Genomic DNA, 1,153,433 nt, shown 5'->3' with positions numbered 1-1,153,433 from the left:
CCCAGGAAACCTGCCCTTTATGCTTTACCCGAAATTCACAAAGATGCAACAAATCCCATGGAAGACCAATTCTCCCGGGTTGTGGTTCCAGTACCATTCGGATATATCAATTTTTAAGGACTCTGTACCAAAAAAAAAAAAAAAGCTATGTAGGAGACAACACCGATTTAATAACAAGGAATATTGATTTCAACCCTGAGCAAAATATCCCTGTGAGCTTTATATTGATTTGCTATATACAAACATTACCCACAGAAAGAGTGTGCAGGTGTTTTGGAAGGTATTAGACACTACTAGGCCTTTTCCAGTACCCGTCTAAAAAGAAATCAGAATACAACGTTTAGAAATTGCCCTCAACAAGAATCATTTCCTATTTGGTAGTGATCAGTACCAATAATGAAAAGGAACTTGAATGGGAGCCATATTTGCTCCGAACATGGGCAACATCGATTTAGATGATTTAGAACAAAAGATTTGTTTTTTGCCAGATTAATCCTTTCAGATCACGTATAAGATGTTGGAAAAGGTACATTGGTGATATTTTCCTCATCTGGAAATTTCAACTTCCCTGCTGAAAGACTAAATTCAGCACCTCAATATCAGACAAGAAACTGTAAGATTCACCAGCAATTACAACAATGAGAAGGTATAGTTTTTCGATGTGATTATCAAACATGATGAAAGTAAATTGATCACGGCGCTCTACAGAAATCCCAGAGAGGAACCGATTACTGAAATATCAAAGTTTGCACCCTAAGGCAGTTAAAGATTGACTCCTCTACTCCTAGTCCCTTAGATTAAGACGTAATTGCAGCCACAAGAGAGACTACTTTTATGAAGCTGGAATCTTACTGTTAAAATTGTTAGAGAGAGGTTATTCAAGAAAACTTATTTAGACAGCCACGAAAAGAGCCTGGTTCTCCCCTTGTGAAGAACTTCTAAAACAGACACCTAAAATAACATTTAAAAAAACACTGGATAAGATCATATGTGTTGGTACTTTCTCCCTCCATACTAATCAGGAAATCAAGACAATAAAGAAACATTAGCCACTTGTTCAAACTAATAATGCATCTCTAGATCTTCCCATATTTTCACATAAAAGGGAAAAAAACATTAAATATCATTCAAGCAGCAGAGATACATAGCAAATAGCACAAAACACTGGAAGATAGTTAGAGTCTATCCCCAGTAGTAGGTCATTATAAACGTTCAGACTGCATCGCATGCCAATTTACTTCTAACACAAAGATTCACCCATGGGCCAACCGATCGTAAATTTAAATCTTTTTCCAATTCTAATTCTATTAATGTTGTGTATTGCATTCGCGGTCCTTGTAATCTGATCTATATTGGGCAAACTAAGCAACAAGTCTAATCGCATAGGACAATCTCAAAGTAGAAGTAAGATAAAAATGGGTAATGCGTCTCCGATTGTATACTTCATTGCACATAACCATGGACTAGATGACAAGTGACTGAAGTGGCCTACCTAGCAAAGAAAGGAGGATACTGCGGCAACTAAAATGCAAATGGATCGATAGATGCAACTAGATCACATGAGGTTTGAACTCAGAGGAAGAGTGAAGAGGTTACATCTCATGTGGCCACTTATGGACACGGATTTGTATAATAACCAAGTGTGCACTACATCTTGTACATGTGTGAATCACAAATGAACTACAGTATATAGGAAATACACAACTGATAAGCATAGACTACTGTGAATCGTAAAGGAACTGCACTAGACAGTGAATACACAAATAATGTAATCATGAATCATTAGTTCTTAAACTATTGCTGTAATGTTGTAACACAAAGTAGTATTTCTTTAATTTCTATTATTGTTTCTCTAAGTTTTAAAAGGATCAATATGTGGGATTCATTTTCATTATGTATGAACTATTTTATGTGCACGTAATTGTCCCCCTACGGCGCGCATGATCACGTCAGTCTCCCGACACTGCAGGATTCATGTCTGGTAATTTCGCTCCTTCGGCAGAACGGCCGCATTGCTGATGCAATTATTAAAGGCATTGTTCTACCAGTTCGGTGCGGATCTCTTTATCCCCATTTTAAGGTTACAGAGGGCTGTTTCTTCACAGCCCCACTCGGCAGCACAGAGCACGCACAGAGTCCAATTGGGCTACATTAGTGTGGTTTTCTCTATCGGCGCCGAAGTGCTCACACGGGCTCGGCGGCTTCGTGATCACACGTGCAGAGAGTTTGGCGCCTCCCCAAGCTGAAAGAACTGGGGCATTTTGCAATAAGACTAAGCAGGGGAGTTTAAGGACTCCTTCTTGCTTTTGACTATTATTCCCTCATCTAAGCTCCCTATGATGCCTTGACAGGCTGAGTCTTGCAGGGCTGAGTCTTGCAGGGCTGAAATAATTTCTGGAACGTGCTCCTCAAGTGGTCGGTGTTGCTTTTCAGCTCCCTTGCTGAATTTGACATATTGCTTCCCTCTGGAGACTCCCCTTGATTGAGACGTATCTCAAGGCTCTTCCTTTCACCCCGTGCGACCCTGACTGTTAGCATGTATGAATGAGAGCCTACTGACCCCGACTACAAGGTCCATAGGCCTAGGGAAGATGAATTATTATATTAACGATGGCCTGGTGGAGGTCATTGACCATTCAGTCATAAACTCTCTAGGAAAGGCGCTCCAAGCAGCCCTGCAACCTATCACCAGGCACTAGACAAATTCACGGGACACCCCAGTAACCCTTAATCGTCTTAACCTTCTGGACCCTCACTGTCCACTTCAGACTCAGTGCCCTCCTCCCAATGGCCCCCCCCCTCAGCTCCCACTGCCAAGCTTTCACACGGCATCCGGGGGGGGGCACTTATCGTGCCAAGACGGTCCCACAAACAAGACCCTTCCCCCCAACACAGATGCATATCTTATCTTTTCCCAGCCTTCCGATGACAGCAAACCCTCTCACAAGAGAAAGAGCCTCCAGCCCACGACCAGGCACCTGAACGCTATTCCTACCCCCTTTACTTTCAAGCTGGACGACATAGTCCGTCCCTGATCTTTCAACTGGACCCCAGCCATTGCAGAGTACATGCAGATTCATCTGCGTAAGAAATTTGAGAAGGAGGTACGCACTTGCCTCAGGGCTGAATGCCAAAGACTAGATCTCCCTCATAAGACAGATGGCACCCAGATATTGACCAGGGCATGATTAAAAAAATCCGGGCCCCGAGAGCAAGCTCCGAAAAATTACAGAATGTTTCTGGCCCCCTAGTTAAGATCCTGGGATTGGCCTTGGGTACTCCAGAATCCAGAACGACCGTGAACCCTGATGTCCTCAGAGGATGGGGCCAATAAACAGTCTGCCTACAGGGCAATGCCAACTGCGACATTGCAACCTAGCAGCGCAAGTCAGAGCTCATGGGTACTGATCCCAAATTAGTGGAACTGGCTTCTTCAGAAGCAGCTCCTCTGGCAGAGGGCAAACTTTTTAGGGTCCACTTTGTCAAAGACACTGGCAAATTTGTCAATACTTTCACCTCCCTGGTTAAGGCCAAATCGTCTCTCAAAAGGGTCTTCCAACCCCTTTTTGGCCAGGTGGCTGTGGAAGAGGACGCATGACTGGCCAGGCCTTCTCCCAATGTCCTCAACAAGGGATGCGATTCAGTCACCAGGGGTCCTGGTAGGACAGCTCACAGAACGGCTTCTTCCCCTTCAGGTCACGAGAATATCATAGATGATACAACAGAGGCATCGCTAGAGGCGACCAGTCATCTTATAGCTCCCATTTCACAGGTTATTTAATATCCTGGGTTTCATTTGGGGGTAGACTTTGACATTTTGTTCAAAATTGGGAAAAGATCACCTCAGACACTTTAGTCTGAACACGATCAAAGGTTATCGCATAGGGCTTTCCCAATTTCCTAACCAGTCCTTTGCTCCCTATCCCCTACATTTTTCCCCCACTAGAAATACATTTTATAGGCTCAAATTCAGGAGCTCCTCACAAAACTAGTGATTGCTCCTTCCTCCCCTCATCCACATGGGTCCTGCAGCACTATACTTCTGGTCGAGAAGAAGCGCGGGGATCAGAGACCAGTGATGAATTTGAGACAATTTAATCAGTGGGAAATTCACGTCTTCCGAGATTTGCTCCAGGAAGGGAACTGAATGGTTCGTCTGGATCTCAAAGACGCCCATCTCAAGGTTTCCATATCTCACATGCAGTTTCTCCAATTCCAGTGACAGAACCAATGGCTCCAGTACGGGGCTCTTCCTTTTTGTCTGTTATCAGCCCCTGAACTTTCACAAAACTCTAGAGCCCTGTGGCAGAGAAGCTATGGGAGATGGGCATTTGTCTGTTTGTTTATTTAGACAACATGATTCTTCTAGCCCAATCTTGGCTCGCACTTATCCTGGACGACGTCCCTTCTAGAACAGTTAGGTTTTGTCATCAACAGCAAGAAATCGGTGATGGTTATGTAATATTTTCATGCTCAATGATGCACCATCTAACTGATATGTACTTTGATCTGCTTATTGACTCAGGGATTTGTTTTAATAAAATGTTAATACAAAAAATAATATATATATATATATATATATATATATATATATATATATATATATATATATATATATATATATATATATATATATATATATATATATATATATATATATATATATATTACCTACTGGCGGTCGCCAGTAGGTAGTTATAGTTAGGACCACGTTTCCATAGGAAATCCGCAACATTCTATTTTGAATAACTTTGGCGCCGGTCGACGAATCCTCGCGAATTTTTCAAAATAGGTGGGGCGCTACGCTCCGCTCCTACCTTGAAAGTCTCGGGGGGATTCGTCAAGCGGGGGCTGAGATAAAAGGGGGGTCCCAAAACGAGTTTTTCCAATGCATTTTTCCATAGGACCTTTAGACACAGCTACAGCCCGAACGGCTGAACAGAATTACTTGAAATTTGGCAGAGGTAGTCCTCAGGTCAAGGAAGTGCCTTTTGTAGGTTTGGTGTAAATCTGTTCAGTAGATTCAGAGAAAATAGCCTTTAAATCAATATATATATATATATCTGAGCCAGCTTACGGTGCGCTTACGGTGCGCTTACCGTACGCGTACGGTGGCGTGCGCGAGCGCGATTTTGATTCGCTGTTAGATCTTAGTAAACATTCGAATCGGTCGAAACCAGGAAGCGGCGGCTGCCATTTTCTCTCTCGCTCTCTGAGTTGGGCAGCAAAAACGATGCCAAAAAATGTCTAAAGAGGCAGTTTCTTGAGATCCTAACCACCCAGCATTGATATAGGGGTCCCCAAACAACCCCCAAGCCCAAATAAATTTTTTTTTTTTTTTTTCGGAAAATCGCCGATTACGCTTACCGTACGTGTACGGTAAAAAAAAATTTAAAAATAAAATTATCCACACCTTCCCCACCCCGTGTGCAAATGGTGCCTGAAGGGCACCATTTGTGCATGGCTTATTAAAGGTAAGAAATAAACAAAGAATAAATTTCACAAAGATGCGCATAATATGTCCCCCATGTACGCACGGTGCGCGAAGCGCATCATGCGTACATGGCCCATCCCGCATAACGTGGGCACGCGGTGCGCGCAGCGCACCGCGTGACCACCGTGCGTGCACGGCACTAACTGCGTAAAGTGGGCGCGCGGTGCGCGAAGCGCACCGCGTGCTCACTGTGCGCGCACGGTGCGCGAAGCGCACCGTGCGCGCACGGAACGAACTGCGTTAACTGGGCGCGCACGCCACAAATGGCGTAAAGTAACTTAGCATTTAAAAAACCGTACAAATTCACTGAAAAAACCATAGGTTTCACACACGTTATAGTTAGGAATTAGCATTTAAAAAACCTTGCAAATTCACTGAAAAAACCATAGGTTTCACGCACGTTATAGTTAGGAATTAGCATTTAAAAAACCTTGCAAATTCACTGAAAAAACCATAGGTTTCACACATGTTATAGTTAGCTGTACATTTCACTCGTAAAAAACCAATGAAATTCCCCCGTTATAGTTAGTGCAGGCAACTATAACTCACGCGACCGCAATCTTCTGCTGATGACATATGTGTCTTTATGAAAAAAAAATATTTGTAATATATGTATAGCTAAAATGTAATGGAAGAAGACATGGGCAAATAAGTGTCTAAATACAGTATTAGCATCAGCAGAGGATTGCGGTCGCGTGAGTTATAGTTGCCTGCACTAACTATAACGGGGGAATTTCATTGGTTTTTTACGAGTGAAATGTACAGCTAACTATAACATGTGTGAAACCTATGGTTTTTTCAGTGAATATATATATATATATATATATATATAAAAAATACTATTAGATGGAGTAGATATCACAAGCAGGGTGGCTGAGAATGAAATAATCTGCTTCCAGGTAACCTGGTTATCTGGTGTTAAACAACATTTTTATGGGTGTATGCAATTTAGCTAGGATGCAAAACAGATAGTAGTTCTGCAGAGGCACAGCCTAAGCCGAACATTGATTCCGATCAAGATTGCCAAAGGCACTATGCTAATTAAAACAGATTGTGATTTGGTACAGGGTTGCATAGTAAATCTATACAAATGCATGGCAGCCATAGAAGCATTAATTGTGTTGAATGTTTAGGTTAACCTCAATAAAAAAAAATATAACATGGCACAATAAATACACCTGCTCGGTAATAAGAAAAAACAAAAAACAAAATCGGTGATGGAACTGGCCCAACAGATGGAATTCTTGGGCTTTCAAATAGATTCATCTAGGCTCAGCTTCTTCCAAAACCCAAAATGAAATCCATCAAGAGAGAACTGAAGACTGTTCTGTCCAATTAGATGGTGTCTTTGAGATCGATAGCTTAACTGGTGGTTCTCTAGGCCTCTTCCATTCAGGCGATGATTTTCCTTGGTCCTCTGCATTACCAGGCTCCTTAGAGGCTGAACATACACTATCTCAGGCATGGTTGGATTTACGACAGTCAGGTCCTGCTATCTCTGGAAGCCAAGGCAGAGATCCTCTGGTGGTTGCAACAGATGAAGGCTTGGAATGGTCGAGCCATTTTTGTACCAGTCCCAGATATCGTCACAGAGTTAGATGCAAGTCGCTGGGGCGCCAGGTGCAGGGAGTTCTCCACAGGAGGTTGATGGTCTTCGTATTAGCCCAGTCTCCATTTAAATTGCCTGAATCTCCTGGCAGGGTCCTTTGCGATAAGGTCTCCCTCTCCCCAAGAGGACCAATTGCTGTATTCTCCTCCAAATGGACAACATCTCCTCAGTCCGTTACATCAACAGGCTGGGAGGAACCAGGTCTCGCCTCCTAGTGGACATCGCCAAGGACTTCTGGCACTTCTGTCTCCGTCAGAAGGTTACAGTTATGTTATGTTACTGATATTTCTAGAGCGCACTGCTACCCGAGAGTGTCCTGGAGCTGTACTTGATGTCCTGCAGTGGCCTAAGCGCAGAAGAAGGAATAGTTATTATGCATTGAAAAGCCAAGTTTGAGGCCTTCCTAAAGTCCAGCAAATTTGTCATACATCTGAGAGGCAACTGGAGGTCATTGCAAGCTTTGGCTGCACCTACCACAAAGCTTCTGCCACCCCAGTTGGCTTTTTTTTTACAAAGGGCACTGAGACTAACCTGGCTTCTGAGGACCGCAGTGATCTTCTGGGTGCGTACAAGTGGAAACATTGTTTTAGGTGATGGGGTCCATTTCCTTGGAGGGATTTATGGACCATGCACAAAGATTTAAACAGAACACGCTTTTTTACGGGCAACCAGTGGAGCTTTTTAATTTCCGCAGAGATTGAGGCATATTTTGGGAAGCTAGTGAGTAACCTGGAAGCTGCATCCTGCAGGAGTTGAAGTTTTCTTAAGAGCCCCTCCTGGATATTTAGGTATAGGCTGTTGCAGTAATCTAATCTGGACATGGCTAAGGCTGTGATCACAGTTTGTTGGCTGCCTTTCGGCAGGAATGGTAGAATTTTTTTGCAGGATCTCAGAGTGTAGGATGTAGCGGAGACCACTGTTTTTACTTGATCCTTGAAATTGAGTTTGTTGTCTATGTAAACTCCTAAGTTTTTTACCTTTCTAGGGGGAGATGGAAGGGGACCTAGTGAATCTGGCCACCACGCCGGGGTCCAGAAACTTGGATCATTACCGAACAGTACCACCTTCGTTTTGCTGGAGTTAAGCTTCAGGCAATTTTGTTCCATCCAGTTACCTACAGCTGTAATACTGTCATGGCAGCGGGACGGCGTTTCCTGTACTCCAGCTGGTAATACAGTGGTGGCGGAATAACTCCCCGACAAAGAAAATGCGTGGCGGATTGGAATTCCAGATTTACAGTAGTTCACAGCGACTGGAAGCTCCATCCTTACGTGTTTCAGTTGATTTTCCAATCCCTAGATCCCCGTCAGGTGGATCTCTTTGAATCAAGACTGCACTGCAAGTTGAGAGAATTTTACAGTTGGAGGCGGGACCCAGAGGTGTTAGCCATGGACATTTTTCTCCAGGATTGATCTACTCAAGTGAATTATACCTTTCACCCCTTCACAATGATTTTTCAGGTTTGCAACTCAGGTCCGGCATCAACGGGGAACGCGGATCTTGGTTACCTGCTCTGGAAGATCCAATCTTGGTTCCCAGTTCTGCTGGTGAGGTCGATCTGTCTTCTTCCTCCCCAGTATTTCCGGAACTCCTGTCGGACCTAGCGGGTTTGTTTCACCCTCTCCTTGTCTAGATCCAACTGTCTCTCATGGCTTTAAAAATCTCAGGAGCTATGGTTAGATCGAGGGTATTTCAGCAGACACCTCCAAGTTTATATGTCAAGCTTGGGCTCCATCCAGCTACAAACAATATGCTTTGGCATGGAAGAAGTGGGTGGGTGGGTGCATTCAACGACAATTGAATCCCGTGGGCTCCCATCTTGAAGATGTCCTGAATTTCCTTTCGGAGCAGATATCTTCAGGTTAGTAAGCAATTTCAGGTCAGGCCTTTAAGCTGGTCAAACTCACATAGATGGTAAACCGGTAGGTATGCACCCTTGGTTTGCAAATTGCTCAAAGGTATATGGTTGCAAATCCCCCGAAACCCAGTTGCATACAATTGTGGGATGTCAATTGTGTTTTGTCTCTCTTTGAGACGTGGCCTGTTAGTGCGGATTTGTAGGTAAAACAACTCTCTGCTAAGAAGACCATGCAGCTTTGCCACGTATCCAGTAGGCATGTCTCGGATGTGAGAGCCATAGATTTAGTAGGTAGGTTATTCGCTCATGAAGGTGTGTCATTCACCATTTCTCGTAGAATGTAAACCATGTCCAGATGTATTGAGTATCCTGCATTCTCTCATAATGAGAAATGTGTTGTGAAATGTATAAAATCATATGAAGATAGAACATTGGCTTAGCTTGTTGATCCTTTTGGTCAGTTGCTGTTAGCTATTCAGGAACCGTTTAAACCAGTCTCTACTGAGAACTTGGCCCGTTGGGTCAGGTGGGTCATGGTGGAAGCTGGAACTGATGTTTCACAGTATGGGACGCATTCACCAGAGGGACTATGGCTTCCAAGGCCTTCGTCTTGGGATCCAGATTGGAAGATATTTTGAAGGCAGCCGATTGGTCATCTGATTCTGTATTTAAAGCATTTAATTATAAGCCTATTATTCATGCATCATCTGTATTTAGTGGTAAAACAGCTTTGCACCTGCATAATTTGAGCCTCCGGTCCGGACATAAAATAAATTAATTTCTAGCTGTGCGACAAGAATTTTCAATTCAATTAAGGACATGGAGGGGAGGATTATCATACCTATTTGGGGAAGATACGTTTTCTGAACTATTATGGTTGATTATCATGTTATGGTATAGTGGGTGAATGTAATTTAAGATTGCCCACCCATTATTGATGCCTACTGGGCGTGTGGCTTCATACAACATTTGTATTTTAAGGCGCAGAGCAGAAACAGGAATAATTCTCTTGTGAACGCCAGTCTGCGATGGTTTGAGGATTTCCTATGTTCAGGGAATCCGTTGATGTGATGGAGTCATGGTTCCGTGTGAGTGCAGCTTCCTTGGAGAGAATAAGTTCTGGATTGTTTGTTAGGGTCTTGGTTAATGCAAAGAAAGAGGCAGTCAAGATAGATCAATCAAACAACATTTGTAGAGCGCACTACACACCCGTGAGGGTGTCTCAGAGTTTTGATGGTTGATAAAGGACATAATTGGTGGACTATGATGGGGGTGTGGTTCAAAGGATCATATGATATATAGTTCTGTTATATATTTTTCTAATGTTTTCGTTGGCTGCTGTTTTGAGTAGCAAAGAAGGAGAAACCATAATCTGAGCCTCCATGACCTTAAAAGAATTGAACATTCTTGTTGTAAAGCCAGAATTCATTTTATTCCTGCTCATAAAATGAAAAGCAAACACACACTGATTAGGTCAGGGTCAGGTCACCATCAACTGGCTCCTTTCCAAGAGTTAAAATAAATCCTTTGACTGTCACATTAATGTACGTACCAAATGGGGTCAAAGCAATCAGTCTCAATTGTTCGTTTTTAAAAAAAAAAAAAAAAATCTTAATTTGCATTTCTTTTTGTCATCGTCTTACATAATGCTGTTAATATGTGCAATCATGCTATTGGAACTTTTTCAGTGCATTTCTTTTGAGCAATTAACTGTATTAGTTCAATTCTTAAAACATGTTTATTGTTCTCATTTGTCAATGACCATCTAAATAGAAACCGTAACTACGAACTAACTACATAACCATCACTAGATCTTGTTTTTGATTCAACATGCTCTTGAGAGTTACCCGGTTTCCTTCACTCAGTGTATCTCTATCCTACATGTAGTGGTTGGCTCCCCTCGCATGTACAGTTCATAGTCTGGAGCGCCCTAGACCGCTTCACTAGTAGGGTGCTGCTATATAGGAAGTCTCTCGCCCTGCCACAATTCCAGATGAATTCCCTTGGGAGCATGTTCAGGGCTTTAAACCGGGTATCTGGGATCCAGATCGGAAAGAGGTCAGCAAAGTAATACAATACCTGCAGCAAGCCTATCAATTTGGATACAGTAATTTTGGCCATTAAACACAATTTAAGTGTGCAACAAAATTCCAAATTTTCACTCCGTTACTTCAGGGCACCAACTAGGTTCCTCTCTCTAAATTCTTTCGTATTGTCATAGATCTACACACCCAGGTATCGTAGGACAGAAGGTTCCCTTTTTAGGTCTCGCCTGACCCAGCGCATGCGCTGGTCTGGTTAGCTCTCGCCTGACCCAGCGCATGCGCTGGTCTGGCGAGACTTATTGAGAGGGCTCCAAAAAGTGCTACCAGGCCAGCCTAGAGCTACAGCGTATGTGTGCGGGCGCGCGCGCCGCGCTTTACCGCGATTACTTTCGCAGCCGCATGGCCGCTTTGATGTTTGATAGCGATCACTTTCGCGGCCGCACGGCCGCTTTGCATAGCCAATAGGTCAAGCTTTTGGGACCTTATAAGTATTTAGTTATGCAACTGTTGCATAGCTAAACACTTATAAGGTCCCAAAGGTGAGACCTATTGGCTATGCCAATGCTTGTTTAGGTCTCTGCTCTAGACACTGTCTCGAAAGACATGCTATATATAATTTGTGGTCTTACAGCCCCCCCATAGGCTTCCCATTAGTGGATACCTTCAAGCTCCATTTTTCGTTCTCCTCATTTGTCAAGGGCTTGCATACGTCATGCCTCTTCCGGTGTTTAGCCGTCCCCATGAGAACCGGCTAACTACTTTTAAACACACACAGCTAAATGGGTGACAGGTTCCGTCACACGTTAGGAGCGCTAGTGTTTTTATTAGAGATTAGAGTCTTTTTTTTTTTTTAGTCCCATACCACTATCTGCCTTCGGTTTGCCCCATGGCTGCGCCCACAGGGGCTGCAGCCACAGCTTCCTCCTCCTGTGCCGGGGACCTACAGCCTCAGGGGCTGCCCCTCCCATCGTCCCAGCACCAAGTCTCTTGAATGCTGCTGCCAGCAAGGCCGTTGCGGTTTCTTGGCTTGCTGCAGATCATCCCGGGCTGCTGAATGGTGGCAATCTGCTTCGGGACGCTGGGCCTCAGCAGCGCCCTTCGGGTTAAACTTTCAGCTTATTTCTTGAATCGGCACGACTTCTCAAAGCTCAAGCACATCGTGGTTCACACACACTGCTAATAAATTGCAATTTAAGCCAGGGGTCAGTCACTGCTAAGCATTCGGCTGCAGAATCGAGACAGTACCTTTAGGGCGTCAGGATGTGGGAGTTGCAGAAGCCAACATCTGCAGTCAATTACAGTATGCACACCGTCGCTGTAGCAGTGAGCATGCATGGGCGACCACCTTCGTTCACACAGCCAGGAACGGCAAATGATCACTTAGCAAATAAGAGGGAAAAATATAAAGGTAGAAATAACAATGTAGGATAAGTGTTTGTTGTGGGTCACACGGCTGTCTACGTAAGCTGTGCCACTGGTACACAAGGTTGTTCCTCCAGCTGGCGTATGTTATCAGCGTATTTTAAGAGATCAGAATTTAAAAGAAAACATTCTGATATTGATCACAGTGCACTATATAAATCACATTTTCGCCTCATGTTTGGGGTAAAATGGGTAGAACGCTCAGTGCTTGGTGGGTTTACATCCGGTGCATATTTTATTACAGCAGTGAGCCCTCATTTCTGCAGCATTGCACCCTCTGAGTCACTGCCTGTAAATAGTTTCTGAAAATACAGAGACCTGCAGCGTGAAGTCACCACTTGGTACCCTCGAACATTTGATGTTGACCATTAGTGGAGGGACTTTCACAGCTCAAAGTAAAATGGTTAAATATGACTTTTTAAGCATATTCTAGAGATATGTGCAAGTTCAAGGTTTAAATGCTAAAGTCTCTTAAGCTCAAAGTACTACAAATTTAAATACAACTTTTAAATGAATGGTATTCTCGCATTCTACCTGGAAGTACTGAAGTATTCCTGTTTTCCAGTCCTCATTTACTGGGACTTAGAGGCATCTACATGTGTAGAGAATAAAAGTAACTTTGCCACCTTTAGTTTTTTAATTGACGCTCAAAACAAGAGAATGTGTCCAGTTCCCCACTCAGATTTTTCAATGCCTCACACTCATTGATATATATATATATATATATATATATATATATATACATATACACACACACATATACACACACACATATACACACACACACACACATATATATTATCTACTGGCGGTCGCCAGTAGATAGTTATAGTTAGGACCCTCTTACCATAGGAAATCCGCAACATTCTATTTTGAATAACTTTGGCGCCGGTCGACGAATCCTCGCAAAATTTTCAAAATAGGTGGGGCGTTGAGCTCCGCTCCTACCCTAAAAGTCTCGGGGGGATTCGTCAAGCGGGGGCTGAGATAAAAGGGGGGTCCCAAAACGCGTTTTTCCCATGCATTTTTCCATAGGACCTTTAGACAGAGCTACAGCCCGAACGGCTGAACAGAATTTAATGAAATTTGGAAGAGAGGTAGTCCTCAGGTCAAGGAAGTGCCTTTTGTAGGTTTGGTGTAAATCTGTTCAGTAGATTCTGAGAAAATAGCCTTTAAATCAATATATATATCTGAGCCAGCTTACGGTGCGCTTACGGTGCGCTTACCGTACGCGTACGGTGACGTGCGCGATTCTGATTGGCTGATAGATCTTAGTAAACATTCGAATCGGTCGAAACCAGGAAGCGGCGGCCGCCATTTTCTCTCTCGCACTCTGACAGGGGGTTGAAAAACAAAGTGCAAAAACATGTAAAGGGGCTGTTTAGACAGCTCCCAAGCACCTAGCCATGTTGAGGGAGTCCCCAACGATCCCCCAAGTGAAAAAAGGCAATTTTAATTTTTTCGAAAATTTCGCCGATTACGCTTTCCGGACGCGTACGGTAATAATTAATAAAAAAATATCCACATTCTCCCCACCCCGTGTGCAAATGGTGCCCGACGGGCACCAATTGTGCATGGCTTATTACAGCAAAACAAAACATATATTTTACCTGTCACAACGATGCTCATCATATGTCCTCCATGTGCGCACGGTGCGCGAAGCGCATCGTGCGTTCATGGCCCATCTAGCGTAACGTGGGCACGCGGTGCGCGAAGCGCACCGCGTGCTCACTGTGCGCGCACGGTGCGCACAGCGCGCGCACGGAACGAACTGCGTTAAGTGGGCGCGCACGCCACAAATGGCGTAAAGTAACTTAGCATTTAAAAAAACGTACAAATTCACTGAAAAAACCATAGGTTTCACACGTTATAGTTAGGAATTAGCATTTAAAAAACCTTGCAAATTCACTGAAAAAACCATAGGTTTCACACATGTTATAGTTAGCTGGACATTTTACTGATAAAAAACCAATGAAATTCTCCCGTTATAGTTACTGTAGGCAACTATAACTCACGCGACCGTAATCCTCTGCTGATGACATATGTGTCTTTATGAAAAAAAAATATTTGTAATATATGTATAGCTAAAATTTAATGGAAGAAGACATGGGCAAATAAGTGTCTAAATACAGTATTAGCATCAGCAGAGGATTGCGGTCGCGTGAGTTATAGTTGCCTACAGTAACTATAACGGGGGAATTTCATTGGTTTTTTATCAGTAAAATGTCCAGCTAACTATAACATGTGTGAAACCTATGGTTTTTTCAGTGAATATATATATATATATATATATATATATATATATATATATACACACACACAATGACAATCTGCAATACATTTTTTTTTCAGATTTGCTGCATTTGCCCACACCTTTGGCTGCAATCCTAAAAGAAAGTATAAACCAAACCGCTCATAAGGAGGCCCTTTAGTTCTTTATTCAAAAGAATACAAATATGGCAACAATGGCCACCTGTGCGTTTCAGTAATGTCCAAAGTACAGAAGCACACCATCAGCATCCCACAAATGCAAAAACACACTTTCTCTGGAGCGTACACACACACACACACACACACACATAAAATACACACATTTAAATAGACATGGACGCATACAAAACAGGCATAAACACATCCACCAACCATGCGCACAGCACACACGGTACACTAAAAGAACTTACACACACACACACACACAACCAAACATACAGTCATGCACATAATTTAAACTGAAACACAAAAGGTACACACCACTACATAAGCAGGCATCAAGAAACAGACACAAAAACACGAAACCATGGTACACACAGATAAATGCACACACAAAATGCAATCACAGACTGGTACGCGCATATACTCAAACACACACATACATGAAGACAAACTCATAGAGTTAGTTTTGTAAATATGTTGAGTCCGGCTATTGGTCAGCTGTAAACCTCCCATTCAAAGTGACTTGTTTTTAATCGCACTCCATATCAATTTCTGCTATTCCTAATCGCGGTAAGTAACCTGTGTTATATTACCAGGGCTGTCATCTCATGGACCTCAGACTGCCAGGGAGCCACTACTGGCCATAGAGCTGGAGTGTGACGGGATCATATTGCTCAACATGGCTAAAACACTTAATCTTCTGTGTTCTGCACTAACTGAAGATTCTCCACTGGACAAGGACTGTACATAAATAAAGGGTCGTGAATAGACCTGCATCTAAACAAGGACGATTTCAAGTCAGGCAGACAGAAGTAAATGCAGTCAGTGGCACCTTTAGGTAGCAATTTCGCATTTAATAAAGAAATTGAGCATTTCTACCTCTAACTCTGTACTTCGCATCATAGCAGGACTGAATTGAATTGGAAATATAGCATGTGATGTAAATTGTATTTAAATAGTGCTTACTACCCCTGATGAGGCAGTGAAGTGGCGTAGAATAATTAACAAATCCACAAAACAATGACTGTTCATTGCCCAGAGATGAAGGGCCTACATTATGATATCGACAACTGGCCATGCTCTGCAGAAACCACAGCCATTGGCTCAAATGTCCTCCAACAACACAGAGCTGTACTTTATACATCAGAACAACCTTGTTTCAGAGATAATTAGATGATCTTGCTAAAATGCTCTTCCAAGCTGTGCCAGCCTGTCTTGAGCTCGAGTCATATCTTGAGGAGCACTTGCCTGCACTGGCGTAGTGCAGCCTAGATGTAGTGGAGCTGTGCCGCGCAGCTATTAAACACAAGCATTGTACTCTGCGTTATAGGTTAATGGCTATCCTTAGCTGGGCGTGCAGCTTTCTGGTCACACTCATGCTGGAAACTATGAGGAAGTGTAGTATGTACTGATTAAACCAGCACTGCTCCAGCAGCCTGGAAGCGAATGGGTTAATTCCCCGCTGCAACGCCCCTTTAGCAGTCTCTGTAACTGAGCACTCCCATTGCCGAGACCAATTGGCTATGTCAATGCTTGCTCCTCAAGTGGGACATCTCCACAGGCAGTTGTGCCATTGTCGGGAATACACAGGGTTTTGTCCAATTCGTTTTTAAACAGAATATTATACCTGGCTATAACATTCGTTGTATATTTGGATCTTCCATAGAGTTGGCATTGCGAAGATATAGGAGCATATCATCAGCATATAGCGACATATCATACATTTCCCCTCTGAGTGGAATACCGCTCTCGCACCCCTCTTTCTCTTTCCTGAAAACGTTTGCATAGGATTCCAATGCTATTGCAAATACCTGCCTAGTGCACTTGTGTATTTTGCATGCACTAGAGACATATAGGCTCGTCTGCACTCAGGCTGTAGGAATCTATAGGAGAGCTATCCTACTGCTCTCTCATGCTCACTACAGTGCATTATTGTCCTCAGATAGCCCAATGTAACGAGTCAAAAGCCTTTACTACATCGATTGAAAGTGATGTGGCCCAATTTCATCAAGTACCCTGAACAGCCTCCTGAAATTAATGAACATCCTGTGATTGGAGATGAACCTGTGGACTAATTGCTGCATGTGTGGGTAGAAGCATTCCTTGAACATCTTACTAAGAATTTTAGACTCCAAATTTAACATAGATAACAGTCAGTCTGTGTTTGCACAGAGCTGCATGGAAAGCAGTTCAGCTCCAGTTCACGTTTTCGCAGTGACCGGCAACAGCCAAAGACGAGGAAGACGCACAAGACGCCGCTCCCGGCTCCTGCTAGCAGCATCGTTCCTGCCCGCTTCAGTCTCGGCTTCGGTCTCAGCCCCCACTTTCATTAGCAGTCAGCGGACCGTGTACCGGATTGCAGAGTTTGCGGTGGTAGCGGTGTGCCGCGGCCCTCCCTTGGGACTCCTGTGATTCCCCTGTGGCTTGTGGCCTGGGGAGTACAGTGGCAGTCAGTCCATCCTCTCTCTCTGGCCCCCACCCACCACCCTTAGTCCTTCGCCATTACCCTCAGTTGCAGCTCTTGCAAAGCTGTGAGCAGGGCGGTGGTGGGGGTGAGGTGAGGGGAGCCGCCGTGATGCAGTTGTGACCCGGCCGACGATTTGGGAGGCGAGAGACTGCGAGACACTGAGACGCCGGACACGCGGGTATACAGAGGAGCGGCGGATTCAAGATATCCAGGGGGCAATGGCGAAACAGTAAGTGGGAGCCAGCAAACTTGGGTGGAGGAAGTCCGGCTGATCTGGGGCAAGTCCGGTTAACGGTCCTCCAGTGTGTGTCCTCTGGGTCCTCGGTTACAGAGGCAGTTTGTCTAGAACAAGCGCAGCCGTAATTCAGCCCAGAGTGCCCCGCTAGCCCACCTCAGCCCCTCCATCACCCTTCACTAATCATCCGCAAGGTCCGCCTGTAAAGATCACCTGCAAAAACAACAACGGTCATCAGTCATCAGTACCAGTTCTAGTACTGCGACAAATACACAGGAAGGACAAGGAAAAGGATGAGGAAAAATTAGATACGGCGCAGCACGAGTCGCTCACGCCAGATCGTCTTTCAAGGAGTTTACAGCTATCCCGACTGTTTAGGGTTCCAGATAACTGGCCACACAAGAGTCATCAGGCAGGCAGGCCCATTAAAACAAAAAGAAAACTAACAAATCAGCAACTAATAAATCAACCGGAGGAAAAAAAAAATCTGTAAAATAAGCAAAACAAGCAAACAATTCATAACAACAAAATTACAACAAAACTACAGCAAAAACTAAAAAACCAAGGGCTCAAATCAATCCAATCAATTAACCTCCTAACCAATCCTTACTTATTTTATTATTCCATTATTCAACCAACCAACCAACCAACCTACCAACTAACCTGGCCACTCATCTAACCAATCATTAGGAACCACTAGGAAGTCGCACAGCCCCTTATCAAAAAATAAATAAAAAATCCCCGGGATGAGATCAGGACGAGTAAGGAAAGCTCCATCAAGGTCCACCAAAAAAGGTGCAAAGAAAATAGACCTCTGCGAACATCTGGTAAAATGCCCGACGGTGTCTACGCCACTCCAAACACTTGCAAATTCAAGAACAGACTCTGATCCAGGGACTGTATATACTCAACCAACTGCTGAAGAGCTAAAATTCGGTTATGAAGAATTATCAAAACCTACAAAAATCAAGGAATCATTAAGGGACTACTTTAGGACTTCAGTGCCGGTGATAGCATGGAAGAAAGTAACCAGCCCTTCGGGCAAACCACAGGTCCCCCCTCCTGTAGCCACTGAGTTACTGCCATATCAAATTATAGTTCGGCCACTGATTCATGGGGCCGCCAGAGGGCTCGATAACTCAACACAAGCTAGCTCTTCACCAACAACAGAATTTCTCTGCAAAGGCGCCTTAGAAACCCTTGACGACAGCCAACCACAATAGCCTTCTTTACAACCACTAGTTCAGCATACAGCTCAACCAGAACAACCTTCTCCCAATGTAATCACCCCCAAAGACGTTCACCTGTCAACTTCCAACCATTTTCAAACCCACGCCTGTTTTCTCCATCTGTATTTAATTCTTTAATCGAAATTAAACCTGACCAGCAAATAAAGAGTCCTAAAGTCTTACTACCACAGGTCATGGCCTATCCGCAAGCTCTTTTTAGTATCCCAGACCAGCCAGTCTCGGAAAGTTTCCCAGTTAAGGTGGATCAAGGGGACCAAGTTGATCCAACAGTTATCCTAGAAGGGTCGAACAACAACATAATCAACAACTCTGTAGACTTATCGTTCTTTACCACTGAACACCATAAGTCTGTAGTGCAGGATAGATCCCCCATCGCCCAACATTAACAACCTATGGTCCCAATTATTGCAAACTCTCCAAACGACATTAGCAGCACTAACATATCACTCGGACAAAATGGACCTGCAGGTACACCTACTAAACACACTCGCGGTGTATACCGCTGGGATCGACCAAAAACTGGAGGCACTTAACGCTCTTCTCACAAAAGCTCAAGCCCAAACTCAACTGGTCCAATCAGTATGCTGCTGCTCTCCCATAATCTATTCTTTTATCATCTTTGCCTCAATTTCTCTCAGCAGTTCTAACGGAAATAAAGAAGCCCCTAGCGTCCGAGTCATCAGACCCCTCACCTCAGGCACCGAGCCCAGTACAGGGTTCATCTCACCCGAAAGTCCAATCCAGACTCCCTTCCCTGCACTCCACGGAGTCAGCGGACGGCAAATCAATCCCTATTGAACCGTCCAACAATTATAACACGCATCGGCTGTCGAAACGGGAAAGGAAAAGACAACGAAAAAGCCGGAACAAACAAATAGTAGAATTTAACACCTTAAACATGAGTAACCCTCCAATGAGTAATACAGAACTTCCGGGAAATGCACCCTCGACACCGTCGAAAGGAGAACAGTCGAGCCTGCAATTAACATCGAATCAGTTGGCCCCACAGACAAAATCTCCACATCAGACCAGTCAACAGCAAGGGCTACCTTAAGCTCTGGGGCACCCCCTGCAGCTATCAACTCAAGCAAAACCAGGCCTCAAACAATCACCAACAAAGCGATCAACACTTAAGCAGGGCAACATAGACCTGCAACTTTCCAGATGCCAGCTCCAGAAGCTAGTTCCTCCCGTCTCCCTATTGTTGAGGGCAACAAATTGTGTACACAACGTATAGCCACAGAATCTGGTCGTAAGAACTCCACGAATTTAGCAAACTGTCACAAGTTGATGGCCACAAGCAAAAGTCCTCTTACCCCATCCCTATTCACCCATCATAGGGAATCACCCCTTCCATCGCTCACCAGATCTACATCGAAAAAGTTAACTGAAGAAAAATCAAAGCAAACAAAGCCGGTGATGACCAATGAATTCTGTGAGCATCCAAGCAACACCCAAAGCACCAAATTGCTGCTCATTCCAGAATATACCTCCAGAGGCTCCCACAACATCCTCAATCGAGGGAATATACTAAAACTCTTTAAATCATTACCAGACCTGAGTCACCTACACTCGAGAGATATAATTGCTATTGAATTCATCCCAACTACTGGACTTAAAACGGGCGAAGCTATGGAAGTAACACTGGCAACCCGGGACCTGGTTCTGACGAAAACTGACCAATTTAAAACCTGGGATATAACAACTATAATACCAAGCGCTCCCCGCTATCCTTCAATACTGGAAATCAATCGGGCCTGCACTTCCAGCTCTCCCTTGGCCCCCTTTTCAGTACTGAGGTCCGCGAGAAGCAGCTCACCAATAGTAATCCCAGAGCCTACAACCGATCAGCGAAACTTCGACGGAGTAGATTGGTTATGCTTGTCGGGGGCCCTATCCAGAAACCAGACCGATTGAACCACCACTAACCACAGTCCAACAATATGCTCCTGGAACATCAACGGATTTGGGCAGGGAAAACAATCTGCCGCCACTCTGGACTTTTTAAAAGAACACAACATCCTGCTTTTGCAGGAAACATGGGCAGGAGAAAGCATTCCAATAGCAGGCTACCTGGAGTTTATGACACCCGCTACCAGGCAGTCCAAGTAAGGCAGTCTCTCGATCTACGTATCAACAAAACTATCCCTATGTATTGAACAGATTAAAGTTGAGGAGGATTGGCTCCCTGGAATTATTCTGGGAAGTTCTTACGGAGCCTCAGCTGCTCATCCTCAACGTCTACATCTCTCCCTGCACCAAGAAAAAACTCAAAATGGATTGCTTGATCAATACCATCTGTAATTTATTTGCCAAGTACGGCAGCACGCCGGCATCATTTCAGGAGATTATAACACCAACCTCCACTGCAATCTTGCCGAAGACACAGGACTGGACTCCCCAAAGAGTTCCCCCACACTTTGTATCTCAGTCAACTCCTGCTGGAAACAAACCCTCAACATTGGGCGAATATGTGGTAATGCAGCTCAGCATCTTAGGATTTACCTTACTGAATAGGCGCCTCTCCACTGACATCCCGCCTGCATGGACCCGGTCAGATGGTAGAACTTTCTTGTTTCTGGACTTCACTCTAGGGAGTAGAGAAACTCTGCCCCTGATCAAGAGCTATCAAATTGCACCACAAGGAGAGAGTGATCATCGGGCACAAATAATAACATTATCCAACACCACCCCATGCCATCAAGAACTTGCCCGTACTCACTCAGGCAGCTACACAGAGGACCTAAAGCGGATAAAGTGGTCAGACACCATGGCCCCTTCTCTGATGGAAAAAAGCAGAGCCTTATTACATCAATCCCTAGAGTCAAATATCCATGTTGTCAGTGGCTGGACTTCCCTTATAAACCATCTCCTCAACGAACTACCACTTAGGAGGGGCTCGAGAAAACAAATCCCTCAATTCTGCATCTCAAAAGCCACAAGGAAATTAATAACTGACAGAAACTGAGCACTTGGATTATCAAGAAAGACCCCGAGCAACAAAATCAAATTCAACTATAAGCAAGCTCAAGCAGATTTTAGAAACTCAACACAAAGGGAAAAACAAGCGGCCTCGGACCAATTCTGGCTGAAGCTTATCTATGAAAGTAAAAACCCTAACTCGAAGCAATTTTGGTCCCTCGTAAATAGGAGCACACAAAGTACAAGTGGGTATGGCAGTGCAAATATCAGTGAAGCCGTATTGAGTACGTTTTTATCTCTCCACTTTGGGGACATGAACATAAAAGATGCTGGTACCAAATCCCCCAGTCCGGTTAACTTTATGATCTTACCCCCGGGACTGGAGAGCCCGAGACGAGCTCGCCCTGTAAAAAAAAAAAAAAACACCTGAAAAACCAACGCATAAGAAATCAGCAAAAATGAACGATATAACGCTAGAGCCCACGGTGAAACCTGACAACTTACAAAACAAGACCTCGTGCTTTATAACGAAAGCCAGAGCTGAAGGAGCCCCAGGCCCGAATGGTCTCCCCCAGGCCATGTTTAAATCTGATGTCAAACTATGGTCAGAATACCTGACCCCCTTTTTTCTCTACTGCAGACTAAACAACACGGTGCCAGAGTCCTGGCGAGGAGCAATCATCCACCCAATTCATAAAAGTGGGAAGAGAAACAAGCCTAAAAATTACCAAATTATTGCACTTCTTGACGTGGAATCTTAAGTATTATGCTAACATTCTATTGGAAGAGCTACAGGCCTGGGCCAAAATGACTGCGCCCCTCCCTTTTACCCAGACGGGCTTCGTGGCTAACTCTGATACCACAACCAATCTGTTAACGTTAACAGTCCTGATGGAGAAAGCGACAGACCAACAAATCCAGCTGCATGGTTGCTTTGTAGACTTTAAAGCGGCCTTCGACCGTGTGCCCAGGGGTCTGTTATGGCAGAAATTAAAATCGTGGGGCATACCTCTGCCTCTTCTTTACGCAATAGTTCAACTCCATACGGAAACATGGATAAGAATTAAGCTGGGTGAAGGCTCTCACGTGTCCAGGAAGATTCGAACTGAGACTGGCGTCAAACAAGGTTGCGTGTTGGCCCCACTTCTTTTTAATTTGTTTATATCTGACCTATCTCCAGTACTCAACAGTGTAAATTGCCATACTCCTCAATTAGACGGAACCCGCATTAGCAATTTGCTGTATGCCGATGACTTAGTTTTGTTAAGCCACACAAAAGTGGGTCTCCAGAGGTTACTGGACGAATTGCTACCCTATACGACAAGAAATCGCTTAGAACTGAACCTGTCAAACCAAAACAATATCTTTTGGGAAGCAAAAGAGGTCAACAGAAAGGTGGTATTTCAATGACACAAAGCTAGAGCCAACTTTCAGTTATAAATATTTGGGTATCTTTCTCGATACCAGATGTACATTTATCAAGCACAAAGAAGCACTAAAAACCAAAGCCTTGTTGTTAGAAGCTGCTGCCGCAAAACTATCAAAAAAGTTACTTGGCCCGAGCCTAACTCACATGCTGAAAGTGATGAAGGCTAAGGTAATAAATTCCCTGACACATGGGCATGAGATCACTAAGGGCACAACCAGTACATTAATAAATAAACTAACAACTAAAATATTAAAACTGAGCCTTCCGGTTGTTAAGATCTGCCTCGCCAGCCCAAGTGAGATTAGAACTGGGACTACAAGATCACCATGGAGTAGAGGCAGGTGCATTTATAAAACTGTGTCATAAGACTGCGCCGTGTTCGGGAGGGTTCCCTGGAGGCTCGATTATGGCAAGAAATACAGAAAAATCATACCAGCCAAAAGTATCGCCAACTCCTGGATCGCAGTTTACAGTTCTTAGGAGTAAAAGACCTCTGGGAAACAAACCCCACCCACCCGGTGTTAAAGATCGCCATTCAAAAAACTGTTTAGACTGTGGTCTTTACACTCGGACAGGGCAATACTGTCTAAAAGGAAACACGCTTGGGCTGTAATCTCCAATTTTAAACTGGGTGTTCAGCCACACTATCTATCAAGCACATACGCACTTTATTGGAAACAAAAGTTTTTAGCCTTGAGGATGGGTGACTGGCCCTTTCTGAAGAACCTTCCCGAATGGCGCAGGTCAGGTAGCAGTATTGAATGCAGGTTGTGTGGTTATCACTCTGAAACAATGAAACACATGGATTGTGTATGCTCTGCATTGCTCATGGCCAGACGGTCATTGCTGCGAGGCCAATGGATCAGGTTGGGAGTTCGATCTTGTCGCCAAGCAATAATGGCCGCTCTAAATCCTGACAACACCAAGTTAAACATTGGGATTACAAAATTTGTCCGCAAAACGTCAAAACTACTGGAAGCCACATCCAGAACCAAACCCTCCTCATCTTAGCATGGCGGCTGAGTTAAAAGGCTCAACAATCGAATTAGAGACTATACTATTAGAAAATCAGAGCGAGGTCCTCCAGCAGAACATTATTAGCCCATAAAGATCCGCCTAATTTTTTGTAATTTAAAAACACACCTTTTTTTAAATGTATTATTGTCATTTTTTATTGTTCGAAGCAGTCGTGTTTTAAATTGTAAATGTTTTTTTTAACCAATCAATAAAGAGTGCTATTAATCGGGCTATAAGAGGCCCCATCCAGATAGTCTGTGTGTGGTTTTGGAATGGACACAGACAAGGCTTCTCTAGTGGATGCAGGTAGGGTGCCTCTCCCTAGGGCCCCTGCATGCATCTTTGCAAATGTGGGGGCCAGGTATCTGACCATATGTTTGATAAATTCGGCCAGTAGGCATTCATGTCTTCACATGGGGAGCCCAAGGGCAGTTAATGTTATTTGTGCTTATAAGGCACCCAAATACCCAACAAAGCATTGGTATAGCCAATAATGTTTGCCTTCAGGACCTTTAAGTGGGATGAAAAAACTGGGGGGCCTCTCATAGGGCAGTGGCCGATGTAATTAAGGGCGTGGCTTAAGACACTTAAGCTAAAAATCTGTACCTAGCAGTGTGCCACCCCACTGATATTTTGCTGCTTCGGTCCATTCTTCTGGATATATAAACACAACAAGTAACATTACACCTACAACAAGCCACCACTATTAGCTTTCTGAATGGTTTTAAATTGTACATAAGCAACAACTATGAATTCGCTGTAGATTATATTGAGAATGCTTCAGTTCTTGTTGTCCTTTGACAGTCATGCTATGCTCAGAGCTTCATGAGGGGGTTTTGCTTCCTCCCTGCCCCCTTTCTCTGGAGCGTCAGCATTTTATTTTCTGTCAAGCAGGTTCACGCCCGACGTCGGCTCAACATCTTGTGATTCAAAACATGAATATGTCCTTCTGTAATGTAACTGGTGCTCATGTACAGCACTCCAAGTGTGCGCTATATAAAACTAAAACTAAGAAATGAGTCTCTGAAGTTACATAAAAAGCAGTAACAGATGATATTATTGCAGAGTTACGTTTTTGTGGGTTTTTTTTCTTCATCCAGAGGGTACAAATGGAGAGCCCGATAGGGACCCGTCTCGGCACCTGCTTTACAGCACTTTAAACAGTCATCAGTGCCTCTGCTTTGCTCACTGAAGATCCACAGGGGTACGCACTGTCTGTGCTCCGCTCTAAGATGGTGCCGACTGACTGATAGAAATTTGAATTTTTCTCGATTATAGAACAAACTCGACCTGAAGATATCCGAGCGCTGTACATTTACACAAAGGGACTTTTAAAAATCCAAGTACAGGAGGTTTGAAGTGATTAGCTCAAATGTACATGCAACCACAACAAACTTTGGCAGAGTGATAAAGCACGTTTAGTGCTACCACAGAATGAAGACCACAAGCAAGACAAAGCATTCACCCAGTCAAAATACAAATGAGACATGAAAAGCAGAGCTAAAATCTGAAAAAAGACATGCATTTACTTTCTGCAAGAGGGTGAACTTCAAAGATGGCACGGACAGTCAATTGCAATACTAGGGGATCTATAGCGCCTGTGACTGTATTGCAACTGATGCTTTTGCAAAGCGCTCCGATACCTTCGGGTCGAGTTTGCGTTATATAACGTTAAAAATAAAAAGGTGTACAGGATCGCAAAGTGGCTTTCTCTCGTTAATCCCACGGAGCTCACTGGCGGGGGTGTCGACAAAAGCATTAAAGGCAGCAAAGCGCAGCTAGTGGTGTAGGGACAGCGGGCGAGGATAAGCTAAACAAAAAGTAGTGCGCCAAACATGCATAATTGGTGATAAGTGGCCTGATCCATGTAACTGGGTCACTCGCCAGGGTGGAAACAAACAGGCAAAGGGTGGGACAAAGACAACAGTGACCATAGAAGAGGAAGATTTTACAAGGCCCACTACAAGGAGCCAATTACAAGTGGTGAGCATGGCCTAAGCACACAAAGAGACAACACTATATCTCGCAGAGCAACGCATGCGCGCTGCTAGGCTCGACCTAAAAAAAAAAAAAGGGTCTTGACACTGAGCAACTAGTCACTGAGAACCTGGCCAGACTTAAATAGAAGAAAACAACCATGTCTTCAAGAGCTTTCTAAAACGGCAAAAGATTAGTTATGATCCAAGATAAAGATAAATTCCAGGCCTTTGAGGCTCCAAATAAGATTCCTCTTCCTCCCCAATTCACACACTTAAATCTGGAGATAACCAACAGATGGGCAGACGCCGAGCGTAGGGACCGACTTGGCGTGTACCAGGAAAAGCTACTCCTTAGAAAGAGAGGGTCCTGCTGGTGAAGTGCCTTATGCACTAGACAGAGTGCTTTGAAAATAATTATCTTCCTAACTGGAAGACAGTGTAATTTCTTAAGATCTTGGGAACTGGCATGTACTTAGGAATCTGAAAAAGCCCACGAGCTGCCGCATTCTGCAGGGTCTGCAATTTAATCAGAACGTGCTGATGTGCGTGCATATGCAGACCGTTGCAGTTATCACTGTGTGATCGTACCAGTGATGTAATCCGTCTTCCGCAAGTAGACTGGGATGAAAGGCAAAACTTTCATAACCATTATTAGAGTGACAAAAACAGCAGAAGTAACCGTGTTAAACTTTCTTATTTGAATCAGGTTTTCACTGAGAACACCACCTAAGTTCTTAACCGGAGAAGGAGGTGGCCTGAGTTCAGAAGGGCCACCACGAAGGAGACCAAATGGATGGCTGAGCCCCAAACACCAGCACCTCGGTCTTACTGGCGTTGGGTTTGAGACGATTTGCATCCATCCTGCGACTAACTTCTCGCATACAATTGCCGAAATTGCCGGCCACTGCTAAGTCATCCGAAGTAAATGGCAATACAATTTGTGTATCATCAGTGTAAGATATTAATGGAAAGCCAATGGAACGGATTAACTTGTACCTACCATTCTACATCTGACCATTTTCTCTGGTCTCCGGGTTCTTTAGGCCTCAATCCGTTTGAACATGACATGACTAAGGCTTTATTGGAAGGGCACATTATATTGAGTTCATTCAGAGATTCTGGGCTCATCTCCAAGCTGGATCGTAGTACTGACTATTCCAGATGGAGCAGTCCTGTCCTCCAGGCCCAAATGCCAACTTGGTCCTGCGGTCATCTGTGTGGGGTTCTCAGAGCTCCCAGGGAGCAACCACTGTGCACTTCCACCTTCTCTGCTCCTTGGACTACGCAGATCACCGGGGCGCCATCCATGCAGGCTCTGGGCCCTCCATCCCCCAGTCTAGGTTTGACAGGTGGTGCCCAACACCAAGCCATCTGCTCTTAGCACATCCTCGGACACAGCCTGTCAGACAAATCTATGGTCTCCAATCTTCTAGCTCACATCACACTGTGCAGTGCCTGGCTCACCAGCCATGCCAAACCTTCCTCAGGCATGATTGATAGTCGCCATGTTTCGGGGGAGAGGGTGTTCCAGTCTCTCCCCACCAAGTTCCTTTAAAACAGACATGGGAACCACCCGGTCTTCTCCTGGGCGACAGCTACTAACTGGCTTTGCTGTAGGTCAGTCGTCGTCATCTTGTGTTCAAAGCCCTGTCTCTCCATGGACCCCAACTATGCTGTTCTGAGCCTCCTCCTAGGCCCCATCTGGTAGGCGACACCCTCCTCTGACCACCTGCTCTATCACCTCTTCTGGGAGGTCAGTCGGGCACCACACAGTTTGTTCATTGTACCCTTGGAGCAACGTCAGCCCCCCATTAGAGTTAGGCACACCGCTCCAGCTGTTGATCATTTGTAAGCCATAGGACAGGGTCACCTACGCCCAAGATCCCCGGGGCTGGGGCTTCACTCTTGGGCACAATCAAATGGCTGATATGAGGCCCATCTACACCTCACCACCTTCAGTGTACTCCAAATTCTTAATGCTTCTCCACTGTGCACTTCCACCTGCTCTGCTTCTGTGGGCTCTGACCCCAGTCTTGGTTTGTAAGGTGGTGCACCCCCTCAGACCGCCTGTTCTCAGCACATCTTCTAGGGAGCGTGTCTGGTCTCTATCTTCTAGCCCACTCCATTCTGTGCAGTGCTTGTCTCACCAGACAGGCCACACCTTCTTTTGGCATGTTTCATAGTCGCCATGTTTCGGGGGAAAAGTGTTCCAGTCCCCTTGCACCATGTTTCTTCAAGACAGACATGGGGACCATCCAGTCTTCGTATGAGGTAAGTCACCACCATCTTGTGTCCGGCGCCCTGCCTCTCGGTAGACCCAAACTATGCTGCCCTGAGCCTGCTCCTAGGCACCACCTGGCAGGCAAAGCCCTCCTATGACCACCCACTCTATCACCCCCTTCAGGGGAGGTTGGTTGGGCACCACACAGTTTATTCACCCACCTGAACTTCTGCACCATCAGCAGCCTCATAGTTCCTAATGCTTCTCTGCCAGTGCAGCAGCTGCCATCTTGGCCCAAAGCATGGCCCACACTGTCTTCTGCCCTCCTACGCTGCGGGCAGTGCTACCTCGCTGGGAGTCGCCACCCAAAAGCCATCTTACCACTGGTGGGGTGCTTCAGGCATCCCAGGACTTCAGGATGCCAGACAAGGGAAATGAGTGACTCTTTACAATGAGGCAAAAAGGGTGGGGCAACTCCCAGTCACTACCCACGAGGCTATAATTATCCCATTGCTGAAACCAGGGAAGTCACTGTCTGATAGGACTGCTTCTTGCTCACTATCCATGCTGACCACTGACTATAAGATCTTAAGTCGGATCTTGGCAACCCGCCTACTTCCTCATATGGTCCATTTGGTGTACGAAGACCAGGCGGGATTTATCCCGAAGCGGAATCCTGCCATTAATGTGCGGCGGTTGCTTAACATATTCAAAGCTGATACATACTCGAAGATACCCGCTGCCATTTTTTCGGTGGACATCGAAAAAGTTTTTGACAGCTTAGAATGGCTTTGTTTCAGGTTATGCGCACTTTTGGATTGGACGATGATTTTGTGGCTTGGACGGCATTGTTGTACCGGGGTTCCACGGCTCGGGTCAGGACAGGTGGCCTGATTTTGGAGGCGTGTGAGGTGCATCGAGGGACACGGCGGGGATGTCCACTTTCCCCCCTGTTATTCGCCCTAGCCATAGATCCCATAGCGGCACAGGCAAGATCGGGGGAGGAGGAGGTATTCGGGACTTGCGGTGTGCGGGATCACTCACTACATCGCACTGTATGCGGATGATCTACTTATGTCCTTAGCGGATACGAACGGGGCCCTAGACGGAGCGCGAGGTTTACACCAAGATCTTGAGGTTGTGCGAGGCCTCAGAGTGAACTGGGCGAAGTCGTGCCTGTTCCCCACAACCCCAATAGATGGGTGCCCCTTAAACGCTGCTGGAGTGCAATGGGAGTATAGGTGCTTGACATATCTGCGGACTCGTATTTATCACACACAGGCTGATTTGCTAGAGGGCAACGTGGGCAGAGCCATTCGGAGCCTTCAGGGCAGCATGGAGTTCTGGGGAACCTTACCGCTTTCGGTAGCGGGCCGAGTTGCTCTTCTTAAAATGGTAGCACTTCCTAGGTTCTTATATTATTTCCGAACTCTACCTATTTGGATTCCGGCATCGATTTTTAAACGTCTACGGGTGATGGTCACAAGTTTTCTCTGGGTTGCCGGAAGGCGACGGGTGGCCTTGCAGACTCTTATGCGTCCGAAGGCAGAAGGGGGTTTGGCGGTACCCGATTTTGAGACCTATTTAGCAGCTCCGCCACAACGGCTCACCCAAGCTGTGGCATTGGAATATCGAGGAGTGGGGGATCGGAGGGGTGACCGGTACCTGGGCAGATACTGGCTCGTATTATTTTACAGCAGCCACTTCGGCTCAAGACACTATCTACTGAACTGAGAACGTTCTGCCATTGTTGGAATAGGAGTCATCGACGAGCACTGATTGCACATCCCTACGCACCTGAGATCCCACTGACCATGTGTATGGCTTTGCCACATGGGGGGCAATTGGCTGGCCTTGACTGATTGAGGAGAGAGGGGCCTGATGACAATTGGGAACCTGTACGAAGATAATACCCTGTTGCCATTCGATGCATTGCAGGATCGGTACAGACTGCCTCGTGGGGACTATCTACTTCATTTGGCTCTTGTCTCGGCCATACAAAAGCACTGGAGAGAGTGTTTGTGCATTGCGTAAAGATGTAGTCTAGGCGGGACCCACTACCATGCGCCACTGAAAAATGTGTGTATTACCAGGCTATGGGATTATGTGTGTGCCAAAGGTCCGTAAGCCCCATGGCCTCCATTGTACTTGATTTTTAAACTTCTGTTTCTCATTCCGATAGTTTTGGGCGATTGAAAAATGTCTTATTATGATGAATGCTTATAGTTTTCCTTTTTTTACTGATTTTTCTACAGATACAGGCAATAAACCATCTGTTTCAATGTATTTATTGTTAATTATGGGAAAAAACGGAAAATATGATGCATGACATAGAGCTTCTTAGAGCACTAAAATCCATCAGGCCGCCTAGTGCAGTGTGCATTTATCTTTTAACTACACCTGAAAATACACAAGTTGCAGCATCATATTTTTCGTTAACGTGGATGAACGCTGATATGTAAAATATATATATATATATATAAATACAGATGGAAATGTCTAAAATATAAATACCATAAAACTGGCAGGCCAAATTATACCCGCTCCATTTTGGACTCTAGCGCTGCAGCATCCCTTTCCCGGGGCTCACACTGGGAGCGTCGCTCCTTCTGAGCCCCCTTATCACTGCCTTGGCAAAGCCCCTAACCACTACATTGTAAGCCTCCCACAGAATGCAGGGTGAGTCAACTGACCCCGAGTTCTCCAGAGAGTATGGATCTGTCCTATCTATTAAATGTTTTCTGAACCCTTGGTCTCAGATGCCAGAGATCAATGCGAGACGGGAGGGTATAGTCACTGGTCGGCCCAAGAAGTTGTACTTCTACCGGGGAGTGGTCAGAGATGCCACTTGCTCGCTGACGTGCCCCACGAAATTGTCCCGAGCAACATCAGGACCCAATCTCAGCAACCCGATGACAGCTATCGAAACAGCCCAGGCCCCAGCCCAAGCTCCAGCTCAGGTGACTCAATTAAACCAATTTCACGATTCAGCGGGACACGGGAGTGAATTAGCAAAAACGTCAAAAAGAGAATACACAGAAGAAACAGACAAGACAGAAGATAGATCTTGAGCAAGACCAAACGGAAACTTGAAAATACCCCCCAGCTTACAATAGAGGAGTGGGAGGGACTAGTAGCATCATACCTCCCAGTTATCCCTCAAGAGGAAGACACCAAACAAGAACCTGAAACTCCCCCAATTATAGAAGAGCTTTCAAAAGGCCCGGAGATACTATGGTCATCCTTGTTAAACACCCTACAGTTATCAATAAAGGCAATGCAGTACCATTCGGACAAAATGGATATGCAATTATTCCGCCTAAACTTCCTAGCCATTCATGTAGCCAATATCGACAACAAGCTGGCAGACATGAATGGCATGATCAAGAAGGTTCAAGCAGAAACACAAATAATGCAGCCGAGTTGCGCATGCTATACAATTATAGACAAACTAACAACAATCACACAATTACTGGGGGGCATCCTGTCGGACTTAAAAAAAGTCAACTGATAACGCAAAAAAAGAAGCCAACCCAGGTACTGCGAACGCACCAACAAACCCACTCTTTAGCCAGCAAAGTGAACAGCCAGGGAGCTTAAATCTGGCAGATAGGGTATACGATCCCAGCAGTGTTAAGAATGGGGGAGACCCAATTAGTCTAAATAGTATGGAAAAATTTAAAAACGAATCCTATGCTGCTGTTGCAGGGAAAGTCTCAAAGAAGCCCGCAGAAATACAAAGAAGGGATAGCCTTGAGCAACCGACCACTCAGCCCAGCCATAAGTTGGGGCAACAGGGAAAGGCTCCAGAAATCACTATTCAACAAAGTCCTCACGGACAAAGCATGGGGAAAGGAAGCCCGGAAAAACTCAGGGAACAAAACAAAAGAGGACGAAAACAAAAAAGGAAAGGGAGAAACAAGACCAGTAACATAAAAGCATTCTTCAAAGCAGTAACCTCGACTACAGAAGCAAAAAAATAAAAAAAAGAAGCAGAAATAGACTGTCCAATAGCAACAATAACAACACCACCGGCCAAGGAAACCGTACAAATAGTACAAAGTCCGAACTCCAACTGCATAGGCGATGGTACGAACAGCTATTACCAAACAGAAACTACTCACCGAAAAATTAAACATAACAAAGGAACAAAATCGGCAGATAGTACGGATCCCTTAAAAACAAAAAGTCTGGGATCGTTGCTAGTCGGAATCAAGGGAGCCCCTCTGACACAGGGATCGTTGCCAATAGAAGACATGGAGGATCGAGACGTGTGGGTAGAAGAGCCTTCATGCGGACAGAGTTCCGACGGGTCACAGGTCAATCCAGCCACAGAAGAACCTAAACAACGGGACGATAGGCAGGAGGGAGCCGAAAGTGGTATAATTTTATTCATCCCGGAATATAAGTCAAGAGGCAGAGGGGACATCCTCAACCGAGGCAATTTCCTACGCTTATTAGCCACTATCAGCAACCTGAGGGACATTAGCACAAACGACCTAGAATCTGTGCAGTTTGCCCATTATAACCACCGGTCAGACCATGAGGTCACTATAACAACATGGGCCACGCAGGAAATAGCGGAACGAATTATGGAGATGGAACCGCGCTTCCAAGCATGGGGGATACGCCTAAAAACGACAGGGAAAAATAGGGTATCCAGACCCATTAAGTCAGGCACACAAAGAGAGAGATCATTGTAGCTTCCAAAACAAACAAAAAACAGCTAAAACGGAAAGCGTCCTGAAGGGGGCTCGAAGTTCTTCAATTTCACAGATAGACACCAACTCATTGAGCCCAAGGCAAGCCCAAGGATCTTTTGGTCAAAAGGACTGGAATTGGATAGCAAGGACCATTAATTCAAGGGCCTCGAAGACATGACAAAACACGCAACGAAAAACCACAACAAAACATCAATTAAGAATATGTGTTTGGAATATAAACGGCATAGGGAACAAAGCTGACGACACTCAGCTTTTACTTTACTTTCAAAAATTTGACATAATTGCTCTTCAAGAAACCTGGTCACATAAACCGCATCAATTACAGGGCTTTAAAGCATACCATCTACCAGCCATAAGAAAGGCCAAATACGGCCACTTAAAAGGAGGCCAAACAATATACACTTCAATCAAGAGTATCAATGAAATAAAGAACAAAGACGCTAAACAGTCAGGCAATAACAGTATAAAAACAATAGAGCTGGACCTGGGGGAAAAGATCAAAACCAAAAGCTAATCTTGCTAAATGTATATTTACATCCTCGAGAGAAAAAAGCTGGGATGAAACTACTGAAAGGAGAAGTAACAAAAATACTGTCAGAGGGAACGGCATCTAACCTCATAGTAACTGGAGACTTCAACATGTACCTCGGAGGCCCCAGACAAGGGATTCACTGTTAGAAGAGCAGTTTCTGGCATGGGGCATACCACAACAGGAGGCAAGCAAATGGGGCCAACATAACAGGCTGTCAATGGACAGCCTAAAGGATTTAGAACATCTTAATCTGGTAGCTTTAAATGGCCGCTTCACAAACGATAGCCCCCAGGCAGCAACCTTTCACAATCAGAATGTAAGCTCAACCATAGACTTTACATTTTCATCTCTACAATTTTTCGGCAAAGTTTCGGATTTCCGAATAGGATTAATGACAGTTAGCGACCACTTACCGCAAGAGATTACCCTCAACACTCACGGGGCAGCGGTAACTCTGCCAGCAGTAAACCTGTGAGCTTCACTTTCTGTCATACATAAAAGAATAAAATGTAATACGCATAATCTGGAAGGCTTTGAGAAGGAAGCGAGAAAATTGTGGGAAATAAGCACTGCGACTCAGACAGACAACTTAAGCCGATGGGAGCTATTTACCAGCAGCCTTGGGACCGCACACACAAAGAAATCAAAGCTCCACACAATAACGGAAGCCCAAAACCAACAAAGCCACAAAAAGTGCTCGCATATGATGGAAGGTCAAGACAAGCTAATAATACAAAACATCAATCTAAAGTTCCTTAAGAGAAATATTAACAAACTACTGAGGCAATTACACCGAGAAGGACCGGACAACGCTGTCCAAAAGGAACTGCAAAAACTTCAAAAAGAAACTGATTTGGAACTTAAAAAGGGAAGCAGAGGATGAGCTATGGGCTAAGTTACTCCACGACGCTAAGGGAAATAACACCAGTGGAAGATTCTGGAAAATGGTTAACAATCTGCAGACCCCAAGAAGACCCAGTATCAACTCTCATCTTACTGAAGAAGTTTGGTATGATTACCTTTTGTTCCACTTCAATATGGTTCCAAAGAACACCACGACGAGGCCACCAGATTCGGACAGAAATACCCTAAATTGCACCTCAACAGCGGAGACAACTACATTGGTCTTCACAGGAAAACAAATCATAAGTAGGATAGCGAAAGGTAAGACAGAGAGAGCGCCGGGCCCCAATGGAATCCCGCCCATTCTGTACAAACAAAACCCGGAATACTGGGCAGCGGCGCTAGCTCCACTGTACAAACAGATTATAGAAACCAAAATAATACCCGACTCATAATAATAGTTTCAATTCACAAGAAAGGCAACATAAACGATCCGAAAAACTACAGATTGGTTGCCTTAATTGATAATGAGGCCAAATATTATGCTGGCCTGCTATTAGAGGAGCTTACAGACTGGGTGAATGAAAATGCAGTGATTCCCATTACCCAGACAGGATTTCGGAAACACATGGGAACAACGACAAACATTTTGGCTTTATCCTTTTTAACATCTTCATGTCAGATCTTTCACAGAAGCTAGACGAAAGTAATGCACATGCTCCAAACTTAGGAGGACTCAATCTCTCAAACTTGATGTATGCAGACGACATCGTGCTCAGTAGCTGCACGCCGATAGGGCTACAACATCTAATTATTCGGCAACGAATGGTCTCAGTATTAATCTCTCAAAAACAAAAGCCATGAGAATAAACGCAAAGACGTCTTCACCTAAGTTTTGCTGGCAAATAGGAGGCCTAACTCTTGAAACTGTGGAGGAATATAAATATCTGGGCGTAATTATTGACAGAAAAGGGTCATTCCAACCACAGAAAGAAACAATACAAAGGAGAGGAACCACAATAGCGGTCGCACTGAGGAATCTCAAAAAGAAAGCTGCTGGCCGAAGCTTTACGCCACTATTACAAGTGATTAAAGCAAAATTAACACCGGCCATTACTTACGGGAGCGAATGCCTCCGAGGGAGGGACGCGCAGATACTGGACAATATAACAGCAAGGGCATTGCGAATTATATTTAACCTACCTAATTATACCTCGCAGGCAGAAATAAGGCTTGAATTTGGCCTAAGGAATCAAAGAGTAGAAAGAATGGGCGCTTACGCCAAAAGCTGGCATAAAATACAGGGAGCCGATGTCTCAACCTTGAATTACCATCTCTTAAAAGGAGTTAGAAAGTAAAAATAAATGTGTAGCTGCAAATTATCTAAAGCACTCAATAGACTCCTTGAAATTACTAGAAGCCTGGAAGAGCATTGGTTCTCATAACACCTTCAAACGATTAGTAAATAAATCTGTAAAGATAATTTTGCTAGTGGAAGACAAAGCAACACTAGCCAACAGGGCTCATGGCTGGATTGTCATCCAAAATTACACGAGCAGCACCTGCCAAAGCTACCTAGGAGTTTGTTATACACGGATTACAAAGGAGAAGTTCATACGACTAAGGATGGGGATCCTTCCGTCTCAATACCACCTCCCCCCGTGGAAACGACAACAAATTGTCAGCTATGCGGGGACCCCAAAGAGGATATCCTTCACCTAATTTGCATTTGTAAAGGACTGGCAAAGGAGCGTAGACTCCACTTAAAACCATCTCTAAAGAAATTGGGAATAAGAAGATGTCGGCAGGCGGTCAAAGCATGCTTTGACGGGAAAAACATCCAACTAGTAAGTCATCTCGTCAAATTTATGGAAAAAGCGGAAAAAAAGCAGGAAGCTAGAAGGGAGAGACTGGACGAAGTAAACCCATAAAACATTTGAGCCCAACCGCCCCACTTGGCAGTGTCAAGGAACAACTCCCTCTATGTAAAGCCTTGTAAGAAAAGGTGGTGTTGCTCAAAATTGCCCCAAGAACCTGCAGGTGTGAACATTTTAATACAGACAATTTGGGCATATAACGTTTCATTTTTATCTGCTTCTTGGACAGTGCCAAAAATGCTTAATTTTTTATAATGCACTTTCTTAACCTTATGAAATTTCGCTAGAAGTTATCTTTTTCTTTTTTAATGAAATTTTAACAAACTTATTATAAAAACTGTATTTTAAGGTTGTATACGTACAATATGTAGCTGATTGCAATGGTTTTAATTTACTGAGCAATAAAAGAATTACTTACTTAATCACTAGATATGGCTCCCGATCTCCTTGATGGGTCGGACGATCCTGTTCAACATGATGGCCCTCCCACGTTTATTACAGAACACCCCATACAAAATTCCGACCAATGTCTTCCAGACAATCAATTACGAACTTCACAACCTGTTGTGCGTGAGGGGAGCCCATCGAATAGTTTTGAGCAAGCTTCAGCTAAGAGCATACAAGGATGGTTTAGCAGTTCCAGACATCAGGTGCTACTACCTGGCGTCCCGATTGTTAAATATCAACGGCTGGGTATTTTCAGACACCACGGAGCTGACATATCGGCTAGACTGGTATGCCATGGGTTCGACAGGCTATCCAGCAGTGTTCTATCAGAAAATCTGTGATAAAGAGCTTCCGACCCATACACAGGCAGTACTGCATGCGTGGCAATATGCGTCAAAATGATTGCGATGGGACAACAAACTTACTACCCAGAGCCCCCCGTGGACCTGTGATGGGTTGCAAGAAGTGGAACACCTACAGGGCTTCAGCCGCTGGAGCCTAATAGGTACTGATCACCTGAGGGATATCTAGTGAGTTGGGGCACTGATCTCGTTTGACGATTTACAGACCGAATAACAGACAGCTGATACTGAGCGCTTCCGGTATTTACCGTTGTGACTCGCTTTGCGCTGACATCTGCCAGAAGGGGGAATTGATACCAGAGTACTCTCCCCTTCAAGATGGACTTCTTCTAGACCCGATGGTGAAAAAGCCATTGCCTGTACCTGGCGAAAACTTATTAACAATCTGCCAGACCCTCACGCCCCCCTAAAAAAAGCATGGGAAACAGACGTAGGGTTTCTGAAGGACCATGATTAGGCGGAGGCACTGCAATGAACTAGACAGATTGCCATTTATGTGCGCTTCCGCTTGGTTCAGATACACATATTGCATAGGTCATATGCCTCTAGCACACTCCAATACAGGTGGGGCCATTGCGACTCCAATCGATGGGTCAGAGTGTGCGGGGGAGGGATCTTTCTATCATAACATATGGGCCTGCCCTAGTATCAAGTGCTATTGAGAGGGAGTGACCAGGATTACGGCTGCAGCCACGGGCCTCCAGGTCCTACTAGAAGCAAGGTGCCAAGCGTCTGCTTAATAAAAAGTTTTTTTTTTTAATAAACAAAAAAAAATAAAAAAAATAAAAAAAAAAAAGAGTACAAATATTAATGATAAGCAAACATCTAAAGAGAACTACCAGCAGGTCACCCAACGAAACAAGGCAAATAATACATTTTTTGGGCTGCATTAATATTACACAAAGTTAGTTCAACCGTTTCCTCGATTTCAAAGAAGTACCAAGGAATTTCAACACTACAAAAAAATGAAAGCCATAAGGCGAGTTCAATGTCATCAAGCAAGCTAATGCAGCACTACAAGTTCTAATTACAAGTGATCTTAACACTAAGAACAGGATTTTCTTTTCTACACTTGATAGAATTTTTTTACACAAAGTGATTTCAAAGATTGTTGGGCAATAACTCTTATACTCCTCTTTGGCAGTCCTTTTGGATATACTAAGCTTCCAGAATTAAGTTGACATGTTACCCATATAAGAATGAAACAGCCAGTTCAAGCACAGCTCTAACCCTGGAACAGAAATCAAAAGGCAAGAATGCCCAATTGAAAGCTTTAACAATTTGATTAGATCTTAATTTCCACAAAGAACGTAAAGGAGGGAAGTACATGCGATTTATTGCTTGCAAAAATACTAGAATAGGCCACATTAATATTCAACCTGAATGTAGGTAGGCCTTGCAGTCTGGACAATGTTAACATTACCTGGAGATAAGTACAGTATTTTCCAAGCACAATATATCATGGAGTATAGTCCTAGTCAAGGTGATGTGGGGTTTAGGCAAAGCATTTATCCAGAGTCCAACAGATCAAGTCTACCAAGTAGAGCAGCCTTACTCTTCTGATGGGATACATCTTAGGAAACAGACCCTTTTGAAAAACTCATTTTACAATATCTTAATTAAACCACCTTTTGTGTAGCCCCATATGCCAGCATCCTATGTCACAGTGTGGGTGTTCCCTACGTTGTAATCTTTTAACATGGACAGGGTATGAATTCCTCCATGGGTTTTAGTGATGGGAAACTTTTTACCTCTAACATTTGCAGACTTTAGACTGGCCAGATATAAATGGTGAGATAATTTCATTTTCACATCAAATTAATCCCTCAAATATATCAATAAATCCACACAGTCTAGGATACAGATAATTACTATTGCCTTAACTCTAATGTTCTGCAGGCCTGCAATCATCATTTTAGCTTTACCAATGCTGGTTTAAACGGAGCTCTAGACCATAAAGACAGGTGAGAATAATGGACCATCTACTTTGAGTATTTGCGGAATAGAATTTCGCTCTATTTAGGCAAGTCTGGCTGAACTGTTAGTAGCCCTTCTTTAAGGCGATGGATGTAGAGGTAAAAAGAGGGTGCATTTGTGTTACATGCAAGCACACACCTCTATGTTACCCTCTTAAGGAGAGAGGGTTCCATCGAGAAATCCACACTTAGGGAGAGAAATATATATATATATATATATATATATATATATATATATATATATATATATATATATATACACATACACACACACACTCATATACACACACACACACACACACACACACACTGGATGTGGAGCCAGTGGAGGTTTCTGAGGTGTGGAATGATGGGTATCTGTCTGGGGAGGCCCAGGCTGAGCCTGGCCACAGCGTTCTGTATGATCTGGAGTCCGCTGAGGAACTGGTTGGGGATACTGGCGTAGAGAGCATTGCAGTAGGTCGAAGCAGCTAGTGATGAGGGCCTTCCTGATGATCTTTTTGGTGTTGATCGGGATTCATGTGAAAATTCTGCAGAGCATGCGAGGGTGTAGGAGCAGGAGGAGGCAACTGAGTAGACTTGTTGTTTCATTGTCAGTTAGTTGTCAAGGATGATGCAGAGGTTGCGAGCATGGTCGGTCAGTGTGGGTGGAGGTCCTAGTTCTTCAGGCCACCAGCTGTGGTCCCATACGGAGTTGTTCCTCCCAAAGATCAATACCTCGGTTTTGTTGGAGTGGAGTTTGAGGCACTTGTCTCTCATCCAAATGTCTACATTGGTCCTGGCATTGCAGAAGATGATTTTGGCGTTGGTGGGTCTTCAGTGAGCGAAGGGATTAGTGGAGTGTCATCTGCATAGGAGATTATGTTGAGTATGTAGGATCTGACGACGTCTCCAAGGGGGGTCATGTAGATGTTGAACAGGGTGAGGCTGAGGCATAGTCCTTGTGGTACGAGGCATATGTTGTCCTTGGGTGCAGAGGTGAAGTCAGATGCTCTGTGTGCATCCTGTAAGGAAGGAGACGGTACACTTGAAGGCGTTTTGCTGTATGCTGATGTTGGACAGTCTGTCGTGGGAGATGGTGTCGAACAAAGCAGAGAGGTCGAGAAGGATTAGGGCCACAGTTTCTCAGCAGTTGAGGAGAGTTCTAATGTAATCTGTGGCAATGATCAGCGCAGTCTCAGTCCAGTGGTTGTCACGGAATCCCAACTGTGAGGTGTCTAGGAGGTGGTTGTGTTACAGGTATTCGATGAACTGTTGGTTGATGGCTTTCTCGAGTACGTCGGCTGGGTGGGGAGCAGGGAGATCGGACGATCGTTTCTTGAGGGCTCTGGGGGAGGAGGTTGTCTGAGGGTTTCTTAAGAAGGGGTCTGACTTCTGCCTGTTTTCACCTGTACAGGAAGGTTGCTGTGGTGATGTATGTGTTGAGGATGCTAGTCAGTTCCGTGCTGATTGGGTTGGTTTCGAGGTTGAAGAGATGGTGGGAGCAAGGCTCGGTAGGCATTTCGGAGCGGATGGATGACATGATGGCTGCAGTGGTCTGAGTGGTGAATGGAAACTAGGTGGTGAGCGTTCTGCCGGTGTTTACTGGTGGGTTGAGGTTGTTGAGGCTGAGAGAGGTGGATTGAGGCCGGGGGGGAGGGGGTCAAAGTTGCTGTAGATGGGGGTGATTCTGCTGTGGAATTAGTCCTTATGGGTGTCGCAGAATTCTTCGCATGGGTGGATGGTGTTCTCTGTGGCTGTCGAGCTGGAGAATTCCTTGGATATTTTGAAGAGTTCTTTGTGTGGTTGGCAGCAGTATCAATGTGGGTAGTGGTGGCTGCTCTCTTGGCTTCACTGAAGTGCAGGTGGTAGTAGCGAAGGGCTGCTTTGTGAGCAGCTCTGTCAGAGAGGGTTTTGTTGCTGAGTCATCCCTTCTCGATGTCGGTAGCAGCTGCCCTTAGTGGTTCTGAGCTCTGGGGTATACAAGCTGGCTTGTTTATAGAGGTTTTGTTGGTTTTTGAAGGTTTCAACAGGGCAACTCTGTTGCCGCATTTGGTGCAATGAGAAGGAACGGTCCATTAATACCAAGTGAAATCTCCTTTATGATCGTAAATTTGGAATTAACTAAATACAGGTTCATGCACTGTTCTTTCATTCCCAGACCCCAGTTGGAGCTCTGAAACAATATCTTCCTATATAGTCCAATCTTGGAGTCTGGAATGCAGACGATTACCAAGAAGTTCAATTATGGAGTCAACAAGGAAAATGTGGTGGATGCTGTGGTTGCTGCCCAACTCACTTGCTGAATAGCGCAAAGATAAATGACACACTGTACACCGGCAGAAAATGAAGGGTGCTACAAAAGACCTTAAATACACTGGTTAGGATCAGTGGGCAAACTGTATGTTGGCTTTATAATAATTCAACTGGAATCCCTTTTGTCCAGGGCTCTTTTTAGTGATACTACTCCTCTGCTCTTTATGGCTTCCTTTAGGGGGGGGAACAGATGCCTGGGTTACAACACTGCAGAGGAAATGTTGTTCCTTATGGGGGTGCTTCTAAACCATACAATAAAGAGAAAAGGGTGAGCCAGAAATTAGTAGCTACAACAGCCTCAAAGGATGTATCCAATGTGCATGCTCTAAGCCAGCCAGCCACCAATTTCCCAAAAAGAAGAAGCGATACATGGAATTAGACATCAATCCAAATGTATCCTAAGCATTTGTAGCAAAAGCCTTCTTTCTTTTGGTTACTGCCTTTCTTTAGTCTGTTGGTTTCATGTCTATCTTTTGCAAGGGTTTTTATGACCTTCAAAAAATTGCACATGGCCATCATGTAGGAACAGTTAAACCGCGTATTCTGTGCAACATTGTCCTTAAGTGAGGGAGTCCATTTAGGAAACAGCTCTGCAACATGGTTATCAAGTACCCTCAAATTTCCTACTATAAAATTTGTCCAAACAATGGAGTCATCAACCTGAGACCATCTGGCATGTCTTTTATTGTTCGTTTTTGATTCAGACCATCTATTACGTAGACCAACTGTAGCCATTTGCATCGCTCAATTAATAGACTTCATTAATAGGTTATGAATGCTGAAATCTGGTTTGCATCAATCCACGCCTCGTAGTGGCGTTGGATCTTGCGGCTCACCGCATTCACAATTAGCGGATACTCCTCTGAGTACCGGACTCATTGCCTGTGGGATATTACATTCATGATGTATGTTATGTCTATACCAACAAATGCTAATAAACAGATTTCATAATAATGAATGCTGAAATCTGTTGGTTAGTATATTCCTTCTGAGGATGAACTGACAGGAGACAAAGCCTTGTGCATAACTTGTAGGTTTTGGAAGACGCATTGTCCCAAATCGTCAAATACATGAACAGGATCTTAACATAAGAATAAGCTGCTACAGCCAAATCAGTTAACTGAAATGAATAATACTAGATTGAATGTCGGGTGTGTTCACAGCTATACTAGTACCTGAACTGACTTCATGTGGGCCATCCTATTAATGACATCCTTGAATCTGCACACGAAGACTACTCTATGCAATGTTGTATTGCAAAATGAATCGATACTCTGTAAAATATGCTGAGGTCCCTCTCAGTTTCTAGCGACTTATGGTGTAAATGCTCACTCACGAACACTGTATCCTCTCTCAGTCCTCTATTCTCACCTAAATAAACATCAGTTTAATAACTGTGAAATCCTGGTTTGCATCAAGACTGGGATTTTAGCTTTAAAGACAGAGGAATGGGGTGTGGTCCGCTGCCCCTTACTCTTGCCCCGGAAGGGGACAGGCAGATACAGCTCCACGAGGTGTACCCTTCCTGCACCATAAGGACTGCCATATTTTTCTTTGTATTATAGTATATTCTTTGGTTGCAAACTAATTGTGTAAAAATACCCTTTGAGAAAAAAAAAAATAGTGTCCTAATTACCAAATTAAGAAAAGAATTGATATAAAAACCTTGTTAAACCATCACATTTCACATAATCTGTAAAATGACTCAAAGAGTTTATATTACAGTAGGCATGCAAGGCCCAGCGATGAAAAATGACCCGACCGTGTGGAAAGATGGCAAAATCTATCAAAAAGACTAATTCTTACGTTACTATGATTTCTATACCATACCACGATCCAATAAATCCGAGAAAAGCAATTGATCATAGCTCATCTTAATGAACCCTCTCCTGTATTTTGGGGTCCAAAACTGTATTGAAATATTTCTGCTTATTTATTTCTTCAAAATGCAAACAATAATGCTAAGAAGCTGATGTAGTTACCAGTGACACAAAATAAGCAGTAGCATGCCTTATATGTCTGTCTCTTAACATGAATAGGTGGGAAAGCACAGTAGCAGTAGTCATCTAACCCCAAGAAACCCCAAGTACAATACACTGTCTCAAAGAAACAAGAGTGAATATTTATTATTTCTTTTTGGTTTTTGTAAAGCACTACACTCCCCCCGAAGGGTATATCACGGCGCTATGGAAAGCCACGTAACATAGGGAGAAGTACTGTGCAAGGCAGAAATAGAATAATCATTATTTTGGAAAAAGGCAAGGTTTGAGCTTCTTTCTGAATACAAGATAGTCATTAGTACAGCGGAGCTCTAGAGGCAGTAACTTCCAGTGTGCTGCAGTTAAATGGCTGAAAGAACAGCCCCGAGTTCTTGCTTTTTTCATTCGTTAGTTTTACAAAGGGCAAGATTGGTGAATCTCAGACTTCTTGTGAGGGCGTAAAACTCCAACTTAGATCGGAGAATCACAGGACCTGTGGCACAGAAGTTTAAATGTAGCCCTCAGATAAATAGGTAGCCAGTGCAGGGTTTTAAGGCAAGTAGAATTTGAGATGAACCGACCTTTGTTTCATATAAATTTAGCAACCATATTTTTAATCACCTGCAGATGGGGGAAAAACATGGTCTGACATACCAAAGTAGAAGGCATTACAACAGTCCAAAGTACTTAACACAAGGGCCACGACTAAGGGGGCTAAGCTAACCGACTGGAATCCAGTGGAACAATTTCTTAAGAAGTTTCAACAGACCATAACATTTGCCACAGGTAGCAATAACTTGCTCATACATTGTTATGTACTTATCAATCAGGAACCCCAGATTTCTTACCACTTTTTTGGTTTAGGGGCGGGTAAAACTTCAAAGGAAATGTGCTGTTTTAATGAGGTTGTGCAATATATTTTCTTGTAGTGCTTAATGTTAACAGTTTGAGTCGCAGCAAGGGTACAAGCGATTTTACTGTGGCATTGATAAGGTGCAGTGGGATATATGGACTAGGGAATGAGGGTCGACCTCACATTTTAGGTGTTAGCCCCAGACAGGCCTGTAACGACCCAAAGTGCCAACTTCACCATGGTCATGCACAACGCTCATTGAGGCTACAATCTCTGCCGTCCTGACACATCCATCTCTCAAAGCATACAGCCAACCCAACCTTGACAAGTGCATTTTATGTAACTGTACTGCAGAAATGAAGATCAGTCACAAAATCAGGTGAGCTCTTGAGACAGGCTGTTAAAGAATAACATAGTCTCCTCCGCCATACCGCTAGCTTACACCAGTACAGTATGTGTACCACTGAAGAATCCGCCCCTACTCAACGCAGACAAAACAAAGGATGCCTACTTTTTCCGCATGTTAAGACTGCACAGTAAAAAAAAAATGGAATGAGGTCTACTTTAGGCCACCGAACTACCGTAAGGACTCATCTGTCAATGAACGTAGGGTAACAACGCGATGCTCTGCTAAGTACAAAATAGGGTTTGAGAATTTCCGAGGTTTGACGTTTCTCGGGTTGGCCGTCACTGAGTCACCAGCATCTTTTTTTACTTTGTAGAATGATACGTGTTTCTTTCCAGCTACAAATCTACGTAGGAGCAGGAGGTATCAGTATGCAAAATAATCACCATGACAGGGTGCAGATTGCAATTTGACAGTGTAGGTTGGAGGCGGTCAGGCAAGCCTGTTTCTCTGACCATGGGACAGAGGGTCGCTGCCCTTGTGCACGTTACTATAAACAGGAAAATGTCAAATAACGCACACCGAAAAGTTGGCAGCTCTGACAGGCAATAAACACTAGGATAGGGAGGGAGCCTGAAGTCCTGTCACATACATAGACGAGGTGCGCTAAGCAAAAATAAAGCTCTACAACTGCCTGCAGCACACGCCGAGCACCCACTAAGCACGACATTTAAGATCTACCCACCAAGGCTTCAAGGATACGTCACCAGGATACCTCCCATCCCAGGACAAAATCTGTGCATTTCAATGATTATATGGCCCCAACCAATTGCACTGAAATTATTATTTGCCTTGACACGGCCCATCAAAGAAGCACTGCTCTCGACAATACCGCGATCCATAAAAATGTAAAGATCGTTGGGCCCGAGTCCAAGGGCTCACTGGCCCGCGGCGGCGTAACACCTAATCTCTAATATGTTCTGTCGCGCCGTCGCCGCACCCACCTGAGTCACGGAGATTTGCCAATCTGGGATCCTCGGAGCGAGGGCGACCCGCAGCACCTCCACCGCCTGTCAAAACAAACACAGAACAGGCAGCTGCGTCACTTCCGCCTTCAAAGGTGTGCCCTGACACCAGGCCCGTGTCTAACGTATAAAAAGCGAAGAAGGACAGTAGCTAGATAAATCGATGGAAATAAACAAAACACTACATTGCTTTCTTTAAAAAAAAAATAAAAAAAATAAAAGGTTGTCCCAAAACACACAACAGATGAATTTTAGATTATACGGGTTTTTTTTAAGTTTTACTTACGCAGCTTTCTATAGCCCGAGCTCGGCCGAGGGGTAAATAGTGCGCTTATCGAAAGAAGAACAAGTTAAACACAACCAGTTGTTATTTACATAGGATTGAAACAACCGTCGAGTGAATGGAAACAAAGCAGGTAACTAACGAGAGAAAAAAAGTCAAATATGGAAGAGAAAAACGACAATATGAGGAACCCGTAAGAGTCACAAAGTGAAGCCAAGAAATGTTCACAAAGCAACTAAAGCATGCGCGAGTTGCTACCTGGCTGGTTTTATTTCGACTTGACCGGCATTTTAATGCTGAGGCCGTCAGGAAAAAATAGAAAAGGCACCTACCTCTAAAGCCGGATTTTTTCCAGTTCGCAGTGAATACTTTACAAAGTAAACAAGACAAATCTGAAAGGGCAGTCTTCAAGACCTCCCTCAACCACCACCGCCAGCTGATGACAATTAACATAGAAGACAGCCCTTGCCGCAAGCATCAAAACCAGCACCAACAACACCAAGGAATTTTTCAACATTGTTAAAGGTATTGCTAACCATCACAGGTGCTGTGCGACAACCTAGCCCAATCTTCCACAACAAGATCGCAACCATATACAGAAACTTCGAACCCCAACCCACACCTACTGCAGTTCTTAATTTGAGCCGGGGCTTTCTGGTGCTCAGCACCGGCACTTAATGTGTGTCTGGTGCTCGTCACTGGCACCTAATTGTAAACACCATACTTAGAACAGTCCACCACATGGTGGCGCTGCTCATCTAATTTAGAGATGAGCAGAACAATGTTAGTTTAGGACTACAATATACATTAAAATTGCTCATACCGGCCTCCCCAGCCATTCCTTTAGCTTTGGAGACCTGTAATTATCTGAACTTCTGAAAGTTCCCCCCCCCCCCCCCCGTTCAGGGAATCTCTCTGGCTGTCCTACTATCCTATGCCATCTTAATCTGGATTACCAGTAAAACATCTGAGTGTTTGGTTGGACGAGCAGTTGTCCTTCTCGACCCAGATTAAAAAATTGTCTGGCAGCTACTTTGGGACATTAAAGTCCCTTAAGAAATTCCTTCCACTGTTGCCAAGGACAGCGAAGGAAACAGTGACCAGGGTACTGATCCTTTCTCGAGTAGACTATGCCAATGGGTTGTATCTGGGCCTTCCTGATTACACTCTTAAAAAACTTCAGGTGGTCCAGAATGCAGCAGCTAGGCTGGTGCTCAACATTCTCATTAATAAGAGCGTCAAGCAACAGCTGCGTATGCTGCACTGGCTACCTGTTATGAAACGCGTTAAGTTCAAGGCCCTGGTCATAGCGCATCGTGCTTTGTATGCTGTAAGACCTGTATACCTCAGGAAGCGTTTTGCTTTCTACACGCCTGCCAGACACCTGAGGCCGGCATCTCAGCTGCTTGCTCAGATACCCCGTGTGCGTCTTTAAAGAATGGGGGGCAGATCTCTTGCCGTTAGGGCAGCCACGCCCTGGAATTCCTTGCCTTTTTCTTTACGCAGCATCCAGGATCTGGGGCAATTTAAGAAACAGCTCAAATCTTTTCTGTTTTAATCACTTTTCAACAAGCACCTCATAGACTCGCGCCAGGACACTCCCAGGAGTAGCTGCGTGCGTTATAAAAATCCAATAACATAACATAACTCGCATTTACATGCAAGAGAGATGATACACATTCGTTAGAAATTAATCACACACACTATATGTACCAAGTTGTAGAGAGAGGAACCAATTCACATGAGGAATATCAGGAAACAAACAAATATATGCTGTGAGTTTAGTTTAATAATTCTTAAACACAGAGCACTTCATCTAGCATATTGCATCAAATATCGGACACAACATCAACAGAGAAGAATATCTCCCTTGTTTATATGTATGTCCCAAATCTTGCAGTTCTTGTGAATGCTAAGTTTTGACATGTAGAGTGTTCTCTCTGAAACAGCCAACGCGCGTTTCGTCACCACCGTGACTTCCTCAAGGCTGTAAGGTAATAGTAAAGCAAACATTGAAGTGTCCTGAAATTAATGCCCAAACTGCTGTAACAGTCCTTTGTAAAAAAAAAATTTCTTAAATGAATTTTTTTAAAATAATTTTTTTAAGAATTCAAATACTGTAAAGAGCACTGAACGTCATTGACAAGAAGACTAGTTAAAACAAGTCCTATATACAATGTCACCCTCAATGTGTGAACCAAAAAGTGAATGAAGAAAACATACAAAGAAAAGGAGTAATGTGTGAAGCATAGAAAAAACTCCAGATTTAGAAGAAACAGTCAAACCAAATAGTGACACAGTGACTGGAAGTGTGTTCATACCTACGCAAGAAAAAGTTTGTAAACCAGTCAAAAAGAGAGAATCTGTGAATCCGTGTTCACTTCCTGAATAAGTTACAGAAAGACGGTTCCATTATTAAGAGGCCAAGAAAGAAAAAGAGAATTTATAGATCAAATTATTTGTATGTTGTTGTATCACCTTCAGATATGATGGTTGCATAAATGCTGGCAATGGCTATGGTAGGCCCGATCCCCTATATATCTCCGAGGTCCCCAGAGAGTAATTCGATGAATCCAGATATCCACTAGCTCCTAGGGTTGCAAGAGTCGTGGCTGGAAAAGGAAAAAGAGCGCGGCAGTCCTTGCAATATTAGATAATTCAGTCGAGAGCGCATTAACAATTATAGAGCTTAGGTATTCTACTGCCTATGCCAATAGCCGAAAAGCCAAAAATTCACCTTTATTTATCTCCAAGTATGTAGTAAAGCATATTATGCTGTAATGGGGCCGTTTACAACCTCCAAAATCCTGTTGAGTATAGAGATCCCGTAAACCAGACGTGGTGTTATACGGTTTGGCAAAGACTGCATATGAGACAGATAAAGAAAACAAATGTAAAGTAGTTCCTAGAGAGTCATTTGAAGAATTGTCAGGCCTTATAAAACGTAAGCGCATCGTATAAGTATAACTTACGTGCACATTAGAATTTAGGAACACCGGTTCTTAGATCCAGAAGTAATAGATGTCTCTTGTCATTTGAGCCAAGTTAAAATACGTCTATGGACAACGGAGAGTACGCACATTAAATGCATACAACAAAAAAACAAATTTTAATTAAAAGATGAGTGACCTCATATTCAATATCCATTACAAAATAGAAAAAAGAGTAATTAAATCTAAAAAAGAGCACTTACGCAGTCACCAGCAAGCTACATAAGCTCTGCTATTCTTCAGATATCCCGTGTATTCTGCTTAAGGAACCATGATAAGGTCCTAAAGTATATAAGGAAAGTATGTAGAAAATTATACCTCACAGTCATTTAGCTTGCTTGTCCAAAGTTAGGCTGATGTTGGCAAAATTATAGCCGTTTGTCAAATGGAGAAAATAGTTATTACATCCTTGGCCAACCTTGGTGCTGCACTATCTATTAACAATATTTAGAGCAGAGGGTCCACGCTTGTGGGTATAGCTACTATTAACCATCAACGTGGACCTCCCGTCACGCACCACACTATCCACAACACTTGGCCTGAATCTTAAAATATTAACATTAGATGTTTGAGCCATTTTTCAAACAAGGACAGAAGAGTGATGCATCTTAGTCACTCTTATTAGTACGCAAACCATTCAAATCGTTTCATGCAGAGTATTTTCCGCTAGCGGTTGTAACAGCTGATAGTACGTAAAAGCAGACCTCCCGCTATGCGCCACACTACCCACTGCAAATACCTTCGGTTTTGGAAAGTTGTCGTCCTGGGAATCCTATCGTCCTGCAACAGGCCGTACCGCCCGAGGTCTGGTTTATGAACCAATTCCGTCCCGGAAGTGTTCCCAGTACTGTACCAATTGCGTGAGCACGCACATACGTTCAAAGACGGACTAAGGTTCGTCGGTGCGGGCGCCATGTTGGAGTAGGGAAAGTTTGGAAAAAAAGAGATTCGTTTAATAAGGTCACCACCGACCCGATATTTTAAAACATGGAGTGTCCCAAAAAATGGTGAGAAAAAGTGGTGAAGTGTTCCTTATATTATGTCAAGCGAAAAAACACTTACATTAAAAGATGGGTAATAGTTTTTTAGTGCGTGCTCCATATTGGAATAGGGGAATTTATGAAAATTCATTCAATTGTTAGTGATTCGTATATTAAGGTCGCCATTAACCCGGTGTATAGAGAGTTAAGACCCCAAAGATGTGGTGCATGAAATTGATAGTACAAACAACATATACGCTTCCAATGTCAGTACATAAATAAATTTAGAAAAGAGAAAGGAGAGGGAAGTGCACAAAGTTTTGAAGGGGAGTACAGAAAGACCCCCATCCGCCTTGATTAGACAAGTTTGTCGTTTACGTATCTGTACATTCTACGAGATAACCATTGGAAGAGTGCTGTACACAAAAAGCAAGGCAGTCATTGCAGTTCATTTGGTAGCGGTATTCAGTAATTATGGTAGTGATCCAATACAACATGGCATAAGACATAAGTATGCAAAGTCAGATCCCAATATATCTTCATTTCAGAATTCAATAGGCCATTCTGTCGATAAGCATCTAAACATTTTAAGTAGGGCCATTTGCGGAATACTGTAGATGAAAAGCACAGCAATTATCACAGTTCATATAGTAACAGTGTTGACTAATTCAGGGCAGCTTCTCCAATGCCTATGCAATTTTCCGATGGGGCCGTTTGGGGAAAGCTGTCAATGGAGAACAAAACAGTGGTCATCGTTCATGTAGTCACAATATTGACTATTCAAGGGTAATCATACAATGCATCACAGTACATGAGTGTGGGTGGGAAACTCAATAAGTTGGGCAAGCCCACCTACACCAGGCGTGTTCTACTTAGGAGACGCTAATGTCATAATTGCATGTGGGATTATCTATATTATGTCTCCATTAGTTTAACAACACGGGCAAAAGACATCTTAAGCGCATTTTAACTGAAGCACAATTATACATCATGAGATCACATTGCACATTACAGTAACCTTCTTGATTGTGAGCCCACATTACAGAGACATATTCTAGTGTACTTTCTTGGGCAGAGAATCCATCTGTGACATTAGCTAGCACTACAGGTAGTCACTCAGACAGGAAGACATGTAGTTCCTTATCAAAGTTTAGGCCCTGTTCTACCGCTCTTAATTTAATGATCCATTGTGTCTCCATTCTCCGAAGCCTTAGGACTCGGTCACCCCTTCTTTGTTGTATTTTGGTATGGGTGATACCATGAAACCGGATATCTTTCATATTCTCTAGCGAGTGTGAATCATTAAAATGGACCGCAAATGGATACTCTCTGTTGTTGTTCCTTACTGCTCTGATATGTTCCTGTATCCGCTCTTTGAGTGGACGCAGGGTACTGCCCACATAGATAAGGCCACAGATACAAACTAGGCAGTAAACCACAAAGCAGGTATTGCAATTAATAAATTCACGTACCGTGTATTTGACTTGGGTGTTGTATTTGAAGTCCATTAGTTTGTTCAGTGCGAAGGGACAGACATTGCATTGTGAGCATTTTAAAAAACCCTTCGGTTTATTTGGAAGCCAAGTCGTAATTTGACCTTTGGGGGGCAAATAGCTGGGACATAAGATGTTGCGTAGAGTAGTACCCCTCCTATGGGCAACCATTGGTTTCTTAGTGATGTGTTTAGTTAGGGATTTATCTAGATGTAATAGATGCCAATGCTTTAATAAGATTTTATACACAACATTGCTATGTGTGTGAAAGTTTGTCACAAGTGCAAGCTTTTCATTTCTTTTCCCTTTCTTACTATGCGTGTTGTGTAACAGGGATTCTCTCGAGGTCTTAAGTATTTTCGTTTTGGCCTTCTTCAGAATAGTTTGTGAGTACCCTCTCTGTATAAAGCGTTCCTCTAAGATGTTCAATTCCGAGGCAAACACTAGAGGGTCTGAACAGTTTCTTCTGATCCTAGTCATTTCTCCCAGAGGGATTGCATTGATCTGTGAGCTAGGGTGTGCACTGCTCGCATGTAGAACTGAATTGCAAGATGTTTCCTTCCTATAGAGTTTAGATAGAATCCTGTTATCCTCTACATATAGAACTACATCCAAGAAATCTATTCTGGTTCGATGGGCCTTATGTGTAAATTTTAGATAGTACGTATTGGCATTAAGATGATCCACCAATTTCAGAAGATCTCTTTCGTTACCCGACCATATCATAAAGATGTCGTCTATATACCTAGACCAATAAATGATGTGTTCAGTCACATCTGTGGGGCCTTCGCGCCAAAGGTGTCTCTGCTCGAAGTTCCCCATATATAGATTGGCATATGACGGCGAAAATTTAGAGCCCATTGCGACTCTCACAGCTTGTCTATACCAACTACCCAAGTGGAGGAACACATTGTTTTCTAGTACTAGACGAGTTAAATCTAGGAGCATCTCTGTATGTTCATATAGTGTTGCGTCCCTTTGTCCTAGGCATTCATTCAGGACCCTGAGTCCCTTTTCCAGTGGTATACTGGTATAAAGAGAGCGGACGTCTAGTGTCACGAAAGTATACTCACTAGACCATTCAAAATCCTCCAACTTATTTAGTAGATCTCCTGTGCCCCTGAGGTATGACGGTAAGTTATGTACTAGGGGTTGTAAGTAGACATCAATGAATTCTGATATTCGCTCAGTAGGTGAACCTAGCCCAGAGATAATAGGTCTGCCCTGTGGGAACCCCCCCGGTTTATGAATTTTCGGTAAGACATAGATACATGGTGCCCGAGGCGAACTATTAAAGAGGTATTTGTGTTTGATGTCTGAGATGAGACCCTGTTCCTGTAGATAGGTGAGTTTTTTCTTGATTAGTGTAGTAATCTCACCTAGTGGGTTGTGTGTTAAACCTATGTATGCTAGTCCTTCCGCAAGTTGTCTTTCAATCTCCCCAATGTATTCTGTTTCTCGCATGATTACTATATTCCCGCCCTTGTCAGCTTCTTTTATGACAATATCGGTCTTATTTGCCAGAGATTTGAGTGCTTCACTTTCTCCTCTACTTAGATTAGATTTATGAAATACAGCATTTGGAACAAAAGAATCCTCAAGTTCAAGCAGGTCACAGGTGACAGCTTTGTAAAAAGTGTCAACCAGGTTGTCTGATGGTAGGGGTGGTATGAACTTAGATTTAGGTTTAAGGCCACTATCTAGGTTCAAGTTAGGAGCAATGTCTAAGTCTGCAAGGATGTCTAACATGGTTGGCGGTGTCCCAGAGCAGTCGTCAAGTGATAACAGAAGATGCAAGTCTTGTATTTCCTTGATTGTTTTATTGCTAGGAGTAACAGTTGTTTTAATACATTGTACATCTGTGCATTTGTTTTCAAAAAAAATTTTCAGTTTGAGACGACGCACAAACTTGAAGAGATCAATGTGGATGCGTCTGAAGTCTGGCAATGAGGTAGGGCAGAAATTAAGACCTCTACTTAGTACACTTATGTCACATTCAGAGAGTACACAGTCAGAGAGATTGACAATTGTTACATTTTGCTGTACAGCATTACCCCTTTCGGCGCTATCTGGCAGTGAATGTGTTGTGTTGTTCAATTCTCAAAAAATCAACAGGAGAGGAAGGGATCTACACGGCTAGTCCCCTCAATAGATTATTCAAAATCAACAAAGCCAGTGTACAGTAAATCAGAACAAAGGGCACTGTTAGTCAGAAGAGCACAAGTCCACAGTTTCCATACAAACCGGTATGTTCAGGAAAGGAGAGTAGACCTCTATGAAACAATACCCAGTTGGTATTAAAAGCCCTCACTCGCCAACCTGGTTGGTGACATGCTTCATCATCGGGCTTCCACTGGGACGACCGAATGTCATCCCAGTGTGCTGCAACGCCAGGTTACTGCGGAGCGGGGTTCTTGTGTGGGGGTAGTGAATTTAAAATCTCCAATTGAGTCAAAAAATAAAACTTTAATAATTTTGCTAATTGGAGAGGAATAAAAGGGAGTGAGGGTCAAAAAAATAAAAGACCTGGTTCACTCCGCGGCGGTCAACATGTTTCTGCCACTATGAGTGTTAATCGGGCATTCTTCAGGACCAGAGTGGAGGTGCGGAACCCCGGTGGTGTGAACACTCTAAGGTTCACCCTCCCGTGGGCTACTTGTGTGAAAATCAAAAACTTAATAGTGAAAACTCCGCCAGAAAATGTTACTTAATAAGGGGAGAGGAACGAGTTTATTAGAGAGGCTAATCCGTTAAATGCCTCATGGATCCCGGGAGGGGGGTGGGAGCAAATTGGCACACCGCCCTTGCTGCTCTGCACCCGTCCGGACCCAGCAGCAAGAGGCTGTGTAGGTTGACCACGGGTGCAGAGCAGCAAGGGCGGTGTGCCAATTTGCTCCCACCCCCCTCCCGGGATCCATGAGGCATTTAACGGATTAGCCTCTCTAATAAACTCGTTCCTCTCCCCTTATTAAGTAACATTTTCTGGCGGAGTTTTCACTATTAAGTTTTTGATTTTCACACAAGTAGCCCACGGGAGGGTGAACCTTAGAGTGTTCACACCACCGGGGTTCCGCACCTCCACTCTGGTCCTGAAGAATGCCCGATTAACACTCATAGTGGCAGAAACATGTTGACCGCCGCGGAGTGAACCAGGTCTTTTATTTTTTTGACCCTCACTCCCTTTTATTCCTCTCCAATTAGCAAAATTATTAAAGTTTTATTTTTTGACTCAATTGGAGATTTTAAATTCACTACCCCCACACAAGAACCCCGCTCCGCAGTAACCTGGCGTTGCAGCACACTGGGATGACATTCGGTCGTCCCAGTGGAAGCCCGATGATGAAGCATGTCACCAACCAGGTTGGCGAGTGAGGGCTTTTAATACCAACTGGGTATTGTTTCATAGAGGTCTACTCTCCTTTCCTGAACATACCGGTTTGTATGGAAACTGTGGACTTGTGCTCTTCTGACTAACAGTGCCCTTTGTTCTGATTTACTGTACACTGGCTTTGTTGATTTTGAATAAAGTGTTGTTCAATTCTTCAGATTGCGTGAGACTGATCTGGTCGTTGCCCCTTCTCTCATGTTTAGTCCGTTTTCTTCCCCTCCTTGTTTTTTTGGGATTAGTCTGTTGTACCCTTGTCTGGTGCCCTTCCTGTACCTGGTCATTTCCTCTAAAAAAGAGGAGGATGTGTTGTCCTGTGCAAGGCTCTTTAGTCTAGTCTCCACATCCCCACCCAGCCTGACCTCACTGGTAACGCTTGAGATATCGGAGCCACTAGTGGAAACCACCACACTTGGTGTATTCCATGCGGTGTTTCTCTCAATGGGCGGTTGCTTTACTTCGTCAAATTTCTTTGCGAACGTGAACACCCTGTTGTTTCTGTAATCATTCTCATCTTGCTTAAGCTTCCTCATTTTCTTATCCTTTATGTACAACTGATGTGCACTTAGCACCTCCTTCAAAATTTTGAAATTCTTTTCTGTTGCTTCTTGCAGATTGAGATTTTTAATCTCTATCTCTAGTTTTTCTATCTCTTCCAGCAACTTACTCCTTTTTCGTTCCGCATGCCTGATCAAAATGTCCATCATGTTATATGTGATGAGCATATAAGTTCTTCCCATTCCTTTAATAAGTCTGGGTCAAGATCTTCGAAGGTGGGGAAAATTATAATTCTAAGCCCACGTGGTACCTGCTTGATTTCAATATATCTTTTCAATATCGTTAAGTCCCACCACCTGGAAAGTTCTTGCTTCCTCAGTGTACTGCTCGATTTTCCCGGCCCTATTGTGTTGATGGGTGATTAGGGTGACTTCAGTCTCTCTACCATTCAAGCCTAAGGGTTAGAGTAGTGAATGAAGTCTATTTTCTAGGCACTTCGACATGATCCTGTGTTCTTCCCCATAGATTAGGGCTTGCACACATATACTAGGGGATAGATTCGTTAGTCTTAGGGATAACCTGCCCTGTAGTGAGGGTATTTCATGGAGCCGTGCTGAATTCAGGCCTGGTAGGCCTCAAACGGGGGAGACTCCATCTTTCTTTCTGCTCCAGCAGCTTGAGATGCTTCTAGGTTAAAGGGGATGTTTTAGTTATGAGGTGTTATTCGCTTGGAGAGAACCGGTTCAGACCGGCCCTTATCGAAGGATTGTATTTTTCTTCATGCCGAAGACGCTACATCAGGCCGGCCGGCTGGGAAAGTGTCCTTGGCACGGGGAGGTACAAGAATTTGGTGGGCGGCAGGTTACGGGCTGGAATTTTCCATGAGAAAATGCACCTCTATATTAGTGAAAGTCTGAGGCAGATACTGGCACTTATTCTTTCAATCCATAGGCGGCACCTAGCCGTTAGCAGAAAAGCTACTACTTATTCCAGGGAAGACAGATGATAAACTTAAGGATGGAGAAAAACCGAGGAGCAGATACCCTCCTAGCAGAATAGCCAGAGAGGAGAGAGTAGCCGATGAGGAAGAGATCCCAGTGACTCGGAGAAGGGAGAAGGGAACAGACCCGTGATTGCGGAGGTGTTACTTCCAAGCGAGCCGAGGCACAGACGAGGAGGGAACCTAGATGACCATTGAGTGCAGGCTACACACGACTAAGGTGATGTCGACCCCTTTCTTATTAGAGTATACAATCTAATCTTTCACTTTTCTTTGCAGGATATGTGTTACACAGTAATGTTATGTGCTTGCGTTTATAATAAATAATAAAGTCAGTTTGTAGTGAATCAACATGTGCTGCGTGTTCTTGTATAAGAGGGTAGCCTATTCTTCTAGTCATCTGTGACTTGACATGAACAGATGTTAACCCTGATCAGGTAAGTGGTAACTGAATAAAGGAGGGAGAAGCCCCCCCAAACCAGAGAACAGGTTGTGCTCAAACTAGCAGTTCTTGTGTGATCCGATGAATAGTAAAACTGATTCCCTTGTTGTATGTTATGGTAATTATAGGATGAACTTGTACTGAGTCTGCCGTCTGGGTAGGAAGCCCTGGGTCCGTTTGGGACCGCGAGGCTAAGGCTGCCGTCTGGGTAGGAAGTCCTGGGTCCGTTTGGGACCGCGAGGCTAAGGCTGCCGTCTGGGTAGGAAGTCCTGGGTCCGTTTGGGACCACGAGGCTAAGGCTGCCGTCTGGGTAGGAAGCCCTGGGTCCGTTTGGGACCGCGAGGCTAAGGCTGCCGTCTGGGTAGGAAGTCCTGGGTCCGTTTGGGACCGCAAGGCTAAGGCTGCCGTCTGGGTAGGAAGCCCTGGGTCCGTTTGGGACCGCGAGGCTAAGGCTGCCGTCTGGGTAGGAAGTCCTGGGTCCGTTTGGGACCGCGAGGCTAAGGCTGCCGTCTGGGTAGGAAGCCCTGGATCCGTTTGGGACCGCGAGGCTAAGGCTGCCGTCTGGGTAGGAAGTCCTGGGTCCGTTTGGGACCGCGAGGCTAAGGCTGCCGTCTGGGCAGGAAGTCCTGGGTCCGTTTGGGACCGCGAGGCTAAGGCTGCCGTCTGGGTAGGAAGTCCTGGGTCCGTTTGGGACCGCGAGGCTAAGGCTGCCGTCTGGGTAGGAAGTCCTGGGTCCATTTGGGACCGCGAGGCTAAGGCTGCCGTCTGGGTAGGAAGCCCTGGGTCCGTCTGGGACCGCGAGGCTAAGGCTGCCGTCTGGGTAGGAAGTCCTGGGTCCGTCTGGGATCGCGAGGCCGCCACTTGTATTATAAGAGGTCTTGGTATATATAGTAGGAATTCCCTGTCCTTAGGTGGTATATATATGTGGTTACTTATTGTGAATAGGCCCTAGGGAGGGGGTAACGTTCTGGCTGGGTTAGAGAGGCTCTGTTGAGCGGGTTCTATCTGATCCGAAAACCCAAGCAGAACATTTGGCGTCACGAACCGTTTTCGAAACCTGTGTGCGTCGTGTTGTCTCGTGTTTGCTTTCGGCGTGTGCGTGGTTTTGTTTGTATATTATTTGTGGTATAATTGTGTGTATAATTTTTCTTCTTCTTTCTTTTCTTTTTCTTTCTTTTCTTCTTTCTTTTTCACAATGTTTTCTAGAAAGTCAAAATCTACTTTTAAGTTGCCCGTTGATATTCCCGGATGGGATTCAACGCCTTATGAAGCCTTAGCCCGTGAGTGGGCTGATTCTACTGGTTTGAGTGAGAATTGGAATTCTTCTTTGGAGCTGGCGGAGCCGGCTAATGTGATTACTTGTTTACAGAAGGCACCCATCTCGAAGGGTGAGGAGATTCCCATTTTGGGGCGCAGAGGTTGGATTGTTCTGTCTGCGTACAGGATTCTGCATAAGAGGTTGTTGAAGCTACAGATATCTCTTAAGGATGTGGAAGCGCACTTTGTTGAGATTCAGAATTCTCATACTTTGTTGCGGTGTCAAAATAAGTTGCTTGCTGACAAACTTGAGACTTACCAGACTATTGCCGAGAGGGCGGCTGTGCGAATTGCCCGTTATAAATACAAAAATCGGCGCGGCCGGGTTTCGACGCGAAAGGTGCGTCTGGTCGTGGCGAAAGCCGGACTGGATTGGAATCCTGATGAATGGGATGGTAATATCTGGAATTCGAGTGATTCTTGTTCCTCGGGTGAGGAATCTGTTAAGCGCGAGTCCTCCCACTCCCGCCATGATTGTAAGCCTGCTTCTCGCACCCCTGATGGTGCACCCCGTGATTGCGCTCGTCCTTCGAGTGGGGTTGATGCTTCTTCCACTGATTGTTCCTCTACGTGTACTGGTCGAGCTCCTTGTGATGCTCACCCCGCGGTCTCGGTGCATCCAGTTTTTCGTCGGAAATTGCAGCAGTCTCCCGCTGCTCCGCAGGGTGTTTCTTTAGACTCTTTAGAGGACTTTACTCAACAGGAAATTAGTGATATTTTGCAGCGATTTCGGCAGCGAGCTGGTGAGACCTTACTCACATGGATGGTGCGCCTTTATGAACTGGGCGCTGCTGGCATTATGTTAGATAATGGTGATTGTTTGAAGTTATGTTCCTTGAGCTCGGATTCTACTGTACAGGATCATTTTCGTAACTATAATGGTGGTGGTCAAATTTCTTTACTTCAATTGGCGACTGAGGGTTGTAATATAAAGTACCCTACTGAGTCTGATTGGCCTGTGAATGACAAACAGTGGTATACTTTGCGCGACGCTGCACAACGTCTCAAAGAAGAGGTGATGAAAACGGCGATTTTTCTAGGTACTGCTGACAGGTTGCTTGATGGTTCGTTGACATCTTCTGTGCAGAATCGTATTATTCGTTCTTCCCCTGTTGCTTATAAGCAGGTCATGATGACTTTATTGATTAATCAAACTGGTAACTTGTTATCTACAGTACTGGAATCGGTACGCCAACTCGGTGAGTTAGGCGAGTGGTTTAAACCTGAACGTCAGTCCCGGCCTGACACTCGTGCTCCTGGTGACAATAAACTTACTAGACGTGATATCTTTTCTGGTCTTCTGGCCGATGGTGTGCGGAGGGAGGACATTGACGGTGAGACAACTGCTCGTTTGTGGGAGTTGTTTCGCAAACGTGGCTTGGATCGGAAGGAGGGTGCCCGGCGTGTTCGGATGTCTGAGTGTGATCGTGGTGGTTCTGACGGTAGCGGTGATGACGACCGCCGTGGGCGCTCTGTTCGTCGTGATGACCGACGTTATGTACGTGATATGTCCCCCCGTCGAGAGAGAGACAGAGAGAGAGAAGAGGAAAGAGAGAGGGGAAAAAATGATTATATTTACAGCAGACGTAGAGATGATAGGGATCAATCCCCTGAGTTGAGGAGGAGAGAGGATCGTCATAATTTGGCCGATCGAAACCAGCACTGTACTGCAGAAGACACGAACCCATTTCGTACTGGGGATGGATATGAACAGGAGGTACCGATACCTAAGAAACGTGAGAGTCTTTATCCTGATTTATCCTGGTACACAGAATGCAGTAAACATGACTAGGAAATAGGTCAAGCTCCAGTACACAGATGGGCTCACAGAGATAATAGACCCTATGTAGATATTGAAATTTATTGGAGACATCGTAATATCCAAAGGGCCCGAGCATTGGTAGATACAGGAGCGGAGGCCACTCTTATTCATGGAAAATCAAAGAAGTTTAAAGGTCAGCCTTTTACAATTACCGGATTAGGTGGAAAGGAAACTCCCGCAATTCAAACATTACTTGAAATGAGAATAGGTAGAATCCCTAGAAAAGAATACTCTGTACTAGTGGTGCCTCTCTTGGAATTCATAATTGGAATCGATATTTTGAAAGGAATGACTTTGCATTTAGATGATGGATGTTACCAATTTAGAACTACGCATTATATATCGTCCAGGCCTATACGGGTTGGTCGTTTACGAATGCCCCCCATAACAGTTCCTCAGGCGACAAAAGTGGTTTGTCAGAAGCAGTATCGTATTCCGGGTGGTCATGAGGAGATTAGCACCACTATTCAGGAGTTGGTGGATGCAGGTGTTATAGCCCCAGTTACTTCTGCTTGGAATAATCCTGTTTGGCCTGTACGGAAAAGTGATAATTCTTGGCGTATGACTGTTGATTATCGAGAATTGAACAAACACACACCCTCTTTGACCGTTGCAGTACCGGATGTTATTACCCTAATTGAAAGAATCCAAAAACATCCAGGTACATGGTATGCATCAATTGATATTGCTAATGCTTTCTTTTCGATTCCGATTGCCCCTGAGTGTCAGGAACAGTTCAGTTTTACGTGGAATGGGCGTCAGATGACGTTTAGGAGTCTTCCTCAGGGCTATGTGCATAGCCCTACGATATGTCACCGGCTGGTGGCAGAGCATTTGGCTGAGGTACCGGTTCATCCGCAAGTTCAGATGTGTCATTATATTGATGATGTTTTGATCCAAGGCGAAACACAAGAGGAAGTTCAGACCCAATTGGACAGAGTCATTGGGTGCCTGCGTGAGAAAGGTTGGGAAATCAATCCGGATAAACTACAAGGCCCGTCCCAGGCTGTAAAATTTTTGGGTATTAATTGGCATGAAGGGCACCGTGAAGTGATCCCTCAGGTTAAACAGAAAATTCTTGATTTTGCAGTTCCAAGGAATAGGAAAGAAGCCCAAAGCTTCATTGGTTTATTTGGTTTTTGGCGTCAGCATATTCCTCATTTGAGTCAAATATTGGCCCCCTTGTACCGTGTCACCCGTAAAAAGAATGCATTTGATTGGGATACACCACAGCAAGATGCGTTCAACCTAGCAAAAGAGGCAATTCAACATGCTTTGGATTTATGGCCCGTACGTGATGGGGAGGTAGATTTGAATGTGTCTGTACAGGGCCTTTATGCGAATTGGAGTTTGTGGCAGAAGCAAGGCAGGAGTAGAGTGCCGTTGGGTTTCTGGACCAAAAAGTTACCTGATGCTAGTGAGCGTTATACACCTTTTGAGAAACAGTTACTTGCATGTTATTGGGCTCTAGTGGATACCGAGCAATTGACTTTGGGACATGATATAGTTTTGCGACCTGAGATTCCTATTATGCAGTGGGTTATGAGTTCGCCGAAAACTCACCGAATTGGACACGCTCAAGAGGCGAGTGTGATTAAATGGAAATGGTATATACAAGACAGGGCACGTGTGGGACAAAAAGGAGTTGCATCTTTACATGAGCAGGTGGCGCGAGCGCCATCGACTGAGACTGAGAGTGTATGTTCCGTACCTTTAGTACAGGAGTCTCCTGTCAAGTGGGGTAGACCCTTTGATGATTTGTCCGCGGAGGACAGGAACCATGTCTGGTTTACGGATGGTTCAGCAAGGTTCATAGGGCCGAAACGGCACTGGAAAGCGGTGTCCTATAATCCGATCACACAAAAACTGCTGAGCACAACTGGTGAAGGTAAGAGCAGCCAATTTGCTGAACTGTATGCTGTTTATCAAGTCCTGAAACAAGAATTACCCGGCACATGTCATATTTTCACCGACTCTTGGTCTACTGCCAATGGACTGGCAGTTTGGTTACCGACTTGGCATTCCCATAATTGGGAATTGCATTCAAAACAGTTGTGGGGAAAAGAGTTATGGCAAGAGATTTGGGAGATGCTCCCACAGAGTACTGTTACAATCTTCCATGTGGATGCTCACACCCCTATAGATTCTCTTGACAAATTTTTTCATAACATTGCAGATAAGAAATCTAAAATTGCTGAGGCAGTGGTGGACAGGCAAGATTCTGATATGGCGGGATTGGCGAAATGGGCCCACCAGAAGGCAGGACATTTTGGAGAGAAAGCCACTAGCAGGTGGGCTGCTGATCGAGGAATTTATATTCCCTTAGATTTGATCAAGAATGTTATTTTACATTGTCCCATTTGTCAGCATATCAGACAGCGCAAAGTGCCCCAAATTGTTAAAGGTCATTTACATCGCGGGAAACTGCCCGCTCAAATTTGGCAAATTGATTACATTGGTCCACTTTCCATGAGTAGGAATTGTCAATATGTTTGCACTATTGTTGATACATACAGTGGCTTGTTGGTAGCCCTTCCCTGCAAGCAAGCTACCCAATTGAATACCATTAAAACATTGGAATTGATTATCATGTATTATGGTGTGCCATTCCAAATTCAATCTGATAATGCATCCCATTTTCGTGGAAGATTGGTACAGGAATTCTGTGTGGAAAACAATATTGACTGGGTGTTTCATGTCCCGTACTATCCACAGGCCTCAGGTCTTGTGGAGAGATTGAATGGTCTGCTGAAGGGGCAGCTGCGTAAATTAACTGATGACAAATATAAGAATTGGCGAGACTTTTTGTCCCAAGCACTATTAATTTTGAATAATCGTCCTTTTCTAAATGCTGAATCTCCACTTATGCGTTTGTTCCCTCCGAATGTTAATGCTCAGCCAAATGAAATCAGAGAGACTGTGATGTACTGGGAGATTACTCCCGGAGCTTTGGCTCCATGTAGAGCGACCCCAGGGTCGGCAGGTTTAGACTTGCATGCCATGGATGACACCGTCCTAAAAGGTAAAGATCGGGTCATCATCGCGACCGGTGTTGGTGTTCATATACCACCCGGGAATTTTGGATTAATCGCCCCTAGATCGGGGCTGGCTGTAAAAGGCATTCAGGTACTTGGAGGGGTCATTGACAGCGATTATCAGGGAGAGATTAAGGTGCTCCTGCTAAATAGCAGTGAGGCTGATTTGCTGATCCATCGAACTGACCGAGTGGCTCAATTACTGATAATGCCTGTCTTCAGTGGTGGGATGGTAAAAGGCACTGCCCCAACTTTGCTAACTGTACGAGGCCAGAAAGGTTTTGGCTCCACAGATAACCCTGGGGCCAGGGTTTGGGTGCAGTCGCCTAAGACTCCCCCTGAACAGGCAGAGGTCATCGCCACCGGTCATGATAATACCATTTTAGTTATGAGACCAGGGAAAGATAGCTGGGAAGCGGTCCCGGCTGACAAATGTTACTTACGAGAATGATTAATGCCTGTATTTGATTCTCTTTCAGATCATTCTTTGGACTGTTGCTGCAGGATGTGTCGTCGCAGGACTATTTTCGGGTTGGTTCGACGAGAGAGGAGGACTCCCGTCAACCCCGGATGAGCTACGCGCCCGAGTGTCGCGTTCCTTCGCTGCGTGGGACTCGTCATCGAACTTTTGGACACTACTGGCGAAAAGGGTGACCGATGCCCCTCACTTTTGTTTGACGCCGATGAGATCTGTACACGACATCTTAGCGACCTGTCTGGTTGCTGTCCCTGCTTCACTGGAAACTCTAACTAATATTTTCAACATTTCAAAGGCTCGCCCCAATGTTCTTCTGGGCGATTTTGCCACCCATACGTATTGCCCCTTATGTACTGAACTACCGGACCGGATACCCCCCGTCCAGTCCCAAATAGTTACCTATAATATCACACAAGGTGATGTGTGTTTTTTCCTTACATGTAATCCTAGTGCAATTTCTGAATGTCTACATCTGAAATTGAAAGGTGCTACTTCCTTCACCTTTCATGAGCGAACTTTGTGCTTTCAAAGGACACCGAAAACATGTGCTTCGGTCATGAACAATATGACTTGCAAAAGTTTGGTAGTTACCCCTAGTCATTATCGCACGATGTTGCTACCTGCCGGATGGCTTTTCTCATGTGGTAATACTTCTTGGCCATATGTCCCCGCAAATATTTCTGGTGGCCCCTGTGCCATTACGAGACTCAGCTTACTGATGTTCTCGTCACATCCGAATGCCAATTCTCGTGTGATTCGAGATGCAGTGATGTTACAGGAGGATTGTGACTCATCTTTGCATTTATATTCCAAGTCTGAATACCTTAGCCTGGCTATTTCAATTATTGGTGTTCCTGCTTTGGCGGTTTATAATGCTAAATCTATTGAGAAAATGGCCTGCTGGATGGTAAAATCCATTAATCATACTTCTACAGTCCTATCTGACATGCTGTTAGACGCCCAGGGTGAACGAAGAGCCATCTTGCAAAATCGAGCGGCCATTGATTATCTTTTGCTTAAACATGGACATGACTGCTCTGATTTTGAGGGTCTTTGTTGTTTTAACTTATCTGATCATACACAATCTATTCGCACCCATATTGACAGGCTACATGATTTGACGGAGGAAGTTAAAAAACACATTGACCAGGGCTGGTTTGACTGGCTCTTTAATTGGTTACCTGACCTGTATCTGTTACGTCGAATATTAGGAGGTATTCTAATTACCATCGCTGTTTTGATTTCTATCTGTTGCTTTATTCAGTGTATTCCTTCACTACTTCAATTTTGCACATTTGGTACTAGACATAGATCAGTTAGCTTTGTTTCATATTATTCCTCCACAGATGTTAGTTCTGTTTAATGAATGTATAATAGACTGAAGTCAAGGGTGAAATGTACTGCTCGATTTTCCCGGCCCTATTGTGTTGATGGGTGATTAGGGTGACTTCAGTCTCTCTACCATTCAAGCCTAAGGGTTAGAGTAGTGAATGAAGTCTATTTTCTAAGCACTTCAACATGATCCTGTGTTCTTCCCCATAGATTAGGGCTTGCACACATATACTAGGGGATAGATTCGTTAGTCTTAGGGATAACCTGCCCTGTAGTGAGGGTATTTCATGGAGCCGTGCTGAATTCAGGCCTGGTAGGCCTCAAACGGGGGAGACTCCATCTTTCTTTCTGCTCCAGCAGCTTGAGATGCTTCTAGGTTAAAGGGGATGTTTTAGTTATGAGGTGTTATTCGCTTGGAGAGAACCGGTTCAGACCGGCCCTTATCGAAGGATTGTATTTTTCTTCATGCCGAAGACGCTACATCAGGCCGGCCGGCTGGGAAAGTGTCCTTGGCACGGGGAGGTACAAGAATTTGGTGGGCGGCAGGTTACGGGCTGGAATTTTCCATGAGAAAATGCACCTCTATATTAGTGAAAGTCTGAGGCAGATACTGGCACTTATTCTTTCAATCCATAGGCGGCACCTAGCCGTTAGCAGAAAAGCTACTACTTATTCCAGGGAAGACAGATGATAAACTTAAGGATGGAGAAAAACCGAGGAGCAGATACCCTCCTAGCAGAATAGCCAGAGAGGAGAGAGTAGCCGATGAGGAAGAGATCCCAGTGACTCGGAGAAGGGAGAAGGGAACAGACCCGTGATTGCGGAGGTGTTACTTCCAAGCGAGCCGATGCACAGACGAGGAGGGAACCTAGATGACCATTGAGTGCAGGCTACACACGACTAAGGTGATGTCGACCCCTTTCTTATTAGAGTATACAATCTAATCTTTCACTTTTCTTTGCAGGATATGTGTTACACAGTAATGTTATGTGCTTGCGTATATAATAAATAATAAAGTCAGTTTGTAGTGAATCAACATGTGCTGCGTGTTCTTGTATAAGAGGGTAGCCTATTCTTCTAGTCAGCTGTGACTTGACATGAACAGATGTTAACCCTGATCAGGTAAGTGGTAACTGAATAAAGGAGGGAGAAGCCCCCCCAAACCAGAGAACAGGTTGTGCTCAAACTAGCAGTTCTTGTGTGATCCGATGAATAGTAAAACTGATTCCCTTGTTGTATGTTATGGTAATTATAGGATGAACTTGTACTGAGTCTGCCGTCTGGGTAGGAAGCCCTGGGTCCGTTTGGGACCGCGAGGCTAAGGCTGCCGTCTGGGTCGGAAGTCCTGGGTCCGTTTGGGACCGCGAGGCTAAGGCTGCCGTCTGGGTAGGAAGTCCTGGGTCCGTTTGGGACCGCGAGGCTAAGGCTGCCATCTGGGTAGGAAGCCCTGGGTCCGTTTGGGACCGCGAGGCTAAGGCTGCCGTCTGGGTAGGAAGTCCTGGGTCCGTTTGGGACCGCGAGGCTAAGGCTGCCGTCTGGGTAGGAAGCCCTGGGTCTGTTTGGGACCGCGAGGCTAAGGCTGCCGTCTGGGTAGGAAGTCCTGGGTCCGTTTGGGACCGCGAGGCTAAGGCTGCCGTCTGGGTAGGAAGCCCTGGGTCCGTTTGGGACCGCGAGGCTAAGGCTGCCGTCTGGGTAGGAAGTCCTGGGTCCGTTTGGGACCGCGAGGCTAAGGCTGCCGTCTGGGTAGGAAGTCCTGGGTCCGTTTGGGACCGCGAGGCTAAGGCTGCCGTCTGGGTAGGAAGTCCTGGGTCCATTTGGGACCGCGAGGCTAAGGCTGCCGTCTGGGTAGGAAGCCCTGGGTCCGTCTGGGACCGCGAGGCTAAGGCTGCCGTCTGGGTAGGAAGTCCTGGGTCCGTCTGGGATCACGAGGCCGCCACTTGTATTATAAGAGGTCTTGGTATATATAGTAGGAATTCCCTGTCCTTAGGTGGTATATATATGTGGTTACTTATTGTGAATAGGCCCTAGGGAGGGGGTAACGTTCTGGCTGGGTTAGAGAGGCTCTGTTGAGCGGGTTCTATCTGATCCGAAAACCCAAGCAGAACACTCAGTCTTTCTAGTCTAATGAATTTGAGTTTCAACCCCTCTTGTTCTGGGAGTTTTGTGTTGTTTGGTGTGTGTTCCACAGTCCCTGTGAACAATTCCCTAATCAATTGGTCTCTCTCATCATTGAAATTTGCCATTCCCAGAAACTATTTCTATCCAAGTGGAGCCAATAGAAGTGATAGTATTCTATTGGTCGTATCCCCCTGCAATCTGAAAAATTGAGTGCAGACTCCCACACTTTAAGTCTAGTCCATATACGAGGTAGTGGTGGATAATGAGTCGCACAATCACTTGAGCAATTTGAATCAGATAGTGGGGCAGTTCAATACAATTGGTATATCCACCTGAAACACAATATAAGGAAGGTGCCAATCGAGGTCAGATATCCCACTACCAAGGATAACAATTAAACAGGCCATACATGGCCCGTAATAGAAGCAAAAGGGGAAGACCCCGGCACTCTTCAACTAATTTATAAACAATACACATTCGTTAGAAATTAATCACACACACTATATGTACCAAGTTGTAGAAAGAGGAACCAATTCACATGAGGAATATCAGGAAACAAACAAATATATGCTGTGAGTTTAGTTTAATAATTCTTAAACACAGAGCACTTCATCTAGCATATTGCATCAAATATCGGACACAACATCAGACAGAGAAGAATATCTCCCTTGTTTATATGTATGTCCCAAATCTTGCAGTTCTTGTGAATGCTAAGTTTTGACACGTAGAGTGTTCTCTCTGAAACAGCCAACGCGCATTTCGTCACCACCGTGACTTCCTCAAGGCTGTAAGGTAATAGTAAAGCTAACATTGAAGTGTCCTGAAATTAATGCCCAAACTGCTGTAACAGTCCTTTGTAAAAAAAAAATTCTTAAATGAATTTTTTTTAAAGAATTTTTTTAAGAATTCAAATACTGTAAAGAGCACTGAACGTCATTGACAAGAAGACTAGTTAAAAACAAGTCCTATATACAATGTCACCCTCAATGTGTGAACCAAAAAGTGAATGAAGAAAACATGCAAAGAAAAGGAGTAATGTGTGAAGCATAGAAAAAACTCCAGATTTAGAAGAAACAGTCAAACCAAATAGTGACACAGTCAGACTGACTGGAAGTGTGTTCATACCTACGCAAGAAAAAGTTTGTAAACCAGTCAAAAAGAGAGAATCTGTGAATCCGTGTTCACTTCCTGAATAAGTTACAGAAAGACGGTTCCATTATTAAGAGGCCAAGAAAGAAAAAGAGAATTTATAGATCAAATTATTTGTATGTTGTTGTATCACCTTCAGATATGATGGTTGCATAAATGCTGGCAATGGCTATGGTAGGCCCGATCCCCTATATATCTCCGAGGTCCCCAGAGAGTAATTTGATGAATCCAGATATCCACTAGCTCCTAGGGTTGCAAGAGTCGTGGCTGGAAAAGGAAAAAGAGCGCGGCAGTCCTTGCAATATTAGATAATTCAGTCGAGAGCGCATTAACAATTATAGAGCTTAGGTATTCTACTGCCTATGCCAATAGCCGAAAAGCCAAAAATTCACCTTTATTTATCTCCAAGTATGTAGTAAAGCATATTATGCTGTAATGGGGCCGTTTACAACCTCCAAAATCCTGTTGAGTATAGAGATCCCGTAAACCAGACGTGGTGTTATATGGTTTGGCAAAGACTGCATATGCATAACTAAACTCACAGCATATATTTGTTGTTTCCTGATATTCCTCATGTGAATTGGTTCCTCTCTCTACAACTTGGTACATATAGTGTGTCTGATTAATTTCTAACGAATGTGTATTGTTTATAAATTAGTTGAAGAGTGCCGGGGTCTTCCCCTTTTGCTTCTATTACGGGCCATGTATGGCCTGTTTAATTGATATCCTTGGTAGTGGGATATCTGACCTCGATTGGCACCTTCCTTATATTGTGTTTCAGTTGGATATACCAATTGTATTGAACTGCCCCACTATCTGATTCAAATTGCTCAAGTGATTGTGCGACTCATTATCCACCACTACCTCGTGTATGGACTAGATGCAAGAGAGATGGTTAGTAGTTGTTTTGGCAGTGGTGACAAGGGCGATGGGTAGTGCAAGCTGCAGTGGCCTCCTGGTCAGAGCCCTGGCACTTAATATTTTACAAACTAAGCACTGACCTACGGACTTCCTCGACAGATAAGTAACCACCGTAAACTGCCCAAACCACACACTGACCACCTGGAATATCCTTTACATCCAGGACACCACCTCCACCATGAAAACCTTCACCTCGGGAGCTCCCACAGACTCTTGCCCGCACCACATCTAACTTCGAAAACCAATATTTCCCGACGTCTGGAAACACGCCAAAGTCAGACCACTATTCAAAACACCCTCAGCCGACCCCAGCAAACTCAGAAACTACTGGCCAGTCACCCTGATCCCATTTCCAGCAAAGGTACTGGAAAAGATCATCAACAGTTCCGCAAAAAGAAAACGTGCAACAGTGCCTTCTCGGGTATTGCCCCCAAAATTTGGAAGTCTTTGTCTATAGAAACCTGTCTAATTCTGTCTACTGCCTCCTTCAAAAAAGAAGTGAAAACACTCCTGATGAACAAATGGTTGCCCTAAGATCACACCTTTTGGTGCTTGATCTTACTCGTGTCTATTTGATTTGCTGTTAATGACTACCATTCTGCTGATTTCCTATGGAGGTCATGTTCCTCAAATTGTTATTCTTCTCTGATTGTACCGCTTTCGTATTTGCGATTGTTCTCTTGTCTCTTACTTCGCCCACCTGTAAAGCGCTCTGATACCCTCACGGGTCATGTTCGCTGTATATAAAACTTTATAAATAAAAAATAAACAATCAACTCATGACACACTTGGAGCTGAACCACCTACTCAATGCCTCTCAGTCCAACTTCCGCAGCAATCACAGCACCAAAACTACCCTTCTTGAAGCCACAATGACATCCGAACCCTCCTTGACCAAAGAGAAACTGCAGCTCTGATCCTCCTCAACCTCTCTGCAGCCGTCCACACCGTATCTCACCACACATTGATCGAAAGATTTCACCACATCGGCATCCATGGGGATGCGCTCAGATCGATCATCTCCTTCCTCACTGGGAGAACCCAGAGGATTCACCTCCCACCTTTCACCTCTGAACCCAAGGAGATCACCTGCGGTGTCCCCTAGGGCTCATCTCCCAGCCCCATGCTCTTAAAGCATACATGACCCCGCTGGCCAACATTGTCAGATCCCACGGTCTCAACATAATTTCCTAAGCAGACACCCAACTCATCTTCTCACTCACCGATGACCCCACCACCACTAGAACCAACTTCCACAGATGCATAACAAAAGTCGCCAACTGGATGAAGAACAACTGCCTGCAGCTGAGCACAAACAAGACAGACATACTGATCTGTGGTAGCAGCAGCAACACATGGAATGACTCCTGGTGGCCATCAGACATAGGACCAATATTCACTCCCTTCAAACACGCCACAAACCTCAGAATCATCATTAACCACAAGCTCACCATAAAATCACAGATCAGTGCTGTCTTCTCTGCCTGCTTCCTCACTCTGCGTATGCTACGTAAGATCTTCAGGTGGCTACCCCTACACACGAGATGCACAATGACACAAGCCCTCCTCTCCAGACGACTGGACTACGGCAATGCCCTCTACATAGGAATTGCCGCACACCTCCTACAGAGACTTCAGATCATACAGAATGCCACAGCCAGACTCAGTGTCGGCCTTCCCTGACACACCCACATCACACCTCACCTCAGGAAACTCCACTGGTCCCCCGTACAGAAGAGATACCAATTCAAGCTGTTGACTTACACACACAAGGCTGTACATAATCAAGGACCTGCCTACATTAATCGCCGCCTGAACTTCCACCAAGCGTTAAGAAGATTACTCTCTGCCTCCATTTCACTTGCCCATACTCCCTGCATCTACTGAGGCAAAACCGGAGGACACTCCTTCTCCCACATTGCAGCAAAGACCTGGAACAGCCTCCCCAGGCACCTCCAGACCATCACCTCACTTCTGGAACTTTAAATGGTCCTCAAGACCTGGCTGTTCGAATAAGCCTCTGGGACATGCAAGTGCCTGAATACCCTATCCGGTGATTAGCCATGCTTTATAAATCCTGATTGATTGATTGATATGAAGAAAACACTTTAAAATGTGTTCTGAAGCTGCCCTAATCATCCCTGTTAAAATGAATACAGACAATTTCATATGAAGTTCTATTTATATATCATGTCTGGGTCTTTGCAGAATCTTAAAATGTGACCAAATGGTTGGTATTTTATTCTGGAAAAGGTGGCAACCCTATTTCCAATGCAACCTAGCCAAGAGCTGGCCAAAATGTCCCGGTCCATGCGTGACCAACTACTCCAGTCTAAGTTTTTTTTAAAATAATCTCTGGGAATCGTAGTCTTGTGTTTTCCATTATGAACCTGGGACTACAAGTTCCAGAAATCATATAATCAGGGCTTGAGCCTCTCATGATACATGGACCTAGGTAACCTGGTAGTTATGATAATGAGGTAGCCACCAACTCTGGACACAAACAAAGCAGGAGGATCCTAAAAATGAAAACCCTATCAATGCATAGTGAGTGCCATAAAGCATCTGGCACTCACAGGCACCTCTTGTACATATCAAAGCTCTGTCTAATGACTGAATGCAGGGTAGAATGGGTGGGACATAATGACTGTGACAAGGATGAGATGGATTAATAGTAAGAAAGATTACTGGTAAGTAATCAAGGCATTAAATATAAGTCCCTCGACCTCTTCTAGTCCCAAAGCTGTAGTCCTTTCACTATCTAGCAATACATCAAGAGAAAATCTTTAAAATGCAGAAACCACAAATTTAAAGCATATAAAAAACAATGGGCAGTGACTAAAAAGCAAAATTCATAACACTGCAGGTTTGAGAGCCCCAGCACCTAAAGTGGATTGTATGTTTGGCATGGTATTCAAATGATAATATATAAAACAAGGAGGAACAGGGGGCTATTTAAGACAGGTCCAGCATACTTAGCCCAGGCATGAATCTAAAAATACAAAGGTATGCTGTTCCTAAAGAGGCTGTCAAGGATTGTGGAAAAGTATAAGTCAGGAGGAGGTTCCTCCTTCAGGAAAGAGACCCTCACACATCCGGCAAACTAGCTGTCATATGTCGTCAGCAGGTGGCCCAGATGTCAAGTATCATCATCAGGTCTGCTCCGAATCGGGGTGGCGCTGCAATCCCCGATCGGCGACCTTAGAGGCGCCTTTTAGTGGAGATCTTTATTCCATTCATTGCCGGTTGGTGAGTGCAAGTGGGGGCCCTATTATAATGTGCGTGTGAGACAAAGTGTATTAAAAATAAGTAGTGGAGATCCTAAATAACAAATTTTAATGAGAGAGGTCCCACTCTTAATTAAAAACAATAACATGCGTAATCTTCCAGTGAGGGTGTCTGAATTACGCTCTAGTGAATAGTGGTCAACATTTTTCTTGCATCGGTCAAGTTGGCCGCAATTCTTCAGGACCAGAAAGTTCACACACTTATTGGTAGTGGTAGCAACTAATACTTACCACTGATACAGCACCCTAATAAGTGGTTACTTTGAAATATAAAATAGTTACGCCTGTAAAAAAGAGAATAAGGGGACAAAAGTACAAGTCAAACAAACATATTTGCTATAAACAATCTTGAGTGAAATCGCCTCATGAACTGCACCCACAAGGTGTCATGCAGTATTGGTGATGTGCAGGTACATAACATGCTATATAGTGGCAAATAAAATTCTCAATGACTTAAGTAATACAATAGTCATGTGTGATAATTGCTACTGCAGAAATGGTGTGTTGAAGATATTGATATTTGATAGAATGAAAAAACATGAAGTGAACCTAAGTCAAACCTGAACGGTAAATACCACTCACCCTAGCATACCTTTGTATTTTTAGATTCAAATGATAATACCTCGCAAAAGGATGACCAAGTTGCAGCTCTGCAAATGTTCTGAAACAATACTCCCTGCAACTCAGCCCTGGATGCAGCCATCAACTCTCGTTGACCTTCCTTGAAAATAAACTTGTACAGTTCCTTGTTGACCTGCTAGTAGTATCATTGACTTCAAATATCTGCTCATTGTCAATTTTGTAGCCTTTTTTACCTCTCCCAAATTGACGGAATGTCGCAGATATCAGTCTTTGGATAGTTCTATGACTTGTCAGTATAAGTCAGGAAAACTCTTTTTAACATCCAATATAGTACATCGTTTTTCCTCTGCAATAGACGCAGAAGTATAGAATCATGGAAGAATCATCTCTTACTGGCCTGCGAAAAGAAGAATTACTCTTTAGATTAAAAGAATGATCAGGTTTACGAATTACAGCACCATCTATAAATTTGATTAAGGACGGTTGACACATCAAGCCTATTATTCCCCAACCCTACAATCAGAAGTAATAGCCACTAGTAGAATAAGTATGTAAGAGAGACATTTTAAATCCACCATCTACAGAGCTTCAAAAAAATAAACCTGTAAAGCCTTCAAGACTGAAGAAGGATCCCATGTAGTCTAGAAAGAAAGTGAAATATGTCTAGAAGTGGAGCAGCTTTTCAACATTCCAGAAATTAAAACTTCCACCTCTCCTACCGCACAACAAATAGCTGGGGCAGATCTATGTGTTCTGTTTGTGTATTCCTCCATAGTCCCTTAGTTAAACAGCCACCTCCCCCCTCTCTGCCTTGGGAGTAGAGGAATCTGGGAGGAGTCTTATGATATGCAGATATGTCGGGCACGTTAGCTCCATGAATTCTGAGGAGAGGATTGAGATAAGTGGAGCCCAAATCTTGGCATAGGAGGAGTTATCAGGTGTTACAGCCACGGACAGTCTTTCCATGCCGAGCAAGAGCCAAAGTTGGTGTAGTCACTGTCTATGGTCAGGGGTTCTGTCCATGCCCCAGGAAGACAAGATGAGCCGAAGCGCTGCATTCAGTGTGAGGGCCATCTGTCTGCCGCGGATGGAGTGGAGAGGAAATGTCTGTGTATTCAGGAGTCCTAGGATTCTGTAGGCTAGAAAGCGGGGGATAGTGGTATTAAATGTCCTTTAGAACGCCATGGCGCATAATCCGACTGATCCCACTCCTCCCTTACACCCGGTTTCCCTCCCACAGTTCACAGTTTTGTTTGTCCTCCTTTGGCATTTCCGAAACCAACTTCAATCACCTGGGAATACAGTCACGAACCCTATAAGAGGTGACATACAAGGGTAGCGGTGAGGGCGAAACACCAACCCACACCCCCGGGATACATGCCAAACAAGACATCACATAACATATTAAAGTATGTTGAGTGAAACTAGAAGATAACTCCCGGACTATTGTAAGCTATCTTATCCAAGTTGTGTTGATGTATGATGAGATTGCTGACTACACTGGTAAAAATAATAATAACCAAATGCCCGCAAATGTATTATATAACATGTCAATGATGCAATGGCAACTTGTAACAGGAAATGTAAAAATCTCAATAAACAAATTTAAACAAAAAAAATGTCCTCTAGAATCTGGCCCCAATATCTGTTTAGCTTTGGGCAGTGCCAAAGGAAAAGGAGCAAGGTTCCTGTGTTGCCACACCCTTGCCAGCAGTCCGTGGAGTATTGTCTGTTCCATTTCTGAGTAGTACCAGTAGGTGATAACCTTATATGCTGTTTCGGTTTGCCCAATAGTGTGTGCTTTGTGGCGCACTCTGAAGAAGATGTCTCTCCATTTCTTGTCTGAAAGGGTTCTACCCAGCTCCGCCTCCCAGCAGGTCTGTCCAGGGGTCTTGTAGTGCGCTTTAGATTTAGACAGATGGAGGTATATCTCAGAGATTAGCCTCTTGTCATCGGCCTTGAGAAGCAGCCATTTTTCAAAGTGGGTCATCGGGCGTGATGCTCCTGTGTGAAGCTTGGGCTGGAGTAACCATTGATGCATTTGTGTGTAGGGGAACTGGTCTGACTCTGATAGAGAGTAGTCAACCTTAAGTTGATCAAATGTGATAAGACCATCCTGGTCGAAAAGACACCCCATGTGCTTGCTACCGCCCTCGTCACTGGCAAGGAATACAGCCCCCAAGCCCTATGTCATCGTGGGAGCCATGCGGTCCTCCATATGTGGGAGCATGCTATTGTTTGTTCCATGAAGACCCAATGCTACTAAGTGAGTGGACGGTTCCACTCAATCAGAAACCGCAGTTGGGCTGCTTGATAATACCGCAACAGCATGGGTGCTGCAAGGCCCCCGTCTGGCTTTTGTCGATGAAGGAGTTGCCGCTGTAGCCTTGGCTTTTTACCTCCCCAGATAGAGGTATCAATGTCTTTTTGAAGAGTTCGGATTATGTTAGGCGGGGGAGCTAAGGGAAGTGTCTGGAAGAGGTAGAGAGCGCGAGGCAAGCTGATCATTTTCACAGCTGCAATGCGGCCCAGCCACAAGAGTGGCGCTCGTTGCCAATGTGCCAGGTCCTAGCGGGGTGGGGTAAGTAGTGATGTGTAGTTCGCTGCATAGACTTTGAAAAGGTTGCACCCCAGCGTGCGGCACAGATAGGGAAGTCCTTCATGGACCCATTGGAAGTTGAATTGCAACTGCAGTGCATGCTAAGTGTCCAGGGCTACGTTGAGCTTTAGAATCTGGGATTTCTGCATGTTTATCCGGAAGCCCGAGATAGCTCTGAAGTCTTGTAACTCTGTGATGATTGCAGGGAGGGAGGACAGAGGTCGTGGGATCGCGAGGATGATATCGTCCGCATGTAAGCTAATCAGGTGCTGTTCCACACCAAAAGAAAAGCCTATTGCTCTAGGGTTGTCTCTTAGTCTCTGTACTAGGGGCTCCATGTAGAGCACAAAGAGAAGCGGAGAGAGTGGGCAACCCTGTTGTGTGCCGCGCTGAATTGGGAACCTGTTAGAATGGACGCTGTTCACCCTCACCATTTCGTGGGAAGTTCAATAGATACTCTGAATTCATCGACTGAAACTTTCACCTATACCAAACCGTCTGAGGGTTTTGAAGAGGTAGGGCCAGTGCATGCGGTTAAAAGCTTTTTCTGCATCGATGGCTAACAGAAGAGCTTCTTCACGCAATCGATATACTTTATCTATTAAGTGGCAGATGCGTTTAGTATTATCACTGCACTGCTGGCAGAGAATAAACTCAGCTTGATCAGGGCCAATGAGGCCCGGCATAAGGGGATTAAGGCGCTGAGCTAGTACACTTGCAAAATAGCTTCGCGTCAACGTTTAGTAACGAGATGGGACTGTATGAGCCACATTGCTTAGGTATGACCTATATGGAGGCCTCTAGGATGGAAACTGTTTGGGAGCCTGTGTCAGTGAAGGAATTAAAGGGGCGTGTGAGTAGCGGAGGAAGCTCAGGGCAAAAGGTCTTGTAAAAGGCAGCGCCAAACCCATCAGGGCAATCGCAGAAATTACCTCTTCCACATGGATGGGTCTATCTAGGGCATCAGCCCGGCCACAGGAGGAGGTGTGATCGCCACATCTTGGAGGTATGCCTGATATGCAAGAGCCGGGCCACTCTCTCTGGCGTAGAGTTTTGCATAATATGCTTGAAAGGCGGCAGCGATGCTTTCAGCATCATATACTGTCGCCCCTGAGGGCGAAGTGATGGCCTTCACCAGCTGTGCATATTGTTTGCTGTGTAGGCAGTGCAAGAGCAGACGGCCCCCGTTGTTGTCTCCCAGTTAAAACGCATGTGTGAGGCACAGCATGGCATATTAGGCCCTGTCAAGATGAAGCCTTTTAAACTGGAATTGCTCTTTCTCAAGTTCCCTCTAAAACTGGGGTGCACCAGTGCGTTTATGGATGGTTTCTAGCTCAAGGACCCGTTTCTCAAGGGCCCTTTCGTTTGTCCCGACATGCTTTATTTTCATTTTCTGATAGCGCAATGAGCTCTCCCCGCACTACCAACTTCAGGGCTTCCCAGACCAACGCAATCGTGGCGGACCCCGTATCGCTGATTCTCAATTATTCCCTGATGGTTTTCTTGAGCGCTAGGACTGTAGCAGAGGATTACAGCATAGCTTCGCGAAGATGCCAGGTCGGAGACTGTGATAAGGAGGGGGAGTGTGAAGGGTGAGAGTGATGAGTTTGTGGTCAGATAGGGTGCAGGGTTCGATTATGGAGGCTTTAACCAGCTCCCAAGTGGCTAGGGAGCATAGGAAGTGATCGAGTCTCTCATAAGTCTTGTGAGCTGCTGAGTAGAAAGTGTAGTCCCGGTCGCTCAGGTGGTGTGAGGGCCAGACATTGCATAGGCCACAGTCGGCGAGCCACTTCAGGCCATCAGAGGAGACAGCCCTGCTTTGGCCGGATTTATGCCCGGAACGGTCAAGCTCAGCATCCATACCTATGTTAATGTCGCCACCAACAATTAGAGCTGCATCAGGGGACGAAGCACTTTGGCAAGGGAGTCGAGTAAGAAAGATTCTTAGCGTTCGTTCGGACCATAGTTCGAAGCCAGTGTGAGATGAAGGGAACCAATCCATAATCTGAGTGCCAGGAGACGCCCTTTGATCCCGCAATCTGACCCAGGACAGCTCCTGAAAAGCAATTAGAGAAGAGGATGGCTACTGCCCCTTTTTTCTCCACTTCTGATGACCAATATTGCTGTGGGAAGCGTTTGGAGTGCATCCTATGTACATCTCTGGGTAGGAGGTGTGTTTCTTGGATCAGGCAGATGTCGCCTTGGGAGTTGTCAAGCAAGGAGAAGATAGCCAACCTTTTTGTGGGGTTGTTGAGGCCTCTAACGTTAAGGCTTACTACCTTATTGGCCATGAAGATTGGAAGAAGTGGGCCAGCTAGAGGTCGTGATATGTAACTGACTGGAGTGCAGCGGGACCCACAAGTGCCATTCCGTTGTGTCGAGGAGGGCATGTTCCCTTGACTGTATCACATGTGTGTATAAGAGCGTGTCGGTAGGAGAGTCCCTTAAACTAACCTCAAACCCCAACAATTAAAAGAAAGCAACATACATTTGGACATTGTGAAGTAAGGTTAAGTCCATTGAAATGGAGTAAGAAAGTAGTGGTGGCAGCCTTGATCATAATTACCAGTTATTGGGTAAGGGTAGTCCACTTCCGTCCTCGCCCTCTAGGCCATCCACCATGCCATACAGCCTCCATGGTGCCGCACACAGATGGGCCGGTATTGTTCATACTTTCTCCAGAGAGGGAGCAGAGGACCATCGATCTCTCCGTGGCGATAATGTCTGGGTTTGGGTGACGGGTTTCAGGTGAAGATTTGTGGCGTGCTCTGCGTTTGTTTCTGCTGCGTTGCAGTTCACAGGTAGAGGTTGAGTATGCATCCTGCTCTGTGGTGTCCAGATCCAGGAATTTGCATGCCTCGGTGAGGGATCGCATCTGGTGCATTTTACCCTACCAACGAAAGATGAGGCGGAAGGGGAGGCCCCAGGAATACTAATAGCCATTTCGTCAGAGGTGCCTCGCGACTGGGTTGAATTCCCTCCCTTTCTGTGACGTCATTGCTGCAAGGTCCTGGAAGAATGGGGGAGAGTGGCCCAAAACTGAAGTTTCTGGGAGTCCTGTGTCTTCTGAAGAATTCCTTCCTTGGTTTTAAAGTCATGTATGCAGACTAGGATGTCAGCAGGGGGCGTTGCTGGATCGCGGGGCATCTATCGAGCTTAACTTCGCTTTCCGCCGTGGCGCCCAGGACCGAGCAAAACAGGGCCTGCACGTATTCCTCCAGATCTGAGCCCTCCGCTGTCTTTGGCATGCCCCTGATGCAAATATTATTCCTGCTATATCTGTTTTCAAGATCTCAGAGTGGGCTTGTAGCTCGATCTGTTGGTCCTGGAGACGTATTATCTCTTGTTGTAAGTTCGCTAACTCTTTGTTTCGAGCAGAGTTACCTTCCTCCAGGGCTGTCACCATCTCCCCGACTCCATCAATGTCTCGGCGGACCTCCCGACCACCTTTAGTTTGAGGGTGAGATCTTTCTTTACAGTCTTGAGGTCCTCGCGGAGAGAGGCAAAGAGGGCCTCCAGGAACCCGTGGGTCACTGGACTCTCAGGGTTGTCGGTGCTATCTGTTGATTTTGGTTCCCCTGTTCCTGCTTTCTCGCCAGGCACCTTACCGGAGGTCTTAAGAAACATGTCCCAGATGTTGCACTCTTTTTTAGCCTTGGCTGAGGCCATGTACACTCGGCTGGGCCCACCCAAGCCCAGTGTCTGTGGCTTATAGGTTTAGGCACAGCGCGCGGGCCCCGGATCACCGGCAGGGCCCACCAGTGGCCGCCCCTGAGGCCCAGGAGCAGTGGCGCGAGGGGAGGCAAGGCGATTTCTCCAAAATGCAGGTCAGTCCAGGGGGTGCAGGTTGGGAGGGGTGTTGTGGTTCTCTGGAGATCAAGACCTGTGGGTCCGGGGCCTCCCAAGAATGCTTGGTCCCAGTCTCAGCGGGATCCCGATTAGGGTCTGAAGAGGAGGGGGAGGGGACAGACCCCCCAAGGCCAGCTGAAATACGAGGCACAGGCCACTGGACCGGGGCCCTCCACTTCGCAAGGCCACCTCAGCTTTCCCCTCAGATTCAGCCATCAAAAGAAACAAATAAAAATGGGGGGGGATCAGCCCCTCCTGTACCTGTGTGGGGTGTCCAGATGCCCAACAGTTCCTTCGGCCTGCTATTAATCACCTCGCAGCCCGGTCCTCATGGGGTCCTGCAGGAGCTCTAATCGGCAGGTGAGCAAGGCCCGGGGGACGAGGCACAGAGACTAACCCACACCTCCCAGTGCTTGGGGTCTTCCGCCTCCGGCCCTCTCTTCGCCATTTCAAGTCACTGATCATGGCAGCGTGAGCCTGCACGTCCCGCTTGTGCACCTCACCGCTGCATATGTAGGCTTAAGACAGAGGAAGGCCAGATGCAGCCGTCTCCTCTATCAGCGTGGGCAGCCCTGCCGCTCCAGGACACCAGAGAAAGGTTCTGATGCCGCAGCCCGGCCCGCTGGGGCTGCGGACGTGCTTGCTGTTATGTGGAGGACAGGTAGGCAGGCACCATAGGGACCACCGCGTCCCCATAGCAGAGTGGGCAGCACGCGCTGCAGCCTCGGCACAGGGAGAGGCACCTCACTCGGAACACCCTGTGTCACTCCTGAAGCGTAGCTGTGGTTTCAGGCTCTACTTCCTTGGTGGCTATCCCCGGTGGTCATCCCGGACTAGCTTTAGAGGTGTAGAGACCGGAGGATGGGGCCTCCGGCAGTGCTATTGATTGGGCGAGGAAGGAGCAGTAGAGAAGCGCGACCGCTCACCCTGCCATCTTGGCCACGCACCCTAGAGTAAGATTTTAAAGTGGACGGTTTCTTTGATCCTTAATAACATCCACCAGTTGAGAAGAAAGACCCTTCATTAACAGATTCAACCTCCAAACAGAAAGACTGATTTTAGGAGAAAGAGACAGAACCACAGGTTTCAGAGTAGAAACAGGAAGTACCCATGGAGGGGGTACAGTCAGTGGCTTCAGCAAAGGGAACCATGAGCTCTGTAGCCATTAAAGAACCATCAAGATCAACTCCACTTTCTCCTCCTGAACCTTGGACAAATCGTTCTGCATCAGAGGTAATGGAGGAAAAGCGTATAGGAGTTTCTTGGGCCATTTGATTAAAAGAGCGCCCACTCCCCAAGCTCCTTCCCCCAGGAACCTGGAGCAGAACCATGAAGAAGAGCATTGTTCTTTGAGGTGAAAAGATCCAGAAATGTCTTGACAGATTTCTTGCAGATCCTTCTGAAAGTCGTTCTGGACGAGCAAAGGCCCTGAGATTACAGAAATGTCTGACTCAAAGTGTCCACAATGCTGTTTTCTGACCCATTGATATGAACTGCTACTGCTGCAAGAAAAAAACTGATGCAAGACTCAACAGCTTCTTTTCTTCCCAAGAACTGATCTGTGTTGCTATGTAACAGACTCCTGGACCGAGCACTCCATTGATGATTGATGTAGGATACTGAAACTGTGTTGTCTGTCGGGGGCATGGCCAAGATGGCGGCGAGAGTGGATGCTCTGTAACTCGCTCCACTCCATACACGCTAAATATCCTGATTTGGGAGCATAACTGGCCTGCAAACTTTGCTGCAGGCTGCACGCTGTTTCTCTGGACTTCACCGATACAGGTGTTGTGCTGGGGCTGCTCCCGCTGTGGCTCTGTGACCAAGTACACGACCCGGCAGTGCAGGGGCGGGCCTGCCCGGCCGACGTAGCCCAATCCTATCTAGCTCCATGGCCCTGTAAGGAGCTGTGGCAGGGCCATGCGAGACGTGCTGACCGCCGTCTTAACAGATACAGAGGCGGGTGCCCGGACCTGAGTAAAGGGGCTTCGCAGGGCGGGGCATGGAGGGAGACGAGGCGGACCGGACTGGGACCTTACTCATGTGTGTGGCGGGCTGAGTGCCCTAACGTGATTACCCAGCTCCTGGGCGGACTGGCCCGACAACGCGGCTGCCGCTGTCCACGGTGACACCCGGTGAGGAGCGGGCCATGGTGGCGTGGCGGGCTGCGTGCGGATGCTGTGTTTGTGTGCCCTGCGATGATAGGCTCTGCATAGGCTCTAAAGAACTGTAATCAGCAGTACTGGAGAGGTGCAGTGCCCCCCCCCCCCCCACCCTTTCTGGGTCCAAAACAACCGACAGAGGAAGGATCCGGTGATTTGGACGGGCGGAGCAATCTGGGCCTGGACTGTGGCTCGGGCCTTGGTTCTGAACATCGGCCAGATAGTCGGGCCCTCCTCCCTTCCCCCTTTTATCACAGTTGCTCAAAGCAAGAAACCCATGCTGGAATACGTGCAAAATTGATCGCAGGTCACGTGTGGGCCCAGAAACAATACAGTTCAGGCCGCCCCGGAGTTACGGAGCCCCCACACCCGGCTGACCGGAACACCATGATGGGTAAAACCAGGGTGGACAAGCCTCAGGCTCAGGCTGGGAGTGTGCTGGAATCAGGGGTTTGTACTGCCGATGCCGCCCAAACCTCAAAGCCGGTATCAACGGACCAAACATACCACTATGTGCGGACATGGGATTTCTGCGCGAAGATCATAAAAACTGAAGGACAGGGTCGAGGAATCTAAATCGACATTTGCGACCATGAGACCTACGCTGGCGGCCTCATCAGAGCAAATAAAGTCACTGCAGAAGGAGGTGAAGTACTTAAGAAACTGAGCGGAGGGTCAGGAAGGGAGGTCCCGGAGGAACAATGTGCAAATAGTGGGCCTTCCGGAACGCATCGAAGGCCAAAGTATGGAACTATATCTCGAGGCCTGGTTCTCTGAAGAAATACTGAATGGCAAACATTCTAAGTTCTTTTCTGTGGGACGGGCCCACAGGGTGCTGGGCGGGCCTCCTCGCCCGGGTAACCCCCCAGACCGATAGCAGCACTTCTGTTCAATTATCGAGACAGAGAGCATATTTTGCAGGTAACAAAGGAACTCGTGCCATGGCAGATTGAGAACACCGAAGTGCACATATACCCGGACTACACGCTAGCGGTGCAACGCCGCAGGTCCTCCTTTTTTAAAGTCAAAAAATGCCTGAGGAATCATGAAGTAAAGTATGCTCTGCAGTTCCCAGCCAAGTTGCAGATTTAAAATAACGAGAAGTCCACATTCTGCTATTCCTCGAAAGAGGCATGTAGCTGGATGGAACTAAATGGATTGCCGCACAATCCACGGGCGGAGAAGGAACCCCTCCAGAAATGACAGTCCCGCAGGCAACGAGGGACGCGCGGTGGTGGCCAACTGCAGTGCCCCAATAAAGCCCAGGCAGCAAGGCAAAGAGCATTGGCTGTTAAAAATGCGAAGAATCACACAAATTTCGGATCCCTCCTGCAATCAGGGTGAGAAATAGACATCATATTGGAACATGCCTACCAATTAACAGAATTGCAACAGACAGCAGTGCTGGGCGATGGCCCCGATGTGACTCCACAGACCACAGATGACTTGATGTGACCCAATGCTGCATGTCTCAAAAACACCAGATGCTTTCCATGTCTATTCTCTCATCACTTTTTTCTCTACACTTTCTTCTTTCACAGCTATCTCTTTCCTACTTGCTATTAAGTTCGCTTTCAGTTAAGTGTGGATGTCCATTTGCCCATTTGCAAATTGCCCTGGGTTTGGGAGTTGGGCATCAAAACTATCAAAAATGTTCTGCCCAAATTAATGAGTCACACGTTCTGTATACGAAACGCCTACAAGACGACGCGTCGCAAGGGGCTCCTGAATCTACTGGCAGGTTGCACACACACAACTGGTCCCTACAGACTAGAACAACGTTCACACCAAATGAGTTAAGCAAAAAAAACAAAATAAGGGATGCAGGGTAACCAATTGCTTTTAATGACTTGGAATGTCTGTGGACTGGTGGGACATGCCAAAATGGGTATACCAATTCCTGTGCAGACGTAGGATCTCCAAAGATCTCCATAGCTCTCCTCCAAGAGACGTGCCTGACCTCGCAAACTCCCACTTCATAGGGACCACATACTCTGGATATGCAAGGGGTACCATGATATGGGTAGCACCTGGGACCCCGCTGCGTATGCTCTACACACACAGACCAGAACGGCCGATAAGATATATTGGAGGGACTCCTAAACAGCTCCCCAATAGCACTAATATCATTATACACACCGAATCGGGACAGCCCACATATTTGCACACACTGACCCTGTTGGAACTCCGAGATCCATCGGTCCCCACCTACTAGGGTGGAGACTACAAGTGCACTCCCGATCTCGACCGGTCACGCCCACCACTACCCAGGGCACAAACCATTATCCTATCACAGCAAATGCAGTCATGGGCCACTAATATGCATCAGCTAGATGCTTGGCAAGGCAAATATCCCACAGGGTGGGTGTACTCTTACTACTCAGGCCTACACGGCCTACACACAAGAAAAGATGCAATTATTTGTTTGGCTGAGGCCCTACCCATGGTTACCCAAGCGTAATATCTTAACCGCAAATTATCGGACTACAGCCCCCTACAGTTGCAGTTAGCATGGGGCACATCCATAGCTAGCATCCCAACATAGCGTCTCCCTATAGAGGCACTTAAAGATGCTACTTTGCACGCTTCCCTAACACAATCCATCACAACATACTTTCAAACCAACGAAGACACGGCACTCAAAGTGATTTTGAGTGGGCATGCAATAAAAACAGTATACAGATCACGCATGTCCCTTACTAAAGAGCTGTAAGATATAAAAACTGAAATCCAATGGCACGAGCATCTCTCCCCCCACAGATCCACACAATATACCCTCATTAACTAAAGCCAAGCTATCCCACAAAATTGCATTGGACTGACTAAGTGCCCTGGACTATAAACGATACCTTGCCAGAAAACATGCCGAGGGGTACATAGCGGGTAAGATATTGCGTGGCTGCTGAAAAATAAAACATCCCAAACTACTATCGCAGCCATATGCGACCTCGATGGTCAGCTGGTTAACACGCAAGAAGGGATCAAATAGATCCTCCCATAAATATTATGCAACGTTATATAAGGCTCCTGCTCACTACGATCAGCAGAAACTACAACAATTCCTAGGGCGTATTGCCCTCCCTAAAATCCCATAGGCAGTAGGCACACCATGATGCCCTTGAGACCCCGCTTTCAGAAGACGAAATCACTGAGGCTATTCAGCAGTTGGCGAGAGGTAAAACCCCAGGTGCGGAAAGATGGCCCTTAGAGCTCTACGCAACGTTTAGTGTGCAATTGACACCACGTCTATACTGCCTCCACCAAGAGGCATTTGATCGCTGTATGTTGCCACCATCCTTCCACGAAGCAGTGCTGGTGGTACTGCTCAAACTCGGCAAAGACCCACTGCAGATGAGCTCATATCGTCTGCTATCTCTCCTGAATTCGGATTATAAAATATTGGGCAGAGTGCTGGCTAACAGACTTCTCAAAGTGATGCAGCTTCTAGTGCACTCTGACCAGAACGGCTTCATCCCAATTCGTAACACAAGCCTAAATCTCTGTCGTCTCTTCAAAATGCTGGAATGGACACGCATGGAGATGGACCAGATGTGGATAGCCTCCCTGGAAATCGAAAAAGCGTTCAATACCCTGGGGTGGGAGTATTTGCATGCGTTGTTAGTGTGATATGGCATGGGCTCCCAGTTTCTGAGCTGGGTAAAGCTGCCATACACCACGCCTCGTGCGTGGGTGAAGACAGTCCGGGTCATCTCTGAACCCTTTGAAATAGAGCGGGGAACCAGACTGGGCTGCCCCCTATCACCAATTATTTTCGTTATGGCCCATGGCGTGTGAGCTCTGCAGCTGAGTTATTGACTGGGGATCAGGGCTTACAATTAAGGCTCCCTCTTTTCCGTTTTTACTGATTTTTATAGATAAATACAGACAGAAAACCATTTTTTTTATTTTCTATATTTATTTTTAAAAGTGGATAAAAACGATAATTGGGTGCTTTTTGAGTGATTCTAAATACACTTTGCCATGACTGCCAGGCCAATAACTGTTATAGATTGATAGGTAAGGGGGTTAAAAAATAAAGTAATTTTAGTTAAGAGGCTTAAACAGCAGTAGCTATGCACAAGGCTGATACTAAAATGTGCATATTTTCATATAAGTGCAAGTGCCGGTGTTTATATCACTAAAACCTGGCAGGCATTCAAGAATGACTGCATATTTATTGGTTAAATAAATGTGGAAATATACCAGTTTCAGCTTTACTTTTTTCACAAAACCTATAATAAATATGGATGAATACATATAAAGTTGATAAAAAAATAAATATGGATGAACACAGACAGAAATGACAAAAAAAAAAATATCATAAAACAGGGAACCCTTCATAATGGCACATTGTCTCGCTACATGCAGACGATGTGCTGGTCTATCTCCAAGGCCAACAGGCAACTTTACAAGCGTTGGTGAGCATGCTTGATAAACATGGGCGCATATCAGGCTTGGAGGTGGATTGGAATAAATCACTACTCTTTCCAGTGAAACCCCTGACCGCAGAACAAAGGATGGGCTTACACAACGCTCCACTCTCCTGGTCCTGCAACACTTTCAAGTACCTGGGAGTGCAGGTATACCACTCGCAGCAGGACCTGATAGTAGGGAATCTGGGCAGGGTGTTCGCCAATACCCATGCTACACTTCCATTCTGTACTGCGCTACCCTTATCCCCCATGGGCCGCATCGCCATATCTAAAATTATACTACTTCCGAGAATCCTGTATTACTTTACAGCCCTCCCCTTTCAGCTCCCTAGCAAACCATTGAGGGATTTGAGGACACTCCTCACGTTCTTAATCAGGGGCAACTCCAGGGTCAGAGTTGCCCTCTCGAAGCTCCACCTTCCTATCTCGAGGGGAGGCCTGGGGTGCCCAACTATGGACACTATTATGCGGTGGCACAGCTCCAGTGGCCCATGCGCTGGCTGGCTGGTCGTAACCTTGCTGAATTTGACCCATGGGCCCTGGGCCTTCGGCAACCCGAAATGTTGGAATGGTTGTTTGGCTCCAAAACGTCGACACTGAGGACGCAAGGGAATATCCTGATGTCAGCGGCCCACGGAAGCTGGTTAAATTATGTATTAGGCAGACATAAATCCCCACCATATGCCCGAGATCTCCCTCTCGAGTTATTACCCAGCTCGTATACCTGTTTTAAGAGACCGGAAATGGCAGAATGGGCTGCTGCCAGCCTCAATACTTGGGGCGATCTATACACAGACTCAAGTCTGGGCGGCTTTGAAACACTGATGGACGAGTACAGAATGTCCCCTGGGACCTTCTTGCTGTATGCGACACTCGCGTGACAGCTGACGTGGGGGAACTTGCAAACCGAACCCCATAATATCCAACACGTTACAGGTATTACTGACACACGGCGCGAGCAGGATGCCGATAACCATGCTATTCAGTTCCTCAAGACTGGACGTGTTGCTCCTGCTGGTGCCGCTGTGTGATCGCTTTTGTAACATGAACACATGTCACTTTCTCCTTTTGTAACGTATCGTATGCTACCTCTTGTATTTTGTTTGCTTTTGATACATGCACTACGGCCACCACTGCCTCATGTAACGTAACTTCTGTTTTAGTGTTCTGAGTGTCGGCCATTTATTGCAATTTTTTTCCTTTTACCTCTACGTGTACTTTTTATGCTCTTGTAACCTGCACACATCACTTTTTCCGTTTGTAACGTATCGTTTGCTACCTCTTGTATTTTGTTTGCCCGTGATACTTGCACAATTGTCACTATTGCCTCATGTAACGTACCGTTTGATTTTGTAACATGCTCACTTGTATTTTTGCTCCTTATGTATCATTACTGCTGCTATTGTGAAGCGCTCTGACACCTTCGGGTAAAGTCCGCGCTATATAAAAACGCATTAAATAAATAAATAAAAATAAACTGACAATCACAGGTAAACAATGGCTGCAACGCATAGGGGTACCCAAAGTGATATCCACGAACGCCACAATCAAATATACACAAATTAATTATCTCCATCACACATATCTGACTCCACTCAGGCTGGCGGGAATGTACGCTACGTCCACCGACATATGCCCCTGGTGCTCGAGCCCAGAGACAACATTTTCTCATATGGTCTGGTCATGCCCCCAAATAGCGACATACTGGGATGACGTGTCTACGATACTATCAGAGGCAACGGTCCAGGGAACACACATTATACTAGGCATAACAAAACGAAATGCTTGTTGCAAGACTCTCAACAAATTCTTGGCCCTGGCACTCGTCCTGGCCAAGCGCAGACTAGCTATGGTCTAGAAATTGGCAGCGGTGCCCTGTGTTACTACGTGGATCGCTGACCTTTGTAGGGCACTAGTGGCGGAACATGAAGTCCTCCAATCCAGTGCTGCACACGCGCCCACCTCTACAACCCCCATGGACTGGCATAAATATTTAGTTTATGTAGAAACAAAATTAAATGTGCAAACAGCACCCCACAACAGGGCCAGAATAGCCTGCAAGCAAGTGCATAGTAACAAATTAGTAATACAACTGGCCCCCTCCGGCCCGAGACGTCAATCCAGTAACACCAGGAATAACCTGCACTGACACACGCCACACTGTATTAACAAGAGACCTGCCCCACACCCATGACACTAGACAATCAAACGTATCCGGGAGCGAATAGAGACGCGCCTATTGACAGGAGACACCGAGCACATATGATATATTAAAGGGCAGCTTCTAATAAAAGTTTATTGAAAATGTTACTGTATTATGTATGCAACTGCAAGGCCCAGTAGTGTCACCAACGTTATGACACTGTAATATTTATCTATACAATGTTACCAGTAAAAAAAAAAATATACGCACTTTTTGTAACTGCATGGATGAAAATATGCATGCCACATAATGCCATGTTTAAATGTTCAAATTTATGAAAATCAATAAACCGCATTAAAAAAACTGTGTTGTCTGTCATGACCTAAACTCTCTTTTGTGAAGAATGAATTGCTGAAAATACTTTTAAGTCTTGAATATCGCAACAAGCTCTCTCTTCAATTTAATGATCTCTGGCTTTCTAACATTGACCATCTGAACTGACATCTCTTGTCGAGCAAGGTTCCTCTCTACGCCATGCGACTGGGTCCTGTCATTAGTACTGATGAGAGGTCATGGTGCATTAGTATTCCCTTGGAAAGATTCTATGCACTCAGGGACCATAATGAATCTTCATTGATTGCTGGTGAAAGAGGAACCAGCTTGTTCAGAGAATTAAACACTTTAGACCAGAACTTGTTGAGATGCTATAAAAGTCAAGTAGGTTTTGCCCACTGGGCTGTGTGAACACAAGCAGCCCTATGACCTAACTTCCAACCAGTGTCTGGGCAGCGTTTCCTCAGAGCCTAACAATTTGAGAAGTAGAGACTGAAGATGCATCATCCGTTTCTCTGAAAGGAATACTCGCCCCAGGTCATTTCTAAATCTTGCACTGATAAAGATCAGGTTTCTGGAAAGGTGAAACTGGCATGTGAGAATGTTCAGAAAAAAATCGCAAATCCGTGATAACTGACTCCATGTGATCCCAAATGTGAAAGGTTTCCTCCTGTGAAGGAGCATGCAACAATCAGTCATCCAGGTAGGGGGAACACTGGAATTACTTGAAGATAAATATAATTCACAACGAGAGCCATCATCTTGGTGAACACCCTTGGGGAAGATTTCAGGCCAAAGAGTAGCACTTTGTAACAAGATAATTTGATTGTTTTCCAGAGTATTAGGGATACAAAGACAATAAGGGGTAGATATCAAATCTGAATACTATGCCCCCGTATCAGTAGCCCCAAACATTGTGTTAATGAATTGCTATAAATCTCAAGTAAAAAAAGAAGAGAAAAAATTCATCATTCTCTCTCCAATTTGACCCGTCCCACCACCCCTTGGTAAGATGCAACCATAAAAGTGCCAATGAGCAATTGTATGAACTGCACCCATGGGGCATTAAGTGTGTCCAAAATTTCTAGAAGTGCAAGACAACAAATTATGTTGAGCTGCTACAACCAAACATAGTAACTTAGCAGTTGAACAATGTCGTATATCTAAAGAACTTGAGGTGATTCAGTCTATGTGGTTCATGTGACTTCAGTGACTGGATCACTGTTGCTCTAGGGTGTGCTGCTTCGTAGGCCTGTCCGCAAGACTGGAGATTAACTTCAGTATGGATTGTGGTAGACAGGCCTTCAAGGTTAACTAACAATTGACACCACTAGGGTACACCTGCTTGTGCTAAGACATCAAGCCTTCTAAGGTCTAGCATGGGAATATGCTCCCTCAGTAGAGTGGTCTGGTGGACTGGTCATGAAGGCTGAACCCAGTTCCCCAGTTCCAAATTCCACAGCTCTGGCCATAGTGCCACATCCTCTCCCCCACTGAACACCATACTTCCCCACTGAGAGAAACTCGCACTGCCTTCAGCTATAACCTAATTGTGCCCACTATAAACACTTGGATGTGGCTCAATTCAAATTATGCACTTGATAAGAGTAATATGCTGCCAAAAAAAAAAAGTAAAAGCAACCACTCATAGGGAATGCAAGATTAAGTAAAGCATGTGAAATGTAAGCAGAAACAACATGATTACCTTAACGATCTCTCACTCACTATTCAGAAATCAGGGAGTGGTTTTACCTGAAAAGTTAAGGACATGACTAGAGGGCCCTGAAGGGAACCGTTTCAATGTCCATTGCTTATATCCTTAATAAACGTAAGCAGTATGGTTTAAAAAGACCACATCCATAAACACAGAGCCACGGTACACATTTTGTTTTCCAATCCACCCATCAACCAGGTATTGCAGTACCTCCAGGAATGGTACACTTTCCCACCTGGGAACAACAATGCTGTTCAAAGAAAGATGAGAAGCGCTTCACTGGCAAACTCTGTAAAGTGATGCTGATGTATTTGGATGTAAATAAAACCAATCTGGCCACTTTGCAACCACTCAATCTTGCTTTATTTAGTTATGTATTTATTTTTCATATTTAAAACCTTCTATTTCTCTCCATCCCGCTGCACTTTGGAATAGAAAAATGTCAGAAAAAGGGCATTTCCCGCAAGAGTGGTTTTCTTTTTTGGATCCATTTCACAGGGAAGAAACTAAATGAAAGAAGGAAAGAGAGGTTGTGAACCATTTTTTCAAGTCACGGTTTTCAGTAAGTGAGGAGCAAGACAGAAAGAGAGGGAATAATAGGAAGAGAAGGGGGACAGCTGCCAGCACAAAAAAGAAGAGGACATTGCCCGAGTCCTATTCCTTCTCTGCCCGTCCCCGAACATCCACGAAAGCAAGCCGAGCTTTATCTGAATGCCTTTGTCCTCCCCCAAAATAGTGCCGCCTGGGGCGGACCACCCCCACCGCCCCACCCTAGCTACGCCACTGTTTACCGATATGCGCTCAGAAATTGATGTAGGCACACTTCCAAATTTTTCCCTTGAACTACACCAATTCTCAGTGCTTTGTTTAAGGTTCTCATAAATTGTTCTACCTCCCCATTTGCTTGGGGCCACTGAGGAGTGATTTTTTTATGGCGATCATTGAGATGGTGGAAATACTCTTTGAACTCTACCACCTGGAATGGTGTCCCGTTGTCCGTTTTGACTTTGTCCGGGAGTCTGTACTGCTCGATTTTCCCGGCTCTCTTGTGATTAAGGGGAACTAATGTGACTTCAGTCTCTTTCCATCCAAGTCTAAGGGTTAGAGTAGTGTATAGAGCCTATTTATTAGGCACTTCGACATGATCCTGTATTCTTCCCCATAGATTAGGGTTTGCACATATATCCTAGAGGATAGATCCGTTAGTATTAGGGGTAATCTGTTCTATAGTGAGGGTATTTCATGGAGTCGTGCTGAATCCAGGCCTGGTAGGCCTTAAACGGGAGAGACTCCATCTTTCTTTTCGCTCTGGCAGCTTGGAAAGTTTCTAGGTCGAGGGTGATGTTTTAGTTATGAGGTGTTATTCGCTTGGAGAGAACCGGTTCAGGCCGGCCCTTATCGAAGGATTGTATTTTTCTTCATGCCGAAGACACTACATCAGGCCGGCCGGCTGGGAACGTGTCCTTGGTACGGGGAGGTACAAGAATTTGGTGGGCGGCAGGTTACGGGCTGGAATTTTCCATGAGAAAATGCACCTCTATATTAGTGAAAGTTTGAGGCAGATACTGGCACTTGCTTTTTAGTCCGTAGGCGGCATCTGGCCGTTAAGCAGTAAAGCTACTACTTATTCCAGGGAAGACAGATGACAAACCTGAAGGTGGAGAAAAACCGAGAGATAGATATTCTTCTAACAGAATAGCCAAAGAAAAGAGAGTAGCCGATGAGGAAGAGGTCCCAGTGACTCGGAGAAGGAAAAGGGAGTAGATCCGTGACTGCGAAGGTGTGACTTCCAGGCGAAGCCGAGGCACAGACGAGAAGGGAACCTAGATGACCATTGAGTGCAGGCTACATACGACCAAGGTGATGTCAACCCCTTTATTATTAGAGTGTACAACTTAATCTATCACTTTTCTTTGCAGGTCATATGTGATATGTATTATGTGTCGTGAGCGTGTATGTAGTGACTAAATAAAGTATCCAGTTTGTAGTGAATCAACATGTGCTGCGTGTTCTTGTATAAGAGGGTAGCCTATTCTTCTAGTCAGCTGTGACTTGATATGAACAGATGTTAATCCTGATCAGGTAAGTGGTAGCTGAATAAGGGAGAAAGGAGCCCCTCGAACTGGGGAACAGGTTGTGCTCAACTAGCAGTCTTTGTGTGATCCGATACATAGTAACACTGGTTCCCTTGTTGTATGTCGTGGTAATTATAGGATGAACTTGTGCTAAGGCTGCCGTCTGGGCAGAAAGTCCTGGGTCCGTTTGGGACCGCGAGGCTAAGGCTGCCGTCTGGGCAGGAAGTCCTGGGTCCGTTTGGGACCGCGAGGCTGAGGCTGCCGTCTGGGTAGGAAGTCCTGGGTCCGTTTGGGACCGCGAGGCTGAGGCTGCCGTCTGGGTAGGAAGTCCTGGGTCCGTTTGGGACCGCGAGGCTAAGGCTGCCGTCTGGGCAGGAAGTCCTGGGTCCGTTTGGGACCGCGAGGCTGAGGCTGCCGTCTGGGTAGGAAGTCCTGGGTCCGTTTGGGACCGTGAGGCTGAGGCTACCGTCTGGGTAGGAAGTCCTGGGTCCGTTTGGGACCGCGAGGCTGAGGCTGCCGTCTGGGCAGGAAGTCCTGGGTCCGTTTGGGACCGCGAGGCTGAGGCTGCCGTCTGGGTAGGAAGTCCTGGGTCCATTTGGGACCGCGAGGCCGCCACTGGTATTATAAGAGGTCTTGATATATATATATATATATATATATATATATATATATATATATATATATATATATATATATATATATATATATATGTGTGTATATATATATATATGAGTAGGAATTCCCTGTCCTTAGGTGGTATGTATATATGTGGTTTCTTCGGTGTGAATAGGCCCTAGGGAGGGGGTAACGTTCTGGCTGGGTTAGAGAGGCTCTGTTGAGCGGGTTCTATCTGACCCAAAAACCCAAGCAGAACATTTGGCGTCACGAACCGTTTACGAAACCTGTGTGCGTTGTGATTGTCTTGTGTTTGCTTTCGGCGCGTGCGTGGTTTTGTTTGCATTTTATTTTTGTATACTTGTGTGTATAGTTTTTATTTTTCTTCTTTCTTCTTTTTCTTCTTTTTCTTTTCCACAATGTTTTCTAGAAGATCTAAGTCTACTTTTAAGTTGCCCGTTGATATTCCCGGATGGGATTCAACGCCTTATGAAGCCTTGGCCCGTGAGTGGGCTGATTCTACTGGTTTGAGTGAGAATTGGAATTCTTCTTTGGAGCTGGCGGAGCCAGCTAATGTGATTACTTGTTTGCAGAAGGCACCCGTATCGAAGGGTGAGGAGATTCCCATTTTGGGGCGCAGAGGTTGGATTGTTCTGTCTGCGTATCGGATTCTACATGAGAGATTATTGAAATTACAGATCTCTCTTAAAGATGTGGAAGCGCACTTTGTTGAGATTCAGAATTCTCATACTTTGTTGCGGTGTCAAAATAAGTTGCTTGCTGATAAGCTGGAGACTTACCAAACTATTGCCGAAAGGGCGGCTGTGCGAATTGCTCGTTACAAATACAAGAACAGGCGCGGTCGGGTTTCGACGCGAAAGGTGCGTCTGGTCGTGGCGAAAGCCGGACTGGATTGGAATCCTGATGAATGGGATGGTAATATCTGGAACTCGAGTGATTCTTGTTCCTCGGGTGAGGAGTCTGCCAAGCGCGAGTCTTCTCGTTTCCGTCATGATTGTAAGTCTGCTTCTCGCACCTCTGCTGGTGCACCCCGTGATTACGCTCGTTCTTCGGGTGGGATCGATACCTCTTACACTGATTATCCCTCTACGAGTACTGATCGGGCTCCTTGTGATGCTCGTCCCGCGGTCTCTGCGCATCCAGTTTTTCGTCGGAAGTTGCAGCAGTCTCCTGCTGCTCCGCAGGGTATTTCTTTGGACTCTTTAGAGGACTTTACTCAACAGGAAATTAGTGATATTTTGCAGCGATTTCGGCAGCGAGCTGGTGAGACCTTGCTCACATGGATGGTGCGCCTTTATGAACTGGGCGCTGCGGGCATTATGTTAGATAATGGCGATTGTTTGAAGTTTTGTTCCTTGAGTTCGGATTCTACTGTACAGGATCATTTTCGTAACTATAATGGTGGTGGTCAAATTTCTTTACTTCAATTGGCGACTGAGGGTTGTAATCAAAAGTATCCTACTGAGTCTGATTGGCCTCTGAATGACAAACCGTGGTATACTTTGCGCGACGCTGCACAACGTCTCAAAGAGGAGGTGATGAAAACGGCAATTTTTCTGGGTACTGCTGACAGGTTGCTTGATGGTTTGTTGACATCTTCTGTGCGGAATCGCATTATTCGGTCTTCCCCTGTTGCCTATAAGCAGGTCATGATGACTTTATTGATTAATCAGACTGGTAATGTGTTATCTACGGTACTGGAGTCGGTACGCCAGCTCGGTGAGTTGGGTGAGTGGTTTAAACCTGAACGTCAGTCCCGGCCTGACACTCGTACTCCTGGTGAAAATAAACTTACTAGACGTGATATCTTTTCTGGTCTTCTGGCTGATGGTGTGCGTAGGGAGGACATTGACGGTGAGACTACCGCTCGTTTGTGGGAGTTGTTTCGCAAACGTGGCTTGGATCGGAAGGAGGGTGCCCGGCGTGTTCGGACCACTGAGTGTGATCGTGGTGGTTCTGACGGTAGCGATGATGACGACCGCCGTGGGCGCTCTGTTCGTCGTGATGATCGACGTTATGTACGTGATGTGTCCCCCGTCGAGAGAGAGACAGGGAGAGAGAGGGGGAAAGAGAAAGGGGGAGAAATGATTATGTTTACAGCAGACGTAGAGATGATAGGGATCAATCCCCTGAGTTGAGGAGGAGAGAGGATCGTCATAGTTTGGTCGATCGTAACCCGCAGTACAATGCTGAAGACTCGAATCTGTTCCGTACGGGGAATGGATATGAACAGGAGGTACCGATACCTAAGAAACGTGAGAGTCTTTATCCTGATTTGTCTTGGTACACAGAATGCAGTAAGAATGACTAGGAAATAGGTCAAGCTCCGGTACACAGATGGGCTCACAGAGATAATAGACCCTATGTAGATATTGATATTTATTGGAGACATCGTAATATCCAAAGGGCCCGAGCATTGGTAGATACAGGAGCGGAGGCCACTCTTATTCATGGAACATCAAAGAAGTTTACAGGTCAGCCTTTTACTATTACCGGATTAGGTGGAAAAGAAACCCCTGCAGTTCAAACTTTGCTTGAAATGAGAATAGGTAGAATCCCTAGAAAAGAATATTCTGTACTAGTGGTGCCACTCTTAGAATTCATAATTGGAATTGATATTTTGAAAGGAATGACGTTGCATCTAGATGATGGGTGTTACCAATTTGGAACCACGCATTATATATCGTCCAGGCCTATACGGGTTGGTCGTTTAAGAATGCCCCCCATACAAGTTCCCCAGGCGACAAAAGTGGTTTGTCAGAAGCAGTATCGTATTCCAGGTGGCCATGAGGAGATTAGTACCACTATTCAGGAGTTGGTGGATGCAGGTGTTATAACCCCGGTTACTTCTGCATGGAATAATCCTGTTTGGCCTGTACGTAAGAGTGATAATTCTTGGCGCATGACTGTTGATTATCGAGAATTAAACAAACATACGCCCTCTTTGACTGTTGCAGTACCGGATGTTATTACCCTAATTGAAAGAATCCAAAAGCATCCAGGTACATGGTATGCGTCCATTGATATTGCTAATGCTTTCTTCTCTATTCCAATTGCCCCTGAGTGTCAGGAACAGTTCAGTTTTACGTGGAACGGGCGTCAGATGACGTTTAGGAGTCTTCCTCAGGGCTATGTGCATAGTCCTACAATATGTCACCGGCTGGTGGCAGAGCATTTGGCTGAGGTACCGGTTCATTCCCAAATTCAGATATGTCATTATATTGATGATGTTTTGATCCAAGGCGACACACAGGAGGAAGTTCAGACCCAATTGGATAGGATCATTGAGTGCCTGCGTGGGAAAGGTTGGGAAATCAACCCAGATAAATTGCAAGGTCCGTCCCAGGCTGTAAAATTTTTGGGTATTAATTGGCATGAAGGGCATCGTGAAGTGATCCCTCAGGTTAAACAGAAGATTCTTGATTTTGCAGTTCCGAGGAATAGGAAAGAAGCCCAGAGCTTCATTGGCCTGTTTGGTTTTTGGCGCCAGCATATTCCTCATTTGAGTCAAATATTGGCCCCCTTGTACCGGGTCACGCGTAAAAAGTATGCATTTGAATGGGATAAACCACAGCAAGATGCATTTAGTTTGGCAAAAGAAGCAATTCAACATGCTCTGGATTTATGGCCTGTACGTGATGGTGACGTGGATTTGAATGTGTCTGTACAGGGCCCTTATGCAAATTGGAGTTTGTGGCAGAAACAAGGCAGGAGTAGAGTACCGTTAGGTTTTTGGACCAAAAAGTTACCTGATGCTGGTGAGCGTTATACACCCTTTGAGAAACAGTTACTTGCTTGTTATTGGGCTCTGGTGGATACCGAGCAATTGACTTTGGGACATGATATAGTTTTGCGTCCTGAAATTCCTATCATGCAGTGGGTTCTGAGTTCGCCGAAAACTCACCGAATTGGACATGCTCAAGAGGCGAGTGTGATTAAATGGAAATGGTATATACAAGACAGGGCACGTGTGGGCCCGAAAGGAGTTGCTTCTTTACATGAGCAGGTGGCGCGAGCGCCGTCAACTGAGACTGAGAGTGAATGTTCCGTACCTTTAGCACAGGAGTCTCCTGTCAAGTGGGGTAAGCCTTTTGATGATTTGTCCGCAGCGGACAGAAACCATGTTTGGTTCACGGATGGTTCAGCGAGGTTTATAGGGACGACACGGCACTGGAAGGCGGTGTCCTATAATCCGGTCACACAGAAATTGCTGAGCACAACTGGTGAAGGTAAAAGCAGCCAATTTGCCGAGCTTTACGCTGTTTATCAAGTTTTGAAACAAGAGTTACCTGGTACATGTCATATTTTCACTGATTCTTGGTCTACTGCCAATGGACTGGCTGTTTGGTTACCGACTTGGCATTCCCATAATTGGAAGTTACATTCCAAAGAATTGTGGGGAAAAGAGTTATGGCAAGAGATTTGGGAGATGCTCCCACAGAGTACTGTCACAATCTTCCATGTGGATGCTCACACCCCGATAGATTCTCTTGACAAATTTTTTCATAACATTGCAGATGAGAAATCTAAAATTGCTGAGGCAGTGGTGGACAGGCAAGATTCTGACATTGCGGGATTGGCGAAATGGGCACACCAGAAGGCAGGACATTTTGGAGAGAAGGCCACTAGCAGGTGGGCTGCTGATCGAGGAATTTATATTCCCCTAGATTTAATTAAAAATGTTATCTTACACTGTCCCGTTTGTCAGCATATCAGACAGCGTAAACTGCCCCAAATTGTTAAAGGTCATTTACATCGCGGAAAACTGCCCGCTCAAATTTGGCAGATTGATTACATTGGTCCACTTCCTATGAGTAGGAATTGCCAATATGTTTGCACTATTGTTGATACATACAGTGGCCTGCTGGTAGCCCTTCCCTGTAAGCAAGCTACCCAATTGAATACCATTAAAACATTAGAATTGATTATGATGTATTATGGTGTGCCATTCCAAATTCAATCTGATAATGCATCCCATTTTCGTGGAAGATTGGTACAGGAATTCTGTGCGGAAAACAATATTGAATGGATATTCCATATACCCTACTATCCACAGGCCTCGGGCCTGGTGGAGAGATTGAATGGCCTGCTAAAGGACCAGCTGCGTAAGTTAACAAATGACAAGTATAAGAATTGGCGAGACTTTTTGCCTCAAGCGTTATTGATTTTGAATAACCGTCCTTTTCTAAATGCTGAATCCCCACTTATGCGTTTGTTTCCTCCGAATGTTGATGCTAAGCCCAATGAAATCAGAGAGACTGTGATGTACTGGGAGATTACTCCCGGAGCTTTGGCTCCATGTAGAGCGACCCCAGGGTCGGCAGGTTTAGACTTGCATGCCATGGATGACACCGTTTTAAAAGGTAAGGATCGGGTCATCATTGCTACCGGTGTTGGTATTCATATACCACCTGGGAATTTCGGATTAATCGCCCCTAGATCGGGGCTGGCTGTAAAAGGCATTCAGGTGCTTGGAGGAGTAATTGACAGCGATTATCAGGGAGAGATTAAGGTGCTCCTGCTGAATAGCAGTGAGGTTGACTTACTGATACACCGCACTGACCGAGTGGCTCAATTACTCATTATGCCTGTTTTCAGTGGTTCATTAATGAAAGGCACTGCCCCAACTTTGCTAACTGTACGAGGCCAGAAAGGTTTTGGCTCTACGGATAACCCTGGTGCTAGGGTTTGGGTGCAGTCGCCTAAGAATCCCCCTGAACAAGCAGAGGTTATTGCCACCGGTCAGGACAATACCATTTTGGTTATGAGACCAGGGAAAGATAGCTGGGAGGCGGTCCCGGCTGACAAATGTTATTTACGAGAATGATTAATGCCTGTATTTGATTCTCTTTTAGATCATTCTTTGGACTGTTGCTGCAGGATGTGTCGGTACTGGATTCCTTTTGGGCTGGTACGACGAGAGAGGAGGGATCCCGTCAACCCGGGATGAACTGAGAACCCGAGTGTTGCGTTCCTTCGCTGCGTGGGATTCATCATCGAACTTTTGGACATCGTTAGCCAAGAGGGTGACTGATGCCCCTCACTTCTGTTTGACACCGATGAGATCTGTACATGATATTCTGGCGACCTGTCTGGTTGCTGTCCCTGCCTCATTGGAAACCCTAATTCACATTTTTAATGTTTCAAAGGCTCGTCCCAATGTTCTCCTGGGTGATTTTGCTACCCATGTATATTGCCCCTTATGCACCGAACTGCCGAACGAGCCACCCCCCATCCAGTCCCAAATAGTTACCTATAATATCACACAAGGTGATTTATGCTTCTTTCTTACGTGTAATCCTAGTGCGATCTCTGAATGTCTACGCCTAAAACTAAAAGGCGCCACTTCATTTACAGCTCATGAACGGACTTTGTGCTTTCAAAGGACACCGACCACCTGTGTTTCAGTTCAGAACAATATGACTTGCAATAGTTTGGTAGTTACCCCCAGTCATTATCGCACGATGTTACTACCTGCCGGTTGGCTTTTCTCATGTGGTAATACTTCCTGGCCATATGTCCCTGCAAACATTTCCGGAGGCCCTTGTGCCATTACGAGACTCAGTTTGTTGATGTTTTCATCACATCCGAATGCCAACTCTCGTGTGATTCGAGATACTGTGATGTTACAGGAGGATTGTGACTCATCTTTGCAATTATATTCCAAGTCTGAATACCTTAGCCTAGCTATTTCAATTATTGGTGTTCCTGCTTTGGCAGTTTATAATGCCAAATCCATTGGGAAAATGGCCTGCTGGATGGTGAAATCCATTAATCATACTTCTACAGTCCTGTCCGACATGCTACTAGATGCCCAGGGTGAACGTAGGGCCATTTTGCAAAATAGAGCGGCCATTGATTATCTTTTGCTTAAACATGGACATGATTGCTCCGATTTTGAAGGTCTCTGTTGTTTTAACTTGTCCGATCATACACAATCCATTCGTGCACATATTGACAAGTTGCGTGACTTAACGGAAGAAGTTAGAAAACACGTTGACCAGGGCTGGTTTGACTGGCTCTTTAATTGGTTGCCTGACGTACACATGCTACGTCAAACATTAGGTGGTATTCTGATTGCTGTTGCTGTTTTGATTTCTATCTGTTGCTTTATTCAGTGTATTCCTTCACTACTTCAATTCTGCACACTCGGTACTAGACATAGATCAGTTAGCTTTGTTTCATATTATTCTTCTACAGATGTTAGCTCCATTTAATGAATGTATAATAGACTGAAGTCAAGGGTGAAATGTACTGCTCGATTTTCCCGGCTCTCTTGTGATTAAGGGGAACTAATGTGACTTCAGTCTCTTTCCATCCAAGTCTAAGGGTTAGAGTAGTGTATAGAGCCTATTTATTAGGCACTTCGACATGATCCTGTATTCTTCCCCATAGATTAGGGTTTGCACATATATCCTAGAGGATAAATCCGTTAGTATTAGGGGTAATCTGTTCTATAGTGAGGATATTTCATGGAGTCGTGCTGAATCCAGGCCTGGTAGGCCTTAAACGGGAGAGACTCCATCTTTCTTTTCGCTCTGGCAGCTTGGAAAGTTTCTAGGTCGAGGGTGATGTTTTAGTTATGAGGTGTTATTCGCTTGGAGAGAACCGGTTCAGGCCGGCTCTTATCGAAGGATTGTATTTTTCTTCATGCCGAAGACACTACATCAGGCCGGCCGGCTGGGAACGTGTCCTTGGTACGGGGAGGTACAAGAATTTGGTGGGCGGCAGGTTACGGGCTGGAATTTTCCATGAGAAAATGCACCTCTATATTAGTGAAAGTTTGAGGCAGATACTGGCACTTGCTTTTTAGTCCGTAGGCGGCATCTGGCCGTTAAGCAGTAAAGCTACTACTTATTCCAGGGAAGACAGATGACAAACCTGAAGGTGGAGAAAAACCGAGAGATAGATATTCTTCTAACAGAATAGCCAAAGAAAAGAGAGTAGCCGATGAGGAAGAGGTCCCAGTGACTCGGAGAAGGAAAAGGGAGTAGATCCGTGACTGCGAAGGTGTGACTTCCAGGCGAAGCCGAGGCACAGACGAGAAGGGAACCTAGATGACCATTGAGTGCAGGCTACATACGACCAAGGTGGGGAACAACCTTTACAACGCAACTTTTACAACGCACTACCGTTACAACGCATTTTTTACAACGCATAATCCATTACAACGCATGACATTACAACGCATGACACTACAACGCATTTTTAAAAACTACCTTTACAACGCATTCCATTACAACGCATACTACCATTACAACGCATACCATTACAACGCATAATATTACACTATAGTATCCAACACTTACCCTACTGATGCACCCCCTGGAGTTAGAATAGTAATTTTTACCCCTATACTATTTAACACTTACCCTACTGATGCACCCCCTGGAGTTAGAATAGTAATTTTTACCCCTATACTATCCAACACTTACCCTACTGATGCACCCCCTGGAGTTAGAATAGTAATTTTTACCCCTATACTATCCAACACTTACCCTACTGATGCACCCCCTGGAGTTAGAATAGTAATTTTTACCCCTATACTATCCAACACTTACCCTACTGATGCACCCCCTGGAGTTAGAATAGTAATTTTTACCCCTATACTATCCAACACTTACCCTACTGATGCACCCCCTGGAGTTAGAATAGTAATTTTTACCCCTATACTATCCAACACTTACCCTACTGATGCACCCCCTGGAGTTAGAATAGTAATTTTTACCCCTATACTATCCAACACTTACCCTACTGATGCACCCCCTGGAGTTAGAATAGTAATTTTTACCCCTATACTATCCAACACTTACCCTACTGATGCACCCCCTGGAGTTAGAATAGTAATTTTTACCCCTATACTATCCAACACTTACCCTACTGTTGCACCCCCTGGAGTTAGAATAGTAATTTTTACCCCTATACTATCCAACACTTACCCTACTGTTGCACCCCCTGGAGTTAGAATAGTAATTTTTACCCCTATACTATCTAATACTTACCTTAAATGTAATTTAATATTATGCGTTGTAATGGTATGCGTTGTAAAGGTAGTATGCGTTGTAATGGTAATGCGTTGTAAAGGTATTTTTTAAAAATGCGTTGTAGTGTCATGCGTTGTAATGTCATGCATTGTAATGGATTATGCGTTGTAAAAAATGCGTTGTAAGTGCATGCGTTGTAAAAGTGTGCGTTGTAACGTCATACATCCGACCAAGGTGATGTCAACCCCTTTATTATTAGAGTGTACAACTTAATCTATCACTTTTCTTTGCAGGTCATATGTGATATGTATTATGTGTCGTGAGCGTGTATGTAGTGACTAAATAAAGTATCCAGTTTGTAGTGAATCAACATGTGCTGCGTGTTCTTGTATAAGAGGGTAGCCTATTCTTCTAGTCAGCTGTGACTTGATATGAACAGATGTTAATCCTGATCAGGTAAGTGGTAGCTGAATAAGGGAGAAAGGAGCCCCTCGAACTGGGGAACAGGTTGTGCTCAACTAGCAGTCTTTGTGTGATCCGATACATAGTAACACTGGTTCCCTTGTTGTATGTCGTGGTAATTATAGGATGAACTTGTGCTAAGGCTGCCGTCTGGGCAGAAAGTCCTGGGTCCGTTTGGGACCGCGAGGCTAAGGCTGCCGTCTGGGCAGGAAGTCCTGGGTCCGTTTGGGACCGCGAGGCTGAGGCTGCCGTCTGGGTAGGAAGTCCTGGGTCCGTTTGGGACCGCGAGGCTGAGGCTGCCGTCTGGGTAGGAAGTCCTGGGTCCGTTTGGGACCGCGAGGCTAAGGCTGCCGTCTGGGCAGGAAGTCCTGGGTCCGTTTGGGACCGCGAGGCTGAGGCTGCCGTCTGGGTAGGAAGTCCTGGGTCCGTTTGGGACCGTGAGGCTGAGGCTACCGTCTGGGTAGGAAGTCCTGGGTCCGTTTGGGACCGCGAGGCTGAGGCTGCCGTCTGGGCAGGAAGTCCTGGGTCCGTTTGGGACCGCGAGGCTGAGGCTGCCGTCTGGGTAGGAAGTCCTGGGTCCATTTGGGACCGCGAGGCCGCCACTGGTATTATAAGAGGTCTTGATATATATATATATATATATATATATATATATATATATATATATATATATATATGTGTATATATATATATATGAGTAGGAATTCCCTGTCCTTAGGTGGTATGTATATATGTGGTTTCTTAGGTGTGAATAGGCCCTAGGGAGGGGGTAACGTTCTGGCTGGGTTAGAGAGGCTCTGTTGAGCGGGTTCTATCTGACCCAAAAACCCAAGCAGAACAGAGTCCCAGCATCTCAAATATCTTCTCCAAAACAGGCTTCACATATTCAAAGGCTGTGAATCGGATTGGCGCAGACCATTCCTCCAACGCTCACCTAGTCAACCCTCATATCCAACCTAATAACGAAATAATTCACAACACGGCTCCCTCTCAGCTTGGGTTACACAGCTCCCCCAGTCAGCGAACCACTATCACTACACATGCAGGGACTCCCACAAACCACATGTCTCCTACTTCCTCAGCCTTAACAGCTCCTTCTCTGTCATCAATACTTCTGAACAGCAGCCTCTCAACATTCTCTCCACCTCTTGTCTCCACGACCTCTCCTCTTCGCACCCCCTCACTCCTCATCACATTACGGTGTTTGACCATAATCCCATTACCTTAGGTAGGGCTACTTCTAAGACTACTAACTATTGCTCCAATCCAAAGAACCCCTCTGTCACATACAATATTTTAGATAACTCCCCTCCCCCATCACTTCTCTGCCATAACACTACCCACACTAATACCCCAATACTCTGTTCTACGCTGGATACTATACAATCTGATATACAGTTGTTGCGGGCTGATATCCTTAGTCTTCTACGCATCACCTCTAATCTAGAACTCAATATGTCAAACCTTTCAACATCCCACCAGCACTGTAATCTTCCCTCTCCCACTCGCCCTCCCACAGTTAGTGGTGCATACTCCAGATCTCAACCTAGATGGAGATGCAAACCTAATCTAGACCATTCCACCCGACCCAACAGGCTTGTCAAATACCTTTCGACCACAGATATCCACTCACTTCTCTTGCTTTATGATCCCGCCCACCACGTCCCACCTCCAGTTAGGATTCAAACCATTATCACCCAACCGCAAAGGATACCATATACCAAATCCAGACTCATCAATAAATCTAACCTCAAACTTGTCCTCATCTCACACTCTTCCACTACCATTATCAAAACTAACCTAAAATGCTATATCTGCTAAACACGATGATATACTCCTGCTCCCCATTGATACACTACATTGGAGTGCGATTTATGGGCCCTGCAGTGTTGGAGGATGGCATCTACGTAGAGGGGATATCCATATGGATTTAACTGTATAATAATATTGGTCCTTGCGAACATTGCATATTAACGAAAGTATTGTATGCTTCATGTATACGTTTTGATGCATTATTGTTATTGACTGCATGCCTGATTTCATATCCTTCAGCTGAGCTGTATTATGTATCATTAAACTTATAAATAAAGATTTAAACAAAAAAAAAGAAAAAAACTAACCTAAAATGCTCACTACTCAACTGCAGATCAGCAGTGAAACATGCGGCTGACATACAGGACTTATTACTCAACTTGGACCTGGATCTACTAATTCTCACTGAATCTTGGCTAAATGATTCCTCTTCTACTATACTAGACATCCTGGTTCCATCCAGTTACTCTATCATCTGTCAAGATCATGCTATCCGTCTTGGGGGCGGTATTGCTTGTATGTACTTTCCTCTCCAACATCTGGCTGTGAATATATGATGATCAATATCTCTACCAAAGATAACTCCACCTGCACTCTGCACACTTTCTACCATCCCCCAGGTGATAATCTTACCTGCATTGAACAAATCATGGAGCTCATCTCCACCAACCTGACCCCATACAACAACCAGATTTTCCTAGGTCACTTCAACATTCACTGGAATGACACTAAGGGTCCACTAGTGAATTGCTTTAAGGCTTTCCTCCAGGATCTCAACCTGACCCAAGTCTGTAATCGTCCTACTCATATAAAAGGGGCCATCTTAGACTTAATCATAGCCAAGGAAAATACCATACTATTGGATTCTCTTTCACCCTGCGACTGGACCGATCGTCACTGCATCACCTTCTCCATTGATGTAAAGGCAACCATCCACAAAGGCCAGCCTGTGAAAGCTAAACATTGGATCAGAAACACCCTCAATCTCAATCCAGACATGATATCTGCCACCAGCCTTAACCTCCTGTCTCCTTCCACTGATATGGTTGATGCTCAAGACCTCACTAAGCACTACCGTAGCTCTATGTCTAACATCATGGACTCCATTGTCCCCAAACAACTAAAGAGAGTCCCGATAAGGATAAGTAAAACCAATACCTGGTTCAACTGTAGCCTTAACAAGGAACACCGTGCCCTTAGACTTGCAGAAAGAGTGTGGAGACAGACCCCATCTCTTTCAAACCTTAAACTGTTGCGTAAAAAATGAAGGAACTACAATAGGTGCATCACAAGTGCCAAATCAACATTTTTCCGTCAGCAACTGGACACAGCCTTCAACCGTCCCAAAAAACTCTTTGAACTAGTGAAACAATAAACTAATGGAAAGCGTAAATCCTCCACATCTGACACTACAATCCCCCTACCTAATTGTCAAACATTTTCCTCCTTTTTTTCTGATAAAACTAAGTCAATTGACAATGAGCTCTGCATTGCTGTGAATTGTTTACCGCCTGAAACCCAGTCACAATGCACCTCCACCTCGCAGGAAATTTGTCCTAGCCACCTTCTCTTTGAACCTAAAAACAATGCCTCGTGGTCCATCTTTCAGACATTTGAGGACACTGACATCTCAAAACTACTGTCTTCCACTAAACTTTCCAACCACTTCAATGACCCTCTCCCCTCCAAATTCCTCAAGGAAACTTCAAGCCTCCTGATACCCCTATGGACCAGAATTATCAACGCCTCTCTTACGCAAGGCACCATGCCGGAATGTCTAAAAAGTGGACAATAAATCGGAAAAAGTCTGAAGCACACCCTCTAGTTTGCCTTAATTAAATATTATTCGATTTTGATCCAGTTCAGCGTGCATGCACTCTTTATTGCGCCCCGTTCCTTTGCGCAAAAATTTAATATAACTTCACTAAGTGTGGCACGCGTGTCCCGTGCCACAGTCGAGTTGCACAGCTTTATGCACATTTGAAGTATATAATCACTCGTACTCCTTGTTATTACCAAAGTTCATCCAAGTTTTATTCTCTTATTACAACTGTATTTAATCCATCACGTCGAAGATGAAGTTCACCATTTTTCCACATTTTAATCGCTCAAGAATTGCCCATTCGGGCCTATTCACTGGCATGTAAGTAAACTCCATTCCATTCAGTACACTTTGATGTCACCCAATGCATTTCGGTTTTTGTAAAAACCTTCCTCAGGGGTATCTAAAAACAATTTAAAAACTATAATCAGACCCATATATATTGCTATCAAAAAATATAACAAACAGTAAATAATAAACAGAGAAAATTACCGCTACCTATTACATCTCCCCCGCTGCCTATTTATACCGTCATAATCAACACCGAAAACGTGCCCATCTTAAAAGCTACATCCCATATTCCTAACTAAATCACTCTTAAACGTCCTATTTATGTAAAACTAATTTCTAGCCATTCGTTAACGTACTTCCCAAGTCCACCTACCCTCAAATGAATCTCCTTAGTGCGTCACACATGTGCGACCTCCTCATGTGCAAACTAATCTTCATTTCACCCCACCATCGTTTCAACCCCTTTGTTATGCAGCCCGTCTCACTCAGTCCCCTACAACCCCATTTGTACCTGAAATCTTCGTGTAGTTACTAACGACCTGTGTAACCATCGAGCTCCAGCGCCCTCGCTCAAATCCCACCATTACGATCGTCCCTCTTTTTTAAACCGAACACTACCTTCCCTAGCTGTATACCATCAGTGACGTAAATTTCTAATCCCACCCCCATGCCACACTTAAAAAGTGGACAAGTCACACCGATACTAAAAAAGCCATATGCAAACCTTTCTGATCCCAACAATTTTCGCCCCATTTCGAGCATCCCAACCTTAGCCAAGCTCCTGGAAAAATGTGTTCACCAACAACTCTGCAATCACATTGACCAGCACCAACTCCTCGACCTCTGCCAATCTGGTTTTAGACCAGGTCACAGTACTGAAACTGCCATGGTCCACATCGTCGATGATGCTTTACGCTTTCTCAATCATAATGAATCCTGTCTTTTAATCCTTCTTGACCTATCATCAGCGTTTGACACAGCCAAACATGAAACCCTACTGAACCTCTTAGAACTTAGGATGTGTCTCTCTGGTACTGTCTTAAAATGGTTCTGCTCATTCCTACAAAACAGATCTCAACGAGTCCTAATCAATCATGACTTATCCGATCAGACACCGGTCACTATGGGAGTTCCACAAGGTTCTTCACTTTCGCCCCCCCTGTTTAATCTTTACATGGAACCCCTGACTGAAATCCTCAAACACTCCAGCATCTCCTACCACATGTACGCTGATGATACGCAATTGTACATGAAGATTACCTCTCCTAACGACATCAGCACTCTCAATAACATCTTGTACAAAACTCAAAACTGGTTAACACTTAACCACCTCAAACTTAACGCCCTCAAAACTGAATTCCTATTAATCTCGCCTCCCAACACCACCTCTAACATCAAAGACTGGCTCCCACTACTCACCGCCTTGAACTGTACCCCACATATTGTGGATTCAGCAAAATCCATAGGAATAACACTAGACAACAACCTCCCCATGATGAATCACATCAGCTCCACAACCAGAGCGGCCAATTTCCATCTCCAACGTCTTAAGAAAACTAAAGCCTTTCCTGCCCAATGCAGATCTCAAGATGGTTGTTCAGGCTCTTGTGATCTCCAAACTTGACTATGGGAATGCTACCCTTGTTGGCCTACCGAAAATAAAACTAGCACCATTGAAGGCTACCCTCCATGCTGCTGCACGGCACATCACAGGCGTAAAGAAAAATGATCACCCCAGCCCTCCACTCTCTGAACTGGCTGCCTTATGAATCTAGGATGCACCTAAAAATAGCATGTATGACATACAAAGCCATCCACCACAACACTCCTTGCTACCTGGCTCAGAAACTGGTGCTATCCGGAAGGAATAGAGCTTCTCGTAGTACATGCTCCCTACTGCTGAACCCCCCAAAATTTCACAAAAAGAAAACCTATAAGAGATCTTTCTCTGGAATTGCCCCAAGAATTTGGAACTCTCTTCCCCCGGAGATCAGGACCATCCCTTCATTCGTTCTTTTAAAAAACTAAGTTAAAATTAGAATACTGAATAATGTCCTTCCTATCTGAGGCGACTTTCCATGCCAATTTGATTTCTTTGCTGATGTTTTCACTATGTCTCTTTGTATTATCTTTTCATACTGTATTTTCTATATTTTCTCCTTGTACATTTAATGCTATTTATTAAGTTGTACAGCACTCTGACACCAACAATTTGGTCACGTTCGCGCTTTATAAAACTTTATAAATAAAAAGAAAAGAAAAATCGGACGAGCTCCACAGCGGAAAACTTGGAGTTGCTGTCTATGACCACCAATGTTAGTCGTCCATCTGGAAAACTACCAAAGTCCATGTTGACCTTCCACCACGGCTTTCCACAGGGTTCTTCCATGATGATGGGAGGTGTAGCTCCCTCGGCTCCCGTAATTGTGCATGAATGGAATCCCCTCACCGTCTTTCCCACCATTTTGTCTGCCACAGGGAACCATACTTTCAACCGCAGTCGTGCTTTAGTCTTCGCTAGTCCTTGATGTCCTTGAAGAGCCAGTTCCACAGTGCATCTCTATAGACTTCTTGGGATCACTATGTGCTATCCCCTCAGTACGTGTCCTTCTGCACTTTCGCTCAGTTCATTGCAGCATTTCCACAGGCTTGTTAGAATTTTTCTCTCTTCATTGATGAGCCCACTTGTCCCTCTCAGGAATTCCTTCAACTAATGTGCCATCATGGCCTCTTTTACCTTCCTTAAGCAACCGCCAGCTGTCATTGCTTCCACAAGTTCCTCTATGGACATGGCTCGAGGGCCTGCATTTTCAGTGTCAAACCTTACGAAGTCCTCCACTCCTCCATCTGTTTCTGGTTGTGTCTTTGAGTCGTCGGCCATCGGATGCCTTGACAGATAGTCTGCAGGGTTACTCGCCTCAGGGTGATATGCGACAGCAAAGTTGTATTGCTGTAGCTGTACCGCCCACCTTTCTATTCTGGACGGTCCATTCCTCGCAGATCCGCTGAACAGTGGGACGAGGGGCTTGTGATCAGTAATGACAACCATTCGCCACCTTCCTTCTGCTGTAGGAGGACAGCCCCTAGCACCACCAGACTGGCATCCACAATGATTTCTGCCTTCCCTCCAGGTTTAAAGTAGGCAACTGTAGCCCCTTGAAGCAAAGCCCCCTTCTCATCTTTGAATGCACATATTGTTTCACTTGTCCATTTCCACGGCTTTTCTTTTTTTGCCAAATTGAGCAGAGGTTCCGTCAGTGTTGCCAACTGAGGGATGAAACGCTCGCAGTAGTTGACCATCCCCAGGAAGCTGCGCATCTCAGTGGAGTTTTGTTGAATGGCCGCCGCTCAGATCGCCTCGGCCTTAGCCGGGTCCACTTGGAGGCCCTCCTTCGAAAATCGATATCCCAAAAACTCCACCTCGTTGGTGTAGAAAGAGTCCTTGTTCCTCGAGTTGTTGTAACCTGGCTCTCAGGCTGGCATGATGCTCTTCGAGGGTCTCAGAGAATATCAGTACTTCATCGCTGACATTGATGACTCCCACCTATCCGTACAGTGTTTCTCTTATGGGATTCTGGAATACCTCCGCTGCGGGGGATACTCCAAAACTCAGTCTTTTGAATCTCCTCAGCCCCACATGCGTGGAAAAAGTTGTGATGTACTGGCTGCCCTCATCTAGCAGCAGCTGATGATAACCAGAATTTAGGTCCACTTTAGAAAACCACTTGGCTCCATTGATATCTGTAACAATCTTGTCGATTGTCAGGGTGATATGCCATTCCCTCTTTATTGCCTTATTTGGCAGGCGCATGTTCACACACAACCTTACGGCCCAGGCTGCTTAGGTTTGGCAGCTTTGGCGAGAGGAGATACCCAGGGTGTTGGCCCAGACACCTTCTCAATGACATCGTCCTTTTATAGTCGGTCCAACTCTGCTTCGACGAGAGGCCGTAGGTGAAATGGCACTCGTCGGTGTCTCAGTGCCACCCGTCTCACAGTTTTGTCGATGTGCAACTTGACTTTGACCCCCTTCAGACATCCCAGGCCCTCAAACAAGTGTGGAAACTCCCCCATGATTTCTTCAGCGTGCGACCAATGTATTTGTCTCGCGAACAGTACTAGCCCCAGATCGTCAGCTGTGTGACTGCTTAGCAGCGTGCCCGCGCTCCCTTTCGTGACATAGAATTTGGCCCATAGCTCCGTGAACCCAATTCACACTCCCACCTCTATGACTCCTTGTAGGGGTATGGGACTGGCTACTCCATAGTTATTTATTTTGGCCTTAGTCTCATCCAGGGACGGGCGAGGTTTCAGTTGCTGATACTGCTCCACGTCTAGGATGTTCACTGATGTGCCTGTGTCAATAAGTGCCGTTATTGCTACCCCATTCCCTCCCACCATGCATATGGGTGGAGGTCTCTTCCTCTGATCTGTGTCCGGCAAACTTCACCGTCATTCTCCTCCTCTAGGTGTTTTATTTGTTGACTCACTATGGCTGGTTTATCTTACTCTTCTTCCCTATCCGAAACCACCCTCACTTTTCCAGCCTTCTTTGCCTTTCCTCTATAACTATTAGGCCTCCCTTCTTCCCGGTGCACCCTTGCAAAGTGATTGGTGTTTCCACATTGTAAACAAGTTTTCTCTTTTGCCGGGCAGTTCCTCATAGGATGGCTTCCAAATCCGCAATTCCCACACACTTTCGGCGTCGCCCCAGCTGGGAAGTTACCTCTTTCTTGTCCAGCTCCTTTTCGAATGGCGTCCTCCCGCTCTTCCTTGATGTTCGCCGGTATAGATTGTGTGGTCATAGTTATCCTATTGACCAGGGCTGATTCCATCTTGCCGGCTCTCACATCGGCTAGTTCATGAGATCTGCCAAGGATCAAGATTTCATCCAGCGATATTCCTGGCTGGCGGAGGATCAACTTCCTTAGCTTTGTCGACTGGCACTGGATCAGTTGTGCTCATATCTCCACTTGTTTGTCAGTGCCCGTGCATGTGATGGCTAATTTTCGTAGGCGTGCAAAGAACATGTCACTTGACTCCCCTTCCTACTGGCAAACCTGTCTCAGCTTAAAGTGTTCATAATCTGGGTTTAGTTGCGGATCGAAGTATCTGTTGAGGGCTGCCACAGTTGCATTGTAATCATCATAGTTCCCTGTGTTTGGCAAATCCTGGAAAAGTTCATACAGTTCATCCCCACCCCATGTGGAACATGGTTGACCTCTTCACAGCTCCATCCGTTTCAGGCGCCGCAAGAAAACAGTTCTCCAATCTTCCTCTCCACGTCCTCCACCTTGGCCCTGCTGTGGCCGGGTCAGCTAGTTGACTTAACAGGGGTAATGCCGCTAGCGTCGACAGTGAGCATCTTTCATGATGTTGCTCTTGATCCTCATTCTCTTGCATCAACATTTTTCACTTTGAAAAAAAAATTGTTGTTCTGTGCGTACAACTCACTGGACACTATTTGCTGACTTGTGCTTACTAAGCTCTCTTCCCTCCTTTTCCTCTCTGTCCACTGTATTGTCTTCTTTTATTTATTTATTATTTTTAGGGTAATTGCTTATTGACCATGTGTCTCTGTGGGAAAACAGCGGTTTCAACGCGGGTGTTAGCACGCAGGTAGGTAACAACACGGTCATTACAACAACCGCGCTGTTACCACGCGTTGCTTTACATCGCAAGTCGTTTCTATGACTTGCGCTAGGTGGCGTGCGACACCAGGGAATGGGTTGGATTTTAAATCCAACACATTCCCTGGTGTTGCGCTAACTGGAGTAGGAATAGTAATTTATACTATTCCTAAGTCCAGCGCACCATCTAGTGCAAGTCGTAGAAACGACTTGCAATGTAAAGCCATGCGTGGTAACAACGCAGTTGTTGTAACGACCGCGTTGTTACGATTGCGTTGTTACCTACCGCGTGGTAACACCACGCGTTGTAACGAGACATATTCGTCTCTGTGCCTTATTATGATTTCTTGTGTTCCACTTATCCTTGTCTTTCCATCATTACTTTTCCTTGTTTTTATTTCTCGTTGCTACAGGACTTCTCTGTTCCCGGTGCTACTGCAGCACACTCCACAGTCTCTCCACCGCTGTGCCTCCTTCACCTTCTGGCTAGGCCGTCCCCTTCCCGCGGCCACCTTGCTCCCTCTGCACGTCGCTTCAATGTAGGCCACACCCTCTCCTCTCAGCGTGCACTGGGGCCGCCTCGCTCCTCTCGGTGAACGTACTGAGGTCGTCAACCCCTTCTGATGCCTCTGTCTTCTGCTGCTCCCTAGGTGCTGGCACCTGTAGCCACTCCCCACGCCGCCGCACTGCTTACCACGGACAGAGCTGTGCACCACCAGGCTCCTACAGCCACCTGGGCTGCTTCCGGTCCCCGGTGCTCCTACGGTGTAGCACAACATCACTTTTCTGCTGCAAGGAGTCATGGACACACATTCTTGCCGCCGGGCACTGCTTGTCTACCGCTGCACATTCACAGCCTGTGCGTCAGCCCACGGGGTAAGTACCCCCTCATCGCCAATGTGGTGTGGGGGTTTGAGGTGGACCCAGCGAGCTCAGGACGCAACCACACCATGCATAGTCAGGGTCCGTGCTGGCATCACGAGCGACCCTGCACCCTTTATTTATAGCCGAGCAGTCACGCCCGGCCCCTTGGATGATTGCGGATACATTGTTGAGTAGTGACCGGTTGGCTCACTACAGGCCCCACTGCCTTTTCTATCAATCAGTAGATTCTACACAGCGGTGAAGTATCCTAGAAGTATAACGTCCTCATTTGCAAAGCCGGACACGCCATCTAACATCTCATTAATAAAACATCCTGTCTAGAATTTAAGGCATAAAGGACTGCTATAATAAGACGTTTCTTCTCCAAGGTACCCTGAACAGAGGGGTATCTGCTTTCCCTATAATTTTTACTATCTGAATTTATAGAGGGGAGCCTTTTGTGCAAGAAGAGGGCAACTCCATTATTTTTAGAGTGACTAGATCAGTAAAACCCCAAGGTGTAGCATTTGTGTTTAAATTTAGTTTCATTCATATGTTTTAAGTGACTTTCCTGGAGGGCAACAAAATCCCCATCCCACAAATGTGCCAGATCTTGGTTCACCCTTCACATTCAGGGATACAATCTTAACCATAAGTGCAAAAGTTTGTTACCTTGTTCATACAAATACTCCCTACAATATCCGCCACAGATGTGCCTTGTAGTTACGTGAAGCAAAGCATCTCCACCAAAGCTTCCCTAGCCCCCCCAACTATAATAAAACACATAAACTACTAATGCTAGAAAAAGAAAACTAGAACAGTGTCACAGTGCTCAGGAGGCCACTCTCTGATCTACAGGGTTTCTTCCCTTCGGCAGGGGGTGGGTTGTGCACCAATTCCATTTCCACAGTTCGAGAATCCCACATAAGCACAATTCCTGCCAATAGCTCGAATGATATTGTCACAATAAGGTGAGGGGCCTGCCATTTAAAGAAATATCTGGTTTAGAAATATCCTTATTCCAGGATGTCTGCTTGTCCCTCTGCCGCAGTCTGCGTTGTATGTCTGCTATGCTGTGAATCTTTCCTTATCTGGGATCGATTAAATTGCCAAGAGGATGTGTGTAGTGATGAAGCCTGAGACAACTCTCCCTGAGTCGGCGATTGATCACCAATGCTCACTCCAACCACATGGGCAGTAGACTGCAGCTCCATGTATTAGTGGGAGCAATGTTCCTGTTTAAAGGTAATGCCAAAGGGGAAAAGCCATCTGTAGCATATTTTATTATGTCCAGATTATCCCTTATCGGGCGAAACTGTTGGCGATGAAGGAACATAGCTGGGTAGATGCCCTGAAAGATTGTGTAGCTCTACCCATCATACTCAATTGAGTCTTTAGCTCTGGCCTCTCCCAGGACCATTTTTTTGCATTGATATTCATAAAACATAGCCAAAATGTCGTGCGATCTGCTCTTTTCCTCGGAGCTTCGTGCGCTTACTCGGTGCACTCGGCCCAGCTGGATTTTCTCAGGACCAATTACCGTAACAAATGCAAAAATAAATTTGATGTAGGTTTCTGCGCCTGGTTCTTCAATTCCCTCTGTAAAGCCCCGAATGTGCAGGTTGTCTTGTCTGTATTTATTTTCTAGATCCTCAATCTTCCACGCCATTGCATCATTTTGCGCATGGAGGGAGGTGCACTTGTCCATTAAGGTTGAGATTTGGGCCTCAATGGCAGTTAATTGACTTTCTGCTTTCACTACTCTAGAGCCTGCTCAATCCACATTAGATCTATGCGCTGTGATCTTCTCTCCCAGGTCAACCACAATAGCGAGAGTTCCCTAGAGATCTCTGCCTTGAGGTTTTCACATAATTACACTTTATATGATTGCAGACTTGCTAGAAGATATGCCTTTGTGAAAGCCATTTCTAACATCTCTTCTGCTACTTGAACGCCCACTTAGGCCATAGGGGTCTTCCCCTGTGAAGCTTGGCCAGTAGCGAAGAAGCCTGTTACTTTCCTCTGGGTCTGCCTCTTGGGGTGCATGGGCAGCTCGCATCTCAGACATGGATAGAGGAACTCCAGCTAAACACACCTTAGCTCCTCAAAACAACTGGACCAGGGATCAGCTCCCCCAGGTGTTAAAGCCAGGATAAAACATGGGCTAGGTCAACCAACAGACAAATCCTGTAAACGCGAGAGCCTAGAACAGGTCCCCATCTTTGCAGTCACTCACATCCATGAAATGCAACTTGCTCAGATAAACCAGTTGCCCACCACTTATAGACTTACATAAAGACTGACATTTTGTCTGCCCGAGTGGTAGGCTGCTCGCGCTCTGCCTTAGCCCGCCGCAGTAGTTCCACACATCAGCATCTGTCAGGTGCTTAAAGTAATTCCAAACAGAATCGCCATGCAATCTCCCAGCCCCAGCAGTGCCAAAATGGAGGCACATTTTGGCTCGCAGATAGAGGGGGAGGAGTAGGCACTGCCACAACAGTTCCGCGCCTCCTTCAACTTTCATCTTCCACCTCACTGGAAAAGCAATAGTGATGTAGGAGGCAGCTCCTCTCACTGGTCAATCCTCTAGCCAGAGTTGCAGTAAGGCGCCACCCATTTTTGTTTCCTCTCTTGGGGAGTGCCCTGATAGAACTCAAGTGGCCGCTGCCAACTGCCCGTCCTCCAGTGTGTCACCGGGCCTTCCACGATGCATCACTGTGTCAGGATATGAAATTAAATTTTGTATTTGTATAGCGCACTGCTGCCCCAGCGACGGGGCGTCCTGGAGAAGTGTGGCTCAATGGTTAGAGCGGCAGACCCTGATGCAGAGATCTGGCCCGGGACCAGGGTTCAATTCCCGCCTCGGCGGGTCTTGGGCTCAATTTCCTCGGACCTGACAATTCTCGCCTCGGTGCCTACTCTAATCATGGGTCCCACTATGCAACTCTGGGTAATAGCTTGCTTAATCTCCACAACGGCCCCAACAGCGCTGGGGATGCCTGGCTTCACCTTGGGGGTGCCCAGGAGTGGACATTTCACATGGAAAGCCAGGAAGGGTTCCACAGCGGTATGAGCACAAGCGCCAGGACGCCCCGTATTGCCCAGTAACTCCTCGGCCAAGTCAGGAGCACTGATCTTCATTCCCTGAATCTTGTTTCCGATTCTTGTATGATCAGAAGGATGAAGAGTTCCCCTGAAATCTAGAAGACTGGTGTTGGCCCTGCTGTCCTCTTGAAGGCTGCTCGAAAGACATTTTGATTTATAAGAACTTGAGGCACTTGAAAGCTGACTCTGAAAATAAGCTGAACGTTTCCTTTTCTTAATGATCAAGTGAAGCTTATCCTGAAGTTCAGGACCAAAACATCTGGTACTTTCAAAAGGCATTTTCAGTGCAGTTGATCACTGTGCTGTATCAGTTGTCCAATCATGCAGATACCAATTACGTCTGCCTGCAATAGAAACCCCACTCACCAGAGCCGCTGATCAAACCACATCATAAGAGGTGTCAGAAAGGTACTCTATTTGACATTTGTATAAAGTGAATGGTAGTCCACCACAAGTATTAAAGACACTAAGCTGTTAGGTCCAGACAAAGGTTTCAACAATTTCAACCTGAGCTCAATCCCTGGTAGCTAGGGCACAGAGCATAAAGGCTTTACTTAGAGAAGTTTGTAAAGCATTTAGAAGTCAAAAACACAACACAACAAAATCCCACTCTAACTTATAAAAATAGAGACAAATGTAATAAACAAAATAACACCAAAATAGCAAAACTCCAAGGTTTTTTGAAAAAGATTTAAGGCTAAAGTGCCAAGAAAAAGTAAAGTGCCAATCAGTAGTCACTGTTCATGGTTGACTGGGAAAAAGGTGGGATTTCAGGCCAACCGTGATGGAGCGTGAGTCGGATACACCCAGCTAGTGTATCCCGGTCATACATTTGACCTTCTGAGTTAGTGTCTGTAATCTAAACCAAAATCCTCCAGCGGGGCAAGATTACAGCTGCTTTCCACAGAAATCCTCTTGAAGCCAGCTAGCCACTTTATGAGATCACACTAAAGTTGTTGGCTTTAGCTTGGTAAGCTCAGACCACAAGAATTCAAGTTTTGCAGTGAACGAAGTCCTCAAACTGGGCGGCTGCTTTTCATGCCTTTGCCTGTTCTGCCATCGGATTTAGGGCCTGATTTGGAGTTTGGCAGACGTAGTTTTCTTCTTCAGGATGTTAGAGGCAATACCTCTGCCATCCAGAGGGCCTTACTCCCGCCATACTTATAGTTGTCCACCAGCCCTGAGGACAGCTCTCTACATTGACAGAAACCACGGTCATGGCAGTTCCTGTGAATATAGGAAGCATATGATGGACGGTACCATCAGCTATGATGGACGAATGTCAAACTTTTCAAACGTTTTTTGTTTTTCAATAATAAACATCCAAAGCAGAAGTTTGTTTTTGAAAAACAAAAAACGAATGGCCTCACACCTAGGGAGTTTTTTTTCCCTTACTGCAAAGTTTTTCCTGGTTGTGATGGACCGGAAAAAAATACTTTACACCATCCACCCTTAAGAGGGTGTGTAGTGTAAATTCCTTCCTCCGATGGCCCTTACTCCGTCATTGAAAACTTTCCATCAATGAGGCCAGCGGAGTTCTGTTGACAGAATACTTATTGTCCACCCTAATAAAAGAAGTGGGCAAACCAAAAGGTGGTGGACAGGGTACTCTGTCCATCAAACTCTAAATCAAGCTCCTAGTCTTTTTATGGAGGTTAAAATCCTCCAGCGGGTAAGCCTGAAGCTGTATTGAACTGAGTCACATCAAAGTTGGACACCTTTGCCATGAGGTTCTGCTCACTCTACGGAGGTCTTGGATTCTGGAGCATTTCTCCTTGGCCACTCATAAGGCTCCCAGGACCTCAGATAGAATACTTAGGGGGCCAGGACTCATTCCAGCAGAGGCCATCAGCAGGGCCCAGTCCAGTTCCAATTGCTATTGGTCAGCTGAATGCTTCGGAAAAGCAGTCCATTGCAGCTTGATGTTTCCCTGTATACACACAGAAGGTCAGCCAACTGACCCATGGAATCCACTTCTTAATGCAAGTAGGAGCAGGTCCAGCCCTTCAGGCCTCTATACATTTCTAAAACAGTAGGTTCAGTCCTCTTCTGTTGTGCAGGTCCATAGAGTGTTCTGATGAGCTGCGATTTAGGTGGCAGGTGTGTAGCTTTCACTAGCCAGTGGGTGTGCGTGACTTCTGGATACTTCCTAACCAAAGAAGAAAAAGTTCCTGGGGGAAACCCTTCTCACCTTCAGAGTACATCATGTTAGCCTTACTACAAATTATCCCCCATTGCTCTAATCTCAAGGAAATCCAAGCTGGTACAGGCCTTCTGCCCCAGAAGAGAGACTGTGGGCCAGCCGCGGGTGCGTTTAGGGAAATGAACAGTCCCCTCCTCCTAAGCTACACTAAAGAGGGCCTAAATACCAAAGGCTTTCCCTACCTCAGGTCTCCCATTACACTTAACTTTGAATAGACAGGCCTCGCCATTGCCTCTTTGAAACTACTGAAGTTCATGGAACCTCTCCACCTGCCCTTCCTGATCTAATAGGTATCACATGCTCCACTCCCAGCCCATCCTGCCGCAAGGCCTAAGCAGTTTTAACACCTCACTAAAGTCAAGCACTGATGAGACAGCTGTTGACATGCTAATTCAAATTATCATCCACGAACTTCGAGCAGGGAAAAGTTTATTTTCTACAAATGACTTTGCATAAATATTTATAAAATGAAATCCAACTTCATCATTTAATTAGATTTATAATAAATATGAAATATAGTGGTTGAACCATTTATCTCCCCAAACAAGAGATAGTAAAATTTATATCTTCCCTGCTAACCAATACTAAAGTACTAGTGTTCTCTCCCTAAAACATAGTAAAATTAGCCTACATCTGATTGGCACATTTAATTTACTTGTAATTCCCTAATATATGATACATATACCCAGGACCCATAAATTAGATGCTACTAGTGGGACTGCACTCATTGTACCTCCCTGTAAAGTAGCTTATTAAAACATGTCATTTAAAATCTTCTTTAATGGTAAAGTCGGATTTTTATTCACAATCCTGAAAATGCCACTTTTAGAAAGTTTACATTTTCTTGTCCTAACCATTTGTGCCTTCTGATAGTGTCCTTGGTCACGTGATTGTGAATGTTGCTGCTGATCAGGTTCGTGTATTCCTTCCAGATAGTTACACAAAGAGGATTAGTTGTGGGCAGGATGGGTCATCCTATCTCGATGGCTGGGGGCAGAGCTACACCCAGCCACACTTATATTTCAAAGGGCTTTGCCTCCAGCACACAAAGGAACTTGATACTACTCTTTTGTCACCACAGGCTTCTTAGAGCCTTGACATGGGGAAGGAAAGAACTTTCCAGAACCAGATGTGATTGTGGTATGGGGAATACCCCCCCCCCCCACACTTCAAAGGCTGGCACCAAATGTAAATATTGGACCCTCAGAACACCACTTCAGTACACTCCTGGACCTGTGACTGCCCTGCTGCATAAGGCCTGCCTTGTTCCCCAGATGACTGCCCTACTACTTGAGGCCTGCCCTGCTCTCTGAGAAGGAGACTGTAACTACGTCCTTCATCCCTGGCTCCATGGGTTAGTTGGCTGGCCTCTTGTTGAGAGCTACAGTGAGCTCCAGAGCCTTTTTGAAACTGCACAGCTGACCTACTGCAACTGGACCTGTCTGAGCCCTGCTGGCCTCTGCTAGAGTGAGTCCCTGATCCCCAAAAGGTCCCTCCCTAAGTCTCTGGACCCGTAACTGCCACCAGAGAGCACTACTATACAAGAAAAAGAGAAATCCTGTAGTTTTGGGCTCTTTGTGACCGCAAATGTGCTTGTTCATGCTTAGACTCTGGCACCCATGATTACTGCCAACGCGAAGCTTCAGAGAACCCAACACTTTGCGCTGCAGCAACCGCAAGAGACAAATGGCAAAATGAGATCTGCACTTCAGGCTACAGGAACGACAGCACGTAGTGACCGCCAGTGTGTGGCTGTTTGTGCTACAGTAATGACAGCCGGCGCTGCCCGGCCGATCTTTGCGCTACAGAGACGACCATCCTCAGCACTCTTCCTGCTCCTCGCAGCCTCCTCCACCGCAAACAGGACACTTTGTGTTGAATTTTGAGAAGGCAACTTTTTCAGCAGAACTAACCTGGTCCCTGTATCCAGCCCGCGGCCCATTGCAGTCGGCCTAAATTTGTAACTTTCCCTTGGTCTAGCATGACCAGATGAACGCGAGTGGTCCTTTCTGCTTTAAGGCACTATATCTACTTAAAACTTTAAAATTGCATATCTCTGGTTCTACTGATTGTATTTTTGTTGTTCTGGTATCATTTTATTTATTAAAATGTGCTCTAGTTTTCTAAATTGGTGTGGGATATTTCTTGTGTTGTGTTTTCACTTCTTACTGTTTGTGTGCTGCTTAGATACTTTACACTTTGCCTCTAAGTTAGACCTGACTGCTTTTTGCCAAGCTACCAGAGGGTTACGGACAGGTTAATTTAGTGACTTTTGTGGTTCACCCTGACAAGTATTGTGGTTGTTTCCTCAACCAACCCGATTTCTTACACAATGGGTGTAGTTTCTAAACCATATGCTATGACATTACTGGAGAGTTAAATATGTTAATCAGGGATCAGCCACTTTTACCACATTTTATGGGTCAGAGCACAAACAATGGGGACTGGGCAGCAGTGCCCCAGTGCGCAGAGCTCAAAACCCAACAATATCAATCCAAACAAATTGTAGAGACCACACAAAAAGAGGCACTTTATCACAACATTTCATATCGTTCATTAGAGGTGAGCATTCAGAACTATCCTGACTTGCCCTGAACAATTTCTTAAAGACCAAGACCAAAGACTGAGTAGTATAGTACCCATAGATTCTGACCCTCATCATCACATAAGAGCCTGGGAAAGCTTTCCAGAATGTGGGTCTATTATAAGTAATCGCATAAAAGGTGAGGAGATGAATTCTTGCAATTTGTCGAACCACTGGCAATTGCTCGGGGTAGCATTGCAACCCATCATTCTTTTGCTCAACATAACTTATTTTTCTCTTCATATCACCTCAGTTTTGACCAAACCATATTTGAATCAGACTTGACCCTGCTCCTTACAGGAACAGTCCAGACCAAACTGCCAGGCCATGTGCTCACTGAACCGGACCACAAGCAACCTATGACCAGTTTTGCCCTGACTGGGTATAGATAGTGAGCAAAAGAACAATTGGTTGGGATGCTACCACAAGTGATTGCCAGTGGTTAAACAAATTACAAGCATTCCTCCCATCACCTTTTGTGTTTTTGATATACCGTTCTAAGTGGCAGGGTATGACCAGACATGGGTCCTGTGCTCACTGGAGACACGCTGTACCTGGCTGGTGAGTCTTTATGAGGGCAAAATCTGCCCTAGGTTACTGGTGTTCCAGTTCAGTGAGGACCTAGCCTTACAGTTCAGGCCAAACTGTTCCCATGAGGAGCAGGGTCAATGCTGATTTGCATATGGCTAGGTTCAAACTGAGATGGCATCATAAGCGAAAGACCGATAGGTAGGATGCTACCCAGCGCGATTGCCAGTGGTTAGACAAATTACAAGCTTTCCTCCCATCACCTTTTGTGTTTCTGCTATACCGTTCTAAGTGGCAGGGTATGCCCGGACATGGATCCCATGCTCACTGTGCCACTGGAGCCAAGCTATACTTGGCTGATAAGCCCTTATCACAGAGAAACCAGTCGATTGCGTTCTCGTTCGGTGAGGGCCTGGTCTGGCAGTAGTTTGGGCCAGACTGTTCCCATGAGGAGCAGGGTCAAAGCTGATTCGTATATGGCTGAGTCTTAACTGATGTTGCATGAAGAACAAAAGAACGATGAGTTGGGCTTCTATACAGAGCGATTGTCAGTAGTTAGACAAATAGCAAGCATTCCTCCCCTCACCTTTTGTGTTTTTATTGTAATTAAGGGCATGGCTTTAAAACTTGTAAACTAAAATCCAGTGCTTCACAAAGCAAGCCACCTGGCTGCAACTGGGTGCACTTATGAATTTTCTGTTATTTCATTCACACATATCAGCAAACGTACTCCTAAAACAAATTGGACCTATGGCTATGCTTTTGGCAGTTAGCAGTAAAAATACAAGTAATAACGAGTTGTAATTTTTAATAAGGACTGAAAACATGAGACAGTTAAAGAAACATTACTAAGTTCTGTGGAAGAGGTAATGTTCTTCAATCATTCCCCTTCTCAACACTTTCCTCAGCAGCCTCTCCCTCTCTCGCTTATGCCCTTTTTCACTCCACATCTTTTTGAAATCCTCCACCTGCATGTATAACACATCATTTCTTTCTTCTTCAGCACCATTTTTTCTCTCTTCATGCACAAACTTCCTTTTATCTCCTCCACTTCCACCACACACCACACATTCACCTGTAAACAGTGCTTTTCTTTTCCTTTGGAGTGGTCCACATTGCACCAGCTGTGTGACTCCTTCATACACCTTCACATAAAATGGTAATTACTAGTGATACAGATGTGAGCATCTGTACGCTCTAAAGACAGGCCAATTATGGGCTGCACATGTAGTCTGAACACCTTTATGACTCACTGACAACATTGTGAGAAACTCACCCTCTGCCTCAGCTCCAGCACTCTCAATTGTGACCCTCATTAGCACCCACCCACAACCTGAACCCACCAAGACACCTTTAAGTGACAGGACTCTATAACAGTGCAACTATGTTGCATAGAAATACAACTACGAAAACGCATCTGACAGAAAGCAGAACTAAAATTTGAAATGCAAACAAGGACTGCCTTGCTAACATAGACTTCATTAAGGGTTTTTACAGTGACTCAGTGTTTTTCTCTGTGAAGGTAATGACAGGAATGGAGGGCTGGATACAGTCCAGTTTCAAAGTTAATTTTTTATTACTGATGGGTCTAAGACCCGGCAGGACCTGCCCAGCTTTAAGCCTGGGGATTGGTCTGTAGTGCTGGTGAGAGACAGTTCCAAAAGCTAGTGGCACTGCCAGAAAGTTTCATGGCCCGTTCTTTCTTGAGCAGAGGAGGCTCAAAGAGGAGTGATTCTGCATTTGTCAATCCATACCTGTCAACTCATCTGCATTGGAGGGTGTAACCCACTTTTTACTTCTGGTCACTCGCCTGACAAGCAAAATGCTTCCATAGATTTTAATGGTGTCACCTGCTTTTCAAACCTGTATCCCCCTCTGAAAAAGTGGTCATTTCCTATTGACCTTGATGGAATGACCCTTTTTTAAAAAAAAACAGGTTTAATTGTGTCAAAGGTCAAGTACAGTGCAGAGCTCCTTAACCCAGGAAACATCTGCCATATTAGACATTGCAAATTATTGTCATTGACAATTAGGTTATACATTATCATTATCATAGTTATGTAAAACAATATAACATAAATGCATTGAACCCCCTCCGTTGCACTAATCCACTACTGCGTTTCGTTTGCCACCACATCACCCATCCCAAAGAATAGATTCCATTACTATATAGCTGGTCCCTTACCCAAGGGTCCCTCATAACAGTATAGATACAGATGTATCCACTGGGGGCACCGGGTCCAAGTCGAAGCGTTCGTAATCTGCCCATCTTTTTCAGATGTTGGGGTGCTTTTCACAACCACTGGCCTTGAATATTAGGATCTCTAACCCCATGCAAAAGTCCATCCCATTTTTCCTTGCCGAGAGAGAAGGTGGGGCTGTTACCTTCCACAGCCTTGCTATATCTCTTTTAGCCAATGTCAGCCCCAACAGTAACAGGGGCCTATTGTATATGTTACCTCCTATACCCTCCATGATATGTAAAATTGCCACTCTTGGTGAGGAAGGGAGCTCCCACCCCAACACTTCCGCAAGAGAAGCCAGTACCCTTCTCCAAAAGTTTGTGTGTGCTGTACAATGCCTGATTGTATGTTTTAGGGACCCCTCCTCCCGACCACACCGCAGGCATATCGGGGATGACACAACGCCCGCCCTCCACAGCCTGAGCCTGTCTAGTAAACCCGGTGAAGGTATTTAAATTGAATAAGACGCAGCCGCATTGCTATCGCTGCTCCCCTAGGGAAGGCCAGTGAGTCCATCCAATAGTCTCCGTCTATTTGGCCAAGATCACCAGCCCATGCTTCTCTACGTTTATCCATAGTAGTGGAGCTATTGGTCACTAGTGATTGATAGATCTTCGAGATGTTATGGTCCTGCAGATCACCCATGAAGACCTTGGCCTCAATCGGACTGAATACAGGGAGAGCCTCTAACCCCGAGATACTAGGATAAATGGCATGCCGAAATTGAAGGTATTTATAAAATTGAGTTTTTGGCATCTGTTACTCCTGTTGAAGATCTTGGAATGATTTGAGAACCGAGCCTCGCATTACGTCTCTGTCAAGAATTCCTGTCATACGAGGGGAGGAAAACGGTAACCAGCGAAAACGGACTACATCTCCCAGGATGCTTAGCGGTTGAGAGGTTATGTAAACAGGAGAGCTGTTACATAACTCAAGGGAAACACGCCCTTATGTAAACAGGAGAGCTGTTACATAACTCAAGGGAAACACGCCCTTATGTAAACAGGAGAGCTGTTACATAACTCAAGGGAAACACGCCCTTATGTAAACAGGAGAGCTGTTACATAACTCAAGGAAAACACGCCCTATAAAGGGAGGAACCGGGAGGTAGAAGGCGGTCGGATATTGTGTTTACACCGACGTACCTGCTTCGTGAAGAGCAGTGTTCCGGAGTGGTGCTCCAGTAAGGCAAGAACGGAGGTAGGTCGAGTCGTTACTCCCTGGGCCGTGTCTTGCCCCATCGTCACCTGTGAAGGACCCGGAAGCTCTACCGGTCAACCATTGAGCTTCGCTTTTTGACTCGGCTGAGTCCAAGCGCAGTGGCGCTTTTGCTGGTTGGAGTCGTAACTCCCAGCCCGACCAGAGACACAGGGACTGCCAGCTGTAACGCACACCAGGAGGTGTTTGCCGCGTTACAGACTCGGAAGTCCACAGGATCGATCGAGCGGCTGCTCTCGGTTCAGTCTTCTTGCTTGTGATTGGGGTATCGGTGACGCATCACCAGAAGGTGACTCCGCGTCCCGGTGCAGTCTGAGGAAGAGGTTGAGCGGCTGCTCCCTTCAGGTAGAGACCCCGGCTGGGTGTTTCCCTGACTCCTCGATTCTCCCCAACACTCTTCGTGCCCCTCACAGCCTACCGATTGGCATTGTCGGCCATTTCATTTCTGCCCTCTGTTGGCATACGCCGGGATCGGCGTATATGCAGAGGACGGTTAGGACCATCCGTGCTGTGGGCTGGTAACGTACTTAGCCTGGAGGATTCCAGTGACTATAACTTTTGTTTGTTCTTTGTATTTTATTTGCCTTCATTAAAAGAACTAACCCTTCACAAGTGGTTGCGTCCTCATTGTCGTGTCGGTTAAACGATCCTGAGACGTTCAGGGCGTTACAAAATATCCGAACCTTAATAACACTAACTGTCTCCCGGTCGATAACAGACATGGCAACACTTGATGATGTGCTGGCTGCTTTAGCGGCCATGCAAGTTGAAGTGGCTGCCTCTAGGCAAGAAACAGCCGATGTAAAAGCCAGACTGGATGCTATCCAATTGGACCCGCTCACGCCCAGCACCTCCCTCACGAACCAGACACCTGCGGTAGTAGTGGAAATGCCGGTAGCCATCCCCTTGGCAACACCAGAGAGGTACAGTGGGGATCCTAACACAGTGCAGGTATTCCTCACACAAGTGGCGCTACATTTATCGTGCAAACCAAAGGCGTTCCCCACGAGTCAGGCTCGTGTGGCTTTCCTTATATCCTATTTGGCTGGAAACGCGGCACAATGGGCCGTACCTCTGGTGAGCAGGGACGACCCCCTCTTATGTGATTGGGGTGCTTTTCGCGAGGAATTCCTGAAGGTATTCGACAGAAGGGCTGACTCGTACACGGCGGACCGTGAAATGCTTGAGTTGAGACAGGGATCCAACGACCTGGTGCAGTATCTCAACGCGTTCCGAAGGCTGGTTGCGGAAACCAAGTGGCCTGTTGCTAAACAGACGGCGCTCTTCCATCAAGGGCTGTGCGATGAGCTCAAGGACGCCGTGGCTCATATTGACCCTCAACCCAAGACATGTGAGGGCCTTATCAACCTGGTATTACGGCTGGAACATAGGCTAAGTGAAAGAAAGGGGGATCATGGGAGAAAAGGAAAATCCCTTCCATCCTATGTGACGGTGGGAAGTCCTGAAACTTCCACCGCATCCAAGGGAGAACCCATGGACATCAGCGCAATACGAGCGAGCCTCACAGCCACGGAGAAAGAGTCACGCCGTAAACAAGGATTGTGCCTATATTGTGGCAAAAAAGGCCACTACGTACGTGAATGCCCTGCCAAACCGAAGACGTCACGTTATCGGGCCAACCGGTCGGTAACAGCCGTGGTGGACATACCGGCGGAAAACTAGAGGACTCCAAGACCAGAGAAGGGGCATCTCGGAGTCACTCATCCATCCCTTCACTTTCCAACTCGGTCACTAAGGGACAACGACACCTGTTTATCACGGTGCACGTGGGAGTGCATGACCAGTGGATACCCGTTGTGGCCATGGTGGATTCAGGGGCCACTGGCATGTTTATGGACCACAACGAGGCATGCAGGCTAGGGCTAGTGCTTCTTCCCAAAGCAGTACCCGAAGACGTCTATGCGGTAGACGGAAGGCGATTGGTGACGGGGCCCATCGGACAGCACACGGGGGTCCTTCCGATGAGATATGGGAGGAACCATTTGGAACAAATCGATTTTAACATCATCCGAGCTCCCCAATATGGCGTCATATTGGGATTGCCGTGGCTACAGAAACACAACCCCTTTGTGGATTGGCCAACACATCGCATCGAAATGACGTCACCGTATTGCATCCTGCATTGTGGAATAAGAACGGAATCCCTTGACGCAGATGAGAGCAGGAGTCAGACGGTGGCTACAGCGGCAGAAAAAGATGTGGCTCTCCCCCAGGCTTATCACAGTTTTGAGGATGTATTTGATGAGGTGAAGGCGGAAGTGCTACCACCACATAGACAGTTTGACTGCCAGATCGACCTGGTGCCAGGGGCCAGCGTTCCCAGCGGCAGGCTGTATGCCCTGACGGAGCCTGAAAACGTGCATCTCCGGGGGTACCTGGATAAACTCCTCAAGCTAGGATTCATCCGCCCGTCCAAGTCTCCGGCCGCCTCGCCACTCTTCTTCATCCCGAAGGCTAATGGGGAGCTGAGAGCCTGTGTGGACTTTAGGGCATTGAATGCGATAACCATAAAAAATCGGTACCCCTTGCCTCTCATCAGTGTACTTCTGGAACAGGTCAAGAAAGCTCGTATCTACACCAAGTTGGATTTGAAAGGGGCATACCATCTGGTGCGCATGAGGGACGGAGACGAGTGGAAGACCGCCTTTAAGACCAGGTTCGGCCTTTTTGAGTACCTCGTCATGCCGTTCGGTCTGTGCAACGCCCCGGCAGCCTTTCAGTACTTTTTGAATGAGGTATTCAGAGAGGAGTTGGATATCTACGTGGTCGTATATATCGACGACATCCTCATCTATTCGTCCAGTGTGGAGGAGCACGTACACCATGTCAAAGCTGTGCTCCAAAAGCTGAGGGAAAACATGCTGTTTTGTAAACTCAGCAAGTGTGACTTCCACGTCACATCCGTGGAATTCCTCGGAGTGATGCTGAGTCCAGAGGGACAGGAGATGGCAGAACGAAAGATCAAGGCGGTGAAAGAATGGCCGGTGCCCCAAAGCGTGAAGGACGTCCAAAGTTTCATTGGCTTCGCCAACTTTTACAGGCGGTTTATAGATGGATTTTCAGGAGTGGTGGCCCCAATCACACAGCTACTGAGGAAGTCCAAGGAGTTTGTCTGGTCCCCTGAAGCGAACAAAGCCTTTGAGGCCCTGAAAAGCGCCTTTGGTAAGGCGCCGGTGTTGGCTCACCCCGATCCGGATCTCCCCTACGTGGTGGAAGCGGACGCGTCGGATGTGGCGCTGGGGGCTATCTTGTCCCAACGCAACCACGACACAGGGGTGCTTCATCCCGTTGCGTACATGTCCCGCAAACTCAACGACGCCGAACGCAACTACCATATTGCGGAGAAGGAGCTTCTCGCAATCAAGGACGCCTTCACCGAATGGAGGCATTGGTTGATGGGGGCAAGACATGTGGTATCGGTGTACACGGACCATCGGAACCTACAGTTCATGACGGCCACTAGACACCTTTCTCCCAGGCAGCTGCGGTGGATGATCTTCTTTGCGGGGTTCAACTTCCGCATCACATATCGGCCGGGGACGGAAAACCGGAAGGCAGACGCCCTGTCCCGTCAATCTGCAGTTAAGGAACCATTGCCTGCAACCGAGCGTTCCATCATTTCCCCGAGGATGGTATTGGGGGTTATCCAACCGGATACTTTCCTGAGGGGAATAAAGAGAGGGATCAGGTCATTCGCATGGCGGAGGTGGCTCCTCAGTCACAGAGAATGGCAGCTGAAGGACGGGATACCCCTGAAGGGCAGGTGCCTATTGATACCCACGCCTAGGCTAAGGAAACAAGCATTCATCTGGTGCCATGACTCTCCATGCGCAGGTCATTTGGGCTTTGAAAAAACGGTGGCTAGCATGGGACGGCATTTCTGGTGGCCAACCATGAGAGTGGATGTCAGGAGGTGGGGACAGGAGTGTCCTACGTGTGCTACCATGAAGGCCGACCATGGCCGAACCCAAGGGCTCTTACATCCACTTCCGACCCCGGATAGACCATGGGATAGCATATCACTGGACTTCGTGGTGGGCCTACCGGTAGACCAGGGGATGACGGCAATACTGGTGGTGGTGGATTACTTGACGAAAATGGGGCACTTCATCCCCTGCAAGAGAGTCCCTACGGCCGGGGAATTGGCGTCACTACTCCTAAAGAATGTGGTACGACTGCATGGATTACCTGGGGTGATCGTGTCGGACCGGGGGTCGCAGTTTACTGCGCAATTCTGGAAGACTTGGTGCACTGCGCTGCATGTTAAGACCGCCCTGTCCACCAGCTACCACCCTCAAACGGACGGCCAAACCGAGCGCCTGAACCAAACGCTCAAACAGTATCTGCGATGTTTTGTGGACCAGGGCAGGGAAGAATGGGTCGACTTGCTATGGGTTGCAGAGATAGCCTATAACAACGCCACTCACAGCTCCACACAGTCATCTCCATTCTATAGCAACTATGGCCAACATCCCAGGTTCTTGCCATTTCTACATCCGTTCAGAGAGGACAGGATTCCCGCCACAGCGGACAGGGTGGCACACATAAAAGACACGTTGATGCGCTCAAGGGCTGTCCTAATAGAGGCCAAGAGAAGATACAAGGCTGCGGCAGACAGGAAGAGAAGGCCCGGGCCACTGTACCGCACTGGAGACTACGTCTGGATATCCACAAGAAACATGAGGTTTCGAAAGAACAGTGTGTTCCATCCCAAGTACATGGGCCCCTATCGAATTACCAAGTGTATGGGTCCCGTGAACGTGAAGGTGTGCTTGCCCCAGTCATTGCGGATACACCCTGTCTTTCATGTATCATTGCTCAAACCAGCACCCTCCAAGCCGTCTGGGACACCTAGGCCGGTATGCGTGGAGTCGGAGGTGGAGTATGAAGTGTCGGGCATACGGGCGTCCAAATGGCGCAGGGGGAAGCTGTGGTACCTGGTTGCGTGGAAAGGCTATGGCCCGGAGGAGCATTCATGGGAACCGGCTGAAGGGGTTCATGCTCCGCGCTTGGTCTCCTTGTTCCATCGGCGTTTTCCTGCCAGCGCTGGACCCGTGGGGAGCCGCTGAGAGGGAGGATGTACTGTCAAGAATTCCTGTCATACGAGGGGAGGAAAACGGTAACCAGCGAAAACGGACTACATCTCCCAGGATGCTTAGCGGTTGAGAGGTTATGTAAACAGGAGAGCTGTTACATAACTCAAGGGAAACACGCCCTTATGTAAACAGGAGAGCTGTTACATAACTCAAGGGAAACACGCCCTTATGTAAACAGGAGAGCTGTTACATAACTCAAGGGAAACACGCCCTTATGTAAACAGGAGAGCTGTTACATAACTCAAGGAAAACACGCCCTATAAAGGGAGGAACCGGGAGGTAGAAGGCGGTCGGATATTGTGTTTACACCGACGTACCTGCTTCGTGAAGAGCAGTGTTCCGGAGTGGTGCTCCAGTAAGGCAAGAACGGAGGTAGGTCGAGTCGTTACTCCCTGGGCCGTGTCTTGCCCCATCGTCACCTGTGAAGGACCCGGAAGCTCTACCGGTCAACCATTGAGCTTCGCTTTTTGACTCGGCTGAGTCCAAGCGCAGTGGCGCTTTTGCTGGTTGGAGTCGTAACTCCCAGCCCGACCAGAGACACAGGGACTGCCAGCTGTAACGCACACCAGGAGGTGTTTGCCGCGTTACAGACTCGGAAGTCCACAGGATCGATCGAGCGGCTGCTCTCGGTTCAGTCTTCTTGCTTGTGATTGGGGTATCGGTGACGCATCACCAGAAGGTGACTCCGCGTCCCGGTGCAGTCTGAGGAAGAGGTTGAGCGGCTGCTCCCTTCAGGTAGAGACCCCGGCTGGGTGTTTCCCTGACTCCTCGATTCTCCCCAACACTCTTCGTGCCCCTCACAGCCTACCGATTGGCATTGTCGGCCATTTCATTTCTGCCCTCTGTTGGCATACGCCGGGATCGGCGTATATGCAGAGGACGGTTAGGACCATCCGTGCTGTGGGCTGGTAACGTACTTAGCCTGGAGGATTCCAGTGACTATAACTTTTGTTTGTTCTTTGTATTTTATTTGCCTTCATTAAAAGAACTAACCCTTCACAAGTGGTTGCGTCCTCATTGTCGTGTCGGTTAAACGATCCTGAGACGTTCAGGGCGTTACAGTCTCCTAATGTTGAGACTCCTATTTTATCCCACTTTCGAAATCCAGATAACGCAGCTAGCTGCGGCAAACGACCATTGTGCCACAGTGGGGTTTCCCTAGTCAACTTGTTCCACCACCCCATCCTGTGGAGGGACTGTTTCCACACCTGGAATACCACCCGAGTGGCCGGTGGTAAAGAGTTGCGTAGAGGCACCGAATACAATATGGTATGTAGGGTGGACACTCCCATACACCTTTGCTCTACTGCATAAGCGGGGTCCTTCCTATCCCCATACCACCATTCATTCACCACCAAGAGATGCAATGCCATATAATACGATTGGACATCCGACATGGCCAACCCCTAGCAATACGTTGACTGAAAACAAGTCCGCTGTGCCACTCTGGACGCCCCCCTGCCCACAGAAATTGGCCCAACGCCGTGTTGACCTGGCGAAACCACATAGGGAGTATCGGATATGGATGATTCTGCAAATTGGTAGAGCAGGCGCGGCAACGACACCATTTTGAAAATAGCCAATCTCCCATAGATAGAAAGGAGCATGTGTGACCACGTTTTCATCTCCTCACGAACCCGAGTCCATACCGGGACAATATTTCTGTCCCATGCCACACTCTGCAGATCTGACAGGAAAACTCCCAGGTATTTCACTCCCTCCGTCGTCACCTGTACTGCCGAGGCCCAAGGCCTCCCCCCAGCGGTTCCCCCAGCACCCACAAAGTGAATTTACGCGGATTCATGAAAAGGCCCGATGATTCACCAAAAATTTGCCTAATGCGAAGCAGCCTTGGTCCCGTCTTGTTTATGTCCGTTAAAAAGAATAGGACATCATCCGCATATAATGCGATGCGGTCCGAGAGCCCATGGTTCCACTCAAAGCCCGCCACCTGCGCATCCACCCGCATCCACGCCGCCAAGGGCTGCATGGCTAGAGCAAAGATATATGGCGACAGGGGACACCCCTGGCGTGTGCCCCTGCCAAATGAAAAGGTGAAGGAGGTAGATCCCACCACATGCACCGACGCCAGGAATGACCCTTTTAAACGCCTCGATTCGTCTGCATTTTTAAGACAGGAGGTTGACATGTACGTCAGTCCCCTTCGATTGCAAGTGATTTTCAGTTTCTCAGCTGGACAGCAAGGAGGAGACGCGTGAAAGGTTTTATGAGTGATGCAGGTTGTCTTAAATTGTGCTCTTGTTTCTGGGAGACCATTGTAGTGTTAGTAGCACAGGAATAATGTAGTAAAATGTATTGCATCCCTAAACAAAGCAAGCAGTTACATGGAGCACAGCTGTGAGGGGAAATGGATGAACAGATAGTAGGCCAGTGAGACACAAATTTCCATAAACAAATCTAGAAAGAACAAGAGTTGAAACTAAGTTCTTTAGGCCTTTTTCAGTAATGCACTGCCTGGTACTCTATGACATCCTAAGGTAGTTAAGTGTTCTCTTGGCCATAGCAGGGATTTGACCTTGTAAATTCAGTCATTTTCATGGATAAAACCAAAGGGATTTTGAATTATCCGCGATAGCTATTTGAGAATATTTGAGGATAGCCCTCAGTGGTTCTTGAGGATACCCCCTAGGGTTCCAAATGCAAATTAAATAGTGCTGGAGACACAGTGGAACCTTAAGGAAAACATTACTAGCTACAGTTATCTATTTTAACTACTTGCAATAATTGTTTAAAAATAAGAGGTGAACTAGTTTAGGACTGCATCATCAGTGTCTAAATGTTCTTTCAAGATGCTGATCGTAGAGAAATGAATGGCCGTATCAGAGGGTGCTCATTGGTCTAGAAACCCAAGTAAGTAAGGGGGAATCAGAGTGCATCATCAACAACTTAAAGAAAAGCCACCTCCGTGCTCCTGCCCTCTCTGAAACTAGATTGGAAGTTGTCTAAAACATTTCTTGACTGCATTCAAAGAGTTCAAACACCTTCCATGTCAAGGGTAGTTCTGAAACCAGGCTAAAGTTGTTGTTCTTGACTGTTTCTTACAATGGGGTGAGATTTGTCCAATTTTCAGACATCAGGGAACATTCATTGCAAAAACAAGACATTCACCAGCATTGTCCTGTAGTGGAGCAAATGTTTACCCAGTTCCTTAGAAATAGTTCCAATGAAGGTGTTGGTAAAGTGATTTGAGGGCTTTTTGTAATAATTTTAAGTAACTTGGGACCAGGCAAACTAGGATTTAAGGTTTAACTTGAAATGGGAAGAAGAATAAGCTTTTGGGGAAAGAGTGAAATCAATTAACCTTACCTTGCCATTGAAGAATCCAACAATGTCTTCATAATTAGATTCTGGGACGTCTAGAGTACCTGCAAAATGTGAGCCGTTGGGCTGTTTAACTACTTCAAGTGGGAGTTTTGGGTGATTCGTAGAGGTATCCCAAAGTGAGTTGATGTAAGAGCACTTAGCCATATAAGTGTGCTTTTTGGAGCTTCTTGTGGTATCTCCCATCTGAGTCAGTTTATTGGGAGAGGGGGTTGTCTAAAGGTGTTCTCAAGTCTTCTCACTGATTTTCTTTCCTCATATAGTTCTTTGGAGTACCAGGGAGCACAATTTCCCTGAAAGTTCTTTCATGCAATCATTGTACTTTGTTGTGGTGCCACTGATGTTTTGTAGAATTCCAATAGGGGGAAGTTTCAGAAAAGCCCCTTTTGGAAGGGCTTGAATGTCTATATTGTTGGTTTCCTGAAGCAATTAATCAGCTTTTTCGACCAAATGTTGTGCAATGAGCAAACAGTAACTTGAAAGGGATCCAAAGAAGGTCATACCAGTCAACTAGGATGGGATCATCAGTGATCAATAGGGAATCCTTGGTGGTGATTAGGTCATATACAGAGCCTTTAGAGTATGTGGAGTTTGGCAGTGTTTAAGAATATCGTTGTCACAAATGCGGAGAGGAAACTGACAGCAGTGTAATTAGCATTACCCTAGCAAAGAATGAACTCACCTAGGAAGATTTTGTCCCCAGAGATTATCCTTTGGTTTGTGATGTAATCTGTGCGTTCCCCAACAAATGTGCAATTCCCACCTGGAGGGTGGTAGATGACGTTTAATCTGACTGAAGTGCCAATCGATGTAGACATTTCCAAAGACAGCCATTGAAATGAATCATATAGATCAGTGGTGAGACTTCTAAAGCAGATTGTATTCTTGTGATTGATACTCCACTATCTAGCCTGTCTTCATGTTCACAATGAACATTGGAATAACAAGGAGGGAGAGAGATCCAGAGCATTAGTTGAGGTATCTATGAGCCAGGTTATGGTAAGAACTGTCCAGTTCAAGGTTAACAATAATGTCAACGGATCAGAATACGCTTTATTCGATTTAGAAAAATATTAAACCATAAAAGCACAGTACATGTTAAAAAGACGTACATTGCATCAAGATAATTTGAATAAAATCGATTTTTTTAAAAAAGGACTCAGACAATTTAGGAAAGAGGGGGGCCATCCATTGTCATCCGGTGTCTAACCACCCCTTTCAAGTATTTAGAGATATAATCAGTCACAGGTCCATCGTTCAAATATTGCAGCTTTAGGAAGGCGGGTCGACATTGTCTCAGGCCATACCTTTTTAAAATAGGTAAAATCCATTTTTTCCTGGGCATAGTGTCAAATTTACAAAAAAACATAATGTGAATTGTCGACTGTGCAGAGATGTTGTCACACGGGCATAAACATAAGGAGCGAGACCAGTCATTAGGCTCTGGGAAAGTGACCCTGATGTGAAAAATACCAAAGCGTAAGCGGGTCAATAACAGCCTGTCATAAGCTCCTATGGTATATAATAAGTATAGTTGTATTCCTGGGTGAGTCAAAAGTAGGTGGTGTGCTCTCACTGACGGTTTTGCAATGTTACTAGCTAAATTGATAGACTCCAGATGGTCTAGGCATAATGATTTTAAATTATTTCTAGTGACATTATTCATACTGTCAGGGTTGGAAAAATACTCAGGGTGTCCTAGATCCTCTAAGAAGTTTTTAACGTAGATCAACCAGGGAATACGGTCTGTCTCATCAAGGGACAGGCAATCGTTAATCAAGTCCCTGTTCAGGCCAGTAGAAATACCGGTCCAGGCCTTATGCCACAGCAGGATAGGCTGCAATTTGATCAAATCCGAGAGATAGGGCAAACCCAGCTCAGCGTGACATATGGATACGGCTGTACTGTTAGGGACCGCTAGAAGGTATCTTAAAAACCTATTTTCAACTAGCTGCAAGCACTCGACATTAGCATAGCCCCAAATGCCTGCTCTATACATGGCAACAGGTGTACATTTGGCTTTGTAGATTGCTAATAGATCAGCGATTGGGCGCCTACCTAACTTCCTGGCAAAGTTAATCAATGTACCAGTTGTTTTACAAAATAGTAATTTTCTAGATTCTATAGCTTTAGCCCATAGACCCCTTCTTTCGAATACAATGCCCAGGTATGAAAAGTGAGCTGTAAATTCGAGTTTCCTGTTATCAATAAAAAATTCTCTGCACTTAGTGCTGGGCTTGCAGCATTTCATTGTAAATGTTTTGTTTCTATTTACAATAATTTCATAAATCTCCAAACAATGCTTAACTGTTGAAAGGCAGTTATATAGTAGGTAATGCAGAGAGAAGTAGGTAACTAGTGGTTTAACAGGTACTTGAATAAGGTTATTCATTTAGAATAACCAAAGAGACGTAGGTGGTTTGAGTGATAATGGAGATTGGCAAAACCAAGTGGACCTGGTTCTCGAATAGAGTTGGGCTGAAAATGTGGGTCTTCATCACTTTCAACACGTTTACAAAACAATTATAACCATTGAGGGCCAGGGTTATCATTATTGCTTGGCAACATAATGAATAAATCCCATGGCCATCAAGAAGCAAACAAAAGATCCACATAATGATGCCACACACACTTTGAAATCATCTACAACATTTGACGCGTCATCAGGTAATTTTTGAAAAAAATACATGTAAAATGAAGAAAACAACACTAAAACTTCACTAAATTTGAAAAAGAGCTAACAAAAGCATGCTCCACTAGGTTGAGCTTTCACTCACTCAATGTCACTCCTTGCCTATGACCTGAATTCTAAATGCAGCTCTGTTTAGTTTTCTGCTGTGGGTATATCAAAGTTCGTAGGACCTCTGGGAGCTTGAAAAAGCAATCTCATCTTAAGGAAAGATGGCCCGTGGGACCTATCCTAGCCATGCTCTGCTACATTGTGTAACCCATGTGTCTGCTTAAGTGTTGTCCCATTAATTTTAAATACATTTTATTTTTTTAACTTTTTACTGATGTCACTTTATGTGTTGTATTTGATGTCTGTGGTTGGTTGACATCACCATGATGGCAACAAATGTACTATTTGATCTCACTTCTAAGAATTGTTCAAACTTGAGAGCTTTGACAAAAGTGAACAATATTCTGATGAGGTCAAAAGGGTTCCTTCTAACTAAAGGTGTCTGTAGTAGGGCACACCCTGTGGCGGGGTGGCTTCCTGCAGACTCTACAACTCCCTGGAGCTGATGTACATGCATCTAATCCCTGCACTGAGACACCATTAAAGTTCAGGTTCTAGCCCTTCTCACCAGGTGTGACCTGTATCCTTTTGTGAGAGGCTCAAACCAAACTCCAAATGTTCGAGCCGCACTGACAATGAGTGAGACTTGAGTATGTGTGGGAACATATTTGCCTGTCTCCTTGGAGACCCTAAGGAACAATTTACTTACTTTCAGTAGCGCTCTTTCTGGTGCATGCTCCATCTAACACAGATTCCTCACGCTTTGAATATCTCCAGGCACTTTACTGGTTCAGGAGTTTTTCTACAGTAATTATACCAACGCTCCTGCCGGTTCCTCAATCAAACTCTGTGGCACAACCTCCATAACTTAAAGCTCGCAACTGCATATTGTTGTCTCTTCTGTGCAGTGATGGACTGATCCATGTGGAAGAGCGACACAACTTTCAGCAGAAATGAGGCAGAAGTTCACAGCACTAACTTGCCAAGGAAGAAGTTGGTGTGCCAGAAAGGTACTTACAGTCAGGGCCGGATTGGGAACCACAACCGGCCCTGGCAAAGTGCTCGGCCGGCTATGCTGCAAAAACGGCCCTGGAACAAAAACGGCCCCCAGGGGGCCAAAACCGGCACCCACCCGTGCGGCCCACCGGGGGATTGCCCATGCCCGCTACGGCCAGTCCGGCCCTGCTTACAGTGCCTGCAGCTCACTATCATAGCATGCAGAAGTAATTGCATTGAGAAAACGGTATTGATAGTCATCAATCTTGCAGGTTTAGTGTCACGTGGCTGGAAGGGTGTGCACATTATAAAAATAATAACCAAATTAAGGTTTCTGTGAAGCATAATGAAAATTGTAGGTGACAACATGAAGGTGAGTCCTTTTAAAAAAATGCATCACAAAAGGTGACTTGAACAACAAAGGTTGGATAGGCAAATATAGAAAGACTAAAAGTACCAATAAGTAACTTTTAATAGTGTCCAACGCAAAGCTTTGCTGAACCACATATAAAACAAAGAAAGACTCATTTTATAAAATAACCTGTAGAGGGTCAATTCGAAGTTCTCCTCACCAGTGCACAAACCTATCCTGACAACCAGAATAAATAGATTTGTTAGAGAGGCACTGGCTGCAAGAAAACATCCATAACTTCAGCAGACACGTGAGAACCGCTTAGTTGGTCCTCTTTGTATGTAGGTGTAGAATGTGGAGAGTTCTGTGCATGATATGCTCTATTGTTGAAACAGAAGGCCCTCCCAAAGAGGAAGGTGGATCAGAGACCAAATGCTTAGGCTCAACAGATTGGGGTACCACACTCTCCTGGCCTGATACCGAGATATCAGGAGGATTTGAGCCTGGTCCCTTCTGACGTTACTTAGACCTCGGGACAGAGAGACAGAGGTGGAAGACCTGTGTCTACTCGCAGATGGAATTCATCCACTAGGGAACCTCTTGGTTGAAACTCCAGTGTGCAGTAATCTTAACTCAGCACGTTCTCAGTGGTGGCAAAGAGATCCCGACAGCACATTGCCCACTGGGCAAAAGTAAAACAGATAAGGAGGTGGTATTGGGCAAAGGGAAGGCGCAAAGAAAAAATTCACTAGCCATAGGAAGAGTCACACTATTTGGGGACGGTGCAATAAGGAGGAGAGAACCACCAACTACTCCTAATCTGCAGCCAAGGCTGCAACAAGAAACAAAGCAAACAATCCTTAGCACACGTCAATCATATATAAAGTCCAGTTCAGTCAGTAGAGTTACAAGATAGAGTACAGGTCAATAATCCACAAAGGACAGCAGGTTTTTCTTGGTATTCTTCACTCTTTCTCGTTTTCTCGCACTCGAGATCACCGGCCGTGTTGTGGCAGACTGGGGAGTAAAAATAATAACTTTTCATATTGTGCTGAATGCTTATTGTTGATCCGTACACGGACCCTGCTGTTACTTTTTAATTGCTGTTCTGCCACATTGCACTTCTTGCTACTTTTTTGGAACCTATTTCACTTGCCAACTTCATGCCGTTTACCTTTTCAGCCTTGAAAAAGTCGCATGTACATAAAAGTAAAAGCAACGAAACACGTGTTGGCTTCGGGCTTTGTACATTGGAATTTTGGACCAGCTACGTCTAGTAGCTACCAAAGAATAATGAATCACCACATGGATTAAAGAGTGAAGAATACCAAGAAAAACCTGCTGTCCTTTGTGGATTGTTGACCTGTACTCTATCTTGTAACTCTACTGACTGAACTGGACTTTATATATGATTGACGTGTGCTAAGGATTGTTTGCAATGTTCACTGGGCAAAAGTACCTTGAGGCACCACTGGATGAAGACACCTTTCATGGTCCATCATTGGATGTCTGCTGAGCTTACCCGCCTTGGTGTTCGATGCGCCTGCCTAATGGTTGTCCTCTAGGGAGAACCACTGACGATCTAGCCATTTCCAAAGGAACAGAGCCTCCTGACACAGGATCCACGACCCCACACTGCCCTGATGGTTATACTATAACATGGTGTTCATGTTGTCTGTTTAAACTGGAGCTGGCTTCACTTTGATAAATGGGAGGAAGACCTTCCAAGCTAACCAGATGGGTCAAAGCTCCAGAAGGGTGATGTGAATCTTCCATTCTACTGAGGACCAAATTCCCCAGATATTCACGTTTCCATATGACTATACAACATGGAGATGCTTTCTTCCCTACTGTGAAATCTAGGTGTGGAATAGAGAACTGATTGCCACAACACAAGCTAGTGTCCACCTACTACCACTGAGGGTCAAGGCTGTCTCTTTCAAGATGCAGATGCTACCTGAAAGGTGACCCCAGTGCTGTGCCCGTTGTAAGCCGATTGTAGGTGGAGTTTCTACTGAAAAGCACGTGGGACCAGTATGATGCAGGGAGCCAAAAGTTCAATCAGTCTCAGAAACATCTGAGCCGAAACCCAGGAATAAGCCTAAAACGTCAGTATCATAGCATGAATGTCTCAGACAAGCTGTGGGAGTAGCAAACCTTGGAAATCCACTGTGTCCAGAATGGCCACTATGAAGTAAAACCTCTGTAAAGGTGAGAGGTGGCACCTCAGCCAACTGCTGAAGAATGAGGTGTTCCGTGGCTAACTTTTGCAAGCTCATCTTCAGCAGCCAGTCCTCACAGTAGGGAATAACATGTAGTGTCAACATATGAGGATGGGCCACGACCACCACCATCACCTTTGTAAACACCCAAGGAACAGAGGTGTGGCCAAAGGGGAGGGCAGCAAATTAAAAATGTTCTGACCCCACCACAAACTGAAAGAACTGCAAGGCAGCCACATGAAAGTATGTTTCCTGCAGGTCCAAATACATCATTCAATCTTCTAAATCGAGGGTTAAAAGGGCCTGGCTGAATCAAAGTCAGTATCTTGAATTCATCGTATCGCCAGAAGGAATTCAAACGGTGATGATTGATCCAAAGTCTGTGGGAGCCCCTATCATTTTTGGGAACCAAAGAAATAATAGCAGTAACATCCCTTGACTTTCTTCACTCATGAGGCCATCTCAGTGACCCTTTTACCCCAAAGTGATTGCACTTCCTGCAGAAGGATGACAGTTTGATCCTTTGAAGTATGAGGTGGGATGTGAAGGGGTGGAGATAAACAATCTACGTCACCAACTGAGCTGATTTTACAGCCCGTCAACTGAGTAGGAGAAAATTAATTCTGCCCCATACTGGACATGCGTGCCAATTAGAGGGTACATCAAAGTAGCTTGCTGCTGGTGCGTTGGGCAAAGAGGAAGACTGCTATGCTTGGTGGTGCCTTCAAATCACCATGTCCTCTTGACCGTGAAAGAGCTGAGCTGGCTGGTGTATAAGTAGGGAGGGCTGCCTCTGGCGGTAGGCGAGACGTCATGGCTATGCTCTGAACTTCCGGTATGGCTTGTGGAACTGGCGAGCAGAATAGAGCAGATCCAAGGAATGGGCTGTAGCACAGCTGTCCTTGAAGCATTCCAATGCAGGTTCAGTCTTTTCACTGAAGAATCTGGAGCCACTGAATGACACGTCCATAAGGGATGTCTGCACTTCCCCTAAAGAATCCTGTGGCACACATTCATGCATCTTGGCTGTCTTAGATCACCTGAGTGAAGGCGTTTCAAAATGTATTATGCATGGTCGGAAAGATCTTGTCCATGACCCTTTCCTATTTGTGCATAATGCCAGCAGGCAAACTGCATTCAGGGACCTCAAGGCCAAGCTAGCAGAAGAAAAAGCTATTTTCCCAAAAGCATCAATGCACTTTGAGTCCCTGACTGAAGCACAGCAGAAAATGTGTTTGGATCCACCTTACTAATGAAGACTTGAGCAACCAAACTCTCTGGTGAGGAGTCAAAAGGGCTGGATCACCAGAGCCAGCCTTTTAATGCCTCGCTATTGGGCAGCTTACTGGTGGGGCAGAGAATTGCTTAGACTAGGTCACCATCAAAGTTTCCATCAGGGTCTTAATAAAAGGCAGCAGGCCTAGGTTGCAAAATACATGTCATAGGTTTGGTTGACCAGGGGAGGGTCGTGCTGGGGGGGGGGCGGGGGGGGAGGGTTAATTTAACAACAACAACAAAAAATAGACTTACCTCTCTGCCGGCCCGGTCCAGCGTCTTCTCGGCTCCTGCTCCTGCTCTCCTGCAGGAACAGGAAGCAGGCAGCCAGGCTCCCTCCGGACACTCCCCTAAACCAATCACAATGCTGCAAGCAGCGTTGTGATTGGTGGGGACGCCGCCCAGCCAGGTCCTTATGGGGAGGCCATGTTCTCCATGTAGGCTGCATTACAGTCTGCATGGAGATGGGCAGGGTGTGCATGACTGTGAGAAGTTGTCCTGGCATATGCTGGTCACTAGTTATAGTGACCACCTTGCACCAGTCCAATTCGACTCTTATGGTAGATAGGTTTAAGACAACCTTTTAAAGAAAGCTATCCTAGTGGTAGCTGTGGAGAGCAGCCTTCAGGCTAAGTCTCTGAGGAATGTAAAGCAGGTTGTTTTACCTTATAATCTCTTGAATTACCAAATGAAAAGGACACCACACAGGTATATATATCAAATATATATGTATTTATTTCTAGATACACTCTACTAATCTATTTATGAGATTAGAACCCAGATACACATTCAAATGTCAACAGTTCTCAATAAATTAAGCACAAATATGGCTGTAGCCCTAGGGGTGTACCAGACCATATACTAAGAAAATGGTTTAACAAAGTCGACTTGCAAAATGACAAAGCCTAGGGCCTTGGGAATCGCTGGGGCTTCACTACTGCAGTGTTAGCAGGTAAGTAACAAGCCCACGGGAGACGCGTGCAGTGTCTAAACACAGCCGCTGGTTTCCTATAGGTTACAATGGAGCAAGTCGCGGTTTGTATTTTAAAGTTTTAGGGCACTTCGAAGAAGTCAACTAGCAAGCCACTTACAGGGTAAGTATTTTGAGGGCCAACACACACTTGGGCACTGGAGTGCACGAGTTACCTCACCCAGGGAAGCCGGGTGCATAGATGTCTTTTGGTGTCGGGTCGCGATGCTGTTTTCAATGGAGACCAATGAAGTCTTGCTGCTTGAGACGACTGAAGAGGTGTCCGCTGGAATCCGAAGGTGGATTGAAGATGAAGAGGACCTGAAAATTGAGGGGACAGTGTTCAAAGTCACTTGCCAGTGACCGGTGGCCAGCAGGATGGATGACCACAGATGTTGCGTCGTTTCAGGTCGTCGATGGTGATTTGTCTCTTCGCTCACGAGGTCCAGGAGGGATCGACGATGACCAGCAGCTTGATTCGGAGTGTCCAACAACGTCTGCAGCTGATGACGGTGTCAGCAACCGATTGGAGCCAACAAGCCTTGGCAACTGCAAGTCTCGTGCGAACTGAAGATAGTTGGTGATGCAGACCAGAGAGGTCTGATGGACTTACCCAGCGAGGGTAAGTGAGGGCAGGCCAAAGCAACCAGGAGAGCCCTTGAAGTCGGTTGGAAAGTCTTTGGGTGAGTCACTAGCCAACGGGCAAGTAACCGCGAAGACGCCTTTGCAGGAAAAGTTTCACAGGAGCCCACGGTCACTCGGGACGGAGTAGGCCGCTGATTTTCAGAACCAGACCTGCTAGGGACTTGGACTACAGATGGTCCAAAGCACAAGTTCGTAGAACGTTGTTTAGGGTTTGCACTCGAAATCAGTGCACGGTTCCCTGGTATTGCTGTTCCTCGGCACTCGTGGGGTCCAAATGCCACAGCTTCGCTGGGGACTCAAAATGGCCGTTGAGAGGTCAGGAAATCTACTTCAGGGGATGCAGGGACTTCGGACTCCGGCGGGAGCGGTGAAATTTGCAACCGTCAATTGAAGTTACAGGTGCCTGCCAAGCAGGGGAGTCACTCCTTGACTCCAAGGGAGATTCTTCAGTCTTCCAGAGATAGTGGAACATTGAAGGGCCAGGATTCTTCTTTGTAGAGCGTCGTCCAGGGTAATCTGAATTGCATTGGCAATGCTTGCTATCTTATAGTGAAGATAGGGGAGGGACTAGCTCTATGACCACTCCTCTAGGAGGGTCAGGGTAGTGGGTAGTTACACCCACTTCCCTTTGTCCAGCTTCGCGCCAGAGCAGGGGCAGGTAGCCCCTGAACCGGTTTGAGCTGGCATATGCACAGAGGAGCCTACTGCTCCCACAGTGCAGGATTTCAAAGCACTCTAAGAGTGCACCCACCCAGCTCCAATACACTAAATCCTGTCTGGGAGGTGGTGACACCTCCCTGTGACAGGATACCTTTTGTTGGGCTTCCTCCACTGCGAGTTTCGGTCAGCAGCAGGAGGGCAGCCCAGTGTCTGTGCTGGTGGCATCCATTTTGTGATGCCAGGGCTCTAGAAGATTTCTACCGTTTAGTACAGTGGGTACATGTCATCCCCTCTAGAAGGGTGGGATCATACTCCCACACCAGTTACTGGTGTGGAGGTATGATTCCAAGTTGTTTGACACCAAACACGACATGTTTTGATGCAGTCATTCCAAAGTTAGCATTTACCGCGAGGTTATAATGCGCTTAAGAGTATATGGTTTAACCGCATCCACAAACAGCAGCAGAGAATAGACTCTGCCAGCTGTAGAGGGGTCCTGCTCATGCAGACGCACCCCCTCACATAGTAAACCAAGCACCCTGCCCTCAGGATTGTTAGGGCCTGCAATAAGGGTGACTGATAGGTTTATATGTGTGTGTATGGTGTGATATAGGAACATATACCTCAGTGAGGAGTGCTAACACTACCTCACACAGGCTGCAGTAGAAGGCCTGTGGTGTCAGATTGAGAATGCTTCCCAGGGGTGGCATAATACATGCTGCAGCCCCTGGTAGGCCTGTGAAGTACCAATGCCCTAGGTACCTAAGGTACCATATACTAGGGGCTCATAAGGTACCACAGTATCCAATCACTAGTGCATCTAATACGCACACCAAGTTGTTTAGAGAGATCAGTGAGACTGGGTCCCTGATTAGCAGGGACCCAGCCAGACTATAGCCAGAAACCAGTGTATACATCAGAAAAAAAGTGGGGGCAACATAAGTGCAGATCCTACTCTCCTACAATGACTGGTTTTGGTGGCCCCAGAGGGCCGTCCGATCAGTTATTGCACCTTCAAGAGTGGGCACACCACTTCTACCCTGCCCTGCCTGCTCGCAGAGCAGCCCCGCCCACCCACTCGCGCGCAACCAAACATAAAATGGTAATAACTGAAAGTTATTACTATTTTATGTTTCTGCTTCTCGCACTGCGAGAAAGCAGTGGGGCAACGCTCCTCTGCCCTAGTGGAGTAGCCACCCCTGCTGCATGGTAAGTAGTTGTAGGTCTTACATTTATGCTGCTCTGCGTACTGCTACTGCAAATGAGGCTCTCTCCTCTGTGGGGGACACTGTGGGCAGTCCAACTTTTTTTTAGGGAAGTGTGTCAAGGTCTCTGGCATTCTGTAGATTTAACTAAAGGCCAACATTGGTATACTGGGGATGAGGAATTTATCCACAATTTGTCATCTTCATCATGTTCAACATTTTGGAGCCTTTGAGTCCATCAGAATCTAATCTGAACAAGGTTTCCAGCCTCCAATAATACTGGGGTCAAGAGAGAGGGTGGGGATACTCCAAAGTTCAGGGCTGCACCTTGGGGATTTCATAAAGAGACAGGCCCTCTAGAATTGAGGCCAGGGCAGTTGGAAGTGACAGAGTCTCCGGCACAGGAGTGGGTACATGGACCAGCGCCATTAAAAAAACAGAAAGAGGGACGGCACTGTAGGGTGAGTCAACACCTGTAGCCCTTTGCTTTGGAGAAACAAATGTTGGGTGTTGGTGAAAAATCCGAAAAGTTAGGGAGCAAAGCTCTACCTAAAACATAGATCCACATAGAACTGCAGGAAAAGAAAGGAACTGACATCATGGTGCAGGGGTGGCACCTATATGTAGCTTTGTGTCTTCACTTCCAGATGTGGGGGTTACGATTCCGTGTAGCCCAATGGCTTCACCTACTGGTGAGTGGGAGCAATTGCTATGAAAAATTCCAGATCTAGTCTGGCACCTAGGCATATTCAAACGGTAAGGAATCTGTAGTTGGAAGCACCCATCCTAAATGAACAGTTCATATCATGGATAAATTAACACTTCACCCACATTCTCAAAATCATTCATGTCCTGTCTCCTATGAGTCTGAAATCTGTCCTACAGTCTTGTTGTGAATGCTATTTAGAGTTTGTGATGCAAGTCGGAATGTGAGGATTCTGCCACAGTCAGTTGAGAGCCTTGGAGGAGAAATAGCTGAGCAAGGAACAACAACTGCTGGTAGGGTGCTACAGACTTACTTTTGTATTTGTAACTTACTGCAATAAGCCTGCTTAATCTACCTCCACGCTTGGACTTATTTAACCATTTCAATGGCAACAAGCTAGTTTAAAAAACATACCCTGGCATGCATAGAAGAGGCAAATGCTAATCACAGTGTGGTTCCATGTGAAGAAATATGTGAATTGTTTAAGGTACATATTAAAGTACACTCAATCAACTTTCCACAATCTAACTTTAAATCCTATCAAATAGATTGGATATAAAGTAGAGGGGCTTAAAGTTGTAAGGTAGTCTGTCTTGCAGCTTTGTATATTTGCCAAATTGTTCAAGAAATGCAAAACTTATAAAGTTATTTTTAAAAATATATAAGCTGGCATCATCTCTCAGCCCTCCCTCAGACAAATATTACCTCAAGTGATGCATTTCCAGCCTTCACCCTCAACTATTTTTGCTGGAGGATCACCTATCTGGGACATTCTACATCAGGAAATTGTCATATCTGGAAGGCTCAAAAAGGATAAACCTTAGCACAGGTAAAGTTAGAAAACTTAATTTGCTTTGTATAGTGTAGAGTTTCCTAATCCTGCCTGACTTCGTAAATGTTATTTTAATTTAACTCATCACTGATTTAAAATAACTTTACAGAGAGCTTGAAGCATATCCATCTAGAACATTTGGGTAATCAGTTATGACTAGTGTGTTTTAAACATTTCACGCCTGCAAAAATTGTGAAAAATATATAAACTTTAGATGTCATTTTATAGAGAAAGTTAGGAAGGTCCCACAATGAAATTCACTATAAGGTTGTGACAAATGATGGATAGTTTAATTACATTTGATCAAAAGCATCAATCGAACCTGCATGGGCTTAAAGCAGGCTCCGACATTGCCATGCACCCCTCATACTTACAGGCAGGTTGTGCGAAAGGTGTTGTACAAAAGGAGACCTTCGTTAGACATCGACCAGCAAGACAGGTAGGCATGGTAAAGGATAGGTGATTTACCAGGATGGGTCCATTTGTGGTCTGTGGCCTAGCTGAGGACACTGGTGCCATCTCCAGTTAGAGGAGCCATAGATGGGCAAGCAGTAGCACTGCCTCTAATGGTTTTTAGTGGTGGTTTCATGGTTTGCATCTAGGATCCGGCTCCATGATAACATCTCTCTTTGATGATGAAGCTGTTTGCATGGTACCCCTCATTTGAATGCTACAGAGTGCTCCACTTTGAGAATTATGGCCATTGTAAACTCTTCCACATGCAGTAGACTTCTTTCATAGGATCCTCATGGTGCCACCCTCTATACAGGTAACATTGCTTGGACAAGCATTCACTTTTCTGAGCAGTGAATAAAAATAGCATGGAAGCCAGTCATGTATACTAGAAATTAAAAATATTTACTTGCATAGGGATTGTTCAGCATTGCTACAGGTGCAGATAAAAGTCAGACTTTGTGTAATAAAACAGTTAAGAGACTGCTGTATTTAAATCAATCAATCAATCAATCAATACATTTGTAGAGCGCGCTACTCACCCGTGAGGGTCTCAAGGCACTGAAGGGAGGGGGGTGCCGCTATTGCTCGAATAACCAGGTTTTGAAGTGTTTCATGAAGATAATATGGTCCTGGGTCAGTCGTAGGTGTGCGGGGAGGCAGTTCCATGTTTTGGCTGCCAGGTAGGAGAACGATCATTCTCCGGTGGTGGTTCTGTGAGTCCGTGGGACGGTGGCGAGGGCGAGGCTGGCGGAGCGGAGCGGAGCTGGCGGGTGGGAGTGTAGAACGAGAGGCGGCTGTTGAGATATTCGGGGCCCATGTCGTGGAGTGCTTTGTGTGCGTGGGTGAGGAGTCTGAACGTGATCCTCTTGCTGACGGGGAGCCAGTGCAGGTTTCTCAGGTGGGTGGATATGTGGCTGTGGCGAGGGATGTCGAGGATGAGTCGTGCGGAGGCGTTCTGTATGTGCTGAAGTCGTTTCTGAAGTTTGGCTGTGGTTCCTGCGTATAGGGCATTTCCGTAGTCCAGTCGGCTGGTAACGAGGGCCTGGGTGACGGTCTTTCTGGTTTCGGTGGGGATCCACCGGTAGATTTTTCGGAGCATGCGCAGGGTGTTGAAGCAAGAGGACGAGACGGCGTTGACTTGCTTGGTCATTGTGAGGGAGGAGTCCAGGATGAATCCCAGGTTGTGAGCGTGGTCCGAGGGTGTCGGTGCGGAGCCCAGCGCTGTGGGCCACCAGGAGTCGTTCCAGGCGGATGGGGATTGTCCGAGGATGAGGACCTCCGTCTTGTCTGAGTTCAGCTTCAGGCGACTGAGCTTCATCCATTCTGCGATGTCTTTCATTCCTTCCTGGAGGTTGGTTTTGGCGGTGGCTGGGTCTTTGGTGAGGGAGAGTATCAGCTGGGTGTCGTCGGCGTAGGAGATGATGTTGATGTTGTGTTTGCGTGCGATGGCGGCGAGGGGGCTCATGTACATATTGAAGAGGGTTGGGCTGAGTGAGGAGCCTTGGGGTACGCTGCAGATGATCTCGGTGGCCGGTGAGCGGAAGGGAGGGAGGCGGACTCTCTGGGTTCTGTCAGAGAGGAACGAAGCCAAATCACCTTCTTCATAGAACTTGGACTTCTCATAAAATAGGTATTCATTCAAGAAAACTTTATTTCGGAATAAATCCATAAAAGCACATAAAATCAGTATAAAACATTTGGCAACAATAAATAAAATCTTTAAAAATAATGCATCCAAACAGCTAATACATACTAATTACATGCATAAATCAGATCGACATTTTTAGGTATTTTTTCCGTTTGTGCCAGAAAGCCCCCAAGAATTTTGCCACTGCGAAGACAATGTGCTCGGCCGTTTCGCTCTTAAGAATTCTAAAGGCTTGATGGCACCTTACGAAGCCCAGGTTCCTACAGATGGGAATGATCCACTTTCTTCGGAGCTCAGTATAGCCTGTGCAAAAAAATATAAAATGCAGCTCAGTTTCCTCACTTGCGCTGCATGCCGGGCAAATACTGGGTGTCGACTGGGACCAGGAGCTAGTGAAAGCACGAATTGGCAAGGACCCGTGCCTCCATTGCAGGTAGAGCTTCCTAATTATTACGGGGTAAACATTATCCAAGGCCGATTCGAAGATGTATGTACTCTTCATGAAAAGGAATTGGTTTGTTAGGGACCCTAGGGATTTGGAGGGTCGGAGTAAAGGAGCCTTAGAATCATGATACACCTTGGTTAGAGCCTTTTTAGAAAGTTTGGGACAAACATTACCAGGATCATTCCATAGTGCATCTAGTCCTAGGCTCATCAAACGGATGTATGACGTTACAACGCACACTTTTACAACGCATGCACTTACAACGCATTTTTTACAACGCATAATCCATTACAACGCATGACATTACAACGCATGACACTACAACGCATTTTTAAAAAATACCTTTACAACGCACTACCATTACAACGCATACTACCTTTACAACGCATACCATTACAACGCATAATATTAAATTACATTTAAGGTAAGTATTAGATAGTATAGGGGTAAAAATTACTATTCTAACTCCAGGGGGTGCAACAGTAGGGTAAGTGTTGGATAGTGTAGGGGTAAAAATTACTATTCTAACTCCAGGGGGTGCAACAGTAGGGTAAGTGTTGGATAGTGTAGGGGTAAAAATTACTATTCTAACTCCAGGGGGTGCATCAGTAGGGTAAGTGTTGGATAGTATAGGGGTAAAAATTACTATTCTAACTCCAGGGGGTGCATCAGTAGGGTAAGTGTTGGATAGTATAGGGGTAAAAATTACTATTCTAACTCCAGGGGGTGCATCAGTAGGGTAAGTGTTGGATAGTATAGGGGTAAAAATTACTATTCTAACTCCAGGGGGTGCATCAGTAGGGTAAGTGTTGGATAGTATAGGGGTAAAAATTACTATTCTAACTCCAGGGGGTGCATCAGTAGGGTAAGTGTTGGATAGTATAGGGGTAAAAATTACTATTCTAACTCCAGGGGGTGCATCAGTAGGGTAAATGTTGGATAGTATAGGGGTAAAAATTACTATTCTAACTCCAGGGGGTGCATCAGTAGGGTAAGTGTTGGATAGTATAGGGGTAAAAATTACTATTCTAACTCCAGGGGGTGCATCAGTAGGGTAAGTGTTGGATAGTATAGTGTAATATTATGCGTTGTAATGGTATGCGTTGTAATGGTAGTATGCGTTGTAATGGAATGCGTTGTAAAGGTAGTTTTTAAAAATGCGTTGTAGTGTCATGCGTTGTAATATCATGCGTTGTAATGGATTATGCATTGTAAAAAATGCGTTGTAATGGTAGTGCGTTGTAAAAGTTGCGTTGTAAAGGTTGTTCCCCTCATCAAACTATTCCTTATGAATTTAAGCCAAGGAATGTTCCCCGAATTTGGGAAGCTAAGAACTTCCTGGAGACCCTGTCTGTAGTGAATCAATTCAGGCACTGTCCATAATCTGCGCCAGTAGATCACAGGACGAAGTGCCAACTCTTCCTCCAGTGGTCTAATGCCTAGGTCAAGTCGTAGAGGCACTAGCGGTGTGCTCGGAGGAAGAGCTGCTAGACACCTAAGGAATCTGTTCTCCTCCTTTGTCAGGCTGTCCAGGATTTTATGACCCCATAGTTCACTCCCATAGGTAACTGCTCCTCTTGCTTGGACTCTATAAATATGAAGAGGAGGGCCTATGGGTTTAAGGGTTGACCTATTCTTCTCCACCATTGCTAGTATTCCACCAATATGTTGCGCCAGCTTCAGCCTTGTTTTCTCCTGATGTTGACCCCACCCCAATTCCTCGTTGAGTGTGACACCAAGGTATTCAAATGTGCTCACTCGGTCTAATACATTTTCCCCAATGCGAGGAATACGGTGAAACCTGGGTGGCGGATTGAAGGCCATAAATTTGGTCTTTGTGGTGTTAATTTCCAATCCATGCTCTCTACAGAAGTCCCCAAAACCATCCAGAACACGCTGGATTCCCATAGGTGACTTGGAGAGAAGGAGGGTATCATCAGCAAACATAATTGCTGGGACCCTCCTTCCCGCCAACTTCGGGACATCCGAATTGGGGACCCCATTAAGGTGGTCAATGACCCCGTTGACAAAGAGGCAGAACAGGGTCGGTGCAAGTACGCACCCCTGTCTTACCCCTCTCTCAACGGGAAACTTGTTTGAGAGTACGCCCTGCGCACCGCACCTCACACGGGCATAGGTGTTTGTATGGAGGCGGATGATCATATTCAGGAGATCAGCTGGCATCCCAACTTTCGCCAAGACTTCCCAGAGCTTACCACGCGGAACAAGGTCGAACGCAGCCCTTAGATCTACAAATACAGTATAGAGGCTGCCACCCTCCAGCTGTATTGTTTTCCAGTGTATAAGGGACAGCCTAAAGACCTGGTCCACGGTAGAGATCTTCTGGCGAAACCCAGCCTGAAGAGGGCTCAGGACATCCCTCTCCTCGATCCAGTCCAAAAGTCGATCCAACAGAAGCCTCGCAAAGAGTTTCTGTGGAACGTCTATCAGACTGATCGGTCTATAATTGGCGGGGAGCAAAGGTGAGCCCCTTTTGAAAATGGGCACAATCTCCGACCCCAGCCAAGTTGGGGGAAGTGCCATCCCATGAATAATTGCATTGAACAGTATCAGGAAGTACAATGCCCAAATTCTAACTTCGTGCCTTAGGAGGTCACCTGGAATCTTATCTAAGCCTGGCGCTTTTCCTAAAGAAAGGCAAGTGATTGCCCTTTCCACTTCCTCCAGCTTAAAGTCTTCCAACACCATGCAACCATCAGTGGGGTTCACTAAGCTCTCAGGCGGAGTTCCCATTTGGTCTATCCCAACACTGCTATAGAGGGACGAGAAGTGTTTTTCCCAGACTTCAGCTGTAACATTACCATCTATTGCCTTAACAGGCTCAGCAGAACCATGTCTGACTATGTGCCAAAATTTTTTGGATTCTCTGACTTTAAGAGCAGATGTTATTTCTGACCAGTTCTCCCAATCCCAGTCTATTTTCGCAGCTTCAAGACTGGACTTATAGGCCACCCTCTTTTCCCTGATCACAGAGGATGTTTCCTTATTCTTAAGTGCTTGGAGGAGATCTTTCTTTGCTACCCTACAGCTGGCATTGAACCAAGAGGCTCTTTCACTCCTCGTTTTCCTGCCCCGGACCACAGGATTCAATACCTCAGCTAGGTTGGCACAAAAAGTCTGATGGATATCCTCAAGGGAGGAACAGCCTTCCGACGAGGGCAATTGAGGGAGAAGGCTCTCCATTCTTTCCAAAGTTACAGCCACTTGCTCATATATAGCCCTTATACGGTTCGGTTTCTCTAATAGTCTATCCCACCTTAGTCTTCGTCTGTTGCTAGACAGAGTGAGGCTAGGGGCAGGTAAACCATTTCCCCGAGTTACTGGCCTAAGGAAACCATCCGCAGCTAAAGAGAGGATTAGGGGGTTGTGATCACTATCAGCCCTTTGGGCGATTTTAAAGTCTAATGCCAATTTCCAGTCTTGGAGTCTGATCAGTATGTAATCGATCCGGGACTCCTGCCTTGGTCTATTAAAAGTTGGCTGGGGCGGATTATCCCCCTTAAACCTACCATTGCATGCTCTAAGTGAATTTGCCAATATTAATGTTAGAACTTGCAATAGGAGGGGTGATGCTACCCTGCCTGGCGGACCTGTAATTCTTTGGATTCCCCAGAAATCATCCTCCTCACTGCTGATCCCATCTAGATACGCCGGGAGTGGTTCGAACTGAATATTGAAATCCCCTCCGACCAAGAGTATATCTGGGCCAGTGAGGGAGTCAAGAAAAAGCCCTAAATCCTCCAGTGTCCTTGAGGTGGCTGCAACTCCAACCGGTCTAGAGTATATATTTACCAGTCTCAGACCCGCCCCATTGGGCCAACGCAGGACGACACATAGGATATCCAGAGAGTTAGTTTCTACCACCTCGGCAGTACAACCTAAATGACATGCAATCCATGTTGATAGGCCACCAGACGGGCGTCCCTTCCCGCCCCATCTAGCTGGAATATCAAAAATAGCAAAACCAGGGTGGCTAATATTTTCTCTGGACCACGTCTCTTGGAACATGCATATATCATGTTCTTTAATAAAGGTTTCCCAATCAGTATTGCCTAACTTATTGGGGAGCCCAGCCACGTTCCATGACAGAATCTCTAAAGCCCTCATAGTTCTAGTTACAGGCATAAAAGCCTCGTGCGGGGTAATTTCTTCTATTCTTAAGAGAGCACAGACCTCCCGCGCACTTTGTGCGTTGCATGAGGGCCCCTGTGGAACTTTGGCCTTTCGTGGGAAGCAGCCACCCACCGCCTCCACCCCGTTCTCCATGTTTACGGAACGGTAAGATTCGGTAGCTATTTCATCTATGGCCACCAGAGCATGTTCCAGGGGCCCTGAGCGACCCACCAGTGAGGACATAAGTTGCCTGTCAGAGATAGAATGGTGTGGACAGCAAGTCGACCGTTTGAAAATCAAATCCATACCCTCGTCCTGATCCCCCTGTATGCTATGCCCATAGCCAGAGGAAATACTGAGTCAATCACAGTCATCAACTCCTGATAAAGCCCCAAATCTATTATCAACTTCGAGGGGAGTAAACGGTAGCGTGTAATTCACCCTCCGAGGTCCCATTCTGTGATTTCTAGGTGGAACCGTATTCCATTCTGCTACTTTTTCATATGCCACGTGACTAGGTACATGCATATTACAATGTGGAACAAGGGAAGCAGATGGTGCTACGGATGGATGAAAAAGGGCCACTGTTTTTCTTGGAGCCCTGGGATGTGCATTATAAGAGACTATTGATCTTGGGTAGAAATAAGATAATACACGGGGGTTTATAGATCCCCGTGTGGAGCCCAGGGGGTAGTCTAAGATGTATTTGACTGCTTTGGGGTCTCTAAAATTAATAATGATTACATCCCCTTCTAGATCTTTAATTCTACGGCCCAACCAAGGAAGTCTCCGAACATGCAGTATCTCTCCATTGATGTTAGGGGGAAGGGGTCTATTTGTCCTAAGCCAGTGCACGATTTTGTTTTTTAGGTTATAATAACCCTCATTTCTGCCCTTATCCAGAGGTGGAACTTCAGTCAACACCACCACATATGGTACCGCCTCTGGGGGCAAATTAACTTGATGGCTACGTGAATCACTTACTATAGCTGAGAGGTGATTCTCCCCCTTCTCGTTTGGGGATGTTACTCTGTTAGGGTTTACTATTTCCTTCCTTAGTTCACCATCTACGTGTTGGCCATGACTTGGATTAATTGCGGTAAGGGTGGGCTTATCCCTACGCTGAGAATTGGAGCTACCTATCTCGTTAATCCTAATGTGCGTGAGAGGTGGATCTGAATCCGTAGGGGGAGACGGGTAGTGTGTGGAATCTTTCGGTGTCCCTGGATGTTTTGTGAATAAAGATTCTAAATTCCCCAATCGTGACTCTATATTTTTTAATCTTTCTATGATGGGTAGAGTGAACGATCTAATCAGCTTCTCGATGCTCTCAAGGTGTGATGTCACTGTACATAGTTCAGGTAGGAGCAATGGAGAGCGAGACAAATCAGGAGGGGGAAGAACCAGGGAGGTGGAGGGTGTTACAGCCAAGTCGCGTGTAATTAAGAGTGGTAATGGAGCCTTTGTCAGTGATGCAATGCTCTCAGTTTGTGTGGGGCCCTTGCCAAAATCAGTGTGATTAATATTGCGAATTGGCAAGTTACCTAACCTCTTTCTTCTCTTGAGCGGAGGGGGCCTTATAACTTTGGACACCTGTACCCTCCCTGCCTTTTTAATAGTGGTCTTAGGCCTCGGTTCAGTTGGAGTAATAACAATATCGATTTCCTTTCCAGAAATAGTAGAAGTATTAGCGAAAGACACATTAGTTAAAACTGGTAAGGAGTTAAAATTACTGGGTGTAGGATCAATTGTTCTTAACAGCTCTGGGACGTTATCCATGGCTAGCGCCTCCTGTGTCAAGGTAGAAGGGCTTAGCACAATAAGGGACGAAGTCAGAGGAGATGTACTGTCCAGTAATGTCCTATTTTTCATACACTCTATGGAGCGGCGTCGCTCGGCCCTTCGTTCAGCGAGTGTAGTCTCCTTGTCCGTGGGTACTGCCATCTTTTTAAAATAGTCTACCAATGTACCTTTAGTTGGAACGCCATGTTTAGCAGGAGAGTTAATAGCTACAATGTCAGCCATGTTAATACTAACAGTGTCAAACTGTAGACTCACGGTTCGTAGATGTTGCAAATAGGGAATTACCCCAGTGGTCTCCTCGTGACTCTGAGGGCCTCAGAGGGCCCGCTCTTTGCCCGGTCTTCGCCCCGGCTCACGTCCCGCACGCGTCCCGCTAGCGCGCGAGAACTGTATTGTGATAATATAGAGGAGGGGGGCGGAGATAGGGGAGGAGTCGGGAAGAGGGCCAGGTGCAGCCGGTGTGGAGCGCGCACGGCTCCCTGGTCCTCGCAGTCCCGAATACGTGGATCTCTATTAGCAGGCTCTCCCCTGCAGCAGGTGAGTTCAGGCAGCGTTATGGCTCCAGGATGCGGCGTCCGTTGTGCTTGGCAAGCCCCAGTATCCAGCAACAGGGAAACGGTCCTCGAGCGGCTCCCGCGAAGCAGGGGCCGCGAGTCGTAATGTACTTTGCGGGGGAGGAGTCGGGAAGAGGGCCAGGTGCAGCCGGTGTGGAGCGCGCACGGCTCCCTGGTCCTCGCAGTCCCGAATACGTGGATCTCTATTAGCAGGCTCTCCCCTGCAGCAGGTGAGTTCAGGCAGCGTTATGGCTCCAGGATGCGGCGTCCGTTGTGCTTGGCAAGCCCCAGTATCCAGCAACAGGGAAACGGTCCTCGAGCGGCTCCCGCGAAGCGGGGGCCGCGAGTCGTAATGTACTTTGCGGGGGAGGAGTCGGGAAGAGGGCCAGGTGCAGCCGGTGTGGAGCGCGCACGGCTCCCTGGTCCTCGCAGTCCCGAATACGTGGATCTCTATTAGCAGGCTCTCCCCTGCAGCAGGTGAGTTCAGGCAGCGTTATGGCTCCAGGATGCGGCGTCCGTTGTGCTTGGCAAGCCCCAGTATCCAGCAACAGGGAAACGGTCCACGAGCGGCTCCCGCGAAGCGGGGGCCGCGAGTCGTAATGTACTTTGCGGGGGAGGAGTCGGGAAGAGGGCCAGGTGCAGCCGGTGTGGAGCGCGCACGGCTCCCTGGTCCTCGCAGTCCCGAATACGTGGATCTCTATTAGCAGGCTCTCCCCTGCAGCAGGTGAGTTCAGGCAGCGTTATGGCTCCAGGATGCGGCGTCCGTTGTGCTTGGCAAGCCCCAGTATCCAGCAACAGGGAAACGGTCCTCGAGCGGCTCCCGCGAAGCGGGGGCCGCGAGTCGTAATGTACTTTGCGGGGGAGGAGTCGGGAAGAGGGCCAGGTGCAGCCGGTGTGGAGCGCGCATGGCTCCCTGGTCCTCGCAGTCCCGAATACGTGGATCTCTATTAGCAGGCTCTCCCCTGCAGCAGGTGAGTTCAGTCAGCGTTATGGCTCCAGGATGCGGCGTCCGTTGTGCTTGGCAAGCCCCAGTATCCAGCAACAGGGAAACGGTCCTCGAGCGGCTCCCGCGAAGCGGGGGCCGCGAGTCGTAATGTACTTTGCGGGGGAGGAGTCGGGAAGAGGGCCAGGTGCAGCCGGTGTGGAGCGCGCACGGCTCCCTGGTCCTCGCAGTCCCGAATACGTGGATCTCTATTAGCAGGCTCTCCCCTGCAGCAGGTGAGTTCAGGCAGCGTTATGGCTCCAGGATGCGGCGTCCGTTGTGCTTGGCAAGCCCCAGTATCCAGCAACAGGGAAACGGAAAATAGGTATTACTTTTCAATGACTATCTCAGCAAATTTAGACATGTCTCATATGCAGTAAAAATCAAGGCATCAGCACTTCTCACCAGGGGCATACAGTAGCAAATAACAAGGGGGAGCATTGTTAAGCAATGTGCAAAATGCAATGTGGATCAAGCAACAATGGTTAGACCTTTTTAGGACTTTAAATACCACTATGCAAGGTGACTCAAGATCTTACACTAGGATCCCTTTTAGAAATGAAATGCAAAATTGAGCATTGAAATCACATTGGTCCAGGTATATTGGCCAAAACATGATAAGGTCTAAATTCCACTATAAATCTTCAATCACCTTTTCTCCACATGTATCTACCTCTCATTTTAATCCTTTGGGCTCTCTCTAACTTTCTCTATACTCTCCACATCTCCTAATCTCTGTCATCACTCCCTCTCTCAACCTTTTGCCCACTATCCTGTCCTATCGCTTCTGCTCTCTCTTGCTTTTTCTATTAACTCTTCTTTCTTTCCCTCAACACTCTCTCTTTTTGTAGAACAACATATCTCTATCTTCTCTATTTTCTTTCTACTTTTCAACATTTTTTATTTTCTGTCTAGCCCTCTTCTCCATAGACCATGTATGGCAACTGAAACGTTCTCCTGGCTGTGCATAGCCCTTAGGAAGACCTGCCACCTTTCTTTGAACACTGTGCGTGTTGCTGTTAACCAGTCCCAGAAGCCTACCAACCTCGGGGGCTCCCAGCACTGAAGAATTACCCTGCGGTCATGGAACAAAGATGTTAGCACAACATGGCCATCATATTCCTGCAGCTTGTTGTCAATTCTTGTTGGACAGGACATCCGGCTGCATAGATTTGGTATATTTTAATTATTTTAGGGCAGATGATGACTTGTTGATGCCAACTGCACTCTCCTTCATGGTGTGGTGAACTTCAACAAAAGGTCCACAGTATTGGAAAAGAAAATATTTCTCATAAAAAAAATAACTGAAACATTTTCTTTTCCAGAATCAAAGTTGGTACGCACGGGAAATGCTTCCCACGAGGCCCGAGTTCTATTTTTCATTTTGCTAAATTGCGCATCACACTGTGAACACAGCGATACAAAAGTGAAAGCAGACCTCGCTAATGGAATCTGAACGGATCCACAAATGTCCACCACATATGTTCCTACACTTCTCCCTATAACAATACTACTCCACTTGTGTGACTGGACTATCAACCGAGAAAAGAAAGGCTTCCTAAGCCCCCTAAGACACAAGCAAACATTAAGATTCTACCTTATGAATTGACCAATTCTGGATAAATAGGTAGCTGTGGCATTTAGGCCAGGACTCTGTCAGCACCGAGAAAATCCGGCCAGGCCCACACATTTCTGAAAACAAGGCACATCGGGTAGTCTGGGGTGGTGCGGCTTACATGGATCCCAATATCTTTTCATATCCAAAATGCCCTGCAAACACCAAACTTGGGCTAAATCACAGATTTTCCTCATATTCCTGGGAAAGAAAATGCCAGATTCATAAAATTCCTACTACCCAGTATTCCCACCCTTCTCCCAATAAAAACGCTATCCCAAGTGTTTGCCAAGTATTATGCATTTAGTATATTATTACATAGGGCCTCATAAGAGCAATTTATTTGCTATGACCATAAATTAGCTAAAGATAAAGCAGAATTTCAAAGGTGTCAATAAATTTCAAAAAGGAGATTCATATTAAACAGATCTTAAATTACAATATATAAAAATCTGAAAATATTATTATTTTTTTTTTTTTTTTTTTAAAAACCTTTATTTGTGCATATGAAAAAACAAATACGGGCCTACAACCGTCAGGCCGGCCACGGTACGGTTAAGCACTGGTACAAACATTACATCCCCTGCGCATCCACGGTCAAGATTAGCAACGAGTCATGAGGTATACACTGGAGAGATCCTTGACACCAGGGGAAGGAGAAGTGAAGGTTAATTTTAAGGTTTTCAAAATAATTTTATCAGGGAAAAAATCAGTAAAGAATAAGAACCAAGGAGATTCGAGTCCGCAAGATAGCTTCACCACACGGGAGAGCAGCAGCATCATTAAAACGGTCATGGAAGGAAAATCTCAGGCAGTGAGGCGATGCAGTTATATAACAGGATAGTCACATGAGTAAATATGCACCCCTCCAGAGCCGCCCCCACTCAATCCACCCCACACCCGGACCCCGAATCGAAACAAGTATAGCGCAGAAACATAAAAGAAAAAGGCCCATAGAACTAAGTAGAAACAGTGAATTACCCCCCCACCCTACACCAATGCGGAGGCTACGGCCTGCCCCCCCCCCCCCAGCATAGTGCCTGTCGCCCAATGAACCCGAAATATAGACAAGAGAGAAAGTAGGAATAGAGTAAAGAAAAATAAGAGAACAGAGAAGTAAGTGGGGAGGAGCCTACGTTACCCCAGAGCGCCCGAAACCATCGGCCAGCTATGGCCTCCACACACTGAGAACCCACTATGCCAAAAGCGGTCGTGTGAAGATAACGTGTCACAACAATTTAAATGAAGGCGGACAAACCGCGACGAGTGCGCACAACATATGCAAACAGTTCCAGTCCCAGTCCAGCCCATCCGTGAAACCATGGCGATATAAATCAGTTCAGCCCTGGCCCAATCGCGGGCTTAAGATTACACCAGCCCCTACATGAAGGCCCCGCACCCCGTGCAGACAAAGACAATATGGCCGCTTGGGAGAAGATGGTGAAGTAGAGTCACAAAATGGCCGCCGACCATCTATTGAAGTCCCCTTGTGCACCACATAAAGTCCAGACCTGGCATGTAAAGTACAGGAGTTCCACAGAAAAGAAGCAGTAGGCCACCATGAACGGTTCCTCGAGGACGTCAGGTGTCGCTCTGCTGGATACTCCTGCGGGCACGGTGAGGCAGGCAACAACGAAGCAGGCAGCAATGAACGGGGAGACAAAGTATCCGCAATTGAGCTGGAGAGCGATTGATCCTGGGTGCCGGTAAAGCCAGATGCAGGCACCAGTGTAGCACGATCATAAACAGCCATTGCGTCCCCGCAAGAGGACAAAAGCACTGGCAGACCCACGCCTTGTTGATGACAAACGGGGTGCTCACGACCCGCAGCCGACAGTATGGAGTCAAACCGCTCACTCAGCGCTTGCAAGCCAAGACACATTTGTAGACGAAAGTCCCGCAGGGCAGCCAGAACGGAGCCGCAGGTCAGCGGAGGCTGCGCCCCCACATCGGTAGCAATCCGGGACGGCACTGTGGAGCTGGTGTCTGGTAGAGGGAGGGCGAAGCGGGCAGCGGGCGAGACCGGAGTAGCATCCCCCAGCCGCGAGCAGGCAATCAACGCCATGTTTTACCGCAGAACGGTACAGTGGCCAGGGGGGGGGGTCGTAGCAAGGAGGCAATTCCCCTCAGGTCTGCGCCGCAACAGGGAAAAGCCAACAGTCGCCGCCCTTCCCTCGGGTTCTCTTTGCAGCCGACTAGGCAATAGAAGAAGGGGGTCTGCAGCCTCCCACAGCGCGGTCCACAGAACGGGGCAGGAGACCCGCCGCACCGGGGCTTACCCTATAGCTCCAGCCCATCAGGTGCGGGGTGCAGGAGGTGTCCGGGCGTCCCTCCCCCGGCTCATCAGGCGACAGTCCGTGGTGTGAGGTGGGACCGGGACCTCGGGGCTCAGGTTTACGCTAGCGGGTCCGGTACCTGCGGAGCTTCCAGGGGGCCGGCCAAGGCCACAATAGAGCAGGGGTCCAGTGCGGAGAACAAAAGCACCAAGAACTCCGGCGTCCGGGCGGGCTAAGACACCGGGAAAGCGGCGGCGCGGTCAGCGCGTCGTCGCACACGTTGCACCTCGAAAATCGGCGAGGATAGGAGTCAGGATGATAGTCCGAGGCCAAGGGCCGACGGAGCCGGGCGCTCAAGCGTCTGCTCCGGTCGCCATCTTGGCTCCTCCCCCCAAAAATCTGAAAATATTAGTTGCTGTTCTTCGGAGATGTCTAGACATGTCAATTGTAATACAATGCATTCTGCCACAGATGTCATGATTATGGTTTCCACAATATTTGGTTCAAGAGATGAATCCTCAGTGTGTTGATTCACTTATCTAGATATTAAACCACTTTTGAAAGATAGTCTGTTATAGCAGCCCTTTGGGAAATTGCAGGCTATATTGGGTACTTGCAGATTCACACTGACTAGTTAGGGTTTTTGCAGCCTTCTGCAATAAGTGAATAACCCTACAAAAGCTATCTGGCTCCTGCGCACAAAATAATGATTTCTAGAACAGAAACATTATCTCACCAGCCTATATTTTGCAACAGGCCAGTGTCAAGTCATATCAAGAAATTTCATGGACTACCATCGGATGTAAATACCACACCTTGTGTGTCTTCACCCATTGACTCAAAACTTCCTTTGGTTGAAATGAGTAATCACGAACAATATAAACTAAAACTCAGGTCTAACCAGTCAGGCAATTTGATTGTTTAAGTCCTCTCCAAGGTGAAGCGGTTGAATTTGTCTCTGACATGTATCCCTTAGACCTGAATAGAGAAAAAACCCGAAAAATGTTGAAACGACATGCGTACTGTAAATCACTGCGTAGTCATTGCACAGTGACGTTATTAATTTTGTTTTTCTTAAGTCTTTTAATAATTACTGCAAGTATATTGTTGCACATATATTATCCTATTTCTAGACATGTTTATAATGTTACTGCTGAACATTCTTTTAGTGAATTACCTCCGCATGAGTTGTCTTATAGATTTGCGCTGCGCAATAACACGTTTATTAGTATGTTACATCATTCCCATCAGGTTAGCAATGCTACAAATTGTTGGATATGTGGCCGACTCCCTCCCTATCAGAATTATAAAGGAATTCTACCTCTCTTTCCATACCCGTTCACACACAACGGCTCCTGTGGAGCATGGTTTAGTTTAATTAATTCCCTAGATTCGAATTCTGCAGTTTATCAAGATAACTGGGTATGGGGAAATTTGAACTTAGTTTTACTTAAAGTCTGCTACCCTAACAAGGAGGGACTTCCCAAAAGAACAGGAACTGATCTAGAAAATGAAGTGTATGGATTAGGTAATTTTACGCTTAATCTTATGATCCTAAATGTCGAATCCGAAGCTACTCCAATTTTGCCCGCTATGTTTAATATTTCCAGTAAAAGGTGAATTATGTGTACGAAAGAATGGTTCCATACATATGGGCCATAGTAGATGCACCACTGTAGTAGAATTTAGTGATCAAGGCAAGTCTACATTTAGAGCTTCTCGCCATTCCTATTTCATATGTGGTCAGACGGCATATGTACGTTTGCCTCTAGATTGGGATGGTACCTGCTACATTGGATTCCTTTTGCCACCTGTTTTCCTAGCTCCTCCTGACTATCACAGAAATACTCATTTAGTACACAATAGAGAAAGGAGAGATCTCCCAATAGTCGATTACACTGAAACAGCATGGGAAAAATACACAGATTTCAATAAAGGTCTCTTTCCCTATATAGGTACCGTTACTAATAGTAAGCTGATACGTAGATTAACTAGAACCCTTGAAGCAGTAGTGAACGAAACTATTTCCGCCTTAGGCAATTTAACAGAAGAGCAGTCTGCTATGCGGATTGTTGTGCTTCAAAATCGTCTTGTCCTTGACGTCATCCTGGCCGATAGGGGCGGAGCTTGTAGGGTCATCGGATCAAGCTGTTGCATTTTCATACCAGAAAATTCGCCATCTGTATATAAAGCCATAACTCGCCTTCATAAGATTGTAAGTCAGATACACCAGAATCCAGGCACCTGGACTTGGTCCGGTTGGTTTTGGAGTGTATTATCTACCTTTGGATGGAAGGTCCTATCCTTCCTAGGTATTGGTTTTCTCATACTATTCAGTTGCTGTTTATGCCTACAATGTGGACCAGCGATCTGTGGTCTGTGTGCCACATCGTGTATTCCACCACCAAGATTTCATTCATCCCAGAAGAAAAAAGAAGAACAAATGATGCTATATGAACAGATCAACGGATTGATGAAGATTGATATCTCTTAACGGGCAAGTAGGGGACAAGGAGGGAATGTGGAAATGTGGATTTTTCCGATCAGTTATGTCCCCTATCTTGGACCCCAACGGTTTCATGTATGAATCACAAGTACATGTATGTTCCCTCCAGTTCCAGTTATGAAGACGCAAACACATGTGTGTCCACCGTCAACATGTCCTCTTTCAGATCCGCCATGAATAGGCCGGATATTCCATTCCTAAGTATGAAAGGCCACCGGCTTTATATGGTTCACTTATGCCATTTTACAGTCCAGGCAAGTAGGCCCTGATTCTGTCATCAAGCTTTTCTTGCCTTCTGCCTCTGAAAGCTCCAGTCTGAGCCTGCATCTGTGACCATGAACTTTGTCTCATTCCCTGCGCGGCTCACGAAGCCTGACATCAGCCTGTTGCCTGCCAAAAACTGTATTTCACCTTCGAAATTATCTGCTCCGCTCCCTGCCCAATACATTCCTGTCTAGTAGTTTAAGTAAACATTCTTCCAGCTACCGAGCAAAGGCCCGGCTTCTCTGTCTTTATGCAAGTAATTCATAGCCCTATTATTATGGAAGACTTCTGCCCTCGCATCTAGTGTAGACACTTAGACGCTTGTACACGCACTAACAGTCAGTATAGTCAGTATAGAATAAGATTCTACTCTAAGAAGACCTCTCTTTTGGATAACATAGTTCTTTAAACATAGGATGTTAGATATGATTTGGGATTAGGTTGACTTGACCCTCCAGACTTCTGTCGCCACATGTAGAGCTAAATGTCAAGTCCCCTTCACCCCCTAGTTGCACGTCAATCACACGTCATGCTGCTGCGCGCGCATTTCTGCCAAGTATTTCTGCTGACATTGCGAAATTCTTTCATGGAACCACCCTATTATGACATCACACCTGATGACGTTCTTTAGTCACACCCAGTTACGCCTATTTTTGCTACGTATGTATCTTTTATCTACACTATCAATTGTTACGCCTCTTGCATTTGCTTCACTGTAATGCCTATTGTATAAAAGTGATTAATTATCAATAAAGTATGTACTTCACTTCCTGAACCTCCGTGGTGATGGAACTTGGAGTCACCGATTCGAATCATCCATTGGAATAAAGCCCATTCCGAACCTCTAATACCACGGATTCTGCCTCTTATTTACTGAGCTATTTTTATTATGTTTCTGTATCAAATTAAGTCCCGGTAATTAAATTATTTACCACAGGTGGAGCAATGAAAATCCAATGTAACCGCACCTGACTTTTGATGACTCCGTCCCAACACAGTAGGCTATTCAAAACAATATAGCATATTGGACTTTGTAGTTTCCTAATTTTACATTGCATCTAAATAGCTAGTAGGTTTAGATAGTGACATCCTTAAGTGTCTGGAATAGAAAACAACATGAAAGTTGTTGCCTTAAGAACAACATAATAACACCAATGTCCCATACAGTTGTGAAATCGTTTCACTCTGCAAATTATTGTTAGACATACCATTTGTGAAAGGTAAGAAAGGAGTTCAGCTAATGCCCATTGAATTATTGTTCTCTCAGCTGTGACTGTGAACTAGTGTTGATACCAACTTTCACATCAGCTCCTCAACCCCATCGCTGTGACATGTCTCAGGGGTCCATCTTCTCCCCTCTATTATTCAACATCTACCTAACCCCATTACCAAACCTGATTAAATCATTTAACCTCATCCGTTACAAATATACAGATGAGTTCTAAATCATTTAAAAATTGATTTTCTGGAAGACTTCTACAATTTAAAATGTGGTGACTGCCTCCAGGCCATGCACACATGGATGATGAATAACCATCCAAAGCTAAATACAACAGACAGAGAATATGAGCTGCAGACAATGTTAAATATTCCAGCCTACCGTCATATGACCTGAGGAAAATTAGGCACCTCCAACAATGTCAAGAGAAGTCATACACCCAGCGGTACCCATGGATTTAGACCAATATTTGATACCACATGTTAATAATATCAAAGAGTTCCTTCTAGTATGTTGCATCCTCCCATAACTTGGATACCTACAGAAACTGCAAGCTACACTCACACTCATACTCTCCAAGCTTGACTATGCGAACAGTCTATACCTTGGTGCACCTGCATTCATTATATGCAAAATGCTACTCATCCAAAATGCTGTTGCAAGACTTCTTCTCTGCCTTCACCCAAGAGAGCGCAAGACTCCAGTCTTCCAATCACTCCATTGGCTACCTATAGCAAGAAGGGCAATGTTTGAGGCACATTTCATTGTCCAAAGAGTCTTCAAGGAAAAGGACAGCTACACCTATAAACAAATTTCAAGGACTTCAGGCGTGCACCACTTATCACATACCACCTTACCGTAAGAAATCTGTAGGAGCCACTGCTTTTTCAGTAAAAGCTTCCAAGCTCTGGAACTCACTACCATCTATCATTCAAAGTATCCAGGAGCATATATAGTTCTGAATACACTTGAAAACATGTTTATTTTCAAGACAACTATATCCACACATTCCAGCAATTAAATCCGGTAAGACAGTCTCAACCTCAAACTCAATCTTCAGCTTACTATCCACAGATTAGAAGCACCCCAACTAGCAATCTACTTTCGATAGTCAGGTAAGTTAAGGAGTGCAACTTATTGTTCACTGGGGTAATATATACTTATTGTTGGACCCGGCCTCGTAGCATGGCTCTACTGGTCCCCGCACCACCTCACCTGGTACCTGCAGCCCCGAGCTCACGGCCTAACCGATCCTTTCCACCAGAACACACGCACCCGACCCGGACATCCTCATCCATGGCCTCTCCCCCTTCGGCCACCCCGGGCCCGCGTGCCCACTTCATGCACCAAGATGGCCGCCCGGCCCCAGCGCGACCCGGGCCTAGAGGCGCCACTCCGGCTGGAGGACATCACGCTTCCAGGGGATGAGAGAGGGAGGAGCAGTTTCTGTCGCACCTCTGAACTCCCCTGGGACGATGGGTTTCGATCGGCCCTCCGGCCTCCCTGAGAGCTGGCTCCACGCCTGCTGGGTGTCTGGGACTCCTCCCGACCCGGCCCTGAAAAGATCACAAGACAATGGCAGGAAACCCCGACAAGCGACCCCCAGGTGACAAGACCCCTGCCTGCACAGACTCCGGACATCAAAGAGGGGTCGACCTATAACAAGGGGTGCTCTGGGACTGTCCGGCAGATTCGACGCTGGAACAACGAGAGCCTGCTGACGCGGTCGCGGCTCCTGGAACGTAGAACCACCTGAGCCCTGCTGAGTGACTCGCGGCTCCCTGAAGATCGTAATACCTCCGAACCAGTACCTGAGCCCTGCTGAGTGACTCGCGGCTCCCTGAAGATCGTAAGACCTCCGAACTTGTACCTGAGCCCTGCTGAGTGACTCGCGGCTCCCTGAAGATCGTAAGACCTCCGAACTTGTACCTGAGCCCTGCTGAGTGACTCGCGGCTCCCCGAAGATCGTAAGACCTCCGAACTTGTGCTTGAGCCCTGCTGAGTGACTCGCGGCTCCCTGAAGATCGTAAGACCTCCGAACTAGTACCTGAGCCCGCTGAGTGACTCGCCGCTTCCACAGACTCCAACGGTCCCGCCGGACCCCACGACAACCAGCCTACCCCCCAGCTCGAGGATTGTGAGCTGTGCGCCGGGTACGTCCTTGCCTTGAACCTTTTACCAGAGACTGTCCCGCTACCCCCTATCCCTTCCGAGACTCATTGAGCCCGTGCTCTCCTTGTACATATTTGCAGTGCTAACCTGTTTGATAAAGATTGATTCCTAAGGACACACGGTGTGGTGTTTCTGTGTCGTGTGGTGCCAGAAGTACGATCCTCGATACGAGATTTCTCCTCCTGAGGAGTCTCCCGCCAGTGCCCGGCTACGATACTTTGAGGGTGGGTCTCAGGGTAGTCAGGACCCCCTTTCCGGGCTCCTCTGAGGTCGCCGTCTAACATTGGTGGCAAGCGTCGGGATTCGGGCCCATCACCGAGAGATCGTACCGTGAACGACGGACGCACTACCGACAAAGATGGCAGAAGGAAACGCCATGATCCCCGCAGAAACCAACGCCAACAGGGTGTTCCAGGTGGAACAACTAGAAGAATACACACACAAAGAACTAAAGCAATTCTGCAAAGAACTTAGAATCGCTACCACCGGTCTCAACACCAAGGAAGATTTGCAGAAAGCACTGAAAGCCTGGGTGGATGCCGGGGCCTCCCGCCCGGAAGACACGGGGGAGCGCCCCGACGAGGCCGAACCCCCCCAAGGCGAAAGCAGCAGCAATCAGGTGCGAGGCATCGTACCAGACGGGGGCCTATCCCCGGAAGAACTCGCGGACAGAGAGAGAAGCCGCAATCACGAACTCGAGTTAGCTAAACTCAAAATTGAAGGCGAATTAAAGTTAGCGGAGAAAAAGCTAGCAGTAGAGCAAATGCGCGTGCAAGGCGAGCTAGAAGAGAAGAAGCTCCAACGGGAACACGAAGGAAGGAAGCTCCAACTAGAGCACGAACGCAGCTTGAAAGAAATCGAGCTCAAGGCCAGAAGCGAGGAAGGGAGGCCCCCGGGAAACCGAGAGACGACCTCCCCAGCGGAGCAGAAGGTCCACATCCCCAAGGACTTGGTCAAGGAATATTATAAAAACGATGACATTCAAAAATGGTTCAGGGCCTACGAGGTCGCCATGACCTCCCATCGGGTCCCGCAGAAGGACTGGGGGGCAGGGTTGTGGGGACAGTTTCTGAGCGAAGGAAGAGACACCCTGCTCGACCTACCCCTCTCTCTGCAGACCTCCTACAGCCACATGAAAGAGGCTCTACTCACAAGGTACGGTCTCACCCCCGAGATGTACCGTCAGCGATTCCGGGACTGCAGGAAAATCCCGGGCACCACCTGGGTGGAATATGTAAACTTTTTTAGTCGGGCCTTCGATGGGTGGGTCAAGGGCAGCAAAGTCACCACCCTTGAGGAACTCACCGACCTCCTGTTGTGGGAACACCTGGCTGCGAACTGCTTTGTGGAACTACGCCAGCATCTGCTTGACAGCAAACTCACCGATCCCAGGAAGCTGGCGGTGGAAGCAGATCGCTGGACCAACACCCGGGTCACCCGGGGCATGGTAGGAGAATACCCCCGAGCCAGTCAGGGACCACCCCGCCAGAGAGGAGGGGGGAACCAGGGAGGCCAGAGAGAGTCCCAGCCTAGCCCCCCAAAGACCCAACCTCCACCTTTCCCAGCGCCCCCCCCACCAGTAACCGGACCCCCCGGGAGACGGGGACACAGGGTAACCGTCACTTGTTTCCGTTGCCAGAAGCCCGGGCACTACGCCAATGACCCAGAATGCCCCATGGCCACCCAAAACACCCCTGCAAGACAGATATCCAACATAGCTCTGGGGGAGGAGGTTGAGGAAACCGGGGAGTGGGAACCCGCAGCCATGGCCCTAGTATCCCTGGGAGATAGGGAGATGGTCCCTGGTAGCCTCCTGCCCTCCAACACGAAGAAGTACGGGCAGCTCGTCAAGATCAATGGCCACCAAATAGAGGCCCTGCGGGACACCGGGGCCAGCATCACCGGTGTCCTCAGGCACTTAGTCCCCGAGGATCAGATCCTCCCCAACGTCTTTTGCCCGGTAATTTCCGCAGATAATAGAGAGAGTATGTGTCAGGTAGCTCTGGTGCCGTTTGAGTGGGGTGGAGTGATAGGTAAACTGAGGGTGGCCGTAAGAACCTCCCAGCCGGTCGACTGCCTCTTAGGGAACGACCTGGAGAGTTCTCCCTGGAAGCACATCGAGCGCAAGGCCCACCTAGAGATGATGGGGCTCCCCGAGTGGGTGTGCGCCACCACCCGATCTATGTCAGCTCGACTTCCCCCCCTGGGAGAAGTCGAAGACGCCTCGACCGAAGAAGTCAGAGCAGTAACCACCGAGGGTCCTCCCGTCCCCCCCATCGGAAGGGCCCGTCGCCAGCGACGAACCCTCACTGTCCGACACCGCCCCGGTCCCCGAGTTGGGCGATCTACCCGAGTTAGCCCAATGGCGCCACGAGGGCGGGCCCACCCGGGAGGAGTTTTGCCGGGAGCAAGCCACTTGTCCTTCCCTGGTCGGACTACGGCGCCAGGCCGAGGGCCAAGCCGCAGGCGACCAAACTGGAACGCACCGAATTTATTGGGAGAATAACATTTTATACAGTGAGCAGAAGTCGGTGGAGCTGGGATCCGGACGGGTGCTGGTGGTACCCCTCCGCTTCCGAGACTTCCTCCTGGGCTTAGCCCACGACGTCCCCCTCGCCGGCCACCTGGGTCAAGACAAGACCTACAGCCGCCTTGTGACCCATTTTTACTGGCCTAGAATGAGAGCAGCTGTAGAGGCCCACTGCAAGTCCTGTCCCACGTGCCAAGCTAGTGGGAAGAGTGGGGGGAAGCGCAAGGCTCCCCTCCAACCCTTCCCGGTCGTCAGGACCCCCTTCGAACGAGTCGGGATCGACATCGTGGGGCCACTGGACCCCCCCACCTCCCAAGGTCACCGTTTCATCCTGGTCCTGGTGGATCACGCCACCCGATACCCTGAGGCGATCCCCCTACGCACCGTCACGGCCCCCGTAGTGGGCCGGGCCCTGATGGGGATCTTTTCCCGGGTAGGTTTTCCCCGCGAGGTCGTGAGCGATCGCGGCACTAATTTTATCTCGAAGTACATGACGTCCCTGTGGCAACAATGTGGAGTGTCCTACAAGTTCACCACCCCGTACCATCCCCAAGGGAACGGCCTAGTAGAGAGGTTTAACAGGACTCTGAAAGGGATGATCACCGGCCTAGAAGAGCCCCTCCGGCGTAAGTGGGACGTCCTGCTCCCCTGCCTCTTGTTCGCTTACCGAGAGGTCCCCCAGAAGTCCCTAGGGTTCAGCCCGTTTGAGTTGCTCTATGGACACCCCGTCCGAGGTCCCCTCAGCTTGGTTAAGGAAGGGTGGGAGGCGGCACCCCAGACCACCCCACGAGATGTGTTCCACTATGTTCTGACCCTCCGTACCCAGACCAGGAAGTTCCGAGCACTGGCCAAGGCCAACCTAGAGACAAGCCAAGAAGAGATGAAGCGCTGGCACGACCAGAATGCCACTCTGGTCGAGTTCCAGCCGGGCCAACAAGTATGGGTCATGGCCCCGGTGAAGCCAGGCGCCTTCCAGGACAGGTGGACCGGGCCCTACAAAGTGCTTGAGCGGAAGAGTCAAGTCACATACTCGGTGGACGTCCAGTCGCCTCGGGATCCCCTTCGGGTCCTTCACGTGAACCGCCTCAAGCCTCACTTCGTGCGGACAGAACTAAGCCTCCTGCTGGCCACCGATGACGGGGCCGAAGATGAGTCCGATCCCCTCCCGGACCTCCTGTGTGTCAAGGAGCAGGATGGCTCCGTGGAGGGAGTGAACCTCTCCCCAGCTCTCACTGCCCAGCAACAAGAGGACTGCTGCCAGCTACTAGGACAGTTTGCCGACCTCTTCTCCCTGATCCCCTGAGTCACCGACTGGTGTGTCCATGACGTGGACACCGGGGACAGCCCGCCGGTGAGACACCGAGCATACCGGGTCCCAGACCGGGTCCGGTCCTGCATTCAAGCTGAAGTCTCAAAGATGTTGACCATGGGGGTGATCGAGCCATCTGACAGTCCCTGGGCCAGCCCCGTGGTCCTGGTCCCGAAGGCAGCGGCCCCCGGTGTCGCCCCCGAGCTCCGGTTCTGTGTGGACTACCGGGGGCTCAATGACGTCACCCGAGCCGATGCCCACCCCATTCCACGAGCCGACGAGCTCATTGACCGACTCGGGGCAGCCCGGTTCCTCAGCACCTTCGACCTCACCTGCGGATACTGGCAGATTGCGCTCACCGAGGGAGCCAAGGAGCGGTCCGCCTTCTCCACCCCAGATGGGCATTACCGCTTCCGCGTAATGCCCTTCGGAATGAAAAATGCCCCGGCCACCTTCCAGCGACTGGTGAATAGAGTCCTGGCCGGGCTGGAACAGTTCAGCGCGGCCTATCTAGACAACATCGCCGTTTTAAGTTCCGAATGGAGTGAGCACCTCCAGCACCTCCGGAGGGTGCTAACCGCCCTGCGCCAGGCAGGCCTCACCGTAAAAGCCAGCAAGTGCCAAATTGGGCAAGGATCAGTAGTCTACCTGGGGCACCAGGTCGGGAGTGGCCAGGTCGCCCCTCTACAGCCGAAGATCGACGCCATCGTGGCCTGGGAACCCCCCAAACGGAGGTCCGAGCCTTTCTGGGCCTCACTGGCTACTACCGAAGATTCATCAAGGGGTATGGCAGCCTTGTCGGCCCCCTCACAGAACTCACATCCAAAAAACAGCCAAAGAAGGTGCAGTGGACGACCGCCTGCCAGGAGGCGTTCGATGCCCTAAAGAAGGCCATGTGCACGGCCCCCGTCCCCCAGGCTCCCGACTACTCCAGGGAGTTTGTAGTCCAAACCGATGCCTCCGAGCATGGCATTGGGGCCGTCCTGTCCCAGGTGAATGACCAAGGCCTAGACCAGCCCGTCGCCTTCCTCAGCCGGCGGCTGTTGCCCAGAGAATAGCGATGGAGCACCATTGAGCGCGAAGCCTTTGCCGTGGTCTGGGCACTCAAGAAACTACGCCCCTACCTGTTCGGCACCCATTTCAAAGTCCAAACCGACCATCGGCCCTTGCGATGGCTCATGCAGATGCGGGGAGAAAACCCCAAGCTACTGCGGTGGTCAATCTCCCTCCAGGGGATGGATTTCACCGTAGAACATCGCCCTGGTACGGACCACGCCAACGCTGACGGCCTCTCCCGGTTCTTCCACCTCAGCGAAGAGAACCCCCCAAGATGATGGGCAGTTCTCTTCGGCTTTCAGCTGGGGGGGACGCGTGTTGGACCCGGCCTCGTAGCATGGCTCTACTGGTCCCCGCACCACCTCACCTGGTACCTGCAGCCCCGAGCTCACGGCCTAACCGATCCTTTCCACCAGAACACACGCACCCGACCCGGACATCCTCATCCATGGCCTCTCCCCCTTCGGCCACCCCGGGCCCGCGTGCCCACTTCATGCACCAAGATGGCCGCCCGGCCCCAGCGCGACCCGGGCCTAGAGGCGCCACTCCGGCTGGAGGACATCACGCTTCCAGGGGATGAGAGAGGGAGGAGCAGTTTCTGTCGCACCTCTGAACTCCCCTGGGACGATGGGTTTCGATCGGCCCTCCGGCCTCCCTGAGAGCTGGCTCCACACCTGCTGGGTGTCTGGGACTCCTCCCGACCCGGCCCTGAAAAGATCACAAGACAATGGCAGGAAACCCCGACAAGCGACCCCCAGGTGACAAGACCCCTGCCTGCACAGACTCCGGACATCAAAGAGGGGTCGACCTATAACAAGGGGTGCTCTGGGACTGTCCAGCAGATTCGACGCTGGAACAACGAGAGCCTGCTGACGCGGTCGCGGCTCCTGGAACGTAGAACCACCTGAGCCCTGCTGAGTGACTCGCGGCTCCCTGAAGATCGTAAGACCTCCGAACTCGTACCTGAGCCCTGCTGAGTGACTCGCGGCTCCCTGAAGATCGTAAGACCTCCGAACTTGTACCTGAGCCCTGCTGAGTGACTCGCGGCTCCCTGAAGATCGTAAGACCTCCGAACTTGTACCTGAGCCCTGCTGAGTGACTCGCGGCTCCCCGAAGATCGTAAGACCTCCGAACTTGTGCTTGAGCCCTGCTGAGTGACTCGCGGCTCCCTGAAGATCGTAAGACCTCCGAACTAGTACCTGAGCCCGCTGAGTGACTCGCGGCTTCCACAGACTCCACCGGTCCCGCCGGACCCCACGACAACCAGCCTACCCCCCAGCTCGAGGATTGTGAGCTGTGCGCCGGGTACGTCCTTGCCTTGAACCTTTTACCAGAGACTGTCCCGCTACCCCCTATCCCTTCCGAGACTCATTGAGCCCGTGCTCTCCTTGTACATATTTGCAGTGCTAACCTGTTTGATAAAGATTGATTCCTAAGGACACACGGTGTGGTGTTTCTGTGTCGTGTGGTGCCAGAAGTACGATCCTCGATACGAGATTTCTCCTCCTGAGGAGTCTCCCGCCAGTGCCCGGCTACGATACTTTGAGGGTGGGTCTCAGGGTAGTCAGGACCCCCTTTCCGGGCTCCTCTGAGGTCGCCGTCTAACACTTATGTAACTTCATATATATAAAAATTTTAGGCCACACTAATGCTTATACCATCACACTCAGCAGTAGGTCAGTCGCCAACTGTAACTCACACATCTTACATTCACATAAGACATATCTGCTATGAGGATTGACCATCACTAGTACTGTGCAGCCAATAAACCAGCCATCACTAAATGAACAGGAATGGAGTAACTGAGAAGATCTGTCACACACTGTGGATCAATCGGAGGGATTTAATGTAGCCCAGCACTGCAGGTCCTAAATATAAATACACCATGGCTGCTTATTTACATCTCACAATGACACTCAGATATGGGATGACAGTAACAATGCACATCCCAACAGATCTCTCCACTTCTTTCTCCCTTCAGCCATGCCAGTCAGACCCACATCTACACACAAAATGTCTGATTGGACAACCCAATTCTGTAACTATCTAAGCAGACTTTAATCATAGGAAATACCAGAAAGGGACCTGCACAGCTGTTCAAACTCGCCAACATACTCAAAAACCATAAACTGTGCATTTGTCTCTCACACCTCATCATCCACCACACTGCTACATGCTGCGCCCCATAACATGATATGCGCACTTCGTTGTTATCATGAATGACATGGAAGCACTTCCCACATAGAATCATAAAACAAAGACAACACCCTTCCAGCCAAACACCACTCTGTATGGCGTAGGTTGCTGCCCATGTAAGTATGCACTTCATTGCCGAGCGCTATATAAATGCTGCAATAAAATATAATACAATATTTATCACGTATGCATCATCAAGATTTGTTTTGATCCTGTTGAAATCTTTGTTTCCAACACATTTCAGAATTGGAAACAGAGTGTCCTTCATTTCTGATTTCATAATAACTGATATATGTTGAAATATTTGTACAGTTCATTTACAGGTATTTACATTTTTCTGTATTAGAAACAAATTGACATCCTGCAGTCTTTCTTTTCGCACTTCTTTCATGCAGGGCCACTGAAATGTTGGCATTCTGCAGCCATGCAGTTTTCCACATCATTATGAATTTGCTGCATTTGCCACATCCACCATCTGCGGCATAATTTGCAGATTTTTAAAAAAAATGTTTCTAGCTCATCCAGATCCACAGTTACTAAAACACTACATCATATGCTGCTGCGCAGTGGAAGGTCCTTTGCAAAGGTTGTCTGGTCCGCTTTCAGTTGCTGATAACTGTATTTGGGTGTGGAACTGGTCCTGATGAAGTGAAACCTTTGCCCAGACAGCGCTAATGTGTAAAAATGGCAAAATAATGAATTACTACCATCACAAAATGTGCTGCATTAGGCTGAATAATTTGCGGTTTTGCTTGCCACATAATGTACTCCTCCTTGCCATATAATTATAATTCGGGCCTCTACTGCCACATAGTTCCAGTTTGCCTGCCTGTACTCTAGTGAGATTGTCACACAGTTCACATTGCAAAATACTCTCACTTTGCAGTCAGCAAAGAAAATAAAATATTTCCACATTAAGAGTAAGCTTCAATTTGTCAGAGGACTGTGATGGGGGAACCTCAAAGGACAGCCATGGATGCCCCGGGGTACCGAAGAGGTCCATCTTCAGCCAACTCTGCCGACGTCAGGGAGGCAGAGCCCAGTTGTGGTTTTGAACCCGGAAGAGATTTCCCGAGAGAGACCTCCAGGCGAGACAGAGTGGAGTAGAGAGGACGACGAAGGAAACAGAAGCGGACACTTGCGGGAACCTGAGGACACAACAACGGTCGGTGTGACCGGACGGGAGATGAGGAGGTTGAGATGGAGAACACAAGAGATCCAGAGGACGAGGGTACGAACGGCCATCCACAGGAGAAGGCGTCCCCAGAGGAAGGAACCAAGGACGAGGCGGACGTGACCTTGTCAACGGGTCATGGCTACAGGCAAGTGTTGTGTGGAACAGGGCGTGTGATGGGAGGGTGGCTGTTTACTCACGCCTTCTTCACGGGCATGTAAGGAGAGAACACAGGACAACAAGCATTTACAATGCAATGGTCTCGGCATTGTTAAAGTTAGAGCTATTGGCATTGCTCATGACATTATTTTTGTTTATGTTTTTGTTTTTAAAACATTTAAAGAAACGGCATTGTTATTTACAATGTCAATAGCTTAATCTCTCTCAAATGCGAGACCTATTGCATTTGCACCCACACACAAAGCCACACACACAAAGCCACCCACACACACAGAGCCACCTACACAGAGCTATTCACATAGAGCAACCCACACACAAATAGAGCCATCCACACAGAGCCACCTACACACACAGTTACACACACACAGACCGAGCCACCCACGCATAGAGCCACCTACAAAAAAAGCCACCCACACAGAGCCACACACACACACATAGAGCCTCCCACACACAATTTATGAGGACACAGTTCCAAATTCAGCAGCTGTGGCCATAGGGCCACATCCTCTCCCCCACTGAACACCATACTGTCCCACTGAGAAAAACTCACACTGCCTTCAACTACAACCCAATTGCTGCCGGCTATAAACACCTGGATGAGGCTCAATTTAAATGACGCAATAGACAAGAGCAATATGCGGCCTACAAAAAAAAGTAACATCATCCTGGAAAAAGCAAACACTCATAGGGGAATGCAAAATTTAGCAAACCATTTGAAATGTAAGCAGGAACAACATTGTTACCTTAACGCTTTTACACTCACTATTCAGAAATCAGTGAGTGCTTTTGCCTGAAAGGGGCCTTGAATGGTCCCATTTCAATGTCCATTGCTGATATCCTCACAAAACGTTAGCAGTATGGTAAAAAGACCACATCCCTGGACGCAGAGCCGCAGTACACATTTTGGTTTTCCAATCCACACTTTGCAGTACCTCCAGGAATGGTGCACTAGATGCAAGCCCAGGGAAAACAAAGACAAGAAAACAAAAATAGCGCTTCACTGGCAAACTCTGTAAAAGTGGCGCTAATGTGTTTGGGTGTGAATAAAATCAATCTGGCAAGTTTGCTACCACTCTGTCTTACTTTCTTTAGTTATTTTTCATATTTTTAACCTTTTATTCCAGATGCTGCACCTTAGAATTAAAACACGACATTTCCATCAAAAATGATTCTCTTTTTTGGATCCATTTCACAGGGGAGCAAATAAAAGAAAGTAGAGGAAAGAGAGGGAGAACCCTATCTTGAAGTCAAGGCTATGCCTCTGTTCCCAGCTCACTGTGTCTTGGTGTGTTGGGGGTGGCCAGCCACTGAGCTCTGGTGCCACTGCACCTGCTGCACCATCAATAGGTATGCCCGTCCCCAGCTCACCGTGTCTTGGGGGTGGCCAGCAACTGAGGCCTGGTGCCACTGCACCTGCTGCACCTTTGGTGTGTATGCGCCTGTCCCCGGATCACCATGTCTTGGGGGTGGCCAGCCACTGAGCCCAGGTGCCACTGCACCTGCTGCACCATCGGTAGGTATGCCCCGGCTCACCGTGTCTTAGTGTGCTGGGGGTGGGCAATCCCTGCTCGCTTCCATCTTCCCCACCCCTCCCCCCTTCGTCTGGCACCACCAGTCCACCATCTCTATTCAGACTTCCACACCCTGCCTGTGGCCTTCCCTCCTCCAGCTGCTTTCCCTGCCCTCCCTTCTCTTAGCTAATGAGCTCTCCGCCCCGTCGCTCGCGCCCCATTCAGACCCGGCCTTTTATAGAGCGCTTTATTCCTGTATCTCCATTCACCCGTTTATGGGCTCCAGTGAGTAAACAGCCTTTCACCGCGGAGCTCTTAAAGCGGCCGAGGGTCCCGTCCCCATGTAAATGTCTTGTTGTTTGCACAGCACTTAGGGCGGTGTCCAGCCTGTTTCCAAGCACTTACCATTAGGGTAAATAAAGGGCCTTGGACGCGGGCAGACAGCGCGGTTTAACGAGGATCACACGAGGGTTCATCTCTGGGGAGCAGGATAGGCGGTGGGAGCTTTACCGCGGTCGAGGGGTGTGGCACTTCTTGGGACGGGAGGGCCTAGGGAAAAAGAAACATGGGCAGACTTGGGGCCCGGCAAGCATGGCTCCTGGGTGTGCCCTGCCCATAGTGTATGGAGGAGAAGAGACCAAACGGCCAGAGCTGCCAGTGCCAGCTCTCGAACTGGGAGCCAAATCCGAGTCCCGGCGTTGCCTAAACAGCTTGTCATCTTGGGCAAATTACTTAATCTCCCTGTCTCTAAAAATGAGGGGAAAAGTGGATGTGATCGTGTGTATTGTAATCTGGTGCTCGTGTAAAGCGCCCTTGGGCCAAGTTCGCGCAACAGAAATCTGCAAACAAGCACACCACCGCCTTTCTCCGAGGCGGAGCAGAAATGCCTCAGAGAAACGCAGTGTCGTTTTCGGATTCGGGGGCGTGTTTTGCTTTTATCTCCTCTTGCCATTGGCTGGAGGAGATAATTAGACTTTCTGAAAAAAACACGCCCCCCGATCCGAAAAGGACGGGACCTGATCGGAGTGACGGGACCTCTTCTCCAATGGCTGGCCAGCATTCAAGAGGCCAGCCAATGGAGAACAGGGGAGAAGAGGGGCGGGTTCGAGCCCCTCTTCTCCAAGTCATTAAATCTCGGATCGAGACTGCGCAAGTGCAGCCTTCGAGCCGAGACCTAAAAAGGAAGGGAGATGGATCTCCCTTTTGGGTTACTTACGTTCTGCTTTTGTTTAAGTTCCGTATCACCAGGATACATAGGGCCGCAGCGTGGTCTGACGCCTTGAGGAAGTATAAGGGACACAATGAAACAGGGTCACCTGAAGTTAAGGTCCCCCTTCATAATCACTTCCAACAGTGTGAAGAAACACCGGGAAACCTCCCTTGGCTAGAAAGCAGGACCACAGAGGAGAGGGGAGAGAGTAGCATAAAGTTTGTAGATTGCCATGGCGGAGATTAAAATTACTGATAGCCTCTCCTTCTTTTTCTTTCCTCACGAGGGGACAACCGATGCCAACAAGGCCAGGAGTAGAAGCCAGCGACGGATAAAGGAGAAAAGTGGATCCCAGAGATGGAGAAGAGCGCGGAGCGACACAGAACAGAGACCATCCCTCTTCTGGGTTATGATAAAAGCCTTTACCACAAGCATTCCAGTCGTCCGTGGTACTTTGGACGGTGACAAGGACATAGCCTGACATTTAACCTCTGTCTTTGAAAGTGCAGTCAATGTATCAAGATAAAAGAATGCATTTTATTGCTAATTCACCTTCTGAACTCCAGCTTTTTAAAAAAATTATAGTTAGGCTATATGCATTGATGTGACTGCAGTTCGTTAAGATAAACTGATTTTAAACTGACTTTTTCATAAATTCTGTGTAAGCTGGCTCCTACATTTGGGGGGGGGTGAATAAAGATTAATATGGGCTGGTCCGACCCTCAAATGCCCCCTGTGGCTATGGCTCTGAGTATACTTGTGGGAGTATACCTGTGTGCCAAATTGACAGCTAGCGCCAGTCTAGTCCAGCTGCACTGCCTGAGAGTAGTGCTCACAAAATGCAAATGTACTGGGAATGTCAGCACAGAGTTCAATCCGGCTCTGCCCCTCTGTCAATCAGTGTATGTACGACAGAGGGTCTATTGCCTGACAACTTATGTGCACAGTGGAAAACCAGGCTGTGTTAAAGAAGCCAGCGAGTGGGAATCAGGATAGGAGCAGTAAGCATTATAAAAAGAATGTCTGCAATGCTCTATGTGCGTTTCTGTTTACGTGAATGTGTGTGTTTTCCACACCAGTGCCCGCTCTAGCTAAAATTCTGGCCTTTTAAAAGTATACCAAATATTTTTGTTGGATTTCAATTTTGTAAAAATAGTTAAATATTATGTTGATATTCATATGTATATCTTGCTACTGTAGTAAAGAAAGAGTTGTATTGTTTCAGTTTGCTGCCTTCAGAAGTGATGAGGAAGTATTTGATTTCTTTAAGGCACTGATGTGTCTCATCATGTTTTACTATAGCCTTAGAGCCCTCGTATAGGGGCTCTACTTTGGCTCGGACCTTTAACAAGGGAGCGGGCCTTTAATGGCTGGTACATCCCGCTATGGAGGGCTCTAAGTCTATTAGAACATTCCGCCCCTTTAGGGCATCATCTAATGACTAAATATTGTTACTGTATTACATTTTAGGGGATTGAGTAATGGAGTTAAGATGATTGTAATTGGTATTTTAAATGAATCACCATCATCCATTGCTGCATAATAGATCAATTATACAGTTGTTGAACAGATGAAGCCCGTATCAATCAATCAATAAATTTGTAAAGCGCACTTCTCACCCTTGAAGGTCTCAAAGCGCTGCGGGGAGGGGTGATGCTACTGCTCGAAAAGCCAGGTCTTGAGCAGCCACCTGAAGGTTAGTAGGGCCTGGGTCTGCCGTAAGAGAATGGGGAGGGTGTTCCAGGTTTTGGGGGCGAGGTGGGAGAACGATCTGCCGCCGGTGGTCGCTCTTCGGATGCGAGGGACGGTGGCGAGGGCGGTGGAGCGGAGCTGGCGGTTCGGGGTGTAGAAGGTGAGTCATCTGTTGAGGTATGCTGGTCCGGTGTTGTGGAGTGCCTTGTGTGCGTGGATGAGGAGCTTGAAGGTGATCCTCTTGTTGACAGGAAGCCAGTGCAGGTCTCACATGTGGGGTGTGATGTGGCTGTGGTGGGGGATGTCGAGGATCAGGCATGCCGAGGCGTTCTGTATGCGTTGTAGACGTTTCAGGAGTTTGGCCGCGGCTACTGCGTAGAGGGCGTTTCCGTAGTCCAGCCTGCTGCTGACGAGGGCCTGGGTGACTGTTCTTCTTGTTTCGATGGGGATCCACCTGTAGATCTTGCGGAGCATGCGGAGGGTGTTGAAGCAGGATGAGATGGCGTTGACTTGCTTGGTCATAGAGAGTGTTGAGTCGAGGATAAATCCCAGATTGCGAGCGTGGTCGCTGTGTGTTGGTGCTGCTCCCAGTGCGGTCGGCCACTAGGAGTCGTCCCAGGCTGAGGGGGTGGGGCCGAGGATGAGGACCTCCGTTTTGTCTGAGTTCAGCTTCAAACAGCTGTTCTTCATCCACTCGGCGATGGCTTTCATTCCTTCGCGGAGGTTGGCTTTGGCGGTGAGGGGGTTCTTAGTGAGGGAGAGGATCAGCTGGGTGTCGTTGGCGGAAGAGATGATGTTGAGGTCGTGCAGTAGAGGTTTGTCACTCTGTGCTAGTACAGAATCATGGAATTGCATTTTTCAGTTTTCTGTTTTAAAATACCCCTATTATCCTTTATTGGGCATATTGTAAAAATTCAAATATCGTTCATGTGCCATAGCAACCAGCACATATGTGAAATTTGCAACAGAATATTAAATGCTTCCTTTTGTACTTGCCTTGGTAAAAAAGAAATGTGGCCCCCAATCCCTGGGCAGCCCGGAAGGGGGGTCAATTTCATGAATATCTGTATGTTAGAAATGGGGGTCTCTAGTTGGCAATGGCTGGCCACTGTCCAAGTAGGGACCCTTCTTCCTAAGTCAGAGTAAGCGGGCTACACCCTTTGATAACCCCTGCTCAACCCTGCAGTAACGTAGCACGAGCAGTTAGGCTTATCTCAGAGGCAGTGTGTGAAGCATTTATGACCATACACAGCAACACAGTGAGGAACACTACAAAGGGAAACCACACAGGTAGTTATAAAAAATAAGTATCTTTATATATAGACTTAACACAAGACCAATAACAGTAAAAATCCACAATACTAGGAAAATAGGGTTACTCTTAAAATGCTGCAAAAATAGTTCAAAGTGTGCAAAGAGGAGTTCAGTTCAAGGCAGTGGTCTCTTCGACCCTTTTACTCACAAAATACCTGGACTCTGTAGCAAAGCAACCAAAATGTCGCAAAGGAGTTGTAGCGATGATTTTCCTTACGCTAACCAGCGATGCGTTGAATCTTTGCCGCAAGGGAGGATGATGCGCTGATTTGTGAGCAGGACAAAGCGACAAACTTCTACACGCTAAGCCGGCGATGCGATGAAATCCTTGCCGCGAAGGGAGGATGATGCTCCGAGCCTGTTGCGTGTGCGATCTTGTTGCGATGAAAAGAAATGGCGCTCCGCGAGGGAGCAACGATCCTGATTCGATGCGATGAAAACGCCGAACGCTCGGCATCCGCGCTGCGAGTACGTTCATTTTCTGGCTACTCCTTCTAAATTCAGGCTCTAACACAGTGATAAATTAAGCAAAGGTTGGTCGCACACTGCTCGTCACACCAGCAAGTTGCCCCAAAGGACTGTGGTAGATGTAGTGGCGACGGCGGGTACGCCTATGCCACGATGTATAAAGAACAGTATGTGTTGCGTTAGCCATCCCTGGACACGTGTTTCGAGGTAGTTGCCTCTCGTCAGCAGGGAGCAGGGAGCTGACGAGAGGCAACTACCTCGAAACACGTGTCCAGGGATGGCTAAATGCAACACATACTGTTTTCTTTTTACACATCGTGGCATAGGCGTACCCGCCGTCGCCACTACATTCACCACAGTCCTTTGGGGCAACTTGCTGGTGTGACGAGCAGTGTGCGACCAACTTGTGTTCAAATTATTACGGCTCCCGTGAGCTATCGGGCTGACGAGCCCTGGTTCTGCACCTGCGCGCCATGAGAGGTATTTTACCTGTTTTAATTACATTTTGGCAGTCCACTTGGCACCCCTTTACATTGTCCTGCTCCCTGCTGACGAGAGGCAACTACCTCGAAACACGTGTCCAGGGATGGCTAAATGCAACACATACTGTTTTCTTTTTACACATCGTGGCATAGGCGTACCCGCCGTCGGCACTACATTCACCACAGTCCTTTGGGGCAACTTGCTGGTGTGACGAGCATTGTGCGACCAACTTGTGTTCAAATTATTACGGCTCCCGTGAGCTATCGGGCTGACGAGCCCTGGTTCTGCACCTGCGCGCCATGAGAGGTATTTGACCTGTTTTAATTACATTTTGGCAGTCCACTTGGCACCCCTTTACATTGTCCTGCTCCCTGCTGACGAGAGGCAACTACCTCGAAACACGTGTCCAGGGATGGCTAAATGCAACACATACTGTTTTCTTTTTACACATCGTGGCATAGGCGTACCCGCCGTCGCCACTACATTCACCACAGTCCTTTGGGGCAACTTGCTGGTGTGACGAGCAGTGTGCGACCAACTTGTGTTCAAATTATTACGGCTCCCGTGAGCTATCGGGCTGACGAGCCCTGGTTCTGCACCTGCGCGCCATGAGAGGTATTTGACCTGTTTTAATTACATTTTGGCAGTCCACTTGGCACCCCTTTACATTGTCCTGCTCCCTGCTGACGAGAGGCAACTACCTCGAAACACGTGTCCAGGGATGGCTAAATGCAACACATACTGTTTTCTTTTTACACATCGTGGCATAGGCGTACCCGCCGTCGCCACTACATTCACCACAGTCCTTTGGGGCAACTTGCTGGTGTGACGAGCAGTGTGCGACCAACTTGTGTTCAAATTATTACGGCTCCCGTGAGCTATCGGGCTGACGAGCCCTGGTTCTGCACCTGCGCGCCATGAGAGGTATTTGACCTGTTTTAATTACATTTTGGCAGTCCACTTGGCACCCCTTTACATTGTCCTGCTCCCTGCTGACGAGAGGCAACTACCTCGAAACACGTGTCCAGGGATGGCTAAATGCAACACATACTGTTTTCTTTTTACACATCGTGGCATAGGCTTACCCGCCGTCGCCACTACATTCACCACAGTCCTTTGGGGCAACTTGCTGGTTTGACGAGCAGTGTGCGACCAACTTGTGTTCAAATCTAACACAGTGATACTCAAAGTACAGCCCTCCTGACCTTTAAATGTGCCCCCCTGAGCCCCAGCAGCACTGGACTGCTGTTTACTGGACTCAGCACTAACATAACAAGCATTGAAAATGCAATAGGTCTCGCCTTTGATTAAGTTAAAGTCATTTGCTTTACTAATGGTATGGTATAGCAAAGCAAATGGCTTTAACTTGATAAAAGGCGCGACCTATTGCATTTTCAGGAGGAGGGAGGGAACTACTTGTGCAGGACAGAATGCCCTTACATCCTACAATGGAACTGGTGCTCAGAAGCAGCCTCTCCCCTGAAACGCCTGGCGCACTACGCACACACACACACACACACCAACACAACAGGTGCCAGGCGGCAACTTTAAGTATGAGGTGTGGCTACAACACGGTATCATAACTGGGGGAAAACCACTTTATTTCTTGTGCCCCAGACATTTTATATCGCGACTGCATGAACATGATTTTTTACAAAGGGTTACTCACTTTTCCCGACTCTTGGTGGAGCATTTCTTGTCTATTGTTCGTTGCAATTTCACGGGTAGAAATGTAGAGACCGAGTTGTAAATGGGCAACAGTTGAAGAGGTGAAACCGTGTGACGTTAACCCCCTGGCGTAGAAGTGAAAGCGCCGGCCTCCTGCTTTTTTTTTTTTTTTTTTTAAAAGGGTAAACTGACTACACAAGTGGGGCTCATCTGAAGCGCAAGCGCACAACAGAACCCTGTTTCATATGACATTCCCCTGATATTCTTTTCAGACATATTTTCACTTCTATGCGCTTATACAAACACATCATGAGCTTCTGCAGTTACATACAAGGTACTGTTACACACACACATTGTGTCTCACTGCAAATGCACATGCTTGCACACAAGTCATCTTTAACATACACATTATGGCGAATCATCCCGCACGCGCACAGCCATTCTGAGTAACCCACTAACGCTTTCAGTGCCGCTGACGGACTTCTAGACACTCTGACTTCCCTCACACACATACGCAGGCGTTCCCTAGCAAACAACGAGAGAGGGGGGAGGGGCGGCACACAAACATGGATGCTGGCTAGCTTCCTAGGGCAGAGATGTGTGGCTGGGAAGAGGGAGGGAAGGCCCTCTGGCATGATGCAAACCATTTGGAGCCGAGAGAGACAATACAAGCTGTACTATTTAAAGGAGTAAGGAAACGATGGTCCGTCCAGCGGGCAAGCGCGCGCACACACAAACCCCCACCTCCAAAGGAAGTAACGTTTTTTTTTCTTCATGACACAAAGCTGGATGTCAGCAGTTAAAAGGTCGATATTTTCCCTTAAGACCCTTCTCAATGACTTAATCGTGTTCCGTTTGCGCAGAAAACTTCCCAAGAATATATTTTAAAACAAGCACCAGCACAGAATGACCCTGCTTTGGAGGTATTTCTATAGCGCTTACTACCCCTGAAGCTAGCTGGAAAGGGAGGGACGCTTCATTCAGTGAAAAGGAAGAGGGGCACAGCAGTGATTCACAACTAGTCCTGTTACTTCAAAACTGTCCCCTTCTTTGGAGGTATTTATAAAGCGCTTACTACCCCTGACGCTAGCTGGAAGGGAGGGGGCGCTTCTTCGGTGAAAAGGAAGAGGGACAGCAGTGATCCGCTGCCAGTTGTGCTACACTGACACTAGTGCACTCAGTGTAACACGCGCATGCACGCGAGAGGTTGGAGGTATTTCTATAGCGCTTACTACCCCTGACGCTAGCTGGAAAGGGAGGGGCGCTTCATTCTGTGAAATTGAAGAGGGACTCAGCAGTGATCCACAACCAGTTGTGTTACACAGGCACTGGTGCATTTAGTGTAACACGCGCATAGACAGGAGAGCTTCGGAACTGTCGCCCTTCTTTGGAGGTGCGGGCGCAAATCCGTGCACATCAGTGTATTTAACTCCTTCGAAACCCCCAGCTCTTCACAAAGCGCAGGCCCCTGTGGAGAGTTCTTCTAAGCGCTTCTCAAAGCTTATTCATAAAGTAACAAATCTGATTGTTGCATCATTCTTAAAGTGTGGTGCAGCTGTATATACCAACCCCCTGTCGTGGTTCAATAGTGTGACCTGCAGCGCACGCGCAGATCAACTCACGTCGGCATGTTATTTGCGTCAATGCAGAGCCGATGTAGGCGCGCGCTACTATATGCGGATTACATTTGGTAAAAGAACACTGGGAAGGACCAGGCAGTAGATGCAGAATTAGACACTAGGTGCCTATCCAGCCAACATCACGTCTATCCACTATGTGTAAAGCACAGATAGGCACTACACTCTGAGCATAATTAGGCAATACATTCAGAGCGGATCTGGACGCCATGTGCACAATGGCTATACACTACAAGTAGGGCAGAGCTAAGCACTCCGGGCAGAGCAGATGCAAGTGCCTATCTATGCACTGTATGCAGTACAGGTCTGGGGGCCCTGCATGCAGTGTAGATATTGGAAATTCACACAGAGCGTAGGTAGACACTGCCTGTAGTGTATGTAGATCTGGGTCATTCATGTAGAGCGTATCTGGGCACTACATGCACTGTAGAGCTGAGTAATTCATACCGAGCTTATCTAGGCACTACATGCACATTATGGCTGAGTAATTCCTACAGAGCGTATCTAGGCACAACGTGCACAGTATAGCTGAGTAATTCACTCAGAGCGCATCCAGGCACTACATGAACAGTATAGCTGAGTAATTCACTCAGAGCGCATCCAGGCTCTACATGCACAGTATAGCTGAGTAATACAGAGTAGGTCTAGGAGGCTATGACGTGCCGTGTCATTGGCACCCTACATTTATTTACAAAGCACCCTTTCCTGGAGGCTGTAAGTCACCCATCAGAGCACGTGTTACCTCGACTGTCCGAGATGGGACCTCTGTTAGAGTGACCGAGGTTCCCAGTCACACAACTCCTGGAAATTCAGTGTGTAAAGAGTAAAAGATGCGCACCTTTTATTACCCTCAAATGCTATCAGCGTTGAATCGAACCCCTGGGGTTCCAGGCGGATGAGGGAGCGGAAGAAACTGCAGATTCCCCGGAATGTTTGACTTTTCACTTTACCTGCCTAAAATCACAGGAGGGCACTGGGCGGAGCCGGTATTCAAACCCAAACAATGGATTTACTAAACGCCCTCCTTGGGAACAGGTTGGGCCCTTTGGTCAGAAGTCTGCACCCGGTCTACCTTTGTTCCTAAGGAGGAGGGTGGGGGTCCTTGGCCTGGAGCCCCCCACTCCCAGGTGCCTTTGTAGTGGGGAGGTAGTTTTATTTATTTTAAAAGTTTTATATAGCGCTAGCTTGACCCGTAGGTATCAGAGCGCTTTACATACATACTGCACAATGACGCCTCCTGTTTGTTCTAACCAATAAAGGCCAGTGTCCAAAGGGGAAGTGGCTGGGAGGGGGTCATCTCAAGTCGGAATGGCCCCTCCCCCCGGAGATCTGCCCAGACAGGCTTGGAGTTGGACAGGGTTGGGGGAAGTTCTGCGGAAACAGCTGCCGGAGTGGGAGAGGGGCTGCCAGGAGCTGGTTGTCTCGGGACAGGACAGCTGAACACGCTGCCCTCATACTCGGGGTGCGGCCGGAGGAGGACAAAGGTGGCTCCCCGGGGCAGGAGGTGCTAGACAGAGGGCCTAGGGCAGGAGTAGGCAGACGGGGGAGCTAGGGTCAGGAGTGAAGACACCGACAGGCGTGCTCTAAACTCTCCGAGACAGGAAGGGAGGAGAGGGAAGGAGTAAAGGAAAAGTGGAGGGAGAAACCAGGAGAAGAAGAGAGAGACAGTCATCTCTGTTTTGATAATGTGCCTCGGTGCCCTGTTCTGAATCTGATTAATGCCGCCTGGGAGAGCTGGAAGGATGGATGCGGGAGGTGTAGGAAACACACTGCTGATGACGGGCTGAAGGGCCGCCGCTGATGTACTGGCGGGCCTGCGAGTGATAAACACTCAACAGGTGAATTGCGGTGTAAACGGTAATTAAGTCATGATGGTGTTTTGTGGCAGGTATGACGTTGCAACCATCGGTGCAGTTCTGTAAGGATAATGGTGCCCTTTCAAAAACACTCTCTCTCTCCCGTTCTCTCGCTCTCTCTGTGTCTCTCCCTACCCCGAACCCCCCAAATATACACCTTCTCGGTTCTCGGGCTCCTCAGTCAGATATAGCCTAATCTGTAGAACAACTAAAACAACAAGTTACCCAAGAGGACTGCCTTTTCACCGCTGCTTACAGAAGTCAGCGAGCAGCTTCTTTTGCGGTTCGCAGAAACACACTAAGGGCAGCCACCCCGAGGAAAGGGAGAGTCAGGGAACAGGCAGTTGACAGGCAGAGCAAAAGGCATGCGCAGTCCCGAAAACCTCGCTTTCCGTTTGTTGCAAACGATCTCTTGTCTTTATGGGGCCATGTGTTTGAAACACATGGCCCCATAAAGATAAGAAAGATTTCACGGCAGAAGCAAGGCAAACAAGCCTGTCCAAATAGGACGGCTCAAAAAGCCGAGCAAATACGTCATCACCAACTCTGTTCCAATGGCTGCCCACTGTTTACCATAAACGGTGATGCCAGCCAATGGAAAAGAGGGGCGGGACTTAATGCACCTTACCGAAAATACCCATATCATTAAATCTCGCCAGCGAGACTGCGCATGCGCGCAGCGTACGCCAGGCGAGACCTAAAAATGATATATAATGCAAGCACTTATTTAAAGGTTAATTGTAGTTAAACAAATGGAAGTAACCAGGGCCTTAACTTTAGGAACACTATCATTTTTAAAGACAGCAAATTGTATAATTAGGATTGGTTTTTTTTCATTGACCTGTAGAAGCATTTCACTTTTGTAAATCAAATTACAGCAGTGCATTCAAAAGTATTTTTTTAAGGGCTAGTTTTCAAACATGAATTTAGAAACGTTCATGCCCCTCCCCTCCAACAATGCCATCCAAGCACATGAGATGTTTTCTACAGCAGGCATTCTGAAGTAATTTATTTTGACGTCCTTCTATATGTGATAATGAACAAAATGAGGGAAATTGAAATAAAACAATTGCTCAGGGTCATACAATTGGGTCAAGTGGAGAAGCCGGGATTTATCCCAGATTTTCTAGTTTCAAATTGCGCAATTTAGATCAGCCAGTAGATATATATGCTTCGCTTTCCTACGCCTACTTTACAACACCCCTCGCCCGTGGCATTAGTGGTGGGCACTCGGACACCAAAGACCAAACTTTGCGGCCCCTGGGAAAATGTTTCTGAGTACGTTAACACGAAGTTCATCAGCTACGCTGTCCTTCTTTTATTTCTAACCAATGTGCTGCTTCGCTCCCTGGTTGAGTGTACCGCCCACTAGGCGTCACCATGGAAGCGTTTAGTTTGTGCACGTGACCTCCGTGCCTTTACGTCCTCTCAAGCACTGAGGGGAGAGGTGGTCGCTGTAGGCTATGACGTCGATCCCGGGTTACTATGACGTAGAGGCTGCTTGGTCGCGGATCCAACACATACTCTTGGGATTGGAGGAGTAAGGGGCTGCGGCAGATACGTCAGAGCCGGGCGATGAGTGTCCGTAGACGGCTACCGCTTCCACGTAGTGCTGCCTGAGACCCTTTCATGGCAGCGGCCGGCAGCGCCGTGGTGTTGACGCCGGTGCCCGAGTCCTTTCACCGCAGGCAGCTCAGTGGCTATGAGGAGCGAGGCGCCGACCGCGGCCAGATGTTGATGTGTGATGAACGCACCAGCCCGAGCCCTCGGATCCCTCGGCAGCTGAGCCTTCCCAGCCCCCTGATTCCGGGCCACCCCCGGATCCCTCATCAGCGTAGTCTCACCAGCCCCCCGTCCCACCCACCTCTCCCTAAACCACGTAGCCTCCACGCTTCCCAAGTCCCCGAGAGAAACAACCTACAGCCCTCTTCCTCCAGCTGCTCCCGTACAGCGCAGCTCATGGAGGAGGATGAGGTGATCTTGCGCCGCCTGTGCAGCCCCCGCGAGTGTGGGTCGCCTTTGCGAGCTCTGCTCTCCCGCACGGCACAGCGCGGGGGCCGGTTGGACTTTTCGCAGCGCGCGGGCCTGTTTTCTACACTGCCGCGAGTTCTCAGAGACTGCGGACCAGAGCACAGGCTGCTGTGTGTGCAGTTGCTGGGTGCCCTGTGTGAGGGGGGTGAGTCTGACCTAGAGCCCCTGCGTCTTGCTGTTCTACCCGAGCTTTTGCGTGCTCTGCCAGAGGAGAACGAGGCTCTACCGCGGGAGTCGGTGCATGCGCTGCAAGTGTGCCTTAAACACAGCCTGCGACCACAGGATTTATTACGAGCACTGGTGGAACACGGTCTGGAAAGCCCCGAGCCCAGTGTTCGCACCTCAGTCGCCCTGCACCTTCCGAGCCTTCTCACACCGGACCTGGTTGGCCTAGACCTCGGAGAGGTGACCCTCTGCTTGGCCAAGAGGATGAGCTGTGTCCCCGCCGGGGAGCCCACGGGCTTGGCCCTAGACACCCTGAGGCACATAAAGCGGCACGTGGGCCCAGATGTCTTCCAGAGCTATATCCAGCGCCTCCCACCCAATGCCAGAAGGAAATGCAGTAGCCTAGCCGAACCGGAGACGGACACGAGAGGCGCCCAGAGATTGGGGTCAGCGGCGAAAGAGGGCTTCACCTCCAAGGACAAGAGCAGTCTGCGAGAGACGGCTCTTGAAACTACCAACAGGCCTTCCGTCCAGGGAAGGCGGGGGCCCCCAAGCAGCAGCCCACAGGACCAGAGCAGCACGAGAGAAAAGAACAGACATTCTATTCAGGGGGGCGAGTGGCCCCAAAGCAGAGCTTGCCTTCCTTCTGAGGAACATAGCTGCCTTAAATTTGGACTCATCCCACCGGACCTATACCACGCTCTCCTGGACCTTGAGGATTACAAAGGACGCACCCGTGCAATGGAGGAGCTGAAAGCAATGGCGCAGGACTTCTCCCCTGACCTGGCTCCATCTTCCAGTGTCCTCGGTCTCCTCAGCTTCTTGTGTAACCTGATGGATGACTCTAACTTCACAGTGCTGCACTGTGCACTGGAAGTGCTCAACCTGTTGGTGCTGAACCTTGGTCAGAGCACAGGACAGTTCCTGCGGCCTGTAATCTCTGCCACGGTCAAAGTCTTGGGGGACAACAAGACAGTCATCAGGCAGGAGTACATGAGGACCTACATGAAGCTAATGAAAGTCGTAGGACCACAGGAGGTGCTCTGCCTATTGCTGGAGCATGTGAAGCACAAGCAATCCCGAGTCAGAGAGGAGGTTGTGAACATCACAATTGCAGCTCTGCTCACCTACCCAAGTGAAGATTTCAACCTGCCTCAGCTCTCCCGGGACATAGCCCCCTGTCTTGTGGATATTAAACGAAAGGTACGCCATGCAGCGCTGGAGGCATTTGCTGTGCTGGCTTCGTCCATGGGTTCAGATAAAGCCAGCCTCTTCAAGGCCGTGGATATTGTGGAACTTAATGAGGAGGGGGATGGAGTGATGCATGCAGTCCAGGCAAGGCTAGCCAGAAAAACACTTCCTAAACTTGATGCACAAGGTCTAGTAGACTATGCCACCCCTCTACCCACCTCTGCTCATGGGAGAGGTGCTCACATTCTTCCAGGAGCGGACTCAGACTGGCTTCTGGCGGGATGTAGGACTCAGAGTGCGCACACTCCCTGCGGTGACAGTGCCCTCAGGCGCCACGGATCCTACAATGACCTACTGCTGCTGCCTGATCCCACCGTTGGTGCCAGGAGGGTGTTAAGCGCAGGTAAAGGGAAAAACAAACTGCCTTGGGAGAATGATTTCGCTCCAGTAGTGGGAGTTCAAGCGAAGGATTCCCTATATGCCAAGGAGCTCCAACAGGTAACTGATTTCTTTCATTATTGAGTTTTAATGTATTGTATATTCGATGTTTCAAATATTGAGCCTGCTTTCAGAACTAGAAGTTGCTTGTTAACATTAGAAATGCCAAAACAATTTGCAGTGCCTTCTTGTCGTAAACGCAGGGCAGTGCTAATACTCATCATGCTGTTAAAGATCCTGCATGTCTGGGCTGGCTACATTCTACCTCTGATGCTCTGAACGTTTTACGTGTGACTGGTGGCAAAGCAGCTAAATTGTGCATACAAAATCTACAGCTGTGACCCACACTGCTCCTTATCACAGACCAAAAATAAAATAACCAAATTGACTTGCACCCATTTACATTTTGTAGCACATGTTTTAAAGCGAAAATAGCATACTGGAAAGTGGAAACCTTCGCTGTACACCTGGGCACACAATACACATCCGTGTTTGCCTGCTTAGAAACCATACTACTGTGTTGGGTTAATTAGCACGGTGCGCCGGGAAACAAGATAACCCGGTGTCACACTTCAGCTGCTGCCTCTTTTGAATAGACTGTTTGCATGATTTATGTCAACATTTATCGCAGTTAGCTTTTGCATAGAAGCGAAGTGACGTTTGGAGATTTGTGTTAGATATGAGGCGTATTTACATTAGTTGAAGGTTTTCTGACCTTTTCTATCATACAGTGTTTGGCACGTTTTGCCCTATATTTCAATTTGGTGCCATGTGAATGGGACTCTGCACAGGAGCGGTCATAGGCCGGCTGACAACACGAATTTTGCAGTTAATTACAATGTTGTTTAGCTTTGGCCGTGACCGAACACACCCATCCGACTGTCTGTTGATGCTTGTAAACGCCAGACTAGCAGAAGTTGACATATGGCATTATTGTCTTTTCACGTAAGTGTAATTTGTCTGAAAGGGAGAGGATTTTTGTAATGACATTACATTGATCCGTAGTACCATATTCAAGTATACACACGACCTTTAGTGAGGATATTTTACTGTAAACTCTGCTACAGCCACGCCCATACATCTCGGTTCTGCTTGGCAAAGATATTTTGCTAAATCCTACTATGACATTATGGCTTTTGGGCTAGCAAACTTTGCCGAAGGGTTAGCACATTGTATAAACATTCCAGGTGTTAAGGTTGTCTTGGCACTGAGCAGGTGTATGTGTGTGTGTGCGCCTAGCCCTGCCTAGGGTAGGTTGATTCATTGAAAAGTCAGGTCTTCAGCTTCTTCAGAATTCAAGAAATAAGGAGGAGGCGTCTCTGATGTGGCGTGGAAGGCGATTCCATGCTTTAGGAGCAACATAAGAGAACCTCTGCCCTCCTGATCTGGTTCTCTGCATGTGTGGGTTGTGCTCACCTAGGTGTCCTGAGGGGTGAATGTGTGTGGGTGGTTGGTCAAACTAGATGCAGGTGTTAAGATAGGCGGGGCCCAAGTTGAGTAGTGCCTTGAATGCATGTGTGAAGTGTGTGAAATGGGCACATTTGTGTATGGAAAGCTGGCCGAGGTCCATGAGGTGTGATGGGATGTGAGTTTTGTGTTGGAGGTTGACGATGAATGTGGCTGCAGAGTTCTGGATGGTCTGTAGTCTTCTAGTGAGTTGCTGGGTGATCCTGATGAAGAGGGTGTTCCTATAGTCAACTTGCTGGTGACTAGTGCGCAAGTGTCTGTTTTTGTGGTATTGCTTGGGTGCCATTTGAAGCTCTTTCTCAACATCTTCAGGGTGTGGAACCAAGATGCATGACGGCGTTGACTTGTGTAGTCATGTCCAGTTTGCAGTCGATGATGATGATTTAGAGGTTCCTTTTGTAGGTGAGGTTTGGAGTTTGGCTAGCCAACAGTTGGAAACCGGTAATGAGATTTTCTTGCAGAAGATCACTACTTCTGTCTTGTCGGTTTTGAGCTTGACAGTTGGCTTACATCCAGTTAGCGACTACAGTCATTCAGGCGGTGAACTTGTTTCTTGTGTTGGGCGCCTTATCCGACAGGGAGAGTATGAGTTGCGTGTTGTCAGCGAGGGCATGATGTTGGTCTGTGCATAGTGGACGTTTGCCCGATGGATATTGTATGCCTTGAAGAGGGTGTGGCTGAGCGTTAAACATTGAGGCACTCTGTAATGTATTTGTGGGCTTTAAATAAGTAAGGTGTCAGTCTGACATCTTGTGTTCCATCCATTAAGAAGCAGCAGATCCAGTGGAGCGCGAGTCCTTGGATGCCAATCTTGTGCAGGCTCCTCAGGCCTCAAATACAATAAAATGTTACCAGACTTGCAGGTCTAGTGATCTGTGAATAATCTTATTTGCCCTAATGTAATGTGCTGGACCCATACACTGGTCTCAGTTGTGTGACCCTAGGCAAATATTTTATTTCACTGAGCTGCCTTTTTTTTTATCTTTATCTGTCAGTCAGTCAGAAAATCTTTATTTCGGCCGTACAGGCCATGGAAGCACATAAAACAATACGATACATTTTTAGCAAAATGCAGCATGTTATCTTAAAAACAATATACTTTGTTTCTCTCTTTTTTTTGTTGTTGTTTGAAACACTTTAAATATGCAAATTTTGACTGTATTCTTGAGTTGGCTCCCCCTGACCTGCTCAGTGTTCTTTAGCAGGAAATTGTGCAATGTGCATGAAATATATGATTTCTACATTAGGTGCAAAGTGGGGAGCAGTAACACGTGCTGTAGCAAATGACTATTTCATTAAGGCTTAACACCTATTTGGTACTAAAAAACTTTGTTCTTATCTAATATATACTAGAAAAAGAAAAATAGGGATGCCAAATTAAAACAGCTAAAATTATAAAAATTATAAAACACCATGGCAGTAGGTAAATTGCGGTAGGGATAAACATGTAATACAATGTATACATACTACATTGTTCTAAGAGGTGCACAACATAGCATGACTAATAATTGCTGTAAATCTAAGAATTTCCTGTAGGGACTTTATTTAGAATAGCTCTACGAATGCGCCACATAGATTTGTCGGTATCATGCTTAAAAAGCCTAACACCTCCGTACAATGTCTAGTCCCCATGTTGCTACACAATTGTAGCAACCACTGAGACCTTGACTTCCCATAGGCGGGGCAGAAGAAAATTAAGTGCATTTCAGTTTCCTCAGCTTGATCACACCCTGGGCAATCTAGAGTATGGGCGCCCTGCCACTTGTTAGTGAATGATCGAAGCAGGAGCACCCCATGTCTAAATTGGAGAAAAAGCTTCTTTGCTAGAAGCGGTTGAATATAATATAGTGCCGGTTCTAGCCTATATTGCTGTTTTACTTCCAAGAACATAGACGTTAGGCAACCTAGCTTGGTCCCCCGCCATAATTGGGCCAGTTTAAATTCTCTATGGGTCTCGAGGAGGGCCTTTCTTGGGATCTTAGGACAGATTTCTCCAGCGGATGTCCACATGTTTACCCTCCCCAGAGCCTGGCAAGTGTTCCTAATATAGGCTAGCTAGGAGAGTTTCCCCGCTCCTTGTAGTCTCATAACATCCTTCAACTCCTCTTTGTATTCGGCTAGTTCGGGGGTACTCCAAAGGCGTCGCCAATATAGGAGAGGTCTAGAAGAGGCTACATCTGCTATAGGGCTAATCCCTAGGTCCATCCTGAGGGGTGTTAATGGAGAGCTGGTGGGAAGACCCAGCAATTGCTTGAAAAATGAATTCTCTGTCAATGATAAAGAGGTGGGTGAACAGTGGCCCCATAATTCTACCCCATACAAGGTCGCATCCCTTGCCTGTGTCTTATACATTTCTGCTACAGGACCTATCACTTTATGTGTGAAGTTCTTGTAAACTTTTATGATACCTCCCGTAGACTGGGTCCTTTTTAAACTAGCTTTCTTTCTGTCCCCCCATTCCATTTTTTCGGTTAGTGTAATACCTGGATAATCAAAAATGGACACCTCTATGGCCCTTCCATCTAGTCGGGAAATTGGGCAGTTCGTGGTGTTTGTGTTGAAAACCATATACTTGGTTTTTTGTAAATTAATCTCCAGTCCCCGATTTTTGCAGAAAGTGCTGAATACATCAAGAACCCTTTGCATGCCCATAGGAGATTTGGAAAGTAAAAGCGTATCATCCGCAAACATGAGAGCTGGAATTTTGCGGTTCGCTTACCCTGGGTGCATCGATGTCTTTCCCAGCCAGCAAGTTTCTATTAGGCCGTTTATAAAAAGGGAAAAGAGTGTCGGGCCAGAACGCATCCTTGGCGCACCCCTTTTTCTACGGGGAAAGGGGCAGAAAGTTCATCCTTTTTGCCATATCTTATTCCTGCATAATTATCTTGGTAAAGGCGTTTCAACTGATAGCAGAGATACTCTGGAACTCCCAGATCCAGAAGTATGCCCCACAATTGATCCCTCTAGACTAGGTCAAAAACGGATTTAAGATCCACAAATGTGAGGTAGAGGCTGCCGCCCTCTAGGACCACGGTTTTCCAGTGAATACGTTGTAATCTAACGATCTGATCAATAGTAGAGATCTTGGCCCCGAACCCTGCTTGTAGAGGTGTTAGTACGTTACTCTCTTCTATCCAAGATTGCAAACGCCCCAAGAGAACGTGTGCAACATTTTTTTGACTAGCGTATACAAGGCTTATGGGGTGATAGTTGGCTGGATTAATCGGTGAGCCCTTTTTATAAATTGGGATAATTTCTGCCCCTGCCCAAGTAGAGGGCAGCGCCATGCCTTGCAAAACGGCGTTAAAAAGTAACCACAAGTAAGGTGCCCAAACTGAGGACTCAGAGTGAAAAAGGTCACCAGGAATTTTGTCCAGCCCTGGCACCTGAGCTGGTAATAACTTGCCCAGTGCCTCTGTGATCTCCTTCATTGAGCAGAGTGGCACATCTTGATTTGGCAACTCCGAATGGGTAGGGTTTGTTTCCACCCAACCGACTTCCTCAGTTGTACTAGTATATAAAGATTTAAAATGGGCTCACCAGACTTCTTCCCCTAAATTTGGCACCACGGCCAATTTACCTTCAGATTTACCTGTGTTAATTAAATTCCAAAAGGGCCTCATGTCATGACTATCTAGCACTGTTTTAATTGCTTCCCATTTTTAATTTTCCCAGTTGCTTTTGGCTACAATATTTTTATAATATTCCCTAGCTTCCTTAATTTGTAGACTATCATTGGTTCTAATGGAGATTAAAAGGGCTTGCTTGGCTACCTTGTAATGTTTTTTAAACCATGGGTGTCTTGGTTTGGAATTCAACCTCGGCCTTTCGCTGTTAATGAAAAAGGTACCATGGCAGAAAGCAAATCCTGATGGTTGTTTTCAATTCTGGTTTGGGAAGTTAGAGTACCGCTGGTCACAGAGAGTTGAGACGCAGCTTCGAGAAAGGGAACGATTTGTTGGTACAGGGAGGCCACTTTGTCCTGTGATTGTACAAATTCTCCCCAGCGTACTCTTCTCCCTCCGTTGGCCAACACTAAGCCAGAATCCGATTTTAAAGATGTGCTATGATGACCTTCAGCTTGCGGCAAATATGCTTCTAAAACCAGAGCATTATGGTCACTCTCATAATGAGAGGTGACCTTAAAGTCGAAGACTCTTTTCCATGATCTAACGTCTACCAAAATATAATCTATGATCGATGCCTGCCCGAGTCTGTTAAAGGTAAAGTACCCGGGACTATCATATACCGATCGACCATTACAGGCCCTCAGTGAGTGGCTTAGTGCGAGTGCACTCATTTGTAAGACCAGGGGAGTACATGCCCGTGTTAGTGGAATATTAGAATCTGGAATTGCCCTAACTGAATCTTCCTCACTTATAATGCTTATGAACAAGCAGTTCAGGGGCTTGAATTGACAGTTAAAATTAAAATCCCCCCTATAATGACCCAATAGTTCTCCAGTATAGTTGGGAGAAAAGAGGTCAAGTGGTCGGGGAGTGGGGGAAACTTGCCCATGGCAAACCGGCCGTGAGTAAACATTAATTAGAACAATCCTAATTGAGGCGGAGAAGGACAGAAAGACACACAAAATATCAGGAGACGAAGTCTCTATCTGTTTGGCCTCGCAACCAAGGTGCACGCCAACCCAAGTGCACAAGCCCCCAGAAGGTCTCTTCCCCCCCCCCCCCGCCCCCTGGACTGCTGGGGTACTGTACGACGCATAGCCCACTCTGTGCTTCTACCCATGCCCATGTTTCCTGGAACATACATAATTCGTGCTGATCTATGAATGACTCCCAATCTGGAAGATCCAGCTTCGAGGTGAGTCCTGCTATGTTCCAGGATAATATCTGCATACTTGATGGTCCTGCTTTGTTGACCATAGGAGTCTGAGGGGGAAGGCTTGCCCTTAATTGGGAACAGGAAAAAGTTTCCTCTCTTGGTCTGTTCCCTCTTTCTCTTCACTGGACTCTAACTCTTGCTTTCCGTGAGTGGGCAACTGATGATGAGAAAACGTGGGCATACTAGCGAGAACCAGCTGTTAGCCTCCCTGGTGTTGCGTACGTGAGGGGCCCACTCACTTTTCACCTTCATTCTTCTTTAAGTACTTTTGACTTTTCTCTGTGAAGGTGTTGGTTAACGGTGGGCTGTTGTTGTTTTTGATATTTGAGGGTAATAGGACTACAACTATCTGGATACAATACCAGTAGCGGAAGAGATATAATTATTCCCTTGAAGCTGTGTAGGTCCTAAAGCAATTATAAAAGTTACACCCCTCCTTAGTGCCTAGCCTTGTTTGGTTTATTGATCATTGAGTGGAGGGCGGCTTGGCACATACCCTCTGTAGCTCCTGATTGTAATGTTGCCCTTAATTGGGCCTGGTGTAGATCTTTGGGCCCTACCCCTCCCCTGGAACTGCATTCATTAGCCAAGTTTGGATTGCTAAGTAGGATAGGAGTGGAATCTGTCAGGCTGCCCTCAGGGACCAACTCCTTATCTCTTTTCTGCTTTCCATAACCACCCTTTTGCGCTGGCCCATCCGGATTCAATAGTCTTATTCTAGACTCATAGTTATCACTGGGACTTTTGTGGGAAGGCCTAATGGACCATAGTCAATCTACCGAATCTAGAGGGCTAAATCTGTTGGCGACAGGGAGGTTGTAAATGAGTGATATGGGATGGTTCTGTCCTATTTGAGGCATGGGCCCTCCCTGATCACTCGTTTGCCAATCATTGGCCAAACCTCGCACATTGCATGGCATAAGCCTTGGAGGGAAGAAATATCCCAGGGGGAGAGAAGTAATACCCCCAGCCTTCCTCTGGTAGCCCCAATCTAGAATGTATTGGACAGCCCGAGTGTCCCTAAAGTTGATCAGTATACAGTCCCCGGCTATATCCTTTGGCCTCCACCCCAGCCAGCTTAACCTGCGTGTAAATATGATTTTATGTACGTCTTTGTAGGGAAATGCCTATATTTGGTTAACCAATGAATGCATTTATTTTTGAGTTCAGAATGGGATTCCCCAGACCCCCTTTCCAGCTCGGGTACTCCTGATAGCACAATAACATATGGAGTAGAGGCTGGGGGTAGATTAATACATGGTAGTGCAGACTGTTTCCCTGGATTTTATGTATGATGGAATCTTCTCACTGGCCTCTTGAGTTTTACCAACTTGATGTGAATTAAGTGGTCCTGTTGTAGGCAGAGGTACCCTAATAACAGGTTCGGGGGGTGGACATCGTGGGAGCCTCTGGGGGGGAATAACTGGATCCAGGCTCTGTGGTGGGGGCGATCTCAGAGAGGGAGCTGCGTCCCCATGGTTGGCTATATTGGGCCTGACTGGGATGGATGGTGTATCTAATGCTGCTATAGCTACCTTGTTTGGGTGCGAGGCCAGGTCTTTAACAAGGGATTTAGTTGTCTCGGCTACTTTAAGAGTTGAGTCTGCCTTTCCGACCCAGTGGTCCACCAATGACGATAGTTTGTCAATTCGATCCATTAAAACATCAAGTTCATCTTTTCCAACCGATCTAAAATGCACTTTTAGGTCCATCACCAACTTTGACACCTACAATGGTTGCTCTGGGATCATCTGTAGCGGGTCCCCGGTTCCTAATTCCCCCGTTTGGTAACATGTCCGATGCTTGTTTATTCCGCTTGGCTCCCTTGTTTGTAGTAGATTTGTGTTTCCCCTCCTTTCTTCTTTCCACCGCTCCCCAAAAGGGTCTTGGGAGCATGACCCGCTCCTGTCTGAGCGCGTGTCCTTCGGGGCTATGAATCTGAGACAGTGGTTTTTGTTGGGGATGGGGGCAGGATGCCAGATTCAGAATGAGTGGGACTTGGAGCTATGATCGGTGTTAATAAGAGACGCCTCTCTGTACGCTCGATTTGCGTGGAAACAGCTCTAATTGCCCTCTGGAGCATTTTATCAATTGCAGTGGGTTGTGCAATGGATCGTGACGAAATAGCACTTTGCCGGCTAGTGGAGTCTTTCACTAAAGGGGTGCGTTTGCCCATGATTGCTTGTAAGGTGCACCTTAACAATACGATAGTCCCTTTATAGTTTTTGGCAGGAAAGCAAGCACATATCAATGATGAGGGCACTGACCTTGTGTTAAGTTACTGATTATTTGCTGTTCCAACAGGCCGTCATCCGTGTTCAAAACCAAGGTGGGGGGCGGTGGCCCAGCCTTGTCTCTTCCGGTCTCAGACGGGCCTGCCCTTGGCCCGGGCACGCCCGCGCGCGGCCCGCGCTGCGGGAGTGCAGCAGCCCTTTTGTGCGCCTTCAGACGTGAAAACAGATCGTGGGCGGCCCTCCTGCCGCGGGTGATGCTGTGCACTGTAGGGGCTTGGTCCCCATTGAAGCTGGTGCAAGGTTGGCGTTATCTTTATCACATATGAGAGCACCATCAAATATGCAAATTCAACATGTCTGTGGTGCAAAAACAGTCTTGTTTGATTTAATAGACAAAACTTTTGCTCCACTTTATAATAAGAACCTAGACCGCATATAGAGTACGTATAACCCTTGATTTGCCTCTTAGTCCACTAATAGCATTGTCATTGGGGTGGGGGCTGGAATGTATTTCCGTTCATGTTTAAGAACTCTCACTTTTAATAAACATAATATGGGAACGCACTGTCCATTATAGTCAGCACAAATGACCACAAAGTTTCACACTGACATGCAGTTTTACTGAGAACTCTATATAGCGTACAAACGATAATGAGTGGAAATCCGGTTTCAGCAACCATTTATCATTGTACATCACCAAGTAAAGTGTTCCGATTTATTTTGATCCTATTAACATCTTAGTTCCCATTTCACTTAAGAATTACAATAATTGTTTTTTTAACTGCTGACATATATTGAAATATTTGTTACGTTAATGTACAAGCTATTTAAATGTGTTTTGGGACCAAAAAACGGACACCCTACAGCCATTCATTTCACACTCCCTGTATTTTGGCGCCATTCTCAGACCGCTCATTTGACAAACTTTGTAGTAAGATAAAAACAAGTAAACACCAATCTCCAGAAGAAAATAAGCAGCAATTTATAAGAAGACATAAGCTGACATTTGACATGTCTTTGAGGGCATAGAGAATATGACCGGATAAAAACAAGATTTAAATCCATCTTAATTGCTCATTCACTTTCTGAATTAACAGAACGCCTGCTCTTCTAATGACTCGCCATAGCAAGTGGCCAAGTCGGTTTTTCGAGGCCTGCTACCTGATTAAGATGGGGTGTGAGACTGTGTCAGATTCTGCAGACATGTCCAGAAGAATGGGGGCTGCCGTGTCACCTCTGTTTAGAATCTCAGGCACCTACGAGCATGACTATTTTAAGTCGCCGTCCCGCTGCCTCTATTTCAGCTCTGGCCTAGCGGTTGGACGCGGCGGGCGGGAGTGAGTACTTTACAAATAATGGGGAGCAGGTTACGGGACTTTTCTGCATTTTATGTAATGACTGCTTCCAGCTTTTAACTGTGTTCACCTTGGTAATGTCTGTGTTGTTTTCTCTATTAGCCCGATAAGGTGCGGGCGTTTAACGCCAATTACCATTGGAGCCACCCTCACTTTAACGGGAGGCAAGAACATCACGCTGGAAATCTACTTTTACGTTTAATACGTTGGACCCTGATCCTTCTGATTTATAGTGAGTACAGGGGTTCCTCACACGTGGTTGTGTAGCATTTTTACTAATAGGGTTGTATTACACCCTTCCTACAATACAATCTTTATGAAGAGTAGATCCGCCACTATACACCATTCCCTGTGCTTAGTTTAATGAGGGAGTTCCCTATCCTTACTGTGTCTCGTTCTTTTTCTTTCTCTCGAACATTGGTATGTTGTGCACACGATTGTGGCACACTACGTTGCATTAAGCTAGTCTAATGCTCGTCCTATGTACTCTTTTTATCATTTATTTTATTTTCTTGTCCTAGGTATTGATCAGGAGCAGCATAATGGCCCGCCCTGAAATGCATTCTGGGTATTTATCTTTGACTCTTTATTTCACGTGCACTTCACTATTTTTTCCTATATCCTGGTCCTGAAGAAGCGCCAATGACCTTAGCGGTGACAGAGGTGCGAAACATGTTGGCCGTTTTTATGATACTTAGGCATATTGTGCCATTTGGGATGATACTCTTATTGAGCGTTTTAATACTGCCAAGAGGGTCATCAGACCACTACAACCTCTAGGAGGTTACCCCATCTCAGTTTTAACTCACTATGCTCGCAATTTTTGTTACCCCTATATAGGACCCACCCCACACACCCTCATGCACCATCCGGCTTGCCTCAAAAGATCTCCGTCAAAGTGACCCTTCGGGGGACCCGTTGAGAATTGCAGCGCCGGCCCAACGAGGAGCACATGCCCGATGATGAAGCATGACACTTTTCGGGGTGTGTGAGGGCAACAAGAGGCAAGACATGTTCTTTCCCTCCCTTTATGGGCCCACCTAACTTAGGGCTTCTTTTTATGATGCTTTTTAGCTCTCGCCTGACCCAGCGCAGCGCATGCGCTGGTCTGGCGAGACTTTTTGAGAGGGCTCCAATAAGTGCTACCAGGCCAGCCTAGAGCTACAGTGCATGGGCGCGCGCGCCGCGCTTGACTGCTATTACTTTCGCTTTGATGTTTGATCGCGATCACTTTCGCGGCCGCTTGGCATAGCCAATAGGTCTCGCTTTTGGGACCTTATAAGTATTTAGTTATGCAACTGTTGCATGGCTAAACACTTATACGGTCCCAAAGGCGAGACCTATTGGCTATGCCAATGCTTGTTTCTTTTTATTACTAGGCATATGGGTAACTTTTTTGACCCTGCCGTGGAACAGTGTCCTCTTTTTGTTGGTATGTAACTTTGGGAGCATGGACACTGGACCATTAATTGGCTCCCTGGTCCCCTTTCTTCTGTTTTTGATACCATAGACAAAAATGCCATATTTTCAGGGGGAATTAAAGTGATTGCATCTGAAACCTAGAATGTTTGTTCAGCTAATATTATTATACACTTTATGTAAACTGTCTGATTGCATGAACAGTTCAGAAGGGATTATAGAAGCCAGAATGTAGTGGGGGGGAGGGGTATTGGGCGTTTCAGTGGCACAGTATCAGACAGTACCATTTGTATTTACCGTACACACTTTTCTTTTACTTTATGTAATGACACATTTGAATTGTCGAATATAAATTTGAGACACCTTGGAAATGTACACATTTTTATTTTTTTGTTCTGTGCTAAAACTGGGATTACAAATCTGACGTCTGGGTGCCAGAGCACATAATTTAACCACATCTCCATTCACTAAGGCAAGTAACATTTCTTAAATTAATGTGCAACATATATAACTTTTATTGTGTGCAATCTAGTACCTATCTATAGCCAAGTGATGTGAGCCAAAGTACTTTAGCTCCCCAGCTAGATTTCCTCTGACCCGTGGACACATGTAGGTAGCCTGTGCGTCCGTAGAGTTTAGGGAACAGAGAGGTTACTGGCCTACCCATGGGCTTTGTCAAGAGAATGGGTCAGTAAAAGACTTCTCCGTCCAAACCTACCAAAGCCATTAGCAAGGTGATTTGTTTAGGTGATGTCCCCCACTTGGTACAGAGAAGTCAGAGCAAGAGTGGTATATTTGACAATCTTTATTAGACCCTAACCTTGTAAAAAAAAAAAAATGCAATAGCAATGCTAATTAGGATTTTTGAAATAGGTGCTTATTGTAATTGTATATATATATAGCGCTCACTGCCCCTGATGAGGTGTTGAATCGCTTTTCGCGAGTAGCGCCTTACTCCGTAAGCCAAAGACGGATTAGTGGTCGATTTTAGTAGAGGGAAATATAAATTGTTAATGGGAGTGGTGGGAGTAGTAGATATGAGAGTGTTAGTTGGATGAATAGGATAAAGGATGGATAGAGTAGGGAAAATTAACACAAACCCAATCATAACTAGCATTTTATGAAAGGGATATCAGAAGCCTATGTTGAATTTGCTATCATCCTCTAGAAATGTACCCAATTAATTGCATACCTTTTCTCTAGTAGATCTGAAATGAGATTTGCCCTCGTGTTGTCAGGTACCCAAGCTCACTGGCAAATCTTTCTGTTGTCCTTTAAAGTGCCCCAGGAATAGAATAGTTGTCATTAGCTTCCATATAAGATACAAGGTTTTTATTATGTATAGTCTTGGACTGAATAAAAATTATGTGGACTCTGTGTCCTTCCCAAGATGTGCATGGAATGAGGCATGAGAATTGTATCTGTGAGAACATAGCGTATGAATCTTAAACATCTACGGGAGAATAAAGACTGCTTATTTCTGATTCAGCAGTTGTAACAATAACTACCTATATGTCATTTACATACAACAGCATAAAACAAACATCATGAACGGATACACTTTCTTAATATAAAGAAACAATGAAAATTAGTGCAGTGCTACCCAACCACAAATAGGGGGTCACAGATCATAAATCGGAGGTGAATTGAGCAGCCAGTAAAACGAGGAGCAGGCACCACCTTGCAGAGAACTTTATTAGAGTAAATTATACTTCTCGGAGTTGAGATGCCACACATATGGCCTCCGGATTGGTGAGGTTCTGATAAGATAGCGGCATGTGGTTGGACGGCACACTGTAGAGCTGGAATGTGTTTTACACACAAACATATTGTTTTACATTACACAGCTACACATATTTGCAGTTTGAAGTACAGCTATATACTGGGGGGGGGGTGGTTCAAGAATCACAACAGTTTTTTTTGTTTTGGGTGCTGATGTATATTTGTATATTTAGATTGTTCTTGAAGACTGTCTTTCAGTCAGTGAACTGTTTTCATGATTTCTGAAGCTGTTGGCGATATTATCTCCTCAGATTTATTACACATTGTGCCCAGTATCTATTCCCTTTTATTGCGTTCTTGTGTAATATATGAATCCTGTAAGGCTCCCACCTTATCCAAGCCTATACTATTGAAAAACTCAAGTAACAAACGCGTGGCCTTGTGGTAACTGCAAAGTCTCTAAAGCACAAGGTTTATTTAAATCTTAGTCAGATTAATTTCATATACTGGTCATGGGCAACTGTACCATTTATATTCTCTCCTGGTTGGCTGTACTTTTTTTTAGGTGGGTGGGGGGTGTTCCACTTGCTTTTCTGTCTACAGCTGTTGCTAGCCGTTTATTCCAATTTATCTGTTGTTAAATGCAGTTGTGAATTGTCTGTTTAGAATTAGATCCCTCTCACCTGGGAGTTACAGTTTTTGCAAATGGATTTTTTTTATGGTGCAGGTGTTGGTATTATTCATGCAGTAGAATGCAATAGATATTGACCTCCATGTGCCAGTCTGCAACCCCTACTATCTGCACAGAATGGTGCAGCGGATCTAATAACAGGCATAGGAAGATTTGAGAAAATAACCTCTCCAGGAGAAGCTTAATTTCTTCCCTTTTGAAGCAAAGACTATATTTAAAATTTCTAAGTCGGTATCTTATTTAGAGGCAATTCACCTGTGTTTCCAGACATATCTGAACATCAGCATCCGCTTTGCTGAAGGCCTTTATGCATCAAGACACAACTGTATTTCTCTCCGTGCTACTGCATGGAGGGTATAAGCAGACAAGACTAGTTTAAGCCACCTGGTCATTCCTTAGTTACCCTATTCATCCGATTTCCAACTGTGCACTGTCCTAAGCACCATTGATCCTCTCACCGTATCACGTGGGCAAATTCCACCTAATATACAAATCTCCCTCTCCTTTACAAACTCTCCAGCAGATTTGGTCATTATCACCACCTTCTCTATGAACCACTCCAAGAATCTTACCAGGGCCTATGAAAGTTATAATGCTAAAAACACACATTTTTGTGCTAGTAAAAGCCGAGTGAGCCGTAAAAAGATATAGTCAGTAGTAATGAGCATAAGGCATGGCTCCATGGCTGAATGCCACAACTTGTGTAGAGTGCAAGCTTTCATAGGCATACCTGGTAGATTCTAGTCTTTGGGCTGCTGGACCAACGGTGTGTCCAAAGGTCACAGGAGATGGTCAGCATGCGCTTAGAGCAGGAGTGTCAAGCAGAGGCTACAAACTAGAACATGGTTGTAGGCACACATATTCTCACTGAAACAATATCCCCAAATTATTATTTATTTAGTTTCTTTTATTTCTTTAAATAAAAGGAACTAACGTAAAGTAAATTATATTTGACAGCCCCTGCCTGTAAAGCACGAACATTTGCAAGAGCAAAACAATCAGCAAAGTGTGAACATTCAGATGGTATTTCCATTTGTTCTCATTTACCTGTACATGGGTATTTGCCAGTTTTTATATTTTTTACTGTAGACACGTGGAGCCAAAACCTTCAGTACATGGGAAAACGAGACAGGCAAAGGAAGGCTAGGACAGCGCTGATTGAACATGTCGAGGTTTGCATTTTTAACACACACAGTAGCCGTAGAAACCAATAAATGACAGAGAGTTTTAGGGTGTTGAAATTTGATTTGGATGATGCTCTACATATTCCTATATCTCATTATATATGCCGTCTGTAAACGAACACTATTTCTTTGAATTGCATTCCCTAAAACAAATAATTGGAATGACTGCTTATGCACCTTGGGGTTGGTACCTTGGTGAGGCTTGGATGAGTATCTGTGTTGTGGCAGAGGCTTTAGGGAAGAGGTGCACACATGTTTGCTTTTGTTGCGCCAACAAAAAAGTGACTTTAAACCCTTTATGAATTATGTCATAATATTACACCATATCCATGAATTATGCATCTCATCCAGTAAGAGGCCTGTTTTCAGAGTTACTTTCATCTGACCATCGAATTATCTTTTATAGAATGCCCGTGCATTTAAGTGATGCACGTATCACAGCCTACACACTAGTTTAAATCCTGATTTTTGTTTAATCGACATCCTCTTAATGAAAAGTAGGGAACATTCGATTGTTTTGTTGTTGCCAGTGTCCTTTGATAACTGAATCTTGCTCTGTCTGAGCTGCTTGAAATGCCTCTCGCTTCTACAGAGAAATGTGCTCCTTTAACCTCGAACATTGTCTTCTAGATATATTTCCATAAAATGTTTTCCTTCGACCTCGTTGTGTTATTTCACCAAATCGGCTCAATTGCATTATTGCTTTATAAAACATGGACTCCTGTTATGTGTTAACTTCAAAGCATTATACAGAGACCGCAGCTGTGCCTTCTTTATTGCTAGTCCTCTTGCACTTTATATACCTTTTTTCTGTTTTACTTAGGCACTTATAATGAATCTGCGCAAATCTTTAATTGAAATGCAATTCGATTTTTTTATGTGTCTTGCATTTCTCAGTTCTTTAAAGAGACTTGCAGATTAGTAGGGGAGTGCAAAATGTGATTTTAAATTATTGTAATTCTCATCGTGAATTTGGAGCTGCAGAAAAAAAGTTGCTGGATGAGTTGGACTGATATTGCTTGTTGTCAATCCATTCAGTGTTTACCGAAATATTTGCCTAAAGAATTGGTTAAAAATGTGTAGCTATGTTTGGAAAGGGATGCTATGCTCATAGCAAATTTTGTTTGTGCACTATGAATTGAACTGTATAAAAGCAGAACATTTTACCCTGTCCCGTCTGCCATTTTGTGATATCCGTGTACCCTGGCAGGTTTAAATATGTTTCTGAGTAAAGTTGTATGTACGCTCATGCAAAGTTTGTCGTAAATCCATATAGTTGTTTCGGCTCCACCGTTCGGCAGAATTTACTTTGGGAGCTACAATGAGAGAGGCTACTCTTTTCCAGCTCCCTCAAATTTTTTTTATGTTGACAGATATTCACGAACCGTAGCATGCTTAAACTTGGGTTAATGAGTAAGCATATTGTAGAGCTTCATGCACATTTCATCAAAGGTCAAAAGTTAATAAGCTAATTAAAAAAACTCCTTTGCAATGGAAATTCCTTCACAAACATGACCAATGCAAACCACGCTGTTCAGTTATAACACCTGAATGTTTATTTAAAAAAAGCTGAATAAATCACCCTAGACACCATAGTTAAAGTGAAGTTATCATTACGAATTAAAACTGAAAAACCACAAATTAGCAAGTTTTGCGTTTCCGAGCAGAACCCATAACTTTCATAACAGCCTTGCAAACCCTTACTCTTACACCACATTTGGCTCTCTGCAGCAGGGTTGACCACAGGGCCTTACCTTTAGCCATCCCCTGCACACAACTCTCCGTGGGCAGCCAACTCTGCTGCAGGGCCTGGCCTTTGAGCAGGTCCTTCACCCAACTCTTCCAGGGCTGCTACCCCCTGCTGCGCACAGCCTTTGGCTATGTACAGTGATGTAGGTTGCAGGGTCTGGCCTCAGAATAGACTTTGTGCCCTACCCACCGTGGATGACCAACTCCCACTGTGTACATCCTTCAGCTATAATCTGTGGCTGGTTAGCCGAAGGAAATAGACTGCTACCACCCTTCCACTTAAAGCCAACCCTCGAATGTGTCTGTTTTTCAGGCGCACCATTAGTCCTCTAATTGCATTTATTTATTTGCATGTTTTACGGAAACTGCAATAAAATACATTAATGTAGCAGTCCCTTTGGGGGCTGCCTCCACACATAGGCCTGTCGGTTTAGGGTCAGTTCAACCTGCCCCCTAATGCCCGTTTTGTTATTATTTTTCCTAACCCAGTGCACCACGTTGGGTAATTGCAGCCACAACAGAATTGTGACAGACAACCACTCAGAACATGATGAACTAGATTTGCAAAATCTCAATGCTCAAATGGAGAAAGCGCCCCGTAGTCCAGTTGGGTGCTTGTATTTGGTTTTTAATGGGTTGCAAATATTACATGGATTTGTCAACACGCGGAAGATCTGCAAATTATCCTGATATCTCTGAAATGTAATGTCTTCATCCAAACCATAGCAACTTTCGAACTACCATGTTTTTCAAAACCAGCAACAGCGCAATCTTTGAATAAAGTACAACCATTGTGCCAAATTTTGGTGCAATTCTGTTTGCCCATTTTGTTTGTATCAAAGAGCTAAGAATCCCCATGGAATTAAAATGGGGAATAGCTCTTTTGGAGACCTCCTATTTTTCTTGGCCCAAGTTTGACGAATCTGCACGTAATGTGCCAGAAAGAACCCCAGTGGATGTACTTGTTTGGAAAGTTTCTTGCAGTTTCACTGAACAGCACCACATTTTTAAGAAAGTAAATGTGCCTTTCTCACAGAAAGTCTGATCTTCTCATAACACTGGTGCTATTGGGTCCACTGTAATGTATCATTTGAACCTATTGATCTCACAGAAAATTAATTCAAATGATAACGAATAACAGACATACTGTCCAAAAAAAGTAAATTTTTGCTTCCTTCATCTCAAGATGCAAGTAAAGATACTCCCACTTTATATTGAAATGCGTCCTCTTCTGTATGCTCACCCATCTCCAAACAAATTTACCCAGTCTAAAATGTGCATCTGGTATTCCTAAGTCCTGCGTTGATATAAAAATGTACCTTCTCCCCAGTGCTCCCCTATGGGCTCCTTTTCGCCATAAGAGGCAATCACGCTACATAAAGATGGTATTATTTTCTTACTACTTTGTCTTATCTGCAACTTGACTTATGTTCTTATATTTTGCTCCTTTATTTTAGGCCTGACATACAGACAACTTTAAACTCACAAAAGAGGGTCTAATAGGAGCATTGTTCCACTCAAATAACTGTACTGCTCCAATATGTCACACAAACTATGTACGTGGGTAGATGTGAATAAAAAGAAAAGACAAAATCCAAATCGAATGGGAGCACTACACTGTTAGGAAAAGAACCCTCACTCACCCGAAGGTAACATGCTTCATCATAGGGTTCCCTCCTCACACTGGGACCACAAGGAACCCAGTTTGGGCCACAACTCACTGATGAGGGAGGAGCAGAGGTGTTTTAGGAAAGGAAGAGCACTATTGATGTATAAGAGTGAGGGGCAGACTGCAATGTGAGTAAAAAAGTTTGAGTATTTTATTCTGGTGCCTCCATTAGATAGGATTAAAAAGCTAGGTGAATAGGGATTATTGGATATTACCCTATGGTATAAGGTCAACATGTTTCTGCCAATTGAGACTTAAAAAAGTTCAATGCATTTGTCAGGACCAAAGTATATATGTTATTCTGCTAATGTGAAAATATTTTTTTTAATACTAGCCATGCAGTTAACTTGGTGGCTATTCTTGTGGCCCTGTTGCCACAGTAGGGTCCAGAAAACACTGGCAAACAAACAAAAAGCAGTTTCTTTGCAATCTTGCTTCTACAAGATCTACAAATCTGGGCTAATGGGGACGGAATATTACAAGTTTATCAATCTGGCTTTAGGTCAGGAGCATTAACACTGGATAACCTTCTCGCCCTAGCCTATCTGGTAGATCAGTCCACTCAGGGAAAACCAGCGCCTCCTCTTTGCCTGCTTCGTTGCTTACTCATTGCTGAATGCCATTAGAGCACTGTACACCAGAACTTGGGTACGCGTCAAACTTACCAGGAACAATGTCACAAAGAAGATTTACAGGGTTGAAGCAAGGCTGCGTATTGGCTCCACTACTATTTAATTTATACACTGCAGACCTTGGCAAAACAATATCAAAATCCAACCTGTTCGTACCCAAAATCGGGCCGACCAGACTATTCCTAATGCAATACGCAGACGACATAGTCCTAATGGACCACACAAAAACGGGCCTGCATAGAGCATTGGACGCACTCAGCATTTACAACGAAGAAAACAAATTGACAGCAAATGCCAGTAAAACAAAGACAGTCATCTTTGGAAAACATCCCAACAAACTTATGGAATCTATGGAAAATGGGCAACATCAAAATATTAACAACAACCAAATATAACTACCTGGGGGCGTGGATCATGAGCAATTGCAAGCCGACAGCACACATCGCATCTATAGAAGCTAAAGTCAAGGCGGTAACGTACGCCCTCTGTAAACTAAACTCAAAACTACGCAGTGCGTCAACCGAACCTATCCGAAAGGTCGTAAGAACCAAGCTAATCCCTTCAATCTCCTATGGGCAACTAGTATTTCCCGGGGCCCTACTTAACATCATGGAGACTGCCAACTGCCGTGCATTCAAACAGATTTTCCAGATACCGGCCTAGACCAGAAATGGGCTAGTAAGGCTGGAATTTGGATTAAGCAAACAATCTTATGAATACTTGGCCGCGGTCATCCGTTATTATCAAGAGACATGCAAACAGGCTTTATGTCAGCACAATTAATCCATTGGTCTGCTCAAGTGTCATTCATATTCATATTTAACTTTCACCCACCACAGCATCCATCATGAGGAGTGGTGGGCCTGACCCCTTCAGCCTATTTCTGTCCTGCTCAGTGTGAGATGGCATGTTGCCTGATCACATACAGTGCCAGGGCTGAGGTGTCTACACTGCAGGGGCACCCCTTTATTTTTATATATTAAAAAATATATTTTTACAATTATTTGCATATTCCATTTGTTTGCAAATATACATACTTAAAATACTCTTAGCACAGCCAGTCCCATGGGCCTTCTCTGTGCGTTTTGCTTAAAAAAAAAAAATCATAATTAGTAGTGCTAGAATGTGGTGTAGAATTCTAGTGTAGAATTAGTTTTGATTTTTAATTATGGTCTCTGCTGAGTATTGAAGCTTCAAACAGAACTGTCTGCGTTGACTCCACCATGGGTTCGTTCATTTTTGTTTTGACCCTCTCGGGGTTACATATCCTGAAGTCACTGCTGCTAGTCCCAATTCCTTTTGCTGCCTTTTGTTTTAGTCTGATTTTTACGTATGTTTTCTTTGATTTCTACTACCATTACGAGAGCACATCTAGATGTAGTCTTGGAGATGGTGGGTTTGGTCAGTTTAGCAGTTATTTAATTTATTATATATAACATTTGAGGCATTTAATTCAAAAGGAAACCCCATTGTAAGGCTGCAGCCTAACTTCCCAGTATATACATTATCTTCTTTTTGGAAAATGTGACCAGTTAGTTGTGGAAATAAACAAACTGTTATAATTTGTCAATGCTACTCCTTTGTTGGTAGGGTTAGCAGCCTTTATTCCCGGGGAGGCTTTTATTTGACAGCACTAATCTCCTCTCCTTATGTGTTCATTTTCAAGACCCTTCTACTCATTTATTCATGTACGGGTCCTGCAGCCCACTCAATGTGCGCACAGCCGGAGATTGTATGCGGCAGGGATTGACTGCACATGGCAGGTTGGATACACGGCCTAATTTAGCTAGTGAGGTCGGCAGTCTGCAGAGGGATGGGGGTAGGACCTTTGTGTTTTTTTTACTACTTTTCTTTAGTCTACCTTCCTCTTGTGTGCGCTTTGTGTTTGTAATACCTCGGGCCCTAATGTGCCCCTACACTCACAAGTCTTTTTGTTTATAGGGGACTCAATGAGAGCAAAGAGCGTATTTGGGCATATTTGATTAGGCTGGTGCCAGAATTTAGAGTTAAGTTCATGCGCTGGGAAAATTACCTTTGATGTATTTATATATTCTTCTCTTGGGGAACCAAAGGCGCAAGTGGAATTTAAAGGAGTGAATAATTTGTGGTTTTGTCTGGTTAACTATTAGCTATTCCTGACAAAGCTTGCACACAGGAAAAAAAGTGCTTGCATGGCTAGATCATAGTCTAAAAATATCTTTAACAAATAGCCTGCTAATCTAATTAATACTGAATGTTCTTTGCTGACTTCGGTAACAGTGGAATCTTACTCATTGGGGTCTCTTGTTGGTCTACTTTATCAAAATCGCGATACTTCGGTATTCTTTGCATAAATTCACTTTTCTTTGTATATTTTCACAGTGAAGGTAATGGGCCTCCCACTTATTCATGCACTTAGTCGGAATGCTTTTCTGATGTCTTATGGAAAACTTTGGGGTTTTAAATCTTTATCTTTACTCTGTTCCGTCTCTTCTCCTTTTCTTTCCTTGCCTTATCCACGGGAGTGCTATATAGTGGCTACGCAATGCATTTAACACTGCACATAATCATTCTTTCTACATACATTGGTTTCTCAGGAGCTGTTAGCTGGACAACCTCCGGTGAGTGCTTGATCGAGAAAGCCCACACAAGACTACACAGTAGTAGCCGAGTATTATGGCTGAGTCATCAATGCCTTGCAATGTGCTCCTGGTTGGACCCTGTTGCTTCTGTTTTCCTGTGCTTTCTCGGCGTTTTGGGAAATGAATGTAACTCTCCGTACTCCAATGCCTCCTTCAGCTGTTATTTCACGTTCAAAGGTATCTATCAGAGAAGTCTTTTGTTTTCAATTATTCCGCAATAATATGCAATACACAGTCCCAAATATTAGAGAAATAAATAGTGATACAAAACCAAACCTTAGTTCCGTTCTTAGCGGACTCTAGAAGGCATAGAGCATAAACCTATAACAAGCAAGCATTATCGGTCATAGATCAGAGTCAAACACAGTCAGAAAAAGACAACAAAAATAATTAAAAGTGAAGCTTCTTTAGGAATACTTAAGGCAAGATGCAGTCAGACCCACCAAGAAAAATATGGCATACGTTATAGTTTTGTCAAGTAAAGGCTGGAAGGTGACTTACATCTCCATTCATTTTTTTCACATTCTATGCCTCTTCATTAAGCCTCATTCCCAAGATAATTTTTAATTTCAGGAAACATGATTCCATTGTAGGTGTGTTTTTTAAACATTTTTTTTATTTTAAAACACATTTTTTCAGGAGTTAGCTTTTGTCTCTGGCACCTCTTGAATATTTAAGCTTTAATCATTTGTATGAATTTTTTTTAATCAATTTTTATTAATTTTCCATTGATCCAGGACGGAAACCAGGATAAAAGACAAAAGGGGGGTTCAGTTACAGGCCCCAGTTGTGTGTCACAGATACAGTGCAAAACGGATTATTGAAGACACACCTATGGTTCCGTAAGCTGTCCATGCCTACTGCCCAGGCAAAACCCATGAGTGAGTTTTTTGCAAAAGACTTTGTCCAACCTTTGAGAATTCAAACCCCAAATAACCCTCCACCCCTCCTCCCTCACCACCCTCCCAGGTGTGTCACTTACCTGCTGGCTACGAAAGAACAGAAGAGCTAATGTCGCAATAGGGCGACTCATTGGAATGAGAGGAAGTTGAGTGAAAGCAGGTGTGCATGCCAAGCGCCACTATTAATCGTGAGGAGACAGAGCAAGGTGGGTGCAAGGCTGAGTATGCATTAAGCTATGGCTACCACAGGGTCATCCACATTTGCACCCTCCGCATCATCTTCAGGGGATTTGAGACCTACAACCAGCATTTCCCAGGCTCTCGCCCTCTCCATTGCTTTTTCACTCCCTGTGCGATTTGCAATTTGTAACCTAATCACTCCCTCACCCTCAGCCCATTTCAGAAAGTCTGCTCTCCACTTACCGACACTAGGGCCCTGCTGCGCTCTCCAGTGAGTGGTAATGGTTCTCTTGGCTAGTAGGAATCCCAAATCTATAAATTTATTAGTGATTTTGTTCTTTGAGGTATGGGGAAACCAATGTAGGATACTTTGAGCCATGGATGGGTCTAGGTCCCTGTCAGTGAGGTCTGTCAGTATAGCTGTTATCTCCTCCCAATAGCTATCAAGGAACGAGCAGTCCCACGGCTTATGTTTAAAATCTGCGCTGTCTGTATTACATCTCGGGCAGGACGCTGACTGGCCAGGAAATATGTGTGCATCTTTGCTGGGGTAAGGTATGCTCTGTGTAGAATATGAAAGTGCATTAACTGAAACCTCGAATTCCTCGTGCTCTTCCAGGCTCTCTTCACAAGTTCACTCCACGTCTTGTCTGGAATGGCCACCTCTATATCCGTTTCCCACTTAAGCTTCAGGGCAGACAGGGGGGATAGGGATTCCATTGTCAGGCGTGTATTGAGACGCGTCACTGCTTTAAAGGTGCCCAATGCCATCACCACATATTGGCACCCCATAGAAGTGGGTGGTTCTGTTAATCCTCCACCCCAGTGTTTCCTGAGGGCCGTTTATTGTAAGAAGTCACCCCCAGGTAAGTTGTAGCGAGCCCGTAGATCGTCAAACGGGATCATGGCTCCCTCCTCATAAAGGTCTCCCATGGTGGTCAGTTCCCGCCGCGCTCAAGTCTCCAACCTCTGCCAGTTGCCCCCATGTGGCAGGGCCCTGCACATCTGTAATGGTATTTCCGGTGCATAGGAGCTCTTAATAGAAGCCCTCCGCAAATACCTGTTCCAGCAGTTCCGCGCTGTGGCAAATTCTAGGGTGAGGGATGTACGACCGATTGGGAGCCGCAGCACCACTATGCGGGACAGCACCAACAGGGGCCCCAAGACTTCTCTGGGCTCCTCCATCCCTCTTGTGGCCCTCGCTACCCATTGTGTGAGCCAATGAAATTGGGCTGCTATATAATAAGTCTCGTAGTCTGGGACCTCTAGACCTTCCTCTGCTCGAGGGCGCATGAGTGTGCTAAGGGCTACCCTGCGCCTGCCCTTGCCCCGCAAGAAAGCAGTGATCATTGCACAGAGCTGATTGAAGTAGGATGCTGGGATCCAGATCGGCAAGGACCCAAAGAAATATAGGAGCCGCGGGAGAGTCGCCATTTTGAGCAGCGCCACCCGGCCTGCCAGTGAGAGCGGTAGGGAACCCCGGAATTCAAAGTTAGCTTTTGCCCCCTGATGGCCTTCCCAATGTTACCTTCAAGAATATCCTCCTGTGTGTGATAGAGAAGAGTGCACAGGTAGGGCAAGCGTCTGTCCTCCCAGTTCACCGCCTCCGTGCATTGTGGGCCTATTCTATCTCTGCGCGTCAGGAATAGGCATGATTTTGGCCAATTCACTTTTAACTCTGCTGAGAGCGTTGAGCAGGTTTTTTGCCCCTAGTAAGGCCTCCCCCGAGTCAGCAAGGAAAAGTAGAGGCTCGTCCACATAAAGTGCAATATGATGCACCTGTCCGTGTACGTCAAGCCCTGGATATGCCCGCCCGACCTACCATGCGCCGCTAAAGGTTCCACCGCCATAGCAAATAACAGAGGGGAGAGGGGACACCCCTGTCATGTACCCCGTCCCACCCTGCTTGCTTCCGAGATTACTCCCCCAGTTCTGACCCTGGTGGTGGAGTCAGCGTACAAGAGAGCTGTCTACTTCACAAACTGGGACCAAGCCCCATTCTCCGCATCACATGAAACAGGAACGCCCATTCCAAACTGTCAAAGGCTTTTTCTATGTCTACTGCAAAGATCGCAGCAGTGTTAACGTTGTAAGAATCTGCTTCTAATATATGCAAGAGTCTTCTGATATTTAGGGCTGTGTTTCTGGTGGGGATGAACCCGGATTGGTCAGCATGTATGAGGGTGGCCATGTGGGGGAGCAACCAGGATCTTACTTAGTATTTGATAATCGAGATGGAGCATGGATTAAGGGTGATATGCCGTTCTATCCCATGCCTGCTTGCCCGGATTTAGTAGAGGGATGATGATCGCCTCTCTAGTGGAGACGGGTAATTTGCCAATTCTCTTGGCATCATTATATAATCGAGTAAGTTGGGGAACAAGGAGGTCAATGTAAGTGAGGTAGAATTCGATCGGGAGCCCAGCAGTGCCTGGGGTTTTGTTATGGGCCATACTTTTGATGGCACCACGCACCTCCCGTACTTCGATCTCCCGTCCCAACAAAGTTGCCGCATCCTCATCAAGCGCAGGCAGTTCAATGTTTTGTGTGCACTCCTGCAGTTCATCCTCTGATGGGGCAAGTCGCCTCCGATAAAGCTCAGTGTAATAGTCGAAGAATATATCGTTGATCCCCTGTTGGTCGCACCTAGCTACCCCTCTCTTGTCTCTGAGATCCAATAAAACTGATCCTCGCCTAGCCAGATTCGCCAACCAAGTCAGGAGGACTCCCGACTTATCCCTTTCCGAATGTACCCGCGTGATGTAGGTCTTATAATCGAAGCAGCGCAGACGCTCCACGTGAGCAGCCACTGCCTCCCTCGCCTCTAGTAACTCCCGGTGCTTGCCCGGGTTTTCAGGTCTGTCCTTTTCCAGGTCGCGCAGATGCTTATCTCGCTGAATATCCTGAAGGAGAACCTTCCTAACCCCAGCCAGTTCAGATATGCACCGCCCTCTGATCACTGCTTTGCAGGCGTCCCATTCTACATTCGTGGACGTAGCTGTCCCCTCGTTAGCCTGGAAATATTCAGTGATAACTGTTCCAATAATGGTAGGGAAAACCTGGTCATCCAGGGCCTCTAGACGCAAGCGTCAGGTGGGGATTGTGGGGCTGGCACGCGACCATTGCAACCGCGCCAGGACAGGATTGTGGTCTGAGAGCATCCTAGGGAGGTATTCGCTGCAGCTAATCCCCTCATGGACATCAGGTGAACACAGTATGGCATCTAGGCGGACATGTAATTCATGAAGGGCTGAGAAGGAGTAATCCCAGGCTAAGGGTGCCCCGCTCGCCAGGTATCGATCAATCCCCATTTCTGTTGCCAGTTACGGCGTGATTCTGCCAGCTTGTGTGCAGGTGCATTAGGGAGTGGTGGGTGGGAGCGGTCTAGCGTAACATCAGTGGTGCAATTAAAGCCGCCCCCCAGTAACAGCGACCCCGTGAGGGTGGTCGCTAACCTTCATGATAGTAATGAGAAGAAGGCCAGTTGGTCCTCCTTACGCGCATATATGCTGCCCAGGGTAAGGTCTCTACCGTCCAGTTTACCCGTCACTACCACAAATCTGCCCTCCGGGTCAATTACCTGTGTTGTGCATTGGAATGGGACCCCCACCCGTATCCATATCAATACCCCTCTCGCAAAGGAGGTCCCCTCCAGCGGCGCTGCAACGCCTTCCCTTCTTGTGCCAGGAGGTGGGTTTCCTGAAGGCATGCGATCTGAATGCCTCTGCGAATCAGGTAGGAGTTTATCTTGTGGCTCCGGATTATGGAGTGCATACCCCTCACATTCCGCGAGAGACATGCCAAGCCTAATGGGGGTCCCATTGCTGAAACCTACTCCCATATTCCTTACGTATTTTCCCCCCTTGACATGCCTGGATCCCCTTAAAATACCCCAACTAGAAAAACAATCCCAACTCCTCCTCTCCAGGACAGGTATCCAACAAGGCGTCCCCATCCAAACTGTGATAGCACCAACCAGTGTCTAGTGACAAAGGAAGGGGCAGCCTCCCGCTAAGAACCCCGCATGGTACTCTCTAGAGCCGCCTCCCCGTTAACTGTTCCAATCGGTAAGACCCAATTCGGCTGGATGTTACCCTAGAGGTCCAAAGTGGGGGAGCCACCAGTCCTTTAAAGTTGCACCTACGGCGCAGGGATGTCAGGCCTCAGGAAGATCTGCATGTTGAATGGCAGGCCACGCTCCTTACATTAGATCATCGGCCGTTTGGGGCGTAACCACTGGCATGTTCGCTCCCAAGCTGTCGTTGTCGCTGCGGTCTGATGAGGACTCCGATCTGCTAGCGCGACGTTCGCTCGCGCCTGGAGAGGAGCCAGGGCTGGTCTGACTGTGCGATACCACTGCCTGCAACACTTTACGTCGTTCAAGGCTGAGTTTCCTGGGCGAAGGAGCCTTGGAGCCTGCCCCATGGCCACGAGGACTCTGCTGCGGGGTCCTTGAAGTTGAAGCAGGTCGATCCATTGAGCTGTGGGCTTCTAGCCAGTCCCAAACTTCTTGTGGCAAATTGAAGAAGCACGCTCCCGCTGGGTCCGCCATTCTAAGTCGAGCAGGAAAAGGCATTGCATAGGACAGGTTCAGTTTCCGCAGTTTAGCCTTGGCAGCAGCGAATGAGTTCCTGCTTCGTTGAACTTCTCGTAAAGTCTGGGAAGATCATGACAGAATTATTGTCGATGCAGAGGGTTCATTTTTGGCGGGCACATTGTAAGATGTGGTCCCTATCCCGGAAGTGTAATATTCTAGCCACCACCAGTGGGGGGGGAGAGAAGGGGGGGGGGGGGGTTTGAGCTCCTGGTTTTGGCGGCCTAGCTGGTGCTCTTTGAGCCCACTCCAGGGCATAAAAGGGGGATAGGTCCTGTTGGAGCCACCTCAGCTTGGAGCCAGTCCTCTAAGTAGCTGATCATGTCAGACCCCGCTGTGACCTCCCTTCACTGTCCTCAGCACGTAGTTCTAGTGTTTTCACCTTAGTTTCCAGGGCAGAAAGAGATCGACGCATCTCCTGTACTTCATCCGGCATGCCGCATAATTATTTTTCATTGCTTGCCACTCTGTCTTTGAACTTGCGGTGATCATCTTTGAGTAAGCTGAGGTCTGTGCAGATAGCATCTATCTTTCCCTCTAACGCCTCTCTGGAGGCTGTTATACCTTGCATTATGTCAGTTAATGTAGGTTTCCGGGAGGGCATCTCTCCACTTGTTTCGTGCACTTCCTCCTCATCTTCAGAGTAAGGTCCGGGGACATCTACACTAAGAGCAGTGAAGCCCCGCTTCTTTTGTGATTTCCCCATCTCGAAGCTACTGTGTGCAGGTTTTGCGTCTGAGGGAGCTCAGTGTCTCCTGGAAGTAGCGTGTCTGAACACCTCCAATACCGCTGGGCTGCTTCCCAGCCGTCGCGCTCCCTCAGCCCGAGGAGCCCTCGACTGCCTCGCCACAGGTGAACTCTCCCACTTCCGGTAGTGCGAGCCGAGAGGTCTCGCCGAGTCAAAACACCACCTAGAAGTCTGCCTCTCTCACAAGTATTCTCCAATACTTGGGCGCTGCAACATTTCACAGCCACTCCCCCAGCTTCGTCTCTGAAGGGCGTGTCAGGTCTAGCAGTCAGCACTAGAGTTCTCCTCTGTTGCGGCGCAAATCATTCACCACTCTCCACAGTTATACCCCACAGGGAGCCAGCAAGACATCCCCCGGGGGTTGGCGCTACATTCGTTACGTGGCGCTATATCGAGGTGCGCCGCTGCGGAGTCGCCAGTACTGGTCACTCTCTCCTCTCGACGGGGTCCGGAATAGGAAGCGCCCGTTCACCTCTTGCTTCCCTCAACACTGTTGTAGTTAATGTGGCCTCACTGCATAGATTTGCACACACACCCTTTCGCAGCAACTGTCCCTGGGCTCCATGTTGTGTTGGGGCCGGTCAAAGTGAAGCATCGAGCTCTGTCAGCGTGTGGTGTGGGCCGGGGTCCTGTCACTGGGGGCCACAACGAGCTCCGTCCAACAGAAGGCAAACCTGCACACTCCTGGGAAGCCTGGCGCCATTTTGACTGTGGTTCTGTGAGGCTCTTCCTGCAGGCAACCCCAGGGTCACCAGACTACACACCACGGCTCCATGTCGCACAGCGAATATAAATATAAAACAATTTATAAAGGAATCCCTCTTCTGCTCTGCACCAAAGTGGCCTTTATTCACCTTCCCAGTTAGACCAATGGTCAACAGACCCACTGGTCTGATAGTGCGGTTGTCAGGCATTGGCCTACACCTGCACTAAAGTGGTTAATAACATAAACACAAAGTCTTTTCATTACTTGTTATAATGCAAAGGGTTGGACTGCACCAAATTGCTGATATTGTCCAACTTCCACTCAGTGTAGTCATTAACCAGCTCTCCCAGATTTTCAGAATCATTTTGAGGCCATACAAAAATCGACGACTGGCAACTGTTTAGCTTTAAATAGGGGTTTAGACTATGCTTAGCTTGGAGCAGACCAGTCTTAAACTTTTTTTCGTTCTACCACAAACCTTTAACCAGATACTTTTAGTTTGAGCCTAATTAATATGAAAAGCCAAGTAAAAAAGTTAACCACAAATTGTGGATACTGCTTAAAAAGTCCTGCCAATATCAAGCCTTTTTGGTTAGAGCAAAATGTGGTTATTATTGCTAGAGATCCTGTTGGTTCAGACTGGATGACTGTAAATATCAGTCTTTGTAAGGTGCCCAAAAGGAGAATTACATGTTAGAAGTGAATATAGAAACCTGCAGCCTGGGTGGTGGCGGTAATAACCGGTCAATGTAATATACCCTCCTTCACTACACTTACTGTCTATTGTGGCTAGAATTCAATGCAATTGCGCTGTTCCTTCCGCAGGCATGAAGCTGGGCCTGGATTGGGAACAGGGCATTTGCGTAAGATAGGACGGCTCTTTCAAGGCGCCATCATGCCTTTCACTGTGGAGGTGGCAACTGGCCTTCATTCCAATAGGTGGCAGAGTTCCCACTGCAGATGTATGTAGAGCTACTTACTGTACCCAACTGCAGAGGGATATCTGCTGATGTGGATCTCAGGAACCCAATGTTCCGTCCTCCAGGGGCTCCAGTCAGATGATGTGCTGTCTGCGTGCCGCCGCCATGTAGTGCACAGGTCATTGCTCCTCTTAATGGTGTCTTTCCCTCTGCTCCCACGTTCGTAATATTGTATGGGCATAATGACAAATAATTCTCTAACTTCCATGAGGAGCATGCCAACATGCAAATGGAGGGAATGCCCTCTCAAGATCACATTTCCACACATTTAGTGTTAGTGCGATCTGTATATGCCACTAAACGATCTGTGGGGGTTTCTGTAAAAGTAAAGTGCCCAGGAGTGCAAAAAGCAGTCACTCCGCCTTAAGTCATTGAATGTTCACGTTCGATTGAGGTGCTCCGAGTAGATCTCTGGCATCCATGTTATTACTCTATTCCTGTATCTCCAGTCCAGCCCTTGTTCCTCGGCCCTGCGAGCATTCATAACTTGTTTGTCTATTGACATTGAAGACACTACAGGTTAAGACAAATGATCTTGACAATGTGAGTGTGTGCATTATAGTCTCCTGCCTAGAAATAGGCATATTTGTTTCCTGGTGAGAGCCAGCAGCAAGATAGATCCAAAGGGAAACTTTATTGGCTTGTGCAATTTAATCTTTCAGGAAACATTTACACTTTACCTTACTGTATCAAACCTCTGCTGAGCCCAGCTATTCCTCACTGTACTGAGAAGTGAAATGCCGTCAGGCTCTTCTTTTTCGATAAAATACAGAAGATCCAACAGCACATCGACAATACCAACCCTGCTGCATCTATTATACCCACACCTTCCTCTAGAATTCTGCATTAGTCAGCCTTCAAAGTCCCATCTCTTCCCAAATGTGGCGAACATACTCGACTTCCTAAAAGCCACTTCTTATTAAGATGATATCTTGTCATTGTCTTTCATCAAATCACTCTCTGGGGATGCACTCCTACTTGCCAATTCCTCCCTCACTTAAGGCATCTTTCCAGTAGCTGTCAAGACAGGCCAGATATTCCCTTTTCTAGAGAAACCTACATTAGACCATATGATGTTGCCAAATACCGGCCCATTACTTGCTTACGTTCATCCGTAAGATGATTGAACAAGCATTAGCAAAGCAAATAGGCCACACCTATGCAAGACCTATTGGGTTTGTCAATGTGTTTTAGCCATGTTGTTGTAATCCAGTGTGGCTGCTGTTCAGTATGACTCAACGTTAGTGTTGTGGAGTGGCCTAGAGTGTCGTTGAGGGATTAGAGTGGAAGGGTGTAGAGTGAAGTTGCATAGATTGGAGTAGATTGTCGTGGAGTGGAGTAGTGGTCACAGAATGTGGTTGCGTAGAGCGTGGTGGAGGGAGTTGCGTAGAGCGTGGTGGAGGAAGTTGCGTAGAGCGTGGTGGAGGGAGTTGCGTAGAGCATCGTAGAGCGAGATGCGTATAGCTTCGTGGAGGGAGTTGCCTGAAGTGTTGTGGAGTGTAGTATGCGTGGTGTGGTATCCCACTGCCATTACTAAAATTGAAATGACCATTTGCACTGCCTGACAGTTCTACTGATAAAAGTATGCAGCGCGCAAACGATAATGTGGAAATGTCATCACCTAATGTATTGATTTGTTATGAACGTATTAAAATGTTTGTTTCCACCACACTTCAGCATTGCAAAAAATTTGCTTCATTTTGGTTTTGTAATTCTGATATATTCTGAAATATCTGCACAGTTCATTTACAGACATTAGATTTTGTTGTGTGCTAGAAAAAAATCCTATCCTTTCACAGCAAGATTGTCACATAAAGCCTCTCACTTTGAAGCCAGAGAAAGAAAAGTAAATGCCAAACTCCCACGGAAGACAGAGATTGACATTTGACCTCTGTCTTTGAATGCACAGCAAATGTGACAAAGATGAGAAGATGATTTAAAGGCCTGTTAACAGAAAGTGAGCTGCAAAACAAATGAAGCCAGTAAATCGAATGCAAGCAAGTATTTGTTTTTTACCTGTAATCCTAGTTCTCTCCCAGGGGGATCTCCATTGAAATCATAAGCACTGAAAAGTCCCGCCCACGTGCAGGGATCCTGGTGCAGTTCTTTTAAAGTGACATCTACTTTGCTTTACTTCGTAAAGGCCAGGAAACATATGTGATAGACATTTTGACATGTTCAATTTATGCAGCCTTAAAAACAGGCTATATTGCCAGTGTTTATAGACAAATTTAAAAAAGGTTCATACCCTTAAGAATCACTTAAAGATAAATGAAAAGTTATCTTTTTAAAACCTCCTTCAAAAACGCTTTTTTAACTTCTTTTTAAAGTAAGCAAATGAGTAAATAATATAGCAATATATCTTGTATCTGCTGCAGCATTGAAACAATGTGAAAGAGACCCTGCGCCATTTAGGGACTTCTGACCTCCAGAGTCCCATCATGCCCTGTAGGTGGCAGTTCACTCAATTCCTTTTTCCAACTCCTGCTGACAGGATCCTGGAGCAGAGCTCCAAGGCCTCCCATACTCCACACTAGCACCCTTTTTGGACATCTCACATGTCACAGCAAGTCTTATCCAGGGCCTGAAGAAATATGATCACATGACTCCCGCTCTTGATGGAAATCTGTTGGCCTACCTTGCCGCCCCACACCATCTTCAAAATCAGCTCCTTCATTTAAAAAGCCATCACAGCCATTCAAGCTCCCCATCTATGGTGGTTCTCGACTCGGCTGCAGTCCGGACACCATCAGACTGCAGAATAAGAACTGTAAAAACTTTTTTTTTAAAAGACAACTGTCCCTGTTCGAACTATGCACCCTGGTTCTGGAAGATGTATCCATCAGGACAGCCCCAGTGCTACTCCAATTTAAGTAAGAGTTGAAGGCTCACCTCTAGCACAACAGCAGTTAAAATATACTAGGCTGAAATAGATTGTACTGCCGTGAGTTGTTACAGTTGCACATGGATCTTGCCTCACACGGTTTGAGTGGATTATAAAAAATATGTGATGCAAAAATAGTCATGGCAACGTAAAGCCTTCATAATGAATTATAGGTCATGGTTTTGCTTTGCGTTGCAATTTAAAACTCTGCATTCTCTAGGGAATTTCTTTCCAGGAAAATATGGCAGGTGTTCCTTAATACTCCATTGCTTTGTCTGCTACTGTCTTCCCTGGTTGTGTGCTTCTGCAGGGTCCATTAACGTTAAATGACGTATGTTGCATTTTGGAGCTACTTCAAAGAGGGTGACAATGCAATTTAAGGCATATGTTGCCACACGAAACCTTCGACCGCCTAATTTAAGAGGCAATTTATTTTCTTTGCTACTGGAAGCAGTGCACTCAGCTTTATATTAGCAAAGCATTTACCTGCATCATCATCGTCATTCATTCCACCGAATGCACAGCTCCGCAAACTTGTGACTTCATGCTAATAGCAGGATGTCTGCGGTACAAATGCCAAATAACTGTTTGTTATTATCAATCAATCAATCAATCAGTCAAAACATCTATAGAGCGCGCTACTCACCCGTGAGGGTCTCAAGGCACTTGAGGGATGGGGGGGGTGAAGCAGCTACTGATCGAACAGCCAGGTCTTGAGGAGACTCCTGAAGGTCAGCAGGTCCTGGGTCTGTCGCAGGTGGATGGGGAGGGTGTTCCAGGTCTTGGCGGCAAAGTGGGAAAATGCTATGCCGCCGGAGGATGCGTGGGATGGTGGCGAGGGCGAGGTTTGCAGCGCGAAGCTGGCGGTTCTGAGTGTAGAAGGTGAGTCGTTCGTTGAGGTATGCCGGTCCGGCGTTGTGGAGGGCTTTGTGGGTGAGGAGCTTGAAGGTGATTCTCTTGTTGATCGGGAGCCAGTGTAGGTCTCTCAGGTGGACCGTGATGTGGCTGTGGCGGGGGATTCAGAGGATGATGCGTGCGGAGGCGTTTTGTATGCTTTGGAGTCTTTTCTGGAGTTTGGCCGTGGTTCCCGAGTAGAGGGCGTTTTCATAGTCCAGCCTGCTGCTGACGGGTGCTTGGGTGACCGTCCTCCTGGTGTCGGTGGGGATCCATCTGTAAATCTGCCGAAGCATGCGGAGGGTGTTGAAGCAGGAGGAGGAGACAGCGTTGACTTGCTGGGCCATAGAGAGCTTTGAGTCCAGAATGAAACCCAGGTTGCGCGCGTGTTGGTGGGTGTCGGGGCAGCTCCCAATTTGTCCGGCACCAGGAGTCGTCCCATGCGGAGGGGTTGGAGCCAAGGACGAGGACTTCAGTCTTGTCAGAGTTCAGTTTCAGACAGCTGGTCTTCATCCACTCTGCGACGGCCTTCATTCCCTCGTGGTGGTTGGATTTGGCGGTGGCCAGCTCCTTGGTGAGGGAGAGGATTAGCTGGGTGTCGTCGGCGTACAAGATGACGTTGAGGTGGTGTGCTCGGACGATGTTGGCGAGCGGTGCCATGTAGATGTTGAAAAGGGTTGGCTGAGGGATGATCCTTGGGGTACACCGTAGGTGATCGTGGTGACTTCGGATCTGAAAGGGGGAGACGGACTCTCTGGGTTCTGCCGGTGAGGAAGGAGGTGATCCAGTTCAGGGTTTTGTCACAGATTCCTGCGTCGGGGAGGCGTGTGCGTAGGGTGTGGTGGCAGACGGTGTCGAAGGCGGCCGAGAGGTCTAGGAGGATGAGGGCCGCGGTTTCGCCATTGTCCAGTAGGGTCCTGATGTCGGTGGCGGTGATGAGGGCGGTTTCGGTGCTGTGGTTGCTGCGGAAGCCGGATTGGGTGGAGTCAAGGATGTTGCTCTCCTCCAGGAAGTGGGTTAGTTACCTGTTGACGATCTTCTCAGTGACTTTCGCCAGGAACAGGAGCAAGGAGATGGGTCGAAAGTTCTTGAGGTCCTTGGGGTCCGCCTTAGGTTTCTTGAGCAGGGCGTTGATCTCGGCGTGTTTCCAGCTCTCCGGAAAGGTGGCGGTCTCAAAGGAGCTGTTGATGATCTTTCGGAGTTGGGGTGCGATGATGGAGCTTGCTTTGTTGAAGATGTGGGGGGGCAGGGGTCGGAAGGAGAACCGGTGGTGGATGGTGTTCATCATTTTGATGGTGTCTTTGTCGTTGACGTTGTTCCAGGAGAACAGGAGGTTGGTGTGTTCGGTGGTTGTTGGGTCGGAGATGTCCGCATCTGACGTCGGTGTCTGGGTGTCATAGCTGTTATGGATGTCTTCGATCTTGCGGTGGAAGAAGGTGGCCAGTGAGTCGCAGAGTTCTTGCGACGGCAGGATGTCATTCATGCTGGAGCTGGAGGAGGAGACTTCTTTCACGATCTTGAAGAGCTCTTTGTTGTTGTGTGCGTTGTTGATGCGTTCTTTGAAGGAGGTCCTTTTGGCGGATCGGATGAGTTGGTGGTGCTTGCGTCTGGCGTTCTTGAGGGATGCGTGGTTGTCTGGTGTCTGGTCTTGGCGCCACTACTTCTCGATTCTACGTCAGGTTTGTTTGGAAGACTGGAGGTCGGCGTTGAACCAGATGGCTATTGTGCCGGTGCGCCTGTTGGGGGGGGGTTTCTTGATTGGGGCGAGGGTGTTGGCACAGTCGTCGATCCATTGTCTGAAGTTGTGGACCGCTGCATTTGTGTCGGAGGGCTCGTTGGAGGGTCTTGGGTGAGGGTGGTGAGGAGCTGGGCTTTGGTGACTTTGTTCCAGTTGCGATGTGGGATTTGTTGCAGTTGGATGTGCGTGGTGGGTTTCTCGAAGGAGAAGTGGATGCAGTGGTGGTCGGTCCAGTGAAGTTCGGTGGTGTGGCTAAAGGTGACCTGGTTGCTGGCGGAGAAGATGGGGTCGAGCGTGTGTCCGGCGGAGTGGGTAGGCGTCGTGACGAGCTGTTTGAGTCCGAGGTTGGCTAGTTTTTCGATCAGGGTTGTGGAGTTGCTGTCGTTGGTGTTCTCGAGGTGGAAGTTCAGGTCTCCGAGAAGGATGTAGTCTGTGGAGACGAGGGTATGTGAGCTGAAGAGGTCTGCGATGGAGTCGCTGAACTGTGGTCGGGGTCCCTGGGGTCTGTAGACAAGGGTCCCTCTGATGGTGGTGTTGTGATCGACGTGGATCTGGAAGTGTAGGTGTTCAGCCATGCTGAGGGAGTCTTCGGTGTAGGTTGAAATTCTGATGGTGTTTCTGTGGACGATGGCGATTCCTCCTCCCGGATTGTTTCGATCCCTGCGGGTGATCTTGTAGCCGTCCGGGATGGATATGGCTATGTCAGGCGCCGAGGAGGCGTTCATCTAGGTCTCCGCCAGGAAGGCAACGTCCGGGGATGTTGAATCGAGAAGGTCCCAGAGTTCGACGGCGTGCTTGTGGACTGAGCGGGTGTTGAGTAGTATGCATCTGAGACTGTTGTGGCCTGTTTTGGTTGGATGGGCAGGACTTGCCGGTGTGCACTGGCTGGTGTAGCTGCACTTAAGGCAGGTGAAGGATCCATGAGTGAACTTCGGGGGGGGCCTGGAAGCAGGTGGAGGATCGGCCGCCGTTGAGTGCGTGGAGGGTGTTGGCATCGTAGCAGCGTCGGGTGTTGTGGCGTGCCATATAAAGGGGATGGGGCGGGAGCAGAGGGCGGGAGCGGGGCTGAATAGGGGGCGGGCCGCTGGGGCAGCAGCGGCGGGAAAGCGGGCAGAGCGGGGGAGTCATAAAAACACCAGGGAACAGTGGCGAGGGGCCAAGTAATGAGTCTAAGACACAAGTAGAATTAAAATAGCCCAAAAGAAGAATGAAACCGTGCGGGTAATGTAGGGGCAGCAGGGAAGCAGAGAAGGAAAAAACGGACACAGAGCAGGCACAAAGCGGGACCTGACGAGCAGCAGGCTCGAACCCTGTACGGCGGGAGGACTCTTGTGCTGGCCCGGTGCACGGAGCGGCTGAGCTGCTGGGGAGGGTGCTGGCCTTGTCCAGGAGGGCAAGGTTTCATGCTTGCTCCCCCGCAGTGGTCGCCATTGCGGGGGCCTTGTCCAGAAGGACAAGGTTTCAACTATTGTTACGTCTGTTAATTGTATCTCGGGGCCCAGTAGAGAATTGCTAGTGTTCTATCTGAGCCTGAATCGCACTAAATAAAGCAGTTGGTGGAAACAGGTCAGCATGTTCCTAATACAGTTTGCTAGATTATACCAGTTACATTGTTCCATATTCTGAATGTCTTCTGTTGTCTGGCGTGATTTTATGATGATCGCATAGTTGTTTACCGACGAAATGGGACAATTCGCTTGTGCAGTGTGAACTGGTGCCGGAACAAATATAACCAGTGCTTTATTTGCGACAGTGGCGCCCAAATGCACATTTTTTGGGGCCTGGCACTTATTTTCTGCATCAGATATTTTACGAGTGCAAGAGAGGGAAAACACACAGATCAGAAAGACGGAGGAACAAAAATGCTGCAAATCTGTCTTAAAGAGACAGGGAGTGTGTGGTAGTGGATTAAAGACTAACAGCCTGGATATTTGGCGCCTTGATGTTTAACTACACCAGGAGCTGACTTCTGAGCAGAGTTTTGTGCACCGTCACTCTTTTCACAAATTAAGGACTGAATATAACAAATCTGGGTAGTCAAAAGGCCATTACATGTTAAGCGTGTAGCTGATGTGAACTTTAATGAGCCCCCCAAACCAGGCTCCCTCACATACAGCAAGCAACATGTAAGCTATCCCTTCTTACCCACCCCTCTGCCCTTGCACAGACACAGTCCAAACAGGAGATTGCAGGTTAGACTGGTAGTGGTTCTTAGAGAGAATGGAGAACACAGTTGTTAGCTAAGATGGGGAGTGAAACATAGCGTACTGAATTTCTAAAATATCAAAATATTAAGATTGGGCGGAGGAGGGTATTATCAAGGTTGATTGGAGAAATTTGAATAATTCCGGGGTTGTAGTTAGTTGCCGGGTACACTGTCCATGTCTGCACCGTGCCTCACCCTAATTTGTGTGCATCAGATGCTGACAAGGGCTACTATGCAGGCCTGGCCCATGAGTTGGACTATGGCACTGGGTTGGGCGCAGGTCCATACGGAAGGCATGGCCCCATCGGCACACCCACAGCACTTGGCCAAAAGGCCATGCACATCCTTCATCCTGTGGGATGTTGGGCAGAGGGCTTGCCCACAGTCCATCCCGTGTGGGCCATGGCCGTAGTACACGGCTGAAGGCCGTGTGAAGCAGTGGTTGTCTACTTGTGGAAGATTTGGGAGTAAAATGAATTTTAAAATAAAACCTAGAAATTCACTAAAAAAAACACAGTTAAACTGAGTTCTCAATCCGACTCAAACATGCAAAGCCTATGTTATTTTCCAGTTATAATATATTTTGTACTCCGTGAAAGCCATAACTTTCTTTGCATGCCATTCTAAAAACAACCTTATGGAAAATATTTCACTGTTCCCTGTGACATACAGATTTCATCATCCTATTAATGACAACTCGAAACGATTATGCAAAGTTTTACCATTTGTCTGGGCCACTAACGTTATGCTTCACGGAGGACCTACTCATGTGGCAAGATTATCAGATTTATGCGCAAAGATACAGAGTATCTGACACATTCTCTAGCAGTGTTATTTTCATCTATTTGAGTTAAAAACATTTTTGTGAAATCTGTAATATATGGGGCAGAATTAAATGTACTTGCCCCTCATCATTTTCCATTATTTTATTAACATTTGTTTTTTCCTGCATGTCTGTATGTCCCCCTTGAGGACCTAGAGCAGCTCTGTTTGTCACTCATATCATGGAGAGAACCCTTCATTTAGTGTTCATGATTATGTTGGGTAAAAAACTGTTTGCATCCACCTTCTTCAGGACTTCTCCTTATGGAAGTAATTTATATCGGAGGGCAATGGTCAATCCAAAAACAGTCAATGCGTCCTCTTGTTCACCATTAGGAACTGGTACATTTGTAGTGCACTGTTCCAGTGCTGACTCTCAGGCTGAATGTAGCTGCAACTTTTTAGCTGTTAATGTGGGGCCTGATGTGATCAGTCATGAAAGATGAGTAATTCCAAGAGTTTGTCTGCTAATGGGTTTTGTTACAACCCTTGAGTTTCTGCTGCTTCGTGTAGACACGAGTCCGTTTGAATGTTGGACGTAGACGATTTGGAACGCCGGCGGGAGGCAAACCAACTTACAACAAGATATTGTTCCTACACTAAGCAGCAGAAACTGAAGGGTTGTAATAAAACCCATTAGCAGACACCGTAGGCAGTAAAGACTCCGTCAGAATCAAAGTGGGACTTAGCTTACACACTCTTAGAATTAGTTATCTTTCACACTCTTAGAATTAGTTATCTTTCATGACTTATCACATCAGGCCCCCCATTAACAGCTAAAAAGTTGCAGCTACAGACAGCCTGAGAGCCACCACTGGGACAGCGCTTTTTTCACACTGGTGGAAAGGGTTCTCACTACAAATGTACCAGTTCCTAATTGTGAACATGAGGACGCATTGACTGTTTTTGGAGTCCCCATTACCCTCCGTTTTAAATTACTTCCATAAGGAGAGGTCCTGAAGAAGATGGATGCAAATAGTTTTTTACCCACCGAAACGAACGTCGACCTAATGGATCCCCAGCTGGCAACAAAATCATGGACACTAAATGAAGGGTTCTCTCCATGATTTGAGTCAGTGTATGCCTTTTAAAGCTGGGATTGGGATGTATGTGAGGAGTGAATGTGTGACTACGGCATGAAAGGCTGTGATGGGATGTGAGGTGTGATGTGAGGTTGATTACAGTATGGGGAGAAGTATAAATCATGTGTACTATGCATACAAATTATTAAATGTTGAATCACATTCAAAGTGTATTGTATATACAGCACAAAAGAAAAAAATGTTATACCTAATAAAAAATAAATTTATCTTTTCAAAAAAATGAATTTAATAAACAAGAATGTAAATGAATAAAACATTGTTGTATCTATTGTATTCTCATAGCAAAGGTTAGCCCAGTGAGCTTTTAGTAGCCATTGTCAAAAAGATACAGATCGAGTGGGAGTGTTTCGTAGTTTATATTGATGTCTCCAGTATTGAGACAGCGACCAAGATAGTTTCATACTGGTACTACACCCTACATCCCCCTTTGAAACACAGATACAACCCCAATCGGTCCCCGCATTGATGGAGAAACTGCAGAATGGAGTACACCTTAGTGCACATACTATGGGACTGTCCTGCTATTTCCCCTTATTGGTAACCAGTATTAGCAGATCTAGATCGCTAGATCGCCACTTCAACTTGCAGATACCGTACTTCACTGCCTGCCCAATAAGCTCACGTTTCCCCTTAAGTCTCGTAGAGGACAGCAAATGGGAATATCCTTGGGTGCTTCATTGCAGAACAATTTGACACATTGGGGTACGGATAAGATACCCACGTATCCGGGGTGGTTAGGTAAACTCTGGTTCCTTTTGGGTATGGAACGCATAACCCATACATTGTGGGGTAACAGGGCTTCATTCTCAGAGGTGTGGCGCCCTTTCCTTACATTACTCCGTACAGAGAGAGGGAGCTTACTTGCCCCAAGTAATTGCGCCTGTTGCGACTCCTGGAGGCCTCACAGGAGCCCACTCCATCTACATTGGATGACACGGGCTGGTAGGCAGTAATATGGCTGGGACAATGCAGCACCAGGGTGTTCCCTGAGGATGTCGGGGGACAGCGGACCAGAGGGATATTGGACGGGCCTTGGGAGGGAGAATGGGGGGGGGAGGGGGGGGAGGATGGAGGAAGGGAAGTTGGGTTTGTTTTGCTGCCTGTTTTCTCTTCCTTTTTTTATTCCTGAATCTGTCTTCTTGACTCTTTCCATGACATTTGCAATATTAATAAAAAAGATTTAAACCTAAAATAATACTAGAAATGAACCCGAATTTCTTGAGAAACAAATGTTGTGATAACCTGTGTTGCTTTATTTAGTGTTGAAAGGCTGCTTCTCGATTATGTATTGTGACCTCTTTTCAAAGAAGAGCCTTCTATTGCTACCTGTAGCAACATTTTTAATTCTGAAAGCGTCTATGGTTGTTGTTTTGATTGTGAGTGATGATTAAAGTGAACAATTATACATAGATTCTTCAAGGGACACGCACTGTCAACATGCCTGCACTTGCTCAGTCTATATACCAGCTAGACCTGTTTGGCAGTACCACATTGCCAATCTTGCTAAAGCTCCTTATATGAGAGACTTACTCATTCTTCCACAAAACACACCAGTCAGACGTTTTTTACCTCATCCTACTTATCTCTAGTATTTACCCAACGAGGAGAAACTGTTCTCTGACATCCAGCTTATACACTTCCTGCGCTCTACAATGTAGACAATGTTGGGACTTTCACTTAGATGTTACAGTTGCATTGCTTCAAAGGATCAGCCTGCAGGTCTTCCAATATTTGGTCATGCCTACTTTTTATGATAAGAAAACAGCTGTTTCAGCACCATCCATAGAGAGTCCTGTTTTTCGAAAATGGTACTGTCCGAAAAGGCCAGGGAAGATGGTCATTAACATATTCTGTTGCATAGCTTTCGCCTGCATTGAACTGAAAATACAGCTTTGGCAGTTGCATGACTTGGCATAGAAGTAAAAATAAAATTATATAGAGATGAACTTTAAACCTGTGGCCTTTCTGTCAAAACTAGCAACTCATGTTATATTATTGCCCTTTATATGAATCGGTTTTTTTTTAAGTTTGAAGTTGAGAACAGAAGATTTCATATGACTGGAAGAAAGTAAGGCACTGGCTGGAGAATATTTGAAACTCTGGTTGTTAAAAATTGATGCATTTTGTTATAGTGCAATTAGTGCTTGATGCAAGAAGATTTAAACCCATTATCGAATTCCCTTAAATTGAAGAGCACTTGGACCATGGAATTTTGAATTTTTTTGCAGTCACCACATATGAATTGACGAAGTCGTTAGCTATGGTGATTCTGCGAGGAATTGACAGCAATGGAAATGTATGACACAACATATGAAGAAAATAATAGTAAATTTGGGTGATCATATAAGGTTCCCTATGCTATTCAGAAGATTACGGTGGAAAGGAAGCTAGGAAAGAAATTGGGTTAAAAAAAGTTAGTCAGTCTGGTTTGGTCAAGGTAGGATGTGGATGTTTTCTGATGGCCATCCTTTCTCATTCTTCATTAATTGTAGTAAATTCTTACTAGTTGCAGCACCCTGAGATGCAGTCTACAGTAGGACTAGTTCCGATGCACGACCACCAGCATTAAGTGCATCATTCAAGTTAGCCTAGGACGCAACACCACATCTGAATGTGGACATGTTGGGCCAGAATGGAGTGGTGGTGGTGGGGTGGGGGGGGTAGTTGTTACTAATTGGTAAACCCAATTTAAATGTTGACGTTTGTGCAATTAAAGTGATGTACTGCATGTATGCATGACAATAGGACAGCGGTGTTAATTCAAATACTGTAAATGTTGCACAATGGATGCACCGGTTATAACAAAAACCATTAAAGTATGTTTTAAGCAAAAGTGAAGTAAATTCTTAGAGGGGAATACGGTAAATGTGCTGAGAAATGTTGGTTCTTGCGCGAGGTGGACATATTCACTCCAGGGCGGATGAGAGAGGCGTAGGACACACCACCGGGGATCACACAATGACAAGTTGCCACGATACCCTGCCTCAGCTGTGCCTTTGAGGCTGAACATGAAACCTTAGTAAGATTCAGTCTCAATGAAAATTCACTTAACTTTCTGACTAAGTAGATCGGAATGAAGACCCGTAAGTAAGAGACTTAAGGGTCTATATACAAGAAGCCATCGGAGAAGAACTTGTTGAACCTCTATTTTTGGTCCTGATGAAAGCTTGGACCCATAAGGGCGACACAGGCAGAAACATGTTGACCTCCGATTTGTGATGTGAAGGACAATTTACACGTCCATTGAAGGTCACCATTTCACCTTTTTAATCTTACCCCATGTATAATTCAACCTGATTGAAAAATTCGAAGATACAGGAGGTAATTTTAGATATGATACCACACGGATCCCCCCCAGTACTTTTAATCAATCAATCAGGGATTTTAGAGCGCACTACTCACCTGTGAGGGGCTTAAGGCGCTGGGGAGTGGGGGGAGGGGGGGTGGCGAGGAGCACTGTTTGTCATTTGAAGAGCCAGGTCTTGAGGTCCTTTCTGAACTGGTGCAGTGTCTGGCTTCTTCGGATGTGAGGGGCGAGTTTATTCCATTTCTTGGCTGCGAGGCAGGAGAAGGATCTGCCACCTGCTTTGGCCCTGTGGATGCGAGGGACCGTGGCTGGGGAAGGTCGGCAGAGCGGAGGTTTCTCTTAAGGACGTGGAAGGAGATTTGTTCATTGAGGTATTTGGGTCTGGTGTTATGGAGAGCTTTGTAGGAGTATGTGAGCAGTTTGAAGGTTATTCTTCTTTCGACGGGGAGCAAGTGGAGGTCGCTAGGTGTTGGGTGATGTGGTCATGTCATGGGATTTCGAGGCTAAGTCTGACTGCGGCGTTCTGGATGGTCTGGAGTTTGTGGAGGAGTGTTTAGTTGATTCCAGCGTAAAGAGTGTTTCCGTAGTTCAGTCTACTGGTGATTAGTGCTTGGATGACGGTCTTCCTGGATTCGGGGGATCCATTTGAAGGTCTCTTGAAGGTCTCTTGAAGTATGCAGAAGGTGTTGAAGCATGTGGAGGACATGACGTTGATCTGTCGGTTCATGGTGAGTGAAGAGTCGAGTATGATATCAAGGTTGCATGCGTGGTCCGAGGGCGGGGTGCCACCAGGTGTTGTCCCATGTGAAGGGGTTGGAGATGAGGATGAGGACTTCTGTTTTCTCTGAGTTGAGCTTCAAGCAGCTGTTGCTCATCCAGGTTGTGACATCTTTTCCCCCTTCTTGGAAATTGCGCCTGGTGATATTGGGTTCCTTGGTGAGGGAGAGGATGAGTTGGGTGTCATCAGCATATGAGACTATTTTGAGTTCGTAGTTTCTGATGGTGGTTGCGAAGGGGGCCATGTATACGTTGAAGAGTGTGGGGCTGAGGGAGAATCCTTGGGGTACTCCACATCTGATCTCTTTTGGTTCGGAGAGGAAGGGCAGGAGTCTTATTCTTTGTGCTCTACATGAGAGGAAAGATCAGATCCAGTCTAAGGCTGCTCCTTGGATGCCGGCGTCGTGGAGCCTGGAGGCTATTGTGCAGTGGGAGACTGGGTCAAAGGCTGCTGAAAGGTCCAGGATGGAGGCGGTACTCACCTAGGGAAGCGAGGACCTAGGTGCGAAACCCAATTATTACGCCGCCCAACAGCACACCATAGTGGTGATTACTTTACACCACCAGTGGAAAAGATTGGTTGAGGGTTTCGGGTTCAGTCTGAACTTTCCAGACTCTATGGAACCCACAGGGATCACTCTCCTTTGATTATGAACATATTCTGATAGTCATTCTTTATTTTCTGCAGAGATACTCATTATTGAAGGGTAACCCCTGGCTTTATTGGAGTCTCGAATCTAGTGAATTGTTATGACTTTGGGTGCTAAATTTCATTGCTGACTTGATAAAATTAGAAGAAATCCACCTACTCTGGACCTACTTAGCTGCAAATTCGGACATAGCTTCCATCCTTGAAATATGAGAACTAATAGCTATTTGTATGAACCTGTACTCCCTTCTTTACTAGATACGTCAACTATGTTGCATTTTGCCCACTATAAAGCTCTCCGACACCTTGGGACCTGCTTTGTGCTAATGATATCTACTAAAGAAAAAATAAATTTCAACAGAACAATTTTGCGAACTTTTTAATAGCAGAATGTGTCAATTGCTATGGATTTTTTGTGTCTGCACTGAGACCTTGATTATGATCACCAAATAATTTTTCTATAGTCCAGCAAACGTGTCTCTTGTTGGTAATTCATTTCTCTCACAAACTATCGACAGTATCATTCCTGGTTCAGCTTGCAGAAATAACACAGGCTAATATTCTGGTCTGGGTGCTTATATCATATTTACCATATTTAGCACCCACGTGTCATACACACTTTCTTGCTGACTTATTTGCGGATATTGCACCTCAAACCCCTTGCTCAAAGCAGCTTCCTCCTCTGCTGTCCCAAAACCATCAGGATGCCTGCACCTTTATTCGCGGACTTGTTTGAGGCATCCCATGTACAGCATTGTGCAGGAGGGATGGGCATGTAGAACTTTACTCCATGTCAAGAAGTGAATGTAGATTGGTGGAGGCAAAACCGCGTTAGGTTTTGTATTTGTTTTGGAGGACACATAGCATTTCCACGAATGCTGTAGATAGTAACCCAATGGTACATAAAGACCAGATCAGCTTGGGTGTTTGCATGGAGCTGTGAAGTTCAGCGAATAGATGATGATGATGATGATGATGATCAAAGACACCAGTAAGACAACAGATACATTAAAATGATGTATATTTACATATTAATCCCAAGGCGATCAGGCTTGTAGGGGGCAGGGACGAGTCACCTCTTTGTATCTTCAAAGTGGTGGTTTGCTTAGTAATTAAGGAGGTTCAGGTTTGCCTCTCTCTCTGCACCCGCTGAATTCCTGTCTCATGGCACTTACGGAAACCTTCTTTGCATGGCTCGAGAAAACTGTATCAGGAAGTAGTTAAATATCAGCCATTTGAGAAGAGACATTCTCAACATTCCTCGGCTCCTACCTCTGCTGATAACATGCCACATGACCTGTACTGGGTGATGCAGTGCTATGGCCAACCGGGTTTATCCAGAAACCAATGAGAGCACATTGTTCTAGTACCCTTTAAAGGTGTTTTTCGTATTTTGTTTTTTTGTTTTTAAGTTAAACGAATTTGCTAGTAGCAGCGTTAGAGCTTTGTCCGTATTTTCCCGATTCTGCATTTCTTTTCTGCATGGCATGAGAAGCATCATCTCTTGATTTCGAAGAAGTTTTCACCTATACCCCACTGGCCCATTAGTTATTTGGTGTGCCTTTGTCATAGTTGCTTAGAATTTCCCTTTATCGGCCCCTTTAAGTGTCACTTCTCTATCGCTTTAGTTGTGAAACCCGTAATTTGACTTTTCAACCTTTGTCAAGTGAAGCAATAATAAATCCAGCTGAGGCAGACTGTAATACAGCATACCTTCCTATGTGATACTGTGCAAAGGGAGGAGGGCGAGGGTCGCAAACTTAGAACAATCTTTACATTTCTGCATACAGATCATTTGTTTTTTAGCGGATGTTTTCCACACAAAATGTCCCCAGTTAACCCTTGCGTCATTGTGTTTCGCATCTTTCTTCTTTCTATACTCAAAATGTTGGAACAAGAAATGTGTATTCACTCTAAAAGTCAGTACTGGATACGTTTTGTTTTCACGTATCTTTCAAATTTAGGGTGCAGGTGTTAAACTTGGAATAAAATTGATCTAGGATGGGAAAGCATTTCGATTGTGGGACTAGGAAATGTTCGTTCTCCTTGTGCCCAAGGCAGAAAAAAATCATAACGTAGTGGCAGAAATTGTAGAAGATAAATGAAACATTTTCACTCCTCAGCCATTGATGATCTAAACTTGTTGGAGGAATGGGTAAACAGTCCTCGATGTGCGTGCGCTACATTGACTCTCTTGGTTATGAGACCACGATTGTGTTGGAAACTGTAACTCAGGGCCTACAGCCTTTCAAAATCTCCATAGTATTTGCGACTGCTTTCCTAAAGCGCGTGCAACATTTTTAAATAGTGCCACCTTGGAAAGCACAAAAAGGTTATCATTTAGTTAGTTCTGGGCTCCAGTCCTTTCTGCAAAAAGAGATGCTGTTCGAGAGGGGAACAGTCCGTCAGCTGCGCTGCCGACTTTGGTGCTGGAAACCAGAGTTCGAGTCTCGAGGTCGCGTCCACATCCTGTGATTCTGGGCAAATCACGTAATCTCTCCGTGCCTAAATATGTAATGTAAATACGGTGCTATGTAAATCGCTCCAATATCTTCGGGTCGAGTTCGCGCTTTATAAATATGCAACAAAAAAAAATGGTAAGACAGCTCGATTCCGTCTACAAGGCCATTAGTGCCGTGAATGTTAAGAGCTGGCCGTGACAGCAATGATTTTCCAAAGTCTACAGGCATTACCATCCTCGTTTATAAAGCAAGCAGGGATAGTCTGAATAGCAGGCATTTCCCCAATGCTTCACTGGCTCACAGTCTCATAAAGTGCTTCTATTAACTGTTTGCTTTTGTAGCTAGTTTTAGGCTTTACAAATACTACATACATCCATGTCTTAAAAACTTCAGCAAGAGGATACAGTTTTGTTTTTTTGTCTGCGATAGAGAGCACAAGTTATACTTTTAATCAGGTGTAGCTCTGGAGAACGTGCTGGGTATTATGTAACCTGAACTGTGAGTAGGTTGCAAAAAGTAAATACTCTATTGAAAGTACCCGTAGCAGCCAGTTTTCCTAGCCTTTTAAAAGCAGAATCAGAAGACATCTAAAATGTAAAAAGCTCATTTATGTGCAGTTCTTGTTTCTTTTTCCGAAAGTTACTACTCCTTTTGGATTTTATTTCGAATGTTCATGTAATGGAAACACCGCACCATTACAGACTGAGGAATTTACACAGAAGGGCTTTGATAAAGTAAACATACCTCTATTGGGTGTTAGTGGACTTCGACTTTAGGATTTCCTGGTGGTAGGTTAGTTTATAGTCAAAGTGCAAGAATTCCATGAACTAATGGGCTGCTACATGGAATGGTGTTCGCGTTGAGCTGCTTAAGGCATTCTGATCCTTAAGCAGAGGGCACACGTGTCCTCTGCTTTGTTTATTGGTTACTCTTGACCCTTACTAGCCTTTTAAGGTGGCTGTAGCTGATGCCATTTTTCCTGTATTAAATTGATTACCTTAACAGCTGCCTGTTTGTAGAAAATCCCTTCTTCATGACCAGGACTTGTTTGTGCGAGTGATGGAAGAAGCTTGCAAATTACCAAGTGTCTGTGTTTCTACTTTGCGTCCATGACCGATCTGGAGTGGGATTTGGTTGCTGCAGGTATGTGGTGGCTACTTTGAGTGGAGTTACTAGTTGGCTCTTTAACTGAGTGCAACTTTGCCAGAACTGGACTTTCTTTTTCTAATCATTATTTTCTGTTGTTCAAGTTCCATTGACCTGGACTACCTCTACAATCTGTTTAAAGCAGATGGCTGGAAAAGTTGTGTCCAGTAACATGGATTCGGCCTGCGTCTCTAATTTATGCAGAAACAGCTTGCCATGTTTCCTCTTTTTGGCTCCAGATGGGACATTCTGTGCAGTCTATGCAACTTAGGTGGTCCCGACCGAAGCCCGTCATAGCTGTCCTGTTCCAGACTGGAAGAAGCAGTCTGTCCTCTTCTTGCTACCCAGATTCCTTTGTTTATGGTGAGGGTGGGGAGGTTTGTTTTCAGTTTGATCATAAGTACCCATTTCCTGTCTGTTGACTATTCTGCTGTAGAGGTAGACATAAAGGTGGAGATGGGAGAAACCCGACTGGGTTTTCCCCCTCACTGCATAGCACAAGAGTTTCAAACCGTACTATACTGCCTCAGGCTTCCTGGTGCCAGAGTAAAGGAGAATTTGTGAATGGCTGTCTTTCTTACTGATACTTTTATGAGCTTAAGCATTCCACCGATACAATTGCTCCTTAAAGCTACTCAGTTATTTAAGTCTCATTGTTAGTTCTTTGTAAGATTTTTCTGTCAAGAAATCCTTCATCTGCACAAGAGCTGAACAGACCCACTTATAGTTACAGACGTCCACCAGTCATCTGCCAGAGCAATCCAGGAAGGGAAAAACGTGGCGCGATTAATTAGCTGCTTCTAGACACTCTAGGTATCCATGCCATGGCCACTTAGGAAGCAATGCAGGCATGATCTGGGTAGTCCCCATCTCCACAACCGCTGTCAATCCACTTTTCAAAGAGGGCTAGCCATAAGGTACAGAGCCTTTCCTGCACTCATGAGGCACTGTGGTAGCCGACTTCACTTACAGCTTTCCTTCAGAAAGTCAACTTGGTGCATTTAATTGTTCACTCTTTCATCTCTGGAGTGTTCTGTATTTATTGATTATTTTATTAAGCCTCAAAAGGTTCCAGTTTTCTATTGCCAGGACAGCGGTTTTTCTCTGCATAGTGAGGTTATTTTCAGGCTAAAGAAACCACTAATTCAGCATGGTCCGCATTTTGCTTCTGTGAATGCATAAAATCTGGTATTGCAAATGAGAGACAGAAAAACAGTCACGGTTGTGGAAACGGTTTATTGGAAGTTCGAACTGAGAGATGTGAAGCTTGGAACAAGCTCTTCTGGATGCAACCAGCACACATTAATCATAGTCTTTTGCAAAATATTTCGAGCATTGGAATGTCCCATTATTTATACATAGCATGTCAGAAAGCGCAGTCAGCACCCATATGGTGGGCGGCAGCTCATATTCACCTAAACCTGTGGTTAACAATGAGATATATATATATATATATATATATTATCTACTGGCGGTCGCCAGTAGATAGTTATAGTTAGGACCGTGTTTCCATAGGAAATCCGCAACATTCTATTTGGAATAACTTTGGCGCCGGTCAATCAATCAATCAATCAATCAGTGACACTTATAAAGCGCGCTACATACCCGTAGGGTCTCAAGGCGCTGGGGAGGGGGGGTGCCGCTACTGCTCGAACAGCCAGGTCTTCAGCTTCTTCCTGAAGGAGAGGTGGTCTTGGGTCAGGCGCAGGTCGGACGGGAGGGAGTTCCAGGTCTTGGCGGCCAGGTAGGAGAAGGACCTTCCTCCTGTAGTCGCTCTTCGGATGCGGGGGACGGCGGCGAGGGCGTGGTTGGCTGATCGGAGGTGGCGTTTGGGAGCGTAGAAGTTGACTCGGCTGTTGAGGTAGCTCGGGCCTTGGTCGTGTAGGGCTTTGTGTGCGTGGGTGAGGAGGCGGAAGGTGATTCTCTTGTTGATGGGGAGCCAGTGAAGGTCTCTCAGATGACCGGAGATGTGGCTGGATCGTGGGATGTCGAGGATGAGTCTGGCTGAGGCGTTTTGGATCCGCTGGAGTCTCTTCTGGAGCTTGGCGGTGGTCCCGGCGTAGAGGGCGTTGCCGTAGTCCAGTCGGCTGGTGACGAGGGCCTGGGTGACGGTCTTCCTGGTCTCTGAGGGGATCCACCAAAAGATCTTTCGTAGCATGCGTAGGATGTTGAAGCACGCCGAGGAGACGCTGTTGACTTGCCTGGTCATGGAGAGGGAGGAGTCCAGGATGAAGCCCAGGTTTCGTGCATGGTCTGTCGGTTTGGGCGCGGTGCCCAGGGCGGGAGGCCACCAGGAGTCGTCCCAGGCGGAGGGTGAAGAGCCCAGGATGAGGACCTCCGTCTTGTCCGAGTTCAGTTTCAGGCGGCTGGTCGTCATCCACTCGGCTACCTCTTTCATCCCTTCGTGCAGGTTGGCTCTGGCGGCGGCGGGGTTGTTGGTCAGGGAGAGGATCAGCTGGGTGTCGTCGGCGTAGGAGATGATGCTGAGGTGGTGTTTGCGTACGATGGCCGCGAGGGGGCTCATGTAGACGTTGAAGAGGGTGGGGCTCAGTGATGATCCTTGGGGGACGCCGCAGATGACTTCGGAGGCCTCTGACTTGTACGGTGGTAGGCGGACTCGCTGTGTTCTTCCGTCGAGGAAGGAGATGATCCATTCCAGCGCCTTGTCCTGGATACCGATGTTGCTGAGGCGCCGTGTTAGGGTGCGGTGGCAGACCGTGTCGAATGCCGCGGAGAGGTCTAGGAGGATGAGGGCCGCTGTTTCTCCCTTGTCCATCAGGGCTCGGATGTCATCGGTGGCGGCGATGAGGGCGGTCTCGGTGCTGTGTTTGGCTCGGAAGCCGGACTGTGAGGGGTCGAGGGATCCGTTCGTCTCGAGGAAGGCGGCCATCTGCTTGTTGACGGTCTTCTCGATGACTTTGGCTGGAAACGGTAGAAGCGAGATGGGGCGGTAATTCTTGAGGTCGGTGGGGTCCGCTGTTGGTTTCTTGAGTAGGGCGCTGAGTTCGGCGTGTTTCCAGCTTTCGGGGAAGATGGCGGTGTCGAAGGATGTGTTGATGATGTCTCGCAGGTGGGGTGCGATGACAGCGTCGGCCTTGTTGAAGACGTGGTGAGGGCAGGGGTCGGTTGGTGAACCGGAGTGGATGGAGTTCATCGTGCGGATGGTGTCTTCTGTGCTGATCGGGGTCCAGGCGTGGAGGGTGGTGGTGGGGGGGGGTGGCAGGTCGGTCGTGGTGTGCGTTGGTTGGTTGTTGAAACTGCTGTGTATGTCCGTGATCTTGTTGTGGAAATATGAGGCGAGGGAGTTGCAGAGGTCTTGCGATGGGGTGATGTCGTTGTTTCCTGCGCTGGGGTTGGAAAGCTCTTTCACGATGTTGAAGAGTTCCTTGCTGTTGTGTGCGTTGTTGTCCAACCGGTCCTTGAATGCTGTTCTCTTGGCGGCGCGGATCAGCTGGTGGTGTTTCCGGGTGGCCAGTTTGTAGGAGGTCCTGTTGTCCGGTGTCGGGTCCTTTTTCCAGACTTTCTCGAGGGCTCGGCAGTTCTTCTTGGAGCTCTTGAGTTCGTCGGTGAACCATGGGGCCTTCTTGCTGGCGGGTCTGCTGGGCGGGGTCCTCAGCGGGGTGAGCTCGTCCGCGCAGGTGGTGATCCACTTCGTGAGGTTGTCGGCGGCCTGGCTGGGGTTCGCTGAGCTGGCAGGAGGGTGTTGGCTCAGGGAGGTGGCGAGCTGGTCTGCTGTGATCTTGTTCCAGCTTCTGCGGGCGGTGTGTTGCTGGTGTTGGTGGGTCGTCGTTCTCTTGAAGGTGAAGTGGACGCAGCTGTGGTCCGTCCATTGAAGCTCTGTGGCGTGGCTGAAGTTGATGTCTGTGCTGGATGAGAAGACGGCGTCGAGTGTGTGTCCGGCGAGGTGGGTGGGGGTGGACACCAGTTGCTTGAGTCCCAGGTTGGCGAGGTTGTCGAGCAGGGTGCTGGTGTTGTGGTCGTTGTTGTTCTCCAGGTGGAAGTTCAGGTCCCCCAGGAGGATGTAGTCGGCGGAGGGGAGGGCATGCGGGCTGACGAAGTCGGCGATGTCCTCGCTGAATTGCGTGCGTGGTCCAGGGGGTCGGTAGATCAGGGTGCCTCTGAGGGTGGTGTTCGGGTTGGTGTGGATCTGGAAGTGCAGGTGTTCGGCGCTGGTCAGGGTGTTGTCGGTGCTGGTCGTGAGACGGATGGTGTTCCTGTGGATGATGGCGATGCCTCCTCCCATCTGGTTGGCGTTGCGGTCCCTCCGGATGATCTTGTAGCCCTCTGGGATGGCGATGGCGATGTCGGGAGCTGAAGAGGCGTTCATCCAGGTCTCCGTGAGGAAGGCAACGTCAGGGGCTGTGGCGTCTAGGAGGTTCCAGAGTTCGATGGCGTGTCTGTGGACGGAGCGGGTGTTGAGCAGGATGCACTTGAGGTGGGTGCTGCTGGAGTTCGACTTGTCGGGTGCTGGTGCGGGGCTGGTCCGGATGCAGGAGAACTTGCAGGCGTGGCAGCTGAAAGGTCCGTGGGTGTGTCGTGGTGTGGCTTGATGGCATTCTGGGAGTCGGCCGGTGTTGAGTGCGATGAGGGTGGCGGCGGAGTACGTCAGGCGGGTCGGTCGGGCTCTTCGGGGGCCAGGGGTCCTGGCGCTGGTCGCGATCCGGTCGCGGACGGGCGCAGACGGGCTTACCTTTGGCGCGCCTTCGGCGCACAATCGGCGCGCCCGCTGCGCGTGACCGCTGCGCGTTCGCACGGTCGCCATTTAAGGCGAAGTGCGCGGGTGGGCGGGGCAGCTGGGAGGCGGGAGCGGGGAGGGTTACAGAAGAAAAAGGGGCGGGGACAAGCGGCGGTGGCGGGAAGGGAGGGCGGGGGGTGGCGTGGTAGGCGGGCAACAAGGAAGGAGAGCGCACACTTTAAAATACAAACAGGCAAAAATACACGACAAAAAACGGGCAAAACAGAGGAAAACACAGATCGGCAAGACAAGCACAAATGCTTGACAAAACCTGGAAAAAAGCGGCAAAAGCACTCGCAGCGGCGGCAGCCGGCAAACGAGGCTCAACGAGGCAGCAGGGCAGGCAAGGGGCACACGCAGCAGCTGGTGGCCGTGCGGCGCGGGGGTGTCCCACAAGTGGGTCACACTCACCTGCGTCGCACGGTCGCCATTTAAGGCCAAGTGCGCGGGTGGGCGGGGCAGCTGGGAGGCGGGAGCGGGGAGGGTTACAGAAGAAAAAGGGGCGGGGACAAGCGGCGGTGGCGGGAAGGGAGGGCGGGGGGTGGCGTGGTAGGCGGGCAACAAGGAAGGAGAGCGCACACTTTAAAATACAAACAGGCAAAAATACACGACAAAAAACGGGCAAAACAGAGGAAAACACAGATCGGCAAGACAAGCACAAATGCTTGACAAAACCTGGAAAAAAGCGGCAAAAGCACTCGCAGCGGCGGCAGCCGGCAAACGAGGCTCAACGAGGCAGCAGGGCAGGCAAGGGGCACACGCAGCAGCTGGTGGCCGTGCGGCGCGGGGGTGTCCCACAAGTGGGTCACACTCACCTGCGTCGCACGGTCGCCATTTAAGGCCAAGTGCGCGGGTGGGCGGGGCAGCTGGGAGGCGGGAGCGGGGAGGGTTACAGAAGAAAAAGGGGCGGGGACAAGCGGCGGTGGCGGGAAGGGAGGGCGGGGGGTGGCGTGGTAGGCGGGCAACAAGGAAGGAGAGCGCACACTTTAAAATACAAACAGGCAAAAATACACGACAAAAAACGGGCAAAACAGAGGAAAACACAGATCGGCAAGACAAGCACAAATGCTTGACAAAACCTGGAAAAAAGCGGCAAAAGCACTCGCAGCGGCGGCAGCCGGCAAACGAGGCTCAACGAGGCAGCAGGGCAGGCAAGGGGCACACGCAGCAGCTGGTGGCCGTGCGGCGCGGGGGTGTCCCACAAGTGGGTCACCCACCGACCGTGGGTCGACGAATCCTCGCGAAATTTTCAAAACTAATGGGGCGCTACGCTCCGCTCCTACCCTGAAAGTCTCGGGGGGATTCGTCAAGCGGGGGCTGAGAAAAAAGGGGGGTCCCAAAACGCGTTTTCCCCATGCATTTTCCCATAGGACCTTTAGTCCGAGCTACAGCCCGAACGGCTGAACAGATTTACTTGAAATTTGGCAGAGAGGTAGTCCTCAGGTCAAGGATGTGCCTTTTGTAGGTCTGGTGTAAATCTGTTCAGTAGGTCCTGAGAAAATAGCATTTAAATCAATATATATATCTGTAAGCGCGCTCCGTGAGCTTACCGTAAGCTTACCGTACGCGTACGGTGCTGTGCGCGAGCTCAATTCTGATTGGTGGTTACATGACTGTAAACATTCGAATCGGTCGAAATCAGGAAGTGTCGGCCGCCATTTTCTGTCTCTCGCACTGACAAACAAAGGTGGGGAACGTGAAAAGGGGGCAACGAAGAGAGTTTCAGACCCCCTAGTGTTTGTCAGGGGGTCCAAGAAGGACCCAAAAGTACGAAAAATACATTTAATAATTTTAAAAAAAAATCGCGGAGTGCGCGTACGGTAAGTTTACCGTACGCGCACGGGAAAAATAAAAAAATAAAAAATAAAGAAGTAACAATCACATTTATTAAATAAATTAAAGGACCCACAAGGGAGAAAAAAACAAATGTTACTGTGTAAAAAAAGGGGAGGCGCGCAAGGCATGGACTGCGCAACGTGGGCGCTCGGTGCGCGAAGCGCACCGTGCGTGCAGGGTGTGCGCACAGTGAAAAACCAGAAAAAAAAATAAAAAATAAATACATAACTTAGCATTTAAAAAACCGTACAAATTCACTGAAAAAACCATAGGTTTCACACACGTTATAGTTAGGAATTATCATTTACAAAACCTTGCAAATTCACTTCAAAAACCATAGGTTTCACACATGTTATAGTTAGCTGTACATTTCACTCGTAAAAAACCAATGAAATTCCACGTTATAGTTAGATCAGGTAACTAAAACTTGCGCGACCGCAATCCACAATGTGTAATTTCAGATGTCATCATTGATGTCATGAATGATGTCACTGACCATGTCATGAGTGATGTAATATGTGACGTCATCAGCAGTTTATTGTGGGCGCACAAGTTATAGTTACCTGATCTAACTATAACGTGGAATTTCATTGGTTTTTTATGAGTGAAATGTACAGCTAACTATAACATGTGTGAAACCTATGGTTTTTTAAGTGAATATACAGAAATATATATTCATAGTAATAAGTTTTAAACGTAAAAAATAGGATGATGTTAGAAAATTCTTAATCATGTTACTATATATATATATATTTATATTCACTGAAAAAACCATAGGTTTCACACACGTTATAGTTAGGAATTAGCATTTAAAAAACCTTGCAAATTCACTGAAAAAACCATAGGTTTCACACATGTTATAGTTAGCTGGACATTTCGCTCGTAAAAAAACAATGAAATTCCCCCGTTATAGTTAGTTCAGCTAACTATAACTCGCGCGCCCGCAATCCACTGCTGATGACGTCACATATTACATCACTCATGACATGGTCAGTGACATCACTCATGACATCACTGATGACATCTCAAATGACATCACTGATGACATCACTGATGACATCATCCATTGAGTATGTGTCTCTTAACATTTTTAATATGTTTAATATATATAGGGAAAGGCCTGTTGAAGAATGAGTGGGTGTACAATTGTGTATATGGATGATTTTCTGTGGTGCATAGCTGACTCTATAAGTGAGTCATTAAATGTATCTTACTACAGACTAGTGACTTAACTATGTAAATGTCTGTATGTGTCTGTGTGTTGGTGTCTAAGTTGCTCCATGGTTTTGTGATTAGCTATATGAGTGTCTATATGGGTTATTGATTGGTTGTCTGAGTATCTGTATGGGTGCCTGAGTGTTTGTGTGGATAGGGTGTGTGTGACTCTGTGCATAGATGTGTGACTGGGTGACTCTATGGGTGCATGGTTTTAAGAGTGCATCTGTGATGAACTGTATGGTTGAGTGAGTGTATGTATGGGTATGTTAGGGATTGAATGTATATCTCAGTTGTACATGTGTCAGTAACTACATATGTGAAAGGAAGTATATATGCGTGTAAGAGTATATAAGTGGGTATATGTGAGAGTGTGTGATTGTGAGAGTGGCTGTATGAATGCGTGTGTGCTTGTATCAATGATTGCATAAGAGCGTAAGAATGTGGTACTATTTTTAAGAGTAAGTGAACTTGAGTGTGTTTAACTGTATAGGTGAGTAAATTGGACTGTGTTTAATTACTTGCACGACTGAGTAGGTGTGTTAGTACCTCAATGGATGATTGGCAGTGTGTGAGTGTCTAAATGCATATGATAGTCTTGTATGGAGTGACTGTAAGTATGAGTGACTGTACAGGTGAATGAGTGGAGTTGTATGTAGACCTAAGAGTTAATAAGTGAGTATCTAGTTATTGGTATTTGAGTACGTATGGTTTTGAGAATGTAACTCTGTAATTTTCAGTCGGTGTTTGAAAGGTTATGTTAGGGTGTGAGAAAATGTGGTAATTTATCACATGGATGAACTCATCAGTGATGTCATCAGTGATGTCATTTGAGATGTCATCAGTGATGTCATGAGTGATGTCACTGACCATGTCATGAGTGATGTAATATGTGACGTCATCAGCAGTGGATTGCGGGCGCGCGAGTTATATTTAGCTGAACTAACTATAACGGGGGAATTTCATTGGTTTTTTAAGAGCGAAATGTGCAGCTAACTATAACATGTGTGAAACCTATGGTTTTTTCAGTGAATATATATATATATATATATATATATATATATATATATATATATATCCAAACGAATCGTTACGCCGTTTTTTTCAAGAAACGATGCAATGGCCACAAAATTTTCTCAGCGTGTATTTATTTAGATGGTTTTTGTCACTCTACGCGTTTCGGAGAACACCTCCTTGATCACGAGTAAGAGTGTCAGTGAAACAACTTCATTTAAATTAATCATATATATATATATATTATCTACTGGCGGTCGCCAGTAGATAGTTATAGTTAGAACCGTGTTTCCATAGGAAATCTGAAAATTCAATTTTGAATAACTTTGGCGCCGGTTGACGAACCCCTCGCGAATTTTTCAAAATAGGTGGGGCGCTCCCCCGTTATAGTTAGTGCAGGCAACTATAACTCACGCGACCGCAATCCTCTGCTGATGACGTCAGATATTACATCACTGATTAAATATGTGTCTTTCTGAAAAATAAATATTTTTAATATATGTATAGCTAAAGATTAATGGAAGAAGTCATGGGTAAATAGGTGTCTAAATACAGTGATGTAATATCTGACGTCATCAGCAGAGGATTTCGGTCGCGTGAGTTATAGTTGCCTGCACTAACTATAACGGGGGAATTTCATTGATTTTTTACGAGGGAAATGTCCAGCTAACTATAACATGTGTGAAACCTATGGTTTTTTAAGTGAATATATATATATATATATATATATATATATATATATATATATATATATATATATATATATATATATATATATATATATACACACATATACATATACATATACATATACATACACTCACACTTACACTTTTCAAAGGGAGCTGAAGGCAAGATTTATTGCACAAAAGGCAAGACAAGAATGATGATTGCAAGTGACGCATGGTTGAACAACTCTTCACAGTGGTATCTCTTTTTATCTGCTTTGTCAGTCTGCCCTTTGAACACTTTCTTCAACCATTCACCTCTCCTATCCCCATTAATTGGTGTCAATAGTCCTCATTTGTATTATCGCTTCATCCTTCATGATAAGAGCATTAGTCTGGTAAACATTTGTTGCAGGCTTAGGTTGATACATTGACAGACATATCTGACCGCATGCTGGAATTATATTAATGCACAAACCACATCCTAGAATAATTATCGCAATAAATATTATGCCTTTCAATATAGTCCAAACCAATCATCGCACATTAGTTCAGCAAAATTATGCACTTTTTTCCTATGTCATTTAAAGTCTCTATTGCTTTGTAAACATTGGGGGAGTTATAGGGGGTAAATGTACAACTTTTCCATACATGTCATTTTGTATACATCCCCCTTTTCCAGCCAGAAGCATATTGAGCACCATGCGATTTTGAAGCCTGGCCTGCCTCATGGGTACCATTTCTATTGTTATATATCCTAGGGCACTTGTTTAATATATTTTTGCTTCCAACAGAGGACTAATTGTATTATTCTTCTATAATTCATTGCTACGCCTAGCATAGGTAATATTCTAAGTGCCAAATCGCCATAATCCTGAGCAGAGGTATCAGTCTGATCTATTTCCCTGCCCTTTTCCCTCTAATTACAGTTTTTTTACCAGATATTTGCTGACTTCTTTGGGATGGTGTCAGATACAGGCGAGCACTAGGCCCAAATAACATGTGTATGCGTTCTGTCTACAGCCTAAATAAATGCGCTCTCTCCTGCTGCTACTGGTAGCGAGAGCAGGCGGCATTGGCCAAACAAATACACGGATACAGTTTCTTTGTCCCGTCTCTTGCAATCCATTTGATGCGATACACAACTGTCTGTGCCCTCTCATTACCCATGTGGCCGGTAGCTAAAACGAACGGAGCAGATGTGTCAAATTCGAGGCATTCATCTCCTGGTTGAACTGCCTATATTGTTTAGTCATAACCCTATCATTGAAAGCGTCCCTATAGGGTAAATTCTTTCCACTGATCGTGCGCTTTAGCGATCGCTCTGTTTCATCTCTATATTTGTGTCTGACATCTGTACCCATCTGACCAGAAAACCAGGTGATCACTGCTTTAAATAGAATAGAACAAGAATCAGTAAGCGCCAAACCGAAGGCTATAGATGCATTCAGTCTTGTATTACAGAAGGAAGCTTTTAAGCAAATTCAACCATCTGAGACATTTAATTGTTTGTGATCGGCGTTCATCATCTGAATGGCGGCGTTCTTATGGTACTCTTTAAAATGGTGATCGTGCAGGTTGTCAGTTGATGTGGTGTTGTTTGAACTCAGTAGTTTCAGGGAATATATATCCTATAGGTATATGGAAACAGCTATTAAGGTAGTAATAATGACTAATGCAATTGGTATGCATAACTTCTTTTTAAATATAGTTTCTTTCCATCTTAATTTTCTTTCCAGAGCAGTTACGTCCTTCTGTACCCCATTTTTCACCATCGTTAGGACGTGAGAGACCACCTGTTCTTTGTGGCTCTGGGTCTGATAGTAAACTATTGTTGGTTGGACTTAGAATATGAACTTACCGGGGCCTAGGGCAGAAGTTGTATCGTTGTTCCTGTCCCTATAACGGTTGGGGGATAGGAAGTATTGCAGGTCCTTCAGCGTCCTCTCATAGCATTGCAGGTGAAGGAAGAACGGGGGGGGGGGGGGGCTCTTTTCACGTGCATGGCTTGGATCCATTTCTTGTAACCAGCACACTTAACACCAGTCTGTGTTGTCAGCAGGACTTGCACTGGTCCCTTCCACCGAGGTTGCAGGCAGTTGTTACTTAGGACATTTTTTATCATTACCCACTCGCCTGGTTGGATACTGTCGCAGGCCCCTGCAGAGGGAGGGGTAGAGCATCCTTCATCTGTTTGTTAACCTCAGAAATATGCTTCATTAGTGCAATACAATAGTCGCAAATCAAAGTATCAGTTACTTGAGTGGTGAGCACAGATCTAGGCACCCCCATCAAGTCAATGGCTTTCCAGTCACTATATCATGTGGACTCAGGCCAGTGGTGGTGTCCGGTGTAGTACGCATACTCATTAGGGCAATGGGCAAAGCATGGACCCAAGAGGATTCAGCATGTATTTTCACTATTTTTGATTTCAATATGCCGTTTCAACGTTACCAGTACCTGCTGCCTGTGGGTAATAAACGCTGTGATTTTTCTGTTGAATGACCAGTGCCTTGCTCACCCAATGCATCACTTTATTGACTACATGAACACCATTGTCACTGAAAATTTTCCAATGTTAACCAAAACGAGGAAATAGTTCTTTTAATAAACATGTAGCTCTAGTCTGTGCGTCATTCTTTTTCGTCAAATAGCCCTCTAACCATTTACTAAAAAGGCCCACCACAGTCAAAATATAATTGTACTTATTAGTTGGGGGTAGTTCAACAAACTCCTTCTGGAGGCGCTGGTGTAAAATGCCCTGTTGGTATTGGTATTCCCTTTCCTGCATTATGTCGATCACATACCATGCAGCTTTAATAAGTTCTGTCTGCCATTTTCCTTATATTGTTGTTTTTCCAAAACCGTGGCATGCTATTCACTGTGCCATCTCGCCCTGTATGTGAGGGTCCATGCATTATCAAAGTCATAGGGTAGAAAAACTTATTTGTCGTGCTTTTCAGCATGCATTTACCCAGATACCTTTCTCCTTCCATCTCTACATTTCCTCTGGTGGAGCTTGTTTTTGTAAATTGGCTATACCTCTTTCACTAGAATCATATTCTATAATGTATTTTAATTGCACAATTGACATAACCACATACGTCAATGATAAAATATTCTGTGCTATTTCTCACCATGTCTGCAAATGCATTTCCCTTTCTTACATCATACACTATCTTCTTGTGGGGATTGCATTTCCCAGGAACAACTTTAGCTGGTAGAGACCATGCATTTAAAAAGTCATAGACCAGTGTTGATTTCTTTGTACCTTGGGAAGTGAAAAATCCTCTTTCGGCACACACTTTCCCGAAGTTGTGGGCCACACCAAAAGCATACTGGCTGTCAGCATAATTAACAGCCAAACCTATGCTCCGTTCGCACGCTCTTGTGAGAGTTATCAGTTCTGCAGCTGGGCAGATAATTCTGTCAACCTACATGTTTATACTATTATCTGAAGTGTTATGGCATATACTGCTGTTGTGCCGCCATCATTAAACATAAAACATGAATCGTCTACCCATTGATCTCCATCTCTTTCTTCCATGGTAGTATCCTACAAATGTATACAGCCCTTGTTAGTAATAGACAATCCTGTTCAGTAATGTCCTTTCCTGCAGAGACTGGCAGTAGGGTTTCTGGGTTGAGTGGGTTACATCTGTGTATTGTGACGTGTGGGCTAAATAAATATAGTTCTTAATGAGTTAGCCGTGTGTTTGTCAGATGTTGGGTCTGCGTCCTATTTAATAGGAGGTCTACAGACTGTTGCACATGTGGATGTCCCAATGTCAAAATCTCGGCTTGATTTAAAAGTGGCGGCTGTGGCAACCAGAGCAGTATTTTTAAATCACTCACTCTCTCCCCCCCACATCCGCACTCACCACTGCGACGTTTCTCCAAAAAAGATCTCAGATAAAGAGCCCTCTTGAGGGGCTCGTGGGGGACTGCAGCGCCACCCCCACGAGGAGCAACGCCTGATGAGGAAACATGACACCCGCATGGGTGTGTGAGGGCACTCTTTCTAAAAGTAGGAATTCCTCCACCTTATAAATATTTTGCATCCAACCGTGTCCGTGAGAGAGTCGCTTTCACTAGTCCTTCTATTGACCAAATAGGCCGGCATTCTCTACCCTTTAAGAACAGTCACCAGACTTGAAGTGGTGACATTAATTATCGTCTATCGGGGGCGCTGAATGTCCTTGTCCTCCACTCCTGTAACCATGATATGGGGTGTGTCCATCTCTTCCTCTTTGCAGTTGTTGTAAAAGCACCTTACTCTTCTATTCTTTCTGTTTTTTTCTCTTAAGATGCCTCCTCTTGGGGCAGATAACTCATACTGGGTGAGATAGAAATAGTTCTCTGCACACATACAGTTTTTAACATTTCAAGGGGGAGCCAAAGATCAGATTTATTTCAGAAAGGGCAAGACCAGAATAAATGGTTGCAAGTGATGCAAAATGGTTGAACAACTATTCACTGCGTTATCCCTTTTTATCCGCTTTTGCACTTAAAAATTCTATGTCAGGACGGGAGGCTCGGATTATGCTGTACTTCACTTTATTTCTTCACATAAGCCATTTTAAAGATACAACAGACAACATTTCCAAGAAATCACCGGGAAACTGGCAAAAAAAGAACAGACAATCCAAGTCTAGTCCATCCACCAATCAGGAGGCAGTATTTCCCATATAGTCCCTTGTTGTCTTGGTTCTCCACTTTCTTCGCTGCTCACAGGAAAGCTAAGTGCCATTTTTCTTTCTATTATTATTTTTATGTCCGGTTTGAGGGTGTACTCGACTGTGAGTGATTGTTAATTGTGTCGCGGGATCGCAGTGTGCTCCTATGAGACGTTATCAGTGTTCGCTTGTGGCAGAGTGCGGTGTGGCTGTTGGTCACTAGATGGCACTGTGGTGGCGCAAATACTCCATGCTCCGGATGTGCCATTTTGAAATTCCTCTCAGGTTTCCAGAACCGCGCGCCAGTTTGCCCCGAGTCTCTGCCTGACCCTGGAGAGTTACGCCCTCGAATACGAGGGTCTGTGCTGGCTGTGAAGCTTGATTTTGTGCTGAGACGCCCTGCGTGGTGCCAGGGTAGGTTTGTGTGTATTTTACGCCTATTGGATCTCTACTGTGGTAGTGGGTCTCTTCGCTGTTTAGTGCACGCTTCCAGGTGGCTTTGCCCTACATTAAGATTTCCCAGGGAGGGCTGTGTTCCCCAGGTCTTCACACCCTCCTGTCTGGTGGCACAGCTCCCTATTGATTGGCTGGTCCTCAGCACTCTAAGCACCACAGAGCGTTTTCCCCTTATTGTCTAGCTGGGTTCCAGCTTAAATGTCCCCATTTTCTGACTTGAAGGGCTGGTTCCTTGCGCTGCACATGAATTTCAGGTGCATTGTGAAGGCGCTTCTCATTGCCCCTTAGCGCTCTTAAGATTCCTGACAATGTGGACGCGCAATGGGAGGAGGACCCTTTAGCCCAGTTGCTCTGGGATGATGAGTTTTACGATGTGGTTGACGCATCCATATATAGGGCGGTGGAAAAGGTGATTGCTCCAATGGAGCAGCGCCTGGAGTGGCGAATTGTGCAGGAGAGTGCTAAGTGGGTTCCAGCCCACCGGTCCCAGAGCCTGAAACACCCCCTGCAGCGCAGCTATGAGATGACCACTCTGGACCTGCCAAGCATGCACAAGAAGATGGGGTGGACAACGACACGTGCGCATCTGCGCGAAGTGTTTTTAGCTCCGAACCCGTCGCTTAGCTTACCCCCTAGCACCGACCCGTGGCCTAAGACCCCCCTTACCTTCCATTCCATCTGATCAGGCTGAAGATGATGCCCAAGGGGACACGGATCACGGATGAAGAGTCCAGTCCCACTAAACCTTGGCGGCCTGCCCCTCTGCCTGTTACTCCTGAGCCCCTGGTGGTGGTCGATGGTTCGGATATGTTGGACCCGGAGCCGATTCTCCACCCTAGGTCATTGAAGTAGACTCCGTCCACTAAGGTGGCGAATTACGTGGCAAGCAGAATAAGAACCCCTATGGAGAAAGAAGCCCATAGTCCGCTCAGGACGGAATGCCCCATTCCTCACTGGACGGTAAGGTGGTGCAAACCCCAGAATTGGATCCCATGATTGCCAGTTTTTTGGCCAAATTTATTAAAGAACCGAAGAAAGGGACAGGTAGATCCTAGTTGGCGTGCCAGCACAAGCTCCTGGACGCCCTTATTCCCATCACCATGATCCTGGACATGGCAGAGGATGCCAAGGCTTTTGGCACCCTCATTTCCCCATAAGCTAGCTCTAGCTGGCCTCAGCGATCAGTGGTTTTTCTGGAGAATGCCAAGTGCGCGCTCTCCGCAGAGCGTAGACACTCGTTTTTTATCAAGGTGGACCCCAAGTTAGGCGACTTAGCAGACTGAGGCCCGGGCAGTTGCCCAACGAGGGATTGTTTGGCGAGCCTTTTTTTGAAGGAACTCAAAGTTTGTAAATACATTCGCTTCCTTAGACAAAGCCCAGTCCTCTATAAAAAGGCTGTTTTCACCCCGGATTTTCCGTAGGGCCGGTCAACCGGCCTGTCCTAACAAACTCCAGATGGCAAGGCTCCAGGCATGCTCAGTTCCAAGATAAGACCCGCTATGTAAACTTTTATCCAACCCGTGGCAGAAAATCACGAGGCAGAGCTTCAGAGTAGTGGACGCTGCCTCCAATTCTGGTAAGTGTCTCGTCTTCTTCCCTCTTAAGAGTGGGTGGCAGATTGGCACAGTTTGTACATGTGTGGAGGACACTCACAAGCGACGCTTGTGTTTTGCAGATGGTACAAGGGTTCCATATAGAGTTCTGCCAGCAGCCTTATCAAGAAACACGTCCCAGGCCCATTCAGTTTTCCAAAGATAAGGCCGATTTAGTTGACGCAGAGGTTTCCTCACTCCTGGAGAAAGGAGCTATCTCCGTTACCTCTCCGCATCTGCAGGGTTTTGTAAGCAATATGTTCTTGGTCGAAAAAGAAGACTGTGGGTGGCGGCCGGTCCCGAATCTATGCGAATTCAACAAATGGCTAGTGTACTACCATTTCATAATGGAGGGGATGCACCTCCTTCAGGATGTCTTGCGCCCAGTGGACTGAATGATTTGACTGGATTTGAAAGATGCGTGTCGTACCATTCCAATCTTTCCTCCTCACAGGAGATTCATACAGTTTCTCTGGCATCAGCAAATGTTTCATATCCCCACACTCCCTTTCTGTCTATCCTTCCTCTCCGTGGTGCTTCATGAAGGTGCTTCGACCCGTCGTAGAGATCTTGTGGGTGGAGGGAGTTCGCCTTATCGTATATTTAGACGATATGCTTCTTTTGCATCAGAATCCCCAGCAATTAGCGGCACAATTGCTGCAGGCGATAGAAAGCCTGGGTTTCATAATCAATGTGAAGAAATCCCTTCTGGTTCCTTTTCAAAGGGCTGCCTATTTAGGGTTCCTCATCGATTCCTCCGAGGCCTCACTCAACCTTCCCTCTCGCAAGATATCCAAGATCATGCACAAATTGGGCAGGAATTTAACCAAACTGAGGGTGCCCTTGAGACAGATCGCACAGGTGGTAGGTATGTTATCAGCCTCCATCCAGGCCTTCTTTAAGGTCTCATTCCACTACCGGGAGCTGAAGGTGGTGCACTTGAGGAGAGGTTATTTCATTTCACACTCGATGGTTCTGTCCACCGAAGCACAAGAGGAAATCCATTGGTGGCTCTCCCACATGGAGGCGTGGAATGGCAGAGCAATTTTTCGGCTTGGTTCCCGACCTGGATATAGAATCCGGCGCTAGCAGAACAGGCTGGGGTGCTCGGTGTGGAGAGTCAACTGCTTAGGGCTTCTGGCAGGGTCCTTTGCGGTCTGGTGTTTGACCAAGGACAGAATTCAATCATGCGTCTTGTTGAAAATGGACAATATCTCGGCCGTCAGGTATATAAATCACCTGGATGGGACTCAGTCCAAAGTTCTCTCTGATTTGGTGAGGAGCTTGGGCAGTTCTGCCCGGACCATCACATATCTCTGACAGCCGAATATCTGCTGGGGCAGGAGAAGCAAGTGGTGGATTGGCACTCACTGCACTTTTGGGATTCCAGTCCGAAAAAACTGCATCTGAAGGTTTATGCCACGCTTCAAGCCCGCTGGCACCCTTTCTCATTAGATCTTTTGCCTCCAGACTGGACTACCAGTTGCCCCGCTTCTTCAGTTGGTGGCCAGACCCTCTGGCGGTGGTGAGGGACGCATGTCTGGAGGATTGAGGGAAGGAGCAGGCATTTGCGTTCCCACCCTTTGTGATGATCACGAGAGCTTCGGCTCAGATAAGGCAACAGGTGGTGGTGGTAATCATCGCTCGGATTTGGAAGTCGCAAGTGTGTCTTCCAGTTCTTCTGAATCTTTATTGGGATTTTTCAATCCCCCCACTTTTTCCTGCAAATCAGATGGTACTAGACAGCTGGTTACGGCTGATGGTTTTTAGGAATACATGATGTAGATGGTCGATCGGAGACTTTTGTCCAAAGCTTGGGCTGACAGCTCGGTCAAACGATCCAGGTCCTCTTGGACGAGATGGTGGTGTTGGTGTCTGCGAAGGGGTTGTGATCCCGTCGGTGCCGAGGTAGTTCATATCCTACATTTTTTGGCCGGTTTTGCCCAACAAGGTTTGGCATTTTGCTCCATTAACACCTTTTGTTTGGTGATCTCGGCGGGACTTTCTCCAGTGGATGGCTCCTCGGTGCGGGAGCATCTATTTGTATGCTGATTGCTTCGGGATATCAGGTTATCTCTTCCTCCTGAACCGAAGTACTTGGAGCTTTGTGATGTGAACAAGATGCTCAGTCTTTTCTTGTCCTAGCAGCCGAATAGGTTTCTGTCATGGAAGGAGGTTTCAGCCAAGTTGGCTATGCTCCTTTGTTTGATCTCGTGCAGAGTTTCGGATGTTCAAGCCCTGGTTATCGCAGGCCTAGTAATTTCCCCTACGGGGGTGACCTTTGCGATTACCAGGCGTACCAAGTCTCATATTAGGGTTGTTGAGTACCCTTCATTTCCTGAGGCACCTAAACTTTCTGGTGCAGTGTTTGAAGGTCTACGAGGAGATGTTAGCAGACTTTAGACCTTCAGAGGAGGAAGAACTCCTGATTGCTCTTAGAGAACCTCACAAGGCAGTGTCATCTCCCACTATTGCTCGATGGGTGTGTTGAGTCCTGCTAAAGGCTGGCATTGACATAAAACGATTTGGGGCCCGCTCGGCTATAGGGGTGATGGCCTCCAAGTCTTTTAGTCTAGGTGCGCGGCTAGAGGATATTATGAATGCCACGGATTGGTCTGCAGAATCTACCTTTAAGAGATTCTATTTTAAGCCTATCATGGATATGGCTCATTTGGTGGTAAGTAAGCTTTAAAGTAGCATAACTCAAGCCTCCGAACCTGACATAGAATGAAACATTCCTAGCTAATGTAACGGAAAGTTTAAATTCTATTTAGAACTCTGAGGCAAGGATTATCCCAGCCGAGAATTCAAGATCCAAGACACCCGCCCGTACCTAATAAGTAATATGTATGTGATTTACTATGTGACTAGTGGCTAAATGTTTAACAAGTTTTCTGCAGATATGCACGCTTATGCATTTTAATGGGGATTATTGCCTTGATTCCATCTCCTGTTCTGATGGCATTCTTTTGCTTCCAGGCGGAGACTCTGGAAAGCAGGACGTGTAGGAAAAGGATGTTGGCATGACTCGCACGAAGAAAGAGGAGTCCCAAGACCAGAACAGTGGGCTATATGGAAGATACTGCCTCCTGATTGGTGGGTGGACTGGACTGGACTTGGATTGTCTGTTCTTTGTTTTGCCGATTTCCCTGTGGTTCCTAGGAACTGTGGTTTCTGGGAACTGTAGTCTGTTATATCTTTAAAATGGCTGCTGTTAAGAACTAAAGTGAAGGAAGTACAGCATAATCCTCGCCTTCGAGTCGTTAATAGAATTGAAACTTTCTGTTACATTAGCTAGGAAATTTTCATTCCATGCAGAAAAGTTTCACATACTTTTGACCACTGTATAAGACAAGATATCCCATGTTCCCCCAGGAACCACTTGTAAAACACTATCCGTAATCACTACCCTTTCATCAAGCAAGCATATTGTTACAAGACTGTAAAACACCATCCAAGCAGAACACAATCTGGTTATGTTACCTACGGCTAGAACACAGTGGGAAAATTATATTTAATGTTCTATTTCAGACATGAAGTGTTCACACTGCTGTGCTAAGACTTTGATAGTAGCTCCTAATTGTAGACCGAGATTTATACATTTCAGATTCTTACGCCAAGTCTACTGGACTCGCTTAAAATTAATGAACCGTGGCATAGTGGAAAACCCCCACTGTAAGATGAGCTGTGCTCCCGCAGCAGACTTCTTCCACCCAACACTCTCCAATGACTGATGTATTTATTCACCCATGTTGGTTCTGTTGCGATGCACAATAAAAAAAAATAATCTGTGTTGTATGATGCAATTCATATCAATTGCCTCATTGCTGGCTACGAAGAACATAGCATGTGTGTGGGACAGAAAGCACTACCCAGCGATTAAAACATGGCTGTCAGACCGAGTATATTGTAACGATCAGTTGGAAATCTATTACTCCACAATCCCCCAGGTCGACGGGCCCTAAAGATTTCTGGGCTCTGTTATACACGTACCTAACAAGCACCACTATGCCAACAAGATATCACTGAAACCACGTAAGAGATTTTGTGAAATAATATGGTACCAAAGCATTGATGAAATATATATACCAAGTATAGTGGCGGGCTGTTTGACTTCTGAATAAAAGACATGTTATGGCCTCTCTTGTTCCCTCTTCTCGTGATTGCAGCTCATGCCCTATGCCAGCCTATTTGCTTATGATATGATCTCATTATTATGTAACCTGCGACGTAATATTTCTCAAAACATTATTTTCTGCACAATTTCAACTGTTTGTTTTGATAAACAAACTGTACCTTGTTTGTGAAAAACTTGCAGAAAACAATCTGTGTAACTTTTTTTTTTTAAGTTTAAATTTTGCAGAACTTTTCTGTGCACAGTTGTATTGTGGAGGATTACATCTTTTTACAAAAATATTTTCTGCATTACTATTTTATTAGCATTAAGAATACATAAATGTAAATTGTTGCGGATGTCATAATTTCAGGAAAATATTCTGAAGCAAAAATGTCGCAGATTTACACAGAGATGTGAACTTTTCCAGAGGCTTTCTCAAATGTGCGAAGAATCTTCTGCAACTTCTCACACTCATTGTTTTTTTTCTCGTGCCTACGTATTCCCCAGGTTGAAAATGATTTGGGTTATTTGGGATAGTATAACTGATAGAGGGCAGACGTCATCGAATCTTGGTGGTCATAACCCACATGAGTTCAGAATGCTTGCAACCACATATATGTTTATGTTGCAAGACTATTTGAGGTTCTTTGGATGCAAATTATCGTTTACATAACAGGGATTTGAACAGTAAACTTAAAGACCGATTCTACATATGGTTCAGTATATGGTACCATTTTTTCATTGAACAGTTTCCAAATCTATTGCTAGAATGTAGAATGGCTCATCATTTTTAATGCAGCACTCTGGACTGAACAACACTTACTTTTGGCTATTGTGCCATTGCCACCCTCTGCGCCGTCCCCGCCATAGCTTAACAGTGGTTTCAACTTGCCTAGCCCTGCCAAACTGCAAAATCGTTTTTCATTTATTTTGTTGTAGTCTCTCTTCCAGCAATGGAAGCACTTCCTTGTAAAAACAAGCGTTAATAAAGGCTGTACCCGGTATTGCATTTTATTGTAGCATTTGTATTGCGCTTATGACCTGTGTGTGTTTCTACACACGTGGAGGATGTTACACCATGTGGGTGTGTGGTTCGAAGTGTGGTGTGTTTACTTTGAGCTTCTGGAGAAAGTGTTTCAGCATTGTGTGTGATGGCCACCCTGGTGCATTGCTTTGGCTTGTGATGGATAAGGAAGTGTTAGAGAACCTGCTTTGAGTTATTGTTTCTAATGAAAAGATTGTGAATGTGAACACGAATACATATATTTTAAAACATTGTGAGGAATTCCTCTTCTCAACGAAAATTGTATTCCTAAATATTGTGGTTAATTCGGTGTAGGATGACTTAGTTAATGAGAAAATAAAATGCCACCTGCTCCCAGGACTCATCTGTTAGCAAGCATTGGTAAAGTTAATAGGTCTGGCATTGGCTGCAAGCCTTTAGGTTTTGTCAATGCTTGTTTTGTCCTGGGTTGTTCAAAACATTTATTGTTGAGCTCTGCCATGCCCTCATCAATCAATTGTTTTTTTTTTTCAATTGGCTAAAAGTATAAATAGTTTTGGTCTGTAAAAGCACGCGTTTCCCTAGTACTTTATGGCATCTAAGGGAACTGTTTTGTGTGGACGAGTTCCTTGAATGCCATCACTTTCAGTAAAGTGAGCTGACCCTTTTTGCCAAGTTGTATGTCACAATAGCAGACCAGTGGATGAAGAGGGCTGGCGTAAATCTCTTTTAAAGTGTACATACATGTAATTTTAGTAAAATCAAAAGGCCTTTCTTGGCTGCAGAGTCCCAAAGTTACAAACTTGATACTTTAGTAACTTTGAGCCATGCCTCTTTACCTAAGTACTTGAGGGGCGTCATCTCCTCAGGCATGGACATAGCTCTGCTCAACATGCGTCTCTGCTCAACTTGCGTCTCTCTATGCCTTCTTGTCCTGTCAAAATGAATTTAAATGCAAGGACAGTACAGAAATGCAATTTAGTACGTTTAATGATCTCTCCCAGTTTTATTTCCTTCTTTACATATCATAATTGCTAAGGGAAATTGTCTGTGCCTACTAAATAAATGTTAAGCGCACAGCACGCATTCTTTTAATATGTCCGTGTTTCTCCAGGCCAGACGAAAACCTGTAAGAGCATTATTTGTAAGATCTCTGGTACTGTTGTTAGAACAACTGCCTTGCAGGTATTTTTTTTAAAGCTGCCTAGATTAAGATTTGCACTAGGTTATCATTTTAATTTTTTGATACTGAAGTTGTGCTTGTTGTTATATTGAATTTCAGATCGATTGTTTTTGAGCTGGTAGAGCTTATGGTTACCCTGATTCGTCTTGGTGCCAAAATGGAGGTTCAAACAGATCAGTGTTTGGCAAAAGGGGAATTTTGAGTACTTCAGGAAAGAGAGGTGGTTAGACATCAGGTTAAGCTTTGAAGGAAGCTTGTTCCAATGAACCGCAGTTAGTAGGAGAAAGTGCATTCTCCTAGGCGACTAACGTTGCAGTAGTGATTATAGGAAATTACCCCCTGTACAGACACAAAGGTTTCAAAGCATAAATGGCCCTGTGAACCATGCAGCGTGCTGTGAACTTGATTCTTTTAGTGGTTAGAAGTCCGTGACGTTTGCATAGTTGTGGGGGTAAAGGAATGGTGGTGTGATAAATAGGGAAATCGGCACTCAAAAGAATGAATACACCTAGTATCTTGAATTGATCTTATCTGACACGGTGCTGAAGGGTGGAGAGAACCAGCTGCCTCCCCAAATCTTGTGGCCTAGGCTACAAACAAACGTATTAACAATCCCCAGCACACGTTTTAAAATGTAAACAGGAAATGACAGCATGTATGCCTGTCATATCCCCTTCTCCTGAAACGAGTATTCATACTACTGGCACATTCCTCAAATTCCCGATCATAGCTGCAATTTCGTCTCGCCCTGATCAGTTCTCCATAAGGGATTGCCTTGATCTGATGTGAAAGGTGCAAGCTAGATGCTCGCAAAACAGAATTGCATGCTGTTGCCTTATGAAATCTACTGTGGATTTGATTTTCCCTGATGTAGAGTTCCGTGTTCATGAATGTAATGTTCTTCTTACTATATTCCCAAATGTGAACTTGATATTGTAGTCGTTATTATTGAGGTGCCCGAAAAAAACACCAGTTTCTCAGTGCTCCCTGTCCATACCATCAGGCAGTCATCAATGTATCTTCCCCAGAAAATAATCAAAGCACTCCATTTGATGCCCCTAGAACTCCAGAACCGTGTCTCCTCGAACCAACCCATAAACAGGTTGGCTTACGAGAGAGAGAACCTGGAGCCCATTGCAACTCCCTGTTTCTGCCGGTGACAGGTCAGGGATTATTTTTGCATGAGCAGGCACTCACACACTTTTTGTCATGAGGGTGTGCCATGGTACAGCATGCCACGCTACAGACTTGCTCGGTGCCTGCACTAGGGATACTGAGCAATGGTGACATAGGCTCATATAGAAGATACAGACATACACATAACACATTTATGTTTGCTATATCTGTTATTGTTTGAGCACTAAGACCTTCTGGTGTTCACACCGGTCAATTTTGCCTACTGGTCAGATGTTTGTCACAAGGTGCATGATAATAAGTTTTGGTCACTATTTGCTCTGCACCACCGTAATAAGACATGCTGATGGTTTGTGGAATTATGTATGTGACATTTAGTGATCAGACGCAATTACATTGGCAATTTATTCTGTATTTTCACATAGCCTTGAAAATGTTGCAGGTTGTATTCCCACTGTGGCGACGAAACACGTGTAGGCTAAGATCTTGTCGAAATAAAAAGAAACCTGAAGAAAGAAGTAAAGAAAAAGGAACTCATTGTGATTTCTATTGTAAATTTAAAGTGGACTTGCGTATGCTACTGCTGTCATTTCCTGTTTAAATTTTAAAACGTGTGCTGGTGATTTTTAATAGTGGGGATAAAGGATATGTTTTGCTCCAGTCAAGAAGTAAACGGGCTGCAACTTTCAGAATAATTTATTGAAATGTTTTCGAAACCCAAGTTGAGTGCATTTACATAATCCAAGTGTGATTCAATTAGAGTTTTGATGACAGAGAACTGGGGCTCTAAAATCTGAGAATTTCCTTGAGATTTTCAATAAAAAGGATGAGGGTGCTGAAGAAACCTTGTTGATCTGGAGGATGAAGAAGAACGCAGAATCAAATAGTAAACTTGTATTGTTGGCGCTTGCAAAATTCACAGGAAGGGTCCCTAGTTGTCTGGGCCACAAAAGTCCAGGCTGATGGAGGACTGCCAAACACACTAAAGCTTAACTCCGATTAGACTGAAGTTTTTGTGTTTGCCAACATCCTCTCTGCAACTGAGACAAGTGCAATATTAAAATGTGTGAACAATGTTTGCATTGGTGCTGTCTCGTCTTATTAGGAGTTGAGTGTCATTGGTGTTGAAAGAGAAACAAAAGGACACGACAAAGGCAGCTTAAGGAACCACACAAACATTATGGAGAGTTTGACTCCAGGATTTGTTCTGATCACATCACAGGAAAGAGATTTTAATTGACTTGGCTACTAGCTCCTAATGGTAGACTGAGCTTGATACACATACAGTTCTAGTAAAGTAGTATAATAAAGGAGGAAGGAGGAGCCCAGAAAAAAGGCCTAATCTACTTCTATGCCTTGTAGACCACTCCTAAACTGCATAGCCTGTGGACTACGCTAGATGGACGTTTCTAAAGCTGCAAAAATCCCCCAAGATATTTGGATGGTGGCATTGCCACCATCCAGTGCTATTCTGATGTCATCAGGGGCCACCGAGAGGTCTATCTCCATCTCCAAGGCCTGATATTGCTTGAAAACTTAACAAGAGATAGGATAGTCGTTTTTCAACTACAAGGGATCAGCCTTTGACTTCTTGAGCAAGGGAATAACAATGGTCGGCTTAAACGAAGAGGGGCCTGCACATGTCGTAGACAGAGAATTGTATAGACATTGGCACTTGGTGGGATCAACCATCCCAGCCCCTTAAGATACAGACGAAGGGCATTTGTCTGAAATGAGAGCAATCATGAGCAGGCTAGAGGTAACCTTCTCCATTGTTAAGGACTGAAGTTTTGTGGGGCAGTTTGTCTCATCCAGAAGCTTGGGGTATACATGATCTCCCAAAGTGAATGAGTCAGAATTCCTAATATCTTTATTTGTAATGAGGAAAATGTTGTAGAGCTTGTCACAAAGTACAGGTGACGAGGGAATGGACAATCAAAGATAGGCATTAGTGTTGAGATACTTAATCGCTTTGAATATGGCTTTAAAAGCATTCAATGCTGCTAAGATTCAATCTAGTGGAACAAAAAACCTATCCAACGTCCTAAACTCGGTTGTGTGTTTAGTTTTGCCTGAAAGATCATAATTAACGCACCAAAAGTGCAGTCTTTTGTCAAGCTGATTTGAGAGTTGCGAATTCAGACAATGGTGAGATTGGTGAAATCTTGTAAAGATTGCATTTTTCTAAAGAAAGATCGAGTTGATGACTGAACAAATCCATGGGTTTGAAAGGTTATTGCCTAGAACGGGGTCATTTGATGGTAACGTCATCAAGGGAGAGCCTTGATTATTGGTGATAGGTGATAGGATTTTTATGGCGTACCACCAAAGCTGTGAGGAGATCTTAAAATAAAATGTCGAAATGATCCGTCTGTTGAAGAGATAATTACTCAATTGTAAATGGTATGTTATCGAGGAGGAAATGAGATCCAGTGAAAGATCTTCATTATGAACCGGTCCTGTTGGGAAATGAAAGTGCTGCATTGTGGAGAAGTAACCTAATAGGGATGAAACATCCGGCCTTTCCATACCTTATGCACACCCGGTTGGACTCTCCTATCATGAAGCAGACTTTGTACCTTTTGGTGCGCAGTGCTACCGATGCCTTTATGCAATCTGCATTAGTCGCAGATGGGTGATGTAAAGGTGCAAAAGAGGAGTAAAAATGAATAACGCACTGGTGCCTTGATGCACCCTTTGTTGCAGAAGTGGTCCTGCAGTAGCAATAGTGGGAAAGAAAAACTAACAAAAATAAGTGGTGGCCGTGGAGGTAGAAATCAAAGCAAAATGAATATTGTTAAAATGAACTAATCACAGTTGAATTAAAATAACAAACTAAAATAAACGTGCGGGTGAGTTTCGACAAGTCCCAAATCCCAAGCAAAATAATTTTGGTGAATAGAGCATATCAAAGGGGTCATGTTATGTTCGCTGGGTGCATTGGAGTCTTTACTCTTTTTTTGTTAAACAAAAATTAGACCAGGCAGATGTTGCTGTTTAAATTTCATCCAGCTCTATTTCTCATTGCCTTTCCCAGCCATCATGTTTAATGACTAATCTCCAGTCCGGCGTCTCAGTGTTGCTTTCGCTGCTAAAAGTGCTAAACGATGAGCTCACGTTATAAAACACGTCAATATGACGGCCCTACAATTTTCTCAAGGACATTGTTTCTGGTCCTTTTTAATCAGGTTCCCTGTGTTCCCATACTTAATAAACATGTCTGCTGATGTATGTCAGGCTTTTGTTTTCGGAGTGTGCGTAAACCTCGAATCTCGTCTGAGATTTTGTATCCCAGACATATGGGATTTTGTTTGGTACAGTGGCAGCTGCCACCTATCTAAAGTGGTAGGGCGGCGGGGTGGGGGGCAGCTGGGGGGAATTGGGGAATAAAACATAAAAACTGACTAACCTGGCACACCTGCTGCCGGCCGCCTTGTTGCTTCTCTTGTCCCAGAAATAGATGCGCCTCAAAGCACAGGCTCCGCACCCAATCCAGACACTGCTCTCATGCTATATCAAACATTAGAGCAGTGCGGGGATTGGCCTGATCGGGCTGGTCTGATACTCTTTCAGGCACAGGCAGCCTTTAGCTTTTCTCTAACCTGGCTGAGCAACACAGCTGGGTTGGAGAAACAGAAGTATGCATGTCTGTTGGCCGGCTTAAGACGGCTGGCCAAATTGACATGCACATATATAAGTGTCCACTATTCCTTCCCCCTGCCATGGCGTGTCCTGGCCCAGCCCTCTACTCATTGCTTCATCTGCTGACTCTTAGCAATTGGGGGAGACGATCCTCGGCCATTACGGAGTGGCCGTCCCTGGTTTGGTTTCCATATTTCTGTGCCCACAAATGTTGCTTTTAAGCGCCCTGTAGGGTAAGACACATTTTTAAAATAAATTTTTTGCATTTTCAAATCAACGCACAAATTATAAAAATACCAAGATACGTGTGCTAGCATGGCAAACAAGAGTACCATCAAAACTAAAATGTATACATTGAATCACAATGTAATACTTACATAGCAGGCCTGTTGCAGCGGCCTCCACTGTATGCACTGCGTAGACTTACTCATTCAGGGTCTCCATGAACAAGACCAGTCGCCCGCCACACACTGAGATCACAGCACTCTACAGTCAGTAACCGCAGGGGAACTTCCTGCTCATATCGACCCCAAATCAAACACCGCGGTATCGCTAGGCTGACCGAAGGGCGTAGTCTGTGCCGTCTGGGATCCCTCCCAGTAGGTTTCTCCTCCATCAGCACCCTATCATGAGAATCCAGTCTAGGGCAAGCTGTCAACACTGTATCCCATGCTAGTAGGATTGGGATCCTGCACCCCCCTATCCTCCTTCCATATCGTCTCTCTCTGTCCCTCACCCACCTCTCTCCCTCTCCCTCTCCCTCTCCCTCTCCCTCTCCCTCTCCCTCTCCCTCTCCCTCTCCCTCTCCCTCTCCCTCTCCCTCTCCCTCTCCCTCTCCCTCTCCCTCTCCCTCTCCCTCTCCCTCTCCCTCTCCCTCTCCCTCTCCCTCTCCCTCTCCCTCTCCATCTCCCGCTCCCTCTCCCTCTCCCTCTCCCTTTCCCTTTCCCTCTCCCTCTCCCTCTCCCTCTCCTTCCCTCTCCCTCTCTCTCCTTCCCTCTCCCTCTCTCTCCTTCCCTCTCCCTTGCCCCCAACCTCCTTCCTTCTCCCCTGCCCCCTCCCTCCTTCCTTCTCCCCTGCCCCCTCCCTCCTTCCTTCTCCCCTGCCCCCTCCCCCTCTCCTTCTCCCCTGCCTCCTCCCTCTCCCTATCCCTCTTGCTCCCTCTAATCGTCTCCCTTCACCACCTCCACGTAGAGTCAGGCACTTTATGCTCAAAGAAAATGCTCTACAGTATAAAGAACCAAAGAACCCCTGTAATGTTAGCTCATGATTGACTGTATAACACTAGGCTAAGAACTGTGTTTGGAAACAGAATTGCAATAGTTACTACAGATACAATTAATGTCCATACTTAGGCAATCCTGTTTTGTTTATAATGTAGTATCACAAATGTTGATAGTTGTGGATATTGTGGCCATTCTGGTTGAGTCCAAAGATGGTTTACTCTGAGCCATACCAAGATGTTCTCTCTGGCAGCTCTGCTTTCATGATGTTCTCTCTGGATCACTAGTATCTATGCTTTTCTCTTCAAGGACCCTGAAATGCTTCATCTGACACAATATGGTAGAGGTGATTTATTTTCCTGATTGATCTCCAGAAATGTGATCAATTTCTGTGGTTGCCACTTTTGCTCTTCTGTGATGAATGATCTGCGGTGGCAAAACGAGTGAGATGAACCAACAGTGAGTTTGGAGAACCCAGTGGTGATTCCTTAATGAAGCCCAGTGACAGCGAATACACATAAATTGTGTCTTGTCTGCTACATGTCTCAGGGAAAACAAACCACATGAAGGGTGCAACTGCCACCTCATGCAAGGCAGTGACTTGTTGATTTTGTGTGGTGGTCAGGAACCAGATGCCTTGTGCCAACAAGATACCCAGCAGAGATGATTGAGACTGGAAGAGAAAAGGGTATGAGGGACCCTCTAGGCAATGGGGGAATGAGAGCTATGATTCAATAATGTCAATGACGATGGTACCAAAGGAGAACGCAGTTGCATGCTCTGCAAGGCATCTAGTCTGAGTCTGTGAATCTGGATGTGGAATTGAAGATTGTAACTGCTTTTTCTTGAGGGGCAAAAAAGTTAGTAAATCTGGCACAGTGTTAACATTCCAAAATAGTTGGATTGGTCTCATCCACTGCTTTTTCATCATTGTAAAAGGAGTGCCATATCTCATCATTGAGTAAGAAGATCTCCATGATTCCATATTTTTCAGCAGTAATTAAATCAACATCTCTGTACCTTCCTTCTAATGTCCCATTTCCACTATGTAGTGAGAAATTTCTGAGCAGAGAGTTATGATCCACCCAATTCCATTCTGGCAGTGTTAAAGTGAAGGTATAGAAAGCTACTTCAGAGTATTCATCTTGAAAATGCATCTTTCTGTTTCTGTCATCAAGGCTGGAAAGAGGGCTAGAAAGAAATGTATGTTTATTGGTATAGATCAGGGTTCTCCAAAGTCTTTCATGGAGGGCCTGGTCCATGCCAGATTTTTAGTGTATCCTCATTTAGATAAATGTAGTTATCTTAAAAACCTGGCATGGATCCAGCTCTCCAGTACTGACTTTGAGATTATAAGGCATGTTATCACTATTTACCTTATGCTTTTCGGGAGTGGTACAAATGATACAGTATACAAGTACCCCCTCTGAATCATCGCTAGTGAGTGCTATGGTAGTGAAAGCTTGCTGAAGTATAGATGTTGAATAGAGGCTATGTGTATTCCATGTCACTCAAAATTCAAGATGGTTTCAGTGCAGTGATGTCTGGTAACATAAATGCCAATGTCTTAGGAGGCAAGTTTGTCAATAAATGCAAAAGGAAGTATTTCTTATTGCAATAGGCAGGTTAGAAGATTCCAAGTTTTTCCAGCTATCGCAGTAACTAGTTTAAGATTCTAAACAATCTAAGCCCACTCTACACCTCAACATTGAGGTCTTAATTAATGTCTATCTTTTTGCTGAATCATGCGGCGACTGGAACTACTGAACATTGTATGTCTAGATTTGCTGCCAAAGTCATACACCAAATTTGTTGTTAATTTTGCATGTGTAATTAGTAGATTATGAACTGTTGTATCAAAAGTCTTGTCACCGTTGTCCTTTCAGGTGACTTACATTCTATTCCACTACAGCCATAGGTGGAAGAAGAAAATCTTTGTCCCTTGCAAAAGGAGACCTAGGTCAGGAGGAACTTGGTGTTCGGCTTTCACATGGAGGAGTATCAGAGTCCTCAACAGCATATTTAAATGAAGGATTTGCGAGCCTTAAAAAGTGAATTTAATGGAACTAACTATTAAGAAGCTTTTTACTGAAATTTAGAGCGATGTAGCTGCAGGCCACCATTGTTGAGGATATGCATAGTATTTTGAGAAACAATCTTCCTTTTACAGGAAGGCGATGCAGTAGTCTTGGCACCAGGAGATACCAGAATTCTATCATTAGGTCTACTACAGGTCAGTACTTCTTCCCTTCTGGAGTTTGTTCAGCTACAAGTCTTTGAGGTAGGACCACAGGATTTTGCTTAATCGGTTTTTAGTACTGATCATTTCCAACTACTATATTCTTCTATGGCAGTTCTCGTTAGCGGGCAATTAAGGTATGCACTATTGGGAAACCATGTGTGTTACTGGAAGGCTAATCGGCACCCGTTCAGTAGTTAACATTTGTGTAATGCCTAATGAGCTCATAACCTCCAGAAAACATGGGCCTTTATTTTTCAATGAGAGCTTCTCTGTAAATTGTGGACTCTATTTTGCCAGAATTTAGCCATTTCAAACAAGTCAGAAAAGAGAAGGTGATGGGTGTATGGCAGTAATGTGTAGAAATAAATTCAAAGTTAAACTGATAAGCACAGTCCATTTCAAGGAACCAATTCTATCACCCTGAAATGCTTATTACCAGGCAAAGAGTATATAAAATGTGTTTTGGTCCACCAACCTCCTCCTGTTCCTAATGAGTTCTTTCAAAGGCTAGACAAGCTCATTGTGTGGAAGTGTGTCTTTTAGCAGACACACTGGTGCAGGGTCACCCTTGGTCCATGGGTTCAAACAGGTAAGGAGAATCGACACTTGAAGTAAAAATCAGATCATTTATTATCACTCATTAGCGGGGGCCTCGTCCAACAAGCACCAAGAGATACTCAAGGAGGAAGCACACCGAGCAATGATTACATGGGCTTTTATAGAAAAGAATCACAAACAGGGAATGCCCCATGGTTAATAGAGCTTTGATAAAAACCCACAAATGAGGTAATGGTGAGAATTGACTGCCTTGCTGCTTTGAGCAATCTTCGCGTCTTGAGGCTGCACAACAATATATGTTATCTGTGTAAACTTTATTAACAATTGTCTGGAAACTCCGAGCAGACGCCAGCTGTTCTTTTGCGCTGACTCTGCATGTATACACAGCCTGCAATACCCCAATCTAGATTCTTTACAAATGTTTGTGCAGGTGAGGTGTAAAGGATAGAGCCGGGGCTAGAAAGGAGGGCAGAGGTAAAATGGATGACACATAGCTCAACTCAAAAACAAGAAGAATCGGATTTTCATATTTCAACAGTCCTTCCTTTTTAGCCTATGCTAATCCATTTTAAAGTACATATATTAATCTTGTATATCAATCCTCATGAGTTCATCAATTTCAAGTTGCATCATCATTTGTCTATTTGATTCATGAACATTAATTAGGGGAGGCTTGATACTGTTACAAGTAGCTATACAAGCTGTACATATCAAAGGGGCACACTGAATGCAACAACAGCAAGTAAGAAAGATGGCTCCTACAATCACTATCACCATCAATATTTTCCAGCCCCAAGTAGAAAACATACCCCAAAACCATTCTGACTAAGTCCATGTTCCTTTTTCCTGATGCATTTCTGCAGCTATTTTATGTAGTTTGGAAATAGCGTCATACACTAAAGGGGTGTTGTCAGGAATGAACACACACAGCTACTTCCGATGATGCGACATGCTCCACCACGATCAGCCAGTATCACATCGAGAACCATCCGGTTTTGTAAAGCCACAATCCTGGTAATTTGGAGCTCTTCTGTGATATTTCCAAGAGCTATTGCTGTTTGATTAGTCAATGCCTCTACCACTCGGGTCAAGCGTCTTACTTTTCTGCTATTCAAGGCTGGACCAACGAAGAAAAAGAGTCCCAAATTAAAATCAACATACTGCTGTAATGAGGTGTCAGTTTGATCCACTTCATCACCATTTATAGTTCTTCTGAGACGTTTCAAGGAAGTATCATTAAACAGTTTTCGATCTTTGTGATTAAAAACACAGCAGAAAGCAAGAAGGACACATAGCATATTCCAGACCATCCGATTGGCAAATTATTTTAGCCTTTGTTTCCACAAATGAAGTATGTGTTTATATGATGATAAAAAACTGTTTATTGTTTGTTCCAGTGATATTCAATATTGTAGCACAGTCACTTTTTCCCACAGGGATATTGCCGATACTGCTTACACAGAGACTTGGTCGAGCTCTTGTGACAGCGATAATAGGAGGCCCATTCCCCTTGGCTGTTCGAGTGTTGGGGAAGACGTACCTTGTGGAGGAATTTCCCTTGCTGTATTCCTCCATTTCCCATATAGTTCTCTTGGCTTGTGGGAGGCCGTCGTCATCGGGGTAACACACCTTATTCAATTGCGCAGTAAGTCCCCCTACATCAGCTGTAGTAATATTATTGATTTCAGAGGCCCATAAAAGTCCAAACCAGGCTCTACATGAGCCATTATGTTAAAATGGCAAAGGAATGAGGGGTGTTCCTCCCTTCTTCTGATGGGCTGGCAACATTCCACATACCCAGCCGTTGGTAGTATTTGTAGCATTATGAGTATGATGCAACATTTGTATGAAAGTATTATTGTGATATGACAATCGATGCTTCCTTTCATAATAGGGAAGAGTGAAGTAATAATGTTCCTTTGAGACCGGAGTAGTTTTAGCAGATAGTAAGCTCCGGGCTGGAATTACTTCCTTCACTGTCCATAAGGCTGCTGCCAATATTATCAACAATCTGATCAGAGTCACCATGCACAGAGTCTTGTCCTTGGTTTGCAACTTGGATCCCAATTTCTGCATTCTCCTTAATGGTACTGAGTACAACCACAGGTCGGAGAGAGACCCAGGTATCACTGAGCACGTATCACAACCCGCACTGAACCTAGTTCAGCCGATTCTGCGATCCCACCGTGCCACAGACGAACCTCCCCACTAATTGGGAGCAGGTCCTCCAGTGTGTCTATCTGCTTCTTCCCTTCCTTGGTTGTGGATTGTACCTTGTTAACGCAGGCGTAGTTTTGTCGGAAAACAGAGTTTCTTCGTTCACAGGAGCAACATTCTTCTGAGTTTGCAATATGTCTTTCAAATCGTTTCTGCCTTCTGGTTGGAGAACAGTTACTGGTATCCTCTTGCAGTGAGAAGCATGGATCCAGTTCTTCCTATTGGTGACGCGGACATCGGTCCGAGTTGCAAGCAGGACTTGCTCGGGGTTCTTCCAGCGAGGTTCCAGATTCTTGGAACGTTGAAAGTTCTTCACCAGAACAAATTCTCCAGGCCGAAGACCATGAGCTGGACCCTCTGATTTGTCTGGAATGGCTTCATGCTGGTGGATCAGAGACAATTTTTCAGTCAAGTTTTTCAAGTAATCACTCAAAAGCGGGTACTGTATTTCCCTTATCACATTTGGCCCGTTGTTGCTTGTATCTTAGCTAGTTTCAACTTCAGTACAGCATTGTACCTTTCTACCAATCCCGCCGCCTGGGGATAATTGCAGCATGAAACTTCTGTTTTATCCCTAAACCTTTCATTAGGTATTCTATTATCTGGCAAGTGAAGTGGGGGGGCCATTGTCACTCCAAAGGACCCTACAAATTCCGAATCGGGGTAAGAACTCTTTTAGCAAAATTTTAGCTGTTGTCAAGGCTGTGTTATCCTTGGTTGAATAGGCCTCCACCCACTTGCTGATAGAACAAACCACTACCAATGCATACTTCAAATTATTGCAGCGCTCCATCTGGATATAATCCATTTGAAGCGCTTTGAAGGGTACCTGAGGTGGAGAAAATCCACCTGTGGGGGTTGATACTCCCTTCCCGGGATTGTGTTGCAAACATATCATACAATGCCTTACTAAATGTTCAGCTGTTTTACGAATGTCTGGATTGTCCCAAACCTGTTCTAATTGGGAGATGGTGTTCTTAGCACTAACGTGGGCAGGCCCATGAGCCATAGTCAAAAAGGGCAGTAAATAGGCATGAGGCAATTTTCATTTCGACATCTCTTTGGATTTCCAACATCCCTCATCATCTAACTCCCCTTCCTTTTCCCATTCTGCCTTTTCTTGTTCAGTAGCTGACTGTTGTTTCTCCTGAACCTCCGTGTACATATTTTCCCATCTTTCAGCTTGGGACTGTAGTACATACATTCTACTTGTGTGGGCATTTGCAGTATCTCGTGCTATCATCTGCGAAAGCATTTCCTTGTCCCACCTTATCTGTAACTTTCTTGTGGGCACTACATTTGATAATGGCCACGCTCTTTGGCAATATCAGGGCGGTGAGGAGGCTATTTACCAGTTCACCATGTTGAATTTTGGCACCATGCGAATTTAGGAACCCTCGTTCCTTCCTAAGCCTGCCAAAGTTGTGTGCCACCCCAAAATGCATACTGGCTGTCGATGTAAATGTTGACTGGTAATCCCTGACTGAGTTCACAAGCCCTCAAGAGTGCGATGAGTTCAGCAGCTTGGGCTGATCTCTGTGGAATGCGAGCTGTTTCTACAACTGTCTGAAACGTTGTAATGGCATATGATAGAGCTTTGTATTTCAAGTTCAGGGTAGGTATCCTCCCCTTGCGAGAATTCACCGCGCAGTGGAAGCCACCTCACCAAACTCTCCCCTCCTGCCCAAGCTGTGAGGCTGCCATAGAGTCAATCCCACACTTTATGTTCGCTTGCCCAGCCTATAAAGTACCAAGGGGGCGTTGGCTGAAACCACTTTGCAGGGAGTTAGGTACCCACAGTCACCAAGTAGCATTACGCATTTTAAGATCTGACTCAAGGGACCTCCATGCCTGTGTAATAGCCAAACTTCTTAGATGGGCATGGAGCATTAGAGCGAGAAACTTGAGCATGAATTCCTAAACAACTTAAGCGCCCAAGTGGCGCTTGCTTTTTAGCACAAGCACTTTCCCCCCTACAGGTACAATGTATATAGAAATTTTAAATCCTTTTAAAGATCTTGTTTTTAAATGTCTCTTTTAACCAATTGTTTTATTGTACATTGTACATAAAAAATGTATTTAGGAGTACTGTAATTGTCTATTTGGGATTGTACAGCTTTTAAGATATTTTTTATCGAAATAAAGCTTATATTGACTCCCTCGCATCGGCGCGGCCGCAGAGCGGGAGGGACTACCACCCCCACGATCCCTTGCGGCAGGAAGCCGTCATCGACACCACCTATTTGGCGCCAGGAGGTGTTTAAATTTAGAGGACACTCCCCGCGTCGCGGGAACGCGCGCGGGCGGCGCCGGGCTAAGCCCGGGCAAAGGGCGGGCCCTCTGTGGCCCTCAGGGGACCGAAGGAGACGGGACGGGCCAGCCCCTTAACAGCTATCGCTAGCTTGGGACAAAGCATAGAGGTGACATTAATATCATACTTGGTGGTCAAATGGTAGTTTGTGTGGTCTGCTCATTCTAGTTAGGTATAATTTGGTATTTGTTTTTATTTGTATCGCTACTGTGTTGGGTAACTAGTATAGAATGACTAAAGTCAGAAAGACCACCGTGGCGACGAGATCAACTACTAGAAATAAGCCAGAACCAACTACACCACTACCATCCCTCACGGCTATAGACCTAATGTTACAAAAAACTATTGGTGTAGTTGCTGATGCAATCCAAAACACGGAGAGACGTCTCTCACTGACCCCAAATATGTGTTTTCCAAACCTTTCAATGCATACTACTGTGCAGAGTAATACTGTGGAGTCTATTATTAATGCAGAGGGTTCACTTTTGCTGCAATCTTTCGCAGGGTTGCCTAGTGGTAAAAGTTGTAGAAATAATACATCTTTAGCCTCAATTATCCCACCAAATAGCACTGAAGGAAGTCCTCTATTTGTCTCGAACGGTGGGGTTAATTCATGTTTATTACATTCAGGAAACATGTCATTGAACTCCCCAGGAGAAGTACTAGCATAAAGTTCTCCCTTACGTAATACAATAGAAGTAGATAAATCTCCTTCCCCAAAAATGAATAAACGGCGTTATGGAAGGAAAAAACAAACAAATCTATCGTGAGGAAGACATATAAACCCCTAGGCAACCATAAGCCTTCTGCAAAAGATATTTGGCTAAATTTCAGATTGGCTAAACCGACAATTAGTACATCTAATATGACCACAACATCCATAGAACAAGCTGTACCATTGTCCAATGAAAATCAGTCAAAGAATAATAATATTTTTATAAATGAGACAACACAAACTGAAAAGGTGTCCTTAATAGATGAATTATATCTGACAGAAATGGAACAGTTGATCAGATCCCTTTTTCAGCCTATAAGTGAGAAAATTATCAGCATAGAGCAAACCCTTATAAAACTTGAGAAACTTCAAAATAAGGACCTTATTAGTATGCTCAAACCCTCTAATGCTTTTACCCAGACAGATAATATAGAAACTGTCGGTCATAATTCGACATCCTCTATTCCCTTGGGAGATAAAGATCAAATTGACCCAAAACAACATACAAGCGTATATAAAAAACCACTAGTTTCTTCGACTATGCCTACAACCCTGGCGGGCCCCTCAGTTGGTAGTGACGAGAGCGAATGGGCCACGGAAGATATATCTCCTGTCCCATTTGACGCCCAGGCTGAGTCTGATAGGCCTACATCAATAGTACCATCAGCCACCAATACACGACCAGTGCAAAAATACATGCAGCCCCAACAAAGTAAAAAACCCATCCACATTAATCTCCCTCCTGAATCCCAACTATACACCATAGTGATGATGGGTGTACCGCAACTAGAAATGGGTAAGGTGGAGAGATATGGGGATCTGAAAAATAAAGTAAGTCATTGGCTAACCGCCCATAGACCGATCCCCCGCCACATAAATGGTAAAATTACAAACGTTAGGAGGGTCGATTGGGTGGGCCATAGATTTAAATCAACTGAGGGCGACTGCATTGTTGTTACTTTTAATGATAACCGTGCAGTAAGGCACATCACTAGTTGGAAGGATGATACGATCCACAGTTTAATTCGTACTAAGGATCTAAGCTATTTCTACCCCTCAAGAAATTATAGCTCTAATAAAATGTCGCATATCTTAATATTGAGGATGAGGCAAACCATGCCATCCGTAATCTGAACTATAACGGAGTAACACCAAGGAATTTTGATCTTTATACCACAAGAGATCAAAGATTCCACAGAAGTGATACATTAGGTGAGTTTAGAAAAACTAACCACCCAGCAACATATCATGAGAGATGGGAGGGGTCAAACGGATTATACAGTTATCGCAACCCACCTCAATCAATACATCACAACACTTACTATAATGTACCTACCTCAAATAGGTTTGATATTTTTTATGAGCAAAATGGCCTGGAGGGGGTTGATTGACTGTGTGATATATCAGCCATACCTATGTTCAATGATTTTAAGTTAAGCAATCCTGACCATGCTGACAACATTCCCTTCCCATTTATTGACCCAGATAGTAATAATCTCATAGAGCCAGTTACAGACCTTTTCACAGCTAGTCCCGAATCAGTTGATTACGAGCATAATAGTATATTGCACCACCAGCCTGAAGTTTTTAACTCTCAACCAACTCATGTAGACTCAAAACCTTCTACAGGAGAAACTGGGGGAGTTATAAATGTTGAACAACTAAACCAGGTTTTAGAACCTACTATTACTGAGGCTGTAATTGATACAGAGAATGGTGATGTCTGTAACGTGAGTCTAGTCTCTTGGAACATAGCAGGCCTGGCTGATAAAATAAGTGACTCTGCCTGGCTTGCATTTGTCAAAAAATATGCAATTATATGCCTCCAAGAGACATGGATGGAAGAAAATAATGCCTTCATTGAAGGATATCAAAGCTTTCTTAGGCCAGCAGCCCCCTCAGCTAGTGGCAGAGCAAAGGGGGGTCTTGCTATTTTTATTAATCTGGCTCTTTCTTGTAATATAATTCACCAACAATGTGCAAATTGTCATATTCAAATACTTGTACTGAAGAGAGGCAAACATGCTCTGACTCTAGTTAATTTTTACAATGCTGTATCCAGCCAAGGGGAGTGTAATATACTGTTACTGAAAGAATTGCTGAAAGAAGGATCAGGCACTTTGCCATGTAATGTATTGATTGTAGGAGATTTTAATGTACATCCTTGCGGTAACCCACGAGATACCCCAATGGGATCCCTGGGGTGCAACAGCATGGATGGTTTCCACTTTGATCATACTAGGCGTGGTTCTCACCTAAATGATTTGCTAAATGAAAATAACTTGTCTGTAGCTATGTCATTAGTTCATGGGACCAAAGTTTATGATATTCCCACATTCAAAGGCTCAGGATATGGATCCTTTATAGACCACATATTATTATCCGCCGACCTTGTCAATCAGGCTTCCAGTTTTACCATCCAAACAAACATCTACAGTGATCATAACCCCCTTATTATTAAATTGAACGGGGGTGTTTTTGAACAGCGAAAACACTGTGAAGATGGGGGTATCATAAAATGTATAAGCGGTAAACGTCGTCTGAAATGGCACTTGGTATGTGGAAATATGGATTTTTCTGATCAGTTATGTCCCCTATCTTGGACCCCAACGGTTCCATGTATGAATCACAAGTACATGTATGTTCCCTCCAGTTCTAGTTCTGAAGACGCAAACACATGTGCGTCCACCGTCAACATGTCCTCTGTCAGATCCGCCATGAATGGGCTGGATATTCGATTCCTAAGTACGAAAGGCCACCGACTTTATATGGCTCAGTTACTCCATTTTGCAGTTCAGGCGAGTAGGCCTGATTCTGCCATCAAGCTTTTCTCTGCTCTCTGCCTCTGACAGCTTCAGCTTGAGCTCGCATCTGTATCCATGAACTTTGTCCTACTCCCTGTGCGGCTAACGGTGCCTGCCTCGGCCGGTTTGCCTGCCTGCCAAAAAACTGTATTTCACCTTCGAGTTATCTGCTTCGCCCCTCAGCCGATGCATTCCTGTCTAGTAGTTTAGGTAAACATTTCCTTCAGCTACCGAGCAAAGGGCCCGGCCTCTCTGTCCTCATGCAAGTAATTCATAGCCCTGTTACCATGGAAGGTTTCTGCCCCTTGCATCTCACATAGACACTTAGACGCTTGTGCATGCACACACAGTCAGTATAGAATAGATTTTGTTCAAGAGTCCTTCCTTTGTGGATAACATAGTTCTTTAAACATAGGATGTTAGATATGATTTGGGATTAGGTTGACTTGACCCCCCAGACTTCTTGTCTCCACATGTAGAGCTAAATGTCAAGTCCCCTTCACCCCCTAGTTGCACGTCAATCACACGTCATGCTGCTGCGCGCGCATCTATGCCAAGTATAATCTTATAGATCCACCTATATATGACATCCTGACCAATTATGTTCCTTTTTACTCCTCATTACGCCCATTTTCGGTTACGCATGTGAATCGTCATCTTCCTTATCAATTGTTACGCCTACCACATTTGTTTCATTGTAATGTATGTTCTATAAAAGTCATTTCTTGTCAATAATGTATGTACTTCACTTCCTGAACCTCCGTGGTGATGGAACTTGGAGCAACCGATTATAATCGATCATTGGAATAAAGCCCATTCCGAACCTCTAATACCACGGATTCTGCCTCTTATTTACTGAGCTATTTTATTATGTTCCTGTATCAAATTAAGTCCCGGTAATTAAATTATTTACCACATGAATGGCGCCCGAACAGGGACACTTTCTCATCTCACGCGCCGGCGGTGAGTTGCAGGCCCGGTCTCCTGCCACAGCTGGACGGACAATTACGCGTACCAGCAGGATTTCCTGTATCTCCCTCCGGTCAAGCGGGGGCGACTGAGGCTGCGATCAACACCCAGACGAGGCGGTGAGAAGTGCGAAGTATCCCGACCAGAGCCTAGCTGAGAGAGCAAGATCCGAGGTATACAGAGGCCCACCAGTTCCCGAAGTCCTGAGTCGAGTCCAGTTTCCGAAGTGTTCGAGTCGAGTCGAGTCCAGTCCGGTTCAAGTTCAGTTCAGTTTCCGAGGCCTTCCGTTTCCGAGCTACCCGGTGAGTACCATTACTGGGGAGGCATTCTGACGTGCACATAGGTTGTGCCGGTCAAGACGGGTTTGGGTACACAAATCCGGTCTGCACTGTTTCAGCAGTGTATCTGTACTGTTTAGCAGTATATCTAGTATATCAAGTATATAAATTCAGAATAATTCAGTTAAAGTCGAGTATTATGTTTTAGTGATTAAGTTTTCCTTAGACCGTCATCATTATTGATTGTTCAGGTAAATGTTAAATGTTAAATGTTTTAAGTACGTTCTGCATATTGTGGTATGAATGACTGTTCATTATCGTGTTTACTGTATTAAGTTTGTTCAAAATCAAGTATCAGATCAGTTCTCAATATGCCGCTCTTTTCGAAACTAAGACAGATCACAACAAGAAAAGGGGTACTCGAAGAAGCCGTTCCTATTCCTCCTAGGGACACTCCAGGGTACTTCATGTATCATAAACATGGCTTAGATGCTATATTATTTCTTGATTTATGGGTAGACTACACCAAGGAATTACCAGAAAGTCAGAGGTGGCCCACAGCGGGAACCTGGGATGCAGAGTGCATCATGAAAGTAGAGGAAGAGTTATGGAAAAGGAAAGTCAGACAGTCACAGAAAGACGCCGTTGAGTTATGGCGTAAAGAATCTCATAGACGTACCGAAAAAGCCCTCCGACAGGAAGAGAGAAATAGAGAGAATTCAAATAAAGTACGAGAAAACCTATTAATTGAAGAAGGTACAAGAGTGAAATCAGAACAAGTAGACAGCCAAAGAAATGCCCTTATGAATGGTATGTATCCCCTTCTGGCCGAAGGATTACCTAAGGCTACTCCAGAGATACCGAAAGACTTGCCACCCCCATTATTTCCAATAAAGGTACATCCTAAGGGGCATCCTAGAACCGCAGAAGATGTTTTTCTTTCCTCATATTTAGATGACGCAGCTCCCGAGTATGCTAATTCCGCCCCACATGGACCGCCTGCCAGGGAGGTTCAACGCCAAGATCCAGTACCCGTATCTCTACAGCAACAAGTCCTGTCACAAGTTCCGGCAAGCACATCTAGTTCTGCATCTGCTCCTACAGCTACTTCTATAGCTGTGTCCACACCTATAGTTGCTGTATCGCGTTCAACGAATCCTTTCACGCCCGATACCCCAGACGGGGCTACGGGAGGTGCTACCAACATTTTCTCTACGCCACCCAGAATAAATAAACTTACCTTTCAAGAGTCAGCACATTCACGTACCCCCAAACTCATAAACGCCCGTACGCTTAAGGAACTTCTTGTAGATTGTAGATATGACCCTGTGCCCGGCAAAGAGGACGAAATGATCATGGCATCATTACGCATCAGACGAGCCGCGGTGTATTTAGGGAAGTTACCAGGAATGACTGCGCATCTAGATAATATATACCATTTTGTTCAAACAGGGCGAGATTCTGAATGTATTAACAGAGCTATGGAATATCAGAAAGTGGAGATACAGGGGGAACTGTTACGTTTCCTCATAAATTGTGTGATCAGAAATCAAGACCGACCGGGGGTAGACCCGGAAGCAATGCAAATTCTTACCAGATGGAGCCAGAATATATCAGAAGGAAGACATGATAAGCAAAATTGTATAATAGCCATGTGCCGAAAGATCCGTAAAGAAATAGAACGCCTACACGAAGAAAGATTAGCGGTAGACCAGTTCGAACAAAACGAGGAAGAAGGATCAGGACTGCCCACAGGACAGTCAGACACCATAGCCTATGTAGGTAGAGGAAGATCTTGTAATAGTAATAGATGTCTTATTGACCCTATACGTCCGATATGTCCAGATAATAGGAATTTCCCAACGCCCATAGTCCATATAAGGTCTAACGAGCATTCGTTCCAAGCCGCTGACAAATTACTCCGAGAACGAAGGGGTTATCATTTTCTCGATTCTATGGATGAACAAGAATTAGCCAGGTCAGCTGTCCATTGGGTTGACAGTCCCGGAAAGTACAGTGATGATACAGTAGCACGCACGTTTTTGAATCTCACCCCAGATGAACAGCGTTTAGCTGGGATTTATATGATTCAACAACTCCTTATACTATATCAGAGTCAACATTCGGACCCTGGTCCCTTACCTGATATATTGACTGAGTTACTCATGAATAGATGGAGAGGTTCAGGTACTAAATTAATTAAAGAAATACTAGAATCAAGAAAGCAGTACATTCTTTTTGTATGTTCAGAACATGTCTCACTACCCATTAAGGAAAGAACCACGTATTACATGGACAGACAGAATCCTTTACGAGAAGTACACCCAATAAAGGGCGAGGACAATGAGTTTAAACGCGTATTTGTATACACGCCCATATCGAAAATAGAATTGTTAGAAATGAAGAAAGTGGTACCCAGTCATGACAAAGACCCAGCGGGTTTTCACCGAGAAATTAAAGACATGTTACTCATGGGAGAGTATACCTATCCCGACATTATGACAATATTAAAGGTATTGATGCCTGCTGGCATTTACGAAAAACTCAGGGAAAAAGAGTGGGAGGTAGGAGACCAAAAGATAGAATGGTCAGCATTAGAAGCAGAAGAAAGGGCCCGAACTGCAGGAGCAGGGCTTGGGGATAAAACTAAAGCATTACCAGGTTTACTAGTACAGGTACTGCCACGTTTATTAACTACGAAAAAGGAAGATTGGGGTACAATTTCAGCCTGTAAACAGAAGCAAGATGAAGACACTAGTGATTACTATGCCCGATTTGAAAAATGTTTTGGTATAAATAGTGGCATAAAAGCAAGTAGCGAATCATACCCACATCTGTTTGTGACAAAATTAGTAGAAAATGCCTTGCCTCAAGTGAAGAACAGAGTATTAAAATTCGAGAGTACATGGCAAGGTAACACTCCATCACAAATGTTACAAATGTTACAGTACCATCACAACAGAATTAGAGAGGAACAAGAACATGAACACAGACGCATGAAAGACACGAAAATGAAAATGCTAGTTTCTCAGACAGTTCCGGCTGAAGGACATAAAAAGGGTATGACACATTCCGGTGATTCAACAGGACCTGTAAAAGGGACATGCAATTATTGTAAAAAGCCAGGTCATTACGTACACGATTGTCTGGTTTTAAAACATAATATCGCCATAGGTAATACAAAAGAAAGACCAAGGCCACCTAGACAGGATCAGAATGAACAAGGAGCCCCGCAGCATGCACAGTCCATGCCAGCTCCACCACAGTCTATACAGTTTGTGCCAGCTGCACCAGCGCTGCCTGTTGCTGCCACCCAAACCACGACACGACAGCTGTACCAGACCGCACAGTACGACTATCCTGATTATCAACGATACGCATGAACCAGCCTAGAGAGGGAAGTTGACTTACCCCTTATCGAGATCCCAGTAGACCAAGAAGGACCTTATGTACATAGTGAATTATTAGGCCAAGACAGAAAATTTTTACTCGATACCGGGGCAAGTCGAACAACCATAAAACGTAGTGAAGTTCCAGGGGCACCCCTCTCAGGCTCACAGAATATTTCCCTTGGTTTTTCAGGAAAACCTATTGTTAATGAAGTGTCACAACCTCTTCCACTTACGATAGGACCTTTGACCCGAACTACAGATTTATTGCTTACTAAATCATGTCCAGAAAATCTGTTAGGAATAAAAACACTGAAAGCTCTAGGAGCTATAATATGTTGTTCTCCGGAAGGAGTAAGATTGTTTTTACGTGATTTTAAAGGTCACTATGTATCTAGAGACATGGATCCCCGACTGCAGACTTTACCTACACATCTATGGGCACAAGGCCCTACTGACGTTGGTTGCATGAATATTACACCATATCGAGTCACATTAAAGGCAGGAGTGGTACTACCACAAATGCGACAATACAAGTTACCACCAGATGCTGTAGTGGCTTTGCTGCAAATCATTGACGAGCTCATTGCCCAAGGAGTAGTTGTGGAAACAGACTCCAATGTATGCAATTCACCGATAATTCCGATTCTTAAACGAACAGATCCGAAGGCCCCGCCAGTATATCGATTGGTTATTGATCTGCGCGAATTAAACAAGTGTATTGTGCCACAATTCCCTGTGGTCCCAGATATCTCGTCATTACTGACAGCTATTGATTCCGAAGCAACATTCTTTACTGTAATTGATCTCAAGAATGCCTTTTTCAGCGTCCCAATAGATCCGGAAAGCCAATATTTGTTCGGATTTAGTTTAAATGGACGTAGCTTTAAATTCTCACGCGCACCTCAAGGATTTACAGAAAGCCCCAGCATCTATAGCCAAGCACTGAAACGAGAACTTGACAGTATCCACATGCCAGTTAACACTGCCTTGCTTCAATATGTCGATGATCTGTTGATCACCGCTAGAAGCGAACCCGAATGTGAGAAAGCATCACTGACAGTTTTACAATTTCTAGCCGAAAAGGGGCACAAGGTGTCCCCTTCTAAGCTGCAATTCTGTGTCCAGCGAGTTGTTTATCTTGGACACTCGCTGTCCAAGGAGGGAAGGCAGCTTACACCGGACCGCATTCAGTTAATAGCTAACATGCCAACACCCAAGACACAAAAGGAAGTACGAGCTTTCATAGGCCTCACTTCATACTGTAGGCAGTGGATCCCTCAGTATGCATTTCTAGCAAAATCACTCATTCAGTTGACAACACAGGAGGCAGCCACATCGACTGTTCTCCCTTGGACTCAGGAACATACACAAGCTTTTGAAAGCCTAAAGAAAGCTTTATGTCAAGCACCTGTTTTAGCAACGCCATGTTACAGAAAACAGTTTACACTCTTTGTTACAGAACGCGAAGGCACTGCCTTGTCAGTACTCACACAGGAACAAGCAGGAGCACACAAACCATGTGCTTATTTTTCTAGTACATTAGATCCCGTAGCTCAGGCTTTGCCTGCATGCCTAAAATCAGTGGCAGCGACAGCTTTAGCAATCAGACAAAGCGATGCCATAGTGTTAGGACATCCATTGACAGTTCAAGTACCACACGCAGTAGAGGTTCTTGTAAATAGAACGCAAACACAACACTTGACTATAGCACGACTTACAGGGTACGAACTTACATTGTTCCAGCCACATATAGAAATCAGACGCTGTAACACATTGAATCCTGCTACACTTTTGCCAGTAATCGGAACAGACCCATTAGCCCATGACTGTATTGAAGTTATTACAATAACGACGAAACCCAGACAAGACTTAACCGATGTCCCATTGTCAGATCCAGACCTGACATTGTATGTAGATGGTTCATGTATGAGAACAAATACAGGAGAGTTAGTGGCTGCTTACGCAGTCACAACAGATACTGAAGTCATTGAAACAAATCGTATAAATACTTTGTCAGCTCAAGCCGCAGAGCTCATCGCTCTGACACAAGCCTGTATTCAAGCCACAAATAAAAAAGTCAACATATACACTGATTCACGTTATGCATTCGGAGTTGTACATGACTTCGGCGTGCTGTGGCGAGAGAGAGGTTATTTAACTTCCCACGGTGCCCACATTCAGCACGGACCTCTCATTCATGCCTTATTAGATGCCATACATCTACCCACTGCAATATCAATTATGAAATGTAAAGCTCATACGAAAGTCACTGATATCATTTCTCAAGGCAATGATCTAGCCGACAGAACAGCTAAACAGACTGCTCAAACACAAACATCCGACATGACAAAGACAATAGTCCCGACGCCGACACATTGTATGACAGTTAAAGATCCTACTTTTGACGTAATTGACATACAGACACATGCTACACCAGATGAAATAAAGAAATGGACTGAATTAGGAGGGATCCAAACGGATCAAGGATGGATGATGAAGGAAAAGTCTGTGTGGTTCCTTCCTGATTCAATGGTCCAAGTTATAATTAACACTATACATAGTCCAGCACATCTAGGAGAAAAAGCTATGCTAGATAGCATTCAACACATTTGGTTCAATAAACATTTACGAGCAGCAGCCAAACAAAAGGTTCGTACCTGTATGATCTGTTGCCAATTCCACCCAGGAAAAAGCGTTCCCGTAGAACAGGGTGGATTTCATCCTCCTGATCACCCTTTTGAAGTCCTCCAGATGGATTATATTCAGATGGAACGATGTCGAGGATTCAAATATGTTCTCGTAGTTGTCTGTGCTCTTTCCCGTTGGACGGAGGCATACCCGGTTTCAGATTACACTGCCCCGACTACTGCCAAACAGTTGGTTCGAGAATTCTTCCCACGATACGGTTTACCACGTGTTGTTCACTCAGATAACGGCCAGCCGTTCTCATCCGAATTAATGAAACATGTTTCACTTTTGTTAGGTTATCAGTGGAAATTCCACTGTGTCCGACACCCTGAGGCAGCAGGTCTCGTAGAAAGACATAATCAGACCCTGAAAATTAGATTGTCCAAAATATGCAGGGAGAAAGGTGTCGACTGGGTAGTAGCACTACCAGTTGCACTCTTTTACACAAGAATGGTAGCACACTCTCGAACAGGGCTATCCCCGTATGAGGTGATCTTCGGCAGACCACCAAATATGTGGGGGACGCCTATGCCACGCAAAATAACTGATATTGACTGTAATATGCTGACAGATTACTTGGCTTCCTTGATGTCTGCACTACAATCTTGTCGTTCACAGGTAGCTGCAGCTTTTCCTGACAACACTGAGGTGAAACCCCATGACGTAGTTCCGGGAGACTTGGTCCTCGTGAGGAACTTTGATCGAAAGACTCAGCTGGAACCTAGGTGGAGGTCACCTCAGCTGGTGTTGCTCACCACAAGAACAGCCGTGAAGATCGAGGGCAGAAAAGGTTGGATTCATTCAAGTCATATCAAGAAATTTCATGGACTACCAGCAGATGTGAATACCGCACCTCGTGTGTCCTCACCCATTGACTCAAAACTTCCTTTTGTTGAAAAGAGTAGTTCTGAACTTTATAAACTAAAGCTTAGGTCCAACCAGTCAAGCAATTTGATTGTTTAAGTCCTCTCCAAGGTGAAGCGGTTGAATTGTCTCTGACATGTATCCCTTGGACCTGAATAGAGAAAGCACCCGAAAAATGTTGAAACGACAGGCGTACTGTAAATCACTGCGTAGCCATTGCATAGTGACGTTATTAATTTTATTTTTCTTGAGTCTTTTAATAATTACTGCAAGTATATTATTGCACATATATTATCCTATTTCTAGACATGTTTACAATGTTACTGCTGAACATTCTTTTAGTGAATTACCTCCGCTTGAGTTGTCTTATAGATTTACGCTGCGCAATAACACTTTTATTAGTATGTTACATCATTCCCATCAGGTTAGCAATGCTACAAATTGTTGGATATGTGGCCGACTCCCTCCCTATCAGAATTATAAAGGAATTTTACCTCTCTTTCCATACCCGTTCACACACAACGGCTCCTGTGGAGCATGGTTTAGTTTAATTAATTCTCTAGATTCGAATTCTGCAGTTTATCAAGATAACTGGGTATGGGGAAATTTGAACTTAGTTTTGCTCAAGGTCTGCTACCCCAACAAGGAGGGACTTCCCCAGAGAACAGGAACTGATCTAGAAAATGAGGTGTATGGATTAGGTAATTTTACGCTTAATCTTATGATCCTAAATGTCGAATCCGAAGCTACTCCAATTTTGCCCGCTATGTCAATATTTCCAGTAAAGGGTGAACTATGTGTAAGGAAAAATGGTTCCATACATATGGGCCATAGTAAATGCACCACTGTAGTAGAATTTAGTGATCAAGGCAAGTCCACATTTAGAGCTTCCCGCCATTCCTATTTCATATGTGGTCAGACGGCATATGTACGTTTGCCTCTAGATTGGGATGGTACTTGCTACATTGGATTCCTTTTGCCACCTGTTTTTCTAGCTCCCCCTGATTATCACAGAAACACTCATTTAGTAAATAATAGAGTAAGGAGAGATCTCCCAATAGTCGATTACACTGAAACAGCGTGGGAAAAATACACAGATTTCAATAAAGGTCTCTTTCCCTATATAGGTACTGTTACTAATAGTAAGCTGATACGTAGATTAACTAGAACCCTTGAAGCAGTAGTGAATGAAACTATTTCCGCTTTAGGCAATTTAACAGAAGAGCAGTCTGCTATGCGGATTGTTGTGCTTCAAAATCGTCTTGTCCTTGACGTCATCCTGGCTGATAGGGGCGGAGCTTGTAGGGTCATCGGATCAAGCTGTTGCATTTTCATACCAGAAAATTTGCCATCTGTATATAAAGCCATAACTCGCCTTCATAAGATTGTAAGCCAGATACACCAGAACCCAGGCACCTGGACTTGGTCCGGTTGGTTTTGGAGTGTATTATCTACCTTTGGATGGAAGGTCCTATCTTTCCTAGGTATTGGCCTTCTCATACTATTCAGTTGCTGTCTATGTCTACAATGTGGACCAGCGATCTGTGGTCTGTGTGCCACATCGTGTATTCCACCACCAGGATTTCATTCATCACGGAAGAAGAAAGAAGAACAAATGATGCTATATGAACAGATCAATGGATTGATGAAGATTGATATCTCTTAACGGGCAAGTAGGGGACAAGGAGGGAATGTGGAAATATGGATTTTTCTGATCAGTTATGTCCCCTATCTTGGACCCCAACGGTTCCATGTATGAATCACAAGTACATGTATGTTCCCTCCAGTTCTAGTTCTGAAGACGCAAACACATGTGCGTCCACCGTCAACATGTCCTCTGTCAGATCCGCCATGAATGGGCTGGATATTCGATTCCTAAGTACGAAAGGCCACCGACTTTATATGGCTCAGTTACTCCATTTTGCAGTTCAGGCGAGTAGGCCCGATTCTGCCATCAAGCTTTTCTCTGCTCTCTGCCTCTGACAGCTTCAGCTTGAGCTCGCATCTGTATCCATGAACTTTGTCCTACTCCCTGTGCGGCTAACGGTGCCTGCCTCGGCCGGTTTGCCTGCCTGCCAAAAAACTGTATTTCACCTTCGAGTTATCTGCTTCGCCCCTCAGCCGATGCATTCCTGTCTAGTAGTTTAGGTAAACATTTCCTTCAGCTACCGAGCAAAGGGCCCGGCCTCTCTGTCCTCATGCAAGTAATTCATAGCCCTGTTACCATGGAAGGTTTCTGCCCCTTGCATCTCACATAGACACTTAGACGCTTGTGCATGCACACACAGTCAGTATAGAATAGATTTTGTTCAAGAGTCCTTCCTTTGTGGATAACATAGTTCTTTAAACATAGGATGTTAGATATGATTTGGGATTAGGTTGACTTGACCCCCCAGACTTCTTGTCTCCACATGTAGAGCTAAATGTCAAGTCCCCTTCACCCCCTAGTTGCACGTCAATCACACGTCATGCTGCTGCGCGCGCATCTATGCCAAGTATAATCTTATAGATCCACCTATATATGACATCCTGACCAATTATGTTCCTTTTTACTCCTCATTACGCCCATTTTCGGTTACGCATGTGAATCGTCATCTTCCTTATCAATTGTTACGCCTACCACATTTGTTTCATTGTAATGTATGTTCTATAAAAGTCATTTCTTGTCAATAATGTATGTACTTCACTTCCTGAACCTCCGTGGTGATGGAACTTGGAGCAACCGATTATAATCGATCATTGGAATAAAGCCCATTCCGAACCTCTAATACCACGGATTCTGCCTCTTATTTACTGAGCTATTTTATTATGTTCCTGTATCAAATTAAGTCCCGGTAATTAAATTATTTACCACATGAAAACCAAGAAAATCTCTATATTGAAATTAACAAGATATGTGGCGGGGATCTAGCGGACTGTGTATCAACATCTATGCCCCCAGAGCAAATCTTAGCTATTTTTGAAGGTGTAGTGTCAACAGTAGGTTCCTTGCTATCAGTCTCAGTGAAGGGGCAAGTTAAAAATGATCCTAAGTGGTTTGATCATACATGCTCCTTGGCAAACAGAAATTTAAGAAAGGCGTTAAAAATTAAACCTAGAGATTCAGGTCAAATTAAAAATCTCCGTTTAATTTATAAAAAAACACTTGATAAACGGAAAAAGGAAATTACAGTTTGTACCTGGGAGTCTTTGCTTGACCCTTCAGTCCTGGGTAATAGCAGTAAATTTTGGGAAATTGTAAACAAACCTTTGTTTGACAACCCAAGTGATACTGCAATAGGTACCAATATCCCAGCGGCAGATTGGGTCAGCCATTTTAGTGCAATTTTCAAAAGCCATGAACAACAGACAGTTTATGACCTTTTAATACCAAAGGAGAATTGTTTATGTTCCTCAGTCAATGAAGTAGAAAAGGCTATCTAAGGGTTAACTGGTAATAAGGCACCAGGTCCGGATGGCTTGCCTCCGGATCTTTTTAAACCTTGTATCTCATTATGGGCCCCAGTTCTCACAAAGGTGATAAACGCAGCTGCAATTTTCGGGAGCCCAAAGTCCTGGGGGCAATCGACTATTGTACCTGTGTTTAAAAAGGGCGACCGAAGCAACCCGCTATGCTACAGGCCAATATCTTTAATTAATTCTGTAGCAAAAGTGGTTGGAGGAGTAATTTTGAACAGGCTAACAACATGGGCAAATGAGAACAATGTTATATCGCCAATACAATATGGCTTCAGACCTGGTCATTCAACAATAACTCAATGCCTGAACCTATATTTGATTGTAGGCAAATACACTTTGGCCCGGCAGGGAACCATTCATATGGCTTTTATGGACCTATCGTCCGCTTTTGACTGCGTGGATAGAGGTAAACTGTGGGACATTATGCTTAGGATGGGCGTTGAACAGAATTTAATTCACGTATTGGCTGACTTGCACTCAGATACTAGAGCTAATGTCCGATACACTCAAGACCTGAAAGTAACAGGTGACATTAGAATTAATCGGGGTGTCCGCCAAGGATGTATTCTAGCACCGTTCCTGTTCAACCTGTATATCAATGAGTTGGAGGATTATTTGATTAGAACAGGTGCGGCCGAAAAGGCGTCCCAGTTCTGCTCTACGCGGATGATGCTGTCCTTATTTCAAGGACAGCAATTGGCCTCCAGATACTCCTAAACTCATTTTATGATTTTATGAAGTCTCGAGGCTTAAGCATTAATAACTCAAAGTCCTATGTTATGAAAATAGGCCAAGGGTCGCGAAAGTCAAATTATTTTATCATAAATGGGGAAAAAATTCCAAACTCTAAAACCTTCTCATACCTTGGGGTCCTCCTTGATGACCAACTAACCTGGGGCCCAGCTGTTGTTAAAAAGAAGGGCGAGGTAACACGCGTCAATGCAGCCATACTTGGCTTTGCAAGAAAAATGGGCAATAGCCCGGTGGCTGCCTTGCTCAAACTATATCAAGCCAAGAGCGTTGCCACTGCCTGTTATGGCAGTGAGCTTTGGGGCTACAGTCAGACGCGAGACTTGGAGGTCGCAGAAAACAATTTTTTAAAAAAGGTTTTGAGGCTGCCAAGGGGATCCGGAAACTTCTCGGTACACGAGGAGTTAGGTGTACCTTTTCTTAGTGACAGATTAGCAGCAAATCCCCTATTATGTTGGCTGAACTCTTGGCTAAACAAGGATATACCTCTCACCCATGACATATTAAAAGAAGCTTTAACCTGGGATGGTAGGTTCAAGGTCCCATGGTTGAGGTATATTAATGACCGTTTCACTGAAATGGGACGGCCAGACCTGTTCTTAACTCCAAATTCCATAACCAAAGCTGATGTTACTTTTGTGAAAAAAACATTTATGTCAACTAGGTATCTTGCCCGGGAGGAGGGTGAACTGTTGAAAGACAGTGTTAGGAAACATGCCCTACTTAAAACATGTCTGCAAATGGAACCGTATCTATCATAGCCTATGTCTGGCTATGATCGCTATTTATTGACACGGTTCCGTTTCGACTTATTTCACCTCCTGTTGGTGATCCCGGGAGGGGCCCATCGAGGTCAAGTGTTACCTGCTTGCGGCTGCGACGGGAAGATTTGGCGCACTTTTTATTTATCTGTCCTTATTATACAGTACCGCGGAAATTATATCTAAAGCCTTGCTTAAAAGATTTAAATCTTACACAGATCAAACCAGCTCTTTATTATCTTCAACTCTTTTACTCCGACTGCACTTTATTCGTATGCAGCTTCCTGAAACTATCTATTATTTTCAGGAAAAGTATGGAGGGTTCACTACGCTGCTACTATCATTGTACTTTTTAATCTTTTTAATTTTGGATAACTATTTATATTCTTAAACTGTTTATTCTGCCTGTTGCTCTGGTTCTACAATAACTCTGTAACTTATCTTGTCTCATAAATGAATTGGATGGTTTGCTTTTATCTGCATATCTATGAAATGTGTTTATGACTGTATGCTTATGAAATGTATTTTTATGATTGTCAAGTATACAATCGAATAAAGATATTTGAATTTGAATTTGACTGACTGACTGTAATGGCATAGGCTGCAGAGGTAGTGCCATCAGGTAATTTTAAACAGGAGCCATCCACCCATAATTCTCCTTCAGGATCTGACAGGGCTGTGTCTTTGAGATCTACTCTTACCTTGGTTTGTTCCTCCGTCAGAAAATACAATCATACAAATCATGGGGTTGTTCAGCTGGTAAGGGTAACAAGGTGGCGGGATTCAATGTCAAACACCTCTTGAGTGTAATATGGGGTGCCAAAAGCGTGAGTTCATATCCTCTGAGCCTAGCACTAGTCAGGTGTTGTGCCTTGGTTTGGTTAAGCAGTGTGTCTACGGAATGTGGTACTATAACCATAAGTTTGCTGCTTAATACTATCCCTTCAGATTGTCGTATGGAGATGGCTGTAGCAGCCACCGCCCTAAGACAACTCAGGAGTCCTCTGGCCACTGGATCTAATACAGCCGAAAAATAAGCACATGGACGATGTTTGCTGCCATGTGGCTGTGTCAAAACTGATAATGCACATCCTTTCCTCTCATGTACATACAATATGAAGGGTTTGGTGTAATCTGGAGTACCTAACACAGGAGCTGAACAAAGGGATGCACAAAGCTGTTGATATGCATTTTGACATTCAGATGACCATGGTAGGGGAAAGGGAGTGTCTTTAGTAAAAAGGGACAAAAGGGGTTTGATAATGAGTGAAAAGTTGGGGATCCATTGTCTACAGTAAGAGGTAATGCCAATAAGTTTCAGTTTATTTTATTTTGCAGAGTTACTTAAAACCATTGCAATACGTGCAAAAAATACAACCATGTATAAAAATTTAGCTCACAGTGTTAGAATTTCAACTTAATTAACTATAGAAACACTTCCATTGCTGGGAGGTTAAAAAATACCAATTCAACGTGCCAAGAGCAATCATTGTAAGTGGCCCGGTCATTGCAACGCTTGTTACTCTCTCTGAGAATTTATATTAAATTGTCCAATGGGCCCTTTGCCACAGAAAAAGAAGCTTTAGTGACAGTTTGGCATTTTTGCCCTGGCCGCTTCAAGAAATCGGACTAATCTGGAGTTCAGTTGTGGTAATGCTGGATCGAAGCAAGCCAGCACTGCTTGCCTCCTTGTCCGAATTCCCCTTTGGTTGAAGTTTTTTTTTAACAGTTGCCTCCTTTCCTGAAGCATCACCGTGCAAGAACATACTGTATGGATGATGTCGCCCTGACCGTTTTTGCACAAACTGCATGCTGTCGAGAGTCTGCACCATTTTCCATGGTGGAAGATGCTGCGTGCATGGTATCACTCCAAGTCGTAGCTTTAAGAATTTGAATTTCTGTGCATTTGGATAGCCCAGGTTGAAATATTGTTGGGGGGCTAAGATCTTATAAGAATTCAGAGTCATCCAGGCATGTGCTCTAGCTGAAAACGCGGCTTTATCCTCCACCAGTGACAGTTTTTTTTCAGCGACTTTCAGACTAATTTCTTCAGAGTTGTGTGGCGACACTGGGTGTTCCACAAGGACGATAAGCCTGTGTTTGTCAGAGCTTCCTGAAGATACATTCTTGCGGGCGAATACTCCCTCTGTTGAAGATCTTGCCACAGGAGGTGGTTTAGTGCGTTAGGGGTTGTTCTGATTTTATTCCAGCAGTTGATGTATTCTCCGTACCTGGCCCAAGTTTGCTTTAACAGGCCAAGCTCCAGTCTAAGTTGCGCCGGGGAGGTATAGTTCGGGAGGCTGAACATAGTTCTGTATGTTTTTACTAGTGTTTTATCCAAAAGATTGGCATCTCTCCCTCGCAAAGCTTTGCTACCATAGGTGATTGTAGGTAGAATTTTAGCTGGTACTACCCTTAGAAGAGGGATCAGCGTTGGTCCCTGTAGTTTGGCTGATACACTTTTCAAAGTTAAGTCAAGGATCGTCCCTTTCCGTTTGATCTCTTCTTGTTGACGGGTAAATGATCCTTCCTTGTCTAAGTAGACACCCAGATATTTATAAGCCTCTGCTGATTCAATGTGTGTGCCCCCAGGTGCCAGAGATTCCTTTTTCTTTGTTTGTTGTTAATTGTCCTGGTTTGGTTTAGGTTGATCAAGAGGCTATTTTCTACTGCATATTCCTGCAAACCATTAAGGAGATGTTGCAATCCAACTGCCGTATGGCTAAGCATGACCACGTCATCCGCGTATAGTAAGTTGGACCGGGTAGTACCCCGCAGTCTGGGTGCGTGGGAGTTACAGATGTTGAGTGTCTGTGGTAAGTCAGCCATGAATAGGTTAAATAAGATAGGAGCCAGCACGCATCTCTGTTTGAGTCCTTTCGTATTTGTTACTTTCCTTGAGAGATGAGATCATGGTCCTAATTTCACCTGTATCCAGGTGACAGTATGTAAAAGCATTAGCATTGATAAAAGAGCGTTTGAAATGCCCCATCTGGCTAACTTACTCTACAGTTTAGACCTCTCCACATTATCAAATGCTGCGCTAAAGTCGATAAAGCAGATGTGCAGCTGTGTTTTCCTCCTTATTGTTGTGTCCATAATGCGCGAGATTCCCAGGATGTTGGATATCGTGCCAGAATTTTTCCGAAAGCCTGTCTGATTTAGTGGGATTATTTCATTGTTTTCTGCCCAGGTTGTGAGTTCATCTAGCAGTGTGCCCGCAAAATATTTGGCCTCATTATCGATCAGGGCCACTAACCGATAGTTGGCTGGCAGAGCCTTACTGCCACTTTTGTGGATCGGGATGATCGTTGAGCCTTTCCAGGAATCTGGAATGATGCCCAATAATCTTACATCCTTGAATAGTGGATGGAGTATTTTTGCCCATTCTTCCGACCTATGTTTGAATACTGCAGGCGGGATTCCATTCAGGCCCAGCGCTCCTTCCTTTCTTCCCTTCCTGATCTGTTTCCTGATTGTTAGATGCTCAATGGCCGGTGGCCCTTCCTCTTGCTGGTGGATTAAAACAGGAGATTTGGATGTTTCTCTTGCCGTTGGTCGGGACACAACAGGGCAATCAAGGAAATAATTGTTGCCTCTTTCCATTAATCCAGTATTGATATGATGTTCGTCCAAGTCTGCTCTACTCTGTTCTAGTTTAGGCAGACTATTGGTTTGACTGTTGAAGTGAGAATTCAAGTAGCTTGCCCAGGTTTCCTCCAAAATATAGGAAGAGAGTCCCCCGTGATGTGGGTGAATTATTGTATTTACTGATTTCCAGAAGAGATCGCTGGCATTATGCTTTATATTGTGCAGTGGTTTTGCCCAGAAGTCGTGTTCGTAATTATTGTTAATGTTCCATTTCAGTTTCTTTAATTTGGTTCTTTGTTGCTGCAGGGATATAAGGAGCGATGTATTCCCTGGATCGTATCGCAGTGATCTTCTAGAGCCATTTATCATTTTTTAAGGGTTTTTATTTGCGCTCTTTGAGCCTTTGTTATATTTTCCTTTTGTACGGGAACCGTAAGGCTTTTTATTTCCGTAGCCTTTAGATTGCTAAGGTTAGTGGTGAAACATTCCCAGGTTTGTATCAGATTTTTTTAAAGCGGTTGTGTGAGTAAAAGGTTGATTGCTGTGTCTGTTAAGGACTCTAAGCTTTCTGCCGTGTACTTGATCCTCTTTTGTCGTGTAGCTTGAGCCTAGATTTCGGGCAGGGTGAATGCCGGACGGGGTAGTTGCCGCTAAAATAATCTCGTGTGGACGATGATCGCTGTCCCCCTTGTTGCCCATTCTGAAGCTCGTTAAGTATGAGAACAGCGGAAGACTAACAGACGTATAATCTAAAAGCAAGCTTGTTAATTCTGTGTAATAGCTTGCCACTGGAGGAGTGTCATCGGCTGATCTTCCATTGAGGGCCCTTAGATTAAAATGTTCTAATTCTTCCAAGAGGAATCGATTATCCCCATTAGGCCTCCCATACGTAAAGGACCCTTGTATTGGTATATTGTAATTTGAGGATTGGAGGCAGACTTCATTTGCTTTGGATGATCCCATTAGGTATTGATTCAAGTCCCCAGATAGTATAAGGTTTGGAATTTCGGCGGTACCAAGGTAAGTGCTTATTTGATCAATTAACTTCGCCGAGTCGATTGCTGTCCGTTTTGGATGGATATATGTATTAAAAAGTGCCAATAAGTGCTCTGACTTCTTTTTGTGTACGGGGAATAGGAGTTTGTGTGATTGGTTTGAATCCTATACTTAATAAGAGTGCGTCCCTCCTTTGACAAGAGGTGACCTAGATAGGTGACCTCTGGTCGAAAATAATGCAGTTTATTCCTCGAGACCTTATGTCCTTTAGCTGCAAGATGGTGCAATAAGGATAGAGTTGCTTCTTTACAATGCTCAACTGTGTCTGCTGCAAGCAAAATGTCATCAACATATTGAACAAGTGTAACTCCAGGTGGCAAAAGAAGTTCGTCCAACTGTAAATGCTAGGACTTTCTGTGTAGCCTTGGGGAGCCCTACAAAATCTGAATGAACAGCCCGAAGTGAAACTCCAAAAAGATATCTACTATCCTCATGTATAGGGATAGAGAAAAAGGCGTTCTTAGGGTCAATGACAGAGAACACAGTGGCTAATCAGTTTTAGCAGGTACGTGAAGTGTGAAGACTGACTCGGTTGCAATGCGCTAAAAACGTGTGAATGGTTTAATTATTTCAGAGTGAAGTAGTGTGGAAAGTTGAAGCTGGTAGGCCTGCGAGGGTAGGGACTGTAAGTGCAAGGAATGAGAGTGAGGTTTGAAAGGGTAGTTTAAAAGGCGTGTGGAAAGTTGAAGCTGGCAGGCCTGCGAGGGAAGGGACTGGAAGTGCAAGGAAGGAGAGTGAGGTTTGAAAGGGTAGTTTAAAAGACGTGTGGATAGTCGAAGCAGGAAGGTCTGTTGGGGAAAGGATTAGGAGCGTAGAAAAGGGGAGCACGTTTTGAAAGTTGTCAGTTTAAAGTATGCTGCACCTAGAGAATGAGAGAAAGTAGTGGGAATGGGGGAGAGGTATTTTGGTGATTACTGATTCACCGTATGGGCAGATTTTTTCTTTTTTTTTTTTAAAGTATGTAGGATCATGGGGGGCACACAGTGGGAGGTTTATTTTGAGAAATTTCAAAGGGAGTGAGAAGGGTTGAATGAAATCACTTGAGTATTTGAGGATGTAGTTTATGATTAAGGGACTATGAGATCTGTGATCTACTGACATAGAATGAATAACATTAATTGTTATAGACAGTTAATGTAGACCAATACAGTAATGAAGTTTTTTAATATTTGCAGTTACCACTGAAGAAGAGCTTGCATAGCTCGAAATGCATTGGGTTTTTAATAAAGGATTACTGCTATGAACAATCCTGCGTGTCCATTGTGTTCGTTACAGAGGCCTGGATGGGCACATTGTGAGCATATAAGTTGGGAGAAAGCATGATTCCTTACATGTGGATGAAAAACAGATAAGAAGGTTAAAGCAATGGAAATAATTTAGCAAAAGAAGAAAAACGGTTTAAATGTTTCTGAATATTGGAGGAATTCCAAAAACTTGCTGTGCGGCTGTGGTGGGGTGAAACGTTGCCTCACACAGTTTGGTGATTCCTTCCAATGGTGACACGAACCCCAGATGGAGAGCAATGTATGTAAGCATGAAAATATGTCAAATGGTCAACTCCCAGCAAATTATCAGGGGCTTGCAGGGGAAGCAAAAAGGGTGCATAAGTACTAAAATTGTTAACCTATAAAGGTATTTTTCGGGACACAGGTCTAGGGGTTGGTGTTCCATCGAACCCCACTGATGTTATTATCCGGCCCAACAAGGGTGTCCCAGGGACCAGTTGTTGAGATATTGCGCTACGTGTCGCCCCCTGTATCTACTAGGAATTTATGATCCTGCCCAAGTATAGTAGCTGTTATATAGGGTCCTGACTGATCTACAGGTATCTCAACTGGTCCTTCTCATCCTACGCTGTCCTAGGCAAACTGCATTTCTATGGCATCATCTGGTTCGTAGTCATCCAAAGAATATTGATTATTTCTTTGATCAAAATAATTATCTGACCTGTTTCTGCCTGAATTTTGTTGTGGCTGTCGGGGGGAGGGAGGGGGGTTGAGCTCCCCTATTATTACTTGCTTGTCTCCTGGCTCTCCCACTAGAAGCTAAGACGGGGCATTCAGAGCGCCAGTGTCCAATTTCCTTGCAATAGGCACACTGATCCGGTCCTAGTGGTGCCTGTCTACGCGGTGGGCCTGCTGGGGGCATTTGTCTGGTATTCTGACCACGTCCTCGACCCTGGGGTCCATAAGCCTGAACCATTATAACCTTAGTCTTTAAATCCTTTATTTTACCTTCTTTCCTGTCGTGCTCATCTGTCACCTGATTCTGGTAATTCTGAGCCATATCCAAAATGGCCTCAGGGGATACTGAGGCCCATGTACTTTCAGACCTCTTTACACGAACAGATATTTCGGGAAGTAAGTTTCCAACAAATCGGTCTACAAATAAATGGGAGCCCGTGGGGGTAGATGTGTCTTGGCCACTAATGTCATGGAAAGCTTCCTCAAAGTGAGTAAAGCAATCGGGGACAGACTCGTCCTTTCTTTGTTTACAACCAGTAAGGAGCATCCAATCTATCTTCCGTGTGGGAATTATTGTTTTTATATAAGTTAGTATGTTGCCAAGAAGGTCCAGTATAAGTTGAGCGGGTTTTTTACCAGGCTTCCTATCCGCTTCAGCCGCTACTAGTGCAGTCCAATCTCCTTGCTCGGCAACATGATCCTGTTTCCTAGTTAGTCTCCACATATCCTGCGGTAAGATCATGCCGAAAAACATATCAATGTCAGCTAGCGTCATAACACAAGAGTCAATGGCTGCCTGTACGTCCTCATAGAAACCTCCGGAGTTCTTTTGTATATCGGGTAAAGAGGCTTTAAGAGTAAGAACATCCGTCCTTTTCCAGGATGTATTTATCCAATTAAACATGAAATGGGCTCTAGCATCGGAGCTGTTCGGATCATTATTATATGCGTTCCCTCTCCCGGGGATAAACTGGGGTGCGGCTTCCCTCATAGGTCTTATCCGAGGAGAGGCAAAAAGTTCTTCACGCTGCCGCATTATTGTTGCTATGGCAGTATTAACCCTTCCTACAAGGAAGGCCCCTACCTGGCACTGCCGATTAATGGCTCTAACATTGTCTGGACCATGTTCCCCTGTAATCATCTCCCATTTGGCCAACAACTGATAAGAAAGTTTGGTTATGAGACAAAGGAGCTTGCCTTCAGAGAAATCTTGTATCTGGTCTATCATTTCTTCTGCCACCATTTCTGAATCATTTAACCAACTCAATACTATCTGTTGTATTAGATCTTGCCGTGGCTGAGGTATGGCAGAGCGGAGAATTCGGGGGGCTGGGATTGGTACAGGACCCTCTGCCTGTTCATAAGCGTTGGCTTGGGATTGAGGGGATAATGAATGGATCTGCACAGGTTGAAAATAGGGTGTTGTACAATCGTCGGTGGAGGAGGTGGGGTCGGCGGTGCAGGAAGTACAGGATTTTGTGGTCCAGGGGGAGGGGGTGCCAAAGATGCGTATGGGTGTGGGGGTCGTTCAATCAATAATTTGCTGTTGGCCTAACAACATTCTTTAGATGTTGTCAATTTATGTTCTCGATCTAAACATTCTATATTTTCCTGAACTTCTTTATCCTTTAACTTCTTAAACTTTTGATAAACTGTCTTTGTTTCCTGTTTCCTTCTCACTTTCTCTGCCTTAGCTGCCACTCCTTAAATTCTTTCCTCCACATATGCAGACTGTCAAACATAGCTGGTCTAACTTTCCTAGAAAACAATTATTTTTCTAAATACTCAAGTTTATGAGGGTCCATCGTCCCCTCTCATGTCCACTGAAATTCGGGATCCCCTTTTGTTTATTTGTTCCACAATGCACTATACATGCTGGGACAAATACCATGTTTAACATAAATTTCAAAATTCGACCTACCTTCTGGTGGCGCCGGCTGACTTTCTTCTAAATTATGCTGCTTATCACAGCAGCAACAACAAAACTTCCATAACTTACTAAACACAGGCATGGTTTAAAATATAAATAATAACTCTTCAGACAGAAATTACGAGAGAAATCTCTCACATTACCTGTGGTATTAACATTTGCAAATGTTAAAAAAAAGAATACCAAACAAACAAAAATGGGTTCAATACAATCCTACCTATTCGTAGTCTTCAACTGTCACCTGTCGATCCTCCGTGAACAAATGACCCATTCTAAATAGCCGTCCAGAAGCCCCAGTCAGGGTCAGCAGCCGCCGGGAAGATCAGAGTCAAGAAGCTAAAAAAATCACCTTGGCCACAGAACTAGTCTTCTCAGGTGGTGCGCTCCTTAGTGAAGTTCTTCTCACCGACACAATCTCCTTCCCCGGTCCAACTGCAGGCCTCCGATGGGGCCCCATGTTCAGGCGCCAATTTTTGCAAGTGTGTCTTCTAGCAGACACACTGGTGCAGGGTCACCCTTGGTCCACGGGTTCAAACAAGTAAGGAGAATCGACACTGGAGTCAAGTAAATATCAGATCATTTATTATCACTCATGAGCGGGGCTCGTCCAACAAGCACCAAGAGATACTCCAGGAGGAAGCACACCAAGCAATGATTACATTGGCTTTTATAGAAAGGGATTACAAACCGGGGACGCCCCATGGTAAATAGAGCTTTGAAAAAAACACACAAATGAGGTAATGGTGAGAATCGACAGCCTTGGTGTTTTGAGCATTCTTCGCGTCTTGAGGCTGCACAACAAGATATGTTATATGTGTAAACTTTATTCAGTACTTAACAATTGTCTGGAAACTCTGAGCAGACGCCAGCTGTTCTTTTGCACGGACTCTGCATGTATACAGATCCTGCAATACCCCAATCTAGATTCTTTACAAATGTTTGTGCAGGTGTGGTGTCAAGGATAGAGCCGGGGTTAGAAGGGAGGGCAGAGGTAAAATGGATGACGCATAGCTCAACTCAAAAACAAGAAGAATCGGATTTTTATATTTCAACAATGGTACATTAAGTCTCCTTATGTAGTTAGCTCATTCTATTACTCGGTTTTAACTGCGGATAAAACGGTTTCAGAATCTTATATTCAGTTTAAAAATGCCCAAGCTTTTAATCTGAACGACCAAGGGATTGTACCTTCTCATAAGGCTTGCCATACCTTAGATTTGATTTTTAGGGACCCAGACGGAAGTAGTAGACTTTTCTCTTACAGTCCTAGAATCTTCCCACTTTCCTGTTATTTTTAGTGCCAAGACCAAATGTTGTTTTAACAAGCATTTGCAATGCAATAGGACTCGCATTTACGCGAGCCCGATTGCATTGGAAATTGGACTGCAGGCGGGCAAGAAGGCACGAGTGGGGGTGGGGTGGGGGGCAATCTTGAAGTCACGGTCTGCCGGAGGGGATGGGGGGGGGAGACAGGCAAGAAAATAGTGTTCGGAGTAAAGGGGCAAGTAGCCATGGAAGGATACAAATGAGGGCATGGCTGTCATGAGGGACTAACAAGCCTAAAACCAATCGGAAGGCAGCATTTAGGACCTACACCAATGAAAAAGATGGGCGAAGAGTGGGCAGAGCTTCCACGAAGGTTTCACACTATACTGAATACTGCATGCCTCGCAAAGTTAGCAGCGCATGCGCTACAACGCTAGGCTCGACCTAAAAATGACTACATCATCAACATTGATCACAAAGGAATCCATTTATCACCAAGGAATCCTGACCTTGAAAATCTCTATCACAACAAATTTTATACTTGGAGCTAGACTGAGACTCCCTGGTAGTAAATCCATCATTGTGTCTTCAGTCTGTAAATAAGATTATCTATTCTGCAATAGCCAAGTATTACCCCCTGAGGTGATTAACCTAAATTCAAAAATAGCTCTGTTCTGTCCAGCCTTATTACAAGTGCCGTAGGACATAATGCAGGTGTGGCATTGAGCTGGATGCATTCCTCTCTGTCTGATAGATATCAGGCAGTAGCTCTACCCCCTTTTCAATCGGAATTTACTAAAAATGAACATGGGGTACCTCAGGGGTCCTCAATCAGCCCCATACTGTTTAATGGATGCATGCGGCCGCTCCTGGATGTTATTAAAACTTACAATATCAGCGTGGTTAATTGTGCCGATGACACTCAGCTTACCGTGTCCCTGGATGGTAACCACGCTGATTCCCAGGAAAAATTTCATACAAGCATGCGAGAAATGGTGATCTGGCTGAGTGATAACTCGCTACAATTTAATAATGAGAAAACAGAGATTTTGCACTGCAGGGTGGGTAGTGTTCCATCAGTATTACCAGCTGATTTTTGGCCCATACCCACAGCTGCTCCCCTGGTACCAGTGAGCATTGTACGCAATCTAGGGGTCAGCTTTAATGAGAAGCTGAATTTGGAATCCCATGTCAATAAACTGGTGGGAGGCTGGTACACTCTTATCCGGGGACTCCGCAGAGTGCTACCGCTACTGCCAGCCAGGCAAGAATCACAGTAGTCAGGTGCATTATTTTGAGTCGCCTGGATTATTGCAATGTTCTGCTCCTGGAGTCTCCTGGATACTTGATTGCGAGGCTCCAGAGTATCCAGGCGGCAGCAGCGAAGCTTGCACTGACAAGTGCACGTCGCACATCTACAACCCAGGCATTGGCAGAGCTGCACTGGCTCCCGTGACCCAAAGGATTTTGTTTAAATCCCTTTGTATAGTGTTTAAGGCACTCCATGGACTGGGGCCCAAATTGCTTCAGGGCAGGTTTAAATGGTATGAACCTGCACGTAACCTTCGCTCTACAACTGCTTATTTCGTCAGGATTCCTAGGACAAAGAGAGTAACCCTGGGGGGGAAGAGCGTTTGGTGTGGCAGCTGCCCGCCTTTGGAATAGTCTTCCTCTGGAAATAAGGAAAATACAGGACTTGATGATGTTCCGCAGGAAAGTCAAAACGTGGCTTTTCCCTAAAGTATGATTCTCTGGTTCAGCTCTGTAGCTTATCCGCCAGCTTTTTCCCGGGCTCTTAGCGCCAGGATGCCCGCAGGGTTACAGTGTGCTCTATAAATGTTAAAAATAAAATAAATAAATGCAGTTATGATAAGGCAGACTGGATAAACCACCATGTTTATGATGGAGTGACCCATCTGCCAAACTCAAAATTAGGCCGCGAGTCTCTATTACATAATCAAAACGCATTGTGGATTGACCTCACTTAGTTATCTGAAGTGCAGGAGTGAGCAGGGTCTTCAAACATTGCCCAGACCCAAATCATAGTGGCTTTTAAAATTCCAGTTTAAAATATGTAAGGTTGTCCCTACACTCTCTATAAACATTTTGTGGTAGGTAAAATCAATACCTAGGAATGCTAAATATGTGTGAGCATTGTTGTCAGTTGAACTAAGTAAAATTATATCAATAATATCGTCCATAGAATTGCCTAACATAAGCTGATCATTAATGGAAATAAGGATACTGTTATTTTAGATCAAGAATTAACACCATCCTAATCATTTGAATATTTGTCCCAGCATTGCCAAATAATGCAGCTTCCTTCTAATACACTTGCTAAAGTTAAAAACAGTAAATGCCAAATTTCAATGCAATCATAGAAAAGGTAGGTTCTCCTCCATACGAAACTCGATACCTTCTCCATGTGGTAGGACAAGATGGTGGTAGGACAAGATGGCCGACGGATTAGGAGCTCCGGCCATGAGCTCCTGGCAAGGGATCGCCTTTTTGGCGTAAATCCCCTGAAATCTTCCCTCCATTGACCCTTTCTACATACCTGGGGTCTTGTCTTTGTTCGGAGGTTCTTGCCTCTCTGGTTTCTCTCATTTGGACTTGAGACCTCCCATGGAATCGTGGTCGAGGTTTCTGGCGGCGGAACCTGAAAATCATGGCCAATGTCCAGTGGAGCTGCCCCGGCAGCTATAGAGATCAGCTCCGGTTCACTGCCTCGGCCGTCACCTACCCAGGTGGACATCGGCCATAGTGGCCATCTTCACTCTGCTCGTTCTTCTTTCTTCCCTCGCCTTCAGGCGAGCTCCTGTGGGTCTGCCGCTTGCCTGTCCTCTGCGTCGCTGCTGATGCCTGGCTTTGCTGTCTGGCTTTGCTGCCCTGACGATCGGCGCTTCCTTCACGGATCTTTGGTGCTATTTCCTGTCTGCCTGTGGCACCTCTCTGGGACTGCAGCTGGGACGCGTAGCCACCCGCCTTCCTTTCTGGACTCGAGATGCGGTTGCCTGCCATCCCGCAGCTCAGCAGCGAAGAATGGCAAGATTGCGGCGGGGAGATCCTGCAATCGCCGGCGTGCTGGTCTTGGGCTGTTGCTGCCTGTAGTCCTGCTGGCACCTTTCCCGGGCTTCGTCGGAGATGCGTGGGTCTTGTTTTCCCCCGAGAGAGCTGCCTCAAGAGTGCCGCAACGCGGCTGCCCTGATCACCGAGTTGGTTTTTCTCGCCTGCATCGACACCCCCTCTTGACCCCGTGCCTGCCTTCCCCTTCCGAAGCTGCTGCTTGAGCTCCTGCGTCTTCCCTGCTTTCCCTGGATTCCGATGTGCAGTGGGTGTTCGAAGACCTCTTGGCTTCCTCCATACCTGATCTGGTATCTGCCCCATTCAGCCCTGCTCGTGGGGTAGGTTTTTTCTTTTTGGAATTGTTTTACATGATTTTTATTTGCCCGCAATGCCGCCATTTTCGTTTGCGAGGTACCTGGGGTCCGGAATCTGAAGCCTCCATCTTACAGTCTCGTCATTCCCCCTGACTGACTCATTCATTTGATCAGCGCCTTGTTCCACCTTACTTATTATTGACTTATCTGATCTGCATTCGCTACCCCTTTTTCTCTTCACCCTCTAAGCTCCCTTTTTCTCGTTTTTCTAAGTAAAGACCCAGTAACTGATGTTAACTTGTAAATGATGTATTCTGTGTAACAATATGTAACTCATGTAAAGCGCTCTGATACCTCTGGGTCTAGCCAGCGCTATGTAAAACTCATTAAATAAATAAATGTGTATACGGAATGTGCCTTTTGCCACCATTATGCATCACAGACATAAACCTGATAGTTACGTCAGTAGGACCATATAGGAATAAGTCACAACATCTAGCCTGCAAGGGGTATTTAGTAGGCTTGTTAATGATTTTCAGTATACATGTTTTATAAAAAAATGAATCTATTTTATGCCTGTAAATAAAATGCATCTGAATTGTTCTAAATCTGAAAGGCACTGAATGGGCTTTGAGCAGTAAGACTGTACAGCCAATACAGGGAATGTTGAAGTGTAAATACCCAATAGCAGGGTATCACCTTATGTGCAATCCAAGATTTCTTCCAGATCTGAGACAATATCATTATGCATAGCTGGAAAAAGGCCTTCTCTCAATATAGTTTCTCAGTTAATTCACCTTTGATCTTTCACTAAGTCTATGTCTGATCCAACTTATTGGTTGATCACAAGTTTTCTGAACCCATCACCCTTTACACTAAGTATCAGATCAGAGGCTCATGCTCATTCTCTGTCCTCCCAAAACTCCATCTATTACCAGATACATAGACCAACAAATAGTCCATACCAGACACCATCGGGCCCTTTTTAAATGTTGGCTTACTTGGGCTAGTTAGTTATCTCTTTCATAGTTTAAATCATAGTTGTAAGTCTGTTTAGCGGTCGGCTGGTTGTGGCAGCATGCTTTGTGATGTCACAACTCAAATACAGTTACTTTTCGCATATGCCAGAGGTGTAATTTTCGTATTACAGGTTACTAAGTTGAGACAACTAGACTGTAATACATAGAACTGTAGCTGGGTAGCTGTCAATACTGGCATTCTTTTCTACAGAGGAAGGGCTAATTAGCATAAAAAAGACAACAAACTTTCATTATTGAAAGCTGCTCATGTAGTGTATTCCGTCGTACACCCCATGGATCTGTTGCTCAGGGATAATAGATGGGTCATGTGGAAGCCATGTAAAACATGTCCTGACCACCCCTAGCCCTTGTCCCTAAATACACCTTAATATATATTAGGTGGCCTGCTAAACTGACACAACTACTCTGTCCTGGCCTCCCTCCTTAAAAGAAAACAAAAATAACTGACTTTGCCACACATCTGTGTACATTCCTCCCCTTGCTCACATGTTGAAACATTGTACCCTGCCAACCTTGCCAACAACCCTCTCAACTTTCCCTCTTCCTCCCCAATCAAAGCCATGCTGTTCACTCACAGTATGACAGTGGAGAGTTGGCGCTGTGCTGTCAACTGCTGTCTGAGAGCTGCTATGAGCCCAGAATGCAGTCCCATGTTCACTACTGATCTGTTCAGATCTGCAATTGATGGGGAATATGGCAGGTGGTGACTCCAGATTGTCAGCCACTTCCCTAATATCTTTAGATTCTGCCGAGGTGAGAGACAATAGGTGGGCAATACAGTGAAGAATCTTCTATAATTTTACAAGTTCCCTCGTTTTTTGTAGACCCCGATATTCCCTAAATTATGTGCCAGCAATGAAAAATAATTTGTTTTTAACTTCTTTTTTTACTGTTGTGACACAAGAGGAGCAAATTCCAGTTTTTCAAATTAAATATTTATGGTAATGACTGTATACCCAGCAAGAAAACTAGGGACTGACTATCCCTGCTCCTCTGCACCCTGATGATGGAGCCCTTGGCTTGTTGGGTCCGTAACAACACCTTTAGCTAAGGACCTGAGATGGAATATTTGCTGGAGAGACATAATTATGTTGTATGCAGGTAGCATTCTCCCAGGTCTGATGGACCTTTTACACTCTGAGAACTCAAGGTGGTTGATATAAACGGAAGATACTTAGTCCTCCTTATTAACTGGTCCGAATCGATAATCCTCCCCCAATGGACCAGACCACACCAGATGACACTCACTATCCACTACATAAATCCATGGAAAGCTTTCACTACTTAGGGATATAGGTGACTAAAACAGAGTGTTTTATAGATGAAAATTTGACACACCTGGATAATGTCAAAACTGATGTGGTGCAATGGAGGAGATTACCGCTGCCCCTGATTGGTAAACCTTCTCACTATAAAATGATCACATTAACTAAACTCACATGTGCTTTCCAAAATACCTCGTATATGATGTTATAGTATTATTTTGCGAAAACGGATGCGGTTGTGCATACCTTACTGAGTGGTGGGTGTTCGGCTAGGATAAACATGGGCACTGTGTGTATGGAACCATATGGAAAAATCACACTCCGTGAGCTCCAAAAATATTAGTGGGCATCAGAACTAATTGTCATGAACTGGTTCGCTTTTAGTATCCAACAGAAATTCTTGATGATGACTGAAATGCAGCTCAGAAGAAAAATACCTAGGGGCACTGTATGAGGGGGAGAGGGTAAATGCGTAATACATTGCTGCACAATACAAACCTGGCAAATAGAAAATTGTGAAATAGGGTGGGAAGGAGAGCTCTCAATGAGGATGCCCCTGTTGGTGTCAGTGATGGCAAATCATTTGTGGAACTTGGAGGGTTTTCACAAATGGGACCTAATTGGTATATCAAAGTTGGGTCTTATTTGGGGAGCACAGGGGCTTAAACTATTCAAAGTGCTGAAGAAGGAATACAAACTGGCGGATTCAGTGCACTACAGATACCTCCAGATGTCTCAGACAATGCAGAAACATTCTCTACCTGCACAGGAGGTAAACAGGTCATATCCTTTATTTATGACACACTGGTATATAACTTGCAAAAACCATTCGAAAACGTTTGAAATAAATCTGAAGAAAATATATGACAAACGGAATATAGTGATTAGGAAAAGGTATGTAGATACTCACTATGTGGCATAAGAGCAGCTTTCAGGCTAACTCAACACAAGATTCTATGCCACTCATTCTACACCTGGGTGCAACTTGCCAAATATAGTAGTAGTCAAGTAAGCACATGCCTTTGATGAGTGGTCAGGTTGGCACCTTCTTAGAAACACTTTGAGACTATCCTATATAGAAGGTTTCTGGAATGGGCTAAAAGTACAGGGCCAGAAAACCATTCAAATAGGATTTGAAATTCATATGGAACTGGTCAGTGCTAGGATGTAAAAGATTTACCTATACATTGATATCAACCTGTCTTCTGTGACCACTGCAGCTTCCACCACAACAGCAGTGTAGTTCAGGAGGCAAAAAGCAGGAAGGACGAAGGACAAAGGCTGCATGCTGGTGCCAACCACATTGATGGGAACAAGATGGGAAAAAATTCAGTGGATGACCTAAGATGTCGGCTCTAAGAAAATAAAGTGGATCACTGGCAGTAGGGTCGGGGATTTTATAGGGTCAAGAGGGACAATGTGTATTCTGATGTTTTGAAATGATATCCACTCTAAGTGCAAAAAACTGGAAATCCGTCAAAAAGAAATTGCTTCCAAGTGATATGGTCAGAGTATTAATAGTGTGATAAAGAAATGCATTCTTCTGTAGAAATTGCAAGAGTCAATATAATGTTAATACGTCACGTTTTCCTGTTTGTGTACTTGTAGTTCTCTGTCCTAAGTGACCTTCAAGCACCAACTTTAAAACCCCATCAAGGAACGCCATGCTATGATGATGAAAGTGGCATCCGTAAGAAGCCTACAAGGATTTCTCACACTTTTAAAAATAGTTTAGAGTTCAGCGTGGACAGTTTAACCAATGACACAGGTGAGCCTTTTCTTTTCACTGCTAAAACCCTTTTTGTTGAAAGTATGAAAATAGGATTTAGTGAAGATAGGTTTACCTTTGTGCAATGTAAACAAGTAAAATTGTGAATGGTTTAATAAGTAAAATATTAGTATTGAACAACTGCAGAGCTATGTCTTCATGGTATATATGCCACATTCTCAATGCATATGCTCATAATATGAAGCAGTGAGGTTTAAGGTTATGATCCTGGTTTAGCAGACCCAGAAAATATAGCTGTATGGAATTCGAAACTTACACTGTAATAATCCAACACCCCGGTGAGTTGTATTTCTTAATAAATACAATTGTATTATGTTTTTCAGTAGTACAGAATATTTAGATAAATCCACATTAAAAAAACATAACTGAATGCGTGCTCAAACCTACACCAAGACACATCACACTAATAGTGCTGAAAATGCAGGCTTTATCTGTACCATCAAATTAAGCACAATTACATCTGCTTATTCTTTTCTAGGATAGGTGTCCACATTTAATGAAGCTTGAACTGTGTCCTTCATTTAACAGTCAATTCAAAATCATTTGTCATGCTATCACCACACTGTACTCCACCTTGACAACTGCAACAACCCAGACTCCACCACTCTCCTCGCCAACCTCGGACTGAAGCAGCGAGTCAACACGCCCACTCACAGAGCTGAACACACCCTCAACCCCATCTTCGCAGGAGGGACTAACATCCGCTTCAGCCACACCACTCTGCCCCCCTGGACGGACCACCACTGCGTCAACATCACCTTCAACACCACCACCGCACCCAATCCCGCCCCGCGCCCGCCACGAAGGAACTGGAGCAAGGTCACAGAGGAACACCTTAACACCACCCTCCTCCAGAACCACCCCCAGCGCCACAACAACTCAGCAGCCAAAGAATTTCACTGCTGGATCGCCTGCTGCGCCGACAAGCTTGCACCCCTCCGCCACCCCACCAAACAAAGCCCTCTGAAGGCCGCCTGGTCCACCACAGAACTACAAGAAGCCAAGCGTTCTTGTAGACGCCTAGAGAAAACCTGGCAAAACCAGAAAACCACGGTAGCATGGAACAACCACAGGAGCGCCCTGAAGGAATACCACCAGCGCATAAGAGACACCAAACGGACCTTCATAAGAGACAAAGTCCAGACCAACGCCAAGGAACAATTCAACGTCATACAGCAGTTAGCCAAACCCCCCTGCAAAGCCAAGGACATCACACCTTCACAGGAACTCTCCGACAACCTCAGCTCCTACTTCCATCTGAAGATCAAGGTCCTCTATGACAACTTCAGCGAACAGATGCCGGACACCACCCTCCTCCCCACCGCCACTGATAAGCCAACCATCATGACCTGGAATCCCGCCACCGTCTAACACATCACCGCGACCATGAAGAAAACCCACTCAGGAGCCCCAAAGGACCCCTGCCCATCGCACATATTCCGAAGGGCCGCCGTCACCATCGCACCCGAACTAGGACAGACCATCAATGCCACCTTCAGATCCGGCATCTTCCCAGATGACTAGAAGCGGGCTGAGGTTAAAGCCCTCCTCAAGAAACCAACGGCCGACCAAACGGACCTGAAAAACTACCTTCCCATCTCTCTCCTCCCATTCGCGGCCAAAGTCACTGAGAGACTCGTAAACGCCCAGCTGACCACCTTCATCGAAGAAAACTCCATCCTAGACGCCTCCTAGTCCGGATTCCGCAGCAACCACAGCACCGAGACTGCCCTCCTCACCGCCACTGATGACATCCGCATGGTACTTGACCAGGGACACACTGGGGCCCTCATCCTTCTAGACCTCTCTGCAGCCTTCAACACCGTTTCACATTGCACGCTCGCAGCCAGACTTCACGATGCAGGGATACAAGGAGCCGCCCTCGACTGGATCCAATCCTTCCTCTCTGGCAGAAACCAGAGGACACAGACTCCCTCCCTCCATCCCTTTCCGAACCCACCGATATCAACTGCGGAGTACCCCAAGGATCATCGCTCAGCCCCACGCTCTTCAACATCTACATGGCGCCCCTCGCCGCCATTGTCTGACAGCATGGGCTCCGTATCGTATCATACGCCGACGACACCCAGCTCATCCTTTCTCTCACGAGGAATCCCGAAGACACCAGACTCTGCTTTCTGGAAGGAATGAAGAACGTGGCAGCCTGGATGAAAGACAGCTGTTTGAAGCTCAACTCAGAGAAAGGCAGGCGACCATAAGCCAATTGCATTGCCTGTAATGCCACCTCACCCTGAGTAGCGCGCTTTATAAACTCCTGATTGATTGATTACAAAGTGAGATGGAGGAAACTTATATTGTAAACCTTTGGTGAACTGCATAACCGTAGATTTCAATTATGATGGCTGGTCCGGCAACCATTAAAAGGCCGAAAGAACAAATACGTACCCTTTAACAGTGCTCAAAGCAAAGCCTATTGAGGCTAGGGAAAAAACAAACAACAAAACTTTGGACATCTTGGCATGGAGTTTGTCAATCTGTTTAGTAGTACACTGTGACACAAACTTATTTCAGTGGCATGCAAAATGTGTTTTATTGCTGATGCATGACTTGGGGAATCCACAGGTCTTCATAGCACACGTGTTGGTATGTAGATTTGGTTGAGGGACCCCTGGCTGCCAAGATGATAGCCACAATTTTGAGAGGAAGGTTGAAAGCATTCAACCTGCCTCCCAAATTCCAAGCACAGATCTGGAGCTTGCACAGGCCTGGGTGCAGGACCTTACCCTGATTCTGCAACAGGACGTACTCTCAAAGAGGCAGCCTGATTGGTGCACAGATACCTATGCCCAGGAGTTTGGTATACCATACTCTCTGTACTCAATCTGGAGCCACTAGAAGCCTTGGGCCAGCTCAATTCTGAACTTCTTAAGGAGAGGTATCAGTGGAAAGTCATACAGTAGCCCCAAGTTCATGCAATGCTAAATATGTCTCTAAGCGAGAGGCACCTTTGAAACGCCAATGTGCAAAAATGCTAGCATTACACATTCTCGGCGGTGGCATAAAGATCAAGTCAGGCTTCGCCCCCATTTGCAGAAAAAACCCTGCTCTACATCCGGAAGTTCCTGCCCTTCATAATCTGCAAGGCATTGACAACTTACTCATCTGCGCTGGCATTCAGGGTACCCGCCAGGTGTCTACGAGGTTTAGCCATGTCCAGAGGAGCAAAGCTTCCTGTCACAGAGTCCAAGGAGCCCCCCTGTCCTGCTTAGTACCATATGGCAGTGGTGTTGTCCGTAAGCACCTGCTCCAGTTTCCTTTTGATGGAAGGGAGGTAGGCTTTCAACACCAAGCAGATTGCTCTCAACTTCAGAAGGGTGACATAGACCCGGGCCTCCACTGGAGACCAGTCGCCTTTGATCTCCACCTCTCCCAAATTAACTCTTCCACCCAGAAGCGATGCATCGATCACCACTGTGAGATCTGAGTGGTGTAAGGAGAGGGATCTGATGCTAACTCAGTCGCGTTACTGCAACCACCACAGATCTTTTGCAGTCTCTTGTGAAATCAGGACATGGTCAGAGAGATCTCTTTGACGTTGGGCCCACTGAGACTTCAGCTTCCAAAGCAGAACCTGAATATGCTACCTGGCATGCTTGACAAGCAGGATACACAAGGCCATCAGTCCCAGCAGCTGCAAAGTCATCCTTACTAAGATCCACGACAGCTGTTGAAACATTGCCATCATCCCCCGAATGCCTTTGCTCTGAGGGTATAGGTGGGAAACTGCAGAGTGTCCATAATGGAAGCAGCTGTGAAAGAATCTGATGTGACTTTGGCACATTGATAGTGAGCCCCAAGGATGTTTAAAAGTTTGCTATAGTCTCGAGGTGGATGACGACTGCTTGGGGCTTGTTCACTTTTATTAGCTAGACATCGAGCAGGGGAAGACTGGGACCTCTTACCTCAAAAGGTATACTGCAACCACCACCACCATCACTTTCATGAATACCTGAGGGGCACTTATAAGGCCAAAAGGGAGTACAGCGAACTGAAAGTGCTTGTGGCCTTGTTGCATTTGCATCTTTTATTTGCTTAGAATATGGAACCCTGCTGGTTAGAATAGTGGGGAATGTTCTGATTCAGGCAATGTTAGTTGCTGCTGGTTGTGGAGGTTGGAGGACGCTTTCCTGATAACTTGAATAAAGAAGCTTTTTACCTTAATGTATCTGGATTTAATACTGGCGACGGTTTTCTGGTCCTCCAACACTCCTGTGATTCCTGAGGCTGTCGTGGATTGACGAGAAGCTGCTCTACACACTCCGTGTTGCATTTCCGCTAGATTCATTTGATTTGTCACGTCGAAGGTGCCTGAAGTTGTCGGCCGGCCGATTGTTGTGAGTTTTCCTCGCTGGTGTGGGTAATGTTTGGCGTTTTATTGTTGAAACTGGCACAAGTGTAGCGCGAGCCTGCGCGAGCATCTGCGTTGCTTTGAAAACAGCAAACACAGCATCGCAAGCTTGTGTGAGCATCCGCGTTGCCTTGGAGATAACAAACACAGCGTCAGCCTGCACGAGTACCGGTGTTGATTGGAAGAAGCCAGTGAGATGTAATTGAGTCATCACGCCGTTGCCTGACTTCCGCCTGACTTCAAAATGGTGGTGTAACAATGTATCTGGATTTAATAGGCCTACCATGAACTGCAGGTAACGCCTGGAGAACAGGAAAATAAGCATCCTGCAAGTCCAGCACTATCATCCAGCCCCTGGGGTCGAGGGCACCCAAGACCTGTGCCAGGGTGAGCATCATGAACTTGTCTCTTTTTATAAAGGCATTGAGAGGGCCAAAGTCAAATATGTTCATCGTTTTTTGGCACCAATATTAGTGTGAATAACAACCATGACCAGCATCTGCCACCGGAACTCTCACTCTGGCTTATTTGGCCTAAAGATTCTGCACTTCCTGCTGGTAGAGAGACAGATGGTCTTCCATCAGCCGTTCAAAGGATGGTGGAAGGTGTGGCGGGGGTTCGTGAAATGGTAAAATATAACCCAGCTGAAAAATTTGCTCAACCCACTTGGCTGAAGTTATCACCTATCCCCCTAGCAGAAAATGTCAGATTCTGCCTCTGACAGGGTGGATATATGCCGCCAAGTGCACCCTAAAGGCTTGGGAGGGGACGGTGGCTGGAGGTGTGGAAGACTCCACTGTCCCCGTTGCCCTCTGTGAATGGTTCTGTGGCAATGGTCGTGAAAGGTCTGTGTAGATTGTTGCTCCTGTTATAGTTGTTTTTTGGTTTTAAACTTTATTTTCATTTTCAACAACCATACAGCGTATAATGCCTTGACAGTTACTGCCAAGATACATAAGCATACTTCACATGTGCACATAATACAGGTACCCATTTAGCATGGCAGAAGTCAAGGTAGGTTCAGACAATACATGGAAAATCAGTTAGCAAGAAACCATACCATTTCCATTACAGGAACTATAACTTCATTGTCCAACTCAGGAGGGGGGGCAGCAACTGACCCCCACCTCCTGCTGCCCTCCCGCTGCCGCAACCACAGGTTATCGCTATGTCAAGTGGTGGCACCACACATAGCGACATTCACAAAGTCATTCATCCTACAGGCAGGCGCCATAAGTCAATTGCATTATCTGTAATGCCACCTCACCCTGTTCCATTACTTCAGCTTCATCATCCCTCGATTGTATAAGAAACTCTTGATAAGGCCCCCAAATATCCTTTGGGTGGCTGCGGATTGGCTTGAGGTCATGATAAGCATCAGATTGAGTATTACAATATGTCATGTCTGTGTGCCAGCCCTGTAGTATTGGGAGAGGACCCTTCATCCAGCACATCGCTACCCTGCCCTGCGCCAGCAGGTGCTTGGCGATCATGCGCTTCAGTGTCATTGCTTGCAGCAAGTAAGTCTAGGAGGGCAATTCCAAAGGTTTCACCAGGCACTCCTCTAGTAATTCCTGCATCGTGTGATGTGCCCTATAATAAGGAAACTGAGCAAGAACGGTAGGTGCTTCGCTCTTTGCACTCACCAAGTATGAGGAATCCCTTCCGCGAAGAAATCGCCTATACATTGTAATCCGAGCCCCTGTAGTGTGCACACCACAGCCTTTTCTTGCCTTAGGGGAACCACATGCACCACTTCAGTGGTATTGGAGGTAAATATAGTAAAGACCCAGCCTGCAGTCCTGCTAGTTTTTTCCCCAATTATTGAGTAGGACCCAAAAGGTCCACAGTATGATAACGGCATTTCGATCTGTGAAATAATGTCCTGGGCAAAGATAGCAGAAAAGTGATCTCCCGTTCCAGGCAGAGAGAGGTGAGCTAGATACCCCGGTTCATGCAGCCAATAATGGGCAAACATAGATATTATGCCACTCCATTCCACTCTATGCCCTATCACTCTATGTCAAGCCTCTGCATTCTTTGCCACGCTACTCCACTCTACGACATTCCGGTCCACTCTACGCCCCTCCACTCTAATACAGTTTACGACACGCCACTTGCCTCAGCGACACTCCAGTCTTCGCCATTCACTCCACGGCACAACACGCCACTCCATTGGACGCCCCTCCACTCCACATCATTCGCTCCACTCCACTACAATGTACCCCACCCCACTCATCCCACTTCCCTCCAATGTACCCCACTCCACTTTGCTACATTCAAACCCAGTTTACCACACTCCACTCTACCTTACTCCACTCTAATCTAGCCCACTCAAATCTACCCTCCCCAATTTACCCACCCTACTCCCGTCTATCCCACTCTGACCCAGTCTATTCCAATCCACTTCGATCCAGTCTACCCAAAACCACTACAATCTACCCCCACTCAACTCTATCCCACCGACCCTACGCCACTCATTCTAACCCAATCAACCCCACTCCACTGAAATCTACCCAACTCTGCTCCAATCTACCCCACTCCAGTTCACTCCAATCCACCCCACTCCAATCCAGTCTACCCGACTCCACGCCAATCTGCCCCACTCCACTCTACTCCAGTTTACCTCAGTCCACTACAGTGTACCCCACTGCACTACAATGTTCCCACTCCACTCTACACCTATCTACCTCCACTCCACTTTGCTAAAGTCAAATCCAATCTACCCAACTCCACCCAGTCCACCCCACTCCACGCCAATCTACCCCACTCCATTCTAATCTACCTCACTCCAATCTACTCCTTCTCAATTTACCCCACCCCACTTTACCTCACCCCAGTCTACCCCATCCACTCTAATCCACTCCTAACCAATCTACCCCACTACAATCTACCCCACTCTCATTTACCCCACTCCACTCTTCCCCAGTCTACCCCACTCTACTCACTTCAGTCTACCCCAAACCACCCCGCTCCAATCTACCCAAATCCAACCCATTGCACTCCAATCTATCTGACTCCACTCTACTCCATTCCAATTTACCTCACTCACTGCGGTCATGCCAATCTACCAATAGATTACACTTCTGAGGGCACGGACAGCATAGGAAAACAGCTGATGTCGGTGGCTCTGAAATGCAGCTTTATTTGTATGTTCCTGAGCGGAACGACAGTGGTGCAAAGTCGCACAATTCCACCTACTGGCAAGCAGAAGTACTGCTTTAAATTTTCGAGAACAGTCTAACTCCTGGGAAATATATACATTACGTGATGGATCCGTGGTTACATACAATATCCACCAAGAAGATTGTTACCAGAGGTGAGTAACTTGTTCTTTTGTCCACTGAGTAAAGTAGACATAAACTCCTGCTGTGGCGTGTGAAATGTCCAATATACTGGGCAGGCAAAGAATAGTAAATGCAGATGTCAGCCGACAACATGATCCACAGACGTGTACCCTGAAACGTTTCTAGCTAGCACTTCATAAGTAGTTCTTACTGTTTTCTTTTTTGTACACCAAATATAAATAAATAGTGCAGATGAAATAGCCATCACTGACTTACAACGTTTTAATTATTTTATTTCACCTAGTTTGCCTCTTGTCAAACAAATGATTATTGCATGGTTGTGTGACAACTCTTGATTGTATGCAAATAAAATGTTTAAATTGTCTTCAGCCAACTTGACTAGCGAAAAAAAAAACACTATACTGAGACCATAGAAGGATCCCATGTAGTAGTGAAGAAAAATACTAACAGTGATAGTGCATGTTTCATACGTCCTTTGGCTTCTCTGTCAGCATTTTGATTCAGTGCATGTTTAGATTCCCAATATCCCAATCAGGAGGGTCAGGCTGGCTTCACATAGCTTGACAGTGTTGTAATATTTCATGATTATCTCTTATTGTGAAATTGTTTTTGATCTCCTGTCCCAGTGTACACAGAGAAAGATGTGTTCTCTGTGGCAGGCAAGTTTAGGCCTGTGTTTCTTTTCATCTAATTTTTATATTAATGTTTATTTCCCAGGCAGCCCATGGTTGTTTTGCGACTTGCTACGTTTGCTTAGTGTGGCTTATGAAATGTTGACTTTCATGTGCAAATACATTGCATTTTTTGCGTTTCATCATTTCACACATCAATTTTAGTGAGATTTGTCTTTAATAGCCCCAAACCCGCTCTTAGAACAGTGGTTTCTGAACTAGGAGCCTTCACTGCACATATGCCAAATGCAGTTACAGTCCTTGTTCCCAAAGTATTCTTAGTTACGGTTGCCCAGAAACCCAGTCTTCAGCATTCAGGGATGTCTATTTAGTCCCCATAGAAACAACACGGCCCTCTGTGGCCAAAAATGGACAGTCAAGTATGCCCATTCTGTGTCATGGCAATTTCTTAATAATTAGATTTTTTTAAATGATTATATTTTTACCTTTTTTAAATTAATTGTTTAGCAAAATGCTTACATGGAAGCTTAACATGTTTATTTTATATTGAAAGGCTTCCTGGATCATCAACCTTTTATATCTGGAAAACGTGGGCAACTTGCCTTTTCACATACTCGTGCAAAGAGTGGCAGTATAGATTCTGAATTGCAGCTTCTAGGCACAAATAACCATCGACAAGACAAAGGTATGATTAGCAGTGACTCACATTTATTATCGGCCTGAATGGAGTCGACCAATTGCTGATATCTATTATGTTGTAAATGTCTGTTTCTGTGCAAAAATTCATACTTAAATGCACATTATATTTATGCCCTTTTTTCTACCTTAAGTGTCCCTGCTGCTAGTGATGGGACCAGAAACTGCTTCTATGACTATTTTATTATTGCGGTACACCCCACCCACCGTTCCATAATCCTGTGTGGACTGTTTCCTGTTCACGTACTTCTGCTAAATGGTGACCATTCTGGGAGAGCACATGCAGACCTGCACCCAGCCACAAACTGTGTTAGAGCTTTAACCTTTCTCTGATCATGCAATTTGTCCTCCGAACACGAGTACTAAGCCCCAAGGGTTACCAACCTTTTTTGTCTGGAAATGCCCAAACTCTGTCTAGTAGTGATGATGACTTCCTTGAAGGGCTAAGCGATGTCTCCCGTATGGACAATGAGGGGAAGTGTTGGGAAAAGCATGGCTCACCAATGCCATCATAGCTAGCGGCTGTCACCAACTTCAGCACGATTTTGACCAGTACACCTCCAAACTCCTGGCTTATGATCACCATAGACGGGTAGGTTATGGAGCAGACGTTCCTGATTATTATATAGAATAGGACCCCCTACTTATCGAATATTGGTTCCTGGGACAGTTAAAAAAAAAAACATAATTAAAGAAGAGTCCCCCGGCAATCTATCAGATAACTACACACATCTTAATTCATTCCTTCTAATATATGTGCAGCCAGTGCAGCAGACTTTGATCCAATATTTGTATGAAATTTCCTTTATTATGATAATTTTCTTAAAATATAAATTCATGCAATGCTTTGAAGATTCATATGGTACGGTACATATCAGCTGTTCATTTCACTATTCTATATGAAATGTGAAACACATATTTCAGCATTTTGTTATGTATCACCCTTGAATTAGGTCAAACATGTCAGAAGTGAGCCTTTCAACGTTTGGTTAAAAATAACTCATACTATGACCATTCTAACATGCTTTTTTCAATCATCCAACATTCATTCCCTCATTCACATACCTCAGTATTGCACTTATTCTAAACAATGATTAATGACAATTAAAAATGGGTCTTCAAAACATCAAATTGATGTTTCCAATGTTTACACATATAATTCAGTAATAACGTTGCATCATATTCGACTTAAACAAAATTGACTACATTCATATATTTGTAAATATCGGAGCACTTATCCCTATATTTCGGGACTTTTTTGTTTCACGCATTTCTCCATTACATTCAATAGGATCTGTGGCTTATGAGAACCCTGCAAATCAATCTGTCTAGTTCAGAACTTTGTTCCACAACTGTTACATTCAAAAGGATCTGTGATTAAGAGAACACTGCAAATCAAATCTACGCACGTTTTAGTGAAATGCCTCCACTTTCATTTGGATTGCCACAGGATGAGACCCTTAATCACTTCTTAACCTACAAATAATAACAAACACCTTACTGAGCCACCTATATACTGTAAGTCTATTTGTAATATTGTGTCATGCCAGGGGTTCCTCTGCCACCTCATGCTCCACTTATGTTCATTACACTGGTGATATATTAACATTATATCCCATGAAGGTGTTGGCTACCGCCTCAATCGTTTGCTCTACCTCTAGGTGCATGCATGCTCATTCCTTATACCCCAAACTATATTGTGTATATGTATTTATACTGAACCTTTGTGATTCTAATCTCAAATTCACAGCTGTGAGAGGCTGGCTTAGTATATGGTGGACATAAGTAAGTGTAGAACCCTGCACTAATACAGAGAACCCTTATGGTCATTGTAGTGGTCTTAGACCACCTTAGAAATAGTAACAACCATGTTGTAACAGATAGTTTAAAAAGTTACCCGATTGGAAGAATGAACAATGGGCCCAAATGCCAGACAGCAGGTGAGCATCTGAAAGTGTAGTCCTAAAATATAGTATCATTTGTGATCTCCTGTTACTGTTGGCTTCTAGGAAAGGAGAGGGCTCTCGTTGGGAGCAATGTAAAATCATTACCTTATCCATGATAGTTGGCAGCCATCTTGAAATAGGTTTAATTGCTCCAATACAATGTATCCCTCGCGAAAAAGCCAGTCATTAGGAATATTTAATTGCATTTTTCCAAAGTATATTAGTGTTTAGACCCTGATTGTGTGTATCCAATGTGAAACTCCCGTAACACTTTTCTTAATTTCATTATCAGTGCCTTGCCTGGGTATTATTTTCTTCACAATAAGCCATCTAATATCTTCTTGAGAAAGACCTGAAAAAAGGGGCATTAAACTTTTCCGTATGTACTTCTCATATGTGTTCGGTAAGTCGGGTAGCTAAAGTACGACTTGTCTCTCCTAAGTACCCTTGTCCACATGGACATACTGGTAGATAGATAATGGTCTTCATTTTACGGTTAGTATGGGTCTCCAGTTGAATTGCTTATCCATTGTGCGTGTACTTTTCTTTTTCAGTGGCTTAGGGGCATGCCAGACATTGTCCGCACTTATGGTTAACCATGACTGGTGAGGTACCGTCCAGCGTTTTTTTTGGGTATAGATAGTCTCTCTCATTAAACATGACCTCACCATATGTTCATTGAGGTTCCTATTCCTGCGGTGGGCAAACATGCTTTTCTAGTTTCATTGCGTTGTCAGGGTCACTAAATAGTATATGCCAATTAGCATTTATTATCTGCCACACCTTTTCATTTGAAACTGAGTATCTGGTGGCACAAATCCGTTAGTGGTTGCTTTTTCTCTGTTGGCTGTGTAGCAGGTAATCCCTGTAATAAAATCTAGCCTTCTTGTATGCTTCTCTAACTAGTCTGTAGGGGTATCCTCGTTTGACAACTTTTTTTTCATGATTAATTTGCAGTGTTCTCCTAACCACAGATCCATTTGAATGTAACAGTTGTGGAACATAAAGTTCTGAACTAGACGGATTGATTTGCGGGGTTCTCTAAAGCCACAGATCCTATTGAATGTAAAGGATAAATGCGTGAAACACAAAGTTCTGAAATATACGGATAAGCGCTCAGATATTGAACATTGGTAACAGATCAATTTGATGTTTTGAAGACCCATTTTTAATTGTCATTAATCATTGTTGAGAATAAGTGCAAAACTGAGGTATGGGTGTGAATGAGGGAATGAATGTTGGAGTATTGAAAAAGGCTTGTAGACTATTTTTAACCAAAAGGTGAACAACACACCTCACACACGATTGACCTAATTCAAGGGTGATACATAACAAAATGTTAACATGTGTTTCAAATTTCATATATATTACCGAAATGAACAGTTGATGAGTACTGTGCCATTTGAATCTTCAACTAGCACAGTGGCGAAGTGAGCTAAAGAACGATGATGGATTCAACTCAGATCTGTGACTGGGGGTGAGTGTCTGAAAAGCTTCAGTGCTCTGTCCACAAATTCCTTGTGTTTTCTTTATACAATGTACTATATCAAACATGTGGGTTAAAATGATAATAACAGCCAAGTGGCCACAATATAAATAGAAATCCTTCAAAAAGTCAACGTGTCGAACAGTATGCAGTTCCATACAAAAACCTCTCTGTACATAAAGACCTGTGTTTACAGAAAAATCAGACACACATGTCAATCAGAAAAAGAAAAAAGAAATATTTGTGCTCATCTGAAGAGATGACCCATACAATCGTTAGAATTCAAAATCATAAGTCACTGAAAAAGAGAAATAACTTCATTTGAGTGTTTGCATGATACTAAATACAAACTAATTCATGTAAAATCTTTCATATATATCTAGCACAACATGGAAATCCAGAATCATCAGAGATGCAAATCAGACTTCACCTATATGTACATGGAGTTCTTCATCCTGGTTCAAACACACAGGAGGCTTGCTATTGAGCTTGATAATATATTCAGACACCATCTTTCTCTACAGTCGTTCTCTGTCACCTCTGCTTGCACTGGCCATCACCCTGTCAATTCCCAAAAAACAGAAACCTTTTCAGTTTCGTGGGAATGTGCCTGGTGCCAATGTTTAGCAACTGAATAAGTGAGATCATTATTCCTGATCGCCTGCATGTGCTCCAATATTCTTATCTTTACTATAAAAATCATGCTTCCCAATTATTGAAGCCCACAAGGGCAGACCAGGACGTACACCACAAACTCAGTTGTGCAGGTAATGAATTTCCTAATCTTATATATATATATATATATATAATGCAGGCTATTTTAAAGGCAAAAAATGCCCTATGTACATTGAATTTCCCTTTAATAAAACTCTTACCAGACACAAGCATTTCTGTAAATAACTCAGCCGTTATTGAAGAGAAAACTGCAAGGAAATGCAAAAGGCATTGTTAGCCAACAAGCTGCATTAAAAGCTTAAGTGAATTCTTGCACCGTGCCTTTAAGACCGCAGGACCTCCTGTATCTCATCGTGCCCCAGAGGTGATAGTTAGGTCAGTTCTTTTTTCCAGCTCCTTCAGTGAGGATCCTGTAACATTGAGCTCTCTAAGTTATTGACTTTTTTTGTCAGAATGGTTTCCAAAGAAAATCTTTTGTGCTTCACTCTAAGTCTTTTTGCGCCTAGAATGCGGCAGAATAGTTTTCTGAGAGGACTTTAGATTTTTTTCCTGTCATGATATGCCTTCACTTTTTGTCATGTTCTCTGCCTGTGGCAAAAAGAGAGCTCAGACTGACCCCCACTCAGTCTGCGTCTTATACTCCTCTTTCGTCATCATTGTTGAGGCTCTCTAAAAGAACTATAATGTATAAAGAGAAGTATAAAGAGAAGATGCGTCTTTTTTGGCTTCAAGAGAGGAAAAAGACAGAATCAACAGGAGGACCTCTCCCACCAACACTACTACCTCTCATCACAAGGTTCCATCCAGAGGCAGAGCTCCACACAGACGTGAAAAAAGGTGAACGAAGTCTACTTCCAGAAGTAGGAAGACACCTGTTTGTTCTCCATAGGGATAGACGATGGCAGTGCCCGCAAGGCGAGACGCCCATTTCCAACGTCAAGAGTCCCTATTTATATTTGGGTGTAGGACTTGTGCGGCCTGTGTAGCACCTGCACGCCCAAATATCTCAAATGACTGGTTTCCCATCTCAACCTGAGGCTCGGTAGGTCCTCTGGATTTTTCGCCACCAGCCCTGCTAGTGGGAAGTTTAATGATTTATGCCTATTAAGTCATAGCCCTGAACAGGTGGTAAAGTCATCTAGGAGCTGTAAAAGTTTGGGAACCGCTATGCGGGGGAGATGTAACATAAAACAGCGCATCATCGGCATAAAGAGATACTATTAGTGTTCCCCATGGTAGAAAATCTCTCCTGGCTCATCCCCATAGGCTCAATGGCCAGAGCAAATAACAGTGGTGGTAGGGGGCATCCTTGACGGGTGCCATGTTCCAGTACCCATTTGGCCGACCTGCTCCTTCCCAGCCGTACCTGAACACTCTACTCTGCATGAAGGAAATGCACCAATCTACGGAACCGCGGTCCCAGGAACATCATTGTTCCTGGGACCGCAGAGACCGATTTGCCGCATTTACAAGGAACTCGACCATCAGACACGAATCCCTGCCCTAAAAAAGCCCTCGGCCGATGGGCCATACGGGCGAAACACGTGTCGGCTGTTTTTTTCCCTGTGTGTGAGAATATGAATCAACACAACGCACTTGAAACCGATCAATGAACTATTGGAAATTATTCCACCTAATAAACACAAATTAAGAGGCATAATCCTCCGCCCACTACCCATTCTAACTAAGGTATTTGCCTTGCCATTAGCAGAACCATGGTCTATAGTTAATGGTAAAATTGAAGTCAGAAAAGTACAGTGACCATTTCATTTGCCTTGGAGTTAAGAGTTTTAGCGGACTTAAAAAAAAGTAAAATCTTTGTTCGGTGAATACTGTGACGACATGACGTGCTCCAAATAAATAATGCTGCTACACCTGAAAGGCATCTTTTACAGCTAGCAACTCTTTATCCGCAATTGTATAATTGATTTCTGGAGGAGTCTGCTTTCTAGATCTAAAAGCAACAGGGTGAAGTTGGCCTGTTTCTTTGTGCCGTTGCGACAGGACACCACCAATGGCTTGGACTGAGGCATCTGCCTCCACAAAAAATGGCTTGTCTGGAGGGAGAAGAACTGGTGCTGAGGTAAAAGACTTTTTGAGGAAAGTAAATGCCTCCTGAGCATCACTTGACTAATGAAACGGTACTCCCTTCTTTAAATGTCTGGTAATAGGAACAATTTTCTTGGAACATTCCTTGAAAAAGCGAAAATAGAAATTGGCGAATTCAATGAAGCTTTGTACATCCTTCACATTTTTGGTAGAGGAAGATTGCCTGAATTTTAGCAGAGTCTATGGAAATTCCATTCTCCGACAGGGCAAAGCCTAAGAACTCAACTTCCTTCACATAAAAAGCAAATTTTACGTAGAGGTTGTTTTCCAATAACTCCTTTAAGATTTCTCTTGCATGTTTTACATGATCCTGCAGGTTCTTGGTGAAGATTGAAATGTTGATGTAGACCAGAGCTATTCGATCCAGGAGTTCTCCTAAAATATAATTCACAAAGTGTTGGAAAGCGGCCAGAGCATTACATAACCCATAGGGCACTACTTGGTACACAGACAGACCAAATCTTGTGCGGAAGGCTGTTTTCTATTCATCTCCCTTGGCTACAAAAATCAAATTGTAGACACCACGAAGATCTAGCTTTGTGTAGACTTTAGCTCCTTTTACCTGATCTAGCAAAACTGAGATCAAAGGCAGAGTATATTGGTTCAATGCTCCATAATCAATGCAGGATCTTAACTCTTGAGTCTTCTTCATGACAAAAAGGGTGACTAAACCGGGGATTGGGAGGGATGAATGAAACCATTTGCCAAGTATTGTTCTAAATATTCTTTGAGGAATTTGTTCTCCTTTTCAGTAAGGGCATAGTTTCTACTACAAGGCAAATTCGCTCGTGGCTCCAGTTCAATCTTACAATCATAGGGCCTGTGAGGAGGTAGTTTTTCTGCTTCTGCCTTGTCAAATCTTCATACTCAGGAGGAATGACCACCTTCTCTACGATCCAGATCACATTCGATATGATTGCTAAAACCTTAGCTGAAGAAGGTTTGTAGTCTTCTTCTGAAGGGCAGTAAAAATGTTTCAGGAAATAACTTGAATTTAGTCTGACTGTTCTTTTTTCCCCAGTTTATCTTGAGGTTGTGCTCTGTCAACCATGTCAACCCCAAAATCAACTGGAATTGAGGAGCATCTATGAGGTTGAACAATATTTTCTCTTGATGTCGTTGGTGGCCCTTTAGCTCGATGGGTTCTGTCTTATCAGTGATTGGACCTAAAGACAGGTTTGTATCATCCACTACACGTACTGACTCTGCAGTTTTTTTTAACAAAGTTTATTCCTATTCCTTTGGCATACTAGATGTCAAAAAATTTCCAGTAGCCCTGGAATCAATCATAACAGAAGTCTCCTTCAGTGTCTTATCTCTAAAATTGATGTCAAAAGAAACAGTAAGGTGAGGGGAAGCAGACTGCAAGGTGTTGCCACCTGTTGATGATCTGGGGTTGACTTGACGAACATCCATCACAGCAACCCTTTTTACTGATGGGGATTCTTTTTTCATGAATTGTTAATTTTAGATTTCTTATGACATTCCTGCACAAAGCGCTGTGATTGACCACAATATTTACATCGTTTGCTGGATCTCCTCTTTTCTTTTTCCTCCTTAGATTGAGGACCTCTAACGCTGCTATCTGCGTGGGTTTCCTCCATAAAGTGTCCTTCTGAGATCTTGGTGCTATCAGTCTTGCTCCTGTCAAATCGTGGTGGAATAGGGCAAAAGTCTTGTTTGCGTTCCGCTCTTGTCGAACAAGCATTGACCAATTTGTAAAACTAAATCAATTAATTTTGACACCTCTATGGGTCGATCCGAAATTTGGGCCAGTGCATCCTTTAGTTGCTCTCACAACCCTTGGTAGAACATTGCCACCCTTTTGCTTTCGGGCTATTCTGTTTCCAGGATTCATTTGTTAGACTGGGCCAAATACAATCTCAAATCCCTGTTTCCTTGCTTAGGGTCAAGTAGCTTGGGAGATAGCTCTGCGGTAAAAAATGTAAAGAAATTCAGTTTTCAGTTTTTCAAAATCGTATAACAGTAGGTAATTTCGTGAACCAACGGCATGGACCAAGACGCCGAATCACTACTCAAATAAGACAATACAAAGGCTGTCTTGGTCTGGAAATAAATGACAGGTCTGGAAAGGGAGTGTAGCGAACATTGGGTTAAGGATATCTTCGCCTTATGTGGATCTCCATTAAAATGCTTGGGGGGGCAAGAAGGATAACTGGCGAAAAGGAATGGATAACTTGAGTGGTGACCTCTGAGGTTGAGGTAGGGAAGTTTTTACCTGTAACACCACTTGCCTGGGAGGAAGTTCATGAGGTTAATTCATTTAATTTTTGCATGAGCTGTTGAACCTAAAACCGAGATTTTTATTTCTTCGCTTAAATTTTAGTTTTCTTCTATAGTCGGAGTCAACTGTTTTTGCAAATTATCCTAAAGCACTGCCAGGGCATTTACATCCAATCCTTCAGCCAATCTGCTTGTGTGGAAATAAATGTATTGGCACTTCAATCTGTCAGGAGGCTTACCAACTGTGCCAAACCTCCTCAGGGGCTCAGGCAATAGTCTTTCTGACAAGACCTCACTCCTCGCCTAAGCAATGTGACTGGTCCACAAGGCCACCGTCGATGATAGCACCTCGACGTCAATGCAATATTCTTCTGCTGGCAGGTTTATGTAACATGAAAGGAGTTCAACTGCATCTTCTGGAGCTTCTTCCCGCTCCTTTGCACTGGCACAAACCACTCCCCAACAACCAGAGGATCAGCAGATGCCTGTTCATCTTTCTCCACATTGGCTGGAGAGTGTCCACCACTAGGCGGTGCCACAGAGTCCTGTTTCACAATACTCACGGACCGATTTCCGAGGACACCATCTCCAAAACCACCCCCGAAGACTCCTCTAGTCCGCTCAGCGTAGGCCAACGCTATAAGGTCCCCAATAAGATCCAGGGTACCTTGAGAGACCACTGCTCGCCGTAGAACAGGGTCACGAACAAGGTAAGATCGTTTACAGCTGCAATGAGATCTTGAAGGTCTCGCTCACATCAACAAGCACATAGATCCCCTACATGGTCTACATCCACCAGATCATCAAAGAGGGACTAGTCACTAGCTCTTACGGACACTCATTCAGTGACAGTATGCCCAATATATGACCTAAATACATTCAATGAAGTGTTGCTGAGAGTGACTGCCAAGCTTAACATAGATATTCCAAGGCCCTTAAAAACCTCATTGGTCATTTTTTAGACCTTGCCCCGGGATCCAGCTCTGCTCCAGTAGGTCATAGATATTTTCCTTACCCCCTTTGAGCTGCCCCTGCAAGAATTTTAAAGAAGTACAAGGTTCCGGATCAGGACCCTTAATTTCTAAGAACCGACCCCTACCAGACTTGATTATTATAACTGCTGCCAAGAAGATGCAATCCAGTGCAACTTCATCATCTGCCTCGCCGGTCAAGGACAGCAAGCGAATAGATTCCTTGGGCAGAAAAATGTGCAGCACATCTGCCTCTTTTATGAAAGTAGCTAGCGTACAACCTTAACTAGAGCGCTGCAATAGATCTCTATGAGACTCTTTCAGATTCACAGAAAAGCTCTCTAGGGAAGATAGAACTTTGAAGAGATCCTGCAAGAGGGAGGTCTAGGTCTTAACCAAGTAATTAGTGCGGTAGCAGATGGTTCTGACCTTGCGGCGCACAGTAATTCTCATGGTGTATGCCCCTGACGTTGATCACGGCTTCGTCTTGCAGTTCTGCAGCCAGAGGCACAACAACGCATCCTAAATCTACCTTTCAGGCTCCCACATGGATGATGAGCTGGAAAAAATGAAAACCTCGTTGGACACTCTCAACTCTGTTGGCCTAGAAAAACAGAAGGACTTCCGCCAACGGTAAAGGCCTTATGACAGACGTCCTAGCCATCAGAATATTAAAACCCCTCACTGGGTCCAACCCCAACAACAGCAGCAACACGTTAGATCTCACTACCAACTCTGTAGGTCAACCCGTGGACGAGGAGCTAATGGACAACTACCAGCTTCCTCCAAGACCCCAGGAAAGCAATGAGGTGTCACTTTCTCTGCCACTGTTATCGACTGATCGGGGTGGGGGGTGCTAAGGAGGAAGTATCAGAGAACATCTAAACGAATGGCGCAACATCACCAGTGACAACCTGGATTCTGAATATTGTAGAGAATGGGTACGCATTGAACCCTCGCAAGTTCCACCATCAAAAACCTCTTGCCATCGGCAAACGCCTCTACAAAACAAAGGCTTCAGTGTACTTCAAAAAGAGGCCATAGAGGCGGTCCACCTCTCAGAAAGGAGGAGGAGCGTATTCCCTAGTAAAGAATAAAGGCCCCAACAGGGAAGTCATACCCATTCTGGACTTGCGCCTCCTAAACAAATACATAAGAAAGGAGAAATTCAGAATGCTTGCTCTCCACCATATATACCCCCATCTCCATCAGGGGAGCTGGATGCGTTCCATCGACCTTCAAGATGCCCACTTTCACATCTGAATTGTCAAGAAGCATTGGATGTTAATAATGTTTGAAGGGGCATTCAAACATTACCAGTACAATCTGCGGCCATTCAGCCTGAAATCAGCTCCGCATACATTCTCCAAGTGCATGGCCGTCGTAGCAGCAGATTTACAAAGGAAGAGCATATTTGTCTACCCATACCTAGATGACTGGCTGGTGAAAAGCTCCTCTCCAGATAAAGCATGGAAATATTATCATGTTTGTATCGAGAACCTCAAATCCTTAGGTTTCCAAGTCAATAATGAGAAATCCATCTAGATTCGAACTCAAAGACTGCAATACTTAGGTGCGACCCTGGACACAAAAATCGCAAGTGTGTCCTTTCGGGGAGAGATTATTCTCAATTGTACCCATCAGCCAGACAGTTTGTTTCACTACTGGGGTCAATGACCTCATGCATATTCTTAGTACCCAATTACCAGACTTCCTCTGTGGCTGCTCCAACAGAATCTGTAGGCTCAATGGAACCAATACACTGACCATTGGGACAACAGACTCACTTTATCAGAAGGGGTAAAGAGTTCTCTACCATGGTAGTCTTAACTGAAAAATCTACTTATCCATTTCCCGTTTCACCAGGACACTCTGACGCAAATGCTCATAACAGATGCATCTCTCCCAGACTGGGGGGTTCACATGTGTCCTCTACAGACAGCTTGTGGTCCGCCAAAGAGCAATTATGCCATATCAACATGCTGGAGCCGTGGGCTGTCCATCTAGCCCTCAAGCCCTTTTATTCCTCCATCCAAACCATCGCGCTCCTGGTCCACACCGACAATACAACCATGATGCATTATCTGAACAAGCAAGGGGACACTCACTCTTGCGCCCTATCTCTGAAGCGCAGGCCATCAGGAATTGGCTCATAGCGAGAAAGCTGACTATCTTGACAGATCACCTGCCAGGAGTCCACAACACACATGCAGGCTCCCTCGGCGAAACATACGACTGCATTCTGCATCACAACCTCGTACAAGACAATTTCCGAGAATGGGATGATCTGCAAATAGACCTGTTTGCAGACGAAGGCAACAAAAAATACCCAGACTTCGCATCCAGGTTCTACCTACCAGGAACGAAGGGGAATTCCATTTGATCGACCGGTCCAGGACATTTCTGTACACGTTCCCTCCTATTCCCGAGATACTGACGGTCATCAACAAACTATACCGAGCCAGGACTAGAATGATCCTCATAGCTACAAATTGACCTCAGCAGTGATGGTACCCGCGGCTATTATATTGCTCGATCTTAGTGCGGCATTCGACACTGTTAACCACCAACTTCTGATCACAAGACTTAGAGAGGTTGGGGTGTCAGGAATCATACTTAAATGGCTGGAATACAGGTATTTTCAGGTCTTTGAGGGTAGTACCAGCTCTGAAAGAATGCCACTACGATGTGGAGTGCCGCAGGGCTCCTCGCTGAGCCCTACACTCTTTAATGTCTATCTGCGCCCATTGGCTGAGGTGGTAAAACCCTTTGGGGTTAACATCATTACGTATACTGATGATACTCAGCTGATTGTGTCCCTTAATTACTTGGATAATACTAAGAGCAACTTGGCCAGTTGCTTGGAGGGGATCTCCGTTTGGATGGATAATTCCTTCCTAAAATTGAATGCGGCCAAAACCGAGGTGATGTTCTTGGGTAAAACTAGTAATATGGACATCAACACGCTTTGGCCGCAATGTTTAGGGGTCCTACCTGCCCCTAAAACTCAAATAAAAAGTCTCGGGGTGTGGCTGGATCATAGCCTGAATTTTAAGGAACAGGCACGCAGGGTGGCAGGTACCTGCTATTTTATCGTGAACATGATAAGGAAAGTTCTTCCACTTCTGCCTTTTGTTGCCAGGAAGCTTTTGGTGCAAGCCCTGATTCTCTCGAGGCTTGATTATGCCAATGTGCTTTATTTAGGGTCTCCATCCATAACCATCAAAAAATTACAAACAGTGCAAAACTGTGCGGCCCGACTGCTGCTGCAGGTTCATAGGCAGGAATCGGCTAGATCTCACATTAAATCTCTGCATTGGCTCCCGGTGGCAGAGAGAATTCAGTTCAAGGCCTTGTGCATTGTCCATAAGGTACTCTCAGCTAAGGCCCCGCCGAACCTTCGAGCCATTTTTCTCCCGTACCTCCCTAACAGATCTCTCCGTTCTGAGAAAAAACATCTAGCTATAATTCCTAGAGTACAGCGAGCACGGAGTGGGGGACGTCTTTTTTCCCTCATTGCGGCTAGAGGTTGGAATCTGCTCCCAGATCATATCCGACTTGAGACCAATCATCTCATCTTTCGCAAACAACTGAAGACCCTGCTGTTCTCCGGAACTGTCTGATCGCTTGATTGTATGGCGGCTTGTCTCTAGCGCTGGGAGGCCTTTGGTAGCCATGCGCTCTATAAGTACTATTCATTCATTCATTCATTTATCTCCTCCACCTGTCGGAAAGGCAACACAGGAGACTGCCATGCAGACCGGACCTACTCCGCAAACTCAGAGAGAAGATTTTCCACACCAACCTTCCCTCGCTGAACTTGACAGCACAGCTCCTGAATTCCTGCAATATGGATGTTTAGGACTTTCGCAGGAGTGCATGGACATTCTTCGGGAGTACAGGAGGTCCTCAACCAGACGCTCTCACTGCTTTCAAGTGGAAGAGATTTTACATGTGGTGTAGTCAGAATGATTCCCATCCTATTTTGGGGCAGGAGGATGTAATATTAGCTTACCATCTCCATTTAGCAAACTCTGACCTACAATTCTCATCCATAAAGGTACACCTTGCAGCCATGCCTGCTTACAGAAAGTCCCCTGCACAAAGGGCATTTTTCTTGATTCCTGTAATGAAAGATTTCTTAGAGGGATTGAAGGTTTTTCTCACACCTGTGACTTCTGCTGACTCTTCGGTCTTTACTAGTGCATATTACAGAGAACTTTCCATCCATGCTTTGTAAAGGCCAGTCTGATTAATTCCTGCACAGTTGTGCAGATGGTAGTGATTTGTTTTTTAGGGGGAACTGGTCTAACAAGGTATGTTTCTGCTGGTCTCCAACATTGAGAGTACCACCAGTATCAGAGCAGACTACTTAAGTAGTTGTCGCTATTTGTCACACGTGTGGGAAAATTCTAGCGAGGCAGTCTTGGAGGTCTGGTGTCGTCCACCCATGTAGCCCATTCCCTTCACTATGGTGTGATTTTACACTGGATTGGCTATGCTTTCCTTCTAAGCTTTCTCATTCAAAGGGTGTTTCAGGAGATCTGGGAGAGTCCTGGGTTTATTATATGATCCTAGAGGATTTACCCAGACCTTGCCAGATTGTGTGTTCCAAAAAGGGTCAGTAGGTGAAATCTGTGCCTTTTAAAATGTTGCATAGTTTCCGTTCTTATTATAAACTGTATTGATGTTCCAATTGCCATTGCTGTCTTTTGTTGCAAATGTACACCACTCTGTTACCCTTATGGTTAGGTCCACACTACATAAGCAACTTTAATGAAAAATGGGCATGTTTACTATCAAAACATTTATTGAAAACACAATCTCCTCTTACACACACTGCAAGAGTGCCAGCATATTACTAACGTATTACTAATAGCAGTAGGGCTTCATCTTTTCTTTTGAACTATTCACAGCTGTTCATATAAGCCCACCATCTAAGGCTTTTTGCATAGAGAGGGCTCAACTTTTTCAGGTGTGATGGGTGTCTCCAGATTCCTCCTGGAAACACCTTGCAGGGGTGATCCACGAGCATGTCATATTCTCATCTAGTTTTGGAAGATCCCTTTGACCTGTATAAGTATCAACAATTAAATGTCTGTTAGTTCAGTTTTGAAAAGTCACAGTCTATAAACAAAGCAGTTGAGTTGTGCAGAACTTAGTAGTTTTCATTGCCAATCATGATGGAGGGTTTTGGAAGTCTGGAGTTAACCAGGTTCATTTAGTAATGCATGGTTAATAATGGGAAGAAATGAATAAAGAAAACCCTGTATTCTATTTTGTATTTAATTATTAATCAACAATCAAAAAACAACTCTGATATCTCAGGATGTAAATGAGCTTTTGCAGCGTGAATCTTTTCTGGATTCAAATGCTGTGCATTATTCCGGAATCTAGTGGTTGGGTCCGGAATTGTTGTATTGTCTACCTTAGTGGGCGTCGACATACCAGCATTTGGTGTCCTCCTGTGACGTCGACTTGCTTCCTCTTAAAGACCCCGCCTTTGGTCGCCATCTTTATATTCTTTTTTTCCACGGTTGGGTCTGGATTGTTATAGAAGGAGCTCCAGGAAGTTGGTGTAAAGAATCGACGAAAATGAGAGGAAAAATTAAAATGGAGAAGTATCAAGGTGCCGCAGGTCGAATCGAGGTTCCGGAAGGTCCAGAGAAAAGAAAGCTTTTTCAACAGGAAATGCGTGTACAGGGGGCTCCCTGTACATGGTAATGGACAAACACCATTCAGGTTTTGCCGTAATTGCCACCATAAGTATGCCCAGAAGTACCAGCATCTGGGCTGCAATCCCTGCTCACCAGTAGATCATCGAAGTGAAGATTGCAACGCTTGTTCGGCGTTTGCCCCGAAGATGTTGAGAGAAAGAGTGGCAGAGAAGGGCCAACTACAACATACAAGGCCAAAGTGCGGCATCATCAGTGAGAGACCTGAGCCTCTTTAGCGACGACGAGGACAATGTCACTGAAGGGCCAGAGGGCGACACAGTCATCGACATCCAAGTCGTGGAGGTCGAAAAGAAGGCTTTGCAGAGGTAAGAACTGTCAGTTTCGAAAACAGCACACAAGTCATGAAAGACGGACTGAAGGGCCCCAAAGAAAGCATCGGTGTCAAAGCATTCGACAACCGCAGTGGCATCCCAGAAAAAACAATCCATAGGATCCTTAGACAAGGACTCCGTAAAGGCAATCGACCCTCGAAAAATCCAAGGCATTGAAAGGCGATCATGGAAGAGACGCATTGACGTTGAGTCGAGCGGTCAAAAAGCGAAAAACAGGGCACGACGCACGAGTCAACGGACAGGGTGTCGTCGACCACGAAAAAGAGGCCAGAAGGTTTCGATGCCAAAACGCAAGTAGCCGAAAAGACTTAGTTGAGCGCAAAGAGAAAGTCAGAGAGTCTTGACGCCGAAGCGCACGCTTCGGAGATTGAGAAGAAAAAGAAACTTTTGTAAGTCTAAATGGCCAGTATCTTACAACGTAAGAAGGAATCGACGAAATCTTGAAGCAATTCAAGATAATGCCGAAGATCTCGACAGAAAAAAAGAGACAGGTGTTGAGGATCTAGAGCCCCCAATAATGCCTGAACCGTTTGAGGACCATGAAGAAGAGTTCTTTTTCAAGGAAGAAGATGAGCAAACCAATCTGGAGTCCGAAACCTCAAAGGTTCAAGACCTATAGTGGCAAGATTTCAACACAGACTCTCCTGAGGAAGCTGTCGACACCTATCCTTCGAGACCTTCCCCTCCTGACGACATTGGGATGTACAATCAGGCCATCAGGAAGGCAGCAGAGAACTATGGTGTGCAACTCGAAGAAAAAAAGCCTCAATCTTGTTTCTTACTCGAAACATTAATGCTTACGCAGTCAAGAAGCCAATTCCTTCCCATGCTACCAAGGGTGCTAGACCAGGGAAAAGAGGCATTTAAAGAGCCTGCCACATGTAATGATGTATTGGTCTACCTCCAGATTCCTCACCTTTTGAATATCCCAGGCTCCAGTCTGGATCCGGAAACACGTGATGTCACTGGCGCTATAAAGCTTTCCTGTCGGTATGATGTCAGTTCCCTTTTTTCCACGCCACCGGCGTGCTCTGGAGCTTCCCATATTCTCCTCAGGAATGTCGACATTGTCAACCTTTTTTCTCCAAAATATCCTACTTGTATTGAGTTTTCCATCAAAATGTTGCTGCTTAAGTAGACCGGTTTTAAACAGTCCAGTCTGGATGATCACATGTCCATAACCAACCCTCACAACATCTGTCTTTGGTGACTAGGCTACAACCACTTCATCTGTGCCTTTGTGTCATACCAAAAGATGCACCCCAAAGCACTCAAAGAAAGAGTGACCAAGATGCTTATGGCCAGAGTAAGGGATGAGAGATGTGGGTAGTGTAAATCTTGACTGAGGTCTAAGTCTACAGTGTCTTCACCATCTATTCTAGGAAGAAGCACAAGAAGAAAAGCTAAGAATCTTGTTGTCACACATCGAGAATCAAATCTTCACTATCTACAACTGCACCTCACCTGGCGTTGGATGAAGAACCAATGGAGGAACACTTAGAAAACCAGACACCTGCGGCTCCATTTGGTCCAGGGCTGATTCCGGGTACCCAACTGTCCGCTCAGCTGTTTCTGAGATCCCAACCTTTTGAGCTGCACCCAGAGCTTCGGGCACATGGGACAGGTACAACCATGTTCAGGAACGCAAGCAAAGTTCAGCACTTTTCAAATGAGCCATGAGCCCCTCTAGAGTGCTGGCTTTCTCTAGGAGTCTGATGGCCTATTCCATGGTAGGTAAGCGATGCCCTGCCACTCAGCGCCCTTCACGCTGATTCTTCCCTTGCCTACGGTATTGTGGGTGAGTACAGCTCTGATCCCAACGCCACCATCAGGATCGACACCGGACAGTGATGTCACAGCCAATGTTCGTTCTTCACCCTCCTGCTTCGGAGTCTGACTCCCAACATCTCTATGGCGCAGCAAACTGCAGTGCAGTCAATGCCACCATTGCTGCAGACGACATCACCAGCGCTGTAGAGGACATTGCCCTAAACACTTTCTTCACCTCCAGCGGCACCACAATCAACTTAGCCAGGCAATCTGCAACTGATACCTTACCAGCCCAGAAGGGATGCACAGGGGCTGTTAGGGGAAGGAAGATACTGCTTTGGGGATTCCGACCATTAAGGCGAACCCAGTGTGGACGATGACACATTGGACCCAGTTGTTGTAGGACTGAAAGATGCCAGTGGACTTGATATCTTTCTGGAATGGGAATTGCTATCTCTAGTGGGACTTCCCCTAATAAAGGTGATCTCCTATAATGCGGTCAGTAGATCAGTAGAAAGGCAGCGGACATGTTGGATCTTCAGCTGCCATCTATAGAAGCCAAATCAAACATTCTAACCAAGGTCTTGCATTCCACCTCCCGCACTGCATAATCATTGCTTCCGTTCAAGCAAGCGCTGACTGGGCCTGTTTTGGCAATATAGGAAAAGCAGCCATCTTCTGCTGCCATTTCAAGAGCAGTTGCCCGGCGATATTAACCTGGTGCGGAGATTCCACCTTCTTTTCAGCTCATCCATGTCCGGAGAACCTACTAGAGCAGGATTCTTGTTCATCAAAGCTGACTCCAGGTACCTTTCCCTTACACATTTGGGCAGGGGCTCAAAGAAAATGGAGCAGTTTGCGAAGATGCTTTCAGCAGGGAGCTGGGCTCTGAAGTCTAATAATGCCACCTGTCTTTTTGGTAGATATGTGCATGCCCTGTTAAATTCAGCTCAAGCAGCTATTTCCACTTCCTCGGATGACCTGCAATTGCATGTTATGAAGCTGACTGGGAATAAACATGCTCCTGTTAAGCAGGTGATACATTCAGGCCTGGATAGTGCTTATTTAGTGGCTTGTACCATGGAGACATCATCTCCTTCCTCCGCCATGCCAGGTTACGGACTTCGGGGTTTTCACAAGATGTACTGTCTACACTGCTGGATCTTCCTTTTGAACAAGCTCTTATCTTAAGTGTAAAAGCAGTCCCTGATCTGGAGAGATTTAAGGACACTAATTCCATGGCCAGATCTGTTGGTCTCCAAACCCAAACCAGAGAATGCTGTCAGTTTTGGAACATTCATGGTTTTAACAGGGGCTTTTCATTTGGAGGCCATCAGCAGTTCGCCAATCAGCAACAACAGACAAGTCCCTTTAGAAACGCAGTAGAGGGCATTGTAATGGACGAACATGGCCACTACTTCTCCCTTCCTCTTCCTCCCCACACCACACGGAAGCAGCCCTAGTTTCTCCTTACCCTTAGCAGTGTCCTCCTTTCCACAAGCTTGGAGGGCCATTACTTCAGAGTTTTGTGTTCTGCAGATTGTGGAAGTGCCGATTTCCACCCTCCGCGCCGAGGAAGAGGATGACCCACTGTCTCTCCCAGCTTACCAGCCAAGTTCTCCGTTCATCTTCTCTGGTGTCTCGGATTCAGGCAAGTAGAAACTCATGAATGAGAAGAGCAAGCTCCTTAGGATGCTACATCCACCTCGGTCTGCTCCAGCCCACGCCTTAAGACCACGCCTCATGTGAGTATTGTTGCTACCCTCAGAACTCACAAACTGCTGCATGTGGGAGTCACGCACTACCCCTCTAGGTGTCCTGTGCCCAAGTTGCTGCCATTTCCCGGTGCGCCACCATTTTCTAGTGCTGGTCGACACCAAAGCAAGGCTTTGGAGTCGACAAAAAGCACTTCCAAGGGCTTCAACCCTCTGGTTGGTGGACGTCCGTCGGTGCCGCATCTTCGAGACCAGCTTTATCTTCTAGGCCAAAAGTGCTGAGACCAACTTTTGTCCGACACGAACTCTCCACATTGAGAAACACCACATTCACGAGAGGCTACAGGAGCTCAACGAAAGACAGAGGAGTATGTTCATGCACTGGCACAAAGGCAAGATCTCTGCTTTGGATAAGACCCTCCCTAAGAAATGCAGGTTTGATTTTGAGGAGACCCTACCATTGGACACACCTGGGCCCCTCTTGCCTGCCAAAATGCCTAAAGCCAAACCACCACCACCACCACCATCATGGTCTCCAGAGTCGTTGCCACCACCACCACCATGGTCTCCAGAGTCATAGTCATCGCCACTGGCGCAACCTCCACCGCGGTCTCCCGAGTCGTCGTCACCGCCACCACCACCACCACCATCACGGTCTCCAAAGTCGGCGTCTGGTACTGGCAGTCCTAGCTCTAATTCCCCCCAGCCGAGGACTTTACCCCAGTCTACACAGATGCTTCTAGGGATCTGAGGAAAGATTATTCTGATATAGACCCCCAGACAGACCCTGATCTACAAAATCTCCTAGTAAGGGCCTCCCCACCTAGATGACCTAGATCAAGGTCATGACACTACGTCATACTGTAGAGTATGACTTCCTAGTAGTTTTCAAAGAAAGAGAGGGCTCTGTCCAGTGCCTCTTAGTGTTCAAGTGGATGGTTAAATCTGTCCTTTGATCTTTAAGAAACTGGTGAAAGCTTGTCTGGTGACACTACGCATCAAAAAGATATGAGGCAGCACCGTCTGACCTGCTCTGTCTGAGGTCATGTCCCACCAAACTCTATAGTGTTTACTACTGCTAGGAAGAGGGCAGCAGCTCAGGCCACTGGGGATGCTCTGCCTCCTGACAAGGTGAGTAAGCGGATAAATGCTGTGGGAAAAAGAGTAGTGATTGGTGCAGCTACACACTGGCATATTGCCAATTCTGTAGGCTTCCTTTCCCTCTATAATAGAGCCCATCGGGGAGTGATGGATGGCTCCTTCAGCATCTCCCTGATCAGTATTGCAAGCAAAGGGAAGAACTAGTGGATGAAGGCAAGGCTATTTTCAATACAACCATCCGGTATGCACTGGATGCAGCATATACAGCAGCGCAGGGGTGGGAATCAACACATTGGTCATACTTCAGCGCCACACTTGGCTCTGAGTTTCTTGCTTCAAGCTGGAGGTGCAACAGCACCTTGTCAACCTGCCTTTCGACAGGGAAACCCTGTTTGGACCACAGGTTGACACCATGGTTTAGAAGATCAAGAAGGACATAGAAACCGCCAAGTCGATGGATGCCCTTCAGGTTCTTTCTTCTTTCATAGGCAGCCGTCAAGAAGCTGATCCAAAGCCACCTCTCCAGACCAAACCCAGTTCTACCATCGGCAGCAATAGGGTGATCTCTCAGCGTGGCAGGGGTGTCCATTGCAGCTTCTTCAGAGGGAATTCTTCTGAGAGCCGTGGCAGAGGAACCTCTTGTAAAGGAGCCTCTAACTCAAAAACCGGGCTTGCCCTACATCTCCTCGATCACACAACACCTGGGGAGAGGGGGGGCTGGGGCTTGAAGCGTTTCTTCCTCGCTGAAATAAGAAATCACCACAGTCAGCTGCAGCCTTTCTATCTCTGAGCATGGCTACTGCTACTGCCACTTTCCCACCAAACATTCCTCCTGCATCCTTACCCTCAGGCCATAACTTGTCATCTTGCTACAAGAAGAGGGTCAGGTGCTCCTACTCCAGGGAGCCATGAAGTGTCCGGAACTGTCCGGGACTATGTTGAGAACACAGTAAGGGACTTGGGCAAGGATGGGAACTGGGTAGAAAACGTACAGAGAGAGAGAGGAGTACAGCACTGCCCAGGATCACACAAGAAGACACAGGAAGTCAGAGGAGAAAAGGGATCCAAAGGGTAAGCCTGTAGAAAGGAACAAGATGGCCAAGACTCAAAAAGGACAGCACTCATGAGGGGATTTAGCATTCATAATAACTACACCCAGGACGAATGTGCAAGACATATATATGAAACAACAATAACAATAAAGGGATTGTGGGGTAAAGCACTCAGGAGCTCCACATGGTAAGTTTTTTACCCACAATTGCAGTTACAGATACTGACTGCAAATACCCACATATAGGATACGCATTCAAGAGCTGGGTCTGTGGAGCTGATACCTATGGAGATGTTATAAATGTAACCCAAAGACGATACTCACAGTGAACAAGAACCACCACCTAGGTAGTCAGCTGTGCCCACTGATCCTGGAGATCAAACAGGAACACACAAGGCAGTAACAGCAGGAGGGTAGAACTAAACACAAGCACAAGCACAATAGACAAGGAGCTAGCAAAGAGCAGTGCTTAACAGGAAAGGAAGGAAATCACAGGGCACACTTGGCAGAAAGCAGGAAACAAACATACAGGGTAATAGAAGCAAGGGAAAATGCTGTAGCTCAGGAACAAGAAATGCGAAGGAGCAGGAACTAGAATTGAGCTAAAGCTCAAGAGTCAAGGTAGCACTGCAGGCAGTGCTAATTCAGGAACAAGGAACCTGCTACAGCTCAGGAACAAAGAATACTAAGGCTTAGGAGTCAAGGTAGCACTGCAGGCAGTGCTAATTCAGGAACAAGGAAAACTGCAGCAGGTCAGGAACAAGTAATAACTAAAGTTCAGGAAACACTGGACACAAGGATAGCAAAAGCTCAGGGAGCACTGGAAACGAGGGTCGGTCTCACTGGTACACAGCTACAATGACCAACCTTGGCCTGAAGGGAGCTGAGGCTTAAAAGAGCTCACAATAATCGCATGCATCAAGTGTGAGCAGACTAGCAGCAGCCAGCCACAGGTGAGCTGAATTCCTCCACCCATCCTTGGCCTTCAGGGGTGGAGACGTAGCAGTGAGCAGGGAATTCTAGTTAACAGAGTGTCAATCATTAGCAGGCTGGCTTGAAGTATGAGTAGACTGACTTTCACAAAACCCGACATGGATTGGGAATGGATGCATATTCCGAAATGGTGTCCTATTACCTGTAAGTCAGTATGTACATGAAGGGGTCTGGAAGCTTATTAGAACACTGGAGCGTCCCACAGTTCAGCCTCCTGGTGATGGACACGAGAACGCAGGGAGCAAGTTGAGACATGAAGCCAGTGCCCCTTCAACAGTAGGGCACCGGCATCTACTCCCTATACTTCCTGATTCCCAAAAAGGACGGATCTCTCAGACCATCCCTCAAGCTCTGTCCTCTCAACAGGTATATCCTGTCACAACATTTCCACTTAGTCACCTTACATGATGTCATCCCCCTACTGGCAACTTCATCCGCACCCGAAGAACGCGTACTTTCACATCCCAATCCATCCACCTCATCGGCGCTACTGCCACTTCTTGATAAGCGGTCAAAACTATCAATTCAAGGTACTACCATTGGCACTTGCTGTCACCACAATCCCAAGGGTCTTTACCGAGTGTTTAGATAAGGTGGGTGCTCACCTCAGGAGGGAAGGAACTCTCGTCTTACCCTACCGCGATGATTTGCTGATTGAGAGCAAGCACACAGGAATGCCTAACCCATTCCTAGACTGCAGTCTCCATGCTGCACTCCCTGGGGTTCACAGTCAATGCCACCAAGTCACACCTTGAGGTGCTTCAAACGCAAAACGCCAGACCTTCTCCCACAAAACCACAGCAAAGTCAGAGCTGTGAACCCCAGACAACTCAACCTAGCAATTTTGTTCCTAGAGTTCAGTTACCTTCACCTACCCCAGGTGCATAGACCTACTCTGGGAAGCCCATAGACCCACTACACACCTGCTATATGGAAGCGTTTTGTCCACTACTGTACTTCAGAGAGCGTAAACCCTGTTACACATGTAGTGCAAGCCATCATTTGCTATCTCCTAACACTTACAAAAGTCAGGGCTAGCCTACACCTCAATTTGGCCATATTTAGCCACCATTGCTGCATGTATGGAAAACAGAGAACACTCTTCCCTCTTCAGAATTCTTGTAATTAATTTCTGACCAGCAGCCTAGATTTTAATATAGTACTGAGAAACCAAGACTGGTCTGGGTAGGGTAGTGGTTGCATTGATGTCTCAGAATTAGTGCAGGGCAACTGAGTTGCACCCATTATTTTGGACCTGGGACTTCGTGGATGAGCTTTGCTTCATAGTGTATGGGGGTGGGGGAGGGGTTTAAGTCTGATATCAGGGTGTTTGTCTGATTTGTTAGGTTTTGGGACTGTCTGTCTAACTTGTGATGAGCATTGAATGATGGGTGTTGTACTTTAAATAATGCTAATTATGTATTGGTGCTTTTAACTGGTCTTATGTGAAAGCATGGGCTCAGTTGAAATTTCCATAGTTCTGTTGCATACATCGAACTGCAGATTCCTCCCGTAGAATACAAGCCATTCACCAGACTAAATCCGTAAAACATTTTCCATTGCAGTGCTCATGCACACTCTAGGGGGCGCTGTGTGGCTACACACGGAGGCTGAAACCCCCCCTCCCCTTAAAAGTAACAGAGTGAAGTCACTCCTGCATGGTGACATCTTTCTTTCCAACCCTTCAGACAAGGATCCTGAGCTGCTCTTCCTACTTTGTTGGATTTTTTGATGAATTCTCAAATGATTTCATCAATGTGCTAAGGAACGATGCCCCCACCAAAAACTAGCTGCACTAAGTAGTTATTGGTCACTGATCCACGTGCGTTGTGTCTGGGTTTAGACCTCACTTCTAAGTCATGCAGTAAGTGTGCCCTCATGCATCAGAGGCCGATCGGATACCAGGAGGTTAAGCTGTATTTAGCTCAAGTCTCAAGCCAAGGTGTAGGTACAGACTTTGTTCTGGTCCTGAGGCTGTTCCTGCCACCGACCAACTTTGCGTTAAAATTCCTCCAGTGTGTCCATGTCCAGTCGCAAGCATAAGATGATGATGTCAGTCACACCGCTTCGTGGTCCCCTCCACAGAACAGATTCCTCCGCTGGTTCTGATGCACCCTCAAAGTTCCTGGACTGCTGTTAACTTCGCAGCAGATCAAGAACTTCAAGGAGGTAATGCTGCAAATTTCCGCTTCTAGCTCCCTGTGGGCCCCACGGAACCGCAGGGTCTCTGGTCGAGTTAAACATCGGTGGGTCCATCCCTGATGCAGTCTGTCTGCTTGGCACCCGTTATCAGGCCCTTACCGCCTCTGGTACAGACCTCTACTCCGGCCCCAAGATTCACACTGGTCCCTTCTACACTGATGCTGGTACCAGTGACACTTATTCCAACGAGAATGCTCTGACTCTGAACTGACTTTAGCTTAAGAACGAATGATGTTGTGCTGCAAAATTACAAAAGTACCACCGGTCGTCCCGAAACCTAACCCTAACTCATTACCTCTCATTGGTCACACCAACCATCGGAGGCTGCATTATCTTTTTGGTTCGTCTCCGATCCTGTGTCAGAGCAGTGGGTGCCCCAGGATGTTCATGATGATGGTAATGGGGATAGCTTGCACCTTGCTATGCGAATGATACCTTGTGCATTGATTTACCAAATTCCATTGGGCTTAGTACCTTGCCTGTGACAGAGCTTGACTTGCCCCTGGAGCCACCAACAGAAGAGTGCCTCACCTGCAGTGGTGCCTCAGGGGCAGATGAGGCCCTAGAATTACTGCTGCCCTACTTTGAGAAACAAAACAAATGTTCTAGCGGAGATTTTGCAGCCTGGGGCAGTTATTTTAGATCCCTTTCTTCCTTTTTACACACTCCTCACTGATACTTAAATGGCTACGTGGTTGTAGACTTGTTCTTACCTGCCTCTGAATAGGTAAGTGACCAGACGTCAAATAACATTTCCTTTTGTCCTGGTCTTCACACCAAGCTTCCCACCCTATAGAGTCTTTTTGTGCAGACCTTGGTCAATAAGATGAATCCTAGCTCATATGCAACTACTCCTTTGGACAGGGAATCCAAGAGAATAGAGGCTTTTGGCAAGCACATGTTTTCCTTCACCGTTCCAGCGTTGTGGTTCAGAAAGGCTGTTTGTTTGCTGGGTCGTTACACACTTCCCCTGTGGGCATGGCCTGTGAGATCTTGCCAGCAGTTTGGAAAACATTAGGGCCCTGATGATTCATGATTGGCAGGACACAGCCAAATATGTTACTGGTGCAGGTCTAGATACTACAAATTGCTTAGACATGATAGTTTGTACTAGTGGTGTACTTCGTCAACACACATGGATTCATTCCACATGATTCTCTGGCTATGTACAATGAATATAGCACTTTACTATGCGATGTATTACATCGCGTGCTATTAAAACGCAGTTGTTACAACGACTGCGTTGTTAGTACGCGATGCATTTACATGGCAAGTCTTTACAACGACTTCCACTAGGGGCGCGCTGGACTTAGGAATAGTATTATTTACTATTCCTACTCCAGTTTGTGCAACTGTAGGGAAGGTGTTGGAGTTCATTTCAAATACCTCAGCGCCCCCTAGTGGAAGTCGTTGTGAAGACTTGCGATGTAAATGCATTGCATACTGCGTTGTAAAGGTATAACGGTGTAATGACCGCATTGTAAAGGTTGTTTCCCATGTACAATCCTCCCTAAGGGATATTCCATTTTATGGGTTCCAACTTTTTGGTTAAAAGACAAGGTCTGCATTGGAGCCCATTAAAGACAATAGAGCTACGGCGCTCTCGGAATTGTTTACCCGTGGCCAAATGTTTCTACATCAATTCAAGAGGTTTAGGGGCTATACCAGAAGGCTGACACATAGACAGACAGTTTTTCCAACCAGTGTAGCTGACATCCCAGTACTTTCTAGGCCATGGTCATGGATCTGGCAGGCAGTGTGAGGGCCAGCAGGAAATTCAGTCTTCCGGTCCTCTTCACCTGTTGCAGCGGCCTCAAAACCACCTTGGTTTACCTTTAGTGGTGCATCCCTAACTGGTGGGGGAAGGATTTGGCATTTCCTCTCAGGTTGGCAGTCATTCCCAATTGACAGGCTATAGCCTACATTTTCACTCTGTTCTGCCACAGTTCCTCCCACTACAGAGTGGATTTTACTCCATCAACTTCCCTTCTGTGACAAGAGGAGCAGGTGTATGTGTCCAAAGGTGCCATTGAGAGGGTTCTGGACTTGGAAAGAGGAGGGGATTATTAAACGTGCTATTCCCTTGTTATGAAGATGGACAGGGGCCTCAGGCTGGACCTCCAGCCTCTGAATGCATTCCTATGGCAGGACAAAATCAAAATGCTCACATTATCTCACATTCTCTCTGCTCTGGACCACGGAGATTAGATGATGACCTTGGACCTGCAGGATGTGTATTTTCATATACCTATTCTGTAGTCTCACTGTCGTTTTCTGTGGTTCCAGTTGATCCCCAAGCATTTTTAGTTGCTGATCTCCTTTTCTGTCTCACCTGCTCCCCTTGAGTGTTCTCAAAAGTGATGTTGTGGTTCACTGATCATCTCCGGAGGTTAAGAGTCCCTGAATTCTCACACCTTTGCGAAAGGCTGTTGAATATAGAATCACTGTAGTCAGTCATGTTCCACCTCCGGACTACGGTAAACTTTTTGACATTTTGTGGGTTCACTATCAGCGAGTTGAAGTTGCACCTGACTCCTTTGCAGAGGCTTTCATGAATTGGACCATTTCTAGACTCATTGGAGTATGGAGTGTGGGGGCTTCTTGCTGCATAACTCGCCCAGGATATTCAGGCTATGATCTCGATGGTTCAGGATCAAATCTTTATCATGCTGAGAGCAGCTCTGAGTCTTTTTGGCCTCTTAGTCTCCTGAATCCTTCTCATTACCTACGTCAGGTGGCACATGCAGGATTTGCCATGAAATTTAAAGTTTCAGTGAGCCAGCAACAATGCAGTTAGACTGATGCCATTCAGTTGTCAGGTAAGACAGCTCGAGATATGTAGTGGTGGCTGCTCGAACGCAATTGGTCCAGCAGCAAGCCCCTTTCTCTTCCCCTCTGAGAGTCGACGGTGGTGACTGATGCATCCCTGCTGGGCTGGAGGGGCAATGTAGGGGGAGGTGTAGATCAGGGGACTGCACCACATCGGTCTGCTAGCGTTGTGAGGCATTTGTCTGGCTCTGAAGGTCTTTTTGCCATCCATCAAAAGGAGGCTGGTGCAGATTCTTTCAGACAGCACCACTGCTATATGATACTTCAAAAAGCAGGGTGGAGTGGAGTCCTGGGCTTTGTGTCAGGAGGTCCTGTGTCTCTGGGTGTGATAGAAGTGCACTGTTAATCTACATAGAGTTTAGGGTAAAAGTCCATCTGTGTATTCTAACAAAGCCAATTTTTTATGTTAAATTCTGTGACGAAAGTTAATTTTAGTAGCATTCAAGGTGGATATTCTTTCTACTAGAAGGTCCGGTGGAATCCCTTCTTTTCAGATGTTGCTCCTTACTTAGTTTTCCATTTTGGTAATGCTACTGTGAAAAAAATCCAAACCCGATTGAAAGGGGTGTTTCAGTGGGCAACTTAATAGAATCCTTTTTTTGTGTGTCCAAGTTCCTAAACAACATTCTTTTCATGGCAAGGCAGTGTTGCCAGAATTACGATTCAGATCACTCTATGGTTTTTTTCAACCAATACAGTCTCTCAGATAATCTAGGTAAATAAATCGACACCAATGAAATAAGTTTCAGGGTAGATTGTTAACTGTGCTGTTATCATTTTTTGAGAAAGATGTAGAATCAGTTCCAGGTTGCTACCACTACTCACTTCATCAGAAAGGTCCCAGTTTTGGACTTCTCTGACATTGTAAACTGAGCATTTGTGATGCTGACCGACTAGTCTTGTTAGACGTGTTGTCGGTGAATGATCCTCAACATTCTCGTATGTTTGCACCACTATGGGAGTTGGTTTAAAAAGTTGGAACTTATATATATTCTGCATGGCAGAAGGGGTAAACCAAAAAGGTATTTAAAATGGTTGCTGCCCAAGCATTGTAGTATATGGTTACTAACGCTGCCCTCGCTGCCACTCTTAGCATCTTTGAGATACCCAATTATCCTACAGTGGTTCAGGATCAGAACATTGAAACAGAAGCCATTTTAAAAGAATAAATGAGACTCAAATTAATTTTGTTCAGTAAAATAAACTGCCTACACCACTAGGCTACTGTCTACACCAGTAGGTTCACGTAGTTACTCTTACAGGTAAGTACCTTGTTCACTGTGTACACACAAAAAGGATGCAGTAATTGAAATAAATAATTGTATTTTATGATTTTTTCTTCTCTTTAGCAACAATGTTTGCGAGCCTGAACCCTGCCAGCAAAGTCCATCATTCTTATAGTGCCTCAGTTGAACGAACGTTGCCCTTTTCAAATTCACACTCAAACCCTGGATCCTTCATTCTTCCATCTTATCCCTTATCATCGCCAAGAGGTAGTCCAAACCAAACCTCGTCTTCCAGTGGATCACCCAAGAAGTCTCAAGATTCATTTGTTGCCTTCTCAAACTCTTGGCCACTGAAAAACTTTGAGGGACGACCCAAGCCAGTGAGGCTTTCTAATCAGAAGCTAGGTGAAATTGCAGGTAAACAATATAATTTACCTTTTAAAATGCAACATATATTTTCAAGTGGAAATGGCATTCATGTGTCCATGCATAATTTAAGCAGAATGTTACTGTGACGAAGAGCTATAGGTGTGGCTAACAGTCAGAGCTTTATACTTGACATTGCTTAAAAAGATGAAAACTTTGTTTATAGCCATTTTATCAACATAAACGCTCCTCCGTTATACTACTATTTAACTAAAGAATGCATAGTGCAATTATTATCTGCCTATTGTTCTGTGCGCTTAGAAGTTTAAAGAATAACGGTAGCTAACAAGTATGTACATTTATTTTTTGTTTGTTTATGTAGTCTCATTTTTCATCAAGCATGCGGGCTAGAAAATGAATGTGTCTAGTTTTTAAAGATGCATCCAAATACCTGCAACAAGAGTGTCTTAAGTAAAGTTCCTCTCTGGTGTGGTCATTAGTGGGGTGGTATTTAAACTTAAGGGTTGTGTGAACTTTATGAATTTATGTAGCTGGTCAGAACTGATGCAGGCTGTGTTGAGCCGCAAGTCCACTAATGTATTGAGGGCAAAAGAGTAAGACAATTGCACCACAGTTATATGGGTAATTAGTATTTCATCCTGTAGGGTGCAAATTATGTGATAGATGTTTATAGTGAGATTGAGCTTTTAATTTAAATAACTGGGTTGGTGTCTTGGCAACTTTTTATTTTTGTATATGCTAATATTGGTCTACTCCATACGGTCTTAGTGTGTCCATTACATTATCTTTTCTGGTTTTCTAATTTGTGATGTATTAATTTACATGGGTTGCATAAAGTTTCAACCAAGGAGGCAACTCTACATTGTCCCTTGCTTTTGGATTTCCATGAACGGACTCCTTTCCACTCAGTTCATTCAGGGTGTTTTTTGTCATTACCAGAAATAAGCACATGTTTGGTTCCTTCTGCATCGTAAAATGCATTGCTTGTCCTCTGCATTACCTTTAGCTTGGCTGGGACAAGAATGTCACTTTTTTGCGAAGACGGTTGTAAAATCCTTCTTAGTTCATATGAGTGTTTTTCATTTTGCTGCCTTTACAGGGTCCATCAGGATTATGAACAGTTTGCAGTAGGCCCCGCAGAACACTAAGCCAATGAGTCTCAGCCTTGCTCTGGCTTGTGGCTTTGACAAGGAACTTGGTCCAACAACGCACACTCTTTGCCGACCCCTCCCTCCTCTGTAAAACCAGAGTGGTAGTTCACTAACCAGGGCACTGGCAGGAAGAGCCTCTTCGTGTTACAATATAAAATATGTTAATCTATTTAGGATACCAGTGTTCAAATATTAGTATTTCAGTTAGTAACATTTTTGTGGCTTTTTCAAACCTTGCATAGTTGTCAGTGACCTAGATTTTATCAGGTAATGCGTTAAAATGGTATTGTGGTTGGTCGAGGCAGGAAAACATTTAAGAAATTGCGTACAAAGCTGGGAGGGGGGTCAGTTTCCTTGAGGGAGTTAACTTGAAAGGCCCTTTGTTGACAATTGTTCTCTTTTATTATTTTATAAGATGAAAATACACATTGCTTGTGTTTTTATGATATTATTAAATAAACTGTGATTTGAAGATTGAGAAAAAAGGATTTGAAACCTTTTCATACATGAAATCTAGAATTTGACATCTGAACAACCATTTTGGGAAAAACATTTTCATCATTTAGGGGCAAACTGTATTTGAAACTTGTGTCCGCTATTAGAAACATGTTAAAAGTAGTACAATCATAGTGAAAATGCTGGCTGTCGATTGCATCTTCTGGAGACACCACTGTATCTTGTCTTATTCCTGAGAAGTAATCTAGATTGCGTACTGCATCATGGATGAGAAGGAAGCCATGTTGTTTACTGTTATGATTTGAATGTAAACGATTTTGGTACATTAGTACATTTTGTGCTGGGGTTTAGTTAAATATGTTTATTAATAACATTGTTTTTTGCTATGCTTTTCGGACACTGAATTTGCACTTTTGTAATGCTTGGATTCCAGCTAGATATTTACCAGTAGAGGTTTTTATATTTGGTCATTCTATGGCGAACAATCTCCTCCACATGTTCTCTCTAAGATTCATTGCCTTCTTAGTTTAGTATTTGATTGACTCTTGGAGTTTAATAACCCACAGGGTTGAGTCCATAGATTAAATTAGGTTTTAGTTTGCTCTGTACAAATGGCTAATTCACTGATTTATTCTGGTGGCATGGAACTAGAACAACTGGAAGATTCCTTGTAGATCGGTGCAAATTTTGAACTTTCTACAATTAACCTTCATCCATGATAAAATGTACGTTAAGGTGTAGACTTCCTTGATTGATAGCAGTGATCCACCTTTTAAATTGCCAATGTTAATATTTGCTTAAACTGTACGTTTTTATGATGATGGAAAATTGGACCTTTACTTTTTAGGTTTGTAAGCTTTTTGACTAGTAGCACAATTTTAGACTTCTCCCCATTTTAATTTGCGGGACAGTTGTGCTTTCATACATAGCACTAGGCAAAATTGCGATCGCAAACGCTGAGATTCTGCGAATTTCAGCGTTGCAATCGCATTTCGCCTTGATACATATGGCCCTTTATCCTTTGGCTGCTGCTGTAGAAAGGTTTTTGGTAAAGCTCAAAGTTCTTTCAATGCAAGAGCATGTGCAAGTGTATTAGTTTGTGTTGTCTTTAATACTATGGTAAATTCTGCATTTTTAACTAACTTATTTTTAAAATGTGATGCTACTAATTTAGATGTGAGCCCAGAGTTATTTTTCCCTGCAAAGTAACTAAGGAAACCAGATTTGGCGAAAGATAGCCAAAATGTTCATAATGTACTAGTGTGCAGGACAGTTCTTATCCATGTTAAGACCATCTTTGTATTTTATGTAGGTGATCAGTCCCAGGAGACACAGTCTCCACTTCCACTGAAACCAGCTCTGTTGAGAACATCTTCACGAGGAGGCCTGAATGGAAACAAGCCTTTTCCTCCGATCACCAGGGGTCCAAGCCTGCTGCCAGATAAAGGGGATTTTAGCCCAGCTCAAATAAGAAAAGAAGCTGATGATGCTTGGAGCAGTGAAAAAGACAAGAAGCTTGCCATTGATCTTTCGGAATTGAATGTCAAAGATGATCTAGATCATGAAGAGGTCGGAGTAACGACAGAAGTTTTTCACTTTACATTATAAATTATTCTTCCTATGTTTATGCATTTCAAACAAATGAGAAACAGCTGCCTACCTCTATTTTACACGTGTTGTGCTGGTTATTAAATGCTTATTATAAAATGGTATGTGAAGCTTCAGTAAAATGATTGGTTACATGGTGTAAGATGTTTTGCATTACAGTCCTCCTGTAAAGAGGCGTCTTTATGCCCTGACCAATGGAAGGCAGCTTTAATAATGAGTGAACACTGTTGTGAAAATCTGTTATACTTACATGTTAAATGAAAAACTTAAAACAGGACTTTATGTATGACAATACATCTAAGCGTTCAGACAGGAAATCTTTTAAAATGGTCAATGAATGTAAAATGAAATGGCTGTAGTACACTAGGTTGAAAGAATCCTCCTATGTGTAAAATCATAATTCTTCCCTTTTCCTGGAGAAAAATAATCTGGCATGATATTTCAGTTAAAGAATTTACCTTTTCTTTTGTACCTTACACCACCCCCAACGCATACTGTCCCACCCCCATTGTTTATTTCCTTACCCGAGACAAAGCCTTATTCAGCATCTATAAGTAAACCCATTATTACCCCTAATTTGCATACACCACTCTGCTCCCCATTATCCTTTTTCAGACCACATGAGCTCTACCCATGCCTCATATCCAAAAATCATTAATGCTTAGTCTTGTTCACATGGTAGTGCAAGGATGCACCTGTCTAGTGGCATAAACATTTCCAAATATTTCTCCTTTCCTTGCCATTCTTCCCAGGCACTCCGTACCTCAGTGGTAAAATCGTGTTTGCTTAGAAGCAAACAAGTGAGTCCGGCGCCGTGTAAGACACACCATATAAAGATGTAGATTTTGACTTTGGGCAAAATGTTTTTTAGCTCTACTAATTTAGATTGGTTTTTGTAACTGCCTATAGTCATTTTTAGTATTTCGACCAATCTCAAGTCATCCACGCCAGTTTTCCCCTATTTGTTTCTCTATTATTTTCTGTTCATTACTGAATTTTATAGCTTTAAAGCACAGTCGTAGACATTTGTGTCACCAGTTTAATAAAATGTGAAGCATTTTCATTTGCCCCAGTGCCTGCAGATTATGGTTTAGTGCAGTGCTAATCTTTGGTTTAACCTGCCAGACTTGAAATCTGTTCTTAGTAGGGTAAATGTTAACTGCACGTTGACTAAGAGACAGACAGAAAGACACACACAAAACTCCCCACTCCAGCACCCCTTTTTTTCAATAAAAGGCTAAACGTGCTGTTGGAGGAGGTAAGTCACATAGTGGATGTGCCAAGCTCTAGGCTGCCTACAGCAACATATTTAAAACTGTGTGGCCCAGGAAAAATATCACTTGTGAAGATGACAACAAAAAGGTAACTGGCACTGCCACAAATACTAGTCCCCCGGAAAATGCTTTTGAGTGGAACACTGTCTAGAAGGTACTGTGGAAGAGATGCAGGTATGCAACCTGCACCCGCCGTGGCGTGTAAAACAGATATTCAGTTACAACCATTCTTTCCACACCCACAGAGTGCAAGTCATTATATGGTACACATTTTCTAAGTATAATAAAGTATATAAATTGTCTGTGAATTATTTTTATACTGTCAAAATCAATTTGTTTTTACATTTTTAATTTCAGATGATAAGTTCTCTTAGGTCATTGCGTAACAGTGCTGCCAAGAAGAGGGCAAAACTGAGTGGCAGCACTTCAGACCTTGAAAGTCCAGACTCTCTGAAATTAGATCTGACTCCGGATTCCCACTCACGCACATCATCTCCAACCCTCAGTCCATATAGTGAAAGTGGCATTTACAGCTTGGACTCTCTCACTTCACCGCCATCTCCCACTGTCTCTGGCAAGAAAATGTGAGTTCTTCTGCACCTAATTTACTGGAACGCTTGTATAGCATTCATTCAGTTATTTCTTTTTCTTTTTCATGCACTTATTTACTTTTCTTTCATTGCAGTCCTATTTCCAAATACACAATAAAAATGCAAAACCACAATGCCTTTTCTGAAGAATACCGACCTGACCTGCAGATTTCTCATGTGATTCTCCTCATGAGCTGAACTAGCTGTCCTGCGCCAGAAGATAGGTTGATAGCTCCAACTCTCAACTTGATGCTAGTACTGCCACACAGTTCTTTCACACATCCATATATAGTGCCTTTCTGTGCTTTGACGTCCAATCCGTTTTTTCCATGACCTTTGACGTGGATCTGGAATTGCTGGAATGTCAATCTTGAAAAACATGTTTTGTAGTGTTTTTACTGTAATATTTCCAGCCTGCTTCTACTTGGGACTTCTTGCATTCGATTGCTTTGTTCCCAAGGAAGTCTCCCAGCTCTAGGATCAGGATGTATCCAACTGAGAGCATATCTTCACCTTGATGTCACTCCTGACCAGAGACCGGTCTTCTGGTCATTGTGGCTCATTGTCCAAATTAGACCTCAACATCTTCTGAACTGTGTCCTACTTTGGTGGACATGAGATTGATGCTGGGGTCCAGTTCAGTTCTGGCTTCAGACTGGCGCTCCTTGATATGTTTCTGGCACTTATGTCCCCTGCACTGACACCAGTCAAGGGCATCTTGCACACAAGCTTTGCTGACTATGCTCCACCTCCCGTTGGCTCGCTCTGGAGCACCACCTTGCCTCAAAGTGCTGGTGGGAGCATAGACCGCACCTCTACCAGCAGTCCATAACCTTCCGGCAGTTGACCCTTTTGATAAAACCTAAAGCTGACCCGAAATGCACAAGAAACAATTGATGAACAGAATGCTGGACAATGCAAACCATTCACCCCAAGTCACAAGGATCTGGGTTTAATCCATCATTCTTTTGCTCAGATACCACCCCAGTTTGGACCCAGCCATATGCAGATCAGTCTTGACCCTGTTCCTTGTGGGAACAGTCCAGCCTGAACTGCCAAGCCAGGTCCTCCCTGGACCGGAAACAAGCATCCTGGGACCGGTTGAGGACCTGGCCTGGCAGTTCGGGCTGGACTGTTCCCATTAAGCGCAGGGTCAAGAATGATTTGCATATGGCTGGGTCCCAACTGGAATGGCATGGTGAGCAAAAAAACTATGGATTTAGGCCCAGATCTCTGTACTGTGGTGAATGTATGACATTGTTCTGCATTCTGTCCATCTATTGTTCTTTTTGCATTTGTCGACCCGAAATTCACAGCCTCTTTTTCTGTTCATGTCTGCACCACTATTAAATTTGTCTATAGCACTAGTTCTGGCTCCTTTACAGTGGGATAATCGGTGGGCTTATGTTGGATCCCCTATGGGCCTTGCTCAGGCTTCAATCAAGGACATTTGTATCCAGAAGATCTTTGCTGAGATGGATTTGTTCCTAAACTCCTGTAGAGGGTCCCCTTGGGGTCTCCAAAATACCAGTGTCTTCAGTATTTCTTCTTAGATTGTCCCTCCACGTTTCCTTCACAGGATGTTCTTTTTTAAGGTGGTCTTGGGCAAGATGGCAGAGGCCCTGTAGTTGCATTTGCCTTTCGCAGAGATTAAGGTAAACATGTTGTTTAGATATCCTTGAAACTGCTTATCCATATCGGAGCCCTTGTTGCTCTTTAATAAGGCATTTTTAAACTCTGCTTTGTCCGCTTAATTTAGATGAGCTTCTGCACATGCCATCCACTATAAAGTTGCTCATCATTGGACTCCAGATAACCCTACATTTCTGACCTGCCTTTGGAGCTTCTGGGTCTCTGATTCCCTTTCTCCTCCTCACCATCTCACAGAGAATCTCAGTGGAATAAGACACAGAAAGGATGTGTTTGTGGCATGTTTAGCAGTAGGTGCTCATGCTGTGCATACTCCTGCCCTCTAGTGTTGAACTTGGACGTATTCAAGTTGTTTTTCTTCAAAGAAGTCTTTAGAGTCCTGAGGTATAGTAACCACCTAAAGCTGGTAATGCACAAGGGTATCAGCTGCATAGTTACATTGTGTTTTTCTCCACAGACTTGTTCAGACGTGTGCTTTCGAGCTCCGGTTCAACACCACGTGGTGGTGTCGCCAGGCCCGCATTAATCCTTCTTAATCGTCAGAAGAAATACCAGTTGCATTTATTTGTAGGTTCCAAGCATCGTGTAGCTTTTATTCACGGATATGCGATTGAACACATTCGATGACCGGTACAGGGTCTCGCCCCTCCGGGGCGCCATCGATACATCAACACCAGAGAATGTGCCTGTGATAGAAGGAACTTCATTCTGTTACTACCCGAAGTATCAAGCAAAATACCCAAGGACAGACCTCCATCAGGTGTGTGCCTCCATCTGTTCCCGAAACACTATGAAGCCTCCTGTTCGGCATGCCTTGCCTTCCATAATAAAAAGACCCTCTGTTATTGTTGAGATCATCGCATCGCCCCAGCTTTGATGGCACAACACCGAAGTGGCGATACTCCGGACCTGTTCAGAGAATGGGACACTGAGGGCATGCAGCAGCCATAGGCTTCCAGCACAGAAGATCAAGTGTTTGCAGTAGAAGGGAGCCCTGGCGCCGAAGCGGACGAGCCTCTGCCTGCACCACATCCAGCATCGAAAATTCACACAGCTCCCTAGCCCTCCCCCAGCGGAGTGGCTACCAAGTGGCTACACACCCCTGGAAAAACTGGTTTGACAACTGGCTTCTCCTCTCCTGTGCCTAGGTTGCCAGCCTACCTAAACAATAGGGCAGCCCCTCTCCCCAGTGTTACCCATTTGAAATGAAATTAAATAAAAAAGACATTTATTAGGCGCGTATTAAGCACTTAGCTACCCGGGGGCATCCCAGCCTTGACAGCGGCAAGTAATAGTCACCACAACTATCCTGGGGGAAGAGCCAGGTTTTTAACAGATTAAGAAAAGCCAGATAGTTGGGTTCCTTAAGCAAATGAAGTGGGAGAGTGTTCCAGAACTTAGCGGCATTATAAGAGAACAGACGACCTCCACTTCCTGCTTTCTTAATCCTGGGAACTGCAGCAAGACGCAGGTCGTCCGAACTGAGGCGTCTGTTAGCAAGGTAGGGCCTAACAATAGAGCGATTGATGGAAGGTCCCTTTCCGGCTAGCGTATTGTGAACAATATACATAGCCTTGAAATGAACTCTCTCTTTGATGGGAGCCAGTAGAAGGTTTCAGGTACTGGTTTTGCAGATTGGCATTTTGGGATTACCAGAAGTATCCTGGCTGCGCAGTTTTGCACCGTCTGGAGTTTTGAGATGGTCGCGCATGGGGCCCCTAAATAAAGGGCATTCCCATAGTCCAGATGCGATAGGATGAGCGCCTGGACCATGAGCTTCCTTGCCTCGAAGGGGAGGGGTGGAAGGACTCTTTAGGATGCCGCAGCAGGAGGCTGCCACTTTACGCGCCTGAACCTTAAACCTCACGTTTTGATCCAGCCAAATACCCAGGCTTTTCATCTGGGTCTTGGGGGCTGGAACAGGGCCCAGGTTGGCCGGCCACATTATTTTAGATTAAAAAAGGGACGAGTTCCCCAAAAAATCATCTCAGTCTTTTCTCCATTTAATTTCAGATAGGAATTATTTATCCATTTGCCCACCTCTTACAAGCAAGGACGGAGGCTGGGAGAGGAGTTATCAGAATGGTTGAGTCCCACTTCGAGTTGCGTGTCTTCTGCGAGTTGCGTGTCTTCTGCATAGGTCACTTTATGTACCCCAAAAGGCAGCACTATTTCCGCTAATGGCTCATTTAATTGTTAAATAGGGTGGTATTCAAGGAAGATCCCTGCGGAACTCCGCAGCGGAGGTGCACTTGGTTTGAGGCCACTTTGGCTTCAACGACCTGGAAGGATCTATCATCCAAAAAGGATTGCAGCCATGCCAAAGCAGCCCTGGTCACCCCCAGATTTATAAGTCTACGGACCAAAATTTGGTGGTTGACCGTGTCAAGGGTGCACTGAGGTCCAAGAGGATGACCACAGTGGTACCTCCGGTGTCCAGGATTTTTTTTGGCTCTTCAACTACTGTTAACAGAGCAGTTTTTGTTCCTTGGAGTGATCGGAAGCCAGTCTGTGACGGGTGGAGGAGATTATGAGTCTCTAGAAATGCAGACAGCACTGAGTTACCATGTTTTTCTGCAATTTTACTGATCCCAGGGAGAAGTGAAATGGGACAATAGTTTCCCAAGAAATCAGGGTCAAGGCTATGCTTTTTTAGTAGTGCCTTTACCATCGCTTTCTTCCATGGAGGGGGAACCACTCCAGTGGAAAGCGAGGCGTTGATCGACTCCAATATAATGGGGGAGACAGTTCCGGCTACTTTTTCAAGATATTAAGAGGCGCTGGGTCTCTGGGCGACCCACTTTTCATCTGTCCCGAGATGGTTTCCAGCGCCTCAGGGTCCAGGGGGATTGCCTCCAGATAGAATTCCATGCTATGACGACTGATATCCAATGTTTGGCCATCTGCCAGGAGGAATCATGTATAGATCGCTTGGATTTTATCAAGGAAAAAGTCTGTTAAGTTATTACAGCTTAAGCCCAAATTCTAGGGGTGGAGGGGCTCTGAGCAGTGTTTTCACATTGCGAAAGATTTCACGTGCAGAATTAGCTGCCAAGGACATTTTTTCTTCATAGTAGGCAGCCTGGGCTAGTTTAATTTCTGCTTTGCACAATTTGATGGCCTCCCTATATTCCAGTTTCTTTTTGAAGGAGAAATCCTTTCTCCAAGTTCTTTCGAGTTTCTTGCAAGTTTGTTTTACGCCCGAAGCTTTGGGGAGTACCATGCCATTCAGTTAATTCCTATTTTCATCTCGTAGATTTTATTTAGAGAACCTGATCTAAAGAGCTTTCTATCCACTTATTAAAATTTTCGTTAGCAATTATGGCATCTGGGTCAGGGATCGGCTTTGTTTTTTCTAATTCTAGAATCCATTGTTCTGTCGAGAGTTTAGGCCAAGGACGTGAACTTGTTCTAAACGGCTTAGTAGGGGACAAGGCGCAGTTGGGGGTCAAGGAAAATGGAATTAGAAAATGATCAGTCCAAGGTACTGGAATGGGTTTCCCTCCCAATAAATCTTCCAAATTGGAGAAGATAGGATCTAATAAATGTCCTTTCATATGGGTTGGATTGGTAACCTTTTGGAGGAACTGATAAGCTGCAAGGTCATTAGTTATCTCCGCTGCGGCTGCCTGTGAGAGGTCATTAAAGTGAAGATTAATATCTCCCAATAAAGTAAAGTTGGTAGGGGTGCTGGCTAAATTAGCCGCCAGGTCAGGCAGAGATTTACAAAATTGTCCCAAGGACCCACGGTCTGATAGATTGAAATGCCTGACAGAGTAACCGTAGGTGTAAAACCTATTGAGAACGAGAGGTTCTCACAATCTGGTGGTGGACTTCTGGATATACGAGAGGTACGTTGACTTTTGTAAATAATGGCGATCCCGCCACCTTTACCTGAGGTCAGATCTAACCTTTGGATAATATAGCCCGGGGGATGCACAAACAGATCATAGCGTTAGGAATAAAAATATTTTAAAAATGCTAGCTCCAGTAAGTTGGCTTTACCCTGTGGCACGCTGCCGCCTACCGCTGCGCATCCGAGCCCACTTGCCTATTAAATAAGGAGTCAACCCCCAAGAGAGGGAGCTGAGGGGAGGAGCCACGTCCCTCTGCACAATCAGCCGGAAGAGCCGTGGCGAACCAGGGACCGGCGTCCGAACAAAGTGCTAAGTGCTTTTGGGGTGAGTAAATCTATTAAATGATGCCCAAACAGATCGTAGCTTTAAGAATAAAAATATTTTTAAAATGGTGTCTCTAGTAAGTTGGCTTTACCATGTGGCGCGCTCCTGCCTACCTTTGCCCTTCAAAGGCAGCTTCTCCTTTGAAGCTTGCCTTTTGGGCTAGAACCCATATGGCTTCCTGCAGGAGGGAGGTAACACCTCTCCCATGCAGACCCTACTGTGTTATATCCTGGTAGTCATGATCACGTTTCCCCAAGAGGGCAGAACGCTGTCTGCAGGACAAGCCTCGTGTACATCTGTAAATGGGCACTGGAAACCTTGGGCAACTAAAGTGGCTCATCCTAAAGTTTCACTTTACCCACCAGTGATATTAAATTTAATGTAACCATTAAATCTGATTTAATGCACAGATTCTTTTGGTACCAATCAGTACCAACCCTAGTACTCCCATTCAGAAGTTATCAAGATGGGGTGCCAGCCCGTATCTCTGTACTGGACAATGAGGCTACTAGCCTTTCCACAGTAAAAACAATAATTTAGAGTTTCTAGTCAGGCATTACCTTTACCTTTACCCAAATGCCAAAGTCGATTTAGCAGTTTTAAACTGCCCTTCCAGTCTGCAGTGGCAGACTGGGAGCCATGTTTTACCTTGTCCCACTCAGAGTGGCACAATAAGTGCTGCAGTCCCTGGGAGACACATTTACCTACAGGCCCGAGTACCCTTGCTACCATAGACTATGGACTTTGAAGTAAGTTAAACTATGCCAATTGGGGAAGAGCCAATTAAACATACACCATTTTAAGGGTCAGGGCACCTGTTAAGCAGGCTCAGGGCATTTAAGAGCCATTACACCAGTACCAAGTAGTCAAAATATGGGCAAAAAGTTGGGGTAAACCTGCAGAAAGCTTGTTTCCTTGCAGTACCTATCACTTCCCTCAAGCCAGTGAGTTTCAGGCTTTTACTCTTGAAGAAATCTTATTCCAAGTACACAATACTAGGGAAGTCCTCAGAACAAACCTCAAATTCCTTCATAAGTTGGTCTTTAGTTTCCACCTTAATCAAACTATAGATCTGTGTTTTTCCACATCCAGAGTCAGTAACAGAACGAGCTCTTCACACATTAGATGCCTAAAGAGCACTAGTGTATTACATTGACATCATTAAGACCCGCCGTAAAACACAGCAGCTTTGTCTTTCTCCAATCTCTAGAAGGGCCATGCTCTCTGTAAACCAGGTATAGTATGCTGGCTGGTCAAATGCATACATATGTGTTTTGCAAAAGCCAAAAGACCTTTGCCTATCCCTCCCAGACCTCACTCACCCTGTTTAAAAAATAAAAAAATAAAAGAGGAGCATCTATGACTTTCTTGGGTAAGATTCCTATAGTCGACATTTGCGAAGCTACTTGGTCTAATCACTACACTTTTACTAAACATTACTGTGTGGATGTTTTTAGCTCCCAACAAGCTAGATTAGGCCAGGCTGTCTTATGCACACTTTTTCAATTTTCTACAATATCCTCAGGCTAGTCACAGCATAAAGGGAGGACTGCTTTTCAGTCTATGCACAGCATATGTATCTACAATTACACGTGCCGCAGCTGAAAATGTTACCTGTAAGCATCTGTTTGTGGCATGTAGTGTTGTAGATTCACATTGCGCCCACCCTCCTCCCCAGAAGCCTTTCGATGTTGCAGATGTTTTGTTCTTTTATACTTAATGTTACTTCTAACAGTGGAGCCAATGCCCATGCGCATTACCAGCAATAGGTGGCGTCACTATATATCGTGACTTGAAAGACTTCTTTGAAGAAAAAATACTTACACATATCCAAGCCCAATCCTAGATGGCAGGTGCCCGCACAGCATGTGCATATACAGCACTACATGTCACGAACAGATGCTTACAGGGTAAGAAACATTTTCCTTTCTATGAGCTTTGTTCTTCGCCCCTCCAGTGCTATGTGCCTCCTGACACATTATTCTCATGCTGTTTCCCTTTCACTGGACTATGTGAGAGCACACTTTGCTTAAGTGGTTCACTGTAGATTTGTGGCCACTAGACAACTTCTTAGGTCCTTCCTTTACACTGTTTCCTCAGTGGGCCTGGTTTATGGGCTGTATTGTGGCCCATCATGGGCATACTTAGTAGCATTCCTAGGGCCTCTCCGGAGATGTCTAGGCAATTGTGCTGGATGCAGCTTTTTATGACCCCACCTCTTTGGCAAACCGAGTTCCCTGGCCTTGAAGTGCATTACATGGAGATGTACCAATCTTGGGTCTTGGAATCTCCCAAGCTTATATCCTGTAGGTGGCATGGGAGGTTCCGATCCCTTAGAAATGACCTTGCAAACATCACCAGCACTTACAGCTTGCTTAGCATCTATATGTGCCATCAGTTACTACAAGCAGTTTGTTATCCTCGAAGCATCCTGAGCCCAGAAGTAGCATTTTTCTTCTTAATCCTCCCCGGCTTCCCCTGACAGGTTATTTTAATGTCTCTACCTGGAGGGTATGTGCCGTCACTGATTGAATATAGGTCTATAACCTCTGCATTGGATTTGTTACAGTTTTCAAGGGCCAATTTGCAAAACTGTTTTTTTTCCTGTCCATCTGCCCATACTTAAAGTTGCCAGGAAGGAGACTGTAGTTATGAATGACTCCTTTTCATTGGAAGCCTTTTTTTCAGAAAGGGTCCTGTATGGTTCCTAGCATAGGATTTAGCATTTAATATGGGTTATTTAGATCTGCAGTTGACTGTAGATTTAATGTTTCATCCCTCCTGACTGATGGATGCCGTTTGAGTTCTGAGTTTTGATTTATGGTTCGATCGTCTGGTTTGGTATCGGTACTTCATGTCCTCTATCAGTTGTTGTTGGTGTTAACAGAGATTTTGTGGTTCATGGATGCCATGTGTCCATAGCTTGGGTTCCAGCAGTAACACCATTTGGGTAGAGTTGTTTCCTTGGATGTGGTCGTCCTTTTATATGAGTTGCGGCTTTCCCACCCTAGTCATGGTCATTATTTCAGCCTGCAATGTGTACCGTTTGTCAGTGAGAGTGTGTGGGTGAGTGTATTGATATTTTTTTCCTACAGTGAAGGACTGGCGTTTTAGAACATTTTCTATCTTCCTAGGTTAAAGTGATTGAGTGGATTCACGTGTCTGTTTTTGAAGGCATGGAGTCGGTTCTGTTTGACAAGCGCGTAAGCACTTTAGTGTAAACGTGAGGAGGGACACTGTCTTGCTCTCATTTTATATACATGTCACCAGAAGATGTCAGTTTTGTTCTTTTCAGAGGTCTTCTGATGCTTGTATCTATGGCAGCTTAGTCAGTTGTCCTAACTTCTGACCTTTGGGTGATTTATTTTTCCTTCTGAGTGAGACTAATATTGTCTTCACAGTTCTGTCTCTTTCCGCTTGTAGTTTTAGGGATGGTTGTTGGTATGAGACTCTTGCCTTTGTTGCAGTGAGTACGTCTCTGAGGGGGGTGACACAGTTCAATTGCTCCTCTATTTGTTTTTGTCCACCACTTCCATTGTTTAGGATTAGCTGCTATTGATAAGGTTTGTTCTTTGATATGGATATCCTTGCCTGGCTTTCTTCACCGGGTATGGGTAGAGACGATGTGGGATGCTATGCACCTAAAGTACGGGTTGTCACTTGACGCCCATCTGTTGAGGTTGTGTTTAGTAGAAACGCATTGTGCCTTTGGGGTACCAAGGTTTTTTTTTTTTAAAACATAATTTTATTAGTTTACCAAGTTTGCACAGTTCGTACATTGGCGTGACATTACATAATAACTCGTACACTGAACTTGCACTGTAAAATAGCTTCTTGTCCGCTTCCCATTTTGGGGTACCAAGGTTAAGGCATTTTTCAACAGAATAACAGTTACATATGATATTCATTATGTCTGTCTTGCTTGCTTGCATGCATGCATGCTTGTTGGCCCATCTTCTTGCCTAGTAAGATGTGTTTTATCTTGCAGCTGTAGTCTTTAATGAGCCTGTTTCATCCTAGTTATGAACAGGTTTGTGGTTACAACCACTTTCTGTTTTGCATCGGTTCTTTAGGGGTTTGGGTTAAGTCAGAGTTTCACCTTATGTCCTGACCGATGTATTGGGGTGCTATATCCACATATGTCTGCTTCTGTCTGTTGTTTGAGTGCGACATAGGTAGATGGGATTTTGTAATTCTTAGTTCCACCTGGTTTTGGGTGTTTATCCATTGACTTAGCTTTTTTTTTGACGTTGACTCAGACTGTTTTATAGCTGCATTTGTTGAACAAAATAAAAGAAATCTACTTATAAACTTTATGGTATGATCAATCGAAATAATAATGAGGCGGGCATTTATTTGTTCCTACATATTAAATGTTTGGAAATCTTTCCCTGCCTTCTAAAAGTATCCATAGACAGGACCTACTTTGGCCTGATGCAAGCATCTCCTTCTGTCCTCGTCAAAAATTATTGTTCTCTCCATGCGCTTCCAGGGATGGTTGCCTACAAGGGTCTCCATGGCCCACTGTTGTACGAGTTTCTCCTCAGAACTCTGCTCTGCTTTGCTTTGGTTGCTCAGTAGAGGAACCTGCAGGTAGATATTTTCTGTCAGAAGATTAAATTGCTTACCATCTGTAATGATATTTCTGGTGCATATTCTGTCAACCTCCAGATTCTTATCTGACCCGTGCATCTCCCTGTTCAGAGGACTATTGTTGTTTTAATAAGATTCCAAGTAATTTTTTTTAGATTGCATTTCTGTCATTTCCATCAGTCTTTTCTACGTTGTCTCCACCTGTAAGGGTGTCAAAAAAGGACTGGAACTAACATCACATCTAGGAAGTTACAGCATCGAGATAGAGCTGTGGTGCCACCTACTGGTATGGGAAAGCTTTTTCAACTTTTCCACAGCTATTTGTTTTGCCTGGTTAGATCACATTATCAGAAATCTGCAGGTAGTAAGAGTATTCACTAGGAATTTTGGTAAAGAAGGTAAGTATTTTATTTGTGGCGGATGAAGCTCCGAAAAATATGTCAAAGTATTGTGGTGTACTATTAAAAATGCACATCTTGTTTTGTCTTTGTAGCCAAACAGCAGACCCTTGGTCCTTTCACTGCATGAGGGGGAAATTGATAATAAAGTCCTAAAGTTTTACAACGACTAAAAAAAATAAAAACTGGAAGGCACAGACTCATGAGCGGCCCTGCTCATGCAAAGGCCTAAACCAAGCACCTGACTGATTGGTTTCCCATTCCTTTCCTTCCCTCTTTATGGGGTACTTAATTGCTCAGCATTGACTTTGGAACTCTGTGTCTGCTTATTTTATATTTTTTTTTGTCATTTTTTATTGGTTTTATGCAGCAGTTACAGCAGTGATCAGTATAAGTTCATATATCAAATAAATCTACTAGTGAGCAGAAATAACGTAAAATGATAGAACAAAAAGAACACATTGCATGTAAAGCAGCATATTTGAGCAAAGTAATTACCCAAGCATTATGGCTGCCTTCTCTCACACACCAACAACATAATCAGGATACCTTAGAAATATTCATTAAATAACTAAGGACAAGTAGAGATCTAATATCAGACCAATGTCCTCCCCACCTTTCTACAGGTCAGTACTTAAGTAAGTGCATAATTTCCTATAAAGAGCATGACTCTACACAGGGTAGTGATAATGGAACACTAAAGTAAGAGACTGGTGTTTCCCGGTTGAGGTGGTATGAAAATATGCAGTGGGCAACTACTATGGAAACAGACAGATGATATATAGTGTCTCTATTGGATCTTTCTGGGCATGCCAGGGGCGTGTGGGCTAAAGAAAATTTCCCACGCAAGTGTGAAATTGATCATTTGGTCATTAGTCTTGTATTTACTGCGCTCACGATTTGCTACTCTCTCTAGTTTGGTCTACCACTCTCCATGACTTGGTATGAAGTGTTACGTCCACCATCAGAGGATTCATGTTTTAGCCTCTGCCAGTGCATTTTTCTGCCACCTTTGCCATGGTTTAGACAGGGCAACTTTATTTAACCTATTGTGGAGTAGGGCCAAGCATCCGGAAGGCGCTTTAGAAGTACCTTCTACATTCATGATGATCATCCATATTTCAACCTAATTTGAACCCAATTTAACAGAACTCCACAGAACAGTGGACCAAGTGGCATCTACTGTCTCCACATGCATGTCGAACATTTGGAATGTGGCAAGAGACCCTTTTTGTCCTGCCTGGATGGAGTCCAGCCATAGAGGACTTTAAAGTAACCTAATTTCAGTCTAGCTGTTCTAAGAAGCTAGTTGTGGGAGGAGAGTAGTAATGACCGTTCCTCCAGTGAGTGATCATGCCATAGTGCTAATTGCCAGTGCTCCCTCGCTGCCTCATGTACAAGCTTAGAATTAATATGATTTATTAATTGACCATAAAGGTCCGGCACATCAGCTTTGAGGCGCCTGCTGTCTCAGCATTTTACCGAATTGGGAAGATTAGCAAACTCAATGGGTCTCTACCTAGGTTGCTTTGTATGCAATGGATCCGTTGTATGTGCTTCCAACTTTGCGTTTGTCGCAGCTGAAATTATGTTTGGACATCCAGAAATGGTTTCAAAGCCCTTTTTGGCTGTCAAATGATTTAGCAGTTCAACATTTGCCGCCTTCCAAGCAATCCAATGAATATGGTTTCTTTCTACAGTCAGTCCTGCATTATGCCAAGGGGGCACCAAAGTGTGAAGTCAGGAGTCCATGTGCCACTTTCCATTCTAATTGCATGTCATTGATTACAGGATTGACAGTATGATACTAATGACCATATATATTCACATGATGCTTCAAGGTTACATCTACAAGACATGATGGACTGCTCGGTCTGCCCAAAGTGAGGGGTTGGGAATTTCCGGTGATCAATAAGGCAGTTGGGATAATTGATGTGCAAGATAGTTCCCATGGCAAGATCCCACATTCTGTGTGGAGGTGCAGTTTTCTGGGCTTAAGCCACGGTCTTGTATTTTGCCATATAAGCAGCATAATAACATTTATACTGAAAAGGACTGCTCTATGTATCCAGACTAGCAACATCCCAAACACATTGTTGCAATGCAGTGTAGTCACCATCTTCAAAACGTGTACTCCACCCCATAGGGGCAACTGGAGTTGTGGCCACTTTCCAAAATCTGCCCAGGATTTGGCCATTAAGGTGCACAGGTTATCTTCAAACATGTTGTCTAGTCCTCTATTGAGACGGATCCCCAAATAACGCATGCCTTCAAGTTGTTGCCTCTTTTGCTGATATTGAAATTAGGAGATATAGCCATCACCTAGCATTTCCCTCAGTTCACATTGTATGCAGAGAACTGAGAAAAGTAGTGTAGTAGGGACATCAGTGCTGGTAGGAAGGTGTTCAATTTCATGATAGTCACAAGGTCATCTGCATACGAAAAGGACCTGTTTGGACACCTTGAATCTGTGGTGATGTTTCAATTGCACGGGGTTCGAAGGCCAGGAGGAACAGGTGGGGAGAAGGTAATAGACACTCCTGTCTCATGCTTCTCTTAATGTTGATAGTACGAAACCGAACCCCCCCACAGTTGATTTGCACTTTCAGGGCCCAATAAAGCAACTTAATCTTCAGTATGAATTCGGGGCCTAGGTTGAATCTGTCTAATACTCAAAACATTTCCATTCCAACGTATGATCTGTGGTGTGACCAAGGGCCGCATTGATGCTATTAATGTGAGGTTGAAGGATATTGAGGGGGGGGGGGGGGAGGGGGGGGGGGTCAAAGGTAGCATAAGGGGAGCCAAGTATGTAAGTGGTGTGAACTTGGCTGCAGAGTTTTTTTAAGGGTTTCATTCCACATAGCCCTCTAAATTAAGTCCCTAGTCTATAGAAGAGACCTAGATTTGACAATGCTGTGCTATGCTGTATCTGAGTTGCTGTCCCTCTACCGCATCCGTGAGATTTTCTCTGTTTGGTGACCCTTGTGTACAAAGTAAGCAACTTGGTTACTGAATTGGAACAAAAGAGATTCTTAGTCCTCACAATCCCCTTATGCCTTTAGTCTCTTATCTGTAAACCTTAGGAGTGCTTAGTAACTGGGTCATTTAAGATGGTGAGTGCTATAACCGCCTTGATAAAGACTCCCCAACAAGTTGTGAAAACAAAGACCCAGCCTCCACCGTTAGATGTAGTACAGTGGGAATATTTTAGCCAGAGCACTAGGAGACATAATGTTTTATCCTAGCTGTACCACTTTGCCAGTATATACTGATTGTGCACCATGTATTAAATGCCTGGACAGGTTATACAACACAGTGGAATTTCTTTGGTTAAAGTAGTCCCGGAGTCTCACCATAGGAACCACTCAAACCCCAGTTGTGTTTGGAGCAAGATGGAAACAGTAGAACCAAAGACATCGTTTTTTATAAATATCGGCCTTCCTTTGTGACAAACTGTGTGCTCTTGGGCACTTTTCTCTTATCTTTTTTTTAAAGATGGGAAGAACTTAAATGAAACTAAAAAGTGGTAGTAAGTATGTTTTAAGCAATCGGGACTGTAAGCCATCAATCCTTATAGATTATGCTTGGGGTGAGGGAACACCCAGTCTCATTGTCTAATTACTAAAATGTGGTGTAGTGAGAAAGGTATGGACCTTTAAACAAGGAAACATGTATTGTGGTGGTGGTACTCCTCTTCCATCAGACTGTTTAGTCATGCTCCAATCCTGTTCTTCCTATGCTTTAGTTTTCTGATAGAGGTGTCCCCGAGCAACTGAAGGCTCAGGCCAAATTTGAACTACATGCCAAGCTTTGCCTTACCTCAAGGTTCTCTTGAATCCTCAAGCCCAAAAGAAGCCAAACCTTCATGTGACTTCTGTCTGCTACCTACAGTGTAACCTCATGTGCCAACATTACCTTGTGGTGTAAAACGAGAGAGAAAAGATTACACCCATCTAGTCTCTGGATAGCACAATGTGAAACCAGAAAACTTGGGATGTCTCTTGTGTCTGATAATAGACTATAATATTTAACACGCCTCTCTTGGTTCACTTATGGCATTGTCGTCAGAGATTGGGATAAGGGCATAAATGTTTGAAAACCATCACTTATTCAAAATGCCACTCAATACAGTGATATAATCTGATGTACTAAAGTAAAACACTTCAATATGATAGAGTAATATGAATTTTGAAGATACTCTGTCATATGTTTAAATGTTTGTTTCACGTCTTTTAATGTAGAGTTATTCGTAGAGATACGTGGTACACGATGCCTTCAGTGCTTTCTTTCCATTACTTCAGTTAATGTGTGAATAAATGCTTTGGCGCTACATAAACAGCATCCCAGTGCGGCTGGTCATCAGGTGGACACATGTAAAGGTCACAAATACGACCTGTGCTGTACAATGAGTATCCCTGGTCAAGAGTGACACGTTGAGTTTGTACCTGTTAACAGGTTTATGCAGGAGGAGTTTCCTCAATAATATATTTACTTTAGATTTGATTTAGTTTTGCTTTCTGAGCAATCAGGAGAAATTGCTTTGCTTTCTTCCAGATTCTGCATTTTAATATTCATCCAGGTATGAGTCTAATAAAAAGCTTGCTTAACTTGGTAGAGATATTTTGCAGCATAGTTTTTAAGCCAGCATAGTTCTGAAAGACGACACCTTAAGTTTGGAGCAGCTGATGGAGGGATTTATATCTGATAAACAATATAGGTAACAGACAAACTCGGCTATAAACATTAACTAACTGAATACCATGGTGATGATTCAACTTCGCTTTGAACATTTTTCATATAGTTCTGAGACCATGATCAGTTCATGATTGTGCACAGCAGTGGAGTGCTTTAGGCTATCAGAAGGCATGTGCAAAACTGCAAATTATTTTATTTGATTATTTTTTGCAAACTTTAACTGTATTACATGAAGTTAATTTTGCTGGTCTGCAAAAAAATGCATACAGAATTACGCGAGTCACCAACAGGAGACTGATTCATGCAGAAAGTGACTTACAGATGTAGCACAGCACCAGTTTCTCAGTTCATGCAAGACATTTTTTGCTGATGCTCAAACAGGTTTCCGTAAGATGATATTTACCCAAAAAAAGCATAACTGGGAGAAAAACAATAATTTCACAAAGTATGTTACTCAGTGATCTGGAGTAATGCAAGTTGGCATTCATGAAAAATAGAATTCTGATGGATACCTTAAACTGCACATTCCTCACATTTAGATTACCCCCAGGCACCAGACTGGTCCTTGAAGATTTTAATAGCTGTACTCCAGCGTGCCTGTATTTGGCACCATGCAGCTTTGCGTTGACTTTGTTCAGTCCCGGGAAGTGAAGATGAAGTCTCATATAAGCGCCACCCCTGCGCGTGATGTTCGTTCCTTCCTTTGTGCACCTGTAAAAAAGTGCCCTGGCTCCTGCCAAACAGGTACCCAGAGCCTATGTTCTTTCCCTAAACTGCATTTAAAACAAAACCCAATTGGCACTCTTTGGCCTCAAGTCAATGCCTTGTAAATGGTACCACAGGTACCAAGGACACCGTGGCCAGGGAAGGCCTCTAAGGGCTGCAGCACTTATTTTGCCACCCTTAGAGGCCCTGTACCTTACACACTCACACACACTGCCATTGCAGGCTGCGTGATTTGGTGCAGAACAAAGTGAAGAGTCGACATGACACACATCCCTGAGTGCCATGCCTACAACCCACTGCCCTGGAATAAGTCAGCCACCCCTCTAGCTGGGTGCAATATATCAGTGGTGAGGGTACAGGTGCATGAGCCCTGTACCCCTACAGTGTCTAAGCCAATTCTTCGACATTGTAAGTGCAGTAATGCCATTAAGAGTATATGGTGCTGGGAGTTTGTCATTATGAACTCCACAGCATCAAAATGTCTTTACTGAAAACTGGGAAGTTTAGTATCAAACTTCTCAGCACATTAAGCCCACACTAATGCCAGTGTGGGAGTTAATGGAAAATGCACTCAGAGGGCATCTTTGAGATGCCCCCTAAAAAAACAACCTAACACTAGTGTCCAGGCTGAGTAGCAGCTCACCAGCTGCCACCACCAGAAATGTTTCTGGACCCTTGGGTCGAGAGCCTGCTGCTCTCGGAGGTCTGAAACAATGCACATCCTTAGACGAGGTGCCAAGCCTCCTCCCCCAGGATGGGCAGGGTCCACGAAGGGGATGCTTCAAGGGCTTTCCTCCTTTGTGAGATTCCCCAGGACTTTGCTGCTTCCAGCACTGACCCCCACCGGTTTTGACCCCCACTTTAGGCAAGAAAATCGGCTGTAAAACCAAGTGAGGAAGGCAGGTGTGCCCACCTTTGCCAACCCCACCCCTCAGGTGGGGGACGCAAGTTGAAGCACAACTCTCAGTCCCTGCCACCCAGCCAATCAGAGTGAGGCATATGCCCTCTCCCAGGGTGGCATAATAGGGGGTGTACCCACCCCAAGGAAGGGACTCATTGGTCCCAACCTTTACCTACATGCAACGCCCCTAAATCTATAATTTGTGGGCAACCCTGAATCTTGCCTCCTTAGACAAGAACTGACCAAGAAGAAGAAGAGAAGAAGGACCGAAGAGCCATGCCGAAACTAAGAAGAGGAGGACACCCACTGACTTGGCCCAGCCGAACCTGCTCCAGTGGAATCCCGGTGTGTCCTGCAGCCAGCAACCTCAAGAACCCTGAGGACCTGCCCTGCCTTCCACAAGGAAGACTGTCTCTCCCGTGAGCCCTGGATTTGCTCACTTACACACTCTGGCTCTGGCCAAATCTGCAAGTCTGCACCCAACTCCTACGGCCTGAGTTCGAGTGGCCCAACACCATGAGGAAGTCTCACCGGTGATCCTGAACTGATATCTGGTGATCTCCGACCTGCCTCGAATCTCCAAGCGAAGCCTGCAGCCTCTTTCTGGAGGATCCCCCCTGACCGCAACCTGAGCTGGTAAGGAAAACCCGACGCCTTAAGACACCCCTGCACCCGAAGTCCCACGTCCTTGTGTGTCTCATCTGATGGTGTCCCAGCACTCCCAATCATCCCAACATACCTCTCCAACCGGTAGTCACCTCCAGAAGATCTTCGTCCTCGAGCCTGCAGTCTTTGTTGCAACTGGAGAATCCCCATTGAAATCAAAAGGGCACCAGATGCCAAAACAGCACCCTGCACCCAGTCACCCCTGTGCCGCTGCGGATGCACTTTGGGTGCTAACTCGGATCCCCTTTGCCCTGAGCCTAACACCAGGAGCTTTGCTCCCACAACCTTGTGGTCTGCTCATGAGAAGCCACCAACCGGAGGCCCCCAATGCCCCATTGGATAGCACTGGGCCTCAGCACTGTGCACCCGGCCGCCCTAGTGCCGCTGAGGGTGTTTCAAGGGTGCATCCTGGACCCTGGGGGATCCCTACTTCTAACCCCAGAAAACCAACTCCCACAAACTTGAACTTACCTGTAAACCGAAAACTCAATTTCCTTCCATAGGATTGCATTGACTGCTTTTCTTGAAAATTGTTCTGTGTGGAGTTGGTTTGTATGGAACATTGACAAAACTGCAAATGTACTAAAAGTGGTTTACTTACCTTTTGTCTAGGATATGTCTCAGTGTGATATCTAGGCATATCACACTGGTTAGGAAAAGTAATCTGAAAAGTAATCCAATAAGTAACACACAAAGTAACTAAAAAGTAATTTTGAAACAATAACTTACCTGTAATTCATTCAACTGCGTTTGAACCTAAATTCAATAGTACAATATTGCATAAGATTTTGCAAAGCATTTATTTCACTTACCTGCACCAGGCTCGGCTTGGTTCTAGAAATAAAATAACTTTATCATATTTTGATACAAACAAATTGGTCTTGAGTTCAGTCTTTGAGTGTGTGACATCATTTTCTGCCTGAGAGTGTACAACAAATGCTTACTCTCTGATAAAGCCTTACTGCTCACCCACACTACCACAAATGGAGAGTAAGGTGCTATCTACGTTTACATCTGCCTACCTTTGGGGTTCCACTGGACTTTGTGCACACTATACCTAATTTTGGTATAGTATATACAGAGCCAGCTTCCTACAGCACCTTCATATCCTGATCTGGAGCCTGCTCCCAAACATTTCCTCGTCACTTGTTGAGTTTTTTCTTCAAAATAATTTCTTTCAGTGTCCAAGGGAATTGTGGCCCAAGTCCCCTCCTAAAACTACGGGGTTTAAGCCTTGCTGGGAGTGTTACAAACAGATGTCTGTTACAGATCCCCACAAGGTCTGTCTCTCGTTGGGTTTGGGAACAACTCCAAATCCTGCGATGAGTGTGCCTTTATGAACACAAAGGTGATATGGGAACATGACGCAAAGCTGTACACCGCTGATTACCGAAAGAAGCCTCAGAACCCCCACTCAAAGTCAAGGATGCAGACCCGTTCTTGGTTTTGTGGGCATTCTTGTGACAGGTGTCCTCTGGTAAGTCAAAATCGAGGCGGAAGCACCAGAAGACCAAATGGGATTTATCACAGTCTTGCCAGTTTCACCCTGAGAAGTCGCTCTTTTGGCCCCCTGTCTAAGAGCTTATTCCGCAACTGAATCCGATCCACCCTGAGTTTGAGTCCATCAGCGATGCCCTGAATGGTGGAGGCCTTTATAGAGGCCAAGTTGCAAAATTTCAACACCCTTGCGACTCCCATCTTGGGACACTTTCTGGCGTAAAGAATCAATGAAGGCCTCCAGTTGGGAAACCGCATCTGTGCCTCAAGAACCAACCTCAAGTGGTGCTGCAGAATTCCATTCTGTAACCAAAATCTGCGCTGGTCCCTGCAACTTAGGCACCGGCACCAACTCGGCCGGCACAAAAGGATGACTCTGTTTCTGTAGTCCTCTTGGACTTCCGACTGGAGTTGCACCTCGGTGCTGTATCGGTTCCCCTGGGGCTAGTCAGTACAATTCGGTTCAGACAGAACCATTCCTTTACTTTGGATCCGCATCCCAGTGCTCTAACAACTTTTTGGTTTGGACTTTGATCAGAGTCAACTTTCATTTGGGGACGACAACGATGATGAGGCAGAATATTGTTCGAGGCATGGGTGCTCTAGATACACATGTTTTGTATACTCTTGCCATCTAGTGTTGGATTCGGATATTTGCAAGTTGTTTTTCTTCGAAGAAGTCTTTTCCAGTCACAAGGCAAAGTCACTCCTCTTTTCGGTGATAGTGCGCATGGTCATCAACTCCATTGTTAGATTTTTTTTTTCCGCCATCGGGTTCGGACGTGTATTACTGCGCTCTGATTCGAAACAGTCATTCGGGATCCCTTTGGTTCGCAATTCGCTCTACGCGCAGCAGTATTGTTTTGATTGCGTTACTACCTTCTCTGTGTCGAAGAACTTCTGAAAATGTTTATTCTTAAAAACACTAACTGCGGCCTTCGGGCTTACCTCCTCTCGAAGATCTTCCATCGAGTCTTCCATCGATGGAACAGACTCCCTTCCAATTTTGTCCTGGGTGCCATTCCAAATACCCGTGCACTGATCTTCATAAGGTCTGTAACCTTTGTCTCTCTCTCCAGAACATAAAGAAGACTGCGACGCGTGTCAGTCGTTCAGTTTGAAAAAGACTCTTAGAGACCGGTGTGCTCGACGCAGAGACATGCAGCAACAAACGATTGAGGAAACTCCTGATCTTGGCAAAGATGTCAACAACAAGAGATGGAGATGTCGGTGGTAGAGGAGGAAGAGGCCTTTTCCGTCCAGGACTCCAGTTCAGAGTTGGAGATCGAGCTTGAGTCCCACAACGTTCCATCTGGACAGGGTGCTGTGAGTAACAAAGCCCCTTTGCCCACCAAACACACTCCGACCAAACCAAAGTCTATTGGGCCATCACTGCCATCAGGATATGGTAGGCACCAAGACTCTGATTCCAACACCCCACCTCCTGGCTTCGGCACAGAAAGTCAAGTCTCTTGGTTTGGGCTCAACCGAGATGACAGTCCCTCGATTCCGAAGCATTCAGCATCGAAAGATAAAAAAACCAAATCTAGCTCGGTGCCGAAAATGTCGTCACGGAAAGACAAAGGTGCTCCTATGAAGTCACCGGAGCAGATTCTGGATAAAGTGCAGCACAAGCTGGATCCCAAACCGAAGACAATCCATATTAACCCTCAAACTGGACACATTACCACTACGCCAGTGATGCCACCTCCCAAAAGGAAAATAGACACTGATTATAGAATACCTCTGAAGAAGAAAAATTACATAGCTACTAGTCCTATTAACATTTCTCCAACCACTCCACCCTCTTCACCAGTACCTGTCATACCAGCACCAGACCCGTTACATATTATACCTGCAGGGTCTCCTGATAAAGATCCATATATATATCTGATAATGATGATTAGATACCTGGCCCATGGTATGACTAGAACATACATCCACCGGGGGACACAGATCTTGATCTATATCCAGCCAAACCTTCCCCTCCCAATGATAATAATACATATCAAGAGTTAATTACTAAAGCAGCCACTTATCAAGGGGCCACTTTACATAAAGAAGACCTAGAAGATTTCCTTTTTGAAACTTTAGGGAATACACACAGTACATCTCAGTTCTTCATATAATTTCACATTTTCTCACACAGAACCATGGAGAAATCAGACATCCAAATCCCAAAGACCTAAACCTTGCAATTTGGCTCCTGAAGTTATAGACTTTGGTTATCTAAACCTACCACCAGATTGTATGACAATTCTTAAAGAAGCAAGAAGACCTACCACTAGAGCATGTTATTCAGCAAAGTGGAAATGTTTAGTCATATATTCAACTGAATATTCTATTGATATGCTAGATGCTTCCATACAAAATATTATTTATCTATTTGACTACACCTTGCAACATTTATCTTTATTCAAAGTGCCTGTGATCAAAGTCTTTTTGGAAAGCTTTAAGAGAATAATACCACCCAGGGTACCACCTGTACCTGTCTGGAACCTTAACATTGATCTTACAAGACTTATGGGCCCACCATTTGAAACATTACACAATTGTTCACTACAATTTCTTTCTTGGAAAGTTGCCTTCTTAATAGCTATCACTTCACTAAGACGTGTTAGTGAGTTTCATGCTTTAACCTTAGAAGAACCCTTTTTTCAAATTCAATATAGATGGAAAAATTATTTGTACAAATCCAAAATTTCTTCCAAGAGTTGACTCTGCTTTTCATGTTAAGCAATCAGTTGAGTTACCTGTGTTCTTCTCTCAACCTGATTAAGTAGCAGAAAGAGCTCTAGACACACTGGATGTCAAAAGAGCATTATTATACTACATTGATAGGACAAAAGCTTTTCGCAAAACAACATTTTGTTGCTTTTGTTCCACCTCATAAAGGAAAACCTATCTCAAAATCCAGCATTTCGAGATGGATTGTCAAATATATTCAAACTTGCTAAAATAACTCTAACATTACCTCCTAGAGCACATTCTACTCGCAAAATGGGAGCATCTATGGCCTTTTTAGGCAACATTCCCATAGCTGACATATGTTAGGCCGCTGCATGGTCTACACCATACACATTTACAAAACATTATTGTGTGGGTGTATTAGCATGTCAATAGGCTAATGTCGGACAGGCAGTGCTAAAAACACTCTTTAACAACTGCATAACCCACTGGTTAGCCTCCGCTTTTGGAGGGTACTGCAATACAGTCTATGCAAAGCATGTGTATCTACAGCACATATGCCTCGGACGGATTATGTTTCTTACTCTGTAAGCATCTGTGTTGCTAGATGCTGTATTGCCTGTTATCAATTTGGGCTTTATTGATTTGATCTCTGCTGCATGTAACCCAGTTGATCATGCTATTTTGATCAACATCCTAGGACGAACATTTAGCGATTCAGGTCCTTCCAAGCTGTATCTTTACCAGGAATCTACACTCTCATATTTCGTTTAAATTAGTATGTTCAACCATTGGGAGTTTTAGTGCACTATTTGTGGCTTTAAAGGGCTCTATTCCGCAGGTGATATCGAACTGTTGCTGAGATTCAAACATTGGTCAACCAACTTTCTAGGGCTTTTGGGACAGTGTCATGAGACCATCCAAAACTGGAATGCCGCAGACTTTTTGAAAATGAATGTTTATAAGATCAGTGTCTTGCTCGCGGGGGAGGGGGTGGGGGGGAGGTGTGAGGTGGGGGTGTGGAATCCATCCTTTTGACAGAGCAAACTGTGTTGTTAGTCCGTGGCCCTTCAACTTGCCTGTTTAAAAGGGAATATCATACCTTTTCTTCCCAAGGAAAAGTAAACCATAATCATTGGAGCAAGTATTTTCTTCCACTCTGCAACACTGATTTATTTCTCTGCCACGCAGAGTTGAGCAAAAAACTCAGATTTTGCCACGTAGCGGAGTTTGCCCCCACATACCACCATTAGCACAAGCTTAGTAAGGCATTTAAACATCTTTAAACATCACAAATATTTATTTTCAGTTTGAACTGCACGGCAAACAGCTCCTGCTTAAGCAAGCCACTCCCGCTGCAGGTTCTGTAAACTGTGTTCCTTTATGCTTGCAGCCAGAGAGAGACACCCGTCAGTTTCTTTACACCCGCTCTCTCTGTTTTGTGACACTTTCGTGTTTCACTACTCCGAAGATGGCGGGTCCCATGGCAGACACCTAAAAACTCAGGTGTCTGCCATGGGAGCCGTCATCTTGGGAGAAACGAAACTCAGCAGTGTCGCAAAGCAGAGAGAGCAGATGTAAAGAAAGTGACAGGTCAGTCTTGCTCTGGCTGCAAGCCTAGTGGACCTCAGTTCACAGGAGGACAAGGCCGCAGGGGGAGAAACTTGCTTAAGCAAGAGCTGTTTGCAGCATTCATTAAGGTGAGTGTTGCCGTTTTTTGCCAAGATTAATTTCTGTCGACTGGTGTCACCGTGCAGTTCATACTGAAAATAAATATTTTGTGGTTTAAAGATGTTTAAGTGCCGTTCCAAGCTTATAAATGCTCAGGGGTGGGCGAGTGGACCAACTCTGAGGAATTTCACAGAGTTTTTATGCAACTCCACGGAATTCCGAGTAGTGTCACTAAGCAAGCGCCGCCCACCCCTAGTTTTGCAGTACCTTGCATGTCATGAAGCACACATTGCTTTCCTTCAGGAAACGCACCTTCCTCCTGGGAGATTACACACGTACGCATCCACTTGGGGCTCGGACCATTTCTTTTCTAACTATAGCTCTTACTGTAGATGGGTTTGCAATCAATTTTTTTAATTTTTTTTTTATAAGAAATCTTTATTACACATTAAAAAGATACAGACAAGGGCCTACAACCACAAGGGCCGGCCGCTAGAAAGCTCGGGAGCCAGCAAGACAACGCCATACAATCAAATGAGCCAGAAGCAAAAGCTCCCGAAAGTTCGTAAGCACATATAACAGGCCGCGGCCATAGTCCAAGGGCGATCAAAAAGGACGGTTTCATATTTTCTATTAAAAAACAAACAATAACACACAAACAAGGCAATGAGAGTCCGAAATAGCAGCGTGCGCTCCCCAGGACGGGTGAAGATCCACATTATCTGGAATAACTCTTGACAGGAGGTGGTAGTGGGGGGCGGCGGAGAAGAGGACAAAGCATACACAATTACGTAGAATGTGCGGCTAGGGGGACAAAGCGACGTCGACCTCTCGCGGCAGAGGCGGAGCGCAGATATTTCCACGATAGGAATTCCATGGACCCCACACCTTAGTCCACCTCCCAGGCTTGCCTCTCGCCACATACACCGTCTTCTCCCTGAACATACACCAATCCATATTCTCCTTCCATACCGAAATCGTAGGCGGCCTCGGGGAACCCCACAACTGTGCGATGTTGCGCTTAGCCACCATGTACCCCAAAGTCACCCACTGCGTCTGCGCCGCATTATAGTCAGTTGGTTCCCAGACATTCAGCAAACACCTCCTGGCCTCTGGTAACAAAGCGACATGCTTGACCTCCTCCATTACAGTATGTACCCCGTTCCAAAATCGTACGACCTCCGAACATTCCCATAGGATATGAAGAAAGGTACCCAACAAGCCACAGCCACGCTTACACATTCCATCCCTCGAATAACCCATACGTATCAAACCAGGCCCTGTGACATACACTCTATGGAGTATCTTCAGCTGCACAAATCTAAGGCGGGCCGGGATCGCCACCTCTTTCGGGGAGGCCACCGCCAATACCCAATCCTCATCGTCCAGTTCCAATCCGTCGGCCGTCCACGCCTCCCGCAGATGGGTCAGCAAGTCCTTACGATCATTAATAAGTTTTTTATAGATCAGAGAAATAGTGCTGTCGGGCACATCGCCATCTAACACTCTATCTTCCAACGGGGAATATTCTGGGATAGCAGCAACATCCGGAAAAACCGAACACAGCGCATGGTAGACCTGTGCATATCGGAAGTACTCCCTATCATTTAATTTGTATTCAGTTTTGAGCATTTCAAACGTTTTAAAGGACCCTTTCACCCAGAGGTCACCCACCTTACTTATACCAATCATATCCCATTTCGCAAAGCCTTTCGTTTTCCACAGACAACCCAAGCGCTGGGAGGCATACAACGGCGTCGCTCGAGTCAAGCGATCCCTCCACCCCATCGCAGCATTCGCCGCATGCCACACGCGTACCGCAACTTGCGTTGGTCCTGTCAACTGTGCATCCGGAGTCGCCGAATACAGTGCCCTATTGTAATCCCCGCCCGGAAGTAATAACTTATCCATCTCGAAGGCCGGATTCAAAGCAGGACCGTATATCCCGTGGTTCACCGCCGCCAACTGAGACGCTCAATAGTATCTTTTAATATCGGGGAGGGCAACACCCCCATCATACCAAGGGAGTGTCAACTTAGCGAGAGCGATCCTCGGTCGCCCGTCCCAAAACAGTTGGTGCTGAAGACCCTCCACCTCACGGAAGTAACGGGCCGGCACGACATCTAGCGTATTTTGTAAAGCGTACAAGAAGCGAGGCAGCGACATCATTTTAAACAATGCCGCCCGTCCGTGCGGTGAGAGCGGAAGCCGTCGCCACCTCGCGACGTCGGCCTTCAATCGCTGGAGTGGAGGGAGAAGGTTTCGCTCAGCGGACCGCGGGGTCCAGTGATATGAAGATTCCCAAATATTTGAACCCCAATGTAGCAATCTGAATAGGGCACCCCCGCGGCAGGAGGGGGGCCTCGCCCGAGAGGACGTAAACACATGACTTGGCCCAGTTGATAACCAGGCCAGAATTACGACCGAAGGAATTCAATAAGTCCACCAATACAATTAGCGACTGTCGAGGAGAGGTGAGATACAGAAGGATGTCATCCGCATAAAGGGAGACACGGTCCTCAAATTCCGGCGTCCATCTAATGCCCCGCAACGACGGCTCCCAACGCAACCAGGCAGCGAGAGGTTCTAAAGAAAGTGCAAAGAGGAGGGGCAACAACGGACAGCCCTGTCGCGTACCTCTCCCCAGCGCGAAGGGAGCCGACACCCTACCATTCACCACAACCTGCGCCAATGGGTCAGCGTATAGTAATTTTACCCACCCAATGAATTCAGGGCCAAACCCGAATTTCGCTAACGCAGCCCAAATATACGGCCACTCTAAAGTATCGAACGCCATGGTAGCGTCCAAAGACGCCAAGATGGCCGGCTCACGCATAAACTCCGCTCTAGCAAGCACGCCATGCAACCGCCTCAGGTTCAGGGCGGTATTACGATGAGGTATAAAACCGGACTGGTCCTGATGAATCAAGTCGCCCACGACCCGAACCAGACGATTGGCCAATACCTTAGCCAGAATTTTGGGTTCCGCGTTCAACAACGAGATAGGCCTGTAGGAGGCACAGCGGTCTCGCGGCTTCCCCTCTTTATGTATCACAACTTTGGTGGCAAGACGTTGGTCAAGGGGGAGGGAGCCCGCCGTCTGTGCAGCGAGGAACAGGTCACGGAGATACTGTGCTATCTTATCTGGACGCAACTTATATAGTTCAATGGGGAGACCATTGGGACCCATGGCCTTACCAGAAGCGATCGAGCGAAGGGCCAGGGCAATCTCATCCGGCGACAACTTCGCCTCCATCAATATGCTATCAGCCTCCGAGAAGGACGGCAATGCAATATCTCTAAGCAACAGATGAGAGTCCTCCTCCGAGCGCCCAGAGACCGGAGAGTATACCCCACGGAAGTAATCCGCGAAGCAGTCAACAATTTCTACCGGGTCAGTCACACACACGCCATCCACTCTCTCTACAACCGGCACCACTCGACTCGCTCTCTCCTTCCTGTCCAACCAAGCAATCAACTTTCCGGCCTTATCTCCCACATCATACAGTCGTCCTTGTTGCTCTCTACTCATCCTTTTAGCAGCATCCGTGACCAGCGCTCTATAATCTGACTGTGTAAGGCTGAGAACGTGCAATTTCTCATCCGTAACACCCCGCTCCAAATCCCCCTCCATCTCAGCTATGTCAGTTTCCAGGCGAACCACCTCTTCCCTCCCGCACCTCCTAGCATGGGAAATAAGAGACAAGGCATGCCCCCGGATCACCGTTTTATAACCTTCCCATAGGGAGACAGCAGACGACACTGACCCTACATAATCGTTGAAGTAGTGATCAATGGACTTAACCAGTTCCGCGCGAATATTAGGGTTACGTAAATACCAGGGGTTAATTGGCGCTACTCTTCCCTCTGCCCCAGGAACAACCTCCATCTGCAACAATAGAGGGGAATGGTCAGAAATACCTCGGGCCAAATGACGCACCTCCCCGATCATTCCAGCCTGGAATGCCGGCATAAGTATATAATCAAGTCTCGAGACTCCCGTGGGCCCCCGAGTGGAAGGTGTATTGTGCCTGTCCCGGGTGCATCAGTCTCCAGCAATCTATAAGTCCTAAAGTATCTAGAAAGCCACCCAGCCAGGCCTGGGCTCTAGGGAGATCCCTGGGGGGGTGACGGTCCTCTATACCGGATACAACAGCGTTAAAATCACCCCCTAACACCAGAACCCCCCCAGGGAGTCCCAGGACCAAACGCCCCAAATCAGCAAATTTAGCCGTCTGCAATCCCGGTGGCACATAAACAGCAACGAGCGAAACAGTTCTACCCTCCCATCTCCCCACCAATGCTGCATATCGCCCTCTATCATCGTGGAGCACCTCGTCCACCTCCAATGGGAGAGAGGCCCTGACCAAGATACCCACTCCCCTAGAGCCAGAAGTGAAACCAGAGTGAACAGCAAGGCGATAGCCCCGCCTATTCAGGGCATGGAAGGAGTTCCCAATCAGATGTGTCTCCTGCAGGAAAACAATGTCGGGCGAGATCCGTTTCAAAAACTGCAACACCACCCCGCGCTTGATCCTATCCCCCAGTCCGTTCACATTCCACGAAAGTATTCTCAATCCCTTACCACCCACCGCGCTCCCGTGCATGATGCCCACATCCCGGAGAACACAGCCAGGACAAATCAGCAGCTAACCTCACATTGCCTTGTGAAACAAACAAACCGTCCCCAACACCCCCCCTCCCCCACAATATCCCAACCACAACACACCCCTCCCTGCACCCCTGCTTGAGCCCAAACAGCCCCCCCAACTTGCAGTGTGCCTGTCGCCCTAACATATACTGAACCACAAAAAGAACCCCTGAAGGAGGAAAGGGCCCCAATATGCTCCCCACAACCTCCGAGCATTTAAAGGGCATATTGCACCAAACTTGAGTCCCATAGAGCTAAGGTACAAAACGTCCCCAGCCTAGTCCATCACCGGGAACCAAAGTTCTAGTCCTGTTCTGCCGAACCCTCGCCACTCTCCGCCGTCTGACCATCCCGACCTCGACTCCGAGGCAGGGTATCCAACCAGTCTCCAACCGCCTCTGGCCGGTCGAAGAAGTGCGAGCGATCCTCGAACTCAACCCGCAACCTGGCCGGAAATAGCATCGCATACTTCAGCTCCATGTCCCTCATGCTCTGTTTGACGCCCAAGAATCCCAGTCGTTGTTTTTGGACCGCTTGCGTAAAGTCTGGATAGAAGCTGACGTTAGAGTTGTCAAACTTCAGCGGCCCATTCACCCTCGCCACCTGAAGGATAGCATCTCTGTCCCGAAAGTTAAAAAGTCGGGCAATTATAGGCCACGGGGGAGCACCCACTTTTGGCGCACCACCCGGAATTCTGTGAGCCCGCTCCACCGCAAAGAATTTGCTCAGCCCCTTGGGTGCGAGATGGTTGACCACCAGATCCTCCACAAAAAGGTCAGCAGCAGTGTTCTCCGATCGTTCCGGTACCCCAATTATACGAACATTGTTCAGCCTGGCCCTGCTTTCGGAATCCTCAAGTCGACGGTCAGTTAGGTCACTGGCCAGCCGTAACCTACGAACCTCCGTTTGCAGGGCGGCCACGTCCACAGTTAGGCTCGACGCAGTGTGGTTCAAAGCATCGACCCGCTCATTCGTTTTAGACAGATCCGCCCTGACCAGATTTACATCGATCAGGACCGCATCCAATTTACGAGCCAGGGTATCAAACTGCTGACCCACTGCAGCCTTCATCTCCTCAATGGCGCCCATGACGTCTATCAAAGTCAAGTCAGCAGATAGGCCCGAGACAGCCTTGGACCTTTCCGGCGATTTATGCGACCCACCAGGGGATCCCTTTGTCTGCGCATAGCGGTCCATATTATTAGCCTGGGTGTAAACTCCCCGCCGGGTATTCTTGGGTTTCTGATTGTCTCCGTCCAGTCTCGCCGCCATCGTCCGGTGACCACTGAGATCGGCACCTGCCAGCACAGGAGTAGGGACCAGACAGCTGATTCAAGGGACCACAGCCGTCACGGACTGTAGCCTATGAATAGTCCGAGATCCAGGCCAAACACTCCGCCATCCACGCTACTCTGGAACATCAAGGTCCCTCAGCCGATGTCAGCAAACAGGTTCGAAAACTAAAGTGAAAGTGCGGGGTACGTGACAGGCCAGGCCCTGCATGCCGCTGTTGTTCACTTCGTACCCGGGCACCTCACCAACTCGAGTTCGGGACCAAGGCAGGAGCAGGCCCTAAACTTCAGATCGCAACCATTCCGGTTCCCCGAGCCCGATTTGAATTTGGAGAACGGATGGCACCCCAGCTCAAGCTCATCAACAAAAGCCCGTCGACAAAACCAGGATTAATTCAGGATAGACGTGGGAGGTTGCGGAGGCCCTCGGGAGCCTTGAGCCTATGCAGCCATCTGGGTTACGCGCTAGGCTCCTCCCCCCGGGTGTGCAATCTTGTAGAATTTTTTTTACCATTTCACCATATCAACACTGTCATAGATGATGTGTTCTAGTGGCTGGTATTCTACTGGCCAATCTGTGCTATTGACCAACATCTATGCCCCGAATGTAGATTCACCTAATTTTTTTCTGTCACTATCCACTCAGGTTGGATATATGGATTTCAACCACCGTATTGTAGGCAGAGATTTTAACCTCCTAATGGATGCTACCGTTGATACTACTGCAGCATCACTGACTACCAAACCAACATCACTACACCTAATCAGTGATATTTGTGATACACACATATTGTGAGATGCTTGGCACCTGAAAGGCTCCTCTAACCTAGCGTTCACCCATTATTTGTCCCCTCATAACAGGGTCCCCCATTAACTAACACCTTCTGTTAGCCACCCCATGTCCATGGTTGCTCTCCATACAACATCTATCACACACACTAATCACTCATCAATGCTGGTCATTTTGAGCGTTACTTTTGGTGGCTGTTGGAGAGATGGTGGCGCTTGCCTACTTTAGCGTTGCAGGGCGAACCGTTCTGTTCTGACCTGTGTGCAGCAGTTCTGGAATATTTTTGACTTAATTAAGGCTCAGTGGCCTCACACGCTACCCTTTGGGAGGCATTTAAGGCCTACATTAGGGGCATTTGCAGCTCCAAGCATTCCAGGGTGCTCTGGGACATACATGGAGGCCTCCAGTGGCTCGAGAAGGAACTGGCTAACCTGGATTTTCAGACAACACATAGCACTGGCAAACCTTGTCATCAAGTCAGAGCTTCCCTACTGACTAAGTACTGAGACTTGGCTGAGCGCTAGGTCCTCTACCTGGGTAAACATGCTGGAGTGGGTAAATAGGAGCGCCCTGTCAGCGGGGCAACTCCTACATCTCCAATCTGAGCGTGGAAAGGGGCGCAGGGGCTACCTCTGATGAGGGTATACTAGATACCCTGCTTCAGTATTATATTTGCCTTTACACTACCTTTCTATCTGGGGATACCACAGCCCAGACGGCTTACGTAAATGAGGTGGCTATGGTTTGGCTCCAATCCCCAGCGTCAATTCCTTAGCGAACCTTTATCCTGTGAGGAAATCATTCAAGCCATCAACTTCCCGGACAGCTCCAAGCCCCCAGCCTTGATGACTATACAGGATAATTCTAAAAGCATTTAAAACCTATAGTTGTTCCGCTTCTGCTTATTTATAGGTAATCCCTCAAAATGGGCGCTTTGCAACACTCCATGAGTGAGGCTGTAATAAACCTCCTTCCTAAACCCGGCAAAGATCCTCTACATTGCGTTTTGTATAGATCATTGTCACATCCAGAGTTGGATGATGAGAATATCGGCAAAAGCCCTCTCCAAACAACTTTCATTACTAATGGAACAAATAATTCCACCTGCACAATCGGGATTTGTCCCCACTACTCGACATCGTTGAATTAGCGTGCAGTCTTTTCCCCACCGCTATAGTTCCTTATTAGATGCTGAGAAGGCATTGGACTTCTTAGAGTGGCCTTTTCTCTGTTCCGTATTTCCAAACTGGGCATTCCTCTTGGTTTTAATTGCTTAATACATCTTGCAAACTGGGCATTCCCTTTGGTTTTTCTTCCTTGATAAATCTCCTGTTTGGGCAAGCCAAAGCCTGCCTCAGAGTCAATGGCCCACTTACAGCTTACTTTCCCATTACAAGGGGTGCCCGTCAGGGCTGCCCACTGTCACTCTTACTTTTTAGGTCGAGCTTCGATCGACCTGTTATATCTCTTCTGTGGGGTTTGGCAAACCCACCGATTACCATTGGTTACTATCTGTGGCTTTCAGAAATGCTGGCTTCTTATTGTTGCATTTATGTAAAAGTACCTCCTTTGTGTGTTTAGCTCTCTTTCTGGTGATTTAACTCGGAAAGCATATTGATTGGCCATCACACAGTACAGCGTGTGATGGCCTCTCTTCCTTCCTCCCATCTGGCTATTGCAGGTCAGGCATTGTTTTTTTTGTAGTTTATAGCACAAAACGGAGTCTAAGGTATTGGAGCACTTCAGATGAGCACCAGTTATGTTACACAAGGACACATTTATTATTTGGTAGGCATGGGGAGATTAAGTGATTTGCCCAGAATCATCGGACATTGAGGCTCGTACCTAGGTTTTTTGGGAGGAGGGAGTTTAGGGCAGGTGGGGTTCCAAGGTGCCTCCTAGGTACTTCTCGGCATGTGACCCCATACCCTTTTCATACTCTGAGATTGCTCTTCAGTTTGGCAGGTATGCATAGTTATTGTTTAAATCAAAGCATAAATGTGTGATAGTACTGCTTACTTCCATTCCATTGCAGTTTCATCTCTATAGTGTTAATTTCTGGAATTTTTCGGCACGTTTATGTACCCGTTCTGTTTGTTTTGTCAATTTGCTAGTTAAAGCAGACTGATAAAGTTTAGTGTGTGAAAAGTAACCGGACATTGCTATTGGAAAAGATGGCAGACTGCTCCTGCCTCTTATGCCGCTGACAGCTGCTGTCTGACCATGAGCGACATCATGGGCAAGACACTGAGTTCTCTACCGGGGCTGCTGGCGCAGGATGCCGGGGCTGCTAAGCTGGTGGGAACCTCCAAACTTGGCGCCCTGATCTCCAGCTTCACTGCGCTCAGCTCAAGGCAGGTGAGGAGAGGAACGATTAGTGTGTGGCATCCAACAATTCCCCCAGTTATGGTATGGAGGGGCAGCTCTTCTTCTAGGGCAAGGGTTAGTGTGGCACAGTTTGGAGCAGTGTCTCCTTACCACACAGCTTTGGAGGAGAGGGCTCAGCCCATTATGATAGATCATTTCATTTTGCTGCTGTTCTGACTGCCGGGAGCAGATCTTGGGCTGAGTTCTATGTAGTTCTTCCCAAAAAAAGGTCAACAAACAAGTGTGTCCCCTTATCTTCACTTCGAACATCTGGTGACAAGCAGGGGGTGGGCGTGCACATCATAATGAGGTGTCGTGGCTCCGACTGTGACATCACACACTGAAAGGGAGAATGCTCTCTGCTATCATATTGGGCCTGGAACGCCACTACATTTGTATCGCAGCACAAATGCAGATGGATAAACCTTTCAGTATCCCACCTCACAAACTGAGGTTACCTGCCAAGTGGGTAATTGTATTGGGTGGCACCTTATGCCGGTCCTGGTCTTTTGGGTAGCAGCATGTTGCATTCTCGTTCTTGTACTATAGCATTTAGCTTTGCAAGTTTAGGATTTAACCTCAGGTTTTTAAAGAATGCTACTACTGGCTATTATAAATGTATTTGTGCTGCTCTGGCCGTTGGCGCCCAGTCAGTTCTGGGACAAATCTAGGGATTGGAGGTATAGTAGCCCAGCATATCGACATACTCATTTTTTGTAAAATACCTTTAAATACAAATGCATTTGCAATACGTGGATTGGCCTTAATTACATCTTTGCAGGAAATTAATCTTATTATAGGCAGGAATGAGGCTGTATGTGGATGAAGATATGCTATTAATGGTGATAGTAGTATACTCGTCAAAAGTTTTCACTTTACATATAGATATGAACTAGAATAGATTACGGCGATTTCTGAATTTTGAGTGCATTGAACAAACTTTTTGAAAGCAAGCATCTACCTTTGAAGGGCATGTACACCACATTTCTAAAACAAGGATTGGCTAAGCTACTAGATCTTGTTTTTTTTTTTTTTTAAACTGGCATTGTTCAAGCCAATATATCGGGTTTGTAAATTATTTATGTTTATTTATTTTAATAGTTTTCTATAGCGCTAGCTAGACTTGAGGGTATCCGAGCTTTACAACAATTTTCAGGCAAGTAATTACTTTATAACATTGTCAGAGGCATTGTCAGTTAATAAAATACAGTTCTAACTAAAGTGTCGAGAGTTGAACCAATTTAGAGTCCTTGGGAGATACAAGTGTGAAGTGAGTTAGTGCTAGAGTCAGGTGTTATTTCCTGGGTGGTTGAGGAGCTGGTTGAGGAGGAATTCTATTAGTTGTCTCTTGATGTTCAGGAATGAGAGATTAGATCTGATATAAACTGTGAGAGAGTTCCAGATTCTGGGGGCATTGTCTGTGAAGGAGCGAGAGAAGGCTTTTTTGTAGGTCTTTTGGGTGGGATGAGAAGAAATGTGTTGGAGTTGCTTAGGTTTCTCGCCTTTTTTGAGTTTGGATGCTAGGTAGGTTGAATTGCGGGTGTGAAGAGCTTTGTGAGACAGGCAATTAAAAAAATAACAAGCATTTACAATGCAATGGTCTCGGCATTGTTAAAGTTAGAGCTAGTGGTATTGCTCATGACATTGTTTTTGTTTTTAAAACATTGAATGAAACGGCATTGTTATTTACAATGTCAATAGCTTAATCTCTATTGGCATTATAATCGCCAATTATACAGAAATGTTACTCAGAGAAGCAACCGACAGTCCCTAATTCAGATATTACATTCAAGCAGAGAACACTTCACTTTTGAAGCAACAACCCGTGCAATGTTCGACTGCTGGACAGACAGGGAAGAGAAGTACTTTATTTGAGGCGTTGGAGAGGGGCAGGCACCCAGGAGCATTTCAAAGCGTGAAAGGTTGAGAGAACGCTGCTTGGTTGTAGCAGGAAGCAGGCCTGCCTGTAAGAGAGGAGAGAGCATAACTGTTCCTCGACTCACCAAATCTACACCAAGGTGTGCTTGTCTGAGGGCCTTCTTTCGAGTTTCAGACGCTAGAGCGCTGCGAGTTATCATCTCCGTGCATTCCCTTGCGGAGTAGATGTTGCCATGGAGTACTCACGTGACACAATTACGTTTGCCAAACGAGTTTATAAACGGTTAGAGTTAACGCTCCCAGCGCGTGCCCTGCTCGACCGGAAGCTTGCCGAATTAGCTTCTACAAATACACTGTCAATTCAAAATATCAGCACATTCTATGCCTTGTTAGTACTTCTGTGCAAATGTTGGGTCGCTTAATCAGTTCATATTTTCTAAGAATGAGGACAGGGAGCAAAGTGATACCTCTTGCAGTGCAGGTAATGGCTTAGAGGTTTATGCAAATGCTGCAGAGATCTGTGAAGTGGCACTTGTAGAGCAATAAATGGGGGGAGATGTAGTCTAACCACCTGAGCAGCTGACTTTGGAATTTAGGAAGCAGAAAGGGAGGCACATTGAAGCAAGCAGCCCAAAAGAGAAGCGCGGGAACTGACTGGCAGCCATGCAGCCGAACAGAAAAGTGCAGAGTGACTCACAGCCACGCCACCGAATAGAGTAGTGCGGGGAATGACAAATCCACACAGCCGAGCCGAACTGCGGTGCGAGGCACAGCGCAGCCTCGTGAGTGTGGAGGGCTTGTGTCAGCCCTGCAACTCCAGAGAGCTCGCTTTGCTGAATCTGCTTCTTAAAATTGAGTCTGGGAACCTATAAACCACGGCCCGAAGCATTCGGCCGGCTGGGGAGTGTACCCTGGGATCCCCCACACCCCACCGGCAGAGGGCTGTCTGCCTGCGGGGCCCGTCTCCACAACAAAAGGTGCCGCCGCCGCCACACCCCAGGGGCCCGCCTCCGGCAGTGACTCACCCAAGACTCACCCAGCGGACCTCGCAGAGCGGGGCAGCGGCATCAGTCCTGTGGAGCCACGCAAATTACAATAGGAAAACAGCACGGAGCTGCGAAGAGTGCTGACCTGCACACCGAGGTGAGGGCGGCCAGCAAGCGGGAGCTCGAGAAATCCACTGAGAGGCTCGCGGTCGTCGCCTCCGAGGCTGCCAGGCAGAAGAACAGCTCCGTTTTTATTTATTTATTTATTTAATGCGTTTTTATATAGCGCGGACTTTACCCGAAGGTGTCAGAGCGCTTCACAATAGGAGCAGTAATGATACATGACTCGGGGATGTTAAAATCATGCATTCCACGGACGGGAGGAAAGGAGAGGTTGCAAGTGACTTCCTCCTGACGTTCCAAGCCCACGTTTTCATAAAAGGAAACAATTACAACCATTTACCTCCACAAATAGACGTAGGACACCAGACCGAGGAGCAACGGGGATGACGCCATAAACACCACCGCCTTTCTCCGAGGTGAAGCAGAAATGCCTCGGAGAAACGCAGTGGCGTTTTCGGATTCGGGGGCATGTTTATCTTTTTCTCTCCTCTTGCCATTGGCTGGAGGAGAGAAAAACACGCCCAGAGAAAACATCGGAAAAAACACGCCCCCGAATCCGAAAAGGACGGGGCTTGTTTTGCGAGACAAACCTCTTCTCCAATGGCTGGCCAGCATTTAAGAGGCCAGCCAATGGAGAAGAGGAGAGAAGAGGGGCGGGTTCAAGCCCCTCTTCTCCAAGTCATTAAATCTAGCGAGCAAGACTGCGCATGCGCAGCCTTCGCTAGCCGAGACCTAAAAAATGAACTTTAATTGGTAGCCACTTAAAATTTTTCATGGAGGGGGAAATGTGTTTCTATCTCTTTGCGCCAGTTACCATCCTTTTTGCTGCATTTAGAGTGGCTCTCATTGGGGCTAAGTGAGCGATAGAGGTGCCTGTGAGGGTGGTGTTCACATAGTCCAGTCTGGACAAAACCAGAATTTGTGTGGCAGTTTTTAGGTCAGTTGGTGGAAGGAAGGGCTTAATACTGTTAAGGAGTTTTAGGTTGTATAAGGCGCCCTTTGCTGTGGTCTTTATGTAAGAACTTATGTTTACACTTGAGTCCAGGGTGAACCTTAGGGATTTGGCAGAGTCTGCCAAAGTCAAATTGCATTTTAGAGCGTCTAGGTTGTTTAGCCATTTTTACATCTGGGTTACTGGTTGTGGTTGGATAGAAGGAGATTTTATGTCTTTTCTTGGTTGAGTTTGAGATTGTTGAGAGTCAGACAGTTTTTGACCTTTATGAGAGCGGAGTTTAGCCTTCGTATGTCAGTCAAAGAGGATACTTCCAGTTAAAGTTGTGAGTCGTCCACATAAAGGTGGTATGCAATTTTAACTTGTTTAAGTATTACGGTTAACCTTGGGAGACGCCTTGGGTGATAGCGGAAAAATTGGAAGTTGAGTTGTTTATTTTTATTTGTTACGAGCGGTTGTGCAGGAATGATGCGAACCACTGTATAACTGTATTGTCTGCTCCGATCCGTTGGTGCAGGGAATTCAGAAGAAGCTTGTAGTCGACTGTGTCGAAGGCCTCTGATATGTGCAGGAGGTTAAGCAAGCAGTATCTATCTGCATCCATAGAGAATTATGTATATTGCTTGCTATATTCAAAATTTCAGTTTCCTTGCTGCATCCCTCCTTTAAACCTGATTGGCTAGAGTCAAGTTGTCTTGTGTTGGTTGAATTGAGCAAAAACTAATTTTTCGAGAATTTTGACCAGGAAGGGATGATTAGAGATAGCCGGGCGCTGCGTGTCACTATTTAGCACCGCCTCTGCTTTCATCAAATGCAGCAGCTTTGGAGGCCGGGCGCTGTTAATGCACGAGTAAATGTTGCTGTACCCACAAAATTGTGCTGCATGGCTATATACTTAGGTCCCAAAGGCGTGACCTATTGCATTGCAAATGCTTGTTAAAATAGTAAATTGGTCCGACATCTTCATATGCTCCACCTCCACCACAGCTTTCAATTTAAACTGGCCTGCTCCTCATCCCACCTTATGTTGATGACATTTTACTCTTCATCCGGCACCTGGAAGAGAACTTGACCACAATTCTACACAAAATCACCCAATTAAGGATAAATTCTGGTCTTCGGATCAACTGGTCTGAATCAGACATTTTCCATTAACTTCTAGCACAAAACAGACCCCATGTGTCTTCTTATTAACCTGGTACGATGGGCCAGTTAAATATCTCGGCATCCTACTCCACACCGACAAGGAACAGGTGGTGTGGCTGAATTACGTTCCTGCCATCGACACACTATCGATGCCAATCGATGGATCGATGGATTCATTTGTCTTTGACGGCTGGCAAGATTGTGATAATAAAAATGGTGATCCTTCGCCAATTCCTCTATGTATTCCTCACTATTCCCATACCACTCACCAATTTGTTCTTTCTTACACTGGGTGGCTTACTCCTCAAACTTATATGCACTGGTAGGCAACCTCATACTAACTGGGACATGCTGATGCTCCCCTTCGAGAGCGGCAGGTTTGGAGTACTCATCTCCAACTTTATTATCTGGCTGCGTAATGCCACCCTGCCCATCATTGGTATCATGCTGATGCCAGACTGCTGTACATCAAACCCGAGGTGGACCTTACTGCACCTATTCCGCTTGCCTTCATACTTCCTAAAGGAATTACTCCGGACCTCCAAAATGTTTACACTCTCCACCACCTGCTGGGCGTGGAGGAAGCTTCAACGGCTCTTGGGTGGCACCCGCCTTTACTCTCCTACCTTAACTTTGTCGGACAACCCTTGGCTCCCCATAACTTGCGAAGCTTTGGTAAAACACACTTTGTTATGATACGGTCTCCACACTTTTGGTGACCTCTTCCAGAGGGACACGCACCAACACGCTTCATAGACCCGCACTTAAATGGGGCTCTACTTATGGACCATTTCATCATGCACCACATACACAATGCATAGGGGAATGCCATATTGACTTATCCGATAGCACCAGACACGTTCCTTCCCCTAACGTTAGTGATTAATGATTCAGATGACTAGTTTCCAAACTATTCTGCCAGTATTGCATTGCTCTCATCTCAAGATGAAAAACTCAGATCCTATTGGGAACAGGACCTAAGGATGCCCATAACAGATAAGATATGGGCTCCGTGTTGTGCCCAAACCTGGATGGTCTCACCCAACCATCGCCAAAAACGTAATTTCAAATTTCTGCGACGCGCCTACATAACCACAAAGAGTCAACACAAATATGACCTGTCACGCTCTTTAGATTGAGCTAAAAATGCCACACCCCTGACGCCGACTTTCACCACATGACATGTACTTGTAGGTACATAGCATATTACTGGGGTGCGATTTATTCTTTTCCCACCCAAATGTTGGAGCTTCACCTAGATGCAAATCCCCTAATCGCCCTGCTGGGCTACCTACAAGATCTTCCCAAAAGCACTAGACGGTTCACCGCTATGACAATACTCCTGGCCAAATTAGAAGTTGCAATACACTGGTGTATGTGCCAGCCCCCCACTGCTGCCAACTGACTCACCAGCATGACTTACTGTGACACTACTAGTGAACTATATTCCTCTCTCCAACGTCCAACCTCTAGGATGAAGGATATTTGGAAACTCCTATACGATTAATTATTATTGATTGTTGATCAGTCTCAAGAAGCCCGCCCAGTTATATCTGAGCCTTCCCATTCTAATCAGTAACTCACTTTCTGGTTGTCATCAACTCTGTGACCCCCATGCAAGCCCCTCACAGACACCACGCCCAGGAAAGAACAGAGGGGTACCACTACCTTGCCCACTCCCCGCCACCTTACCAATTTCCATACTCCTCTACCTCTCCCCGGACCCTTTTACTCCAGAGCGTAAATGTTGACTCTCCCAACCTATCTCTTTTTTTTTTTTGCTGCAGTAAGGCCCAGGTGACCTCTTCTATCTGCTACATAGCTGGATTTATTTTATGTTTCTCTAATTTAAGTTTGATTACGTCTTGCAGACCATATGGCATATGCTGATTACATTGTATCCTTTTTAGACACATACGGTTTTTCTTTGCAAACTTTATAAAATGCCGCACCACTGCGACATTATGGTGGCCGTTTCTGCAGTGCATAGTATGTTAGTACATGACTGCCTCATCACTGATGAGTACATCTCTGCCTGGTCATGTTAATTTCTTTAAAATTAAAAATAAATACAAAAACAGTAAAAAAATAATAATAAAAAAAAGAATCCCTTTATAAAGCGTAAATCTTGACCGACAGAATATTTGAAGCTATAATGACTAAAATTAAATCAATCCGGAATGTTAACTCTTAGGTCTACCGACGTAGATGAGATCAGTGTCTTATGTTTTTACGTTTTTGGTGTGGAAATCAAGTAAGCAAAAAAGGTATCTGAATAATGTTTACATTCCTATTTGGAAACCTTTCAGACCTTAACTAAAGAAAGAATCTGGAAGAGTTCCTTTAATAATGATGTGTTGGAGACTCAGGGTGGTATGTGCTTTAAAAGACTCCAGAATGCAGAAAAGTCAGACTTTGTGGTAGGCAGTCCTATTGCCTCCAGACAATCAATAGAGGCTCAGCAGCTATTGCAGACATTCATACTCCAGGGGAAAAGGGGGAATACTAATTCAAGGGTACATTTAACATGATGAGGGGCAAGTATCTGCCCCACTGATTGGAATAGTGCTGAGGAATCTGCCATTGGAATGAGCATTAACAAAGGATGGATACTTCTAACTGGAGAATCTTCACCTTATGAACGAATCCCAAAGCAATGCCTCCCAAAAGGTGGAACATCTGTAGAGTGCAATTACACCAGGATGTCCTGTTTTACTGAGTGGGCAAAATGGGCCTTGCTACAAACCTTATTGTTAGGACAGTAATGCATTGTGAAGGTGTATACATACTCCCATGTAGCAGCCTTGCAGATGTCCAACACCAGAACACCTTTCACCAATGCAATCTTGCCTGCCTTGGCTCGTTTTGTAATGAGCAGAAAGACCCATGGTAGGCTACTTTTCAGGGCATAGCATGTTTTTATACACAGAACTATCCACCAGTACAAGGTTTGCTTCTGGAGCACCTTCCCCTTCTTAGCACCAGCAAAGCAGATAAAAGGGGTCTTCAACTTTGTGCGCTTTTATGAGCTTTTTTTTAAGTCCAATCGGTGAAGCTTCTTCTCTTTAGTGGGTTCAGGTAGGGCAAAAATCGTGTGTGTGTGGGGGGGAGGGCTGGAGGGGGTTGTGATGGACTGAGCCACACAAAAAGACAAAATCACTTTCGACAAAATGGAAGTGTGAGTTTGCCGCACCAGTTTGTCTGAGAAAAAAGATATTGTACAGGAGTTTTACTGACGGTGCCTGTAGTTCTCGAACACAGCACTCAGAAGTAATTGCAATGAGATACACCATCTTGATGATAAGTAATCTTGGAAAACAACTGTGCGTGGGCTCGAAGCGCCTGCATATTGAGAATGCATGAGCCAACTTAATGCCCCATTGAATCATAACAAAGGGTGTAGAGGGAAACGTATGGGAGAACCTTCAAAATTCCATCACAACTGGTTGATCAGGCAGATCCCTTAGCCTGCCTAGCTGCCAAGAGGGACTGTGCAGTTTATTGTCTTGGCTGTCTAGTTTCAAGCACTGTCCCTTGCATACCAGAATAAACATGTGATTTCATGGTATCTCTGGAGAATTATCTCATAGACCAGGTCAATGGCACCTAGTACCTAGAACTGTCTAGAATCAAACTATCCTGGGACAAGAAACCCTTCTCCCTCACAGCCCCATCAGCATCTGTCAGATTTTGCAGTGTCCTGGTCACAAAGCTTGAATGACTATATAACTAACGCAGCTTGACATTGATTTCCCCACTGCTACACATCTGAATATCTTAGCTGCTCTAATACCGATCCCTTCCCACTGTTGTTGTATCTTGGCCACAGGGAGAAACTTTACCTGAGCCTCTGGACAATTTGAGCCATGGTAGCAGTTTAGTTCTGAGGTAGTTAGCTTTGCATCTCCCATTTTTGCATCCACCTCTCAAAGTCAGTAAGGGGCTTTCTTGAAGGATAGAGACAGCACCCAGTGCTTAAGCTGGCCATATTGAAACAGTTCAGACTCTGGTAACCCATAGTCTGTCTTAAGATGATGGAACAACTTAATTGTCCCCATTTAAAGTATATTTCCTCCCTTTGTGCATCTTTCAACCCTCTAATTGTCAACCCCATCTTTCAGTAGCACTGTAGTAAAGTCCGTTGACACTACCCAGGGAAGTGAAAGACAAAGGAAAAGTGACAATACCTTTCATTACATTAACCTTAACCCAAAGCTTGCTTCACTGGCGAGGTGTACACCCCTGTGGAAGTCTGTGCTTTTGAAAGCCAGAATATGATCACCGACCTTTTCCCACAATCACACTGTACTTCCAAAAGGCACAGTATGGGTCCGCTTATATAGTGTCTGTCATACACTAGTGTTTCTTTGTTTCTCCCTTGCGCCATTCTATCATAAATCAAGGTTGTGTTGCATGAAAGTAGCATGTTACTGTAGGAACCCAATACTCCCCACTGGAATGTAACACTGACTATTTGCAATTATCCTGAGTTTCGCGGCCGTGTAAATATGTTGATTAAGAATGGTTGTGAGCGTAGTATGAACGGAGTGATCATCAAGCGCAGATATTGGAATATGTAGAGGCATTCTGGAATCAGTCATTTTAGATGCTGCAATGCATATATGCCAAGGATCCGAGAGAGTACTCCAAATATTCTCAGCACACATTGCTAGTTTGAATTCATCATTTCGAAGCGTAACACCCTTTATCTCTACTACTATATTTTTGCTGTTTTTTAACAAGGTACTGTAGAATATACTTGTGCTTTTTTTGTATGTTCTGACATCTTAAATAAGGAGTCCTTTAAATATATAATATATTTCACAATTTGAGATCATAAGACTGTAGTTAAATACATTTAGCCTGATGTACTGCCCACTAGAGGCAAACCGGAAAGCATTTGTATGGCAAGGTGAAAACAAATGTTGAATGAAGGCTCTGGAATGGAGACGATCCTTACATCATATCCATTTGCCTCTTTCTGCAGTATTAAGAATGCCCCCAAAAGACCATGCCTAAAGGCAAGGATGAGAAGAATGTGGACATCATAGTTGTACACAATTCCTAAATGAGAAGATATGCATTTCAGTTTGCATTTGCCCTTATCAGGTTTTCCTAGTTGTTAGGGACAGAGTTCCTATACTAGAGAAATTGTGGTTGATGTGGGATTTTAAGGAAAATGATGAAATTTGAAAATGCCACAATGAGTCTCTGAATAAAGCTTGATTCCAGAGGGTAGACTCCTATTCTGGGCAAATGGAAATCTAATGTATGCATCCCTCCTGATCATATTAATAGCAAAGTGTAGATTTTAGGAAAAGGAGAAATAAAAGTATTTGCAGAGTTGATTCATAGAATTAAAAGAAATTGAATTGAAGAAAAGAAAAGAAAAGAAGAAAGCCTCTGATGAAAAACACCATGTTTTTCCCAGTCGGATTTAGTGCTGGTTGCTATCTTTAAACTTTTTAACTTGGTGTGTTGCTACAGCAAGCACGTACAGTAAAGCAGAATACAGAGAAATAAGCGAGTGCACTCAAAAGCCATCCCTTTTTACCATTCTCTCACCCATTTTGCATTAAGTCTATTCATTGAGCCAGGAAAACAGAGAGGAAAATAACCATTTACTGTAGCAAATGTATTACAGTAGCTGGAAACCTGGGAGACATGTACTTTTACTTACCTAGCCAATTCTGAGATCTATAAATAGACCCTGAGCACTACAAAAAATCCTTTGTTGGCCTGCTGTTGAAACTGGTCCAATATTATTGCTGAAGAGATCAAAAGTCCAGTAGTGGCAACAATCTTTGTACATAACGAGACAGCCAACACGCGTTTCATCTTAGATTACTTTTTCAAGGCTGTAAATACAATAAAACACACACATAAAATTGTTGTTTTTCAAAACAAAAGGTGCACCTCAGTGCTACCTGCATGATCACAAGCCAGTGAGAGTTATATCACATCACCAGACTGGATCAGTTTTCCCTGAGAGAATTAAACTCTGTAATGTTGGCAGATCATAGTAAGGTCAAATAAAAAAACAGTGACCACCCAAGTTTTGTGCAGGTAGAAAACGGCATCTTCTGGAATAAATACAGCGCTGATATGCCAGCCATTAATTAACAATAAGAAAAGCCAAAATAATGAGCTAAAGAGAAGAAAAAAAAAAGTGTATTGTATTTAAAATGAAAGTTAGTTAAATCGTCACTCGTGATGCATCTCTACCCCTCCCCAACGCCCTCTCATACCCTTAAAGAACGATGGTGGAACTTGCATCCAGCGAGATCGAGGATCTACTCCTCTCATATTCGATCACTCTAGATATTGACAAGGTCTCTATGGCCCAAATTCAACCCATTCTAGCCAACCCAAATAGGGAACCCTCTAAAAACCACAGAGTCATAAATAGAGACAATCTCAAGCAAGTGAATATCGCACAGCCCCCTACATCACACACGCCTGTTCGGCTGAATGGTGCACTACTCCATTGTAGAAAAGCAAAAAAACATGCTACAGAGATAATTGACCTCATCCAAAACAATGAGCTAGATATCAAAATCCTCACCGAAACCTGGCTAAATCCCTCGTCCTCCCCTATATTAGACCTCCTAGTCACGACATTATCCGTCTAGACAGAACCACGAAACAGGGCGGGGAATTAGCTTTTATACCGGAACACACTATCGGCCTCTCACATGGAGGCTTCCACCTCATCCGTAGTGGAATACCTGTGCCTCAACATCTTTAGTAATCACCTCCCAATATGCAAACTACATACCTTCTAACACCCTCCAGGTGATGATAACTTACTCTTCATCGAACAATTAATGGAAATTATCTCCTCTAATGATGACCACTTCCTATCCCAAATCTACCTCGGTGACTTCAACCTTTTTTTTTTTTTTTTAAATCTTTATTTAGATTTGCAAAATCAAATGGTACATAAATGATAGCTGTGTGTTCACCAATGACAAAGTATGGAGGTACATCACAACACCTCCAGCTCCCCGACAAGATGTGCAACTTATGGAAGGCATCCGACATCAGAACCCCATTTATCAATCCACCATCAACACTTGTCCAACTTGAAACAGATGAAACTGACATCAACAATCCACACCCAGGGCCCTTAGCCACCCCATCCCTCCACGCATACCCTGCAACCCACGTGATGTCCGTGCCATCAACCCCCCCACACCAAGCGCCCCGTGGATCATACCATCCCATTCATTCCATGACGTCCCCACTCTCCCAACGCCCATGTCGAACCGCCTACCCCACTCCCGTTGGGACTATACCGGAATGTGTGGGTGACGAGGGGGAACCGGGGAGACCCGTGATGTATGTTTTGTAAGGGCCCCAGATGTCCCTAGGACGCGCCGCCGAGGGGAGGAGACTAGAGTAGAGTTCGCTATTCGTGCTGCAAAAAGCCATTCGGTGACTTCAACCTTCACTGGTCTAAGCACAGTGACCAAGCGGTGATCTGTCTTAACGCTTTTCTAGCAGAGATGGACCTTCTTCAATTCTGTGACCGGTCAACTCACAACAAAGGAGAAATTCTGGACCTCGTTATTTTTATTTCTAAGGGTAATACCATCACTTTGGTAGATATTACTCCTTGTGATTTGTCCGACCACTACTGCATCCTCTTCAATATCAATAGGGAGGTGTTACTGAAAAAGACCCATCCCAAGAAAATTAAACAGTGGAAAAGGGACCGCAAGAATATTAACACGGACTGTCTAGCTACCGACTGTAAAAATGCCTTGTCTCCCCAAGACGACCTAACTGATGTTAATGATCTCATGGACTTCTACAAATCAACTATCTGTGATATCATGGACTCAATAGCACCTTTACAACTAAAAAATACTGCCTCCAAATTCTCCAAACCATGGTTCAATGACAACCTAAACTCTGAGCGCCGCAACTTAAGAGCAGCTGAACGTCGATGGAGATCAAAACCATCCGCCTTACACTTAAAAGCCCTTAGATCGGTTAGACGCTCCTACAACAACAAAAATCAAGACGACTAAGGCAGACTACTTCAGATCGCAGCTTAGACAAGCCTCTAATCGCCCCCAAAAACTTTTTGAAATTGTCAAACAGCAGTCAATGATAGCTTCCAATAATATCGCCTCAGCAGACACGTCTCCTTCCTGCACCTATCTGGCTATCTTCTTTATGAAGAAAACTAAATCCATCAGCCTTGACCTTGAAGTAAAGAGAGGATGGTTCAGCCTGTCCACTCGGCGAATCAAAAGCTGCTCAGTTTCAGCACTAAGAACAGGGCCACATGGAACTCCCCCTCGTCCATCAGTGAAGATTACATCTACAAAACCCTGCTTAGCATTAACCCCTCCAATCACTTCCATGACCCACTTCCACCAGCTCTCTTCAAAGAAATCAAGGAGGCCCTCATCCTCCACTGGACTAAAATTGTTAACACATCTTTATCTCAAGGCAAGATCCCCGAATGTCTAAAAGCAGCCCAGATCTCCCCTATTCCAAAAAAAACGAATCCGGACAGATCTGAGCTCAACAACCTCCGCCCCATCTCCAACATCCCTACTGTGGCTAAACTATTAGAAAAATGCGTCCAATCACAATTGTGTTCGCACATCGAGACTTTCAATCTCCTGGATCAATACCAATATGGCTTTAGGAGTGGTCACAGTACTGAATCGGCACTCCTCTACATCATTGATGATATCTTAAACATGCTAGGCCATAATGAATCCTGCCTCCTAATCCTCCTTGATCTCTCTTCAGCATTCGACACGGTTAACCACCACAACTTTCTAGCTATTCTGAAACACAGGATGGGTCTCTCCGGCTTCGTACAACAATGGTTCTCTTCCTTCCTTCACAATAGATCCCAAAGAGTTAAGGTGAACCATACCTTATCCCATCCATCTGCAGTTTCCATGGGGGTCCCGCAAGGCTCTGTCCTTTCTCCTATACTCTTTAATGTTTTCCTGGAACCACTAGTGAATGTTCTATCTTCAATGAACATTCGTTTCCATATGTATGTGGATGACACGCAACTTCATCTGAAAATCAATTCTTCTTAAGACTTCATCTCGCTCAACTCATCCTTGACGCTTATCCAAAACTGGCTAACTAAAAACCATCTCCTGCTGAACACCACCAAAACAGAATTCCTGCTCATTTCCCCTCCTAAGCACACCCTCAAGAATGACCTCTGGATGAAACATCTCACTACTTTCAACTGTTCCCCGGTTATCATCGACTCAGCAAAATCCCTTGGAATCACCCTGGACTCACACCTGAACATGAAGAAACATATCATTAAGATGTGCAAGGGTGTGAATCACCAAATAAGGACTCTTAGAAACCTAAAACCTTTCCTCCCGCAAGAGGACTTTAAGCAGGTGGTACAAGCACTTGTACTACATAGGCTAGACTATGGAAATGCAACGCTCTGTGGCCTCCCTAAATATACCTTAGCCCCGCTTAGAGCTTCACTGAATGCCGCTGCTAGACTGATCACTGACACTATAAAAGAAATGAGCACGTTCCCCCAGCCTTAAGATCTCTAAAGTGGTTACCCTACGAAGCAAGAATACAATTAAAGATTGCTTGTATGATGCACAAAGCCCTCCACTTCAAAACACCTGGGTACCTGGCTCAAAAACTGGAATTATCAGATGGTAGCAGACCTTCCAGAAGTGCTAACTCTTTGCTACTCAAACCACAGACTTTTCGCAAAAAGAAAACGAGACTCAGAGCCTTTTTGGGCGCAGCACCCAAGATCTGGAACTCTCTCCCACCGGAAATTTGCAGAATCCCCTACACGGCGGCGTTCAAACAGGACGCAAAAACAATCCTAATGACCAAGTTCCTGCCTTAATTGGACCATGGATCACCTGCTTTTGAAATGTCCATTTTTTTTTTTTTTAAATCAACTGTTAATTGTCTGATTCTTTGTCTTACCTATTAAGTAGCGTTGTGCCTTACCGTATTAAGTTATAGCTTGCTCGCATTTATGTACAATTTTATTAGCTCAACATGTTAGCCTGTCTTACCTCTATGTTCCCCTACTTTGTTCCCCATTCCACTACTGTGAAACGCTGTGATACCCTTAGGGGTCTTGTTCGTGCTATACAAAACGTTTTAAATTAATAAAATAAAAAAATAAAATAAAATCTCCCAAGACAGCATAGCCCCCCCCCCCCAGTGTATGTCTAGGCTGACCGAAAGTTCAAATGCCTGATAATGTAACTAACTGTAGAAATCAGCAGACCAGCAAAGGACTTTTTGTAGTGCTCTGGGTCTATTAATATATTTAAGCTGTATGAAGGAGATTTATTTTTCATGTATGTTTCACTCCAGCTGGTGGCATAGTGTGTTGGCCCATTGAGCACGTTACTTTGCATTTTCTTTACATACCCATTGTCTTTGGATGTCCAGAACATTTAAATACCACTGCCACCATAATTTATTTGTGCAATTCTGATATCTGATTCAGGAGAACATTTCTGTTGAGGAGATCAAAAGTGCTGTTTCATATTATTAACGTGGGTAAACAAGGACAAACCGGATCTAGACTTTTTCTACAACTTCCTCCGTTGCAAATGCCGATTCATTGTGAAAAGGCTGCCTTAAAGTGGAGATATGTGCAATCCATTGCTATCTGCTCCAGAACATCATGTTTATTAACCAACCACACTAACATAAATCAGTAATCCATGGCCTATCTCTCCACACAATAACCCATCTGGCAGATTGTCAGAAGAAGATTATATATAGTTGAACCGTCTATTGTTCTCAGGTGAAGGTATTTCTACAAATATCCAGATGCGGATTTAGTCTACAATAGTAAGAATCTTCAGGATTGCCCATTTTGTGGATTGGGGTTTACCACCCATGTTCCCACCTTCGGTTTTATTACTATACTCCAGATTTACATAGAGTAGTCATCTGTGTTGCACCAGGTTCTTGGTAAGTCAACCAGACTTAATTCAGAGTTCCATTTGGACCCACCAATTTCAACTTTTTTCACTAAATCTATTTTTTCTTTTTCCATCTTACTACAATTGCTCTTGCCTATGAATCTGATAAAGACCTACATACATTTGCATTCTTTTATTTCAATATGCCTATGTTCATTTCTAGAATGCTGAAGAAACCGTTGCAGAAACTGATGTATTTTCCTCCGTCAATCTTCTTTCAGTGTGGATATTAGTAAGGGATTTATAATCCGATTTAGACCTCGTAACTTAACTGCTGTGTTTTATCACAGTCCACTATAATATATACCTATTTTTGTTACTATAATATGTGACCCCTGTTAACATGGCTCATCATAGAGTGATGCAGTTTCAGGACTCCTGAGTGTATGGGTCTGGCAGATGGTTTGGCAGTCTTTGTTTTGTATTGGTGGTTTGAGAGAAGTGTGCTATCTTTGGCAGAGTTGCTGGTAAAGGAGGTGTGAAGGTAGGCTGTTCAGGTTGGACTATTCTGGTCGTGCAGTTGCAAGATTTATTTGCACATGGCTGGATCCCTGCCAAGGTGATGTGGTATTCAAAAAACGATGGTAAGGATTGCAGTCCAGCGTAATTACCATTGACTGAGATAAATTCAAGAAATCCACACTTCACTTTTTTGTTTTCCTCAGAATGCCAGGAATAGAAAGGTTACATTGATGAAGAATGTGGGATGTCACCAGGTGTGGATTTTGTTTACAAATTCGGGCTCACTAGATGCAAGGTTTGTTTATTTGGGTTTAGACCTCCGCAATCTATGAATACAGACTTTTGGGGGGTATTGGGGTTCCGTTAATGTGTATTTATATTTGGGGGTGGAGGTGGATGCCAAGTATGGGGTGTGTTTGTGTGTAAAGGGTCTGTTGGAAACCTGGGATTATAGGTATATGTTGTGCTTGCTGTTATTAGAAAGCTGCTGGATGCCATGTATGGATGTCTGTTTACTGGGTAGCAAGAAGGCGACTACTGGGTTTTATTTTGCAAGCAAGTTTTGTGTATTTGGGAGTTTGGGGCAGAACAAAAGGTATTGGTGAGGTTACCTGATGTTTGTTTCACTAGGACAGGTTCCAGTCTTGGGCTTTTATAAGAAATATTAATTTCAGAAGTTGGTTCAATTCGGTTTAACCAAATGAATTTATCGAACAATATTTTGTTACGGAAAAAGCCACAATTGTATAATTAACCTACTGGTGCGAAGGAGCCACACAAACTAAAGGTATGGATGCTGGCTTATTGTTGGTTGTGGAAGTTGAGGGTGAATATCAAAAACTGTTTGAGATCTGGGTCATGCAGTTAGTTAAACAAAACAGTGACAATGAAAATGCTGCGGGGTGCCGCAGATGTTCCTTATTTTATATAACGGATTTGGCAGTACATACTGAGATAACCTAGAGCTGCTTTTGAATGGATTTATTTAATATTCTTAGGTTAAATGTAAAAATTCAGTGCTTGGTAACAAGAAATATTTTAAAACCCTGTGAGCCCATAAACAATGCCGTGCTGGTAAGTAATGTCCAAAAGAGGGAATGATGGAAATGTGTTATTTGCATCTGTAATTGCAATGTTTACTTGTACTCACTTTAAAGTGAAATGAGGCAAAGTAATTGTAAGCAATATATTCTAATCCTATGCAACTTTATTCAACGAAAGACATGCAGTTTAAAAGGCTGCAGTAGTTAAAAAGCAATCTGATATAATTGGTACACATCCTGTGCAGCTTATAAAAGAGCTGCTTCTGATATAGTCAGTAACCGGAGGAGGAGATACTAGGACTAGAATTACAGTTTCCGACTGATATGTCACCACCAGTAATCGCCCATCACAAGTTATCAGAATGGCAAATAACATGTGGGACATGAAACTGTTGGGTACATTGTCGAGCAAGTTTCCCAATTCTGGGCCATTATTCTTGCACACTTTCCTCCTGTGGGTTTGTTTCATTGATACCAATCTGCACAACTGTATTGGCCACATAGTAGGTTTCTGGATCAGTTGAGTCTTTGTTTAGCTCATTGGTGCATTGTTTAGTCTGATACCACCTAGTCTATGTTCTGAACATGGTCTTACTCGACTCTCTGCTATGAGCCAGACAATGAACTAGTTCCAAGCAGCACTAAACAGAAATCATTTGTGTGATATTCTACCTGCAGAGAATAATGGATCCTTCCTTGATCCAAATGGCTGTCTAGCCGAAACAGTTATAACATCGAGCTGGTAACCTCAAAGACGTAATGGAGGCTGATTCAAAAAGTATTGTGGAAACATTTTTTGATGTTCAGAAGTAAATTGAAATGGATATCAAATGCTCTTTTAAATTCACATGTGTAACAAAAACAAGAGCAGAGTGCTCACTTCTTGCTAGGTCACTTTTGGCTTTATGTAGGACTTTTCATAATAATGTAATCTTATGTTGGTTAGCATCTAAGTCATTTATTTTTATGAAGCAAAGTAAATTTCGAGTCTGGTTCTATTTAAAAGCCCAGCACCTCCTCAATCATTTGATACGTACCACAGGAGGCTCTATAAGTTTGCAGCACTGCCAAATTGTGTGCAGTGGGGCTCCAGACTGCTATTTTTATATCTGATGCACTCATCATTAGTGGTTTATGGTGCAAATAGTTACAATCTTTACACTGTTGTGATCATGGTAAAAAAGAAATACATATATTTTAAACAAGAGTAAACATAGTATAAAAACATCCATTTGTACTATGATCTTAAACAGGTTGCGAAGAATTTCCTCTGTAGGAGTAAAGTGTGTGTTCATAGATGAAATGCTAGACTTGATGTATAGTGCATATGGCTGTTAGAATGTTAGTGATAGTTTGCCCCAAGATCACTTCGGATCATAACCCCATTATGTTAATACTAGCGTTGGGTAATGATGTGGGCGGTAAGAAGAGAGACTTCTCTTTTCCTAAGCATCTCCTTATTAATCCAGATTTTATTACATTTATGCAAGACACCCTTAAGGAATATATTGCCAATAACTTACATTCCACTTCGTTAGCACTTGTTTGGGATTGTCTGAAGGCATATGTAAGGGGGATTACACTCCAATATATAATTAAACAAAATCGGCTCAATTTTAATCTAATGGATAGCGCACATAAAAAATATATGGAGCTAGAACAGCTTCATGCTCAATCTATAGCTCTAAAAAATGCGGAAGAACATCGTATATATCTGCAGGTCATTGAGTTGAGAGCAAAGCTTGGGAGAAGGCTTAAAGATAAAGTGGCAACTAACTATATTAAGTATAGAAACCGGCAGTATGAGTATGGCGAACGGGTAGGACGAGTACTGGCTCATCAGGTAGCAGATCATAAGGTTAAGGTTTATATAAAAAAAAGTTATTGGGGTAAATGGTAATGTCTTTTCAAAACCGCAGGAGATTGTGGAACAGTTCTGCTTATTCTATACTGACTTGTATAGAGAAGCGACGAGTTTTAATATACAGTCAGCCACTATTTATACACAAGAGAGTGAACTGCCTTTATTGGATTCTGCTCAGAGTTCAAGTTTGGAGAAAAATGCTGATCTGGCAGAGCTCAATCTTGCAATTGGGCACTGCCTATGGGTAAGGCAGTTGGGGAGGATACTCTACCACTCGAATTCTACAAAACATTTAAGGATCTCCTAGCCCCAATTTTGTTAGATCTGATTGATTGGATACTTATGGGTGGGGATTCTCCCACTTCTTGGAATAAGACAAATATTGTTGTATTTCTCAAAAAAGATAAGCCACCGGACAATCTCGGCTCATACAGACCAATATCTCTAATCAATTCAGATGCCAAAATATTCTCTAAACTTTTAGCATCCCGTCTTGCTCCTATGATGCATTATTTAGTGTCTGAAGAGCAACATGGTTTTATACCTGGTAGGGACACTGTAGCACATATTAACACTGCTATAGCTGTATTTGATGTCGCAAATCAACTGGAGCAGCATATTGGGATGATTATGTTAGATGCCGAGAAGGCCTTCGACCGGGTGGCCTGGGGCTCCTTGTGGTGTACGATGGGCTCCTTTGGCCTCGGGCGGAGGTTTATCTCGGCTATTAAAAAATTATACTATAAACCTACGGCCATGATTAAGTATAATGGTTTTACCTCGTCTATGGTCAGTATTGCTCGTGGTACACGGCAAGGGTGTCCGCTCTCTCTCCTATTGTTCGCCCTATATATCGAGCCCTTTATTAAACACTTGCTTCATAATATGTCCATATCACCAGTTGTCTTTAATGGCATTTCTTTGAAAGTCACCGCATACGCGGACGATATTGCTGTCTTTTCCACTAGGCCAGTAGAAACTATTTCAGCACTAACTCATGAAGCGCAGCGATTTGGGTCCTTTTCTGGATATAAACTGAACCTGAATAAGACACAGTCCATTTTAAATTTCACACCAACACTTGCCACACCTTCATTAGGTATTACAACCTCTGCTATGTATCTAGGGGTATGCCTTAGTGCCTGTATTGATGACATATTTGACCTAAATTATACACCGCTCTTGAAAAAGGTCACTAATGATCTGCGTAGGTGGCAAAAGCTTCCGTTGACAATTATTGGAAGGTGTAATATAGTAAAGATGAATATACTGCCTAGATTCCTTTACTTTTTTCGCGCCATTCCCCTCATAATTCCAGTGTCTTTTTATAAGCGCATAGATAGCGTTATTGGAAGTTTTATTTGGAACTATCGAAGAGCAAGACGGGCGCTTAGATACATTAAACTTTCCTTTAGGCAGGGAGGTTTCAAATTACCTGATTTCAGATCCTACTTTTGGGCCGCCTTCATTAGCTGAATTCAGTCTTTAATAAAGGGACCTGCGGGAAGGGAATTTTGGGTATCGTATCAGTTGGCACACGGTCCAAACACTGGCTTCTTGCTACAGTCTATGTCAGATCCCAACTACTACAAAAGAGTCCGATTTAAGACTCTTCGACATATTTACTTTATTTGGCAAGACATTTGTAAAAAGTTCAATCTTCCTGATTGGCACGAATTTACTTATCTCTGGGGTAATCCAAAGCTCCCTGATATCTTTTCGGATTCAGCCACGCACATTTGGCAACAACAGGGAATTATAAAGTTGGGGCAGCTTTATGATGAATACGGATTTAAGTCTTTTCAGACACTGCTTATGGAATATGGGCTCAAGCATAACTCATTTTTCAAATATCTACAAATCAGGAATTTCTTTATGCAAGAGAAAGGATTATTGGCTCTCCCATTAACAACAGAAGTTCTTCGTGTAATTTTTAAGAAAGGTAATCATGGTCTTGTAGGGAGAGCTTATGGCTGTTTTATGGATGAGCTTGATGATGACATGTCACAGATTACAGCTAAATTGAATATTGTGTTTGGTATAGAGGTGACTCCCGATGAAGTTTCAGATTCACTTGGTAGAATAAGTTATTTTGTCACTTCAATCAATTTGAAACTACAACATCATCAAATCCTTTTTATGTTGTACTACACTCCAAATTTGATTTCTAAATGGGCCACTTCAAGTAATTCTATTAAATGTTACTGCCCCAAATGCAATGAATTCGCTGCAGATTTACGACATATGTTTGTGACATGCCCTAAGCTAGCTGAATTCTGGTGCAAGATTGCCCAGGAATTGAGTAAGTTAACTGGCAAAGCAACGTCCTTATCAGAGAAGGAAATCCTACTAGGGCTAATATTGGATACTTGTAATGTTTAAAATTCTTTTGTGTCAATATTTATGGCTTGTGCTCGTTTGACTATTGCTAGAGTGTGGATAGAAAAATCTAGCCCTACTATTATTGAGTTTTGGTTGCTATTGAGGGGGATCTACGAAATGGAATTAGCATTGGCAAAAGCAAGGGGATTGAGATCATTGGTTAAATTTGGACGGCTCTGGTCTTGCCTTCAGTGGGATTAAAAGTATTATTGCAACTATTTCTGAAACTCGACATTATATGATTTGATATAACACCTATACAAGTGTTCAGTCCATATATCCATCTGTATGTATTTATTTACTTATTTGTAAATGTATTTAATGTAACAGAAGAATGTCTTTTTGAATTGTATTCATTTGTTTGTGAATGACAAAATGATATGCACTTTGTTTTTTTTTGTTTTGTTTTGTGACCGTGACCAATAAAGTTAAATATGAATTAAAAAAAAAAGAATGTTAGTGACTGAAGTAAAGTGCAAAAGAAGGAGTAACTGGCAAGGTTTATATATGCAGGTGACAAACTGTCGTACTTTTGTGGTAGTTTAGTGAGAGAGGGTGACCCTTCCCACATATTTCTCCACATCTCAGTCCCATTGGCAACCTGTAGACCTCACAGGATTTTAGAAATAATCTCTGCGTAGTATGGCTGTCCAAAAGATGGCTTGGTATGTGAACAGTACTTGTGTGATATGATGCACTCTGGAGAGGAGGCAAGACCCATCTTCCTGAGCCTCTCTCTACTTGAGTTGGTGCCATTTAAATATTTTAGCTGGATAAATCTTAATTAGGAGGCTTTTACCAAATCTTGTCGAGCCATTCTAGCTTCCTGACATTTATCTTTTGTCAGTTCACTAATATCCCTTTTGCATGCCCATCTCAAACTATCATAGGCTTATTGAGTGTTGATGACCCCTGATTGATAGTTTGGATATTATACGTCCCTTCAGAACCCTCAACAACAATTTAGCTTTGAGCAGATTAAAGTCAAAGTACCTACATGACCACTATATGGGATAACGGCATTGCATAATTATAAATAACGGTATAACTTTGTTTTTTATGATGCATGTATTCCTCCTCCTACTCTGCAAATGATTGCATGAGTGTCCCAGTCATCTCATCTCTAAGGGTGGAAATTCCAGTAGTGTTCCACCCGCCAAATACCCTTTAGAGCAGAGACTTGGGTGAATCTTTTAGTGACCCAAAATTAGATTTCATTTGTTGATTGTCCACCCCAAGTCCTTCAGGGTCTCATTCCAAAGCTTGAACACAGTCTGGGTAGCAGGAGGAGAGGAGTCTTGGACATGCGTCCATACAGGGGGTGTAGAGCAAGGGGGTCCCCCATCACTCATAATTCTATTGCAAAGTCTGCATCTGTATATCATATCTCCACACATATTAGCTGGTGTCTGCTGCTCCGGTTCTACCGTCATATAGGGACTTGAAGCATTCAGAGAGAGCAGAACTGAGAAAGGCCTAATTACACTGGAAGCCTCTTATTATTGCCTTGAGTCAGACAATCAGAGCGTGTAATTGTAAATGAAAAGATTTGTAACTGGGAAAGCAGGAGAAGCATTGTTAATATGCCTGCTCGTCCAAGTAAATTGAGCTGCAGAAGTGACCAAAACACTATATTGTTTTGTAATCTATCAATTTTTGTATAAATGTTTTTGCTCGCAAACACACTCTGATATTAAAACCCATCTGTAGCCAGTGATAGGCATTGGGCCCGCTCAAGATTTTGTAAGGGTTTACTGATTGGTTAAAGCATTGATTTAGCAATGTTAATATACCGATTGGATAAAGCATTGATTTGGCAATGTTAATATTAAGTCCTGTATGGTCTCTGAACATACGGTGGATCTAGAGGCTCTGATTTGCTCCGGGTCTTGCAGAAATATCAAGACCTCATCATCGTTATAAGACCCCCTCTTAGTGATTGTAAATTGCGTGTATTTTACTTGAGTACATTTTTCACCTATTGAGAGTTTGGTTAAGTATTTGTAGGGATGCTTTTTCTTCATTGTTTTGAATTATGCCTAGCTTAACTTATTGCTGACCTTAATTCCAAAGGCTAAGAATGCAGTGTCACAGAAGCAAAAGTTTTAGTTTGTTTAGAATTCATCCTCTGATGCCTCCATGCAGTGCTAGGTCAGAGGTGGTTTATATCAGCACTCTTAAATTGAAGGAAAACATTTTCTGTGCCCCCTTACAATGGAGAAAATGTTTAGATCTGGAACTGATATATATATCAAAAGAACTCCGCCTCATGCATCCAGTTAGTCAGGAAGGACGAAGACGGACCCAGTCTGTTGTGCAAAGTATTCTTTATTCCATAGGTATCCCACACACCGCCATGACTCGTTTCGGCCTCAGGAAGGCCTTGATCACATCTATATCATATATATATATATATATATATATATATATATAGATATATATATATATAATGTGTTAGTTTGCACGGGGATCACGAGAAACACAGCAAAAAGCCAAACAAATCTTTAAGCATCACCCACTGAAGGGTAATTGCGGGACTGGGAACGGACTACAGGAACCACAATGCTTAAAAGAAAAGCCTATCGTGACGCCCACCAGGGGGCAAACATTTTAAAAGCAGCAAATATGGTTTCCTTCGTGTTCTCAGCCTCATGGATGCTCCTGGTTTCCCCTTTGAAAAAGGTCTAAGAGACCGAAATGCATCAGGGACTACAACAATACCAGTGCTTTGAATGTGCAATTAAACCTGCCAGTTCTTTCGAGATGTGTGCGGCTCATTTCCTTCTCGCTGAGAGGGTTTTTATATATATATATATATATATATATATATATATATATATATATATATATATATATATATATATATATATATATATATATATATATATATATATACTTTGTGCCAGCCCTCTTTCATCCATTATCTGTTCTGTTCAGCTATCATTCTCATTCTGCTTTCACCCACCGCAGCATGGGCAATGGGTCAGCCCACTTCAGCCACTGACTCTCTTCCAATGTGAGTGACCGTATTTTGCCTGCTCTCATGTGTGCAGCTTCCTAAAAAGGAGCGCACTTCATGGCAGCATATGTTTTCCTTTTTATTTTTGTTCCCTTGGCCTTCAATATAAAAAAGATAAATAGTCATTGCAGTATCTTCAATGACCATATCTGTATGCTTCGCCAATGTTTGTTATATTAGCATTCAGCCAGAAGTTAATAAATTCTCTATCTGCCCAGTTTGTCATTGTCATCTGTTGCCTGGGCACATTTGAACAGAAGTGGTTGTGAAATTAGAAATGTATCATATCAGCAAATTTAAAAGTGTTTGGCTCCTCTGCCTTTTGCAGCAGTGATCGAAATTGTAATTATGAGTAATATTTTTGTGAGTAAATTGATATTCTACCTAACAGTATGCTGCCGGAAACTATTAGAATAATTTTAAAGCTGTTTTTTATTCAGTGCATAACAACTAACACCATAAAATGCAGTCCAATCCCTCCTGGTTTAATGATGATGTTAATTTCTTTGTAATTCTTATACAGTATATAAAATTATTTTTTCAAATTTTTGTCTCAGATTGGATGGATTTCCTCCTAATGGTTCAAAACCTCGTCCTGCTAGACTTCCATCAGCTCGGAGAAAAGGCAGCCGTATAAGAGAACAAAGCCCGACTCCAGGTATACCATTCACTTTCAAACTGTTGTATTGTAAATCCATATATATTGCTAATATATATCTCTGGAATGTGTGAGTATTCAGAAGATGTGAACTACATTTTACTGCGTGCTACATACTTTTGTTCCTGATGAATGTTTATTATTGCCTTATACTGTGTGCTTTAGGATATTTATATTCCCCAAAAGGAATATAGAGCGACACACTGGACTTTTAATAGTGCCAATTGCATATGGTTCAATGTCTATATATTTCACAGTGCAGGTGGCACATTTTGGAAGTTGAATGTGTCTTTTGTAGAATTGTGCCATCAGTAATTGGCTGGCTAAACTGCTTTCAATCGCCAACACCTAGGATTCAGGACTCTGCACCAGATTTGATTTATATAACCACTGCCCTCTGGGAACATAATTTGAGCAGTCTCATTTGAGGAGTTCCAGGGAAGTGACAGTCAACCTGTACTTTGTCAGGCTGAAAGTGATTCAGCAAAAGCCATTATTATTTAATCAGATGGAGGTTTTGCATGCATTTGTGCTACCTTTTATCCCCCGTGGTTTCTTGTCTGACTGAAAATCTTTGTTGGAACCTGTCCATAAATAATGAAGTAGATTGCTAGAAAATATGTTCTTAAAAGTTGCAAGCAATGCATTTTTAGGATGAGGTAATAACAAGCTGAATTAATCCGTATACCATGAAAACTTGACTTCAGTATTGTAACTATGTCGCTCTCTCGTTTTTGCAGTAATGTTAAATACTTCTCATAATCGGTTTCTCTTTGATACTCATACGCAGTAGAACACCTTGGCACCTGGATACCCTAATGTGTGATTTGTTGCGCCATACAAATCAAAATAACATGTACAGGACTCCCCAAATACTTTTTAACCATACATGGTGTCACAATTTACTTCCTGCACTTTCGTGCCCACCACCAGAGGGGTGAATAGTGTGACTTTCCTGTGTTCTAATAAGCTTCCAGATACTCCCCTGCATGCATATCCTGCTTTCCATCCATTTGGTCACTATTTGAGAATTGACATCCTTTCCTAATCCATGCCGAGTTTTGTGAAAGCCATCCTGCTCATGCTTCAAGCCATTATATGGCTACAATGGTTCTGTCGGGGAAATACAATTGCTTTGGGCTATTCACAATATAAATACATTACATGTAACATGTATCCATGATTTAGGAAGAGAAAAGAACAACACCCAAGCGAAAGTTTCAATCCATATTTTAAGAAGTAACAAATAAATTGGGCTACAATGGTACAATTGAAAGAATTGTGAAAGAGGGGTGACATGTAGAAGTAAATACAGACAATACACTTAGTACACTTAGTATAACAAATAAAGGAATAGTTGGGAAAGTGCGATTTTTGGTAAAGTCCATATGATTGATCGCATACGCCTCCTGTTCATATGTGAATAGGCTTTTGAACTGAGACGTTGCGTAGCCTCTAAGTATGCGTCGACGTTTCGACCCTATGTAAGGCGCAAAAAATTTTAAGCGTCACGGCGGGTCTTCTTCGGAACGGAGGAGTGTATGTAGCCCTGCGCAAGAGTCATTAATCACTGCACGTGTAGTATGCTTCTTTTTCAAAAAAACGGGGTCGATTTATGTTTGACCTCACAAGAGACACGAGTCAAAGAGGTTTGGCAAAAGTCCAAGTGGTTAATTCTTTCAGTCAGTCGGGTGATTTACACGATCTGCTGAAAATTACATCTCTCCAGCTCTCTTGCGCAGGGCTACATACACTCCTCCGTCCCGAAGAAGACCCGCAGTGACGCTGAAAAATGTTTGCGCCTTACATAGAGTCGAAACGTCGACGCATACTAAGAGTCTACGCAACGTCTCAGTTCAAAAGCCTATTCACATATGAACAGGATGCGTATGTGATCAATCATATGGACTTTACCAAAAATTGCACTTTCCCAACTATTCCTTTATTTGTTATACTAAGTGTACTAAGTGTATTGTCTGTATTTACTTCTACATGTCACCCCTCTTTCACAATTCTTTCAATTGTACCAATGTAGCCCAATTTATTTGTTACTTCTTAAAATATTGATTGAAACTTTCGCTTGGGTGTTCTTTTCTCTTCCTAAATCATGGAAACATGTTACATGTCATGTATTTATATTGTGAACATCCCAAAGCAATTGTATTTCCCCGACAGAACCATTGTAGCCATATAATACAAATACCCAGGTTCTGAGGGACACAGGGTCATCCCATTATTTTTCATAATCATGCTTCAAGCCAGCCCGTTAATGTTTGACACTCTGTTACCTAGAATTCCCTGCTCACTGCTTCGTCTCCTCTCCTGCAGGCCAAGGGTGGGTGGAGGAATTTAGATTTTTCACAGCCTGCTGGGCAGAAAATCTGGATTTTATTAAGGACACGGAGGCTAATATTATGCAAATCTCCTTTATTGCCGCAGCTCAGCAGCAACAATTGAAGAACATAGAACTGCAATGAACATTCTGAACAAGTCTTTGTTAGACTGCGAGGAAAGATCAATATGCATAAGAAAAAACAGGAATAAACTGAAGATAGCTTTCCAAATACGGTCCAAAGGAAAAAGAGATTCTTATTCTGAAAGAAAAAGAATACTGAATTGTAAGATCTTTACATAACATAAATGTATGTACATAAAAAATACACAAAGGGAGGGCTAAATCCCAAAGAGGAGGGATAATAATAGCCTCCGTGTCCTTAATAAAATCCAGATTTTCTGCCCAGCAAGCTGTGAAAAATCAAAATTTTATGGCACGACATGGAGGCCATATTATGCAAGTTTAAAGTGCATTAAGAACATTATCAATCACATTAGAGATTGGTCTGAAGTAACAAGTCTTAAACATACTATCGTTCGACCAGTCTGCTGCCCTGAGGTTATCCTGTAATCCTCCTCCTAGAAAAAAGGCCTTAGAAGCCGAAGCACCTCTGATTGGAGTGAGCTCCAAAAACAGATATGTCTACACCGCTTCATGCATGACATCTTTAACCCAACGAGCTAAGGTTGGGGACGAGACTCCTTTATGAGGAAATCTGTAGGAAATCAATAATTGACATTCATTCATTCTTAGATTTTTAGTTCTTTTCTCGTACTCTTTCAAACATTTGACCACACACAGTCTCTCATTCTGAGGAAAAAAGGGGTAAAAGTTGGAAGAAGACAACGTTTTGGTTCTTTTCTAGAGATAAAAGCAAACACCTTCGGGTTGGAATGCCCTGCTAGAGACATCTAAAACCTTAACATATGAAGTTCTTCTAAAAGAAACTAGACATAATAAAACAGTAAGTTTATATGAGATGCGTTTAAGGGAAAGAGAAGCATTATCTCCCCAAAAAAGAAAGAGTCCGGAGAACGAGGGTAACATCCCACAGGGTAGTATATTTAGCAGAAGGAGGGTTCAGAACTCTCATGCTTCTCATTATCTTTTTAGTCAATAGAGTTTGGCCAATGGAGACACCGTTAATTAAAGAATGGCCAGCTGAAATAGCAGATCTATAGACTTTCACGGTTCTATAAGATAATCCTGATGTAAACAATTCTGAAAGATAGTTAACAATGTGGACTAGATCAGTTGAAACTGGATCATAATGTCGTTGAATGCACCAGTGAATCCATTTGTTCCATGCCAATCGATAAGCTTTTCTTGTACCAGGTGCCCACGACTCAGAAATGAGTCTGAAAGCATCTGTCAAAAGCCCTGGGATTCACCATTGCCTCCTGAAATCTTGTATGCCGTCAGCATCAGAAGACCCTGCTCTACAAGGGGATGGAAGTCTCCCTCTGGACCTAAGAGTATTTCCTTGAAAGAAGGAATCAAAATAGGGAAATCGACGCTCATTTCTAGGATGATTGGAAACCATGCCTGAGATCTCCAAAGAGGAGTTATCACGACCATGCTCTGTCGGTAATGTCGAGCATGAAGTAACAGGCAGGGGAAGCATTGCAAATGGCGGGAAAACATAAGGTGCTAAATCTCTCCAATCTTGAAGGAAAGCATCTACCTTTTGAGCTTGAGGGTCCGGTCTCCAACTGAAGAAATTCTTCAGTTGAGTATTCAGACAGTCTGCAAAAAGAAAAGATCTATCTTGAAGGAACCCCATCTGGACTGGATGGTTAAGAATACTTGTCTGTTCAGTCTCCAGTTGCTGGAGTCCTTGAAATTCCTCGAGTACCAATCTGCCACCCCATTCCAAAGCCTGGGAATGTGTTCCGCTATGACTGAAATTCCTTTGTTCAAGCAAGAGTTCCATAAGCCTTTAGCTAGATCGGTCAGGCCCTTGGAATGAGGACCACCTAGTTTGCTGACATAACGTACTGCGGACACATTGTCCATTCGTAACGTTACACAGCATTTCATCGATTTCTGTGTCAAACAACGAATCGCAAATGAACCTGCTAGTAATTCTAAGCAGTTGATATGCAACTTCTTTTCTTGAGCAGTCCAACGACCCCCCTGTTGACGAGTTCCCACATTTCGCTCCCCATCCTTCCAAACTCGCGTCTGATTCTATTATTAAATCCGGTTCCTCCCCAAAAATGGCTCTGCCATTCCATGCTTCTACATTCTTCAACCACCAAAGGAGTTTGGTTCTCGATTCCTGATCTAGGGAAATTATTTGGGAGTAGGATTGGTTCGATCCCAGAGATACTGCTTTCAATCTCTGAAGTGCTCGATAGTGTAATGGACCTGGGAAAATTGCCTGAATTGTGGATGAAAGTAGGCCCAGGATCCTTGCTAGGATCCTTAGGGGAAACGTCTTTAGTGTCTACCAAGAAACCCAGAAATTGGGTTTGTTGAGATGGAATTACGCAGGATTTTTTCATGTTCATAATGAAGCCTAGGTGTTCTAACAGATGAATTGTAAGATTCGTATGAAGAGAAACTGTCTCTTTTGATTGAGCCATTATAAGTATATCATCGAGGTATATGATTAACCTCACTCCCTTTTGTCTGAGCCAAGCGGTGACGGGTCTGAGTACGTTGGTGAAGCACCAAGGGGCAGATGATCGGCCGAAAGGGAGGCTGCAAAATTGGTATAGTTGTCCCTCCCAAATGAATTGGAGGAACTTTTGGTGGGGTTCCCAGATAGGGATTGTCAGATAGGCGTCTTTTAGGTCCAGTCTTGTTAACCAGTTTCCTTTTCTTAGAATGTCTCCCTTCCATTTTGAAGTGTCGGTAAGCTACCCATTGATTTAACACTTTAAGTTTATGACTGGTCGCTGTTCCTTGTTCTTTTCCACAAGGAAAATATTGCTGAGAAAGCCTAAGTGAGTGCCCTTGACAATCGCACCTTTTTTTAATAAGTCTAGTACCTCTTGAGAGACTAGGAGTTTGTCTTTGGTAGAGAACACAATCTCTCTGGATGTTTTGTTTGGAAGGGGGTACCAATGAAGTCTATTTTGTATCCTCTCACTGTTTCTAGAACCCAAATATCTTTGGATACCAAGTTCCAATTCCCAGCAAATCAAAGTATCACACCTTTGGAGGGATACCTGAAAGGTCTGTCCAAGTTCCTACCTGATGAAAAGAAGCGTTGTCTCCGTTCGCCTCTGAAGGGACATCCACGGGTCCTCTGTCTCTGAGGGTTGAATTGATGGGACCCGCTGAAGTTGTTGAATCTCCCGCCTCCACGGGCCATGAAGGGTCTTGAATTCGAATTTCTTCGGCCGGGGAAACTTCCCCGTATTCTCCCGGCCCGGGTAAAAACCCGATCTTAAAAAACTTTTTTAATTTCTTTTTTGGACTTTTGAATTGAGCTAAATGCGCCAACATATTTGGCCATGTCTTTGATAAAGTCCTCACCAAAGATGAAACCCTGAGAATTTGGTCCACCATCATTCTTGGCTAGTTCGATCAGTTTGGGATCAATTTTAAACAGCACCCCTGTTCTCCTCTCTATAGAGATAGCCGTTTTAGCATTACCAATAAGGCATATAGCCCTTTGGACCCACTCCCTGAGTTCTTCAGGGTCAACTGGGCAGTCTCCCAGATTGGCTGATTCAGCCATTTCAAACATTTTGGTAAGGGGGCCTATGGTGTCAAGGAGGAGGTCCTGACAGGATTTTAGGCCTTTATCCATGCCCTTTCTTGGCCCTCTTGAGGTTTTGGCTATGAAGGCTACTACTTTGGGGTCCAACTCAGGTGTTGCAGCTACTTTGTTAGGGAGGGAGGGTCTCGGGCATTCAGAACGGAGTCTAGATCGAACTTCCTTTGGTATTTCTCTCCTCAACCAGAAGGAGAGGTAATCTGCCACATGTTGGGGGGGGGGGGGGTACATTCTGGGACAAAGGGTGCTTTATTAATAGAGGGTCGTACATAAGATCTCCAAATGGGTCCAAGAGTCCCATATTTGGTTCCGAGGCCTTGGTAGCCTCTTCTGAGCTCCCCGTTCCCCTTGGTTGTGCCTCTTCTTCGTCTTTCAGGGTCAGAGCAATCATCACTAGCAATGTCAATAGGGGGCTCAGGGCCTTGATCTTGCCCATATGGGGTGCCCGAGGCACCAATCTTGTCACCGCCTTGAGAGCGAGAGGGGGGAGAGGAGGTCTTAGCTTTTTTAGAGTCTTTGCGCTCTTTGCCTCCAAGTGCCTGTTTCTTGGGAGCCTTAACTGCTCCTGATTGATGATTGCTAGTAGAAGGGCGTGGGGAGGTCAAAGATTCCAGCCTTTTATTAATAGTGTCATCAATTGACCCAAGAACTTTCTCGAGAGCCTTATTAACTAGCTCTTCCAGATGTCCTTCAATATTAATCTGGGGTGTGGACATCTTTAATGGTTAATTTATTTAGGTAATAATTAGGAAATAATTGGGGTCAAATATTGAATAAACTCACTCAAAATAGCGTATTGAATGCTTCAAAAGTCTAATATGCAGGAATAACTGTCTAATATGCAGAAATAACTGTTTGGTACCGGCGTAGCGAATGAGCAGCTGATCGAAAGGTATTCTGAGGAAAGGAAGAAACTGTCAAGTTTAAGCGCACGGGACGATGTTTGAACCCAATATTTCAAAATGGTGGCGTAATTAAGCACATATTGGAGAGCCCAAGCTCTCAAAATGGCCGCCACGCACGTAATAGCGTGCGTGGCCCGCCTTTAGGTAAATTTCTCCAATTTTAATCCGTCCCGCCTCGAGCGCAAGAAAACGCACCGAGGGGGCCGGGGAAGCTGTCCTAAAGCGGGTCGCTGGTCAAAGCGTCTCCGCGGTCTCCAAAACAGGTTGGGAGTGCGGAAAGAAGCTCCGGAAAAAAAAAAGAATGACAGCAATCAGCGAGGGGAAAGAGAAAAAATAGTATTGAAAGGTACACAATGAGAATAGGAGGCCTAATCCGGTTCAAAATAAAACCGGAGGGGGAAAGGGATCTCTAAGGATAAACCCAAAGCATAATACAGAAACAACATGAAATGCGGAGCATTATTATCAAAAAGGTAAACCTTTGAGTAATATGGAAATTAGTTTGACAAAATCAGACAAAATAGATAGACATATGTATTTATATTAAAAATATAATACTTACATACATACAAATATAGATGTAAGTAAAACAAATTAAAACAAATGATAAGGATATCAGCGTTAGCTGAGAGAGGTAATTATCTTTCTGAGCGGCTGCAACAAAGAAGGAAGATGGCTGGTCACCGGACTCTATACTTGTTCAGAATGTTCATTGAAGTTCTATGTTCTTCAATTGTTGCTGCTGAGCTGTGGCAATAAAGGAGATTTGCATAATATGGCCTTCGTGTCGTGCCATAAAATTCAGCTCACCTGTGGCTGGCTGCTGCTTACCTGCTCACATCTGATGCATGTGATTACTGTGAGCTCTTTTAAGCCCCAGCTCCCTTCAGGCCAAGGTTGCTCGTTGTTGCTGTGAGACTGACCCTTGTTTCCAGTGTTTCCTGAGATTTTGATATCCTTGTTTCCAGTGTTTCCTGAGCTTTTGATATCCTTGTTCCTGAGCTGCTGCTGTTTTCCTTGTTCCTGAACTAGCACTGCCTGCAGTGCTACCTTGACTTTTGAGCTTGTGCTCAATTCTAATTCCTGCTCGAGCACTGCCTTCAGTGCTGAAGCAGGAACTAAAATTCATAGGAACTAGGAGTTTTTTTCTTGAATCCTGAACCAGCACTATTCTTATACCCTTGTAGCCTCCCCTTCTGTATATCCTTTTCCATTCCCTGGTCTTCTTCCCATTTCCTTGGTTCCAGTTCCTAGTTTACTGTCTTTCTTTTCTTGCTGTCTTGCTTCTATTATCTTGTATGTTTGTTACTTACTTTCTGCCAAGTGTGCCCTGTGATTTCCTGTTAAGCACTCCTCCTTGCTAGCTCTTTGTCTATTGTACTTGTATTTAGTTCTACCCCCTTGCTGTTACTGCCTTGTGTGTTCCTGTTTGATCGCCAGGATCCATGGGCACAGCTGACAACCTAGGTGGTGTTTCTTGTTCACTGTGAGTATTGTCTTTTGAGTTACATTTATAACATCACCATTGGTATCAGCTCCACAGACCCTACCTTTGCATGCATAGCCCATATGTGGGTATTTGCAGTCAGTATCTGTAACAGCAATTGTGGGTGAAAAACTTACTGGGCTTCAGTCTTACCGTGTGGAGCTCCAGAGTCAGAGTGCATTACCCCACATATGTGAGTGAGTGAGTGACTGACTGACTGACTGACTGACTGACTGACTGACTGACTGACTGACTGACTGACTGACTGACCCACTCACTCACTCACTCACTCACAGGTGCATTGCGGCACCGAAAGGAGAAGGACAACTTCTCTTGTGCTGATACTGCCAGCCGCAGTAGCAATTTATTAAATCAACAGTCTGGTGCTAAATACGAATAGACACGTTTCGGCCAACCCGGTGGCCTTGCTCACATGAGCACGTCGCAAGAAAGTGACATATTTATATACATACTGTGACTAAAAAGCCTCATGATTGGTTGCCCGCTGGTAAAATAGATATAGACATAACGAAAATACTTTGCAATGTAGCATTTTAGTTAGAACATTCAATTGGTTCCGTAAATTGATAAAGTGAATGCAAACATAAAATTTACACCGTACAATTTTGATGTCTTCAAAAATAAATGTATAAATGAACAGCAGAGAAAGGTAAACAAGCTATAGGGCAATGTCGATTTATCTCCGAATTTCATTGTTATCGGTCAAACAGGGACCCTAGAAGTAGCTTAAGAATGATACAGACTCTCTGCTCATCAAAGCCCTGATATTGTCGTCATCTATATAAAATAGGACATTCAATGACATTTACCTATGCACAAATGCATCCTACTCCCACATGGCCTGAGTAGAGAGACATGAATGGTTTATTCGTTATAGAAAACATTCAATGCCCATTGATAAATCCTATTACCTACGATGTTTGCATAGTAGTACAAATACTAGGATTTGAAAATAATTGACCCATAACAACTTACTGGGAAAAAAACACTGTATCATACAACATGTGCTTGATCTCTTGAAAACATACCTAACGCAATCCATAGGCTATAGAGTATATATAGTCACCATAAAGTGCTCAAAGTGCATTAAAAACAGTGTTTCAAATTATAAAATAACGAAAAAGTAATTCCTATGAGTGAAGGCAGCGGACTCATCTATTGAAAGTTTAAATATAGCTATATACCCCATTCAAGAAAAGCTCAAACAGAAGCAAAAAGATAAGAGAAAATATTGAGCATTGTGTGGTATTGAAACATCACATATATACAAATTGGTTACCAATTAGAAATTAGAAACCGCAACGAGTAAACTTTTCTGATGGAGTAGTGGACTGAGCAGGGACCGCTGTGTTCAGTTGAAATAAATGCAAATAAAGATAGTGATGTAAATCTTCACATACATTAAGACCCCTAGGTGCCTTGGTGTCTAACTCAACTATATATCTAGTTTCTAATTGCCTGAGAATTGTTTCGCGGTTACCACCTCTTTTGCTAGCAGGAACATTATCAATAACAAAGTATTGAAGAACACTGAGTTTATTGCCATGTTCCATTTTGATGTGACGAGCCACAGGATATGTGGGATCAGAATTTACTGTTGCACGTAAATGCTGCAGGATTCGTACATAAACCTGCAGCTTAGTGCTATCTACATAGCGTAATCCGCAAACACATTGAAGAATATATACTGCGTAGTCCGTACGGCAAGTATAATGCCCACTAATGTTGATGGGGACATCAGAAAAGGGGGTACAGTAAGTTTTAGCATTAACTCCAAACTTGCACGCCCGGCAAGAGCTGCATTTGTAAAAAACCCTTTTGGGGGAAAGCCATGTACTTTTGTTATCTAATTCGGGACTAGTTTTAACTAAGTCACTGCGCATAGAATGTGCCTTGCGGTAAGTAAAGTTAGGCTTTATTGGCAGTGTTTGTGAAAGTACCGCATCCATCAAAACTATAGGCCACTGTGAATTGATAATAGTTCGTATTGCGTTTGCTTGCCTGCTATAGGTGGAAACAAATCTACAGATTGCATTGCCTGCATTAGCATCATTGTCGTCATTAGAAATATGACTCAAGGAAGATATGGTGTTAATGTTAGTTCCAGATTTAGTTTGTAATAATGCCGGTCTGTCTTTACTGTTGGCCTTCCTTAGGGCTATATCAAGTTTTTTGGCATTGTATCCTCTTTCTAGGAACCTAATTTTTGCTGATCCTTGTGCTGCTGTCAATTTTTCACTAGTGCTGCAGGCTTTACGAATTCTCAAAAACTCCCCATAGGGAAGACTAGAGATTGTGTGGTGGGGGTGAAAACTAGTGGCATGAAGTAAAGTGTTACCCGCCGTTGACTTTCTGAAAAGACATGTCTCTATTGAACCATTATGTATGTAAATTGTGAGATCTAAAAAGTTGACTGTTACAGGGTCAATATGTGAAGTAAAGTTCAAATTCAAATCGTTGCAATTGATCACGTCAATGAAATCATTGGCCTGCGAAGATGTACCGTTCCATATAATAAAAACATCATCGATATATCTCCACATTGTTACCACATGCTTATCGTACACTGCCTTATGGTTGACCTTAAGGACATGCTCTTCCCACCAGCCTACATGCCTATATATATATCTGCACGTCCATCCTGGATGTAGTTATTCTGAACGCTAAATTGCCTCTTGAGTGCCCTTCATTTGAGTCTTGGCCATCTTGTTCACTTGTACAGGCTGCCCCTTTGGATTCCTTTTCTCCTCTAGTTTACTGTGTGATTCTGGACAGGGCTGTACTCTTCTTTCTGTGTACGTTTTCTACCCAGTTCCCTGTCCATACCCAAGTCCCTGACCTTTGTTCCCAACATAGTCCCGGACAGTCCCTGACGCATGTTTTCATCCTGTATATAATTAAACAAGAAAACAAGTGTATAGGAGAAACCTACTTTGTAATGGTGCCCCTACACATATAATGTCTTGGAGTGAAAAGTTGTCTGTATCGCCTCATGCAGAGTAGGAAACTAGTCATGCACTTTTACTCACTGAACAAAGATCTCAAATCTCCTTTGTCTTTTAATTGACATTTTTGATGGAAACTCAGTTTCTCTTCAGTGATTTCAACAACCAAAAAACATTTTTACCCTTTAATTCATCATCTTTGTATATTTGTTTGCATTTTCTTCCTTATTTACCTTATTACGGGACTCTTTTCCGTTGCTGTTTGACAGGGTGTATCTCACTTTTTTTTGTGTTCTCAGTCGTTATGCCTGTTTTCTTTGACCAATGTTTTTTGTGTGGTGGGAAATTGTCAAGATGATTGATATGGATGTACGCATGGTATGGAGTCTGGACTCTTGCGCCATTGGGCACAGTAACCTTGCCAGTAGATGCCTTTTAAAAGCTAGGAGGACAGTGTTGATTTCTTTACAAAGCCAAAATGAAACTTTTAAAGTCGCTGCTGCACAATCCTTTTTGACAGAAGGAGATGGGTGGAATCTTTATTTTTCCTCTGCCCATGAATCAGATCAGACTCTCCAAGAATCTGTCGCCAGATCTTTGTCACCATGCTCGTGGTAGATGTTTATGCATTCAAAGTCACAGATCTCGCGTCCTCAGTTGTTAGATGTACATTTTTGCATTTTAATTAATCTCAGTGCTCGGGATCATGGTATCACCCCTCTCAACCTCTCTTCCCAACGTCAAGGGTATACAGTCTCACAGCCAGTGGCCAGTGGTCACTGAAGAAGACCAGACCTTTATCCCTTGTGTCTTTTTTCAGGAGCCTTGGGCTGAGGAGCTCACACCTTTATGCAGGATATCATGGAACAGTTTGTTGTACAACATCTCACAGGGAAAATATAATTTCCAAGGAATTACCAAAGAAAGAAATTGTTTCTTATCAAATCTAATAGCCTCATAGTGATGCCAAAATACACTGCTTGCATTGCCGCTCAACTTGATGCACTTCCAGGTTGTGCCTTGTTTCCCTTTCTCCACAGTGGAACCTAGACTCACTATTCACTTGCCCCTCTTCTCAGGTCCCATCTAGACAATGAGCTACAGAAAACTAAAACTTAAGATTCTAAATTATATATGAATGGAGAAGAGGGAATGATTTCTTAAATTCCAGTTCAAAGAGTACAGCAGAGCCAAACACTTGTGGGTTAACTTACATTCCACTGGCAGTAACCACTCCAACAACAAAACTATCCTTGATGCAAGACGATTTTGTCCAGTGACAGTAAACCATGCAGAGGCAACATAAATTAAGTTGTTTACCTCAAAAAGAAGGCCCTTAAACATTAATATAATGGCTCATAGTTCTACAGGTCCCCTAAGTACTGCTGTGAGAGAACGCATTTCCAATTATCAGCAAATCGCTTCTTGTAATCATCAATAAGACAGATGAGTATTAGATGCTGTGCAAAATGGTTGCTGTATCAGATTTTCAGATTTCCCTGAATCAAATTCAGCTAACGGTATAACTTTCTTTTTGACTAGCCCTTTCAGAAAGTGAAATAACTGATAAAGGGTAAAGTAGCCTGTTCCAAAACACGAAAGTAAGAATGACCCCTCCCAGTATTACTTTCTAATTATGAAGAGAGGCCCAAAATATGAGTATCATCACCTCTAAATCTAAAAAACAAATTGGTCAAGAAGGGCATTCGGGATGTTGGAGCTGTATCAAGTATTTCCCCATTTACTCAAGGGAAATTGATTGTGCCCATAGGTTTACAGCATGGTTATCTTGAAATACACGTTTTTGAGATTCAGTATCAATAACAAAATTACCAATACAAATTCCTTCCTTTTTGTCTTAAGTCTCAATCTTTGAGTGTACGCAGCTGAAAAAGTGATTGACTTTCATTCTAAAGGGATCTTTATCTGCCTGTAGCACGACCGTTGCTCTGCAAGTCCAACTCTCATTAACAAATGCTTCAGGACTTGCAAATGATGACAGACTTTCTGCAGGATCTTTGTCTGCATATCAACTCAGACAAATCGTCTTTTGTTTGCTCAAAGACTATTCAATACTTGAGAGTGCTTTTGAACAAGAACAATGCAATTATTTATTCGGGGGGCAGACCATTGCCTATACGGGACAGGTTGCACCATCTCCACACTATCTCGCATTCCAGAGTCAGACATTTTCCCTCTCTTTTGAGTTTTAAGGCATTGTGCATATTCATAGTACTAGATAATAGTCACATGAGACTTTACATGAATGCTTTGAAGATCAGTTGTTTCATAAGACTAAGGATTGTGGCAGCAAGACCCTAATAATAACAACTACTGTCCATTCTGTATCCTCTTGGTATCACAAGAGAAAAGTGTTGCAAGATGGCCATTTGCAGCAAGCTTGCGCTGAACAAAGCATTGTGTTAATTACATCCCTGCAGGTTTGACAAATGGTCTCTCAAGGAACAACATAATCATATCAACCTATACGAGGTGAATGCAGCCCATGGCTCTCTGAAAATCTTGCTTGTAGTATGATTAAGTCCTGCTCAATTCTGCTTTAGACTGACATCACAAATGTGAACCACCAGCAGAAGCCTAGATAATCTGGTATTGGCTGCTAGCAAACAACATCCACATTATAGCAGTCCATATTTTGGGGATTGATAACTTGAAGGCGGATGAGCTCAACATATAATTTGCAGTACAGCAGCTATAGGTGTTATAGAATGAGGGGCTCTCCAGTGTCTTTTCACTTTAAGGAAACTCTAGAATTAACTTATTTAACACAGAAGATAATCAGTACTCGGTCTGTGCATCAAGCTCCATGGGAATGCCCTTTTGATAGTCCATTCTGTGATTATTCTATACACTTTCTGAGACCCCAGTTATTGAAGGGCAAGTTTGAACAAAAGTAGAGTCACTCCTTATGACCAAAAGGGTAGTTTACAACAGAACAAAAACAGTTTCCCTTTCTTGCTATGCTCATCTCTTTGCACGTCTATTAGGCACCTCAACAAAATATCCAAATGAGTACCCATTTTGGGCAATAAATAACAGTAGTGAAAGACCAGTGTCTCTGTCTTGGTTAGTTCAAATAACTATTATTTGTTATTTAGTTAACAATATACACCTCATATAAATGTTTAAAACGCATTCATTAGTTAAAAAATACCTTTTTTATATACATACATCAGGTATATAATCATATCCTATTTTCATCAATTATACTAATTAAAAAGAATCTGTCATTGAAAAGAATCTGTTGCCTTGGCGTTTCAGTGGAAATCAATATGGTACACACCACCTTAATGCTGCACTTGATCCTCGTTATAGTGACATGGAGTTCTCACTTTTTGCCATTAGTGGATATTCTATTTGTGCAGACGATTGGTTGGTTCTTCGTTTTCCGCTTTATAATAATTAAAGCATTCTGTAGTTTGTATAATTAGCTGCTCCATAATCCAATACAGTCTTATTTGATACACCTCCATCTTCCGATCTGCACGAATAGAATATTCACTAATGACAAAAAGTGAGAACTCTACGTCACTATAACGATTATCAAGTGCAGCCTAACTAGAGGATTTCATAAAGTAGTTGCATCTTTATCAAAGCAAGCAATTTCAGATTCTGCAGACAACGTCCTGGTCGTTCTAGTATAAAGAGATCATTGAATGAAGGAATGGTTTGCTAGTAACTGACCAATTTAAAGTACATTTTATTCCAAAACAACAAGAGAGAAAGGGTAAGGAATTAAGGAACCAGTCTTATTCTCTTCTGAACCTAAAGGCCTCTGGTGTGGTGTCCCTCAAGGGTCGGCACTCAGCCCTTTGCTGTTCAATGTCTATCTGGCCCCGCTTTTCACCTTGATTGCTAAATGGGGGGTCAAGGCAATATCATACGCGGATGACACTCAATTGGTCTTCCCCTATACAGACACGTCTGAGGCAGCTTTTAGTAAAATCAGGGGCTGTCTTCGAGACGTGGCCAAATGGATGAACATCAATAAACTCAAAATGAATGCGAGCAAAACAGAGGTATTATTCTTTGGCAATCTCAAACACCCCTCTTCGGACCTGTGGTGGCCAACAGAAATGGGCCCGGCTCCATCTCCCGGAACCCATGCAAAACATCTAGGAGTAAGATGGGATGAGAATTTGTCTTTCTTGCCGCATATACAACAGCTTACCGCTGGCTGTCTGCATAAACTCAGAAGTTTGCGAAAATTTCTGCCCCTGCTACCAGTCGAGTGTCGTAAAACGGTTGTTCACGCAACAATCACATCTCGACTTGACTATTCTAATGGCCTTTTTCTTGGTCTGCCCAAATATGCGGTGCAACGCTTACAGATCGTGCAGAATGCGGCTGCGAGATTGATAAAACGTGTCCCTTTCAGGCAGCACATCTCTCCGCATCTGCACGAGCTGCACTAGCTGCCAGTGGCAAGCAGAATTAAGTTCAAGGTGCTTACCTTGGCTTTCAGAGCACTAAAAGGCACGTGTCCCAATTATCTAAAACTTCGACTTCCTCGCTACCACCAAAGACGAGAGCTGCGCTCAAATTCCTTGCTCAAGCTAACTACTCCGCGTGTGAGGAAAGCTATACTTGGTGGCAGGTCCTTCTCTGCCGGCACGGCTAAATTATGGAATACCTTGCCCCCTGCCATCCAATCTGCCACTACAGAAGCTAGCTTTAGGAAGCTCCTAAAAACTTGGCTCTTTATGCAATAATCCTTTTCTCCCGGACTACTCGCTTTTGGCTGTAGGACTCGCTAGCGCCGGGACACCTCTCCGGAGGTAGCTGTTCGCGCTTTACAAATTTCTGTATTATTATTCTCCTTGGGTCAAATATAAACAAAACAAAAAAAAAAAAAGTGTGTCCTAAACAAAGAAGAAAGATTTCAGAAAAAGGAGTCACTACAGGATAGTAAAAGAACCTTCACTCACCGACCTAGTCGGTGACATGCTTCATCATAGGGTCCCCACCAGAGATACCGAATGTATCTCTGGTGTGCTACAACGCTTTAATTATAGCGGAGCGTATTTTGAATCCAATGTGTCAAGTGAAAAATGTGGTGAAATTTAAAAGGGAGGGGGCCTTTATACACTCAATTTTAATTTGCGGAATTAAAGGCTCCTATTTAAGAAAAAAAAGAGAAAATGGATGTCCCTAACTGGAATTAATTTGACCAGTTACATCCAAACAAAGTGCATGTGGTCAACATGTTTCAGCTTCTATTATTTGTTTTTTGGCGAAGCTTTCGTCAGGACCTAAAGAAAAACACCACGGCGGTATAAGCACGCTAAGGCTTATCCTAACCTGTGGCGTTTGTTGTGTACCATAACTCACGGTTTGTGCAGAAACCTTCAAGTATTGCTCGAGAGGTCACAAAGTCTGAAAAGAACAAATGAGGATATATACATTGTAATTTCAATCTCATTAAGAGTAAAGCAACCCAAATTCTGACGTATCTTGCTGACATCCAACTTAATATGGGGCAATTAGTTTTTAAACAAATCAAAATTGGCTTTAGATTTGTTAGGCATAATACTGAATACATATTATGTTTGTTAGCTACTAAGGCAATATTAGCCCACTCGATACCAAAGGTTATTACAATGGTAAAGTATGCAGTTATTCTGAACCAAACTGAATTTAAAAAGCGGCGGTGGAATACGCTAGCTCAAAGTGATGGCAGATTAGAGTTTATATAATGATAATGGAGAACAAAAGGACTTACACTACAAATGGGTAGACTCTGCTCCTTAAGTACTGCCGGGTAGCGGGAGCCTCATCAAAATTCTAAAGCAGAAGGTAGCGAAAGAAATCTTATTAGCGTCTATGTCAACGGAAGACGCTCAAAAAATGCTACCAACACTGCGCAAACTTACTTAGCAGAGGATCAACCGCCGGCCTTTCCACCTAGGAGGTCCCAGCAGACCTGGAGATGAGACACTCTCCCGAGCTGGAAAATAAATACCCTCCTGGTACTTCCAAGTGGCGCCAAAAACCGGAGGGATACTTCCGGAGTTTACGCGGGTCACGGAACGTGAAAGCCACTAGAAAAAAGGCTAGAATGCTAACCTCTGGTAGCATTCAGTCATCAACAAACTTTATTCAGAAGGAGCAGGGAAAAGAATGGGAAGGTTACCCAACACGGAACCGTCGATAGCACAGAAAGAGTGAACTGCAATATACCTGGACCGCTACTGAGAGCAGCAGAGGCACGAGTGTTAATAGAATAGTAATCATGCAGTTATTAGACACATTTAGTCAGAAAGGCACAGTAACATAATACAGCCTTCAAATAAAGGCGATCAGACTAAACGTCAGTAGGTGTCACTATACTGAAGATGTTGTAATTAAATACATAAAAAAAGGAAATCTTAAATTGGATAGCCCCGAAGCTTCATGAGAAGGACATCCTATTGGTCGGAACTTAATGTTAGTCTAAATCCTAGTGGAAAGGGTAATAGATCTTAGCGGGGTTAGCGTCTCATTACCAAACCCCACGAGACATTATCATTAAGACCATGAATGTTAGTGGATAACCGATAAATCCAACGTTGCTCCTTTTCAAACAATAAGTGTGTACATGATTTATTTGAATTGAGCTGTTCGATAACTGTCCATTGCATATCATTGATTGAATTTCAAAAAATGATCTGTCAATTTTGTTGTGTTTTTCTTGCAGCGGACATTACTACGGTGCTCACAAATTCGTTGTTTGACTTTACAAGCGGTCATACCCACATATCTGAGGGCACACGGACATGTTATCAAATAAACCACATTTGTTGTGTTACAATTTGTGTGTGATCTCTGAGTCCATGTCTTGCCAATCTCTAGAGCCATGGTTTTGGTAGCTGTAGTAAGATGGCAAACACTACATGACCCACAGGGGAAGTGACCAGTCACACGGGGCAAACCCCATGGAGTTAAAACTGAAGTGTCCTCGACAGGATTTGTCTTCTTTGGTCTGGTGTGTACTAGCGCATCCCTAATGCCTCTTGCTCTATTGTAAAGTACAGTCAATAACTATAAATTCCAGAATCACAGATACAATCATAGATTCTGAGGACACCAGTAATAAGTTTTTGGTTTTAAAAATATTTGTCCTAATGAAGGTGGTGTTAACCATATCGATTTCCATAGATACGCCGCGTTTACAGATTATTTTTAATTATTTTATGTGAGGAGTATATTTTTAACGATATAATAAATAATCATTCTTTGAACTATCAAGAGACAGTGTAGTGAACTGGACTTTTGGTACAGTTACCTTCCCCCCACCCCACACACACACACTTTTTGCCCCCTTATTAGCTATTAGATGCTGCTTTTTTACTCTGACAGAGCACTGAGGCCTGCTAAGCAGACCTCCGTGCCAGTGCTCCTTCCCTAGTAAATTATACGCCACAACCCAAGGGCATGGGTACTAAAGAGGTCCCCTAAGGGCAGCAGCATATCTTATGCCACCCTAGGGGACTCGCATACAAATTCCACACAGACTGTCATTGCAGGCTGCGTCATCTGGTGCAACCATGAGTAAAAACTCCTGTGTGTCATGCCAAACTCACAGCATCTGATATATGTAAGTCATCCCTAGAGCAGGCCTTTGAGCCCTAAGGCAGGGCGCATTCTATTTTATGTGAGGGCATACCTGCCTGACCAGATGTGCCCCAGTCATGTCTAGTACTATTACTAGATATTGCAAGTGACCAGCAGGGCCAGATTGCTGCCACCCGATGCCTCAAAGCACCTAAGCACCCACGCTCCAGAACCCGAGTCTAAGCGAGGAGACGGCGCCAACTGTGTCTCCAGACCCACAAGAGCCAAGCAAACGCTTGGGTTTGCCTACAGCCTCTTTTTGCAGGCCCCTTCCTACAGTGAGAGACTCCTGCACGGTAATCGATCCCAAAAGACATCAATGCACCACAGCCAGAGGAGAAGTGGAACAAATTACCTCGTGCCAGAGGATCTCAAGGGTCGACTCACCTTGTGGGTTACCTCAGACTGGTGCCCCAGTCCCTACTCGCAGCCTCTTTCTGACAGGACTGTTCTCCCATTGAAGTGAATAGGACACCTGATGCCATGACTCACCTCTGCACCCGGATGCCCCAGAGCCTCCCCCGGTGACCTGTTGGTGTGGCCTTGGACCTTGCTCCCGTTAAGTCCTGTAGAACAGTCCTGTAAGTCGCGGACAAAAGCCAGAATGAAATAGATGTTTTTCCCCCTATAGGATGACATTTGATGTCCAAAAAATGTCAATTTCTGAAAAAACTGTAAAAATTCATAACTCGAAACCAGATTCCAGTGATCTTGGTAAATAAAAATACACATTATAAGTATGTGTTATTTTTTGTGTGTGTGTGTTAAATGTTTAGCACTACCCTCTATTATGCCAACATGCTCGCCTACCCTACCACAAAAGAGAACATTTGGTTTGTTATTTATGCCTCTCTAATTCCTCTGAGGTTTGCCTGTACTCTTCACACAGTGTATCTCTTTTTGGTCCACTATATAAAGAGCCAGCATCCTACAGACGAAGACTGTGGTTTTTCAATACTGTTTTTTATTGCCCAAAATGTGTACTCATCTTCAAGTTTATGCATTACTAAACTATTCTCATTGCCTCAAGCAGGCCTCATCATTGGTGATACCCAGATATCATGCAGCTGTCAATTCAACAACGCAGGAGGCTACCATACAAGATTGTCCACAGTAGCCTTCTATTGTCTTCCAAACCCATAAACCATTCCGATGCCTATCTGACCCTAATCAAATAAACCAAATGTCTTTTACTTACTCTAGAACATAGCTAGGTTAAAAATAACTTCCTTATGTTCTCTAGCTACTTAAATGTGGCTTGAAGTTCTCCTCTACTAAGAAACAATTGGCATCCATTACTGCTTATTGATAATATCCTTCTAAGGCATGTTTTATTCAATGTAACAGTCATTCAAGGTATCATAGATCTTCTGAAGAATGTTGTTTCTCAGTTAGGACCCCCTGCATCCATCAAAATTGAACATTGGCCTATCACAATAAATGCCACAACTTGCAGGCAATGTGGACAGGCTATTTGCCTCTGGTTTCTGTTTGCCTTCTTAGTTGCTCTACCATCTGCTACAATTGTGAATGAGCTTCATACCCAACAAATCTTACAAGTTTGTTTCACATAATAAAATTTATCTTGGTGATCATCCTCCTTTCCGTACAAATGTTATCTTTGATTTTTCTGTCAGACAACAACACTCTAAAACGCTCTTCCTTACATACGGAAGATCAAGCAGCTCCTCATTAATTATGAAGGTGTTCATGTGAGGCTAGTCTCCTCAAAGCAGTCAATAGCTAGATGCATCGTAGCAAGAAGCCAAAAGTACTTTCCTAGGTAAACCCTGGCAGCAGCTCACAGCACAAAAACAGTCACTACATTTCTAACGATGAATGTCCCTATTTTTAACAATTGTATGGCAGTTATCTGGATAGGAGTCCATATTTTCTTGAGCATTACTTCAGAGACGGACTATAAAACAGGTTCCCTAGACAGCTAGGTTGCCATGGTGAATCGGTTTAACCCCTTGGATGCTAAACTGTTTCCCTCTAGAATACTAAGCCCTTTTTTGGCTATTTGAGGTAGCTCATGCTTCGGCATCCATAACTTTTTTTCCATACAAAATATCCTCACCAAAGTAGTGATATCTTTTTCCAGCATCCTGAGAATTCTGAAGGTACCCAGGGTTTGTGAATCAATCACCCTGGAGGAGACTGGGAAAATAGGCAAAATATACTAACTAATGAGTTTTTGGGGAAAATGGGAAAAAGTGATTTGCAAAAAAAGTCTCATTTTCCCTAAAAATGGCATCAACAAAAGGTTTGCTGTGCTAAAGTCACTATTTTGCAGCCTCATTTTAGTGCTTTCAGCCTACTTCCAGTTTGTGGTGAAAACCCCTGTGAAACCCAAGAGTGATCTCTGAGAGCTATAGATTTTAGAACAGTAGAGAAAATTCTGAATTTGGCAAGGGGTCATTTGTGTAGACCTCACAAGGTTTTCCCAAAGAAACTAACTGTTGAAAATTAGTAGGAAAAAAGTCAATTTGTAACAACGTTTACGTTTTGAACTTCTTGCCATGATGGTCGACTTACAAAAGCAAATATACCATTACATCTCCTAGGCCCTTCTGGTTGCGGGGGCATAGGGTTTGTGAGTTTTCAAAGAACCCAAGAGCACAGAGCCAGTAACTGAGCTGCACCTTACAGTGGTTTTTAGGTCTCGGCTCGAAGGCTGCGCTTGCGCAGTCTCGATCCGAGATTTAATGACTTGGAGAAGAGGGGCTAGAACCCGCCCCTCTTCTCCCCTGTTCTCCATTGGCTGGCCTCTTCAATGCTGGCCAGCCATTGGAGAAGAGGTCCCGTCACTCCGATCATGCCCCGTCCTTTTCGGATCGGGGGTGTGCTTTTTGCAGAAAGTCTAATTATCTCCTCCAGCCAATGGCTGGAGGAGATAACAGCAAAACACGCCCCCGAATCCGAAAAGGACGCTGCGTTTCTCCGAGGCATTTCTGCTCTGCCTCGGAGAAAGGCGGTGGTGTGCTTGTTCCCTCTTGTCTTGGTTTCCTCCTCAAACCCCCCAGAAGTTGGCCGCATCGTTGTTAAAGTGCTTTCTTGTCCAGCAAGGAATGCAAGCAGCTTCATTAGCGGCAATCCAAAGATGTTATATTATTTGACCAAACACGAATACGGCGATGTAAACAAGCCCCGGGGGTGTAAAGGGCAAACCCACCCTCGGCTCACTTTCTACGCGCCCTCCAACCGAACCCTGGCCCACAAAAGATCAACAACAAAAAAATGAACTACGATTTTTTGTTCTAAATTGGCAGGTTTTACGAAAGACTACTTATCCATTAGGTTTTAACTCTAGACAGACAGCAATCGTCGTGCTTGCACAAGCATTAAAACACTAATATTCCGCGATCTCACCCGAACGAATCTAGCGCCTGCGCAGTGCAACATACACGACTCTCAGCGAGTCGCCAGCACGCATGCGTCAGTGTATGGAGCTTGGGCTGGTGACATTGACGTGCGCGTTCTCGGCAGAAGAACGGCCCCGTATCTAGTGCTGGCCGTCATGTCACCGCTGAGCGGCGGTGGAGCGCTGTTTTGTGCACTAAAATTGAGCTCCCGTACCTCCTTTCTCAACCGGGTGAGTTATATACAGAAACAGCGTGTATGACTGACATTGAAGAAGGACTAGCTTAATACGACGCAGTGACAGCCCCGGGGGTGTAAAGGGCAAACCCACCCTCGGCTCACTTTCTACGCGCCCTCCAACCGAACCCTGGCCCACAAAAGATCAACAACAAAAAAATGAACTACGATTTTTTGTTCTAAATTGGCAGGTTTTACGAAAGACTACTTATCCATTAGGTTTTAACTCTAGACAGACAGCAATCGTCGTGCTTGCACAAGCATTAAAACACTAATATTCCGCGATCTCACCCGAACGAATCTAGCGCCTGCGCAGTGCAACATACACGACTCTCAGCGAGTCGCCAGCACGCATGCGTCAGTGTATGGAGCTTGGGCTGGTGACATTGACGTGCGCGTTCTCGGCAGAAGAACGGCCCCGTATCTAGTGCTGGCCGTCATGTCACCGCTGAGCGGCGGTGGAGCGCTGTTTTGTGCACTAAAATTGAGCTTCCGTACCTCCTTTCTCAACCGGGTGAGTTATATACAGAAACAGCGTGTATGACTGACATTGAAGAAGGACTAGCTTAATACGACGCAGTGACAGAGCGGCTAGAGCGACAGGCTCCAATAAGTAAGGGGAAAGAATAGAGCGACCAAAAGATATTATAATGTTGTTATCTGCAAACGGTGTAATAACACTTGAAGTCACATCTACAAAACGTGTAGTTTTGTATTCCTTGGAGGAAGGTAAAATTCTTGATACGATCTTACCTTGGTAACTGACTGAGTGTGCATTCTCACTCTGTTCTGGTTCACGGTTTCATGTTATTTTCTGAAAGTTGTACTTTTGCTTTACAGAAGACACAGTGCGCTGGAAGCAATTGGCTCCTCTAAAATCGAACCTTTCCAACATGGCCGTTCCATAGCGTGGTCCATGATTGGGTGTGCGGTTAGGAACAAGTGACAGGCCAAACGTCAGAGCATGATTGACATATTAGGAGTCCCGAGCTATTATCTGTTTTGATTTTGAAACCTGGCTATTGGCGAATTGGTAGTGTGCATTTTAGAATTGTATTTCACACCCTTAGTATTCTGTCTTTATATTTCCACTCAGTCACTCTTAATTAAAATTATATAATCCACCCTCAGTTACCAAGTGCATGTAATGGAGCCATATATAAAGCAGTGGGAGACGTATAGGTATGAAGCGGAGGAAGCTCATCACTGAGGTCACGTGTAGAGTGCGTATGTCACTCATGAACCTTGGGGAAGGTCTGTAAGTGTGGGTGGCTCTGTGTGTGTGTGTGGGGGGGGAGGCTCTATGTGTGTGTGTGTATATGTGTGTGCCTCTGTGTGTGGGTGGCTTTTTTTGTAGGTGGCTCTATGCGTGGGTGGCTCTGTCTGTGTGTGGGTAACAGTGTGTGTGTAGGTGGCTCTGTGTGGGTGGCTCTATTTGTGTGTGGGTTGCTCTATGTGAATATCTCTGTGTAGGTGGCTCTGTGTGAGTGGCTCTGTGTGTGTGGGTGGCTTTGTGTGTGTGGCTCTGTGTGGGTGCAAATGCAATCAGTCTCGGCATTGTTAAAGTTAGAGCTATTGGCATTGCTCATGACAATGCCGTTTCTTTAAATGTTTTAAAAACATAAACAAAAATAATGTCATGAGCAATGCCAATAGCTCTAACTTTACCAATGCCGAGACCATTGCATTGTAAATGCTTGTTCACTGTGTACCGGATATAGAACAAGTCATATGGTGAAATATAAATATTGAAAAATAGGTATCAAAGAAACATATGTATTTCTGAAATGGGCACAGGGTATGGCGTTCTGGAAAAGTGGTTATTTGCACGTCTCTGAACATACTAGCATGTGACTTACGAGGGTATTTCTTAAAATGTTTTCATTCTTACGCACTGGCTTACTTTTGGAAGGCACAGATGCAGAGAAATACAATTGGTGATAACACTTGTTCTACTATTCTGTGTTCCCCGAAGTCTCCTGGTAAAAATGGTTCCACACTTGTGTGGGTAAGTTTAATGCCCCACGATAAGAAAGGGCCCAAAACGCAACATGGACACATCACTTTTTTCCACTGAAAATGTACCCCTTTTTTTGTAATGTGGGTAACTGCAGGCTTTGGGCCCTAGATCAACCGGCACCTATGGAAACCTAGCAAACCTACACATTCTTGAAAACTAGTCACCCGGGGGAATCTTGGGTGGGGTGATATGTGCTGCTCTCGCTAGGTTTTCTTACCCAGAAGCCTTTTCAGACCCCAAACTTTGAGTTAAAAAAAACACATTTTCTCACATTTCTGTGATGGAAAGTTCGGAATCAGTAAGGAGGAACACATTTCCTACTACTGACCATTCCCCCAAGTCTCCTGATATAAATAGTACCTCACTTGTGTGGCTGGTCCTAGTGCCCTGGACGGAAACGGATCGATCCAAGGTTCATAAGTGTCTCTTTGCGACAACTACCATTGACTGTAGTTTGATCCATTCCTATTGCGGCACTAGACCCAGCCACACAAGTAGGCAGCATTTTAATCGGGACAAGTGGGGGAACGCTGGGTGGTAGGAATTTTGTGCATTCCTTCTGGTTCTGGAAGAATAGGTCCCAGAAATGCATTGAAAAAGTGTGATTTTCCCATATTTTGAGGTTTACAGGGCATTGGTAATAAAACTATGTGGGATCTACGAGAGTCACCCCTGGGTGTCTAGTTTTCATAAATGCCTGGGTTTGGCTGGTTTTCTTGGGTGGCAGTCGGGCCTAGGTGCAAAAACTGCAGGTGCACCTTTTGTTGATGTTACCACATTGCGTCTTGGACCCTCCCCTTTTGCGGGCGCTAGGCCTATCCCACACAGGTGAATTACCATTTTTATCGGGAGAGATGTGGAAACGCTTGGAGGCAGGAAATGTGTGGCTCCCTGCAGATTCCAGTACTTTGAGTCACATAAATATGAAAAGAGGTGTGTTTGTAGCCTATGTTTGAGTAATGCAGGGGCTTCTGGGTAAGAAAATTTCATGGGATCCATACATGACGCACCATCCTGGAGGGCCCCTGGTGTCTAGTTTTGGAAAATATTTTGGGTTGATAGATTTTCTCTTGTAACAATGTACACCCTGGCAGAGATAGACAAATATCACTGCACCATCATCCATTATTCAATTATTATTATTATTATTATTATTATTATTTAATTAGTATTTGTTAAGCGCATGGCTACCCTTAGGCATCCCCGCGCTAGCAACAACAAGCAAATGAAGGTTGGGTGGTTAAGGGAGATTCTGATCGAGCCTAGTCTTCAGCTGCTTCTGGAAGGAGAGGTGGTGGGCCGTTGAGCACAGCTGGATGGGGAGAGTGTTCCATAGTCTGGCGGCATTGTAAGAAAAGGTGTGGACCCCTGAACGGGCTCTCTTAATTTTAGGTACCGCTGCCAAAACCAGGCTGGCTGACCGGAGGCACCTTGAAGGGCGATGGAAGGCCATAAGAGAATGATTTATCTTTGGACCGATCCCCCAGAGCGTTTTGTGTGCTATGCATAATGATTTAAACATTATCCATTCATTTATTGGGAGCCAGTGCAGTTTTTTTAGCGCCGCCTTGTCCGAATGCGAGTTGGGGGTGTAATGAAGCAGACTGGCTGCACAATTCTGCACAACCTGCAACTTCCTTGTGGTAGACTTTGGGGTGCCAAGGTAAAGGGAGTTCCCGTAGTCCAGACGGGAGAGCACCAACGCCTGGTCCATGACTGTTCGAGCGGGTGTAGGGAGAAGTGGGAGAACTTTTCGCAGCATTCTGATGATACAAAAACAGGAGGCGGCTAACTTGACTGCTTGGCAGTTGAATTTGAGAGACATATCCAACCAGACTCAAAAGCTTTAGATCCGATCTTTGGGGGCTGGCGGAGGACCAAGGCAGTTAGTCCAGTTCAATCCAGCTGTGGCGATGGGATTGTTACCCCAGATCATTAGCTCGGTCTTAAGACATGACAGGTCCATCCACGCGGCAACAGTTTCCATACAGGATTAAGGATTGACTGGCATATTCTTCGGGTGTATTAACGCTACCGCTAGCTGCGTGTCGTTCGCGTAGGTAATGACTGGATCCCCTATGGGAGGGCTAGCTCGGCAAGAGGTTTTAGATAGACATTAAATAGAGTGGGACTTAATGACGAGCCCGGAGGGATTCCACACGTTAGTGGCACTCGCTTGGAGGTGCAGTTGCCCTTGAATACTTGGAACGCTCTATCCTTCAGGAAAGACTTGATCCATGCCAAAACCTTGCCTGAGACTCCCACCATTCTAAGTCTGTCAAATAAGATGTTGTAGTTGACAGTATCGAATGCGGAGCTCAGGTCAAGTAGGATGAAAGCCACTAAACCTCCCTGGTCGAGGAGTTTTATCGATTTCTCCACTATTGCTAACAGAGCTGTTTCCGTACCATGGTTTGGACGTAAGCCTGTCTGGGAGGTAAGCAGTAGGGAGTGGGTTTCTAAGTATTCCGAGAGAATTTTGTTGCCATATTTCTCCAGTATTTTGCTGGTCCCAGGGAGGAGTGAGACTGGACGATAGTTACCCCATAACTCCTGGTCGAGTGCTCTTATCATGGCATGTTTCCATGACAAAGGTACCTGCCAGATGGATATAGAGGAATTTAGCACCTCCAGAAGAACAGGGAGTACGACTTCCTCTACCTTGCGGAGTTTATGGATAGGGGCAGGATCAAGAGGGAAGCTGGATTTGACCTGGGCAAAAAGTTGAGATAAGGTGGACAGGTCCATGGTTGGAAGGTCCTCCAGTCGAGGAGTGCTACCCCTTGGAGTGTCCACTTCCTGGCCCGAATTGTCTATACCGGTGGCCTGCGGGGAAGTATTATATATGTCTAGGATTTGTTTATTGAAGAACTCCATGAGTTCGTTACAGCGTAACTGAGAAGAGTGTAAAGGTAGCTCGGTGCAGGGTGCTTTGTAAGCTTTTTTGCTATTTGGAATATTTCCCTGGGAGCGTTCGCGGCCGATGTAATTATTTCCTCGAAGTACAGTGCTTATGCTCTCTTTATTTCTGATTGATAGGTTTTAATAGACTCTCTTTAGATCTGTTTTTTCTCGGTATTGTATTCTTTTCTCCAGGCTCTCTAGTATTTTTCAGTTTTGTTTAAACTCCCGCATTTTAGTTGAATACCATGGTGTCTGTCTCTCCTTTGGCTATTTTTGGCTCCATTTGTGTTGGATTATGATGTCCAAGGAAGAGTCGATCCAGTGATTATAGTTGTCTGACGCTATATTAGGATTAATGTCCCCTAACGGTTTGGAATTCAACAAGGCTGAGGTCCAGGCCTCTGGTAAAAGTTTTGCCCAGGGTCGTTCCCAGCTCTTAAGGATTGTGTGCTCACGGTCTGGGGCGGGGTATTCCAAAGGATCGGAATTAGGAAGTGGTCTGACCATGGTACCAGGATGGGGCAACCTGCTGAGAGCAGTTGATTATTTGAAAAGAATGGTTCTAAGATTTGACCTTTGTCATGTGTTGGGCAGAGCACTTTTTGAGTTAGTTGTATGGCCAGTCAATTTTGTGTGAGATCTAAGGCATCCGACTTGAGAGGATTCTGTAAGTGCAAGTTAAAGTCGCCTAATAGGGTAATATCAGGCGCTGTGCTTGCTAGTCAAGCGGCAGTACCTGTAAGGGATTCTACAAATAACCTGCATGGGCCAGAGGGGCGGTAGATGAGAATTCCTGATAGGGAGAGGGTTGGTGCAAAGGAGATCGCGGAGAACATACTTTCTCAGTCTAGTATAGTATCCGTCGCAATGCGACCCATCAAGTGCTCTCTCAGAATAATGGCCTCCTCCTTTCCTCAGTTCCCTATCTTTCATCAAGATGTAGTAGCCAGGGGGCAATGCTTGCTCCAAATATGGCTCAGAGTCCTTGTGGAGCCAAGTTTCTGTTAGGAACAGAACATCGGCCTGATCTCCATTCAGGAATAGGTTAATTTCGACTACATGTTTTTCGGAAGGGATCTGCAATGGAGGAGAAACATTTTGTAACCACTCGGGGATTTTGGTATAGGGTGTGGTCGTAGGATATTATGTGGGTCAAAGGAACAGTTAGTGCAGGATGCGGGTCCATTTATGATACTAATGGGGTGCAGGCATATGTCTTTGAAGGGGGTCCACAGTTGATGCAGTTGGAATGAAGAGTACCTTAAATTGTCTTTAGATAGAGGACATGGGGTTCTGGCCCCTGGTCCCGGAAGGGCGCAGACGGGCTTTCCTGTGGCGTGCCAGCAGCGCGCCCGCTGCGTCCGTCCGCTGCGCTGCCATGCGACTAAGTAGGAGACTGTGACTCTGCTTGCCTGTCCTGAGCCCCACCTCCTCTTGCTGCCTCCCTCCACACAACCGGAAATTCTATGGTGGACCGGGGTGTCGGCTCGAGGCAGGAGCCTAAAAGGTACAGTGCGCGTTTAAAATAACTCCGCCCTTTTAAAATAAGTAAAAATTGGTTGTTAAAATGCCCCCAAAGTGCTCTGCGCAATCTAGCAGCGTGTCTTTCTTTCCACTTTCTTGTCGCTGCGTGTCCGCGCTGCCATGTGACTAAGTAGTCGACTGTGACTCCGCCTGCCTGTCTTGAGCCCCGCCTCCTCTTGCTGCCTCCCTCCACACAACTGGAACTTCAGTGGTGGACCGGGGAGTCGGCTTGAGGCAAGAGCCTAAAAGGTACAGTGCGCGTTTAAAATATGTCAGCCCTTTCAAAATAAGTAAAAATTGGTTGTTAATGGATTTCGGGGTTGGGGGGGCATAGGAACAGACACAGTGGGGGCGGTTGTGCGTGGCTGTACCCTCAAGACCTTCCTTAAACTGCAAACAGAATATGGTATGCTCCGCACACATTTCTATCGTTATTTACAATTCAGGCATGCCTTTACCCCTTATATATCCCGCCTTACGGAAATACCCGAATTCAACCCTGTTGAGGCTAAGGTCTTTATGGGGGAATTGTGAGACCATAAGATCACAAAAATATACCGTACGATAATTAACAATACACCTACAACCGTACATAGACTCAGAGAGGTGTGGCAGCAAGATTTGTGCGCCTTGGAGGAAGACGACTGGGTGGAGGCCCTGGAGTCCCCACGTAGTGCTGTTATCGCGGCCTGCCTGCGTCCTATTCAGTTTAAATTTCTCCATAGAGCTTACTTTACAAAACACAGGTTATGGCGTTCTGACACGAGCAGTAGAAAGTAAGTGTACCGCCTTCTAAACCAACAGAGATTTCCAACCCTTATGACTAAAACCTCTTTACCGCACTGCAGGGTCCTATTGCCTGACTATTTTCTAACTATTTTCCTGTTATTCTAATAGCGGCCCTGGGAGGAATAAACAGCAGTTTTGCATTGTGCGCTTTTACAGCTACCAGGAATTAATATCCGTTTTTGACCAGTACTCACTGTGACGCTATCTTTGCAATATCTTTGTAATCTAACTACAATGGGAGCGTCTCCCCATTGTTAGATACCAACCCAGCCCAGTCCACTATCTACCAACTGATTACCACTGGCTGGATAGAGGATATTTAGATTACTCACGTAGTGCCGTGTAGTGCCTCAAACACATACTACTTGGCCAATTTTCCACCATTTGGCTTTCTACCCCTAGACAGAACGCCTGCACCGAGGCAGCAGGATACATATGCGCCCTACATTTGAGTTTACCTCTCAATACCATCCCACTTTTGTCCTTTTCTTCCCAGCCTGAAAGGTTATGGCTTCTCTCTTGATGTCAGTTCCACCGGGTACTGTTGACACCCTATAACTCTAACCCTTAGGTGAGTAACAGTATCACCGTTTCCATAGGTGCGTGTAGTAGTTCTAATGGATACTGATGCTACCAGCTTTTTAACTTGGTTTTAATCACATACTAGTCACTATTTGCACTAGTATGTCACTTCTTCACAGTGTGTTCACGGTCACTACAGGGTCACATGTTGTTACTTACCTGTGGTAATGTTCTCCTTTATCTTCACTTTTTAGGTAGGAGCAGTGTCATACAGGTAGTACAACTTATGTGCTGTATTTAAACTGATACTAATCATTAGGTCATGTTTTGTAGATTGTAGTTTTTTACTAGGTCCTGAAGAATCGCAGTCATTGTACTAGAAGCGAGAAACATGTTGACCACACCATTTGCACTCTAGCCCTGGTCCATTCCGGGAAACCATAGTCCCCCTGAGTACCGGCTATACTTGATTTTATTTGTGGCAGAAGACCACCAGAATAAAAATTGCTTTCCGGTACCTTAGGCCACATTTTATCCTCACCCACACTATCTACTCTGTCCTGGCCCCTCACCCCCACTTCACTCATAGGCAGTTGGATAAAAGATCTCCGATAAAGAGCCCCTCTTAGAGGTGAGCCCGTTGGGCATTGCACCGCCTGCCCGACGAGGAGCATTGCCGATGATGAAGCATGACACTCGCAAGGGTGTGTGAGGCCATTATATCCAACTAATTGGATACCCAGGGGTTGTCCTCCATTGAGCACTAACCCTTTTTCCCTAGTGATCTTTTCCTCTTTCCTGTCCTAAGGAACAGCCCAGTCATCTCTTTTTGTTGCTTTCAGTTCTGGCATCTCCTCATTGTCTGCGCTGTGGGTTGTTGGAGGGCACCTTCCTACGCACTGTGTGGTCCTGCCCTACTTTGTCAAGGTTCTGGAGGGGGATGCTTACATGTCTGTCTGAAGTACTGGGGTGGGATGTTCCCTCCTCCCCGAAGCTGGCCATGCTCCATATTACAGAGGACCTGGGTGGCAACAAGTACAAGCGTCACCTTCTATTTTTAGGTCTTACGTTGGCAAAAAAAGACATTGCCTGAGCCTGGAAGGAGGAATCCCCGCCATTGCTTGAGGTCTGGAAGCGGGGTTTGGACTTCTGAATGGGCCTAGAAATTCCTGTCTTTGAAGCGAGGGGGTGCCCCAAGAAACACTATAAGATCTGGAAGAGGTGGGTCGACTATAGAGGTCTCTATTGGAGCCTCCTCCCCCGCCCGTCATCGCGGACTAACTGCTGTGAATCTAGCGCACTGGACTATGTGCTATAATTTTGATAGATGTGATTCCAAATGACATGGACTTTCTATATGTATGCGACAATTCCCTCTGTTTGACGGAAGCAACGTGGTTCAGTTCTTTGTTCTCTTGTTATTATTTCTCTTTGTAACTAGTTCCTTGTGTGACCATTGTCATGATCACGCTGAAAATGTTGATGACCATCTTTGTCACTGCATAATGTGTATTTTGGGTGCCTTGTGAGGCATTCCTTTTGCTTTGGCTGTCAACAATAAAATTCTGTTGTGAAAACAAATTGGTTGTTAAAAATGCCTCCAAAGTGCTCTGTGCAATGTGGCAGCATGTCTCTCTTTCCACTTACTTGTCAATTACACACATATACTGGTTGGATTTAGCACGATGGTGAGTAAAAAGTTGAAAATGTAAATTATATTGACCATACATTTCATGAAAATTCAAACTTAGAAATCATTGTTAATAAGGGAATTATAATTTTTCAAAACTGAACCAGTGAGAGACAGCTTGTGAGCTGTAAAGCCATGACAAGACACCATCTGCTTTTGAGGCCGTTCACTCACCTTTCGTGCATCACACACACAAAACCATTCATGCCAGCCGTGAGTCCAGCACATTATAACACTCACATCAACAAGCATTGCAATTCAAGGGTCCATCACTTTCATATGCCCACAGGACTGACACATCTATCACATCGCCTACCAACTGGTGGTGTGTGTGGACTGGTGTTTGGCTGCCAGTGTGTATACAGTGACCAGCAGCAAGGCACTACACACACCGCCGGCCAAACACCAGTTCAAACCCACCACCAGCCACACACTGACAGCCGGATGCCAGTTCTGACACACCGCTAGCCAAATGCTATTCGGACTTGACCATGGACCACACCACTTTCATTTCGGAAACACCCACACTGAACCGATTGGACGCGTAAAGCACATAGGTTTGTGCACTTCTGCAACCTGACTCCAGACAGACACAGTACTTTCATCATGAATAGTTGTCAGCATGCGGACATCTCTTCTGTCTGAAAATTTCACAGCAAGAATTTAGTCACTATGCAAAGCACTGCTCTGCCCCCTTTTAAGCTTTTTTTATAGACAAGCTCTTTACAGTTAGTTTATTGTACCACCTGTCACAGTGCCCACTCCGAACAATTCTTTAAATAATTTGTACACCTTTGTAGAAATTGTCCACATATAAACGGTGACCTTCGAAGAAAAAAAAGTGCTCTGGCAAGTTCCGACACAATTTTCGCGCGGACTCCAAACGTGGAAGGACAACCAGGGGGAGGTAAATTGTAGAATCCCTACTAGTGGACATCCTGAAATTATACGCATATCAAGTGGCACTTTCACACAGCATGTACAGCTTAATACCATAACATGCTCTCTTATTAGCTATGTATTGTCTGAAAAACAAATGCCTCTTGAACAAGACCAGAGACTCAGCCACAGGCATATCTTTCCCTGGAACATAGATCTCTGAGAAACGATCTACTAAATGATCAAGGACTGGCCAAATCTTGAAGAGAGACGCTCAGGGTGATCTAGTGGCACTGTTGTAGCATTATGTATCAAATGCTGCATCCGCTACTGAAGAAAATTTAGATTTTTCACAGCCTGGTGGGCAGAAAATTTGGATTTAATTAAAGCCACGGAGGCTAAGAATATGCAAATCTCCTTTATTGGCAGCTCACAGCAGCAACAATCGAAGAATATAGAACTAAGAGAACATTTTAACGAGGCATAACCTCCCCCCACACACAACATTCTTCCTTCTTTTGGGGCAATGAACAAGATAACTATTCAAGATAAAAGCTTTGGAAGCTGACTCACCCCTAAGGGAGTGTGGGCCAAACATAGTGACATCCACACCTGCCTCATTTATAACCTCCTTCACCCATCTCGCTAAGGTGGGGGAAGAAACAGCCCTATGAAGCCATCTGTGAGAGATTAACAGTTGTGCTGCATTTCATCTAAACCCTTCAGTTCTCCTCTCATACTCCTTCAAGCATTTCACTATGCAAAGTCTTTAATTTTGTGTAAAGAAAGGATAGAAAACAGAAGTTGACATAGTATTTGTTCTCCTTTTAAAATAAAAGCAAACCCCTTCAGGTTGATAGTGACATCCAGTGGAGAAGTGTGGCTCAATGATTAGAGCGGCAGACCCTGATGCAGAGGTCTAGCCCGGGACCAGGGTTAAATTCCCCGCCTCGGCGGGTCTTGGGCTCAAAAATTCCACGGACCTGATAATTCTCGCCTCGGTGCCTATTCCAATCATGGAGTCCCACTCTGCAACTCTGGGCAATAGCTTGCTTAATCTCCACAACGGCCCCCACAACGCTAAGGATGCCTGGCCTCCACCTTGGGGGTGCCCAGGAGTGGACGCCTCACAAGGAAAGCCAGGATGGGTTCCACAGCGGTATTCGTACAAGCGCCTTGAGACCCTTGCGGGTGAGTAGTGCGCTATACAAGTATCAAATTTACATTTTACATTTACATCCAAGGCCTTCATGTCTGAAGTCCATCTAAAAGCTTTTGAGACATACACTTCAGAGGCAGACCAGAGTTCTCGCACTACCTCACAAGGACCCATAGAACATCTCTAACATCCCATAAAGGAGGGTTTTTCGCAGTAGGTGGGTTTAGTTCTCACATACTTCACTTGATTTTCTTAGTCAGTAAGCTCTGACCCACAGAGACTCCAAACAATGACCCGCTGCTACAGCTGATCTGTAAACATTAACTGTTCTATAGGAGAGCGCTGACGCAAATAATTCCGATAGGTAATTAACCACATGTACTAGCTCAGTTGAAACTGATCTATTTCGGTCGAAGACTCCAAGAAACCCATTTCACCCAAGCCAGTCGATATGCTTTCCTTGTTCCTATGAGTAGGAAAGTGTCTGCCGAAAGGCCTGGGATCTGCCACAGTCTCCTGCAATCCTCCAGGCTATGAGCACCAGTAGCCCTTGCTCTACAAGAAGGTGTGAGTCTCCTTCTGCCTCTAGAATTATTCCTCTGCATATATCGAAATGAAGAATGTGAAGTCTATAGTCATTATCACTAACATCATCTGTCCACTCTGGTGTACATGTAAGAGCAGTCTTGGTAGAATGCAAATAGAGGGAAAGCATAAGGTGTTAGACCCCCTCCAATTCTGAAGGAAGGTATCCACCCCCAAGCCTAAGGGTCCGCCTACAGCTGAAAAATTGGTCCCCTCCGAAGGGTCCCCATCTCGATTGGATATTCAGGAATATGTCCCTGTACAACCTCCCGTTGCTGGAATATCTGAAATTACGGGGAAACCAATCCACCACACCATTGCTTAACCCAGTAATATGATCTGCCACTGCTGAAACTCCTTTGCTTAAGCAGTAACCCGAGAAAACCTTGGCTAGATCTGCAAGCCTCTTGGAGTGAGGGCCCACCATTTTGTTGACGTACCTTACTGCAGATACGCAGTCCATACATAACATCACAGAACACTTCATTAAGCCATTGGCGAGGCAGCAAATTACAAATGAAACTACCAGTAATTGTAAGCAGTTGATGTGCAACTCTTTCTCCTGAAGTGTCCAGCATCTACCTGCTGATGAGGTGCCACACCTTACACCCCAGCCTTCTAAACTTGCCTCTGACTCTACTATTATCTCCCGCTCCTCCCAAAAATGGCTCTGCCATTTCATGCCTCGGCATTCTTGAGCCACCATAGTAGTTCCTTCCTTGATTCCTGGTGCAAAAATAGCATTTAGGAGTGAGACTGGGTTGCTCTCAATGTTCTTACCTTGAGTCTTTGGAGGGTGCGGTAATGCTGGGTACCGGGAAAATTGCCTAGATCGTCGAGGACAGGAGACCCAGGATCCTCGCTATAAACCTTAAGGGGAACTCCTTTTTCCCTAATATTTTCCTCAACTCCTGGCGAAGCTTTGTTAGCTTCTCCCCTAGTAACTTTAATTCTGCCTGTATTGTATTTCCGACAAAACCCAGACATTGCATCTCAGGCTCGGCAGCAGACCTGATTAATTCCGGTTTATTACAAAACCCAGGTGTTCTAATAAGTGTATGATGAGATCTGTATAATGAGAAACCAACTCTCAGGACTGAGCCGTTAGCAGAATATCATCCAGGTATATTCTTTTTCTCACCTGCCTTGCTCTGAACCAGGCTGCTTTTGGATGCAGAACTGAAACACTAAGGAGCTGAAAGAGCCCGGAAGGGAGACTGTAAAACTGCCAAAGCTTGCCCATCCAAGTAAGTTGGAGACATTTCTGATGCTGGGTCCAAATTGGGATGGTTGGACATGCATCCTTGAAGTCTAATCTTGTCAGACAGTTCCCTTTTCTTAATACATCTCTTAAAAGGTGAATACCTTCCATTTTGAAATGATGGTAGACCACCCATTCATTTAGATCTTTCAGATTTATCACCGGCCTCAAACCTTTGCCCTTCTTCTCTACTAGGAAGATATTGCTGACAAAACCCAACTCTTTTCCTCTCGAATTTCTCCTTTGGTCAGGAAATCCTCTACCTCCTGTGACACTAGGTTTGTGTCCTCCTGCGAAAACATAATTTACAGAGGAATCTTCATTTGTATGACGTACACACAAACTCAATCTTGTACCTCCTTACAGTGTCCAGACCCAAAAATCCTGCGTCACTAAATTCACATTTCCACAAAATTGTGCCAGTCTGCCTCCCACCTTTAAAGACTTTCTGAAAGGTCTTTCTAAACCCTAACCTGTGGAAAAGCCTCTCTGTTTTTGATCACCTCTGCAGGATCCTCCTGCGGCATCTCTGCTTCTGGGATTAGAAGCTTGAATGGGTGACGAAGCTTGAATGCGGGAACCTTGCACCACAGCCCAGGAAGGGTCTTGTTGAAGCTTGACCACTTCAGAGAAACCAAACCCTTGTTTCCGGCCCTGCCAAAAACCTTATCCTGGAACGCTCTTATAATGTCCCTCTGGGACTTCTGAATGGAACTAAATACTCCCACATATTTGGCCATGTCCCTTATGAAATCATGACTGAAGAGTAGAACCTGAGACAGGACCTCCTTCCTTACTGGCCAGCTCGATCTGTTTAGGGTCGATTTTGATTAGAATGCACTTTCTCCTCCCATTTGAGAGCGCAGTATTCACGTTTCTCCAGGAGGCAGATTTCCCTCTGGGCCCATTGGCGTAGTTCCTTAGGGTCAATAAGAGTGTTGCTGAGATAAGCTACCATCTCAAACATTTTTGTTAGAGGACCAGTAATGTCAGTAAGAAGGTCCTGGCAAGACTTCAGGCTCTTGTCCAGACCTTTTCTAAGGTCCTTTCCACCCATGGCAATGAATGCCACTGCTTTCACATCTAGTTCTGGGGTCATTGCATCCTTGTCCGGGAGGGAGGGGCATGGGCATTCAGATCACAAGCGAGATCTAACCTCTTTCGGAACTTCTTTCCAGATCCAAAATGATAGGTACTCAGCAATGTGCTGAGAAGGGGCCCACTCGGGGGACAAAGGGTGTTTGATGAGAAGGGTAGCAAACATATTTTCCCCAAAAGGATCTACAATGCCCATTTTAGAGCCTGAGGCCTTAGATGTCTCATCAGACATTCCCATCCTCCTATCTTCTCTCTCCTCGATATCGGTGTCTAATTCAGAGGAGCAGGAGCGGTCGATTCAGCCTCCAAACCCTCATCGCTGTTGATTGAGATGGGACTTTCCAGGCCTTTTTCTTGCCAATCTGTAGTTCCCAAAGCGCCGCTCATTTCACCGCCTATGCGTGATAAAACGTTGCTAGGGGCTTTAGGCTTTTTTGCTCCTTAGGCATGCTTTCCCCTGCAGCCCTATTCCTCTGGACTATATCTGGTCCATCTGCCCTTTCAGGGTGTCATGTACCAGCAACTGGCCGTCCCCTCTTTGAGAGGGCTTCCAATTTTCTGTTAATGGTCGAGCGAACCCATTACCTTCTCGAGGGCCTTGTTTATTAACCCCTCAAATTAATCCTCCATAGTGCTTTCTAAGGGTTCAAGAAACATGTTTGAATAAAACAGCTATCAAGTTAGTAAGACCCCGAAAGAAACAGCTGTTCCCACAGTTGGTTGGACTACAACTGCCAGAATTCAATTAGATTGACCAATGAGTTAAAATGGCCACTGTATTCATTTTTCCATTCTCTTCCCAATTTACTAAAATGTCTGCCGGCACGCATGTAGCGTACAATGCTTTCCTCACAGAGGCTTCCGCTGCTATTGCAACGGGAGTACATAGCAGAACCACCATATAATTATTTTATCCAGCCTGAAAAAGCCGAATAACATAAACATATGCCTGGTATGGAGGGAAAAACTACCATCCAGGCATTAAAGAAAGAAAGAATTCCCGTCTGGGCAGAAATAACGCGGTAGAGCCAGCCTCCTCCCCAAGGGAATTGAGAAAAAAAAACGATTAATCAAATAAAATACCAGTATTTAAGCAATAACAAAAATAAACCATGAAGTACTTGTCCCACATGGAAGGGTGAAGGTGATATGGTACAAGCAATTTTTCAAAGAAGATAGTACAGAAAGAAGAGATAATACATACCTTATGAGCAGCAGCAACAAAGAAGGAAGAAGTCTGCATGTGGGGTGGCTTTATACCTTGTTTGAATGTTCTTGAAGTTCTATATTCTTCAATTGCGGCTGTGAGCTGGCAATAAAGGAGGTTTGCCTAATTTTAGCCTCTGTCATGCCATAAAATACCGATCTCTACTTAATAGTTGCTAGAAATATAGAAGTTGCCATCAAGAGACTAGTAGATCAATATAAAGACAGTGATCGCATCCTTATCAATCCCATCAGTAAAATTAAACTCCTGAACTGGTTAATCTCATAAAGATTTGTGGGAATCTACTGGGTAGCTGTTGTCCCTCAAACTGTTCTGCATGCAGATCAGTCTTCTCAACAATATAATCCAAAAATACACCATCAATGCACAGTTGGAAGAAATGGATAGGCAAAACATTCTCTGTATTGACATGACACCCTGAAACACCACTAAAGGCAGGAAAAATGTCTCCACCATGTTAGGGCCAGCCCATGGTTCAGAACTTCCAATGGGAAGCCTTCCAGCCCCCTGGTTGCAGTCCAGCTTACTCTTGCTGCACTACTGGCATATCACTGTCCTTCTATAAAAGAGGCACTTCATCAGCACTTATAGTGGATTCATCATCTGATGATTCCTCTCGAACTGAAAATCCACTGCCAGAATCTTCAACGTGGTTTTCTGCCACAGATACAGTCAGTCTTAGAGCCATGTTAAGGGGCAGGTAAATAAAAATGTACAATCTGCTCGGCGGTCAGCTTGTGGGCAGACATAATGCTTACTTATTGTATTGTATTGTATTGTAATTGCATTTGTATAGCGCTTACTACTCCTAACGAGGCGTTGAAGCGCTTTTTCGTCGAGTAGCACGCTACTCCGGGACCCATAGAGGATTAGTGTTGAATTAGTATAGTGAAACATGCAAGTACATTTTAAGTGGTGGATAGGTTAGTCAATTATTTGGATTCGGAAGGATAGCAGAAGGATAAAAGAGGGAGTGTTGAAAATGAGTACAGTGAAATATGAAGTAATTTGAGTGGTGGATATGTTAATCTGTTATTTGGATTGTGATGGGTAGGTGGCGGGATGAAAGAGGATTGTATTTATATAGTGCTCGCTACTCCTGATGGGATTTTGAAGCACTTTTTTGTCAAGTAGCACGCTACTCTGGAACCCCTAAGGATTAGTGTTGAATTAGTATGGTGAAACATGAAATTAATTTGAGTGGTGGATATGTTAGTCAGTTATTTGGATTGAGAAGGGTTGCGGAGGGTTAGAAAAGGGAAAATGTTTTGCATTTATATAGCGCTTGTAACACTGATGGGGTGTTGAAACGCTTTATTGGCGAGTAGCATGCTACTCTAGAACCCATAAAGGATTAGTTGTGAATTAGTATAGTGGAATATGGAATTTGAGAAGTGAACATGTTACAGATCACATTTGCACATACATACAATTAAAATACTGTACACAACACTGAACTACAATTCCTCAACACATTACTCTACATATAAATGAAACAAAAATAACAAACAAGACAACATTAAATAACACTGTGTCAAAGTAGAGCTCAAGAAACTCGGCTGTATCAGACAGTAAATACACGATTGACATATAATGGTATTGAAAGGACTATCAATACAACCAACACAATGAACTTGCTACTCTAAAAAGATACTTGCCACAGACAGCTAGGCTGAAGAACTGAACCTAATCCGCATAGACCCAGCAAGCACCAACAATATCTCCCTAGAAGGGAAAAACAAAAACAAATCACACACTAGACAACACAATATAGATCTTGGACAAATCCAAACGTGAATTTTGGAGATAATAAAATCATAAGCTGAATATGCTACATTTATTACAACAGTTAAAAACAACATTCAATCATAGCATGAAGGGAAAAAGCAGGAACTGCTACAAACAGCACTTGTTATTTCTGCGGCTTACGCTGGTGAAAAGAAACTTAGCTAGACTGTGGAAAGCAAACACACCAGCATCATTGAGGGCATGGAAGAGCTGGATAGACCACTGTATAGGGTTGGAGGCGGCAGTGTTCCAGGCGAGGAAATGCCCACAAAAGCATTAGAAGATATGGCAGCGATGGGCAGATTGCAGGGGGGTATAGTGTTGGCCACAGTCCAGGCTATGGAATCTCAGCTGGATGCGGAAATACAACACTATGGTCGCTCAGCATTATTGGAGACATGGTGGAGGGGTGAGGGAGGGTGACCGGGGTTTGACTGTGCAAGTTCTTGTGTTCTAGTTGTTCACTTGATTTTACATTAGAATCTCCTGTATACGGATGTGGGCCGGCTTTGCCCTGATATATTGTTGAAACCCAATAAAATTTGTTATGATTAAAAAAAACATTTAAGCAGGATAATGACACTCATTTGAAGTAAATATTACTCAAGACAGTTTCCTTACACATGCACTACGTGACCTGCAGATCTACCAGTGCAGAATTTGTAATCGGGTGTCACCACCAAGGCAAGAAATAAAACCATTAATATTATAAAAAACTATGAAGTCTCCACCTGGGGGGAGATGGGCATCTCTAATATCCGATCTGCGCCCAAGGTGGCAACAAAGCAAAGGCAAGAAATTGGCGCCCCAGGGGGAAGTGACCGTCACCCCAGCCAAACACCAGTTCACACACACCACCATCCAAACCCCAGCCATTCATATCGCCAGCCTGGAGCCAGTCCCAGTTCAAACATGCCATCAGCCAAACGCTGCCCCATGTGTGTCCACACACACTGCCAGCCAAATGCCAGTACACCCCCACAGCCAGCCAAACGGCAGTACTCTCGAGCCAACATCAAAACAGCAGTTTTCTCTTTTTTTAATTTTTTTGTATCTCGTGGTATATAGTAGTCCCCCCTGCCTTCGTCACGCCCCCTTCCCCAGTTGATAGATTGGCCTTAGAAAAGTCTAATCTCTCTAGGAAGAACAGAAAATAAAGACATGCGTGGACGATACTGGGTAGCAACCCTCGGCTAAAACTGGGGGGTGAAAACATCCAAATCCTGTAGGAATATAGTTCGGAAGCGACCCTTGCTTAGGGGGCTACTCCCTGACATGTTATTTCTGTGACTCCTGTTATCTAGTGGGTTTGTGACCTCCCCCAGGAGCGGATTGGCCTAATAAAATATTTTGATTTGGGGGGGTGGGGCCGTGGTCAGAAACTACCAAAACATGGGCCAGATAATGGGGAGTTACCCTTGCCCAAGGGGCCACACCCCTCAACAAAATAACATCCCTGGTGTCTAATGGGTGAATTTCTGATGCGCGATTGCGGTTCCACCTGCGATCACGCAGCAGGAATGTACTGCAGAGAGACATCGGAGGAAAGGAAAAACTCATTCCTTTCTCCAGATGTCTCACTGCCCCTCCGATTTTTCCCGGAGGAAAAAACGGACTTTCCTCCTGGATGCGCTGGAAGCAAATGGCTTCCAGCGGGTAACTGTCTTGTTTTGATGCCGTTGGTGCTCTGTGTGCTTACTGACATCATCAGATCACTGGAGAGGGGGGCATTAGATGGGGGGTGGGAGCGTCAGTGCTTCGCCCTTAGGGGGTGGGTTGCTAGGACTCCGAGCGCCTTTGCTGAGAACGCATCCATCACGTCCTTAGCACCAAAGAAGTTCATGATTCTTTGTACGGTCCCTGTTATGTACTTCTGTGTTTGTGTTGAGCTTTTTATTGTATTTTAGCTTTTTGAATTTCACATGGGATCTTGTGATGAAGCATGTAATGTTACTTGTGATCCTACATCTGCCTCAAGGATATCTCCAGATTCAGCAATGCTTCACCGATTTCCCATGGTCAGGATATTACTAAATAAAGACCTAACTTCCTCACGTGACTCTGTGGTTTGTGAGGACATAGGGCAGGTTCCGCAATTCTTAAATTGGCTGGGTTAAGGTTATTTGTTTTACTTTTTGTTTTTTATTTTAACTTGAGTCAATCTCCCTATAACATCAACAAATGTACTAGTTTGACTTTTTTGACTTATTTACTTATTTTGTTTTGCTCCTATTAGATCTGAATATGTAACCGAACATTTTATAGAGCTACATAGAAAGATAACATTAGATATGCGATCAAACAATAGATATAATGAACATACATATGTACAGGTTAATAGAACTTCCAAGTTAATGTACAGAACTAGTAAACAAACAGTCTCCTGACGGCAACCGTTGGCACATCTTTGAGCCTTTGTATCAATGAGGCATTAAGGCATACAATTGTCTGATTAGTAGTAGTGAATGTTTGATAGGATTGGTTGGTTCTAATAGGGGGGCCATATCTTCTGTGTGGGCCCTGAAAAAACTGGTTGAGTATCATTTTCTTCATGAAGATTGGTTTTTGAAGGAGGAGAATTTCTTAGCTCTTAAGTGAGTGAATTCTTATTTAGATAATTTCCCAGCCCAGCACTTTAATAAGGATGAATAAAGGCTTTTCAGTACTGTGCCTGCCAGCTTAATTATACTCCTGCCTTCAATTGACAGCCAATGTTATTATGTTAAAAACATGTTACTTCCTATAGTTTTGATTTCTTTAAATAATTATCAAATTTAAAAATGTATTTTTAAAAGTGTATTTAGTATTCTGGCCATCCACAGAGGTACTCTCTTTCATGAACGAAAAGTGTAGAAGTTGGCAAGATTTAAGTGTGCGAGTACTGTTTACTCAGAATCTCAGATTCCAACTAGTATCCCCACTTCTAAACCCAACCGTTATAAATTTTTGTCTGTGGCACTGGGAATATCTGTACGGATCCACAAATATTGTGTGAAAATCTGCATATTATTCCATATTAAGAGGGTTATTATGCTGATATGTGCCTCCTGCTTTATGCAGGTTTTAGGATTGTATCAATTTTTATTTATTTGAATAAAGTTACAACATGTTCATTCGCCTGCATCCAATGGCTGGCAGTGAGAGAAGAAAAGTGAGAAAATGGAGGAAGAAACCAAAGTTAAGAGTGACAGACATTCAAAATAGACAGAGTAACCAAACCATGCTTGTGCATATGATATCTCTATTACGTCCTTTTTCCCTCCCACCATGCAGAAGTATTATGGGTTGGGCTCCGTACCTGCCGTAAGGCGTAGCACCTGCAAGTATATTGGGCAGGAGAGCTCTCTAAAAGTGGTAGGTAGACAAATATTTCAAGCAGGGGCCCCACATTTTCTCAAAGTTAGGTAGTGTATGGTCCACAACTGCTACCAACTGCTCTATACTGAGCAGGTCCCAGAGTTTGTAAGTCCAATCTGCATGTGTGGGTATGATGTTCGTGCCCCATCATGACAGCAAAACCTGCTTCGCGGCACACAGTGCCAGGGTTATGGCCCTCCCCATAGCTGAGTGTAGTGGGTACGTGAGGGCATTAGGCAGTGCCAACAAAATATGGCTGGGGAAGTGGGGTAGTTCAGTGTTAAACATGTTATCAATTTCTTTGAGGACCTCAGTCCAATAGCGGTTCAACTTAGTGCAGTGCCTCAATAGATGGGATAGTGTGCCTGAATGATAACAGTGGCGTCAACACCTGTCGCCACTTATCACTTAACCAGAATGGAGAGTGTATAATGCCAGTAGTGGACAATTTTAAGGAGGTTCTTCCTACATGAGGCGCTAAAAGCTGAGGTGCGAACCCGCCACAAGATGTCAGACCATTCCTTGACCATAAATGGGTGCTCGCACTTCAGCTCCCACCGTGTCCTAGCGGAAAATCAGAGATTTGGTAGAGGTGTTCAAGAGGGCATAAATATTCAACAGCAGACACCGATCATCCTGCCTCGATAGAAGTCAAGCGTTCAAATGGGGTGAGCGGCCTGCTAGCATGTGGGCATATTGACGGATGGGTTACCTAATGGCGAATGGCGACATAATACTTGTGTTCAGAGTCTGGCAGTCCAAAGTCCTGTTGAACAGGTTTTAAATATCCCCTTGGGATGGTGCGGATTGGGGTGTTGGGCATAGAGGGTGTCTGAGTTAAGAGGAGTGTGATAGTGCAGCCAACACACCCGGGACCTCCAAGATGGGCGCTAAGATGTCTCTCGCTGGTGACTACAGCAGCATACCAGCCATTCACGATGACGTCACCCACGATGCGCCGCTGCAGGTAAAGGAGGAAGCACGCGAGTCGGAAGGGGACAGACCAACAGGACAGAGCACCACTGGAGAGGAGGAGCCCCGGATTGACTGAATCCACAACAAGGAAGTATCGTTGTCAGCTAGAAACTTGACCGAGGAAGAAAGGAGCAGTGCAGTTGACGACCGCATTCCAGTCAACTACCCAAGGGGTCCTGTGATACACGAGGACACTGAGGACCTTGATGTCATGATCCAGGAGGGTCGTAGCCAAAGACTCCTGTTCCGGGACATCTACACGGGGACAGTCCAGACCAAGACGAAATGGCTGGACAGGAGAAAGCATAGACTGCACCCTGAAGGAATAAGAGACGGAGTTACTCCAGTTTTAACTGAGTGTCGTAGGAATCATCCTCTATACAGAGATTTCTGTCTCAGGTGCCTTTGTATCGACGTCCCTAGAGTGTGGGACAGAGAGGTGAAACTCCCCTTAACTACTACTGGGAGACTGTTGCTTCTCTGGTGCAAGCTTTCCTGACTCCTCCTTGGCCCTCAGCTCCTGCCCTTACCCAATTTTACTACATTTGCTCATGGTAAAACTGATTTCTTGACCCGATGTGGATCTGCACATGATAATTTTGGTTGCATAAAAACGGACCATTCGTGTCTTCCCTCAGCGGTATCAACCTGAAGTGGAGCCTGGGATGACTCATTTGCTCAATATCACCTTCTTTAAGGGTACTACATCTCAAGTGCTCCTTCTAGTGCCCCAACTTGCATTTGTCATGCATTCCAAAAGTATACTTACAGGGAAATAATTAATTTTGGTACCTGCTATCTGTGGAATTTCCTTAAAGATCGCCTGACCAATCTTGCCAAATTTTTCCCCATTCAAAGGGGGACGAGGCAGGGATGCCCACTCTCACCCCTTCTCTTCGCCTTGGCGATGGAGCCTCTAGCGACGTTGATTCGGTCCGAGTATCTTGTTCGGGGATGGGAATGGCCCAACTCCAAAGTGGACAAGATCGCTCTATACGCGGATGATGTCCTACTCTTTTTAACTGAACCAGCCCAATCGGGTCCCCGTTGTCTCCAGATCCTGCACTCTTTCGGGCAAACCTCCGGCCTCCGAGTGAATCCTAATAAGTCAGTCCTGGTCCCACTCCACCTCTCCAGAGAATGCTATGATTGGCAGTCCACGATACCGCTTCAGCCTCAGTCTTTTAAGTACCTTATGATCTAGGTTGCTCTCCTCCCAGAACTGAACTGGTCCCTCAATATCACCCCGCTCGTGAGAAAAGCTAAGGCAGACCTCCACAGATGGCAGACACTACCCCTGTACCCCTTGGGGAGGGTCGCTTTATTTAAAATGATGATTCTTCCCAGGTTTCTTTACGTCCTTCAAAACACCCCCTTCTGCTTCCCACGGGCATGGTTTCGGGAGCTAGACACTATGGCTACTAAATTCCTCTGGGGGGGGAGGGAGGGCCCGGCTGGCGTTAAACACTTGTCCGATTCCGTCATTCGATGGGGGCATGGGGATGACACATTTATACCTATACTACTTGGCGACTCGTCTACTGATCATACACGACTGGTTCAACGAGGGCTGGTCCGACCCGGCCTATAGGCTTGAGCTAAATGAGCTCGGCCTGCCCTGAATCCAAGCCCTAATGTACGGGGAATCCATCCCATCCACCTTGCCGGACCTCACGCGCTCCGCGCTCCTGGCCTGGCGGGCTGCCCTGAGACATACTCAGTGGATGCACAAACTCACCCACCACATGCCTCTGGCATGGTACATGGCTCGGGGAGGTCAGTGGGCTACAGGGGTTTAGCACTTGGGATCTTATAGGGATCTCGCAACTCGGTGATGTGTGGGCAAGCGGCCATATGCGCTCTTTTGCAGACCTTCAGTCCAGGTATTCCCTGCACCCATCACAATTTTATAAGTACCTACAACTGAGACACGCCCTCCATGCACACATACAGGACGATACCAGGATCCCTGAACACAGTCCCCCTGAAACACAAATCATGCTAGGCAATTTGGGGAGGGGGGGTATTTCCCGCATCTACCGGTCACTGGTCAACAACACCCCGACCTCATTAGACCGACTCAGGGACCAATGGGAGGAGTGGGTAGGCCCGCTGGACGAGGTGGATTGGCGTGATGCCCTCATGTCACCCAAGATGGTCACCTCTTCCGCTAAACTCCGCTTGATCCAATTATACTATTTGCACGCGGCTTACTTAACCCTGAGGCATCTACATCGAGCTGGCTTCTCTCCGTCCGCCTTATGTGCGAGATGTGGTCAGGACCCGGCTGACTTCTTCCACATGGTGTGGACGTGTCCGCAACTAGCTCAGTTCTGGAGCACGATCGAAAGTGAAATGACCGAGGTCCTGGGGTGGGAGGTCCCTCACGATCCACGTCACTCCCTTCTCGGGATTACAGATGGACTAGACGGGTCCAGAAACGAGAAACTGTTTTACAACACAGCCATGGTTGTGGCCAAGCGGGACATAGCCGCCTCCTGGAAGCTTCCCACACCACCAGGTTCTGAGAAATGGCGAAGGGGGGTGGATTGGTGCGCGGCACAAGAAAAACCTATGTATGAGGCGCGGGGGTGTCCTAAGAAATACCGGAGGGTGTGGGGCAAATGGCTGGGTGCCGTGGTGTAGCTCATACTCTATACACGCTGCTTGTACTCAATGCTGCAAGGTGGGGTTTGAAAGCAATATCTTTGCTCTGTTAAGTGTCTCATGTCACTGTTGGTGCTATTCACTGTCGTGTTGCTGGTTCTTTGTAAAAACAATAAAATTGTTTATCAAAAAAAAGATCGCCTGACCAAAAGGACTTTGTTGTCTTGCAATCCCATACTCCTGTAGGCCAAAACTTACTGTACCTGCTCAGATGGTTTAATATTCCAATTGTGGAATAGATCCTTCCTTATATGCATCTTTTCTCAGTGAATACATTTTTCCCTGTTTAAGTTAAGATGGTAGTCCGAATTGCCTGGTAATGGTCTAAAAGGGGTAGCTCAATCAGACTTTCTTAAATCTAATCGCACCTCACACCCTCAGGGTAGTTTTCAATACAGAAGACCCTGTAAGAGAATCTGACCTGTACCCTTTCTATATCGAGGGATTTTCTCACATTGTGTGTACTGCTGATGTATAGTCTAAGGAACCACCAGTATCAGCTACTATCCACCATTGACCACTTCCCGATGTATCAGAGTAGTGCATCCCTATTTCTGTTGTAAGCAGTGAAATTTGAATTCCCGAAGTTCCCGCCCTGTTTGGAACAAGAAACTTTGCTTCCTTCTTATTTTCATCCTCTTCCCCCAGTGCTAAATCGTGTTTAATGTGTTTTGGGCTAGAAATAGTGACAGAGCGTTACATTTAGTAGGATCATCATTTTAATATATGCAGTGTGTCCCATTCAGGCGAGGTGTAAACTGTGGATGTATAATTCGGATCAAATTGTGATCAGAAAGACCCTTCATACCAAAGAAAGCACCCCACACACAACTGCACGCTATGTATTGTTTTTCTTAATTAGACAGAGGGCGTGTGTTGGACCGACCAGCTTCCCTTCCATTTCTTTTTGAATTAAAGGTGTAAACTGTGCCGCCTTTGAAGGTTGTTCTCTATCTCTTTGAGGCAGAGATAGTTGCTGGAAATAGATCCATATAGGGAGAAGCAAAGGGTATGCCTAAAGTTTTTTTTAGAAGGTTCACTCCACTTAAATGGCAACAATCCTCGTAGAGACTTGGAGTTATAATTCAGGATCATTAGGTTAAGGGCCCTGTGATTTAGATATATTTATCCTATTACTGGGCATGTCTTAAGTTTTAATTGTTTATGTAATGCCAGATCAGAGCTGGAGAGTATCACACATTAGATTAAGATGTCACCAGCCAGTTTGAATATAGTAACCCCTATGCATATACCCTGTATCTTCTCATTAATGCTTATCCTCTGAGCCAGCCATTCCAGGTATGGCACAAGGAGTAGAAGCAACAACTGCTACAACTCTTCTCCACTTTGCAGGTTACCTGTGTGAACCCTAACCACTAATGGTCTGCCCAAACCCCTGCTCACACCTCAATAAGGCAATCTGCCTTTTTGCTGAGTGCTGACTTGGATGCTGAGGTGCTGCAAAGACGCGCCTTCCGGACCCGCCTACTTGCTGAGCTGCAGAATCACCACAGAACTGCTGAGAACCGCTGCAGTTACCGCAGCTGCTAAAGCAGCCAAGCCGCCTTGTACGGGGCCTGCGGTACTTACTTGTCAGCGGCCGCTATTGTGGAGCTCTTTTTTCCCCAAGCTTCTGCCTGTGCCTGTCTCCCGCTGCTGGTGCCAGAGCAGTGAGGAATCTCAGCCCAGGCTAATGTGGGCGCTCTGTTGGGTTTAAGCACTGGATGTGGGATCTGCTGTACAATCTTTTTGAACTCCCTTAGCCAGCATTCATCCATCTGTCCATCCAATCAGGCACCTAGCTGTGCGCAAATGACCCTCTGTAGCCACACTACTGTAGGAGGTGAGGCGGGCACAGCAAGGGTTATCCAGTATCCCCAGCCCAGATTCTTGGAAATGGTAAGACGGAAGCAGCCATCATGTATAAAGGTTCTGGCGAGCGAATTAATGGATGAAACTGTAATCACAGGTTTTAGCCTCAGACCAGGTCACTTCCACCGGCCCCAGACTAGTCTCTACTGTGGACTGGTGCAAGGGTCTGTCCAGTCTAAATCTCAGGCACACCCTTCTATAAAGAACTCAATTCAACTATATTTTTTTTATAAGTCAATAAAACAGTTCCGAAGGAGCAAAATGATACTTCAGACACTGTACATACGGATCTTTGCCTGAATTGTTCGGGGCGTTCCACCTTCAGTCTGCCCAGTACATCTCAGGTAGCCACATGAAAGTCAAGCAAAGAATCTGCCCGCACAGTGCTCCTCACCATGTTCCGAACACAATAATGCCCCAGTTTAAGACCATGTAGTTCAATTATTGATATGACAACAGATTCCTCTCCCCAGTTTGTTCCCCCCTTGTTTGAGCCTGAAGATCCTTTTACATGGGAGCAGGAGCAGACAGAAAAAGCACTGCCTACTGCTCGCCCCAGTTCTACTTCTAAAACAGGTAACCTCCCAGTCACCGTAAGTGTAATCCCAAGCTCAAATATGATAGCAACAACTGCACAAGTTTATCGATCCTTGGATTGGTTCTGGAACTGATGAGGCCCATGGCTTTGCTACCCCAATCAAGTGAATATTCTCCAAATTAAAAGGCTGTTTGTTCACTGCTTAGAAGGGATTGCTTCACCGACTAGGAACTGGGAATCCTGACTGACGTTTTCTCTCTGACATTGAGGCACAAATAGTTATATCACTAGGGCAAACCCTGTTAGTGACTCTGGGGCCAGAGGAAAAAACCACCAAAACAACTCTGATTTGGCAGGCCACTCCGCTTTCCCAAGAGATGGTAGCAATAAGAGCCACGCAGGACACTATAGCTAGGTCTCTACTCTGGCAGACAAGTAAAATGGAACTGCAATTAGATCAGATCCAATCTCTGGCAACTCGCCTTGCAGAAATTGGTTCCAAGCTTGATCTCCTCGAAACAGAGGTAAAATCCCTTGTCGAGGATAAACTCTGCCATGCTCCCTAGTCATTAACAAGTTGAATTTATTATCAGAGATATTGGTGAATTTGGTTGGCACAATTATGGCCTCTACAAAATAATAAGGTACCCCAGGCTACTTTATTACATGCTACCTTGTTGGAAGATGTCTATCAAATTAACCATGGCACAACTGAACTGGTCATTCCCCTGGCAGTCTCCCAGCAATCATCTGTCACCCAGGATCAGGTGACCTGCTCTTCTTCCAACAGGAAAATGGATCATCAAGGGGAGTCTTTGGTCAGGACCACTTCAGTGTGTGATGCGTTGTATTCCGCGAGAGGACCACAAGCGATACCAAAATCCAAAACTTCTCCTGAGCCACTTGTCTTTCTGCGTGTCTAGAAGGGGGAAAAAAAGGCAGAAAAAACAGACAAAAAAGCAGTGTATGCTAAATAAAACCTCCTCACCTCCCAAATCATCTAGAACTAATAAAGTAAAAGACCCAACGAATTCTGGAAATCTCTTCCCAATCTTTGCCCCTCTGATACAGACTATGCCTCAGGCGCGCTCCCCATCCATACGTCCATTTAAATCCCCCCGGCCGTACCTGCACCATCTGAAACAGAGCAGATAAAACACCTCAGGTGTAGGCCATCTGGTACAAGAGACAGTTTGAGGCATGTAAATGCCAGAGTATGGAACTTCAGGACAAGGGACTGTACTCCTTGACAAGGAAGGAAAGCAGACGGGAGTGGATGGGATGCCAGGCATGCTAAGCGAAAGGGTGGGCCAAGGCACCCAAGCTGAATGGGAGACTCTGGAATTTTCAGGTCCTAATTCCAGAGGCCCACAAATGAGACCATAAACCTACAGCACCATAACTGACAATCAAGCGCCTGGAAGGGAGAGACCATCGACTTGCTGGAGGATACCTGCACCTATTGTTCAAGGAAGAGAGAGGCCCTTACAGCACACAGAAAACTATGGGCCCCAACTGGTTCCAGCTTGCCTGGAAGCTTTACTTTGTCAGTGTCAGAGAGGTAAGCCCAATAGCCCTGGGCAATAGCTCTCGGACAAAGCATGTCTATTTCCACAGGCCCTCTTATTGCCCAGTTTGATGAGGTGCAAGATTCCAAGTACTGTAAGGGTGATTAAGAGGAGAGTTCTCACTCAATCCTGCTCTTCATTCCGCAATATACCTCGATGAGCACTATAGACACCGTCAACAGAGAGAAATTGTTGTGGTTGTTTACTAATATTCCAGCACTTCAGAACATAACCACAGACAACCTGGATTGGGTCAAATTTGAACCACCCATTTTAAACTCAACTAGGGACGTCCCAAAGACTATCTGGAAAAGAACAGCCCAACATAATGCCATATGGGCCAAAAGGGCTGTTTTTGAAGAATAGGGCATTGGTATATCCATTCCTGCTGCAGCGAAATATCCGTACGTTCCTTTACAACCTCACACGGCTCAAACTCCTGCCTGTGTGTTGAAGGGTGCAATTGGGGCAAATCATGGTTGGGGGGGGGGGGACCCAATTTCAGAGGGCCCATGACCCATCACTATTCATCGAAGGCATAATTGGAGAGAGGTTTGCTTCAACACCACAAGGTATGGTTATATCTTACTGGGGAGGTATCTGGCAGCTGAGACTAGCATCCAGATCCATGTAGTAACTTCCTCTGTTCCTACAAACAGTTTGACAATGATTTCTTAGAACATTGCGGGCTGGGCAGCAAGCTTGTTCAAAAGTACTGGGGGACTTTCATAGAAACAGCTGACATAATCCTGTTTCTAGAAACTTGGGTCGCCTCCCCTTCATATAGGTAGTTTTAAAACCTTCATTGTTCCAGCATGCAAGTCTAAACAAGGCAGACAATCTGGTGGTATGCTAATTTGTATTAAGATTGAGTTTGGGTACGATGATAGCCAGTTATGTGTCAATTGTCCAGACCTGCTTGGTGTTGAGATCTTTACCCCAGATAAAACAAAAATTCTCCTTTTTAATGTATACAGCAGAAATGTCTCCGAAAAACCTGATTGCTCTGTTCTTCAACTTTTGATTGACTAGATTTCCACTTTACCATGAGACAAAGCAGTTGTGACCGTGGCTGGGGATTTTAACGTATGTTTTGAACCCTCTGCATTCTTTAATGAATTAGCAGGATAGGAAGACCAGTATTGGGGTATCCGCCAAATTTTGAGACCATCCTTATCCTCGCTTGCACGAGTTGCCTTCCAAATGCTGGATCTTTCTGTGACTTGCTGATTGAGGGCATGCACATATAGAACCAAATCTGATTTAGAGATGCGTCCTACTTTTAAAAGAAATACCCACCAGAGCCATATTGAATACTTTTTTATTAAATGTTCAATCCTGGAGGGATCTTATTGATATGGAGTTCCTGCCTAGATATGGGAGTGACCACTTCCCTCTTTGCTTCTCCTTTATGGAGGTGACGTACCTGGGAGTGGGACTCCTCAATTGCCTGGACGTGCTCTTTCAGTCAGTAACAATTGGAGGAGATTGAGTGGGACAGCATTATGGAAAATTATTCTAAGTACGCCTTACTCCATCATGACCTACTCCCTAGCCTGTCTTATATGGCTAATCCAGAGGAAGCCCCTGACATAATCATGGATGCTCATTCCAAAAGGTCAAGAATTTTAAAATGAGCTTCTCTACTAAAGCCCCCCCTCGCAAGAATCAGTCTCAGAAGGCAGATCCCACATGGTATGACAGGACTTGCAGGTTAACTAAGTGCAATCTCCTTAATGCCCTCAAAGAGGATATAAAGTTAGGTAGAGCAAATTACAAAGTAGTCCTGAAACATGCAAAATCGACATAGTATACAGCTATTTGGAATGACATTTTGTCTGCAACACGCTCAGGGGACCAGGTAGCATTTTGGCATCTAATAGCACATCCGGAAGTACATCTTCTCACGCAAGATTGGGTGATTTATTTTACATTTTTATATAGTAGCTCTGTAAGAAGCTGGCTCTGTATATACTATACCCAAGTAAGGTATAGTGTGCACAGAGTCCAGTGGATCCCCAAAGGCTAACAGAGGTAAAAGTAGATATTACCTTACTCTCTAGTTATGGTAGTGTGGGTGAGCAGTAAGGCATTATCAGAGGGTAATGATAAGCATTTAGTGTACACACTCAGGCAAGAGATGATGTCACACACTCAAAGACTGAACTCAGAACAATTGTTTATATAAAAAATATTTCTTTAGTTGTATTTTATTTTTAGAACCAACCAGTACTTGGTACAGATACATAGAATTGTACTTTTTAAGACAGATTGATCAACAAGCAAGCTGGATGAGAATGACTTTTGTTACAGGTTTCTAAAATATTTAAATACAGTTGAAATTACTTTTGTATTACTTTTGATTACTTTTTGGGTGTACTTTTTGAATTCCTTTTTCTACTCAGTATGATATGCCTAGATGTCACACTGGGACATTTCCTAGATAAAAGCTAAGTAAAACCGTTTTCATTAAAATACATTTTTCTATGTTTCCATACAAACACTTAAAAGTTTTTCATAGGGAAACGGTCAATGCAATCCTATGGAGAAAGATTTGGTTATCGGTTTGCAGGTAAGTAAACGGTCTTTGGGGTTGAGTTTCTGGGGTTAGAACAAGGGTTCCCCCAGGGTCAAGGATGCACTCAAAAAGCACCCTTAGCGGCACTAGGGCAGCCTGGATGCAGAATGCTGAGGCCCAATGTTAGCCTATGGGGCTAGGGGTCCGTAGGTTGGTGGCTGCTCTCGGGCAAGCCAAGGGGTTGAGGGAGCAAAGCTCCTAATGTTAAGCTCAGGGCAAAAAGGGGTTCCGAGTTAGCATACAAGGTGCTCCCACAGGGGTGGCCTGGTGCAGAGTGCTGGTTTGGCATCAGATGCCCTGTTTTTTTCAATGGGAGTTGCCGGTTTTAGATTTTGGCTGCAGGCTCTGTCCAGGAAGTCTTCTGGGAGGAAACAACAGCTGGGCAGGTAAGTTGGAGAGCTCTGGGACGTAGGTGCACCTCGGGTCCTCTTCTCCAGGACGCAGTGCGACTGGATGCAGGAGTGCCTTTTGAAGTCTAATTTCACCTTACCGGGCAACTCCCGGTTGGGGGGGCGTCTCAGTGCAGAGGCTGCAGGCGGAGAGTCCTGGAGGTCTCGAACCATGGGGGACTCGTACTCTGGAGCACGCCACTCGGATCGGGCCTTAGGCGACAGGTGCAGTGATGGTTCCAGGCGTCTGGTTTCTTTGTCTTTAGCAGACTCTGAGTCTTTCTTTGGAGATTCTTTTAAGCAGAGCTGCTGTTCACAGGAGATCTGGACTTTGTTGAAGGCAGTTAGTTCTCCCAGGTTTCTGGAGGTCGCTGGCTGTCAGACAAGGCAACTTTAGACGCAGGATATCTGGAAACTGCAGACGGGCCGTCATCTACAAGATGGCGGGCACTGAAGAGTGGGCTTCACCTCTCCTCCCCCACCTGAGGGGTGGGGTTGACAGAGGTGGGCACACCTTCTGGGCTGTTATAATTTTTCCCATCTGTCTTCCCGTTGAAAAGGGGGTGAGACAGGAAGGGGTCTGGTCCTGATAGCAGGAAAGGCTGGGGGTCGTTATACAAAGGCGGCAAGGCCTTTAAAGCTCCCCTGCCACAGATTGCTCTTCCTGACCTGGGGGAGGTGTGACCACCTCCGCCAAGGAAAGGCTTTGTTTCTGCGCCCAGGGAACGAAGGCTTCCACAACAGGGGTCCAGAAACATGTCTCATGGTGACAGGCTGGTGTTTACCAGTCGGGGAACCCACCAGAGGCTCTTCGTTTTTCAGGGGGCATCTCTTAGATGCCCTCTGAGTGCATGGTATGATAAATCCCACACTGGCAGTGTGGGTTTATTATGCAGAGACATTTGCTACCAAACATCCCAGAATTCAGTTAAGCCATTATGGTGCTGTGGAGTTCGTAATGGCAAACTCCCAGACCATATACTCTTTTATGGCTTTACTGCACTTACTTTGTCTAAGAAGGGACTTAGACACGGTAGGGGTACAGTGCTCATGCAACTGTACCCTCACCAGTGGTATAGTGCACCCAGCTAGTGGGCTAGCTATAGGAAGTGGGTTGCAGGCAGGCACACACGTATGTATGCCATGATGACTCTTAATTTTCCTCCGCACCAAAACACACAACCTGCAATGGCAGTGTGTGTAAAGTATAGGACCTCAAAGGGGTGGTACAATATGTGCTGCAAACCTTAGATGTCTTCCCTGGTCACAGTGCCCTTGGTATCCACTGTACCTTTTACAAGGGACTCGCATGTGGCCAGGGAGGTGCCAGTTGGGAGTACAAAGGTACAGTTTTGGATAAGAACACAAGCCTTGGGAACCTGATTGGCAGGGACCCAGGGCACATCAAGTCAAAGTGCATCAGAATTCTGGCAAAATGTGTGGTGGGGGTTACTGCAACAGAAACCCACTTTCCTACAAGCTCCCATCTACCCCTTGTGAATTTTGATTCCCCTGATCCTATGGTGCCACACACATCATGCAAGAATCTGTTTGATTTAGATATTATCAAAGATGGATGGGTATTTTCTGTGTCTAAAGTGACTGTCGCCATTACCTCTCAAAAGGCAGGAAAGGCACCCAGGCTAGACCACATCCCGGTGGGCCTTTTTAAGTCCGAACCGGCAATCAAGGTACCCTACCTTGCACGCGTTTTTGATGCCATTCTAGCTGGAGGTTAGATCCTATACTCATGAAAAGAGGTGGAGCTTATTCCCATACATAAAAAGGGCCAAAGTCTGACCCAGACAACTACCGCCCAATTAGCCTTATTGATTCTTCCTAAAATATCTTTTGTAAGCTTTTTTTTAGATCAGCTCCTTTTTTAGGTCAAAGAAAATAAAATGGTAATCCAGTTTCAAGATGGATTATGCCCCCAAATTTTTTTTTTTTTTTTTTTTAAACCGTTTATTACAGGTCTTAAAAGTATACAAGTATGGGCCCACAACCTTCCGGCCGGCCGCTAGCAATGGTAGGAACATACGACATACATTCATGGAACACGTGGTATTACAGGAGGAGCATTTCTCAGTAGATAACAATGTCAAAAACCACATCATCCAGGCCCCATTATGCGGTTTCATTTTAAATTAAGAACAACAAAAATTAAAACCACACCCACAAGGCAACCCACAATCAGAAATAGCAGCACGTGCTCCCCAAGAGGGGGATCCCAACTATACACAGAAGTGTGAGGAGGGGGAAGAGAGCAAAGCGAGGACTGGGGGAACCCAATGCCCGGCAGCGGGGGAATGAGTCGGCTAAGGGGATGGGGCTGGCGAGGGATCAGGCAGCAGCGGTGGCGCGCAGATACCCCCTCGGTAGGCGTTCCAGGGGCCCCATACTTTCACCCATGTCCCAGGCTTACCCCTCGCCACATACACCACTGTTTCGCGAAACATGCACCAGTCCATGTGTTCTTTCCAGGCCGAGACCGTCGGGGGCCTCTGGGATCCCCACAGTTGAGCAATATCACGCTTGGCTACCATACATCCCAGAGTCACCCACCACGTCTGCGGCGCTGAGTAATCAGTCGGTTCCCACACATTCAACAGGCATCTCCTCGCTTCAGGCAACAGCGCCACATGCGTAACCAGACGCAGCACCTCATGTACACCACGCCAGAACCCCTCTACCTCCGGGCACTCCCACAAAATATGCATAAAGGTCCCCAAAGCACCACACCCACGCTTACATAACCCATCTCCGGCATAGCCCATACGCAGAAGCTTTGGCCCCGTCATGTAGACCCGGTGGAGTATCTTGAGCTGGACGAAGCGAAGGCGAGCCGGTATGGCCACCTCCTTCGGGGAGGCCACCGCGGAGGTCCAGTCCTCGTCGTCCAACTCCAGCCCGTCGGCAACCCAAGCCGCACAAAGGGCAGTCAACAGGCCCGAGCGGTCGTTTATCAGCTTTTTGTATATAAGTGAGATCGTGCTGTCTGGGACGTGCCCATCCAGCACTCTATCTTCCAGGGGGGAATATTCCGGGATGGAGGCAACGTCCGTGAAGACGGAGCCCAGCGCATGACGGACCTGCAAATACCGGAAGCATTCACTGCCCTGCAACTGGAATTCCGTCTGCAGCATATCGAACGTTTTAAATCCTCCCCTCGTCCAAAGATCCCCCACTTTACTGATACCTATTATGTCCCACTTCTCGAAGCCCTTAGAGGTCCACAGGGAACCCAACCGCTCAGACGCGTATAGCGGTGACGCCCGGGTCAACCGGTCCTTCCACCCCATAGCTGCATTGGCCGCGTGCCAGACTTGCACCATGACACGCGTGGGGCCCGTCAGACGAGCGTCGGGCGCGCTAGAGTAGAGCGCTCGATTGTAATCGCCACCTGGCAGGAGCATCCTGTCCATTTCAAATGCCGGGTTTAAGGCGGGCCCGTAGAGGCCATGGTTAATGGCAGCAAGCTGGGAGGCCCAATAGTACCGTTTAATATCCGGGAGGGCAATCCCCCCCATCAAACCATGGGAGCGTCAGCTTAGCCAGAGCAATACGCGGCCTCCCGTCCCAGAACAGGCGGCGCTGCAGACTCTCCACCTCACGGAAGTAGCGCGCCGGGACCAAGTCCATAGTGTTCTGCAGAGCGTACAGAAAACGCGGCAGAGACATCATTTTGAACAGTGCCGCCCGGCCGAGCGGCGAAAGCGGCAGGCGCCGCCAGCGTGCGACATCTACCCGCAAACGCTGGAGGGGGGGAAGCAGATTACGTTCATACCGGGCCTCCGGGTCCAGAGTAATGAAGACACCCAGGTACCGAAATCCCTGCGGGGCGATCTGGATCGGACAGCCCCGCGGGAGAATAGGAGCCTCCCCAGAGAGAACATACACACACGATTTAGCCCAATTGATGACGAGACCGGAGTTACGACCAAACGAGTGTAAAACATCAACTAGGACTATAAGTGATTAGCGTGGGGAGGCTAGGTACAGAAGGATGTCATCAGCGTATAGGGATACGCGATCCTCATACTCGGGGGTCCAACGGAGACCACGGATGGAAGGCTCCCACCGCAGCCACTCCGCCAGGGGTTCCAAGGCCAGCGCAAAAAGAAGCGGCGACAGGGGACAGCCCTGCCGCGTGCCCCGGCCCAGCTCGAACGGGGCCGATACTCTTCCGTTCACGACCACCTGTGCCAATGGGCCCGCATACAACAATTTGACCCAACTGATGAATCCTGGGCCAAACCCGAACTTGGCAAGCATCGCCCAGATGTATGGCCACTCAAGCGTGTCAAACGCCATGGTGGCGTCTAAGGACGCCAAAATGGCCGGTTCCCGTATGAATGGGACGCGCGCAAGCACCCCATGCAAACGCCGCAGATTAAGGGCTGTATTGCGATGGGGAATGAAGCCAGACTGGTCCTGATGAACCAGATCTCCCACCACACCGACCAGCCGATTGGCGAGTACCTTAGCGAGAATTTTGGGCTCCGCATTCAGTAGTGAGATAGGCCGATAAGAAGTAACCCGATCCCGAGGTCTCCCTTCCTTGTGGATCACCACGATTGTAGCCAGACGCTGGTCAGGCGGGAGGGAGCCCAACGAGTGGGCCGCGAGGAACATTGCGCGGAGGTGAGGCGCCAATGTATCCGGTCGCAGCTTATACAGCTCGATAGGGATACCATTCGGGCCCATGGCCTTGCCAGAAGCGACCGAGCGTATGGCGAGGGCGATTTCGTCGGAAGTGGGAGCGGCGTCCAGCGACGCCCTGTCCTCCCCGGACAGGGAAGGCAGCGCGATATCTCTGAGCAGGGCACGGGAATCCTCTTCCGAGCAAGAAGAGACCGGGGAATACACCTCGCGGAAATACTCCGCGAAACAGGAGACAATTTCTTCTGGCTCAGTTACACACACACACACTTCGTTTTCTCAATCAGCGGGACCACACGATTCGCTCTTTCCTTTTTATCCAACCACGCTATCAGTTTACCAGCCTTATCACCCACATCATACAACCGCCCCTGTTGCTCTCTACTAAGGCCCCTGGCCGCCTCCGTAACGAGGGCCCTATAAGCCGCCTGCTTGAGCTGGAGGACATGTAGTGCAGCGTCCGTCACCCCATCTTCTAGATTACCCTCCAGCTCCACTATTTCCGCCTCCACCCGGGTCACCTCCTCCCGCTCACGCCTCCGGGCGTGGGAAATAAGGGATAGGGCCTCCCCTCTAAGTACTGTTTTAAAGGCCTCCCACAGGGAGATAGCTGAAGGCACTGACCCCACATTCTCCTCAAAATAGCGCTGGAGGGATTTAATCAAGTCAGCGCGAATGGTGGGGTCGCGCAGGTACCAGGAATTGATTGGGACCACCCTGCTCTCAGCCCTCGGAAAGACATCAACATGCAACAATAGCGGGGAGTGGTCCGAGATACCCCGTGCCAAATGGCGCACCTCCCCCACCCTCCCGACATGGGCCGCCGGGACAAGGACATAATCAAGCCGTGAGAGACTACCATGGGCCCCCGAGTGGAAAGTGTATTGCAACTGCGTGGGATGTTTTAAGCGCCAGCAGTCCACCAATCCCAGTGTATCCAAGAGGCCGGATAGCCACGCCTGTGCCCGGGGGAGGTCCCTAGGGGGGTGACGATCCACAGTCCCAGAAACCACCGCGTTGAAATCCCCCCCCACCACCAGAAGCCCCCCCGGAAGGCCAAGGAGGAGGCGCCCCAGATCTGCAAAGGTGGTCGACTGCAACCCCGGTGGGACGTACACTGACACAAAGACAACCACTTTGCCCTCCATTCTCCCCACCAAGACAGTGTAACGTCCCCTGTCATCGTGGAGCACCTCATCAATTTCTAACGGGAGCGAGTTCTTTACCATGATACCCACACCCCTCGAGCCTGACGTGAAGCCCGAGTGGGCCACGAGGCGGTAGCCACGCCGATTCATGGCGCAGCAGGAATTGCCAATAAGGTGTGTCTCCTGCAGGAAGACCACATCAGGCGAGAGTCGCTTCATATACTGTAGGACCACTCCTCGTTTGATCCTGTCCCCCAGTCCATTGACGTTCCAAGACAACAAAGCTAATTCCCTACCCCCCATCATACACAAAAACCATCATTCGTCCCCCCGAGAGCACAGTAGAGCCTACACAAAAAAAGGGTTGCCTTGTGATAATAACAAACAACGCCCCACCCCTGCCCACCCACCCCAACAAAACTTCCCCCTCCCTGCACCCCTGCATGAGCCCAGACAGCCCCCCCAATGTGCAGTGTGCCTGTCGCCCCATAGATAGTTAAACTAACTAGACCCCCAGAGGAGGAGGGAGAGCCCCCAAGAGACCCCACACAACCTCCATAGGAGGGGAACTTAAGCAATCCGACGTATAGTCAAAAGTGGCATCATTTTTGTCCCGAGCGAGGCCTAATATTAGTCCCTCAGTCTTGATCCGGCGAGCCCTCTCCCCCGGCCGCTCCCCCCCCGCCACCCCGATCCCGATCTCCAGACAGAGTATCCAGCCAGTCCCCGGCCGCTTCGGGACGATCAAAAAAGTGTGTGCGACCTTCTACCTCCACTCGCAGCTTAGCTGGGAAGAGCATGGCGTACTTGAGGTTTAGGTCCCGAAGACGGCGCTTGACACCAAGGAAGCTCAGTCTCTGCTTCTGGACCGCAGGGGTGAAATCAGGATAAAAATGAATGTCCATATTATCAAGTCTAATCGGTCCCTGTAGTCTGGAGGATTGCAGGATAGCGTCTCTGTCCCGAAAATTAAAAATCCGGGCGATGAGAGGTCTCGGAGCGGCTCCGACCTTAGGCCTTCCCCCGGGAACCCTGTGGGCCCTCTCCACAGCAAAGAATTTACTCAGCCCCCGTGGCTGGAGATGGGTAACGATCAGGTCTTCCACGAAAAGGTCCGCCGCCGCTTCCTCACGTCCCTCGGGCACCCCGATGATACGGATGTTGTTACGCCGGGCCCGACTCTCGGAGTCCTCCAGGCGACGATCCATCAGCGCACTCGCCCGAGCAAGCCGGCGCACCTCCGTTTGCAGGGCCGCCACATCTGTCGTAAGGCCCGATGCGGTGTGGGCCAAAGAATCGACTCGGTCGTTGGTCTTTGAGAGATCGGCCCTTATCAGGCCAACATCTACGAGGACCGAGTCGATCTTCTGCGCCAGTGTGTCAAAACGCTGGCCCACAGAGGCCTTCATCTCGGCGATGGCGCCCATAACATCCCGCAGAGTCAGATCCGCGGGCAGATCGGGGGCATCAGTAGGGCCCTCAGGGGACTTGCGTGGCACCTCAGGAGATCCCTTCTGGAGGGTATAGCGATCCATGCTGTTGGACTGATGGGCTGCGCCACGCCGGGTCGATTTTACCTTTGCACAATCGCCATCTTGTTTCGTGGCCATGGTCCCAGTCTCCTGATCGCACCAGCCACGTCGTGAAGGGCGGGCAAGCCGGTCCACGGGCTCCGGGGGGGTGCCACCCCAGATCTGCGGGGCGGATCACAGCCAGCGGGCAGGCAGGCTCCCCCAGCGAGGCCACACCAACACCCAAAGCCCCGTGACCCAACCTCGCATAGACAGCAAGGAGGGTACGAAAGCGAAAGTGAAAGTGCGGGTTCCGCGAGCCACCAAGCCCTGCCCGCCGCTGTTATTCACTTCGTCACTGGATCGCCCCACAACGCAAATCCGGGGTTCGGCTAGGAGAAGGCCGCAAACCTCAATCGGTGTTAAAGTCGGTGTCCGAGGTCCGATTTGGAAGCGGAAAACGGGCGCCACCTCAGCTCGGGCTCACCAACACAGTCCCCTCATCTGGGACAGGATATGTTCAGGATATTGATAGGAGGTCGCGGAGGTCCTCGGGAGCCTCGCACCTACGCGGCCATCTTGGTTGCGCGCTAGGCTCCTCCCCATGCCCCAAAATTGACCAGGTTTTTAGGTTGCAATTAATAAGATGGAAAGAAGTAGACATACAAAAAGGGGTAGCCTTTATGTTGCTTTTGTAGATCTTGAGGCGACATGTGATATGATCCCTAGGGGTAAGTTATGGAGTACACTAGGTGACCTTGACCTATCCCACACTCTTCTTGACTTATTTGCCATGCTTCACCACGATAATTTTCCTCAAATGAAATGGGGTACAAATAGGGAAAATACAGATCCCTTTAAGGTTACAAAAGGAGTCGGGCAAGGATGCTCCCTTGCCCCCACATTGTTCCTTCTGTTTATAATTGGCTGCATCGTCTACCTCTTGGATTGGGATAGCAACTTTCCAGTTCTAAGGGGAACTAAAATACCCGCCCTATTATTCACGGACAATACTTTTAGTATCAAAAACCACCAAGGGCTTAGAGAACCCTCTTGAGTAAGTTTAACATATTGTGTCTAGATCATGGACAGGCAATAAACACAAGTAAGACAACATTAAGGACCGTCCACTCCCATAGAGGCATTAGTGGATCAATAATGTTGGAGAGGGAGGAGCTGGAGAAAGTGCTATATATTGATTATCTTGGCATTCACCTCTCTATTGCAAATGCATGGGGTTCCCAGGTTACCAAAAGTACCCTTATACTAAAGCACAGAGCGGCAGCAATTCTAAAATTTGCAAACAAGACCTTGTTTCATCCAATTTCCACCATTCTTGAGGTCTGGAAGGCCAAAGCTGTAGCCACCACTACATATGGAGCCAAACTCTGGGGATATGTTAATTTAACAGCCCCGGAGGTGGCAGAGAATACATGTTCAAGAGCAGCTCTTAAATTGCCCCAAAGCATGCCACTAATTTTTAAACATGACTTAGGCTTACGGTCTATTGTACCCCTAGCGCATGTGAAACCTTTTCTGTTTTATGTACGGATTTGGTCTACGCCTGAGCTGGCAGAATATAGGGTGGTATTAAAAGATGTTCTCGATAAATCGGAGGTGTTCTGGTACCCTGGTTGGACTGTGTAAAACAGTTCCTATACTCTGAATTTATACGAGTATTGGTTGTCCCCTGAAAATATTCCATCTTCCCCAAATATGAGAGTGAAGGCCACATACTGGGAGCTTAAGGGGGTACATTTTCTGAAGAGGTGGGTTTGGGCAAAATGACTGAGTGTTTCATAGGATTGAAGCCCATGAAAACTACATGAATGATATCGACCCTCCATTCACTAAAGCCCTTTTTTTAAGTTTCAGGTTAGATTAATTACCTCTTGCTACTTTTACCTCTAAATGGAATAGTCAACAAGGTGGAAACAAAATTTGTCCTGTCTGTAGAAGTGCTGAAGAAATTGATGATCACCTCCTCTTTTTCTGCCCAAGGTATTATAAGCAACATAGGCGTTGGATTGCTCCATTGTGCTGCCCTTAAAGTGTCATCCAATACAGGGTAGCGATAAGGATATGTACAGCAGACACATCCCAGGTCATTGTTTTCTCCATTACTAAAGTTTTGGAATGCATATATGGCCAAATCGACAACAAATTTGCTCTTTGTTTAATGTATATCCCTCTCCCTCTTGTATATCAAGGTTTTACTGATTTTAGAAGTTGTTTCTAATTACAATGTAAGCTGAAGCCCTTGCACTTTATTCTGCTTGGTTGTTTGTGCGACAGGGAAGGGTACATATCCCTGGTTGTATTCGTGCATCCATACCATCGTGCTCCACAATGGATAAATCCCTATGCTCTGTGTTAAATGTAGTACGCACATGCCTAGCAATGTTTTTTTATCGGGGTACCCACTTTTTAAAGTACATTATTCTGGTCCGAAGTTTTTTAAACAACCTGACATGTTTAAAACTGTACTTTTAGGCATGACGGACCATAATAGATTTTTGTCTATGGTGAAGAGTTTGTACGTCTGCTCTATGTTTTTAAGCCAATAGTGGATATTTCTATGAATATTTTATGCCCGGTATTTGTATATTTTCCAGCCGTATTGTATTGTGCTTCCTTTTTAATTGCATTGCTTTTTTGGCCATTGGACGAAATAAAGTAAATAAAGAAAAGAAAGCAGTCTGCCCTGTCATAACCCCTGTCAGCCTTCAGGAAAAGAAGCATCACATTTGCCGCCAACTTTCTTCCCTATTTCCATCACATGTTTGACCTGTTTAATATTGTTGCAAATTTTTCTCTTACTGACAAAACTTTCCTGGTTGTAATAGATCAGCTCTGGAAACAGTGCATCCAGCCTTGAGGCAAAAGATAATACTTTAGCCAGTCTTGTAAAAACGATTGTAAATATGTTCAGTTCAGTATGTAAGAGCTCTGTGAGCCTATAAGGCCTACACTCCTCTGGCTCTATTCCACACAGGAGTAAAATGGAGACCATTACTTTTGACACATTAGGCGTAACGCTCAATGTACTGATACAATTTTTGCCAGTGCTCCCAAAGTATTGCCAAAGAGCTTTGGATACTTTGAAGCTCATGATAGCTCTGACCACTGTTTCTTTTGAAATTTGTTTTTACAGTTTCTTGAACTGGGAGGATGACAACCTATCGAGCTGGATCCTTTTAAAATACCTTCCAATAATATGCAATTTAAGTCATAAATCTTTTAATTGTCTATAGCGTCTATCCCAACTTTTGTAATATTCAACTACCTACTTCCAGCTTAGTCTTTCACGGCTTGATGTATGTTTATGCTTCCTTTGATTTCAGTGTGCTGGCCAACAACGTCCCTGTTTTGTTATCTCCTTGAGGAAACCTATGATTATATAGACCGACATACAGTATGCTAATGGAAACTACCAATGAGACCGGTTTGATCCCTTTAGTCATTAGTTAGCAAGGTAACACTTGGCCATTTCCCTTTTCAGCCCACCAATGTGTTGACATGCCTATTATATTGTAGGTTGCAAAATGTAGGTGTCTCCTAAGATAAATAATGAAATTAATGGTTTTAGCTTTGATAACTGCGGCTGACCTCCCTCTCTCCCCATCCGTTATGTGCTGCTTGGTCCGTTGCATGGTGGGATGTACACTACAAGAGTGTCTCCAGGAACACCAGGAAACAATAACTTTCTATCCCATCATGCCACCCCTGAAATGAGTTTAATTCCCCATTACCTCACCCGAAACTCCAAACTAAAACCCCTCTCTTTGGTTCAGTTCAGGAATGTTTAGTGACCAAAGGCACAGAACGTGACTTCTCCCACACTCTATCTCACACCGACCCACCTGATAGTTGCTTTTCAGTGTATGACCCACATGACCCGCACTGATAACTCTAGTGGGGAGCCTGCAATGCCAGTCATCTCCGCCTGCGGAAGAGGAATTGTCCCCCAAAGCATTCTCTAGTGCAGTTTGGGCATCTTTTTTCAGATGATTGACACCTGCTTTCTGTTCTCTGAATTTAGTCTCTACTATGTACCCTGATGACGTTCTCATAGTAAACACGTTTTTTATTTTTCTCTGGAAGCCTGATGCCCAGTGCTCACTGTCTAAATTTGGCACTGCTCAAATCCGTTAAGAGCTATTTGACAGTTTCTTCTGTGTATGCTCTGCTGTTTTGAGTATCGGGTAAACCTGTTGAATCCACGTGAACCACAGAAGGGATAGAGCTGGGAACTTAAATTTGCATTGCTTAGAATAAAAACAGGAGCTTCAGAAGAGCTGAGATTTGCTATCATATCTATCAAGGACAACCTTTGTTTCTTCCATTTAAGCTTCCAAATTGAGCTCTCATTAAACACATTTGTGTAGCCTGAGAAGGATATTTGAATTTGTGGACCTAAACTAGTTGACTGTCCAGTTTAGGATTGTGGTCTTGTGAAGATTGATCTTCCGTTCTGAAACTAGATTACTGTCTGATAAACTTCTCAAATTCCCATTTTACATTACCGTTTTTTGTGAAATACAAGAAGTTATCTGCATAAAACGCAAGGCATGTTTGATATTCCTGGAAGTTTAATCCTTCCAGGTCCATATTTTCTTTGATCAGTTGTGCTGGAAATTCAGTGAAAAGAATAAATAGACCTACGAACTTGAGGTTTGCCCTCTTGTAACCTGTATTGTAGGACCTGCCTCGTATTTTGAAATACATCACAGGGTACCCAAAAATAATAATTACTATGTACAACGTCTCCTTTTGTCACCAACTGACACAAGTTGACCACACCCATTATGATAGGATTTCATCAGAGACCGGGGTGGGTGGGTGGTGGTTAATGTGTATGTTTTCTGTTAATTTTCAATATTCATATTCTTTGCAAATGAGTGGTTCTTATGTTACCTGAAATGCATATCACATATTTAGTGCCATTTATGTTAATTCATGCATTTGGATTGGTACTATCATTCACATCTAGTTGTACCACACTGTATGGCTATAATGTCTTTGATGATTTTCTTCTTTTCTTGTTGAAAATGCAATCAAAAGTGTTAAAAAAAAAATAATTACTAGATTCTTGAAAGGGGTAAACAACAACAATCAATAATACATTTCCTGCTCAACCTTTCATACTTATCGTACACAAGTAGTGTATGGACGTTTTGTATGAATGAGTAGTGAGTGGGGAAATCTTTCGTTGTAATGTATTGTGTTGTTTTCACATTGTACTTCTACTTATTGTAGTATTGTTTGTGAAATTTATGTACGAGTTTTTAAGCACCTGTATTTTATAAAAGCAATTTATATAAAAATTATATAATATGAATGTACAAACTTGTTACTAAATAAAGTATGAAAAATGAAATAAAAAATGTAAAGGAAAATCTTTTTGTTCACTTCAGGTTGGATTGATTCCATTAGTCAATATAGATAGGTTGAGCAGGAAGTTTATTATTGCCTCCCTCGTATATTATCACGGTCCAGCACGTGGATCTCTTAATGATGCTTGAATGAGCTATAGTTGTTTTCTTTATTAACACATTTTAATAAGAATCTTTTGATGTGTGTTAGATGATATGTTGGTCTGCATAATCCACATAGTAAAGTGTTTTTGCTCTCCTTTAAAATTATCACAACACTGCCTCAATCAGATGGCAAATTGGCTTACTACTAGATTTTATAAAGGTAATTCAGGTAGCAGTCTACACTTGGTCATTTCTCATTGTTCAACTTACTTTTTGTAATTGCTGGGATACTAAACTTTGCACAAATCCTTTGAATCTGTTAAATCATTTTTTTCCCACTTCGGATTAACGGCTGAAAAGGTTGTCAGTCCTTGAACGTAACATTTCTATTTTTAAAGGAATGTGAATGCAGGTATTTCTGGTTAAATTCCATCCCTTAGTCTGATACCGCTGCATGGACTAAAACGTACAACCCCCCCCTCCATTTAACCATTGTGTCTGTCTGCTTGTGTGCTGTGCTCGTTTATTTTTGTTTTGTGTCCAGTTTAAGTGATACAAGAAACTTTCTCCGCCTTCATATCAGATATACATGGTTGAATTAATCAGAGTCCCTTTGTGAGCCTGTCAGGTCCTTGTCTCACTGATACCATTTTAAATGGTAAACTTTCCATGTGAATTCATTTTTTAAAAACTCTTTTTAATCGTTTTATTGCTCATCAACCAATAAATGCATAATAAAAAATCTGTAATTTACACTTTAAGCATGATGCTCAACAGTATAGTGTCGAGAGTTCCGGAAGTTCTGTGTGGAGACGAAGTGTAGGAGACAGACCAGGGCTCTCAAAATCTGGAAAATGGTACTAGTCCTGCAGGTCTAGTACCTTGAAAAATCTCCTCGACCTAGCAGTAACCTACTTGACCTCCGTCTCTGAAAGCGGAGCAAATGTGACAAGATAACCAGATTTAAAGGCATCTTTATTGCTCATTTGCTTTGTGAGCAATAAAAAGGCCTTTAAATCTTGTTATCTTGTCACATTTGCTCCGACAGACGACAAAAGTTAGTATGTTTTCCTACTCGCCAGAAAGGGCGAGTAGGACCTAAAAATAGCTCGACCTCATTAAATTTACCTCGCAAATGCGAGCGGTCGAGTGGATTTGTCGAGCCCTGCAGACGTCTTCCCCAGATGCTTGGAACACAGTGTTACATGGGACTATTGCCCCCACCCGCATCCACCACTGTAGTCTCAATAGCCACGATAAGTGCGCCAGTTACCACATATTTTCTCCCACTTCTGTTGGCTGCCCCTGTCTGGTACACCACCTTTTCTGCCTGCTCCACCAATCCATGTCAGTTTCCCAGTCCATGCCAATGGGGTGTGTAACTATGCCCCACGCACTCCCTACGTTTCATTTGGCCACTCCTGCTTCCATGTGAATTATTATTATGAATATTTTAAAGTCTGCTACTTAGAACTTTGACAGGTTTAACATTCTTGTGACACAGCCTACACTACAGAAAATGTTTTCTAAAGATATAGTAGTTTTTTCTGTTGCCACCCCCCTTATTCTCTGTACTGGCACTCATTTTGCATTCATTCATGGTTGTTGGGTACAAGTGAGGAACGAATAAATGGCCCTTACCGGAACTGTCATCTCTGCTTGTTAATGCCATCCCTTATCACACCCCTCTTCCCATTAGAGATTTTTTTGTGAAACTTCTTCCTGATGCATGCTTCTTGAAAGGAGTGTTTTAGTGGTTGGGTCTGGAGGTTAGGGATGATCTATAAATCATAATAGTTTTTCTACCAACGTTCCACAATTTTTGATTTGAATCCAACCTGCATCATTCATTGATGTTTTAGAACATACAGTCCATGAATGCCATGATGGGCATTTTTTGCGCATCTATTGTGGGCAAAACAATAAATACTTCACCTTTGAGAATCCTCTCCTACCCATACTTTTGGTACTATCATTGCTACTGTACTGATAACACTTAGAGATAGAAAAGTGTTGCAGAGAAGCACAAGATATAGGGAAGTAGAGTAATAGCAATTCTCCTAATTAAATGCCAAGAGTATCTGGATTTCATTAAAGAAACAGAGGTTAACATTATGCATTATTCCTTTAATGCTAACTCTACACACGGCCACTTTGAAGTATTACATCACAAACAAAATTGTTCTAGAACTGAATAGGCATGCCCACAGTACAATGTGCCTCTTTGAACTGTGGTCCAAAATTCTCTATCATGTATAACGAAAAGTCCAAAACAATATGGCACAACAGGAAATAAAGAAACTCCTCAAACAACGAAGAACTCGCATTGCAGAACTAAGAAAATAAGCCACTCAGTTCGTAGAGATGTCCAGGTGATGGAGACAAGTAGACATGAACTTCTGGGAATTATCTGAAATTGAAGAGGAATATTAGAACATCCTCTATTGGTGTAAGACATTCTAAACGAATAGCACATAAACAAATACAATGTATATAACAACCTTGAATTATAAACATTTTACATTTTATTAACCTCCTTTAGTTTTGTACTGTTTGGTTTTCTTTTTCTTTAAAAAAAAAATATTTTCCATTATCCAAACCCTCCAACCAACTTCAGGGATGGGCGTGTGGGATAATGTTAGCCTCCGTGTCTTTAACAAAATCCACATTCTCTTGGCATTTAATTAGGAGAATCGCTATTTCATTTGAAGACCGGAGGCTGCCATTATGCATGTTGGTAGTCCTGTAAAACCACATTCAACATTTGCTCGATCATTTTACAGTAATGTTTTGTGAAGGTATTAGAGTTTGACCAATCAGCAGCCCTAAGGATGTCTTCTAGTCTTCTGCCTTTCCAGGAGGATTGGCTAGCCATAGCTCAACTCATAGTGTGTGTTTGAGACTTCTTAGGGTCAACATGTGCCAAATTCATAGTCCATTTAACCCACCTTGCTATAGAAGCAGACGATATAGCCTTGAAAGGTTTCACAAGTGCAATGAGTAGTTGCCCATGCAATCTATTGCGCACAACCTTTTGTAAATGTCAAACCTAGTATTAAAAATTGTGTCTGACATAGTCTTACATCTAATAATTTCAAATCTCACTCTAAAGGTGTCATAAACCCTATTACCTCTAAAGCTTTAACATCCGATACAAGACGGCAGGAAATTAAACAGAGAAGGGAAGCTAGCCTCATAGAAAGCCTCTTCCGATCTAAATATCTGTTACTGGGCCATGCTGTGAAAAGATCTAGGACTAGTTTAACATCCCAAAGGGTCTCATATCTAGGTCTGGGGGTAAGGGAGGCCTCCTTAACCTAATGCACTTAAGAATTCTACATACTATGACATTTTTTCCAATGCTTCTACCGTTTGCTAATGCATGTCCTGCTGAGATTGCAGATCTGTAACAATGAAGTGACCTATGACTAAGGCCCCTATCAAGAAATTAACCACTTCAACTATAGGAGCTTCCACAGGATCAAAGTCCCCCTCCAAGCACCACCGTACCCATGTTTTCCATATTCTATTTTATCTATAGTGGGTACGTGGAGGCCAGGATTTCTCAAGGAGCTCCTCAGCACTTCTCGAAAGACCTGACATCTCACTAGATCTCCTGACACTTTGCGGGCAAGAAGGTTCAAACTTCCAGTCTAAACCAGAGGGTGTTCTCTTCCATCTATGTCCCTTAAAAGGGCTTTCCCTGCCGGTAAAAGCAAGGGAATATTGCAGGCCAATTCCAAGGTGGTTGGAAAACAAGTTTTAGATGGCCAATAGGGAGTTACTAGTACCAGAGAACATTACTACTGTCTTACCTTCTGGAAAATCCTCTGGATCATTGCAAAGGTGGGGAAAAGCATACGTTTTGGCTTCCCTCCAGGGTTGCAGGAACACATTGACTGCCTGAGCACTTGGGTCTGGCATCCAGCTGAAGTACTCCAGTTGAAATGTCAACCTGCTTGCAAAGAGATCCACCTCTAAAGGACCCCATAAGTGACAGTCATCTGAAGCAGCTCTCATTCAACTTCCAGACGCTCTAGTCTTTCAAGAACCTAGAGTTCCAATCTGCTGCGATATTGTTTTCCCCCAGTAAGTACTTTGCTCTCAAGCTGATCTTGTGTTCTAGACAGAATATCAATATTCTTTTTGGCAAATCTGACAAGACTGAAGATTTTGTACTTCCTTAACCAATTTATATCTGCCACTGCAGACACATTGTCCATTTTTAACATGACAGTTCTGCCCTGTAGAGAGTGTTTGCAACTCATTGGAGCATAGAAGCCTGCTCTGAACTCCTGGTAATTTATGTGATGAGACCTCTCCATATAAGACCATTAACCTCCTGTGTTCTGGTTTCCCAGGCATGCACCCCAGCCATGAAGGCTTGCATCTGATTCTTATATCCCGGGTAACTCCCAAAGATTGCCTTGCCATTCCAGGCATCCGTTGTCTCCAACCATCAATCCAATTAATATATGGCATCTTGAGCTAGGATCACGCTGTCCCCATACCATGATCCTTCTCTTAGAGATCTTGCTTTCACCCTCTGTAGAGCTTGATAATGTAATGGTCTTGGAAATATGGCTTGAATAGAAGAGGAAAGGAGACCTAGGAGCCTGGCTAGCTCTCTCACGTTTATAGAGTGCTGTCTTAACACAAATCTTATCTCCTTTCGAATCTTGGTAAATTTTCTTCTCTGACAGCAGAAGAAGGGTCTTTATTGTGTCTATCGTAAAACCCAAAAATCCTAGGGACCTGGAAGGAATCAGAATAGACTTCCCCTTCTTTATTATGAAACCCAAACTCTAGAAGGTTTACCACCAATTCCAGATCCTTTAAAATCTGAAAATGATATTGGGACATAATGTGGATATCGTCTAGATAAATAATTAACCTTATCCCCCACTCTCTCAAAAAGGATGCAGCCACTCTCATTACCTTGGTGAAACACCAAGGAGCTTAGGATAGGCCGAAGGAAAGTGCCTAAAACTGAAAAAGACGGTGATTCCATATGAGCTGGAGATAACTTTGAGAATTCATTTCCATGGGAATGATGAAGTAGGCAACCTTCAGGTCCAACTTCACCAGCCAGTCATTTTCTCATAGAATGCCCCTGACAAGATGGATTCCCTCCATCTTGAAATGTCTGTAGACTAGGAATCTGTTCATGTCCCTGAGATTCATTATCTGGAGTCTTTTTTCTCCACAAGGAAGAATGCACGTATAAAAACTTGGTATTCCAGAGGAACCTCTACGATTGCACCTTTTTGTATCTCAGAGACCACCTCTTCTTCTACCACCTTCTGTTGCTCTAAGGTAAGTTTCAATACTCTTGGGAAAGAGGATTGGACCAGGACCTCTGCAGAATCTATTTTGAAGCCCTGAATGGTTTCCAGGAGCCAATGATCTTGTGTAATTAATTTCCAAGCATGGGAAAAGAACTTGAGTCGACCCCCCCACTTTTACTGGGGAAAAATAAATATGTGAAGTGTTCGTACTCACTCTGAAAATTGGATCCTTGTCCACGGGATCTGATGTCTCTGGTACGAGTTATTCATTGGGGGTTAAAGGACTATGAGGTACCTGGTGGGTAAGCTCTACTGAAGCCTCTTTATCTGAAGTTGGGCCTTTGAGCACCTCGGCCGGTAGTAAGGCCTCTTCTTCCAGCTCAACCAAAAACACCAGAGTTAAAAACCCTTCTCATATTTGTCTGTGCTTTGTCCAAGGCCGTGAACGTAGCCACATATTTTCCTAATATTTTAGTCATATCCTCTCTGAACAGGAGGCTTTGGGGGTTTTCGGAGCATTCTTTCCCTGCCATGTCTCCTACTTTTGGGTTCATCTTGCTTAGGACTTCTGATGGATACATCTGCCAGTGGATTCCTCACCTTGTGAATATCCCCTGCGCCAGCAACATTCGGAAACTTTTGTAGCAGTCCACGCAGATGAGGTCGAAGACGACGTCACAGAGACACGGCTCCGCTCGCGACTCCACTAACGTCACCGGCTCCATAAGAAGACCTCGTCGGCGTGATGACGTCAGTTCCCTTTTTTCCGCGCCGTCGACGCCAACGGATTTCGGGAATCTCTATCTGTAGCTTCACTGTTACTTTGTTTTTTCTACTGCTTCTCTTTGTCTTCTTCTGTGAAAATGTCGACAAAGAAGTCAGGATTCAAACCCTGTCGTGAATGTGGGAAGCATATGTCCATTACGGATCCACATGACGACTGCGTATGGTGCCTGTCATCGGACCATGATGTAGAGGGATGTTCTTGCTGCCACAAGATGAGTTCCAAGGCTCTCAAGGAGAGGGAAGCAAAGCTCTTCATCGCGAGGATGAAGAAAGAGAAGAGAGGCCGGAGAAAGTCGAGGACGAGGTCAAGATCGAGGTTGATATCGAGGTTGGCGTCGAAGTCGACTTCGGGGCATGCTTCCAAATCCAGAAAGCACAAGAAGAAGAGGAGGCATTCCTCTCGGCGTCACTCGGATAAGAGTACGGAACCGAGATCGAAGTCGCCCACTCGACGCCGTAAGGACTTTGTATTGAAGTTGCCGCCCTACAAATGTCCTCCACAGGAACACCTCTAGACAAAGCAGAAGTGGAAGACTTAGCTCTAGTAGAATGAGTCCTTAAACCCTCTGGAGGTTCCTTACCGGCCAAAGAGTAGCATATCTTGATGCACAAGACAATCCATCTGGAAAGGGTGCGCTTGTGCACCGCTCTGCCTTTCCTGCAGCCAACAAAGCCCACGAAGAGCTGGTCATCAACCCGAAAGTCTTTTGTCCTGTCAAGGTAGAAGCTCCCGCACTCTTAGGGTCCAAGCGGTGAAGTCTCTCCTCCTCCCTGGAAGGGTGAGGGGGAGGATAGAAGGTAGGGAGGGTAATGGATTGCCCCAGATGGAAAGGAGTTACCACCTTTGGCAGTAAAGCAGCCCTGGTCCTGAGTACCATTCTTTCAGCATGAATGGCCAAGAAGGGGGGTTTGAACTCCGAGCTTGAAGCTCACTTACCCTCCTTGCCGAGGTGATCGCAATGAGAAAAACCGTCTTGAAAGACAACAGTCTCAAGGGACACTTGTGTAAGTGCTCGAAAAGAGAACCCATCAGGTAAGTTAAGACAAGATTTAAGTCCCATTGAGGCACAGTAAAAGGAGTAGGAGGAAACTTGTTTGTAAGGCCTGTCAGAAAACGTAAAACAACAGGTGATTTGAACAAGGACGGCTGATCCGGCAAACAAAGGAAAGCCGACAAAGCCGATAAGTACCCCTTTACAGTGGCCACAGCAAAGCCTTGCTGATCAAGAGAAAGGGCAAACTGCAGAATGTCAGATAAACGAGCCCTCAAAGGATCAATTGACTTCTCTCCACACCATAGAACAAATTTAGACCACCTATAGGAATAGATAGATTTAGTGGAATGACATCTGGCAGACAAAATTACATCTACCACATCTGGCGGGAGAGAGAAAGAATTCAGGTTGCCCCGTTTAATCTCCAGGCATGAAGGTGTAAGCTCTGGAGGTGGGGGGTGTAGAACCTGCCCCTCTGACTGCGAGAGGAGGTCTGCCCTCAGAGGGAGACGGAGTGGAGGGCACGAGGAGAGGTGGAGAAGATCTGTATACCACATCCTTCTTGGGCGATCAATATGACTTGGGCCCGGTCTTTGCGAATCTTCCTCCGAACCCGAGGAATCAAGGGTATGGGTGGAAACGCGTAAAGGAGATATGAGTCCCATCTCAACTTAAACGCGTCCCCCAATGCTCCCTGCATCGGATACTGGAGACTGAAGAATGACGGGCAGTGAGCGTTCTCGTGAGTGGCAAACAGGTCCACCAGAGGGGTTCCCCACATCCGGAAAACGTGACGAACCACCTCTGGATGAAGCCTCCACTCGTGGTCGGCGGAGAACTGCCGACTGAGACTGTCTGCACGCACGTTCAGAACCCAGACCAGATGATTTGCCATCAGACAAATCTGATGATCCTGAGACCAGGCCCAGAGAACCAGAGCCTCTCTGCAGAGACAATGCGACCCCACTCCTCCCTACTTGTTGACATACCACATCGCGGTAGTGTTGTCCGTCAGGACTTGAACCGACTGACCGCGAAGGGAAGGGAGAAAGGCCTTGAGCGCCAAACGTATTGTCTGCAATTCCAGAAGGTTGATGTGAAGCAACGTTTCCTCTGGAGACCAAAGACCCTTGATCTCCAGATCCCCCAGATGAGCACCCCACCCTAAAGTGGATGCATCCGTTATTACTGTGGCCACCGATGGAGGTAGATGGAAGGGCTTTCCTTGAGACAGATTGCCCTCCACACTCCACCAAGACAGATCCGCCGCAGCTTCTCTGGAGATCCTCACAGACTCCCTGAGATCTCCTTTGTGCTGAGATCACTGCCTGCAGAGGCACCACTGGAGCACCCTCATGTGCCAGCGTGCATGGTTGACCAACAGAATACAGGAAGCAAACAGACCGAGCAGGCGAAGGACCTTCAGGACTGGAACGACAGCTCCATTGTAAAATAAAGGAATCAATTCCTGTATGTCGAGCATCCTCTGTGGAGGTGGGAATGCCCGACACACAGTAGTATCCAGTACCGCCCCTATGAACAGGTTGCGCTCAGAGGGCACCAGGTGAGATTTGGGCACGTTTATCGAGAAACACAATTTGTACAACAGCTGAGTTGTATCCTGCAGATGATGAAGCACCTTCTCTGGCGACTCCGCTGTGATCAGCCAGTCGTCCAGATAGGGGAAAACTGAAATCCCCGACCTTCTGAGATGGGCTGCCACCACCGCCATCACCTTCGTGAAGACTCGAGGTGCGGTAGTAAGACCAAACGGAAGGACCGCAAACTGATCATGCTGCGACCCTACCGGAAACCGGAGATACTTCCTGTGCGACTTCAGGATGGGGATGTGAAAATACGCATCCTGCAAGTCGATCGACACCATCCAGTCCTCCTGATTCAGCGCTTGAAGAACCTGCGCAAGGGTGAGCATCTTGAACTTCTCTTGCTTCAGATAAAGATTCAAGATCCTGAGGTCCAATATCGGATGCAATCTGCCGTCCTTTTTTGGAATCAGAAAATACCGGGAGTAGCATCCCTGACCCCACTCCTGCTCTGGAACCACCTCTGTCGCACCTTTCTCTAGTAACTTTAGGACTTCCTCCTGTAGGAGAAGACGGTGGTTCTCTAAGCAAGCCCCTTGGCAAGGAGGGTAATTTGGAGGAAATTCCCGAAAGGGAAGGGCATACCCATTTTCTACAAGATCTAGAACCCAAAGGTCTGTAGTAACCAATTCCAAATCTTGTAGAAAATGGGTAAGCTGGCCCCCCACATGACCAACATGATCCAGAATGGTGGATCTAGGGCTGCTTTGCGGTGGTGGGAGGGGCTGAGGAAGAGGAGGAGGAGTGCGACCCCTGATTCTGCCTCTGTACCCCTTATACAGAGTGCTCTGTTGCTGCTGTTGCTGCTGGGGCTACCTGTAAGTACGAAAGGTTGCCCTTCCGAAACCCCTGTACCTCTTGAACGATCCCCTTGACTGGGATTGAAGGCCCAAAGATTTAACCGTAGCCTTACTTTCTTTAAAACGTTCAAGTGCAGCATCCGCCTTCTTGCCAAAGAGTCCGGAGCCATCAAAAGGCAAGTCCAACAGCGTTGATTGAACATCAGGGGAAAACTCCGATGACTTAAGCCACACGCACCTCCTAGTGGCAACAGAAGCTCCCATTACTCTTGCTACCGAGTCAGCTGTGTCCAATCCACTCTGTATCACCTGACGCCTGGGCATCCGAAAGAACCTCATTAAAACCAACCCTATCCTCCTCTGATAGTTTTGGGGCTCGCTGCTTCGCTGAATCCATGAGCGCATGAATATAGCGTCCCAAGAGGCAAGTGGCATTCGTAGATTTAAGGGCCATGCTGGCCGAAGAAAAGACCTTCTTGGCCGACTGATCCAGTTTTTTAGCCTCCCTGTCACTCGGGACCTGGGGAAACGAACCTGTAGATGTCCTTGAACATGCCGCCTGAACCACCAGACTCTCAGGAGACGGGTGAGAAGTTAAAAATTCTGGGTCCCCCGGAGCTGCCCTATTCCTCCTGGCAATGGTTTTCGAAACTGCCGGAGCAGAAAAGGGCATACACCACACCTCCATCACTGGCTCTATGATGGCTTCATTAAAGGGAAGTAAAGGCTCAGAAATAGTAGTGGGAGAGTGCAGCACCTCTGTTAAAATGTTCGGCTTGAATTCAGCTGAAGGCAACTGCAGATCTAAAAGTTCAGCTGCTTTTCTTATGACCGCATGGTATGGTGCCACATCCTTTGAAGGTGCATCAGAAGGAGGAGTAATCTCCCATTCAGTCCAGGCCACTAGCCTCCTTCAACTCCTCAAAAACATCATCTGACTCCATGAGCTCCCCTTCTTCTACCTCCTCCATTAGGTATCTTTGCTCATCCAACACTCTCTGACCCTCCCTCCTAGACCTGATTCTTACAACCGGCGTCGGCGGCACAGTGATCGAATCCGACGGCGCTGGTGCCGGCGTCGAACGTGGATCCACAGGAGCAGCCGGCGTCGAGCGAGGTCGAATCGGCGCTGGTGAAAAAGGGAGCGGCGTCGACGTCCTCGGCGCCGGTAGATGCCAAGACGGCGTCGCCGGAAAAAATGGCATGAAGGGGGCCTGAGGATAGGCTTGAGGAACCCCCAAACTGAAGGCCATAGGAACCATAGGACCCGAAGGTGCACCAGAGGGGTACATGGCTCTGGAGAATACCCCGAACATTGCATTAAGATAATGCGTGGGGTCCTGACCTGGTCCAGGGAAGGCAGGATACTGTTCAGACATCACCGGACTCGGGCCAACCGGTGCCGACGGTGGAATCTTCGGGGCCGAAGGCTCACCCGGAACTGGAAGCTCCTCAGCCGGGGACGAAGCCGGAGCCGGAGATGGACCAGCGTTGGAGATGGAGCCGGAGAATGTTCTGGTGAAGCCACAGGTGAAGACAGGCCAACAGGTGAATCCGGAATGGGTGAGGCAGATACGAAGTCCTTACGGCGTCGAGTGGGCGACTTCGATCTCAGTTCCGTACTCTTATCTGAGTGACGCCGAGAGGAATGCCTCCTCTTCTTCTTGTGCTTCCTGGTTTTGGAAGCATGCCCCGAAGTCGACTTTGACGCCGACCTCGATCTCGACCTCGATCTTGACCTCGTCCTCGACTTTCTCCGGCCTCTCTTCTCTTTCTTCATCCTCGCGATGAAGAGCTTTGCTTCCCTCTCCTTGAGAGCCTTGGAACTCCTCTTGTGGCAGCAAGAACATCCCTCTACATCCTGGTCCGATGACAGGCACCATACGCAGTCGTCATGTGGATCTGTAATGGACATATGCTTCCCACATTCACGACAGGGTTTGAATCCTGACTTCTTTGTCGACATTTTCACAGAAGAAGACCAAGAGAAGCAGTAGAAAAAACAAAGTAACAGTGAAGCTACAGATAGAGATTCCCGAAATCCGATGGCGTCGACGGCGCGGAAAAAAAGGGAACTGACGTCATCACGCCGACGAGGTCTTCTTATGGAGCCGGTGACGTTAGCGGAGTCTCGAGCGGAGCCGTGTCTCTGTGACGTCGTCTTCGACCTCATCTGCGTGGTCTGCTACAAAAGTTTCCGAATGTTGCTGGCGCAGGGGATATTCACAAGGTGAGGAATCCACAGGCAGATACTGTATCCACCAGAAAAAGTGTTACCGAAGGTAAGTAACTTGTTCAACCCTGCACTGTTTGGCCTACAACCCTGCATTGGCATTTCCTAAGAGGATAAAAGCTCTCTGGCTTCAGCCCCTAAGTAGATTAATACCTCCTGGGGTCCCATTAATATGAACCTCCTCGGTCATGCCAATTATTCTAGCTAGAGGACCCAGGATGTCGGGAAGGCGATCTTGGCAGGCGTAAAGGGATCTTTCCATGCCTTTTCTGGGGTCTCTCCCCAGCTTGAATAAAAAGGTGAGGCGTTCAGGATGCAGGTTCGGTGTTAGGCAAACTTTTTCTTGGATCACTGGTCTAGAGCACTCGGCTCTCAAAAATGTTACGTGCCGTTTTTTTGTAGGCGATTTCTTATCCACCGTCTAGTAAATCTTCCCACATGATCTTGAGGCCACCATTCAGCACTTCTTGGATGCCTGATGTTATGTGGGGAAAACATCTGCTGAACAAGGGGATCCATTATCATCCCCTAGGAGGATTACGGATGTTCTTCCTCTGTGAAGAGGCCTTCAGTGTCCTTATCCTGATCCAGGTCAAGGTTGTATTCATCAAGTAATTCTTCACTCTGATGCCCTTGATCTTCCATGGCAGTATTTTCTAGACCTCTCAATATGCTCATGGAAGTTGCCCCCTCAATATCATTAACTTTTTGTAGTCATTTGTCCCCTTTCTTACCGCAATTAGACTCTCCCCCTGCGGCGGTTTCCAAGTCGCAACCCTCAACAGAGATTAGGGACCTCTTATGAGACATGACTTGTTGCAAGGTTTGGCGCACACAAGTGCGCATCTCCTGTTGTGTCATTTTTTAAAGTAATTGTTCATTACATTATATTAGGATTAGGGAAGTCAGGTCCATCAGTTTCAGCATCAGAATATATATATATATATATATATATATATATATATATATATCACTTAATCAAACCAGAAGAACAGTTTGAAGGATTAATTAGCACCTCAACAGGGGTAGGACTCGTGTAAGCTTTGCCCAATATTTAACTAACTTAACGCTAAACTTTTACAATTAATAATAGAAAATCAAAAAGATTACTGCCATGAATAAGGGAGAAGGTTTCCTTAAATTGGAAACCAGTATACAATAACTAAAAGAAAGACAGCAATATAAGGATATTATAGATACAAAATTAGAGATACTTATCTGTGTGGAGCCGTATTTAAAAGAGGCAGAATGTGCTGTGGACATGCCTATTAGGGTCTAGCTGTATTCTGTTCTGGAACAATTTTGTTTGTGATGTAATACTTCAAAGTGGCTGTGTGTGGAGTTTGCATTAAAGGAATAATGTATAATGGTAGCCTCCTGTCTTGTAATGAAATTCCTGCAACTTTGAGCATTTGGATGGTTCAGAGGATGCTGTGAGCAGATTAGCTGTGCTTTGTGGTCCTCATTTGTGGTTACATTATATCGTTGTGTTTAACACCAAGCATTGAAGTTTTTGTTTCAATTCTGTTGCACAGTTATAACAACAAATGACTTGCCAAGTGCAGATGTCAGCGTAGTTGGACAACGTATGAATTATGGGAGTGGAGTTCTGGATTTTGAAGACGCCCAGAAAGAAGTCTCGGCCAGCCCACTCAGAGGTCATACAAAAGAGCAACAGAAATGTCCTAAACATACAAAAGGTTGGTGAATTTTTCTATTGGTGCAGATTGTGCTTATTTTATCCATGCACTTTGCATCTTTTTCCTCCCTTCCTGTGGACTATTATGAGAGAAGAGGACAATGCCTTATACCGTGTACCAGCTTGTTCAGGACTGAATGCAGGAGCAAGTTTGATGACTTTGTCTAAGGTTTGACAGAGAAAAGATCGAAACACCTCAGAACGAAACCAATGCTGATTTCTTCCTACAAACACCTAACAGCACGTATGTTTTGACTGTACGTGTCTCGCTAAGATGTATTGTATTGTACTTTTAATATCCTACTTCTGCAGTTGACTCAACATACCAACTTACAATTTCGTGGAGCAGTCTTTTCCTATAGAAATTAGAACTTGATAAATAAAAGTATTGCATCTGTAAAACTACTCTTTTGTATATTTATTTTGGCATCATTTCTGTGCTCAATCGATATTTGGATAGTTTAATGTTAATTAGCAATTTCAATTTAGCCTTGTTTTCATTTTTGATTCAGCACTCTTAAGAACACTGTAAATGTATTAACTGCCTATGAAGCACAAGCGTTACAGGTGTATTGCTATTCACAAATGTGCCGCAGTAACTAAACCTTGCCTACAGTTGCAGACTTTCTTGGAGCAGAAGGGGTAAAACTTTAAGGAACTTGCTACAATGGGTGATCTAAGAGGAGCTAGGGTCTTATCACTTGTCAGAAATATGTTGCATTTATGAGTTTCCCAGAATGGTTTCCATAATAGAAGGTCTATACTACATATAGAGGACAGGAGTGTATAGAGGATCTTAAAAAAAGAGGAGTGATTTTCAAGAAGAGATGAACATCTTATCTTCGGGAAGACAAAGAAGAGTGGAGTAGAAATGTATGTTCCAAAATGACATGGTGTTTTAGGCTAGAGTTGGTGGCACAGAATTCAACGGAAGATTCCAAATAACCATAGAAAAATAATTCTATTTTAAACTCCTGCAGAAAGAATGGGATTCTTGTGAATATTAAGCCCTGATATTATAGTCTTCAAATAAGTAGAGGTAATCTTCTTTTCTTGGCAGCCAATTACATCCTATGTAGAGGTAAAAGGAATGATCGCTTTAAGGCCTGATCCTTGTTAGACAGTAGGTAGGGAAATGATAGGTGGGAAATTATGGTTAATGCTGTTACCAGCATAGGTATAAGTTATTACAGGTCCCATATAGACCATATTTAGACTTGCACAATGCGGTCACCCTGGGTGACACGGCCTTTATGCTTCTGTCTTACCTGTAAACTTCATTGCGTCGCACTATATCAGACTGATCCATTGCCCACTTTCACTGTCAAAACTGTGCCACACACAGCCCAGGTTAATTTAGCAGGAACTTCCAAGATGTGTTACATCTGTGGCTTTAGACATCAAGAGCCATCAGAGCTACATCCGCTCGGTGTATAACCTGACAAGCAGCAATAGCTAATCATACTTACAGACTACACAGTATAACAGTTAATGGTTATCCTGCAAGTTCTTCACCTCTGAGGAACTGGACTACAAACCCTTGCATAATCCTTCAACTCCGTGGTTTGTTTAATCGATATTTTAATCATCCTTTTGGTGCAGAGTTGTGTTCCTTAACGCCATACTTTGTTTTTCTCAAGCTTTATTTGATTTTGGTGATGTTTAAAAATATGCTGCCTAAAGTCTTTCAAGGTTTTATTAAAAATGCCAGTCACTCTAAATTCCCTTCCTTCTCAACAACTCCTCTAGTGACAATTGTTTTTTACCTAGGACGCTCATCCCAAATATAGAGACAGAAAGGATGGCAGATATGTTAAGTTGCATTACTGCAGCAAGGTTTTGAGGAATATGAGACAAGTGAACACTCACAACAGAGCACAGCTAGATATCGGGTGGGAGAAATGAGCAGATCTTTATTTGGAATCTGGCTATATATGTTATGTTAAATAGATTTATAAAGCACAACGTTTACCCAAGGGTGTCCTGGAGCTAGCTCAGTGCAGTAATAGAAGAAGGGATATGGCGATGCCAGGCCTAGTTGTTGAATAGCCATGTTTTCACAGCCTTGCTAAAAGTGATCCGATCAGAAGAGGAATGGATGTGGAAGGGAAGTTGATTCCAGGCAATGGCAGTGCAGGTGATAAAGCTTCTGCCACCCCAATTGGTCTGCTTAAATTTGGAGACTACTAGAGTCTTGGTTCCCAGAGAGTGAAGGGTTCTGTTGGGAATGTGCCTTGAAGTCCATACGGAGAGCCTTGAATTTAATCTGATGCCTCATCGGGAGCCAGTGGAGCTTTCTATTTTCGTTTTTTACGGAGTTGAATTTAAGTATGCCTGACAGATGTCTAGCTGCAGTGTTTTGCAGCAATTGCAGTTTATTAAGGTGTTTCTACTGCATGTTGACATATAGTCCGTTGTAGTAGTCAAGCTTTGACAAAATATGAGAGGTTGCTACTATTTTTTGACATTCCGAGGGTAACGGGTGTAGTATCATTTTAATCCTCCTCAGTGTGAGAAAAGTGACAAATTCATTGCATTCACCTGATCCCCAAAGGTGAGTCTGTTTCCCATTAGGTCTTTTATATTTTTCGTTTTTTTGACATGCATTGGTAAGGGCCCTGTTTCTTCTGGCCACCACATAAGGGACCAGAAAGAGGTGTTATTTCCGAAGAAGGTCACTTCTATTTTCCCAGAGTTCAACTTTAAACAATTGTCACTCATCCAGGTACTTACTGCCAACATAGTCATGAAATTTGTAACCCATTTCTGTTTCTTGGGTAGATGATAAGGACACAACTATTTGTGTATCATAGGCGTAGGATGTAAGAGAGAACCTGGAGGATCTAACTAATTGCACCATTGATGACACGTATACATTAAATAGAGTGGGACTGAGCAATGACCCCAGAGGGACACCGTAAAGAAGAGAAAAAAGGCTCGGGGACAAAGGAGTCAAAAGCTACCGATTGACTTCCTGAGACGAAGTAACACAACTATGTCCAAGCTGTTCCTTGAACTTCATTCTCTGCCAAATGGTCCATCAAAAGCTCATGATGGACTGTATCGAATGCGGCCCCTAGCATCTAGGGCCTCTGACTTCTTCAGTGCATTTAATATGAGCTGATTCTGTGCTATGGCCTCCTCTGAAGCCATATTGTGTGGCATCTAATAACTGGTGATCATGAATGAATTTAGATAGATGATTGTTCATGGCCCTTTCAACTGGTTTTGCAGTGGCGGGGAGCCGCGAGATCGGTCGAAAAAAGTTTGGATCATTCGGGTCTAGACTAGGCTTTTTCAATAAGGGGAGGATGGATGCTTTCATCCAAGCTTTGGGAAAATATCTGGCTTTAAAAATGGAATCAAACAGTGAAGTAAGTATCTCAGCTATTGTTTCAATGGCCATTTGAATCACTGCTGCTGGACAGGGGTCTGGGGAGAGCCTGATTTAACAGCTTGAATTAAGTCCGTGGTCTGTTTAGGTGAGAGCGTGGAGAATTTGGGGCAAAAATCAGCTGCATTTGAGGGCATGATGTAGTTTGTGTTGTTTCTTTTCCTACTGGAGGTTGGGCCTTACATGTTGCAACCCCTGTATGTTTAACAGCGTGGAATATTTGTTCCAATTTATTCAGAAAAGATGAGGCAATCTCATCACAAAGAGCTTAATTATTGGGAACCTTCGGTGTGCAAGGAGATGCCAGTTTAGATACTGTCCTGAAAAGTTCTTCAGTGGAATTTGTTGCAATAGTTATTTGATTAGTATATTAATCTAGCTTTGCTTTGACTAGTAGGGATGTATACGAGGAGAGGCATTGCTTATATTTGTCCTTAGAACTACTGTAGCTCTTTCTCCATAAGCGCTCCTGGCACTTGCAGATAAGTTTCTCTCCCTGAGTTCATCCGAATACCAAAGTGTGATGGGATGACAGCGTTTGGGTTGTATTCTTTTTTCAGGTGCAAGAAAGGTGCACATTGAATGGATGGAGCCGGTCCGTATACCAGTGGCTAATTCGATGTCATTCTGGTAATGATGAGAGGGAGATGGCGAGCTGTTTTTCAAGTGCAGCACGTTCTATTTTATTCCAAGCACGAGTTATTAAGGACTATTAGGGATAGGAGGGGCTTGAAGGTTTGATGGGAAGGATAATTCAAATAGGACTGCTGAGTGATTCGACAATTTGAGTGGTAAGGACCCTTAATATTTTAGATAGGGTTGGTTAGAAAAAATCAAATATGACTGCATGAGTAATCCGACCATTTGAGTGGTAAGGACCCTGTATATGTTAGATAGGGGTGGTTAGAAAAAATCAAATATGACTGCTGAGTGATCTGACCATTTGAGTGGTAAGGACCCTGAATATTTTAGATAGGGGTGGTTAGAAAAAATGCCATCCGGTGTGTGGCCAGCTTTATGAGTGGGGCCCCTGTACTAGTTGTATGAGGCTTGTACTGTTATGATATCCATTAGGCCTGCCGTGTCAGAGTCTGTAGAAGACTAGGTGGAAGTTAGTCACCAAGCATAGTGAAATTATTTGTACAAAGACTGCCGTGAAGTAGGGAGCATAGGTTTGCAGTGAAGGCAATTTTAGGACCTGGAGGTCTGTAAAGTGGAATTCAGTTTGGAGCATTGATGGCTAAAGGAAAGAGCTTCACAGGTGGTAGCAGGGTCAGTGGCAAAGGTGGCTGTGAAGGATTTATGATAAGTAACTGCCAAACCTCCTCTCCTCTTTAGAGGTCCGTTTAATGTGTGACAAGCAAACCCAACAGGGGCTGCCGCAACAATATCTGGGTCCGAGACAGCATCTGTCCACGTCTCCGTGACTTTCTGTGAGCCCAGCAAACTGGCATTTTAAAAAATGCTGCGGAACGGTTTGCTGCTTCTTTTGGAAGTGCTGGCAAGACTAGTGGGCATAGTCAAATTTACCCCTTTTAAGATTGAGGGCAGTCGAATTAAATCATTGACAAGTCGTTTGAAAGTGTCTAGGTGGAACGCAAAAGTATAAGCATAGGCAATTTGAGTTCTTACCCTTGATGTCGATGGTGAATAGCTCCTTCCTGGAGTACCGTGTAGTGAATACTGCATCGGGGGGCTATAGAGGCAGGGTGGCTGGCGCTGAGCCCAGTCTAAGCGCAGACAGGCTTGCCAGTGGTGCATGTTTGCTGCGCGGACGCACTCTCGCTCAGTTTAAATAGGCCACCATGCAGAGACGGATGGACGCGTCCAATTAGCTGATGAGTGCGAAGTTTAAAATCAGATGGGCAAAGAAACGGGCAGTGCACACCGCGTTCCAGCAACCCCGGACTCCAGTCGCAGGCTCCCCTGATCGAGAGTCTTACTGTTAAAGTAAAACAAATTCAATCAAGAAGGGTGGAAGTGATCAAAACATAAAACAAATAAAAATACAGAAACTGAACCCTTTCCAGTATGGCCCCCACGTAGTAGAAGCCAAGCACCTCCCAGATGCACACAACGTGCCTTACAAGGAAATCAAATTGAGTCACCGAAGCAGGTCAGTGACCCTGCTTCCATCCATTAGAGCTGTATATATGTAATGGTCTAAGAGTTATATAAATCATATTATAGAAATAATCCATCCTCTCACTGGTTCAACATTTGTCTAGCTGTTTTGTTTTTTAAACTAAAACTTTACAGTGTATATTGCCTAACGTGGTAAAAAGTGCATTACTTATATATTTGATTTTACATCTAAACGCTTTTGTTTTGCAATGTTTAGGGTTTACAGGGCCCACAGCGAGTTTACAGCAAATTAACACCTTTGAGTCCATTTCAAGCCATACCCTTCCTGAAGATTCAGTTGTGATTGTTGGAAAAGGTATTCATTTTTACACATCTCTCTGTTTTAATTTTCTAAAAATTCAAATTAATGCAAAACTATAAGTATTGCACCATGGTTTGCAACTCTGATCGTATTTTTGGTAATTTCTGCCATTGTAACCTCTTCTTTCCATCACTTCACAGAGTAGTCTAATTTTGTGTTTCTGTCTGATTCATAGGTGATAGTAAATTGTTAGATTGTCAGGGCATTTGCCAGTGTTACTACAAATCCAGAAATGTCATTAAACAAAATCATAGTATTTTTCTTTCAGAGATCATAAATATAGTCGACTAAAAGAGTTTTTATTCAAAACCATAATAGATTTCTTTCTTTCCAGTACTCCAAATATAGTAAAGTATATTGGAACTTAAATGTTTTCTTTGTAAATTCAGAAACTCAATATGTTCTAGGGCAATAGAAAAGCTAGAAATCTACCCGGTGAAGGAACACTGCCAATGAATTCTGCACGCATGTAGAGAATGATGTACTCCACTGTTGTTATACTGGCCCTTACTGTTCCTTATTGCAGTAAAAATATAATTCTACCTACAGGTTAGTATTCAGACTTACAATGAGACACATGACGTGCATTAAAGACTGTAAATTCCTCAAAATAGTCACTGGTGCGAAACTAGAGCTTTTCTTGCTTTTTATGCTTGAAAACCGGTCAAGTCAAATTGAATGCACACGAATCATTTGCAGTTTGAAAAACTGTGATTAATTATGAGGGCCAATCAAAAGGGAATTTGCATGTGCGATCTGGAATGGCATATGACTGGTGCTTTTTGAGTAAATGTAATTGCAGGTTTGTTGTATGACGCCGGCTCTTTATATAGTATACTAAAATGAGGTATACTCTGCAAAGAGTCCAGTATTCCATATAAGGGGACAAGGGCTTGCTCTAGCAATCCCAAGGTACTCTCTTAGGGGGTAGTGTGGGCGAGCAGCCTTAGGCATATCAGAGAGGAGTGTTGGACATCTGCAGCATACACACACAGTCAATAAATGATGCACACAACTCAATAAGAAGACCCACACCAATTTATAAAATTAACACGTATCTTTATATAACATTTGGTACCAAAATCATTGCGATCAGGTAAGGACATTTTGAGATGCAAATATTTGAAGTAGACACTTGGAACAATTTTCAGTGGTGGCAATGCTATCCTACGGGGGAAAAACAAATACTGCATACAAGTTCTTCACAGTGACTCATGAGAACAATCTCCAAGACTTAAGGTGTGTATGGGGCAGGGTCCAAGACAGCACCAACTGGTCACCTCGGGCAGCACTGGGGTGGCTGGGTGCAGAGGTGCAATACAGCATTGGGTGCCCCTTTGAAGTCAGTGGGATTAGGTCCGGTCATGAAGATGGTGCAGGTATGTCCTGGGGGGCTAGTCCGGCTGAACCAATTAGGTGGCTCAGGTTTCATGATACTCTGGGATGTGGTTATACCTTTGGTCCTCTTCTCCTCAGGCCGAACAGCCTGGTGCAGAGCTGTCCTGAGACTTCGGGTTTTTGTGACCAGAAACACTTGCAGTAGAGGGGGTCAACACAAAGAGGCTGCATGTAGCGTTGGAAAGTCCACAGCTGGGAAAACCAAGGTGGGCTTTGAGTCTGGAGGGTCTGGGAACCATGCTGGCACTGTTGGCCCACTTCATTTGGGCTAAAGGACACTGGTGCAGTGGTGCTCTCTGTTGTCAAGTGTTTGGTGGTCTGGAGTTCTCACAGTTCTTCTTGGGTGCCTGCAGGATGCTGGGGAAATCGTATATAAACCCGGTAATGTGCAGGAACAAATTCAAGGATCTCTCTAATAGAGTAAACATAATTTGATCTCTATTGCTGGTTGTCACTATCCCAACCAACGTATATTTGTTTCATTCTGGAATCCTGAGCAAACACCAATTCAAAGTTATTTATCAGGCAAACAAACATTCAATGCATAAACGAAACATCACAGCATATAGAATGTACATATAAAAAAACAAATGAACAAACTTATTTTCTCTTCCACAACAAATCACTTTTTAAATATATGTGGCTGCAATATTCAGTAATCCATACAGAAGGAAGTCTAATACTGATGCACACAAGAGGGAGCAACATAGCCCTCTATCGTCCGTGGTGTGTACATCCAAATTAATCAGACTACTCCATACCAGAAAGTCGCTGCATTTCGGCCCATCTATTCGGGCCACTTTAGGACAAGGGAAGAAGAAAAAAAACATTGACCGTCACGCAGTGAAGCTCCGACTGTGTGGGAGACTGCAGGTGATTACCCTGTCACCATCAGACGGGTCGTACGTATAAATCGGAGTGCGTAGTAAATCAAAAGCCAAGAGGTGCAACAGGTTTGACTCTGGGAAATAGGCTCAGGCCGTACGCTGCACATAAATCAGCTGGCCTTCGCACACAAAGCTTAAAGGTGCTCTTTACTAAAACCAGTGCTCACATCCTGGCCCGCATCATGATGAACATTGCTCGCTGCAGTAAACAAGTCTAGTCAGGTAACAGATCATCCAGTGGATCGACCTCTCCACAAAAACAGAAGTGCTAACAAGTGCAGGATGCAGGGGAGAAGAGAAGCCCTCCCAGGCTTTTGGAGGCACAGGCATCTGCAGGACAAGTCATCTTTGGCACAATTATCGAGGACAGCAGACAGGCTGGGTGCCAAGTCAGCTGCTGGTCTTCTGTTCTTGCTTCTTGTGGCTGTTCATTGTCCGTTTTCTTTCAGGTCAGCAGGGTCTGCTTTTATGGTGCCAGGGGCTCCCATAAATACTAAATTTAGGGGCATTAGGGAAGTGTAGGGGAGCAGCCAATGGGCTACTTTCCCCTGGGATCACTACGCCACCTATATGACCACTTCCTGTGGGAAAAATAATCAAGCCATCGAAACGCGTAGACGCTTCTGTTGCACAATCTGTGGAACAAGCATATCCTGCAGACAAATGATAATACAGTGTATCCAGGATTAGCTAGAAAAGTGTTCCTACCGGATATGCTCTTTTATGACAAAGTGTATTGTCTTGATGTTTCTCTCTAGTATTTTTGTTAGTGTAATGAATGTTATTTGTATATGAATTTTAGATTTGTACCATTGTTGTGTATGGTGTTTTTATGATACAGCGATATATGGGATGTTTTTAAACAAATGAATCAATAAACGTAATTTCATTTCTGATGTATTTTATGGTGTCTATATATAGTTGTTATGCTCTACCATATGGGCTTGATTAAGTGTGGTTAGAGAGTGTAATGCAAGGGTGACATGATAGAATCTTTATTGTGTACCTAAGCATTCCATTTAATGAAGTTATTGAATTTTCTACCAAGGGATAATTCATTTTATTGATGTAATAAAAGGCAAGTTGAAAAGCTCTTTGCTTCAGTTGTTGGTTTGTGCAATGGACTTGAGGTAGAAATCCAATTTGTCAATTAAAATCCCCTCCTTTCTTTTATGCTGTGAGGCAAACCGGGTATGAGCTAGAACAGGTCACTAGAATTTCTATCCCATTTGTGTATGCTTAGTTCTTAGTCAACAGTTGACTTAAAGGTTTAGTTGTTTGATATAGAGCTGGCAGATTTTTAGCCATTCTCAGTCATTGTCAGTATCACGCTTGATTATTAACCACATTAGAATGACACAAACTCTTACCTGCTTCCCATCATGATTTATCTGTCTGCAAATTCTACTCTCAACCAAGCTCTCAGCAGAGCAATAGTGAAACAGAAGCAGCAGCATTTGGGATGCATAACTTTGCAGTTCCCACTCCTCTTTAAGCACCACCTGATTCTTCAGAAGTGCAGGTGCCACATGTACAATACTTACACCCAGTGTTGAATGTTGGTACCCAAGATGAAGCTTCTTAAGAATTATTTTTGTTTATTTGCAGTTATGTCAAGTTTCTTCTGAACAGCTTGACTGACTTTCAGTATAAGGCACTACCAGTCTCTGGCAACCTACAAGAGCTGTAATAGCTTCCAGTGATTTAGTAATTTTGTACTGGTGTGGCATTGTTTTGCTATGTATTTATTATCATGGTAACCATGCTCTAATAAGCTTGGCTAGATTCGTAGTTAGTATTTGTTGGAAGTGGCCTAGCAATTTGGGCTGGCCTGTTCCTTTTGGACCTGGACTGTGACTCTTTTTCATGCTGTTGCTACCCCTGTCTCTAGTGGCACAGTGAGCAAAAAATTATGGCCTGGAATGTGACTTGGAGTAATTAACCAGGAATGAGAAAGCACGTCACCCATCACTTTTTTGTTTTTCCAGGAATTGAACAGCTTCCAGCGATTTAGTGATGCATTTTGAATTTTATGACATTGTTTACATTTCCATATACTGCCATGATAACAGCACTTTGAATACACCTGGCTGAATTCATACGTAGGTTCTTTGTCAGTATTTAAAAGACGTTGTATATGCAGGTGGTAAGATGCTATTTTACCCTTGTAAAAATTATTACTATAATATGGCAGAGTGCAAACTAGAAAATCTGGATAGATGAGGCCTCATTATAGAAGTCAAATTTAGTAAGCCATACAGAACGTTGCGCTAGGACCTATTTAGTGGTAAATGTATTTAAAGCCAGTATTATCTCCTATATTGAAGTGGGTTACTCTAGTGATGACACTGGCTCCAAAAGGTCTGTCTCTCTGTTTTCAAAGCAGAGGGCTGTCTCCCTGTTTTTAGTGTAGAGGAGTTTTCTGTCTGTACCATTGTTTATAATCGCTATAGTACCCTTCAATAATCGTTGTTCTTATTGACTAGTCTGTCCGTTCCATCTCAGGTGTTGACTATGGACTTGTTGCACTGCTGATGTGTGAGGAGTGTGTCCATGCCATATTCTCCTAAATTATCCCTTGCTTGTTCATATTGCTTTCCACAATATCATACATTTGCTGATTTTTACCATCCTCTATATGTGAGGTTGTGCCGAAACTCTGGGAACTTACCAGAAGTCTTTCTTCTGTGGAAGTACTATGAATACACTGGGACTTGCTCCTACTCTGACAAAGCGCACTCCAAACCAGCACGCTATCCATGTGAATCACGAGTAACCAAAGGAAAAGGGAATTGGACAAGAGAGAAAAATAGCTGGTGTGAGGCATTCTTCACGTCTGTCGGTTTTCGATAAACACAACTTCTTTATTTTGGTCTGGCAAAAGAAAATGTAACATCAGATTTTTCAGCTCCTCCTTACATTTCTTAAAAAAAACGAGAGAGTACTGATAATAGACCACATTGATTACTTATGATGCTGACACCTTCTATAGAGAAAAATAATGAGAAGGCATGTTAGAAAAAACTCACCCCACTTCTAACACTCTAGAACAACAAAGGAAATGTGACTGTATCATAGGAGATGAGTTGGAGCACTCACAACCTGGTAAAGTTCACAAAATTTAATTTGCAAAACGTTCAGTCTTTGATAAACTTGACCATTATATAAAATAACTCCCAGTTCAGAAATGTTAATTCCATTGGGTGCATAGAGTCCACAAGCAAATCCTGGCAAACAAATCATTCAAGTCCAGAAAACAGTCATGGGAAAATATAAAATGATTTCTAGATTCCCAAGAACAGTATTAGTGACGAAAGAAGCCAACATCCAAGGACAAAAACTAGCATAGTTCCAAATTCTCAAGCGGGTCCAAGACTCTAGCAGTAATTATGGGAACCAATTGCATTCTCTTTGCCTTCTCCTTTTATACGGAAGATTCACATTGGCCACCACAATGAAATCTCACTAGATGACATTTCTAAATCTTGCAGTATTTTGTTTAACATTCAATTTCGCTTTTTGGCATACTTGTCCACATCACTTTATCACCCTGTTCACTTCCCAGAGCTATGAAGATATCGAAGATAGGTGTATGTATTGGGTTAATCTACAACAGGCACAGCTAAATTCAAAAAGACGCATAATCACCGGCTTTATGGCATAACTTCAGTGTACAAACCAATCAAATACACTATGGTAGACTAGTATTAATCAATCAAATAAAGCTTTATTCGATTTATTAAAAGAATTATAAAAACACATTATCAATTCATAAAATAATTTTAAAATTATGGGATATACAGTCTCAAAAATACATTTTATATAAAAAAACAGTAGTCCATTCACTTGATCACGCTCAGAGGGTCTCACATCATAATGGTTTTCCTACATTTAAAGACATTTTTTTAAAACACAATAATGGAAGTAATAACAAGTTCGAGGCATGTGGGCTGCTAAATTCATATCTGTGCATAGATCGCCGCCTAGTGTTGGGTCCGGATGTTTGCACGTTGTTGTCCTGGAAGAGTCTTCGAAGTATCCTGGGATAGGTGACTCCTCCCCTGGACTACAGTGCGCATGGGCATCCTCTCCATCCTCAGATTGTTTTTTTCCGCCATTGGGTTCGGATGTGCTATCTTGACTCAAGTTAGGAAAATCTTTTTTCAGGCCAAAAGGCCTTTAGTTCGCGTCGGTACTGTTCTCGATCGGTATCGATAGTATTTTTGTTAGTTTACTAACTTCCAGAACAAACTTTCGCATCTTACCCGACCGTCGATTCGACATCAACGATGGAATCGAGAACACCATTCAAGAGGTGTCCGGTATGCAATGCGAAATATCCCCACGTCGACGTCCATCCGGTGTGCAACAAATGCCTTTCACCGGATCACGATGAATCTACATGCATGGCCTGTGCCAGATTTCGATCCAAAAAGACTCTACGGAATCGACGTGCGGCGAGACTCGAGGCGCAGCAAGCGGCACCGGCCCCGGCCGACATCTTCAACGCCGAGACCGAAGATGTCGAAGAAGTGGAGAACCTACCCTCCAGTCCCGTTTCCGAACATGACTCCGGATCGGAAGACGTCGACGAAACACTCTTTCGCAGAGATGAAGACGACACCGAGGTAGGAGACTACAATGAGGCCTTAGGGGCCGAAGAGAGTAGCTCCGGTGACGAGCAAGGCCTACCCGTTCAGACTGAAGAAAGCCCAGTGCAACAGTCTATGGCTCCGGTCGAGGGATCGCCTTCGGGCCTTACCCAAGACCTATCCCGCAGTTCTTCGGCCCCGCCCTCGGGCCCGGCCTCGGACATTAAGCGGCAGCCATTAATGCCCAAAACGGCTGGTTTCCCTTCTTCAAAACCGAAACCGAAAGCTGTATTGGTTCAATTGAAACCGAAACCGAAAGTGGCGCTGGTCGGATCGAGGCCCTCCACACCTTCGACGCCAGCAAAACACATCGGCACCGAGCGCACCAAACGAGACTTCAGTGCCGAACTCGAAGCGGCCAAAGTCGGAGTCGACATAAGGAAGAAGGCCTTCGGTACCACCAAACCTGCTCGGCTCCCGGCACCGACGCAATCGACTCCGACCCCAAAGGTCAAACGGCCTGCTGCGTCTCACACCGCTTCCACGGCGACACCAAAGCCACACTCATCGAAGAAGTCGACGGCCATTCCCGCCCCTAGACTCGATGACCCACCGGCGCCGAAAAAATCCACGACCGCCTCAACAGAACCGGTCGGTGCAAAAGACTCGAGGGCGCTCCAGACGCGACCCATTGCTGCGCAAAGCACCAAAAAGAAAATGGTCCTCCAGGACACGTCGGGCTCCGAACCAATTAAAGCTCCAGCAGCCTCTTCGACACCAGCCAACATTACTTTTGGCCTGCCACCATCCACGGCCCCGAAAATGTTCCAAATCAGGACACGGGTGACCCATACCACAATCACGCCTGCCGAACGCTCTGCGGAGACGTCTCCATCGCATCTAATCGACGCCGACACCGGCAGGATGATTATCCACAAACGGAAAATAACTTCGGAGCCGGCTTTGGACTCCTTCAGGATTCCACTTAAAAGAAAGCTGCCTGTGGCTACAGAACCAGTTCTTTACGAACCTTTCCACTCACCCTACCAGGATCCACAATCCTTCTCTCCCACACACTCCGACACGGATGCGTTGGTGGACTACATGGGTGACCAAGTCCCCTACCCCGGAGACATGGACCCTGACGGCCAACAGGACCCTGATCAAACTTGGGATGACCCTGTGGACCCAGGTGCACCTATGGATGCACAAGACCCGCAACTCTATGGAGCAAAAACATCTCCCACAGAGGACACGGCAGCGTTCAACGCTCTAATTGAACGTGCTGCGGCCAATCATGGGGTGCAACTTCACTCGGACACCGTCGAGGACGACTTTCTTATGGATACTTTTGCATCCTCAGAAAGGAATATAAAAACTCTACCCATGTTGAAGGGTGTCCTCAAACCAGCAAAGGACAACTTCAAGGAACCCACCAGGGCAAGAGTGATAAACCCCAGGATCGACAAAAAATACAGATCAGCGCCTGGGGACCCTACTTACATCAGAGGCCAATTACCTCTGGATTACATTGTCGTTGCAAATGCTCGCAAGAGGGCACACTCCCAAACAACAGGTGACGCTCCTCCCCCGGACAAAGAGTCCAAGGTGCTAGAGACCTCTGGCAAACGGGTTGCCGCCCAGGCAGCCAACATATGGCGCATTGCCAATACTCAAGCACTCCTCGCTCGCTACGATAGAGCGCACTACGACACATTAGAGCAACTAATCCAACATCTCCCTGACCAATTCAGAGAAGGTGCAGAGATCCTCATCAGGGAGGGACAGCTCCTCACAAACGCATCCATCAAGTGCGCACTGGATGCCGCAGACACAGCTGCCAGGGCCATAAACACTAGCGTCATGCTGCGACGACATGCCTGGTTACGAATCTCCGGATTCAAACCTGAGGTGCAAAACAACATACTCAACCAGCCTGTCAACCCCGACTATTTATTCGGCCCGGAGGTTGACACCACCCTAGAGAAAATAAAGAAGGACACGGACACTGCAAAGTCCATGGGGGCTCTCCAGACTCAGTCCTTTCGGAGTGACTCCTTTCGTCGCCCCGGAAATAGAGGAGCAGGTAGAGGACAGGGGTCACAGCAAACATACAACAAGGGCAATACACAAGCCACCTACGATAAAAACACCCGGGGTGGATATCGTGGCTCCAGTACAAAGGGCAGAGGACGCGGCTACGGCAACACCAGGTCCTCCCCCAAGAACAAGCAGTGACGCCCTCTCCCTTCCTCCCGACCACATAACACCTGTTGGGGGAAGGCTACAAAGGTTCCTGTCCACGTGGAACTCCATCACCACGGACAGGTGGGTCAAAGATATTGTCAAATACGGTTACTGTCTAGAACTAACCTCCACTCCACCCACAATACCTCCAAAAAACCGTCCTATGTCCTCAGAGCACTTAACGCTCTTACAGCAGGAGGTGCAAAGTATGCTTCTAAAAGGCGCAATAGAGGTCGTACCCGTCCACGAGCAAGGTACGGGGGTGTACTCCCTGTACTTTTTAATACCGAAAAAGGACGGGTCACTCAGACCTATATTAGACCTGAGACCCCTGAACCAGTACATTCTTTCCGAGCATTTTCACATGCTCACTCTACAGCAAGTCCTCCCGCTGCTCAAGCAGGGAGACTTTCTGGCCACACTGGACCTCAAGGATGCGTATTTCCACATACCCATTCACCCATCACACAAAAAATACCTCAGGTTCACTGTTCAAGGGCAGCACTACCAATTCAAAGTCCTTCCCTTCGGCGTGACAACGGCACCAAGGGTGTTTACAAAGTGCCTAGCTACTGTGGCGGCACATCTACGGAGGCAGCACATACACGTCTACCCTTACCTGGACGACTGGCTCGTTCAAGCGAAGTCAGCCCAGCAATGTGCCAGCCACATGTCCCGCACCATTCACCTCCTTCACAGTCTGGGGTTCTCACTAAATTACCCAAAATCCCATCTACAGCCCGCACACGTACAACAGTACCTAGGTGCGACTATAGACACTCTGGCGGCCACAGCTCAGCCAAATTTGGTGAGAATCAACAGCATGCAGATGCTGATTTCAAAGTTCAAACCACAACACTCCCTTCCCGCGCAAGTGTTCATGCAGTTGATAGGCATGATGGCCTCCTGCATCTTCATAGTCCCCCACGCGAGACTACATATGCGCCCGCTTCAGGAGTGCTTAGCACGTCAGTGGAATCAGGCTCAAGGACAGTTGAAGGACCTAGTGTTGGTGAGCGGTCGGGCATACAACTCTCTGCATTGGTGGAATCCACAAAACCTTTGCAAGGGCCGACCGTTCCAAGAGCCTGTCCCACAGATAATACTGACGGCGGACGCGTCTCTCCAGGGATGGGGAGCTCATGTACTCCATTACACAGTGCAGGGACTATGGACACAACAACAAAAGAAGATGCACATCAACCTTCTAGAGCTGATGGCAATCTTCCTCGCTATGAAAGCTTTCAAAGTACACTTGTGCAACAAAGTCGTGTTGATCCGGATGGACAACATGACTGCCATGTACTACATACAGAAGCAGGGAGGAACACACTCTCCACAGTTGTCTCATCTGGCTCAGAGCATGTGGAAGTGGGCCATTCAAAGGAACATGTTCCTCATGGCAGAACACCTCCCCGGCAAGGACAACCAGATGGCGGATCTGCTCAGCAGACACAGCCACCAGATGCACGAGTGGGAGTTACACCCATCAGTACTCCAACCGTACTTCCAGCAGTGGGGTCATCCAGAGATAGACCTATTCGCGACAAGCGAAAACGCAAAATGCCAAAGCTTTGCCGCCAGGTTCCCACATCCGCAGTCGCAGGGCAATGCGATATGGATGAACTGGTCCGGCAGATTTGCGTACGCTTTTCCCCCAGCACCACTGATACCGCTGGTGGCACGCAAACTGCGTCAACACTCACTGACGCTCGTCCTGGTTGCTCCAACGAGGCACGCCAACCGTGGTACACCACCTTTCTCGAACTTTCCGTGGTGCCGCATCAAAGGCTGCGGATCAAACCCGAGCATTTAACGCAGAACCATGGAGAGATTCAGCACCCAGATCCGCAACAGCTGAACCTGGCAATCTGGCTCCTGAAGTCCTAGAGTTTGGCTACCTCAACCTGCCACCTGACTGTATGGACATCATTAAGGAGGCCAGGCGACCCACTACCAGAGCTTGCTATGCAGCCAAATGGAAGAGGTTCGTCATTTATTGCAATAATAATGACATTAACCCGCTAGATGCATCCATCCAAAACATTATTTGTTACCTATTACACCTATACCGATGCAATCTGGCGTACACCTCTATACGTGTCCATTTGACCGCAATATCAGCCTATCTGCAGCCCAGGCAGCACCTCTCTCTATTCAGAGTGCCTGCCATCAAACCATTCTTGGAAGGACTCAAACGAGTCATTCCACCAAGCCACCCACCGGCTCCGATGTGGAACCTCAACTTGGTCCTCACACGCCTGATGGGTCCACCCTTTGAACCTCTACACTCATGCGAGATTCAATTCCTTACCTGGAAAGTAGCTTTCCTAGTAGCGATCACTTCTTTGAGAAGAGTTAGTGAACTCCAGGCACTAACCGTTCAAGAGCCATTTATACAGGTTCACGCCAACAGGGTCGTACTACGTACCAACCCCAAATTCATGCCAAAGGTGGTATCGCAGTTCCACATGAATCAAACCATTGAACTGCCCGTTTTCTTCCAAAACCCACAAACTGTCGCAGAAAGGGCACTCCATACACTAGATGTCAAAAGGGCCCTCATGTATTATATCGACAGGACCAAACCCTTTAGGAAAACACAACAACTTTTCGTTGCCTTTGCCCCACACCACAAAGGTAACGCTATCTCCAAAGCAGGAATAGCCAGATGGATCGTTAAATGTATTCAAATTTGCTATCAAAAGGCTAAACGCACTTTAACGATTCCCCCACGAGCCCACTCAACACGTAAGTTAGGGGCCTCAATGGCTTTCCTAGGAAACATTCCTTTGAATGACATATATAGAGCAGCCACCTGGTCCACTACACATACATTTACCAAACACTATTGTGTAGATGTGCAATCAAAACAGCAGGCAGCTGTAGGACAGGTTGTTCTCAAAACTCTTTTTCAGACCGCTGCAGCTGGCACTGGTAGCCGCCGCTAATAAGAGGGCACTGCTATATATTCTATGCACAGATATGAATTCAGCAGCCCACATGCCTCGAACTGAATATGCTACTTACCAGTATGCATCTGTTCTTGGCATGTAGGGCTGCTGACATTCATATCGCCCTCCCTCCTCCCCGGCGCCTGTAGCAGCTGCAGCTCTCAGAATTACTGTAAGCATGGTCATCACTTTCTATATCTACTCCATCACTGCCACAATGGCGAAAAACAATCTGAGGATGGAGAGGATGCCCATGCGCACTGTAGTCCAGGGGAGGAGTCACCTATCCCAGGATACTTCGAAGACTCTTCCAGGACAACAACGTGCAAACATCCGGACCCAACACTAGGCGGCGATCTATGCACAGATATGAATGTCAGCAGCCCTACATGCCAAGAACAGATGCATACTGGTAAGTAGCATATTCAATTTGTTCTCTAGAGATTGTAAGAGCAGAAACGCGGGACGGCATTGTCTAAAACCGAGTGATCTTCAAATCGGAAGGATCCACCTCCTTCTCTGGACGAAATAAAATTTACAGAAGAAGGCGACAGTGGAGCTCCCACTAAGCCCTCCCACTAAGCTTATACAGCGCTCCCGTAGCAGGAAGCGCCGTGATCCCCTCGCTGCTGCGCACTGAGAGGTCGCTCCCCTAGTCTCTCCTGAGAGACCTGGTATCGTTTGTTGCCTGCATTTCAAATTGCTTTCTTCGTGTGTTGCCTGCACTGCTGTTGTTTATATTGTAGCGCTTCGCCTCGCGCCCACGTGTTGCCTGCCTCTGTTGCTGCTAGCGCTTTGCATCGCCTCCACTGCCTTGACTTGTTATTGATATTCAGAGCGAGTTTACCCCCGGCGCTGTGCTCTGCCCTCCCCTCCGCTGCCATTTTGTTTATGTTGTTGTCCTCGTCAGCCCGCCCCGCCTCCCAGCTGAGACGCCCTCCCACTAAGCTTATACAGCGCTCCCGTAGCAGGAAGCGCCGTGATCCCCTCGCTGCTGCGCACTGAGAGGTCGCTCCCCTAGTCTCTCCTGAGAGACCTGGTATCGTTTGTTGCCTGCATTTCAAATTGCTTTCTTCGTGTGTTGCCTGCACTGCTGTTGTTTATATTGTAGCGCTTCGCCTCGCGCCCACGTGTTGCCTGCCTCTGTTGCTGCTAGCGCTTTGCATCGCCTCCACTGCCTTGACTTGTTATTGATATTCAGAGCGAGTTTACCCCCGGCGCTGTGCTCTGCCCTCCCCTCCGCTGCCATTTTGTTTATGTTGTTGTCCTCGTCAGCCCGCCCCGCCTCCCAGCTGAGACGCCCTCCCACTAAGCTTATACAGCGCTCCCGTAGCAGGAAGCGCCGTGATCCCCTCGCTGCTGCGCACTGAGAGGTCGCTCCCCTAGTCTCTCCTGAGAGACCTGGTATCGTTTGTTGCCTGCATTTCAAATTGCTTTCTTCGTGTGTTGCCTGCACTGCTGTTGTTTATATTGTAGCGCTTCGCCTCGCGCCCACGTGTTGCCTGCCTCTGTTGCTGCTAGCGCTTTGCATCGCCTCCACTGCCTTGACTTGTTATTGATATTCAGAGCGAGTTTACCCCCGGCGCTGTGCTCTGCCCTCCCCTCCGCTGCCATTTTGTTTATGTTGTTGTCCTCGTCAGCCCGCCCCGCCTCCCAGCTGAGACGCCCTCGCCCCTCCCCCTCCACTATCCATATATGACAGGAGTTCCCGCGCGCAGCGTTTACGCGCAGCGACCGCGCCCCAGCCGCGCCGAAGGTGCGCCAAAGGTAAGCCCGTCTACGCCCGTCCGCGCCTGGACCGCGCCCAGCGCCAGACCCCCTGGCCCCCGTCCCTCCCAGCCCCCCCGCATTACCTACGATGCCGCCACCCTCCTAGCCCTTAACCCCGGTCGAGCCCCCAACTGCATCCAAGCCGCCCCTGGACAAACCCATGGACCTTTCTCCTGCTTCTCCTGCAAATCCAGCGGCACCGACAACATCTCCGCTACGACCACACCACAGACTCCCGACCCCAACCACCTACAATGCATCCTTCTCAACACCCGATCGGTCCACAGGCACGCCATTGACCTATGGAATCTACTAGACACCATTTCTCCGGACATCGCCTTCCTTACGGAAACATGGATGAATGCTACCTCCGCACCAGACATCACCATTGCCATCCCTGAAGACTATAAGATCACTCGCAAAGACCGTACCAGCCACACAGGAGGAGGAATCGCCATCGTCCATAAGAAATCTATCCGCATCTCAACCAGCTCTGACACCAACCTCGCTAACTCCGAACACCTTCACTTCCAGATCCACATCGACCCCAAAACCACACTCAGAGGCACCCTCCTCTACAGACCACCAGGACCCCGCGCAAAATTCAGTGAAGACATCACGGACTTCATCACCCCACACGCGCTCCCCTCCAAAGACTACATCCTTCTGGGAGACCTCAACTTTCACCTTGAAAAGATCAACGACCGCAACACCGCCACCCTCGTGGACAACCTCGCCAACCTCGGACTTAAACAACTAGTCACTTCCCCCACCCACATCGCAGGTCACACACTCGACCCCATCTTCACATCCAGCAATCATGTCTCCTTCAGCCACACCACGGATCTCCTCTGGACTGACCACAGCTGCGTTCACTTCACCTACAACAAACCAAAACCCAGCATCCACCTCCAACCTACCCTGCAAAGAAACTGGAACAAAATCACCACGGACCAAATCTCCGCATCGCTCCTTCGAAACACCCCAGCCCTCTCTTCTAACGCTAACGAAGCCGCCGCCAACCTCACCCTATGGTTATCCAACACCGCTGACACCTTAGCACCACTGAAAAAACGTCAAAACAAACCTGGCAGCAAGAAGGCCTCATGGTTCAACGATGATCTCAAGAAGTCCAAGAAACTCTGCCGCTCCCTTGAAAAGGCCTGGAAAAAAGATCCAACCACTAGCACCAAGGACGCCTTCAAAAACGCCACCCGCACTCACCACCAACTAATCCGAAAAGCCAAGAAAACAGCATTCAAGGATCGACTTGACAACAACGCCCACAACAGCAAGGAACTTTTCAACATCATCAAGGAATTTTCCAATCCCTCGGCCAACTCCAACGACATCACCCCCTCTCAAACCCTCTGCGACTCCCTAGCCTCATTTTTCCACAACAAGATTGCTGACATCCACAACAGCTTTGACAACCAACCCGGAAACCAACCCACCCTACCATTTGCTGATCATCTTCCCCCCGTGAACACCCTTAACGACTGGAACCCAATCTCCACTGAGGACACCATCCGCCTGATGAACTCCATCCACTCAGGATCCCCCACAGACCCATGTCCTCACCACATCTTCAACAAAGCAGACTCTGTCATAGCACCGCACCTCCGAGACGTCATCAACTGCTCCTTCAACTCCGCCACCTTCCCGGAAGACTGGAAACACGCTGAACTCACCGCCCTTCTGAAAAAACCCACAGCGGACCCCACCGAACTCAAAAATTACCGCCCCATCTCGCTTCTTCCATTCCCGGCCAAAGTCATCGAGAAAGCTGTCAACAACCAGCTCGCTGCCTTCCTCGAAGCCAACAAATCCCTCGACCCCTCACAATCTGGCTTCCGAGCAAAACACAGCACTGAGACCGCCCTCATCGCAGCAACAGACGACATTCGAACTCTACTGGACAATGGGGACACAGTCGCTCTCATCCTCCTTGACCTCTCTGCAGCATTCGACACAATCTGCCACAGCACCCTTTTACAACGCCTCAATAACATCGGAATCCAAGGAAAAGCACTTGAATGGATCACCTCGTTCCTCACCGGAAGAACCCAGAGAGTCCGCCTTCCACCATTCAAGTCCGAGGCCTCTGAAGTCATCTGCGGCGTACCACAAGGATCCTCACTCAGTCCCACCCTCTTCAACGTATACATGAGCCCCCTCGCGGCCATCGCACGCCAACACAACCTCAACATCCTCTCTTACGCGGATGACACTCAACTGATCCTTTCTCTCACCAATGACCCCAGCACCGCCAAAACCAACCTACACGAAGGAATGAAAGAAGTTGCCGAATGGATGAAACAAAGCCGTCTGAAACTGAACTCAGACAAAACAGAAGTCCTCATCTTAGGTACATCCCCCTCTGCATGGGACGACTCCTGGTGGCCGGAAGCCCTCGGAAAAGCACCCATCCCGACAGACCACGCACGGAACCTAGGCGTCATCCTGGATTCTTCACTCTCAATGAACAGACAAGTCAGCGCCGTATCCTCTTCCTGCTTCAACATTCTTCGCATGCTCAGAAAAACATTTCGCTGGATCCCCTCCGAAACAAGGAAAACAGTCACCCATGCTCTGGTCACGAGCCGACTGGACTACGGAAACACCCTCTACGCAGGTGCTACCGCAAAACTCCAGAAGAAACTCCAACGAATCCAAAACGCCTCAGCCAGGCTCATATTAGACATCCCACGCAACGAACACATCTCTGGTCACCTTAAAGACCTCCACTGGCTACCCGTCAATAAGAGGATCACTTTCCGACTGCTTACCCACGCACACAAATCACTCTACGACATCGGACCAGAATGCCTCAACTCACGACTGTCCTTCTACACCCCCTCCCGCCAACTACGTTCCTCCAGCCAAGCCCTCGCCACTGTACCTCGCATCAACAAGACCACCATGGGAGGCAGATCCTTTTCTTACCTAGCTGCTAGAACATGGAACTCACTCCCCGCTTACCTTCGCCTTACCCAGAACCACCTAGCATTCAGAAAGCAACTTAAAACGTGGATATTTGACAAGTAATCCTCCTCCCCTTCCTAAGCGCCTTGAAACCCTCTGGGTATGTAGTGCGCTGTATAAATTCTATGACTTGACTTGACTTGACATCACACGGACATGTACACATCAGTCTAGACCAATCATTCAATTCAGGAAAACTAATTGATCTATGTATAATACCTAATCTGAAGCGGGTTAGCAGGAACCTGTCGTAGTCGCCTATGATAATCCATATGTACGACTTTAAGTTAAATGTGTTTAAGGTAAGATGGTGCGCCTGTACAGTTGATTTTGTCATTTCGGTAGAATTTCTATTTGTTTCCAATAAACGCAGGCAACTACTTTTGAGATCTTTCCTGTCAACTGTACTCCTAGTATTGGGGTCATTATAATATTCTGGGTGGCCAAGATTGCATGTGATTTTTTTTAAATGTAGTGTAGCCATCTAACGTGCATGGCCCTATCTAACGTCCCCCCCGCCCCCCCTTCGCCGCTGTCAATCAAGATCTGGCGATTAAGTAGCATTTTCTCATTAGTCCAGATCCTGTGCCACAGTAGGACCGGCTGGATTTTTATAATGGCTAGGATGGCCAGCAAAAACTTAAAAAATGAATTTTCGGCCCTCTGTAAAGGATTAACATCAACATAATCCCAGATGCCAGCACCATAAGTGGTGATTGACACACTTAGCCTTATATATTTGCAGCAGTTATACCGGTGACCGTCTACCCGGTTTTCTGCTAAAATTTGATAGGGTGCCAATGCCTTTATAAATAATAGTCTTCTAGCTTTAACTGCCTCTTTCCAGGTCCCCATTCGGTCAAACAAAATCCCTGGGTACGAAAAGTTTTTTGAACAGTCAATCCTTTTGGCGTCTATGTAGAAATCTCTGCTCTTATTACTGCCTACCCCACACTTCATTATAAATGTTTTTGAGGTATTACGGTGAGACCCAAGTCAGACATGGATGTAGCAAAACTGGAAACTACCCGTTGGAGGCCCAGCGGCGTGCGTGCCATAAGGACCGCGTCATCTGCTTACAGAAGCGCAGGTATGGGTCGTTTATCTTTCGCCAATACGCTTCCTAGATTGTTTATATAGAGTGTAAAGAGAAAGGGTGCCAGTACGCAGCCTTGTCTTACTTCTCTTTTTATACTAAATTATTTTGTACACACTCCCCCCAACCCAATAACGTACTCTTGCCAACGCCTCTGAAAAGAGTTGTCTCAAAAATAAAATAAGTGTCTTTTCCACCCCCATTCCCTCTAAAATCCTCCATAGCTTATCGTGAATGACGCAGTCAAAAGCGGCGGGTAAATCAACGAAGGACAGATATAACTTGCAATTTTTTTGCCTTGTTATATTTGCCTAGGAGGAACGTTAAATTAAGACCCTGTTCCACGGTACCCAAACCCTTACGAAAGCCGTATTGAACATCACTAACAATCGAATGGTCCTCTGCCCAGTCCTGCAGTGTAGTTAAAATGACTCGGCCCACAACTTTGACCGTAAAGTCCAGCAGAGAAATTGGTCTATAGCAAGCTGGATTCTCCGTGTTACCTTTTTAAAAATCGGAACCAGTATCGATTCTGACCTGGTTGATAAAAAACACAGGGCGAGCAACATGCATTAATTACTTGCGTTAAAAGCGGTCCCCATAGCAATATGTTAGATTTAAAGAGATCCATGGGGATGCTGTCCGGTCCGGAGGCCTTCCCTCCCATACTTGACATGATAGCCTGATTAACCTCGGCAAGGTCGAAGTATATGTCAATTTGGTGACTACTTGGCAATAGTTCTAACTCTTCGACTATGCAAACTTCTCTAGATGCATCACAAAGTGGTTTATTGTACAATTTGGAGTAATGTTCTACCCATTCAGCCTCGCTGATAGCTATCTCTATTGTCGCTGAGTCTTTCTCTACCAGAAAGGGAGTGTTAACTGCCTTCCAGAGGGTAGAAGTACCTCTGGTTTCAAAGGCTATATGTAGGGCACGCCAAGCTTCTTCTTTTAGTGCGCGTTTCCGCTCTTTTAAAGCACACCTATATTCCCTTCTGGCCTCTTTAATAGCGTCTCGATTTTTAACTGATTTGTGTAGAATATGTTTACGTTTTGAGTAGGCCTTGATACATTTAGAATCGAACCACCCTTTTTCTTTGTTAACTTTTTTATTAGTCTTCACAAAAAGGGCTTTTTTAATATGATCTGATATTTTAGAGAAGCAGTCTATTATGTCTTTATGAGAAGTTGTCTAGTCAAGGCAAGCAAGAAAGGTGTCTTTAGAATTTACCACAGCCTTTTTTGTAAACTCGTCAGGGTCCACATTTGCCCATCGGAGCGAGTACCCGTTTGACCTGCTCAAAGTTATGTTCTCAACAATGTGAGTTGAACTATCACTTGTGTTTATCACGTTTCAATGTACTAATAAACCTACACTCAATGGAAAATGTTCCCTCAAAGGAATTGCGTGGGTACAAAAGTCCTGCACTCTAGAGGAATGTCTGCTTGACAGTAAGATAAAATCTATAGTTGAAAACGTACCACTGCCATTAAACGTGGGGCTGAAAGAAATAGGTGGGGAACATAGATTACTAGCAAATCCTAAATCAACAGTAAAAATATCATTTAATAAGTCTCCATAGTTTGTGTGCGGAAAGTATAAAAGACTAATGTCTTCATCAATCGAGATACCACATACACCTCTATCAATGTGCTGACATAAAGCGGAGTTAAAGCCCCCTCCCGAAATAATAAGTAAATCCTTTGTTGTGGAGGCCTGCAGGCTTTGTAGATGATAACTTATTCTTCTCAGAACTCCCTCAATCAATTCATGGGGAGCATTATTATACAAGTTCAGTAAAGCAATATGAAGTGATTGGTCAACATCAATGGTAATAAGTTGGCAATACCTATCTGCAACATTCAATACAATTTTACTTATATTCATACAGTTTGAAACATAAGTACATAGGCCCCCCTTTGCTCTTCCGTGGTACGATTTAACTGCTGCCGTATGATAGGTTTTGTAACCATTGATGTAAATAGGCTCTTCCACCCAAGTTTCCTGGAGGCTGACTATATCAAATTTTGCAATGAATTCAGACCATACCTGGTTGTTCACCTTAGTTTTTAAACCTGCCACGTCCCAAAACATTACATGGCAGTAATCCTTTCTATTATGTCCTTTATTCATCTCTATCTTGGTGTCTCAATGCCATCAGGCATGATCAAAATGTCAGGAACCCTACAGATTAGGTGATAGCGGTTTGCTTAAGATAAGTTTGTTGTTAGTTAAGGCACTTGATGGTTTTAGGGACTGAATGCCTAGGTGTATTGCTTGTGTAAGGATCTGAGTTTTTTCCTTTATCTCGGCTGACCTGGTGGCTACTGATGGTAGTCAATCAACCTCCTCTAAGTTTGGGAGTATGTCAAACCAGTTGTGAACTGGGACGTTATATAATGGACCATGACTAACTTTGTGGGGCCCGCCAAATGCTTTGATGTAGTTGATATTAGCAGGCTGGTAAAAGTATCTCAAGGGAACTAAGTTGATACCTTGCCTTGTGATGGAATAAATGCGTGCCCTGCTCAGTATCGTTTGTGCGACCTGCAGGTTTTTAAAAGTCAATGCCACGCAATCTCCGTAAAGGTTCTTATATCCTTTACCTATCCAACTTACTCTTCTGGCCATTTTTAATTCGGGGAAGAGCTTCTCGGGTAGGCCTGTTTTTGATCCCAACCAGAATAGTGACTTATTTCTGAAAGGGTCCCATGACTCCGTCACCCCAGAGAGTAGCCTAAGCACGTTAGCTAGCACTACAATATATACGGGGTTACAGCTGCGGGTAGGTCCAAGTAAGTAATTTCAGGCTCATAACTGCTCGGTTGTATGGATAAACTCAGGCCCTTGGCGCCAGAGTTGGCCAGAGGGTACGCTCCCTGATTTTTACTCTCAACCACTCGGGCAATGATGTTATCAGGGGACGTATGAGTATGTAAAGGCCTAGCAGATGTTAAGGTTACTGAGGGATAAAGAGTGGGAGGTTTAACAGTCAAACTAGTTTGGTCCCTGTTACAAGAAGCTCCCCAGAATTGATTTGGTTAGTTAGTGCTGTGCTTACGGATCGAGTATGTGTCCGGCTACTGTTTTCTGAGTAATTTGGACCGATATTACCAATAGTGGCCGATTTTGTCACATTTAGCTGAGCATTATTCAAGCATCTATTATATAGTAATCCTGAGGAGGGTCCAGATGAATTCATAGGCTGACCAAAATGAGTTAACAATTGTAAGGCACAATCATGAGTGGGGTAAATAAAAAATAATAATAATAAAAAATATATATATATATATTTATAATTATTTTGTTTTTACCCCACTCATGATAAAAATATATATATATAATTTTTGTAGTGCAAAAAGTCTAGAAAGCAAAAGTATGCAAGTATAGAGTGCGAACCTGACTAGGAAGTATTGAAGCTCTGACAGAAGAGCAAGAGCCCATGTTACATTTATTAGAATAATGGCATGAGTAAGAGAGAGGTTGTTTTACTAACATCTGAGTTGATAATATCGTTTGAAGAGGTTTGCCTTTAGATTTTTGTCCAGGATTTCTGGATGTTTGGAGGAGTTATGATATTGAGAGGAATGCTTTTTCGGATTTGGGGGGCATAGAAGGAAACAGCTTTCTTCACGTCAGTCTGTTTTTGGTAAGCACAACTTCTGTGTTTTGGTCTGCGAAATCAGCTTTTTCAGCTATTCTCCTCAATTTTCATATGAGACGAGAGAGTATTGATCATTTACCCTAGTGATTACTTACGATGCAGACACTTCTATAGAGAAAAATGATGAACAAGCATGTTAGTACTCTTTAACTCCCCCTACTTCTAGTACCCGTTATGGAACAATTATGGAAAATGTCTTTTTATTCGGATTCATAAAACTGATAACACGGCGTATACCTGCAACCACTGGCCAGCAGCGAGTTAAATGCGGATATGAGAGACACAACTAGGCGCCTACAACCCGAAGACCGGAAGCGAATTTCAAAAATATCAATGGAGTGAAACCTATAGATTATGCCTGTGGGAAGTAGGGTGCATTGTCCATGCCATGACCCCATGAAAAAGGGAGAAAAAAAAGAAAACCAGAGAAAAAGTAGAAAAACCAAATAACGTATCCAGAAGAAACACACCCCATTGTCTAATACATTCGAGCAATTTGATTCATGCCTCGTTTTATGTGTTGGCTTTCTGAGCATTTGTTGTGAGGAGCAGGATTTGTAAGAATTTATGACAAGACACCTCCCTGAATTCCTTTGCTAGGATTGTGATAGATGGTGCCCAGAGTTCCGCGTACGCTTCAACTCTGTTGTCCACCATCATGGACATGTGCTCCAATGCTAATGCAATCCACAGTCTCTTCAACCATGCCGTGTGGTCTGGAACCACCATAGAACCCCAGTGTGCTAGTAATTCTAATCTTGCGGCATTGAGGGCTAAAGCTATTTGCCTCCCTCTAAGTGAGCGCAGGGGAAAGGTCAGGGGATTGGGGAGGCCTAGCAGGGTGAACACTGGGAAGCGAGGTATATCGGTGTTGAAGGATTCATTCATGTCATTGAGGATCATTTCCTAGTATCTAACCAACTTGGGGCAGTGCCAGAGTAGATGTATCAAGTATTTGTCAGAATAAGAGGGAGAAGGAGGTTCAGGCTAGGTTCGTCCTCCTATATCATTAAAGTACACTCAATTGATCCATAGATAATGGATCATGAGAAACTAGCCTAAGTCAACAGACAGTGGGTTCACCAAATTGGTGAGCCTCAACAATTAGAAAAGAAAAATGCTTTTCTAAAGTCCCCTCACTCACCCAGGGTTGCCCCTAGGTAACATGCTTCATCATTGGGGCCATCCCAAGCATCTACTGCTTGGGGCATGCTACGACTTGCAAGATTTACGTAGGAGCACTTTTTTGTGTGAAACTATGTGTTGTGCAGTGTTGGGGGAGTGGTGTTTGTGTTAGTTAAAAATACCTAACTAGTGAGTTAACAATTTATTCCTACTCCTAGCTGGTAAGATAAAAAGGGGTTAATAACAGGAAAAATATAACTGTTATGTGGTTATATTGCCTATTAATTTGTCAACCTGTTTCGAGGTATCCTCTAACCTCTTCTTCAGGACTGCATGGGATCCAGCCCCACGTGTACCACTCCGTGCAGAAACCTAAATTAAGGTGAAAAATTAGACTAATAACGTGCGCCTATTGAGCGCACCAGGTTAAATACATACGGTTATTGATGAACACGTAGTATCTGTATTAGAGAAAAAGAAAAATGCAGGTTAGAAAAATACATCCTGCCTCAATGGGCAGGTGCTGGTATTCGCGTTTTGGCACACTCATCTTGTCAGTGCCTTTCAAAGTATCAAGTAGCCTGTCTGTCCTCGCCAGCAGGATGCCATGCGATCTTTATTTCAGTTATGTAGTTGGGCCGGTGTTGGGTACCAGTATGATGCTACTTAATGCTGCCTCTGTGCCCGGCACATCGTGTGCCGTGTGATGGGTTCTATAATGTATGTCCTGGTATGTCTGCAGGTGTCCTACCTAGTTCTTCCTCCCATATCAGCTGCCCTGTAGATTTAGTGGATATAAAGGATGTAGAAAGAAGAGCATATAATTCTGATATGGTGCGTTTGTCATCTTTTTTTTAGTTATGAGCCATATTTCTAATTGAGTCAGTGAAGTTCCTGATTGTATATGAAGAGGTCTGATGCCAGTAGTGCAAAATCTCACTGGGCTGATCAAAGGGAATGATCCTGTCCTGAGCCTACCCTCTACATCCATTGTTACGCCACCGCTGAAATGTTTCTGATTTACATCTGGGGGGAATTTGGGATTATCCACCAGCGCCGCCATCGGGGTTGGGAATGTTGTAGAACCATGTTGGATCGCTGTAACATCCCATACTTTTTGAATTTTTTTTGAATGTATTTATTTTTGGCTGAACACTCATGTTGACATACATAGTTGCACGCCTACAACCTGCGGCCGGCTGCTTTATCACTGAAGAGCAGTACACGTCTCAGCTTATCCCACATCCCGGAGGCTGGGCATCACTGAATGCAAAGGTGGCGAGTTGATATACCTATCAAGGATTGCAGTCCCGTATGCCATTTCTTATAGTCTTTTCCCCATAAGAGGGACAGAGTTTTCTACTTATGACATCACACATCAAGAACCAACACCCTCCCCACCCCCTACCCACAACTGTTGAGGTATCCTGTCAGCTGCCCACAAAGATATATCCTCGTACTCCGTGCCTAAACATGACGTCTCCTCTTAGAGGAGACTAACATACCTAACTTCTATACCAGACAGGCGAACATTAGCGAGTGGCCATTTGTGTCCTCCCTTCCTCCATCGGCCCCCTGGAATGTAAGAACTCTTCTACCCAACCATACAAACAGCTCCACCAGCTTCCGAAGGTCGCCCTTCAGTTTGCACCGGGAACGGCTGGCTCCGGGGCTGTCACGCCGTCCTTCCCAGTCCTTAGCCTCTAGTCTACCCCGCCCCTCCCGAGATAGTCAGCATACAGTCCCCAGAAATTCTTTGGCCTGCTTCGCGGAGGGAGCAGTTCGCTAAACGTCTCTGACTGCGTGCAGCAGTAGAGCACGTCTCGTGCCCACTGTGCCATTGTAGGTAAGGGACCACGCATCCAACACAATGCTACCCTGCGCTTTGCTATCAGCATACCCATGTCCACTAGCCTACGTGCTGCCTTTGGCAGCCCCCTCGAGTGTCCAAGCAACGCCACTGCAGGGTCCGGGGTAAGATCTAATTCAGCTATTTCTCCTATCTGCCGAAATACAGCCTCCCAGAATTTGCCTACGCCTGGGCAATCCCACGCTATATGGATGAAATCTGCAGCAGGGTGGGCGCACCGCTCACAAGTCGACCCCTCACGTAGGCCGTACCTGTGCAGCCTCTCCGGCGTATAATAGACTCTGTTTATAAATTTAAAATGAATCAGCCTATGCCTGCCATGCAATGAAATGCGACGTATACCAGCACAGCAATATGACAACATGGCGTCGTCTATCACTGTGTCCAGGTCCCTTTGCCCGGCTAATCTAGCCTTAGTATATTTCTGGGATCTCTGACATCGCTATACCGTATAACTTAGACATCATCCCACGGGGACTCTTGTGTCGGATGAGATACGACAATTCCAGAACCTCCGGGGGTTCGGCCATATCGTCCCCATGGTGTTGCCGCCATGCACCCCTAACCCTGTGGAATTGAAAGCGCTGTAGCTGAGTGTAGGTCTCCACTGTAGGTGCCACCTCATCCCATGTTTTAGCGATGCCGTCCATGAAGAAGTCCCCCAGCTGGTGTATACCCAGCTCGTGTAGGGACTGCACCACCCCGCGATCCCTGCAAGGGGTCAACCAGACCGCCCAGTCAAGGGGCATTGCCGGGGAGTATAATAGTGCCCCCGCCGTTTGCTGCAGTATGCCATTCCATGCAGATCGAGTTGAGTTCAATGAATCTAAGAATCCCGTTCTATGGTCAACCGGCTCAAAAATGACCGCCGGCAGCGGGAGAGGTGCTGCAAACAATCTCTCTAGCTTTAGATATGGGACCGTTTCCTCGCCATGCACCCAACTATGCGCCTGAGCTCCCTGTGCTATCCTGTAGTATAGCTCCATATCAGGCGCCCCTAGGCCTCCCATATGGTAGGGCAGCGTCAAGACGCGCCAACTAACACGAGCTTGCTTCCCCGCCCACGCCAGTCGCAACAGGGATTTGGTTAGCCTAGCAAAAAAGGCACGCGGCAGCACCATTGGGATATTGGAAAACAAAAATAAAAATCTGGGAAGCACCACCATCTTCATAAGGGATATCCGGCCCATCAGTGACAAGGGGAGCCCTATCCAGGTCTCCACGTCATCTTCTAGCTTATCAATGGCTCTTCCATAGTTCTCAATGAATACTACTTCGGAATCCCTATGCAGTTGTATCCCAAGATATCTAACCGAGTCGTACGACTACTGAAGCGGATACTCCATTTCAAACGGGGTGGTTGACGGCGACAACGGGAAAGCAACGGACTTAGTCCAGGTTACTTTTAGCCTAGAAAGTGCCCCAAAATGCACGACCTCCCGCAGCACCGGTGTCAGGTTGTTCTCAGGTTCCCTAACATAAAACAGGGTGTCGTCTGCATATGTGGAGACCACAATCCGGTATGATGGAAAGCTCACTCCTCTAAGGCTGTGGTGTTCCCGGAGAACGCATGCCAACGGTTCCGCTATAAGAGCATATAATATGGGCGACAGGGGGCAGCCCTGAACATCCCATACTTTTAAGGTGGTTGCCATTACCGTGGAGGAGTAAAGCCCCCTCGCCTTGTGTTTATGAGGAAGCCACATCTCTCTCCAAATGTTCACTCCTGCAGTTGTTTGGACCATGAACGACCAGTGTTTCTCTGAGAGGGGGCAATTCCACTCTAAAAAGTTTGGATGCTTGAAAATATTTCAGAACCACCGGTACCCCCATTCCTCTTCCTGCTTTAGGTTTAGCAATCTGGTGGAAATTGAGACGTGGCTGCGTACTGCCCATATGACGCGATTAATGGCTCGCTGCAAGTTACGTAAAGTCACTGGGGCAGGGAACAGGGGAATGGTCTGGAAGACAGAGAGTAGATGCAGCAAGATCGTCATCTTGACCCCAGCGATACGCCTTGCCCATGAAAGGCCCTTCTGGGCCCAGGTAGCCAGAGTATTATTGGTTTGTTCCAGAAGAGGGCCATAGTTGGCCGTTAGTGTTTTCCCGGGCGTACGTGCCAGTAGGATACCTAGGTATGGTATGGTGTTTATGGCCCAGGCGAATGGAAATTGTGTAGTCGGTTTCGCCACCACAGCAGGGGTGGTTGAGAGGCTTAATATTTGGGATTTAGTAAGATTCACCTTAAACCCGGACACTCCACCAAAGCATCTAAATATGTCCATTAGGGCTGAGTGCGAAGTCGCCGGGTATGGCAGGGAGAGGACCACATCTTCTGCATATAAGCTTATGGTGTGTGTATCTGCCACAGCCGAATCCCCAAGACCAGTGGGTTGTCTCTAATTCTTTGCATCATCGGCTCCATGTAGAGCGCAAAGAGCAATGGAGATAGGGGACACCCCTCCCTTCTTCCCCTGTAAATAGTGGTGGTCCTTGAGGAGCACCCATTGACCCTGACAGATGCCCTGGGGGTGTTGTAAATGCATCTTGTCCAGGACAAGAACCCTTCCCTTAAGCCAAACCAGGGGAGTGTTTCAAATATAAATGGCCAGTGAACCCTGTCAAACGCTTTTTCCATGTCAACAAAGAGTAAAAGTGCTTCCTTCCAGGAGTGGTGGATAAGGTCTTTGAGGTGTGTTTAAGTCGTTTGGTATTATCCCCGCATTGTGTCGAGGGGATAAACCCAGTTTGGTCCTGATCGAGTAGGCATTCCATGTATGGACTAATGCGAGTAGCCAGGATGCTCGCGAATATTTTTGCATCTGTGTTAAGCAAGGAGATTGGGCGATATAGCGCACATTCCAGGGGGTCCTTAGTGGTTTTTAGAATAACTGAGATGGATGCCTAAGAGAGAGAGTCAGGTAAGCATCCTGTGTCAAGGAACGAGTTAACAAGTCTTGCCAGCAGTGGTGCTAGAATCTGGCAGCATTGTTTGTAAAATAGTGGAGTAAAGCCATCTGGGCCCGGTGACTTGAAAGTTTTGAGGCGAGCTATTGCTGGGATCACCTCATCAACTTGGAAGGGACGATCAATTTGAGGAGCAATATCAGTTGAGAGCCTAGTTATCTGCACTTCTTGGAGATATTAGTCTATGTTCCCAGAAGGGGAATCCCCGCCTGCATACAACCTGCTATTGAAAGCTCCGAAGGCTTCCGCTATTTCTGAGTTGGAGTGTACCACTGCCCCCGAGGGGGTTTTAATCGCCAGCACCATTCCAGAGACCTCCCTATGGCGCAGTCTATGGGCCAAGATGCGATTTGAGCGATCACCACTAATAAAGAATTTATGCCGGGGGCGTCAGAGGGCATATTCCACTCGGTCTAAATCAAGGCGTCGTAGGATTAAGGGTTTCTTTTCCAGTTCTCTCCATACGCGGGGCCACCTGTGCATTTATGTATTGATTCTAACTCTGCAATTGCCGCCTCTACGTGCTTCCGTTGCTCTGTACGTAGCCTTTTTGATCCTGCAGAGATTGCTATTAGTTTGCCGTGTATCGCTAATTTTAGTGCCTCCCATACAAAAGCGGGGCAGACCTCCTCGTGGTAATCAATGTTAAGATAATTTGTAATCGTGGTGTGTATTGCTTGTACTGTCTGGTCTAATTTTCTATTACTCTTTAGAACAACAAATTAAATGCCATTGTATCATAGGAGATGAGTTAAAGCACTCACAACCCAGTAAAGTTCACAAAATGAAATGTGCAAAAAGTTCAGTCTAATTCTTTCCAGATTCCCAAGAACAGAAATAGTGAACAAGGAGACAAATATCTAAACACATAAGCAAGCAAGGTTTCAAATTCACAAGCGGTTCCAAGACTCCAGTAGTAAATATGGGAAGCGATTCTATCCTGTTTGCCTTCTCCTTTTATACTGAAGATTCACAATGGCTACCACAAGGAAATCTCCCAAGATGAGATTTCCAAATCTTGCAATATTTTGTTTTACTTTCAATTTAGCTTTGTGGCATACTTGTCCGCAGCAACCTTCCTCTTGGATGAGTCATAGCTGCAAACTGTCTCCTGCAACTGAAGTGTCTTAAGGATTTTTGCAGTAAGATTGTTGTTGCAGACTGTGTAAGATGTTATTGTGGCTTGTGAAGCCACGTATTTTTCCCTTTCTGAACTTATCCAAGATCATCAGAGAAGTGTCCATCACCTGAGCAAATGTGTTCTTGGTATTCTCTTATAACATACTAATGAAGCAATTTTCATAGTCCATTACGGGCTGTCAAGGACAATTTTCATTACCTTTTCATTAAAAAAGTAGTCATTTCAAATTTAAAAAGGTCACTAAATAGAGAATGGCAGCAAGAAAATTATTTCTTCAACTTTTTGGTGAGAGAAAACGAGGACAATGTAGCAGCATAAGCTGCAGCCCAAAAGAGGATAGAAAAAGGTCACTGCTCCCTGGAGGGAGCACTTACCACCTGTATCCCATTATGCCCTTTTAGTGACATGTGGTGATCACGTTATTTTTTTCTGGCAACAAGATTCTAGAGCAGTGAGCTCATCCTGTTTTTGGCTTTTCTTTTGTTGAAAAATCTTTCCAAACCTTTGCATATTGCATTTCATTTAATCTCTTTGGATGTCAGAAGTGTTTATTTTCAGCTTCTCGATAGAAAGTATTTTTTCTTGAAATGCTGTCTTTCTTTGTAAAATGTCATTGCTGTATTTCAGAATAAGGCAAATATTAATCTTCTCAACATCGTCCCAAGAAATGACCCCCACACCCTCAAGAAGATGTTGAGGAAGTCCTTCAAGATTCTCCCCCATGGTCTTGAAGAGAACTGGCGCTAGAGACCAGAGTTGATGTCAGGGGATCTGAGGGCCATGGAGAGGGTGTTCGCTCTACCATATCTCGCACTTGTTTTCTAAGGACTCCCCCAAAAGGAAATCCAGGCATGGAAACATTGCTGTTCCCAGTTGATATTAGGGACCATGACATAGTTACCTATTCGCCTTTGAGGCACTTTAAGTACTCGACATCGAAGACTGGGAGTCACCCCATTTCAAAGACCCGAAGGCTATCCGCATCGAAGGAAGCCTTGACATTGAGATATTCAGCTTCGCCATCATAGTCAAGGTGGATACACCTATCTGGGTTTATTTGGGCTCTAGAGAAGGGGAATTCCTGAAACGTCTGATTCAAAGTAGACCTGTGCATACTCCCCTTCATGTAAGGTATTGCCAGTGATTATATATCGTCCTGTCCATCACTTCCTAGATCATCTCCCAGACCCACATCAGCTTCTGTGCCTTCTGCACCAAAGCCAACTCTTGTGCATCTGCACCAGTAGCTCCATTTCCATCAGGAGAGCACCCAGAACCTTTAGCACCATCTTCTCCAGCTAGAGTGCCAGGAATAAAGTCTCATTCTAAATTCAGGCGTCATTTTAAGTATGACAACTATGCTTCATTTGAATGAAGGAAGGGACCAGAACCAGAGTACTGTCTCTCAAAGCAGAAATGGCTCATAGCCTGGTGCTAGCAGATCTCTGCTGTTCACCTTTCAACTGTTCGGAATGCAGAAGCTGACTCACTCAGCAGGATTTTCATAAATGGGTCATAAACAACAGTGCTTCGCTTCGCCTTCAAAGAAAGCATGGAGTTAACTGCAAATAGATCTGTTTGCAGGCACAGAAAACAGGGAATTCCCAGAGACCAGCTCCTGGCACTATCAACCAGGAACCAAAGGGAAGTCTCTTGTTTCCTGGTAGTTAATGCCCTTTTGATTAACTGGTGAGCGAAGGTTATGTATGCAGTTCTGTCGATATCCCAGATTCCTTCTCCTGAACAAGGATAATCCGCAGATCATTAGATGGGCAAAGCAGTTGTAGTTTACTAATCTTCATCTCTCAGAGAGACACATATGCCGATTCTATGCATAGCAGAGTCACAAATACTAAGGCCAAATTCTGCACCCCATCGTAATGTTTTTTTATTTGGAGGCATGGCTTCTGAACTGAACAGCTAAGTCTTCCTCAGAACTGTATTGGTATTTTAATGGAAGCCAAACGTCCATCTGCTGGAGTTTCTAACTGTTTCAAGTGGAAGAGGTTCTGCGTTTGGAGTATTGAAATAGAAAAAGTTCCTACTAAACCGGAGGAAGAAGTAGTACCTACTTATTCTATTTAGCCTCATAAGGCTTGCAGATCTCTTCATTAAAGGTAAATCAAAATGCTTTGACAACATACAGGAAATGTCCTTGACCAACGTCTTTCTTCAAGGGTCCTTGTTTATTAAAGACTTCCTGGAAGCTGTTAAAAAGGTATTCACACAAGTTAGGGGACCACCTCTTCTTTTGAAGCTAATTGTAGCTCTTTCTAAGGAATCTGGTCCTCCATTCAAACCTATACTTAGAGCCTCTTTGCAGCAGGCTTCATGGATGTCTGCTTTCTTAGTGACAATCATTTCACTCACAGGATTCGTAACATTCAGGCCTCCTATTCTCATAAGCCTTTGGCAGTCTTCCAAAGGGCGATGGGCATGAGGGCAAATCCTAAATTTCTTCCTAAGGTGGTGTCGGAGTCTCATGGTAATCAGGCTATTTCTCTGCCTACAGTTTTTGCAAACTCTTCCACTCCTGCTGAAAGTCCTTACATAAGACACACATGCTTTGGATGTCATGGAACTTTAATCTGATAAAATGAAAGACATCGACAGGTCTTACTCTGTAAATAATGCACCTGTTCAGATAGGCTTGTCCAGATCGATTGTCTTCTGTGTTTCTCTCTGTTATCCAAAGGTGTGAACCGCTTCTCCCATTTAATGAAGCCCAAACAGACTTCCTGCTTGAGATTTGCTTCAAGCCCAGAACAGGGGCTCCTACGAAAAGGATGATTGCCTGCCACTTCCGCCTCACCCCCAGGGGACCACCAACTTCCTCATCCAACACCCTACCCCAACACCCTACCCCGGAGAGCTTGGTGGTCCAAAACGTTTATTTTCCGTTTAAATTCTGGTGCATTCTCTACCACCCCATCAGATAGGGAATCCAAAAGGCTGGACACCTTAGGCAATAAAATGTTTTCTTCCACCAGCCTGGCACTGCGGTCTGTGAAGGCATGCTGTGTTCACAGACCGGAGTGCTAGGCTGGTCCTGAAACTCTTGTGCTCTACAGGATTTGGTTGCGTAGGTACTGCCCATGGTTCCAGAGGAGATGCCGCTAAGTTCATGATTAGATATGAACTGGATACCACTGACTCGCTAGGCAGCGCAGTTTCATAGATGGTGGCCTTACTGCGCCATGTCTGGGTGAGAACTAGCTTTTTCGGGGGATGTCCAACTGTTGCTTATTGGCCCTTTGATGGTTCCCATCTCTTCGGAGACAGCTGACTTGGCGCTGGAGTGCTTCAGGGACAGCAGAGCTACAGTCCGGTCCTTAGGCCGTTCCATAGCCCCTCGCCAAGTACAGTCCTCTTTCAAACGTGCTTCCAGTTGCGTCTGCATACACCCAGCCACTTTAGCATGCTAGCTTCCCAACCTCTGTATAGCCGAGGACGCGGTACCCTTAGACCTCGTGGGCCATACTGCCAGAGGTTGGGTCAATCCACCCCCCCTCCCATCCCACACCCCTGGCAGCCACAGCCCAAAACCCCTATAGTTTACCCTCTTACCATAGTGGGCACCCAGTGGGAGGCAGGATACGCCATCAACTGCCCCATTGGAGTTCTGTAACATCAGACCGATGGGTTCTTCAAATTGTCCGAAGGGGCTGTTCCCTTCCCTTCATGACTAGCCCTCCACCCATGCCACCTGCTTGAGACAGCCTGATGGAGGACCATCTTACCTTGCTCTGTCAGTAAGTGACTATTCTTTTGACCAAGGGAGCCATAGAGAGAGTGCAGTTGCCAGAAGTAGGTTCTGGTTGCCATTCCCACTATTTTCTGGTGTCCAAGAAGGACGGAGGAGTTGCACCTTCTTCAAGATGGTGTGGACTGAAGGATGTGCTTCACCTTGCCTCCTGCACCTTAGGGGTGGAGTTGGCAGAGGTGGGCACACCTATTCTTCCTAGTTTTTCCTGCTGGTTTTCCTGCCTTAAGTGGGGGTGTAAAACGGGGGCTGCCATCTGCTGCTATCGGCAGAAGCTGGGGGTCGCATTGCAAAGACGCCAGGCCTTTCAAGCTTCCCTCTTGAGCACTGTGCCAATCCTGGGGAGGAGGTGTGACACCTCTGCCCAGGATATGCTTTGTTTCTGGCCCCAGAGAACGGGGGCTCTCGACCCAGGGGTCCAGATACATGTCTGGTGGTGGCAGGCTGCCTAAAGCGAGTCTGTGAAAACACCAAGGTTGGTAGGTTTTCAGGGGGCACCTCTTCAGTGTCATCAGGGTACATGTTTCAATAATTCCCACACTGGCATCTGTGTGGGTTTATAGAGAGAAGTTGTTTGGTACCAAACACTCCTGTGTTCATAGAAGCCATCATGGTGCTGTGGAACTTGAGTTGTCCCTGGCACTTACAGTGTTAGGAAATGGACTTAAATATTGTAGGGGCATCTCTGTTCATGCAGATATGCCCTCACCTGAGCTATTGTGCACCCTGCCTTAGGGCTCATAAGGTCTGCTAGAGGGGTGATTTCATTATACCTTAGTCAGTGCTAGTTGTCATGGCACACAGGCAGTGTGCCATGTCGACTTTGCCTGTAAAACAATGTTTCGATTCTCTTTTGGTAAGAGAAACCTGACGTCAAATGACACCCCTGCACCCAAAGCCCCTGGGCCTTGAGGAGCTTGACTGATGGTCTCCCTGCGACCTACAGCATCCCAACTTACCTCAGCTGTCACTCTTCCTGAAGGTGCCCCATTTACTTGCATTGGGCACCCAAAACCGTGTTTGCACCCGGCTGCCCCAGTGCCGCTGGTGGTGTATGTTTGGTGCTGTCCTGTGGCCCGCCCTGTGCTTGCCTAAACCTCTGAAGCTTGAGCCCTGCAGCCGCTTTACTTACCTGTAAGCAGTGTGTCTTCAAGCCCCCCCCAATCTCCATTAGGTAACATTGGGCCTGACCTTCGCACCCGGATGTCCCTATACTGCTGGTGGTGCTGTGTTGGTACCTATCTGAACCTTGCTCTCTGCTGACCCTGCAACCCGAAGACTGGATTTGTAAGTTGTTTACTTACCTGTAAAACTGCATTATTGTTTTCTTTCATAGGTTAACATCGCAAAGTCTGTAGTGGAGCTTCAGGTCCCACTACAAAACCTGCATATTCCTACCCACAGATTCCTTTCTGACTCACCCATCCTCTCAGCGAATGAATTTCTAGGGACAGGGTTGTTTTCTAAGTTTTCCACACCAGTGGTCAGCTCATGAGGTGGTGTCTATATAGGCACATCCATGTCGACTTTGTTGTTTTGTCTGCACCGGGGCATGCATGCTGCAGTGGCAGTATGCAAGGCCTAGGAGAGGGGTCCCTAGGGGACCCTCTTCAGTCCCAATGGCCTAGCTACCCAGGTACCATTTAAGGGACTTACAGGGGGCCTGAAGGGCCAATTGTGGAACAGTTTTAGGGAAGAAGTACTGGCACAGGAGACCTGGTTGGCAGGGACCCTATGCACTACAATTGGAACCACATAATTTTCCAGGCAATAAGTGGGGACTAACCATTGAAAAGAAGCACTTTCTCACAAAGAGTCTATACATTATGATGGTTTCTCCAAATTACATCAAGGTTTTACGCATAATCCAATGTTGGAATGATATAGAGATTAGTTTGTTTAAATGTCCCAAACGCTTTTATAGTCTGTAGTAATTTATCAGTCTAAAGTGGGCAGAAATTGGAAACACCAACATCTCCAGTTGGTGTATTCCATCAGTGTTTTTCTCAGCTCTGAAAATAATCCTGTGTGTGTTCCCAGTGAATAAGGTTTGGATTAAGTAGTCACATATTGAGCAAAGACGTCAGGGGGCCAGCGCACTGTTTGGACAGAGGATTTGGGTTACAGACATTCCCAAACCCCTGGTGTTACCAAAATAAGGTCAGTCTGTTTTCTGGAATTCCTGACACACCAAGAATTTTGAGCTGTTTCACACTGATATTCCTACAATGCAGAACGAAGATTAAAAGTAATCCTGACATCTAGTGTGGCACTCAGGAGTTTGGCCCTCGTTTTTCAAGCATTTGAGTCATAGGTTACTGTGGCTCCTCCCTTAGTTTTTGTTTACTTTTCTGCCATCTCTGTATCAATCTGGCTCCGTGTTCAGCTTCTAACAATGCTTACCTAGCCCACTCGAATCCAGTGCTACAGAATAACTCAACAGGATCCATGAGCCTGCTTTTTTTTATCGCTCATCGAACTCTGACAACAAGACTCAGCTTTAACCTTTCCCTCAGGTCCTGGGCTCACTCACGGGGCTTTTTCCCATTGTTCCCGGAACCCAGACGATGAGATTGCCTAGTCAGTGATGGAAAAGACGCCCTTCCAATACTACCCCCAGTACCACTCGATATTCCCTTGAACCGAACATCATCAAGTCTGCAATCTCCGACTCTCCCCCGAGCATGTCTGTGAGAAGCTGGCTTAGTATATGGTGCTTACTTATGTAATTTTAGCACCGTGCACTAATCTCGACAACCCTTATGGTGATTTTAGTGGTCTTGGACAACCTTAGAAGTGGTAGCTGTGGAGAGCAGCCTTCAGGTTTAGTCCAGATGGAGTGTAAAGCAGCTTGTTTTCCGAAAGCATAATCTTATGGGTATAGATTAAGTGAAAAAGAACCACCCAGTGTATTTATAAAAACATGTATTTATTATAGGACACTCACTAACACATACAAATATCTCCTACTCGGAGATATACGAAATGCACAAAGTACTTTGGAAAGAAAACAGGTAAGAAGCACGTATTACATAGTGGTCACCAGGGGTGGACCAAACCCTATTCTAAAATAGTGCTATGCAAACTATGACTCAAGTGAACATTATACCCAGAAAATGTGGAAGTGCTGGGGAACCAAAAAACCACCAGAGGTAAGTAAACAGGAACCCCACTGAGGCCGTGTGCAGAGTGGGAACTTACAACCCGGGAGAATGGACTCCGAAGGTTGTAGGGGTGTTCTGCTCATGCAGAGGCACCCTCACACTTAGCACCAAGCACCCTGCCTTCAGCATTGAAAGGCCTGCCTTAGGGGTGACTTACAGGTTTTAAGTGCAGTGACCTCAAATATAGGGAAACCTATATCTGTTGACCTCAGATATAGGAAACCTATATCTGTCCTAAGTGGGGCTAGCACCAGCTTACAAAGGCTGCAATGGCAGAGCTGTAGTCACTATTTGAGTGGTGTCTCATGGGTGGCTTAATACATGCTGCAGGACATGGAAGACACATGGTGTGCCTATGTCCTGGGTACCTTAGTACCATATACTAGGGACTTATAATGGTACATCAGTAGCCAATCTGGGATGTACCCAAGTACTTACCATAGTCAATTTAAGGGAGTTAGCAGGATCCCAGTCAGACTAGTCAGAAACAGCATAGCACCAGGAAAAAAAGTGGGGGTAACAATAAAAGCAAATCCGAATTTCCTACAATGACAACACCACATCTTATCTTAGGGAAATTTATAAAGCGCATGGTGGCCCGGAGGCATCCCAGCACTGATTGAGAAGCGGAATCTAACACAAAGTAAGGTGTCATGTAGAGAGACTTTATTTTACCTGTGGGTCAGGAGTTTTATCGTTTTTAAATTTATTTGATTAGCTGTGTCTCATGAGTTTTATCGATTTTAAAATATTCGATTTTAAACCGCACCATAGTGTGTTTAAGCTTATCACACACCAGAAGGAGAACGGATACTCCTTTCTGGCAGGCAGGCAAGAATCATAGAGTGCAGCAGAGAGAGGTAGAGTTACCCCTCTCTACCACAAAGTGCGCTCAGGGCCAGAGGTCAGCATTCTAGTCTTTAGACCTCTGATGCTTCAAAACGGCAGCCTGGCAGCGGGCGCGCCGCTGGCACGCCGAAGGCAAGCACATCTGCGACCGAATGGCACCATGGACCAGGAACCCTGCCCAAAGTCAGCGGCAGTGGCCCTCTACACTGGGAACCAGCTACATAAACTCCGGCATCATCCCGCACCAGGCTGTGATAGGGGCTGGTTACTTAATAGCGGGTCTGTGGTAGGACAAGTATGCAGTCATTGCAACTTTGAAACAAAAGTACCTGTGGTCATTATTCCGGATGTTCGTAGCTATTTCTCTGATAACATGGCCTGGAAACTAGGCCTCATCAACAGCCGATCCTTCACCAAACATATAACCGAAATTCTTCTGCTACTAGAGGAGGTAGATCTTGACGTCTTGTTCATCACTGAAAGCTGGCTCAATGACAGCTCCTCCCCAGATATCTTAATGGCCCTTCCCCTTGGGTATGAAATCCAAAAACTGTATCGCGTACAAACGATGGGGGGGTGGTCTTGTCATCCTGATAAAAGACAAATTTAAATGTGATATTAACCCTCCTACTATTTTCAACTGTGAAAGCTGCCAATTCACTATCTCCTTTTCGCCAACATATACCTTTTCAGGGCTATTAATATATGGGCCCCCGGTCCCTATGGGGATGTTCTAGGCTGTCTAATTGACACTTTGGCTAGCTTGATGGTGAAGAAAGCCCACATCACCATCTTAGTGGATCTAAACTTTCACCTCGAGGATCAGAATCTTCCTAATGTTAAGAGGCTGTTGCTATATCTCGAGGGGTTGCAATTATCCCAGCTGATAACATCTGCCACTAGCATCAAGTGACACATACTAGATACACTAATCTCAAATGACCCCAGAATGTCAACATCTTCCCCAGTACCTATGCTTTGGTCAGACCATTATTTTCTCCCATTTGCACTTTGTGATAGGGGACCTGGAGAGAAAAACGACCAATCTTCGATTAGCACGAAAACGAAGAACTGATCTAAGCTTAACTTAGACTCTTGGAGGATTCGATTTGCCTCTTCTGCTCCCAAGATTCAGGGAAAGTTTGAAGAAGCCACTTCCAGCAGGAAAAGCTGGATCACACAATAATTGGACAAGTTGACCCCCGTAATGACACCCAAACCAAAAGCTATGTCTTATAAGACTCCACGGTTCAACGCACAACTAGCGTCCCTAAGAAAGAACTGCAAAAAAGTTTGAAACAGATTGGAGGAAGAACTATAATATACAACTTAAAGCCAGGTACACGGCAACCATCAGACTTTAATATTGTTGTGGTAAAGACGCTCAGGCAAAATTGTTTGAGCAAAAGATAAGCCAGGCTCAGAGTTCATCTAAGGAACTATTTAAAGTGGTCAAATCCTTAACCTCCCTAACTCCTGATAACCACATTGTTCAAGTTACGGAGGAAAGATGTAATGATCTAGCCACCAACTTCCCAGAAAAAGTGATGGATATCTATAGCTCCTTTCAGATTGGGAGTGAGACAGACATAAGCCAGGTAGGTGATGCGGTGCGGATTTTGCCCACGCCTGACCTTACTCACTTCACATCCACTAATCTAACTGAGGTGAGATCGCTGATAGATAAGGTCAAATCAGGCTCCCCACTGGATCCTGCCCCACCCAACCCCATTTCCTTAGTAAGGTCACTAAGGTTTTGCTCCCGGCACTAGTTGAATTTACCAATCTTTCATTAGAGACCGGTGAAGTTCCTAGAGCTTGGAAACATGCTATTATCAGACCGTTGCTAAATAAAATCTAATCTAGACCCTGATCAACTCGGGAACTATCGTCCTATATCACTTCTACCATACATTGGTAAAGTAATAGAGAAACATGTAAATGGAGCACTTACAGAGTTTCTGAAAACTAACCAACGCCTCCATCCCACACAGATGGGCTTTTGTGCCCAACACACCATGGAATCAGTAATCTGTGCAGTGACTGAAGAATTAAAATTGACCCTGGACCAAGGCAATTTAGCCACTATACTACTTCTTGACCTCAGTGTTGCATTCGATACTGAGGACCATTCCATCCTTCAAAACAGATTGCTGGAAATCGGTATCCAAGACAAAGCCTTGGAGTGGCATTTTCATCCTTCCTGAAAGGCAGAACTTTTCAAATTATGGAAGCTAACCTTTTCTCTCATATCAAGCCACTGACTTGCGGGGTGCCAAAGGGCTCTTCGCTTAGTCCCATACTGTTTAACATCTACCTGGGACCACTAGCGCAGATTGTCCAATAATATGGTATCTCTATGACACATATGCAGACGACACACAGCTGGTGGTCTCGCTGGACCCCAGAATCAATGGCGAAGGAGATAGGTTAGCACCCTTCCTAGAAAGAGTTGTGGAATGGATGTCAAGCAGTTGTCTGAATCTGAATGGGGACAAGATGAAGCTGATGATCCTTGGAAACAATGCGGTCACCAGGCCTCTGATCAGCTGGCCTATTTATCTAGGTAGTCCGCCTGTCCCGAACGCGACTATCAGAAATCTTGGCTTCTGGTTTGGCAGGCATTTAACCATGGTAACCCAAGCTAAGAAACTTGCGGGTACTTGTTTTGGGCTGCTCAGAATGCTCTGAAAAATCCTGGACTGTATCACCGTTCACCTCAGAAAAATAATGATCTATTCCCTGGTTACCTCACGTCTGGTGTATGGAAACTCCCCCTCTCTGGGGGCACCAAAATATGTCATCAAAAGACTTCAGGTCATCCAGAATGCCGCAGTAAGACTGCTGTGTAAGGTCTCAATACAGGAATCAGCTGGGAAACATATAAAAGCTCTACACTGGCTCCCGATCAAGGTCAGAGTCAAATTTAAAGCACTGTGTCTGACACACAGAGCCATACATAACAGGGGCCCCTGAAAAATTAGTGGCTTGGTGAGCCTTTATGTCCCTAACAGAAGCCTTAGATCCTGCTCTGATCGCTTATTAAAAAAAATCTGAATCAAGAAAGCCAGATGGGTTGGCAGACCCTTCTCACTTCCGGTACCCAAGCTGTGGAATTCTCTTCCACGTTAATTCAAGCTTCTGGAATCAGAATTAATTTCTCGAAAAAAAATTAAATCCTACCTTTTTCAGCAAAACCACTAAACCCCTCTAAATTCTGTGTTTTATTGATCGCTCAGCGCTGGGTAGCCCTTGGGCAGCTATGCAGTCCATAAATCCCGTAAACATAAACAGACTGTAGACGTAATCTCCTTGAGGTGAAGTTCAGGAACAGAAACATTTTAAGCTATTTCTGAAAAAACAGTTCATTGATTGTCTGCAGAGAAAAATGCAGGTAGTTCTGGAGTTTTGCCACATTGAATCTAAAGGATCTTCCACCCTTTCTAGCTGTTCTCATAGGAGGGACTACACATGCCAGGCCTGCCTCACTTTCTTGTTGAAGAAGACACTTCGATACTGAGGTGGGTAGAGCCAGGAGTCTAATGACATCTTTCGTGAACAATATGTCGAGGGAGGGGAAGAGGCCAGTACACCAGAGGGTCCTCTGGTCCAGTCCAGCTCGGAGGCAAGCTCACCCTCTGATTCCTAGGGTGGGGCAGCTGCACAATTCTAATGCTCCATAACTGTGCAAGACTTAATTTATGAGAATGGTTGGCACCCACAAACAACCAATGGTCGCATAGCAACCATGTGGATTAGCAGAGCACTCCCCCAGTGGGGGTGTGGGGGTTGTCATCAAGCCCAGGGTATCTAAAACAGACTTCCATGCTGCCACTCACTTTAAGCCATGGTCAGCAATGACAGAAACCTTCTGAGCCTATGGGGCGGCCCTCTCTAGCCACAAAGGCTTCACACAAGCTGCTGCCCTCTTTGGAGCCAACAGGATCCTCCACTCTGGCACGAAAGCCGACATTAGCACAGAGGCCGCTGTCACACAGAAGCGCCCACCAGTACTGAAAATACTATTGCCACAGAATCCCTCCATGCCGAAGCACCCGTTGATGCCGAAGATACATTTGGTGTTGAAAATTCAGATGTTGGCGAGTTCCAAAGATTGAAAGCAGCCCATTCTCCAAGGCCTTCAGGAAAAGGTAAATGCTTGTCAAAGTGTCTCTTTATCCCTCCGCATGGAGAATCTCCAGCAGCTGTCGCCAAAGCCACAGCAGACAATTCCAAGGAGAACGTTCCATTTTGAATTGCAAATCGCTTTATAACCCCCTCCACATCCAAAGCACAAGAGACACTTACCCCTTCCCTGCTTCTTGCCCTCATCATTTTCCTTCACCACCTCATAACTCATCCCCTCCACCTTCACTGGATGGGTCACCGCATTCTTCGTATGAGAGGGCATCACTCTGTATCCAGGTGAACTCTGTCATGCACCCTCTGACCCTGAGCCCAGGGAATGACCCGTGATTCTGCCCCCTCTAATGACACTACAACATACCACAAGATCATAGACAAGGCAGCCACATGTAATATAATTGATATGCATGTTGTCCAGGAAGATGACTTTCTGGTCGAAACATTGTCAGGCACCCAAACCACCCTTTATTTCCTCTCAGTGCTGTCAGGGAACCTCAAGAATGCCCTGAGACTTTCAAAGATGCAGTCAAGGCAAGGATCATTACACTTGGAGTCGACAAAAATATAAACCCTCGCCTCATGATTCCCCCCTCTCACATCAGTGGCACATATATCTGTCTCGCTTGTAGTCCAAACAGAGCTTGAACAAGCTAATGCCCAGGGTACAAAGGACACTCAACCTCCTGAAAGGGAGAGTAAAAAACTGGATTCCTTTGGCAAAAGAGTGGCTTTACAATGCATCACGCACTAGAGGATTGCCAACTCGGGGGCCTACTTTCCCGATACGCGCATTGTGATGAGATGTAGGAGCTCCTCAAAACCTTCTCTGAAGAGGAGCAGTGTGGCCAGCAGCTGGTTGCAGAGGGAGAGACCATATCAAGTGCAGCCATCTGTTGAGCCCTAGACGTAGCCCACACCTCTGTCAGCGGAGTTAACACCAGTATCCTGGTCACACGTCATGCCTGGCTCTGTGACTATGGATTCAAACCGGAGGTACAGCAGCATCTGTTAAACCTGTGGTTAAATCTTTTGTCGGAACATAGGTAAACCACATGCTGGTAAAGCTAAAAAAAAAGACATAGAAACAGCCGCCAAGGCAATGACTGTCCTTCAGACATTTGGTCCTAAGGGGTGAGTTCAAAGGTCACAGTTCAGCGGAGTCGGTAAGACCACTTCCCAGACTTTCACTGTCCTCAAAGGCAGCAACAACCATACCACCACTAGCCATCACGGGGGTATTCGAGCGGGACCTGCAGAGGCAACAACTCCAGGGGAAGGCGCAGAAGAGGCTCAGCTAAAGGTGCCGCCTCCTCCAAGCAGTGACTCCCTTCCTCTTTCCCCACCACCTTCTCAATCACACAATTCCGTGTTGGGAAGAGATCATCTACGCTCAATGGGTTCCCTCCATCATAGAGTGCTACTGCTGTCTGGAGCTCATGTCACCTCCACCAAACATTTCACCCGGCTGACACTCCTTCTCCCCAGAACACCAGCTCCGCCTTCAATAAGAGTTTCAGCTGATCATTCTCAAGAGGGCGATACAACCAGTGCCACTGCTGCACCATGACAGGGGGTGTACTTTCTAATCCCCCAAAAAGGTGGGTCATTGAAGCCCATACTCTCTACCATAGACCCCTGAGCAAGCACATCCTCTCACAAAACTTCCACATGGTCACTCTGAAGGATGTCATCTGTCTACTGCAGCTAGGTGACATCATGACTGGACTCGATCTGAAGGACACCTACTTCCACATACCCATTCATCACACTCATCGCCGCTAGCTACACTTTGTGAACAGTGGTCAACATTATCAGTTCAAAGTATTGCTTTACTGCTCAGCAAGGCACAGATCCTAACAAACCCCACCATTATCTGGATACATTCGTATGAGCTTATAGCAGGGAAAGCATAAAAAGAACAGTATAGAGGGATGCTGTATGAGACTGTAAGATTGGCCCTTCTCAGCTGGACATTGTTCTTAAAGTGTGCTGTTTTGCCAGAATATGTCTCAACTTGTCTTGAAGTCAGTGAGCTCCCAACATCCCTGTGTAGGGACAGGGTGCTTTACAATCTGTGAAAAAATTGAACTATTTAATTAAATCCCCTTGAAAGGCTATGACTTTGTAACCAACTTAAGTGGGAATTGTGCTTTTTTTTTTTTTTTTTTTAAACATATTTTTATCAATCGATTGCACAGGTGTTACAGGACCCTGAATATCAGGGTCGACGACAGATTCACATTGCAGCATATCTCTATAGCAATCTATTTGTACATTGGTCATGCAAATATCTTGAATAAGAACAACCCCCCCTAACTCCCCCCCACCCCATCCCCAGCGTCGCACCACATCCATGGATTCCCAACCACAGCCCCAAAATCCCACAGCCGCATCCCATTGTGGTAAGCTAAGTCCCCCGGACCTCCCGTCTTGCCCAGCGCCCCCCCTTCTCGACCAGGCTTCCTACACATCTCCATAATTAATCCTCTTCTTCCACTGGTGGCTCCAGCCACAGCCCCCGGTAATCCGCCCACTGTTTCCATATTTTATAGTGTTTGTGTGGACATCCTCGGGCTACATATATGGGTTGTTCCAGCCCCATACATAAATCTAGGCCGTTTTTCCATGCTGTGATCAATGGAGCCCTAGGCGCCTTCCATGCCCTGGCGATATCCCGCTTTGCCAGCGTAAGGCCCAGCCGTAGCAAGTGCCGCTTATATATGTTGCCCCCAATGCCCTCCATAACATGTAGCAATGCAAATCGTGGCGTGCGCGGGATCGCCCACCCCAGCACCTCGGCCAGACAGGCAATTACCCCCCTCCAGAATCGGTCCAGCGCTGGGCAGTTCCACATAGTGTGTATAAATGTCCCCTCCTCCTGACCACACCGAAGACAGTCCGGAGCAGTAATCAAGCCCGCTCGGTACAGTCTGACCCGGGTAAAGTACACCCTGTGTAGGTATTTAAATTGTATGAGGCGCAGTCTCATCGCTATAGCCGCCTCCCTTGGGGCTACCAGGGCCTCCCTCCAGTCATCCTCATCTAAGGCACCCACGTCAGTTTCCCAATCTCCCCGCAACTTCTGAAGCTTCGTGGAGCAATGAATCACCAGGGCCTGATAGATCCTGGAGATTTTCTTGGTTTCCGCGCGTCCAACGGGCTAAACTCTGGGAGTGACGTCAGACCCTCTAGGCTGGGGGACAATGCATGCTGCAGTTGCAAATATCTATAAAACTGTGATTGGGGCATAGAAAATTCCCTCTGTAAATCCTGAAATGATTTAAGTGTCGTACCACTCATGACATTTCCCAATGTCGAGATGCCTATATCGTCCCATCCACGGAAGCCTCTCAGCGCCATCAATTCTGGGAAGCGCCCATTACTCCAGAGGGGGGTCTCTTCAGTTAAGACATTCCACCAGCCCATCCGACGCAATGCCTGCCGCCAGATCAGGAAAACAACACGTGTGGCCGACGGTAGGCTATTGCGGACTGACGCCATGTACAGGATAGCGTGTATTGTATTGGTTCCCATAAGCATCCTCTCCAGCGCATACGCCGGGTCTCCTCTATCCCCATACCACCACTCATTAAGAACAAGGAGGTGCGAGGCCTGATAGTAGGATAGGACATCGGAAGACGCAAGTCCTCCGCAATACGAGGATAGAAAACACGTTCTAAGAGCCACTCGCACTTTGCCCCCCTCCAACAGAAACTGCCCCAACGCTAAGTTCACCTGTCGGAACCATCGAGGCGGGATTGGGTATGGATAGTTTTGCAGTTGATATAGCAACTTAGGTAGTGCCACCATCTTAAAGATTGCCGACCTGCCATACAGCGTCAAAGGCATTCGAGACCAGGTCTTGAGATCCGTGCGGATCCTTTCCCATACTGGCGCTACATTGCGGACCCAAGAGAGCACCAGAGTCTCTGAAAGGAACACCCCCAAGTATTTCAATCCTCCCACCGCCAGCAGAATATCCCGTGCCCACGCACCGGGCCCCGGACAGTCCCCCAGTATCCACAGCGTGGATTTGGAGGGATTCATATATAATCCCGATGTCTCTCCAAAGATCTGCATGATTCGTAAGAGTCGCGGCCCCGATGTGTCTAACTCCGTAAGGAAGAACAGGACATCATCAGCATATAATGCGATTCTGTCCGACACCTCTGGAGACCACTCGAAACCCCGGATCTGCGCATCGATACGCACCCACGCCGCCAATGGTTCCATGGCCAACGCAAACAGGTACGGGGACAGGGGGCATCCCTGTTGCGTGCCCCGTTGTATGGGAAAGACAGGAGATGTCACCCCCGCCACCCGCATCGCTGCCGTCAAGTCTGTATAGAGGAGCTGGAGATAAGACAGAAATCTCGGACCCAGATTGAGTCGGCGCAATAAGGCAAACAGATATACCCAGCTCAAGGAATCAAAGGCCCTATCCATGTCCGCCAAAAGTAATGCCGCCCCCTCCCCAGTCTGCCGAACCACCGCCACGTGCGCCCGCCTTATATTGTGTCTCGTGGATAAATCCCGCCTGATCTGGATGTATAAGAGTCGATATATGGTGCAAAAGACGATTAGGTAGTGCTTTGGCCAGGATCTACGCCTCTACGTTGAGGAGGGAGATAGGCCGATACGAGGCCCGTTGATCTGGGGGCCAGCCAGGTTTAAGAAATAACACCACCTCTGCGTGTCTCCAGTCTGGGGGAAGCATGCCCCTCTCCCTGGCCTCCTCCACTACAGCTCGGTAGTAAGGGGCCAGTTGTGTGTTATAGCGTTTGAAGAATTCACTCGGAAACCCATTGGGCGCTTTCCCTGAATTAGGTTCCCCCAAGGCTGTGCTGAGCTCTTGCTCCGTCAGTGGAAGGTCCAAACGGTCCCGCGTCTCATCCGATATCTGTACAGGGGGTAGGTCAGCTAGGAATTGCTCTATGGTGGCCGCCGGCAGGCACTACTGGGGAGCATAGAGCTCCGCATAGTAGGCAGCAAAGCTCCTGTATCATCTAGTAAGCCCGGAAGGGTCTGAGCGTGAAAGGCGCCCTGGCATAGCCTATGAAGCATCGTCCCGGACTTGTCCCCCCACTGATGAATCCTACTACGCGTCACCAGCCAAATCTGTCGGGCCTCATCCATAAGAATGGCTGCACATGACTGTTGGGCTTGGAGCAGGTGCCTCACCCACCGTCTTCCTCCCTCCTCCCTAGCCTGTCGCTCGAGTGCCTCAACGGAGGCCTCTGCGCGCATCAGTTCGTCCCTGCGCTTGCTGCGAGCCGCCGAGCACCAGGAAATGTCCACCCCACGTAAAGTTGGCTTCAAGGCCTCCCACAGGGATCCCACCCTTGACACCGATCCCTCATTAGAATCAAAGTAGTGGGCAATAGCTTCCCTCATGTGAGTACTATAGGCTGCGTTCTGTAGGTGCCATAGTGACAAAAGCCATCTAAATGGCTGCCGCCCTCTGCCTATGGCCAGCTCAAGGGACACTGGAGAATGATCTGATAGGCCGCGGGGAAGAATCTCAGCGAGTACCACTCCACCTGCTCGCGCCCGGTGAAGAAATATGTAATCCAGTCTCGAGAAGGTGGCATGGACCGCTGAAAGATACGTATATTCCCGCCTATCTCCGTGTGTCCACCGCCAAACATCAACCCAGTCAAGACTAGTCACGAGGGAACTGAGTTTCGTGGGGCCACCTCTCCGTTCACCGCCTTCCCCCCCGCTCCGGTCTCTGGCCAGATCCATAACATCATTCCAGTCCCCTCCCACGATAGAGAGCACATCTGGCATATCCGCCCAGAGGGCCAATACCCTCTCCACAAAGGACCACTGCAAGGGGGGGGCGGCGTACACACTACCCAAGATCACGGGGCTTCCCCAATCGTACCCCTGAGGAATATATAGCAGCCATGTGGGTCAATCCACTGCTGCGCGTGCACATATGGGACCCTACGATGAACCAGTATCGCTACCCCTCTGGACCCCCTCGCAAACCCTGCATGAAATATCTGGTGATAGCCATATCTTTGCAAACATGGGGTCTTCGTACCCAAGAGGTGCGTCTCCCGCAGCATAAGAATATCCGCCCGTGCCCTCTTAGCCTGATGTAGTATTGCCCCTCGCTTAATTTGATCAAGTGCCCCCCTCACATTCCAGCTTAGAATTCTGAGGGTACCTGGGACTCTTGTGACCCCAATCTGTTCGCTAGCCATTGGGAATGGACCTCGTCTCCCCTCCCCCCCCCATAGAAAACTGCAGCTAGATGTAGGACCAATGTCAGAAACCCACCAGGAAAGTGCGACGCGGAACCAATAACTATTCCCCCCAAACAAACCCCCCACCCCATACCTCAAGAACACTGAAGCATCTGTCGCGGCGGGGCAAGTACCCACCTCCCAACCGGGGAAGTGGCACCGCCCCATCCAATGGATCCCAAACTCACAGCCCATGTTCTTCAGGCCAGATCCCGACCCGGACTAGCCCGGCGGAACACCAGCCCACCCCTTTGTTCCCCCGACCATTACATCTCAAGGACTATGATGAACACATTAGGGGCCCAAGAAAGCCCCCCCCCCCCAACCAGCCCCAAGCAACAGAGTTACAGACGTCAATGTCCATGCCCCGGGCCATCTCCTGCCACGGCCCCACCCGACCCCGAGCGCCTCCTGGAGCGCGACCGTCTGTCCCCCAACCGCTGCCGTCTCTTTGAATCCTTCCGGGCCGCCTCTCCGGAGGAGGAGTCCGACTCCCTGCCATGAGGCGTATGCACTCGTATCCGCACAGTCTCGTCAGCCCACCTGAAGACCTCCTCCGGAGTATCGAAGAAGTGAGTATGGGACTGATACACTACCCGCAGGCGAGCCGGAAACGGCAGAGCATATGGTAGCTTAAGGTCTCTCAGGCGGGCCTTCGCGGCCATGAAGGACTGACGCTGCTGCTGCACCAGACGGGAATAATCAGGGAATATCGAGATGCGTGCATTTTCATATTGCAGTGGCTCTTTAGCCTGGGCCTGTTTCAGAATGGCATCCCGGTCCATATAGTTCAGGAATCTCGCTATCACAGGTCTCGATCGCGCCCCCGGCGGCGGCTTCTGCACTAAGCAACGTGACAGCGCGTCTGGCGGGAGCCAACCCTCCAGCCAGTGTGTAAGGAAGCGTTCCATATTACCCGCCTCGCATCCCTCCGGAAAGCCCACAAATCTCAGGTTGTTCCGCCGGGCCCGTCCTTCTGCGTCTTCCACCCGAAGCGCCAATCCCCGCTGAATCTTTTCCATGGATGCCATTTTTTGCTTCAGCGTGGTAACATCCTCCTCAACCCCTGAGATCCGGGTCTCCGCCTCTGTGATGCGAGACACTGCATTGCGCAGATCTTGGCGCAGCAATGTAACATCTGACCCAACCGCCCCGATCTTGGCATCTAACATATCTCTGGATTGAGTTATGGCCGCCATCAGGGCTGCGTTATCTGGGATAGTCTCCGACGGACCCCGGTCGCGCCATCCACCGCCCCGGGACCGGCAAATTTATCAATTGGGCCATGGCGCGCGGAGCCACCACCTTTATCCCTCGGCATGTCTTTCTCCGGGGATCCCCAACCAGATCAGTCACAGCAGGGCCGAACGCCGGAACAGCCACCCCAGGCTCAAGAAGTTCCCTCCAGGGGGCCAAGCTCCACGGACCCACGCGGAGGTAGGTTCACAGACTCAGTACAGTCCTGTCAGATGTTAGGCGGCCTCCCCGAGCGCCCCAGACAACGATCGACCAGGGGCCTCCAGACTGGTCGCCCTCAACGAAGCCGTCCCCCAGGCCCAGGGCCACAATGCGCCACCGCAACTCGGCCGATCTCACCAGCAATGGCGCACCGCTATGGCAGTCCGCAGGGTCCCAGGCGCTGCCCCGTACGTGTCGGGCGCCCCGATATCATCACACTCCGCTCCTCCGTCTAGGGGCAGCCCTCCGATCCATCGCAAGCGTCACTCCTCCCTGCTTACCTCCGCGGCCCGGTCTGGCCGCCGCAAAAACGATCGCTGCTCCGCCTAGGCCGTCACTCTCCTCCAGAGGTAGGCCCTCACCTCTAGTCTGCCGCGTGTATCCGTCCACGCGTGGATAGCCTCCTGCACGCGGGTGGGGATCAGAACCCAGTCAGGCAGCGTCTCCGTGGCCCACCACGTCCAGGGGGCCCTTGCCACTGTTACTCCAGGCCGTCTCTCCACTACTCCAACTCTCAGCCAAGGGGACCTGCGTTGATGGCCGTGATGACTCTTAGCGCTTCTTCTCCGCTAGTCCGCTGCGCCGTAGTGCGCGGTGCCGGGGCCAGTCCCCTCCATCGGGCCCTCCGCTACCGCCACCACTCTCTTGTCGCCGGGCCGATCCCAATCATCTGAGCAACCGACCTCCAGTGGTGCGATCGGCCCGACACCTCCTCCGCTGCGGATCTCAGGCCACCAGCGTCACTCGCCGCCAATCAGGGCCGGGCACAACGAGATCCGGGGCCGTCCGGAGGCAGCACTGGAGTCCCCTGCTGCAGCAGCGTCTCTAGGCCCGGGCCGCGCGCGGCGCGACTCCACCGCCGGTAGCGCACCCGGGCACCCAGAGCTCCGTCGGTCAGCTGTGCGGGGGGGGAGATGCTCCTACACCCCCTTCCGACCCAATGTGTGGCCGGGGGGACCAGGATATGTGAGGATATTGCCGCGGGCTGGACGGAGCTCAACTAACTCGCGTCCGCCATTGCAGCTCGCTTAGCCAAGCCCCCCCCGGGAATTGTGCTTTTAAATGTATCTTCTTTTCTAAAATATCCCAGTCCGAGACAGAGACAATGGCATGGTAACACCTTTGCTAAAGGATGGCATGAGAATATTACCCAAGTTACTCTTATTTATGTTACATCTCTGCTTGCTGATCATGGGTTACGCTACAACTGTATATTGACACTTAAATGTCACAAATATGTTTTGCGTCTTGACTTCACTAATTTAGAAGGCCTGCACACCTGAATTGATGATTTATTGCAGGTAAGTCTGACTCATGGAAAATGCATGTCACGATGTTTACCAAAGCCTAGCAATATGTGATGATACAATAAAATAGAAGAACCTGAACTAAAGGTACTTGTTAACATAATTACTTTGGGCTCCCCATGATATCTCTGTCAAATACAGCTGCTTGTTGTCTGCAAGATAAATAATTTGCTCTTGATATTGATCTTCACTAGAATGTGGCTTGGGAGGATTGGTCAACAGTTCTATTTGGGTGTGCTCTCCATTACTACCCCCTTCTTCTGACACTCAAAAAACTCAGTTGTGGTGAAGGTTACAGTTGGATGTCAGTACATGGAGTTGTGAACTACGATCCAAGGACTCTGATAAGTTGTACTTAAAGTTTCAATAAATTTGCTTTTTCTGTTGCTCACTCAATACTGTAAGAAATGCAGTTTTTTTTTAGATCACTGTATATTATTTTAAATCTTTGCATGTATTGTTCATTCTGTGACCAATCTATTGCAGGGGTTTTTGGAAGTCCACCCTCTCCTTTGTTGCCCTACAACCAAGTTGTGACTTCCTCTATGGAAACTGGCGATCTGTTGTCAGTCAAGCAAACTATTGAGCCGCTTTCAGGAATCTATGGAAGAGCAGTTCAACAGAGTGGCCCAGCTCATCACAGTGGACTTGAGAGTGAAAAAGATGTAAGCATGTTTTATTGAATGAAAGATAATAAGCATCCCTTGTAATTACATTCATGGTGAACATTTTCGTAAACATGAAGTCAAATACATTGTCGTTCTATTTTTTGTTTTTTTGCTGTGCTTATGCTTTTAAGGACTAAGCGAATAGTGCTCCTTCTGTCACTGGCAAGTTAACTTGGGAGGTCACTGGTTAAGAAAATGTATTAATGGCCTCCCTTAGCTAATGTGCTGTTGAGCAAGTTAAAAATAAGGCATTTTATAAGTAACAAAGGTCTATCCCTTCGTAGGGCTGATGTGGCTTCTCAAACATTATTCTGCCATGTATAGTGTTGGACACTTTATTCTAGTTAGCATGTGTCTGTGGACAGTGTTACACTTTGGGGATGGATCGCAAAACATTCAGCAGAATTCAAATCTCCTTTGGTCAAATCTCCTTTGGTCATTTCTGCTGCTTTTAGTTACTGCATTCTAGTTTAGATGTTAAATGGGGCTGCAATATATCTCAAAGGGCTATGATGCATCTGTCAATTGTACTAGTTTATTCACAGCCTGCAGTTCAGGGAAGTTGGGCAACTGTATCTGAAGCATCGTTACTCTGCCCCTGTCAAACTCAATAAACCTGCCACTCAGAAGTGAACTGGGAATCCTCAACCATTCAAATGGCTATAATTGTTTGCATAAGACACTCAACAGCCTCTTTTGGTCCACGGGGTGTTCAGTATACTGGATCCTCCATGCTTCATTGGCAAATGGTGGTAGAGGGGCTGTGGGGTTTTACCAGACATAGTTTGAATGCCCAACATAAGCTCTGAACTGGATGTGAACTGCGAACTGGCCCCAATTAACTTAAGTGCATTTAGTAATAGGAAAAAAGAATGTCACCATGTGGTTGGCAAGAAAGGGTGTTAAAGAAACTTAGCACCTGTATTCTTGAGCCAACCTGTCTCGGTAATGATTTCATTATTACAGGTACTGCCATGTAACCAAAACCACATACTGGAGAGCAGGGGCATCCATGGAGTTTTGATTGAGTGACACAGATAGTCTGAACTACAACAACAAGAGAACCAAAAGTTGTAGAGTGATGTTTAAAGTGACCACACAATAAGGGTCGTTCAAGATTCCTAAAGTGAAAGGGGAGAGAACATTGATGTTCTCAGACTTCAAATTTGGAGATCTGGGTAGGCAATAAAGTCAGAAAGTGTTGTAATGCTCTCTCGAGGTCACATTCTCTCTACACCACTTATCACTACTGGGGACTGTGTGGCAAGTCTACAAGTGGCAGGTCAAGAGTCAGTGCTGGTTCACTAGTAGGTGCAATCCTTCATTTTCTCAGTAATGGTTTTGACCTTCATTTGATGCAGATGATAATTTTGGTCTTGGTGTTGTTCCACAGCAGCTGGGTTGCATACGCTCATGGCTCCTCTGCAGTTTCTCTCCTCAAGTTTTTAATGCAAGTTTTAGTTCCATTGGCTTGTCCTGAGGGTCAGAGTTACCTAATCTACTCCAGGTGTAGTCCAGCTGCTCATGCTTGAGTCAGTACATAGTAGCATCTTCATCTTGTCTTGGATCTTACGCTTAGTTCTAGTCTTGAGGGGAACAGGAGCCCTAGGTTCTTTCCTTGATGTCAAGTCTCTTTTTGCATGATTGTGCCCAGTTCCTTGTCAATATCAAAGCGGTTTCAAGGTACTAAGATTAACAGTCCAGTACTTTGGAGAAATGGGGTACATTAGTGTCACGGTGCCAGTAGCTCGTGAACAAGGGTAGCCACTAACCTCGGTAGATCATCAGCAGGAACGAGGATCGGCGGATAGTTCCCCAAATTCCCCAGGGCGCAGCACCACACAGGGCAATGAAAACACCGCTATGGTAACTGCCCTCTAGGGAAGAAAAGAAAAGGGGACAAAGAATAAACACCATGGCGTCTCTCTTGCCTTCCAGGTCTCCAGATAGTCAGGCCAGGTCAGCCGGGGAAACTGCACAGGGAAAGAGACAGAAGGTCCAATGTTAACAGGGAACGATGACCCTCCCCAGTTCCTCCCGCTTCTGTAGCTGTTTTTTGGGGTTCCGTACCTGCAAGACACAACTGGTAAACAGGGAACTGGGAAGGAGGTAGGTGAGGCGACGATTCGTGGAAACGCTAACCAATATGCATTCTGGGGTTAGTAGGAGTAGGATCACTGTTGTGTGCTCTTGTGAAAAGGTTACGATAATCACGACTCAAAATCAGCAAGTGGTAATTCACAACAGAAGTATAACACGTAGCAGTGGCCCGTGAATACTCCTAAAAACAAAACAAACAAACAAGCACAAAAGCAAAATCATCAATGGGTATGGTGGGAATGCAGACGATGAGCCCCTTGATTTGGCAGGATACCATAGCCCACCGTATAAGCTTAAATACCTGACTGTTACTGTTGTCCTTCGGGGTAGCTCTGGATTGCGTTTGTCTTTCGGTTACATCACCGTAGTAAACGCGAAGTTCTGCTGATGGCGGGAACGCGCTTTCTAACGCTTCTCAGGAAGAGGGGTTCGAATGTTCGACAGAGACTCGGTCGTCCCGCGGGGACAACACCTTCCGCCGACCGAGTCTCGCGGGAGGCTGTTAATGCTCTTCAAAGTCTGGCTCGGGGGAGATTGCCTCTTTGGTGGAGGCGGAGCGGCAAAGGACAGGACGCCTTAGCGGACTGCTAATGGAACACGGGCTCTTGCTCTCTGGTCCGGAACTCGGGAAATTGACAAGCCCCCTCCCGTGGGAGCGGCGAGGCTTTGTAGTTCCGGAGGTCGGGGAGCGCCTTCCTGCTTCCTGTTGGTTTCTGCGTGGGGCGTCTGGGTAATGTAGTTCTATGTCTCGGCCGTGGGCCGATGATCGCGACAGAACCTCCCCTTACGAACCGCCGTCTCGGCGGTTGCCCAGGTTTACCGGGGTGTCTAGTGTGGAAACGCTTCAACAGCTGGGGGCAATGTAGGTTGCTGGCTGGTTCCCAGGTTCTATCTTCAACCCCATAGCCTTCCCAATCGATTAGATACTGCACCCTGCCTCGCTGGAGACGAGAATCTAGTATGTCTCTGACTTCATATTCTTCCTGTCCGTCTATCTCCAATGAAGTAGGTTTGACTGGCAACCTCATGTTCACAGGGCATGGTCGAAGCAAGGAAACATGAAATACTGGGTGAATACGCCATGCCGGGGGTGAAGTGAGCTGTACTGCCACAGTGTTGATGATTTCCTCAATCCCATAGGGCCCAATGTATTTAGGTGCTAATTTTCCCACCCCTTTTAAGTTCTTAGTGGACAACCACACTTTGTCACCGACCTGATATGCGGGTTCCGGCGCCCTTTTTGTGTCTGCTGCCTTTTTCTGTGTGGTTTGGGCGTGGGCTAAATGCTGTTTGGCATCTATGAGTACCGCTCTCAAGTGAGCGTGATGTTCCTGTATCGAGGGGTGTTTAGACTCCACAGGCCAGTCGAAAGGTAGTATATTTGGGTGAAACCCATGTAAACAAAAGAAGGGGGAGCACCCTAACGTGGAGTGTTCTGCGTTGTTGTACGCAAATTCGGCTGTCCACATCAAGGAATACCAGTCAGCATTGTTTTGGAGGGTGAAACATCTTAAGTACTGCTCTAACGTTTGGTTGAGCCGCTCGGTTTTCCCATCTGTTTGGGGATGGTAACTTGTGGATAACCGGGCGTCAAGGTTCATGGCTGTACACAGCGCCCTCCAAAACCAGGAAGTGAACTGGGATCCTCGGTCGGTGATGAGAATTCGGGGTATCCCATGGGCTCTCTCGATGTGTTGTAAAAATATCAAAGCCAACTCTGCTGAAGAGGGCAGTCTCTTGAGGGGAATAAAGCGTCCCATTTTTGTTAGATGGTCGACAACAACGAGAATGGTAGTGTATCCTTCACTGGGGGACATTTCAACTATAAAGTCAATGGAGACCGTGTGCCAGGGAACTGGAGGTATCGGTATGGGCCTTAGCAACCCCACAGGTTTAGAATTGCTGGTTTTTCCCTGAGCACACACTGTACAGCGTTTTAAGTACTCCCTCGTATCCTTGCGCAGCGTAGGCCACCAGAATGACCTTTCGATGTTAGCTATGGTTTTATATTCCCCTAAATGTCCTCCCAACTTGGAGTCGTGAGCCCAGGTTAACACTTGTTGCTGTAGTGCTGCATGAGGTATGTACAGAGCATGTTGGTGGTATAACAAGTCCCCTGTGGTGCTTCTGTGTTCAGGTACTTCCTGTAGCCATGTTTGGCTATCTACGTTGGTTAGTGCGACTTTAACATCTTCGATGAAATCCTGGGAGATCACGAAGGCGAGGGCGTTATCCTGAAATGCTGCTGCCGTGTTCATGGAAGGAGGCTCTTGGGTTTCGTCCGGGGAAGGACATGTTTCGTCGTCTTGTCGGGACAAAGCATCTGCCTTTCCATTCTGGGGTCCGGGTTTGTATTTAATTTGGAAATCATAGTCCGAAAAGAATAACGACCATCGCAGCTGGCGTGGAGTTAGGGCTCGTGCTGTTTTCAAAAAGAGGAGGTTTCGGTGGTCTGTGTAGATTTCCACCGTATGCCGCGCACCCAGCAAGTAATGCCTCCACTCCTCACAGGCTCGTTTGATGGCTAGTAATTCTTTATCGGACACAGAATAATTGTCCTCGCTAGGGGCCAGTTTTTTGGAAAAGTATGCGACAGGATGGAGCTGTCCTGTCTCAGGGTGTCTTTGGGATAATATGCCCCCTAGTGCGTACTGTGACGCGTCTGTTTCCACCACAAATGGCAGGGAAGTATCGGGATGCCTGAGAATGGGAGCATGAGTGAAACGACTTTTCAATGTCTCGAAGGCCTGGTTGGCTTCGGCGTTCCACTGGAACAAGGCGTTTTTTCTCAGGAGGCTGGAGATGGGGTGTATCACCTTAGAGAAGTCCTTGATAAAACGCCTGTAGTAGTTTGCGAACCTAAGGAAGCTTTGCACTGCCTTCACGGTACGGGGTGGCTTCCATCCTGTTATGGCCTCTACCTTTCCGGTGTCCATTTGACAGCCTCGAGAGTTGATAACATACCCCAGGAAGGTAACCTCCTCTACATGGAACAAACATTTTTCTAGTTTGGCATACAAGGAATGAGCGCCGAGTCTGTCTAGCACCTTTTTGACGTGGAGTATGTGTTCGGGAAGGTTGTCCGAGTACATCAAGATGTCGTCCATGTATACTATACAGTGAGTGTCCAACAGGCCGCGTAATACTTCGTCCATGAAGTATTGGAATGCTGCGGGGGCGTTGCACAATCCAAAAGGCATCACCTGGTACTCGTAAAGGCCGTATTTGGTTCGAAAGGCGGTTTTCCACTCATCTCCAGCCTTTACTCGCACCAGGTGATAGGCCCCCGCAGATCCAGCTTGGTAAAGATACGTGCTCCTCGTAGTTGGTCCAGTAAGACAGGAACCAGAGGTAACTGGTATCGATTTTTTTATCGTTACTTTAAGTGCCCGGTAATCAATACATGATCGGAGCTAGTCACAGTCCTTCTTCGAAATGAAAAAGAGAGGAGAAGACGCAGGAGACGTTGAGTGTCGTATGAATCCTGAAGCTAGGTTTTCTTCCCGGTACTTCTTTAGGTACTGTGTCTCCGGTTCAGTAAGGGCATACACTCTACTGCAGGGGATGTCCGCTCTGGGAACAAGTTCTATTCGACAATCGTAGGGTCGATGGGGTGGCAACTGAGTGGCTTTTGTTTGTCGAAGACCTCTCCGTATTCCTGGTAGTCTTCGGGTAAGAAGGTAGAACAGCAGTATCCAACGGTACTAAAACCCGTCGCTAGCAACTCCGCTTGCGTGTTGGTCCGTTGTTCTGGCATGATCTGTTGCTGGGTATAATGTTCTTGGCAAAATGTGGACGTCAGGGAGACGGTACGTTCTGTCCATCGGATGACCGGGTCATGTAACATAAGCCAGGGCATACCCAGGATGAGGCGGAAATGGGGAGCGTCGATAAGGTCAAATTGTATGGTTTCGTAATGATCCTTCCCAATTCGTAAGGTAAGTGGCAGGGAATGATGTGTGACTGGTCCGGATGTCAAGGCCTTCCCATCAACCGCTTTCACGGCTTCTGGGGCTTTTTTGCATTCGCAGGGCACTCCGATATGTTTTGCGTACTGCTGGTCCATGTAGTTTCCTGTGGCTCCGGAATAAAAGCAGGGCTGAGATACTGAGAGGAGAGGAGTTTGAGACCCACAACTCGACACTCACAGAGATATGGGCTACTGCCGGTTGGATAGTGTTTGCCAGCAGCGCTGGGACCGTAGATGAACCCAAACCCAAGGCGTTGGTCCCGTCTGTCCTTGGGTTCCTTAGTTTTCCGGCTCCTGTTGGGTAGCGGCCTGTGTTCTTGGGAGGTTGCCTCTGTCCGGACCTCTCTCCCGGGCTCGGCATTCTCTAATAAAATGCCCTCCTTTCCCGCAATACAAACACAGTTTCTTTTGTCTCCTTTTTTCCCTCTCGTCAGCTGTCAAGGGCCCTCTGATTCCTCGTATCTGCATGGGTTCGGGTCTGTCGGAGGACTTGAGTGAGTCTCCCTGAGCGAGTCGTGGTCTGACAGTGATGGGGCGCATCTCTCCTCGGCTTCTATCCCCTTTTCGCTCTTGCACTCTGTGGTCCAATTGCACTGTAAGTTCGATTAATTCCTCACAGGACTGGGGAAGTTGCACCACTTGGGAAAGGACGTCCTTGAGTTCGCTCCGGAGCCCTTGGTAGAACAGTGTGGTTCTTTTCTCTAGTGGCCAGTCGGTTTCTACCAACAGGCGATTGAAAGCCGTAATATATGTCAACAGGTCCTGTGATCCTTGACGGAGTGTGAGGAGTTCTTTGTCCAAGGTCAACATATGCGTTTTCCTGTCGAAGAGTTTCCTCATCTCTAGACAGAAGGCCTTAAAATCATGCAGGACGGGATCATTCCGCTCCATTAATGGGATTGTCCAGTTTGCAGCATTTCCTCCCATATAGGACATAATAAATGAAGTCTTCGCCGCGTCTTCTTGAAAGATGGCTGGTTTGCATAGGAAATGGAGACGACTTTGATTAAGGAAGGTCTCGAATTTTTTCGGATCCCCATAGAATCGTTCTGGTGGGGCCAAGGGTATACCCGGGTTATGTATCACTTGTACTGTGGGAGTAGCCCCTAAGGTAGGAGGACTGATTGTGTGTGTGGAAAAGAACCCTGGGGCCTGGGCACCCACCCCCGTAGAGGTGGTAGGTGGGGGCAGTGTCCAGTCCTTGATGTAAGGACTTTTCCCTGCTACCGGGGTTTTTCCACTCCTGGGGATACCTGCTACCTCTCAGCTCTTAGCTCTTGGGATTCCTGTCTAGAGGTGTGAACCTTCTGCTGTAAAGCCGCCAGGCTCTTCACCAGTGAGGCTAACACGGCGTTAGTGTCCATCGCTCAGGCTGATGGTAAACGTGGGCTTGTCAATCTGTCACGGTGCCAGTAGCTCGTGAACAAGGATAGCCACTAACCTCGGTAGATCATCAGCAGGAACGAGGATCGGCGGATAGTTCCCCAAATTCCCCAGGATGCAGCACCACACAGGGCAATGAAAACACCGCTATGGGAACTGCCCTCTAGGGAAGAAAAGAAAAGGGGACAAAGAATAAACACCACGGCGTCTCTCTTGCCTTCCAGGTCTTCAGATAGTCAGGCCAGGCCAGCCGGGGAAACTGCACAGGGAAAGAGACAGAAGGTCCAATGTTAACAGGGAACGATGACCCTCCCCAGTTCCTCCTGCTTCTGTAGCTGTTTTTTGGGGTTCCGTACCGGTCAGACACGACTGGTAAACAGGGAACTGGGAAGGAGGTAGGTGAGGCGACGATTCGTGGAAACGCTACCCAATATGCATTCTGGGGTTAGTAGGAGTAGGATCACTGTTGTGTGCTCTTGTGAATAGGTTACGATAATCACGACTCAAAATCAGCAAGTGGTAATTCACAACAGAAGTATAACACGTAGCAGTGGCCCGTGAATACTCCTAAAAATAAAACAAACTAACAAGCCCAAAAGCAAAATCATCAATGGGTATGCTGGGAATGCAGATGATGAGCCCCTTGATTTGTCAGAATACCATAGCCCACCGTATAAGCTTAAATACCTGACTGTTACTGTTTTCCTTCGGGGTAGCTCTGGATTGCGTTTGTCTTTCGGTTACATCACCGTAGTAAACGCGAAGTTCTGCTGATGGCGGGAACGCGCTTTCTAACGCTTCCCAGGAAGAGGGGTTCGAATGTTCGACAGAGACTCGGCTGTCCCGCGGGGACAACACCTTCCGCCGACCGAGTCTCGCGGGAGGCTGTTAATGCCCTTCAAAGTCTGGCTCGGGGGAGATTGCCGCTTTGGTGGAGGCGGAGCGGCAAAGGACAGGATGCCTTAGCGGACTGCTAATGGAACACGGGCTCTTGCTCTCTGGTCCGGAACTCGGGAAATTGACAAGCCCCCTCCCGTGGGAGCGGCAAGGCTTTGTAGTTCCGGAGGTCGGGGAGCGCCTTCCTGTGTCCTGTTGGTTTCTGAGTGGGGCGTCTGGGTAATGTAGTTCTATGTCTCGGCCGTGGGCCGATGATCGCGACAATTAGTTAGTGGGAAGCAGTTACACCCTCACAAGGTATGCCATCTTTGAGTGCATTTTCACCAACCACCCAGGTGAAGTAGTGTATTTCAAGACATTTTCCTAGGCTTCTTCACTGGAGGGAGGATGCATAACACATTTCTACTTGGATGATTAATCCGTTGAGTTCTTTCCCCGGTAAAAGGTCTTGCTTTGCTCAGTCATCTGTTCTAATTTTAGCTGGGTGCAGTTGCAGGACAGATCTCTAGGCTGGATATACAGTGCTGAACTCAAACAGGGTCACTGTGGTGTGTGCCCATGAGCTCTAACTAATGGAGATGTCTAGCCACAGATTCTTTACCTTAGAATATCCCCAGGCGTCAGACTGGATCCGGAAGATTTTCAAGCAGTACCCCTGCGTTCCAGTAGGTCGCTTTGTTCAGCTCCACGTTGTTGGCATCATCCGTTACAGAAATGCCGTGCACAGTACCTTTACAGGTGCCACCATGGCACGCTGAAGTATGTTTTCTTTTTTGCGCCAGATAGAGCTGATCTTGTCTGAGCTACCCCTCGGTTATTTCTCGACTTGTCTTTTTTTACCTTTTGTCGACTCTTTTCAAGATTTTTCATCTCCTGGTGTGAGGATGTCACCAAATAAACCAGCTGGTTTGAAACCATGTGGGTCCTGTGCTAGGCAGATATTGGTGACAGACCCTCACTTGGAATATTTGTGGTTCCTGGAACCGTTACACGACCCTAAGGCATGTGAGGACTGCTGCGCTATAGACCCCAAGACACTGAGGTAGCAATCCCTCAAAACTCCTCAAAGCCCATTGTCTGCTCAAGTTCCTGTTCACATGGGATGTCTCAGGACTGTTTGCGGAGCCTCTTTAGACATTCATAGTTGCGTTCTGAGTCATCGGAGAAGTCAAGTAAGTCCCACAAACACAAGTTGAAGATGTCCAAATGCTCTTCGACTTCACTATGCCCATCTAAGTAATCTGATGAGACGAGGGAGCGTCGCACTCCAGGTGTCACAAGTTGACGGGGCCTGATCTTGGATCTACTCTGCACTACTCCGATTTTGCCACAGCAACCCCAGCCCAATTAAAAGATTTGTTTTAGACCATGCCTCTCATCTTTGGGCGGCTCGGGCCCCACAAGCACAGGATGGACCCTACTCGAACCACACCGGTGGTTCGCCCTCTGTGCCATTCTTCCCCTGGGGATCCCTCGCAGGATATGGAGCAGAGCCATCAGGGAGATTCAGACTTCTCTGGACCCGCTCCAGTACTGATGCCCCTAGGCCTCGCCGTCCCCATTGTCATTCCTGACTCTGACATGGACGCCACACTGGATGGCGGCTGAGGACATTCTTACTGGAGCGGAGCCAGTGCCTTATTTGATGGATAGGCCTGGTCAGGGAGACGTTTGGATTGGGTCTATGCAACCTTATGCAGATGAACCAGTTAAGGAACAAGGCAACTGGTTTGAAGAACTGGGTGAGGCTAGTAGGTTGGACACCTCACCTGACACTGGCTTAGTTTGCCGCTGCCGCCAAGCCTCTTAAGTCAGCCCTCAGACCATCATGGGTATCAAGTGGGGGGCAGGATACGCCATCACGTCACCACTGGCGGTCAGTAACATAAGACCGTTGGATACTCTTGGTAGTCTAATGGGGCTACACCCTCCCCTTTGTGACAACCCCGCCACCCACTTATGATCTACCGATGGAGGACCATCTCCCCATGTTCTGTCAAAGTGCTGGTTCTCTTGGTCAAGGGATCCATAGAGAGGGTGGGCCGTGGTTGTTTTTCCCACTACTATCTCGTGCCAGAGATGGACAGAGGACTTCGTCCTATCCTGAATTTGCCCCTTCTCAACATCTTCTTGAAAAAGAAGTTCAAAATGCTCAAATGCTCTTGCAGGCTACAGAAGCTCTCTGTGGTCCATGGTGGGTCGAGAGCACTTTCAGTTTGTTATTCCACTTTTCGGCCTTACCAGCGCCCCTCGGGGGTTTTCCAAGGTGATGCCGGTGATCACAGCTCATCTACGGAGGTCGGGGATTTCAGTCTTTCCCTACCTTGACGACTGGCTATTGAAGGCGGGCCCACGCAGGCAGTAGTCGCCCAACTTCAGACTACGGCAAACTTCCTGCACTCACTGGGGTTCACTATCAGCAAGCCGAAGTTGCTCCCTTTCATCGAAGCTTTGCTGAATGCAGTGCAGTTTCGGGCCTATCCTCCTGACTGGCGAGTCCAGGATATTGAGGCTATAATTCTGATGTTTCAGCCTCTGTCCTGGATTTCGATGAAACTGACAGGATTTTGCGCCTCATCGGCTTCTGCATCCTGTTGTTGACATATGCCCAGTGGGCGCACATCAGTGTAATCTTTCCGACATGGTCTGACCTCTCACTCGGAAACACGTTTTTTTCCTCGAGTGGAGCTGTGGCCTCCTGTGCGCCTTTCCTCCAATACCACTCCTGCCCAGAGTTCTCAAGAAGATCAGGAGCGACCAGGCCCAAGTCATTCTTGTGGATCCTGATTGAGCAGCGAGAGTCTGGTATCCCGAGCTGTTGAGCAGGACCATTGGTCCTCCACAGTCAGGTTGCCTTTTCGGGAGGATTTTCTGTTGCAGCAACAGGGCAGGGTTCTGCATCCAAACCAGCTTACCCTCCATCTGCATAGATTGAGATTGAGCAGTGACACTTGTCAGCTTTTGACCTTCCACCTGAAGTCTGTGATGTGATTCTGGCAGCCAGGCGTCCCTCCACCAAGTCTGTATATGCGTGCCTTTTAGATAAGTTTGTGTCATGGTTTGCTTCTCATATCGTTTAACCCCTTTCTGCACCTTTATCTAAGTTTATTTGGTTTGCCCTATATTTGGCCCAGCAGAGCTCTTCTATTGACACTGTCAAAGGGTATCTTTCTGCAATCTCTGCATGCCTGCGGTTGCCGGACCAACCTTCTCATTTCCAATTCCCTGTTGTAGACAGGTTCCTTAAAGGTCTGCAGTACGTTCCCCCTCCCCCCCACATCATGTATCATGCCTCAGTGGGACCTCAACCGTGTTCCCACTTTCCTGATGAGTGCGCCATTCATACCTTTGCTCAATTGCCCTATTAGACTGCTGACCATTATAGCTGCCTTTTTAGTGGCCATTACATCGGCCAGGAGGGTCAGTAAATTGCAGGCCCTCTCTGTGCACCCTCCCTAAGCCTCCTTTTACTCTGACAAACAGGTCCTCCAGACACGTGCCTTCTTCATTTCAAAGGTTTTAACTCTTCCTATAGGCCACTGCGTTACTCTGCCTACCTTCTTTGCTCCACCTCATCCCTCCAAAGGGCATTGACCTTCTACCTTGATTGCACACAACATTTCCGGGTGGAGGATCAACTCTTTCTGGGCTATGTTGGAGCCAAAAAAGAGAAGGCTGTGCAGAAGCGGTGTGCAGAAGCGGTACCATCTCGCAATAGATTGTCCTGTGCTTTAAGATCTGTTATGCATTGGTCAAGAAACAGCCCCCCTGAGGGCTTGCAGGCTCGCACCATCAGAGCTAAGGCTGCAACCACTGCCTTAGCACGCGGCGTTCCTCACTTAGACATCTGTCAGGTGGCGACGTGTGCATCACTGCACATGTTAAATAAAAATTACTACCTGGACAGTCAGGTCTGTCGTGACGGGCATTTCGCCCTTTTCGGTCCCGCTGGACTTACTGGTTTAATAAGGTTATCAGACCCACCTATGGGGAAGTATTGCTTGGGTATCTATTCTAAGGTAAGGAATCTGCGGCTAGAAGTCTCTATCAGATTAAAAGGTTGCTTATCTTTGGTAACGCCTTACCTGGTAGAGACTCGTATCTAGCAACTAATTCCTTACTGACCGTCCCGTCCTCCCTTCTTTGTGAGGTTAAGGTTCCTGAATAGGGTGTCACTTAGGGGCTCATTACGATGGCGGGCGGACATCAGTCTTGCCACCACCCCCCACCCCCCCCCCCATCGTTGCGGTGCTGGGACACCCCACCAGACGTGTGGTGGTCCCACCACACATATTAGGCGCATCCTGGTCTTTTAACATTGCGGACGGTGCTGCTGGCTGCAGAACCGTAAGCAATGTTAAAAGTGCATGCACTGCATTTCCCTGCACCACGTGGCAGGCACCATGCAGTGCTTGCCACTTGGTGCATGGAAATGCTGGGGGGTACAATGGGTACCCTCCCAGTGCACCCCCCCCCAGAAAGAGGGGGCCTGCAACAGGCCCCCGAATCCAGCCTCCGTCTGTCTTTTTGCGGCAGGATGACCGCCGCAAAAAGACAGGCGGAAAGGGATTCCATAATCCCTACGGCAGTGCCTGCAAAGCACCGCTGCAATGCTGCCCTGTGTCCTGGTTCCGCAAGGTGGGCAGAAAAGGACCGCCATGCGGAACCGTGGCGGACGAACTTTCTGTCCGCCGCGGACACATTGGGATTCCCACAGCCATCCTAATTTAGCAGTGGGAATTTCATGTGTGATGGCAGAAGGTCCGCCGGCCCAGCGGTGGCGGTCCTTCTGCCATCATAATGAGCCCCTTAATCTTTTCCACACCATTGGTCAGTTCTCATCGTGGCTTCTTGCTCCTGGCATGCAAAGTTGTGAAAGTAACTCACGTCAGCACGCCAAGGTGGTGCTTATATAGGTACTGTACACGTAATTTTCAGCGTGGATAACTACGCAGAGCCGAACTATGATACTTTCTTGCTTGCAGGGGTACTGCTCGGAAATCTTCCAGATCCTGTTTGACGTATGGGGATAGTCTAAGATAAGGAATTTGCGGCTAGATAGTCTCTACCAGATAAGGTGCTGCAGAAGTTAAGTAACTTGCTCTTTAAGAACAGGCATGCTGTAATGGCCTTAACCTTAGTGCAAGGAACCCCATTACCTTTTAGGTGCTGTTTTGGTGAAAATGGAGGACGACTCCATTCACACACTTTTGAAGCTTCATTCATACCATGCACAATGGGGAGGCCACAGCCGTGGAGGTGAAGAATCCCAGTTATGAAGAGCAGAACAGATTTTAAGGGGTAGCAGTCCTAGAGTTAAAAGACTAATGCCCATGTATACTAAGTTATCTGTCAAAAATATCAGACTTCTTAGCCTGTTTGGGGTGTACGTAGGTAGCAAACATCCACTAAGGGTGCAGGTATATTTTCAGTTCCTCACATTCTACCAATGGAGTAAACAATGCCCTTAAAGAAGTCAAGACCACCACATGGTCCTCCAGAAATGTTTAAAACAGGCAGCGTAGCACAGCAATTTTCTTTAGCTTATATTTTTCTCGTATGGAAGTATGACAAGTATATTCTCAATACTTAGAAAATATGATATGGGAATTGCGCAAGCGTGCAAAACAAGATGGCCACCTCCCAGTACACTTACCGCGTTTCTGGCAAGCTTTCCTGCTTGTTTCTACACCTGGGTTCTCTGTATTGCTGACACTTTGTGCTAGAATTGTTGGTGAGTTACTGTGGGCACTTTAACAGTGTTTCACCTGTAAGGCAAGTAAGCTGCTGCTGAAGTTTTCTGTCAAGAAGGCGGCGTAACTACAAGGAAAGTGGGTGGGGGGTTGAGGCCTAAGTCACATTCACAGGTGGTTTTAGTTACTTCACAGTCTATTTTGACACCACTTTCTATTTATTTATTTTTACATCTTTATTTTAAGCTGCGTTTGTCATTATTGCAGTTTTAATATCAAAACGGAGGGGGAAAATTTGCACATTGTGCCTAACAAACTAAAACAAATGATCTCTCCTCCACCAGTGAAGTCAAAAATAGTGAAGTTTGAGGAACCTTTCTTATCCACTTTATTAGAGGAAATGCAGGCAGTTCATTCCAATACAGAACATATTGCATCAGAAATTAAAAATATATGCAACAACATGGCTAGTCTTTCTATGAAGGTCTTTAACAGTGCAATGAAAATGAAGGATATGAAACCCAAAATCAACAGTTTATTGCCTATTACAGCAAAAATATTGCCCATCAGTAGTTTATTGCTTGAGTTAGAAAATGGCAATGGACAGTGCAACTTTTGTATTTTTTATTTACCAGAAGATTTTGAAGGCAATAACTGTAGACAGTGTTTAGAAAAACTCTTACCTGGTCTTTTACTCCTCACTTTCCCAGAAACATTTGAAATTGATAAGGCACATAGAATTCCTAACACATCATAATCCAAGCAATACCAAACCACATGAAATGATTTTCAAAGTTTTGCGTCCTCATCATTTTGTGAAGATTCGGAAAGCAGCAAGAGAGATCCAGTGTTTGATGGTCAGTGGTCAAAAAAGTTTCATACATCAAGACTTCGCTAAAGAAACTGTTAAAATACGCAAAGAATTCATGGACCTCAGATCCCCAACTAAGAAGCTGTGGTTTTAAATATGCAAAAGAAACAATTGATGGATGGAAAGCTTAACAATGCAAGCATTTACCCCTAGTCACAAGGATCTGGGTTAAATCCATCATTTTTTCTCACCACACCACCCCAGTTTAGACCCAGCCATATGCCAATCAGTCTTGACCCAGTTCCTTGTGGGAACAGTCCAGTCCGAACTGCCAAGCCAGGTCTTCCATGGACCGGAAACAAGCATCCTGGGACCTGTTTCAGGGCATCACCTAATTTTTTCGAACCACCAAATTAATAGACAGTTGGCGCCTTCATCATCCAACAGAGAAACAATTTACTTTTTTTTATAATCCTCATAATTCCTACTCCTGTGTAGATTATTTATTAATATCCCGTCAATTAATTTTTGCTCCTTCTATTCATTTTTTTTATAATTCATTTTTATTGGTGCTTTACCGCGAGAAACCAACAATAATAACACAAGGCAGTTATCGATTTATGGCTTCATTACATTCAATGAGGAAGAGGGAGGGGGTAGGCAGAGAGAAAAGAAAGAGATAGAGAGGGAGAGTGGTAAAAGATAAAGAAATAAAAAGAATGACCGAAAAGCGATTGGTGATATCATTGAGAGCAATAATACTCTAAGCAGAGGGCTATCTGTTAACAAATGGGACACATGTGCAATTTCCACATGTCAGTGCTGCCCAATTGTATCTGGGAGCAAATTGTGGTAAATAGTGTAGAGAGGAGAGGCGGGCTGGAGGAGGTTGTATTGGTATCTATCAAACAATTAGTCCTAGGGTACAAGGGTAGTACAATTGTCTGCCGGTGTGTGTATGTCATATAACGGGGCTAATCAGAAGGGAGGCCCCGGAAGGGGGGGCTCTGGTATCAGTAGATTTGTGGTGTAGCTCAAGGGGGCATGTTGTCGTTTCCTGTCACTTGTCGAAAGATTTCTGGCAGGGCTGCCCAATGTGAGGATATGGGTCGCCCTCGTATTCACCGAACTTCCTCATAACGGAGTGCTTCCTCCTCCTCCGACGCCCCCCCATCTGCGTATTGCTTCTTTCCACGACTCTACACGAGGGGCCGAGGGAGAGCGCCAATGAAGCGTGATCGTGCATTTAGCGAGGAGCAAAGCCAGGGCCACAAACCACGTCCACACTTTGTGGTTTTGTTTTGCATTGGAATACGCCTAAGGAGCATTCTTCTCAGGTGCAGAGTTCAAGGAGTTCTGTGACTTCTTGCAACGCTGTGTATATGACGTGCCAGTAGTCCTGTAGGGCCGGGCATGTCCATAACATGTGCATGAGTGTCGCGTCTGGGGCGCGGCAGCGAGGATTGTCTAATGAGGTCTCTAGGGTAGTAGCAATGGAGTTGCGCGGGGGTTAAGTACACACTGTGCAATATGAAGAATTGTATGTTCTTGAACCATGAGTTGCGGGAAATTTTCTTTGAGAACTCTAGTGTTTTCCCCCATTCCCGGTCATGGAGCACCCTCCCAGACTCGTCCTCCTATTTATGACGAAGTGTATCTAGGGGAGTAGCCATCACCTTGCAAATAACTTTGTACAGCCAGGTGATAAGGTGGCATCCAGGTTCCATGGTCAATAGGGCCTGGATCACCGGGTGCGTCTGGGGTTCTCCGCCTGTGAGGTCCTGGAGTGTGCGACAGGTGTGGTTGAGTTGCCTATGTAGGAGAAATTGCCCCGTTGGGAGACCCCTGTCTGTAGTCAGCTGATCAAAGGTGAGTAGCTGGCCATCCATGAAGAGGTCACCCACTTTGAGCAGCGAGTGGTCCGTCCATGCCCACAGCTCTCTTGCTGTGTAGTATCTGCCATCGTGTGACAAGCTTACCTGAGGCAAATTCGGGGCATAGAGTGGGGCTTCCTGTAAGAGCTGGTGGCCATCGCCACTTGTAGGGCCAAGAGGAGGAGGGTAGGGTCCCTGGGAAGAGCAGGTGCTGGATAGCAGGCACTGAAAGGGCCCCACCGTCCGATGTGGCCTCGGCGAGGTAACGCCCAGCAGTCCAGCGGTATAACCATTGGGCCTGCGCCGTTAAGAAGTAGACCTGAAAAGGAGCCTTGAGGCCTCTCCGGTCCACTGGTAGTTGTAGTTTTGCGAGAGCAACTCATCTACAACCAGATCCCCATATGAGGGAACGCAGGAGTGAGGCCAGTTCTTTGAAGGAGGAACTAGGCCGTATAACTGGGAGATTTGTAAGAAGATGGAACAGAACTGCCATTTTTGCCAGGGCAGTTTTGTCGATGGGAGCTAGTGGTGAGGACCGCCAGAGGTGTACCTGGGCTCGTATGCCTGCCAAAGCCTGGCGGAGATTCCCTATGTAAAGGTCCACGGAAGTATGATATAGGTGTACCCCTAAATAGTGTATCTCCTGCGGCTGTGAGGCATGTTTCATCGAGATAGATTTCTACGGACACTTGCCCTGGATTAAGCGGGAATTGGTTGACTTCGCCCAGTTGACCCGTAGTCCAGTAACAGAGGCAAAAGCTGCCAGCACGTCACATATGGGAGTAAGGTCATCTGTGATGTGTCTCACAGACAGAAGCAGATCTGCATACAGTGGCACTATATGTGTCCTCTCAGCCAATGTGATGCCCCGTTTCTGCCCCTTTCGTGCAGCTGGATGGCCAGCGGTTCCATGGCAAATGTCAACAGCAGGGGGGAGAGCGGGCAACCCTGCCTTGTCCCCCTGCCCACCAAGAATGGAGCTGAGACCAAATGACCCAGCCAAAACCGGGCAATTTTGAATAGGCTAGGAGCTTGGGCCCAACCCTCATGTTTGTGAGGACAGTGAATAGATAGTGCCAGGTTAAGGTATCAAATGCCTCCTTTAGTTCAAGTTTGAGGGAGGCTGCATTAGGGAATCTGCCTCGCACCTGCTCCTGTACGTGGAATAGGTGATACATTTTCTGAGAGATACTGTGACCTGGCTAGGGGTGGGCGGAATTTGCGAAATTCACTTTCGCAAACTATCGCGAAAATGTTAAAAATCTCCGCAAACACGCGGAAATATCACGAAGATGCAGAAGTTTTTTTCTCACCCGTTCGCGGTATTTTCTGCGTGATCACGGCTCGCCAACTTACCCATGCGGTTGCTCACGGGCACGGCCATCTTGTTTTCACTTGTCCCACCCGCTCGCCTTCGATATGACGTGCCCGCGTCCTCACGCTCTCGCTCGCGGTGGAGAATGACGTGTTCGAGATCTCAATCATCTCATACTCTCCCGGTGCATGATGGCGAGAAGAAAGACGAGATCGCGCGACGAATGACGTGAATGCGCGACAAATGACGTTAATGCGGGCGCGAACTGTCGCGAGACAGCACAAATGGCTACCAACAATCCAACATCTCGTGGAGTAAGCGACTGGATCGGGAAAACTTGTCGGTAAACGCAGGGATTCAGGTAAGGCGAGCAAGAAAAAAAATTCCGGTAAGATGCGGATTGCGGAAATTTTGACATTTTTGCGCTCTCCGCGGAATGCGAAAATGTCAAATTATCGCAGTTTCCGCGAGCGGAACGGAATTTTCGCCCAGGCCTAGACCTGGCACAAAGCCATTTTGGTCGATTGAACCGCGTCCAGAAGGATCCAGGCATTTTGGCTGGCTAATACCTTACCAAATATTTTATAGTCCATACCTAGGATTGCGATGGGTCGAAAGAAGGCCAATTGGGTAGTGTTTCTATCAGGTTTGGGGATGGAGACCAAGAGGGACTCGCTGAGCGTGTGAGGGAGTGCACCCTCCTTTAGAGCCGACGCATACATTGCTTCCAGCCGCGGCGCTAGAAGGGATGAGAAGGTGTGATAATACTCTAAGGGCCGGGTTTTGTTTCGGGCGAGGTCACAGATTGCATGTTTCATCTCTGCTTTCACGATATACCCTTCCAGGGAGAGCAGGCTGGAGGTCGAGATGTGGCGGGCAACCAGAAAGTCTTCCGCTGGGTTCAATAGAGTGCCTATTGGTGCTTTGTATATGGTGGCGTAATAGATGTAGAAGGCTTGCAGAATATTGGTTTGGGTGTGGACCAAAGCCCCCATACGACCTACCAACTCAATAATCGGAAGAGTCGTAGACTCCCGTCATATGCGCCCTGCCAAGGTTCTACCGGGTCTGTCTCCCTCTTGGGGAACCCTAGTAGCGTGGGCTGTGAAATTGTAGCTGCAGACTCTCGAGGAGTGTCACATTCCTGGTCTTTAAGTCTGCCAATTGTGTAGTCAATGTAGGGTCAGTATCCGCTCCCCTCCTGAGCGCTGCTAGCTTCCGATCAGCTTCTACTATATCCCTCGCCAGAGTTCTTCAAATCGCCACGATTTGTTGGAGACAGACTCCCCTGGCGACTACGTTAAAGGCATCCCACTCCACTGTCCAAGTGGACGCTGTGTTGTGATTTTCTTTGAAATATTGTCAGATACAAGTTTCCTGCTCACTCCGGAACACCGGGTCTTCGAGACAGTCATGTGGCAGCTTCCAGATGGGGGTGGGCGGCAAAGGAGGCGTCCGTTGAAGTTCCATGACATGAGCATCATGGTCTGATAGTACCCGCCCCAGATAATCAGCGTGTTGTATCATGGGCAAGAGTGCAGAAGAACCGAGTAAGTGGTCGATTCGCACATGTAGGTTGTGCAGGGCTGATTGGAAGGAATAAAGTCGGGACATGGGGCGGCGGAGCTGCCATACATCGGTGAGTGCCCATAGTTGTGCCTAGGCTCGGAAGCACTCTGACTGCATGTGGTGCGGGGAGAGCGGCAATGGGGGGGGAGGCTATTACACAGTTGAAATCTCCACCCAGTACCTATGGCGGTGTTGTGTAGCAAACCAGTGGGGTTCAGAGGACATCCCAAAATTTGCCTTGGTCAGAGTTGGGCACGTATATGCTGCCCAGGAGGACTAAGAGGCTATCAATGCGGCCTTCTAGGAAGGCGTAGTGGCCCTCCTTGTCTATTATCCTGCTACTCTCCTGAAAAGGGACCCCAGGGCGAACCCACACCAAGGCACCCCGTGCGAATGCAGAGTACAGTGTGGCGCACTGAATGCTTGCGTAACCTTTACTACTCTCCTGCAGTGATGTGTCCTTAATCTGTGCCCATTGGCGCTTGATGTAGGAGTAGAAGGCGTAGCTCTTCCTGGTTGAGTGTATACTGCAAATGTTTAGGTTGAGGAATCGAATGTTGGTGCTGGAAGCCATATTCTTGCTTGTATAATGTGGATGTAGCTCACCAGGAGGACACTCCCCGCGCCCCCAGCCCAGGACCCCGGGGACCTATGCAAAAAGTGGTGTTTCTAGCACGTATCGTTTGCAACTAAGAATAGCCACATGGAGTATTCACGGAAGTGACAGAGTGTGCATGTTGTGAAGTGTATTCTGGAAAGCTTACAGTGGCCAGTGTCATAGAATAAGAGGGAAAATCATATGCTTTCATCTTCTAATAGTTCTTGTGAGGCATTCAAAGGAGGCTGTCTGCGGCGTCACCCGCGGCTGTGTCTGTGAGTCCGTGCGGGAGTCATCCGTCAGCAGGGATTCCTCCTCAGAGGTGAAGCTGTGTAGACCTTTTTTATCCTCTGTGTGGACAAGGCTGGGGCTCAGGATCGCTGCAGCCTGAATGACCCGGCATAGTTCGGCAATAATTTGCTCCAGGTCCGGAGAGACGGTCAGTGATTTCTGCTGTGAGTTTCTGTCTGTTTGCCGCATTTCTTGCTCTGCAGCTTGCCCCTAGAGGCACTTGCGCCCATTACCGACACCGTGCTGTAACCTCCAGGGTGTCTTGATGTTAGTCGGCCCAATCCCACGCCTCTTTGGGATCAGTGAAGAAAGTGGTGGTTCTGCCATAAATGGTTTTGAGCCGGGCAGGAAATAGCAGGTAGTACTGAATTACTCGTTGACCTAGGTGCCATTTGACTTCTAGTGACAATGACCGTTGACGCTACACCTCCCTGGTGTAGTCCGAGAACAACATAACTGTCTTAACTTCTGTCTGGAGTGGGCCCACTAGCCTGGTCTTCCATTATATGGCGTCACAATCCTTGTAGTGGAATAACTTTGCCGGCATGGGACGGGCAGCAGAGCCCGTGGTGCCTTACTGGGACTCGTTGCGCCCTCTCCAGGGAGTAAAAAGAAGTGAGTTTGGAAGCTGATGTAACGGCTTTGTACCAGGTTTCTAGGTAGGCCAAAGGGTCTGTTCCCTCGATGCCCTCCGGAAGTCCCAGGATACCAATATTGCTTGAGCACCCTTCTAAGTCCTCCGCTTTGGTATCCAGATGCGGCACCCAGCTCTGTAGGTCTCTGATCGTGACCTGGCTATCTTTCACCTGGGGCTGCTGGGTGAGGATGACTTTCTCCCTCTCTGTGACCCTATCCGCAAGTTTATGATGATCATCATGGAGGTGGTTTAAACCTGTAGCAAGAGAGCTGAACCTGGCTTCCATGGTGTGTCTGGAGCACTCGATTGATGCCAGGACCCTGTCCAGTTTATCGGCTGTGGAGATGGCAGAGTTGTCCTCCATCTGCTGTGTCGACACCCCCTGAGTTGGGTCTGCAGGGGACGGGGGGGGGGGGGTTCCCTAGTGTAGCAGATCGACGCTTATCCATGAGTGCAGCTTTGTCCCATCATGCGCAACAGTCTGGTGAAATTTTCCTCCAGGGTTGTAGCAAAGGACTCACTGGAAATGCAGAGTGTACGGTAGTATTCGCAATAGCTGTTGCGCCAAGGTGTCTCGCTAATCCACTGCTGAGTGGCACAGTGATTCCCCGGTTGTTGCCACCACTACCCTTAGACCTCTCAGAAGGAGGGCCTCTATAGTAATACAGGGCACTCCGTCGGTCCTGATCAAATGCTGCAAGCGCCACGATCATGGAGCAGACATGCCAACCACCAGCAGTAATGCTAAGGATGTGTGGGGGTGTCCAACTGTAGCTTCAGATGGCCTTCTCAGGGGCCGGGGGGCCTGCCTGGCACCACAGGAGCGTTAGTGCGAAGGTGTGGTTACTGGAGCCTGGGGCACCACATGGGACCCCCACCAACCCCCCCGGGCCGCCACCGGTCAAACTTCCGTGCCTCGATGACCACACCGAATGGGACACCCCACAGGGACACCCCACAAGTGTCAGGTCCCCCTATAGACTCCCCTCTGGGCGTGCAGTCAGGTAGGAAGGGGACTACTGGTGATGCAAACTTCGGTCCTCCATGTTGGCACCGAACATGAGGCTCCACTGGGGACCTCCAGTCAGGTCCCCTCTTCTACAGGGTCCAGTGAGACCCCGGTTTGGCGAGGGCTCGGTGCAGGCTCAGGTCCCAGATCCCAGAAGCTCATGGCAACAATGGCAGTAGGATCGTCTCTCTAGGTGGCTCAGGCAGCGAGGGGCTCCCCCCACTCCCCCCCCCCCCCCCCCCCGGGATTACAGGAGCCAATGCGGGTAAAGCTTTTGATAAGGTCTATTTGCAATAACTTTTCCGTCCCTTATTGCCTTTTAACTTTGGCAGCTCGTTTATTCCTATGATCTCAGCTCTGTGGTCTGGTCGATCTGCCAAACTTTTAATTAATTATCAAAGTTATAATAAATGTTTACCTTTTTAGAGATACCAGACTAGGTTAACCCCTTCACCTTTACTTTTTCTTCTTGCTATTGAACATTTACTTATTGCCATCAGAAATTGTGTGGAAATTGAAGGCCTACTCATAAATAAACTTCCTTTCAAAACGTCAGCTTTTGATGATGTACTCCTATGTATTGGTTATCCTGAAGTTACCATTCCTCCTCTATTAAATCTAATTGACAGATATTCTCAGATTTCAGGCACAGTCTAAACACTAATAAAACAGAATTCTTTCCTTTGAATGTTTGTTGTACTCCTGGTATGCTACCAAACTAAAAATTATATGGCAAAAGGAAACACATAAATAACTTGGTATATTATTTTCTCACATCATTAAGCAATCATTTGCATTGAATTGCGATTATATTGATAATCCTATCAGAAACAAATTTCATAAATGGCCTGCCTTACATTTATGGGGAGAATTGATTCTATTAAAATGGTTATTGCTCAAAAAAAAATCTATCTTTTCTCTGTGCTGCCTATTCAACTTCCTCTTCAGTTTAGTTGGAATAATCTCCTCGTATAAATTATAAAAACTTGAAAATAGCTAAGAATAATGGGGGTTTTGGATTACAAGATGTCCTTAATTATCATGAAGCGTTTATTTTAAAACAAAGTTCTTTATGGTTCCATCATTTAGACTTTCCTAATCTGCCTTCATGGCTTCTTGTTGAACAAAGTCTGATTTCTTCATTTCCTTTACGTGCTTTAATCACTATGGGTAACTCCACTGCATTGCTAAAAAGATCTCGAATACTGAAGTCTACAAAATTAGTATTACAAGATTTAGATTAAATTTCCCAATCCTCGATTTCACTTACCATAGGTTTATCATTATGGTATAATCCTGCGATAAAACCCTCTACACTCTAAATTTTGTCAATCCTGGTTCAAGGCTGCTATTTTTTATTTGAAAGATATTTATCATTATAAAGCTTTTTTTTTAAAATTACATTGCATCCATCAGATATGTATAAATTTGAACTCTTCTGTAATTCAATCTGGATTCATTCCAAATATTTTTTTCTCTAAAGAATATTTCAGATTTAGAAAGTTAAAATATTAACATTCTGTTGTCGTTTTGGAATCCTGAATTAGAGTTATCATTATCTCAAGACAAATGGAAGAAAAATTGAATGAATAGTATCTCTGAATGGTTGCCCATCTCTCTATATCAAACAAATTCCTTTATATTATTTAACTGTTTATGGACACCTTTAAGGTTATTTAATGCAAAACTTTCAGATTCTTCTAATAGTTGGAATTGTAGTCAGAATGCCGAGACGTTGTGTCATATGCTAAATGAGTGTGCTATTGTTGTTACATTTTGGAATGAGGTTTGAAGGATATCACAGATGCCCTGTCATATGACATAGTAATTTATAAATCATTGTTACCTAAAACAAAGCAGCTTTAAAAACATTGACTACCAATTGGAAAAAATGTGTCATTGTTATCTGCACATACATGGTGGTCCTGGATAATATTTACCAGAAGAGGAGCTAAATTGACTTAGTCGTTTGTCACTCACAATACTCCTAATTATCATTTATTTTGGAAGCCTATTGATAATTATATGGATTTTAATTTCTGATTATTACTGATAACAATATATAATAGTATCATGTTTAATTTGAATGAATTCAGTTTAGTAGCCCTATTAAGTTATAATTGTAATGTTTAATTTTTTTTCCTTTTCAGCTTCCTTTTACTTGTATTAACATTATTGCATTTGAAAATGTATAGGTACTTTATTGGCTTGACTTTTATATTATCTTACCATTGGTTTTGTTATAGCTTAATTATTATATTGATGTACAATTGTATATACCTGTTTCGGTGCTCTTTTTATTTGTTCTTTTCATTCAAGCTAACATTCAATAACATATTTTGATCTAAAAAATATGATATTCTTATCTATTTCTTGGCTGTTCTTAAAATAAATTAATTCTGGATAATTCTCACTTTTTGATTTTTGTATAGAGCAGTATTGACCATAGATTGTTTTGTGTACCGTAATTATGGTCCGTTGAAGATTTTTATCTTTATCTGGGTTTTACGTTGAAAAAATATACAGTGAGTTCTGCAACATTGCTGTTTTAGATTTTAGAATAAAAAAATAACATGACATGAACACACTAACTTTTGTGCAGGTGAAGATCACCGTTTCCAGATCAGCTCGGGATAAGATGAGACAAAATAAAGAGCAGAGCAATATTGAGCTTGTGGGAGCCGACAACCATGATAATACTAAGAATAATGAAAAGGAACAAATAGCCACAGAAGGTAATGCCTGCCCTACTTTATTTTGTCACATGTTTTCAAGAAATTGTGAAGTGTTCTTTGCATTAAGCTTATCAAAAAATATCTTGTTGGACAAAACATTTTCAATTTGTGAGTCTGAATGTTTATTAAAAGCTCTCGCTGAGGCGTGGCTTGGCGCCGACAGCAATGGCCGCCTAACGAGAAAGCTCCGCCGGAGCTGGGGCTCTAAACCCCGTAATATCCTCACAAAATCCGGCTGAGCGGGGGCGGAGCGGTGATCTACCCGTCGGAAGTGGTACAGCACCCCAAAATCCCAAAAAGGGCCGTTAGCCCCGAGCAGGGAGCCCGCGAGAGCCGGGAAAGTGCGGCGCCTCTGAGTGGGCGCGCCCAGGAGGACGACGCGTGGGCGCGAGAGTCGCGCATGGGCCCGGCGGACGAACGCGAGAGGAAGCAGAGGTCGCGGGGATCGTTGCGCTCTCCCAGGCGTTACCTCCCGCTGCTGCAGGCAAGGTGAGCGCTGGATGGCGTCGTGAAGGAGGATCCCAGGGAGTGCACGGGCGGCTGAGTGATTGGGAGACCGGCGGGAACAAACGGAGGAGAGGTCCTTGCGCAAGACCAATAGCGGTGCACTGAGCCTGCCGGGGGCGGCTGCTGCTACCCAGGCGCAGGTTTGAAGAACTTCTAAGTGCCGTGGAATACAACTGGAGCTGCATGTAATGAATACGGTGGTGAGCGGACCGTGAAGGGATCCGGGGAGGCGCGCGCCCGTCCTGTGCCGGGCTGGAGATTCGGGCTGCGTCACGCAGCGGGAGCAGGTGCAGCGCCTGGGCAAGTCAGTGGAGCGGCGGGGGTCCGGAGCAGGCTTGCGTTGCCCGTCCCATACCCAACCGGGTCCCGGACGGCAGACACCTTTGCCGGGGGAGTGGGGGCCTGATGAGACGGCCGCGGCTCGGTCTGTGGGTGGCGCGCACCTCGCGGCTGCGTTGCGGTGCCCATGACTGCTCCCCCAGGAAGGACCTCACCAACCTGACTTCCAGATCTGGACGAAGACGCATTGTGGGTGCAGACATAAGGAGTCTGGGAGGTCTGAATATGCATACATGGGTCAGGAAGGACTGCGCTACATCTAATGGGCAACATTGATCGCATCCGAATATAGGTAGGAAGCCAATATTGCTAAAAACACGCCGGTACACGAGAGAACTGAAGGGTACCCTACGGTCGGACTGCGGAACACTCCTCCCGCCCGGACCTGCGCGTATGGACGACTGGGTAGGGCCGCTGGAGGCTCAGAGACGGCGGACGCACCATAAGTATGAGACCCAAAAATGGTGCCACGGTACAGTCCAACAAGCTGGACAAATACGCCATTCCCAAGCCGACGACGCAATCCGACGACGCGCAGGGGGACCTTGAGGGGTGGTCCGACCCGTCCCTGCAGTCCATCATGGCGGCCATTAAGGGGTTGGGAACCACCCTTGAAACAAAAATGGACAAAATGTCAATTGAAATGAACCTTATGAGGGCCGATATGAACAAAACTACAGAGTGGGTCAAAGAAACTGAAATAAATGTCACGGACCTCCAGACAACCACGAAACGACTGGAGGAGAGACTAAACGCTCTGACTCACCAACACCGCCAGATGGCAATGAAGCTCGAGGATCAAGAAGGGAGGGCCCGTCACAGTAACATCAGAGTGGTGGGGGTCCCGGAGGGACTGGAGGGGCCGAGTGTTGACCTCTTCCTGGAGGACCTCATCTTAAATCACCTCAAGCCTGCAAGGCTCTCCTCGCTCTTCACGGTGGAAAGGGCACATAGGGCACCGGTCCCTAAACCAAGGCAGGGAGCTGCTCCCAGAACTATCATTGCAAAGATCCTGAACTATAGAGACCGGGATGCCATATTACAGGCAGCAAGAACCCAGGGGGACATTCAATATGAGAACACGACTATCCGGTTTTTCCCGGACTTCACGCTGAAGGTTCAACAGGAGCGGCGTTCATTTGAAGTGGTGAAAGCAACCTTGCGGCAGCGCGGATTCAAATATATGATGTTCTTCCCTGCGAAGCTAAAAATCCTTGCGGATGGGAAGTCACTCTTCTTCACCAACCCCCAGGAGGTCCAGGACTGGCTGGAAGGGAAGTCAGACCAGAGGAAGGGCCCCAGAGCCAACATGAGACGGAAAGAGCCAGATCATCGAGAGGAAGCGACTCCGGACATGGAGATCGCGGTCCAACAGCCCGGGCCGTGCGCCAAGATAGCAAGACTGGGAAGAACAGGGCTTCCTTGCTCCCGCCAGGGGAAGACTGCACAAAACCGTAATGTACAACTTGGGAGGCTCTATCTTAAAGGGCGGTAGAAAGTGGGCCCGCAGTTTTAAGTAATGATCGTATGCCTTTGTTTTGCACCTTGAGGATGCTGGGGAGATACATGTCTACGCCCTGGTCTCATTTCCTATATCTGTGGGTGGGGTTCAACACTTACTACCACGATCGGTTCTGCCCGGGAGCGGAAGGGCCACTCATGTTCCCGTGCTTGGCACCTATTTCACTGCAAAACGGGGGAGAGGACCTTGGGCGGCTGGGGTCGGCTACTGACCACTTCCCCAGGACACAGTTGTTCACTCTTTGGGGCGATAGGCACTCTGCTGGTTGGGGATGTGGGTAGTTTGGAACCTACGTGGCAGGGTAGCAGGGAGGGGGGGGGGTTGGACGTCGGAGTTACTATATTTGCGGTTTGGAAATGGTGGGTGGTGGGCTGTGGGGGGAGTGGGAGGAGGGGGGAGTTATCGTTTGTCATGCAAATTTAGTGTGTTCGTACCAGGGACGGTAGGCATGGTACATGAATGGCTCGGGACGAACTGTTTTCACCCCAGACATGCACTTGGATAAAAGTCTTAAACTTATATGCTGGAACGTCAACGGATTGGGTGACAAAATAAAAAGGAGTATTGTGCTGCAGCACCTTAAACGACACTCCCCAGAAGTGGCACTACTACAAGAAACACACCTAATCGGTAACACATGTAAAGCGCTCAATAGGTGGGGCTATAAACTGGTTGCACATGCGGGGTTCACTACTGGGTCTAGGGGAGTGGGGATCCTCCTTCGCCACACTCTCCCCTTCGAGGTTCAGCGAACCTGGACTGATCCGCTTGGATGTATCGTGGCGGCCGCGGGGCGGTGGGAGGGGTGCACACTCATAATAGTGGCGGTGTACATTCCCCCTGGATTGGAAGTTCAATCCTATAAAGACCTTGGCGCCTTTCTACTCGGGCTACCGGAGGGACACCTCGTTATTGGGGGTGACTTCAACTCCGTCCTTTCGGGGGCGCTGGACAGGCACCCACCCCGAGACATAGGACCAGGGCAGCAGTGGCTTCCTAACTTCCTTGAAGCCTTCGGCTTTGTCGATCTCTGGAGGAAGCGACATCCCGAAGGTAGAAAATATACATTCTTGTCGGGAGCACACCGTACGCTCTCGAGAATTGACTACATCATATCTCCCGTACAGGCAGACATGCTCACAGCAGACATCAGGCACTTGCCTAGAGGAATCTCTGATCACTCACCAATATGGGTCCACCTGATAATTGGGGACAAGAGAGTCGGAGGTATAACCCCTATAAATCCCTGGTATCTGAAAGGTCCAGAAACCAGAGCCGCAATGTGTAAGGTCATTGAACAATACTTCCACGACAACGAGAGCACTGTGGATTCCCCGACTACTTTGTGGGAGGCATTTAAGACGGTTCTCAGGGGTCAGGCCATCTCAGTGGTCGCAGGCAGACGTAAAGATAAAGAAAAACAGTTGATTGAGGTCGAACGTGACATCGCTCGGCTGGAGGAGAGAGCAGGGTACGGTCTAGACGAAGACATAACCCACCAATTGCAACTAAAAGCGGTGGAAAACAAATCAATCGCTACAGACGCGGCAAAAACCTTGGCGCGTGACAGGGATGGACGTATCTATGATCAGGGTGACAAGGCGGGCAAGCTGATAGCCTGGCTAGATAAAAAAAAAAAGGGCGCAGAGAGTTGTGCCCGAACTTAAAAGTGCTTCGGGTGTCGTCCTCACTGAACCACACGATATAGCAAGAGAATTCACTACACACTTTGAGAGGGTGTACCGGAGAGACTCTGAGTTCACAGAGGGCGACTCTTCCGACTTTTTGGCAGACATTAAGCTGCACACCCTCACTGAACAAGATCGCGAAATGATGGAGGAGGACCTCACTACGGAAGAACTGGCCAAGGCAATAGGAGATCTTAAGGTAGGCAAAGCGCTAGGGCCCAACGGCCTCCCTTTTGAACTGTACAAGATCAAGCCAGATAAGATAGTGCCTCATTTGAAAGCTATGTATTATGATAGTAAGAAGCTAGGTAAGCTGCCAAGGGATCAGCGCATAGCAACATTGGTTACCATTCCCAAACCCGGGAAACCGAGAGATGAATGTACATCGTATAGGCCAATATCCCTACTAAATGCAGAGCCTAAGATACTTGCCAAACTTTTAGCAAACAGACTCCGGCTTATCATAACTAAGCTAGTACACCCGGACCAATCGGGATTTATACCCCATCGAAATACGGCCCTCAATCTACGGCGCCTTCATGGAGTGCTGGGGCGCTGCCCCGGAATCCAAGAGGATGCAGTGGTGGTCTCGTTGGACGCAACCATGGCTTTTGACACCCTTGAATGGGCATACCTCTTTGCGGTGCTTCAAAAGATGGGCTTTGGGGCCAACTTTATTGGGTGGATACGGCTTTTATATGCCAACCCGTTAGCACAAGTAACGGTCAATAATAAGATGTCGGACGTGTTCACCCTGGGCAGAGGCACCAGACAGGGATGTCCTCTTTCGCCGCTGTTGTTTGCCCTCTCCCTTGAACCGCTCGCGGCATGGATGCGAAGTGATGTCTCTATCCGTGGACTTCGTTGGACCGAGGGTTGGGAGGATAGAATTTCGCTTTACGCTGACGATGTCCTTCTCTATCTTTCTTCCCCTGCGCGTTCCCTGAAAGTAGTGTTAGATATTTTTGCAAGTTTCGGACGAAAATCAGGTTTCCGAATTAACTGGAACAAGTCGACGCTCTATGTGCTCCACGGAACCACTCCCTCCCTTCCTAGAGACTGCACGATACAGGTTGCGGTTGACGGATTTTGATATCTGGGCATATATATAACCGCCGATGCCAGGGCTAGATATGAGAGGAATCTGATTCCCCCCCTGCAGAGATTACGAAGAGATGTAGAAGTCTTGAGGAAGTTGCCCCTGTCCCTGCTCGGGTGAGCAGCTCTGTTTAAAATGATGGCTCTGCCTAGATTCTTGTATGCCCTCCAGAACTACCCGGACCCGGTCACTCCACTCCGCATGGCCCCCGTGTGCCCAGATTCTGCTGCTGCTGCCTTCTTGGCCTCTCTTGCTGCCGCCTCTCCTTAAGGCCCCTGCTCTCCAGGCTTGCCCTCGCTCTCCCGCTCCGTCTTCCCACTCTTTCCACCCCCCCTTCCGCTCCCCGCCGCTGCTCTCCTGCGGCCCCGCCCCCTTCTCTTGGCACCCGCTCCCCATTCGCCGCCCCGCTCCCGCCTCCCAGCTGCTCCTTTCCCCCACTTGGCCATATATGGCGGGGACCGCGCCGCAGTGAGCAGTGACCCGTGACCCGGTCACTCCACTCCGCACGGCCCCCGTGTGCCCAGATTCTGCTGCTGCTGCCTTCTTGGCCTCTCTTGCTGCCGCCTCTCTAAGGCCCCTGCTCTCCAGGCTTGCCCAGGCTTGCCCTCGCTCTCCCGCTCCGTCTTCCCGCTCTTTCCACCCCCCCCTTCTGCTCCCCGCCGCTGCTCTCCTGCGGCCCCGCCCCATTCTCTTGGCACCCGCTCCACATTCGCCGCCCCGCTCCTGCCTCCCAGCTGCTCCTCCCTCCCACTTCGCCATATATGGCGGGGACCGCGCGTACGCGCAGCGGCCATGCGCAGCGGGCGTGCCGATTGCGCGCCAAAGGCCAGCCCGTCTACGCCCGTCCACGCCTGAACCGCGCCCAGCGCCAGAAACCCTGGACCCCGCCGGAGCCAGCCAACCCGTCAGAGATACGACGCTGCCACCCTCCACTCACTCAACACCGGCCGACAGCCAGCCTGCTACCAAGCCAACCCGAAACGCACCCACGGAGCATTCCCCTGCCACGCCTGCAACTTCACCTGCACCCGATCCTGCACCGCACCCACCAAGCCAGGCTCCAGCAACGACCACCTCAAGTGCATCTTGCTCAACACCCGCTCCATCCACAGGCACGCCGTCGAACTCTGGAACCTTCTCGACACAACATCACCAGACGTCGCCTTCCTCACAGAAACATGGATGAACGCCTCCTCAACTCCCGACATCGCCATAGCCATCCCGGATGGCTACAAGATCGCCCGGAAGGACCGCGTCAACCAAGCCGGAGGAGGCATCGCCATCGTCCACAGAAACACCATCCGAATCACGACCAACTCCGACGACACCCTCACCGCCGCCGAACACCTTCACTTCCAGATACACACCGACCCCAAGACCACCCTCAGAGGCACCCTCGCCTACAGACCCCCGGGACCACGCACACAATTCAGCGAAGCCATCGCAGACTTCGTCAGCCCACACGCCCTTACCTCCTCAGACTACATCCTCCTAGGAGACCTCAACTCCCACCTGGAGAACAACAATGACAGCAACACCGCCACCCTGCTGGACAACCTCTCCAACCTCGGACTCAAGCAACTGGTGAACACCCCCACCCACATCGCCGGCCACACGCTTGACCCCATCTTCTCCTCCAGCAAGCACATCTCCTTCAGCCACTCCACCGGACTGCACTGGACAGACCACAGCTGCGTCCACTTCAACTTCAGGAGAACCACGACCCACAACCACCCTCAACAGGTTCCCCGCAGAAGCTGGAGCAAGATCACTGCCGACCAGCTCACCACCTCCCTCAGCCAGTACCCCCCCACCAACACGACGGACCCCAACGAAGCAGCCCGCAACCTCACACAGTGGCTCACCAACTGCGCCGATGACCTCGCACCACTGAAGAACCCCCCCAGCAGACACGGCAGCAAGAAAGCCTCCTGGTTCACCAATGACCTCAAAAACTCCAAGAAAACCTGCCGTACCCTCGAGAAAGCCTGGCGCCACGACCAGACTACAGAAAACATGACAGCCCTCAAGAACGCCACCCACAAACACCACCAACTGATCCGGACCACCAAAAGGACCACATTCAAAGAATGACTGGACAACAACTCCCACAACAGCAAGGAACTCTTCAGCATCGTCAAAGAGCTCTCCAGCCCCAGTGCCTGCAACAACGACATCACACCCTCCCAGGACCTCTGCGACTCACTCGCCTCGTTCTATCACCGCAAGATTGCCGACATACACAACAGTTTCGGCGCACAGACCGCGCACCCTACCACCGATCCGGCGCCCCCCACCACCACCCTCCGCACCTCGATGACGGTCATTACCGAAGATACCACCCACACGATGAACATCATCCACTCCGGCTCCCCAACCGACCCCTGCCCACACCACATCTTCAACAAAGCCGACTCCATCATCGCACCCCAACTCCGGAACATCATCAACAGCTCCTTCGCATCCGCCACCTTCCCAGAGATCTGGAAACACGCCGAGCTCAGCGCCCTCCTGAAGAAACCCACCGCGGACCCCACAGACCTCAAGAACTTCCGCCCCATCTCGCTCCTCCCCTTACCGGCCAAAGTCATCGAGAAGATCGTCAACAAACAACTCTCCGCCTTCCTCGAGACCAACGGATCCCTCGAGCCCTCGCAGTCCGGCTTCCGAGCAAACCACAGCACCGAGACCGCCCTCATCGCAGCCACCGACGACATCAGGTCCCTGTTCGACAACGGGGGAACAGCTGCCCTCATCCTCCTGGACCCCTCGGCAGCCTTCGACACCGTATGCCACCGCACCCTGATACAGCGCCTCAGCAACATCGGAATCCAAGGAAAGGCCTTGGAATGGATCATCTCGTTCCTCGCCGGCAGAACCCAGAGAGTCCGCCTTCCCCCGTTCCGGTCTGTGGCCACCGAAGTCATCTGCGGCGTCCCGCAAGGATCCTCGCTCAGCCCCACCCTCTTCAACGTCTACATGAGCCCCCTCGCAGCCATCGCACGCCAACACAACCTCAACATCATCTCCTACGCCGACGACACCCAGCTGATCCTCTCCCTCACCAAAGACCCCGCCACAGCCACAGCCAACCTCCAGGAAGGAATGAAAGACGTTGCGGAATGGATGAAGCTCAGCCGGCTGAAACTGAACTCATCCTGGGAACATCCCCCTCCGCCTGGGACGACTCCTGGTGGACCCCTGCCCTGGGCTCCGCTCCAATGCCAACGGACCATGCTCGCAACCTGGGCTTCATCCTGGACTCCTCCCTCACGATGACCAAGCAAGTCAACGCCGTCTCGTCATCCTGCTTCAACACCCTGCGCATGCTCCGAAAGATCTTCCGGTGGATCCCCACCGACACCAGGAAGACTGTCACCCAGGCCCTCGTCACCCGCCGACTGGACTACGGAAACACCCTCTACGCTGGAACCACAGCCATACTACAGAAACAGCTGGCTGCAATCAACCAATGCCAATACGGAAATGGGGATGACGCAGCATACGGAATGGATAGGTGGTTGTTGCCTGGTGGTGACTTCACAAGAGCACTGTACTCCAGACCCACCAGGTTCACACTCACAGGCCCAACGAAACACGCGGTACAGTTATGGCACGTAGTCAATAGAGCGCTAGGGTGGGCCAATAGGCTCACTATGGCCACCCCCCTATGGGATACTGAATGTCTGGGAACTTTGGGGCGAACAAAGGGTTTTGACAAATGGGACCTTATAGGTATCTCACATATAAGGGACCTCTGGGGGAGGAATGGAGTGGAACCGTTCGCGACACTACAACAGACATACAAAATGGCTGAATCGGAGCGCTTTCGATATGCACAGATTAAACACTCTCTGTAGGCCAACATCCCAATTGGTATGGAGCTGCCTGAGGCATCCCCACTCGAGGACCGACTGCTCGATGGGCATATGCCAGAAAAATGCATATCCCTCACGTATAAATAGCTTATTCACCACACCCCCGACCCCCTCACAGCACTTAGAGAGAAATGGGTAAGGGATGGTCTGGAAATTGACGATGAGGAATGGCAGGAGGCACTTTCATCGCCGAAAGAAGTGGCCATATCGGCTAAACTCAAGCTGGTACAACTCAAGATCCTACACAGGGTTTATCTCTCAGAGAAGCAATTAATGCTTATGGGCAAAAGCGTGGATGGGCAGTGTAGGAGACGGTGTGGGATGGAGGGCGGGTTCCTGCACATCCTCTGGGAATGCCCGTTAATTCAAGACTACTGGCAAAAAATCCTGAAATGTATGAATACGATTTGGGGGGTCCCTCTGTTGCCCGAGGCCAAGAGATGCCTGTTGAACATCCGGGAGCCCACAGATCTGAATGTGAAGGGGAGGATATGGGCCACACTGGGGCAGATGATCGCTAAGCGCAATATAGCGCAATCATGGGGAGCCGCCGCACCACCGACACTGAAGAAATGGAAAGAGGACATGGACTGGTGTATGGTGAGAGAGAAAACAGTCTATGTAGCTCAGGGATGTCCCAAAAAATGGATTGCAATATGGTATAAATGGAATGTTTATCGGGGGGAACTGTGCGAACCCCCATCTATCCCATCACCAGATGATCACTGTATGGTGTAAATCTCACTGCATAACTGGTAATTCTACACGCTATTACGAAAGTAATGTACTGATGCCTTTAAAGAACTGCAACTATGGTAATGTACGATACACTGTTCTGTAACGCATGACTCTTGTTGTTTGAGTTCAATAAACAGAAATATAAAAAAAAAAAAGCTCTTGCTGATACTGTACCAAGATATAAGTAAGCATCTGCTTCACAAGTTACCATTTTGATGCTTCTCTTGTAGTTTGTTATAACTTCCCCCAATTTCTTGTAGCAAGTAGCTGTTTCAGATCTAGTCAGGTTATTAGGTTTGACTGGTATTTAGAGAGCTCAGCATGCACCCCAAAAGTTGTAATTGAGGTAAAAACAAATGTTGTCTGGAGTTCTGATGATATGGCTTAAAAACGAAAAAGTTGTGACAACTTCAGGTGCCATTAAGAAAACCAATTCCCTGCTTACAAAGATGCTTTGTGGCCAAAGCAGAAAGTGAAAGTAGCTTTTCAAATGGCAGACTCATCTCTTTGAGCAGAAGATCCTCTGCATGCAGTTGCATCTTGTGGTGTGGCAGACCCTCGATCTTCTCAGTGTTACAAATACAAAAAAAGCAGATGATGGATGAACTCACCAGACTGCACCTTTTTCAAGTTAAGGAGCAAAATAATTTTTTTGTTTGGTCTACACAACAAGTCACCTGAATAGTTTATAGGTCTCGCCAGCAACAGCACATGTGCTCTTGCTTGCAAGACAAATTGTATAGAAGGGGCTTCCAGCCCACCCAATTCATAACATTTGTGAGCTTCATTGTCACTCTTATTTGCTGCCTTAGAATTGGCTGCCCGTGCTTGCTTTACTTTCTTCTCTTTCGGCTGGAGCATGGACATGTACTGATTGTTTCAGCTTGGTTGCTGTTCTTGCACTGTGATTGAGTTATTACTTTTACTTTTTCTTCTTCCCTGTCGTCCTTGTTGAGCCTATTGCCATTGGTAGCCGTGTTGTACTATGCCAGACGTACTTCAAAGAAGTCCTTATCTTCTTTGAAATGGATATTTGTGACAACAGAAGTCATTTGTTTTTCTTGTGACAAAACATGTTATCTGCTTCCAAATGTAATTTCACTAAGATATGGACATATGCGCAATTGCTTTCTTTCTTCATGTGATACATTTTTTTTGCCAGATGTCATATTTTTTTCCTTTTTTACACATGAGGAAATGAACTGACTTGCTAAGAATCACAGGGGTGTTGTCCCGAGACATAACAAGCATTGGCAAACCCAATAGGTTTCACCTTTGAGACTATTGGCTTTGCTGTAGCCTTTTGTTCCTGCTGTGCAGCATGGGCATTGATTTGTACAGTGCAGCATGGCTAAAAATATTAGTTACATAAAGGACTATGATGCATGCAGCGCAAATGCATTTTTATTTAAATGCGTTGGCTCTGGCTACATCATAGCACGTTTTAAAATTAGTTTTAGCTGCATAGCAAAGCATTCACGCTGCTGTACAGTGTGGCTATAAAACATTGTCGAAGGCAATAGCTCAGGTGAGGCCCATTGGCTTTGCCAATGCTTGTTTTGCTTTATTTATTTTTTTGTCCTCATTAAAGAAAGAAAGTGAGTGGTCTTAAAGCAGTACCATAGAGCTCCACTGGACCCGATAGAGGAGATATGCCGCCCTGTAGGTATCTTTCCGCCAAAGAGGGTACCTGGGGACGCGGACCGCATGACACTTAGGAGTTAACCAGAATATTGTCTTGCCCATGGTTTCTGCATAAACCATCTTCCCAGAAACTCACTTATTTCATAATCCTAGGACTTTTGTGTATTCTAGAAAGTCATCAAACCCAAACAAATAACCCAGTCTTCCCATAATTCCCAAAATCTTGTTCTTTTCTTTGCCTTACAACCAATGTCCAATTTATGAACCCTTTTAACTGATGAAACCTGGTCTAAATATTTTGGCAGTTTAGGGGAGATCCAATTCAAGCAGATTTCCCTTCTTGCCAAAAGGGTTAAAACAAAGAAAAGTGAAGCTTGCGCATTTGACAATTTGTTGTTAGTATTATCATCAGGAAGAATTCCAAAAATGATTACAACCAGGCTTACCTTAATCTCTTGGCTAATTACATCCGAGATAGTCTTACCCACTTGCCTCCAGAAGCCCTGGATCTGAGGACACTGTATAAACATGTGCACATCGTCTACATCCTGCAGGGAACATTTCGCGCAGGACTTCTCTCCGCCTCCCAGCATGGACACCCTCTTCGGGGTCCAATAGGCTCTGTGGAGTGGGAACAGATGATTTCTCCTCAATGGTGCAGCCTTGACAACCCTCCACAAAGTGCACAGTGATACTTGCCAATAAGATGAAACGTCGTAGAAGGACAGTTCTCTTCTCCAGGGCTCCTCCATGGGCGATGGTGGTGGGTCTTCTTTAATAAACAACCAATACCATCTAGATACGTCTTTAATTTGAAGGCAGGGAATTAGAAATGTATCCTCTAGCTCGTTATTTAAAATTCAATTTTTGTCCAATTTTTCCACCCAACAGGAAAGTTGGTAAAATTTGAATCTAGATAGGTTTTGGTTAGTTTGTGAGATCAATTCATCCCAAGGCAGTAGATTATGATCTCGGATCAATTGGCCCCATTTCTGAATGCCATTTTCCCATAGAGGGGCAGATAATCTGTCATTTAGGCAGTCCGGGGTGCCTGGTGAGTTCCATATAGGAGCATTTAAGCAGTAGTATGGAATTCTAAAAAGCTTCCTCACCTGAAACCATAACTCACAGGCTGACCGTCTCACCTTCAATTGAACCTTTTTAAAGTATCTGGGGTGACCGAACTTAAGTAAAAATCCATCTCCCCCATGGGGGACACTGTTTGACATGGTTAGAAGGTAAGGCGTAAAACAGGAAGAATCAAAGAGCAAAGATCTCAAGTTTTTAAAATGGAAAGCCCAACTATAAAATCAGAAGTCAGGACTAGCTATTCCCCCAATTGCTTTCTCACATCTTAATTTCTTCCAAGCGATCCTGACCCCTTTGTCAGCCCAAAGAAAACTGTTTATGTCAGACTGTAAGTTTTTTAAAGTAGCTGCACTAAAAAATAAAGGAATTGTGTTGAAAATAAAAGTGATTTTGGGCAGAACAGATATCTTAACAAGATTGGACCGGCCAAGAATTGATAATGGAAGATTGGACCAATATCTTAAAAGTGATCTGACCTCTTTCCATTTAATCTCCAGATTGACTTGGACTAAGTTGTCGAGGTCCTGAGTGATTTGAATGCCTAAATATCTTATTTGATTATGAACTAAAGGCGAGTTAAATTGGCAGTTCCAAGACATGATTTAAGTTTTTTGCATGTTAATTAAATAACCAGATACTTTCCCGAAATCATTCAGCAGTTGCTCCAGCTTTGGCAGAATCCGTGGTGATTCTTTTGTGAAAATCATTAGATCATCGGCATATAATGCCAGCTTTTTTACCCATCCCCTATATTCAAATGGGGCGAACTGTTTGCTAGCCTTGATGATTTGTGCCAGTGGTTCTATATAGAGATCGAAGAGGAGAGGGGACAGGGGGCAACCCTGCCTAGTACGCACTCTAAGCTAACTAAATTGATTAAGTTTCCGTTAACTATTATCCTAGCTGTAGGAGTTTTATAGATGTTCCTAATAGTGTTGGAAATTTTATCTCCTAAACCAAACGCTTGACCTATGTGATATAAACATGACCAACTCACCCGGTCAAATGCTTTCGCTGCGTCAAATGCAAAGATCGTAAGCGGCAGATTGTTAGCTGAGGCGATATCAATTGCTCCTATCAACTCACGGGTTAAGTCATGCAGTTGATGCCCTCTACAAAAAAAAACTTTTGATTTGGATGAACTAAATACCCCATCATGTTATTTAATCTCCCTGCTATAATTTGCGTAAATATTTTATAGTCGCAGTTCAGCAGGGAGATAGGTCTGTATGATTCACATTTTTTATTATCTTTATTGGGCTTTAAAATCAAGGAAACCGCTGCCTCATTCCAGGAACTGGGGATTGGAGAATTGTTAGAGAAAATACTATCAAACAATTTCTCCATAACCGGGGCGAGGGTCTCACTAAGTGCAATATAAAACTCGTTGGGGATGACGTCTAAGCCAGCAGCACTACCTCTTTTTAGATTTTTTATTGTGTATTTAATTTCCGGTAGTGTGATCTTCCTATTTAACTGTTGGACCTGGTAAACCGGTAAGGGTCGTAAGGCAGCTTTCGCCACATCGTTTTTTATTTGGAAATCTGAGGCTGCTAGATCTTCAGTATACAGTTCTTGAAAAAATAGCTCAAAGGCTTTTTCCATATTGACCCTGTCTGAAACTATCTCCCCTGTTTCTGTGTTACAGATCTCATTAATTGAATTTCTTGTTAGATTTACTTGAGATTTGCAGGCCAAGAGCTACCTGGACCCTTCTCCATATTCATAGTTCGCGAGTTTACTCACTTCCCACCTTTTCCTAGTGATAGTATCAAGATAATCTGCAAGATCTTGCCGTTTAGCTAGTAACTCTGAGCTTTCCTTCCTCTGTTCTGCATTATTATGATTAACTGCTTGATTGAGGGATGCTCTGAGAATTTCGGCTTCAAGTAACCTAAGTTTTCCTTTGGTTTCCTTGTTATTTTTGGCAGAGATGCTAATGATTCTGCCTCTAATAAATGCCTTATAGGCGTCCCAAATTATCTCCAAAGGAGCTGACAGATCATTTATTTAAAAAACAGAGCAGAGTGTCTTTCTTTAATTGTTCTACTGCCCTTACGTCTTTAAGGATAACTTTATCAAACGTCCATCTTTTTATTTCTGGATGGCTATGAAATTTTAGGTCCATCCGGATGGCTGAGTGATCACGTAGATGTTCTGGGATGTGAGACACTGCACTTACATAGCTTATCAGTCTGGAATCTGTCAGAAAATAATCAATTCTAGAACGATGGCTATGTTTCTTATTATGAAAAGTATAGTTCTGATTCCCAATTGCAAATCTATTTTTAGCTCTCCAAATATCTACCTTTTTCAGGTCTTCCATAGAAACTTTAACTAGAGAGACCATTTTTGTGGGAAACAGTTTCCCCCCTTTGAACCTATCAAGGGCGGGGTTCAGCAAAACGTTAAAATCACCACCCATAATAATTGGGTAATTTGTTTCGAGTAGGTGATTATATATGATTTTAAGGGATAACTCATCATCTAGATTAGGGCCATAATAACCCACCAAAACCACCCACTTGTCTCGTATTTTAATGTCCGCTATAATCCAACGCCCCCTATTGTCTATCTTTGAGGGGCCCAAGATTGCTTTGGCTGATTTTTTAATAATGATGGCTACGCCTTTAGTGCAATAGGGTTGCGTAGTGTGTAGCGAGCAGTGAATCAATCTCTGCTTAGCAACCACCATCTCCCATTCCTCTACTGTAAGGTGAGTTTCTTGCAGAATCATAATATCATATTCAGATTTACTTCAATATTGAAAAATCCTCCTTCGTCTGCTCGCTACCCTTAAAACATTTATATTCCACGTGCAGATTCTAGTTTCAGCCATTTAAACCATTCTCTCGTGCCTCATCTCTAGACCAGGAGAGCGCGCTCTGGATGTTAGCTGTTCCTTTCTGTTTAGTGACTTTCTTAATAAAACTGTGTGTATGAGGACTTTTTATATTTTTTCTCCCTAATTTGCTCCCCACCCAGTGAAAAACTAACATTACTTTCTACTTGTGTGTTTCCCTCCCCCCTCCCCCGGGAACCCTCCTAAACCACATTGGGGATGATAAAATAACCCCTGTGAGCTCAATATCCACTCACCCTGGTACTCGTAACCAATTTTCATGCAAAACTAACCCTGAGCTTTAATTTGGTCAATAAAGGTCGCTACCTCTTTAGGGTCTCTTAAGTTGGACAATTTGTTTTTCCACATAACTTTTAGTGAGGCAGGAAACCTTAGCTGTACAGAGGCACCCATAGATCTTAAGATCGGAATACATTTTCCTAGCTCCCACTGTCTGTCCTGCGTAATTCTCGAGAGATCTGACCTCATCCGAAATACCAGGTCCCCTTTCGAAAAGCTGCCGGCTTTTAGGGCTTCTGATAGTATGCGTCCTTTAAATGCATACGTTTTAAAGTTTATCAGAATTCGCCGGGGATTTGTTCTGTTTGGGTTTTTGGAGAAAGGATCCCAGTGAATTCTCTGTATGTCCAACTCCAGTTCCTTAGCATCCAGTACGGGAATACATTCTTTTAGCAGATCTATGACAAAGGTTTTAATGACCTCGCCCTCTAAACCCTATGGAATGTTCATAATTGTAATGTTATTCCGTCTAGCATTATTTTCGAGGGACTCCAATTTATCTAGTATGTCGTTTTCTTCCTTTTTTTAATGCCAGAATCTCAGAACAGTTCAACTCAACTTGTTTATTCAAAACCTCTATTGAGGTTTCCATTAAACAGATCCTGTCAGTAATTGCCGACATTTTGGCTTCTAAGGATTCGCATGACTCTTGTATTTTAGTTTGATTCATCTCTGAAATGGTGAACTTAGAGCCAATTTCCGAAGCTAAGGCATCTAACATTTGTACCAGATTTAATTGGTCAGGGGAAGATGTTCCTGTTAGCATTGATGGCAAATCTGAGGAGGCAGACTTAGTGGCTGACGTAGCTGACGTAGAGGCTGCCGTGGAATTAGAAGGGTCAGAGCCGTAGCCGGAGCCAGAGACAGGGCCAGGGCCAGGGGTAGATTCTGAGCCAATATCGCCTAATACCTCATATCTGTTAGTAGTTGTGAAGTTGGAGAACCCTGCCTCTCGCAAACCAGGTTAGTATTCAAAGCTTCCATTATTGGCTCAGAAAAGTTTGAATTCCTAGTTGGTTCTATATTCCCCTTGTCAATACGAATAGCAGAGTGAGGCTCGTCCCCTTGTAAGACAACAGTTTGTTTATTTTCTTTTATTTTGGAAATATGACCTGAGAGACGGCGTGACTTGCTGTACCCCCTTTAGGCCCTTGCCTGTTTTCTTATTGGAGGATTTCCCTGATGTAGGGACCTGGGGGATGATGGTAGAGGGAGCTTCCACGAGCTCCGATGGGGAGAAGATTTTTTACGCAAAGTGTATCTGGAATGATTAACTGAGGCTGTAATCTTCTCTTCTAGAGCCACTCTTGTGAGTGCCGGCTCTCCAAGAATTCAGAGAGCTTGGGCAGAGTTGAGTGAGTGGCTAGACCCCTTTCATCTGCATTGTCTACTTGGGGAGATCCCAGGGCCGACTTTGCCTTCCTCTTTTTCTTTGGGGGGTGAGTTGGAGGGGTCGCATTACAATCCCCCTTATTTAACTTTTTGGCTCGTCTTGGGGTCATAGGCTGTGTGAAACTGGTATGCTTATGGATTTCAGTCTGCTGAGGCTGAGATTTAGTGGAAGGCAAGAGTAGTTGAGGCACAATTCTATGTCTGTGTGAGTACATGAAAACAGACAGGAGTTTTTCAGTAGAAAGGCCCTGTTGCAATCTGGGACCACCTTGTCTTTATTAACATACCCCTTGGTAGGTAACCCTTTATAAGTTATAATCCTACCTGAAGCTCCCTACAATGGAATCCTTGCCACCGCGCACCTATCAATATAGATTGCACATGCTGCCTGTGTCAGCCGTCCACTGCCGTGAATACCAGGGAAACTTCTGCTCAGCTGAGCCAGATCCAGTCCTTTGTTGTAAGCCAGCCCCCCCTGCCCTCCAGCCGACCTAGCGGCTTGTCGACCTTTCGAGTTTTCGGCTAGCGTTTTGAATGCCTACACTCGTCAGCAAACACAGCTGTGGAACGCCCAGAACCGTGAATGGGCCAAGCCGCCGCAGGCATGGAAAACAGAATGTCAAAAAAATGCCGAAAGTCGCTGAAAAACGGGGATCGAGGAGAGGACCAGGTAGCCTGATTGGCACTGCAGTGTAAGATATACTGCCAACTGTGCAAGCTACGGGATGAACTAGTGAGAGAGTGGTCACATAAAATATTATTCGGCCTCTTACCTTATTTGAGTAGAAAACAGACCTGCTTCAACTTCTGAGAAATACTAGCCTACTCTGTTGGCAAAAACACTACCACAGCCACCATCCAGAAGGTCTTCCACAATTACAATTCCATATTGTACAATTCTCAGGGTTGTGGCTAATACATTTCACAGTATTGTTGGGATTGTAATTTGCCTCCCATTGCACTAGAAGTCATAGATGCCTCAGAAGTACAAACCGCAGCTATGGAAATCAAGTAAGCCATTAAAAGGCTAGTCGTGAATAAGGCACCAGAATCCGATGGCTCTTCTTTGTACAAGGCCTAGCAAGAACTTTGAGCTGCTCTTTTTCAAAGGTTGTCAACTACTTTCTATCCTCCAAAACGGTAACTAACTCAATGTTGAAGTTTATACTCCCATTATTGTTGAATCCAAGGAATTACTCTGTTGTGTGAGTCCTCTAGGCCTATTGCCTTTTAAAATAGAACATGATTTTTGGTTTTTTACGAAAACCTTAAACATAAGATTGGTAGATGTAAGCCAACTTTGGGACTTACATGTCAATCAGTGTTCATTAAAAACAGTTATATCGATGGTTACATACTCCTGTCAGTCATCTTTTGGAGGTAGTCAAACACTGAGAAGAACAAATACTTCACTTGTCGCTTGACACTGAAAAGGCATTCAATAATATTGAATAGCAATAATTTACACAAACTATTCATAAAACCAACCTTGGACCAAATATCACTAACTACATCCTCTTTGTACTCCTGCACAATTAAAATTAAAGAAGAACTCTTAGCACCAGTTGTACTATCAAGTGGGACTAGAGAGGGCTGCCTGGTTGAGTTTTTGAGGTTGCCCTGCAACCTCTGATAGGTAACATGAACACTTACCCTGTGACACTGTGGGCATTAGAATGAACCGTCACCATTATTAAATAGTTCTTTTTGCAGATGGATCAGAGAATCCATCTCTCCCTGCTCTCTTCCCGAAGAACTATAACTTCTCCAAGGCATTATGCTTTTAAAGGAATCATAATAAATCTGTGTGTATGGAAGTGGTGGGTTTGTCAAAAGAATACAAAACAAAATTAAGCGATCCTGACTTCAATCAGACTCTGGGAATGCTCAGGTATCTGGGGCCACATCCCAGATAAAACTAGTAACAATTACACCTCTAAAACCCAATCTTTGCTAGACGTTCTATTCAAAGCCCTGTACAACTTGGATATATTAGAAATGTTCTCATTTGGCACAATTGTCTGCATACAAATGTATTTCCTTATCAGATTGTTGTACACAGCAGAATCATTGCCAATTCTCTTGCCCAAAGAACCCCCAGAATGATATTCACTTGAACAATTGGCTTTTGTGTGGGCTATGTCTCTTAAAATAGCAAAAGAAACATGGTACAAATCACATTGTGAAGGTGGACTATGTCTCCCATTTGTACATCTAGGCTGCCCAGCTAGACCCTGAGCTTTTTTTATTGAAGTTTTAGTATCACTTAACAAAGCAGCAGACATTCACAAATAAAAGCACTAATATACCAACACCGTCTCACTTGAATGGAAATGTGCAAAAGGGATCCAGTTCCTTACATGCCCTTTGTATACTTTGAAAGGGTATTTTATAAACCAAGGTGATTTCAATATGCATGTTATCATGTCATGTACTATACGGCGGTGAGCTGGGCAATAGTATTGAGTGGAGGCTAGATTTGCTATAAGTACATCCATGCATGATCACAAGAGACTGGAAGTCTGACTCAGCATATGCACAGTGTCTGGCAAGGTCCATATGCTGATAATCAACTGTGTGCTTAAAGTAAGTAGGTACATCTTGAGGGTGCCCCAGGTGTCTCTAGGTCTAGAAGAGGGTGCATGTAGTTCCAATAGACATGAAATGTAGCCATTGTTTAAATTTAGGAGATCTCCCTCGGCCCCAGCAGAAGGACACCTTTCATTTTGCTAACAGCAGTGCCAATGCCGCCAGTCTCCTATGGGGGAGTATCTATCTCTACCACCAAGCCCGCAGTGAAATTTTGCAGTTCTTGGGTATCTAGCTATTCATCATAAGATAAAGCGGTCATCAACTCCTTCCAGTATGTTTGACTCTGTCACAAGACCAGGCCAGGTGACAGGCCACATCTGGAGTTCCATTGGAGCCCCACTCCCCAAAACACCATACTGGTGTAAAATGCGTGCAGAAACATTTGTAGTGTATATTCTGTAGCCTACTACTGGAGGAGAAGATACCGGTTTGTGTGCAACAGAAATTCCACATTTCACATGGCAAAGTGAGGCCTAGTTTCCCCCCTCCCAACTCAGACGACAAGAACATTCCGCTTCTGGCACGCCTTCTTGAACTGTGCGACATAGGCCAAATGGAAAAGAACTACAAGTAGGGGAGTCTGAGTACCCATACTTTGTCATCTGCCGAGCAGTCAGTAGGGCTACATGAGGAGAGGAAGCTCTGAAAGACTTCTGCCTGTGACCTGGGCTAGAGGCCTAGCCTGTTGGTCTCTTGCTGGGTGAGGGAATATCACTTGCCTTGGAGTCTGGAGCAACAGTATCTGCCTGCTCACTGAGACATGTGTACCTATGAGTGAGAGGAGCGTGTTGGATGAAGCGAGATGCAGAGGGTAGCCCAGACGTCTGGAGCTCCTATGCGAGGTGTGAGGAACTGTGCTGCATCAATCAGGCCTTTACGCATCTGCCACGTTGTAAATATTGGTGACCCCGAATGCCAGGAGGGGGCACCATACACCCAGGACATTGCTGCATCAATCGGGCCGTTGCCCGTGTGCAGCTTTGTGGAGGGTCCACCGGGGGCTACGAAACTGTGTTGCATCGATCAGGCCGTCGCCTATGAGCGGGAAGATGCCTCGACTCCCTGTGTCAGGAGGGGCCGCGGAGAAGGTAATCTGAGGCCAGTGTGACTAGACAGTGAGGTTCGTTGCAGTGACCCTGTATGACAGGAGAGGCCACTCGAAGCGCTGAGACTAGATGTCTATGTCGTTGTCTGTGACCCAAATTGCTGCTACAACCAAGATGAGGGAGGCTTTGTATCCGAGGACAGAGGAGACGCTGTCTGAGTCCCGCCGGAGCAAGGAGTCTGCCCCATTCCCGAGCGAGGAAGAACAACTTATTGCTCGTGGCTGGAGCCAGAGCAACTCCAATTGTCAGGACGCTGCTAAGACCGGCTCAGGAGAGAGATCCAGTGCCTCCCAGGAGCTGCACGTGTCAATGCGTGCAGCCCGAATTTGCCGACTCGGGCCTGCACTGCACTGCCCTGCTGCTGAGGTTCGTGCTGCCGTGGAGGGTGAGCCGCAAACTGGGCCAATTAGGCCCAGGGGCGGATATACCCCCTTTGGTTTTTGCAACCCTACTTGAACTCTAAGTGACTAATCCTTATTTAGTGAGTCCAAGAAGGGGAAACCTTGTGAACAGTGCCTAGTAGTTTACATTCCCTGTATGCTACCGCATGTGAGTGGGGAATAACAACACTCTTGTTACGTGGGAACTAAGTAGCCCGGTGGGTTCCTACCTTAAGGGGGACTGTATTATTGCTTGTTAAATGTTGTTTACCTTTGCATATGTAGAATTGGAATTAAACATTTCTTTATACAAAATAAGCATTTTGACTGGGCATTGATTTATGTGTGTGTTGCGTGCACGTTATGAGTTGTATTCACTGATCTGTTTCTACGCTTACCTCCAAGGGAGCCTTGACTGCTCACACTACGTTACCAATTGAGGTGCAGAAGGACGCCCTTGCTCAAATTGAGCGGAATCCATAGTAGGGTGGGCCCCAGGATATCAGAGTAAAAGGCCTCAACCACCTCGGTTGGGCCCAGTTACCTCTGCGTGCCCTATGACCCTCTGAACAGAGCTCTGACAAAGAGCATGTCAATAGCATACTTTGAGGTAGTCAGAGGGCCTTTTAAAACAGACTCTGCGGCCCCCTTAGCCTCCATGGAATACACCAAGCGCTGTTGGTGCATGCTCATAGGTCCACCCCACCCCACATGCCGGACACTGGAACGTTTTCTGGGCATCCAACACCATATATCACGCTATGACCTGTATAGACTGTTTGGTTGATGTTGTTAGTTTTATCTTTCAACGCTACCCTGACCATAGGGACCAACACATATTAAGTTACACGGCGCACTTGGCATAAAATGCTAGCAGCCACACCAGGGACTGAACAGGGCCAGGCACTCCCTCTAGGTGATGGTTGTGCTTCATAAACTCATCTAGGGTAGCTGTGCTTAACTAGGGGCATACATGCATCATGCTTAACGTAATTTGCGATGACAAGCCACCCTAAGCTCTAAACATATTGATGTCCTTTTACAGGTCATTCATAGCATTTATAGTGGTTGTCTTAACGTGGCCGGCACGAAGAGGTTGAAGGTGACTTGCTGTGTATTTATCTGTCCGTTGCCTTGGTGTCATCCTATGTATTCACGCTGCCGGCCCGGTCAGAGTTGTTGGCACAATGCTGTGTTCAACAACAATTGTGTCAAAGATGCTAAAAAAACTTTTTAAAATAAAAAAAACAGACTCTGCCTCACCAGTTGACAGTGTAGCCTTCGGTAGACGCATGGTAGAATTTGTTTAAGTGTGTAAACGTCTGAACTACAAAAGTGTTAATCTTCTGCAGCTTCTGGCAGGCTGAAATATAGAGAGGGTTCTGAAAGTCCCACCATATATATTAACTGCCTTCAAATCCTCCCTAAAATGATACTTCAAACAAGATAATCGGTTAGAATGGTTGACCTACAGTTATTTATATCCAGGGTTGTTTTGTTGCTACCTTTTATATTTACCAGAGCTCTACTCTCTGAAACTGAAATATTCATGTTGTGATTACCCACACAGCCACTGTTCTAATGCCCTTTGTCTTATGAAAACAGAAAAGACAAGGATATATATATATATATATCTATATTTATATATATCTATCCTACTGGCGGGCGCCAGTAGGTAGTTATAGTTAGGACCAAGTTTCCATAGGAAGAACATTTTTTGTTTTGCTTATAACTTTGGCGTCGTTTGATGAATCTTCATGAAATTTTCCAAACTAATTCTTTGTTCATATCAGCTCCTATGTGGGAAGTTTGGGGTGATTCATTAAGGGGGGGCCGAGAAAAAAGGGGGGGTCCCAAAACATGTTTTTCTCCATGTTAATTTCCAAAGGAAACTTTAGACAAGGCTACAGGTCGAACGGGTGAACGGAATTACCCCAAATTTGGCAGGGAGAAGGGTCTTGGTCTAGAAAGCACGCTTTTGTTTATTTGGTGTAAATCCTTTCAGTAGTTTTGGAGAAATATCGAAATTTACAGATATCGATATTTGGGAATTCTGCCATCTGATTAGCTGAGGCGTTACGAGCATGAACTTGCTGCTTATTGGTTGTGAGCGCTGCGAGCAGTTGCAACTAGGAGAAAAAGGGCGAAAAGAGTAGGAAACAGGAGGATAGGAGCACTGTAACCTCTGTGAGGGAGTGCGAAGCGAAGTAGTCACACCTACCGGTCTGAAAGTGTGGTGTTGCTCAGAGTGACATGGTGCTGAGATGAGATGGTGCTACAGTCGGGTAGGAAACCTAGAGCCTAAACCGGGAGGTCATTGCTGTAAAGTGATGTGCTCTGGTGTTTGTAGGATACCTGTGGAAGTAGTGTTAGTAGGCGTTTATACCATACAGGGAGTGGGAAGCGAACTACTGAGCTCTACCATGCGTTTATACTATACCGGAAGTGGGAAGAGAAGTACTACGCCTACCAGTGCGAAGACTCAGGGACCAAACCGAGCTGATTGTTGTAAAGTGATGGGCTGTGGGCGCTGTAGCATACTGGCCGCTGTAGTATAACTGTAAGTAGTTAGTATGCGTTTATAGTATACAGGGAGTGGGAAGCGAACTACTCACCCCTACTGGTCTGAAGACTCTGGGATTAAACCGTGAGCTGATTGCTATAAAGTAATGTGCTCTGTGTACTATTTCAATGTAAGTCATAGTACAATGTTAGTATGTAATGATACAATAATGTAAGTATGTAATGTTAGAATGTAGGGCTGTCATGAGGGGAATCTTGGGGAGTTTGGACACGGTGCTGGAGAAGACTGATGCCTTGATGTCTGGTCCTGTTGGTGACTGTTTAAGCTGTCTTCTTTTCCTGCAATAAATCTACTATCGGATCCACTGCTGTCTTCCTGTTCACTACATAAATTTGGCGACGAGCGGGAGAAGGTGAAAAGAAGGCAGCACTCACCAAGATTTTGCACTTGCTTGCGTTGTGCTGAAGACCCGTTTTCTTGGTGAATCTGTTTTTAGTCATCCCAGGGTTGTGTGCTGAAGACCCGTTTTCTTAGTGAATCTGTTTCTACTCACCCCAGGGTTGTCGGCTGATCGAACTATGTGATCCGATTTATATTTTATGATTTAGGGCTTCCTCTGCCTCTTTACTACACTCTGGTTGCTGTACCACACGTGTGCAAGTAGTGTTAGTATGCGTTTATACTAATTCTATAGTTATGCATTAAACAAAGCATCATGGTCCCATGGAGCGCCACCTCCCAGGCGCAGGTCATACAATGGGGTGTGCAAGCGCGGGACATTTATGTTTGCTATTACAGGGCGGGAGTATTGCTTGCACCATAAAAAATATATGCTTGTTTCATTTTAGAACCAACACTTGGATTTAAAGTATACTTTCTCAGAATGAGTTGTTTCATATAAATACTTTTGCAATATGCAATTGACTTTTGTAAACAGTTACAAGTGGTTGCAATAGGCAACTCTATTTTAAACACAACAATGCATTGAGCTCAATTGAAATTTCAAGTTATTTGCAACAGATTACTTTTGGAATTCCAGGACTGGATCCTAGATTCAGTCCTGGGTCAGTACTCAGAATCAAGTGATGAAAGTCGACTTAATTACTGTAATGATTTTTAAACAATATTTCGCTATTTTAAAAGTTGACACTTAGAAAATATTTCAAAGAAAACAGTCAATGATTCCCCATGGAAGAAAATTCAAGTTTCAGGTACAGTATGTTCTCGTTACTTTTGTAATCCATTACTGGGTGCCTAGACTCAGTACTGGGACCTTTATCCAAAACAGGTCAGTAATTACGTTTTCAGATATTATACGATTTTTAAAGAATATTTAAAGATTGCAGACATTGACACTTAGAAGAAATTTTACAGAAAAACAGTCAATGATTTCCTACGGAAGAAAATTGGGTTACGGGTAAGTACAGTTGTAAGTATTTTTCAGAGTCAGTGCTGGGCACCAAGATCCAGCACTGGGAGCTCACCTAAGAGCAGGTGAGTAATTTCGTTTTCGTTACTCAGCTGATTTTTGGTGAATATTTTAAGATTTGAAAAGTCCACACTTGGAAGAAATTTCAGGAAAAAGCCAGTCAATGTTACCCTATGAGGAAAAGTGAGTTATCGGTTTAAGGGTAAGTACTCGACTGGCAGAGTTGAGGCTCTGGGCATAGACTCAGGGGTCCCCCAGGGTCAGGTAGGTACAGTTGGTTCACCCTCAGCGACTCTAGGGCGGCCGGGTGCAGAGAGAGTTAGGCCCAATGTTATCCTATGAGGGATAGGGGGGCCTTGGTTGGTGGCTGCTGACTGGCAAGCCACGCGGCTGTGGGAGCTGGGCTCCTGGTCACTTACTCAGGGCAAGTGGGGAAGTAGGTAGGTGTAGAGGTTTCACTGCCAGGGCCACTCGGGCGGCTGGGTGCAGGGTGCTTTTGAGCCTTCGGGCGCTCAATTGATTTCAATGGGAAATCTCCAGTTTGGAAAAAGACTGCAAGCTCGGGGACGAGGATTCTTCAGGTGCCACCACCACTTCGAGAGATATGTTGGGTAGTTGGAGGATAGGTAGGTACCCCGGGATTGGGCACAGGGGGCCGCGGGGCACCGCGTGCAGGGGTGCCTTTTGGTGTCGGGAAATCTTACCCTCTGTTGATCGTGGTTGGGGGGGGGGCACCTTGTTCTGAGGCTGCAGGCTCCTTCAGGAGGGTCGAGGGAGGTCCTTAGGTGCCGGACTCGGGGTCACATTCGCCGTGGGGTCGTCCTCGTAGTCTTTGTCCACTCCGGCACTGGCCAGGCTTGGCTGGTGCAGAGTGTGCTGGGTTCGCGGTTCCGGGCTGCTGCCAGGGATTAGAGATAGGTTTTGAGTAGAGCCTCTACTCATGGGAGTCCCAGGGGCTTAGAGCCAAAAGGTAGCCAGGTCTTCCGGGGTTTGTGAGGTTGCTGGCCACAAGAGATGCCGGGTTGGAGCAGGAGCAGGTTCGAGGGTCGACAGGCCGGTAGGGCTGGGGCCAAAGCAGTTGGTGTCTTCCTCTTCTTAGCAGCTGCAGGGCAGGTCTTCTTTCGTCTTGCTCTTCTTTATAGTTTTGAGTCTGGGGAAGGAAGGTTCAGGGTGCCCCTAAATACTAGATTTAGGGGCGTTACAGGTAGGTGTAGGGCAGGGACCAATGGGTCCCTGTCCTGGCGTGGGTACACCCCCTATCCTGCCTCTCTCCTGTGGGAGGGGGGCAGTAGCCTAGTCCTGATAGTGTAGGGCTCCCCATCTTCAAGATGGCGAGAGCCCGGAGATGTGCTTCACCTCGCCTCCCCCACCTGAGGGGTGGGGTTGGCAGGCTGGCACATCCCCTGTCCTTATTTGGGGTTTCCGGCCAAAGCTTCCCGCCAGAGTGGGGGGTTGCAGTGGCCTGGGGAAGCTCACAGAGGCGGCATGCCTTTGAAGCTTTCCCCCTGCCCATCCTGGGGGAGGAGATTTAGCACCTCGCCCAGGATGTGCATTGTTGCAGGCCCAGGAGAGCAGGGGCTCTCCTACCCAGGGGTCCAGCAACGTGTCTGCTGTGTGGCAGCCTAGGCAGCCTCAGAGCAGACGTGGATTGTAGGTTAGGTTTAAGGGGGCATCTCTAAGATGCCCTCTGGGGTCCTTGGTACATTAAATCCCACACTGGCATCAGTGTGGGTTTAATGTGCTGAGAAGTTTGATACCAAACTTCTCAGTCTTCAATACTGCCATTATGGTGCTGTGGAGCTCGTGTTTGACGAGCTCTCAGCACCATGTACTCTTAAATGGCAGCACTGCACTTACAGTGCTCAGGAATGGACCTGGGCACTGTAGGGGCACAGGGCTCCTGCTCCTGTGCTCACACCATTTGCATAAGGCACCCAGCTAGAGGGGTGTCTGATGTATGCCATGGCAGGGTAGGTGATGGGCATGGCACACAGGGATGTGTGTCATGTCGACTTTGTTTTTGTCTTGCACCCAAACACTCAGCCTGCAAATGCAGTGTGCGTGTGTAAGGGTACAGGGCTCTAAGGGTGGCACAATGAGTGCTGCAGCCCTTAGAGGCCTTCCCTGGTCACAAGGCCCTGGGTACCTAGGGTACCATTTACCATTTACCAGGGGCTGACATGTGGCCAGGCTTTGCCAATTTGGGTTTTGTTTGTTTGGGTTTTGTTTGTTTTAGGGCCAGGGTACACTCAGTCAAAGTACGTTCAGCAATTCAGCAAAAAGTGGGGGCATACCATGCAAGAAAGATGGCTCTTCCCCCCCCCCCCCCCCCCCCCCAAACGAAAGGTGATGAGACTAAGCTTGCCCTGTGGAGTCTTCATTGTCTAAGTTGAAGAACCTGGAAAGTCCATCTGCATTGGCATGGGCAGTCTCTGGTCTGCGTTCCACTTCAAAGTCCATTCCCTGTAGGGAGATGGACCACCTTAGTTGTTTTGGATTTTCCCCTTTCATCTGCATTAGCCATCTGAGAGGCCTGTGGTCAGTTTGAATCAGGAAGTGAGTACCAAACAGGTATGGCCTCAACTTCTTCAGGGACCAAACCACAGCAAAGGCCTCCCTCTCAATGGCACTCCAACGCTGCTCTCTGGGAAGTAGCCTCCTGCTTATAAAAGCAACAGGTTGGTCTTGGCCTCCACCATTGGTCTTGGATAGGACCGCTCCTATCCCTAGCTCAAGGGCATCAGTCTGCAGTATGAACTGCTTGGCATAATCTGGAGCTTTTAGAATTGGTGCTGAGCACATTGCTTCTTTTAGGCTGTCAAAAGCCTTTTGGCAACTAACTGTCCAGTTAACCTTCTTGGGCATCTTCTTGGATGTGAGTTCTGTGAGGGGGGTCACAATGGACCCATACCCCTTCACAAACCTCCTGTAGTACCCAGTCAAGCCAAGTAATGCCCTGACTTGGGTCTGGGTTGTTGGAGCTATCCAGTCCATGATGGCCTGGATCTTGGGTTGTAAGGGCTGTACCTGGCCTCCACCTACAAGGTGGCCCAAGTACACCACAGTGCCCTGCCCTATCTGGCATTTGGATGCCTTGATAGTGAGACCTGCATTGTGCAGAGCCTCTAAAACTTTTCCAAGGTGGATCAGGTGATCCTGCCAGGTGGAGCTAAAGACCGCAATATCATCAAGATAAGCTGCACTAAAGGACTCCAGCCCAGCCAGGCCATGGTTCACCAGCCTCTGGAAAGTGGCAGGGACATTCTTTAACCCAAAGGGCATCACAGTAAACTGATAATGCCCATCAGGGGTGGAGAATGCTGTCTTTTCTTTTGCTCCTGGGGCCATGCCAATCTGCCAGTACCCTGCAGTTAAGTCAAAGGTACTGAGGAATTGGTCAGCCCCTAATTTATCTATCAGGTCATCTGCTCTTGGGATAGGGTGAGCATCTGTCTTGACCCCTAACTCCAGCATCTTGCTGACCTCAGCTTGGATGCTCTCCTTGACTTGGTCTGACTGTCGATAGATTTTGTTTTTGACAGGTGCACTGTCACCAGTGTCCACATCATGGGTACACCAGTTTGTCAGACCAGGGGTCAGGGAGAAGAGGCTAGCATACTGCTGCAAGACTTACTTGCAGTCAGTCTGCTGTTGGGCAGAGAGGGTGTCTGAGAAGATCACACCATCTACTGACCCATCTTTTGGGCTGTAGGAGAGGAGGTCAGGGAGAGGTTCACTCTCTGCTTCCTGCTCCTCATCAGTCACCATCAGCATGGTGATGTCAGCCCTGTCATTGTAGAGCTTGAGGCGGTTCACATGGATGACCCTCTTGGGTGTCCTGCTAGTGCCCAGGTCAACTAGATAGGGGACCTCACTCTTTCTTTCTAGGATAGGGTAAGGGCCACTCCATTTATCTTGGAGAGCCCTTGGTGCCACTGGCTCCAAAACCCACACCTGTTGCCCAAGTTGAAATTCAACCAGTGCAGCTTTTTTGGTCATACCAGTGCTTCCGGAGCTCCTGGCTGGCCTCAAGGTTCTTGGATGCTTTTTCCATGTACTCAGCCATTCTGGACCTTAGGCCAAGCACATAGTCCACTATGTCTTGTTCGGGCTCTTGAAGAGGCATCTCCCAGCCCTCTTTAACAAGACAAAGTGGTCCCCTTACAGAATGACCAAACAGAAGTTCAAAGGGTGAGAAACCTACTCCCTTCTGTGGTACCTTCCTGTAAGCGAAAAGCAGGCATGGTAACAGGACATCCCATCTCCTTTTGAGTTTTTCAGGGAGACCCATGAGCATACCTTTCAATGTCTTGTTGAATCTCTCAACAAGGCCATTGGTTTGTGGGTGGTAGGGTGTAGTAAACTTATACTGCACTCCACACTCCTTCCACATGTGTGTTAGGTAAGCTGACATGAAGTTGGAACCTCTGTCTGAAACCACCTCTTTACGAAACCCCACTCTGATGAAGACACCCATGAGGGCCTTGGCTACTGCAGGAGCTGTAGTAGTCATAAGTGGAATTGCTTCAGAGTACCTAGTGGCATGATCCACTACCACTAGAATAAATTTGTTCCCCCAGGCTGTGGGAGGTTCAAGTGGAGGTTCAAGTGGACCCACAATGTCCACTCCTACCCTTTCAAAGGGGACCCCCACCACTGGTAGTGGGATGAGGGGGGCCTTTGGGTGGCCACATGTCTTGCCACTGGCTTGACAGGTAACACAGGAGCTGACAAACTCCTTCACCTTTTGGTGCATCTGGGGCCAGTAAAAGTGACTCACTAGCCTCTCCCAAGTTTTGGATTGCCCCAGATGTCCAGCTAGGGGGGATGTCATGAGCCAAACTTAGGAGGAACTCCCTGTGCTTCTGTGGCACTACCACCCTCCTGGTGGCTCCAGGAGTGGAGTTTCTTGCCTCCGCATACAGTAATCCCTCTTCCCAATAAGCTCTGTGGGTACCACTGACATCTCCCCTTGCTTCTGAAACAGCTTGCTGCCTCAGGTTTTCAAGAGTGGGACAGTCTCGCTGACCCTGGCACAGCTCTTCCCTAGAGGGTCCCCCTGGGCCCAAGAGTTCAACCTGGTAAGGGTCAAGCTCCATGGACTCAGTTCCCTCAGGGGTATCTAAATCCTCTCCCTGGGGAGAGGGGTCCTGAATGTTTTGCTGTGTAGAAGCTGGTTCCCCAGTCTTCTTACCTTTTCTCTTGGTTGTCTGGGCCATTATTTCAGGCTCCAGACCTACTTTTTCACCCTTCCTCTTGCTCTGTGCTCTGGTTTGAAGCGGTACAAAAGGGGGTGGTGATGGACGAAGCATAAGAACCAATCAAACACTCACACCCAGTCAACAGATCTGGGTTTGATCCATCACCGTTCTTTAGCCCACTCTGCCACCCCAGTTCAGACATGGCCATATGCAAATCAGTCTGACCCTGTGCCTCATGGGAGCAGTCCAGCCCGAACTGCCAAGCCATGCCTTCCCTGGACCGGAAACAAGCTTCCTAGGACCGGTTTCTGGCATTTCAGCCATCTTCAGCCAGGCTTGCTTGAATCCAGTGGCAAAGTGAGCAAGGGACTCACATCTGACATCTGAACCAGAGAACAGTTCCCACAGGAGTGCCCCCAGAGAGGTTTCCTTACTTTTCTGATATCACAAGCCCTCTTAAAGGCTGTGAACCATTTGGTGATATCATCACCTTCCTCAAATTTAGGGACAATCCCTTTGGGGATTTTAAGGTCAGAAGTTTCCTCCATATCCTTATTTTTATTATTGCTGCCACCATTGATGGGTGCTAAACCCATCTCTCTCCTTTCTTTTTCTAGAGCAAGGAGCCTGGACTCTAGCTCTAGTCTTCTGGCCAGCCTCATAAGGCTGTCTCCTTCACTGGTGGGTCCCCCAGTTTTCTCTCTGGTACCAGTCACCTGTGTAATCTCTAGGTGCCCAGATGCTAATCCTTGGATTGAAGGGTATGGGTGCCCTCTCCTCCCTAGGGGATAGTAGGGGGGCGGGAGGTTATTGTCAACCTCCTCTGCTTCCCCTTCCTCATCTGACTGGCCATCACCATGTTCAGATGGGTGGTCCTTAGCATACTCAGCCAAGAGCTCCCGGAGCCCTAGTTTGGTTGGATGCAGGCCCGTTGGTAAATTTTTAAGTTTGCATAGGGACCTTAATTCCTTGAAAGACAAGGGTAAGTAAGGTGTGAGGTCGAGCTCCTCCACCAGGTCCATGATATTATTGTCACTAACAGCTGGGTTTGTTTGAGTCATTCTAACCTGACAGTTGTAATCCTCTACCCTGACTATAGTGACTTTTATTTTTCTAAAATTCTAATGGGACTTAAGCAAGGCCCTAGCAAGACTTTTAGTAATTTTGGAAAAGACCAATCCGAATTCTAAAGGCAATTTTAAGAGTTCTGTCGTGTGATCAGATGGTAACCAAGTAGTCCAACAAATGCAAGTTTGTATCCCACCGCTGATCCACCAATGTGAGAAAGTGGCTTAGTATATACTATTCCTTAATAGGCACAGGGTGTTAAGAGTCCACAGCCCCAAGGGTTTGACAGAGGCTAAAGTTGGATATAACCTTACTCTCTAAAGCGGTAGCTTGGTCGAGCAGTAAGGCAGTATCAGAGGAAGGTGTAAAGCATTTGTTGTACACACTCAGTCAGCAAATGGTCTCACACAATCAATAACTGAACTCTAGGCCAATGGTTTATATATAAAAAATATATGCTTGTTTTATTTTAGAACCAACACTTGGATTTAAAGTATACTTTCTCAGAATGAGATGTTTCATATAAATACTTTTGCAATATGCAATTGACTTTTGTAAACAGTTACAAGTGGTTGCAATAGGCAACTCTATTTTAAACACAACAATGCATTGAGCTCAATGGGAATTTCAAGTTATTTGCAACAGATTACTTTTTGGATTACTTTTGGAATTCCAGGACTGGATCCTACATTCAGTCCTGGGTCAGTACTCAGAATCAAGTGATGAAAGTCGACTTAATTACTGTAATGATTTTTAAACAATATTTAGCTATTTTAAAAGTTGACACTTAGAAAATATTTCAAAGAAAACAATCAATGATTCCCTATGGAAGAAAATTCAAGTTGCAGGTACAGTATGTTCTCGTTACTTTTGTAATCCAGTACTGGGTGCCTAGACTCAGTACTGGGACCTTTATCCAAAACAGGTAAGTAATTACGTTTTCAGAAATTATACGATTTTTAAAGAATATTTAAAGATTGCAGACATTGACACTTAGAAGAAATTTCACAGAAAAACAGTCAATGATTTCCTACGGAAGAAAATTGGGTTACGGGTAAGTACAGTTGTAAGTATTTTTCAGAGTCAGTGCTGGGCACCAAGATCCAGCACTGGGAGCTCACCTAAGAGCAGGTGAGTAATTTCGTTTTCATTACTCGGCTGATTTTTGGTGAATATTTTAAGATTTGAAAAGTCCACACTTGGAAGAAATTTCAGGAAAAAGCCAGTCAATGTTACCCTATGAGGAAAAGTGAGTTATCGGTTTAAGGGTAAGTACTCGACTGGCAGAGTTGAGGCTCTGGGCATAGACTCAGGGGTCCCCCAGGGTCAGTTAGGTACAGCTGGTTCACCCTCAGCGACTCTAGGGCGGCCGGGTGCAGAGAGAGTTAGGCCCAATGTTATCCTATGAGGGATAGGGGGGCCTTGGTTGGTGGCTGCTGACTGGCAAGACACGCGGCTGTGGGAGCTGGGCTCCTGGTCACTTACTCAGGGCAAGTGGGGAAGTAGGTAGGTGTAGAGGTTTCACTGCCAGGGCCACTCGGGCGGCTGGGTGCAGGGTGCTTTTGAGCCTTGGGGCGCTCAATTGATTTCAATGGGAAATCTCCGGTTTGGAAAAAGACTGCAAGCTCGGTGACGAGGATTCTTCAGGTGCCACCACCACTTCGAGAGGTAAGTTGGGTAGTTGGAGGATAGGTAGGTACCCCGGGATTGGGCACAGGGGGCCGCGGGGCGCCGCGTGCAGGGGTGCCTTTTGGTGTCGGGAAATCTTACCCTCTGTTGATCGTGGTTGGGGGGGCACCTTGTTCTGAGGCTGCAGGCTCCTTCAGGAGGGTCAAGGGAGGTCCTTGGGTGCCGGACTCGGGGTCACAGTCGCCGTGGGGTCGTCCTCGTGGTCTTTGTCCACTCCGGCACTGGCCAGGCTTGGCTGGTGCAGAGTGTGCTGGGTTCGCGGTTCCGGTCTGCTGCCAGGGAGTAGAGGTAGGTTTTGAGTAGAGCCTCTACTCATGGGAGTCCCAGGGGCTTAGAGCTAAAAGGTAGCCAGGTCCTCCGGGGTTTGTGAGGTTGCTGACCACAAGAGATGCCGGGTTGGAGCAGGAGCAGGTTCGAGGGTCGACAGGCCGGTAGGGCTGGGGCCAAAGCAGTTGGTGTCTTCCTCTTCTTAGCAGCTGCAGGGCAGGTCTTCTTTCTTCTTGCTCTTCTTTGTAGTTTGGAATCTGGAATCTGGGGAAGGAAGGTTCAGGGTGCCCCTAAATACTAGATTTAGGGGCGTTACAGGTAGGTGTAGGGCAGGGACCACTGGGTCCCTGTCCTGGGGTGGGTACACCACCTATCCTGCCTCTCTCTTGTGGGAGGGGGGCAGTAGCCTAGTCCTGATAGGGTAGGGCTCCCCATATTCAAGATGGCGAGAGCCCGGAGATGTGCTTCACCTCGCCTCCCCCACCTGAGGGGTGGGGTTGGCAGGCTGGCACATCCCCTGTCCTTATTTGGGGTTTCCGGCCAAAGCTTCCCGCTAGAGTGGGGGCTTGCAGTGGCCTGGGGAAGCTCACAGAGGCGGCATGCCTTTGAAGCTTTCCCCCTGCCCATCCTGGGTGAGGAGATTTAGCACCTCGCCCAGGATGTGCATTGTTGCAGGCCCAGGAGAGCAGGGGCTCTCCTACCAAGGGGTCCAGCAACATGTCTGCTGTGTGGCAGCCTAGGCAGCCTCAGAGCAGACGTGGATTGTAGGTTAGGTTAACGGGGGCATCTCTAAGATGCCCTCTGTGGTGCTTGGTACATTAAATCCCACACTGGCATCAATGTGGGTTTAATGTGCTGAGAAGTTTGATACCAAACTTCTCAGTCTTCATTGTTGCCATTATGGTGCTGTGGAGCTCGTTTGAGACGAGCTCTCAGCACCATGTACTCTTAAATGGCAGCACTGCACTTACAGTGCTCAGGAATGGACCTGGACACTGTAGGGGCACAGGGCTCCTGCTCCTGTGCCCACAACATTGGCATAAGGCACCCAGCTAGAGGGGTGGCTGATGTATGCCATGGCAGTGTAGGTGATGGGCATGGCACACAGGGATGTGTGTCATGTCGACTTTGTTTTTGTCTTGCACCCAAACACTCAGCCTGCAAAGGCAGTGTGCGTGTGTGAGGGTACAGGGCTCTAAGGGTGGCACAATGAGTGCTGCAGCCCTTAGAGGCCTTCCCTGGTCACAAGGCCCTGGGTACCTAGGGTACCATTTACCAGGGGCTGACATGTGGCCAGGCTTTGCCAATTTGGGTTTTGTTTGTTTTAGGGAAGGAACATAGGCCCTGGGCACCTGATTGGCAGGAGTCCAGGGCACACTCAGTCAAAGTACATTCAGCATTTCAGCAAAAAGTGGGGGCATACCATGCAAGAAAGATGGCACTTTCTCACACTCACCCATTCATTTAAATAAGCACACTGGTGGGTAATATTCTGGGGCCAATCCTATTATTATATTGCGGGGTCTCTGCAGCACTGGGGATCTTAATCTCACATGTAAATTAGGCGCGGGAGGGCACAGAGATGTTTCGCAGACTAGGAGATCGACACCTCCCCGGGTATTGTTTACGAATTGTTCGGGGGGCTTCGTGGCCAACTCAAGACCGAGGATCGGCAACCTCCGCGGCTTTATTTAAATATAGAGGGTGGGCCTCGCCAGTCCTTGAAGCCTCGGTGGTCCTAGGCAGTGCCTTATTGGTTCTGTAATCACACGGGCAGTACTCATGGTGTTATAAAGTGATACACTCGTGGAACTCTTGCCGTTGTACAATTACCCAGGCTTCATTTATGTAATAGTCTGTTGGTTTATATTTGGTAGGTGCACCGGAAAATTAAACAAAATTTCCCTTGTAACCTACTATGAACCTCCGATTTTCACAATAAACTACAGACAAGTGTTGTCAGAAAAAGAAGACCCATACACTCAGTTATTTATTGGTAAAAAAAAAATAACTTTTATTAACACAGCACAAATAAATGGAAATGTAACTTTATTAGAACAACAGTAAAACATGAAAGAAGTGGGTGGGACTCCTCCGGAAGCAGCGAACATAACCTGCAAGACAAACAAGAAACATAAGTATGTGTGCCATGTCTAAGAGAAAAAGAAAGGTAGTGAGAATGAACGGAGGAAAGTGTGAATGGGACAGAGAGCGAGTGGGTGGAAGGGAGAGGGGGAGGGAGAGTGAAAAGAACAGAGGGAGGAGGAGACAGAGTGCCGGCCTACTGCACCCAGCCCTCACTGTTCACCTCCCGTCACCAGTGTGTCTGAGACGCTGGGGTCTGCGAGAAAGAGTGTGGTCCAGCAAGTCCTTAAAATGAAACGGAGATATGAATGAGGCCAGAGATTACATTATTATCTATGGTAACATCGCTTGCCTGCACCTGTGCACCCAGGCTGCTGCACCCCAGCCCCTTCCCCCGCACTGTGCTCAATTGCAGCTCCTGCGCGTCGAGGCTTTACTGCTCACCTGCCACAACCGGTGTGTCCAAGGACGTACCGGTGGGAGCGCCAACTCCAGGGTGCCGCTATCAGGGTGGCCCAGCAGGTCTCCGGTCGGGGACGGTGTCTTGATACCACGGAGGAAGGCGTCAGAATGCCCAGGGCATCATCACTGGGTGAGCACCCGCTCCGCCCATTTTGGCGCCACTAACCCAGTGTCTGAAAAGGGAGAAAAAATATAATGTTGGAAACGTCTTGAGGTAAATGAAGGTTTCTTTCAACGTTAATAGAGAACACCAGTTGAGTGCATCCTTCCTTCTTGAAGTACGATCTTCGAACTGTTAGTGGTAATCGTGGTTCAAAGAGGCGTTGGAGTGCACGAGAATACACAAGGTTAAATAATATGTTATGCCAACGTTCACATACAAAGGAACAGGGCGCATGCTAGAAGTATAATATGCGTGTGTAATGCAGTGGCGCAAGCCTGTGTGCATGTACACTTAGTAAGCAGCTCACTACAGTGCCCCAAAAGCCAACGCCACGTGTCTGTAGGGCAGCGCTGCCTGCTGGCTCAGGCTTACAGTACGGTCCAGCAGGTCCTGAAAATGAGACAGAGATGTGACTGAATGTGGTCAGAGAACACGTTATTAAGCAGGGCAATATCGCTTGTTTGTACCTGCGCACCCAGGCTGATGCACCCCACCCCTCCCGCAGCATCGCGCTCAATTGCAGCCCCTGTTCACCCAGGCCCCACTGCTCACCTGCTGTCATTGTTGTGTGTCCAAACACGACGGGCAGCACTGTTCACAATTCAGGTGCAGTGTTGATTGCGACGATGGTCTATGCCTCATGGATCCCTTTTTTTTATTGCACATTGTGATATGCGAGCTGGATGCGGCAATATCAGCTGAGGCAGTGTAGAAGAACTGGAACATGTGGCATCGTTGTTATCCTATTTATACGTACGCAAAGTGGGCTGGGCTTGCGTACGCCAGGCGAGCGTAGGGGTGTGAATAATAGTTCCGGGGACCTGGGCATTGTTCAGTTCCTGCCTGGCCAGGAAGTATACTTATGTGTGTTTCTGTTGCAGTTTTGACGTCGCAGAATGCACAATTTACATTAATGTAGCATGTACCGGGAGGGCGGCAACTATCGCTAATGAGATGCTGTTCGAAAACATTGAATGGCCAACATCACATGTCGTTGTCAAGGTTGTGGATATGCGCAGACACTCATGTGAATGGTGTGCGGTATTATTGAAAGTGTTGCTATCGCGAAGCGCACACATGTGAATGTGCTCGGATGGAGGGAGGATCAGCAGTGAGGCTATGTCATAAATAGTGATTTTCATTATAGTTCAGCATGCATGCCGTACGTGAATCTGAATGTCTCACATATGACACACTACTATACTGGTAAAGCCTGACAGCAGAGAAAACAGCAATACAAATGTACACATTACTGTTTACTATTTGTCACATGTGATCTAGGATGTGCACTCTGCCGAAAGACAGCACAATAATGTGCACACACACACAAACCAGGGGCATCGTGTAACGCACATTTGATTTTTCATGTAACGTTTGAGATGCATGGTGATCACACGTGGAAGGCTAATGTACAAACCATGAATATTGATCAAGATGATCGTTGCATGTTGTGTGTAGTAGAAGATGTGTGTACACAGCAAAACAACTTTTCAAAAAAGCTCTCTAAGCAGAAGGGGTGTGTCATCAAACGCTATAGAGAGAATGACTAAAATGGGTGGGGTCCTCGAACTGATAAAATGGGAAATGTTATGAACTAATCAAATGATTTTTTTAAGGTCACATGGCAATCGCGGATCGAGAGCGCAAGGATACCGCACCCGACAAGATTTTGAGAAAATATATTTATTATAATATAAGTTTATTACAGTTAGAAATATATAAATGTTTAAAATATTTTAGATCATCGCTTGCTCTCATATACAGTTTAAAGTTATTTAGATATAGTTTTGAGACATAAAAAAAAACGAGGGAATGGCGTACCCGGCGCGACACCATACGTCTATGACGTATCACAGGGCCTGGCAGCGTGCACTCGTCGCATACGCAACGCGCTGCGGGCGCGACCTCATACGTACATGACGTAACGCGTGGCTTGGTACAGCGTACCCGTCGGATACCTTTGTAGCAGCTGGCACAAACTCATACGTATATGATGTTACTCGGGACGCTGTGCCACGAATCCGTCAGATACGAAATGCGCATCCTTTACGAGTTTAGCAATATTGCGGATAGGATTCGCGTGGTGATGGAGCTTGGTACACTACCGGTATGGTAGTGCAGTTTTCTCAAAAAAAGTATAATAGAGTTGCAAAATATTACAAACAAAATAGAAAAAATATAGGTTTTATAAACATTAAAATATGAATTTAACATTTAAAAAACCTTCGAAATTCACTGAAAAAAACCATAGGTTTTACAGACGTTATAGTTAGGAATTAGCATTTAAAAAACCTTCGAAATTCACTAAAAAAACCACTGAAAACACACAAAATGGCGGCCGACACTTCCTGATTTCGACCGATTCGAATGTTGACTGTCATGAATCCACCAATCAGAATTACGCTCGCGCACGGTGCACGGCTATAGATATGTATGTGCTTTTAAATGCAATTTTCTCAGGAACTACTGAACAGATTGACACCATATATGCAAAAGGCACATGCCTGACCTGAGGACTACCTCTTTGCCAAATTTCAAGTAATTCTGTTCAGCCGTTCGGGCTGTACCTTCGACTAAAGGTCCTATGGGAAAATGCATGGGGAAAACGCGTTTTAGGACCCCCCTTTTTTCTCGGCCCCCGCTTGACGAATCCCCCCGAGACTTTCAGGGTAGGAGCTGAGCGGAGCGCCCCATTAGTTTTGAAAATTTCGCGAAGATTCGTCAAGCGACGCCAAAGTTATTCAAAATAGAATTTTGAGATTTCCTATGGAAACACGGTCCTAACTATAACTATCTACTGGCGACCGCCAGTAGATATTTTATATATATATATATATATATATATATATATATATATATATATATATATATATATATTCACTGAAAAAACCATAGTTGGACATTTGACTCATATAAAACCAGAGAAATTCGCCTGTTATAGTTAGTTGAGCTAACTATAACTCGCACGCCCGCAGTGCACTGCTGATGATGTCACATATTACATCACTCATGACATGGTCAGTGACATCACTGATGACATCTCAAATTACATCACTGATGACATCATCCAGTGAACGCATGTTTCTGTAAAGTTTCAATATTTTTCATATATATCTATGCCAAGGTGTATTGAAGAATGGATGCATTTACAAGTGCCTGAAGGGATTATTTAGTAGGTGTGTGACTGACAGTATAAGTGAGTGATTGAACATGTCTTACTGAATGCATGGGTTAGTGACTACACTGTGTGAAAGTCTGTATTAGTCTCTCAGTTGGTATATATATATATATATATATATATATATATATATATATATATATATATATATATATATATATATATATATATATATAATGTACTTCAGGTTTCCTCCAACTGATATTTGAATGAAATCAGGAAGGGTAGTTGGAGCAATGCATTCCAAGATATGGCTTTTTAAGCACAAAGGATGTTTGGGTTTCGTTTTTATCTTGGAAAATTGACCTCTTTGAAAGTTTTACTTGGAATATGTTTTTATTCTGGGAGCTGTAGTTTACTACAGCGTAGTTGTGGACATGTGACCGTCGGTCAGTGGACTACCACCAATGGGAGTGACTTTGGGTGACTAATGGTGAGGGTGGAGCCATATCTTGCTTACAGCTGCATCTGAGGAAGGCCTCACAGGCCGAAATGCATTATGCACTTGCTGTTTTATTAAAAGATCTCCCGACGTTCTCCCCGTGTGGCCTCTACTTCTTCCTTGTGGAGTGGAATGCTGTGGATATATATATATATATATATATATATATATATATATATATATATATATATATATATATATATATATATATATATATATATATATATATATATATATACATATATATATATATATATATATATACATATATATATATATATATATATATATATATATATATATATATATATATATATATATATATATACATATATATATATATTATGTACTTCAGGTTTCCTCCAACTGATATTTGAATGAAATCAGGAAGGGTAGTTGGAGCAATGCATTCCAAGATATGGCTTTTTAAGCACAAAGGATGTTTGGGTTTCGTTTTTATCTTGGAAAATTGACCTCTTTGAAAGTTTTACTTGGAATATGTTTTTATTCAAATTGTTATTCCCCACCTGTCCATTCTCTGTGTTTTGGGTCTTTTCCCGCTCTAGCTTGAATGGTTTCTGTATTATATATTCAGAATTCCTGTTTCTCTGTGAATAGAGGGGAACAGTCCTTCACCCTTCTTTTGCAGGCTCCCCCAATCTCGGACCTGACTGATCTAGCTGCACCTTATGCCTTCCAGCTAACTTGAACATCTTAGAAGTTAGGATATTCCCTCCTGCTGTGTGTTCTGCCAACAGCCTATTCTTCAGGGCTTTCCAGGCAACATCTTCCTATCTTCAGTATGCTGCAGACTTTTTCCTAAATAGTGTTTTTACGGGTGCTCTTACTGTATGCCGTGGAGCCTTTGTGTCCAATACATTGTTCAGATAAATTGCTAATTTTCATCAAAATTGCCAATTCAACAGTTAGGTTGCACAATTGCTTTTCTTAGAGTAACTTTTTCAAATAATTGCTTTGTACACAGGATTAAACACAGGATTAAATACAGGATCAAAGACAGTAAAGCCACAGTATGTTTGTAGCATCTGCTTTGGCCACACTCATTTGTTTTACAGTAAAAGTATTTATGGTTTTGCTAATGCACAATCATATTTTTTTTTCCTTACTCTCCACAAAATGTGCTGCCATTGAAGAGCATACTGAGTAAATTTGCTTTGACAATGGACCAAAACTCAAATGATCGAGTTAAAGGGCTTTACGGACTGGCTCCAATTCAACCTGTCTTATTGCCACGCCACTTGTATCCTGAGTTACTCTGATAGCTAGATTGAATATCAGGACTACCTTCATCAGGTTTGACTACCACGGCCACCCCACCTCCTTAGCTGCTTGTAGAAGAAAGTATTTTTACACTTCCCTCTGTGGAGCTAAAAGTATGACCTCAGCTGTGCATAGGTGTAGAAATACATATATAGACGTAGAAATATTTTAAATCTTTAGCAGGTGCAACATTCCCTGAGAAATACTGATGGCAAGGCAACTATATTAAATTTTCTGTAGTTTCAAAAACATGTATATTCAACTCCTTTCAAAATTTGTAATGTTCATTAGCTATCCAGTAGATTAGGCATGCAAGTTAAAAAGGTATCAAACAGCAAGAGTTCAGAAGAAAGAAGGAACTTCTGTCGCAAATGCGAAAGTCTCCTTTAGTTTTGTAGTCACTGCTAGGATGTACTAGCTCAATATATTTTTTTTAATGTATTTTATTGTTTTGCAAAATAACATAAGAAAAAAACATACACACAATAATCACACACCACACCCACAGTTCCATTGCAGTATATATTGCACCAATCACAGCTTGCGCGGTACATCGGATCATTGTGAGCATTCGAGGCCTGGTCCGGGTGCCAAACTGCCTCAATATTGATCAAAGTAGCTATACACTTTCCTCCTGCAAAAATGTCATCTTCAACTAGTTCAAGTGAATTTAGTCTTAAAGTTTAGGGGTATCTTGAATTGATGGCGGAAGCTCCTTTCTGGCATGAGATGAATGCTGAGATTTAGTCCTCATTATGACCTTTTTGGCATGGTCATCAAACTTCTGTGGCAATGGCATCACAATGAGCAGGCAGGCTGCAAAATCTAGAGTTTTCCACATTGCTGGTTAACATTTTTCACCCTATACATGCAGTATCAACTTTGGTCAACAATACAGTGCTCGCAGGGTAGGCTTTTGACAAACAGTATTCTTGAAGATATAGCCCCAAAGTTGGGTCCATCTTCAGAAATAACATTTACTATTCTTCCAATCCCAGATCCTCCCACACCCACAATACCTTTACAGGAATTTTCTACCAACGACAGAGGGACATTTCAGGGATTTGTTGTGCAGAACTGACATGGTTTAGATGGTGGTCCCAGACAGAATTGAAGCTTGTGGAAGTAGTGTTGAAGGGTCACTCTAAATTATGCAGCTCCTTTGAATCCATAACTGTCAGTATCTGCTCCACCTCCGATGTCACGGTCTGGGGATTCCATCCCACTCTCCATACCCCCCTCACCAGGAACTACAGGGTGCAGAGTAGTAACCCCTGGTGCAAGGACTTTGCTCAATGCACAAACAGGAATAAGAAATCCAGTTGAACTGCATCCCATATGCAGCTCACCGAGCAATACAATATTTTGCAGGTGTTTTTTTTTTATCATGATAAGTTCCTTTAGATGAGCCCAGGGACACAGTAGAACTCAAAACCCTATTTCGTAAATGAATAATACACTCATAATAGCACTGAGAAACACAGGATAAATCTTTAAAATGTTTTTTTCTAAAAACCCAAGTCTAGTGCCTAAGATATAAATGCTAGCCACACAGAATAAGACACTAAATGCAGCAATGCATGACATAGCCAGTGAAAAAATATGAACATTCCTAACAGTGTTAGTAAGCTCCTAACACTCTATTGTTACTTCTCAATGCTATGCTAACATTTAGCAGAAAATAGCAGGCCGGTCAATCAGGTTTCTGAAGATGGATTGCACTGCATACCTTCTCTCTGTAAAAAATAGTTGTGTAGCTATTGTCTATCACAGCCTTGCGCGGAATGATAAGCAGTGCCAGGCTGAAGGCCACATCTTTGCACAGCTCCTGGAGCAGCCTCGGATTGGGAGTGGTTGTTGGTGCAAACTGGCATGACCTCTGGCTTGATAGTTCTGTTGCATAACTCTTTCTGATAGTAAGAGATAAGACTCAGCAGGCAAGCATATGATAAAAATAGGAGAGGTTTGATCAGAGCATGTCACCGTATTCACAACACACGTTTCAAAGTTGTAGCAAGTAGCTGCTTCGCCATTGAAAGCATTGCATTTTTCCGCATTCTGATTGAGACCAGGATACAGTGAAGAGGGATGTCTGCCAGTTTTTGATGGCTAAGCATCTGCTATGTTTTGGTAAATGTTCTGTTAGTTCACTCCGCTATATAAGCACCTTTTGTTATTAATGTTTGACAATACAAAATAACAAATACAAGCCTCTTTCCCTTTTCTATCCCGCCTCCTACCCGTCTCTATACAAATAACTGAATAACATATCCACAGCTCAAATTACTTCATATTTCACTATACTAATTTTCAACACTAATCCTTTGATGGGTTCCGGAGTAGCGTGCTACTAGCCAGAAAAGCGCTTCAACACCCCATCAGGGGTAACAAGCGCTATATAAATGCAAACTTTTCTTCCCCTTCTATCCCTCCACTATCCTTCTCACTCCAAATAACTGACTAATATCCACCACTCAAATTACTTTCATATTTCACCATACTAATTCAACACTAATCCTTTATGGGTTTCCAGAGTAGCGTGCTACTGGCCAAAAAAAAGTGCTTCAATACCCCATCAGGGGTAACAATTGCTATAGAAATACAAACCTTTTTTCCTCTTCTATCCTTCTGCTCTACTTCCGAATCCAAATAACTGACAAACCTATCAACCACTTAAAATTACTTTCATATTTCACTATACTAATTTAACACTAATCATCTATGGCTCCCGGAGTAGCATGCTACTCACCGAAAAAGTGCCTCAACGCCTTGTCAGGGGTAGTAAGCACTATATAAGTGCAATTACAATACAATACCTATTGTAAACATTGCACAGTGGAGCCTACCAGAATAATAGAATCTGAAGAAAATATTGTGGCTTAAAAGCATATGGGCGTCTAGATTTTCTGTTGTCCTCTTCAGAGCCTAATTCCAAACTGTTGATGACACTGTTGGGTGTTTTTCTTTTAGGGACTCTTCTGAATACATCCATAAGGTCCTCATACAGTGGAGCACTTTTAGAGAGGTATTTAAATATTTTTGAAAAAACGTTACATTGGTTTCAAGCAGAATATGGAAGGTCCAATTGTACTCCATTGGGTGTTCTTGAATAATATCAAACATACATATGTTAGACTGAAAAATATGTCTATTGCATGATTTAATTAAACACCAAACATATAATATAAAATTGTTTAGGGCATAACAGAGATTCCACAGTTCCCTTGATTCCTGTTTTTGTATTCCCCTGTAACCTTATAAGGATGGCTGTCCCATTCTGTTTTGAACCATTCTTCGCTCCAAACATGAAAGTTGAGTAAAGCTAACCAAAACTCCATACTTTTTGAATGAAAAAGATCTCCCTGTTTGATGAAATTGCTCAAAATAGCCATGTAATACGGTTACTTAGCCTGTAAGTAAAAACAAATCACATGTTCACAGTCTCTTGCAGAAATGGAAATAAACCTCTTAACCCTAAATCAACCTGCTGTGAAATGTTAGGCAGTGAATCTGTCTGAAGTAATTGACACAAGCAAAGAACAATGAGCCTTTCATTTTATTATGTTTTTAAACAGTTGCGAGCTCTCCATAAAAACAATACATATTTAAATGCAGTTTTTACACACAACAGACTAACCTTATAAAAGGTAAATATTAGTAACAAGTTGAAATCTAAATCTATTAAGCATCAATCGCTACTTTACATGGTCTATATGTAGTATCTAATTTCTCTGGGTGTCTTATCGATACTGATGATAGAAAGCATTAAGCATAGGCTGTTTCAGAGAACTAATGACATTAGTTTTTAAGAATGTAAAGTCCAACCCCAGTTAATGGTAAAGCAGGACATGTTTTGTTGTCCTATTTAGGATAGATTAGTAGTGTAATGAGATATTTTTTTATTGAGTTTAAGTGTTTTAGTTTGTCCATCTTTGTGTTTCTCTCAGGTTTAATTGTCAGCGGAGATGTAATAATGAAATCAAAACATCAGTCCTTGGGTTTAGGAAATGCCTCTTTCAGTACACCTCCATTAAAACGAGCTTCAAGCATGAAAGCGACCATATTGCCAAATTCAGGTATGCCTCTATAGTAGCTCAAGTTGAATACGCAGTAAAGTTTATGACGCCGCATTGTTACATGGAAATGTTCTATCAACTACAAAGCTTTTTACTGTAATGTTGCTGTGTATCACATAACTATGTGAGAGAAATGTGGGTATTGTTTTATCAGCATGTTCTATTTAACAAAATATGGATACATGTATGTAGTTGTATGCGTTTATCGGTTTAAATGTCACATTTGTTCGAGGGAGAGTTTTAACTTATGTTGCACAGGGGACCTTCACTGAATGATTGAAGGAGTGATTTAGGGGCAAAAGGGGCACCTTAACTTGAGGCGGGTACCTGGAAACGCTCGCTCTAAAAATGAAGAAAACAGATATGTGAGCCATGGAAACTAAGCCAAAAGGATTAACAGATTTATTTAGAAGGTGCAACTTCAAGAAACTTCAAGAGAAAGGCATAAAAATACAAAATACAGAATATAGTGACTTCGCATTCACAGAAAGTCACATGAATCTGAAGGCATTTCTGCATGAAAGCATTGAACTGTTTGAGAGAGAGATAGACTAAACCTCAGACACATCTTCAAATACGCTATGAAAACAGTCTGAATCAAGATAATTTCTCTCAGAATGCACAACACATTTGATCTGAAATTCTGGGAATACTCACGTCTAAAGAGAGCAGCCCTGCAATTACAATATAAACATTTCAAATGTAAACAAGCATTGACATAGCCAATAGGTCTCGCCTTTGGGACCTTATAAATATTTAGTTATGCAGCACAATATCCTTGGTGCAACAACATCAACTGTTGCATGTCTAAACACTTATAAGGTCCCAAAGGCGAGAAATATTGGCTATGCCAATGCTTGTTTAGTTTGTGATTTGGCTGGATTAACTAGTTGACACAGTGCAATCATTATACGTCTTCACAAAAGTTAGCGCATAAACTTTTCGTTTCAAACTGATCTGAGTGCTCCTGAAATAGACCCTTACCTCAAATTGTTGCTAGCCAGAAGCTACTTTATTTTCATAGCAAAACAACGATTTACCTTCTTGGCTGGGGAATTAAGAATTTCTCCCTTGTGTTATGACACTGCTGTGCTTTTTTTAGAGCTGTACTACACAGATGCTGTAGTGAATGGCCTTGTGCAGCTGGGGCTGGTGACATATGCAATGAAAGGCCAACATAGCCGTATATTGTAGCTAAAGTGCATTTCACTCAGTAGATGGATAGGTGAAGATAATTTTAACAAACGGAAGAGTAAGGGTTCGTAAAGCGCGTGACCTTAAAGCTTAAAGAGATGTTCAACTGAGAGCCGGCTGTGTAAGAACTGCACACCTGGTACAAGGCTGGTTGTTATGCACTACAATAATTCACTGTGTTTAAAAGCAATAAAAAAAATGGTGTAATGGTTCTTATTTAATGCACTGACTGTATAAAAAGGTGTTGGATATTAAACTGGGAGTGTACACATCAATATGGAAAAATACCTATGGCAGTAAAGGCAGTTCTTGATAGATATGCTCTGAGGAAGGCATGTATTGGGCGTGCAAAAGAAAAAAAAACTAGTGAGCAACAAAGCATGCCACATCGCTTGAATTATTGTTTTTTAAAGCCAGCATGCAGTAAGCAGCTGAGAGTCTGGATCACAGCTTTTTATCAGGAGGCACGTTTGTCTTTAAAACTAATCTCTTTTGTGAAACGACCTCTCTCATGATGTAAACAAAGTTGCATTTTGCTGAAGTGGGATACACAGAAGCCGAGTCGCCAAGGGCTGTTCGCTACAGCGCCTGCACAAGATGATGTCCGTGCTACAAATTCTCCAATGTTCCAGAGCGATACCAGCGCAAAGCCAGTTGTTCTCTTAATGCTGTCCCCACACAAACCAGACGGCGGATAGCTTCCATGCTGCAACTACACCCTAAACCACGAGCAAAGTAAAACAAGCATTGGCCGTGCGGCCGTAAAAGTAACGTTGCGCGGCCGTAAAAGCGAAAGTCATCGCGATCGCTCTGAAAGCGAAAGTCATCGCGATGACGCGCTAAAGCATGAGTTTTCAAAGTGCTGCTGAAGGCTAGCGGTTCACGCATGCACAGCTCGCGTGAACGCAAGAGCTAGGCCAGCCAGCAGCACTTTGAAAACTCACCTCCAAAATGTCTCTCCGAGCCAGCGCATGCGCTGGGCTCAGCGAGACCTAAAAAGGAGAAAACAATAGTTAAACATAACATAGCAGATACAGCATTTCATATGATAGACTATAAGTAAAATAGAACAGTGCACTTAAGTAAAATAGAATCAGAGCTCTTGGGGAAAACCTACACAGTCTGCCACCTACATACAGACAGGGAGGTAGTCCGCCGAGAACTGTGTGGGCTTCCTTTTTATACTTTTTAAGGCTATGAGAAGCGCCTACAGTAACGTCATCTCACGCCACTTTTACCTACGTCACTTATAGCATGGTTTGCACATTTATCAGAAGTGTCGTGTCTATCCTAATAAATGCGGAACGTAGACTAGGTGAAAAGTTATATTCTCAGGCCAAGCGCTCGTCGTAAATTGCATAGGGCAAGCAGATAATATGTAATGCAAAGGAATAAAATATATATATCTAGATATGTGTCTGGGTCGCCACATTCATCACCCTGGTCTGACGGTTGTTGCGGTGGGAACTTCTCTATTCTCATGTTCAGACCCAGGATGTGATGTGCTATATGTCAACAGAATAGAGAGACAGTGAACTCTGCACCAGTGAACTTCGCACACGGGTAGGGTGGGGGCTCTATAGTTTGGAGCAGGAGGCCTTGCAGAGAGAGGCTGGCTGTGATTTTTGGTCATTTAAGCCTAGTGCCTGCTGTTCAGTAAAGATGGGTGCAGAACTTTGATCAACTTAACAAAAGGCCTACAAATTAGGCTGGCAGGGCCTACGTCAGGGTTCATGCTTTGCTGAGTGACAAGGATGGCCCAGGGTATTGGTTATATGGTAAAACCGGACCCTCTCTCATTTCCCTCCTCTTGTTCATTTTTGAACACCATTCGTGCAGCATATCTGCCAGGGTGTGTCATCAAGGAGTGGCTGTTTGTAGTTTATATTTAGGTCAGTTCTTAATGCCCCATTGTGTCCCCCCAATTGGTCAGTCATTGCCTCATATGGATGCACCACGTCTCTCCCCGAGGGAAGTGGGGGGCTACTAGGCACCTGATAGTGGCGATCAAGAGGGACCTGTGATGTGCTAGAGTCAGGGATGGTGAGCTCCTCTGAATTTAACATAGCCATCTCCTCCCCATTTCCCCGCCTCCTGCATATTCCTGAGTATGTTTCGGTATCTGCATAGTTCATCCCAACTGCCTTAGAGCTGAATCTTGTTACACAATGGATTAGGACCTGTGTAACACAACACACTAACAACAACACACAAAAAATAGGCATTATACATTTCAGTACCGCAGACAGCCATGAAGGCATCCAATCTAAGTTGAGCCAATTAGAAAAAACGTCTGCCTTAGCACCTCCCTCCCCAAATTGTCCAAGTCCTCAATGGCCTTTGTAAGCGTGCCATTGTCTGCGTCATTGGCCAAGATGAACGTGCAGCAGGATTTCCCAATTCTGTCGCATACTCCACCATTCATTGCAGTTAACTGATCTAGAACATATCGGTGTTCCAGAACCATAAGTCTCAAAGGTCGTAGTTCTTCTTTTACGGCGTTGAACCCATCAGAGGTGTTGTTGATGAGTTGCATGAGTTTGTATCGGGTCACTTGAAGCCAGCGGGCATTTGCTTTAGTCTGGAACAGTGGGATAGCGCCCCCGAAGAAAAGTTCAGCGTCGTTGAAATGGCGGAATTCTTGTGGAATCTCGCGAAAGGGGCCATCTGAGAAATAGTGCTTGATGCCCCTTCTTTGGTGGTGGAGTAGGGTGATATCGCCTGTCATCGGGTGGGCATGAATGTGGGAAATGTTCACTGCTGGTACGACCAGATGCAGTTCATGCATTGTAACCATGGTACAGATTCCATTCCAGTGGGGAGGCAGCTGCAGATAAATATGTTCTCCGCAGGCCCAATAGATGTCCATGAGGCTGGAGGTGCCATACTGTAGGTCCAATTTAAAAATGGTGTTGCTGCAGTTAGTGTTTCGGCCCACGGGAACTGTGCCGTTACCTAGGAAGCAAAGAAGAGGAGAATTTAGCTTGTATGCTCTCTTTGGTTTGTAAGTCGTGTCCTGATTGAAGGTGTGTCTTCTAGTTTCTTGTGCCCATGTCTCAGCGCATTCTTCCCCAATGTTCCTGTCAATATCATGTTTATGCTCTGCTCCTGTAATCGGGCGTCCTAAGGAGTCTGCCTTACATATTAAGTCATGTGGGCCATTCCATTTGCTGTTAAAATAAATATTGGCCATTAGGCACAGTGTTGGTCTCCACTGACAAGGGCAGTTGGCCAACCGTATGGTTGACTGCATCATGGTGATTTGAGTGGCATTGTGATGGAGGTGTGACGAAGGTGAAGTACGCTAATGTCTTAAAGTTCTGTTCCCAAACTTGTATTATGTGCATAGGCACTCTCATGCTATGGTAAACTTCCATTCCCCTTTCATACTCCAGTGGATCAGTAACAACTGTGAATGTAACATAGTTGTTATCCCATTCTGTAGTGTTTACAAATGCATCGTCTATTTCGGCCGACTGAAGCTAAATCTGACCATGTATACGGCAAAGAAACAGGTGGAGAAGACATTTGGCGGTGGGTGGTGGGACTTCTCTTAGAAAAATCAGTTTATCTGCGCCTACAGCGTGGGGAATGTGGGAGCACACAAAGGAGGACTCATTTGTAACTTTCTTCCCAACTTCCATCATGTCCCTATACTACATGTTATCTAATAGTGCGTTATAGAACCCATTTTTTTTTTTAAAACAAACTTTATTGCAAGTTTATTACGACAAGACAAAATACAATACATTACAGTGATCACTGCAGGGTGGGACATACCTAAACAAATCTCTCTCCCCAGGGCCCCTGTCAAGCCCCCCTGATCAGGTTCCAGTATATCGGTACCCCTCTATCATCCCCTCGATAAGACAGGGCCGTTCCTAGATCTCTCCATGCTTCTACCCCGCTCGGCGGCTGTGGTATCGAGGTCCCCAGGAGGAGCGCCCCCCCCCCCCCCATCCCATAACCCTCGTACTAGTCTGCCAGTCCTCCCCCACTGCATTAGTGTCGAGTTAGGCACGGCCTAAAATCCCATCCAGAGCATCCTGGTCAACAGTGTCCTACTAGGCCTCACTAGAGGTCTCCGCAAGAAATAACAAATTAACTCAACCCCCTCCGCCCGCCCCCGACCTCTCCAACTCCCCCCACCCCGTCAGACATGTCGCTCCCTCCGCTACCTTCCAGTGTCACTGATGAGCCCCTCTGATTGGTCCACTGCTATCATACCGCCCGAGGGCTAATGAACAGAGGTAGCCACTGAAACCTCGCCGTCCCCCAACCCCCGCAGCCCCCTCGGGAAGGGCAAGTCGACCCCACGTGTGATAGTGCGTTATAGAACCCATGATCCCCTGCTGACTTGTCAGGGCGCTGGGAGTGAAATTCAGGCATAGAGTGCTGGTCGAAAGTGTAAACAACTGGGTTTTGGAGATCACTGACCCAGTCTGAGACTGGCGGGGCCTGCGCTTTCTTTCGTTGGGTATGTAACGTATACCTGACCGGCGCTTGCTTGCGTTGTGTACTCAATTTATATCTAATACTTCGTCTATTTTTGTGGGATAGTTTAGGGGTATCTGGCACAGGGGGATTAAGGGTGAGATCAAGTACCATGTCCCATTCTGTATGGTTGGCAGGGGGTGTGGAACGTGTCAGTGTGGGGGGTACATGGGAGTCATAGCTACTATTGGTGCTTCTCTCAGTTCGCTTGTTACCAGGAAGTGTCTTGGACGTGGGGTGCACTGTGGTGGTGGCAGTTCTAATCTTGCTGGCAGCACACTTCTCTCTTTCTGATAGTACTGCAAGCCAGTGGAATATAGCAATTGCGACAACAAATATAACAAAGAAAATGATGACAACTGTACATATCTTTTTGAATGAGAGTTCTGTATGAGGGGTGCGTCTGTTACTACGTCTCAGTCCATAGACCACAATGCGATCTCCATACTCTTATTCTTGGATAGTCAGTGGAAACATGATACCCTCCTCTTGCTCATCATTTAGATTTTGGATGGTGCCGGGTGGATCCTCACATGGCTCCGATGTATCCATGCTTTCCTCTCAGCTATTCGGACAGCAGTGGGTGAAGAGTCCACGACTTCAAAGGGTCTGTCGAACTTGAGGTCTCTCCACTTTCGGACTGCTTTCTTTACAAAGATCTGTGACCCAGGGCAGCTAGGTGGAAGTTCATCAGAAATGGGACCCTTCTTCTTTGTCTTTGATATCTGAATAGAAAGTAACTTTGCAGCACGAGTTAGAGCACACAAATAATCAAACAGTTCAGCTTTCACAATCTCAGAAGAAGTCTCAGTGTCTACTTTGGGTCTGGTGGAGGGAACTACCACATTCATTGATCTGCCAGTGACAAGCTGGTGAGGTGTGACGTGATGATCGGAACTGGGAGTGTTTCTGAGTGCAAACAGAGCAATGGGAAGGCAATAGAGCCATTTCTTTCCAATTGTGGCACTTATTTTGCCTATTTTAGCTTTGAGCAGCCCGTTGAGGCGCTCACAAATACCATTGCTTTGTGGGTGATAGGCTGAAATCAACTTATTTTTAATTCCCAACATTGTGGTAATTATGTCAAACATATATCGTTTGAAAAATGTCTGCCATTGTCACAACGAATGGCGTCATGCCAGTCCCATCGTGAGATGACCTCACGAAGCATAAAAGTATCTGCGGCCTTTGCGTCACAATGGACACATGGTCCAGCCTCAATCCACCGTGAAAATGGGCATACTACCACAATGAGGTATCGGTAATTCTGGCACCTGTCAATCATGTCTACATAGTCAATGTGGAGCGCTCTAAAAGGACCTTTGGGCCTTAGTATTGTTGAAACAACTGTTTATCACAGTTGGGTTAGGTGAATACTGCTGACAAATGAGGCACTGATGAACAAAGAGTTGTATCTGCTCATATTCGTTGGGGATGAATCACTCTCTCTGCAAAGGCGTGGACATGTTATCACGAGGAGCATGTGTAGGAAGGTGTAACTGAGTGAGTGATATTTGCAATAGAGCCTGTGGCATGACAGGCTTTCCTGTCATTGTCTGCCTATAAATGAAATCTGAAGCGTCCTGTTGCACTCCCCTCTTCTTCCACAACTCTTTTTCTACAGGTGGGGCACTCTCCTGTATCTCTCGGAGGTGCAGTTGTGCAATGTGATCATATTGCAGTGTATCATGAATAGTGTATGGAATTGTTGGATCAGGGGTATCTGAGAGTGGTGAATCACCTGTGTCATCAACTGTATTTTGTGTATCTTCCTGTACTGCTAAGGGTGCATCATGGGCAAGCAGGATGGGGGCACAGTGATATTGTGTTGATGCTGTGTATGGTGATGGTGCAGGCCAGGGCCCTCTGGCGGCTGCTTTGGCAGCCCAATCTGCCAGGGCATTACCTCTAGAAACGAAATCTTGGGCATTTGTGTGTGCAGCACACTTTACCACAGCTACTTCTGCTGGCAATGTCAATTAATCTATTAGCTCTTCAAGTAACTGTTTGTGCATCACAGGTGTGCCATCTGTTTTGAGGAAGCCACGCCTTTTTCATCTCAAGATGCTGGAATGTGTTGTTGTGGTGACATATGCAGAATCGGAATACACCATGTTTGAGGGCTGCAATCAGTGCTATTAATTCTGCTGCTTGTGCTGAGTAATGTGATGGCAATGTTATCTGCTGTACAATGTCTAGAGTCGGAGGAGCCATTCTGTTGTGCTCTGACCACTGCAGCTCCTGTGTATCTTATCCCTGTCTCTTGATCAATGGTAGAAGAACCATCAACAAAGTAAATTGCACTGTCTGGTAATGGATCCTCCTTTGCTGTTCCTGACTCATCTGGACAGTATGTGGCACAATCATGAGTGTCTTCATCTGTGTTGGCAATGGGATGGGCAAAGAACATGGCTGGGTTTACAGTGTGACATTTAACAACTTTTAAAGATGGTAATGAGAGTATGACTTCGTAGCCTGACACTCTTTGTGTGGTAAGGGTTGTTTTAGCTTTTTGTATTATCGCAAAGACAGCATGCTCAGTGTACAGTGTCAGAGGGGAACCTATAACTATGGGGGTGCTTTTTTCAACCGCAAACGCTGCGGTCGATAAAGCTTGTTCACAGGGATAGTGGCCCTTCATTACGGAGTCTAACATGCCACTGGAGTATGCAATTGGTTTGTGGCCCATGGGGTACTTTTGGGTGAGGATTGCTGTCATGACCTGTCCATTACAGTGAGTGAGCAGATATAATTATTTTGTGTAGTTAGGAGAGCCTAGCACTGGTGCATTTGTAATCTCATCTTTCAATTTTACAAAGGCTGATGTCATTTCAGGTGTCCAGTCAATCTTATTATGTCTGTCTTTAGCCATTTTGACAGCTTTTAGGAGTGGTGCAGTGATGGTAGAATAGTCAAAGACCCATTGTCTCACGTAGTTCACTAGTCCTAGGAACTTTTGCCTGTCTTTGACTGTTTGTGGTTCTGGAGTGTTTCTTATTACCTCTACTCTTCCTGGGGTAACTCTTCTCCCTGATGCTGAAATCAGTTGACCTAAGTACTGTACTTCTTCCTGACAGTATTGCAGTTTTTGTTTGTCTACTTTGTATCCTCTCTGTGCTAGTGTTGTAAGCAGAGCAATTGTATCCTGCTGGCACTGCTGCTCTGTGATACTACAGAGGAGTATGTCATCGACATATTGTAGCAGGGTGCTGTCACATTGGAAATTTGACAAATCATCTTTGACAACTCTGTTGAACACGCTGGGGGACTCACAATAACCTTGTGGTAACCTTTTATACGCAGTGCTTAATTTGTAAAATATGAAGTGCAGGTGCTCAAATGTTTAGAGGCCACACCTACTTTTCTCCGGCTCCACCCATTTCCCCCTGGCTCCACCCACTTACTCTATTCGCTCCACCCACACCCTCAACTGGCACTGGTAAAAGTCAGATGTAATACAAGGTACAAACACCTGTTGGTAACAATTCAGGGAAATGGTGGAAACAGTAACATGACTATTGCACCAACGAGAGGGTGAAAAAAATAAACCAGTGTGCACTAAAGGAAGTAGTAATGCCGAGGCATATACATGCATTAGATAGAGGGGCGAAGGCTGATGTAGTAATAAAAAATATTACACTAAGAGGCATCGGGTGAGGTGCAACAAACAGGAAATAAGGACATTCTCAAAACTGTGGACCAACAGCACCAATGAAACGTACCAGAACTTTAAGCAGACTGTCTCGAGAGTACAGTAACCATTACTTCCCCGTTCCAAGTTTCACAGCAGACCCGTCCCCTCTCACCCAGACAAATGAGTAGCTTACTAATGCGTTAATGATCAGCAAATTGCTGCTCTCCATGTTCAATGTAGCTTGTGTCTCCCCGCGACCCCCACCGGGCCCTTAGCACACATCCTGTCCTGGGACTGTCATCTGAAAGCAATTGTACATCACTGTACTCTGCTTCTGAGGGCTGAGTGGACTCGGACACAGCTGCTGCTTGCCACGGTGCTGCATAATGGAATGCAGATGGCGGGAATGAGGTGCATCGGCAGAGCTATCATTTGGACTCAAAACGGGAATATTCAGGGCAAGGCACCAGGAAGTCACGGTTAAATTGAATAGGCAGAGCGCTGTACGTGGAATCTAGTAATGGAATAAACCGAAGGCCTCTGGGGCAGGGTGGACCGTGGAGGTGCATTGGTGGGTCTAAGCTTGGACACTGAAATGACGCGGCAGAGCTGACAAGAAGTCGGGAGCACAGGAAGGTCTGTGTGTAGTCTCCAGATTAGAAAAGGGTGCCTAGGGGCAAAGACTGGGGTGCAATAGAGCACAATGTTTGGCTGCCAGTGGCAATTTAATGGTGAAAGGAATCTTCGAGCACCTTGTGGGCCGCCAGCACTGCGTTAGAGGGGGTAAGGTGGGGAAGAGGGTCGCTGTAATGTGACTAAAGTACACTATTACCCGAGCTGAGTCAGTGTAGTCTCCAGTGCACTGTGATGTGATTGCTAGAGCTGTGATGGGATACAGTTCTGGAATAAAGACGCTGCAGGATACAAAGAGGTGCACCAGCAGAGCTGTGCATGACCTTTAGGAAAAGAAAAATCAGGTGGGGAAAGGGAGATGTTGGGGCGCACTTATAGAAAGAACTGGGGGTGAGTATCGAGACGAATGGAACGCCAGTCTTTTCTGAAGTGAGGGCAAATTGTTTAACTATTCTTCCATAAATTGTCAAGAGTGGTGGGATATCTGTTTGGAATCCAACATCACGCGTTTGTGGCAGCTTAAATGCCTCCTGTAAGCGTTTGTTGTAAAACCCCTTTGGAGCTGCTGTATGCCACGCTCAGAGGCGCAACTAGAGCCAAATTTCGGGGGGTGGGGCTGAGAAAACATTTCGGGGGGGGGGGGGGGGGGGCTGAATCTTTTAAGCCATAGGCAGAGTGGAGCTGCAGGGGCTCTTAGAAGGGGTGAAACAACAGCAAGGCCTCATTAACATGCAAATGGTCTTTTAAAGACCTGTGAAGTGCTCGGACCTGTGTGTGTGCGCCGCGAGGCTGTCTCATCCCGGGCTGCCAGACGCGACGGGGGGGGGGGGGGGGGGGAGGCTGAAGCCCTGTGAGTCCAATGGGTGTTGCGCGCCTGGCCACGCTACACATGCAGTGACATCTCTGCATCATCATACCCTGCCCACATGAATAATTTGTGTGATTGCATGGGGGTTGGTGCAGCCATGTCCCTGGAGCCCTGGCGGTGCAGGAGGGACACACACTTCAACGGAAAGCCTGTGGATGCTGAGTTAGCAGGGTATCAAGAGCCCCTCCCTACATTCTGCCCCCCCATTCTGTGACAGGGCTCATCGCCACACTTGCCCTCCACCACCTATGAAACAGGTAACAAGATCCGAGGAGTCTTACCTGGGGAACTTATGCAGACCGTTGTCGCAGAAGCAGTGCCCACAGGTGGACACCTGCACGTGCTCGTGCATGGCCTTGGTGCACAGCGGACAGAGAAGCTGCAGTTTCGGTTTCTCCAGGAACTTGCAGTCATACTTCCGGGGCACCGAGGCTGATTGTCTGGATGTCCGAGCCTTAGGTTTATTTTTACTTTTCACTCAATACTCGGGGCTCAGTCCTCCAGAGGTCGCTGCCAGTCCTTTTCTCCCTGGGCTCTCTCTGCCTGGGTCCTTGCGTTTCTCTCAGCCCCTGGGTTGAAGGTCTTTTCCTGCTTCAAGGGTCTCTTGCTCAGTCCCCCCGGGGCTCTCGCGTAGACCTGCAGCTGCTCCCGGTGCACTCCTCTTGTTTCAAGGTCTCTGCCCAGCCTACTTGTAGAGGTAGAAGAAGGACTCTCTCCACCGCTCTTACTCGGGTCTCCTTCAACGCTCCTTGTCCCGGGGAGACTCGCACGGCCCCAGCCCGCCTGATTCGGGGCTCTCCTGCAACCGTCTTTTTCAGAGGGCTGAGACCTGACCCCTATGGCTGCAGACTGCCTTTAATAACTGATTAGTCCTGGTGCTGCTTGCTACCACAGTACTGGCTGAATGATACCTGGCTGCCCTGCCCCAAAAGTCGTCCTCGGGTCGTGCTGCCTTGAACGACGATGACCCGTCCGTGGTGAGCTGCGGTGGTTATGCTGGGGCGTGGCAATCTGCAAAAAATCTGCGCGCGCTGCCGCACAGGACCTACCCCCGCATAACCAAAATGCAGCCCAAATCACTGTGTCTCGCAGCCCGCACATCGGCAAGTGGCAACATACTGAATGAACTCAGGGCCGCGGCCACCATCCACATACTATATTTATTAATTTATATGAATCTCCTCTTGGGCTGAGGGCAGGCTGAGTAACTAAGTCTCACAGCCGCAACACTGTGCTCCGTGACTCACTCGGTAGAACAACACGCTGCGGCTGCACCGAGTCCAGTAGTAAGGTAAATAAAAAAATGCATCACTATCATCAATGTAATATGTGATGGGCACAGCAGATACGTGTAGACCCGGCCCTGACAAGGAAGTGCCGGTGCTAAGCACCGGAAAGCACCGGCACAAATTAAGCACTGTTTATACGTGAACTGTCTATGTTTGAATGAAAACGCAAATAAGAACTGGCTGTCAGGGTGCAATGGGACACTGAAAAAAGCATTTTTCAGGTCAATGACGGAGAAGTATTTGATATCAGGTGGGATGTTAGTAAGGATCACTGGAGGGTCAGGGACAATGGGAAATTCTGGAACCACTATGCTGTTAATGGAGTGAAGATCATGAACTAGCCTCCATTGGTTTTTGTTCTGCTTGCGAACTGGAAAAAGACTGGTGTTGCACGGCGAGACACAGGGATATATTACACCTTGGTCTAGCAACGCTTGTATAGTGGGGGAAATGCCCTCCTCCGCTTCTTTGGACAGTGGGTACTGGCGCACTGTAGGGAGTATGGCGCCCTGTTTGAGTGTCACTCTGAATGGCACAGCTTATTGAATGAGACCAACATCGTTTGGGTCAGTTGTGCACAAGTTGGAGGGCACCTGCGCTAGGTCTGAGTCACGTGTGGTATCAAATAGCATGGGTGGAGTAGGTGTTCTAATTTCAACTGTCACCGATAGGGGGACTGGATTTTGATAGACAATCTCTGCTTTCAAATATTCCTCAGGATCACCAAAGAGTTGGTTATCTGAAATGTTCCTCACCAAGTGTCCAGGCTCAATGAAAATGACGCAGGCCCATGCGTGGGCGTAGTCATCTATGGCTAAAAAAGCTCCATATGTGGGTGTTATTTCAAGACAGTGTATGTCTAAGATCATATTCTTGTCAGGTACAGGGATTTTCTGTGATTGAGGATGAAAGAGAAATTCTTTGGGAAGTTGGACAGTGCGGCCATTCATTTCTGGTGTGTTGGCAACAACGATGCGTACTGCAGTGGAGAATGCTTGCTCATCCACTGGGCGGACTCTTATCTGATCCTTTAGGGAAGAATCCACAGTGACAGCCATCATTCTGGCCAATGGTGTACCAGGAATGGAGCAAATCATTGTGCCATTCTCATCAAAATGTATTGTCATATTTAATTTTGCCATGAGATCACGTCCCAAGAGATTTACTGGGGATTGTGTTGAGTAAAGTAAACGCTGCTCAACACATTTGCCTCCTATTTCTATTGGTACTGGCTTGGTGAAAGGGACCCTTGTTATTGCCCCAGAGAAACCCTGTGTGTCTGCGATGTGATTGGAGATTGGCAGTGCTCCTTCCCTGATACAGGAATATGTAGCACCTGTGTCAATCATGAAACTATACGTTTTGTTGTTAATCGTGACATACACAACTAGGTCCTTTCTGACATCTGTGAGGCACGATAACACCGGATACACTAGAGTTGTCTGTGGGCTGTCTTAACTTGAATACCCTCCAGCCCGGTACTGCTGGATGGTGCCCTGTGAGAACGTACTGGTAGGGGACATCACTGTGGCCCCTTGGGGTACAAGGGCTTGCGTCTGGGGCATCATTTGGTATACAGGTTTGTTGTGACTGTAGCATCTGTGGCAGTACTTGTTGAATTGGAGGCTGTATTTGGGCAATCACAGGAGCCTGTAGTTGTACCTGCTGCTGCATTGGCTGTTGCTGTGCTGGAGAAGGATAGGAGTACACTACCTGGGGCTGAATTGCCTGTGGCTGCTGCTGCTGAAGGTATTGTGTTGGGACCTGAGCTTGCTGTGGGCGTCCTCTGACGACTACTGTCCCTTCATCCTGCATTTTAGTACGGCACTGTCTTATAAAGTGTCCTGGTTGCTGACAGTAGAAACATAGTGGTGCTCCTGGCTGTGCTGCAGCTCTTTGGAAGCCTAATCCTCTACCTCTCCCCCGCATCCCTGTATTTCTAGGCCTCATCTGTTGATTACCATAATACTGCTGCTGTTGCCCATTGGCATATGACTGTTGTTGTGAATAGTCATGGATGGGCTGTGCCTGCATGGGTGGTGCTGCTACCTGTGCGTTACCTCCTAGTGCGTTCAAGGCATTTTGTGGAAAATTGGTGACAGCAGTTATTTGACTCACTGGTATAGCTACCATGACTGTGTCAGGAGCCTCTTTTTTCTTAAGTTTTTGCTGTACTAATTTAGCAGCTGCATTTTCAATCGCTAATTGCCTCTTTTTCTCCTGTTCCTGTTCCTTTTTAGGTCTCGGCTAGCGAAGGCTGCGCTTGCGCAGTCTCGCTCGCGAGACTTAATGTTTTAGGAGTGGGGCTTTAACCCGCCCCTTCTTTTCCCTCTTCTCCATTGGCTGGCCTCTTAAATGCTGGTCAGCCATTGGAGAAGAGCTTTGTCGCTCCAAACAAGCCCCGTCTTTTTGCGATTCGGGGGCATGTTTTTTTTATTCTTTCTCTCCTCTGGAATGTAAACATTCCAGCCAATGGCAAGAGTAGAGAAAGAAAAACACGCCCCCGAATCCGAAAACGCCGCTGCCTTTCTCCGAGGCATTTCTGCTTCACCTCGGAGAAAGGCAGTGGTGTGCTTTTTAGGTCTCGGCTAGCGAACAGGTTTGTGAATCCAGCCGGGCGCCTCCTCCGCAGTGCAAAGCTGCGATTGGCACAGCGCTGGCCGGCTGCCACCTGGCTGCTCAGAGCCGCTGCCTCTAATCCCCGGGAGCCCTCTTCCCTAGGAAAGAAACAACTTTATTGTTAGATCATCAGTAAACCTAATGGCGTGCATGTTTATCTTGTACTCCCACGACTGCGTTGACGCCTTTGTAGACTAGGCTGCGCACGATTTTTGGTGGTTGGAGGCCATTGCGTCAACAATTGACCTAGCGAGGTACGTCTTTAACTGTAACCCACACACTGCGTTGCCCCGCTGATTCCTGCCCAAAACTTAGTTTGTGTGTGCAGCGCCCTTATGACAATAATTCATCTGCGGTGCTAGCTAATTTAACGTTACCCCGCATTATAGCTTTTTCTCGCTGATACGTGACGAAGACTTCGGTCCCGTTTCTTTTGTTCGTGTGCGCGGCGGCCATGTTTGTTTAAGGTGTATCAATTTAAGACTACGAACATGGCGTCCTACTCGTACGGCCATTCGGAGATCGGTTTACAGAAACGAGCTTCAAGAAAGTAGGCAAGAGATTCTATTCATGTTAAAATAAAATTTAAAAAAGTACGATAGCATATAGGCAGTTTAGCAGGCAGCAGCACTGTCCTAAAATAACGAATACCAGATATAGACCGATTACCCGTCATCTAATCAAAAACAGTTTTTGCTGTGAGACCGGGTGAGCTGACCTGTGAGCTCAATGTTTAAATGCACCCTATAATCTTTGTCTAGATATACATAAGTTACATTTTCCTTTTTATTGTTAAAGGGAATTAACCTTGTTAACTTGAACGAATCCTCTTATCTATCTAGATCGAGTATTTCGGGGCTGTTTGAGATGGTATTTGAATTTTGACAGTAAAGGGTGTAAGCATGTATTATGTACTTTTAAACCACGTCCTTTTCATTTAATCCCAAATGGTTATTTTACCTGCTACGCATACGTGCCAACATTTCAGAAGAGCAAAGTGGGAGATTTTTTAGAAAAAAATCGGGAGATTGGGGCCTTGAATCGGGTTACTGGCATGTATGGGCTTTCGAAGTGTGCTGCTGCAGGATCGGACATTTGAAACGCAAATGCATGTTTTTTTCTTCATGGAGCGCAATGGCAGGCAGAGAGGGGGTGATGCAAGCAAGTGTTGTGCACTGGCCTGGCAGTGCATACACCAACACTACCACCCCCAACCCGTGTGTGGCAGCCCGGGCTGAAAGAGCTTCCTGGGCACCACACAGCGCCCCTGGGTACTTCACAGGTCTTTTAAAGACCATTCGCTTGTTAACAAGGCTTTGTTGGTTTTTAACCCCCTCTAGAGCCCCTGCACCCCACTCTAACTATTGCTGGAACAATTAGCACCTTACACAACACCAAGCCCTGTCAGCTGAAACCACGAGGAATCGGGTTTCTGGACGCTTGAATCGGGACGCGGGAGACTAGCCTTGAAATCGGTAGTCTCCCGCCTGAATCGGGAGGGTTGGCATGTCTGCTGCTACGGGCCTACGACAGAGTTGAGCGGGATACGCAGTGTGATAACGTCTTAAGTTGGGCTGAAAGGTGTAGGCCACGCTTACTGGGGGGAAACCACTTGGGTGTACTGCAATCTTTTTCTTTATGTGAATCATGTCTTTGAGTCCCAATGAGTGACAGACGCATGCATCGCACACTGTAGAACAGATATTTATTCTTTGAAGCATGCTCCATTGGTTAGTCACTTGCTCAGCTAGCTCAACACTCGAGGATGAGACTTGTGATGACATACCTGTGGGTTATTGTTCTCAGTCATGGTACCATATTATGTCCTGTCACTATCAGTTGCATGTAGATTGAGGTATTTACACATTATGAGTGCTTGTCTGATGTAGATGGGGTGAATACATTGTCTGTAGTTAAAGGCATAGTAATGCTCAGAAAGCAGCTTGCAGCTACAGCAGAGATATTAATTGACCCACAATAGTTTTTTTTTCGATCAAGCCCTGTTTGTGGAGCAGTCTTAGGCTACTGTTTGAGAGTTGATGCTGTGTGGTTGTGTCTACTGTTCATCATTGCTGTCTTACTGAATTGTTGGGGCTGTCCGTGGTTCGTTGGCAGTATCAATGCTGGGTACTGTTGTTTGTCACTGGTGTCTCAAGTATTCAAGTATGGTTGTGCTTCAAATTAATAACTCCAGTTTCTCCGTGTAAGTATTTGACTCTCTCATGGTAGTGAGTTTGAGCAGTGAAGGCTTTATGTTCAGAGGTTAATTGATTAGAAATGTAGATTCAAACAAAGCAATAAATAACAGACTCAAAATGGAATGTCCAGTCCAAACTATCAGCTTGTGAAGAGCAGCTTTACAGTTGAGTAAAATCTATCAGTTAAAATTAAGTACTGTGGAAGAAATTTGCTCCTTAAGTACTTGATATTTTAAATAACAAAAGTTTATCTTCCCCTCCCCCCGCCCCCACAGGAACCCTTATCCTGCCTCAGAAACCTTTCAGATAATCTGTCAATTGTTATTAGTCATTTATTTTTTAAATGCTTAATTTTTAGTGATAAATGCAAAGATCTCGAAACAACGGTGCCACTTCTGCTTTGGCTCCCAAGATCAATGTGTATGTGTCTAGATCTATGTGTGTGTGTGTGGTTCTGTATGTGTGTGCGTGTGGCTGTGTGTGTATGTGGCTCTGCGTATGTATGTGTGGCTCTGTGTGTGTGGCTTTGTGTGTGTGGCTCTGTGTAAGTGCGGGGGGCTGTGTGTGTGTGTGGGAGGCTATATGTGTGTGTGTGCCTCTGTGTGTGTTGCTCTGTGTGGGTGGCTTTTTTGTAGGTGGCTCTATGCGTGGGTGGCTCTGTGTGGGTGGCTCTATTTGTGTGTGGGTTGCTCTATGTGAATAGCTCTGTGTAGGTGGCTCTGTGTGTGTGGGTGGTACTGTGTGTGTGGGTGGCTTTGTGTGTGTGGCTCTGTGTGTGGGTGCAAATGCAATAGGTCTCGCATTTGAGAGAGATTAAGCTATTGACATTGTAAATAACAATGGCGTTTCTTTAAATGTTTTAAAAATAAAAACATAAACAAAAATAATGTCATGAGCTGTGCCAATAGCTCTAACTTTAACAATGCCGAGACCATTGCATTGTAAATGCTTGTTGCTAAAGTGAATGATGTGGTGTTGTATTTCTGGCTACGGTTTGCATTCCATTGCTACTATCCCGTCTAATTTGTCCTGTACTGCGGTGGGCAGTCCCTTTTTCACTGTGTGGTAAAAGAATCTGCAGTTGCCCCCAGTCACGTCCCATTTCTCCCCTAATGTCATTTTTCTTTCATTCTTGAAATGTACTGTGCTGGATCTTCAGTGGGTTGCATTGTTGTGACATCAGAGACCCGATGTCTGGGACATCGGGAAACTTACGGCGCAGTTGATTCCATATGGCTGCTCTGATTTTATTGAAGGGATTATCATCACATTGTGTATTAGTGGTGGAAAGTCTTGTGTCAACGCGTGTGAACATATCCTCTGCATCCTCTCCAATCAGGGAGGTGAGCAGACTTTTTACTTCCCCAATGGCACACCTGCAGTGTGCTTTTCAAAGGCTTGTATCCACTTCCCAGCACCCTCTGTGAGGGGCGGGAGTTTTTTCTTCAAATTTTCTTTGTTCATCAGTGACCAAGGGACATGGGGGGGGGGGGGGGGGGGGTCATTGACGTTTTTAAACAGTAGGGGCATCTGGTGTGTCACCCCTGTGGGTCGTGTGTGGTCATAGCTGCGTGCATATTTCTGCCAGACCCTTAGAGCTGGGCGCATGTAATAATAATCCCAATCGTTATCTCCTGCCCCCTGCAGAATACATTCTTCTGCAGTGGCCATTTCTTCTGGCTAAAAAGACCCTTCCCGAGGCCAGACATTCATTTGAGGTGCATTAGCTTCTGTCCAACCTGCCAAGTTATCTGAGAATGGATTGACATAGTAGTCAGACCCTTCTCCAAGTATTACTATCTCATTTGGCGTCAGACCGTTGGTCAATGACGGGGTTGGCCTGCTAGGGGCCATGCGGTGCATTGGCCTAGATCTGGTGTTGCACAGATGTGCTGTACCTGACACATCATATTCATAAGGGATGTCATCAGGGCGCCCATGGTTACCCAACACTGCAAGTCTTTCTATCTCTGTTCTTCTCTGCCTTCTTCTCCTCTATTCTGCCCGTTCAAGCACGCTAGGGAGATCCAAATTATCTAGTTCTAGCTGTGGCGTCGCTGGTCTGGGTGGTGCAACTACTGGCGGTGATGCCTGAGGTATGAGCACAGGTGGTGGTGTCATCTGTGAACTATTGCTAACAACTATTGGCTGAGCTTGGGGTATATTCAAGGTAGCTGTCAGAGAAGCTGCTGTGTTGGTCTGTGGCGAGGCTACACTTTAGGCTTCCTGATGTAAGTCTATCAATGGTGCCTGCTGTGGCAAGATTGTTGGGACCCCTCTACTATGTAGACCGTCTGGGCCTGCAGCACTAGCCAATTCATTGAGTGTTGGTCGGTGTTCTTTACCAAATTGGCCCATGCCATCCAGTAGTTCAGTGAGTTGATCTTTTACCCTGCCTACTTGTACTGACAGCCGCCGGATGGTTGCGGTATTGCCAGTGGGACTTGTTGAGCGCTGGTCGTATGACATGTCCCCTGCCTCTCTACTTGTTCTTCGAAATAAGTTGTGCTCTGTCCTCCACCTGCTAATATCTGCCTCAGTGAGTACCTCAGAGGGGTGTAGTTCGCTATCCCTGTTTCCTTCATTGAATAGTAGCAGGTGGTCTTCCTCTCGCTTGGGACCAGTGTTAAGGGACAGCCACCCATTATAGTGTGTCTGTGGATTGGAATGCTACTGGCCAGGGGTGAGGAACGGGCCGTAATGTCTAGTCCCTGTGTCTGGGGGGGTCATGATCCTCAGTGAAGAATGTGGGGGCTGAGGGGTTAGGCCTGGGAAGCGGCATGCGGGAGCTGTGCTGTGAAACACTAGAGGCCCCATCGCTCTCTGAGTCCTCTTCTTGTTGGGGAGCTGCAGAGTTGGATGCTGGTGTAAGTTTTATTGTAAATAGCGCGTCAATCTGACCTGGCATTCCAGATGTTGTACCCTGCATTACTGTGCTTTGGGAGCTTAGGGATAGTGGCCCTGTGTACTCTCTAGTCTGTTGTCCCATGAATCATCTGAGAGGTCTGAAACAGAAATATTGGCATGGCCTATAGCTGCCTGGTCATTTGATGAGGGTTCAAAGTCAACCTTGATAACCCGTTCTGGATACATGCCACCTGCGTCATAGGCCGGTGGGGGTTCTGTGTGTATTGGGTCTGGCTTGTCATCCTCCTTGAAGACACTCCACAGAGCCAGCGTCTCTCTGTGTTTTTTGAGTTTGATACCTGAGTACTTTGCCTCCAGAATGTTGTAGTGTGGTCTAGTACTGCCCTATTGAATGGACCTTCTTTTGGCCATGGGTGTAGCATATTTTGTATGAATTTGTGTAGCTCTCTACTATGCTTCATGATGCGCTTCTCCTGAGCTGTGAAGTTTTTTATCAGTTGTTGTAGTGGTGTTGCCATTATTCTTTAGCGTCGTAGGTAGAAATGAGTAACGGTGGAACTTCACTGGGTGTTATTGTCAGCCTCCCCTGCTGCAAATGTGTTGTCAATTCCCAGGGCTGAGAGCAGTGTTGAGAGGACTGTACACGTTAGGGATGGGACCTGAACAGAGGATGTTGATGTATCCTCAGAAAGGGCAACAACACAGCCGTTTTTTATATGTACTGTGATCTGTAATCTTGGATATTGTGTGGGTGGTTCGCTGATTTCCTAGAGCTGTCTTTGAAGTGGGCTATAAGTGGCAGCGGATTGACAATGTTATTGTCCTCATAACTAGCGGTTTTGCAAATATGCCCACAATAATGGGTAGTGTGTTGTTGCGGAGGGGTGTCTTTGTAATAGCTCTATGATACTTGGCGAGGCGCTTTGATGCAGTTGTTCCTGCAGCTGTGGTGCATGAGGCTCACAAACCAGGGGCAAGTTAGGGTTGTGGAGTGCCTGCAGAAATAATGATTGATGCTCACAGACTAATGGGGGGGTGGGTATCTTGAGAACCTCCCTGCTGCCCTAAGCAGTTGGTGTTTGAAGGAGATGATGTCAGTGAGTGCTGGTGGGCGAGGTCAGGGATCTCGTTGCTTACTACACTTCCCACTTGACTGGATGTATTCTGTGGAGGAGTTTTCAATAGTACAAGCTATTGGTGGGGGCACCGGTGGTTGTTGCAATGGTATATCCTGAGTGACCCCATACAGAGGGGGAGCTTTGTGAATACTGTGGCCCCTAAAGTGTAGGGTGTTGGCTCTGCATAGTGGGTCTATTGGCTGGTACTGGGAGGCGTAGTTGCACAAGGTGCAGTGCAGATACTCTTACCTCAGTGCCCTGTGTGAATGTGACTCCCAGCAGGTCCCACGCTTTAGCTATCAGGTCACTTTGATGTCCCCCCAATGTAGTTAGTGTCTGCGCACCTGGATTGTGTAATGCTATTATTCTGCCTTCTAGTATATGTAGAACTATATCAACTGGTTGCTGCTCACTATGGCTCATCTGCATCCCCTAGTTATATATATATTGGTGCCCTTATGTATCAGTAGATGTATCAGTAGTCAAGGAGGTGGGGTGGTCAAGCACAAGACAGATCTGTGGTACACAATTCAGGTGACCTCACTTATTTAAGGGGGTTGGGTGGGCAGTCCTGAATGACAAATGTGCACACAGGCAATAATCGGTATACCTGTGACAATTGTGGCGCTCAAGATGCTTTATCTTACAGAATCTCACTAGCAATCAGTGGCAGATCAGTACATGTGGAAATACATAAATGCTTTTGAAACCGTCTTAGTTATTGAATCTCAATAATAAACCAGTCTTTGTACCTGGCAGCGGCCTCCAATATAATGATCACAAAACATTTTGCAGCAACACCCTACCTAGCGGGCCTCCACCCTTTAATGATGAAAGTGGTATAAGGCCAGTCAACATTAAATGTGCTCATACAATGAATATATGTATATATAAAAAGGAATCAACAAAACAATCAATATACACCTAGATATTAGTGTCTCACTAGTGGGGCAGCCGCTGCACCAGACTGTGACTTACAATACAATTGTCACAAAAATTGTTGCTGCAACACTTATTAAATGCATAAACCCTATAAACAAAAAAACTAACAAATTACACACAGTCCTGAAGGTGCATAGCAGTTAACGAACATTGTGTACATGTGCTTTAAAAAGAAAATAATGCACATGCTTTAGTGTTTGGAACCTTTTAACAACAATTGCGTACTTTGGCCACTTGAGGGCGAGAAAGTGCTTTCTATCATGATGGTGCACACACAAAAAAAACCCCACAGAAATACTTATAATATCTACTAAATCATCCCGGGGAATCCACTTCTAATCTACTCTAAACAGGAGTTATCCGTAAGTCGGTTAGCTAGGCGGACTCGGAAATAGACCTCTTCCCCATTAGTATTTAAATGTGGGCCACCTCTGAGTCTCAGAGAGGCACCAAAATTAATGCTAGAAAACTCAAGACGCAGTTCACTCCTCCATATGTAACTAAGATAGGGGTATTCTCAGAAAAGCACATAGATAACCACTGAAAGACGCCAAACACAATCTTCCCTTCCCTGTCAGGTCCTTGTGACTAGACAGAGGCCCCTCCCTAGCTCTCAGAGAGGCACGGTAACAATTTATAACAACGATAAAGCAAAAATGATCACTGAAAAATGCCAGACGCAGTCTTCCCTCTGGCTCTACGAGAGGCACAGTAATAACGTATGTCTATTTATAGTAAGATAAACACATAATTCAAACAACTTCTTAACGTTACTCTTTGGCTCAGAGTTCCACTTCGCACACAAGTTTCCTCAGCTTGAAAATGTCCTTTAGGCGAGACCAGCTAGACTGGGAAGAAAACCGAAAGGAACGCAGATGTCTCACAAGTGCCCCTCTAAACTGTTCCCAAAAGACACAAGCACATCAGGGAGCCATCATAAACTTACCCGAGCGCTGTTCTCTGTGGTTCAGTCAGAAATGAAGCACGAGTGTTTAGCCTGCGTCCTCTCGGTCCCAGCTGTCTCCTGTCTGCCGGTGCTGCCAATCCGAGTCATGGCACCAAATGTTCGAGGGAGTGTTTTTACTTATGGGGCACGGGGGACCTTCACCGAATGATTGAAGGAGTGATTTAGGAGCAAAAGGGGCACCTTAACTTGAGGCGGGGTGCCTGGGAACGCTCGCTGTAAAAATGAAGGAAACAGATATGTGAGCCATGGAAACTAAGCCAAAAGATTTAACAGATTTATTTAGAAGGTGCAACTTCAAGAAACTTCAAGAGAAAGTCATAAAAATACAAAATACAAAATATAGTGACTTCGCATTCACATGAATCAGAAGGCATTTCTGCATGAAAGCATTGAATTGTTTGAGAGAGAGAGAGACTAAACCTCAAAGACACATCTTCAAATGCACTATGAAAACCGTCTAAACCAAGATAATTTCTCTCAGAATGCACAACACATTTGATCTGAAATTCTGGAAATACTCACGTCTAAAGAGAGCAGCCCTGCAATTACAATATAAACATTTTAAATGTAAAAAATGAGAAAATAATAGTTAAACATAACATAGCAGATTACGGCATTTCATATGATAGAATATAAGTAAAATAGAACAGTACACTTAAGTAAAAGAGAACAAGAGCTTTTGAGGAAAACCTACACAGTCTGCCACCTACCTACATACAGACAGGGAGGTAGTCCGCCGAGAACTGTGTGGGCTTCCTTTTTATACTTTTTAAGGCTATGAGAAGCGCCTACAGTAACGTCATCTCACGCCACTTCTACCTACGTCACTTATAGCATGGTTCGCACATTTATCAGACGTGTCGTGTCTATCCTACTAAATGCGGAACGTAGACTAGGTGAAAGGTTATATTCTCAGGCCAAGCGCTCATCGTAAATTGCATAGGGCAAGCAGAAAATATGTAATACAAAGGAATAAAATATATATATCTAGATATGTGTCTGGGTCGCCACATTCATCACCCTGGTCTGATGGTTGTTGCGGTGGGAACTTCTCTATTCTCATGTACAGACCCAGGATGTGATGTGCTATATGTCGACAGAATAGAGAGACCGTGAACTCTGCGCCAGTGAACTTCGCACACGGGTAGGGTGGGGGCTCTATAGTTTGGAGCAGGAGGCCTCACAGAGAGAGGCTGGCTGTGATTTTTGGTCAGACAAGCCTAGAGCCTGCTGTTCAGTAAAGATGGGTGCAGAACTTGGGCCAACTTAACAAAAGGCCTACAAATTAGGCTGGCAGGGCCTACGTAGGGGTTCATGCTTTGCTGAGTGACAAGGATGGCCCAGGGTATTTGTTATATGGTAAAACCGGACCCTCTCTCACATTAAAAATCAGATTAACAAAAATATCTACAAACAAAATATGAGTGATTCATTACCTTAACAAAGCAATTTACATTTTAACTGCACAATTTTTCTCTTTCCTTATTAAATGGGAGGGGTAGACCCCCTACACTCTTTTCCCCCGTTCCATTGCTCCTTTGTTTTGCTTGCCCTTCAACTTTGTGGCTCCTTATTTGCATCCAATTCAAGTTATTTTCAAGAATGGCTTATCAGCCTCCTCTCCTGGCTGATTTTTATTTTCTAAATCTGAATGAGCTGTAAGTTAATGAGGTTGAAAATGAAGCCACATAGTTGCACAGCAGCTTGTCTGGAAAATGTTGTGACTGTTCTAGAATTTGTGGCTGGTCAACTCTTGTTTGGCCCGAAATATAATTTTGTCCTTTTAGCCTAAATAAAAATGGATAGTCACTGTCAACCATTGGTATTCCCTAAATGAAACATTATGGCATCAACCTGAATCCCCGCTTGCAGTAGCAAGTTTCTGTGGTCAGACCAGCATCTTGTCTGTAACCTTTCTGAGGGACCAAAACAAATGCTTTGCTTCAGTGTGCCGTCCTTTCTATTGCAAAAGAGCTATTTAGCACAGATGGGGCAGAAGATGGACATACTATGCAGTTTTGCAGCAGTAGGAATCTATAGAAACCCTGTCCGGTGTGGTGACCTGTGTGTGGCTGTGGCTGGTTGGGGCTCTCCGATATTCCATAAGCCCAGCAAGAGCAGATCCCAGTTTCTGTGTCCCCTGAAAACTATTATTCCATAGACAAAGTATCTGCATCATCCTCAGAAAACCTGCATCCAGGCCTGGGAACAGACCTCTGATTTCAGACTTGATACCTCAACCCCAGCCGTCGTGTCCTCTTACCCCCGCATGGATCGACCTTGAAAGGAGTATTTGCTCCATGGCAAGGAACAGACCTAAAAGCGGACTCTTGTGACCAAAGGGCCTCCTTTAAAGAAGGCTTGCCAGTTGGTGCTGCCCACTGTGTTACAAATAATTCAACGCCTAAAAGCAACCTTGAGGTCTCGATTTCGAGGCCAGTGGTCTAATAGCCAAGAGGATTCCAGTCTGCCTTTGGTACCGAAGTCAGGTCAGCTTTGAAACTAAGTAAGTGTTAAATGACCAACACACAGGAGCCACAGCAGGAGGACAGTACGACTATCCATTCACAGTAGTCTAATGCTAGTCAGAGGGCAATTTATATCAACCCTACCACAGACAATATTGGCACATGACCCCCTCTGTTTACACAGGCACTCCATAAGAAGTGCATTCTCTCCTTTGGAAGGGCATTTTGAATGAGTTCGGAGTGTTCCCTAGACTAAAGAAAAGGAAAGTATTCACCTACCCAGCACAGGAGATATCTCCAATCCACTGCCCTGGATCAGATGATGACCCCTCTGCAGATCTACTGCTACCATGCCAGGATTCATTGCCAACAGAACAACAGAAAGACATTTGGATATCACAGAATGGATACTCAAGAAGGCTCCTCTTTAGATGGTGTATAAAATAAGGACAAAGACCGCTCTATAACCTGCTTAAAAATGAAATCTGGACCCAGAACTCCAGTGACCTTTGTATCAGCGACCACAGTCTTGTCAAGGTCAACAGTAAGTCAAGCAGGGTCAATATTCGCAAGGAGATGTTCACTGCAATGGCCACTCCTAAGCTAGAGGTGCACATGGTTGAGGCAACACTACCAACAAACAGTGATCTTCCTTCCATTCCACCCTTATCACTCAACACTTGTATGGGTACGGTTGTGGGTATACTTGCTCCACTGAGAAGCCATGACCTCAGCTCAGTGGGTTGTTAGCCACCATCACCCGAAGCTACTGCTTGGAATTTCAAATTATTCCTCCAAATCACTTGCCCCACTCTCACAAAAGAAACGAAGACTGCCACAAACTATTAATGGAAGACTTGCACATACTCCCATTAAAGAAGGCACTTGAGACAGTGCTTGCAAAATGACAAGGACAATGCTTGTAGACTAACATATTCACCACTCGAATTACTTTAGTTTTTCACTTTGCTAATTAACCACTAATCCTTTATGGGTTCTGGAGTAGCATGCTACTCGCTGAAAAAGTGCTTGAACACCCCATCAGGGGTAGCAAGTGCTATATATATGCAAATCTTTTTACCTCTTCTATTCCCCCACTATCCTTCTCAATCCAAATAACTGACTAACATATCCACCACTCAAATTGCTTTATTTTTTCACTATACTAATTCCCCACTAATCTTTTATGGGTTCCGGAGAAGCGTGCTACTCGCCGAAAAAGTGCAATTACAATACAATACAATACAATATAATACTCTGTGTACTTTAACATCCCCAGGAAGGACAAAACTTTGTGACCAGTCTTTGACCTTGAAGCTCCCAAGTTCTGCACAATATCCACTCACTTGAAAATGATAATCCCGCAGGATGCTAACCCCCTTTTGAAAGCAGGTTGCTGAATGGCTACACTCAACCTGAAGGGAGCCTACTTCTTCCTCTCCATACACGAGGTTCACCACTAATATATTAAGTGTGTGGTAAATGGAACACCCTACGAATACAAGGTCCTACTTTTCAGGGTCACTACAGCCCCATAAGTGTTTTCAAAGTTTCCACCAAAGTTTACCAGTGGTAGGGCGCAAAAAGAAATAGAATGTGGGTTCCAGAGAGCTTGGGTCCATTAAAAGTGCGTGGGGAGCTTGAGCCAAATTCAGATTCAGATTCTCATCATGATCCCAGGATGTTCTCCAGTTAAGCACAGATCTGGTATCATAGAAGGGAGAATATTTTTGGGTTCTGCTTTCTGTTTTAGGATTGAAAGAATATAAAAAGGTGGAACCTTGGGTTAAGTAGGTCCTGTATCTGATTGTGGCTTGATGGAAGATAATGGATGTTACATTGAAACGTTCAAGCAGAAGCTGCGCTTGTCTAGTGACTGTAGGGATCTCAAAATGTGGATATTTGAAGCCATAATTTAAGAGTCAGAACCACAGCTATGAGTTTGAGCATTCTCAAACTCTTTTCTCCAAGAGATCCAACTCTTAAGTAAAGTTTATATTGGGTTCCAAGCCACAAATTCACAAGATGGCGTCTCGTCCCAGTCTGGTATGAATCACATAATTCACATAACAAATGTGTTTGCTATTAACACTGTAGTAAGCTAGCTCTTCATATGATATACCAAAATGAGGTATATTGTGCAGAGTCCTGGAGTTCCCTTATGAGTGGACAAGGCCTTGCTCTAGCAATCCCAATGGGCTCTTCTAGGGGATAGTGTGGTCGAGCATCCTTAGGCTTATCAGGGAGGAGTGTTACACATCTGCAAATACAGACAGTCAATAAATGATGCACACGAGTCAATAAGGAGACACACACCAATTTATAAAAATAGCACGTATCTTTATATATGTTTAGGCATCAGAATCCATATGATCAGGCAAGTAAGTTTTGCAAGAGAAATACTTTACGTTTGAAAAAGTCAACAGTGCATTTTTAAGTAGCTGCAGTGTTCTCCTGTGGGAGGAAAAACAAATACAGCATTCAGGTACAGTACAGCTACTTAAGAGACCAATCTCCTGGACTTAAGGTGAGAATGGGCCAAAGCCCAAGACAGCACCAGCAAGTCACTTCCAGCGGCACTAAAGCAGCCGGGTACAGGGGTGCTGTACAGCTTTGGGTGCCCAGTATTCGTCAATGGGGATCAGTCTGTAGGAAAAGAGGCTGTAGGTTTTGACTGGGAGGCTAGTCAGGCTGAATCAACAGGGGGGCTCAGGCCTCTCAATGCGCGGGGACACCTTTGGTTCTCTTCAACACTGGCCAGGGACGACTGGTGCACAGATGTCCTTAGGCGTCGGGTCTTTGCCGCTGGGAGCGGTCGCAGTTGAGAGAGTCTGCAAACAGAGACTGCAAGAGGTATCGAGAAGTCCGCAGTGGGAAAACCCAAGGTGGGCTTCGGGTCTGGAGGGTCTGTGGACTGCGCTGACACAGTTGGCTCACTTTAGCTCGGGCGAGGCAGCTCAGGTGCAGTTGTGCTTTCTGGTGTCTGGTTTTCGCGGTCTTGGAGTCTCACAGCTTAGTCTTTGATGCCTGCAGGATGTAGGGGAGCGGTTCCTCTGTTTTATGGGAGTTCTTGGTTCCTGGGTGAAGTGCTGGTAGGTCTCCCAGGCTTTGGAGACACAGCAGCTGCTGGACAAGTCATCTTTTAGTACAATTGTCGAAGGCAGCAGGCAGGTCCGGCAGGATTGGCGCCAAGTTAGTTGCAAGATCTTCTCTTCTGCTCTTTGTGACTCTTCATGTCCATCTTCTTCTTTCAGGTCAGGTTAGGGGAGTGTAGGGTAGAAGCCAATGGGCTACTTACCCATCGGGTCACTACGCCCCATATATGACCACTTCCTGTGCCATTGTTCAAATTTACTGGCTACAGCTACATTGTGGCCAGTATACATTGCTACCAATTTTAATGTTATTTCATTACATTGAATGCAGAGTGACTTACCTTTTGGTCTTGAAGAATGCCTCTGAAATCTGGCTGGGGTCGACGATAGGCAGAAACATGTTGACCTAAATAGGGGTATATTTGCTGATTACCCCCTAGTCCTCTCCTTTTTAATCCTGTCCTAAGAGACTGCATAATAAAGACATTTGGTCTCCTAGATACAGTCTTAATCCCTTTGCAACGTCTCCTCTTTTTTGCACTCTGCCTGTCACCACCCTTCTCTTTGGGCCCTTCCTCAAAACACCTCGTTCAGAAGAGCTGTAGCCCACACCAGGGACCTTGCAGGTCCGGTGTGCGGAGGAAACCCTATGATTAAGCATGTGACCCTGTGGTGAGTGAGGGTTCTCGTCCTAAAAAAAAAGTCTCACCCCTTACGAATAGGGCGCATACTTTCTTGGCTCCAACACTATTGCTGCACCATTTTAGGAATCCTCCCTCTCTTGTTCTTCCTTTCTGTCTTTTTGTTTTTTTTGAGAATGGAGTTCTAGTGAGTTTATATTCAGGTGGGGAGCAGTACAGTCTCTCATTGGGGCCTCTCCCTTTGATTCTTTGTGTGCATTAATATAAAGGTATGCCTGCCATGTCATGTTTCCATTTTTGTCTGACACGCAGCCTGAAGTGGTAGTCTGTATGTGTTTGGTGAGGGGCCCTTTAGCGTGGCACAATTCGTGCTTCAGCCCTTAAGAACCCTGTTTAGCCTCCTTGCCCTATGTACCAGGGGTACCACTTACTAGGGCCTCATAGGGAGTGGTTAAGGTATTGCCAATTGTGGTACAATTGCACAGCTTTTGAGAAAGAGATCTGGCACTGAGGACCAGGTTTGCAGGATCCCAGGGCACTTCCAGTTGAAATCACATCAAATACCAGGTAAAAAGTGTGGCTGAACCTGTCAAAAAAGGGCACTTTCTTACAAACACCACCTAAGAACAGTTCCTCTGTGATACCATTGCATACTTTTGAATGTACTCAATAGTTGTCTTGCGACAGAACTCTCTGCCAGTCATGCAAGAGTAGGGAGTTGTTGGACAGTCCTAGTTTGAGGAACACATGGTGGACAACAAATAAAGGTCAGTTAGTTTATAAGTTGTGTCCGTATCAGACAAAATATGGGCGAGTTCCAACTATTTTGTTATTGGTGATTCCCTTGCAGACAAGATGATGAAGTCTGGGATTATGATCATCACATTCTGAGAGCATAATTAGCTCCTGGTATGTTACCCAGCAGACAATCAGCCTGGAGGTTGAACACATTACAGATGTCCACTGTCAAGCAGGGCATAAATTCTGAAAAGAAAGTCAAGAAAAGGAGAAAAGCAAAGTGTTAACATGAAACTCTGCTTGCAATTGTTGGAAGGCAATTGATAGCACCGTCAACTTGCGTAAGTAATTTAAGAGCTTCCTTGTAGAATAAGCTAGAGGCAGATTAAGCTTGATTGCAATGAAGCATTAGTCCTCAAAGTGTCAGTCTGAAAAACGTTTTAGGCGTTGGAATGCAACTGCAACCGCTAACCAATGATAAGATAGAGCATGCTCTGTTGAGGTTGAAACAATTTTTTTTTAAAAGGGTAATTAAGACTTGTAACTACTTGCTGCTAAACCTAGAGGACCCTTCCAAAATGTGGGTATTTATAGGATTATGGTTGTCTGGGACCTTAAAAAGCAAGAGGACAGATATTTATAAAACATTTCATGAAGGTACCTGGGCCCTGCACAGGCACCTAATCAAAATTCTCTTTCACAAAAGTTACCAGTGCAGACTAGTCAATAAATGGAATACAGAGGTCTTTCATGTTCAGATAGAGGACAAATCTATCTTCCATATTTTGAACTATTTGCAGACAAATACTTAGAAATTACAGTGCAATACAAGTAATCTAGACATGATGCTATTTCTGCCTGAATGCTCATTTTAAGTCACTTTACTAGAAAGAGAGAGAAATCTTCCTGCAGATTTTCAGAACAGTGAATCATGAGGCTGTGATTTAAGTAATTTGAGAATCCAGAGAAACCTGGAATCAGAAATTACACCCAAGTTCTTCCATGTATCTGACGGAGTGGGGGCCTGTCTGAGGTTCCCAAGTTACCAAGATCTAGGTCACATGTCAGGATTGTTGCTTATTACCAGACTCTCCCCTCTTTTCAGTGTTAATTTGAAGCTCATTCTCCTTCATCAACTTTGCCACTGCCATTATGCAGCTCTGTAACCTTTCTTGTATTGGTCCCCATATACTCTGACAATAAGTGGAATATCGTTCAAGTAAGAAAACACAAGGAGATGATGGACGGAGTTCTGAAACTTTTCAGACACTCACCCCCAGTCACAGATCTGGGTTGAGTCCATCATCATTCTTTAGCTCACTTTGCCACCTCAGATCAGACCCAGCTATATGCAAATCAGTCTTGACCCTGTGACTCATCGGAACAGTCCAGCCCGAACTGCCAAGCCTGGTCTTCCCTGAACCGAAAACAAGCATCCTGGGACCGGTTTCTGAATAACACCTTTCATTAGCCAGGCTAGCTTGAATCCAGTGGCAAAGTGAGCAAGGGACCTGCGTCTGGGCATACCCTGCCAACTTAGGGCGAACAAAGCAAACACAAGGAGATGATGGACGGAGTGCTGAAACTTTTCAGACACTCACCCCCAGTCACAGATCTGGGTTGAATCCATCATCATTTTTTAGCTCACTTCGCCACCTCAGTTCAGACCCAGCTATATGAAAATCAGTCTTGACCCTGTGCCTCATGGGAACAGTCCAGCCCGAACTGCCAAGCCAGGTCTTGGCAATTCTCCTGTGTTTGCTATCGTTCAAGTACTCATAAAGTGTGAAACAAAAAGAACATATCAAAGTTGCCAATATCTTCACATACACATTGAATAGAATGGGACTAATGGAATAGTTATGCGGTACACCACATGTTAGGCTTAGCTCTAAAATTGCAGAAGAAAACGGAGAGCTATCTAAACTAAAAAGAAAAAAAAATCCTCCTCCAGTTCAAGACACTGCCTACCACCCACACCTCACCCAGATGACCTAGAAGAATCTGATAGGAGACAGTATCAAGAGCTGCTGACAGATTCTGGAGTATCAAGGAAGCTGATTTGCTTTTGTGTAGCCAGAGCTGTAGTTCATACAGAACAGAACCCAACACAGCCTCTGTAGAGTGTTCCGGCCTGAAAACAGACTGGCCAGGATCAAAAAGATTGTTTGACTCTGAATAATTGGAGAACTGGGCATTAGCTCCATGTACCAACCATAACACATCTCTAGCTCCTTTTGGATTATCTGTTTCCCCTCTAAGAGCGAAGAACCTCAGTACTTTGCAAACCTGGGGAGAGCCTAATAAATAAAGCCTATTCAGACCATTGGCCAGTAATTATTCATTGACTTTCTGGGGCCCTCAGTTTGTCCGGCATGAAGTGAATGGTAAAGCCACTAAAACTCCGCCCCATTAACCTTTCATTAGGATAAAGAAGAGACAGCAGCAGGAGTGTTGTGGAGTCATTGGAATCACTGAAGTTTATATATTTATGTAAATGTGTTCACAAAGATCAGTTTGTGGACAAGACCTGATCAGTTTTCAAGGCAGTGAGGTGTGAAGCTGCATTTGAACCCAGTTACTGCCTAATTGGTGGAATTCCATTTAGAACATGCCCCATAGTCTTTCTTTATTACAGTAGTAGACGCAGAGCGTCTGCGGACTATGCATGACAGTGCATTGTTCACATGCTGGCTGGCTGGTGGTGGAGTTCGACAGCCAGAGATCCTGCACAAAAAAAATGTTTTCAGACTGTTGTCTCCATTAATATAGAACTCCTTACCTAAACCTAATGAAGTATTTTATGGGTAGTCTTGCCACCAGTCAATAAAATATGAGGCAGACACACTCAAAAACAAAAGCCTATGGTCCATAATAAGAAATGTAAAGCTCCGCCACATACCTCTGTGTAACTGAAAAAAGATGTAGATAGGTAACTTATTAGTGCCTTAAACTCTGGTACTTCACACTTCCTTATTGAGAAAATCTGCAACTCTAGCTCACTCCCTGATCTAGGTTCACCACATATGTCAGGAAATGTGGCTAGTATAATCATTACTACCGCTCTAATTCATGAGTAGTGGTGTGCAAACTTAGCGTAATTTGCTCTCTTGTAATTATGCGTCATTCTGTCAAAATTACGCAAATTGCAAATCTGTCATTTTGTGCTATGTTTTAACATGAAATGTATCCTTGTGTCAACTTTTGTCTCAAAGATGCATTTAAGCAAGAGTTGATGTTCCTGTACGTCTGCTGTAAATTTGTAGCACTAATTGCCTAGTATTGCGCCATTCACTGTACATTTTTATAGTTAATGGTGTGTAATTACACAAAGTAGTGTAATGGCGGAATATTCCATAACAAGCGTAATGCAACTGTGGTCACTCAGGTCGTATAGGACTCTTAGACTGGGTGTATATGGATTATTTCTTAGAGTAAAGTAACAGCAGTCAGAAGAGTATGATACGGATTGGGGGGGGAAGGTTGTGGTTCCTCTTAACAGGGTACTTACTAGTGTCTTTTTGTAGGGTCAGTTTCCTCACTGGAGCCCCTCCAGGAGAACTCCTTTCCTTCAGGTTCCTGGTCCTTAGTGTCCGGTTTCTGAGCCGTCCCAGGAGAAGAGGAGCATTGGTCTAAGTCCCTCAAAATAAACAGATATAAAACATGTCAGGAGCCGGTTTGGCTGGCTTAATGTAATGGTTAACCGTCAACTTCACCCAGGGTGCTCTCAGTTCTTCCAGGGGTGCAGGCTCTTTACCACGAGTCACAACCCCTGACTTGCTGTACCCACACCTAATTAATGCTCAGTGTACTTGCACATGCAGAACGTGTCCCGAGCCCTATAGGTGGCCCTTCCTCCAACTGCCCAGAGAGAAGAGGTTAAAAAACGGTACTTGCCTTAAGCCACGACCCTCCTGGGTCGTGGCTGGGGGAGTCACACCGCCCTTCTCTCCTTCTGGCTGGTTTGACTCTTGCACAGTACCTCCTGGTGCTAGTCTGCTGCTCCCCGCCGACCTGCTCGTCGCGCTGCTCTCGTTCTGGTCCCTGTAGCCTTCTGGGTCCTGGGGTCTCGACAGCCGCCTTTCCTCCGTCTTTCTCTTTTTTTCTCCTTCCTCGTGGAACTCTGCTTTTTTCTCCTCTCTCCCGCAGCTGTGTCCAATCGCCTCCTCGCTCTCTGTTGTTTCCGTGCTCGAAACTAGAGCGCTGACCCCCTCTTCCGGGTGTCCGTCTCCCGCCACCATCTTGGAAATCCCGCCGGCGGATACCGCGGAATTACACCAACATACCTAAATTACACCAGCATAAGTTTAATTTTGCCCAGGCCTATTCATGAGCCTAGTGCAAGGGCTGAAACTTTGCCAATAGGTAAACCATTGTCAGGCTAATATGGACAAGGACATAGTGGAACCACAATCATTCTTGAAAATCGAGATAAACAGCATTGGAGAAATCCTATGTATTGCTAGAGCTGTATTTAAATATACATTGGTCATTACTGATCGCAGTATCCCAAAAGGTTTGGGAATTTGGGGAAATTTCTCTAACGGGGACAACTTCTATTTATGGGTCAGACATTGAAATTCTGGTTGTGTTAAATAATGTAGGGAACACTCATTTTATATCCCTGATTCACTAAAGTGAGACGAGGTAAAACTACTGAACCAAGAAAGGTCAGGCACAGGGAATTGTATGCCAATTGAAGGGAAGGTGCACTTCATCATACTCCTAATTCAATGACCAAAGTATTGAAGCCCTTTTCAGAGGTTACTTAAAGCTACTCTTCAAAGTTGGATGTATGGGAAACCTTTGTCCAGACATTAGCCACCAATTTATCAAAAAAAATAGATGTGGGGGCCTGGCCGATGCCGCAAGATGACGGGCTCATTGTGATTGAACTCCCAGACGGCGCCTCTAATCCATCTGCATCCTGGCCCTGCCTGGCCCTGTCCTGGTGGCCGCTTGCCTCTGTTGGACTCTAGACCTGCCCTGAGCATCAGGGTTTGGGGAGGCTTGATCATTTGACCCTGTGCGGTCCCGAGGCATGGCAGTGGGGGCTGCGCTACTTGCTGGCAGACCCAGTCTCCTTGTTTCCCAGCCACGGCGTTGGCGGTCCGCTCCCTTGGCACACACTTGTTTGTCCTGTCCTGAGGTGCCATTGGATGCAGTCACGGAAGAGGCAGCTTCGTGGAGATGGCGAGCACGCACGGGGTAGGCCGCATGAGGAGCTGTTGCGGCCTTCCTGGTGTGATATGGGTGCCCCTCCCCAGGGGGTAGAAGACAACAGGAGCACCCCTTCAGGTGGTGGGCTGGTCCTGGGGAAAAAACAGAGGTGCCGGGTGCCTGACTGGCCGGGCCTAAGTGGGACTAATAGCGAGTTGAGCCTTTGGACCTCCCTGGGGCACCTGTCCTTCCTGGTCCTTCAGGGCCATCTTGAAAGCTGCATAGACGCAGCCGGGGCCCAGGCTTCTGGGCTGCTGTGGCCGATTTCACCCCCCACTGCGGGGTACCCCTTGCAAAGTGAATGGGGGCCCTGTGCACCTGGGGCTGCTTGTTCTGTCTCGGACAAGGGTCTGGCAGGCCCAGCATGGCATTGGTGGCTGTCAAGCTGATTTCTGTGGGGTGGGCAGAGTTTAGTGCTGCTTGTGCCGCCCTAGCTTGGGGGACTGGCAGGCCCGGCACCCTTGCCCCCCCCCCCCCCCCCGCACTCCAGTGATGGCCAAGGATAAACTGGCTACAAGGCTGAGAAAACTTGATCATTATGCAAAATCCTTGCCTCAGCTGGATTCAACACCCTCTAAAGGGTTGGAGTCTTCAGCCATGGAGGCTTGGTTGCAGGGGCAGTCAGTAGAGAATGTTGCCTTACTGCTTGCCATCCAGAAGTCTAGGTCTGCCTTAGAGACTCAAATTGGGGAAGTCTGGGTGGATGTCTTGCTTCTCCTTTGGGATTTGCGTAGCACGACTAGTCGAGGCAGAGGGGCCTATCTCGGTCCTTGAGGACACAGTGCAGGCACTGTAGTGGACAATCCCTACTCTACACGTTGCAAAATCAGACATGGCACTGCGTGTTGACGACTCAGAGGGTTGCGCCCGTCGCAACAATCTCTGCTTCGTGAGCTCTCCTGAGGGAGCGGAGGGGCCTAATCCGGAGATATTCCTTGAAACCTGGTTGCAGAACTTCCTACCTGCTGACCAAGTATCCTTATTTTTTGTTACTGGACTCCTCCATAGAGCACGATCATGGTGCCCGCCGCTTGGTGCCCTGACGAGGGCTATTATTGCTAGATTTCTAAACTACCGGGACCTGGTGCTGCGCTTGACGCCCCTGCCGCAATTTGCTCCCTTTGAATCTTCCAAACTACTTGTTTTCCCGAATTATACCAAGTCAGTCCAATCCCAAATGAAATCCTATGAACCAGAAAAAGCTCTGTGACATGGGTCTCCACTGCGTGCTCCTTCTCCCAGTCAAATTGAAGGTGCTCTTCCAGTGAAAGACATTTTTTTTCCTATTACCCAGACAGAGCGTGGGAGTGGATTGAGGACAGTCACGAATCCTACTTTCACTCTTCCGATAGAAGGATTAACCTGGAATGTTACGAGGTGCAGTTTTGTGCTACATTAAACACCATTCCCCGGCAGTGTTGTTGCTCCATGAGACCTACCTGTTGGGAGTCGGCTGTCCCTTCCTTGCTCTATATTTAAACAAGGCTGTTTCACGCCAACTTCACCAGGGTAACAAGAGGGGCGGCAGTACTCTTACATCACTCAAGCCCACTTGTTGTCAACTCCCATTGGGACACCCAGGGTCGTTATCTTCTCTGGAATGTACACTAGAGGGCGACCTTGTACCATAGGCAATGTATACGTGCCCCCAACGTTGGTGACTGCCACGCTAGCACACCTTTCTGCACAACCGGGCACTCTCATACTGGGAGGTGACTTTAACTCAATGATGAACAGGTCACTTGACGCATCCTCCTCCCCCCACAAACGCTGGCACTCCATTGGTGGATTCACTCCCTGGGCCAAGTAGCTTTATGGCGTAGATGGCACCCCTCGGCTCGTGCGTTCACACACTGCTCAGCCTCCCATAAGACACAGTCCTACCTTGACTGTTTCTTTTTGCCCAAAGACTCCGTGTCACTTGTGCAACATACCCTTGTTCTCCCCCCAGGGCTGCCTGATCATACCCCGGTCGGTATCTTGTGGGTCAAAACCTTGTGATCTGAAGAGGACGATCTGGTGGATCTCCTGAAAGCATTCACTGTGGAATACTTTGACTTAAACAAACATATAGTGGCCTCCACCACGTGTTTATTGGAGACATTTTAGACCGTGATTCTTGGTACATATTTGGCGGCAGTCCATGGTTGCGAACGCGATACGGAACGAGATCTGACACTCTTGCAGTCTCAAATACTCATGCTGTAACGTTCTGTGGGGACGCCATCATCAGCGGCCCATAGACAGCGATTAAAGGACCTCTGCAGAACACTGAGACAGACTCCTGGATTCAGCCGCTTCCTTACCTCAGTATTAGGTCTACGAACATGGTAATAAGGCAGGTAAGTTGCTATACTGGCTGTGCCAGCGGCAGGAGGGCCCCCCCACTGTACCGGTGAAGTCCCAGGAGGGTCATCTCACATTAGAGTCAACCGAGATCACTGCCACGTTCGCGGAACATTACCACCTACTCTATAGCTGTAACTTCCAGCAATTGTTAGAACATACCAAACTTACAGCGCCCGACCTTCCAATCCATTTTCTGTTATGGTCCCACCACTCTGCGCTAGATGAGCTATTTACGCTAAAAAAGGTGCAGACAGTCATCTCTTTCTCTCAGTTCGGGAAAAGGCGTGGCCAAAGCAGCTTTCTGGCGGAATTCTTCAAGACATTCTCCTCCTTTCTAGCCCCCCACCTGCTCCTCCAATTTGAGGATGATAGGCGCACCAAAACTCTGCCTTCTGATCTCTGGTTGGCCACCATTATCTCCCTCCTTAAGCCAGGTAGGGCACAGATGCTCTGTGCCTCCTACCGGCCCATTTCCTTGTTAAATATGGAATCCAAAATATTGGCAAAGATAATGACCATGTGACTGGCTACTGTAGTCTGGACATTGATCCATGAAGATCAAACTGGCTTTATGCCAAGTAGGAGCATACACCATTGTCTGCGTAGACTCCAGACAGCACTTTCTCACACTGACCACTTACCAGGCCCAGCTGCGCATGCCCTTGTTGACTATGAAAAAGCCTTTGATATGGTCTACTGGCTCCTTCTATTGCATATTCTCCGCTGCATAAACTTTGGGCTGGGGTTCTGTCGGGAGGTGCTACCTGTCCCTCGGCATGTGACCCCGGACTCACCCCTGTCACCTCCCTCTTGTGCTCCACAGCCCCCGGAGGCCAGAACAGGTACGTCACTGATTCCGTCGGAAGAAGTAATGAAGCGCTGGCCCTTTCAGGAATCGGCCTCCACGGCGGATGACGGACACGCCCCCTATGACGACGGCGCTCCGGATTGGCTGAGATACACGGGAAAACGAGCCGACGCGGAAGCAGAAGAGACGCCAGAGACGTGAGGAGAGGAGACCGACCGAGGCGAAGGCGAGTGGAACGAGGAGACCGAGAAGCTGCGGACAAGCGAAGGCGGAGAGGAGCCGGCGAAGGAGCCAGGAGGCGGGAACCACGCAGCGCCCTGCCAGGGACCGGGAGGTTCCTGGCTTCAACAGGTACGACACCGTATCCTGGGTCCAGGGCGGCAGGTCTTGATAAAAGAGGGGGACACCTCCTGGTAGTCAGTAGACGGTTCATCTACGGCTACTGTCCTGGGGCATTTCTATCGTGTTGGCTGTTCTTGAACTTGCGCACTACCTCCTTGCTGCGGTGTCCCACACAAGCCCTACCCCACGCTCTTTTCCTGAGACTGAGGCGAACTTCTTTTTTTTGTTTATTTATATGTACGGAGTCTACGTCCCTACCGGTGAAGCAACCAGGAGACGCTGGGGACCATAGAAGACAGACGACCCCTGAGAAATTTGGAGGCCAGAACTCTGTCGTTACGGACTTGGGGGACAGTGAAAACCCCGTATTATTTGTTACGCCCTAAAATAAAATGAAGACAAGATATTCCCTAGTCTCACGTCCTTCTTTACGCTACCCGGGAAGGTAAAGCCCCGACAGGTTCCTTGCTTTAATTGAGGCATTATACGACTTCCCCGTGACGAGGGTCCAGGTCAATGGGACATTTTCCAAGCCATTACCTATTCAGCTAACAAAAGGCAGGTCTGCCCTCTGTCCCCGTTGCTTTTTGCTTTGGTGATCAAATCCCTAGCAAACTGGATTAGAATAGATGCCCAGATTCAGGGCTTCTCCTGGCCCTTGCACCAAGAGGATAGAGTAGCACTCTATGCGGATGATGTGCTGCTTTATCAGCAGTCTCCCAAGACGACTCTGTCATGCCGCATTATAATGTTGGCGATATATGGCGAGTCCTCATTCATACATTTGGCAGCCTGCTCCCACTCCCCCCTCCCTTTCGCCACAATTTGAGACCTGACCGAGGGTTACCTTGGGCCCCTTTAAATATCTCTGCGTTCACTTTACATGTGACCCAAAGATAGCATGGGACCTCGCATTTCAGCAATCCTGAACCGCACATGTGTAGAACTTGCTAGTTGGGCTGCCCTTCCCCTGAAATTGCCGGGCCTGATCGCATTCTAGAGAAATCTGGGCAGTACCAACAGGGTCCTTTTATCACGTTATTTGGTCATACATGTTACTGGTTCTCAATCCATGAGCAGATCGTGCACACGCTGCAGGTAGCAGCTGAGTTGGATCCTAGAGTGGTACTTAGAAAAACGGGACATTGCTCAGCCCTGACGGTCACCGACGACTCTGACACTGTCTATATGGTAGAGAGGTATGAACTTCTGCTGCAACACCGAAAAGGAGATATATAAGTAGAGAGGTTGTGTGTCAAAAAGCATATGAAATTCTGGGGTTTAAGGAGCTGATAGTGTGGGTGTACAGCTTATTTACTTTTGTGGTTCTATTCACTTGGACTCTGGTGACTACGTTTGTGAGGGTGGGAGGAGGGATCCATGCTTCAAGTTTATATACGATTTCCATGCTTGACCCTTACAAATACCTAATCTTGTATTGTTCACAGCTTTGTTTAAAGTCAATAAAAGATGTATTTAAAAGTGGACCAGATAAATGTTACGTGACATGCTAAAAAATTGGTGCTTTAAAATCCACAAATGATATTTGGAATATGGAAATTACCTCCAACACATCAACAATAGAGTAGTGCAGCATTATTTTTGTAACACCATCATAGAGTAGTTGGGAGCTTTGCCAAGCATCCTGCACTCAATTATAGGTGACTGAACTAAGGACTACTCTGAGGTCTTACAGATTCCGAACAGCATAAACGTTCCCCTCAAAAAGGAGACTAATAATGTTAATTTCACCTCAAACATATATGGGCTTAATTCATTTGGAGGTATATATCAGAGGGAGAATACATTAGTTGGAGAAGAATCTGTCCCACAGTAAAGTGAAATAGAGTCTGCATTTGAAAAGTTATTGTGAGAAAGCATAGGAAAAAACGTTAAAGGTTACAAAGTCAATGAAAAATAGGTAAAACCGACCAAGTTATGAGAAAAAAGCTTCCCTAAAAGAAACATACCAGTTTTTCAACATATTGAATAAAACACATCACCCTAATAAGGGAAAAAGCGCCTAGATTTTGGCAAGAGTGAAGGGTTTATAACTTAAAAGTACAGAATTATTAGCAGCTGTCGGTAGCTGTCGGTAGTAGCAGTAACATGTATGAAAACGTTGACAGCTCAGCGTTTTCAGTCGTGGGAGTAGACAAGAGGACATGGTCGCTTGGCCCCTTCTTCAACCAAAAACCTTTTAACATAAGAAATGCTTTGCATTGTTCGTCCACAGACAACGTTCTTTTAGATGTGGGCTTGAAGAATGCGACTGCGTGAGACTTAGTAGCCACCTTTAAAAATGGACTAGGTACATGTTACATGGCATGCTAGAAAGTCCACAATAATCTGTTATATTATATCAAAACAGACAACCTGCTAGTGGAAGTTGTAGATTTATGTAGCAAATTGCATTGGGATATTAATATACAATCTCCCAAAGCATCACCGCTGAATCAATCCAAGGCTGGATTGCTTCCCCAATAAAGTGATTTAAGGAAAAAATAAGGAGTTCCATTGAGAGGGTGAATACCAGGGGGAAAGCGGGGAATCTTGACTGGCCCCCTTACCGACCATTTTCGGAGGCAAGTGTGGGAAAGCGCGCTTTTTTGTCACCGTCAGCCCCACTTTTTGCCACTCGTACTGATGTTTTTTGACTGCTGTGCACTGGTTCCCTACTAACCCTGGCACCAATACTTTTTTTTTAACCTAAAAACAAGGTAGAATTGTCTAATTGTGCTACAATGGGCACTCTTTAGCACCCCTGTAAGTACCATACATGGTACCCCTTGTACCTAAGACATGGGTACTAAAGATGGTCCCTAAGGGCTGCAGCATGCATTATGCCACCTTAAGGGACTCCCACACAAATTGCATGCAGACGGGCATTGCAGGTTGCCTGACATGGTGCAAACCATATGTGAAAACACGACATGGCTCACTCACTGTGTGCCATGACAAAGTCACTGCATATAATCTATGTTAAGTCACCCCTGCAGCAGGCCTTGGAGCCCTAAGGCAGGGTGCATTATATTTTATGTGAGAACATATCTGCATGAGCAGATATGCCCCTGTTATGTCTAGTTTCATTGCTAGATATTGCAAGTGAACAGGGAAACCATCTTATGGTATGTACTGGTCACTGGGCATTATGAGTTACCTAGCTACACAATGGCTTCACTGAAGCCTATGGTGTTTGGTATCAAACACCTTGTCTTAATAAATCCATACTAATTCCAGCATTGTATTTATTATGGCAGGCGCCCAGAGGGCACCTTAGAAGAGCCCCCTGAACCCTACCAGTCTTCTAGCATGCTGGCTGATTGGTAACGTCCAGCCTGCCTGCACGGAGGAGATTCTGACCCCCGTAGTTGAAAGCCAGCACTCTCTGAGGTCAGGAAACAATGCCTGCTCCGGAGAAGGTGTTCTCACCTCCTCCAACAGGATGACTAGTGAATATGCATACCAAGGCCAGATTTTTTAAAGCCTCTGTCACCATTGATATGCGACCCTGGCTGTCTTCAGACTTGGAGAACCCCACCCGCTGCCCTGGTTCCCATTTGGCACCAGGACAGGCTGGAAATTAGCTATGTAATGAGGCGTGTTGCACCTCCAGACTAGTCGCACTCCTAAGGTGGGCTACGTAATGCGCTTCACGAAAGAAAGGATACTTGATTTTGGTGGCATTAGGAACACTGGGACAGGGTTATTCCCACTCCCACAGGAAGTGGTCATGTAGCAATTGTAGCGACCCCAGGGGTAAGTAGCCCATTAACTACTACCCTTCACTCCCTTTAATGCTCCTTAATTTAATATTGAGGTAGCCCCCCTGACATCAGGAACTCAGATTTGTCTGCCTGAAAGAAGAAAAAGGATCAAGAAGAGCCAAAGACATGAGAACTGTGTACCAGCTCCGAACTTGGCACAAACCCTGCCTGACTGCTCTCCCGAAAATCACTGAGACTGACTCTTCTGGAAGCAGAACAGACTCCCCAAACCCTTAGAGGTCTGCCCATTACTTCATCAACCCAGCAAAATTTCCCATGGAGTGGAGGAGCCGATTCCCTGCACCAGTAGGCACTGGCGGCATCTGCCCGGTACAGCGTTGGTTCGACCCCCAGGCCTACCGAGGGAGTAGCGCCCCAGAAGAAGGACTTCTAGGCTTCCAGAGGTCAGCCCCAGCTCCCCAGCGAGTACTGAGTTGCTAGACCCTCCAGGAGCTCCCCAGCACCAATATCGGGGTTACGGGAGCCAGTTGCAAGCACCAAGGCTTGTTTGTTCTCATTCTGAACAACACCACCGCCAAAACATACCTGCATATTGAGGGACTTCGAGAGAGGCCAGCTCCACACCAAGAGTGGCCCTGTTGTCTTTCTTTACCCTCTTCCACAGGTACACCAAGAACCATGAGAGCCTCTAACTCACCGACCTGCTGTACAAAACACCTCAGCACACAAACTCCCCAGCCCGAGCTCAACTAAACCTATGGTGATTCTGTGGTCCTGAGACCCTCAAGGGCCCAGCCCCCCCCTTGGGTTCTGCTGTACTGGTCCCCTAGTCCCCACTGGCATCCTTTTTCTTACAAGTACTTTTCCCTTTGACTTTAGCGTGAAGCGTTCGTGGCTACTACCGCATACAGCACCTCTGCACCCTGACACCCCAGAATAACAGTCCTGTAAGCAGTCTGTAATTGTACCTATGCAGTGAGTGTTTCTCCCATAGGATAACATTACCACATTCGAGGCTCATACCTCAGATCTGACAGCTGTCATTTTCTACTGTTATTACTGTAAAAATCGACAACGTCTAAAGTGCTTAACTGATTCTGATGATTTTGGAGTCTGAAATTATTGAAAAATCAATTATTTTTCTAAATTGGTCTTAAGTTTCTTCTTTACTGTGTGTCTCGGTTATTGACTCTGTACGTACAACAAATGCTTAACCCTGCCCTCTGATGAGCCTAAACTGCTCGCCCATACTGCCACAAAGAGAGTATTTGGGATTATTAATTTAAGCCCTGTAAACCAGCAAAGGTCATCTGGGCTTTCTATAAAGTGTATTTAAAAAATATATATATATTTTACAGAGTTTTATATAGCGCGAACTTGACCCGAATCGGGTATCAGAGCGCTTTACATAGCACCAGTTGCATTACATGAGGACACATTCATTTTTTTTAAAATGTTTTTTTGTTGGGCACGAGGAAATTAAGTGATTTGCCCAGAATCACAGGATGTTCATCGTCATTGCCGACACTCGAACCCGGTTCCCCATATTCGAGGTCGACCGCCCTAGTCGTTAGGCCAACTCTTCTCCCAAGTGTACCTCATTTTGGTGCACTACATTAAAAAGTCAGCTTCCTACAGAGATTTACTACTTAAAGCTTGATTCTAGCACTGGAAGAGGTTGAGGCCTTTACCTACCTGGGCAGTGTCATAGACAAGCAGGGCTGCACAGATGCAGACACGAGGCAAGAATCTGCACAGCAAGGGCTGCCTTCATTCATCTAAAGAAGATCTGGTGGTACAAGGACAAAACGCTGCAAACCAAGATCAGACTTTTTAGCACCGGCGTAAAATCAGTCCTTCTATATGGAGCAGAAACTTGGAAGACAACAGTGACCACCATCAACAAATTCCAGACCTTCATGAAAACCTGTCTGAGGAAAATCCTCCAAATCTGCTGGCCAAACAGAATAAGCAAAAACGACCTATGGCAGCAGACTTTCTAACTCATTGCTACGAAACAAATCATGATGCTGATGCTGGATATGGATAGGTCACACACTCTGCAAGTGCACATCAAACACCACCAGGCAAGCCCTGACCTCGAACCCTCAAGGGAAAAAGATAAGTGGAAGGCCAAGAAACACCTGGCGCTGAGACCTCGAGGCTCACTTCAAGGAGATGGGGTACACCTGGAGTCCGATTGAAAAAAATACCCATGACAGAGATGGCTGGAGAGTCCTAGTTCATCACCTGTACCCCAGGAGGGGTAGAAGGCATAAGTGAGTAAGTTGATCCTAGCCATAGGTGTGGTATAAATGAGACTGATTTTGTGACTACATTTGGGCCCAAATCCGAATTGATGAAGGACTTCAAAGAGGTAGGGCCAGTCTAGGCTGTTGATCAAGGATTAACACAGCCAGTGTCCCGGCACTGCATTCATAATCCTTAATAACCTTCGGATATTAAGAGAGGTTGACCTTGTTGGTATAAAGCCATTCTGTATTGGGTGAACCCGATGGTTGAGTGCACTGTGTAGTCGATCTGCTAACACTTTGCTAGCTATTTTGTAATTTGCATTCATTGACACTATCAGCACTATCTCTGTGGGTTTAGAACATTGGAGGATAATTTCTAATTTTCTTCAATATTATTGATGCCAATAACCGTTCTGAAAAGAGTGTGTCTAAGGTAACTTGGAGATATAAAGATGCTGTGCTAGGAAAAAGCAAGTACTGTGTCACTGATGAGCCTTTCAACAGAACAATTAGCAGAGGAAGAAGATTGAAGTTAAATAACCAAGTCTCTGGTACACAGGCCATGTGGGTCCCCTAAAACCTACCTTAGTATTACTTAGCAAGATAGGATGTGAGGTCCTTTATGACCTAACAAGTGTGGGTGTCATAGGAAGTATTATTTTAAAGAACGCTGGACTCTCACTCACTCTAGGGTGGCATGTTTCATAACTGGGCCCCTTCTCACCTCTATGTAGTGTCATGTAACATTGGCTGGTTCAATTAGATAATAATTCTAATTTAGTAGGTATGTAAAGTGATGTGGCAACTGGTCAAACGTAAATTAAGGTGAACTGTTGAGGTATTGATACTAAGTGGGAAGTGTAAGGGATCAAGAAAGTGAGCTAAAATTGCCTTGTATTGGGGCACCCAACATATACTTAACACATCAGGAGAACTTATTTATAAGTAAAATATATTTGTTTTCTATGTGTGCTCCTGCAGGGGTCAGAAGGCTTTCTTCAGGACCTCTATCCCTATGAATCATTAGACGGTAGAACTGTCCATAATGCATAGCGTTTGTCTAGTAAGTAATGTGTTAAGAAATTAAAGTAAACAAATCAAATAGAGTAATGAGCTAGCATTTCTGGTCAATTTAGGGTAAGGAAGCAGCTTGTTAACCTGGTGGTGGTATTTACTTCTTACTGGAAGTTATGGTGATGTTTTCTGAAGTAGTTTTGCTTCTAACTGACAGAAGAGCTCTTTGTACTTGATATCCCCAGCTTCCCAAGGAGCTGGTGAGATCAAAAATGAAATCAAATGAATTTTGTATTATGTAGAGGTAATATGTTAAAAAAATAGCAACATTGTCATGTAGCAAACATGGTCAAAACATAACGTAGACATAGATGGCTATTTTTCATTACATCTGCCAGCTACCAGATAAATAGGCAAGGAATGCTTTGAGACAGTTTGGACTCCTATATCATAACTAGATGGGTTTATCAGTAACAATAGTCAAGGTACCCACTGATTATGTCCTAAGTTTGGGAATAGATGCAAACAATCCCCACCCTACAAATTAACTAAGTATTCCTGAAAAATGTATATACTTCCCCAGATAGAGAAAGAAAAAGACACATTCAGAAATCATTGCTAACAGCACTTCAGAGAAGCATGGATAAGAATATACTTATTAGAGTTATCTTGATAGTGGACTTTAATGGTAACTTGGACCTCGGAACGACCAGCACTAAAGAAAGTGATATAATTGATTTTCACTTGGTAATTCCTGAAATGAACACATCCTTCATTCTAATCATCTGGGACAGAGAATGGGGATGTATAGGGAGATACCATTTCTCCCATTGAGGTGTCTTAATGAGAGATATTATATACCGGCACAACCACCCCACTATCTTTGAGGAATGGTAATAATTTGGATTACATGCTTGTAATCCTGAAAATATTCTATCATATAAGTTGATTTCAAATAGTAAGTAGCGTAGCGAGTGATTGCCATGGAGCGTATATAAACTTCACTTTTAGAATACAATCAGTACTATAGAATGGACACTGTCCCTTAAATTCTTTAAGTGTTCTGAGAATCTTCTGGATAGAATAAACCTTTAAATCTTAAAACTGTGTGGAGCTCTAGATGAACTACATTTAAATCACTCCTGATAATCAGGAGTTGATTTGTCAGCATTGTCTATGTTAGTATCACGTTTTTTCAAGAGATGTTCTGCTTCTCAGAGTAGACTTGATTTTATCCTTGGGCGTCTGCCTATTGAGTTGGTGAAAATTCATAAGTACAGCTGGTTTAACAAACCAATTAGGGGCAAAAATATATTAATATCAGCTCACTTGAGAATTACCATTAACTTTCTGGCAAGTTAGGCTAAGTTGGAATGCTGAAAGATTAATAATCATATGAAAGATAATTCTGGGAAGTAAATGAGAATCTTCAAACGAGGAAATGATATGATATAGATAATTGGGTAACACAACAGAACGCTTAGAAATATTGATAATTAATAAAGAATCTAGATGGTATGCCAAATAACCATACAAAGAATCACATTCAGGCTGATAAGTGGATTAAATATGTCGCCACAATATGAGGTAGAAGCAAACAACCTTCAATTGGTTGAAGTGATGGCATATTGCCTAGCAATCACAGAAAGAAAGATCATGGCCAAGAAGCAGTACCTGAGAGGTTGCATGCTCATTTCACCAGAGCCAAGGCTGCAACCACTGTGTTAGCATGCAGAGTTCCAGTTCTGGGCATCTGCGATGTGGGCATCTTTGCACTAGTATACCATGTCCTATAGCCTGGACAGTCAGGTCTGTAGGGATGGGCAATTTGCCTGTTCAGTCTTGTAGAGCTTTTTAGTGTGAATTTGTTTCAACAGGACAGTCATGAAAAGAATCTGATGTCTGTGTGGTGGGGTAGCACCTTTATAGGCACTGTGCAGGTCAATTCACTGATGAAAGCACGCAGAGCCGAACTATGTCACCTACCGGCATGCAGGGGTACTGCTCACGAAAAATGTCTGTATCCAGTCGGATGCCTGGGGACAATTCTAAGGTAAAGAGTCGGAGGCTGGATAGAGTTTGCACCAGGTAATGTATTACCGAAGGTTAGTAACTTGTACGTCAGGTTAGCTGGGAGGGGCATTTTGCCGACTCGATTCTGGAGGACAATTTTGGTTTGAGTTCATTCACAAACCTAACTCTGAATCGGTTATGCCTAAGTGTCTATTTAAAAGGTGAGTAATCTGCCACTAGAAATCTCCATTGGAAGAGCAAGTTACTTACCTCCTATAACGCTCGTTCTGGTAGAGACTCTGTTACTGCAGATTCTTCACCGGCCTTCCCATCTTTCCTGTTCTGTGTTTTGACTATTCATTAATATCCCAAGTCTAGGGATCTGCACGCTGTCTACTGAATTCCTCTTGGGGCTCTGCTTCTGGGGCGCAGACAGTCTCAAAACCAACTGACGCCAGTGTGTGGCACCTAAATCAGCCCCCAATCATTTCTGGAGTGGAACAGCATCAGTGTGGTGCTGCATGGCTCCACCCTCCGGGTGCACAAAGGTACTACGGAATAGCTTCTGAATCCATTCTGAAGCCTGGGGAATATTCGAAAGGTGAGGAATCTGCACCTAGATAGTCTCTACTAGAAAAGGTGTTCTTTAAGGTAAATAGCTCTTTCTTTGAGGCAGCAGAGGCTTGTTAATTGAATTTGCCTTCTACAGAAGTGAAGTATTGAATTCTGACAGAAAGCTTGCAATCCACAGATTCTGCGTAGTCTTTGGTTCCCTATAATTTTGGTAATGGCTGCATGGGGAAATCCCTTTTCAGTAGGTAGATCACCAGATGCCTTTGACCAGCTCTGGGTGACTTGCATTTTTCCAAAATTATTTTTGAAGCGGATACCCAACACCTTTCTTATGGCTCCCCAGACCCAAACACCTTGACACTTTGGTCACAAAGTGTTTTCCTGCAGCAGCTTGGGTCTTCACACATCTAATGCTGCTGGCTTTTTGGCTGCTGGGCCCATGCCTTATGGGATCTGGAAAAACGTGGGACTATCTACCTTCCAGATTATATGAAGAAGCCATTCTCTGACCTGGGGGAATGATAAAGTGTGGCTATGACTCGGCAGACACTGTTTCTCAGTCTATGGGTACGGCTGTCAAGCTGCATTGGCATGCTCATGGACATGCCCTTTAATGTGAGAGGCTATTTGGAATTAAAGAATATTTCTAGAACTCACCCGAGGTGAGGATCTTCCAGTCTGCATCAGGATCTGCATTGGTGGATGTACCTTTCCAACCTTAAAATTCAAATATTATATATGCTCAGTCAATAAAAACCATTGCATTAGAATTACAATAAAAAGAAAAAATAGATCTTAAAAGTTCATCTTTAAAACCAATCTTAAAATCACGGCCGAAAGTGATGGTACCAATGCTAACGTGCTTGTTGCAGTTTGTTTCCAGCTTGTATCTGGAATCTAATGGTCTGCATGTTTAATCTTATAATACTCCCTTTAAAGCACGCTGTTACAGCATATTCAGACTGCCAACGCTTTGAAGAAGTGGTGCAGACGTTGCCATAGCTCAATCAGGAGTGCAGGGCATATGCAAATACTTTGTGTTATGGTTTCGGGGACATGGACTTTGAGGGGTTGGCCTGTCAGTCTTCAACTGCTACCATGACCATGGGGATGTCCCCTCAGTGGGCCAGAGTGCTTATCTGGGCAAAGGTGGTGCATGGTGCCTGTGGTCTATGTTGGAACAGCACCTACATTAAAGTCTGCTGCAGCTGCAGACTGTCCATCTTGCCTTATTCACTTTCGTTGCAGGGGGCATAGTTCAGATTCTGTCAGATAACACAACTTTTCATCATTACATTAACAAACAGGGCAGTGTGGGGTTGTAGACACGTTGGGAGACAATTCACCTGTTGATATAGGAGATTGATGAGTCTGATGAGTAGCGGTACATCTCACAAACCTCCTTAGTTTGAAAACTGATGTCCTCAGTGGACTACCATGAGAGAGTACTGCTCTCTGAGATAATGAAGGCGATCTTTTCCAGATTAGGGTTTGAATTTGTGGATCTGTTTTCCATGTCTCAGAAGCAGAAGTGTCCTCATTTGTGTGCCATGCACAACCTGCCAGATAGATGCTGGATGTATTCAGGTTCAGCTAGTCTCAGTGCCAGCTCTATGTGTTACCGTCAATGTCATCAATTACGGTGGAATGTGTGGAAGGGCTAATTATGATTGCTCCACATTGTGCAATAAAGATATGGTACCCTAATCTGTTGGCACTCTGCATGTGGCCAGCTCTTTCCCTGTTGTTCAGACTGATCTGCTCTTGCCTCAGGATAGTCTGTTCCTAAACCCCAGTCCCCAGACACTGCGGCCATACATGTAGTGATTGATCGGTGCCAGCTGGGGTAATTGTACCTTCTTTTTAATGAGGTCACAGATGTCATTTTGGGGGCCGGAATGCTTGCCTCCAAAACCGCTTATGTGAGCTGCAGGAACAGGTTTGTGCAGTGGCGAGTGAAAGGCATTGGTCCTTTTAAATCTTGCCTTTCAAATATTTATAGGTATACCTTGGACAGCAGGACTTGATGGTAGCCCCAGTTAAAAGCAAACCAATTGCTCTGGCTGTGTTTTATTTGTATTCCATCTTTCTTTCCACCTCCGCATCCAACCAAGTAGGACCAATTTCTGCATAGGGGTTACACTACATTACCACATATGTCAATAAAGAGTTATTGATCACCTTTTTTTAGGGATTTACTAGAGCTAAAAATGACATGGTGGTGACCAAATGCACCGCTTCACGTTAGGTCACCCTCTGTATCATGATCTGCAGTGCCCTGGCCTTAGTGCTCATTCCACAAGGACTGTGGCTGCTTTCTCAGCTCATTGTAAAAGCATCCCGTTACAGACATATGTATGCTGTATTTATTGCAGCTGTCTCGGTTTCTCTCCTTACTCTTCACACTTCTCAATGGTACCTGGAAAAAATATCAGGATCAGATGCCCATGAGCTAGTTGGCGCTTAATATACTCTAGTGATGTCATCACTAAAGACATGACTGGTGCTGCATGGCACCCTCTTGCAGATCCAGAAAGTCCCTTCTAGTGTAAAGTTTTGATTTGCGGACCATTTGGAAGCCTGGAAAATGAGTATACATAAAGTGAGGAATGTTTTGTAAGATCATTTATCCACTAGAAATATTGTTACCGAAGGTAAGTAACTTTTTCTTCTACCTGAATTTATTTAACAGTACCAGGTCTTATAAGGAGATGTACAAACCAGCTGCTAGGGAAAAAAGGCACAAGTCATACTGTGAAGGTAGGAAATATCAGAATGCCGAATATGGCCCCACGTGGTCCTCCACTACATTAGGTTGAGTCATTTGCTGGAGATATGTATCAATTGTCTGCACTAGGTTTGTCTCATCGCCCGACTTCCATTCAAGAAGAGAATTGCGTTGGATCGATGCAAATTTATACGCTTCTCAATGCAGCAGATGGTGGCACAGGTTGTAAAATTGGTGCTCTTTGCTCAGTTGTATCAAAGACACTGCATGGCTTGTTTCACCTTATCTTGCCTAGCTTCTATTATGTGGATCCTTTGTTCGTTGTCCCCAAGGTGTGTTTGCACGATGTTCAGCTTCTCTTCCAAGACTTGCATTCTTTGGTCCATCACATCCAATTTTCTGTGGATGTTATCACGGAGGACATTGTCTTTGCTCATGTCTCCTGGGTCTGAGTATCATCAGTCTGCCACTGCTCTGCTCCAAATGATAGGTGGAGAGTGGCACTGTCTGCTGCCAAGCACTGGGTTCCCTCTTCAATATCTGTCAACATCTCCAGTGTGAAGCCCGTCACACTTTCCATGTCTAGACCCATATTGGATGCTGCTGCCCTTCCGTCTTCTATCTTGCCGGAAGTAAAAATGTATCTCTGTGTTGTCTATCAAAGGCATGAATCTGAGGGCAATGTTTCACTTTGATGCTGGAAGCCCGGCCAGACACCTTACCTGTGAGTTTATAATCCTGTCTTGTGTAAAACCAGTCACTGCTGTCACCAAATCACTTGAGATGACCTGTCGTATCTGCCAGGGTAAACAGTACCTCTCAACTGGCTTCGATTAACTGTAGATCATCAGTGAAAAATTTCCATTGCATAATTGAGTTGTTGGTGAGTGAGTATACATACATAAGGGCCCTGAATTTGAGTCTGGTGGAGCTGAATTACCATATGGAGATCTGCTCCTTCACCCCGTTTACTTGGGTACTGGACCATATTTTTCTGTGTGGTAAATTCGCTTGGTAAAATCACATGGAGCAACCAAGCCCCTTTCCCCCGATTTTCCCCCACTTACAGTTACTCCACCCCGACCCAGCATACAGTTACCACATGTGCAGGTGGAAAATGTATATGTATAAAACCAGATGAAATTGGGAATTAGGAATTCTTTGTGGTTTTAGACCAGAAAATCTGATTCCACACGGTAATTCCCCATGTCATTATCGTACAACTCCTAATTGCACACTACTGGTTCACTGTTACAACCTGTAATGCAAATTTTGCATGCCAATTTACTGCCCACTAGTAATTGTAATCAGACTTTAGGTTTAGCAGCTTTATTCATTTAAATTCATTCCTCCTATTTGCTTATTTAAATACAGAGGTTTAGTTGAATGTGAATGTTACTGTGTATTACTTGTGCGTCTTCAGTGTAACTAGCATTTAAAAATATTTTAGTTAATTCGTTTTTGAGAAATAGATGGTATCCTAAATGTCTAGAGTAGGCATTTCGAAGGAAGATGGGTCAACATTAAATTATATCCAGATAAACAAGTTTGTAAAATCCCTGTGCGTCAACATTTAAAAAAAATATAAACAAAAAATGCATACGTTATCACTAGTGGATTTATAACTCCGTAATTCTGTGCCAGAATTATTCAAACAATAACAAGAATTGACTTGCCTACTTTCAATATGAGTATGTTGAATTCTTTCAAAGGACCTCTGTGATCTTTTGGACCATTTTTTCATCTGATAAAGTGCAGACTTGTGAGGTAAAATCGAAGCTGAGCCTTTATTCGTATTTTCTAGTAAGAGTATTTCAACTTAATGATGTAGAGACACCCGTAAAACTGAATTCATTTGTTTTATCTTGGCGTCACCGGAAAATATTATTCTTTGTGTTGCAAAACTGAAGCCTTCTGGGAGAAAACCAATACTTTTTCTGCTTATGATGTTAAAAAGAACATTGTTTCTATGTCATCCTTCATTTCATGTCTGGTGAATGTATTTCTTCTAAGATGTGTGTATCCTACTGCATTGAAAAGCACTATTTTGCTACATTCTACAAAAAAGGCAGATTTAGAAACCAGTTCTCTGAATTACGGTCCAATTTTGACAATACCATCCCTTACTAAAAAATACTGTTCAAGTCTTTATATGTCATTTACATGATTACTTTGACACCAATGCATTGTTTTCAGTCTTGCAGTCAGACTACCGGCCTTGGCGGGAGGCATAGACAATAGTTTTAGTTAACAGACAACAATTAGGTCATCAGGGCCAAAGTTGTCCAGCTGCTCTTGTCTGACTGAACTTTTACTTGCCATTTGAACCCTGTATCCTTGGGCTGCTATGGCAACGGTTGCAACAGCTATTGGACATTGGAGGGTGGAGTACGTCATTGACCTGGATTCCATCATTCTTGGTAGATCAGGCTGAGCGTGTCCATGAGGGGAGGGTTTTTATCTTCTCCTGGTGGGCGTTTGTGTGGTTTCACCAGAGGTCAGCCTTATCTCTCTTGTTGCCTAGTTCATACTAGGTATGCTTTAATTGTGACTTGTTTCCTGTGGTTTCAAATGTACAGGGATACCACTAAATCCTATTGAATCCGAATGACATTGCATCAAATCCTCCATTACCTCTTTTCGGGTTAACTTCTACCTTTGAATACATGCCTGAAAAATGACAATCTTGTTAATTGGGATGAAACATTCTTCATCCTTAGGTTTTGACTGGCTTATAGCAAAGGATGCACCTATCAGGAAAGTGGAAATTAATACTTGACTCAAATGTATATTTGGCCTTCAGATATTTGAAGATGTAAAAATGGCCCACTTTAATTTGTATAACCTTACAAAGATTGGTCCCGATGTGACTAAGACCAGCTTAATTCAGTTAATCCAAGTGGTGGTATTCTTGAGGCTGTTCTATACCACTTTAATTCATCTAAATCTGAGTTGTGACTTAGCCGCCCAAGATGATTGCCACAGTTATCAAGCCCCACTTATCCGCTCAATATGCGGAGTATGCTGAGAACTACATATTGCCCTTCGAGGACCCTATCTTTGCTTGTGGTGAGACTGGAGCAGGGTGGGTTGACTTTGGTGATTTGCTGCCCTCTTGGACCGGATTCATGACGGCTGCGCCCTGACCCTCTGTGTAGCTAGAGGAGCGAGGAATAGGATGGTGTGGAGGTGGTGCTCTGCATGCAGCTAACTAGATTAATGGTTCCACACCCGGAGGTTTAGATTTATGAACTGCCTCTTCTACCCTTTATCCCAAACCCCACCCCACTTCTCCTGCTTGGCTTGTGTGGCTGTTCAAGTCTCCTCCGCGTGCTGGCTCTCAGCACTAGCCTCCCAGTGAGGTGAAGAGGGCTGTGACAGCAGGCGCTAGGCAACCACGGGGCATTGCAAGCAGGCGCAAAGTCTGCTTGCATCGCATATTACCAGAAGGTGAATGGCGACGCTAGCTGCCGCACAAAACCTATGGACGTTCAACGGCAGTTGCCACTCAACATCCATATGCCAGAGGAATACTGAAGGTGTCCTTTGCAGACTCCGGGCCTTGGACTCTCTGGCTGTTTGTTTTGAAGGGCTGTCAATATAAAAGATAAGGCCTATGTCATTTACAGATTGTTACATTTCACGGTCTCATTTAGTCGTGAACTTTGTGTTAAGATACTGTCATGTTTTCTGGCATAACAACCCCCACCTCTAAAGAGATAAACAAAAGCTGGGGAGCAACAGGGCTAGTTCTGTACGACGATTGAACCACTTGCTCCAAGGTTGTGGTAGGTTGAATACTCAGCCTGACTATTTCCCTTGTGATCTATTGAAAGTGTATGACACTTGGTTCTCTCTTGGCCCTACACCCATCTGTGGCACTTATTGGTAAGATCCTCTCTTGCAGGTGAACTGAGCTGTTACACGATAAGACGACAACCCCTACACCTTGGGTCGTGTTGAAGGACAGTCCTCTATTGCCAAGATGGGATACTTAACCCTTTCCCGTAAGCTGGCATATAGATATACTGGCCCTTTGACTTTGGGGCTGGCGGGCTACTGGCTTATTGGGCCTGGTTCTGTCTTTTCTCCAGCCCTCACATTACGACGATGCACAAACCTTGTTGCGGCTTTGGCTTGGTCTTGAGGTTGCACCGAGCACGGATTGACCCAAGAGGTGGACCTCTGAACACTGGTGGTGGGACGACCTCCTCTAGAGGGTTCCCACTAGATCTGATCTATTAGTGACTGTAGGAAATTGGGCTATTAGATGTGTGGCCTGCACAAGTAATAGGTCCACAATTGTCCTTACCGGAAAGCAAACATCTCATTGTAGTGCTTGACTCTGACCGGATAGCGAAGCGAAGCAATCCGAAGACTGCTCAAAGGATTGTCCAGTCAGTACTTTTTCTTTAGAAAAAGAATTACATTTATTACACACGCATACATACACCACTGAATACTATGCAGTAATTTACAAATATGTACATCGGTAGATGGAACATAACATAGATGACATTGTGTAACCACTGGTGACCTTTTAGAGGGATCACCCAATCATATCAAGTGAGTTCAATCAGCTTTTCGTAATTCAACATATTTAGAAGTCATTGTCATTATTGTAGAAACCAATAAAACATTTAAAATCCTTATGGTGACCCAATAAAGCAGTGGGAATCATTATGGTGAACCAAAAAAGTATTTGTCATGAATAAAGCATGTGTGTTTGTGCAGTTTTTTTACAAAACTGCAATCGTAAAACAAGCATTTGCAATGCAATAAGTCTCACATTTACGAGAGTTTAAGCTATAGGCAATACCATAGCTTAAACTCTCGCAAATACAAGACTTTTGTTTACTAGCTAGCGCTCATTCGGCGCTTTCACATTTATGGAGGCTGCGCCCCTTTCTTTAGACAAGCCGTGTCTAAACAAAGGGGCGTGGCCGACATTAAAGTGAAACTGCAGCGCTTTGACAAAAAAAAGGATCTGTTTGTCAAGTTGACAAGCAGATTTTTTTTTTGTAAAAGCGCCCATGCCACGCTTTCACTTTATTAGTGGCCGTGCACTCTTCTTATGGCATCCTACACGCCTCAGTACATCTCATCCAGGGCCCAATGAAATGTGATCACATAACCACCCCATCCAGTTAGAACTCCGTTGGCTCCCCTTGCAGAACTGCATCATCTTCAAAATCAGCTGCAGATCAGCTCACCATCTCTGGTGGTTCTCGGCACATCCGCAGCCAGGACACCATCAGACTGCTGACTAAGAAGTGTAAAAACAATAGGACCATGGGCCTTTTCCATCGATGCACTCAGAATCTGGAACAACATCCCTGTTCCATCAGACTGCTCCACGCTGCTTTAATTAAAGAAAGAGTTGAAGACACACCTCTTTAAAGAACACTACAACATAATGTACTAAACGCCCACAAACTTTTGTCCTTGACATTGTTTGTCTTTTATCCTGTAAGGAGCACCGCTGCCTTTTGGCATGCTTTGCGTGATAAAAATACTATATGAATACATACATGTAATTGCTAAAGTTTCCGGTATTTAGTTTGATGCCTGATTACATTTCCAAAATGAGTAATGTTTACGAAGAAGACATCCTTAGAATAAGCATTACAGAAGGTAGGTAACTTGTTGTTGAGGAGAAATAGTGTTCTTTGGCACATGCTGTCCTTAAGACCATCACTTTTCTCAGAAGATTTTAGAGCGTGCTGTTTCTCTGTCTAGGGATAGTAAATATTGGAAAAGTGAATGGTTAGTTTTCAGCTGTATTGTGTGATGCATTCTCTGATAAGCCCCTATGCTGAGACGCTCTTTCTGGTAGCAATAACATCAGCCAGATGGGACTGAAGACTCTCTGTTAAACCCCTTGGTTTGCTGTGTTTTGATTTAATAAAAGTAGTCCTTGATGTTAAGACATCCGTCATAAATTGGTGATTGAATCCTACATGAGCCAAAAAAGTTTTCTTCCCCCTTCTTGTCACAGTAGTGAAGGTCTTGATTCGCATAAACCTCAAAAGTGTTCTGCTAGTATAGGGTTCTTGCTCAAGAGTGCAAAGTGGTGAAATAGTTGTTTGAGGTCTTTGAGGATAGGAAGAAAGCCTAGTCGATGAGTCTAGACAGATCTGCTCTTATTACACTGTTCTCTACTTCAGATTCTATTATTTAAGAAAGGTGATCAAGGTAGTCCTTCGAATTATCGCTCAATCTCTCTTCTAGATAGGTCAGGAAATCTTTTTGGAAAAGTCCTTTTAAATAGATTGCAAGGCTGGGTGGACAATCGGAATATATTAGTAGAGACCCAGGCCAGCTTTTGAGCATTGGTTGAGACTATTGATCAAGCAATACACCTGTATATGATCTCATATAAGTATACAATTAAAAGGAAATCTTCACTATGCTTAATCTTCATTGATTCCAAGGCAGCTGTTGATCTTGTAGGCCGGATAAACTTATGGAGGTCTCTGGTAGTGCAAGGGGTTGATATCACACTAGTGCATGCAATAATTGCGCTTCATAAGAATAACACAGCCAGGGTCCGGTACGGACCAAGAGGCGAGTGCACTGAAACCTTCCCTGTTGAAAAGGACGTCGACCAGGGGTGCGTGTTAGCCCCTTTGCTCTTTAGTCTTTACCTATATGATTTAGTGAAATATCGGCTTAAAGATCACATTGATGTTCCCATACTACTATTTGCTGATGATGTAGTCCTCTTGGCACAGACAGAAAATGTAATCCACAGTTTACTATGGAAGTTTGCAGATTATTTGTAAGAGTTTGGTGTTGAGACCATTGTTCAATCTTAAGAGGAAGACGAAGATCTATGGGGAGCTCTTAGAGCCTGTTAAGCCGTTCAATTATCTGCAGATACGGTTCACTCAGAAACTACAATGGAAGAGTCACATGTTGAAGGCAACTAAAATCTTTAAACCAGTTTTCCAGGGCATTTTAAAAATGTAGATACCAGGCTGTTGCCGCCAAGATTATCAGCATCTATCTCCAAATCTATAGACAGAAGGTGGTAGCAGCACTTTGGGGGTATGGCAACTTACACCCACTACAAGTGGGTGAGAATAATGTTCTTAGATACCTGTTAAGACTGAGCCCGACACTCCCTAGTTAGCACTTTACGTAGAACTCAGCCTCACGCCAATAGCAGAAGAAGCAGCTCTACAACCAGTATTATGTTGGATTAGAGCTGTCTTGAACCTCAAGAGAACAGTCTACTTAAAATCTTTGGAAAATGTTAATCATGCCAGCGCTCACAATAAAAATACCTGACTTTTCCATGTAATATGCCTATTAGTAGAATCGCAGTTAGGGTTCCTTTGGTCTGACTCGAGCACCGTAAGGCTGGACATGGTAAAAATTGTTAAGGAGTGCTTCTGTGAGATCAGGCAGGAGAGAAAACGTTCCCTAATTAGATCTGAAAGTTTAATTGGGCATTATTTTAGTAACGGACATGATCCAGTCTGCATGTTATATTTATATTTGATTTATCATGAACAAAAACACATACTTTATACTAAGTTTAGATTTGGCACCTTGCTGACAAGGGAATACTTAGTTATATGTTCATGGCTTCCAATAGGTGACGAATATTGTGACGAAGAACAATCTATTATACTATATAAGTCTTAGCACGTAAAAATGGGCTTTACATCTTTTTTTAGAATTTGAGATTAAATGTGTTCTACCGTTCTGCTTTAGAACAGACAAATGTATTTTTAACTCAGTTGCCTAATACCTGTGGGCCGCTTGGCCACACATGAGGGCTGTAAGCCGCACCAGGAATCTGATTAGGTTCTAACAGGAATGCAGATAGTTGTGGATGTCATGGTGCCTTTGTTCTTCATTATGATCTGTGCATTTGCACCCTGTGGAGATGTCGACTGGTAGTTGCTGCCCCAATGGACTCTATTGTTTCTATTGTATAGCTCACGTGGCTGATAGGAGATTGTCGTTTTATGTGACTTTAGGACTTTAGTGAGTGCTTATCCGTTATTGTAAGTCAAAAGATTGTTGTGGATATCATAGTGCCTACGCTCTTTATTGTTATTATTGTTCATGCACTTGCACTTTATGGGTGTCAACTTGAAACTGCGGGTCCTATGGGTGCTACTGTCTCTACTGTTTGTACTTTGTAGGCCAATGTGAATAATAGGAGATTGTTTTATTTGATTTTATGTATTTATTGATCACTTTATTATTTTTTTATTGTATGGCAGAAAGCTGAAATAATAATCTTTGAAACTTTGATTCTAGTTAGCTCCTGCAAAACAGTGCACAACTTCTTCTTGTTGGTCGGCATGCATATTCTGGACATTTGAGAAGCTGAAAAAGGGGTCTCTTTGCACTCCTTTGTTGCCCTGATTTAATTTTCGAGATGTGTCTCACTTCGGTCATGCTATTCTCCATCAGTTTCAGGTTTCATTGTTTGCTTTCTTCTCAGATTGTCTACTACATTTGATTTATTGTTGCAAAGATTTTCTAGACATGGATTTGCTAGAAGCCCTTTTACTTTTTATAATTAACTTTAATAAGTAAGTTATCCTTATCAATGTTCTTACTGTTGGATGCTCATTGCTTTTGATTCTCCTTTTTATTTTGAAGATTGTAACATATGTACTTGTGAATTTGGTAATATGCTTCTGATTGTTCTATTCCCTCCTTATCTCTGTGGTGTTCTGATATTTGGCACGGGTGCGGACGGTACTTTAATAAACTAGTCCGTGGCGCTAGTGCACCTCATCTTGTGACATTATCTTATACTTTTAACTAATTTAATGTAATTTATAGATCCAGGCTTGAGTCTTATTTCCATAGGATGCATCTGTGTTATCTTATGTGAAGGGCAGTAAACAAAGAATGCTGTAGACATAAATGTTTTACCAAGATGAGGCTGTAGGCCAGCTTTTGTGTAAAACTGCACGCTAACCATAAATCAGTTAATTTTTATTTAACCTTTAACCTTACTTTTCTAAGTGGCCCTTGTTTTAAATTGGTTATACTTCCTTTCAAGTTAAATGGTTAGCATGAAAAAACTAGGATGCAGCTATCCCGTTGTTCAAATGATAAGGAGGTACACGCAGTTAGCCACAGTTGCATAGCTGGGAATTTGCAAAAATGTGGTGAGGGGGCGTGGATAGTACAACATTGAGTATTGTAATACAGTGTAAGACATGAAATCCATTAATGCATGTGATGTATGCTTTTGTGGATTATTGGTAATTGGTGGCATTGTGGCATACTTTCCCTACAATCTGAATGAAATCATGGAGTAAACTGTTTCTCTTAATAGGTGATGTGTCACCAGGTGCCAGATTGCATAGCAAAGATCGCACACCTTCCAGTGCCTTTAATCCAGAGATTATGGATCCAACAGAATTGCGGCCTTTTTCCAAACCTGAATTTGCCCTCTCAGAGGCCCTGAGGTTTTTAGCAGATGAAGACTGGTAAGTTGTATTCAAGCGAATGAAAACAGCCCTTTTCAATTTACCATTTTTATTATCCATACACTCATTTAAAAAAAAAATTGTAATGAGAAGTTCACTGTGAAAATACAGTGGAAGTGGTATTAAAAATACAGTGAAAGTGGTATAGAGTCCAAGAAGATTAGCATAAAAACCACAATAAATGTTCTTGGTAATCAACAATTTAATGTGAAATGGAAATGTGGTGGAATGTTTGCATTCCTTTAAAATGCCACAATACTGTATTTCTACAGAGCAGTATAATTCCACACAGTTATTTTTTAAATGATTGGTTACTTATTGGTCTTGGCCAAACATCCAGCTATGGTTACTTCATGGTAATGGATTATAAGCAATTTAAGGGGTACAAAGAATAAAAAATGACAGAATGGCAGTAAAACTTTTTTTAAATAATAAGTAAGAATTGTATATATTATATTAATCAGAGCACATTCAAAGATGTCATTTTCCTTTTTCCTGCAAGGGTTCTACTATTATTCAAAAACATTGATCAGATCTTATGCAGTGAGATGGATCCTAGAAAAACATTTCTATATTTGTTTCATAAAAAGACACCTGGGGATACTAAAAAAATTGTTAGGCATTTTTACAGCAGAGTTCTCCCATATAGTTGCGAGAGACGACTAATTTCACTTTTGTTCACCTGTGAGCTTCTCCGAACCCTTTTTTTCCACATATGTAAGTTTCCCAGACAGAGATTTCTTTCTTTTTTCAAGCTTATTTCGATGACTGTCCTTTTGGATTGTGTTTTTGTTGCACCTTGTAAGTCTTTTCCTGAAGTTTTTCATGTTATCCTCCGGTAGGTGTTTAAAGTATATTGCTACTTCCATAAAAATTGATCAGAGGAACCACAAGTTAGTGTTTCAGATTACCAATCCAGATGTATCCGCTGCCTACCTCTTGCTTGTGGTATGAAGGTGAACTTTGTCCAGTATTGCTTCTCCAAGTTAATGGCCTGACTCTAGGCTTGCCATCTTACTGGTTTTACACTGGCACCACCGGTATTTTAATGCAGGAGAGGCTCGTGTCAGGGAAAAGAGGCGGGTTGGGAGGTCAGGGGGGTGGATTGGGGCGACAGAAAAATAAAAAAGAACTTACCTTCCACCCTCCAGCATCGTGCTCTTCTGGCTCCACTGCAGGCAGTCACTGGCTCCCAGACTGCCCTGTGGCCAATCCTTAAGCTGCTCTCATGCATTAGAGCAGCATCAGGATTGGCCTGAGCGCTGTGAATTTGCGCTCCTAGACAGACTGGGAGCCCGTGCCTCTTCTCTTGAATCCAGCAACACAGTTCGTGTTGGAGAGAGCTGCAGTGCGCATTTACGGTTTGTCCGGCCTGAGACGGCCGGCCAAACAGTCATGTGTACTGAAGGCTGTGCTCACCACTGCCTCTTCAGTACTGTTAACTCTCTGGCCCGACCCCTAAGACTTGGCACACAGAAGCAAAATAAACGATAGTAAAACTAGTTAAACCCGTTTTATTATTGTTTTAATTTTCATGTTTTTGAAGGTGCTGGCGGGGGGTGACGCTCCTCCGCCATAACGGAGGAGCCACCACTGTTTTAATATCCCAGCCAGTACAAAAATAAACACCCAAAGCCGGATATTTTTGGCCTTATTTGTACATACGTCAAACAGCAAATATAAATTGAAAGTGCTTTTAAAACTTTGTTACGGATCCCAGAATAATATAAAGTCTATTTAAAGTAAACCAATGCAGAAAAGTCATGTTAGAAATGAATACATTCGATTTTGCGGAAAGTCATATTTAGTATCATGTTGAGACCTTTTCAGGCTCTCAAAGCAACAACAAACAGCCGGTGTTTTTCTCTTGGAAAAGTGGCAACCCTCCCTGACTCACATGCTGAGAGGTTCTCACGCATACTGTGGGGCATCAAGAGGATTCTTACTATCTTGGAACTGAGCCAAACAAAGTGACAAAGAGGATTCGTTTGGGAGGCTTGGAATTACTGTGCCAGGGGTAAACCATTTAAAGATTGTGAATATGTTGGTGCCTTTAGTAGAGAACTATTTGCGAACAGTAAATTTACCTTGAGTTTGGCCAGAAGTGTCAATACACACGTTTTTCATGTGTGGTTAAATAGTTAAAATATTAGAATTAACCTACTATTGATTGGGATACTGTACTCCAAGCAAACTTTTCAACCAGTTTCTTTCTTAGTTGGATGTTTGTATATTGGGTATTTCTTCCTTTTGAAGCTCATAGTTAAATGCAAATTGCAGTATTGTGGTTGTAAGTTAATTAATAAGGGGACTTTTGTGTTCCCTCTTCCGAGATTGTTGCTGTTTTTTCCCAGGTATTTCTTCTTAGCATCTTATTATTTTTTAATTATTACTAAAGTGATATACTGTTCCTTATTCTGGGAGTTGATATGTCTCCTTCATCCCAGTCTAGATCTATATAGTCTAGTACAATGCCTTTTTATTTATGTTTTAAAATTCAATGTATAAATAAAAGGCAATGTCATTTACAGTAACAATACCTCAAACTTGCGTAAATGCGAGACCTATTGCATTTAACCCTGGGTGTTGAACTACACTACGCTTGCATAGTTTGCGCAACTACGCGCTACGTGAATTGCACGTAGCACAGTGCAAAAACCCGGAGCAGGCATTTTTTGCTTGCTCGCGGTCCTTAATGTCAAGCTGGCAACGTTCGTGATCAGCAACATCAAGTTGCCGATCGCGAGCGTGGAAAATAAACCTCCCGGCAAGATTCTCAATGCGGGGAGGTCAGGTTTCTCATTGCGAGTGGTCACGTATGCTCGCGACCACTCGCGATGAGAAACTACCAGTCCGCGTTGAGAAAGCTGCCGCTCGAGTACAAATCTACTCGAGCGGCAGAAAACGACCGTCTTGCACTGTGCAAGATGCGGTTTGCAATGATTGCACAGTGCGAACATGCATCCGGCACTGTGCAATCAGTACGAACAGCATTTTGCACAGTGCACTACGCAGTTCGCATAGCTCGCGTAGTGCGAATTGCACTTCACGTAGCTACGCTTGGCGCAACTACGCCCAGAGTTAATTGCATTGCAAATGCTTGTTTACAATCTGCCTGAGGTGACAGTGCTGAATTGCTTTCTCGTCCAATTCCTTGTCCTATTTCTTACAGTATGAGATGTGTCCACTTCAAGAGGCATTGACTACTAATTCAGCACAATAAACAAAGCTGAAAATTCTTCAAGGTAAAAATGGCCTCTAACTGAAGGAAGGCTTTTCTCCTTTTTTGTATTGAGATCTCTTGCCACTTTAGTAGGCACCTTAATATGAAACACAGAGAAATGCAGCCCTTAAGTGGACCTCAGTTGTTGACTGACACTCAAGGAAGGGTTTAAGATGAATAGGAGTTATTTGTAAGAATAATTGGTGTTGTCTCCTGAGCAAGATGATCCCAGAATTAGCACCAGCATTTTTCATCAGTTTCAAAGAGCTGCCAATGCATAATGATTTTAAGGCCTAACCTAGAAGTAAGTCCTCTTCTTGTTGTCTTCCAGTCCTGTCTGCGCGGCAGTGGCAGATATTTTGATATCAGTCGTCTAGTCCTCTTAAGTTTTTTGAGTGGTCCCATAAGTTATCTCTGAAGTCCTATCCTTTTTTGTTCACCTTTCTGATGTATGCTTGCCCACCCAGTACCCGCTCCTGCTTTTCAACAATGGAAATTTGGGGGTGATGAAGTGGATACTCTTTGCCCCTACCCTTTGGGTTTTTCTATGCATTAGCTCGTTTTCTCTTATCCCAAGGCTCCTAAAATGCATCAGAAGAGAAAGGATCACAGTGGTAGTAGGATTGATGTTCTGAAAATACAGTTTTATTTTCCCTTGTACGCCTCAAGGAATGTACCCTTCCAATCACCCGTTGGCATTTTGCAATTGGGTGTGCCTTTGCAGAAGAACTGAAAGGCTCTAATATGTTTTTCTCTTCCTACATCATGAAATGCTTCATAGTTCCAAAACACTATTGCATTTATTCAAATGTAAAGAATGACACTTTTCTTCAAATAGGCACTTTTATCTAAATCTTGGTAGATATTGCTGCATAACCTTTCAAAGATAAACACTCTGCAAAGGAAATGGCACTAATTTGCAGAAAGTTACGTGTATCTTTTGGAATGTGGATGCTGGTGTTCAGTCTGCAGATTCTTTATCGATTGCCCACCTCCCCTCTCAGACCTGCTGATGCCTACTGATCTTGTACATTCTGGAAACTAAAAGCGTTTGATTGTGGTGTTCCATTTATTTTTTCTGTTTTGTCACAGCCGACCGTGAATCTGCAGCAGAAACAGAGAATAACTAGTAACCTTTGTTACTAAAATTTTTTAACTTTTCTTCCACCTTGCATAAACCTGCACATGGAGGACCACATAGCTGCACATCAACTCTCCTTGATATGGACAGCACTGCAGTGAAACCAGCCCTATGTGCTCCCAAAATTGGAAACCTTGACACGAGCTTTACATATTTTTCCATAGTATGGAATAAGCCAGTGGCCATGCTTTAACTGCACTCCTTCAAGCATCTTGATCCTTACCGCGTGCCCTTGCTGTCCTAAACCTATATCATGTGTCCATGAATCGATCAAGGCAGTTGCTGTATTGATGTCCATTAAAGTTCATTTGTGTACAGTTGATGCTTCAGAGTGGCTGAAGTAATTGTTAACAGTAAAAATGTTTCAGTCATGTCAACTTAATTTTTGTGTAAGGTTGATTGTTAATACCTCGACCAATTATGTATGACCAACATCAATTTCCATTTCATCTTTATTAGGGTACAAAAGTATCCACAAAAGTTCAAACATGCACAGTAAAAACCGCATGATAAATAAGCAGTAAAACCTATAAATATTTAATTCAATTCAATTGAAATAATCTTTATTCGGATACATAATATCCATAAAAGCACAGGTCACGTTAAAAACATTTTCAATAAAAAAATCAATAAATGACAATAAATAACAAGTACTTGTATATATAGCATAATCGGAGCTATAAGTATTCTAATTATAACAGAGCGGCAAATATGAGACAACCACTCCTTTAAATGGCTCAGTTATTCTTGACTAAAGCAGCATAGTGTGATAAGTGCAAATACCAAATTAAATTAATATGAGGACAATCGGAGACAAACAAATAACCGCACAACGCAATGTGTTAAAATACAGTAAGAAAATAGAAGCATAAATATATTATATTAAAGTGCGTACAGGTATAAGCTATATTTGATAAACCATAATATGCAGGGCACGGATTTCTACAGGGTGCCACTAAACATTAGAAATTATGGTTCACAACAAGTAACAGCTAGATGTAATCGGGTAAAATCTGATGTATTTAATGGGTGCTCATTGAAGCGCGTGAACGGACTGCCGCCTTCAGAAAAGAGATTACTCTAAAGGTTAAGTCTACACTTTTAAGATTAAGAATTTCCATGTAGGCTATTCTGAAGTCAGCAATGGTAGTTGCCTTAAAAAAAAGGGATCAAAAATTGTTTAGTATATAACAAATAAAAATTACAAAAAAATAAAAAGTGTAGTGTTGATTGGTTGCTCTATTTGCCACAGGGGCAGGGCATTTGCCCAAGGTTCATATTAAAGCCTATAGGGAAGCACAGTAGATATTTTAATGTGCCTGTCCTAAGGCGGAACAACAAGCTTCTCTCCCAGCGACTTAAGTTCAGTAGGAGCGAGCTGGATGGCAAATGTGATGGAGGGCAGTTGGTAGGTGGCAAAGACATATACCTAATAACTGATGGCTTGACAAGTTCCACACCGTATCTTGAGTTGCTATATTGGTCGTATAGGGCCTCTTGTAGAGTCATTTTAGTTATGCCCTCCATATTGTTTGGGTTCAAGAAAATGTGATCAAGATTCACGCTGATCAAGCTATTTCTGACAGCGGCAAGCCACGGTATGTCGCCACCCTTGCTACATTTAAGGCAATCCTTTATAATTTCTCTAGTTAGTGACACTGCCGAGTTTTGCCAAACTTTTATCCAAAATATGGGCGGAAGAGACCTGATATAATCCTCAATATAAGTCAGCTGTAATTCCTGATGGCAAATAAAATTTGGAGAAGAAATTGGGATCCCAAAAGTTTTAAACAAAATCGATGCTACTTTTTGCATAACCCCAAACTTCAGCGCCATAAATAGCCATGGGTATGCACTGTGCTTTATACATTTTAATTATTGATAACACTGCCTCAGTTCTTTTTGGTTGCGGGAGACATCAAATTGAGTTAATCGCCCTTAGGAATTTATTTCCACTATGGACCAGATGAGCTGTCCAAGAACCAATGTCTGAAAACATTAGTCCTAAGTACGGAAAAGTGCGAGTGCATAAAAGGCGTTCAGGTCCTGAGGTAATTGAGTGAATAAAGTGCTTTTTGGGACCCCAACACATTATGAACGATTTCTTAAAATTAGTGCAGAGATCTAGGCCACCCATAAAATCAACAAAGCCCCCAACTAAAGTGCAAAGTGCGTTTGGGATGCGGCCCTTTAGGACCGCATCGTCTGCATATAGTAAAACGGGGAGTATATTGCCATTGATTTTTGGAACATCGGGAGTAAGTTCTGATAAAACATTGTGTAAATCATTAATATACAGAATGAACAAGAGAGGGGCCAGTACGCACCACTGCCTGACCCCTCTACCAATATTAATGTTCCCTGAGACCTCCCCATCCTTGCCAATCCTCACCTGTGCTTTCATGTCCCTGTGCAAAAAAGCTCAAAAATGAACTAAAACCTCATCCAGCCCATACTTTAAAAGCACTGACCTTAGACGTGACCTATATACAAAGTCAAAGTCTGAGGAGAGATCAATAAAAGCCAGATATATTGGAGAATGCCAGGCTACGGTTTATTTACCGACGATCAGGTTGAGATTTAAACATTGTTCAACTGTTCCCAGTTTACTTCTAAACCCTAACTGGCATTTATTTAAAATCTGTCCCTCCTCCGCCCAAGATCTAATTTTATTAAACAGGATCCTCCCAAGTATCTTAAGTGTGTTGTCGATCAGGGAGATCGGTCTATAGCAGCTAGGGTTGAATCGATCCCCTTTTTTAAAAATCGGGACGATAATACTGGTAGACCATGTGCTTGGTATAAAAGTATTTACTAAGGTATTAAAAACATTAAGTAGAAGAGGCGCCCAGGGGGGCGGAGCTTGGCTCGCAAAGCAAATGGCTGCCTGAGCCTTGGGCTCCGTGGCGCAGTGTAACAATCCGGCAAATATCCTACCCTCAACCACCGGGAATCTGACGCAGTGGGTGAGACCCGAGAGCAGAGGCTGGTTGGCGCCACAACGCGAAAAAGCGGGACTCCGGGGACATCGCTGGGGCCCTTCACTGGCCGAGAGAGCAGAGCGCGGAGGCGGGCCTCCAATCCCCGGGCGCAGGTGAAGACCGCTACGGGACTACGTAGCTGTGCGTGCGGCTAGAACGCTTGAGGCGACCCGGTACTTTGTCCCGCCCTCGCTGAAGAGGCCTGGAGGTGGGCTATATGCTGGTTGCGACGGAGCGGAGGCGCCGAGTCGGCAGCTATGCGTACATTGGAAGCGCCGAAGGAGGAATGCCGGAGTGGCGTCTTAGACAATTAGCTGGCCAAGCGTGGGCCCACGGCCACACCACGGCGCTCGTGATCGAGAGAGACCACGCCGGTGCGGCAAGATAAGTGGCTGTGGCTTGTGGCAGAGGTGGGACGACGGACAGACTGGTGGCGGCAGGCATTACTTCTTTGGTGTGTGGGGCTGTTGCTGAAGCTCTCCCCGGTGGAGTGGCAAAGAGATCCCCCGGTACCGTTAAGTAAGGAGGCGGGGCAGGTCCGAGTGGCACCATCGGCAACACATGCAGAGCACCCTGGGGCTTGTCGGTAACCCGCAGCTGCTGGCACAGACGTAGAGCTTGGGGGGCAGCATCCTTGGAGGAGCCTGGCTCGGCCGGTGTGTAGAATAATAACAGAGCGGCAGCAGTGGCGAGACGCTGGTGAGCGTAAGGGTGCGACGCGAGGCTGGCGTGTCGCTGGTCACCGGAGAGGAGACGTGGCAGGAGCGGGAGCTCAGTGGCGAGAAGTGTACGTACCAGGTGGAAGAAGAGCGGATGTCAGTTTTAGCTGCGACATATGTTGACTGGGATCGACCCAGCGAGATGGTGCGGAGCTCGGGCACTACTTACAATTGGGGGCAACGCAAAGTGTGAATCTGCAGGCTTGCCAGCGTTAGATACAGACTACGACCACTTTCCAGTTCGCTGCGCAGTGCAATCCCTGGGGGTACGGCGGCAGACGCGGTTGGCCGCGCCACGTTGTGAAGGAGCCCATGATGGGCAAGTCCGACAGGACACAGACAAAGCTAACTTTTGAGCAGAAGCGCCCTAAGACTCAGGGCCCTGCCGATGGGGCAGTAGGTAGCGGGCCAGAGGAAGAACACGATATCCCGAGCCTGCTGCTCTCTATGGAGAAGGGACTGCAAAATGGCATAACCTCCCTAGGGGCCAAAATGGACGCCCTTACGTACAGAATGGATCGGATGGCGGAGCGCATAGACAAGCACGCGGAGAGACTAGATCAGATGGAGCAGCGGCTGGTAGTAGTAGAGGAAGCGCAAACTGCATCGGATACGGATCGTGTGAAGCTGGGGCGGCTCATGCAGGTGCTGCAGGATAAAATGGAGGATGTTGAGGCCCGTTCGCGACGTTGCAACCTACGCATCACGGGCCAACTGGACGGATGGAGTGCTTTGTGGAGAAGTTGCTAGTCGAGCTGCTGGGTCAGGGTATTTTCTCTTCAATGTTCGTGGTGGAACGGGCGCACAGATCCCTGGGGCCGAGGCCCCCTCCGGGGGCACCGCCGCGACCGATCATAGCGAAGCTACTGAACTACCGAGACAGGGACGCAGCACTGCGAGTGGCGAGGGAAAAAAAGTCGCTGACCTATGAAGGGTCGACCATCTCTCTATACTCGGATTTTACAGCGCGTGTGCAGGAGGCTAGACGGCAGTTCATCCCGGTCAAGAAGCAACTGCGGGATATGGGGCTGGACTATGTGATGCTGTATCCTGCCAAGTTGAGAGTCAATAGGCAAGGGAAAACACATATTTTCCACGATCCCAAGACACTGCAAAAGGCGCTGAAGGACTGGAGTAAGGAATGGCCGCGCAGCCCAGAGAAGCTGCCACAGGGGGCTGAGGTGGAGAGCACGCTCGATCATCAGGACTAACATTGGCAGATGATAACGATATAGGGCACTTCTTTCAGGTTGCCAGTCTAGAGGTGAGAGGATGGAAGAGGGGGGCCTGGTGACTTTGGGGACGGACTGTTGCTCACGCACTGAAATAAAGGCTGACAGGAAGTGCTGCGGTCAGCGTGCTGCTGGGGGAGTGGAGGTCCGAAGTGGGGGGAGTGGACTATTGTGCTGGGTCCTTGGCGAGAATCCGCCGTGTGGGGAGCCTGTCTGGTGTGCTAGAGGTACGCCTAGCAGCAGGGCCTGGGTCACCCATTACTATACACAGTGTTATATTTTAACCCGGGGGGGGGGGGGGGAGCAGTGACTTGACACTGGCGCTTGGAGATAGTGACAAGGTGGAGGGTGAGATCCCTTTATAGACTTAGCAATGAGCGACCTCCGCCCACGAGTGCATACCACAGTATTGAGGAGTGATTTTGTTGGGGGTGGGTAGGGGGAGGTGGGGGTAGTCTCTAAATGGGGAGCGGCATGGCCGAGTTTTGGAAGGTCTGCTGTGGGTGGGGTGTTTGGGGTGGGTATTGTTTCCTTTTTGGACAGAGGTTAGTCATGCGGGGTACATTTGAGCGTCTTTTTCACTCTAAAAGTTATTCAAAGTACTATGTGAGAGACTTAAAGCGTTACAGACAGGGAAGTAATGACGAGTAAGGCTGCAGGTGGGAGATCGTTGGACTCCCTCAGAGTGATAACCTGGAATGTCAGGGGCCTCAATGATTATCGGAAGCTGCGCAAGGTGCTACACTACCTTAACAGACATACCATTGATGTGGCCTTCCTGCAGGAGACGCATCTCCCTAATCGTAGCCCCATGCTACGCACGAGAGGGGTGCTGGGGAATTCGCACGCTGCAGGCTTTACAACGTACGCTAGAGGTGTTATGACTTGGACTAACCCCAAATCGGACTATAAGCTGCAATTGCTATCAGCAGATAATGGAGGCAGGTATGTGATAACGCGCTGTCAGGGCAGAGGCTTAGATTTACTGTTAGTGAATGTTTATGGTCCAAACTATGACTGCCCGGAATTTTACGAATCCCTAGCCAATATAGTGAGGGGTTGTGGAATGCCTCATATTCTGTGGGGAGGAGATTTCAACATGGTTAGGAACCCGGGCTAGATAGATCTGGGGGCCAGGGCAGGGGGCCGGCGGCTGCGGTCAAAACAGTTGATAGGGCAATGACCACTATAGCACTGGCCGATGTATGGAGAACGCTTAACCCAACTGAGGGGGGCTTTACGCACTACTCTGCGTATCATAATCTGCACACGCGGATAGATTATTGGCTAGCGGCGACGTCTCTTCTGCCACAGATACGAGCGTGCCAGGTGTTGCCATGCACCTTGTCGGACCATTCCCCTATACTGTTGAACCTCTCCACGCCAAAGAAAACTATTCCGCTATTTATATGGCGTTTCCCCCCGTATTCGCTGCTGGACCCACTCTTTAAGGAGGAACTAGCGGAAGCATTCAAGGTTTTTTTTTTAAATCAATGTAGGCACAGTGGATAGTTTCCAAACGGTCTGGGAAGCCTTTAAGGTTTGCATCAGAGGGGTGACTATAGCGAAGCACTCAGGGGTGCTTCGGGATATCCGGCGAAGATTGGCGGCTCTAGAGTGCAAATTGGGGGAATTAGAGGATAGGCAGCGAACGACGGCAGAGGACGAAACTGCAGAAGAGTTTAAGGCGGTGTTGGCAGAATACCATGAGGCAGCAGACGCCGAAGTGAAACATTTACGGAAATATGCGATGGCCAGGGTATATGGCGAAGGGAAGAGGCCGAGCTCCGTTCTGGCTAACATGTTGAAAGCTCGGAGAGGGAAAGCCAACATCACTAAGATTAGATCGGAAGAAGGGGCAATGCTAACCGATGAAGTTGAAATAGCAGAGCGCTTTAGGTCGTATTATGCGACTCTTTATGCCTCGCGACAGACTGAACTGGATGAGAGCATACAAGACTATCTAGAACATATTAAGTTACCCTTCTTAACTAACTCCTTGCCCTCCCCATAGAAAAAGATGAAATATTAGAAGCTCTGTCTGGCATGAAGTCGAACAGCGTGCCGGGGGCGGATGGCCTCACGGTCGCGTTCTACAAAACCTTTATTGACCTGTTGCTCCCGCATATTTCGAAGCTGTTTGATGACATGTGTGTCACTGGTCAGATGCCACAGTCAATGCGTGAGGCCATCCTGGTAGCTATTCCAAAACCAGTTAAGTCTCCGGAGGAATGTAGCTCTTATCGGCCGTTATCCTTGCTTAATGTGGATGCCAAGCTATTTGTAAAGGTCTTAGCTACACGGCTGGCGCAGCTCGCCCCGGAACTGGTTGCCCCGGATCGAGCGGGGTTTGTTCCAGGCAGAAACCTTACCTATAATTTACGAATGGTGTTTGGCACAATGCAACATGTCAGGCCGGACTCTAAAGGACTGGCTGTCTTCCTAGATATGGAGAAGGCGTTTGACTCTGTTGAATGGCCCTTTATGAGTCAGGTTTTGACTAGAATGGGGCTAGGTCCAGTCTTCTTACAAATGATTGGGGTGCTCTATAAGAGCCCTACTGCACGAATACGGCTCGGAGACCGGGTTACGAAAGCGATTCCGATTGCTAGAAGGACACGACAGGGGTGCCCCCTGTCGCCTATCCTATATGCCCTGATCCTCTAGCGTGCGCTCTTCGGGAATATCATAATCTGCGTGGAGTGAGTTTCCCCACTTACAAGATAGTGGTCTCAACGTACGCATATGATACTCTGCTGTATGTCAGGGACCCAGAGAACAATTTGTCATCGGTACTGCGGGAGGTGGTGCACTTTGGGGCGCTGTCCATTGCTTTCCCATTGACCCTGTCCACTGAAAACTTTGACGTGGAATATCCGCTCCAGTGGTCTGATGACCCAGTCAGGTACCTCGGTATACAGCTACATGTGGACTCTGAAATAGTATTGCGGGAAAACTACGGTAGGGCCATTGACAAGCTAGAAGATGAAGTAGAGATTTGGATTGGGCTACCTCTGTCATTAATAGGTAGGATATCCATCATGAAGATGGTAATATTGCCCCGATTCCTATTCTTGTTTGCTAATATCCCGATTGTGCTCCCGCGTTCCTTTTTCGCTAGGCTTAATAAGTCCTTGCTGCGTTTAGCGTGGGCTGGTGGGCAGGCGCGGGTTAGTTGGCGTGTGCTGACGTTGCCTTATTCTATGTGGGGTCTGGGTGCGCCAGACCTGGAACTGTACTACAGAGTGGCGCAGGGCGCACACGCGCACAGTTGGATACACGGTGAAGAGTCAGTGCCACATCTTAGGCTAGAGAGATTGTTTGCTGACCCACTACCTCTTCCGGCGATAATTTGTGAACCGGCAGAGCGAAGGGGGGGTTTTTTAGACTCACGCAATTCAACTAGGCACGCTTGGCATTGTATTTAACAGCAAACGGCGGGGGCATTGTTATATTCACCGATAATGCCTCTAGACTGGGCGGTGTGGCTACTTCCCTGCAGGGATACGGGAGTGGTACGAGCCTTGCGGGAACTAGGAATCCGTACGGTGGGGGAGCTGTTCGACAGGGGCACTGCTAGGACTTGGGACGAGGTGGCTGCCGCGGCGGAGGCCCCTACTCAACTGCAACGCTTCCCATTCCATAGGGTGAGGGGAGCATGGAGGCAGCACCTAGGCGACGACATGGCGAGCCCCCTGAGATTCTGGAATTAACTTATCTCACTAAACATAAAAGCCCCCACAAGCTGATATCCAACTTACATAGCATAGCGATGTCACAGAGATCCCTACAATACACTAAGGCCAGATTGGCATGGCAAAGAGACCTAGATATTGTCATAGATGACGCCATGTGGTCATATTGCTGCGTCGGTATACGTCGGATATCCCTGCATGGCAAGCATAGGCTGATCCACTTTAAGTACATAAACAGAGTCTATTACACGCCGGAGAGGCTACATAGGTATGGACTGAGAGATGAGGCGTAATGCGACAGATGTAGACACCCAGTGGCTGACTTCTATCACTTGGCGTGGGATTGTCCGGGTGTCTTCAAATTCTGGGAAGCTATTTTTCGGAAGATAGGAAGAATAGTAACACTGGAACTTACTCCTGACCCTGCATTGGCACTCCTGGGCTGCTCCAGGGGTTTGCCGAAGGCGGCGCGTAAGATTGTAGATATGGGATAGCTGTTGGCAAAGTGCAGGGTAGGAATGTGTTGGATGCGAGGGCCCTTGCCAACACTGGCACAGTGGGACAGAGACGTGCTATACTGCTGCACGCAATCAGAGACTTTTAGCGAATTACCATCACTGCGGAGTAGGCCAAAAAGTTTCTGGGGGCTATATGCGAACTACCTAAAAATGGGTTACATGGCAATAGATACTGAGGGCAGGGCGGACAGCGGTGCGGAAGCAGAAGTAGCTGATTCCTAAACAGTGTTAGAGATAGTCTTCAAGTGTGTGTAGGAGCGTTGGGACTGAGGAGTGGGTTTGCCTTCAGCGCAAGTGGGGTTCGGAGGTTGGGGGGCGACACGACGGCCATCCACTGACATATTATTTGCTGCAATGGAAATCATAGAGATGGAGGGACCTCTGGGATCTGACCTTATAGCTAGGTAGTGCATTAGTGGGAGGTTGTGGGAGGATTATTGACTACACACCTCTATAGGTTCGGGGAGGAGTGGGAGTTGGGTGTGTTGTTCTTCCTTTTTTTTTGTTTTTTTTTTGTTTTCTTTTTACAGTTTTGTTAAATAAGACAACTGCGACTTCCAGTTGGGGAAATTTGCTATGGAAATGATATACAATGCTGTAATATCCGTTGAACTTAATGCAGGGTGTGTTTGGCGCGCTTCGATGCCCGGCCTCAGGGATGTGGGATAAGATGTGACGCAGTATACCTTGCGAAGCTATGTAAGCCGGCCTTGGGGTTGTAGGCGAGAAGCAATGTATGTCACTGAGTTTTATCAGTCAAAAACACAAAATAAAAAAAAATAAAAAAAATATATTTTTACTCCCAAAAAAAAGAAGAGGCGCTCAGAACTCAGGTTTATACTTAATGAGGTCAATGGGAAGCCCATCGGGGCCAGGGGCCTTATTACTCAAGCTTTGGTTAATTGCATCCTCGACTTCTGTTATTGATATCTGGATGCGTGCTGCATTATAAGGATCAAAGGGCTCCTTGCTCTGGGAGGGGGCTGCATAAATTTTAGAGAAATGAGCTTCCCAGGCCTCACTTGTTATATTGCAACTTAAAGGCGTAAGTGAAAGGCCCATGGATCTCATATCTTTAACTGCTGCCCAAAAACTGTTTTCATTATTGAGACTGGCAGCACAGCCGAGCTTGTCCCAGCGTTCTTTTAAGGTCTCCTCTTTCCGCTGCCTTATCGCTTGTTTATAGTGTTGTCTCAGGGTTCCAACAAGAGTTGCATCCCTGGGTACCGCTGCAAGTGCTACACGGAGCTCTCTATTAGCTCGAGTACAGGCGTTATTAAACCATCTGGGATTCGAGTTAGTGTTGGATACAGGCCACGAGATTAATTGTTTGATACCAGTACATAGGTGGCAGAAAGCGTTGGTCACCTCTGCGTTTGGATCATTAGACGACAAATAGATCTCAATAGAGGGTAAATATGCTGTTATCATTTTGGAAAACAGTTTGCCATTATTGATGCCCTTCCAGACTATCCTCAAGTTGTCCGTCGAGTGTGTTAAATTTCTTGCACCCGGCTCTTTGATGAAAGCAGGTCTGGGGGCAAACCTAATTGTTGTTCAAATTGGGTTGTGGTCGCCATACACAGTCGATAGAACCTCGGCTTGTACTACGATATCTTCTAACGAGGCTGAAAAAAAGGTGTAATCTATCGTCGAAGCGCAACCATGACCCCTAGAATTTGGAATGGGACTGTCATTATGATTTATGTTGGCAATATCCAGCACATTCAGTAGATTGTGAATTAACAGGTGATCCAGCAATTATTTCCCTCTTGTGCATGTGTACGTGTCTGAAGTCGGTGCGGTGACTACGTCATTTACCCTCACCATCTTAGCATTAAAATCTCCACCCAGGCAAATTCCTAGAGCTTACCAGACTCAATTTGATTTTGTAGGACAGAAACAAAGTAAAACAAATTAATATAATTCCTATTTGGTACATTTGTAAAATAATTATTATAAAAATTAATAAAACAAATTGAGATTCCTCGTGTATAAATGACAGCTTAATAATTGTCGTCATTTGTAGCAAGAGTTTTGACGCTACCACCTGAGGAGATGTTGACCCATATAGAGAGACCGCCAGATGGGCGGCCTCCCTGTTTGGGAGTGGGTACAATAATGTTAAAACATTCAAACCCCTCTAGATATAAATCCATTGCTGCCCAAGTTTCCTGAAACATAAGAATGTCGTATTTTTTGACTAAATTTGCCCAATCTTTGGAACTTATTTTGGAAGCTAAGCCGGCAATATTCCAGCGTAGGACATTCAAGTTTGAATCATGTGGTTCTGTTGTGTCATGTTCTATAAAGTTGGACTTTGGATCATGTGGTTCTAAAGTGGCATGTTCTAGAGTCTTGGGGGAATGTGTTCAGATGGTGTTCGAATAGGCAATAGTCAATCCAAGCTATCCAAACCAGACAGGGCAGAGAATCTGTTAAACTCTGTGGGCAAGGCGATGGCAGGTGTGTTTAGCCCCGGGATAGGTTTATAAAAGAAACCCAGGGCTAGTGACCAAACAAGGGTGGGAATGATGCTGTTGAGTTCTTGTGTCATTAGTATTGATCTCACTAAAGCTGGATGGCGGAAATTAATAACGCAATCTCCCTCTATATTCTTTGCTGAAGAGCCAACCCACCCAACCCTACTCACCATTATGATGTCACTTACATTTGCCGCCTTAAAACCTTTGTTTAATTAGCCAATCGGCACTTTTATTACGCAGTTGTTCCCATATCTCGGTCTGATTTTTCCTTAAGGGTGGGACGCCTGCTAGGACTAAGACATTGGGACAGGCAGCCGGAGGTAGGCTAAGGTTTTCTTTATTGGCCACCACAGACTCACTGGCATTATTTACAGTGGAGGATTTCACGCTCTGGGTATTGCAAACTAGAGTGGTGTTGTTTGCGCGGTTCGTGGCAGCAACATGGGTGACTAAGTGGGCTAGTTGTTGTGCGTTATTATTGGCATCAGTCGTTAATAGTTCGTTCTGTGCGGCAGTGGGTTTAGATGTCAGACATTCCCTTGTTTTACAAGTGACACAAGCACTAGAGGTACTTGTATAGGGGGGTTGTGTAAGCGTCGACTTTTGCTGTTGGTTATTAGAGCTAGTTACACTAGATGCACTAGAGACCTGTAACTTAAGAATCTCCCCTTGTTGTGAAGCCTGCTTGTGAATGTTGTTATGCGGGCCTGATTTGTTCAGTAATGACTCCAAACGATCTAGGCGTTTCCAAAGAGCTGTAAAATTCTTACCAACAAGTGTTTTAATGCGGTCATACACAGAGTCTACTAATCTCAATTGCAGTATCGCCGAGTTTGAAGCAAGATAAGGGGCCTGTCACGGGCTCAGACTTCGTGTAGATAGACTGATTTGATACTACAGATGCTGTTAAATCAACAGTGGCAGTGGCGTTAGTTGAGCTCAGAGCCACAGGAGCCAATGTGCCTTGGATCCATGAACTAAGGGCAGTACATTGTTTGTTTAAACGAGGTGGTTGTTTTCTTTTGGAGCTCACAGGTTTAGTCAGCTTCCTTTTCCTTTTTGCCCCGGTGACTACTGAATTTGGGGAGACATTCATATCTGGTACGATGTCATTATTGTTTATCACTCCAGAGAGGTCCCCGTCCGCAACAGCCCCGGTGGCCTCGCTGTTCCCATTCCTTTCATCATTGTGAGCAGATTCCAAAGCTTGTGTGTCCCTGATAGAGGTAGATAGCAAGCTCAGTGTCTTGGGCGGGCTGATATGATCACTGTCCACAGTAAAGGGAGCAATCCGGGGAGTTGTAAGTCCCAGTGACAGACGCCTCTCGGTTAACTCTATCTCAGTGGCAACGATGTTTACAGCCCTTTCTAGCATACTGTCTATGGCAGTAGAGGTACAAGAACTTGGTATGGTGGTGCGTTTCCCCATAGCGTATTGCTCCTTTGCACGTAATAATAGTAAAAATGGATGACTCACCACAATGGAATTTAAGGGATGGTGCTTGTCAGAGGGGTGACCCTGCCTGGCCTCCTACGGTCTCTGACGGGTGCAGACGGGCCCGTCCGTTTCCCGGGCAAGCCCGCGCACGTCCCGCGGTGCGCCCGTACGCATCCCGTGGTGCGGAGGTCCTGTGCCTCTTTTATGCGCCTCCCGGCGCAACCTGGTGGCGTGGGCGGCGAGCGCGCCACTAGAGAAGCTGGGGACTGTAGTCTCCCCCACACGGGACCAGTGCTGACCAGCACGTCTCCTCCTTCCCCTCCGGCAGCAGCAATCAGCTGGCAGCACTTCCAACAATGGTGAAATTCATAATAACTCACAGTTAAATTATGTATGACCAACATAAAGAGGAGCTTCAGAAATCTCTGCGAATCGAATAATCTTTGTCCCTCCTTGTAAATAAACACTTCTGTGACGGGCACATAGATTGTGGTTCACTGCCTTTTGCACTGCAATTATATGATTTAAAAATAGTCTTCTGAAAAGATTAAGCAAGCCTTTTGAAATGTTGCTCGTGATTTTTAAATGATTTATTTTCTTTTTTTAGGGAGAAGAAAATTGAAGGATTGAACTATATCAGATGCCTCTCTGCCTTCCATTGTGATGTGCTCACTGCAAAACTTCATGATACAAGCCTTGCAGTAGTTCAAGAGGTTTGCATTTTCTCCTTTAAAAGAATCTTAAGGATATATGTGTATAGTATTCATTGTACTCTAATGGTAGTCTGAAAATGTATTATTATATCTCTAAAATGTTAGTCTACCCCACAACCTTTATTGTTTCATGATTAAAATAGACAAACATTTGTGGACCCATACTAAAAAAAATACAGGGTTCAGGAACTTGTTGAATATGACTTTTCATACATGTCCTACAGTAACAAAACCAAAAATTTGTTTTGGCAGAGTTGAGTTTGTGCAGCCCTTTACCAGATGCATGCCAATCAACATCATTTACTTATAGTTTTATGTTCATTTACAAGTTGTAGTTAGAATGGTCACTATTTTCTCTCTGCAGTTGTACTGGTTGTATATTATGTTACTGTAGATCGTATGCTTTGCAGTATCCTGCCATCTAGTGTTGAGATCAAGTGTTACATTTTGTTTACTTCAACAATTGAGTTTTGGTTTTGAAATGACTCGTGATCCCAAAGCCAAACCGATAAACATTAACACGCAGACTCCATTTTATATATTTTTTTCCCGACATTAGATTTGGAGATAAACTTTTGTGCGCTGTCTTGGAAATCCTGGGTTCATGTGCTGCAAATATCAGAAAATAGTACCACACACCATCCACAAGTTGGGCTTTGTGGCAGGTGTGGAAAGTTAATGCCCAGTCAGTGTGGCAGGTGCGGAAAGGCAATGCCAAGTCAACCTGTCTATTGTAGAATCTAGGTTACTCGCCTTCCAGGTCGTGTGAGAATGACTTGCGGGATGGGAATTACTAGTTCGGTTTCACATCTCAAATATTCACAGTTCTCATAGTAGCTTTTCACATGATATTTTCCAGCGTGGTTCTGCAGCAGCCATACTTTTCATATTAATGTGTATTCTTGTGAAGACCCTACATGTTTTAATAGCAATATATGAACTAACAGCTACTGTTTTCTTCCTCTGTTTTTCCTCATCTGAAATTCTGTGTTCACCTACTCAGACTGTTGATAAATGATACTGATGAAGTTTGTGATTCACATAAACACATCCCTTTGTGACGTGTCCAACCCCACGGTTCTCTCCAAACCCATCATGCAGGGCAGAAGGGACACTATATTCACCAGACGCCATACAAGCACTCCACTTGTATATGGTCAGAACTAAGCCTCTGCACAAAACAAAATAACAATGTTTCCTCTGCTACTGCACGCCTTGTACAGCCCATTTCCAGGAGTGGCCTATCTAGATATATAGTTCAATAAATTCAATTATGCTATTCATGTGTGTGCCAGCAACGTGTAGCTATTTCACGGGCACATTCCAATAGTAAAGAAGGGCCATCTAGGGCTTTCCTGTTCAGAATTCCCCCAAAATAAAAATTGTGAATGGAAGACATCAAGTCATTCACTTATGTTTCTTCCAGTTTCCTACTTCCACTCCAGTCAATCGGAATTCTTTTACAGAGGATGCAGTCCTTGGCCTTGAGTTTCTTGTAACCTTCTAAGGATAGGAACCTGACTGATTTTCAATCAATCAACTTTAAGAGATCATATCTGTGCCCGTCACAGTTCTTTAAAGCTCATTCAGATTCTGTCATTCCTGGATGCGTACTGAACAGAAGTTATTATTGTCCTACATCTGTCACTGTGTACAACAGTGAATAATGGGATACTGTTCTAATGCCTAGAACAGAGGGCCAGTATAACAGGCCACTTAACTTGATCAAGTTCTTTCAGTTTGACTAAACACAAGTTAAAAAGGATGATGCCACTGTGTCAACCAAGCCTGTCTTATGCACTTTTATTCAGGGCTCAGCCCTATCAACCTTATTGTTCAATAATTACATGGAGTCCTCGAGTTGTGATCTCCCAATATCACCTGTACTCTAAAGATGTGTTAAAACACATTTGCCTAAAAAATGACTAAGAGCAATGAGTTGCAATCCCAAACAACACTTGGCATATATGATTATGAATGAGAGGAAAGATATTAGGCATTAACGGTTTCAAAACTGAGTTTATGACTCTAGGAACCAAGTTGACAATGGCCTACAATTCAGTTGGCCAAAGGCTCTGGGAGAAAACCCAGAACCAGTCTGATCTTTAAGCATTCTTGGAATTTACTTTGACCTTGTGGAAAAGTGGATCATGATTTGGGGTGAGTGACTAGCCACCTCAAGGAATAATGACAACCCATTGTGAGGGTGAGGAGTCAAAGTCACTATATTAACCAGAGCTCAGCTCCCTGGTAGGTGTGGCACAGAGGAGATGGGTGTAATTCAGGGTTGTGTGTAAAGTATTTATGCAGTACCAGAGCAGTAATAAGCAAAATCCAAAACAATAAAAATCCCAAGCAAAATTAGAAAAATCTCATAGGGGATCCGCAAACTGAGCATTGGGAGTCCACTTCTCTGTCCTGGGTACAAGAGAGAGCAGATCCAGTTTCTTCAGGGCTCTTCTCAGGTCGCAGACAGCACGTTCAGTCCTCTTCTGATTCTTCCTCTAGTCCATCAGTATTGTAAAAATGGGTGTCTGGAGGTGCCACATTTATGCCTGACACGAGCTAGTGGGTATGAATCATTCCTAGGCATACCCTAACCAATGTGGTCAAAGTTCCCAGGCCATCCCTACCCCCTTTGGGCATTTTTAAGAAGGTGAAGTATTCCACTGCACTAAACGTAGACTCTCAGGGCTGGGGGTAATCCTATTCTCCTCCTTCATCTAACACTAAAATCCAGTTTGAGGCAGACACTATACCCCAGCAAACCCGAGGAGAGAAGTCTGGTAGAGTAAAGAAGGTTTTTCCAGAAACCAGACAGTGGATACACAAACATTGTTTTGGCATCCTGTTTCTAATCCTTTCAAGTGTGCCCCAGTGTTCTATGTAAACCCATTAGACCCTATCAGGCAAGACTTGATATTCAAGCAGGAGTTTACCCTATAATGGGTTACCTCTTCTGTTTCAGGTCCACCTATTGTTGTCTGTTGGGAAGTAATTCACACCTATTCAAATGCTAATTATTGGCTCTAGGAAAATGTCACTATTTGACATGGCAACCCCCACTTTTTGCCTGGTATTCAATGCACTTTTGACAGAAACTGCACTGGGTTCCAGCTAACCAGGTCCCCAGCGCCAGATCTCTTTTCCTAAACTGTACAATTGTTCCCCAGCTGACAATACCTTTAGCACCCCCTATAAGTCCCTAGTAAATGGTACCCCTGGTACCTAGGGTATGGACTACTAAAGAGGGTCTTTCCAGGCTGCGTCATGTATTGTGCCACTCTAGGAGACCCCTGAGCACCAACATGCAAACTGCCATTGCAGGCTGCGTTCCATGGTGCAGAGAAAGGTGATGACACAATATGGCACACCTCCTGTTTGCTGTGTCTGCAGACACTGCATGCAGTATAGCTAAGGCATCCCTACAACAGGCCTTACAGCCCTAAGGCACTGTGCACTATAATGCATGTGTGGACATATCTGCATGAGCAGATATTCCCCTGTAATGTCCAACTTGATTCTTAGATGTTACAGGTGAACAGGGAAGCAATCTTGAACACATGTGCTGGGCACTGGTGTTTACCAGCTCCCCTGCTACACGATGGCTTCACTAAAACTAGAGGTGCTTACTATTAAACATCTCGTATTAATACGCTACTGTGGTAAAGATGCATTTAAGTGAATATTTTACTTAGCTGCTTAAATCAGTATCTTAAAAAGTACTTATTTGCTATTGAAGTTCTTGGTATCAAACTTTATATAAAAATATGACTTATTTTTCTAAATTGGTCTTGGATTTATACTTGAGTGCGTGTCTCATTTATTGCCTCGTGCGTGTCAACAAATGTTTAGCACTACCCTCTGATAGGCTTAACTGTTCGCCCACACTACCACAAAATAGAGCATTTGGTGTGTCCCTTGTGCCTCTGTAAGCCAACTGGGGTTTGCATGGACTCGTTACACATTATACCTCTTTTTGGTCCACTATATAAAGAGCCAGCTTCGTACATTGGCTGAAATTTAAGCACAAATGGGTCCCCTGAAGCTCTAGGCAGGGAAAAGTTAAAAAAAGATCTAACTTCACTGTTGAATTGGATTTTATTAACTATTAAAAACAATTGTTTAGTTACTTTTCTAGCTGTTTCCTAACTGAAATTAGCATTATTAAATGTAATAATGTAACTCAGTGTTTTCCGACTGATTCCAGTGATGGGTTTATTGAACCATACACCTACCAACTACTAGTGTCCTGGCTGGCTGGTGTAGACCAGCCGGCCACCACAGACAGGTTTCTGACCCCCTGCAGGCGAGAGCCCGCGCTCTCTGAAGACAGAAACAATGCCTGCTCCGGCCAAAGGTGTTGCCTGCTCCGGCCAGAGGTGTTGCCTGCTCCGGCCAGAGGTGTTGTAATCTCCTTTGAGCAGGATGACTAAGAAATCAGCATATCAAGGAAGGAGGCTCCAAAGGCCTCCGCCAACTTTGATATGCGACCCAGGGCTTCCCCAGATAGGGGAATTCCCTCACCCCTGCCCCGGGCCCATTTGGCACCAGGACAGGTGGGAACATTAGTAGTCAGGAGACATCTCCGCCGCCCCCCCCACCACCCCACCCCCGTCCCCATCAGGCTAGTACCATCCCAAAGGTGGGCTACCTGATGTGAACAGGTCCTTTAGAATTCCACCATCTTGGGTTTGTTGGAATTAGGCCTTCTGGGTCAGGGTTATTCTGATTTCCCACCGAAGTAGTCATAACAAGGGTGTAGGCACCCTAAATGTATGTATCCCATTGGCTACTACCTGTCACTCCCTGTAACACTCCTAAATTGAGTATTAAGGTGGCACCCCTGACACCAGGAACTCTGATTCAATTGATCAAGAAGAGCTGAAAGCAAAGCGAGAACAGAAGACTGACTGCAGACTTTTGGCACCAAACCCTGCCAGGCGCACCAAGTCTTGACAATCTTGACCAGCTGCTAATCCTGGAGCTGACCAGCTTCCAAGACCCAGAGAGACTGGCAGCCATTCGCAAATTGCCAGCAATCTCCCTTGGAGTAGAGGAGCTACTCCCCTGCAGTCCGCAGGCACTGACAAGTAAAGTCTGGTTTACCGTGTTGCCCCTCACCCAGCCAACCCTATGCTCCATAGTCCCCAAGGCCCTTGCGACACGAGTGCCCTGTTGGGAGCTCCTGCACTTGTCCCTAAGTCCCCCTCCGCAGCTTGTTTCTATGTGGCTCCCTTCACTTTACCAGTGTAGCATGCACAGCTAACAACGCGACCAGCATCTCTGCACCTGGACGCTCCAGTGCAGGTAACAAGAATCTGCTGGTAGTACTTTGGATCTTGGTCCCCTACGACCTTAAAACCTAACAGAGACCCCCAGAAATTGTACGCAATCAACTGTATGCTAGATATGCTTTTTCTCTCGTAGGAATGCATTGTGCATAAAGATGCATTTAAGTGAACATTTTACTTACCTGCTAAAATCAATATCTTAAAAAGTACTTAGTTGTTATCAAAGTTCTTGGTACCAAACTTTATATAGAAATATGACTTATTTTTCTAAATTGGTCTCGGATTTATACTTGAGTGTGTGTCTCGTTTATTGCCTCTGTGTGTGTCAACAAATGCTTAGCACTACCCTCTGATACGCCTAACTGCTTACCCACACTACCACAAAACAGAGCATTTGGGGTGTCATTTGTGCCTCTGTAATCCAACTGTGGTTTGCCTGTACTCTTTACACAGTGTACCTTTTTTTGGTCCACTATATAGATAGCCAGCTTCCTAAATTTGCTGAAATTGAAGAGCAAATGGGTCACCTGACGTTTTGGCAGAGAAAAGTGAAAAAAGAAAATCTGACTTCACTATTGAATTGGGTTTTATTAACTATTAAAAACAATTGGTTAATTTTTTGTTGTTGCTGTTTCCTAACTGAAATTAGCATTATTAAATGTGATAATGTAACTCAGTGTTTTCCGAAGGCACCCTTAGCCTTGTTACAGAAAATAACTTTTTGGGGTTTTCACTGTAAGGATATGTTTAACATTACATTTCTAAGTGTTCTACTTTTATATACCAAGCACCCTGTCTTATGGCCGATAAGGCTTACATGGGACTAACTTATAAATATTTAAAACAAAGATTTTGACCTGTCAAAAGGAATTATTTTGCCAAGTTGAATTTACAGTTTAAAACTGCAACAGCCAGGCTACAAATGGTAGGCCTAGAGTTATGTAGTCACTGTAGTGGATGACACATTGGTGACCGCAGTCCACTACTGACATTTCACGTACATTCCCTGGGTACCCATTGTACCATATTCTAGGGACTTACAGATAAGTTCAATATGTCAGTCGGGGGAATGGCAGTTTCACCATGTTGACAGGGGTCACAGACACTTTTTTTGCTGGTTAGCGGGACTAAAGTGCGCAGAGTTGTACAGCCAGCAAAAGTATAGGGTCCAGCAAAAGAAGACAATTGGCAGTAACCCTGCAGAAAGGGCACATTTTTTTAAAAGGTTAGTATGGTCCCCAAGTCCAAGGAATTCCTCAGTGTAGATCTGGTGCTCCTCAGTGCCGCCCATTTTTTTACCTCCCCACCCTCCGTCCTCAGTAGTTAGTCATCAAAGTCCCCTCAAACGAGCCTTGGCAGGGCGCGTGGCCAAGATGGCGACCTGACCAGACGTGAAACACTGAGGCTCCCCGCCGTGGCCCTTCGCCCGTGGTTATCCAGCGCATGCAGTCCCCCAACTTCTGCAGCAAGTAGTGAACCGGCAAACAGGGGCATAGCGGTCCCACGACGAGGGGTCAGCTGTGCCCTCTGATCGGCGAAATCCCACGCACTGACCTGGTGGATGATCCGGTTCTCCTGCAACGAAATGGCGCCCAAGCGGTAGCTGCTGGTGACGGAGGCGGGCGTCCTCTCTGGCCCGGTGTTTTGCCTACGACACAGCTCCAGAGTGGTAGTTCACGCACCGGATCGCGTTGCAGGCGGTGAGCGGCTCCGGTGCTGAGGAGGGGCGAGCGCGGTCCTCTGGACTGACCTGCGCCCGGCTGGAGGTGTACTGGGCCCGACGGCGCGAAAATTGAGGGCGCGGCTTCAGGGCCTAGCCGCGCCGGAGCAGTACCCTTCAGGCGCATGTCGGACCCGGGAGCTCGAGAAGGAGGGGCCTGGCGACCGGAGGGCGAAACAGTGAACGCCGACGCCGAGGTAGTTGGGGCACTCACTCTGCAGCGGAGCTACTCCGGGCCGTGTGGTGATTGGAGCGGCCCTTGCTTTTCTGGACCCCAGGGGCCGCCGCTCATTCAGCTCTCCGCTGCCGTCCTTGGTGTGTGCTTGGGGTGTCTGGAGTGGTCCCATCCTGCCTTAACATACCTGTGGCAGTTACGCAGCGTGGCGCTTCCTCCAGAAAATGGCGCCTTGACGCTGCAGAGCTGCGGATCACAGGGAGCCTTCCCTGGACTAGTGGGGCGGCCCAGAGCTTCGGACCTATCGGCAGCTCCCCATCTCGACTACGCTGCGACTGGTGGGTGACTTCTGCGCTGCGACGGTTGGCACACCTCGAGTGAGGTCTGCCCGACACTGCTTTGAGCACCAGGTACGCTTCCCTGGCCTGGGATTGTTGGCGCTCGCGCCGAGTGGGGGAGAGGCGGCAGCGGTGCCCGACGAGACAGGCACCACTGGGGGTGGTCCCTGTGAGGGTGGTGCGGGGCGCATCGTCCTTCCGAGGGAGCAACACCCGCTGCCCGCCCGCCTATGACTTTCCGCGCCCTGAGCCACAGATAACGGCGCACAAGGGGTTGGTCCGCTCTGCGCCATCTAGACTCGGCCTTTGTGGGACTCTGGCCAGCTGCCTCCGGCCTTGACAGAACCTCGGTGCTTGCACCCCCCATAGCGTCTATCGCGGCCTCAGGAGCGACATTCCAGGACTGGGGCTCTGAGGTCTGACAGCTCTCGAGGTCTGTGGGGTCTGGCTTGCTCCCCCATCGCAATAACGCAGGAAGGTGTCACCAGGTCTAGGGAGATCTACCAGAGGACTCTACAGCCCAGCCACCCAGCCACGGACCCCTCTGGGATACATGCAGTCTTGCGCAGGAGGTCCTCGTCGTGCTGCATGTCCTAGCTCTCTCTGAGGTGCGCCTCTCCCAACGACCGGGCCTCCGATCACGGCCTAGCTGGAGCCCAATTTGAGCCCCCCCCCTCTGTCATCCCGACTCTGCCAAGGACCGTCTTTGTAAGGATCGCCCGCGGCCTTTGTGACGGCGGACTTGGGCCCACCACCTTTCCGAGAGACTGTGGACGGCGCCCCGGCAGATCTCACACGCGGACACACAGCTACGACCAACAGGCCACAACTCAGTCATTCCACTAGTGGCACCAGCATGGCCAACATGCGAAAAAAGGGGGATCGCTCTTTAAAAGACATGCTCAGAAAAGGGTCAGCAGCTGGAGATAGGGGGAGCCTTACCCCCTCCATCATCGACGCAACCCACTCGACCGGATGAAGGTGAGGTGCCCATCACCCAGGCATTCCTTGAATCTCTTTTTAACACCCTCCGTGAAGACTTTCAAACGCTTAAACAGGAGGTGGCGGGGGAGGTTCGAGAAATCCGCTGCGGCGTGGACGAGTTGGGAGAGCGTGTGGCAGCCATAGAGAACGGCGAGCACTCTAAATCCGAAGAAGTAGAGCAGCTACAACAAGAAATCCTTCGACTTGGGGATCAGCAGGTCGAACTGCAGGCTCACGCAGAGGACCTCGAAAATAGATCCCGACGCAACAACATCCGCGTGAGATGTGTCCCATTACAAGTGGAAGGGGCAGATGTGACCAAATACCTCCAGGGCCTCTTCAGGGACATTCTGGGGTTGGCCAGGACTTTGATGTCCGAATCGACCGCGCCCACAGGGTGGGCCTTGGGAGAAGGGCACCGGCTCCCCCACCAGATATCTTGGCCTTCTTACCGGACTTCCCCCCTGAAGAAGCATATTTTAAAGGAAGCTCGCCCAAAACAACCACTCACGTATCAGGGGCAAGCCATAGCTCTTCACCAAGATTTGGCCTCCATCACCCTTCAGAAGCGGAAGGTTTTCAGGGACGCAACAACTTTCGTGAAAGCCAACGGAGTGCCTTACTCGTGGGGCCATCCCTTTAGTTTAATCTTCAAGTGGAATGGAAGGCTGCACCAACTCCGCTCTTTCCAGGAGGTATCCGACTTACTCTGTCTTACTCAGCGCAGTCCCGACTCTTCTCCAAAACCATCACAACGATCATCAAGGGATGGCTGGCAGCAAGTGGGAAGTCAACGCTCACCTATGACAAACGTGAAGCCGGATCGCGCCACGATAACCACCGAAAGGGCCTCGGCCCTCGCAGCAGTAATGAGAGACACTTCTAGGCCGGACTCTCTGTAATCTCACTATGGGGACTACACTGCGCATCACATTTTCGCTACCGGTTGGGGGTGGGGGGGTGGCGAGCGGGGAGCCCAGGTCACCCGGACACCATGTTCACCCTGCTATTCTCTTTCCATTTGTCCTCAGCTCGTGTTGAGGATATTGGACAATGTTTGGTATTTGGGAATGTTTCGTTGTGGTTTGGGGGGGGTGGGAGGGAAGGGGGAGGGATGGGGCGGAAGTTGAGGAGAAGGGGGGAGCGGCCAAAGGGAGACTACGAAGGCAGGTTGCATCCAGGAATGTGAACTTGACCAGGGCGGAGTCACTGAGTCAGCTTCTCCTAAGCACAAACTGTCATTGCTCAGCTGACACATACTCAGCGAACTACTTTGTCTACCATGGCAATCCAAGTCCTCACTCTCAATGTGAAGGGGTTGAATAGCCCCATCAAGAGACGGTTGATTCGGAGTTACTTAGAGAATTCTGGGGCCTCTATTTGCCTGTTGCAGGAAACACATCTATTACCCAAAGATTGGCACAGAATGAGATCTCGAGCGTTTCCTCACCAATTCTATTCTTCTATGCCAGATAAGAAAGGGGGGGTGGGTATACTGTTGGTGCGACACTTTCATGGCGGCATTGGTGACAAAATAGCAGAGATAAAGGGGAGGTTACTGGCTTACAGGTTCTGGGTGGGGGGTGCCCCCGTTATTGTGGCATCCCTCTACGCTCCCAACTCTGGGCAAGAGCCCTTTCACACAGATTCCCTGTCGGAAATACTTCGCCACCACAACAGGCAAATTTTAATTTGGGGCTACCTCAACCTAGTCATGGACTCTGGTAAAGATAGATCAGGTCAACGCCACGGGGGAGCAGGGGCGATCTCGAGTGTAGGAAGGGACTGGCTACAGAGTAGGGGGCTGATAGAACTTTGGCGAGCGGCTCACCCCCACAGCACACAATACTCATTTTTTTCCCATGCACATCAAACGTATGCTCAGCTGGATCACTTTATAAGGTCGTCCGACCTCAACGCACTGGTCCAGACCGTTGAAATTGTCCCGGTGGCTCTGTCCGATCATGACACCATGACTGTTACGCTTGACCTCTGCCCCCTGCACCGACCAAAGGGAAGGTGGCGTCTCCGGGAATCCATACTACAACGTCCCGACGTTTCACAGCAGGTGCATAAATGCATCAGTGACTACTTGACGACTAATGACTCCACAGACGTATCCTTGACTGCACTATGGGGATCCCTTAAAGCAGTAGTGAGAGGGGAACTAATAGCTATTTCTGCGGCAGACAACAAGATCCGCAAAGAGAAGAGGGAGGAGTTAGCGGCCAAAGTGGCAGAACTCGAGAGAGTACATTGTCGCACCGGGGCCCTGCGAATGTGGCGGCAGCTGAAATCGTCCAGGGCCCATGGGCTAGCCTGGACCTTGATAGGGCAGAGTACACCGCCTTACGACTTAAACACTCCTACTATATCGGGGGAGATAAAACGGGGAAGCTCCTGGCGAGTAAACTCCGAGCCAGGGCTCAACGCTCCAAAATCGTGGCCCTTCACACTTCGTCCGGTGAGCGGGGCGAAGGCGATGAGCAGATCGCAGAAGCCCTTCGTGACTTTTACGCAACTTTGTATAGTAGGGACCTACGGTCGACGGCTCGGGGAGGCTTATCTCAGCCAGGCAGCTGTAACAGCTCTAAATGCATCCGGCGTTACAGCGTTAGACGCGCCAATTAGAGTGGAGGAAGTCATAGGCGCGATCTCCCGCCTCAAACCTCTGAAATCAGCGGGGCCGGATGGGTTCTCGGTGGATTTTTACAAAGCCTTCTGCTAGCCCCTAGCCCTGATTTGAACTCGCCTGTTCAACTCCTTCGAGTGTCCAGTTTCTATCCCTGTGGATATGCTGGAAGCGGATATAGTGGTTATTCCTAAACCTGTGAAGGATCCCACTCAGTGCGCAGCATACCGTCCAATCTCCCTACTTAATCTTGACCTAAAGCTATTTACAGGTGTCTTAGCTGCCAGACTGGGCCCCCCACTTGCCGGACATTATCGAACCCAACCAATCGGGTTTCATACCCAACAGGCAAAGCAGTGACAATACCAAACAGTTAATGCACTTAATAGACAAGGCCCACTATATGGGGCTGGACGCCTTATTACTTTCAGTCGACGCTGAGAAAGCGTTTGACAGGGTGGACTGGGGTTTTTTGGATAAAACTCTAGCGCACTTTGGCATATGGAATCGTTTTAAAGCCTGGGTTGTGAGCTGCTATGATCAACCCACAGCGACGATCCGTGTCAATGGGATCAGTTCACGGCCGTTTGACATCAGGCGAGGCACAAGACAGGGGTGTCCTCTTTCACCTCTGCTCTTTGCGCTATACATTGAACCCCTAGCGCAAGGGATTAGGAACAACCCCGACATCTCTGTTATTCCCTTCAGGAGGAACGCCACACTGTTAATTTATATGCGGACGACATCTTGGCGACTCTTGATACTCCCAGCCGTTCTGTCCCAGCGTTCTTACAGGAGCTGACTGACTTTGGCTAAGTATCGGGTTTTAAAGTCAACATGGGGAAATCAATGGTGCTGCCGCAGGGCCTCAACGAGAATGAGAGCACATTTCTAGGGTTCGGGGAACTGCGACCACAATCTGAAATCCCCTACTTGGGGATAACTCTGACTCCGTCCACTGACCAAACAATTGCTCGAAATTATTCCATCCTCCACTCCCAAATTACTTGAGATCTTCGCAAGTGGCAGACTCATCCCCCGGCGCTGTTAGGCCGCGTGGCAGCGGTTAAAATGTCCATTTTGCCTAAAATACTATACATATTTCAGACTATCCCGGTTGGACCCCCCATGCATTATATTCACTCATTGCAACAAGAGATGCACCATTTTATCTGGGCAGGAAAACACCCGAGGGTACGTAGAGGCATTGCCTACTGATCCCCGGACGAAGGAGGTTTGGGGATTCCCCACCTATTGACCTACTACAGACGCAACTTCGCTATCTCGTAGAATGGAGTCAACCTGAGTCAAAGAAAAGATGGTTGTTCCAAGACAGAGCTATGACAGGCCTCTCCTTTTGGAAGGTACCATTCCTGAAACCTTCGGATAGACCATAGTATCTCAATAGATCTCCCATCACTCGCTCAATAGTAGTGACCCAGTGGCACCTTACATCCTTCCCCTCGCCACTCACGCCCTTATTCGACAACCCAGACGTCCCTCCAGGCCTTGTAACGCGGGCGTTCCCAGAATGGCGAGTCTCGGCCTGTAAATCTGCAGGATACCTATTTGATATTAACGGGTTCCTCCCATACGCTGAATTGACTAACTGGCACGGCATTAAAAACCCTAAAAAATTTCAATACTTCCAACTTCGCCATTGGTTACTTCATCCTGACACGCGCCACCTGGTTAGTCGACACCTTACGACCTATGAGAAGTGGCTTTTATCGAAGCATTCTGACCGCCATTTGATTTCTGAACTGTACCTTCTGTTGAGCCCCCCGGCCCCTTTGGAGCGCTCAGCTGGGCAGCAACGGTGGGAGACAGAGTTAGGCAGGAGCCTTTCACTAAAGGAATGGCAACGGATCTACTACAGAGCAAACAACACTGCCAGGAACACAGCAAGTAGGGAAGCAGCGGTTAGAGTTGCCCTTTACTGGTACCTGACTCCGGCCCAACTTAATAAAATTAACCCAGATCGAAGCCCCACCTGTTGGAGGGGCTGTGATGAGGAGGGCACATTGACGCACATCCTCTGGGACTGTAGGGAAGTGACAGGTTACTGGACAGCAGTCCTTAATTATATAGACACTTACTTTGAAACGGAAATACCCCGCTTTCCTGCCTACACTCTTTTAGGCCTAATGCAATCACCTTCCCATTGAAATCCATCCGGGGGAAACAAATGGGGCTAGCAATGGGCGCAGCAGTACACCACATCTTATCGCTATGGGGCACGCAAACTCGCCCGACGCATACTGGGTGGCTACACAAAATGTGTTGCATTATCGGGATGGGACGAATACACGCTAACCTGACCCACTCATCAGATTCCTTCCGTACTATCTGGCGCCCCATCCTGGCACTGCTGGCGCATGAATTTAACGAGGTCGCATGCCCCAAATACCTCCGCTTGCTCAGACTTACTGACGCCCCACGGTCTAAGGATACAAATTAAGGGATACTTTATCTTCATGCTCACATGGCGCAGCAGCACACCGGTACTGAGGAGGGAGGGGGGGAGTTGGGGTAGGGAGGGAGGGAGAGGGAAAGTAGCGGGCGGGTTTGGCCAGGGAGCAGATTTAGGTACTGCCTTTTAAAGTATGTTATAAGTTTCGGGCCTAATGTTGAATATTCCCCTTTTTCGCATGGACGTTAGTCACCAGCTTCGGCTATGTAAGCTTGGGATACGTCGCCTAAAACAAGTAATGGAGTCTGTTGGGCTACGAATGGGCAGTGGTGGGTCTGTTCCAATGTCAGTTTGCCTGCTTGAAACCAATAAATAAAGTTATTTTTAAAAAAACTAGCCTTGGCAGGTGGAAGTAGATAAGTATGTTTTGCCTTGGCGGTCACAGGAAACCTGCACATTGGCCAGTCAATTTAAGTCTATATCCTTGCAGCAACAGAGTTCCTTTCATGCATATTTTTTTTAAATTAAATATTATTTTGCAAACACTAATATGCAGCTTTCGCTTGCATAACCCTTTGCACACAGTAGTTTTTCGAGTATGATAATGGATCGTGATCCTTACTGCCTTACTGGTGTGCGTAAGTTAGGGTGACTGGTAAGTGCTAGCAAAAATTTGTCATAAACAACAATTGTATTTTTTCAAGATTCAGAATGAGGGTTCCCACGAAAGACAACCACATGTTCTCCTTATTCTTCTCGCTCTTCCTGTGTTTAGGTAGTATGGAGGGAATATACAAAGCTTGTCACCAGAGCAGCCTCTGGAGGATTCACCTGGTGCCCCTGCAAGTAAGCAGTCTTAAATAAATATTAGTTTCTGCTTTGCAGGTCATCACATCAGGGGTCATTACTTGCGGTCATTATATTGGGAGTACCTTTATGGCACATGTTACTGCATCGTAAGTAGGTTTACTGCGAAGGTAAATTTGCAGGTACTGCAAAAGGGCAAGCCTAGGACATAATTTTATCAAAAACTTTTTGCAGCCTATAAAGAAGGCTATATTGGCCAATTACTTTAATTTTCTTTAACAAAAAGAAAAAGGTAAAAATATCATCAGTAAAATAGGAAAAATTGCTCAGTAGCTGGATAATCTTTTCTTATAAATATCCTTCATAAACCTTTTTTTTAAAAAAAGAAATGGAGAAGGAGGAATGGGACAATGTAGACATAGACTGCAGTACTGTAGTTATAAAAATCTGACACTGCCCCTTTAAAGGCTCATAGCCCTCCAGTGTCCCATCATACACCGCAGGTGGGAGCTACCTCAGTTTTTTTCTGCACCTGGTGACAGGGTCTTGGAGCACTGAACTCTGCCATTATTGGCTTTTTTCTCCATAAAATCTTTCTCAGACTATTTGTTAACAACTTAACTCGACGTCTTTGAACATTGACTGTTCTGGCATTTTCTGACAGGAAAATCATTTTTCCAGGCAAATAAAATGGCATCCTTATTTGTCAAATATCCTACCTGTGGCAGAAAGCTGGCAAAATCAGATCTTCATGATCTCTGTATTTTCTGCCTTCCAGACAGTCACATTCCTGACAGATGTCAGCACTGCAAGACCTTCTGCAAACGCACCCATAGGGATAGCAAGAAGATTCGCCTTCATGGAGCTCAAGAGCAGCGCAGGCAGCAAGAGGCGAAATCTGAAGCTATGACTAACATTAGTGAGGGGAGGGTCAGTCCTCTACCAGGGCTTTTCGATTTCCCTCTGAGGACCCCAAGAGAGGTAGATACGAAATTAGGAGGAATCCACAAAAACAATGTTGTTCCCTGTTGACAACGTCGAGGCGAGGTACATTTGCAACTTGCTCAACATCAATAGCTGGATCTGTGTCTAGGAAGAAACTACGTTTGACGTCGAGACACAGAAGGTTGATGTTGAAGTATTCCATGATATTGAGACAGAGAAGATGTTTGACCTTGAGAGTGTCCATGACATCAAGAAATACCAGTTCTGTAGTAGGGGATCTCTGTGTATAGTCATAATCTAGTGAATAGTCCCGCCCATGTGCGGGGACCCCGGAGCAATAAAAAATAATCTCTTAAGGTGTCAAATCATGCAGACCTGCATCCACCTTTAAGAGAGAATTTAATTTAAAGACAGATAATGCAGCCTATATCCACAGGCTACACTGTCCAGTACTTCAACTAGAAAATTCCACCAACATCCACAAACAGCACTGCCTGTCCAGCTTTTCTCCACAAGGGAAAAAACCCTGCCTCTACCAGCAAAAACCTCTGGAATGATAGAGAGGAAGGAATGGACAGAGAAGCCCCATAGGCTGCCATTATGTGGCTCAGAATAGGATACTGTGCCTTTAAGAAAACTTTCCAGAACTTTCCCAGTATCCCAGAATGCACAGCAGGTCCCTTTTACTTTCAGTTCTTTTTTCCGGCTCCTGCTAGCAGGACCCTGGAGCATTGAGCTCTCCCTTTTCAAGGGTTTAATTGTTACTTTTCAAGTGATTTAGAGTTAGTAAAGTCCTTTCCTTCTGGTGTTGTCAGCATGCCTGGCTTGTTCGACAAGTGTCCTGATTGTGAGAGGAAAAATGCTAAGTCAGACCCACACAGGGTGTGCAACGTCTGCCTTCCCCAGTCCCACGTGCCTGAGGAGTGTGAGATCTGCCGCTCTTTTTCAGCCAGGACCCTGAGAGAGAGGATGAAGATCAGGCTCCAGGTCCTGGAGGACAGAAGGCTGAAGGCACGAGGTGGGTCTGGAGGGGCTGATTCTGCCCATGCTGAGGCTTCTGGGGGGCTCCCCAGGGGCAGGAAGACCAGCAAGCGTCCCCACTCCCCGTCGAGGGCATCGACGGCGGCGTCGAGGGGGATGACTACGGTCTGTTCGCCATCTCCCCAGGGCTCTGGGGAGAAGCGGCATCGACGTCGAAGGAGCTGAACAGGCCGCCGTCGACTGCATCTTCTGCGACGACGCCGTCGACGTCGCCGTCGAGCCATCGACGGCGAGATCAGGCCCGGCGTCGGCGCTCTCCGTTGAGGGGAGAGCGCCGCTTGCCGTCGGCGAAGAGACGACGGTCACCGTCGAGGCGGTCACCGTCGAGGCGATCGACGTCACGAAGATCGACGTCGAGAAGATCGAGGTCGAGAAGATCGAGGTCGAGAAGATCGAGGTCGAGAAGATCGAGGTCGAGAAGATCGAGGTCGAGAAGAGCGAGGTCGAGAAGAGCGACGACGTCACGAAGGTCGACGTCACGAAGGTCGACGTCACGAAGGTCGACGTCACGAAGGTCGCCGTCGAGGAGGCACACGACGTCGCGGAGGCGCTTGACGTCGCGGAGGCGCTTGACGTCGCGGAGGCGCTTGACGTCGCGGAGGCGCTTGACGTCGCGGAGGCGCTTGACGTCGCGGAGGCGCTTGACGTCGAGGAGGCGCTTGACGTCGAGGAGGCGATCGACGTCGAGGAGGCGATCGACGTCGAGGAGGAGACCGACGTCGCAATAGGGCTAGTCTTCGAGACGGCGCAGGGGGAGCCCTGACACCAGGAGTAAGAGGGGAACGGAGTCGCCGGGATCGGTGTACTCCATGGTGTATACACCTCCTCGGATCCCTACGCCATCGCCACCTCCGCCACCACCGCCGACTCCTCCTCCTCCTCCACCGCCATCACCACCACCGCCTGCGTCACCGCCTCCACCTCCCCCTCCTCGGTCTATACCGCCTCGCACTCCGTTGGGGCCACCTGCAGTTCCGCCGCGGTCGGTCTCCCTGCCCAGGTATCTGACTCCACCGCAGGGGACGCCGAGGCCGCGACATCCACGGTCGCCGGGCCCGGCTAGACCGGCGGACAGGCCGAAGCCGAGGAGGTCGCGCTCCCGCTCCGTCAGGAGGAGAAGGTCGCGGAGCCATAGGCGGTCGTCGTCATCAACATCAGGACGGCGCCATAGGAGGCACAGGTCCAGGTCGCGCACACGGTCCTCGGCCAGGGATTTTTCACCGACGCTGTCGGACTCACCGGGGACTAGGGTGTCTCCTGTGGACGATCTAGTCTCCTTCCAGGAGGTGCTGCTGAGGGGTGCAGCCAAGTTTGGGATCACGGTGACGGTACCGACACCCACGACGTCCGTGATATTCGAAACTCTACACAAAAAACACCTGTCTCGCCCCCTGCTGCCTCTAGTGCCGGGGCTGGTGGAACCCGCGTTGGAGTTGTTCCTCACTCCCGCGGTGACGAAATCCGCCCCCTCTCGGCTCCTGAAAAAGTATCGGGCCCCGGACTCGGACCCTAGTTTTTTACGAATTGCCCCGAAGCCGGACTCTGTCATCGTGACGGCGGCGAGGAAACAGCATGGGACAGCTCCTTCGTCGACAGTCCCGCCCGACAAGGAAAGCCGCTGGCTGGACTCTGCGGGCAGGAAGGTGTGTGGGACCGCGTCTACCACCATGAAGGCGGCGAGTGCGGGGGCGTTGTTGGGGCGTTACGACCGGGCCCTGTGGGAGTCCCTCCAACATTATGCGGACCTGCTGCCTCGGGACAGGAAGGAGGACTTCCTGGAAACGGTGCGAGAGGGTATGCTGGTTTCGAACCAGGTCATCAGTGCGGCAGCGGATGTCTCCTTGTTGGCGGCGCACGCCTACTGTCATGGCGTCCACCAAAGGCGTCACTCTTGGCTGCGCCTGACGTCGCTCAAGCCAGAGGCTCAGCGCAGAGTAGCCAATTTGCCCTTCTCGGGGGAAACCCTGTTTGGTAAACATGCGGATGATGAGATGGCCCGCATGAAGACGGAGGCGGAGACCCTGACGGCTGTCGGGTTGGAGAAGGCCGAGAAGAAGAAGCGCCCGTTCCAGAGACGGTTCGGGTCTACGGGCAGAGGGCGTGGGCAGGGTTCGGGACAGCAGCAGCACCAACAGCAGCAGTTCCGGAAACCCTTCCAAAAACGCCAGAAGGGTAGAGGAGGCCAGCAGGCCGCTACTACTACCAAGGGCCCGGCCGGGTCTCGACCCTGAGCGGCTACTTCCCCTGCAACCGTTACCCACTCCAGTGGGGGGGAAGCATTCAATTTTTTCCGGCAGAGTGGAGAAAAATTACTCAAGACAAGTTGGTGCTGAATATTGTTTGCAATGGATACAGTCTTCAGTTTGTCAGCCCGCCTCCAGCGATTCCGCCGATAAGCTCTCAGTTTCAGCTGCGAGAGCTCCAGGCGGAGGCAGACATCTTGTTGAGAAAAAAGGCGGTAGAAGAGGTACCTCTGTCTCAAAGGGGAAGAGGTCTGTACTCTCGGTTCTTCCTCGTTCGCAAGAAGGACAAGAACGAGTTCAGGCCCATTCTGGATTTGCGACAGGCAAACAAATGGATTCGCAGAGAGAAGTTTCGCATGCTATCGTTGCATCAGATTTACCCTCAGCTGCAACGGGGAGACTGGCTCTGTGCCATAGATCTACAGGATGCGTACTTCCATGTGTCCATTGCACGGAAGCACAGGAAGTTCCTGCGATTCCAAGTCGGCGCCAATCACTATCAATACACAGTACTGCCATTCGGGCTAAAGTCTGCGCCCAGGACCTTCTCGAAGTGCATGGCGGTGGTGGCGGCACACCTGCGGAGGAACAAGGTGTTTGTCTACCCGTACCTGGATGATTGGTTGATCAAGGCCTCATCTTTCTCGGAAGCGCATGAACAATTCCGGTGGACGTGCACTCTCTTGCGCAGGCTGGGGTTACACGTCAACATGTCCAAATCGGTCCCGACTCCGGTCCAGTGCAAACAGTACTTGGGAGCCTCCATCGATACGCGGTCAGCAAGCGCGTCTCCTTCGGAGGAGAGACGGTTATCACTCCTTCGGAAGGCTCAGGACCTCAGGACTGCTCCATCGACGACAGTGAGGAAGGTGCCTTCACTGCTGGGATCAATGGCCTCCTGTATCTTCCTCACGCCTCACGCACGGCTGCACATGAGACCACTGCAGGAGTGCTTGGAGGATCAGTGGGATCAGAAGACAGATTCTTGGGACGACAAGATACGGCTGTCTCTACATGCTCTTCAGTCTCTGAAGTGGTGGTGTTCGGCGGAGAACCTCCTCAAGGGGGTTCCCGTCCACAAGGACATTCCCACGAAGAGTGTTGTGACGGATGCGTCTCTCCAAGGCTGGGGAGCGCATTCCAGGGAATTGCAGATTCAAGGAAAGTGGTCCCAGTTGGAGTCGACGTACCACATCAATTTCCTGGAACTCAGAGCTGTCTTCCTGGCGTTGAAGGCCTTCCTTCTGTCCTTCCAGACCAACTCGCTGCTGATACAGACGGACAATACAACCACTATGTATTACCTCAACAAGCAGGGGGGGTCGAGATCGCGCACTCTGTCGCAGGAGGCGCAGGCGATCTGGCACTGGCTTCTGGCCCGAGGACTGACGATTACGGTCACGCATCTGCCAGGGGTGCAGAATGTTCAGGCGGACGCACTGAGCAGACTGATTCAGGAAAACCACGAATGGGTCATAAACGACGAAGTACTAGGAGAAGTCTTCGCAAGGTGGGGGACTCCAGACGTAGATCTGTTCGCCACCGCCGAAAACAGCAAATGCCGAGACTTCGCATCCAGGTACTACCAGCGGGGGACGCTGGGGAATGCGCTATGGATCGACTGGTCGAAGAGCTTTCTGTACGCTTTTCCACCCATTCCCCTGATTCCGGCGGTGCTCATCAAACTGTCCCAGTCAGGGGCTCGGATGATCCTGATTGCTCCGGAATGGCCCAGACAGTGGTGGTTCACGGACCTACTTCATCGGTCTCTCCTTCCTCACATACGGCTGCCGTGCAGGCCGGACCTTCTCACGAAGTTCGGGGGGCAGATGGTGCACCCCAACCTCTCGTCTTTGAGTTTGGCGGCATGGCTCCTGAGATGGTGCAATATGGCCATTTGAATCTACCAGAAGATTGTATGGACATACTGAAGGAGTCTAAACGGCCTTCCACTAGGACGCCCTATGCCTACAAGTGGAAGAGGTTCTGTATCTGGTGCAAGTCCGAGAGCTTTGACCCTACGACCTGTAAGGAAGATGTCATCCTTCCATATCTTTTACATTTGGCGCAGTCCGGCCTTAATTTCCATTCCACTAAGGTTCATCTGGCTGCTTTGACTGCTTACAGGAAATGCCCTTCACAGACTTCCTTCTTTCAGATCCCTGTGGTCAAGGATTTTTTGGAAGGCTTGAAGAAAGTGTTTCCTCCTGTCAGACTTCCCTCGCCTTCCTGGGACTTGAATGTGGTGCTGTCCAGACTGATGAAGGAGCCTTTTGAACCCATTCACAAGGCTTCGTTGCAGCACCTATCCTGGAAGGCGGCCATTACATCGGCCCGCAGGGTGAGTGAACTTCAGGCATTATGTTGTCAAGAACCTTATACTGTATTTCACGCTGCTAAGGTTGTTATGCGTACTCACCCTAAATTTCTTCCTAAGGTTATCTCTGATTTTCATGTCAACCAGACCATAACTTTACCTACGTTCTTTCAGAATCCCTCTTCGCCAGCGGAAAGGTCCCTCCATTCCCTGGATGTTCGGAGGGTGTTGAAATTTTATCTTGATAAGACCAAGGATATTCGTAGGTCAGACCAATTGTTTATTAATTATGGATCAGTCTGGACTGGTCTCGCGACCTCTAAGCAGTCCATCTCTCGGTGGATTGTGTCCTGCATACAATTGTGTTATCAAAATGCTAATAAGACCTTAGGGGGTAAACCTAAGGCTCATTCCACCAGGGGCAAAGCTGCCACGACTGCTTTGCTGCGTAATGTTCCGATTGCAGAAATATGCAAGGCGGCCACTTGGAAGTCGGTCCATACCTTTGCTGCGCATTACTGTCTGGACGTGGATGCCAGGGCAGATGCTCAGGTTGGGCAGGCTTCGCTGCGAAATCTGTTCGCACAGTAGTGGTATTGTTTTGTATCTTCTCCACTGCAGTTTTTGTGTGGGGATGGGCTTGCCATTCTATTCACTAGATTATGACTATACACAGAGATCCCCTACTACAGAAGGAGTAGTTTCTTTTCTGTAACTCCAGTTCTGTAGTAGGGGTATCTCTGTGATAGTCATAAGCGCCCGCCCTCCTCCCCGGTGGAGAGATGATTATTCATATAAGGAATGCTACAGGTCTGGCGTGCTACGCCTTCAAAAAGAACTGAAAGTAAAAGGGACCTGCTGTGCATTCTGAATACTGGGAAAGTTCTGGAAAGTTTTCTTAAAGGCACAGTATCCTATTCTGAGCCACATAATGGCAGCCTATGGGGCTTGTCTGTCCATTCCTTCCTCTCTATCATTCCAGAGGCTTTTGCTGGTAGAGGCAGGGTATTTTCTCTTGTGGAGAAAAGCTGGACAGGCAGTGCTGTTTGTGGATGTTGGTGGAATTTTCTAGTTGAAGTACTGGACAGTGTAGCCTGTGGATATAGGCTGCATTATCTGTCTTTAAATTAAATTCTCTCTTAAAGGTGGATGCAGGTCTGCATGATTTGACACCTTAAGAGATTTTTTTTTATTTCTCCGGGGTCCCCGCACATGGGCGGGACTATTCACTAGATTATGACTATCACAGAGATACCCCTACTACAGAACTGGAGTTACAGAAAAGAAACTACTCCATCTACATAAAGCGTCAGAAATACGAGAGCAAGAAGTTTGTCATCAACTTCTAATTCAGAATACTCCAGGACGTACTCTCCATAATCACCAGTCTTCATTTTAGATTCCCAAAACCTCTGCTATCGGATCCTCCAGCTCATTCAGTGTCTACACTGCATGCTTCAACTCAGCCTCCTGACAGAGGTAACTTTGGAAGGTCCTTCACTGGTGAGACCTCTAACCGCTTCCTTCAGGCTTAGTCCAGAGGGGGTGTTAACCCCTTCCATGCTCATGACGGAATGGTTCCGTCATGAGTACAAGTGCAAGTGTGCTCATGACGGAACCTTTTCGTCATGAGCACACTTGCAAAAGATCCCTCTGCTGTATTTCCCTTTTTAGGTCAAGCCTAGAGCCAGCGCGCATGCGCTGCTCTGCGAGGCTTATTGTAGAGGAGTACTGTTAGAAATGGGGGTCTCTAGTTGGCAATGGCTTGCACCTTTGTCCAAATAGGGACCTTTGCTTCAGTCAGGTAAAGGGGGATACACTCCTAAAATAACCCCTGCTCACCCCCTTGGTAGCTTGGCACGAGCAGACAGGCTTATCCCAGAGGCAGTGTGTAAAGCATTTCTGAACACATACAGTAATACAGTGAAAACACTACAAATGGACACCACACCAGTAAGAAAAATAAGTAATCTTTACTAGACTTAACACAAGACCAAACGACAAAAATCCACAATACAGTAAAAAGAATATGACTTTAAGATGGTAGAAATAGCTTCGTTCAATGTAGTATGTGTGGTAAAAGCGACACTTTACGGTCAAAGTACCTTGGATGCGTCACGCAAAACAAACAAAAGGGTCATATGGAAGGTGATGCGACGGTTCCTTGCTTCGGGGAGGTGATGCGTTGGTTCCTTACTGCAGCGCAGGGGAGGTGATACGTCAGTTCCTTATCCGGAGAGGAGGTGATGCGTCGGTTTCTTACTGCATTCCGGTTACGATGCGACAAAATGGCGCCTCGATTCGATGCGACAAAATGGCGTCTTCTATGCGATGCGACAACGTGGATGCGATGTGTGCACGCCCGATGACCATGCAGCAAAATCGATGGTTTCTTGGGCCGCAACAGGCCCTGCAACGTGCTTCTCCAGTGATACAACAGCAACTTCTGCGGCATCAGCACGCTTCTCCAGTGATGCGATGCGCTTCCTCGGCGATGCGACGGCGAACAGTTGTGGCAGCGACGCACTTCTTCGGCGATGCAACTGCTGCGGCGGCGACACGCTTCTTCCTTGTTGCGCCACGCTCCCAGCGACACGCAGTCTCCAGAGGGGCCCAAAACAACAGCAGACATCTCACTGCAGGTAGAATTCCCAGCAAGGAAATTCGGGATAGCTGGTGGTCAAGTCTTTGTGTCCCTGAGACTTCCGAACAGGAGGCAAGCTCAGCTTCAAGCCCTTGAAATCTTCCTCAAGATGGTAAAAGTACACATAAAGTTCCTTTTCTCCTTTCCTTGACAATAAGTAACGACTGCAGGCCAAACCCAAACAGCAAACAGCACAGGGGCAATTTCCTCCTTCAGCTTCCTTGGTTTCTCTCCTTGGCAAAGGGTTCGTCTTGATTCCCAGAAGTGATCTAAAGATCTGGGGTCTGGGCCCCAATATTTATACTGCAAAATCCTTTGTCCTCTAAAGGCAGAGGGTGTCTGTGCCCAGCCAAAACCAGTTCTGTCCTCCCTGGTGCAGCTTCCTGGCAGGAGGTGGAGACCGCATTGTTGAAAGCAGACCTGGCCCAGGTAGCTGAAAGGAAATCTCCTCCCCCCTACTCTCTATTCTATGAAGGCTCAGGCTAGTGAAAGGAAAACTCCCCACCTTCTCTCTATTCAGTGCAGGTCCTATTTAGCCCAGCCCTGACCCATCAGACTGCTGGACCCAAGGCCCTCTCCAGCCCCCTGTCACTCACAAACCAGACATGGAATACACAAACCTAGCAGAGGCATACTGGATGGTTAGGCGAGAAAATACCTACTTTCTAAAAGTGGTATTTTCAAACACAGAATGTAAAAATCACCCACACTAAAATATGTATTTTAACTTTCTGAGTTCAGGCATACTAAACTCGCTTTTCTACCTTGTTCTCTGGGTCACTTAAGATTATAAGATGTTATATTGAAACTGCCCATTCTGGCCTATGGGAACAGGTAGCCTTGCAATAGTGAAAAACGAAATTGGCTGTAATTCACTATCGGGACATGCCACACACATCAGGGCATGTCCTACCTTTTACATACAATGCACCCTGCCCACAGGAGTGCCTTGGGCCTACCTTAGGGGTGACTAATATGTAGAAAAGGGAAGGTTTAGGGACTGGCAAGTGGGTGCACTTGCCAAGTCGACATGGCAGTCCCAGACTGCACACAGGTTCTGCAATGGCAGACCTGAGCCACATTTTACAAGCTGCTTCTGTGGGTGGCACAACCAGCAGCATTTGATTTACAGGCCCTGGGCACACATGGTGCATTATACTAGGGTCTGACAAGTAAATCAAATAGCCAATCATGGAGTCACTAATCCATTACAACACTTTACAATAGGGAGCACTTGCACTTTGGTACTGAATAGCAGTGGCAAAGTGCCCAAAGCATCTATAACAGCAAAAACATAGCAAAAACACAGAAGGCAATAGCTAAAAATGGAAGGAAGACCCACGCCAATGGTGCCAGGTCTAACAAGTAGTAGAAGCTCCGCCCACCCTCCGCCCTTATTTGCCATTCGCTTGTCATTGTGTGTCCTAAATGCAGGCTTCTGATTCGTCGATAGGCTTGTTAGTCCCTCCTTAGTACCGACCTCCTCTTCATTTGTCACCTCCCATAGCGACTGGCCCCTTCACTTCGAGTGTTACACAGTCCGTGTTATTGACTGTGGCACTCTTTTCATTAATGAGGTTCTACTGCATACATGCTTTCCTGCATACTTTCCCCTGCCCTTCCTTCCCGTAGTCCATGCCTTTTACTCTCCCCGTCTTCCCTCCTGTTGTTTGTGCGTGTTGTCGTGCCTTTCACTCCCCCCCGCCCTCTCTCCCGTAAATGCGGGACCTATTGCATTACAAATGTTTTTTTTTTTTTTGCCTTGGGGGGGTGGGGAACCTTCCAAAGCATGTTTCTTGTTTTCCTTGTAATGACGATCGCGTGCATGGCGCTCTGTCGTTATTACAATGAAAACAAAACTGAAACTTAGTTTCAGTTTCACAGTTTCGGTGCTCGTGGGGCTATCTCAGCCCTCCGAGCACCGAAACATATGGGAGAGGTATTGTTGGAAAGGGTATAATCTCCTCTTTCCAATGGTACAACTCCCTAGTGGATCCCTGCTTGGGGATCACCCCAGGAGGGCAATCCCCAAGCAGGGATCCACCCACTAACCACCAGGGAGGGTGGAGCGGCCCCTTGGGCAAGGGCCTTTTTTCGCCCCATTTAATTTTGCCCCAGACAGTCTTTCTGCCCCCCCTGGGAGACAGATAGGGGCAGTAGCTCCCAATCTGCCCCCAGGGGGCAGAAAGCACCCTAGACGCCAGGTTTTTTTTATAGGCCAGGTGTGGGGGCTGCCCAGAATGGGCATGCAAATGCCTGCCCCCCCAAAAGGCAAAAGACTTTCTGCCCCCCCTCCAGGAGGCAGACGGGGGCAATAGCCCCTGATCTGCGCTCTGGGGGAGGGCAGAAAGCCCACTAGGCACCAAGGATTTATTTTTTTAATACTTAGGGGTGTGGGATGCCCAGAATGGGCATGCCAATGCCCACACCCCCCTAAAAAAATGTCAGTCTGTCTACCCCCGCAGGAGGCAGATGTGGGCAGAAGTGGCCAAGCGCGGGACCAAAAACGCAGGTGACCCCCTTACAAAACCAGGTGATTTTCTGATATATAGGGGGCATCTGCGTTTTTAATCCCGGGGTCGGCAGCCATCTAGGGAAACCTGCCAAACCCACACATTTCTGAAAATTAGACACCCGGGGGAGTCCAGGGAGGTATGACTTGCGTGTACCCCCCAATGTTTTCCTACCCAGAATCCTCTGCAAACCTCACATTTGGATGAAAAAAACAAATTTTTCTCAAATTTCTGTGGAAAAGTTGTGTGATCACCGGGCTGACACAAATTTCCTTCCACCAAGCATTCCCCCAGGTCTCCCGTTAAAAATGGTACCTCATTTGTGTGGGTGTGCCAATTACCTGCGACTGGCAAGGGCCCAAAACGTATTGTGGAGACATCAAAATTACCTATCACAAAACGTTCAACTGGTTTTGCAAGGGGGGGGGGGGGGGTCATCTGGGTTTTTGGCCGGGCTCTGCGGCCATCTAGGGAAACCTACGGAACAAACACATTTCTGAAAACTAGAGACCCGGGTGAGTCCAGGGAGGTATGACTGTATCTTTGCCTTTGACCACATGCGTCAGCACGCTGCCTTTGGTCTAGATATGCACTTTGCAAATATCTCATAATACAAACATCAACATTACCAGGCTCAGCGACTGTATTTGAGCCACAATAATTACCAGAGGACTTTACTCAGAGCAGCAGGAAGACATGGAGCAATCTCCAAAGAAAAGTTGTCGGAGCCCATCAAGAAAGCCTGACTTCGTTCATAGTTTGATCAGCTTCCCTCCCACTGCTCTCATCTACTAGAGCCAATTAAGTGACCAGATCTCCATGTTTCTTTACAATGTCAGGAGATATATATAACCACAGTCTTCTAGGAACCTGTAATTCCTTAAACTTTGGCTATACCTAAGATTTTATCCAGAATCCTCTCGAGTACCACAAGATTGAGAAGCATCAGAATCTGAGAACTCCAGTAACTGATTCTCAGTACACTGTTGAGTGGGGTGGTAGAAGTAGTACTCCGATGCCTTGAAAAAGGGCTTTTATCCTTGGTTTTTCCAAGTGTGAAAGAGGATGGGGGCTTGCACCCTATCTTCAAACACCGCCACCTTGACAAGTTCTCCCAAAAGCATTGACTTTGGATAGTACTTTGCAAGAAGTGGCACCACATCTACGGAATCCACCACAGGCTTATTCAGCAGTTATTATTCAAACATCATCTCTTTTTGTATCTCTCCTATTCCTTGCTTTTTGGATGACACAGTTTGAGTAATGTCATACCTCAAACAAGTGCTACAGTGGTGGCATCGATAGAATATATCACAAAAAGGTGCCCTACTCAATGAAATGACTGCAGGAGTTGAGGCTTGTGAGGTATTTAAAGAAGGATGGGTGCAAGACTATTCATATCATGAACTGTGGTCAGCATAAGAGATTGCATTGTATATAAATCTGTCGGAACTGTGAGCTGTCCACCTGAGGCTCCAGGCTTTCATTCCTAAAATTCACAATGCTTCTGTGCTGTTGAAGATAGTACACGGTCTAACCAATTGTGGGCCATCACCCACTACATCTGTCACCAGAAGAAATAATATGCAGACTCCATCAGGTCATGCATGGACTACCACAAGTGAGAACTGAATCCCAAATCAGTTCTACAAATTCTTTCAGTACTTACACACTCCAAAACTGTTTTTCGCAGCAAGTGGCTCTCACACTACACAGTGGCAATCGCAAATGAGGAAAGTGCGTTTTTATTGACTTGGCACGGAACATGTGGGTACATTTTTCCTCCTTTTCAGGACCTTTTGAACAGGCACTGCATGAACTGGTTCTTCATCACATTCACCTTCTTTAACTCACTCAAGAATGCAGGAACATATTGGCCTAATCACACACACCTTCAATTGTCATGACATATCTAGCAAAGAGGAAGTGGTTGAGGGTATGGTGCTTTCAACAGGGTCTCCTCCCAGTGTCAACAAAACTAGATCAGCTATTGCTTTATGATTTGCATTGTACTAATTCTAGATTTAAACATATAGGTCAGTAAGAGTTAATCTCTCAGCTGTTTCTGGTTTCGTACGGGATGCCATGTTCTTCTTGCAATGCGTATTGAAGGAGTTCAGTAAGATCTCTCCTGTACCTTTCCACTAGTGTGTCATTCACCCACTATCTGGGAGTTGCACAGTGTACTCTCAAAGGTCATGAAATAACAGTTGTAGAAATCCATTATGCAGAATTGAAATAAAGGATGTTCAGTGAAATTCAGGCTGTCACTACCAAGGAACCGTTTCTCCAGTCACATGATTGTGATCCACATAAACCCTAAATTTGTTTCGAAAGTTCCTACAGACTTGCATTGCTATGAATTTATTTTCTATGATCCTTTTCTCTTGAATCCAAGCTCTACAGCAAAGTGATCTTTGCATTTATTTGATATCCAACACATTTCTGAAGTCCCAGGTCAAAAGGTCCAAGGCACTCTATGTAAAATGCCAAAGCAGGGGATTTGTAGTTATTGTTTATTTAATGTTAATTCCAGGCAGTGTATAAAGTAACAAAGGTGTTTTTTAAATTATTTTGGTAAGAAGTGTCTACTTTCTATAAGCCTGTTATATCATTGATAAGACGTGTTAAACAATATTATTTTTGGATCTAGGAACTAAACACCTCATAAATGTGAGTGTTGTGGTTATTTCCTTTTACACAAGTCAACTATGCCACTCCTTTCCTTCTAGCCAGTAGTTCATATGTTGTGTTTTTACAGTTTGTGATTTACCTTAGAAGCTATCGGCTTCAAAGACATGCTAAATTCCATTGTTTAACACACAGACAAAAAGGTATATGTTCATGAAAACTCTGGTATATTGAATTTTACGATACATTATACTGAAACTGTGTGGGTGTGCGAATAGGTTTTGAGCAAGACTATTATTCTCTAGGAGCTTTTGCTGGTCATGTCAGTGAACTATTACATTTAGCACTATTGTTTGAAAAGCATTTTATTTCATTGTTAATATGCTTTTAATTATAGGTGAAGAACTTGCGTTCTGGTGTGTCCCGAGCCGCTCTGGTCTGTTTAGGAGATTTGTTTACCCACTTAAAAAAGAATATGGATCCAGAACTTGATTGTGTTGTGAAAGGGCTTTTGCACAAAGCCAGTGAATCAAACGCATTCATTAGAGACGATGTTGACCGAGCTCTGAATGCAATGGTCCTTCACGTTACTCCAGCTCGTGCACTTACTTCTCTTTTAAACGGAGGTCTCAGGTAAAGTCCAGAGTTCAGAAAGATTTATGCAAATGTTTGTGCTACCTTTTTAATATTTTGTACTAAATAGTTGTACATGTGTTTTTCTATTTGGTTGGAGAACACACATCAGTTCTAAACAGGCTCTTTTTGTTTGGCTCGCATACACACAGTTACTTGTTAATGACTTAAGTCTGGGGTGATGTAGGCAAGGGACTGAATTTCGGTGCTGAAGTGCTACAGAACTAGATTAAAATAAGTATTCAGCATTAACTTCCATTACATTTTCTTTTTTTGCTTTTCATAACTATAAATGCCAACAAGTAATGTTGTTCAATCTTTTAAAGGTATTTTCAGTAACATATTGTAAACCAGCACCATAGAATACATGGTCTTATGAAATTTATTAGCAAGCTAAAAAGACAAATGTCTGTAGACTACGATTCTCACACTTATTTACCCTGTTTTGAAAAGAAAAGAACAATACTGAAATCTTTTCATTACCAGCAGGCAAATTGTTGGAGTTGCTCTATTTGCTCTGTCACCAAGGAAAAGGGCACTTAGGCTGCCGAATATGTTGTAGTAGCTGTTTTGTGAATCTATTTTGCCCTGTCCCTTGCTTCCTTTTTCTGCGCACTTTAGAATCAACTTTTCTGCAATGTTTGCCCCAATTTGAGCAGTAGCCTTCTTCCCCAAAATAATTTCAGCATTCACGGTCTGCACGAACTGACAGAAGTTGGTGCATGTGGTGGCTGGGTCTGGACAGTGAGAATGACACTTGCAGGTCATGTCATTGTATGCACTCTAAAAGCATCACAGTCATCCACAGATCTAAGAGGGAATACTGCAATCATTCCCTGTGCCACAGGTTGTGCACTGAATCGCTGCAAAGGCAGGCAGTCCTCATAGAAGTCATGCTGGTTGATCATTAAGAAAAGACCCAACTCAAGAGATACCACTGCAAGTGCTGGAGTGGATCTTCGTCGTTCAAACATGTTATCCATTTCAAAGAAAAGATCAGTGATCTAGAGCTCTCTGCGAGACCTTAAACGTCTGCCTTTGGAAGAGCTCTTACTCGTTTTGGGAAAGCTGTGGCAGAGACGCTTCCTACCTTTAAAACATCTTGAGCTCAGCATAACTAATAGAAATTCATCAGGCAACATTGCTGTTTTTCTGAAGAATGCCCCAACACCATCAAAATTACCCGTCACTACTTCTTCACCAGTTGATTGCTCTGTCTCTGCCACCTCTGAGGCCAGGTAAATAGAATAGACTGGGCTTTTGGACTTCTTCCTGGTTCAGGCTCAAACCCATCTTGATGACCCTGGCTTTGGATCCACTGCTTCTAGCTCTGGCCTGTTAAAAATTCCAGCTGTGCCAGATAGTGACATTTTTATATTTCAGTCGCTTTTATTAAACATTTCAGTGTCCTAAGATGCCAGCTAGTGCCACAAGAGTTTTGGGTGTATACATAAGATGCAACAATAAGAACATTTCAGTTTTCATTTTTCTATTTAGAGGTTATATAAACTGAACCTGTTTAAACCTTGGTTCCCTATCATTATTACAGGCTCTGGATAATGGGGGTACGTAGGAAGGTCCCTGGGAGATTAAATGAACTCTAAACAAGAATCCACCCACAACCTCTTGCTGTTACACTCCAACTCACAGTCAATGAAGGAAGGCTTTTATAATTAAAACCTTCTCGGGCAAGAATGCAAAATTGTGTAGACCAGTAAACTGTTACAGACCGCCAACATTAGGTAATATGAACTTGACTGAACTGTCTTATCTTTTTAACCAAAAAATTGTGAGCAACGTACAGTTGTTTGAAGACTGTTGTGATGCTACTTTTACTTTTGCAGGGTGCCAATTAAAGCCCACATCCCTACTGCTATGAAGTCCTTTTTGACACGTTGAATCTGTTGTTTCCATAGCAAAGCAGTGTGTCTAGGTCTAGGAAGATGAGGATTCTTCTACCCCTCAAGGATGAATTCTCTTTTCTTCGCTGGGGCCCATGCCTTTTATTTTTTACTAAGGGTCTACTTACAATTGTAAAAGTCCTGTGTATGTTCTTTGGGATGTGGGAGGCTCCACCAGCAATCTCTGAATTACTTAGTGTCCTTGCACTCCTAAACACATAAGACCTTCATCACAGTTGCAGTGGAGGCCGCAGCCGCAACAGAGTTTTTGCGATCTATGATTTATTTTTGTGTCAAAGATAGTCACGGATGGAATGGTAGGGTAAAAGACAAATGTTTGCTGTACATCAGTCTTGGGTTTTTGGTTAGTGTATCCATGTAATTCACTTTGCTATTCAAAGTTTGAGCATCACTTTTAAAACTGTTCAATCTGGAGTCAGTTTGTGCCACTGATGCCCCCTCTGATAAACAGGGGTAGTGAGTTAGGGGGATGGAAGAGCAGTTTGAGGGAAACACAGAGAATCCCTGGGTAGACACCATAATTCAGTGAGAGGCAGTCCTGTTGCAGACCTCGCTGGACATGAGGAGTGAGGTTTCCAAAAGGATGGTCTCTCACTGATTTATGGTGTCTACCAAGGGATTCTCAGTGTTTGCCCCCCATCCCTCCCACCCAACCGGGACCTTTTCTGCTGAAGAGGAAGGGATGCCACCAACACAAAAGTACACAAGCAACCCCAAACAAGCTATAAGAAGTCTAGAGTTGTGTGTTTTCTCGTCTGAAGGACAAAAGAGCTGACAATTAAGGCTGCTTTATTCCTAGTGGAGCAACACCAGGTCTGATTTGATTTTGGCTGGTTCCTGTCTAGAGAAGCATAGTGAGCAAAAGAATTATGGACTGGAGTACAGCCAAGAATATTTTCCAGTGTCTGAGATTAATTGAAAATTCAACTTTTTGTTGTTATGAATAGTAGGGCCAGGGCATGGAAAAACTCCTTTTGTCTGTGGTTGCCATGTTCCTTTTCTACCTGTGTGACATTACGGATTTCTCTGTGAAATATCTCCTCCAGTCCCAGGGCAGGTGGTATGAAAACTCAGTGTAGCTGGAGTCCACAATGCCTGGTCGCAGTCAAATGCTTTGGGAGGTTTATCCAGGCCTATTGCTTACCCACCTCCCAATTGCATCTTGAAAAAAAGATATAATACACTTGTCACTCTGTTGCCACACTGTGTTCAGCACCTTAACCCGCCTTCTGACTATGGCAGCATTATGATACTCGTTAGTGAATGTGGAACCCCCTCTGTTAAGGCAGTTATATCAATGAAATCCCCAGAGATGACGTGTTTCTTTCATATATCTCAAAAAGGGGGTTCAAGGAGATTTAGAGACCGGCAAAGGTTGACTCACGAATCTATAAGTCTACCACAATCACGAAAACCCTTGGGTCTAAGAAATTCACATATGTTACAAATAAAGACCTAGCTACTGAAGAGTATCCCTTTAAAGGACACATTACCTCACTCACCATAGATGACATGCAAGCTCAGGGGTTCCATGCATTCCACAAAAGTAAGGTAAAGGATAAAGCATATCTAGACCGAACAGACTGTCTGAAAAACTCTGAGACCCTCTCTGGGATCATTTGTTTGCGTTATTTAAACTCAATTAACATAGCATAACACTGGTTAATTTGGGGGTCGTGGTGTGTAAATAAATTGCCTTTTTTGAGTCTTAAAGTTTGTATCATCAGGATATTATCCTTAATGGAGCAGTCTGTCACACTCTAAACCTTTCTTTTTTATTTATTTTTTTTATTTTTGAAAGACCTTTATTGAGAGAAAAAACAAATACAAATCAACAAAGAGCCCTGGGGGCTCACACATACGGTACATTACAACTTACTGAAAGCACAGAGGATACATTACAGAAGGACTGAGGTCTAGTTTTAAAAGTTTTCCTTGTAGGATAGACATAAGCAGGATATCGTAGCACAACAAGTCAATACTGGTGTTGGACAATCAGGATAGATAATCTTATAGCAGAAGAAAACACCAGAGTCGCTGCGTGGCACCCAGAAAGGAACGTCTAAACCCCAGGGAAGGAAAAAGGACAAAGAATAGAAGGCCCATAGAACAAAAAAAAAAAAAAAAAAAAAAAAAAAAGAAAGCAACCCCACCCCCCAAGTACCCCCCACCCTGCACCCCTGCAGCTGGCTACGGCCTGTCCCCCCCTAGCAGTGTGCCTGTCGCCCAAGAAAAGGAGTCCCGAAATATAGAAAGTAAGAAAAGGATAGAAGCCTAAGACTCTCATAAAATTGAGAAAGGTGGGGAGGAGCCCACTATTCGTCCCCCAGCTCCGCCATCTCGCACCAATAATAGCAACAGTAGTCTGACACCCAATAATAATAACATGCCCAATATGACGAGAAAACTGGGGTCACAGCAGCAGCGCGCAGGGTAAGTAAGGCAGCAACACCCAACCGAAACATCCAAAATATCAACAAGGAATCTTCAAGCCATGATTGATAAGCGTAAGCCCCCGCAATAGTCTTCTAGCACCACCGATACATGTCCCGGTCACTCAGAGAAAACTAGGTCCCCGGCTGCCCCACTCGCCAGAACGGTGCAAAACATTTATCAACGGAGGAGGGCCAACCCATGATAACAAAAATAATCGACAGGAGTGTATCCGGCCATCGCTTCCCGGACCCCTATGCAAACCATACCCAAAGTCCAGCTTCCTCGTCAGTCCAGCACAGTCCCAGGAATGTAGTGACCGGTATCAAGGCAAGAAAAAGACAAACTCAACCCTGACCCCTACGTTCCAGTGCGCCAGCAAAGTGCAGTTGCGGCGTAGCCCCGTAGAGTAGGAAGAGCATCCGATGTGACCACCTAGAGAGATGGCAACAGCCAGTAATCGCCATCCAAAGCAGGACAGTGTTATCCCCAAGAGTGCAGTACGGGCAGGCGTACAGTGATAGCCCACCGAAATTAGGCAACTCACTCCCGGGCAACATGTTCAAAGTAAGCAGAGCAATCTTGTCAGCAGCACCCGCTGGCGGTGGTAGTCCTGGCATCCGACGGCGAACTTCTAGTTTCCGTCCAAATATAGAATGCACTGTGTCCTCCATAGTTGCGACAGTCCGAGCGGCGGTGATGTTAAGTGCACTCACAGTCAGTTCCTCTACGTCTCCCCGGAGAGGCTGCACACGCCTGCCGAGTCCTGGGCTCGGCGATCCGCTCCGCGCACAGCCGCCCGTCCGGTCAGCCAAGGAGAGAACGGGCACAGCGTCGTCCAACCGGCGCTCCAGGTCACGGGCGTTGGAACAAAAAGCAGCTCGCATAGCAGCCAAAGCTTCCAGGACGTCGCCGATGCTCACGGGCATAACGTGAGAGGAAGAGATGCCAGCTCCCTGTCCCCGGAATCCGCAAGCGTATGGCGACCCTCGAGCCCAGTCTTTAGCATACATGTCCAGGCGTTGTTTAGTAGGTCAGCTCCCAGAAAGACAGGGCCAAACCACGGGGACAGGGCAGCAACCTCTAGTCCAGCGCCACGCACAGGGACAGCACAGTGACGGTCCAACCAGGCGCTGTGTATAAGCGCCGATCACTCAATACAAATGGCCCCTTCCATTACACTACGTAGCGAGAAATCAAAGAGAAACTTCCAAAAAGGGGGGATACATTTGTTGCATCGGTGGTAGTAAAGCAGCGTAGCGGCGAGACTCCAAAAGAAACTGTTGCGCCACTTCTGAGGATCTCGGTGGTTTGTCGTGTCTCGCCGGCGGTTTCAGATTCTCATGTAATGGCCGCTGCTGTTGCCTTCCAGCCGGACGCTGCCGAGAACAAAGGACCGGACCCACTCAGCAGCCGTCTGCAGGAGTTCAGGGCATTTCTTCATTCCCGGTGCAGGAGGAACGACGGGGAGCCTACCATCGGATGCAGCGTCGCCTCCCAGACCCGTTACCGCACAACAGGCACGATTCCGCAATCAGGAGAAGAAGCGGTACGGGAGGGAAGCGGACGAGTCGGCGGAGCCGAGGGCTCAGGCGGCCATCTCTGTTGCAGGCTAGGCTCCTCCTCACTCTAAACCTTTCTACTCTCCCTCACAAAATAACTTTTAGTTACAGAAGATTGAGCCATAATTCGTAATACATAAGTGATGCATATTTGAAAGGACGTGACTAATTTTCCAGATTTTTGTAGTTACCAAGAAGTGGAAGATATCCACATTTTAGTTCTGACCCCCTTCCAGCTCCACATATTCATGTGAAAAAAGGTCTGTAAACGTAACTGTTTAACAGAACCAGCTAGCTCTCAGAGGAGGAGAAAATGGTGGTTGTTTTCAACCTCTTTGGGACCAGAATATCCTCTTATAAAAATGTTTTGTCCTAAATATCATTAACAAAAATATTGCCCATTGGCGTTAAAAATCAAAACCCAATGGAGTACTATTTTTGTAAACAATAGTTTGGTCATAGTGTTTATCAGACAATATTTTTGTTATTGATATTTGGTCATGCAACCTCTCTGCCCTATATACCCAAGTGAGATCAGACTTTACATCACTGTGGAGTATGCAGCATCAAGAGACATCACTTGCTTTTCTATCCTCAATTCAGTGGATGTTGGTGCCCATCTTGATTGAAAACACCAAAGCAATACTTAAACAAGGCGATGTAGTGGGTTCATTGTTTCTGTTAGGAGGAGCTGGGCTGACCTGGTTCTGATAACATGAAAAAAGAGGATTTTTGCTGGCTTTAGACTTGGAGGATTCTTACATTTTTAATCTGTATAGAGCACAGAAGTGGGCTGCACATTCCAAAGAATGTCCGGCATTACTAGCTTCAAGCTGCACATTCAGACAAAAGTCAGCTTCAAGGTTATGTTGTAGTGTTTAGCTTCCTTGGCATTAGAAGGAAATGCCAGTTCTATCCACACTGAGTTGACTAATTGATAAGACCACTTCTGGAATGGAAACTACAGTGCCGTCTGCCATAGCACTATTAAATTTACTGTCACTGAATGCCAATAAATCTTGACTCTTCCTAACATGAGCTCCAGGTCATGGGGTTAGTTTTTGACATACTCAAAGAAAGTATTGCACTTTCAGAGAATTTGTAATCCATTCGAGAATGTTTCAATGACAGTCAATTTGCTCCCTGCAGATGTTCTCTGTTGGAAACACTGTACTCTTGAATTAGTCCCTCATTGCAAACTGAGGGGGGAGGATGGTACAGGAAGTACTGAATGTCAGGGGGTGCTAAAAACGAGTAATTGGAGGATCAAATTCACAGCAGTTTTTAAATTGGCTTTAGCTTTGCTGGTGACACCAGTGGGCTCGAATTACAAGCTTTCCAGAAGCCAACTCCACAGGTCCACAGGTCATCTCTCTACTAATGGCAAGCACACCTAGAAAATTTCCCCAAAAAAGATCATTGCACATATTGAGATGAATCTTTACACATAGGTCCGTGAATTGAGTGCAGTCTGTGTAGCGCTTCACATCTTCCTCCAAAGGATTTAAAGGAAAGTGATCAAAGTGCTGACAGACTACTTGTAATAAAAGCAAGGAGGATCTTCTGGCTTTTTGAAAATTCCACTGCAGGGATTGGTGCTTGACTATGTGATCAAAGGTTTAAATCCTGCCGGGTACTGTCAGCTTATCCTCTTTTAAAGGTCCACTTAAAGAGCATAGTTGGCTTGGGCAAAATTGTATGGCATCTGCCAATATCATGAACCTCGGACTGAAATTGTGCTTTGTACACATCATGGTTATGTTTTTGCTACATTGACTTGATTTATCTTTTGATGAACAATTACTGAGGAAATTGGCAATAAAGGAGAACATCTGTCATTCCGTAACACTTGCCTTGTGTTGTAAATTGTCTGACAGATGAAGTGAATTGTAAAAAGGAAACCTTTTTTAAGTGTTATTGTATAGCATACTCCCACCATTTGCGTGACCCAGAAGCACTTGTGCAATGCGAGCGGCCATTACAGTTCTGGTATTCTCATTGACCTGAGTCAAAGCGGTTTATTTAGTTGTGCTTCTTGTTTTAAGGCTAGTGATTTCACTAGTTTTGAAGTTGACTAATGTGCTATCTAATCATGGATTATATTAGATAGTGGCAGGCAGGATATGTCATTCTAAGGATTTTGGGGGGCCTTGGGCACGAAATAGGTTTGCGGCCCCTGTTTGGAACAAATATGAATTTTATCACCGCTTTTTGCTAGTGCAAATTCTGTAATACGAACCAATCATTAATTTTATGCAGGGGCGTAGCTTAGTCTGTAAGATTGGGTGGGTGTGAGTCTCAGATTTTCCAATAATCACTTTGGCTTATCATTACGCGACAAGCAGGGTGCATGAGGGGGGGGCTTACAGGGCACTGGAAAGGGAGAGGAACACAGTAAGAGTAAACACAATATTTTGTAAAATAACGTACGTTTTTGAAAACGTACAAAACTGAGAGAGTTTTTGTTTGTGTGTATGTAAAATTCCTGGTGTATTCCGACAGGCACCCCAAACACCCTCCCTGAAGCTACGCCCCTGATTTTATGTTACAGGTTAAGATCCTGAAATACACAGATGTGAGCTGGAGAGAAAATTCATTCTCCTTGGGGTTCCTTGGAAGGTGATTGCCCACTTTGGCCACACCTTAAAATATCTTGGAGGTTGGATCCTGTTATAGGTTTATGCCAGGCTTTGTGTATGTGGATGCTTGTGCCTAAGGACTTTGCAATTGTTTCATGCTGTTTGGGATTTAAGATTTTCTGATAAGTAGCATCCAGAAATTATCCTTTTAGGTGACCTTAATGGAAATTTGTATTTTTGGATGTGGTAGGTTTTCTTTTTTAAGCTGGTTGATGTGTTGGTCGCAGGCTAGGTATCTGTGTCAGCATAACTTGAATCTACTGCTGAGGTGGAAAACAGAGGTCTTGAAGCTGTGTTGTGCACATGATGGTGCCTGGAAATTAGTCTAGTGTATTTGGTATGTGTTATGTGCAAATATGGCTGGAGCTGCCACAGAGGGAGCAATCACTTAGCAAGGTAGATGACCTGGAAGTGTTGTTCACATGAAGCATGACACAAATGGGAACTGGGTCACAATCCGGTGTAAGATATTTTCAGTTTGGAGGATCTGTTTGCTATTTCTACATATCCAAATTTCACATGCGATTGTTGACAGCCAGGTGCTTAAGGGTAAGTGTTTCAATTTCCTGGATCAGGAATATTTGCTTATGCCTTTCTTCCAGTTCCATTGACCCATCCTGGTGGTGGTAACAGTCAGACAAAATTATATGTATGGTTGTGTTCAAATCTCTGGGAACCTTGCAGATCCAGGCTGTGCCTAATCCTATTCAAACAGGAGCCAAACAAAAAGCTTTACTAGAACACAGCTTGGCTGAACCGGTTTGCCTTGCTCTTGAGGTCATTTGAACATCTTTGAAGATACATTTAAAACACACAGAGATGTGTTACTGTCCCAAACTCTTTTACATATTCTCCTTTTTAAAAAGAGCTAAATTAAATTGCTCCCTGATGCATGCAGCCTTGCCTTGGAGAAATATTGCACAGTGTGAGAACAATCCTGGAACCCAGGCCTCTCTATTCTTTCTTTTCTATTTTTATTTTGTATGTGACATTTTATATGTTTCTCTTGACACCCATTACCCTGGTAAAATGCCCTTTGAAGACCACCTCCTTGCATGGGTCCAGTTGTGACTGAATAGAAAAGCGGTTAGGCTCTTATTTAGACATGCTGAATATGCAGAGCCTGGAGCTCACTGTGAAGGAGTGCTCGAAAGCTGGCAAACTCCTTACTCCAGAAAACCAGGGCCTTGATACATTTTTAAGGGGCATGGGGGGGAAGTGAGATGGGGAGGGCTTACAGGCGTAACGATCAGGCTAGGAAAATTGGTATTCCTAAAGCTTCAAAATGAGTAAAATGAAAATTTTAACTATTAACATATGTGGCCTAAACGATCCAAATAAAAGACAGAGAACAGCTGTTGGTCTTAACTCAATTGGGGCAGACATTGTCTGCCTCCAGGGAACTCATGTTGAAAGGTCCCAAATTGTAGTCTTAAAAACTCTCGGATATAAGGTGATTACGGCAACAACTCAGAGCAATAAAACAAGGGGAGTTGCATTTTTAGCTCGTAGCGGGGGTCTTCAATTCGGTAAATCAGCTGCAGAAAAATCTGGTCGATGGGCAATCACCGAATGCCATTATGGTGTGGGGAAGAAATTAACTATCTGCTCGGTATACGGGTGTGTTGACGATGACCCAGGTCCTTTAGAATTTTTATCCAACGAACTGGTTCTTTGGCCATTACCATTGATAGTATGTGGTGATTTTAACTTAAATCTTTCTTCAAACTGGGCGCTGGGGCACAATAAATTTAAGTATCAAGGTCGAAAACCGAAAGTTTTCAGAGCCCTTGAAGAATTATGCAACACACATGGGTTATCTGACTGTTGGCAATTGAAGTGCCCAAACAACCCAGGATACACTTTTTTTTCAAACCCACATCTAAAGTTTGCAAGGCTGGATTATATATTTGCATCACACAATATAGCCACACATAGCTCCATAGATCGACTCCCCAAGGTATTGTCCGACCATAACCCTCTAACTATATGTCTTGATACTGGTAAAATAGAATCTAAACACAATAGGTGGACGTTCGAAAGGGCTCTTCTGCTGAATGAAGAATATTGTAAGATTATAGAGAACTGGATCCCCGAATTCTTAGAAAATAACCTTGGCAGTGCCCCGCTGGAAATTGTCTGGGATACCCTTAAGGCGGGAATCAGAGGAGAAACCCTGAGATTCTCAATTAAAAACAATCAAGAGGAAAAATTAAAATTAAAAAACCTACAAAATGAATTAGCTAAAAAAGAGGAAGAGCTCATAATGGCAATCCGGGGAAATATCAATAATGAAGAGGCAATTAGAGACGTTGCCATTACAAAAAATCTAATTGTAGAAACGTTTTCAAATAAAGCAATCAGTAAAGCCACCCAAAATAAAGAAAAAATCTACGAGCTCAGGGAAAGTATCGGTCACCATCTTGCAATTCGAGCTAGACAGGAACAAACGGATAGTACAATTAAAGAAATTAAAGACCCCATTAAAGGCCTCACCCAAGATCCCAAAGAAATTAGAGATTGTTTTAAAAGATATTATTCGGAACTTTACACAGAGACTTACAAAAACCAATCTCAAATTGATGACTATCTGGAGACGGTTATATGGACTCAGCTTTCCCAAACCGACAGAGATAACTTGGCTGAGGCGCCGCAATGGATCGAAATATTACTATCAATTAACAGTCTTCCCTCGGGTAAAGCAAGTGGGCTCGATGGAATTCCCTCTGAATTTTATGCCAGATTCAGTAAACAACTAAAAGAGATACTTCTAATGTTGATGACCCAGGTCTTTAATGGTGGACAACCACCAGGATGTTGGGCACAAGCAAAAATAATTGTATTTCCTAAGAAAAACAAAGATCCAACCGAGTTAGGGGCTTATCGTCCAATCACCCTAATCAATAACGATTCTAAAATCTTTTCCAAAATACTTGCCAGTCGGATCGCCCCACTCATGCACAAAATTATATCGGTCAGGCAACACGGATTTGTTCCTGGCAGATTTACCATCGATCACATACAGAGAGTCATCACACTCTTTGACGTGACCGAGGTAGCAGAAGACCCTATGGCACTGATATTACTAGACGCCGAAAAAGCGTTTGATAGGGTCTCCTGGCAATACCTATGGACAGCTATGTCAAAGAGTGGAATTGGGGAAAATTTCATCAAAGCAACCAGTATGATGTATCTTAACCCAGAAGCAGCAGTTGTGATAAATGGGGATATATCTGAAAACTTTAAAGTGACGAGAGGAACGAGGCAGGGTTGTCCCTGCTCCCCATTACTTTTTGCTATCTTCATAGATCCTTTCATTCGGAGGTTAGAATCAAATCTAGCAATATTACCAGTGAGGACCCCTAATGGAGACACCAAAACATTAGCCTACGCCGATGACATTGCCTTAACCATAACCAACCCTAGTGATGCTATAAAACTAATTGAAACAGAAGCTAATCACTTTGGTGAAGTTTCAGGCTATAAACTAATCCAAAATAAAACTCAAATTGTCATTAATAATCAAATTAGCTGTGCTGATAAAAGGATTGTTGAAAATGCGACCTACCTAGGGGTAAATATCACTTCCAATCTTAACAATCTAGTTATGTTAAACATGAATCCACTTTTGAAACAAACAGAACTATCACTGAAGAGATTACATAATTTACATTTAACAATTTTTGGCAGGAGCAATTTAATAAAAATGGTATTTTTTCCTAAATTCTTATATTTTTTTTTAGAAGCATCTGTTTAATTTTTGATCAACATATCTTTACAGAACTAGATCGTATCCTCTCTCGTTTTATCTGGGGGTACAGTAGATCGCGTAGAGCCATGAAGTTTATTAACTTACCCAAAGATAGAGGTGGACTTGCCCTACCCAATTCTAAAGCTTACTGGTGGGCTAGTACACTTAATTACAGTAGAATGCTTCTAATTTCAAATCCGGCTTTAAATCCAGCAGGAAGGGTTCCAACCCCACAAGAACTTATTCTCGGGGCAGCAACGGAAGATCATCTCTGGCGCTTGACCTATGACTGTCATTTCAAAAAGGTCCGGTTTAAAACCCTTAACCTCTTCTGTGCCCATGACGAGATAGTCTCGTCATGGAGCACGGTCGCGCTGTGCCCATGACGAGACTATCTCGTCATGAAACCCGCCCACTAATGTAACGCCCGGCACAGGAGGGGGAAAGGGCGTGGCACAGAAGGGGTTAAAGGAATCTATAACATCTGGGGTAATGTACGCAAAATTGTGGGGATTGGTAGATTTTCATACTACACGACTATCCACTGCAATCAAAATCTCCCCGCAATTTTTTCAGATTCATGTATGAAACGCTGGGTTATGTCAGGAATCACAAAACTTGGTGTATTTTTCAATCAAACTGGGTTTAATACATTCGAATCACTAAAGAATAAATTTGCACTAGAACATCGTGACTTTTACAAGTATTTGCAAGTAAGAGACTTTATGTTGAAAAAAGGGGGTGGGAACACAGCTTTTCAGAAAATACAGATAATAGATATGATTATAAAGGATAAAATAATTAAAATTGAGGAAATCCAGAAGCGTTGGGAAACCTGCGACGCACCAAAGGATTCCGCAATTGGGATCTTATCGGCATCTCTCAAATCAAAGACATTTGGGGACCTGCCGGGGTCCGCTCATTCGCCCAAATGCAGGACGCGTACGAACTGGCTGACGCCGAATATTTCAGATACTTGCAGGTGCGCCACTCCTTGCAGGCGAACATCCCACCGGAGGTCAAGCTGCCGCCAGCCTCCCCGCTCGAAGATAGGTTGCTCGATGGACTCCTCGCGGAACACGCCATATCCCTTACCTACAAAAAACTTATTAATAACCCCCCAGATTTGCTTCTTCCCCTTAGAGAAAAGTGGGTCGCTGAAGGGCTGGAAATAGATGACGAGGAGTGGCTGCACGCTTTGGCTTCTCCACGTGAGGTCGCGATATCGGCCCGATTGCGGCTTATCCAATTGAAGATCCTACACAGAGTTTATATCTCTTGCACACGACTACACATGATGGGTAGGGCGGACACAACGCTATGTAGAAGGGGGTGTGGAGGCGATGGAACCTTTTTTCACGTGCTGTGGGACTGCCCGAAGATTCAGAGGTACTGGAGAAGGGTGGTGCGGGATATGGAAGAGGTGTGGGAGGTGGAGATTCGCCCGGAAGCCAAGAGATGCCTCCTCAACATATGGGAACCAACTGACCTGCCGCCAAAGGGGAGGCTCTGGGTGACACTCGGGCAAATGATAGCAAAAAGGAACATTGCCAGGCTCTGGGGCAGCGCTGTCCCACCGAAACCTTCAGACTGGGCCAGCGACATGGACTGGTGCATGCTGCAGGAAAAGACAGTATATGTGGCGAGAGGGTGCCCGCGCAAGTGGGTTGAGGTGTGGTCCAAGTGGAATGATTTTAGGGGGGGGATCTGCGAGCCCCCTTCCATTGTGCAGGAAGAACCCGGAGATGTGTAGACACTTGCTATCGCGGCTCGGGGAGCTGGGAAAGGGGAGGGGAGGGTGCTGGCTAGCCAAGGGCACACATGAAAGCGCAGTGTTGACCGATGTTTCGGGAGGGAGGGGGGGGAGTTGGAATTTGCGGCACCCTATGCCTCCTAGGGCAGCTTGCCCCTAATTTGTGATTGTTTATTTAATACTGAGACATGCAATATTTTTCTCTACCTCTCGGTACGTTTGCACTCCTCAACGCCGCCGTACCTCCGGGTTGACGGCACAGGGCTGTGTGATCCGACATGCATCCAAATGGGTTTTTCGCGGCCGGCCCGCAGGGTTGTAGGCTCTCTGCTGTGTACCGAAGTGTTTAAATAAAGGTTTTCAAAATCCAAAAAAAAAAAAAAAAAAAAAAAAAAAAAAAAAATTGAGGAAATCTACAATAATTTAATTACAAATCTACCTGACGACCTTGACAAACACTTTCAGATATGGCAGGATAAATTAGAAATTTCCGAAAAGTCCATTCAAATTGCATTCAACCTCTCGCAATCAATCTTAATATCAACCAAATTACAAGCACAATTTTACAAGACCTTTTTTCAGTTATACTATACTCCTAAAAAGATAGCAAAATGGAGCATTGGCAAGGGGACGAGATGTCCAAGATGCTCACTTCCCGAAGTGGATTTAATGCATATGTTTGCTACTTGCAAGGAACTCTATACCATTAGACGGGATATTTCTATTTTTCTTTCTAAAATCCTCAAAACCGATATTGTAATAACAACAGCAGAAATAGTTTTGGGGGTAGAAGGGGATTCTCGACCAACTCAAATAAGGGGATTAATATTTGTTGCAATGGCAATATTTAGAATCTGTTTAGCGTCGGCCTGGTTAGATCTACATCCACCCTCATTTCAACAATGGCGAGCACGCTTACTTGCAACTTATAGTGTGAAACAGCCATATACAAATGTAAGGGCTTGAATAAGAAAAAGAAAGGCCTAGCTATCTGGGATCCACTCAGAGTATGGATAGATGATATTGAATAACCCAAAAAAAGTAGTAATTGCTAATATGTCTAAATTAAAAGCGGCTATGTCATAATTTTTTCTGTTAAATGTATATATATACAAATAAACTGTAATGCCTGTAAGCTGGTGGGTGGTGGTGGTGTTGGAGGGGGGAGGGGGGGGGGGGGTCGGGTAACGCAAAGTAAGCCAAAAACTCAATAAAGATTTGATTAAAAAAAAAAAAAAACACACAGAGATGTGTTACTGTCCCAAACTCTTTTACATATTCTCCTTTTTAAAAATAGGTAAATTAAATTGCTCCCTAATGCATGCAGCCTTGCCTTGGAGAAATATTGCACAGTGTGAGAACAATCCTGGAACCCAGGCCTCTCTATTCTTTCTTTTCTATTTTTATTTTTTATTTGACATTTTATATGTTTCTCTTGACACCCATTACCCTGGTAAAATGCCCTTTGAAGACCACCTCCTTGCATGGGTCCAGTTGTGACTGAATAGAAAAGCGGTTAGGCTCTTATTCAGACATGCTGAATATGCAGAGCCTGGAGCTCACTGTGAAGGAGTGCTCGAAAGCTGGCAAACTCCTTACTCCAGAAAACCAGGGCCTTGATACATTTCAAGAAGTAGCTATTCCCATCCTTCCGGCTCTCCCTAGAGGGAGTTTGTTCTTTCATAGCCATTGTAAACAAGTGCACTGATGTGCTTGGATTACCCCTTCCTATATCTGAGCCAAAGTTCAATATCCTGCCAACGAGTATATAGCAGTCTTCTGTAGCTCTTGAGCCTGTTTTTCTCTTCAATGAGGCCTTGTTTGAGCCAATGCTTGCTCCCAGAGAGAAACCCTTTCTGGGCCAAGCAAATTGCATACCACCACAGGCATGTGCCGTATGTTTTTATCAGGCAATCCTTCTCTAGATAGCTCAAGCACCCTTGACAAAACTGAACCTTCTATTGTTAGGTAAAAGTTTGCACTGAGTAGCCTTGTTCTGCACACCACCAGCATGAAATGGCCAGATTTACTGTTATTCACCTACCAGACCCAGTGAAGGGCCCATTCTCTTAGCATGTTGGAGATGGTCTTGTGCTTCGAAGCAAATACTGACATACAATCTGGATTATGCAGATAGTATAGCACATTATGTTGGTGTGGCGGTGATGCTTTTGCTTGCATTGATGCACTCCACAGGATGTTAGGCTACATTGCTTTTTGATAGGGTGAAGTGAATTTGGGTGAAATTCTGGCTCCTTCACAGAAAAGTTGTACAACTGTGCGATCCCTAGGCTTGGTCTTTCCTGTCATACAGTTCCCCCCTCAATTCTTCTTTGTGGTGTTTTCCGGCATTTTATGAAAAGACGTAGTAAAAAAGAGAGTTTCTCTTGGGTGTATCAGACCACCTAAACTACAACCATATCAAATTCACTCCGACCATACAGACCAACTCTACTAAGGGTCTAAAATACCCACAACGATAGCCGCATATATCTCAAAGACAAAAAACCAAATAGAGTAAAAATTAATATTATGATTTATTGATAACAATTTGTCCACATATCAGTGATTGTGCACTCAAATTCATAAAAACAATCAAAAAGAAAAGCATAAACAATGTCTAAAAACATAAAAATTAGAGAGCAAAGGTACAATGTGAAATCTATACATTCATCACAGAATGGTATAATTCCAGTATACATTCATATATACATATATATGTATCACAGGTCTATTTTTGGTACAGTAGATCCAAGTGTGAGACAATTTCTGGATTTTAGACCAATTCTGGGTAATGTAGGCGTCGACGCGTTTCGGTGGTAAATTCTAATTAATATCCACCTTCTTCAGGACAAAGATAAAAGCTCTCCAATATTTTTGAGCAATTTAAAAACCTATTAAGACAATGAAAAATGAAAAAGAAACCTCATTTAAAATCATAGAGGTGATTTATCATTATTATAACCACAATACTAATAATGGTTCCACTACTATAAATCATCCACAAACATTGTCATATGCATTGTCTAGTTTTTAACAAAAAAGAGAGAGAAATTATTTCTAATTCACAGCAGTGTGTCTCGTGTGTTACCATATAGAGACTGGCATCCATCTACTATCATACATTTATCGGGCAAAGAGCCCCAAATAGTGTTTGTCAGTGAGTGCATGCGGCTACCGGTGACCAATTCATCGAATCTCAAGTCCATGTCAATCCCAGTCATACAGTTATCATACATACTACTTATGGTTCAGGTACCCGGACCCAAAGGTCACAGAGGGTACTCAAGGGTTAACCAGTCAAACTATAATGTCCATTCATCCCCTAGTTTTCTTGTTATATGTGCAACAACAATAATACATACATACCCCTATTGCGGGTGCAGTCCAGTCTGAAGAACAGATATAAATATTATCTGTTGCATGAAAAGATGTAGTTCTCAAAGAGTCCCAGTTTATTCAGATGAGGGATCTAATGGGAAATATGCGAATATATATAGAGAAAGACTCTTAGATATAGCCCTAATCTTAACACAGTCTGTTATCAAATGTAATCGTTTGATTTTGCCCGCTTACCTCGATAATTTTAGGTTACTGCGGAAAATGGGGGATTTTACCCAATAGAATCCGGTACGTGCGTGCATCAAAATACTGCATCGATATTGCACGTTTTTCCACTTTCAAACATTGGCTCCTGATTGGGGAGTTTATTCCAAATGTACACCTATACGGTTAAATAAGGCATCGTAAGATCTACGAGTAAAAAATGTAAGTAACGAGTCTCCTACGGGTCTTATTTAGGTTCGATATTCGTGAACTGAATATCCAGTTCTATAAAGGCAATCGTAACGGTTATATGTTAACCTCTTAGTCAAAGCATCTCAGATAGAGATAGAAACGTTTTTCTCAGGGATGTATATTACACGATATATTTCAAATATATCGTGTAATATACATCCCTGAGGAACCACAACCTATTTTGGTATCCAAGTCAAATTTGTCCCGACAGAGGCTGCGCCAAGATCCCAATGCGGTGCAGCCAGTACTCAATGTGTCAGACACAGTCCATTACTGTGAAGTTACGCATAGACTCTACAGCAACTTTTTTGGTTCGGACTCCTACCTGAGCCAGCCATATGGAGAAGACAGTGGAGGGGATGGAAGAAGAGTTCATCCCCCCCTATGATGAAGACAATTGGTACATAGACCTACAAGAGGCCAGTAGGTTGGATACCTTACCTGATACTGGCATGGTTCCACAAGGCCCTGATCCCCCAGACCGGCTATAGCAGGAACTACGTCTTTTGCCCCTCTGATTAGAAGGGCTGCTGTGGTCTACTATGAATGTAAAAAGGAATTAACTCACTGAGGTCCTTCAGCCTGGCCAAACACCAACTAAGCCTCTCCTGCCCTTCAACACTCTTTTGGGCACCTGGGCAAAACTATGTTCTGTGCCTCGGGTCAATCGAAACATCACCCATTACCACAGACCAGCTCTAGCAATCCTGATGTTTTAACTCAATTCAATTCAATTCAATAATACTTTATTCGGTTACAAATATATAACCATAAACGCACATAGTAAAAAACTTGTTGAAATATATAAAACAAATATTTTTGTATATACAATATTGGACATGGCAGTACGTACATAGACATAATTTCATTTGACTTATTATCACATCATGATCGTTTTCCTGTATTTAAAAACATTTTTTTTAAACGCAGTAACAGAGGCTACGACAAATTCTGTCTCTAATTGTTGAAGAGCCTCAAGTGCTGGGCGACAGGACCTCATACCCAATGTTTTTAAAACAGGAATAATCCATAACTTCCTCTGTACAGAATAAAATTTGCAGAAAAATATCACGTGTTTAGTAGACTGGTCAGAGATGTCATCACACGGACATTTACATAACTGTTTTGACCAATCATTTACAGCTGGAAAACTTAATGATCTATACAGAGTACCCAGGCGGAAGCGCATCAAGAAGAATCTATCATAATCATTTGTTATCAGGCATAGATCTGGCTGCAGGCTAAGAGTTGTTAATGTAAGATTATGTGCTTGCACCGTGGTTTTACTCATTTCGACACACAATCTCTGTTCGCTCAAAAAGCTCAGGCATTGAATCTTAAGATCTTTCCTGGACAGCCTGACCATAGTAAGTGGGTCATCATAAAATTCTTGATGGCCTAAATTATATAGAAAAGATTTAACAGCCATCTAATGTGTATCACCCCATCCAGGCCCCTACAGTCTGCTAAAACACCACGATTAAAATGTGTTTCCTCTGTTGTCCATATCCTATGCCACAACAGAACCGGTTGGATTTTCATGATGTCTTCTAAATATGACAAACCTAGTTCTGTGTGGCATATAAAAGAGGAGGTGCTGTTAGGAACCATTAACAAAAATCTTTAAAACATATTTTCAGCTGCCTGCAAAGAGCTAACGTCCGCATACCCCCATATGCCAGCTCCATATGATGCGACAGTAACACATTTCACTTTATAGATGTTTAACAGTTCCACCGTGGGATGTCTGCCTAATTTCCTGCTAAAATTTGATAGTGCAGATAAGGTCTTTATATACAATAATCTCCTTGCTTTAACAGCCTGCACCCATGACCCTGTACGATCAAATAAAATTCCAAGGTAGGAAAATGTCTTTGTACTTTCGATCCGTTTTCCATCAATAAAGATTGATCTAGTCTTTATACATCCTGACTCACAATTCATAATAAAAGTTTTAGATGAATTAATAGTAAGGCCCCGTTCTGACATAAAATTTGCAAAGCTGGTTACGACCCTTTGTAGTCCCAACGGTGTATGGGCCATTAGGACCGCATCGTCAGCATATAACAATGCGGGAATTGGGCGTTTACCAGCCTCTGGTAGGTCCTTACTTTCCTGAACTAAAACCTTTTCAAGGTTATTTATGTACAATGTGAAAAGAAACGGGGCGAGGACGTTTCTTTTGTCCAGTACATTCCCCTCCCACCCCGAACCGTACCCGTGCCTTTGCCCCTAAGTATAGCTCTCTTAGAAAGGAAATTAAAACTGGTTCGACACCTAGCTCCACTAAAATCAACCACAGTTTGTTGTGCCTTACGCAATCAAACGCCTATGATAAGTGTCGACAAAGGCCAAGTACAGGGCTCCCTTTTTTGCTTTAATGTACTTATTCATCACAATGTTTAAATTAAGGCCCTGCTCAATTGTGCCTAACTTCTTACGCAAGCCAAACTGCAGATCACTTATCACAGACCGTTCCTCCGCCCAATCCTGGAGTCTGTTCAATATAACCCGACACACAATTTTCACTGTTGAGTCCAACAATGATGTCGGTCGGTAACACACCGGCTCGGTCCTATCCCCCTTTTTAAATATAGGTACAAGGATGGACTCATACCATGTCGAAACAAAGCCAGCAGAACTACAGGCATTGAACACTTGTGTCAACAATGGAACCCATAAAGCAATATTGGCTTTAAAAATGTCAACAGGGACACCATCCGGCCCTGCTGCCTTCCCACCCGAACTAGTAGCAATGGCCAGGTTTATCTCACTTAGCTCAAAAAGGAGCACTTTTCCTTGATCCCTAAAAAATATACCATGCTCCACCTCAGCATCTATACTATCATGTGACTCTAGAGATAACTCATCATACAGAGACTAGAAATGCTCTATCCTCTGATGCTCTGGAATTGCCACCTCAATTGTTGCTATGCCCTTATCTCTAAGGAATGGTGCGTTAACTGTCTTCCAAAAGGCTCTGGAATCTCTAGCACTAGAGGCTTCTCGTAGAGCTATCCACGCTTCTGCTCTTAACATATCTCTTCTACCTTTTAGGACACACTTGTACTCCCTCCGGGCCACTCTGATCTTTTCCCTGTCTTTTTCTTCTATGCGTAGGGCATGCTTAAGCTTTCTATAGGCCCTAGTCCAATTTGGATCAAACCATCCTTTTTTCCTTTGTTTTTTTCCCCTACTATTTACATTAACAGTAAGTGCCCTCTTAATATGGTCTGTAATATCATTAAAACCATCAACATTTTCTTTAGGTGTGGTATTATCATCCAGGCAGACCATGATCTTATCACAATTCGTTACAACATCAACCATAAAATCTTTAGGTTCCACTTTATTCCAGCTTAAAATATAGCCATTTTTCTTAGATAGGGATATATTCTCAATATAAGATTGGGGCTATTAGCCTTTCTCATCTCTTGACTAAATAGCGAGATACCCATACTCTGTGCAAAATGGTCACTTAGTGCAATCTGGTGATTACAAAAGTCAACGATACCTGAACAATACCTGTTTGAAACCAAGATGAAATCTATTGTTGAAAAAATTCCAAGACCGTTAAAAGTAGGACCAAAGGGAACGGGAGGACTACTTAAAGTGTTGGCAAATCCCAAATCAAATTGAAATACAATTTCATTTAAACTATCACCATACCTTGTATATGGAAAATGGGGGAAAATAGTCTCCATATCATATGCGACTTCGCAAATCCCGGGATCCGAATGTTGAGGAGTGTTAAAATCCCCCCCCCCTCCCCCCAAACTATAATCAAATCTTTACTCCCTACCTCCTGCAAATTTTGCAAATGACAGCAAATAGCCCTTACAATCCCTTCTAATAAATTGTGGGGAACATTGTTATAACAATTCACTATTATTTCTGTGCAGCTTGTATCTACCACTAGACTAATGATTTGATAAAAACTATTTTTTTAAATTTAGCTAGATTCGAAACATAGGTGCAGAGCCCCCCTTTAGCTCTACCATGCATGGAGGCTATGGCGAGTGTATGTAAAGTTTTATAGCCATTAATAGGAGTCGGCTCAAACACCCACGTTTCCTGCAGACTGATGAGATCAAATTGCTGTATAAACTCATTCCACAGTCCATTTGTCACCTTTGATTTTAACCAGCAACATTCCAAAACATAAAATTACATCTCCCATTTCCTCTGACACCTATATTAAAATCCGAACTTTCCTCTTCACTTGACATCAAATTGTTGTCCTCCAATGAGGTGGGTAATATTGGCACAGTCATAGTTAATGGGGTAATAAAACTTGCATCATTAATAGTTGTGATATTTCCCTTACAGATACTCTCTGACAAATCTATATCTAGTGTATCATTATATACTATAATATCATGTAGACCAAATAAGTCTACTCTCCCCGTGGCATTCACAGCCTCCCAAGTCCTTGGCACTTCTTCCCTAATGCTTATGTTAGAAGTTAAGGCAACAGTGGGTTTCCCAAATGCATTCTTCAAATACTTAGATTTGACTCCGTTATTGTCCGACCCCTTCTGTCAGTCCACTTCTTCCAGGCTAGGTAGTACATTAAAACAATTATGAGTGGGTATGCCATATTTTGTACTTTGATTTATCAACGTGACCACCCTACTCTGTACTCCATAGTCAAAATGGCTGGGTTTATAGAAATATTCTAGTGGAACAACATTAATCTGTTCTGCCAAAATTGGACTATTGCCCACCCTACTCAAGATTGACTGAATTAAGTGTCGGGTCTTACAATTTAATATCACACAATCGCCAGCCAGATCCTTACAAACTCTTCCTATCCAGCTCACCCTTCTTGCCATTTTAAACTCTATAAAGAGTCTATCAGTTAAATCAGTCCTAGCCCCAAGCCAAGATAGTGATTTGTTTCTCAAACTTTCCCATGACCCTACCATCCCCTTTCGTAACTTAGGGACATTAGCTAATACCACTGTGTAGGGGGTCGCCGCCAGAGGTAAATCTATATATATTTCACTTGTTTTTCAAGCTCCGGGCCCTCCATTGCTCTAAGATCTTTCATCACATTTGGCCCCTCTATCTGATTATCTATACTTCCACTATGGGCAATTGGCTTGGGACAAGTCCCCACAATTCTGTTTCCAGTTGTCAATTGCACACTTGGAATAAGAGTGTTTGTGTGAATACTAGAATCTAAATGAGTATTCACGTATTCATAAATATCATGAGCTTCCAATTTATTTCTAACTTTTAGAACTTCAATCTGTGTGCGGGAATCAGATCTGGCAAGCGCCTTTTCCCAGCCACACATTTTATTTAATGCAGGAGTCCTACCCTTTTTTGGTACTTTTGTTTGTTTTAAATTTGTAGTTACCAGTCCCTTTAAACTGGTCTCTCTCTTCTACTTTGGTAGATTATCTGGATTTCTAGGTCGCGTTGATGGCGGTTGGGGATCACTCTCAGAATCACTATCTATGACTTGATCTGAGATATTCACGACACACCCATTTCTACCATCTAGTCCGTCAAGACCACTAAGCATTCCCACCTGCTGATCATTTATCACTTTGTCATTATCACTAACAGATACAGTGGGACCCTCTACAGTATTGTTCTGATCTGGGTTCATGGCCTCTTCTACAGTTAAAATTTGTTTTTCTATTGCACCAATTGCACCTGTCAGATAATTTAGTAAAGGTAGACAAGGACCTTCCCCCGTTTTACTCTGCTTCTTTTGTGGTATGGTTGATGTTTTTCTCTTCCCCATACTAATCCAATTACGCGTTTGATAAATTAATAGAATTAATAATATCTTCTTGATTACTATTGCAGGACTTAATCCTAGTCTCAATCACACACTTCATACAATAGAGACTGTCAATATTTTCACGGAGTCCCTCGTTGTTACAATACACGGATGGTCAGTCAATGAACTTGGTTTTCAATTGGTCCAGCACAGGTACGAATGCAGACAATTCCCTTTGTCAATCCAAATGGATAAATCAGGGATACAGTACCTTCAAACAAAAATGTTACGACAAGCAACCAAGAGCTGTGGCCCAGCCCTGCCTCTTGCGGTCGATGACGGGCAAGGACGGGCCCGGGCAAGCCCGCTCGTGTCCCACGCCGCGTGAGCCCTGACGGTGCTTTATGCGCCGGCTGGCGCGAGGACGGTGCGCGGTTCCTGCCGTGATTTCGCTGTGCCCCTGGGACTTGTAGTCCAATGGCAGTCCACGGTAGCTGTGGCAGGTCTTGGCGGTAGCTCTGCTGGTTCCAGATGCTGTGAGTGGCTGCAGCCCTCCCTGTGCCTGTCTTGCCCCTGTGCTCGTCAGCAGTCTCTGGAACCTGCTCCTCACTAGGAGGGCTGGCTAACATTGACTCATTTACAGACAGCAGATCCCAGGCATTCCAGTCCACATATTGTGTTAATATCCAGCTGGAAACGATCTCACAGCCGAGTTCCACAGCCCATTATTGTTTAAAATGCGGGGTCGGGGGAGATCTTCACCAAAAGATTAATATGCGCCGCCATCCTCACCAAACCAAAGCAGATGCTTATGATGGTGCCCAGTCACAAAACCGGACTCGGCATACTGAGTGAGGCTGTAGTGTGCATGGTGAAAAAACTCAACAATCAACTCCGGAGAGTTGTTTGGTGCAGGCATCCACCAGCAAAGTCAATCCTACCACCTTTCTGACTACTCTTCCTAACAGAGTCCAAACATATAGAAAGATTTGGCAGGAGCATGTTCTTCAAGGGCCTGCCATGCCTTGAGGTCAGTCAGTGCCACCTGCCTCCTTGGATGTTACACCCAATCACTTTGGAACATGGTTGGAAAGATCTTACCTGCAGTCTTGGAAGACTTGCAGGCTTTCTTTGCTCATCCATTCAAGATGACTGGGATGTGTTCAAGTTCATCATCCACTTGGGCCTAAATGCCACTGATTGTCTAGGAAGGACTTGTGCAACAAATATTGTGCACCTGCGCCACCATGGATGAGGTCCACAGACTTCTCCGGGGATGTCCAAGTGTCCTTAATGGAGATGCCCTTTGACTGTACTCACCTGTTTGGCGACAAGGAAGACTCAGCCCTGGAGCGTTTTAAGGAGAGCCGAGCCACGGCACCCTCTTTGAGCCTTTCAGCACCAGTCCGGCAATCCACCTCCCCGCCCCCAACAGTTTCCCCCGTTTCGAGGATATGCCAGGGGCATAGCATATTTACAGCGCCCATCACCGCCACCCACACAACAAGCCTCCCAGCCCTTTTGAGGTCAGCATGTAGGGCCAATCAGACAGAATTGGAGTACTCAATCAACCTGCCAGTCACACATGACTCCTTTGCATAGGCTCCTGTTCATCACAGTCATCCTGGAGACGGTGCACTTTATGATCTTTCTTCTGGGCCGACGAGTCCAGAACATTCAATCCATGATCCTAATGTTTCATCCTGTGTTCTGGGTCTCAGTGAGGATGGCTTTAACGATTCTTGGCCTGCTAACCATCTGCATCGTGCTCACTGAACATGTCAGATGGCCTATGCATGTTTTGCAGTGGGATCTGAAGTCTGTCTGTCCAGAACCAGGGGAACCTATCCAAGTATCGGGTGAGACTGCAAAAGATCTGCAGCAGTGGCAGCCCAACCGAAATTTGAGCCAGCGGCAGACGCCCCCTCACCTGACTGAATTGTCAGGGCATTTCCCTGGTGGTATAACACCTGGCAGAATCCATAAACTCCACAGCAGATGAGCTCAGCCACCGACGCCTTACAGATCACAAATGGCAGTTCCATCTGGAGGTTGCGCAGAACGCCTTCCTGCAGTGGGGAGAACCATGGCTCGGTCTCTTTGCCACTGCAGAGATCGTGTAGTAGCTACACCTTTTGTGCATTGGAGTTCCCAAGTAAACTCTCCCTCAGAGATGCATTCCGAAGCAGTGGTGCACTGAACTCCTGTATACCTTCCCCCATCACCTCTCCTGCTCCGAGTTCTGAAGAAGATCAGGAAGGTCTGGGCCAGAGTCAACCCTGCAGCTCTGGATTTGTTTAGGAGAGTGTGGTACCCAGAACTTCTGAGCATCTGTCCTCCGATCAGACTGCAACTTGAGGAAGATATTCTGTCGCAGCTGTAGTCCCGGCTTCTTTCACCCGGGTCTAAGCAACCTGCACCTCCATTCGAGGAGATTGAGCAGCACCAGGTAATATCCTTTTACTTCCTTCCTGTAGTGATTGATATCATCATGGCAGCCAAGTTCCCTTCCACAACATCTGTGTATTCTGAGCGCTGGGGTAAGTTTGCCACTTGGTGCAGTACCCGCCAGATAGACCTGTTGCAGACCAAACTGTCAGATGTATTGCTGTTTGTTTTATCATTGGCCCAGCAGGACTTGCTGTGAGCACTTTTTAAGGTTTCTTGTTGGTCTTCTGGACCTTTTTACGTTTGATGGACCAGCCATCCTTGTTCAAATGGCCTGTTGTGATGTGTTTCCTTTAAAGTTTGCAACATAAATGTCCGTCAAACCCTTTGTAATGCAACAGTGTAACTTAAACTTGTTTCTCACTTGCCTCATATCACCCTCTTTAAACCAATGCCATTGCACCTCCTCACCTTAACAATGGTCTTTCTGGCTGCAGTACCGTCAGCAAGCCATTTGGTGGAACTTCAGGCCCTCTCAGTTTGGGCTCTTTATACCAACTTTTTCCGAACAAACTGGTGTTGGTGACACCTTTTCACATCGGTCTAGCCATCACTCTTCTGACCTTCTTTGCTCTGCCTCATCCCTCGAAATAGGAAGAGATTCCATTATTTGGACCCCAAGAGAGCGCCCAGCTTTTACTTTGATTGCACCATGGTGCATTGGGTAGATGAAATACAAAAAATGGTTTGACAACCAGAGGGTCTGAGGGAAAATATTTATAGAGACCACACAGGGTTTGTTCCCCCAAAGAATACTTAATCAACAACCAAGTGAAACCCTGGGGTCTACTCTGAAGTTTACAAAATGTAAAGAACTATAATATCATTAGTGGGTCAAAAGATCCCAGATACACAAGTGAAACAAGTGAAACACCGCCTAAGAAAAATAATAATAATGGGCATATCCCTTGAAAGGACGAAATCCCTCACTCACCAGAGGTGACATGCTTCATCATTGGGATTCTCCAATCCCAGAGGAAACCCCTAGTTCCTCTGGGGGCTACAACTCCCTCACTGTGAGGGAGGAGCACACGGATGTTTTGTTGTTCAAATAAATGGGATGTACTAAATCCACAATGGCGAGCTAGTGGTATAAGTGAGGGCGCAGCGCAGAAAAAATATTTTTGTTATTTATAATTTATGTGATATAAAGTGCAAGTGAAAGTAAAAATAGCTCAAGAGCGTCAGAGCACCGCTTTGTTCATAGTGCGTCCTTGGCTACAATTAAAACGTTAGTGCACCACTAGTCAACTATTTTTTAGACCATGGTGATGGTGATAGTTGTCAACATGTTTCAGCCTTAGAGCCTACAGATGTGGCACGGCTTTCGTCAGGACTCGAAACAGCTGCTGCGTATCAGAAAACCAGAAAAGGATACTCTGGGTCCAACACCTTAAGTCAAGTGCATCATGAGAAAAGACCACCTGAAAGAGACCCAAAAACCACTAATTTGAAAAAACGGTTTTGCACACACAAACAGGATTAAAGTAATTAATTAATGACAGTATGCTGTCAAAAAAGGAAGGACTTACCCGTGAATACTGGGTAAGTCAGCCAACCTCTCACTGGCAACTGCTCAGGAAAAGTGCACCGCTCTATGAAAAAGTAAGGTGATCGCTGTTATAGTAACAATCAGATCTCTATCCTTAGGGGGTGAAAACAGCTAAACCCTACCGGAGAGTCTATCTAAAAAGTAGGAGTAACATAATGTAACGACAGGGACTCGCAATGAAAGCCACTGAGTTTAAACAAGCAGGCTAAGTGTTGTTTGTCAGGGTGCACAAATGTTTTCTGGCATTAAACGTTGGGTGGACTAACAAAGGGGATAAGACCACTAATGATATCCACACACAACATAAGCCACCTAGTAGTACTCAACAGTACACCCCAAACAGTATAAAACAGGATTCAAAGCGATTACTTCAAAAACAGGAGATTTCCCCACGAGCGACCTACCTGACCGTCGGTACACCGTGGCCTGAATGAGCCCGATGCCGGAGGTGCCGAGGACAGGAAATCCTCTGCTTCAAAAAGGCAGTTCAACAAGTTTGAATGGCCAATCAGGTGCCTCGATAGTGGTCGGTCAAGATCACACGGAACAAGCTTCGGTTAACTACAGCGCGCATGCGTCAAGAAAACACTGCTTCGCGCATGCGCGTAAGACCAATCCTGGTCTCCATATAGCGCATGCGTAAGTGAATACATGAACGCTCCGATCGGGACCATCATCTCCCTCACCGTGAAACGACGCATGATCGTCATGCCTAGAGGATACAACCAGAACAAGCCCATATGCATCAGTAATCATTTGGCGAACAAGTCCTCCTCTTTAACACTACTCTTTGGGAATTAAAGAAATGCTATAAACAACACAACGTTGTAACTCCCAAAGGTGCTGATGTTAGAATGGAGAGTATATCAATAACCAAAGAGCGCTATATGGTTCTGAAAATGCATGTAAGATTACTGGAAAGAACTGCATGAACCCCATGTAATCTCCAACAAGGAAAAAGAAAAAAGACACTGGGGTGCCTCATTGAAGACCCACATAGATAGTGTGAAGTGTCAGAAGAAATCATGATGTGAATGATGCGACCAAGAAATCTCATGGTGAGGCTTATAGTGACAACCACGGAATATCATCATTCATGCCATTGGTATCTGTGTGTAACTTGTACACCCACCATTGTTCCCGTTTGAACAGAAATGCTGAGATATCAGTGTGATGAGGTGGAATGAATGGTTTCTCCAAAACTGTCCATTTGAGATCGTTGGAATTATGTCGCATAGTCAAGAAATGTTCTGTCAATTTTGTAGACGCCCTGCCACAGCGTATTGTACTCTTGTGTTCTAATATACGAATCTTGACCTTTCTAGTGGTCATGCCCACATATCGTAATGCACAAGGGCATGTGATCATGTATATTAGGTTATTACTGTTACAGTTGGTGTGAGAATTGAGGCGCCAAGGTCTTGGTGATCCTATATCAATCTCAGTGGTCGTGGTGGTATGCGGGCAAGCCGCACATGAACCACAAGGAAAATGTCCTTGTACCGCTGGCAAACCCCATAGAGTGTTCTGAGTTTCTTTGTTTTTGACCCGAGGTCGGGTGTGCACTAACCTGTCCTTTAGATTAGTACTACGTTTGAATGCAAACAATGGACGTGGTAATGCTTCATCATCTATGTTCAGAATCTTCCAATGAGATAAGATGGTGTTCTTAATCTGATTGGAAAATTTGCAAAAGGTATGGACACACGTCAGTCTATCCTGAGTCTCTTTCTTCAGTTTTGGTTCCAATAATGCTTCACGATTGTTGTTGAGTGCTCGTTTGAAAGATCTTTTAATCAGTTTCTTGGGGTATCGTCTCACTTGTAATTGTTGTGACAAGTTTTTAGCGTGTTCCCGATATTTGGCTGTAGTGGAACAGTTCCTCTTTACCCTCAAGAACTGGCCAAAGGGTAAATTATCCCTTAGGGCTTTGGGATGGTAGCTGTCGTACAGCAATAAGGAATTCCTTGCTAGTGGTTTTCTATATAGTTCAGTATCAAGCCCCCCGTTGGAAGGTGTAATCAAAACATCCAAAAAAGGAAGTTGTGTTCTGCTGTATTCACACGTGAAGTTAAGAAAGGTGTTACAGTTATTCAGCCATGTCTTAAATTCCAGTAGTGATGGCAAAGAGCCCCGCCAAACTACAAAAATATCATCAATATATCTCTTCCATATGAGAATATTGGTTAGATAGGGATTGATGATATTAAGAACCTTCTCAGACTCGAACACATGTACATACAGGTTCGCCAGGCTGGGAGCAAAAATGCTCCCCATTGATGTACCCGATATCTGTAGAAAGAATTGTTCCTCGAATTGAAAAAAGTTTTCTTTCATTGCCAGTTTGGCACATGCTACAATGAAAGACACAGGTGTAATAGAATCCGGCATCGGGCTCATTCAGGCCACGGTGTACCGACGGACAGGTAGGTCGCTCGTGGGGAAATCTCCTGTTTTTGAAGTAATCGCTTTGAATCCTGTTTTATACTGTTTGCGGTGTACTGTTGAGTACTACTAGGTGGCTTATGTTGTGTGTGGATATCATTAGTGGTCTTATCCCCTTTGTTAGTCCACCCAACGTTTAATGCCAGAAAACATTTGTGCACCCTGACAAACAACACTTAGCCTGCTTGTTTAAACTCAGTGGCTTTCATTGCGAGTCCCTGTCGTTACATTATGTTACTCCTACTTTTTAGATAGACTCTCCGGTAGGGTTTAGCTGTTTTCACCCCCTAAGGATAGAGATCTGATTGTTACTATAACAGCGATCACCTTACTTTTTCATAGAGCGGTGCACTTTTCCTGAGCAGTTGCCAGTGAGAGGTTGGCTGACTTACCCAGTATTCACGGGTAAGTCCTTCCTTTTTTGACAGCATACTGTCATTAATTAATTACTTTAATCCTGTTTGTGTGTGCAACACCGTTTTTTCAAATTAGTGGTTTTTGGGTCTCTTTCAGGTGGTCTTTTCTCATGATGCACTTGACTTAAGGTGTTGGACCCAGAGTATCCTTTTCTGGTTTTCTGATACGCAGCAGCTGTTTCGAGTCCTGACGAAAGCCGTGCCATATCTGTAGGCTCTAAGGCTGAAACATGTTGACAACTATCACCATCACCATGGTCTAAAAAATTGTTGACTAGTGGTGCACTAACGTTTTAATTGTAGCCAAGGACGCACTATGAACAAAGCGGTGCTCTGACGCTCTTGAGCTATTTTTACTTTCACTTGCACTTTATATCACATAAATTATAAATAACAAAAATATTTTTTCTGCGCTGCGCCCTCACTTATACCACTAGCTCGCCATTGTGGATTTAGTACATCCCATTTATTTGAACAACAAAACATCCGTGTGCTCCTCCCTCACAGTGAGGGAGTTGTAGCCCCCAGAGGAACTAGGGGTTTCCTCTGGGATTGGAGAATCCCAATGATGAAGCATGTCACCTCTGGTGAGTGAGGGATTTCGTCCTTTCAAGGGATATGCCCATTATTATTATTTTTCTTAGGCGGTGTTTCACTTGTTTCACTTGTGTATCTGGGATCTTTTGACCCACTAATGATATTATAGTTCTTTACATTTTGTAAACTTCAGAGTAGACCCCAGGGTTTCACTTGGCATTGGGTAGATGAACAGCTCTCTGTGGGGTTATCTGGGGAAAGTATGGCAAGGTGGTGCAGAAGCGGACCATCTTGCGATGGATAGTACTCTATATTAAAATCTACCATGCGTTGGCTAAGAAGCAGCTTCCAGAAAGACTGAGGTCTCTTTCCGCCATAGCTAAAGCTGCTACCACTGCTTTTGCACGTGAAGTGCCTGTCATGGATATCTGTCAAGCAACTATATGAACATCAGTGCACACGTTCAAGATGCACTACTACCTTGAAACTCAGATCTACCGTGATGGGCTTTTTGCCTGTTTGGTCCAGCAAGACCTTTTAGTATGAGCCACTCCACGGGCCCTTCACCTTGGAGAGGTACTGCTTTGATATCTCTTCACAAGGTGAGGAATCTTTGGTTAGAAGTACTCAGCAGAAGAAGAAGCTGGCACTCCTCTGGTGGATACTTTGCAGATTACCCAGCACCCTCCCACCTCCCCGCTCTATGGAATGGTTTCCCTTTCATCTAAAAAGGGCCAATTATAGGAATCTGCACACTGTTTCTTCTGATTTGCTGATGGGCTCCACATTTGATGGTGGGAGTAAGCTTGTGATATAAACTGATGTCAGCATACATGCATGGTGCTTATATGTGGCTCTAATTCTCACTTCTGAGCAGAACAAGGAGTTGCACTGCACCACCTACCCTCACCCTGTAGCCATGCTTTTGGCGTTTTCTCATCCAGTCTAGTACCTGGGGATATTCACAAGATGAGTAATCTGCTGTTAAGTAGAGTATCCAGAGAAAGCATTACCAAAGGTAAATAACCTGTTTACTATGCTAGGAAGTCCCATGTGTGAAGAGCTCTTGCATTCTTCAATTTTGTCCCCCTTTGAGCATGACAATCATGTGGGCTGCGGGACCTCCCTGTAACACAGACTGAGACCATTGATCTAAGGTTAGTGTGGGCACTTAAAGTGACAGCCTCTCTTGAGAGTGGTTTCATCCTCTCCTTAAGATACTTATTGGCCTCCCCATGTAAAAGGTCCTACCAATCCCCTTTTAACTGGTTATTCAAGTGCACCAGGGAAGAGCTTCTTCCATTCGAAGCTTGACGCAGTATCTTTGCAAGAACAATCACTCCCAGCACCTCCCTTCCATATCATCTTTTTCGCTTTGCTTGATCAGCTTCTACAAGACGTGAATTGCTGTCTGGGTCCAAAATGCTTCTGTAGCTGGGCCGGCTGGATTGATGTGATAATGTAGTGACCATGGGATATCTGATTGCACAAGTCCTCCCTCCCCCAAATTTTAAACTGTGCACTAGTGCTGATTGGCCAGCTCTGAAGATAAATACTGCTTGATCAGTGCATGGTTCCAGAAATTTTCAGTCACCAAGCAAGAAGATGTACATCAGTATAGCTAGGGAGGACGGATATCCAGGCATAGAGTCTACCTTACTGTTTACCCCTCTTCCCAAACTGGGAACTGAGCCTGTAACTTGAATGCTACTGGAAGGACTTCTATACTACCTTGCAAGGATAAGTGCCCTGCCTTTTGTGGAAGGATGTTTCTGAACCGCACTCTGCAGCAGAGAACATGCTTGGAAGGAGTTCATTAAGCCAGCTGCCTATGGTACTGTGGGAACCGTAGTGAGATTTGTGCTGCTCTATGACATGAGGCCACCCAAGTTGCTGTGCAGAAGAAGCACCTACAATTTACAGAGTCACTTGGGGACTAAGGGAAAAGTAATCACCGGCATTATGATTGGGTGAGCAGCTTTGTCCCTCAACCACCCAGTGTCTCAAGCACTCTCCTGGCGAGACCACAGCCTCAAAATCCATCTAATTCTTTTACTCTAATGTGAAAATGTACTAAGCTTCTGACTACAGCTCTCTCTTTACTGGAGCTGCACTGGAGTCTTGAATTTATGCCTGCAGTAACCTAAAACACAATAAAAGTACAATCATGATAAAACTGTTTTTAGAATAAGAGTGATGTGAAGTACATTCTGCTTAGCCTGAGAATACTGGTGAAGAGGCACTAGTTTAAACCTTTAGACCCCCATCCACTCCAAGCCCTACCAATAAAGGCTTCCTCTCGCTTACTGATACCCAGGGACTATGCGCCTGAGCTCTGGTACAATTGCACTGGATGTTGACCTCCTCCCTTCACTCCCATTCAGTAACTCTTTACTACTTGGATATGGGTGGGCTCTCTAATCTCTGTTCCATGCTTCTCTCACTCTCTTCTGGGTCCCAGGAGGGTCTTCTCTGGGTCAAAAGGCTGACATCACATCCTGACCCTTCCACTTCTTCGACCTTTGTCACAGTCTGTCCATGTGAGGTTCTTGACTGCACATTGATTCCACCCACTCTCATGAAGCCTTTGATGTTTAAAAAAAAAGTATTTAAGTTGAGCATCACCTTTAGCTTAGAAGGAAAGAGGAACATGTACTGTTACGACTCTGTTTCTTCTTTACCTCATCACAGGACATGCTCTGCTAGTGCACGATCTGTGTGTATTTTGAAAAGAACTAATGTGGGCTGCCTCAAATGTCACTTGCCACATTTCCTCTGCCATCCTCTGTGCTACATCTCTGTCGCTATAATTGAGTAGATAAGTGCAATTGGAATTGGGGAGCCCCCAGTAGTAGTCACTCATTCAGGGCCCAGTATGCCTGCTTCATCCCAGAGCACATTTACAGTTCTCCATTATGGATAGACTGTGCTGTTTTCAGTGTTTGTTTTTTGTGGATTTCAGTGGTGTTCTCTCAGTGTTTTCCAAACCATTTGAAATCAGTGCTGATCAGTCTTTATTCAGTTGCTTAATCCCCAAAATAGATAAAACTGTTTTTCATGGTGATTGGTATGAAGCACATATTTCAAAGAGTAGTAATAAAGGGTATGCAGTGTCTACTCATAGGCAGTGTGTCAAATGGACTTATGTCAGGCTTTCTTAAGCATAGAAAATCGGTGTATTGCACTCTCACTCACAACCCTCAATTACCCTCTCTCACATTTCCTTACCTTTCATGCTAACTCCATCAGGACTATGCCTGGTTTGCAAGATGTTTCATGGATTAAAAAAGTGAGAGTGCTGTATCCAATTGTTTTATAAACAAATTCCTGGGCATGGATGTCATTCACCTACTTCTTAATGAATATTATGACATTGTAGGGGTGGTCTACCCTGTCAATAGCATAGTACCTTGTGAAACCTTTGAAATGTTGAATTATATAAGATTAATTTTAGTCCTGCATTTTAAGGTAGCTCAAACTTGATGCTTTAAGCTTACTTGCTACTGCTTTTCTGCACTCTTTATCTGACTACATTAAGGTAGTGCTGCTGTTGTGTGGGCATTCTTAGTTGCCAAGTGTCCCCATGGCAAATGTCTCACCTTAAGTCCAAAAAGGGATAACTTTATTTGATTAAAATATAATCATAAAAGCAGGACATATATACCACACATATACAAAATAGGTAATTAAAATGACCAAGAATGATATAAAAATATGAGTTTTAAAACTAAGTAGCAGCAACATATATATTTTTTAAATTGATAATGTAACAAAGAAATGAGTGTTACTTTCAGAATCTGGGAAGAAGGCCCAGATTTGCAAGGAGACCCGGAGAGTGTGAACGTTTCATTAAAACAGCTGTAAAATGTCAGTATCAATGAAGAATCGTCTGGTTCGCATACCCTAGTATTTCAGGCATAGAGAACACAGGGGAGACCAGAGTGAGGTTTTGTGGGTCTACAGTTTTGTTTTAGTCACCTGTAGCCCTCTTTAAAATTGCTACCGGGCCTGCAATTTGCTGGTTAAATTCACGATATACATGAAAAATTGTAAAACTTATGTTTAAGGCTGTGTTCTCTGGGTTCAAAGCCGCAATGATTGCCTGCCTGCAGGACCGAACTCCCAGTCTATTCCATTCTGGCCTCAATTTTAATCTGCGCTGAGTCAAGAGTGCGTAGCAGAGGCATACAACATGCTCCATAGATTCCACAGGGGCCCCACAACCCCTGCACTGTTGGTTATCTGACGTGCGACGCCAGATAGGTAAGTGTTTCAGCAGGTGCCATTCCCCCAGTCTAAGCGCCATAAATCGCAATTTTAGATACAAAGAATGTGTGCAGGGCAGATATGGCGACGGTGATGCCAACTTGTAGGAATTGATTACTGCCCATGCATGCTTGCGTTTGGCAAGAGAAGCTTTGTCGATGGTGTGGGACAGGATGCGAATGCACTTCTTGATGCTGGTTTTAAAAGCTGTTTGACTGGGGTTTATGTTCCAAAGGTCGCCTGCTGAAAATTGCTGTACACATTCATTGAAGAACTTACTGTAGGTCCCACTTAGATTATTAAAGCTAATGTCTGACCACAGCATTGACTCAAGAGACCCAGCTTCAGCCCGCCTTAGCTTATGGCACAGATTTAAGTAGGCACCTGAGCTGGAGATTTCTTAGTTTAAAAGGCCCAGTTCTAGTCTAATCTGTGCGGCGGAGGCAGATTTCGGCGTATGAAAAACACTTTTATAAATCTTGGTCACGTGTTGGTTTAATGTTGTGCTGATTTTTCCCCTGAAAATTTCAATACCGTATGACAGCGTGGGGCCAACTTTGGCTTTCATGACTTCCATCATTGGTATTAGACTCGGACCCATCAGAGTTTTTGAGAGTTTTGAGAAGTTCAATAGGAGAGCTGTGGCTTTCATTGAAATGTCACTACGGTGTTTGGCGAAGGTGCCCCTGGAGTCAAAGTTAACCCCCAAGTATTTATAGGATTTTCCTACAACAAGACCAGAATTGTTGTACGACCAGCCAGCACCTCCATGACGTTTTCTGCTGAATATGACCACTTGGGTTTTCATTAAGTTAACCTCTAGGCTGTTCTAACGGTATAACTATGTAGTTTGTTTAACAATCGTTGCAGCCCTACTCGGTTAAGACTGAAGAGAGCAAGGTCATCGGCATACAGAAGGTTACTTAGCTGCACACCACCGATCTTAGGGGAATGGCTATCTGTCTCGTCCAGTTCGGCTGCGAGGTCGGCAATAAACAGGTTAAAGAGCAGTGGGGCTAGCACACACCCCTTTTTCACTCCTCGTGTTGTTGAAATTTTTCTAGACAGATTTGTGCCAGGACCAAGCTTAACTTGAATCCAGGTGTTAGTGTGTAATTGGACAATGGCCTCCAGTAGTTTGACCAGGAATCCCCATTTCGTTAACTTTGCCCAGAGCGCTGCCCTGGGGACCCGGTCAATGGCCGCTTTAAAATCCACGAAACAACAAAAGACCAGCTTAGATGAAATAAGCGATTTATCAATAAGTATTGATAATGCCAGTAGATTGGACGTTGTACCTGAGTTTGCAGTAAAGCCCGTTTGGTTTTATGGAATCAGACCTTTTTGGTCAGCCCAGGAGCTCAATTCTTCAAGTAAGATGCTCGCAAAGTGCTTTGCCTCATTGTCCAGTAAGGCTATCAACCTATAGTTGTTTGGGAACGAATGGGCGCCGGACTTGTATATTGGGTGAATTACTGCACCTCACCATGAGTCTGGTATGGTTGAACAACTCAGCTCAGATCTGAAGGGGGTTGCTAATTGTTGTGTCCAATAGGGAACGTTTTCTTTAAACAAGGCCTTTGGCAAATCATTTGGACCTGGCGCTCCGTCTGGTCTCGCTTTTGATAGTATTTTGGCCAGCCTTGCTTGGGTAATAGAGATCGTCTCGCATTGAGGCTGCGTCAGCTCTTGGGAGCTATCCTGGCGCTCCAAAGGCCCGTCTTTGGTCATAATGGAGGTGTTTGTTACTAGAGAGTCCGCTCCTCCATTGGCCTTAAAATGGTCAGTCAAATGGCACTCCCCTGTCTGGTTGTTCCATTTTTTTGTCTGTTCAGTAATGCCCAAAAGGTTCTTGAGTTGCGATTTTTACTTTCCCAAAGAAGTTTGCACCAAAATTGATCAAGGTGAAGTTGTTTGTCTTTTTGGTGCGCCTGTCTATATTAGCAGTTTTGTAGTCGATCAAGCGATCGTTAGATTCTGGATGCTTCCTAGTTGCCCGCAGGGCGGTATTTCTGATCTTCTTTAATTTCGTGGTTTGGCTTGAAATGGAAAACTGGGAGCTACGAATAGTCGTGTGAGAGTGCGAATGCAATGGGAAGAGGTTTAACAGATGGTAACAAAAATTTTACCAATCAGCAATGTGAGAAACTATAGAGGAGGGGCCACCTAGTGTAAAAGACAGACATTCCTTATTGATGTTAATACTAATTTCATTGTTCCATCTTAAGCGTTTTACATTTTCTGAGTGGACTTCCTTATGGGTTATTGGGGCGGAATTATGATAAACTGGATTAGTATTGATGATAACGACTTGTGGACGATGGTCGCTCTCTGATCGAGCTTTAATGCTGTCGTTTTCCAAGTGGGAAAACATGGCTAAGTTACAAATGTTTTAGTCTAAAAAAGAAAACTTTTGTCCATGACCAATTTGGGGGAGTATCCTGAGTCAACCTACCGTTCATTACAATGAAACCTGCACTAAAAAGTTGCAACACACAGAGCTCCCCCAATGCGCAGTATGAATGATTTGGGGGTTTAGACTGAGACTTCAATGCAGACAAAGACAATGAGGGGAGACCTTCCAGGTCCGACAGGTTTCCCTGAAACAAGTTAGTATTGAAGTCCCCGGTAAGCAGACAGTCGGCATAGGGAAAGGCCACAACCAGATCGTTCAAGATTTTAAGCAGGAGATTTAGGTGAGCCCCTTTTGTCCATACGCTTGGGTTGATGTAAGCATTAAGCAGCTGCAGAGGTCGCTTTTGTCTCCACGAGCTAACTTTAACTCCAAGCAACCAGTCCTCATCGAAGTTTAATAACTCTGTTCGACCCTTTAGGCTGCATGAGATGTAGATAGACAATCCTGCCTTGGGGCGGACATGGTTGCTGACTGACGGCTGGTTTCCAGTATTCAATAAATCCATCAATAGGACAATTGCGGGTGGCCCATGTTTCCTGAACAGCAATTAGATCGTGACTAAAAGTAACGTTTCGAGTCTCTGGTGAAGACATTTTGAGGTGAAGGCCACTAATGTTCCATGAACACAGGGAGAGGCGAGGCGGTGGCTGGTGATTTATGGGATTTATAAATTGAGGCTGTGGGATGTTAAATTTGACAGCCTCCAAAGGGTTCCGTTCCGACAAATTTTGTCCGAATGGTCAGGCTAAGTTTTTACAAGACAAAGCTGCTGATAGTCACCCCCAGTCTTGGGTTTCATTGCAATTTGGGAGTGCGGACCATAGACATCCTGTTAAAGGTGCATCTCCTACTGCATTTTTAAAAATTGAATATGGTTTACTTCTATCACTGGTCAAGGTCCGACACAGACTTGTCTGAGTGGCCGGTTGCTTGGCTATTGCCATGGGGTAGCCTGGGTTAAAGTGGGGATAGATCTTGATTCCGCATGACCGGAAAGTGGCTTTACAAGCTAGGAGAACTCGAGCCCAAGTAGCAGATTTAAATGTTACCAAGGTTACTTCAGAGGGTTGCGACCCTCTTGGTGGAAGAAATTCTATATATTCAATATCTTCAGATGCCAATTTATCAAGGCCCAGAACTTCTTTCGATAATCTGATGATGTCTGTTCTATTGAGAACATCATGATGGCTTTTTGATTTATATTCAGGGACAAGGAGAATTTTGAAGCACTGGGGATCGCTGACAGGACTTGATTGACAATGACTATTGTCGTTTAAAGTGTTTTTTTCAATTCGAGGGTCGGGTGCTATTCCAGGGTAAGACAAAGTATTATCTCGAAGCCCTGCCGAAGTTGTCAAAGAGTCCTCAGGTAGCTTTAATGTGTTCTTAAAGGTTACTTTTGGATGGTAGCCTCCAGCACTTAATGGAGCAGTTTGAATACAAGAATAAAGAATGGGTTGAATTTGAGTAATCGTTTCAATAAGCGAGTTTGTGTTTACAGCTTGTATTTGACCAGTTACTTGGTCCATACCAGTTAAAAACTCTTTTGGTTTTTCAACGGCTGCAACTTCGTGAGGATTTGATGCAGGACTTCTTCGGCAGGAAGGGGAATTGGGTTGAGCCTGGTGGTGTGCAGGAGTGAACTGATGGACGTTTAGCGTTGGAGGGGCTGTTGTAGTCAACTGGTCCTGATTTGATGGAGTAGGGCTCCGAGTTCTTAAACAGTGGAAACAATTTAGGGAATACAACTGCATGTTTTGTAATTAATTTGTTTCTTTGTTTGCGTTGATGTTTTTTCTCTCCCTTACTAAGAGGGTGGAGCGGTTGAGAGATAATCTTAGAAGGGGATGAGGCCAAGGTGGATGGCTTAGGATCCAGGTCTACCTTAGGAGGATCGACCGCATTTGTTGAGCCACTCACAATTTGGGGGCTCAGCAACAGTGGTGGTGTCTGCTTGACCGGCATTGTCAACCCTTGAGCTATATGGTGCGATTTAAATGCTACAGAGGATTTCGCCTCTTTGCTTTCTAGGGTCCCGTCTGCCCCTGATATCAGTGGCTTGTCATTTAGTTTGACGGGGTCTGTACACTGTACATGGTCCTGAACCTGGCCCTTGCTGACACTGCCTCCTGATAGTTGTTTGACTTCATCTAAAACACAGTTTAAAAAAGCTGGAAGTGCTGAGAGGCTGTCAATGATGGGTGAACAACAGCAGACTGACTGGACCAGGTTTGAAGATGATTGTGCCCTTATTATTAGATTGTTTAAATTCTCTAACGTATTGTCGATACCTGCTGTAAACAAGGCTAAGGTGTTCAAAAGGGCGACTTGCGTGTCCAATATATCAGAATGATAGTTTAATGCCGTGACTGTGGATTGGAAAGTTTGCAACAGTTGTGGCCATAAGTTTGACATAGATGTCGAAGGGGCAGCTTGTGGATCAGGTTCTAATTTCATATCGGATAATTTATCTGAATCTTTGAGAAAAAAGGATAGATCCAGTGACGACTGATCTTTTAGGTCTTTTGTAACAGATCCTTGTTCGGACTTTGTGAAAGCTGTGGCTGCAGCTGTAGCGGTAGCTGTGACTGCTACTGTAGTTGCTGCTACATTTGAAAGCGTTTGCAGTAGTAGCGGTGTGACATTCTCCTTTGGAGACCTTTCCCGTTGGGTTACGGTGGGACTAGGTATTCCGAAGCTTGAAGATTGGTTGTTTTGTGCAAGTAAAGGGCTTGAACACAATTGTTGTAGTGACATGGACGTGAAAATATCTGACTGTTGTAACACAGCATTAGATTTTAGTTCAGTTGTTTCAGTCCATGAGTGATTTTTTTAAAGCAAGTGATATGCGTTTTTCCTGAGGTGAAAGTGAATGAAAAGATAATGACTGCTGGGTGGCCGGAGAGGTTACCATGGTAAGTGCTGGGGGCGTTTTCAAGTCGTCCTCAGATAACCTGACGCAAGGATTAATACTGGGGGTAACCAATGACGGTGTGGTTTTACTAGTTAGTGACGTATGAATGGTTGCCTCTGTTATTTGTTGGAAGGTGCTAGCCATAGGCTCCTCCAAAGTTTGTAGGGGGTTAAGGGGCTTGACTGTTCCAGGTGTTTTTTTTTAATATTCCAGAATCGAAAGGTCCTGACCTTTTAACAGACATCACGTTTTATTTTGGGATTTGAAACGTTTCTGTTAACATCATGAATATGGGCTCAAAATCTCTAGCAGTAAAGTGCAGTTAGGGAAAAATCCAGAATCCGCTGCATTTACCTCACATATAACAATGGGACACCATGCAACTCTGAATTGTATTGGTATGTGGCAAGTCTTGTCACATTTTTACCACTATCCCATTTGCACAGTAACACCATTCGTTTCACAGGTACCTGTCGCTACCCCTTTGCATTGAATGTCTAAAGTCTGGCTTGTTTGGCATGTGACTTGCTATCAATACTGACTTGTTAGAAAAGGGGGCTGATGCATAAAAGGGTTTTTACCCATTCTGTTTCTGTGGGTAAATGTAATAGTACATATTGGTCATGATTTGTATGAGCCAGCCATTTCACCCATCGGTGAAAGAATTACCATTGCCAAAAGATCAAACATGATTTTAATATTCCCAAATTTTCTTCTGTGATCAAATAATTAGATGAGAACTAAACTAAACCCCTAAATCTTGCATCTTTAAAACAAGCACCCAAACTAAAGGACACAAAAGCAAGAATAAACCACATTTTAGTGGCAACCGTAAACAACAAATCTCTAGCAGAATATTCTTACACCAATCTTTTCTTGCACTACCTTGTATAACAAACTTCCATTGTGTTGGCTCCTTCCAGAAAGAAAGACAAATTACATATTCTCTCACACTTTCCTTAATTTGAATGACAATTTAGTTTCTGTTTGATCAGTGTTCTATATGTTTACACTAAGGAGAGTTGTTTCCGAGGCAAGATGGCGTCCGCAAACTCAGACGTGTGAACTGATCGCTCCCGGGTTTCCCACATTTATACTGACCGGGAGTCTGCCTAGAGACAATGTGTCAGTGAACGTCACTCATTTAATGGCAGGTCGAGAGGACATTTACGCTGCGAGAAACAGCTCTACGGATTTGAAAATATCTGAGAGCGGATGCTAGGCACGCTACTGAGAATGCCTCTGAGGCTGTGACTCCTTGGTGTTACAGTTAATTTTGCATGCCGCTGATCGCCTGTGTGAAGACAGAGTTATAAAAACTACGGAACGTTTACCTGTTCGAGGCCCCGCTGGAATGCTGAGCATTGCGGCAGCCGTGATTCCGGCAGGATTGCGGCGATTGCGGAGAGGGTACTGGAGTGCTCGGTGTGGTGTTCTCGTGGCCGCAACGTTCTAAGGCTGCTGATTAGGAACACACAACACTCCTCCTGCGATGCCGCTCAAGGCTGACAGAGGGAGAGCTCGCCCCCTAGATGATACAACCGGTGGTGGAGCGGGACCTGGATCAGCGATCACCAGAAACTCTGTAGGTTTAAATCATGGCAACAAAGTTACCAAGGGGGATACAGTTTTAACCGAGGAAAAAACACTCAAAGACACCTCTGGCAAGCGCACTATTCCTCTGTTGTCCTCTAGGGGAAGAGAGAAGAAACGAGCATTTACAATGCAATGGTCTTGGCATTGTTAACGTTAGAGCTATTGGCATTGCTCATGACTCTCTCAAATGCGAGACCTATTGCATTTGCACCAGAGGCGCAACTAGAGCTAAATTTCGGGGGGGGCTGAGCAAAAATTTCGGGGGGGCTGAACTTTAAGCAATAGGCAGAGTGGAGCTGCAGGGGCTCTTAGAAGGGGTGAAACAACAGCAAGGCCTCATTAACATGCAAATGGTCTTTTAAAGACCTGTGAAGTTCTCGGGTGCGGCTGCTTTTTTGCCCGGGAAGGTGTCTCATCCCGGGCTGCCACACACGACGGGCGGGGGGGGGGGGGGGGGGGGGGGGGGGCTGAAGCCCTGTGAGGCCAATGGGTGTTGCGCGCCTGATTTGCACCCACACACACAAAGCCACCCACACACACAGAGCTACTCTGCATCAAACATAAAATAAGATTGATTGATTGATTTATACTTTATTCGATAACAAGTATCATAAAAGTAGTTACAATTCAGCATGGATAAAACCACAAGAAATAAAAAACATATAAAAGTATACTTTAGAAATTTCCACAAAAAAAAAAAAAAATACAAAACTTTTAAAAGGGGGAGATTAAATAAAACAGTGGTAAGAGGATGTAGGCAGGAGATACAAATCCAATAATAGAAAATTATTTCATATAGATGGCATGAAAAGACAAAAATGGCAATCTAAGCGATACTTGCTTCAACCAGTTTAGAGCGTAGTTGCCATGCTTTCCCAAGGTATTTAGCTACCCCACAAATTACCATCATGGATGTGGTATCCGTTGTTAGGATGCGGAGGGCCACTGATGATTGCCTGGTTCCCAGATTACTACAAACTGGGGATAACCAGCGTTTTCTGGGTGCCCTGTATGCCTTACAGGCAAACAGGAAATGCCCCAGTGACTCAGTAGGATTGGAACATCCCGGGCAAGCTGTGCAATTAGGTTTAAAAATGTTCCAGCTGTTTGTAAAAACATTAAGGGGTAGCGTACCAAACCTCATTTTGAGGAACAAAGCTCTGTCCCTTGGTGAAGAGATGAAATCTAGAAACGGTTCCAGCTTCGGTACTGGCTTGGAGGTCAAAAATGCGTCAGTCAAAGTGCCCAGCTTTGGGTTTGTCAGAGCCATTCCCTCTACGCTTGACCAGTATAATTTTTTAATAATATCTTTTGGCGGGGGCTGCTGCAGGAGTCATTCTTCTTTTAGCCCTAGCTTAATTACCATATCCCTCAAATTTTTCAGCCATGGGATCAGCCTGGAACCATTTAGAGTGATAAGTTCGTCAAGGACTGCTGCATAATTGCTCAGTTCTGGGGTCCTCCTAAGCCGGACCCAAAATAAAACGGGGCGGAGACCAACAATGTCTTTGATGGAACGACGTCCCAAATCATAGAGTAGCGGCTTGGTAGGAGTGGAGACTGGAAGACCCACTAATTCTCTCATAAATTTGTGTTCAACAGAGACTAGGTCGGCAACTCTTTCCGATCCCCACAATTCGGACCCGTAAGTAGCAGCAGAGAGGGCTTTACCCTCATATACCAATAAAGCAGGACTAATAGGCTTGGTAGAGGATAAACAATGGTCTCTAAGGATTGCTCCTGTCACTCTCTTTAAATTTAAAGACATTTTGACAATGTGGGAATCCCATTTCATTTTAGAGTTTATCCTAACCCCCAAATAATCAAAGGCGTCCACTTCTTCTAATGGGGTGCCACTTAATGCGACAGTGATTTTCTTATGTTTTTTATTTCTGGATAGTACCATCAATTTGGTCTTAGCGGTATTGATGGTAAGTCCACGATTGTCGCAAAAGGCACAAAACCTATCGAGCAGTTTCTGAAGACCCATAGGAGTTTTGGACATGAGGAGTGTATCGTCTGCAAATAGGAGGGTAGGTGTTTTTTCCCCCGCCAGGGCAGGGGCATCCGCGGGGCCCTCCCTCAAATGGTCTACCACCCCATTAATAAAGAGGGAGAACAATGTCGGAGCCATCACACATCCCTGGCGAACCCCCCTCTGAACAGGAATACGGTCAGTCAATTGGCCTTCACTCCCCCATCTAATTCTTGCACAAAATTTCACATGGCAAAGGCCCCCCCATCCTTGCTAACATGGCCCGTCCTTACAAACCCCCACGTCTGCTGCGCTCGGACCAAAAACACCTTTTGCAGTTAGCGAGAGTAAGAAGAGCTCGTTCTGGGGGCAGGCTTTTCTCTGTGCAAGTGGCCTCTCTTTGGAACTCTCTGCCCCTCAAGATTCGCTCAGAGCCCAAGATCCTACCATTCAGGAAACTTCTTAAGACCCACTTGTTTCCATAGTAGTGATTAGCTGAGTCTCTCCTTCTGGTCTGTTGCGCCGGGATGCCCCCGGGTAAGCTGAGCGCATTATAAATTTCATATTATTATTATTATTATTATTATGTACCTTCATGCAGTCTTTTAATAAACTCCAAAAGGTATCGTGGTAACCCCATTTCATGTAGGACCTGCCAAAGTTTGGCCCGGGGAACGAGATCGAATGCAGTTTTAAGGTCGATAAAGGCCAGGTATAAGGATCCCCCGCCAATAAGGACGGTCTTCCAATATGTGGCTAGAAATCTAAACACCTGGTCCATGGTACCCACTTTCTTCCTAAACCCTGCTTGTAGATGTGTTACAACATTTCCCTCTTCAAGCCAGGTCCACATTCGTGAGTTGAGAACCCTGCCAACCACCTTTTGGATGACATCAATTAAACTTATCGGCCTATAGTTGGCAGGGTCCTCTCTCGCCCCCTTCTTATAGATTGTGACCACCTCGGCACCCTTCCATGAGTCAGGGATAGAATGGCCTCTTAGCAGTAAATTCATCACGTTAAAGATAAGTTCTGCCCATATTAGAGGGTCATGGAGGATCAGATCGCCTGGTAGGCCATCAGGGCCCGCTGCCTTCCCGGAAGCTATACTTTTAATGGCAATCTGAACCTCCGCAAATGTAAACAGATCTGATGGATCAGGCTGTGAAAAGGTTGGGTTGGGGTCTGGACTATCAGACGGGAGGTAGTCGGGCTCTACTTCATTACAATATAGTTTTGAAAAGTGCACAGACCACTGCTGTTTGGTTATATTGTTGGGGATTGGATCAGAGTCTCTTCTGGTTAATTGGGTTATTAAAGTCCAGAAGGTTTTGGAATCTTTTAAAAACGCTGCGCTCTTTAGTGCTTGCCAATGTTCCTCCTCCCATGCCCGTTTAGCAGCTACTATAGATTTTTTATAAGCTTGTCTAGCCAACCTAACAGCTGACAGATCTTTTTTGCGAAGTGCAAGTGTAATCTCCTGTCTCTGAATTCTGCATTCATTGGTAAACCATGGGTTGCCTCTCTTGGCTGGAAGATTTATACCAGCTTTTGGTATTTTTATTATAAAATGAGAGCCTATATCCTCAATAAGTGATTTATAGGAATTATCAAGGTCAGCATGATTTATCTCAAGCGACACGGCATTGAGGAGAGCAAATTCTGTAGCCTTAGAGGCCACTTGGAGGTTTATGGAGGTTAAGATGTCCTCGTGGCATGATACTTTGTGCCATTTCAACCTTCTATTGCAGTTTGTAGGGGTTACTACTTTTGAGGCTAAATTCGAATTTAAAGAATTTAACCTTCTATTCCATTTAAAAACTGCACAGAGGGGATTATGGTCACTGTCTGACATCTGTTCTACCTTCATGTCAACCATGTGCTCCCAGGATTTTGCATCTATAATAATGTAATCTATGCGCGATGGCCCATTTAGTCTATTAAAGGTCATAGCCCCATGTGGATCAGAGAGGGTTCTTCCATTTAGGGCTCGGAGGTTGAATTCCAGAATGAGACCGGTCATCTGAAGTGCCCTCTTTGACCATCTCATAGTAGAACTCAGATTTAGAGGGGGGATACAGTTTTTACTATCTTCCTCGGTGAGCCCTAAAAGATATGCATCTCTTAGTGGTTCATACGTACAATTTAGGTCACCACCTAAAATAATATTGGAAAGTGGTGGGATACCTGACAAGACGTTTTCCAGAATGGAGATGGTGGTAGAGTTTTGAGTAGGCGGGCCTCCTCTAGCATATATATTGAGAAGGTCGACTCTAGAACCATTCCAGGGCCGTTTGAAAGATAGATGAAGAAGATCTACTGACGTGGCATTGTGGACTTTGATGTCCAAATTCAATGCGACCTTGATCCAAATGTGTAGGCCTCCCGAAGGTCGGCCCACGCCCTGGTGCACTGCCGGAATATAAAAAGTAGAGTAGCCGGACATATAAAGAGGGTCTAAGCTCCAGGTCTCCTGAAACATACAAATATCATATTGGTTGACAAAGTCAAACCAGTCCGGGTTTGCCAGATGTTTCTTAAGGCCTGCGATGTTCCACAAAAGTATTTGGATTGTTCCAGGGTTGGCCCTCCCACTATCTGATGTAACATTAGTCAGAGATAGAGGTGAGTAGTCTTTATGTAAGTGTCTCTTCGTTGAACCCCATGAGGGATGGTGGGTGTGATGATCTATAGGGCGTCAATCAACATCCTCTAAACCTCTGAGTGAGGAAAAGCGATTAAAAGTGGGTAAATTAAGAGGATAACCCTGCCTGTGGTCGGTTGAAGTGTTGAAATGAGTAGGATTCCTAATTAGTGACTGCGGGTAAAAGTAGGTTAAATCATAAGTTCTGATGGAACTCTGGTATGGAGCTTGGGACCAGTTCACTATGGGTCTAGTAGCTCTAACATCTCTAAAATTGACAACGATTACGTCGCCCTCCATGTCCTTAGGCCGTGGACCCACCCAACCAAGCCTGCGAACATTTAAAAGTTCACCATTTATATTAAAAGGTAACGGCCTGTTCTTCCCCAGCCAGTGCAGGACCTTGTTTTTTAGGTCATAATAACCTTCTTTCTTACCTGCCTCTAATGCAGGGACTCCTGTCATAAGCACAACATAAGGAGTTGCCTCTGGCGGGAGGTCTATGTGATCCAGACTGCCACCATGTGTTTTGTTTGGGAGGGTACAGGTGAGTGCATTGTTTATGGAAGGGTGGGGCCTCTAGAGGAGGGGGAGGTGGCAGTTGTCTTTCGGGTGGGTGATGGGTTAAGTACATTTGGTGGGGGTGGAACAGTTTTAATATTAGTTAATTCTGATCTGCTTAGCCTATCATCTGGCGCTATACATAGGTTGGCAGCAGAGGTACTATTTAATGGTGCCAAAACCTTCGGCAATTTCTCATTAAGTTTGTCGGTATTTTTCTGGATCATCTGTTCTATTAGCCCTAGTTGGTTTGATACACTCTTCATCCTTAGCGTTGGAGGGGCTGTTGTAGTCAACTGGTCCTGATTTGATGGAGTAGGGCTCAAAGCTTGTTTATTATCCGAGTTCTTAAACAGTGGAAACAATTTAGGGAATACAACTGCATGTTTTGTAATTAATTTGTTTCTTTGTTTGCGTTGATGTTTTTTCTCTCTCTTACTAAGAGGGTGGAGCGGTTGAGAGATAATCTTAGAAGGGGATGAGGCCAAGGTGGATGGCTTAGGATCCAGGTCTACCTTAGGAGGATCGACCGCATTTGTTGAGCCACTCACAATTTGGGGGCTCAGCAACAGTGGTGGTGTCTGCTTGACCGGCATTGTCAACCCTTGAGCTATATGGTGCAATTTAAATGCTACAGAGGATTTCGCCTCTTTGCTTTCTAGGGTCCCGTCTGCCCCTGATATCAGTGGCTTGTCATTTAGTTTGACGGGGTCTGTACACTGTACATGGTCCTGAACCTGGCCCTTGCTGACACTGCCTCCTGATAGTTGTTTGACTTCATCTAAAACACAGTTTTAAAAAGCTGGAAGTGCTGAGAGGCTGTCAATGATGGGTGAACAACAGCAGACTGACTGGACCAGGTTTGAAGATGATTGTGCCCTTATTATTAGATTGTTTAAATTCTCTAACTTATTGTCGATACCTGCTGTAAACAAGGCTAAGGTGTTCAAAAGGGCGACTTGCGTGTCCAATATATCAGAATGATAGTTTAATGCCGTGACTGTGGATTGGAAAGTTTGCAACAGTTGTGGCCAAATGTTTGACATAGATGTCAGAGGGGCAGCTTGTGGATCAGGTTCTAATTTCATATCGGATAATTTATCTGAATCTTAGAGAAAAAAGGATAGATCCAGTGACGACTGATCTTTTAGGTCTTTTGTAACAGATCCTTGTTCGGACTTTGTGAAAGCTGTGGCTGCAGCTGTAGCAGTAGCTGTGACTGCTACTGTAGTTGCTGCTACATTTGAAAGCGTTTGCAGTAGTAGCGGTGTGACATTCTCCTTTGGAGACCTTTCCCGTTGGGTTACGGTGGGACTAGGTATTCCGAAGCTTGAAGATTGGTTGTTTTGTGCAAGTAAAGGGCTTGAACACAATTGTTGTAGTGACATGGACGTGAAAATATCTGACTGTTGTAACACAGCATTAGATTTTAGTTCAGTTGTTTCAGTCCATGAGTGATTTTTTTAAAGCAAGTGACATGCGTTTTTCCTGAGGTGAAAGTGAATGAAAAGATAATGACTGCTGGGTGGCCGGAGAGGTTACCATGGTAAGTGCTGGGGGCGTTTTCAAGTCGTCCTCAGATAACCTGACGCAAGGATTAATACTGGGGGTAACCAATGACGGTGTGGTTTTACTAGTAAGTGACGTATGAATGGTTGCCTCTGTTATTTGTTGGAAGGTGCTAGCCATAGGCTCCTCCAAAGTTTGTAGGGGGTTAAGGGGCTTGACTGTTCCAGGTGTTTTTTTTTAATATTCCAGAATCGAAAGGTCCTGACCTTTTAACAGACATCACGTTTTATTTCGGGATTTGAAACGTTTCTGTTAACATCATGAATATGGGCTCAAAATCTCTAGCAGTAAAGTGCAGTTAGGGAAAAATCGAGAATCCGCTGCATTTACCTCACATATAACAATGGGACACCATGCAACTCTGAATTGTATTGGTATGTGGCAAGTCTTGTCACATTTTTACCACTATCCCATTTGCACAGTAACACCATTCTTTTCACAGGTACCTGTCGCTACCCCTTTGCATTGAATGTCTAAAGTATGGCTTGTTTGGCATGTGGCTTGCTATCAATACTGACTTGTTAGAAAAGGGGGCTGATGCATAAAAGGGTTTTTACCCATTCTGTTTCTGTGGGTAAATGTAATAGTACATATTGGTCATGATTTATATGAGCCAGCCATTTCACCCATCGGTGAAAGAATTACCATTGCCAAAAGATCAAACATGATTTTAATATTCCCAAATTCTCTTCTGTGATCAAATAATTAGATGAGAACTAAACTAAACCCCTAAATCTTGCATCTTTAAAACAAGCACCCAAACTAAAGGACACAAAAGCAAGAATAAACCACATTTTAGTGGCAACCGTAAACAACAAATCTCTAGCAGAATATTCTTACACCAATCTTTTCTTGCACTACCTTGTATAACAAACTTCCATTGTGTTGGCTCCTTCCAGAAAGAAAGACAAATTACATATTCTCTCGCACTTTCCTTAATTTGAATGACAATTTAGTTTCTGTTTGATCAGTGTTCTATATGTTTACACTAAGGAGGGTTGTTTCCGAGGCAAGATGGCGTCCGCAAACTCAGACGTGTGAACCGATCGCTCCCGGGTTTCCCACATTTATACTGACCGGGAGTCTGCCTAGAGACAATGTGTCAGTGAACGTCACTCATTTAATGGCAGGTCGAGAGGACATTTACGCTGCGAGAAACAGCTGTACGGATTTGAAAATATCTGAGAGCGGATGCTAGGCACGCTACTGAGAATGCCTCTGAGGCTGTGACTCCTTGGTGTTACAGTTAATTTTGCATGCCGCTGATCGCCTGTGTGAAGACAGAGTTATAAAAACTACGGAACGTTTACCTGTTCGAGGCCCCCCTGGAATGCTGAGCATTGCGGCAGCCGTGATTCCGGCAGGATTGCGGCGATTGCGGAGAGGGTACTGGAGTGCTCGGTGTGGTGTTCTCGTGGCCGCAACGTTCTAAGGCGGCTGATTAGGAACACACAACACTCCTCCTGCGATGCCACTCAAGGCTGACAGAGGGAGAGCTCGCCCCCTAGATGATACAACCGGTGGTGGAGCTGGATCAGCGATCACCAGAAACTCTGTAGGATTAAATCATGGCAACAAAGGGGGGATACAGTTTTAACCGAGGAAAAAACACTCCAAGACACCTCTGGCAAGCGCACTATTCCTCTGTTGTCCTCTAGGGGAAGAGAGAAGAAACAAGCATTTACAATGCAATGGTCTCGGCATTGTTAACGTTAGAGCTATTGGCATTGCTCATGACTCTCTCAAATGCGAGACCTATTGCATTTGCACCAGAGGCGCAACTAGAGCCAATTTCCGGGGGGGGGGGGGGCTGAGCAAAAATACCGGGGGGGGCTGAACTTTAAGCAATAGGCAGAGTGGAGCTGCAGGGGCTCTTAGAAGGGGTGAAACAACAGCAAGGCCTCATTAACATGCAAATGGTCTTTTAAAGACCTGTGAAGTGCTCGGGTGCGGCTGCTTTTTTGACCGGGAAGGTGTCTCATCCCGGGCTGCCACACACGACGGGGGGGGGGGGCTGAAGCCCTGTGAGGCCAATGGGTGTTGCGCGCCTGATTTGCACCCACACACACAAAGCCACCCACACACACATAGCCACCCACACACACAGAGCCACTCTGCATCAAACATAAAATAAGATAAAGCTGGAGACAAGGTCGAGAGCAGACGCACATGACTCCTGTCCTTGGCTCCTGCGCAGCATCACACTCAGAAACTACAGCATCCATCACAGCCCCGGCTCAAACAAACTGCCAAACACTCCCAATGAATGCCTATGTTTTGTTTTGGTAGAGTGAAATTCTATAACGGGTGCTGTGCCACACTGGCCAGCTTTGATGCGCTAGAATGCATCATTTATTGTTAATCATAGCGCGGACTCTGTCTAGGTTTCAGAGCGCTGTACAGGGTGTTGAATGAGCAGAAAAGCATTGATAATACAGTTCGAGTTTATACTTGTATTAAAGCGCTTCGAAGATTCATTAGGGCTGAGTTGACACTTTGTACTCATTGCACATATACAGACATATATTTATGAACTCGCAGCTTGTAGTGGGACTGGATCCGTTCGTTTCCCGTTAAGTTGACATTTCTTAGGCTGAAGTCCAAGCAGTGCCATTGGACTGTCTTTTACTCTAGGCGCTATTTATTTTACGCATAGGTACAACTCCTACCACTTTTGTACAGCTGTGACCTCCCACCTAGGACCTGGAGAACCAGGTTCAAGTCCCGGTGTCGACTCAACATGCCATGATTCTGGGCAAATCACTTAATCTCCCCATGCCCCAAAACACGACTCTTAGCTTGTGGAATGCAAACCGGAGCTCAAGTAAGGCGCTGTAATGCTATTGGGCCGAGTTAGCGCTATATAACAACTGCGAAATATAAATATTCAAAGCTGTTCCTTGTGGTTCCAACCAGTTGCTTGCTATCTATCTGTAAACAAGCGAGAGAGGGCGATAGAACCCCCAACTCACCCTTGTATAATAAAGATATCTGTTAGTCCTGCCCACCCCCTCCCAGATCGTGGCACGGGTGAGAAGCAGCTGTCTGGCTGGCAGTGTTGGGAGTGGACGAGGCATGGCATGTGCTTTGCAACTTAGATTGGCAGCGTTGCCCTTGGCAGGTCCAAGGATGGGTGTGAATGTCTTGGTCAGTGGTTGCTCTGACCAAAACCCCCAACATATGAGAATGTGACGGGTGCAACGTGCCGACGGGCAGACACGCATGTGTAACGAGATTCCAAATGTTTGTGGTGAGTTGTAACCCCTTGCTGCTGGGTGAGCGAGTCCAGGACAGCGAGAGGAGCGGAGGGCAGTGCGGGCGATCCCTAAATGAAGCCTCTTGCCGCTGGCGGGGTTGATGGGGGCGGGGTAGCAGCTGCCCGGGCGTTCGACCGCTGACGGGTTCTACACGAGACCCCCTTACCTGCTGCTACTTGCTATGCTGACTGGCGAGCGGCGGCATTCGGAGTGGTTGGAGGAGAGCTGCCGCTGCCCCGTGACGCTGCTGCGGGCCCGGAACATGCCACCCTGCTGCGGCCTACTACTGCTGGAGCTCAGGCTAGGGCACATCTACCTGAGGCTGGGTCGATCGAACAACAGAAACACTGGTCTCGAGCACACCACTGCCTTTCTCCGAGGCGACGGAGAAATGCCTCGGAGAAAGGCAGCGGCATTTTCGGATTCGGGGGCGTGTTTGTCTTTTCTCTCCTCCAGCCATTGGCTGGAGGAGATAATTAGACTTTCTGCAAAAAACACGCCCCGATCCGAAAAGGACGGGGCCTGATCGGAATGACGGAACCTCTTCTCCAATGGCTGGCCAGCATTGAAGAGGCCAGCCAATGGAGAACAGGGGAGAAGAGGGGCGGGTTCAAGCCCCTCTTCTCCAAGTCATTAAATCTCGGATCGAGACTGCGCAAGCGCAGCCTTCGAGCCGAGACCTAAAAAACGATTAACTCCCCACAAATGGAACCGGTAGAGGGTGCTATGAAGGTCCCTGTTGAGGATGTAATGAACTTGGGGGGATGTGGACTTTTAGTAAGTCCTTTGTTTGTGTTGATGCTGTCACCGGTCACCGCTCCGAATGTTCGGAGCGGTATATAAATCACGTCAGCGCGGCACCGTGTCACAGGCTCCTTTCGCCGTGGCGGATGCACGCACTGTCCTGCGGGTTCCGTGGGTCCTGTTATTGTCATAAAATAAATTCCTTCAACAGCATTAATGTGCCGGTAACGTTCCCCTTATGCAACAATGGCGACGAGGTACGGGATATGACAAACTGGGCTCACGGGCGAGTGATCCAGAAGAAAAAAAAAAGAAATCGTGAAGGGAGAATCGCCTCACAGATTGTAAGCACTATCAGCGAGATAAAGAAAAGTAAAGCTGTGGGCATTGTCGACGGCAAATCGTAAGTGCGCACTGTGAGGGAATGAAGAACAGTGGATGTCTGTGAGGAAAGTGACGGGACAAGCTTGTCGAAGGTCGGTGTGACGTAGGGCCAGCTCTAGATTCTCATTGGAGCACCACCGGACACGTCACACCAACGCAGCTAGCGGCCGCCATTTTGATCAAAAGGAGTCTGTGTGGAAATAACGCGTGTGTGCTGAGAAATGAAATGATGGCAGCGCGAGGAGAGAAATAAAGATAAGAAAAGTGTCAACACACAGAATAAACTAGCAACAGTCCTTCCCCTCTGCATGGTGCTCTGCTGGAGAAAGATAAATCAGCATAGTCCACAGATAATGAGGCAGATGGATAAAAAAAAGTAAAAAAGTAGGAGTAAAAAATTGGAATTGTTTCAGATGTGGGTCACAAGACCATTTAGCAGACTGTAGGACATGTCCAGCACTAGGTAAAAAGTGTGTAAAATGTAAAAAAATGGGCCACTACTCAGCACTGTGTAAAACGAAAAAACCAGGGGAAGGAATGAGGATAAGTGCATTAAGTGAGGCAGAACAGGAAATGTGTACAAACATTGTACTGTCAATAGATAGCCTTGATGGAAGGATTCAGGGCCCGATAGGGAACGCACTTATTGGCGAGGTAGAGTTGGCATTCACAGCGGACTCAGGGTCACCAATAACATTGATTTCAGACGAAGTGTTCGAAGATAAGAGGGGAAATGTAAAACTTGAAGTAACTGATGTTAACTTGAAGGCATTTGGGGAACAGGACATTGATATGGTGGGCTATTTTGAGGATGTGCTCACATTCAAAAACAGAAGTATTAGAAGAAAGGTATATGTGGCAAAGCGTGGTAGGAATTTGGTAGGATGGAGGGACCTCGCCAAGCTAGGGGTAATACTAGTACCAGGTGCAGAGGAACCCATTATGTTAAGAGAAGACATGTTGCAGGTGATAAATGATGTACATGTAAACGATGATGAAAATAATTTAATAAGTATAATGGAAGAGTTTAGTGATATTTTCAAAGGTGAAATTGGATGTGTGAAAGGATTTGTACATGAGATAAAGATGAAAGTAGGGGCAATACCTGTAAAACACAAAGTACGAACTGTACCACTCTCAGTAAGGAACGAATTGAAAGAAATGCTAACTAGACTTGTAAAAGAAGGTGTAATTGAGGAGGCTGACGCCTCAGAATGGGTTTCAGCAATCGTAGTTTCGAAAAAAAAAACTACAGGAGACATACGTCTGTGTGTAGACCTCAGGTCATTAAACAAAAATATACTAGTGAACTGCCATCCTCTCCCAAAAATACAGGAGATACTCGCGTCCACTGCGGGGTCAAAGTATTTCTCACTAATAGACTTGAAATCTGCGTACCACCAAGTCTGCTTAACGGAGGAGTCCAAACAACTGACAACGTTCATCACACCTTTTGGAGCCTATAGGTATGTACGTCTACCATTTGGTCTGGCTTCATCATCTGGAGTGTTCCAAAAGCTAATGGATCTGCTATTTGGTAACTTAACCGGAGTAGAAGCATTCCAGGACGATATACTGATACATACGAAGGAAAGGAAATAACATCTACAATTATTAAGTACAGTAATGGAAATATTGAGAGACAAAGGTATGACTGTTTCTAAAGAGAAGTGTGAATTCATGAAAGAGAAAACTGAGTACCTGGGACACACCCTGACCTCCTACGGAGTAACACCAAAGGATGACTTGGTAGAGGCGATCAGGGAAGCACCAGAAGCAGTAAATAAAGACGCCTTGAAATCTTTCTTGGGCCTTAGTAAATACTATGCGAAGTTCATAGAGGGATATGCAAGTATAGCAGAACCGTTAAGGCAGTTGTTGAGAAAAAATGTGAGATATCAATGGTCAAATGAACAAAGGAGTGTGTTTGAAAAAATAAAACACGACATAGCCAATGCTCCGGCCTTGAAACCATACAATCCAAACTTGAGGAATATCATCACAGTCGACGCAAGTGCAATAGGAATAGGGGCAGTATTCTGTCAGATGGAAGGCAACACGGAGAATACGATTGCATTTATATCACGAACTTTGAATGAGGCAGAAAAGAATTACAGCACAATAGAACGTGAGACACTCGCATGTGTGTGGGCTGTGCAAAAGTTGAAAACCTATTTATGGGGCAAACCTTTTGAGATAGTCACGGATCACAAACCGTTAACTTACATGTTGGATGGTACTGGACGAGGAAATGGCAATGCTAGCGCAAGACTAATACGATTGCTGTCCCGGATGCAGGAGTACAACTTTAGCATAAGACACATTAAAGGCAGAAAAAACTGCAGGGCTGACTGCTTGTCGAGGTTGCCAATGAACATGAAGGACGAAAGTTCGCTGGAAGATAAGGAGTGTGTGGTAGCACTGATTGATGCGACAGCAATGTGTGACGGATCAATCACAGGAGACGAGTGGTTGCTGAGTGTAAAAGAAGACAACCTAACGAGGAAGGTTATGGAGCATGTGAAGTCGACATGGCCTCCTGTAAGAAATCTAGCATATGAACTGAGAAGCTACCAGCAAGTAAGTGATGAACTTTCGATCGAAAATGGGTTCTTAAAGAGATGCGACCTGTTTGTGCCACCCACAGGATTACGACAAAGGTTGATCATCATAGCACACAAGGCGCACCCGGGTAGCACTGCGACAAGAAACATACTGAAACTATTATTGGTGGCCAAGTATGTCAAGCGATGTGAATGAGTATGTGGAGAAATGTGAACAATGTCTAAAGGCAGACAAACACTGGAAAGTGCGCAAAAGTGAATTGCAGATGGACGCGCCTACTGAACCTACCACTGCCATATCTTTGTATCAGGCCCGCCGTGAGGGGAACGGCTCCACCAACGGGGACAAAAGGATCTTTGCCTGAACTGGGACACCGCCGGGAGGCGGCGAAACTACATTACCCAGCACCCTCAGCTCCGGGCGCCTGCCGCTGATGTCATCAGGCAGCGCCCGGGCTGTATAAATTGCACACAGGCCCCACGCAGCGCGGGACGCGCCTACTGAACCTACCACTGCCATATCTTTGTATCAGGCCCGCCGTGAGGGGAACGGCTCCACCAACGGGGACAAAAGGATCTTTGCCTGAACTGGGACACCGCCGGGAGGCGGCGAAACTACATTACCCAGCACCCTCAGCTCCGGGCGCCTGCCGCTGATGTCATCAGGCAGCGCCCGGGCTGTATAAATTGCACACAGGCCCCACGCAGCGCGGGACGCGCCTACTGAACCTACCACTGCCATATCTTTGTATCAGGCCCGCCGTGAGGGGAACGGCTCCACCAACGGGGACAAAAGGATCTTTGCCTGAACTGGGACACCGCCGGGAGGCGGCGAAACTACATTACCCAGCACCCTCAGCTCCGGGCGCCTGCCGCTGATGTCATCAGGCAGCGCCCGGGCTGTATAAATTGCACACAGGCCCCACGCAGTGCGGGACGCGCCTACTGAACCTACCACTGCCATATCTTTGTATCAGGCCCGCCGTGAGGGGAACGGCTCCACCAACGGGGACAAAAGGATCTTTGCCTGAACTGGGACACCGCCGGGAGGCGGCGAAACTACATTACCCAGCACCCTCAGCTCCGGGCGCCTGCCGCTGATGTCATCAGGCAGCGCCCGGGCTGTATAAATTGCACACAGGCCCCACGCAGCGCGGGACGCGCCTACTGAACCTACCACTGCCATATCTTTGTATCAGGCCCGCCGTGAGGGGAACGGCTCCACCAACGGGGACAAAAGGATCTTTGCCTGAACTGGGACACCGCCGGGAGGCGGCGAAACTACATTACCCAGCACCCTCAGCTCCGGGCGCCTGCCGCTGATGTCATCAGGCAGCGCCCGGGCTGTATAAATTGCACACAGGCCCCACGCAGCGCGGGACGCGCCTACTGAACCTACCACTGCCATATCTTTGTATCAGGCCCGCCGTGAGGGGAACGGCTCCACCAACGGGGACAAAAGGATCTTTGCCTGAACTGGGACACCGCCGGGAGGCGGCGAAACTACATTACCCAGCACCCTCAGCTCCGGGCGCCTGCCGCTGATGTCATCAGGCAGCGCCCGGGCTGTATAAATTGCACACAGGCCCCACGCAGCGCGGGACGCGCCTACTGAACCTACCACTGCCATATCTTTGTATCAGGCCCGCCGTGAGGGGAACGGCTCCACCAACGGGGACAAAAGGATCTTTGCCTGAACTGGGACACCGCCGGGAGGCGGCGAAACTACATTACCCAGCACCCGCAGCTCCGGGCGCCTGCCGCTGATGTCATCAGGCAGCGCCCGGGCTGTATAAATTGCACACAGGCCCCACGCAGCGCGGGACGCGCGCGGGCAGCGCCCGGGCGAAGCCCGGGCCAAGGGCGGGCCCGTTTTAGCCCGTTCTAGACTGTGAGAGACTGGACTGGGCCACCCCTCTTTCCCCCAACCTCAAATCTACCTGTGGTAAGACGATATAACGATATATATATATTCTTATTGAAAGTGAAATTGCCTTATTACAGTTACTATCAGGGTAGATCTGTACAGGATTTGGCAGGTTATAATGTCGAGACAAAAAACACCTGCCACCCTGGCAAACACAATGGATAATTATTTGGTACAGGTGGTGACAAAGATTAACAATGATCGGAGGTCTTCCCTGGGACTTATGGATTCCCCACCTTGTGCCCAAATTAACCAATCAGGGATATTTCAGTCTGCTAGAGATGAAATTGTTACCAATGACCCGATTGAGGTCCCCCACGACTCCTCTATATTAAATGTATCCACGCCTTCTATTGTTCAACAACTCGATCCTATTGTTGATTTACTTATCTTAGAAGAGCCAAACCAATCTGACACAATTATGGAGTTAGATCCTGAGAGCAATACTCCTCCCACTCCTGTCCCTGCACCAAGAGTTAAAAAAGGGATTACTAAGGAACCCCCTAGAAGAGGTGGTCTACGTTCCTGTAAAACTAAATCTGTAACCCCACCAAGAAGAGTAAAGAAGAGGGTGGAAGAAGGGATAAGGGAAGAAGAGAGCGAAAGTGTAGATTGGGAGGATACCTTTTTAAATAAGCTCATGGGAGCACTGGAGGCTAAGCTATCAGGGTTAATGAAACCCCTTATATCAAAAGTAGACCAATTAGCTAATAAAGTTAATAAACTAGAGACCCTCCTAAGAAAAACCAATGAGGGGATGGGGGAAATATCAAACCTAATAATATCCAAATCTGAACACATAGATGCCGCAGGGAAATTACTTGGGGGTACTATAAATACAGGCCTGCAAATTCCATCTGACCATATTCATCAAGCCTGCTCTGGACATGGTGAGACTCCTAATACTGCCCCAATATTAGAAACAGCACAACCAGTAGGCAATACTACCACTGAGACTTTTAATCCAGAAACTGGCCCAGTTGAATTAATTGTTGAAGCCTCCCCCTTGATTTTAGTACTCGCAAACACTCCAACGTTGAAAACAGGGCAGACCGAGTCCTCGGACTCCTTACGAAACAAGGCTTTGCAGTGGCTTAGCAATAATATGCACATATCCCCCTGGGGCAAGGAAAAACTATCTGATGACCTGCTCACAGCAAGAAGGGTTAAGTGGATAGGCACTAAGGCTAAGAAATTCCAAGGGGATTGCGTGGTTTTGAATTTTAAGGGTCCTGAAGCTCTACCTGATGTCCTACGGAACATCTTCCCTCCACAACTCAGAACAGCAGAAATAATACCACTGACTCTGGATTTCTTCTATAGTAGAAGAGGTCTACTAGCTAAACCTAGCACATTAAGAACAAAGTGGTCAGTTGTGGGAACTAGAAGGCCCAGGACTGACCCAGCAAGCGAGTGGGGGTTGAGGTTGGATAATCACTATTCTGTGCTATCTGACCTAAACGAGTGTGATTGACTCGCATGTGTTCTTCCTGTCGCCCCCGAACTCCAGCTGCACCAGGGACATGATAGGTCTCTGATTCTTAATGAGCCTGTATTAGATGAATTGACCCCGGCCCCCAAGACATCTCCCACCCCCTCCCAAGAGGATCTAAGTGGAGTCTGGATGGGACAAAAAAGATCATTAGAGCCAATTGAGAATACACCAATGTTGAATAGCGATCTAGCGCCAGGTATAGAACCTGAAGATTGTATACACACTTCTGTTATTGACCAGATCCAGCACCAACTGGACATATTGCCATTATTTATCATTTCTTGGAATATAGCTGGTATTGCAAACAAGCTAAATATCCCAGATTGGGTCGATTTTATCGACCTGTACGATATAATAATGTTGCAAGAAACTTGGGCGCTCACCCCAATTTTCCGACAAGGATATCTGAATTTCTATGTCCCAGCCATAAGAAACCGAGTGGGTCGACACTCTGGGGGCCTGCTGATTTGGGTACGGCAAACATTGAATTGCTCAGTTAAACGAAGGTCCATACCCTCTAATGACATCCTAGCTCTTGACATTAGCTGGCAAAATGGCCAACAACTAGCTCTGTTCAATCTTTACTCCAGGGGAGTTGGTAGGGGTAAACCATCAGAGACCCTATCGACCCTTGAGCATTATATCGAAATGCTACCAGTGCTTCCCCATGTAATAATAGGCGGGGATTTTAACACAACCTTCGAACCCTTGGGCGAAGAAGATAGGACACTGGCCGAAGATGAGGATGCCAAGTGGGGAATTCCCCAACTGGATATCCCAGCCATTAGAAAATGGAGCACAGTAGCAATCCAACTGAAGAGTCTTTGCCTATCAAGAGGCCTTAGAGCATTAAATGGACGGGCACCCTCTGACTTAATGGGGAAAAACACATTTGACAATGGTCGAGCAGCCAGCAGAATAGATTATATACTACTGGACGTAAGGGCTTGGGATAAATTGGTGGATATGGAAGTGAAAGACAAAATAGAAAGTGACCACAATCCACTGTGCCTGACACTCCATCCCTACCATGAAATGTCCGATCTCCCAAGAGGGAACCAAATGGTGACGCAAGATCTCATAAGTTCAAACAATCTTCGCCACCTGAAGTGGAGTATGCTCTTGGAAGATGTTGACAACCTAGAGACTCTAAAAGAATCAGTGGCGACTGAGGTATCTAAGATAAAGTGCCATTATGGGAGGACTGATTTTACAGATTACATGATGGCTGCCCACGAGAAACTATTTTCAAAAATTCAAAGTTTCTTTGTTAAAACAGTAGCCCCATGTAAAAAGAAAAAAGCCCAAGAGAGCAAAGGATGGTATGACAGGAGTTGCAGGATATCACGAGACAACCTTAGCGTGGAACTGAGAACAGGAAATGCAGTAGCAGTAAGGCTGGCAAGAAACCAGTATAGACAGGCCCAAAATTTGGCAAAGAAGCGTTGGGATGAGGTTTATTGGAGTGAACTTAAGGAGGCGTGTGCCTCCAAGGACTCTAAGCGCTTTTGGTCCACAGTAAAATGGGATAAGGGTGGCACAGCACCCCACCCTACAAACCATGTTCCAAAAAGCAATTGGGTGGAATACTTCCAACCGCAGTATGCCTCCAATCCCATATTTTCCATTGGTTGTCCGCCCCCACAAGTCTTTTACGAATCTCCAATATTTGATGAAAAGGATGTGAGTGTTGTATTGGATTGTGTGGCCGGGGGCAAAGCCCCGGGCATGGACGGAATTCCGGCTGATATATTTTTATCGGATCGCAATTCCTGGTGTACCTACTTTGCATTTCTGGCTAACGCGGTGGCAATGGGAGGGAAAGTGCCTGCCTCTTGGAAGGGAGCTGAAATCATCCCCATATTTAAAAAAGGTGACAGAACCCTGGCCAAAAATTATAGACCCATTAGTTTGATTGATACAGCACAAAAACTAATGGGCCGATTAGTCCAAAATAAACTGCAGCAATGGATCAACGAACACAATATTTTGTCATCTTATCAAGCTGGATTTCGTCCTCTAACTAGCAGCGTTGATCAAGTCCTCCACTTCTTAACCATCTACTGGAGAAATGTCACCTTAAAGAAGGGGACATTGTATGCAGTTTTTGTGGACCTAAAAGCCGCTTTCGACTTGGTCCCCAGAGAAAAACTTTGGCAGACCTTGGCGGACGTGGGCTTAAGCCAGGAATTGCTCACACTCCTTGTTCGTCTCCACGAAAATAATTTTGCAAGAATAAGGTGGGGCAAGCAAGGAGAAGTCACTGATCCCTTTCCGGTAGAACGTGGGGTGAGGCAAGGGTGTGTACTAGCACCGACTCTCTTCTCAATTTATATAAACGGCATTGTTGAGCATCTAGAGAAGATTGCTAGTGACGCACCAGTAATTGCAGGCTCTCGTGTACCCATCCTCATGTTCGCAGATGACACGCTGCTACTTTCCCGCACTCCTAGTGGGCTCCAAAAAGTGGTTGATGCATTTGGTATATTTTGCGACGAGAGGGGCCTTGAACTGAACACCTCCAAAACAAAATTCATGTGCCTCAACCAGCTGTCCACCTTTAAAGGTGTAATAAAATACAAAGGTACACCCCTAGAAAGGGTGGACTCTTTCTCTTATCTAGGCATCACCCTCCAAGGAAAAATGAGTTGGAAGCCACACATAACCACAACTTTACTAAAGTTTAGGCAGCTAGCAGGCGCAATTACCCTAAAACATCGCTCCTCGCTGACAAAGCCAGTAAGTTGTGTGTTGGAAATATATTCTATGAAAGTACTAGGGGCTTGTCTATATGGTTCTGAACTATGGGGGTTTTCTAATTTGAGAGAACTGGGCCGAGCAGAAAACAGGTTCTTACGAGGCATTGTGATGGTCCCCCAAAGCACACCCATAATCCCACTAAAATTGGATATGGGAAGAAAAGGAATAGAGGACATAGCGAGGCTACGCCCGCTTCTATATTGGAGACGGATTATGGTGACCCCAGAATTGAGCCATTATGCTGCGGCTCTGATGGATGTTATCAAATTCGACCGTTTCCATATTATCCCATGGTTAAGGGAGCTCCGGGGACTCCTTACAAAAATGAATTTGAACCATCTATGGGACACCAAAGATGTAACCTGCTTTCCAACGAAGGCAAAGTTGAAAGAGCTATACTGGGAAATGGTATATTTTACAATGTTTAGTGACGGCACAAATACAAGCCTAACATCTCGCTTCTTGGACATAAAAATGTACCCTTCTTGCGAAATTTTTTGGGATATCATTGAAAAACCCTTTGATAGAAAACTCTATTTTCAATTTCGCATAGGTACACTTCCGGTGAATGCGTTCAAGAAGCACTGGTCCCCAGTATGGGATGAACATTGCCATCACTGTAAAGAACAAATTGAGCACATTTCCCATCTTTTGTTCTGTTGCCCACTGTATTCGTCCCCCAGACGCAAATGGTTAAAACCTGTGTGCTCTAGTTTGGGAACCCGTAGTCAATCTGCAGCCCTAAGGATACTTGAAACAGATTGTTCGATATTGTTTGTGGTTGGGGTAGCAAAATTTTTGGCCTGGTCATGGTCAATTCGTACTCGTTCACTTATGGCAATTGTATCGTAATGAAATATGTATATTCTCAATCTTGCATGAATTATTGTATTTTATTTATAGAAAAATCTATATTTTATGAAATTTGACAAATTGAAGTACTTCTACTTTTATTATGTATTTACTCGACATTCCATGTTTAATATGTATTTTATTGTAGTATTTATTGTATTAGGGATAGGGGAATGCTTTTATGACAAATGTCGAATAAAGCTTTAAAAACGTCAAACGAATTGCAGATGGTCGAAATTCCAAGAGGTCCATGGGCAAAAATAGCTATCGACTTCGCGGGTCCTTTCCACTTACTACAAGATAACTGCCGTTATATAATGGTACTTACAGACTATTACTCTAAATGGGTACACTACAAATTTACACGTTGCATAACCACAGAGTATGTCATAGAATTCCTGAAGAAAATATTTTCCATGGAAGGACAGCCAAAAGTCATCGTGTCAGATAATGGCACCCAGTTGGTATCGCAACAAATGGTAGATTTCCTTGATCATTTAGGAATCGTGCAAGAGAAAACACCACTCTACAGCCCAAAAAGCAACGGACAAGTGGAGAGGATGAATAGGTTCCTTGAGGAAGGCATCCAACTGGCAATTGCATCAAAACTGAATGTGAAGAATTACATTCGTGCAAAAATAGATACGTACAATACAACTCCAAATGAAACCACTCGATACACGCCATTCTTTCTGATGAGAGGAAGAGAGTGTACGTGTAAGATCACGCCGAAGTATGACAAGTGGTTGGAAGGAACTGAGAGAGTGGAAGAAATAAACGACACAGTAACAAATGTCAGACAGAAAATAGTGACTAAGCAAGAAAAATCGAAGGCATATACAGATGCAACGAACAAAGCAAAAGAAAAAGAAATTGTAAAAGGTGACTGGGTGATTGTAAAAAAACCCTACAAGGTGATAAAAGGAGAGTCAGTGTTCAGTGATCCTATTCTGGTGCAACAGGCATCCAAGGGAGCTGTTTGTTTAGAACATGCAGGGTGGCGAAGCAAGGATGACGTAGTAAAACTAAAAAAAGGACAAGAGAAAATCATCATGAAAGGAAGACGACACCAAGATGCTGAGGACAGCGTTTTAAGTTGGGAAGAGTGCGCTTCGGCTAGGCACAGCACGAGTACACCAGAGGAAGGGTGGAATAGAAGCTATGAGGAACCAAGAATCAGTGGCGCAACAAGTGGAGACCAACCTGACAAGGACTCTGCTCACGGAAACGTGCAAACTAGAATGAGCACAGAACTAGAAAGGGTCACAAACCGAGGAGGCATGAGCAAGGGGGCGAATAGTGAGTCCACAGGACAAGTGGAAGGTCTAGGAAGTATGTGCCAAGAGAGGTCGAGAAGGGTAATCCATCCGCCCAAGAAATACGAGGACTATGAGATGTACTAATGTTTTGTTGTTATTGTTGGGAAGGGGAGATGTTGAGGATGTAATGAACTTGGGGGGATGTGGACTTTTAGTAAGTCCTTTGTTTGTGTTGATGCTGTCACCGGTCACCGCTCCGAATGTTCGGAGCGGTATATAAATGACGTCAGCGCGGCACCGTGTCACAGGCTCCTTTCGCCGTGGCGGATGCACGCACTGTCCTGCGGGTTCCGTGGGTCCTGTTATTGTCATAAAATAAATTCCTTCAACAGCATTAATGTGCCGGTAACGTTCTCCTTATGCAACAGTCCCTGAGGCTTCTGATGCTGTTATTGTCCAAAACACGGGGGAAGTAGATGCTGTTATTTGTATTAGTAAGGCAGTAGACATCAACCCGTTGTCATCAACACCAACACCAACTGTGGAAAGCGCTGGAGGGGGGCTCAAGCATAATGTTAATGGTGACAACACCCCTAATACTGAGAATAATCTGATGTGCCCAATAACGGCTGTAAATGGTGGAAACGCAGGAAAATCGGAATCAGGTGTTAAAAATGATTTAGGAAATAAAAAATCTCCTTTGAAGGAAACCAATTCTAGTGATAACTTTTATTTTCTGAAAAACACACTAGAACAGAGGGGTGAGAGGATCAGGTCCCTCTTCGACCTCCCGCTCAAACTTTAATCACAAAAAGAAGAGGGATAAAAAAAATGTATAGTGATAATAGGTGTCCAAAAGTGAGTGAAAGGGGAAATGCACCTTGCTTCAAAAACTGCCCTCACACACAGCAAGTTGTGTCATGCTTCTTCATAGGGCTGCTAACACACCTCCGTGTTAACCCAACACTGGAGGTGGAACAATAGGGGGGGGGGGAGACAATACAACATACAGTGTGAGATCAAGGATGAGTGATGGTGCAGAAAAAGTGATATAAAAGCTGGTCTCTGGGAATTACAATTTTAATATTAGGTCCCCATTCCAGGATTAAAAAATTATAGCAAAGTTTGTGGATGCTAGGTAGAGGAGCTTATAATGAGACTCCACCTGCTCCACTCTGCATGGGTGTCGACATGTTTCAGCCGGCAATTGACAATGCCCCGGCTTTCCTCAGGACTCTCACCTCTATGACCCTGGGTGCTCCCCCTTCTTCTATAAGTTCAGAAGTAAAAAGGGGGAATTCACCTTTCAAAGATCCCTTCGCATGTGAAGAGGAACCTGTGTATAAAAAAATTAAAAAGCCAAAAGACACGTGACTTATTCAGTGTTGGTGCCCTTTACCTTAAACAAAGACATACTAAAAAATAGTAATGATAATGGTGCATAACCTTCAATCACTCTGATCACGCTATTAAAATCACGCGGGGTACTCCTACTCCCCATTGATTCTCAGGGGTCGAGTGCTATTATTTCTTGTAAATTAAATTAATGCCCCAGTCATAATTGCATGACGTATATCAGTTCAAACTAACATGATAAAGATTATTACCATGTTAACTCTCCAGTACATGATGATACTTTGATACTTTTCATCTGTGAGCACTACATTATGCACGCAACCATCGGAAGCGCCACATTCAAGCTACTTGTCCCAACAACTTACCGAGTTTATATTAATCAAAAACTCGAAATGGCGGGGGGGGGGGGAGAACAGCTTCCTATTAGCACTCTCTGTAAAGGAAGCAAGAAGACTCATTAAAGTGGGCCCCCTTCCCGATGATGTCAATGGAGGCCTTCTTTTTTGTTGTCATTGACGGGAATGCCTAAAAGATGTATTTATAATGGCATCATCCCTTCTCATATTTAACCGTATCCTACAGTGTTAATCATGAAAGAGTACATAAAAACCGGTCCTTGATCACCGTGTTTGTTGACACTCCCATAATAGAAAGCCGTTTCATTCCAGCCCATGGTCTTGTGGAACTGAATAGCCGAACAATCATTAAACAATGTGATATTTAACATCTTACTCTTTATCGGTTATTAAAAAATGATGGTGTCTCTATGGAATAGCCTAAAACGCTCTGCCCTGATCTGCGGCCTAAAAAAACCGCCATCGTACTACCTTCTCTGCCCAATTGACTGGAGACGCTAAGGTGCTCTTGCAAGAAACTTACTGCTTGCGAGGTAAGCTGTTATCGCTCAATGTCGTCTCTCCGGTCCACCGTGTAGAACACTTCCCTTCTCTGTTTAGCCCGAAAATAGTTGAGTGCTAACCCTTCCACAATGTAGGGTAATAATAGCATCTATTTTTGGCCACAATCTGTTTGATTCCAACACAACTAAATCTGATTAATGATCCATTTTGCCTGTCATTGTGGATCATTAATATTAATAACTATTGTGTGATTCTGTAACATATTAATGCCTTCATCTAAATAAAAGTAAGAGATAAAAAGGCGCTTAGTGTCAATAGTGGTCTTATGTATGGAACTAATATGCTTCTGTTGACAATACATCTATACCCATGGTGGCCCCTGGTTCCATCATATCAAAGTCTGGAGGCGTTTTATAGATGATGTTTTCCTGGTGTGGAAGGGGGAAAGAGAGTCATTGGATACCTTTTTGGGCAGGCTGAACAGCAGAAATCCCCTCCTTCTTTTCACCTCCACAATCACCAAAGAATGTTTACCATTCCTGGACTTGACGATCTTTCCAGAGGGGTTGGTTTAAGTACAACAATGTTCCATAAACCCACAGATAGGAACAGATTACTTTCATTTAAAAGTTTTCACCCCAAATCCTTAAGGGAGAATCTCCCGGTGGGACAATTTTTACGCCTACGGCGCAATTGTTCCAATACTACTGACTTCCGGGTAGAAGCAGAGTCCCTTCAAAAGAAACTGTTATAAAGACACTACCCCTCATGGGTGGTGAAAAGGGCAAAGAAAAGAGCAATCAATTGCCATCAAGAAGCTCTCTTAGAGGCAAATGTAAAATCATCTCAGGAACGAGCAGACTGGGTCACTACTTTTAACACAGCTTCTAGCAGCATTCAGAAGATCATCCTACATCATTGGCAAATTCTAAATTCCAATGGCTTGGCTTTGGATAAACCCCTCTTTTCATTTAAAAAGAGTCAGAGTATCAAAGATATCTTGGTACATACTAGACCGAAAATAAACAACAGGACACAGTTGGGCAAAGGAGAAGGAAACCCGATGGCGCTCCTCCCCCCAGTTACTGGCCACACAAGGTGTGGAATGTGTGATGTATGCCACCTGACAGTCAACACCAAGGCGATAGATGTTGGATTAACTCATCCCTGGGAGCAAAGGAGGCATACTAATTGTAATTCCTCCTTCGTTCTCTATATGTTGAAATGCCCATGTGATTTAATGTATCTGGGAATGACCACCAGAAAAGTAAAAACAAGAATCATGGAGCATAGATCCACATTTAGATGCCAACGGAATGCGAGTAAACTGACGACCCACTTTTTGGAGAAAAATCACTCGGCTGAGGATTTTACTTGGACACTCTAGTGCTCAACTATTTTCGGCTAAACAGACGCTGCCCACGTGGTTCACAGCGCACATTGGGGGCTTGGCCTCTTCTCTTCAAGAGAGCCGCTTTGAACACAGGGGAGTCTTCTAAGCTGCAGACCAAAGAGACGACATTGAGCAATAACAGCTTACCTCGCAAGCAGTAAGTTTCTTGCAAGAGCGCCTTAGCGTTTCCAGTCAATTCGGCAGAGAAGGTAGTACAATCGCGGCGGTTGTTTGAGCCGCAGAGCATTTTAGGCTATTCCATAAAGACACCATCATTTTTTAATAACCGATAAAGAGTAAGATTTTAAATATCACATTGGTTTTTTTTAACAACAACAAACTTTATTGTTTTGTACAGTGCAAGGGTCAATCAAGAAAGGCGACTTTGTAATAGTGTGAAACACATAAGCCCCTTCACTGCAATTCCCTCCCACTTCCCTGGTCTGCAAACATCAGACCAATATCACATTGTTTAATGATTGTTTGGCTATTCAGTTCCACAAGACCATGGGCTATAATGAAACGGCTTTCTATTATGGGAAGAGTGTCAACAAACTCAGTGATCAAGGACCGGTTTTTATGTACTCTTTCATGAGTAACATTGTAGGCTACGGTTAAATATGAGAAGGGATGATGCGATTATAAATACATCTTTTAGGCATTCCCGTCAATGACAACAAAAAAGAAGGCCTCTATTGACATCATCGGGAAGGGGGCCCACTTTAATGAGTCTTCTTGCTTCCTTTACAGAGAGTGCTAATAGGAAGCTGTTCTCCTCCCCCGCCATTTCGAGTTTTTGATTAATATAAACTCGGTAAGTTGTTGGGACAAGTAGCTTGGATGAATGTGGCGCCTCCAATGGTTGTGTGCATAATTCAGTGCTCACAGATGAAAAGTATCAAAGTATCATCATATACTGGAGAGTTAACGTGGTAATAATCTTTATCATGTTAGTTTGAACTGATATACGTTGTGCAATTATGACTGGGGCATTAATTAAATTTACAAGAAATAAGAGCACTCGACCCCTGAGATTCAATGGGGAGTAGGAGTACCCCCCTGTGATTTTAATAGCGTGATCAGAGTGATTGAAGGTTATGCACCATTATCATTACTATTTTTTACTATGTCTTTGTTTATGGTAAAGGGCATCAACACTGAATATGTCACGTGTCTTTTGGCTTTTTTTATACACAGGTTCCTCTTCACATGCGAAGGGATCTTTGAAAGGTGATTTCCCCCTTTTTACTTCTGAACTTATAGAAGAGGAGGGGGAGCACCCAGGGTCACAGAGGTGAGAGTCCTGAGGAAAGCCGGGGCATTGTCAATTGCCGGCTGAAACATGTCGACACCCATGCAGAGTGGAACAGGTGGAATCTCATTATAAGCTCCTCTACCTAGCATCCACAAACTTTGCTATAATGTTTAATCCTGGGCAGGGGACCTAATATTAAAATTGTAATAAAGATTACCTGAGACCAGCTTTTATATCAGTTTTTCTGCACCATCACTCACCCTTGATCTCACACTGTATGTTGTATTGTCTCTCCCCACCCCCCCCCCCCCCTATTGCTCCACCTCCAGTGTTGGGTTAACAATGAGGTGTGTTAGCAGCCCTATGATGAAGCATGACACAGCTTGCTGTGTGTGAGGGCAGTTTTTAAAGCAAGGTGCATTTCCCCTTTCACTCACTTTTGGACACCTATTATCACTATAAAAATGTTTTATCCCTCTTCTTTTTGTGATTAAACTTATATTTTCTGTAGACCACTCTTACTCCTCCAGTGAAGATCTAGAGATAGGATTAAAAATCTATGATGGACTGTAGGGGGCCGGTGGCAGCGACCTCAGCAGTACACATCCAGAGGACACAGGAGCGGATACTTCTGATGACAGCCCCCGCACGGTCCGAAAGAAATATGAGACTAAAGAGGGGACAGCATTGGTTGATAACAGCAATGCTCTACAGTGGGACTATTCCTTTACAATTCAGAGTGGCACTGGCACCGGTACTGAGCTAGTTAAAGGAAACACACCAGGCCCATCCGAAGAAATCTCCTTAGCCCTGATATATCAAACTATAATGATCCATAGGGAGGAGACACGGGTAGAGAGTCAGAGAGTGCAAAGCTTCTGCCGCAAGCTTCAGAATTCGGTGCGTCGTATAACAAAAACCTGTACGGAATTCACAACTAGACTCAACAAAGCTGAGACACAGATTTCCTCTCTAGAAGACGAACTGGTAGTACAGAAAGCTGTGACTGAGACTTTGCGTTCTTAAAAGGACGACACCCAGTGGAAACTGACTGATTTAGAAAACCTCTCTGGTCGTAATAATCTCAGAATCTTGCAGATTCCCGAGGGCTCGGAGGGCCAAGATCCTCGCAAGTTTATCATCGAGTTATTTTCCAAGGCTTTTCCAGAACTTAAACAGTGGGACTGGCAGAGAGAAGTGCAGAGGGCTCACAGATTTCCCTTCTCTATCCGCTCTGGTCCCGGTCAATCAGCAGCTAGACCCAGAGCTATTCTAATCTCTCTTAATTTTCTTGCTCGGGAAGCCTTGCATGAGTTGGCCCGCCCTGATAGAAAGAGAGCCAGCAAGGGTTTGGATTTCTTTGTGTGGCCTGATTATCACCACACTGTAGAAGAGCGTTGGCAGGTTCATCAGCTTATTTCACCATTTCAGGCTAAAGGGGCACAAGCTTTCTCACTCAATCCTGCGAAGTTAAAAGTCATATTCAAAGATCATACTAGATTCTTTACTTCTTAGGTTCAGGCTAAAGAATATTTACATTCTTTGTAATATAGCATGCCGAATGATGGTATACATACAAGGGGCAGATTAGCATGGCTGTCCTCTTCTCATTTCTCTTTTTGAGTATATGTATCACACTTTTTGGATGATGTGTTTATCTATAAACGTAGTCTAGGCACTAGTAATATGTGTGCTATTTAGAAGTTGGGTTTTCTGTTTGATGTACAATGAATCGTTTATTAGCCTTTTTGATGGGTTGTGGAGGGGGTTCCGGTGGGGATGGGTGGGTTGTGGGGGGTGGCGGGGTGTGGGGAGGAGAGGGGGGATGTGTGGAGGTAAAAGAAGAAAAGTAATCCACAGTGTAGTTAAATCTATGAAGACTCAGAGAGCTCAGAAGTTAATTAAGGGAAATGAACAAGGGATGGTTTACATGTTTATCCTATGGCAAAGGTAGGCTTTAGATTGTGTTCGCTAAATGTCTGTGGGCTTAATAACCATAATAAAAGACAGAGGGTTGCTGCAGAACTCCAGGTGATTCATCCGGATTTAGTCTGCTTACAGGAGACACATATACCCTGGGGAAAGCGCAAAGTACTATTGGAACTTGGATATGTTGTTCTACCTTCTTCACAACGAACGACAATGAATCGTGAGGTAGCGATCCTGGCTAAACTGAATATTCAATCTTCTGAGCGCACCTTAACGGATAGTCATGGGTGTTGGGCAATTGTGGAGTGCATCATGGGGGGCGCTAGGTTCACGTTGTGTACAGTGTTTGGCTCTAATTTTGATGAAACCCCTGTTCTTGAACCACTAAATCTTGAGTTAGCACTATGGCCCACCCCACTGGTGTTATGTGGGGACTTTAACATTAACTTGGTGGGGCGGGAACTACAATTAGGCTTACAGAGTTATAGTGGTATGAAACCCAGGGTGTTTAAGGCTCTATACCATCTGGTGTCCGATCATGGGTTGATAGATGTTTGGGGTACGCTTAACACGCCGAACTCAGGACATACGTTTTACTCTCATCCACATAACAAACTTGTCTGGCTTGATTAGTTTTTTCATCTCACCTCTATTGCTCACAGATGCTCAGATACAAATTTTCCCCAGAATCACTTCTGATTACACTCCAGTGGTTCTGGACATTCCAGCTCTGGGTGTGAGTGCAGTCGCAAGGGGGATTACTTTTGATAGGAAGCTTTTGTTAGATGATGCTTTTATTGATTATATGAGAAATTGGATCAGGGATTTTTTTTCAGATTAACCGTCATTCCGCACGATTGGGGATTGTGTGGGATACCTTTAAAGCCTGTTTTAGCGGGGAAGCGTTACGCTTCGGATTACATAAACAGAAGCAAGTGAAATTTATAATCCAGGAACTGTACAATAAATTAAAAGCATCCGAAGAAAATCTTGCACGGGGTATAAGGCAAGGGAATAGTATTATTGAGCTCCAAACTCAGGTAGCTAGATGTAAATTTGGTATGGAGTAAAGAAATTGCCGCACGGTATCCGCTTTAAAAAAAAGAATGTTACGAATATGGTGAGGCGACAGGGCGGTGTCTAGCTCAGAAATAGCGCTCTAAAGAGGCAGCATACAGAATAGAAGGTATGTGGAATCTGGCGGGTAGCTTGGTGCATGATCCAGACCAAATTCTAGAGATCTTCCGTAATTTTTACCAAGACCTTTATACAAAGCAAGAGATAGAGGGGGATGTCTGAGATCTGGGCCTTCTTAATATGCAATTGCAACAGCTACCCCAGGCAGAAAGTGCTATATTGGATATTCCGATCACGATGGACGAATTAGAGCAGGCTATCGATAGTATGTTGAGGGGTAAAGCTGCAGGTCCAGATAAGCTTCCATCCGAAGTCTACCGGACCTTTTTTCCAAAGAGCTTAAAACGGACCTTCTGGCTATTTTAAAGGGCGCCCAAAGTGGCTTGGCTCCATAGTCATGGGATGATGCTAATATTGTTGTATTTAGAAAGAAGGACAAGCCAGGCGATCTCCCAGGGTTTTATCGCCCAATTTCACCTACCAACCATGTTGGGAAGAGTTATGCGAAAATATTTGCCAATCAACTGCCCAAGGTTATATCCCCATTGGTTTCTCTAAGACAGCATGGGTTTATCCCTGGAAGGGGAACCGTGAATCATATTACAAGAGTTATTACCCTTCTAGACATTGCTCAAGTGCAGTCTAGAGACTTAGGATTAGTGGTCCTCGATGCCGAGAAGGCGTTCGACCACATGTCGTGGGATTTCCTTTGGGGGATCCTACATTTGATGGGGTTGGGCCAGGGGTTTATTCAATCTTTGCAGGTTTTATATCGGTCTCCGGTTGCTAGGATCTGGTGTATGGGAATGACATCTGAACCAATTTCGATCTCTAGAGGTACATGCCAGAGGTGTCCCTGCTCCCCGCTTTTGTTTGAGCTGTATCTTAACCCCGTTTTGGTGATTTTGGACAGAAGCTCCATGATAAGACCAATTATGGTAGGGCAGGATCAGTTGTGCGTCTTTGCGTATGCAGATGACGTAGCGATAGTAACAACGGATCCTATGATGGCTCTCCCTGAAATCGAACATCTGGCATATGAATTTGGTCGCCTCTCTGGCTATAAACTTAACTCGTCTAAAACCTAGATTCTCTGTACTAATCATATTATGGATAGTGATCCAAGAGTGGTTGATGAGGTTACCTATCTGGGTATTAAGATACGGGTGTGCTTGAAAGAGCTTGTTGATGTAAACTGGGGGGCCATTACCGGAAACATCAAACAAGCCCTTGGGAGATGGGAATGTCTCCATTTGTCCTTGTCAGGTAGAGCCAATGTCCTTAAAATGAACATACTGCCGAAAGTATTATATTTCTTCAGGTCTGTAACTTTGGAGATATCTCACCCGCAACTTCAACATCTTCAACAACTCTGCTCTAGATTCCTATGGGACACCGGGAAACCGCGGCTAGCTGTACGGTTTATGACTATGCCATATGATAAAGGGGGGTGGTCAGTTCCTGACTGTGTATTATATTATTATGCTTGTATGTTATCAAACATATGCCTTCTATTGACTGGGAAAGGTGTGGATAACCTTGCTGAGGCTCCATCAATCGATCAGATGGTATTGGAGAGTGAGGCCAAAAACTGTCTGTTTAAGAAAACTGATGGCAATTACTACAAAAGAACCCGCTTGAAAATATCGAGCGCAGTTTACAAGATCTGGAAGTCGGTATGGAAAAAGCTTCAGATTGATGGGATATCATTTTATACACCGTTTTCTGCTGTAGGGATCCTTCCATCGATATTTCATGACCAAATTGCCAGAAGATGGAGACTGACTGGCATTACGCAATTGGGGCATCTTATGGAGGCTGGGGGATCCCTCTCCTCTTTTTCAAACTTGGCGGACAAATATCAGTTACCCAAAAAACAATTTTTAAAGTTTTTGCAGATACGCGATTTCTTAAACAAACATGTATCAACTTTAAAACAACATAAGATAGTCAAAATTATTAGACGTCAAGAAAGAATTGGGGTTCTCTATAAAGAACTGCAAACTACTGAAGTAGATGATTTAGAGAAACATAATCTTAAATGGGGGAATGTTCTGGGAGAACCACACGTGTCTATAGAGGAATCGGTTAATACAGTAGGTAAGATTCTTATGGCAGCGAATTTGAAAACACAACATTATAAAACAATATTCAATTTGTATCATACTCCCGCAAAGATGAAGAAATGGTGGGGTGTCTACGATGGGAAATGTTTTTGATATGGTACAGATTACGCTGATATCCTCCATGTCTTTTATTCCTGTGCTAAATTGATGGTGTTTATTCAGCATATCGAAAGGATGCTATCAGAGATTACTGGTGGTGTTATAAAAAAATCACCTTCTATTATGTGGCCTGGGTGGGTCCCGGGAAGATCTATTGCTGGGGAGACCTATGTGTAAGTCTAGATATCTTGTGTTCATCCCTGCGGCTGTTACACGTTTTTGCATAGCATCCACATGGTTACATCCGGAGGCACCATCTTTCGAAATGTGGCGTGCAAGGTTTTATAATACATTCAACATGGAATTTAGTTTATATTCTGTCAAAGGATCAAGAAAGCAAAAACTAGGCATGTATATTTGGGGTGCTATGTGGGAGCATTTGGCCAGATGAATTTAATGTTTTTGGGGTAGGCTATAATTAGATTGTCGTCTTCTTTTTTTTTTTTTTTTTTTTTTTTTTTTCCTCTCTTTTTGTTCTCTACTCATTTGTGTATCTTGGATTGTGATATGTTTGTATTAATTGGATCGATACTGTGGATTTTTTAATAAAAAATAAAAAAAGAGGGTTGTTTCTCTTTTGGCGGTGTTCTATCAAGTATTATTGGTTTAAACCTAGAACAGGATAGCCTAATTATGGCCATAGCCACCTCTCCAGGAATTGTTCAGGATGAGTTTCTTCTGGGCCCTCGGGAACACCGACAATGCAGAGATTGTTTGTTCTTGTTCTTACCCGCTAGTCCTGTGATCGTTCCTCTTTAACCTTGGAAGTGTCCACAAGCTTTGCCACTGTGGTTTTGATCTCAAGAACTGTGTCCTCCAATTTCAAGAGTTGTCTTTCTACCTTTGTGACACTGTCCTCCACATAGCCCATGTCCTATGGCATTATCACATCAAAGCATCTACTATATTGTGAACAGTTCAAGTAATCAGGCCAATACTTGAACTGTTTAATGCTTGTAGGATGACAGGCCTAGGACGCAGGCTATGAAGCCACCTACTGCATCATTCATCCCCATAGTCCTCTGTGCCCCGCTTACCCCCTTGAACAGATCAGGCATCCTGCTCTTCCGGGTATAAAGACTAGTCCTCCGCCAATATAAAAAATCTTCTGCCAAAGGAGATTGCAAAACCTCTCAGCTTTTTTATCTCACTGATAGCACACTCCCAGTGCTCTCAGGAAAGCCCCCGGTTAGCACTTCACCATCACTTTTCATTTCAGTTGGTCCTTAATCCCTTCCTGGCCCTGCTCAGCCCACAAACATGCACACTGGGGTGGGGTGCTGATGCACTATCCCCCAGGTTAACAGGCAACCAGTTTTAAGTGTGCATCCATGGCATGTGCCTTTGACCTCCTTGTTTGATCAACTTACGCCTCTCTTCCTGTTGCTTCTTCTCTAAGTCAGACACTGCAGGGGCCCACAGTCATAGCACTGCCCAGGAATCCGAGTGGCCCCAAGGCTCTAGTTTTAATTGTGGGTGAGGTGCTGTTCACTTTCTATCCGAATTGCTGCGGGCACTCCTCTTCTTTACCTGTCCCAGAGTTAAGGGGGCCTAACTCCCTTTCATGTAGGCAGAGTTGCAACATCCTTAATTCCAGCCAACTGGTTGCAGACTGCCTCCTCCTGAAGGTTCTATGGGGTGTGGATTAAGGACATGGGGCCATATGTAGGTAAAACGTGTTTTGCGATTCTCTAATTGCAATTTTTAGGGAATCGCAATTAGAGAATTGCAAAAACGAATGTAGGTAGGATTAGCAAAAAATTTTGCGATTTCCACCTATTCCTTATTTGCGAATCCCAAATTGAGATTCGCAAATAAGGAATACCTTGCCATTCATTCCTATGGGCTAGAAGGCCCATAGGAATGAATGGGAAGACATTCTCAATTTGCGATTCTCAATTAGAGAATCGCAAATTGAGAATGCAATTTCAAGGTTGCAAGGGTGTCAATAGGACACCCTTATGCACCCCTGAAATAAACATGTGTGCACATGTGGCGCACATACGTGCGCTAAGGGCATGTATGTGCGCCACATTGCACTTTGAAAAATGCAAAAAAGTGCATTTTTCAAAGAAATCGCAAATTACCACCAACCTGAGGTTGGTGGTAATTTGCGATTCCTTAAGCCAAAATTGCACAACTTGGGTACTTCCTACATTGCATTTAAGAAATCGTAATTTGGGATTCCTTAAATGCATTAGCAAAATAAGGAATCGCAAATTTTGCGATTCCTTATTTTGCGTGTGGGTTTTTGTGTGCTACATAGCACACTGCCCAAATTGCGATCGCAAACGCCGAAATTCGGCGAATTTCAGCATTTGCGATCGCAATTTGGCTTCCTACATATGGCCCATGCTCTTTGTGGCTGCTGACCCCAACCAGTCCTCAGCCCCAAGCATTTCTGCCACCAGACTGGTCACTGCTGTCTTACTTCGGCAGGAGGTACTTTGCTATACTTCTCCGCACTGGGTTCATCTGCAGCTCATGGTGAAGGGTTTGGGGTGGGGGGGATGGGGGGGGCTATTGACTTTTATTGCTCTGGCGTCGCTCCATCCTAAGGTGGGACTGCAGGATCCACTTCAGTGTGGTCTGAAACCTAGTGCCTGGGATAGTCTCTGCCGCATATCCCCATCAGACGCAGAAGGGTTAGGAACTTGATGGTATACTCCGGTGAACCCAGAACCTCCCAGGGGGTTGTCCATCATTCAGGTGTTGCTGGTGTGATGAACATTAAAGAGTTAGTGGAGTTTCTCAGAGACGTCTCAGGCAACTCCATCATCTTTTCCAGCCATGTCACCTTTGCCCCCCGGTATCTCGGGAACTTAATCAAATTGCATGTGAAAGAGAAATCCTAAAAAAAAATTGAAAATTATGTAGTTGAAGATAAATAGATCTTCACTGAAAAAACAAAGCTTAAAGTGACAGTTATAGTTGGGTATTTAATCAAACCTTAGAACTGCCTTGAAAAAAACAAAGTTTAAAGGGACAATATAGTTAGGTGAAGGTCAGTTAAAGCATACTATTTTAAGCAAACAAAACCACTGAAGTTTAACAGTTAGAGTTATCTCAAGTAATTGTAACTCGTTCCCTAAAGTAATTATAATAGCACCCCTGCCATGCAGTGTTCTCATGAATGATGGCATTGCAGTGATTGCAGTGATATGGTCAATGATGTCATAAAACATGTAATGAGTGATGTGATATGTGAGGTAATTAGCAGTAGGGGGTGAAGTTGTGTACTATAGCTAGTGAGTTGAGAGCACTGTACGGAGGTGCAAAAGTTGTGGGAATTTGAAAGGTGATGCGTAAATTATAAATTTAAGGTATAACTATAACTTAAAAATTTCAATTTTTTTTGTAGTTTAAGTTTGGTTTGTATAGAAAGAATAAATAAAATCCCCCTAACTAACTAACCTTTAGCCTTTGTTTTTTTTTCATTCAATTTCAATTGTTTGTATTTTTCAATAAAAAAGTGTTTCAAATCGTAGAGTGGAGTGTCGTAAAGTGGACTGTCATACAGTACAGTGGAGTAGAGTGTCCTACAGTAGAGTGTCATCAAGTGGAGTGGTGTACAGCAGAGAGGCGTGCAGTGGTGTAGAGTCGAATAGTATTGAGTGTTGTAGAGTGTAATAGCGTTGAGTAGAGTGGTGTACAGTAGAATGGCGTGGAGTTGATGGCATAGTTCAGTGACGTACAGTGGAGTGGCGTATATTTTTTGAAAAAGGGGACCCCTACATAACCAATAAGTTCGCTAACGTAGGGATAAAATTAACAATAAGTAAGAAATATGTAACAAGCTATGATTCAAAAATATGCCAACAAAACTAGGTATATCAATAGCAATGTCTAATAGCTTTGATTCATATGCAAATCAAAAGCAAGACACATTTAAATGAATCAAAATATATATAATTTTATTTAAATTCATCAAATCGTTTTTTAACTGTGCAAATGTATATCTTCATTCTTTTAGTTTATCTATTAGGGTCATTTCATAGTTTTTCTTTCAAAGTGTGACAAAAATATACAGTGCTAAATATTTACACAATTGTATCACTTGGGTATATACAGTATATTGCAAAAATTAGATCACATAATCTGTTTTAAAGAGAATGATTTTATGGTCGATGTATAGCCGATCAAAGCAATGCGGAAGATGAAGACTACACGCGTTTCGGCAAAACTGCCTTCATCAGGGGACCGTCTATTGCAATACAATGTAGCATATAAAGCTTCACACAACTTGAATGCGGTTCTCAAAATTGTCTGATGAATTGTAGAACAATGTATAATTACAGTGGAGTGGCGTACAGTGGAAATATTGTAGAGTAGTGTTGAATAGAGTGGAGTGACGAAGAGTGGAATACCGTGGAGTGGCGTAGACTAACGTATACTGTAGTGGTGTGGTATGGCGTGGCGTGCTGTAGAGTCGAGTGGCATAGAGTCTAGTCCCATGAAGTTGTGGCAAGTGGTATAAGGTGGAGAGGCGTTGGTTGTAGTGGTGTACAGTAGAATGGCGTCGGGTGGAGAGGAGTGGAGTGGGATAAAGTTGAGAGGCTTGGAGTGGGTGGCATAGATTTGAGTGGCGTACAGTGGAGTGGCATAGTATAGAGTAGTGTGGAGTGGCATAGTATAGAGTGGAGTGGCATAGAGTTGACTAGAGTGGAGTGACGAAGAGTGGAATACCGTGCAGTGGCGTAGTCAAATGGTGTAGTGTCGAGCAGCATGGAGTTGTGGCGAGTGGGATAAAGTGGAGAGGCGAGGAAGTGAAGTGGCATGGAGTGAAGTAGAGGTGAATAGCGTAGAGTGGAGTGGTGTACAGTAGAATGGTGTGAAGTTGAATATGTGTGTGTGTCAGTGTGTTTTTGTAGCATGTGTGGCTATAGATGCACATGCTAAGCATATTCCTTCCATCTAGTGTTGGGCTCGGACTTTTGCTAGTTGTTTTTTTTACGAAGAATTCATTTGAGTCATCAGATATGGTGTGGTGTCTCCTCCTAGTGTTCATCGCTAATGGATAGCAACTCCTTGTTAGATTGTATTTCTTTCTACTATCAGGTTTGGGTGTGCACCAAGTGGGCTCCGAAGTCATTGTGTCTGGAACATGTTTTCATTGGGCCTGTTTGGTTACTCTTCAATCCCATTGCGTCTGTTTCGATTGAGCTCCAGCAACTCTGTCTTCCACCAACATGCAGCATCACCAACGTTTGTCGTCAACACCCCAGGGAATCATGGGCCTCACCCACTAGAGGGCACAGAACCACCTCCAGTCCTTCATTGCACAAGAATACTGCATGATGATGGAGCAGACACCCTTCCAGGACTGCTCTCACTGTAGTGGAGGCAGCATTTTAGATAGATAGATTGCTATGTTAGCATAAGCGCCTTAGATGTTAGAAACGCCATCTTGCCACTTTTGCTGCTTTTGCACACGACACTGCAGGTACATGTTATTATTTGAAAACTGCTTGCTTGCCTTTTCTTCACATGAGAACTGTCTGTTGTTCACATCCCTAGTCGTGCACTGCGACCTTGGTCTGAACATTGTGTGCAGAAACAGTCTGAGCCACCAAACAATGTATGTTTTTGAGTTCAGGTTGATCGGCCCACGCTCTAGCCATAAAACGCACACAGCTGCAAATATCTTAACGTAAAGAGCCTTTAATATTGCAGTTTGCATGCATTAGACACACATTCTGGAGAAGAACTTTTCCAGGCGCAGAGCAAAGCTGATCCTGTGATGTGATTCACCTAAGCTGATCTTTACGGTATGGGGTTCCCCATTCAAACCTAGAGACCCTCTATTAGTATAATAATACTAGCTCACTAGCGAAGGGAGGGTGGTTGTGTTCCACTATCATTTGTAATATGATTTCTCCCTTCATTTTCTATGGTATTGTAACAATGCTGATGGTTTTAATTTTAATCATTTGTCTGCTTATGTTAGCCAAAGTACTGCATCTTAGGACACGTAGTTTATAAAATAAACATTTTAAACTTTACCGTGTCTCGGATTACTCTTGTTGTGGACTGATATGAGAATAATAATGAACAGGTATTTCTGATTCCCACCATTCCTGAGAGTACTCTAAGTCGCTTGTTCTGGGTTATCTATACATTGGGAGCTCTGAGAGGATACGGAGGACGAATGGGACACTGATGCTAGTCTGATTGGGGTTCTGGGTACTGAGGTGAGTTTTTGGTACACCGCAATTCACTGAGGTCCTGGTTTCCTGCGCATAGTTCTGTGCATGAGCAGAATCCCTGTAACATCACTTCCACTTGAAATGTCTTTGTGCATACCCTCACAAGGTTTGCAGTCTGTACCTGTCCACCAACCAGGACAATGCTTCATATCCGTTGTGCCTCACCTTCTGATCCAAAAAGACCCAAATGTACCACTGGGCACACAGCAGGATGCAGCAGTGGTAAATCTCAAGCACCCAGGACATCTTAGGCAAGGGAGATCCTTTTGGCACTGAGGAATATGAGGAGGCCAGCCCACCAATTCTCCCGACTGCGCAACCATCACCCAGCCCAGAGACTGTGTCGTCTAGCAAATCCGATAAACAGCACATGGAGGACATCAGGCTCGCTCTGAAGACTGGTCCTCGTACCAAGACCACGTCCATGGCCGTGAATATACCTTTGGCCTCTGAAGCCCAAGCCTTGTTCCTAGAAGTCGTCCCAGGCTGAGGCAGAACACCACTCCAAAGGGTGTCTGGCACAGAGCATGGATGCCAAGAATAGGCCAGCCTTGGGCCCGACTGCCTCTGGACTGTTGTCTGCACCGGCAAAAGGCTGGAGCCAAGCAAGCTTCCAGCCAAAGGCATCAATGCCCATCGCCCATCGAGCTCCATCAGCTCCTAAAGCACCGAATGCCATTGGCCTCACTCAACGCAGACAGCAAATCCGGAAAGAGCAGGAACCCCCAGTCAATTTGACTGACTTTTTGAGGCCTTTTTGTCTCTATTTTTCTTTGAGTCTTCGACTCATGGTGCAGTTAGGATAGCTGGTTTAAAGTCCTGCGAGGGCTGTCACCGTATGATGTTGGTGTCGGACCCGCACCATGTGTGTCTTTTCTACCTGGGGTGCGACCATGACCCCAAGTCGTGCCCCGACTGCCGGGCCATGGTGCCGAAATTTTTTCGGGAGCGGTCCCGAAAGCTGCTGGTGGCCCGGCAGTCGTCTCCGCACTGTTCGAGGTCCCGGTCCAGAAGGAGGTCGAGGGACCATGCGCGGAGTCATCACCATCGGTCTTTGGGATTCAAGTCTTCGCACTCTGTGTCAGGTAAGACAAAGCACAAGAAGTCGAAGAAACATCATCGTTCTCCGACCTCCCCTCACCAGTCGCGCGACACAGTTGAGGGTTTGGGTGGTGCCTCCCCCGCGGCTCTGGCAGAGCCTGTGCAGTCGCCGCTGGCCTACCCGTCCTTCCCGGGTCCGTCGGCGACTCCGGCCCAAATACAGGAATTCCTGTCGGCCATGGCTCGCCTCTTTGGGGCGTCAGGTCCCGCTGGTGCGCCTTCGGGCCCTGTGGTCCCGACTGGGGAGCCTCTCCTTTCCTCGCCGGTGGCTCCGGCCCCCACATCGCTGGCGGCTCCGGCATCGCTGACGGCTCCGACCTCAGCGCCGCAGGACCTCCTTGGATCCAGGCCTGGATCCCAGTCGACGACGGTTGATCTTATAACACCACCACTGACGTCGACCCCACCCAGCACCACCTCCGACGTCGCCCGCTCCTCGGCACGACGTCGACCCCAGTTTCAGCCCCGAAGGGGACGCGGCGTCGGGCCGGCGTCGAATGATGCCGTTCTCGACGTTGCTCTGGGATTTCTATCCCCATGTCCCAGCTCCTTATTTTAGGCCTGTTGTACAGCCTGAGGAGGAAGGGGACGACTGGGAGGGGTCTGAGGACCCTCTCGCAGCTGATGCGAGTATGAACAGGACTGGGCGGAGGATTTGGGGAACGCCAGTGGTCTGGACACCTCACCAGACCTTGGCATGCTCACTCCTCCTACCGTGGCCGCGGAGGAGGGTGCTAGTTATGCTGTGGTGTTGCGTAGGGTGACCGAGGCCCTACACCTCGTGCTCCCTACTGTGGCCCTCAGGACTAACCTCCTGACAGAAGTGCTTCAGCCAGCAGCTACTTCTGCGGAACCGCTGATCGCCTTCAATGAAGCACTTTCTGATGTTCTTTTGGGCACCTGGTCTAGGCCCACCACAGGGGCTCCTGTTGATAGGAACGTGGCTCGATGCCATCGCCCGGCTCCGGGTGACCCCATTTTCCTCTCCCAACACCCCACCCCTGAGAGCCTGGTTGTCCAAGCCTCTGCTTCCCCGACCACCTTCCCTTCTGCACCGCCGGATAGGGAATCCAAGAAACTAGATCAGTTCGTAAAGATTTTTTCTCCCGCCAGTTCTGCGCTGCGGTCCGTGAACACCGCATGCCTCTCTATGGGATACGGTGGCGCAAGTGCTGCCTCAGTGTCCGGAGGAGGGCCGGACAGCTCTCTCCCAGGCTGTTGCAGAGGAGAGAGACGCAGCTAAGTTCATGATTCGTTGTGGCCTAGACAACACCGACTCACTGGGCAGATCGATTGCAACGACGGATGCAATCCGACGCCACGCCTGGTTGAGGACAACTGGATTTTCGGGGTTATGTCCAAAACACACTTCTAGACATGCCTTTTGATGGCCGTCGTCTCTTCGGCGACAAAGCAGACAGCGCGTTGGAGTGGATTAAGGACTCATGGGCTACGGCCAAGTCCTTGGGACTCTCTGCAGTCCGCCTTCCTCTGCCTTCTGCTTTTCGCTCCTTTCATGGCACCGGAAGGGGCGCCCCGCAGCGTTCGCAACAGAGCCATAATCCTGCGCAGCAACCATCTCAGCGCGGACGTGGGTTCCGCCGTGGCGGACCAAGGGGCCAGCGGGTAGGTCAGTCCACCTCCACACTGGCCATAACTGCCTCCAAACCTTCCTAGTCTGAACCTTCAGGCCTATCAAACGCCAGTGGGCGGCAGGCTTCGCCATCACCTCCCCCACTGGCGCACCATCACTTCGGAAAGGTAGGTTTTAGAGATATTCCAAAGGGGCTACTCCCTCCCCTTCGAGGCTACCCCTCCAGCCATGCCACCTCGGTACCACCGCATGTCAGGGGATAACTTTGTGCTTCTTCAGCAGGAAGTAGCGGCCCTCTTGGCCAAGGGGGCCATCGAGCACGTTCCGACGCCAGAAGTAGGTTGTGGTTGCTATTCCCACTACTTTCTGGTACCCAAGAAGGACAAGGGCCTGCGTCCTATCTTAGACCTCCAGAACGTCAATCGCTTCCTCCGCAAAGAGAAGTTCAAGATGCTCACTATGGCTCAGGTCTTGTCTGCTCTCGATCCACAAGACTAGATGGTAGCGCTGGACTTGCAGGATGCTTTTTTCCACATCCCAGTCCTGCGGGCCCACCGGCGTTACCTGTGGTTCACGGTAGGCCACAAGCATTTTCAGTTCACCGTGCACCCTTTTGGCCTTACCAGCGCCCCTCGGGTGTTCACAAAAGTGATGGCGGTGGTCGCAGCCCATCTGTGCAGATCAGGGGTTTCAGTCGTCCCCTATCTCGACGACTTGGTTGTTGAAGGCGAGCTCGCTCCACACACTCGTCTCCCACCTCCAGACTACAGCTGACCTCCTGCATTTGCTGGGGTTCTCCATCAACGTGCCGAAGTCGCACCTGATTCCCTCTCAGAAGCTCCTCTATCGGAGCGGTTCTGGACACGGCATATTTTCGGGTCTATCCTTCCGAACAGCGATTCCGGGATTTTCGGGCTCTGATTCCGATCTTTCAGCCCTTGTCCCGGATTTCAGTCAGAGTGATTCTGAGGCTGCTGGACCTCATGGCCTCCTGTATCCTGCTGATCGATCATGCCAGATGACATATGCGGTCTCTGCAGTGGGAACTGAAGTTCCAGCGGGTGCACCATCAGGGTAACCTGTCCGATCACGTCCAGATCTCGGAGGGCACTGCACGACAGTTGCAGTGGTGGCTCACAAACCGGCATTTGGTCTACGGCAGATCCCTCTCCCTTCCCCAACCGGAGTTTACATTGGTGACGGATGCGGAGTTTAGAGGCCTCTGGTCTCCCGCGGAGTCCAAGCTCCATATCAACCTTCTGGAGCTTTCGGCGATCCAGCTTGCACTGAAGGCATTCCTTCTCTCTGTCATGGGGAGAGTAGGGCAGGTGTTCACAGACAACACCACCACCATGTGGTACTGCAACAAGCAAGGCGGGGTGGGGTCGTGGACCCTCTGTCAGGAGGCTCTGCGTCTCTGGACATGGCTGAAACATCAGGGCTTTTTCCTGGTGGTTCAACACCTGGCAGGTTCTCTGAACACCAGGGTGGATGAACTCAGCCGCAGGTGCATGATAAATCACGAATGGCGTCTTTACTCGGAGGTGGTGTAAGGTCTCTTTCAGCAGTGTGGAGAGCCTTGGTTAGATCTATTTGCCAGCATAGAGAACGTGCAATGTCATCAGTTCTGCGCAATGGAATTTCCAAGGTGGCACTCGCTCAGCGACGCTTTTCATCGCGAGTGGAGTTGCGGGCTGTACGCCTTTCCGCCTATACCACTTCTGCCCAGAGTGCTGAAGATCAGGCGCGACTGAGGACAAGTCATCCTTGTGGCCCCAGACTGGGCTTGAAGAGTATGGTATCCCAAGCTATTCCGGATGAGCATCTATCCTCTGATCAGACTGCCTCTTCCGTAGGATCTTCTGTCGCAGCAGCAGGGGACGGTCCTTCATCCGAACCTGTCCAGTCTCCACCTCTTTGCGTGGAGATTGAGTGGTGGCAGTTGATTCCTTTCGACTTGCCTCCTGAAGTTTGTGATATCATTCTGGCAGCCAAGCGTCCCTCCACTAAAGTGGTATACGCCTGCAGGTGGAACAAATTTGTGGCATGGTGCACAGCAAAGGCTGTGGATCCCCTTTCTGCCCCTCTTTCTGAAGTTCTCCTGTTCCTTCTTTCTTTGGCCCAGCAGGGCTCTTCTCTGGGCACTATCAAGGGCTATCTTTCTGCTATTTTGGCCTTTCTCAGGCTCCCTGATCAGCCCTCTCTTTTCAAGTCCCCTGTTGTAAATAGATTTCTCAAAGGCATTACACACCTTTTTCCTCCTATTCCTTTCGTGATGTCTCAGTGGGACTTGAACCTGGTTCTTACATACTTGATGTGCACTCCGTTTGAGCCCCTTCACAACTGTCCTCTTCGTCTCTTGACCTTCAAGACTACCTTCCTGGTGGCCATCACCTCTGCTAGGCGAGTGAGTGAACTCCAGGCTTTTTACTGTAAGCCTCCTTTCCTATCAGTCCTTCCGGACAAGGTTGTGCTCAGGCCCCGTCCTTCCTTTTTGCCAAAAGGTATTACGGCCTTTCACATTGGGCAGACTATTACCTTGTCCACCTTCTTTCTGCCTCTGCATCCTTCCAGGGAGAAAGGGATACTCCACCGTCTGGACCCAAAACGTGCGCTCTCATTTTATCTCAACCATACACAACAGTTCCAGGTGGATGACCAACTCTTTGTTGGCTACGTTGGCACCAAGAAAGGTCTGGCAGTACACAAGAGGACTATCTCCCGCTGGTTCGTCTTGTGTATCAAAGCCTTTTACTCATTGGCTAAAAAGGAACCTCTGGTGGGACTGAGTGCTCATTCCACCAGAGCTACTGCAGCCAATACTGCATTGGGACATGGTGTCCCCCTGCAAGACATCTGTCAGGCAGCCACGTGGGCCTCGCTGCATACGTTTACTAAGCATTATTGCTTGGACAGCCAAGTCCGGAGAGACTGCTTCTTTGGCCGTTCTGTTCTCCTTGACTTTCTGGTGTAATCTTATTTCACAGACCCACCACCGGGGTTGGTATTGCTGGGGTATCTGTTCTAAGGTAAGGAATCTATCACTATATGTTTCTTTCAGATGAACAAGTTACTTATCTTCGGTAAGAAACAATAGTATTGATAGATTCCTTACCATCCCACTCATCCTCCCCGTTCTGTGAACTGATTTCTAGGGTTAAGGTCATCCCTTTCAGGACCCTAGTTTCAATGCACCAGTGGTCAGTTTCTTGAATGGCTCTGCGTTACTGGCGCGGAAAGTCGTGTACAGAACTGACGTCATCGTGCGTGGGCGGCGTCTAAGTAGCACCCGCGACGTCATCTCGGCGACCACGACGCCAACAACAGACGCTGAGCCGCACGACGCCACCTACCGACGTGCAGGGATACTGCTGACCAAATCTTTCCGGATCCAGTCTGACGCCTGGGGGTAATTCTAAGGTAAGGAATCTAACACGACTAATGTTTCTTACGGATATATCGTTACCAAAGGTAAGTAACTTGTTCGTCAGTGCTGACCCTCAAGACCTGGTCGATGCTGAAACTGGCCTCTGCGCCAACACCTTCCTATGCGGCGATGGAGAAACTGAGCTCCAGACCACTGTTGATGACTGGCAATGAGGACATCAAGTCCCCGATCTTAGCGGGGCTGCATCAGGACCTGGACAGCAAACAAAAGTGCCTGTTCATCCACCCAGTCATGGGCAAGATCCTAGTCTTCGAAAGGGAAACTTCTTCCAGGCCTAAACTTCGACCCCTGAGCTGGCACCGAACAAAGTGACAGAGCCACCTGCCCTGTTCCCCAGATGCCCCACCTCCCCCATGCCCATACACACCTCACCCACTGCTTCTGCCAGAGTAACTTGAGGTGTCCTCCTCTGCTTTTAGGAGCCAGGCATCCTATATGGCACCTTCAGCTATTTCGATCAGCTACTTGGCCAAGGTCATTCTGATGATCTCTGGAATGACTACAGCATGAATCTCCCAAGTGATCCTAATTTAGACCACTGATGACATCACGGCCTAACATAACGTAATTCAGACGGCTGCAACCTTTCACAATGTTGACATGTATGTCACCGAGGAGGAGGATGGCTGTCTTCTGAAGATTATCTCCAAATTTGAGTGTATGGTAGAATTACTCCCCATTCTTAAAGGCATGCTAAATTAAGCCCCCGATAATTTCAAGTAGCCTGTCAAGGCTAGGGTATTTCTCCTTGTGAACTATCCTACATTAAGCGGCAGGTTCCACCCAACTCCTTTGTGGTGCACACTAACCGCACACACACCTCCAATGATGCTCCTCCAGATAAGAAGAGCAAATAATAGACATAATGGGCAAGAGAATGTCAATTTATGCGACAGTCCATTGGCAAAGATCCCCTCCCCCAAGCAACCACACTGCTACTAGAGGCAGTTGCAGGCTTCCCAGCAACAGGCTGGGAGAATGTACAATAGCGACTCCTGCAGAGATAATGAGTAGGGGCAAAAGAGCCTCCTGCAAGTGAGCTGTCACTTTCTGCAGTGACTTGCTCCGCCTCTTGCCCAATGACACATCACCTGTCAGGGGGAGGATAAGTCAGCTTCCTCTCACCTCAGACAAGTGGGTCCTAGCTATAGTCCATCATGGCTGTTGCCTCAAACTACACGCGACCCTCACCATCCCACACCATACATACACTCTAAGCAAGGAACACTCTCCCTCCTTCAGGAAGAAGTGTAGGTCCTCCTACACAAGGGCTAACTAGAGAGGGTGACCCTGCAGCATCCACTCCTTCTACTTTTTAGTTTCCAAAAAGGATGGCTCTCTTGGATCTAACCTTGATCTGAGGCCCCCTTAACCATTGCATCCTATCAGAACATTTTTATATGACAATCCTGCTAGACTTCAACCCACTTCTTTAACAGGGCAACTTCATGACGGCCCTTAATCTCAAGGACACCTGTTTTTTCTTCCTCATCCACTCTGCTCATTGACTATACACAACTAATTCAAAGTACTTATTTACAAAGTGCCTAGCAGTGGTGCCTGCATTTGCAAAGGGAGGATATTCATGTGTTTCCCTACCTCGAAGATTGACTGATCAAGAGCAGCAGTAAGCTGCAATGTCTAGCATCCACTCAAACAGTGGTGTCCCTGCTCCACAGCCCGGGCTTCACCATAACCTCTACCAAGTCCCACTCTCATAGTATGGACCGTTATGCGCCTTTTAGGAATGAGGACTTTCTGCATCACCATCACGCAAGACTTCACATGCATTCCTTCCAAGAGTTCCACGCGGCTCAATGGTCTTAAATGGAGGGTCACTAGGAAGATAAGTTAGTAGAGATCAGGGCACGCCTCTCTGCAATGGTAGACTAACTTGTTAGAAGTCAGGCCTTTTGCTGAACCCGTACTAGTGACCACTACCACAGATGCCAGGATGAGGCGCACATCTCAACAACATCACAGTCCAGAGAATGTGGCTTTCTCAACAACTAGGTCACCACAATGAATACTTGGAACTGCTAGCCATTCACTTAACTCTTAAAGCCTTCGTACTAGTCATTCAAGGCAAGGTAGTGTTCATCAAGACAGATAACATGACGCCATGTACTACCTTCAGAAGAAAGACGGCCTACAACCACCTCACCTCTCGCACTTGTATTTAGTATTTATCATTGTTCACTCTTTCACAAAATTTATCTCATGGCGGAGCATCTCCCAGGGGGCAATGGCATCTGCTCAGCAGGATGCATCAAGTTCACTAGTGGGAACTCCACCCCTAGGTTCTTAACAGATGCTTCCAATGCTGGGGCACCCCTCAGATAGATTTATTTGCCATCCCAGAAAACACAAAATGTCCAAGCTTCACTGCCAGATATCCACACCCACAGTCTATGGGCAATGCACTGTGGATGAATTGGTCAGGGATATTTGCCTATGCTTTTTTACCGCTCCTGCTGCTTCCCAAAACTCAGACAAAAAAAAACACCAGTTATAAAGGAAAGAGATAGTTACTTTGTAGGGTTGGCATCTTTCCAAGGGAAAAATATGGGCATAGGGTTTGCAAATAGAACTTTTTATAAAAAATAGTCTCAAATCATTTGTAATATTTGCTTTCGGTCTGTGTTTACTTTAATTATAAGTCAGGGATAATTAACATAGCCCTAGAACAATATGAGAAGAAATATAAGGGGAAAGCACATTTAAATTTGTTCTAGAGTTGCTTTAATGATCCCCGTTCAGCAGTCAAAGCAAGCAAAGGCAGAAAAGTCATGTTAGCACATCTCGCTTAGTTTGCCACCTTTTCGAGCGAAAAGTACCGGTCATTAGTATGGAAAGGCCCATAACACGTCTATAAGCCTTCGTAACATGAGTTTTAACTATTAGCATCACTAATGAAGCCCTAGAACAATATATGAAAAGAAATAGAAAGCAAATGTAAATATGTTCTAGTGCTGCTTTTATGATCCCTGACTTATATTTAAAGTAAACAAACACAAAAAATCATGAAAAAACTTCTTCTGAAATACACAGGAATTTTTATGCCAAGGCCAGACGGATACTCAAACGGGGCTCTGTTACAAAACGAAATGACCTTGAGTTTGGAAAAGAGCCAACCCAGCAGTATCTGCTGAAGTAATAAGGGGGGATTTATTGTCTGTAAAAGACACTCCCCTGAATGCCGCCTACCAACCTTGATAATAACAGAACAAGCGGCATATATAGGAGCCACCTGCGCTGAACTCCAGACCTGCTGTAACTTGAAGGCCATGGAAGAACACTAACGTGTTTCAATTTGGTGGTGTCCTCTTCCACAGTGATTTCCCTCTGCACAAGCTGCTGCTCCTTGTCCTGCTCTGCTGCGGAGAAAGAGACAGTTTTTTCGCGCCACTTCTTTTTTAAAAGCAGCTCATATGAACGGTTCACATTCTCACGTGATTTGGGCCGCAGCAGTGACATACATGCTTAGAAGTAGTGTCTGAGGGCTGGGGGATGGGAGGGGGGGGTTCGTGTGTTTGTGTGTGTGTGTGTGCGCGCATCTGTCTGTCTGTCTGTCCACCCACACTACAGGGAACACTGGTCAAGAAGACCATGGAAGCCAAGAAGGGATGGCTGCTGGTATTGGCAGCGGAGGTACTGCAGTAATCGCTGATTGAGAAGGTGGAGGTGAATCCAGAATGGAGAATAGGCTTGGGAATACTCAGAATCAGACTCTGATGGAAGTCTGTACGCTTTGAACCACGAAAGCCACTCTGCTAACGTGGTCAGGGTGGTTGTTTGTTGTCTCTGCGTCCAACCATGTCTCAATGTCGAACCATGTGTTAATGTTTAAGTTCTCGACAACATGTGAGGTCTCAATGTCAACGGTGCTCTCCTCCTCGATGTTGTATGTGTTCTCGAAGTTGAACCAGCTCCTGACTGCGAGCAAGTAGGTACTGTATCTCTTCTCAACGGTAACGTTGTTTTTCGACAGATCTTCTCCCTTATGATCTCCTTCTGCTGGAGTTCTCAGAGCTTGACATAGGGGCACTGATAAAGGGAAAAGTCTCTCCTCGCTCTTCAGAAATCTGTTCTCCCTCAAAGTGCACCTAAAGAGTGTCTTGCAGTGACAATACATCTTAGGGTTATGAGAGTCTGGCAAATATAAGATTCAAATCCAATGCTGGTCTGTTTTTGACATTTTTCTGCCAAAATCTGGGCAGTTCGCAAAATGCCATGACAAATATATTTAGTTTCAGGAAAGATCTAAAAATACTTCATTCTCTAAAGGACTTCGAGTGAATCAGCCTTGAAAAGCCACTGAAGAACATTTTTGAGGAAAAAAACTTTAAAAAGGTAGAGCTCTGCTCCAGGATCCTGGCAACAGGAGCTGGAAAACAGTGCTGAGATAACTGCCACCTGTAGGGCATGATGGGACACTGGAGGTCACGAGGCGCTTAAAGATTCAGTGTCCTATTCTCATTGTTTTCAGTGCTTCATTGCCATATATTTTCCTTTCTCTTCAAAAAGGAGCAAAAAGAGTTAAAGGGTGTTTTTAAAAGACACTTTTTAATTTGGCGCGCCAAAGGCACACCTAAGGCAAGCCAGTCTGCACCCGAATAGGACCAGGGGCCAGGGTTGCTGTGTCAGGAGGCTTACTTACTCTGTTGTACAATTGTGTGCCCCCCTCCCAATACAGCTTCTTCCCTTCTGTCGAACTTAGATCAAATGGTTACATTTCAAAAGTGGTTGCATTGTAATTTTAGGACTAGTCTCCTGCACTGTATAGTAGTCGCAACTCCGATAGCTCAATTCATGTATATTAAGGACAGTTCTACCAAGGGTGGTAGCAGTTTCACATTTTGTAACCTTAATTGCCAGTAAAGCACCATGTGGAGCCTTTTGATTTTCTCATTTACCACAAGCCAGATGCGGTTGTTTTGACCAAAACTTGGCTTAATTCAGCCTCAGGGCCTGATGTGATAATGGCGCTGTCCCTTCCTATCAGATCCAGAGACTGGATCAGGAAAATAAAAAAGGTGGTTGGATAGCTACTGTTTAGGTCTTGCCTGACCCAGCGCATGTGCTGGTCTGGCGAGACTTATTGAGAGGGCTCCAAAAAGTGCTACCAGGCCAGCCTAGAGCTACAGTGCAAGTGCGCGGGCGCGCGCACCGCGCTTTACCGCGATTACTTTCACTTTCGCGGCCGCTTGGCATAGCCAATAGGTGTCGCTTTTGGGACCTTATAAGAATTTAGTTATGCAACTGTTGCATGGCTAAACACTTATAAGGTCCAAAAGGCGAGACCTATTGGCTATGCCAATGCTTGTTTTAAAGCATAATATGGGTGCACAATTAATAAATTTGTAATTCCTGGCTATGAAGCGCAGATTTTTTCCTTATCATTAACCGATAAGTTCACTTTGTGTGGAGCCCGTATGTACCAACCTTTTGGCAATGTGACCAACTGAAGTTTAAGTATCGCTGAGGCCCTTGCACCTTATATTATGAAATTCACCAATTTTATTATTATTATGGGTGATTTTAACATTCATTTTGATGATTTGGAGTGCAGATATCTGATAGAGGATTTTGAGGCACTTGAAATGCAGTTGATTACAAAGCATTAATTAGACCCGTTTTTTTCAAACCTTAGTAATATTCATTCCAACTCTCCCCTTCCTTTGCCCTGGACAGACCATTTAGTGGTCCCGTTCGGCTCCCACTACGACTAGGAAACAACACCGAATTCTTCACCCAGCCCATAGTATAATGATGCCCTCAATCAGTTGATAAAATAATGCAAAGGCCTGGAAAGAACATAGAGCAAAACATACAATCAGGAGGACAAACATATTTACAGGATGGTCTTAAAGGACTTTAAAAAAATTACTGCATCAGCAGAGCTAATTACTACTGGTATGAAATATCTGCGGCGAGTAACTGCCCAAAACTCTTTTTAGAGTTGTTAAGAATTTGTCTGACCAGAACTCTACTGCCTCTACTACCCTGCTTACCCAAGGGCAATGTGAGGACATTGTTAACTTTTTCCTAAAGAAAACAGAGGATATTCAAGACACTTTTTCTGATACATCTAGTGCCTGTGTAGATGAACATTTGCCATCTGTGTCAGGTGGACTGAAAACTTTTGCCCCAATAGAGGTGTCTTCATTCATCTCCTTGTTGTCTGCCATTAGGTCTGGCTCCCCTGCCATATTGATTAATTTGGCCTTGTTTACTATGTTACCTTTCATCCAGTTTTTAAATGCTTTCCTAGTGGAAGGCAGGGTGCCTTTAAGAGGGCCTTAGTTACTACCCTACTGAAAAAGACCAATCTTGACCCTCGTTTATGGTCAAATTACAGGACAATTTCTATTTTGCCTACTTTAGCTAAGGTTCTGCCATGTACAGCCTATGTGGAGCAGAAAGGGATCTTGCATCCATCGCAATCAGGATTCAGGGCGGGTTACAGCAATGAATCCGCTCGTCTTGGTATCATGGAATATCTGCGCCGCCAATTAGATTCTGGCAGTTCAGTTGCACTGAATCCATTAGATCTCAGTGCAGCATTTGACACTGTGAAACATTCCACTTTGCTGTGTAGTCTGGAAGGAATGGAAGTGCAGGGTACAGCCCTGGCTTAGCTTAGATCTTTCCCATATAATCGCACCTTTCAGGCGCATTCACATCCATACAGTTCGAAATCCTATCTGTTATCCTACTGGGTGCCTCCGGGCTCTACACTGAGTCCTCTCCTGTTCAATTTATATGTCAAGGCTCTTGCTGACATTGTGGAGCGCCATGGGTTGACTCTTTTTTTCATATGCAAATTGTGTCCTTACCTACTAAGGACAACCGAAACACGGAAGCTCTTAGCACCTACCTGGCCCAAATTTCGGCTTGGATGAACATCAGTTAGCCGAAACTTGATTAGGACAAAACAGAGATTTTGTTGGTAGGCAACCATCCACTTCTCTGGGGTCCCATCGTTGGCTTTCCAATCGGGGCTCAACCCCCTCTCCAATGCAGGTGTTCAAAAGTCTGGGAGAATGAATTGATGATAAACTATCCAGGAGTCTCCAGATTAATAAAGTAGCTTCCGCATTCTTTGGTATCCTTAAGTGGCTGAACGAACCTTTGGCATGTCTACCGGATTTGGCCCAACAAAAGGTGGTTCAGACCATAGTGATATCCAGAATGGATACAGAAACGTTCTATATCTGGATGTGGCTAAATTTCTTCTCAAACAGCTTCAAATTGTTCAAAATGTGACAGCCCCTATGCTTCTTTTTGTGTTTGCGATCAACTTTTTGTGTTTTTGTGTCCAAATACACTCCCAGCTACACCCTGCATCTAAAACCATGTTATGTTATGTTAAAAACAATGTATAAAGCGCACGTTCACCCAACGGTTTCTTGGCACTAAACCATTTAGACCTGCCATGATTCCCAGGATCAGGAAGTCCCGGCAGGGCGGGCAGTCTTTTGCATACCTTGGTCCTAGATTGTGGACTGGTCTGCCACTTTCACGGAGAGCTTGTGATTTGCTCTGAGTGTTTTGGAAGAAGCTGAAGACGTGGCTTTTTCCAGTTGCATTACATGATGTTGGGCATAACTTTAAGACCGGTTTAATCCGTACAATACGATTTAACAGATTAAGCACTCTTGTTTGATGAGGAGGCCAGTGCTGGGAAACCTGACAAAGATAGCCATGCGCTTTACAAGTCACTTTAACAGAACTTTAACATGACATGATTTCAGTAGAGATTCTGAGAGAGAACTAGGATTTCAGGTAAGAAACAGTTCCTTTTTCAGGTAGAAACAAGAAGCAAAGGCATTAAAACCTCATTTACAGAATTATGTAGCCTGAAAAGAGAAGATGGTTTCAGTCACAAAAAAGAAAGTTGATCTCCGAAAAATGGCTCTCGTACATATATGACTGTGCATTTTCAGAGCAAGAAGACTGTGGATGGTGAAAGAGATACAACATGAATACTAAAACCTATGCAGTTTCCAGGATATGTTTCACTTGTTAAGTAACTGACAATTTTTTTTTTTTTCTTTTTAGTCATGTTCACCTGGGAGTAAGAAAATGCACAGCTCAGCACCTATCAGAAGTTGTAGCACGGATGGGGCCAGGGCGAATATTGTCTGGAATTAAGGACGTGACCGATCGGATTTTACCTGCCATAGCAAAATTTGCTCAAGATGGCTCACAGGAAACCAGGTTAATCAATACTCATTTACATACTTTCAGTTTGCTTTTGTTCCCATAATGTCTTTTAGAAGAGTACTCTTGAGTAAAAGAAATGTCTCAAGAAATAAGACATATTAGATGTTTAATCGTATTCTACTTTTCCTCAAAATGTAACCTTACGGCAGATCATTGGTGGGTCCTCCTCTAAGGCGGAAGAGCGTCGCCTACAGCTTATAGCAGTGCAAAGAAGGAAAAATAAAATGATACCAACATGATGTTATCATTTAATTTTTCTGTTTCTCTTGCTGAATCTCGTTTTGGAGCGGGCTTGTCTGTCTACCCAGCCAGCAGGGGGTCGTGTAAATATGTGCACCAAGTGCACATGATGCTTTGGCCGGCCCTACTGGGCTGGCCAGTCATGCGCATTTAGCATGTTCCCCCCCAGGCTGTAATGCACAGCTTGGTGGAGAATGTGCACAGGCTTCCACAGCTTGTCTGAGCGCTGAACCAGGGTGCTCAGAGCAATCACAACGCTGCATTGCAGCATTGTGATTGGCTTAGGGGAGACTATTTGTGCTTCCTGTTCTAGCCGGACCGAGCAGACGACGATGATGGAGGAGAGTCGGCAGCTTTTTAAGGTAAGTGCTGTTTATTTTCTAAACTCCCTACACTGTCAAAAAAGGCTTCGGTACCACCTCCACCTTCGGTCCCAGGTGCATGCCGAGACACTGCTTCCCATGCCCCGCCTTCGGGCCCGGTAAAGAAGCCTGCTAAGCCTTTAGGCAACTCGGGCTCGAGTCAGCCTACCCTCGGTACCAACAAGCCAACTCCGGCACCGAAGAAAAAGGCGTCCTTGACCTCATCCACGCCGACCGCTGTTCCCACATCGAAGCACTCAGCGTCGAAGGCTAGCACCAGTTCTTCGGCACCGACAGCACCCTCGGAGCCGATTAAAAGCCGCCCGCCGAAAGGCCCCGATACTTCCAAACCGAAGACCTCGGAACCGAAAAAACAGCACCCGGCTCCAACTAATAAAGACACTTCAAAAATACTCTGTTCCAAACCTAGAACCGCTACCGAGTCAACGCCCAAAAAAACTTACGGCACTGAAGCCCTCGGCACCGAAGGATCTGTCTCCCACAGATGAACTGTTTCGACCAGATCCTACCCAAAAGACTCTAATGAAGGATCCTAAGACTGGTCATTTAATGCTCAGCATCAAGAAGAGACCACTAGACATGCCTGCGCCCGCACCACCACCAAAGAAGAGAGACTTTGCCACCTCTCCATTAAGGATTCCTTCTCCTCTTCCTCCTCCTCCTCCCCCCCCCCACACCACTCTCCCACACCATCACCTACCCCAATAGATGATGATGATGATGATGATGACAACACCTCAGACGATGCACGGGGAGGTGCGGACGATCAACCCCTTGGGGACCCTACCCCTACTGGCTCCCCTTACCCCTGGGATGATTACAGTGTCCCAGAAGTCCCTTACACCCGACAAGATGATATTTATCCCTCCAGGCCTTCCCCCCCAGAAGACAATATCTTGTTCAACCAGCTCTTTCAAAGAGCTGCCCAATACCCCGGGTGGCCCTGCATACAGACCTAGTAGAGGAGAATTTTCTTATGGATACCTTTGACGCCACACAAAGGTCCACCTCAACACTGCCCATGCTTAAAGGGCTCATTAAGCACGCACCAGATATCTTTCAAGACCCAGTCAGGGCTCGGGTCATCAACCCAATAATAGAGAAGAAATATAAAGCCTCCCCTACTGACCCAGTATACATTAAGGGCCCCGCACCACTAGACTCCCTAGTAGTCTCTAACTCCAGGAAGAGGGCAAATTCCCAAACGTCAGGTGACGCACCACCACCAGACCAGGAATCCAAACTCCTAGACGCCTCTGGCAAATACACAGAGTCACAGGCAGCAAATATTTGGCACATTGCTAACACCCAAGCGCTCCTAGCCAGGTATGACAGGGCACATTATGACGAACTTGAGTCTATAATGCTGCACCTCCCTGACAAATACAAAAACAGGGCCAGTGAGCTAATCCAGGAGGGTAAGACCATCACTAATACCTCCATTCGCTGTGCCCTAGATGCAGCAGACACCGCCTCAAGGGCAATCAACACCAGTGTTCTTTTGCGCAGGCATGCCTGGTTACGTATATCAGGTTTTAAACCAGAAGTACAGAGTTCTATACTCAATCAACCTTTTGATGAGCAACACTTATTTGGGCCCAACGTAGACGTATCCCTTGAAAAAAGTGAAGAAGGATACAGACACCGCCAAATCTATGGGAGCCTTGCAATCGCAAGCTCCCAGACGATCCTTTTGTCGCTCATCCTTTATAAGCACCCATCGAGGCTACTCCTCTGATAGCCCCTCACCTCTTACAAAGCTCCCACACAATCCGCCTTTAAAAGAGGTTACCAAAGGGGTGGTTACAGGGGGAATAACAGCAAAGGCAGAGGCAAAAATAACAACTCCCGCTCTGCCTCCACACCTACCCCATGGCTTCCCTCCACTTCCCCCTGACTATTCCACACCAGTCGGGGGAAGACTCCACCAATTTCTCCCTGCCTGGATAAACATCACTTCAGACAGGTGGGTCCACAAAATAATTCAATCAGGCTACTGTCTCGAACTAACATCTACCCCCAGAAGCATTCCACCCAAACACCGTCCAATGTCACAAGAACATCTGTCACTCTTAAAGCAGGAGGTAATCTCCCTCCTACAAAAGAGTGCAATAGAACCAGTTCCCCTGCACCAACAAAACAAGGGGGTCTACTCCCTCTATTTTCTCATACCAAAAAAGGACGGATCTCTAAGGCCTATTTTAGACCTCAGACCTCTAAACATATACATACATTCAGACCACTTACACATTGTCACACTTCAGCAGGTCCTCCCTCTGCTTTCCCAGGGCGACTTCCTTGCTACTCTAGACCTCAAGGACGCCTATTTCCACATTCCCATTCGCAGCGCTCACAGGAAATATCTAAGATTCGTAGTGGACGGTCAGCACTATCAATTCAAGGTGCTCCCATTCGGAGTCACCACAGCACCAAGTGTGTTCACCAAGTGCCTAGCAGTAGTGGCAGCACATCTAAGAAGACAAAACATACATGTCTTCCCATATCTAGACGACTGGCTCATAAAAGCCAAATCGTACAATCAGTGTGTACAACACACTCACGCCACTATTCAACAACTTCACAACCTGGGATTCACAATAAATCACGCCAAGTCCCAGCTCCAACCGTCCCACACGCAACAATACCTCGGTGACACCATAAACACCTCAAGAGCGCTTGCCTATCCCAGTCCCGCCAGGATAGCGAGCATCCAAGCTGTTCTCACCAGATTCCAACCGCAACACTCTCATTAACGCTCATCCTAGTTGCTCCGACTTGGGCCAGACAGCCATGGTACACCACACTGCTGAAACTCTCAGTAGTTCCGCACCAAAAATTACACCTCTCTCCACGCCTCTTAACCCAGAACCATGGAGAGATCCAACACCCAGACCCACCTCAGCTCAACCTAGCGGTCTGGCTCCTGAAATCCTAGAATTTGGTTACCTTAACCTTCCTCCTGACTGTATAAACATCATCAAAGAAGCTAGACGGCCTACCACTAGAGCATGCTATGCAGCCAAGTGGAAAAGATTTGTAGTATACTGCCATAACAACAACACTAATCCCCTAGATGTGTCTATCCAACACATCATAGGCTACTTACTACACCTCCAAAGATGCAACCTAGCCTATACCTCTGTCAGATTGCATAGCAGCATATCTACAAAATAGACAGCACCTCTCACTTTTCAGGGTACCTGCCATAAAGGCTTGGTATAGCAGGCACTCTACAGGCCCGGTTCTCGAGGGTGGGCCGGGTGTGTCATGCCCACCCAAACATGAGCCTGGCCCACCCAAACATGAGCCTTGGCCCTCGCAGTGAGGACATGAAGGCCAATAGAAAATGGGCACTTTAATTTAAAACATTCCTCCGAACGTTGATTTTCTTCCTATTCTGGAAGATGCATTATTGGGCCTGGGTTCTTTCTCACAGCCATCCCCAATCACCCAACTCCTTTTAGAAAGGTGGGCTGTGTTGTGCAAGTACAATAGGAGCATGGCGAAGGGAACAAATTCTTTATTTTACACCGAGTAACTTTTGCCTACTGTCCTGTGCTGCGTGGATATTTCCATTTCTGTTCAGCATTGGCGAAAATAAATTTGTTTATTCTGATTCACCTTTCCTGACTCCTGCAGCTGCTTATCAGATCAGGCTGTGACACAAGGAGTAGGTAAGAGAATGTGTTACTATTTGTTTTTATTTTTTAAATCTGCACAGGCCCAGCGAGGCACATACTTTGTGTACGCTTCACTTAAATTGTTTTTATCATTATCATGGCCATGGATACAAGACAACAATAAAAAAATGTCCAGAGAACTGGTGATTAATGATCCTGCTGGAGAGCAGTCCTTTGCCTCTTGGTATTTTTGAAATGCAGATAAGCTGTATTTTATTTAGATAGCTCAGTGGGTTACTGCCTTTGTCACAGAGATTCTTGTGTTACTTGCACTTCAGAAGTTACAATCCTAACATAGGACAGTGACCTATGAACTGTCATCAAAGAGCTGCATACAAACATGAATGGTATAGTTAGAACTTCACTTTGTTTGTGTTACTATATAGTTAGAAATTCCCCAGTCTTTCATATTTGAATGTTGCTATAAAAAGAGTTTGGGTCGATATACATTGTTATTTGTAAAGCCAACCCCCAAACTGGGTTATGCTTTAAATCCGAGTTTGTCGGTCTTCAGCACACACCCTCTTAAAATATACTGCCCACCAGTATGGATGACATGTAATTCCTACATCTTGTAATCCTCATTGGCTCATGTGACATTCCCTATATACTTATTTACATACTTGTATGATTCATTGTCTCTGTATAATGTGTGTGTGATGTAAAGTACTGTGACACCCTACACTGATATGAGTAGCGCTATACAACAAATGAGAGGTGGCTACAGAGAGATGAAGGGCACTGTTGGAGGGTGGTAGTAATGGTATCTGCGGAAAAAAGAGGTAAAGGTGAGGCGCCAAAAAAATATTTCGCACTAGCGCTAAAACTGGCCCTGTCATGGCCTTACTGTTTTTATTCAATTAGCAGTCAGGTCATTAGGTCAACTGTGGAGCATATTTTAAAGTGTGTGCTAATTGTATTTACTGCTATATTTAATGTTTTAAGTTTGAAGATGATTTTACTAACGTTTTTTACAGGAATAATGAAAGTAGAGCTGGATGGTCGCTGATATGGGGCTGTGGCCCAAGGTCAGCTGTGAGATAAGGTGCACAGGAAAGGGATGGTAGAAAAGTGGATAATCGGGCCTGGAAGTACTTGTGTTGAAACCTGGCCTGTTGGAATTTGAGGGCTTGCACTTAAGTCCAGACATTGCTCTTATTTTCAAATAACTCTCCACATGCTCTGTACGCTCACAGAATTGATCCATTGTATCATGGTGACTGTTTGCAAGTAAATATAATGTAATCTAGGGCTTGTAGGCTACCACAAGAAGCGACAAATTGGGCCCGCAGTGGCCCACCCAAATGCACCCTTGGCCCACCCAACTAAAAATTCCTGGTGCCGGGCACTAGTATCAATGTCACAGTTGGCCTCAGAATGGTGTGCTGTAGCTACAGAGCTGTAACCTCATAGCACCTCAACTAACTTAAGAAAATGAGGCATGTAATTATGCTGCAGGGGACGCACCTATCATAGACGGCTCTAGCGCTTTGCCATGCAGTCAGATGCTAACACATTCTATGCATCGTATGACATTTACTCGCTCGGAGTGGTGGTACTAGTAGACAAGACCTTACATATCCGCATCTCCCAGACGTTACCTGATATAGAGTGCACACAGCTCAAACTGATAAACCCAGATGGCCCGCTATTGACTCCGTTTTATTTCCACTCATTTTAATGGATGCTGGAAAATATTAGCCCACATCTTATCATGAGTTAGTGATGTCTGTACTGTTTTGAGTAAGACCCCGGAAAGCTCTTGGTCCATTGACAGATGCATCTCTTAGCCTCGTAAAAAGTATCATGGTTATCTCTACTATATCATACTTAGTTTATTGGATTTAACTCTAGAGATCTTCAAACCAACTGAGATTCTTCCCAGAATTCTCTCTGACCATTTTTAATTGTTCTTATTGCATTTGAGGAATTACAAAGTCAATTATTTTTGCCATATCAAAAAAACCATGTACCTATCACACACTGCCATAAATAAAACAGTAATAATTTGTGACTTAGCAAACCGTAATTTTTTGGGGGATAATTTTGATGTTCTGTATAAGTAGATATTATCCAAACGAGTGCCGTGTTATCAACTAACCTTACATCTTAATACTTAATACAACCCACATAACAAACACTGACAGTTACATAAAATAGTCAGTAAACAGAATTTCATTTATAATAAGGAGCATAATGTCTTGAACAGCAGTAGATCCATACAGATGACTTTGTGCGCAGTTTTCACGATCCCTCTACAGGTATCTTGCACCCATTTTTCACCTTGGTATAGTGCACATTCCAAATGCCTGGGAGAAGTCTAAATCCAGATTATTTATAACACAAGATGATAGTGTGGAAGTGACTGTCCTCCTCTCACTCTATCCCAACCCATGTGGACAAAACACAAATGAGGGCATGTATGAACACAACAACCTATGTCAGACCTGCATAGGTATAGGTTCAGGGAGGTCTAGTATCATCTTTAATTGTGTTCTGAAGTGCCAGTAGTAACTGATCTTATTGTTCCCTTATTGTTCCCTTTTGGGATGCTTATGGAAGCCTGAGACCTTTTCTCTGTGGAGTGCCATGCTGTCAGCTTCAGACCTTTTAGTGCTGCATTCATCCATTGTTTGAATGTAAATGGTCGAGGATCAACTAAGCCCTTGGGTCCACGCTGTTACATTCTTCCTCAATGTGGAGTGGGATTTTAATGTGTGTAATGGGTCTTTATTTTGGAAGTACTGCTCAGATGCTGAAACTACAAGATTTGTCTGTTAACATTATTATACACCCACACCCTCCGCTTGAAGGATTGCTGTCTGCCGACTCCTATTCCTGGGACTATCTGGATTCTACTTGCTGAATTGAAACTTGCCACCGCGCCTCGCGGCCCCCGCTTCGCGGGAGCCGCTCGAGGGATCGAGACTCTGCTGCCTATTTTCTAAAGTGTCACCGGTGCTTTCATTCCACGCTGCCCGGTTTGCTGTATTATTTCCGAGTTCAACGAGGGGGTGTACCTGGACACTCTGATTACCGCGAGTGCCCGGCGCATTCGGGACTGCGAGGACCAGGGTGCTGTGCGTGACGCTGATTAGCTGCACCTGGTCCTCTTCCCGAACTCCTCCCCCAACACCTTTATCAAGCACTGTAGCTCTTGCTCTATGGGCTCCGCTTGAAGGATTGCTGTCTGCCGACTCCTATTCCTGGGACTATCTGGATTCTACTTGCTGAATTGAAACTTGCCACCGCGCCTCGCGGCCCCCGCTTCGCGGGTGCCGCTCGAGGGATCGAGACTCTGCTGCCTATTTTCTAAAGTGTCACCGGTGCTTTCATTCCACGCTGCCCGGTTTGCTGTATTATTTCCGAGTTCAACGAGGGGGTGTACCTGGACACTCTGATTACCGCGAGTGCCCGGCGCATTCGGGACTGCGAGGACCAGGGTGCTGTGCGTGACGCTGATTAGCTGCACCTGGTCCTCTTCCCGAACTCCTCCCCCAACAACGCCTCCCTTAGCCTTATAAATCGCATTCCCTCTTACACGCGCTAGCGGGACGCGCGCGGGTCTTAGCACGGGGCTAAGACCGGGCAAAGAGCGGGCCGTTTGAGGCCGTTAGAGAACGGAAGAGACCGGACCGGGCCATTCCCCTAAAGCTTTCAATTCTCTGTGAACTGTGTACGTATTACCACATGTAATCTTATTCCATTTTTATCGTTTAAAGGGCCTGGGCAGGTTTGCAGTGTCTTGCTTGGCCATGGAAATGTCAATGTCCACAAACGTACATTCCCCTCTGGGGCCACCCACTTCTTAGTGGATACCTAGCATAGTAAGGCTGACTGACCAATCAATCGAGCACTCTATTATCCTAAAAAGCATAGAGAAAAACTTGGCCCAGTAGCAAGCAATGATGGGGCACTCACAAACCATGTGGAAGAAGCCACAGTCGTCATTAGCGCATCTAGGGCAGGCAGACCCAGTAAGTGCACCCATTTTCTCAAGACACTGGGGAGTGTGGTAAGATAATCTGCGGTATTCCGGCATGATGAAGCACAAGGGGATGACTAATTCCCATGGGGTCATCTTTGCACTCTCATCTAGGGAATCTTTCATTTGGAGTTTTAGATTGGTCTGGCTGCATTGGGTATTGGGGATCATTAAGAGGCTGAGATGTCTCCCTGACCCAACGGGCTAAGAGTGACTTTGGGCTCCAGGGGCATGTATTCCTGTAGGTTGTTCAAAGTAGGATGGTAAACCGTCAGGGTGTGGCACAATTGTAAGTATTAATAAAATTGGGATTTGTGAAGCGCAAAGTCTATCTGTAGCTCCATAAAGGATTTCATCAGTGAACCATTTCATACATCCCCAGCTTGGAGATGCCGAAAAGAAGCCACCGATCAAAGCCCTCCAATCGGGCCATTTGTAGAAGCCAGGTGCCATGCCACAGGGGTCTCCTGTATGGGGTCTATGCTCCCAGCGGAGCCAACGGAGGGCTGACTGCCAACACAGGAAGGCACTAGTGTTACTTAACAGAGTGTCTAACATTGCCAAAATTGTATCTTTTTGATCATTTATTTTTCCCAGAATCCACATAAGACAAAAACACTGTTCAAGTTCTGATCTGCTCCGTTTTTATCATGTTCTTGGCTGGAAGGTATTTAGTCACATAGACTTCTTTCAGTCTTTGTGAGATCACCATATCAGCCGTAAACTGTATGATGTATAGTATTCTGTGAAAGTAGACACTTTGTGTATGTTTTTTAGTGGGGATTATTAACATAGATTCTTTGGTAAATTTTATTTGAAGAAAAGTAGTGATAAACTAGCTGGTCATGTGTTCCAGAACCTGGTTGCCACTTATTTACAATGTATCAATTGTTTCTTACACTTGAGAGTAAACCCATCACTGTTACAGGTGTAGATTCATATTTCATTTGCCTGTAATCCTTATGGAATTTTCTCAACAACATAGGCATTCCTCTCCAAGACAACCTGAATGGCTTTACATCTGCTTCAATGATAAAGTAGTGAACATAGGATACCTATGTATATGGTGAAAAAAAGACGTTTTAGGGAAGTCAGCAAAGCAACAAATACATTTTTGTTAAAAATGTTAAGTTCTTTGTAATCATTTAAATACATTTCTTCATTTTAGGTACTATGGTCGAAAGATGCTGTTCCTTTTGATGTCTCACCCGGACTTTGATAAAATGCTTGAAAAGTATGTGCTGCCAAAAGATTTGCCCCATATCAAGGAATTAGCCAATAATCTACGCCAAAAGGTAATGAAACCATTGTTTAATTTTCGTTCAACAAATTTGCTGCATGTCTCTCCTTTTCTTTTCCTTAAAGACAAAGACCATTTAACTTCAATTGTGCGCATGTAAAGTTTGTTTATTTTAATAGGCTGTAATTTGCCTGGCTAAATGTAATTTACAAGCTGCAGGGTATATACATGTTCTCTTCTTTAAAAGTAGAGATCATATTAAACTTTTGTTTTTCTAATCATTGACTTAGTTATTTTTTCTGATGTCCTGATTTGAAAAATAGAAATTGCAATTCAGTGCAAGAACCAGCCTGTGTTGAATTGCCTGATACAAAAACAAGTCTATGCAGTTAACAGTGTTGTTTAACTCGAAAGTATAATCACATGATTTACTATTGGAATTTGGCACTTTAAAATCTGCAACCAGTCATGATTTGTAATGTTGCTATATCATTTTCTCACTACTTTAGTTTAAAAAAGTTTGACAAATTTCTTGAGGATTAACACAGTTCTTCCAGATCATGTGTGTTTAGTCTTTTTAAGTGATAGATTTTGGTAGCTGCTAAAACTATCAGCTGTGTTTGCTCCACAGCTTTCATTGCAAGGACAGTGAGTCTGCTTTTATTTTGTATTCATTTTAGGTGTTGTATGCACCTGCTTTATTTGCCAAGTACATTTTGTGTTCTGCTTTAATAGCATCCTTCAAGGGTGATGAGCTCATGACCAATATGTATGTATGAAGTTTCATGTATTAGTTATTCAATCTGCCTTCCGATTTGCACATAGATTTGTCCGTAGATTCTGAATAGCAAGTTTCTCGTATACAATTTTCACTTCTTGATGCCTTATTTTTGCAAACTTAGTTTTCTATGCAAGTCTTTCTAGGAATACTGATTTTGCTCTGTAGTTCAATATGTCAGTTTTGGGGTTTTGGTCTTTGTAATAGTTTAGTTTATCAGTTGGTGCCAAGTGGCATACTACATTAATCACTAATGGTCTTTCTGATTTACCAGTCATTTAACTCTAATTTTTCTTTGCTCAATTTTAGATTCTTCTCTTTTATCCCTCTATGTTAGAAATGGGGTTTCTGGTTGGTTAGGGCATGCACCTAAGCCAGGCAAAACCCACCAATCTAGTCAGGGCAACGGAGTTACACACTGAAAATAACCCCTGCCCACCCCCTTGGTAGCTTGGCAGAGCAGTTAGGCTTATCCCAGAGGCAATGCGTAAAGCGTTTGTGCAACACACTAACACAACAGCGACACACTAGGCACACCACAAAAGAAACTCCACACAAGGTTATATAAAAATAGCATTTGTATTATCCATAAAATAACATTAGAACACAATCACACAATCACTGTGCCGCTAGGCACTTTCATGATTTCAAAGGGATTACATAAATCACTTAGGCCAATCGGGCCCTTGTCATAACATCAGTTAGGGCGACCAGTAACTACTGGTAATATGGCACTTAGCACAAAGCATTAGGCATAACATAATCAGCAGTCACCATAGTAAACACTTGCAGCGTGCACATATTATCAACACATCCCCTCACTGTACAGGGAGCAATGTAATACCTAAAACATAATCATATCAGGGCATAGTGCCTATAACTTGCCAGAGGGCCACATTACCTTATGAGGCTGTAATCCTCCACGCAGTGTGGAGTACAGTAGTCTCCGCTCCCCCCCTTAGTGTATTGCGGTAATGTACTCGGGCCCCCATCCTGGGCTCGCCCCGCAATGCCCTTTTCAAAAGTGAGGGCTAAGGCAAATGGGGCCGGCCGTGCTCTTATTCAGAGCAAGGCCATATTCTCTTCAAGAGAATGCCCCTGAGGGCGGTGAGACCTCAGGGGTAGCTGCTCACTGCCACACAGGGCAAGTAGGGTGATGTCGGTGCGGCTCCTCGCCTGGTCTCTTACAGGTCCCGCTGCCACAAACAGACTGCCCCGCTCTCTGAGGGAGTCTAACTCGTCCTCGACTCCCACAGGGTCGACCAGCTGGGCCGCTGTGAACCTCGCTGCTCGGCTGCTGGGACGGTTCTGATTCTGGAGCTGTCAGTGGGCTGCCGCCGTTACCACGCTGCCTGTGGACTCTGGCCCGCCCACAACCAGGCCTCACCTCTGCCTGACTTCCGGCGGTTCATCACATCCCGCTGGAGTCCATCGCAGTACCTCTCTCACGGGGGAGACGGGGCTTGCCCTTCTTTCTCCACGGAGTGAAGCCTCTGTCAGATTCGCTCTTCCTTCACAGCGTTTATTCGGTGATGCAGAGCACTTACCCGTCTGGGAATCCTCGTTGTTCTCGTGCCGTTGGGCAGCTTGGGGCCACGTTGCAGAGCCCCGGCTGCACTGCTGTACAGAGAGCCGTTTCATGGCAGTTCTCCGGTCAAAACGGGGTGAGCCCCTTCCCATACATCGCTCCCAAAGCACGCTGTGGTAATGGTGACAAGCAGCACTCCGCCTGCACCTAACCCCAGGAACCAAGGCAGGGACCGTGAAGCGCTTCACCAGCGCCTGGCTACTCCTGCACAGGGCAATTAAAATGAAGCACTCTTCCCCCAGAATCACCAAGGGGAGAGCTGGACACGGGCAGGCCAGCACACGGGGCCACTCAGTGGAGTGGAAGTCCTTTTAGCCACCCAGCAGGTCCGTCCCAAGTGACGGTACCTCCTGGCAGTATCTTCTGTTCCAATTCTTAGCAAGCTCAACTGACATGGGGTCACAGCCCCAGTACTTATACCAGTAAATGTCTTTGTCCTCCCCTGGCCCAGGGCTCTGAGCCCAGTCCAAACCAGTTCTGGGGGGGGGGCACTTTGCAAGTGCACAACACTCCCCATTTTAAATGTAAGACCTGGCCCCAGACACACCAAAGGGGGCGGAGCCATCATCGTGGAAGGCAGGCACAACCCTATTCAGGTGCAGGTGCTACTCCTCCCACCACTCCAAATTCAGACCAGGCCCATTCAGCCTAGCGCTGACTAATCCAGACTTTCTGGAGCCACTGCACCTCCCCAGCCCCAGTCACTCCAAAGCCAGACAGTCAATACATATCCTAGTAGAGGACCAAAGACATATAGCACACAGAAATGTCTACTTCTAAAAGTGACATTTCTAAAATAGTAATAATAAATCCGCGAACACCAATACGCAGCATTTATCACCACTATTCCAAACGTACCAAACTTGATCACGTTACCCCTCTCATGTCCGGAATCACCACTGAAGCACATATAGGGATGCCCCAATGCACAGTATTCACTAAGGGGTAGCTGTTCCTAAGGTCAAAGAGAGTCACAACATATTCTGGTTGGAGAGGAAGTATGAGAGAAGTCAATCTCAATAAAGCTGGGTTGTTTAGAGTGATGGGGGAAGCCCTCCTTTTTAGATATAGTGCCCTTACACACACTTGCCAGTGTCATGCTTCATCATCGGGCGTTGCTCCTCGTCGGGGTGGTGCTGCTGTCCTCCACGGGCCCCTCGAGAGGGCTCTTTATTGGAGATCTTTTAAGGAGACGTCTTAGTTGTGCATGTGGGCCTAGAATGGTGAGTGAGTGAGTGAGTTAAAATTACCAGACGGTACCTAGAACCTAATTTTACTCGGGGGTCCGAATGGTAAGGTTAAAATAAAGGTCGAATGCAGGAGCTCCTCTAGGGAACAAATATAGAGGGGGGAGATAAGTGTCTTCCCGCTGCTCTCAGAATCTGTGTAAGTGTGTGTCAAAGAAAAAGATTGGTCAACATGTTTCGCGCTTCATGTAGGTCCATAAGGGATCCGAGGGCGCTTTTTCAGGACCGTGAGGAGTGTAAACAAGGGAAAGTAATCAGGAATCAGGAAGGAGAAAGCCCTGTATACCTGTAGTACCTATAGTTAGGTGCAGATGCGTCTTGGCGCTGAAAGGAACGTGTAGTACAGGTTCCTAAACCCAGCTCCCGGATTCAGAAAGGTGGGCCACGTCGGCGCTCACTTAGGTTATGAGGGAGAGTATAGTTGCTTGCCCCATCCAGGTCCGGGACCTACCCGTCCGTCTGTGAGTATTGAAAGCTACCCCTTAGTGAATACTACGTTAGTCTTTGGGAGCACTGGTACTGGACCTACTCCTCTTCCAATAGCTCCCCATCCCCCCCTCTAGAATGTGTTATAATCCCCAATGCATGTAATGTAATGTAAGAGATTCTTATAGAGCGCAGACTGACACCCTACGGGTATCCTGGCGCTTAAGACTCAAATATGACCAACATGAGAGAAACCCAAAGTAACACAATAGAGACTGCAATCAGACCTTAGGAAAAAGCCAGGTTTTGAGGCTCTTTCTGAACTCAATCAGAGAGTTAGCTTGTTTGATACTTTGGGGCAGCTCATTCCATCGACGTGCGGCCACCACACTGAGGGCTCTGTCCCCCCATCCTCGAGCGCTTAAAGCAGGTAGTTGTCAACAGATTTGCGCTGGAGGAGCGGAGCTGCCTCTTAGGATTGTACCAGCTGAACTTTTCCCGCAATGGGATTGGTCCCAGATCGTGTACTGCTTTATACACGATACAAAGTGGTTTAAAACAGACCCTTTCTCTAATGGGCAGCCAGTGGAGATCTCTCAGGGCCAGAGTGGTAGATGACCTACGTTGCCTGTTTAGCGCCAGCTTTGCTGCCATAGACTGAACTCTCTGTAACCCCTGAAAAATATATTGGGGGGGCTCCTAAATATAGAGAATTACAGTAATCCAGTCTACTCAGCACCGTGCTCCTTACCACAAGCGGGCGCAGATCCTCTGGAATTAACAGAAGGATCTGCTGTAACATGCGCAGCAAAGAGAAACACACGCCAATAGTTTTATTGGCTTGGGATTCCATCTGGAGGTTGTTATCTATCAGAACCCCCAGGTTGCGTACTACTTTGACTGGGACCAGAGTATCTTCTTCAGGAGTTAGTTTAAATTCCAGATGTAAATGGCGAGGAGTTCTAGCAGCCGAGCAATATAGCACCTCCGTTTTCCCCCCATTAAATTGAAGGGAATTTTTCTTAAGCCAACCAGCAGTCAGACGCATACACTCTTGGAACGAATCCATAGATACCGCTTGTTTCCCTTCCATGGAAAACACCAATTGAGTGTCGTCAGCATAGTTGACCAAGCATCCCCATGAGAGGACAGCCTCACAGCAGTGAGAACGCAAACAGGCTGTTTGTCACTACCAGGACATGCCACACAGTTAAGGCACTTGACGTACCTTTTACCTACACTGCACCCTGCCCATAGGTCTAGCAAGGGCCTACCTTAGGGGTGAATGATATGTAGTAAAAGGGGAGTCACAGACGTGGCAACCACTTCATGTGCCACGTCACAGCGGCAGTATACTACGCGCGCAGGCCCTGCAGCGGCAGAGGCCTAAGACAGGTTTGAGAGGCTACTTTGGTGGGTGGCGCAAGCAGCGCTGCAAGCCCACCAGTAGCATTTAATTTACTGGCCTTGGGTATATGAGATACCACGATACAAGGGACTGACAGATAAATTAAATATGCCAAACAGGTGTAGACCAATCTTACTAAGGTTACCATAGAGAGCACATGCAGTTTAGCACTGATCAGCATTGATGAAGTGCCCAGAGTCATAAAAACACCAACAACAGGTCCGATAAATAAAAAGTTCTGGGATGACCCTGCAAAAAAGGGCCAAGTCCAACACTCTACCAGTCAATTTTGCTCCCACATCATACGTACTTGTCCTAACCAGCCAATAAAGGTTGCTAAGCTGGACTGTAGTGTGCAAATAATTATTAACTTTACTTGTTTTGATCCTTACATAGGGATATCTGATTTGCTTTTTCCATTTAACAAACTAATTTTGTGAGGATGTACTAGGGAGGACTGCAAGAGATTGGTATCCTGGACTACCTATTGGGCACAGCAATGGTTACCAAAATTGACTTTAAGTTATTAAAAGTGGCCAAGATTTGCTGGTAAAAATGCTTTCTATAATGGGGACAGCCAGCGTATTCACTGGACCTGCTTTTATTCTCCTTCTCCCAGACCAGGCGGCTAAAAACCCAACACCTGACAGGTCGCTAGACGGAGGGGGGGATGACATGTTGGGGCTACTTGGCCGAGAAAGATTGTCAATGGCACATTTTTGATAATGTGTGCGAAACATGGGCCTAGCCCGGGACACTTTTCGTTATTTGGGGCCCTGTACATCCTACAGAGACAGATTTATTTTGGGGGTGAGGGGTGGGGAATCCACAAAAGGCACCCGTAACCGGCCATTGACCTGACAATGTTGCTTATGCATGGCCTCCAACGTAAGGCGGTCACTCAGATGTATGAAGCACTGCGGAGCCAGCTGCCGAGCCCGGGGCAACAGTTGAAGACTTCATTGAAAGCCAGACTGGGATGGAAATTGACTCAGAATTTCTGGAAATAATGTCTGTAGTCTGTAAAAAAGGTGTCCATGAATGCAAGACTGTGGTACATCCAGTCTAATATCCTACAGCACACTTATCTGACACTGAAAAGGGTATGGTGCATGTATCCGGCGACATCGTCTGCCTGTCCCCGATGTGTTGTTACCAAAGTGGATTTTCTCCTTATGCTGTGGCACTTCCCTGTACTCACCCGGTACTGGGAGGAAGTGTTGCGTTATGTGGGGGAATTGACCGCGGGAGGCACCTTCTCCTCAGCCATTTGCAGTTGTTACTAGGTGTGCACCCAACAACATCGAAGTAAAAACACATCTTCTGTTCTACTCTTCAGGTTTTCACTGACTGAGATGCCAAAAATGTCTGCAATTGTACAAATTCAAACTCGCATAGTGGTGACGATTAAGTTGAACTAAGACAGTGGGGAAGAAAACCAAAAGATCTTGAATAAAGCAGACCATGATGAACATTTTGGGAAGAGTGACCGCTCCTATGAAAGAACAGTAATGCTGCATTAGGACTGCAACAAGGGTTTTTTTTTCAGAGATGACAAATCTGTTTGAGAAGTGGCGTTTTCACAAAAACTATCTGACTAACCACAAACAATTTTGGTAAAAGCTCCTGTTTACAGTGGATTCCTGATTCTGAAATGTTGTGTTCGAGGCATACGAGCTGCAGATTACACACTTTTGCATAGATCGCCATCTGGTGTTGGGCCCGGATGTTTGCAGTTTGTTTTTCCTCTTGGAAAGTCTTTGGAAGTCACGAGGTCGGTGACTCCTCCTTTGGATGGTATTGCGCATGGGCTTCGGCTCCATCCTCAGATTGTTTTTTTCCGCCATCGGGCTCGGATGTAATCTTCGCGCTCCGGTTCCGAACAGCTTCCAGATCGACGATCGACGCGCAATCCTCACCCCAATTTGCGGTATTGTTTCGATCGCGATCACTTCAATCAACGCGCCTTCTCCTCGGCACAAACCTTCGGTTCCAGTCATCGACGACGGCTTTCGGGCCTACCCAAGCTCCGGACCCGGGTCATGGAAAGAACTCCATTTCAAAAGTGCCCTCGATGTGGGTCCAAGTTTCCCCACACCAATCTTCATGAGGTATGCAACCTCTGTCTCTCCACTAAACACGAGGCTCGAGACTGTCCGGCCTGTAAGTCTTCCGATCCAAAAAGACTATTCGGGACTGAAGAGCCAGAAGGAACATGGCACACTCCTCGACGTCCATTCCAGTCGACATCTTCGGAGACGACATCGACGATCCGGAACATCATCGCACCGAAGAGGACCTAGTCAGCGCTTCCGAGGCTGACGAGTCAGATGTGGAAGACATCACTCCGGCGCAGAGGGTCGTGAGTACCAATCTACCCCTCCCCCCCCACACCCGCGCCGACACCCAAAAAGGCTTCGGTCACGCCTTCGCCTCCGGGCCTAAGCAAGACCAGAGACACTGCTTCACACACCCCACCTTCGGGCCCGGTGAAGAAGCCAAGTAAGCCTTCCGGCGGCTCGGGCTCGAGCCAGCCTACCAGCGGTGCCGAGAAACACCCTTCGGCACCGAAAAAGAAACCGGCCTCCACCACGACACCGAGATCCGCACCGAAGCCCTCGGGGTCGAAACCCAGCTCTTCGGTACCGACGCCATCTTCGGTACCGACGCCATCTTCGGTACCGACCAAACCACACAAGGCCACCGACACTTACACTTCCAAGCCGAAGCCCATCTCGGCGCCGACCAAGAGACCGGAGGGTCCCAAGCCGGGTTCTAAGCAACAAACCGGCACAGAAAAACCTAAAAAGACATCGGCCCGACGCCTTCTGCGCCGACGGACCAAATAACCTCACCAGAACTATTTACACCGGATCCCTTGCAAAAAACTCTCACCAAGGATCCAAAAACTGTACATTTGACACTCTCTACCAAAAAGAGACATTTGGAGAAGCCTGCTCCGCCTCCACCTCCAAAGAGGAAGGACTCTGCTACTTCTCCGTTCAGGATACCTTCCCCTCCCCCTCCACCTCCTCCTCCTTCCCCACCTCCACCCCCTCCGCTCCCTCTCCACTCCCACCTCATCGTTCTCCGACCCCGTCTCCAGACGATGATGATCAGGGGGACCCATATCACGATATAGGGGATGTGCCACAGGACCCCACCTCTACAGGATCCCCAGACCCATGGGACGATTACAATATTCCAGATATCCCCAACGTCCCACAAGACGATCTTTACCCTTCTAGACCATCTCCACCAGAAGATTCATTAGGCTTCAACCATCTTCTGCAAAGGGCGGCACATTATCACGGGGTGGACTTGCATACTGACCCCGTGGAGGAAGATTTCCTCCTAGACACATTTGATACCTCACATAGGTCCACCTCCATACTGCCCATGCTCAAAGGAGTGGTAAAGCATGCAGCAGAAGTTTTTAAGGACCCAGTTAGAGCCAGGGTCATTAACCCACGTATTGAAAAAAAATACAAACCTTCTCCCTCAGATCCCTCCTACATCAGAGGACCAGCGCAACTAGATTCTTTAGTAGTATCTACGGCACGTAAAAGGGCAAATTCACAAGTGTCAGGTGATACACCACCACCTGACAAAGAATCAAAACTACTCGATGCATTAGGCAAACGCACAGCATCCCAGGCGGCCAACATATGGCGTATAGCAAACACTCAGGCACTACTGGCCAGATATGACAGGGCTCAGTATGACGAGTTAGAAAGCATAATGCACCATCTCCCTGAAAAATATAGAGCTAGGGCCAACGAGTTAATTCAAGAGGGTAAAACAATCACGAATACCTCCATACGTTGTTCCCTAGATGCAGCAGACACAGCCTCCAGGGCCATCAACACCAGCGTCCTTCTCCGTCGTCATGCTTAGCTAAGAGTATCTAGTTTTAAACCAGAAGTACAAGCCTCTACCCTTAACCATCCCTTTGACCAGGAACATCTATTTGGGCCAAAGGTGGATGAGGCCTTAGAAAAAATGAAAAAAGACACGGATACCGCAAAATCCATGGGGGCCTTACAGTCTCACCCGCCCAGACGCTCCTTTCGCCGCTCCTCCTTTCAGAGTACATCCAGAGGCTACTCCTCAGACACAGCATCCACATCATACAAATCCCCTACTCAGACCACCTTTACAAAAGGTTACCAAAGAGGCGGCTACAGGGGTAACAACAACAAGGGCAGAGGCAAAACAAACAATGCCCGTTCTGCCACACCTCCTACCCAATGACTTCCCCCCGCTTCCCCCAGACCATTCCACCCCGGTCGGGGGCAGACTCCAAAATTTCCTTCATGTCTGGGCGACCATCACCTCAGACAAATGGGTGACCCAAATAATTTGGTCAGGATACTGCCTAGAACGAACATCTACCCCCCCCCCCAAACATTCCACCCAGGCAACGCCCAATGTCACAAGAACATTCAAAATTACTACAGCAGGAGGTAATCTCCCTCCTACAAAAACAGGCAATAGAACATGTTCCTGTCAATCAACAAAATATGGGGGTCTACTCCCTATATTTTCTCATACCAAAAAGGGACGAGACTCTACGACCTATTCTAGATCTCCGGCCCCTAAACACATACATACACTCAGACCATTTTCATATGGTAACGCTTCAGCAGGTACTTCCGCTCCTCTCCCAAAACTACTTCCTCACCACTCTGGACTTGAAAGACGCATACTTCCACATTCCAGTGCACCATGCTCGCAGAAAGTACCTCAGATTTGTAGTGGGCGGACAACACTACCAATTCAAAGTGCTCCCGTTCGGAGTCACAACAGCACCACGGGTATTAACCAAGTGCCTGGCAGTGGTGGCGGCACACTTGAGAAGACAGCACATTCACGTCTTCCCATACCTATACGATTGGCTGATAAAAGCCACTTCATACAATCCGTGTGTACAACACACCTCCACCACAATCGAACTACTTCACCAACTAGGCTTCACGGTGAACCACCAAAAGTCCCAGCTACAACCATCCCACATAAAACAATACCTCGGCGCCACCATAGACACCTCAAAAGCGATAGCCTACCCCAATCCGGCCAGGATTGCAAGCATTCAGGCTTTACGACAAAAATTCATACCTCAACACTCCCTTCCAGCACGAGTGTTCATGCAACTAATAGGGATGATGGCCTCTTGCATTTTCATAGTGTCCCACGCAAGACTCCAGATGCGTCCCCTCCAATAGTGCTTAGCGCACCAGTGGAACCAGGCCCAAGGTCAACTGACAGATCTGGTGTTGGTAGACGGTCGCACCCATCGCTCTCTGCAGTGGTGGAACACCGCAAACCTTTCCAAAGGTCGACCGTTCCTGGACCCAGTTCCCCAGATAATTCTAACAACGGACGCATCGCTCTCCGGCTGGGGAGCTCACCTATTACATCTCACCGTGCAGGGCACATGGTCGCCTCAACAAAAGTTACTCCATATCAACCATCTGGAGTTACTAGCAATCTTTTTAGCCCTAAAATCTTTTCAACCACAGATTTCAGGCAAGGCAGTCCTCATTCGCACAGACAACATGACGGCCATGTATTATATACAAAAACAAGGCGGCACACACTCTCCACAGCTCTCTCAATTAGCACAGAGCATATGGAGATGGGCAATTCCCCACAAAATCTTTCTCCTAGCTCAACATGTCCCAGGAGTCCAAAACACCGTAGCAGATCTGCTCAGCAGACAGACACAATAAATCCACGAGTGGGAACTTCACCCACAGGTTCTTCATCCGTTCTTTCAAATGTGGGGGCATCCACAGATAGACCTCTTTGCCACCCACGAAAACACAAAATGCCCAAGCTTCGCCGCCAGATACCCACACCCATTGTCCAGAGGAAATGCGATATGGATGAACTGGTCAGGCAAATTTGCGTACGCTTTTCCGCCTCTCCCACTCTTTCCATTAGTGGTGCGCAAACTACAACACTCCCTCACACTAATCCTAGTAGCGCCAACGTGGGCCAGACAACCGTGGTACACCACGCTGCTGGAACTCTCTGTAGTACCACACCAAAAACTACACCTCTCACCATGCCTCCTAACGCAGAACCATGGAGAGATCAGACACCCGGACCCAGCTCAGCTCAACCTTGCGATCTGGCTCCTGAAATCCTAGAATTTGGGTACCTAAATCTTCCCCCTGACTGTATGAATGTCATCAGAGAAGCTAGACGACCTACCACTAGAGCGTGCTACGCTGCTAAGTGGAAACGATTTGTTGTTTATTGCCATAACAACACCATCAATCCCCTGGACGTGTCCATTCAACACATCATAGGCTACTTACTCCACCTACAAAGGTGTAATCTAGCCTATACGTCCATTCGACTACACCTCACAGCAATTGCAGCTTACTTACAAAACAGGCAACATCTTTCACTCTTTAAAGTACCTGCCATTAAAGCCTTCATGGAAGGCCTAAAAAGAATAATTCCCCCCAGAGTACCACCCTCACCTGCGTGGAACTTAAATATTGTTCTCACAAGGCTAATGGGGCCTCCCTTCGAACCTTTACACAAATGCGAACTACAATTCCTAACATGGAAAACAGCTTTCCTTGTAGCCATCACTTCCCTTAGAAGGGTCAGTGAGATACAAGCACTTACCATACAAGAACCTTTTCATCAAATGCACCATAACAAGGTTGTTCTCCGTACCAACCCAAAATTCCTACCTAAAGTCATTTCCCCTTTTCACCTAAACCAATCTGTAGAACTACCAGTATTTTTCTCGCAACCACAGACCGTTGCAGAAAGGGCTCTGCACACGCTAGATGTCAAACGAGCCTTACTCTACTACATCGAGAGAACACAACCTTTCCGCAAGACCAAACAACTGTTTGTCTCTTTCTCTCCACCACACAAGGGCAACCCCATCTCAAAATCAGGGATAGCTAGGTGGGTTGTAAAATGCATTCAGATTTGCTACCGCAAAGCAAAACGAACGCTATCCGTTCCCCCTAAAGCCCATTCTACACGAAAGATAGGGGCTTCCATGGCATTTTTAGGGAACATCCCATTAGATGATATCTGCAAAGCAGCTACATGGTCAACACTGCACACTTTCACTAAACACTATTGTGTAGATGTGCAAACTAAGCAACAAGCTAGTGTGGGCCAGGCTGTACTCAAAACATTATTTCAAACCACTGCAACAGATACCGGTGGTCGCCGCTAAGGTTGGGAACTGCTATATAGTCTATGCAAAAGTGTGTAATCTGCAGCTCATATGCCTCGAACGGAATATGCTACTTACCAGTATGCATCTGTTCTTGGCATGTAGAACTGCAGATCTACACACGCCCACCCGCCTCCCCGGCTACCTGTATCTGTTCCAGTTTATCTTATTTAGATACACACATGGGTTTCTTCACTGTTATTACTACGCTCCATCTTGCCTTGCTGGCGAAAAACAATCTGAGGATGGAGCCGAAGCCCATGCGCAATACCATCCAAAGGAGGAGTCACCGACCTCGTGACTTCCAAAGACTTTCCAAGAGGAAAAACAAACTGCAAACATCCGGGCCCAACACCAGATGGCGATCTATGCAAAAGTGTGTAGATCTGCAGCTCTACATGCCAAGAACAGATGCATACTGGTAAGTAGCATATTCCTTCTCCTTGAGCACATCTACAATAAGTGTGAAGGAACCTGATGAACTAGATAAATTATGGTTGAGCAGGATGTGCCACAACTCTTTCTTTAACTTACATTTCTCACTGGCATGATAATTCATGCAAATGTTGTGGTGTCCCTGTGGCCATCATGGTTGTAAACAATGCATTTATTTCTGATGCATCTGGCATCTATAATGACATTTGAAATGCTACTCTATTGTGCAAAGCCTGCTTATTTATCTAAATATTGTGATTTAGAAAATGGAAACAGCCCCCAGACTTGACTTTAACCCCTTCCATGCTGCGCAAATTCCGCCGCTGTGCTGACGGAATCTTGCGCGGGCGTGGTCATGACGGAACGGTTCCGTCATGAGCACAGCTCAACCGTGGCTCATGACGGAACCGTTCCGTCATGAGCACCGAAGGGGTTAAAACCTTTTCTATTTGAGCTGAGTTTTTGCCAGATGACTCGTCAATTCACACTAAAGTAAGCGAGACTAATCTGTAAACTATCTGCATTTCAGACTCCCGGTGGCATATATGAATAGCTTTTTCCTGAGCTGTTCCAGGTAGAACTGGCAATGCCGTCCATACCTCTAGGGGCATACTAAAACATACTTGGTCATCTGGGCTGTCTTCCTTTCGTCAGCAGTCTTTTGTTCTGAAAGCTAGCTGGCTCTTCAACACCAAGTAATTTTTATGAGAATAGGTGAACTTCCCCATCTCTCCCCTAAAGCTCTTGCCACATTGCCACTGAAATCAGTTCTCCTAGAAGCCGACCAGCCCACATTCCTACTTATTTAAGCCACACTGTGCATTTTCCTTGCTTCAGTGACTGCCGTCACTATCACCCACTCGTTTCCATCACATTGAGTATTCCTCAAAGCAAAGATGTATCTAGCCTGCCTTTGCGTCATGTGTGCCAACTACAATGTGTTGAGTAAGTGCTAACACCTGTGCTTCTGGTCAGGCATCCTCCTCCTTACAGCAGAATTCCTCGCAACCCAAAGGCCGGGAGAGATTGCAGTTACCAAATGTATAGCTAAAATAGTGCCTACTGAAAATTCATGTCTGGAGTGGTCTTTAGGTATTTTATCATATAAATAGCCTAAGTTCTAAAATGAGACATTTCTGATGGCTACATCCTCCAGCAGATTCCCCACTTTATGAAAATCTTCCAGATACTAGATGGTATCTTGAAATATATTCCCAGCAAAAGCTCTCCAGCACTGCTAGGCGACACTATGAGGCTTCAGCCATGACTCCTCCCTGTCAGGTCTGATGACAGTGGCATATAAAAGGTGCCAACTGGGGCATTGCCATAAATTCCCTTTTTCGGGGCTCCATTGACGTGGGTCCGGAGATTTCATCTGCAAAATTCCTCAGCTTATCGACAGTGACTGTCAAATTTCACTTTCTAAACTTTCAGGGTTTATATCCTGTCACAGATGCTGCAAGATGACCTTGCCTATGACATCTGCCTGTCATGTCTTGGATCCGATGGGAACCCCTCGGCCTGCAACTCATCTTCCTTAATGCACCTAAAGCAACCTGGGAGTGGTAGGCAAAATTATTTTTGGTCTAGGCCCACAGAGATGCACTGAAGTGTCCCCCTTTCTCCTTCAGATAACAGACATGGGACATACTTCCAAAAGATCTTCCCACATAAAGCACCAAGGAAAGGAGAAATCTATCTTGAGGAAATTGTCCTACTCTTGTACCATTTGGAGTCTCAGCACAGTTCTGTGATGCTGGACTCTTCCTCATTGTCTGACCCGATTCGGACATGAAAGAAGAAGAAGTTGGAGTTTCAAACCCCATTGGTGGACCCCATGCAGTTCAAGGCCTTCTGCTAGCTATGCTGGATCACATCAAGATGGCGCCCTCCCCAAGAGGTGGACATCTTCCTACGGGTTTGTTGGCACCAACCCAGATGCACATAACTCCTGTGGCTCCAAAACAGATGCCAGCCAACTCAACGCTTCCACAGGTTTCAACCTTGGTACCCTAAAAAGACGTCAGTGTCCTTTCGCTTCCTATGCCTTTGGTGCTGCCTGCGGATCCAATACCACCTATAGAGCCACTTTCAGCAGCACCTTTGAGGTCTGCTGGAATTATCCAAGAGAAAATAGAAAATGTTATAGCCTATTTTGATGATGAGCCCTTGGCAAAGACCCTTCCCCGAGCCCAGGGATTTGCCTAGATGAAAGGCCTCTTTTAATCTGACTCTAATGCACTAGCCATGCCTAATAATGATTATGACCACACTGAATATTATAAATACTGGGGCTGAAACCTCCTCCCTCCTTACAACATTGAAGCCGGCATACATCTAGTCTTACAAAATGCAAGGGGTTTGGATTTCTCTCTAGAAGGGGATATGCCTTACCCTATTAGCACACCTTCAAAGGTAATCTCTTTATTTACTGTGGTTATACGAAAGCAGCGGAAGCATTAGAGTTGATTTTACCCTCTTTACAGAAACAAATTAACATTTTGCTGGGTATCTTGCAACATAAAATTTTGAAGCCTCTGCTTCTTTTTAATGAGGCCTAATTAGAGTATATTCTGGCTGCTTGGGTAAAATCCAGGCCTAACAGTCTGCAGACAAATTCTAGAAAGCACAAACCTGCTCTGTATAACCTGAGCTTGTTGTCATCAGACCCTTCACCTGAAAGTCTGGTGGTCCAAGCCTCCTCCTCAGAATGTACCCCAAATACCTTTCTTACAACCCCTCCAGATTGAGAGACTAAAATGCTGAACTCCTTTAGAGCATGGTGGAATGCAGTTTGCTTTCACCACAGACTTGACACCAATATCTGAAAGAAACACGTTAGTTAGATTCCTCACCTTAGAATATCCCCAGGCGTCAGACTGGATCCGGAAGATTTTTCGTCAGCAATACCCCTTGCGCGTCGCTAGGCGTCGTCTGCGGCTCCGCGTCCGTCGTCGGCGTCGTGCGCCGGAATGACGTCGTCGGAGTACTTAGACGCCGCCCTTGCGCGCTGATGTCAGTTCTTCTTTTTTCCGCGCCAGTAAGCGCAGATCCGGGAGAGCTACCCCTTTAGTCAATTTTTGACTAACTTTTTTGATCCTTTTTGATCGAGTCTCGACACCGGTGCCGGTAGGATGCCTGGGTTTAAAGCCTGTACGGACTGTAGCCGACTGATGTCGGTTACGGATCATCACCGCCGGTGTCTTTACTGCTTGGGCCTAGATCACGACGCGGAGTCGTGTTCGCACTGTAAGGCCCTGACCTCGAAGGCTAGACGGGAGCGGTCCCGTAAGCTTCTCGAGATTCGCCACTCAGCCGACGTCACCATCGGTCGTCGAGATCCAAGTCTTCGGGTAAGTCGAAGCATTCCAAGAAGTCCAAGAGGCGACATCGCTCTTCGGACTCCCCTCGCCGGTCGCGCGACTCGGTCGAGGGTCAGGGTGGTTCCACCCTCGCGGCTCCGGCGGAGCCGCAGGCGCCGCGTCCGTCCCCATACCCTCCGGTCCCTGGGACTAACGCGACGCCGGCGGAAGTCAGTGCCTTCCTCTCGGCCATGAGGAACCTGGCTCCGCCGTCGGCGCCCGCTGGTGCGCCTTCGGGCCCCGCGGACCCGACTGGGCTGCCTTGCCAGCCGGCGGCTCCGGCCCCGGCGCCGTTGACGGCTCCGGCCTCGACGCCGCAAGCGCCCGAGGGACCCGTTCTCGAGTCCCTTCGACGCCGGTTGACCTTGTCACTCCTCCACCGGCGTCGACTCCGGTTCCACCCCCGACGCCGACGTCGACTCCGCTCGACGCCGTGCCCCAGTTTAGTCCCGGTCCCGGTCCGGGCCCGGCGCCGGTCCGGCGGGACGCCGAGATCGACGCCGCTAGAGACACATTTTGTCTACCGCCCGGCTCCGTTACTTTCTCCTCTACACCAGGAGTCGGATGATGGGGACTACTGGGAGGGATCCGAGGATCCTATGGCCGCTCAGGCCCAACTGTCCCAGGACTGGGCAGATGAACTGGGGGAGGCCAGTGGTCTGGATACCTCGCCAGACACTGGATTCATCTCTCCTCCGACTGTGGCTTCGGAGGAGGGTGCTGCTTTCTCCGTGGTGCTGCGCAAGGCGGCCGCAGCCCTTGGGCTCGAGCTGCCTGCCGTGGCTGTGAGGACTAACGTTCTCACTGAGGTGCTTCAGTCTGCAGCAAGCTCCACTGAGCCTCTGCTGCCATTCAATGAGGCCCTCACTGACGTTCTACAGGGCACCTGGTCCAAGCCCTCCACAGTTCCTCCTGTGGACAGGAACGTTGCCAGGCGTCACCGCCCTGCTCCGGGCGACCCCAGTTTTCTGTCCCAACACCCTACCCCTGAGAGCCTGGTTATCCAGGCCTCCACCTCCCAATCCTCTTTCCCGACCGCCCCGCCGGACTGGGATTCCAAGAGACTGGAGCAGTTTGGCAAGAAACTGTTCTCTTCCCTTAGTTTGGGCCTGCGGTCTTTGAACACCGCTTGTCTCTTGGACCGTTATTCCCACTCTCTGTGGGATGCGGTGGAGGACGCGCTGCCCCTGTGTCCGGAGGAGGTCCAGACACGACTTACCCAGGCTCTGGCCGATGGGAGGGATGCCGCGCGACATGCTATACGTTGTGGGCTTGACACCACGGACTCGCTGGGTAGGGCCATTTCCACCTCAGTGGCGCTTCGACGTCACGCCTGGCTGCGGTCCACGTCGTTTTCCGGCGATGTCCAGAGCACTCTCATGGACATGCCGTTTGATGGCACTCGCCTGTTTGGCGAGAAGGCGGACAGTGCGCTGAACCGCTTTAAGGACTCCCGGGCTACGGCCAAGTCCTTGGGCCTCTCGGCTCCGCGGTCGCAATCTTCCGCTTTTCGCCCCTTTCGTGGCCAAGGAAGGGGTGCCTCCTCACGTGCGCCTAGCCACAAGCCGCAGAACCAACCTGCGCGCGGTCGCGGACGTGGTTTCCGCCGAGGCGGATCTGGAGGACGACGAGGTCAGCCCACATCCACCCCGGCAGCATCCGCCTCAAAGCCTTCCTAGTCCGAGCTTTCAGGCCCATTCTACGCCAGTGGGCGGCAGAGTTCGCCATCACCTGCTCCACTGGCGGTCCATCACATCGGACAGGTGGGTGCTGCAAATCGTCCGAAGGGGCTACTCCCTCCCCTTCGAGACGACCCCTCCAGCCATGCCACCGCAGCACCACCGTATCTCGGGGGATCATTTGCATCTTCTCCACGAGGAAGTTTCCGCCCTCTTGGCCAAGGGGGCCGTCGAGCGCGTTCCGAGTCCAGAAGTAGGTCGTGGTTGTTATTCCCACTACTTTCTGGTTCCCAAGAAGGACAAAGGAGGCCTACGCCCTATCTTGGACCTTCGGAACGTCAATGCCTTCCTCCGGAAGGAACGGTTCAAGATGTTGACTTTGGCTCAGGTTCTAGCTGCCCTAGACCCCGGAGACTGGATGGTAGTGTTGGACTTGCAGGACGCATATTTCCACATCCCCGTCCTGCCGGCCCACCGGCGTTACCTGCGGTTCACGGTGGGCCAAGAGCACTTTCAGTTTACCGTGCTCCCCTTCGGCCTCACCAGTGCCCCTCGGGTGTTCACGAAAGTGATGGCGGTGGTCGCAGCTCATCTGCGCAGATCAGGGGTTCCAGTCTTCCCCTATCTCGACGACTGGTTGTTGAAGGCGGGCTCGCCCCAGACAGTCGTCTCCCACCTCCAGACTACGGCGGATCTCCTGCATTTGCTGGGGTTTTCCATCAACGTGCCGAAGTCACACCTGAGTCCCTCTCAGAAGCTCCTCTTCATCGGAGCGGTTCTCGATTCGGCGCAGTTCCGGGTCTATCCACCGGAACAGCGGGTCCAGGATATTCGGGCCCTGATTCCTATCTTTCGGCCTCTATCCTGGGTTTCGGTCAGGCTAGTGTTGCGGCTTCTGGGGCTGATGGCCTCCTGCATCCTACTAGTGCATCACACCAGGCGGCGCATGCGGGCTCTGCAGTGGGACCTGAAGTTTCAGTGGGCCCAGCATCACGGCAACCTGTCCGACCATGTCTTGATCTCGGAGGGCACTGCACAGCAGTTGCGGTGGTGGCTCACGGACCGCGATTGGGTCATGGGCAGGAGCCTCTCCCTTCCCCAACCGGAGCATGTCGTAGTGACGGATGCGTCCCTCCTGGGATGGGGTGGCCATATGGGAGAGGCGGAGATCAGAGGCCTCTGGTCTCCGGCGGAGTCTCGTCTCCACATCAACCTGTTGGAGTTGAGAGCGATCCGACTTGCACTGAAAGCCTTCCTTCCCTCTGTCAGGGGCAGTGTCGTGCAGGTGTTCACGGACAACACCACCGCCATGTGGTATTGCAACAAGCAGGGCGGGGTGGGGTCGTGGACCCTTTGTCAGGAGGCTCTGCGCCTCTGGATGTGGCTGGAACACCAGGGCGTCACCCTAGTGGTTCAACATCTGGCGGGCTCTCTGAACGCCAGAGCGGACGAACTCAGCCGCCGGTGCATGATGGATCACGAATGGCGTCTGAACTCCGAAGTGGCGCAAGGTCTCTTTCAGCAGTGGGGAGAGCCTTGGTTAGATCTATTCGCCACCGAAGAGAACGCGCAATGTCAGCAGTTCTGCGCGTTGGAATTTCCAAGGCGGCACTCGCTCGGCGACGCTTTTCGTCACGAGTGGAGTTGCGGTCTGTTGTACGCCTTTCCGCCTATACCACTTCTGCCCAGAGTGCTGAAGAAGATCAGGCACGACCGGGCCCAAGTCATCTTGGTGGCTCCGGATTGGGCACGAAGATACTGGTATCCCGAGCTACTCAGTATGTTGACCGATCCCCCGATACGTCTGCCCCTTCGGGAGGATCTTCTGTCGCAGCAGCAGGGGACAGTCCTCCACACGAACCTATCCAGCCTCCACCTCCATGCGTGGAGATTGAGCGGCGGCAGTTGATGCCATTTGACTTGCCTCCTGAAGTCTGTGATATCATTCTGGCAGCCAGGCGTCCCTCCACTAAGACGGTATACGCCTGCCGGTGGAACAAATTTGTGGCATGGTGCACAGCAAAGGCTGTGGATCCCCTTTCCGCCCCTCTTTCTGAGGTTCTCCTCTTTCTTCTTTCTTTGGCCCGGCAGGGCTCTGCCCTGGGCACCCTGAAAGGTTATCTCGCTGCCATCTCTGCCTTCTTGCGGCTTCCTGATCAGCCTTCTCTTTTCAAGTCCCCTGTGGTTACACGCTTTCTAAAAGGCATTACTCACACGTTCCCTCCTGTCCCTTTTGTAATGCCTCAGTGGGACTTGAATCTGGTCTTGACATTCCTGATGTGCGCTCCCTTCGAGCCTCTTCACAATTGTCCTCTTCGTCTTCTGACTCTTAAGACTGCTTTTCTGGTAGCCATCACCTCGACTAGACGGGTGAGTGAGCTCCAGGCTTTATCTTCAAAGCCTCCTTTTCTGTCTGTTCATCCGGACAAGGTTGTCCTTCGGCCTCGTCCCTCCTTTCTTCCGAAAGTAGTGACTCCATTTCATCTTGGGCAGTCTGTCACCTTGCCCACCTTCTTTCCGCCTCCGCATCCTTCCAAAGAGGAAGAGAGGCTCCACCGTCTGGACCCAAAACGTGCGCTCTCCTTTTATTTGGACCGCACGAAGCAGTTCCGGGTGGACGACCAACTTTTCGTTGGATACGTGGGTGCTAAGAAGGGGAAAGCTGTGCACAAACGGACAATCTCTCGGTGGGTCGTTTTGTGCATCAAAATTTGTTACTCTTTGGCAAAAAAGGACCCTCCTGTTGGGCTGCGCGCCCATTCTACTCGGGCCACAGCGGCTACTACTGCTTTGGGACGGGGAGTCCCTTTGCAGGACATCTGTCAGGCGGCGACGTGGGCTTCGCTACACACGTTTGCCAGGCATTATTGCCTTGACAGCCAAGTCCGGAGGGATGGCTTCTTTGGCCGTTCTGTTCTCCAGGACTTTCTGGTGTGATCTTGGTTCGCAGACCCACCACCGGGGATGGTATTGCTTGGGTATCTATTCTAAGGTGAGGAATCTAACTAACGTGTTTCTTTCAGATGAACAAGTTACTTACCTTCGGTAACGATGTATCTGTAAGAAACATTAGTTAGTTAGATTCCTCACCGACCCACCCATCCTCCCCGTTCTGCGAACCGACATCTAGGGTTAAGGTTATCCTTTTCAGGCCCCTAGATTTTGTTTTTGGCACCAGTGTCGGTCTTTGCATGGCTCTGCGTTCCTGGCGCGGAAGGCTATGTACAAGAACTGACGTCAGCGCACGAGGGCGGCGTCTAAGTACTCCGACGACGTCATTCCGGCGCACGCCGCCGCTGACGGACGCGGAGCCGCAGACGACGCCTAGCGACGCGCAAGGGGTATTGCTGACGAAAAATCTTCCGGATCCAGTCTGACGCCTGGGGATATTCTAAGGTGAGGAATCTAACTAACTAATGTTTCTTACAGATACATCGTTACCGAAGGTAAGTAACTTGTTCTTCAATGCCCGTGTCTCTGTATCTATCAAAAGAGACCTTTTATGGCTACCTATCTCCACATATTTAACTTACATTGCCTCACAAAACGCTCCAGTGGTTCAAACTTCTGATGAAGTTCGGAAACCTCCATGATACTCTTGTTGTCTTTTGACTAACTTAACAAATATTTTTATTGATATTCCCTTTGATATTTTCTCTTATTGCAACTTGATTAACAACATTGTCTTTTTTTTCATTTACAGGAATTACTCATGTATACTGTTTTTCTTGAAGTTTATAATAGTGTTAGTCATAATAGTTTTTCTTCCCCTTGCTCCTCCCTTTCCTTCACCCTCTCCCTTTTCTTTTCCCTTTTTATTGCTTCATTGAATTGTTTTTATTGCTTCTCATTATCATTTCCATGTATTATAGCTTATGTACTTGCTGTTTTCTTGCCTTGTATTACATTGGAATTTTGATGAATAAACTTTCTGTTAAAACTTAAAATGCTGAACTCTATGGGACAAAAATTATTTGCTTCCGAAATCCATTGCCCTATGTATGTCAAACTCTTTGTACCTTCTAAACCGCTATGCCCTTGATCACCTTCATAAAGCTCTTCACTGATATTAATAATGGTTTGGACTCCAATCCTGAAGGGACAGTTTAGGTTCTTTAGGTACAGTGATTCAGTCCATTAGCACCACTGTCATCCTATGCAGCCACACTTGGATATACTCCACAGTCTTCTCCGGAGATGTCCAAATAATGCTAATAGACATACCCTTCAATTGCTCACTCGCTGGGCGTGGTCTCCCCAGCGAGGCAATTCCACCAAGAGGGCAGGACATTTCAATACTATTCCAAGGTGCAACAGTCCCAGCAGAAACCTTCTTAACTGTTCCAGGCGCTCCAACAGTTGTAATGCTCCTTTTTTTACAATTGTAGGGAAATTGATAGTTGACTCAGCCATCTACAACAGCAGCTGATCCTGTCCCTTTCATTTTCTGCTGACTCAACTGAGGAACTCTCCGATTCTCCCTTCGCTTTAAGCCACCATCTTCCAGTGGAGATAAGGGTCTCCTGCTTCCCCCCAGAATTCCCAACTGGAGTCTGATCAGAATGGTTCCCTGGATCACCGGGTGATCCACAAAGGTTAGACCCAACTCTTCTTGTTACTCCCTTCTTACCGCCTTCCAACCTCTAAGACAGAATTTCTTCACTTTTGACTTGTGTGGGCCCGCACTGAATCATTACTGGAATGGGTGGAAATCCGAGGCCCCTTGACATCCACCCCTTGATTTGGCAGAACAAGTTGAAGATGTTGTCTTGCGCCAACTCCTCATGCATCTCAAAACAGGGGATTGACCCACATCCTTTAACTACCAGGATGCCCATCAATCACCCACTCCCTGGCCCCCACACCCATCCACAGATATATATATTTTTATTATAAATCTTTTTATTATCAACACTTTAATAGCAGTACATCAGTTAAATATCATGGTACACATATTTCGACCATCGCTTTATTTATCCCTTAAGCGAGTGTCCCCCCCCCCCCCCCCCGACCCCCCCCCCCCCAAGTGACACGGACCTCTCGGTAGTCCATGGTTCCTATAGCAACCCTTGATAAGCTTGCCAGTGTCCCCAAATCTTTTTCCATTTCTTCTGACAGCCTCTGTTATGGTAAATAGCACGTTCTGCCAACCAGCACCAGTCTAGATCCATCTTCCAGTCGTCAACTTTTGACAGGGTACGGGCTCCCCAGCTCCTAGCTAAGTTACTTTTGGCTACCACTGCCGCAAACGCCAGCCAGATCCCGGTATGTCTCGGCCATGCCACCTCTCCTGGGATCAGTAACAGGAACCATTTCGGCTCTAAGGGGACCTCTATCTTTGCTACCTGCGCTATCGGTTCCAGTGCCAACTCTAACAATATCTGAGATAGGGGGCATCCCTGTCTTGTTCCTTTCTGCAAGGTAAATTTCACAGAACACCGCGGCATTAGCTCTTGCTCTAGCCAATGGTTGCTCATACTGGTCCGATTCCCATACATGTCAGGACCGCCCACAGGTAATTCCACTCTACGATATCAAATGCCATGCTGGTGTCTAGGGACAAGAGCGCTGCAGGCGGAGAGCGGTCCCGCCTCGTCACATGCTGGACTCCGAACAGTCTGCGCAGATTAGGTCTGGTATTTCCATGCGGTATGACACCCGCCTGGTCTGAGTGTACCAGGGAGCTGATCACGGTCCTCAGGCGCGTTGCCAATACCTTCACCGGAACCTTGACTTCGAAGTTCAATAAAGATATCGGCCTGTACGGCCCACAGTTCGATGGTGGCCTACCTTCTTTATGTATCACTGTCATCAGTGCCAGGCATTGGTTCCTAAGCAAGATCCCCTCCTGATGCGCCTCTTGGTACATTGTAAGGAGGTGTGGAGTTATCATATCAAGTAAACATTTAAATAGTTCCGGCTGGAGGCCATTTGGCCCCATCGCCTTTTCTGATTGTATGGCTCAGGCTGCAGTATGTATTTCCTCTACTGTCAAGTCGCTCTCCAACCCCTCCCACTCCTCAGTTGTCAAACATAGTAGGTGAATATCTCTAAGGTATTCTGTGCAGTCCAGTTCTGTATGTCCGGAGGTGAAGGTGTAGAGACTCTCATTGTAAGAGGCAAATGCCTCAGCAATCTTGTGTCCGGTCGTGCTTATTTATCCTGATATGTCTATTATCTCTGGGACCCACCTCCTCAGGGAATCCCGCTTATCTAGCCAAGCGAAGAGTCGACTGGCCTTATCTCCAATTTCATAGATTTTATATCTAGTGGCCCTATCTTGCATCTTAGCACTTTCCTCCGATAGCTCCCTAAGTAAGGTCTTTTTGGCGAAGGCGATTGATTGTATCACCAGTATTAACTCCTTCCCTCCCTACCTGTGCTTCTAGCTCTTTGATTTATTTCTTCAGAGCCGTACACATTGACGCTCTTCCCTTTCTAAACGCTCCTATCTCTGCCTGGGCTTGACCCCTAAGTTCTACCTTGAAAGCCTCCCAAAGGGTCAGCCCTGAGTCCACTGAGCCCAGATTTTCAGTAAAGTAATGTTTAGTGGAGTCTCGAACCGTGGATCGAAATTTCGGGGATCTTTAATATAGCACGGATCGACCCTTGGGGGCAAGACATGTTCACGTGTGGCTCCCTCCAGGATAGCTTCTACTGGAGAGTGGTCCGACACCCCTCTCGCTATACGTCTTGTCTCCCTGAGCCTGCGTTATTAAATTGTCCAGCCTTGCCAGTCCTCCATACGCCACGGACAAGTGAATATATTGTCTCATGCTTTGGTTGTGGCTTCGCCAAATGTCACTCAGGACCATAGAAGCAAGAAAGTCTCCTAAGCCACCTGCTCTTCTCCCTAATGATCATCCCCCCAAGAACTTCCAAGTCAACCGAACAGACATAATTCATATCAATACCCATTATTAATCTCCCTTGTGGCAGTTCCAGCAGCAGTGGACCCAATGCATCTAAGGACATCGACTGTAGTTTCGGTGGGGCTTACACAGAACATAGATTTGCGGTCGTTCCCTCCCATTGTCCAGTCAGATCCACGTATCTTCCTAATGGGTCTGACCAGGATTTCCCAGGTATGTAAGGGAACGCTTTCCTACCCAGCACTCCCACCCCTCTAAAGCCTGCGGTGTATCTCGCATGTGCCAAAAGGGTATAGCCATACCTGTCTAAGGCCCTACAATGATGCCCTAAGAGGTGGGTTTCCTGTAATAGGACAATATCTGGTGCGTATTTTTTAATAAATTGCATGGCTATTGTCCGTTTCATCTTTCCATTTAGGTCATTGACATTCCATGTTCACAATTTCATTGTTTGTGTCCGGTGGCTAGTCATTGGTCATAGGAATGCGCATCTTCAATGTGCGGATCGCTCTGTCCATCCACTGAAGTTCGCCGCTGGGTCCTAGCACTGATAATTTTATGGTCCTGTCATTTGGCCTAACATCTGCACCACACATTTACCCCTCATTACTGGCATTTCTGAGGTCTCACAGTTGAGGTCAGCAGGAGTGCATGTATTTCTGTATTTGAGCAACTGGCTAGTAAAGTCTGGTTTTCCGGCGCAGGTCAAGGAACGTTTTAAACTCGCAACTTGGGGTTTACACTCAACTCGCAGAAATTCCCATACACTGACCTTCATAGGGCTGATACTTGATGCGACCCTTATGAAGAAGATTCATCCTCCCCAGTGGAATGCAGATATTCAGGGTATGATGCTGATGTTTCTGACTTGGACACAGTTCCCCGCTCTGCCAGACCTGGGCACACTTGGTCTGATGGCCTTATGCATCCGGTTGGTGCCTCATGGTGGATGGCTGTTGAGATCTCTTCAGTAGTGCCCGAGTAGGCAATGGCTTCAACATTAGGGGTGCCTTTCAGCTCTGGCGCAGATCTTCGAATTATTCCATTCAGATCTGCACCAGTGAATGTGTCCGTCCAACCTGTTCTTGGGTCATCCCTTCATTCCTCTGTAGGCATAGGCTACAGTGACCAAGGACACCTCCTACTAGGCTGAGGCACCCAAATGTACAAATGTAGAATATCACTCATGAAGATGAGTCTAATAGCAAGTCAGTAGCCATGTTGGCCGTCGTATTCACTTTCTGATAAACTTGACTACATAGAGTTACTGAAATACAAGTGCTTGCTATTCAACATCCTAATTGCAAATACGTAAGGACAAGGTGGTCTTGAGAACAAACTCGAAATTCACTCTAGGGAAGTTTAGTTTCCTTGTAAATCAATCCACCCAGATACCATGTTTTTTTCAAAACCCTTCAATATCAGCAGAAAAGGCACTGCACACAGTGAATGTTAGAGTGGGAAGTTGTTTAGAAAAACACAACACATTTTTGTGGCCTGCTCTCATCAGAATAGGTAATTGTGCCGGATATACAGGACACCATTACAAAATGGATTTCTTCAAAAATCTAATTTTATTATTTAGTGGGAAGAACGTTGGTGGAAAAACTTGAGCATGCTCATCAAGGAGCAAGGCAGTTAATTGTGGCTTACCTGGCAAATCTTCAATTACTGATGTATCACAACTACATGGGCTTCGGTGCACATATTTATTAAAAATTATTGTGCAGATGGTCAATTAAGAAAACTGTATTAAAGCATTTGTTGGGGTCTACTCAATATTTACACTCTTCGACATAAAGAGAAGTACTGTGCAGGGCGTGTAAATCAATAATAGTCTCATGCTGCTGAAATAACTTGCATACTGACCTTTAACTGTTGTTTTACGTCTTGAAACTCTTTTTTTATTCACACGCTGTCACCTCAAATCAGGATTAACCTATAAATGTGAATGTTGCTGTGGGAACAACTTGAAACCCACTTGTGTTTTTTATCCACCATCAGTGCTGAAAATTTGCAAGCCTGCACTTGGTACAGATTGCAATTGGGGAGGTGGGGTTGTGGGCGTAGGGATTTTCTGCAGGATGCAAGAAAAGTCTGAGGTAATGCTGCATAAGGATCCTGTAGTAGGTCTTTGCATCTGACTGTAGCCTTTCAAACGGGTACCGCTTTTGTGGTGCCCTCGGGCTTATAGGATTGCAGGTGATGGGGAGTAATAACTGGGCAGCACACATATAACAGCCACAATTCTGGGCAGCATAACTTTCGGCACGCAATGTGAACTACGTACTGAGTGGCAATACCCTGAGCAAGGAGTGGAAGGGGCAGCCAATCATGCCCAAGATAAGAGGTGGATGGGAGCCCCTGTGGTAAGCCATGACAATGCAGTCTTTCTGCTTGCCTGGTGAAGGGGGGTTATGAATATGTAATGTTATATTGATTTGTATAGTGTACTAATCTTCCTAGAGGGTATCTAGGTGCTTGGTCAGGTGTGTAGGTGTAAGGGGTAGTGCATAAAAGAAGGCTTTTGGACGGGAATGCCCCTTTTGTGGTGTACAATCGTGTTCTCTGCCCTGCCCTGAGTGTCTGACAGTGAGTATCTTTATCCTGGTTTTTGATTTTTGGCTTCGGCCTCATGCTAAAATAGTATGTGCAAGAAGACCTAGACCATGCATTTTCCATTCTGGAAGTACCTGTCCTGATCATGTGCATAAGAGGAGGTCAGATTGTTTTCCCAAAAGAGTGGAAGTGTATTGCTGACATTTCTGAAGCTGTAGGGAGGAAACCTAGACACAGAAGTGGGGAAAGAGCAGATGCTGATTAGTCTGAGTGCTGCTGTTTGGTAAAATGGGAGGGTGAAATGCAATTTGTTGTTCAGGGTGAGAAGGGCCCTTTCTGTAAGGCCCAATTTTTGTCTCATTTCCGATTACTGTTCAGTGTGGCTGTTGAGAACCTGGCACTGCTTACACCTCTTTGTCCCTCTGTTGGGGGGAATGCCCTGCTGTGAGGAGTATTACTGTACACTAGCTGTGTCTGGAAAACCACTTGGAGAGGACAAAGAAAGAACAACACTAAACCGGTTCTAACTTGATGCCACTACAAAATCAAAGAGGGTTTCAACATTTCAAGTGTCTACAAAAGGATATAAGGATTTGTAACAATGTGCACAGAAATATTTCATATCAAATTACGTACAAAAGATTCCTATATATCCTGTTGTCATCCTGAAGACTGTAGTGTGACAGTCTTCTTCTTAGCTCCTGAAACCTGCGTCAGTATCTTTTTATATTATATGACCATCAGGATACATTAACCAGGTTGAAATTGCAAAAGTGTATCGCATACAGATTTGTAGTGGCTGAGGTTTTTTTTTCTTTCTTTCTTTCTTCAAACACTATAAAGGTTTGGTAACATAGGTCGAGTAATGATAACAAGCACTGTGGGCAAATGGCAGATTGTTTGAGTCTGAATGTTGGTATGAGTGACGAATGAGAAAGGTTTCCGTGGGGAATGATATATATTTGAGGAAAAGGTATGTTCTCACCTGGTACATCTGTTGTTACCGGGCAGGGTCAACCCCGCTTTTGGAGGGACACTACGGTGTAAATTTGATGTATTTCTGGATCCTGGTGAAGGTTAAAATGTCTATGGGTGACTGACGTCCCGTATGACTTTTAATATGCCAGGTGTCACCAAAGATTAAAAGCCAGTATATCACCAATAAACGTTTTTAACCTTCATCATGATCCCGAAATAGAACATCAACTTTACACCAAAGTATTCCACAACCCCCCTCCCAAAGTGAGGTTGAGCCCAACTGGTAATAACAGATTTACCTGGCGAAGACCTGATGATGAAGTATGACGCATAGAAATATGTGGGTGCAAATCTGTTAATAAAAAGAGAAAATTTACCTCTCTAAGACCTGGAAATATGAGTGGCTAAATTCGTTTTTGGAGGAGTCCTTTCCTTTATAGTTGTAGGTCTCACTCACTTCACCAAATCCTATAGCTTTTCTTTCTACCAAGATAAAACCCAAGCTGACACCTACTTTAGCGGCCTTTAATTAAGACTTCTAATTTTTAGCTTTTTCACAATGAATGGTTTATTCCGTCTGCCCCTAGTGAGAACCAAATTAAAAGACTTTACCTGTAGCATACAGGGCAGGTTAGGTTAGGTTATGAGTATATGTAAATCGCACTATCTCCAAAGTGGGTATCCTGGCGTTGAGCAAGTGTGTGCGCCTAGCATTGCCTGTGGTAGGATGGTTCATTGAAAAGCCAGGTCTTCAACTTCTTGCGAAATTCAACAAGAGAGGAGCAGGAGGCAGCTCTGATGTCGTGTGGGAGTCTGTTCCATGCTTTAATAGAGATGTAAGAGAATGCCCTTCCTCCTGATCTGGTTCTGTGTATGCGTGAAATGTGTGCAAGTAGGAGTCCTGTGGAGCAGAGGTGTCTGGGTGGTTGGCGGAAGGAGAAGCAACTGTTTAGGTAGGTGGGGTCTAAATTGTGTGGTGCCTTGAATATGTGTTTGACAGTTTGGAATGAGCACATTTGTGTATAGGGAGCCATTGGATCTCCCTGAAATGTGGTGTGATTGAGTTCTGTGTGGGAGGTTGAGGATGAGTTTGGCTGCTGAGTTCTGGATGGTTTGTAATCTAATAAGTTGCTTGGTGATCCCCAGCGTAGAGGGTGTTCCTGTAATCCTCTTTGCTGGTGATAGGGCACCAGTGACCCTTTTTCTTGTGGTGCTTGGGAGACATTTGAAGATGTTCCTCAGAGTGTGGAAGCAGGATGCAGTGACAGCGTTGACTTTTGCGGTCATGTGCAGTTTGCTGTTGATGATTATTCTAAGGTTGCTTGTGTGGGTGCTGGGTGTAGGTGCGAGTTAAGCCAGCCATCAGTTGGAGTCCCTTGGTGAGGTGTTATTGGCAAAGATCTCTACTTCTATCTTGTCGGTGAGACAGTCTCATTCATCCAGTTAGCGACTTTGGTCATACAGGAGGTGAACTTATTTCTTGTTTTGTGAGTCTTATCTGAGAGGGAGAGTATGAATTGTGTGTTATTGATGCCAGAGTGGATGTCTGTGTGCTGCAGATGACATTGGACAGAGGGATCATGTCTGTGTTGAAGAGGGTGGGGCAGAGCAATGAACCTTGAGGCTTTTCACAGATGAGTTTGCGGGCTTTCGAAGAGGAAGGTGCCATGCTGTGACAGCTTGCAGTCTAACCGTTAAGATGGAGCAGATCCAGTGGAAAGCGGGTTCGTAGATGCCAATCTCTTGCAGGTGCCTGATGAGGATGGGGTGTGAGACTGTGTCAAATGCTGCAAATAGGTCTGGGAGAATAAGAACTGCTGTGTTTCCTCTGTCAAGGATCATACAGATGTCATATGTGGCTGCAGTGAGTGCTGTTTCTGTTCTGTGGTTTGGCCTGAATCTAGACTATGTGGCATCAAGGAGCTGGTGGATGCTAAGCTGGTCTGTGAGGCGCCCGTTCATTAGTTTTTTAAAGATCTTTGTCTGGTATGATAGGAGGGAGATGGGTTTCCAGTTGTAAAGCGTGGCTGGGTCAGTGGATGGTTTCTTGAGCTGGGGCATGACTGTAGTATGTTTCCAGGTGTCCGCAAATGGAGGCATTAAGAACGGGTGTGTGCTTCCTTGATCTGTAGCACTCCTTTGGTGAGTTTGTGGTAGGGGAAAGGGTCAGATAGGGTCCACGAGTTGATGGTCTTCATGCTATCGATGATGGTGACGGGCCACTAGGTCAGGGCTCATTCCTCGGCTGTGATGGGACGTTGATGATGTCCGATTGAGGGTCGAAGATGAGGTATATGGAGGGGATTTTGTTACAGAAGTATTCCCAGAGCTTGTTGAAAAGGTCTTGTGAGGGGGTAATGTTGCTGGAGGTGGCATGATTCGCAGTGAAATCTTTGATGTTAGCAAAGATTTCCTTGCTGTGGTTACTGCGGTCGTTGCTATGATCTTGAAGGCTGTGCCCTTGGTGTTCTATATCTGTTTGTGGGAGCGGCTTATACCTGATTTAAAGATGTCTTTATCTGTGGTGTCTTTTTTTTTTTTTTTTTTTTTTTTTTTTTGAAACCGTTTATTGCAATCTCAAGTATATACAAGTATGGGCCTACAACCTTCCGGCCGGCCGCTAGAGTGACAGGAGCACCTGACAAACTTACAACAGGGCACTTGGCGTTACAGAGAAGCAAATCAGGAGACGTCAACAACGTGGGCCACATGACTCGAAGCCCACAATACGGTTTCATTTTATACACACGCAACAACATAGAAAAACACACCCGCAAGGCAACCCGCAATCGAAGGTAATCACACGTGCTCCTCGAATGAGGGACCCCGACCATCCACAGGAATCTGAAGAGGGGAAAGGGAAACAAGTCCAGGACTGGGGGAACTCTGTGCCCGGGACTGGGGGAGGGGGTCAACTAGGGGGACGGAGCCGGTGAGGCAGCAGGCAGCAGTGGTGGCTCGCAAATACCCCTGCGGTAGGCGTTCCAGGGGCCCCATATTTTCACCCACGCCCCAGGCTTGCCCCTCGCCACATACACCACCTTTTCTCGGAACATGCACCAATCCATATGTTCTTTCCAGGCCGACACCGCCGGGGGCCGCTGGGATCCCCACAGTTGAGCGATGTCACGCTTAGCTATCATATATCCCAGAGTCACCCATCGCGTCTGCGGAACCGAGTAATCAGTTGGTTCCCACACATTCAGCAAGCATCTCCTCGCTTCAGGCAACAGTGCGACATGTGTAACCAGACGCAGGACCTCATGCACACCACGCCAGAATCGCTCCACCTTCGGGCATTCCCACAAAATATGTAAAAAAGTCGCCAAAGCACCACACCCACGCTTACACAACCCATCCTCAGCATAACCCATACGCAGAAGCCTTGGCCCCGTCATGTAAACCCGGTGGAGTATCTTAAGCTGGACGAAGCGAAGGCGAGCCGGTATGGCCACCTCCTTCGGAGAGGCCACCGCGGAAATCCAGTCTTCGTCGTCCAACTCCAGCCCGTCGGCAACCCACGCCTCACGGAGGCCGGTCAGCAGGCCCGAGCGGTCATTAATCAATTTTTTGTAAATGAGGGAGATCGTGCTATCCGGAACGTGGCCATCCAGCACTCTATCCTCCAGGGGGGAAGACTCCGGGATGGAGGCGGCGTCTGGGAAGACGGAGCCCATCGCATGACGGACCTGCAAGTACCGAAAGTATTCACTGCCCTGCAGCTGAAACTCCGTCTGCAACGTCTCGAATGTTTTAAATCCCCCTCTCGTCCAGAGGTCCCCCACTTTACTGATGCCAATCGTGTCCCACTTCTCGAAGCCCTTCGAGGTCCACAGGGAGCCCAACCGCTGAGGCGCATACAACGGCGACGCCCGGGTCAAACGGTCCTTCCACCCCATAGCTGCATTGGCCGCGTGCCACACCCGCACCATGACACGCGTGGGCCCCGTCAAGCGGGGATCCGGCGCGCCAGAGTAGAGTGCTCGATTGTAGTCGCCACCGGGCAGGAGCATCTTGTCCATTTCAAATGCCGGGTTCAAGGCGGGCCCATAGAGGCCGTGATTAATTGCAGCTAGCTGGGAGGCCCAGTAATACCGCTTGATGTCCGGGAGGGCAATCCCCCCGTCATACCACGGGAGCGTCAACTTCGCCAGGGCTATACGCGGCCTCCCGTCCCAGAACAGGCGGCGCTGTAGACTCTCCACCTCACGGAAGTAGCGCGCCGGGACTAGGTCCATAGTGTTCTGGAGAGCGTACAGGAAGCGCGGCAACGACATCATCTTAAACAATGCCGCCCGGCCGAGCGGCGAAAGCGGCAGGCGCCGCCAGCGCGCGACGTCCTCCTTCAAGCGCTGGAGGGGGGGAAGCAAGTTTCGCTCGTAGCGGGCCGCCGGGTCCAGCGTGATATAGACGCCCAGGTACCGAAACCCCTGCGAGGCAATCTGGATCGGACATCCCCGCGGGAGGACGGGAGCCTCCCCGGAAAGCACATAGACACACGATTTAGCCCAGTTGATGACGAGGCCTGAGTTACGGCCGAAGGAGCGCAGGACATCAACCAGGACAATCAGTGATTTGCGCGGGGAGGCTAGGTACAAAAGGATATCGTCAGCGTAGAGGGACACGCGGTCCTCATACTCAGGGGTCCAACGGAGACCACGGATGGAAGGGTGCCACCGTAGCCACTCCGCCAGGGGTTCCAAGGCCAATGCAAACAGGAGCGGCGACAAGGGACAACCCTGTCGCGTGCCCCGTCCCAGCGCGAACGGGGACGAGACTCGCCCATTTACTACCACCTGCGCTAACGGGCCCGAGTACAACAATTTGACCCAGCTGATGAATCCCGGTCCAAATCCGAATTTCGCCAGCATCGCCCAAATGTATGGCCATTCGAGCGTGTCAAACGCCATGGTGGCGTCTAAGGACGCCAAGATGGCCGGCTCCCGCACAAACGGAACACGCGCGAGCACCCCGTGCAAGCGCCGCAGATTGAGGGCCGTGTTGCGATGGGGGATAAAGCCAGACTGGTCTTGGTGGACCAAATCGCCCACCACGCCGACCAGCCGGTTGGCAAGCACCTTGGCAAGGATTTTGGGCTCCGCATTCAAGAGCGAGATAGGCCGATAGGAGGTAACCCGGTCTCGGGGTTTCCCCTCCTTGTGGATCACCACGATTGTAGCCAGACGTTGGTCCGGCGGGAGGGAGCCCCGCGAGTGGGCCGCAAGGAACATCGCGCGGATGTGGGGTGCCAGTACGTCCGGTCGCAGCTTATACAACTCGATAGTGATGCCGTTCGGGCCCATGGCCTTGCCAGATGCAACCGAGCGTATAGCGAGGGCAATTTCGTCCGAGGTAGGAGCAGCATCCAAAGACTCCCTGTCCTCCACCGAAAGGGAGGGCAGCGCGATGTCTCGAAGCAGGGCATGAGAATCCGCCTCCGAGCAGGGAGAGACCGGGGAATACACCTCGCGGAAATAATCCGCGAAGCAAGAGACAATGTCTTCTGGCTCGGTGACACGTACACCATCCATCCTCTCAATCAGCGGAACCACCCGACTCGCTCTCTCCTTTTTGTCCAACCACGCAATCAATTTACCAGCCTTATCACCCACATCATACAGTCGCCCCTGCTGCTCTCTGCTGAGGCCCCTGGCTGCCTCCGTGACGAGGGCCCTATAGGCCGCTTGCTTAAGGTGCAAAACATGCAGTGCAGCATCCGTCACCCCACTCCCCAAATCACCCTCCAGTTCAGTAATTTCGGCCTCCACTCGGGTCACCTCCTCCTGCTCGCGCCTCCGGGCATGGGATATGAAGGAGAGGGCCTCCCCCCTAATAACTGTCTTGAAGGCCTCCCAAAGGGAGATAGCCGAAGGGACAGACCCCACATTCTCCTCGAAATACCGCTGCAAGGATTTAATCAGGTCAGCGCGAATAGTGGGGTCGCGCAGATACCAGGCATTGATTGGAGCTACCCTGCCCTCCCCCCTCGGGAGGACACCAAAGTGCAACAGGAGCGGGGAGTGATCTGAAATACCCCGCGCCAGATGGCGCACCTCTCCCACCCTCCCAGCATAGGCCGCAGGGACAAGGATATGATCAAGCCGCGAGAGGCTACCATGGGCACCCGAATGGAAGGTGTATTGCAGCTGCGTGGGATGTTTTAAGCGCCAGCAGTCCACCAATCCCAATGTATCTAAAAGGCCGGACAGCCATGCCTGCGCCCGGGGGAGGTCCCTAGGGGGGTGACGATCCATAGTCCCAGAAACCACCGCATTGAAATCCCCCCCAACCACCAGAAGCCCCCCCGGAAGGTCAAGGAGGAGGCGCCCCAGGTCCGCAAAAGTGGTAGACTGTAGCCCCGGTGGGACATACACTGAAACAAAGACAACCACTTTGCCCTCCATTCTCCCCACGAGGCAGTGTAGCGTCCCCTCTCATCATGGCGCACCTCATCTATTTCCAGCGGGAGCGAGTTCTTAACCATGATGCCCACTCCCCGCGAGCCAGACGTGAAGCCCGAGTGGGCCACCAAACGATAGCCACGCCGATTCATGGCAAAGAAGGAATTACCAATAAGGTGTGTCTCCTGCAGAAAGACTACATGTGGCGAAATTCGTTTCAGATACTGCAGGACCACACCTCGCTTAATCCTGTCCCCCAGTCCATTAACGTTCCAAGACAAAGTCAAGTCCCTACCCCCCATCACATACAGAAGCCATCACTCGTCCCCCCGAGAGCACATCAAAAACACCAATACAGTAAAGGGTTTGCCTTGCGGTAAAAACGAACAACACCCCACCCCAACCCACCCGTCCCAACAGAACTCCCCCCTCCCTGCACCCCTGCATGAGCCCGAACAGCCCCCCCAAAGTGCAGTGTGCCTGTCGCCCCATAGATGAAAACACTAACTAGTCCCCCAGAGGAGGAGGGAAAGCCCCCAAGAGACCCCGTACGACCTCCACGGGAGGGGAACTTACACAATCAGTCAATGATGACAATAATATTGTCCAGAGCAAGGCCTGCTATTAGTCCCTCAGTCCTGATCCGGCAAGCCCTCCCCACCAACCGCGCCCCCCCCACCCCCCCGGCCCCGATCCCCGGGCAAAGTGTCCAACCAGTCCCCGGCCGCCTCGGGACGATCAAAAAAGTGCGTGCGGCCATCCACCTCTACCCTCAACTTCGCTGGAAAAAGCATCGCATACTTGAGGTTCAGGTCCCGTAGGCGACGTTTGACTCCGAGAAAACTCAGTCTCTGCTTCTGGACCGCCGGAGTAAAATCAGGATAGAAGTTTACATCCATATTGTCGAGTCTAACCGGTCCTTGTTGCCTAGAAGTCTGCAGGATAGCGTCTCTGTCCCGAAAGTTGAAGATCCGGGCAATGAGAGGCCTCGGAGGGGCTCCGATCTTAGGTCTCCCTCCGGGGACCCTGTGGGCACGTTCCACAGCGAAGAGTTTACTCAGCCCCCGGGGCTGGAGACGGGTGAGGATCAGGTCCTCCACAAACAGATCCGCCGCCTCCTCCTCACGTCCCTCCGGCACCCCGACAATGCGAACATTGTTCCTCCGGGCCCGACCCTCGGAATCTTCCAGTCGACGATCCATCAGGGCGCTCGCCTGGCCCAGTCGGCGCACCTCCTTTTGGAGGGCCGCCACGTCCGTTGTGAGGCCCGAGGTGGTGTGGGCCAAAGAGTCGACCCGGTCATTCGTCTTGGACAGATCGGCCCTCACCAGGCCCACATCCACGAGGACCGAGTCAATCTTTTGCGCCAGAGTGTCAAAGCGCTGGTCGACTGAGGCCTTCATCTCGGCGATGGCGCCCATGACGTCCCGGAGGGTCAGATCCGCGGGCAAAGCAGGAGCATCAGTCGGGCCAACAGGGGACCTACGCGGCGCCTCTGGAGATCCCTTCTGGAGGGTGTAGCGGTCCATGCTGTTAGACTTAGGGGCTGCGCCACGGCGGGTCGATTTCACCTTTGCCCGGTCGCCATCTTGTTTCGTGGACATGGCTCCAGTCCCCAACTCGTGCCAATCTCCTTGAAAGGGGCTGACAGACCGGTTCACGGGCTCCGGGGGAGGGCGACCACAGCTCCGAAGGGCAGATCACAGCTGGCGGGCCGGCAGGGCACCCCGATGAAGTCACACCACCGCACGCCGCCTCGCGACCCTACCTCGCTTGGCAGCAAGGAGGGCGCGAAAGCGAAAGTGAAAGCGCGGGGTACGCGAATCGCCCAGCCTCGCCCGCCGCTGTTGTTCACTTTGTCTCCGGATCGCCCCACAACTCCAATCCGGGGGGCCGGCGTGGAGAAGGCCGCAAACCTCAATGGATGCTCCCGCCGGTGTCCGAGGTCCGATTTGGAAACGGAAAACGGATGGCACCTCAGCTCGGCCTCACGAACACAGTCCCCTCGTCAAGGACAGGATATAGTCAGGATTTATACAGGAGGTCGCGGAGGTCCTCGGGAGCCTCGCACCTACGCGGCCATCTTGGTTGCGCGCTAGGCTCCTCCCTATCTGTGGTGTCTTGACTTGTTCTCCATTTGTGCTTCAGTTGCTTACAGTGACGTTTCATCAGCCTACGTTCCTCTGTATACCAACTGACCTGTGGTCTGGCTCTTGCCATTGGGTAGTACTTGAAGGGAGCCAGAATATCGGAACATGCAGTGGTCCAGCTGGTGACGTTCTTGATGGCTTTTGGTGTGTTGCTGGTGCGCTGGAGCCAGTATGCAGAGAGGGCGGAAGCCCACTCCTCTTCTGTGATGCTTCTCCACCTGTGTCAGGCAGTTCCATTGAGGGCTAGTCTCTGGTGGTGGGGGATGGGTATGCTGAAACTGACGAGGGTGGAGTCTGTCCAGGGTGTAGTTGCTGGCTTGTCAACTGGGATGTTGCTGATTGAGAAGAAAATCGGGTCCAATAGGTAGGTGTCTGGCAATGTGAATGGGTTCGGTAACGTGCTGGGTGAGGCCAAGGCTTCCGAGGTTTCAAGAAGGGCCTTAAGAGTTTGGGTCAAAGAGGTCTTCTAGGTGAAAGTTAAGGTCTCCAAGGATGATGTAGGTGCTGTCGTTGATGAGTGGTGCAACGAAATCCATGATGTAACTGGCGAAAAAGTTATGGGTACTGGTGATCTGTCTACGAGGGTCTGTTGAGGGAGATGTTAGCTGTGATGCTTATCTTGATCGTGAAGTGTTCCTTGTAACTGGTAGGGTTATCAGTGTAGGTGATGCCGCTGATGATATTTTTTAATCTGATAGAGACTCCAACTCCAGACTTGTTTTGACAGAACTAATAAGAACTCCCGGAATACAGCTGAGTCCACCGTGTTTGTATTATTCCTTCCATGGTGTGGATAAGTCACCGGTGATGAAGCATGTCACAATATAAGTTGGTGAGGTGACCTATCCAGATATCTTTGATACCTGTAGACTTTTGGAAGGGGCCCAATAGCAGTTTCTCTTACCAGTTCCTAGCATTTATAATAATGTATATGTTTTAATGGAGGTTGTGCTAGGGTGATAACCTCTAACTCTCCATTGGTGTGTATTGACTATAGGCACTTTCCAGTGTCCTGGGGAATATGGGTCACTGACCTGTAATAAAAACAATGTATGTCAGGGTCCTTCTTAAGAGAGACATACATAGGATGGCTACTTTAGTGCATGGCTTTGGTGGTAGAGTTGTGAATATTAGTTTCTGATTGTAATGGAGAAAGAATAAAGGCATTACGGAGGATGAAGATCTTATGGTTATGCATAGCTTGAGGCAAAGAGGGACTAGTGGACAATGCACATATTCTTTACAGCATTTCATTTTGTGGGGGTCTCTAGTTTTAGTAGAACAATCCTGCAGATTGCTGTGTTCTGGTCAGCATCGTTGTACTGTACTACCTCCAGGCTTCTAGCTACTCGCTCTAGCCCCGCCCATTGGTTGCTTTGTTGTCACTGTCATTTGCTTGCTTTTTATTTAATAGCTTCTCTTCCTCTTCTTGTATTTGTCTCTCCCCTGTGGCACAGCTGCTTTACCATAATTTTGTTTGGATGACATTTATCCTTCCACTGCTCACATTTAGTTAACTACTTTTTCCTATTGTCACTCCATGTGAGTGCATGTGTTTTGTTTCTGTCTGCAATGTGTTTTCTTGTTGTTGCAAATAACATTAACTCACCACTTCTATATTTTCTTTTAATCTTTTGTTTTCTTTCTCCCTTTCTTGAATCTATCTTGCACGTACTAGTTCCTGTATTGCTCTGTTCGATCCCACTGTACTCAATTGCTTTTCCGCCCACATTATTTTATCCCTAGTTCCTTCTCCCCCGTTCATTTCTCGCATAACAATTACTTTCATTCTCCCTCCCCGGTCCCAGCGTCTCCACATATTCAATCACCTTCTTGCTTTGTTTAACCTTTACTTGCCATCTCCCTCCCTTTTCATTAGCTCGGTATCCTAAGTAAAGGCTCCAAGTGCTGGTGCTCTGTCACATTTTAGTCTTGGAAAGTAAGCAGATTATCTTGTCTCCCAGCCTGTAGGAAACGCATCAAACTAAAAAAAATGTTAGTAGCCTAGAGTCAGTCATAAAAACAGTGATTTCAAAGAGTATTGATGTTTTGTGACTGTTCGATCGTTTGTTTGAAATGTTGCCAGGGAAGGAAGATGCCATTGTGTTTAGTTACTTTTAGCACTCCGTCCATCATCTTCTTGTGTTTGCTTTAGTTCCTGCTATGCTATTAATTCAACGTAATTAACACTTATATTAGCTTTGTGTACTAAACAAGGTGCACCCTTTCAAGACACTGAAATGCAGTGAGGTGACACTTTAAGAGTTTGTTTGCTTTTCTTCTTTTACAGGGTCTTGGAGAGATGCCAATCGAAACTCCCTCTGCAAAAGGTAGACGTTCTCATTATGGTAGCTTCCGGGGCATGAGGTCCTCCTCTACATCTAGGGATGGACTCAATGTTACTGAAAGGTGAGAATCTAATCAAACCTGTCATAAATCTGGTTATTCTCTTCTAGAGAATTTTTCCAGTCAGACCATGTGACTGTCTTACGAGAGGGTTCTTAATGACCTTTGACCATCTCATGAGTGAGTTCATAAAGCTACATCCAAAAATGCAAATTAAGATGCAAATTTGTTAGAAAACCTGGCTGTGAAAGGAATGTCAGTTAACTGTATTTCGGGCACAATTTAGATGTATTGAAATATTGTTTACCTGTATCCTCGTTAATTTTATCACGCAGCCCACATCTCAGATATCCACTGAGCTTCTATTGCCAACTCATGGGTTCTGAGTGATACTTCTTCCCCCAGATTCCTCACCTTATGAATATCCTTCAGGCATCAGACTAGTTCCTGCAACTTTTCCCAGCAATATCTCTCCTGCTGTGGTAGGCGGTGCCAGGAGGCCTAACCCACCCAGAATGTAATGGCACTGGGAGATTCAAGACACCGACTAATGCATCGATGACAGTTCCCGTTTTTCTAAGTCTTACTCACATGTGTCCTGATCACTCTAGTTGGTCCACTGATGAAATTCCTCCACTTTTGAAATTGACTAGGTCAAATGTTTCCTCATAATGTTTAAACCATACTATATATGCTTTACAAAGATGTCTTTACTAGTTCCATGTGACAGCTGGAACCAGGATACATCCGCCTGCAACTCCTGTTCCTCAATGCATCTGAAGACCTTCAGAGAATGGGAGGCCAAGTTCTTTTTGACCAAAGCCAGCCTAGCCTCCACAAAGCTGTCTCTGGTCCACTCATGTAAACGTGCATCCAATTGACAATAATAAATAAAAACTTTTTCTATGAATTGTATATATTCACACATGGGTTTTTCTCTTTTTCTCTTTTCTTCTTTCTCTTCTGCTTCTTCATTGAAAAAAAATGTCTCTATTATTTTTTCAAATTTCTCACATTAGAATGTTTTTTTAGGCCTTTAAAAATTGGATGCACATATTGTGTCAACTTGAGCCCTTGTTTGGATTCCATTATTGTTTGCCCCTGGTTCAGGTTTTCCGGGCTGCCCCTGTTGTTGACAATCCACTCACGTAAGACACCATATAGAAAGCCATATCCCGGAGTTCTTGGCACAAATAACACAAAACATCCATAGTGAGGAAATGGTCCAGCTCAAGTTCAAAGACTTAATGCTGATCCCCAAGCCAGTCTCTTCTCTCCAAGTGAGCTGTTTTTTTTTTTTTTTTTTTTTTGACAACAAACTTTATTGGCACTTTTAAGGACACCGGGGAACTCGCCCCCATACAAGGTACCAATACGGATAGAAGAACAGTGAGAATTGGGCATCCCTGTTCAGCCCCCCCTGGTCTGCAGAACATCAGACCCACCAACCCCCCCCCTCCCGCACAGCACACCAACCCACAGTCCAGCATAAATAAGCAACATTTCCTATCAGCGTTTGCTCCACATTCTGGTTACCCTCCCTCCGCTCACAGGTCATGGGGTCTCGGAGGGGAAGCCCCCGGGGCTCTAATCAGTCTCTCTATTGGGTCCAATGTCGCTGCACCCTCCCGTACGGACAATGCGATGCCCCGATACCGCGCCCATCTCTTCCAGACTTTACCATGCTTGTTCGGACAACCCCTGGCCAAGAATACCGCCTCTTCCGCGGACATGCAGCGATCTAACGCCTTCTTCCAGGCCAGAACCGGGGGCGGGGCAGAGGACTTCCAGTGTTGGGCAATATCTCGTTTGGCCAGCGTCAAACCCAGGAACAGGAGGTGTCGCTTATAGATATTGCCCCCTATCTCCTCGGTACAGTGTAACAGTGTTAAGCGGGGATCGGGAGTTAGCTCCCAACCCAGCACCCCCCCAAACATGACAGAACCGCCTCCCAGAACGGGCGCAGCCGCCCACAATCCCACACCGTGTGTATGAACGTGCCGTCACCGTCGCCGCATCGCAGACACGTGGGGGACTCAATTAAGTGCATGCGCCAGAGGCGGTGCCGAGTGTAATATGCCCTATGCAAATATTTGAATTGTATAAATCGGTATTTGGTGGCCATTGCCGCATATCGCGGACCCGCGATAGCTTCCGCCCAATCATCCTCCGTGAGTGTGGGGATATCTCGCTGCCACGCCTCCTTGGTATTATCTAGGGTGGTGCTCATGAATGTTGTCAGCGTCTGATAAATCTTCAGAATTTTGTGATCCCCGAGGTCCCCCATTAAAATTCTGCCTTCTAGTGGGTGGAACTCTGGCAGAGTGTCAAGATGTTGGATGCTAGGTGTGAGAGCGTGTCGCAATTGAAGGTATCTGTGAAATTGGGATTTATGCAGCTCAAAGTCAGCCTGCAACATCTGGAAGGATTTGAGCGACACCCCCTTCATGATGTCCCCCAGCGTGGAAATCCCTATCATGTCCCAATAACGAAAGCCCTCCAAACTTGCCGTCTCCTTGAGCAGGGTACCCTGCCACAATGGCGTGGCCCGCGTAAGCCTGCCGCGCCATCCGATGGAGTTGACCGATTGCCGCCAAATCCGGACCACCGTGGCACACGCAGGAGGCAGCCGTCCCAGCGGGGAACGGCTATAGAGGAAATGCAGCAGAGGCGTCTCCGCCAATGCGGCCCGGTCCAATGCATAGGCTGGGTCCGTGGGGGAGGCGTACCACCAGTCGTTTATAACTAGAAGATGCGCGGCCCTGTAATATGCCTGAACATCCGCCACCGCTATGCCCCCGCAGTAGGTAGATTGCACACACATCGCCAAGGCGACCCTCACCGGCCCGCCATGCCATAAGAACCCATTCAAAAGTGCATTAAGCTGACGGAACCACGCCTGGGTAATGTTGAAGATGGTACAAGAGGAGCGGTAATGTCACCATCTTGAAGATGGCCGATCGGCCGTAGAGGGAGAGTGGAAGGTGTGACCACACCATCGTTTCATTGCGGACTTGGGTCAGCAGGGGCGCGATGTTCAAAGACCACGCGAGATCCGGTGTACGAGTGACCTTCACCCCTAGGTATTTGATGTGATCTTGGGCCAGCACTAACTGGGAGGCCCAAGCTTGGCTTCTCTGGTCTTCATACAGGGGAAAGAAAGTGGACTTAGCCGGGTTAGCCAAGAGGCCCGAAGTCTCGCCGAACACCCGCAGAATCTGAAGCACCCGAGGCCCGGAGGCCCAAGGGTCCGTAAGGAAGAAGACCTCATCGGCATATAACGCGATGCGATCGGAGTGGCCCGAGGGCCAGTCCATACCCCGAATAACCGGATCGGAGCGGGACCACGCCGCCAAGGGCTCGATCGCCAACGCGAACAGCAGAGGGGACAGCGGACATCCCTGCCGCGTCCCCCGCTTGATCGGAAAAGAAGGGGAACAGGCGCCCGTCACCCGAACGGAGGCCGATATGTCAGTGTACAGCAATCTCGTTTATGCCAGGAAACGGGGCCTCAAGTTCACCGCCCCAAGCAATTTGAACAGGTAGGTCCAGCTAAGGGAGTCAAAGGCCTTATCAATATCAGCTTGGATCAGAGCAGTGGGCCGATCCAGTTGCCGGGCCTCGGCGATGACATTGTGAAGCCGGCGTATGTTATGTCTGGTCGACCTATTGGGCATGAACCCGGATTGATCGGGGTGGACTAGGGTAGATATACATGTCCGCAGCCGATCCGCCAGGACCTTCCCTAGCAGTTTCGGCTCAACGTTTAATAACGAGATAGGCCGGCAGGAGCCTGGATCGTCCGGGGGCCTACCAGGTTTCAGAAACACCACTATCTCGGCGTGTCGCCAGTCGAGGGGGAGAATGTTATGGTCCACTGCGTCTTCCAGAGCCGCAAGGAGGTGCGGGCCCAGTACCGCTGCACGGGGCCCGAAGAAATCTCCCGGAAAGCCGTTGGGTCCAGGGGCTCGGCCCGGGCGCAGATTTGTCATTGCGGTGCGAAGCTCGTCTAGCGTAATGGGCTCGTCAAGTGCATCCCTCTGGGCATCGGTCAAGCGCACGGGGGGAATATCAGAGAGGAACTCATCAATGAGCGCCCCATCAAGGGGCTCCCGCTTCGCATATAAATCCCGGTAAAAGGCAGCGAACGCCTGCGCTACCGCCTCAGGGGAGGTGTGGAGTCCACCGTCGCCCGCCCGAAGGAACGGGACTTGCGTTTGGGCATCCCGAGATTGGCACAGCCGGTGCAGCATCTGGCTGGACTTATCCCTCCATTGATATATCCGGTGTTGGGTGGCGAGCCACGCCGCCTTAGCATTATCCGTCAGCAACTGGCCCAGCTGACGCTGGACATGCAGCAGATTTCGCTGGGTGAGGGGATCCGAAGACTGGAGGAGCCGCGCCTGTTCGGCCTCCAGTTCCTCTATATCTGCCCGCCGGGCCGCCTTAGCGTGCGTTCGGAAACTGATATCCATGCCCCGGAGCACGGGCTTCATGGCTGCCCAGAAAATCGCCGGAGAGGACGCAGTACCCGCGTTATGCTGCATGTAATCTGAGACTGCCTGGCCTAGAGCTTCACTATATTCTGCGTCCTTGAGGAGCCATGGCGACATACGCCAGTGGCACGGCGTCCTACGAGTCAGCAGGCGCAATCGCACCTGTGTCGGCGAATGGTCCGAAAGACCTCTGGGCAGGATCTCTGCCTGGGACACCCTGTAGAGATAAGTATGGGTAATGAAAATGTAGTCTAGTCTGGACATGGTGGGGTGGGCCGCCGAAAGGTAGGTATAACCCTGCAGTGTCGGATGTAGTGCACGCCAGGAATCAGCCCAACCCAAGGTGGTCGCTAGCGAGTGCAATCGGGAGTCTATGTGAGCCGCTGGTTGCCCCTGCATGCGCAGCCTGTCCAACCCACCCATTGTGGCGTTCCAATCCCCACCCAGCAACACTAGGCCCTGTGGCAGCCCGCCCCAGACCCGCGTAATTACCTCCACAAACGTTTGGCCGAGCGGCGGGGGCGCATACACGCTACCAAGGGTAACTGGTTCCCCGCCCAGCATTCCCGACGCAATAATGTACCTCCCTCCGTCATCTACCCATCGCCTGTCGATCTAAAAGGGAACCCTGCGGTGAATTAATAGCGCTACTCCTCGGGAACCCCTAGTGTAGCCGGAATGCAGGACGGTGGTGTACCCGAAGCGTGCCAGGCACGGCGCCTTGGACCCCTGAAGATGGGTTTCTTGCAACATAAGAACATCCGCGCCGTGCGCCGTACCCGCCCGCAGCACCACCCCACGCTTAATCTTGTCTAGCAGGCCCCGAACATTCCAGGACACAACATTCAGGACGGCCAACGGGCCGGCGGTATGACTCTGTGCCATAGCATATCAAGCAATAGACCCGGAAAAGCCCCCCCCCCCCCCCAGGGGGATGCGGACCTTTCGTGGTGATGTGTGTGCGAGAACAACAACTCCCATAACAAAACAGCTCCCTCCCCACCCCCTCGAACCCCGAACCCCCAGCACCCATATCCACCCTAACCCCCCCTATACTTCCCCAAACATGAAGTATCTGTCACGGTGCCAATCTCCCATCGGCTCCAACTTGAGTCCAGATGCGCGACCACCAATGTATCCCCCCCATCAGGCCCTCCCCCCACAACCAAACTAGGGACGGGCTACCATAGCCGCTAGGAGTCACTATGTGCCTGTTCATACGATACCAGTCCGTCGGGAAATTGATGATCAGTGCAGCTCTCGAGCGCCAAATCTATGGGGCCGCCGCAGCCGGGGAGCGAGAGCGCCAGTTGGCGCTCGACCTGTGGCGTTTAGGGCGGCAGGCCCCATCCTGCTGCGCCTGTCGATGGGAAGTCTGTGAGGAATCTGAGTCCAAGGCCGGTGGGGTGTGGGGCCGAGTTCCGTGGCGCTCCTCCAGCCACCGAAGGGCACTGTCCGGCGTGTCGAAGAAATGAGTTTTCTCTTGGAAGATCACTCGCAGCCGAGCCGGGAAGAGCAGGGCATAGGATAGGTTCAATTGGCGGAGCTGCCTCTTGACCTCGACATAGGACTGCCGCTGTTGCTGGACCAGCCTAGTGTAGTCGGGGAAGATCATGATGGGGTGTGAGTCGTATCTCATGAGGTCTCCATGTAAGCGGGCATGTCGCAAGAGAGCGTCTCTGTCCGCATAGTTCAGAAAGCGCGCAATCACCGGTCTGGGCCGCGCGCCCGGCAGAGGTTTTTGGGTCAGCGCCCGGTGAGCTCTTTCAACCACAAAGCAAGGCGATCTGTGTTCCGCTGGGAAGACCTTGAGGAGCCAATCTGTTAGAAACTGAAGCGTGGACGTCCCCTCGCAATTTTCTGGAAAGCCCACCAGGCGCACGTTATTGCGGCGGGCCCGACCTTCCGCGTCCTCCACTCTGGCGGCCAGGTCTCGTGTCGTGGCCGTCAATTTGTCCACCGTTGCCTGGAGAGATGTAACATTATCTTCCACTGAGGAGACCCTGTTCTCAGCTTCGGTGATCCGTTCCACCGCCTTGCGCATGTCCTGGCGCAAAAATGAGACCTCCGACCCCACCGCGCCGATCTGGGCCTCCAAGGATGCGTGGGATTTGTTAATGGCGGCCAGGAGGGTAGCCGAGTCGTGGGACAGGCCTTCAGAGGAGTCCTTGGACGTCGGTGGCTTAGCAAAATGATCAAGGGTGGGCTGTTTGGCCGCCCCCCCCAGCTGTCGGTCCTTCCCCATACCGACGGATATCCTCGTGTCGCTGATGAGGGCCAGAGATATTGCTGCCCCACCCGTCGCGTCTCGGCCACAGTGGAGTCCCGGCTCTCTTGCTCACGATGAGGGGCCTCCCGAGTTCAGCCCGGCCCCGGCGCGCAGCTCTTACGCCCCGTGTCACCTCCCGGCCGGGAGAGTCGCTCCTCAGATCGCCGCCGTAGGCCCTCCGTGGGCCGCAGGCCCCCACAGTCGCTCGGGGCCTAACAGCCTCCAGGTGCGCACGGGAGGCGGGCCCCAGCCGACCTCCGCCGCATCTCCGGCCCCGGGGCACAGCCCGCTCCTCAGCCTCTTTCCTGGGTCTGGCCCCGTCTCAACACCTGCAGCTTCGCCCACTAGCCGACCAGGGGCCGCTGCCGCTGTGCTGGCACGTCGGAAACCACGGCCGCCGCCGTCTCAGGCCCAGTCTGCAAGCTGCCCGTGTCTTTCCGCCTCCGCTGGTACTGGCGCTCATCCGACCCCCAGATGGCGTGGAGGGACGGACCCGGCCCGACAGCCGTCGCGACCACCCGGCTGGCTCAGGCCAGCACCGCTGACCAAGCGCCTTGCTGCCCGTGATGTTCGGCCTGGACCGGCCCCGATACTGACACTTCCCCAGCCGAGGATATCCGGGGGCAACGGGGGCGGTGGCGTCCTTCGAGCAGCCGGTCGCCCACCGCCTCCCGGCGAGGCGGGCACCGTCAGAAGGCCCCAAGCCGCGGCCTCGCGTAGCCGCGCTCCCCGGCCCAGGAAGGACCCCTCGTTCTCTTCGCCCCACCGTCCTGGGCGGCTCCCCAGCGCGTCCGGCGCTCCCGGTCGGCTTCCCGGACAAGCGCTTCCGCTGCGGTGGCACAGGGAGAGGATAATTGCAGGATAGTCGGCGGCTAGGTAGCCGAGGTGGCGGAGCTCTAGCAAGAAGCGTCCGCCATGCTCTGAACCTAAGCCACGCCCCCCAAGTGAGCTGGTTTCAATGTTAAAAACGCATTGGCAAAGCCAATAGGTCTTGCCTATGCAAGAGCTATTGATTTTTCCAATGTGTTTTATCAATGTTGTACACCAGCATGGCTGCTGTTCAGCATGGCTAAATGTTTGTGGCAAAGAGGAGAGTGGTGTGGAGTAGCATAAGTTGGCATAGAGTGTTGTAGACTGGAGTGTCGCAGTGCCGTAGATTAGAGTGGTGCAGAGTAGACTTGAGTGATGTTGAGTACATTGCCATAGAGTGCTGTGGTGTAGTGTAGAGTGGCGTAGAGTGCAGAGTAGAGCACAGCAGCATAGAGTGGAAATGTCTGTACAGTTCATTACAGACATTTAAACTTCGTTGTGTGCTAGAAAAAAGCCCATCACAGAAAGATTGTCACATAAATCCTCTAACTTAGAAATCAGAAAAAGACACCAAGCTCCGTAAGACAGATCCTGACATTTGACCTCTGTCTTTGAATGCACAACTAATGTGACAAAATAAGAACAGGATTTAAAAGCCTATTTAGAGAAAGGCAGTATTTGGAAGGGTACAGTAAGTAAGGAATGCTCTTCACGAGGGACAAACTCAGGCTGGACAGCCTAAAACAAATAAAGACATCACATAGAAAGCAAGCAAATGTGAGTTGCAAGCCACAAAGCCAATTGTAAGCAATGGGTGGAATGCATTCCCAAGGAAGCTTTCTGAATGGCCCCCCACAGCTGTGCTGTCTGCTAGACTTCAACCTAAAACGATTAATCTCGAGGTCCTGACTCCATGTCCTGAGCCTACATAGCTCAAGGCCTTTCATCTGGCTATTTTGTACATCTTAAGGATGGCCTTCCTTCCTTCTGGATCACACCCCTACTCTTTCAGGTTTGGCAGATCTGGCAATACTGACACCGCCAGATTTTGCACCTTCACAGTCTCTGACGCTAGTGCCGCTTACAAATAAGTCTGTGCCTAACAAGGCACCAAACATCATGCCCTCTGCATTACCTGCATCATTACCGTGCAGGGAGGCCCCCTCAATTTTCATTACGCCAGTGCTCAGAGGAAGTCCGTTTATTCACTTCAGTGGTATGAAAAGCAGTGTAGGACGTGGGTTTAACCTTACCCACCAAAAAGGAAAAATGTAACATTTTGACCATCTGCTTCAGTATCATAACTGCTTCTGCCTTTCAACAAGTGGCCATTGCTATCAGTTTTGGCTGCCTGGGAGAAGCACTTGACAGGCCCAGCAGTCCACAGACAAATTGCGCAAAAAGCAGACCAGCACCTTTGGATCCAATGTTTCTGTTGTCTCAACCCAGTCCGGAGAGTCTGGTGATTCTGTTAAACTGAATCCTAATGCCTATCTAATGGCCTCTCCAGACTGAAATGCAGGAGGCTTCATTCTGTGGACTGAAAAGTCTTCACCTCTGGCAATTTAGCTTTTCTTATGGCTAATTTCACATGCCTTCTTGGCTACTACATCCATAGCTCATGGGAGCTGCCAAAAAGGCATTTTCAGTCTTATTGACTATATGATTCCGTGCATAAGCCATGTTCATATTTGGTCAATGGTAACCTTGATGCCTAGCGACAAATGTTGAAGAGAGGCTGTAATAGACTATTGCAGTAGCTCAGTTCATGACCACAGATGTTACCTTGTGCAGGCACACTTGGATGTCCTCCACAAAAATCTTGGCAGATATCCAGGTGATCTTAGTGGACATGCCCTTTGACAGTGAATGTCTCTAGTGAGAGAAAAAATCCCTTCCTGGAATAATGCAAAAACAGTAGTGAAAGTCTGCATTCACTGTGCCTATCATCCATGTCAAAACCGCTAGACCAACAGTACCTAAAGTTTCAGGGCCTCTCCAGGCACAATAGTCCTGTTGGCGACATTTGTTTCTCTGAACAGTCCAAAAGATAAATGCTTTGTTTCTGAGGCAAAGGTGGATCTAAGAGAAACAATTCTCTTTAGTGTCTCCAGTTGCCTCCATTGTGTGCTGGCTGTGCTGCCTCAAAGCCTGCTGTACGCCCCTTCCCTCCTCTTCTGCCACCAGCTTCTGATTACCCTCTGGGAGACAATGACTGTGGATCTCTGGATGATCCAGCTTGCACGCAATGGCTACACTGTACCCTTTTTGCTTTCCCCTATTCGCCGCTTTCTTTCCTACGGGATGTGCTGTCAGTCACATTCCTTGACCTTGATTCTTGTCCTTAGGAACAAGGGGTCATAGAGGTTGTTAATATGTGTTAATGCTATTTCATTACACACCATGATATATGCAGGCCCAACCACGGCAATACCAATAAATGCAACGGTGATGCACCCCATAAAATGGTCTTGCATAACAATGTTGATACTAGTAGAAACAATGTCAATGTGTGCCATAATCTATGTACCCATAACAATGTCGATACCAGTAGAAACAATGTCAACGTATGCCATAATCTATGCACGCATAACAATGTCAATATCAGGACAAACCATATCGATGTACGTTATGACAACAGTATGCACAATATTGAGTATGCCAGTAAAAATGATATCAAAGACTGCTGTGTTCATTGTACATATTTTAACAAACTCATATCATTGCTGTTGGATTCACCCAAGGTGATCTCCTAATCAACCCAGAGTCAGAGATATGTGGTTAGACAGATCCTGCCACCCATACCTGACCCTACCGATTGACAGGTCACAGGTGAGTTATACTTAGCCCAAAGACTAATGCGAAACCACGGAAAACCCCGATTGATCCCACAGATAGGCAGTTAGCCACAAACAGGTCAGAGAAGAAATTGGCCCTATAAAACACGTTTGGCCAAAGGAGCGTGTTCCCAAATTACCACACAGATGGATGCCACATAAAGTTAGGAGCACTCAACCCATTAGGATACAGCATACACACCACACATAGTGATCACGCACTCCCCACGCTGGACATCTGAACACATACAAACTAGCCCACACTAGCTTTCCCTGAGGTCGAGAGACACCAGTGTCCCCCTTATCAGATGGTTGTACTTGTTGTTTATCTAGGCCAAGAGTGCCAGATCGGTTTATTGTACCTCACAAATTGTATAAATGGTTGGCCAAAACTTTTGTACAATGAGAGACTTTCTTAAGATGCTACTCTGGCGATATCCTCCCGGTTGCTGCGTTTTATTAAACCAAATTGTTCCTGTTTTGCCAAATGCCTCTTGTCTTTTCACTTTTTAAGGTAGATTCATTTCCGAGCAACAAGGTGATACCCTAGGCGGTGCGAGGCACAAGATTTTATTCCCTTTACTTTTTTTTCCGAAGAAGGATTTGCATGTGAGACCTGTCGTGGAGCTTTGCCCTTTGAATGTGTTCCTGTGGCAGGACAAATAAAGTCTATGAGTCAGGTTCTGTTGGTCCTCAATTATGGGGATTAGCTGGTGTCCAGGCAACTCCAGAGCACCTGCTTTTATTGGACAATCATATCCCCCCTCAGGCGCTAACTGAGGTTCACTGTGGAACTACAGTATTTATACTTTGCAGTGCTGGCACTTGTTCTAATGACCAAATGGTCACAGGAATTGCTCTGTGCATTTCTGCTGATCACTCTTGTATCGAGAGGCCTACTGATGGTGCAGGAGCATTGGACACAGCTGATCCTGATTGTCTTAGACTTGTCAAGAAGGATTTGGCACTGCACTATGTTGAAACTCAGGTCTCTACCCCCTCTTTCTCTGTCACACACGGTGCGTGTGCTCTTGCAGCAGGGTCGTCCGGACTTTCGTCCCAGTCCCCAAATGGTATGGCTACATTAAGGGAGATTTAGTGGTGCCAGTGAAAGTCCCTCTTTTTACTTGAAGTAGCTGATGTCTTCTAGGCTGCTTGAAAACCTGCCACAAAATACATTTATGTAGATTCTTGCTTAGTCCCATTCAGTCATGCCTTTAATGCTGATCTGTGGTTTGTGATATAGTTTCCTTGGCAGGCCTTAGCGGTCACTATATTAAAGGGCTATTTGGCTGCCCTCTCCACTTTCATGTGTCTTCATGCCAGCCTCCTATATTTAAGATTCACTTGTGGAATTTATTCTTAAATGTTTACTTTATTTCTTCCAAGCCTGCTAATTGTTCCACAGAGCGATTTAAATGTAGAGTCTTCTGTCTTTCTTTCCTCTTCCTCAACTCAAATAGGAGGAGAAACTGCATAGACTGCACCTCGGGTGTGCAGTGTCCGGTTATATTAAACTCACACAACAGGAAAGAGTGGATGAACAAATCCCTAGTAGACATTCCTTGATCCAAGAAAGGCAAAGCACTAATAAAGTGCACATTCTTAGGTCGGGTTCCTGTTTGCATTAAAATCATCTGTATCATGGCCAAGTAAGGACCTCCGGCTGGCATTTGTGCCCACTCAACAAGCGCTATTGTGGGTTCTACTGCGTTCACCAAGGGCAGTCCAAATGGCGGATATTTGCTGGAAGGCCACACAAGGTAATCCTTAGTCTTTTGCTAAACAGTAGTGCCTCACAGTTCAGTTTCAAGGTGACTGATATTTTGCTAGGACTGTGTTGCATGCCTTCCTTGGTTATTTCTCACTGTGCTACCGGAATCAAGCTATACCTGGCTGATGATCGCATAATAAGGGCGAAACAGATCCTGGGTTGCTTGTTTTCCGGTTCAGGGAGGACCTGGCCTGGCAGTTTGGGGTGGACTTTTCTGATTGGAGCAGGCTCATGGCTGATTTGCATATAGCAGAGTCCAAACTGAAGTGGCATGGTGAAGCAAAAAACAATGGTTTGGGATGCTGCCTGAGTGATTGCCAGTGGCTTAAATTACTTCAAGCATTCTATCATCACCTTGTAATTGTTCCATTACTTGGTTATTCAGCACTACTCGGTCACACCTACCAGGGGAGGTATTGTTTTGGGACTCGTTCATCATGAGGTGAGGAATCTGCAGGAAGAAGTATCCATCGGAAGAAACTGGTACTTACCTTAGATAACAATTTCTTGTGAAACTAGATTTTCCAACAGTGTTCTCCTCTCTCCCCCACCCCACCCATGAGTTAGTAATGTGATTAATAAGATCTCAATATATGAAAATGTATATGCTGTTGTATATGCTCTTTCTGTTCCTGTCTGCACTCCTAGATGGGTATTGCTGGGGGAAAAATGTTTTTGTATCTGTTCTGGATTTTGGAGAATATGCAGAATGTGAGGAAATATATATTTCCATAGGATTATTGTTGCCAAAGGTAAGTAACATTTTCTTTGTGCTTACCTCAAAGTTGAATTATTTAGGATTCCAGGCAGAGAGGACGGTCCAGACGAGATCTAGAGATCAGAATATTGATCTACTGAAAAGAAAGTTGTTTATCAAAAGGTACATTTCAGAAAGTTGTTAATCAAACATTGAAGAGTGATATAAGAATTTTAGAGCAATACATTCTTAAAAAGATTCCTGCAATGTCTTTATTCCTCATTGGACTAGAAGTGGTTTTGAAAATATCAGCAGAATTTAAATGGATTACCCACAATAGATCCACAATAAAAGGTCTGCCTTTTTTATGCCTCAAATTGAGATGGTGCTGTATCTGACAAATCTAACAGGTTAATCTTATGCTGAAATTTTCCAGCCAGTTCATTTCTGAGCACATATACGAGAATGGGTCATGGATGACACCTATAGATTCGACCAACACCATACCAGACCATAGCAATAAATTGTTTTGCACACAGAAGAAAATATCACATATTTATCTGCTGCTTTGTGTTGTAAGTAACATACTTGACTATTATTTAATTTACTGATGTTCAATTTGTCAACCTCAGAAGGAAGAAAGCTGTGTTGGAACTGTTGAATTCGACCTGTAGATCATGCACAGATATTATCTGCAAGAGCTTAACTTTAAGAGTAACATTGTACTGTTGGATCTCAATGTTTGAGATGAAGAATGTTCCATTAGACGTTGATATCAAGCTTGGAAGAATTAGCCATCCAAGGCACTTAGACACTTTTACATCCATCGAAAATGGATGTTACATTTTAATGCAGATCCATGCAAACAAACTAGATGAACTAAACAGTTGGATTCACCATTGTGGCGATTTATTGGTCCTGGTCTTTCCAGAAGACATTTGTGAGACATCAGGAATATACTTCCTGATAGAAGAAAGCAACAGGATATGCTGGGACCACATCTGTGATTATTGTAAATATCTAAATAAAAAAGGACAATTTTACACTCCGCATACTCAGAAGTAAATGTTACCTCATTGTTGGATATGAATCTTTAGTTCTCTGATTGAAATGACATAATCAGGTCATAATCACAAGTATATCTTGTGTTGACAAAGATGAGGGAGACTAACTTGATAACTAATAATTATCAGTATGTGTGTTAAATACCTCAAGCACCTGCAGTAGGTGGCTACAATACACTAGGACATGGAAGGGTGTGTATTAATGGAACCTTTCTTTCTAACTGTAGTCACTTGGTGGACAGGGGGAGTTGTGGGAAGGTTCATCTTGGGCATTCCTGAGGAAGTGCTCAGTCTGCGGTTGAATCTGTGTTCAGGAGAGATGCTACTAACCGAGAAAAAATACAGGTAGCCATAGGTGTATGCAAGCATGTGTCAGCTTGCATACTCCTGCCATATAGTGTTCGGCTTGGACTGGTGCAACTTGTTTTTCTTTCGAGTCTCAAGGTATTGGTGACTCCTCCTTTGGTAATGAACGTGCATCGTCACAAACTGCATTGTTAAATTTGTTTTTTTCTGTCATCTGGTTCGGACGTGTATCAACATTGCTCCCATTCTTGTGGTCCTGCGACCTGTTGCTTCCTTCCAGTCGCTGAGAGGATTTCCACTCTGTCTTTGGGTCAGTTTTTTCGCCACTCGTTTGCTCCACTCGCTCTGAATATCATCAGCCGAATTCTCGGCCTCCTCGCCCGCAGAGTATCCACGCCGTTTGGGACCCTGCACCATCCTTATCGATTCTAGTGAATGAAGATGCTTAGAGGGTGATGGAACAGACGCCCTTCAATAAGTACCCTCAGTGTTACTCAAAGTATCCCTGGGCCGACCTCCATGCCGTCTGTAATTTACGACTCTCCCCAGAGCATGAAAAAGCCCACTGCAACTCCTGCTCCACTTTCAGGAGCAAGAAGACCCTTGGGTAGTGGAGAGACCGGAGCTGGGCCCACAACAAATGTTATCACTCATTGTTCGAGACATCAGACATCTTCTGCGAAGCAGACCCACTCAGCACAAAAGAGGAGGAATATAATGAGCCACCAGACTTATGAACTCATCAGTCCAGCCCAGAAATCACTGTATCCGACTCCTCACAGCTAGAAGAGGAAGATGTCTAAGAGGTTGAAGATTCGCTTGGCCCCTGTCTACCCACACCTAACAGATAATTCTTGGGTGGATGATGACATGGAGCCCCAACCATTGACTTGGAGCACGCCTCTGTTCTGGGTCTCCCACCAGAGGATACCACCGGATAACACTGTCATTCACCGTGTAGCTGTCTACCACAAGGTAGATAGGCATATCATCCTAGACATCAACAACTTTCAGATGGAGATGCTATCTAGAACTGAGCATTCCCTCCTGTTCCTTCCTATGTTGAACGGTATGGTGAAGTCTACCCCAGAAATCTTCAGGAAGCCTGTAACATCCCGGATTGGGTAAAAGTTCAAACCTACATCATCTAATACTCTTTATTATAGAGGCCATGATCCCCTCACTCTTTGGTGATTTCTACCACCTGAAAACGGGCAGCAACCTAAGCCTTTTCTCCAAGATAATCAGGGCGGAGTAGTCCTAGTGCAGATGGACAATATGACTGCCATGTTTTACCTGCAAAAGCAAGCTGGCACAGACTCCCCTCAACTGTCGCTCTAGGGTAGAGAATTTGGCATTGGGTGAACCATTACCAGGTGGATCTTTTAGCAGAGTAGCTCCCAGGGGTGGACAGCTTTGCCGACCTTCTCAGTAGAGTGCAGAAACAAGTCCATGAGTAGCCACTATACCTACATGTCTAAATCCCTTATTTTCATCCGTTGGAGGGTCCCAGATTTAGATTTCCTCACTACTTGCAAAAAAGCAAAATGCCTAAACTTCGCCCCCAATTTCCCACTCCCCTAGCCCATGGGCAATGCTCTGTGCATGAGCTGGGCAGGTTTCTTTAAATACACTTTTCCTCCTTTCCCACTTGTACTATATGTGGGTAGGAAACTGTGGCAAACATCCATCACCCTCATCCTTGTGGTTGCCACGTGAGCCAGAAAACCATGTTTCTCATCCATTTCAGAGATATCCATTGCTTTACCAAAAAAGCTCCCTAACAAGCCAGACCATCTCACACATAACCAAGGCAGTGTCAGACACCCGGGCCCCAAGCAGCTCAACCTCACAATCTGGCCCGTGAGTTCCTAGAGTTTGGTTACCTTACTTTTGCCTTACATTTGTATGGACATACTAAAGGAAGCCCATAGGCCTACCCTGCTTTTTACTGTACCTCAATCTGCATAAACCCTCTTACACCAATGGTCCAAGACATCATTTGTTGAAACACTCCTCACTGTTCAAGGTCCCTGTTATTAAAGCTTTCATGGAGGGCAATAAGTGCGCCATCAGACTTATGGACCATTCTGATGAGCAACTACACTCTTGCCCATTACAGTTCCTCTCCTGAAAGCTCGCCTTCCTAATAGCATAACTTTCCTTAGGCCTTTATATATGTATTTTTTTTCATTGCTTAATTCTGTCAAGTCTGAATATGGACGATCCCGTCGACGAAAAGCCTGTCGACGTCAAGCCCGTCGACGGGGTCTTCGTCGACGGGCTCGACGAAGACCCCGTCAACGACGACCCCATCGACGAAGACTCCGTTGACGACGAGAACTAAAAGCCTGTTGATATCAAAGGTATCCACTGAAAGCCCATCGACGACGATGCCAGGAGATTTGCCTGTTCCGTCTGCGACACCTGCAATGGCGCCCTCTCATTCCACTCCCATTTCTTCCAGGAGTTTTCAACTTAAAACTTTTCAAAGGCATGACTATAGCGATTTATCACCGCTTACTCCCTCACATCTCCTGGAAACATATGTGCAGGATGAGGATGATGACTATGAGGATGACGAGGACGAAGGGCCCTTTGGAATTGCCCGCCATCCTTTCGAATTGCACATCAAATGTCAAGATGACGATGATGATGAGGAGGAGGACAATTATCAAGAGCATTACTATCAGGAGGACATTGTGGTCCCGCATCATAAGCCTTACTATAAGCAACCTCGTCAGAGCGAGATGTCCAATCTGCCTCTAACTCTGATTCAAGACCTGCAAGCCATGCAGGTCTTGAATCATGCAGGGTGAGCGCGCAGCGTCCGAGACTATCGACTGCGCATTGGATATTGTTAATACCAATTTTCGCCAGCTGGCTGGTGCAGCTGTACTCAGACGCCAGGGTTGGCTTACGGCCACCACTTTCAGACCAGAAGTCCAGACAAAGATATTGGATATGGCCTATGATGGTGAATCGTTGTTTGGAAAACATATAGATGACGCACTCCAAGATACCCAACCTAGCAGGACTCACTTTCATACAAGAGATTCCAGACTTTGTCCTCACTACGGATCCCTCTATGGAAGGATGGGGAGGTTATCTCCAAGATTTACAGATACAGGGGAAGTGGTCTCCAGAGTACAAGAACAAGCACATCAACAGCCTGCAAGCTTTCCTTCCAAGGATTGCAGGTTCTTCGGTACTAGTTCGGACCGACAATACCACCAGCATGTTTTACGTGAACAAGCAAGAAGGTACAAGATCAGCAACTCTATCCACAGAGGCTCAGGAGTTGTGGGAATTGGTCACACTCCACAACATAACCCTCGGAGCAGAACATGTCAGAGGTCTCTGCAATACATTTAGCGGACACGCTCAGCAGCAGGTCCCAATCGGCCTGCCACGAATGGGAACTAGAGCAGGCTCAAGTGCTCAGGGTATTCAGAGCTTGGGGCACGCCGGCACTGGATTTGTTCGCAACAGGAGAAAACAAGAAATGCCGTTATTCGCTAGCAGATGCCCTCAACAGGGGTCAAGGGGGAATTCCCTGTCAATGCGATGGTCAGGGATTTGTGGTTACGCTTTTCCCCCCCCCGATACCTCTAATACCGAGAGTCATACGCAAGATGAAGTTGGAGGGCTGCCGTCTCATCCTGATTGCACCCAGATGGCCATGCCAGTACTGGTTTCAGGAGCTTCTGCTATTATCTCGGGACCAGCCGATGGGGGGCGTGGCTAAGCAAGCCACGATGGCGGCTGTGCATCGCTGAGGCTCCGCGAACGGGCGCCTCTCTGCAGTGCTACGGAGCGTCGTAGCAGGTGTCCGGCAGCTCAAAACACACCGGACAGTGCCCGGACGGTGACGAGATGCGGCGGGAGGCTTGCTGATGACCTGAGCCTCGGGAATGGAGAACCCTCCGGAGGGACTGGCCGCCGCCGTAGCCCGGGACCCAAAATGGCGCCGAGACTCCCGTGAATGAGACGGGGAAGACGCAGGGGGAGACGCTGGGGATAGTGGAGCTCCGCGCTGTCCCTCCATTGCTACCTACCCGGGAGGGGCCGTGAGTGGACCGGAGGCCGCCCGCCACAGGTGGAGGGGGGACTTCGCCGCCCCGGGCGGACCCGCCATTTCAAGCACTAAGAGCCTGCCTCGCGCCGGAGGAAGATTTGGACACCACCGGTGAAGGCCACAGGTACACCCGCTCCTGGGGGGGGCCGTGCAGCGGCGCTGGAACCCGGCGAGCACAACGCGACCTGGGGGTGCTCTGGTCTTCCCACGTGTGGCCTGCCTGACTTTAAGATGGCCGCCAAGCGGACACTGTGCCCTTCCCCACACCACCGGCGAGGCCTCTATGCCTAGGGCAGCGACAGAGACGACCTCCTTGGAAGTGCTTCGACCTGTCCCGCTCGCGGACCATCTGCAGGGAACTGCCAAGGGGCTTCATGGTGCCCGCGGGGGGCCGTAGTGATTGAGGACTACCAGAGTGAAAGATCACATCGGCGCGAGGCGATCACACACCCCTCACTCTGAGGGGGACACCCCGGATATCAGACGCGGGGGACACACAGCGGCTTATGGAGAGACGTGACGCACATCAGCGCTTCCCCACCACGCACGACCAAGCCTAGTCGTCTACACCCCGAGGAGCGGTGGGGGTCTTGCCTTTGCCGGGGGGCCCTGGGGGAGACCGGACCCGAACGACCACGGGGGGACCGCGGTCGCACTCGGTGGCTTGCGGCCCCCGGATTTCGCGGGCGCTGCATGTGAGTTCCCACCCGCGGCGCCGGAGGCAGACGGGGGCTCGGATTGGGGGCTCTGCGGCTGGAGGTGCCCTGCCTGTGGAGGGAGGCCCAGCTTATTGTACCGGGCCATCGCCCCCCCGACACTGCTCTCTTGTTGCCCTCTACCGTCGCGACCCCTGGCGTCACTGTGGGCTTCCGAGACCTGACCGACGGCACCGACCCGCTCACCGTGCGTGACGTCAAGATGGGGAAATCACGACCTGCGCAGCACCACACGGTCCCGGAGACGGCCCCGGAGAACATGCCGAAGGCCTCGACCTGGACCCCCGGCACGGTACCCCCCACAGACCCGTCAATATCGGATAAGCTGGATAAGGTCCTGGCCGCCATCGAGATGTCCCGTCTATCTATGGAAGAGCGCCTCGGGACCCTGGCGACAGATGTCAACCTTCTCCGGGATGACCACCGAAAACTAGCGGATCGGGTGCGCACGGAAGAGCGGACTTTGGAGGACATACAACCAATGCTGAAGGACCACCAGGTTACACTCCAGGGAGTCCTCAACCGTCTGACTGCAGTGGAGGAACGCGCAAACGATTTGGAAGGGCGCTCAAGACGCTGCAACATCCGAGTGCTGGGACTACCGGAGGGCATCGAGAACGGAAATCCTATAGACTATATGGACACTTGGCTGAAGTCTTTCACTCCATCCACAGATCGCACAGCCTTTTTCTCTATAGAGCGGGCTCACAGAGTACCGGCCCGGAGACCCCCACCTGGGGCGCCGCCCCGGCCGCTCCTGGCTAAGTTCTTGCACTTCCGGGATCGGGATGCGGTGCTTCGGGCGGCGAGGGTGGCGGCACCACTACGGGTGGAAAACAACCAAATAATGATATTCCCGGACTATGCCCGAGCAGTGCAACAGCAGAGATCCTCCTTCCTGGATGTAAAGCGGAGACTACGAGACAATCTGATTCAATATGCTCTGCTATACCCAGCCCGTCTAAAGATCCTCCACAACGGGGCTTCCCTCTTCTTCACATCCGCGGAGGCCGCACAAGACTGGGCAGACCAGCACTGCCCGCGAACCTCCAATCCTCATCCTCAAAGGGGCTCGCCTTTCAACACTGCCCGCACTCGGAAGCGCCCCAAGAAGATCCGTCATACCGAACCCAGACCGACAGGTGGTGCTCATGACTCGCCCGACCTTGAACAAATAATGCGAGAGAGACGTGAGGCTCTACAGGCAGCAACCGATCTACGCTCTCCGCGACCCTCAGAGTCCATGGACCGACCCCCACATCTGTTCTCATCAGATGGCGACAACGACAGCGATGGCACCATCTCCGGAGTTGACCTGGCGGCACTCCCCCACGCCACCCCGCAAACCGCGGATGGGCTGCTGGATGGTCTGATCTCTCGTGCCTCACCCTGAAGTGACTTGGACATATAGACTGTTGCACAATATCCTTTTATGTGACGTTCACCTCATGCACGTTGTCTCACAAGTAGGAGCCGACACCTTGCATACGACGCGCATTGCCTTATCTACATGCCCACTAACCGCGTGACCTCGCACTTGCACGCCGTCACCCCCTATCACATAGAGCAGTTCTCCCCCCTTGTGTTACGGGAGGAAGTTTGGACACACCGTTTTCTAAACGATGAGTCCTATGTACTGGGACAGTTTCCCGCATCCCCCTGCGTTGTTATTACCCCGGTTCAAACATGTCCCACCCAGCCATGGGGCCTTATGCCACCGACTGACCGCTTGGACACTCCCACTGCCTGATTGCTCCTCTCGGAAGCGGCGCATCCCTAGGAGATTACTCGACACCCTGCTTAGTGGACACCTGTCCCGACCCTCCCACAGACCATACTACTCATGGCACAGGTGACGAATAACACAAACATCCACATACTTACGCTCAATACCCGCGGCCTACACACCCCACGTAAGCGCTATGCGATATATGCTTATGCGAAACGACAGAAAGCGTCCATTCTTTGCCTACAGGAAACCCACCTTAATTCAGCCGAAGTGGGCAAGCTGCGAGCAAAGTGGCGCGGACTCCTCTGCGCCACGACATACTCCTCGTTTGCCCGGGGGGCACTGATATGGATCCGCCCGGGTACCCCTTTCCGGGAACTTAGTCGGGTGGTGGACGAAGACGGCAGATTCGCTCTACTGGAGGGACTCTTGGACGGGAGGGCGGTCCTCTTGGGAAGTATATATGCCCCGAATGTTGATCAGGATAAATTCTGGGACCGACTCACGAACGCTCTAGCCCAATTCACGCATGTGCCCTGGATATTAGGCGGGGACTATAACTGTATCCTAGATCCACTGCTTGATCGGTCGCATCCCCCGCTCCCGCACTCCTCCGCCTTCAGACACATCGAGCACTTTAAAGCCTGGGTCGCACATTGGTCGCTCACAGACGCATGGAGATTACACCATCCTCAGGCCCGTATTTACTCTTTTCACTCCATCCCGCACGACTTGAGAGTTCGACTCGACCGATTCCTCTGCACTGCAACGCTCCTCCCGCAAATATGCCACTCGGATTACTTGGGCAGAGTCGTCTCGGATCACGATGCGCATCTGCTCAGTCTCCAATGGAGACCTCCGCGACCCCCGGTCCCCACATGGAGATTAGCACGGGAATGCCTCACAGACCAGGTTTTCACGCACGAACACCAAAGCAGCATTACGGAATACTTTACGCATAACACAGGGACTGCATCATCGACCCTGGTCGAGTGGGATAGCTTCAAGGTGGTGGCTCGCGGGGAGTGTATCCGGCAGAGAGTAGGGATAAGACGTACCTTGGAGCAAGCCTTAGAGAAGGTGGAACAACGACTGGCCACGGCCACGAAAGCGGCAGATCAGTCGGTGGTAACGGCGGCCCAAGTTGCCCAAGCCAAATCGGCATATCAAGAGGCCTGCGTGGCTCTTCGACGCCACAACTTTCGGTCTTATGCAACCCGAATGCACAGAGACCGTGATAAAACGGGCACGCTCCTGGCATGGCTCGCCAAGCAAGATACTGAGGTCCGGCCCATCACTGCGATCATAAACTCCCAAGGCACCTTGGTACAATCCCAGGATGAGATCCTCCAGGCCTTTTATCACCATTATTCGGCGGTTTATACTGCCCCCTCATCTCTCGATCCAGGGGCCATCGACCACTTCCTCGACCCTCTATCCCTCCCCCAGATTTCGGCTACAGACCGGAAGGGGTTGGATGCCACAATACAAACCACTGAGATTACAAGCGCGATACGTGCTTTGGCCCGTGGTAAGGCCCCAGGCCTGGACGGGTTCCCCCTTGAATACTATGCCGCCTTTGCCCCTTTGCTGACTCCCCGCTTATCCGCAGTTCTGGACTCGGCACTCAAACTCGGTAGACTGCCCCGATCCATGAGAGCGTCGGTGATCGTGACATTCCCGAAACCCGACCGAGATCCCCAACTCCTAGCCTCCTATCGCCCCATCACACTACTTACGGCGGACTGTAAAATTTTGGGGAAACTTTTAGCAGACAGGTACTCGCAAGTCATACGTCCGCTGGTCCACCCTGATCAATGTGGTTTTGTCCCGGGAAGGAACACCTCTCACAATATCCGGCGCCTTTTTCATATCCAGGACCAACTGGGCGATCACTACCCGCGGGCGGCGTGCCTAATTCTGGACCTTGAGAAGGCGTTTGACACCCTAACATGGCAGTTCCTCTTCGCCGTCCTCAGACGGGCGGGACTGGGTCCCACGCTCTTAGCCTACACTCGTCTCCTCTACACCGATCTCACTTCTCGAGTCCGTCTCGGTCACTACATCTCCCCGGAATTTGCTATACACAGGGGCACACGACAGGGGTGCCCCCTCTCACCCTTACTATTTGCGCTTGCGGTAGAGCCCTTGGCTATCCGGCTGCGCCGGGACGGGCAAGCTTGGGGTATTCCACTGGCGGACGTGACACACTGTGTATCCCTTTATGCGGACGACCTCCTCATATACCTGCGAGATGTGACGGCGGATCTCACTACACTCGAGAACGCTCTGACGGAGTTCACGGAGGCCTCGGGCCTGCAAGTGAATTGGGACAAGTCGATGGTATACCCCCTCCATCCGGATGCTCCCTCTCAGGATGTCTGGATCGGGAACCGGAAACTACAGTGGGCAGCAGAGGGCCCCCGATACCTCGGGATTCGTCTATATCACTCCCCAGTTGACCTATACGAAGGTAATCACTGCAGGGCGCTCGCGGGGATACGGTCCTCCATTGGATTCTGGCGGAACCTTCCGCTGGCCCCAATAGGCCGGGTAGCCTTGGCAAAGATGATTCTGGTCCCACGGCTATTATATTATTTCACTAACCTCCCAGTCATCCCACCTCGCTCCTTCTTCAGGGACTTGGATACACTCCTCAGCTCTTTAATATGGGGTAAAGGGCGGCATAGGATCGCGCTAGCAAAACTGAAGTTGCCCACGACACAAGGGGGGCTTGGTGCGCCGTCGTTTGAAGCCTACTTTCTAGCGTCGCAGCTCCAATGGCTCTCATATTGGACGGCAGACAGATATACACTCGAAACACATACAAACGCGGGTCGTATACCCATGCCAGAGCTGTGTCGTCTACTTCTGCCAGGATTCCGCCCTGCGTGTACCTACCCCCTACAAGTAGACATAGCCCGGAAGTGCATTCAGCGAATACACCGCATAGCGACAGATCGCCCCCCATACACACCATTACTGCCACTAGTCGGCTGGCCCAGACATAGGGGGTTCTTTACTCCTGCCACGCTTCGGGAGTGGACGTCTAGAGCCATTACCGAGGCGGAGGCACTGTTTGACGGGGGACAGCTCCGGCCATACCGACAGCTCATGTGCGCATATGACCTACCCCCTGGGCAGTTTCTGATTCACCGACAACTCCTTGGCTGCTACCGACCATACTCCGATCTCGCACTAGGGGAACCTCCCACCCACCCTGTTCTACACTCAATCTTGCGAATGGGATCGGGTCGCCATCTCACCACATGGCTATACAAATCAATCAGGGAACTGGCACCCCCACTGCTGGGATCTCTCCGGGTCCTCTGGGAGGAGGAAGCGGGGCGATCGTTTCATGATACCGAGTGGGACAGAGCGATAGAGTTCCCCAAAAAAGTTTCCAGGAACGCTCGGTTCAAAAACCTACAATTTCACATCCTACATAGGGCATTCCTAACGCCTGCGCGCCTCCAACGTTTTTTCCCCGACACGACCTTCCTTTGCCCTCGCTGTCAGGCAGGAGACGCAGACTTTTCCCACATGTTCTGGACCTGCCCGGGCATTCAGACCTACTGGTCATTTATCCACACGACGCTCGGGGATCTCACCGGACTGTCCCACCTGACTACTTGGGAGGGCTGTGCGCTCGGTATTCTGGGAGGGAGGAAACGACACAAAATACCAATGCGCTTTGTTTTCCTAGCCCACCTACTGGCCAAACGCTGTATAGCCATGCACTGGCGGGCCCCATCAGGTCCTCCGATCGCGGCATGGGTGGGGGCGGTTCTCAAATGGGCGGCGGCCGAGGAGGACACAATCAGGGAGGAGGAAGCCAAAGGTATGCGTAAGGTCCCAATCTCCCTAGAATGGGCGCTCCTGCTGCACCAATTTAGGCAGTCCCAGACTCCAGAGACCCCAGTGGCTGCCTTACACGCCCCAAGCGCCACACAACCTCACACCGCACAGGCTCCCGAGATAGGAGACCCCCCTCCACAACCCTCCGCGGTCCCCTTGGATGCATCGGGTCTGGCCCCCCCCTGTGGGGACGCTCCACAGCAACCCATAGCAGCCCGCATACACACTCCCTCCTAGGCGAATGGTAGCTGCATGATGGAGTAGGCAATAGCGGTCTCATAGTATACGCCTCACCCCAACGCTAAGCACCCCATGGCACCCCCCCAGTTCAGTTCTCCCCCCTAGTTTTTCTTTCACTGGCATAGACCTGCTATACCGCAGACCGCATTCACGCCAACCACGATGTAAATGTAATCCTGCAATCATTGATGGTCTACCCCACTGCGTATATGTTGCAGACATTGATGTGAAACATGATAAATGTACGTCTATATAACTAAATGCCAATAAAAAGAATTCTCAAAAAAAAAAAATCTCAGGACCAGCCGATCCGTCTTCTTCCGACGCCCACAATGCTGTCGAGGAACAGAGGTCAGGTACTCCTCCCCGACCCTCAGTCCCAACATTTACACGCATGGCTCCTGATTTCTTAGAATTCAAGGACCTGGACATCCCTCAAGACTGTAGGGACAGATTGACAAAATTGCGAGCTCACAGCATGATAAAAACTTACTGTCTAAAATGGAGACGTTTTTGCTGTTGGTGCGAAGCTAACCACGTTCACCCGGTGGAAGCTCCTGCGGAACAGATCCTCCCTTATTTGTTACATCTGGCAAGATCTGGGCTCTCTTTCTCTTCAGTCAAAGTCCATTTAGCTGCACTTTCCAGATTCAGAAAGGGTGCTCATCGTCCTTCTCTGTGTTCATCCTCTTTAATTAAGCAGTTCATGAAAGGACTTTTCTGGGAGTTTCCTCCAGTCAGGCTTCCTCCACCGGAGTGGGAACTCAACACGGCCTTAATGCAATTAATGAAACATCCATTCGAGCCTATCCACAAGGCTGAACTCAAATTCCTTACCTGGAAGGTTGCCTTACTTCTGGCTCTGTCACCTAGAATCCGACATTCATCCCTAAAGTACCGTCACAGTTTCATCTTAATGAACCTGTGAAGTTAAAGACTTTCTTTCCTAACCCATCTACTCCAGTGGAGCGAGCCTTACATTCTCTTGATATCAAGAGATGTCTCAAATTCTATCTTCAAAAGACAAAGAACCTTAGGAAGTCTGACCAGTTATTCGTTGCTTATGGCCAAGCTTCTCTGGGGAATGCAGTTACAAAATCCACTATTGCCAGATGGATAGCATCAACAATCCATTTCTGCCATGACAAAGCTCATAGACCATTGTTAAAGAAAGCCAAGGCCTATTCCACAAGAACAGTAGCAGCATCTACAGCATTGTTTGCTGGGGTGACTCTGGAGAATATCTGCCGTGCTGCAACATGGAAGAATGGCCACACTTTTACGAGACATTACTGCCTCCAATCTACGCATCAAGACTATGCAGCGGTCGGACAAGCTGTCCTACAACATCTTTTTCTTTGAGGCCGTTTCAGGTACCTTTTTTCCCACTTTTCACATGTTATATATGTCTATATGTATATATATCTTCTATCATGACAATGGCATTTTCTACAATAATGACATGTTTCACTTCAAATGTTATTGCACTACATGTTGCTTTTCCCTGTCTAGCTTGCATGTTTTGAATTTTAAGATTGGTTTTTCTTATACCTCTTATTAACGGGTTGTGGATGCAACTGGGAGTGTATCAGCACTAGTCTCCCACCATCCGCAAACGACTGTATACTTGGTATACTACTTGCTATTCTGATTCAGGCATGTGAATCTATGAAAGATACCCCAATACTGGATAAGAAAACAAGTTACTTACCTGTAACTACAGTTATCCAGTATTGGTATCTTTCATAGATTCACATGCACCCACCCTCCTCCCCGTAGTCAGTTCTCTGTTTTGGGACATTTACTTCCCACTTGTGCTAGGAAAATCTGAGGAGAACTGGCTCTGCTGAGAGGGTTCTAGACGGGTGCTGATGTCTGATTGGTTGGTACCAATTCTTTGGTTCTTTTTGCATAATGAGGTAGATAGGCTGCTAAGATCTAGGCCTTAGGCCTTTTCTTTGGGCCTACTACTACTACTAACACTTTTGGCACTACTTTTTTATTTACAGTGGGACTCCCGCCTCGGCGACGGGGAATGATTCAGGCATGTGAATCTATGAAAGATACCAATACTGGATAACTGTAGTTACAGGTAAGTAAGTTGTTTTCTTATCAGGCTTGTATCTAGGGGCTTCTCTCGTCAGGACAGTCCACGGAGTAGCCATGCGCTATATAAATCCCTCATTCATTCAAATGACGCAGCCATCTTGGAGTGGGATATTTGATCCTTGGTTATACCTTCCTCGAGACTCCGTGCATGATGGTGGCAGCGTGCCTGTGCACTCACTGGCTTTCTGGGAATTTAAGGTGTATTATGACGACATCAAGTATACATATGCACTATGGTGATAGTAACATGAAGATGGACGATGGGCCAGTGGGACGAAATGTCTGCCCATTAACAAATGCAAAATAACCTTTTCATATGTACAAAGGCCAATAATCGGTCACAATTTGCGATTTCTACCGGGTAGAAGTAGCAAATTACAAGTGCAATTTATGAAACGCAAATAGGGATTACCTATTTGCAATTCCTAAAGCACATGTACTAAGCATTTCCTAAATGCGAATTGGGCATTTAGGAAATGCTATTACCATAGACTCAAAGTTGATGGTAACCATATGCAAAATTTAAAAAATTCATTTTTTAATGTGAAATGAAGTGCACATATGCCCTCTTACATGAGCACCATGACTTTCGGGCTGCCTCCAGGAGGGCTGTAAGCCCAGAGGCATCCTTGGGTTTGAATTTCCTAAATTGCCATTTCCTATAAGGAAATCGCAATTTAGGAAATGCCAACCATATTCTATTTAGCCCATAGATGGGAATGCAATAGCATTTCCTAATTGCCATTTCCTAATAGTGATTCCTAATCTGTAGGAATCGCTACTAGGGAATCGCAAATTTTATACATACCATTTTGCTTTTCCTAAATAGCGATTCCTACGGAATCATTATTTAGGAAATGCAATATAAGAATTTTGTACATCTGGCCCTATGAAAGTTCAGTCGGTACCCCCAATTCTAAAATATGTCTTGTAACCAGTTGTGCATTTCTGCATTTTTGTTTAGTCCCTTTTTTTATTGTTTCCAATTTCATGATACATTCACTTTCTCACTGTCTTATTTTTAGTTCACGATTACCACGCCTTGAGTGTGGTTTGATTTGTTGTAGTCCAAAGAATGGAAACATTTTATTGTGAGGTGTTTCTAGTTAAAGTGCTCCATTAAAGAAGGGACTATGTCAGGGTCATTGATGTTTCTGTAGTGCTCCGGTATCCTGCTTCTGAGTAGTCTGATAGTTCTACCCACATAAAGTTTACAACATGGCATTGTATGATGTAAATTACAGATGTGATATTGCAGTTTATCCAGTCTGGGATTGAGATTTAATGCCTAGTTTATAGATGTTGCAGTTAGGACATGTATAGAACCCCGCTGGTTTATCCAGAAAGGTGTTTATTTATTCTCCTATCAGTGAATTTGGACTTGCATAATAGGTCTTTCAGATTCATAGCATGGCAGATGCCAATTTGTGGAAAGGTGTTAATGGAGGGATTATTGGTCAGTAGGTGCCAATGGCGTCTTATAATTTTTCTGATGTCATTATGAAAGTCAGTCAGGAAGCTTATGACATTTTGTGGCCCATATAGATGATTTTGAGATAAATGTTTTTGTCTTTTTCATTTTTTTTCAGCCTGTAGTTGGTTTCTCTCATAGCCCCTTTCCTCCAGCCATTCCATCAGTTAATTTGCTGCTGTTATTTACGTGTCGTTTTCACTAGTTACATTTGTAATTCTCTATTTGGGATATTTTTTAGGGTACTTTGAGGGTGACAATTTTCTGTACTTAGATTGGAATTAGCTGCTCTCTTTTTTTCTGATATACAGAAAGACGGGAGAGGCAATGCTATAATGACCAAAGAGTTAATCTCTTTCATTCATCACAGACGATGACAGAATAAATGATTTCTGTAGCCGGAAATGTTCTTAGTCTTTTTTCATTTCAGTTTTGTATGTATAGCAGCAAAACAGCCAACGCGTTTCACCCTTTCAGGCTTATTCAGGGCAACTATAATGCAACTTCGGCTCGGAGTTTCCCGATACTCATTCTAGACACTTTCAAATCTTAGGATATACACTTTTATAATTTAGTATCAGAGTTACTGTAGGTACATATTCTGGTCCACGTTCCTCTTTCCAATTCAGCGGGTCCTACTACCACACCAATAATTGAATGTGCTCAATCGCCCAATCTTTCAAAATCAAAAAGTTGTCCTTCTTGGTAAGTCAAAGGACCTCGAGTAATAGACCGTAATGGCGGCGCTCAATCGCTACCCCTATTCAGCGTGGAGACTCCTCTTTCATACACAGGTCCGGCGTACTCTTTTTTTTTCTATAGAGAAGGTTTGGATTTTGCCATTTTTGATGTGGATCGTGATGTCCAGGAAATAGGTTTCTATAATAGAAAAATGGGATGTGGTCCTGATGTTCCATCAATTGGTGTTAATCTTCTCAATATATTTTTTAAGGTAGTTTCAGGGCCCCACCAGATGCAGAGTATATCATCAATATGTCTGCCCCAGAATATTATATGGAGAGTTTATTCCTTAAGTTGGTTGCCCAGTTCCAAAATTTCTTAACTTCTCTCATAAAAATACAGATGTAGGGTAGTGTGAATTTGGCTCCTATTGCTGTTCCCTGTATGTGTAAGTAGTATTCCTGGTTGAAGCTGGAGGTGTTATTCAGTAGGCAGAATGATATCGTTTTATATTGTTTGATGCCATTAAATGTGCTGGTTTTGGTGCCAAGTGCCATCCGGACTGCATTGATCGATCCTGTCTGTATATTGTTTGAAGGTGTATAGACACACGGCATCTCTAGTAGTTAGTATGTAATCTTCCTCCGTTATGATGTACTAGGGGACAGCGAAGAATCGAACTGAAGGCACAACCCCCTTCCAAGGGAATAACAGAGGGAATGGTCACTAGAATGAAAGTGTGTGACACGTCAAATCTGGGTCTTATAAGGGGGTGGAGGGAGGCTCAGCATTACAAATACGATTTAGTCCAACTGTGCAAAATGCATTGCACTGTGCCTTTAAAATCAATAAGAGAGTAAAAAAAAAAAAGAGAACTCACTGCATAACAGTACATTGGAATTGTTAAAAGTTCATTTTTTTATGGAAACCTTTGCCTCACATTCACGTTGATACGCGTACTTCAGTATTCTCCTGATTAACAATGCCTGATTCATGTAGATAAGAAAAAGTTTATTTTCACAATAAGTACAATAACAATATGGATTGATGATTTCAAACTTTACTACCAAGTTTCATTGGTTTTCTTTATGAATAATTTGTCTTAAATGGGGCTGTTGCTGATCTGACACCATTTAATTTGAAAAAGATGTAGATGAAAGTATTTTTAAAGAGGGTAATCTGTTTTTAAATTCTACCTGGAGATAAAAAACCCAGAAAGTTCTGTCTTTAGATAGGCAACTTTACACTTTTGTGGGTTTTCCCTGCAAGGTATGATTTTTTGGGGATTTTGCACACAGATGAGGAGATGTATTGTTCATGAATTTAACGGAGAAGGTGAATCGGTATTTCAGGTAAGTATTGTTTTATTCTTCAGTATTGAAGGGTAGTTTTCACCAGACCATTCCTAGCATCCCCTCTATTTCATCGGTTTTGCCGTCCTTTGCTGTTAGAGGGAAAATGAGACTAAATCAGCAGTGATAGGCAGAGTTCAAGTGGACAGCAGGATCCAATTGGCCACTAGTACTCCAATATCTCACAGTAGCCTCTCGTATCATTGTGGCAAGTTGTTGGTTTTGCATTTAGTTGCCCATAATCAAGAACTAACGCTGGTACAAACTTTACTGTGCTATAACAAAGGCATGGTACATTAATGATTTTCAAGCAGTACTACCCTCACTAGAGTATCTAGGTGATGCCAGAATGTAAAAAAGCACCCTTTTTTGCAGAAGCCCCCTCCACTGTTTGCCCCTATTTGGATTACTAGATGCTGGTTTTCAACTCTGACAGTGCACTGAAGCCTGCTAACCAGGCCTCAGTGCCACTGTTCTCTCCCTAAGCCCACCTGGTTTGGTTTGCGGGTAGTGAAGTCGATGCTCCTACAATATCAAAATATTTTCACCCACCCGTGATAGTGTACTATCATACCATATCAAAAGAACATCCTTCACTGTTATGCTCACCTCCGTATCTATGGTGGCCATCTTATAATGTGTTCTCGCGTTCTAGTCCCCAAGTGGTAGCGGACTGTGGACTGCCCACATGCCGAACACGATGTCAGTGAATAACGAACATAAAAAGTGCTCTCTTTCACTAGTATTAATCGCACCTAAAACTAGTTTTGCCCCAGCTAACTTGCTTAACAAAATGGATGCAAACTTCTGTGATCACATGTACGTCAATCTTTAAACTAGAAGCTGTCAACCCACATAATGCTGACCCTTGTTTAATTTCGCCGTACCATCGTTAGTACAATCGAGGCTCCATCGTTCAGAGGAGACGTATTCACATATATATATATCAAAATCTGTAATAACCATCAGGGAGCATGTACATAGGACTCCAAGTACACAGTGGAAGTCTTGTTATACCATCATTCACGAATATTCCACCAAGTCGTGTTTAATTTCCTCATGTGCAGCTGAAAACAGACCAGACCATATACCACATAGTCAATGAGATGTTTCATTATTATGTACTGCTCTTATATAGCAACACGGTTCATCTGGTGGATCAATGGAAGCAAATTGATAAACAACCTGCATGAAACCCTTTTGATCCATTCATCTTCTAGCTATGTTTCTAGGATGATGATATCAATGCTGTACTCTAGATCAATATTACACGTGTCCTGGCCTTACTGAGGGATCAGATATGCATCAAGAGGCAAACCTGTCTATCGGTTTCCTCGATTTCATGTAAGCCCTTGCTGACTGAATCAAGAATGTGTAACCATTTTCATTCCCTGGTGTTCAGTTTGGACTCCATATCCCCTCCTCGCGAGTCCCGCAATACCTTTTCAAGGGCCCACCGCCTTAGGTTATCTACAGGATGTTTCTGTTGGCGAAAATGTCCCACCAATGGTGCTCCTTGACTCCCTCATCTGATCCGGCTACAATATTGCAAGATAACGTTTTTTAATGTTTTGCTTCGTCAGTCCTACATAGATTTTATTGCAGGGACATTTTATCGCATATATGACTTCCTTTGTGTTGCAGTTAGTGTAGTGACCTGCCCAGAGTAGTCTAATTGCTTGCCCTCAGTAGCAAGTTTACAAGCCTCACAGTGTCCACATTTAAAATGCCCTGCAAGCGGGAGTAGATTCAATTGTGTACCTATGTTGGTAGTTCTCTAAGTTCTCAAAAAGGAACTCACCACATGGTCACGGATGTTCTTGTTCCTTTTAAATGCAAAAATTGGTTGTTCTGGCATATCAGTTTTTGTAGCGACCAAATTCCAATATTTATTAATGATTTTCTTGATCGCGTTACTCTTGGTGTTAAAAGAAGTCACGCAAACTAACTTGTTCATGGTGTCCTCTCTTGGTTTAATTTCCAGTAGGCTCTCCCTAGTGCAGTACAACGCTCTTTTCCTGGCCCTTAGCACAGACCCCTGGGATAGCCACGTTCAACAAGGAATTGTAACAATGTAGCACTTTCTTGAAAGAAATCTGCACTGCGCTAGCAGTTGCGTCTCGACCTCAAAAACTGCCCGTACGGAAGATTGTCTCCTAGGCTTCTTGGATGGTGAGAGTCATACTTGAGTAATGTGTTCCTCTATGTAGGTTTTCTGTATAGAGTAGTATATATTCTGGAATCTTCTATTGTAAGTGATATATCCAGAAAACTGATTGTCTCTCTAAGAGCTGTGTCAAAAATGTACTTGTCTTACGACTATTTTCCCTTGCTCACTTAAGGATTAACCTCAAAAGAATATATGGTTTGTCTTTTACTTATCAAGACCTGAAGAAGTCCCAAGAGGGACGAAACGCGTTGGAAGATATCTCTACATTGTTTTGTTATGGACATGAACATCCTTTCACCAATCAATTATTTGCTCTTTTGAGTGCAGGACCACTTTTATTCAAATTTTTGTAGGAAGGTTGTGTACCATTCCTTTGAGGACGCATGAAGGTCACGTCCTGGTTCCACTGCACCTAGTTCTAATCAAAATATTATAGCCACCATACGCCATAATGACTGGTGCAGGGTATTGCTGACCTGACCTTTTTCTTGTGCTCTTACATTATCGAGCATAGTTACGTTGTAGTCTCATCCTGTTACAGCTACTCCTCTGATTCTTTTCCCGATTCCTAGAGTCATGAATACTAACCTTGTGTTTCAGAAATGATGACCTCATTGCTTTGCATCTCCACACTAACTCACTAGATGGAGGAGGGGTGTCATCAGGTACCTACATTGAGTCTAGGCTTATATATAGGATCAAGGGAAGATCACAATCATACATAACTATAGTGAATGAGGTCTGTTTAATTATAGGAGGAGGTTTTGAGGAATTTGGGTGACCAGACGAAGGGCTTGTAGACCCTATTGTCCAGATGTCTTCAGTTTTCTCTTCCTTCCCCTCTTCCTGATTGGTAGGTTTGACTTTGACCTGTGTTGGGTCCTGTCTGACGGGGAGGTTGGGACTAGTCCTCGCCACCTGCACTCACTCCTGTGAAAAAAACAAGTGAGATCCTGACAGTCTCCCCGCCCCCAGGCACATTTGCACCATGGCAGGTGGGAAAATTGGGTATTCAAGAGGTGTACATCCCCCAGAAAGCTAGCCACACCTCTAAGGTTAGCTACCTAGTCTGTACAGCCTAGGAAGACTTCTGCCATTTTTAAAAGTGGTAGAATTGAGGGTTCTGGGTAGAACAGTTGACCCACACCCCAGAATGTGGTCACCTCAGGCGGCGGATTAGCCGCTGGGGCTAGTAGCCCATTGGTCAAATGCACCCACACCCCTAAAGCCCCCAAATCTAGGAGTTAAGGGCTACCCGTAACACCATCACCTCATTCTGATCTGACTTGCAACAAAGGGCACAAGAAGAGACAAGAGTCTGTGACAACAGTAGCTGCACAAACCAAAGGCGTGATACCCTGTACCTGTGGCAACCTTCCTGGAACTGCACGACTGTGGCTTGTCCTGGCTCTGTACCTTTATGGAACTTCACAAAACCTTCATCCGATGTCAGCAGTGGCTTCGTTGTCTACATTTTTGCACCCGGTTCCCCACCAGCACTGTGTAAGCGGTAAAACCAGCTCCCCCACGGCTCCTGCTTCAGCACCAAGGAAAGTCAGGACAACTCTGCATCTGGGCTTCTCATGCCAGGTATAATTGAACTGACTGTCATGGCTTGGTACTGGGGCCCGCATCTCCTTTATCTTCCTTGGATTCAACGCAACTCAACCTGCAAGTAACTTATTGTCACTAGTGCTTTTTCCCATTGACAGCAATATTAAAGATTTGCAGTACTGTTGTGCACTGATTTAAATGTATTTCTAAAATCTATTACTCAGGTTATAGTTATCTGATTGACTTAGTTTTGGTGTCTAAATTTATATAAGAATCTACTTAGTTTATAAAGTGGTGTAAAACTTCTTTCCAGTCATTTCAATTACTTATCGTCCATGTTGGTACTCTGAAATGCTTAACATGTTCCTTTAGTAAAACCTGACTGCTCTGGATTTAATATTGTGAATCCAAGGACCATCTTTAGGTATTGTGAGAGTACTGCAGGGTGAAGCCTAACCAGCATCACCACATCATACTCCACCTTCCTATAAAGAAACAACATTTACTTCTCAAAGTAGACTTTAAGTAAGATAAACCTGACGTAGTTTGTATTATAATATTGTTTAAATATATATATTAATATAGTGATGACTTAAAAAACAAAAAGCCCCCTGTGCTTCACAGATTCCGTTAAAAAAAAGTCTCCTATCCCAGTTTTAATTGGGGTGGAAAACCAAAATGTTGGCTCATTTGACATTCGAACAACAGATACTATACCAGCAAAATAATGATTAAAAAATATATACTATTATGTGAAATTATTCTGATGGGCTCCTTCAGGTGATCAAGTGTTTTATACTCTGAAATGTTGGATCTGCATGAGGCTCGTTTGTGGTCTTGTTTTTGTATGATACAAGAGTCCCTTTATTAATCATTTAGACATATAGCAGACTTTTCCCTCACTTTTGATCTCCTCCATACCCGCATGCCCATAGGCTACTTTTGTATCTTTCTATTTTTTGGTTTAATGGACCACCTTTTTTAGTGCCAGGTATACTCAGTATTGTAATTACAAAAAAAAACACGTACCCTTTCTGTGATAAACTTTGAGTGTGATGTACTGGAGAGTTAGTGTATTTGTTTTTATTGAGCCAAAATGTATATATAGTAAAGATTTTCATAGCTATTTTCTTTTTTTACAATATTTGTTACAATATTTCTTTTATCTTTACATTAGGGAAACTGGAGAAAGTACGAGAAAACCAGTCCCTCGAAATTTAATGGAATCTGCAGAGTATATAAAGGCATTGACAGCTTCGCTAAATGCACAAGACTTCCGTGTCAGAATGGATGGAATTAGAAATCTCTTGACGGACTGTGAAACTAACCAAGACCTTGTTGTTACAAATATTGTAAAGGTAATGCAGTATGCTCAGCTATAACATCACAGTTAAAGTTTTGCTTTGTGTGTAAATTACAAAGCAATTTTTCTAAAGTTTTCCATACTATTGGCATAGGTTATTTTTTGAGTCATCAGAATTCCATGTTTGGAGGGTAAAAGCTCTACATTCATTGAGAAATTGCTATAAATATGGTAATTACTGTCATTCTTTTCTTGTTCCTCAACTGGAAGGAAAGCCATGCTTGTAGAAGTAAGAAACACAGACTGTGGGCCATGCTAATCCCGTCCACCTTTTGCTTAGCATGCTAATTTCTTATATTGACACTGTGGTAACGTAAGAAGCTAATCTATCAATCAATCAATCAATCAAAGCATTTATATAGCGCACTACTCACCCAGAGGGTGTCAAGGCGCTGGGGGAGGGGGGTCCGCTACTGCTCGAACAGCCAGGTCTTGAGTTGCTTCCTGAAGGCGAGGTGGTCCTGGGTCAGGCGGAGGTGGGTCGGGAGGGAGTTCCATGTCTTGGCTGCGAGGTAGGAGAAGGACCGTCCCCCTGCGGTGGCTCTTCGGATGCGGGGGACGGCGGCGAGGGCGTGGCCGGTCGATCGAAGCTGGCGTTTGGGAGCGTAGAAGTTGAGGCGGCTGTTGAGGTATCCTGGGCCTTGGTTGTGTAGGGCTTTGTGTGCGTGGGTGAGGAGTCGGAAGGTGATTCTCTTGTTGACCGGGAGCCAGTGCAGGTCTCTCAGGTGTCCGGAGATGTGGCTGCGACGGGGGATGTCCAGGATGAGTCGTGCTGAGGCGTTCTGGATCCTCTGGAGTCTCTTCTGGAGTTTGGCGGTGGTTCCGGCGTAGAGGGAGTTGCCGTAGTCCAGACGGCTGGTGACGAGGGCCTGGGTGACCGTCTTCCTGGTCTCGGTGGGGATCCACCGGAAGATCTTGCGTAGCATGCGCAGGATGTTGAAGCACGACGAGGAGACGGCGTTGACTTGTCTGGTCATGGAGAGGGAGGAGTCCAGGATGAAGCCCAGGTTGCGTGCGTGGTCTGTTGGTTTGGGTGCGCTGCCTAGGGCGGGGGGCCACCAGGAGTCGTCCCAGGCGGAGGGTGAGGATCCCAGGATGAGGACTTCCGTCATGTCCGAGTTCAGTTTCAGGTGGCTGTTCTTCATCCATTCGGCTACCTCTTTCATCCCTTCGTGAAGGTTGGCTCTGGCGGTGGCGGGGTCGTTGGTGAGGGAGAGAATCAGCTGGGTGTTGTCGGCGTAGGAGATGATGTTGAGGTTGTGCTGGCGTGCGATGTCTGCGAGGGGGCTCATGTAGACGTTGAAGAGGGTTGGACTGAGCGAGGAGCCTTGAGGAACGCCGCAGATGACTTCGGTGGCTTCAGATCTGAACGGGGGGAGGCGGACTCTCTGTGTCCTTCCGGCGAGGAAGGAGATGATCCACTCCAGTGCCTTCTCCTGGATTCCGACGTTACTGAGTCGCTGCACTAGTGTACGGTGGCAGACAGTGTCGAAGGCCGCGGAGAGGTCTAGGAGGATGAGGGCTGCTGTTTCTCCGTTGTCAAGCAGTGCTCGGATGTCATCGGTGGCTGCGATCAGGGCGGTCTCGGTGCTGTGGTTGGCCCGGAAGCCAGACTGCGTGAGGTCGAGGGAACCGTTTGTCTCGAGGAAGGCGGCCAGCTGCTTGTTGACGGTCTTCTCGATGACTTTTACAGGAAACGGGAGCAGCGAGATGGGGCGGTAGTTCTTGAGGTCGGTGGGGTCGGCTGATGGCTTCTTTAGTAGAGCGCTGAGTTCGGCGTGCTTCCAGCTCTCTGGGAAGGTAGCGGTGTCGAAGGAGGTGTTGATGGTGTCCCGCAGGTGGGGCGCGATGACAGCGTCGGCCTTGTTGAAGACGTGGTGAGGGCAGGGGTCGGTAGGAGATCCGGAGTGGATGGAGTTCATCGTGCGGACGGTGTCTTCGGTGCTGATCGGGGTCCAGGCGCGGAGGGTGGTGGTGGGGGGCGGTGGTTCGGTTGTGGCGTGCGTCGGTTGAGTGCTGAAGCTGTTGTGTATGTCCGCGATCTTGTTGTGGAAGTAGGAGGCGAGGGAGTTGCAGAGGTCTTGCGAAGGGGTGATGTCGTTGTTTCCGGCGTTGGGGTTGGAGAGCTCTTTAACGATGTTGAAGAGTTCCTTGCTGTTGTGTGCATTGTTGTCCAGTCGTTCCTTGAATGCGGTTTTCTTGGTGGCGTGGATGAGTTGGTGGTGTTTTCGGGTGGCGAGCTTGAGGGCAGTCATGTTGTCCGGTGTTGGGTCTCTGCGCCAGGTTCTCTCGAGGGCTCGGCAGTTCTTCTTGGAGCTCTTGAGTTCGTCGGTGAACCATGGGGCTTTCTTGCTACCGGGTCTGCTAGGCGGGGTCATCAGAGGGGCGAGGTCGTCTGCGGAGTTGCTGATCCACTTCGCGAGGTTGGTGGCCGCCTGGCTTGGGTTCGTTGCGCTGGTGGGAGGGTTCATGCTCTACCTCACATATTCCTGTGTGAAGGTCTACTTTGCATCTTGGTTTTTGTTAATTCTGACTCTGTTTTATGGCAGGCGGTGAAGTTATCCATGCAGTCAATCCTTTTTCTGCACCAAGGAAAGTATACCTCTGTTGTCCAATTCAGACCAGCTGTTTTAGATTAATCGCTTGCAAGCCCCTCAAACATAATGGTTTAGGGAACAAGGAAGCAGTAAATCAGCACTTGTCCTAGGCTTACCTGCTAACTTGTATCACCAGCTGGAGCAAGTGCTTCCTTGGCCACTGTTTTTCATTTACTTATAATGGCACTTTTGTTTCACTATTTTTAGGATTACCTCGTACTTTGCATCAGAAATTCAATTGTGATTTATAGCATTTGAAGTCCTAGAGTAAATGTTGCCTAATTTTGCATGGTAACCACATAACCTCATCTAGTTTTGTTTTGGTATTTGGTGATAATTGGTTCAAGATTTCATAGTTTACTTCATAGTATTTTAATACACTATTATGTACAAGAATTTAGTGAATAAAAAGAACCTTCATATAGTGATACTCTGAAAAACAACACAGTCCCTGCCTTCCCCGATCCACTGCCTAAAAAAAAATCCAGCAGCTCAATTGGAGCCTCACTGCAAGTATGTTACTAAGCTTTAAAGCAACATGGGTTAAGTTCACAAGGATCATATGTTTAATGTCTTAAATGTAGTTATTTTTCCTTGCAATAAAACCAATGACTGGGTTTTCCGTTCATTTACTTATTTTGAAACACCACATTTTTCCACATTGCGGTGAAATTAGCACCAAGATTGTAGCATAATTTTATTACATACACTGATAAATGGATCTTTCAGTTTCAGCGGGTGCATTTTCCCTGGAGTAACAGTCTGACTGTACATGGTTCATTCAAGTATTCATGCTTGATGCCGGTTCATGCCTTACCATTAGGTACCTGTACATTTTCCTCCCCGTAAACCAACTTGACATCGATTCACTTGCAGCTCACAATTTACCTTTAATACTGATCTGAAATTCATACTGGAATTGTAGCATAATCTGTTGTCCTACATGAAGACACCCCATTCTCGGGTGTTTACACACAATCCGTCTCATTCCTGCTGAATGACGTTCACTTATTCAGTGTTAGATCATTTATCCCTTTCCCTATATGTGTATCCTTAGCCTCATCTTAACTACCCTTAAATGGAGCTGTATCGTCACTGGTTGTCCCATCAAGGGCACTTGTCATCGAAGTGACTGATAAATTGTGATTAAAGCTTATGGAGCTCAGTCTATTTGTTCTCATCGCCACCATAGTTATAAACGCTGTTTCAGATGAGCCCATTTCCTATTTATAGTGACTTGGCTAATAATATTTAGATAGCTGCAAAATGGCACTCCTGCATCATCCTGATCCTCAACGCCCCCCAAAAAAACTTCAAAGCGCATGTCTGCAGTATTATTAAAAATGTGGGCTGGGGGCGTGGCCGGGCAAGATGGCCGAACAGACGTAGCCTGTCTCGTCTCCTGGTCCGCACGCTGTCCTGGCGAGGAAAGAAGCAGCTGCGGCAGCAAAGCCACACCGCAAATGGCATCTACGGGTGCATGAAGGTGTGAGGCATCGGCAATGACTACTTAACTGCGCTGATTACCGCGATAACTGCCGTATTGGATTTCGGCACCTTGGTGGGGGAAGGCACTGCCGGTCAAGATGGCGGCGCGGCTCCTGTGGCGACAAGAGTCCTTTCCGACTCTACATCGGAGGTGAGGTCGCTGCAACTCCCATACGAAGAGCGGAATAGTGCTTACTGTAGCGGATGGCCCGGGGGCACCAGCGGCGGCGTAATTAGTTCCCGAACCCGGCTCGTTTTGGAGTGTGCCTGACGTTAAAATGGCGGCCGTGCTCCGCTGAATGGTGGCGCTTTTTCGCGCTCACAGCTGAATACTCGGCGCTGCTTGATGTCTCCGCTTCAGAGGGCTCCCTAAGCGCTGCCAGCAGAGCCTCCCCTACACTGGCTGTCGTGAGGCCGGCGCTTTTAGGCAAACACGCGGAAGACTTGAGGGGCAGCTGCTCGCCACTGCCAGACATCGTCAGGCCTGCACATCTCCCCCTGGGTGTAGGAATCATCAGCGCCAGTTCACCGTTACCTGCGAGTCGCGCACTGGCAACCCTCCCCACCACAGGCCGGCATTTCGCTACCCCCGTTACAGTGCCTCCATTCTGGCTCCATCTGGCTGTGGGAACATTGTCTCAGGGCTCTCTTCCTTATCAGAGGTTTAGCCACTCACTTGAGTGCCATGCCTTCATGTACCACCGGTGGTCTCCCTTGTGCGCCGGGTAATTGACTTGCTGGGTCCCTGGGCGGCACCATCTGTGGGCTCCAAGGTGCGGACTCTTACAACTCGGAGGTCCCCATTTCTGGCACTACCCCATGACGCTTCACAGCTGGGTTCTTACGTACTACATTCCGGAATCGCTTGCACGCCTCTGAAGGTTTCAGCCATATGCCGCCTAAGAAGACAGCGAGCAAGACACCAAATAAGGTCTCAGATTTCTTCTCGTCTGCGGAAAAACGATCAGCACTGCGGGGAGACTCGAGCTCTGCGGCGATGGCACTTACGAAGGCGAACCTCTTAGCAATGTTCAAGGACTTCAAATCGGAACTGCGCAGTGACATCAGCCAAGACATCCAATCCTCAATGGACCAACTGCGATCGGACTTGACGGAGCGCCTGTCCTCCTTGCAAAAAGATGTGGACTCAGTAGGCACCAGAGTCCTTGACCTCGAGGCAAACCACCAGGCACAGGAGCAACTCTCTACTGAGCTTCAGGACGATGCACGATTTCTTAAAGGTCAGCTTCTTCAATCGCAACTTAAGGCGGAGGACCTCGAGAACAGAGCACGGAGGGAGAACATACGAATTAGGGACCTGGAGGAGGGCGCAGAGGGGCCTGACCTGGAGGCCTTCGTGGTAGGTCTCTTTTCGGAAATTCTAGCACCACAGACTCTTAAAATAAAATTGGACCGAGTTCATCGAGTGGGGGCCCTACAACATGGAGAGAAGAAATGGCCACGTGACATCCTGGCCAAATTCCACTCCTATAAAGTCAAAGAGGCGGTCCTCCAGGCAGCCAGGGCGAAAGATACCGTCGCATTTCAAGGTCATTCCTGCACCATCTATCAAGATGTCGCCCCGTCTACATTGGCACGGAGACAATTGCTCAGACCCGTAACTACTAAGTTGCGAGATGACAAGATCAGGTATAGGTGGACATATACCTTTGGGCTCAGCTTCGAATTCCAGAACACACGCTGCCACATCACCAACCTACAGGAAGGCTTGGATCTCCTGGGCATTCCCGCTGAGGAGGTTGCCCCCTCCCAAGGTAAATCTGGTGAATCTGCCCGGGGAGCTCGGCTAACCTCAGCGTGGTCTGCTGGGTCGCGCAGGGGTCGACGATGATTGCTGTTTGAGTGCGCCATGGGCCGAGAATCCCAGCTTTCTGCTTGCACGACGTACTGGTTGCTGCCTCTGGACACCTTCGATGATCCACACCGGGGGCTGGCATTTCCTGGAGTACCGGGTGTGCCCCACTCCTGAGCCTTCGCTGCTGCCCACGTTCTGGCAGCGCTGGACACTTTCTATAGAGGAGGATTGCGCACAAACTTGGCAGACTTTATAAGTGAGCCTGATGTTGCTTCCTTTTGTTTATAGCACGGTGGGCCTAACAGTCGAAGATTCTACTGCTTTTCGATATAGGTTGTGATCCATGTAGTTGCTAAATATTGTATTTGCCATTGTTGATGCCTACTAGATATATTTCACTAGACATGTGATTATTTCTCATGAGCCACACAAATATGCTTCTGATTGAACTTTCTGCCGGGACAAGTGTGGACGGGGTCCTCGGTCCTGCTGTCTCCCATGGTCTCTAGGGGACCTCCTCGGCCCCGCAGGGGGACCACAAGTAGTGTTCGTATTATATATTTGTTTCTATTTGTTCTCATTTGTATGGGGGTTTTAGGGTGGGTCTGGGAGGGTTGTGGTGGCGACTTTTTAACAATTGCCCTGGGGGGTCCTCTATTTTCTGGGGCGCACAGCTGGCATGCTTGGGTCTTGCACTATCACAAGGGGACAGATTGGGAGCGGTGACAAACTGGGGCCTTCGGCGCTTGTGGAGAGATGTAGTCTTTTTCCTGTGATAAAATGCTGATTACTATCAGAACTTGGAATGTTAAAGGTCTTAATTCCCCTCAAAAGCGCCACAAAGTCTGGAAATACATTACTGACCATCACCTCGACATAATGGCTTTACAAGAGATGCACTTAGCCAGGACCGAAGACTCGCGTCTCCGCCACAAACATTTTCCACTAATTTATAGATCGGCCCATACGAAACATAGGGGGGTGGCTATTGTGTTTTGCTCCTCCATACAATTTCAACCACTGGGGGTTCAGAGTGACAAAGATGGCCGTTGGGTTATGGTCAAGGGGCGCTTGAGAGGGAAGGTCTGCACCCTGGTGGCAATATATGCCCCCAACACTGGACAGTCGGTTTTCCTACACACTTTTTTGAGGAAGTTAATAATAGACTTTGCAGAAGGTCCGCTGATCCTCATGGGCGATTTTAATCTGATTCGGCAGAAAGAATTGGACAGTACACACACACAGCGTTCGGGCATGGGCTCCTTTTTGGCAGAGACACAACAGCGCATACAGGACTTGGGCCTTCTGGACGCTTGGCGCACTCTTTTCCCACAGACCCGATATTATACATTCTACTCGCACGTCCATCGTACATACTCCCGGATAGATTACGTCTTTATTAGGCGGTCTCTCCAAGGAGTTCTGCGGGACGCCAAGATCTTCTCCCTTTCGGTATCCGATCATAGTCTACTCTCTGTTTGTCTCAATGGGTTTGGGAACGCTTCGCCTACCCCCAGGTGGTACTTTCCTCCGTCGCTTGTTCGCGACAAGGAATACTGTACTAAATTAAGAGAAACTAATACTGAATTCCTCACTACTAATAAGCCTGAAGACACCTCGGAATTTATCATCTGGGATGTGCTGAAGGCCGTTCTCCGGGGGGAATGTATTGCCCTAAATGCGGCATTGAATAGACAGCGCGCTAGTGAGAGAGAGCTATTAGAAACTGAATTGACTTCAATTGAACGCAGTCATAAAGCGAACGCCACCAGTCAAACGCTACGCTGCATCACAGCGCTCCGAGGTAAACTCAGGGCCATTTACAATAATAGGGCGGAGTTCACGCTACTCAAACTACGACACCTCTCATACACCCAGGGCAAAAAAAATTGGTAAACATCTTGCCAGACAATTAAAAAATAAAAGAGAGAGAATACATAGGCGGTGTTCGGGGTCCCTGGGGGGGAACTTACGCATAGAGACTAGGACAAAGCTGAGATCTTTGGCTCCTTTTATGGGAACCTATACACTGGGGAAACCTTAGATTCGAACGCCCAGCAGGAGTACCTCCGAGCACGGCACCTGCCCCAGGTGTCCGATGCATGGAATGAATTGCTTACCGCTCCTATTACAATGGAGGACGTCACCATGGCCATTAAAGGCCTGAAGTCTCCTAAAGCTCCCGGTCCGGACGGCTATCCCGCCCTTTTTTTATAAGACATTCGCCTCTGACATTATTCCCATCCTCACACGTCTCTTTAACAAAATGGCGGAGGAAGGCACCATGTCCGAAGCTGTGATATCAGTGATACCCAAACCGGGGAAAGATCCCCAATGCTGCGCCTCTTATAGGCCGATTGCCCTATTGAATCTTGACGCAAACTGTATTCTTCAATTATAGCCCAACGCCCAAACGATCTCATGCCAGTCCTCATTCACCCGGACCAGTCGGGATTTATTAAAGGGCGACAATACACGCAGAATCATACACTTGATAGAAACGGCCAACAGACGTCGAATCCCAGCGGTCTTAGTAGGTTTAGATGACGAAAAGGCCTTCGACAAGGTTGATTGGATATTTTTATTCCACACACTTACAGCATTCGGATTTTCGCCTAAATTCCTCACTATGATTAGAGATAACTACTGTCTTCCTAGCTCCAGGGTGGTGATCAACGGGATACAATCATCCTTTTTCCGCCACTCTAGAGGCACACGTCAGGGGTGTCCGCTTTCACCTTTACTTTTTGCTCTCAGCATAGAACCGTTAGCTCTAGCGATTAGGACTAACCCTGATATTAAGGGATTACCATTCACGGGGGAATCCCATAAAATATCCTTGTTCGCGGACGATGTACTTATGTCCCTGTCTGAGCCTTCCAAGTCCCTCCCGCACTTAGTCGGAGCTTGAACGTTTTGAATTGGTGTCAGGGTTTAAAATAAATCATATATACTTAATCTTAGCCTCCCGCCTACCGAAGTCCTCAGGCTCCAGTCTCTTACTCCACTTCCATGGGCTACCTCTTCCATCCAATATCTAGGGGTTCAACTAACGTCGAGAATTGAAGGGCTCTATTCTGCCAATTTCCCCCCCGCCCTTGCACGCATTCAAGCAGAACTCCCGAAATGGAAACCTCTCTTCCTGTCATGGTTAGGTCGCATCCACGCCGTGAAAATGATCTTCTTGCCCAAGCTCCTCTATTTATTTCAGGCCTTGACTATTGAATTGGAGGGTGACTTCTTTCGGAGAGTGAAGTCCATGATCCTACGCTTTATCTGGCAGGGGGGACGTGCTCGCTTTGCTTACTCCCTTCTGCGCCACTCTTGCACAGATGGGGGAGTTGCACTCCCGGACATTCTTTTATATTACAAAGCGGCGCAGTTGAGAGTCTTGGTTGAATGGTCACAACAGGCCTCCGAAAAACATTGGCTACATATGGATCGGAGTGTGACGGGGAGGACTGTTTGGGACTTGGTTTGGCGCCCGCATAAGGACAGACCGCAGAATACCTATATTAGCACTCACACACGCACCACCCTCAGAGTATGGGACTCAGTCGCGGGAGACGAAAGGTGGACTTTGTTCCCCTACCCGTTTACTCCGATTCACTTCATTCCAGCATTTCCCCCGGCCCAGCATGAGGGACCCTTTGATGCATGGCGACAAGGAGGTTGCTTAGCTCTGACACACTTGTTCCATAACTTCGACCCTCTCACTTTTGATAACTGTAAACGGGACTATGGGCTAGAGGACACAGAAAGAGACCATTATACTCAATTGATGCATTGGGCCCTTACTCCCCAGGTAAGAGAGGCGGCCACCCGGCCTCTGACAAAATTTGAGACCTTCCTCACCAAGACTGCTTCTATGAAAGGGGTGATTTCGTTTATATATAGCTTTCTGCTTAAAACCACCCTATCCCCACGCCCCCGATAAATGTCCATGTGGGAAGACTTGATTCACCGTCCTATTTCTGACGAGGAATGGACGCACTTATGGACTGATAATGTGCGATTCAACCACTCCACGGAACTCAGGAAAGCTCACCTGAAGACCATGATGGACTGGTATCTGCATCCTTCCAAGCTTCGGCAGATCTTCCCCGCCACCTCCGATAGATGTTGGAGAGGGTGCGGACTACTCGGGGACTTCCAACACATATGATGGGATTGCCCGACTATCCACCCCTTCTGGGAAGAAATTCTGGCACACATAAAAGACATGCTGGGTTATCCCATCCCCACTACCATGGCGAGTGTCCTTTTGGGGTTGCGTGACTCCTCCCTAGAGCATCAGACTCGAGCTGATAAAATGATCATGTGGCTTTGCATTGGAGCAGCTAATATTACTTTGGCGGCTGATCATTGATCACTTAATTTGTCTTCATTTAAGTGCATCAAATAAATCACTGATAGTTCATCTTGTGCCAGAATGTAAATCCTTATTTTACCCCGCAGTCTTTACAATGACCAGACTTTACAGCAAAGTCAGTACACCGACTTTCTGTAGGGTGGGCGCTTTGTTGGAATGGTGTTGGATTTTTAAGTCCAACACTGTCTCTACTGTTGCGTAGCCTGGAGTTGGAATAATAATTTCTACTATTCTAAAGTCCAGTGCCCCCTAAAGCAAGTCATTGGAACGACTTGCGTGCTAAAGTAACACATGGTAACATCGCATGCAGGGTACTGACTGGGTTTTAAAGGCGTGTGAGGGAAGTGCTTGAGGGGTTCTGTCATACAACCACAGCCAACACGTATTTCACAGCACAAAAGCGTTCTTTCCGGGCAGGAAGAAAGGTATTATAACAAAAAACAACACATTTTTTTTAAAGTAGCAATTATTATGGTTGTGGCATCCGTAGCTGTAGCTATTCATGTTGTGCATACTCCTGCCATGTAGTTTTGGGTTCGGACTTGATTTTATTCTCGAAGAAGTCTTTTTTAAGTCACCTGGTATGGTGACTCAACCTATTTTAGGAAATGTGCATTGGCCTAGACTTCATAGTCATATTGTTTTTCTTTGATGCCACTAGGTGTTCGCACCAGGCCTTTGGCACTGTCCCTCGTCGATCAAAGCAATCCCACTTTTCATCGGTCTACCCTTTGAAGTTACTTCGATGCCGTTCTCTTCTCGTGATCTACAAACTCTCAAAGCAGGGCTCTCCCATTCAACTCCATCACACTCAACAGTCAAGAATGTCCACATGATGGCAAGGACTCCTTTTCAGTTCTGATCATCTTGCCACGCTAAGTATCCCAGGAGAGACTTGAACGAAGTTTGCAACCTGTGCCTATCTCTTGATCACCAAGAAGAATCCTGTGCGGCGTGTCTTAAGTTCTATAACAAAAAAAACTTTTGAAACTGTTGGATGTGTCGCTTTGCCTCGGCCTCAATAGCTCAGCACCAGGGAGAGGAATACACTCCGGATATCTTTGGAGAAGCTGAGGAGGAAGCTCTGCAGCAGCTGGGCATGTCCGGTGTGGAGGTTGAAGAGGCATTCTCTTCGGAGGCCACCTCCGACTCTGGTATCGAAGCTGAAGGACCCCCGCCAGCCCATCACCCGTTGCCAAGTACTGCAGTGAGTACCACTAGCATCTAGCTCTCGTGCTTCTTCAGATGGCTCTGGGACACCACTGTCTCATGGCCAACATTGAACAACCGAGCGGACCTGATGCCCTTACAACCCCCAGCGCTGAGGCCTGCCTCGAAGCCTCGTCCCACTACGTCGACCGCCACTTTGGCACCGGATCTGAAAACGTCAGTTCGGCCACACTCGAAAGCTACAGAGTCGAAATACACTTTGGGGCATTCTGGATGTAGATCCTCTTCGGCTCCATCCAAGCCATCTTCGGAAGACTTCGACCAGCCCATCCTGCTGAGGTTCCAGGAACATTTAGACCCCAGTCAACAGACGATCCACATCCAGCCGAGCACAGGCAGGATCCTGGCTAAGCCTGCCCCGCCATCCAAGGATCCCCGTAAGCAGAGAATGGCGATTCTCCAATTATCATACAGAGAGAATCTTGATTTCATCAAAGACTACGGAGGCTAACATTATGCAATAACCTTTTATTGCTGCCTCTACATGCAGCCCTTTAAAGACCATACATTACATCATGAATAAAGACATTCCAATAAGAACTTTCAAAACAGCATATAACTCCATGGTAACTAGGCATCTTCCTCTTAAAGTTGCGACGAAACACAGCAAATCCCACATTGCTTTATTCTGAAGACTTCAACTAATTGCACTTGACTTAGTTCGTGAAAGTTTCACAGTAATGAATTCTCTGGAAATGAGGGAAAAATACCAAGAGGAAAGAAATGAAAGTAGACATACATAATCCTGTGAATAGGAAAAAATAGTTAGACTAATAAACACTCTAAACAATAGTAAATCTTTTCCCACAACAAAACTTCACAACTTAATCCACATGGCTGTGGTGGGTTAATTAATTCAAGATTCTCTCTGTATGATAATTAAAAAGTCGCCATTTCATTACAAGACCAGAGGCTGCCTTTATGCATGTTTACAGCTTCCCAGCGCCACACTGCTCACATGCTCCACATGCTTAAGGTAAAAGATTGCTAAAGTGGAAGCACTTGACCACTCAGTCGCTTTCAATATATCTGTAGGTGAACCTCCTGCCCAAAACACTTTGCTGGCCATTGCACCCCGAGAAGAATGCACTTAGAATTTAGACAAATCTTCCCCTGCTTCAGACATCTCTGCTCTGACCCATCTTGAAATAGTAGCAGTACATATTGGCCTATAAGGTTTGATAAAAGAAATCAGTAACTGATCCTGGTCTAACATAAAGCATGCTTTGTTCATAAACTTTCCTGCAACTCGCAACACACAGCTTCTTTCCATCAGTAAAAGAGGGGTAGAAGAGGTTTTCAGATGTTTTGGTTCTCTTCCATATTCCGAAGTGAACCCCCATCTGGTGAATAATACCTTCTACAAATCTCTAACGCCTTAACATCCGATTCTCTTTTAATATATATTAGGCTGAGTAAAGTCGCCAACTTCAGTGATAACTGTCTTCTTGATAGATAAGAATTGTCAGGCCAAGAGACAAATTGGAAAAAAGTCATGTTAACGTTCCATAAGGAATTTTATCTGGCCCTAGGAGCACGTTTAAGTCTTATCCCTTTCATTACCCTGCGGATCAAAGGATCACTACCTATAGCAAAGTCATTCACTAGGGAGTGTCCTGCTGAAATACCCGATCTGTAACAGTTAACTGTTCTGTAGCTTAGGCCTGATTTGAACAAACGTGCAAGAAAAATCGCTTTATCTACCCCAGTCGCCTCCTTGGGAACCAAATTCCGTTGCAAGCACCAACTAAACCACTTTCTCCACACTCCTGTATATCTTTTCTTTATCGCTGGTGCCCATGATTTGTCTAGTTGGCTCTTAGCCTCTCCTGAAATGATTCAAACAAGAAGGTTCAATTTTCCTTCCAACAGAAGAGGATGCTCTTCCCCTTCCAGTCCTACCAAAATGCCTGAATTCCCTGGAATAAAATGTGGAATTTCCACTGCCAACTCCATTACACCCGGAAACCAAACCCAAGTGTTCCCAAATGGAGTAATCAAGACGATGCTGCATCGCACCCTCCGTACCTTTAATAACGCCCTCTGCAATAGAGCAAAAGGAGGGTACTCGTAACATTTCTCTCTGTTCCAAACTTGAAGCAAACATCTACTGCCAAGGCCTTAGGGGTCTGGCCTCCAACTGTAATACCGATACACCCGAATAGTCAATCTGCTGGCAAGCAGATCCACCTGAGACGGACCCTACAAGTTCTGAATCCTTTCGAAAAATACTGGATCTAGCTTTGAATCGCTGAAAATTCCTTAAAAACCTTGAGTTCCAGTCTTACAGGATTTTCTAACTCCAACAGAAATACCACATTTTCTTGGCCAGGTCTGCAAGTTGTTTTGACCATGCACCCCCTAGGCGATTGATCTCAGATACTGCTGTAAAATTGTCCAATCGAATCAACACAACACTGTTTCTTAGAGTGGTCTTGAGGATCATCAAAGCATTCAAATCTGCCATCAATTCTAATAAGCAATTTATGTGTAAAGGAAGTTCCTCTCGGGACCACTCCAACACCCCCTGCAGTTTCTATCTGTCCTAGCTTTGCGCACCCCAACCAGGGCTGCTTGCATTCGACTCTAACGTATAGTCCGGGACATTTCCAAAAATTGCCTTGCCATTCCAGGTATCCAGGTTGCTCCACCACCAAAGAAGGTTTTCCCAATCCTCCTAAGACAGAGGAGTTGTGTCTGTGTACCAGAGAACTTTCCACAAATCCAAGTATTTCAGCCTCTGCAGAGCCTTGTAATGCAATGGACTTGGGGAAACCGCTTGAATGGAAGAGGACAGAAGGCCAACCACTCTTGTCAGACCTCGCAAACTCACTATATCCTTTGATAGGAGATAAGCTACCTCCTCCTTGATCTTGGACAACTTCTTCTTGGAAGACGCAAACGAGTCATAATGGTATCGACCTGAAACCCTAGGAATTCCAGACTTCCTGAGCAAGAATCATAACAGACTTCTCCACATTGATAATGAATCCTAATGCTTCTAAGAGACCTGTTGTCCACTTCATGTGCTTCAGAAATTCTCCCTGATCTTGAGACATCAGTAGCATATCGTCTAGGTAAATCACTAAATGCACACCTCTCCTTCTCAAGAAGGCAACTACTGGTTATAGGACCTTGGTGTAGCACCAAGCGGCTGAAAAGAGAGAAAGGGAAGACCACAAAACTGATAAATTACCCCTTTCCGACTAAACCGCAAATACTTCTAAGATTGTAGACCCATAGAAATTGTCTCTGAGGTCCAACCTCACAAGCCAATCTTTTTCCTGCAGAATGTCTCTTAAAAGATGGATTCCTTCCATCTTGAAGTGTCTGTCAACTAGAAACATGTCCAGTTCCTTTAAGTTTATCACTGGGTGTCAGCCTTTGTCCATTTTCTTTACTAGGAAGACAGTATTCAGAAAACCCTTTTTCTTTGTTGGACACGTTGCAAATAGCTCCTTTGAGTAACATTTGAACCACCTCTGAATCTACCAGTGCTCATTACTCCTAATCTAGGACCAGCTCCCTTGGCTGACGCTTTTGGTAAGGTGACTGCAGGACTATATCTTGAAACCCCTCAAAGTCTGCAACACCCAAGAATCGTATGTTACGGCTGACAAATTTTAGGCGAAATAACGAAGCCCTACCCTTGAGTGGGAAGAACCAATAGGAGGGGAAAATCTTACCTTTATATCCAGCTTCCCGGAATCTGCCACTGAAAGTCGAGACATACTTCAGAGTGTCCGAAGAGTAGACCATTCAGGTCTCCTTGCTTGGAAGATCTCTCAGTTTAGGGTTTATTCTCATTAAGTTATCCCTCCTACGCTCTCCAGTTAAGCCAGCATTTGCATTACCAAGGAGGCATGAATCCTGCTGACTCCAGCCACGGAGAAGCTCCACATCCACAGGAATGCCCTTGAATGAGGCAAGTGGACCCAGAGTGTCTAACATTTTCTCTTGGCACTGGTTAGGGCAGCATTCAAGCCCCTTTCTAGGGTCCCTTCCTGCCTTAAACAGAAAGGTCATTAACTCTGGATCTAAATTAGGCGTCATCCCTGATTTGTTATTGTGGAAAGACCTGGGACACTCTGCCCTCATTACATTTTGCATCTCCTTATCAAACGACTTTCAATTCCAGAACTTAATAAAAGATGTTATATGGTCATATGCCACCAATCTGACCCCCTTGGATGTGTGATATGGATAGGATTAAACATCTCCACACCGAAGGTTCCTTAATTGCCTTTGAACTAGAAGGCTGGTCTTGCTCCTCATCGAGGAAATCATTATCTAGGTTTTCTAGACGATCTAATATATATTCATCAGCCTCTTCCTCAAAGTCCATTCAGAATGGGTATTCCTCATCAGTTTGAAAACTGCGGTCTATTGTGCCATGAAGGTCATTCGATCTTTTTGTGCCGTGAGGGGGCACCCATGCTAATTGTGCCAACATGGCTGCTCTTACTAGGTGTGCCGCTATGGACACCTAGGTCATCTGTAGCGCTTAGGCTACCCAAGAATTGTTCTCGCTCTTTTGCAGCGCTCAGGTTACCCACAGAAAGTATTTCAGTAGTCATGTGCCTGGTCTTTTTTGAGGCATTACCTCCTTATCTGAAAGAGACAATTAGTTATGGATTCCTCACCTTAAAATTACCCCCAGGCGTCAGACTGGATCCGGAGAACTTTTTTTCAGCCGTACTCCTGCGCGTTGGTAAGTGGTGTCGGTCGACTCCACATTCGTCGTTGGTGTTGTGGTCACCGGAATGACTTTGTGGTATCTACTTAGACGCCCCCCCCCCCCCCCCCCCCTGCGCTCTGACTTAGGTTCTTTCTTTCTTTCTTTTTCCACACCAGCCAGCGCAGATCCGGAAAGAGCGGTACCTCGAGTCACTTTATGAGTCTCTTTTTGTGACTTTTTGTCAACATCTTTTCGAGTCGTTCGACTCCTGGTGCACTTAGGGATGTCCCATCCTGTCGCAAATTGATGTCGGTTACGAGCCCGCACGTCGTGTGCCTTTGGTGTTTGGAGCACGACCACGACCCGAAGTCGTGTTGCGACTGCCGGGCCATGAACCCGAAGTCTTTGCAGGAGCAGTCCTGAAAGCTTCTCGAGACCCGGCAGTCCGCTCTGCGGCGTTTGAGGTCCCAGTTGAGAGGGAGGTCATGGGACCGGTTGCGGAGCCATCACGCCCACTCCTCGTCAAAGTCTTTGTCTTTGGGTAAGTCGAAGCACAAGAAGAAGGCGAAGAAGCATAGTTGCTCTTCGCATTCTCCCTGTCCGTCTGCCGACGCGCATGCGGGAAGCGGAAGTTAGTAGTCTGGCTCCGCCCGCGAAGCCTGTTGAGTCGACTCTGGCCTTCCCTCCCTTCTCGGGAGCAGGAGCAACCCCTGCCCAACTTCAAAGCTTTTACAAAGCCCTCCATTCCATCTTCGGGTAGCCCGACTCCGCCAGTGCACCTTTGGGCCCTGCGGACTCAGGTGGGGGCTCTAGGCCTTCAATGCCGGCGTTTCCCCCAGGGATCCAGGCCTGAATCCGGATCAGTGTCGGTCGACCTTGTGACCCCTCCGGCGCTGAATCCAGTAGCGACACCTCCACCCCCTCCGATGCCGATTGTGTCCCAGCCAACGTCGACCCTAGCCTCCCCCTTGATGTGGACACGACTCCGGTACCGGCGCCGACCGGTTCTTTTGTACCACTGTTCTCCCCTGTTGTTCCCTAACGCCCTGAGTGTCTACCAGAGGAGGGTGAGGAGGTCTGGGAGGGGTCTGTGGACCCTTTGGCAGATTAGATAGAGGAACCGGACTGGAGAGAGGAGTTAGGTGAGGCCAGTGGTCTGGACACCTCCCCAGACTGTAGCATGCTTTCTACCCCTACCGTGGCTACGGGAAAGGGTGCATCTTACGCAGTGGTGTAGCGTAGAGCGGCTGAGGCCTTAAACCTTGAGCTTCCTACTGTGGCGGTCAGTACTAACCTCCTGACGGAGGTGCTTCAGCCAGCAGCGGCCTCTTCAGAGCCCCTGCTGCCGTTCAATGAGGCCCTTACAGACATCCTTTTGGGCACTTGGCCCAAGCCCCACACAGGGGCTCATGTGAACAGGATGATTGTCCGACGCCACTGCCCGGCTCCGGCGACCCCATTTGATCCTCTCCCAACAACCCACCCCTGAGAGCTTGGTGGTCCAAGCCTCGACTTCCAAGGGCGCATTCCCTACCGCAACTCCTGATAGGGAATCCAAGAAGCTGGCTCACCATGGGAAGATGTTTTCTCCCTCCAGCTTAGGATTACAGACAGTGAACACTGCATGTCTCTTCGGCCGTTACTCCCACTCGGTGTTTGACTCTGTTGCGCAGGTGGTGTCACAGTGCCCGGAGGAAGCATGGTCCGTGCTCTCCCGTGCAGATGCCGAGGGTAGAGATGCAGCGAAGTTCGCCATACGATGTGGACTGGACACCGCCGACTCGCTAGGCACGACGATTTCAACACCAGTAGCCCTGAGACGATATACCTGGCTGAGGTCTACTGGCTTTTCGGGCAATGTCCAATCAACTCTTTTGGACATGCCCTTTGAAGGGTGTTGATTGTTTGGTGACAAAGCGGAAAACGCGCTTGAGCGCTTTAAGGATTCTAGGGCTACAGCCAGATCCTTGGGCATCACCTCCACGCGCCCCGCTTTTCGCCCCTTTCGTGGCTACGGAAGGGGTGCCCCACTACCTTCTGCCCAGAGCCACAGGCCTGCGCAAGCTGCCTAGCCTATGCGCGGCCGGGGACGTGGGTCTGGGGGCCAGAGCAGGCCAGTCCACCATCGCCCCCTCTGAAGCAGCCTCCAAACCTTCCTAGTCTGACCCTCCAGGGCCACCAGTTGCCAGTGGGCGGCAGGATCCGCCATCTGCTCCCCCACTGGCAGAACATCACGTCGGACAGGGGGGTTTTGCAGATGGTCTGAAGGGGCTACTCCCTCCCCTTCCAGACTACCCCTCCATCCATGCCACCACAGTTCCATCGCATGTCGGAGGATCACTTGGCCCTTCTCCATCAGGAAGTTAGGGCTCTCTTGGCCAAGGGAGCTATCGAACGAATTCCTGCCCCAGAAGTAGGCCGTGGCTGTTATACCCATTACTTTCTGGTGCCCAAGAGGACAAAGGCCTGCGTCCTATCTTAGATCACAGGAACGTCAACCGCTTCCTCTGGAAGGAGAAGTTCAAAATGTTGACATGGCTCAGGTCCTATCTGCCCTTGACCCTGGAGACTGGATAGTAGTGTTGGACTTGCAGGAAGCTAATTTTCACATCCCCATCCTGCCGGCCCTACGGCGTTACCTACGGTTAACTGTTGTGTAGGCCACAAGCAACTTGCCGAAGTCACAACTAATTCCCTCTCAGAAGCTCCTTTTCATTGGAGCGGTTCTGAACGCAGAGCAGTTTCAGTTTTTATCTGAGCAGCGAGTCCGGGATATTCAGGCTATGATTCCGATCTTTTTGCTTCTATCCCGGGTTTTGGTCAGAATGACCCTGAGACTACTGGGCCTCATGGCCTCCTGCATCCTGCTGGTGGACTATGCCAGGTGGCATATGGGGGTTCTGCAGTGGGACCTGAAGTTCCAGTGGGCTCAGCATCAGTGGAATCTTTCCGATTGCGTCCAGATCTTGGAGGGCACTGCACACCAATTGCAGTGGTGGCTAACGAACCAGGGTTGGGTGAACGGCAGATCCCTCTCCCTTCCCCAACCAGAGTTGACAGTGGTGACAGATGCATCACTTCTGGGGTGGGGCGGCCACTTGGGAGAGGCAGAGATCAGAGGCCCTTGGTCTCCGGCAGTGTCCGGGCTCCACATCGACCTGCTGGAGCTTTGGGCGATCAGTCTGCCACTGAAGGCATTCCTTCCTTCTGTCAAAGGCAGAGTAGTGCAAGTGTTCACGGACAACACCACCGCCATGTGGTACTGCAACAAACAGGGCGGGGTGGGGTTGTGGACCCTATGTCAGGAAGCACTTTGTCTCTGGAAGTGGCTGGAACATCAGGGCATGTCCTTGGTGGTTCAACACCTGGCAGGTTCTCTGAACGCCAGGGCGGATGAACTCAGCCGCCGGTGCATGATGGATCACAAATGGCGTCTTCTCTCGGAGGTGGTGCAAGGTCTCTTTCAGCGGTGGGGAGAGCCTTGGTTAGATGTATTTGCCACTGAAGAGAACGCGCTATGTCAGAAATTCTGCACGTTGGAATTTCGAAGCCGGCACTCGCCAGTCAATGCTTTTCATCGCAAGCGGAGTTGCGGTCTTCTATACGCCTTTCCGCCTATACCACTTCTCTCCAGAGTGCTGAAAAAGATCAAGTGAGAACGGGCCCAAGTCATTCTTGTGGCTGCAGACTCGGCACGAAGAGTGTGGTATCCCGAGCTTCTGCACATGGCCATCGATCCTCCGATCAGACTACCCCTTTTGGGAGGATCTTCTGTCGCAGCAGCAAGGGACGGTCCTCCACCCAAACCTGTCCAGCCTCCACCTCCTTCCGTGGAGATTGAGCGGCGACAATTGACAGCTTTTGACCATCCTCCCGAAGTCTGTAACGTTGTCTTGGCAGCCAGGCGTCCCTCCACCAAAACGGTATACACCTGTAGATGGAACAAATGTGTGGCATGGTGCGCAGCAAAGGCTGTGGATCCCCTTTCTGCACCCCTTTCAGAGGTTCTCCTCTTTATTCTTTCTTTGGCCCAGCAGGGCTCTGCTCTGGGCACTTGAAAAGGCTATATTTCGGCCTTTCTTCAGCTTCCTGATCAGCCTTCTCTTTTCAAGTCCCCTATTGTAAATCGCTTCCTTAAGGGCTGAAGAACCGGGAATTTAATCCCAGCGGCGCAGGGGACATGCCCTCAGTCTTCGGGTTCACCTGTCTTAGAGTACAGAGACACAGGATTCTTCTGGTGACATCAGAGATCATATTTATTAGCTGCAGCCAGTAACAGAGATCCTAGAAGTACAACACGGTGTATGTTCTCAGGAGACTGCTCAACCAAAAGGAGTGGAGCATCGTCTTTTATGTCAACAACTACGTTCCTGGCTAGCATCAATTACTTACAGGTTTGACCAATCAGAGGATGACATTTACAGAGGCATCAGATAACGACAAACCCACTTTCAGTTAACCAGCCCATCATCAATGACAGGGTAAAAATCCAGCATTCTTGCTCGAACAGGCTGGACGAACCCGTCATAAAAGACCTTAACCCAAATCAATAATTAGCCCATAAGGCCATAAAAGGGAAAGAGCAGAAACAGATGAGAGGCAAGATAGAGGGGTGTGTGCGTGTACCATAGGGTCAATAATGTCCTGTTCTTTGATCACTATCTGACCAGCTGCTTAACAAGGGCCTGGCTTAACAAGTTTTGGCCTCGGGCAACAGGGTCAGTTGACTCAGGTCAAATAGGAGTCAACACGCACTCAAGCTAAGGGGTATGCGTTCCTGGAGGCTTGCTTGGCCAGTCATTTCTTAATCATTTGCCTAGGTGAGGGCAACCACAAAATGGCGGATGTGCACAAAATGAAACCCAAGGGTACCGACTAGATCGTCCAATACACAGTCAAAATCTTGGTGTAGAATGATGAAAATGCTCGTGCATACCGCACTTGTCATTCGCGGTTCGCTGATACCAAGATCATCAGGATATGACGACCTTAATTGAACGGGTTCAGAATTCACGGAACCACAGACCCTCCTTTTGCCCTTACATAGGCAATAACCTAAACTCACGTCAATCTGAATCCAGGTCTATGTTCATCAGATCATTGAGATGTTGCTGTAACATCATCCTGGTACTTAGTAACCTTCTCTGGACAGGTCTCCTCGAACACGAGGTAGCAAAAAGGCCACATATTACGGGAGCACACTGTACACAAAGACAGAATAGGAAGAGGGTAGCTAATACCGTCCCAATGACCATCAGGATCTTCCATCCCCAAGTGGATAACAATCCCCAGAACCATTCCATAAACGACCAATCTCCTTCGTCCACATGTATGGACTCGGAGATCTTATGTAACTTGGAGATGGCTTGGAAAACTGTCGGAGCGTTATCTGGGATGAAAACACAACAGCTCGATTGGATCAATTTACAGACCCCCCCTCTATCTGCAAGTATGACATCCAACGCAACTCTGTTCTGAAGAGTCATAAGGCGATCCGACTGGCGCTCAGCAGTCAAGTTACTAAGGGCGCCGGCAGTTTCGACTATGGTGGACTCAACCACTCTCGTCAATTGCCGGATGTTCCTGCTGTTAACCATAGGTCCCCAAAACGGCAGAAAACCCTTCACGGAATCTCCCAATTCTTGTCCTGCGGTATCTTCCTTACTGAAGACACCTCTAACGACTCTCGTTTTGTGGTAATCTGCCGCAGCTATAAATGTAGGAGGCAACAAGAACGAGACAAAACATGTGCCCGAGAAATCAGGGGGCAACCATGTATATGCTCTGTCATGGCAAATGAAGTAGGTACCCTTAGCTGCTAAAAACGATGGGGAAGTCTGGGACGCAAAAACATATGTCTCAGTGCAAACACTCTTCCCTAGCTGAGCTCTAGGATTCTTGCCATTTCCTTGCAGACAGTAATGACCCCGATGGGGTACTATCCAGATCGGGGAGGATCTCTTCGCTCGCTGGTTCCCACTCAGACTAACTCCATATCCAGTGACGTTCCATCCAATATACGCTAGTGTCTCATCTCTCGGGATAGCCTCATAAGAGCTCATTCCTCTAATCATGTCGACTATTCCCTTGACCAGAGCACTATTCTTCGGGCTATCTTTCAGAGAACGTAGGGGGTTAACTTCACGGGCATAAATGGACATTGTTCTGTATGCCCACACAGAACCATTGTAGCTAAATGGCAGGACCAGGTAAGGAATACCTTTCTCGGCAGTATGGGGCATGAGGCCACACACCCAACAATTAGTTGTGTTCACTACTAGCTGGTGTTGGTGCAGAAGCTGAACAAAGGAATTATTAGTGAATTCCATTCTCCTAATGGACTCATGTTCAGGCAGAGGGTGAAAAGAATGCGAAGAAACCGTAGGAGGAGGCATAGGTTGTGTAGTGGGCATGAATGTCGCTTGAAAAGAGAATGTCACATATCCAATTAAAAACATTATTAAACTTAACAGTATAAACAGACATAATATTAAAAAACGTTTTCTACTCATTATTATACACATTTTGCTATTGAAGCTCATTCTTTCAGTAGGTCTCTCCATCTCGAAAAACTCCATCCTCTAATCGTGCTGCTCGCGGCGGATGGGTGTTCTGTGCTAAGGAATGCGCCTGTCGGTCCAAGGAACGCCCTGAGACCAACCAGAACCGTCGACCTAACGTCTTCGGCTTGCACTCCAAGGACTTGGCACCGCGACCCTACAGCTGAACCCGGATGGTGGTTCGAAAAACAAAAATCAAAAAAGTTTCTCGGAGGGGAGCCAACCATAAAAGAATAGCAAAGAAGGGACTCAGTTTGTTATTCGTCCCACGACTCTCGGTCGTAAGTTATAGCGCTCTTTACCAGGCAATGTCTGTTCTCGGAAGAGTAACTCAGGTTCAAAAGTGTTCAAATGATTTGATGGAGGTACAACTTCTTGGAGAAGTTCGTCGCTCTCTGGCTCAATGTTTGTTCCAATCAAACGGGCATCGCTAAAAGGCAGAAAACGAGGCACGGTCTCAGTCTCAGAATCAGGAAGTCCTCTTTGGACCCACCGGTCGTACGGCAGAGGCAAAGGGACCCTCCTACAATGTACGCCGTGAATCCAGTTCTTTTTACCGTGCACTCGTACCGCAGAACGGGTGGACAATAACACCAGATACGGTCCTATCCAGCGGGGCTGCTCGTTCCGGGTTCGCTGAAAGTTCTTCACGAGCACCCACGCGCCAGGTTCAATGGTGTGCCCTGGATCTTCAGAAACCTGTGGCAAAGTATCATGAACCTGTTGATGCAGAACACGCAATTTAGCAGTCAATTCGTACAGGTAGTCAAGCAATACAGGGTGTTCTATCTCACTAAATTTTGTCGGCCGCGGCACTCCCCAAATATTTGCCGGGCGACGAAACACAACCTCATAAGGACTCAGACCCATTCGCGAATGCACAGTCATTCTTGTGGACAGAAGGGCTAACGGCAAAGCATCAGGCCATTGTAGACCAGAGCTCGCTTGAATTTTGGCCTATTTCAATTTTAACGTGCCATTGTAGCACTCAACTAGACCAGCTGACTGGGGATGATTGGCAGCGTGGAACTTCTGCCGGATACCCAACCCATCACACACTCTCTTCATCACTTGACCCACAAATTCACTCCCATTGTCACTCCAGACCACTCTCGGCAAACCAAACCTAGGGAAAAATTCCTTAATAAGGGCTTTAGCTGTGGACAAGGCAGTGTTGTCCTTCAGAGGGTAGGCTTCCACCCATCTAGAAAAAGAGCAAACAACCACTAAGACATACTTCAGGTTGTTGCACCTCTCCATGTGGATGAAATCTAGCTGCAAAGCCTCAAATGGATACGTGGGGGGAGCAAAATGACCAGCTGGAGTTGGAGTTCCTTTACCAGGATTGTACATCAAACAAACCATACAGTTCTTGACCAAATTCTCTGCACACTTAGGAATGCCAGCATTTTGCCATACTGGGGCCAATGACTAACAAATCCCTTTCACACTAATATGAACCATCCCATGTGCCATGGTAACCACTGGAAGTACATACGCGTCAGGCAACAACCATCACTGATGCTCTGACAACTCAACCCAACAACCATTCGAATCCAATTTACCCTTGCTTTCTCTCCATTCATTCAACTCTTTCTTTGTGGCTTCAGCTTGGATGGATTTCACACTCTCAATTGTATCTTCACACATACTCCTGTCTGGAATCCATCTCGCTGGACCCGCAACATACATTCGACTCATCACATCTCTCGCAGTCTCTTTCGCGACTTCATCTACAAACGCATTACCACGACCAACATCGTCCGTGACTTTCTTATGCACACTGCATTTCACGATCGCAACTTGCAACGGCAAAGTAAGAGATTCAAGAAGTTCATTCACCAATCGACCATGTTGGATCTTGGTCCCATGCGAAGTCAGAAACACACGTTCTCTCCACAATCGTCCAAAGCTAAAAGCAACACTGAACACATACTGGCTGTCAGTGTACAAAGTCACTCTTTTTCCTTTCGACAACACACACGCTCTTGTCAATGCAATCAATTCTGCCGCTTGTGCGGAGTTGTGTGGGATACGAGCAGCTTCAACAATCGTATGCAAATTCGTAACCGCATATGCCGCAGTCGTATTACCGTTCAGAAGTTTAAAACACGAACCATCAACCCATAGAGTACCATCACATTCTGCAAGGGGAGTGTCCCTAAGGTCTATCCTCCCTTTCGTTTCTTCCTCAGTCCTGAGGAAACAATCATGCTGTTCTGTATCATGTGTCTCAGTTGAAATCGGCAACAACGTGGCTGGATTCAACGTGTTGCATCTTTTTATATGTACATGACTTGCTAATAAGGTCAATTCGTAACCTGACAACCGAGTACTAGTTAAGTGCTGTGTCTTGGTACGGTTCAACAAGGTATCCACTGCATGTGGAACCATCACAGTCAGTGTATTGTTTATCACCAAACCAGCAGACTGTCGGATTGAAGCTGCCGCTGTGGCTCTCAAGCAACTCGGCAACGCTCTAGCTACCGGATCTAAAGTCGATGAAAAATAAGCACATGGACGTTGCCTATCGCCAAACTGTTGAGTCAAAACTGACAATGCACATCCCTCTCTCTCGTGGACATGCAATGTGAAATGTTTACTGTAATCGGGGGTACCCAACACAGGAGCTGAACACAGGGCGTCACGCAATTCTTTAAAACTCTTCTGACGTTCGTCAGTCCAGGGAATAGGATTCGGGGTATCCTTAACAGTAAAAGCTATCAAAGGTTTTGCAAGCAATGAAAAATTTGCAATCCACTGTCTACAGTAAGATGTAATACCTAGAAATGCACGCACTTCTCTCTGTGTCGTAGGCACACTCATTTTCGCAATCGCTTAAATTCTCTCTGGGGTCAATCTTCTTCCCTCCTTCGATAAGATGTGACCTAAGTAGGTAACTTCTTGTCGGCAATACTGCAACTTCGACAGAGAAACTTTATGATGGAATTCAGACAAGTGACGTAACAACGACAGAGTAGCCTCTCTACAAGTCTCTTCATTTTCAGCGGCGACTAAAAGATCGTCAACATACTGAATAAGGGCAGCGCCATTGGGTAAAACCAACAAATCAAGTTGCGTCTTTAAAGCTTGACTATAGATCGATGGACTCTCACAATAGCCTTGAGGAGCGCGTTTAAACCTGAAGCTTCGGCCTCCTAAAGAGAAGCCAAAAATATCTCTACTCCCTGCGGCAATCGGGATGCTGAAGAAAGCATTCTTCAAATCAATCACCGAAAACCACGTGGCTGTAGCCGGAATCAAAGTCAGTAGAGCGGTGATATCAGGCACAACAGGGAATTGTGGAACAACGATCTTATTCACCTCGCGAAGATCGATCACAAACCTATATACAGGAGGCTGAGAAAAATCAGTTTGTTGCAGAACCGGCAAAACCGGGCTATTGCACACATTACCTCTCGTTTCCTTAATCACATCTTTCTCAATCAGATCAGAGATGATCGCCAAAAGTGCTTTTTCACCATCACTTGAGATACGATACTGTGGAATGCGTGGTAATCTAGCATTCGCCTTCAATGTCACAACATATGGTGAAATCTCCAAAAGACCCACATCATTAGGACCAGTAGCCCAAAGAGAATCAGGAAGAGAAGACAATTCAGCTGGAAGTAGGTCTTTAGACAAATACATCGGAGAGATCACTCTCTTTCCCAATGTAAGCTGTACTCCTGAAGGAGAACAATAAAGCGTCGCATACAATCTCTTCAACAAGTCCAAGCCCAACAAGTTCTCACCACAACCTGTCGTCAGAATGAGGGGTGCTTCGAAGTCACAAGGTCCAACAGAAAGAGACAAAGGACTAGAAATCGGATTGCTAACCGGGGCGCCAGAAAAACCTACTGAAACATTCGTTAAGCCAGACAAAGGTGCGCCAGGGAGTTTGGTGTGCATGATAGAACTTTTCGCAGCACCAGTATCCAACAGAAAAGGTTCAGACACCCCTGATGCAATCACTTCAACATAAGGTCCACTCTGATCTACTGGAACTGAAACAACTCCCTTTCTTTGTCTGTGGCTGTCCTAGCAATCATTACCTTCCATACTCTCTCCTTCAACGTAATAATCGTCCGCATAATACTGAGCCGTCCTACCAGACGCACCATTCTGTTGATCAAAACAATTCATCGAATTCTGCGGAGGCAAGGAACGCGCAATCTGAGACACACCACGTCCTCGACCTCGCGGAGCTTGTTGAACACCTCGACCTCTCATAACAGAAACACCATTCATGCGCTGTATTAATCTTGGGCAATTATTCTTGAAGTGACCTTCTTCTTTGCAATACGCACACTGATTGGGGCCTACAGGGAGACGCGATTGAGAAGACTCGAGCATTTGCGAGCTTCTCTGATAGTGTTGTGGTTGCTGATAATCACGCTGGGTATTGCGGGGCGGGTATGCTTGCTGCAGAAGAACCTTAGTCTTCAATTCCTTAGTCTTTTTGTCCGCTTTCTCTATCTCATCTTTATGTCTATTCTCATAGTACTGGGCAGTAGCCAATATCTGCGCTGATGAAGAAACAGCCCAAGCACTTTCAGAATCCTTCAACCTATTGCACAACTCGGGAAGCAAATTATGCACAAACTTGTCAACGAACAACCTCTGACCACCTTCTGTACTCATGTCTTGACCACTGTGGTCTACAAATGTCTCTTCAAATCTAGTGAAAAAGTCGGACACAGTTTCGTCTTTCTTCTGCTTGCACGCAGACAATTTGTCCCAATTCACACGTGTAGCAGGCATCAAAGTCCTCATATAATCAATAATTCTACCAGGGAGATCAGCAATCACATTTTCGGGTTTAGCACCACCTATTTCTCTTTCATCTGTAGTTCTAAGATTATTCCATGTATCACCTAATTCCTGCACATGATCCGTATGACGGATCTTACTCCATATAGGCTGTGGAACAACATTCCCAAATAACATATCTATATCAGCCAAATTCATTATACAGGAACTCGCAGTTTGAGATAGCTCCTTATAAAACCCCGCAGGATTTTTACGTGGATCAGGCAGAGTCTGCTTTAGAGCTAGTACTTCGGCACGCTTCCATGCAACATGTACCCAAACGCGCTAGAAATGTGCCAGAACAGGTTGATTAGCATTCGCATCACCAGGTCTCCAAACGGGAGGAACCTCACGCATCGGATATTGACGTGCCTTTCTCCTCACTGAAGAATCAGGCTCAAATAATGACTTAGAAGGAAAATCGCTCCTAAATGACAACAATGTTGCGACTGCTCTTTTTACATCGAGACCCACTATAGTTCCTTTCGCGAACTCGGACTGCACACAGAACAACTCAGGCGGAGCCCGCCCTACCTCACTATCTTCCCACTGTTCACGGAGGAAAGAACACATCACATTAAATACATATCTTTGGGTCGGTGCTTCCCATTGATGGAAAACATTCGTAACACTCTCCAGATCATAGTGTGAAGGATAGTTAACCCATTTACGTGCCAAGTGATCCAGCACTGTCTGTTCATCAGGACCAGGCAATTGACTACGCAATTACTTGCGCTCTACAACAGGAGACATACCTAATGAACCCATTAGAGGAGAGAAAAAACTAGCAACCGCATCAGTCATTCTCCGTCAGGCAGAAGGAGAAGGTGACAAAAGAACAGAGGACAAAGCGGAATGAGAAGGAACCGACGTCGGAATAGTGACAGAAGGGACAGACAACACAGGTATAGAGGTAGTAGACGAAGGAGGTAGCAAAGACGGCGGCCCTTGAGAAGGCTGCGCCGAAGCAATAGTAGTAGCCAGCAAAGGGAGAGCTGGCTGTTGAGGAACCGCTGGAGGTAAAACAACCGGAGGTTGCGCAACTACAAGTTGCGGAGGTGCGGTAGCACTCTGAGCATAAGGGGGTTGCAAACTTAATAGATGCGACATTAAAGGATCTTTCACAAGATCTTCCTTTTCTTCTTGCTGTTGAGGTGGCAAAACTGGATAACATTTGTCAACCGCTAATTTACGTTGCCTAAGCATCTGTTCGCTTTCCTGCTCTTCCTCATTATCCCTAAACTGTATCGCAGCCTGCACCATCGACATACCTTGTGCACATTTATTTCGTTTCGCTAACTTAATTTCCTTTTGTTTAGATTCCTTTCGCCAAAGGCAGAAGGAGTCGAACATTGCCGGCCGGGCTTTCTTTTTGAAGAGTCTGACTTCTAAATTTTCTAAAATTTCCGTGTCGTAGCTACCATATTGGGGCCACTTTAGGACACCATCTTTCCTAGCATACCTAATCCATACCTCATTATACGTGATGGGGCCCACGCCGTGTTTCAAATAGAGCTCATAGGTCGGAGTTCCGATCGGAGGCACCGGACACGAGTCCTCCAATCGGGAATCCTTTTTACAACCATAACAAAATATCTTTCCAAGTCTGCTAAGACCAGGCATCTTCGCTCACTAGTCTAGCTTCAAACTTCAATTGAGTATCAGAAACGATAGCCTCGTGAATACACGAGTCCCTCGGCTTTGGGGCCTGCAGGTACCAAATCAAAGCGATCCCGAAGGATACCAAAACAAACTGGGAGACGCTCCACTCATACTTAACTGAAATATCGATGACGTCGCCAGAAGACCCGTCTATGGTCTCGCTTTACAAATCATCAAAGGGCTCCAAGACAGGGCGACAGTCAGGGCAGCAGTCCCTCGTAGCCGTCGGAATGCGGGGAACTTCGCAGCAAAGACTTTCAGACCACAACGACATACAGGGGTCGATGAAGTGGTAGGCCTCCCTCCAGAATTTTCACACAAAGCTCCTCACGATCTTCAGGCTTGGACCGGTACCGTTGAAGTCGCCCCACGTTGGGCGCCAACTGAAGAACCGGGAATTTAATCCCAGCGGCGCAGGGGACACGCCCTCAGTCTTCGGGTTCACTTGTCTTAGAGTACAGAGACACGGGATTCTTCTGGTGACATCAGAGATCAAATTTATTAGCTGCAGCCAGTAACAGAGATCCTAGAAGTACAACACGGTGTATGTTCTCAGGAGACTGCTCAACCAAAAGGAGTGGAGCATCGTCTTTTATGTCAAAAACCAAGTTCCTGGCTAGCATCAATTACTTACAGGTTTGACCAATCAGAGGATGACATTTACAGAGGCATCAGATAACGACAAACCCACTTTCAGTTAACCAGCCCATCATCAATGACAGGGTAAAAATCCAGCATTCTTGCTCGAACAGGCTGGACGAACCCGTCATAAAAGACCTTAACCCAAATCAATAATTAGCCCATAAGGCCATAAAAGGGAAAGAGCAGAAACAGATGAGAGGCAAGATAGAGGGGTGTGTGCGTGTACCATAGGGTCAATAATGTCCTGTTCTTTGATCACTATCTGACCAGCTGCTTAACAAGGGCCTGGCTTAGCAAGTTTTGGCCTCGGGCAACAGGGTCAGTTGACTCAGGTCAAATAGAAGTCAACACGCACTCAAGCTAAGGGGTATGCGTCCCTGGAGGCTTGCTTGGCCAGTCATTTCTTAATCATTTGCCTAGGTGAGGGCAACCACAAAATGGCGGATGTGCACAAAATGAAACCCAAGGGTACCGACTAGATCGTCCAATACACAGTCAAAATCTTGGTGTAGAATGATGAAAATGCTCATGCATACCGCACTTGTCATTCGCGGTTCGCTGATACCAAGATCATCAGGATATGACGACCTTAATTGAACGGGTTCAGAATTCACGGAACCACAGGGCATTACTCACTTCTTTCCTCCAATTCCTTTTGTAATGCCCCAGTGGGACCTGAACTTGGTTCTGACCTACCTTATGTGCGCTTCTTTCTAGCCGCTGCATAACTGTCCTCTCAGATTTTTTACTGTTAAAACTGCCTTTTTGGTTGCCATCACATCTGCTCGCAGGGTGGGTGAGCTTCAGGCTCTTTCTTCCAATCATCCGTTCCTGGCTGTTCATCCAGACAGAGTTGTCCTTCGCACTAGGCCTTCTTTCCTTCCCAAAGTGGTTACCTCTTTCCACATAGGACAGACCATCACTTTGTCCACCTTCTTCCTGCCCTGGCATCCTTCTAAAGAGGAGGAGAGGCTCCACCGTCTGGATCCAAAACGTGCGCTTTCATTCTATTTGGATCGCACAAAACTATTCCGGGTGGATGACCAGCTCTTTGTTGGCTATGTGGGCGCCAATAAAGGTTGGGCTGTGCAAAAATGAACCATCTCTCGATAGGTCGTTTTTTGCATCAAAATCTGCTATTCCTTAGCGAAAAAGCAATCTTCATTGGGGTTGGGTGCCCATTCCACCAGGACGACAGCACCTACTACTGCTTTGGGACGTAGAGTCCCCCTTCATGACATTGGCAGGCAGCTACATGGGCTTCATTGCACAAGTTAAACACTACTGCCTGGACAGCCAAGTCCGGAGAGATGGCTTCTTTGGCCGTTCAGTTCTCCAGGACTTTCTGGTGTGAACTTGGTTCGCCGACCCACCTCCGGGGTTGCTATTGCTGGGGTATCTATTCTAAGGTGAGCAATCCGTAACTAATTGTCTATTTCAGATGAACAAGTTACTTACCTTTGGTAACAATATATCTGTAAGAGACATAGATTAGTTATGGATTCCTCACCAGCCCACCCATCCTCCCCATTCTGCGAACTGACTTCTAGGGTAAGGGACTTCCCTTCAGGGCCCTTGTTTTGTGCACCAGTTGTCAGTGTCTTGCATGTCTCTGCGCTTCTGGCGTGGAATGTCGTGTAAAGAACTGACGTCAGCGCGCAGGGCCTGCATCTAAGTAGATACCGCAACGTTATTCCGGCGACTGATGCCAATGACGAACGTGGAGTCGACCGACGACACCTACAGACTTGCAGGGGTACTGCTGAAGAAAAATTCTCCGGATCCAGTCTGACTCCTGGGGGTAATTCTAAGGTGAGGAATCCATAACTAATCTATGTCTCTTACAGATATATTGTTAACAAAGGTAAGTAACTTCGTTCTTCTAGGCTAATGGTTATCCTCCTCTGAAAGGACCAACAAGTCCTCCTAAGCAGGAGAAAACCTTTTCCTTTTATTAAGAAAGACTTCCACCGCCTCCTTCAGGGAGGACTTAAACTCCCTCTCAGAAATCTCATAAACATATTTTTATTGAGGGGAGTATCAACAGTTCCCTGTACCACATTATAAGAAAAAGAGCCAAAGTATTATTCTGCCCTCAGGAATATGCTTTTCCTTCTCTTTATTGTTATTATTTGCCCCTTTATTTATTTTTTTAAATATCGTAAAAAGATCTTAATAGTGGCCGTCTGTAACAATTTTCTCCTACCGACTCAGCTGATCGTGCGGGTATGGGCTCGCGCTTCCCGTGGCTCAGCTGATGGGGCGGATATGGCTCGCGCTATCCGCGTTATGGTAACGCGTAACGGTATACGTTTTATAATGATGTCCCAAACAAACATAGCCACTTTGTTCATTAGTCCTGTTTCTATTTTTTTTTTTAAATGCCCCTTCACTGACCGCTTGTCTCCGAAAACACGCGGAAGAGATTTCAAGTGGTCGCATGTAGCTACTTGGGCTTATCCTTAATACCCAGCCCTGCCAACAAAGGCAAGGGTGTCTTCCATGCCTTCGATTCTGGGAGGATTCACATAGGCCTTGCGCCTTCATAAGACGCGCAACTTAAGAGAGAGGACTAGCGGGAGATCACGGAAAGTTCCCCGAGGCCCTGCATACCTTCCTCTACCTCCCTGTTCTCACCGGAGGGAGGTTTGTGGTTAAAGAAGGAATAGCAGGGGACCATAGCACTGCAAATGCTAAACATTAACCTATAAAAATACCTCTTAAATCGAAATAAGAGACTTAAGAGTACAAACACTTCAAAGAAAACCTTAAGAAAAACATAATAACAACACAACCAAAAATTGGAAGGGAGTGAAAAGAAAGAACACTGCAACACTTACCTGAGTAGATCTAAGGTAAGAAAAACAGTTCTAATGAGTACCAAAACAAGCTAAGTTAAGCTAAAGCAAGTGAAGGCATACTTAGCTGTAAAGGAGCTGCAAATAAGAGAAAAATACCTAGTTACCATGGAGTAATATGCTGTTTTGAAAGTTCTTATTGGAATGTTTTTATTCATGATGTAATGTACATTCTTTAAAGAGCTGCATGTTGGGGCAGCAATAAAAGTTTATTGCATATTGGTAGCCTCAGTAGTTTTTTATGAAATCCAGATTCTCTCCGTACGATGATTGGAGAATCGCCATTCTCCTCTTGTGAGAATCCTGGGTCACAGGCAGGATCCTGGCTAAACCTGCCCTGCTATCCAAGGATCCCCACAAGAGTAGAATCACTTTTGAGGAGGCCCTCAACACTCTTCCAGAGCTGATGCTCAAAAAGACTTGGCGTTTGGACAGAGGCACCTCTCCTCTGCTGCCTGGCCCATGCAGTCCTCCTCCTCCTCCGTCCCCTCCTATTCCTACTTCCCCTTGCTGCCTGCGGACCTGCACACGCATTCCTCATAGGAATCTCCATATTCAGGAGATCGGGATAGTCTAGGGTCTCCCTATGAGCCATCCTATGACCCCAGGGCTCCTGACCCGTAGTACGACTATCAGGCAGATCTCCAGCAGACAGCGACCCAGAATTGTACCCCGCCAAGCCCTCTCTCCCTGACGATACTACCTCTTAGTGTAAGTTTCTACACAAGGGTGGTTGTTTTCCATATTGTTGAGATGGACTTTCAGCCTGAGGAAGATCTTTTCTTGCTTGAAACCCTCTTCATCACAGTATTTGCCTATGTCGAAAGCCATGCTCAAGCCTGTGAAGGTCAGAGTCATCACCTCCCGAGTTCACAAAAAGCTTAAGGCTTTTCCGTCAAACCCCCCCCCCCCCCCCCATCATCAAAGGGCATTTATATCCGATTCTCTGGTGGTTAATGCGGCTCATAAGAGAGTGAATTCCCAGGAAACAGGGTATGAACCCCCTCCAGACCGAAAGAGCAAGAAAATAGATGCTGCTGGCAAGTGCATTACAGCGCAGTCTGCCACACAGTGGCACGTTGCCAACTCCGTGGTCTTGCTCCGGCTATGATCATGCTTAATGGGAACAGATGGAGGATCTTATCCAACATCTACTAGAGCAATACCGCAAATGGGTGAAGGAGTTAGTAACGTAGGGGAAGATTATCTCCAACACCAGCATACGGTGTGCTATGGATTGCCGCAGACACGGCTACTCACTGCATTAATTCCAGTCTCCTTGTCTGCTGCAGTGCATGGCTACGTGTCTCTGGTATTAAATCTGAGGTACAGGGGCGCTAGGTGGCGCTCGGCAAGATGGCCGCACCGATGTGAGGCTCCTGATGCGTGACCCCTCGCATCCTGCTTTTATCCGGATCCTGCCGTCCTAGAGGCGAATTGGCGGTCCCTACCTGCAGCGGGACCGAGGAACCACACTCGGCAGCACTTTTGGCCACTTTCCTGCTCCCGGGCCCGAGTTCTGCCGCCCCTTGCTGGGAGGCCGCGAGAGCAGCGGCTGGCTGGTGCTGTGCCTGGCGATAGATCCTGCGCGAGGCCCGCGGCGTCAGAGAGAGATACAGGCCGCGTGGTTGGCGGCGGCCGGCCGCACGTCGTGGGACCCAGTGGCACCCCCAGAGCCATCCGACGCTGTTGCTGGCTGGGTGGAGAGCCTGCCTCGCCCCACGGGCCGCTGCGGAGACCCTGCGTGGCCAGGGGGCCCTGAGTCAATGGCGGTGAAGTAAGGACTGCAACCGCAGTGGGACAGATACCACTGGTGACCTGTGGCGCGACTGGCTGACGGCGAGAGGTGCGGTCCTGTGTGGGAGGCCCCGGTGGGCCAGGCCGGCCCCGGCTCCTGACTCCTGCCCCCATAGCACCTGGGGACTGGCGCTGAAGGCGACTGGAGGGAGGCCTCGTGGAGGGCCGCGGACGTGCTCGCACCGCGAGTGCCGGCCTCCGCCGCTGGCGGGAGAGCCCATCTTCAGTTGCCGACCATTGGAACCCCCTCCCCCGTTCTCCGCTGGTTGGGGCCTGCCGCTGCTGGCCACGGGGCGCCCTGTTACCTTCCCCCCACCTGGAGGGGTCCTGCTGAGGCCCGAGGCCGGAGGCGCTGCGGGGGTGCGCAGGTGGGCCCGTTGTGGGTGCTGGACGCGGCACCGGACTTGCGCTGACGACACCTGTGGGGGGGGGGGGCGCCGTTGGACTGGCTCTGCAGTGGGTCGGCGGCATCCTCGGTGGACCCCTGGCCCCCCCTTGTGAGGAGGCGACGGCACTTCTTCTCCCTCTCCTTCCTCTCGGTCCCGGCCTCACACGGGCCGATCGCTTGGACGCTGGGAGAGGCCGGCCAACGATCCGCCCTGCGGCACCTGGACACCGGCGCGTACTTCACGAGGGCGACCATGGGCAAGGACAGGGGCGCCAAGTCGACGGCCGCGCCCCACCAGACCAAAATCGACCGCTTCACGACCTCTGACCCCCCGGGCGCGGGGGGGGAGGCGGCGCCGACTCCTGGCACGGACCTTGCCGCCATATTGCAGGCCATCACTGCCTCCCGTACGTCCCTCGAGGGGATGGTCGGAGAGGTGAAGGTGGACGTCGCGCTACTGCGCCAGGACCTTAGTAATGCCACGGCCCGAATCACTGAGACGGAGTCCCGGATTTCGACGGCGGAGGACGACATTCGACAGCTACAAGACCAGGTTCGGGAGCTCACGACCCATTCTAAAGAGTTGCATCGCCGGGCGGAGGATGCCGAAAATCGGGCCCGCCGCAACAACCTCCGCCTGGTGGGCTTTCCGGAGGGGGTCGAATCTGGCCGCACCGACGACTTCCTGGAGAAGTGGTTCAAGTCCTGGATGCCGACGGCCAGCTTGTCCACCTGGTTTGTAATAGAACGGGCGCATCGATCATTGGCCGCCAAGCCTCCTGTGGGGGCCCCCCCGCGCCCCTTCATCTTGCGGATCCTCAACTTTAGAGACAGAGATGCTATACTGAAGGAGGCGCGGGTGCAGGCTCCCTTGACCTTCAACAACCACAACATCATGGTTTTCCCAGACTACACCCGGGAGGTCCAGGAGCAACGCCACTCGTACCTAGAGGTTAAGCATAAGATGCGCTCTCTGGGTCTCAGCTATCAGCTTCAATTTCCAGCACGGCTTCGCGTTGTTTTCCAGAGTAAGACCCTGTTCTTTGACACTCCCCGGGGGGCCTGGACTTGGCTCACCGAAGAACGCCCGCTACAAAAGCCGGGCGGGCATCACCGGCTCGGCGGCCTTCGGGCCAGGCTGCGGCCGGGCTCCGGCGCCCGAGCCGCTGGCGGCGCACGCGATTCCGGCGGCCCCGGGGGGGGCTTGCGGCTGGGCCTCGTTCCGCAAGCGCATCGGGGCTGAGACTGAGGGACTCTTCCGCCTCCTCCGGGACGTCCTCCCATGCGGCTGGGGGCCTCGGGCGTCAGTCGGCCCGTCTGCTGGATCCGTCCCTGACCCCCCTCCCTGCGCCAGTGGACGTTTCTGATCTCTCCCGCAGCCCGGCCCTATGACTCTTCCTTGTCCTCTGTTTCGGCGGGGGGTTCGGCCGCCTAGTCCCGTTGCTGGGACCTCTACTACGGACCTAGACTCAGCGGCTTCCCGCTTATGTGTAGCACTCTAGGACCAGATACTCGCATCCGTACTTCTGGAGGGGTCCACCACGCTCTTGACACCCGAGCGCTTTGCTTGGGACCTTGTAGTTGCTGTTAAAGTTAGGGCGACAGATGCTTCAGTTCTCGAAGTGTAGGGTGCGGGGTTGGGGGGGGGGGGGGTTTGTTCTGTTGGTTGTTCCTCCTATTGAGGGTGTTTCCTTTAGTTGGGTCTGGTTTCTTCTTAGCCGCGTCACACAGCAGTTCCCTGCGCGCGCCACTGCAGAGCTCCGCACTGACATTCACATGCGCTCCACTTGCGCCCGCTCTCCGCCTGGCCTCCCTGGCTCCCTTTCGTTTGTCATTTGCTCTCCCCGCGGTGCCTGGGCGCTCCTCCTCTTCTCCCCGCGCGTCGGCGCGGCCTTGGGTCCTCCCGGCGCCCCCCTGGGTGTTCACTGCTGCGGCGCACTTTGCCCGTTGCTTCCATGACTGACTTGGCCCCTGGGGCTCGGCTGCGTATACTATCCTGGAATGTGAACGGCCTGTTGGATAGGCTCAAGCGCACTGCAGTCCTTAAATATGCTCAACGCATGGGGACCGACGTGCTCCTCCTTCAAGAGACCCATCTTCTGGGGGAAAAATGCCCTTTCCTGGCGCGTTATGGGTACGATCGGGTGTGCCCGCGGCTCCCGCGGAGTGGCGGTCCTGCTGCGCCGCTGTTTCCCCTTCGTCCTTACACGGGTGACCCATGATCCTCAGGGCACCGGGATTGCTGTTTGCGGCACGCTGGATGGTAGACCGGTCAGCTTCCTATCGCTCTATGCGCCGCCCTCGGGACTGTCGCAGGCCTTAGCCCACACTGCTTCTCTGTTAGCCACGCTCCCGGGGGCACTGTTGTTCTTGGGGGAGATTTTAATGCCGTCTCGACCCCTCGGATGGACTCGTCGGGACCGGTTTCGGATTCCCGTGCGGCCCGAGCACGGCAGCTGGCGGGCTGGGCCGAGGCCCAGGGCCTCTGCGACGCCTGGAGGCTCTGGCATCCTCATGCTCGTCAGTTCACCTACACTTCGGCCGCTCATCATTCTCACGCCCGTATTGATATGATCTTTCTCCCTCCCGCCGACTGCGGGGGCGTCCAAGACATCCGCATCCTCCCCAGGGGGGATTTCAGATCACTCGCCGGTCCTCCTGGGCCTAGGGCCTCCGCCGCACACGGCCCGGCCAATGTGGCGGTTTAGCGCCTGGTTCCTCCAAGACAGGGCGCTGCGCAAGGCGGTGGGCACCGAGCTTACTCAATACTATTCCACTAATGAGGGCTCGGTCTCGTCGGCAGGTACCCTGTGGGAGGCCTGCAAGGCGACCATCAGAGGGGCAGCTAAGGCGCATGTGGTGCGGCACCGCCAGTCGTGGCTGCAACAGCTCACTGCCTGCGAGGCCCGGGCGCTACGAATGGAGCAGTCTCTTTCCGCGCATGATGACCCGGCGGTGTCCCGGCAACTGAGGCTCCTTCGCCAAGAGATTTGTCAACGGTCCCTCGAGGCGGCCAAACTCCTCTGGCAGTCCTCGGTGGCAAGGGTGTATGGTTGGGGTGACAAGAACGGCGTGCTGTTGCACCGCCTGGCTACCTACCCCAGGGCGTCGTGCATCATTCCGGCGGTCACCGATTCCTCGGGTGTGCTCCGGTCCTCCTCTGTGGAGATGGCGGCCGCCTTTGCCCAGTTCTACTCTCAGCTCTACCGGGCTCGCGCACCGGATCTTTCCTTGGCCGCTCTACTCGCGTCTGGGGACGCACACCTCGCCCGGCTTCGGCCGGCCGAATGGGAGAGCCTGGAGGCCCCCATCTCCCTCGAGGAAATTGGGGATGCCATCGGACGGACATCCGCGGGGAAGACCCCGGGGCCTGACGGGTTCCCCCAAGAATTCTACGCCGCCTACAGAGACACCCTGGTCCCGCGGCTGCGCGCTCACTATGCGGAGGTGATTGAGAGGGGCTCCTTCCCCCCCGGAGGCGGACCTGGCCACGATTGTGGTTTTGCCTAAGTCCACGCCGCCGTCCACCGACAGGGCGGCCTACCGTCCCATTTCGCTCATTAACACGGATGTGAAGCTCTACGCGGCGGTCCTGGCCCAGCGGCTTCGGCCCCTGTTGTCAACCTTGGTCCACCCGGACCAGTGTGGGTTCATGCCCGCTCGGGGCACCCGCCACTGTCTTCGCCGTCTCCATGTGGCCCTGGCCCATCGTCATCGGCTGTCTCCGTACCTCGCTCTCCTCCTCGTTGATTTTGAGAAGGCCTTCGATTCAGTGGGGTGGACATACCTCTTTGAGGTCCTGACCCACGTGGGTTTTGGCCCCCGGTTCGTGGGGATGGTGCGTGTCCTCTATGCCCAGCCCCGCGCCAGGTTTCTGGTTAATGGAGTGCTATCGAGGCCATTTCGGATCGGCCGAGGGACGCGGCAGGGTTGCCCACTATCGCCCCTTCTCTTCGCCCTCGCCCTGATTAGATCTGACCCCTTCCTTCGGGGCTGGGAGTGGCCTGGCCTAGAGGCTGACAAAATCGCACTCTATGCGGATGACGTCCTGCTGTATCTGAGTGACCCGGCGCACTCCGGCCCCCGTGCCCTCTCCATCCTGAGCCGTTTCGGCCGGGCGTCTGGTCTATCCCTCAATTCGCGGAAATCGGTCCTGGTCCCGTTGCACCCCTCCAGGGAGTGTTTTGACTGGCAGGAGACCATCCCTCTCCGCCGGTTGTCATTTCAATACCTGGGCATCTGGGTCTCCCTCCTCCCGGAGCTGAGCTGGGCACTTAACGTCACCCCCCTGGTGAAGAAAGCCAAGGCGGACTTGGCGCGTTGGCACCAGTTACCCCTTAATCCGCTAGGGAGGGTGGCCCTCTATAAAATGATGATTCTTCCCCGGTTTCTGTATGTGCTGCAAAACACCCCCCTATCCTTTCCGCGACCTTGGTTCCGCGAGTTGGACGGGATGGTGACGAGATTCCTCTGGGGCAGTGGGAGGCACCGGCTGGCTCTATCGACGTGCCGCATACCCACCTTCGATGGGGGCCTGGGCATGTCCGACCTCTACCTTTATTATCTGGCCACCCGCCTTCTGGTCATTCATGACTGGTTTGGGGGGGGTTGGTCTGACCCAGCCTACAGGGTGGAACTCGGGATTTGGGTTTCTCCGGTATTCAGGATCGCCTGTACGGCGCTTCCGTCCCCGCGGCTCTCCGTCACACCCGCTGGACGGGGAGGCTGACCCGGGTCACTCCCATGTGGCACGGGACATGGTTGCGGGGGTCGCGGAGCTGGAAGGCTTTAGATCGTGGGACTTAATTGGCATTTCCCAGTTGGGGGACGTCTGGCGGGGCAGGCGAATGTGTTCCTTTTCAGAGCTGCAGGCGCGCTTCTCCCTCCATTCCTCCCAATTCTATAGATACCTCCAGCTGCGCCACGCTATACGCACCTACACCCCACTAGACGTCCGGCTGCCGGACCACAGCCCTCCGGAGGCTCACGTCATGCTGGGCAATTTGGGGAGTGGGGGCATCTCCAGGATTTACCGCTCCCTCTATAACTGTACCCCTACATCCCTTGAGGGCCTTAAGGAACGTTGGGAGGGCTGGGTGGGTCCCCTGGACGAGGCCGACTGGCGGGACGCCCTTATGGCCCCCCGCTTGGTGACGGCCTCCGCTAGGCTACGACTTGTCCAAATTTATTACCTACACGCTGCTTATCTCACGCCGGCCCGCCTTCATGGCGCGGGCCTCTCCGGGGACGCGGCCTGCTCCTGCTGTGGCTCCGAGCCGGCCGACTTCCTTCATATGGTGTGGTCTTGCCCGGGGCTGGAGGGGTTCTGGAGGGGCATTGAGTCCGAGCTTACGGAGGTCCTGGGGTGGGAGGTGCCGCATGAGCCTAGACACTCCCTATTGGGCATCACGGATGGTTTAGATGGCACGCGCCCGGAACAGCTGTTCCTCATGACGGCCTTGATGGTGGCTAAACGAGACATTGCGGCGGCGTGGAAGCAACCGCAGCCGCCAACCATAGCTAAGTGGGGCGCCGGGGTGGACTGGTGTGCGGCGCAGGAACGGACTCTTTATCTGGCACGTGGCTGTCCCAAGAAATACCGGAAGGTTTGGGGGAAATGGCTGGGCAACATACCTTAGCGGGGTGGTTTGGGAGATGGGGAAGAGTTTTGAGGGGTGGGTGGGAATGTGGTGCGCTTTTTACTGTACTGCTGTGTGGTGGGGATTTGGGGGGCCCGACAGTTTCTGTTGTTACACTGCTGAAAACAATAAAAACTTGTTTATCAAAAAAAAAATCTGAGGTACAACATCACTTTCTGAATGTGCCCTTTGATGGCAAGCATTTTTTCAGCCGTCCAGTCAACTAGATGCTCAAAAAAATCAAGAAAGACATGGGTACAAGTAACCCACATGCATTTCGATGCCCACAATACCCCGGGCAGCAAAAACAGTTGCCACACCGAAGACTTCCAGCACCAATTCCAGACAACAGCAACAGACCCCTTTATGGGGTCAATGGTAATGGTAGAGTCAAAGGGACAGTAAAGGAACCACCACCCCAAGACAGTAATGCTGTCCAACTTCCCCCAACCATCCAACACCTGTGGGGGCAGGTTGCAGTGGTTTCTACATCACTGGAAGATTATTACCTCCGATTGATGGGTTCTAGACATCATACGGGAGAGGTATTGTAGAGGTATTGAAACTCACCCGCCAACATCCCCCATTCACACACAAGCTGACCTCATGCCCCTCAACAGGTACACACGGTCAGAACACTTCCACATGGTCACTTTTCAGGATGTCATCTCTCTGTTGCGGCAAGGCGACTTCATGACAGCCCTTTACTTGAAGGACACCTACTTCTATATTCCCATCCATCCCACCCATGGAAGATTCCTGCTGTTTGTGGTGAGTGAACAACATTATCAGTTCAAGGTGCTGCCCTTTGGGGTCACAACCACCCCCAGAGTCTTCACCAACTGTCCATCCATGGTAACCACTCCCCTCAGGCGGGGTGAAATCCACGTGTTCCCTTATCTGAACTACTGGCTGATCAGAGGTGCCACATAAAAGCAATGTCTGGCGCACATGCAGACAGCCCTAGACCTGGGCTTCACTATAAATATAGCCAAATCCTTCCTTCAGGTACAACCCTTCCTCAGGGCTATTCTAGACTCAAGGGTGGGGAAGGCATATCCAAGTCTTGCCAGGTCAACACTTTCCAAAATCTGATACATCTTTTTGAGCCGGTTCAATAAGTAACGGTCAGGACAGTAATGCGTTTGTTAGGCATGATGGCACCCTGCATTGCAATAGTTCCTCATGCAAGGTTACACGTGTCCCTTACAACTGTACCCTAGAAGAAGAGTTGTCTCAGGCCAAGGGTCTATGGAAGGATCTAGCGTTGATTTGGGGCCGTACATATCGCTCTCTGCAGTGGTGGAACACCAACAATCTGATACAGGATACTTTCTAGACCCAGTTCCAAAGGAGACCTTCACCACGAACACCTCGCTCCCCAAATGGGGAACACATCTGCAAGATCACACAATCCAAGGTTTGTGGACACCGGCCCAGCAGGGCCTCCACATCAACCACCTGGAAATGCTGGCTATTTAATTTTCTCTTCTAGCATTCCTTCCACTTATTCATAATAATGTTGTTCTAGTCTGCACGGACACCACCACTGCCATTACCTACCAACAAAAGCAAAGTGGGGCGCACTTGTCCCAACTGTCTGTTCTAGCCCAGAGTATCTGGAAGTGGGCAATACATCACAAGATGCAGTTGGTCATACAGTACATTCCCGACTTGGCAGACCTGCTCAGCAGAACACATCAGCAAGTCCACCAGTGGAAACTTCACCCCCAGACACTAATCCTTTACTTCCAACAGTGGAAGTTTTCTCACATGGACCTGTTTGCCACTGCAGAAAACGCAAAATGCCCTAACTTCGCCACCAGGTTACCACACCCACAGTCAATTGGCAACATACTATAGATGAACTGGTCAGGGGTATTTGTCTATGCTTTTCCGCCTCTCCTACCATTTTTAGTTCACAAGCTGAGGCAGACATCACTTAACCTCATCCTCGTAGCCCCAACCTAGGTGTGACAGCCTTGGTACTCCACTCTGCTGGAATTATTTCTAGGTCCTCACGAGAAGCTTCCCCACAGGCTGAACCTTCTCACACAAAGTCAAGGAACCCTCCAACACACCAGTCCTCAGCAGCTCAATCTTGCAGTATGGCTTCTGAGGTTCTAGAGTGTGGATACCTTAACTTATCACAGGAATGTATGTCCATTCTTCATGAAGCACACAAGCCTATCACCAGGGCCTGCTATGCAGCAAAATGGAAGCACTTTGTGCACTATTGCCCTCCAAAGCATATCAATCCCCTCACACAATCAATACAAGACATTGTCTATTTTCTTCTTCACCTTCAACAGTCAGGCCTTGCCTATACCCCCATTCAGTTACATTTGGCTGTTGTGACTGCTCACCTTCAGAACAGGCAGCACACTTTGCTTTTCAGAATACCAGTCATTAAGGCCTTCATGGAAGGCTTCAAGCTGGTCATGCAGCCCGGACACCTCCTGCTTCGGTGTGGATTCTTGACATGGTCCTAATAAGGCTCAAGGGCCTTCCTTTGCTCTTGCCCGCTTCACTTTCTATCATGGGAGGTAGCCGTCCTTGTAGCAGTCACTTCCCTCAGACGAATCAGTGAGGTACACAATCTCACCTTAGAGGAGCATTTCTTCCAAGTCCATCCAGATAAGGTTGTCCTTAGAACTAACCCAACATTTCTCTTTAAGGTGGTTTCCAGTATTCATCTCAATCAAACAATTGAGGTTACAGTTTTCTTTCCACATCCAAAGTTTGTTGCGGAACACGCTTTGCATGCCCTAGATGTCAAAAGAGCACTAATGTATTATGTGAATAGAACAAAACACAACAACTCTTCGTGTCTTACTCCAAACCACATAAAGGGCATGCTACTTCAAAAGCAGTTATCGCTTGTTGGTTTGTCAAGTGTAGCCAAACTTGCTATACTAAAAGATCCCTACCTGTCCCTCCCAGACCCCATTCCACGCACAAGAAAGGGTCTTTTATTGCCTTCTTGGGCAATATACCATTGCTCAACATCAGTAAAGCAGCTACTTGGTCCACTCCTCACACTTTTACTAAGCATTACTGTATGGATTTCCTAGCTAGACAACAAGCTAGAGTTGGCAAAGCTGTCTTACGCCCGCTATTTCAATCTTCTTCAACATCCTCAGATTTTGCTTTTGGGCAGGACTGCTTAACAGTCTATGCACAGCAAGTGTATCTACAGCTATACATGCCACTAACAGGAAACAGTCGGAACAACCTGGTTAGAGCCATGAGTGTTCCGACTACGCAAGCACTACCACGCTTGCCTTAACCATGCATATGCCTTAACCATGCATATGTGTGGTTACGGCAGTGCACGGTCTAGCAGCTGGCTGCAGCTAGGTGGAATCATGAAAACACCAGGAAGAGAGGACATGGTGAAGTAAGTGGGACTAGGGCTAAGTTGGGGAGGGGGTAGTTTGTTTGGTTGGGGGGTTAGTTTTCAGGGTTGGGGGATCGGGTCATTTTCCGGGCTGTGGGGTTGGGTCATTTTCAGGGCTAGGGGGTTGGGGTCGTTTTCAGGGCTAGGGGGTCGGTGCGTTTTCAGGGCTGGGGAAGGGGGTCCGGGGCAGTCTTCAGGGCTGGGGGGTCGGGTCGTTTTCAGGGCTGGGGGGTCGGGTCATTTACAGTGCGTACCTTTATCATACAACCCCTACTAGCGGAAAATGTTTTTTACCCTGTAAGCATCTGTTCATGGCATGGAGTGCTTTAGATTCACATGCGCCCACCCTCCTTCCCAGCAGATACTCCGACCATATTTCTTTACTTTTCATGGTCATTTATATCTGTAGCTCTAAGCTCCATCTACATGTTCACCCTTAGGGTGGTAAAAACAATCTGACTATGGAGCCGATACCCATGCGCATTGCCTACAGTAGGTGCCTACACCTCGTGACGCGAAAGACTCCCTCGAACAAAAACAAGTTGCACACATCCAAGCACAACACTAGATGGCAGGAGTATGCACATCATGTGAATCTACAGCACTACATGCCACAAACAGATGTTTACAGGGTAAGTAAAATTTTCCTTAAACACACAGTAAAACAAAACATTAACTGAGAGATATATTGTTAATATCTATTTGAATTCAAATAGATCATCAATAAGCATTAATAGAATAATATTACATTAAAACAAGAATTCTAATCATAAGGTAATGAGAACCAAAGGGATTGTAAAACCTCAATAATCCAAAAAAAGAGCCAACACCCATTTTATCGGTATAGAGGGAACAGAGAGATATAAGTCGGGCTCCCTGTTTTATAGTGTTTTTTTTTTTTTTTACATTTCCGTCTGTATTCATCCATATTTATTTTTTAACCTTCTTATCGGTTTTTAGCCCTATTAAGTTAGTGTTTTGTAAATCCTTAAATTTGTGATGAGTGTATTATCACATTTATTTAACCAATAAACGTGCACTCATACTTTGCTGCCTGTCGTGTTTTAGCTTATTAAGCAGCCAAATATAATTTTAAAAAATGACGACATGAAAATATTACCATTATTGCACAGACAAATATTAAGTTATGCAGTCATTTAACAAAATCTTATAACATTGTTTTTTACCTCCCCATGTTGTCCTCTGCACTGCTATTCATGAAGGAAAGAATGGGGAATCAATCAAAAGAATCCCAATGAGCGTGGAAACACAGGGATTTCTGTCTGTATTTAGCTGTACAAATCAGTAAAATTCAAACTGGGAGCCTTGGATATAAGTAATATTGGAAGAGGAGAAATGTGATTCAAACAGTGCAATAGAGGCAGCTCAAAAGAGCATTTATAAAAGATATAAGTGCACTAGGTTTTTGAGAAAAAGAAAATCGGAAGGAGTGAAGGAATGAAAAAAAAAAATGTGGTGTACCAAGAAAGTTGATTGTAGATGAACAGCATTATCATCCAAACTACAAGCTTGACAAATACAGACAGTCAAAGAAATATAGACAAGAATAGGACTTCTTCTATTCCTGCAATTTTAGAGTGTGTATCTCGAGTTGTACATGAACACCAATTTGGCATGAGAATAGGTTAACCTTATTAGGAAAGGTCTATGCTGCTGAAGAAAATGAATACTTTCTAAATATTGTTTGCACAATTTTGGACTCACAACACAACCTGTGAGGGTAAATTGTAAAAATTGGGCGACAATAAGTGGGCTATATAATGGTAAATCAGAATAACACGCAAGAGACCATATATATGTTTGACTTAACTGTTAGAAGCAGAAGAATTAAGATTAACTAAACTGTCACCCAGGAATGTCATATAAAGTGCGAATCAGGTGAAATATATTGATCGAAACAATAATTCAGATACTAATCTGATAATCGCTAAAACAATTAGTCTACATTGATCAGAGGACACGTTTTATGAAAACCCTAGTCCCACAATGGGAAATAAATAACAACTCACCTCGATAGCTGTTGCTTAATCGGGTATATATTAATTCCCAACTATATATGTACTGAAATCAAAAAGATTTTAGAAGAAAGAATACCTATGATACGAGTTATAGAGAATATGGAAACATTGAAAATTCTGTAGAGAAAACTTAAAATTCTTTCTGACACAAAACTGCTTTCCAGACTCATGACAGTGAAGCCAAATCAGTTGAAGCTGTGCTAAAGTAAAAAAAGGAGTGCAGATTGTTACCTCATATTTGATACAGAGACTCAGAGTTTCCACGGCGGGTGTGAAAAGTTGGTTGAAACAACTGGCTCGGAGGATGCATTACATTGTGTTAGATTCTAGAAAATCAAATTCAAATGCCAGGTTGTGGTTCAAAGCAATCTACTATTTATTTTCTCTGTTTGTAATGTTTGGTCTTCTGGCTTCTGTTTCTGTATTGCTGGAAATGTTCCAGAGCTCATTTCTTTAAAAGCATTTATTATTATTTCACTGAAAACGCATGCCACTTGACGAAATCACTGAAATTAAAAATCTATTTCAAAGTTTTAGTACTTTTGTTCGAAGGGAATTGAGCTTTGAAAGAATCCTATTTTGATTAGCCACACTGCATGGATTATATTAAAAGAGCTAAAGGTATTTAAGTCTGATGCACTAAAGGCTATGTTCTACTTTTTCAGATCTTTGATGCTTTCAAGTCACGTCTTCATGACTCGAATAGTAAAGTTAATCTTTTGGCTCTGGAAACAATGCAGAAGATCATCCCTCTGCTGAAAGACAGCCTGTCTGCTGTGGTCAATATACTGTTTCCGGCAATCGTCGATAACAACCTAAACTCAAAGAATCACAGTATCTATTCTGCTGCTAGCAACGTTGTTCAAGCATTAATTGCATATTTAGGTACGCTAATATGTTAACGTTACACATTTGATGATCATTCTCTGCTGCAGTGCAAGTAAATGATGGTGACTGTTAAACAATAGGGATTTCTAAATGGAAGTTTTAAGTGTGACTGTCCATTGAATGAACTTTCCCTCTTTAATTCAACATTGTCAAAGTTCTATATAGCTATGTAGCAAGCAATTCCATGTGGCCTAAAAAATAGTCATTCAAGCAAGCGCTATTATGACGCTGGTGTTGTAAGCATTTCATCTTTTGTGCCACAAGTACTTGTCTACAATGATCACCTCACAGGAGAACCACAGATAGCTATAAAGAGACCCTCACAAAGTTCTGAAAAGACCGGCGATTCTCATGCAAATTTCAACAGACTGTCACAACTCTGAACAGACCTTTCTATTTCTTCTACCTATACTATATAAGTGGCTGGGTACCCCTTTGAACTGTACACTTTATATGTATAACATACCAAAAGTGATCTTATTCCATATGTCCACATATAATTCAAGGGACTGTTAGGTCCTGTTTTTTTCCTCATTCTTAACCATTGGGTACCAACCCCACCATATAATGGTGGGATCTGAAATTGCTGTTTAAGTGGTTAATCCAGAACTTTGCACACCAGTACTGTACACACAAGCCTGCACCCTTGATAATTCTCTGCTTTACTCATATGCAGCTAATTCCTCGTGTTTGGCCCAACCCTGATAATTCCATGGCTTATGGACCTTTTTGTGTTATTTTTCCATTTCATCTGCTTCTTCCCTCCGTTCTCTTTACTTATGCCACAGTGCTTCGGCTTTAAGCTATGTGTGTCATGCCATCAGCTGCTTGTAATAGCTGATCTGTAGAACCTCTATCTCATGTTTGCAGACTGTACTTAGTGTGCTGTCATCACTGCGAGGCTTCTCTGGAACCTGCCTTACAGCAAAGCAACGGTTCGCACTTCCTAAGGAGATGTTGAGTTTCATCATTGGTAAGAGTCAGGAGGCGGTACATGCCCTCATCTGCTGGTTGTGGTACCTAGTTTCCTTTCTGACAGTGAAGAAGTAAGGCATTCCCCGTGGACTCCCTCTTGGCAGTCACACTCACTGCCCTATGTAAATGGTCAGATGACTCAAGGGAAGTTGAAAGTGCCTTAGCTCCTCTGAGTGCACAGCTTTGAGGCTACTACTAGAGTAAGCCATTTAGCTATTCTTTCTCAATGCTTTAATGTAGGCCTGTTGCCCCAAGAGCTCAGGCCAGACTCCATTTCTAGGTGCAGGTCAAAGGACCAAGTCTCCATTCACTGGACCAGAAACAAGCATCCTGGGACCGGTTATGGGGCGTCACCCCACATTAGCCAGTCTATCTTCTATCCAGTGGTGCAGTGAGCATGGGAACCACGTCTGGTAATACCCTTCCCACTAAAAGGCAACAAAAGCAAAAGGAACAAATGATGGCCAGAAGGCTGAACAATGCAAACATTCACCCCCAGTCACAAAGATCTGGGTTTAATCCATTGTTCTTTTGCTCACCACGCCATCCCAGGTTGGACCCAGCCATATGCAAATCAGTCTTGAGCCTGCTCCTCATGAGAACAGTCCAGCCAGAACTGCCAAGTCAGGTCCTCCCTGGACCGATAACGGGCATCCTGGGACCGGATTCGGGGCATCACCCCTCATCGGCCAGGCTAGCTTGAATCCAGTGGCACAGTGAGCACGGGACCCACGTCTGGGCATACCCTTCGACTTAGAGTGGCAAAAGAAAAAGGAACAAATGATGGACAGAATTCTGAACAATGCAAACATTCACCTCTTGTCACAAAGATCTGGGTTTAATCCATCGTTCTTTTGCTCACCACCCCATCCCAGTTTGGACGCAGCCATATGCAAAGCAGTCTTGACCTTGTTCCTCGTGGGATTAGTCCAACCCAAACTGCCAAGCCAGGTCCTCCGTGGACCGGAAACAAGCAACCTGGGACCGGTTTCCAGGCATCATCTCTCTTCAGCCAGGCTAGCTTGAATCCAGTTGCATATTGAGCACAGGACCCATGTCTGGGCATGCCCTTCTCACTTAGGATGACAAAAGCAAAAGGAACAAATGATGGATGGAGTGCTGAACAATGCAAACATTCACTTAAGCCTACATTTTCATATGCTGTTTTTCTTCTCCCCTCTTCTCAGTTTCTTTCAAAACTACACACACATTGAAAATGGAAAATAATCAGGAGAGAAAAGTAGCATAAGGTTACTTCTATGATAAATCTCTTATTCATATCCGTAGTAGAAAAGCTTTAGTGTATAATTTCACAGGAAATGTACACTGGAAAATGGCTCTGTAATACTAGATAAAACAAAACGATGGGGATTAAACTGGCCCTCATCCATACCGATGTAAAAGATGGGAGGTCACAGTATATCCCACATCCATTATACACATATACAGAAGTGATTAACTTGTTGTACCCCCAACTTGTTGTACCCACATACAGAACTAAACATGCACTTTAATAATTGAAATAGACCATAGCCACTGCTTGATTAAGGATATGAATTTAGTAACCCAACTAATCACACGATGAGTACAGCCACTAAAATGAAGCAAGACAGACACCTTTGGTATCACGTCCGTTCCCACTGATTGATTTTAAATACCTAATCCTTAGCCCAAGTATAGCTGAACCAATGCACAATATGATCATTAGTCTCCTTGTCCAACTAACATAAGTGACTAATAGATCAATCCCTGACTCCAAGAGCCCTCAAATTGTATGATTGATATAATATTGTACAACATATATAACTAATTTAGAAATCAGACTGAGTTTAATATATATTTGTTTCTTTTAAGTTAGGGATTCCACAACATAATGTGAATATTTCATATTTAGCTATTCCAGGCTATCACTTAATGTCTGGGTACTAATTTTATTGGCCATAATCTCACAAACGCAATTCAGTCAGGGTGTGCAGTATTCCCAGAAATGATGAAAAGTTAACAATTGAAGATTTCAAAATCGCATGTCATTGGTGGTCTATATGAGATGTCCGTACTTCTAAAGCAACACATTTTTTAATGAAAGAATTAGACAAGAGCCCTGTAGGAAGTTGGCTCTATATATAGTGCACCAAAATGAGGTACACTGTGCAAAGAGTCCAGGCAAACCCCAATGGAATTACAGAGGCACAAATGACACCCTAAATGCTCTCCTTTGTGGTAGTGTGGGTGAGCAGCTAGGCATATCACTCAGAGGGTAGTGCTAAGCATTTGTTACACACAAAAAGGCAGTAAGTGAGACCACACTCAATAAAGAAATCTGACACCAATTTATAAAAATAACACATATGTTTATATAGATTTATACCAAAGTCATCGGAATTGGATAAGTACCTTTCAAGTTATGATTTTGTACTGTATTCAAAAATAGACACTGCAATTTCTGGATCGGTAATGTTATCTTATGGAGGAAACACATGTATTGCAGTTGAGCACTTAGCAGCAACTTGCAGGACAGTTCTTCAGGACTTAAGGTGAGTATAGGGAAAGGTCGAAGGCCACACCAACAGGTCACCTCAGGAGGCTGTGGGGCATCCGGAAGCAGAGGTATGTCACTTCGTCGGGTGCCCAGTCACTTCAATGGGTGAAAGGTCCAGTTACAAAGAGGCTGCAAGTTGGGACATCAGTCCGTGGTAACCCACAGGGGGCTCTACTCTTGAGATCCTCGGACCTGCAGGGACATTCTTGGTCCACTTCTCCTCGGGCTGTGGGACTTGGGTGCAGTGGTGTCTTCTAGCGTTGGATCCGGTGCTAGAGTTTCTCGCGGTTGGAGGGGGCCTGAAGAAAGAGGTTGCAGGTGACGGCTGGAAGTCCAGACTGGGCAAACCCAAGGATGATCTTAGCTCTTGTGGGTCTGGGGACCCCATTGACCCCATCACCTCACTTAGACTCGGTCTCTGTAGTGCAGGTGCATAGGTGTTTTAAGGCGGCAGTCATGGACTCGCTCTTGGTCTTTGTTTCTGCTGCAGAGGGGTAAACAGGACAGCTGGGCCACTCTTGATGTGGATCTCATTGTCCCTGAAGTCCCTCGATGTGCAAGTTGGTCTTCCTCGGTGTTGGTGTCAGTTCTGGGCACAATAAGCCTTGGCTGCTGCATGTGGTCCAGTACCTCAAGGATTTGTACTGTGCGGCTCTGATCGGTCCTGGCATCTCCACACTTGGAGGGTGGATGGATCTGACCTGTAAGAGCACTGCTACCTCTTCCTGGGCAGCTGCTGCGTCGGTAGTCCGCGTTGACGGCAGGTCGGAGTACCGGGTCTTGCTCTTTGAGGCCTGCGGCTGCAGGGGAGTAGCACCTCTACTCCAAGGGAGTTCCTTTGGCAATTTGTGAAGCACTGGCAGTCCTCCGGGTTTCTTAAGGTCTTCACAGCAGCAGGACGAAGCAGTTGCTCCATGAGGGTTGGGTGCAGCAGACCGGCAAGGTTGATGCCAAGTCATTTGTGCTCCTCGGTTCTCGGGTCAGCATTCTTCTTCTTTGTCCACTTATTCTTTTGGTCAGTAGAAATCTGAAGATCTGGTATTGGGGTTCCCTCAATACTCAATTTAGGGGTGTTAAGGGAAGTGAGGGGTAGTAGTAGCCAACTGGCTACTTACCCCTGGGGTCACTACACCCAGGGGCAGATTTTCTGGTAATGCATCGCCCCACTGCTCTCAGAGCAGGAAATAGGAAAAATAAAATAATATTAACTTTTTTTTATTTTTTATTAAGTGTGACAGATCAGCCCCCTGTTTTCCTTTTGTTTTTCCCCTCTTAACCAAGTATTAGCCTTCTGGCTTACATCCCTTTTGCTATGGGGATTCCTCCAGCTGGTCTCCTCTCCTCAGTATCCCCCCCCCGCTCTGGATTGCACACAGATTCCCACAATACATATTCCACATGCCCCAGATCTGTTCCTACTTTTTGGGGCATACTCTGCCTACATATACTGTTTTTTCGGCTACCATACACCAGTTGAGGTCTTTCTCCCAATTTCGCACGCACAGCACTACCGGTCTCCCCCAGTGTTGAGCAATGTTACGCTTTGTTATTATGAGTCTCACTGTGACCCAGATCCTCCCTTTTTCACTAAGGTCTGTTGGCTTCCATATGTTGAGGAGACACCAGCCTGGGTCAGAGCTATCCCTACTACTTCAGACATTTTCTGGATTATGGCAATCCAATACTGTTGTATCTGGGGGCATTCCCACACCATGTGGTAGTATGTTCCCCCTAGTCCGCACCCCTTCCCACAGGTGGCTTCCTCTGCTCTGCCCATTTTGCATGTGCAATATATTCTGTGAAGTCTTTTTAGTTGCATCAACCTGGATTTACTCGATATGGCCACTTCCTTGGTGGATGACAGGTCGCTCTGCCAGTCATATTCATCTAATTCCCCGATATCTGTCTGCCATTTTTCTCCGAGTGTGGTGAGAGGGTCGGGAGAGTTATTTACCAGTTTCTGATACGTCAGGGATATGGCCTTCTTGCGCATGTGATCTATAAGGATTCTATCTTCTAACGGAGAAGACTCTGGGAGTGCCGCGCCCTTGGGAATTGCTGCCTGCAGTGTGTGTTTAATTTGCATATAGTGGAACGTTTCGGTCTTGGATAGTTCATACTCTTGCTGAACAAGTTCAAATGATCGCATATCGCCCCTCACCCACAAAGCCCCCATGAGGTCCCATTTATCAAAGCCCTGGTATTTGTCCATGGTGCCAAGTATTTCTGCATCCCAGAGTGGCATGTGCTGCGTGATCCTATTTTCCCAGCCCATCTGTTTTTGGACCGTGTGCCAGAGCTGAACCGTGATCTTGGTTGTGCCCGCTAGGGCTAGGCGACAGGGGGAGATGTAAAGAGCTCTTTTGAGTCCCTGTTTACCTAAAATGTATCTGTCCATACGATATGTGGGATCCTCTGGCATTTGATACACGTATTGATTGATGGCTGCCAGTTGGGATGCCCAATGGTATTGTCGTATGTTGGGCAATGCAATATCTCTGTTATACCACCACCGGACTATTTTTTTATGTGCAATTTGCGCTTTTCTCCCCACAGTAGCCTTCTCTGTTCGTTCTCTATTGCTATAACATATTTGGGGGGCATCTGATATGGTGTGTTCTGTAGTATGTAGAGGAAGCGGGGGAGTGCCATCATTTTAAAGAGGGCCGCTCTTCCTAGCAGGGAGAGGGGCAGCGTCTTCCAATGGTGAACATCATCTTGGAGGCGCCGCAAGGGAGGCAATAAGTTGCGGTTGTAGAAGAGGTCCGAATCTGTCATCATAAACACTCCTAGATAGCGGAAGCCTGCCGTTACCACCTCTGCTTCACATGTTGTTGGAAGCGCCGGGGGGCGCCCATGTAGCACATAAACAATGGATTTGGACCAATTTATGGTGTAGCCCGAGTATCTCTTGAAGTTGGTAAATATATTCAACACCATATGAATCGATCGGCAAGTAGTTTGGTCAGACGTTTTGCTTCCGCGTTAATCAACGAGATTGGCCGGTAGGATGCACATTTATCTTTTGGCTTACCCTCCTTGTGAATCACCTCTATGGAGGCAAGCCATTGATCCTCGGGCAGTGTCCCTTGCTTTCGACTCTCAATGTACATATTTTTCAGATGGGGGGGCTTACTTGGTTGCTGCGATTTTGTACAATTCAATCGGGAGGCCGTTAGGCCCCGATGCTTTCCCCGATCGAATGTTTCAGATTGCTTGAGCTATCTCTTCCTCTGTTATATCTCCTTCTGTCAAGCTCAGGGCCTCTGCATCTAGTGCAGAAAGGGACATGTCTAAAAGCAGTTCCCTGGCTTCTTCGATTGTTGATTTCCCAGAGGGGGAATAAACCTCACTGCGGTATGCGGCGATTGCATCTGCTATTATCTTGGGATCTCGAAGTTGCTCCCCGTCTCTCAAAGTTATGGCTTGCTCACGTCGGTCTAGCTAGGATAGTAATTTCCCAGTCTTGTCCCCAACCTCATCTATTTTGTGTCTAGTTGCCATTTGTTGGGTCCTGGCTGCCTCTGTGGCAAGTTCACTGTACTCTTTTGTTTTAATAGCCAGGATGTGCCTAGTCTCCTCTGCATTGTTGTCAGTTAGGGCTCCTTCGATCTGTAGAAGTTCATCCTCAATTTTGCCAGGGCTGCCTTTTTTACTTTTCTGAGCCCCGCTATTGAGGAGATGGCTTTCCCTCTTATCATGGGCTTATACGCCTCCCATAGTGTTGCTGTGGATTCGACTGACCACGTGTTTTCTTCGAAATAGTGTTTTGCTGCTCGCAACAAGTTCTTTTTTATTTTGGGGATTTTGAGCCATCATACATCGATCCTCATCCCTCCCCCCAGACAGACCTCCGAGTCTGAGTAGATCGCTCACACCGGTGAATGGTCTGATATACTCCTGGCCATGTGACATACCTCCCTGAACTTCCCTGATAAGTCTGGCAGCGTGATAATATAGTCTATTCTTTTTTTTTTTTTTTTTTTTTTTTGAAACCGTTTATTACAGGTCTTAAAAGTATACAAGTATGGGCCCACAACCTTCCGGCCGGCCGCTAGCAATGGTGGGAACATACGACATACATTTATGGAACACGTAGTATTACAGGAGGAGCATTTCTCATTAGATAACAATGTCAAAAGCCACAGCATCCAGGCCCCATTATGCGGTTTCATTTTAAATTAAGAACAACAAAAATTAAAACCACATCCACAAGGCAACCCACAATCAAAAATAGCAGCACGTGCTCCCCAAGAGGGGGGATCCCAACTATACACAGAAGTGTGAGGAGGGGGAAGAGAGCAAAGCGAGGACTGGGGGACCCCAATGCCCGGCAGCGGGGGAACGAGTCGGTTAAGGGGATGGGGCTGGCGAGGGATCAGGCAGCAGCGGTGGCGCGCAGATACCCCCTCGGTAGGCGTTCCAGGGGCCCCATACTTTCACCCATGTCCCAGGCTTACCCCTCGCCACATACACCACTTTTTCGCGAAACATGCACCAGTCCATGTGTTCTTTCCAGGCCGAGACCGTCGGGGGCCTCTGGGATCCCCACAGTTGAGCAATATCACGCTTGGCTATCATATATCCCAGAGTCACCCACCACGTCTGCGGCGCTGAGTAATCAGTCGGTTCCCACACATTCAGCAGGCATCTCCTCGCTTCAGGCAACAGCGCCACATGCGTAACCAGTCGCAGCACCTCATGTACACCACGCCAGAACCCCTCTACCTCCGGGCACTCCCACAAAATATGCATAAAGGTCCCCGAAGCACCACACCCACGCTTACACAACCCATCTCCAGCATAGCCCATACGCAGAAGCTTTGGCCCCGTCATGTAGACCCGGTGGAGTATCTTGAGCTGGACGAAGCGGAGGCGAGCCGGTATGGCCACCTCCTTCGGGGAGGCCACCGCGGAGGTCCAGTCCTCGTCGTCCAACTCCAGCCCGTCGGCAACCCAAGTCGCACGAAGGGCAGTCAACAGGCCCGAGCGGTCGTTTATCAGCTTTTTGTATATAAGTGAGATCGTGCTGTCCGGGACGTGCCCATCCAGCATTCTATCTTCCAGGGGGGAATATTCCGGGATGGAGGCAACGTCCGAGAAGATGGAGCCCAGCGCATGTCGGACCTGCAAATACCGGAAGTATTCACTGCCTTGCAACTGAAATTCCGTCTGCAGCATATCGAACGTTTTAAATCCTCCCCTCGTCCAAAGATCCCCCACTTTACTGATACCTATTATGTCCCACTTCTCGAAGCCCTTAGAGGTCCACAAGGAACCTAACCGCTCGGACGCGTATAGTGGTGATGCCCGGGTCAAACGGTCCTTCCACCCCATAGCTGCATTGGCCGCGTGCCAGACTTGCACCATGACACGCGTGGGGCCCGTCAGACGAGCGTCGGGCGCGCTAGAGTAGAGCGCTCGATTGTAATCGCCACCTGGCAGGAGCATCTTGTCCATTTCAAATGCCGGGTTTAAGGCGGGCCCATAGAGGCCGTGGTTAATGGCAGCGAGCTGGGAGGCCCAATAGTACCGTTTAATATCCGGGAGGGCAATCCCCCCGTCAAACCATGGGAGCGTCAGCTTAGCCAGAGCAATACGCGGCCTCCCGTCCCAGAAGAGGCGGCGTTGCAGACTCTCCACCTCACGGAAGTAGCGCGCCGGGACCAAGTCCATAGTGTTCTGCAGAGCGTACAGACAGCGCGGCAGAGACATCATCTTGAACAGTGCCGCCCGGCCGAGCGGCGAAAGCGGCAGGCGCCGCCAGCGTGCGACATCTACCCGCAAACGCTGGAGGGGGGGGAGCAGATTCCGTTCATACCGGGCCTCCGGGTCCAGAGTAATGAAGACACCCAGGTACCGAAATCCCTGCGGGGCGATCTGGATCGGACAGCCCCGCGGGAGAATAGGAGCCTCCCCAGAGAGAACATACACACACGATTTAGCCCAGTTGATGACGAGACCGGAGTTACGACCAAACGAGTGTAAAACATCAACTAGGACTATAAGCGATTTACGTGGGGAGGCTAGGTACAGAAGGATGTCATCAGCGTATAGGGATACGCGGTCCTCATACTCAGGGGTCCAACGGAGACCACGGATGGAGGGCTCCCACCGCAGCCACTCCGCCAGGGGCTCCAAGGCAAGCGCAAAAAGGAGCGGCGACAGGGGACAGCCCTGTCGCGTGCCCCGGCCCAGCTCAAACGGGGCCGATACTCTTCCGTTCACGACCACCTGCGCCAATGGGCCCGCATACAACAATTTGACCCAACTGATAAATCCTGGGCCAAACCCGAACTTCGCAAGCATCGCCCAGATGTATGGCCACTCAAGCGTGTCAAACTCCATGGTGGCGTCTAAGGACGCCAAAATGGCCGGCTCCCGTATAAACGGGACGCGGGCAAGCACCCCATGCAAACGCCGCAGATTAAGGGCTGTATTGCGATTGGGAATAAAGCCAGATTGGTCCTGATGAACCAGATCTCCCACCACGCCGACCAGCCGATTGGCGAGTACCTTAGCGAGAATTTTGGGCTCCGCATTCAGTAGTGAGATAGGCCGATAGGAAGTAACCCGATCCCGAGGTCTCCCTTCCTTGTGGATCACCACAATTGTAGCCAGACGTTGGTCAAGCGGGAGGGAGCCCAGCGAGTGGGCCGCGAGGAACATTGCGCGGAGGTGAGGCGCCAATGTATCCGGTCGCAGCTTATACAGCTCGATGGGGATACCGTTCGGGCCCATGGCCTTGCCAGAAGCGACAGAGCGTATGGCGAGGGCGATTTCGTCGGAGGTGGGAGCGGCGTCCAGCGACACCCTGTCCTCCCCGGACAGGGAAGGCAGCGCGATATCCCTGAGCAAAGCATGGGAATCCTCTTCCGAGCAAGAAGAGACCGGGGAATACACCTCGCGGAAATACTCCGCAAAACAGGAGACAATTTCTTCTGGCTCAGTTACACATACACCATTCGTTTTCTCAATCAGCGGGACCACACGATTCGCTCTCTCCTTTTTATCCAACCACGCTATCAGTTTACCAGCCTTATCACCAACATCATACAGTCGCCCCTGTTGCTCTCTACTGAGGCCCCTGGCCGCCTCCGTAACGAGGGCCCTATAAGCCGTCTGCTTGAGCTGGAGGACATGTAATGCAGCATCCGTCACCCCATCTTCTAGATTACCCTCCAGCTCAGCTATTTCATCCTCCACCCGGGTCACCTCCTCCCGCTCGCGCCTCCGGGCGTGGGAAATAAGGGACAGGGCCTCCCCTCTAAGTACTGTTTTGAAGGCCTCCCACAGGGAGATAGCTGAAGGCACTGACCCCACATTCTCCTCAAAATAGCGCTGGAGGGATTTAATCAAGTCAGCGCGAATGGTGGGGTCGCGCAGGTACCAGGAATTGATTGGGACCACCCTACTCTCAGCCCTCGGAAAGACATCAAACTGCAACAATAGCGGGGAGTGGTCCGAGATACCCCGTGCCAAATGGCGCACCTCCCCCACCCTCCCGACATGGGCCGCCGGGACAAGGACATAATCAAGCCGTGAGAGACTACCATGGGCCCCCGAGTGGAAAGTGTATTGCAGCTGCGTGGGATGTTTTAAGCGCCAGCAGTCCACCAATCCCAGTGTATCCAAGAGGCCGGATAGCCACGCCTGTGCCCGGGGGAGGTCCCTAGGGGGGTGACGATCCACAGTCCCAGAAACCACCGCGTTGAAATCCCCCCCCCACCACCAGAAGCCCCCCCGGAAGGCCAAGGAGGAGGCGCCCCAGATCTGCAAAGGTGGTCGACTGCAGCCCCGGTGGGACGTACACTGACACAAAGACAACCACTTTGCCCTCCATTCTCCCCACCAAGACAGTGTAACGTCCCTTGTCGTCGTGGAGCACCTCATCAATTTCTAACGGGAGCGAATTCTTTACCATGATACCCACACCCCTCGAGCCTGACGTGAAGCCCGAATGGGCCACGAGGCGGTAGCCACGCCGATTCATGGCGCAGAAGGAATTGCCAATAAGGTGTGTCTCCTGCAGGAAGACCACATCAGGCGAGAGTCGCTTCAGATACTGTAGGACCACACCTCGTTTAATCCTGTCCCCCAGTCCATTGACGTTCCAAGACAACAAAGTTAATTCCCTACCCCCCATCATACACAAAAACCATCATTCGTCCCCCCGAGAGCACAGTAGAACCAACACAAAAAAAGGGTTGCCTTGTGATAATAACGAACAACACCCCATCCCTGCCCACCCACCCCAACAAAACTCCCCCCTCCCTGCACCCCTGCATGATCCCAAACAGCCCCCCCAACGTGCAGTGTGCCTGTCGCCCCATAGATAGTTAAACTAACTAGACCCCCAGAGGAGGAGGGAGAACCCCCAAGAGACCCCACACAACCTCCATAGGAGGGGAACTTAATCAATCCGACGTATAGTCAAAAGTGGCATCATTTTTGTCCCGAGCGAGGCCTAATATTAGTCCCTCAGGCTTGATCCGGCGAGCCCTCTCCCCCGGCCGCTCCCCCCCCACCACCCCGATCCCGATCTCCAGACAGAGTATCCAGCCAGTCCCCGGCCGCTTCGGGACGATCAAAAAAGTGTGTGCGACCTTCCACCTCCACTCGCAGCTTAGCTGGGAAGAGCATGGCGTATTTGAGATTTAGGTCCCGAAGACGGCGCTTGACACCAAGGAAGCTCAGTCTCTGCTTCTGGACCGCAGGGGTGAAATCAGGATAGAAATTAATGTCCATATTATCAAGTCTAATCGGTCCCTGTAGTCTGGAGGATTGCAGGATAGCGTCTCTGTCCCGAAAATTAAAAATCCGGGCGATGAGAGGTCTCGGAGCGGCTCCGACCTTCGGCCTTCCCCCGGGAACCCTGTGGGCCCTCTCCACAGCAAAGAATTTACTCAGCCCCCGTGGCTGGAGATGGGTAACGATCAGGTCTTCCACGAAAAGGTCCGCCGCCGCTTCCTCACGTCCCTCAGGCACCCCGATGATATGGATGTTGTTCCGCCGGGCCCGACTCTCGGAGTCCTCCAGGCGACGATCCATCAGCGCACTCGCCCGAGCAAGTCGGCGCACCTCTGTTTGCAGGGCCGCCACATCTGTCGTAAGGCCCGATGCGGTGTGGGCCAAAGAATCGACTCGGTCGTTGGTCTTGGAGAGATCGGCCCTTATCAGGCCAACATCTACGAGGACCGAGTCGATCTTCTGCGCCAGTGTGTCAAAACGCTGGCCCACAGAGGCCTTCATCTCGGCGATGGCGCCCATGACATCCCGTAGAGTCAGATCCGTGGGCAGATCGGGGGCATCAGTAGGGCCCTCAGGGGACCTGCGTGGCACCTCAGGAGATCCCTTCTGGAGGGTATAGCGATCCATGCTGTTGGACTGCTGGGCTGCGCCACGCCGGGTCGATTTTACCTTTGCCCGATCGCCATCTTGTTTCGTGGCCATGGTCCCAGTCTCCCGATCGCACCAGCCACGTCGTGAAGGGCGGGCAAGCCGGTCCACGGGCTCCGGGGGGGTGCCACCCCAGATCTGTGGGGCGGATCACAGCCGGCGGGCGGGCAGGGTCCCCCAGCGAGGCCACACCAACACACCAAGCCCCGTGACCCAACCTCGCATAGACAGCAAGGAGGGTACGAAAGCGAAAGTGAAAGTGCGGGTTACGCGAGCCACCAAGCCCTGTCCGCCGCTGTTATTCACTTCGTCACTGGATCGCCCCACAACGCAAATCCGGGGTTCGGCTAGGAGAAGGCCGCAAACCTCAATCGGTGTTAAAGTCGGTGTCCGAGGTCCGATTTGGAAGCGGAAAACGGGCGCCACCTCAGCTCGGGCTCACCAACACAGTCCCCTCATCTGGGACAGGATATGTTCAGGATAGTGATAGGAGGTCGCGGAGGTCCTCGGGAGCCTCGCACCTACGCGGCCATCTTGGTTGCGCGCTAGGCTCCTCCCCCCAATAATATAGTCTATTCTTGACAGACTGTTGTGTGCACCTGAGTAAAACGTAGATTGCTTTGCTGTTGGATTGTGAGTGTGCCAAACTTCTGCCAACCCCATTGCGTTCAGGAATTCTAGCAATTTGGAGCTAGTTTGATGTGTAGTCCGCGGTGGATACCTATCCGAGTGCACGGAGAGCACTGCATTAAGATCTCCCCCAATCGGGACCTCTCCCCTCAGCATCTCCAGTTGTAATTCTCCTATATCTTGGAATGTTTGTGCATGTAGTGCTGGGGGAACATAAACTGATACAATAGTTACTACCCTCCCCCTCCATGACCCCGACACCGCCACGTATCATGCTAATATATCTGTCCAGATATGATTCACCACAAATGGGAAGGTTTTTCTTTGCAATATCCCCACTCCCCTTGAACCTGTGGAGAATCCCGCATGTGCTATTAATTTATAACCCCATCTGTCTAGGGCTTTACAGTTGTTTCCAACAAGGTGCGGTTCCTGAAGTAAGACTATGTCGGGAGAGTGGTGCTTTATGTACTGGAGTACCATTCCTCTTTTAATTCTGTCTCCCAACCCATTTACATTCCAGGAGAGCAGTCTCAGTCCCGGGCCCTTATCTCTCTCGGTCGCTTCTGCCATGGTTGTTGACTTCAGTTTCCCTTTGGACATTCGGTCACGATTTGCCCCGTTTCGTATGATATGGTTGGTTTCCCCTTTTGTTATATGCCACAGTGGGATTATCCTGAACAACCATTGTCATTATTCCTGTCAAACATGGTAATATTCTGTCTAACAGCCCATTCCCACTAATCACCCCCCACCCTCTCTTTCCCTCCCCTCCCATGACGTTCCCGCATTCCAACATTTAGTAACGGTTACCCCTCCTCCCTGCAATTGGGGCTCTGAACTGCACGCTTCCCCAACTATGCAGAGTGCCTGTCGCCCAGGTCCTTTCTGTAACATTTAAGGGGAGTCACGTGGCTCTTACCCTGACTCTACCAGGCCCCCCATCTGCCTCTAGGGAACCAGTTTGTGCCATTTCTGACCAGGTTGAAGTCCAAGTCAATTTGTCTATCTTTTTATGAAGTTCGTTCTTTAGATAATACTGGCTCACCTGGTCTTTGGGTATTCAGTTATGTCCAGATCATTATCTTGGAGAGTGTCTACCTTCTCTGTTATTCCTCTTCTGTATTTTGGCCATTTCCGGTAGTGCTTTGTGATTGATCCATGGGTTCTTGCAGTGATTGTCGATGTCCCCCACGCCGGTGTTTAGGGCTGCCGCCCCCTACTACTCTCCATCCCTCCAGCCACTCCTTCGCTGTTTCCTGAGTGTCAAAGAACCAAGCTTTGCCCTCTGCCTCCACCCTTAGTTTTTCTGGGAATAGCATGGAATATTTCAGTTCACGTCTCCGCAGTTCCTGTTTGACCTCATTGAAGGATCGCCGCTGTCTCTGGACCCGAACAGTAAAGTCAGGAAAAAAGGTTATCCCGCTGTTCTGGACAGGTGGGCCACTCCTTGCAGCCTGCAATATAATGTCCCCGTCTCGAAAGTTGAACATTCGGGCCAGAATGGGTCAGGGTGGCGCTCCAGGTTTAGACCTCCTGCCCAGGACTCGATGGTCCCTTTCTACGGAGAAGAAGTTCGAAAGTTTCTGCAGGCGGGTGGTTATAAGGTTTTCCACAAATAGATCCGTTGCTGCCCCTTCCTCTCGTTCCGGCACACCAATAATGTGAACATTATTCTGGCGTGATAATCACTTGTAGTCATCAAGCTTTGTTTCAAGGTCACAACAGGTGTCTTGCAGTTTCTTCAGTTGTTGTTGTGTGCACTGTGAATCCTTTTGGATTGCTGTCACTGTGGATTCCATCGTGTTTACTTTGTCCCTCATTTTCCCAAAGTCTGCCCTGATTAACGCCACCTCGTTCGTAACAGCATCTATCCTTTGCTCTAGGTACGTTTGTACAGTCATTATTGCTTTCATAATGTCTTTTACGGAGGGTTCATCCGTTTCTGCGTATGGCGGTGCCGCCGAAACGACCGGGGTGGCGTCTCCGCTGTGTGGGTTCTGTTTGTCGTGAATTTATCTAATTTGGTCTGGTGTCCTCCTTTCGGCCCCCATCATCCTCGGAGGGTGAGTGGAGCAGACAGGTTTAAGTGTTTTTCGGACTATGGGGGATACTCTACACCGCCTGCTCGTGGGGGAAATTCCCTCTCCACTCAGCTTCTCCTACCACACCAGCTCCTTTGGGGTTTCTGCTGTATATACGGGTCTCTTTGGCTTTGCGCGCTCTGTTTTGCCCTTCAACAGCTGCGCTGTAAATGCTCCTCGCAGACTCCAGTTAGCCTATATTTCAGGGAGGAGTTTCCACTAGGTGTCCGGTCGTATTCTCGGATCTGCAGTGCTTGGCGTGAGGTCTGAGTCCTCACTGGGGGCCCCCCGGGCCCTCGCTTCATCCCCCCCACACTATAACTTGAGTGCTGGGCGCCAATATTCACGGGCTCCCCACTGTGTGGCATTCACTGCCTCTGCCTCTCCACTTGCCCCTTCGCGTCACTTAGCTTTGGAGTAGTCTTGGAGGGGCCTGCTCAGCTACACTTCCCGCCTCTGTGAGGGAAAGCAAAGGAGGGAGGAGAGGGCCCCCGCCTCGCCCAGACCAAGCCACTTCTCCCCTCTCCTTGTGATTGTATGTCGTTGCCCCCTCGATGGTTTGCCCTGAGTTTATGAGCTAGGGGCACAGCGTTTGCTGTTAAAGTGCGTGTTGAGGCGGCTAGTTTTGACTCCTCTGGTTGCGCGACCTCTCTGCTTCTGCCTTCCTGCTGCGCTGGGGGGGAAGCGCTCACCTGGAAGACACGATTAATGCCTCTTCATGCCGCTATCTTCACCATCCACATTCCGCGGCGTGTTCTCGGCGCCGCCTGCCTTCCGGCTCTGCCGCCCATGCCAGGTCCCGGCTTCTCTGGCTGAGAAGGCCCGACAGGGATCGATTTCATGATCGTCTTCAAGCACCGGATCCAATGCAATCGTCTTCGCATTGATTCCGGGCACGCCGCTACCTTCGGCTTCCTAGACACAGATCAATTATGTGGATTATTTGGGTGTTTTGGTGGTGTTGCTCTCGGAGCTGCGCTAGTCTGCGGCCATCTTCTTTGGCGCTTGGCCACGCCCCTGATATTAACATTGTTAAATGATAATAACATTGTTATTAACATTTTATTTTTCGTAGCTACAGAGCTGGGTTAGGACGGGGCGGGTCTAGTGGCACAGGGAGGAGGAGTGGTTTGTGCGCAATAAGTGCGCATGACAGTTTAGCTGGCTGTCTTGGGTTGGCCAAACAGTCATGTGCACTTTGCATGTTCTACACCGGGCTGTAATACACAGCCTGGGTAAAGAACATTCACAGGCTCCCAGTGCCCGTCTGAGCGCCATACCACGGCACTCAGATCAATCACAACGCTGCATTGCAGTGTTGTGATTGGCTTGGGGGAGCCGGTTTGCTTCCTTCTTCTGGGACTCGCCAAGAAGAGAAGCAACGACAGAGGAGAGAAGGCTGTTGTGAGGAAGTAAGTGTTTATTTTTGGGGTTTTTTGTTCCCCCCCGCCACCCTATTCCCTGCCAGCCACCACTGACTACACCCCCTAGATGACCACCTCCTTTGGGGAGTGGGCATCACCCTGTCCCAGAATTCCTAATTCCACCACACACAATATCGTGGAATTTCCAAAGTCTTGTTCACTTCCAGCTGGTCACCCTAGAGGTGTGTCCAGCCTGTCACGGCAACACACCTCCTTTCTCTGCCTGTCCAGGTGCCAAATGACTCTTGACAAAAGGGGGCAGCATCCTCTCCTGTGAGGGAAGCCAGATTTGCATACCAAAGACAGTGGGATCTTTAAAGTTCCCCTGCTAATCTGCATGTCATCCGTGGGAGGGGTGTGGAAACACCCTCTGCCCAAGCAGACTCTGTTTCTGACCTCTTGAGAGCCACGACCCTCACTGTTGGGGGTCAGAAACTCGTCTCTGGCAGCAGGCTGGCGAAAACCAGTCAGTCAGCACACCAGTAGCTGGCTAGGTTTTCAGGGAGCAGCTTTAAGGTGCCCTCTGGGTGCATGTATTAATAAGTCCACCACTGGAATCAGTGTGGGTTTATAAATGTGAGGTCTTTGATAACAAACACTTTGTTTCAGTGAAGCTTTTATGTAGCTAAGGAACTCGTTTTGACCAGTACGTACCTTAAAATGGCTTCCCTGCTCACTTGCAACATTTAATAGTACAACTAGACATCACAGGGGCATATCTGCTCATGCAGATATGTCCTCGCATCAAATATTATGCACCCTGCCTTAGGGCTCAGATGCTTGCTGTAGGGGTGTCCTACATATATTAGATGTAGTGACTTGGGCATGACACACAGGAGAGTGACATGTCATGTTTTCACTCATAGTTTGCTCCATGTTACGCATCCTACAATGGCAATCTGTGTGCGATTTGTATGTGGTCCCTTAGGGTGGCATAAGATATGCTGCCGCCCTTGGGGACCCTTTTTAGTACCGACGCCCTAGGTACTTGGGATACCATCTCCTAGGGACTAACAGGGGTGCTAAAGTCCTTTGCCATTTGTAGCTCAATTAGACAACACCTTGTTTTAAGGAAGGAGCACTGGCACCGAGGTCTGGTTAGCAGTCATCCGTGCACTGTCATAATTGTTGAAAATCAGCATCTAGTAGCTAAAAAGGGGCAAAAAATGGGGAAAATCCCAGTTCCCTACAAGCCCAAACTAAACTATGTTGACATTGTGGTATCGCTTGTCAAAGGTTCAAACATTTCCTAATGCAATTAATTGCTAGAGTATGCAGTGCTCCATTGAGTTTTGCCAAAAGGTCTGGTGAAACATACAACATATAAGGTAATAAGTTGGTTTTAACACTGATACAGTTACCCCCTTAGATCAACCACAAAAGCAATTGAAACATTTTTTAAACCAGAGGTCACATTTGAGCATCTCAGTTTCGAATTGTAAAAATGTGTTTTCCAGGTCATGTTAAAAGAAAAACTATTGCCCAAGTATGTCTTCAAAGCTCATCTTATATTTGACTTATAAATAGACCAGGTAAATCCAAACTTCTTTATTGAGAAGATAAAAATGTTGGTTTTCTCTCTATTGATTGTAACATAAAATGAAATTCTTTCCCATTTTCCAATAATCTTTGTGATTCTTAAGGGTTAGTTGCAATTAGTAGTAGGTCATCCGCCAAAACTGAGCTTATAATTTTGAAATTTGTAGAGCCATCTTGAATTGAATCTAAAGTACCTGATAGCAAAAGCATATTTAGATTTAGTGAAAATAAAAATTGGAGATGAATCCCCAAGTGGTGCAAAAGTACTGTTGCCAATAGGGCTCTGAATCAATCAGTTCGGCCCAGTACAAAATTGAAAATGCAGAACCTCGTCTCCAGGTAGCCACACCCACCATCCAAACACAGTGCATTTTGGATGGCCTGGTCAGGGATATGTCTCTACGCGTTTCCTCTACTGCCTCTGATCTCATACTTTGTGTGGAGGAAAGTATCCATGATCCTCCTTCTGGTGACCAAATGTAAGTGAGACAGCCATCGTAGTCAGTGTCGTTGGAAATGTCAGTACATCCTCACGAAAAGCTTACACTAAGGCCAGATTTGCTTACTCAGCAAGAGGGCCAGCTCAGATATTCAGACCTCAGGCAATTGAATCTAACAATTTGGTGCCAAAGGTTTTCACGTTGATTTACCTCAAACCTCCATGGGAGTTTATGGGTGAGACACATAAACCTACTACACGTGTTTATCTGATAGAGACATCTAGCCACAGAATCCTCCCCAGACACAAGATTGGATCCGAATAAAAATTCCCATAGCACGTCCGCGTGTCGGGTGACTCCGTATCGACATCGTCCATTGGATGTGATGTTGATTGAGTCCATATAACTCCCTCGCCGGCACGCCAACGTCAGTTTCTTTTCTATGCTTGCACGCAGATCCGGCGCAGTTAGGGGGCCGTTTTTCAGCCCCTCCCGACAGTTTGTCGAGAGAACAGTGTACTTTTTTCGATGTCTTCAGGGTCACAGATCATCATACCATCTGTTTGTGGTGCCTTGAAGAACACCATGACTCCAAAAAAGTGTGGTTGCTGTCAGCGTCTTCGGCCGAAGGCATTGAGAGAGTATTGTATGAAATGTCTGGCATCACGATTATCTGAGGCACTGCAGCATTGTCAGTCCTCGCTGAAAGCCAGAGGCTGGACGAGGAGTCGTTCGGGTGAGGTGCCACCTCCATCGATGTTTATGGAGGCTCAGAAGTGCAAACGGTCGTTACATAAGTCCGTCTCCTAGGACATCTCCCAACCTTCGGTTGCGGAGCATTCACAGGAGTCCACCCTGCGCCTCCATAAATAGCCTGGAGCCAAGGCAGCTTTAGCCCAATGCGGGAATATTACTTTTCTCTGCATAAGGTTTTTGAACCTCAGTCCCCACTGGTGCGATTTCTGGCCCCAGTGAGATAGGAGATGCTCTGACTGGATCATCACCAGCGGGTTCACCCTCAATGATAGTTGGGCCCTCTGAATCAGTTATCCTATTCGAGGCGGTCGGTGCACAGCCCTTCCGGTGTCATACCTTCGGCGTTCGGTCAGCCAATGACGTCGGGTGCGCTGAGCGACGCTGATCCCATTACTCTTCCCGACATAGTTACGACGCCGCAACAGCGCCCGATGCGGTGCTGATGGAGCTGTCTGCTTTGCGCAACTCTCCATCTGGCCTTATTCAACCTGTACCCGCTTTTCCTATGGGAATGCACAGTTTGGCAGGTTAAGGGGGGAATGCAGGGTGGAAAAACCCTTTGAACAGTACTGTCCAGCCTCTTTTGGAGGATAATTGGCTGACTGAACTGGGGGAGGCTTGTGGACTAGTGTCCTCTCCAGTTTCAAATGTACTTTCTCCACCTGATATGGCAATAGAGGAGAGTTATTTTTATGCTGCGGTATTGAGGAGGGCAGCTGCAGTCTTAGGTTGCCAGCTACCCTCAGTGGAATGATCCACAGACCCTTCAGTGGATGTTCTCCACCACGGTGAGATGGGAGTGATGCCTTTACTCCCTTACAATATGTCTCTGTTTGACCTTTTGTTGGGAGCTTGGGCGAAACCTGTTACGGGAGCTCCAATTGACCAGGCTGTGGCACATAGGCATCAGCCCGCCCCTGGGAACACAGTTTGTCTCTTGCGACATCCCACCACAAAAGGGCTTGTGGTTCAGGCTACTACGGTTTCGCCGGACCCTAGTGTCCTTCCCTTGGTCCCACTAAACAAAGAGTCCAGATGGCTCGAACATTGTGAGAGGAATATATTCTCTTCCGTCAGTTTGGCATTGAAGTCGTTAAGCACGGCATGTGTTTTGTGCAGATTTTCTCATGCTTTATGGTACTCTGTGGCACATCTGCTGCTTTCTCTTTCAGAGGTGAGTGCCTGGAGGTGGTGCAAGATGGCCGGGAAGCGGCAAAATGTACCATAAAATGTGGTATGGACACCACTGATTCCGTGGGTAGAGCTATGGCTCAGTTAGTTGCACTGCGCAGACATGCATGGTTGCATCAGTCTTGGGTTTTCAGATCCTATATAGGGTAGCCTGCAAGATGTGCAGTTTGATGGTGTACTTTAATTTGGTGAACATGCTGATTCGGCTTTAAAGTGATCAGAGCTGGTCAGTGTGACCAAGCCACCTAAACAGGTGTTTGAATGTTCTGGTTGAATTATTTCTTCCTGACTTGTGCGGAAAGAAGTGTTTATACGTGGATGAGTTAAAATATGTATTTTATATGGTGACAACCAGTGTGGAGTTTCTGCTTGAAGCAGGGGTTTATGGTTCTTTAGATAGCCTTGTGTTTTTTTACACATTTTTTTTTCATGACCCTTAGTTCTGGTCAGTCAGGATTATAGGGACATTATGGGGAAACTATTCTGCAGAATGTTTTCAGAGAAGTCTTATTCTTTAAAGTATATTCCACGATAAGTGGCTTTCTTCATTATTATTTACTGCTTGGTGCAGAAGTTGTAACTTTCTTCTTCAGCGCTGCCGATGACAGTTTTTCAGCTCTTTATTTGTGTTGGGTTTTAATTGAGGCCTGGTATACAGGTCTTGCAGTTAGCTTTACTCTGAACAAGAGATAAAGAGTTGATACTTTCATGGTATGTACCATACTGCATGTTGAGTATCTTTTGTATGGTATGGTGAGCATTTCTAAATGTGTGTGTCGAACTGGGATTGCTCCGCTTGTACACTATTAGTCTCACATTTGAATGTGCAGAGATCTACCCTCTGTGTTGGATTGTTTCTCTGACATATGATATCATACATTCGTGAAGTTAGGTACCCCTTGTTAGGTACTTTTGAAATTTGTAGCCCATGGGAATCTCAGTGTATATGATCTGCTTTTTGATGAGAGGTTTATGTACAGTGACCCTCTTATTCATTTTATACTTTTTTATGTTATTAGTTGACCTTATGCTTCATTTATGGGCATACGTCAATAGACTGAGGTACCATTGATGGGATAGTAAAGCACTGAGGGTGACTATCCCAAAATTCCTTATGGTAGTTTCACCGAAAGTAGCGTGTAGCCTACATTATTAGTTTGTGTGGCTTCGACTTTTCCCCCAGTATTTGCCTTAAGTTAAGGTGATAGATGATGTTACTTATGATTGATGGTAAAAGTTGTTTACTTTTGCTAGATTTAGAACATTATTAACCAAACGCTTATCATCATGTGAGCGTTTAGACACTACGGGCCATATGTAGGAAGCCCAATACCGGTCGGTAACGGCCGATTTTCGGTAAATATCCCGTTACCGACCGGTATTCAGGCTTTTGGTATGTAGGGGGCACATTTCAGGATTCGGTAATTTACCGAATCGGTAAAATTACCGATTCGGTAATTTTACCGATTCGGTAAATACCGAATCCTGAAATGATATGTAGGGGGAGTGTGTGGTTGTTGTGGGGATTCGTTATTTACCACCAACTAAAAGTTGGTGGTAAATGACGAATAGCTGTAAAAAAGCATTTCTTTGCACTTTGAAGTGGGCAATGTGGCAGACATACATGCCCTTAGGGCATGTATGTGTGCCACATGTGCACACATGCAGGAATCAGGGGTGCAACAGGGTGTCACTGTGACACCCTGCCACCCTTGATTGTGCTCCCCCCATTACCGAATCGGTATTTACCGATTCAGTAATGGTAACTGGCTTCCCATTGATTCCTATGGGCCTTCTGGCCCATAGGAATCAATGGGAAGCCAGTTACCATTACCTAATCGGTAAATACCGATTCTAAATTACCGACCCATTCCGAATCGGTAAATATTACCGATGGATTACCTGCATAGCATTTACCACTTCATAAATACCGAATCGGTAAAATTCGGTATTTATGAAGTGGTAAATGTTAGGCTACCTATATATGGCCCTACATGTTTTGCTCTTCAGGTTCTGTCCTAAAGCCATTGCTGTTGATTGGCTATTCGTCCCCTTCGTCTAGACATTGTTGGTTTGTACTTGCTCCTTGAGCATGTTTGTTTTCATGGGTTTATGTCATACTATTACAGGTCTCCAGGCAAATGTAGTCTCTCAGGGGATTCTGTTCCTTCTATTATGAAAGGTACTTAATGTTTTTGACTCTTTTTGATTTGTTATAATGCTGTGCGTTATTACTAAATATGTTCTTCTTTTCTGAAGGACATTTCCTTCTAATCGTGTACCTTTTCTTGTCTATATGTATTTGTTAATGTATGTTGGTCCTTGTGAGGAAGAGGTGCAGGCCTCATAGCTTCTACCTTTAGTAGAAGACTTTTATTACTATCATACAGGATCTCTTGGGGACAGCTCTTTATTATTTACTTATCTCTAGTTGCTGGTGGTTGGGTTCAATGAAATAGAAAGGGTGTCCTCTCAGACCTGCATTACCTCTACCAAGGCTAAAGATAGCTCACGGCTGGTCTTAATGAAAAAGCATCATTCTCGTGGGATTCTCATGTAATTCTTAGTTTATTTTTTTCATTTACATATTGATTTTTTTCAATAACTTTTTATACATCGTGTTTTTCACAATCAGGATAAACATGCAACAATAAATACATACATGCCATATATAAAGTGCTGTTCAATGTGTTCCTTGACATAAATATTCACTATATATATAAATATATATACAGTTAAACAATTTGAACAAATACATTTCACTTGCTATTTTGTATTTTCCTATTTGGAGATGAACCTACAAATAAAAATACTTCTAAGACCCCAAGGCAACTGATGTTGTTGAACAGTAATTATAGTGAATAAATATATCCAATTTATTTTCATAACCCCATGCATAGAACACCACACTCTCTTCACCCACACACCCACACACACTCTTGTGCACTCATAACTATCACTCATACCTTGACCAACCTAAAATTACAATCACTGTCTGAACAAAACGGGAAAAGCACTATCTTTTTCAGCCGTTGCTATGTTGTAGGGTCGGTTATTGTTGTTCCGCTCAACATACGTTTCAGTGGAAAGACTGTTAGAAGTCCACCTTCTTCAGGACCACCAAAAATAACCATTTGAAATTGGTGGAACAGCAAGGGGGTATCTAGAATGACACAATGATTAACTGCAGACCAGCCACAAACGCAAATATTGTTGAACTTTTTTAAAATTTTTATAAAAGATCTATTCCTGCACAAGTGAAAAACCTTCACCAAAAACCAAAAGAAAATTTCCCAAAAATAATTCAAAGCAAGAAACAAAGGGGCCTTTGTAGTGCTCCACAAGATTTCTTAAACCTTATAGCCCGCAGAGAAACCCCAAAAGAGTCCCAGGGTTCTAAGAACAACTCTAACCGCATGCTCATTCTGTGGTGTGTATATATGTATATAAATATATATATATTTATTTATTTATTTATAAGGTTTTATATAGCGCGAACGTGACCCACGAGGGTATCAGAGCGCTTTACAGTATAAAGTTATAGAGACATAAGAAATAAAGTAGTATACACGCATTAGATATTCGTCATTACTTACAAAGAGGCAAAAGGTATAAGATAACATAGGTATAATATAACATAGGAGACCAGTGGACGAAAAGATGAAGATCCCTGAGGGCAACACCATATTGCAGACAATAAAGTTATTGAGCCTTAGGTCTGCATTGTGGATATAAACAAACCAATAGTGTTCTCTTTCAATCCACACAAGGTAGCCAGTGATATGAGGATCGGATCGGTGGCTCGAAGCCAGTATAGGGTCAGGTCTTAGGACATAAATTTGTTCATTAGGAGGATTTTTACCTCTTTGTTGAAGGTGGTAAAGGAAGAGATTCCCCGAACCACTGGAGGTAAGGAGTTCCAGATCTTTGGAGCGATCCCTGAAAAGGCTCTGCACCCAGTTCTCTTTTTATGGAAGGGTTGTGTTTTCAGAAGTAGAGAACTCGCGCTTCGTAATTGTCTGCATCCTCCGGATCGTTCTAGCTTTAGAGCTAGGTAACTGGGTGTGTTGTTGTGTAGTGCTTTATGGGTCATGCATGCAACTTTTAGTCGAATTCTTGCCTCATATGGCAGCCAGTTCAGCGTTTTCAAGGTCGGAGAAATGTGGGTATTTCTTTTAGCTCCTGATACCAATCTTGCTGCAGCGTTAAGTGAAGCCCTCAGCAGAGCCAGCTTGTATCTGGGGAGACCACAGAGAGTGGTGCTTCCATTTTTTATTTAGAAATCTGTTTATTGAGTTTGCAGGTAGCATCACATATTACATCATATGAAATCAACGAGCATCGTAACATATATCATGGGGCGAAGTTTCAGTGCACAACACATGTATTCTGGCCATAGTACATCATCCGGAAAGGGAGTAACAGCGCCCGACTTCCATAGTCTAATCTTGATAGCACTAAGGCTTGCACTGCCATTTTTAAGTCACTCTGAGGGAGGAAGGGTTTAAGTTTCCTTAGTAAACTCATCTGGAGATTGACTCCCTTGGTGGCCTTACTGATGTGCGACTTCATATTCAGGTGTTTGTCTATGGTGACTCCCAGTCAAAGACGGATAGGTGTTTCAACCACTGCTCTATCTTTGGGGTGTAATTAGGTGGGGAGATAAGAATTAATTCAGTTTTTTTTTGTATTGAGCATGAGGTGGTTGTTCCTGAGCCAGCTTTGGGTGTTCTGTAGAATGGCGTTGAGGGAGATCAAGTCTTCTGGTGTGGAGATTTTCAAATATAGTTGGGTGTCGTCCGCATATAGGTGGTAAAGGATAATCGCTGATTTCAATGCGTTCGCTAGGGGTTCCATTAGAAGGTTGAAAAGAATAGGTGATAGGGAAGAGCCCTGGGGAACGCCTATGTCGACCACGGATGGTTGAGAGAGTGTATTCTTCATCTTGATTCTTTGTGTCCTGTTATTAAGGAAGGGGGAGAACCATTGTAATACTGTGCCCGAGAGGCCCATCCTTCCTTCCAATAGAGACAGTAGGTTGTCATGTTTAACCGTGTCAAAGGCGGAGGATAGGTCAAGCAGTATCATTAGGCAAGATTTGTTGCGGTCAAGCATAATTAGTATGTCATCAAATATGTGTATGAGTGCAGATTCTGTGCTGTGACCTTGACGGAAACCAGATTGGTGATTGTCTAGGAGGTTGTAGTTCTCAATATGGTTGCATAATTGTATTTGTACACATTTCTCCAGCAATTTAGCCAAGGTGGGGATGTTAGATATAGGGGGGTAATTGTTGAGATCTGATGGGATGGCGTCAGATTTCTTTAGTATAGGCGTAACCTGCCCAATTTTAAAACAGTCTGGTATGGAGCCTTGCCTCAGAGAGGCGATTACAATTTTTGCCCATAAAGGAAGAATGGATGTTTTTATCATTTTGAATAGGGCAGAAGGAAGGGGGTCAGAGAAGTGATTGGAGGGATTGATTGCTAGAAGAATGTTATAGATTTTTAGTTCAGATATTGGCTCGAAAGTGTTCCATGAGGCATTGTTTTTTGTGACTTCCCCTGGAGAACTGAAAAGGACCTTGAATTGTGAATACGCTTTAGCATCCTGGGCCACAGGTTGTGGGAGACCTTCTTAGATTGGATGTCGAGCTCGATGGCCTGTATCTTTTCACAGAAGAAGTTGGCAAGCTCATCGCAGGAAGGTGTAGCCAGGTCGTTTAGATCTGTAGATCTATAGAGTTAGCCGTGTTGCGAGCTTGTTGCTTGACGATTTCGAAGAGTTTTTTTGGGCGGTTGATTGCTTGGTTTAGCTGGGTTCTGAAAAAGTCTGCCTTGGCCTTTAGAATCTTTCTGTTGTATGAGTTCCTTAATGTTCTACGGTGATGTAGGTGAACGTCTGTGGGTGCAGATTTCCATAGTCGTTCAGCAGCTCTTAGTTTGCGTCGCTCCGAGTTCAGGGAGTCATTGAACCACGGTTTGGAAATTTTGGCGGAAACATTTTTTTCTTGGAGGGGTGCTGTAGATTCCAAGATTTCAAGCATCGTGGAATTGTAAAAGGCTGTGAGGTCATGGACGTCCTCCATGTCCGTTGTGGGGGTCAAGGCGGAGTTGCATCGGTTTACCAGGGTGATGGGGTTGATATTCTGTAAGTTCCTTTTCCATTGTTTTGTTTTTGGAAGTTGACTCCTTTTTGGAATTACTTTGATATTGATAGAGAAGAAAATGCTGTGATGGTCAGTCCAGTCGCAAGGGGTGATAGATTCTAATGAGATGAAGCTTGATTTAGCTATGATGAGGTCCAGTGTCTCTCCCTTGTTGTGTGTTGGACTGTCACAGAATTGGGATAAGTCCTGGTCTGCCAGAAACGCTTTAAGACATCCTACACCATGATCGTTTGCATTGTTCCAGTGGAGTTTAAAGTCACCCAGGAAAATTTGTGATACTGGTGAATTGACATTTGAAGAAATGATTTCTATTAACTCGTCGATGAAAGTCAGATTATCCCTCGGGGGGTGGTAAAATAAATGAAGCTTGCTGGCGAGGCGCTTATCATCGGAGATATTGATACATAGATATTCGCAGGAGGTTAGAGCGATGGCGTCTACTTGCTAGATTGTGTTACGATAAATGCAGGCTAGCCCACCTCCGGGTGCCACGTTTCTGTCTAGGCGGATTAGGTCATGACTAGGAGGAACCAATAGATCAAGGATGGGAGCGGAGGAACTGTTTAACCATGTTTCGGTGAGGAAGATAATGTCTAAATCATTCTCTATGATGAGGTTGAATTTGTCGGGTGCATGTGTACTAGCTGATCTGCAATTAATGAGAGCACACTTCATCTTGTTAATAGAATGGGTTAGGGTAATCTGCTCTATGTTGATATTAGTGAGATTATCTCTGTTTATGGATCTGTTGTGGGTAGGTCCCCTGAAGGGGTTTGTTTGAATGGATTGGATAGTGCCACATTGTGATGAACTTTTATCTATTGCTAAGGTATAAGATAAGAGGAGGTCGTCTATGTCGCTGTCGGATAGTTCAGCGTTTGTCCTCCTAGGCCAAGAGGGGGAAGGTAAGTTAATTTGAGTATTGTTGTCAGGGTTTAAGATCTTGGGGATGAAACTACTAATTTGTGGACTGATTTGGTTGCTCTGACTAGTTTTCTCGTGGTTTGAGTTCTCTGGGAGGAATCTGCTAGTTTGGAGATTGATTTGGTTCACAATAGCGTTGGTGGCTCTGTGCACGTTTAGTAGTTCATTGGTGATGGTAGATAGGTTATGCATCTCGGCCTTGAGAGGAGCTAGGTATAAGGCAAACTCATTGAATCGTGTAGACCAGACGGAGTTAGGAAGGTTAGTAGTATGTGTAGAGGGTGGTCTGCAGGTAGAGTCTGTATGTGTGAGGAGGTTCTCCGGTTGTAAGGGGATATCATCATTAGGGGTCGGCGTGGTAAGATGAATGAGATTTGTCGTGGGGTCCCAGTCGGTGTGTGGACTGGCCATAGTATGTTGTGTGCGGATGGGTGGAATGAGAATTGAAGGCGTTCATGTCGGATCAGGTGTCGTGTTAGACAGAGGGTCCGGGGGATCTATGTAATCTAAGTTAGATGATAGTGGGGATAGAGACACTACGTGGGTGGAGTCCGGGTTGATGGCTTTATTCATGGTCGACGGGGATAACCGTGGTGAATCATCAATGCCGCGATTGGTGGTTAAGATTAACCATGTCCCTTCTAGGCCGGGGGATCCAGGTGTGGAAGCGACTGATGTGATTGGGGTGAAGGAATCAGTGGGTGTGTCTGTAATTAAATGGTTGGTAGCGGCAGGCAGCCCAGTCCCTCCTGGGCCTTGGGACCAGATTGTAGTTGTGACCACCGTGGCTGAGAGGTAGAGTTGGTTGGGAGTGTGAGGAGATGTCAGTTCGGAGGAATTTGATATGGGGCTTTGTCGTGGAATTGGGATGTCATCTAGAGACTGAAGATGGTAAGATGCGGGGAGTTTGCTATTCTTGCTGATTACTGCTTTCTTGAGAATAGGGAAGATCCTGTCTAAGATATCTAGATTGGCGTCGGAGGCTTGTATAAGGATATTACCGTTGTTGTAGATGGTGATAGTGGCATTCGCTGGGCAAAAGACTGAAGCTGTTACTGACAATTTGAAGGCATGTTGGTTTTTTTTAACATTGGAGATTCGGAGCATCGAGTGAAAGATGTTTCTCCACTGGGCGCGTTTCTTTGTGTGGAAGATAAGGTCGTTGGATAATATGCCTTTGCTGATGCAGAAGTATGGGTCTGAAATAAGAGTCTCAGGATGGGTTACCATTAGCCTGTGCTTGAATGTCTTTGCTGAATTTTTGGAGAGATTGGGTGGGTAGAGAATGGTAAAAGCATGATGGCCTGAAGGTTCAAGGTTTTTATCAATTTTTTTCTTTTTTTTTTCCTCTCTCCTTTCGGTATCAGACCCTTCCGTGTGCGGTAATAGTATTTACTATTCGGTACTCGGTACCATTTCACGATGGCCGCTCTGTAACCTTGTTCTTGCGATGCAGTCGGTATTAGTATTTAGTATTCGATACCAGTTCAAGATGGCCGCTTTTTATCCTTCATCGACGTGTTCCTGCATTGTGGTCCTATTTTGCTTTCCAATAAGTGTTTTCTTCATAGACCTCCCCCTGAACTGTAGTCCACTTTCGCTGTCTGTTAAGTGGACCTCTGATGGTGTAGTCCTGTTTCTCTGTTTATGGAAGCTTAGGGGTGAAGTACTTTCTAAGTTATCAGTGAGATGCCCACCTTTTTATTGAATCTCTATCAACGATCTATGAGAGGCATCCTCACAGCTTTCAAGCAAGCATAAACCTTGATCTAGCCTGTCAGATGAGGACGATGATCAGCACCGGTAAAAATAAACAGCCACCAACTTGCAAAATGGACGCCAGCCTTGCTGAGTGAGGATCACTTCCAGCATACCAGGACATCACAACCGGTGTCGAGTATGTGTGCTGACATTGCAGGAATGCAACAGAGACTCGCGTTATCTAGGCGCTTTCACAATGTACCCAAACGTAACTGCAATGACACTGGACTGTGCATCCAGAGTGTCATCAGCGTCGTCATAATCCTTGATGGGCGTCGAGGTCGGGGCGGCACAGACGGAGGGAGACAAGCGCCAATCTACAATATTTTCCCGAGCGCTCCTGCGAACAGCACTCCCAGGGCCAATAGAGGGCTCCTGCATCCCCTTCCCGCATCAGCGGCTGTGTCGGGAGAGGCTCGGTCACCCGCTGCGAGCAGACGCAACTCTCAAACCCAGCTCCATGGGCGAGGGGCAGCACGGGTAACGGTGCTACTGCTTGCCAGGGAGCGGCGCGGTGCAGCGGCACTCACCAGGGTCGCGCTGTGACGATCCGTGAAAGCGTCTGTGTGGCCGTCGCTCAAGACGCAGACTCCCCTGCATGGAGCACCGAGAGGCTCCACCATGAAAATCCCCCGACGTGGACAGGTCTGGAGGCTCGCCCGGGGCCCGCGATCCGTCTCTGCAAATTGTACCACGGCTCAGCGACAATCAGAGGCGGAAGGGCTACATGAGGTACCCCGTAGCGCTCGATCCGGCGGTGAGCAGGAAATCTCCAATGCCGGTAAGTCTCCCTCATTCAGTCTTATCCCAGGGAGCAAGGCATACGATCTCGGGAGGAGGGAAGGGTAGATGGCTGGGTTAACCAGGGATATACACCGAAATGGTGATCCCCAATCCAAGAGCTCCTGCAGGGGGCTCCTACTCGGCGGCCATCTCAGTAGTGTGTCTTTCTTTTCCCTATGATCCCCACTGTAGAATTCCACCTTACCTGGGAGTTTGTAAATATTCGTACTGGGCCTCACGTGGAGATCCCGTGTCAGTAGGCAGGTTATGATTTTTATTTTTTTGATTCGAAAGAACTAAAAATATGAAAAATACACACAAATCAAGCATATTTTATCTTAATGTTTAAATTCTGACTAGTTAGAGGTCAGCTCTCAAAGGTTTGTAATTTTATCTGTTTATACAGGAGAGTGCGCTGCAACATCACTGTACCTGCATTTTGGAATAGCATCTATTTTTTCTCTCCTCCAGGGCCAATGATACTTTATTGAAAAATTCTTCAGTTATGGTGCCCAGTGTAACTCTGCTTTTTCAAGGATCCACTAGGTCCCTATAGGAGGTCACTCAAGGTTAGTAGACAGGGAAATAGAATACGAAATATACACATCATTTTGCTTTTCTCATCTGTTAAATTCGATTTTTTATGAAATCCACAAAAGTAGCCTAGTGTGACATAAGCTTTTAGCTTACTAATAATCTTTTGATCTTGAGTCATAGACAGTGGTCCATATCGCTTCCCTTAATTATGTTAGAAAACGAACAAGCATTAAGGGAAATCCAGGTCTCACCTAAGAAGTTTCTAACGAGCGACTAACTCTTGTACAAATACTCTTTTTTTTTTTTATTTGTACCTGCATCCATGTATTAGACTTAAACTGTATGACCTGGAAAGTTATATATCTAATAGACTGTTAGTTGTAGATTCCTTACCTTAGAATTTCCTCGAGGCGTCAGTCTGGATCCGGAGATTTTCTGTTAAGCAATACCTCTGCACATCGGTAGGTGGCGTCGATCGACTCCATTTATTTATTTATTTTTAAAGTTTTATATAGCGCAAACATGACCCAAGCAGGTATCCGAGCGCTTTACATACGATTTGTGGAAGAGATAGGTAGATAGTTGTGGGAGAAGAAGTAGAAAAATATACATCAGGAAAACACTGACATATTAGCGTGCGACACTGAGGCCCTAGCAAAGGCCAGGAAGCAGATTAATCAACTAAACAAGATAGGAGACAAAAGGAGAGAAACTTCTAGTTCAGCGCAGGGTTCAACAGTAAGGCTTTCACTTCCCTCTTGAAGGCACATGTTGAAGGAAACAGTCTTGTTTCCACTGGTAGGGAGTTCCATATTCTCGGGGCAAATCCAGAGAATGTACGATTGTAGGTTTTCATTTTTTTTAATTTCTTTGGCTTGAGTAGAAGTGGGCTGGTGTTCCTATGCTCCTAGAGGCCCGGGAGGCTCCCGATAGTTCAAGCTTATTTGCCAGGTAAAGGGGAGTGTGGAAGTGTAGAGCTCTATGAGTCATACATGCAATTTTTAACTGGATCCTTGATTCAAATGAAAGCCAGTTGAGCAATTTCAGGTCTGAAGAGATATGGTTGGTTTTCTTAGAGCCAGTGATGAGTCTAGTCGCAGCATTCATAGATGCTCTAAGGGGGCTAAACTGAGTTTCGGAAGCCCGCATAGAGTAGCACTGCAGAATTCTAGTCTTGAGATGACTAGTACTTGCACAGCAGATTTGAAGTCGTCTTGGGGAAGGTAGGGTTTGAGTTTTCTTAGGTTGCTCAGTTGGTAGAGCGCTACTTTGCTAGATGCTCTGATGTGATCCTGCATGTTGAGGTTCTTATCTAGCACAATTCCTAGTGATTTTGTGGAGTCAGTGATGTGTGGTGTGCAGTTGAGAGCTGAGAGTTTTTTTAAACTTATTTCTCAACAATCGGGGTTTGCCTAGTGGGTGAAATGAGGAGGAATTCCGTTTTAAGGGCGTTTAGTTTGAGGTGGTTAGATGTTAGCCAATTAAGTGTTTTGTGTAGAGTTCCGTTGAGTGACTTGATATCTTCAGGTGAAGAGATTTTCAGGTACAGTTGGGTGTCATCCGCATACTTGTGATATTGGATGTTTGAGGCTTTGAGGATTACAGTAAGTGGTTCAATGAACAGGATTTAAGAGCGTGGGGGAGAGCGAGGACCCTTGGGGCACACCCAGTGTGCAGGGACTGGAGTTGGAGAGGGTTTGATTGGATTTGACTCTCTGAGTTCTGTTGTTGAGAAAAGAGGCAAACCATTTTAGTACAGTGCCTGAGAGCCCCATCCTTTGTCATGTATGTTTGACAGTGTCAAATGCTGATGAGAGATCGAGTAGTATTAGTAGGCAAGATTCATTCTGGTCAAGCAAGGTGTGCGCGTCGTCCACTATATGAGTGATGGCAGTTTCACCTGAGGAGGAGCTGCCGCGACACTGAACGGCGGCCTACGACTGAGGCGAGGGCGGCCTGGCGACGGGGAGGCCGCGCTTGGACCCGCCTGGGGACCCCCCTGTGGCGCCATGGAAAAGACGGTGACGGACAGCGACACTCCCCCCGAGACCGCGTGACCGCACCACTGGCGACGGGTGGGCCTGCGCCTGAACCCCAACGACGACTACCTGCACATCACAGGTAGCTGCAGCATCCTACGAGGACTGGGGGTACCATAGGGGAGCAGCAGCGGCAGCCCCCCGGATCTGGGGACACACGCACGGACCTGCCTCCCTGCGCCACACTCTGCCGGGACAGGAGACGCACTGAGGCGGCTCTCCTCTTGGTGACCCTGGCGCTTCAGCGACACGACGCGCCAGCACACGCTGCCACCGCCCGCGGAGCCCTGGAACCGCTGTGGGAGCGCCGACCTGGGCCCCATTGGCACACACACACAGCGTGACCCCTGCGCCACGCGCTGCGATACGGGCCGACGCGGGAAGGAGGGCTCAGGGGTGCCCTGCGGACCGGAAGAGGGACACTGAGAGCTGACCCGGCTGCGACTGAGCCCCCCACTGGCTGAGCCCCTGAACACGCGGCGAAGGCGACACGGCCTGGCTGGCTGAGGCGGTGAGATACGGCGAGGTGGGCCGCTCCCATTCCGCTGGAGCAGGGCATCGACGGAGCAACACCCCCCTACCCCACATCGACGGGGGGGACGTCTTCCGCACGCCGCTGGCTCCATGCCTAGAGGGGCGCGAACCCGCTCCGGACCGGGGTCGACGGCGGAGAGAAGGCGCCACGAGCCAACGAGGCCCGCGATGGATACGGACCATGTGACGGCGAAACTAGACAGTGTCCTGGCGGCCATGGAGAGGATGGAGGAATCGCTGCAGCAGACGCGCACCTCCCTGGAGACCCGCATAGACAGTGTGGCAATTGACCTGACGCACCTCAGAGCCGATCATAAAAAACTGCAAACGCGCACCACCGCGCTGGAAGACGCCATGGCAGAGGTCGAGCCGGCGACGAAACGGGCCGAAGCCGGGGTAAGCGACCTTCTACATCGGGTGGAACTACTAGAGGGAAGGGCTGAGGATGCGGAAGGCCGGGCACGAAGGAACAACATCCGCCTGGTGGGCATCCCGGAGCGATGGGAAGGGGCGAATCCTGTCCGCAAGGTCGAGGACTGGCTACGAGACCTATTACCAGACAACACGCTCTCCCCGCACTTCGTGGTGGAAAGGGCCCATCGCGTCCCCGCGAAACCACCACCTCCGGGCTCTAACCCTCGGCCGTTTCTCCTCCGAGTCCTCAACTACAGGGACCGCGATGCCATCCTGCGAGGGGCCAGAAACCTAGGGGACATTACCATTGACAATGCGACGGTGATGTTTTTCCCGGACTACACGGCGCGAGTACAGAGGCAAAGACACTCTTTCCTGCCCATCAAACGACGGCTACGTGAAGCGGCCCTCCAGTACTCGCTGCTCTTCCCAGCCAAATTGCGAGTGGTGGCGCACGACAAAACCCATTTCTTCACGAATCCCGAAGACGCGGAGGCCTGGCTTGATGGCGGAATGCCAGCCGCGCCACGACGGACGGCGGGAACAGGCGCGATGGAAAGACCGAGGGGACCAAGACGACGACGCCACCGCGGGTCACCCACGCCGCCGCCAACCGGCGGGATGCCGAGTCACTCCCCGCCAGTGGACCTTGTTCAACAGGAGCAGCGGGACGCCCTGCGCAGGGTGGCAGAGATTAGCAACTCTCCGGCGTCGTCGGCTCGGCCGGACGCCAGCCCGACGGCCCACTCAACGGACGACGAGGCAATCTACGGCATCCCGGACACACAGGACTCTGGAGGACCCCCGGAGGTCACACCACAAACGGCGGACCTCTTTGGCTGAGGTACTCCGGAAATGGGCTGCCACCTGACGTACATCGCCAACCTCCCGAACCCCTGCGGGATAGCCCCCTTACGGAACTGAACCTGCTGGAAGGGCCCAGGCACCTATGCTGACGACGCTGCGGGGGGGCCCGCCCGTGGGACCGGACACTGTAAGTACAATCTCTACTTGTGGCCACACGGCCTACACACCTGATTTACAGACACGCAGAGACGCCTTTTGGTGCCGCATGCTCGGCTTGTTGCTACTGGGGGGTCGTGGGGGGGAACGTGCCCGCGCCCTCCCCCTTCCCCCCCCCCTCTCTCCGTGGACATTCCAGCCCCCCGCTGACCTGATGGCCGGGCGCGCAGCTGCCGCGGTCTTGAACTGTGGCCATCGGACGCCCGCCGGCCGGCAGCAGCATGTACACAACGCCTGGGAGGCATGCGAGGCGCTTCCGAACCTGCATTGCTTCCGTTGTTGTTCCGAAGATACTTTACCCACCCCTCGAGACTGTATAGTTTGTAAGCTCGCTTGAGTGTTTGGACGGCGACCTGTTGTGCAGCCGACCTTTTGGTATTCTACAAGTTCTCATCTTTCTTTACTTAGTTGCTATGTTTCGACTTTCTATGCACCCTTTCTTCCCTCTCCCCTCACCCTGTTGGAGATCACGACACTGCATGCACATCACTAGCTTTAGCTGCGCGGCGGGAGCGGGCTGCTGGCCCTGGGGGGCCCTTGAGATGGGGGATGCGCTCTTGGGGGCGGAGGGAGACCCCCACACACAGGACAGTAATGGCTAGTACCCAAATATGCACCTGGAACGTCAGGGGGATGCACACACCGGCTAGGCGCTACCATATTTATTCGTACCTAAAGCGGCACAGGATTAACATAGCGCTGCTCCAGGAGACGCATCTGAACGGAGCTGAGGTGAGGGCACTACACCGTAGATGGCGGGGACAACTCTACGCTACGGAATACTCCTCATTCGCTCGCGGAACACTGATATGGATCCGCCCGGGGACCCCGTGGGAGGCCACAGACACTGCGATAGACAGCGAGGGCAGATACACGGCCGCGCGAGGCAGGCTAGATGGTCATTCCATCACACTGATATCCCTCTACTCCCCAAACATCGAACAAGCAGGCTTCCTGGCGCGGCTATCAACGACTATGGCGCCCTGGCATGACACTTCGTGGATTATAGGGGGCGACTATAATTGCACCTTAGACACCACGCTGGATCGCTCCTTCCCGCCCCCCGCGAACGCCCCTACCAGGGGAGCCACGAAGGCGTTGCTGGAGTGGGCTGCGCAATGGGGCTTACACGATGTCTGGCGACAGCGCAATCCGGGGACGCGGTCGTACTCCTATTACTCTGGCGCTCACGACTTATATGTCCGCCTAGACCGCTTCATGGTATCCACAGACCTCCTACCTCATGTGACGGACGCGCAATACATGGGCCGCACACACTCAGACCACAATCCACACTTCATGTCCGTAGCCTGGGCCCGCCCACACCCCCCTGTCCCCACATGGCGCCTGCAGCCAGCGCTGCTACTAGATGCGGCTTTTCGCGCTGCCCTACTCGAGCGTACCGCGCAGTACTTCGAGGACAACACTGGCACAGCAACTGACTCGAGGGTGGAGTGGGATGCCTTCAAAGCCGTGATACGAGGTCACTGTCTGCGCACCCAGGGGCAGATCAGACACCAACTAGAGGGAGATCTCACTAGGCTGGAAACGAGTTTACTTGCGCGGGAGGAGGAGGCGGCGGAGGGAGACGAGGGCCCGCTGCAAGACGCCCGCTCGGAACATGCGCGCCTCCTGGAGTGACTTCGCCATGTCAACTATGCGGCACACTCGGCGAGGACTCACCGCCTTGGTGATAGACCAGGCAAGCTTTTAGCGTGGCTGATTTCGCGGGATGCCCGCTCCAAGCCAGTGACGGCTATACTGGGCGAGGGTGGGGAACTGGAGTACACGCAAGCTGGTATCCATGACACTTTTACTGCCCACTATACCACATTGTACCGCTCCCGACTCGCGGTTCCCTACGCTGCTATTACAGACTATCTCTCCCCTCTGCCGATGCCGCAATTGACTATCGCCCAGCAAGACGAACTCGGCGCTCCACTGGAGGCGGACGAGCTTAGGGAGGCCATCTTTCAGCTCTCCAACGGGAAAACTCCGGGCCCAGACGGGCTACCGGCTGAATTCTACAAGGCTGGCTCGGATATCTTAATCCCGGAGCTCCTGCGCATGTACGCGGCGGCGGCGGAGGGAGCTGCCCTGCCCCCAACATTGAACGAAGCCACGCTGGTCTCTATACTTAAGCCAGACAGGGACGGCACGCGGGTGGGCTCTTACCGCCCATTGGCTCTACTAAACACAGACTATAAGATCCTTGCTTCTGCACTGGCTAGGAGGCTGGCCCCTCACGTACCCACTCTTGTACACCGGGACCAAAATGGGTTCGTCCCAACGCGCCATACCTCCCACAACATCCGCAGGCTCTTCCGGGTACAGGAATACGCCACGCGGCAGTGGCCCAGGGCGGGATGCCTGATACTGGACTTGGAGAAAGCCTTCGACTCCGTCGAGTGGCCATACCTCAGGGCAGTAACGGAGAAATACCAGCTGGGGGGGGGCTCTAACGCCATGATCGCCCTGCTTTACAGTGAGCCGACCGTCCGGGTCCGCACGGGCTGCATCCTCTCGGCCGCCATCCGAGTCCGCAGAGGCACCCGCCAGGGTTGCCCGTTGTCGCCGTTGCTATTTGCACTGGCAATGGAACCCCTGGCTGCGACACTCCGAGCACACGGACTGGACTGGGGAATCCCATTGCCGGATGGCCTACACACGGTGTCCCTATATGCAGATGACTTGCTGCTATACGTCAGAGACATGACCGCCATCCCTGCTTCCCTCGCTGACGTTTTCCGCACCTTCGAAGCACTGTCGGGCCTGAGGGTTAACTGGGCCAAGTCGGGAGCCTATCCCTTTGGCTCGGAGACACCTGAATGCGACGTCCGCCTGGGAGGAGACAGGCTGCGGTGGTACCCCACCACCTTCCGCTATCTGGGGATACGGATCTACAGGTCCCCGGCGGACGTCCTAGATGGGAATCTCCTCAGAGCAATCGCATCCGTGCGTACGCAGGTTAGCTACTGGAACACCCTGCCCCTCAGCGTACCTAGCAGGGTAGCACTGACCAAAATGATAGTGCTGCCCCGCCTCTTGTACTACTTCGCAAACCTGCCCTTGTATGTGCCCGTCAGAATATTCCGCGACCTGGAGGTATTGCTGCGCACCCTCATCTGGAACAAGGGGAGGCCTCGGGTAGCACTGGCCAAACTGTACATGCCTGCTGACTCTGGGGGACTAGCGGTCCCCAATATGGAGCTATATTATCTAGCAGCGCAGATGCAATGGGTGGCGGGGTGGCTGAGCGGCAAGCAACTAGAGGACACTGCCTCGTACGCGGCTGCTTGGACGCGGACGCAAGTCCACGCGCTGTTTCACCCGCTGACTCGTGCGCCCTGCCCCTCCCAGGTTTACCTGGCGGTGGCGCGTAGGTGTTTCCAGAGGTGCCTTCGCCTCACGCGCGCGACCACCCTGTACGCTCCGGAGTTACCAATACTGGGCATGCCTAGCCCGACGGGACCCCTCACGGAGGCCCATTTGGCAGGGTGGGAACAGGCAGGTGTAGACACGCTAGGTGACCTGTATGAGGACGGCGACTTGCTGACGTTTGCCGCCCTGGCCGACGGCACGGCGCTCCCGGCAGGACAGTTCCTCCTGCATGCCTCCCTCATGCAGACGCTCTCGGCCTCTTGGGGCGACATGACGACGGAGCTACCGACGCATGCCTTCATCCAATATCTGCATATTATGGGCAATGGCGCACATGTCATACACAGGCTGGTGCAGGCACTCCTCGCACACTCACGACTGACCACCTCGACATTAAGGGAACGCTGGGCGACGGACAGGGGCAGAGACTGGACAGATAAAGAATGGGCGATGATACTGGCCAGCCCGGCTAACGTTCCACGCAACCCCCGCTTCAAGCTCATACAATATTACATATTACAGCGAGCGTATCTCACTCCGGAGAAGATCAATAAATATTTCCTGCGGACGGATGCCGCCTGCCCACGGTGCTCGTCACCAGGAGCGGACCTTTTGCATATGCTCTGGCACTGCGCTGACGTGCAGACGTATTGGAGTGACGTGCTGTCACTGATCGAGCGCGGCGCGGACGGACGGCTGCCACGCACGTGGGAAGCGTGTATCTTGGGCCTGTACGGGCGCACAAAAGCGAATAGAGTACAGGCGCGCTTTTGGGACATGGGGCTTGTTACAGCCAAACGCTTGCTCACCAAGCACTGGAAGGCGACGGCCCCTCCGCACATCAGACACTGGAGGGCATCCTTCGTCAACTGGGCGCAGGCGGAAAGTGCAGTGCTCCTCCGTGAGGAAACTGCGGGACTCAGGCAGTACCCCATCGCTCACCTTTGGGATGGCCTCCTCGCCACCTTTCAGACGGCCTGCCGAGCCCGTGGGATAACCTAAACACCAGGTGGGCACTGATATACTACTAGATCGCTGGCAACATGTCTGAAACCCTGGTGGGATTAGCTCCTGGCCCCCTCGACCTGTTTATTCCCCTGACACACATCTCACATACTGCGCGGCAGGCTACTACTGTCGGATACTTCTTGCGCTGTGCTCTGGCGCACGCGCGGGACTTTCCACCGCTGCTACCCGAGAGGACGCGCACACTGACGACCCCTCCCCGGGCGGCCGGATACGCCCTGCTGGACAGCCCCTATCTCCTCACGCATTGCTGCACGCGGATCTCCACTTCCCCCCCCCCCCCCCCCCCCCCCTCACCCCTCTTCTTCTGGCCCCTACCCGAGTTCTCGACCCTGGCCTTGATCCCTAAAGTTTACGTTGCACACCCGGGGTACAACTCGGCGACTGACTACACTCCCTAGCAGAGCATGTGATCCATCATAGCAACGGTCGCCACGCGCACCCTTGCGAACTACACTGCAACCTCCTTGACGCGCTCCACCCCACGCTACACGCGGGCCACCGGGACTCCGATGCCCACAAATCAGGGCACTTGACGGACAACCCAGCACCCAGCACACATCCTACTATGAGACCCGGAGCTAGCTGACAATGCTGTGCAGCGGGCAGATACGAAACGCCCCCCTCACACGCGGACAATGCGCTTTAGCTGAGAAACAACGCGACACATAACAGAAAAGCACCACCGATTCGCTTACACGCAATGTACACACCTGAATCCTCTATCTAGGTACAACTGAGCTCCGCCGCCGGACCTCCGGGTTGTCGGCTAAACGGCTGTGTTTCAACATTTGACTATATGTACTCGAACATTGCTGACCTGATGCTCTGTCGCAGAATTGTACATTGCCAATTGATGCAACTATGGTTAATAAAAGTTCTCAAAAAAAAAAAAAAAAATGAGTGATGGCAGTTTCAGTGCTGTCCCAAATGGAAGCCCGATTGGAATTGGTTACGGAGTTGGAATTGCTCAATGTGTTTGCGCAGTTGTTCATGTACACATTTCTGAAGGAGTTTTGCCAGGGTAGGGATGTTTGTAATAGGACTAGACTCCATGTCCGTCTTCTGCGTTGTGGTCGCCGTGATGATGTTGCGCTGCCTTCTTAGATGCCGCCCCTGCGTGATGACGTCAGTTCTTTCGTTTTCCGCACCAGCCTAGCGCAGATCCGGAAAGAGCCACCCCTTAGCCATTTTTTGGCTAGCTTTTTGCGAATTTTGTCGGTCTTTTTTCAGTCTTGGACTCCTGGTGCGCGATGGATGTCCCAACTTCAAGCCCTGCAGCTCCTTTCACAAGATGATGTCTGTGACGGATCCGCACCACTTGTGCTTGTGGTGTCTGGAGTGCGACCACGACCCTAAGTCATGCGCTGACTGCCAGGCCATGCATCTGGAGAATTTGCAGGACAGTTCCGAAAGTTGTTGGAGGCCCAGCGGTCGCCTCCGCGTCACTCCCGGTCTCGTTCGAGAGGAAGGTCACGAGCCCGTTCGCTGAGCCCCCACTCCTCGTCGCACTCCAAGTCATCGAGGTCCTTGGGTAAGTCAAAACACAAGAAGAAGGCGAATAAGCACAAGCACTCTTCATCGTCTCCCCGTCAGTCGCCTGACGCGACGCAAGACTTGGAGCGTCGTCACTCGTATGCTCAGTTTCCGGTGCCTGCTTCTTGGACGACTCCGCGTCTCCCACCATTTACGGGAGCCGGAGCGTCTCCCGCCCAACTTTTACGAGGCCTTACACCTCGTCCTTTGGCAGCCCAACTCCGCCGGGGCGCCTTTGGGCCCCACGGAGTGGGTCAGGGGTCCTGGGTCTTCAATGCCGGAAGCTCCGGCCCGGCGCTGGAGTGCCCCATCGACGCCAGTCGATCTCACTCAACCTTCCCCGGCGCTGATCCTGACCACGACACCCCCGGCGTTGGCTGTGTCCCCCGGCGTTGGCTGTGTCCCCCGGCGTTGGCTGTGTCCCCAGCCGACTCCATCCTCATCCCCGAGTTGGACACGGAGCCAGACTGACATCGGCCTGTTCATCCCAGGTGTTCCCTATCGACCAGAGGGTGGTGATGAGGACTGGGAGGGTTTGCTGGACCCTTTAACCGCCCAGCTGGAAGAACCTGACAGGGGAGACGACCTGGGTGATGCCAGTTGTCTGGACACCGCTCTAGACACTGGTCTGCTTTCTGCGCCTACCGTGGCTACGGAGGAGGGAGTGTCCTATGCTGTGGTGGTGAGAAGGGCGGCTGAGGTACTTCGCCTTGAGCTCCCTTTGGTGGCAGTCAAGACTTTCCTCCTGTCAGAGGTGCTTCAGCCTGCGGCCTCTTCCTCTGAACCCCTATTGCCATTTAATGAAGCCCTTACTGATGTCCTGGGCGGGGAACAACCTTTACAACGCAACTTTTACAACGCACTACACTTACAACGCATTTTTTACAACGCAAAATCCATTACAACGCACTACACTTACAACGCATGACACTACAACGCATTTTTAAAAACTACCTTTACAACGCATTCCATTACAACGCCTACCATTACAACGCATAATATTACACTACACTATCCAACACTTACCCTACTGTTGCACCCCCTGGAGTTAGAATAGTAATTTTTACCCCTATACTATCCAACACTTACCCTACTGTTGCACCCCCTGGAGTTAGAATAGTAATTTTTACCCCTATACTATCCAACACTTACCCTACTGTTGCACCCCCTGGAGTTAGAATAGTAATTTTTACCCCTATACTATCCAACACTTACCCTACTGTTGCACCCCCTGGAGTTAGAATAGTAATTTTACCCCTATACTATCCAACACTTACCCTACTGTTGCACCCCCTGGAGTTAGAATAGTAATTTTTACCCCTATACTATCCAACACTTACCCTACTGTTGCACCCCCTGGAGTTAGAATAGCAATTTTTACCCCTATACTATCCAACACTTACTCTACTGTTGCACCCCCTGGAGTTAGATTAGCAATTTTTACCCCTACACTATCCAACACTTACCCTACTGTTGCACCCCCTGGAGTTAGAATAGTAATTTTTACCCCTATACTATCCAACACTTACCCTACTGTTGCACCCCCTGGAGTTAGAATAGTAATTTTTACCCCTATACTATCTAATACTTACCTTAAATGCAATTGACTATTATGCGTTGTAATGGTATGCGTTGTAAAGGTAGTTTTTAAAAATGCGTTGTAGTGTCATGCGTTGTAAGTGTAGTGTGTTGTAATGGATTTTGCGTTGTAAAAAATGCGTTGTAAGTGCATGCGTTGTAAAAGTGTGCGTTGTAACGACATACATCCGTCCTGGGCACTCGATCCAAGCCCAGCACAGGGGCTCCGGTGTAGAGGACAATTGCCCACTGCCAACATCTGGCTCCGGGCGACCCAGTTTTCTTGACCCAACACCCTTCCCCTGAGAGTTTGGTGGTCCAAGCCTCTTCTTCTAATGGTGCGGTCCCTTCCGCTCTTCCAGATAGGGAATCCAAGAAGCTGGACCATCTTGGGAAGAGAATGTTCTCTTCCTCCAGCTTGTCACTGCGGTCGTTGAATACCACATGCCTCTTGGGCTTATACTCCCATTCCATCTGGGATATGGTCACGCAGGTGCTGCCTCAGAGCCTGGAGGAGGCCTGGGCCGTTCTATCCCAGGCAGTTGCGGATGGGAGGGAGCCAGCCAAATTCGCCATTCGGTGTAGACTGGATACCACCGACTCACTGGGAAGAACAATTGCCACGTCAGTAGCCTGTAGATTCTACGCCTGGTTGAGGACATCTGGCTTTTCGGGGGATGTCCAGTCAACCTTGATGGACATGCCCTTTGATGGCCATCGTCTTTATGGTGACAAAGCAGACCCGGCATTTGAGCACTTTAAAGACTCTTGCGCTACGGCCAGATCTTTGGGCCTCGCTGTGCCTCCCCATCCACTCTAGTCTGCTCTTCTTCCCTTTCGTGGCTACGGAAAGGGCATCCAATCACGTCTGGTCCAGTCTTGCCACAGGATCATGCAAGCTGCCCAACCGCGGACGTGGGACCCAGCGTCCTCGCTGGTCTGGGACCCAGCGGGAGGGCCAGTCCACCATTTCCCCACCCCCGTCACTGCCGCCAAATGATCCTAGTCAGACGTTCCAGGCCCAGCTTCAGCCAGTTAGAGGCAGGATTTGCCTTCACCTCCTCCACTGGCAATCCATCACGTCGGACAGGTGGGTTCTGTTACTCCCTCCCCTTCGAGACTACCCCTCCTTCCATGCCATCGTCTTATGATCACATCTCGGAGGATCATTTGGCACTTCTCTGTCAGGAAGTCTCTTTTGGCCAAGGGAGCTCTGGAGAGGTTCTTTGTGTCCGAAGTAGGCCTTGGTGGCTATTCCCACTACTTTCTGATGCCCAAGGAGGAAAAAGGCCTACGTCCTATTCTTGACCTACAGTCCCTCAACCGCTTCTTCCGGAAGGAGAAGTTCAAGATGCTTATGTTAGTTTAAGTCCTGTCTGCCCTTGACCCCGGAGACTGGATGGTGAAATTTGACTTGCAGGACGCTTATTTTCACATTTCTGTCCTGCCAGCCCACAAACGCTATCTACGGTTCACGGTGGGCAACGAGCACTTTCAGTTTACCGTGCTTCCCTTTGGCCATACCAGTGCCCCTCGGGTGTTCACAAAGGTGATGGCGGTGGTCACAGCTCATCTGCGCAGATCAGGGGTTTTCTTTCTCGACAACTGGCTGTTGAAGGCTGGCTCACCCCAGGCTGTCGTCTCCCACATCTAGACTACGGCGGACCTCCTGCATTTGCTGGGGTTTACTATGAACGTGCCAAAGTAACACATGACTCCCTCTCTTTCATCTGAGCTGTTCTGGACACAGTGCAGTTTCGGGCCTATCTTCCCAAACAGTGAGTTCGGGATATTCAGGCTATGATACCGATGTTCCAGCTTCTATCCCGGATTTCAGTGAGAATGAATGTGAGGCTGCTGGGCCTCATGGCCTCCTGCATCCTGCTGGTGGATCATGACAGGTGCTATATGCGGGCTCTGCAGTGGGATCTGAAGTTCCAGTGGGCGCATCATCAGGGGAATCTTTCTGACTATGTCCAGATCTCAGAGGGGACTTTGACACAGCTGCATTGGTGGTTAACAAACCAAGATTGGGTCAGAGGCAGATCCCTCTCGCTTCTCCAACCAGATCTAATGGTAGGGACAGATGCAACACTCCTGGGATGGCGCGGCCATCTGAGAGAGGCTGAGATCAGAGAAGTCTGGTCTCCGGCGGTGTCCGGGCTCCATATCAACCTGCTGGAGCTCCGGGCGATCAGACTAGCACTGAAGGCATTCCTTCCCTCTCTCAGAGGGAAAGTGGTGCAGGTGTTCATGTAGTGAGTTCTCTCTGAATACGTACAGGCATTGTTAAGTTAGCATAACCACGTTAGATGTTAGAAAGCCATCTTTTTGCTTTTGCACACGACACTGCGTTTACATGTTATTTCTTAAAACAAACTGCTGACTCGAGACTTGCTTCACACAAGAGCAATCTGTTGTTACCATCCCAAGCTCTGCGCAGCGACCTTGGTCTGTACATGGTGTGACAAACAGTCTGGATTATTACACAATGCATGTTTTCCACTCTAGGTTGATCGACCCACTATTTAGCCATAACACACGCGCAGCTGCACATACCTGAAAGTTGGTGCTTTTAATATCACAGACATCATGTTTATTATTCAGACCGAAGACGAGCCTTCCTGCGAGAAGACTCCGGATGCTCCTGTGATGTGATTTCACTAAGCTGATCTTTGAGGTATGGGGTCCCCTATTCAAGCCTAAGAGACCTTCTATTAGCATAATAATAATATTAGCTTCTTAGTAAAGGGAAGGTGGTAGTATCCACTGTCATTATAATATGATCACCCCTTTTATATTCTATGGTATTGTAACTATGTTGCTGGTTTTGATATTAATCATTTGTCTGCTTGTATTAGCCAAAGTACTGCATCTTAGGACACGTGGTCTATAAAAATAAACCCCTTTTATTTACAACGTGTCTCTGTTGATTATTGTTGTGGACTGATGTGAGAATAATATACGAACAGGTATTTCCGATTCCCACCATTCCTGAGAGTATGTACTGAGTCGCTTGTTCTGGGTTGTCTATTCATTGGGACCGCCGAGCTAAATCTCGGATAACGAATGGGACACTTATGCTAGCCGGATACTGGGTTCTGGGTTCTGAGGTGAGTTTCTGGTACACCACAATTCACTGAGGTCCTGGGGTTCTTCGCATAGTTCTGTGTATCAGCAGAATCCCTGCAACATGGCGCACCTAACGTTTGGTCTATGAGTTGAAACGCCTTAGTAGTGCTTACATTTTAGTCCACAACACCCTCATTCTTGTTTCCGGATAACAAGTCTGACGGATTTAAACCTACCTACTTCTATTGATATAGGTTCCTTCAAGCTTGATCATTAAAAAGGTTATTGAACCCTTGTGCTACTAAATACTTGAAGTGTAGCTTGTCCTTATGGCAGTAGACATTGCGGCGCACAGCCGTGCAGCTCTGAAACGTCATTTGACGCAGTATGGGGTGCCGGACACGGGCATGGACGTCATCTTTGTAGTGGGAGCCGATGCGGCTCACCCGTTTGAGTTGTTCTATTCCTGGGTGACGATTCCGGCAGTCAGTGGGGATGACGATACCTTTCATTCTTACACTGCTACTGCCGTGCCTGCTAACTATGCGCCGTATAGGACACAGGAGATACCAATATCTGCTTGGCAACATCAGATTTGGTTTAATGGCGCCCTCCCCCATGTGGTTATACCGCCGAGAATGGGCCCTTTATCAATTGCAGGGGCCACTTGGCCGGTACTAGCCGGATTTACGCCTCATCCCCGTTACCTCACGGTGACGGTGGCTGAATTGCGTGTACTACACACTGCCCTTATATCAGTATATAGGGCGTTGGTGCAGTATGTGTCGCGCACTGTACAGGCGGGGGCGCCTGTTAGTGCGGGACAACCTAGTGATCGTCACGCGGTGGTCATTAGTCCTGTTATGGTCAATTCTGTTATGGGCAAGCGCCCCCTCACGAGGGATGATTATCCTTTTTGGCTTGCTGAAAAATTTGACCAAATAGAGGCGGTTTATCCGCATACAACTCCTGTGGAAAAACACAGGATCCTCACCATTAGTTTGCCTAAAGACTTAGTTCCCCATATAGATGATTGTGTATCCTGGGGTAAGATTTTTGCTGCGACGTACGCGCAGTGCTTTGGCACTCCGTCTATGTTACAGCTGCCCTCCATAATTAAACAGGTTCAAGAGGACCATGGAGCGGAGTCTGCGATAGAATTGGGGATGCGGCTCCTCGGAGATTTTGGCCTGGTGGCTACCATGATAATGGGAAACCTTAAGGGTGATGCGTTGCACTTTCAGGTTCGTAATGAACTGAAGAAAGTTGCTGAAGAGGACAAGCCGCAGGAATTTGCTAAAATAATTTCAGAAGCATATCGTGATTTGGGGCGTAGCTCTTTAGGAGTTAAGCCTGTGATCAAAAATCCCGATTCTAAGCAGCAGGGTAAGGCAGAAACTTCTGGTAAGGATGGTCGGCCAATTTTTCCAAAACAACCTTGGCGGACTAAGCAACAGGGAAAGCAGCAGCAGAAACAGGGCTCTCGGCCTGCCTCTCCCGTACAGTCAAGTAGTGAACGCACTTATGATCTGCGAGATCGTGCTACTATTAAGTCTCCTGATAGATTTCAGGTTTCTGAACCGCGCTCTCCTCGTTCTTCACAGGAAACATCGGCTACACAGTCTGGTGGCGGAGGCGGTGGCAAAGGTCGGGGTGCTCCACAACAGCGTGACCAACCCCGACAGACTGAGGGTAAAGGCAAGCAGGACGAGTTTGCTCGACAAAGACCCCCGTTTCAGAAGAAGAAAGTGGCGGCTCTGACGGCAAAATATGCCTCAGATAGTGCGGACACAGCTTCAGAACCGGACATGGGCGCTGACGCTATTGGACAGCGCGGCAGAAATTACCATAGTCCGTCAAGCTCTGCGTCCATTTCTGGCGGCGACAGCAACTGATGTATTGGTTACTGTTGAAACAGCTGACACCAGAGTGGCTCCCCCTGATAGACTTTATGAAATAGTCTTATTAATAGAGGGTGACATACAACGTACTATAAAAGGGATTTTTTGGGATAATCTGACCACCACCTATGATATCCTCCTAGCGGAGGCAGATTGGCCCCCAGCCTTCATTTTGGAAGCTCCTAGAGGGGAGGAGAAAATCCTCCCGTCCTTTGCGCACACTGTGCCTAAGGACCAAGCTGAAATGTACGCTGGTGAATGGGCGCTGGCGCTTGCGCCAGCGGTATATCGTACTCAGGTGGGTTGGGACCGGTTGTCCCCCTGCCATGAGATTCCACTGCGGTCTATGCCCCAGCCTCAGCCCCAATATCCCATGCGTCGTGAAGCTAGACCTCACGTCGCGGCGATCCTTGAACAATTGGAATATCAGGGTGTAATTGAAACTTGTGTGTCCCCTATGAATAACCCTTTATTCACTGTAACGAAGCCTGACGGCTCGTACCGTTTAGTTTTGGATTACCGGCACCTAAACTCCCATTGCGGGACCTGCGCGGTACAAAATACACATAGCTCGGCTCTAGTCGACAGTCTCGTGCGTAAACGATTTAAAACGACACTTGACATTTCCAATGGCTTTTTTTGCCATAACCTGTCCACACTGAGTAGCCAGTGGACAGCGTTTACTTCGGGCGGAAAACAAAAACAGTTTACCAGATTAGCCATGGGCTACAAAAATAGCCCTGGCGTCTTTTCCGCTCGCGTGGTTTCTCTCTTAGAAAGAATAGACCCCGAGGCATACTCCTATGTTGACGATATCTACCTCACGGATGACGAGCTGTTGCCGCATCTGTCTCGAGTCGACAATATTGTAGTGAGTTTTGCTGACTATGGCTACAAATTCAATTTTGCGAAGTCTCACATCGCGGAATATACGGTGTTGTTTTTGGGCTACGAGCTCAATAATGAAGGAAAGGGGTTAGCTCCCCACTTTCTGGAAAAGTGCGCATGCTTGAGTGCGCCTACGACACTAAAGAAATTACAATCTTTGCTGGGCTTTCTGAATTTCGGCCGTACGTACATTCCTGATTATGCCCAGCGTATCAAGCCGCTTTACGCCTTGGTACAACCCACATTTTCGAAGTCTAGCTGGCAGCTGGAACATTCTAAAATTTTACAGTCTTTACAGGCTGATCTTCTTGCTTCACAATATTTGCTGACACGTGATAACCGCACTAACCTGGTGATAAGAATAGTGCCAGGCGCCGTGGGTTTCACGTATTTGACGTTTAATGAGGGCGATACAGTCCCCATTGCGTACAAATCCCACTTGTACACCTCTGCTGAATTACGTTTTTCTGCGGTCGAAAAAGTTCTGACTGCTGTACAGATGGCGATCCTTAAAGAACGCGCACTGTCGCATGGGAAACAGATTCTGGTTGTAACACCCTATCCTGCCTTAGAAGCAGTGACAAAGGCAAGTGTACCAAATTCTAAAGCTTTGCATCCACGGTGGATACAATGGGCCACAACACTGACGTCGCCAGACGTCACTTACATCTTTGATGCCTCATTACAGACTCAAGAGTTCTTGCAGTATGAATTCGTTCATCCGGCACCTCTGTCTTTGCGCCCGCTCGAAGAATACCATTGTGTCATATACACTGACGGGTCTGCGCAGCCCGCGATTGGATCGAAGCACGCTTATTCAGCGGCTTGCGCAATTGTCGTAGGTACATTCGTAAATGGTGAATTCCAATCTGATGCAGTGCATACGCAGTCATTGGGTGATTGTACCGCGCAATTGGCGGAGCTTCGGGCTCTGGTGCTTGCACTGGAGTTTGCTGATCCCCGGGTCACTACTCTTATAGTGAGTGATTCCTTCTACTGTGTCCAGTCCTACAATGACAATTTACACTTCTGGTCTCAGAATGACTATCGAGACACAAAAGGTGGCACAATTAAGCATAAAACGCTTTGGGTTCGAGTGGCAGACTTTAAAGAACGTCTCCCTCTCGTGAATGTAATTCACACTCTTGGTCACCAGCGACTTGGTGTCCATGCTGTCGGCAACAGCTTGGCTGACGAGGCAGCAAAAACAGCAGTGGCTACATACTTAGTGGCAGCAGTTACCAGATCAAAGAGTAAGATTGATGATGACATCTTGGCAGCTATTGCTGCTACAGAGAAGGGAGGAGATTACCCGAAGGGTTTTCCTTCTCGTTACATTTACCATTTAAGTCCTGATAATGTCCCATTAGTGAGGATTAACGACGTTGGAGACAGAATTATTCCCAACGCGGACTGCAGACCCGCACTGATTCTGGCTGCTCATGAGGGGTTGGCGTCTGCCCACGCCGGAGTGTCAGCCACAATCTCCCTGCTACAACAACGTTACTGGTGGTTTGGTTTATATAAACAAGCGCGCGCTTATGTTCTTGATTGTGACATTTGCCAACAGATCAAACCTTCTACTGTTGCGCGCCCATCACAAACACAGTTGTACATATCCAATAAACCATTTGGTTGTGTTTATTTGGATCACTGCGGTCCTTTTTCTTCTGATACTGCGTACAAGTACATCTTGGTTGCAGTGGATTCGTGCACACGTTTTCTGTGGGTATGGCCACAAAGGAGTGCTGACTCGCGGACTGTCATCAGAGATTTGCGTGTCTTTGTGGGAACTTTTGCGTGTGGTACCTTCCATTCTGATCAGGGCCCTGCGTTCGCCTCTAAGGCTTACAAGGAGGCTATGAGAAATTTGGGGGTCCTTGTCAAATTTTCGTCCCCCTACCGACCTGAGGGTAATAGTGTGGTGGAGCGAATGAACCGTGACTTAAAGCAATCATTGACAGCCCGTGTTTTAGGCACAGGCCGGAACTGGCTAGCCCATTTGTATAACGTCCAACGTGCACTTAATAATCTCCCTAGAAGGTCTCTGGGTGGGCGGACCCCGTACATGATGCTCTTCGGAATCAGAATGTTTGTACCAGACCTTGATGGTCTAGACATGGCGGCGTCGACCGCACCCTTTGACGTAGATGATCACTGTGCTGTTTTACAGACTCTACAAGAAGCCAGAGACACTCTATCGAAGGAACACTTGCCCTCCACATCTGAAGTTGAAGTTCAGGTTCCAGTAGTCGGCTGGCTACCCCGAGTTGGAGATCTGGTCCGTGAGAAGGTGGAGAACAAGAAGGAGTTCGGCCCCTCTTATCGTGCACCAGTTCCAGTGCTTGGAGTGCAGGGTACAAGAACAGTCATTTTACCTCCACTTCCTGGTCGCAAAGAAAACAGGTACATCTCTATTGACAATGTCAAACATCAGCGAGTGGCCGATACTTCTTAGCATGACTCCAGCAGTTTCATGCCAGACGATGCAGAGAAATTCAATGTTGACTCTTGCTTCTAACACCTTGCCTGATGTTGCCATCGAGATGCAATCGGTTACTGATCCCTTGTTGATACCATCGGCTGGTGGTTTGCCCGAAGAGACTGAGTATGCTTATCCTACACGTGGTCCCTCGCCTGTTTTACAATCTACGGCGCTTGGACAATCCCGTTTCTCCTTTGACACTAACTCGTTGCCCTTAAGCCCCCCATCGAACATTGCTGTTTTTTTCAGCTGGTTTAAGAGACATTTTTTGATTGCCCCTTGGACATACATTTGGCTGTTGCTTTTCAGTATTTTTTTGTTTATGTCCATTGGATTCGTGATAGTTTTTTTCCGTCTTGTGGATGGCCACTATCTGAGTGAGAGATCGACAATTAGACTTATCAATGGAACTTTGGCCCCCCACTCCTCGTCCCATGTCATGAAGAGGGACCAGACTTTTGTGAATATTACTGCCTGGCCCGTCTTGGATGGAATCGCATGGGATGCTGTTAAATTCCAAATTCATGGGCCTACAGAGGTCATTAATGTACCTAATGTATTTCGTGTTTCTATGGGTGATGTGGTTAGGCAGAACATACGTTCTGATGATTGGGATGTACACGCCATTGAATCACTGTTTTCTGATTTGAAATATTATGCCGCTTTTGATGCTGAAGATTTATATGAAAATGCGGCTAATTATGCGGAACAGTATTGTTTTCAACATTATGGCAATCATTTCCTGCATAAAGCAAATACATTTAGGAATTTTGTAAATTTTACCCAATGGGAACACTGTCCTACTCCCGAGTTCGGAAGTTCACAAACACTAGTTAACAAGTATTCTTATTTTACTGATTTCAGTGTTTCCGACCCAGCAGCGTTTTACTTTAAGGTGCTGCCTGAGTCTGCCGCAAAGGTTAGACTGACACACACAAAACTACTTTATTCCAAGTCCTTTATGGACGAGTTGTCAATCAAAGGTTATGATGTATGGAAGGCTACTATTGATCTAAAGTCGGTTTTGGGTTCCAAGCCGTGGCAGGTACAGGGTACAGAGGCTTTACATCGTGCCTGTCTTATACCAAATCATATTTTATTTTTAAATTCATCCATCTTCCAAACCACCTGTTTTGGATTGGCTACTTCTAAACAATTAAAGTCACCTTCTGTGCCGGATCTGGGCGCTTATCCCAATTGGGATAACCACACAGATCTGTCCCTTGCTGCTTTGCGCTCCTTAGTTTCAAATACATCTTTCAATATTTCGAAAGTTAATAGTGAGGGTTGGTTAATTTGGCAAAGCAGTTCAGATATCTGTCAACGACGTTTTCTGGGACTGAAACCGGGGTATACTCAGGAACGCGTAGACCCTCGGTTTGAGTCTTCACATACTGTAACTACATACTCTGTGGGCAAGTTGTGTCAATCTTGGCTGCGACATTCCACTTTGGCGTCTGTCAAAGTTCATTTATCACAATTACATGACAAAATAGATTTGAATGATTTTGTTAAGGGTCCTGTGGGTGGCAGAACCAAGAGGTGGGCGTATGCTATTTACAACGAAGTCTGGAAGTTGTCACAGATTGAGGCGGCTTCCAGATTGAGGGCTATTGACCAAGCCAACATGGAAAAGGTTTTAGCAGTTATAGATAATAGCATTAGCACTCTCTCTTCTAGGATTTATACATTAGATAATATTGTTTCATCGGTTGTTGATATTGTGCATGATGATATGTCTGTGTTATATCATGGTCAAAACCAGTTGCGTTCTGTTATGCAGTTTGCGTGGACGTTGCAGACGTTGAAGGCAGGGAAGGTCCCTTGGGACTATCTGAACACTACATCGTTATTCCTTCCCTTTAACCTTACTGACAAGCAGCGATTTATGTCCATGAAGGACGCTACATATTCATTGTTGCATATTGAAAAGTTAGAACCGTTGCCCTTCTCAGTAGCAGAGATCAATTCGGCTACGTGGCTAGCACACGGATTGATAACACTACCTTTCGCGCTTTTTAAGTTTACGTCTTGTATGAAACATTATGCTTTGGGTAGATATGAACCGCTGGGCACCGCTTTCATACATGAGGTTTGGTCCCTCCCCTTTACGTATCGATGTACTAGGGACGGGACTGAGGTTTATTTGAAAGGCGAGGAATGTACCACGTCACCAGACCATTCCTTGGTATGTAGGCACATTCAATTACACGGCGCATGCAATGTACAAGCACCGAACTTAGCCTGCATCCTACGAGGTGTCCCAGTGCCTGTGATTACGCCTTCTTTCACACTGCTTGCTAACGGTAGTTATTTGATTTTGAATAGTGAAGCTTGCTGTGGGATGTTAGTGGGAATCCCGTATATAGTAACTGTCTCGCAGAAAGTGGTCTGCTGCAATAATGTTCTCTTTCCACCCCCGCATGGGCGGCTGGATACTTCCATCTGGCCTTCGATTCCAACCTTGAAAGCAGAGTTCAACAAGTTGAGCAGAATAAGAGCCCTATTGTCCCAAAAAGAGGTGTCTTTGACTTCATCTCGTGAAACATTCGACCTCCCCCTACATTTCGGCTCTTTGATCCAAGCTATTTTCAATGCCTCGTCCACGACCGGCCTGGCTCATTTTTTTAAACTTATGGGCTCGGGTCTCGTGACCTCTTTCCAAACTATTTTTGGTGTGGTTCCGGGATTTTTTCATTCACTTTTCTCGAGCATCTTTGGAGGTGTTCCGCTGCTTCTGGCACTAGTGGCGGGTGTGCTGCTTTTCCTTTTCATACTACGGAATGGCTGCTCCTTCTGTGCCACACGTGCACCTGTCCCGCCTGCATCTTCTTCGGGATAGGATGCTTGACTTTTATGGAACTCTGCCATTGGCGACATTAAGCCTGGCATATGGATTATCCTTCCGGTATTGCTACTTCACCTGCGTGCAGCCTGTGCTTCACTGCCTGGATTGCCCCTTTGAATGGCCTTTGGATTTGTGCTTGACCAGCCTGGTGTCTCCGGTGCCGGATTTCGATCGACTAATGAGGCCCTTAGTGCCTCACGAGTTGACCTGTTCTGGTGTCCGGATAATGGCTTGTGGAGCAGCACATGGGATCCTGGGTAATTGGGACATCTCTACAGCTGCCTACAACTTCTTGGCTATGAGCTATTTGGAGGAACAGTGGTGCCCTCTGATCGTGCTGGAAGCTCCGCTGATTGAAGAACACGTGTGCTCCTTTTCGTTGATGGATTGGATGGCTGAGACTTTCGCTGGCCCTGCAAATGATTTTTTGTTGGAGGCGGTTGCCACATATGCTGCCTATACATTCATGGATTGACTGCACTGTCGTCCTTGGCGCCTGACGCTCCTGGACAGCACCCTGCCGTGGCATTTACCTTTTTCTTTTTTGCTTTCTCCCTGATGGTTGTTTTGAGTTTTTTTTAATTAATTATATTTTTTTTTTCGGACACCACTGTTTTCCCCTTTTGCTTTTCAATTTTTTCGGTTCAGACTTTAACTCATTCTGAACGTTTGGATTGGTTACGCCTTGTTCTGCTCTGTCGAAATTGAACTCTGCGTTCTCTCTTTTCTTGCCTACTAAATAGTGCTTCGATCAAGGGGGCGTGTAGTGAGTTCTCTCTGAATACGTACAGGCATTGTTAAGTTAGCATAACCACGTTAGATGTTAGAAAGCCATCTTTTTGCTTTTGCACACGACACTGCGTTTACATGTTATTTCTTAAAACAAACTGCTGACTCGAGACTTGCTTCACACAAGAGCAATCTGTTGTTACCATCCCAAGCTCTGCGCAGCGACCTTGGTCTGTACATGGTGTGACAAACAGTCTGGATTATTACACAATGCATGTTTTCCACTCTAGGTTGATCGACCCACTATTTAGCCATAACACACGCGCAGCTGCACATACCTGAAAGTTGGTGCTTTTAATATCACAGACATCATGTTTATTATTCAGACCGAAGACGAGCCTTCCTGCGAGAAGACTCCGGATGCTCCTGTGATGTGATTTCACTAAGCTGATCTTTGAGGTATGGGGTCCCCTATTCAAGCCTAAGAGACCTTCTATTAGCATAATAATAATATTAGCTTCTTAGTAAAGGGAAGGTGGTAGTATCCACTGTCATTATAATATGATCACCCCTTTTATATTCTATGGTATTGTAACTATGTTGCTGGTTTTGATATTAATCATTTGTCTGCTTGTATTAGCCAAAGTACTGCATCTTAGGACACGTGGTCTATAAAAATAAACCCCTTTTATTTACAACGTGTCTCTGTTGATTATTGTTGTGGACTGATGTGAGAATAATATACGAACAGGTATTTCCGATTCCCACCATTCCTGAGAGTATGTACTGAGTCGCTTGTTCTGGGTTGTCTATTCATTGGGACCGCCGAGCTAAATCTCGGATAACGAATGGGACACTTATGCTAGCCGGATACTGGGTTCTGGGTTCTGAGGTGAGTTTCTGGTACACCACAATTCACTGAGGTCCTGGGGTTCTTCGCATAGTTCTGTGTATCAGCAGAATCCCTGCAACATTCACAGACAACACCACCACCAAGTGGTACTGCAACAAACAGGGTGGAGTTGTGGGCCCTTTGTCAGGAGCCTTTCCGCCTCTGGACATGGCTGGAACATCAGGGCATGACCCTGGTGGTTCAACACCTGGTGGGTTCTCTGAACACCAGGGGAGACGAACTCTGCCGTCGGTGCTTGGTCGATCACGAATAGCGTCTTCACTCAGAGGTGGTGCAAGGTTTCTTTCAGCGGTGGGGAGAGCCTTGGGTAGATCTGTCCGCCACCAAAGATAATGCGCAATGTCAGCAGTACGGGAGTTTCCAAGGTGGCACTTGCTCAGCAACGCTTTTCGTGAGTGGAACTGCGGCCTCCTGTACGCCTTTCTGCCTGTACCACTTCTGCCCGAGTGCTCAAGAAGATCAAGCGAGACCGGACCCAAGTTATTCTTGTGGCGCCAGACTAGGCACAAAGAGTCTGGTACCCTGAGCTTCTGAGTATGGCCATCGCTCCTCCGATCAAACTGCCCCTTGGGCAGGATCTTCTGTCGCAGCAGCAGGGGTCTGTTCTTCACCCAAACCTGTCCAGTCTCCACCTCTTTGCTTGGAGATTGAGCAGCAGCAGTTGTTAGCTTTCGACCTACCGCCTGAAGTCTGCGATGTCATCTTGGCAGCCAGGCATCCCTCCACTAAATCGGTATACGCCTGTAGATGGAACACGTTTATGTCATGGTGCACAGCAAAGACTGTGGATTCCCTTTCTGCCCCTCTTTTAGAGGTCCTTTTGTATATACTTTCTTTGGACCAGTAGGGCTCTGCTCTGGGCACTCTCAAAGGTTACCTTGCAGCTATCTCTAATTTTCTTCTGCTGCCAGATCAGCTATCCTTGTTCAAGTCTCTTATTGTTGACAGATTCTTTAGGGGCATTACGCATCTGTTTCCTTAATCTTCCTTCATATTGCCCCAGTGGGACTTGAATCTTGTCCTCACATTTCTTACGTGTGCTCCCTTCGAGCCTCTTCATAACTGTCCTCTCAGGCTCCTCACTCTTAAGACTGCCTTCCTTGTTGCCCTCACCTCTGCTCGCATTGTGAGTGAGCTTCAGGCTCTAGCTTCAAGCTCCCTTTCTTCTCTGTGCATCCGGACAAAGTGGTGCTTAGAACTAGGCCTTCATTCCTTCCTTAAGTGGTTACACCATTTCATGTAGGACAATCTTTCCCCTTGCCCACCTTTTTCCCACCTCCGCACCCTTCCAAGGAGGAGGAGAGACTCCACCGTCTAGACCCTAAACGTGCGCTGTCATTTTATCTTGACCGCACCAAAGACTTCCGGGTGGATGATCAACTCTTTGTTGGCTATGTGGGTGCCAAGAAAGGCAGGGCTGTTCAAAAATGTACCATCTCTCGATGGGTTATCCTTTGCATTAAGATCTGCTATGCTTTAGCGTAGAAGGATCCTCAAGTGGGGTTGCTTGCTCACTCCACTAAGGCTATGGCAGCAACCACTGCATTGGCACCCGGAGTCCCACTCCTTGATATCTGCCAGGCGGCAACGTGTGCATCTCAGCTCTCAGCACACGTTTACTAGACACTATTGCCTGGACAGTCAAGTCCGGAGGGATTGATATTTTGCCCATTCGGTCCTCCAGGACTTTCTCGCGTGAACTTGGTTCGCAGACTCTCCTCTGGGGACGGTATTGCTGGGGTATCTATTCTAAGGTAAGTAATCTACAACTAACAGTCTCTATCAGATGAACAAGTTACTTACCTTTGGTAATGATGTATCTGGTAGACATATGTTAGTTGTAGATTCCTTACCGCCCCACCCATCCTCCACGCTCTGCGAACTGATTTCTAGGGATAGGGACTCCCTTACAGGGCCCTAGTTGTGGCGCACCATTGGTCAGTGTCTTTCATGGCTCTGTGCTTCTGGTGTGGAAAGTCGTGTCAGAACTGACGTTAGTGCGCAGGGGCTAAGTAGGCACCGCAACGTCATCCTGGCAACTACAACGAGATGACGGACGCGGAGTCGACCAACACCACCTACCGGCGTGCAGGGATATTGCTGAAGACATAAATCTCCTGATCCAGACTGACACCTGGGGGAAATTGTACAGTAAGGAATCTACAACTAACATATGTCTCTACCAGATACATCGTTACCGGAGGTAAGTAACTTGTTCATATTGCCTCGGATCTCCAAGCATCTTCTTTCACCATGTCAAAATCAGTATATAACCTACTGCTACTGCCAAACCGGCAGAAGCATCCATAAAAAATCCTCACCTCCTGCATAAATCATGATTCAAATGACTGGGGCAATTGGAACAGTGCTCAGGTCGTTACGAAGGGCCAGTCTCTTTTTACCAAATTATTGAACTTCTTTGAAACATCCAACATACCTATATTTAACCTGGACAGTGAAAATAAACAAGGTTTCTTTTGTTTTAGCAATATATCGCCCTAAAAGTTAAATAAAAAAATAAGAGGGCCTTACCTCATCGTACGGTACTGCATGCATCTAAATGTCGGTTTGCTCCTCGTGCTACTGCAGTTTGGACGAAAGCATCTGTTTTTTAAACGTCCGGCGTGCTCTTGTACGTACTTGATGTACGTTACTAGTGTAGTAAACATGGATATAGGACTACATCCCAAGGCACCTTAATGTTTTAGAACACCATGCTGGAATGGTAAAAACTGCATGATACGAATGTCAAATGACCAGTTTTACATCTCATTATCCAAAATATCTCTTAATGTCAGAAGAAATTTGTGGCATAGTCAGCAAGTTATTGTCTAGTAAGTAGTAAACATAAGATACATGACCACACATGAGAACCTTATTTTTGGGTATGCCATGTCTAGATGGTACATAGCACTGTATAGTGTGTTTACAAAGGCAAGACAAGAAGATTACTGGCCTAGTTCGCCCAAAGTGTCTCTCTATTATATTGTAAGTGACCTTGACAGAGGGGCCGCTATTCGCTCCAGTCCGGTCCAATACCCCCTGAATACTATACTGTACTGATTACATATGGGCAGTCAAAATCCGTGTTTGTCCTCCACAACTCAGTATCCTCTAAACAGCCCTCCTATCATTACATAGAAGACTAGCAGTGTATGTCTCTGCACTAGATAGTTTACCCACAGTAACTTTCAATACAGTTACAAATCAGCTCCCATAGCTGAGAAGGCAACTAGGGTAAAACATGATGAGGCCCCATTCAGTGTGTACGTTCAATAAGTCAGGTAATGCACCATATTATTTCCTCATTGAGCCCCTTCTTTACAGTATTAAGCTAAAAAATCCAATAGGTCTCTCTATCCTTGCGAGTGTCTGTCATTGCTTGGCCCTGTTTGGCTTTTACTCTTTCTAAGATAAGCCCTTTTGAATTACTTTCTGTATGACCTTTTTCACAGTAATGCTGAACTAGGGGTGCCTGATGTTTTTTTAACCTGATAGCTGCTTTGTGTTCTCCGTAATAGATTCTAAAATCCCTGCCTTTTTCTCCAATGTATCCAAGACCACATGGGCAAATAAAAAGATAAATTACATTGGAGTTTCTACAGTTAGACAGGTCTCTTAGGAGGCCCGTACGTCCTCCGTATTGACACCTGTCTGTGATCACTGCAGTGTCGCATGTATGACAAGTGCCAAACCTGTGATTACCTGTGACCAGAGTGGTTCCTGAGATGAAACTTTTAACTTGTGCTTTTTTTATTTTAATCTGCTATGTATTAGTTTATCTCTTATATTTGCATTCCTTCTGTATGCAAAGGTTGGTCTATCCAGTATGGTTTCTCCTCCATTTACATTTAGAATGTTCCAGTTTTTCTCAAAAATTCCTTTAACTTTATAATTCAAGTTTGAGTGGATAATGACACATACCAATTTGTCTTCTTTGTTGCGATTAGGTCCCTGTAAAAGGGCATCTCGATTATAGTACTTGGCTCTCTTGAACGCTTGACTCACCAAGCGTTTCGGATACCCTCGTTTTAAAAGTCTCTGCTTAAGAGTTTCTCCATGTATCACATATTCTTTGATACTTGAACAATTTCTTCTGATCCTTACAAATTCCTCAAAGGGGATAGAATCCTTCCTACAGTTGGGATGAAAGCTCAAGTTAGATAGCACTGTATTCCTGGCAGTAGGCTTTCTGTAGAAGCTGACCTGTAGATTTCCCTGAAATCCAAATGTCTAAAAACTCCACCTTGTCTACCTTATATTTAGCAGTGAATTTAAGGTTCTTATCGCTGAGATTCACCCTTTTTATGAATTCTATAAGGCTTCCCTCTTGTCCAGACCATACTAAAATGAAATAGTCAATGAAGCAATGCCAATGCTTTATATTTTCAAAAAAGGTGCAGCTTCATTGAATATATTTTTATGTTCGTATTCTCCCATATAGATATTCGCTATGTTGGGAGCACCAGATGTTTCCATGCTAGTCCCTTTAGTTTGTTGATACAAGCTGCCATCAAACTCAAAATAGTTTTGAAGGAATACTATTTTTACACATTCCAGAATAAAATTATCTGGTCGATCCCCTATAGATCTTGCTAATAGAGCTTCTATAGCTTGTTGAGGGATATTTGTATAGAGCGCCTCGATGTCTAATGTTACCAAACTTTCTGAACCTGGATTAAAAGGCGCATTTTCTATCTTAGCTATCATATCCTCAGTATCTCTCACATAGGATTTATATCTCTTAGTCATAGGGCACAGGTAAGTGTCCACATACTTTGATAGTGGTTCCGTCATAGAATTAATTGACGATACGATGGGACACAATAGGAGGTTGTAGTATTTTTGTGTCTTGGGGGACACTATATATGGCCGGGTGCCTAGATTAGATTTATTCAAAATTTCACATTCTATTTTTACATATATCCCCATGGTTTAAAGCTGAACAGATAAGTCTTTCAATCTGATCTTTCAATTTGTCTAATGCTCCTAGGCCATTTTTTTTTATTGTGCTCCGGTACCTGTAGCATAGTTTGAATTTTTTCCACATAGTCTTGAGTGTCCATTATTGCAATACCATCCCCTTTGTCACATGGCTTTATTGTTATGTTAGTATTGTCCTGCAATCTTTTTAGAGCTACTGTTTCCCCTCTGATGAGGTTAGGTTGTACCCTGGGAATATACTTGGTGATGGTATTTACTTCCTTCAAAACTGTTATTTCAAAAACAGCCAACTCTGGTCCCACCATATTTAAAGTGGGTGTAAATTTGGAGGTGAGTTTGCAGCCTGATGAATTAGTTTCCTGCTCACAGGAAGTATCCTGAGTCTGATTTTTCTAAAGACAGCAAAAACATCTTGGTTTAATTTGAACACATTACTAGTCTTGAATGGGGATTGAATTTCGTTGGTTGGACAATGACTCTTACAAGATCTTCACTCGAAGATTTGCCCGAGCAATAAGCATGAGCAGTTTACGTTATCATAGGTGGGTCTTCATTAACCTGGCTTGCTATGTGAAACTGCTGCACAATTGGGGTATGTAACCAAACCCCCTTTTGGTCTTTGCTCATAATTGTGATTTTCGTCTAAGTTTTATAGAAATAAATAAAAATTATGTTAAAAAAAAAAATTACTAGTCGTGAAAGGCACAAAGGATAGACCTTTAGTTGAAAGGGAACATTCATCTGATGTTTTTGTGAAGACAAATTGAAGATGGGAATATTACTTTCTTCATTACTCGTTCTATCTTGTATGACCTCCAGTACTGTTGGGTTCTCGTTTTCAGATGTTGAGGGTTGAGTGTCTTGCTGAAAGTATCCACCCCTGTTCTGTCTTGGCTATCTGTTGCGGTCCATGTTGTTGTGGCCCCTGAATAAAAAAGGAGATGCTGTTGGATAACGATAATTCTCACCCTTTCGTCCCCTAAATGATGTGTGATCTATATTTCCTCCATCTGACACCCCAGAATTCTCCTTCAGAGTCCATAGAGAACGTATCAGAGAAAGTAATGAGCTTTCTTCTAGATGCACACGTTTGATCTTGATGTCCTGTTTCCTGTCCCCACTCTTGATAGTAGTTTGTTCTAAGATATGGACAAGCCATTTCTTGAGTATACCACCTAATGTCTTTCTCCAGCTTTTCTGTCTTTTTTTTAAATAAGATAATCTTCAAAAATATTGTAACTCACTGGTAATACTTTCCAATTTACCTTTTGCTTCCTCTAGGGCTGTCATGCTTTTCAATTTATCTTCCATCTCTTGATTGAGAATAATGACCACTTCCCTAGCAGTCTCCACATTCAGGATCATCCAGTCCTTAGCACATGTTTGCTATGTGGGACCATTTTTCTAAAACCTTTTGTATCTGTAAATAGGGCAGGGACATTTCTCACCCTAAGTCCTGATGGGATAACACCCTCTCTTAAATACTCTAACATAAATTGAGGGGGACTCCGTTCTTTTAGCTTTTTTCTCTAAATGTAACAATTTTACGCATGCACTATTTTTAACATTTGATATTACCACTTTCTTGCTTGTCGTGGAAGCTTGACCAATTAAGGTGTTAAATTCTTCATCAGAAAAGCCAAATGTTTTCAATGCCTCCATATTGAAGAATACAAAGGGCCACTTTTCCCCAGTGAGGGAAAAGGTATTGTTCTTCCTCCTCTTAAATAGATGTAGACAAAAAATAAACAAATACCACAAGTGTCTAAAAATAGAAGGAATAAAAAAGCAAATAATTGTGCTAGGAGAAGGCACAATATTATCTATGTATAATCCTCAGCACATGAGGTAAATACCTGAAATTAGGTTGGGTTCACACTTTGCAAAGTGTGGTCCCTAGATGACATACACATTTATTTTATAGATCAGTTGGATTCTTTTATTGTGGAATCCTTTAAAGTTTCTGGTTTCAGTATGGGGGACTTTTGGTAGATCATCTGTAGATGGGTCTCTATTCATAAAAGTGAGGTCACATACTAACCTTGGTTTTCTCTGGGCTATCAAGGTTTCTTTTCCATACTTCAATCAATCAATTAATCAATCATTGATTTGTGGAGCGCACTACTCATCCGTGAGGGTCTCAAGGCGTTGGAGGGGGGAGCAGCTCTGTTGGCCATTTGAAAAGCCAGGTCTTGAGGTCCGTTCTGGACTGGTACTGTATCGGGCTTCGTCGAATGCGGAGGGGGAGTTTGTTCCAGGTCTTGGCTGCAAGGTAGGAGAAGGATCTGCCACCTGCTCTGGCCCTGTAGATGCGTTGGACTGTGGCTAGGGTGAGGTCAGCAGAGCGGAGGTATCTCTTGGGGTCATGGAAGGAGATCCGTTCGTTGAGGTATTGGGGTCTGGTGTTGTGGAGAGCTTTGTAGGCAAGTGTGAGTAGTTTGAAGTTTATTCTTCTTTCTACGGGGAGCCAGTGGCGGTCGCGGAGGTGTTTGGTGATGTGGTTATGTCGTGGGATAAGCCTGGCTGCAGCGTTCTGGATGGTCGGGAGTTTGCGGAGGAGTTTTTTGTTGATTCCGGTGTAGAGGGCATTTCCATAGTCAAGTCTGCTGGTGATGAGTGCGTGGCTGACGGTCTTCTTGGAGTCGGAGGGAATCCACTTGCAGGTCATGCTTCAATACCCTCCGCATACTTCGCATGTGGAGGACAGGGTGTTGACCTGGTGGGTCATGGTGGGTGAATAGTCGAGTATGATGCCGAGGTTGCGTGCATGGTCTGTTGGGGTTGGGATGGGTGTGTTTCCGAGGGTGGGGGATCACCAGGTGTTGTGGCATGCGGAGGGGGTGGCGCCAAGGATGAGGATTTCTGTGTTGAGCTTCAGGCAGCTATTGCTCATCCAGGTTGCGACATCTTTCATCCCTTCTTGGAAATTACGCCTGGTGAAGTCGGGTTCCTTGGTGAGGCAGAGGATTAGTTGGGTTTCTTCAGCGTATACGTAATATCTTCTTCAACTTTATACTACTATTACTTAATGATGTTTTATCAGACAACTTGCATTACACTGACAGGTTGGATGGTCGTTGCTTTCCTAAGTGATATGATCCCACAATAGTTCCATACTGTTATGTCAGTATTGTCTGCAGATTATTTGGCTTTATTTTTGTATCTTTAAACATGAATTTTCTTTTGTTGATACATAGGCGTTTAATTATTTTACTCCTATGTAAAAATACATATATAGCATATCCTGGAGGTATTTGCATCATCTCAAATTCTTTTTCCTATTTAAAGACTGCCTCTATGCCAATAGTTGCTATTGTTGTCTTCGATTTCTTTTTGAAACGAACATTTGTTATGTGATTGATTTTTGCCATATAAAGTCCCTTCCTAGTCATGGCTAGGAAGGGACTTTATATGGCATTAGGGTATTTCCCAGTAGCATGGCCTGCTGCTTTGTGTTCCACAGGTTCAAACATGTGGTTCAGGTCTGGATATAAGACCAAATGGGTTTATTTTCATGGGGTCATTTGACGAAGTTGTTCTATTGGCAGAGGTAATGTTATCCCCATACTTTTAATGTTTTCATGACTTTTGTTACTGAGGTTCTGTTTACAGTTATTGTGAGGTGAGAATGCATGGTTCAGATGCCATTAGGGGTGCAAATACTTTTATACTCATATTGTTGGTTGGCTTCTGACACAGATTTGTCATGCTAACATGGGTATTTTATTCCCATGGTAAAATGTCTCCTGACTTTTCTGACCTGTGGTTTCTTCTGCAGGTTTTTATGTGGTAGAGTTTGTTATTGCTCATACAAATTATTATGAATGTTCGGTCTCTTTATCTTGTACTGAGCAAGGTTTGTTATAGTAAGAGACTTTTCATGGTCTCAGTTCGCAGACCCTCCTTCCGGGATGGTAAGGGTTTGGCATTTGATTCTAAAGGAAGGAATCTGTGGCTAGATGTCTATGAGATGAGCAAGTGACTTACCTTCGGTAGCGCATTATTTGGTAGAGACCGGATCTAGCTGGCGATTCCTTAATGACCCTCCCGTCCTTCCCGCTCTTCGAACTGAGTCTTCTTTTGTCTCAAAGAGTTTATTATGGTCATTCACATCCTGGAGGAAAAGTAAAGGAAGAATCCAGTGATTATTTGACACAAGGGTGTCTTTTATTTTAGCACACTGTTTCAATAGAAAGTTTCTATATGTGGCTCCACGATTTGAGAGCTGAAATTAATCATGGAAGAAACTGACATCGGTGAGGGAGTTATATGGACTATGTTGACATCACATCCAGTGGACTATGTCGGTACGGAGTCGCACGATGCCCTACCATGCTATGGGACAACATTTCCGGATCCAGTCTCGCGCCTGGGCCGGATTCGAAAGTAAGGAATCTGCGGCTAGATCCTGTCTCTACCAGATAATGCGTTACTGAAGGTAATTTGTTCGGTATGCACAAAAGTGGAAAAGCTATATCCATTACTGTTTGAGCCAGCACATAGACCTCTTAAGGCATCCGTGCAAGACATTATCTGCTATCTTTTACATCTGCAAAAAGCAGGGTTGGCATACACCTTGTTAGTTTACATTTGGCTGCGGTTGCACACATGCAAAACAGAGTAAATATCTCTTTTCAAAATACCTGTAATTGAGGTATTCATTGAGGGCTTTCTGAAGAGGGTGACTCCTGCAGTGTCAGCCTGGAACTTGAACATGACTGATGGGTCGTCTTTCTGTGCCACTATATTATATTATTCTGACGTACCATTGCTGTCCTGGAAGGTACCCTTTCTTATCACTGTCACCACTCTCATGAGAATCGGTGTGTTGCAAGCACTAACTTTGGAGGAACCTTTTATTCAGAAACATATAAATAGAGTGGGATTAACAAACCAGAGATTTCTTCCACAAGTTGCATCTCCCTTTCATCAAAACCTGACAGTTGTGGCCTATTTTCTTCCTACGCCCAGAGACTGTGGCTGAATAGGCTTTTCACACACTTGATGTCAAGAGAGCTCTAATGTATTACACTAAAAGAACAAAACGAAGGACAAACCAACGTATCACCTTTCCAAAACCGTATACAGACAATTGTATTTCCAAGTGTCTTCCCTCCAGAAGGATTGTCCGGTGTATACAAAAGTGCTATGCTAAGGTTAAGCATACATTACATGTAATGCCTCAAGTACATCCCACTCAAAAGAAGACATCTGCTGTGGCCTGTTAAAGAACATTCCCATGGTAGACCTATATTAAGTTGCCACCTGCTCGTCCCCACACATTTTCCAAATATTACTCAGTGGACATTCAAGCCTGCCAAAAGTCTTTAGTTGGCCAAAGCATTCTGATAATTAGATTGTAAATATCTGCATCATTTGCTCACCAAACACTGTTTAGGGGAGATACTGCTTTACAGTCTGTGCAGAGCATGTATGTCTACAGCAATACATGCTACAAACTGTAAATGGTACTTACCCTGTGAGAATCTGTTCATAGCTTGTAGTGCTGTAGATTCACATGCGCCCTGTCTCCTCCACGGAAGCCAACATATTTTAGATTCCCTGTCCCTTCACAATGCACAGCACATATATTCTGTACTATGGTGAAGTCTGTCATGGTACATTGTGGTACATCATGGTACATGATACATCTGTAATACTATCAGAAACTCCCTCCACACTCTCCTTATTCCACCTTGGTTTACCCGATGCTCCACTGATCAACAATCAAATGTATCAGGAGACCACCCCATGTTCAGGAGCACCATGACGCCAACGACGGAAGAGAGAGAAACTGCAGCAGAAGAATGTTCAGAAAGTGCACGACAGCAGAGCTTGTCACAGAAACACAGCAGAAGAAGAGTGTATGAAATATGTTATTCATTCCTCAAGATGACAATCCTTGCACAAGTTCTGCTGGCCTTGGACTGAGAGGATTAGATGGTGCTCCTTGGCCTAGAGGATGCATACTTTCATGTGCCAGTTCTGCAGAACGGCAGGAGGTATTGCCATTTTGCAGTGGGGGTAAGGTCACTGCCAGTTCTCTGCCCTCTCTTTTGGCCTTACATTGACCCCTTTGGTCTTTGCAAAGGTCATGCCCATCTTCAAAGATGCATGTATTCCTCTACCTGCTAGTGCCGGGCCACCTGGGGTTTTCAATGAGTCTGTTGGGATGGAATGTGCCTTGCATAGAATATCGGTGTACTCCCCTACCCCGATTACCAAGCTGTGCCGTGGGTTGTGGGCATAAGACTATCCCTGACAATGTAAGGTCTGTCTTGTAACCTGGAGAGGTGCAGCATCCAGTGTGCCCTCATAGAAGGTGGAAGACTACTACTGTCCCTGTCCTGGGTGTAGCACATAAAGCAGTGGTGGAAGTGTATCATGTTTTGAGATTTATAGTTGAACAGACTTTATCTGTGTCAATGAGAGTGTTTCCTACTGCCCTTTCTGGTGTAAAGTTCCACTGTTTCATGAAATCCAAAACCTTGCACTGACATAGCCTGTGTATGTCACGTGTATTTGCGTGTACAGTGAGACTGTGATATATGCTTGGTAGTATAATTCTGTATGCAAGTCTCAGTACTGAAACAATTGGGATCTATTTTTGATATGCCTGACTTAGCATGGCATAAGGCCAGCTTCCCCAGAGAGTGAAGTACTTTTCTGGCATTCCTGTAGTTGGTAACTAGTCATCCAGATACTGAAGTGAGGAGAATGAAGACCGGGCTACCCTTAGAAATTCCATAAAGACTTTGTTCACAAAGGGTTGCTGATTAGTGCTTTCTGAACACTGCCATTTACTAGATGGTAAGGGTGAAGGGTGAAACAACATTTTTAAGTTCAAGGAAAGGAAGATTCTAGGCCAAAACTGTTGCTTTGTTGGTCACTGATTGCTACCTCCGAAAGTATGTCAGTCAGGTGCCGAAAACTCACACTTGATTGTGCCCTTGTGATCTGTGCTCTCACTTGGAGACAGCCACAATGCTACTTGCTGTAAGGAGCAGTATACACAAAGGCTGAGAAGCGCATTTGAAAGGTCAGCTACCCAAACTGGTTTTGAAGTGGTCCTCTGTTTGGAAAAGGTGTATAAAAGTGGAATCGCCTCACACCCCCACCCCCACCCCAATTTCTTATTGGCCAAGAAGGGAAGTGCTCTGCAGAGTTTTAAGTGCGCTCCTGTGTATCCAAGGCTGGTGTCTGCTTGACAGTCAGTCTTGTAGTCATGACGAGACATCACCTGAAGCCTGCTGTGGAGCGGAGGGTTGGCCTAGTGCCTAGAAGCATGTCTGCCTGCTGAGAGTGGGAATGAGTGTGCCTAGCATTGCAGGAGAAGCCCAGCGCTAGGAGCACTACGTGAAAGTGGACTGCATAGGAGAGCAAAGCCAAGAGTGACTTGTAATAATGCATGGGTAAAACCCTGCCCCTGATAGTAAACCAAATTAAGTGTTTCTGTGTCTGCTGAACGCAATTGTGGGCAGCGAGCTGGACCAAAGGTTCATCATCTCCCTGCCCCCTTCCAAATCACTCTCGAGAGCTGCCACTTTTGCCATGTGCATTTTACAACAAATTGCATACACTGCAATGGGAGCTCTGTGTATTGATTATGGTATCATTTTAATTGATCTGTGACACTTCATAATCCTGTTGTATTGCATGCTGACTCTGGACATTTATGTAATAGGAATAATATCAATGTGTTATCTGTTAATTATCATATCTATGCGTGGCATTTTTGTAACCATGCTTTGGGCAGCACAGCCAAATATAAGGGGACTTGGTGTACATGTGTGCATATAGTACATTGAAATAATTTTTTCTCTGAATGGCTCTTTCTCACTGTCAACATTAGAAGAAATTTGCATAGTGCAAGGTGTAATTCCCAGTTGTGGTATTCCTTCATTCTGAGCGGCAGAACTCAAGAATATTTTTTTAAGAATTTATTGTTTTCTCCCATACAAACGTTGTCATGTTTTACTTGATGAAATATATTAGGCTGCAAAGGAACATTGTGTGATACCTACAATTTCTTTCTTTCACTACAGTACACGTTTTTCACGATATTAGCAAATGTCTTTTATTTTCTAGACAGTTATCTGCTTCTTCCAATAGTATGTTCAAAGGCTCAGCATCTAAGTGGAAAAGCCAAACAAGACATGACTGAAAGGCTTGCTGGTAAGTGTTAATATTGCTGTATGCAATTGTATTTCCCATACCCATTTCTTCCTCAGTCAGTCTTGAACAACTTCTTTTCTATGCATTTCCCACTGACTGAACAGGCTTAAGTTGCTAGGGCATATCAATGTGCTTTCTTTTCTCATTCCCATCGTTGAACAATCTAAATTTGCTTTTATGTGTTGAACAATCTAAATTTGTTTTTATATGATGGCTGAAAAAGCTACCAATATTGCATTTTCTTTAACGACAAGCTAGCAGCTGATTTTGGAAAAAGGAACTGTGTTGCACACTTTTGAGTGAATAAAGGTTTTCAGTGGGTCTGAATCAGTTATAAAGAAATTGTTTATTCATTGCTCTTTTCTATTGTTATGATCTTCAAACTGTATATATTTTTTCTTTCGTAAAATATAGGGGTTCGTTTTCTATAAGGCCCAGAATAACTGGTGCACTTGGAAGACACCAGTTCATAAAAACAAAGCAATATTTTTCAGGAGCACCTTGTACACAAATATTCATATTATGTATCACTTCATAAGTCGTATAAATTATAGTGACTACAAGTTTGCCTAGTTACAAATGGGAATCTTTAATTCTCCTATTCATAGTGGTTATCCGAAGGCACATAAAAAATATTGTTTCATATTATAACTTCATCATGTGAAGTTCATCAAATTTCTTCAATGTATACAGTACTGTACTATACATGCAAAGTACTTCCTTTTTTTTTTTTTTAGAAAATGCGGCACTGTGTATATATTGAAGAAATTGAAAGTACTTGACCTGTTGTCTATGCTGTATATGTTAAACTGGATGTACTCCACGTTATGAAGATGTTGAAATATGAAATAATGACCTTTTTATGTGCCTTTATAATGGACTACTAGGAGAATGAAAGAATCTAATTTGTAACTGGACAAATTAGTAGGTTTAACACTTGTAAAATATTAATATTTGTGTGGAAAGTGTTTTTTAGAAACTTTGTCTTGTATTTCTTCTTGAATCATATTTATTGATTGTATAATCAATGCACCTGTATCAATCAGATCACCTTTTTCAGCTATCAATACAGATGAACACACTGAAAAATTTGAAATTCTAATAGAGACTTCTTTTTTTTTATTAAGTTTAAGGTTTATTGAAGATAAAAAATCATAGCATACAAGCAGAAGTGACATCATATAGGAGAAACATCATATAATGAAACCAAAACAACAAACCTATTAATAATAAACAAGAAAAAGCAAGAGAGGGAGTGGGGGGATAAGGAGTAAAAAGATCCAATATAAATAACAAATATTATCGGAACCTGAGATTCTATTTCATATACAAGAACTGTAATAAATATACTGTAATCGTAAATTCATAAAATACAATATTGAAAAGAAAAAGGAGTCATTCAAAGTGTATACTTAGAACTAAGCTTAAAAAGACAACAGAGGATTTATGGAGGCTTTCTGACTTCATCTGGAGTATTTACTATAGTGGCGGAATTAGAAGCTATATCAGTTAGGTAAGTGGATAAAGGGAGCCATAAAAGATCTCTTTTAATAGATAAGGATAAAGGAAAAACATTACTTGTATCCAATCTATGATGAAAACAAACAGCATTCCACCAGGCTTTGAAAGTAACTTTTTCAACTTGTTTCCAATTGGAAGTTATTAAATGAAGGGCTATAGCTAATAATAAGTCAATTAAGGAGGGATTAGGAGTTGGGTAAGGCCAAGAAGGTGCTAAGGAGCCTACAAAGATGTTAGGTAGAGAAAAAGGGATTTGGATATTGAAAATTTTATTAATTTGAGACCAGACTAGGAGCCAAAAACGGGAAAGAGAGGGACAATCAAAGAGCATATGTTTTAAATCAGCTGAAGTCTTTTTGCAAGACCAACAGGACGAAGAGTAGTCTGTAGAAAAGGAAGTCAACTTTAAAGGAGTTAGAAGGAGGCGTTTGTAAGCAAAATAAAGAGTCTGAGAAGTATTTGCTGACCTAGATGTTTTATGAATTTTTGACCATAATTTATCCCAGAAAGGGATAGTCCAACAATCTGCAAGATCCTTTTCCCAAGCCAACTCAGCCCTTCCCTTGGTTCTATCAGAAGATAAAAACAAGGTTCTATATAAAGAGGAAGCTGATGTAGTAATGGATAATAAAGGAAAAAGACTGGAGCATTTAGGAGGAATATTAGGATTAGGTTGTAAGGAGAGAAGATATTGTAAGAGAGGTGGAAGGAGAGAATCATATTGAGTTTTACATGAAGAGGGTAAAGAAAATTGTGATTGAAGCTCCAAGAAGGAGTATGATTAGATACTAATTGTGAGATCCAGAGTAAACCCTTGAGTCTCCAAGACTTCCAATAAATAGTACGACCCTTAATACGCAACAAGTGGTTATGGCAGATTGGCTGTAGATTTAACGAAGAAAATGAGGGGTACGTGGACGGAAGAAGTGGCTGTAATATTTTACTTGTATGAGAGATAACTTGAGGACGAAAAGAAGGAATAATATTAGTAAAGTTAAGAGATTCATTAAAAGAAAAGGAGCTATCAAATATTTTTCAATAAACAACCAAATAGGAGGATGCACACCTTGATCCGGAGAAAGCCAACGAGAAGATTGCCTAAGAGAAAAAGCATAGTGGTAGGATTTAAAATCAGGAAATTTGAGAGGGATTTGAGAAATACATGAGGATGTCATCAGCATAAACAGACATTTTAACCTGAGTAGTGCCAAGTTTAAAACCGGTAATTCTATCATCTAACCTTATTTTCGTTAAGAAAGGTTCTAATGCGATTATAAATTAATGGGGTGATAAAGGGCAGCCTTGACGAACACCTCTGAAAAGAGGAAAGTATTCAGAAGTTTTCCCATTAACAAAAATAGAAGCCTTAGGGCCGAAGTAGAGTAAAGAAATAAGAGAAATCAAATTAGTAGGAAGTCCAATCCATCGAAGAGCATGAAACATAAAATCCCAGCCAATCCTGTCAAATGCCTTTTCAGCATCCAGTGCTATCGCAGCAATGGGGTAGTCGAGAGAAGAGGCATTACTTAAAATATTAAAGAAGACTCTGGAATTGTCTGAGGATAAACGACCTTTAATAAATCCTGATTGTTCAGAACCAATAAGGTTCGGCAAAATGGGATCAATACGAAGCGCAAGAATTTTGGCAAAAATCTTATAATCTAAATTCACTAGAGAGATTGGATGATAGTTTTTACAAAAAAGCGGGATCTTTGTTCTCCTTGGGAATTAAACAGATCACGGCTCCTCGAAAGGACCCTGAAGAGGAACCATCCTTGACAAAAGACTTATATAGTGATAAGAGATGGGGAAGTAATAAAGCCGCGAAGTGAGCATAAAATTCAATAGTAAACCCATCAGGACCAGGTGCTTTACCTCTTTTCAAAACGGATACAGCATGTTTAATTTCAGCTAAAGTGATGTCCGCATCTAATAAAGAGAAATCAGTATCATGAGGGGGAGGAGAATTTATTGATTGGAAGAAAGAGGAAAGGGCATCTGGAGTTGGTTGGTGTTCTGGTGTATACAAAGTTTTATAAAATGAGACGAATTCATTTAGAATATCATTATCTTTAAATAGCAGATCTCCCACATTATTACGTATGGATTCGATTTCAGTCCGCTCACGACGAATTTTTAAATAATTTGCAAGAAGTTTACCCATCTTATTTTGGCCACCATAATAACGGGCACTACTTTTTAAGAGATAAGAGGAAGCAGCCTCTGTAGTAGATTTATTAAGAGATTTTTGCTTCAATAAGATTTTTTAACGACGTTTCAGAATTAAAGCGATAATGATAATATTCAAGTTGTTTAATCTTGGCTAATAACTGAGAATTTTTGGCTTCAAAAAACTTTTTTTTCCGTGATACAACATTTATAATGAATCCTCTAGCTGTAGCTTTAAAAGAGTCCCAAAGCATTACAGGAGAAGAGTCCGGAGTGGAATTATTAGAAAAGAATTAAGAAGCAAAGGAAGTAAATTGGCTCGTGAAATTAGGATCCGATAATAATGCGTTATTAAAACGCCATCTACCGGCATTAGGTGAAAAGGGCAGCAGATCAAAATCTAAAAAAACTGGAGCATGGTCTGAGATGAGGATAGAACCAATTTCAGCATGAGTGACCAGTTGAGACAAAGGTTTACTGAAAAAGAGATAATCTATTCTAGATTGTGAATTGTGAGGGGAGGAATAGAAGGTATACTCTTGTAAATCTGGATTACAAAGTCTCCAGATATCAATTAAAGCTTTACGACGTATGGCAGAGGTAAATTGTGAGTGCATCTTGGAATTAGAGAATTTTACGGAAGAGTGTCTATCTAATATAGGGTCTAGGACCTGATTACTGTCACCTCCAAAAATAACATAATCATCATCTAACAGAATAAGTTTGTCAGATATCTGAGTCCAAAATGTATTATCAATAGTAACAGGTGCATAAACATTAAATAAAACTAAGGGTATTATATCAATAAGTACTTTAACAATTACCCAACGACCATCAGGGTCGTGTTCCTGATGTACAATTGAAAACTGATGTTTTTTATAACATAAAATCAAAGCACCATTTTTCTTTCCTAAACTTGGGGAAGAAAAAACATGACCTACCCAACCTTTTTTCAACTTAACAGCTTCAGCATCTGATAGGTGCGATTCTTGGATTAGAGCAATATCAGTATTCAATCTAGATAAATGGGTTAACACACGTTGTCTATTGATAGAGTTATTGACTCCTTTAACATTCCAGGTTACAACTCTAAAGGTAAACCGTTAAAAAGTATCTGCACAAAGATAATAGAAACAGTTATGTAATATCGATCAAACAAAATAAGAGCGATCAATATGCAACCAGTATGAGAAGTTAGAACCTTATTATCAAGGAGAAGGAAAAAGTTGTAAAATAGACTCAGGATGAAGAGAAAGAAAAAGATATGTATAAAGGCAGAGTTAACAAAAAAGATATTGCGAAATGAGGAGATGAAGATACCGTACAAGAGAGGGGAGAAAGAACAAAAACCAAGGATGGGGTTAAATGTTAACAAAAAGCGAAAAAGGAAAAAAGAGGAGAAAAGGAAGAAAAAAGAGTTAAAGAGAAGAGGACAGAGATAAAAGAGACACTGACCAGGAAAGCAAAGCAAGTCAAACAATTGATTGTGCAAAAGAACGTCAAAAAGACATACCATAAAAAGACAAGAAACGTGGGGATGGAAGATCCACATAGGGAAGGTAGCACGTCGAAACGGAGGACTCCAAGGGGACGCAGCAAGGGGAAAACGCCTCCAGGCGAAAAACATCATACACAACCACAAAGGATCACAGAACCGCACCTGAGAAAGGAAGAGAGAAAAAACATTAAAAGGATAATTCACAATGCACTAAAAATAAAACAATAGGAGAAAGGCCCATGCCAGATAACAACAATCCATTATGAGACGAGTCACTAATTATGAACCAGGAGTGTCCATGGAATCGTCCCTGTGTGAGCGCAAAAATTGTTGAAGGAGAGCTGGATCCTCATAATTTGTTGTTCTATTGTTGTAGGTTACTTTGAAAAGGCAAGGGTGAAACAATCCGTATCGGGCATTGAGGGCACGCAAGGCCGGCCTCATGTCCAAAAACTGTTTGCGTCGGTCTGCAATGGCTTTAGCATAATCTTGAGCAAAAAATAGGTTTGAGCCATTCCAGGTAATTTTCCCTTTCTGTTTAGCTGCCTGAATCACTTTTATGAGGTAAGTATATTCTAGAAAGTACAGGATGACTCCTCTAGATTTTGTAGGAGAAGTAGAAGAGTTAGATAAGCGGGATACTGGACCCAAACGATGAGCTCGCTGAATATTCAATGGGGGGGAGGTAGGAAGACCCAGAAGCGTTGGCAAGAAAGATTGGAAAAAGGATATAGAATGCGACCCTTCAAGTCCTTCCGCCAAGCCGTAAATGCGTAGGTTATTGCGCCTGTTACGATTTTCCAAATTCTCAACCTGCTGCCGAAGAAAATGGATTTCTTTGTGAATGCCGGGGACCTGGTCTGAGACAACCTGCACTGAAGTCACTCTTCTTTCAAGATCCGCAACTCGGAGCTCGGTGTGTGACCAGTTGTCCTCAAGGCTTTGAAGTCGGGTGTTTGTTTCAGCCATATATGGTTAGAGTGAACGTATTTCCTCAAGCAAAAGATACAAAGAAACAGAAGAGGCAGAGTTGGTAGGAGAAGGAGGATTTGTCTTAATTTGTTTTCCCGATGTGGAGGGAATTTTGGAATTGAGTTTATTACTCGAACGAGGAACAGCAGTAGATGAGCCTTTTATTCCAACAGAGTCATTAAGATTTTCCTCCATGTTATCCTGTAGCACGCTGAAGGGATTAATATCCTCTAATGACGAAGAAGGCGCAGACAATTGCTGTGAAGAAGTGCGACTAGAGCGAGCCATTATAAAAAGAGAACTGAAAAGTAAACACCAAGGGTCAAAAATGGCGTCAAGCAATCTGCTTTATATTTCTGAGAAGAAAAGAAAACAGAAATTCGACTAGAAACGCCGTTTAAATCAGGGAGTAAAAAATAGAATGTCCAGCGACTAAGTAAAAGTTACTGAATAATAATTATAGTCTAATATGGCTCTTTGAAAGGGAAAAAACCTGGTAAAAAGAATTTAGAATTCTAAGATGGCGCCCCGAAATGCTGAAGGAAAGCTGAGGAGAAAAAAGAACAGCGCCATAAAAGTGCCAACAATTGACCAAGTTGCCCACAAAAATCAATAATATTGAAGAAACACTATTTCCATTGCTGCATATACCAATTCAGGGCGAAAGTGTGTTGAAAAAAGGCAGCATTGAGGCATGAAAGGAAATCCAATTATCCGAAATGGCGGCCGCGTCTTACCTACCGATCCGCGTTGTGAAACGGACATCGTGAAACAATGTATCAAGCTCACCCGAAGCCGCCTTGCAGGTCTTACAATGCCGCCGAAGTGTTCCACCGCATGAGGAAGCGGCTCGGTGAATCCGCGCTGAGAGCCTGGAGGAGGCCCGCCGCTTCACGCCCTCACGGAGCTCTCGTAAGCGGCGGCCATTCCCTCCGGCTCCGAAGCCACGCCCCCTCTAATAGAGACTTCTAACCGCAGCTGCTACACCTTTTGAATATTCCCTAGGCGTTGGACTGGATCCGCAAACTTTTCAGCAGTACCTCTATGCTGCTGTAGGTGGCACCTTCAGCCCAGCACTCATGCCTTTCTGAAAATGATGTGTGGAGCCTATATAGGCACCTCTCCAGCACACTGACGTCCGTTCCTTTTATTCCGCCCACAAGAGGCAGATGTGGAGCTATCTTGCATTTCTTTGAGTCCCCTTTTACCTTAAAAAATTGTTAAACAGTGTGCAAGGGAAAGGTCACCTTCCAAAATAACAGGTTTAAACCTTGTAGGGACTGTTGCAAGCAAATGTCTGTGACAGACCCTCATCAGGTTTACCTGTGGTACCTGGGGTCAAGTCATGACTCCTAAGGCCTTCATTAATTGTTCATTGATGAACCCGAAGGCCATATGAGACCACGAGGCAAAACTCTACATCGGACATTGGAAGATTTCATGATAGCACTGCTTCAAGTTGAAAGTACGATCCCGGGCCCTTTCCAGATCCTGAAGTCACAGGAGTGGTTCCAGGGGTCAGTCTTGATCAAAGTTGTTGGGTAAGTGAAAGAAACGAGCATTGGCAATGCCAATCGGTCTCACCTTTGTAAGAGCTTTAGGCTTTTCCAATGTGTTTTATTCATGTTGTCCACCAGCAGGGCTGCTGTTCAATATTGGCTAAAGGTTTATTGAGTAGCGGTGAATGGCTTGGAGTGTTGTAGAGCGGAGTGGCGAAGAGCGGAGTGGAGTGGCATAGAGTGAATGTGCATGGAGTGGCATAGAGTGGACTGGTGTAGAGTGTTCCAGAGTATAGTGATAGAGTTCAGCGCTTAGAATTCAGCGGTGTACAATGCAGCGTCATAGAATGCAGTGGCATAAATTAGTGCATTGGTGTAGAATGGTGCCGTGTAGAATTAGTGCCGTAGAATGAAGTGGTGTAGAGTAGGATGCAGTGGCATAGAGTGGAGTGATGTAGAGTAGTGTAGAGTGCATTGACATTGAATGCAGCAGTGCAGAGTAGAGTGGTTTAGAGGTCAGTGGAGTAGAGTGCAGTGTTGCAGAGTAGAGCACATTGGCGTATAGTGGTGTTGAGTAGAGCGATGTAGAGTAGAGCGCTGCAGAGTAGAATGCAGTGGCATAGAGTATAGTGATACAGAGGGCAGCAACATACAATCCTGCATCACAGAATGCAGTGGTGTAGCTTAGAGTGGTTCATAGTAGAGTGCAGTGGTGCAATATGGAGTGGTGTAGAGTGCAGTGGTGTAGAGTGGAGTGATGCAGAGTAGAGTGGCGTAGAGTCCGGTGGCCGAGATTGCAGTGTTGCGGAGTGGTGTAGAGTGGCATAGAGTACAATGCAGTGCCAAAGAGTGCAGTGGCATAGAGTGGAGTGGCATAGAGTAGATTGTTTCAGAGTAGAGAGCAGTGGCGTAGATTGCAGTAGCATCGAGTGCAGTGGTGAAGAATAGATTAGAGTGGTGTACATTGGATTGGTGTACAGTGCAGAGTCATAGAGGTGAGTGTTACTGAGTAAAGTACATTGGCGTAGGGTGTATTGGCATAGAGTGCAGTGTTGCAGAGTAGAGTTGTGCAGAGTAGATTGGAGTGGCCTAGACTTGTGTGGTGTAAAGTTCAGTGGCGAAGAGTGTTGTGGTGTAGAGTGCATTGGCATAGAGTAGAATGGTGCAGAATAGAATGGAGTGGGTAGAGTGCAGTGGCATGGAGCGGTGTAAAGTGGAGTGGTGCAGAGTAGAGTGTAGTGGTGTGGAGTATGCATGGTGTGGTAGCACACAGTCATTACAGACAACACATTTTCTATTGAAATGACCATCACATTTGCACAGACATACAGTTTTACTAATACAACTATACAGCGTACAAGTGTATGGAAGTGGCATCACCTAGTGGATTGATGTTTTAATCATATTAAAGTATTTTTTTCCAATACACTTCAGAATTAACAAAAATGTGCTTCATTTTTGCTTTCCTAATTCTGATATGTTTTGAAATACGTGCACAGTTCATTTAAATGTTATGTAGTAGAAGAAAAACTTTCTTACACCCAGTATCCATCAACTTTGTCACATAAATCCTCTCACTTTAAAGTCAGAGAAATAAAATGAAATGTCAAGCCCGCTCAGAAGACAGAGCCTGCAATTTGACTTTGAATGCACAGCAAATGTAACAAGATAAGAGCAAGATTTAAAAGTCTGTTTACAGAAAGTAGCACTTTTTGAAGAATACAAGGGGCATTGGTATGAAAAGGCTTTGCTCCTTGGGAGGCTCGATCTCAGCCTGGACAGACTAAAACAAATAAAGCTAGCAAATAGAAAGCCAGAAAATGTGAGTTCTGTACTGTCTGGTACGCTTTGACCTAAAAACAGAAGAAATCTAAGGGGGACTCTGCCCTTCCCTGCTGCTCACATTCTCCTGAGACGGTGCGTGGATTAGGCCTGGGCGGTGAACTTCTCTCCGTTCACGGAGTTTGTGGAGTTTTCTGCACTATGCGGAGCTTGTGGAGTGCAGAACACTCCGCTTCGCGATATGCAGCGGAGTTTTTTCCCCATTCGCATTTGCAAATGCTAAGTTCGCGATCACGAACAGTAAGATTGCGAGCTGCAGCTCGGGTAGAATTTCTACCGGAGCGGCAGGAATACCAGCGCAAACTGCAGTTCGCACTTCTCTCTGCCACTCAACTTCTCACTCACGAAGTCTGTTGATTTTGGAATCTACTCCGCAACTCGTTTTGGTACAGCTCAATTTTCTGGTGCTTTCTGCCCGTCCAAAACAGATCAAAGAGCTTCATAAGGCCATGCTTCAACTCTTCGGTTCCTAGCAAACTCCCTCTGGTGAGCCTTTGGGCCCATGGAGCTGAGAGGCCCTCAATGTGAAATAGCGTGAGCGGGTTCGGCATCTGCTCCGGTTGGTTCCTCTGAGCCCACCACGGGACTGCCACCAGCTCCAGTTCTGACACCAAGGTCTATGATGGTTCCCGGAACTTCGAACCAGATACCGAGGCTAGAAGACGAGGTACCTATTGTACTATTTGACTCCAAGTCAATGCTGGTTCGACTGAGGCCACGCCTGGCCACTGTTGAGGCAGCACTTCTTCTACCCAAGCCTTCTCAAGGGAGAGCACATACTCTGCATTCCCTGTTTGGCATGGATGCGGAAACAGATTACCCCACAAATGATGAGGTTGTCCAGCTATACCACAAAGACAAATAGTAGGACCAATTACAAGTGACTAGTAAGCGCCATACGTGAGTTAGGGCTCCTCTCACCCCTTGGACATGCTACTGAAGAGAGTGCTTCTTATGCCATGGTTATGCATAAGGCGGCCGAAGTCCTTGACCTCCAGTTCCTTACCTTGGAGTTCAAGACCAATGTAATTAAAGAAGTCCTGTCCTGCAAACTTCCACTGATCCACTGAGCCCCTCTTACTATTTAACAAGGCCCTTTTATATGGTACTTTGTTGGACATAGGCCAAACCTTGCTTTAGACCTTTGGTCAATTGCTGGATTGCACTACGTCACCTCCATTGCCTAGGTGACCCTTCATTTTTATTTCAGCACCGCTCCCCAGAAAGCTCAATGGTGCAGGTATATGTAAACAAGACTAACCACAACATGTTCCCAACTATTCCACCCTGTTAGGGAGTCAGCATGGGTGGAGACGTTCAAAAATATAGTCTTATCATCTACCAGCTTGGCACTTTGCTCTTTAAAATCCTGCTGGGGCACTGTTCCCATGCTCTTTGGGATTCGATGGCTCCAGTCCTCCCAGGAATTCCCGAAGATCTCTGTCCTATCTTTGCCCAGGCCAATCAGGATGGTCATGACACGGCCAAGACAATTCATTGTGGCTTGAACACCGCTGATTCCAACGGGCAGAGCATTGCCACCAAAGTCACCATTCCCCACCACGCTTGGCTGCAGACTCCTGTGTTTTTTCAGGCGATCTCCAGTCGTCCCTCATAGACATTTCATTCTATGAGGCTGAACTGTTTGGGGACAAGGCAGACTCTGCTTTTGAGCTGTTCAAGGAGAGCAGGGCCAGTGCGCGCTTTCTGGGCTTATCTGCTACACCTCCCCATCAGATCATCCCTACTGCTCCTTTTGCTGCTTCAGCAGGGGTGCCCCGTTTTGCCAGCTAGTCCAACCTCCACAAGGTACCTTGCAGTTTCGAGGCTGAGGTGCTCACCGCTCCCACTTTCAAGGTCCGTCCACTACCATCTCTGTAGGCCCACCTGCCATACCTCTTTAGTGTGCCCTTAGCTCAGCACAGCCACCCATTGAGAGGCATCTGAAGATTCTTGCCTGGTTGGTAAGCCACTAGTTCTGACAGGTGGGTCCTGCAAATTGTTCGGCAGGGATATGCCCAACCTTTCATTCTTTTGCTGCTACACCTTGCAGCGTCCCACTAGTGACTGATGGAGCACCATCTCTCTATTTTGTGGCAGGAAGTGCTAGTCCTTTTGCCCACTTCCATGCCAGGAGTAGGACGTGGTTTTTATTCCCGCTACTTAGTGGTGCCTTAGAAGGATGGAAGTCTTCATCTTATTTTTGACCTGCACCCTCCCAGCGCCTTCCTCTGGAACGAGAAATTCAAAATGCTCCCACTGACCCAGGTCTTGTCTACCCTCGAACCTGGAGATTGGATGGTGGTGTTGTACCTGCCGGATGCCTATTTCCACATATCCATCCTGTGGGCCCATCAGTGCTACCTAAATCGGATGGGGCACTTTCAATTTCCTGTGCTCCCCTTTGATTTCACCACTGCCCATTGGGTGTTCACGAAAGTGCTGGTGGTTGTGGCAGTACACCTTCAGAGGTCAGGATTGCTAGTCTTCACCTACTTCACCAATTTGCTGTTGAAGGCTGACACCCCCGGCTGTCATTAACCACCTCCAGACTAAGATGGACCTCCTGTCATCCTTGAGGTTCACTGTCAACATGCCGAAGTCACACTTCACTTCTCCTCAGAAGCTCCCCTTCAACTGGGCCATTTTGGATATAGTTCAGTTGTGTGCCTTTCCCCAGGAAAGAGAGTTTCCAATGTGTCTCTCATTTGGAGATGCATTCCATCTTGATTGGAACTCTGGACTCCTGTATGCCTTACTGCCAATAACACTCCTGCCCTGAGTTCTCAAGAAGGTCAGGACCAACCAGACCTAAGTCATCCTAGTTGCCCCAGATTTGGCCCAGAGAAGATAGTATCAGGATTTCTAGGGTCTGAGCAGCTTTCCTCCGATCAGGCTGCCCCTCCGGAAGGATCTGCTGTTGTTCTGCACCCAGGCCCTCGCATCGTCCACCTTCATACTTGAAGATTAAGCAACGACAACCTCTAAAGTTGGTTAATATCAGCTTGGCAGCCAGGTGTCCCTCTACAAAAACTGTATGTCTGTTGTTGGGTCAGATTCATGCTTTGGTGCAGTACTTGGCAGTTAGGCCTCCTCCAGGTAAAGTTATCTGATGTTTTTTTATAAGTTTTGTCTCTAGTGTGGCCTAGCTTTGCTTTGGGCACAGTTAAAGGGATACCTTTAGTGTTTTTTTGCGGTTGCCGATTCCGTCTTCATTGTTTAAGTCTCAAGCACTTCTGCACTCCTTGAAAGATTCACAATATTTGTTTGCTTCCTCTCCTTGGTCATGATACAGTGGGACCCTCAATTTGTCCTTACATTTCTGATATACACTCCCTTTGAGCTTGAGCTTCACAGCTGCTCCTTCAGCTCCATCAGCGCAGTGTGTGAGTCCACTTCAAGGTCTCTGTGCCAAACTGCAGTACACCCCTTTCTTCCCAGACAAACTGGTTTTCTGGACACAGGCATCTTTCTTACCCAAAGTTGTTCCACGTCAACAACGCATCACCATGCCAGTGTTCTATGCTCTGCCTCACCCCTCTAAGGAGGAGGAGAGAGACCATCATTCGCAAACCGAGAGCTCTCAGCTTTTATATTGATATACCAAAGAACACAAGGTGGATGATCACCTCTTTGTGGGGTTCTCTGTAGTGTATAAAGGCAATGTTGTGCAAAATAGACCATCTCCCACCTGAACATGTTTTGCATTAAGACATGCTACGCACTGGCCAAAATGCAACCTCCATGAAGGAATACGTGCTCATTCTACCCGGGCCAAAGTTACCACCACTGCATTGGCATGTGGAGTCCCTGTCTTGGACACTTACCAGGCAACTTCATGGGTGTCCCTCTATACATTCACGTAGCACTGTTGTCTCAATAGTTGGGTTTGCCGAGAGGGGCATATTTTTCCAGTACGGTCCTGCAGGGCTTTCTGGTTTGAGTCCATTCTCAGACCCATCTCCGAATAAGTACTGCTTTGGTATCTATTCAAAAGGTGAGGAATCTGCTGCTAGAAGTTTCTATGAGAAGAACAAGTTACTTACCTTTGTTAATGTTCTTTCTGGTAGAGACTCTGTGTAGCCGCAGATTCCTCACTGACTGATCACACCCAGTTTGCTAAAGGGGCTTAGCGTATGGGGGTGCAGATAGCCTTGAAAGCATCTTGCGTCAACATACTGAAGTGGCGCCTTTGTAGGCCATTCGTCATATCCGTATCCAAACGTTTCCCTATCCAGTCTGACGTCTGGGGAATATTCAAAAGGTGAGGAATCTGCAGCTAGATAGTGTCTACCAGTAAGTGCTTTACTGAAGGTAAGTACCTTATTCTTTCAGTAAATATTTTCCAACCCTTTTCTCCAGAGTACATTCAGGTATGCCAGCCGATCCACATGAATGCTCTTAACAGTGTCCTTGTGTATAACAGAAAAGCTCATCTTGTCTGTCCACTCCATCATAATACCTGCAACCATGTGAGCAACAGGCATATTTCTTTTGCCATTGTTTTCTGTACAAGATCATACAGTCTTTGTCTGTTTCCATGTTCACAGAAAACGCAGTAGTACCTTTCATTTACTCCACATGAAATCAATGTATTCAGGTTCTCAGTCTAATCCATGTTACACTGTGCAAACCTCAATACGTAGTTTCCCCTCTGGGCATATGCTCAACTTCCAGTACTACCTGAAATTTTTATTTGGTTGTCGTTAGGCCCTTTCTCTTTAAAATGTCTTTCAGTTGGAGATTGTTCATCCCGGAGTATAATATTTGAGTGTTGTTCCCTGCCTCATAATTTTACTTAACTTTGTATCATGCATTTATAATGTAGACCTAGTAAAAAGAATTTTTAATTGTTTGTCCTGTCCCTTGAGCAGCCAATTTTTCACTATAATCCCTTTAATTTGGTTACTTTGTTTAGAGCTCTCAGTCACAAATGTTTATCCAGAATTTAGTGTTTTTCGCTTTGTATTGCAGTAAAATTTATCTCTTCATATGTTCATTATTTGCACACTTTTCTGCAACACTTCATTCATATATATTTGCTTGAAATGTTTTTTCAAGTGAAAAATATGTTCTTCAAAATGGGCTTCTTTTGAAATTATTTATCTTAAACAAACTATCTGGCTGTATTGTAAATTACTTTTTAGTGACAAATGGTGTGAAAACTCGAATAATACACGCGTTATTACAATACGTTGTCTAGTTGTACAAGTTTTTCTTAAATTGTTTGTTTTCATTACTCATTGCCGCTTTTTGAGTCCAAATTATTCAGTTCATCAATATTCCTTATTAAAAGCATTTTGATACTGAACAATACCAAGAATAAATCATCTATATCTTACATAATCAATTGTTAATTACATTTAATCTAGTTATAATGTATTGATGCCTCACAAAAGTATAATATTCACTGAAATGCATTGAATTTGTGCAAGAGAGTGTTGGATTGAACAGTTAGCTGAAACATTTGATTATACAATATATAATTATGATTTAAGAAAAAATGCTATGCTCACATGAAAATGTAAAAATAAAGAATAAACATTTTCTTTATAACTGATTCATACAAATTGTAAACTTTAGTTCATCTAAAAGTATGCAACATGGTGCTGCTTTAGTGATTAAAAGGTATACGACTTTGGAAATATACGCTAATTTCTGACATACCCAAGTTTTTTCAACAAGGATTAAATGGAGAATTTAAAATATTGAGTGGGATTCTGGTTTAGAATTTTTATTTTAGTGTGGGGAAAGGCATATAAATCATTTTCTCTTAATGGAAGTTTCTAGACTACATCACAAGGTTATTGAACTGGCCCTCATCTTGATTTTAATTTAGTAATCTGTTGTTCGTCTTCATTTAACTACCTATTATGTCTAGTTTTAAATAGTTCTAATGCTGAATATGTTTCCCTCATTACAGATATTGTGATGGATTTGTACCCCAGGAAACCTCATGCTGTAGAGCAAAAAGTTTTAGTTGTTCTTTGGCATCTCTTAGGAAATCTTACAAACAGTGGCTCACTTCCTGGAGCTGGAGGAAATATGCGGACAGCCACAGCTAAATTGTCTAAAGCACTTTTTGCAGAAATGGGTGAAAGTCTTTTGAACCAGGCTGCCTCCCAACCACTGCACATCAAAAATACTTTAGAAGAATTTCTAGAGCGATCTACCTAAGTGTAATTTAAGAACGTGTAAAATATCTGTATATATTTATATATAAATATATTTATATGAAGAAATATCTAACTAAAGCAGATGTGATTAACTAAAAACTGTTTACATGATGACAAATGGCGCACTTCCAAAAGTTGCTTTTTCACAGTGCCTGCACTTTCCTTGTACATAAAACTGATGAAAATGCCTGCTTTTTGTTATCAACATGGAATGCATCATTTGTCCTATACCGGCACAACATGTATACCAGATCAGTATGACAGACTAAGATCTTTTTGCACATGCTACTTGGAAGAACAACATGGAATCAGTCCACCATTTCTCCTAAAAGGAGAGTCAGACCTGCTCATTTGAACTCTTAAGGATACAGATATACCTGACCACTTGTGTTCTGTTGGATGTCAACTAAGTACTTTTGAGAGAAAGACAAATATTCTTATGTTATGACAGAATCATGTTCAAACATTTCTTAAACTTCCCTTTTATAAATACATTGGAAATAATCAATGGAAACTGTATTTGAAGAACTGGGTGTACATGTTGGAAAGAAATATTTATGAATTAGATCCTTTCATGATTGTGCAGTATTAGTTTGCTTTGCTGCTTTGTTGGTGTAAGTTGCTAAATTGCTGAGCTCTATAATCATATGCTTAACATTGTCAAGTTAATTTAGACTGAATTGAAGCATGGTGGTCAAAATGCCTGAAGACAGAAATTAACTATACTGTCCATCCTGTCAAAAGAAAAAATGTCCATGTGCTCAATGTAATTTCTGTATTTGATGTAAGTACTAAAGTACATCTGATGTCTTAACAATTTACAATTACTGTTCAATTCACCACAACCATAGTGCCAGGTCTTACATAGTTTTTTCAGTGAGTTATTCAACTGCAAGTCCTGTACGGTACTCAATTTACAGAAAAAAAGCAGTATGGTACACAAATAAATGAATTTATTTCTTAAAATGCAGACCTGTCTCTTGCAAGCAGCGTGCTTACATTTAGACTGCCTTTGGGGCATAATGAAAAACTGTCAGCAAATTATTTTTTTACGAGTTATAATTCATATGAAATAAATAATCACTACACAAGTATCTCTCTTTCTTTAAGGCAATATTGTTGAGGTTCTAGATTCATTTTATCACACTGAGTAATTATCAGAAAGTAACATATAGTAACATTGTTAAGAACCTGTGTGAAAGGTAGCCATGCTGGGTGTATGAGATCAATTTGCCCTCTAAGGCACCCCAAGATATTAATCTTATCAGTACTCCATATTGTACCCTCCATTTTCTTTGTTTTATGTACTGTTATCCCAACCCTCTTTAGCTACTGTTAAAAAGACAATCCTACATTTAAAGGTAGCTTATCTTAAATAAAAAAGATAAGCTTGTTAGAACAGAATCTGACAAGGACACCTTGTATCTTTTACAAAATGTACTAAAATACTGTGATATATTTTCCTAATGTCTCGGTGGTGTTCCTTCAATTTGTACTCATAGGAAAGTTAATATGCTGCATGCAAACCAAGTACAGATACTGTTACCACACTTTATAATTTGCAGTAGAAGAACCACACTGTGTCAGCCCTTGCTGTGTCGTTTCTGGAGCACAGCTAATGCTATTGATAACACATATAATTCTGATAGATGATTCTAACCACAGGTTTCGCACTTTATGAATTTCTTCAGTTTACAGACTGGAACTAAAACTTTTTCATAGCAATTGCTTTTGCTCACCAGTAGGTTGCTTCATTGTTTTCTACAGCAGCTGAGTTTCACCTATAGTTTAGACGCCACACCAGAATGATTACATCAGTTCCTTCTTTCTCACACTCCTACTAGAATACAGAGACTTGCTCCGAAATATTTAACTTTTCAACAAAGCCAACATTTTATTCATCAGCAATAAAGCAGTGTGTTATTCACAAAAAATACAAGCTTCAAACACTGCAGTGACAGCAGATGCTGGCCACGGATCCTTGTAATGTCTGCCTGTGATCTGGGCACAAATTCATGAGACAAATGCCCTCTAAGGTGAAGTTATACATCGCTGAACACAAAAAGCAATGTGGGTTGCACACCAGGGGGCATATGTATCAAGCGAATTTTTAGTCGCAAACGCTGCGATTCGCAAAATACAGCGTTTGCGATTAAAAATTCGCAAAACGGGATGTATTAGGCTAATTCCCAACGCAAATTTAAGGAATCGCTAATTTAGCGATTTCTTAAGTTTGCGTAAGCATTTAAGAAATCGCAAATTGCGATTTCTTAAATGAAATGTAACACTCACCAAAGGATTGCGATTAATCCTTAAGAAATCGCAAATTACCACAAACTACTAGTTGGTGTTAATTTGCGATTTCTTTTAAAAATGCACGTTTTGTAATTTTACAAAGTGCCACGTGACGCACATACATGCCCTTAGGGCATGTATGTGCGCCATATGACCACACATGCTAACTTCAGGGGTGTATCAGGGTGTCATCTTGACACCCTTGCACCTTTTGAAATTATTCTCAAATTGCGATTAGCAAATTGCGATTCGCAATTTGAGAATTACTTCCCATACATTCCTATGGGTCTCCTGGCCCATAGGAATGAATGGGCAGGTATTCCTTAATTGCGATTTCGCAATTTGCTAATCGCAATTAAGGAATTTTAAGAAATCGCAAAAAGTTTGCATTTTTTAAATACATCCCGTTTTGCATTTCTCAAATAGCGATTCCTTAAAAATCGCTATTTGAGAATCGCAAATGGTGATGTTGATACATATGCCCCCAAATTTCTTCCGGGAAGTTGAAAACCAAGTTGAAGGATCAGTCGCTCCACAAGCGCATGAAGTCTACGTGGGACTCATCCCAGTCCTGCCACTCTCACTCCTTGGAGAACTTGCTCAGTCAGCACTCCAAAGACCTGACTCTGAGCTAGTTAGGAGGTTGGTCTGAGTGCTCCACTAGTTTCTTGGGCTGTCTTCAATCACGCAGCAAATAGAGACCTTTAGGGAGGAAATACTGCAGCTGGCAGATCCCCTGAAGCTCCTTTGGGCACCATTGAGCAGCATGGGCTCAGACCTGAACTCCATGCGCCATCTCCCCTTGTTGGGCCTCCATCCGACTCCCTGATGTTGCTGGACAATGCCTCCACACAAGGTTTCTGATTACACCAGCCTGACTCCAGCCAATTGGACTCTGATGCCGTGATGCCATTGTCGGCCATGCCAGGTCTGTGTCTCGCTATGAGATTATTGCGGTCTAGCCCCCAGCTTTGGTTGATCTCCCTCCAGCCTCTCCAACACCAGTATCACAGTAGGCTAGAAACCTTGTTCAAATCAAATTCTGACACCGTTAAAGGGCTCAAAAACATTCTACACAATGAGGATGATGATGAGGAGACAAACAATTTTCTCTACCCTCATTACCCTAATGGTGGCCTGTATTTAGATCTGTGAATGCCAGAGGCCTAAATGTTTCTCCGATACTGAGTTGGACTCTTAACCGGGGCTCCCACACTGATTAAAGTTCCTCATTTGTAATAGTAGTGCACAGAGAAGCACAACCATTTGACCAGCAGCTACCTACCATGGAGATTAAAGCTAGCTAGCAATCTGTGCCTGCTACTTCAGAGTCCTAGCTGCCACGTACCAAGTCCCTGATGGAAACCTTGATTGTAACTTGTCTATGTAGTGTTCAACTCCCTCAGTAAGTCATCTAGTAGCTAGGTGTCATTAACACCAGGGCCATGATAAAGCATGCCTGAATGAGCACCTCAGGATCTTCCGGGGACATGGAGGCATCCCTGCTAGACATGCCATTTGGTGGGTACCGGATTCTTGGAGAGAAAACTGATCCTGCCTTGTAGTTCTTCAAAGACAGCTGTTCCCTGCCTTAGTTCCACCAACATGACTGGAAATTCAGAGGATACTTTTAGGGTTTGACCTATTGCCAGAGACAGCCCTCCCACCCTTACAACAGCCAAGATAGCCCTTTCGTGGCTCAAGAGGAAGTGGTGTTGACAGGGGCTGTGTACACCACCAGGGATAACAGGCTTCTTCCTCCTTCTCCCCTGCTGCATCTTCAGTTATATGTGACTGTTGGGGGGGGCAGAATGTGTGGGTTTTTTCCTTTTTGGCTGGCATACTATAACTTTGGACTCATGATGCAAATTGTTCAACACAGTTGCACCTTCCCCTTCACTTCCATTCCCCTGACATCCCATTTGTTTTTGCTCAGGCTTCAGTGGGTCATGCCTCCATCCTTGTGCAGGATTTGCGGCTGCTATAGAGATGGTTCCGAAGGTGGATGGGGCAACTCTGGTTATTTTTTAGGTTTCCAGAAAAGATGGTGGTTTCAGAGCAATTCTGTACCTTTGACTTCTAAACGCCTTCCTGCGGAAGGACAAGTTCAAGAGGTTGACTTTGGCCCAGGTTCTTTCCGCCCTGTATCCAGGGGAACTGATTGATGTCCTTGGACGTGCAGGACATGTACACTCATAGTTGCATAACTGTACTACCACAGACCCATTCAGCTGTTTGTGGTGGTGTCATAGCTCTTCCAGTTTGACATTCTACCCTTCAGTTTCGCCTCTGTTCCTCAGATCTTTACAAAGGTGATGGCAGTGGCCATGGCCCACCTACACTGGTCAGGGATACCTGTATTCCCATACCTTAACGACTGGCATTTGTCAAATGATGATCCTGTTGCTTCAGGCTCACTCGTGTGTTCCAGTGCAGATAATTCTCAGGCTTTTTGTCCTTGTACATTCTGCTGGTCCACATGCTTGTTGACACATGTTGGCCTTATAGTGGAACCTGCTTGCAAAAAGTCGCCTTTTGGAAAACATCTGTATTTCAAGGGTGGCAGCTTCAGGACCTTAGATGGTGGCTGTTGAATGTCAATCTGCCTTGTGGCAGCCTGTCACAGCCATTACTGTCTAGACAATCAAGTGTGCAGGGCGGACCATTTTGTCCACTCCTGCAAGACTTCCTGGTCTAAGTCCTCTCCTCTGACCTTCAATATTTTTGGGGCTACTGCTTTTGTAGCTATTCAAAATGTGAGCAATCCGAGGTTAGAAGTATCCATTAAAAGAACAAGTTACCAACCTATGTATAGCTCTTTCTGGTGGATACTTTTACTGCAGATTCCTCACTGCCCTCCCTCCTCCAGGTTCTGTGTCGGGGACCTTTCGAGTTCTAAAATGGTCTGGTTAGATTTCACACACTATCATTCTTCCAATTTGTCCATATATGAGGCCATGGAATAATTAAAAAGTAAGCGCAGTCACTTATGAATGCTGAGTGAGGTTGCCAGGGAGGTCTGATAGCTCCACCTGCCAGTGCACAGGAGCAATTGCCATGAAACAATTCAAGATTAAGTCTAACCCCGTTGGAAATTAAATAGGTGGGGAATCTGCAATTAGAGGATCCACCAGAAAGATTTATAATGAAGGTAAGTGACTTGTTCTACATCTGAGATTTTTCTAGATTATTTCCACAAGTTTTTATTGAGTTTTTTTTTAGTTTTTTTTTTTAAAACATTTTACACAGCCCTCTCATTCATGTGAAATGAGCCTATTGGTTGTATATCAGAATATTGATGTCGGAAATATCATCTGACATACAGTGTGTCATAAATATTGTTTACAAAATATATCATCCCACTTGGTGAATGTTTCCTGCTAATAACTCCGTATGTTTATCAACTATATTTAGGGCATGATATTTCATACGATATTCTGGCCAGAGACCTGGTTTGTCCCTTGTGCTGGAGGATGAGTGCAACTGATTTGTGGTTCAGCTCCAAACTTCACACACAATAAGGCTCTGAACCAAGCCAGCAGACAAGGAGGGGTTAAATCTCTGGTGCCTGGTTTTCAGGCACTTTAAGATAGCAATTAGTAAGGGCCAAGAAGAGGAGCGCAAAAAACCTTTCTGTGGTGGCCATTGCAGCCTAATATTTTGGTAGGAAGTAAAAAAATACTGGTTATGGTTCTTGAAGCCTACTCTGCATTAAGGAGGGAGAGACGTTTCCCACTGGACATTTACGATTGTGGAAATATTAGCAACTACAGGATACAATTTGTTTATCTAATACCATGATGTGTAATACCATGTCGAACTTATTTACAGTACACTTGCCAGCTGGCTAATTGAACAAATGTCATCCTCACAAAGAGACTTTGCAAATCGTGTTCACAGTTGGATGGTCTACCGGTTTTTAAAGCTGTTGCAGTTTAGAGTGCGAAGTGCATGAAAGACGTGAAGAGTGGTGCTTTGGAGTTTTGGTGACTTGCCCCTCTATCAAGTGATTGAACAGAGAAGGCGCTAAGTAAACCGGAAGATACGCTTTGTTAGACCAGCAGAAGATCTTGTCGCAGCCATATAGCCATTGCATTTAGGTGATCTGTTTAAAATAGAGTAAAAGCTGAAAATTGACACAAAGCATATTATTGACAGTACTGTGCTATACTCCAGATGTGGGCTGTTTGGCCATTTGAAAAAGCTTTCTAATGAAGAAATTATGGTTCTCAATTTACTCAGTTTAGAATTGGTCACATGCAATTTCTGAAGTCTGCTCATCCACCTTAAATTGGCTTCATTGACTTCATTGAAACTTTGAGTAAAACAGACTTATGTTGGAGAAAAAAAAACTATTGTTCGAAGGTGCTGCTGGAGACATATTGGCAGTTAGAGTCACATGGTATGTCTCTCTCAGTCTAATCTCTGTGGGGCTGGTGTGCGGAGTAAATTTCACGGCAACCTCAAGCATTACTCCAAGGAAATTACAGTGGGGGGAGCCCGCATTCTAACATGCCCCTTCATTTTACAAAGAATAAGCAAGCTCTTAAGTGATCTCTGAAGCACAGCACAGGACGCTTGGTAGACATAAGAGAGCAGTGTCCTTGGAATTGAAACTAAAATTTGTAAATACTTGAAACATATTAAAACAAAAAATAAATCATTGATCATGTGCAGAGGTTTAGGTGGTACAAACTGAAAACTATTTGCAGAATTGCTGGCAAATGTATTACATGTGTTGTCTATCCAGCCAGAAAACCAGTTTCCAAATCCCTGCTGCTGTAAATATCATCTCAATTGACGGTGGTAAGAATTTGTTACAGGCCAGTCATTTCCGATGGATACTACTAAACTCTTGATTCCTCACCTTGTGAATTTCCCAGCCACCATACTGGATCTGGAAATCCTTGCAATAGATCCTGCTGGCAGGTGACACAATTTTTCTCCGTTGAGATTCTATCTGTCCTACGGACATGACAACACGGAGACCTACATGCACCGGTGCGCTTTTTGTGACCATTTCACTTTGTTGCACAAGAACTGATTTTCTGTCTGTAGAGCAGCAGCCTTGGTTATCAATTCTTGGAGGATTGTGGCCAACTCAGACAAAGAAACCCTTTTCTTCCTTCAGAATGGCTTTCTCCAAGCTTTTGTCTGTAATTCCCAACTTCCCTACATAATGCACATCTTCAAAGTAGAAGTAAAAACAGCAAGGTTTTTAAAGGTCGAGATACTTCTGTGTTGCCCTACTGATTGTACACGTGAGGTGGGGTTAAATTAAAGTCATTTTGAAACAACCACTGCATGATCTCTCAATCATTGGAATGATGTGGAAAGTAGTTATTTATTTGCAGTGTTATTTGGGGTGGCTAACAACAATTGGGTCTTCTCAGCATGACAATAGACTGTCAAAAGCATCCTAACCACATACGAGTAGTCAGTCCCGATTCTCAAGAGAATCTCTAGGATTTGCAAAGTCATTTCAATGACCTCATAGTAATATTGCACTTTTGTATATGAGGTATTTGATTATCCATCTAATGGCATTTGCACAGCCCTATGCATCCCCACATGTTAATGTGGTTGCATGATCAATGCTGGTGCATTGATGTTTGTGTTTCATGACACCCCTTACAACTGTCTTCAAGATAAGCAGTCTGTGGCAGACTTATCAGTAACAAAGTACCTGACTTAAAAGCAGCCATCTATATAGTTCTTGTTGGTCTTGTGCTGAAAACATCAGAAGAACTTGCTCAAGTCTCTTTATACAGATGGGTGGTTGCAGTGTGCTGAGAACTAGTGGTATTGTTGATTGCTACTGCACAGCCAATCTAAGCCAGATGTGCTGGGACCGTTCATTGTGCTTTTCCCTTTGCATATGTGGTCAAACTCACTCAATTGATGGTCCCCACGTTCTCTTGTAAGCCTCCTCTTATTCACTGTTCCTAAAGGCCATTTTGGGGGACTGCACTGAATCCGTTTCTTATCCTTCTTTGGGTTGTTGCCACTTCAGTTGCATATTTAGTGACGAATCATCAGTCGATTTTATGACCAGGGATGGTCAGATCCTGGTAGAATCTACAGTAGATTCTGAAATAGCTCCCACTGGTTATCAGTTTCTTAGGATACTGGCACCAACAAATAGGAACTAATGGAGGTGCCATTTCCTCCCTGATGCTTCTGACACATTGGTTTAAAAGGTGTGAGGTGATTTTTCAGTCTTACTGCATTGACCAATTTGACTTCTCATGGTTAATCCAGAAGGGTATCTTCTGTCCCCCACACTCCTCTTCTTACCTCCCACTCCCAGAGTCACCAACATTACAGTCTGGGAGAGGCCTTTAAGGATCTTGGACAGTATTATATATCCCATCAGAGCTGTCGCTGAGAAAGCCAAGCAACATGCATTCCAAACTTTCTACAGTGCCCTTTATGAGAGAGCTACCCCCCCCCCCTCCAACCCACCTCCCACGGGAAGATTTTCTTTCCTGGACAATTGCCCGTGGATACCGTATCACTTGGGGGGGAAATACAATGTGCCCTCCGAGAACTACCAGTGGATAAAACTTCGGGACCAAATGGCTCCCAGTGTCATTCTACTGCAAATACCTCCCCAGCTCCAAGACCACATTCTACAGCTCTTTAAATCATTCAGAGAATACACAGGCTTTACCCCCACCATGTCCACTACCAAAATAGTACTCATCCCCAAGTCTGGCAAAGACTTGTCACTATGTGCCTCTTATCGTCTCATTGCACTGTTAAATACAGATGCCAAAATGTACACAAAGATTCTGGTGCCCTGCCTAGATCTGTACCTCCCCGGCTTAATCGACCCAGATCAGGTCGGCTTCATTCGCCATTGTCAGGGTGCGGACAATATCTGCCATATTGCCCTCATAGTCAAGAAAGCACACCACTGTGACATCACAACTTGCCTTCTCTCGTTAGATGCAGAGAAGGCCTTCGATCGAATGAGCTGACCCTTTTTCCACGCAGTCTTAAATAAGATAGGTTTGGGGCAGGGAATGATTTCTCGGATAAAGGCATCCTACATCTCTCCCACAGCACAGATCCAGATAAATGGACAGCTCTCCCAACCTATTCATCTGGCGAGAGGCACTAGACAGGGCTGCACGCTTTCACCTCTGCGCTTTGCCCTGGTGTTTGAGCCATTGGCAATAGCTTTTAGTCGGGTGAAGGACATTGTGGATATCCCTTTTGGTGGTTGCAAGCACAAGATTGCTGTCTTAGCCGATGACCTCTTACTCATTCTTACCCAACCTGAATCTTACTTACCTGCCCTAGTAAACACCCTTGCGTCTTCAGAGTGTCTCTGGGTTTAAAATCTGGTCAAATGCCATCCACTGAATCCAACGATTCCGCTACAAGACCTAGCTAATCTACAGTCTCTTACACCCCTTCCAGTGGGCACCATGCTCACTCTGATACTTGGGCTTGAATTTAACCCCATATTTGACAACCTGAGCCCACGGCAATTGGTCGGAATATAGGAGATTAATCCTAGAAGACCTACACAGATGGAAACCACCCCAGGTATCTTGCCTAGGCTGCCTTAACTCTGGTAAAATGTCCATCTTACTGAAAATCTTATATATATTCCAGACACTGCCCATCCCCATTCCCCAGGATACAATCTTTCGCCTTCAACGTGATCTTCACACCTTCATCTCGAGCGGAAAGCGTCCAAAGTTCTTAAACGCAATCCTCCTGCTCTCCAGGGACCAGGGGGAGCTTGCTATGCCTTAATCTTTTGGAATACTACTGGGCGGAACATTTACGCTATGTATCAGAGTGGGTTGTCCACTAGCGGGAGAAACACTGGTGCCACATGGACCGTGTGGTGGCGTGTCGGCCCCTCTGGGACAACTTACCCCCTTTGAAGTACTGGTTAGATATTTTGATGAGACATAGGGTCTGATCTCATGCACCTACCAGGTATTACAACACTCCACCCCTGTACATCCACGCAAGGTGCATTGGCAGGCTGACTCCCCAGAATGTATCTCACAGAAACAATGGGAACAACTTTGGTGTGACATTCCAAAGATATACAGAAGAATCTTCTAGTGCGAAACAGCCTCCAAATTAATGACTAGGTTGTACTACACCCGACATGACTAGGGAGAATGTTTTCCACTTCCTCTCCTCACTGCTAGTGTTGCCAATCAGCAACCAGTGACTTCTACCACATCTGGTGGTCCTGCCTCCTCCTTACCCTATATTGGAAAGAGGTTCTGAGCCACATTAAAGGAACCATAGGCTTCCCGCTCCCGAACTCGTATAACACCATCATACTTGGCGTTTGCCCTTTAACACTGACAGCAATGACGCATTCTGTCTGGCAACACATAGCTCATATGTAAGGCACGGCTAAACAATTACTTGCTCTCCATTGGAAGAAACCTACCGCGCCACCAATCACCCAGTGGTTTACGTGTCTTTGGCATGTCATGGAGCTTCTATCCCACAGGGTAACACACACCGAGAACAAATTTGCACGCATCTGGCTGCCCCTAATAGCTTACTTTTCTAGAATGAAACTTACCACCCCGGCTTAGAGCTCTTCAACTATCTCCTGGATCTGAAGACTCCATCCCATAGGCTGGAGATGTCAAGCCCAGCTTCGCAGGATTTGGATGCAGCAGAATATGGTCCACCTCCAGATATGACCCACACCCAACCACGAAGGGGAACTGGGTGTGCGAAAGATCAGGCGGGGGAAAGGAAGGGAAGGAACAGCAGTGGATAAAAGGATCTGAAATGACAAAACAGACAGTGATAATGCACAACAAGAATGTCTACTCTCAATAAGGTCTCACTAGTATGCCAGTATACCTGTATCAACCAAAAAGCCACAACACCTGAACACAGCTGGCCCGCCTAATGCTCTCCTCGAACCTAGTAAACAAAAGAAGACAATCTGAAGTCACGCGCTTTACGTTACAGTCACGCACAGCGCTACCATGTTCATTCCTAGCATCCCCTTACATAAGCAGCTTGTTCGTGGGGCGGTTCGGCGTTCGTGTCACGCTGTGGTAAAGAATTGTCCCGCACCAAAAGGCTATAAACACAAAATCCACTGGAGATGAGAGAGCTCTCCTATGCTGCCACCCTAAAGTATCGAATGAATTCCCCAAAAGTCTCGAATGATTTCCCTAATAAACATAAAGGTTCCGTAAGGCTTCTTTGCCTTTTAAGTGTCTACTCAGATACCAGAGACGGGCTTCGGTGAACATGCGGTTCCTTTCCCGATGTGTCACAGCTCCCGCTCCGGTGAATGCTGGTAACGGGGCACCCAACCGCGGTTTGCTCACCTGCCGGTTGATGCCTATTCCTCTAAGGAGTTGCACTGCAACTCTTCAGTTACACCCGACGGGCACGCCACTGGAGCCACACGTACTCACGTACTGCCCTCTCAGTGACCGCTCGCGTCTTCCTTCGGAGCTTCGTCTCCGTCCGCAATCCCAACGGCGCTCTGTTTCCTCACTCCTCCGCCGCTCGCCGAGGACGAGTAATCCTTGGTTCAAAATTACGCGCAACTTCCGGTGCGCCCGCACTTCCTATATCCTGTGAGCCTCGGGGGCTCTTGGGTATTGTAGTTCGTTAGGACTTTCGGGAGGCGCGGCCATGGTCGGATCCTGACAGGAGACTGGCCCTCCCCGGCATGCCATCGATTTGCATTACCCTTAACCCATACATACAATCTCTAATGCTCCCACTCGAGATATCCCCTCGCCCATATCCTTCCTTGGAAGGAACACTCTTCATATTGCTGTACCCTTGACCTACATTTGATTTCTCCTTTTGTCCTATTTTTCAACTCCTTTCTTCTGAATTTATCCCCATTTACTACTTCTGTAAACCCAGTCGCACCTTTATTTGCTTTAATATCCTACTGCCTGGCTGTTAGAGACCTTCCTGGGCACAAAGTTTATGAAGCCTTGATTGTTACGACGATGTTGCCATTTGCAAAAGTTGATGTCCAATATATGCGGATTGTTGCACTGTTTGTATACACTCTTTCAATCATCTTCAATTAAAAAGACGAAGTAAAAAATAAAAAAATTAGGAACAGAAGCTAGTCTGGCACCAGATGCTCTTAAGTTCCTAGCTGGAGCTTAAGGTGCCTCTAGAAGTACAAAAAGTCATATTGAATGAAAGTCATCTACAACACAATCTTCTGTATGAAGAAATATGTTGTTCTCTTCTTCGCCTCAGGGGAAGGTCAGACTTCCGAATTTGGTGCAAGTATTTTCCATGGTGTTACACCGAACTGGACTATGGCCACTAATGTGCCAGCTCTATCAGTTCCTGTGAAGGCAAAGATATATTATACCATACATATTGTGTACTTTCAAGGACAAAGTAGCATGTTGTACTCCATGTCATCAGCTCTAGAGTGGATCTGTAAAGTATACCCTCACTGTATCACATGCAATAAATCACACTACAAAAGTATTGCAACCAATAAATTGACCTAACCACTACATCACAAGGTTAAGCCGGAATAAGCAGATCTCGGGTTTTGGAAATTAACAGGCACATGCATCAAAGAAAAAAACGGTCGCAAACGGGCAGATTCTCAGAATCTGCCCCTTTGCGACCGGTATTTTTGCATGTGGGATGCATCATCCCACATGCAAAAATCACAATTTAAGGAATCTCTCAATTGCGATTACTTAAATTGCAATTGCATTTAAGGAATCCCAAATTGAGATTCCTTAAATGCAATGCATTAAGGTAAAAAGAATAGCGATTTCGCTAATAGGGGGAGCAAATTACCATGAAGTTGAACTTCATGGTAATTTGCAAAAACTTTGAAAAATGCACTTTTGTGCATTTTTCAAAGTTTCATGTTGCGCGCACACAAAGGGCATGTGTGTGTGCAACATATGTGCACAGATCTATTTCAGGGGTGCAATAGGGTGTCATTTTGACACCCTTGCACCCTTGAAATTGCATGAGCTATTTGCGAGTACCTACTGGTACTCGCAAATTGCTCATGCAATCTCCAAATCATTCCTATGGGCCTGGAGGCCTATAGGAATGAATGGGATGGCACTCCTTAATTGCAACTCGCAATTTGCGAGTCGCAATTAAGGAATGTGTAGGAATCGCTATTTTTATAGCGATTCCTACATGCATAGGCTTTTGCGATTCCTTAATTGCGATTCCTTAATTATCGCAATTAAGGAATCGCTAAAGCCTACGTTGATGCATGTGCCAGTTAATTCTGTGGCCTGGTCTGATGGGGCCTTGTACTGTACACTGGAGGGAAATGTCAGGCTGTTTTGTGGTCCTCTAGTCCTATCGCTTCCCCTACCCCTTCTGTTTTTTCTAAATTAATATAATGGAGTTGAATTTCACTAAGTGTTACCTTTACGAGAGACTTGCTAACGTACACAGTGTCACTGGTGAACTAAAAATTTACTCTTGAGTTATGTTGCTGTTAAGTTATTGGAGGTAATAATGGATATTCCTTGTTTAAGGGCAACTTTTGTTTGTAAAAAAGATATTTAATACAAAGTATACACTTACCTTGATGTTCCAGTGGTAGCTGTTGTAGTATGGTTTTGTAGGTCAATGTGATGTACAACCAAGTGTGGCAGTCAATACTGAGGCTCTGGCTACACTTAGTTTCACTGTCAAGCATTCTACGACTTTTGCAGATGTCTGGAGCCTCTTTGTAGTTCGGTACCAGAGAATACTGTTTATACTGCTATTCTATCCTGTACTCTGTTGCTGCTTATAGACTAGGGGCCACCATCTTCAACTTTACCCAATTCCTTCAGTTTGAGTTTTAATTTAAATCGATAAACTCCCTATATCACTGATAACCTGAACTTTTATTAGAATACTTCCAAAACATTTTAAGAAGCAGTGTCTATCCCCAGACAAATGTATTAATTTGCAAGATTTACAACTTGTTTAGTTGCTGTGACACATCATTCGATCCTTTACTTAATGAAAAGTCACGGATGGAATAGTTGCTTATGTGTGACTCATAGAAAAGTGTAGCAGATCTTCTTAGTCTTTTTGTATTTTCACTGAGCACAATGTTGCATATGTGGATAGCTTCTCCAGTGTTAAGGAAGAAGACAGTTGGTAAGCTTCCTTCCTTTTCTAATTCTTTCAGTTTTGTCATTTTTATAGTTAACCAATTGCTGCCATAGTGACCATCCACTCTAAAAATGCAGAGTTGGCTGGCTTTGTGTAAAAAAATGCATATTCTTCAAACTTAAAGTCACTTTGAAAAATATCAATATGGGTCATGGGAGTTGTCAAAATATTGTAAACCACTTCCCGTCAGGGGGGCGTGGCCATGGAGACCAAGATGGTGATCAGCTATTAGGTGAGCTCCCGACGCCTGATCGTCTTCCTTTCACATCCTGCCTGGCAGCACAATCCTAGCTCGTAGATCAGGGGCTTTTGGGCGTGGGCGGGCCCTTCTCGGGATTCCCTCTGTGGCTCCCGGTGGAGCACTTGGGCCGCCTAAAAACGGGTGGTGCGTGGGACCAGGAGCCTCAAGATGGCAGCCAAAATGATGAGGCGGCAGCCGGCCGGAAAGTGCTGCGGACCTTCTCTGCTCTGTTGCCTGGGAGATACCCGCCGGAGGTCTCTGGCTGTAGAGGGAGCACAACTCCCTTTGCTTGCTTCACCTCTCTGTTTCCAATGGCATAGGCCCGACGCCGAAGCAGACGTACAGGTGAGGCTGCGCCATACCGGGCTGCCGCCGTAGTAGATTGCAGAGTCCTGAATAGGCCTTGCAAGTGTTCTCACGGTGCGAACAGAGGTAGGGGGCAACTATTGGGACCTGTGTGAGTGCTTCTTCTTTTCCCCCCTCCTCCCATCAGCATCGTCTGCCTCCCCAAAGGCTGTTTAGGCTCCTGGACTGCCTTTCTGACATTTAGAACCCGCTGCACTCTGGGCCTGTTTTGTGCTTGCTCGGCCCCCTTCCACTGTTGTGTGTTGCCTGCGGCTGGTCTGCTGGTCGGTGCTGCCCGTTGGTGTGGCCTGAGGGAGGTCCGGAGCTGTGAATGGTGCCCGGGCCCCTGTGATGGATTTCTTGCCCTGGTGGAGCTGTGGGAGCAGTGGTGCCAGATGTAACTGGGGGGGGGTGGCTGCTGGGGTGAAGTTGGGGAGCCATTGGCAGCGGCTCGGCTATCTCACTCTGTTTGGGGGCTCCGTCTTCCCCTTCTACCCCCCTCCTTTTGCTTTTCTCTTGTGAACAGAGAGTACTCTCCCTTTTCAGAGACTTGTGTTCGGACCTCTTCAGCTGTCGGACTGATCTGCCTGAGGGGCCCCTGCGGAAACCCCTGTGACTTGAGCTGGGGTCTTACTTCAGTCTTTTGCTCCGTTGTTGCCTTGAGCCAAGGGGACTGCCCCGACCATCTGTGTTTTCTTCTCCTCCTGGTGGCCCCTCTCTCTTTGGACCTGACCATGGGCTGAGACAAACCTCCTCCCCCAAGGGTGCCCAAACTAAAATGGATCAATACACGACGTTAATGACCGAGACTAGAGGTGCCGCTGGGGACTCTTCCAGTACCTCCATAGCGTCAACACCTGTCGACCTATCCGCTATTCTTGTCGCAATTCAGGCCTAAAGTGGAGGATGTTCATATTGATCTTTTCCTTCTGTGCCAGGACCTTCATAAGGGGGTTGAGAGGGTCACGGAAGCTGAATTGTGGATTTCGACAACCAAGGATGACGTGGATATTCAAACACCAAGTCTCTTAACTTCAGTATTCTGTTGTGGTCCTTACTGATCGGGCTGGGGATGCTGAAAACTGTGCATGACGGAATGACTTGCACCTAATTGGGCTGCCGTAGGAGGTGGGGGGAATCTAAACTGGACGATTGTCTGGAAGACTGGGAAGACTGATGTGCGCCCTCCGTGGTCTGACCATGGGGTCGCTTCCCATCCAGTGGTGGCACGCATCCCTCACCACAAAGACCAGGATGCTATCCTTCGAGAAGCCCTCGCCTCGCCTAGCCTGACCTACGATACTCCAATGCCAAAATTCGGATCTTTCCAGATTATACTAAGGCTGTCCAGCAGAAACGCCGTACCATTGAGGAGGTTAAGCAAAAACTCTCCGTGCTCAACATCTGCCATATGCTCCTTTTCCCAGCCAGGCTCAAGGTCCTGTTTCCATTCTCCACTTTCTTCTTTGAAACCCCTGAGCAGGCCTGGGAATGAGCAACGGAGCAGAGGCCACTCCCTCTGCGGAGCATGGAGGATCAGGATGGAGCTGCATTGAGAGCTTCACATGGCTCACCCCTGGAACAAATAACTCGCTGACACCGTTCTAAATCTCGGAGGCTGGAGCAGGCCCTGGGGGGGACAGACAAACCTCTTTGAGTCCTGCTCCGGCAGTGGAGTGTTGCCATGGCCTATAGACCAGGAGGCCTCGTTGTCTGCTACCCCAGCAATCTTTAAATCAACGGTGAGCTTGCCTGGCTCCCTGACTTGAACAACCAATATCCTTACTCTTAATATGCCTAGGCCCCATGACAGGCGATCAGGCTCTCCAGATGTGCACCAGGATCGATGTTCCACATAGTTTCGTGTTTACTTGACTTGTGCTGGGGATGGAAGGAGGGCTTCCCGTATTAACATAGTATGAATCATTTGATGTTTAGTATTTAAGCATTGCTGCCAGGCCAGATTGTACAGTATTGTGCTAATGATGCTCCTGACCATCTGCTTTTCTTTCTTCCCCCCACAGTTCATTATAAAAGTTTATTATAAGGGCGACAGATGCTGCTGGGTCAGAAGTATGGGGTGTGGGGGTGTTGTGGATTTTGTGCAATGTTTGATTGTACTGTTGTTTTGATATGTTTATTTTTCAGGTGTCCATTACACAAGCGCTCCACCTCTGTTCGCTACATCCCTGGGTTGGACTGGAACGCTGGCTCACCTTCTGCCCTCGCCTCTTAAGGGCCTGGATTACTCCCGCTCTCTTCCTTCACAGTCCCACTATAGTTAAAGCCATATTATGGAACGTAAATGGTCTTCTGGACCGTATTAAAAAATCGGCAGTCCTAGGCTATATTAGACGTCCTAGACCGGACGTAGTGCTGCCCCAGTTAACACACCTTATGGGAACTCACTCCTCTTTCCTGGGGTGCTTTGGATATGACATATTGTATCAAGCGGGCTATGCCCGGAGCTCAAGAGGAACTGCCATACTCCTTCACAAGACATTCCCTGTTACTATCTTTAAGACACTTTGGGACACTCAGGCGATAGAGGGGCAGCTTGAAGCCAAACATTTCTATTTTGTATCCTGTTATGCCCCCCCAAACTCTTACAACCTAGACTGTGAGTGGCCCAAACTCTTGCCACGACCCTTCCTCCTAGAATAACTGTTGTCGGAGGGGACTTCAATGCAATTCCTGACCGTGACATATCCAATGTTTCGTGACTTGGTAGGAGGGCGTGCTCTGCATGCCTTGACTCCTGGGGTGACTATGGGGCTTTGTGACGATTTGCGTAGTTCGAACCCCATGCGTCATTCCTGACACACCTATCAGCTGCCCATGGAAATTAATTAAGGATTGACCTCTTCTGGCTCCCAGCCTGTGGCCTACTACAAGTTCAGACCGTCCAAATATTGCCAAGAGACATCTCAGATCACGCCCATCTCCTTCTTGAGTGGGATGCCTCCGTAAATCTCCGTCTCCTATGTGGCGTTTTATTGCATGGTATTTAACAGACCAGAAGCGTATAGAATTTGTATAACTAGATACAGAACAACTTCCACGAAAAACAGGGTTCTGTGGCTTCCCTCTGTACGTTATGGGCAGCAAGTAAACCTTCCCTTCGATACCGATTAAAGGGATATGTGCGATGTGTGGAGCAGCAGAGGCAGGCTCATATTCTTGCCCTTGAGAGCGCAATGGAGGGATCCGCATCAGAGGCCAATGCCCGCTCGTTGGAGATGGTGTGGTCTAAGCTCCACCAGATTCCTTTGAAGGAGGCACGACAATGTTGGAGGGAATCCACTAAAGGGGTGTATGTCCTGGGTGACAAATCAGGTAAGTTACCGTACTGGCTGGCATCCAGGGAAGTTTCCAACAGGATGATCCTGGCTATTAGATATGATTTTGGCACCCTGTGGGAGAAATTGCCTGCTATAGCCTAAGTGTTTGCAGCCTACTGTCAAGCTTTATATGTGGCATGCCCACGTCCTCCAGAAGAGTCCTGCTGCCCTCTTCTTGGGGATATTCCCCTACCAGCTATTCACCCCTACTTGGCACGTGAGCTGGATTCGCCACAGTCTATAGAGAAGGTAAAACTTGCAATCACTGATCTCTAACCGGGGAAGACCCACAGCCCGCTTTTTAAACGATACTGCGATCTCTTGTCGCTACATCTAGTAGCCTTTTATGCCGATCCTTTGAAACACGTTTTCTTTTCCTCCGACCTCGGCGTCACTCTATTGTGGTTGATCCAGAGCTGGTCAACCAGCGGACAACTGTTCATCATATCGGCCATATCACTTGTTAATGCTGATATCAAGATATTTGCTAAGTTATTGGCAACCATGATTGGCCGAACCCTCTCATATCTGGTGCACTCGGGCCAGTGTGGCTTTATGCTGGGTAGGAGTACTCGCCATTGTATTCGCAGGGTGAAGCTGACCCCCTCTAGAGCACCTCATCTGGAGGGAGAGCTTGCTCACCTCCTGATTGATTTTTAAAAGGCCTTTGGTATGGTCTCCTAGTCGTTTTTCGAGGCAGTATTTCAGCATGCCGGCTTCGGCTCTGTTTTCTGCAAATTGGTAAAACTGCTATGTACAGCCCCGTCTGCGAAGGTCCGTGTCAACGGGATTCTCTCCTCACCATTCCCGATCCGTAGGGACATGCACCATGGCTGCTCCTCATCTCCGCTGTTTTGCGCTTTGCTTTAGACCCGTTAGCCCTCCTAATATGATGTGATATACTGGTTCTGGGCTGGAACTAATGGGGAAATATAAAAGACCGCATTGTCTTATATGCGGATGACGTTCTGCTTTTCCTCAGTGACCCTCAGACGACGGGACCCCGATGCCTCGATATCCTTTGATTGTACGTTGAGGCGTCAGGCCTTCGGGTGACCGCGAGTAAATATGTCTTGGTATCGGTGGTCGGCGATGCGCTGGGACGATTCTGGTGCCCTGATATCCCTACTAGACATAACTCTTTTCAGTATCTTGGTGTCCACATTTCTTGTCTTCCAGACCTGGCCTGGTCTCTCAATCTTCGTTCTCTTCAGTTGGCACTGTATCGAGACTTGTGTAAGTGGAGTCGCCTCCCATTTAACCCCATTGAGCATTTTGCTCTAATTAAAATGATGTGTTTGCCTCAATAAGTCTACGTCCTGGCAAATTATCCTTACCCCATTACCAGGGCATGGTTCCGCTCCCTCACATCGAAATTAACCTCTTTTATTTGTGCAAGTGGCCACCATTGAGTGGCCTTTGCATCGGCCAGGAAGTTGCTCTCCGGTGGGGGCCTTGGTGCCCCCGACATTTACGCCTATTATCTTGCTACTCATTTGGTCCTGGTGAACGAGTGAGATGACCCAGCATATCGGCTTGAATTACATCTTTAGGGCTTTGACGGACTACTGGACCTCCTATACAAGGTGGTTCTGTCTTGCTTTGCTGGAAGGCGGCCTAGTGCCTCACATGCTGGATGTGCTGCATCACAGATATGACCCCCCTATGGCTGGGCACCTAGTTAGGCCAGGTAGCCGGCTTGGCGGAGTTCTACCAAAAGGTTTGAACCTGCATTATCTACTTGGGTGACATTGGAAAAGGAGGGATTCTGATGTCTTTTCAAGAACTGCAGGAATAATATAACTCATCACAAACACAGTTTTCCGTTACTTACAGATGCGTCATGACCTTTTAACTCGCATCCAAGCAGACGTGCAGCTACCTGAATATAGCCCACTTGAAGCGAAGCTATTAATGGGTTGCCTGAGGAAGGGAACAATTTCAACAATTTATCAGTCCCTGATAAAGGTCGTACCATTTTGCACATTTACGCCATAGGTGGGAGGGCTGGGTGGGACAACTAGATGATGAGGACTGGAGAGATGCGTGTCTTGGTTCGCGAGAGCTGGACGGTTCCTCCAGGCTACGAATGGTCCAGGTCAGATACCTTCATGCTACATTCTTAACTCTGTCCTGCATACAGCGGATGGGTGGGTGAGGGAAGCAGGCCGGCTGTACACGCTGTCAAGCCCCAAATGCCTACTTCCTTCACATGACATGGTCCTGTCCGCGCCTGAAGCCCCTCTGGGAGAGAGTGACAGAGGAGATTTTTGTGTTCCTAAAGCATAAGCTTGAATTGGGTCTTTGAGAGGCATTACTAGGACTATTGAATGGAAACAGTGAGTCCCATTCTGAGAGGAGATTCACTGGGGTGGTATCCCTGGTGGCGAAAAGAGGTATAGCCCGCTGCTAGAGGCATCCTGAGGCCCTCTCCCTGAAGGTGTGGTAGAGGGGTGTCGACTGGTGTGCGCGCCAAGAGTGACCCATCAATGAGGCCTATGATTGCGCTCAAACATGAAAAGATATGGGGGAAATGGTGTGCATATTATGGAATGCTTTTGTAAAGTTGCATTGTGTTTGGGGAACATCCAGCGCTCCTAGATCAGATCCAGTCGAAAGTTCTTTTATGATTGTATTTGTGGATGCAGCTATGAAATACAAGAATTTAATAACATTTGGTTATTAAAAAAAATGAAAAAAAACTTCCCATCAAATCAGTGACTTGTAGCGAGTTGGGCAGGATAGTTTGGACTGCTCAAAGCGGATTGCAATAGAAGCATCAGACACTTCAGCTTCTGTAACTAAATCAGTGCCCCTGCAGTTAAAGTGCAATGGCACTCTATTAAAACTTGTTTCTGGTCCAGGGAAGACCTGGCTTGGCAGTTTGGGCTGGACTGTTCCTATGCGGAACAGGATCAAGACAGATTTGCATATGGCTGGGTCTGATCTAAGGTGGCGAAGTGAGCTAAAGAACGATTATGGATTCAACCCAGATCAGTGACTGGGGGTGAGTGTCTGAAAAGTTCCAGTGCTCCTTCCATCTCCTTGTGTTTGCTTGATTAAGACTATCTGGATTTCTCCCCTAAGATGCAATCTAAACTTCTTGGACTTACTGGAAAAGTGAATAATATACTTCTAGACAAATAGCTTTATTCATATGTTTTTCTGTCCCATGTAAAACATGATGTACAACTAACACACTCTCCTTGCATTCCACCATCTCAGATTAAGGTGGGTAATAGCTGCTGAAAAATTAAATTACGAAAAGCCTCAAAGTTGTATAGGAAAGTAAGAGGTAAGCGTACTGTGGAGCCTAACCCTGTTCAGCAGTGTACTGCATCTTTGAAGCACTTCTCTGAGCTTTCCGCTCCCATGTTTTCAAAGTGTATGGCAAAAGGGAGGATTCCATTGGTGACTAAAATTGACCAAATGTGTGGTTGAGTTCTCCTGTTTAAAAATAACGGCGTGGAATTAAAAATACAGATGCTTACCTATATCAACTTGTAACCGCTATGTTTCCTTCAGTTAACTCTACTCACTGAATCAGACATCTTTGAGGGTAAATAAGCCTTGGCACCCAAGATGTGAATTTTGCAAATAGGATTGCTTAGCCAAAGCTGTCCACAATGTTATTACATCTAAAAGCCATCTCCAGGCTCTCTCACAAGCTCACTTTTGGTGAGAATTTAGTTATGTGAACCCTATTTTAACCTGTTTGTGACAGGGTAAATATTTGCTTCTTGCCTTCTCTCAGGACGTTTCTCTGTTACCGGTTTATGGGGATCTCCTTGTTAGTTTGCTCTCTGACTGGTAGACTATTAATTTTTGCTATAAAGAATTTTCCTACTCAATCCAAAAATGAGAAGTCGTTTTCTTCAACAGGTCTTGGTGCACTGGCCAGGAATTGCACCGACCTGACCGAGAATGGCCATTTGTGCTGGATCAGACATCCACTTGACTAACCTAGAAGCCAAAGATCTGACTACGGTTTCTACCTCTAGAGACATGGATGGCAGACGGCCATTTGCTCAGCTTGTAAATCAGGTCAGACAGTTTTGCTCATTTTTAATTTTAAAACGGTAGCTTTTATAGATTAAACTCTTAAGTAATATTTAATTTTATAACTTTTCGACAAAAATTGGGAAGTAATTGATGGTAAGAAAATGGTTGAGTAGGAAAGGAGTGCGTCTAGATTACTAGGAGGTAAAGGTATCGGTGATAATTCCCAGAGAAACATACGAGCATGCTTAGGAGTGACAACATGTTTGCTTATGTTCCCAGTATAGACCGCAATTGATGAATGCTATATCTGATAGAGACATATAGCCGCACATTCTTTAACTTTGAATTTCCCCCCAGGCGCCAGTCTGGATCCAGAGATTTTTCAGCAGTACGTCTGCGTGCCGGGGACGTCGTCGTACGGCTCTGTAGTGATGTCGTCATTGGATATCACGTCAGTGGAGCCATATAAGTCCCCTTCGGCGCACTGACATCAGTTTTCTTCTTTTCCGCACTGTTACACAGATCCAGGAGAAGCGGTTCCTCAGGCCCCTTTTTGTTTGTTCTCCTCTGCAAATTGAGGATGAGGCTACTTTGGTTGCAATTTCCCCAGTGTAGCAGGAAGAGTCAGCAGCTACTGGTGGAGTTGAGCGTTTGGGTGCTCTTGGCCAGCCTCATGCAGGTGGTTCTTTGGCTTTTGGTGAAGACATTCATCTACAACCGTCCCCTACCTATGATTTACTTTCACCACCTAGATAAGTGACACAGGCTACTGCAGCTTTTGCTGAGGTCATTAAAAAGGCTGCTGATATTTTAAAGTTGCAGCTTCCTGTGGTGTCTCTGTCCTCTGATCCCTTATTGGGTCTGCTCCATCAAGGAGACACTGAGGTTGAGCCTTCACTTCCTTTTGGAGAGTCGCTTTACGACATTCTTCTGGGTACTTGGGCAAGGCCAACGTCAGGAGTTTCTGTTGAGTGTGCCATTGCACACCATCACCGATCTGCTCCAGATGATCCTGTTTCTTTGTCAACACACTAAGGTTACAGGGCTTGTTGTGCAGGCAGCTTCAGCTTCACTGAATTTGGAAGCTCCTCCATTGATTCCACCGAGCAGGGAGTCTTGGTGGTTGGAGTCGTGTGGCCGAAATATGTTCGCGTACACTAGTCCGGCCCTAAGATCTTCATAAACATCCTGTGTGTCAGGAAGGACTTCTTTTGCCCTATGGGAGTCTGTCGACCGTCTACTACCTTCTCTCACTGAGGGATTTAGAGCTGAACTGGATGGTCGTGAAATGGCTAAATTCAGGTCGGCGATTAACACAACAGATTCCGTTGGTAGAGCTATGGCTAGATCAGTAGCTCTGAGGAGGCACGCCTGGTTGCGTGATTCCAGTTTCCACGAGAATTTTCAGGAGAGTCTAAAGGACTTACCTTGTGACGGAATCAATTTATTTGATAGCCATGCTGATTCCGCAGTCCAGCGCCTCATGGCTGGCAATTTATTATTCGATCTCATCAGGTGTTGTTAATTTATCCTATGGTGTCCTCAGCTGTGGCCCCTATGTTTATAGCCTTCCTTGAATTAGTAGAGTTGAAGTGTAAAGCACTGCTTTTGACTTATAATGAGAGTATTAGTCTCTGTGTTTGGGTCAGCTGGTTTAATTTTATTTTCAATTTTCTCTGATTAAGAGCTAGTCACAAGAGATTATACCCCTTTTATGGGTATGTGACGTACTCTTATGTGGAGTATTGGTAGAGTATTTCTCCACTATAGAATCTCTCCATTCTACATTGATATTCATATTTATATATCCACTCATTCTTCAATGCAAATTGCTATATATATATATAATACATATTTAAATAACAAACCAAACCACATTTACTGGATGATGTCATCAGTGATGTCATCAGTGATGTCATTTGAGATGTCATCAGTGATGTCACTGACCATGTCATGAATGATGTAATATGTGACATCATCAGCAGTGGATTGCGGGCGCGCGAGATGTAGTTAGTACAACTAACTATATCGGAGGAATTTCAACGGTTTTGTTCGAGTGAAATGTCCCGCTAACTATAACACCCCTAAAACCTATTGTTTTTTCAGTGAAATTCTAAGGTTTTTTAAATGCTAATTCCTAACTATATCAGGCCCGAAACCTATGGTTTTTTCAGTGAATTTCAAAGGTTTTTTTAAATGCTAATTCCTAACTATATCAGGCCTGAAACCTATGGTTTTTTCAGTGAATTTCAAAGGTTTTATAAATGACAATTTTTAATGTATTAATTGATATACTGATTTTTTTTATACTGATTTACTACATTTTTAAAACTATTTATTTTTAGATATTTTTTTTAATTACATTATAATTACATTATACATTACAATGCAAAATATACTTTCAGAATGAATTACTTTAGTTTAAATACTTTGCAAATAGGCAATACACTTTTAAGTACAGTAGTTACAGTTGTTGCAATGGGCAACACAATTTCAAACACAATGCAACATTGAGCTCAATGTGAATTTCTAGTCAAATGCAATTAGTTACTTTATGGATTTCTTTTCTAACCACAGGACTGGATCTTAGATTCAGTCCTTGAACATCTCATGTAAATAGTGAGTAAAAGCGTTTTGGTTACAGTAGTGATTTTTAAGGAATATTATTGTATTTTAAAAGTTGACACTTAGACATTTTTTCACATAGAATCACCAATGTTATCCTATGGCAGAAAAATCACTTAGCAGGTAAGTAGTGTTATCGTTACTTTTTCTTACTCAGTGGTGGATCCTGGATCCAGCACTGGTGAATCCCCTGAAAACAGTTGAAAGAATGTGTTTAAGTCATACAGACGATTTTTAAGGAATATTTTTAGTTTGTGAAAATAGACACTTACAAACTTTTCTGCTGAAAACCACACAATGGATTCCTATGGAAGGAAATACAAGTTACTGGTAAGTACGCTTAGAATTACTTTCCAGGGTCAGTGCTGGGCTAAAAGATGCAGCACTGGGTTCTCTCCTGATAACAGGTGAGTAAATCGGAATTCGTAGTTCGGCTGATTTTAGAGGAATATTTGTACGTTTCAAAAATGGACACTTAGAAAATTTTCTGCTGAAAACCACACAATAGATTCCTATGGAAGGAAATACAAGTTACTGGTAAGTACGCTTAGAATTACTTTCCAGGGTCAGTGCTGAGCTAAAAGATGCTGCACTGGGTTCTCTCCTGATAAGAGGTGAGTAAATCGGAATTCCTAGTTCGCCTGATTTTAGAGGAATATTTGTACAATGGTGAAGGAAGGGGGTGGGGCCTGAGGTGACGTGTGCAAACACGCCCTGTGTCGCGTTTTAAGTTGGGGAATTAATTCCTCTTCAATCCTGCAGTCCCCTGGGGGCCAACTAGCCCACCAGGTACCTCCAGTATGCGCCAGGGAGCTGCGTTGCAGAGAGGTGTTCAGAGGCCACGCCCCTTTTTACAACACTCTGCAACGCAGCTCCGTGGCGCTTAATGGAGGTACCGTGTGGGCTTGTTGGCCCCTAAGGGACCTCTGGATTGAAGAGGAATGAATTCCCAAACTTAAAACGCGCCACAGGGCGTGTTTGCACACATATCACCTCAGGTCCCGCCCCCTACCTTCACCACTGTGCAAACGCGCCCCATGGCGCATTTTAAGTTGGGGGATTAAGTCCCCTTGGATCCTGAGGTCCCCTGGCGGCCAACAGCCCACCAGGTACCTCCAGTAAGAGCCACGGAGCTGCATTGCAGAGAGGTGTAAAAAGGGGCGTGGCCTCAGTACACCTCTCTGCAACGCAGCCCCCTGGCGCATACTGGAGGTTCCTGGTGGGCTAGTTAGCTCCCAGGGACCCCCAGTATTCAAAGGGAATTAGTTCCCCCTCTGGTGCAAGGAGGGGGCGTGGCCTCCGGCCCGATCCCGTCTTTTTTATTGTTTTTTATTTTTAGAAGGGGGCTGTGTAGCCCCCCTTCCCTTTCTAATTTATTGGCCCTGGGGCCCCCATCCCCTAGGGCCTGCCCCCAAATAGTTTTTTTTTTAAAAGAAAAAATCGGGAAGGGGGCCGCGTGGCCCCCCTCCCGTTGCCAATTCCCTGCCCCGGGGACCCCATCCCCTGGGGCATGGCCAATTTTTTAAAATATTTTTCTATTTTGGAGGGGGGCTGCGTAGCCCCCCTCCTCAGTCCACTTCAAGGCCCCGTGGACCCCATCCACCGGGGCCGGCCATTCTATAAAAATATTTTTTTAATCTTAATTGGGGAAGGGGGCCGTGTGGCCCCCCTCCCGAGCCACTGGTCGTCCCAGGGACCCCATCCCCTAGGGCTGGCCCTCACCGTTGGGGACCGTGGGGGGGTCCCTAATCCCCCCACGAACCCGCCGGCTCCCCGCCTCCTGCGGGAGCCGGCATTGCTTTTCCATATGGGGAGCAGCTAACATGCTGCTCCCCATATGGAAAAGCAATCTGCTTTGCTTCATTGAAGCGAGAGTAGGTTTCCCTGCTCTCGCTTCAATGAAGCAAAGCAGTTTGCAATGGCAGTGTGGGAGCCGCGAGGTTCCCGCCCTGCCATTGCAATCAGCAGTGTCCCGGGGGTGGGCACCCCGGGACACTGCAGGAGCTGGCCCTGGGGGATGGCGGTCCCCAGGGCCTATACAAGGCTCTAGGAGGGGGGGGCCACGTGGCCCCCCTCCCACATTGTGAAGTTGCCCCGGGGGGTGGCGGTCCCTGAGCTGTGGGGGCCTGAGAGCCCCCCCACACCAAATGTATTGAAGCCCCGGGGGAGGCAGTCCCCGGGGCTGGGGGGGCCTGAGAGTCCCCCCACCCATCTTAAGCCCCGGGGGTGGCGGTCCCCGGGGCTGCGGGCTGCCGATATTATGTTAGAGCCCTGGGGGGTGGCAGGCCCCGGGGCAGTGTGGGGGGGATTGGGACCCCCCACACTTAATTTTTAAATATGCCCCCGGGATTTGGGCCCCCGGGGGCAAATTAGCATATTCAGCACGGGCTTTTTTTTTCTTAATCGGCAGGATGCGCGCATCCAGCGCGCAACCTCCTGTTTAAAAAAAAAAATTTGGGGGGGGCCTTGGGGGTCAGGGTGTTTCTACCCTGCCCCCTTTTCTCGTTTTGCAACGTTTTTTTTTGGTTTCTTGTGCCTCGGTTCTACCGAGGCACAAGAAGGCTACCAACACTTCCTGATTCAGAGTGTTGGCAGCCAATTACAATTCAGCTCGTGATCGGGAGGGTGCGCGCTGGGTGCGCATAGGGTGTGCGGATCCTCCGAGGCCATAGATATATATGTACTTTTAACTGTCATTTTCTCAGGAACTACTGAACAGATTTACTCCATTTAAGCAAAAGGCACGAGTCTGAACTGAGGACTACCTCTTTGCCAAATTTGGTGTAATTCCGTTCAGCAGTTCGGGCGGTAGCTGCGGCTAAAGGTCCTATGGGAAAATGCATGGGGAAAAAGCATTTTGGGACCACCCTTTTTTCTCGGCCCCCGCTTGACAAATCACCGTGAAACTTTCAGGATAGGAGCGGACCGGAGCTGGCCAAAAGTTTCGAATATTTCGCAAAGATTCGTCAATCGACGCCAAAGTTATTCCAAATAGAATGTTGCAGATTTCCTATGGAAAATAGGTCCTAACTATATCTACCTACTGGCAACCGCCAGTAGGTAATATATATATATATATATATATCTCCTTTTCCAGTTTGCTTGTATACAGCCACCGCAACACCTAATCAGCAGGTACGTCGTCAGGCTCCAAGCTTGGTCCGCTTAAATAGATACAAAAGCTCCTCCCAAAACAAAGGACACAACGCAATGTCTTGACAGTTACAGCCAGGGTTTAATCAGCGGCTATGTCGGACGCGTTTAGCCTGAACCAGCAGGCTTGTTCACCAACATTGTTTTGTCAAAAGTACCACCATTTTATGCTGTGCACGTGATTAGATCAGGTGAGAACTACAGAACAAATGCAATAGACAAAAGACTTGTAGTTTTTGCCTGCTAAATACACAGAACCGCCAAACGGCGTCGGAGTGTCTGTTAAAACAAGTGATATATAAAAAATATAGACAATATTATAAAATGCAAAATGTAAAAATTTGTTGTACCGCAAATTTATCAGGCACACTCCCAAAGGAATATCGATAAGCGCCTAATATAGATTTCACTCCCAGTATGCCCCAGTGGGCGTTGACAGCTCCATATTTCCGTTTGACATAATTTAGCCCCAGTGGGCATACCTTTTGTATTTAGCTAACCACATAACGTAGTTCCTCACAATTTGTGAAAATAAGTGAAATTGTTCAACCTACAATAAATCTACTAACAAAACAAAAATTAAAAAAAACAGATTAAAGCAAAAATATAATATTCTAAACATTAAAAACTGAAATTTCAGGAAGGTTTAATGCTAATTTATACTGCTCAAATGCCCTTCGCACTACAAGTGTGTATACAGATCTTCTTCCATATTAAGGCCCATCTGTGCTTTGCTGTACAACTCCACAATATAGCGTGATTCTAATTTTCTCAAACTTTTTTGTCTATCACCCCCTCTCACATTTGGGGCAATAGCATCAATGACAAAATACGTTAGACCAGTCACATCACTACCATGAAATGCTGCAAAATGACGTGCCACAGAGTAGGCTCTGTCTACATGTCTTATAGCCCTCAAATGTTGAAGTACTCTTTTATGAACAGGGAGAATTGTGCTGCCCACGTACTGAAGATTGCATGGGCAACCCAGCACGTACACAGCAAACTCTGTTTTACAGTCATATTGCCCCCTGATGTTCTTTTCAGTTTGCGAGCAACCTGTTGTAAATTTTGTTGTATTCTTGCCATGCTGACATGACATGACACTTTAAACATTTGATGAACCCATTTTGGTGTTGTAACCATAATGTTTTGATGGGTTGCTTCAAAGATTTAGGCGCCATATTACTGACCAACATTTGCTTAAATGATTTGGCTCTCCGAAAGGTTATCATCGTTTTTTAACATTTTTATACAGTTTTACCTAACACCGGATCGTTTCGTATCAGATGCCAATGTTTCATCAAAATGCTGCGTACTTGACCATGTTGTTTGTTATATGTGGTCACCATTCTACACTCATTATCACCCTGTAATTGCTTCTGCCTTCGTTTGCTAGTTTCTGATGGTTGAAATAGAATCTCTTCCCTTGTTTTTTGTTTGACCTTATGGATTGCACTCTGAATGCATTCCCCCCATATCCTCTTGTTTTAAAACGAGAGCGTAGGGTCTGTAGTTCTATTTCACTAGTGGCAGATTCACTACAGTTTTGCACCGTTCTTAAGCATTCCCCATATGGGATGCTTCTAATGAGGTTGCTAGGGTGAAAGCTTGTTGCATGTAGCAACGTATTTCCTGCTGTTGGTTTTCTGTATATTTTAGTATGCAGCTTGCCATTCCTAACATACACTGTAAGATCTAAAAAAATCACTTAATTATTGCTGACAATACTAGTGAATTTTAGATTAAGGTTATTAGTCTGGAGTTTTTTGACAAAATTATTGGCTGATACCTCGGTTCCTCTCCAAACGACGAACAAATCGTCGATGAAACGACTCCATTGGAGGATGTTATTTTGCCATTCTTCTTGGCACTGCTTCCGGACCCCCTGCTCCTCCCACCAACCCATATGCAAGTTCGCATAGCTGGGGGCGAAGCAGGTGCCAATCGCAGTGCCACATAGCTGCTGAATCAGTTCCCCATTAAAGAGAAAAACATTATTTTTTAAACAGCATTCCACCATTGAGCATAACATTTGTGTATGAGCCCAAAGGGAAATTGGTCTTGTTCCCAAATAATGTTTAATGGCGTTAAGCCCATCCTCATGTTTTATACTCGTATATAACGTAGTTACATCAATGGTCATTAAAAACATGTCATCATCCCATGGTAGATCATAGATGCCTTCAAGAAGTCACCCGTATCTTGAATAAATGAGGGTAATAACCTCACCATTGGGCATAAAAATGAATCAACAAACCTGGAAGTGTTTTCTAAAGCACTCCCAATGGCCGAAATAATTGGCCTCCCTTGTGGGTTATTCATGTCTTTATGCACTTTTGGTATTAAATAAAAAACTGGAATTACTGGGTTGCTGATCTCTAAATACCGAAATTCATCGTGTGTTAACAAACCTTGGTCATACCAATGCTGTAATTTGGTATTAAACAGCCAATTGTTTTCTGACATCAAACCAGGGGGGAGCCTTACATAGTTATTCTTGTTATTAAGCTGTTTATATGCTTCATCCAGATATTTCTGTCTGCCCCATAGAACTATGTTCCCACCTTTATCAGCATTCTGTACAAAACAATCGTTATTCGAGGACAGTTTCTTAATAAGATCCATACAATTCTTTTGTTGCTGTGACCATTTTCTATGTTTAGACCCTGTGCATTTCTCCAGATTCTTTAAATCATTGATTACCAATTCATTAAATATGTCTACTGAGTCATTTACAGTTATGGGGGTGAATCTTGAGAGGGGCCTGAAACTCGTAGAAACACTCTCCCCAATTGTAACACCTTGTTCAAGAGCAACTTCCTCTATATTCTGCGATGTAGTTTGTGTAGCGGCTAAATAATCATTCTCTTGTTCGCTGCCCATTTGTCCCAATTCTAACATTAAGTCCATATCATTGACCTGTAGATTCCGTAGGTCACCCTGCATCTCAGTACTTCTCTGGGTTAACGGCACCCTATATTTTGCCGGATTCATAGCAAAATGTTTTTTTAGTTTCAACATTCTGGTGTACTTAAATGTATCAATTCTTGTAGATACATAATTGAATTATGCAGGTGGACAGTATGACAAACCTAGTTGTAGAATTTTTTCTTCTTTAGTAGATAACGGAATTGATGTTAAATTGATTATTGTCGTGGGACTTTCAGAGCATATTGCATCATTTACTTTTTCTTGTTCTTCCCATTTCCGGTGCCTCTTGGCGCCTCTGTTTCCTCTGCCTCTTCCCCTTCCGGGTCCTGCATAGTTGGTTGCAGTTCTTGGACGGAGGTTGAACCTCCTTTCCTCTTGTAAAAAAACAAATTCATCCAGGACTGAGGGGATTTGATTACCTGTGAGGCCACTAGATCCTTCATCTGCAGAGGTCTCAACCTCAGAGCTTTGCACACTACTGTGCCCTGACTGGGCTACCCCTGTTGTTCTCATTCCGGGGTTCATTTTTTTGTCTGCGCATATTTTCACATTTTTTGGCGAATGTGTATATTTGTCCTCGTTCATAATCGCCCTTGTCTCTCATGAATTTTACTGCTTTCCTCTCTTTGATTGAGACCTCCAATTTACGCAGGCGCTCTGTCATTTCTTTTGTAAATGTAATTATCAGTTCTTGATCTGACTCTTTCTCCAGCATTTCCGTTATCTGCCCCATTTCTTCCATTATCTTAATCCTGTCAATGTCTGCATGCTTGATTAGAATTGCGAGCATCCTCCGTGAGGATTCTTGATTATTATCAACCCACTCACATAACATATTGGTATTAGGATCCTCATATGTCGGGGCTACTAGAATTCTCAAGCCCCTTGGAATTCTCTTCACTTTTAGATACCGCTGTAGAGACTTCGATTCCCACCACTTGGAAAGCTCACTTCGTTTCAGTTTCTCCAATCCTTTTAGTCTTGCCAAAACGTCTGATACTTTGTCATTCGATATTGTGTTTGTTGCACTTCCGGCACCTTTCTTAATGACCTGTTTATTATCGTCGAAGATTAATAGGGCTGCCTCTTCCCTTTCTTTCATTTCCGCAGCCGACATCTTAAACCCTGTAGTTTCTTATGTCAAGAACCGCCAACTGCTGCTTTCCTGAATGGAAGCTGCTAATACTGTAATCGCTGGCTTCCCCGCTTCCCCTCTCGCATTGTCAACACTCCTCACCTGGGAGACGGTGCTTCCGCGGGTCCTCCAACTCGACTGGACCGCCGTAACTCACACTGGTTAGTTTGACGAATCGTATGCAGACACTTCTTGTATGAGGGGGGGGGGAAGGCGGCACCAAAATCCTTTTCCAGTTTGCTTGTATACAGCCACCGCAACCCCTAATCAGCGGGTGCGTCGTCAGGCGAACCTCCAAGCTTGGTCCGCTTAAATAGATACAAAAGCTCCTCCCAAAACAAACAGACAGACTGGTCTAACGTATTTTGTCATTGCTGCTATTGCCCCAAATGTGAGAGGGGGTGATAGACAAAAAAGTTTGAGAAAATTAGAATCACGCTATATTGTGGAGTTGAACAGCAAAGCACCAATGGTCCTTAATATGGAAGAAGATCTGTATACACACTTGTAGTGTGAAGGGCATTTGAGCAGTATAAATTAGCATCAAACCGTCCTGAAATTTCCGTTAATAATGTTTAGAATATTAAATTTTTTCTTGAATCTGTTTTTTTTGTTTTTGTTTTTGTTTTTGTTTTGTTAGTAGATTTATTCTAGGTTGAACAATTTCACTTATTTTCACAAATTGTGAGGAACTACGTTATGTGGTTAGCTAAATACAAAAGGTATGCCCACTGGGTCTAAATTATGTCAAACGGAAAGTATGGAGCTGTCAACACCCACTGGGGCATAGAGGGAGTGAAATCTATATTAGGCGCTTATCGATATTCCTTTGGGAGTGTGCCTGATAAATTTGTGGTACAACAAATTTTTAAATTGTGGATTTTATAATATTGTCTAAATTTTTTGTATATTACTTTGTTTTAACAGACACTCCGACGCTGTTTGGCGGTTCTGTGTATTTAGCAGGCAAAGACTACAAGTCTTTTGTCTATTGCATTTGTTCTGTAGTTCTCACATGATCTAATCACGTGCACAGCATAAAATGGTGGTACTTTTGACAAAACAATGTTGGTGAACAAGCCTGCTGGTTCAGGCGAAACGCGTCCGACATAGCCGCTGATTAAACCCTGGTTGTAACTGTCAAGACATTACGTTGTGTCCTTTGTTTTGGGAGGAGCTTTTGTATCTATATATATATATATATATATATATATATATATATAACGTGCGCTCTCAGTAACAAAGAATCCACAAGGAAGTGCGGTATTCACAACGCGTTTCAACTACAAGAGTCTTGATCACGTGAATATTGGTGCTCGTGTTAAAAAAGAAAACCTAAAAAGCTCGCTAACAATCAAACCAGGAACTACATTGACGCTGTCCACAGATGACAAGATGGCGAAGCTTGAGAAACTTTAAAAAACGGAAATTTCTAAGTGGTGGGAGGCCATCTCTTTACAAAATTATATTGACCAAGAAATGGTGCCCAGGGGTTTGAGGATTTTTTTAACACCTACGTATGAGACACCTAATCCAGCAATGTTAACAGAATGGTCAGAAAATTCAGCCGCAAGCTCTAGGAGAGTGCTCGAGATCTTAGTCAAATATGCCAGGGTTGACAGGGAGGCTATTCTCAAGCAGATACAAGAAATTATGGAAGAACTCAGAGCACTGACAGACAAGGAGACAGTAGAGAAAACCGTACAGAGCATGAAAGAGCGCCTGAAAAAACATGAAGAGGAAATCAAAGCGCGTAAGGAGAGAAAAATGAATAGAGACTATAATGACTATGAAAGTGGGAGAATTCTCACCTTCAGTCGCAAGTACGATCATCTCTACGAAAATAAGGAGAAACCTACGGCAATGAGAGAAGAGAAGGAAACAGATCAGACGCCATCAACGTCCAAGGCCAGTGAGACTGAGTCCGACATTTTGGCTGAAGACACAATTAGCCTCGATCCAACAACCCGACAAGTGAATTTTTTAGAGGAGTACCGTCACCTGCGCCGGAGCAAGCTGACAACGAAGGAGGCTCCGGCGAAGAATACATCAGGATGGAGGGGACGGGGACGAGGAAGCGGACGAGGAAGCGCAGAAATAGAAGGAAGAGAATTCAACAACGATGGGAGAAGAGGCAGAGCAAGGGGCGGCATGGGAAACTACTGAACCCGCTCCAGAAGGATGCACTGATGGATATGGAAATGGTAAATAGAACCATCATTAATTTGTCTAATAGAATGATGACGGATTTGGAAAAAAGGACTCTATGCCTGGGTCTGTCCTTCTGTCCATCTAGGCCCTTTAACTATACAGAGGCCAGGATAGACTTGTTTAAGTTCATCAGAAAGTTGAAATAAAAAAAATGGCATGCTCTCAAAAGATTGGGTAACAGCACTAGGTTGAAATCTCCAACACATAGACGACAGAATGAGATTACAACTGGAGACATGGACACCCTGATTAACATGATTGAATTGGAACAAGGATCAGGTGAAACCGGAGGGTTTACTAATAATTCAGCTATTCTGTGTGGTAGTGACAGCTGTTATACCAGCAACACCCAGATCTTGGATAACTTTGGGGTTATCACTGATGACAGTGCACTTTCTGGTTTTAAACCCAAGTCCACTTTTCTCCCCTCTTTACCACATGACAACATAGATACTTTTCATGACTGTGTCTCCAAGGCTTTGTGTACTTTTAGAACGAAGAAAAGTAATTTCAAGTTTAATAATCTTTCCCATGACCACAGGCAGGCCCTTCAGGATCTTGCCAATGACACTAGTGTGGTGGTACGTCCCGCGGACAAGGGTGGCAACATAGTCATTCTGAACAGAGACAAATATGTAGCCGAAGCACAAAAGCAGTTGGGGGATTCCAAGAACTACATCTCTGTCTCCACAGAAATATACAACCAGAGCATCATTGATCTATGGGATAAGCTCATAGTGTGGAAGGACAAGGGGATTTTGGAATGGGAGGAGTACAGATATCTGAAGAACGACCATCCGGTACTCCCTGTACTTTACCTTCTCCCTAAATTGCACAAAAACCCCACTGATCCCCTGGGGCGCCCCATTGTGTCATCCAGAGGGAGCGTGACTGAACACGTTTCTAAATATGTGGACCACTTCCTGTGGGATTTTGTAATGACTTTACCCAGCTATGTGAAGGACACTAAGGATTTTCTCATGAAAATTCAAGACATCCAGTGGAATGAGGAGTCGTTCCTCGTCACACTCGATGTACAATCACTGTATACTATCATAGACCATAAACAGGGGTTGGACGCATGCGAATATTTACTGAATAAAAGACCTCTCAGACTCAGGGAACACAGCAAGATGCTGTTGGAGATGATTGAGTTTTGTCTCTCCAACAACATTTTTCTGTTTGATGGGGCCCTGCACAGGCAAACGACAGGTACCGCGATGGGTTCATGCTTTGCCCCCAGTTTCGCCAATCTGTTCATGGGGTGCTGGGAGGAGACAACATTGGCAAAACCGGAGTATGCACATTACCTTGAACATGTAACCACATGGATGCGGTACATAGATTTGTTTATCATTTGGAAAGGCAGCAGGGATGAAGCTCTTGATTTCATCGAATGTCTCAACATGAACCCCAATAACATCGTTCTCACGGGGCATGTCAGCAACATAGGGGCCGAATATCTGGATGTCAAGATTGACATCATTGACAACCAAATACGCACCACACTATTTAGAAAGGCCACTGCAGGCAACAGCATCCTCCACGCACTCAGTAGTCATCCTGAGACCCTGAAATGGAGCATTCCCTTCGGTAAGTTGATGAGGGCGAAGAGGAATTGCATCATCATCATCAAGATATCTTTATTTCGGCAATTTGCCTTAAAAAGTACATAAAAAAATAAATATATATACAGACAAACTTGGCACAGAATGAAATATGTCATGACAATACATTAAGTAGTGCATAGTCCCCTTCTCCTATTCCACATTGCAAAAAGGAATTTAGAAACTGCAAAAACTATACATTCAGATGTGTCTGTTTTTAAAATTCTAAAAGCATGGCTACATTGCCGAAAACCCATATTTTTGCAGATAGGCACTATCCAATGCTTCCTAGCTTTTGTGTATGCAGGGCAAAAAAATAATACATGGAGCTCATCCTCTTTAACACAACTGCAGCCAGGGCAGGTCTCAACAGAATTTGATGCCCAGCTGCTAGTGAAAGCTCGCAGAGGTAGTGTGCCATATCTCCATTGCAAATATAGTTTTCTTGATGGTATAGGATAAATAATATCCATAAAATTCTCGAATTGATAAAAATCCTTGACACTTAAAAAAGATTTAGTTAAAACTCCAATATTAGGGGCAGTCTGCACTCTGTTTTGTTTCTCAGCCACATAGATCTTAGTGAGCATCTTCCGTGAGATCATCTTGCAGCTTAGTTCCGGTTCATACCACATATCACCCAGCCCGAGTTTGATGCACTGGGATTTTATAAACACAAACCAAGGGATTTTTAGTACACAGTTGCTTGCCAGAATTTCCTTCAGCTCTAATCTATAATACAATAATTCCGGCGTAGTCCACAACCTGTGACAGTACCTAAGAGGCTTCAGAGCTAGTTCATCATCCATCGACCTCAGATTCAGATCCATCCTCAGAGGATGCAACGGAGTACTCTGTGGAAGTGATAGTAGCTGTCTGATGAACTTGTTTTCAATTTTGAGAAGTTCCAGCCCAGGTAAATGCCCCCAAAGTTCTGCTCCATATAGAATTGCTGCCCTGGCCTGGCTCTTGTATACTTCAAGCGGGGGTTTAATTGGTTTGTATGTGGACGTGTTGGAAAACTTAAGGATACCCCCAGCATACTGGGCTAATTTCAGCTGCGCCTTGGCAATTTGTGGAACCCATGAAAGATGTTCGCTCAGCGTAACTCCTAGATAATCAAAAGTTTTTACCCTTTCCAGATTTAATGAATCAAGTTTAGGGTTTGGCCGTGTGGAAGGTGAAGGATTAAACACCATATACTTTGTTTTGTTCACATTAACTTCCAGGCCTCGACCTCTACAAAAGTCCTCGAAACTGTCAAGGACACGCTGGATTCCCATTGGTGATTTGGAAAGTAGCAGGGTGTCATCCGCAAACATGATTGCTGGCACCCTGCTATCTGCCAAAATTGGGGCGTAATTATTAAGGGCGCTATTAAGATGGGAAATCACACCATTGACATATAGGCAGAACAGGGTAGGTGCTAGAACGCACCCCTGTCTCACCCCTCTGCCAATGGGGAACTTAGAGGTTAAAGCCCCGTTCTTCCCATGACGCACCTGGGCAAAATTGCCCTCATGCAACTTGATCAGTATTGTCAGGATTGGTAGAGGTACCCCCAAACTGACCAACACGCCCCAAAGTTTCCCTCGGGGTACTAGATCAAAAGCGGAGCGGAGGTCCACGAATACCATGTAGAGGCTGCCACCCTCAATCTTTGCTGTTTTCCAAAATAGTAATAACAAGCGAAAGATTTGGTCCATGGTAGAGGTGTTCCTCCTAAACCCTGCTTGGTATTGGCTCAGTATAGCGTGCTCCTCCATCCAGTCCTCAAGTCGTTCAAGGATAAGCCGCGCAAAAAATTTTTGCGGAACATCTATGAGGCTGATGGGCCTGTAATTTGCCGGTAGCAGGGGGGAACCCTTCTTGAAGATGGGAACGATTTCTGCACCCAACCAAGTGCAGGGCACGTTCATTCCTCTCAAGATTGCATTAAATAAAATGCATAGATATGGTCCCCAGATCTCCATTTGGTGTTTAAAGAGGTCTCCCGGCAGTTTATCTAGCCCAGGGGCCTTGCTAGGTGGAATTTTCGAAATGGCATTAACAACTTCCTCAGGCGAAAACTGTATACAATCATAGGAGTCATTCAGTGCTGGTAGTGCCGGATATGTGTCCATATCAACTTCGATAGCATTCAGGGCTCTAAAGTGGTCTTCCCAAATACTAGCCTCTATATTAGGCTCAGTGGCCGGTTTAGGATCCCCACTTCCTGTGTTGATTATAGACCAAAATTTACGGGCATCTCTCTGTTCTAGAGCGCATGACAGATCGGTCCATTTTGCATGGTCCCAATCCTGTTTGGCCAACTTCAGCATAGCTTTATAATGAGTTCTCTTGGTGGCGATAAGGATCTTGTCATTGCCTTGCTTTACAGCCCGAATCAACTCTTTTTTTGCCAGGCGACAAGCATCATTATACCAAGAGGAGAGGGGGGTCCTATTCTTTCTCTTGGTTGATTCTGGATTAAACATATCTGACAAGATACTAACGAGATTCGTATGCAGGGCCTGCAGTTTGATATTAAAATCTGGAGAAAGTTCTTGGGTTATTAAAACATCTAATTCAATAAAACACGGCAAGACTGAATTGTACAATCTTGCCAGGTCCTCAGAGGATGCCTCCACCTTGTCCCACTTGACCCTGCGCCGGTCATTCGTTAGGACTAACCTGTCTACTCGGGCATCTCTGGGTCCTAAATCCTTCGGTTGTGTGACCGGAGAAGCCAGCTCCAGCCTCAGCAAATTGTGATCACTGTCATCCCTTACAATAATCTCGAGGTCGATAACCTTCGACCACGACTGTGTCCGAACCATAATGTAGTCTAGACGCGATTCGTGGCCCTTTTTGTTGTATGTGCAACTAGAAGGAGTATCTGAATTGGTGCGTCCGTTACAAGCCCTGATTGAGTGGCTTAGTGTAAGGGCCGTTATTTGGACCACTAGAGGGGACCAGGACCTAGTGTGAGGAGATTGGATTTGCGGAATGGACCAGTAATCATCCTCAGTTGCAAGTGCACCATGGTCCATCCCCGGTAAGGGTTCAAAGTGGCAGTTAAAATCTCCTGCTACTAGTAGGGACACATCCGTAGGGATGGAGTACAGAAAATTTGATAGTTCGTCGACCGTAGTAGACTCACTAGCTAGACTGACAGGCCTCGAGTAGACATTCACAGCAGCCAGCTTGAAATTATTGGGCCATTTCAGGATTACACACTGTATATCGTCCGAGTGTGTGCCAACAGACTCGGCTGAGCAGCCCAAGTGAGTTGCCACCCATATGGTAAGACCCCCAGACGGTCGACCCTTACCCCCCCCATCGTGCAGGTATATGAAAACCCGCAAATCCCATTCTCCCTTCCTCTGTTCTTGCCCAGGTCTCCTGGAATAGACATATGTCCATTCCATCGATAAACGTTCCCCATTCACCGCTCGCTACTTTACTATGTAGGCCCGCAACATTCCAAGACGCAATTACCAGGGATTCAGTGTTCGTAGGTGCCCTGGAATTACAGTCGCTCCTAATTGTAACAGTGCTTTCGCATAGGTGCGGCTCTATAACCTCTTGCACGTCTGGACGCCTAGCATCAGATGTAACCTCTTGGAGTTCAGGGGGGAGTTCAGCGATATGGGTGTGTTTCTCTATAACAGTAGTTGACAGCCCATCTATTATTGACGGGCACTCAGCCTCATCGACAGCCCGACTTTTGCTGTTATTCTGAGTTTGCGCCGCTCCCATTACCCGACCAAGTCAATCCACTTGGTCCAAACAGCTGTATCTGTTTTGTATTAATATTTTGGGGGGTGCTGGTGGATGGTCAGATGGAGCCCTTGATGGCCTTGCTCCTCCTCTATATTGTACTAATGTCCAGCCATTCTCCATAGCATCCCAGCGGGTCGGTGGATAAAAGTAAGACAGCGGGTAAGTTTGGATCAGTGCACCCTGTCCCTGGTACCTCCAATTGCAGATATATTCAGCAGTTCGGGGATCTTTAAAGTTTACTAGGATACAATCGCCTTTGATGTTTTTAGGGCCATGACCCACCCACGATGCTCTGCGTACCATAAGGATTTCGCTAGTAATGCGTTGGGGAAGTGGTCGGTTTTTATTGAGCCAATCTATTACTTTATTTTTGAGGGAGGGGTATGATTCTATGGTTGAGATTGGGAGCTCGGGGACTCCAACCAAAATTGCCACATAAGGGCTACATTCTGGTGGCAAATCTATGGTACGTTCCTTAGGGAGATACCCCTTGCTCTCCATCTGATCACCCTTCCCTTCATCTATATTGGCATCCCCCCTCCCCAATAGAGTGGTTGGAATAGTGGATGGGTTTGTTGCTATTGGAATTTTTGGAGGAACAGGCGTGTTGTTAATTAGATCTAAGTCAGACTGGGGACGCCCATTTTTGGCAGGAGGAGGGCATGGATTAGGTATATTTGGAATTAGCTTGCTCTGTATATCCAGCGCCACCTGTTCTAACCGTGAAAGCTGCTGCTCAATACGAGACAATCTCGATTCCAGGGGATTGATAATAGCACTCAAAAGAGCAGTTATAGTGGCATTTATCTCTGCTGGGGTGTCATGTATCTCAAGTGGAGTTTCACTGCTAATGGGAGTTACTGCCCCAGTTCCTAAGGGTGTAGGTGGGGCCTGGACTAAAGCAGCTGCCTGTTGGGCTGTTATAGTTAAGTCAGTTGTCATCTGGGTACCCGTATGACCTTTGGCAAGTTTCGCTTTTTTTCCCCCCGCTCTCAGAGCCGTAGTCAATTTTCTTTTTGGCATCGCTCCCTCACGTCTTCCTCGCAACTGGGGGAGACTTAATCTCTCAGGTGAGCTTAGCATTGTTGAAGCTAAAGTAGAATCTAGGGCTTGCTCAGATGGGAGGGGCTGCAGTGGATCTAAACTACAGGATTCATTATCCATGCATGAGGGGCGATTATCTGGCATTACTCTGCTAAGAGCATCCGGAGTGCATACATTAGCAATATGACCCAAAGAGGATCTTTTTGCAAACGCTAAGTCTTGGGAGACTCTTCTTTCCATCAATATTCTCCCCTGATCAATTACGGAGTTTGCTCTTGTTATAAAATTGTCCAGAGTTCCTGTTAATACAGTCCTGCTTCTGGTTGATGATGCAGCCATAGTACGTTAGTCAGGGAGCAAAAATAACAGTACTTACAATCCTCCTCGAAACCGATACAGCAAGCAGTATCAGGGATGACAGAGGGGTGGCCCGGTCCGGTCTTGATCGTGCTTGAACGGGCTTAAACGGGCCCGCCCTTGGCCCGGGCTTCGCCCGGCGCGTCCCGCGCAGCGGGCCTCTTTCCGCTTTAAAGGCGCCTCCTGGCGCTATCGCGTCGTCAGTACAGCGCGCCGCCGCTTGGGGTGCCGGGAATTGCAGTCCCGGTGCGGCGACGCGAAAGATGCAGGTTTCCTGGCGCTGGCGGTGGAGAGTATAGGCCCCCTGGACTCTTGGCGGTGGCGGCGTAGATATGAAGCTGGTGTCGGCTCAGGTGAGTTGCTCGTTTCCCCCCGCTCCGCCGGCCTCTTTCCGCTTTAAAGGCGCCTCCTGGCGCTATCGCGTCGTCAGTACAGCGCGCCGCCGCTTGGGGTGCCGGGAATTGCAGTCCCGGTGCGGCGACGCGAAAGATACAGGTTTCCTGGCGCTGGCGGTGGAGAGTATAGGCCCCCTGGACTCTTGGCGGTGGCGGCGTAGATATGAAGCTGGTGTCGGCTCAGGTGAGTTGCTCGTTTCCCCCCGCTCCGCCGGCCTCTTTCCGCTTTAAAGGCGCCTCCTGGCGCTATCGCGTCGTCAGTACAGCACGCCGCCGCTTGGGGTGCCGGGAATTGCAGTCCCGGTGCGGCGACGCGAAAGATGCAGGTTTCCTGGCGCTGGCGGTGGAGAGTATAGGCCCCCTGGACTCTTGGCGGTGGCGGCGTAGATATGAAGCTGGTGTCGGCTCAGGTGAGTTGCTCGTTTCCCCCCGCTCCGCCGGCCTCTTTCCGCTTTAAAGGCGCCTCCTGGCGCTATCGCGTCGTCAGTACAGCGCGCCGCCGCTTGGGGTGCCGGGAATTGCAGTCCCGGTGCGGCGACGCAAAAGATGCAGGTTTCCTGGCGCTGGCGGTGGAGAGTATAGGCCCCCTGGACTCTTGGCGGTGGCGGCGTAGATATGAAGCTGGTGTCGGCTCAGGTGAGTTGCAATTCAGAGGAAGCGTATTTACAAGTTAGTCAGGAGATGTTTGAGCATTTTAAAGGCAGGGGATATCCCAAATGGGTACTCAACAGAGCTAGAGACAGGGCCAACGGCATCTCGAGGGTTTCCACGTTGTTGGACAAACCCACACAGGCCACGAAGGAGGATGAGGACACTACACGCATTATCATGACTTTCAACACCAACTCAGACAACATCAAAAACATCCTAGTTAAGAACTGGAATATTCTGAAGAATGATAACATCATTGGCACTAGTATTCCCAACCGGCCCAGCATCACATACAGGAAAGGGAGGAACATCAGGGATATGTTGGTGCACAGCGATGTGATAACATATCCCGAGAGACATGCACATGGCCTTCAGGGATTTTTTCCCTGTGGTCACTGTAAGGCGTGCAAACAAATCACGTTTCTCAAAATGACCTCTTACAATGGGGTGGTGAAGAGAATAGAGCAATTTCTCACGTGCAGTACCACGTTTGCCATTTATGTCATCGAATGCCCATGCAAAATGTGGTACATAGGCAGCACCACACTTCAGGCTAAGAAGCGGGTTCTTGAACACAGTAGGGCCATTACGCATGCAGATGAAAAATATCCTGTTGCACGACACTACAGAGATCATCATTTTTCTGACCCCACTTTACTTAGATTTTTCATTTTGGAACAAATCATGAGTAACCCGAGGGGAGGCGACAGGGTGTTGAGGCTGAGACGAAGGGAATCCAAATATATTGTGGATTTCCAGACCAAGGATCCTGGGGGTCTTAACCAGGATGAAGAATTGGCCATACATTTGAGAGAATGAGGTAGTAACAGCACAGCTTAAGTTGATTTGAGATGTTACAATTGCTTGTCAGATAGTCATTTACAGTTGTTTCTCTGTGTTTCTCCATGTTTTTCCGTTTTTCCTTTTTCCTTTTTCCTTCTTTCCTCCTTCCTTCCTTTTTTCCTTTTTTTTTTCCTTTTTTCCTTTCCTCGTTTTCCTTTCTTTGCTTTCCTTCTCCAATTCCGTCATGTCCATTTCATTTTCGTCACTCTCTTCTTCCTTTTAAGAACATGTACTAGAATTTTCAGTGGTAGCAACATGTAAGTGCATGTTGTAATTGCAATCTTTAAGTATTTGATTATATATTCTAATCAATTTTAATCTTTTGTATATTCCATTTCAGGAGGAAAGGAAGGGGCCCCAACACCGGCACTCACTTTGCACGGGCATCCTACCCTTTTCCCCTTTTCATCACTGTCATCACCACTAGTACTGTGAGAATGGGCATTTGAGAACTTTGGACCACCACCTGTTTATCAACACGGTCAGCCCCACTTGGGGAACACATACTCTGTTTCTGTTTCTGTTTCTCTTCCACTGCAAATATTTGCTATGCTCTTTTGAGGCTTTATTTGTCAATTTCTCTTGCTGGAAAGAGAGAAAGGGTATAGGGGCACTTGCCCGTACATCTTACATGGTCGAGATTATACATGAGGTGACCATGTTTCTTTTAGGAATGCCCAGACTATTCCTCTGGGTCGTTATTTCTTTTGACATCGTTGTTGTAGATCGTGGAGTATTGGATGAATTTCACATGGTCATGAAACACGTGTTTCCAATGATTTCCTTGGAGGCAACAATTTATGTTTGTATTGACACACTGCACACCTACGAACACTGGCATTTGCTGTTTATTATGTCTATTATCTGAATGTGTCGAACTGGTGGGACTATTATCAACATCTGACAATGCATTATGTTGCAATCTGCATCTTTTACATATCTATAGAAGACCATGTTGCTATTTGCCATAACATTTGCTACACCTCTATTATGTTTTAGATCACTGTATTTCAGTAATGTTTTAGACCATTCAAAGATGTCTGCCGTAGTCACTTGGCACGATATGTAGTGGTCCCTTGTTTATGTTCACAGCCCATTAGTACTTATTGAGTCAGTAACATGAGCACCAATATTCACGTGATCAAGACTCTTGTAGTTGAAACGCGTTGTGAATAAACACCCCTTTACCGCACTTCCTTGTGGATTCTTTGTTACTGAGAGCGCACGTCATTGTATACTTATTGAACAGTGGATTTCTGGAGTGCTCCGCCGGTGTGTGCGCCAACTCCCTCGGGTCCCAGCAATCAGAATATATATACATCTTTTGTAGCATTGAATGATGTGGATACTACTTGTGTCCACACTAAATTAATCATCACACCAGGGTATTGTTCATCTTCCCCTTGGGAAAATGGGTCCTATTAGGATTTTGGCAGGACTGCTCATTTTATGATTCTGTTTTGTCAGCAACAATTCATGTTATATGACTTCTGTCATGCATTTGATCCCTTTGGTCATCCATTTTCTTTACCCTTTTTTGAGGGTTAGAGGTTCATGTCTGTCTTCTGACAGGAAATTAAAGGTTTTAACTCTTCTCCTTCAAGGACCAAGTTTCTTGGACCTGTAAGGTTGCTTTTATTTATAATGCTCTATGACAGAGGTCATGGTTTCTATTAAGAGCCAGCTCTGGTTTTACTATTCCCACATATACTTGGTCAGTCACTAGTTGACCGGCTACTTCTCTTTGAGAACCTTTGTGGGATTAGTTTGCAGACCCTCCTCTAGTGGAGTTGAGGAATCTGCGGCTAGATGTCTCTATCAGATGGGAAAGTTACTTACCTTCGGTAACTCTATATGTGGTAGAAACACAGTCTAGCTGCAGATTCCTTAACGCAAGCTCTGTGAAGGTTTTTTGAGATAAGGGTTATACCCTTTCAATGCTGGATTTATATGTCAGTGAACACTATCTCAAGCTATGTTTGGTCTAAACAAACTCCTTGACCTGGTCATTTAGCTTTTGTTTAAATGTTCCGTTCACTTACCTTTTTCGACACTGCTGATGTCAATAGACCATGTAGTGGTGTGACTTAACAAACAGTTAGTGTTGTTGTTGTAGGTTCTGTTTAACTACTACATACCATTCATTACTTTAAGGATTGGTTCATAGAGGGTATGGTCTACTCCCTCTTATGGGTTATTCTCTTGGACGAACAGTTTCTTGAGGCCCTATGTTAAAATTTATTTTCTTGGGTATTTTTCCTAAAATCCATGTCTGGTATTTCATACCATTTGTTGTGTATTGTTATTGTTGTTTCAAATATTTTTTGATCTTTTTAGCACAGTGTTTCTACAACCAGTTCTTGTAGTGGCTCTGCGTTCTGGTGTGGAAACGTTTCACCTTAGAAAATTGACGTCAGTGCTTAGGAGGGGACTTATATGGCTCCACTGACGTCGTATCTGATGACGACGTCACTACGGAGCCGTACCACAATGCTCCACGGTGGGTAGAAGTACTGCTGAAAAATCTCCAGAGCCAGACTGGCACCTGGGGGAAATTCAAAGTTAAGGAATCTGCTGCCAGACTGTGTCCCTACCAGATATAGCGTTACCGAAGGTAAGTAGCTTTTCCTTTAAAGTGTACACTTGTTCAGCAGCCCAGGAACCTCTGCAAATACTAACATCTTGTCAATAGTGGTGCTCCTATTGCAAGGGGGCCAGTTGACCTGCTTGAAAGCACTTTCAGTGGTTGAAAGCTGCAGGGACGGTACCAGCATACCTGATCTCTTAATACACTTTTAATACTTTAAAAAATATTTTTAATCACTTAGCTCTTATTTCTTTTTTGGCCATTTCTTATTGACGCTTTTCTGGCTGCTACATAGCCGCAGGGGCTATTTATTTCTACTTAGTACTTACCGGCTGCCATAGCTAGCCGCCTGCTTCTATTCCTCCCCGGTCCACCGCAGCACCTGCGTGTTGATTGAGTGGAGGGAGAACAAGTAGGTGTACTCACTTCGGTTTTGCCATTTACAGACGCCATCTTGGGAGAGAGATGATCTAGTCTCTCCCTCCGGCTCATTTCCTCGGAGGATAAAAATGGAGGATGGCGCCGACGCTCAGCGGGCGCACCTATGGCGCTCCAATGGCAAGCCCGTCTGTGCCTGTCCACACCTGGATCGCCTAGCGCTAGTCCTCCTGGTCGGTCAACTCCATATTCAGTGTGGATTATTAGTTATTCACCAGAAGTCCTACTAGCATTAAGAACCCGCGGTATGTGCCCCCAGCCTACTATGCCTAATGCTTCTTCCCTCACCACACCCCACCACTCTCTACCTAATCACTCCTACTCCAGATGCCTGAGATCTAAACCGGCAAAGAATTTAGTTCAAACTGAGATAGCTGATCAGCAGAGCAAAACAAAAAACAACACTATATACACAAATGTCACATCATGTATGCTTTTAAATACGAGGTCCCCAGTGAAGCACCATTTAGACTAGTTTTCCGATTTAGTTCAGGTGCAGCACGCAGATATTGTGTTCGTAACCGAAACATGGGAAACACAAAGAGATGATGGACGGAGTGCTGAAACTTTTCAAACACTCACCCCCCAGTCACAGATCTGGGTTGAATCCATCATCATTCTTTAGCTCACTTTGCCACCCCAGTTCAGACACAGCTATATGCAAATCAGTCTTGACCCAGTGCCCCATGGGAACAGTCCAGCCCGAACTGTCAAGACTGATTTGCATATGGCTGGGTTCAAACTGGAATGGCATGGTGAGCAAAAAAAACGATGGATTTAGGCCCAGATCTCTGTACTGGGGTGAATGTATGACATTGTTCTGCATTCTATCCAGCAACTGTTGTTTTTGCATTCGTAAAAGAAACATGGGCAGATTCAAACTCAGGCCCAGAAATTATTGCAGCTACGCCCCCAGGATATGCTGTCTATCAGCTTGACAGGCAAACAAAAAACACGCAGCCATTTAAGGGCTTGTTAATTTACCGCCCACTAGGACCTAGATGCAGCTTTATGGATAAGCTTTGGCCGATCCTCGAATCATCCATCCTCAATTCCAACTTCTCGGTGCTGGGTGATTTTAATTTCCATTTGGAAAATGAGACTGATTTGGACTCCACAAAGCTGATTGACACTATGAATGGGCTCGGACTATACTTAATTTCCAGAGGCCCGATGCACAAGGCTGGACATCTGCTAGATTTATTTTTTCCAATCATCCATCTATTAATATACTACCATCTCTTCCTCTTACTTGGTCCGACCACCGGGCAGTTAATTAGCAGCTAAACATTCAAAAGACTCCTTTGCACAAACATGTAGTTCAACCAACCCCAGGTAGAGCTTGGCATGAAATTCAGCCGGCTGAACTGAAAGACATCCTTACAACCACAGTTTGGCAATCAGCCGATAACTTGGAGCAGAGTGTTGAAAATGTTTCACTCTGGTAAAGTTCGGCTTTGGACACTTTAGCCCTAGTCAAATTAAAAACCATGGAGGGAGCGTGGCTAGCAGCCGTTGTGAATGGCCGCTGCCTGAGTTAGCTCCTACTTCCCCCGACGTCTATTTTGCCCTATCCTGTGACATCCACGATAAAAATGTATATGAAGACGACCTTACCTCTTTCCTGAGCCCCCCGGGAGAACTTCGGTGCACAAGCTGAGTGTGGAGGGGCTCCTACCGCCTTGTACGACGCCTCGCTCCGAGCGGCGGCAGCGGATCCTTGGGGTGGAACGAGCTGCGGGGCAACCTCCGAGACGGGAAGTCCATCGGCCCTGACGGGCTGCGCGGAGAGTCGGAGGAGGCCCCCTACGCCGGAAGAGGACCGACAATGCCATCAGGGCTGCCTGCGGGGGGTGCCGACCTGCACCAGGGCCGGCGGCGGTGAGCCCGAGTGAGTGTTGTGGCCGGCTGCGGCCCCGACTCCAGGGCCTGGGAGATCACCGTGGCCAGGCGGCAGCGGCAGTGTTGTGGCTCCGACAGGGGCGCGGAGCGAGTACAGCTGCATCGGGAGGAGCCTGGCAGAAACGTGTGTGGTTGGCGGCCCGCCAGGGCAGGGACATTCGAGGCCTGTCGGGCGCTGCCTAAGTTGAGGCCCCAGCTTGTGGCCTACGCAACTTTATACGCAAGCGCCGGAGCAGAAGAGCGGAAGCGGGGATATATAGCCCGCTGGACGAAATGGGGCGCCCCGGGGTGAGGTGCCGGCCGCCCTCCCTGGGCTTCTGTAGTGAATCAGCCACTTTTGTGGTCTGACACCCTATGATGACCCTCGGCCACCACCATTCTGTACTGACTTAAGTGTGTTCTGCCTTTTAGTGGAACAGTCTTTCCAAGAATAGAAGGTATGGGATGTGGAGGTGCAGTCTTGTGGGTGGTGGTGCACACATGTGCTCAATGTTGTATAACGTGTATAATGTTATTTGGGTTAGGTGAATTATGACTTTGACCTATTGGCTTTGACGTGGTCTAATGTCATTCTGCCTTCTGACTTTACCTTGCTTCAAACTTTTCTGTGTGCACAGTGGTGCTTGTAAGTTGTGTGGATGAGAATTATAGGTGCTCCTTGCTTTTTTGATTCCATCTTGCTTTGGGCCTTTGTGTGCATGGCTTAACTAACTCTGAAGCCATTTTCTGTGAAGAAGAGGGCATGTTTTGCTTTCCTGCTGTTTTTCGCATTTTACTGACTAGAGAGAACTGGTTCTTATCAGAGGAATGTACATGGTTTGACTTTTAGTCATAACAGGGGCCTGATCAACCCTTGGTCTGACCTTGAAGCAGGCTGGTACTGGCTCTCATGAGAACTAGGGGGCGTGGCTTGCTAGAAGCTTCGCTGTGTTTTGAATGTGTATTAAAAAGGGGAGTCTACCCTGGCTCGGTGGAAGTTCATCCGTGGAGCAGACGTGCTGTCACGGAAGAGTAGAGGCTGGTGTCACCTCTGACCTTCACCCGGTTCAAGCAATGGACTCCCCTTGAGCAAAGCGGGGTGAAGTGATGGAGCATTAGGTGAGGTGTCTCTACTACTAACTGTCTCTTGATTCTTTACTGCCTTTCCTTCTGATTCTTATATCCATATATATATATATATATATATTTCTAAATATATATTTGCCTTGATTGATATTTGCAATCATACTATTGATATGTTAGAGTCTGCTATGTTAGGTGCATTTGGCTTACTGTGTGATGCTATTTACTAATAAATACATCCCAGATATACCAATTCGTCTTTTCCTTGTTGCAGGAGGTGTGGACTCTTCTTGGCCAAGTATTCTGTTGTAGAAGGATGGGTGAATTCCCTTCTAGCAGGTAATTGTGTTATAGGAAGTTGGCGCTACTCCTCACAAGTGATGCGCAAATTATTGTTTTCTTGCCTTGCCTTTGGGGGAGTGTTGAAAGTTTGCCCACCTTAGGAAGTGCTGTGTATATGTTATATTCCATAAGTTTGGAACTGATATTCTCGCCCTGGGAAAGTGACGGTACATTCCTTGGTCCAGGGGAGATCTAAGGTTTGTCATTACAGCTTCACAATTGCGAATTAAGGCCCCGCGGACCTATTTGAAGCCAGCAGCTGGTTCCCGGGCCACACGGATAGGTGAGGCCGTGATCAACGGGCCTGCCGGCCTCCTACCCTGCCAGCATTATACAAAGCAGGGACATCTACAGGGCGTGAAGAGAGGGCAGTGGCTGGCAATAACGGACGCTTGAGGCCGGAGGTGACTGGCCCTTCGGATGAACTCTGTGGGCATGGTGGGCTGTTGCTATCTCCTGCGGGGCCGAGGTACAGCTAATACATTCATGGTGGTGACTTCTGGTCCTTTTCCCTGCGGGGGCTGCGGTTTGAGCCCTAGGGGCGTTCAGGCCCAGGACTGAGTCGTCGAGGCAAGCTACTGAGAGCTACAGTTCCGTGGAAAAACTATAATAGATGGTCATTGATGAAGTGCGGAGACGCCTCCGGAGGAGAATTTGCGCAGGCAACTGCACCATACTGGCGGTAGTTTCGCTGAGTCCAAAGTTCAGCCTGGATGCTTCGTGATTTGGGGCCGCGGCGACAAAGGCGAATCAGGAGGTGAAACTTGCGGACCTAGTCCACGCACAAACGCCCATTGACTGTCGCTCCGGTGCTGCCCTGTTTTTCCATCTAGGAGGCATTCCCCAAACGCACATCTATGGCGACGGGAGGTAAAGGATCGAGGGCAAATGCCCAAAAGCAGCTGGCCAAATTCGCGTGGTCCAAGGCGGAGGAAGCAAGTGGTCCACCGCAGCGGGAGAAAAATGGAGGGGCAGCCGCCTCCACACAAGGACCGGAGCCTACCCTTCACGACGTCATGGCAGCTATTAACGGAATGCGTGCTTCCGTAGACTCAGTCACAGTGGAGGTCTCTCTAATTAGGGCAGACCTCCGGAAGATGGACGAGAAAGTCAAAGAGCTCAAGATGGTCACTGGCGCCCTACAGTCGGACACGTCGGAACTCCAACAGCAGATGCTCGACATGCAGAAGAAACAGGAGAGGATGGCACAACAGTTCGATGATTACGAAGGTCGGGCTCGCCGAAATAACATCCGCATCTTAGGTGTTCCTGAAAAAACGGAGGGGCCAGCGGCAGACCTATATGTGGAAGACCTCATCACTAAATACCTACGGCCTAAGACTTTGTCCAGCTATTTTTCCATTGAGAGAGCCCATAGAGTGCCGGGAGGTAGACCGAAACCGGGAGCACCCCCAAGACCCCTTATTGCTCGAGTGTTCAACTATCGTGACAGAGATATTATCCTGCAGACAGCCAGATCCAACCCCCCGCTGAAGATAGATAATTTCGAGGTGGCTTTCCTTCCTGATTTCACGGCCAAGGTCCAGGCCCAACGTCGCAGCTTTCAGGCGGTTAAGAGAGAACTGCGAGACCGGGAGGTGAAATATGCAATGCTTTTTCCTGCAAGGCTGAGGGTGGAGTCGGATGGCAAATCGTCGTTCTTTGATTCGCCCGAGGCAGCTTGGGACTGGATGGAAGGCTGGAGTATGGTAGGGGGCCAAGGAAGAGGACGTACTGGTGGGCCTCACCAACACAGGGGTGTCCGTGTAGAGGTTGCAAAGAATGGCCCAGCGGAGAGCGGACAGTCGAGAGAGCAGGAGTGCTGACCCTTGGCCTCACTGGTGGGGAGCTGGTGTATGACTGGAAAGCGCAAGTAGGGGGGGATCGGGGGAGGAGTTGCTAAACCCAGTAAAGTGAGACTTACCAATGAGGACCTAGTGAGCGATTACAGACCGATGGGCTTTAAGTGTTGCGAGCTGAATGGGACCGTATAAAACGAACTGTGGATGGCAAAAATATTAGTTAATTGTGATATGAACAGGCGGGGAGGGGAGCTGATCACCCCGTGCACATCTAGCATTTTGGGGAGGGAGAGAGGCAGTTCTAAATCCACGGGCAGAGGGGCAGGGAGGGGGAAGGAGGTTGAGGGATGGAGGGAAGAGGGATGTTTGAAGTTACACTGTTTTGCGGGCGTGGGAGTGGGGAGGGGGGAGGGTACCAGTAGGTCTGGACATTGGGTATGTTTCTTATTTGTTGGTTTTATTGGTAAACACTGCTATACTGTGATTCGGAAGCGTAAAGTAGCCATGCTGCACATGGGGCGACAACTGCTTGGTAGGCGGTTTCAAGCTTTTTCTGTTTGCGTTAATCAGGGTGTTGGGAAATTGTGTGATGCAAAGCTATGGGGGGGATAGGGACCGAACGCTTTCCATAATGACCTGGAATGTTAATGGGGTTGGCGATAAGATTAAGAGAGGGATTGTGCAACAGTACTTAAAAAGACACTCACCGGATGTAGTCCTGCTGCAAGAAACGCATTTGGTAGGCCACAAGTCCAAGGGCCTCACTAGGTGGGGATACAAACTTCTAGTACATTCGGACTACACCACGGGCTCAAGGGGGACGGCCATATTGGTTAAAAAAAGCACGCCCCTCATTGTTCACAAGACATGGGCGGATGCGGGAGGCCGGTTTGCAGGGGCAGAGGCCCAATGGGATTGAAGACACATCAACATCCTCTCAGTGTATTTACCGCCCGCTCTGGGCAAGGCAGCGCTAGAGGACCTGGGAGGTAAGCTAATAGGACTCCGAGAGGGCACAGTAATCATGGGGGGAAGACTACAACATTACATTACGGTTACGGATACGGTTGATTGCCTACCACCGAAGTCTAAAGAGAAAGCTAACGCCCTAATGGCTGACTTCGTGATGGCAATGGGGCTGGCGGATGTGGGTCGTGCGCTTCACCCACTTGGCAAATTATTCACATACTTCTCTAATGTCTATAGTAGCTTATCACGTATAGACTATTTTCTCACACGTCTGTCCTCAATAGGTGATTTCGCCCAGTATAAAGTTTTACCGAGAGGCATATCAGACCACTCTCCAGTCTGGCTGGAATACACACACTGGGAATGACAACCACGCACTACCATTGTTCTTAACCCATGGCTTCTACACGTACCGGATATAAGGGATGAACTCCGCAGACAATTTGAGAACTACTTTACTGAAAACGTGGGATCGGTAGACTCCGCGCAAACACTCTGGGAAGCATACAAGGTAGTACTCAAGGGGCAAGCTTTGTCCCTGAAGACTGGATATGTCGCCAAAAAGTGTGAACTTCTGGTTCAGGCGGAGTCCTACCTCCTGGCACTGGAGCGGGAACACTTACAAAATCCCTCCCCAGATGCGAGCCACAGACTTCTACTGAAACAAGAGCCAAATAGGATAAAAACCAGGGAACATATGGTGACTAAACACCGTGCCACCCAACACAGACTTTATGAACTTGGTGAGAGGGCTGGCAAGACATTGGCATGGTTGGAAAGAAGAGAGCAGGGATCTAGATGGGTACATAAACACCGGGAGGTGACACGGTGCTGTATCCACGAGAAATAGCGGAGCAATTCGCTGATCATTTTGAAAGGGTATACACCCCCTCTACGCATTATACGGCTGAAGACTCTCGTCTGCTCCTTCGGGACAGTGATGTGCCAAGTCTTTCGGGTGGGGAAAGGGAGACCTTAGAGGCGTACCTCTCGAACGAGGAAATACGTAAAGCCCTGGGACAGATCAAATCTGGAAAGGCTATGGGTCCAAACGGCATTCCAGCAGAGTTTCTGAAAGCAACTGCCTCCCTGACTGTACCACACCTGAAAGCCATGTATGAAGAGAGCCTGGAAGTAGGTAGTTTACCAGAGGATCAGCGACTAGCCACCATAGTGGTCATCCACAAGCAAGGTAAACCGGCAGAACAATGTGGCTCCTACAGGCCAATCTCGACGATTAACGTGGAGACAAAGGTGCTAGCCAATCACATCTCTGGTCCACCCGGATCAGTCTGACTTTATGCCAGGAAGGAATACAGCCCTTAATATTCGGCGCCTACACAATGTGATGGCTCGTCGAAATATATAGAGGAGGATGTGGCAGTGCTATCTCTTGATGCCTCAATGGCATTTGATTCTATTGAATGGCCGTATATGTTCACATGTTCACGGTACTTAAAAAGGTAGGACTGGGCCCTAAATTCGTAGCCTGGGTAAGGCTCATTTATACCGGTGTGCTGGGACAGGTGAGGGTCAACAACTATACCTTCCGGAAGTTCGAGCTACGAAGGGGTACTAGGCAGGGATGCCCGCTCTCTCCGCTGATATACTCTCTTATCCTGGAGCCTCTTGCAGCCTGGGTGCGAAGGGACGTGATGGTGCGAGGGCTGCGGTGGGCGGTAGAAGTGGAGGACTGCATATCCTTATACGCGGATGATATACTGTTATACCTAGCATCCCCGCACAAATCGATCTGAGCGGTATTGGACATATTCACGAGTTTCAGTAAATATTCAGGATATGCTATTGGCACAAATCTACATTATATATGTTGAGAGGCCCAGTCCCCGACTCCCGTGGAACTGCAATATAGCAGTGGCGACGGAGGGGTTTCGCTATCTAGGAATCTTTGTTACACCAGACCCAGATTGTTTTTATAGCTCCAACCTGGCTCCCCCTCTGGCTAGACTGCGAGCCGACGTAAAGCACTGGAGGTCGCTGCCTTTAACACTGTTGGGGAGGGCTGCACTCTTCAAGATGCTGGCCCTTCCTCGTTTCCTTTATATACTACATAACTGCCCGCATAGAGTCCCGGATTCGTACTTTAGAGCAGTTGAAGGTGAGATTCGTACGCTGCTGTGGGATGGAAAGACCTCCAGGATTGCACTGAAAAAACTGACGAAAGGTTGGTACGATGGAGGCATTGCACTCCCTGACCTACAGCGTTACTACTGGGCTGCGCAACTGGTAGCTGTCAACCAATGGATGTATCACCCCCCCTGACGACCCAGCGTACGTGCTTGACCGATATCAAACTGACCGGTCCGGATATCTGGGGGCTCTATACACCGACGATAGGAAAAAGAGGGGGAGGTTCTTCGGACCTACTCAGCATACACTAGAGATCTGGCAATTAGTTAATTCCCAGCTGGGGTGGGCTGGAGTCCTCTCGCGGGCCACACCGTTGTGGTTCTCCCAGAAACTCGGCATGCTGTGCTATCAGCCCGGGTTTGACAAGTGGGACCTTATTGGGATTTCGGCGGTGAAAGACCTGGTACAGAAGGGAGCACTACTTACTTTTGAGGACCTCCGGAGGCGCTACCATATGGCGCAAGGAGAAGTATATAGATATTTGCAGATAAGACATGCGCTGACGGCGGCGTTCCCCTCTTTTAAAGATATACCAGAAACGTCGCCACTAGAGGACCGTCTATTAGATGGGCCTCTTAATTCAAAGGCAATATCCCTAACATACAAAAAGTTGAGCAATAACTTACCAGACACATTTCCAAAGCTTAGAGAGCGGTGGCAGGACGACTTAGGCCCTATAGATGATGAAGACTGGCAAACGGCTCTCATGTCCCCTCGAGAAGCGGCCATCACACAAAGATTCAGGCTGATTCAGCTTCGCATATTGCACCGATCATACATCACAGGCAAAGTTCTGTCGAGAATAGGAGCTAGACCTGACGACTTATGTATGAGGGGGTGTGGACAACAGGCCACATTTTATCATACGTTGTGGAGTTGCCCAAGGATACGTGCACTTTGGGAAGGGGCCTCAGAGCACATGCAAACCTCCCTGGGGAAAGATATAGTACTGAAACCACAACTGGGACTGTTGAACATATGGGAGGCAACTGACCTCACGGAAACTGAACAGCACTTCACAACACTGGGATATACGTTGGTGAAGCGAGAACTGGCCAGAGGCTGGGGGGGAGTAAACCCACCACGCGTCACCTTGTGGGCTAAGGAAATGGATAGATGCATGCTAGCAGAGACCGCAGTTTTTAAGGCTCGGGGGTGCCCCCAAGAAATGGGATAAAAAGTGGTTGCATTGGAATGCATATCGAGGGAATCTCTGTGTATCGCCTACTGTCGAAATGGAGATGAATAAGCAAGTAGGATGTGAGGGGAGGGTATAATATGCATTGAGAACTAATGGCTGTTCCTCATTATGTTGAACATCTTGGATATGTCGTCCAATCATGTATGTATGGCTGTAATTGAAACCAATAAACAACATTTTTAAAAATAAAAAATAAAAAATTAAAAAAAATTAAAAACCACGACAAAGAAAGTCTCCCAGCCATGGTATAATGAGACCCTTAAGACATCGAGAATAGATTGTCGTCGGCAAGAACAGAAGTGGAGGAAAAGCCAAGAGTCTGAAGAAAGAACAATCTACAAAAATAAACTACCCGTACATAAAAAATGTATTCTAGCTGCTAAAACTTCTTATTACTCTGAGCAGATCAAATTAGCATGTAACACAAATAAAACTCTCTTTCAAGTCATTAAAAAATTGGTAGTACCAGCTAATTCCAACCCAGTAGTAACCAATCAAACGTTTTGTGATGCCCTTGGCGGCTTTTTTCAAGAGAAAGTAGCAAATATCTTTTATTTTTGTCCTCATTTGTGCAAAAAGTGACATATGGGAAGACAAAGATCCCTTTTCTAAACTTTACCAGCCAGGGTCTTTCTCACCTCATCGGGTAAATGGCTAGCCTTCTTGTTCTGAGTTGAGCTTATGTCTTATAATCTCCAAATTCCCAGGGAGAGTCACACTTGCCTCCACCACGGTAAAGGTCTCAGAATTTGTTTATTGCATTGTAGGTCATCATTGGACTTCCCTTCCTACCTTACCTTTACTCTCTATACTAAGGTCTATTCCTATCCCATATCTCCCAGAATTTCGTCTGCTTATTTTCCTCTCTAGGTCCAGCTTTTTAATCTTACACACCGATGTCAACCATTCACTTAGTGTTGGGGGGGTTTGAGAGTATCCATTTTATGCATATCTCTCGCCTGGTGAGTAAGATTAGTACAAGCAGGCTCTTTTGCTTATCGTTTAAAAAGGATGGTCCCCCATTGTCGCTCACTACTCCAAAAATAGTTATATCTACGCTTACCTCTGTCTTGACCCAGTACTTCATTTATAACCTTCCCCGCACTGGACCAGAACAGTTGGAGTTGAGGACACTGCCAAAACATGTGGATGTCGTTTGCCCTTTCTTCTCTGCACTTTTGGACATCTTTTTACCACTTGCTTGTTAATCTTTGTTAGCCTTTCCGGGGACCAATATGCTCTATATAATAAAAAAAGATGGTTTTTATAAGAGGTGAAGATTTTATTACGTGCCATAATGTTATCATAGATACCTGCCACAAGTATTGTACATCCCATGCTGGGAGGTCTCTCTCCCATATCTTTAGTGGCAGTGTGAGGTCTTCGTCTCCCATTTGAATCATAAGCCAATACCATTTTGATACTTCCTTTCGCGTTGGGTCACTCAGGAGTTCTTCCTCTAGTTCCATGTTCTACACATAGTCTTTCTCCATGCCTTTTGCCCAGTGCTTATTAGACGAGAGTCCCAGCTTAACAAAGATCCTGATTGTATCAGATGACCCCACTTCGTTATACCTGCATGTTTTATAGGGGTTGCCAGTATATCCTTCAAACAATCCGTGGTGCCTGGGGATTCCCAGATTGGTGCAAAGGTACAATAGTATGGAATTTGTATTACTTTTCTAGTCTGGTACCAGAGTTTACAGGCGGCGCTTATGTTTTTTTTAAAGTACTTTGGGTGGCCGAACTTGTACAGGCAGAAGTCTCCTTCCAGTACGGTTTTGTAATAGGGGGCATAAAAGGAGTGTTCCTTAAGTAGTACTCTAATATTCATAACCTGGAAAGCCCTTTAATAATACAAATGGTCTGGGATAGCAATACCTCCTTGTTCTTTTTTCCTGCACATTTATTTCCATGCTCGGGGCGCTAGGTGGCGCAAGACCAAGATGGCCGCAAGCATGTGAGACTCTTGCTGCTTGGGCGCATAATTTGGCATTTATCCTAATTCTACACGCATGTCTCTTGCTGAAATTGCCTGCCGTAACTACATGCATCGGCGGCTCCGCTCTGGTGCCGAGATCTGCTCTCGCGGACGCCGCTGGAGGTTGCTGTGCGATGCGGTGGTCCGCGCGCGGAACGAGAGTGGTGCCTGACGGAAGACTTCATCGGCCGGAGCAGGTAGGCGTGTATGCCCCCGGTCGACTTGCTCTGATTGCGCCCTACCTGCCAGCATCGCCGAACCACCATTGCAGTGACATCGCTTCGGCGCCTTCCCGGCTCTCTTCCCTGGCAGCATCACGCTCTTTGACGGACGGAGAAATTTGCCCTTTGCACACACCATCACATTACTTCACCCAGTGCAGCTCTCAGTACTGCACGAGCCAATGCAACGTACGACCAGCGCTGTTTGGCATCCAAAGACGGATTCCCTGGCGGCTCTCTTCTGCTGGCCCGTCGTCTACGGGGGACGCCCAGGTGGGGCCCATTTTGGCGGTGGAAGGCGCACAGTTATCACCACTCATCTTCCCCTGGTACTTTACCTCCGACACCCCACACTCTTATTGACATGGGGAAACCCAACGGTTGCCAGCCAAACTTCTCTTTGACACTAAAAAGGTGGCCACACGTTCCAGCAAAGAAGACCCAGAGCCACTCATTGACGAGCAAGCGCAGGCTCCTCCGACCCCACCCCCCCCCCCAAGTCGACAAAGTCAAAACTCTCCACCTAGCCATGCAACACAGCCTTGCAGACATCTCCAATAAAATGGACTCCATGAATAGCCGCATGGACTTTATAGTTATGAAAGTGGATAAACACGACGAACAGCTCAAGGAGGCAGAGAAGCAGATTTCCGAGAATGAAGACGCTACGACTCAAATGACACAGTAAGTGGCGCAAATGGACAAGCTCCTCAAGGTTATTGCCGCCTAAAATGAGGATTTGGAGGCGCGCAGTAGGAACAACAACATTTGCGTCATTGGGATTCCCGAGAGCACCAACACCCGGCGTATGGAGGAATTCATCAAGCACCTACTGCGCACCACCTTTGGCGCTGAGGCCTTCTCCACCCAGCTGATCGTGGAATGAGCACATCATTCTTTAGGCCCCAGACCTCCCCCAGGAAGCAACCCGCGCCCGATAGTTGCTCGTCTTCTTATTATTTTTTTTTTAACACACCGTATGCCATGTACTTTCAAAATAGTGCATTTTTTAAGTTCAACTAATGACACTAGAAAAAAAAAACAACTATTCCCCCTCCCGCTCTCCTATCCCACCCTAACCCTCTCCTGGTCAGTCGAACTGCCACTTTGACAATGATAGTAGGGAGTCACTATATGAGTGTCTTCTCAAGGGTACCATTTACAGGGCAGAATCACAGCATCTCTGTTCCTCGAGCCGTACAGGCACGAATGGACTCACACTCTTCGCTTTGTTGCTCGTCTTGAGGTGTTACCTCTCCTGAGGCTTGAGCCGGGAGATAGAGTGATCCTTGTGTGAGCCTTGTGTGACGGTATATTTTTTAACCATTTTAGTGCGTTTGCATTGATTCTCGCTTTGTTTTGCACAACTCATTTGGTGGCATTTTTAGGGATTTATTTTAAAAGTTTTATTTATTAGAAGGACGTCTTGGTCGTTTTTAATTACTTTTAGACACTAAAACCCCTGAAATCGGAGGCTTACCTGATTGGGGACACAAAACCCTGCGCGACCGCCATCTTGGTAGTAGCGAGGGGAGCGATCTAGTGACTGGCTTCCCCACGCTATATCTAGAGCGAATGGCGCGCCAAAGGCAATTCCGTCTGCGCCCGTCCGCGCCTGGCCCGTGCCGAGTGCCACGACCCCTGCACCACCATTCGTAGGTATTCCCTCCCGGATTGTGTATTCAAGATCAGTTTTAAATGTAAATGTAAATGTATGAGTCTTGTAAAGCGCACTGCTGCCCTGAGGTGTCGTGGCGCTGTAGACCGCTGGGGAAACCGTCCTGGCTATCCCTGTGCGATGGTCCCTCCTGGGTATCTCCAAGGTGAAACCAGGCATCCCCAGCGAATGTGGGGGGCCGTTGTGGAGATGAGGCAAGCTAATGCCCAGAGTTGCCGAGTGTGATCCCTGGTTAGAGTGGGCACCGAGGCGAGAATTATCGAGTCCGCTGGCCCTGGTCCACGACCCTGCCGCGTCGGGAATTGAACCCTGGTCCCGGGCCGTCCTCTGCTTCCGGGTCTGCTGCCTCTAACCAGTGAGCCACACCACTCCACTAAATGGGAGGGGAAGAGACTCTAATTGTGACTTGCTGTCTTTTAATATAGGGCAACCTCTCCAGGAGGTGAAATGTTCTTTTTGTAAAATTGTACTACCGGACATCTTATATTTAGCACCATATAAGTTGAGGGAGTTTGGGCCTGTGCGCCAAAATGCCTCGGCCTGTAAATGCTTGTTGATAAATGTTAGATCTTTGATCAAACATAGCACTGAATGTGCACAACTAATTGAGGATAATGACATTCAGTTGACTTTTATTACAGAGTCCTGGACTGATGACTCCTCGGGGCCGGATCTGCTAAAAGCAACCCCGCCAGGTTTTGTTTGCCAATCGCTGAACAGGGGTGGCGGAAAAAAAGGGGGAGGGCTGGCAATAATATACCCTAGCTCATTTAAAGCAGTATTCCACCCGATATCTAATGTAGGTTGCGAGGCGCTGGCCTTCAATTTTAACACATCCAGTCACCATACCTTTAGAGGTATCTTAATATATAGACCTCCGAATAACAAACAGGCCTTTGCCTCTGCTATTGGACATCTGCTGGAAGACAGCATTTGTCAGAGGTTCTATACTATTCTGGGAGATTTTAATTATCATCTGGAGGCGCTTTTGAATCCAGACACAGTCACTCTTTTAGACATCATGAATAGTGTTGACCTCACTCAACAGGTCACTGGTCCAACTCATTTGGCAGGACATACGTTAGATGGCATCTTCACAAATCTTCCTGGCCTCCAGGTTATAGGAGTTAGGCCCTTGGTTTGGACAGATCATTCGGCCATCCTGTTTGATCTAACTAGTCAGGGACATCTCCCAGGGGGGGCTAAGGTCAAGAAACGGATTGAGATCTGATCCTGGAATAGAATGGATAATGGAGCGCTTCAGGAACTCCTTACCACCTCATCTGCTCACCTAAGCCTAGGAGCAGAGGAGGGGGCGAACTCGTACACAAAGTGGGTAGAAAGCACTTGTAATAAGTTAGCTCCAGTTAGTATCATTATACCCAAGAGATTGATGCCGTCTGCCCCCTGGTTTTCAGAGGAACTGAAACAGGGTAAACTCATGTGCAAACGTCTAGAACGTTTATGGAGGAGAGAATATAATGAAGCAGATAAGCTGGCTTATAAAAAAGGATTAGCAAACTATAAACAACTGTTGTTGCTACTAATCAAAAATTCTTTGTGAATAAAATCGAGCTCGCAAAAGACTCAGCCAAAGTTTTATTTAATACTGTTCTCGATCTCTCCTCCCCGCGTCCTGTCCTACTACAGCCCAACAACATTTTCGGGACAACCTTCTGCCCCGATCCACTGGCACTGCCAAAACTGCATTTGCAAGTAATTGTTATTCTCGTATTCATCTTGTCCAATGTTCAAAACATTATTTATTCCCATAAATAATCCATGTATTCCCTTTAAAATGATTCAGATCTTCATGCAAGATAAGGCCATTTTACATATTTCTGATGCTCCTGCCGGGCCATCCGAACCTCTTTCCAAGAACACGACTTAAGGCAAATTCATCCATAGCAGTTTATTTAAAATCCAATGCATTTCGGGCCTCAAGGGCCCTTCGTCAGGGAAAACTGAAAGTAACAATTACACACGTTTTAATATGTCATCTCAAAATATAAACTGACAACTACAATAATGTTTAATGCTTAAAATTGAGCTCTTTTCTTAGTCACAATGGTTAATTCGATTGAAATGCATACTTTGCCATTCTAAAAACCTCTCTTTCATGGTTAACATAAGTAGCTACCTATCGCTCAACCATAAAACACCATGCTTTAGCCCTGACTTCTTGCGCTCCCCATCTGTTCATTGACTTTCTTCCTAAACATCCCCATTCCAAATCTTTCCACCCTCGTAATGCTTGCTCACGACTTTCAATTTAAACATCCTTTCCTTGTTTCGAAAAACGTGCTGTTTGGGCTGAGCGCGACGCCACTGTGCACGCAACGGTTAAAAGTAAAAGTTTAAAATCGGAGAAACTTGTAGTAAATAAGGAGTGCAACTCGCCTATCTTTGATGTCTACTACAGCCCAGCCAGGAACTCTGAGAAAAGATCGCCACCTTTTTTCTGAATAAAGTGGAAGTAATCTTCTCGGCTTTAAGTGGTCCTGTGGCTTTGGGGAGTGACCGGGACGATGATGACCTGGGGCGGAAAAACGCCTCTATGGTAGTCCTCGAAAATTCGAGGTTTCGCCTTTAGATCTGAGGTAATTCAGTTTTCCGATTCCGTTCATATTTAGCCACCATTTTGTGTCCCGCCGCCATTTTGTGTTGCCCTCACTCAGGCAGCACGGTGAACGAGGTGTTGTTTTCCCTCTTTCTACTGCAAAGTGTCAAATAACCTCCTGCCTCTGTTTAGAACTGGTGTCAGGGTCTGGCCGACTCCACTAATCCTCGTCTGGTTTGACTGATCCCTGTTTCGACTATCTGTTGGTTCGCACCATTCTTTCCTGACTTTATCTTATCCTCTGGCCTTCGCTATTCTTTACTCGTATTCTCTCATTTCACAACTGTCCTCCGGGGCATACAAATGTGTCCTGCCACCTGCAAGTCGAATTATAAACACTACCACTGATTAACTTGTGGGGAAGGGTGACAAACACAGTTGGAAGAGAGGCTTATTTGAGTTACTTAATATCTTGTTTTCACATTCTTCTCATTGGTTAACCCTGTATGCATTGGGAGTGTTCTTTGTGAATATGTGTGTTATAAAAGATTGTGCACCACGAAGTAAAGTGGCAGTCTCCTAAGAACATACCGAGTGTACTTCTGGGACAACTGTACGCCCGAACGTGGGCCGGCTTCAGAGGTAGCAGTTCTGCCCGAGGATCGTGAGGAGCCCCGCAAGAAAATTCTGGAGGAATCGCGAACCACGTCAAGAGACCCCTGTATGTCGAAGTGGTCCGAAGGTCTTTTGCAGCGCGGTTTCTCCTTTCTGACGGCTGCTGACGACTGCTGCCCTCACTGCCGCCCTGCTTTGGTTCCTTTGATGATGTTTGGTATCGCGAGACATTAGACGGGCCTCTGTTGGCGTAAGAAGACACTTAGTTAAGTATTGGTGGGTAGCTCCCACTATTTTGTTTTGATTTGGGTCTTTGATTCGGCTATTGCAGAAGCCGAGGGGTGAGTACGTTTGTGCTGTATTATTTGATTTAACCCCTTGATGTTTGTGAACAGTCCAGTGAAATAACGATGCCTGGTCTGAGTAAGTTTAGGAAGTTCTGTTGCCTTGGTTGTAATAGGGATTCCCGGCTGGAGGACTGTTGTCCGATTCCTCTGGTTGGAACTTCCACCTATGAGCTTTATTCAAAACATGGTGTCAGCCCCATTGCCTTTAATAAGGCATGGATCCGATACACGAAGAACGATGGCGTTCTACAGTGGCCACAGAATGGTAGTTTTGAGCCTGACATATTAGACAATTTGGAAGCGATATTGTTCAAAAGACAAACCCGGCCGGCAATGTTTGACTCTTTCCGCCTCTGGCGTAAGGAAGCCAAACAGAAAGAAATTAAGCAGGCAAAACGAGATAAGAAAGCACAAAATATGACGATTATACAGGCTGCCCAGCAGTTTAAAGATAATGAGATTGATAATGCAATGGAAATTTCAGAGAGACAGCATTGTATGGCAATAGATAGATGCTATCCGGTGTTGCCTAATTCCCCTTCTGATAAAAGTAAGGATCTGGAGGAAGACCCTTTTATGTCTCACCTATTGAGATTGGCTCCTCTCTACGTACAAGGTGCTAATGCACCCCCGTTGTTACAACCTGTTCAGTTGCCTGTTGTTCCCCCACCTGTTCCGGTTCTTCCACATTTGCCCCTTCCGGTATTGCCACTCCCACCTCCTGTGCCACCGATTCCTTTGTCTCCATCTCCTGAACATCAATCTCCTTTGCCTTCGGCTCCCTTTATAACTGCCAGTTCCTCTCCTGTATCGCCTAATACCTTGTCCCCTGTCCTTATGTCTAATTCTCCTACTGTGCGCAAACGAATAACAGATACTGTCTCTGGTTTTTTGTCCCCTTTCTTTGGGACTCTGAACATGTCTCCGGTTTTTCTCGAAGACAGTCTCGTAGTCAACTTCCAGGTTCCGACGAACGGGTGGCGTTGAACTCTCTCGCTCGCAAATGGATCGAGAAGGGTCCCCAGTATAGTGTGAAAGATATCATGATCACCTTTCATCAATGGGATGCGCCCACGCAGAGATATGTATTTAATGTTATGTGTGACACTCTTGCTAAAGGATGGGAGGATATGGATTTGGGTTTACTTCCCCAGGGTCTGTTGGATGTTCAGGCTAATTTCGATAAAGGACTCATTGTGGGTTCTAAGGTTGAGGACGCCGTAAGGACACTTGTTACTTTTAGGTCCTTATTTTCTTCATAAACTTTTCTTGATTCTGATCCTGCTGTTTGGCAGACATTGAAACATTACCCAATGAGAAAGGTTCCTCCGATATGGAGGGAAGAGGTTGCGCAAGCAGGTAATAATCCAGCTATTCCCGCTCACTTCCAGCGTATATGGGTACATGTCCCCTGGAAGAGATCTGATGTTTTGGCCCTCAAACAATCTTTACCGGATCCCCGTAAAAACCCTGCTGGTTACTATAAAGAATTGTCCCAGACTGTTGATGCGTGTAGTATGAATTTAGCCGATATTGACATGTTGATGGGAAATGTAGTCCCACAAGCGTTATGGGCTCGGATTCGTAGAGAGGATCACGTTCAAGAATTGGGTGGTACATGGGCTGCTATAACTGCCTCGGATAGAGCACAAGTGGGTGGTGCTAAGCCTGATGTTTTGATCACAGAACTCCCTGGTAGGATTATTACTTTAATGAAAACAATGATGCCCGCCTTACGAGTTAATTGGGATAAATTAGCTGCGTGTAGACAGAAGAAAGATGAGAGTGTCTCCGATTTCTTCACTCGTTTTGAGGAGACGTTTATTGATCACAGTGGTCAGGATATGACTACGGAGGGTGGACAGCGATTATTTGTAGATAAATTCGTATTTAATTTGCTCCCCGAGTTGTCACATAAATTAAAAGACTCTGAAAGTTCATGGGCTGTTTCTTCTTCTGCTCAGATATTGGCTACTGCTCAATATTACGAAAACAGGGACAAAGAGGAAAAAGACAAGCAAGAGAAAAAGACTAAAGAATTAAAAACAAAGGTTCTTCTGCAACAAACTTATCCTCCTCTCTCTGCTCAGCGCCACTTTCAACAGCCTCCCCAGTTTCAGAGGCCTGAGCCCTATATTCCGCGGCCTTTGTTAGGTCCTATCCAATGCGCCTATTGTAGGGAGGAAGGTCATTTTAAGAATGGCTGCCCGGTTTTATTACAGCGTAATGGAGGACTATCTACTCCACGAGGTCGTGGTGGTTCCCAGTTAGCGGCCAGGGGTAGAGGTCGAGGTATGTCGCCCCAGACACAGCGTTCCCTTCCACCTCCACATTCTATGAACTACTTTGATCAGCAAAATAGTCTACACAGTATTACAATGATGATTACTATGTTGAAGGTGAGAATGACGGTCTTCACGCTAACTAGTACAGCCATAGACAAAGTGAGGGAGTTGGATCGATTCCAGTAGATCAGAATGGGCCTTATGTTAATGTCACTACAATGGGTGTTTCAGAGCCATTTCTTTTAGATACTGGTGCGATGAGAAGTTCTATTATTCACTCCAAACTCCCTGGGGCACCTTTGTCTGGCTTAACAAACGTATCCGTATGGATTTTCTGGCGCCCCAGTTCATAGCCCGGTCTCTTGTCCTCTGCCTATTTCAATTGGTTCTTATGATTTGGAAGCTCCGCTTCTTTTAACGAATGGTTGCGGCGAAAATCTGTTGGGTTTGGATTTATTGAAAAGATTGCATGCAACGATATATTGTTCTCCTTCTGGTGTACATCTCGCTTTTGGGGCAGAAACTGACTTCTCCAATGTATTTGTCTAAAGATCAATTTCCACCTGAATTGCTCTCTCTCCCCACAACACTTTGGGCTACGGGTCCAAATGAAGTTGGTTGTCTTGAGATCCCACCCTATGTCGTTACCCTCAAGCCCAATGCTAAATTGCCACGCATCCCTCAATACAAAATTCCCAATGATGGTGAAAGAGCGCTTTTTGCTATTATTTCCTATTTGGTTCAGAAGGGTGTGGTTGAGGAGACGAGGGGAAATGTATGCAATAGTCCTGTTCTCCCGGTTCTTAAACGCACTGATCCTTCTCAGCCTCCTGTTTATCGCTTTGTTATTGATCTCCGGGAGGTTAATAAAATTGTTGTACCACAGTTTCCTGTTGTTCCAGATATCACTGCCCTGTTAACTATGATACCTGCCTCGGCAGCTTGGTTTTCTGTTATTGATCTGAGAAATGCTTTCTTCAGCATCCCCATTGCTGAAGAGAGTAGGGATATTTTTGGCTTCTCTTTAGGAGGCCGAAGTTTCCGGTTCAAGCGCGCACCCCAAGGCTATTGTGAAAGTCCCTCCATCTATAGCCAAGCTCTGAAGTGCCAGCTTGATGCTTTTCCTTTGCCGCCAGGTGCTACCCTTATTCAGTATGTGGATGATTTATTGGTTGCTGCTGATTCAGAGGAAATTTGCAAGAACGTGACTATTGCACTATTGCGTCACTTGTCTGACCTTCACCATAAGGTTTGACATTCTAAATTACAATATGCCCGCCAAGAGGTTACCTATTTAGGTCATCTCTTGTCAAAGGAGGGAAGGCGACTGACCCCAGAACGTATTCAAGCAATTGCACAAATGTCTGTCCCATCCACACAAAGAGAAGTGCGTGCCTTTCTGGGCATTACCTCTTATTGTAGACAGTGGATTCCAAATTTTTCTTTGTTGGCTAAACCTTTGTTGGCACTCACTTTGAAAGACACACCCCAGCCCCTTCCTTGGACTGACAAATGTCAGAAGAGTTTTTCTGATTTACGTGCTGCTCTGTGCTCTGCTCCTGTGTTGGGTACTCCGGATTACAGTAAGCCCTTCACGCTCTATGTCCATGAAAGAGAGGGTTGTGTGTTGTCAGTCTTAACACAACGATTTGGAGACAAGCAGCGGCCATGTGCCTACTTTTCGGCTACATTAGAACCAATAGCCAAGGCATTGCCTAGTTGTCTTAAAGCTACAGCAGCAGCAGCAATTTCTATTTGTCAGTCTGCTAGAGTGGTGCTAGATAACACTCTTATTGTTATGGTACCACATGCAGTGGATACCTTGCTAAATAGGACGAAAACGCAGCATCTTACAAGTGCTCGCTTGTCTGGGTACGAGCTGACGCTCTTGGCTAGTCATGTGCACATCAAACGATGTAACACTTTAAATCCAGCTACATTGTTACCTCTTCCAGAGGAGAAAGGTATTCAGGAACAACATGATTGTTTTCTCCGTACTGAGGAGGAGACAAAAGGTAGGAATGATTTGAAAGATACACCACTAATGGACCCGGATGGGATCCTATGGGTGGATGGTTCTTGTTTTAAACTCCCTAATGGTGAAACAACTTCAGCTTATGCTGTTACCACCTTGCATACAATCGTGGAGACAGCACGCATCAGACATAATTCAGCTCAGGCAGCTGAACTGATAACTTTGACCAGAGCGTGTGTGTTATCTAAGGGGGAAGAGAGTGAATGTATATACCGACAGCCAGTATGCGTTTGGTGTGGCACATAGTTTTGGTCGTTTGTGGAAGGAAAGAGGATTCTTTACCTTCCACGGTACTAAAATACAGCATGGTCAGTTGGTAACTGATCTTCTTGAGTCACTTGCTTTGCCTACCCAGATAGCAATCATAAAGTGTAGTGCGCATAAGAGGATTACTGATGATGTTGGTCGCGGGAATGCTTTTGCGGATGAGGTAGCGAAAGAAACAGCCAGAGATGCTATAAGTGCATGTATGTTGCGGGCCCTGCAAATTGGGTCAAGGAAAAAGGAATGTGTGAGGATACAATAGAAAGTGTGAGATCGATTCAAGGAGAGGCTACAGAGAAAGAGTTGAGTAAGTGGAAAGAGAGTACAGGAATGTTAGACGTAATGGGATGTTGGATAGAATTGTCAGAACATCAGCGTTGGCTGTTACCAGATGCCTATGTACTGCCTGTAGTTGCTATGGCACATGGTCCAGCCCACATCAGTGCGAAAGGAATATATAAGCTTCTGGCTCCAGTGTGGCTGAACGAAGGGATTCCAAAATGTGCAGATAATTTAGTGAAGCATTGTATCGTTTGCTTGATGCATAATCCAGGAAAGGGAACCCCAACTCCAGCAGGTCACTTTGCTCCCCCAACATATCCTTTTGAGGTGTTGCAAATTGATTATATTCACATGGAATGATGCAACAATCTCAAATATGTTTTGGTGGTGGTGTGTGCCTTCTCCAGATGGATAGAGGCCTACCCCCTGAAAGACAACACTGCTTTGCCCACTGCCAAATTTCTTCTAAAAGAGTTCTTCCCTAGGTTTGGTTTGCCACGCATTGTCTGGAGTGACAATGGAAGTGAATTTGTGGGCCAAATTATGAAAAAGGTGTGTGCCGGTCTTGGTATCAGGCAGAAATTCCATGCGGCGAACCATCCCCAATCAGCGGGTTTGGTAGAGTGCTATAACGGCACTCTCAAACTTAAGCTTGCAAAGGTACAGGCTAGCACGGGACTTGCCTGGCCCGATGCTTTACCTTTGGCTCTCCTATCCACTAGAATAGCTGTACATTCTCGTTTGGGACTCAGCCCATACAAGGTTGTTTTTGGGCGCTCGGCTAATGTTTGGGGAGTCCCTCGCCCTAAAAAGTATTCTGACATACAGTATCCAATGCTGGTTGACTACTTACATGACCTCACCACTAAATTACGTGTTCTCCACCAACAGGTTCAAAACGCTTTACCAGAGGCCTCCACAGACCCAGGTCATTCTATCCAACCGGGAGACTGGGTCTGTGTGAAAAATTTTCAGAGGACAAGGAATTTGGAACCTCGTTGGAAGGCGCCTCGACAAGTTCTTCTGGTGACACGTACAGCAGTGAAAGTCGAAGGGAAAAATAACTGGATCCATGGCGTGCACTGAAAAAAAGTGCCCTTGCCCTTGCCTTTTGACCAGTGGGTCCGTAAGGGTGTAGGTGATTTTGAAGGCGAAAGGGTCCCCCGGTTTGTACCTTTCAGTAGTGCACACCTAGATGGAACTCGGTCAGAGAAAGAAGATGACGACGTTTACAAGAAGCCGTACCGCCACATCTCCGATTGAACACTACAGATCCACAGACACTATTTCAGGACCAAACTGTACTGAACAGAACTCAATATAATTTAAGGCCTAGACTGGTCAAGGACACCTGAGATTTTCATCTCTTTCGTGACATGTATCATCTGTCCAGGTTGCAGGGTCACGGTAGGAGTCTTGGTTCGTGACCTGTATACTGGCTAGGCCCCCAGGACTTGCAGTGTCATAGGACGGCTAATAATCACCGCCAAGTGAGTAAGGAAGATTGCCGTGAGCAACAATTTTAGAGGATGGATGTCAAATTGGGAAAGAATAAGAAGAAGGAAGAGATGAGAAAGAAATATTGTAAATTAGTGTACAGTCAATGTGGCATAACATTGTGTGTTCTTATGTTTTTTAGTACCTTATTGGCTTGTGTAGGTTGGATTGTTCATGCTATACAGCACAAATCTGTCCCTACTTCTATTTCCTTGCCTCTTCATTCTACTATCTCCCCACATCAATTACATACGCTTCCCCAACTTGAACTAATCAGGAGAACAGAATATTTTGACAATTCATTTGTCCAGTTGTTGCATCAACACCAATTGGTAGTCAACACAACCGACTGTTGGGTGTGTGGACTTATGAGCATACCGCAGACAAAGGGATGCCATATTTAGCCCTTCCATTTTCTTATGAAGGTTCCGCTTGGGCCTATTTTGTGATGTTTTCAAATGCATATTAGAACCGATTTAGACGTCCAGTTGGTTCATATGGTAGTGGACAAGATTTTAGTCATAGTTCTCTGATAAAAGGAATAGTGGCTATGGCTAGAATTGTGGAGAATAGTAGGGTTCCTGTTGATGAGAAACGGGCATACGATGGTTGGAACGTGACTCGTTACGTTACTAGCCTTACAGATAGAGTTAAACAGGAAAAATCTCCACCAATTTGGACTGTGCCTCATCGAGGTAACTTTTGTTTACAAATGAATGGCCAGACTACTGACACTGGACAAGAAAAGAGTTTTTGTTCCCATACATACATTTACACATCTCAGAATTCACCACCGTTCGTGCCATCCCAGGGCACATATTTTGTCTGCCACGATAGAGCCTACATGTGGCTACCGACAGATTTTTCAGGAACGTGCTATATAGCCTTTCTTCTCCCTCCTACATACACTGCTCCTTCGGGACATCAAAGAAACAGATATGGCAGAGGGATTATTGATTCTAAAGACACGGCAGGACAAGAGGGAGGTGATTTCCTTAAAGGATTTCTCCCTTTTTGGGGCCCAATGGCCAACAGTAGAAACATGAGACAATTGGTTCGTGTTGTTGAGACTACCATAGATGTCACTGTGGGAGCCTTGAGTAATCTCACAGCTGAACTTCAGGCGGATCGTCTCATGACATTGCAGAACCGGATTGCTCTGGATGTTATTCTTGCGGATCGTGGTGGAGTTTGTAAATTGATCGGATCTAGCTGTTGCATTTATATACCTGACGATGCCCCTACGGTATACCAAGCCATCTCCAAATTACATGTGATCTCCGAATCGATTCATCAGGACGAAGGAGATTGGTCTTTATTGGAATGGTTTTGGGGATTACTGTCCAAATGGGGATGGAAGGTATTAACCTTCCTAGGAGTGGTTTTGGCCATCATTTTTTCCTGGTGTCTCTGTATGCAGTGTGGCCCCGCCATCTGTGGTCTTTGTGCCACTATGTGTGTCCCAAGGCCTGTGTCACGGAAGACGGAGAGCATTAAAATGATGTTGCAGCAACAGCTTGATGACCTCATGGCCATTGACGTCGACTCAGATTAAAATGAGTCTGTGCGTTTTGCCTGAGTAATGGCAGACGGAGGGTCTGAGGTAATTCAGTTTTCCAATTCCGTTCGTATTTAGCCACCATTTTGTGTCCCGCCGCCATTTTGTGTTGCCCTCACTCAGGCAGCACGGTGAACGAGGTGTTGTTTTCCCTCTTTCTACTGCAAAGTGTCAAATAACCTCCTGCCTCTGTTTAGAGCTGGTGTCAGGGTCTGGCCGGCGCCGCTAATCCTCGTCTGGTTTGACTGATCCCTGTCTCGACTATCTGTTGGTTCGCACCATTCTTTCCTGACTTTATCTTATCCTCTGGCCTTCGCTATTCTTTACTCGTATTCTCTCATTTCACAACTGTCCTCCGGGGCATACAAATGTGTCCTGCCACCTGCAAGTCGAATTATAAACACTACCACTGATTAACTTGTGGGGAAGGGTGACAAACACAGTTGGAAGAGAGGCTTATTTGAGTTACTTAATATCTTGTTTTCACATTCTTCTCATTGGTTAACCCTGTATGCATTGGGAGTGTTCTTTGTGAATATGTGTGTTATAAAAGATTGTGCACCACGAAGTAAAGTGGCAGTCTCCTAAGAACATACCGAGTGTACTTCTGGGACAACTGTACTTAGCTGCAGCTAATAACCCTTATCTTCTACGCCTAACGGAGTGTCCCGTGTCTCTGTTCGACAAAGCAGGCGAACTCAGGAGATTAAGGCGTACCCTGCGCTGCCAGGCCCATAAGGTCCCGGTTCTTCGGATCAAGTACGTTGTCTTCTGGAAAACGGCTAGATCTGGATCACCTTATGACCCCTGTCCGGTGGCCATTGCTAAATCGGTAGCAGAACCACGGAGTATGGCACTTACCCCTGTCTTTAATGCCATGATCGCTACCGGTTGTTTTCCCAGGCTTTGGAAAAAGGCGTCAATCCTACCCCTGCTAAAAAAGCCCAATTTAGACCCGGCTGACCCCTCAAATTTTCGCCCAATATCCAGGCTCCCTTTACCAGCTAAAATGTTTGAAAAGGCTTTAAATATACAATTGGGGGCTTTCCTTCATAGAACCCAGGCGCTGGATGAAACACAATATGGCTTCAGGAGTGGTCATAGCACAGAGTCAGCACTTTTAAAGACCACGGATGAGATCAGAAAGGTTGTTGATTTGGGTGGAAGGGCCGCCCTGATATTATTAGATCTGTCCGCTGCGTTCAACACGGTCCACCATGAGCTTTTGATGGACCGGTTAAGGGCATGCGGACTTCAGGGCAAGGCTTGGAATCTCATACAATCCTTCCTTGCTGATAGATCCCAGGTGGTCACCATGGGTGAGCACTGTTCAAGGCCGTTTGTGTTGCCCTGTGGGGTTCCTCAAGGATCTTCTTTGAGCCCGACCCTGTTTAATGTCTATGTTTCATCCCTGGCCCCCATTATTAAGACCTTGGGTTTCGATCTGACATCCTATGCCGATGATACCCAAATTGTGGTATCTTTGCGGCCAGGATTGGAGGGCGGCGTGGAAAACTGCTTTCATGAATGCATGATGGCAGTGAGTCACTGGATGGCAGAAAACTGCTTGAAGCTGAACTCTGATAAAACAGAGGTTATAATTTTTGGAAATATTCTCAATTTTTGGAATCCAAATTGGTGGCCTGTCACTATGGGGAATCTCCCAGCCCCGGTTCAAAAAGTAAGAAATCTGGGAGTAATGGTAGATGATAAGCTAAATTTGGAGGCCCAAATTAATTCAGTGTCCTCCTCTACAGCTTTTGTTTTGCGGACAGTGAAAAAAATTCTGCCTTTCCTGCCAGCAGGGAGTCAGAAAACAGTGGTCTCTGCCTTGGTGCTGTCTAAGCTCGACTATTGTAACAGCCTCTACCTAAACATTCAGGAACGTTTTCTGAACAAATTACAAAGGCTTCAAAATGCAGCCACCAGATTACTTACTGGGGTCCCTAAGTTTGCGGCTAGCTCCAAGGAAATTCAGAAGCTGCACTGGCTCCCAGTCAGGAAGAGGATAATTTTTAAAGCATTGAGCACTGTTTTTAAAGCACTCCATGGGAGTGGTCCAGAATATCTACAGAATCAATTCAAATGGTACACACCCACAAGAAATCTATGCTCTTCAGGTGCAAAAAAGGTGACGGTCCCGAAGATAAAAAAGGTCTCCTGGGGAGGCCGAAGATTTGTTTTCGGCGCAGCTAAGGCGTGGAATGATCTTCCGGCTCAGCTTAGAAATATGCCGGATCTGTTGTCCTTCAGAAGGGCACTAAAAACTTGGTTGTTTATTCATTAGAACTTAAACACGCAAATTGATTTAGGTGGCGGGCACGTTCTTTCTTGTTCTTCTTTGATAATAATCTAGACTATGCCAAGCAACCCCCCTTCCTCTTTTTCCCCCTGTCATTGGTGAACTGGCTTAACGGCTATGGGAGAAGAGAGGATCTCGTTGCCCACCAGCGGTCCCCCGCACGGGCGTTCCCCTAGCCTTTTTGGTGTAACTGTTTTAACTTTGTAATGTCAAAGGTTTGTTGGGTTTTGGGTGGGCAAAATGATGCCAGCACAATTGGGGTTCTATTGTAGGAGGGGGAAGGTTCAAACAATCAATCAATCAATCAATCAATCAATAATTTGTAAAGCGCACTATATACCCGCAAGGGTTTCAAGGCGCTGAGGGTGGGGAGAGGGGGTGCTGTTGCTACTGGTCGAACAGCCAGGTCTTGAGTTGTCTCCTAAAGGTTAGAAGGTCTTCGGTTTGTCGTATGATGAGGGGGAGGGTGTTCCAGGTCTTGGCGGCGCGGTGGGAGAAGGATCTGCCTCTGGCTGTGGTTCTACGGATGCGTGGGACGTAGCCAGGGAGAGGTCTGCGGAGCGGAGTTTCCTGTTGTTTACGTAGAAGGAGAGTCGACTGTTGAGATAGGCTGGGCCGGTCTTGTGGAGTGCCTTGTGTGTGTGGATCAGGAGCTTGAAGGAGATTCTTTTGTCGACAGGGAGCCAGTGCCGGTTCCTCAGGTGGGGGGTGATGTGGTCGCGGCACAGGACGTCGAGGATCAGGCGTGCAGAGGCAATCTGGATTCTTTGCACTCTGTTGATGAGCTTGGTCGGGGCTCCGGCGTAGAGGGTGTTTCTGTAGTCGAGTCTGCTGCTGACTAGGGCCTGGGTGACTGTTTTCCTTGTGCCTGTCGGGATCCATCTGTAGATCATGCGGAGCATACGGAGGGTGTTGAAGCAGATGGAGGAGACAGCGCTGACTTGTTTGGTCATGGTGAATTTCGAGTCGAGGATGACTCCCAGGTTGCGTGCGTGGTTGGTGGGTGTGGGGGGTGTCCCCAGCGATGCGGGCCACCAGAATTCGTCCCATGCTGAGGGGTTGGGCCCGAGGATGAGGATCTCCATCTGGTCTGTGTTCAGCTTAAGGCGGCTATCCTCCATCCAGTCCGCGACGGCCTTCATTCCCTGGTGGAGGTTGGATTTGGTGGTGAGGGGGTCCTTGGTGAGGGAGAGGATCAGTTGTGTGTCGTCGGCGTAGGAGATTATGTTGAGGTCGTGATGTCGGGCAATGCATGCGAGAGGTGCCATGTAGACGTTGAACAGCGTCGGGCTGAGGGAGGATCCCTGCGGGACGCCGCAGATGATCTCGGATGCTTCGGATCGGTACGGGGGGAGGCGAACTCTCTGGGTTCTGCCGGAGAGGAAGGAGGAGGTCCAGTCCAGGGCCTTGTCTCGGATCTCTGCATCGTAGAGTCGTGTGCGTAGTGTGCGGTGGCAGACGGTGTCGAATGCAGCGGAGAGGTCCAGAAGGATGAGGGCCGCTGTCTCGCCGTTGTCCAGTAGGATCCTGATGTCGTCTGTGGCGGCGATGAGGGCGGTCTCGGTGCTGTGGTTGCTGCGGAATCCTGACTGCAAGGGGTACAGGATGTTGTTGTCTTCGAGGTAGCGGGTGAGCTGGATGTTGACTATCTTCTCGATGACCTTAGCTGGGAACGGAAGCAGGGAGAAGGGCCGGAAGTTTTTGAGTTTGCTCGGGTCTGCCTTGGGTTTCTTCAGTAGGGCGTTGAGCTCGGCGTGTTTCCAGCTCTCAGGGAAGGTCGCGGTCTCGAAGGAGAGGTTGATGATGTTGCGCAGGTGGGGTACGATGGAGCTGCCGGCTTTGTTGAAGATGTGGTGTGGAAAAGGGTCAGACGGTGAGCTGGAGTGGATTGTGCCCATGGTCTTGATTGTGTCTTCGATGCTCACGTTGGCCCAGGTTGTCAGGGGGTCGTGGTCGGTGGGGAGTGGTGGGTCCGGCGTGTTGGGGCCTGTTAGGGTCGTCTGGGTGTTGAAGCTGTCGTGGATGTCGCCGATCTTGCGGTGGAAGAAGGTGGCGAGGGAGTCGCACAGGTCTTGCAACGGCGGGATGTCGTTGGCGTTGGAGCTGAGGTTGGAGAGTTCCTTCACGACGTTGAAGAGCACCTTGCTGTTGTGTGCGTTGTTGTCGAGGCGGTCTTTGAAAGAGGTCCTCTTGGCGGTCCTGATGAGGTGGTGGGGGTTGCGGATGGCGTCTTTATGGACTGCGCGGCTGCCCGGTGACTTCTCGCTGTGCCATCTGTTCTCCAACTTCCGGCAGGTGCGCTTTGACGCTAGGAGTTCCGGGGTGAACCAGTTGGCTCTCTTGCTGGTGTCTTTAAGGGTTTGTTTTTTCAGCAGGGCTAAGGTGTTGGCGCAGTCGTCCATCTATCGTCTGAGGGTGCGTGCACCATCGTCGGGGTTGGAGGGGTTGGTCGGTGGGTTGAGTGCGAGGTTTGTCTGTAGTTGTACTTCGGTGATTTTGCTCCAGCAGCGACGGGGGATCTGTAGGGTGCGGTGATGTGCGACGGGTTTCCGGAAGGTGAAGTGGATGCAGTGGTGGTTGGTCCAGGTGGGTTCGGAGACGTGGTTGAAGGAGACGTGGGGGCTTGTGGAGAAGATGGCGTCGAGCGTGTGTCCGGCAATGTGAGTCGGCGTTGTGACGAGCTGTTCCAGTCCGAGGTTGGCGGGGTTGTCTATCAGGGCAGAGGAGTTGCTGTCGTTGTTGTTCTCCAGATGGAAGTTCAGCTCTCCAAGGAGGATGTAGTCGATGGAGGTCAGTGCGTGCGTGCTGATGAAGTCGGTGATGGCGTCGCAGAATTGTGGTCTGGGTCCGGGTGGTCTGTAGACGAGGGAGGCTATTAGGGTGGTCTTGGGGTCCGTGTGGATCTGGAAGTGCATGTGTTCGGCAGTGCTGAGAGTGTCGTCGGTGTTTGTTGAGACCCTGATGGTCTTCTTGTGGACGATGGCGATTCCTCCTCCGACTCCGTTGGTGTGGTCTCTGCGGGCGATCTTGTATCCGTCGGGGATGGCTATGGCGATGTCTGGAGAGGAGGCTTCGTTCATCCAGGTCTCGGTCAGGAAGGCGATGTCTGGTGATGCGGTGTCGAGTAGGTCCCAAAGCTCGACGGCGTGTTTGTGTGCGGAGCGAGTGTTGATCAGGATGCATCGGAGCTGGTTGTGTTTTGTCGCGGCGGGTGTCTCTACATCTTTGGGCAGCAGGGCACAGAGGGGACACGGGCACACAGAGAACGGGGGACAAAAGGCAAAATGGGCAGCGGGGCACAGAGGGACACGGGCACACAGAGAACGGGGAACAAAAGGCAAAATGGGCAGCGAGGCACAGAGGGGACACAGGCACACAGAAAACGGGGGACAAAAGGCAAAATGGGCAGCGGGGCACAGAGGGGACACGGGCACACAGAGAACGGGGAACAAAAGGCAAAATGGGCAGCGAGGCACAAAGGGGACACAGGCACACAGAAAACGGGGGACAAAAGGCAAAATGGGCCGCAGGGCACAGAGGGGACACGGGCACACAGAGAACGGGGGACAAAAGGCAAAATGGGCAGCGGGGCACAGAGGGGACACGGGCACACAGAGAACGGAGGACAAAAGGCAAAATGGGCAGCGGGGCACAGAGGGGACACGGGCACACAGAGAACGGGGACAAAAGGCAAAATGGGCAGCGGGGCACAGAGGGAGCAAAAGAAGCAAGGGCACACAAGGCACTCAAATAGCGCAGGTGGAGCTGCAGTGGGGGGGGTGGGGAGCGCCCTACCTGGCAAGGTCAAGGACTCATTCACATTTGTTTTCATTATTGCCCTTTTTCAACAGGTAGACTTGAGACTGCACATTAAGAGGTACGCCTACACACTTCTTTTCAGAGCACATTGCGACATTATTATATTACTCGGCTATGCATACATGCACTGAGGCACTACAGATAAAACTCCTCACATGGAATGTCAGGGGACTAAGAGACCCACGGAAATGCAGACAAATACTCGCGTATCTTGATAGGCATCATGTTCACATCGCAATGCTGCAGGAGTCTCATCTTGATCCAACTCGCACTCCCACTTTTGCTAGTAAGTGAGCCGCAGAACGCCTATTCTCCTCATACCCAGTTACTTCAGAGGTACAGTGATCCTTATACAAAAGAATACTCCTTTCATACTGGGTGACACACACCAAGACACTCTGGGGAGGAGCTGCATGCTCTGGGGCATGCTAGAAACACAATCTGTCACACTGGTGTGTTATAGGCCGAACATAGACGACCCAAACTACTTCACAGCACTTTGGGGGTGTATACTCCAAGTAGGCTCCACTCATATCATATTGGGAGGAGATTTCAACGCAGCACCCCATCCTGCCCTAGACAGGTCTGATCCTCTTCCCTCGCAATACACCAAGACACAAGGAGCACTAGTGGACATGTTCTCTGCTCACGGGCTCACAGATGCGTGGCGGCACTTGCATCCAGACAGTAGGGAAGGCACTCATTACACAGCAGCACATTCATCCTGGGCTCGCTTGGATTAGTGGGTGGTCTCCCGGGGGGTTGTCCCGTGGATAAACAAAGCTGAGCACCTAGCCAGGACGTGCTCTGATCACGCCCCAATTTTCGTGACGGTTGCCCCACTCAACTCGATCGCTACCCCTAGGTTTCGGAGATTAATGTCAGAGGCCCTGCTGGATGCCATCTTCCGGGCTGAGCTGGGAACAGAAATCACCAAAACATAGATTTTCTCACACAAGTGGGCACGGTCTGGGAGGCCTCTAAAGTTATGATCAAGGGGTCTTGTATTGCTAAAAGTTTTGGAGTCCTGAGAGACCTCCGCCGCAACCTCTGCACGCTTGAGGGAGAACTTAAACAATTGGAAGAGGATCTATGGAGGAATTCCTCTGGACATCAACTAGCAACATTCAGAGATAAGCTCTCAGACTACAAACACACAGCTGACCGGGAGGCTCGTTTTCAGGGAAAGTATTTCACGGTGCACAAATATGGTGAGGGAGAGCGCCCAGGCAGAGCACTAGCACAAGAAATTCGATTGCCCAAGTTCTCTAACTACGTTCTAGAAATTCGAGACAATAATGGCACACGTCATAGGGACAGCCTAGATATCCTAAAGGTTTTTACAGAATTTTATGATGATTCATATAGCACCTGTAGAACCACGCCTCCAGACTTTTCAACATACCTACAAGATATGACTCTCGGTTGGCTGAGAAATGGGCAGAGAGATTTTCACGCCGCACCTCTTGAAAATGATGAGATACGTGAGGCAATTATGCAAATGAAGTCTGGGAAGGCCCCGGTCTCAGATAGCCTCCCCATCAATTTTTATAAAACATACCTTGACCAGCTGCTCCCCATTCTCAAACAGGTCTTTGGTGAGGCACAAGAGCTGAGGTCTCTTTCTCCTTCTTTGAGGGAAGCTCTAATTTCTTCACTCCTAAGACCGGACAAGTCTGCGGATAGCTGCGACTCCTACTGCCCACTCTCCCTGATCAATACGGATGCAAAAATCCTTGCCAAAATATTAGCTAACAGGCTCAACTTGCTCATGGACAAACTAGTTCTCCCGGACCAGGCTGGGTTTATCCATGGCCGGGCAACATCACATAACTTGCGTACACTCTTCTCGATTTTACAGTCAGTTGACCCTCAGTTGGCCTTGGTGGCAGTTTTTTGGGACGCCATGAAGGCCTTTGACTCTATTGAATGGGACTATTTATTCGTTATCCTTCAAAACATGGGAATGTCTAAAGGGTTCTTGGCATGGATCCGTCTTTTATTCACTGGCCCGGAGGCTAGGGTTTTAATCAATGGGCACTCTTCTCCCCCCTTTCCCATCACTCGGGGCACTCTGCAGGGCTGCCAGCTCTCTCCCCTACTCTTTGCTCTGGCTATCGAGCCCCTTGCGGCCAGAGTTAGACAATATCATCATGATAATGCTTTTGCCGGCCAATACTCATTTCCCTGTATGCTGACGACATTACTCTATATGTCCGAGAACCACACCTCAATCCTAATCCACTACTTCGGGAATTTGTTCGCTTTGGAGGGCTCTCTGGTATTCACATCAACTGGGCGAAATCCCAGATCTTCCCCCTCACCTCGTCCTTGACGGTGTTTACACCGGACTTCCCAATTGAGTGGTGCGCTAATGAGGTGAAATACTTGGGGGTGTACGTCACCACTGATCGGGAAGAGCTGATGCGGCTCAACCATGTTCGGACACTGGAAGACATCAAAAACAACGTCACAAGATGGATTGCTCTCCCTTTCTCTCTCACAGGGCGCACTTCCGTCATTAAAATGGTCGTCCTTCCCAAGCTACTCTACCTTTTTTTAAATTGTCGGTACGACCCAGGCAGGCGTTTCTTCTCTGCACTCTGCTGGAAACTGATTCGGCTGACCTGGGGAGGCAAACATGCTTGACTACAATGGGACACAATTACTAAGCCCTGTTCCCAGGGAGGGTTCGATATACCCAACTTCAAGCTATACTACCTATGTGCGCTAGCTCACTATGCCCATTTTTGGTTCCACCCCCCAAATACATGCCACAAGTGGCAGCTGAACACTGGTTATCTGACCCCATAACGCTTGAGGGCGCCATATTGACCGCCACTACGCCACGAGCGGTAGACCCATCGCCGATTGTTTGCACAGTGAAGGCATGGCAAGGCATCGCCAGACGTTTCCAGGCCCCCATGTTGTACTCACCACTACTCCCTCTGTTTTATCACCCGAAGATGCCGGTCCTACAGAAAGGTGTCTTCAAAAAAACTAAAGCTAAATATGGGATTACGTGCTGGGGGGATCTCTATCTCAATGGTAAGTTTCGCACATTACAACAATTATTTTCCAAACAACCACCCTCTCCCATGGACATTTTTCTCTATATTCGTGTGAGACAGGGCATGAAAGACCACATGCCTACATACCCGCTGGAGCCCCCGGAGGTCGCCCCACTGCGCATGATACTACGCAACAATGCTGCATCGCACTTAGTCCCCACACTATATCGTAGCCTATACATTGACTTGGGCCCAACACATTTTGCTGCCAGAGATAAATGGGCTGCCGAGGTGAGACATGACATCACAGATAGGCAATGGACTTACTGTTGCAGCCAGACAGAACAAAGTTCATCCAGTAGCCGACTCTGCATCATCCATTATAAACTCTTACATCGCACTTACTATACCCGAGCCAAAATGCACAGATACAAATTGCGTGATAGTGACAATTGTGATCGCTGCGGTATTGCGGGGGCATATTTTCTGCATCTTGCCTGGGATTGTGGTGCTGTACAAGCCTACTGGCGTCAAGTCCTTACAGCACTAGAACAGATGACTTCACTGCAGCTCCCGTTTTCCCCTCTGCTTGCCTTGTTGGGTTACACTGAAAATTTGGCTGTGGCACATCTAAAATTTGTGTCCTTTAACCTTCTCTTGGCTAAAAGAAGAATAGCATGTAGGTGGGGTCTGGGCAGGGCACTGTGGTAAATAATTTAATTACCGGGACTTAATTTGATGCGGAAAATCTATAACAATAGCTCAGTAAAATAAGAGGCAGATTCCGTGGTATTAGAGGTTCGGAACGGGCTTTATTCCAGAATCAATTTAAATTGAGGAGCTCCATATTCCATCACCACGAAGGTTCAGGAAGTGAAGAACGTTACTTTATTGACAAGTAATCATTTTTATACAATAGGCATTACAGTGAACCAAATGCAGGAGGCGTAACAATTGATAGTAAAGATAAAACATACATGCGTAGCTAGAGTGGGTGTAACTGGGCGTAACTAAAGAACGTCATCAGGTATGATGTCATAATAGGGTGGTTCCATGAAAGAATTTCGCAATGTCAGCAGAAATACTTGGCAGAAATGCGCGCGCAGCAGCATGACGTGTGATTGACGTGCAACTAGGGGGTGAAGGGGACTTGACATTTAGCCCTACATGTGGCGACAGAAGTCTGGAGAGTCAAGTCAACCTAATCCCAAATCATATCTAACATCCTATGTTTAGAGAACTATGTTATCCAAAAGAGAGGTCTCTTAGAGTAGAATCTTATTCTATACTGACTATACTGACTGTTAGTGCGTGTACAAGCGTCTAAGTGTCTACACTAGATGCGAGGGCAGAAATCTTCCATAGTAACAGGGCTATGAATCACTTGCAAAATGACAGAGAAGCCGGGCCTTTTGCTCGGTAGCTGGAAGAATGTTTACTTAAACTACTAGACAGGAATGCATTGGGTAGGGAGCGGAGCAGATAATTTCGAAGGTGAAATACAGTTTTTGGCAGGCAACAGGCTGATGTCAGGCACCGTTAGCTGCGCAGAGAATGAGGACAAAGTTCATGGATACAGATGCGAGCTCAGACTGAAGCTTTCAGAGGCAGAAGGCAGGAAAAGCTTGATGGCAGAATCAGGGCCTACTTGCCTGGACTGTAAAATGTCATAAGTGAACCATATAAAGCCGGTGGCCTTTCGTACTCGGGAATGGAATATCCGGCCCATTCATGGCGGATCTGAAAGAGGACATGTTGGCGGTGGACGCACATGTGTTTGCGTCTTCATAACTGGAACTGGAGGGAACATACATGTACTTGTGATTTATACATGAAACCGTTGGGGTCCAAGATAGGGGACATAACTGACCAGAAAAATCCATATTTCCACATTCCCTCCTTGTCCCCTACTTGCCCGTCAAGAGATATCAATCTTCATTAATCCATCGATCTGTTCATATAGCATCATTTGTTCTTCTTTTTTCTTCTGGAATGAATGAAATCTTGGTGGTGGAATACACGATGTGGCACACAGACCACAGATCGCTGGTCCACATTGTAGACATAGACAGCAACTGAATAGTATGAGAAAGCCAATACCTAGGAAGGATAGGACCTTCCATCCAAAGGTAGATAATACACTCCAAAACCAACCGGACCAAGTCCAGGTGCCTGGATTCTGGTGTATCTGGCTTACAATCTTATGAAGGCGAGTTATGGCTTTATATACAGATGGCGAATTTTCTGGTATGAAAATGCAACAACTTGATCCGATGACCCTACAAGCTCCGCCCCTATCGGCCAGGATGACGTCAAGGACAAGACGATTTTGAAGCACAACAATCCGCATAGCAGACTGCTCTTCTGTTAAATTGCCTAAGGCGGAAATAGTTTCGTTCACTACTGCTTCAAGGGTTCTGGTTAATCTACGTATCAGCTTACTATTGGTAACTGTACCTATATAGGGAAAGAGACCTTTATTGAAATCTGTGTATTTTTCCCATGCTGTCTCAGTGTAATCGACTATTGGGAGATCTCTCCTTTCTCTATTGTGTACTAAATGAGTATTTCTGTGATAATCAGGAGGAGCTAGGAAAACAGGTGGCAAAAGGAATCCGATGTAGCAGGTACCATCCCAATCTAGTGGCAAACGTATGTATGCCGTCTGACCACATATGAAGTAGGAATGGCGGGAAGCTCTAAATGTAGACTTGCCTTGATCACTAAATTCTATTACAGTGGTGCATCTACTATGGCCCATATGTATGGAACCATTCTTTCTTACACATAATTCACCTTTAACTGGAAATACTGACATGGCGGGCAAAATTGGAGTAGCTTCGGATTCGACATTCAGGATCATGAGATTAAGCGTAAAATTACCTAATCCATATACTTCATTTTCTAGATCAGTTCCTGTTCTTTTGGGAAGTCCCTCCTTGTTGGGGTGGCAGACTTTGAGTAAAACTAAGTTCAGATTTCCCCATACCCAGTTATTCTGGTAAACTGCAGGATTCGAATCTAGGGAATTAATTAAACTAAACCATGCTCCACAGGAGCCGTTGTGTGTGAACGGGTATGGAAAGAGAGGTAGAATTCCTTTATAGTTCTGATAGGGAGGGAGTCGACCACATATCCAACAATTTGTAGCATTGCTAACCTGATGGGAATGATGTAACATACTAATAAAAGTGTTATTGCGCAGCGCAAATCTATAAGACAATTCATGCGGAGGTAATTCACTAAAAGAATGTTCAGCAGTAATATTGTAAACATGTCTAGAAATAGGATAATATGTGTGCAACAATATACTTGCAGTAATTATTAAAAGACTTAGGAAAAACAAAATTAATAACGTCACTGTGCAATGACTACGCAGTGATTTACAGTACGCATGTCGTTTCAACTTTATCCTTCTGTTTCTTTCTCTATACAGGTTTAAGGGGTACATGTCAGAAACAAATTCGACCGCTTCACCTTGGAGAGGACTTAAACAATCAAATTGCCTGACTTGTTAGACCTAAGTTTTAGTTTGTATTGTTCATGGTTATTCAGTTCAACCAAAGGAAGTTTTGAGTCACTCGGGGAAGACACGCAAGGTGTGTCGTTTACGTCTGACGGTAGTCCATGAAATTTCTTGATATGACTTGAATGTATCCAGCCTTTTCGTCCTTCGATCTTTACGGCTGTCCTCGTCGTTAGCAATACGAGTTGAGGCGACTTCCACCTAGGATCCAGCTGAGACTTCCGATCAAAGTTCCTCATTAGAACTAAATCCCCTGGAATTACGTCATGGGGTTTCACCTCGGTGTTGTCGGGAAAGGCTGCAGCTACCTGTGAACGACAAGATTGTAGTGCAGACATCAAGGAAGCCAAGTAATCTGTCAGCATATTACAGTCAATATCAGTTATTTTGCGTGGTATAGGCGTCCCCCACATATTTGGTGGTCTACCGAAGATCACTTCATAAGGGGATAGCCCTGTTCGAGAGTGTGCTACCATTCTCATGTAAAAAAGTGCAACGGGTAAGGCTACTACCCAGTCGACACCTTTCTCTCTGCATATTTTGGACAATCTAATTTTCAGGGTCTGGTTATGTCTTTCCACGAGACCTGCTGCCTCGGGGTGTCGGACACAGTGAAATTTCCACTGATAGCCTAACAAAAGTGAAACGTGTTTCATTAATTCGGATGCGAACGGCTGGCCGTTATCTGAGTAGACAACACGTGGTAAACCGTACCGTGGGAAGAATTCTCGAACTAACTGTTTGGCAGTAGTCGGGGCAGTGTAATCTGAAACCGGGTATGCCTCTGTCCAACGGGAAAGAGCACAGACAACTACGAGAACATATTTGAATCCTCGACATCGTTCCATCTGGATATAATCCATCTGGAGGACTTCAAAAGGGTGATCAGGAGGCTGAAATCCACCCTGTTCTACGGGAATGCTTTTACCTGGGTTAAACTGACAACAGATCATACAGGTACGGACTTTTTGTTTAGCTGCTGCTCGTAAATGTTGGTTGAACCAAATGTGTTGAATGCTGTCTAGCATAGCTTTTTCTCCTAGATGTGCTGGACTATGTACAGTGTTAATAACGACTTGGACCATTGAATCAGGAAGGAACCACACAGATTTTTCCCTCGTCATCCATCCTTGATCCGTTTGGATCCCTCCTAATTCAGTCCATTTCTTTATTTCGTCTGGTGTAGCATGTGTCTGTATGTCGATTACGTCAAGAGCGGGATCCTTAACCATCATGCAATGTGTTGGTGTCGGGACTATTGTCTTTGTCATGTCGGATGTTTGAGTTTGAGCAGTCTGTTTAGCTGTTCTGTCAGCTAGATCATTGCCTTGAGAAATGATATCAGTAACTTTCGTATGAGCTTTACATTTCATAATTGATATTGCAGTGGGTAGATGTATTGCATCTGATAAGGCATGAATAAGGGGTCCGTGCTGAATGTGGGCACCGTGAGAAGTTAAATAACCTCTCTCTCGCCACAGCACGCCGAAATCATGTACAACTCCGAATGCATAACGTGAATCAGTGTATATGTTGACTTTTTTATTTGTTGCTTGAATACAGGCTTGTGTCAGAGCGATGAGCTCTGCTGCTTGAGCGGACAAGGTATTTATGCAATTTGTTTCAATGATGTCAGTGTCTGTTGTGACTGCGTAAGCGGCCACTAGCTCTCCTGTACCTGTTCTCATACATGAACCATCTACATACAACGTCAGGTCTGGGTCTGACAATGGGACGTCTGTCAAATCTTGTCTGGGTTTCGTCGTGATAGTGATAACTTCAATACAATCATGTGCTAGTGGGTCTGTTCCATTTACAGGTAACAGTGTGGCAGGATTCAATGTACTACAACGTCTGATTTCTATATGTGGCTGAAACAATGTTAATTCGTAACCAGTAAGTCGTGCTATAGTCAAGTGTTGTGTTTGTGTGCGGTTCAAGAGAACCTCTACTGCATGTGGTACTTGTACTGTCAATGGATGTCCTAATACTATGGCATCGCTTTGTCTGATTGCTAAAGCTGTTGCTGCCACTGATTTCAGGCACGCAGGCAAAGCCTGAGCTACGGGATCTAATGTACTAGAAAAATAAGCACATGGTTTATGTGATCCTGCTTGTTCCTGTGTGAGTACTGACAAGGCAGTACCTTCGCGTTCTGTAACGAAGAGTGTGAACTGTTTATTGTAACATGGTGTTGCTAAAACAGGTGCTTGGCATAAGGCTTTCTTTAGGCTTTCAAAAGCTTGTGTATGTTCCTGAGTCCAAGGGAGAACAGTCGATGTGGCTGCCTCCTGTGTTGTCAATTGAATGAGGGGTTTTGCTAGAAATGCATACTGAGGGATCCACTGCCTACAATATGAAGTGAGGCCTATGAAAGCCCGCACCTCCTTTTGTGTCTTGGGTATTGGCATATTTGCAATTAGCTGGATGCGATCTGGTGTAAGCTGCCTTCCCTCCTTGGACAGCGAGTGACCAAGGTAAACAACTCGCTGGACACAGAATTGCAGCTTAGAAGGGGACACCTTGTGCCCCTTTTCGGCCAAAAATTGTAATACCGTCAGTGAGGCTTTCTCACATTCAGGTTCGCTTCTAGCGGTGATCAGCAGATCATCGACATATTGAAGCAGGGCAGTGTTGACTGGCATGTGGATACTGTCGACTTCTCGTTTCAGTGCTTGGCTATAAATGCTGGGGCTTTCTGTAAATCCTTGAGGTGCGCGTGTGAATTTAAAGCTTCGTCCATTTAAACTAAATCCGAACAAGTATTGGCTTTCCGGATCTATTGGGACGCTGAAGAAGGCATTCTTGAGATCAATTACAGTAAAGAATGTTGCTTCGGAATCAATGGCTGTCAGTAATGAAGAAATGTCTGGGACTACGGGGTATTGTGGTACTATGCATTTATTTAATTCACGCAGATCAATAACCAATCGATATACTGGCGGGGCTGTTGGATCGGTTCGTTTAAGAATCGGAATTATCGGTGAATTACATACATTGGAGTCAGTTTCCACAACCACTCCTTGGGTAATAAGCTCGTCAATGATTTGTAGTAAAGCCACTACAGCATCTGGGGGTAACTTGTATTGTCGCATTCGTGGAAGTACCACTCCTGCCTTTAGTGTGACTCGATATGGTGTAATGTTCATGCAACCAACATCTGTAGGGCCTTGTGCCCATAAATGTGTCGGTAAAGTCTGTAGTCGGTGATCCATGTCTCGGGACACGTAGTGCCCTTTGAAATCACGTAAAAATAATCTTACTCCTTCTGGAGAACAACATATAATAGCTCCTAGAGCTTTCAAAGTTTTTATGCCTAACAAGTTTTCTGGACATGATTTAGTAAGTAATAAATCTGTAGTTCGTGTCAAGGGACCAATCGTAAGTGGAAGAGGCTGTGTTACTTCGTTAATGATAGGTTTTCCTGAAAAGCCAAGGGAAATATTCTGTGTGCCTGAGAGGGGTGCCCCTGGAACTTCACTACGTTTTATTGTTGTTCGGCTTGCCCCTGTGTCAAGTAAGAATTTTCTATCTTGACCTAATAGTTCACTGTGTACATAAGGTCCTTCTTGATCTACAGGGACCTCAATAAGGGGTAAGCCAACTTCCCTCTCTAGGCTGTTTCATGAGTATCGTTGATAATCAGGATAGTCATACTGTGCGGTCTGATACATCTGTCGGGTCGTTGTTTGTGTGGCAGCAATAGGCTGCGGTGGTGGAGCTGGCATAGACTGTTGCGGAGCTGGCATGGACTGTGCATGCTGCGGAGTTCCTTGTTGATTCTGATCCTGTCTAAGTGGCCGTGGTCTTTCTTTTGTGTTACCTATGGCGATATTATGTTTTAAAACGGGACAATCGTGTACATAATGACCTGGCTGTTTACAATAGTTGCACGTCCCTTTAACAGGACCTGTTGAAACACTGGACTGTGTTATACCCTTCTTATGACCGTCAACTGGCACTGTCTGGGAAACTAGCATTTTCATTTTCGTGTCTTTCATGCGTCTATGTTCATGTTCTTGTTCTTCTCTAATTCTATTGTGATGGTACTGTAGCATTTGTAACATTTGTGACGGAGTGTTACCTTGCCAGGTACTCTCGAACTTCAATACTCTATTCTTAACTTGGGGCAAGGCATTTTCAACCAATTTTGTCACAAACAGATGTGGATACGACTCGCTACTTGCTTTTATTCCACTATTGATACCAAAACATTTCTCAAATCGGGAATAGAAATCACTAGTGTCTTCATCTGATTTTTGTTTACAGGCTGAGATTGCACCCCAGTCTTCCTTTTTCGTAGTTAATAAACGTGGCAGTACCTGTACTAGTAGACCTGGTAGTGCTTTGATCTTGTCCCCGAGCCCTGAACCTGTACCTCGAGCTTTTTCTTCGTTTTCTAATGCTGTCCAATCTATCTTCTGGTCTCCCACCTCCCAATCCTTTTCCTTGAGTTTTTCGTAAATGCCCGCAGGCATTAATACCTTCAATATTGTCATAATGTCGGGGTAGGTATATTCTCCCATGAGTAACATATCTTTAATTTCACGATGGAAACCTGCTGGGTCTTTATCATGACTGGGTACCACTTTCTTCATTTCTAATAGTTCTATTTTAGATATGGGTGTGTATATAAACACACGTTTAAACTCATTGTCATCACCCTTTATCGGGTGCACTTCGCGTAAGGGATTCTGTCTATCCATGTAATGCGTCGTTCTTTCCTTGATGGGCAGTGAGACATGTTCAGGACATACAAAAAGGATGTACTGCTTTCTGGATTCTAGTATTTCTCTAATTAACTTAGTACCGGAACCTCTCCATTTATTCGTGAGTAATTCAGTCAATATATCAGGTAAGGGACCAGGATCGGAGTGTTGGCTTTTATATAATATAAGGAGTTGTTGAATCATATAGATACCAGCTAAACGCTGTTCATCTGGGGCGAGGTTCAAAAACGTATGTACTAGTGTATCATCACCATATTTTCCAGGACTATCAACCCAGTGAACGGCTGACCTGGCTAATTCTTGTTCGTCCATAGAATCGAGTATATGATAACCCCTTCGTTCTCGGAGTAATTTGTCAGCGGCTTGAAATGTATGTTCGGGGGACCTTAGATTTATTATAGGAGTTTGGAATTTTCTGTTATTATCTGGACGTATCGGACATATCGGATCAGTAAAGCATCTAGTATTATTGCAAGATCTTCCTCTACCTACATAGGCCATGGTTTCTAACTGTCCTGTGGGTAGTTCTAATTCTTCCTCGTCCTCGATTTGTTCTGGTTCGTCTACTGCTAATCTTTCCTCGTGTATTCGTTCTATTTCTTTGCGGATCTTTCGGCTCATAGCTACTATGCATGATCGTTTATCATGTCTCCCCTCTGATATATTCTTACCCCATGTGGTAAGAATCTGCATTTCTTCCGGATTTACCCCTGGTTGATCTTGATTTCTGATCACACAGTTTATGAGGAAACGTAACAGTTCCCCCTGTATTTCCACCTTTTGGTACTCCATGGCTCTGTTAATACTCTCAGGATCTCGCCCTGATTGAACAAAATGATATATATTTTCTAAATGTGCAGTCATTCCTGGTAGCTTCCCTAAATATATTGCAGCTCGTCGGATACGTAATGATGCCAGCATCATTTCGTCCCCTTTTCCGGGCACAGGGTCATATCTACAGTCTATTAGAAGTTCCTTGAGCGTGTTGGGAGTTACCAGTTTGGGCGTACGTTGGTGGGCTAATTCTTGAAAGGAAAGTTTATTGGTTCTGGGTGGCGTAGAAAAAATGCTTGATGTACCTCCGGTAGCACCACCTGGGGTGCTGGATGTGAAAGGATTCGTTGAACGGGATATAGCAACCATAGGTGTGGATGCGGATGTAGAAACAGATGTGCTTGCCGGAACTTGTGTCGGAGTTTGCTGTTGCAGAGGTACAGACGGAGGAGGGTCTTGGCGTTGAACCCCCTCGGCAGGCGGTCTATGTGGCGCGGTATTAGCATACTCGGGAGCTGCGTCGTCTAAATAAGAGGAAAGAAAAACATCTTCTGCGGTTCTGGGATGCCCTTTGGGATGTGCTTTTATCGGAAACAATGGGGGTGGCAAGTCTCTTGGTATCTCCGGGGTAGCCTTAGGTAGTCCTTCGGCCAGAAGAGGATACATACCATTCACAAGGGCATTTCTTTGTCTGTCTGTTTGTTCTGACTTTACTCGAGTACCTTCTTCAATTAATACACTTTCTCGAACTTTATTTGAATTCTCCTTACTTTTCTCTTCCTGTCTGAGCGCTTTTTCTGTACGTCTATATGATTCTTTACGCCATAATTCAATGGCATCTTTCTGTGACTGTCTAGCTTTCCTTTTCCATAATTCTTCTTCTACTTTCATAATGCAACCTGCATCCCAGGTCCCAGCTGCGGGCCACCTCTGACTTTCTGGTAATTCCTTGGTGTAGTCTACCCATAGATCAAGAAATAATATGGCGTCTAGGCCATGTTTATGATACATGAAGTACCCTGGAGTGTCCCTAGGAGGAATGGGAACAGCTTCTTCGAGTACCCCTTTTCTGGTTTTGATCTGTCTTAATTTCGAAAAGAGCGGCATATTGGGAACTGATCTGATACCTAATTTTGAACACGTTTAATACCATAAAACACAATAATGAACAGTCATTCACACCACAGTATACAGAACGTATTTAAAACATTTTAACATTTAACATTTAATGAATAAACAATGATGGTCATTTAGGGAACTAGTCACTAAGCATAATACTCGATACTAACTAGGTAAATCTGAATTATATACTAGACATACTTGATATACTGCTAAACAGTACAGATACACTGCTGAAACAGTGCAGACCGGATTTGTGTACCCAAACCCGTCTTGACCGGCACAACCTATGTGCACGTCAGAACGCCTCCCCGATAATGGTACTCACCGGGTAGCTCGGAACGGAAGGCCTCGGAACTGAACTGAACTTGAACCGGACTGGACTCGACTCGGAACTTCGGAAACTTCGGAAAACTGGTGGGCCTCTGTATACCTCGGATCTTGCTCTCTCTGCTAGGCTCTGTTCGGGATACTTCGCACTTCTCACCGCCTCGTCTGGGTGTTGATCGCAGCCTCAGTTACCCCCGCTCGGCAGGAGGGAGATACAGGAAATCCTGTGGGTACGCGTTGTTGTCCGTCCAGCTGTGACAGGAGACCGGGCCTGCAACGCACCGCCGGCGCGTGAGATGAGAAAGTGTCCCTGTTCGGGCGCCATTTATGTGGTAAATAATTTAATTACCGGGACTTAATTTGATGCGGAAAATCTATAACAATAGCTCAGTAAAATAAGAGGCAGAATCCGTGGTATTAGAGGTTCGGAACGGGCTTTATTCCAGAATCAATTTAAATTGAGGAGCTCCATATTCCATCACCACGAAGGTTCAGGAAGTGAAGAACGTTACTTTATTGACAAGTAATCATTTTTATACAATAGGCATTACAGTGAAGCAAATGCAGGAGGCGTAACAATTGATAGTAAAGATAAAACATACATGCGTAGCTAGAGTGGGTGTAACTGGGCGTAACTAAAGAACGTCATCAGGTATGATGTCATAATAGGGTGGTTCCATGAAAGAATTTCTCAATGTCAGCAGAAATACTTGGCAGAAATGCGCGCGCAGCAGCATGACGTGTGATTGACGTGCAACTAGGGGGTGAAGGGGACTTGACATTTAGCCCTACATGTGGCGACAGAAGTCTGGAGAGTCAAGTCAACCTAATCCCAAATCATATCTAACATCCTATGTTTAGAGAACTATGTTATCCAAAAGAGAGGTCTCTTAGAGTAGAATCTTATTCTATACTGACTATACTGACTGTTAGTGCGTGTACAAGCGTCTAAGTGTCTACACTAGATGCGAGGGCAGAAATCTTCCATAGTAACAGGGCTATGAATCACTTGCAAAATGACAGAGAAGCCGGGCCTTTTGCTCGGTAGCTGGAAGAATGTTTACTTAAACTACTAGACAGGAATACATTGGGTAGGGAGCGGAGCAGATAATTTCGAAGGTGAAATACAGTTTTTGGCAGGCAACAGGCTGATGTCAGGCACCGTTAGCTGCGCAGAGAATGAGGACAAAGTTCATGGATACAGATGCGAGCTCAGACTGAAGCTTTCAGAGGCAGAAGGCAGGAAAAGCTTGATGGCAGAATCAGGGCCTACTTGCCTGGACTGTAAAATGTCATAAGTGAACCATATAAAGCCGGTGGCCTTTCGTACTCAGGAATGGAATATCCGGCCCATTCATGGCGGATCTGAAAGAGGACATGTTGGCGGTGGACGCACATGTGTTTGCGTCTTCATAACTGGAACTGGAGGGAACATACATGTACTTGTGATTTATACATGAAACCGTTGGGGTCCAAGATAGGGGACATAACTGACCAGAAAAATCCATATTTCCACAGCACCAAAATTCAAGGACTTGATCAGCGACATGGTATTCTGGCAGGAACAAACATTCACGTTTGCAGAACTCCTCCCCCTCGCCTCACGCCCTCGTGACATCTAGGGTCCCTACACGGCATACTTGCTCACACACCCGATTGATACCACCAGCACTACTTAGGCCTCCAGTGCTGGATCATGTTGACAGATCCTTGTCCATCCGTATGTGTTTCCTACACATTACAAGCAATGATTGTAGATTCCACCTATACAGATATTTCCCCCGTTGGTAGTAGTGACCTCTCATATATGAACCTTGGTACAATGATCACTGCTCTGACTGTTACTATACATGAAGCTCTGTAATTTTCCGTTATTGTGTTTAATCTTGATTCCCTTTTTTTTCTGGCAATCATGTCTCTACCTGTGCATTGTACATGCTGTATCGGTTAATTATGTTTATATAAATCTAAATAAAGAAAAAAAAGTATTAAAAAAAAAAACATTTATTTCCCATGCTATTCTTACTCCTTTCGAGGCCCAAATAAAACTATTTAGTTCACATTGTATCTTCTTTTACATTGTATTTTGAATTCGAGCGGAATGGTGTTAAAGATAAAAGAGAATTTAGGTAGGATAGTCATCTTTATTGTATTGGATCTCCCCAAGAAAGACAATGGTAGACCGCTCAAAGTTTTTAGAAGTTTCCTTGTCTCTTTCACTCTCATATCAAAACTTACCTGAGCGATTTAGTCAATGTTATTTAATATGTCTATTCCTAGGTACTTTATTCCACTTTTTACTAAAGGATAGAGAAGTGGGGAGATTCAATTCCATGATTTCCGTTTTTCGATTATTAACTTGGTACCCTAAAACCTCTCCAAAGTCATCTAATAGTTTGGTAATATTAGGTAGAGACACCATTAAGTCGTCTGCATATAGTGCCACTTTGTTTTCCCACCCTTGAAATTTAAAAGGGATAACTCCTTGTGTTGCTCTTATGGAGTTAGCTGAAGGCTCAATGTACAGGTTGAATAAAGATGGAGAGAGTGGGCATCCTTGACGAGTGCCTCTTTTAATTTTTATTTCTTTGGTGAGATTGCCATTTACCAACATTTTTGCCACTGGGGCTTCGTATATATTTGTTACTCCCTTTAAGATTTTTTCCCCTAACCCATATTGATTTATTACTTTAAGTAAAAATGACCAATTTACTTGGTCAAAGGCCTTCTCTGCATCAAATGTAGGGACTGTAAGGGAAATATTCTCTTGGGTGGCAATATCTATTGTTTCAATCAGGTTGTGGGTTAAGTTGTGCAGCTGTCTTCCCTTAATGAATCATTACTGGTCCCTATGGACCAAGTGATTTGTTGTATGTCCCAATCTCGTTGCTAAAATCTGTGTATAAATTTTATAGTCATTATCCAAGAGGGATATAGGTCTATATGATTCGCATTTCAGGGTGTCTTTTCCTGGTTTCAAGATTATAGTGATGGTGGCATCATTGCAAGATTTTGGTAAAGCTAGCCCTTTATAAAAAAACGTATTTAGCAGGTTCACCAATATGGGGGCCAAAATTTATTTCAAGGTCATATATAATTCATTTGGTAACTCATCCGATCCGGCTGCCTTCCCTTTCTTTAATTTCCTCAAGACATCGATCACTTCCTCAAACGTTATTTCTGAATTAAGTATTTCCCTATCGTCTTCTTCTTCTAAGCTAGGGATACCCAACTTGCTCAGGTATGAGTCGACTTGATCATCGGACACCACCAAATCCTCAGTGTATAAAGAGTGGGAAAAGTCTGAGAAGGCCTTCTCAATCTCCGAGTCGTCTGTTTTCTGCTCAATATGATTGTCTCTCTGTATAGCTATGATTTTATTTTTGTTGTGTTTGGTTTTAAGTTTCCATGCAAGAAGTTTCACACTGCCTTCCCCATATTTGTAATTCGATAATTCACTAGCCTCCCATTTTTCCAAAATTCTGGATATTGATAAGATCGTTTTTTTCCATTTATTTTTTCTTCTATCCTTGTGTGGATTCAGCAACCTCTAGTTTCCTGTGTTGACCTGAGATTTCGGCCTCTAGATGGCAGATTTTATTTCTAGTGACCCTATTCCTAGCTGCAGTCGGGCCAATTAGGGCCCCCCTTATTACTGCTTTATATGCATCCCAGACTATCTGTATAGGGGTTTCTTTGTTATTAACCTCAATTATTGTCTTCAGCTTATCTATAATCTGCTGATCTAGAAGAAGAGTGTGATCTAAGGTCCATCTGGGTGTTGCCTGGTGTTTCCCTATTTTTATTATCATGGAAACTGGGGAATGATCTGAGAGATGGGCTGGTATGTGTTCCACATCATCAACACAACTGTTTCGACTTTTATCTATTAAAAAAAAGTTGATTCTAGATACATGGCCATATTTTTTGTTTTTATAGGTGGACCTATTTCTTAGATTAACTTTAATCTTCCATGCATCCACCATGCCAAAATCCTCTGTATATCTTTTCAACCATGCCCTCATTTTTGGGAGATTTAAGCCTTTACCCGGGGGAGATCTATCCTCTTTAGGATCTAATAATAAGTTTAAATCTCCTCTCAAAATGAATGGGGCTGAAACATCAATTAATTGAGAGTACACGGCTAGGAGTGGAGCAGGGTCATCTGTGTTTGGATCGTGATATCCAGCAACAATATATAGATTTCCCTCTATTCTTTGTACTATCGCCCACCTTCCCTCAGGATCAGTTGACTCTTCCATGATTGTTGCTGTCGCAGATTTTTTAAATATAATTGCCACTCCTTTAATACAACAAGATTGATTAGTGCAAACATAGCTGTCCACCCACTTTTGATATTTCATGATCTAATCACATTCTGTTTTTCAAAAGGTGTGTGTCTTGTAGGATTATAACCTCACTCTTCATGATTTATAAATATTCCAGAATTTTATGTCTCCTCTGCTTTACTCTAAGGCCATTCACGTTCCAAGACATGATACTTATTGTAATATTTGCCATATTCTGTCATTGTAATCACTATGTGCATCATCCTATTTTCCCTATTTCATGTGTTAGGGTCTTATCTTTCCTGATATTTTACACATCAAAGATTTGTTTTTGTTTTTTCCCGCATGCTCCCATTCCTAGTGAAAAATTACGCATAAGTTAAGTGTAACCCACCTCCCACCCCTCCCCTGGAGAACCATCCCTGTTTCCATTGGACACACCTGGTTTGCCCTATTCGAGAACCACTCTCGCTCTAGGCATCATTGTAGTCATGCTTTATTTAATTTTCCCACTAGACGTCTCATCTACTTTTGTTGGGACTTAATCTGTTCTATGAGATTTATTACCTCTTTAGGCTCCCTAATGTCGTACATCTGGTTCCTCCACATGATTTTCAATGAGGCCGGGAATCTCATCTGGACCGTTGCTCCAAGGGACCTAAGCTCCTGCATGTATTTGTCAAGCTCCCATTGTCTATCCTGGGTAGCTCTTGATAAGCCAGATCAAATTCTGAAATTACAATCTCCTTTGGTGAAGGCCAGCGCCTTCAGGGCATCGCTGAAATTTTTTTTTTTTAAATTGACTAGAATACTCAGCACATTTTTTCTTAGTTTTCCTATTTTGAAGGGGTCTCTATGAACTATTTGAATATCACCGTCTAGTGTTTTATCATCCATTCTGGGGATGAAATCTTTCAGAAGATTGATCACGAAATTCTTTATATTCTGTCCTTCCATTCCCTCTGGTATATTTAAAATACAGAGATTATTCCATCTCGCATTGTTTTCTAGTGATTCAATCTTGTCTCTTAGCTCCTTCTCGTTTGCTTTTAAGGTATGAATTTCTCCCTGACTGTCCATTACATATTTCCAGAGTTTTTCTACTGTTGTTTCTACGACTAGTACTCGGTCCATTAATGATTTTACTTTTATTTCAAGGGTCTCGCAAGTTGCTTGAATTTTTCCTTAATTTTTCTCTGCTTTAGCAACATTTGCTCTCATTTCTACAATTAGGGTCTCCATTACTTCCCCATCTCAGACTGTGTGGTTTGATCTGGCATACGACCTGGTCCATCCTCATTGTTCTCATTTTGAGGGGTATTCTGATTTATTGTTTTTTCTGCCTCAGGTCCTTTATTTGGTCCCACCCGAGGGGTCACTGGGGAAGACTATGTTTCTGCCTCTGGCCCTTCCATGACTAATGCTTGAAATCTATTACTAGTGTCTATGCCTCCACTCCTGGGGTTTTGGGTGTCTCCTTGCATATTCGTAAATGCACAATCCTTGTTTCCACCCTCCTTTTGTTTCCATGACTGTTGTGCTAATAGGAGTTTGTTTATCTTGAATAAAGGGAGGGAGTAATTTAGATTTTCACTCCTTGTTTGCTTTGCGTAGATTTAGCGGGTGAAGAGGCGGTTTTTGCCCACCCATGGTTCTGATTTACCCCCTGCTTATCTCCTGTCTTGCTGATTGTAGGGGGTGACTTTTTCATGCTGTGCCCAGACCTGTATTTTCTATGTCAACGTATCTACTGCTTAGGCAATAGCCGGTTCCTTGGCCTCGTATTCCTCCCTTATTTGAATCATCTGAGGAGAGGTGTTTTTGTCCATTTCTGCCTTTCAGAGCAATTTATGAGTTTGCCTTGGTTAAGCCCTCTATGGGTGCTCTAGGGTCGAGTTCACTTCTCTTACCCCTCCCCCTGCCGCTTACCGGAGTCATACACGCCTGCTTCCTTTCCTTCTCTCCCTCGCCGATACGATTCCCCAAGTCTTGCGGGACGCTCTCCCAGCCATTTGTGGGCCCCCGGTAGGGAATTTGGGAAACAGCTCTCTGTCTCCAGTGCAGCTCCTCAGCTGCCTCTGCCCACATGCACACTCACAATCTCCTCTCGGTCCTCCCGGTGCTGCACAGAAGCCACCAACCACACCATGAAGGACTCGTGCTTTACCCCGAGAAATCTCTTTCGGCCGGGATAAGTTTGTCCTCACTTTGTACTTACTTTGCCCACACTTTGGCAATTTTAGTGAGAATGGCCGCGTTGTGGGAAAATACGTTGAGTTGATTTCATGCTCTGCCTTAAGAGAGACAGCACTGCCAACCAGACTACTCAGCCAGCCGCCGTGTTCTCCACAGCCGTCGGCATTTTTCTATGCTGGTTTCAACACCCATACAGCCAGAGAGGCAAATCTCGAATGTAGCAATAGGTCAAACTAGATTCTTAACTTTCAAGGTACCCTCTAAAGAACAGCTTTTGAATTTAATTCCATTAATCAAATCTGGTGCGCCGCAAGACCCTTATCCTCCAAAAATAATGCATATGATTCCAGCACAACATTTGGGGCAACATTTCAATATAATGTTCATGGAGGGGGCTTTCCCTGCACATTGGAAATCTGCCTCTGTTCTGCCTCTTCTTAAAAAGGATAATCTTAATGCTTTGGATCGGAATAATTATCGCCCTATTTCTAGACTTCCCTATGCCGCTAAGTTGGTAGAGAAAGTAATGAATGAACAGGTATGGGTGTATATTGAAGAAAAATGTCTGTTGGATGACACCCAATACGGGTTCAGGAAAACACATAGCACAGAGTCTGCTTTGGTGGTAGCCACCAAGGAAATCCGTGAAACGCTCGATAGGGGAAGGACTGCAGCTCTGGTTCTGTTGGACCTCTCCGCGGTGTTTGATACGGTCAACCACGACATTCTGGTTGATCGTATGCGGAGTTTGGGGACAGAAGATACAGCACTTGGTCTCCTCCAATCCTTTCTAGCTAACAGGCAACAAAGAGTGGCATTGGGCAAATTTATTTCCAGGCCCTTTTCTCTGCCTTGCGGAGTCCCACTGGGCTCCGCACTGAGCCCGACATTGTTCAATCTTTATAACACGTCGTTGGCTACAATTATTAAAAAATCTGTCTTTTCTTTAGCCTCACACGCAGATGACACTCAATTTGTGGTGTCACTGGGGGAACATGAGAACAACTCGGGACTAGCATTTAGAACTTGCATGAGCAATGTGAGAAATTGGATGGACAACAATTGCTTTAAGCTGTACACTGCGAAAACTGAGGTTATCATTTTTGGCAACAATCCATCATTCTGGATGCTGGAATGGTGGCCTCCTGAGTTAGGCCGTCCCCCCGAACCAGCTAATAAAGTAAAAAACCTATTTTTTTTGCTGGATAAAGAACTGAAGCTTTAAGATCAAGTGAATAAAGTTACATCTGCCTCATTTTGCTCTCTGAAGCTTGTAAATAAAATGAATTATTTTTGCCATCAAAGATATGGAAGACAGTAATCATCGCACTGGTACTTTCAAGGCTCGATTACTGTAATAGCCTATATCTTAATCTTGCATTAGGATCTCTGAATATGCTTCAGACCTTGCAGAATGGGGCAGCTTGATTTCTTTTTAAAATCCCTAAATTTGAATCAGTAAGATGAGCCATCAGGAAACTTCTTTGGCTCCCAGTTAAACAAAGTGTTTGGTTCAAGGCACTTTGCCTAGCCTATAATTCATTGCAGGAACCACGGCCAGCCTGGGTTAAGGATAAGCTCAAATGGTATACCCCAGGGAGGACACTACGTTCAGGCTTAGCTATGAACCTTGTAGTCTCCCACCACCCCCCCCCCCCCCCCCGCCCCCCTTCAGAAGGACAACCTGGGTTGGAAAGAGCTTTTTCATGACTACAACACTGATCTGGAATAGCCTACCTTCGGAACTCAAAGCTTCTCCCTGGCTATTTACCTTTAGAAAGGCCTTGAAAACTTAGCTCTTCTCTCAGGATAAGGAGATATTAGAGTATCTGAAAGGACTACCATTTTTTAGCTGTACCCGTCTTTATAGCGCCAAGACGCCCCTGGGCAGGAGTTTGCGCTTAATAAATTGCTCTCATTCATTCAATCCGCGCTTTTAGGTTGAGCTGGCAGGGTAAGCTGCAGCACCTAATCCTTTTACAGTGAAACCCATCTTCCCTTCACTTGGATGAGCTGTGGTGATCGATCTATCTAAACCTTAATCAGTGGAAAGGGTGACAGTACCTTGGGTGAAATGAGACCTGGAGAATCTAAGCAAACTAGAGGGACTCACACACATCATGTATTACCAGTCCAGTACAAGCATGTGTAGATTTATAATGAATTTTGTAATGTGCACTGAGGACAGGTATGCTTCCTTTGAGAAGACAATAATGCATAAATAACCTTAAACGAAAACTAAAGGGACCCAGAAATAAAACTACACTAGAGCTGTGGTGGGCTTTTCTAAATTGGCTTGAGGAAGCCTTGAAATGCTTGCAAGAATCTCAAGTGAACGGAAAGGGCGTCCCTTGTGATTTTGGTTTTGGGTGGGGGCTTGGCAGTCACTGGCATTCATAGAGGGAAGTGTTGTCTTTCGGGACCCTGGACGCTCAGGAACCGGAGGAATGAGCAACTGCAGAACTGAGTTCTATATGTTTGTTGTTTGAGAAAGTCATTTGAAATCTCCTGTCCATAAGTACGTCACAGCAACGGGGAAGGATGGGGTGTTAACTGTTGGAGTGTTATATCTTACGTATTGGTTGTTTCTGATGACTGCTCAATAAAAAGATGTTTTTTGTTTAATAATGTCAACTAAGGGTTCTTACAGAGTCCCCCAAAAAATTGAGTAACCTGATTAGTTATACAGTGGGCTGGATCTCCGCTTGCCCCCACTCTAAACAACGTCCCCCATATACATTTACCCAAATTATTGATGAGTTCCCAGAAGACACAGATATTTGGAGTTTTCCTATCCCAGTTAATAGAGCTGGAGGCACCAGTGGTGATGTCAGATGGTGGCGTAGCGCTAGCTAAGCAGCGAGCAATGGAGTTCAAACAGGGGCCGCACATGTAGCAAGGGTGCAGGTGGGATAGCAAATGCAACAAACTTGGCAACTTGTAGCGTGACTGACGTTAGTAGAACAAGTGTAGACACAGATGTGATAGTTGCCGCACCATTCCAGTTCGTTTCCTTTGAGTGGTCTGGGTGTTGTCTTGTTACCCAGGACAGTCTGTGACTGACTGCTAAATGGAGAGGTATGGGCACAGAACATGTACCCCAACCTAGTAGAGGAACCCCGTTCCCCAGTGATGATGACAATTACATCTTGGGTAGTGCCTTTCTAAGATACAAAAAGATGCTCTCCTGTGCTTTAGACAGTATCCAGGCCCAGGAGATGAGGTAGGTTCACTATGCATGCCCCTTGAACTCCGTCCAATCTTCTGAATATCACTAGACCATTTCCCAAAATCCTGAGAATCCCCAGAAATTTAGAGAAGAACTGCAAAGACCGAAGTAAGCCAGTTGGTGCATGTTAATCTACTTGGAGACGTCTGAGATAGGTTGCTTCCCAAGGCCAACTGGTTGCAAAGGATGCTTTGGAACTTTAATACTTTGACCCCTGTTGTAGATGCAGTTATATAGTTTTGCCATACTAAAATTGACTGGATGGAAATTAACAATTGTAAACAAAATAAGAGCAACTTTGCTGCCGATTTACTTGATCCATTAAAGGATATTTTGGACTGTCATTCTGCTAAACGCTACTGAAAGCGCACAAGCTATTGCTCAAGAATAGTTACCAAAGGTGCCAGAATATTTTGGTGAGTTGACAAAATAAGAATTTGTCAGAATTGGTTTCTATGGCTAATCATTGTGTTGTTGTTCAAGGAAGAATCTAACATAACAAGATTTAGATCTCTACAAGGGGAAGAAAGGGACATGAGGCAGGAACAAGTGAGCCAGCTCCTCATGGTAACACTTCCAGTTTCAACTGTGGTAATTTGGGACATTGGAAATGAGACTACCTGAATCAAACTTATGGAACCTACAATCTGCATAAATAGTCCAACTTGTCTTTGCTCCTGTGGTAAATAATTTAATTACCGGTACTTAATTTGATGCGGAAAATCTATAATAATAGCTCAGTAAAATAAGAGGCAGAATCCGTGGTATTAGAGGTTCGGAACGGGCTTTATTCCAAAATCAATTCGAATTGAGGACTCCATATTCCGTCACCACGAAGGTTCAGGAAGTGAAAGACAATACTTTATTGACAGATAATCATATTTATAGAAGAGGCATTATAGTGAAACAGATGCAGGAGGCGTAACAGTTGATAACAGAGATAAAAACATACATGCGTAACTAAAATGGGTGTAACTAGGCGTAACTAAAGAACGTCATTAGGTATGATGTCACAAATGGGTGGTTCCATGAAGGAATTTCGCAATGTCAGCAAAAATACTTGGCAGAGATGCGCGCGCAGCAGCATGACGTGTGAGTTGACGTGCAACTAGGGGGAGAATGGGACTTGACATTTAGCTCTACATGTGGAGACAAAAAGTCTGGGGTTATGTCAACCTAATCCCGAATCATATCTAACATCCTATGTTTAAAGAACTATGTTATCCAAAAGGAGAGGTCTCTTATGATAGAATCTTATTCTATACTGACTATACTGACTGTTAGTGCGTGTACAAGCGTCTAAGTGTCTACATGAGATGCAAGGGCAGAAATCTTCCATAGTAACAGGGCTATGAATTACTTGCATAAAGACAGAGAAGCCGGGCCCTTTTACACGGTAGCTAGAGGAATGTTTACTTAAACTGCTAGACAGGAATGCATTGGATGAGGAGCGGAGCAGAGCAGATAATCTTGAAGGTGAAATACAGTTTTTGGCAGGCAGATAGGCCGACAGGCTGAGTCAGGCACCGTTAGCCGCGCAGGGAGTAGGACAAAGTTCATGGATACAGATGCGAGCTCAGACTGGAGCTTTCAGAGGCAGAAGGCAGGAAAAGGCTTAATGGCAGAATCAGGGCCTACTCGCCTGGACTGTAAAATGGGATAAATGAACCATATAAAGCCGGTGGCCTTTCATACTTAGGAATAGAATATCCGGCCCATTCATGGCGGATCTTAAAGAGGACATGTTGACGGTGGACGCACATGTGTTTGCGTCTTCATAACTGGAACTGGAGGGAACATACATGTACTTGTGATTTATACATGAAACCGTTGGGGTCCAAGATAGGGGACATAACTGATCATAAAAATCCATATTTCCACATTCCCTCCTTGTCCCCTACTTGCCCTTAAGAGATATCAATCTTCATCAATCCGTTGATCTGTTCATATAACATCATTTGTTCTTCTTTCTTCTTCCGGAATCTCGAACGAAAACTTAGATGTGGGATACACGAGGTGGCACACAGACCACAAATCGCTGGCCCACATTGTAGACATAAGCAGCAACTGAATAGTATGAGAAAGCCAATACCTAGGAAGGAGAGCATTCTCCATCCCCAGGCTGACAACACGCCCCAGAACCAACCGGACCAAGTCCAGGTGCCTGGATTCTGGTGTATCTGGCTTACAATCTTATGAAGGCGGGTTATGGCTTTATATACAGACGGCGAATTTTCTGGTATGAAAATGCAACAACTTGATCCGATGACCCTACAAGCTCCGCCCCTATCGGCCAGGATGACGTCAAGGACAAGACGATTCTGAAGCACAACAATCCGCATAGCAGACTGCTCTTCTGTTAAATTGCCTAAGGCGGAAATAGTTTCGTTCACTACTGCTTCAAGGGTTCTGGTTAATCTACGTATCAACTTACTATTAGTGACTGTACCTATATAAGGAAAGAAACCTTTATTGAAATCTGTGTATTTTTCCCATGCTGTTTCAGTATAATCGACGATTGGGAGATCTCTCTTCTGTCTATTGTGTACTAAATGAGTATTTCTATGATAATCAGGAGGAGCTAGGAAAACAGGTGGTAGAAGGAATGCTATGTAACAGGTACCATCCCAATCTAGAGGTAGGCGTATATATGCGGTCTGGCCACATATAAAGTAGGAATGACGAGAAGCTCTAAATGTAGACTTGCCTTGATCACTGAATTTTATCACAGTGGTGCATTTACTATGGCCCATGTGTATGGAGCCATTCTTTCTTATACATAGTTCCCCTTTAACTGGGAATACGGACATGGCGGGCAATATTGGCGTAGCTTCAGATTCAACGTTCAGGATCATGAGGTTAAGTGTAAAATTACCTAATCCATATACTTCATTTTCTAGATCAGTTCCTGTTCTTTTGGGAAGTCCCTCCTTGTTAGGGTAGCAGACTTTAAGCAAAACTAAGTTCAGGTTTCCCCATACCCAGTTGTCTTGATAAGCTACTGAGTTTGAATCTAAGGAATTAATTAAACTAAACCATGCTCCACAGGAGCCATTGTGTGTGAACGGATAGGGAAAGAGGGGCAAAACTCCCTTATAGTTCTGATAGGGAGGGAGTCGGCCACATATCCAACAATTTGTAGCATTGCTAGTCTGATGGGAATGATGTAACATACTAATAAAAGTGTTATTGCGCAGCGCAAATCTATATGACAACTCATGCGGAGGAAATTCACTAAAAGAATGTTCAGCAGTAACATTGTAAACATGTTTAGAAATAGGATAATATATGTGCAACAATATACTTGCAGCGATTATTAAAAGACATAAGAAAAACAAAATTAACAACGTCACTGTGCAATGACTACGCAGTGATTTACAGTACGCATGTTTTTTCAACTGCATTTGATTATTTCTTTCTCTATTCCGGTCCAGAGGATACATGTCAGAGACAAATTCAACCGATTCACCTTGGAGAGGACTTAAACAATCAAATTGTCTGACTGACTGGACCTCAATTTTAGTCTGTATAGTTCTGAGTTTGATTGCTCAACCAAAGGGAGCTTTGAGTCTGTCTTTGAGGAAATACAGGGTTTAGTCTCTATATCGGATGGTAGTCCATAAAATTTCTTGATATGACTCGAGTGTATCCAACCCTTGCGACCTTCGATCTTCACGGCTGTCCTCGTGGTGAGCAGTACAAGTTGAGGCGATTTTCACCTAGGATCCAGCTGAGTCTTCCGGTCAAAATTACGCACTAAGACCAGGTCCCCGGGAACTACGTCATGGGGTTTCACCTCGGTGTTGTCGGGAAAGGCTGCAGCTACCTGTGAACGACAAGATTGTAGTGCAGACATCAAGGAAGCCAGGTAATCTGTCAGCATATTACAGTCAACGTCAGTGATTTTACGAGGTATAGGCGTCCCCCACATATTTGGTGGTCTACCGAAGATCACCTCATACGGGGATAGCCCTGTTCGAGAATGTGCTACCATTCTCATGTAAAAGAGTGCAACTGGTAAGGCTACTACCCAATCGACACCTTTCTGTCTACATATTTTGGACAATCTAATTTTCAGAGTTTGATTATGTCGTTCCACGAGACCTGCTGCCTCGGGGTGTCGGACACAGTGAAATCTCCATTGATAGCCTAACAAAAGTGAAACGTGTTTCATTAGTTCGGATGAGAACGGCTGGCCGTTATCTGAGTAGACAACACGTGGTAAACCGTACCGTGGGAAGAATTCTCGAACTAACTGTTTGGCAGTAGTCGGGGCAGTGTAATCTGAGACCGGGTATGCTTCTGTCCAACGGGAGAGAGCACAAACAACTACAAGAACATATTTGAATCCTCGACATCGTTCCATCTGGATATAATCCATCTGGAGGACTTCAAAAGGGTGATCAGGAGGCTGAAATCCACCCTGTTCTACGGGAATGCTTTTACCTGGGTTAAACTGACAACAGATCATACAGGTACGAACTTTTTGTTTAGCTGCTGCTCGTAAATGTTTGTTGAACCAAATGTGTTGAATGCTGTCTAGCATAGCTTTTTCTCCTAGGTGCGCTGGACTATGTATTGTATTAATGATAACTTGGACCATTGAGTCGGGAAGAAACCATATAGATTTTTCCTTCGTCATCCATCCCTGATCGGTTTGGATCCCTCCTAATTCAGTCCATTTCTTTATTTCATCTGGTGTAGCGTGTGTCTGTATGTCAATTACGTCAAGAGCGGGATCCTTAACCGTCATGCAATGTGTTGGTGTCAGAACTATTGTCTTTGTCATGTCAGATGTGTGAGTTTTATTCTGAGCAGTCTGTTTAGCTGTTCTGTCAGCTAGGTCATTGCCTTGGGAAATGATATCAGTAACTTTCGTATGAGCTTTACATTTCATAATTGATATTGCAGTGGGTAGATGTATTGCATCTAATAAGGCATGAATGAGGGGTCCGTGCTGAATGTGGGCACCGTGAGAAGTTAAATAACCTCTCTCTCGCCACAGCACGCCGAAGTCATGTACAACTCCGAATGCATAACGTGAATCAGTGTATATGTTGACTTTCTTATTTGTGGCTTGAATACAGGCTTGTGTCAGAGCGATGAGCTCTGCTGCTTGAGCTGACAAGGTATTAATACGATTTGTTTCAATGACTTCAGTGTCTGTTGTGACTGCATACGCGGCCACTAGCTCTCCTGTACTTGTTCTCATACATGAACCATCTACATACAACGTCAGGTCTGGATCTGACAATGGGACGTCTGTCAAGTCTTGTCTGGGTTTCGTCGTGATAGTAATAACTTCAATACAATCATGTGCTAGTGGGTCTGTTCCATTTACTGGCAAAAGTGTGGCAGGATTCAATGTACTACAACGTCTGATTTCTATGTGTGGCTGAAACAATGTCAATTCGTAACCGGTGAGTCTTGCTATAGTCAAGTGTTGTGTTTGTGTGCGGTTCAAGAGAACCTCTACTGCATGTGGTACTTGTACTGTCAATTGATGTCCTAACACTATGGCATCGCTTTGTCTGATTGCTAAAGCTGTCGCTGCCACTGATTTCAGGCACGCAGGCAGAGCCTGAGCTACGGGATCTAATGTACTAGAAAAATAAGCACATGGTTTGTGTGCTCCTGCTTGTTCCTGTGTGAGTACTGACAAGGCAGTACCTTCGCGTTCTGTAACAAAGAGTGTAAACTGTTTACTGTAACATGGTGTTGCTAGGACAGGTGCTTGACATAAAGCTTTCTTTAAACTTTCAAAGGCGTGTGTATGTTCTTGAGTCCAAGGGAGGACAGTCGATGTGGCTGCCTCCTGTGTTGTCAACTGAATGAGTGGTTTTGCTAGAAATGCATACTGAGGGATCCACTGCCTACAATATGAAGTGAGGCCTATAAAAGCCCGCACCTCCTTTTGTGTCTTGGGTACTGACATGTTATCAATTAACTGTATGCGGTCGGGTGTAAGCTGCCTTCCCTCCTTGGACAGCGAGTGCCCAAGGTAAACAACTCGCTGGACACAGAATTGCAGCTTAGAAGGGGACACCTTGTGCCCCTTTTCGGCCAAAAATTGTAAAACCGTCAGTGAAGCTTTTTCACATTCAGGTTCGCTTCTAGCGGTGATCAGCAGATCATCGACGTATTGAAGCAGGGCAGTGTTGACTGGCATGTGGATACTGTCAAGTTCTCGTTTCAGTGCTTGGCTATAGATGCTGGGGCTTTCTGTGAATCCTTGAGGTGCGCGTGTGAATTTAAAGCTTCGTCCATTTAAACTAAATCCGAACAAGTATTGGCTTTCCGGATCTATTGGGACGCTGAAAAAGGCATTCTTGAGATCAATTACAGTAAAGAATGTTGCTTCGGAATCAATGGCTGTCAGTAATGAAGAAATGTCTGGAACTACGGGGTATTGTGGTACAATACATTTATTTAATTCGCGCAGATCAATAACCAATCGATATACTGGCGGGGCTTTTGGATCAGTTCGTTTAAGAATCGGAATTATCGGGGAATTACATACATTGGAGTCAGTTTCCACAACCACTCCTTGGGTAATAAGCTCGTCAATGATTTGCAGTAAAGCCACTACAGCATCTGGGGGTAACTTGTATTGTCGCATTCGTGGTAGTACCACTCCTGTCTTTAGTGTGACTCGATATGGTGTAATGTTCATGCAACCAACATCTGTAGGGCCTTGCGCCCATAAATGTGTGGGTAAAGTCTGCAGTCGGTGATCCATGTCTTGGGACACATAGTGCCCTTTGAAATCACGTAAAAACAATCTTACTCCTTCCGGAGAACAACATATTATAGCTCCTAGAGCTTTCAATGTTTTTATACCTAACAGGTTTTCTGGACATGATTTAGTAAGCAATAAATCTGTAGTTCGTGTCAAGGGACCAATCGTAAGTGGAAGAGGCTGTGACACTTCGTTAATGATAGGTTTTCCTGAAAAACCAAGGGAAATATTCTGTGAGCCTGAGAGGGGTGCCCCTGGAACTTCATTACGTTTTATGGTTGTTCGGCTTGCCCCTGTATCAAGTAAAAATTTTCTATCCTGGCCTAATAGTTCACTGTGTACATAAGGTCCTTCTTGATCTACAGGGACCTCGATAAGGGGTAAGCCAACTTCCCTCTCTAGGCTGTTTCATGAGTATCGTTGATAATCAGGATAGTCATACTGTGCAGTCTGGTACATCTGTCGTGTCGTTGTTGGTGTGGCAGCAATAGGCTGCGGTGGTGGAGCTGGCATAGACTGTTGCGGAGCTGGCATGGCCTGTGCATGCTGCGGGGCTCCTTGTTGGTTCTGATCCTGTCTAAATGGCCGTGGTCTTTCTTTTGTATTACCTATGGCGATATTATGTTTTAAAACTGGACAATCGTGTACATAATGACCTGGCTGTTTACAATAGTTGCATGTCCCTTTTACAGAAACTGCTGAAACACTGGACTGTGTCATACCCTTTTTATGACCGTCAGCTGGAACTGTCTGGGAAACTAGCATTTTCATTTTCGTGTCTTTCATGCGTCTTTGTTCATGTTCTTGTTCCTCTCTAATTCTATTGTGATGGTACTGTAGCATTTGTAACATTTGTGACGGAGTGTTACCTTGCCAGGTACTCTCGAATTTCAATACTCTATTCTTAACTTGGGGCAGGGCATTTTCAACTAATTTTGTCACAAACAGATGTGGATAAGATTCGCTACTTGCTTTTATTCCACTATTTATACCAAAACATTTTTCGAATCGGGCATAGAAATCACTAGTGTCTTCATCTTGCTTTTGTTTACAGGCTGAGATTGCACCCCAGTCTTCCTTTTTCGTAGTTAATAAACGTGGCAGTACCTGTACTAGTAAACCTGGTAGTATTTTGGTCTTTTCCCCAAGCCCTAAACCTGGACCTCGAGCTGTTTCTTCGTTTTCTAATGCTGTCCAATCTATCTTTTGGTCTCCCACCTCCCAATCCTTTTCCTTGAGTTTTTCGTAAATGCCCGCAGGCATTAATACCTTTAATATTTTCATAATGTCGGGATAGGTATACTCTCCCATGAGCAACATGTCTTTAATTTCACGGTGGAAACCCGCTGGGTCTTTGTCATGACTGGGTACCACTTTCTTCATTTCTAATAGTTCCATTTTGGATATGGGTGTGTATACAAACACACGTTTAAACTGATTGTCATCACCTTTTATCGGGTGCACTTCGCGTAAGGGATTCTGTCTATCCATATAATACGTCGTTCTTTCCTTGATGGGCAGTGAGACATGTTCGGGGCATACAAAAAGAATGTACTGCTTTCTGGATTCTAGTATTTCTCTAATTAACTCAGTACCTGAACCTCTCCATTTATTCGTGAGTAATTCAGTTAACATATCAGGTAAGGGACCAGGATCGAAGTGTTGGCTTTTATATAATATAAGGAGTTGTTGAATTATGTAGATACCAGCTAGACGCTGTTCATCTGGGGTGAGGTTCAAAAACGTGTGTGCTAGTGTATCATCACTATATTTTCCGGGACTGTCAACCCAGTGAACGGCTGACCTGGCTAATTCTTGTTCGTCCATAGAATCGAGTATATGATAACCCCTTCGTTCTCGGAGTAATTTGTCAGCGGCTTGGAACGCATGTTCGGGGGACCTTATATTTATTATAGGTGCTTGGAAATTTCTGTTATTATCTGGACGTATCGGACGTATCGGATCAGTAAAGCATCTAGTATTATTGCAAGATCTTCCTCTACCTACATAGGCCATTGTTTCTAACTGTCCTGTGGGCAGTTCTAATTCTTCCTCCTCTTCGGTTTGTTCAGGCTGGTCTACTGCTAATCTTTCTTCGTGTATTCGTTCTACTTCTTTGCGGATTTTTCGGCACATAGCTATTATACTTAATCGTTTATCATGTCTCCCTTCTGATATATTCCGACTCCATGTGGTAAGAATTTGCATTTCTTCCGGATTTACTCCTGGTCGGTCTTGATTTCTGATCACACAATTTATGAGGAAACGTAACAGTTCCCCCTGTATTTCCACTTTCTGGTACTCCATGGCTCTATTAATACTCTCAGAATCTCGCCCTGACTGGACAAAATGATATATATTTTCTAAATGTGTAGTCATTCCTGGTAGCCTCCCTAAATATATTGCAGCTCGTCGGATACGTAATGATGCCAGCAGCATTTCGTCCTCTTTGCCGGGCACAGGATCATATCTACAATCTATTAGAAGTTCCTTAAGCATGTCGGGAGTTACTAGTTTGGGCGTACGTTGGTGGGCTAATTCTTGAAAGGAAAGTTTATTTACTCTGGGTGGCGTGGAAAAAATGTTTGTTGTACCTCCTGTAGCACCGCCTGGGGTGCTGGATGTGAAAGGATTCGTTGAACGTGATATAGCAACCATAGGTGTGGGTACAGCTGTAGAAACAGATGTGCTTGCCGGAACTTGTATCGGAGTTTGTTGTTGCGGAGGTACAGACGGAGGAGGGTCTTGGCGTTGAACCCCCTCGGCAGGCGGTCTATGTGGCGCGGTATTAGCATACTCGGGAGCTGCGTCGTCTAAATAAGAAGAAAGGAAAACATCTTCTGCGGTTCTGGGATGCCCTTTGGGATGTGCTTTTATCGGAAACAATGGGGGTGGCAAGTCTTTTGGTATCTCCGGAGTAGCCTTAGGTAACCCTTCGGCCAGAAGAGGATACATACCATTCATAAGGGCATTTCTTTGTCTGTCTACTTGTTCTGATTTTACTCGAGTACCTTCTTCAATTAATAGATTTTCTCGGACTTTATTTGAATTCTCCTTACTCTTCTCTTCCTGTCTACGTGCTTTTTCTGTACGTCTATACGATTCTTTACGCCATAATTCAATGGCATCTTTCTGTGATTGTCTAGCTTTCTTTTTCCATAATTCTTCCTCTACTTTCATGATGCAATCTGCATCCCAGGTCCCAGTTGCGGGCCACCCCTGACTTTCTGGTAATTCCTTGGTGTAGTCTACCCATAAATCAAGAAATAATATGGCGTCTAGGCCATGTTTATGATACATGAAGTACCCTGGAGTGTCCCTAGGAGGAATGGGAACAGCTTCTTCGAGTACCCCTTTTCTAGTTTTGATCTGTCTTAATTTCGAAAAGAGCGGCATATTGAGAACTGATCTGATACCTAATTTTGAACACGTTTAATACAACAAAACACAATAATGAACAGTCATTCATACCACAATATGCAGAACGTATTTAAAACATTTAACATTTAACATTTAATGAACAACAATGATGGCCATTTAGGGAACTAGTCACTAAGCATAATACTCGACACTAACTAGGTAATTCTGAATTATATACTAGACATACTAGATATACTGCTAAACAGTACAGATACACTGCTGAAACAGTGCAGACCGGATTTGTGTACCCAAACCCGTCTTGACCGGCACAACCTATGTGCACGTCAGAACGCCTCCCCGACAATGGTACTCACCGGGTAGCTCGGAACGGAAGGCCTCGGAACTGAACTGAACTGGACTCGGACCGGACTGGACTCGACTCGAAACTTCGGAACTTCGGAACCTGGTGGGCCTCTGTATACCTCGGATCTTGCTCTCTCAGCTAGGCTCTGGTCGGGATACTTCGCACTTCTCACCGCCTCGTCTGGGTGTTGATCGCAGCCTCAGTTACCCCCGCTCGGCAGGAGGGAGATACAGGAAATCCTGTGGGTACGCGTTGTTGTCCGTCCAGCTGTGGCAGGAGACCGGGCCTGCAACGCACCTCCGGCGCGTGAGATGAGAAAGTGTCCCTGTTCGGGCGCCATTTATGTGGTAAATAATTTAATTACCGGTACTTAATTTGATGCGGAAAATCTATAATAATAGCTCAGTAAAATAAGAGGCAGAATCCGTGGTATTAGAGGTTCGGAACGGGCTTTATTCCAAAATCAATTCGAATTGAGGACTCCATATTCCGTCACCACGAAGGTTCAGGAAGTGAAAGACAATACTTTATTGACAGATAATCATATTTATAGAAGAGGCATTATAGTGAAACAGATGCAGGAGGCGTAACAGTTGATAACAGAGATAAAAACATACATGCGTAACTAAAATGGGTGTAACTAGGCGTAACTAAAGAACGTCATTAGGTATGATGTCACAAATGGGTGGTTCCATGAAGGAATTTCGCAATGTCAGCAAAAATACTTGGCAGAGATGCGCGCGCAGCAGCATGACGTGTGAGTTGACGTGCAACTAGGGGGAGAATGGGACTTGACATTTAGCTCTACATGTGGAGACAAAAAGTCTGGGGTTATGTCAACCTAATCCCGAATCATATCTAACATCCTATGTTTAAAGAACTATGTTATCCAAAAGGAGAGGTCTCTTATGATAGAATCTTATTCTATACTGACTATACTGACTGTTAGTGCGTGTACAAGCGTCTAAGTGTCTACATGAGATGCAAGGGCAGAAATCTTCCATAGTAACAGGGCTATGAATTACTTGCATAAAGACAGAGAAGCCGGGCCCTTTTACACGGTAGCTAGAGGAATGTTTACTTAAACTGCTAGACAGGAATGCATTGGATGAGGAGCGGAGCAGAGCAGATAATCTTGAAGGTGAAATACAGTTTTTGGCAGGCAGATAGGCCGACAGGCTGAGTCAGGCACCGTTAGCCGCGCAGGGAGTAGGACAAAGTTCATGGATACAGATGCGAGCTCAGACTGGAGCTTTCAGAGGCAGAAGGCAGGAAAAGGCTTAATGGCAGAATCAGGGCCTACTCGCCTGGACTGTAAAATGGGATAAATGAACCATATAAAGCCGGTGGCCTTTCATACTTAGGAATAGAATATCCGGCCCATTCATGGCGGATCTGAAAGAGGACATGTTGACGGTGGACGCACATGTGTTTGCGTCTTCATAACTGGAACTGGAGGGAACATACATGTACTTGTGATTTATACATGAAACCGTTGGGGTCCAAGATAGGGGACATAACTGATCATAAAAATCCATATTTCCACATTCCCTCCTTGTCCCCTACTTGCCCTTAAGAGATATCAATCTTCATCAATCCGTTGATCTGTTCATATAACATCATTTGTTCTTCTTTCTTCTTCCGGAATCTCGAACGAAAACTTAGATGTGGGATACACGAGGTGGCACACAGACCACAAATCGCTGGCCCACATTGTAGACATAAGCAGCAACTGAATAGTATGAGAAAGCCAATACCTAGGAAGGAGAGCATTCTCCATCCCCAGGCTGACAACACGCCCCAGAACCAACCGGACCAAGTCCAGGTGCCTGGATTCTGGTGTATCTGGCTTACAATCTTATGAAGGCGGGTTATGGCTTTATATACAGACGGCGAATTTTCTGGTATGAAAATGCAACAACTTGATCCGATGACCCTACAAGCTCCGCCCCTATCGGCCAGGATGACGTCAAGGACAAGACGATTCTGAAGCACAACAATCCGCATAGCAGACTGCTCTTCTGTTAAATTGCCTAAGGCGGAAATAGTTTCGTTCACTACTGCTTCAAGGGTTCTGGTTAATCTACGTATCAACTTACTATTAGTGACTGTACCTATATAAGGAAAGAAACCTTTATTGAAATCTGTGTATTTTTCCCATGCTGTTTCAGTATAATCGACGATTGGGAGATCTCTCTTCTGTCTATTGTGTACTAAATGAGTATTTCTATGATAATCAGGAGGAGCTAGGAAAACAGGTGGTAGAAGGAATGCTATGTAACAGGTACCATCCCAATCTAGAGGTAGGCGTATATATGCGGTCTGGCCACATATAAAGTAGGAATGACGAGAAGCTCTAAATGTAGACTTGCCTTGATCACTGAATTTTATCACAGTGGTGCATTTACTATGGCCCATGTGTATGGAGCCATTCTTTCTTATACATAGTTCCCCTTTAACTGGGAATACGGACATGGCGGGCAATATTGGCGTAGCTTCAGATTCAACGTTCAGGATCATGAGGTTAAGTGTAAAATTACCTAATCCATATACTTCATTTTCTAGATCAGTTCCTGTTCTTTTGGGAAGTCCCTCCTTGTTAGGGTAGCAGACTTTAAGCAAAACTAAGTTCAGGTTTCCCCATACCCAGTTGTCTTGATAAGCTACTGAGTTTGAATCTAAGGAATTAATTAAACTAAACCATGCTCCACAGGAGCCATTGTGTGTGAACGGATAGGGAAAGAGGGGCAAAACTCCCTTATAGTTCTGATAGGGAGGGAGTCGGCCACATATCCAACAATTTGTAGCATTGCTAGTCTGATGGGAATGATGTAACATACTAATAAAAGTGTTATTGCGCAGCGCAAATCTATATGACAACTCATGCGGAGGAAATTCACTAAAAGAATGTTCAGCAGTAACATTGTAAACATGTTTAGAAATAGGATAATATATGTGCAACAATATACTTGCAGCGATTATTAAAAGACATAAGAAAAACAAAATTAACAACGTCACTGTGCAATGACTACGCAGTGATTTACAGTACGCATGTTTTTTCAACTGCATTTGATTATTTCTTTCTCTATTCCGGTCCAGAGGATACATGTCAGAGACAAATTCAACCGATTCACCTTGGAGAGGACTTAAACAATCAAATTGTCTGACTGACTGGACCTCAATTTTAGTCTGTATAGTTCTGAGTTTGATTGCTCAACCAAAGGGAGCTTTGAGTCTGTCTTTGAGGAAATACAGGGTTTAGTCTCTATATCGGATGGTAGTCCATAAAATTTCTTGATATGACTCGAGTGTATCCAACCCTTGCGACCTTCGATCTTCACGGCTGTCCTCGTGGTGAGCAGTACAAGTTGAGGCGATTTTCACCTAGGATCCAGCTGAGTCTTCCGGTCAAAATTACGCACTAAGACCAGGTCCCCGGGAACTACGTCATGGGGTTTCACCTCGGTGTTGTCGGGAAAGGCTGCAGCTACCTGTGAACGACAAGATTGTAGTGCAGACATCAAGGAAGCCAGGTAATCTGTCAGCATATTACAGTCAACGTCAGTGATTTTACGAGGTATAGGCGTCCCCCACATATTTGGTGGTCTACCGAAGATCACCTCATACGGGGATAGCCCTGTTCGAGAATGTGCTACCATTCTCATGTAAAAGAGTGCAACTGGTAAGGCTACTACCCAATCGACACCTTTCTGTCTACATATTTTGGACAATCTAATTTTCAGAGTTTGATTATGTCGTTCCACGAGACCTGCTGCCTCGGGGTGTCGGACACAGTGAAATCTCCATTGATAGCCTAACAAAAGTGAAACGTGTTTCATTAGTTCGGATGAGAACGGCTGGCCGTTATCTGAGTAGACAACACGTGGTAAACCGTACCGTGGGAAGAATTCTCGAACTAACTGTTTGGCAGTAGTCGGGGCAGTGTAATCTGAGACCGGGTATGCTTCTGTCCAACGGGAGAGAGCACAAACAACTACAAGAACATATTTGAATCCTCGACATCGTTCCATCTGGATATAATCCATCTGGAGGACTTCAAAAGGGTGATCAGGAGGCTGAAATCCACCCTGTTCTACGGGAATGCTTTTACCTGGGTTAAACTGACAACAGATCATACAGGTACGAACTTTTTGTTTAGCTGCTGCTCGTAAATGTTTGTTGAACCAAATGTGTTGAATGCTGTCTAGCATAGCTTTTTCTCCTAGGTGCGCTGGACTATGTATTGTATTAATGATAACTTGGACCATTGAGTCGGGAAGAAACCATATAGATTTTTCCTTCGTCATCCATCCCTGATCGGTTTGGATCCCTCCTAATTCAGTCCATTTCTTTATTTCATCTGGTGTAGCGTGTGTCTGTATGTCAATTACGTCAAGAGCGGGATCCTTAACCGTCATGCAATGTGTTGGTGTCAGAACTATTGTCTTTGTCATGTCAGATGTGTGAGTTTTATTCTGAGCAGTCTGTTTAGCTGTTCTGTCAGCTAGGTCATTGCCTTGGGAAATGATATCAGTAACTTTCGTATGAGCTTTACATTTCATAATTGATATTGCAGTGGGTAGATGTATTGCATCTAATAAGGCATGAATGAGGGGTCCGTGCTGAATGTGGGCACCGTGAGAAGTTAAATAACCTCTCTCTCGCCACAGCACGCCGAAGTCATGTACAACTCCGAATGCATAACGTGAATCAGTGTATATGTTGACTTTCTTATTTGTGGCTTGAATACAGGCTTGTGTCAGAGCGATGAGCTCTGCTGCTTGAGCTGACAAGGTATTAATACGATTTGTTTCAATGACTTCAGTGTCTGTTGTGACTGCATACGCGGCCACTAGCTCTCCTGTACTTGTTCTCATACATGAACCATCTACATACAACGTCAGGTCTGGATCTGACAATGGGACGTCTGTCAAGTCTTGTCTGGGTTTCGTCGTGATAGTAATAACTTCAATACAATCATGTGCTAGTGGGTCTGTTCCATTTACTGGCAAAAGTGTGGCAGGATTCAATGTACTACAACGTCTGATTTCTATGTGTGGCTGAAACAATGTCAATTCGTAACCGGTGAGTCTTGCTATAGTCAAGTGTTGTGTTTGTGTGCGGTTCAAGAGAACCTCTACTGCATGTGGTACTTGTACTGTCAATTGATGTCCTAACACTATGGCATCGCTTTGTCTGATTGCTAAAGCTGTCGCTGCCACTGATTTCAGGCACGCAGGCAGAGCCTGAGCTACGGGATCTAATGTACTAGAAAAATAAGCACATGGTTTGTGTGCTCCTGCTTGTTCCTGTGTGAGTACTGACAAGGCAGTACCTTCGCGTTCTGTAACAAAGAGTGTAAACTGTTTACTGTAACATGGTGTTGCTAGGACAGGTGCTTGACATAAAGCTTTCTTTAAACTTTCAAAGGCGTGTGTATGTTCTTGAGTCCAAGGGAGGACAGTCGATGTGGCTGCCTCCTGTGTTGTCAACTGAATGAGTGGTTTTGCTAGAAATGCATACTGAGGGATCCACTGCCTACAATATGAAGTGAGGCCTATAAAAGCCCGCACCTCCTTTTGTGTCTTGGGTACTGACATGTTATCAATTAACTGTATGCGGTCGGGTGTAAGCTGCCTTCCCTCCTTGGACAGCGAGTGCCCAAGGTAAACAACTCGCTGGACACAGAATTGCAGCTTAGAAGGGGACACCTTGTGCCCCTTTTCGGCCAAAAATTGTAAAACCGTCAGTGAAGCTTTTTCACATTCAGGTTCGCTTCTAGCGGTGATCAGCAGATCATCGACGTATTGAAGCAGGGCAGTGTTGACTGGCATGTGGATACTGTCAAGTTCTCGTTTCAGTGCTTGGCTATAGATGCTGGGGCTTTCTGTGAATCCTTGAGGTGCGCGTGTGAATTTAAAGCTTCGTCCATTTAAACTAAATCCGAACAAGTATTGGCTTTCCGGATCTATTGGGACGCTGAAAAAGGCATTCTTGAGATCAATTACAGTAAAGAATGTTGCTTCGGAATCAATGGCTGTCAGTAATGAAGAAATGTCTGGAACTACGGGGTATTGTGGTACAATACATTTATTTAATTCGCGCAGATCAATAACCAATCGATATACTGGCGGGGCTTTTGGATCAGTTCGTTTAAGAATCGGAATTATCGGGGAATTACATACATTGGAGTCAGTTTCCACAACCACTCCTTGGGTAATAAGCTCGTCAATGATTTGCAGTAAAGCCACTACAGCATCTGGGGGTAACTTGTATTGTCGCATTCGTGGTAGTACCACTCCTGTCTTTAGTGTGACTCGATATGGTGTAATGTTCATGCAACCAACATCTGTAGGGCCTTGCGCCCATAAATGTGTGGGTAAAGTCTGCAGTCGGTGATCCATGTCTTGGGACACATAGTGCCCTTTGAAATCACGTAAAAACAATCTTACTCCTTCCGGAGAACAACATATTATAGCTCCTAGAGCTTTCAATGTTTTTATACCTAACAGGTTTTCTGGACATGATTTAGTAAGCAATAAATCTGTAGTTCGTGTCAAGGGACCAATCGTAAGTGGAAGAGGCTGTGACACTTCGTTAATGATAGGTTTTCCTGAAAAACCAAGGGAAATATTCTGTGAGCCTGAGAGGGGTGCCCCTGGAACTTCATTACGTTTTATGGTTGTTCGGCTTGCCCCTGTATCAAGTAAAAATTTTCTATCCTGGCCTAATAGTTCACTGTGTACATAAGGTCCTTCTTGATCTACAGGGACCTCGATAAGGGGTAAGCCAACTTCCCTCTCTAGGCTGTTTCATGAGTATCGTTGATAATCAGGATAGTCATACTGTGCAGTCTGGTACATCTGTCGTGTCGTTGTTGGTGTGGCAGCAATAGGCTGCGGTGGTGGAGCTGGCATAGACTGTTGCGGAGCTGGCATGGCCTGTGCATGCTGCGGGGCTCCTTGTTGGTTCTGATCCTGTCTAAATGGCCGTGGTCTTTCTTTTGTATTACCTATGGCGATATTATGTTTTAAAACTGGACAATCGTGTACATAATGACCTGGCTGTTTACAATAGTTGCATGTCCCTTTTACAGAAACTGCTGAAACACTGGACTGTGTCATACCCTTTTTATGACCGTCAGCTGGAACTGTCTGGGAAACTAGCATTTTCATTTTCGTGTCTTTCATGCGTCTTTGTTCATGTTCTTGTTCCTCTCTAATTCTATTGTGATGGTACTGTAGCATTTGTAACATTTGTGACGGAGTGTTACCTTGCCAGGTACTCTCGAATTTCAATACTCTATTCTTAACTTGGGGCAGGGCATTTTCAACTAATTTTGTCACAAACAGATGTGGATAAGATTCGCTACTTGCTTTTATTCCACTATTTATACCAAAACATTTTTCGAATCGGGCATAGAAATCACTAGTGTCTTCATCTTGCTTTTGTTTACAGGCTGAGATTGCACCCCAGTCTTCCTTTTTCGTAGTTAATAAACGTGGCAGTACCTGTACTAGTAAACCTGGTAGTATTTTGGTCTTTTCCCCAAGCCCTAAACCTGGACCTCGAGCTGTTTCTTCGTTTTCTAATGCTGTCCAATCTATCTTTTGGTCTCCCACCTCCCAATCCTTTTCCTTGAGTTTTTCGTAAATGCCCGCAGGCATTAATACCTTTAATATTTTCATAATGTCGGGATAGGTATACTCTCCCATGAGCAACATGTCTTTAATTTCACGGTGGAAACCCGCTGGGTCTTTGTCATGACTGGGTACCACTTTCTTCATTTCTAATAGTTCCATTTTGGATATGGGTGTGTATACAAACACACGTTTAAACTGATTGTCATCACCTTTTATCGGGTGCACTTCGCGTAAGGGATTCTGTCTATCCATATAATACGTCGTTCTTTCCTTGATGGGCAGTGAGACATGTTCGGGGCATACAAAAAGAATGTACTGCTTTCTGGATTCTAGTATTTCTCTAATTAACTCAGTACCTGAACCTCTCCATTTATTCGTGAGTAATTCAGTTAACATATCAGGTAAGGGACCAGGATCGAAGTGTTGGCTTTTATATAATATAAGGAGTTGTTGAATTATGTAGATACCAGCTAGACGCTGTTCATCTGGGGTGAGGTTCAAAAACGTGTGTGCTAGTGTATCATCACTATATTTTCCGGGACTGTCAACCCAGTGAACGGCTGACCTGGCTAATTCTTGTTCGTCCATAGAATCGAGTATATGATAACCCCTTCGTTCTCGGAGTAATTTGTCAGCGGCTTGGAACGCATGTTCGGGGGACCTTATATTTATTATAGGTGCTTGGAAATTTCTGTTATTATCTGGACGTATCGGACGTATCGGATCAGTAAAGCATCTAGTATTATTGCAAGATCTTCCTCTACCTACATAGGCCATTGTTTCTAACTGTCCTGTGGGCAGTTCTAATTCTTCCTCCTCTTCGGTTTGTTCAGGCTGGTCTACTGCTAATCTTTCTTCGTGTATTCGTTCTACTTCTTTGCGGATTTTTCGGCACATAGCTATTATACTTAATCGTTTATCATGTCTCCCTTCTGATATATTCCGACTCCATGTGGTAAGAATTTGCATTTCTTCCGGATTTACTCCTGGTCGGTCTTGATTTCTGATCACACAATTTATGAGGAAACGTAACAGTTCCCCCTGTATTTCCACTTTCTGGTACTCCATGGCTCTATTAATACTCTCAGAATCTCGCCCTGACTGGACAAAATGATATATATTTTCTAAATGTGTAGTCATTCCTGGTAGCCTCCCTAAATATATTGCAGCTCGTCGGATACGTAATGATGCCAGCAGCATTTCGTCCTCTTTGCCGGGCACAGGATCATATCTACAATCTATTAGAAGTTCCTTAAGCATGTCGGGAGTTACTAGTTTGGGCGTACGTTGGTGGGCTAATTCTTGAAAGGAAAGTTTATTTACTCTGGGTGGCGTGGAAAAAATGTTTGTTGTACCTCCTGTAGCACCGCCTGGGGTGCTGGATGTGAAAGGATTCGTTGAACGTGATATAGCAACCATAGGTGTGGGTACAGCTGTAGAAACAGATGTGCTTGCCGGAACTTGTATCGGAGTTTGTTGTTGCGGAGGTACAGACGGAGGAGGGTCTTGGCGTTGAACCCCCTCGGCAGGCGGTCTATGTGGCGCGGTATTAGCATACTCGGGAGCTGCGTCGTCTAAATAAGAAGAAAGGAAAACATCTTCTGCGGTTCTGGGATGCCCTTTGGGATGTGCTTTTATCGGAAACAATGGGGGTGGCAAGTCTTTTGGTATCTCCGGAGTAGCCTTAGGTAACCCTTCGGCCAGAAGAGGATACATACCATTCATAAGGGCATTTCTTTGTCTGTCTACTTGTTCTGATTTTACTCGAGTACCTTCTTCAATTAATAGATTTTCTCGGACTTTATTTGAATTCTCCTTACTCTTCTCTTCCTGTCTACGTGCTTTTTCTGTACGTCTATACGATTCTTTACGCCATAATTCAATGGCATCTTTCTGTGATTGTCTAGCTTTCTTTTTCCATAATTCTTCCTCTACTTTCATGATGCAATCTGCATCCCAGGTCCCAGTTGCGGGCCACCCCTGACTTTCTGGTAATTCCTTGGTGTAGTCTACCCATAAATCAAGAAATAATATGGCGTCTAGGCCATGTTTATGATACATGAAGTACCCTGGAGTGTCCCTAGGAGGAATGGGAACAGCTTCTTCGAGTACCCCTTTTCTAGTTTTGATCTGTCTTAATTTCGAAAAGAGCGGCATATTGAGAACTGATCTGATACCTAATTTTGAACACGTTTAATACAACAAAACACAATAATGAACAGTCATTCATACCACAATATGCAGAAC

General features: G+C 46.1%; 3 protein-coding genes and 1 pseudogene across 6 annotated transcripts in view; 2 read left to right on the top strand and 2 right to left on the bottom strand.

Moving 5' to 3' along the window:
• The window catches only part of KLHL28 (kelch like family member 28), a 230,082-nt gene extending 184,325 nt beyond the window's left edge, over nucleotides 1-45,757 (bottom strand). The window contains exon 1 of one of the 2 annotated variants that reach the window (XM_085626939.1): nucleotides 45,620-45,757. The gene's annotated coding sequence lies outside the window, so the exon portion shown is untranslated. The remainder of the gene's footprint in view (nucleotides 1-45,619) is intronic. The other variant, XM_085626940.1, reaches the window with a different exon arrangement.
• A 141,493-nt stretch (nucleotides 45,758-187,250) lies between these two features.
• Nucleotides 187,251-1,033,860, top strand: TOGARAM1 (TOG array regulator of axonemal microtubules 1). Of its 2 annotated transcripts, none has more exons than XR_014968891.1 (22): nucleotides 187,251-189,747; nucleotides 306,973-307,132; nucleotides 316,016-316,147; nucleotides 344,670-344,963; nucleotides 347,853-348,109; nucleotides 349,780-350,006; nucleotides 408,170-408,270; nucleotides 488,340-488,504; nucleotides 494,239-494,337; nucleotides 544,471-544,649; nucleotides 569,402-569,534; nucleotides 614,387-614,515; nucleotides 674,625-674,778; nucleotides 692,819-692,924; nucleotides 722,019-722,254; nucleotides 816,999-817,157; nucleotides 826,620-826,746; nucleotides 866,081-866,199; nucleotides 901,525-901,705; nucleotides 948,354-948,573; nucleotides 1,017,131-1,017,213; nucleotides 1,032,638-1,032,776. XR_014968891.1 is itself a non-coding variant. In XM_085626936.1 (22 exons), the coding sequence occupies exons 1-22, from the start codon at nucleotides 187,492-187,494 to the stop codon at nucleotides 1,032,889-1,032,891; spliced, it is 5,775 nt and encodes a 1,924-aa protein (XP_085483062.1). In that variant the 5' UTR covers nucleotides 187,251-187,491; the 3' UTR covers nucleotides 1,032,892-1,033,860. The 2 variants fall into 2 exon arrangements, 1 of the variants encoding a protein (XP_085483062.1); XM_085626936.1 differs by having other exon boundaries at nucleotides 1,017,127-1,017,213; nucleotides 1,032,638-1,033,860.
• LOC146799376 (Nuclear RNase P) lies at nucleotides 432,095-432,189 on the top strand (annotated as a pseudogene).
• Nucleotides 614,511-764,292, bottom strand: LOC146799375 (endogenous retrovirus group 3 member 1 Env polyprotein-like). 2 transcript variants are annotated; one of them, XM_085626937.1, is made up of 4 exons: nucleotides 764,178-764,292; nucleotides 637,319-637,552; nucleotides 620,737-620,928; nucleotides 614,511-618,664 (listed from the first exon to the last, which is right to left on the bottom strand). In XM_085626937.1, exons 3-4 carry the CDS (start codon nucleotides 620,753-620,755, stop codon nucleotides 617,976-617,978), a joined length of 708 nt encoding a protein of 235 aa, XP_085483063.1. In that variant the 5' UTR covers nucleotides 620,756-620,928; nucleotides 637,319-637,552; nucleotides 764,178-764,292; the 3' UTR covers nucleotides 614,511-617,975. The 2 variants fall into 2 exon arrangements, with proteins under 2 accessions (XP_085483063.1, XP_085483064.1); XM_085626938.1 differs by lacking the exons at nucleotides 637,319-637,552; nucleotides 764,178-764,292 and having other exon boundaries at nucleotides 620,737-621,009.
• Nucleotides 1,033,861-1,153,433: the final 119,573 nt, after the last annotated feature.

Source organism: Triturus cristatus, chromosome 9 (genome assembly GCF_964204655.1).
Source record: "Triturus cristatus chromosome 9, aTriCri1.1, whole genome shotgun sequence".
Classification (NCBI taxonomy): Eukaryota; Metazoa; Chordata; class Amphibia; order Caudata; family Salamandridae; genus Triturus; species Triturus cristatus.
This window is presented reverse-complemented; position numbering and strand designations above follow the sequence as displayed.

Excerpts from the sequence above, each read along its gene's own strand:
- TOGARAM1 (XM_085626936.1), top strand. The coding sequence starts at position 187,492 with ATGGCAGCGGCCGGCAGCGCCGTGGTGTTGACGCCGGTGCCCGAGTCC. Across the intron at positions 344,964-347,852 it reads GAAGCTAGGTGAAATTGCAG|GTGATCAGTCCCAGGAGACA; the intron begins GTAAACAATATA and ends TATTTTATGTAG. Across the intron at positions 722,255-816,998 it reads CTTTTAAACGGAGGTCTCAG|TCATGTTCACCTGGGAGTAA; the intron begins GTAAAGTCCAGA and ends TTTTCTTTTTAG.